The 1,153,433-nt window shown below is 36.8% G+C and overlaps 1 non-coding gene and 3 pseudogenes across 1 annotated transcript; 3 read left to right on the forward strand and 1 right to left on the reverse strand.

Annotated features, from left to right (window-relative positions):
* The first annotated feature begins 567,776 nt into the window (after positions 1-567,776).
* On the forward strand, positions 567,777-567,937 carry LOC122479300. The gene has a single exon (XR_006296344.1). It is a non-coding gene; the product is annotated as a U1 spliceosomal RNA (small nuclear RNA).
* A 65,510-nt stretch (positions 567,938-633,447) lies between these two features.
* Positions 633,448-634,205, forward strand: LOC122468592 (annotated as a pseudogene).
* A 206,847-nt stretch (positions 634,206-841,052) lies between these two features.
* On the reverse strand, positions 841,053-841,675 carry LOC122471165 (annotated as a pseudogene).
* A 283,637-nt stretch (positions 841,676-1,125,312) lies between these two features.
* LOC122468597 lies at positions 1,125,313-1,126,557 on the forward strand (annotated as a pseudogene).
* Positions 1,126,558-1,153,433: the final 26,876 nt, after the last annotated feature.

Raw genomic sequence — 1,153,433 nt, forward strand, 5'->3', positions numbered from 1 at the left:
GATGTGTGAAGGGTATTCAGAGGCACAGGCTTCCAGTTATACAATGAGTAAGTCAGGGGGTAAAAAGTATACAGCATAGGGGATACTGTCAATGATATTGTAACAGTGTTGTATGGTGACAGATGGTACCTATGCTTGTGATCATAGCGTAACATAGACTTGCAGAATCACTGTGTGGTACACCTGAAATTAATGTAACATTATATGTCAACTATACGTCAATAAAAAAATAAAAAATAAAATAAAATCCTGATTTTTTTAGAGAAAGTTACGAAGGAAAAACATTTTGAGTTTAATACACGGTTAATCAGAAGGGAACTTCTTTTATTCATCTTCATGTGTACCTAGAAGAGAACAGATTTGTACCGGCAAAGTGAATGGAAAGGGGGTTTCGGGTATCAAAGAAGTAGGTGAATAAAAAGGTAAGAAATATGTAAAGATACATATTGCCTTACAAAGAAACCAAAGAAAACAAAGAAAGGAATGGAAGGTTTAATTAAATCACACAAAACACAGGACAGTATTATATGACAATATACTTCCAAAATGCAGAACCAATAAGGAATATTATAAATAGAAGTTACTCCAAAGAAACATGAATTGTGTTATAAAACAGACTTTTGGCAACATAACATTGTATATTAAGAAAAAACATCCTTATTCCCAAAGAAGTGGCGATCTCAAAAAAAGACACAGAGTCCGTAACACTTTAGAACTGGTAGGAGCCTGCACTATCTGTAAATTCAAGTTTATCTGCCTCTCCACCTTTCCCCTAAAGACATTAGAGAAAGCTGCTGAGACTCATTCTTAGAAGATCCCTCCATTTGAAGTCACCTTAGAGTAAAGGACTCCTAAAGATGGTATGAGTTTCACAGAGGCAATCAAGTTTCCAAAGCCATTTTTGCTTTGTATTTATTTACAGCACTACCTTTTCCTATCTGTGACGCTTAGGGAGAAAATCCTTCTTCAGCCTGATGAAACCATGTGGAATAGTAGCCAAACCCCACAACTTTTAGAATTTCTATCCTGGGGAGACCACACATCTACTGGTCTGTAGAAATAGAAACTACACTAGATCAGGCTATAACTTTCATTTCTATGAGCTCTAGATATTGACTCCGAGCCTCTGAATTCTATGTTGAGTATAACTAGAAGCCAAAGTTTGTAAAATATGTGTGTGTGGATTCTCTTGATGATGATTAATTATTTTATAATGACCACAAATTGGATATGCAATCAGACTGTATATTCAAATATAAACATAAAAATTACTTTTTTCCCTGCTACTTTAACCCTATGGTGCTGTATTATCTTGTTTTTATTACCCTCAGAAACCTTTATGGAAACACTAATTAATGTAAGTCAACTGTTTAACTTTTCATGTTATTGGAGACTTTAAGTAGGCTTAAAATCAAGTATTTGTGTTTAAAGTACAATCGACGCTTTTAAAAATTTCTCATATATATAAACTATAAAACCTTTTAATTATGGTTTGCTCTGTATATAATGGATTCTGTTATCATAAAAGAAATTACTTAACTGCCTCTGAAAGAAAAGTCACAGGGTTTACAGTTTCCAGCTTATTTTTTAAGAAAATAAAAACAGCAAGCCATTTTATAAAAGGAAATATAATACTCTTTAAAAACTTGTAATTCTGCAAATAGTTTATTGTTTGAGAATACGACTGAATATTCTGGGCAGCACACCGGGAAGAGGTAGAACCAATTCAATTATTGGACATTTTTGGAGGGGCCAAAAATTGCTAAACTCAGGAGCTGCATAGTTATACGCCTCTTGCAAGCAAGCGCAGCATCAAGACAGGGGTTTTAACTGGCTAATAATTATAAATATGTATGAATATGAAGCCATTTATTTCTGATGCCTGTAAGAAACCAGGTGCTAAAACAAAACAAAAAAAATGAATTCTCTTCTTCAAACTTCTTCAGAAGATACAAAGATCATTCACATGTGGAGACTTAGAGAATGACAACTCACTGCAACACCCAGAGAACACAGAGGGTGAGTAGCACTGGGATCCTGTTGCTTTTTTCAGCCGCAGGGAATCTGGAACCAAGTGTTGAGTGACCGTCCTTGAGGACAGTGTAAATTGTATGCTATCATTAGCCAGTGGTTTGACTCAGAAGGAACAATCCAGAGCTAATAACTACCCAGCAGCCCAATCAGATGTGTAAGTGTCTGTATTAGAAATCTTCATAGACTCCAGGAAAATTCAAAGAACTAAATATGGATTCTTCTGCCTGTATATGGCAATCTGGACTAGTCAATGCAGAAATATGATATTTCCACCATGAGCCACTTTATCATTTATAAATAATGTTTCAATTCTTTGTCTTTAAAAAATTTTTAATGTTTATTTATTTTTGAGAGACAGAGACAAAGTGTGAGTGGAGGAGGGGCAGAGAGAGAGAGGGAGACACAGAATTCAAAGTAGGCTCCAGGCTCTGAGTTGTTGTGGGGCTCGAACCCTTGAACCCTTGAACCAAGAGATCATGACCTGAGCCAAAGTTGGATGCTTAACCGACTGAGTCACCCAGGTGCCTCTTCACTGTCCTTGTTAATCCTCAAAACAATCCTGGAAAGGCAGTCCTTGGGGACTGAGAGAAGTTTAAGTGACCTGGGTAAGTTCATATGGAAAAAGGTAGAGAATTAATGCTAACCTCTAGTGTGACTTGCTTAAGGAATTTCCTCATTTGTAAAAATAGTGTCTATGATACTTGTCCCTTCTCTCTCATAATCATTATGGTCATAAATTATGTACAGAGGTCCCCAAATTTATTGAGCTTCATAAAATTCTAGGATCAAACAGTATCTGGGTAAGTTAGGAAAGCCCCTGAGAGCATGCGCCTTCCTGAGAGGAGAGGAGGATTGGCATGAACGCTTTGGATGCTCAGTTGCAACAGGGAATTTTAGCAGAGTCTTACAAAAGGTCTATCATACTCTTTCAGGCTGACTTTCACCTTCTTTCAGGCATGGCTCACTCTGGACTGTGTCATTTAGACTTAATTTTAGTAGGTCTCCTAGTCTGGTGTGGACCCAGGGCTTCCAGAACCAGCACTGGCCATAGCCAGGCAGTATTACATTGTTTCCTCACAGAGCTCAAGGTTGCAACCACCAGGGAGAGAAATGGAAAAAATCACAGGGAACTTGATCCTCCTAGAATCACTTTGTATCTACAATCATGGATTGTTTGCCTCTACTGACCTCCACAGAGGCATCCATGGCTTTCTGATCTGCACAATAACAAGAGAAGGAGAAGGTAAGAATGTTACGCCACGAGACAATCTGTGCTGTGTGGATGTGTGAATGTGGGTGGCCGAGAGGGCCAAGGAGGGGGAGATGGAAGTTGAGAGGATGGTAGTGAGTTCAAAAATAATGCTGTACCCTAACAAATGTTTGCCATCAGGTACTATGGATTAATTAAAGGACTGACTCTTCCCTCTGGTAGCTTACAGTGCAACAGAAAATACAAGCAGGAAAGATGACAGGTAGGTTAGCAGTTGGGTGCCTCTGGGGGAAGAGGCGCAGGAGTGGGGAGTGATCGCTAACGGGTACAAAGTTTCTTTTTGGGGGTGATGCACATGTTCTAACATTAGATTATGGTGATGGATGCATAGTTCTGTATATATACTAAAAAACCACTGGATTGCACATTTTAAATGAGTAAATGGTATGGTATATAAATTATATTTCAATAAAGCTGTTAAAAAGAAAGATGGCAGAATTTTTTTTTCTAAAACAAGATAAAGGTAGTTATGAATATGTAATTCTCATCTCTGTCTCTGCAATGCCTTTCAAAACCGTTTTATTCTTTCCATTCATTATGCCTCTGTCTTAGTTCAAACCTTCATTTAGCTCTTTGTCCAGCACTTACACATAGATAATAGCATGTGTTTCTTCAAGTGGCATCTGGTTGATTAGTTGTAAGCCCTCTTTTATAGAGACTGCTGCATTTCTTACCACTGCACTCTCTCTCAAATTTTCTTAAAGCACAAACCTGATTAGGTCCTACACTTACTAAACATTTCAAAGAATTCATCATTACATACGGAATGAAATGCAAACTTTTAGGTTGATCTGTCTTTCTGGTCTTATTTTTTACATCATAATCCTACCAAAACACAATTCATTTGTGGCATACAAAAAACTCGTCTTTGTCTTAAAACATACTCCACTTTTCCACGTCTCTGCTTTTTTCCCTTCTCCTAAATTCAAGCTGTCAAAATTTCACCCATTCAGCTCAAGTGCGTCCTCCTACATAAAATCTTCAATTGCACACATCAGAATTTCAGCCTTTAAAAAATGACACCTTTCTTTGGATTTTAATCAGTTGTGTATGTGTTATTTTTCTACTGTAACTCTCCAGTAAATACAGTGAAGTTGAATTTTCAGAAAAATGTCATATCACAAACCTCTTCCTTTGTAATAATAGACAAGATAGATCTTCGCAGAAATGATGCAGAGCAAAATTCCCTTGGAGCAAAGATGGACCTTTGGTCACATCTCCCAATAACATGCATCTTCAAGTTTCTGCTTCTTTTTCTTTTCTTTCTTCCTCCCCAAGCATTTCCATGCACTCCAGACCCTCTTCTCCAGGATCCTCAGCACTGAGAAAGCTCTACTGCTGTCAGCCAGGCTTGGTTAGCACCAGCCTCCAGAATGCAATTTTTATTAACTTATCTCATTCAGGAACAACTCTCAGTCTGAGACTAAATTGTACAAATGGAATACAGGAGGGTAAAATGTCCCTTTGCTAGACACTGTACAATATTGAGACATTCTAGGGTATTGATTTATGGAAATTAAATTCCTTTGAACATTCTTCCTAGGTGCATTTTCATTGAGTTCACATAGAGATCAGCCTTCTGTTGCATAATCGGAGATGATACAGGTAAATATATTTTAGATATCAGTCTGAGAAGTGATTATCAAGAAGCAAGTAAGATGATTGGTGGGGAGGGGATGGCGAACAGAAATTTGGTTTGGTTGTGTGTGTGTGTGTGTGTGTGCGCGCGCGTGCATGCACACACACATTCCTACATTTACTGCTGCCGATCCCTGTCAAGGTAGAAAATATGGGATGGATTTCAAACCTTAGCGGTATATAAGAATCATGCTCTATAACTTTTAAAGATACAGATCATTGGGTCCTACATTGATTATTTTCAGAATGCAAGGTTCATGAACTAATGTTTTTAAAGCTTCTCAGGTAGTTTGAAAATATCTGGTTCTTTGGCATTTTGGGAACAATTTAATCTTTGGCACATATTTAATGACATCTAGAGTTTTCTGATTTTCCAGAATACTGTCCAGATGTTAGAACTTTTCGCTGTAATTTCCTTGGAAACCCTCATGCAGAAAGACTTTTAGATCTCACTCTATGATAGTCTTAAATGAGAAAAAATAGTTTTGTGGATATTCAACAATAGACTATAGTTCAGTTGAATCTAGCTCAAAGAATCTTAAAAATTATTTATGTCCTTACTTATTATACACACATACACACAGTATATATATATGTATATATATATATATATATATATATATACACACACACACATATATGTATAGATACATACATATATGGATCATCTTGAAATTTCAAGATATCATAATTGGAATAACTACAAATGTATACTTTGTAATAATGATTAAATATTTTCTTCAAAAAGTAACTTTTAATTTTACTATATCTGAAAGTATTGGCAATTTAATGTTTTCCTATTGATTTTTAAATGATGGGATAATGATGCAATTTCTAACTCTCCTCATAGTGTCTTCTGCTTTAAAGACAGAACTAATTTATAAAGAGGAAAACCTCACAATAAAGAAAATAATGAAATTCAAAAATTAAGATATGTAGACATTGTTCCTCAAAAAACTAAAAATAGAACTACCCTACGACCCAGCAATTGCACTACTAGACATTTATCCACGGGATACAGGTGTGCTGTTTCGAAGGGACACATGCACCCCCATGTTTATAGCAGCACTATCAACAATAGCCAAAGTATGGAAAGAGCTCAAATATCCATCGATGGATGAATGGATAAAGAAGATATGGTGTATTTAGATGATGGAGTATTACTCGGCAATCAAAAAGAATGAAATTTTGCCATTTGCAACTACGTGGATGGAACTGGAGGGTATTATGCCAAATGAAATTAGTCAGAGAAAGACAAAAATCATATGACTTCACTCATATGAGGACTTTAAAAGACAAAACAGATGAGCATAAGAGAAGGGAAACAAAAATAATATAAAAACAGGGAGGGGGACAAAACAGAAGAGACTCATAAATATGGAAAACAAACTGATTGTTGCTGGAGGGGTTGTGGGAAGAGGGATGGGATAAATGGGTAAGGGGCATTGAGGAATGTACTCCTGAAATCATTGTTTCACTATATGCTAACTAATTTGGATGTAAATTTTAAAAAATAAAAAATAAAATTAAAAAAAAAGATACATAGACATTCTATTTGAAGGACACTTAGACTTTATAAGTCTAGTTTTTTTTTCCTAGAATATATGAAATTCTTACCTATGGGCATAAAAGTTAACGAACTTTTCAAACTAATTTCTACCTTACCTTTAGAGAAGGAAGGAAGGAAGGAGGGAAGGAAGGAAAGAAGGAAGGGCAAGATCTACTCAGAATAGGTTGAATTTAGACTATATTTTCATCCCCAGCATTCTTTTTTTTTAATTTTTTCAAATGTTTATTTATTTTTGAGACAGAGAGAGAGACAGACAGACAGAGAGACAGAGCATGAGCTGGGTAGGGGCAGAGAGAGAGACACACACACAGAATCCAAAACAGGCTCCAGGTTCTGAGCGGTCAGCACAGAGTCCAATACGGGGCTCGAACTGGGGATGGTGAGATCATGACCTGAGGTGAAGTCAGACACTTAGCCAACCGAGCCACCCAGGTACCCCATCCCTAGTATTATTGACTCAAAATTTTATTTACTTAACATAGATCTTTAATGATTATTATAAATGGGTTCATGTGTGTTTATTTTTTAATGTGTAAGAGGAACAAAATGTGCCCTTTTTTGATTAGTGAAAACATGTTTATAATACACAACATATTTAGATTGTAAGTAAATGTAAAGAAATAAAAATCACTTTTAACTGATAGACTCTGAGTCCTTGCGGTTTTTCATGTGAGTAGAAAGAAATCCTTTTCTTCAAAAATATTGTAAAATCTCTTGCCAATACATGATACAGAATTTTACATAATCAATACTTACTGTTTAAAACCTCTGAACGATTGGGTTTATGTTTAATTTTCTTTTTCATTAGGAAATTCTTTGACTTTTTTACTAAAAGTAGATTATACACTCCTTTTTTCTTATTACTATCACAATACCCTCCTTAGAAGAACATAACATGGATGTCTAAATCAGAATTAGTTATTTTCTTTTGTATTTGAGATTATGTCAGTGTTGTATTATTCAACTAAGTATGTACCGAGAGGACCATCAAAGCAACATAGATATAGGTATAAATACATAGATAGATAAATATGAATTATATATAGATATGAGAAATAACTTGATGCTTGATGTCATTATGAGAAAAATCAGAAATATACAACTGAATAAATGTATCACATGTGTCTTACAGATGTCTTGATTCAAATTTCGGGTGTGGAACAGTATCTTTTCTGTTCTTAGAGTCTCTGTAAGTCTAATTGGCCAGTGGTAACCTGTTTCTATTGCATATTGGTATCAGCATGCCCATCTAAAACATAAAGTGAAAAGCTGAAGTTGAAGTATGACGCTGAAGCACACTCAATATTACTTTGCAGAAGGCATGCCTCTTGTGATTGCCCTGGAACACAGAAATTCAAAGAAATATTTCTGTGACTTTATCAGAGGAACAGAAATCAATTTCTTTTACGGAAAGCTTAACCTGCACTTAGACATGTAAATCGGTTTAGGAGACATTGTGGTAATATCCAGCATCTCCAAGTTTTAATATTTAAAAGTTGACTGTGAGTTGATTTTTATAGTTTAATTTATTCAATAAATCACTAGTCATTCCTACTATAATTCAGGTGAGGGGCTGGAGACACCATGATCAGTCTTGTTCTTGGGAATCTCACTGACTTGATTTTCTTTATTTTTTTCCTCCAACATCAAGCCAAATTCTATAGAAATAGCTTTTTTAAGGTACTGCAAATTTCATGTAGTTTGGCACTCACTTAAAATAAATGCCTTTAAAACTCTTGGGCACACCTAATTATTTTTCCTACAGACATTGAAGTTATTAAGTACCTGACAAAAAATACCAAGAGGTTGCACCGTGAGGAATATTTCACCAGAATACCCAATATTAGAGCAAAAACATGAACTCTCATGTGTCTAGCATTATGGAAAATTCTGGGTTAAGTGTAGGTGCCCTTTCAAGAAAACTTGATATTAATATTTCAGCCTTGGCCATAAAATAGCACTTCATGTGTTACTTATAATGGAAGATTTATTACCTTCATATCCTCTTAATAATTTATTTCTCCCTTTCATCAGGTATAATCTCATACCACAGCCTTTTGGCCTTAAAGAGTAATTTAATCTATTGGCCCAGGAAACCTTTAAAGCCAATCCTTGACACTGTGGAGAAGTAGGTAGTTCCATTAAGAGTGAGCTATACTTGAGGGTCAGCTTCAGTTCATCACATATCTGTAGGAGTTGAGCAGGTAGAAACCAAATCTTTCGGCTTCCAGTCTCCTTGTGAACAGACTTCCTTTAAATAAGAAGGAAGACAAGAGACACTGAACAAGGCCCACACCAGGGTTTGAGGCTCTGGAAAATGGTTTTAACAGGAGGTTTGTGGTAGCCTTGACAAGACGTAATTTATACTCATCGGGGGAGATATTCTATAGCAAGGTCGATGGATTCACTTCATCCACAAGCTGGATAAGGAGGTCTATTGTTTGCTATTAACAGAGATTCATTAATTATTCACACTTGTATTTTTCCTGAGGGAGGAAATGATAATGTCATCTACCTTTCTCTGTATATATTTATTATTTTTATTTAAATTAAAACTTATGCTACAGAGTTTCTCATGAATAAAAGGGAAATATCTGAAAAACAGTTATATTACAAAGAGGAAACACAAATGGAGCCTCCTGAATTTTTCATGAAAACTCACCCAGAAGGCACTACATAGTTTGGAATCAAAAAGCATAGATGCCTTAGGACACATAAACAATGTAACTGAATCAAAGAAATTGCAGAAGTCTTAAAGCCTTACAAATACTTCTCTTTTTGGAAAAGATTTACTGAAGCAAATAAAATTATAAAATTATGCCTAAATTGAAAGATAAAATGGAATGGGAACATAGAATATTGTGATTACTCTTTTTTTTTAAATATCAGCTTTCTTGAGGTATAATTCACAAATAATATTGTAAGACATTTTAAGTTTATATCAGGGTGATATATTCATGTGTATATGTGTATATATGTTATATGTATATGTTATGAAAAAATTCCTGCCATCTAGTTAATTTCCACACCCACTGAATCACATTTTTATTTTATTTTATTATTTTATTTTATTATAATTAGGTGAAATTATTATTCTTGATAAAAGCCACCAAATAAAATGAAGCAGAAAAGCATATGAATATACCATAAGAAGGTCATTCAAAACAATTTTCTTTTTTTTTTTTAAATTTTTTTTTCAACGTTTATTTTTGGGATAGAGAGAGACAGAGCATGAACGGGGGAGGGGCAGAGAGAGAGGCAGACACAGAATCGGAAACAGACTCCAGGCTCAGCCATCAGCCCAGAGCCTGACGCGGGGCTCGAACTCACGGAGCGGGAGATCGTGACCTGGCTGAAGTTGGACGCTTAACCGACTGTGCCACCCAGGTGCCCCATCAAAACAATTTTCAAAAAACTTGAAGTATTTATCATTATTTCTTTGTTCAACCTACATATATGCATAAATAGGGAGAAAATAGTGATAACGTAAGTGTTTTCAGGAACAGCAGAAGATATAATGATGAAAAGGCAAGATTTCTACATTCAAAGAGCTTAAGAGACAGCAGTCAAAACCTATATAAAACAAGCATCATTATAAGGCAGAATGTTCCCAAAAATCTAACATAGATGCTCACAGAAGGAAGGGAGAATTTTTAAAATTTTGTGTTAAACTGAGGTATAACTGACACAGAACATTATATTCGTTTCAGGTGTACAACATAATGATCCCAAAATGATAACCACAGTAAGTCTCGTTAACATTTGCCACCATAGATAGTTACAGTTTTTTTTTCTTATATGAGAAATTTTAAGATTTACTATCTTAACAATCTTCAAATAAGCAATACAGTATGAGTACCTATAGTCTCCATGCTGTACCCTGCATTCCATAACTTATTTTTTTTTATAATTGGAAGTTTATACCTTTGATTGTCTTCACACATTTCCCCTCCCCCCACCCAACTCTGCCTCTGTCTGACTTATTTAACTCAGCATAATGTCCTCAAGGTCCAGCCATTTTGTTCCAAGTGACAAGACTTCAGCCTTTTTTAAAAGTTTATTTATTTATCTGGAGAGAGAGAGACAGAGAGGGCACACACGAATAGAGGAGGGGAGAGAGAGAGAGAATCCCAAGCAGGGTCCACACTGTCAGCACAGAGCCTGATGTGGAACTCGATCTCACAAACCCTAAAATCATGACCTGAGCCAAAATCACGAGTCAGAGGCTTACCTGACTGAGCCACCCAGGTGCCCAATTCTTTTTAATGGTTGAGTAATATTCTATTCTATACACACACACACACACACACACACATATGTGTATGTGTATTCATATTTCCTTTATCCATTCATCCATGATGAATACTTAGGTTGTTTCTGTATCTTGGTTATTGTAAATAATGCTGCAATAAACATGGGGATGCATGTATCCTTTTGAGTTAGTGCTTTTGTTTTCCTTAGATAAATATACAGAAATGTAATTGCTGGATCATATGATAGTTTTGCTTTGTTTTATTTTATTTTACTTCATTTTAGTTTTTATTTATTTTGAGAGAAAAAAAGAGAGTGAGTTGGGGAGCGGCAGAGAGAGAGGGAGAGAGAGAGAATCCCAAGCAGGCTCCGTGCTGTTATCATGCCCAATGTGGAGCTCAAACTCATGAACTGTGAGATCATGACCTGAGCTAAAATCAAGAATCAGACACTTAACAGTTAACTGACTGAACCACCCAGGTGCCCAAAGTCAGTTTTATTTTTAATATTTTGAGGAAACTCATACTGTTTTACACAATGGCTGCACCAATTAACATTCCACCCAACAGTGCGGGAGGGTTCCCTTTTCTTCATATCCTCACAAGTATTTGTTACTTTTGTCTTTTTGATAATAGCAAAGTTAACAGGTATGAGATGATATCTCATTAGGGTTTTGATTTGCATTCCTTGATGATTAGTGATATTGAACAACTTTTCATATACCTGTTGGCCATCTGTATGTCTTCTTTGGAAAAATGTCTATTCAGATCATTTGCCCATTTTTTTAAATTGAATTACTTTTTTTTTTTTTTTGCAATTGAGTAGTAAGAGTTCTTTATATATTTGGGATATTAACCCCTTGTTATGTAAATGATTTGCAAATAGTTTCTTCCATTCAGTAGTTTGCCTTTTCATTTTGTTAATTGTTTCCTTTGATGTGCAGAAAATTTTTAGATTGATGTAATCTCACTTGTTGATTTTTTTGCTTTTGTTACCTTTCCTTCTGGTGTCAGATTCAAAAAATCATCACCAAGATCAATGTCAAAGAACTTAACACTTATGCTTTTTTTCTAGCAGTTTTATGGTTTCAGGCCTTACAGTCAAGTCTTTAACCCATTATAGTTAGTTAATTTTTATGCATGATGCAAGACAGTGGTCTAATTTCATTCTTTTGCATGTGGCTATCCAGTTTTCCCAACACCATTTACTGAACAGACTATACTTTCTCCATTGTGTATTCTTGGCTCTTTTGTTGTAAATTAATTGACCATATATCCATGGGTTTACTTCTAGTCTCTCTATACTGTTCCATTGACCCTTGTGTCTGATTTTATGCCAATACCATACTGTTTTGATTACAATGGTTTTGTAATATAGGTTGAAGTCAGGGAGTGTGATGCTTCTAGCTTTGTTTTCCTCGAGAGAAATTTTCAGTAACAACAGAAAAGACACACACACACACACACACACACCAAACAGTCTGATAAACATAAGCAAAGCAACTAAATACACATTTTTCCAAAGAAGACACCCAAATCACCAAAAGGTACATGAAAAATGCTCAGTGGGGATTATTTCATAATGTATAAAAATATTGAAGCACTATGATATACACCTGAAGCTACTTGGATGGAGAACAAAATATATATATAAATGTTAATAAAAGAGAAAAGATGCTCAGTCTCACTTATCTTCAGGGAAATACAAATCAAAACTATAATGAGTTATCACCTCATTCCTGTTAGAATAGCTATCATTAAAAAGACAAGCCAGTGTTGGCATGGATGTGGAGAAAAGGGAACCCTTGATTGCTGTTGGTAGGAATGTAAGTTGGTGCAGACGCTATGAAAATCAGTATGGAGGTGTCTCAACAAATTAAAAAACAGAATTGCCACTCACATTATCCAGCAATTCTAGTATTTCCCTTCTGGGTTTGCATCCAAAGAAATAAAAAATGAGTATCAAAGAAGTATCCACACTCTCATATTTATTGCAGCATTATTCATAGGAACCAAGATACGGAAACGACCTAAGAATCTATCAGTGGATGAGTGGATAAAGAAGATGAGATATAGACCACACACACACACACACACACACACACACACACAAAATGGAACATCTTTCAACCATGAGAACATGAGAAAGAAGGAAATTTGTCATTTGCAACAATACAGACCTTGTGGGCATTATGCTAATATGGGGTCAGTCAGATATGGAAAGACAAATACTGTATGATCTCACTTATATTTAAAAATTCCAGATTCATAGAAACAGAGAATAAAATGGTGGTTGTCAGAGTCAAGGGGGTGGGGAAAATAGGGAGATGTTGTTTAAGGGTATCAACTGACAACTAGTAGATAAATAAGTCCTGAAGATCTAATGTACAACATAGTGATTACAGTCAGTGATATTGTATTATAAACCTCAAAGTTGCTAAGAGACTAGATCTTAATTGTTCACTGCAAAAAGAAATGATAATTATGTGAGGTGACAGGGGTGTTAGCTAACACAGCAGCGGTAATTATACTGCAATATATAAGCGTATCAAATTAACACATGGTACATCTTAAACTTACATAACGCTACATGTCAGTTATATCTCAATTTAAACAAAAAAAAGAAGGAAAAGAACTTTTGACTGAGAGTAAGCACCACTGAAGGCCAGCATATAAAAAAACTTTGAAAGATGCATAGGAGTTTGAAAGGTAGATGTTTTGGAGGAGGACATTTAAGGCAGAAGGACAAAAGTATAAACAAAACCATAGGCACAAAAACATATGGGATATGTTCAAAGACATTAGGCTATTTTAAATCTATAGTTATTCTATGATTTAAAGTATGTTTAGACAAATAATTGGAAATAAGGTAGAAAGGTGAATTTCAGCCAGATTTAAAAAAATATTAAAGATATCTCTAAAATAACTTGTTCTCTGTGGAAAATGCAAAGGAGAACTTTTTACATTACACTTAAAGAAGAGAATGGCTAAATATGGGGACACCAACTTGGACTGTGGGGCCACAGTCCAAGTAAAGGAAAATGAGAACTAAATCTAACAAAACACAATGAAAATGGAAAAGGGGAAAAGTTAAAAGGAAGTTACCATAAAAGGAAAGAATTTGAAACCTAATGATGGAAAGGAGGAAGAGAGCAGCAGTAAGGATTACACTTAGATTTCAAGTTGTGATTACTTAGAGAATGCTTGTACTACAAATAAAACCTAAAAAAAATTATACATAGAAGAAACTAATTTGAAAACAAGGGTCATAGAAATGATAAGAATTGTTTGAGCTATGTTGTTCATTTCAGAATATTTAAGTAAAGGTAATGAGCAAGTAGATGGATATGAGTTTGAGTTTGTCAGCTAAGATACAGGTCTCTGGGATTATGAAGAAATAAAATTTATTCATCTAGTGGCAGCCACAAATAACACAGAGAGCAGAAGAGGTAAGCACAGACTTCTTGGAGAATGGCTACTATTGGGAACTAAGTGGGGATAATGCTTGTTAGAGCATCTAAGCAAAGTAGCTTAAGCATGTAAATTAAGTACCATTTAATCAAGAAATAATAGGTCCCACTTTCTCTATAGAAATGGGTAGTAGGAAGGTCAGAGTTAAAAATATGACGCAGAAGCAAGAGGGAGCACACTTTAAGAAACAAGGGATGGTTACCATGGTGTAATGTCAAAGAACAGTCAATGAACATGAAGACTGGAAAAGGCTTGTAGACTGATTTTCAAGGGTTTGTTGTGAAAGTTACTCTGCAAGAAGTGAAAGAACAATGAGATTGTGGGGAGAACACTCCAGCTACTCTTCCAAGAGGTTTCTTAGCAAGAGGACAAAACAAACTGATACCCTGAGAGATTGTCAGTGAAGAAAGGCTTTTACACAAGAAGGATAAGTTTGAGCACATAAGTAGTTCTGAGCAAATGTAAGAAGAAAGGGAAAAATACAGAAAATGGTGATTCAATGGAATGAGTTGTCAAGAAAAGAAGAAAAGGTTAACATCAAAGTCCACATAGATGGTGTAACACTAAAAAAGTGGAGAAACTATGCCTGGTTTCTTCTTTTCTTTGAGAAAAGAATGAAGAACATGATGTCATAGATGTGAAGTCTTTATATAGGGGAGAGTCTACAGAAATCATTTAAGATGGCATTGCTATCCATAGTTAAGTGCAAGAAGAGGTTTAACCTAAGAAGGATGAAATACATTAGGAATAAAAATAAGATTGAAACCCCTTTTCAGACTAATGCAATATCGAATCAGGAGACAAATAACCATTTCTGAGCAGTAGCAAGAGAGAAGTAAGATTGGACAATGGAAATCTATGTTGGAATTAGCACCATTTAGCTACTTTTTTCCAGCAATGCCAAAATAGTCTGAAAGCAGTGAGAAAAAGACCATAAGGACCACTCAGCATTGGGGAATAGGTCGGAAAAGTTAAATAGATGAGAGACTTTAGAGTACTAATGAAAAGACCATTAAAGAGGCTCAATATGGTCTCACAATCTAAAGAAAAAAGTGAAATCAGACAGAGGTTGATTAACCAGAAATATGAAGAACAGTTCCAGGGATTAGACCTTACAGTGAGAACAAAGTTCAAGTTAGTTGCTAGTGAAGGCATAGAATGTGTGGAAGGTAAGTTACTTCTGTCAGAGAGAGAAATTTTAATGTTCGAAATCAATAATATTGATCTAAAACCCATAGTGAGCAAAAGAGTAAGCTCTTATTGATCCAGAATGTTTAAGAAGTGAGATATCTGATTAAGTAAATATGCTGACTTAGAATCAGTATTATGTAAATAGGAAATATCCATGTCACATATTTCTACAAGTAATTAACTACATGGGATTTTCCCAGATGAAGTATTATTTTATTGTCAACAATCATGGAAAAATCTGAAATGTTGGACATTCCCAGTCCCAAGTCAATATTAATGATGTGTTTAAGCAACATAAAGTAGTACATATATACTTCTATGCCTATCTTTACACTTTTATTTACATATATATGTATATATACATATATTTACATACATATATTTACATATATTTAAATACATAGATTAGATAGATAGTTCTTAATCTGTATCTAGATCTATACAATTTTCTGCATAGGTTGCATAGACCTTATGTGTGTAAAAGCTCTTTTTACACGGTGCCATCTTCTCAAACAAATAGGTTACACTTTGCTATGTGGTTGAAAGAGGGAAGAGTACATTGTTTCTATATACTCAGGTGTATAAATCACATCAATAAATGCAAAGCAAGATGTACCTTAGTAGGTTGCTGAAAAACCAAGAGGTAGAAAGGTCTTGAAGGATAACATTAAAAAAAAAGAAAAAAAAAAGAGAGAAAAAAAGACAGTAAGATAATAAATTGGTCATAACAGGTTTTCTTTCCATGGAGAGAGGTGAACTAGATATGCAAAAGTCAGATAAATGCAAAGCTCAGGACTCCTCTTTTACCTTGTCCTCCAATTATTTAGTACGGTATTTTTCTACATTGTATTTTGGATACACAAAGGGATATATAGAGGGCTGTCAATTTTTTTGTAAATATTACACATATGTAAATAATATATATAACTCACGCTTTACCAATTGAATATACTCTGTCTTGAATGATTCAGAAAAGCCTTCATGATGATGGTTACTGCCGAAGAGAGATTGGTTCTCAGAGGAATTAAAGCTAGTCTATCTTAATCCATGCGAATCTATCTGTATTGTGCAATTCAATTTGGCACATATAAGAAAAAATAAATAAAAGAGGCATAATTGTTAGCTGTGTTGGACAAGGAAAGATGTGACATTAACTACCCATCCTCTATTTCAGTGTTTCAGATTACTAATGTACTTCCTCACATTGGATGAGGTGATAAAAGATGTGATATTAATCATTCCCACTGTCCCACAAATTGGGTAAATTGCCTACTCTACCCCCAAACTAAAGTCTTTTTTTCTCCCCAAACTAAGGCTTTTGCTTTAAGGAAAGATAGCAGTAGGTTTGGTTTTTGTGAGTCAACTTGGTTAGAAGAGGCAAAATTGAAGTGAGGAAGAGTCATAAATATAGCGGAAATGTGTTTCCCCCTCTTAGAAGAGTTCAGAGAGGAGTAGTCCAAGGCTGTGGGTGGTTCTGTTATCCTCAACATATGGCTTCTGAGATTTCTCTGGTCAGCACCAAGCTAGAACACTAAGCAGGAGAGAAAGCCCAGGACAAACATCTTTAAAGAGACAGAGAAATAACTTGGAAGTAGCAACTATCACTTCCATTAATATACCACAAGCTTGAAATTAGTCCCTGGCCGCAACTGGCTGCAAGAAAGCCTGTGAAATACAGGCTTTAATAGGGTATCCATTGAGAAAATGAAGATAGAGAGATTGGACTGTGGGACAGCTGGCTTTTCTACCATCCATCCCAATTGAACTAATTAAAATGTGTGCTAATTTCAGCCCTTCTGCTTTATATCTACATCTCGACATGCTCTGGTGTGTGTGTGTGTGTGTGTGTGTGTGTGTGTATGGTGTTTTCGACACTTCCCTTATACTTAACTCTTTATAGCCAGACGTGTTTTTTGAGTCATTTATTTTTGTTAAAGTTGTTGCATCTGTCTTAGTCTGCTCAGGCTTCTAGAACACAATTCTATGAACTAGGTGGCTTAAAACACAGCTTCACAGGGGCACCTGGTCAGTTGAGCATCCGACTTCAGCTCAGGCCATGATCTCACAGTTCGTGAGTTCTCATGAGTCTGAACTCCACATTGGGCTTGCTGCTGTCAGCACAGAGCCGGCTTCGGATCCTCTGTCTCCCTTTTTCTTTGCCTCTCCCCTACTCATGCTCTCTCAAATAAATAAACATTTTATGCATATATTATACATATAAATAATATATGCATATATTATATATAATATATGCATATAAATATATGCGTATATTATATATAATATATGCATATATAAACAAACATTTTATGCATATATATATGCATGTGTGTGTGTGTGTGTGTGTGTGTGTGTGTGTGTGTATATATGCATATAATTATATAACAACCTCATAGTTCTACAGTCTGGGAAGTCCAAGATCAAGGTGCAGGCAGACTCAGTTCTTGGTGAGGGACCCTTCCTGGCTTGGAGATGGCTGCCTTCTTGCTGTGTCTTCACATGATGGAGAGACAGAGAGAGAGAGAGACAGGGAGACAGAGACAGAGATTGAACACTGTTTTCTCTTTCTCTTCTTAAAAACAAAACAAAACAAAACAAAACAAAACACTAATCCTATCATGAGGGTCCCTTTCTCATGACCTCATCTAATCTCCTAAGTACTTCCCAAAATCCCATCACGATGAAGGTTAGGGATTAAACATATGAATTTTGGAAGGATACAAGCATTCAATCTAAAACATCATCGAAAACTGATATATCTGTTTCACTGGCTTGTTCACTCCTAAGACCTATTTACAGAAGGGGGAAATAAATTGCTATTGGCTCATCTGTTTAAATCCACTTAGGAGGGGGAAAAAAAAGGAAAATAAAGAATCCCATGTCCAAGGCATTGTGATTTGTAAAACTTGTCTGTATGTCATTTACTCAAGTTAGTGCATCTCAAAACAAAAAGTATCAAGAAACATAAACCTAAACATATTTAAACACCTGTGATTCCAAAGTGCTTCATGTAGTCACTGGTTTTTATATAATCATCATTATAAAAATATTTCAATGAATTGAATTACAGATAACTTAGAATGTAGTTGAAGCATTTAGATACATAAGCAAGTTAATTTTAAAAATAACAGAATAAATATTAATTTATTAATAGAGTAATACATTAACGTACATGTTCTCATTTTATTCCCATTAATCTGTAAGATAGATATGGAACAGGAATTAAAACAAAATTTCCATTTTACAGAAGAAGAAAGGGAAGTTCTGAGAAGGTAAATGACATGCCCACCACCACCCATCTGGTAAGTAAGCAGAACTGACATCAAAAATCAGTTTTTCAACATTGTCTATTTTCAAGGTAATATTTCCCATGAACCCCCTACCAAACAGGAATTCTTTGTTGATTTTATTTGCTATTCTAGAAGGTGATAGTGTTCATGAGCTCCTGTTACAAATTTTATTTTGCTTTCTTTTTCTGTCTAGAGGATGTAATATATAAAAATGTAATTATTAAAACACATTATTCAGAATTAGAATTAAAACTATTTTGTAATTTTAGGCCCCATGAAATATAGGAGACAAATATTAAATATGCTAATAATATAAAAACAGATGATTTTTAATACTAAATTTACAATCACTCAATAAGTGATTGTCTGCATAAATTTTACTAAAAGTATGTCATAAGCCATCAGTTGGTTAGCAGCTGAGTATATGCTCATGGGTGTCAAAATAGTAGGATAGTTTCTAGGTTCAAAGATTATAGTTAAGAAAGCATTACTATAGAGAGAGAGCATCACATAGCCATATAATATTTCTATACTGCTTACAATTACAGAGTAATTTCCCACCTTTTTCTCTATTCAATAATACCTCGTGATCTATGGAGGGCAGGTATTATTATTTCAATTTTACAGATAATCTCTGGACAAGTAGTTTTTAATGGTAGATATTCAATCTTTAAACATGCATTGAGAAGCCGCTACGTGTCAGATGTGATTCCAGATGCACTGGGGATGGGAACCAAAAACAGGTTGCTTCCCACAGGCCTTCCAGAGTAGCACAGAAAATGGAAACATAATCCATCACTGTGATGCTGTGATCACTATGATACCAGTAGAATATGCAGTGAATAAGGGGAGGTAGAAATGGTTTTAACACTCAGCAGGGAACAAGTGTCCCGGTTATCTGAATTGATTTTGGCACCCTTTTAATGACAAATTGAGTAACCATGAGATTCTGATTATAAATGTTATTGGAATTCAGAAAATTAAAGAACATCAGGATGTGTTAGAACTGTTAGAGTTAGTGGAGTTCAATTTTGGCTTTCCAGAGGGTCAGTGGTTGGACAGGTGCAAGGGTAAAGGGCCATTCTGAAAAAGTCATCATACTTGTAAAACATGGACTTTTTAGGAAGCAGAGTGTGTTGGGACGGAAGTGAGTTGACCAGAGTGACAGAGGCAAAGTATGAGGGAAAAAGTAGGAAATAAAGCTTCACTAGCAGTATGGCACAAAATTATGGGTGACCTCCCGCCAGGTAGGAGAATTTCATTTTCGTCTAGAAGGCAATAATAGAGCATAGGAGTTTTCGGAGCAGAAGAGTGACATAACAATAGCGGCATTTCAGAAAGATGATTGCAGGGGAAGGATGGATGAGAGAAGGAAGGCACGGGGGAGGGTAATTAGTTAAAGAACTGTGTAGTATTCCAAACATGAAGGGATAGAAGTCTGGACTTTGGTCTTCCTAGAAAGAACTGAGAATGAAGTAAATCTGAGAGACCTTCTAGAAGAAAAAAATTACTGAATGCAGCGACAGCCTCTAGGAAATTTCAAGACAGGAAGCATCAAAAATAACTGTTGTCTTTGTACTTATACTTTTCATCTCAGACCTTCTATTAATTCTTTATGACCTGCCATTTAAGCAACAGTAAGAATTTAAACATTTAAGAAGAAATGTGTCTATCATTTTGTGGATAAGTATGTTGAAAAATAAAATGAGGTAAGAGATGTTGAAAGTACACTGCATATAATAAGTGCTCAATAAATGTTCATGAAGAAATTAAGCTTTAAATGACCAAACATACAAAGTAAGTACTTTTTGCAGAAATTAGCTTTCGGATCTAGGGTTGTCACACTCCAGCCATATGAAGCAAGAAGGCAAGAACAAAGAAACGGAGATATTAAGTGTTATAAGCAGTGAAACATCACCAGAGAATGCTTCAGAAGAAAAAAAATGATGTGATCAATTTAAAAGGTGACCTATTAAAATACAAATGAGAAGTATCCCTTTTAGTTTCTATAACAGGTAAAATACTGGACTGACAAAATTACCCAAATATAGATTGGCAATACCAGAGTTCATTTCGGAAAGAAAAAGCTTCTGTTTAGTGACAAGAAAATAATAATGAAATCTTATCTTTGCCAATCTTCTGTATAGGATAGTAGCTGAATTTTTATTATGACCTAAAGGTGGGTGGGAATAAAGACACCCTTAGGCTATGTCATGGGATGAAAATTTTGAATGATGAAGTTAATTACAAGTACAAATCTTCCAATATCTTTAAATCTAGATCATTCTCACAGAACACAGAGTCCAGTTTGTGGGAGAATGGCTTCAATTAACATAATGAGGAATGAAATCATAAAATCACTGCATGAATGTTCAATATGCCATGTTGCTTATTCAGGTCAATGTATAATACAGTAAAATTTGATATTTTTGTTTGTAAATGTATTTGTGGACAACTGAAAAAAAAAGAAAGCCAAATCAAACAATAATACACAAATTTATTAATTTCATAAGCAAGAAAATTGCCTCCACCTCCACAAAAATTGCCTACCAAAAATTCCATTTACCTTACACATTCTAAACACAAAGTTGAAATAGTTTTGAAACATACAAAATTTCTGTGAAATGAATCTCTAGTAAGCTAGTTGATTTGGAAAATGCCACTTTATTCATACGTATTCAGAAATTAACTACAGAAATCCATCTCCAAAGCATGCATATCCCTATGAACTCATTAATTGTCTTCATTTACATGCTCAGTTGAGTGTGGTTTTGTTGAGTTACCCAGATATTTATTGATGCATTCATAGGTCTCTCCCTTCCAAATTCTTTTCAGTGACTTATAGCTGAAATTATTCTGATTTTGTTCTCTTACAGAAGTACTTTATTCATATCTGTTTTAGAACACTTATGTAGACATTCTGCTACAGATAAGTCTTCACTGGAATGTATAGGGAACTCATTAAATACTTTTTATAATTTTTTAATGTTTATTTTGAGAGGAAGAGAGAGTACACATCTACACGGGGGGGTGGGGAAGGGGCAGAGACAGAGGGAGAGGGAGAATCCCAAGCAGGCTGCACACTGTCAGCACAGAGTCTGACGCGGAGCTCGATCCCACAAACCGTGAGATCATGATGTGAGCCGAAATCAAGCTTAACCAACTGAGCCACCCAGGCACCCCAAGACTATGTCTTAAAACAGAAGTCAGACATCACGTCTTAATACTGGCCAAGCAAGACAAAGGAACTATAGAGAAAATGAAAATTTTTTTGTATTTAAAAGACAATATAGGAAACTGAATGAATTCATAAAGCCCCTGAAGTCATCCTAAATAGGTCCTACTGAAGGGAATGCATTCTGGGCAACTGTTTCATTGCTTTGTCTACTTAGTGTATTTTTATGGTATTGAACAGATTTTGGTCTTTAGGAAGCAGATTAAGTGTTTGATTTCCTCTTTATACACAACATATCTATGTGTATATTCAGGACCATCCTTCAGTGTTTAAGTTTTTAATGGAAGAAAAAACATGGAGCCCAGAAAAAAGGTAACACTGGTTCTGACATTAACCAACTGTTCATTCGTGATAAAGACACAACATTCAAACATCCTTTAGCTTAAAATGAGTGACTAGTGTCAATAACCACTGAAAATTGCATTTAGTTTCAACCTTAAAATTATTTGCATATGCATTTTCATTTCAAGATAATGCTTTATTTATTTATTTTAAAATTTATTTATTTATTTTGAGAGAGAGAGACAGAGAGAGTGAACAGAGGAGGGGTAGAGAGAGAAGGAAAGAGAGAATCCCAAGCAGGTTCTGCATTGTCAGTACAGAAACCAATGTGGGGCTCAAACTCACAAACCGTGAGATCATGACCTGATCTTGTGGGTTCGTGCACTGCGTTGGGCTCTGTACTGCAGTGCTGAGCCTGCTTGGGGTTCTCTCTCTCTCTCTCTCTCTCTCTCTCCTTCCCTTCCTCTCTCTTTCTCCCTCTCTCCTTGCTCTCTCTCTCAAAAACTTAAAAGATACAGTCTTTTCTCACTCTGATTTCCTGATCTCTGTTCTCCTACCCCAATAAATATATGAAACCTAGTAAGGACCAAAAAAGAATTCTTCTAATGGTGAAATAATATTACAAAAACTCTAGGTGTGAATACCAGAAACATGTAATTTTATTTTTTTTAATTATTATTTTTTTTAATGTTTATTTATTTTTGAGAGAGACAGAGACAGAATGCGAGTGGGTTAGGAGCAGAGAGAGAGGGAGACACAGAATTGGAAGCAGGCTCCAGGCTCTGAGCTGTCAGCACAGAGCCCGATGTGGGGCTTGAACTCACGAGCCGTGAGATCATGACCTGAGCCGAAGTCGGATGCTCAACGGACTGAACCACCCAGGTGCCCCAAAACATGTAATTTTAGATACATGCATGCCAATTATCAGTTGAGCTCTTTCTTCTTTTCACTAAATGACAACTGAATTTCCACCAGAGACAAAATGTCACTAGCCAGCTCAGGGACATTTCTCAACATTTAGTGTTTTTACAGAACTAAATACTAGTTTATTATCATTTTCACTTTTAATCCTTATTATAATCAAGTCAGAAGGGTCTTATATATCACACATGAAAAACTAATTCACAGAGAGTTAAGTGATCTACTTAACAGAATTAGTGGCAAATTCAGGATGTCTTAGTTGGAATTTAAGTCAAGTTGTCTGATTAAAATCAAGCGATAATAGTGATACTCTTTGCCAATTCATCTGTAGAGGTAACAACAACTTGTAACTTTCCTAAAGATTTTTCTCAAGGAGAAACATCCAAGTTTCTAGATGAATAAGAGGTTACATCTTAATAACCTTCAAAACATATCACTACTCCCTTAAAATAAGCCTGCAATTGTCAAGCTCCTGTTGGTTAATTTCCTTTGCTAGGAAGACTTGATCCCATTTTCATTGCTTTCCTGCTGGCAAAAACCTGCTCATGTCAAATCATATGTATTAGAGCACTTTTGATTTTCTCTATAATTCATCTTTTTTTTTATAAGAGCAGTATGTGCCCATGATAAAACTGTAACCTGCAGAATAGGAAATAGGTTTAGGAACAATGTAAGAAGACATTTTTTTTTCTATAATTAGAAAAAATTGAACAGTGAAATAGGCTTTCTCTTAAAGAAGTATTTATCACTCTACTGAGGCTGGTATTATGACCACATACCAGAATGGCAATGGGAAGAAATTTGCATTGATTGAGAGATTAGTTTTCTTATCAAAAGGTCATCTAGGGAGTTTATTAATAGTTCCCCCCATCCCATGGTCCTGATTACCTGTATATTAACTAGATCCCTAGGTCATCTTTATAATCTGGCATTCTTGAAAATACCACCTTAGATGGTTACTAACAGAACTTTTATTTCTGAGAAAGTAGTTGCTTTAGGGTGGGAGGTCTTTGAGTTGATAAGCTGTAGATCCTAGCTTGAGTGTTGAAAATCGTTAATGAAATGCATATGACAGTGTGGAAACAAGAAAGAAAGGAAGGAAAAGAGGAGAGAAAGGAAGAAAAAAAGGGAGAGATGGGGAGAGGGAGAGATAAGGGGGAAGAAAAAAGAAAAGCTGGACTCACATGAAAGAGGGGTATTTAATTCTTGGGGAATGCATACACTAAATTCAGAGATATGTAGGATAGAGTAAGGAAGAAATTAAATATGATTAAAATCTATAGTAAAATACAGATTGGGTCTCTGGGCAATTTTTTTTTGTTTGGTCCTCCACTGTCAGAAAGACTTTAGGTAATGGGAAAAGAAAAAGAAATCTCCTCAAAAACTCAAGAACAATTTGAGCAGAAGGTAAACTGGGAAAACAAATACCAAATCTTTACAGTGTCTTGGGTGGATATAAGCCTTTCTTTTTTTTAAAGTAAAGATATGCTGAGATACATGTGTACTTCTATCTGATCATAACATTTTAGTTTTGATAAAATTATAAATCAAATAATTTAAATTTTCAAACAACTTTTTTTTAGAGATTCTAAACAGACTTTAAGGATGACCATATGTTCTAAGATTGACATGATTCGCAATCCAAAAGTATAAATAGCTTTTCTGACCAGCTCTTAGAATGAAAACCATATAAAATAATCAACAAGACACTTGCCTCTTTATAGGTACAGCAAAATATACTTAAATAACATTTCTACAAGACAAAAAGTTGAAGTTCTTTCAACTTTTTTTTATGAATAATACATCATAATACAACTTGTATGGTGTCACTGCTTTAATTTTTTTTTTTTTTGAGAGAGAGAGAGAGAGAGCAAGACAGAGTATGAGCAAGCAAAGGGTGGAGAGAGAGGGAGACACAGAATCCGAAGCAGGCTCCAGGCTCTGAGCTGTCAGCACAGAGCTCGATGCAAGGCTTGAACTCATGAATAACGAGATCATGACCTGAGCCCAAGTTGGATGCTCAACTGACTGAGCCACCTAGGCACCCGTCACTGATAACCAACTTTATAGTGAATTTTCCTCCTGAGACAACTCAATTTCAGTGAGAGATTAGTTATTCATATACATATATTCTCTACACAATGCAGTTTGCTGTGCATAAATATGAAAGAGTGAAAATGATTTGTCTAATGAACTCAAAATACAGCTAAATATATTACTGTGGATAAGAGTGGTCATTCTTGGCATGAGAGGATTTTAGATTAATATAATTTCATTACATATATTTTATTATACAGTTTGACGATATGTTTGCTTAGAATATTTACTATATAGCATTCATAGGTGAATTACAAAAGAAACCCCCTAGAAAACAGCATCATATTAAATGTTTTATCATTTATAAAAATATTTGAATAGTTCTTCATAGGAAAATCATCTCTTACTCTGGATTCATAGTATTTGCGAAGTCTAAATATCTTCTTGTTTAAAAGACAACTGTTTACTGATTTCTTTCATTCATTTATGTACTAAAAAAATCAATGAGCAGTTTTCACATGGCTTTTTTTAGTTTTTATTGTGTAAAAGGTACCAGGAATAAAAGAAATGATTATGACATGGTTACTGTCTTTTAGGAGCTCAGTGTCCTGCAGAAAGTAATGCTCAGGGGTAAAAAATTGAAAGTAATTGCTTTTTTCACACTAGAGATATAAATGATGTAGTTTTTATATTAAGACTTAAAATTACAATAGATGGGGCATCTGTGTGGCTCAGTTAGTTATGCATCAGATGCTTGATTTGGGCTCAGGTCATGATCTCACCATTCATGAGTTCAAGCCCTGTGTTGGGCTCTGCTGGAGATTCTCGTTCTCTGCCCCTCCCCCACTCACTTTTCTCTCTCTCTTTCTCTCTCTCCTTCAATAAATAAACTTAAAAAAGAAAAGACTTAAAATTACAATAGATCCAAGCACCTCAAACCTTCCCCCACCCCAGGTTCTGCCCCCTGCAAGTAGCTCTAAAGCCACCTAGAGATGTTTACGGTAAAGCAGGACACCTACAAATGCGATTGTGGACCTCAGGCCTGGCCTCCATTTTGCAGGGTTGGGGAGCGTATCAAATGCAAGTGCCAATCTCACATTTACTCTGTTCATGGCAAACATCTACTCCCAGAGTGTTAAAACTTCCCATGATCCCGCTCCCTTGGTGCACAGACCTGCACATTCCCCTAGGCACCCTACACCGACTGGCCAGATGTGTGCATACTTATCACAGGCTGTGCACCACCCCCTGCCCCCGGGTACAGGGCTGCCCCACTGGCCTGGATTTTTTCTTTTGAAGTTTATTTATTTATTTTGCGAGAGACAGAGACAGCATGAGAGGGAAAGGGGCAGAGAGACAGAGGGAGAGAGAGAATCCCAACCAGGCTCTGTGATGCCACCACAGAGCCGGATGTGGGGTTCCAACCCATGAAGCCGTGAGATCATGACCTGGGCAGAAACAAAGAGTCCAATGCTTAACCAACTGAGCCACCCAGGTGTCCCTGGGTTTTTCAATTCAACATGTGCAGTGAGTAATCTCTCATGGCATTCTTTTATTGAACAACCACATAGAGATGAATTTGCAGTATATTCTGTAATACAGAATAAGGAAGGCACCAGGGAAAGTATGAAATGGCTGAATTTCCCTTCAGTCTTTTTCTGCCATCCCTCTTGTACTGAAACCATCTCTATTCTCTCATTGCCCTTTAAAATACTAGTTACACAATTTCTTTATTTTTTATAGAGCACTTTGCAGTTTATGAAGCTAATCCATATGTTCTTTCATTAAGGAAGACACTAACACTTGGGTGTGAATTAGTTTAAGACTTTATCCTCACTAGATACAGGATACAGATAGAGTAAGTCAAAATGATGAATATTTTATGATAGCAACAATAGCTCATTTTTTAAAGCATTTAGTATTAATCATGTATAGTCATAAGTAGGTTATATGTATTGCTTCATTTGACCTTTAATCCTAAGGAGTAAGTATCACCATTATTCTTTACAGATGGGAAAAGCGAGGCAAAAAGATAGTAAGCGATTAAGACTGCAAGTGTAGGGGCACCTCAGTCGGTTAAGTGTCTGACTTTGGCTCAGGTTGTGATCTCGCGGTCCGTGAGTTTGAGCCCCGCGTCGGGCTTTGGCTGACAGCTCAGAACCTGGAGCCTGCTTCTGATTTTGTGTGTGTGTCTCTCTCTGACCCTCCCCCCATTCATGCTCTGTCTCTCTCTGTCTCAAAAATAAATAAACGTTAAAAAAAAATTAAGATTGCAAGTGTAGCCCAAGTGCTAATACCAGAGCCTGGATGCTGATCTGTGACCCATCCTACCAGCTTCTGGAAATTTTGAGGCATCCAATATTTGTGTCAGCTCAATCATTATTGTGCAGAGAAATGACCAAGCTCCATAACACAACATGTGGGTAACTGCTTAATTCTAAAATTAATCCTATGGGTGACATTCAGTGCTAGATCAGATTGAGCGAATAGTGCTGCTTCCTTAGAGGGGTTCATTGTAATCTTCCTAAAACCACAAGAAACAGAGAATTTGATGTCTTAGAGTCACTTCAAGGTTAATTAGCTAACCTTAATTGATAGTCATTAAGATCAATTCTCTACAAAGATTAGGAAATGACAAAGATATATAAAATACATATTTTGTATCTGAAAATGTCACAGAATCTAAGGTTTTCCTACTACAAAATGAAGTAAATATTAGTAATGTTCACTTTGTATGAAATATTTGTCCCATTGTTGTCCTCCTAGCTTCTTCTAATACAACTAGACCCCTAGTAATAGTTAAAAGAGGAAGTAGCTTCTCAAACACAGGCAGTTGCAAACTAGCTAACTGGATTCTAGGTCAGTGGGTCTTTCTTTACATGTTTATTGTACATAATAATTTTCCTCTTGGGGAAAATGTGTTGTAACACCCCTCTGCTTTATTCTTTCTTTATACATTGTAAATGCAAGGACTCTGGTATTCTCCAGGAAATTACAGCACATCAGGGCACACAGAACATTCTACTTTCCAGAGAAAAGTTGGGGAAAAAATTACATATAAAAGCTTCAAATCAAGACTAAATCCCTATATAGTCCCTTGGTTTGTATCACCATCAATCAATACTCAGCAATTGCAATTAGTTAGAAGAGAGCTAAACCTTAGAGTTGCTGAACAGATGGAAAAACAGAAAAGAAATGAAGCTATCTACCCTGATCAGAAAAACAAAACCACATGACCATTTTCTTCTCATTGATTTCCCTCCTCATTAAGATGTGTTCATTTACGTGCTTTTATTTTAAAGGTTCTGGTTAGAATCTTGAAACCAGAATTGTCTTCAGTGAAACATTTTTCTCATTATTCTTCTTCCAAACTGCTTGGGGAAAATAATTATTTATACTTTAATGAACCATCTCCAAATACAAATAACCCAGAGACCTCTTTAGCTCATTCTAGTGTTAGATGTCCCAGAGTCTTCAGCAAATACTCACTCTGATGACAGTAAGGAGTATAAAATAACTATAACACACAATTTTTGCCTTTTCATATGCCAAAATTCAAAGTTAAAGCCAACACACAAGATAAATAACAAACTTCATTAGGATGTGAGTCATCAAGATAGTCCACTCAGCAGGGGGAAGTTCTGCTGTACTTATAAGATAGATAAGATTTACATAGAGGAAAAAAACATAGGTCTTTCCAGAAAGAGAACAGGAGAATACTAAAGCAGAACTGTGGAGGCTGGAATGCAAACAATGTGTTTGGGGGAACAACAAGAACCTTATCAATCAACTTACTGAAGTTAGAGTAAAGAGGCTTCATTCATAAATGGAAAGTATGTATTCTATAGATACAGTAAAACCTTGGTTTTCAAGCACAATTCGTTCTGGAAACATGCTTGTAATCCATAGCATTTGTATATCAAAGTGAATTTCTCCATAAGAAATAATGGAAACTCAGATGATTTGTTTCACATCCCCAAAAATATTCATATAAAAATGATTACAATGCTGTAATATCCAAAATAATAAAGAAAATAGAAAATACAAAAAAAAAATTTATCTGCACTTACCTTTGAAAACCTTCATGGCTGGTGTGATGGAGACCCCTGTTCACCTTGAAACCTTCTTCGTTTTCTGTTGATGTACCCGGAGGTTTACTTATGAGGTCAGTGTACAAGGCCTTTGCCTTCTTGCAGACAAAGTTCTCAGTCACAGTATCACCTGCTAGATGCTTCTCACTTATCCAAACCAGAAGCAACTTTTCTACATCTTTCAGAACACGTGGCCATTGCTTTCAGATTCTCATGACTCCTTTTATTGCATCTAGGCTCCTAATTTCTTCTTTCTTCTTTAATATTGTGCAAATGATCGACACAGACTGCGTACAAAATCTTGCAATTTCAGCCACTTGCATACCTCATTCATGCTTCTCAATGATTTCCTTCTTAACTTCTGCCCCAATCATCTCCTTCTTCTTACAGCCTTTCTTTTTAACCTTGTTCTGCATGGGGGCCCTTGTATATGCTTGCATGGATGTTGACTACAGTATTAATAAATTCTTATCATATACTGTATTTAATGTAAGTGGCAATAAGGCAGCAGAGGAAAGGGTCCATATCTGCAAGCAGCCTGACCTAGAAGGAAGCAAAGCATTCCTAAGCTTACTCTTGTATGGAAAAGCAAAGGACAGTCTGTAAGTGCTTTGAAGTGACAAAAAATACACCAGTGCCAGTTGTGGGTACCTTCCAATGTTTTGAAAAATCACTGATTTCTGTAAAGGCCTGAGACCGAGCATCTGAGCATGGGAGATGATCATCCATAATCCCACAGAAGAGAGAGCAAGTCAGAGAGAGAGACAGACAGAAGAACCATGACTCAGTTATGATCACGTGACATTCGGGCCACATGCTACTCATATTGAGAGACGTCGTTCATTGAACAAGTTAAAATTTATTACAAATGTCTGCTTGTCTTATGGAACACTCACAGAACATGTTAGTCGCAATCTAAGGTTTTACTGTATTAATATAGGGATGAGTGATTATACACACACACACACACGATTTGAAAAGTCAAATAGGACTGATACGTTCAGGCCCTTGGAACGCAAAGAAACTGGAATTCATTTTGAAACAAGAAGCAATTGAAACTTCATCTTACAGTTCAGCTGAAATCTCTGTAAATCTCTCGATTTTACAGAAATTTAGTGATGATAATGATCATTCATCTACTCAACCAATATTTACTGGGCATCTATTCCGCATAAAGAACACATTCTTCACATTTAATGATCTCAGACAGTGCCAAATAAAAATATATAAATATAGGAATATGTTTATAGCACATTTAAGAGAGCAATAGTAAAGAGGTGCAGAAGTAGGAAAAAGGAGCTGCACTGAATTGATCTGTATTGGGGGTGAAAAGGGATGAAATATATTGAGTATTAGTCAGATAAAAGAGGGACGGGAAATCCACACAGAAGACATAACATAGAGAGGCAAATACTGGTGTCTATGAAACTACAGAGAGATGGGTATTTTTGAACATAATAATATTTGTTGTCTTTATAATTTCCTGGATTAATTTTATGAAGCTAATGAGGTTACCTAGGGTTTAAAATAAAAAGGAAAGCAATTTTAAAAATTTTACAACATATTTTATTTTTATTTTTTATTTAAAAAAATTTTTAAGGTTTATTCATTTTTCAGAGACAGAGAGAGACAGAGTTTAAGGGGCAGGGAGGGGCAGAGAGAGAAAAACACAGAATCTGAAGCAGGCTCCAGGCTGTGAGCTGTCAACACAGAGCCTGATTCAGGATTCAAACTCATGGACCATGAGATCATAACCTGAGCTGAAGTCGGACACTTAACCAACTGAGCCACCCAGGTGTCCCAAAATTTTTACAACATATTTTAAAGTAATTTATACTTCAAGTCTAATATTATTTTGTAATCGGTATATGTCGTGTGAGTGTGTGTGTGTGTATATGTATGGTATGAATATTTTCTGGAAACTCAAGAAGCATTCTGAAGTCATTTGATGCTCTTTTTCCTTCTGAATTCTTCCTCACTTTCAAAAGATTATTATAACATTCCACTAGATGTGGTTGTGAAAGGGGGAGTTATTAGATTCCCAACATGATAGAAATGTGTGAAATATTAGATTTGTCTTATTTCTAAAATAGGGACAGTGGCCACTCCTGTCTGGAAGAATGCCATTTCAAACGATTAGATTCTGGCAGACTGGAGAGAACAGGTGTATTTTAATTAAATTATTTTTCAATTTAATCTGACACAGTATGTAGTCTCTGTGGATTTTTCCTCAATCCTTGCATGAAGGTAAAAAATTCTGAGAATAAGTAGGTGTGATACTCAATACTTTCTTATTTAGAAAATGGAGATATACAGAGAAAGTTTAAGCCAGATCTATTTGTGTATTAAAGGATATGCAAAGGAAGGTTTGAAATACTCAGAGCTACCTTTAGATCTAATAAGCTACTAATAGTTTTGAACAGTAGAAAACCCTGGATGTTTAACAGTAAAGGGACCCAATGGTAAGATGCCATCCTGAGAAATTTCAGTATCCCAAAACTGGGAGACTGAATTTCAGACTCCGTAGGTCCCAAGAAGCAAAAAAGAAATTAAGGTGTTGGGGATCTGAATGACCTATGCAGCTATAAAAGGTTGAAAAGCCATGCTAAAAGTAAAAATTATGACCTATGTAATTAAAATTCTCTATTGGTCCGATAATCACACCAGGAAAATGAGTGCTGTCAAAGAGAACAAAATGCAAGGGGAAGGGAGTGAAAAAACAGGACAGACTAGGTGGGCACCCAGACCAAGTTATTCCCCATCATTTATTATCCTATTTAAGGATCAAAATGGGATATGAACGCAATATTGCAGTTTCATGGGGCACTGATGGAGCCACCTGTAGGACCTTTGGGATCGTAAAGACTGTGTCGTCACTTCCTTTGCCAAGAAGCTCCTATGGAGGCAGCTAGTGGGCTGAGGAAATGTCTCACTGCCTCCCTTCCCAAGAGCCGTGCCTCGACCAAACTTAGCGAATTCTCTCAGCCTTCAGAATAAAAGAAGCGAGGTCCTTTGTCATACACTTTAAGACCCACTTTAGACTTCCCACTGGGCGCATTCTTACTAGTAACAAATACCACTGATTACAAGAGAAATGATCAAACTGCTGTCAGTTGTATGTAGAAAGACCACAGCCAGATGTGGCTCTAGTTGTAGTTAAATAAGCAATAGGTCACCCTACTGGATGTAAGGAATGAATAGGTTGAAAGTGGACAAATAGCAAATTTCCATCAAGCCTCTCTGATATGTATTTTCTGAGACCATACTGTTGGACGATGGATGTTCTCTAAAAGTAGAGCCTAAAATTCAAAAAGGGAATGATGGGAAAGTGGTTTAATGGAGGCCTAAACTCTGGACGAAGAAGGAAAGCAAAGTGAGGCAGTTACTATTTTCTTGCTGAGTCAGTGAAAGGAAAAAGGGGAAAACTATGTTACAGAAAAGACAGAAAAAGAATTCCATACGCATGTTTTCCCAAATCCCCAACCAGGTTGCTATGTGTCTTAAACTGAGAAGTCGAAATTCCTAGAGGGCAGTGAGAAGTCTACTGCGATGTATCTGAGACATCGAGGTCTGGCTCATTGGGATTGCCCAAATATTTCTGCTTAAGCACTTCCAACTTAGGAATGTTTATAGATGATAACAGCCATTCACCAGAGCATAAGCTTGTCAACTCTGCCTCCCGTCAACCGATGCTTTTATGGTTACACTGTCATTTTAGTCTTAGCCGTTCTGCTGTCTCAAGCAGTGGCTTTCAAATTCTTTGACCAGAACCTACCGTAAGAGCTGTATTTTACATCTTGACACATAAATACAGACATGAGAAACTGAAATGAAAGAATCACAAGATAATACCACGTTGGAGGTACTTTGGTATTTCCTTTTGTTTGCTATTCTATTTAATCTTATTGCTTGTCACAATTCACTGGTGTTTGGCTCGTGACCAACTTATGGGATGTGTGTCATCTGCAGTGTCAAGGTCCAAGATGTATTTTTTTTTCCTTTTTAATTGAAGCAGATTCTGTTCTTATTTCTTCCAAAAAACAAAATGAAAATATCCTCAGAGACATTAAATATAATCGACATAAATAAAAATAAATTAAATTTAAATAAAATAAAATCAGTATATAAACAACAATAATTTCCTAATGAATCTTAATGATTAAGATGTAGGTACCTTTGATCATTTGTACTATGGAGCATTTATGTGGGTCCCAATGGATCATGAACATTAAACTTATCAACCACCTGATGGATATCATATCTGGTGGTATGATGGCTCTATACCATCATACCTTGCATTAAGAACAAGGGTGAGTACAGATGGAGAATGTTTATTATACTCTGTTATTTTGGCCTGTGTTTATTCCTATTACTCACATATAATATTAAGATTTTGAATACTGTTTTTCTTATTTATCCTAATTTCTCTTTGGGAAGCAAAACATACTCACAAATAAATTTCCTTCTAAGTACATATCTATAGCCAGAGGTTTATTTACAAACTAAGAGTTAACTCTATAAGTCACTACAGCTTTTATCTTTGATCTGTACAGCCACTTTTTTGTGAAATGCCTGTATCTAGGAAATACATTTCCAGAGAATTTTTTAATGTTTCAATCTTCCTTATATCAGATATATTTTTTTCTATGTACAAAACACCTAAGGAAGCAATTAAAGCAGTTAATAGCACATCCAGAAAATATATTCGGTCAGTAATGTTGACTGAGGAAAAAATTGTTATTTAAGGTTTTCATGTTTGTTGTTCCTTTTCACTAGGTGTAAACAGCCTTAATGATTTGGCCAAGTTGCCTGGGTTAGATTTATGCTGAAATACCAGTTGGGGTTAAAACAAACAGTCCAAATTCCACAGAGTGGGGAAATCCCAAGTGCCACCAGATTTATAATTCATTCTCACATGCAAAATAACCATTATGGTTTAGGAGAAATAGACATTATAGGCTAATGAAGATAGAAACATGACAATTTACTACAGAATCCAAGGGCAATTTATAATTTCATTTGCAAACTGATTAAGGATGAATCAAGATATAATATTCTAAATGCAAGTTTTGATTAAATTATTTTATTCACAAACTAAGCATGATTGAAGTCAACTAGAGTTCAGAAAAAGGAGAAAGATAAATTATTAAAAGAAAATAACCAATTTTGGACAATTTAAGTCAGCGTTATAAAGCAAAACAAAGACAGGTGATACTGGGCTTTGGATGGGATGGAAGAAAGGATAATCAGAGAAGGCCTCACCTTAGGAGGCAGCTAGAAAGGAGGACTTGAGATGAGATATTCCATAGGTATGTTCTACTTCCATTTTACAACGGAAGAAAGGTAATCCTAGTGAATTTGCATGTTATTATTCAGACCATTTCAAGATTTCTTCCAAACCTATCATATTAACTGGTGAAAATCTCATTTTTGAGGTAGCTATGGTTTAAGTAGGTTTCTGAAGTCGCTGGCTGTTTTCTCTGCACTTAAAATGATGTTCAAATTGTAACAGAGAAGATGAGGCAAGAATCAGCCTCTCCACAAAGGACTGCCTTTGTTTGTATCATGTTCCTCAAGCTTTTGATCTAGAACTGAAACCAAATGCTTGACCTAAATTGAATCAAATTAAATACCTAATTTGGGGTTTTATGTATATATATTTTCAATGGCAAATGAAAGTTTATGAAGTAGAAAATATCTCAAGGTAAATACAAAATCAAAGAGAAATTTGTACCTTGATATTTTCAGTGAAATTTACCAAAATACTTTTTTAAAGAATATATATATAATTTTTTTCCTCAAAATGAAGAGAAAAAATTATCTTAAGTGAATTAAAAAGAAGTGAATTGTCTATGAAACATAAATATGTAACTATAGACTTCTAAGGCTGAAAATAACAATGGAATGAAAGGTTAAAAAGTAGTTTCATTGGATCACCTGGGTGGCTGAGTCGGTTAAGCGCCCGATTTCGGCTCAGGTTATGATCTTGCGGTTCAGTTCGTGAATTCGAGACACGCATTGGGCTCTGTGCTGATAACTCAGAGCCTGGAGCCTGCTCCAGATTCTGTGTTTCCCTTTCTCTCTGCTCCTCCCCTGCGTGCGCTCTCTCTCTCTCTCTAAAATAAACATTAAATTTTTTTTAAAGTAGAGCTTTGTTGTATCTTAAAAATTTTTAAGAGAACTTTTATTTTTTTTTTCCCAAGCAGTTTTAGCTTCACAGCAAATTGAGAGTATAGAAATTTCCCATTCAGCCTGTCCTGCCTGACACATGCCTAGTTTCCTCATTACTAACTTCCCCCGCAAGAGGGTACATTTTTGCAGTTTATGAACTTTCATCATGATCATCCACAGTCCATAATTTACATTAGGGTTCACTCTTCATGTTATACATGCATGGCTTTGGATGAACATATAATGGTACGTATTCATGATGTCCTAAATTTTCATTTTACCTATTCATCCTTTCACTTCAGCCTCTGCCAACCACTGATCCTTTTATTGTCTCCATAGTTTTACCTATCCCAGAGTATCTCAAGAATCATACAGCATATAGTTTTTTCAGATTGGTTTCTCTCATCTAGTAATAGGCATTTAAGTTTCCGCCATGTCTTTTCATGGCTTGAGAGCTCATTTATTTTCAGCCCTGAATAATATTCCATTGTCTGAATGTAGCACGGTTGAACCATTTACCTACTGAAGGACATCACAGATGATCCAAGTTTTAGAAATTATGAATAAAGCTGTTATAAACATCTGTGTGTAGGTGTTTAATGGAAATAAACTTTGACTCCTTTGTGTAAATACCAGGAAGAATGATTGCTGAAATCATATGGTCAAAGTATGCTTAGTTTTGTAAGAAACTGCCAAAGTGTCTTTCAAAATGGCTGTACTATTTTGCATTCTCTCCAGCAAGGAATAAGAGTTCCTGTTGCTCCACATCGTCCCCAGCATTTTTTGGTGTCAGTATTATGAATTTTGGATATTCTAACAGGGGTGTAGTGGTGTCTCATTGTTTTAATTTGCATTTCCCTGATGACATATGATGTGGAGCATCTTTTCATATACCTGTCACCATTTGTAGATCTTCTTTGGTGAGGTGTTTGCTAAGGTCCTTGGCCCATTTTCAATCAGGTTGTTTGTTTTCTTATTGTTGAGTTTTAAGAGTTCTTTACACATTTTGGATAATAGTCCTCTACCAAATGTGCCTTGTAAATATTTCTCAGCTCATTGGCTTGTCTTCTAATTTTTGTGGTAGTTTCTGTCGCAGAGCAGAAGTTTTAAACTTTAATGAAGTCCAGAGTATCAATTTTTTTTTCATGGATCATGCCTTTTGAGTTGTATCTAAAAGTCATCACCATATCAAGATTGCATATGTTTTCTGTGCTATTACCTTCTAGGAGCTTTATAGTTTTGCATATTACATTTGGTTCTATCATTTACTTTGAGCTAATGTTTATAAAGGATGTAGGTGTGTGTCTACATTCTTTTTTTTTTTTTGCACATGGATTGTTTCCCTCCTATAATTTTGAAGTCTTCAAATACAGAACATTTAGTAAGAATTCTAATGTATGTGAAAGCTTTTATCACTATTTTTTTGTTGGATTAACTTTCAAAGTGATCAAATTTATCAGGTCACAAACTCTCATAAATGGAGAGCAAAGCTTCCAAAAGTTCACTGATGAGTTTGACACACATTCTGTCTCTTTTTCACACAATTGCCTTTTTTCTTTTTTCTGTAAGAGGCAGAATAAATTGTCATCTTTTCTCTTGTCACTTCCTATAGTGAATATTTTTCTAATGACATTGTAAAAGATGTAATTTATCCACGGAATTTAACATTTTTATGTTTTATCCAGTTACAATCCTTTCAATATGAATCCTGTATGTATGTTCTGTCTATCAAAGTGAATGGTTACAGAAAATTTAGCTTAAGTATTTTCACTAACATTTTCAAAATAATTCACCCCAGATTCTAATTTTATACAAAAGAATACCTAAATTTTAAATCATCTTTACTATTTACAATAGTGTTAAGTCATTTCTAAACATTTAGTTTATTTTGGGGGGTGCCTGGGTGGTTCAGTTGGTTAAGCATTGGACTCTTGGTTTCGGCTCATGTCATGATCTCACGGTTCAATGGGACCCGGCCCCACTTCAAACTCTGTGCTGACAGTGCAGAGCCTATTTGGGATTCTCTCCCTCTGCCCATCCCCTCCTCACGCGCTTGCTTGCACGTTCTCTCTCTCTCTTAAAATGAATAAACTTAAAATAAATAAACATTTAGTTTATTTTTAAAGTTAGAAAAAGCAATACATGTCACATATGAAAACATTTTCCATGTAAGATTAACTAGAGTGGATGTACAAATTGATGTATCATTGCCCATCTAAATTGTACTCCTGCCTTCCCGATTCTACCAACTTCTGATAGGAATTCCATAAAATAGCTTATTAGAATTTTAATCAGTCTGCAATTAATTAAAAGGCTAATTTGGGCATAGCAGACGTCTTTACAATGTTGATTCTTTCTCTCTATGGACACTATATAACTTTCCATTTACTGAGGCCTTATCTTGTGTCTATCAGTACAGTTATATAATTTTCTTGATATGAATTCCAAAAACTTAAAATCATTGTTTTATCATCTCTGGATATATCTGGACTTGTGACCTAGATGAAAATTCAGTATGAACTATAGAAAAAACATACTTATTATCAAGAATTGTGACATGTCTAGAGTTTACCCTGCTTGTAAGCTAACAATTTAACCTGCTCTGGTTTACTGAATGCTGCCAAACAACATGAGGCTCCTGGGTCAGAGACAGAGAAGTTTATTACTCACAGTAGGTGCCAGAGCCTTAACACTTAACTCCAGTTCCAAAGGGTGTTATGAAGATGGCCAGGTGACACCTGCATATGCAGTAGATTGCATTAGAACAAAAAACTAAACTCCACTCTCTTATCACAGGGTATTAAGGAGTTCTTGCTCTTTGCTTAGGAAGGAGGCATTCTCTCCTTTAAAGACTGTAAACAAACCTGTCCTTTTCTCAGGGGAGAGTTGTTACCTTGATCTTCCAACACTATTTGCTATATAAACATTCTTGTAGAGATTTTCCAGAACAAGGCATAGTTAATGTCTCTCAAGATGTTCAGAAATGTGAGTTTAAGTAAAATTTCCTAATTAAGACCACAGAATCATAGTATATTAAAGCTTTAATTCATATTTTCCTTTTGTGAAAAGTATATTGATTTCTTTTTTTTTTTCTGGGTAAAAATAGATTGTTCAAACAGGTACACATCATTCAGATAAAGTGAGACTCCGAGGTAATCTTGGTAAAAATATAAATGCTTGTCTTTTGGTTATTGCTAAATCCTAGTATCTATTTTGGTGCCTAACACATAGTAGGCACTTAGATAATATCTGCTGCATAAAATACATGGATTAAACAGATTATTCATTGTTTTTCTTTTCCTTATTCCTTTTTTGTCTTTAAAATTTTTTTTTTTTCTTTCAGAAAAAAGGATCCACTTTGAATTATCTGTATATTTGGGGGATAAACTTTTCAGGTGGCCTAAGACTCAGGGTATCTTTTTTGACTTCATCATAAAACACAAACACAAAAAACATAATGAGAGGTGTTTAACCAGGACCATCAAAGCTGGTATGGGTATGAGAACATATCATTGTAACACCCATAATCTCAGAGCCTATAATTACTAAATAAAGTGATCTTTCTCAAACAAAAATCTTATTATTTCGTTCTTTCATTGAAACTTTTAGAAGGGTTTTTGTCTTTTAGGATCATTTAAAAACTCCAAATCATGTGATTCATCATGTAGCCTCTAAGGCCATTTTGATAAATAGCCTACAAAATAATTTTACTAAACTACTTGTCTTTACTTGAATATAGCAAGCACTATTCTTTCTTTCTCCCTCTGGCTCTCTTTCTTCCATATGTTGTTTCCGTCTTGTTTCTGTATGTCTACATCTAATATTCCATATGTTTAAATCATTTGTCCCCAAATAAGTTTGCATGTTAATTCTGTTGGGAAATCGCCCTTGAATCCTTACTAGAATGAGCCAAAGATCCTGCCTATGAAGTGGTGTATCAACCTATATATTTCTCAATCACCGAGTTTATACTATATAATTATTGATCTATTGCCCATATCCTTTCTGCAGTGTGAATCACTTGTTGTATGTTTTAGCATTTGACCTTTTGTAAGCATTTGCTTACAGGATCACTCGAGAACCCTAGGGTGCTCATTGATTGTGACACTTCTTATTCCAAAAAACTTTATTTGGATCAGACAAGGAGTGTTCACAGTTATTTTTTTCTTAACTCAAGGGACTGACACCTTACAAGGAATTATTTGCTTAGTACTAACTGAACATCTTCTAAATGTAAAATTCTGTGAAGACTGTAATTTGAATAAGAGAGTTGCTCCTCTTAAAGGGATTAAAGTTTTGGGAGGTAGACATGTATAAACATAAGACAAGCTAATGGATAAAAAGTGAAGGAGGGGCAAAGAACTATCTTGAATGTTTCATTAGTATTATTGTAGAAAACATCTACATGATCCGGTGAGAATGAGCAGCTGGATGCAAAAACAAAAACAAAAACAAAATCAAAACAACAGCAAGAAAAACAACAAAAAAACTCATTTAAAGTAAAAATTAAAAAGAAAAAGATTTAGGGCTTAAATATTTGGTTTGAATTTAAGATGTACAATTATAAATTTATTCTGTAATTTTTAAGACCAAGAGTTTTCTTCTGAGTATGGTTCCGCAGAAAAGAGTCCTGTGTGATTTTATTACATAAATCATAGCCAAGGTGCCTCACTCAATGTATTTCAGATTTTTTTGAAGCTTATTTTATTATTTATTCTGAGAAAGAGAGCATCCATGTGCCCGTGAGTTGGAGAGGGGCAGAGAGGAAGGGAGAGAGAGAATCCCAAGCAGGCTCAGATCTGTCAGCACAGAGCCTGACCTGGGGCTCAATTCTCTAAACTGTGAGATCATGACCTGAGCTGAAATCAAGAGTCAGATGCTTAACCAACTGAGCCACCCAGGCGTCCCAAAATATTTCATATTTTAAATTTTTTTCAATGTTTATCATTTATTTTTGAGAGAGAGAAACAGAGTGCAAGAGGGGGAGGGACAGAGAGAGAAGGAGACACAGAATCCGAAGCAGGCTCCAGGCTCTGGGCTGTCAGCACAGAGCCCAACATGGGACTCGAACTCACGGACCGTGAGATCGTGACCTGAGCTGAAGTTGGACGCTTAACAACTGAGCCACCCAGGTGCCCCAGAGTATTTCAGATTTTTAAAAGAGAAATGAAATTATAGAAGTTTGGATGAAGAAAACATTTCTTCACTTTTATGATCTCTCTCCACATGAATTCCTCAATCTGACCTACAGCAATTCAATAAAAAATATATTTATTTTGCCTTTATAGTATAAAGCACTTAATTAAGTATTAAATATAAATATCCCTGTTCATACTCATATATCATTGATTTATGTAATAATTATAAAATTATAATAATAAGTACATTGCATAAGCAGGTTTTGGAACATATCCAATTTATACTTACAATGCACTAACACATTGTGCTGTTCAACAACTTTGTCATTTCAACCAACAGGGAAAGGAGGGGGAGAAAAAACTCTAAATATTTTCTTATAGGCAAAGCCAAGTTGCTCATCATGTTTATTAAAACAATTTTCTTTATTGATAAAATTGCAAGAAGATCATAATACCCAGTCAATTTACACTGCCGTATTCTAAAGCATGTGTCCCCTTAGAATATATACTTATATATAAATTAGGTTTTTGTGGTTATTACACTGCTGAAAATAGAGGCTTACCATGTTTCTCTAAGTATCTAATGATAGCAGTTTTTTTCTATATTAAGCTTATTAAATTTGTTCCCAATGAAATTACATATATGTGTACATATAGATGTGTATATATATGTGTACAACCTGCATTATCATCATCGCAATGTTTAACACTGAGGAAACATATAACACTGGATAATGAAAACTACCATCTATTATTAAGCCACAGCTATTTAAGAATACTTTGTCTAAGTCATACAGGAAACCTATAAAAGAGACAGAAGTACCCTTATTTTGTAGATGAAAACAGTGAGAAACAGTTCAGTTAGATAACTTAAGTGATCACATAAGGTAGCTGCTTCCAATACTGTTTTGGATCTAAATTCTGTACTCTGTATTTTATGCTAAACTCTACCACCTTCTGAAAAGACATAAGCGGAGATATAGAGGAAAACAAGCGAAACACATTAGAAAAATATCAGGGCAAATAAATTAAACAAGATTCTATTGGAATTAACTAAACATATTGTGGAGACTTCCATTTCTGCCCATAAGGGGTTAACAACTACAGGCAATGCTGAGAGCAAATTATTAGAAACTTGGTGGGGGGTGGGGGGCGGCGGGGAATGAAATTGCTTTCCTTGCTTTCTACAAACTTTCAGAAGTTGTGCTTTCTTTTTCATTTAGTTTAATTTTTTTTTTTAATTTCACTGGGACTTCTTCTATGACCCATATGTTACTTAGAAGTATGTTGTTTAATCTCCAAGTATTTGGGGATTTTCCAGCTATCTTCCTGTTATTGATTTCACATTTTATCCCATTCTAGTCTGAGAGCCACACTGCATGATTTCTATTTTTGTAAATTTGTGAAGGCGTATTTTTTGGCCCAGGATGTGGTCTATTTTGGCGAATATTCCAGGTTGTGAGCTTGAGAAGCATTTCCTGATTTTCTGCCTACTGGGTCTGTCCATTTCTCATAGAGGGCTGTTGAAGTTCCCAACTGTCACAGGAGATTTACCTGTTTCTCCTTATGGTTCTATCAGTTTTTGTCTCACATATTTTGACAGTTTCTTGTTAGGTTCATGCATATTAAGGACTGCTGGTCTTGGAAAATTGGCCTCTTTTTCATTATGTAACATCCTTCCTTTTTTTTTTTTTCCTTTCTTTCTTTTTCAAATTTTTGTTTAAATTCTAATTGGTTAACAGACTGTGCAATATTGGTTTCAGGAATAGAACCCAGTGATTCATCACTTACACACAACACCCAGTGCTCATCCCAACCAGTGCCCTCCCTAATGTCCATGACCCATCTAGCCCATCCCCCACCCACTTCCCTCCATCAACCTTCAGTTTGTGTAACAGCCTTCTTTATCCCTGATAACGTCCCTTGTTCTGAAATCTGCTCTGTCAGATATTACTGTAAGCATTTCTGCTTTCTTTGGATTAGCGCTGGCACAGTATCTCTTCTTCTATGTCTTTACTTTGAATCTAAGTTTTTATATTTTATTTTACTTTATTTTTTCAATATTTTTAATATATAATTTTAATTTTTTAATATTTAATATATTTAATTTTTTAAATATATATGTATGTATCAGAGAGAAGGAGAGCACAAGCAGGGGAGGGGCAGAGAGAGAGGGAGACAAATGAAGCAGACTCCAGGCTCTGTACTGACAGACACAGCTGAACTCACAAACTGCGAGGGCATGACCTGCACCAACGTTGTATGCCTAACCCACTGAGCCACCCAGGCCTCCCTGTTTTTATATTTTAAAGCGGGTTTCTTGTAGACAACATAGAGTAGAGCCTTTTTTCATATCCACCCACACAATTTTTGGTTTTTAGTTGGTGTTATTAAGACTACTGACATTTAAAGTGATTATTGATATGGTTGGATTAGTATCTATCCTCTTACTGTTTTTTATCTGTTGCTCTGTTCTTTGTTCCTATTTTTGTTTTTGACTCTTCTTCTGTCTTTAATGGTTTTAATTAAGCATTTTATACAATTTTTTCTCCCTTCTTAATTCCATTTAATTTATACTTCTTATTTTTACTTTTTTTAATGGTTGCCCTAGATTTGCAATATATACTACAATTAATCCAAATTTGCTTTCAAATAACACTATACCACTTCACAAGTAGTACAGGTGTCTTATAATAACAAAATGTTCCTAATTCCCTTTTCTTGTCCCCGTATCACTGCTTTCATTTATTTCACATATACATAAGTGTATGTGTATATATCTGCATATATATAGTGTATACATATGTATAATCAAATAGGTTGTTGCTATAAGTCTTTTGAGCAAAGACTTGTATATAAGTCTTTTACTTGTTATATAAACTCTTAATTAAAAAAACCTTGGGGTGCCTGGGTGGCTCAGTTGGTAAAGTATCCAATTTCAGCTCAGGTCATGAACCCATGGTTCGTGAGTTCGAGCCCCGCATCAGGCTCTGTGCTGACAGGTTGGAGCCTGCAGCCTGCTTTGGATTCTGTGTCTCCCTCTCTCTCTGCACCTCCTGCACTCTCTCTCTCTCTCCCTCTCCCTCAAAAAGAAATAAACATTAAAAAAATAAAAAAAAAGAAATGTTTAAAAAAAGCCCTTTTTATTTCACCTTCCATTATTCTTTCTCTAATGGTCTTCCTTTCTTTAGGTAGATCTGAATTTCTTACCCATGTCATTTAAATTCTGAATCATTTAAGCTCTTCATCTCTGAAGAACTTCTTTCAACATTTCTCATAAGGTAGATGTACTGGCAACAAATTCCCCGAGTTTTCAATTGTCTGAGAGTGTCTTTATTTCTCATTCACTTTGGAAGGGTAATTTCACAGGGTCCTGAATTCTAGGTTGGTGGCTCTTTTTCTTTCAACATTTTAAATATTTCTATCCACTTTATTCTTGCTTGCATGGTTTCTGATGACTATCATATATGCTCCCCTGTAGGTAAGGTGTTTCCTTTGTTGTTGTTTTTCTTCTGGCTTCTTTCAAGATTTTTTAATCTTTGATTTTCTGTAGTTTGAAAGTTATATGCCTAGGAGTTGTTTTTTGTTTGTTTTTGCATATATTTCCTTGGTGTTCTATGAGCTTCCTTGATGGGTGGCTTGGTGTCTGATGTTAGTTTGGGGGAAATTCTGTCATTATGCTTTTAAATATTTGTTCTGTTCCTCTCTCTCTTCTCCTTCTGATATTCCCACTATGCACACGTTACACCTTTTGTAGCTATCCCATAGTACTTGGGTATTGTTCTGTGGGTTTTTTTTTTCAGTCTTCGTTCCTTTTTCAGTTTTGTGGGCTTCTATGAAGATAACCTTGAGTTCAGAGATCCTTTTCTAGTTGTATCCAGTTTTCTGGTAAGCCCGTCAAATACATTCTGTATTTCTGTTACAGTATTTTGGTCTCTAGTATCTCTTTTTGGTTCTTCCTTAGGATTTCCATTTCTCTGCTTACATTGCCCACCTGTTCTTACATGCTTTCTACTTTGTCCATTAGAGAACTTAGTGTACTAATTAAATTCCCAGTCTGATAATTCCAACATCCCTGCCATATCTAAGTCTGGGTCTGATGCTTCTTGTCCTTTCTATTTAAACTATGTGTTTTTGTTTTTTTGTTTTGGTTTGTTGTCTGTTATTAGATCTTACAATTTTTAGTTGAAATGATGTAAATGGAACTTTAATAGAATAGGAGTAATGAATAGGAGCAGGAAAAGCATTCACTAGCACTATGATTAGGTCTCAGTCTTTTAGTGACCTTGTGCCTCTGGACAATGAATGTCACAAGTACTTCTCAGTTTTTTCCTCCCTTAAGTGAGATGGGCAAGAGGAGGCTAGAGCTGCGTATTTCTCTTACCCCGGTCTGGTTATGCTCTGATGAAACCATAAGTTAGGCTCCGGTAAAAGAGCTTCTCTTGATTGGAGGTCTTGTTAGAAATAACACAACATGGGGCACCTGGGTGGCTCAGTCAGTTGAGTGTCCAGCTTCGGCTCAGGTCATGATCTCATGGTTTGTGAGTTTAAGCCCGCGTCGGGCTCTGTGCTGACAGCTCGGAGCCTGGAGCCTGTTTCAGATTCTGTGTCTCCCTCTCTCTCTGTTCCTCCCCTGCTCATGTTCTGTCTCTCTCTCTCTGTCTCTCTCAAAAATAAATAAACATTAAACATTTTTTTTTTTTAAGAAATAACATAACATAATGGTTTAGCTTACTACCAAATGGTTACTTTTCCCTTCCCCCTGCCAGATGCATGAGGGGATTTTTCTGCAAACTTCACTGTCAGAGCCTGGTACAGCTTGTAGCAAAAAAACTCACAAAAATGAGGGGTTCCCTATGACTGAACCTCCCCTCACAAGAGTTTGTAATTTTCAGACGAGTCCACACTCAGCCTCTGGCAACACTTTAATTACAGTTTCGGTTTCTGTACCTTGGTCCTGGTTCTCACAGAAGTTTCTGTCCATGGGTTTCTGTTCATATTGGTATCATCTGTATCTGCCTGTCCGTTTCTCCAATTTGAGGGCAGTGGTTTTGCCTGTGACCTCAATTCTCTAACAGATGTAAGAAGATTTGATTTTTCAGTTCAGTTTTTTACTTATAGGATGGAGTGATGACTCCTCTGCTCCTTATATGATGAATCAGAAAGTGGAAGACATATATATTGTTTTAAGCTGATACATTTATGCCAATTTTGCTATCCAGCAATAGATTGTGAAACATTTGCAAATTAAAGAGAAAACATATAACAAAAACATCTTAATAGTTACGGAAAACAAAAAAAGGAATGATCAAATTAAATACCATTTCATGTTAAAAATTCTCTGCAAGCTAATAATACAAGGGAGCTTTCTCACTGTGATAAGTAGAACCTATAAAACTCCTGTGGTTCAGAAGCAAGGCAAAGACGTTTGTTCTTACCGTTTCTATTCAACATGGTATTAAACGTTTTAGCTACTGTAGGAAAGCAAGAAAAAAATGAAGCACTTACAGATAAGACAGGAAGAGATAAAGCTCATTCTTATATGTAGACATTGTGATCAGGTGTGTAAAAAAAAAATTCCCAAAGAACATTAAAATAATCATCGTCATGGGTACCTGGGTGGCTCCATCAATTAGTTAAGCTTCCACTTCCGCTCAGGTCATGAACTCGGGGTTCATGGGTTTGAGCCCCGTGTCGGGCTCTGTGCTGACAGCTCAGAGCCTGGAGCCTGCTTCGGATTCTGTGTCTCTCTCTCTCTCTGTTCCTCCTCTGCTTGCACTCTGTCTCTCTCTGTCTCTCAAAAATAAATAGATTAAAAAAATTTTTTTAAGAAAAATCATCGCCATCATCGTAAAAAACTACCCAGAACTAATAAGTGAATTTAGCAAGTGATGTGATGCCAGGTCGATTTCTAAAAAATCAGCTATAATACTATGTACTAGCAAAAATAGTTAAAATTAAAATTTTAGAGGCCATTTATAACAGCATTAAAATATGCAATAATTAGGGATTATTATTGTAAATGTAAATAATTTTGATAATTTTATAAGTAGCCCTATCTTACAAAAAGCAAAAAGAAAAAGAAAAAAAGAAAAAAAGCCAAATTTTTTTTATCTGTGCAAATTTCTTATTTACTTATTTACTTATTTATTTATTTATTTATTTAGAGCACTAGCAGGGCAGGGGCAGAGAGAGAGAGAGCGAGAGAGAATCCCAAGCAGGCTTCACACTGTCAGCATGTTGCTCAAACTCACGAACCATTAGATAATGACCTGAGTGGAAGCCAAGAGTCAAATGCTTAACTGACTGAGCCATCAAGGTCCCCCTGTCTGTGTAAATTTCTAAGTAAGCAGGTAAAATTTCTAAGTTTCTCATTATCAACCTAGGCAGAGGCATACATAGATTTGTCTCCCAAGTAGACAAATCATCAATGAAAAATCTTAGTCCAACAAAAGTCACCAGGTAACAAATATATGGATTCATAGGAAGAAAGGAAAAAAAATAAACCAAATTAAGACAACACCAACAATCTGACTCACTTCCTTATAGTCCAGTGGAATCATAGAAAGAATATGAATCTTTAAATATCCTAATGCATATAAACTCCCCTTTCTCTCAACTCTCATAAAAACCAAACAGAAAACACCAAAACTAATTGAGAAACGCAGAATAGACACAAGCACTTCAAAATCAATACAGGAAATGCTCAATTTATAAAATGAGTAAAATTTTATATAGAATTACATTCACCTGATGAATTAGAATTATTTTCTGCCCCTTATGGTTCTTATCGAAATATAAAAGGCATGTAAAGAATGTGAACAGGGAAATAAGCAAACATTTTCTATTTTACATGACAGCATCCTGTGACTGATAATCCAATTATAAGGAAAAGGAAGAAAGGAAAGGATGGTATCTTTTACTTTCTTTTGATAAAAGCAACAGGAAGGAGATTGGAATCAGGAAAGATAAGTTTGGTCTTAACAAGCTGATGCTCACTGCTGTAATTATCTACTGAGTCTATTTTTGATCCTGCCTACTTTGTGATACTTGATATCATAATGAAATGCTGATTGTGTTTACGAACATTTGCAAGGTGCTCATTTACTACTTATTTGCAGTTGGAAATGGTGTTTTGTGTATTGAAAATGGCTTGACCAGCTGAAAATAATTCCATATCATTTCAATTAAATGGAGACACACTTTGCCTAAACTCAGTTCTAAAGAGCATTGTTGTAACTTGCAAGACCACATCCTGGACAATGTGGGGGGCCAGGTCGGGGAAGAAGCCATATTATGTGTAGAATTCCCTTCAAGCACAAACTATGCTGTTGCATTTGTTACCAGCAACGCACTTCGAAAATGAAATGATTGTTTTATCACTCAAAAATGACCAATAAATTTGTATCTGAAAAACCATGACAAGCTTTTCAAATAATATATCAAACTCTGAAATGCCTTCTTTTTTTTTTTTTTTTTTTTTTTTTTTTTTTTAGTGTTTATTTTTGAGAGAGAGAGAGCGCATGAGCGGGAGGGACAGAGAGAGAGAGGGAGACAGAATCTGAAGCAGGCTCCAGGCTCTGAACTGTCAGCACAGAGTCTGACTTGGGGCTCAAACTCACCAACCGAAACATGAGAACATGACCCGAGCTGAAGTTGGACACTCAACTGACTGAGCCACCCAGGCACCCCTGAAATACCTTTTTAATATACATATACAGAAAAACTAAAATGACTTTATACTCACAAAGTTTCTGTCATATTCTCTCTTAAGACACTCAAAATTGAATAGAATAGGCAAACTCCCATAACTATTATTAAGCAGCTATCAGTAAGCAATTATTAGAACTCTAAATAGAACTCTCGATCAATAACACTGATTAAACAACATTAGGCTTTGAACTTGAAAAATTATTAATAGTTGTTTAAAATTTGTCTGCAATGAAGATTAATGAAATCAGTAATGGTCAGTCATCTGCTGGGTGCCTGTTCATTATTAACATCATGTACAGCGTAATTTTATTTCTTCCTCAAACTTGAGGAGAATCTAGTATTAGTTTATTTTTACAGAAGAAGGAAACAGGCTCAGGGAGATTAAAGGATTTGACCAAGGTCACAAAGGCAGTAAATGGTAAAAATAGGATTTGAACAATGGTTTATCTGATAATATAACCTGTAGGTCTTCTTGTTCATTGTATTTATTTCCTTTTTTCCCTAAGATACGGCATACAGGCAATTTTAAATTCAGCAGCTTGAACTGGCCATTTCCATCAGCTAAAGAGTTCCAGAATTATTGGCTATTACACTAACTCAATGGCCAGAAGATTTTGTTCCAGGAGCACCTCCATCACCAGTAAGCTGACCAGTAACTTCACCTTCAGGCTTCGGTCTCCTACCATCTTTCTGTCTATAAATCAACTGGAAGATACACAAAAGACTAGGGATATTCTTAAGAAAAATACATTTTATTCTAGGTTAGTTACATTTCCTTACATAGCTATGTAAGACTCAATATTATGGATAAAATCACAATTTGTTTTACCCATACGTTACTTTTAGACATGTAAATTGCCTTATGTTTTTACTATTATAAATAACACTGTGAGGATGTTTCCTTTTGTATATATCTTTGTAAAATTGTTTCCTTAGATTATTTGCATTCCTAGAAGTAGAATTTTTTTTAAGTTTATTTATTTATTTTAGAGAGAGAGAGAGTGCAAGCAGGGGAGCAGCAGAGAGAAGGAGAGGGAGAGAGAATCCCAAGAAGGCTCTACACTGTTAGTGCAAAGCCCGATATGGGGTTCAAACTCACAAATCGTGAGATCATGACGTGAGCCGAAATCAAGAGTTGGACGTTTAACTGACTCAGCTACCCAGGTGCCCCTAGAAGGGGAATTATTAAAGAACATATTTATTTAAAGTTTATACAAAGCACCTTCTTACAGAATAGTTTTGTAAATAAACATTTTCTAAACCCATAACAACACTGAATATCATTATCCTTTCTAATGATTTGCCAAGACTACAGGTCAAAATAGTATATAACATATTTGAATGGTTTTTCAAACAATTTCTAATGATGGCTGTTTTTCCATGTATTTATTCCCCATTTTCCTTGCCTCTTCTGTCAATTTCCCAATTACGTTTTCAGCTGATTTTTATTATTTACTGATATGTAAGATATAAGATACATGATGTATAATAGTGCACAATATTAAGTACAAAGCACAATGACTGTATTAGTTATTTATTCTGTGTAAAGAGTTACTTCCAAACTTAATGGCTTGAAATAAGCAACATTGATGATCTCAGTTTATGTAGGTCAGAGCAGCTCAGCTGGGTGCTTATGAGTCCTGGTCTCAGAGCAGCTCAGCTGGGTGGTTATGACTCTGGGTCTCTCAGGTCTCTTGTGGCTGCAATCAGGATGTTGCACAGGCTGCAGTTACCTGATGGCTTGACTGAGGCTGGAGCGAAACTTCCAAGAAGACACTAACATGGCTGGAAAATGAAGAGCTCAGTTCCCGGGTGCTGCTTTACCCTATGACCAGGGCACAAGGCTGCCTGAATGTCCTTACCACATAGAATCTAGACTCCCCCTGACTGGGAGACCCAGGGAGAGGACAAGTGAGGAGGAAGCCTTTTATGACTTCATCCTGATTGTCACACACTGTGACTTCCACTTTATTCTCTTCATTAGAAGCAAATCACTAAGTCTAGCCCACATTCAATACGTAAATGAGGCTGTAACTCTTGAAGAAGTTTCAGAGAATGTGTGAGCATATTTTAAAGCTACTACAATAACTTTTTTTTTTTAATTTTTTTTTTCAACGTTTATTTATTTTTGGGACAGACAGAGACAGAGCATGAACGGGGGAGGGGCAGAGTGAGAGGGAGACACAGAATCGGAAACAGGCTCCAGGCTCTGAGCCATCAGCCCAGAGCCCGATGCGGGGCTCGAACTCACGGACCGCGAGATCGTGACCTGGCTGAAGTCGGACGCTTAACCGACTGCACCACCCAGGCGCCCCTACAATAACTTTTTATATACACACAGATGCATTGATATGGCCCAGCACTCAGATAAAGTTACAGAACTTTTCTAATACACCATAAGTCACTTTTGCCTGCTCTTGAACTTCATATACAGTTGATCTTGAGCAATGCAGTGGTTGGGGGCACTAACCTCCACACCATTAAAATTTGAATAGAACTTTTGATTCCCCTAAAACTTAATTACTAATAGCCACCTGTTGACCAGAAGCCTTAGGGACAACATAAACAACTGATTAACACATAATTTCGAAGTTATATGTATTATATACTCTATGCACAATAGTGGAGAGAAAGTAAAACATTATTAAGAAAATCATAAGGGGGAGCTCGTGGGTGGCTCAGTTGGTTGAGCATCTGACTTCAGCTCAGGTCATGATCTGAGTTCAATCCCATCTGAGTTCATGTGTTCGAGCCCCTATCAGGCTCTCTGCTGTCAGTGCAGAGCCCTCTTGGGATCCTCTGTCTCCCTTTCTCTCTGCCCCTCTCCTGCTCATGTGCAGGCTCATGCTCTCTCTCTTTCAAAAGCAAATAAACATTAAAAAAAAAAAAAGAAAATCGTAAGGAAGAGAACATACATTTACAGTAGTCAATATTGTACAGTACTGATAAAAAAAATCCACATATAAGTGGACATGTACAGTTCAAAGCCATATTGTTTAGGGGTCAACTGTAAATAATATTATATATAAAGCATAGGACTTTTGCTTGACTTTTTCCACTTAATATTATGTATGTCAGATTTATTCATGTTGTTGCATGCAGCCATTGTTTATTCTTTTTTATCACTGTATTCCATTGTACAGAAGTACATTTTATCTCCTCTACTTTTTAGTTACATTGTTTTCACATTATAATTTTAGTGGTTGCTCTTTTCAATATGCATCTTTGACTTAGTGTAATTTACCTTAAAATTAGTACTTTGACTAATTCTCAAAGAATGTAAGAAATGTGCAACATTTCAACTTCATTTACAGCCAATATTCTTTCAAAGTTTTACATATTTATCCTTTTTTGTGCTTTTCATTCATTTCTGTAGTTCTGTCTCTCTATCTGAGATCATTTTCCTTCAGCATGAAATATTGTGTAGCATTTCTTGGAAATTTAGATCTGATGGTAAAAATCTCTCAATAATTAATTTCTGAAAGATGTCATTATTTAACCTTCAATTTTGATGGTTATTTTGGAAGAATATAGACTTCTAGTTTGACTACATACACATTTTTTTCAGCACATTAGAAATATAATTTCATCGCTCCTGGGTTATCTAATCTATTGGAAGTCAGCTGTCAATCATACTATTATTTCTTTAAAGATGATGCTCCTTTTTTCCTGTGAATGTCTTTAAGATATTTCTCTTTATTGGAGTTCCTGGGTGGCTCAGTCATTTGACCATCAGACTTCAGCTCAGGTCACGATCTTGTGGTTGATGAGTTCTAGCCCCACATCAAGCTCTGTCCTGACAGCTCAGAGCCTGGAGCCTGATTCAGATTCTGTGTCTCCCTCTCTCTCTTCCCCTTCCCCACTCATGCTCTCTCTCTTCTCAAAAATAAATAGACATTAAAAAAAGATATTTCTATTTATTTTTGAATTAAAGTAGTTTGACTATGATGTGCCCATGTGTGGTTTAATTTGTATTTATTTTGCTTCAGAGTTGCTGAACTTCACAAACTCATGTATTTCATGTTTTAAGGCCTTTTTATCTATAAATATTGCCATAATCTTTCTTCTCCTTCACTTCCATTCTCTTTCTCTCACTACACATATATTAGACTTTTCAACCATAAATGTTAATATCCCTTTGATAAACAGATAGACTTAATATACCACAGTCAACTTAATGTTTTACTTCATGGTTTGTGCTTTATTCGCATTATGCTTAAAAAAAATTTCCCACTTCAAGATCAAAAGATACTTTCACCTTTATGCCTTTAGTCTTCTTACAGTTAATTTCTACGTGTAGCATGAAGCAGGAATTGAATTTCCTTTTTCCTCTCGCTCTCCCCCTCTCTTTCTCCTTTCCTCTCTTCCTCCCTTTTTCTCCTTTCTTGCTCACAGCTTCATTCTCCCTCTCCCTCATCATCTCCCACCTTCTCTCCCTCTATTGTCCTTCCTTCCTTTCTTTCATCATCTGCCTCACTAATTACCCCATGATCATTTGCTAAAAAGTCCATCACTTGTCTATAGATCCACAGAAACCATATCAGTCTTAAATTAAATGTCCAAATTAATTAATTTCTTGGCTTTTTATTCTTTTTGCATTATTCTTCTATTAAATTTTCATTACTGTATTGTCATAAGTATCACTGCTTTATAATACATTGATAGGTGGTAAGCAACCTCTCTCACCTTGTTCTTACTCTCCAAGAGGATTGTGACTATTCCTGGATACTTATATTTTTATATACTTTGAGTATCCAGCTTATGAAGTTATAGGGAAAATTTACTGAATTTTGATTCTGTTATATAGAGAAACACTTCAGGAAATTTGAAATTTATTCATTTGATCTTTTAAACCATGAACCAGTTATATCTTCTCATTCATTTAGAATAGGTCTTCTTAGTAACTTCTACAAAACAAGCTTTTAAAATTTCTTTTTAAATGTTTATTTATTTTTGAAAGAGAGAGACAGAGAGACAGACGTGAGTGGGAGAGGGCAGAAAGAGGTTGAGAGACAGAATCCAAAACAGGCTCCAGGCTCTGAGCTGTCAGCACAGAGCCCAAGGTGGGGCCCTAACTTAGGAACTGTGAGATCATGACCTGAGCTGAAGTTGGATGCTTAACCATATGAGCCCCCAGGCACCCCAAAAGTCTAATGTTTTTTATAGGTATTACATATCAAATTTTAAAATATGCACTATATTTTTAATGTCACTAATGGAAACTTACATTGTTGCTTTACAAAAATACATTTTATAATGATTTATTTTCACTAGTTGTTCTAAATATTATTACTTTTGTAACTTGCCTATAGATTCCTTTAGATTTGCTACACAATCATATCATACTTAAAGATTGATTCTTCTTTCCAATCTTTTATACTTTACTTAGTGGGTAAGGACTATATATTATTCCTGTGGAACCTGGGTGGCTCAGTCAATTAAGCATCTGACTTTGGCTCAGGTCATGATCTTGCGGTCCATGAGCTCAAGCCCCGCGTTGGTCTCTGTGCTGACAACTCAGAGCCTGGAGCCTGTTTCAGATTCTGGGTCTCCCTCTCTCCCTGCCCCTCCCCTGCTTGCACCCTGTCTTTCTCTCTCTCTCTCTCAAAAATAAATATTCAAAAAAGAGTGTATTTTATTCCTCAAACGTTTGACATACCTCACAAGTGTCAAGAGATCTTATTCTTAAGTCATCAGTTCTAGAAATTAAAATGTATATATTTCATCAAAATTTCATATTTATTAGTTAATGTCCATGGTGATGTTGGTTGATTATAACGATCTCATATATGTAATTATTTCTTTTTTTCTAATATTAATTAGTTGTGCTTTCAACAAACATTTGTTAATATGTTAATCTATTCACGGAACCATTTTTATGTCCTTCTTAATTGACCTTTGTTATATTTGTTATGTTCCATTTTACATTTTCACATTTCTTAAATTGTATGCTTAGTTCATTAATTATTAGCATCTCTTCTTTGATAATATGCAGGTGATGCCATAAACTTCTCTCTCAGTACTGTTTTAGCTGTATACCATGAGTTTTTATATTTAGTGTTATATATTTAAATGTGTTTTACATTTAAATGTATATTTTATCTAGTTCTAAATATTTTCTACTTTTATTATGACTATTTAAATTTGTGTATTATCTAGTTTGTGTATTATCTAGAGGTATGTTATTATCTTTTTATTATAGAATTTAATCCAATTTCACTGGCTGTTAAAGATAGAAATCAATTGACTTTTGGCAAAATTTGTTTATAGACCATCTTTTGTCAGGTTTCTAAAGTGACCCATGAGTGATTAAAAAGAATGTCTGTGGTACAAACATTGGGTGTGATATCTATTTGATCAAGCTAGCTAAATGTTATTGTGCAAATCTTTTATCATCTTTGTTCTTTTGCTTGGCCAATCATATATGAAAAACAAAAGCCATATACCTTGTCTGTAGAAAATAGAAATTAAAATGAAACAAAAGTATTACTTGTAATCTCACTATCAAATGATAATACTTTAATTTTATTTTTCTAATTAATCACTTGAACCCTTTCTGAAATATATTGTGTACAAATTTTGGATATAAATCAAGATAGAGATATAGACCAATTATCTCCATTCCTTAAAAATCTGCTACCACATCTTTGGGGTTTACTTAACCCAAACAAGTTAGGCCTGCATGTCTCCAAACATTAGTGTCATATCACTCTACTATTGGTGATATATCAGAAACAGCTACGTGGTGTTACTAATGAAGACTAGATCTACATAGTCTGATACTTGTTTTCTACCTGGGCAACATCTGGCTAAAGATGTAAAGTGGAATTAGAGATTTTGGTAAACCCTAGGCATGACTTCAATGAGAAGCTCACTGAATCTCAAAAAGAAAACAAAGTAAAGGTGACAGTTTCTTAGTTTAATGTCCTTTTCCCAAACAAATTGGCCGTCTTCTCCCTTAGAGACTGATTACACTGTGTAAGAGGCAGACTTGTTCAGATCACAAAAGATTTTATTATACGCCTCCCACTAGCTTTGATTTTCTTATCTATATATTACATTTGATTAACTTAAAAGAGGTTTTTTTTCAAGTAATTAATGCCATTCTTCACCTGTTACAGATTTTCAAGAGACCGTTTTATCAATTAGATTGCTAATAAAAGAAAGTTCTTTGTTGTTGTTATTTCAACTGGAAGACATAGTTTTCCCATCCAATTCTCACTTAGTCTCATAATAAAATTATGTTTTGCTGTCCAATCCATCTTATGAATCAGGTTGCTAATAAAATTTAGAGTGATAAAGGATTAATTAGTGACTTATCTGAATCCTGAGAGGATTTTCATGGACTATATTGATTTCTCTTTAATCAGTTTGTGATAAAGCTAATGTGATGTTGTTAAAGAAAAAACAATCCGACTCTTGTTAAAGATAGGGAGGAAGCCTTCACTCCAAAATATTACTACAATAGAGCTTTCCACTAAGGGAGAAAGATTGGGCTCAACTCCAAATACAACAAGAAAAAATGGGGATTGTTAGACAAGGAGCAGAGTTGCAGGGGAGGGGAGTGGGTGGAAAATTATGAAGAGCTTAGGCTAATTCTTGCTCATCTGACCTAACAGGATGCTTACTGAAGGAATGCCTAGATGATCAGACATCACCTGGGGACAGTGAGGAATCAGAAGTCTGGTCAGATATCCAGGGTGGCCACATATTGGAGGATAGGGATTCTCCCTAAACTGACTTAATAGGATTTTTGCTGACTTTACAAGGACTGAGACTGAAGCCTGAGGTTGGGCTTAGCGGAGCAGAGAACAAAGAGGAACTTGACTGAGGTGTGATCAAAGGACAAAAGTTCTGTCAGGTGATATAACTTCATTTGCATAGAGAATGATGGCTAAGCTGGTACCCAGGCATCTAGGTATTCCAAAGAATAAGTAGTATAAATCAATATACATGTGAAATAGTTAAAATTCAGTAAAATAATAACAAAATTGAAAAAGCCATATAAAAAGAGGTAATGTTTTCAGCAAGATTCTGCTTTATATTGTATAATCTAAAATTCTAAGATGCTTCTAAAGAGAATATTAAGGTTCATAAACTCCTCCTTTGCACTTTTCAAGCACACACACACACACACACACACACACACACACAAGGTTGTGACAGGGTTAGAATCTAAATTACTCAGTTCCACAGACCACAACTCTTTACACAACAGCTGGATAATCTATTTTCAGTCTGGTATATTTAGAATATATTGTAACCTTCAAAATATCGGGAATTATCTAAGAGCCACTATTCTACCTTGACAGACATAAAATCACTGATGTAGAATTTAATGTTGCAAAATTTTGAAAGAAGATTTTTGGTAATAATTTTACATAACAGGTATTAGAGTCAGACAAATGTAAGTTGAGTACTTGAACTATGATTTATTAGCTCAAAGGCTTGATGTCAGCGATACAATCTCTCTGAGTCTTATTTTCCTCATTTGAGGTTAATAATAGGAACCTATCCTTCAGGTTCATTATGAAAATTAAGCAGCATTTTGCATGTAATGTACAAGAAACAGGGTGTGACACATTGTGAGTACTTGATAAATAACTTTTATTATTATAATTTTCTGCAACAATAAGAAAGTCATAGTCTTCCTGACAGACTTGAATGCCCTAGCTCTTACACTATGGAAAATCTAGTCTCTGCATTGTTCCAAAAGAGGAAGCAGACATATAGAAAGTCTATTCCCAGACTTGCTATTTTATTTATTTTAAGTATTCAACAGAGGAAAGGAGTAAATGAAATGAGAGGACCTTTGCCAGGGGAACTAGCCTTTTTATAGTGCGTCCTCCGATTTTAAAAGGAGAAGGCAGCCACTTTTCAGAACTACCGTAAAACAATTAAATAGTCATCCATTGTTACTGCCAGTTATTTCCATAGTCCACCTCCCTTTGGGAAAAGACTAACCCACAATAAATGTATTTCCTATACCTGAGAGGCCACACAGGTATTCACATTTTACAGGGAGTAATATTTTCTTTTGCAGTTTCTCCCCAAGGTATTTTATATCCTTCTAAGCTATAGCAGAAACAGTAAAATTTCAAATTCAGTGAGCTAAAAAAAAAAAGTCTAAAACCTTGAAAACTAAACAGACAGAACTATAAATGTACATCATTACACCATTTAAAAATTGGTTTGTATCATTTAATGCTATAACATGCCTGTATGTAAACATATTCACATATATCACTAATAGAGGCACATACATAAAATATACAGTATGTTAAATATGCTATTTATTTTTATTAAACCAAATTAGTATTGTTGATTCACTATATTGTACACCTGAAATGAATATAAATCTGAATGTCAACTATAATGGAATTTAAAAAATAATAATAAAATTACAAATAAATAAACAAATTAGTATGATGTGTTTTCCTCTGGAAAATAAGACAAAAAAGCTTTTAACTTTAATTTATAGGTGACAATGCACTTTTACATGTTATGTTGCTTAACTGAATTTCACAAATTATATTCTAAATGAAAAATATACGCTTCTGATAAACAAATCTCAGAAGACAATGATGGGCCTCAAATGATTATTTTTGGCCAAATATTAAGTATTTGCTGAAACAAAGTATGTCTATATTCTTTCGTTTTTAACTTTTTTATGTCACAGTGCATTTTGCTATGTTGTTTCAAAAAAGGTGACATATATGAAATTAATGAAAAATAATTGTAGTAAATTATTATAGGTGAAATTAGTTCAAAGATAAAGCCTACTACATCTCACAGAGCTATATTTAAGGAGTAGTTTCATATTAGACATATACTGTCAAAGGTTTATCCTCTCAGTTAATATTACAGAACAATGATCACTGGTAGCCCATGCTGCTATAGTTTTTATACATGGCCCATCAATTTAATTTTTTTCTATTAGCATGAATTTTAAACAAATCTCCCAAGTGATTTTTCAGGTAGTCCTCAGAAAACACTTTCAGAAAGATCGATTTAGAGGACTGAAATTTTATTCTTCATATTCTAACTACAAATAATTTAAAATATATCCAAAAGTGAACATGTGAGGTCAGGTCTGTGGAGGCTTTGTTTCTGAGGGTTACATGTATTTCACTGTGGACAAGTGCAGTATAATGCATTTAAGGAGAATGATCCATATTAGATATGAATAATGGTCTCCCACCTCCCAGGAAAGGTGCTTGATAGGCTTTATATCACACCGTATATTGGAAACTTTATACTGCTTATATGTATATTGTAATTTTAGGTCACTAGAACAACAATTACAGGATATATGTATTGTAATATGTACCTCATACAAAAATGATCTCTGTGAAGTTTCCCCTAGTGCCTTTTATGGTGCTATAGGTGTCTGACGTGATTTTTTGGAATACTGTAATTATATTTAGAAATGATACAGGGGAACCTGGGTGGCCCAGTCGGTTAAGCATCAGAGTTTGGCTCAGGTCATGATCTCACGGTTCGTGAATTTGAACCCTGCTTGGGGCTCTCTACTGTCAGCGCAGAGCCCTCTTCAGATCCTCTGCTCCCCTCTCTCTCTGCCCCTCCCCTGCTTGTGCTCTCTTTCTCTCTCTCAAAAATAAGCATTAAAAATAAATAAATAAACTACTAAAACTGAAACAGGAAGAAATAGAAAACTTGAACAGACTGATAACTGGGAAAGAAATTGAATCAGTAATTAAAAAACTCCAACAAACAAAACTCCAGAGCCAGACGGCTTCACAGGTGAATTCTATCAAACGTTTAAGAAGAGCTAATACCTATTCTTCTCAAACTATCCCAAAATATTGAAAAGGAAAGAAAATTTGAAAATTCATTCTATGAGGCCAGTATTATCCTGAGACCAAAAGCAGATAAAGACTCCACTGAAAAAAACAAAACAAAACAAAAAAACAAAAAACAAAAACACTACAGGCTGATATCCCTGATGAATATGGATGCAAAAATTCTCAGTAAAATACTAGCAACCCAAATCCAAGAATACATTAAAAAAAAAAAAACATTCCCCATGATCACATGGGATTTATTGCTGGGTTGCAAGTGTGGTTCAATATTTGCAAATCAAACAATGTGATAAACCACATCAATAAAAGAAAGGATAAGAACCATATGATCATTTCAATAGAGGCAGGAAAAGCTTTCAACAAACATCCATTCATGAGAGAAACCCCAAAAAAGTAGGTTTAAAAGAAACATACCTCAACATAATAAAGACCATCTAGAAAAAACTCACAGCTAATATTATCCTTAATGGGGAAAAACTGAAAGATTTTCCCCTAAGGTCAGGAACAAGACAGAGATGTCTCACCACTTTTATTTAACATAATACTGGAAGCCCTAGCCACAGCAATCAGACAACAAAAGCAAATAAAAGGCATCCAAAGCAGCAGGGAAGAGCAAAAGTTTTAATATTTGCAGATGACATGATATGCTATATAGAAAACCGAAAAGACTCCACCAAAAAAAAAAAAAAACTGTTAGAACTGATAAATGAATTCAGTAAATTCTCAGGATACAATATCAATGTACAGAAATCGGTTGCATTTCTATGCATCAATAATGAAGCAGAAAGAGAAAGTAAGGGGTCTATCTCATTTACAATTGCACCAAAAACAATAAGATACCCAGAAATAAACATAACCAAAGAGGTGAAAGTCCTGTATTCTGAAAACTGTAAAGCACTGATGTAAGAAATTGAAGATGACACAAAGAAATGTAAAGACATTCCATGTTCATGGATTGGAGTAATAAATATTGTTAAAATGTTTGTGCTACCCAAAACAACCCACATAATTAAAGCAATCCCTATCAAAATACCAAGAGCATTTGTCACAGAGCTAGAACATATAATCATAAAATTTGTGTGGAACCACAAGAGATCTTGAATAGTCAAAGCAACCTTGAAGAAGAAAAGCAAAGCTGGAGACATCACAGTTCTGGACTTCAAGTTATATTACAAAGCTGTAGTGGTCAAAACAGTATAGTACTGGCACAAAAATAGGCACATAGATGAATAGAACAGAATAGAAAATCCAGAAACGAACCCACAACTATATGGCCAATTAATCTTTGACGAATCAGGGAAGAATATCCAATGGGAAAAAGAGTCTCTTCAACAAATCATGTTGGGAAAACAGGACAGCAACACACAAAAGAATGAAACTGGACCTGTTTCTTACACCATACACAAAAATAAACACAAAATGGATTAAAGACCTCATGTGAGACCTGAAACCAGATAAATCCTGGAGAACATAAGCAGTAACTTCCCTGACAGTGGCCATAGTAATTTATTTCTAGATAAGTCTCCTGAAGTAAGGGAAACAAAAGCAAAAATAAACTACTGGGACTTGCTCAAAATAAAACTCCTCTGCACAGCAAAGGAAACAATCAATAAAACTAAAAGGCAACCTACAGAATAGGAGAAGATACTTGCAAATTACATATACCTATGTATAAAGGGCTAGTATCCAAAACAGATAAAGAACTTATAAAACTTAACACCCCCCAAATGAATAATCCAATTAAAAATGGGTAGAAGACATGAATAGACATTTTTCCAAAGGAGACATCCAGATGACTAACAGACACATGAAAAGATGCTCAACATCACCCATCATCAGGGAAATATGAGTCAAAACTACAATGAGGTATCACCTCACACCTTTCAGAATGGCTAAAATCCACAACATAAGAAACAACAAGTGTTGGTGGGGATGTGGAGAAAGGGGAACACTCTTGCACTATTGAGAGAAATGCAAACTGGCAGAGACACTCTGGAAAACAGTATGGAGGTTCTTCACAAAACTAAAAATATAGAACTACCTTATGATCTGGTAATTGCACTATTAGGTATTCACCCAAAGACTACCAAAATACTAATTCAAAGGGATATGTGCACCCTGATGTTTATAGCAGCTTAATCTACAGTAGCCACAGTATGGAAACAACCCACCAAAGAAGATGTGGTATACATATATACAATGGAATATTAGCCATAAAAAAGAATAAAAATTTTGCCTTTTGTAAAGACATGGATGGAGCTAGAGACTATTATGCTAAGCAAAATCAGTCAGTCAGAGAAAGGCAAATACCATATGATTTCACTCATATGTAGAATTTAACAAACAAAACAAATTAGCAAAGGGGGTAAATACAGAGAGAGGCAAACCAAGAAACAGATTCTCAACTATAGAGAACAAACTGATGGTTTGGGGTGGGGGAGATGGGCAGGGGGATGGGTTAAATAGGTAGTGAGGATTAAGGAGGCACTTGTGATGAGCATACAGTGATGGATAAAAGTGTTGAATCACTATATTGTACACCTCAAACTAATATTACACTGTATGTTAACTATTTGGAATTTAAATAAAAACTTACACCCTCAAAATTTCAGAAGTCCCTGCCTTCATGGAACTTGAGATTATTTGGGGACTAGAAGAAATAGAATTTAAAAATATTGATGTTAGTGATATGATGAGAACACTACAGGTTTCTATTGAAATAAATATTAGAAGAACAATTCAAATAGTGGCACCAGGGAAATTTTCTTTTTTTCAGTACATTGTATTACGGAGAGACCTTAAACATTGGTAGGAACTAGCTAGATGAAGAAGAAAATGGAAAGAAATGTGTTTCTAACAGAAAGCCATAGGTGAGAGCAGGCTATGTTCAGCTGATGGAAATAAGTTTGGCCTGTCAGGACCAGGTGTTTAGGGTGTGAGAGATGGCAACTGTGAAGTAAAAGAGGACTAAGTCAGACAGAGTCTTGAAAAGCACGCTAGGGACAGTAAAGGTCAGAGAAGTGGGGAACCAGTGAGGTTTGTAAGCTAACATGATCATATTTGCTTTTTAGAAATGTCAATCTAGCTACAGAACTGAGACTGGACTGTAGAGAGAGAAGACAGGAGGCAGGAACACCACTTAGCTTCTATGGAAGCCCGAACTGATCAATAAAATACATGAATTCAAGACAGTCATTGAGGAGGTAGTTTTCTAGGTATTTGTGAATCATTGGATGAGGTGAGTGAAGATGGAAATATAGCCAATGGCAATTAGGTTTTCATATAACTCAATGGGTAATGTCAGCCTTCCTTGAGATAGAAACCACAGAAAAAAGAATCTAATGGAAGTCAACAACCATTCAGTTTTGGATATGTTTATGTTTTCTATGGGATCTATATGTGAATCTGACACATGGGTCATAATATATAAGATTTAAAGCTCAGGAATGATATAGACATGTAGAAAACAAATAGCAAAATGGCAGACATAAATAATGCTTTATTAGTAATTATATTAATGTAAAGGGGTTAAAAACTGCAATCCAAAGGCAGACATTGGCAGATTTAAACAAAAAAATCCAACAGTATGCTGTCTACAAGAGACACACTTTAGATTCAAAGACACAAATAGATTGAAAGTAAAAGGCTAGAAAAATAGGCACTGTGCGAACAGTAACCAAAATAAAGCTGAAGTGGCTGTACTAATATCAGGTAATATAAACACTGAGACACAAAGTATAGCTAGAGATTAAAAAGGATATTTCAGGGGCGCCTGGGTGGCGCAGTCGGTTAGGCGTCCGACTTCAGCCAGGTCACGATCTCGCGGTCCGTGAGTTCGAGCCCCGCGTCAGGCTCTGGGCTGATGGCTCAGAGCCTGGAGCCTGTTTCCGATTCTGTGTCTCCCTCTCTCTCTGCCCCTCCCCCGTTCATGCTCTGTCTCTCTCTGTCCCAAAAATAAATAAACATTGAAAAAAAAATAAAAAAAAAAAGGATATTTCATAATGATAAAATACCAATCCATTAGGAAGACATAAATGTGAGTATTTATGAATATATACATGAATTAAAAACTTACAGAACTGGAAAGCAAAATAGTTGGAGATGCTAAAATCAATTTCAGTAATGGGTAACACAATTAGGAAAAAGATCAAAAGAAAATGCAAGATGTGAAAAAACTATAAACTCACTAGACCTGACGGACATCCGTAAAAAACTCCACCCAACAACAGAAGATTACAGATTTTTCTCAAACTAGTGCAAGTGAGACATTCTCCCAGTAGAGAACATCTGTTAGACCATAAAGCAAGCTCCAATAATTCTAAAGATACTGAAGTCACATAAAGTATGTTTTTCACTAAGTGTAATGCAGTTTAATTAGAAATCAAGAAGAAATAAATCTGAGAAATTCACAAATATGTGGAAATGAAACAATACCTTCCTAATAACCAATGAGGCAAAGAGGAGATGCCAGTGAAAACTTTAAAATGTTAGAATATATTTTGAGATGAATGGAAAATGAGTACACAATTTATCAACATTTGTGGGATATATAGCTAAAGCAGTGCTTATAGGGGAATTTAGCTATAAATGACTATATTAAAGCTCAGAAAAGAGATCTGAACCTAGCTATAAACATATATTTTTTATCATCAATGTATAGATCAAGGGGTTTTGTTTATTTATTACTTTTCCTTTGAGTTGTTTTGTAACTCTTAAAGCAGCTTATAAAAAAGTTGAAGAATACACCACTGATGATTGATTGAGTGATTCATTCATTTCTATTTATTTACTCATTTTATTGAGGTACAATTGATATACACTATATTAGTTTCAGATGCACAACATAGTGATTTGATAATGCTATACATTATGCAACGTTCACCCTAAGTGTAGTTACCCTAAGTCACCATACAACATATTATGATATTATTGACTATATTCCCTAAGCTGTACTTGTCATCCTCGTGACTTCTTTATTTTATTACTAGAGCTTTTTCTTAATCCCCTTCACCTATTTTGCACCCCCTCCCCACCCTTAACAACCACCAGTTGGTTCTTGGTATTTATAATTTGGTTTCAGTTTTTTGTTCATTTATTTTTGTTCATTTGTTTTTCAGGTTCCACATATAAGTGAAATCATATGGTATTTTTCTTTCTCTGCCTGACTTGTTTCACTTAGCATAATACCCTTATGTTTATTTACAACAACCAAGTTATGGAAGCGACTTAAGTGTCCACTGATAGAGGAAGGGATATACATCAAAAGCTTTTATGTTTGTGGTTTTGGATTTCAAAAACTCTCTGAGCCTTCTGTTTTTGAGTTCAAAATTGAGTGTCAATGTGCTTTTTTGTTGGAGGAAAAGCTAACCCTCCTCAGATTTTTAAAGGGATCCATAAACCTCAAATCAATTGAAAACTAATATTAGTAGTAATTAAAAGTTTAGGAACAAATAAAAAGTATTCCATACCTCCACATATGATCAATAAGAGTGAGGAGAAAATTATGCTAAGGCAGATTTATGGGACATACTAACTGTCAGGACAGGACAGGGGGCCTTAAAAATAGACATGACTAGGAATAAATCTAACCAAAGATGTAAAAGATCTGTATGCTGAAAACTATAGAAAGCTTATGAAGGTAGTTGAAGAAGATATAAAGAAATGGAAAGACATTCCCTGCTCATGGATTGGAAGAATAAATATTGTCAAAATGTCAATACTAACCAAAGCTATCTACACATTCAATGCAATCCCAATCAAAATTGCACCAGCATTCTTCTCGAAAATAGAACAAGCAATCCTAAAATTCATATGGAACCACAAAAGGACCCAAATAGCCAAAGTAATTTTGAAGAAGAAGACCAAAGCAGGAGGCATCACAATCCCAGACTTTTGCCTCTACTACAAAGCTGTAATCATCAAGACAGCATGGTATTGGCACAAAAACAGACACATAGACCAATGGAATAGAATAGAAACCCCAGAACTAGACCCACAAACGTATGGCCAACTCATCTTTGACAAAGCAGGAAAGAACATCTAATGGAAAAAAGACAGTCTCTTTAACAAATGGTGCTGGGAGAACTGGACAGCAACATGCAAAAGGTTGAAACTAGACAAATTTTTTCACACCATTCACAAAAATAAACTCAAAATGGATAAAGGACCTGAATGTGAGACAGGAAACCATCAAAACCCTAGAGGAGAAAGCAGGAAAAGACCTCTCTGACCTCAGCCGTAGCAATCTCTTACTCGACACATCCCCAAAGGCAAGGGAATGAAAAGCAAAAATGAATTACTGGGACCTTATGAAGATAAAAAGCTTCTGCACAGCAAAGGAAACAACCAACAAAACTAAAAGGCAACCAATGGAATGGGAAAAGATATTTGCAAATGACATAGCAGACAAAGGGCTAGTATCCAAAATCTATAAAGAGCTCACCAAACTCCACACCCGAAAAACAAATAACCCAGTGAAGAAATGGGCAGAAAACATGAATAGACACTTCTCTAAAGAAGACATCTGGATGGCCAACAGGCACATGAAAAGATGTTCAACGTCGCTCCTTATCAGGGAAATACAAATCCAAACCACACTCAGATATCACCTCACGCCAGTCAGAGTGGCCAAAATGAACAAATCAGGAGACTATAGATGCTGGAGAGGATGTGGAGAAACAGGAACCCTCTTGCACTGTTGGTGGGAATGCAAACTGGTGCAGCCACTCTGGAAAGCAGTGTGGAGGTTCCTCAGAAAATTAAAAATAGACCTACCCTATGACCTAGCAATAGCACTGCTAGGAATTTACCCAAGGGATACAGGAGTACTGATGCATAGGGGCACTTGTACCCCAATGTTTATAGCAGCACTCTCAACAATAGCCAAATTGTGGAAAGAGCCTAAATGTCCATCAACTGATGAATGGATAAAGAAATTGTGGTTTATATACACAATGGAATACTACGTGGCAATGAGAAAGAATGAAATATGGCCTTTTGTAGCAACGTGGATGGAACTGGAGAGTGTGATTCTAAGTGAAATAAGCCATATAGAGAAAGACAGATACCATATGGTTTCACTCTTATGTGGATCCTGAGAAACTTAACAGAAACCCATGGGGGAGGGGAAGGAAAAAAAAAAAAAAGAGGTTAGAGTGGGAGACAGCCAAAGCATAAGAGACTCTTAAAAACTGAGAACAAACTGAGGGTTGATGGGGGGTGGGAGGGAGGGGAGGGTGGGTGATGGGTATTGAGGAGGGCACCTTTTGGGATGAGCACTGGGTGTTGTATGGAAACCAATTTGACAATAAATTTCATATATTGAAAAAAATAAATATGACAGTATAAAATGATAATAATGTTGTATGGGGTTTAAACTGTATGTAGAATTAAAATAAACAATAGCAGATAACAATAATAATAAAAATACATAAATAAATAAAGACATGAAAATGATGGTTGTCAAACCTCCGTAAGAGCCATATTGGAAGACGCCTCAGAGAAAGCATCAGCACCAAATGCTGTCAAAGTATGTAGGTTAAATCCTAAGTGGGATTTAACTATGGCAATTTAAGGTTGGAAAACGTGCACAGCTTTGCCAGCAGAAGGGTCCTGGTGGCAGCTGGGCACAGCATGTGTGAAAGCCACACTACACGGAGGGTATACTGAGCACAGTAGAAGGTGACAAAGTTAAGCTATGAGGGTTAATAGTTTATTCAAGAACACATGCTAAGTGTCCTTATCAAAACAAAAACAAAAATAAAAGAAGACAGGGAAACTTTGAGAGTGTTGGGAGGTTTGCCCCTGATTGTGGTGATGGTAGCATCGGTATTTACAGAAGTTCAAACTGTACACATGAAACGTGTTACAGTTCATTGTATATCAATTACACCTCAATAAAGCTGTTAAAAACTTTTAAAATAAAATAATAGGACCTGAGGAAAAAAAGACTTTTGGCTGGGGAAAAAATAAGAAGATGCTAAAACAAAAATAAAGTTTCATGATGGTTCATAGCTTAGACTTTAAAATCATCATCAGAGGGGCGCCTGGGTGGCGCAGTCGGTTAAGCGGCCGACTTCAGCCAGGTCACGATCTCGCGGTCCGGGAGTTCGAGCCCCGCGTCAGGCTCTGGGCTGATGGCTCAGAGCCTGGAGCCTGTTTCCGATTCTGTGTCTCCCTCTCTCTCTGCCCCTCCCCCGTTCATGCTCTATCTCTCTCTGTCCCAAAAATAAATAAACGTTGAAAAAAAAAATTAAAAAAAAAAATCATCATCAGAGTGGGGTATGGTGTCTTTAATCACATATCCTCTGTACCTATCTCAGTGATAGAAGTAATTCCAGAAATGCTACGACTCTAACCCATAACATAAGTTCTCAGGCTTCTGGTCTTCATAAAAAGGATCATAGCCTTCAAAACTGTCAAGGTTTCAGAGAAGGAAGTGTTTCCTACTACTTATGACTTGAGAAATTTGTATTATGGAGGAGAAAAACAACACGTCATTGAAAAAATTATATAGGTCTGTGCCTGTGTTTTACTTCATTTTCCATATAGGACCAAATTGTTTCTTCAGTTGAGAAAGTAAAGACAATGGCCTGAAGACCCAATGACCACACAGTTGATGAGATGGTCCACTCACATACCTTACCCAGCTATCCCGCGGCTCTCCTCTGGTGGATGGATGATTAGTTAAGACGCTTGTGTTTAGAAGCTCTTCATTTCCTTGCAAAGAATTCAAGGGGACATTGAAATTGCATTCATAATTATTTCCCTTAGATCTACCATTTTCCTATTCCTCTGTCATCTTAAAATGTAAATTTTCCTAAAAGTGGTCTCATTTAGCAATTTAATGGGAAGTAGTTGATGAAATTCCTTTCTTGAATGACTCTTTATACCAGGGCCGCAGAAAGACCCCTTAGATAGAAAGTTGAGTGAGTGAGAATTGAGCTGCATTCAGCACAGCAGGAACCACAGTGACCCTCCATCAATTCTCCAAGGTCCTAGCACTAATTATGGCAACAAACATAAGCATTCTGGAGTAAGACAAGAAAGAAAACAAGCATTTCATGTTGATTTTGGTGCAGGTGCATTTATGTACATTTTTGAGAGGCAACCTTAGCCACGGCTAGGAGTGAGATGCTGATAGACTGCCTAAGTTTTTGGTTTTGTTTTTCAATGTTCACATATATCTTTACTGCTTACAATGATCTCATATAGTTTTGATCCTCACAAGCACACTGTGAGGTAGGCAGTTTTTAGTTATTCATTCTCTGTAAACATCGAAAGGTGCCAAGGGAAGTTTGCTCTTAGATCAAGTTTCCATGTGTTGAAAGAATAAAGAGAAGTTTTTTAAAAAACTGTTTTTCTTGGGGCGCCTGGGTGGCGCAGTCGGTTAAGCGTCCGACTTCAGCCAGGTCACGATCTCGCGGTCCGTGAGTTCGAGCCCCGCATCGGGCTCTGGGCTGATGGCTCAGAGCCTGGAGCCTGTTTCCGATTCTGTGTCTCCCTCTCTCTCTGCCCCTCGCCTGTTCATGCTCTGTCTCTCTCTGTCCCAAAAATAAATAAACGTTGAAAAAAAATTATTAAAAAAAACCTGTTGTGTTTTTTTTAACGTTTATTTTTCAGAGACAGAGAGAGACAGAGCACGAGTGGGGGCAGGGCAGGGAAAGAGGGAGACACAGAATCTGAAGCAGGCTCCAGGCTTTGAGCTGTCAGCACAGAGCCTGATGTGGGGCTTGAACTCATGAGTGGTGAGATCATGACCTGAGCCGAAGTTGGACACTCAACCGACTGAGCCACCCAGGCGCCCCTAAAAACTGTTTCCCTAGCTTTAGTTTTAGAAATTACATTACACGTTTCTTATTTTCATAGCCTATCCTTTACAGAGAAGATGAAATGGGTCTGAAACATACCTTTGGATTCTTTTGAGATTCACTCTGACTAAGCTACATTTTTAGTTGAGAGAAGCATTTGTTTGTTTTTCTCACATTCTTTGAAGTGGGTGTTGTATCCAGTTATAGGAATTCTGAACGTTAGTGCTGAGTTCTTACCTTTGGAACCAGGCATATCATGATTTAGGTTTGAAGAACTTGCAGTCTCTTCTCTGATGTGTTCAGGCTGAGTTTCCTTGCAGGACTGGCAGTGTTGACCTTCAATGCTGACAGAAAGCTTCTACATTTACGATGATGTTTATTGTACTGCATCTCTCACATGCAAGAAACAATGCATTTTTGGAATTTTTGTACCTTTTCACCACTTTTACTCCTTTCAACAATACATTTTTGTAGTTTTTGTGCTTTTTCACAATTTTTGCTTCTTTAAAACCATGTATAGGGGCGCCTGGGTGGCACAGTCGGTTAAGCGTCCGACTTCAGCCAGGTCACGATCTCGCGGTCCATGAGTTCGAGCCCCGCATCGGGCTCTGGGCTGATGGCTCAGAGCCTGGAGCCTGTTTCTGATTCTGTGTCTCCCTCTCTCTCTGCCCCTCCCCCGTTCATGCTCTGTCTCTCTCTGTCCCAAAAATAAATAAAACGTTGAAAAAAAAAATTAAAAAAAAAAAAAAAAAACAACCATGTATAATTTCTTTGAAGAAGTTTCTGTGTTTCGGGTGTCAGTTTGGGCTTGGGTTTGAGGCACAGTACAAAATTACTCGGAACCAGAAACTGGAAACAGTATGGACACTTTTATTCAAAAGTGTTCTTATCATCACGTAATGAACCGTGGTGGAGGCAGTGGGCCTGGCCTGGGCTTCTATCTTATCATTTCTGGTTTTCTGGGTGAAACCTGGTGAGATAAGGAAACTCCTCCAGAAGTGGAGTTTCCAGTATGTTCCTTATTTGTGGAGGGGCACTGGTGTGGTGTCTTAAGGTCTGTGTGCCTCAAATGCCCTATCTATAGATTGAGGGTAATAATAGTACCCACCTCATATGGATGTTGTGAAATTTAATTGATGTAAAGGTTTAAAACAGTTCCAGGGTGCCCGGTGGCTCAGTCAGTTAAGCGTCTGACTCATGATCTCAGGGTTTGTGAGTTCGAGCCCTGCATTGGGCTCTGGGCTGACAGTACAGAGCATGCTTCAGATTCTGCGTCTCTGACTCTCTCTGCTCTGGCTCTCGGTTCACAACTCTGTCCCTCTCTTTCAAAAATAAAGAAACATTAAAAAAAAAAAAGATTTAAAACAATGCCTAGTCAAACAATAACATCTTAATACTTCACAGCTAACGTTGTTATAATCACATTTAATCTCAGGGAGTTTTGTATTCTTATCCACAGGTTGGCAGAAGAGACCAGAGAAGCATTCAAGTCTCTGGCCTACAGCCTTGGGCTGATACACAACAGAGCCAAGATATAATCAATCCTCAAGCACTTTTTGCTAGATCACAGTGCCCCACAAGTGATTAATGTACTCCTGGCCTCTCCTGCCTCATTTTGTACTCATGATTTATGTCTTTGCACTTTATTGTGAGTAATATGTTTACACAAAGTCAGAAAATTGTATCATTGAAAAAAAAAAAGAAACCAGAAGTGAGGTGGTCAGGTGTGTAACAGTTACAGCAAGATATTTTTGTCAGTTTTAGCTCAACACTTCCAGTATATTCTGCCATCCAGCCAGACCTCAGATCTGTCTTAAAGGCAAAAATCCAGAGGAATTTCAATTACTTCCAATTTCAAAATAGAGGATTTTTACTGGACTCATGCAAACACAGACTATGGTGTTAGATAGATAGATAGATAGATAGGGAAATCAGAAGACCCAGCTCAGATTTTTAAAACAAACATACTTCTTAGGGAAAATGAAGTTAAATAAAATTGTCATCAAAAGCTCTAACACCCTTTGAAAGTTAAACCACACGGTAAACTTGGATTACCAACATTTTTCAGGCTGTTGCTTTGCAAAGTGAAAGCACCTTCCATTCGCTAGAGACAGAAAGTGACTACGAACCTTCAGAAAGTTAAGTGCAGGTGCCATGTTGTTAATCCCAGCCTAGAAGATAAACTTTATATTTACGAGAAGACTGTCCACAAACCCCGACTGTATTGTTAGCATAGTTTAAGAAGTTTTGAGTCAAGGAAAGGGGATTTACTTTTTGTGCTGCCAAAGCTTACTGGGTTTCTAGTCGAACACAGCCAAGAGGATAAACTGCGAAATAATTAAGAGGAGGTCTAAACTCAGATTTGTTCAGCTTGCTTCTTAGAATAGTTAATATTAACTGACTTTTACATTTAGATTCACTTAATTTGGCAAATGCCATGAAAACTAAATCACATAAGCTTTTCTACACTAACACTCTTTCTAGGACTGGGAAAAACTTATGAAATACTTTAATTTTGAGGTGTTCTACAAAGAGTCAGACTACAATAAAAAATGACTTTGTGAATAACAGCCAAACATTTTGATTGTCTTGAAAAATAATTTCAAGAAATAATTGATTATTTTAATAAATAAATGAGTAGCATCTTTATACTTTATACTCCTTCATACATTTGCCCTGAAATGAGTGAGTAGTGACTATCTTTAAAGATATTTTCAATGACTTTGTTATACTGTTGGACAGTTTAGGAAAATCAGAAGGTACTGTTTCTAGCATTCAAACGCAACTCAGCATGATATATCTACTTCAGAAGCCCCAAATCCCTGAGACTCCATTCAATGGCAAACAGATGATAACCTATTGGAACCCCAGAAAGAGGTAGAGACTATTTCATGCTTCTACTACAGACCCAATTAAATGGTTTCAAGTGTTTATTAATTGCATGGATTGAAATGTACAAAGAAATGGTGGATTAGACAGTGGAGTTTTCCTCCTACTTCCCTGCTTCATTTTGACAAGATTTCCCCTGCAAAATCAGAAGTAGAAAAGAACTTCCTCTTATTCATGGTGATTATGTACCAGGGCGCATTTTTAACATCTGGTTGTGTTATCCTGGAAAAGCATGGCCTATGTGGTGTAGGCTCAGAGAGGCTCAGAGTTCAGGGAAAAGAGATGAACGGCTAAAGAGTCATTTTAAACAAGCTCCATCCTTTGTTTTCATGCTTGGGAATACATGCTATTCAATAGATAGTCCATAGCAACCTTTGTAAAAATCTAGTTTCCTTTCCTAAATATTTCTTTCACATCCTCCTTTATATGCCCAAACTTTGAGGTCTGAAGGCATTCAAGCCAAATTAGTTATCATTTACAGGTGCTGATGAAGTAGGTGTTTTACATTACCAGAAATCTTCACCCAGTTACTAAAATATATCCATTTTTTACAGATGGGTTAACTGGGAAATGTAACTTGCCCAGATTTATAAGAGCTGAGATGCTCAAAATGTTTGATTTCAAAATTCACACTTTAATTTTTGTGTTTATTTATTTTTGAGAGAGAGAGAGAGAGAGAGAGACAGAGACAGAGACAGAGTAAGAGTGGGGGTGAGGCAGAGAGACAGGGAAGCCCAGAATCTGAAGCAGGCTCCAGGCTCTGAGCTGTCCACACAGAGCCTGATGTAGGGCTTGAACCCACGAACCATGACATCATGACCTAAGCTGAAGTCAGATGCTTAACCAACTGAGCCACACAGGCGCCCCTCAAAATTCACACTTCAAAACTACAGTGTGTGTTGCCTCTCATTATTTCAAAAAAAAATTCTGTAATTTGGAAAAAAGACTATTTCAAAATTATTCTAATAATTAGCTCAAATTCATTGACAAATGTTTTCATTTACTCCTCTGTCTCTCTCATACACACACACGTGCACTCTGGCATACAAATATATACATATATGTATATGTTTTTTCTTCATTATCTTAAGTTTTTATGTGTGCTTAATTTTGAAAATGGGCTATTTTCTTGCTTTTTAAAAATATCTAGCTGATAATCATTTCATTTGAAATGGTTATTGTTAATTTTGCCTTCTCATTCCCAGAGTCAAAACCTATCTTTTTAAACCTCTGACTTTGCCTTATTTTTCCATCTATGTCAAACTTCTATGCAGGAACCAGGGTAAAAAGAATATTTAAGAGGAAGATAATAAATAGGAGAATGAAGGCTCATCCTCAATGTATTCAATTCTTCAAATTTTCCATTATTTTATATATTTTATATTAAAGAACAGTACAGAGGGGTGCCTGGGTGGCTCAGTCGGTTAAGCATCCAACTTCGGCTCAGGTCATGATCTCGCAGTTTGCAGGTTCAAGCCCTGCGTTGGGCTCTGTGGTGACAGCTCAGAGCCTAGAGCTTGCTTCTGATTTTGTGTTTCCCTTTCTCTCTGTCCCTCCCCTGTTCATGCTCTGTCTCTCAGAAATGAATAAACGTTAAAAAATTTTTTTTAAAAGAACAGTACAGAATAATCTATTATCAAATGTTACACTAAAACTTGACAATAGAAGTGAAAAATCTGATTGCAAAATTCATTATTTTTGACTAGTTAAAAGAGAAAACATAAAAACTTCAAAACATTTAAAACAAATAGTGTTTCAATGGTCTCAAGTGTTAGAAAAGATAAATAATTCATAAAAATTCAAAGAATTTAGTTCTGCTATTTCCTTAAATGTAGGCAACAAATTAGTTTACTCTTGAATCGAGAAAGAATAAACAAATGAATTAAATTCTATTTCAAGACACCCATTCAGTATAAAAAATTGGTGTCAGAAACTAGCATTCCAATAGAAAATTTGCCTGTAAATACAAGTATTTGCACAAACATTTAGTCTTCCATTCATGGCCAAGAACTTTAGATTCAATCACTATTATATTCAAATACGGTCTTTATTTTTGGAAAGAAATATTTTAATACTTTATAATGGTGATGTTGGGACCACTGCCCAGTTCACTGATATGTCCACAAACCAGGAAGCTCATCTGAAGCTTCCTCTAAAGTTTGTATTGGGATTTCACTACCTAGACATAATTATTAAACTATTGGTCAGCGGCTTGAACTCCGTCTCCAGCTATCCCCTTCCTTCCCTAGAGGTCATGCTGACCTAAAGTTCCAACTCTCTAATCACATGGCTGATCCTTCTAATGATCAGCCTCACTCATGAAGACAGATAGGCACCCTCACGCGTAAACCATAAATCACCTCATTAACCTAACAAAGAAACTCCTATTATTAGAAAATTCCAAGAGTTTTTGAAGCGTTGTCCCAGGACCTGGGGATTAAGATTAGATGTATTTCTATTATACCACAAATCCCCATTATGTGTTCATTTTATCTGGTATGATGATTGATATAGAGCTTCTAATACTTTATTCTGCCATATACACTTTAATATTCTTCCTTTTTTGTTGTTGTTTTTGAGATTACTTTCCAAGGCAATATATTCCTTACATAAAATTCACATATAGGGTTTTATATACATAGAGAGTAAAGGAGAGAGAGAGAGAGAGAGAGAGAGAGAGAGAGCGAGCGAGCATGTACAGGAGCAAGAGGGAACACAGCTGCTACTATAGTTAAATGAGATTTAAAATAAAACAAGAGCAAAAAGAAGTTCATAGATTTGAAATGCATGATGGTTTTCTACTGGTAGCTTAAAATTAATTCGTTACAGTCAAGACAGTTTAGGGCTGAGATTAGAACAGACCCAGATTCCAGGAACTTGAGTCTGAATCCCTCTTGTACCCCAACTGTAGAGATGGAGGAACCTAAAGTACAAGCAGGGATACAAGATGAAGCACCCCTGGGGGTGAATATAGGGTTCCTGAAGTCATGAACATTTTGGGAAACTCCATGTCAAAAGCCACAGAAAGCCTTTCAAAGCAGGAGGAGGATGCCAACATCTTCACAGAAACTAAGGTGGTAATGAGGTATGGGACATTTTAGCAATCAGAGATGCAAAGTAAGTGTGTTTAGGGCTTGAAGCTTAGAAGCCCACAGTCAGCCCTGTGCCAGTTTGTCAGAGTCTTAGACTATTATGACTCCAAGTGTTCTATGATGGACTATTGTGCCAGTATGGTCCACGTAGACAACTGTTTGATTGCCTGGTCTTTCCTGAAACCTTCGTCTCTTCATTTCAACTTGTCTTCTGAGTTGTAGTCTGTCCTGACCCATATCTTCCCCAATTTCACTTGCTTATACATAGTCCTAACATTTCCCTAAACTAGACCACTGGTCCACATCATTGGCTACCCTTTAGAATCAACAGATGGAGCTTTAAAAGGTCCACTCTTTTTTTTTTTTAATTTTTTTTTTAACGTTTTATTTATTTTTGAGACAGAGAGAGACAGAGCATGAACGGGGGAGGGGCACAGAGAGAGGGAGACACAGAATCGGAAGCAGGCTCCAAGCTCTGAGCCATCAGTCCAGAGCCCGACACGGGGCTCGAACTCACGGACCTTGAGATCGTGACCTGGCTGAAGTCGGACGCCCAACCGACTGCGCCACCCAGGCGCCCCTAAAAGGTCCACTCTTAAGTTTACCTGCACACTAATTAAAATCCCTGGAATTAAAGCTTGTGTATTTGTGTGTGTGTGTGTGTGTGTGTGTGTGTGTGTGTGTGTTTTCAAGCTCTCTGGTGTTTTAATGTCTATCACCACACTTACCTGACAGGGTCAACTTTTACATGTAGTAGTTATAAAACAATAGAAACCAATAGCAACGCTATGGTTAGTTTGAATTTTGTTGCAAGGTACCAGACTAAATTTAGCTCAACGGCTGAGTGCATGAATTTGAAATGCATGACCAGAAATCATTTTTTTAATTTTTAATTTTTTTAATGCTTATGTATTTCTGAGGGGGGGAGAGAGAGAGGGGGGGGAGGGTCAGAGAAAGACACACAGAATCTGAGGCAGGCTCCAGGCTCTGAGCTGTCAGCACAGAGCCCAACATGGGGCTCAAAGGCATGAACCATGAAATCATGACCTGAGCTGAAGTCAGACACTTAACCGACTGAGCCACCCAGGCACCCCCAGAAATCATTTTTTTGAAAAATAATAGATAATCTCCCAGAGCAAAATAATAACTTTTTTGTCCATTTAAGTTAGGGGAAGCTACACAGTATTATTCCAATCAGGTCCATAATAACTCTTGTGTGAGATGCTAGCACAGTACATTATCAGATGCCCCCACATTGCATAAATTGGCACAAGATCAATTAAGAAGAAGAAAACTAGAGCAATAGAATTATAGTTGTTGACGTCAGAAAGCCTTTATACTATAATGACTGATTTTTTAAATAAGTAAGATCAAGAGAGAGAATATTTTCCAATTAGTGTATCACTTCTGTTATGGATAGGTTGGCTAAGCCAATTAAGTATGGATCAAAGAAGAATGCAACCTGATAGAGACCAATCCATTACTCTCTCACTCTTTGAAAGATTTTTATTAGTCCCTGTCATTCTAGAATGATATCAGTTATCATTCTAGGCACTGAGGATATTGATTAAGATAGATGACAAGGTCCTTGGTCTTAAGGAATCTACATTTGTCAACAGGAGTCAGATGAGAAACAAAGAATGCAAAGTGTAATGTTAGGTAGTAATCAATGCAATGACGTAATAATGCAGAATAAAGGGATAAAGGATGATGGAGGGAGATGGTAATTTAGAACAGGTTGCTAATAAGGATTTGTCAAAATGGGTGAAGTTTGCCAGAGATCTGAATGAGAGAGAAAGGCGTACAAATACCTAACAGAAAAGCATTTGGGGCAGAAAGAACAGAAAATGCAAAGGCCTTAAGGAAGAAATGAATCTAGAATGAATGATTAAGGGCAACAGAATTAAAATATAGTGAGTTAATGGAGAACAGAAGATTCAGTTTGAGAAACAGTGAAGGCCCAGTTCATACAAGGCCTTAGAGACCTGAAAAAAAAAAATCTGAAAAAAATAAAGAAAAAAGAAGGGAAAATAGCATTAAACTCTTGTTTATAATTACCACAAACTGACTAATTATAATATTAGTTTTTCACAATTTTAATAAATATTATGTGGAAAGAAGCAGTATATGGTGAAACAGATTTAGAAAATAAACAGATTTAGAAAATACTCGATCATTTCATAACCTGATTTGTGATCAATCAAAGACAGAGACTGTAATCTGCATTTTTGAAATTTACTGTCCTTGATAATTTTCTCACTCATAGACTATCTTTCAGGACTAGAGTTCTTGGCCAAACACCATCAAAAGTTCTGTATGGAGAGAGATGAGTAGCTCACACAAAACTAGATCTGTGCTTTAGTCTGAAAGTGATTTCTCACTTGTCAAAGGAATATGCTGAGACAGGAACATTTAAGAAATAAATTAGACTTTGTGGAGAGAAGTTTTTAAGGAGATTCACCCTTTAGAAGGACTGACTCGCCAAGTAAAAAAATTCAGCAGATACTCAGTTCTTCCAATATTTCTTCTTGCCCTGTTCTCCCTTCTCCTGTGTGTTCAGTTGCATATACGTTAGGCTGTTTGGTATGTCCCCACCGCTCTCACATGCTCTTGAAGTTTGGATAATTTCCATAGACTTGTCAAGCTCACTAATATTTGCTTCAGTCGTATAGAGTCTACTAACAATATTCTCGCAGGAAATCTTCATTTTCTGTTACATGGTTTTATTTCTAGTATTTCCATTTGTTTTTTTTCTTAAATTTTTTTCCCCACTAAAATTACCATCTGATTTTGCATACTGCCTACTTTTCCCATGAGAGCCTCTCACATATTAATCATGGTTAGTAACTTCCCTGTGAGATGTTCCAAGACTTGGGGCATATCTGACTCTGCTTTGGATTGTCTCCCCTTTTGGTGTGCTTCCTAATTTTTGCTGTTGAAAGCCAGATAACTCTTTTTTTAAATTTTTTTTCAATATTTATTTATTTTTGAGAGAGAGAGAGAGAGAGAGAGAGAGAGAGAGAGAGAGACAGGATGTCAGTCGGGGAGGGGCAGAGAAAGAGGGAGACACAGAATCTTAAGCATGCTCCAGGCTCTGAGCTGTCAGCACAGAGCCCGACGCAGGGCTTGAACTCACGAACTGTGAGATCATGACCTGAGCCGAAGTTGGACGCTTAACCCACTGAGTCACCCAGGAGCCCTGCCAGACAACTCTTTTCAGACTATAGACACTGAGGTAAATATTTTTTGTAACTCTTGGAAATGGGCATGACTTTTCTTCTGGTAACCCGCTGTGTGGAGAGTTGAGTTAATCTAATTAGGAGGTGAGCTGGGTTTGCAGCTTGTTAGGCTAATGTTACTCTCAGGACAGACACCACAGGCTTAATCCTCTAGAAATATATTTAGGATGGCAGTTTACCAGAGGCCTTTTTTCAAATGTCTTCTCTTTTTTTGCTTCTGGTCTTCCCTGGGAGCTATGTCCCAGAGAGAGTCTGTCTCTTACCTATTGCAAGTAAATTTCATGTTACTAGAAACTTGCTAACCTGGCAATGTGTGTGTGTGTGTGTGTGAGAGAGAGAGAGAGAGTGTGTGTGTGTAGGGGTGTTTTCTCTGTTGTTCTCAATAAGCCTCAGTCTTAGGCAGGCACCATACTCTTGGTCCCAGGGATGTGGCATCCTCAGTTCACCGTTCCTCCCATAGCTGTAGGCCTAGGTCCTCACGTATCCTGTCCTTCCCCCACTCCCATCCTCTACCCCACACAATGATTAAGGCTTTGTCCTTGATAATTTTTTTCAAAGATCATCTCCCATAAGGGAGATAAGGAAGAAGGATCTTGGTGAAATTCCTCACTTCTCCTGCCATGGCTACCATTTCCCTCCCCCAGTTCCATACAAGGGAGACTTTCTTGGGATTTCCCCTATATTTCTATGAGTGCCCAGTAAAATTGACAAAGAAAAATTCTGCAAGAAGATGTGAACTTCCTCTCTACTTGGGCTCCCAGGGTCTTCACCCTAGATAGGCAGGGTATGCAGAGTTTCTACCTATTTTCCATCACCTGGGCTGAGCTCTTCTCACTGGCTGCATCTTGCCCTGGTAAAGCAGGCAAGGCATTTGCTCTCTTCTTGAGGGTACCTTTCTCTTCTTAGATTTGGGACCGGTTGGTTGTCTTGCTCAGTTTCCTGGAGGTGGGCTCAGACAAGTTATGAACTTGCTGTTTATCATTTTTTGATTGTTGTAAGGTTGAAACTACACCCATTTCAGCTCTCTATGTGTGAATGGGAAACCAGTCAAAAGGTAAACAGACAAACAAACAAACAAACACCCTGCCAGGTCACTCAGGCAATACCTAGTTTATTCATGGTGCAAACAGTTCTCAAATGATTATCATACCTGCCAAGTGTCATAATATAATCACTGTTGCAAAAATCAAGGACACGGCCATTTTCTTTGTAGAGTCAATAATTTACAGGAATGATAACTGAAGGCCTCAATGATTTTGTGAACTAGAGCTAGGTAAGGTGACTATTTTGCTCATCCTGGGGTGCATAGGTTTCCCCTGTGCCAACCAGAGGACACAGTACATACAGTCACGTGCAATAAAGTCAGGGGACATGTCATATTTGTTTTATACCCATCTTCCATCTACTTAAACAAGAGGTTATAATTAAAATGATTTTTTCCACATTGCACTTATTTTATTGCCAGGTTTGGGCTAAGTTCTCCCTAACCGATCTTTTCCTTGGGTTTCCAGTATTCCAAGAAGCATTTAATTCAGGATTTCAGGGAGAACACCTGACTCCTCACTGATACTGGTACCTAAAATTGGGAGGAAAGTAAACAGAATCCACTTCTTTATAAAATCTGCCTCTCAGCTTTTTCACCTAGAAGACAGATGATTCCATATTATGCAACAGTGATATTTTTTGTCACCAGTGGACTCTTCAGTGGCCAGATCTATAAACAGCAAGTCTCATTCATATTGCATCACAACCCTCATTCACAGCGACCAGATCTGCAGGGGCAGAATCTGCTTTTCTGGACCAGAGGAGTACACGGGGCATTCCAGTGTCCCATCTCCTCAATGAAAACGCACACCTACTCAAAGTCTTGCTATTTCGTTTCTGTCCCGATGCTCTTCCTCCTTCATGGTGCATTTCCTGTCCCACCACCTCTCTTGTACCTGGTCCCAGATTCGATCTTCACCTTTCCTGACCTGCCAGTGACATTCATTTCCTCTAATACATTCTGTGACACTTGATTATATCCTGTGTTATATCTTTCTCCAAACATTTCATGGATCATGTCATTCCAAAATTACTCAGGTCCCTAAGGGAGGAAGCATGTCACTCTTACTTTGCATTTGCATGCTCCCTTGCACGTTGTCAGGCGGACAGCAATCACAGGACAAATACTGAGTTGAAACAAGTTTAAATTTCTTTATTGAAAAGGGAGAAAGAGTGGGAGAGAGACTTTGGTGATAGGTAGGAATGACATGAAGTTTAACGGGGGGAAAGAATCTGCTGACCATCAAACTCCAGAACTGAGGAAACGGGCTGAAATTGCCACAAAATCTCCCCTCTGATTTCTGCCCTCCAGGGTTACCTGTCTGCCCTTCTGTGGCCCAGAAGCCCAGGCACATTCCTGAGGCTGTGCCTTGTGTCTCTCCCTCACGCGTCCTTTTCTGTCGTTGCGGACGCTTCCGCTTTCTCACACAAGCACTGCTGCAGATTCTCTTTGGTTTCAAACCTCCCATCAGCTGCCCACACTGCGGGGTCTTCCCTCACAGGGCACCCAAAGCCGAGCAGAATCGATTTCCCTAAGCATCATCCCATTGCCAGGGAATTAGCAAGCTTCCAGAACCACTTTGGGGGCGACTGTGTTCTACTGTTTGGTGGGAAGGGCAGCTCAGAAATGCCAGGATGGAACTGCTCAAAATGACCCGTGTGACATCTGTGGCGGAGCCCAACACGCAGCTGTCGGCGTCATCTCAGCCTGGGACGCTGCCGTGGTCAGGCTGGCACCCTGCTATGCCCATCTCCTCAACAACCCACCGTCTTTATCTGGTCTATGGCTTCATGTTTCCATCAGTGAGTTAGTAGACAGCCGTGTCCCTGTGATAACAGAAGCTGACGATAGCTTTCGCCGCCCATCTGCCAGTGAACATATGCTGGTGTAATAGAGGATTTGCGTATTATAAATTGCCACATGACCTCCGGCTTCTGCAGGTTTATGGCTGTTCCTAGCATGGTATTCGCTGCAGAGTGGTTCAAAATTGCTTGCTGAGTACACGGAATACACTGTTCTTGTCCAAGATGCCCTCCTAGACCGCTGCTGAAATACCAGTGTATTTCACAGCCTAAAACATTGAATCATTTGAGTAAAAAGTGCCGGAAGCGAGCTATCCAACCAGCCTGATGGCAGGGCCCGGGCGGTGGACGGATGGGGACTGCAGGGCGGCACGACAGTGAAGCTTCTTGTACTCCCGCTTTTATGTAATTTGGCCTTAAGAAAAGTACCTGGGGAATTGTCTGTTGGGGAATTGCCCACGACAGGCCCCCTGGGAAAAGAACTATTGGGGAAAGAAATAAGGCTCCGCGAGGAAATTGTGCGGCCCTACATTTAGCCCTTGCCACCCCATGTAAAGACTCCTCTACCTAAAGGAAGGATAGCTTCATAGATTTCTCAGCCAAGAAAGGAACAAATGGATTTGAAAGCGCCACTCTGGCAACAAAGGAGTGTATCTATGGGCACAATTTACTCCAACCCCTAGGCCCACTTGGCCCCCAGGAGGCATTCTAGATGATGACTGAACCTAGTCAGTTAAAGTACAGAATGGTTCATTAGTTCCTAGGTGCATTGTCTCTCTGAGAAGGTATAAGGCGTGGTTCCTAAGGCCCCCTTGGCCCCCTCCTGGCACCTCAGGCCGAGGCTAACACTTTTGTTCCTCAAGCCACAAATGGTGCAGGGAAACAACTAAGAGGTCATGTCCCTGTAACTGTTCCACTTGAGGTGTTGAGAGATAGATGACCTTTCATGAAAACAGCAAAGCAAATGCTCTATAGATTATAGATAAACGTAGATACATAATGAAAATAATGTAAGAAATTAATCAATAAGCAAAGGGCAGGAGGAAACGTTATGAGAACATAACCATGTTATTCCTTAAAGGGTGATTACACATAGGGACATTTTTAGAATTAGGAAATGCCAGAAAACATAGATGACGTACGCTGCAAGGAAACTGCTCACAAATATAATGCCACGTTTGCCACAATAAAGCGGCCAGTTCAACACACTGCTGTTGTCTGTGTCCATTTTTATTTTTGTTTTATTTTTATTTTTTTTCACTTTTTCACTGACGCCGTTCATCCTTCAGGAACCCTTGGACCTGCTGGAGCTGGACTCCGGCAAAAAAAGCATTATTCAGTGCTCTCTCTCTCTCTCTTTTTTTTGTCAGTGACCTTTAGTTGCTTGTGAGAAGAAAGTAAAGCTAGAAAATAAAGCTGCTGTGTATCTGGCTTCAATTTACTGGCCACAACATTCGCAATTATTTTTGGACCAATAATGTCATCAAGTCTTTTCAGAATTTCACAGGGGGAATAAAAAAAAAAAAAACAAAACAGCAACAAAACAACCTCTTGGATGCTGCCAGACTCTAGATCCGCTGCTTTCTCACTGAAAGATGAGAAATTTGGCAAGCTGGAACTCGACTGCATTCGTACGTATTAAAAGGAGTAAAATGAATATCTCTGGCAAGGACTTTGGGTATGGTTAATTTGAAATTGAATCACAACTACAATACGGCCTCCTAAAATGAATTTTCAAAATATTCTTTAGGTATGCAATTTCAAATAAAACTCCGAGCAAACATCACATTTAAAAATAAGGTATGCATTTAAATATAGTTGTCCCCTGCAGAAAGTGCCAGCCAGCCAATTCCTTGAAATCCGTATCGCATGGTATTTTTGAGTCACTATATTAGTGTGTAGAAGTAATTTATGATTTTCAGTAAAGAATCTTGAAATTTACTTAGGTGACACTAATACCCACAGCCAGGAAATTTCAACGTTTATTTATTTTTGGGACAGAGAGAGACAGAGCATGAATGGGGGAGGGGCAGAGAGAGAGGGAGACACAGAATCGGAAGCAGGCTCCAGGCTCCGAGCCATCAGCCCAGAGCCTGATGTGGGGCTTGAACTCACTGACCGCGAGATCGTGACCTGGCTGAAGTCGGACGCTTAACCGACTTCGCCACCCAGGCGCCCCACAGCCAGGAAATTTCAAATGCGGGGAATAAATGATCGTTATTCTAGAAATCCGAGGCTACTGACGACGCTGCTCCACTGTTATGATTCCCATTGTTTCCACATTTCGTGGCCATTTCTTCCAGGTACATTCACTCCTGGGGAGGCTTGCACCTTCGATGGTTACCTCCTCATGAAGAATTCTCTCTCTGTCTCTGTCTCTTTCTCTTTTTCTTTCCTCTCTCCCTTTCTACTCCTTCTTTTGGCACAAATTTACTTACTCAGTTGGGTTCATGTTATATACAACATTGGGCAGCTTACTTCATTCACTCCTAACAATGTATTAAGGTTATCTTTCTACTTCCGTAAACACTGGGTTATTTCATTCAGTTTATCTGCAGGATGCAGGATAGAGCTTCCTTGAATAATAATTTATTTCTTTTTAAAAAGATAGAATAAATACGTTTACATTTTTTAAAATAATGCATGCACGTGGTACAAGGATATCGGGCTGAACAAAAGAGAACAAAATGGAAAGCAATAATCTGTTTCACTGCCAGCTGTACTTTCCAGAGACTACGGTGTTAACAGCTCCTAGATTTTATGGTTGTTTCAGCTATAAGAAAAACAATTGTGTCTTGTCATCTGATTCCTAATTTGTCAAATTTATATAATATCTCTTTATCTTCAAACCACTTCCACCCTGCCACCATGATGATGAGGAACAAATTTACACTACCCTCAGTCCTTCTTTTCTTTCTTTTCTACGTTTGGATTTGATGCCATTATTATTATTATTATTATTATTATTATTATTATTATTTTCATCATCATCATCACTGTTATTAGTGGTAATACAAACTTGGTGCATGTTTTTATACTTTTAAATAAGACATTTAAATCTCTACTGCTTGATTTATCAAATTCATCCGATTTTTATATTAAGATAATACTAGATGATATTTGTCATTAGTGACGATTCCCAAATGTCAGTGGCTTAAAACAATAAGTGTGGTTCATTTCTCACCCACACCACTGTTCAGTTTTTGTACTAGTCAGCTCTCCTGGAGAGCTTTATTTCTCCTCAAAGTATTTATGTTATTTTATTTCATATCAGAGTATTAAAAGTTTACAATAATTTCTCCAGGAGTCATTTTTTGTCTCTCAAGAGGCCTTTTTAGTGAACACTTATGTCTTCAACTTGGGGAAATTGGTGGATATAATTTTTAATTATTTGTTTTTCCCATTGTTACTATTTTCTCTTTGTCAACTTGCTAGATTTCTACAATTCTTAATATTCCCATATTTTACAATTTTTGGTAGTCTTAGTTTTTCCAGGGTTGATCTTGTCATGTTTCCTTTCTAAAATTCAGTCTTTACAAAATACATCATCCATTCTTGATAAAAACTCTCAACAATATAGGAATAGATGGAACACCTCAACATCATAAAAGCCACATACAGAAGGCTCACTGCTAATATGGTCCTCAGTGGAGAAAAACTGAGGGCATTCCCCCAATGGTCAGGAGCAAGACAAGGATGTCCACTCTCACCATTACTATTTAACATAGTACTGGAAGTCTTAGCCTCAGCAATCAGAAAACAAAAAGAAATAAAGGGCATATAAATCAGCAAGGAAGAAGTCAAATTTTCACTATTTGAAGATCACATGATACTCTATGTAGAAAACCCAAAACGCTCCACCAAAAAATGCTAGAACTAACATATGAACTCAGCAAAGTCACAGGGTATAAAACCATTGTGAACAAATCTAGTGCATTTCTATGCACCAGTCACAAAGCAGCAGAAAGAGAAACCAAGGAATCAATCCCATTTGCAATTGCAAGAAAAACAGTAAGATACCTAGGAATAAACCTAACTAAAGAGTAAAAGATCTATACTCAGAAAACTATAGAAGACTTATGAAAGAAAATGAAGAGGACACATAGAAATGAAAAAGCATCCCATGCACATGGGTTGGAATCACAAACACTGTTCAAATGTCTGTATTACCCAAAGTAATCTATACATTTAATTCAATCCCTATCAAAATACCACCAGCATTTTTCACAGAGCTAGAACAAACAATCCTAAAATTTGTATGAAACCACAAAAAATCCCGAATAGCCAAAGCAATCTTGAAAACAAAACAAAGCTGGAGGCATCACAATTCCAATTTCAAACTATATTACAAAGCTGTAGTCATCCAGACAGGATGGTTCTGGCACAAAAATGGATGCAAAAACCAATGGAACAGAATGGAAAACTCAGAAGTGGACCCACAACTATATATGGTCAACTCATCTTTGATAAAGCAGGGAAGAATATCCAAAGGAAATAAAGATGGTCTCTTCAATAAATGGTGTTGGGAAAACTGGACAGTGATATGCAGAAGAATGAAACTGGACCACTTTCTTATACCATACACATAAGTAAACTCAAAATGGATGAAAAACCTAAGTGTGAGGCAGGAAACCATCAAAATCCTAGAGGAGAACACAGGCAGCAACCTCGGCCAGAGCAACTTCTTACTAGATGCATTGCTGAAGGCAAGGGGAACAAAAACAAACCTGAATTATTTGGGACCTCATTAAGGTAAAAAGCTTCTGCACAGTTAAGGAAATAATCAACAAAACTAAAAGCCAGCCTATGGAATGGGAGTTGGTATCTGCAAACTACATATCTGACAAAGGGTTTAGTATCCAAAATCTATCAAGAACTTACCAAACACAATATCCAAAAACCAAACAACCCAGTTAAGAAATGCACAGAAGACAAGAATAGATACTTTTGCAAAGAATATATCCAGATGGCTAACAGACACATGAAAAGATGCTCAATATCGCTCATCACCCATTAAATACAAATCAAAACCATGATGAGATACCACCTCACACTTGTCAGAATGGCTAAAATTAACAACACAAGAAATAACAGGCGAGGATGTGGAGAAAGGGAAACCCTCTTGCACTTTGGTGGAAGTGCAAACTGGTGCAGGCACTCTCGAGAACAGTATGGAGGTGTCTCAAGAAGCTAAAAATAGAACTACCCTACACTACAGCAATTGCACTATTAGGTATTTACCCACAGGATATAAGATTACAGATTCAAAGGGGTAATGTACACCAAAGTTTACAGCAGCATTATTAACCCAAACTATGGAGAGAGTCTAAATGTCCATTGGCTGAAAAATGGATAAAGAAGATGTGGTGTATATATATATGATGGAATATGACTATGGAACTAGAATGTATTATGCTAAGCAAAATAAGTCAATAAGAGAAAGACATACCATACACATGGAATTTAAGAAATGAAACAGGTGAACATATGAAAAGGGGGGCAGGGAGGGTAGAGAGGAAAACAAACCACAAGAGACTCTCAACAATAATAAAACAAAATGAGGGCTGATGGAGGGAGGTGGGTGGGAGATGGGCTAGATGGTGATGGGTATTAAGAGGGCATTTGCGGGGCGCCTGGGTGGCGCAGTCGGTGAAGCGTCCGACTTCAGCCAGGTCACGATCTCGCGGTCTGCGAGTTCGAGTCCCGTGTCAGGCTCTGGGCTGATGGCTCAGAGCCTGGAGCCTGTTTCTGATTCTCTGTCTCCCTCTCTCTCTGCCCCTCCCCCGTTCATGCTCTGTCTCTCTCTGTCCCAAAAATAAATAAACGTTGAAAAAAAATTTAAAAAAAAAAGAGGGCATTTGCTGTGATGAGCGCTGGGTGTTGAATGTAAGTGATGAATCACTGAATTCTACTTCTGAAAGCAATATTGCACTGTATGTTAACTAAAATTTAAAATGAAATAACATAAGGTTCAGTCTTTAAATTCAGAATTTATTTTATAATTTTAGAATATTTCAAATTTTTAAGAAATTACTTTTCTCTGATCTTGGTTTGTATTTCCATTGCTGTAGTAAATGCCTTTTCAGTCTCTAGATTATGTACTTAGAAAAATTGCTTCTGAATCTCTAATTGAACTGTTTCTTCTATATTCAATTGTTCCAGTGGTTTCTTGTGACTGTCTTTCATAGAGTTGATTTTTCTCAAATATCTGTTGATTTTCACAGTAGTTCATGCACATGTAAGTGAAAACAGTTGATTAGTGTGATGTGGCCTATGTTGCTTCCTCCATTCTTGACAACTCTCAGTTTTCCAGAAGGATTCTTTCTTGAATGGGAGAACAACCAGGAAACCCATTTAAACCAAGCACACTGATAGAAGATGTCCCGTAGGTGTGGTAAAAAAAGGGTTAGATTAGGTTTCACAGAAAACTGCCTCTGAGACACAAATAAGCATGTGTAAGTTTATTGAGTTGCTCTCAAGATCAACTCCTATTGGAGAAGAAAAGAAAACAGAAAGGGGGTAGAGGGAGAAGTTGGGCCATGATACAGTCAACACAAAACTTTAGCCACCCCCACAGAGTTCTAAAACCAGACAAGCCCTCCATGGTTGCCCTGATTTAGTCAAACAAGTTGAGTCTTTATATCCTTGCATGAACCTGTCATTGGAGGATACAGGATGCTGGAAGAAGGGTGATATGCCCTTGGTGAGCAGCTTTCTTAAGCCTAAGATGCTTCCCCAATAGTGTAAATAAATGAAATCTATTCTTAGGTAACACACTCAGCATTGGTAGAATGAGTCCTTTAATACAAAAGGGACTCTGTCACAAGATAGTATCCAACACAGGGGCATGCAGACAACCTAGGAACTTCCATATTGTAAAGTAAGAAGGGCTTTGTTGTGTGGTACAACTTTTGCTTTTCTGTTTCTTTCCACTGGGGAAAATTGGTGTTCTATCAGGCTCTGCTTCTTCCTTGGGTTCCAATGTCTTTACTAGAGGCCTCCAAGATATGTAGCCTACTTTCTTTAGAGATAAGGTCACTGTCTTCTTTTTTTTTGAGGTCAAAAGTAATAGCTATCAGCCATTCTATTTTTATAGAGAAAGGAGACAACTGTCTCAAAAAAATGCTTTATTAGAGCATCATGTGGTCACCCATGAGTGCCCATATTGTTTCTTTCATTGAGTTACTCCAGAGTTGGGGAAGATCCATATTTTCCTCTGATGTCTTGGGTTATGGCTTCATCTTTCCTTAAGCATCAATCCCATCTCACCTGCTATTTTCTTTGGAAGTTTTCAAAAATCTGGTCTATTCCTAGAACTCTCCCTTCTGCTTTTGCACTACTAGGGCTTTTTTCATTTCATTTGTGAGCAGCAAACTTATGCATTAAGTCCTCTTCATGACTGCAAATGCCAGTCAGTAGAATGGAAGCGCTATTGGTTAAGGTTTCAGGTAGACATAGACCCAGTTCCACCACTCATGACCTCTGTCACTTAAGGCCATTCATATACACTCCCTGACACACAGTTTCTTTTTAAAGTGGGAATAATAATATATACTACATCACATTAATATAAGGATATAAAAATGTTTAGCACAATGCTTGGCACATGAACTGCCTGCAAGAAATGACCGTTCTCCCACACCCTTTGTATCCCTCATAATGACTTTCAGTGTGCCCTATATTCTCATGAAAAAGTAGAACTTTGATACTTTAATAAAATTTAAAATCTATCAGAAGACCAGAGTGCAAAAAACTTTAAGGATTTAGTGAAGCCTGGTATATTTTTAAAGTGGCTTAACAATGTGACAGCTTAGGCAATGGTGCATATAATATTATCACTGCTGACTACTACCTTGAGATTTCACAAAATGTCATATGTAATGGTGACAGCATTTTACATTACAGCTTTCTTGCTTAACACCTTTTCTTTTAATAATGTTTTATCTCTTATTCTTTATAAAATTGATTGATTAAAATAAAGATAAACTAGTTATTACCTAGAAGCAGGAGGTCAATCACAGAGTACCATTGATATATTAAATTCAATTAGAATTTCTCAGTTGTGATAGTTACATGGCATGAAAGAAATATCACAGGACATGGCCTTCTACTTGCCAGACATTTGACTTTGCTTTAAGCCAGTTACTTTAACTTTTAGCATCAGGGTCCTTAGCTCTAAAACCAGAATAATATGGTCTCCTGGATTAGCTTCTTTGGGCTACTATAACAAAGTCCCACACTTTGGGTGTCTTAAATAGTAGAAATTTATTCTCTCACAGTTCTGAAGCTAGATGCCCAAACTCAAGGTGTTGGTGGGTTTGGTTCCTTCTGGAGGCTCTGAGGGAGAATCTGCTTCATGCCTCTCTCCTTGCTTCTAGTGATGGCCAGCAACACATGACTTCCTTTGGGATGTAGTGGCATTACTCCAACCTCTGGCTCTGTCTTCACATTGCTATCTTCTCACTGAGACTTTTTCCCCTATGTTTTTACGTGCATTCGTGCATTCTCCTCTCTGTGAGTCTGTGTCCTAACTTCCCTCATCTTAGATTGATAACAGACATTGGATTAGGGCCTGTCCCAATTTAGTTTGACCTCATCAGAACTTGATTACATCTGTGAAGACCCTATTTTCACATAAGGTCACATTCACAAGTGCTAAGGGTTAGGACTAATCTTTCTAGGGAGGAAATTTCAATGCATATCAAGTTCTAAAGTTAAAATTTTTTTTATAGCAGCTATATTATTTAAGGCATTTTGTGTCATGAACCAGAAACCCAAGCAAGCAATAGATGAAATGTTTTGAGATGGATTGTGGAATACCCCTCAGTTGAGCTGGACGCTATAAACAAAGGGAAACTGAGGACAGCAATGTTACTGAAAACTTTTTTTTTCTTTATCTCATCTCTGCCCAACTACATACCTCTGCTCCATTCTCTGCTCTAGTGGCACACAAACTTTCTCTATTTCCCACTTCCACAGCTGGTTACCAACAGGTTCCCAGCACTGAAGCAAAATGTCACACAGAAAGGTATTATCTGCTGATGAATCCCTCAGTAGATAGCATGGGTGTGGGGAAATAGGAAAGGTCCTGAAAGCTTAGGGGGGGAGGGTCTTTATTTTATTTAGTTTTCTCAGTTAAAAAGAAGGTAGACTTATTTTCTGACAGCAAAGAGATTTTGATGGTATAAAAAAGTCAATGTTAAAGTTGTGTTTAAATGCTGTTCAGAGGAATGATAGTCAGTGATGAAGAGCCATGGGATTGAGGATGTTTTAATACCCAGGGTGAAGCTGGACACCATGTGTGTGTAACAGACCGATCTTCTCAGATGGTTGTCATCAGTAACGGTGAGGAACCTGTGTATCAGATGATTACTAGGTTACTATATCCGACAATTACCAGGTAAGCTCAGCACACTTGCAGAAACAACACAAGGGGACAATTTCAAGTTCATTTAAAATTGACTGTTTTAGAATTTCTTCATGGTAAAATGACTCATCACAAAAGTGATACCATATAAAATTGGTCACAAATTACTTTTCATTGCTTTATACATATCTTCAATCCTTTACTTCTACAGAAAAACATTATTTTTTCAGAAGTCAGGGCTTCTGAGTAAGTAGGCTTGGGGTGACTGTTTTTATAACAGGAACTCCCACAGAAAAACACACTTGTCATTTGTAAATATATGTTATGTATGCTTATTTCATCACTGGAGAAACTTAGGTAAGAACCTTTGGCTCTTTTGTAAATCCAATGACTCTGGCAGAGTCAGAGAGAACAGGAGGCAGCCCAAACTCTTGTCACACCAATTCAGTATTTTCTAATGAGACAATTAAAAATTATCTGAAAAAAAAAAGGACTAAGAAGCACTTTCTTGGCAAAATTTTAGGGTTTTTCTTAATCTCTTTTTTTTGTTTGTTTACAACGGAAAGTCTAGATAGAATATGATTTAAAAATCAGCTCAAAGAAAGTGGGAGCATGGTAAACCACTTTCCTTATGACCTGGTCTTCTATCTTTCCTTTTTTCTTATCTTTTCTTTCTTCCCCTTAGATGAACTCTCCTCTTGATATTTTTCTAACTTATCTATCCTGATACCATCTCCCATTCTTCAATCTCCCCTTTTCATTCTCCAAACAGCCCTTGTCTAGGAAAGATCTTTCTGGAAGCTTTGCCACAGGTATGCGATTAAAAGCTACCAAGTTTTTCTTCTTTCCGTTCAGTGCGTATTGGTGTGATCACTGACAGAAAAAACAGAATCCTGTTCAATGTTGAACATGGTTTTGTTGATAAAGGAGGGGTAGAGGAACAGTGTCTTTGTGATGAATCGTTTTCATTGTTTTTTAATTTATGTTCCTTAAAGCAGGGCTCTCCAGGCAGAATATTTGATTGCAAAAAAAGGAGACTTGCATTCTTCTCTCAGTTTTACATTGATTTTGTGTTCTGCTTGAGGCCTTTGCATTTATGAATGTAAAAAATGTTTTAAAAAATCTATTTTAGGTGTGCCTTTTGATTGTGGTCATTGGGGTGACCATTTGTGTTTTTCATAGAAAGTCCGTGCATGTATAGGCTTCCCATAGAATTGTATGTAGTAAGCTTCCCAAGAAGTTGTCAGTTTGTGGATATTAAATGGGGGTGCAATCATGGCATAGTGGATTTTATTCCCTTGAGATCATAGTTTTAGGATCTTAGTGATTATTTCAGTTAAGCATGGTCAGCTGTCATGTGAGTGATCACATTATGTCTACTATTTTTTTTGTTTCCCCTTCCATCACCCCATTGGGCACCAGATGTCACCATTTTCTCCCATGGCATTACTACTGCCTGATTCATCCATGAGTTAAGCTGCTTAAGCTGAGAAGTGTTCCCTGTGTTTGGCGATGGTGGAAGAGAGCATCTCAATGGTCCGAAAGAAGGATGGATAAGGGCCAGTGTCCCAGAGAGTTATCAGGGAACAGCTGCTTTTTTGTTAATAGCCCCTCCCTACTCATTAGATTTCTAGTATCAGACAGTATGATATTCTCAGAATTCCTACATATTTTGACTTGATAAGACTGTGTGTGTGTGTGTATGTGTGTGTGTGTGTGTGTGTGTGTGTGTGTGTGTGTATGTGTGTGAATACATGCTGCTTTTTAGGAAATGGTAATGTTTTACTTGAAAATGATCTCAAATTTATTGAACATCTTAAAAATCAGAATACTATATCCTTTGCCCATAATCACCTATTTTTAATATTTTTATCCATTTGTGTTTTCCATTTGATTTTTCTTTCTCTCTAAATCCACCCATGTGTTTTTCATAAGAAACAATATTCTCTTACAGGACCACAGTACAGTTACCAATTTTGGGAAATTTAGCATTGATATAATCTTTTAGTCTAAACTACCATCTATATTCTAATTTTTCAAATGACTTGCTAATGTTCTTTATGGGTATTTTTTTTTTTGGCCCTTTAACACATGATCTAGTCTAAGATCAGATCTTATATATACATTTTAAATGTTTTGCTATTGTTTTGTTTTGAGAGAGAGAGAGAGAGAGAGAGAGAGAGAGAGAGACGAGCAGGGGAGAGGGGCAGAGGGAGAAAGAGAGAGAATCTTCTGCAGGCCCAATCCCATGAGCCTGAGATCATGACCTGAGCTGAAGCCCAAAATCAAGAGTCAGATGCTCAACTAACTGAGCCACCCAGGCACCCCTATTAAATATATAAATACGTATACTTATATTTATACTTACATTCAGTTTTCATGTCTGTTTATTCTTCTTTCATCTGGAATAATCTAGAATACTTCCACAGGATTCTTTGTCTTTATAACATTGGTTTTTTAAAAAAAGAATATTCCCTTTGCATGTGTCTAGTGTTTTTTTATTACATTCAGGTTATGGATTCATAGCCACATCACATCTGGGGTCATATGATATTCATCTGTCCTACATTAGGGATATTAATTTTGATCACTCTGCCAAGATGTTATCCAATTTCTCTACTGTATAGTTATTATATTCCCCCATGCAACAACTAAGTGATCCATGTGGAGACACTTTACGACCATACAAACATCCTGGTTCTCATCAAAATATTACCCTGGACTTCAGACTTATTGATGATTTTTGCCTAAACTAATTTTCACTATGATATCTTTAAAGTGGTGATTTTTCCAGTTCCAGCACCCGCTATACATTTACTAGTTGGCATTCAACATTCGACTGCAAGCAAGATTAAGTCTAGATTTTAAGTCAGTCTGTATTACTGGACCTGAATTTGTACACTGTCACACATACACATACATGCAGCTGTGTAAGAATCCTGTATCATATATATGTATACACACACACACACCCATATATAAAATAAATGATGAACCTTTATTTTTTACATTATTTTCTAAGACTTTTTTTGTTCTCATGTTGCTAGTTTGAAAATCTGAGACTGTTATTCTCATCATCATAACCCTAATTTCTAATCTCATCAAAGAACCAATATTGACATCTCTAGTAAAGTTAATATTCTGAAACTGATGAGGTTTCGGGGTGAGATGGGGGGTTTGGAGCTGATGGCCAAGAAAGAATTCTTGAAGACATGTTTGGTGCAAAAAGGTGATTTTATTAAAGCCCAAGGACAATACCTGTGGGCAGGAAGAGCTGCCCTGGGGCTGTGAAGAGTGGCTCCTTATGTACTATGGGGGCTGGGGTAAGGTCAAGTCAAAAGGGAAGCTTCCAAAGAGATTTTCATATGCTAAAGAATCACAGAATACTGGAGGCCTAGTTATTGTGAAGCTAAGGTTGTTTTTCCCTCTAGCAAAGCTTTAATAGTAGGGAGCTCCTGGAGAAATGTTGTACTCTGCATTTGCCTCAAGTATTTGTCAATGGGCTGCAGGTTATAAAGAAATTTAACTTTGCCTGCCATTTCCTTCTTGCCTCTGTTCTCTATATCACTATGGCGGGTGATGCTGGGGCTCCGGAAACTGAGTACTCAGGTTACTGGAGATTAGGCTATTGATAGGATTGCCTTTTTCTTGTAATTTTCTAAGATATTTGTAAATGTATAGATACTCTAATCAGTTTAACCATTTGTTTTTTGTCCTTTCCTTTGTCCTTGGGCAGCCAGGAGTGCCTGAGGACTGTCACTGATATCCCATCTGTGTGTGTGTGTGGGGGGGGCAGGTAATGCTACTTGTGCTTGGTTCTCATCTTGTCTTCTGCTCCCTCATCAAAAGTATGATTTTTTTAAAAAAATGCTTTTGCAAAAAGTTTACCGGTAACTATGAGTTGTTAGTTAAAAAAAACTAGAAATGAGGGGCGCCTGGGTGGCTCAGTCGGTTAAGCAGCCGACTTCAGCTCGGGTGATGATTTCACGGTCTGCGAGTTCAAGCCCCACGACGGCTCTGTGCTGACAGCTCAGAGCCTGGAGCCTGTTTCAGATTCTGTGTCTCCCTCTCTCTGACCCTCCCCCGTTCGTGCTCTGTCTCTTTCTGTCTCAAAAATAAACGTTAAAAAAATTTTAAAAAACCCAAAAAACTAGAACTGAAACTCACTTATCACCAGAATTAAGAAAAAAGACAAAATGAATTTTATCTCTGCTCTACATGCAGAAGAGAAATAAACAAGACTAATAATTGGACATAAAAATACAGCCCTTGATTTAATAAAAGAAAAAGAGAAGCTGATACTCCTTTTTGTTTTTTCATTAGTTATTACCTAATTTACATTGGGTTTATGTGAACTGATTTAAACACTGATCTTAGTATTAGACATGGCCCAGGAAAGGAAAAAAAATTACATTACGTTAAAAGAAGCATTTCAAGCACTTGAAAATACACTAACCTCTCTGCTTTTGGTTGGCAACGTGTAGATTTGCTCTTCTGTCTTTTACCTTGTTCTTTCTGTTCCTTTCTAGTCATTAAAGTAAAGTAAGAAAGAAGGCACTTAGTTCTACTCAATTCTGTTGAATGCTCTGTTGTCTGACAGCTAAAGGTCTCACAGGCTATAAAGTATTAGGCTCTTGCTCCTCCTCCTTTCCCTTGAACACTCCTTCCTGCCTCCTTCTTGAGAGCTTGTTTGGAGGTTCTAGCAGGGGAGTGCAGCTACTCCTACAGACTTGACCGAAGAACGGTCCTCCTCTATCCGGGAAGGTCGTCCTCTTCCAACGAGCGCGCAGCTTCGGGAGGGACGCACATGGAGCGGTGAGGGAGGAAGGGGACACCGGCTAGCCAGCCAGATCAGCCGAATAAACCCTGGCGACCAATGGGGTGACAGATGTCACAGCCAGATCGCCCTCACATCCCCTTACTGCCTCCTTCTGCTTCAAAGGGGCAGGAAACGGACTGACAAGAAGCATGAAAAACGTAAAACCTTTTCTCACAACATAATACCTTAATGTACTAACTAGAAAGTGCTTGATAGCGTAACTATTATAAGACCAGAGAAGAAAAACAGCAAAAAAGTTACCGAAATTATTTTTATGACTCTTTAGCTAAATATCTTAGCTGAACCTGTAAGCGTTAACATACAAACGGACAGAAGTGGCCTACTCCCTATAAGCCTGTGTTTCAACAAAAGATAATCAATTTCTCCTTAAGTAAGAACATGGAGTTGAGTTCATTAACTGAACCAAGCGCTGTGGGAACCCAGAGAGGTAGGCCAAAAAAGAGTAGTGACTAGCGCCAGCTCCATGAACAAATTACTACACTTAACTTTCTTGGCTCCAGGGAATAGGAAGGAGGCATTAGAGCTGCTGAATCCCATACAACAGCGGGCGAGAAGCTGGTGGGAGCAGGAAGGGAGGAAGCAAGGTGGGGGATGGGGCTTAAAGTTGCTCTTGGATGTGAAAAGGGGAAACACTTTCTAAATACCTCCATTTTCTCATTGGTAAAGTTGACTCTGTCCTTAGAACTCATCAGCAAACTGATGGAACAGGCCATTAGATTTGAGCGGGGAATGGATGCTTTCTGACTGATAAAAAGGGGTGGAAACAAAGTTCCAAACAGCTGGGAAAGAGCCTTGGAAGATATGCACGCTTTTCTCCCTAGGTACCACTGCCGGAGGGTAACCTATAGCTTCGTTGTAATACATGTACTTTGCAGTTTTGACACCCCTCCCTCCATGGAGGGAGGCTGCCATGACATTTCCAGCAAGGACATATAGGGCTACAATCTCTCCCTTGTGACTGGTAGGAGGAGTCCCTTCGATGATTAGAAGCAACCTCAGTCAGAGACTGCCTTAGCTATGACACATAAGTTATGCAAACATAACAAAAAAAGACATCCCTGACCTTTGGTGCTGTTGCTACCTCTGGGCCTCCCCATCTCACACCTTGAGAGGGTACTTTGACCACAATTAAACCCTTTCTTGCTTAAGAGTTTGGCTCTGAATTCTGTCTTAGGTCTTGAGACCTAAGGTCAGGAACCAAGATTCACTGCTAACAACTGTGGTCCAGAATTTGCCTTTTATAGTGTTGCAAAGACTCAAAAGTATGAAATGAGTCCTCATAATGCAAAGCCTTGCACTGTCCTGCCAACACTCAGTCTCCATTTCTAGGTAACCGGCTGCCTCCTCACAGATACTGCCGAAAGCCAAGTAAGATCGCTCCCAGTTTATTGTGCTTGAGTTCTGACTGAAACGTGGCCTTGTTAGATTAAACAAGGAGGCCATTAGATTGCCCTGGCTCTAATGTCATGATGGTCGACGTATGAAAACCAAAACTTAAGCCCACAAATGCCTCAAGGTTACGGAATCAAAACAACGAGGACAACCAATCACAAACAGCAAACTAGGCTTTAAGCTGTAGCCAATCAATAATTTCCTTGCTTTGTTTCTGCCTTTTCTCTATAAAAGTCCCTCCTTGCTCCTGTTCTTGGAGAGTTCTGAACCATTTCTGATTTGACGCTGCTTGAATTTAATTAATTTTTGCTCTAATAAGATCTTAAAATGTTTAATACATTTCAGTTTATCTTTTAACAGCCTGAAGGTATTGAAACATCGATATGAAAGATAAAGAAAAATTCAGAGTCCTATCTCACAAAAAGCAAAAACTTAGATTGTTTTTGAGGGAGGAAAGCACCACTCCCACCAAATCTTCAGTTATGCAAACACAGTTGTTCCCTCTTATCCATGAAGGATACATTCCTAGACCCCCAAGGGATGCCCGAAACCACAGGGAGTACAAACCCTGAATACACTATGTTTTTTCCTATACATACACACCCATGAGAAAGTTTAATTTGTAAATGAGGCACAGGAAGAGATTAAAAGCAATAACTAATAAAAAATAGAACAATTATAGCAATATACTGTAATTAAAGTTATGTGAATGTGTGGTCTCTCTCAAAATATTGTACTGTATCGAACTGTAGTCACCCCTCTTCCTGTGATGCTGTGAGGGGATACAATTCCAAGGTGATGCAGAAGCGAGGTGAATGACTCCAGAGTTGTGACATAGAGTTCATGAGGCCACTATTGATGTAATGACTCTGTGTCAGAAGGAGGAGGGACTGTTTGCTCTGGTGGCTGACTGTAGGTAGCTGAAACCAAGGACAGCAAAATTGTGGATAAGGGGGCATTACTATATACCCTAGAGACCACAACGGGACAGTCATCTCTGAAATGTTGTGCTCCATGAAGGAATTGCTCTATATGATAATGGAAAGCGGTATCTGTGTATCATTTTTTAGCTACTTTTTATCTTGTTCCCTTCAGAGTTTTTATTTTCTTCTAAGTAAGGATTGGGATTGTTCTGGGTCTGAACATTATTGCTTGTTTTTTTTTTTTTTTTTGCTGTTGTTGTTTTTTTAAGAGCTCTGCTTTTTTTGTTTTCATTTGTGTATAAGAGTCCAGGAGCCAAGGACCTGAATATGAAGCTTCTCTTTTCATGGGCTACAATGAGATGGTTGTACGGAGGGCGGGGCCAGGACCATTTGAGGAGGGAAGGGTGGGTTCAGGGAGGGCAGCGTCCTGGCCACAGGCATTGGTCCTCTTGGGTTCTACAACATTGTTCCTAGGACCATTCCTTATAGAAACATCCCTGTATTCGTATCTGTTGATGCAGAGGACAGGTACAGATCATGAGAAGCAGACAGTAAACAGAAAAACCCAGAACAGGAGAGTCACACAGGGGATTTCTTCCCAGACAACAGGACACACAAATGTGGAGACCTGCAGACAGAAATTCTAGTGAGGGCAGCCAGGGGCGTGCCAGTAGCTGGCATAATAGGGGCATTAATACAAATGTGACTTGATTTATTTTGCCATGTGGATGAAGGCAGAGTTCCTACTTCCTTGTTCATTTGGGTAAATGCATGGAACGTTCCTCAGGGTGAGGCCCGGAGACCAACAGTTTCTTTGAAAACATGACATTCTGTAGGCGTTGGCCATGCATCTGTTGTTTTGAAATAGTTTAACAGTTTAGATGAGCTACAACCCAACACAACTCCCAATGATGGTGATAAATAACAAATTACACTGGAAGTTAAGGGACTTAAGGGAACAAGCAGGAGAATGTAAGGGAGTGGAAATCAGGGTACTCCAGTGGGCACTTCTGTGTCACCATAGAAGGTCACTGTGAGAAATGCGATGCCCCCAAGAGGGGAGGGCAGAGGATGGGTACAGAGCCTGCAGGAAGTATAAATATCCTTTATAACATTTGGTCTCTAGTTGGGCTGGAATTTACATTTACCACCAGTCTTTGAGAAAAGCTCACAGATTTTACCTAAAAACAAAAATCCATCAAAAAGATACAAAGTCTCCAATTCATTGTAAAGCTTGTAGTATTTCAAGGTTAAAACCTAGCCCCTAGTCAAAGGCCTCCAGAGAGATGGGCCAGCTAAGGAAGGGCAGGGTGCAAACTGATGCTGATGGCAGCTGAGAAGATGTTGATGGGCTGTTGGAAAGAGATCGCCTTGCCATGTCAAGCCCCTGCCAGCTATAATTTAAAGGGACAGAAGTCATTAGTTTGCGGCGTTATTCTCTTTGTACCAATAAAACTTGTATTTGCCTTTCTTTGCAAGCCTCACTGCTCTGTAACTCAATGTCAGACAGTGAGTGAGACCTGTCTTAGCAACAGTGACAACCACAAATTTCAGCAGCATAAACGTTATACACATGCATCTGGTTTTCTGAAGGTGAATCGAGTTATTTTCTAAGCTACACCATGATTATCAGTTAAATACTGATGATCTTACACAATCCAAAAGTTTATAACATTTCATTTTCTAATAAGAGAAATCATACATTTAACTCAAAAAGGAAGCTGAAGTTATAGCCTCTTGTTTCACTGAATCAATTGTTTGAAATCTGATCACAAAGCAATCAAAGGTATTTTTCTCTGATTTGTTTGGAGGTAATCTAGCAGTCAGCTGCTAAATTCCTGCTTTTTGGAGAAGAGGTAAATTTAGCTTGAAACGCCCAATTCTACAAGCTGTGTAAGTCCAACGCACTCATCATTATTTATGTGAATTACTGTGGACATATGTTCTCATGGTCTACTTCCCTGGTGCTGCTTCTATTATATCCCGTGCAAACCCTAATGAGGATTATTTTTTTAATGTTAACTGATTTAAAAAAAATCACTTTCAACAAGCATCCAGTGAAATTACTGTACTTTACCAAAAGTAATATTTGGTGGTTATGGAAGGAATCACATCATATATGATTCAGTCATCCAACATTCTGAGTTTTCTTCTTTTTTCTCACTCTGTGTTTACTGCCTGTCTTTGTCTTTCTTTTCCTTTCTTCCTTTTCTAAAGATAAAAATAAACCTCTTTCACAACAGTAATACAGGGAGCGTAGCAATCACCTTTTTAAAACAAATGTGGTATAATTGTCATATAACATTGTTAAGATATAAAACATGTTGATTTTATACACTTATATATTGTAAGCTAATTACCATCAAAGGGGTAGCTAACACCTCTATCATGCCACACAATTATCATTTCTTTTTTGTAATGAGAATGATTAAGATCAGTCTTTTAACAACTTTGCAGTTTAAAATACAGTATTGTTGATTATAATCACTATGCTGTGCATTAGATATCCAGAACTTATTTATCTACTAGTTGTGTAGTTGTGAGTTTATAACCTTCAACATCTCCCCAGTTTCCACACCTCCCAGCCCCTAGGAACCACCACTTTACTCTCTGTTTTTATGAGTTAAGTTGTTTTAGATTTTCCACATATAAGTGACTTCACAGTTTTTCTTTCTTTGGCTGACTTATTGCACTGAGCGTAATGTCCTCAAGGCCCATCCATGTTGTTACACATGGCAGGATTTCCTTCTTTCTCATGGGTGAGTAATATTCAAACACACACACACACATACACATAGACATCACACATCATACTTTCTTTATCTATTCATCCAATGACAGGCACTTTGTCTATTATGAATAATGCTGTAATAATGCTGCATGGACATGCAGATACTTTGTGTGTGTCCTATTTTCATTTCCTTTGGATATATACCCAGAAATGATATTGCCAGATTGTAAAGTAGTTTTATTTTTAATTTTGGGGGGAACCTTTATAATGTTTCCCACAGTGGCTGCACTAGTTTGCATTCCCACCAACAGTGCACGAGGGCTCCCTTTCCCCACATCTTCACCAATACTTGTTATCTCTTGTCTTCTTGGTATTAACCATTCTAATAGGTGTGAGGTGATAGCTCATTGTGGCTTTGGCTTACATCTTCCTGACGATTTGCAATGGTGAGCATCTTTTCATGTACCTGTTGGCCATCCATATGTCTTCTTGAAGAAGTGTTTATTCAGAGCCTCTGCCCATTTTTAAAATTGGATTGGTTGTTTACTTTGTCCCTGAGTTGTATAAGTTCTTTATATATTTTGGATATTAATCCCTTATCAGATATATGATTTGCAAATATTTCTCCTTTTGTGTCAATTCTTTTTTCATCTTGTTATTGGTCTATTTTGCTATGCAGGTAATTTTTAGTTTGATGTAGTCCCACTTGTTGATTTTTCCTTTTATTACTTCTGCTTTTGGTGACATATCCAAAACAAAAAACAAAAGAAACAGTCATGGCCAAGACCTATAGCAAGGAGCTTCTCTCTATTTTTCTTCTACAAGTTTTACTGTGTCAGATCTTATGTTTAAGTCTTTAATCCATTTCAAGTTAATTTTTTTAAGTGATGTAAATAAGCGTCCAATTTCATTTTTCTGCATGTAGTTATCCAGTTTTTTTAAGCCATTTGTTGAAGGGACTATCCTTTCCCCATTGAGTGTTCTTGGTTCCCTTATCAAATTAGTTGACCATGTATGTCAGGATTAGCAATCAATTTACAAACTCTGAGTATACCCTTGAGATCTCATGTCCTACTCCTATAGCTCATAAAAATACTTCACACAAAAAAGTAATACTGCTCTTCCTAAGAGGACATCTAAGGAAATGAAATGTCCACATCTTGTTATTTAATATAGTGATACCTCATATTAATTTAGTATCTAACACTTTGTAAGGTTCTTTTGTGCACAGAATCTTATTTAATCATCACAACCACCCTATGAGGTAGATATTATTACCTTTTTTTTTTACAGTTGAAGAAAATAAGGGTAAAAGAATTTAAGTCATTGCTTACAGATGCCATTCAGTGGGAAAACTGGAACTTGATGTCATGTGTTTGCCTTCCAATTCTGTACTCTTTTCTTATTTAAAAGTTTTTTTTTTAATTAATTTATTTTCTGGTAATCTCTACACACACATGGGGCTTAAACTCATAACCCTGAGATGAAGAGTCACATGCTTTCCAAATGAGCCAGCCAGGTGGCCTGTACTCTTTTTGCTATACAATGCTGCCTCTTGTGTTATCATGGCCATTACCATAGCACCACATATTTGTAGGTATTCTGACTATTTCAGTTGTGACTCATTAAATGTGACCACACCACTCTTCAGCTTCTTACATAAAGAGGTGAAGCATACTCCTCCACACCTTGAATTTCGACTGACCTTGTAACTTGCTTTGATCAAATTATCTGCAAAATTTCACGCCTTCCAAGCCTTGGCCTCTCTATACCTTGCAGCTTCGGATCTCATTTTCTCGGAATGTTTCTGACAGTTTGTGGAGAAATCTAGAATGAAAGACCACGTAGAGAGAGGGGCCCAGCTCTCTCAATCATTCCACCTTTCAAACTGTAGCTCAGAAATAATGAGAGCAGCCAATTGAGCCCCTCCACCTCCAGCCATCCTGCCTGCTGAGAGCAGCCACTAGAGTGAGTTGAGATGAGACCAGTGGAAGAAATGCCTCTGTGAACACACAGGGTCAGTGGAAATTAAAGATTATTGTTTGGGTATGGTTTGTTACACAGCAATAGATAACTGATACAGCAAGCATTATTAAAATCACTGCAAGAATGCAGAAGTATCTCTAATATTCATTATATTAAAAGAAACAAAGTAATGTTGATACAAAAGAAAGTCAGATTAAGAAAGGTTATTTTATATACCCAACTATTATTATTTTTGTTTCCTGAATACAACCTAAAGCATATTATGAGTTAAAATTGTAACAAGGTCAAAAAGAACATAATATCCTACTATTAGAAACCATAAAAATTTTAGGCAGCGATAGGATTTCAGCTGCATTATAAGACTCTACTTAGTTTTATAAAATGGAGTTTTTGTTTTTAATTATTTACTAGACCTTACAATAGTCATTGCGGTGGTTTGAATAGTCTACTTTTTATAAGAAATTGAAACTAATAAGAAAAGCAGTTGAAATACGGAAATTTTACTGTTTAAAAAGCTCAAGCTTTTTGTGATAAATTGCTTTCCATGTGACACTGGAGTCAGACCTGGGTTCAAATCATGACTTTGCCACCCACTAGCTTTGTAACCTTTGGCAAATTCCTTAACCTCTCTAAGGCTTGATTTCCTGAAGTCTCAAGTGGTTGGCATAGTACCTGGCAGATAATAACATTTACTTTTTTTAAATAAAATTTTTAATGTTTATTTATCTTTGAAAGAGAGAGAGAAAGAGAGAAAGAGAGAGGGAGACACAGGATCCAAAGCATGCTCCAGGCTCTGAGCTGTCAGCACAGAGCCCGATGTGGGGCTCAAACTCATGAACTGCACACAAGATCATGAACTGAGCTGAAGTCAGATGCTTGACTGAATGAGCCACCCAGGTGCCCCATAACATTTACTTTTAATCAGTTTCGCCTTTATTTTAGAACTTACTGTATCAATATCTTAAAAATAAAATAGTGCGAAAATCCAGTTTTGGTGGCCAGAATCATATTAGAGAAAATATATTCTCCCTTATTATAGAATACTTTTCCATCAATTCTTTTGGTTTTTCAAAGTAAACAACAATATTATCTTTAAATAATATTGAATTTTAAGGCCAAGTCTTTTTTCTAAATGTTTTACTTCTATTTCTTCTTTTGTTACTATTATATGAACTTGCTTATAATGCAAGTCTTTTAAAGTGAGTTACTTATAATGATGAAAAGGGCTTAGTACTATGAACAGCTAGGAAAAGGATGATTTGAATATTTAAAAAAATGTAGAGTCAGAGGTAATGGCAGTATTTCAGGAGTAAGGAGAACTATGAAGATAATCTAAGGATATCAAATATACATTTTTGAAAACATACCAGCAAAACTTCTAAAATAGCTTTGTAATATATCTTGGGCTATGCTGTGGTTCTCAAACACAATCCCCAGACCAGTGTAGAGAGGGCTGCCTTAGACACAACTGAACAGTTGGCAAAAAAACTCAGATATCCACGCTCTAACCACAGATAATCTGATTGACTAGTCTGAGTTTAGAAATTTGTATTTTTAAAAGTGTCCCAGATAAATTATGTGCATCTTACTTGTAAACCAATATTTTAATTGGCAGTGGCCAAGGAATAGACCATATTGTATTTTATTTTATTTTTATTCTTTTTGAGACAGAAAGAATGCAAGTAGGAGAGGAGCAGAGGGAGAGGGAGAGAGAGAATCCACACTGGGCGAGGAACCCAATGCAGGGCTCGATCTCACAACTGTGAGATCACAACCTGAGCCAAAATCAAAAGTCAGATGCTTAACCCACTGAGCCACTCCAACACACCTCTCTTTAGATAGTTATTAAAGCATATTATATTTTATCTATGTAAAAAAAGAAACTCATTCATAATTCTCAAACAGTTCCAATAATATGATTTGAATAAAAATCATGACATGGTCATTATTTTTATGTTTCTTTCTGGTTTGAAACCATGTATGTGCAAGGTACCTTACATTAATCATTAGTTGTACAATACATTTTAAGTTTACAAAGTTAATGTATATCTGGTCTTCATAATAGCCCTGTAGGATAGATAAGAATAGAAATAAACATCTGGGGGATCCTGGGAAGATGGCGGCATAGGAGGACGCTGGGCTCACCACACGTCCTGCTGATCACTTAGATTCCACCTACACCTGCCTAAATAACCCAGAAAACCGCCAGAAGACTAGCAGAATGGAATCTCCGGAGCCAAGCACAGATGAGAGGCCCACGGAAGAGGGTAGGAAGGATGGCGAGGCGGTGCACGCTCCACAGACTGGCGGCAGGGAGCTGGGGCAGAGGGGCAGCCCGCCGGCCAAGCAGAGCCCCCAGGTCTGGCTGGCAAAAGCGGAGGGGCCGGACAGAGTGTGTTCTGACAGCAAGCGGGACTTGACATCTGGAAGGTTATAAGCTAACAGCTCTGCTCAGAGAACGGGAGGGCTGGAGGACAACAGGAGGGAGAGTTGTTGAGCCCCTGATGACAGAGCTCAGCTGAGCGGGGAACGAAGGTGCTAGGAAGCACCATCTCCCTCGCCCATCCCCCAGCCAAAATCCCAAAGGGAACCAGTTCCTGCGAGGGAACTTGCTTGCACTGTGCAAACCCCCAACGCTGTGCTTCTGCGGATCCATCCCTCCAGCGGGTCTGACTCCCTCCCGGTGCCGCAGGGCCCCTCCTGAAGCAGATCTCCAAAGTAAAAGTGACCTGAGCCTGCCCCTCCTGCCTCTGTGCACCTTGCTGATCCACCCCAGCTAATATGCCATCCCCAGCACCACAAGCCTGGCAGTGTGCAAGTAGCCCAGATAGGCCACGCCACCCCACAGTGAATCCCGCCCCTAGGAGAGGGGAAGAGAAGGCACACACCCATCTGACTGTGGCCCCAGCGGTGGGCTGGGGGCAGACATCGGGTCTGACTGCAGCCTTGCCCACCAAAGCAAGTTATTCAAGACAGCACAAGGGAAGTGCCCCGCAGTCCTGCACCACTCCAGGGACTATCTAAAATGACCAAACGGAAGAATTCCCCTCAGAAAAACGTCCAGGAAATAACAACAGCTAATGAACTGATCAAAAAGGATTTAAATAATATAACAGAAAGTGAATTTAGAATAATAGTCATAAAATTAATTGCTGGGCTTGAAAACAGTATAAAGACAGCAGAAAACCTCTTGCTACAGAGATCAAGGGACTAAGGAACAGCCAGGAGGAGCTAAAAAATGCTATCAATGAGTTGCAAAATAAAATGGAGACAACTACAGCTTGGATTGAAGAGGCAGAGGAGAGAATAGGTGAACTAGAAGATAAAATTATGGAAAAAGAAGAAGCTGAGAAAAAGAGAGATAAAAAATCCAGGAGTATGAGGGGAAAATTAGAGAACTAAGTGATGTACTAAAGAGAAATAATATACGCATAATTGGTATTCCAGAGGAGGAAGAGAGAGGGAAAGGTGCTGAAGGTGTACTTGAAGACATAATACCTGAGAACTTTCCAGATCTGGGGAATGAAAAAGGCATTGAAATCCAAGAGGCACAGGGAACTCCCTTCAGACATAACTTGAATCAATCTTCTGCATGACATATCATAGTGAAACTGGCAAAATACAAGGACAAAGAGAAAATTCTGAAAGCAGCAAGGGGTAAATGTGCCCTCACATATAAAGGGAGACCTATAAGACTCATGACCGATCTCTCTACTGAAACTTGGCAGGCCAGAAAGGAATGGCAGGAGATCTTCAATGTGATGAACAGAAAAAATATGCAGCCGAGGTTCCTTTATCCAGCAAGTCTGTCATTTAGAATAGAAGGAGAGATAAAGATCTTCCCAAACAAACAAAAACTGAAGGAATTCGTCACCACTAAACCAGCCCTACAAGAGATCCTAAGGGGGATCCTGTGAGACAAAGTACCAGAGACATCGCTACAAGCATAAAACATACAGACATCACAATGACTCTAAACCCATATCTTTCCATAATAACACTGAATGTAAATGGATTAAATGCGCCAACCAAAAGACACAGGGTATCAGAATGGATAAAAAAACAAGACCCATCTACTTGTTGTCTACAAGAGACTCATTTTAGACCTGAGGACACCTTTAGATTGAGAGTGAGGGGATGGAGAACTATTTATCATGCTACTGGAAGTCAAAAGAAAGCTGGAGTAGCCATACTTATATCAGACAAACTAGACTTTAAAGGCTGTAACAAGAGATGAAGAAGGGCATTATATAATGATTACAGGGACTATCCATCAGGAAGAGCTAACAATTATAAATGTCAATGCACCGAATACGGGAGCCCCCAGATACATAAAACAATTACTCATAAACATAAGCAGCCTAACTGATAAGAATGTGGTAATTGCAGGGGACTTTAACACTCCACTTACAGAAATGGATAGATCATCTAGACACATGGTCAATAAAGAAACAAGGGCCCTGAATGAGACATTGGATCAGATGGACTTGACAGATATATTTAGAACTCTGCATCCCAAAGCAACAGAATATACTTTCTTCTCGAGTGCACATGGAACATTCTCCAAGATAGATCACATACTGGGTCACAAAACAGCCCTTCATAAGTATACAAGAATTGAAATCATACCATGCATACTTCAGACCACAATGCTATGAAGCTTGAAATCAACCACAGGAAAAAGTCTGGAAAACCTCCAAAAGCATGGAGGTTAAAGAACACCCTACTAAAGAATGAGTGGGTCAACCAGGCAATTAGAGAAGAAATTGAAAAATATATGGAAACAAATGAAAATGAAAATACAACAATCCAAACGCTTTGGGATGCAGCAAAGGCAGTCCTGAGAGGAAAATACATTGCAGTCCTGAGAGGAAAATACATTGCAATCCAGGCCTATCTCAAGAAACAAGAAAAATCCCAAATACAAAATCTAACAGCACATCTAAAGGAAATAGAAGCAGAACAGCAAAGACAGCCTAAACTCAGCAGAAGAAGAGAAATAATAAAGATTAGAGCAGAAATAAACAATATAGAATCTAAAAAAAAACTGTAGAGCAGATCAACGAAACCAAGAGTTGGTTTTTTGAAAAAATAAACAAAATTGATAAACCTCTAGCCAGGCTTCTCAAAAAGAAAAGGGAGATGACCCAAATAGATAAAATCATGAATGAAAATGGAATTATTACAACCAATCCCTCAGAGATACAAGCAATTATCAGGGAATACTGTGAAAAATTATATGCCAACAAACTGGACAACCTGGAAGAAATGGACAAATTCCTAAACACCCACACGCTTCCAAAACTCAATCAGGAGTAAATAGAAAACTTGAATAGACCCATAACCAGCGAAGAAATTGAATCAGTTATCAAAAATCTCCCAACAAATAAGAGTCCAGGACCAGGTGGCTTCCCAGGGGAGTTCTACCAGACGTTTAAAGCAGAGATAATACCTATCCTTCTCAAGCTATTCCAAGAAATAGAAAGGGAAGGAAAACTTCCAGACTCATTCTATGAAGCCAGTATTACTTTGATTCCTAAACCAGACAGAGACCCAGTAACAAAAGAGAACTACAGGCCAATATCCCTGATGAATATGGATGCAAAAATTCTCAATAAGATACTAGCAAATCGAATTCAACAGCATAGAAAAAGAATTATTCACCATGATCAAGTGGGATTCATTCCTGGGATGCAGGGCTGGTTCAACATTCACAAATCAATCAACGTGATACATCACATTAATAAAAGAAAAGAGAAGAACCATATGATCCTGTCAATTGATACAGAAAAGGCATTTGACAAAATTCAGCACTGTTTCTTAATAAAAACCCTTCAGAAAATCGGGATAGAAGTAACATACTTAAACATCATAAAAGCCATTTATGAAAAGCCCACAGCTAACATCATCCTCAATGGGGAAAAACTGAGAGCTTTTTCCCTGAGATCAGGAACACGAGAGCGATGTCCACTCTCACCACTGTTGTTTAACATAGGGTTGGAAGTTCTAGCATCAGCAATCAGACAACAAAAGGAAGTCAAAGGCATCGAAATTGGCAAAGATTAAGTTAAGCTTTCACTTTTTGCAGATGACATGATATTATACATGAAAAATCCGATAGACTCCACCAGAGGTCTGCTAGAACTGATGCATGAATTTAGCAAAGTTGCAGGATACAAAATCAATGTACAGAAATCAGTAGCATTCTTATACACTAAGAATGAAGCAACAGAAAGACAAATAAAGAAACTGATCCCATTCACAATGGCACCAAGAAGCATAAAATACCTAGGAATAAATCTAACCAAAGATGTAAAAGATCTGTATGCTGAAAACTATAGAAAGCTTATGAAGGAAATTGAAGAAGATATAAAGAAATGCAAAAACATTCCGTGCTCATGGATTGGAAGAATAAATATTGTCAAAATGTCAATACTACCCAAAGCTATCTACACATTCAATGCAATCCCAATCAAAATTGCACAAGCATTCTTCTCGAAACAAGAACAAGCAATCCTAAAATTCCTATGGAACCACAAAAGGACCCGAATAGCCAAAGTAATTTTGAAGAAGAAGACCAAAGCAGGAGGCATCACAATCCCAGACTTTAGCCTCTACTACAAAGCTGTCATCATCAAGACAGCATGGTATTGGCACAAAAACAGACACATAGACCAATGGAATAGAATAGAAGCCCCAGAACTAGACCCACAAACGTATGGCTAACTAATCTTTGACAAAGCAGGAAAGAATATCCAATGGAAAAAAGACAGTCTCTTTAACAAATGGTGCTGGGAGAACTGGACAGCAACATGCAGAAGATTGAAACTAGACCACGTTCTCACACCATTCACAAAAATAAACTCAAAATGGATAAAGGACCTGAATGTGAGACAGGAAACCATCAAAACCCTAGAGGAGAAAGCAGGAAAAGACCTCTCTGACCTCAGCCGTAGCAATTTCTTGCTTGACACATCCCCAAAGGCAAGGGAATTAAAAGCAAAAATGAACTACTGGGACCTTATGAAGATAAAAAGCTTCTGCACAGCAAAGGAAACAACCAACAAAACTAAAAGGCAACCAACGGAATGGGAAAAGATATTTGCAAATGACATAGCGGACAAAGGGCTAGTATCCAAAATCTATAAAGAGCTCACCAAACTCCACACCCGAAAAACAAATAACCCAGTGAAGAAATGGGCAGAAAACATGAATAGACACTTCTCTAAAGAAGACATCCGGATGGCCAACAGGCACATGAAAAGATGCTCAACATCGGTCCTCATCATACAAATTAAAACCACACTCAGATATCACCTCATGCCAGTCAGAGTGGCCAAAATGAACAAATCAGGAGACTATAGATGCTGGAGAGGATGTGGAGAAATGAGAACCCTCTTGCACTGCTGGTGGGAATGCAAACTGGTGCAGCCACTCTGGAAAACAGTGTGGAGGTTCCTTAGAAAATTAAAAATAGACCTACCCTATGACCTAGCAATAGCACTGCTAGGAATTTACCCAAGGGATACAGGAGTACTGATGCATAGGGCCACTTGTACCCCAATGTTTATAGCAGCACTCTCACAATAGCCAAATTATGGAAAGAGCCTAAATGTCCATCAACGGATGAATGGATAAAGAAATTGTGGTTTATATACACAATGGAGTACTACATGGCAATGAGAAAGAATGAAATATGGCCCTTTGTGGCAACGTGGATGGAACTGGAGAGTGTGATGCTAAGTGAAATAAGCCATACAGAGAAAGACAGATACCATATGGTTTCACTCTTATGTGGATCCTGAGAAACTTAACAGAAACCCATGGGGGAGGGGAAGGGAAAAAAAAGAGGTTCAAGTGGGAGAGAGCCAAAGCATAAGAGACTCTTAAAAACTGAGAACAAACTGAGGGTTGATGGGGGGTGGGAGGGAGGGGAGGGTGGGTGATGTGTATTGAGGAGGGCACCTTTTGGGATGAGCACTGGGTGTTGTATGGAAACCAATTTGACAATAAACTTCATATATTGAAAAAAAAAGAAATAAACATCTGTCTTATTACCACTCAGCTGGCCAGACCCCTTTATTTCCTTACCATATTGTCATCATTTATTCTCTCACAGTTCAAGGTACTTACTACTCCTAGTTCTCCCAAACACATGATGTTGAATTACATTTTCATGCTTTTTCATGTGTGGATCCAATTTCTGACAATGTCATTCCTGGTCTTGTTTTCATCTGTGAAGGACTCCACTCTGTTAGCTTTGCTGGTTTGATGAGAAAGACAACCAGGAAGACATACACTCAATTCTGCAGCCGCCAGGGGTTATCTGGGAAGGCTTTTGAAAGTATCCAGGTGCACAGAAACTATACTCATGTCCCTTCTCTTCCTCTCAGAGGAGCTCATTTTATTATCCACAAAAATATACAACAGAAGGAAGAACCCAACTTAAACTCTGCATAGAAGTTGATCTATTTGCCTCTGGACCAGCTATTCTCAAACTTTTTTGTTTAACCTCCTCATACATAAAAATATGGCAATAGCATGTGGGAGACATACAATTAATTATCCAATTATTTTAAAAAGCAGAGTATTTACACATTTTGGCACTTTACATATTATTAGTCACCTCATATTGTATCTCACAATTAGCCGGGACACCCCACTGTGCTGTGTCAACCTACTTCTCTCTGTAATCCTTTGTTCCAAATAGAGCAAAAACTCAGCAACCTGGTCACACCACAGGCTTCAGCTTGAAGTGTTAGCGTAGTGACTTAAGAGCAAGTCTCTCCTGCACACTATAGCAATCAGACTTAAAATTAGTGATGAATGTGAAGATAATCTACTTTTTGCCCTTCACTGATGTGGGGATGCTGGTAATGCCATTGATTAAGGAAAACAAACAAAACACTCCTGAGAGTTAATTTTCTCTCACATGACTACAACACTCAAGACTCTTCTGACACCAACACATGAAAAGATGTTCAACATCACTCATCATTGGGGAAATGCAAAAAAATGACAATGAGATATCACCTCACACCTGTCAGAATGACTAACATCAAAAAAACTCACACACACACACACACACACACACACACACACACGAAACAACAGGTGTTGGTGAGGATGTGGAGAAAAAGGAACACTTGTGCACTGTTGGTGGGAATTAAAACTGAAGCAGCCACTGTGGAAGACAGTATGGAGGTTCCTAAAAATATTAAAATAGAATTACCATATGATCCAGTAATTCTACTAGATATTTAGCCAAGGAATATAAAAATGCTAATTTGAAAAGATACATGAACCCATGTGTTCACTGTAGCATTATTTATAAAAACTAATATATGGAAGCAGCCCGAATATCCATCACTAGAGAACAGATTAAAAAAACATTAGCATATATATATATAATGGAATATTACTCAGCCATAAAAGAAAATGAAGTCTTGCTATTTCCAACAACATGGATGGATCTAAAGAGTATAATGCTAAGTGAAATAAATCAGAGAAAGACAAATACCATATTATTTTACTCATATGTGGTACTTAAGACAAAACAAATGAACAAAGGGGAATAAAGAGAATAATAAAAAATTAAATACTTAACTATAGAGAGCAAACTGAGGATTACCCGAAGGGAGATGGATGGGGGGATGGGTGAATTGAGTAACAGGATTAAGAGTATACCTGTCTCGATGAGCATCTTTGTAATGTGTAGAGTTGTTGGATCACTATTTCGTACACCTGAAACTAATATAACACTGTGTGTTAACTATACTGGGTTTAAAATAAAATAATAATAAAAAAGATCTCTGAAAACAGCTGTCAGACATCAAACAATTCTGTAACACCAGTTGGGTGTCCCACAATTTGGTTCAGTCCTGACACTACCTACTGTATTTAGCATCAGATCCCACAGGTTAAGGGATCAGTCCCACAGGACTGCCTTCACTTTATAGGCCAATTGCAAGTTTCAGGTTGTCACTCACTTCTGACAGACTGACTATAAATTTAGGTTCCCATGACCCACTACTGTTTGTAATTTGCTAGAATGGCTCATAGCACTCAGAGAAATACCTATGTTTACTATCTTATAGTACAGTAAGGGTATAATAAAGGATACAGATGAACACCTAGATGAAGAGATACGTATGGCAAGATCTGGAAAACTTGCAAGTACTTCTGTCCTTATGGAGTTGGGGTGTGTGAACACATCGCACATGTGGATTTGTTCACCAACCCAGAAGCTCTCAGACCTACTATTGGGATTTGTATGGAAGCTTCCTCATATGGGCATGACTGATTACTAACTCCATTTCCAGCCCCTCTCTATGTAATGGGGGAGGGGGTTGAAAATTCCAAGCCTCTAATAATGGCTTGGTCCTTCAGGTAACTAACTCCCATCCAGGAGCAAATCAGGAGCTCACCCAGAGTTGTATCAATATAACAAAAGGTATTCCTATCGCAGAGGAAACTCCAAGAGATTTAGGAGGGCTCCTATCACTCAGCAAATTACAAAGGTCTTAAGTAGCTCTGTGTCAGAACCTGGGGTAAAAAACTAAATGTTAGAACAAAAGATTCACCCAACATCACTATTTACAAGGGTTTTACTTAATTTTTTTAAATGCTTATATTATTTATTTTGAGACAGCGAGAGAGAAAAAAAAAAAAAGCAAGAGCACAGGGGAGGGGCAGAAAGACAGAATCCCAAGCAGGATCTATGCTCTCAAAGCAGAGCCCCATGCATGGGGCTCAGTCTCATGAATTGTGAGATCACAACCTGATAATCTCATGAACAAGAGTCAGATGTTTAGGGAACTGAGCCACCCAGCTACCCTTGCAAAAGTTTTAGAAGCTGTGCCAGGAATTGGGTGCAGAGACCTATTTACTTATCTCTTATTATTTCCTAACCATCTAGACACGCATTCTAAAGGTACTGTCATGCAACCTTTGCAAAAACTCACTTTCCCCTTCTCTTGAGCATTCTTGTTTCTGTTACAGAGACACTTCATCACATGTGAATATTTTCCATCATCATGAAAAATCATTCTCCAGGTGGAACACTTGGGTGGCTCAGTCGTTTAAGCTACGGGTTCTTTCGATTTTGGCTCAGGTCTGGATCTCACAGTTTGTGAGATTGAGTCAGGCGTCGGGCTCTGTGCTGAGGGTGGAGCCTGCTTGGGATTCTCTCTCTCTCTCTCTCTCTCTCTCTCTCTCTCTCTCTCTCATTTTTCTCTGCCCATGCCCTGCTCACATTCCCTCTCTCTTTCTCTCAAAAATATACATTAAAAAAATAATACTTTAGGGACTCATACTGCTGCTTGATCTGCTGTACAAATAATCAGATCTGATTTTTTTTAATCATGTATTACTGAAAATAACCTACTCATGAAAGAATGTGTCTTTTTTAACTTTTAATTGCCAATATTAAAAGGTCTACTCGATTACTTTTACTGGTTTTACTATTTGGATCCTCCTACTTAAAATTTCCATAGGATTTCCAATTTCATATAATTTGTAACCTTAAATAGTACCAAAATGTTATAAAATGCAGTGTATATCCTAATCTAATGGATTATCTCAACATGCAATTTAATTTTTGTATGTTTGTGACTGATTGAAATAAGTATAGACTCTCCTTAAACAGCATATAAGAGTTTTTGTCCAGAGATACTGAGGAATCCTTCCTTTGTTATCCAGAAGTATTGGTGTTATGTGGGTGGGACAAGACCCTGCTTTCTGTCTGAGGGGAGAATCTCACGGTCTTCTTAGGTTAGGGAAGTCCTGTACGGAGATTCCCATGGAGATTTTATTAGACTGTCTCTTTCTCTATTTGTCCTCAAGAGAGGAGGGACAGTAGATCCTTATTTCTACTTGGGTGGAAGTGAATCAGACCCTATTCCCTTCCTACACCCATCTTCCTTATAGTTATGAACTGGGAAGGTTTCAGTTTTTTATTCTCCTTCCTTCCTTCCTTCCTTCCTTCCTTCCTTCCTTCCTTCCTTCCTCCCTCCCTCCCTCCCTCCCTCTTCCTTTCTCCCTCTCTCTCTTTCTTTCTCCTGAGGAGCCAGGAAATATATCAAAAAAGTATCACTCTAGAAGATGAAAAATTGTAACTGTCTCTCACTAGTCAGCTCCCTTGACACATTCACAGTGTAGGAAGAGACACTAGCAACTCACAGTTTCTGTTCCACCTCTAGAGAGTGTTTCATCTGAATATTCTTTTGCTCCTGACCTTTTCTCTTTCTCCTTAGTCATGCTAGTCTCTGCTCAGCTCATGTTTCAAGCTCCTACCACCTGTAAGCTCAATGTTTCCCCAGAAGAAAGAAGTTCCAGTAACTGGGCACTGGGTCCTTTTTAATATCTGTTAGGTTACAACAGTCTTATACTTTATCTGAATGTGGATAAAAAATTTTCTATTGTCTCTGAAGTGGACTAAGTGGCTTAGGGCCTGTGAGTTGGGAGTTCGTCTGATCCCTGTTTCATTTATTCACTGGTGAGGGGCTGCTACTGGTTTCTTCCCAAATTATCTAAGAGCTATTATATTAGACAACAGTGAAGGGGTGCCTGGGTGGCTCGGTTGGTTAAGCATCCAACTCATGATTTCAGCTCGAGTCATGATCTCACAGTTTGTGGGCTCAAGCCCCATATCGGGCTCTGCACTGACAGTACAGAGCCTGCTTGGGATTCTCTCTCACCTCTCTCTCTCTGCTCCTCCTCTAGTCACTCTCTATCTCTCTCAAAAATAAGCATTTTTTTAAAAAAGAAACAGTGAATGTTGAATTTTTTTCTAAGACAAAACAGTCTAATCTCATTTAAGGAGTCCCATTTTCTGTGTTAACATGACTTGGACCTACACTAGAAAACACACAGTCTGATAGCACCGAAAAAGGATTGTGGCTCTTTCTTAAGTCTGTTTAAATCTTGAAGGTAATTATGTCATCTGCAAATATGTTTGTCTAATCCATCTGAGAAAAGATGGTACCAGCCTCAAATACACAGTTTCAGCCAGAAATTGATTGTGGTGTGAGCACAAATGTGTATATGTCCGTGTGTGTGTGTGTGTGTGTGTGTGTGTGTGTGTGTGTGTGTGTTGGGGCCGGGGTGTGTCTCAGTTCATACTTAGCCTTACTAGGAATGCAACATTTTGGGAAAAGCATGGCAAGGAGGCATTCTCAGGCCATCATGGATACATTAGGCAGATTTGTTGTCGTCCCTTCAAGGTAAATGAATTTATGTAGATGAACAGGATTTCTGTAAACCTGTGGCCACCATGCAAACTGGTGCAGTCACTCTGAAAAACAGTGTGGAGGTTTCTCAAAAAATTAAAAACAGAACTAGCCTAAGACCCAGCAATAGCACTATTGGGTACTTATCCAAAGGATACAGTAGTGTTGATTTAAAGGAGCACACGTACCCCAATGTTTATGATGGCACTATCAACAATAGCCAAAGTATGGAAAGAGCCCAAATGTCCATCAACTGATGAATGGATAAAGAAGATGTGGTTTATACACACAATGCAATAATACTCAGCAATGAGAAAGATTGAAATCTTGCCATTCGCAACAACGTGGATGGAACTGGAGGGTATTATGTTAAGGGAAATAAGTCAGAGAAAGACAGATATCATAGGATTTCACTCATATGTGGAATTTGAGACACTTAACAGATGATCATAGGGGAAGGGAAGGGAAAATAAGATAAAAACAGAGAGGGAGTCAAACTATAAGAGACTCAAATACAGAGAACAAACTGAGGGTCGATGAGGGTGGGGGGTTGGAAATGGGTGATAGGCATTAAGGTGGTCATTTGTGGGATGAGCACTGGGTGTTATATGTGATTAATCACTGGATTCTACTCCTGAAACCAGACTACACTGTATTTTAACTAACTTGAGAATAAAAAAAAATCAACCACACAGGAAGACTGCAGTACAGAGAGCCATATATATGTGTATGTGTGTGCATACACATATGTATGCATCTATTTGTTTTAGAATGGCTTTCTTAACACAGCCAAAATTGTTGATCTTTTTATTCATATCTTATTCCTGGTCACTACTTTGAAGACTATCTAGAGACTTAGAGCTCTCTTGAGTGAAGTTAACATTTACAACAGTCCACATCTGTCCTGGTTAACAAATGAGCCTGGCAAAAATGATTTCTATTAGAAACTCAGCAAGAGTTTGGATGGAGAAACCATCCAAAAGCAGATAAACATAATACAGAAAGAAAAACTACTGTCCAGATGTGAGATCCTTTTTCTAAATGTGCTAATTTATAGCTTGATTTATCATTTTATCATTCATTTTCCTCTCTAGATTCTCTTTTATATAATTATAAAATCATCTTTATAATCCCCATTTTTCCAAAAGTGGATTCTTGCTCATTCTACACGCCCCTTCAACTCCATGTCTTTAGAGAAGATGATCCTGGAGAAATAAAGGAAATAAAAATCCCAACCATTCCAACTTTCTTCTTCATGTAATTCTGCCACTTAGGGAACTATTATGTGGGACACCAGACAATATTAATGTTGTAGGTTGGAGAGACAGTCACATTTCTTCATTCTAGTAGGTTTTCAAACAGATACTTTCTGGAATTTTCAAAAAGTCTCACACTGGGTAATCATGTCCCAGACATTGGACTTGTCAGAAGAGAACAGGTCCAAAAGTATTTACCTCCAACATTCCAGAATCACACAGTGATTGACATTTAAATTTAATGATGGTTTCTTTTTTTTTTTTAAGTTTATATATTTATTTTGAGAGAGAGAGAGAGAGCTGGGGAGGGTCAGAAAGACAGGAGGAGAGAGAGAATCCCAAGCAGGATCCACACCGTCAGTGTGGAGTCCAATGTGGGACTCAAACTCACGAACTGTGAGATCATGACCTGAGCTGAAATCAAGAGTCTGATGCTTAACTGACTCAGCCACCCAGGGGCCCCTCGTTGATGGTCCTAACATGAGGTGGCACCCATACTTGCTGAATGCAATTTAAAAAGCTCATTCCCTAATGTAATGTCCACTGAGAAAGTAGACAAATTAACAGAGGTGAACAGTTCCTTAATTTCTCCATTAAAATCCCTGTCTTAGTTTTTCTGTTAAAATTCCCCATTTTGTTACATCTCACCAAAGCCTCAAATATTTGAGAGAATAAAAATTGGGGGAATAAAACCTCCTAATGTATTTGTCAATTTAAAATTCAGCGTTTATGGCCATGCCATAACCCAGTGTTTCTCAAAAGTGTGTTACGAGAGTGGAAACTTAAGACAGTGATTCAAAGCCTTTGCATTAGGGGTGTCTTACCACAGCCTCATTTTTTTTAGCCTCCAGTCCATAAAAATAGTAGATATATTGAAATTCTATCATATATATTAAAATTAATTTTGCTTTGTGAATTTTATGGTACCTGAAAATTACCGAAGTTAAAGCAATAGGGTTTAAACTTGTTCTCCTCTTTATCATTTACAAATAATCATTTTAATTCATATCATCTTCAACTTATAGTATAATTATAGAACAAACATGTTATTTTATTTTAATAAGGAAGGAAATAAAAATAATGTCAATGGTAACATTTTGGTGGCTATTTTTTCCTAAAACTCTTCTTTAAATGTTTATTTATTAAATAATATGCATGCAAATACAAAATTTTAGACACTGTTTCTTCCCTGTACATTTATTTGTCTTTGTAAACAGGATTACATTTTTTTTTTTACTTTCTTAAATCCCCACTTTATTTTCTAAGTTTCTCTCTTCAGGCACTAAATTAACCCAGTAGTCAGTGTTATCAACTTAGGGTGATTGTTTCAGCTCTAGCTCTATTCCAATATAATCCAATGTAACACAGAAATACACACACACTTATGGTCACTGTTTACTTTTTAAAAGAGGTGACAAATTGTGATGCAGACTTCTCTGCTTTTTGCTCACCTCATTTGACAATGCATTATGGAACATCCTTGTCAACTAGAGCAGCTTTATCTCATGCTATTTGTGGTTGTGGAATAAATACATGATGTATATACATAACAACTATTTCCCTCTGATAAAGGGCATTTATATTGTTTCCAGTTTTTTAAGATTACAAATAATGCTGCATTAAGCATTTATAGATATATATCCTTAAAATGTGGGGCTTTGCTACAGATCCCCGTAAGGGAAGATGTTAAATCAAAGCATATATGTATTTTAAATTTTAATAGACATTGCCTAACTGTATTCCAAAATAGCTTGTATGAAGCAGATTCTTCAGGAAAGAGAATCAATTTTCAGTCCTCATTAGCAGTAGGTGATACCTCTCTACTTAATGTTGCTAATTTAATGGGTAAAAATGAAAACTATGATTACCTTTGAGTGATCTTTACAAAATTTAATAGAAATCATAATTATTTTATGTTTTGAATTTTATTTACATCATTTGTTCACTTTGCTATAGATTTAGGGCTTATTTGTTATTGGTAAATTTATTTTCTCATTTTATGTTATTTTATTATTATTATTATTATTATTATTATTATTATTATTTATTTATTTATTTTTTGAGAAAGAGAACACTAGCTGGGGAGCAGGGCCGAGAGGGTGGGGGGGGGGAATCTTATCAAGTTTCACACTCACCAGGGAGCTTGACACAGGGCTCGATCCCATGACTCTGGGATAACGACCTGAGCCAAAATCAAGAGTTGGATGCTCAACCAAATGAACCACCTGGGTGCCTCAACTCTCTATTTTCATATAAACTATTGTGAGTAAATATTTTGCTCTAGGATCTTATATATCCCAGAAGATAAAATTGATACATTCAATGAAAGCATATCCTAGGTAATTAAATTATCATTTATCTGAAAATTCTTCATATTTTTGGAAACTAGAGTACAACAGGGAACAACTGGAAAAAGTTATTAACATCACATTATTAATAATGTACGATGAATGAAGATGTGGAAATCATAGCTTCAAAAATTATGGAAATAAATTAAGATTACCCAAAATACGACCCTAGAACCAGAGTAAGGGATAAGTTTTCTACAGGGCTTGTCCTGTATTCATGAATATGATGAGTTAAAATTTTTTCTCAAGGTACCTTGGCGGCTCAGTCGGTTAAGCGTCTGACTTCAGCTCAGGTCATGATCTCACAGTTTGTGGGTTCAAGCCCCGTGTCAGGCTCTGTGCTGACAGCTCAGAGCCTAGAGCCTGCTTCGGATTCTGTGTCTCCCTTTCTCTCTGCCTCTTCCCTATTCATGCTCTGTCTGTCTGTTTGTTTCTCTCTCTCCAAAATAAATAAATGTAAATTTTTAAAAATTTTTTTCTCAAAATTCAAATCTAGAAATGTCTTTCATGAAATTATTTAACAGGGAAATCTAGATCTTTTCTGCTGTTCTTTTACAACCCTCTTTCTTCCCCCTGTTCCTCCAAAGCCTAGAGTTAAAGCTTGTTGCTTGACTGAATTCTTGGAGATAAAAGGTATCCTAGTACATCACAGAGGAAAAGCAGATCAGTTGCGGCTGACCTTACTGCCAAACACCAGTGACAAATCCATACACAGCTGGGAGAAGATGGTCCTGTAAACATCACCTGTGCTGTACTGGTAGAACTTGTATACAGAGAGTTTGGGAGGCCATTTTACAGCGCAGATGTGGGAAAACCATACAAGCCAGAAATTACTTTTGATTCCTGGAAATAAATTATGCCTCAATAATCCTTAAAGCCAGTATTTTAAGAGATTAATGTTCAGTGGTCTGAGGCTCATCTAGAGACCTCTGACATCTATCATCATTCAAGGACACCTACCCATTTCTGAAGATATGTGCTCTTAAAAAATGCAAGAGTTATTCAGCCCATTTTCCATTTCAACCTATTTGTGACTGGTTAGGACCATACACACTTATGGAAAGAGACACACTTTGTTTTTCTGGGTTTTTTGCTTTGCTTTGTTTTGTTGTTGTTGTTGTTGGAAAGAGACACTCTTTGAATCAATTTGGAGAAAAGAAAAAGAAAGCCATCTTGTCTATGAAGATGGTGTGCCTTTTTTCTAGCATGTCTTTACTATTTCAGGGCTTCTGGGATCCAGGCAATGGTGTCCACTTTTGATAATTGTTCTATTTTTTCTGTAGGAACTTTGTCTCTTTAAAGCCACTCACATATGTAGAACCTAGTAGTTCTCAATAGGTAAATATCTATTGAATGAATAAGTGAACAAATATTTATTTTAAATAAATATTACATAAACATTGAATAGTTATTAAATATGAATTTTGTGTATTAAACATATTTATTGAATGAATAAATGAGCAAGAGGTCTCATCATGAGCTAAGAAGTGTAAGCCAAATCAATTTCTTTGTATCAGAAACCAAATCACTTAGAAGAGAAGGCTGGAAGATAGGAGCATTATAATCTCACTGAAACCGATGGAGAAATCATTCCAGGATTTTAGTGCAGGTTTGTCATTGTGGACATTCATACTTCATTATTCCTGCCTTTGCTGCGTATCTTTGGGAATGCAGGGTCCTTATGTCTCTAGACTTCTTTTCTTAACTATTTAATTTTATATATTACCTATATAAACCTCAGTTTAACATACAGCATCAGTTAATTTTTAGAGTATCTTCTTCATTTATTCATCTTTCCCTCAAAATGTGTGCCAGCTTTTGCATCTAGATATCCCAGACCCTACATTCTTATAGAATTTCAGAATTTTCTTTCTTTTGAAAATGTCCAGTATTATCCAACGAATATTTTAAAATAGCCATCTAATATTTTTTATTGCCTCTGATGTATTAGGTACTGAGGACATGGAGATATTTACTAAAAGTTTTATTTACATTACTAATCTGACCTTAAATTGTCATTTTATGTATTGCATATTAAAATATTTTTTTAGGGGCGCCTGGGTGGCTCAGTCAGTTGAGCGTCTCACTTCAGCTCAGGTCATGATCTCATGGTCCATGAGTTCAACCCCTGCTTCAGGCTCTGTGCTGACACTCAGAGCCTGGAGCCTGCTTCAAATTCTGTGTCTCCTTCTATCTCTGCCTCCCCCCCACTCATACTCTGTCTCTCTGTCTCTCTCTCAAACATAAATAAACATCAAAAAATTTTTTTTTAATTTATATTGAAATACTTTAAGAAGTTTTAAGTGGAATTATTAAAAACATAGATCGCAACAGTTTACTAAGCCCATTGTAAAAGTAATGTCACTGTTTGCTATCTTTCTTAAAAAGTCAATCAAGAGTATGTTAATGCTGGGGCAACCTGGTTGGCTCAGTAGGTTAAGTTCTTGATTTTGGCTCAAGTCATGATCTCAGGGTTGTTGAGATTGAGCCCCATGTTGGGCTCACTGACAGCACAGAGCCTACTTGGGATTCTCTCTCTCCTCACTCTCTGCCTCTCTGCTTGGTCGCTTTCTCTTACATAAATAAACTTATAAAAAAAAAGAGTAAGTTAATAATAAATAAATGATATGTTTGTGATGCTACTTTCAAAATTAACCACATTTTTTTGAAATATGTCATGGAAGGCAGTTCTTAGGGAATTTAAGGCTTACTTTTTTTCTAGGTATAGTTATCTTAGCCATTTTTGGAAAGCTAAAAAGTCCCCATAAAAATATATCTATTGATTATAATTCCTACATCTTAATCTTTCTTATTCACAGGGTCTTTGTGGACTCAAAAGCATTCCATCACAATTTCTGGCAACTTTCAATTTGGTATGTCTCCCTGAGGCATAGAAACAACTAAAGAAATTCCCAAGGAGTCAAGGCAGGGTTATTTGAACTTGTCCACTAAATTTTCCATTCCATAACATATTTATTGAGCCCAATTCATGCAGTGAAATTTTTGATCTAGCCAATCAAAATTAAGTCAAATAGGTTATACTTAGACTTCTACCTTTCAGAAAGGCAAGGCAAACATTCTATTTGGTAATAGCCATACTACTCAATAAAATATGTCCCTCTTTGTTCATTTTTATACATTTATGTTTTTATATAGCTTTCAAATCTGAGATTTAAACGGATCTTAAGATACTATAAAGGCAAGTAACAATGTTTTAAATTTGTCTCTCTAGGACTTTTGAAAAGCACATAGCATGAACTAACTTCAGATCAAATACTTAATGATAAAAAAAATCTAATTATCTTGATAAAGAAGAAAAACTGTTTCCTTACAAAACAACATGGCTACCATACTATACTTCAATCATGTGCAATTAAATTAATTTGAAAGCTGTAGGTATCTATCTATCTATCATCTATACCTATCTATCTATCTATCTATCTATCTATCTATCATCTATCAATCATCTGTGAATCATGTATCTAATTTTGTTTACACAGTTCAGAATTATTTGCTCAAGAAAATGCTAAAGAGAAAAGATAAACTCTACTTTAAAATACATACATTTTGAGAAATTTAAATTTTGCTCAAAATGCATTAAATTAGAAAATGTTTGGGGTGCGTGGGTGCCTTAGTTGGTTAAGCAGCTGACTTCAGCTCAGGTCATGATCTCATGGTTCTCATGGATCTCATGGTTCGAGCCCTGCGTCGGGCTCTGTGCTGACAGCTCAGAGCCTGGAGCCTGTTTTGGATTCTGTGTCTCCCCCTTTATCTGCATGCTCATGCTCTTTCTCTCAATAATAAATAAATGTTAAAAATTTTTTTTTAAGTTTTCCCAGATAGCTAACAATGATGGAAAAGTAAAGGCAAACAGTGTAAACATTTTCCCTCTAAACTGGCATGATGATGTTACAGAAAAATCTCATTATTTCCAGAAAGTACTCTTAATTAAAAAAAAATTATCTCTTTATTTGAAGTCATAGAACATGCTGTAGACTTTAAATTATTTTAAAATTCAGCAAGATATTTTAAATCTAACATTTGTTTTTAAAAATATGTGTTGCTAAGGAATTCTTGTTTTAAATCCACTTGCACCATAAAATCTTATTTCTGAGATACACAGTAGAGAATGTTTACTACCTAGGCACTAAAAATAAGACTAAAAAAAAAGTGAACACAAATTACCTAGTCTGGGTTCAAATCCTAGAAGAATGGTGTAAACACACACACACACACACACACACACACACACACAGGCATGCACAGAACAGGAGGAGGGAGAGAGGGCGGGACAGAGAGGGAGCAGGAGATCTGTTTCTTGCCATATAATAGGCAGCTGTTATGATTTCTAAAATATTTCAAAAATCATACAGTATGAAGAGAACTTAATCATCCTGGTCCTTCAACTATTTTTGAGATTTTTAACATTAATGAAAATTAGTACCAAGATATCCTAAGCAGTTCAGTCCTTGTCCAGGATTCTTTCCACACCAAGTGTGAAATATTTAGGAAGTCAAGTCAGTAAACTTGGACCATATCTAGAAGCTCAAAATGAATGCAGCATCCTTGGTTAAGCCAGGTTGCTCATCCTAATGGGAGCTGGCAATACCTCAAAGGGGACTGGCCATTGTTACCAACAATAACTAGTTGGCTGCAAAAATAACTATAATGGCCAAAGGTCTAGTTAGGCTTTGCTTCTTCCTTCTCTTTCATCTCCTTCTTTTTCCTCTTCTTTCTCTTCCTTCATTTCTTTGTAAGGTATAGATTCATGTGGTAAGAGCAATCCAAAGATTTCACAAGAGAAAAGATCTTGTTGCTGACTCCCGTTTCCTCCCAGAGACGACAACTCTTACCAGTTCCTCTCTACCCTCTACCCATGGATACCTATACGTGCATGCACTTCCCACTGTCTTTACTCCCTCATTCTATCATATTCTGCATATTGTTATATACCTGATCTTGTTTTATTAATCATCTATTTTGGGAGAAAAACTTATCTTTCCAATGTTTTACAAGAATTGCATCATACATGTTCACCATGACTGATTTAACTAGTTGTATCATGATGGATGTTTAGGCTGCTTCCAATATCATATTATAACAAATAAAGCTACCTACATATTGGGGGGAGGATTAAGACATTTTCATATACATGTATAAATACATCAGCAAATGCATTTCAAAATGTGGCATTTCTGTGCCAAATTCACCCACATTCTAACTTTTACAGTAGCTGCCACATTGCCCTCTATAGAGTTCTTACTAATTTATTACTCCTGCCAACAAGGTGTGAAAGTGCTTTACCTCACATTCCTCATAGTATTAAGAAAAATTGTGGTATTTGCTAATCTGACAAGTGAACAATTCTCTCTCATTACACTTTTACTTTCATGTTTTAACAATGAAATTGAATAACTTTCCATATTGTCTCATTTCATTTGTATTTTACTTTCTGCCTAACCTTGTCAGATAATTCCAAATCTTGATAATGGTTTGGCAACATGACACTATAGCTCACCTGAATTTTGTCTTCACGTGGATCATGGGATTTCCCCACCCAAGTTTTCTAGTAGTGTTCCATGAATATAGTAAAACTCATGGACTACATCATTTGGATTGTTTAAAAAACAATATAAGGCCCATTACCATTCTCTTCAACAATGATTTATATAAGACCAAATAATGCAAATAATTTCTAAACAAATCATCTCACTTAAGTAGTTCCATACAGTTTTACTCTTGAAGGTATTTTAAAAACTTGGTTATATCATTATTTGCTTGCAATTAATGAGTTATTCTAATCTTAACCCTTGGAGAGTGGTGAACTACTATAACGATGTGTAAGGTACCCTATGTGTCACTCTGTATTTTTTCAGTGGTTTGAGCCAGAAAGCTGATCAGCATTTTAATTCCTCCCCATCATCCACTCCAACATCTTGTCCATGTTTCTTGGTTTCAGTGACAACATGGTATATTTCAAATCCATTTGAACTGACTTTATCTTCATACTACACCACAGGTCAAGGCAATATTCTCTCTCACCAGGATTATGAATCTATTCCTAACTGGCTTCTCCACAGCCATTCATAGCCCCCAATTCATCTTCCACTGATTAGCCAGGGTGATTGTTTCATAACTTAGTTCATGCCCAAATGCTTTCTACTGTCCTTTAGCAAAAATTAATATTTAGCGTAACCTGTAAGTGTCCTAGCTTTCTAACTGTAAAGTATCCCTTTCTTCGCTCTTGCTCACTTGTGCATTCTTATCACTGGCATTTTTCTTTCTTATGTATATAAAACTCTTCCTCTTGAGACATTTTAACTGATCCTACTTTCAGCCTGGAATACTCAGCATCTCACTCTTTACTTTTGGCCCCAGTATATATGTTATTTCCTCCCAGAGGTAAACCCTGTTCTCTTGTCCCCATCTGGTATTTGGAGTCCTATCTTTTGGAGAATTGGTGTTTGACTTGAAAAAAAAATGCACATGGACTCGAGGGAAATGAAATTTTTTGAAAAATTCAAACTTTAAATCTCATTTATTGGAATTACCTTACGTTCTTTTTACCTTTCATATTTTAAATTCCTACGTCCTTAGGTCTACGTGTTTCTTTTGGTACTAATGGAATTTTTGCGATTAGCTTTGAAAAGTACTGCTGATGAAAAGAATCTCAGAGAGATGAGAAGCGAAACACTTTCCTTTTCCTCAACAGCACCCCCCCAACTCCTCGCCACCAAAACAAAAACAAAACCAAAACACAACACCTTTCTTTGAAATAAAACTTGTTCCAGTGAACTGGTGAACTGGGAACATTCATAAAATCATCAGTCTTACTCTTATCTGATACGGAGATTTCTGTGAAATGGAAGGTTCAATTGTTGTCTGTATTGCTGTTAAAAACTTGTTTTGGGGGGAGTTACTCATACAAAGCAGATTTTGCAGACCCTCATATTTCAGAAACGTAGCAACATTTTCTTATTAACTGTACACTGAGAAATAATATGTAAGTTGACATTTCAGTTGTGGGCACTCACTCTTAAATGTTTCTTCTTTGTGATACGCACTGAGATCAATGAATCCTTAGGCACACTGTTCCAGAGTCTTATTTTTATCCATTTCCACAGAATTAGAATTAATATTTACCTCTTTGTGAATTATTCTCACTTGATATCTTACTAAAGCAGAAACTTCAGTACTACTTAATATATATTAGCATACTTCTTAGAGTCTTACCACTAAATCTTTTCTCTGTAAATGCTCATAAGTGTGGTCATCCAACAACTGCTACTAACTTTTTCCATATTCTTTTCAAAAGCTTATTTCAGAATATAGAGCATTAATTTGGTGCTAGATTTTACTGAAGTGAATATTTTAATGAAATGGGCATCAGTTGGCAAAAAGTTATTTATATGTGAAGTGAAAGCAAGTATTGATTTAGAAAAGCAAACATTAAAAAAATATTAAAATTCATATGCAATTTTGAAAACTATTCTTTTACTGTTCAAATTATCAATATGGCATTCTTTATCACTAAACACTGTGTTGATTTTTTCTATATAAAGTAATAATTTCTGTGATAAAAATAATCTCCTTAGAGTCAAAGAGAAAAAAAACCTGTTACCTCTAAAAATATTAATTAAAAATGTTGTAATCATAAAGAAAAGCACTATGGAGTTTCCTGTGTTGTTTGAGAATTTTCCCTTTTAGTTCTGAGGGATGATGGTGTCATAAATGGTCCCTTATTAATATTAACATAAATAAGTATGAGCTTTTAAAACAAATTATTTTTCCATACTTAGAGTTTGGATGAACTCTAATCTTCATTGTTTACATAGTATTTTAGTTTGTAGAATCATATTGAAAATTAGTTCAGGTAGTGCAGCAGTTTTCAAGACCCCAAGGCACATTTACATGCTAACAAAAACATAAATTAGTTTCAAATATACCTTTTCATTTGAAATGTTTAACTTTACTTACCTAAAGCTATTAACCTGAACATACGTAGAAAAAAACTAGTTCAGTAGTAGAATTAATGTATAAAAAGTAACACATCACAGGGGTGTGAAATAGACACATTATTTTCAATCATATCAGAAGTTAGTTGTGTTTAAAACAATAAATTTCAGGGGCGCCTGGGTGGCGCAGTCGGTTGAGCGTCCGACTTCAGCCAGGTCACGATCTTGTGGTCCGTGAGTTCGATCCCCGCGTCAGGCTCTGGGCTGATGGCTCAGAGCCTGGAGCCTGTTTCCGATTCTGTGTCTCCCTCTCTCTCTGCCCCTCCCCCATTCATGTTCTGTCTCTCTCTGTCCCAAAAATAAATAAACGTTAAAAAAATTTTTTTTTAAAAATTAAAAAAAATAAAACAATAAATTTCATACTTAAAAAATAAAAAATAAAAATATCTGTCTTATCTGAGTCTATATTTCTATGTCTCTACATCATTTATCTACATCTGTGACTATCCAATTTACAAACTTTATTATTTTTAGCTAAATGTTACTTCACCTCTCTGTGTCACTAATGCCTCACTTCTAAAATGGTGACAGTAATAGTCATTCATACTTTTGTGTGACAATTAATTCAGTTAGTGAATCTAAAGCATTTAGAGTAGTATCCTGCATACAGAAAGGACTCAGGAAAGATTTGCTGTTACAATAATTGTTTTTTAGATAGTCAAAGAGTTTTCAAATCAACAGTGAGGACAGAATTTTTCAAATCAACATTATGATTCATTATTTGTCAATACTTCCCTCTTCTTCAAACTGTGCTTTACATGTGGGAAAGAAATAGGATTTTCTTCATCACATTCAGTGACTTTCAATAGTAAAAGAAACAGCCATGGGTTATCACACAGGAAAATTCAGCACAACCTGATGATCTTAGCATGCCTTGTTGCATTTTCTCAAGTGTACCTAATGAAGGAGAATATGATAATGTGAGAGACATTTCACGCCTTGTAAACATCTGAGAGTGGATTTTACAGGGAAGCCTGTATGTTAAATCAAAGATAGTCATTTGAATCAGTAACTACTCAGTGAGCCATTCTATGCTGAAAAATGATTTTGAGGGAAGGCCCTACTACGACTAATATAGAGCACTAATGTGAGAATGAAGTATTTTTTTGGTACATGTTTTTAAAAAGGTGTTAACAGCATATTATGAGAAGGAATGGCTTTTTATGTAATTGTCAAAGCTGATAGCAATTTGGTGGCCATATTCAGGCTAGATAGGCCACATTATGGAAATAAATTATGAGCAATGGAATACGAGCTTAGTCTTTTTTTTCTGAAACTTGAAAGTGTTATTGATATGCAATCTGCAGACATAAAATTTACCTATTTAAAATATATAATTCAGTAGATTTTAGAGAGTTGTGCAACTACCACCATAATCTGATTTTACAACATTTCATTATCCCAGATTGAAATCCCATAGCCATTATCACTCACTTTGTAAATGCTTCTCTGCACCTATTGAGATTATTGTCATTTCTGTCCCATATTCTATTAGTATAGGACATGTAGACCTTAGCCAATGTTGCATTACTGGGATAATATGTGTGGTCATTATATGTAATCCTTTTTAATGTGTTTGGTAGTATTTAGCTGAATTTTTTGTGTTTATATTCAAAAGGGATATTTTTCTGTAGTTTTATTTTCTTGCGATATCTTTATCTGGTTTTGATATTAGGGTGGCTTCATAGAATAAGTTGGAAGTGTTCTCTTTTATATTCTGGTAGAGTTTGTGAAGGATTGGTATTAATTATTTTTTAAATGTTTGGTAGAATTCACCACCAGAGCCATCTGGTCCTATATTTATTTTTGTAGGAAATTCTCAAATTATAAAGTCCATCACCTTGCTGTTCAGACTACTTATTTCTTCTTGACTCAGTTTCAGTAGCTTGCATCTTCCTTGGAATCTGTCCTTTTCATGTAGGTTATTTTGTTGGTACGCGGTTGTTCATTATGTCCTTTTTAGGACCCTTTTTATTTCTGTAAATTCAGTAGTATTGTGTCCTCGTTCACTCCTGAATTTACTAACTTGATCCTTCTCTCTTATTTTCTTAATCAGATCTACTCCAAATTTTGTCAACTTTGTTGATCTTTTCAAAGAACTAACTTTTGGTTTTATTGATTTTTCTCTATTGTACTTCTCTTCTCTATTTCATTTATTTCCACTCACATATTTATTAGTTCCTTTCTTCTGTTTACTTTGTGGCTATCATGCCCTTCTTAAAAACTCTACCTTCGGGGAGCCTGGGTGGCACAGTCGGTTAAGCATCCGACTTCAGCCAGGTCACCATCTCGCAGTCCGTGAGTTCGAGCCCCGCATCAGGCTCTGGGCTGATGGCTCGGAGCCTGGAGCCTGTTTCCAATTCTGTGTCTCCCTCTCTCTCTGCCCCTCCCCCGTTTATGCTCTGTCTCTCTCTGTCCCAAAAATAAATAAACGTTGAAAACAAACAAACAAACCAAAAAACCTCTACCTTCTTAAGGTGGAAGCTTATAGACTTGAGATCTTTCTTCTTCTTAGCATAGATCACAACAACCATTACCTTCTTTCTAAGTATTGAATTTGCTGCATTCTGTAACTTTTGGATCATATGTTTTCACTTTTAGGCATCTCAAAATATTTTATAACTTCCCTGTGATTTCTTCTTTGATCCATTAATTAGGAGAACTTATTTAATTTCCACATATTTGTGAATTTACTAAATTTATTCTGGTTAGATTTTTAAAATAAATTACAGTAAGAAAAAAAATCCTTTGTGTGATTTCAGTTTTTTAGATTTATTGAGGCTTGTTTTATGGTCTGACATATGACCTATTCTGGAGAATGTTTCTTGTACATTTAAAAAAAAATGTATGTTCTGTTGTTCTTAGGTGGAGTCTTCAATAAATATCTGATAGGTCTACTTGGTTTATGCCATTTTTTTTAAAGTTTATTTATTTATTTATTTATTTTAATTAATTTTTTTTCCCAACGTTTATTTATTTTTGGGACAGAGAGAGACAGAGCATGAACAGGCGAGGGGCAGAGAGAGAGGGAGACACAGAATCGGAAATAGGCTCCAGGCTCTGAGCCATCAGCCCAGAGCCCGACGCGGGGCTCGAACTCACGGACCGCGAGATCGTGACCTGGCTGAAGTCGGACGCTCAACCGACTGCGCCACCCAGGCGCCCCTAAAGTTTATTTACTTTTGACAGAGAGAGAGAGAGAGACAAAGCATGAGTGGGAGGGTGGGCAGAGAGAGGGAGACACAGAATCCAAAGCAGGCTCCAGGCTCTGAGCTGTCAGCACAGAGCCCAATGTGGGGCTCGAACTCAGGGACCATGAGAACATGACCTCACCCAAAGTCGGACGCTCAACTGACTGAGCCACTCAGTTGCCCCTAGGTTTATGCTATTTTTAAGACTACTGTTTCCCACTCAAAGTCCTGTCTAGGTGCTCTATCCACTGTTGAAAACGCAGTATTGAAGACTTTGACTATTTTTGTCAAATTATCCACTTCTCCCTTCAATTCTGTTAGTTTTTGATTCATATAGTGTGGGGCTCCATTGCTAGGTTTATATATGTTTGTAATTACATCATCCTAACGGATTGACTCTTATTATTCAAAATGTCCTTTTTTGCCTCCAGCAATAATTTTTGTTTTAAAGTTTATTTTGTCTTGTATTAGTATAGCCACTTCCAAGCTCTCCAAGCTCTCCTTGGATAGTGTTGCATGGTATTTATTTTTCCATCCGTTTACTTTGAGTCTCTGCCATTGAACTTGAAGTGTGCTTCTTGAAGGCAACTTCCTGTCAGATCATTCTGTCAGTCTCTGCTTTAGTCCTTTACTTTTAATGCAAATCCTGATAACTTAGGACTTATGCTGGACATTTTGCTATTCATTTTTTTTGTGTCTTATGTCTCCTTTGTTTTCTTCTAAACCAATTAATACCTTCTGTTGTGTTATATAGATATTTTTTCTAGTATATCATTTTAGTTCCCTTGTTTCTTTAAATGTCTTTGAGTTGTTTTCTTGGTGGATGCCCTGGGACTTATAATAATCATCTTAACATAATATAATTTGGATTGATATCAACTTAATTTCAATGGCATGAAAACCCCCGGCTACAGTAGAGCTTTGTCAATTTCCTGCCTATACTATTATTGTCATAAAAAAACATAGCTTTACACATTACAAGCTCATCAACACAGTTTTATATAATTACTTTATACAACTGTTTCTTAAATGGGATAGAAGAAGAAAGTGTTTTAAACAAAAATACATGTATACTAATTTTTATATGTAGCTACATAGTTTTACTGGTGCTCTTTATCTCTTTCTGTGGATTCAAGTTACTGTCTAGTGTCCTTTTATTTCATTCTCAATGACTCCCTTTGTATTTTTGGTAGGGTAATCTACCAGCAATGAACTTTCTAAGTTTTTGTTTAGCTTGGAACATCTTAATTTCTCCTTTATTTTGAAGGATCATTTGGTAAACACAGAAATCTTAGTTGGCAGTCTTTCCCTCTTTAGCATTTTGAATATGCTTTTCTTCTATGATTTGAAGTGGAAACCAAGTTCATAATTTTGCATCTTTATATACTATTGTCTTAGCATTATTTGTTGAAAAAACAACTCCTTTCCCACTGATATGTCTTGGCTCTTTGTTAATGACCAGTTAACCACAAATATTATGAGTTTTTTCTAGAATCTCAATTCTACTCCACTGATCTATCTTTATGCCAGCATAACACTGTCTTGAGTACTGTAGCTTGTGAGTTGTGAAATCACAAACTGTGAGTTTGCCCTTTGTTTTGTTTTGTTTTTCCTGAGATTGTTTGGCTGTGCTTTAAATTTTGCAATTTAGGTTTTAGTTCTAGCAAACTGATGCATATTCATGGTTTAAAAAGTTAATTAAACATAATTATGTGTATATTTCTTGATTTATCACCTTTAGATCATATTTATTAGCATCCTAAAGAAATTGAACATTTAAATTACATGTACCTAAACATGCACACATACACACAAACACACACACACCCTTTTTGTCTGTCGTATAACATATAGCATGTGTATGTATGTGTGTGTATGAAGATATATATTTATATATCCTTATTCATTTTTGGTCAAATCTGTACTCTGTACCTTCTTATGGCCACTTAAAACATATGCAATCAAACCATTTTTGTGCAATACACACAATTTTGTTCTTGTGTAACTTTTTTTGTTCTTGGAGGCAAACATTTTGTTTCTGTGCTTAAATTTTCTGTGCACATAACAGGAATCTACACTAATATCTCTATTTTCCTGGGAGGCGTCCTCTCTTCCCCACACTGTAGATCCTAATATATTTTCCTTCCACCTCTCCTGTTGGTGAGGTGCATTCTTTAGTAGCTCCTTCAGTCAGAGCACATTCAAGTCTAATATTTGCCATTGTTGTCTTTTGAGAAATGTTTTTATTTACCCCTCACATTTGATTTATGGTTGATTTCATATTGAATTGTAGGTTTAAAATCATTCTCTATTGGAAACATGACGTCTGTGCTCTCTATTCTAGATTCTGGGCATCATATTCTAGACATCAAGTGTTAGCTGTCATTTTGACTCTTGATTTGCTATATGTTACTTGTTTTTCTCCTTAAAGATTTTCATTCCTAGTCATAGTGATTTATGATTTAATAGTGAGTCATTTGTCATTCATTGTAATGGGTACTCCTTTGCATCTGAGAAGCCATGTCTGTGAATTATTTGAAGATCTTCCTTTGATAATTCTTAGATAATTTCTTCCTCCTGGTTCCTCTTTCTTTGGTAATTCCCACTTTAGGATATTGATGATTTAGATGGCTCTTCTAGAGTACCTATGTCTTCAATCCATTTTTTAAAAAATTTTATTTATTTTTGAAGAGAGAGAGACATAGTATAAGTGGAGGAGGGGTAGAGAGAGAGGGAGACACAGAATTCAAAGCAGGCTCCAGGCTCTGAGCTGTCAGCACAGAGCTGGACGCAGGGCTCGAACTCAGGGACCGCGAGATCATGACCTGAGCTGAAGTCTGACGCTCAACCGACTGAGCCACCCAGGTACCCCTGGTTGATCCTATGTTTTAAAAAATCCGAGAATTCAGGTTAAAAATCCTAGAATTCAGGGTGCCTGGTGGCTCGGTTAGTTAAGTGTCCGACTTTGCCCTAGATCATGATTTTGCAGTTCTGGAGTTTGAGCTCTGCATCCAGCTCTGTGCTGACAGCTCAGAGCCTGGAGCCTGTTTCAGATTCTGTGTCTCCTTCTCTCTCTCTCCGCCCCTCCCCAGTCACACTCACTCTCTCTCTCTCTCTCAAAAATAAATAAACATTAAAAAAAGTCAAAAAAATTAAACTCCTAGAATTCAACTTTTCCTTGTTCATTCCATTTACTGGGTGCTTACCTCCAACTTTACTTAATTATATTCATTTTTTTCCATATATATATATATATATATATATATATATATATATGCATATAGATAGATATATAGATGAGTAAGTATTATTTTCATTTTACCAATAAGAAACCAAAACCCAGAGAAGTTATGTTAGTGGTTCAATATTACAAATAGCACAAAGAGTATGTGCTGTTGATACTGAGTGAATCAAAGATGCTTTTATAGTAAAACCTGCATTCACTCTCATAAAGACATTTTATGAGTTTGAAGAAATGATATTTATCATTTAGGCACTTAATGGTAAAGATAACACCAACCAAAAATCATCAACATTTGGGGAAGAGTAACATTGTGAAAAAAGGCATCAACCTCAATAAAAAATAAGAATCTAAGATAAAAGATGTTAGAAAAAATATATGAAGCTACTAATATAAGTATAATAAGAATTCTTGCTGAGATTTCAGGATATCTATTTTAAATAGTAGATTCATACTGTTATGAAAGAGAATAAAGATTTCTTAGATAATAAAATCATTATTTATAAAATTAAAACCAAAATTAACAGTGTGGAAGAGGATTCAATGTAGTTGAAATGAATTTAATAAACAATGAAATTGAGCTGAAGCATTCTCCCAGAATGTACATAATAAAAATGACATGAATATTATGAGAGAAAGATTAAAAGACATAGAGGAATTGTATTTAACTTGACAAAGGCGATGTATAAGAAACCCACAGACTATCTCACATAATGGTGCAACATTTTACATTTTTTCATTAATGTTAGGAATAGATAAAGATGCTACGGATAGTGTATCACTGAACTACACAAGTGAAACAATGCAAAAGACAAAAAATAAAAATGAAATAAGGAGGAGGCAAAACCGTATTTGTTAAAATTGTCTGCCTAGAAATTTTAAGATAATTAACTGAAAACTTGTAGGACTTTAGGAAAGCGATCAGATGTTAGATCAACATGCACAAATTCATAATTTCCTCTGGTACAGAAAAACTAATTGGATAATGTGATGAAATAACCCCATTTACCTCAGCAATCAAGATTCTAACAAAATGAAGGGGGGTACTAAACCTCACATAAAGTAAGCTAAACAATGCTAGGGAAATTATAAGTGCCATAAAAACTATAAAAATTATAAAAACCTACCAAAGTACATGCGCAAATGCTTGGATAAATAGAGAAATGAAACATTTTCTGGTTGAGAAAAAGCTGTCAAATCTCTACAAATTAAAATATAAATTCAGTGCAAAATCCAATTGCATTCCCAGCAGAATTTTTTATGGAACTTGACAAGTTGATTCTCGCATTTATTCAGAAAAGAAAATGTTCAACAAGAACCAATAATTTTTAAAGCAGTCCAGTGACTGAGTAATGACCCTACACATCATTAGATCATACTCCAGTAATTGAAAGCATTAGCTTAGATGCAGAAATATATAAATAGATTCAGACAATAGATTTTTTTAAAGCTTACTTACTTAGACAGAGAGACAGAGAGAGGGGAAGAAAGAGAGAATCCCAGGTAGCCTCTGTGCTGTCAATGCAAAGCCCAACAAGCAGGGCTCAGTCCCACGAACTGTGAGATCATAACCTGAGCCAAACTCGAGTCAGTCGCTTAACTGAGCCACCCAGGCACCCCAAACAATAGAATTTTTTAAAGTAGAGAAAGAGATATACCATACACGAGAATTTTGTATTTAAAGGTTTATGAATATTTTGTGAAACCCCTGAAATTCTTATGCATTGGTAATTCAAAAGTCAAAAAGATGAAAGTATTTATTATTTTTTAAAAAAGCATAGAAATAGAATTAAAAGAAAACGGGCTTTAGTCTTTCCATTGACAAAATACTAGTGACCCTGAAGAAGTCATGTAACTTAGTCCACTACTGTTATTGAAAAAAAAGAATCTAAAAGTATTTTTTTCCAATCTTTAGTACTTTAGAAAGGATCAAATAAAATAATCTATGCATAAGTCTTCCACAATTTACAAAATATATGGATGCAATATTTTTTGACTACAATTTTGTTCTCTCTTGCATATAGACGGAGGAAAACTAGGGGTTAGATATACACAAAATGGTTACTGTTGGTAGAGTATCATTGACATTTGCAAGGTAAAATTCATTCAATCTTTGCAAGTTTCCAAATCCATGAATAGCACTCTGAGATAAATTTTCCTCAGTATGATGCAAGTTACTGATGTATACAAATTGGAGAAAAGAAAGGGAAGAGAGTCATGAGTTAAGCTGTACACTTGTTAAGATAAAGACTTCTTTGGGACATCCATCTTAAATGTTGAATAAGCAACTGGATATACAAGTATGGAGTTCCTAAGAGAGATCCCAGCTGAAGGTATAAACTTTGGGATTTATCAATACCAAAATCATATTAGAAGACGCTTAGGAAGTGAGTGCCAAAAGAGAAGGGAAGATGCTAGAGGAAAGAGATATAACAGTTAGAAATTAAACCAGCAAAGGAGACAGCAAATAACTAGTCAAAGAAGTGGGAGAAAAACAAAAGGTTGTAGATTCTAGAAAGGCAATTAAAAAAAAAAAAAGAAAGAAAGAAACCAATAGGAAAATCAATCAGCTGCATCAATCGCTGCTCACAGGAAGAGCAAGATGAAGAATGAAAAGTGATCACTGACTTTGCAATGTGAAGGTCAGTGGCAATCATGAGGACAGTTTCAGGGGCCTGGACCCCATATCAGTTGATTGCACAGTCTTCGAAGAGAACACGAGAGGAGTTTGAGAAAGAGATCGTTGCTTTTTTTTGTTTATTTGTTTCTTTTTGAGAGACAGAGAGAGAGAGTGCGCACGAGCAGAGGAGGGGTAGAGAAAGAGGGAGACACAGAATCTGACGCAGGTTCCAAGCTCTGAGTTGTCAGCACAGAGCCCAACGTGGGGCTGGAACTCACGGACCGTGAGATCGTGACCTGAGCCGAAGTCAGACACTTAACCGACTGAGCCACCTAGGCACCCAGAGATCATTGCTTCAAAGAGGAGAAGAATGAAGGAAAGTAGCCAAGTGAAGATGTGGCATAAATGCAGAGCGTCTTTGGTTTTTATTTTTACAGTGGAAGATTTTTTTCCCCTTGTACTGTATGTTGATTAGACTGATACAGGAGAGAAGGAAAATATTACATTTCAGGAGAAGAAACAACTGCTGGGCCAACTCTTTTGGGAAGCTGAAAATTAATAAATCTAATAGTGAATTTAAAAAATTAGGTTGGATAGGGTCATACCAAACATTCTAAGTTCCAAATTCTGATATGTAGAGCTATCTGGTTTCTTTCTGGTAGTAAATGAGCTGTGGGGGAGGAAACTATTGGCTTTTTGCAAATTACAAATTACCATTTATCTAAATGCATTTGCTTTATTTTTTTTTAACAGGATAATTTTTTTACATTTCTTTAAAAAAATTTTTTTTAACATTTACTTATTTTTGAGAGACAGTGGCAGAGCATGAGCAGGGGAGGGGGAGAGAGAGAGAGATACAGATCTGAAGCAGGCTCCAGGCTCTGATCTGTTTGTTAGCACAGAGCCCGACGCGGGGCTTGAACTCACAAACTGCGATACCATGACCTGAGCTGAAGTCGGTCGCTCAACTGACTGAGCCACCCAGGCGCCCCATAAATATATTTGCTTTAAACTAAACTCTTAGCTGGTACACATACTGCTCTGCTATCACCACGGTCTATAAAGTTTATCAATAGGCATAATAAGAGTATCAAGCTGTCAGACTGCATTTACTTGTTAAAGTATCTCAGTGGCCAGGCAATAGCTCTCAGTATTTGATTTGGTGACTCAATTAGACATTTCAAGATGACTAATCTAGGAATACAGCCAATTCTAATTTCTTGGCAGAAAAATCTCTGAAATCTCAGAGAATTTGATGAATGCTATAAGACTGATAAATATTCCCAATTAAAATATTTATACCTATAACATTACAGTTCATACTGATTCATTTAACACAGGATATCCATACTAGGAAGTATGTATTTGATTCATGAAATTTACAAAATTGACCACTATTATGTTTCTTGGGATAATGCTTTGTAATGTAAATGCCCAAAATTTCAAAATTCAGTTTGATTATGTTTTCCAATTCTTAAAATATATACCAAAATAACAATAAAGAATTGCTACAGAAACATCACACAAAAAGACAAGAATGTAGATGGAAGAAAAGCATTTATCAATTAACTGTACTTGTATTCTCCCTTCAAGTTGTCCAGTGCTATGTTCATTACTTTACTAAAAAAAAAGAAAAGACCTAATAGCTTAAAATAGTAAGTAATTTATAATATGACATGGATTGTGTAGATTAGGGATTGGGGTGATTCTTTTGCTATGGCCTCAACTGAGGCCACTCAATGATACTTAGCTGGTAGATGGGATGGTCTAAAGGGTCCAAGATAGTGTCACTCAAATGTTTCGCATTTTGGTAGGGATGGCTAGAATACTGGGCCCTGAGGAATATTTTCAACCAGACTATCTACGTGTGTTGTCTTTAGCCTATTGACATCAGGGAATTTGGACTTCTAACATAGCAACTGATTTCTCTCACAGTGAGCATGTTTTTGTTTGTTTGTTTGTTTGTTTGTTTTTAGTAAAAAAATGAAACCATTTATTAAAAATGCTTACAATAATATCTGACACCCAACAGGTATGCAATAAATGTAAACTACATCTCTATAATGTCTTAATTCTTGAATTGCTTTAAATTTGAGTAGAGCTGACATACAATGTTACATTAGTTTCAGGTATACAACATAGTGATTTTTTAAAGCACCCTCAAAAGGGAACTAACATGACTTCTGCTATATTCTTTTGGTTGAATCTGTCACCGGCCCACTCAGATGCAAAGGCAGGGGACATAGACTCTCAACAGGAAGAGTGTCAGTGAGTATGTGGCCTTTTAAAAAACAAACAAACAAACAAACAAACAAACAAAAGAACCATGTCATCCTCAGAGATCATCAAATAAATTAAATTATGAAAAATTAAGTTAAAAATGACCTACAACTTCCAGGAATTTTCAGAAAAGATGGGATGTTAGCAAATTCAATGAATACAAAATCCAAAATTACCTTCAACCTCTTGGAATAATTCTGATAATAATTTTAGCAAACTAGTGATATTTATTTAACAGGAATACTAGAATGGTATGCAGGACTTACATAAGACTTCTGATAGAGTCTCCAATGATAACTCTGTCAAAAAGACTTAGATTCTAGTACAATCAGGTAAGCTAGTAATAAATTCCTCTTGAATTGCTGTCAACTCAGAAGGAGTCTTAGAGATACAGAATGCTTATGTGTCATTGGTACAACTTCGGAGGAGACTGTAAAAGTGCTGAAATATATAATCCAAATTCAAAGTATACTTGATAGGATAGAGCAGAATTTCTCATAGTGTTGTCCTGAAAATACTTGTCCAACTGGGTGATCTGTTAATATAAGTTTTCATGCTCAATACATTGGGAAATACCACTCTTAGCTTTTAGAGATTAACAGCTAAAGACTCTTAAATTTGAAATACAAAAATATTTTCCACTCTATGTTATTCTGACCATGAACTCATACTTTTCCCCTCTTTTTTAAAATTATTCACTCACTAGGGAATGAGCATGCAAAATATAAAGAAGAGAAACAACAGAAGTGATAGAACTAGGTTATGTACATAAATACTAGGTTGTGAAGTCACTGCCCAAATACCTGACATCAGTTGTGATTGATTAAAAGTACAAATCCATTAGGACAGGAGTTGAGACACAATCGACAATGTTTTGGGTAGAAAATTCCTAGAACAGCTTAATTCCGGATTCTTCCTTAGAAAAAGAATATTGAGTAAAAGGCTCAAATTTAGGGAAGAACAAATTTGCTAATGAAGGTATTTATCCCACATCATTTGAAAACATGTATAAAGATGAAGGACAGTGCCTCAAAGGGAAATGATTCTCTGTAACAGGAATATGACAATTCTAAGTCATATTGCCTCACGAACAGAGAACAGTTAGTGTTGCTGAAAAGAATTATGTTGCAATGATCCCACCAACAGAATATCTGGTGCCACACATATGTTTAAGTGTAGATTTGATTAGGTGATTTCTCATTCAAATAAGAAGCACTGGCCATTCATGGTGGTGAATATAGATATGCAATATGACCATTTCCAGGTGGAGGTCAAAGTAGACAACTAAAGCATCTCTTCAGAGATCACTTCTATGGTTTTGGCGAAGATGAAGAAAACCTCAGTCTCCTATCATCATCATCACAGAATCACTTCAGTGATTCTCAGTATTGTGAAGATACTTGAAGGGCTGTTGGTTTCAATGTGACTGAAATCATCAGTGAGCCAACTGTCATGGCTGTTGTGTATGGTTTAGACAAGATATTGAGGTCAAACAAAACATGATGATCTTTGACCTGGAAAACAGCATCTTTACGTGTTCATCCTTATTCATAAGATTGAAGTGTTTAAAATCAAATCTACAACCATGTACACTCTTGAGTGGACAAGCAAATGGTTGATTTCATCACCAAGCTCAAGTGCAAGTTTTTAAAGGACATCACTGAGACAAAAATGTTTCTGCCCTCTCCACAGCATGCGAACATGCTGAAGTACTCAAGTAACACTCAGATCAGTATTGAGATAGAGTTCTGTGAATAAGTATCTGTGAATAAGTCTAAGTTACCCGTGCACATTTTGAAGAAGTGAGCTGACATGAAGCCTTCCACCCTGGTCCCTGTAAATAAAGTTTTATGTTTGATAAGTCATAGTCAAGGCATTATGTGTATCCCCAAATCTCAGAAACTTCTGCAGGACTTCTTCCCCACAAATGATTAAGCAAGATAGTAAACCCCAATAAAGAACAGCTGCCCAGGAAGCCACGGTGTCAGGAGACAACGCAGAAAATGTTAGTATCTTTGTCTCCAAGCGTCACTCAGTTTTTCCTCGGTATCAAAAGTTATAATAAAGGCACAATTGTTCTCATCAAGCATAATGCCCCTTTCCATGGAAAAAGACAGACTTTCACTTTCCCTTCTAGCAATCATTTGGATTCAGGAAGACGGGAAGGCAATGATAAAGAAAACAAGCTTACCTGGAAAGTTTGATATCCCAGGCATTTCTATGAACCACATGGCATTTTTCAGAATGAAATCACATTTGATGCTAATGCATGTGGTCCCTCTAAATCTGTGGTGGCTCAGATTACAGGAAATAAAGGAGTATAATGACCCATGACAAAGGCTGTTTGAGCAGGGACAACGGTGAGCAGAGAGTCAAGAAGGTTAAAAAATACAGCCAGTGAAGATGAGAAGTACAGAGATAAGATGCCATCAGAGACCTAAATTGAATCTCACACATTGAATATGAAGGCCACAGGAGAAGATGAGAACCCTCAAGCAAAAATGAGTGAGAAGAATCTGCAAAAGATGTTTGACCAGTGCACTAAATTATCAACTGTCTGGACAAAAATCAGACTTCACGGAAAGATGAATTTGAACATCAGAATGACCTGGTGAAGATCTGCAAGTTCCTCATTATCAAGTAGTTTCAAGTTCAGGGGATATGTCAGGAAGGAAAACTATCACCTTCTTTAGGAGCAGAATTCCTTCTGGAGGTACCTCTGGACCTACCATTGATGATGACAAATCTTTTCACTAAATCAAAATCTTTTGAAGGACCAAATTTTAGGAAAATTCATTCATGGTAGTTAAATCATATTTAATATAAAAATCATGATTAAAAGTTTACTGCTGTTTTTCACTACTTGTCTGTACACACAGAGAAAGTTGTATTTCCTCAGTGTTTGCATAAACATGTAGAAAATTCAATTTATGCTTTAATTAAATAAAATAGATACACATAGATGACTAAATAATTATATAATTCAATTCATTATATATCTATATATAAAATATTAAATTAATAGGTTTTATATATAAATCTTAGGGTATGGTAATAGTGTTGGAAAGAGGAAATTAGGGAGAGAAAGGGTAGATTTATCCCTGCTTTTCTTATAACAGATGTTTCCAGGAATCTTGGAAGGATAAATGCTTTCTAAAGGCACTCTTGAAACATAATTTAATTTTTAAGGACATAAATCATTGAGACTAAGTTATTAAAGTTAATCCAAGCTATATATCTGCCTAAAAACTATAATGATGAATGGATATAAAGTTTATTCTTTTAAAGTATTAAGGAATAAAGGTATACACTCTATTTATTTAATATCTGTCTAAAAATGATCAAGATAAATGAATATGAAGCTTACTTTTTTAAAGTATTAAAGAATACAAGAGTACATGCTGTTTATTTAATAATTATTTATGGCCATTAGGTTGTGTGTTTTATATAATAATTCCTCCATCACTTAATTCAGTCTTCATAACAAGCTTAAGAGTTGGCTATAATTGTTTATTTTATAGATGAACACATTGAGACACAGAGAGAATCGGGCTTTTGGTCAACATTACATAGCTAACAAGTGTTTCTTTTAGAAAAAAAAATTAAGCTGTTTCATTCAGAAGTTCATGTTCATAACTGATTTCTCCATTGACTCCCTTTATATCATCATATATCTGAAAATAGTTGTATATATCCACAGTCCATGGCCAGTTACTAATCACAGTTGTTATGTGATGAGCACTGCATTTACAAAACAGTAATATTTTTTGATTTCCAAGATGTGAAAATTGCTTACAAATCTTTAAATGAACTGTCTACAATACCACTGCTAGCTAGATATAATTGAACTGTCAAACAATCATCCAAAAACACTGAAAAATAAAAAAGCCATACTGTACATTAACATCCTTAGAAAAGTGAATGATGTCAAATTCAAATGCCCGCTAATATGCCACAATCCCTTCAATTTTCCAAGAGAGGCATGAGGGACAGACTGATTGAGATCTTCCCCCCCACCCCTAGTATGTGTCATTAGAGACCCAAGCATCATTACAGATACCATCCTAAATAAAATGTTTGGAAACACTGAAACAGACAGCCACCTAAGGAGCTATCTTTGGTATGACATTTGTGACTGAGCTCCAGATACCCTGTGTTAATTATGAAGCCCTCTCTGCTAGTGATCAGCATTACCATTAATTCTGTCACATATTTACCAGGAAGAGAATGCACTCAAATGGTAACATAATACCTGTAATGAGAATCATCATTTATCTCACATTAAGATTCAGAAGCTAAGTTAAAAATCTGCCAAAAGTGACTTTCATGCCTACAACCTTTCTTTCGGTTTTCTTTCCCTTATATATGATTTGATATGAGCTTCAAATGGGAAGATATTTGCAATAAACAGTGCATAATGTTCTCAAAAAAGTCAGTGTTATTTCATAGGTTGGGTTTATTTCATAATAAAGTGTGAGGAATGAAACAAACTTCTCAGATAAAATTATGCACTGAAAATATCAGTTTTCTAACAAGATGAAAATACTCTGGATTAAAAGATGATAATGGTTGCTTGGACTGTAGGAAATCAAATGTATATGCAATTTAAATGTAAATAGGCCACATACTTTGGTCCCATCCAGGAATACAGACCTTATGAAAAACATATCACTTAGTTTAAAGAAAACACACCAGATACGACAATGCTTAGAGCATCCAAACATTCAACTGTAGGCTTGTTATAATTTATTAATTTTCAATGCTCTTTAGTAGAGAGAAATGGGTAGCAATATTAGTATTAAAGCCAAAAATGATTTTCTTTAAAGGTAACAAAATCCATTGCTTCAAGTTGAAAGCTTACTTTTATAGGTATGGTAATTAATTTAAAATTATGACAACTTAATGATAGGCTTTGTAAAGAATAGGAAATCTGAAATGATCATAACAATATTCCAGGGCATTCGACTCGTGGATATTTTGGGGAATGTAACTGTTGTCATGACCTGCTCTGAAGGGTTACTCCCTTCTTCCTCATAGAAATTTGGTTACCATAGATATAGATTTAAATATTGTAAAATCATCTGCATTTGAAAAAAATCTTGGGTTATATATTCTATCAGGTCTTGCTTTTTTCTATATAGCTTCCCCTTTTCATAGTTTTGTTCAGTTTCTTTTATTTCTTTCCAGCTGCTTCTATTTTTACTAAGTTAAAATGTGTGATGAAAAACTACTGAGGTAATTAAAATAATGACATGTGAAATACTTTTAATGAAAATAATATTCATATTTTTATTATCATTAGTCCCCTAAATAATTCCAAAAAAAAGAGTGCTTCCTCTGTCATATTATAGAACTATCAATGTGAGGATTATACCTATTTAAAGGTGAATAACAACCTTGCAACCTTGTATGGTGTTTACCAAAGGCTTGTTAGTATTCTGCAATACATAAATGCTATTATCCAGACTTCATTTGTGGGAAATGGCACACTATTGATGAGCAATAGTGCTGGTAGAGTGAAATCCTTCTTTTTCTCCTACTAATAATAATTGCTTTCATAAGTTTAAGAGACTGTGTGTCTTTGGCCCCAATCAACTATTCTAAAATTTAAAGAATTCGTTAAAATTACAATGGGGACCAAACTGCGAGTATGATGGTTTTAAGTAGAACTGAAGAAAATATAATACCACCACAATTTAAAGGAATGTACTGATTATTTAGATTCATATTTTAAAATCATAAAAAAATAAATACTATGATATGTGCTGTTACTTCATTGTTAATATTGTAATTTTAGTGAAAAACCAAGAGATAATATCGCTAGTTATGACATGTATAATATTTATGATTGTTATAATATTTATATGTTAATGATAGTTTATGTTTTATATTTATAATATTTATAGAAGTCCCATTAAAATGAGTGCATTGGTACTCTTAAAAATACAACTTCTGACAAAACCGTGAAATCCAGTAACAATACAATAAAATGACACACTGACAGTTGATGATGTTATTTTGATTTGTAATATGAGGCTTAAGAAACAAAAAATCTGAATTAATGAAAATAAATAGTTTTATGTCTACACTTTGCTAGTGTTTCAGTACTGCCAGTACTTACACATTTTAGAAAGAAGTGCAACATAAAATTTGCAGGTTAGTTTTTAAAATCTGTTATTATTGAGGTAAAAATTTGCATATCTTGTATGCATAGATGTTAAGTGTGCATTTCAATGAGTTTTGATAAATATATAAACTCATATAACCACCATCCCAATCAAGATATAGAGCAATTTCATCACTCCAGAAGGAAATCATCTGCTATGAATTCCAAAAGCTGCAAAAAAGACAACCCTTCTAAGTAACAGCAAAAGAAATGTGAGAAGGTCCTGAGCTACGAATGTGATACTCTGGGTTTCCAGTTAAAAATAAAAGGCACCATAGGGAAATCAGGGAAGAAAAAAAGAAAAGTTAAAGGTAACAGAAAATAGTATTTTACATAGTAAAAGAACCAGGACCAATTATGCAGAAATCCAATGGCTTCTCAATTTACTCAGAGTAAAAGCTAAAATTCTCAGCTGTCCTTAACCATCAGATTTGGTTCCCACTACCTCCCTGATCTCACCTCCTACCACTCTACATTTTTTCTCTTTTCTTTGTTAAGCATGTTCTTGGCTCAGGGCCTTTGCACATACTGTTTGCTCAGTGTCAAATGCTCTTTTACCTGATATTCCTGCTGCTTATTTCTGCAGTCTTCCAGACCTTTACTCAGAAACTTTTTAACACAGTATTTCTTAGTCATCTCTTCTAAAAATCACACGCATCCCATACTCAGACCACTTCTTTAAATTCTCTTCCTTCTTTTACTTTTTTCCTTTAGCTCTTATCACTGCCAAATCTACTTAATGTTTTATATTTATTTATCTTATTTGTTATCTGACTCCCTTACTGGACCAGAGTCACCATAAAAGAAGTGATTTTCACATGCAGCCCTTAGAAAAGTATCTGGCTCATAGACTGACAGAGAGTCACAGTCACTGACCATTAAATAATTGTTAATGAATAAATCAACAGTAAGAAAAGACTCCTAAACATGATTATCAAAAACTGGGGTTAATTCACTCAGTAGAATGTTTCTATATTCAAATTTTCCTTCCAACAGTCCAATTTTCTTACTTTATGTACATCTTACTTTGAAAGGGATTTTTCAGATATGTTTTCATCCAAGATGGTGCCATCTAGGTGCTCTTGTTAGAAGTATTTGTTAATTCTAGGCAGTAAAGCTCTCAGACCATGATTACTTTCTTCTGCCTTTAAAACTCTGCCAGAACCATGGGCTATTAGTAAAGATGAGCTCCCCCAAAAAGCTTTTAGGATCCAAATTTAGAACATGCCCCATGATCACCATTAAAAGCCCTAAGAACATTTTCTAAAATAATAATAATATTATATTTTTAAATATGTTATGTTAATAAAATTATATATTATATATAATTATATATATATATAATTATATAAAGTAACATTATATTTTAAAACATTGAAAACCTGAATTTATGGACAACCTACTAATGTTTAGCAGGAACCCACAGCAGTAGTCAACCACATTTAGAATGCATTTCTACTACTCCTCCTTTTTTCCTTCCCCCAAGCCTACACTGTTACCCTTCAGTTACAAAGTATTTTTACAACTCATAAAAATCTAAAGTGTTTGGCCTGCGGTTGAATGCCTTTTTCCAAGAGAGAAAAAAAAAAAGTCAAAGAAATAGACTCCCTATCAGTCACTCCTCCTGCTTAAAAAGCTATTGTTCTTTTGCAGACAGCAGAAATTTAAAAGTAAGAAAATAATTTCCTGAACCAAAATATTTACAAAATAATACTCAGGTATTTTATAGTTCAAAAGCTTCATTTTATAAATAATCATCCAGTTAAGTGATTCTTCGCACAATCATTTCTCGAACATCATTTGAGCCACTGACCTCAAATATTTTATTCCTTAGAATTAGGTTACCAACTTCTCAAGGAATATATATATATATTTTTTTTTTAAGAATAAATTGCGACTGATAGTATTGCTTCCTCTGAATCCCTCTCTTTCTCACACACACACTCCCAGACACTCACAAATACAAGAATGGAGCACTAGAATAAAGTCTATAGTTTCTTCTCAGTGTGACCCTCAAAACTTACTCTTGAAACATAAAAATACGGTCTGTGCCCTTCTGTGTTATATTTCCTATGAATTACCTAATGCAAATATATTGCTAAGGATCAGCTGGAATATAAGTACCAATTAGCATGAACTGATTTTCAAATAAAATATAAAAAGCTAATACAATGTGACTTAAACAACGTGGAGAGTTTACTGACTCAGGAAACTGACCCATTCAGGTGTAGGGTGGGCTTCTAAGTAGATTAATCTGGTCTCCAGTAGCTCAGTTTCTCTGACATTTTCCTGTTACAAATCTCCTGTTTATATTGGCATCTTCTTCAGTCTGACCCACATAGTGGTGGCAAAAGACTGCAGCAGTTTCAGGGCTTATCCCCACATGCCAGAGCATTCAGAAGAAGAGAAAGCTTCCTTTTCCTTAACCTTCAAAGAAAAATCCTAAGCATTAGTCTGATTGGACCAGCTGAGTTCATATACCCATTCTGGAACCAACTATTGGGCACAGGGGATTATACAATATCAAGGAATTAGGCCAAGAATGGCACGAGGAGCTGTGATTCAAAAGAAAGGGGTGCAAGGAATACAGAGATGACAAAAATCAATGTCAAATACAAAACTTACATATACTCTTTAATTCTATTAGTTGCTCAGCAAACAAATATTTATTGAATTTCTAAGGGACTGATAGGCAAGAATCAGGCAGACGCTGAAAGAAATACAAAGAAATATGACAGAGCTCTTATCTCAAGAAAGCTAAAATGTAGTTCGATTTCAATCAGAAATAAAAACACACAAAAATTAGCGCACAGTTCTAAATGTTTCGGGATTGTCAGAGAGCAAAGAGGGTTCAAAGGAAAGGAAGACCATGATGGGCCAGAGCAGGTACTGCATGCTTCTTAAAAGACAGGGGGACAAAATCTTGCCATTTGTAACAACGTGGATGGAACTAGAATATATTATGCTATGCAAAATAAGTCAGAGAAAGACAAATACATGATTTCACTCATACGTGGAACTTAAGAAAACAGATAAACATAGGGGAAGGGAAGGGAAAATAAGATAAAAACAGAGAGGGAGGCAAACCATAAGAGACTCTTAAATACAGAGAACAAACTGAGGGTTGCTTGAGGGGAGGTATGTGGGGGGAAGGGCTAATGAGGTTATGGGCATTAAGGAAGGCACTTGTTGGGATGAGCACTGGGTGTTCTATGTAAGTGATGAGTCACTAAGTTCTACTTCTGAAAACATTATTACACTATATGTTAACTATTGGGTTTAAGTTAAAAATTAATTAATTAAAAAAAAGACACTGGAACAATCCATGGTATCTAAAATGGAAACATGTGGCTGAAAAAAAATAATGAGTCTGTCTTTTGTAATGCGTTAATAAATTTTTTAAACTGTAGAGGAATCTTTACTGATGGCATTTTTATTCAGCCAGTATATGCATATACAGGCACAGAGAAATGTCTCAAGTAATATTCACTGAATGTCAATACTTAATACTTACGAGGGGTAAGATCTGAAGTAATCTGTTGCTTTTTAAAAAATTTTTAATGTTTATTCAGTCTTTTTGAGAGACAGAGAGAGACAGAGCACGAGCAGTGGAGGGGCAGAGAGAGAGGGAGACACAGAATCCAAAGCAGGCTCCAGGCTCTGAGTTGTCAGCACAGAGCCTGATGCGGGGCTCAAACTCACAAGCTGTGAGATCATGACCTGAGCCGAAGTCGGAAGCTCAACTGACTGAGCCACCCAGGCATCCCTGTTGATTTTTAATGTTTGGATACTGCCTGATTTTTTGTGTAACGGAAAGGTGTCACTTTGAAAACACAATAAGGTGACTTATTACTCTAAAAAATAGGGAAGTGTGGTTTGTGAGGGAAGTGAGAAGATCGTAATTTTAGGCAGGGGAAACACATTCTTGGCAAAGATGTGAATATGGGAATTAAGAAAGGAATAGACAAGAAAAGGAGAAGATAGGACTGACTAGAACAACAGATAGAGGTAGGCAAGCAATGGGGAAAAGGCTGTGTAGATTAAATAGATCCAGACAATTGACCAACAAAGATTTTAGATTGCATAGTAGGTATAAAGAGTAATGATGCAAAAAATAAAAATAAAAAAGAGCAGCATCATTATCAAAGTGACAAGTAAAGAATTTGTTGCTCTTAATAGAAGAGAATTTGAGAATATTCATATTCTGTACTCTTGCTTTTTTAAACATTAGATTGTGTGTATATACACGTATATACATTCCAAAACACTAGAAATGCAGTATATTAAATTCTCCCCAGACAATAGCACTTATTGATCTGGATAGTAAATTTTTAAGCTACATGCTGAGCATGATGATGAAGTATATAAGCCAAGTTATAAATCATTCTTTTTTCACAAAAGCCAAAACATATATATTCTGTCTTTCCTTCTAAGACGCTTATAACAGCAGCTGCTATAATCATGCAGCATAGAGCCTTTCATAACCCTTGTTTTATTTTGGCACGACACATTATAATACGAGTCATATTTCAATCTAGGGGGCGACCTAAACAATAGCACTTTCCAACAGTGACTCAATGCCAATTCCAGAACATCCGACATACGCACTGACATTGGGATCTAAAAATGGGCTTGCAGTGATTTCAACGGAATGTTTTTCAAAGACAAAAACTTATCTAGAATGTTTGAATTATAGCATCAATAATTTTAGCAAAACCTATAAATTATATAGTTCTACACTCTCATTAATATTAGAAAACTGAGGTCAGAAAAGTTGTGACACATCTGAAATGGCACATTGGAAGAACCTATCCGTGAGTTTTAGCTCCAAATCCAGTTCATTTTCCACTGTGCCATTCTGGGCATTACATAATAAATGTTGATTCCAGTGAAGCTCAGTGAAATAAGAATCCACACCCTCTGCTCCAATCTTTACTGCTAGAAATTTCTTCATGACTTATTCATATGTTCTGTATATAATTCCATTGAGCTACAGAGAATATGAATTTTGCCTGGAAGTTAAAAACACTGTTAGCAAGAGCGTTGGAATCAGCATGCAGGACTGAAATAGCTCATTAGGGGACCACACACCACGAGGACTATTGACATTTCTTCCTCACACATCCAGGCTCACGTCTGGAGCCGTTCCAAACTTTACTAGGGACTTTACCAAAAATCCAACTAGCCTTGGCACAAACAACCACACACAGTGACAAAGAGATTCATTAAGGATGAACAAAGTCATGAAAAGACAAAATAACTTTCCACAAACACCTAATTTTGATTCCATTCTATTGTTTGCATTACTTTATAAGAATATTATATACATATGATGGGAACTGGCTTTAACATAGGAAAGGAATCTAGAGCAAAATATTTTCAGAAAACACTCTCTATGGGTGCACAGATTAGTGAAAAATACAGAGACGCATGTACACGGCGAGCTAGATCTTAGCATATTAGCATTTATTTTCACAACATGCTTGATTTGCATCGTGGTGGACTTGTAATTCTACTTTACCATAAACCCTGGAAGACAAACTAAGAACATACCATTATCTATTATAGACATGAAGGAGTCTAAGTCTTAAAGTAAGAGGCTAATTCAAGATACTCTAGCAGGAAATAGGGGACGCAAGAGGACAACTCAAATGTTTTGACAAACCAGGACTGTTTCTAATATAATGCTTTCCCTTTCACAATACTGGCTACTTACTTGTGTGACTACAAAGGGAGAGATTAAAATATAAAAGGCAAACTTTATGACAGGAGAAAGTTAAATAATATCTGTAAAATCAATCCATAAGACCACTTTCCAAGTTTGAATTTTCCCTTCTTACATTCATCTGAACTCATTTCACATTTGGTTCTCAATTTTTCAGACAGAAGTATTAAAAAAAATGATTGTATGATCCAAGGTAATCTTTTTATTCATTAATAATTCTAAACGTTCCCTACATAAAGTGTTTTGTCTGGTCCAAGAAAAGTTTTGCCTGGTCAAAAACAGAAAGTGAAGAAATCAATCTAGAAATCTTGTTTATACATAGGCACTTCAACTTAAATATTTTTAACGTGCGATTTACGTAACTGTCATGGTCAAGGCCCACGTTATTTTGTACTGTGTAAACACTAAGACATTTCTGTGATCAGTATGTGTTAAAAGTAAGCTTCAGTCGGGATTTTTGATTCATATTTCCAAGACCACAAAGGTCAGGGATGGACAGTGGTAGTTAGATGCATGTTATAGTCGTCCCTCTATTATCCGTGCGGATATGTTCCAGGACCCCCAGGGGATTCCTGAAACCATGGATAGTACCAACCGCTATATATACTATGTTTTTTCCTATGTATACATGCCTGTGATAAATTGCAGTTTATAAAATAGGAAGAGTAAGAGATTAGGAATAATAACTAATAACAAAATAGAACCATTATAACAACACCCTGTAACAGAAGTTATGTAAATTTGGTCTCTCTCAAAATCTCTTCTTGTCCTGTACTCACCCACTTCTTGAGATGTTGCCAGGTGATAAAATGCCCACATGAGGAGACGCAGCGGGTCCGCGCAGTGACACAGCATTAGGTAACAAGTGACCATCTCTGATTCATCAGAAGGAGGATCAGCTGCTTCGGGACCCAGCTGACCTAGGAGAAACTAGGAGAGCAGAACTGCAGATAAGTGGGAGGACTTCTGGAGAATGACAGCTAACTTTTAAATAGTGCAAATAGACTAAGTGGTTTAGGATCCAAAAGCATATCTATTATCAGTTTAACAGAATCTCACTCTGAACCTTAAAATCACAAAAAGTGTAAAATTAATTATATACACGTAAATCTAAAATTCTCCCTTTTTTTCCTAATCTTAATTCTAGTTAATGTAACCTTCTCTTTAAAGGTATAAACTGTATAAGTTGTTTGGAAAAACATCAGAAACAAAGCATATATAGGGATTTCAGGTGATATAAATATTATTTGGTGCAATCTTAGGTAACAAAAAAACATACTTGCCAGACATAAGCATAAACTCTGGCTTAATTCCATTTTTATGTTATATGTTTATATATAACATAATAATACATAATATATAGTATATATTTAACACAATAACTTGTTTTACAGTTTTGGTTGTTTCATCCTGACCTGAATATTTGAACCATTTTTGTGAGTTGAACTAATATATAAACTTCATTAACTAGTGACTGTTTCAAACTTATTCAGATCAAAATACAGCTTACATTTCCATTTAAGAAACGTGGAAACCAAACATGAAAAATCTAGAGTACAGTGTCTCATCAAATATTTTGGTTGAAAGGAAATTTATCTTCTAGGAAAATATACATCTTCCATAAATATAAGAAAGATAAGATTGCACACAGTAAATATGGATCTGTTAACTATAACTCTCCTTCTCCTGCAAGGCAGACAAACATTTATAAGGAAAAGATATGTTTGGCTCCACAAGACTGAGAAACTAAAATATCTTATTGAAAAGATTCAATTGAAGAGGAACTGATTGCTTTTGTGATATTCCTTCTGGTGAGAAAGAATAAACATATTTAAGACTTGTATCTTTCTTCAAAAGCCTCCCAGTTTCCTATGGGACAAACAATGCAGACAGAATCTTAGAGAATGACACTATCTTAAAGGTCAGTTAAAGGTCAGTTAGTCCGACCCCCTCCATAGGAAGGGAAGTTCTTCAATGATCTTTTCTTTTGTTACATTTGACAGTGCTGTGATTTTCTCCCTATGCCTCTCATTCTTCACCCTCACCATCCTCATTTCCCTCAGAGTTTGGAGATCTTAGTTACTACTTTCCAGATAATCTCTGTCTGATTTCCCAGAAGGGCACGTGAAACTGAACACAATATTCCAAATGTGTGCGCATCAGTGCACAGGACACTAGTGCCACTTTAATGAAAGCACCATTTATTTTTTGGCATGGAATCATAATTGGATTAATTTTTAACTGGTATGCCTTTGGTGTCACAATGGGCTTACCTTTTGTTAGCCTCCTGCACCCTGTACTTGAGTACGTAAACTTAAGTGGAAATGTAAGATTTCCTCTTTATTCTACTTCAAGGTCATCTTGTTTGTATATCAAATAAAAATTTTGTAACCATGGTGTCTTTTCCTCACCAAGATCATACCAGGCAACATCATAAAGGACACACAACTGGAGATTTTGCTCCAGACTGACATTAATTCCATAGTTAACACTCTTAGTGTTAGTAGCCTCCGTAATTGTCTAGCTCACATCTTTGACCACAAGGTTCTTCATTAATTCATTCAACTGATATTTATGGTAAACTTATTCTCTGCCAACAATGGTCATAGCTGTTTTTTTGCAGCAACGTAAAAAGCAGACCAATCCCTCGTGGAGTTTGTGTAAGGTTAGCAAATAAATGTCTCATCAATTATATCATAAATTGTATCTATAGCATCCATCTTGTCTACAGTCTGCTAATGCTACTATAGGAGAATGAAATTAGTTTATTATTTATTCTTCATCATTTCTTAACTTCTATAAAATTATCTGTTTAATTATGTTTTCTGCACTTAAGTAAAAACTAAAAATCAATATAAATTTCATGAGGATAATACTTTTTGATTTCAATCTTTGGGCATCTCTTGCCATCTTCCGCATAGAGCATTCACCATTATTATTCCTCTGTGGCATTTTGAAATAAAAATTAATTAATTGTAGATTGATACCGCTAGGCCCCTCTAAATTCAGACTGCGACTTCCACTAAAAGACCAATTTTGAAAATGTCTTGTTTCCCTTGTCAGTTTACTCGTATTTTTCACAGCTGCTTTTTCAAATGTTCTCTTTTCATCTCAAACCTCATCCAGCTTGCTTTCACACTGAGCTCGTATTTCTTTGGGAAAATAGAAGCTGTAAGCTGAAGATTCTTTGCAACCAAGCCTGTAACATTTCCTGCGTGTCTTTCCTCCCAGGGAACCTTGTTCTACTTCTCTTTGTCTTTCCTGTATTTTCAATATTCCTCTATATGTTAATTCTATTCTTAAACCGACTCCTGTCTCTCCAAGTTAATTTTTCTTTTCTGAGCCACCTGTTATCCCTACCTTCCTTCCTGTCTTCACAATGATCTATCTTACGCTGCTGCACCCCCATGCCGTCTGTCTTCTGGCCCTAGTCCATGAAGCTGCTGCAGTATGGCTGTTAACGACCTCCTTGACACGACTTCCAGTAAACAAGTTTCATTCCCTTTTCTATGAATAACTAATTTCTTTGTCTAACAATGTGATCTTTTCAAAACATTCTTACTGTATCATACTACTGTGCATTTTTGGTTTCTTGCAAAACATCTGACCCCTTCTTTCCAGTTGGCATTGCAGGTACCTCCTCCTGGGACCAAAATGTAACGAATGGTGACCTTAGGGTTCACTTCCCTTTACATTCTCCCTGTACCATCTTTAATATCGATAGATTCCTCAGAAAATATTTAAATCATGAGTCTATACGTCTCCCCCGAACTTTCAAGTATTAGAGCTGACTTCTTGGTAGATAGTTCCATTTGGATATCGCATGGAAACCTCAAATTCAGTATGTTCAGTACTGAGCTTAGTATCTCAATTGCACTTCTGCTTGCTCCACAATACAATCTTACGTTCTATTTCTATTAAAGATATCATTATTCAATTAGAAATCTCTGAGTCTTTTTTGACTCCTCTGTCATTCCCCATATGCAAACAGGCATTAAGTGGTGTCACTTCTGTCTCATCTTTTTTGAATTTTGAGACTTGGAAGCTCTAGACCATTACACTTTACTTACAATTTTTCGGTGACTTCTTACTTAGCTTCCTTTGCTCCTGTATCTCTGATAGCCATCTTTCTCCTTTTTCTATGGTGATGCTAGGACTTTTTGTAACATGTAGATGTCATTTGATTACTTTCTTGCTTAAACTTTCCATGAATTTTCATTATGATTAGGGTAACACTTAAATTCCTCGACATGACTTATAAAGCAAAAACTGGACGGGGAAATATTCAAATGGTTTCAGACGAGAAAATAGTGAATTTAGGGTGTTCCAGATTTGAAGAAAATCAGCCTCTGATCCCATTATCAAAACATTTTCAGAAAATGGTCTTATATTAGTTAATTATACTATGAAGGGAATTTAAATCCATCAGCTGTTTCTCAAAGGTGATTTTTTTATAGTCATTCTACTGTTACTTGAGGTAAATATTTTCTTTTGCAAGGAGTCCTTCTGATGTCCATGAAATTGCATTATATCCCCCCAAGGGAAGTGGCAAAACTTTGGGTCCCTAAGTGGCTAACTTGAACCATTACAGGTCTGTAGTTCCAATACCTAAAAACTTCATTGTCGTAAATATCTTTGTAAATTTGTGGCAAATTATGCAGTAAAACCTATTCCAATCTGACATTAAGCTGTTCTAGGTCCTTATCCCACTGGCTGTGAATATTCATAAATTTTACTGCATAAATAATAATGTATTTGAATATAAGGTGTTGCCCCAGACCCTGGAGTGTTACTTAATAAATGTTATATACACAGTATTACCTTTCTAAAATAAGAAAATCTCTGAAATCTAAAAGACATTGGTCCCAAGGATATTGGATAAAGAATTCTGAGCTTGTACTAACCTTAATTAAGCAAACCAGAATCTATCAAACTTCAGATTTGCAGGATTTATTTCTACTAGAAGAAACCAGATTGCCTTTTGCTTTATATGAGATTCATTGAAAGAAGTTGTTTAAAAGCAATTTTACTCTTAGAGAATAAGTATTGCACATTTTCAGGATACCTATTTTATACCGTTGCGGTGACTTTAGTGGCTTACAGGATTTAATTCTCTTCCAGTTCGTCTTAGCCTGGCAATTCACACAGTTAATGCCACGTTCACTGCCTTGGTCATCAAAAACCGTAGACGTCTACGCAGACGGAGACGTAAACTGTATTAACCGTTTAAGAGCAGCATTGCATAACCCAAGTGATTTCTGAGCAATGATCTCTCATAGTTGCTGGAGTACAAAAATCAACTATTTCAGAGCTTAGCAATGTCAGGCTCAGTGAGGTAAATTGATACGTGTGAGGGCTGATACGCTATTCTGGGTGCCCAGCTGGAATAACAAAGCCTCTGAAAAGTTCGCCACCTCTCTATGTGTGTGGTCTTTCAGGCATCAACAGATTTGCCTTCACAGTTGCTGCGTTTCACTCACTACAGACACAATTGTGTATCTTGGCCCAACTTTATCCAACGCACACTGTATTCTGCCCTGGTGCTTACACAGCAATTAGAAATTCTCAGAGCGATACCTTCAATCTCCCTGCCACGTTACCGCCCTCAGTCCTATTTTACTTTGCTTTTTATTCAAGGGCCTCTGAAACAGTCATCAAGATGTCCTAGAGAGATCTGCAGTGCTCCGGTTTCAATAAAATAATCCTTAGTAGCCAAAAATCCTCAAGTGGTTTATGAATATTGATAAAAACTCATGTAGACATTCCTGAGTAGCTTTTAAAAAATCCTCTGATAACGGTGTTTTCAGGCTTTCATGCTTTGGGGAGTTTCTTTTAAATTTGAAAAAAAATAAAGAGAATATTTGAAATTAAAGCATACCTAAGGAAGCTGTGTTTTATGTTTATTCTCACAAAAGAGAAGTTTTTATGTTGCATGCGTTCCATGACTGTCTCTTAAATGTAAACTGAATTCCCATTAAAGGAAATAAAGGAATTAATTGCATTATAGCCACTGCCTTATTCCTTAAGTTGTAAAAATGAAACTCTTTAAACCCTATAAGAAAACCCACACACACACAAAATGTGGATCCTCATTTAGTCTGCACTTGAGTTTTATGACACCTACTTAGTTCCTTGTCTCCTGAAGTCTTTTTAATGATTTGTAACATGTAACAGTGTTTGTTGTTATTATTGAAGCAGTGTTACTGATGTTCCAGGTTTTGTTTTTTCTTTATGTTGTTTTACAAGAGGATTAGAATCCTAAAGGACACCACACTGCTTAATTAATTGCCATCTTTATATTTCATGAAATCATTTTTACAGCATTAAGAAATGGGGCATAAATATGAGAAACTAAAAACTTCACGTAACTGAGAATTTCTAATTAGTAAAATGATCTCTTTTGTTACTACTTGGCTCAGAGCTACTCTTTTTCTTTCACATCCAAAACTTTGCCCTTTTATGGGAACTGAGCTCAAATAAACTTTTAAATAAATTTATATTTGCCTTCTACAAATAAAGTGAACATACAACAGACATTTAGCATACTTGTGGACTATTCAGAGAAAGGTTAAATCAATTGTGTTCAAACTCATTTATTTACACACTTGGAATCAGTTCTTAGTTCACAACGGAATATTTAAAGTAATTTTAAAACAAATGAGTAATTGTGAAAAGAAGCATCACATCATTTTCTCAGCTTGAAACAGATATAAAAATGCAAATTTAATCACATAAGGTAATCCTGTAAATATTGCCAGTTACAGCAGTCAGACAAATTAAGATCAATTAAACATCCATGATAACTATACCTAAGAACCAAACCCACTGATATATAAAAAAAATATGGGGCATGTATTTTGGTATTGATGAAACCAGATTTTACTTTTCAGTGATATGGATTTGGGGAAACATTAATTAAGGAAACCCTCATCAATGGAACTAAGTGATATGACCAAACTCACATGAATTTTCAGTGTGTGTTCGTAACTTGTGAACATCATACTCGACTCCAGGAGCCTCAGTATGGAAATGGCACAATGGCTTCCAAAAAGGTTCAGAAGATAGTTAAATTATTCAATTGTGAATGAAGGAAATTCATATTCATTAAGAAAAGTTCATGTCAATGCTTCTCTCACTGGTTAGTTTAGCCACACAGAGATAAGAAAAACATAGCATCTCTTGAAGATATCTTGCTCACATCTAACATAATTAGTGTAATCACCATAAATCAAAGAAACAGGCCGTGGCCATTAAAAAAAAAAATTAAGCCTATATTTTGGTTGCCCTGAATAAAATTTGGAAGAAAACGGTTGAAGTGTAAAGTTAGAAACTAAGCAAATTCTTGTTATGCATAAGAGAGGATAGAAGGAGTAAGTAAGTACATACACAGGAGAGGTACATACGCGGTCTTCAGGACAAATGAAATCGAGATAAAAATAATAACACTGTTGTCAAAAAATCCTTTGTTATGAGGTTCAGAATGTAAGTGTAAAAACTACGTGTTTGGCCTTTTTAAGGCTTTTCGTGTTAAGGATGCTAGTTTTGAGTCATAAGAGAAATGGTATTCACCGAGTGGGTTTGTAAAACAAGAAGAAAAAGAAAGATGGAGTGAAAGTACCATCCGCTAAGCAATAAAAGACAGTTTTTAATGAGACATAGTTTCACAAAGCTAAATTATGGGACCTCTAAAGAGACACAGAGGATGGGTGTGGCGTGTCTTAGCTGGATTTCCCAGGGTTGCTTAACTTCTCTGGGTCACAATTGCCAGATCTGTAAAAAGCTGTGGAGATATTTAATTGTACAGAGATTTCCTGATGAGGTATCTCTAGGTTCCTTTCAATTTGAGGTATGTAACATAACAAGCCTTTCAAATCTAGAATAAAATGACAAGATGGGCAGATAACGGAGTGATTATTTCTGACAAAAAAGACAATTAAGATTAGAAAGAACAGGAATTCAGGGAGGCAGCATCTTTAATTAGTTAAACTAAAGGAGAGTTTATTTCTATCAACCTGTTAAAAGGGCCTGCCTCCAAGATAAAAGTGAGGTTTATGGAAATCCACGCTGCTGAGCAGCCCATCACACGTAACTCATTGAAGTCTGAGTTGCAACCGTGATATTGAACCAAATGTAAAGCAAGGTAAAATATATACGCCATTGCCTCATCTTAGACATAGACAAAAATTTCCCAGCCTCTGTTGTGGTTAGGTTGTGGACACGTGACTGAATTCTGACTAATGGAATATCAATGGAATTGATTGGGACCCTCACGGGCTTGGCCTGGAGCTTCACAGCACCCAGAAAGATCCTACAGCTCTCTTTATCTTTCCTGTGGTTGCTGCAAGGTAGAAGACAGCCATTTGGCTCCCATTAGATTCATACGAGCAACACTTCGTTTGTATTGCTTTTATTTTAATTAACTAATTAATCAATTTATTTATTTATTAACTTATTTTTGAGAAAGAGAGAGGAGGAGGCAGAGAGAGAGAGAGAGAGGGGAGAGACAGAAACCCAAGCAGGCTCCACACTGTCAGCGCAGAGCCCAAAGTGGGGCTCGAACTCACGAACCATGAGATCATGACCTGAACCAAAATCAGGAGTTGGACACTTAACCAACTGAGCCCCTGTATTGCTTTTATATGTTAAGGTATATTCGTTATTGTGACTAGTATCGCTTACTCTAAGAACAAACTTTTATGTATTTTGTTTTTACTTTATTTGTTTTTTTATTTTATTCATTGTTATTTTTTGATCCTTTTTTACCAAATTTTTCAACCTCCTAACCCCCACCTCTGGCAACTGTCCATCTGTTCTCTGTCTCTGAGGTTTTGTTTGTTTGTTTGTTTGTTTTTAGATGAGACATATAAGTGAGATTACACAGTATTTGTCTTTTTGTCTACTTATCTCACTTAGCATAATGCTCTGGAAGTCCATCCATGTGGTCACAAATGGCAAAATTTCACTCTTTTATATAGTTGAATAATATTCTGTCAAATATACATATATACATATGTCTCTCTCTCTATATCTTAGCTATTGCATATAGTGCTACAATAAACATATATCTTTTCAAGCTAGTGTTTTAATTTTCTTTGGATAAATACCCAGAAGAAGAATGCTGGGTCATATGGTAGTTCTATTTTTAATTTTTTGAGGAGCCCACATACTGTTTTCTATAGTGGCTATACCAATTTATATTCCCACCAACAATGCATGAGGATTCATTTTCCTTTATATCTTCACCAATACTTGTTATTTCTTGTCTTTTTGGTGATAGCCATTATAACAGGCGTGAGGTGATCTTTTATTGTGGTTTGGATTTGCATTCTCCTGATGATTAATGATATTGATATTCTTTTCATGTACCTATTGGCCATCTGTATGTCTTCTTTGGTGGGGAAAAGGTCTTTTCACATCCTTTGCTCATTTTTTAATCATATTGTTTTGTTTGTTTGCTATTGAGTTGTAGGAGTTTTTTATATATTTTGGATATTAACCCCTTGTCAGATATATGATTTGCAAATATTTTCTCCCATTCATTATGTTGTCTCTTAATTTTGTTGATGGTTTCCTTTATTTTGCAGATTTTTTAAAAAATGTTTATTTATTTATTTTGAGAGAGAGAAAGGGAGGGAGGGCAGGGAGAGAGGGAGAGAGAGAATGCCAGCAAAGGCTGTCAGCACAGAGCTTGATGCTAGACTGGATCTCAAGAACCATGAGATCATGACTTGAGCCGAAATCAAGAGTCAGACACTTGACTGATCCCCCCTGGTGCCTCAGGGCAGAGCTTTTTAGTTTGATGTAGTTTGACTTGTTTACTTTTGCTTTCATTGGTTTTTATTTTGATTTCAGATTAAACAACAGTTATTGCCAAGACCTAGGTCGAGGAGTATATGGTGTGTGTTTTCTTCTAGGAGTTTTATGATTTCAGGTCTTATGTTGAAGTCTTTAATCCATTTTGAGTTGATTTTTGTATATGGTGTGAGATAATGCTCCATCCTTTTGCACATGGCTGTCCAGTTTTCCCAATACCATTTATTGTATATTATTAGCTCTTTTGTCATTAATTAATTGGCCATATATGCATGCATTTATTTCTGGACTCTACTCCGTTCTATGGTTCTATGTGCCTGTTTTATACCAATACCATGCTGTTTTAATTACCAAAGTTTTGTAATATAGTTTGAAATCAGAAAGTATAATGTCTCGAGCCTTGTTCTTCTTTCTCAAGATTGCTTTGGCTGTTTGGCATCTTTTGTGGTTCTATACAAAAGTTAGGATTGTTCTGTTTCTGTGAAAAATAACATTGGAATTTTGATAGGGGTTGCATTTGATCTGTAGACTGCTTTGGGCAGTATGGGCATTTTAACAATATTAATTCTTCTAATCCACGAGTACAGAACATCTTGCCATTTATTTGTGTCTTCAGTTTCCTTCCTTAACATGTTATAGTTTTTAGTATTTAAGTCTTTTATCTGTATTAATATTCTTTAATAAATATTCTTCTGCTTAAAGTAACAATAATAACAGCTGTTCATAGTTAAGTTCACCAATGCAGTCCTGTTTCACTTATTTAAACATTTTATTTAATTCTAATTGATAATTGTAATAATTTAAACAATTTTTTTAAAGTTTATTCATTTTTGAGAGACAGAGAGAGACAGAGCATAAGTGGGGAAGGGGCAGAGAGAGGGAGACACAGAATCTGAAGCAGGCTCCAGGCTCTGAGCTGTCAGCACAGAGCCTGACGCGGGGCTCGAACCCACAAACTGTGAGATCATGACCTGAACTGAAGTCAAACGCTCAACCGACTGAGCCACTCAGGCGCCCCAATAATTGTAATAATTATTTTAGCAAAATCATTATGTTATTACTATTCACAGCTAACAGTTATGAAGTATTGTCTATGTGCCAGGCACTATGGCAAATGCTTTAGAGATATCATGTCATTTTAATTCGGAAAACTCTGTGATGTGATTTTATAATCCTGAGGCTCGAAGAGTTTAAGTAATTTATTTAAGTCACCCTAGGTGTGAATTCACCCTATCTGCTCCCCCAAATTCGTGCTTTTGTCATTTTACAATTAACATCTTAATTTTCTTCCTGTATGTGAGTTTACATCAGTTCGGTGCCACAATCATCACTCTTTGGGCCAGTTTTATATATTCCACAAAAAATTTATGAGGATCCTCTTCTTTTTTTAAGGAGAGGCTGAAGTTAGCGGCTTAGTGATTTAGTAACAATGTGACTTCCCTATTCGCCTGTTGTGACTTTGGAATTGTAATTTCTCTGCAACTCTGGTAATACTGGTTTCCAGTTTTTTTTGTTTTTTTTTCTGAAGGTGTTTCTGATAATTAATTTCTTCAGAAATAAGATCAGTGCATTTACTCCAGTTCTTCACTGAGTTTCCTGCTTCTTTTCAAATTCGTATCCCACATAACACATCAAGGTCTTTCTTTCTGCCCCCTCTACTTGTTCTTTTGAGACTTGTTTCTTCTGCTCAAGAACACTTGATCTTCTGCAGTTTTAATGAAAGTGTCTGTAATGTTTGCTGACGAACTTCCCAGGATCTGAGTCACTGACCTGAGTGGTTTGGTCAATTGCTAGTCTTGTGGATGGCCATGAATTGTGCTACTGCCAATGTAGAAACTGCATCTTGGAATTAAACAATTTGTGCTAACGATTCTGAACCCATAACTGTCTTTCCCACTCATAAACTAATCTCTCCACTTAGCACATTTTTCACAGATTTATTCTCATGTGCCATATCTGTAACTAAACCACATTAATCATCTAAATCTGAAGTTCTCTTTAAAATGCCATACTGGGGGCGCCTGGGTGGCTCAGTCGGTTAAGCGCTGACTTCAGCTCAGGTCATGATCTCGCAGTTCGTGAGTTCGAGCCCCACGTCGGGCTCTGTGCTGACAGCTCAGAGCCTGGAGCCTGCTTTGGATTCTGTGTCTCCCTCTCTCTCTGCCCCTCCCCTGCTCGTGCTCTCTCTCTCTGCCAAAAATAAATAAACATTAAAAAATAAATAAAATGCCACACTGTATTTTCTAATCTAATCCATTTTGCTAATAAATATTCCTTAGAAAAGATGGCACTTAGAGTTTTGAATATTATTTTTTGTTATTCTAAATTTAAGTGATAGTTAAACCTGTCCATCAAGCTTCTGGCATCTGGTTGTATCAAGTTCTATAGGTATTGATTGAAAAGTATTGATAAAGACATTAAAATCTAGTTAGTTCTTAATTTGAGTCATTAAAGAACAATATATGGCAATTAGTTTATACCAGTTTACATGACTACATGACCAAACCCCCATAGACTAAAATAATAAAGACTGCTTTTGAAATGAAAATGTTATGTGAGAGGAGGTACTTAAAAATCTACTGTGTGAGATGTACATGCTGATGATCAGTGATAACTCCTCTCATATCCAACTGAAACTAAAGCTTGAAAATATACCTTTCAAACTCTATTCCACAGTGTAGCCATTAGAATACAACAATGTGAGTTAGCATATGAGATGTGCAAGATTTGGACTCTATTCTGTCCAGAAGAAAAGTCATGACTTTGTAGTATGTGCAGGTACATGAGTGCGTACAGCAGATGGCAGATATGGAGTCTTTTCCATGACGTGTCCATGACTTTCAAGCATCCTCCAAATAATTACCTATTTTAGTGCTGCAGTTCTGATAGTTTGAGATTTTCAAAAAGACTTTGTAACTCTTGCCCTATGCATTTCCAACAGTTTTATAAATTTCTATCACCCTGTATTAAATTTTTTTATTCCAAGAATTTAAAATTCCCTTTTTATATACAGAATTCTGGCTGACACATTTATTAGTACCTTAACTTGAGTAAACTGTTGTATCCTTGACTGGTACTGGAACTTTAAGTATGTTTCCAAAGAATGGATCTGTTAAGTTTTGTGTGGGTGCAGACATTTTGAAAAGGTAGGATTAAAGCTTTACAGCACAACAGAATCAACAAAGGAGGCAAAGAGAAGAGAGAGTGTCAAGGAGGAATATATAAGCACTTAAGAGACGTGCGAGAGATAATAAAGACAATGCTTACAAACCAATAGTCTAGGTTTGGGCCTGGTGAAAAAAAATGGCAGGTATATGCCAAGAATTTCTATTAAAGACTACCTACAATACTCAGTGGCAGAAAAGCCAAGTCAGATTTTGGTATTATATACATAGAATAGTTTCCATCCTGGCATAACAAGCTGAATAAAGAGCATGCTATATAACTTGACCTTAAATAGTGACTTCTTTATTCAATAGATAACAGAATCATATCCACTGAAATTACGTTTTGGCAAAGGCTGAGACATCTTCATTAACCATTACGTATGGTTAAATTCTGCTCTACACCACTCTAAATAATATTCTTAGCTCACTTGAACGCTCTAAAACTCTAAGACTTGTCCTCCTCTAGAATAACTGAATAAAAATTTGGCATTATGTACTATTTGATTACAAAAATCTAATTAAAGAGAAATGAAAAACATTCAATTCATAAATTAAGCAATTATGGGTTTAGACATTCAAGTTCTTACCAGTAAAACCTCCTTGAGCCTCCAGGATATCTAACAATGACCTTGGAAATGTCACCTCTTAGAAGGTAATTATAAAATTTTTTTTTAACGTTTATTCATTTTTTGAAAGAGAGTGTGAGTGGGGGAGGGGCAGAGAGAGAGGGAGACCCAGAATCTGAAGCAGGCTCCAGGCTCCAAACTGACAGCACAGAGCCCGACGCGGGGCTCAAACTCACAGACTGCGAGACCATGACCTGAGCCAAAGTCAGACACCCAACCGACTGAGCCACCCAGGCGCCCCAGAAGGTAACTATATGTACAAACACACACATGCATATATGTGTATGAAGGAGCAGGGTATGGGAATATTTCTTGGGAAATGGCATGAGGGAAATTTCTGTGTAATAAAATGTTGCATATCTTGACAGGGATATGTTATCTGTTTATTAACTCATTGAATCATGCATTTAAAATTGTGAATTTTGCTTTTCGTTACAGGTTCATTTTACCAAAACAAACAAATAAACAAATACCCCTCAAAACAAATATGGATTCTAGTAAGTGGGACTGCTTTGTGGTGGTGGTCTTTATTAACAGTTTGGAAACTATTTGTATGCATTGAGGCTTATGCAAGTGAATAAATTCACCGAGAATAAAGGGAAGCAGAGTTATCACTGTCAAGGAAGGCACTTATAAATATGAAGAGGTGCCTCAAATATACAGTGTTTACAAATGAACACACAGTGTATATTTAAATATATACATATTTTGAATATATGTATACACATATATACATATATATTCCAATATGTGTATATAAATGATTACTTGAGAGATACAATAATAAACACATAGGTTGTATATGTAAATATATTCCCTAGTCCTCTCCTCTCAGAGGACTTGAACACATGAACCCTTGTAATATCCAAATCTTTATTTATAAACAATATTCTCCATGGAGAGAAATCTCAGCTTCTTGAAGAAAGGGCTGAGGGATGAGCCTGGGACGTCTTGGGCTTCTACAATGTAAAGAAGTGTTCAAAAAATGACAGGGACTTGTCAAACCTACACAGATTACAGACTTCTACTGGCTGAATCTAGGGCAATTAGAACATATAAATAAATAATAACAGTAATGGAAAATAACCAACTAAATGAAATATAAACCCACAGGTCCAAGCTGATATAAATAAATGAATAAATAATTCAGCCAATGATAAAGAAGGAAAAAACTCTTTCTTACAGAAAACCAACTAATAAATGTAGAAGAAATGATGGATTTGGGAATTTAGCAATGTATATGAAAATAGCAGGTGAAAACTTGATGAGAAACTGAGCATTTATACGGTATTGTCCCATAACTTGCTTATTCATTGTAAAGTGAAAAATAGACACTCTACTGGGGAAACTGACAGACCACCTGAATTTAATGACCACAGTTAATGTTAGTAATATTGGGACAAGCTGTCATCATGGGACTTCTGTATGATGCACTGAGGATACAACACTACTTGTCTGGCATTCCTGACCCTCCCACCCAATCTCTATTCCTCAAAGCCTCATAAACTAAAGCTAATAGTGGAGAAATAATAGATAAATCAAAATTGAAGGACATCCTACAAACCCCTTGAAATTACTGGCTTTTATTTTTCAAAAATGCCAAAGTTAAGAAAGGCAAAGTATAACTGAGGAGTTTGTAAAATTAAAGATTAAAAAAAGATATTATAATAAATGTAATGTATTATCCTTGGTTAGATGCACTAGGAAAAAGTCACTACAGGAGACATCATTGGGACCAATGATAAAATTTGAGTAAGAACTGCATATGACTCAGAGGAAAATAGTATAAGAGAGAGAAAAGGAAACAGAAAAATAATGTAACTGTAGCAAAATATCAACAATTGGATAATCTGAATTAAGGGTGTATAGGAATTCTTTGACTAAGTAACTTTTCTGTAAGTTTAAAATTATATAAAAATAACAATGTATATAAAAGGTATAATTTTAAATACAATTAAAATTAATCAAATGCCTAGAAAGAACATACATAAAATAAATATTTAAAAGTCCAATATCCCTATACAGCATAGAAGCAGCATTTTGATAAACACCTGTGCTGTATGGAAGGGAGATTTAATTACTAATCTCAGAACATGTGCCAGAGGGGCAGGGACCTTTAGGGGACTTCTTCAAGAACAAAAGAGCTGGCAGGCACCATTTCTCTCCCCTGCCCCCAGCCTAGATACACGGCTACCTGCTGGCATTAGTGCAAACACTCTCCACCTAGATGCCCTTGCCACCACAAGATGCCCTTGCCACCCTATTCTCCTGCAGACCCCACTCTCCAGCCTGCTCTTGGCAGGAGTTCTCCAAAGCAACTTCAGGTCTCCTCCCACAGCAGACTGACGCAAGCTTTGCTAACACTGCATGTTCTGCCCACTAGTTCTCCTGCAGTCAGACCCCATCCAACTCACCTTTGGCGGGAGTACATCCAAAGGAGTCCTACAAGCCTAACAGTGTGCAAGTATCCCCAACACAGGCAGCAGCACTCCAAAGTGCCTCCTGCCCTGGGGAGACGGGAAGATAACCACACAAATGAGTTCCACTCCTGGGGGCAAACAATCTAGTCTGACTGCAGGCCCTGCTCACCAAAGAAAGCCTCTCAGGGCACAACACAGGGAGAGCGCCTTGTGGTTTTATGTGACTAGAGCTCTGGCAAATTCTTCCGCTGACCCAAACAGAGCCCAAGGTGGCCCTAGACAGGCCCACTAACAACAGAGACACCAAACTCTGCCCACAACAGGCAAAGAGAGCTATGCAGATGAGTGGACTGAAGGCAAATATAGCCCAGCCACACAGCAGGGAACACACAAAACACACAGGAGACACTGCTGAAGTGCCAGGTTCTGGTGATCAGGGGACACTGAACCGCAGGACATTACAGGATCACTTTTTCATGAGGTGCTACGTGCGAGAGCAGGAGACATAGCTGACTTCCACAACAGAGAAACAGACATAGATAAAATGAAGAGACAGAAATATGTTTCAAATGAAAGAACAGAATGAAATCACAGCAAGACAGCTAAACAAAACAGAGACAAGTAATATGCCTGATAGAGAATATGAAGTAATGGTCATAAAGATACTCACTGGATTTGTAAAAAGAGTAGAGACTATCAGCGAAAGCCTCAATAGATAGAAAACAGAAAAAAAACAATCAGAGATGAATAACTCAATAACTAAAGTTAAAAATACTGTAGATGGAATAAACAGTATACTAGAAGAAGAAGAGGAACAGATCATTGACTTTTTTTTTTAATTCGTATGTTTTAATTCATTATGTAATAATAATATCAGTCTATTTTACAAGTTAGGTGTATGAGAATGTATGAAATAGAAATGGTAGGAAAAAAACTAAACATAAGTCAGGAATATGAATTTCTCCAAAACCAGGGGCCAAAGGAAGATGTGTTGCCTGCAGGGCCCAAGGAGGAGGCAGGGAGGGGGTGGGAAGAGCATCCACTCTCGTGGTAAGCGTTTGTCCCTGTGTCACCGTGGGAAGGACTCAAGGCTCGCCTTCTACCCTGGTCTGGGGTTGGGAGTTTAGTCTGGTCAATGGAAGATGGCAGCTTGGGAGGAAACAGCCATCTGGTTACCTACACAGAACTGGTCCCCTGGTGGCTGCAGAGTAATTGAAGGCTATCAAAGTGAACAGGAGAAAGAAAAAAAATAATAATAAAGAGGTTAGATTAAGGGAACTCAGTGACACTATCAAGCATAATAACATTTGTATTATAGGGGTCCAAGAAGAAGAAGAGAGAAAAAAAAGAGACAGAAAAGTTATTAGAAGACATAACAGCTGAAAACTACCCAAATATGGGGAAGGAAACAGACATTCAGATCCAGAAGGCACACAGAAGCCCCCCAAAAAATCAACCCAAGGAGGTCCACACCATGGCACATAGTAATTAAAATGGCAAATGGTATAATAAAGAGAGAATTTTAAAATGATAAAATAAAACAGTAACATGCAAGAGAAACCCCATAAAGCCATCAGCTGATTTTCAGCAAAAACCTTGTAGGCCAAAAGAGAGTGGCATGATATATTCAAAGTGCTGAAAGGAAAAAAAAAAAAATTCTGCACCCGAAATACTGTATCCAGCAAAGCTATTATTCAAAATAAAAGGAGAAATAAAGGGATTCCTATATAGAAAAAAGTTAAAGGAATTGATCACCAATAAAACGGCATTTCAAAAAAATTTAAAGAGGACTCCTTGTGTGGAAAGTTAATACCATAAATAGGAATAGCACAAAAACAGTAAATCAAGCATACCTATCAAAATCCATCAAGGAATTCACAGAATAAAATGTGTGAGGAAAAAGAAGTAAAAATATAGGGCTTTTAGAAAGGGCTCAAACTTAAGTGACCATCAAGTCAATATATAGTGATATATGCATAAGATTACACAAAACCTTAATGGTAACCACAAATCAAAAAGCAGTAATAGATATGTAAAAAATAAAGAGAAAGGAATCCAAGTATATTACTAAAGAAAGTCAGCAAACTGAAACAGAAGAGAGCAAGAGAAAAAAGAAACAGAATAGAGCTAGGAAACAAGCATAAAAAACAAGTAACAAAATGGCAATGCACACATTTTTATAATAACTTTGAATGTAAATGGACTAAATGCTCCAGTCAAAAGACATAGAGTGACAAAATGGATAAAAAAGCAAGACCCATTGGGGCACCTGGATGGCTCAGTCAGTTAAGCGTCCAGCTTCTGCTCAGGTCATCATCTCGTGGGTCGTGAGTTCAAGCTCCTCATCAGGCTCTTTGCTGTCATCACAAAGCCCACTTTGGATCCTGTCTGTCTCTCTCTCTGCCCCTCCCCTGCTCATGCTGTCTCTCTCAAAGATAAACAAACATTAAAAAAAAAAAAGGAAGACCCCTCCATATGCTGCCTACAATAGACTCATTTCAAACCTAAAAACACATGCACATTGAAAGTGAAGGGATGGAAAAGCATTTATTATGCAAATGGAGTGAAAAGAAAGCCAGGGTAGCAATAATATTTATATCATAAAAAATAAACTTTAAAGCAAAGACTTTAACAAGAGACCAAGAAGTGTTAACTATAACACTACATAATCGTAAAGGGAACAATCCAACAAGAAGTTTTAACAACTGTAAATACTGATGCACCCAACATGAAAGCACCCAAATGCAAAAAACAATTAACACCCAACATAAAGGAAGTAATTGGTAGTAATACAAAAATAGTAGGAGAGTTTAACATCCTTATAAGATGAATGATCATCTAAGTAATGGAAAGATCATCTAATGGTGACATCAATGGATATTATCAATTATATCAATAAATAGATCATCCAATCAGAAAATCAACAAGAAAACTGGCTCTAGATGACACATTGGACCAGATGTCTCTAACAAATATATTCAGAACATTCCATCCTAAAACAGAATGCATATTCTTTTCAAGTGCACATGGAACATTCTCCAGAATAGATTAACATGTTAAGCTACAAAACAGATCTCAACAAATTCAGAAAGATTAAAGTCATACCATGCTTCTTTTCCAACCACAATATGAATTAGAAATGAACCCTAAGAAAAAAATCTAGAATGAACACAAATATAAGTAGGTTAAATAATATGCTACTAAACAATGAATGGGTCAACCAAGAAATCAAAGAGGAAATAAAAAAAATACATGGAGTCAAATAAAATTAAATCACAGCAATCCAAAATCTTTGGGATGCAGCAAAAGCTGATTTAAGAGGGAAGTTGAGGGGCGTCTGGGTGGCTCAGTTGGTTAAACATCCGACTTCAGCTCAGGTCCTGATCTCAGAGTTCATGGGTTCGAGCCCCGTGTCGGGCTCGGTGCTGACAGCAAAGAGCCTGGAGCCTCCTTTGGATTCTGTATCTCCCTCTCTCTCTGCCCCTCCCCTGCTTGTGCTCTCTCTCTCTCTCTCTCTCTGTCTCTCAAAAATAAGTACATGTTAAAAAAAAGAAAAAACAAAATAAAATTAAAATTAAAAAAAGAGGGAAGTGGATAGCAATAGAGGCCTAAAGAAGAAGAAAGAAAACTCTCAAACAACCTAATCTTACTTCTAAAAGAGCTAGAAAAGTAAAACAAAACTCAAAACCAGTAGAAGGTAGAAGGAAGAAAATAATAAAGATTGGAGCAGAAACAAAATAGAAATTAAAAAAAAAAAGAAAAAAAACAAACCAAACCAAAACAACAACAAAAACAATAAATAGAACAGGTGAAAGAAGGAGCTTAGTTCTTTGAAAAAATCAACAAAATTAACAAACCTTTATCCAAGTTCATGCAAAAAAAAAAAAATGAAAGAGAGAGTGGGAGAGAGGACTCAAATCAGAAATGAAAGTGGAGAAATAACTAAATAACAATCAACAGAAAAAGAAAGGAGGAGTTGCGCAAAGATGGCGGCTTAGGAGGACGCTGGTCTCACCGCACGACCTGCTGATCACTTAGATTCCATCTACATCTGCCTAAATAACCCAGAAAACCGCCAGAGGATTAGCAGAACGGAGTCGCCGGAGCCAAACACAGACGAGAGGCCCACGGAAGAGGGTAGGAAGGGCGGCGAGGCGGTGCGCGCTCCACGGACTGGCGGGAGGGAGCCGGGGCGGAGGGGCGGCTCGCCGGCCAAGCAGAGCCCCCGAGTCTGGCTTGCAAAAGCGGAGGGGCCTGAAGGACTGTGTTCCCACAACATGCGCTACTTAGCGTCTGGGAGGTCATAAGTTAACAGCTCTGCTCGGAAAGCGGGAAGGCTGGAGGACAAAGGGAGGGAGAGCTGCTGAGCCCCCTGACGACAGAGCTCAGTTTGGTGGGGAACAAAGGCGCTCGCCAGCGCCATTTCCCCCGCCCATCCCCCAGCCGAAATCCCAAAGGGAACCGGTTCCTGCCAGGGAACTTGCTCGCTCGGCGCAAACACCCAACTCTGCGCTTCGGCGGAGCCAAACCTCCGGCAGCGGATCTGACTCCCTCCCGCTGCCACAGGGCCCCTCCTGAAGTGGATCATCTAAGGAGAAGCGATCTAAGCCTGCCCCTCCTGCCACCAAGCACCTTGCCTACCCACCCCAGCTAATATGCCAGATCCCCAGCATCACAAGCCTGGCAGGGTGCAAGTAGCCCAGATGAGCCACACCACCCCACAGTGAATCCCGCCCCTAGGAGAGGGGAAGAGAAGGCACACACCAGTCTGACTGTGGCCCCAGCGGTGGGCTGGGGGCAGACATCAGGTCTGACTGCGGCCCCGCCCACCAACTCCAGTTATACACCACAGCACAGGGGAAGTGCCCTGCAGGTCCTCACCACGCCAGGGACTATCCAAAATGACCAAGCGGAAGAATTCCCCTCAGAAGAATCTCCAGGAAATAACAACAGCTAATGAGCTGATCAAAAAGGACTTAAATAACATAACAGAAAGTGAATTTAGAATAATAGTCATAAAATTAATCGCTGGGCTTGAAAACAGTATACAGGACAGCAGAGAATCTCTTGCTACAGAGATCAAGGGACTAAGGAACAGTCACGAGGAGCTGAAAAACGCTTTAAACGAAATGCATAACAAAATGGAAACCACCACAGCTTGGCTTGAAGAGGCAGAGGAGAGAATAGGTGAACTAGAAGATAAAGTTATGGAAAAAGAGGAAGCTGAGAAAAAGAGAGATAAAAAAATCCAGGAGTATGAGGGGAAAATTAGAGAACTAAGTGATACACTAAAAAGAAATAATATACGCATAATTGGTATCCCAGAGGAGGAAGAGAGAGGGAAAGGTGCTGAAGGGGTACTTGAAGAAATAATAGCTGAGAACTTCCCTGAACTGGGGAAGGAAAAAGGCATTGAAATCCAAGAGGCACAGAGAACTCCCTTCAGACGTAACTTGAATCGATCTTCTGCACGACATATCATAGTGAAACTGGCAAAATACAAGGATAAAGAGAAAATTCTGAAAGCAGCAAGGGGTAAACGTGCCCTCACATATAAAGGGAGACCTATAAGACTCGTGACTGATCTCTCTTTTGAAACTTGGCAGGCCAGAAAGAATTGGCACGAGATTTTCAGGGTGCTAGACAGGAAAAATATGCAGCCGAGAATCCTTTATCCAGCAAGTCTGTCATTTAGAATAGAAGGAGAGATAAAGGTCTTCCCAAACAAAAACTGAAGGAATTTGTCACCACTAAACCAGCCCTACAAGAGATCCTAAGGGGGACCCTGTGAGACAAAGTCCCAGAGACATCACTATAAGCATAAAACATACAGACATCACAATGACTCTAAACCCGTATCTTTCTATAATAACACTGAATGTAAATGGATTAAATGTGCCAACCAAAAGACATAGGGTATCAGAATGGATTAAAAAACAAGACCCATCTATTTGCTGTCTACAAGAGACTCATTTTAGACCTGAGGACACCTTTAGATTGAGAGTGAGGGGATGGAGAACTATTTATCATGCGACTGGAAGCCAAAAGAAAGCTGGAGTAGCCATACTTATATCAGACAAACTAGACTTTAAATTAAAGGCTGTAACAAGAGATGAAGAAGGACATTATATAATAGTTACAGGGTCTATCCATCAGGAAGAGCTAACAATTATAAATGTCTATGCACCGAATACCGGAGCCCCCAAATATATAAAACAATTACTCATAAACATAAGCAACCTTATTGATAAGAATGTGGTAATTGCAGGGGACTTTAATACACCACTTACAGAAATGGATAGATCATCTAGACACACGGTCAATAAAGAAACAAGGGCCCTGAATGAGACATTGGATCAGATGGACTTGACAGATATATTTAGAACTCTTCATCCCAAAGCAACAGAATATACTTTCTTCTCGAGTGCACATGGAACATTCTCCAAGATAGATCATATACTGGGTCACAAAACAGCCCTTCATAAGTTTACAAGAATTGAAATTATACCATGCTTACTTTCAGACCACAATGCTATGAAGCTTGAAATCAACCACAGAAAAAAGTCTGGAAAACCTCCAAAAGCATGGAGGTTAAAGAACACCCTACTAACGAATGAGTGGGTCAACCAGGCAATTAGAGAAGAAATTAAAAAATATATGGAAACAAATGAAAATGAAAATACAACAATCCAAACGCTTTGGGACACAGCAAAGGCAGTCCTGAGAGGAAAATACATTGCAATCCAGGCCTATCTCAAGAAACAAGAAAAATCCCAAATACAAAATCTAACAGCACACCTAAAGGAACTAGAAGCAGAACAGCAAAGGCAGCCTAAGCCCAGCAGAAGAAGAGAAATAATAAAGATCAGGGCAGAAATAAACAATATAGAAACTAAAAAAACTGTAGAGCAGATCAACGAAACCAAGAGTTGGTTTTTTGAAAAAATAAACGAAATTGACAAACCTCTAGCCAGGCTTCTCAAAAAGAAAAGGGAGATGACCCAAATAGATAAAATCATGAATGAAAATGGAATTATTACAACCAATCCCTCAGAGATACAAACAATTATCAGGGAATACTATGAAAAATTATATGCCAACAAACTGGACAACCTGGAAGAAATGGACAAATTCCTGAACACCCACACTCTTCCAAAACTCAATCAGGAGGAAATAGAAAGCTTGAACAGACCCATAACCAGCGAAGAAATTGAATCGGTTATCAAAAATCTCCCAACAAATAAGAGTCCAGGACCAGATGGCTTCCCAGGGGAGTTCTACCAGACGTTTAAAGCAGAGATAATACCTATCCTTCTCAAGCTATTCCAAGAAATAGAAAGGGAAGGAAAACTTCCAGACTCATTCTATGAAGCCAGTATTACTTTGATTTCTAAACCAGACAGAGACGCAGTAAAAAAAGAGAACTACAGGCCAATATCCCTGATGAATATGGATGCAAAAATTCTCAATAAGATACTAGCAAATCGAATTCAACGGCATATAAAAAGAATTATTCACCATGATCAAGTGGGATTCATTCCTGGGATGCAGGGCTGGTTCAACATTCGCAAATCAATCAATGTGATACATCACATTAACAAAAAAAAAGAGAAGAACCATATGATCCTGTCAATCGATGCAGAAAAGGCCTTCGACAAAATCCAGCACCCTTTCTTAATAAAAACCCTTGAGAAAGTCGGGATAGAAGGAACATACTTAAAGATCATAAAAGCCATTTATGAAAAGCCCACAGCTAACATCATCCTCAACGGGGAAAAACTGAGAGCTTTTTCCCTGAGATCAGGAACACGACAAGGATGCCCACTCTCACCGCTGTTGTTTAACATAGGGTTGGAAGTTCTAGCATCAGCAATCAGACAACAAAAGGAAATCAAAGGCATCAAAATTGGCAAAGATGAAGTCAAGCTTTCGCTTTTTGCAGATGACATGATATTATACATGGAAAATCCGATAGACTCCACCAAAAGTCTGCTAGAACTGATCCAGGAATTCAGCAAAGTTGCAGGATACAAAATCAATGTACAGAAATCAGTTGCATTCTTATACACTAAGAATGAAGCAACAGAAAGACAAATAAAGAAACTGATCCCATTCACAATTGCACCAAGAAGCATAAAATACCTAGGAATAAATCTAACCAAAGATGTAAAGGATCTGTATGCTGAAAATTATAGAAAGCTTATGAAGGAAATTGAAGAAGATTTAAAGAAATGGAAAGACATTCCCTGCTCATGGATTGGAAAAATAAATATTGTCAAAATGTCAATACTACCCAAAGCTATCTACACATTCAATGCGATCCCAATCAAAATTGCACCAGCATTCTTCTCGAAACTAGAACAAGCCATCCTAAAATTCATATGGAACCACAAAAGGCCCCGAATAGGCAAAGGAATTTTGAAGAAGAAGACCAAAGCAGGAGGCATCACAATCCCAGACTTTAGCCTCTACTACAAAGCTGTCATCATCAAGACAGCATGGTATTGGCACCAAAACAGACACATAGACCAATGGAATAGAATAGAAACCCCAGAACTAGACCCACAAATGTATGGCCAACTCATCTTTGACAAAGCAGGAAAGAACGTCCAATGGAAAAAAGACAGCCTCTTTAACAAATGGTGCTGGGAGAACTGGACAGCAACATGCAGAAGGTTGAAACTAGACCACTTTCTCACACCATTCACAAAAATAAACTCAAAATGGATAAAGGACCTAAATGTGAGACAGGAAACCATCAAAACCTTAGAGGAGAAAGCAGGAAAAGACCTCTCTGACCTCAGCCGTAGCAATCTCTTACTCGACACATCCCCAAAGGCAAGGGAATTAAAAGCAAAAGTGAATTACTGGGACCTTAGAAGATAAAAAGCTTCTGCACAGCAAAGGAAACAACCAACAAAACTAAAAGGCAACCAACAGAATGGGAAAAGATATTCGCAAATGACATATCGGACAAAGGGCTAGTATCCAAAATCTATAAAGAGCTCACCAAACTCCACACCCAAAAAACAAATAACCCAGTGAAGAAATGGGCAGAAAACATGAATAGACACTTCTCTAAAGAAGACATCCGGATGGCCAACAGGCACATGAAAAGATGTTCAGCGTCGCTCCTTATCAGGGAAATACAAATCAAAACCACACTCAGGTATCACCTCACACCAGTCAGAGTGGCCAAAATGAACAAATCAGGAGACTATAGATGCTGGAGAGGATGTGGAGAAACGGGAACCCTCTTGCACTGTTGGTGGGAATGCAAACTGGTGCAGCCGCTCTGGAAAGCAGTGTGGAGGTTCCTCAGAAAATTAAAAATAGACCTACCCTATGACCCAGCAATAGCACTGCTAGGAATTTATCCAAGGGATACAGGAGCACTGATGCATAGGGCCACTTGTACCCCAATGTTCATAGCAGCACTCTCAACAATAGCCAAATTATGGAAAGAGCCTAAATGTCCATCAACTGATGAATGGATAAAGAAATTGTGGTTTATATACACAATGGAATATTACGTGGCAATGAGAAAAAATGAAATATGGCCTTTTGTAGCAACGTGGATGGAACTGGAGAGTGTGATGCTAAGTGAAATAAGCCATACAGAGAAAGACAGATACCATATGGTTTCACTCTTATGTGGATCCTGAGAAACTTCACAGGAACCCATGGGGGAGGGGAAGGAAAAAAAAAAAAAAGAGGTTAGAATGGGAGAGAGCCAAAGCATAAGAGACTTAAAAACTGAGAACAAACTGAGGGTTGGTGGGGGGTGGGAGGGAGGAGAGGGTGGGTGATGGGTATTGAGGAGGGCACCTTTTGGGATGAGCACTGGGTGTTGTATGGAAACCAATTTGTCAATAAATTTCATAAAAAAAATAAAAATAAAAAATAAAAAAAAAATAACAATCAACACAACAGAAATCCAAAGGATTATAAGAGATTATGAAAAATTATATGACAAAAAATTGGGTAAGTTTCTAGAAACATATAAATTCCCAAAATTAAATCAAGTAGACACAAAATTTGAAACAAAACTGATTGCCAACAATTAAATTGTATCAGTAATCAAAACACTCCCAACAGGCAAAATTCCAGGACTAAATGGCTATATAGTTGTATCCCACCAAACATTTAAGGATTAATATTCATTCTTCTAAAATAGTCCAAAAAAATAGAAGAGGAAAGAAAGCTTCCAAAGTCATCCTTGAGACCAGCATTGCCCTGATACCAAAAGCAGATAAAGATACATGAAAGAGAGAACTACAGGCAAAATTTCTGAGGAACATAGATCAAAATATCCTCAACAAAGTATCAGCAACCACATGTAAGTGGGATTTATTACTAGGTTGCAAGTGTGATTCAATATTCACGAATCAATCAATGTGATACATCACATCAAGAAGAGAAAAGATGAAAACAATATGGTCATTTCAATAGATGCAGAAAAAGCATCGGACAAAGTAAAACATCAACTCATGATAAAAACCCTAAACAAGGCAGGTTTGGAGGGAACATACTTCAAAATAATAAAAGCCTTAAACGAAAAACTCACACCTAACATCATACTCAATGGTGAAAAACTCAGAACTTTTCCCCTAAGATCAGGAACAAGTCAAGGAAATAGGTTCTATTCACATAAGTGGGTTAGAAAAAAGCTTAGGGCAGAAAGCCCCCACCATGGGGCAAAAGCCGCCACCACAGGGAGAAAGCCGCCGAGGTTAGCTAGAGAGATATTGTAATGGCATCAAGAGTAACCTGTCATATCATCTGTAGGAAATTACTTTGCATCTGACACCAATATACTATTGTACTTTGATCACAAATTCCACTTGCCCCCCAAACCCTTTGCTTTTTTACACACAAGTTAACGATTACTATCTGGTTGTTTTCTCCACATTTATGTAAGACCTTGTTTTCTTCATGTTCACCACGTGGGTAATATCTTGTGAGCTCAATAAGTAACAGAGACAAAACCCCTGTTAGGGGCTCTTATCTCCTTCCAGACACTAGCCTCTCTTATATTCAATTCCGTGTCTGGTCTCTTGCTGCACAAAAGTGAACTCCAGACTCATAGTCTGTGACAGATGGTGACCCCGACATGATAGAAGGAGGTATGGTTAGAAGTCGACGTGATAGAATGCAACATGAAGCCCACATGATTAGAAGAAAAGCCGACATGACTAAGAAGTTGAGGTGACAGAAGGGGATGTGGTCAGAAGCCCACATGGCAAAGAGGGCAACGTGGCTAGAAACCGATGTGGCTGAGAAGACGACTTAATGCAAATACTGCTGAAAGCCACAGAACAACCAGAGCTCTAAAACAGGAAAAGTGCACCAGATTACAATCTCCCCTGATGAGGTAAGAGACTGGCAGAACTATACTAGGATTCGCTGCAGTGGAAGTTTTGAGAGAATTATTATGGGAGACTTCCTATCCCTAGAACAGAAACAATACATTGGTATAGCATTCTTAAATTATTAATGATGATCCAGCAACACTGCCCTTGGTTTTCCGAGCAGGGAACCTTCTCTCTACACATTAGGGAATCAATACGTAAAACACTAAAGTCATGCCATACGCAAGGCACCAATATTCTCCCTGAGGTCATTCTTTCATGGTCTATTGTCTGTACGGCCATTCTCCCCTGAGTGCGGATGATGTTTATGAAGATAGAGACACACCCAAAGTAAGCAAAACTTTTTCCAAGCAACCTAAGCCTCCTTACAGAGGAGTGTCCTTCAGCACCCCTACATCCAGAGAACGCTGACTCCCTCCTTTGTCATTGGGAAAAATCTAACCTTTTAAAGGAATGGAAGATTTCCTCTGATGACATCCTTATGCTGATGCTACAACCTATTAAGAATGAATGCCTTTATGGTGTTTATAGATGCCTCAGGGAAAACTCACAAGGCTTCCTGCCTTTGGAAAACTGGAAAAAACTGGGAACAATTGTTAGTATAACAATTATACTAGTTATTATACAATTATAATAGTTATTATACACTGGATCAGTGTATAATACATCCAACATTCAGTACTGCGAGCCATATTATTATCTATAGAAACCTTTTCCCAATTCTTAAGTATTGTCTCCGAGATGTCAAGGAGCAAAGAACACACACTTCAGATTTCCGCATAGTGTTCCAGGTGAAATTTAAGCGTGGGAAGCAAGTTGTCTTAGGTGGACCCAAACATAAGTTTGTTGGTTTGAAATAGACTTATTTACCAAAGGTCAAATAAGCTCATGTTATGACTTAGAGTAATGGTTACCTTTGTCTCACAGTTTTCATGGGTAATTGTTAAGCTGTCTTTCAAAGGCTTTAGTAACCTAAAAAACTTTGCTTGCATGATAGATTGGGATTGAATTTGTTGGACATCTAGGCCTTTTCTAAATAGGATGGGATGCGAAAGCATTGATTACTAAATAAGGCTTATCTGCTTTTTGACTTCTTATTGCAGAGAAACAAAGGATATTTGGGTCTGATGGTAAATGCACTTTGTGCTTTATAACTTTCTGAGTTTTTTTTAAAAAACAAATTTCCCAAAATTTAAATTGTAAGTGAAGTCTTTTTGACCAATTAGGCTTCTTTGGTATGCTAAATTACTCTGAAAGCACTGCCAAACAAATAATAAGCCTTAGGTTACATTTGAGTAAATGCTATAACTATTCTAGAGATTACATGCAATTCCTAGTTTTAATATTTTTTGGTATAAGGTCATCACTTGATACTTTGATTATTGAAGTGTTATGTGCCATAGAAATAACTGAATTTCCTCGTCAATTGCATTAGATCTTTCAATCATGTCCATATTTGAGTTTTTTTGTCATAGTTTTGGACTCTTGTTGGAAGATTTCTTCACTGCTATAACTTCCAGTAGACAGATGATCCTTTCTACTCAAAGATACTCCATTTTCCCTAAACTCTGTCTTTCCCTTTAGTAACTGCCCTATATCTAACCCAACTGAGCAATGTTGACCCATTTGTGGGGACATCTCTACACTCCTATTCATCAGGAAGAAGTTACAGAAGAGAAGACCATCCACCCTCAGCAACCTTAAAGATTTTAAGGGTCAAAATTGTTCAGTGGAGAATGATGTGGGAAACAAAGGCAGAAGGAAATGGCAGATAAATTTCTGTATAATCCACAAGGCCAAACAAATGTAGAACAAGCACATAATAAACTTAAAAATACATTTAAAAAACAAAAAAGGGGGAATTACCCATGGCTGTCTACATTACAACCTCAACCTCTCCTTCATAGTGCTATAAGCACTCTTAAGTTTTTAAATCTTGACCTTGAGGGACTAACCGCCACTGAACTACTTTCTTCTACATTAGATAAACCCTCTCATCCTATGGTGCTGGTTCAAACTTCTCACCTGGAGTCTAGAATATGCTTGTGTTCTTTCAGATTCCCGACCCCCGTGGATTCCCTCTCAGTTGGTGAAGCCGTATCATAGCATGGTTGAAACCTCTAGAATATCTTCCAATCAACCAGGACTTCCAGAGAGTGACTATGAATGAGTGACCACCACTCCCATTTTTCAAGATGGAAGAAACCTCTTCACCGACTCTGCAGCCTGAAGCCATTCCACAAACGCAAGTCCTTGCCCCTGATATAACAGGGGGAAGACTTAAACCAGGATGGTGTTCTCTTACAATACAATGGTATTGCATATACCCCTGATGTGCATCTGATGGCCATGATCTCCATCACTGGTATTCATTAACCGGATAAAGGTGATTCATAGGCTTCTTAATCATGGGTATCCTAGCCGCAGTAAGCATTATAGCCTCTGCTCCCATTGCTGGAATTAGTCTTCACCACACATCAAACTGCACATGTACTTAATTTATGGTTAAATTCTCCATTCTAAGCTGCCCTGTGATAGAAAATTTAGATGTGACATTATACTAACAACTACAATACTCCAAAAAAACTAAGACATGAATGTCAGACTCATGGCCCCTTTGGAAAGACTTTAACCCTCTCTCTATTGGCTAATGCCCATCTCAAATTCTGGATAACTCTGAGAAGTGGAATACTTTGTGTCTCTTTTTATGCCTTTGCAGAATCACCCTCCAAACCACCCAGCAGCAAAAGAAGGATCAGAAGTTTGTCATGATTGTCCTTGCAGGTAAACTTAAGAAGACAAAGAAAAAGAAAAAAGGGGGAACTGTGGGGAAATAGGTTCTCCTTACATGAATGGGTTAGAAAAAAGCTTAGGGCAGAAAGTCACCATTACAGGGCGAAAGCACCCGAGGTTTGCTAGAGAGATATTGTAATGGAATCACGAGTAACTTGTTATGCCACTTGCAGGAAATTACTTTCCATCTGATGCCAATATACTATTGCACTTTGATCACAAACTCCACTTGCCCCCCAGAACCTTTGCTTTTTACACACAAGTTAATGATTACTATCTGATTGTTTTCTCCACATTTATGTGTATAGAAATGACTATGTTTTCTTCATGTTCACCACGTGGGCAATATCTTGTGAGCTCAATAAATAACAGAGACAAAACCCCTGTTCGGGGCTCTTGTCTCCTCCCAGACATTAACCTCTCCCACATTCAATTCTGTGTCTGCTCTCTTACTGCACAAGAGAGAGCTCCAGACTCAGAGTCTGTGACAAAGGGTGTCCACTCTCATCATTTTTATTCAACATATTGCTGGAAACCCTAGTCACAGAAATCAGACAAGAAAAAGAAATAAGAGGTGTTCAAAATGGTAAGCAACAAGTCAACCTTTCACTATTTGCAGATGGCATGATACTTATATAGAAAACTCGGCACCAAAAACTACTAGAACTGATAAATTATTTCAGTAAGGTTGCAAGATACAAAATCAATATAAAAAATTTCTATACACTAATGACCCAGTAGCAGAAAGAGAAACTCAGAACCTCATCCCATTTACAATTACACCAAAAAATAACAAAATGCCTAGGAGTAAACTGAAGAGGTAAAAGACCTGTAATCTGTAAACTATAAAACAGTGATGAAGGAAATTGAAGACAAAACAAAGAAAGAGAAAGATATTCCATGGCTGTGGGTTGAGAGAATAAATACTGTTAAAATGTCTCTATCACCTAAAACAATCTGCACATTTAATGCAATCCTTATCAAAATACCAAGAACATTTATCACAGAACTAAAACAAATAATCTTAAAATTTGCATGTAAACACAGAAGATCCTGAATAGCCACAGCAATTTTGAAAAAGGACAAACTAGAAGTATCACAATCCCAGATTTCAAAATAAACTGCAAAGCTGTAGTAATCCAAACAGTATGATCCTGGCAAAAAATAGACACAAGAATCAATGGAACAGAATAGGAAACCCAAAAATTAGGCCACAACTATATGGCCAATTAATCTATGCCAAAGGAGGCAAGAATATCAATGAGGCAAAGACAATCTCTTCAACTAACAGTGTTGGTAAAACGGGAGATCAATGTGCTAAAGAACAAAATTGGACCACTTTCTCACACCAGCCAGAAAAGTAAATTCAAAATGTATTAAAGACCTAAATGTGAGAACCGAAACCACAAAAATCCTAGAAAAGAGCACAGGGAGTAATTTCTGTGACAATGTCTATAGCAACATTTTTCTAAATAGGTCTCCTGAGGCAAGGGAAACAAAAGCAAAATTAAACTGTTGGGACTGCATCAAAATAAAAGCCTTCTGCACAGCAAAAGAAACAACCAACAAAACTAAAAATTAACCTGCTGAGTGGGAGAAGATATTTGCAAATGATATATCTGACAAAGGGTTAGTATCGAAAATATAAAAAAAAACTTATAGAACTCAACACCAAAAAAATCCAAGTAACCCAATTTAAAACTGAGTGGGGATATATAAACAGACATTTCTCCAAAGAAAACATACAGATGTCCAAGAGACGCATGAAAAGATGATCAGCATCACTCATCATTAGGGAAATGCAAATGAAAACCACAATAAACTGTCACCTCACGCCTGTCAAAAAGGATAGAATCGAAAACACAAGAAAGAACAAGTGTTGATGAGAGTATAGCCTTAAAACAAAACAAACAAACAAAAACCCCAGTACACTATTGGTGGGAATGCAAACTGGTACAGCCACTGTGGAAAACACTATGGAGATTCTTCAAGAAATTAAAAATATAATTACCAAATGATCCAGTGATTCTACTACTGGGCATTTGCCCCAAAATATGACAAAACTAATTTGAAATGATATATGCACCCCTATGTTTACTATAGCATTATTTACATTAGCCAAATTATGGAAGCAACCCAAATAGCTGCCCATTGATAGATGAAAGGATAAAGAAGAAGTGGAAGATATACACAATGGAATATTACTCAGCCATAAAAAAGAATAAAATCTTGCCATCTGCAACAGCATGAATGGATGTGGAGAGTATAATGTTAAGCAAAATAAGCCAGAGAAAGACAATACCATATGATTTCACTGATGTGTTGTTTAAGAAATAAAACAAACATAGAAAGAAAAAAAAGAGACCAAAGGGTGGGGCTGGGATGGGGCGGGGGGGAGCAGACTCTTAAATGTAGAGAACTGATGGTAAACAGAGGGGATGGGGGTTGGGGATAGATAAAATAGGTGAAGGAGATTAGGAGTACACTTATCTTCATGAGCACTGAGTAACGATGTATAGAATTGTTGAATCACTGTATTATACATCTGACACTAATATAATACTGTATGTTACTTATGCTACATTTTAAAAAATAATAAAAATACAAAATGAAAGTCTAATATCTTTGCACATTACTGAAACTTTTAAAAATTCCTAAATATATTGGAAAACTCACTAGTGTAAAATGTCAAGGCTCTCCTAATTATTCTATGTATACAATTAAGTTCAAATCAAAATTAAAACTTTATGGAAATGAACAGAATGATGTAAGAATGATATGAAATAATGGGTTGAAAGAGCTATAGCAGCTTTAAGAAGATCAAAATCTGGAGAAATTATACTCCATACTAACTCAAAACCTATAGTATTGAACAGAGTGTTGTGTTCGTGAAAAAAAAAGACAGACTAATGGAACAAAAAAATTAAAGAAATAGACCTACACATATATGGTCATCTGATGACAAAAGTAACATTTTAATGCAGAGATGATATATGATCTTTTAAAACAACAGCAACAAATCACTGCGTTTTCCAATGGGAAGAAATGAACCTCAATTCCTACTTCAAACCCTACAGATCAATTTTAGAAGGACTTTATATCTAAATGCCAAACTTCTGGCAGATAACATGCAGGAATCCTCTATGAACTCGGAGTAGCAGAATTTTATAAACATTTCACAAAACGCATATACATAAAAGGTAATACTGAAAAATTTGAATTTGTTAAAAACAAAACAAAACTTTTTTTTAAGGTTTATTTGAGAAAGACCGTGCATGTGTGCTCTTGCATGCACAAGCAGGGTAGGGGCAGAGATTGCTGAGAGAGAATCCCAAGCAGGCTCTGCACTGTCAGCACTGAGCCTGTAATGGGGTTCCATATCATAAATCGTGAGATCATGACCCAAGCCAAAATCAAGAATCAGAAGTTTAACCAAATGAGCCACCTACATGACCCAAAAGAAGAATATTTTTTTATTGTAGGATATCATTAAGAGCATGAGAATCAAGTGTAGGAAAGATACTTGTAGTCCATGTTTTTGACAAAGGACTCCATGATATATAAAGATTCATAAATTGATTTAAAGAAAGTACAATAGAAAAATGAAAAAAAAAAAGACTTAAATGGGTGCTTCACAAAAGAACATTCTTTAATGGCCAATAAAGATATGAAAAGCTGCACAGTAGTATCAGCATTCAGGAAAATGCAAACTAAATCCAAAATTGAGATAGGAGTAGCCATAATCAGAATGGGAGAAAAATTAGCCTGATGATACTAAGAAGTATTGGCAAGTATTGAACCAATAGGGAATTCCATGCATTACTGGTAGGAGTATAATGAAAACAAACAAACAAACAAAAAAACTGGACACTTTGGAAAACTATCAATATGTACCCAAACTAAACACACACATAGTCTTTGATCTGAAAGTTTTCTCCTGCACATATATTCTACAGCAATGCATACAATTTTTCACTAAAAGCCATGTACACGAACATTAGCTGAAGAATTATTTATAATAGCTCCAAACAAGAAATATTTTTAAATATAAAATGGAAAAATCAATGCTGATAAATTCCTACAATAAAATACTACACAGCAATTAAGAAAATAAATTAAATTGCTTCCTTATTCTTTTCTCCATTTTATGAGTTTTCATTAATGACCACAGTGTACTTGGGGTCCTAGATTTTTTCAGTCTGATTTACTCAATCTCTGCTGATCATGATGATGGGTCATGCTTTGCTGCTTAGTAACCATTTGGAATTTGGAGCCTGTGATGAGAAAATTGGAGTTGGGAGTAGAAAAAAAAATAGCATTTGGGGTTAATGCAGAAAAGAGTATATTTTTAAAAATTTAAGAATACATTCTGGGTAGGCTGATTATTGCTCATAGTCATTAATTATGAAACTTATGATGTAATAATGTTTTAATTAAGATTTACTATCCTATATTTTCATCAATGGCAGTAGTTATCCTGTTAGCATTATCTTACAAGAAACTCATTCATCCGTTTTTTCTATATTCACAAAAATTCATTTAATGCCTACATTTTCAACTTCGGTTTATCCTAAACAGAACAACCAGGATGATTCCATTCAAATGTAACATGAGTCCCATCACTTCTATGTCCAAAACTCTTCTAAGTTTTTTCATCTTATTCAGAGTAGGAATCGAAGTCATTATATTGTTCTTCATGCCCTGCCCATTCCGGCCTTGCTGTGTCTCTGTCTCCTACTATTCTGTTCTTAATTAACTCAGCACCAGCCAACTCAGACTTCTTTTTCCTCCCTAAAACACAGACAGCTAATGGTGTCAATTTTTTCCTCTACTTGGTATGTACTTTCTTGTCATCTTTCAGGCCTTTGCACAAATAATACCTTTGCCAAGGGAGAACTTTCCCTGATCCTACTGTTTAAATTTCCAAACTACTCCTGATACTCAATTGCCATATTCTCATCTTTGTTTTTCTCTGTAGTGTATATTATTTCTCCTCGGAATACATATAATTTTGTTTTTTAGTTTACTATTCATTTATTTGGTTGTTACCTACTATTCTCAAAGAGAATGGGGCTTTGTGAAGAAGGACTTTTCTTTTTTATCCCACGTTGTGTTCCCAGTACCTTGAAGAGTGTCTGGAATGTAGTAGATTATGAGAAGCTATTTGTTGAATGAATGAATGGAAAAAGAGCCTGTACGGCAGATGTTTAGACCCATAGGAGATAACCATAGTCACACTGTCTTATAGAAGATGAGGGGATGGGATGACAGGGCAGAGACTAGCTCCAATACCAGCCTTATTTTATTAATCTAAAAGCAAAGGCCGGGGGCACCTGGGTGGCTCAGTCAGTTGGGCATCTGACTTTGGCTCAGGTGATGATCTCACTGTTTGTGAGTTTGAGCCCCACATGGAGCTCTTTACTCTTAGCACGAGCCTGCTTTGGATCCTCTGTCTCCCTCTCTCTGCCCCTCCCTGTCTCTCTCTCTCCCTCAAAAATAAATAAAAACATTAAAAAATAAAATAAATAAAATAAAATAAAATAAAATAAAATAAAATAAAATAAAATAAAATAAAATAAAAATAAAGTAAAATAAAATAATAAAAGCAAAGGCGGGAGATAGGATTGCAAATGTAGGTTGCATGTCTATCTGTAGGTAAATGTCTATCTGGAATGGAAAGAGGGGGGAGTATTTCTCTGCTGCCATTTCTTAGGAAGGTATCTGGCAAGGTCACTCAGCTGATAGGAAATACATGTAAAGTTTTGGAAATGATAGCCTTTCTATTTTAGAATCAAGAAGCATGTAATAAGAAATGGGAGAAATTAAAAGCAGGGGGAAAAGGTGAAAACATATAATGATAGCATGAAGGAGAGAAAGTGTTTCAGATTGCAGTGAGGCAAACGTATAACTACACTGCAGAGAAATTTGCCCTGGGCTCCCACAGTAGAAGTTTCAGAAGAAAAGGAAAAATAGAAAACTTTTCTAGAATTGTATTTTGTAGAACTTATTAATTTTGCAGTGAATTTTAGTAGATATGTTATACATTTCTTTAAGAGTCTTGGGGCAACTTATATACTTTGATATCCTGAAATCAGAATGCTTAGGGAAACAAAAAAAGAAAAGCAGAGAAAGTACTGTTACCAGGAAATCTGCAGTGAGTTGATGCCTTCAGGTACCGACACTAACTGGTTTTTCTGGAACATACAACCCAAGGATAAGCAACTTGAGTTACAAGAAGGAGGAGGGTGAGGGAGAGGGCCAACTTATAAATTCATGTCAAGAAACAAGCATTGTATACTGCCAGTTGAATTCAAAGAGGAATTTATTATGAAGAAGGGACTTGCATTTGAGGTATCGGGAAAAAATAAACAATCTTGACATGTTGCGGAACTTCAAAATAAATGGCTCAAATGAACATTTCTTATAGCCACTTTCACTCTTTGTGTGTTGGGTATTACTCCAAATCTTAACTCAGTGAAGGCATTATTTTTGAGCACCTGAGATAATATGGTCCAAGAATTTTGGTTTGTGATGTCTTAGTACAAGAATAGACCTCAGGGAATCTGAAGAAAAGGTTAATTAAAATGTTTATTTGACAGATTCTCAAATACCACACGTTTAAAATGGCCTTTGGCAGAAGTTCTCATTATGTTGTGAAAATTTAAGATCTGTTCTTGTGGAGTTGCCTGTATCAGTCTGTTTATTTCTAGATGTGGTTAAAATCAGATCAAAATTTATCCTTGGAGGGCAATATAAAACATGGTCAAACAACTGAGGCAAGAATTTGCTTGAAATCATGGACAGCATTGCCATTTAACACAAAATTGACAGATTTAATCTAAATATTTTTTTAATGTTTATTTTTTTGAGAGACAGAGCACAAGCATAGGAGGGGCGGAGGAGAGGAAGACACATAATCTGAAGCAGGCTCACGGCTCCAGCTGTCAGCACAGAGCCTGACAGAGCAGGATTCAAATCCACAAACTATGAGATTATAACTTGAGCCGAAGTCGGACACTTAACCGACTAAGCCACTCATGTGCACCTATTTTTAAATTTAATCAAAATAGAACTACATAGCTTCTGTAGAACATTTTTTTTAAGATAGACTTTCCATTAGGTGTTAATTGCGAATAAAATGAAAATAGCTATTTATTGACTATCTACCACATATCAAAATCTTTCTAAATATCCTCTATTCTATCATCAGAGTCATACAACGCAGACAAGACCTTACCTTTTACTCATCACAATTGGAAACTGAGGAATACAAAGAAAAATAGTTTAACTAAAGCCACTTAGTTAAAGGAAATGTAGATATGGAACACAGGTGTGGTTTTAACCCTACAAGGTGGCCTCAACTTGTTGAAAAGAAAAATCTTTGAGTAGAGTTACGTAGTATTATACTATTACTGAGGGATACATTTACAAAATATAATGACTTTTTTTTAGTGTAATTGATAATAAATTGTTTTTGAAAGTAATTACTTGCGTGTTTCAGAGATTTCTTCATTTGTTCCCATTTAGAAACAATAAAACAATGTTAATAGCCTGGAAAAAGATGTTTTTTCTTGTTTGGCTTATCTGGGTACATGCATTCCATTAATAGTTGTCTTAAGTTGTTTCAAATAGGTGTTTTGAAAGACTGGACTAAAACATGGTCCTTTCAGGTGTAAATATCACTTAACATAAGATCTATTAAAACATTAATCAACTTGGATTTTAGTAGACCAGGTTTGAGGAAGTGTTAATATCACAGGAACTATATCTAGAATCTAAATTTCCATCCCTACAAAACTGATAATGAATGCTGTGAGAATTCTTTTGCTCTAGTGAAGGGATCACAAGTATTTATCGCTGAAAATTAGATCACATTTAACTTTTAAAAGAAACTTCTCCTGGGGACCATTGAGTCAATGAGGGTGAAGAGTCTCTTCACCTCACAAAGGTTAGGTATACCTTCCACAACTTAGTCAAAAGTAACCCAATTCCCAGTGGGCTACAGAAATTCAGTTATAAGAGACCAGAAAGTCTTGAGGATGTAAAATCATTAGATCTTATTAACAACACCCCAAATCCTAAAAGCTTAAAGGAATCTTTTCAGAACTGCGTTTTGGAGTGAATGTTCTCTCCAGTTTACAACAGAATATCAGTTGAAATAGGATTCCTCTTTCTAAAGAAATAGCCTGCCAAAATTAAAATCTTTGATAGGTAACACAGATCCCCCACTGAGATTTATTGTAATCCTAATCATGGTCTCCTTCTTTTTTAATGTCTGTTTATTTATTTTGAGAGAAAGAGAGAGAGTGCCAGCATGGCGAAGGCAGCAAGAGAGGGGAGAGAGAGAATCTCAAGCAGACTTTGTGCTATCAACACAGAGCCTGATGTGGGGCTCGATCTAATGAAACGTGAGATCACGACCTGAGCCCAAATCAAGAGTCGGATGTTTAGCTGACTGAGCCACACAAGCGCCCCTCTTGTTTTTAAAACCCAGTATTATTTTATCAAGTCTTCAGTTACCTGCAAGAGAGTTTCACCTGAGGTATTGTCCCTATAACTTTGCCAGAAGTTAATGTTCAGGCAATATTCATCATACCGAGACCACAGAATATCAAGACATCTGGGAGTAGTCAAGGCTACTTTGAGATAGTGTAATACCTGTTGATGGGAAGTGAATTTTTTTTTTCTCCAGAAGGGAAAACGCATAGTATAGTATACATAGTATACTATATATATATATATACATATATAACACTCCACAGGACATAGTATAGTACATGACATATGCATAGTAAAATGCATATACTATGCACAGGACATAGTATAGTACAGGACATATGCATAGTAAAATGCATAGTATAGTATACATAGTGTAGTATATCCTTTTGTCCTGTGGAGGTTAACACTGAAACTGATAAATTATTTTCTCCAGAAAAAAACATTTTTCCTATAAACCAATGATTATACTTCAGATATATTGTGTATAAAATATTTTTTAAGTTTATTTATTTATTTTGCGAGATAGCATGTGAGCAAGGGGAGGGACAGAGAGACAGGGAGACACAGAAACCCAAGCAGGTTCCATTCAGCAGGGACCCCAACGTGGGGCTGGATGTTATGAACTGTGAGATCATGACCTGAGTGGAAATCAAGAGTCAGACGCTTAACTGCTTATGCAACTGAGCCACTCAGGTGCCCCTAAATTACTTTAAAATTACATTGAGGATCAGAAGAAAATTTGTATTGCTGGTGAGTTTTTTTTTTAACTGAAATATTTCAAAAAGAAAATTGGAGGGAATAGGACACATGCCCCCCCAAATTTTAACAAACATGAACAATCATGTATTTGGTTCATTTTTTTTCACTTATATTTAATAAACAGTTCAGATACAGGTATAGCCTTCTTTTCATTCCTCCCTGATGACATTTCTCTTCTCTCTCACACTTTTAAAATTCTTTCAAATTTTTCCAATAGTATATTTTCCTAAGTACCTCTCTAGGGGCTTTTAATATTTAAAGCATGACGTTAAATTCAGCTGGGTTTTTTGTTTTGTGGCAGTTACATGAGCCTAGGTGGTCACAGTATTGAAGTGTCATGCACAACGTCTAACATTTTTGCTTTTTCTGGAGCCAATGAGGGCTCTACCAGAGAGTAAGATTTTGACTCATTTTGGGGCACTTCTTAATTTTTAATTTTTTTTCCCCTCATCATATCGTTGAACAGTAGGCAAAATTCCTGTTGCTTTCTAAAGCCACCGTGAAAATTTTTGTCCCTCAATCTTCATGGATTGTAAAGTTAAGGATGAGTCTCTAGGACATCTGAAATGGACGTATGAGGAACTTCACACAACTGCTCTGCAGGAAAACCACCATACGAATCAATATATTTTGTTCAGATGCTCCCCTCATTTATCTCCCAAATGTGCCAGGGAGATCTATAATATTCTATGATAAAGGAGATTCAGATAAGGACATTAAAAAAAAAAAAGGAAGGGGCACCTGGGAGGCTTGGTCAGTTAGGTGTCTGACTCTTGATCTCAGCTCAGGTCATGATCTCATGATTTGTGAGTTCGAGCTGCTGTGGGCTCCACACAGCACAGAGCCTGCTTGGGATTCTGTCTCTCCCTCTCTCTCTGTCCATCCCCACCCACCGCCCCACCTGTCTCTCAAAATAAATAAATAAACTTAATTTTTTTTTAATTTAAAAGAAAGGAAAAATGAATCTCCTAACTTTGCTCCAAGAATGTAGAAAATTAATTTTGTCATTTGTCATAACTATTTGTAAATTAGTCATAAACTATTCCTTTTAAAACATACACATTTATGAATGTAAAAAGGGGTATATTTTCTGTTATATATAATTGTCCCTTTGCTTTGCCATTCTTTGTCCGTAAGTCATTCCATGGTGGTAAGTTATTTCTCTGGAAGATATTATGTACTTCCCTACACATCTAAATTACTACTGCTCAGACACTAAGCAGAATTGGCTTGATGTTCTTTTAAACAGCAACCCAGTATAAAACCAATTTAATCAAGTTGATTGACTAGGACCACAAATCAGAATGTAAAATATAAACCCTGAGAAATACGTACGCCTTGCAATTGAAAATGCTCTGTCAGCTTTTCCAAATATCATAGCAACTGAATTACCAAAGGAAAATAGATTTTTTTAAAAAATAGAAAGCTGCACATTTGTCATCTAAATTAAATACGCTCGAAAAGATCTCATGCAAGTTTCTAAGTTTATTCTGTGAGTATAAACTCATTTTAGATGGCAGACATCTAGTTGTTTTGATATATCACTATAATCATAAAAGCACAAAAGGTAAAACATAGAATACATGGCGGTAAATTTTGAAAAACACGAATAAAAATATTAGAGAAACAGTAGCCAGAAGCCAGTATTGACACCTTAACCTCATCGGGGTCATATCGTTAAGATTCGTGTAAGAATGCTGCCATATTTATGCTAACATACCGGAAAAACATTTTTGCTTATTCAAATATTCATGATTATAACAGATAAAATTTTAATTGCCTGTTTTCCTTGAAATGTAAATATTTGTGAGATATGAACTGCTCTGTAAAGAAATCTTAGCTTGAGAAATATTAAAAAAATGAATTATTTACACAAGTAATTTTCCCAGTCTTAAAATACAGCCTAAGCATGTTTATAACTGAAAAAATAGGATTTACATCTTTATGTACACATGATTTTATATGTACACATGTGATTAATATAAACTCAGAATGGATCATATGCTAAGACTATGGTTCAATAAACAAAGACATCTACAGTGATGACAAGAGAGTAATTTTGGAAAACAGTATCTTATATCAAAATTTTATTAACAAGCTTAACCTAAAAAATCTTTCAGTTTTCCCTCAGGCTATACATTCTTTTTAAACTCCATTAACTGTTAAATTCCTGAAATTGCAAAGGACAAAATGAATTTCATTAAAAGCTATTTATCTCCCTCCAGAGAAATGGTAAAAGTCCAAGGAAATAAGCTAAGAAGATTACAAATAATATCCTTCTAAAAAGACTTTTTTAAAGAACTTCTAAACATGTAGCTCCTTCTGTTCATTCACCTACCAAAAATGTAATTATAGAAAATAAACATCTGACTTCAATTAAAATGAATGATTTGAATTTTGAAGAACAAAAATGTGTGTCTTTCATGGATTTTAACATTGAACCAAACTGAAATAAACAGATGAGTGCTATTTTAACAAAATAAAAATCTCTAAAATAAGTGTATAGTAAATTCTAGCTCATTAAATTCATACAAAAATTAATATATGACAAACTCTATCAGCATATACAAATTGAATGTATTTAACTAGTCTAATTTTTAAAAATCACATACAGAATAACTCACCCACAGTATTTATTTTACTGAATGCCGCTCTAGGAGGATAGTATTTAATATGTATCAAGTACTATTAATAAATCATCACTTGGTGTCTTAATGTCAAGTTGAAAGTTTATTAAAATTCTCAAGGTACTCAAGTACAGGAGAGGAACATTTTATGTGATAGAAGTTTTCTGAAAGAAATGTCAATATTTTGAAATTAATTGGCTTAAAAAAATTTTTTTTTACGTTTATTTATTATTGAGAGACAGAGACAGAGCCTGAGCATGGGAGGGACAGAGAGAAGAGGAGACACAGAATCCGAAAGGGGCTCCAGGCTCTGAGCTGTTAGCACAGAGCGGAGCTGGGCTGCAACTCACAAACTGCGAAATCGTGACCTGGGCCGAAATCGGATGCTTAACCGACTGAGTCACACAGGCGCCCCAATTGGCTTTTAATTTAAATATTAAAAAAAAAATTCATCCTTATACGTAACGTAACTTTTGAGATTGTAATGAATTCAAATTTCATGCTCAAGAATTCCTTCATTATTAACTACTGCTCTTCAAATTACTTGAACAATGTCTGGTACTTAACAGGTATGCAATAAATATTTACTGAATAAAAGAATATATGAATGATTAAAATATATTCAGGGAATGATGATACTTGCTTTAGTGAATTTTTGCAATGAGCTGAATATCTTTGATAGAAAAATAATCTTTAAAATCCATTTTTATTTATGGCTTTCAAAAGGGGTTTGGGAGAATGATACAGAAGTATATGTCCATGTATATGCATGAGAGAGAAATTTTAGACAAAATCCATTTCACAAATTGCTTGCTTTGACACATTTTACTTAGAAAAGAGTATATTTTGTTTTCATTTAGATCACATTATTATTTTACAGGGCACCTGGGTGGTTCAGTTGCTAAGTGTCTGACTTCGGCTCAGGTCATGATATCATGGTTTGTGAGTTTAAGCCATGCATCAGGCTCTGCAGACCCTGCTTAGGATTCTTTCTCTCTTCTCTCTGCCCCTCCCTCCCTCTCTCTCTCTGTCAAAATAAATAAATTAAAAAAAATAATAAAATCATTTCAAATGGGCATAGTAAAAATGTCATGTAAGCTGTAATACCTTTAAAAGCCCATTTCATAATAAAGCTTTTTTTCTTTTAATGTTTATTTATTTTTGAGAGAGATAGAGCATGAGCAGGGGAGGGGCATAGAGAGAGGAAGACACAGAATCCGAAGCAGGCTCCAGGCTCTGAGCTGTCAACACAGAGCTGGATGCGGGGCTTGAACCTACGAACCACGAAACCATGATCTGAGCCAAAGTCCAATGCCTAACTGAGTGAGCCACCTAGGTGCTCCAAAGCCCATTTCAGAAGAAAAGAATTATATGCATTATATACACAACATTTTATATATAAGTGACTATATATGTAATGACAAAACAAAGATGACAGTGGCTTGCAAGCAAAGGACAAAAATTTATGAAAAACAGTCACAAGATCTGAAAAATTATAGATATTTGAAAAGTCAAAGATATTTGGAAAAATCAAAGATGCCTGGATCCATTTAGTATCAATTCAGTAATGTTGATAATTCAGCACTGTATAAAAAATGATGGATAATATAATTGACCTGAATAACCATGTTTGTGTAATGAATTTTGACAGGTCAGGGAGCTTTCTTCTTGACTCAATACCACATTCTTGACTATAACAGATATGAGAATTTTTGAAAAGTGAAGATCTCTTTTTGAAGGAGAAATTACATTGACTTTGGGAAAAGTAATCCCGATTGGAAAAAAAAAAATCTCAGGGCATCTGGGTGGCTCAATTGATTAAGTGTCTGACTCTTAATTTTGGCTCAGGTCTCCATCTCATGGTTGGGGAGTTTGAGCCCTCCATTGGGCTTTGTGCTGATAGCGCAGAGCACGCTTGGGTTCCATCTCCCTTTCTCCCTGCCTCTCCCCTGCTTGCTCTCCATTTTTCTCTCAAAAAAAAAGAAATAATAAAATAAATAAAAAATAAAACCACTCTCAAGGGCTATGCAATGCAAATAACCCTGATTTTTATACTCTGTCAGACATACCCAGTTGGTACAAGTGGCGATGTTGCTACCTGTCAACTTGTCTGAGCTGCTACTATGGTCTGCATATTTATGACTCCCCAAAATTCATACATTGAAATCCTCACCCCCAAAGGTGAGGGGTTTAGGAGGGAGGGCACTAAGAGGCGAGTTCCACCCTCAAGAATGGGATTAGTGCCCTTATAAAAGAGGCTCCTGAGAGATCCCTCCCCTTCTGCCACGTGAGAAACAACAAAAAGTTTGCCAGGTGGACAAAGGCCCTCACCTGTCTCTGCTGTCACCCTGATCTTAGATTTCCAGACTCCAGCGCTGAAAGAAGTACATTTCTGTTGTTTTTAAGCCACCCAGTTGTAGTATTTTATTATAGTAGCCTGAAGGGGCTAAGGCAGCTGCTGAAACTCCCTCTGAAACTGGTCTTCATTTTTTCATTAATGCAAGCAGAAGGGGGTCTCCTCAGCACCGAAAACAACTCTTAATTAAGGTCCTGAAGAATATCATGGCCATTCTAGTATTTGGTCCAACTTTCTCAAGAACGTGTGGCCAATTTCGTTCCTCTTTTACCTCATTTGTCTCATTGTCACAATCAAAACTGGCCCTCCCTTTAATAACCACCTACCACCTCATAACCAGCCCCAAATATCCTAACTCAATTTTTTTCTCAAAAAGGAGTCATCTTTAACTCCCCCCACTCCTTTTAAAAGCATAGGTATACATCTACCATTTTAAATTTCCTTTTTATAAATTCTCCCAGCACATGAAGGGGTTCTCATGCAAAGAATCATTTGCACCCTATTCTGCCACAGAGCTGAACTGTCTAGAGATTCCAAGGTGAGATTGCTGATTATTCCTCTAAGACACTTTCTATAATATATGTTGTTTTCTTGTGTGGCAGGAAAGCATTTAAATTCTTTTTCTTACCATTTATAATTCTCCTTTCCTTTTCTCAGGCCTTTTAAGAAGGATGAATTTTGAAGAAAACCGTTTTGCTAAGCGAGATGATGGGTGCAGATAAAAATGGGAGTGGGAAGAAATGGCTGTATTTTTCCATCTTAAGAGAAAAAGAAAGGGGGGCACCTGGGTGGCTCAGTCAGTTAAGCATCCGGCTTTGGCTCAGGTCATGATCTCACAGTTCATGGGTTCGGGCCCTGTGTCCGGCTCTATGCTGACCACTCAGAGCCTGGGGCCTGCTTTGGATTCTGTGTCTCCCTCTCTCTCTCTATCCTTCCCCTGCTCACAGTGTCTCTCTCTGGCTCTCAAAAGAGGAATAAATGTTAAAAAAATTAAAATGAAAGAAAGAAAGAAAGAAAGAAAGAAAGAAAGAAAGAAAGAAAGAAAAGAAAGAAAAAGAATTAGAAAGACATCATAAGAATTTGAAATAGAAGAAGGGTGTAAGAGGATTAGAATGTGGGTCAAAGAAGAAATAAACCTGTTTACAAGGAAGAGAGGAGAGAAGGATTTGTGGCAGCTCTCAACTTGAGAGGAATTTTTGTAAATATGAGAAAAGGCTAACAGGCATGTTTGGAGTGTTTTGTGGTTTAATGTGTGAAATGCTTCCTTCTTTTTTCTCACCATGAAACTCTTGGAAAAAATTTACATTTCTTAATGAAGTAGGGAAGCTGGATGGACTCCATTTTAGAAAGGCTCTGTCTATCTCTGTTTTTCTGTGAGGTCCCATTTACTCATGTTCTATATTTTAGTCTCTGAATAAGCCAAAGAAGCTATGTTCCCACTTCAAGGGGGAAGCGGAGAAAGTTACTCATGCTCTGAGTTTTCTTCTAGGCCCCACACACCCAATAACACCTAGTGTTGCAGGACATTAGCTTCAAACAAACCTTGGCTGACACTGGCATCAATATCTCCCTACCTTTGGTGATGTGCGGAATAACACCTACTGTTCACTAGACCCTAACCTGGATTCCTGGAAGAACACATAGACCCTTTTCTAATATAAACCCCTGACCCCAAGCAATGATGAGATTCACTCTTCTCTCCTTTTCCAGTCTCCCAGACACTCTCTCTGCTCTTGTCTACCTGTCACTTAAGCTATTCAATAACCTCTGTTTTCACTTCCTCTGGCTGGCATTTGATTCTGCCCTGCTTGAAGCCAAGGACCCTCTGCCTGACCCTGTGGAACTCTCTCTTGGGTTCTCAGACTCAGCCTGCCTGTGCCATTATCAGCGCCTTGGGTGTTAGATTTACATTTCTTTGTTTGTGGAACTTCTCTCAAAGTTCCAACGACAGTTCCGGTCAAGACCAAGTACACTGGCACCCCTAAAAATAGGCTACAGGTTTTACAATACATACCTAATACAAATAAAATTCCCTTTCTCCTCTGAGCAGACTCATCAACGACTCAGTGGGTACTGAATTTGTTTTCATAGAGTAACAAGATCTAGTTTCATCTGCAAATCATGCGATAGCCTGTCTCCTCCTGATTGTATCCTAACACTCAAGTCCAGCATCCCCCACCCTCTTTATTACACAATCTAGACCTTCTGATTTCTCTGTATTGAACATCTTCTGTCCAACCTTCCTGAATCTGAAACCACTATATTCATTTTTATCCTTTACATGCCATTCTATGTAGCCATTAGGATGTTCTAGTTTCTGCTGAATTATACATTCATCCATTCATTTTGTGAGTGTTGACTGATCTACGGCCACCTGCCAGGCATTTGTTAGAGGTGGGTGTTGAAAGCTAAACAAAATGGACATGGTTCCTGTCCTACCGGAGTGTATGCTCTAATGACAGCCAATAAAGTGAACCGTATAACCCTAAGTGCTAAACGTATTGCAAAAACAGAGAGAGTGATCTCAGAGATCGTGACAGGAGAAATGAAATCTTCTTCATGAGGAGATGACACTTTCTGAAGGCCCTCTTTAATCATTTTTCATTTTCATATTAACGAGCACAATTTTAAAACCGTATATTGTTTATTTACTTGAATGAATTTGGAACAGGGCAAAAATTGCAGAATTGTGGTCAACTACAAATACATGCTTTGCTAGGTTGATTACTTTTTAAAGAAGCACACCAAAAATCACGGGGTGCCTGGGTGGCTCAGGGGGTTAAGCGTCCGACTTCCGCTCAGGTCATGATCTCACAGTTCGTGAGTTCGAGCCTCGTGTTGGGCTCTGTGCTGACAACCCAGAGCCTGAAGCCTGCTTCGGATTCTGTGTCTCCCTCTCTCTCTGCCCCACCCCCTGCTTGCACTCTGTCTCTCAAAAATAAATAAACGTTAAAAATTTTTTTTAAAAAGGCACACCAAAAATCTTGAAGAATTTGCTATTTCCTCTTTTGAATTCTCCAGGAACATTTGGGGTTTTCTTTGCTATACTTTTTGAATGAATTTACATCACATTTTCCTATTAATGTCAGCAGGTTTTAAAGTTCCATTTTTGCTTGGGGAGTGGGGAGAGTCTTATTTTGCTAGAGGCTTATTTGACCATTTTTATTAGCAGCAGCTGTTGTATTATCTGTGATTAGATTTCACCTGCATCAATTCATTTCTCTCACCATCCACAGTTCAACATAAGTAAATAAACTTAAAACCAGCATAAGAGACAACTAAGGGCAGAGAGGACAAAATAAATTCAGCACCTAAGTAATAACCAGCAGCAGAATAAAATACTATATTTTTATTTCAGTGCATTAAGTGGAAAATACAAATAAATATGCAGCCATATATTTTGGATAAAACTAGCAGGTTATAAAGTCAAGCAAAACAGGCTTCTTACACAGGGTAATTAGCATTGTGCAAAGAGAGAACAAGATATTAAGCCTTGACATTCTAGATTTACGGTCTCCGCCACTCCATTCTAAGTTGAATTTTCTTGAATTGAGAATAAGTTTTCCTTGGAAACAATGCCACACATGATGGCTTGATGTGTATGTCAACCCAGGGAAGCTAATTTAACCTATAATGTGATTTTGGGGACAATATCATATTAGCTACCATATCATCTGTACAACCATATATACACAATGCTTATGAAAAAGATGCTCCTCGGGGCGCCTGGGTGGCGCAGTCGGTTAAGCCTCCGACTTCAGCCAGGTCACGATCTCGCGGTCTGGGAGTTCGAGCCCCGCGTCAGGCTCTGGGCTGATGGCTCAGAGCCTGGAGCCTATTTCCGATTCTGTGTCTCCCTCTCTCTCTGCCCCTCCCCCGTTCATGCTCTGTCTCTCTCTGTCCCCAAAATAAATAAACGTTGAAAAAAAAATTAAAAAAAAAAAAGAAAAAGATGCTCCTTTCAGATGAGTTCATTACAAATTAAAATAACAACACGCGAGCAAACAATACACTACGACAGAGTTAAAAGGCAGAAACAAAAAACTGAAACAGAACAACACAAACCAAATCAAATAAAAATTGTCATATCTCTAAGAACATGAAACAGTAACAGTCTGAAATAAATGACAAAAATACTTTCAGAATCACCTTAAGAAAGCTGTCTGTCATTCCCCCTAAAATAAACAGACCCACAAGATAGCATTTGGCTCGCACTTTCATATCACCCTTGGCATAATTCTGTCATCAAGTTAATGCTGCTTTACTTGTGTGTCTCTCCCATTGTATTATTACCTAATTGAGAAAAAAGAGACGAAATCTTCCTCATTTCTAACACGTAGTCAATGCTCAAAATATCTTGAGAAACGGAATCCTCCCTATGTTTCAAAAAAGCAGTTTTAAGTATATTTACAATTCATAAGCTCTCTGGTTTTATAATTTTACGTTTGATGGTTTGCCAAGTTGATTTCAGGACCCAATTCATTAACATTTGTGTGATTGTTCTATGCCTCTCCTCTCATCCCCTCTCCTCTCCCTCTCTCCCCAGCCCCCCATACTCACTGAGGAGATTAGGTTTCTATCAAACTGGTTCCCTGGCCGGAGAACCTAAGTCAATCTACATTACAAAGAAAGGAGGAAGTGAATGCTAGGAGGTTCAGGAAAGAACAGTGAGAAGGAAAAATATCCTTTTGAGAAATGCTGCTATGGGTTGTGACTTAGAGACTTACTGACCTTTCCTTAGAAGCACAATTTAAGTATTGGAATGGCTTTTAAAACAATTTTTTTTTTTTTGCTGACTGGACTGTGCAGCTTTATGAACTCTGCAAAGTTTCGTCTGTATGAGTTGCTGGTTTTATTAAGATTATATTGGGGGAGACGAATGTCTAGGATTTGGGACTTAAACTGCAGCATTCAGCTGCATCACGGATTAAAAGCTTTGCCTTAGATTGAACCAAGAATTTACCTCAACCATGACTATCTGATTTGGGGAATATGCTACAAATAATAAAATTTTAACAGGTAGGGGACAATCAATGTGGGTCTGAGAATATAGCCACAAAATCAATGCTAAAATCAGAATTCCTATTTCTTTTCTGAGTATAGTTTGGAAGTGACCATGTACTCAAATAAAGATGCTTAAATGAAAATGTATGAATTTATGAAATGAAAGTCACTTTACCTTAAATAATAATAATAATAATAATAATAATAATAATAATAAGGTATATAGCAACAATAACATCTAACATTTACTGAGTGCTTTCTTTGTACCAAGCACCGCTTCAAGAACTTTACATATACATCGATTTATTTAACTCCCTCAATAATCCTTTGAGGCAAAGGAACTAGGTCCCATTTCACAGATAAGTAAACTAAGGCACAGGGAGGTTAAATATTGGGTCCATAATTAAGCATCAATCAAGTGATGGAGCTCAGATTCAAACCTGGGAAGTCTGGTTCGATAACCTTCACTCTTACCCACCATACTATACCATCATATTTTCTAAGAAGCCAGCATCCTTTCTACCCAGCTAGAAAAGGTCAATGACAGACTTGACAGAATTCGTGGAATGCTGTTTCCCTGCACCTGCAGTGAAACAAAACAAAACAGATCCTCCAAGAGGTATGAATGCTCCTGTCGGGCTTGGAAATAAGAAGGCTTTGGAGCCACAAGTAGAGGCTGCTTTCATTTGGAAAATAAAGGCATAAAAGTAGCTTTTGTTATGGGTAGGCGTAGTGTCTTTAAGTTGTGTTTGGCACACGGCAGTGGCTAAGACACTCTGGGTAACAAATCTCCAGGGTACATCAGAGCATATTATCCATGAACATACATCATCCATGACTTCATATTTGTAGAGGACGGCCTCACTGTTCCTGCGTGGATGAACTGCAGTGTGTGCAGAGCCTGAGACTTATGTCAAGTGTTAAACAACATGTTGGCTGAAAAGGATAATGGGCTCCACTTTTATGTTCCAACTGGCATATCTGTGAGAACGGGCTGTTTGCCAAAGAACGTTAAAACTAAGCCTTGGAGAAGTACAAAGAGCTCCACGAGATTCATTCGGTAGAGAATTATGATCAAAAGTCATTAAAACTGGATTCCTCAAATTCTACTGGTAAAACAAATCGGGACACAGTGAAAGTTGGCAAACCCATGCGAAGACTAATTCTCTCACAAGACTGAAATCTTGACATTACTCTCCAGCAACTGATTCAAGCTTCACAAGTACAAATTAAAAAAGGACAGCCTGAGTTATGTCACTGATTTTCTTTAAAAATGGCAAGTACCATCTTATTGGTCGCAACATGAGTGATCTACGTAAGGGAATATAGATTTGAAGTATCAATGAGTAAGCCTTTTTCTTTTTAATTGAAACTTGCCATTATGCAATTGAGCTAAAACAAATTTTTAGAATTAGAATGGGCTATGCATGCCTCTGGGGAAATCTAGTCAGCCAGCTTGCCGGAGTTACACACGGAGATATTCACTCTTTAGTCAAGTTTTTGTCTGAGTAATGTTATCTATTTATTTTTGATTAATGTATTTTAGATGATGGGTAGCCTTGTGACTAAATGATGAAAAAAAGCTAAAATATATAGCAGTGCAAGCCAGCACGAGAGAAATAGAAGAGCTAATTTAAAAAGGATTATTATTCACAAACTCAGGAGCAATTTTAAAGGGGCAGTTAATAGGAAAACTTGACAATGAACAGCACTGGCTTCCTCGTTCTCTCAGACACTTGCACACGCTAAGGAGGTGGTGTATATGCAGAACTGAGGGAGAACCATCTCCTATCTCGTGAGGATGGATTAAAAGCATAGACACGTTGAAGAACTAAAAAAAAATAATGATATCTTGGCCCAACTCTATGTGATTGAAAAACAAAGCTAAAAGAGACATGAGTGAGCTAATGAATGAAAATTAGAAATACAGGGGCATCTGGGTGGCTCAGTCAGATAAGTCACTGACTCTTGATCTAGGCTCAGGTCATGGTCTTGTGGGTTGTGAGATCAAGCCTCCTATCAGGCTCTGTGCTGATAGGGCGGACCCTGCTTGGGATTCTCTCTCTCCTTCTCTCTCTGCCCCTCCCTTGCTCATGTGCGTGCATGTTCTCTCTGTCTCTCTCTGTCTCTCTGTCTCTCTCTCTCTCTCAAAATAAATACACGTTAAAAAAAGATTTTAAAAAAGGTAATTAGAAATACAAACTCTGCTATACCAGGGACATTCATATCAGTGCTGGGTTAATTTAGTAAAACTTGCACCCATTGGGAAACGTAGACAAACAAAACATTATCTTTGCATTGTCCTATACTTGTTGCCCTCAGGAGCAACATCTTTACTTACTTAGAGATCAACCCAGCACTTTGTACTGCAGGCCACAAATTGCTTTACAGACTTTCATGTTGATTTTAACTGGGTTGCCAGATTTGCTTCACAGCTTGAAGCAAATCATATCCTCTAATATCTGATAAACAGAGACGTTCTTTTTAAATGGCGCGTGTTCCATTTAAGGGAAGTGTAGAATTGCCTCAGAAACTGCCTGGTCCATCTGTAAATTCGGTGGACACTTTCACTTGAACGTGTAACCCTGGCACCAAAATGTTTTGGGAAAATAGTCCTTCAGGAGTGAGCATATTAGCTCAAGCTATTAAACTTTCATGGTGCAGAAAGTGAATACATTTTAAAAGCCAATTTTACATTTGAGGTCTACGAGGTACATATTTTTATTTAAAAAGTTCTACTTTTTCAGGATAAAGGTGAGGCTCTCTCTAACTGAATCTAGCAGGCTTTTATCTCTGTAGTAGTGAAAAAATAAATTCCATACCGTTTTTTTCTGGTAACTTAGAAAAGAATGCCCATCGACATACACAGGCACCTTCAACTAAAAGAAGGTTTTAGAGAAAATGCTTATGTCTGATTTATAGCTTCCCCAAAAATAAAGTTATTAAGAATAAATGCGTTTGTTCTGCTGACCACCCAGATTTAGCTCTCCAGGTGAAATCACAGTATTTCGGCCATCCAGTGGACCAAAGACAAAGTCTACCACAGGATATGTGTCTGTGCTAGAGGGACAGCCATTGTATTTTACAATTTATTCTTTATATTCAGGGGTGAAACGCTGAAAAATAGTTCTTGCCATAAATTGAAATTATTATAGTATCAAAAGGAAAAGTTCGGCAACATGTTTTTATTTCAACTAGAATTAAAAATAGTAATATTGAATAGAGCAGTAAATTCCTGCATTTATAGTTCACTGTCAGAATAAACACTTATTCGGGTTCCTATGCATATGTAAATAACTCAAATAGTTTGAGTTTGGAAAATTACTCATAGTCCATTAAAAGGCCCACTGAAAAATTAGACTTTATTTCCCGAGATCTACAAAGATCCTACTAATGCAAAAGAGTTATATTAAAAGTAGAGTGGATATAACATTTCTTTGCTTGAAAACATGAGTGGTTGGATATTATAAAATTGTGATATTGGGATTCTACATCCTCTGAGGGGATATACATCTACATACATATATTCACATGCATATATTCTCTCCGAGAAGATTGTTTCTTAGCCTTTAGTTCATTAGCCTTACGTCTGTCTGTGCTTCACACTTTCTTATTTAGAAGGTTTTGCCTCTCGAGACAGCATACCAAATCTCTAAGTGAAGGGACTGCTATAGTTGATATGTAAGCTGATGTGTATCACCTCCTGTCTCCAAGGAAAAGACTAGTCTGAGAAATAATTTGTAGTAATAAAGAACTTTGACCTCTATTCCCCACCCTTCTCTCCCTTCCCTCCTCCTCCCTGCTCCCTCCTCAGACTTGTCCCACTAATAAAAGAGAATAAAATTAAGACAATCTACCGTGCGCTACCCACAGTGGAAGAATTTCATCATTTTATTTACAATATATCTGAAACTATTTCAGCATTTCATGGTTAATAAGCAGTAAGGGATGTTTGAAAAGAAAAAAAGAACAACAACAACAAAAAAACCTAGCCGAATAGGCTTCTTGTCTGACACAAAGCTTTCCTCTTAACTATGTCTATTGTTAATTGCTTTGAATGACAACATATAATTCAATACTCTTGAAGTCGCTTGTTCTCTGTTGTGTTTGCTCTGATTGCCTGAAAGAAAAGCATGTGTTTTAAATTTCTTCCTTTAATTACATACACTCTGTGAAGGCTAACATCTTAGGAAGGTGTACTGGTCTATTGGTCTCATATCAAACATATTTTTGATCTCTTCATCTTTTATGTTTTCTCCCTCCACTAGTCCAGGAAAGGCTGCTTGGCTGCAACCACAGTGACTGCTCACCATTTTCATACACAGTGAGGACACCTCTGTGTCCTATTTTGGCCACTATGGCGTCCTCTTCCTAGAAGGGACAGCCCTTCTCTATGTCTCCTGGAGGATATAGCCCCAGTCTGGATCTGGAATTTACTTATTTTTGAAGGCTCCACAACCATCTATCCTGGACAATCTGGACTACAACTGTTCGTGGTTGTTTAGCCTGATTATATTATGTCACAATATTTCCCGTGGGGGATTTAGAGAGCTAAGAAATGGTAAAGGAGCATCACAATCAATTTCTAACGCTGTTTCTATGAAAATAGGAAATCTTCGAAGTTAGAAAACCCCTTTATTATGAAGGTAGGTCGAGAAGCACTGTGATACAAAGCAGCATCACTTTTCCTCTCTTAAAAGAAATTAGTTAATGATAAGCACAAAACGCTCTCTTTTAAAGTGCTATCTTGCTGGAAAATGTGCGGGGGTTTTCTGTTCATGGGCTAGGTCAAGATGAATTGCAGTAACCCTAGTATTGATTTCCTTTTGTGATTTACTGAAAGTAGATTTTGTTAAATTAAGCATCACATGACTTTTAGCTAAAATTATGCCTGAGCGTGAGCTACTTTGGAGACTCACCGTGACATAGCTGTTGCTACGTCTCTGCTTCAACCTTCTGTTGGGCTGTTTGCAAAGTAAAATACCATGTAAATAAGATACCATAACTTAAAAATCTGGGACTGATTTGTGTCCCCCCCCCCCTCCCCCCCCGTTCCTATGTTGAAGTCCTAACCACTCATGTGATGGTGTTTGGAGATAAAGCCTTTGGAAAACAATTAGACATACAAGTCATAAGGGTGGCTTCCTCATGATGGGATTAGTGACCTTATAAGGAGAGATGCTGAGAGCTTTTTTGCTTTCTGTCTCTGCCATGTGAGCACACAGTGGGAAGACTTTCATCTGCAAGCTAGGAAGAGAGCTTTCACCAGGAAATGAATCTGCCCGCGCCTTGACCTTAGACTTCCCAGCCTCTAGAACCTCTCTTGTTTAAAGCCACCCAGTCTGTGGTATTTTGTTACAGCAGCCTGAGCAGAAAGACACTTCCCAACTGGTGGGTTTGGAAGAAGCAACATAATTGCAAATAGCTCCTGAACTAACTTTGAAGCTAAGATCCTTCATGCAGACTGAGTGCTAGCTGAATAGCACAGAGTATTCTCAAGATCTGTCTTCCGGGTTTGGATAGCCAGTTCTCCACAGGTTGTGGCTTGCCTTCCATTCCTCAAGTTAATTCTACTCACTGATTCTAGGAAAGCCTCTGAGGACCAACTGAAGGTAAAAATAGAACTCTTTCTTCAGTTAACACCTTTCCGTGGTAATCAGAGTTCAGGAAGATTTAAAATCTAAGCCTAAAAAGCTTGAGTCAGGTCTCAGGCGATGCCCTAGACTCTAAGATTCCTTCTGGTGCTAAAGTGAGATTTTCTGACAACCTCAGGGGGCAAAGCTCTTCAGGAAGTGTAGGTCTAGGAGAGTTTAGTCTAAATCTGAAACTGGGTCTGGGTTACAACATCCGCAAACCACTGTCTTTCACATTAGAACTGTTCCCCTGGAGTGAAGTTGAGGCAAACCATCAGCCATCTATAGGAAAGATTAGAACTCATGCAAACAACCAGAGACTTTTCTCCTTTGAATCCTAGCCATGAGGGTCAAGAAATCATCATAGTCAGGGGGCCTGGGTGGCCGAGTCGGTTAAGTGTCTGACTTCAGCACAGGTCACGATCCCATAGTCTGTGGGATCAGGCTGTACTGACAGCTCAGAGCCTCAAGCCTGCTTTGGATTCTGTCTGTCTGTCTGTCTGTCTCTGCCCTTCCCCTGCTCATGGATCTTCTCTCTCTCAAAAATAAACAAATAGTTAAAAATTGTTTAAAAAAATAAATCATAGTTCTCTTATACATTTCTAGAAAAAACAGTGAAGTAAAAAAACTTTCCACTTAAAGTTGCAGAAATAAAACAACAGCAAATACATTCCCACTTTGGTTAGAAACCACACAGTTGTCAACAACGTTAACAACATTTAGATCAAATTCCTTCGATAAATTAGCAGTTTTCATATGTCTAGTTTACATGGGCTCAATTATAGGTGTGGTGAAACTGGGGTCAGATTAATGGCAGAGGTCCAGATCTGGTTTTGATTACCAAGATTTGCAGAATATGTTTTTGTGTTTAACTCTTATTGTAACTTTGCCAGTGAGAGTTTGCCTAACCTCTGCCTCATGAACATCAAGTTTCAATTCCCTCACATACTTGTACGCTTTTAATTTGTATCTTCAACCTCCTTGCCAGAGTCCTGCTGTTCCTTCCACTCCCTAAGGCAACATTACTAACTTCCGTAGGGATGCTTCGGTCTATACCACATTCAGGCAACAACTCTTTTGGATCTTCCCGATTAGAGCAAAGCTCTAGTATTTAACTTCTAACCGTACAAGTAACACTGACTTGGAATTAGTAACAGCCTTCAAAATGAGCTTGTGACCAATATTGTATGTACTATTAATTTCTTCCAATGTATAATTAATTCACAATAGCATTGAGTTCAATGCTCATTATAAGAAATTTGGTCTTTTAGGGCCCGAATTATTACCTTTACAGATGTATCTTTTTCTCTATAAGGGAACTTTATTTTCACCACAAGTACTGTTTTAAGTTAGTGTTATATACATCTGAAACTAGATTAAATAATTTCCTATTGAGTGAATGATCTCTTAAGCACACAAGCCTAATTGTTTATTATGGCTTTCTATACTTAAATCTGTTCTACAGTAAGATATTTAACAAATAGAGGTATTGAAAATTGTCGAGGCATAAGTAAAGAAAATTGCTACTTGTTGACTCTGGAAAATGTAAGACATAAAACTGCACCAAATGAGAGATGTGTAAAATTTTTCACTTTGTTGGGAATTTTCAGGTGTTATAAAAAAGTTTTTGAAAACACAAGGTTAAAATTAAGGCTTGTTTAAAAAGGCAATAAGACAATCACCTCTGTAAGAAATGCAGACCTAATTATTATGTATCCTAGACAATGTCAGTGTAACCAGGCCACTGATAGAAACATGCTTCTGTTTTTATTCAAGTTGTCCCCTGGCAAACCTGGATGGCGTAATCGGTTAAGGGTGTGACATGTGATTTCCCCTCAGGTCATGATCCCCGGGTCTTGAGATGAAGCCCCACATCAGGCTCAGCCCTCAAATGGAGTCTGCTTAAGATATTCCATCTCCCTCTCCCTCTGCCCCTCTCCCCTGCTCATGTCCTTCTCTCTCCCTTTCTCTGTCTCTCTTAAAAAAAAATTATATGTATTTAGATATATAGGACTCTAGGATTTAGAGTCAGCATTGAGTTATGAAATCCCTATCCGAAAGTATAAGGATGGAAAGAATTGCAAAATATGTCTGGTAAAATAGATACTTAAAACTCAAACCACTTAACTCCTCCACCCCACTCATCCATTTCCAATACTTTCCTTGATCCCTCTGCCTAAGGATCCTTTGCCGTTATCTCTCCATTGACATTCTAGGCTGCACTGAGAAAAGCCTTTTTCTTTTTCTTTCTTTTTTTTTGTTTGAAAATATAGAATTTCCAGATATCCAAATATTTTGAGGGTGGGATGGGAGAGAAACAGGAGAGAAAATGACAGAAAGTTAAGGATTCTTTAGTAATTCATAAATAGTGTTTGAGCATCTATTTTTATTTCATTAAGATCCATATGTTTAAAATATTTATGAAATACAGAGGATTCCTAAATAAAATCTTAGCTTTTTTTTCACTGTCTCTTAAAGAAACAATTTAACTATCTTCTCATAAAAAAGTAAATGACAGTATTTGTCATGATATTACAGAGATGCTCAAAGGAAGCCAGGATATATCTGCAGACTTATAGAAACAAAGGAAGGATTTATAGGTCAGAGCCACATAAAACAGTCAAGAGGGTTAAAAGAATAGATCTTGAAGGCACTATGCTAAATGAAATAAATCAAAGACAAACACTGGATGACCTCACTTATAAAATAAATAAACTCTGAAAAAAGAGAGAGATTTGGGTTATCAGATTTGGGGGTGGGGAGCATTGGAGGAACGGGGTCAAAAGATCCAAACTTCCAGCTATAAGATAAATCAGTACTAGCGATATAACGTACAACACGATCGCTGTAGCTAACACTGCTGTATGCTATATACAAAAGTTGCTAAGAAAGTATATCCTAAGAGTTCTCATCACAAAAAAATGTTTTCCCTTTTTTCTTTCTTTTCTTTTTATACTATCGACATGACAAGATGGATGTTGGCTAAACTGGTTGTAGTAATTATTTTACATTATATATAAATCAAGCCATCTTGCTGTATACCTTAAATTTAGAAGGTGATATGTATCAATTATTTCCCAATAAAACTGGAAGAAAAAAGTGTTAAAATAAATAAATACATATGTTATATATATATAATAAATATACATTTAATAAAATATAAATATATTACACATATTTAATAAAATATAAATAGTATATACATACATATGTACGTGTGTGTATATATATGTATATATATGTATATATGTATGTATATATGTGTATATATATGTGTGTATATATATACATATATATATATACACATATATATATACTACTAAGATAATAAAGCCAAAAGCCTTTAGAGATGAAAGATTGTTCTCTGTAGGTCTCAGGGAAATATAATGCATAATTAGCAGAAAGCAATTTATATAACAAACTGTTGAGACATAAATTACTTGATAGCATATTTTACAGATTTCTTTAGTCATCTGTTTGTTTTTTTTAATTCACTTAATTAAAAAAGCAATCCCAGTTTTAAAACGGCATCACAATGTCATTTATATGGTGATACACTGATAAATCGCTAATATTTCCTTTTGCTGTTTTCCAAATCTTCTGTTAAAAATCGAAATTTCTTATGAAATATTAAAATTTGATGTCCTTACTATGTTTACAATGCTATAATGTAATTATAATGTATAATGTATTTTTTGAGATGAGGCTCTTAATATTTTCTTCCTTTGAACTAAGCATTTTTACCTCTAGACTAAAAAAAAATGGGATAAATGTTTACATTATTTTCATAACTGAGCATGTCCATAGAATAAAGTGGTTTACTCTTGGACAAATTAATATTTTTTCAACCATGCCAAATAACATATTATTTATACTCTGCAAACACCTACAGATTCTCTCCAAACACTATGCATTCTCCCTGTCCTATAGATAGATGGACATTTTTTAAAATACAAAAAAAGTCTCTACATTGTTGCAGTATTACCACAAACATTGTAGTTTAAAGGAATCCAAAGTCATTATCTTTCTGTTGCAGAGATCAGAATCTAAGTGGATAATCAGGGCTGCAATCCTTCTGGAAGCTCAAAGAGGGTATATTTTCTCACTTGTTCCAGTTTCTAGAGGCTTCCACACCCATTGGCTCCTGGCCATGAATCAATGCAATCTCTGCTTCCATCATCACATCTGCCTCTCTGACTCCCCTGCCTCCTTCTTTCCTTTTAAGTACCCTTGTGATTCCATTGAGCCCACCATGATGAGCCAAGATAATTCCCTACCTCCAAATCCTGACTATAAACCCATCTGCAAAGTCCTTTTGGTTATGTAAAGTAACATGTTTAAGGGTTCCGGGGGTTAGAACATTGGCATCTTTGGGGAGATTATTATTCTACCTGCCACAACTGCCTAGTCCTCAGTGTCCACTGGAGATCTTCAGAGCAAAATTAGAATGCTTTTTAAAAAATCTACTTTTTATTGTGTTCCAAAAATCTTTAAAAAGCACCTCAAATATAGAACATTTTTGTGTTGCCTAGATATGAATGCATAATTCTTTTCAACATCTTAATTAATATGGTTCAATTAGTCTATATCTGACACCTAAGTAATATATATGGGACATGATGGTACTTACTGTACATCCAGGGGTTGCTTCCTGCAATAGTATAGAGGTTGTCTAGGTCTTGTTAATGACTAGAATTCCCTGGAGCCATGTGATTTTCTCGGGCCCTTGATGATGATCATATGTATGGTTATCAACTCCTTAGGCATCTGTAATAAGCTCTCAGTAGCCACTCGAGTATTGGCTGAATGAATATATTTTCAACTCCTCATCCTCCAAATAGTATGTCTTCCTAAAAGGATATTAAAGAAGAGACATCAAATTCAAATTTGATAAGTGCTCTCATTTCTTTCCAGGTAAAATTTGCTGACATAAAAAAAAACTAGCTACTTAAGATTTACCTACTATGAATCAGTTTCATTTACACACACCTCCGCCCACCCCCCCCCCAACAATACACCAAAGTAAGAATAAATGGGCATTCTGTAAGCTATCATATCCAAAGGAAAAGAATGGAAAAAAAAAATTCATTTTCCTGTGTGGACTTTCTTTAAATGCAGCCATATGCCCTTATTTTCCTATTTCTGCCTAATTCCTAAAGTTCCTTTGAGAATAGGCTGTACAATCTAAAAAGTGTGTGTATATATATCCTAGGACATAGGAGGAACTTTCAAATTATCTCTTATCTATGAGTTAAAAGAGAGCCCGTATCCTATCCTGGCAGCCAAGAGACAGTCTTCTGGCCTTCATTCTGCTTTCAGAACATTCCATCAGTCTCAGTCAGCCTGAACTATCATCACTGTTGGTCTGAACATTCTCCTTTAGTCCTTCTGTGTATATGTGTCTGTGTGTGTGTGCGCACACGCATGTGCGTATCTCCGTCTTTATTGCTCCCTTAAGAAATTGAGATTATTTTTGAGCTTACTTTTGTCTATGAGATAATGAAGATTTAAGATTAAATGTGATATCCACTGTTTCTCCAGTTGAAAAGTTATCACCATTGTCCAAGACTGTGCTAAATTCTTGAAACCCTAGAGAATCCTACTTCAACAATGTAGAAGACTGATGATATAGAATTGTAGTTACACGTTATAAAATAATAAAATGAAGATTATTTTTTCAGGCCTGGGAGATTTTATTTAAAATAAAATATGTATTATGGCATGTGATACAGATTTACCATAAAGCCTCTTGTGTTTGTTGGAGTTGGTAAAGCATAAAGAGGGGTGGTGACAAAAAGGGAAAAGATGGCCGTGTGTGGTTCGGTGTGTGGGTGGCCTTTCATCCCGCAGAAATGTTCAGCTTTCAGGTCTCGAATAACATGGGGATGGTTGGGGGCAGGTTGTATGGAGGGGGGAGGAGGCCTTTAAACCATCGGGTCCTTCTTAGTGTCTTTCTTTCATAATTTGATATGTAATTTGATATGTAATAATACAGTAATAATTCAGAGCATCTGGGTAATACAAATTGTTTATTAAAACATGGTCAGGAATTGATGGGTCTGACATTTCTGTCTCATTTGCTGAACATCGGCGTCAATTAAATGGTTGTGTACCTTTCTCTTATACTATAAATGATTCCTTTCCAACATACTTTAAATGGGTAATGAAGTCATGAGAGGGGGCCTATGGAAACAGATCTACATCCTTTAAGTCCTTACTTAGAAAGCATAATTTAAATTTTTATGATCAACTGTTGTTTAACCTGCTGTGATTTAATGAGACATTTCTCCCAGAACCATCACTGATGCAATCAGGGATATTTTCAGTAGTCCCATAATGGTAAGAGTTTTTCTTTCCTTTCAGCTGGGCTCTTTAGCGTATTATGAGGCAGCACAAATATGATAGTTTAGGATAAAGATGCAGAATTATGCTTGAATTTCTCAGATTAAATATTTTGAAATTATTATCTTCAAATATTTTCTTTTCAAAAATTTCGAGGTGTTTACTCAGTATGTTAAATATTAACAACTCATACATATCTTATTAATGGAGTTTATTACAAAACTATGAATATTTTATTATGTTTGTATCCAACATAAGTTACTAAGTGCCATAAGGGCAGAGACCATGTCTTAATCATCCATTTCTCAACAAATCAAATGGTGTTTCATGTAAAGTAAGTGTTCGATAAAAGTTTTCTAAATAAATAAAATATCACCACAAAACCAGTTCTATAGAGGAAGAGCATAGCTACATAACTAGAAATTAGTGAGTTTTATAAACCACAAAAGGGTAACTTGATTACTATATATAATACTCAACCATTTGCTTTTGTAGACGTGTGAATATATAACTAAGTACTATTTATGGTTCACTATCTTGTGAAGACAAGGTATGATGAAGTCAGCAGGATTCCTTAAAATTTTACAGACATTGTTGATGACTATAAACTTTCTCGACTCTAGAACTGACTGTTAAATGGGCAGAGAGAGGGGTGGCTGGGTGGCTCAGTCTGTTAAGTGTCCAACTCCGGCTCATGTCATGGTCTCATGGTTTGTGGGTTTGAGCCCCGTGTCAGGCTCTGTGGTGACAGCTCAGAACCTGGAGCCTGCTTGGGATTCTGTGTCTCCCACTCTCTCTGCCCCTCCTCCATTCATGCTCTGTCTCTCAAAAATGAACAAACATTAAAAAAAATTAAAAAAATAAAATAAATGGACAGAGAGAGAAATATAGAGACATATCTATTTAATATTAAATAGGGAGCTGAGGATATCTTAATATAAATAGTCAAAGAATATGCATAAAACTATAAATCTAGAGTGTTTCTCAACTGGGCCTAATTTGTCCCTCTTCCCCACTTGGGTATATTTGTCAGAACATGGGAGGGATATTGGAATATACTGGGTAGTAGTTAGGGATAATGCTGGACATCCTACAATGCACGATAATTATCTGGTCCAAAATTTCAATGGTCCTGGGGTTGTGAGACCCTGAACTAGAGGCTAGCCATTCTCCTCTGTGAGGAGAAAATAAACAAAGTTCTCCTCTGTGAGTCCTTTCTACAAATAGGGACACTGTGCTCTAGAGGAAAAAGATATATTAGTTTCAATATATTTTTAAATTCTGTGTGAATGTATTCTTCAAACAAGTTATAAACGATCTTGAGATATAATTGGCTATCAAATTATAGGCAAAAGTTAGATTCTGGTGGCTCTATACCTATTAAACTTGAATATTCATTGTTTTTCTGATTAGGTATCCTTAATATATGTTCTTTTGCATGATTACTATGCATTTAAGTTGAATGTACTAGAATAAAAGACTTCTTTATTAACTGATTTTGTACATTATCTAATACAACAAAAAACCAATAAAATAGAATATATCCTATTTTCCAAGTCCAAGTAAAATTTTCATGATTTCCACTAGAAGAAAATGAAAAGTTTTGTTAGAATTTTTGGGATGGTCCAGATGTAGAATATTTTATGAAACAAAATGATGGAGTTACTTTACGTTTATGAGTAAATCTAGAGTTTTAACTTTTGTCAATAAGTTGAAGCCATTATTTAGAGGTCAATGTAGTAAAAATGTCAGTCAAGAAAAAGATGGTTATTTCCAAACTAAAGGTTAGGTTCAAGAGTGCAGTCAAAGAAGTTCAAAATTGTAAAAATGAAACAAAACAAAACAAAACAAAAGAAACAAACCAAACCAAACCAAACAAACAAAAAACCCCAAGAGCTAGATTAAGCCATAAGAATTGTACAGACATTAAAGGCAGAAAGAAATTGAAGGAGAATCCAGAAGTTGTATTTTAGGTTTGAGAGTTGGCCTAATAAATATAAAAATCTAGATGTGTTTTCTCCAAATATAGAGAAACAAATCCTTTCTATTTTACATGAGACTCCCAGGTCTTTTGGGAAGTATAGGACCAAATCAAACAAGGACATGTTCTATCTTCAGGAAAGAGAAAGTCTGATCCAAGGTTAATACTGGAAAACACATGTGAAGCATGGAGGTCAATTTAGTTCCAGAGGTGTTGAGGTGAGTGACAAAACCTGTTCGTGAACTCAAATGATCAGTTTGTATTCATGTATTCATCCTAAATTGAGAACAGGATTTTCTCTAGGTCATAGGCTGCTCGTGAAAACTGAAGAAAAGTCTCCCTGGCCTGATAGTCTACCCTCCAGCAATTACTGCTGTAATAAGGGAGAATATTAGTAATAAAGCAAAGTAATACCTCCCATTTCCAACAAATGGAGAATCTAGGTAATTCTCTCTTTATACAAAGAATGAAGAATATGACATATATATCTCGATCTTTGCCAGAAACAATTGCCCTCTATTGCATTTTTGGGAAAAATATTTGTGTAATTCCCTTTTGAGAAGTGACAATGTAGAATTCTCATAGAGCAAAGGTTCTAAGAATATGTTTTATTTCACTTTTAGTTTCTGGTTTCTGGTTCAATATACATACTGAGTTTTAGCACATTTTTAATGGATTTGGCTTTGCTTAAAGCTATTAATTGGAATTATAAAAACAATTATTCATTCATTCCATATACCTGTAGAGAGAACTGAATACTATTGTGAAGTAAGAGTAACTTGAGTTGCAAACTCAAACAACCCACAGTGCACTCTAATATCCAACTGGCATTTCATTAAATCTTTTCACAATTACTTAGAATTTGTTGGCTGAAACATTTGCTACAAATCATTGCTAATGTAGCATCTTAAATAACTTCAAAAATGAGCTTGTACATTTCTATTAAGTAGTGTTAATGAACAATTTAAGAAGCAAATATGCCAGCATTCTTTGTTGTTTTTTTTTTTCTCACTTCACATTTCTTTATGTTGTTATTTTTTTAAAAATACTAATTTTACCAACTGGGGGGAATTTGTGATAACAAGGCAATTTTTCAGGAATATTTGGTCACCCCAAAGTCCCACTGGCTATTTCTTGGATAAAATAGCCTTTGCCATGGCAAGGTTTTTATGAAGCAATTTCTACCAAGAACTTTACTCTCCCACTCTAAACCCCCTTCTGCGCATTTTTGGGCACCTGGGGTCTGTTTGTTCAAATGTAGTACAGATTTTATTTCATCCACAATACCCACTCACCTAAAGAAAGTTGCAGAAAGAAATGAAACCAGTCTGTCTTAACTTTAAAAAAAAAAAACTACCTTTTTATATAACTGATACCTGGTATGTGTCCCCAAGACTAATTAACCAGTTTCAATACAAAACAAATGACATTTCATTATTTAGTTTCATCCACTTGTTTTCCAGGTACTTCGGTGTGGGATGAGGAATAACAGAGCTCAGTGATATTTTAAGGTTTTGTTGGCATTTCCTTGTTTGTTTTTAACACAGTGTGGGCAATGCAACAATCCTCCTAGTTACACAAAATAGAAGAACAAGCACTCTGTAGGAAGGGTGTGAACAGCATCCTTCCTGGGCTTTAGTAATAGTGTTTCTAACTACTTATGTGTGTTGGTGGGTAGAGGGAAGCCAGTTGACATAAGGTATCCAGAAAACTTCTAGCAGAGCCCCAGCATTGTTTGCCTGGAGCATAAATATGCTCACTCTGACTCTTACTACAAATTGTCCAAGGCAGTCCCTGTGCTGTCACTGGGGAAGATAAAGGCAAAGAAGACCTTCAAATAGATCTTCAATTAGTTGAAAAAGACAAGACCAATGGGCCCACTCTGGGATGAACCATTGGGCTAGTGTGAAAGGGTACTGTCTGCAGGGGTAGGGATGAAAAGGGGTACAAAGAAGGGGTAAGTGTCTCAGATCAAGGCATTTGTCCATGCTATGTCCATGTTGTTGTCCGACCCTCAGGCACAAAATTGCGCCCAGAAAAATTTCAGCAGATCAAAAGACCAAGAACTTTGATTCTCTTTCCCATTTGGTGTGGTGTTTTCTTATTTAGATGAACCTTACTATCTTTCTTTCAGTTGTTTGCTTCATGCTGCTATTGCACATGGAGTTTACAGCAGGAACACCACTTTAGGATGCCCTTTGTGGAATGCAAACACCATCTCTAAACTTCCACCTTTGGCTCAGCCAAAGAAGGACTGGGCCTCAAAGTTAGCTTAGCCTATGTATTCCTAGAATGTCTCATGAAAAGAGTTACATGCATGTTTGTTCCTCATCTGAGCCACAAAATCTACTTTGTATTGCAGAAAGTAATACTGCAAAATACTGCTACTTTGTTAGCAGAAAAGAATTCTGCTAACTTTTTAAAAACTATTTAAAAATGTTTATTTTTAATTTATTTTTGAAAGAACGAGCAAGAGCAAGAGAGCTACAGCAAGCACAAGCAGGGAAGGGGCAGAGAGAGAGAGAGGAAGAGAGAGGGAGAGAGAATCTGAAGCAGGCTCTGTCAGTGCAGAGCCCAGTGGGAGGTTCCAACCCATCAATCTGTGAGATCATGACCTGAGGCGAAGTTGGACACGTGACCGATGGAACCGCCCAGAAGCCCCTGTGAATTCCACTAACTTCTCATTCTCACCCCTGAATCACAATTGCTCATATAAAGGGGCTGGTCACGTTTTATCTACCCTACAGTTAAGACATGTTTTGGTCTCCCTCTAAACACATCCTTCTTTTCCTTTTTGTTTTCATTTTTTTTCTTTTCCTCTTCTCCCTTCCCCTCCTCTTTCTGTTCTTTTCTTCCTCCATTTTTCTTTTTCTTTCTTTTTCTTTCTTTCTTTCTTTCTTTCTTTCTTTCTTTCTTTCTTTCTTTCTTTCTTTCTTTCTTTCTTTCTTTCTCTTTCTTTCTTTCTTTCTTTCTTTCAGAGCAATGATTCTCTGATATTTCATTTTAAAAGACTTTATTCAATGTTTATAGATCTAAAACTGCATTCAAATGTCTTCCTTTGAAAATAATCAGTTCTATAGTTAAATTTGATTTCATTATTTTGGGGGAAAAACCTTTAGATTTAAACAATAGGGTTTATTTTGTGGAACTATTTTCATTGTATTCTTTGACTATCATATCTACTCTGTAGAGAATAGCTTACATATTTTGAGTTAAGTAAAAGCACTCTGGGAGATTTCTATTTAAAGAGTATTTTGGGGGAAATATTTGAATCTTATTCTAATGAATACAGTAATGATTTAATATTAAATGGATTGGATGTGTAGAAGTAGTATATTAACCAAGACCAAGTATCATATTTTTTCAGACAAGTTTTTTTTGTAGATTTTATAATTTGTTTCAGTCATACTTTTTTCCCCAAGAGTTTCAGTTTATTTGCAACCATCAGTGGTAAGTGATAAAGCAAAGTCTAGAGTATACAAATGTTTCAGTTTTACATCAAGGATTGAAGATTAGTTGACTTTTTTTTTAAAGAAAATACAACAGAAGGGTGTAAACATGTAAAAACGTAAAACAAACACTTAGCCATTTAACTTTATAACGGATAAAAGGAAAAAATACACATTTTTTTTGCTATTTTCTTATATTAGGGGAGCTTCTCTCGTGTGCGTGTGTGCGTGTGTGTGTGTGTGTGTGTGTAATTTATTGTCAAGGTAGCTAACATACAGTGTATACAGTGTGCTCTTGGCTTCAGGAGTAGATTACTGTGATTCATCACTTACACACAATACCCAGTGCTCATCCCAACAAGTGCCCTCCTCAGTGTGCATCACTCATTTCTCCTCTCCCCCAACCCTGCCTCCATCAAAACTGTTTGTTCTCTGTCTTTAGGAGTTTCTTATGCTTTGCCTCCCTCTCTGTTTGCAACTTATTTTTCCTTCCCTTCCCCCATGGTCTTCTGTTAAGTTTTTCAACTTCAACATGTGAGTGAAAACATACAACTGTCCTTTCCTCACTGGCTTATTTCACTTAGCATAATAGCCTCCAGTTCCATCCACATTGTTGCAAATGGCAAGATTTTATTCTTTTTCATTGCTGAGTAGTATTCCATTTGTGTGTGTGTGTGTGTGTGTGTGTGTGTGTGTGTGTGTGTATCACATCTTTTCTATCCATGCATCAGTTGATGGACATTTAGGCTCTTTCCATAATTTGGTTCTTGTTGAAAGGGCTGCTATAAACATTGGGGTACAAGTGCCCCTATGCATCAGCACTCCTGTATCCCTTGGGTAAATTCCTAGCAGTGCTATTGCTGGGTCATAGGGTAGATCTATTTTTAATTTTTTGTGGAACCTCCACACTGTTTTCCAAAGAGGCTGCACCAGTTTGCATTCCCACCAACAGTGCAAGAGGGTTCCCGTGTCTCCACATCCTCTCCAGCATCTATAGTCTCCTGATTTGTTCATTTTAGCCACTCTGACAGGCGTGAGGTGGTATCTCAGTGTGGTTTTGATTTGTATTGGGGAGCTACTCCTAATAAGGTATGCTGTCACATCCAGATTGGCCCATCCACTCTGGTATCATTTAACACTGATGTGGTGTGCCATGTCTTTTAGGGTTTTTTGATCCTGATCTTGTATCACTGGACTTCTCAGCTGAAATATCAGTGTTCGACCACAACTCCATCTTTAGCCTTCAGTTGGCCTCAACAACCACTCAACTGCCGAAGATTCCTAAATCTACGCCCGTAGCCTAGAATATTTCTCTGAACTCCAGACCCCCCCCACCCCAACCCATACCCAACTGTTTCCAGGCCAACTTCATTTGCACAATTCCAGGTTTCTCAGATTCAGTATTTCAAGTCCTTTTGCAACTCCACCACCACAACTTCAATCCACACATCCCATCTATATTGACAACTTCCAGAAAGGTCTCTCTCCACACTGTCATTACTTCAACCATTCATCTAAACAATTGCCGAGTTGCACTAAGCCATTTTCCTGCATCTGGTGTGGCCCCCTGCCTCCCCCTGCATCCTGCCTGTTGCTGACAGACTGCCTTTTCTAAAACACAATCTGTATTGGTCAATTTCTTGCTTTATAAGCCTCCTGCTTTCCACAGGCAGCCTCGATTTGTTCCTACCTTTCTGGGGCTATCTCCTTCCACTCTCTGCATACATATGTTTTCTCCAGTAGAATGGAATTTCCTGCAACTCTCCAATTTTGGCAGGATTTTACACTTCTGTGTTCACAGATGCTGACTCTGGCATTCACTGGTAATCGTTCTCCAATCATTTCAACCAGTTAATTCCTATCTTCCTTCAAATCAGCTTTTGTGTCAATGCACTCAAAGACTTCTCTGTTTTACAGCATATGTTTGCCTATGCGTTTGCCTCACCTTACATTGTATCCTGTGCACAACCTTATCACAGCGCTGATCTCTCTCTGCCTCCACAATGACACTGTTACCTTTCAGTGTGAGGTTACGTCCTATAATACTAACTAACATGCATAACTTCATTGAATCCTCACAGCAAACTTGTAAAGAAGCTATTTTTATATACCCTTTTACAGATGAATACATTGAGGGAAATAAAATTAAAAACAGAAAACTCACAAAGGCCACAAGGTAAAATTTAAACACAAGAAGTGAGACTCCCAAACTCACACTCTTAACTGCTACATTATTTCGTGTTTATTCCTAATACACAATTATAATACACATTCTATAAATGTCGGTTAAGGAATGAATGAATTCTCAGTAGCGTACTTTGTCTTAAATGGACTTTTTAACAAAGATGTCATACAAGAACTACAAGGCGTAGAACTCAGGTCATATGAGTATTCTTTAATTAAGTCCATTAAGGGTCTGCTGCTATATCCTGCCTTTGTTTTGTTGCTTATATAAAAAACACTCACTATTCTTGGATATTCAAGTTGCTCAGGTCACCTAGAGAACACTATTCTCCCCTGATACTCTCTTTCATGACTGTGGTCTCTGGGTAGAAGATGCACAAAACCCATTACACACCTTTTTCTCTCTTTTGAAGAGATTATTGGGGCCATGATGCTCTTATAATATCCTGCTCCCGCAGAAAATGAGTATTTTTCCAGGAAAGTCACTTCTTATTTTTGTGTCTTAACTTTTTCACTTGGGAAATGAAGAAAGATTTAAGAGAAAAATATTTGCCTAACACTTCAGAAGAGTTTTGGGGATAGTAGATAATGAAATAATGATTTCTAAAATACTAGCAGATTTGCAGACAAAAGTTGCTGTGAGATGCAAAGATGATAAGAATTTTAGGGAAACAGTCCATTTAATAGCCATTCACCAGAGAGGTTTAATTCTAAGAAGTGCTTAAAAAAGTACTTTGAGTTAGCTGTTAAAGTCCAAGTGATTATTTTAGGACTTTAAAAACTGCCAACTTGGGTAGAAAACAAATAAGCAAGTCATAAACGTGTCAACTTTGCTAAAAATCAGATTCTGTTTGCTAAATTTAAAATGTAGTAAGACTGGTTACTCTGTATGGAAATAAACAAAAAATTTTCAAAGAAAGTAGAAATAAGCATGTTTCATAACAACAGAAAGTGTAGTTAGAGAAAGAATCATAAAAAAAAGATCATGAAACATTTCCTAGATTTATTTCAATATAACTTTTAGGTATAAAATAATGTAGGATATGCCATTTCTGTATTCATATTAGAAAAGAGAATATGACAATTATAAAGGTGGATAGAAAGTATTATCCATTGTTTTTGTCATGTCGGTAAAAAACAAAAACAAAAACAAAAACAGAAACATATTGTCCTAAATTTCTCTTTGGCACAGAGTTGGATTCTTTTCTTCAGACTACCATATTTTCAGAGAATTCTTTAGGAACTTCGTTATCTAACTTGAATGAAAATATATTAACAACTGTAAGCTTTTCCTTCAAAAAAGATACCTTTTTATTAAATTACTTTCAATTATGACCTATCATCTAAGTGAATAATTCTTATTCTTATTTTCTTTCCAACATATTTTGGTTACCTATATCCATACTCAAGAAAAATAAAGAACTTTTAAGGCATAACATTTCATTTTAAAGTAGATTAAGACTCACAATGAGGGTAAAAAGTAGTACACAGCTCCTGTATACTTTTTACCCAACTCTTCTAAGTTCCAACACCTTTTAACCAAACAACATTGTCAAAACCAGGACATTAACACAGGTGCAATAATATTAACTTAGGTATAAGCAAAGGTAAACTTTTAAGTTATAGAGAGATATATACATAGATAGATGGTAGACAGATAGATGAATGATAGATTATAGAAAACTACAAAGACAGATGATATACAGAATGCTAGATAGATAGATAGATGATAGAGTTTCATTTCTTGAAATAAAGATAGAAGAGTGGATAATAAATGACTTCAGTTTACATGAAAATGAGGCAAACATAACCTTTATTTTGCCACATCAACTTCTTAACCCCTGTTATTCATTCTCCACATCTCTAGATGCATTGTTATCACAATTATTCATTCTGTTTCTGGCCATAACCCCACATGCCCTTCTGCTCCTTTCTGAATGTCCACATCCTCCTCTGTGATGACTCAAGCCAGCGTTATTTCAATAACTGGCTCAGGGCCCTCTGACTCAAGACAAAATCCTTGCTCTCTCGATACACAAACCAGTCATTTGGTTTTGTATTTTATAGCACTCATGCATGGAAAGTACATTTTTTCTTATTATTGGAAATGTCCTATATTATTATTTTCATATTTGTCTGACTTTGTGCAATAGATTATAAACTGCAAAAGTTTTTCTTCCATCACTTTTGAATTCTCCTAAGTGCACAATCAATTGTGCATTTGATGAAGCCTAAACATGCTTGTGGAATAGAGCCTACCTTTGGCACTAAATGCAAACAGAGCAATTATAAAAGGACATGTCTGCTTAAAGACATTTCAGGAAACACATATGTAAATCGAAATTTCAGGAACAATCCACACTTATTCAAAAAATATTTCTCTTTGGCATATATTTGAAGGTAAAGGAGAAGAGCTAGAAAGTCAAGAATCTTAACTGAAGTGACTTGGAAAGATTGAATGTAAGGATTTTCCAAGTCCTGCCCCAATTCCTGCCCACAAAATTGAACATTAAATGCTTATTATCTTGGGCTACAAAATATGCAAAAAAGGTAAACATTTGTTTTAGCATGAGATAGAAGTTCAGTCCTTACATTAACAACAGACTATTTAAAAATAGTTTTATGACTGTTAGGACATTATAGCATATGATGTGTGCGTTTATGTTATTATCAGAAAATAATTAACATAGCACATGAACTCAGAAATCCTTGAAGAATTTCATATTCACTATTTTGAAATCAAACAGAGGCAATAATACTGAAAGACTTACTAAAAGATAGCATCTGTGCATTAAACTGAGAAAAAAAAAATCACAGGGGCACCTGGGTAGCTCAGTGGCCTAAGCGTCTGACTCGATTTCGGCTCAGGTCATGATCTCACAGTTCATAAGATTGAGCCCTGTGTCAAGCTCTGCACAGACAGTACAGGGCCTGATCGGCATTCAATCTCTTTTTTTTTCTCTGCTCCTCCCTCTACCTCTCTCCCATTCTGTCTCAAAATAAGTAAGTAAACTAAAAAGGAAAAAGTCACAAAAATCAAGCTAAGGTATATAATATTGAGAGCTAGACACTGAGGGAGTTGGTTTTAGACTAAGGCCATACATGTACAAGGCTGCTAAATAGAATGGAACTGAATATACCCACGATTTTTATATCTATATTATACAGTGATAAACATATTTATGCTTACTTTAATAGGGATGTATTCCTTTTAATTGTACACACCCACAAATCCACATAAAGAGAACCAGAAGTCCACTAATCCTGTTTTTAACTGAGGGCTTCCAGTGCATCCCCAGATCTTTTTCAGAGTAAAGCTGTCAACTAAGCCTTTGATTTTCCAGAGACATTAGCTTTATCCTATAAATTACATTTGCCTAAATTCCACGGGTCTTGTTTACTTTCAAAATCTTATGTCTTTATTGTGAAGGAGCCCCCAGTGTGTGTGGCCATTTCTTCTTGGATGCCCACATTTTTCAATTTGTTTCTCAACTGGCTTGCATAATAAAAACTCTATTTTTTTTCAGAACATGTAAATATATCTATTACCATCAAAATAAATATTTAATCAATTTTATTATAATTAGATTATCAACTAATCATTTGACTCTGAATGTTACATTTTGGAAGGGACATAAGCATAGATGATAAGCAAAGATGATAAGCAAAGGGCCAGAAAGTTTATGTGAAAGTTTATGTTGTCGAAGACCAAACAATTCTGATATTGTAAGTCATATTCTATTTTTTAATTTAATTTTCAAATTTTTAATTATAATATACTTTAAACATGTACTAGTATAGGAAATAATATAAAAATAGCTATATACCAATCACTGGGTTGTTTCACAGATGAGAAGATTTTGTCATATTTGTTTCAATCTCCGTCTTTAAGAAAAAAAGAGAAAAAAGAAAGAATACTGATTTTCCAGGTCGATACGCTATTCACAAAACCCTGTTGTCTGTCTCTTAGCTTGAAATTATTGCTGATTTTTATTTTTGTGAAAGGTTAATAGTTTACTTAGCAAAAGACTTTCATGTATTAGCACATTTGATCCTCCCTATACACCAGTCTCTGTATTTTACAAAAGAATGAAGCATAGAAATGTTAAATGAGTTTCCCAAGATGTCAAAGTGATTCAAAGAGAACTGGACCAACTTCTGACTGCCAGCCTGCATGTGTCTCTATGTACCATGCTGTATGTGTTACAAAGTCATAACTCAATATCAGAATATATGAGTACAACATAAAGAGGAATGCATTTCAAAGCACAGTTAGGACTCTAAGTTTTTAAAGAACCCAAACCTATCAAGATTTGACCATCACCAGAGTTGTCAACTCATCAAGAAAATCTTAATAATCCTTTCAGACTCCCAGGAGCTACTGGTTGTTTCTATACCTTTAAATAACACTTTATCCCCTTCTAAAATGCTTTCGGAGAGTCTCTTTGTCTAACTGTCCCAACAACCCTATAAGGCAAGAGTTTTGTTAGTAATCTTTTTGCCAACGAGAACGTAGAATTGCTGAGAATTCACATGTTAATAGTGCCTTAGGCCAGCAGTCCCCAGTCTGGGCCGCATCACCTGGAGAACTTTAAAATCCTTAAGGTCACACCGTGTACCAAAAAACTTAATGTCTGGGAGTGGGTTCCAGGCATGGCTACGTTTTAAAGAGACCAGGGGATTGCAGGGTGCTATGAAGTTTGGGAGCCACGAATTGAAGCAGTGGCTGCACGACAGCTTTTTGTGCTCCTGGTCTAGCGTTGCTTCTTCTATGGCATGAAACTGAACCCACACCTGAGCTTGCCGTCTTTCCTGCGGGCATCAGCTACCCACAGTTTAAGGAAATTCACTTGGCCCTTCATTTTGATTTTTCATTCCATTTATGATTAGAAACAGATCTTTCTATGACATGCAGTCACCACAACATCTTTGACCCCCTGTCAAGCTGCAGCTGAAGCGGTAAGTTAACTATCTAAAGCACTGACCTTTAATAACCTCGATTCTATTTTTAGCTCAACTTGTCAACGGCCTATGAGTCTATCCTTGTGACAACAGTGAACAGAACACTTCTCTCTTTTTAATCTGAATGTTAAGTCCATGAAGGAACTTGGAACACCTTCTGTACTTTAAGATGGAAACAGAAAAGCCATGAATCAATATAACAAATCTCACACTATCTACAACCTCATATGCCAACAGCCTTGGACGAGTTCAACAGGCCGAGGTGCTTTCAGCTATTTTGATGTAACACGGAGGATAATGATGTATCTCCCAGGACCTGCCTCTTGATGACCTATCAGCAGTTCTCCAAGAAGCCTCAGCCCACATGTCTCCCTGTCATCCTTGTATCCTGAAGTGTATTTGGGAACTACAAAACCCAGACATCATGTGCAAAAGGTATCTATTATTTTCACCACCGTACAAGCATTCACAACATTAGAAATTTTCCAGCTGGCTCTCAGAAATGTGGATACACCATGCTCCCCTAATTTGGAACAAGAAAGATTGGCTAAGAAAGTCTGTGCTCTAGTCTTTTACTCCCTTGGAGAATATGGGTTGAGAAATGAGAAGGTAAGAAGCTTCATCAGAGTTGTCTGTGATTACTCAGGGTCTTTATTAGTAAACAGAGAAATTGTGAATCTATATTATGCACGACTCTATCTCCAAGAAACTTCCTAGATTTGTAGTGGCCTGATAAGAAACACCACACATTGTACCAATATAAGTAAAGGAATTATTTCACTAGCAACAATACTAGTGTTAATTGATCCCACTTTACCATTTGGTATCTTTTGGCTATCATATATCAGCAGGCTTAACTTTCTCTTTTAGTACAAGAAAAATCATCCTTAGAACCATCACATACTTCACTGAACTTTTATTTCTACATGAGAGAAGTCAATCTTCAGATATAACTAGCACTGAATTAATTTACTACTTAGATTAACAATAAAGTTATTGAAAAGTACTTTAAATAATTTAAGAATGGAGACTAAGGATCCCCTTAATTTTAACACTGTAAATCTTCTGAATTTTACTCAACATAACATTTTCATGACTCAAATACCCTTTTCAGGAGGAGAAAATTTTAAATGGCATTAATAAAAAATTTTATTACCTATTGAAACTGCTTGTGATGTCTTCCTTTAGAAAAGCCCACTTCTTAAAGACTAGTATATAGGCAAATAATTGCGCATGAATAATAATTAAAATAAATTTAAAATAAGATCAAGGTTTTCTGAATGAGATATATATCACATGATTTACAGCATATATTTATAAATTCATTTGAGGTGTTAAAGAATTTATTAAAAAAAAATATATATTTTAATTAAATTTTATGTAAATATATCTATACATATAAATTCTATATATGTAATTCTATATATCCTCTCTATGTAAATTCTATAATATATATATCATATATAAACATTATTTTTATATATATATATATATATATATTCTACATATATATTTACCTTGTGCATTGTAGCTATGATTTACCTGAAATTTATTTTTGTAGATTATATAAGGTAGGTAGTCATCAAGTTTTCTTTTTATCATATGACTAGACAACTGCCCTAGCAAGGTTTATTGAAAACAAAAATTATTTCCCCACTTTAAAACAGTGATAACCTCTGTTGTGTAACTGTTATATCTGTGTGGGTCTGTTTCTGGACTCTCTTCTGCCTCACTGATCTATTTTCCTATTGCTGGGCCAGTATGTTGTTTTAATTACTTTAACTAAATAGTATAAAATCTAGTAGAACAAGTTTTACCACCTAACTTTTCAAGAGTGCCTTGGCTATGAGACATTTTCATTTCATATTATTTAAATCAGCGTGTCAAGTTTCCCCCTGTCCTACCCATATACACATACACACATACAACTGTTGGGATTTGGATGGAGTCTCACTAAATCTATGAATCAGTTTTTGGAGAATTGACATCTTAAAGCTATTGAGTCTTCCAGTCCATGAATGCAGTATATCACTGGGTTTTAATATTTCTCAATAATCTTTTATAGTTTTCTATGTAAAGTCCTTGCACATGTTTTCCCAGATTTATTCCTAGGTATTTTTTATACCACTGAAATGACTTAATATTTATATATTTTATAAGTTTCCAACTTCTTGGTGCTTATATACAGAAATAGAATTAACTTTCAATACTGAGCACACACCCACCAATGTTTCTAAATTCATTTATCAATTCAAATATTTATCTTTCAGCTCATTTGGATATTCTACATACACAATCATGTTTTCTATAAATAATGAATTATTTTTTTCCTTTTCCACATCTTTAAACTTTTTTTTTTCTTCTCTTATTGCACTGGCTGGGATTCCTAATACAATGGTAATAGAGGGGATACTTGTCTCATTTCCATTTGCAGGAGCTGACCTTTTAAGTAAGATGTTTCTATAGGATTTTTTCATAGATACCTTTTATCCTAATGAAATATTTTTTCTGCTATTCCTAATTCTTTATTCCAATTTGTATCCTTACAATAAATCCTTATAATTTAAGAAAACTTGCATATGTATTCTGAATCCAAAAGAACCTAATTTAAATGATTATAATTTTGTCACTATCTTTTAAATATTTATTCTTCTAATTTTTCGTGTTTTATTCAGTAAGGTAGAACATCCAGAATGATATTGAATAATAGCAGTGATGGTAAGTATCCTAATCTTGTTCCCAACATTAATGAAAATGCCCCTTGTATTTCATGTGGACTCTATTTGCTAATATATGTTTTATTTATAACTTGTACATCTATATTCAGGATTTTTATATGTACATTTGTAAGTGATTTTGGTTTGAATAAATCACTAATCTCACCTGAATGCTATTTGATAGCCAAATTCTTTTCTGTGGGTCTACTTTGTGATCTGGTCTTCAAATATCCCATATTAAATAATCCTCACAATGCTTAAAGAGCTTTTTTTCTTTTATTTTTCCATAAATAAAATAGTACTGAATAAATGATGAGACACATTGTCTGATCATAAAACTTTATGTTAGAAAGTTGCTATACTAATCTGAGATAAAGATTACCATTTTGATTAGCTATTTTATAAACAAATGAATACATTGGATTAAGATAGAGCATATATCTCCCTGCCCCAAATTCCATGATGTAACATAAAAAAAATGAATATGGTAAATCCAGTGCCACGTGCGTAAATAAGAAATAGTATTATTAAAGCATAAGAATTTGATAGGATCCTTGAAAGTTTAGAAAATACACAGGGCTCTAATCTATGGAAAAATAAATATCTAAGATGAGTGCTGCAGTTATTTTTAAAGATAGGAATGATGTGTGGAAGCTTAAGGTCTAGAATCAATAGATGAAAAAAAATGACACATGCCTTGGAAAAATCTGTCATGATTAAATGGAGGCTAAATTAAGAGAAGGTGGAACATCTGACAAAAACATGACAAATTTTGCAAGTGGACATCTCCAAGAACATTTGTGCTAAGCAGCAAATAAGTGACCCTTTTATCTCCAGGTTATAACCAATATGCAGGAACTGGAACGGAGATTCAGGACAATTCACCAGGTAATTGCTGATCCTGGAAAGAGCAGGGACCTCTCACATATAGGAGTCAAGTCTCAACTTGCAGTCACCAACTCAGACCTAAGTAAACCTAAGAAGGTGAATAGGGATCCTCAACTATAAATATGAGCAGACAGCCACAAATTCCCAACGCTGGAAGAAAATCAACACCATAAGAAGAAACAAATATCTATACAACTAATAGCCAATGAAATTAATAGAGCCAACAAAGATGAGAAAAAAACATATATAAGGTTTGTATATCTCCATAGATACAAAGCAGGATATGTCTTCTCAAAATATAGAATCTGCCAAGACAAGTTTTGGAAACTGAAATTTTCACTTTTAAAGTTCAACAGTTTTTTAAAGTTCACTTTTAAAGTTCAGTGGGTTAATCATCCAACTTTAGCTCAGATCACAATCTCATGGTTTCTGGGTTAGAGCCCCATGTCAGGCTCTGTGCTGACAACTCAGGGCTTAGAGCCTGCTTTGGATCTGTGTCTCCTTCTCTCTGCCCTTCCCCAGCTCATGATCTTTCTGTCTCTGTCTCTCTCTCTCTCTCTCTCTCAAAAATAAATAAGCATTAAAAAATATACAGTTCAATGGATACAGTAAATACCAGAATGGACAATCTTGAAGAGAAAATTGGTCAGGTAAAATGATTAAACTTAGGGATTTTCTCAGAGTATCAGGCAAAAGGTGAAGGAAAGGGGGTATATATATATATAGGTGATAAGTTAAGGGATATGGAAGCTATATCCAGAAATCCAAAAATCTCTAATTAAAGTTTGGGAAGAGAAAATAGGAAGGATGAGGGAAGGGGCTGCCTGAAAAAAATAATGGACAGAAATAAAAATCCAAGTCCTTTGCTTCTCCCTTTTAGTATAGTCTAAGAACTATCTTCATGTTAATCTCTCAGCATAGTCTGAAGAGATCAAATATTTATTTTCATGATTTCTTAAAAGAGTCTTATGAAATATAATAATGAACACAATAGTAGAACTAATATTTAATTAAATTTCAGCATTTTTATTCGCCTTCAGTTAACGCTTTGCTAGCCCCGTGGAGCTTGGATATGAAAGAGTATGCTCTACTTGGCCAACATAGCTATTTCCATAATTTTTCTCCAAATATAATTACACACTTCCAATTCCAGATACATCAAATCATGGTGGAAGGAACGAAATGGCTGGAATTCTACCGACCAAACAACCAATGTGCTGAATACTCATGTACTGAATAAATTAAGTTTACAAGAGATAAGGAGTAAAGACTCTCCTAACTTTACCAATTGTTTTCTCTCTCCATCATATAATCCCAAATCTTCATAACATTAACAAATTATTTCCTTCCCCCCATGGTAGACTAGCCTTTATTATTCTTCAACCTGTTTTAAATGTATGTAAATAATAAGCAGCTGATTTGTTTTCTCTATAGCAATAATCAATAATTTGTGGTGCTTTTTCTCATTACAGAAATTATATCTCATATTTCATAAACTCTATGGCAAATACTCCATATGGCAGAGGAGACCCATTCCTGCAATTGTGTTTGTTAAGACTGAAAATGCCATTTCAAGTAGGTGCACTAACGTTTACAGCAGAATCAAGATTTATTAAAACTACTCCACAGAGCAACATTGTACAGAATTTATGAACTGTAAAACTGCTATAAAGGTCACTTGAGATGCAAAAGTTTAATTTGGAGTATCATGTTATGGTACAGAACCGCTACACTCAGTGCTTGTTAAAATAAATGGTTTAAGGATATTTGTCTCAGTCTGCGGAGTTTATGAACTCCAACAAAAATAATTTCCTATTATCTAATATTTTACATAGGTTTGGTTTCTTTCAGGTTTGTTCACAAATCCACAACTTATCTCATGTGTAAAATAGCAAAGAAAATTGATACAGATTTGATCTCACTTTCAAAATTCACTGTTGTTTCATAGAGCGTACCGCATAACATTACTGGCCCGACTTCCAACATTTACTATTTCAAATTGTCATTCATTCTTCTTTTGATACCAAGACCTTTAGGAATGGACAACTTCTTAGGAAATATAGCAAAAGCGAACAACACATTGAGCAATCAAAGCAAGTAAAATGTAAAGAAAAGTACCAGTTTTAGAGAGTTATCACTTTTGGTATGATAAATATTGTGCAATAAAAAATAACAAAATGGAAAGATAAGCAACAATGGGCATTTTCAAAATCTTTTCTGTAGCAGATTCTATTAATGGTAAAAATAGTATAAAATTGGGGCACCTGGGTGGCTCAGTCGGTTAAGCGTCCGACTTCAGCTCAGGTCACGATCTCACGGTCCTTGAGTTCGAGCCCTGCATCGGGCTCTGGGCTGATGGCTCAGAGCCTGGAGCCTGCTTCCGATTCTGTGTCTCCCTCTCTCTCTGCCCCTCCCCCGTTTATGCTCTGTCTCTCTCTGTCTAAAAAATAAATAAACGTTAAAAAAAATTAAAAAAATAGTATAAAATTATTTCCTATAATTTAATTATACATCAAAACCAGTATTTATTGGGGTGCCTGGTGGCTCAGTTGGTGAAGCATGCGGCTCTTAGTTTTGGCTCAAGTCATGATCTCACAGTATCTGAGTTTGAGCCATGCATTGGGCTCTGCCCTGACAGCACAGGGCCTGCTTGGATTTGCTCTCTCTCACTCTCTCTTTGCCCCTACCCCACTCTTGCTCTCTCTGTCAAAAATAAACTTAAAAAATATTTTTAAAAACCCCAATATTTATTATCAAAGGTCCAAAATGTAGAATCACCATATTATTTAATATATGTGAGATTTCTAATTAGCAGAGTAACAAAGTATAACTTTGCCATAGTATTTACATTGTTAATCTTAGACTATAAAATACTATACTCATCTCTTGAACAATTAAAAAAATTTTAAATAGTCTCATTAAATTTTAAACACAAAGAAGTATCAAGGAATCATGGGATTCCATTGTCCACTGTGCGATTAAAATAGTAAACATGATACGTCTCCAAAATTGCCAGAACTGAAAATTTTTTCCCATGATGAGAAAAGTATAGCTAAAATGTTGTGCATATGTATAATTTACTAAGAATTTTACTAAGCAATTATTTGGAATTATTTTTTTCTTTTCATAATCCTTTATCATAGATGTTATTATTACCATCATTTTCAGGATGGGAAAACTGAAGCTTGGAGGGTTTAAGTCATGTTCCCAAAGTCATGCAGACATACAGTGAAGCTAACACTTGAACCAGTGTTTCCTGTCTAATTTTTTTCTAACAGAGCATTGCACCTTATTGTACTGTATTTAGCTACAGTCTATTAGAGCAGGGCATAAGGTAACATCCAGGCAGAAGAATTAAAGATTATTGTGGAAAGTGTAACTGTTTTTAATCTAAAGGACTGTTTGTTCTCAAATATCCAGGGTATATCTCTACCTGAAATTGTAGGTAATGTATTTTTAAAAAAGTGGTAGAATTCAGTTTATTAATCCAGGTCTGATATCATCTGCACACTTTTCTCCCTCTCACATAGTCCAGTGATCACACTCCTCGTGCAGTTGTAAATCTCACTATCTTTCTTTGGCTTCCTATACCAGATTCATGCTTTTCCATCAGATCCAACCCATCAACACCCACCCCAATGGATTGAGAAATCTGAAATAAAGTGGTTTTTTTTCTTGGACAATAGTTCCATGATTCAGACCGCAAACCCATCAGGATCTTACTTTGCCTTTAGAATCTTGTCAATGAGTACCACAGTACATAATCATGGGAATCTGTCTGCCCACACCTGTGACACAAGTTGGCACTCTCTTTGAGGTCTGATCCTACCCAATGCTTTTACTAATCTCTGGAAGGTATTCTCTATTCCCTCGTGAATCACGGAATTTTATAAAATTGATTTCTCTTTTTTTAATGTTTATTTATTTTTGAGAGAGTGTATGCATACAAGTGGGGGAGGAACACAGAGAGAGACAGAGGATCCAAAGTGGGCTCTGCTCTGACAGCAGAGAGCTCAATGGTGGGCTCAAACTCACCAACTGTGAGATCATGACCTGAGCTGAAGTCAGATGCTTAACTAACTGAGCCACCCCGGTGGCCCTATACAATTTCTTTCTAAACTTAGGGCATTTTTCATAGACATTAGCAAGTGAGAGCACATTTTTGTATCATCATTGTGTGTTCATTCTCACTAACATCTGCTCTACTATAAGGTTGTGTAATGGCAGGAATACCTATAGATAGAGTAGTTGTATAAGGTAGATTAATATTATCTGAGACAGATTATCTCACTAATTTAAATGAGAGCTTTGAAGAACTCTAGATAGAAGACAGAACTGTTAGCAATTAATAATTCATTCTGATTCAAGAAAACAAGTTTAACTCAATATTCGTAAATCAGAGTGGAGTTTAGAGGCTGGACATAAAAAACAGAATGACATAGCGAGACTAACCCAATCATGACTAGAGGAGCTCTTCCCTAGCTACTACTAAGTAACATTTTGCCATCACCCTAGAGAGACAGGTATCTAGAATATGCCAGTTGTACTGCTCATATATGTAATTAGTAATGTGCACATCACTTTACTTATGACATACTATAAGTATGACTATACTTATTCTCTAAGTATGTAAGTATTTATTTTCAGCTAGTTCTTGAGTTATATTTTTTAAAGTTTATACTAAAAAAAAAACCTTAAAATGTAATACAGTGAGGTACCAAATCTATGGAAACTAATCAATGATTTTGATATACAGCTGGAGATGTCCAGATAAGCAGCAATGCTTTCTATAGATTGGTGGGTTTGTAAGAAATCCCAACTTGAGAGTACCACTGTGTTCAGCAATAAACCATGTTTATTTTCATCAAATCCAGAGACAAATGTACCCAAGAATATGCATGGTATAGCAGCTCTCTAATGCTGGGGAAGGTCCCCATGATAGACAATGACCACTGGAATAGTTTTAGGCAAACCATAATCTAGTTCTATAACCTATCTTTCTGTCTCTATTGATCAGATATAAATAGGTCATTATACAAATACATACCTCACTGGAATTTCATGATTTCTTTTGTTTTTAACACATAGCGAGAGTAACTAATTACATTCGTTGTATAGCCTTGATTCAGCTATTATTGTGACTGAATGAACAGGAAGAAAGCATACGGGGATCAAGAGAGAGTAAAAAACCAAGGGAAGATTTTGTTTTTACAGAGGATTCATTTAAAATTTTTTTTAATGTTTATTTATTTTTGAGAGAGAGAGAGACAGAGACAGAGAGAGAGAGAGAGTAGGGCAGGGACAGAGAGAGAGGGAGACACAGAATACAAAGCAGGCTCCAGGCTTTGAGCTGTCAACCCAGAGCCTGACACAGGGCTTGAATTCAGGAACCGTGATATCGTAACCTGAGCCAAAGTTGGACACTTAACCGACTGAGCCACCCAGGCGCCCCACAGAGGATTCATTTTAGATGAAAGTCTTTTTCTTTTTTTAACTTTTTAAAATGTTTATTTATTTTTGAGAGAGAAAGACAGAGCACAAGCGTGGTAAGGGCAGAGAGAGAGGGAGACAAAGAATCTGAAACAGGCTCCAGGCTCTGAGCTGTCAGCACAGAGCCCAAAGAGGGGCTTGAATTCAAGAGCTGTGAGATCATGACCTGAGCCAAAGTCAGAGGTTTGACTGACTGAGGCACCTAGGTGCCCCTTAGATGCAAGTCTTAATTTGTCACCTAATTGCAGAAATAGTTCAGTAGATTTGAGGGACATGGTACTAAGAGTTTATATGTTTCAAGAACTATAGAAAAACAAAAAAATTGTACTTGTTTATTTGAAACTGCAGAAAGACTTGTTAATAACTTTGAAAACTTCACATTTAGTACTGTAATATTCCTGGAAACAACCCTTCTTCCTGCCTTGAGGACAACATACCATACTGGATTTCTAATACATTTTTTCAAGTGGTAAGTGTGTGTGTGTGTGTGTGTGTGTGTGTGTGTGTGTTTGTGTACACACATGTGCATTTATGTATTTTAATATAAAGTTAGCCTATATGGTCAACAATTTCAGATAAGCCATGTGGCTATGAGATGCTTGTGTATCAAAAAATAAATCCTTAGGAAAACAGAGTATATAATTTTGAACTTAGAATGTCTGTATCTTTTCATATTTTCAAAGTTCTCAACGTGGCTTATAAGTCATTTTGGAATTTTGCTTCAGCCTAAATTTCTAACCATACCTCCTAGAACTCATTATCCTCCTCCCTTAGTACTTTCTAGGCAACCAGGTCAGTTTTTAGTTCCTTGAAACATGCCAAACTCTTTCCTGGCTTGGCAATAGTCCATGTAATATTTTTCTCCGCCCTGGGCATTTTTCAAATATTCTTCTCTTGCAACTCTTGGTAATCCTTTGGGTTTCCAATACAGTGAAATTTTCCCTGATAAGCTTTGTTGGACCATCTTTTTTAAACTAAATCTTTACTTTCATTTCCTTCATAGCATATTTCATAAATCATGTTGTATATTTTCACTTGTTTAAAATGTATTGCCCTCATTAAACTGTAGATTTTAAAAAGGCAAAGCCATTGCTTATTTTGTTCACATAACTAGAAAACTGTAGAAACTAATTTTTTTAATAAAGTGAAGGGAATCCCACTCAATCATTCTAGGTTTCCCATGAAAAATCCAGATAAAAATAATTTACTCATTTACCTAAATAGATGTTTTCAGTGTGAACTTTTTTAAATTAGAAAATTGTAAGAAATCTAAAAATAATGTATTTTCTGGGGGATATAAAACTGTATGCTTTGTATTTATATGGTATTTATCCAGTGAATAAAATTATATAGGTTAATTATTCTAGGTTATATCAGTCACACCTAGGATAGTTCAAGTACACATTTTGTATTGATAATTTTTCATAATCTATATCTATCTATCCATCTATATATGTATATATATATAGGATAGGATACTAGAAATTTTAAGTAGGTGTCAGTTATCTGAAGAATTCTAGCACTGACATAGTATCATTTAAAATATATGACTTAGGTACAATCTCATGGAAATGTGGGGAGAAGATAGTGGCGTAGGAGGAGCTGGGCTCACCGCGTCCTGCTGATCACTTAGATTCCACCTACACCTGCCTAAATAACCCAGAAAACTGCCAGAAGACTAGCAGAACGGAGTCTCCGGAGCCAGGCGCAGACAAGAGGCCCACGGAAGAGGGGCCCCTCCTGAAGCGGATCACCGAAGGAGAAGTGAGCTAAGCCTGCCCCTCCCGCCCCCATGCACCTTGCCGATCCACCCCAGCTAATACGCCAGATCCCCAGCACCACAAGCCTGGCAGTGTGCAAGTAGCCCAGATGGGCCACGCCACCCCACAATGACTCCTGCCCCTAGGAGAGGGGAAGAGAAGGTACACACCAGTCTGACTGTGGCCCCAGCGGTGGGCAGGGGGCAGACATCAGGTCTGACTGTGGCCCTGCCCACCAACGCCAGTTATTCAAGACAGCACAGAGGAAGTGCCCTGCAGGTCCGCACCACTCCAGGGACTATCCAAAATCACCAAATGGAAGAATTCCCCTCAAAAGAATCTCCAGGAAATAACAACAGCTAACGAACTGATCAAAAAGGATTTAAACAATATAACAGAAAGTGAATTTAGAATAATAGTCATAAATTAATCACTGGGCTTGAAAACAGTATAAAGGACAGCAGAGAATCTATTGCTACAGAGATCAAGGGACTAAGGAATAGTCAGGAGGAGCTAAAAAAAATCTATAAACGAGCTGTAAAATAAAATGGAAATGACCACGGCTCGGATTGAGGAGGCAGAGGAGAGAATAGGTGAACTAGAAGATAAAATTATGGAAAAAGAGGAAGCTGAGAAAAAGAGAGATAAAAAAAATTCAGGAGTATGAAGGGAAAATTAGAGAACTAAGTAATGCACTAAAGAGAAATAATACACACATAATTGGTATTCCAGAGGAGGAAGAGAGAGGGAAAGGTGCTGTAGGGGTATTGAAGAAATAATAGCTGAGAACTTCCCTGAATTGGGGAAGGAAAAAGGCATTGAAATCCAAGAGGCACAGAAAACTCCCTTCAGACGTAACTTGAATTGATCTTCTGCACAACATATCATAGTGAAACTGGCAAAATACAAGGATAAAGAGAAAATTCTGAAAGCAGCAAGGGGTAAACGTGCCCTCACATATAAAGGGAGACCTATAAGACTCGTGACTGATCTCTCTTCTGAAACTTGGCAGGCCAGAAGGGAATGGCAGGAGATCTTCAATGTGATGAACAGAAAAAATATGCAGCTAAGAATCCTTTATTCAGCAAGTCTGTCATTTAGAATAGAAGGAGAGATAAAGGTCTTCCCAAACAAACAAAAACTGAAGGAATTCGTCACCACTAAACCAGCCCTACAAGAGATCCTAAGGGGGATCTTGTGAGACAAAGTACCAGAGACATCGCTACAAGCATAAAACATACGGACATCACAATGACTCTAAACCTGTATCTTTCTATAATAACACTGAATGAAAATGGACTAAATGCTCCAACCAAAAGAGATAGGGTATCAGAATGGATAAAAACAAGACCCACCTATTTGCTGTCTACAAGAGACTCATTTTAGACCTGAGGACACTTTCAGATTGAGAGTGAGGGAATGGAGAACTATTTATCATGCTACTGGAAGTCAAAAGAAAGCTGGAGTAGCCATACTTATATCAGACAAACTAGACTTTATTAAAGGCTGTAACAAGAGATGAAGAAGGGCATGATATAATAATCACAGGGTCTATCCATCAGGAAGAGCTAACAATTATAAATGTCTATGCACCAAATATGGAAGCTCCCAAATACATAAAACAATTACTCATAAACATAAGCAGCCTTATGATAAGAATGTGGTAATTGCAGGGGACTTTAACACTCCACTTACAGAAATGGATAGATCATCTAGACACAAGGTCAATAAAGAAACAATGGCCCTGAATGATACATTGGATCAGATGGACTTGACAGATATATTTAGAACTCTATATCCCAAAGCAACAGAATATACTTTCTTCTCGAGTGCACATGGAACATTCTCCAAGATAGATCATATACTGGGTCACAAAACAGCCCTTCATAAGTATACAAGAATTGAAATCATACATCGAATACTTTCAGACCACAATGCTATGAAGTTTGAAATCAACCACAGGAAAAAGTCTGGAAAACCTCCAAAAGCATGGAGGTTAAATAACACCATACTAAAGAATGAGTCAACCAGGCAATTAGAGAAGAAATTAAGAAATGTATGGAAAAAAATGAAAATGAAAATACAACAATCCAAATGCTTTGGGACGCAGCAAAGGCAGTCCTGAGAGGAAAATACATTGCAATCCAGGCCTATCTCAAGAAACAAGAAAAATCCCAAATACAAAATCTAACAGCACACCTAAAGGAAATAGAAACAGAACAGCAAAGGCAGTCTAAATCCAGCAGAAGAAGAGAAATAATAAAGATTAGAGCAGAAATAAACAATATAGAATCTAAAAAAACTGTAGAACAGATCAACGAAACCAAGAGTTGGTTTTTTGAAAAAATAAACAAAATTGATAAACGTCTAGCCAGGCTTCTCAAAAAGAAAAGGGAGATTACTCAAATAAAATCATGAATGAAAATGGAATTATTACAACCAGTCCCTCAGAGATACAAACAATTATCAGGGAATAGTATGAAAAACTATATGCCAACAAACTGGACAACCTGGAAGAAATGGACAAATTCCTAAACATCTACATGCTTCCAAAACTCAATCAGGAGGAAATAAAAAACTTGAACAGACCCATAGCCAGTGAAGACATTGAATCAGTTATCAAAAATCTCCCAACAAATAAGAGTCCAGGACCAGGTGGCTTCCCAGAAGAGTTTTACCAGACGTTTAAAGCAGAGATAATACCTATCCTTCTCAAGCTATTCCAAGAAATAGAAAGGGAAGGAAAACTTCCAGACTCATTCTATGAAGCCAGTACTACTTTGATTCCTAAACCAGACAGAGACCCAGTAACAAAAGAGAACTACTGCCAATATCCCTGATGAATATGGATGCAAAAATTCTCAATAAGATACTAGCAAATCGAATTCAACAGCATAGAAAAAGAATTATACACCATTATCAAGTGGGATTCATTCCTGGGATGCAGGGCTGGTTCAACATTTGAAAATCAATCAACGTGATACATCACATTAATAAAAGAAAAGAGAAGAACCATATGATCCTGTCAATCGATGCAGAAAGGCGTTTGACAAAATTCACCGTTTCTTAATAAAAACCCTTCAGAAAATCGGGATAGAAGGAACATACTTAAAGATCATAAAAGCCATTTATGAAAAGCGCACAGCTAACATCATCCTCAATGGGGAAAAACTGAGAGCTTTTTCCCTGAGATCAGGAACACGACAGGGATGTCCACTCTCACCGCTATTGTTTAACATAGTGTTGGAAGTTCTAGCATCAGCAATCAGACAACAAAAGGAAATCAAAGGCATCAAAATTGGCAAAGATGAGGTCAAGCTTTCACTTTTTGCAGATGACATGATACTATACATGGAAAATCCGATAGACTCCACCAAAAGTCTGCTAGAACTGATACATGAATTCAGCAAAGTTGCAGGATACAAAATCAATGTACAGAAATCAGTTGCATTCTTATACACTAAGAATGAAGCAACAGAAAAAAAAATAAAGAAACTGATCCCATTCACAATTGCACCAAGAAGCATAAGGTACCTAGGGATAAATCTAACCAAAGATGTAAAAGGTCTATATGCTGAAAACTATAGAAAGCTTATGAAGGAAACTGAAGAAGATACAAAGAAATGGAAAGACATTCCCTGCTCATGGATTGGAAGAATAAATACTGTCAAAATGTCAATACTACCCAAAGCTATCTACACATTCAATGCAATCCCATTCAAAATTGCACCAGCATTCTTCTCAAAGCTAGAACAAGCAATCCTAAAATTTGTATGGAACCACAAAAGGCCCTGAATAGCCAAAGTAATTTTGAAGAAGACCAAAGCAGGAGGCATCACAATCCCAGACTTTAGCCTCTACTCCAAAGCTGTCATCATCAAGACAGCATGGTATTGGCACCAAAACAGACACATAGACCAATGGAATAGAATAGAAAGCCCAGAACTAGACCCACAAATGTATGGCCAACTCATCTTTGACAAAGCAGGAAAGAACATCCAATGGAAAAAAGACAGTCTCTTTAACAAATGGTGCTGGGAGAACTGGACAGCAACATGCAGAAGGTTGAAACTAGACCACTTTCTCACACCATTCACAAAAATAAACTCAAAATGGATAAAGGACCTGAATGTGAGACAGGAAACCATCAAAACCCTAGAGGAGAAAGGAGGAAAAGACCTCTCTGACCTCAGCGGTAGCAATCTCTTACTCGACACATCCCCAAAGGCAAGGGAATTAAAAGCAAAAGTGAATTACTGGGACCTTATGAAGATAAAAAGCTTCTGCACTGCAAAGGAAACAACCAACAAAACTAAAAGGCAACCAACGGAATGGGAAAAGATATTTGCAAATGACATATCGGACAAAGGGCTAGTATCCAAAATCTATAAAGAGCTCACCAAACTCCACACCCAAAAAACAAATAACCCAGTGAATAAATGGGCAGAAAACATGAATAGACACTTCTCTAAAGAAGACATCCGGATGGCCAACAGGCACATGAAAAGATGTTCAACTTCCCTCCTTATCAGGGAAATACAAATCAAAACCACACTCAGATATCACCTCACGCCGGTCAAGGTGGTCAAAATGAACAAATCAGGAGATTATAGATGCTGGAGAGAATGTGGAGAAACGGGAACCCCTTTGCACTGTTGGTGGGAATGCAAATTGGTGCAGCCACTCTGGAAAGCAGTGTGGAGGTTCCTCAAAAAATTAAAAATAGACCTACCCTATGACCCAGCAATAGCACTGCTAGGAATTTACCCAAGGGATACAGGAGTACTGATGCATAGGGGCACTTGTACCCCAATGTTTATAGCAGCACTCTCAACAATAGCCAAATTATGGAAAGAGCCTAAATGTCCATCAACGGATGAATGGATAAAGAAATTGTGGTTTATATACACAATGGAGCACTACATGGCAATGAGAAAGAACGAAATATGGCCCTTTGTAGCAACGTGGATGGAACTGGAGAGTGTGATGCTAAGTGAAATAAGCCATACAGAGAAAGACAGATACCATATGTTTTCACTCTTATGTGGATCCTGAGAAACTTAACTGAAACCCATGGAGGAGGGGAAGGAAAAAAAAAAAGAGGTTAGAGTGGGAGAGAGCAAAAGCATAAGAGACTGTTAAAAACTGAGAACAAACTGAGGGTTGATGGGGGGTGGGAGGGAGGGGAGGGTGGGTGATGGGTATTGAGGAGGGCACCTTTTGGGATGAGCACTGGGTGTTGTATGGAAACCAATATGACAATAAATTTCATATATTGAAAAAAAAAATAAAATAAAATATTTATGACTTTAATTTTAAGCACCTAACAAAGCTACAAATGAAAAATTGAAAAGTGAAATAGAAAAAGTCTAATATACAGAAAAATTTTATCACAATCCTCAATAAATGTTGAATATTGAAGATCAGGAATATTGAAATTCACTGACTATAGAAAATTTGATAAACATTACCAAAAATCCTCATTTAATATGTATAAAATATTGCATAGCATCACTAAAGAGTACATACCCTTTGCAAATCTGTATTTTGAAGGAGAACTTATTTCAGGGATTGGATTATATTTTGAATTCAATGATCATTATAATTTTATGCCATTTGGAATTAAGTAATAATGACAGTACCACATATATAAACTCACAAATACTACTAATACATATTATAAAGGACAATTTCAAATCTTCAAACCGATGTTAGATTCCTATAATAGCATATGTCAAATATGCTCTCCCAAAGCAGTCTATATTTTTAGTAATCTCTAAAAACACAAAAGTAGTTCCCAGGAATTACAGAAGTAGCCTGTAACACTGTAGCAATAACAATGTGATTTAATGACTATTATTATATCCCATCCACCAAGTGTGAAGGAGACCACTGTGCTTAATAGTCCATCCTTCCTTCTCCCACCCTGACATTTTTTTTTTTTTGAAGCACAGAACTGGCAAGTATAGAGACTGTATTTTTACCCTCACTTACCATGTGTGGTGACCATGTACACAAGCTCAGGCCATTGAATTGTGCAAGTATTGGGTGCTAGCTGGTGGAAAATCTCTTAAGAAGCAGCTTATGTGTGCTCTTTACATATCTGAGCATGTGATTTTAACTGCTGGAGCTACTAACTTGACCCATGACCATGAAAATTATGTATTAGGGATGGCAGAGCAGTGAGATGGAAGGGATCTATATCCCTAGAAACCTTTTAAAGCCACCAAGGCCTGACTGCTTCTACCTGTACTTCGTGTATGAGAGAAATAAGTTTTGATCACAATTATGCCACTGATATTGATTTTCTGTTAACATAGTTAAACCACATGGGTATATTATGCTCTACATTTTACATGCCACTTTATTTAATCTGTGTACAGTCTCATAAGGGAGAAACTATTATGCTTGTAAGTTTGAAAACAGAGATTTCAGGTTTGTCTATGTTCTCAGTAAAGAAAAGAGCTGAGTTTTGAACTTAGGCTTGTCTGGCTCCAAGAGTGCATTTTACTCACTGATTTCTTTCTTTCTTTCTTTCTCTTTCTTTCTTTCTTTCTTTCTTTCTTTCTTTCTTTCTTTCTTTCTTTCTCTTTTCATTTTCCAACATTCTCATCATTTTTTATTTTGTTTTAATATATATTTAACATATATATATATATTTAATATATATTACTTTATTTTTTTAATTTAAATCCAAGTGAGTTAACCTATAGTGTAATATTGCTTTCAGGAGTAGAATTTAGTGATTCAACTCTTACATATAACACCGAGTGCTCATCCCAATAAGTGCCCTCCTTAATGCCCATCACTCTTTTAGCCCATTCCCCATCCAATACCCTGCGAGCAACCCAACAACCCTCAGTTTGTTCTCTGTATTTAAGAATCTCTTATGGTTTGCCTCCCTGTTTTTAATCTTAATTTTGCTCCCCTTCCCCTATGTTCATCTGTTTTGTTTCTTAAATTACACATGTGTCACTCACCGATTTCTGCTATTTCATATTATAATGCCTTCTGAGGACACTATCAGTGCCTAAAACATTGATTCACTCTTTGTATATTACCTAACACATAATGGACATTTAATATATATTTATTATTCAAGTCATCTAACACCACAGGTTGATAGGACGTAGATAAAATAGGAGGAGTAACTGTAAGGAAAAGAAGTACAGTTGACCCATGAATGAATATAGTGTCAGAGGCACTGAGCCCTGGTGCAGTTAAAATTCACATAGAACTTTTACTCCCCCAAAACTTAACTGCTAATAGCCTACTGTTGACTGGAAGTCTTACCAATAACACAAACAATTAATACATTTTATTGCATGATATGTGTAATGTATATGTGTAATGTATTTTTACAATAAAGTAGACTAGAGAAAATAAAATGCTATTAAGAAAGATCATAGAGAAAATACATTTATAGTACCACACTGTGTCTATTGAAAAAAAAAAAAACTGCATGCATATAAAGTAGACCTGCACAGTTCAAACCCATGTTGTTCAAGGGCCTACTGTATTTTTAAAAAGGCAGATATGGCTGCTTCTCATGATCAAAATGGTCCCTAAACTTTTGAAGTGAATTCATATCTGTGCAAAATTGTCTCAAAATTATAAGGATAATTTTTGGATAAAAAGTAGTATCAAGAAATGAGAACACAAAGTGAAAGATATCCTGAAAAAGAAATTAAAACTGCTAATTTCTTGTTGTACCCTTACCATACTTGTCTTTTTAGGAAAATTTTAATTCTTGGCTTATTTTCATCTTCTGAAATACCAAATAAGATCTTTTTTTCTCAGTACTCTATTGTAAACTAAAAGTTTAAAAAGGAGCTTCCAGATAAACATGATTTTATAGCCTTTGTCTCTAGTAAAAGGAGGAAAAATTAGGGGAAAAAAGGTCATTAGCTCATACTATGTGAATGTGAGAAGGGATCATAGTGAAAAAGTTAATCTCAGTAAAGTTTGAGAGCATGGAAAACAGAACAGAACATGGTTCCCTCCTAAGAAAAGGAGAGAAAGTTACTGCTTTTTCTTGGAAGAATGATACTGACAATGCCTGGTCCCTTACACTCTGCGAAACCCCTGCATGCTAAGGCTTGTAGGTACTGGGAAGAGTAAAGTTTAGTAAACAGAAACACATCAAGGAAAGGACAGAGAAGATGAAGAAAATGTAAAAATGAAAAAAAGACAAGGAAAAGGGACAGAGAACAAGAAAATGTTTTAAAATAAAAATATGACTTTTTGATGTTAAAAAATCAATATCCTACAGGTTCAATATCTAACAGAGGGAAAAAAGAGAAGAAAAGTTATGTAGAAATTAGGAAAGAATTTAATTAAATTTCTCATTGACTGAGTTTTCAGATTTAAAGGGTCAAAAGAAAAGATGACAAAAGAAAAACATTGTCACATGAGCAAATCATGAAATTTCAAAGCACTTAAAATAAAATTAAGATCTTGGAAGTTTGCAAAGGGTAGGTAGGTGGGCAGCTCATATAAACGAATGGGAAAAGTAATGGCATCAGAATTCTGGCCAGCATAATTTGACTTTAGAAAATGGTGGAGTCAAGATGTAATTCCCTAGGATAAAGTATTTTTTAATCTTTTTTTTAACATTTATTTATTTTTGAGAAGAGATAGAGCATGAGTGGGGGAAGAGAGAGAAAGAGGAAGACACAGAATATGAAACAGGCTTCAGGCTCAGCTGTCAGCACAGAGCGCAACGCGGGGCTCGAACTCATAGATCGTGAGATCATGACCTGAGCCGAAATTGGATGTTTAACCAACTGAACCACCAAGGCGCCCCTAGGGTAAAGTATTTTTAATCTAGAATCTGATACCTCCCCATAGTGCTAATTAAATCTGAAGACAGAGTAGAAATACTCTCAAATATCCTAGGGCTGAGATACACATAAGTTTTATGATACTACAGGCTATGCTTCAGAACAAATAAAACTACAAGAAAGAAATTGCAACAGAGAAACCTGCCTGCAGATGACAATAGTAGATAGTCTGGACTGTAGCATGTGTGTCTCCAAGAAATAGATGGGTAAGTTTGTGGTATGAAAAAAATGCACATTCAGAGTAGTCTTCAGTGAGAGTAGCTCTAAAATGAATAGTGATAAGTACATAGAAAATGAAGCCAATGGAGTGAGTACTGAAAGATATGAATTTATTGACATTATGATGCTTGTAGAGTTGGAGTTTCTGGTGGTGTTCTCTGGTCCTTTCTAATCTTTGTTGCTTTTGGTATTTATTTATTTTTTTTCATCATTTCTCCCCTCAGAGAGTCCCCCTTAAAATTTCTTGCAGGGCTGGTTTAGTGGTCACAAACTCCTTTAATTTTTGTTTCTCTGGGAAACTTTTTATCTCTCCTTCTATTGTGAATGACAGCCTTGCTGGATAAAGAATCCTTGGTTGTGTATGTTTCTGATTCAGCACACTGAAATATCCTGCCACTCCTTTCTGGCCTGCCAAGTTTCTGTGGATAGGTCTGCTGCAAACCTGATCTGTCTTCCCTTGTAGGTTAAGGGCTTTTTTTCCCTTGCTGCTTTCATGATTCTCTCCTTGCCTGTGTATTTTGTGAATTTGACTATGGTATGCCTTGTATATGGTCGGTTTTTGTTGAGTCTAATGGGAGTCCTCTGTGCTTCCTGGATTTTGATGTCTGTGTCTTTCCCCAGGTTAGGAAAGTTTTCCGCTATGATTTGCTCACATAACCCTTCTACCCCTATTTCTCTCTCTTCCTACTCTGGGACCCCTATGATTCTGATGTTGTTCCTTTTTAATGAGTCACTGATTTCTCTCATTCTTAAATCATGCTCTTTTGCCTTAATCTCCCTCTTTTTTTCTTCTTCGCTATTCTCTATAAGTTTGTCCTCTATATCACTGATTCTCTGTTCTGCCTCGTCCATCTTTGCCGCCACTGCATCCATCCATGATCGCATCTCAGTTATAGCATTTTTAATTTCATTCTGGATATTTTTTACTTCTTTTATTTCTGCAGAAAGGGATTCTAATCTATTTTCGACTGCAGCTAGTATTCTTATTATCGTGACTCTAAATTCTAGTTCAGACATGTTGCTTGTATCTGTTTGTTAAATCCCAGGCTGTCGTTTCTTCATGCTCTTTCTTTTGGGGTTAATTCCTTCATTTTGTCATTTTGAAGGGAGAAAAGGAACTAATGAGGTAGAAAAATTGAAATTAAAAATTAAAATTAAAAATATATTAAAATTAAGAATTAAAAATTAAAAATTAAAAACACACACACACACACACAAATCGAATAGATTATGCTAGATCCTAGATGTTGAAAGTGGCTTGACAGATTAGAGAAACGAAATGCTCCAATCAAAAGACATAGGGTAACAGAATGAATAAGAAAACAAGATACATAAATATCCTGTTTACAAGAGACCTACTTTAGACCTAAAAACATCTACAGATTGAAAATAAGGGGATGGAGAACCATTTATCATGCTAATGGTCAACAAAAGAAAGCCGGAGTAGCCATACTTATACCACACAATCTAGACTTTAAAATAAAGACTGTATCAAGAGATGCAGAAGGGCATTATATCATAATCAAGGGGTCTATATACCAAGAAGACCTAACAATTGTAAACATTTATGCGCCAAATGTGGCAGCACCCAAATATATAAATCAATTAATCACAAACATAAAGAAACTCATCGATAGTAGCACCAAAATAGTAGGAGACTTCAACACCCCACTCACAGCAATGGACAGATCATCTAATCAAACAATAAACAAGGAAACAATGGCTTTGAAGGACACATTGGACCAGATGGACTTAACAGATATATTCAGAACATTTCATCCTAAAGCAGCAGAATATACATTCTTCTCCAGTGCACATGGAACGTTCTCCAGAATAGACCATATACTGGGACACAAATCAGCCCTAAGTAAGTACAAAATGATCGAGATCATACCTTGCATATTTTTAGACCACAATGCTATGAAACTTGAAATCAACCACAAGAAAATTTTTGGAAAGGTAACAAATACTTGGAGACTGAAGAACATCCTACTAAAGAATGAATGGGCTAACCAAGCAGTTAAAGAGGAAATTAAAAAGTATATGGAAGTCAATGAAAATGATAGCAACACAACCCAAAACCTCTGGGACGCAGCAAAGGTGGTCATAAGAGGAAAGTATATAGCAATCCAGGTCTTCCTAAAGAGGGAAGAAAGATCTCAGATACACAACCTAACCTACGCCCTAAGGAGCTGGAAAAACAACAGCAAATAAAACCCAAAATCATCAGAAGAAATAATAAAGATTAGAGCAGAAATTAATGCTATCGAAACCAAGAAAAAAAAAACCAGTAGAACAGATCAATAAAACCAGAAGCTGTTTTTTTTCAAAGAATTAACAAAATTCATAAACCACTAGCCAGTTTGATCAAGAAGAAAAAGGAAAGGACCCAAATAAGTAAAATCAAGAATGAAAAAGGAGAGATCACAACCAACACAACAGAAATAAAAACAATAGTAAGAGAATATTATGAGCAATTATATGCCAATAAAATGGTCAATCTGGAAGAAATGGACAAATTCCTAGAAACATATATACTACCAAAACTGAAACAGGAAGAAATAGAAAATATGAACAGACCCATAACTAGTAAGGAAATCAAATTAGTAATCAAAAATATGCCAAAAAATAAGAGTCCAGGGCCAGATGGCTTTCCAGGGAGTTCTACCAAACAGTGAAGGAAGAGTTAATACCTATTCTCTTGAAACTGTTCCAAAAAATAGAAATGGAAGGAAAACTTCCAAACCCTTTCCATGAAGCCAGCATTACTTCGATTCCAACACCAGAGACCCCACTGAAAAGGAGAACTATAGACCAATTTCCCTGATGAGCATGATGCAAAAATCCTAAAAAAGATATTAGCCAACCGGATCCAACAATACATTAAAAAAATTATTCACCACGACCAAGTGGGATTTATACTTGAGAAGCAGGGTTGGTTCAATATCCGCAAAACAATTAACGTGATTCATCACATTAAAAAAAAAGGACAAGAACCCTATGATCCTCTCAATAGATGCAGAGAAAGCATTTGACAAAATACAACATCCTTTCTTGATAAAAACCCTCAAAAACAGGAACCCTCTTGCACTGTTGGTGGGAATGCAAACTGGTGCAGCCACTCTGGAAAACAGTGTGGAGGTTCCTCAAAAAATTAAAAATAAACCTACACTATGACCCAGCAGTAGCACTGCTAGGAATTTACCCAAGGGATACAGGAGTACTGATGCATAGGGGCACTTGTACCCCAATGTTTATAGCAGCACTCTCAACAATAGCCAAATTGTGTGTGGAAAGAGCATAAATGTCCATCAACTGATGAATGGATAAAGAAATTGTGATTCATATACACAATGGAGTACTATGTGGCAGTGAGAAAGAATGAAATATGGCCCTTTGTAGCAACGTGGATGGAACTGGAGAGTGTGATGCTAAGTGAAATAAGCCATACAGACAAAGACAGACACCATATGTTTTTACTCTTATGTGGATCCTGAGACTTTAACAGAAACCCATGGGGGAGGGGAAGGAAAAAAAAAGAGGTTAGAGTGGGAGAGAGCCAAAGCATAAGAGACTCTTAAAAACTGAGAACAAACTGAGGGTTGATGGGGGGTGGGAGAGAGGGTAGGGTAGGTGATGGGTATTGAAGAGGGCATCTTTTGGGATGAGCATTGGGTGTTGTATGGAAACCAGATTGAAAATAAATTTCATATATTAAAAATAAATAAATAAATAAATAAATAAATAAATAAAAAGGTCAATATACAAAAAAAAAAAAAAAGAAAAAACCTCAAGAACGCAGGGATAGAAGGATCATACCTGGAGATCATAAAAGCCATATATGAACGACCCAATGCTAATATCATCTTCAATGGGGAAAAACTGAGAGATTTCCCCCTAAGGTCAGGAACAAGACAGGGATGTCCACTCTCGCCACTGTTATTCAACATAGTATTGGAAGTCTTAGCCTCTACAATCAGACAACACAAAGAAATAAAAGGCATCCAAATCGGCCAGGAGGAGGTCAAACTTTCACTCTTCACAGATGACATATACTATACTATATATGTCCACATACTATATATGTATATGGAATATGTATATGTATATACTATACTATATATGTCCACATACTATATATGTATATGGAAAACCCAAAGATTCCACCAAAAACTGTTAGAACTGATTCATGAACTCAGCAAAGCTGCACGATATAAAATCAATGGCCAGAAATCGGTTGCATTCCTATACACCGACAATGAAGGAATGGAAAGAGAAATCAAGGAATCGATCCCATTTAGTTGCACAAAAGACCATAAAATACCTATGAATAAATCTAACCAAAGAGGTGAAAAATCTATACACTGAAAACTATAGAAAGCTTACGAAAGAAATTGAAGAAGATACAAAGAAATGGAAAAAGATTCCATGCTCCTGGATAGGAAGAACAAATATTGTTAAAATGTTGATACTACCCAAAGCAATCTACATATTCAACACAATCCCTATCAAAGTAACACCAGCATTCTTCACAGAGCTAGAACAAATAATCCTAACATTTTTATGGAACCAGAAAAGACCCCAAATAGTCAAAGGAACCTTGAAAAAGAAAACCAGAGCAGGAGGCATCACAATCCCAGACTTCAAGCTATACTACAAAGCTGTAATCATCAGGACAGTATGGTACTGGCACAAGAACAGACACTCAGATCAATGGAACAGAATAGAAAACCCAGAAATGGACCCCCAAACGTATGGCCAACTAATCTTTGACAAAGCAGGAAAGAATATCCAATGGACTAAAGACAGTCTCCTCAGCAAGTGGCGTTGGGAAAACTGGACAGGGACATGCAGAAGAATGAACCTGGACCATTTTCTTACACCATACACAAAAATAAACTCAAAATGCATGAAAGACCTCAATGTAAGAAAGGAAGCCACCAAAATCCTTGAGGATAAAGCAGGCAAAAACCTCTTTGATCTTGCCCACAGCAACTTCTACTCAACACGTCTCCGGAGGCAAGGGAAACAAAAACAAAAATTAACTACTGGGACCTCATCAAAATAAAAACCTTCTGCAAAGTGAAGGAAACAATCAGCAACTAAACTAAAAGCAAGCAACAGAATGGGAGAAGTTATTTGCAAATGACATATTACATAAAGGGTTAGTATCCAAAATCTATTAAGAACTTATCAAAGTCAACACCCAAAAAACAAATCATCCAGTGAAGAAATGGGCAAAAGACATGAATAGACACTTCTCCAAAGAAGACATCCAGATGGCCAACCGACACATGAAAAAAATGCTCCACATCACTCATCATCAGGGAAATACAAATCAAAACCACAACGAGATATCACCTTACACCTGTCAGAATAGCTAACATTGACAACTCAGGCAACCACAGATATTGGCAAGGATGCAGAGAAACAGGATCTCTTTTGCATTGTTGGTGAGAGGGCAAGCTGGTGCAGCCACTCTGGAAAACAGTATGCAGGTTCCTCAAAAAACTAAAAATAGACTACCCTACGACCCAGCAATTGCACTACTAGGCATTTATCCTAGGGATATAGGTGTGCTGTTTCGAAGGGATACATGCACCCCCATGTTTATAGCAGCACTATCAACAATAGCCAAAGTATGTCAAGAGCCCAAATGTCCATTGAGAGATGAATGGATAAAGAAGAAGTGGTACACACACACACACACACACACACACACACACACAATGGAGTATTACTCAGAAATCAAAAGGAATGAAATCTTGCCATTTGCAACTACATGGATGAAACTGGAAGGTATTATGCTAAGTGAAATTAGTCAGAGAAAGACAAAAATTATATGACTTCACTCATATGAGGACTTTAAGAGAAAACAGGTGAAAATAAGGGAAGGGAAACAAAAATAATATAAAAACAGGGAGGGGGACAAAAAGAAGAGACTCATAAATATGGAGAACAAACTGAGGGTTACAGGAGGGGTTGTGGGGGGTGGATGGGATAAATGGGTAAGGGGCATTATGGAATCTACTCCTGAAATCATTGCTTCACTATATGCTAACTAACTTAGATGTAAATTTTAAAAAATAAATTTAAAAAAATGAAGCCAATGGAAAAACTATTAAAAACTTAATAACATCGAAGAAAAACATAAAATGGTGGTCTGTAAAAAAATCAGTATCTATAGGCCATATTAACAATGACTCTTGATTTAACCAAAATAATATGATTTAACAGTATTGAGGCATGGGAAGAAGTGTTAAAAAAAGACAACTTCTCAAAAGAAGTTAATATTGATGTTTAAATTTATAATTGGTGTTATATGCATGTAAGTTAGAAATATGGAGTTACCACACCTTCAATATTCAAAACTATTTTAATTACTTTTTTAAGAATTTATGTCATACTGTGCTGCACCTCCGAATGGTAAATGGTTTTGCAAAAAGAAATCTATTCGGACTCATTTTTCCATTTATAGGAGAGGAACACATTTTCTTTTTCCTCTTGAATCACCACTCCATGATACAGCTGACTTTCACAGAAAATCATTCCCTAAAATTTTTCATCTGGTCAATTCTTTGTTAATAATGATGGAACATATGGTCCTAAGCCAGATGCACTACTAGTTCACGCTTTGCCAAAATACTTCCCTCCATCATGTAGGTTCCAGTTATCAAGGACATAAAAATGAGCTCCTTCTATGTATTACAGTCAAACAGTTGCATTCTACTGACTCATCTCTATCCTCAGTCAGACAAGACACTTTTCGGATGACAACAAGAAGATAACAGATACCCACTGGGAGGACTAATAGATCTTTTTCCTGCATGTTTGGCTAGTGAAAGTGACTGTCATAGAACTTTACTTAATTATGATAATTCAGATATGATGTGTAAGAGAGTTAAAAGTAAAGCATTAAGTAAAGCAGTAATTTAGCAATATTTAAAAATGTATTTTGATAAGAATAAATTATACATTTAAATATGCTTAACCAGAAGGCAAATGTTTCTAAAATGATGATTTGGCATATTTCACTAACATTTTTTTTTAATTTGAAAGATCAGAATTTGAAGATGTGGGATTTAAAACTAATACTGCTTTGAGTATTTTTTTCATGCTGATATAATTTTCAGTTTCTGTTATAAGTGGCACTAAGAAGAATGAATAGATGTTGTATTCTTTCCTATAGTATTTAATTTCACTTAAAAGTGATGCAATCAAAGAAGTAAGGTGCTTCTCTCACTGCCTCTTGTTCTTTTCTGTTGCCAAGTTTTAAAGAAAAATTTGTATTTATATCTTACCTTGACTTTATTTTTATTTAAACAAGTATGATATATTCCTTTCATCCTAAAGAGCATGAAAAGCTCTTTGGGGAATATTTTCCTACATGTGGTAATAATGTCTCTACTTTATAAAAGTTATGGCCATGCAGCTTCATGGCTGTATTGAAATGGACAGGTGCATTGCTTGGTCGAGGGATGGGACAGATCAATAAAGACAAAAATTTGCCAATGGATTTATTTTTCATTTAAATTGTTTTGTAACAGTGCAATGGTTTTACCTTGTTTTAATGCATTTGTTTAAATTTTTCCCCTTGAAAGTGATGGCCTATACTGTCAAAGAAATTAAGTTGTTAAAATCAGGCACATTTGAGAAATAGTCATCTAGCTTAACTTATTAATGACCACCAGTGATTGATATATGGGAGGAAAAAGTTTTCCTAGATCCTCCTGAAGTTCCTGGCTGTGTCTGAACATGAAACTGACACAGACAGATTGCACAGTAGAAAAGCATATCAATTTCATTGGAATTTTACACCTAAAGTGCAGCCTTCACAAGAGAATGATGGCTATAAGGAGCCAGAGGAGGAAGGTGCTATCTCTTTCAGACAAAGAAACAGGGCATTTGTGAAGAGTTGATGAGACAAAAAGGTTTGGCCTAAGGATGGTAAATAGTGAAGAAGTAATGAGGAAAGGGGAACAGTTGGTTTCATGAGGTTTGTGTGTACATATTTTTCAGCCCCCAATTCCCCATCACTGGTGATAAAAATGTTTTCCTTCCACCTGGTACAGAGAGGGTACCTTTCACATGCAAGATTTATCTCTTACTTTCAGGGAAGAATAGTGAGAGGTTGGAAGGTCAGAGTGACCTTGCTTCTGCCATTTTCTCAAATTCCATAAGATTTTGAATATGCCAAGGAGTTATATTGGGGTACTGTGTCCTGAAGCCCAATACAGCAAATGTGAAAATGTGTATTTCAATATGCATCATATCCATAGAATGTAGAATGATCTGTTTTAGCTGTTTTATAGGCTTTATTAGGATTCTGGTTAGTATTAAACATGAGTTGTAAGAGGAATGTTTTACATTTAGTTTACAAAACTAAAGTCTGGAGCTGTGGTGTCCAATTTGAGAGCTTTTAGCTACAGGTTGCTACTGAAAACACGAATATGGGAAGTCTGAATTGAGATGGGCTGTAGGTACAAAATACACACCAGATTGCAGACTTAATGTGGAACAAAAAGAAAGTAAATACCCCATCGATATTTTGTAAAAGAAATTGATTACATGTCAAGCTGATATTTTGGACACTTTGCATTAGATAAAAATATGTGATTAAAATTTGTTTCACCTCTTGATTTTTCTGTTTTAATGTGGCTATTAGAAAATTTTACATTGCATATATGGCTTGTATTATATTTCCAGTGGCCAACTCTGATGTATTGAGAAGTTATCAGACTCTGGATGTGTCTGGAATGTACGGGCAACAGATGGATTGCATATGGATTTTGAAAGTATGAAGTCAACAATAACTATAAAAGTTTTTTTTGGTCAGAGTGACTTGGAGGATGGAATCGACATTTTAAAATCAAGATTGGAAGAGTAGAAGGAATAAGTGTGGACAGCAAGGTTATGTTAAGCTTTGGATGTGTGAGGGGCAAAATACCACGAATGGGAAATCTGAAAAGATAAGACTATATTTCATGCTAATCTCTAGTTCTTTTAGAAGTTGCCAATTAGAGAAGAGCAACTTGAATGTCCTTAATCTTCACTGGTTTGGGTACAAATAGGAGCATGTTAACACAAAATTTGTCTTGACCCCTCGTTTTAAGTCAGAGAAACTTCACATCACCCAATGTCCTCCCCAATTATGTTTGGCTGTGCATGCTTCTCTGTAAAGATGGTATGTTATTCCATCAAGTAAAAATGCTACTCTGCTGATCTGAGCCAAAGATGGCACTTCATGGGGTGTCTGGGTGGCTCAGTCAGTTAAGCATCTGACTTCGGCTCAGGTCATGATCTCATATTTCATGAGTTCAAGCCCCACCTCGGGCTCTGTGCTGACAGTTCAGAGTCTGGAGCCTGCTTCAGATTCCATGTCTCCCTCCTTCTCTCTGTTCCTCCCACACTCACACTCTGTCCCTCTCTCTCTCAAAAATAAATAAAGATTTAAAAAGAAAATAAAAGATGGCACTTCGTGCCTAGGCTGTCATGGTCTATGGAACAGTGAGACAACAGTGGGGCATTGTGTCATAATTCCAAAACAGCTCTTATAAAACAAAACAAAAAAATTGTTCTGTAAGACACAGTCAAAATCTCTTCACTGGTACTCAGAATTAGTATATTAGGACAAGTCTAATAACATTAGTAACAGGTCTATCACCATCCTGATGCATACTGTATTCATGCTCTCAAAAGTCTCTAAACAGAATTATACCTGTTCTCCAATTCCCGCCCCCATGTATATCAACACAAGGGAAGTACACATCATATAGGTGACCAGCCACCAGTGCAGCAAACAGCCAGATTCTAAATGCTAATATAAAGCTCAACTAAAACACTTTGTTATCATTGGTTGAAGGAATTTTCTCCTACTCCCTGATCCTCATCAGTAGAAAGATTTGTCTTCAATGGAGGTCTTCTCTCTGTGGTTCTGTATTCCTTTTGCATAGAACCTGAACTTTGCAGCAGATAGAACTGAGTTTGAATGGGCTGAGAATTTGGAAAGCTATTTCAAATGTCTCAGATAACAAACCCAAGAAACTAGTATATAGACTCCATAAAGATAAATAGATAACTCTCCATTTGGGTTTTTAATGTGTTAAGTTCTACTTCTGTTGACAAAAGTAAAAAAAAATACTTGTGACTATCACAAATGGTTTAGAATGCTTTGGCACCAATTATATGAGCTACATTTCAGTGCATGTGTGGTAGACTTTAAATATAGCAAAATGTGTTATAATTGAAGCTCTGATTTTGCTTCGTTGTCAACTCTGATTTAACAGTAAAGGAGCCTGCCAACTTCCAGTTAGCCTGGAAATTAACTTACCTGGAAGCTATTTTTCCGTGAGAAAAATTAGAATGCAAATAGCAGGCTAAATATTTGGTACACCAGAAGCAATATTGTTTGAAATACTTACTCTTCAGTTTTCATGATATTGTAACTTATTTAAAATGTAATTTAAGAAAAATTGGCAAAAATATTTTAATTTTTTCAGTTCACTAAATTTATATTAATATCATAACAAAACCCATGGATTTCTGAGGCAATTATTTGTTCATTAAAATACTTCAGTAGGTGTTTATAGTTGTTTAGTTTTCTTACTAAACTTTCTAAATCATAAATTTACAATAAAAAGTTTTTAGGGGTGCCTGGGTGGTTCAGTAGGTTTAGCATCCGACATAGGCTCAGGTCACGATCCTACAGCTTGTGAGATCGATCTCCATGTTGGGATCTGGGCTGACAGCTCAGAGCCTGGAGCCTTCTTGGGATTCTGTGTCTCCCTCTCTCTGCCCCTCCCCAGCTCACACTCTGTCTCTCTCTCAAAAATAAATAAACATTAAAATTAAAAAAAAAGTTTTTAGAATCACCTGTCTTTATTTTTATGTAGTTTAAGTTTCTCATATTTAACAAAATCAACAAATGTTAGTTAAAATAATTCAGTTGGTTTTATAAAAATCAATTCCTAAATGTGTGATAGAGAGAAATCATTTAAGTAGCATCATGCTAAATGTATACAAGAAAGTTAACAATTTCAGTTTTTTCAATGAAGACTATGTTAGTACGTGATTTTATTAATAGAGACTTTTTGTCACAATCTAAACTTTTGATAAAAATATATTACCTTTGTTTACATATGATGTTAAGATTTGGCAGTTTGCTTTTTTAAAAAATCTTTTAAATTTAAATCTGAGTTAGTTAACTTGTAGTGTAATAACGATTTCAGGAATAGAAGTTAGTGATTCATCACTTATATATGACACTCAGTACTCATCCCAACAAGTGTCCTCCCTAATGCCCATCACCCATTTAGCCCATCCCCCCACCCACTACCCTTCCAGCAACCCTCAGTTTGTTCTCTGTATTTAAGAATCTCTTATGGTTTGTCTCTGTTTTTATTTCACTTTTGCTTCCCCTATATTCATCTGTTTTGTATCTTAAATTCCACATATGAGTGAAATTATATACTTGTCTTTCTCTGACTGACATTGCACTTAGTATAATATTCTCTAATTCCACCCACATTGTTGCAAATGGGAAGATTTCATTCTTTTTTTATCACCGAGTAATATTCCATTGCATATATATACCACATCTTTATCCATTCATCAGTCAAGGGACATTTGAGTTATTCCATACTTTGGCTATTGTTGATACAGCCGTTACAACCACTGAGGTGCATGTGCCCCTTAGAGACAGCATTTCTGTATCCTTTGGATAAATAGCTAGTAGTAAAATTGCTGGGTCATAGGGTAGTTCTATTTGTAATATTTTGAGGAAGCTCCATAGTGTTTTCCAAAGTGGCTGTACCAGTTTGCATTCCCACCAGCAGTGCAAAAGGGTTCCTCTTTCTCTGAATCCTTGCCAACATCTGTTGTTGCCTGAGTTGTTAATTTTAGCCATTCTGACAGGTGTGAGGTGGTATCTGATGGTGGTTTTGATTTATATTTCCCTGATGATGAGAGATGTTGAGCATTTTTTTCATGTGCTGTTAGCCATCTGGATGCCTCTTTGGAAAAGTGTCTATTCATTTATTTTGCCCATTTCTTCACTGGATTTTTTTTTGGGGGGGGAGGGGTTGAGTTTGATAAGTTCTCTATAGATTTTGGATACTAACCCTTTATCTGAGATGTCATTTGCAAATATCTTCTTCTTTTCCATCAGTTGCCTTTAGTTTTTCTGATTGTTTCTTTCACTGTGTGGGAGTTTTTATCTTGATGAGGTCCCAATAGTTCATTTTTGCTTTTGTTTCCCTTGCCTCTGGTGACATGTCAAGTAAGAAGCTGCTGCAGCCATGGTCAAAGAGGTTGTTGCCTGCTTTCTCCTCTAGGATTTTGATGGTTTCCTGTCTTACATTTGGGTCTTTCATCCATTTTGAGTTTATTTTAGTGCATGGTTTAAGAAAGTGGTCTTTCTTCTTCATGTTGCTGTCCGTTTTCCCAATACCATTTGCTAAAAAGATTGTCTTTTTTCCATTGGATATTCTTACTTGCTTTGTCAAAGATTAGTTGGCCATACGTTTTTGGTCTATTTCTGGGTTCTCTATTCTGTTCCACTGGTATGTTTTTGTGTGAATACCATAGTGTCTTGATGATTACAGCTTTGTAATACATCTTGAAGTATGGAATTGTGATGCCTCCAGCTTTGGTTTTCTTTTTCGATATTACGTTGGCTATTCAGGGTCTTTTCTGGTTCCGTACAAATTTTAGGATTCTTTGTTAGAGCTTAGTGAAGAATGCTGGTGTTATTTTGATAGGAATTGCATTGAATATGCAGATTGCTTTGGGTAGTATCAATATTTTAACAATATTTATTCTCCCAATGCTTGTGTGTCTTCCATTTTTTTATCTTCTTCAATTTCTTTCATGAGCTTTCTATAGTTTTCAGTATATAGATTTTTCACCTCTTTAGTGAGGTTTATTCCTAGGTATTTTATGGGTTTTGGTGCAATCATAAATAGGATCGATTCCTTGATTTCTCTTTCTGCTGCTTCATTATTGGTGTATGGAAATGCAACTGATTTCTGTGCATTGATTTTATATCCTGCAACTGCTGAATTCATGTACCAGTTCTAGAAGCTTTTTGGTGCTGTCTTTTGGGTTTTCCACATAAAGTATCCTGTCGTCTGTGAAGAGTAAAAGTTTGACTTGCTCCTTGCTGATTTGGATGTGCTTTATTTCTTTACGTTATCTGATACCTGAGGCTAGGACTTCCAACACTATGTTGAGTAACAGTGGTGAGAGTGAATATTCTTGGGGTGTTCCTGACCTTAGGGGGAAAGTTCTCAGTTTTTCCCCATTGAGGATGATATTAGTGGTGGGCCTTTCATATATATTTTTTATGAACTTGAGATATGATCCTTCTATCCCTACTTTCTTGAGGATTTTTATCAAGAAAGGATGCTGTAGTTTTTCAAATGCTTTCTCTACATCTATTGAGAGGATCATTCTTATCCTTACTTTTTTTAATGTGATGCATCACATTTATTGATTTTTGGATACTGAACTAGCCCTGCATCCCAGGAATACATCCCACTTGATCATGGTGAATGATTCTTTCGATGTATTGTTGGATTTGCTTTGCTAGTATCTTGTTGAGAATTTTTGCATCCATCCTCATCAGGGATATTGGTCTGTAGTCCTCCTTTTTAGTGCTGCCTTTCTCTAGTTTTGGAATCAAGGTAATGCTGGCCTCGTAGAATGAGTTTGGAAATCTTCCTTCGGTTCTAATTTTTTGTAACAGCTTCAAAAGAAGAGGTGTTAACACTTCTTTAAATATTTGGTAGAACTGAGGCATCTTGGTGGCTTACTCGGTTAAACATCTGACTTTGGCTCAGGTCATGATCTCACGATCCATGGGTTTGAGCCCTGTGTCAGTCTCTGTACTGACAGCTCAGAGATTGAAGCTTGCTTTGGATTCTGTGTCTCCCTCTCTCTCTCTGTTCCTCCCCCAACCCCCCCCCCACACACTTACTCTCTCTCTCTCTCTCAAAAATAAAGATTAAAAAAAATAAAAATTTAAAAAATAAAAATAAATAAATAAATGTTTGGTAGAATTCCCCTGGAAAGCCATCTGGCCCTTGGCTTTTGCTTGTTGAGAGATTTTTTATACCTGATTCGATTTCTTTACTGTATGAGTCTGTCAAATTTTCTATTTCTCCCTGTTTCCGTTTTGGTAGTTTATATGTTTCTAGGAATTTTTTCTTCCAGATTGCCCAATTTTTGGCATATAATTGCTTATATATTCTCTTATTATTGTTTTTATTTCTGGAGTGTTGGTTGTGATGTCTACTCTTTTGTCATTTTTTATTCGGGATCTTTTATTTTTCTTTTTGATCAATTTGGCTAGGACTTACCAATTTTGTGAATGCTTTCAAAGAACCAGCTTCTGGTTTTATTGATCTGTTCTTTTTTTTTTTATTTTGATATCATTGATTTCTGCTGTAATCTTTATTATTTCCCATCTTCTGCTGGGTTGATCTTTATTTGCTGCTCTTTTCTCAGCTCTTTTATGTGTAAGGTTAGGTTGTGTATTTGAGATCTTTTGTCCTTCTTTAGGAAGGTCTGGATTGATATATACTTCCCTCTTGTCTTCGTTGCATCCTAGAGGTTTTGGAGTGTCAAGTTTTCATTTTCATTGGCTTCCATGTACTTTCTATTTTTCTCTTTAATTTCTTGGTTAACTCATTCATTCTTTTTTGTTTTTCAACGTTTATTTATTTTTGGGACAGAGAGAGACAGAGCATGAACGGGGGATGGGCAGAGAGAGAGGGAGACACAGAATCGGAAACAGGCTCCAGGCTCTGAGCCATCAGCCCAGAGCCTGACGCGGGGCTCGAACTCACGGACCGCGAGATCGTGACCTGGCTGAAGTCGGACGCTTAACCGACTGCGCCACCCAGGCGCCCCTAACTCTCCTATTTTGAATGACACCTTTCTTGATAAAGAATTCTTGGCCACATATTTTTTTCTGATTCAGCATGTTGAATATACCCTGCCACTCCTTTTTGGCCAGCCAAGTTTCTGTGGATAGGTCTGCTGTGAACCTGAGTTGTCTTCTCTTACTGGTTAAGGACTCTTTTTCCCTTTTTGCTTTCATAATTTTTTCTTTGCCTGGATATCTAGTGAATTTGACTGTGATATGCCTTGTTCATTGTCTGTTTTTGTTGAATCTAATGGGAGTTCTCTGTGCTTCTTGGATTTTGTTGTCTATGTCTTTCCCCAGATTAGGAAAGCTTTCCACTATAATTTATTCACATAAACCTTCTGTCCCTTTTTCTCTCTTCATCTTCTGAGACTCCTATGATTCAGATGTTATTCCTTTTAATTTATTTATTTATCCAAATGTTTATTTTTGAGAGCGAGCAAGAGAGAGAGAGACAGAGAGAACACAAGTGGGGGTAAGGTAGAGAGAGATGGAGACACAGAATCTGAAGCAGGCTCCAGGCTCTGAGCTGTCAGCACAGAGCCTGATTCAGGGCTAGAAGCCATGAACTGTGTGATCATGACCTGACCTGAAGTCTGATGGTCAACTGACTGAGCCACCCAGGTGCCCCATCAGATGTTATTCCTTTTTAATAAATCACTGAGTTCTCTAAATCTTGTATCATGATCCTTGCTTTTGTTTCCCCCTATTTTTCAGCTTCTTTATTCTCCATAATTTTATCTTGTATATTGCTGATTCACCAGTCTGCTTTGTCCATCCTTGTCATCATGACATTCATTGGAGAGTGCATCTCGGTTATAGCATTTTTAATTTTGGCCTGACTAGATTTTATTACTTTTATTTCCACAGAAAGGGTTTATCTAGTGTCTTCTATGCTTTTTTCAACTCCAGCTCGTATTCTTATTATTGTGGTTCTAAATTCTAGTTCAGACATCTTACTTATATCTGTGTTGATTAGGTCCCCACCTGTCATTTCTTTTTGTTCCTTCTTTTGAGGTTAATTCCTTTATTTTGTCATTTTGGAGGAAGAAAATAATAATAAAATTAAAAATTAAAATTAAAAAAAATTAAAGACAAAACAAAAAACCATATAAAGAAAACTTTATCCTAGGTGTGTTTTAGTCTGCTTGTTGAAAGAAGCTTTATAGAATAGAGAAAAAAAGGGATAGGAAAGAAAAAAAGGTAAGAAAAGATTTTAAATAAAAAAACACATTTATATAATAAAATAGAGTAAAATAAAATTAGGAAAATTAAATAGAATAAAAAATTTTTTGAAAGTAAAATAAAAATAAGTGTCTCTTTCTGTATCCAAGAAAGAGAAAGAAAAGAAAGAAAAAAAGAAAGCAATTTAAGCTAAAAACAGAGGCAAGACAAATAAATGAAGCAGCAAGCAGAATGAAACCCAAATGAAGTACATCCAGTTTCCCCTATGAAGCCCTCTATTTTCCATACACAAAGCAGGTGGAGTGCCATGTGCTGGTCATCTGGAGACATGCTTGGAGGGCACAGTTAGGTGCAGCTTGATGTAATAGCTTTGTTCTTCAGGATCTGGCACTGCTTAGCTTACTGGAGTGGATCAGTGTATATGGCTGTGCATGGGAGAGGTAGAAATGGCTTCACCCAGCTCCCTAGTCTCTGGTGCAAGAAGTTCACATTCTCAGCAACCCGCAATCAAGCATCCGCTGTCTGTCTCAGGCCTTTGTTCATTCCCGCCTCTATCCTGTCCATGTCCAAGCTGTTTGTCTGCCAGGCAGCACCGCCCTCCAGAGTTTTACTTCAGTTTTGAACAAAACCTCACACTTAAGAGATACACATGGCTTAGACTCACACAGCCTCTATGGGCAAGGGTCCCAATGAGGGTCTCAGTGAGCAGTGGCCAGGTGCTGACTTGCCCCAGAAAATGTTCGTGTAATCACACAGTTGCAGAGGTTCAGAGAATATGGCAAATCACAACACACAGCCAGTGCCAGGTTTTGCCACACTCAGGAACATTTGTCCCAATACCAGCAAACATGGCTGGTCTCTGGGGTCCACTGGGACCTTTGCCTGTGGGGAAACCATATGGCCTCTACCAAATAAACTCATAGCAGGGTTACCACTTATCCCCATATGGCACAAGGACCCCCTCAGACTGCTTTGCCTGCTCCTGGGGATTCACCCAACTTCCTCACCAGACCACTGTCAGGCACTGAGCGCCAAAACATCAGACACTGCATCCGCTGTTTATAGAATCCTGGGGGTATTGAAACCCTCTTCTTTCTCCCTGTCAATGGTTTTGGGGAGTAGATTTTTTGTTCAGTTCCTTGTGAATGTTTTCACTCTTTCTTTTTCTCTCCAGCCACTTTTGGTGGCTGATGCACTGCACTCTCCCCCTTTCCTTTGCTCTCTCTGTCCTCTCTTCAAGAAAATGGCTCCCTACTCTCCACGGATTTTCTCCTCCAGTTTACCTTTCCACGCCATATACCTGCCTAGTTCTATGGTTCAAGTTATGCGGATTATTGTGTTAATTCCCTGATCAATTTCCAAGGTGTTCAAAATGGTTTGGTGCTGATCTAGTTGCATTTCAAGGGCAAGACAAGCTCAGGGTTTCCATGCTGCTCCACCATCTTGACTCCTCCAATGTTACTTTAGCACTTTCCATTCTTAAAAAAATTCTATTTCTCTGACTCCTGGGGAGGATAGTAGAATAGGAGGATCCTTGTCCCACAGATACACCTAAATGACAACCACATTAGTGTAAATAATCCACAAAATGACCCAAAGACTGGCAGAACAGACCCTCCACAGCTAGCCATACAGAAGAGGCCATATTAAAAAAAAAAGTAGGAAGGATAGAGATATGGTTGAGAAATAAACTGAACCATGATAGGGTCCATAGGATGGAGGGACACCACGAGTATTGATAAGAGAAAGGAACAGAGCCCATAGCAGGCAACCCAAGCATCATGGACCCACATTGGGAAGACAAATCCTCATAACATTTGAGTTTGAAGACCAAGGGGCTTAACTTTGTGAGTTCTTGCCATCAGTGGGGTTTAACACTTGGAACTTTAAAAATCTGCACTCAACTCTGCTCTGGGAGAGATGAGGAAAATATAAAACTGAGTCCTCATCTGTAAAAAGGACAGCATAACAAACAACCCCGCTGAGATATAGCATACATTCAGCAATTTGTGAATTGATGGGGTATACAGGAACAAGATTTACTTACTAATCTTAAAACAGTTCTGGAGGGGAAGGGATCTTTAGGAAGATTTTCCAAGAACAAAAGAGCTGTAGGACACCATTTACCTTGCCCTACAGCCTAGACAAAATGAGAACTGTAGGAACCAGCACAGCACAAACACTGTCCACCTGGTTTGCTAATGGAGTACATCACCCTCATGCTCTCCTGTGAATGATATCCTCCAACCCTACCTCTGCAATTCTCCAAAGTGGCTACAGGTCTCCTCCCATAGCAGACCAGTCCAAATCTTGTTAATACCTTACAACCCACTCTGAGGGCTCCTAGAGACCCATCTCAGCCAACCTACCCTTGGCAAGAGTCCAGTCAATGTGGCACCACAAGCAACACAATGTGCAAGCAGCCTTGATAGGAGTCAGAACCACTCCAAAGTGACTACTAGAGAGAGGAGAGGATAACTACACACACCAGTTTAATGTAGACCCAGCACTTGGCTAGATGCAGATATCTGGTCTAACTGTAGACAACACACACCAACAAAAATCTCCCAGGGAAAAACAGAGGGAGAGTGCCCTGTAGTTTGATGGGACCCCAGCTCTGGAAAATCCTGGTATGAGTGACCCAACTCAAGCCCAACATGGCCCCAGACTGTTCCAATAACAGCACAGCCACCAACTCTGCCAACAGTTAGAGAGCCATTGCATGTGGCTGGACTGAAGGCAAATATGGCTCAGCCACAACAATAGGATGCACACAACACACATAGGAAGCACCTCTGAAGTGCCAGGTTCTGGTGAACAGGGGACACTGAACTGAGGGACCCTACAGGAGCTCTTCTTCAAAACGCCACCACTTTCAAGAGCAGGAGACATGGCTAACTTTCCTAACACATACAAACATATGTAGTTAGACAAAGTAAGGAGACAAAGAACTATGTCCCAAATTAAAAAAAAAAAAAAAGAAAGAAAGAAAGAGGGCAAAGTCAGAGCAAGAAAGTTAAATGACAAAGACACAAGTAATATGCCTAATAGAGAATTTAAAGAAATGGTCATAAAGATACTCACTGGATTTCAGAAAGAGTTGAGAACCTCAGTGAGACTCTCAATAAAGAGATATAAAACATAAAAGATAATCAGAGATAAAGAACAGATCCAAGAAGGAGAAAAGAGAGCAAGAGGGCACAAAGAAAATTCATTCAAAGAAATGACAGCTGAAAGTTTCCCAAACTGGGAAAGGGAACAGAAACCTAGATCCAGGAAGTACAGGTAACACCCAATAACATCAACCCAAAGAGGTCCACACCAAGACACATAGTAATGAAAATAGCAAAAAGTACGGATAAAGAGAGAAATTTAAAAGCAGCAAGAGAAAACAAAATAGGTGCATAACAAGGGAGACCCCATCATGCTATCAGCTGATTTTTAAGCAGAAACTTTGCAGGCCAGAAGGCAGTTGTATGATATAGTCAAAATGCTGAAAGGAAAAAAAAAAACACAAAACAGTGGCCAAGAATATTCTATCCAGAAGGCTATCATTGCAAATAGATAGAGTTTCCTAACAAACAAAAATAAAGGAATTTATCACCACTAAACCAATGTTACAAAAATATTAAAGGGAATTCTTTAAAGAAAAACCATAGCCAGGAATAAGAAAAGGAAACGAAAGACCATAACTAGCAATAATTAGAAAGGAAAGACCATAACTAGGAATAAGAAACACAGGAAGTACAAAAGTAGTAAAATCAAATATGTATGTGTGTATATATACGTGTGTGTATATATATATATATGTATATGTATATATATGTGTGTGTATATGTATATGTATATATACATGTATATAAATATATATACATATATGTGTATATATATTTGTATATATATGCGTGTGTATATATATACACACATATATATTTATATACATATATATATATATATATATATATATAAAAATCGGTCAATTGATTCACAAATATGGTGAATTATGACACCATATGCCTCAAACTTGGAGGAAAGGGGAGTAAAAACTTAGGGCTTTTAGAATGGGTGCGAATTTACGCAACTGTCAACGGAGACTCTACAAGCATAAGATGTTATATATAAACCTAATGGTAACCACAAATCAATATCTGGTAATAGATATGCAAAAAACAGAGATAAAAAAAACAAACATATCACTAAAGAAAATCAGAAAATGGTGAGAGAAGCGAGCAAGAGAAGAAAGGAACAGAGGAGAACTAAAAAAAAAACAATTATAAAAACAACAATAAAAAAGTAACAAAATGGCAGTACGTACATACCTATCAATAATTATTTTGAATGTAAATGAATTAAACTCTCCAAACAAAAGACACAGGGTGACATAATGGATAAAAAAGTAAAAACCCATCTATATGCTGCCTACAAGAGACTAATTTCAGATTTAAAAACACATATGGATTGAAAGTGAAGGAACGGGGAGCTCGGGGGCTGCTCAATTGGTTAAGCATCTGACTCTGGATTTCGGCTCAGGTCATGATCTCCTGGTTTGTGAGATCAAGCCCTGTGCTGTCAGCACAGAGCCTCCTTGGGATTCTCTCTCTCCCCCTCTCTCTGCGCCTCCTCTCCTTGTGCTCTTTCTCTCTCTCAAAATAATAAATAAGCATTAAAAAAATAAAAGAAAGTGAAAGGATGGAAAAGTCTTTACTATGCAAATGGAAGTGAAAGAAAGCGAGGGTAGCAATACTTACATCAGACAAAATAGTCTTTAAAACAAAGACTGTGACAAGAGACAAAGAAGAATATTCTGTAATCATAAAGGGAACAATCCGGGGCACCTGGGTGGCTCAGTCCGTTAAACGTCCGACTTCGGCTCAGGTCATGATCTCACGGTCTGTGAGTTCAAGCCCCGCGTCAGGCTCTGTGCTGACAGGTCAGAGCCTGGAGCCTGCTTCGGATTCTGTGTCTCCCTCTTTCTCTGACCCTCCCCCATTCATTCTCTGTCTCTCTCTGTCTCAAAAATAAACATTAAAAAAAATTAAAAAAAAAAGGGAACAATCCAACAAGAAGTTATAACAATTATAAATATTGATGGACCCAACATGAGAGTACTCAAATACATGAAGCAGCAATTAACAAATATACAAGAATTAACTGACAGTAATACAATAATAGTAGGGGAATTTAATACCTCATTTATAACAATGGATAGATTATCCAAACAGAAAATCAACAACAAAACAGTGGCTTTGAACGACATATTGGACCAGATGGATCTAACAGATGTATTATTTCATCCTAAAAAAGCAGAACACAATATTCAGAGATGCACACAGGAGGGTGACTGACTGGGCGGCTCAGTCAGTTAAGCATCTGACTTTGGTTCAGGTCATGATCTCACAGTTCATGAGTTTGAACCCCTCATCAGCCTCTCTGCTATCAGCACAGAGCCCCCTTCTCTCTCTGACCCTCTCTCTCTGTCTCTCAAAAATAAATAAACCTTAAAAAGTATCTGCATGGAACATTCTCCAGAATAGACCACATGTTAGGTCACAAAACAAGTCTCAGCAAACTCAAAGCATTCCAAGTCCTATCATTTATCTGTTCCAAACACAATGCTATAAAGCTAAAAACGAGCAAGAGAAAATCTGCAAGTAACAAATACCTGAAAGTTAAATAACCCGCTACTAAACAATGAATAGGTAAATCTACAAATCAAAGAGAAAATAAAAAAAAATACATGGAGACAAATGAAAATGAAAACACAATGGTCCAGAATATTTGGAATGCAAAAAAAGCTGTTCCAAGAGAGAAGTGAATAGCAGTATAAGTCTAGCTCAAGAATCAAGAAAAATCTCAAATAAAGAACCTAACATTAACCTAAAGGAGGTAGAGAAAGGATAAACAAAACCCCAAACCAGTAGAACTAAGGAGATAATAAAGACTAACACAGAAAAAAAAAGTGAAATAAAAAACGGAAAAAAAAAAAAACCCAATAGAACAGATAAATAAAACCAGGAGCTGGTTCTTTGAAAAGATCAACAAACTTGAGAAACCTTTTGAGAGACCAATTTTAAAAAAAGGCCAGGGGGTGTGTGGAGAAAGAACTTAAACTCAGAAATCAAAGAGGATAAATAACAACCAATACCACAGAAATTCAAAGGATTATAAAAGAATATTATGAAAAATTATATGCCATCAAATTGTACAACCTAAAAAACAATGGAAAAAGTCTTAAAGACATATGACCTCCAAAACCATGTCAGAAACAAATAGAAAATGTGAACAAATTACCAGTAGTGAAATTGAATCAGTAATCAAAAAATCCCAACAAACAAAAGTCCAGAACTAGATGCTTCACAGGTGAATTCAACCAAACATTTAAAGAATAGTTAATACCTATTCTTCTCAAATTATTCCAAAAAATATAAAGGAAGTAAAGCTTCCAAATTCATTCAATGAGGCCGGTGTTATCCCGATACACAAACCAGATGAAGACATCACAAGAAAAGAGGACTAGAGGCCAATATCTCTGATGAACACAATGCAAAAATTCTCAATAAAATATTAGCAAACCAAATACAGCAGTACATTAAAAAAATCATTCACCATGATCAAGTGGGATTTATTACTAAATTGCAAAAGTAGTTCACAAATATTCACAAATCAATCAACAAGATACATAACATTAACAAGAGAAGGTGTAAAAGCCATTTGATCATTTCACTAGATACAGAGAACATTTGACAAGATACAATATCCATTCATGATAAAAATCCTCAACAAAGAAGGTTTAGAGGAAACATTCCTCAACATAAAAAAGCCATATATGAACAACCTATGGCTAACATCATACTCAATGGTTAAAATCTGAGAGCTTTTCCCCCAAGATCAGGAACAAGAAAGGAATGTCCACTCTCACTGCTTTTATTCAACAAGCTACTGGAAGACCTAGTCACAGCAATCAGACAACAAAAAGAAATGAAGCCATCCAAACCAATAAGCAAGAAGTAAAAGTTTCACTATTTGCAGATGACATGAAATCCTAAAGACTCCGCCAAAACACTAATTCAGTAAGGTTGCAAGGTTACAAATCAATATTCAGATATCTGTTCCATATCTATACACTAATAACCAAGTAGCAGAAAGAGAAATGTAGAACACAATCCCATTTACAACTGCACCAAAAGAATAAAATATCTAAAATAATCTTAACTGATGAAGTAAAAGACCTATACTCTGAAAACTATAAAACAGTGATAAAAGAAATTGAAGATGACCAAACAAATGGAAAGATATTCCATGCTCCTGGACTAGAGGAACAAATACTGTTAAACTGCCCATACTATGTAGATAAATGTACAGATTTAATACAATCCCTATCAAAATATCAACAGAATTTTTCACAGAACTACAACACATCATCCTGAAATTTATATGGAACCACAAAAGACCCCGAATAACCACAGCCATTTTGAAAAAGAAGAACAAAACTGGAGGTAGCACAGTACCAGATTTCAAGATATACTACAAAGCTGTAGTAATCAAAACAGTACTGTACTGGCAGAAAAATAGACACATAGAACAATGGAAGAAAACTGAAAGCCCAGAAATAAACCCACAATTATATGGTTAATTAACCTATGACAAAAGAAGTAGAATATGTAATGGGAAAAAGACAGTCTCTTCAACAAAAGGTGTTGAGAAAACTGTACAGCAACATGTAAAAGAATGAAACTGAACTACGTTCTCACATTATACACAAAAGTAAACTCAAAATGGATTAAATACCTAAATATGAGATCTGAAATCATAAACATCCTAGAGAGCACAGGTAGTAATGTCTTTGACGTTGGCCACAGGAATGTATTTTTAGATATGTTTCCTGAAGAAAGGGAATCAAAAACAAAAATAAATGATTGGTATTACATCAAAATAAAAACTTCTGCAGAACAAAGGAAATAATCAGCAAAAGAAATAGAGAATCTACTGAATAGAAGATATTTGCAAATGATGTATTTGATAAAGGTTTAGTATCCAAAATATATAAAGAATGTATACAACTCAACATCAAAAAAAACCCCTCCAAATAATCCTATTAAAAATTGGCAGAAGACATAAACTGGTATTTCTCCAAAGACATACAGACATACATAAAGACTGACAGACACATGAAAGGATGCTCAATATCACTTATCATCAGGGAAATGAAAATCAAAACCATAATGAGATGTCCTCTCACATCTGTCAAAATGGCTTAAAGCAAAAGCACAAGAAACAACAAGTGCTGGCGAGGATATGGAAAAAAAGGAACCTTCATGCATCTGCCAGTGAGGATGCAAACTGGTTCAGCCACTGTGGAAAAGAAGATTCTCCAAAAAACAAAAATAGAATCACAATATGAGCCAGTAATTCCACTACTGGGTATTTACCCAAAGAATACAAAAATACTAATTTGAAAAGACATACACACCCTGTGTTTACTGCAGCATGATTTACAAAAGCCAAATTATGGAAGCAGCCCAAGTGTCCACTGATGGATGAATGGATAAAGAAGGGATGATATATATATGCAATGGAATATTAATCAGTCATAAAAAAGAATAATATCTTGCCATTAGTGACAACATGGATGGATCGAAAGGGTATAATGCTAAGTGAAATAAGTCAGTCAGAGAAAGACAAATACCATAGGATTTCACTGATACTTGGAATTTAAAACAAAACAAAACAGAACAAATGAACAACAAAGAGACAAAAACAAAAAAAACAAAACCCAGACCCTGAACTATAGATAACAAACTGGTTTTTACTAGAGGGAAGGTGGGTGAGGGGGATGGGTGAAATAGGTGAAGGGGATTAAAAGTAAATTTATCATGATGAACACTGAGTAATGCATAGAATTGTTGAATCACTATATTATATACCTGAAGTATAAGACTATATGTTAATTATATTGAAGTTAAAAATAAAAAAAAATAATGGCTTTAGAATAATAATTTATAAAATTGTGGACTCTTTTTAATTTCAATGATGTCTGTATAGTACCTCAATGATTCCTAAGCCCATTTTAGATATATTTAAAGAATATTGCCTGTTATTGACCAATCCCTATTTTAACTTTTATACACACACACACACTTCTAATTGGAAACTGTAATCATGGACATCTCAAACAGGATAACAAGAAATCTCTATTTTACTGTGTTATAGCCCAAATTCATTATCTTTATTTTCTATGATTCCATATTCAATTACAGTACTAGAAGCTAACATATTAAAGACTTAGCAGCTATGCAATCAGAATTCAAAAGTTCACGCCTTTTAATGATATCTCTTGGATTTCAGTTTTAATCAAACTAATAAAGGAAAAGGGAAAATATTATGTTGACATTTTTTTAAGGAAATGCAATAGCCTACAACTCAACTGAAAAGCCAAAGAACAAGCAAAGCACCCTCCATGCAAAGTAAGTGCTACACAGTGCAGAACCATATGCAGGCACCTCACTAATAGAAAACATTCCTGGAACCACATTATTTTTTCATTACATGCAATTCTGTAATTACTTGGGTCTCAAAAGATTTTCTAGAAGAAGATATTTTCCCTAGTAGTATGCAAAGAAAACAAAATGTTTACTAATGAGAAAGGGAACCTTATAAAACACAGCAATTAAATAGAGATATTCCAATAAACACAAAAAGTAATGTGTATTTAATATTTATAATTATCACTCAATGCATTAAAAATATGTCAGTCCTTGAAATGACTAATCTACTCAAACTGGACTGGTGGTCTCAGGATCTCTTGATCTTAGCCAAAAGGCAGAGAAGTGATAGGCCTTGGGTTCATGAGACATTTGAGCTCTAACCAGCACCGATTTACTTGGCTGTAAGAAAGAGTACAAGACTGGAAACACAACATGATGAAAATATCACAGCAGAGGTGTTAGTATTGTTAGGCCTGACTTCTAAATATCTTAGTAATTCCACGTTAGGACAAGTTGGGAAAAAAGGCTACTCAAAGATATGGAACAATGTAGTATGAAGTAGTGATAAGCTCTGGGTTGTGCAAAGCTGCTTCTTAATAGCTCTAGTTAATTATTATTTGAAAAATAGTTGCAGCAATTAGGTACAGGTGATCTTGTTTGGATTCTCATTTAGCTCGCGTTTGGTATTAGTTTTTCGAGCTAGTGTTATAGGAAGGATTTGTCAAAAATCCTTAAGCATCTGAGCTAGAGCAAAGGCCAAATACTCTGTTAGCCCTCTCCTTGAGTCATATTCTGTGTTGATAGAATTGCAACAGGGGAGGAGTCTGCCTTGGCCCCAAAAGCGTTTCACAACGGGGCTGGAGATGAGAGTGTAGTAGGACTTGTCATCAGCCATTGAAACCTAGTCCTCCTAGTCACACGGGAATACCTTCATTTTCATTGAAATTTTGGTCATTGGATCAGGGAGGGGCCACTGCTGTGTTCTCCTTTACAAGACCTCAGTCACCTCCTGGCCTCTGAGCTCTCTGGTCCACATCTGTCCTCTCACAAATACAGAGGAAATCATTCTTCTGTTTCTCCATATCTTGCTACAGTCCAGAGAGTGTCCTAAGGGCAGACACAGACCCTCCTGCCTGGACACGTTATTCTTTGTGCACTCGAACACTGCCGGCAACTGGAAGAACCTGGATTACCTCATGCTTTTCTAGAAGTGAAATATTTCCCATCTCCTTGGGATTTGTAAATCTACATGTGAGTTGTAGATATATCAAAGTATCATCTTTTTCTATTTGACTCTCTAGTTTCTGTCTTAATCAGTTGAATGTTAATATATACCTCCCTATTTCAAAAATATTTTCGATATAGTTCTGAAAATATTAACTTTATTTTGAATAGCTTTCCTTTTTTTTTTTTTTAAGTTTATTTATTTTGAAGGGCACCTGGGTGGCTCCGTCAGTTAAGTGTCTGACTTCAGCTCAGGTCATGATCTCGTGGTTCGTGAGTTTGAGCCCCACCTCAGTGTTGACAGCTCAGAGCTGGGAGACTGCTTCACATTGTGTATCTCCCTCTCTCTCTCTGCCCCTCCTCTGCTCATGCTGTCTGTCTCTGTCTCTCTGTCTGTCTCTCTCTCAAAAATAAATAAACATTAAAATTTTTTTTCAAGTTTATTTATTTTGAGAGAGCAATGGGGGAAGGGGCAGAGATGGAGAGAGAATCCCAAGCAGGCTCTGTGCTGTCAGGTCAGAGCCCAACATTGGGCTCCATCTAACGAACCCATGAGATCATGACCTGAGCCGAAATAGAATTGGAGGCTCAATGCACTGAGCTACCCAGGCACCTCTAGAATAGCTTTTCTTGAAAAATTCTACCATAGCAATGCATATAATCAATTCAATCACTTCCCTACTGCTGGCCACTTATTTTTTCTACACTTTTTCATTCATTATTGGAATTAACTTTTACATTTACATTTTTCCACTTTCAAAGGTATATTATACTGTACTTCTGCAGTAGACTACTTGAAGTAGAATTACTTTATCAAAAGAGATCTGACTTTTAAAATGAGCTTAAGCCTGGACATTTTGGTATTTTTTAGAATTCAACATACAGCTATATACATCTATGCATATGCATTTATACACACACACTAAACTTAGAACAAATGTGGTGATATCACACATGGTGAATGAGTGTAGTACTAATCCCCCCCCCCATTTCCATCTCCCTATTTTTTTTTAGTAATAAAGCTTTTGAGTTTACCTAGATAATTAATGACTATAAGCTGTTGCCTAAACTTCTTACAAACAAATGCAATTTGTATTTTAGCCAATGGTCATATTATTGCAGTTTATTTTTTGCCACTAAAAATATTCAATAAATATTCATATATGCGTAAACATTTCAAGATGGGATTATTAGGCAAAAATACGAACAAAACTATTTTCGTTGTACTTGATCTTGTCAGTTAAAAAAATATACATATATCTATAGCATTGAATGAGAGTGTCCTTTTCCACACATCATCACCAACAGAAAGTATTTTAATTCTTGTTACATTTTCCTCACTGGGAATAAAGTAGTATTTCATTGTTACTTAGTTTGCATTTTCTGGCTTACAAATGAATTCAAATATATTTCTCTATGATTGTTGACATTTCCCTTTGTGCTTTTATAAACCTAAAATTAGGTTAACCCTAAATGTATATTAACCCTTATTCTATTGGATGACTATTTCAACAATTGTAGGATATCTTTACATACACATATATATTCATCATATATACATCCTTTGTCTTTCATTGTCTTTGTTCTATTTTCCCCTAATAATGTTTGTCTATTTACTGTGCATATGATACATTTTAACAATTCAATTTTTAAGAACTATTTATGAAATCTCTAACATTCTTTTTATATTTTCTTGATTTCTAGAAGTATTCAAGTGGACCACTGCTAAAATGTTGATGTGATCTCTTAGATTTTCCTGTAATAATGTATTTTTTTACTTTTTTATGTTTAACAATTTCATCTGTTGGAATTTTTCTATATAGTATAACATGAATATACATTAAAAATTTTTTTTGATGTTTATTTATTTTTGAGAGAGAGGAGAAAGAGCACAAGCTGGGGAGGGGCAGAGAGAGAGAGGGAGATATAGATCCAAAGCAGGCTCCAGGCTCTGAGCTGTCAGCACAGAACCCGACGCGGGGCTTGAACTCACAAGCCACGAGATCATGACCTGAGCCAAAGTCAGATGTTTAACTGACTGAACCACCCAGGTGCCCCCATGAATATCCTGAATATCCATTTTTAATTCCTTTTAAATATTTCAGGTTGTCCACAACATCTTATTAACTATTTTTTCCTAGTTTATTAAACTACAACCTTTTTATGCATACAATTCTCATATAGACTATGATCTTTGATTTCTCTATTCTCTTTTACTTATATATTTAGATTTCTATACTGAAAATTGCAGTAACTTTTAAACTATATAAGCACCATGCAATATAATATTAACTTTTTACATCTATTATACTTCCAAAATTGTCACCCTAATAAGCAAGACAAACAATGGGGTGGAATATTTTTTTCTGGCTAAATAACATCAGATGTTAAAAAAAAATAAATTCCATTCCTATAAACTTCTGGATAAAACTGAACAGTAACAACAATTAACAAACATTTTAATTCAGTTTTTGCTTGCAAAAAAAAAGTGAAATGAATCAGTTTGGTGGAAACCAGACCTGGAAATATTCCCCAATAGCTATAAGCTTTGTTTTTTATGCCTTCAGATACACAAGAAGCCAGCTCTTGGGAATATTTACAGCAGAGTTGTAAGCAATCTCTTGCCTAAAAAGAGAGCACTTGAAGTGTTCCTTCTTCCATGAAAGAGAGAACAGAAAATACTGGCTTAACTGCCAGTGAGATGACAAAAACCTATCTTTCCTTTAGGCTCTGAGTTGTGGAAACATTAGTAATTCTATGATAATTCAAAGCCCTAGCCTATGTGTAGGAATGGGAAGATGACATGATGGTTATGAAATGCGAATTTACACTATTGCCATGGTAAAGAAATTCTTAACACTAAGAAAATAACCCAAAATATATCTCTCCATCGGTGATACACTTGGGGTATGTGGCTCACCAGCAATAGAAAAATCACGTTTGGGGGCATGATTCATCTACACAGATTACATAAAGTTTTCACAGGACTAGATGTGGGCCACTCACATGAGAAGGCCAATATGAGCTTTTATTAGTCCCTAGTGTAATAAACTGTTATGAATATTTTCCAAAGCCTAGACACATATTGAAAGCTGCTAACTCATTTTATGAGGAAAATCTAAAACTAATTCTACATTTAAGATGTTTTTCCCATTAAAAACATACACATGTTGTCCATTTTATTTTTAATATAGTCACCCCAACTATAGATAAGACATTCTGTAAATATCATAGTTGGATATATCAGCAAATGTTAAAAAAAAGCATCATAAAGTTTAAATCAATAACATAATTATGTTTTAACACAAAGACTTATTTTAATATGCTGAAAGATAATTAGAAGTGACCATATTGCAAAGGTGTTTACAGTATGGACTTTAATGTCAAGGGGCTTATGGCCCAAATCTCAGCTGAACAATGTTTGTATATCTATTTTACTCCTTTCCATATAATGAACATTATAAAATGGGACAAACATTTTTTTTCTTAATATAACATAATGGTGACCTGAAAACAATAGCCATCATTATATTCAGAAATAATTTTGAGATAACTTTCCCTTAACTGAGGAATACAAAAAGAATACAAACCTTCACAATTGTCATGATACTGACATTTTAACAAAATGTTAAAGAACTAAAAGAAATGAGTTTGAAAATGATACAAATTTGTCATTTTCAGCAATATAAACATATAGCTATAAAACTTAAATTTTCAGCCAATCAACACACAGAATCAATTGTATTAAAAAAGCAGGGTAGAAGAAAAAACATATATGACTCAGAAACTTTACTTTCCCTTTTTTTTTCTTCATCTTCTTTTGTAGCTTGTGTTTTTGGTGTCCGATCCAAAAAAATCATTGCCAAAAACAATGTCCAGGAGCCATTTCCTCTGGTTTCCTCTAGGAGTATTATGGCTTCAGACTTTTATTTAAGTCTTTGACCCATTTTGAGTTAATTTTGGGGAGTAATGTAAGATAGGGGTCTAGTTTCATTCTTTTGCATGTGAATACCCAGCTTCTCCAGTGCCACTTATTGAAAAGACTATTTTTTCCCCATTTAGTGTCCTTGATTCCCTGGTCAAATACCAATTGATCATAAATGCATGGGTTAATTTCTCATCTCTTGATTTTGTTCCATTGGTCTGTGTGCCTGATGTTACGACCATAGTACCATACGGTTTTGATGCCTTTGTAATACAGTTTAATTTTTTTTTTAAATTTTTTTTTCAACGTTTATTTATTTTTGGGACAGAGAGAGATAGAGCATGAACGGGGGATGGGCAGAGAGAGAGGGAGACACAGAATCGGAAACAGGCTCCAGGCTCTGAGCCATCAGCCCACAGCCTGACGCGGGGCTCAAACTCACGGACCGCGAGATCGTGACCTGGCTGAAGTCGGACACTTAACCGACTGCGCCACCCAGGCGCCCCACAGTTTAATTTTTTTAAGTTTATTTGGAAACACAGAGAGAGCACATCCACATGAGTTGGGGGGGAGGCAGAGAGGAGACAGAGACTCCCAAGCAGGCTCTGCGCTGTCAGCACAGAGTCCAACTCAGGCTCAGGCTTCATCTCAGGACTGTGACCTGAGCCAAAATAAAGAATCAGACGCTTCACTGACTGAGCCCCCCAAGCGCCCTATTGCTGTCCTTTTATTCCTGTAACTTACTCATTCTATAACCGGAAGCCTGTACCTCCTACTCTTTTACCTATTTCCCCCCCTCAGGTTTTTATTATTTTAAAAAAAATTTTTTTCAACGTTTATTTATTTGTGGGACAGAGAGAGACAGAGCATGAACGGGGGAGGGGCAGAGAGAGAGGGAGACACAGAATCGGAAACAGGCTCCAGGCTCTGAGCCATCAGCCCAGAGTCCGATGCAGGGCTGGAACTCAGGGACCGTGAGATGGTGACCTGAGCTGAAGACGGACGCTTAACCGACTGAGCCACCCAGGCACCCCAGGTTTTTATTATTTTTAATGTTATTATGATAGAATTACTTTCTTAATTTCCTTTTTGGATTTTAACTGGTAGTGTATTGAAATAGAACTAATTGGGGCACCTGAATGGCCCAGTTAGTTAAGTGTTGGACTTTGGCTCAGGTCATGATCTCATGGTTGGTGAGTTGGAGCCCCACATCAGGCTCGCTGCTGTCAGCACAGAGCCCACTTCAAATCCTCTGTCCCCCTCTCTCTCTGCCCCTCCCCGGCTCTCTCTCTCAAAAATAAACATGGAAAAAGTACTAGAAATAGAACTAATTTTTACATGTTTGTCTTGTAGCCTACAATTTTGCTAAATTAAATTATGAATGCTAATAATTTATATACACTCTTTAGGATTTCCTATATATAAGATCATATTATGTGAGAATACAATTAGTTTTACTTTCTTATTTCCCACTTAGATGCCTTTAATTTCTTATTCTTGCCTAATTGCTCTGGCTAAAATGGCTAGTAGAATGTTGAATAGAAGTGATGAAAAAGGGCATCCTTGTCTTACTCCTGATCTTGGGAGGAAAACATCCAGTCTGTGGCCACTGAGGATGATCTCAGCTATGAGTATTTCATAAATATCCTTAATATGAAGTTGAATAAGTTCCTTTATATTTCTAGGTTTCTGAGTGTTTTTATCATGAAAGATGTTGGATTTTCTATGTCTTTTCTATAATTAAGATAATCACATGGATTTGTCACCTTAATTCTGTTAATGTGGCATATTACATTGATTTCTGCATGTTTTACCAACATGCCATTTCTGCAACAAATCCCATTTGATCATGGTGTATAAATCATTTTTAATTTGTTACAGAATTTTTGTCTACATCAATTAGGGATACTGGACTGTAGTTTAGTGTGTGTATTTTCTTGTGATGTCTTTGTCTGGCTTTGATATCAGGGTTATGCTAACCTCATAGAATAAAAATAAGAATTGTTCTCCTTATTAATCTTTGGGAGAAGTTTGAGAAGAATTGTTCTTAATTCTTCTTAAAATGTCTGGTAGAATTTGCCGGTGAAATCTTCTGGTACTTCCCTTTTCTTTGTGAGTTTTTTTTTTTTTAATTTATTTATTTATTTTGAGTGACAGAGAGAGAAGGAGTATGCATGGGGGAGGGCCAGAAACAGAGGGAGAGAGAATCCCAAGAAGGCTCTGTGCTGCCAGTGCAGAGCCTGACATGGAGCCAGATCTCATGAACCGGGAGATCATGAACTTAGTTGAAATCAAGATCCAGATGCTTAACCAAATGAGCCACGCAGGTGTCCCCCTTTATGAGATTTTTAAATAACTGATTCAATCTCTTTGTTTTCTGTAGGTACATTTAAATATTCTATTTCCTCTTGAGTCATTTGGTAGTTTGTGTGTTTGTAAGAATTTGTCCTTTTCATTTATGTTATCTATTTTGTTGGCATATAATTGTTCATAGTATTCTCTTAAAATCCTTTTTCTTTATGCAAGGTTTGTAGTGATAACCCCTCTTTCATTTCTGATTTTAATAATTTGAATCTTCTTTTTCTTAATACATCTACCTAAACTTTGTCAATTTTGTTAATGTTTTCAAATAACTAACTTTAGGTTTCATTGATTCTTTGCATTATTTTTTGAGCCTCTGTTTCATTTATCTCTGCTGTGTATAATATCCCAAATCTAGAATTCATTCAGATGTCCTTCCACGGGTTAATACTTAAACAAATTTTGGTACGTCTATATCATGGAACACTGTTACTGAAAAAAACCAAAACACAAAGCACTCTGGATAAATTTTCAGAGATCTGAGCTGAATAGGAAAAAACAAAGCCAAATCCAAAATATTTCTTACCATGCGATTTCATTTTATACCATATTCCTGAAATAGCAAAATTGCAGAAATGTAGAACAGATTAATGGTTCCAAGGGGTTAATAAGGGAATTGTGCTAGCAAGAAGTGGGTATAGTTATTCAAGGGCAATGTGAGGGATCACAGTGTTGGTGATGAAATTGTTATTTATCCTGACTATATCAACATCGGTATCCTGGTATTACAAGATGTTATCACTGGAGGAAACTGAGTAGAGGATGTACTGGATTTCCAGATTTATTTCTTACAATCTCATATGAATTTATAATTATCTAAAATAAATAATTACTTTTAAAAAGTGAAGTAAAAATATTTACAGGAATTTTGATTAAGAAAGAATTAGGTTTGAGCAAAGAGCATACACAGCTTAATGAGAATACATTTTACTTTACTGTCCTCAGTGCCTCACACATAATAGTTGTTAAATAAATAAAAAATTCAAATGATAGATTATTTTTTAACCCATTAAAATGTGCTAACTTAAAAAAAATTGCTTCCCACTGTTAATAAAGGTGTATAGTCAAGTATAATTTAGAGTTGATGTCAATGCAAATTTTAGAGTCCTACCTATATGTTGTTTGGCATTCAGGGAAATAAGAGTTGGATGATGTCTTTGTATTAATTTTCTCAATTTTATTTAATGCTATTATATTTTCTTTTGTAACTATTTAAAGTTTATGTTTTCAATGTTCAGGATACTTTGATTTGAGTAAAACTTCCCATTTTATTTTATTTTTATTTTTTTCCCTTTATTTTAATGAATTGTGCAATACATTAGAAATATTAGGTCCTCTTTGTTATTAACTATTACATACTATTGTTTTTTGCTAGCTTATTGGTTAAATAAATCTAGTAAAGGACTTTCCTTTACAAATAATTATTCCAAATGCAGACGAATGAGGAAATACTTTTGTCCATTAAAGGAAGACATTTTCCTTAGAAAATATTTAGAACCTCAAAAGGAAACCACTCTGGGAGTGGAAAGTCTTCTGGGAAGATGGCAGAGTAGGAGGATCCTAAGCTCATCTCCTTCCATGGATATATCTAGATAATACACCGACATCAGTGTAAATAATCCAGAAAATGACCCAAAGACTGGCAGAAGAGACTCTTCCCGGCTAATCATAGACAAGAGGCTACATCAGGAAAAACTGGTACAAAGGGTGGAGATGGTCAGAAATCACAATGGTACATGAGATTGTCCCTAGGATGGAGGGACACCACAAACATGGGAAAGGAGACAAGCAGACCTCACACCAGGCATCCCAGGCACAGGGGACCTGCACTGGCAAGATGAATCCCTGTAACATTTGGCTTTGAAAACCAGAGGGGCTTAACTTTCTGAGTTTTTACAAGTGGGGCTTTACACCTGGATCTTTAAAATTCAGTGGCTCTACTTTGACAGAGCTGGAGAGCAATAGGAAACTGAGTCTCCACTCTTAAAGAGACAGCATAACAAACAACCCCACTGAGATATAGCATGGAAGAATCAGTTTGAAAAATGCCTGGGGTATATAGGAAGATTTATTTATGAATCTCAGAACAGGTGTTGGAGGGGTATGGATCTTTAGGAGACTTCTCCAAAACCACAATAGCTGGAAGGCACCATTTCCTTCCAACACACCCCAGCCTAGGCCAGGCACCTGAGGGAACCGGTATGGATACGCCACCTAGCTTGCTAACAGCATGCTCAACCTCCAGGATCTCCAGCAGAACTGCCCCCTCAAACCTGCCCTTAGTTCTCCAGGTCTCCTCCCATAGCAGTCCAGCTCCAATCTTACAAACACCCTGGGCTACCCTCCATGCAGGTATGCCCCATCAAACCCAAACTCAGCAGGAGTCTAAACAAAGTTGCACTACAAGCATGGCATTATTCAAGCAGCTCAGACAAGAGCAAGCACAATTCCAAAGTGACTGGCCCAGGAGAAAGGGGAAGATAATCACACACACCAGTCCAACTGCTGCCCCAGCAGTGGGCTGGGGGTAGCCATGTGGTGTGATGACAGGCCCCACCCACCAATGAAAACCTCTTGGTGGACAACACAGGAAAAGCCCTGCAGTTAGGTGATAATGCAGCTCTGGGAAATGCCTGGTCTGAACAGCTCAAGTACAAGGTGGCCCTAGCCTGGCCCATTAACAACACAGGGACCAAACCTTGCCCACAACAGGCAAAGAGAACCATTGCAGACTACTGGATTAAAGGCAAACACAGCTCAGTCACATCAGTAGGACGCATGTAACAAACATAGGAGACACCTTGAAGCACCAGGTGCTGGTGAATAAAAACATTGCACTGCAAGGCTCTATAGGAACTCTTAAGGTCACTACTTGCAAGAGCAGGAAATGTAGCTGACTTTCCCAACACATAAAAACAGAGTAAGACAAAATAAAGAGACAACAGAACATGCCCTAATCAATAATTACTTTGAATGTAAATGGACTAAATGTTCCAATCGAAACATATAAGGTAACTGAATGGATAAAAAAGCAAGACACATCTATATGCTGCCTATAAGAGATTCATTTCAGACCTGAAGATACGGGCAGAGTCCAAGTGAAGGGATAGAAAAGCATTTATCTTACAGTTGGAAGTAAAAAGAAAGTTGGGGTACCTATACTTATATTGGACAAAATCTATTTTAAACAAAGACTGTAACAAGAGACAGAGGACGACACTACATAATCATAAAGGGAGCAATCCAAGAAAAGGTTATAACAATTATAATATTTATGTGCCCAATGTGGAAGCAGCCAAATACATAAAGCAACTATTAACAAGCATAAAGGAAATAAATGATAGTAATACAATAATAGTATAGGATTTTAACACCCCATTTACATCAATGGATAGGTCCTCCATACAGAAAATCAACAAAATCAACAAGAAAACAGTGGCTTTGAAGGACGCATTGGACCAGATGGATATAACAAATATATTGAGAATATTCCATCCTAAAACAATAGAATACATATTCTTTTCAAGTGCATATGAAATATTCTCCAGAACAGATCACATGCTAGGTCACAAAACAATTGTCAACAAATTTAAAAAAATTAAAGTCATATCATGCATCTTTTTCAACCACAATGCTATGAAACTAGAAATTGAGCACAAGAAAAAATCAGGAAAGAAGAAAAATACACAGAGGTTAAATAACATACTACTAACCAATGGAAGGGTCAAACAAGAAATCAAGAGCAAATAATAAAACACATGCAGACAAATGAAAATGAAAACACAACACTACAAAATCTTTGTGTTGGGGCGCCTGGGTGGCTTAGTCGGTTAAGCGTCCGACTTCAGCTCAGGTCACGATCTCACGGTCCATGAGTTCAAGCCCCGCATCGGGCTCTGGGCTGATGGCTCAGAGCCTGGAGCCTGCTTCAGATTCTGTGTCTCTTTCTCTCTCTGCCCCTCCCCCATTCATGCTCTGTCTCTCTCTGTCTCAAAAATAAATAAAGGTTAAAAAAAATTTTTTAAAAATCTTTGTGTTGCAGCAAAAGCTGTTCTAAGAGGGTAATCCATAGCAATATAGGCAATATATAGCAATATACCTGAAGAAGCAACAAAGATCTCAAATAAACAACATAACTCTACAGCTAACGAGCTAGAAAAAGAAGAAAAAACAAACCCTAAAACCAGCAGAAGATAGGAAATAAATATTAGAGCTGAATGAAAAGAAATAGGAAAAAAACCCCACATTAAAACAGATCAATGAAACCAGGAGCTGGTTCTTTGAAAAGATCAAGAAAATTGAGAAGCATTAAGACAGACTCATCAATAGAGAGAGAGAGAAAGGACTCAAATAAATAAAATCAGAAACAGAAGAGAAATAACCAACATCACAGAAACACCAAAAATTGTAAGAGAATATTATGAAAAATTATGTGACAACAAATTGGACAACCTAGAAGAAATACCTAAGTTCCTTGAAACATATAACGCCCCAAAACTGAATCAGAAAGACATAGAAAACTTGAACAGACCAATAACAAGCAATGAAATTGAATTGGTAATTAAAAAACAAAACCAACAAAGTCCAGGACTGGATGGCTTCACGGGTGAATTCAACCAAACATTTAAAGACCAGTTAATACCTATTCTTCTCAAACTATTGCAAAATATATAAAATATGCAAAATATATAATGCCAGCATTACCCTGCTACCTAAAGCAGATAAAGAAACTACAAAAAAAAGAGAATTACAAGCCAGTATCTCTGATGGACACAGATAAAATATCCTCAACAATATAATATTAGTAACTAAATTCAACAATACAATCAAAAAATTATTCACCAAGATCAAATGGGATTTATTCCTGGGAGGCAAAGGTGGCTCAATATTCACAAACCAATCAATGTCATACATCACATCTATAATAGAAAGGATAAAAAATATGTAATTTCAATAAATTCAGAAAAAGCACTGGACTATGTACAAATTCAGATAAAAATCCTTAGCAGAGTAGGTTTAGAGGGAACTATCTCTAATATAAAGTAGGCCATATATGAAAAACCCACAGCTAATATCATAATCAACGGTGAAAAATAGAGAGCTTTTCCCCTAAGATAACGAACAAGACAAGGATATACTTTCTAACCACTTTTATCCAACATAGTACTGGAATTCCTATCCATAGAAATAATACAAGAAAAGAAATAAAGGCATCTAAATTGGTAAGAAAGAAGTAAAACTTTCACTTTTTGCAGATAACATGATACTACATATAGAAAAATTAAAGACTCTACCAAAAAACTACTAGCACTGATAAATGAAGTCAGTAGAGTCACCAGATACACAATCAATATATATCAATACCAACATACAGAAATTGGTTATATTTCTATACATTAATTATGAAGTAACAGAAAGAGAAATTAGGAATAGAATCCTTTCACAATTGCACCCGATATAACAAAATATCCAAAAATGAGCTTAACCAAGGAGGTGAAAAACGTGTCCTCTGAAAATTATAAAACATTGATGAAAGCGATTGAAGATGACACAAACAAGTGGGAAGTTATTCCATAGTTGTGGTTTGGAAGAACAAATATTGTTAAAATGTCTATACTACCAAAAGCAAATCCACACATTTAATGCAAACCCTATCAAAATACCAATAACATTTTTTCATAGGACTACAACAAATGATCCTAAAAGTTCATGGAACCACAAAAGACTCTGAATAACCAAAGCAATCTTGAAAAAGAACAAAACTGTTAAGTGTCACAATCCCAGATTTAAGGATATACTACAAAGCTGTCATAATCAAAACAGTACAGTAGTGGCACAAAATTAGTACATAGATCAATGAAACAGAATAGGGAGCCCCAAAATAATCCCATGATTATATGGTCAATTAATTTTTGACAAAGGCATGAATGCACAATGTGAAAAAGACAATTTTTTGAACAAACGGTATTAGGAAAACTGGACAGCTACATTCAAAAGAATGACCGGATCACTTTCTCACACCATAACAAAAGTAAATTCAAAATGGATTAAATATGACATCTGAAATGGTAAAAATGCTATAAGAGAGCACAGTCAGTAATTTCTCTGTTAGTAGCTGTAGCAACATTTTTCTATTGTCTCCTAAGGCAAAGGAAATAAGAGGAGAAACTATCGGGACTACATAAAAATAAAAAGCTATGTCAGCCAAAGAAACCATCACAAAACAATAAGTGAATCTCCTGAATGGGAGAAAATATGTGCAAAGGACATATTATAAGGAGTTAATATCCAAAATATGTAAATAACTTTTACAACTCAAAACCAAAATTCCCAAATAATGCTATTAAAAATCGGCAGAAGACATGAACAGATATTTCTCCAAAGAGGACATACACATGACCAACAGACACATGTAGATACTCAGTATCACCCATTATCAGGGAGGTGTAAATCAAAACCATGCTGAGATATCGCCTCCTACCTGTCAGAATAGTTAACATCAAAAACAAAGAAGCAAGGGTGGATGAATATGTCGAGGAAAAGGAACCCTCCTGCGCTGTTGATGGGAATGCAAAATGATGCAGCCACTGTGGAAAACAGTATCGATTTTCTTCGAAAAATTAAAAACAATTATTGTATGACCAGGAATTACACTACTGGGTATTAAAGCCAAAGAATATGGAAACACTAATTCAAAAAGACGTATGCAGCACTGTGTTTATTGTCATATATATTACGATGATCAAAATATAGAAGCAGCCCAAGTGTCCATAGATAGATAAATGGATAAAGAAGAGATAGTACATATATACTATGGAATATTATCAGCCATCAACAAGAATGAAATCTTGCCATCTGCAATGACATGGGTGCAAATGGAGAGCATAATGCGGAGTAAAATAAGTCAGACAGAAAAGACACATGCCATATGATTTCACTCATATGTGGAAAGTAAGAAATAAAACAAAAAAAGAAAACAAAAGATAAACCAAAAAAACCCCACAAAACCCAGACTCTTAACTGTAGAGAATTGGTTGTTACCAGAGAGTAGGTGGGTGGGGAGACGGGTGAAATAGGTAAGGGAATTGAGAGTACACTTATTGGGATAAGCACTGAGTAACATAGAATTACTGAATGACTATATTGTACACCTGAAACTAATATAACATTGTACAGTCTTGATATTGGAATTTAAAAAACAAACAAATAAACAAGGGTTTTAAATAAGAAAAAAATAAGTGGGGAAAAACAAGAAAACCACCTCTACTATTCATTGGTCTTCCAGAGAAAGGCCTCACATTTTTTTTGAACTTAAATTTAGAAAAAGTACATTAAATAAGCCTTTGTCTTCACATCTAATGGATGACATTTAATATTTTATAATATAAATGGTTTTAATACTGCTATATTATATAGAGTATACATTAGGAGCTGCAACTACATAAACGTGAGGGCAGACAGATACCAAAGTTACATTAAATCTTCTTTCATGACCATGCATGTCTAAACCTAGAGGCTAGTTAGGGAATTTCTGAATTGACAGTGGATTAAAACTTCTCAGTAATGTTAAACTTCTACCTCAGAGCGGATGTTTCTAAACATCCTTTCAATCATCAAAAGCCATATTACCACCATTGGAAAGATATTATGGGCCATTCATCAACTGTACATTTGGTAGTATTATTAAAAGGGAAAAGCCCTGATCTCAGAAGTGAAAACCTTGAGGGAGCTGAGAAAGTTCTATAAGATTTTTAAAAAACAATCAGAAGCACCATGTCATAGTATAATCCTTCCAAAATTGTGCTATTGCTAAATAAATATATTAAAGAGAAAGAATAAATGCAAATATTCAGACTGTTAAGAATGATTTTTCTATTTCATAAACAGACCAGAAGAAATTGAATTTACACTGCATCAGATTTAGTTATTAATATACAAATGACTAAATATAATCCTTGCCTCAAAAAATAATTATTAAATCAGTGATAAGTAATTATACAGAATTATTTGTCTTACAAATATTCTCTAATTTGCAATATATATATACATATATACATGTGTGTGTGTGTGTGTGTGTGTGTGTATATATATATATATATATACACCCATTTACATATATATCTTTTTTTCCCTCAGTGACTACTGCATTTTAAATCTCAGGAACATAAAATGTAGTATCTGTTTTTGACTGTGTATAGTCACTCCAGGGAAATGGGGAATAAAGGCAATTATCTAAAAACTTCAAACCAAAATACATTTGTGATTTATTATTCAACTACTCTTATTTTCAACAGTGCATTTTATAAACTATGGCTGTATTTTTCCCAGGATAGAAATGGATAAGTTTACGGATTAAAACTCTGAGGCAATCTAGCTTGTACTTTTTTCCTGGACATTTACTTTCAAAAAAGTGGCATTGTATTTTATTTTTCAAAAATAAAAATGATAAAAGTATTTGGATGGATTATAGTAACTTATTAAAAATCAAAGATATGATCACCTAATATTGAGAGAAAGAGATAAGTGAAATATGAGAGAAACAAAGAAGTAACTTTTTTTAACCAAGGAAATTAGTCACAGAAATACTGACAAGTCAGAAAGGCACGGGAAATATTTTTCACTGCACAGAGTTGGCTTCCTAATAAAACTGGAAACAATCGTCCTTCAGCCTGTGGCTCAGTTTAAGAAGAACAGTGGCTATCAAAATTGTACAATCTATGCTCCTGTCTTTTTTTGCGTTAAAAAATGAATGGTAAGGTGACTTAAGCTTTTCCTAGTACTTCTCACCTTGGTGTCACTTGAAAATGTCAAAATATTTTAACCATGCTGATTATTAGAATTACTTGGAGAAAAAATAATTTTTCTTTGAAACGTCTTTATAATAGATGACAATGTCATATGGGTCCTGGACAGACTATCTGAAAGACATTTCAGTAGATTTCTACAACAGCGAATGTATCTTGAAAATAATGAGGCGCCTACCTGCTCTTTAGTAAATTTATTTTAATAAATACCAAAATGAGCAGACCAAGCCATCTGTGTTCTTCCTGCTAGTAATAAAAAAGGCATTTTCTTGATGATGACATATTTCTCAGAGTGCACCAAGCACTTTATTTTATGATGGTATTTATACAGCTTCCTCCAGATGAAATAATGCAAGATGTTTATTATTTCAGCATCTGCTCCCATATTCTCTTAGCCACTTGAACAGTGACTCACATTTCTTTGAAAAAAAATAAAATCACTTGATTGTTTCATCTTATAGTCACACAGATAGTCCTGTTTTCTTTGAGAACATTGTTCTCTCAACCCAACAAATGCTATAAAGGAGAAATGTAAATTTGATGAATCAAGGGAAGAGAAAAAAAAAGGATAGCAATAAAAAGTATTTATAAACAAGTCCTTAGCTATCTTGTTTACTGTTATGGATATATTTATTAATCCTCCACTTGTTTGAAGGGATCGCATATGCTGTCCTGCATTATGTTTTGCATTTCTTCTCATGCAAGCAAGAATGGAATTTTAAAAACATGTCCAGCTACTACTGCTACTCTTTTACTCTTAGAATCACTAATCCTCAGATGCTTTACCTGTATTTATGTTCTGGAGAAGTAGAGAGTGGCAAGTGTGGGAAGTATTTACTGGAAGACCCTACTTCAGGGTATCTCCTCTGTTGATCTATCACCATACTAAATTCTGACAACTGAGCCTACTTCTTTTCCACATAGTCTCTAACATATTCACATGCGTTCGTACATCTTTATTTCTTAAGACTTAAGGAAAGTCACTTCTTTTTGCTTTTATTACATAGCATATCCCTAATAGAGGGCTGTGGGAGAATAAATGATTTAACTAAAATAACTGCAATTAACAGGAGAGATGTTGACATTGTGTCGCCCTCTTAAAATAACAAAAGACAAAAACCTCATTTGAAAGTATGGCATACTATATAATTCATAAGTTGGGATGATACTAAACTAATACACAGGTCTGACCATCTCAGTGATGTGGGGCCATCTCAATCCAGTCAGATATCTTTGTGCCCTGTTGTACCAGGTGTGTGGCAAAATTTTGGTTATCATCTTGACTTCTAAGGGTTTCCCATCCTGAGAAAAATATAAACTTTAACAAATTATGAAATTGTGTTTCTTATTATACTTTCTTATCCTAAAACTCCACCTTTCCATTTTCATTTATATAGTTTTTTTTTCCCATTGTTAACAGGCTACTACTGCATTTAAAGTATCCTACCTTAGGGCACCCGGATGGGTCAGTTGGTTGAATGACTGATCCCAGGGTTGTGGGATCAAGTCCCGCATCAGGCTCCGTGCTGAGCATGGAGACTGTTTAAGATTTTCCGTCTCTCTGCCCCCTATTCATGCTTGTGCTCTCTCTCTCTCTCTCTCTCTCTCTCTGAAAATAAAATAACAAAATAAAATAAATAAAATAAAATAAAATAAAATAAAATAAAATAAAATAAAATAAAAAATTTTACCTAGAATATGTTAACAGGAAAGAATATATAGGACTTGGTGTTTGCATGAGAAAGAGAGATGTCGAGAGTTGACATTTCCAATATTAGAAGAGGGTTGGTTATCTTAGGGCAAATGGTGATTAAAAAGCTAGATTTGGGATGTGTTGAGACTCAGATAATGGTAAAACCAGTTTCTGTTACTAATTAATCTAGGGAATTATACTTATATACACATTAAGTATTCCCATCTGTTATGACTATGGCTTTCATTTAATCAGAAAGTACTACTAGATTTTTACTGAATAAATATAAGATCTAATTTTAACAGTTTAATATGGGAGGGAGAGAAGAAAAATGATACATCTACCATCTTCATAGCTTGTCTAGGACACTAACATTACTGATATATTCTAAGCCAAGTATCTAAATACTTCTCATTGGAGGTGTTACTGTGTGTGGTTCAGATTACTAAATCTTGATTGTCTCTAGATCTTAAAAACTAACCCAGGGTGGGTATGAGTCAGAGCAAGCCCAAACTCTCAGTTTTAAGAAAGTTCTCTCATTCTGTTAGGCCAGGGAAATCTTTTGCTAATTCTCAGGGTCTCTAATAGGAGATCCCTTCCTGTTCCAGGACAAGAGCCAAGTTATTCAACCGCTTTAGAAGAATACATTAAAACAGGCCAACAAGGAATTTCCAGTGGCCCTTAAAGCTAATCTAAAGTATGAAACCAAAGGAAAGAAAGAGAACTAATTTGGTAATAGAGCAAGTCCATCCAAACTCACAGGCTATGTGCTTGAGTCCTTATTCCATTTCATTTTAGTAATGGAAAAAAAGGCTTGGGGCAAATACACAAGGCTAATGCATTAGTTTCTTTCTTTCATTTTCTTTAAATCAGTGCTATACTCACTTAACCCCTCCACCAAAACCAAGTTCCACCTAAACTTGGAAAATTCATTATTTTACTTTCAGGACAAAATCACTATTTTTCTCAATTCATCAAACCCATTAACTTTGCAAGCAGAAAACCATAAAAATTATAATCTACAATTTCAGTTCAAAAAATATTCCTGAAACAAATGAATCCACAACCTTTCAGTATAAATAGAAGGTTAATTCTAAGGAATTCGATTCCCAGTTTCCAGAGATATTCTTTACAGCTACAACATACTTTGTGCTCTCAATATTTACGAGGAAAAAAAAGGAAGAAAATACATAAAGGAATGTATTTTTTATCATATTTTGGTTTTTTGTGTTCATATTTGGCAATTTTGAAAGCAGAGAGAAAATTTTTTATACATTTCAACACTGCATGTACATTGCATGTATTGACCCATGCAATACAAGGCTGTTATTAGTGACAAGTTACAATTGAAAACAACCTATAATTACTGTAGCAGTATGATGATGTCTACTGCTTAGCTAGACTAATAATTTCAATAACAACAAAAACTGATATTTTAAGCAAGTTACCTAATTTTTCTCATATGGGGGGAACAAAATATGTTTCAATTACTTAGAATTTTGAAAGTGTTCATTTCACTTCTCATGGAGATGGTAAGACACAACAAATACACTGTTTTCAACTGTCAACGTTTAAACTTAAAAATTGAGAAACTTTTTCAAAAGCCCTTATTAAAATTCTCTAGAGATTAAAAACAAAAGCCTAACATACAATAGTTCTAATTTATCTACTGAGTGATAAGGAGAAGCAGTCCATCATATTTCTAATTAAAATCCTCCAATAGAAATCACCTTGCTTTATGAGGCCCATTTGTAAGCCCGGATTTGACACTAATGTGTGATTACGGAGATAAATTATGATGTTCTAACAAATGTAACTAGGAGTGCATAGGTTAGCCATCAGCATAATTATGTTCCGTAAGTATTAATGACTATTTTTCATAATCATAAATGGAAATTACTTTTTAATTGTTTTCATAGCAAAATCACCCCTTCACCTATTCTTGTAAATATCTGTTTACCGTATTTCTGTCTCTATTTCTGATGGTTATGTAAGAATGCAGCTGTAATATCTATCACTAGATAGGTATTAAATTTTTCATCATGTTTTACAGGAATTAATTCATGTAAGTTTTATTCATGTTCAATACTGGTATTTTCTACATAAAAAAAAGGTCAATAATGCTATTTTGTGGAGTAGATAAAGAATCCCTTAGAAAATTTTCAGTTAGCCATTTTCCAAACATAATGAATGAATAATGCATCAGTACTCCCATTGATTTGTAGTGCTTCTTAATTTCAGAGTGCATCCTTTTACGTAATATAGCTGTATTTCAGGGCTCAAGGTTCAATTTTGCTCATTGTTCTATTTTGAGCAGCCTCATACTGTCTTTATATGGAGACTTTATGATATCTTTTACCATCTGGTCTCATGCCTCTCTCACTTCTTTATGTTTTGCAAATAAATTTCTAGTTATTCTTGCCGGTTTGCTCGCGTGGATCACCTTTTGAACCGTTTTGTAATACTTTTTAAAAGCACCGTAAGGTCGTTCTTTGGGGTTTGTATTTATGGGTTAATTGGAGACAAATGGATGTTTTCACAATTTTATGATTCACATGGAGGACAACAAAATTTTTTAAACCACTTCATTAAAGTATGATTGACATACAAAAAGCTGTATTATATTTATGTATGCCATAATGTATACATCATCACCAAAAGTTTTTGCCTACCTTATTGGGTTTTTCTGTAGAAGCACACTTAACATAAGTACTACCCTCCCAGCCAACTTTTAAGTATCCCAATACAACGTGGTTAACTATGCGCACTATGCTGTTCAGTAGATCTCTCAGACTTATCCATTCTGCATAGCTAAAGCTTAGTACCCCTCGAGTAATACCTCCCTGTTTCCTGCTCTCCCCAGCCCCTGGCAACCACCATTCTACTTTCTCTTTTATGTGTTTGACTACTCAAAACCACACTCAGGTATCACCTCACGCCAGTCAGAGTGGCCAAAATGAACAAATCAGGAGACTATAGATGCTGGAGAGGATGTGGAGAAACGGGGACCCTCTTGCACTGTTGGTGGGAATGCAAATTGGTGCAGCCGCTCTGGAAAGCAGTGTGGAGGTTCCTCAGAAAATTAAAAATTGACCTACTCTATGACCCAGCAATAGCACTGCTAGGAATTTATCCAAGGGATACAGGAGCACTGATGCATAGGGCCACTTGTACCCCAATGTTCATAGCAGCACTCTCAACAATAGCCAAATTATGGAAAGAGCCTAAATGTCCATCAACTGATGAATGGATAAAGAAATTGTGGTTTATATACACAATGGAATATTATGTGGCAATGAGAAAAAATGAAATATGGCCTTTTGTAGCAACGTGGATGGAACTGGAGAATGTGATGCTGAGTGAAATAAGCCATACAGAGAAAGACAGATACCATATGGTTTCACTCTTATGTGGATCCTGAGAAACTTAACAGGAACCCATGGGGGAGGGGAAGGAAAAAAAAAAAAAGAGGTTAGAATGGGAGAGAGCCAAAGCATAAGAGACTGTTAAAAACTGAGAACAAACTGAGGGTTGATGGGGGGTGGGAGGGAGGAGAGGGTGGGTGATGGGTATTGAGGAGGGCACCTTTTGGGATGAGCACTGGGTGTTGTATGGAAACCAATTTGTCAATAAATTTCAGAAAAAAAAATATTAAGAAGTATGATATAAAGTACAATGAGTTGCACTGGAGTATTAGATATTTAACGTAGTGCAAGAAATACACTGACTACATTCCAAATTTATTATGTGTGTCTTATTAATACTTTTGTTATTAAAAATTAAAATCTTATTGATTGATGAATAAAATGCAGTGTAAATATTCTAAAAAAAATAGATTTCTCATACAAGTGATATCATGTACTATTATTTGTCCTTCTGTTTCTGGCATATTTCACTTACTGTAATGTACTCTAGGTTCATCCATGTTGTCAAAAATGTCAGAATTTCCTTCTTTTTAAATAATGAATAGGGGCACCTTAGTGGCTCAGTTGGTTGAGCCACCGATTCTTGATGAGCCCAGGGTTGTGGGATTAAACCCTGAGTCAGGCTCTGCACTGAGCAGGGAGCCCGCTTAAGATTCTCTCGCTTTCTCCCTCTCTTTCTGTCTCTCTCTCTCTCCCCCACTGCCCTGCTTGCACATACTCTCTCTTAAACAAAAAAAAATAAAAATTAGAAATAATATTGCATTTATATAAATACCATTTTCTTTATCCATCCATCCATCAAGATGGTTCCATGCTTATTGCCTATTGTGCTGAATGCTACTATAAACGTGAAAATATAGATTATCACTTTGAGATCCTTTTTTTTCAATTGCTTTCGATAGAGACCCAGAAGTGCAATTGCTGTATCATATGGAAGTTTAACTTTCAATTCTTGAATTTCCATAGTGGCTGCACCAATTTACTTTCTTACAAAGTATAGAGATGTCCCCGTCTCCAAATCTTGCCAATACTTATCATCTTAGTCCGGTTAGGCTGCTGTAATGAAAATACCACAGACTGAGTGGTTTAAACAATAAACATTTATTTCTCATGCTTCTGAAAGGCGATCAAGGTGCTGGCTGACTCAAACTCTGGTAAGGGCCTGCTTTCTTATTCATTGACTGCTGTCAACTTCTATACACTTATGGGTGGAAAGAACAAGGGAGTTTTCGGGGGCCTTTTTTGAGTAAGGGCACAATTTTTATTCATGAGAGCTCTACCCTCATGATTCAGTCATCTACCAGAGGCTCAATCATTAAATACCATCTACTAGGGGGTAGATTTCAACATACATATTTAGGGGGACACAAACATTCAGTCCATAGCATTTATTACCTATTTCTTGTCTTTAATATCCATCCTAATAAATGATATCTCATTGTAGTTTTGATTTGCATTTCCTTAATTATTAGTGATGCTGAGAACTTTTTCATAAATCTGTTGGCCATTGTATGTCTTTTGGAAAAAAGGGTATTCAGTGCCTTTGCCCCTTGTTAAACTGGATATTAACTTCGTTTTTTCCCCTTGTTAAACTGGATATTAACTTTGTTTTCGCTATTCACTAGTATGAATGTCCTATATATTTTGGATATTAATCTTTATTATCAGGTAGATGCTTTGTGGATAGTTTCTCCCATTCCATATTTTATCTTTTCAATTCAATAATTTTGTGTTGCTTTGCAGAAACTTTGTAGTTTTATGTAGTCACACCGGCATATTTTTGCTTTTGTTGTCCATTTCTTTGGTGTTATATCTAAGAAATCATTGCCGACACTAGTACTTTTCCTTTTGTCTTCTAGGAGTTTCACGCTTTCTGATCTTACATGTAAGTCTTTAATCCATTTCAAGGTAATTTTTGTGTAGGGTCTAAGATGAAGGTCCAATTACATTCTATTGCATGTGAATATCCAGTTTTCTCAACATCATTTATTGAAGACTATTTTCTCTCATTGTGTATTCTTGGCACTCATCAAAGATCAGTGGGCCATATATGTGTGAGTTTATTTCTGGGCTCTATTTTGTTCCATAAGTCTACACAGTCTTTTTTTTTTTTTAAATTCCCATATCATAGTATTCGGATTACTGTAGCTTTGTAATATATATTAAAATTGGGAAGCATGGTAACTCCATCTTTCTTAAAATTGTTTTGACTACTCAGGGTCTTTGTGCCTCATATGAATTTTAGAACTTTTTCTATTTCTGTAAAATATACCAATGATTTTGGAGAGACGTTGCACAAAATCTGAAGATAGATTTGAGTAGTATGTTCATTTTAACAATATTAATTCTTCTAATCCACATCACAGCATGTCAGTCCATTTATTTTTTGTCTGTTTTTTTTTTTCCATTAATGTTTTATAGTTTTCAGGGTACAAGTATTTCGCCTTTTTGGTTACATTTATTTCTAAATATTTGTATTGCTTTTGATGCTATCATAAATGAGATTATATTAATTTTCTTTTCACATAATTCATTGTTAGTATATAGAAACACAACTGATGGGCATATATTAATTTTGCATTATGCGACCTAACAGATTTGTTACTTCTGATAAAAAAAAAACGTTTTGTTACAAAAATATTAGTATTTCTGTGGAACTTTTAGGGTTGTCTACATATCAAGTGCTTGCTAACAGAGATAATTTTACTTCTTCCTGTCTGATTTGGATGTCTTTTATTTTTATTTAATTGCTGTTAGGACTCCCAACACTTTTTGACACATGTGGTCAGAGTGGACACCCCTGCTTCTCAGAGGAAAATCTTTCAGTTTTTCCTATTTCAGTATGGTGTTAGCTACAGGTTTTTCTTATATGACCTGTACTGTATTGAGGTAAGTTCCTTCTATGCTGAAAATTTTCATAGCTTTTATCCTGGAGTGGTGTTGAATTCTGTCATCTCTTTTCTGCATCTATTGAGATGATCATGTGATTTTTATCTTACATTCTGTTAATGTGGGGTGTCATATTGCTTGACTTGAATATGTTAAACCATCCTCCTATTCCAGGAATAAATCTTATTCTGTCATGAGGTACAATTCTCTTAATATGCTTTAGAATTAGGTTTGTTAATATATTGTTGAGAATTTTTACATCCGTGGTTATCAGGGAAATTGACCTGGAATTTTTTTGTGAAGTCTTTATCTGTCTTTGATATCAGGATGATACTGGCCTCATAAAAATGGCTCATAAGTATTCCCTCTAATATTTTGGGGACGGGTTTAATAAGGACTGGTATTAATTCTTTAGACATTTGATATAATTAATCTGTGAAGCCATCTGGTCCTAGGGTTTTCTTTGTTGGAAAACTTTTAATTAATGATTCAATGTTCTTATTTGTTATTGGTCCATTCAGGGTTTGTATCCCGTAAGTTTTGGTAAGCTATTTTTTCATTTAGTTTGTCACAAGATATACCTAATTTCCATTCGAGGTCTTCTTCGGTCCGTTGTTTGTTCAAGAGTGTGTTGTTTAATTTTTATACATTTGTGATATTTCTCATATTCATTTTATTATTGATTTCTTTATTCCATTAAAATTAGGAAAGCTACTTGGAATGATTTCCAACTTCTTAAGTTTGTTAGGACTTGTTTTGTCACCAAGCCTGTGACATATTCTGGAGAACGTTTGTGTGTGCTTGAGAAAAATGTATACGGTATCTGTTGGGCAGAATGTTTTGGACTGGTCTATTAGGTCTATAGTCCTGTTAAAATCTACGATTTCATTTTTGATTTTCTGTCGGGACACATTGTTTCATTAACTCAGTTGTCCAAACCCTACTCTCAAATATGAAATGACCAATACATAAGCACTTTTAACATAATGAAATGGCAATTAAGTTGAATCTAATACATAGTTTAATGAATAAGTTATCCTTTCCATTAACATAATCTCTCTGAAATTATTTCTCTAAACTTTATAAAAGATGTCAATTGTGTGAATTATTTTAGGGCAAGACTTATGTTTTCTTGTATCTATAACCTGTAAGTGGGGTTCTGTTTGTTGAGACCTTTTTTTTATATTCCTTTTCTCCAATACCCATGTAAGTCGGTTAATATTAAGTTTATATGTAAGCTTAATAGTTTCCTAAAACTAAGGTGGTCCATTAAGACCTGCTCTTTATGCCTCTCCCACAAAAAGGAGAAAACTAATCAAGACTTGCCTGTAGTCCAATGTTAATTGGTCATCTCAAGAAACATTCACAAGGAATATTCACAATAGTCTCCAGATTTGTTTAATTCCCAGCAGTAGAGACCTTTTACTAATTATTTCCACTTGCTCTTACTGATTTGAAATATTTTCAAAAATGAAATACTTTTATTGTCACTGTTATCAATTTTTACATTGGCTAATTTGACTTTATATTACCCCGCTGATTATAAATTATTTCAATGAACATGAACCCTTATAAGATCTTTAAAAGTCCTGACTTACCCAGGAGACAATTACACATTGTATAAAAATATACTAAAATTAACGTGAGCATTTATTCATTCCAACTTCATTACAAAACTATTTATTATGATCTATAACTAAATCAAGCTGGTCAAGGGATCTTTAAAACTGAGTGACTGGTGAGATTTTTTGAAGGGCACCAAAGGGCCTTTATTTCATGGGCAAGACCTCAGGACAATTTTATATTAAAGTGAGACTTCACTGTGACTGCTTTGTTTTCTCAATAGCTGTATTGAGATGCAATTGATATACAATAAACCACACATATTTAAAGTGTACAATTTGATGTTTGAATATATCTGTACACTCATGAAACCACTGCCACGATTGAGAATGTGAACATGTAACCATTTTATGTATTTGCCTAAAAAAAACATAGCTATGTTTTCTAAAAATTCAATTTTTTCTTAAATTTTCACTTTTATAGTTTCTTTCACTTTGAAATTAGGTCATTTTTCAAAAACAATAGTATATACAGATTTATTAAGGCAATTGACCACCACAGCAGTAGCAGCAAAACAACAGTAAAAAACACAGAGAGTCTTTTTGAATAGAGACTTCTGCTTACTCAAACAACACATGGGCATCTTTACAGTAACTGTTTACTGTAAGGTAGTCTTTAAAATTTAATGTAATCTTATTGCTGTAATTATCTCAACTGACAATTTGTCTTATCTACCTAAAAGTAGAAATGTTTGCTTTTCAGAATTTTCATCTACTCTGTTCTGCTCCCCAGATTACTACTTCTTCTATCTTCTAATTGATCATCATTTATACTTGGGGGATAGTTTTTGTATAAATATACGCCCAAGGTGTTAAATTAGAACTTAAAATATCCCTGGTGATTCAGTAAATAGAAGTGTAGGCAAAAGAAGATTTCTAATAAACTTAGGGTTCATGGAATAAAAGCTCCTTATAATACTAGTTTACTGAATACTTAAAATTAATTTTTAATGTTAAGAAAATGAAATTTTGAGTTAGAAAATTTAAAATAAAGTCTTCTACAAAATGAATTTTGAATTATAAACTTTCAATAAAAAATTAAATCAATTAAAACAAATTAGCCATTCCCATTGGCTAAATTCCCAATGGCTAAAACAAGTTAGCCATTCCCATTGTAGATTAAGATTAATTGATATCAATACACATTTTCCTTTTTAAAATGTTGTATGCAAGTAACAAATTTCTATTTTGATATTAGGAAAACCACGGGAGAAAATATAACAATTTGCCTAATGTGTGACTTTGAGGGATATTCATACAAGGATTTCATATAAATATACTATCTTTTCAGATTTTGTTTTGGAAAAAAATATATTTATGTCTACAGTATAATAGAGGCTGATTATACTTGATAATGTAAATTTGCTTAAGAATGTTAAAATAGTAGTAGAGGAAAATGGGAGCAAATTAAGGTATAGTTTGTCAGTCCATTCCAAATAATTATAACAGTGTTAGGCTATACCAAGCACTTAATAAATGGTTTTTTAAATTAGTATAAAAAAGAGATTATATTTCATACTAGTCTAAGACTATTATACTTAAAGTATATTTTTCAACTTGTGTTTTTAAAAATATATACTAGGAACTTTTAAGAGGAGGGATGTTATATTAGCAGGAAGGAAAAGAAAACAGGGATGATTTATTACAATTTTCAACTGTATAAATTATAGACCAATAGATATCTAAGAACCAAAATGGGATATAGCAGGCGGAAATCTTATACTTAATTACCTATTTTTAAATTAGGGTTATATAATTTAAATCTACCTCCTCCCCCAAACACACACTCTTCCCTTGTTAACACTGTACCCATTTTCTTCATTTTTCTTTTGCAAAAAAATTCTTTTTGCTTTTCATCTTCTCTTTTTAATTTCCAAAGCTGTATTCATACTCAATAAATTCCATTCATGGCAGTGATTTCCACAAAGGATTGATTGAGTTTCAACTTTCATTCTTCTCTTCTATGACCTTCTTTTTACCCCTGACTTTGCTGCATTGCTTGGCAATTGTTCAGGAAGCTACTGTCTATCACCTAGTCTCCAGAGACAGATACAAGAAAAATGGATCAAAATCACTCCTGAAGTGGCATTGAGGAAGGAATCAGTGATTCAAGATTTCTATCTCCTATTTAAATTGCAGGAAGGAAGCAGTTTGGTGGAAAATCTCATCTATGATGGACTTGGAAAATCTTTTTATTGAGACCTCGACATTTGGTCCTTCTTACATTATTTTGTTAAATCTTTCTATTTACCTCAAAAAATTGAGAATTTCATGTGCTATCCAACGCTTCACATGATAGTAAATGATAACTATTAAAACCCAAGGTCTCTTTTTAAACATTTGTCTTTTTATTTATTTTTATTAATTTATTTTTTAAAAACATTTATTTATTATTGAGAGACAGAGAGAGACAGAGCATGAGCATGGGAGGGGCAGAGAGAGGAGGAGACACAGAATCCGAAGCAGGCTCCAGGCTCTGAGCTGTCAGCACAGAGCCTGACACGACGCTTGAATTCACAAACCACTAGATCATGACCTGAGCCAAAGTCAGATACTTAACCGACTGAGCCACCCAGGCGCCCCTACCTTTGTCTTTTTAAAGAAGGTCATATAGTTTTATGATATTTATAATTAATATATTGCTTTCTTAGGCCTCTATCATGTTAAATTCACTATTTCAGTTGATTATAATCTTACAAAGATGTAGAAAGTGAATCTGCCCTCAAGTAGGAGTTAATTTTGAAATTGCTGATTTTTAATTGAATTTTGAAATTTTCCATAATAATAAAATATATTTTCTCAACCTATTTTTGGGAAATTTCGAATCCTAGAATTCATAACATTTATCTAGTAATCAGAAACATTAAACTGTGCAATGTGGTGGTTAGAAGCCTGGGGGCCTTGTGAAATCACAGAAAACTGAATTTAAAAACTCTGTTGTTCTACTTGTGTTAACCCAAGCTAATGGCTTAATTACCACATGCTTTAGTTTATTACTCTGTTAAAAGGGAAAATAATAACTACCTCATAATGTAATTGTAAGGATTACTTCAGGCAATGTAGGTAAACCACCATCCAGAGTAGCTACATCATCAGGATTCAATATGTAATAGTCATTAGTGTTATTTTGTTTAGCCTAATGGCTAAAAGTGTAAGCTCTGGAGGTCTGTGTTTGGTATGAATAGGTTGGCTCATACTAGAGTAAATCCGCCATTAGCAACAACAATAATTTCTAAAAAATATAAAGAAATAGAAACCTCAAGTTTATGAAGAATTGACAAATACATGTGGATTCTGGAAAGGATGATTAGAAGATGATACAGGCACAGGGACAGGCTTCCTGTTTGATCACTTTTAGCATGAGCAAAGTCTAAAGTCTGCAGTTGGTGGTTACACAGGGAAGATGTTCAGCCCTTCTGGCCTGAAAAAAGAAGAGTTGAGGTGACCACAGGCTCTGGAAAGGAAGAAGGAAGTCCCATAAAGAAAAGATCCTGATAAGGAGTTACATATTCTACTTAGGAAATCTTTCCAATTTTTACCTGACTCTTATACAACTGCAGTGCAGACTGATAGCAGTGAAAAATTAATGAGCAGAGATTTATGCTCCTCTTCAAGCAATTAAGTTTGCAGTTTGACTCTAAGCAAGTTGGTTGCTTCCTAAAACAAAACATCAAGATTCTTTGGTGGATATATCAGAATCTAGATTCTCCACAACATATTATTTGCAATGAAGTGAAAAAAAATTACTTGACATAAAAAGTACTATGAATATGTAACCTTTTCTACGATACCAGAAAATTAACAGAAGAAAATCCCTAGATGACCCAAATGTGGGAATTAGCAGACATAGGAGTTAACATAATTGTTATTACTATGCTTTATGACATAAAAGAAAATATGCCCACAATGAAGATTATACAAAAATCTCAGGAGAGAAACAGAAAATTTAAAAAGAACCATATAGAAAACTTAGCCCTGAAAAATATGATGTCTGAAATTTAATTTTCACTGGATGAAGTCAATATCAAAATGGAGAGGACAGAGGAGTGTATCAGTAAAAATGAAAATGGTTTAATAGACATTACTTGATATTTATACAAGAGAGAAACTTGAGTAAGGACAGTCTCAGAAACCTACAGGATAAAAGGACTAACACATGTATTACTGGACTCCCAAATGGATGGAGAATGAGACAGACAAAGCATGTGTAAATATGGTAACCAAAAATATCCTCAAATTTTAAAAGATGTGTATTTATGTTTCAAAAATCTTACCAAGTCTTCATAGTATAAATACCATTCAACATGGCTTTATAACTGGCAATATTGGTTTTTACAAAGTGTACTTTGATATTAATATAGCTAGTATGCCTTTATTTGATCAATATTTCATGGTGTAACTTTTTAATCATTTTACACTTTATTATTATCTTTATATTGAAATTCTGTTTCTTGTAAACAACGTATACTTGGTATTATTTTATATCTAGTCTGACAATTTCTGATTTTTATTTGGAATATTTAGATCATTTCCACTTACTTACAATATGTTACATTTTACCTTATAATTTTGCTATTTTCTTTTCTACTTTTCCCCATCTATTCTTTTTTCCTACTTTCCTTCTTTTTTTGGTAATTGAAAATATTTTATGATTCCATTTTATTTCTATTATTGGTTTATTATATTTTCATTTTCTAGGGTTTGCTGTAGAGTTTACTGAATGCAATTTTAAGTTACAGAGTATACTTTAATAATATTTGCCTATTATATGCACCATTTTGCATAGAAGGTAAGAGATCTACAAATAGCATAATTCCATTTTGGGTTTGACTTTATTTTGTTTTATTTTTACCCTACCTATGTCAGAAACTTTAAAATATATTTGCTTTCAACAACACTTGTCTTCTAAAGAAATTTCAAATTTAAGGAAATGAACTTTTAACTTTATATTTATAGTTGCTAAAATACTTCACATTAAATATGCTATTCCGTAGTTCCAACTCTTTTTCATTTCTTTTCTGCTTGAAGAAATCTTATTAACATTTCATATTGTATATAAATCCACTAGAGACAAATTCTCTGTTTTTATGTGCCCTCAAAAAAGTTTATACCCTCCTTCATTTTTGAAGTATGGTTTACTGTATAGAGAACTCTAGGTTAACAATTTTGATTTTTCTCTCAGCATCTTAAAGATATTCCACGGACTTCAGAATTTCATGATTTCTGACCAAGGGTCTGCAATTTACTTGTTTGTTTCCCTGCAGGGAAGGTGTATTTTATTCCTTGTTCCTTTTATCTTTTTTTAATCTCCCCTTTTCACCAGTTTTGATTATGGTGTGCTTAGGTGTGGTTTGCTTCAGACTTACTTCCTTCGATTTTGTTAATATCCTTGGATCTTTGAGTTTATAGTTTATGTCAAATTTGGGGAAAAAAACCGGCATCATTTCTTGAAACATCTCCTTCTTCCCTTACTTCCACTCTTTCGTGTCCTTCTGAGACTTCAGTGTGGAACATCTTGATATTTTCCCACAGTTCCCTAATATTTTGTACATGATTTTTAAATCTTATTTTCTCTCGGTGCTATAGGTTGGGTAGTTTATATACTTCTATTCTTAAATTAACTGACCTTTTCTTCTTGTAGAGTCTAATTTTCTATTAGACCCATTCAGTGAATTTTTGATTTCAGTTATTAGATTTTTAAACTATAGAAATCCCATTTCGTTCTTTATTACCTTTATCAAAGAAATACATCTTTGTAAATCTTTGAGTGTATTTATAGTAGCTATTTTTAAATTCTTTTCACCAATGCCATTTATAATTGCATTATGTGTTTCTATGGACTGTTTTTCTACCCGTTATAGGTCACATTTTATTGCTTCTTTGGCTATTTAGTTCCTTTAAAAAATTGTTCTGGATATTATAAACGCTACATTGTTGAGTGTCTGGGTTTTGTATTCTTTGAATAGTTTTGAACTTTGGGCCCTTAGTTAAGCAACTTAAAGATCAGTTTGGTACTAGTGAGGATAATTTTTCAATTATATTATAGTCCACTGAGAGGAGCATTTCTCTAGGTCTAGTTTAAACATATTGCCAGGGCGTAACCCTTCTCAGGTCTCCAATGAATGTATTGGTGTTTGACTGTGCTCTCTCCAAATGGTTTGTCAGAAATCACATCTCCAGCACAGTTTGAACTCTGGGATTGAGCTACTTAGGTTTTTCCATTCCACAATCAATTCCAGCTGACTCAGCCTTTATATCTCTGTCTTTTCAGTTCACTGAGATTGCTCTCCCGTGCTTCAGGTTCTTCTCTCTGTAAAAAGTGTCTTTAGGCAGAATTTTGAGGTGGCTGTATGGCTCACTTTGTTTGATTTTTTCCCCCTTAGGGAGCCACAGTCTGGCAATTGCAGTGTTCCAATGTCTGATATCAACTTGCTCACAGAGTATGTGTGGTTTTCCCATTGTTTATGCTGAAGAGCTAAGGCCAGTATAATAACAGTGTCTCCAAAGAATACAAGTCTCTTTGTTTAGAGTAAGACTGAGTAAAAGAATGAATATATCCCAAGAAACCTGTTAAGTAAATAAGACCGTTGGTATTATTCACATAAAATAAAATAATTAAGTTAATATGAACTTAAATGATATTTAGTGGACATTAATTTATCATTTGGCAGAGGATAAGGTGGTGAAAAATAGGGCACAGTATGTGTAAACTCAGGGGCTATAGGATAGTCAAAGCACTGTAGACATTTCCCTCTCATAGGATGCATGAACATAAATGGATCAAGCTCTAAAATGAATCGATTTCTTTGTCCTCCATGCTAAAACATGTGGATGTTACAACAGAAATAAGTGGGGTTCTACTGAAGAATTTTGACGTAACATGATGATATTTCTATCTTGGATAATATGCTCTTATGTATGTGTGGAAAATGGAGTTGATCTCGCCCAGATTGCGAATAAAAACCTTGTAGTCAACACTGCAAAATGCCCATAAAAATCAAAAAGCGGTGTTGAAAGACATGATTAAGGCAGGGATAGTGAGACTGGGAAAACAGGAGACTAATTTTAAAGACATTAAAAGAATATAGAGAGCATGAAAAAGTACTATGATGTTTGGTAAAAGGCAAGTTTAATGCATAGTCCAGGGGAATGATGATCTGCTTTGCATATTTCTGGACTTGATGGGAAAGAAGACTATTTATGGGAGGATAATTTTGTTTAGGGCATTTATATAAAAAGTAATTTAATTTTTATACATATTTCTATCTAGCTTTAATTAAAAACCAGTGATCTATTTATTATATTGCCCTTGGCTTTGGTCAAAACCTTAATAGCATGTCCATGTCCATATATTAAAAAAACTAATATAAGAAAACTCCAGAGAAGCATTAAACAAACAGCAAACAGGCAAACGTATGAAATCACTAGGACGGAAAGGTTCTGATGAGGATAAAAACCTTCAATAAGCCAGAGCTCAGCCAAGAAACCAAATTGAAAGGAGAACAAGGATGAAAGATTTGGAAAGGACCTTGAATTTTAGCATAAGAGATGTAGGTTTTGTTCAGTATGTAAGAGTCTCTGAGTAGAAGTAATGAAGATTGGGTAAGAGATTTGCTCATTAAAATTTAGCCAATTTGTAAAGTTGTGATCTGGTTACAGAAGATATCCTGTCGTTAAGTATCTTGCAGATGTATCAGACACAGGCTTTGCCAGGTAACACACACGCAGAAGAGGGAAGACCGATAAATTTCTTGATGTCTACAGGAACTGTTCAGATCTATAAAATTCATTTTCATGGTTTTAACGTGCTGTACAGATTGCATTTTCACATGCTTATACATATGACGTATTGGTCAAAAACCGATCTTTTTTAGATATTGAAATTATAAGTAAATGTGATGTAAATTATTAACAGTGACATTAACCATCAACAGCCTCTGAAACAGTACTCACTGGGATGATATTCTCTAACATAAAATTTCTTAAAACATTATTTATTTGACAAACAGACCAGAGAATTTCAAGCTAGAAGAAGAGCCGCCATTTAATATAGTCCCATTATTTTATGGGAAAGAAAAACTGTAGGAATTCAAGAAATAATATAAAAATATCCAAATTGTGTCAAATTCAGAGACAAAATTTCATAGTTTTCACCTTAATTTATCACAACAGAACAGGATGCAGATCCATATTTATCTCTTATTGGGGTTTCCAATCAATTATAGTCAGATTTAATATCGTCTCCTGATTAACTTCTTTAGCCATCAACCCAATGTGATGATTTATGTTAAGTGATAGGCACAGGTACTTCTTTATCGGAGTCAATCTTGTCAATAAGAACTAGAATACAAGACAATTTGGGATAAATCAATGATGATTCCAGCAAAGGATCTAATAACAGTTTTATCCTCAAAGTCTTATTCACTAATAATCAGAGCTCAAAACCAGAGCTCAGGAGTGAGCTCTATCAGCTATTAAAACGCCACCCGCCACCTGAAGAAACATGTCCCACTATTCTAAAGGTTTGGGTCTTGCCTGGGTTTGCTTTGATTCATAGTTTGACTGCTAGGGGATCTTGTCTCTCTTCTTCTCCCTTTCCACATTCAAGATTAGAATTGGTGACCTACTTCCCATTCATTCCATTTCTCTGGCTGGGCATTAGTACCTGCCAGTGTGCAGCCAAGAAGAGACTATAGTAATATATACACTGCATACATAATATACTCCCTAAATATTGTAATTGAATGTTTCAATGTAATTGAATGTTTCAATGTAATTGAATGTTTCAATGTAATTGAATGTTTCAATGAAAAAAGGCATGTAACTGTTGGACATATACGAGATTTTGAAACACTATAGAATATGAAATCACAATCATATATGCAACATTCCTGTATCTGTTTTGTGTCTGGTAGTGGCAGCTGTGTAGATTTTGAATACACTAATTAAAACTAGCTACTAAACCATGAACGCCATCTTGTGGGGAGATCTGCCACTATTGTAGCATGTTGTGACCCCTCGCTCACCCAAATGTCAGCTCCCTAGCAGTTTTAGTTTCCTTCTTCAGATTATGGTGCTATCCCTGTAACCTTCAATCATGGATAAAAGTGTTTTCATATAGAGACACATCTCGAAATATGGGACTCCAGATAGAATTTCATAAAATGTCATCTCCTTTATCTTGTCTTATCTCTCTAAGCTGTCTTATTTTGCTTCCTTGAAAATGAGCCTCTCCCCACCAAAAGTTTAAAGAGCCAAGTATTGTAAAAACAAAACAAAACAAATAAACAAAAAAAAAAACGGAGGAAAACACTGTGATACTTTGAAACAGTCAAAGCATTATTAATCAAAATGTAAAAGTAAAATGCAAGAGTCGTAAAGGCACACTTTAAGAGAGCTAGTGACATGCAGATAGGTTTTTCTCATTGACAGAAGACAGCACAAGAACGATCAGATAATAACAGCTCAAGTACAAGAAATTACTTTCTAAGTATATATCTAAGAATGTTCTGGAATTATATTGTTTCCCTCTGTATCAATTAACAATGCATCAAATGACAATGTTGTTACTTGAATGTATCATCATTTGTCTCTACTCTAGAGCCAATCTGGTTCTCTTACCAAAGCCTCTGGGGACAGGCATTCTGCACAGTCCCAACTTAATTATTCTCTTTTTGTGTCCTCAAATCGTGATGGTACGTTCAGCATTATATTTAACTTATAGATTGAAAAGCATGCCCCTTTACTGCAAATTGTAAAAGCCAAAGTCTGATAAGAAGATTAGGCACCATTCTATCAATATTACCCAGGAATTGTTCTGAAAAGATAATGCAAAAATGTTCTATTAATGCTTTGTCAGAATCTGCAATCTTTACTAATCTGTGTCTATGATCAACTTGGTAACCAAAAACATAATTATATATAAAGGGATTTTTCATGCCTAAAAGACAAAGCAAATGAAGCTCCTGCACCAAGATTGCTATTATCATTTTATACTTGAAGCACATTTCTCAGATATATTTTTTAAGTTCTATATTGATGCTCAAAATGTTCTTAGGTGAGGACATAAACATGAACACTCATTTTGTTGGGCACCTTTTGTCCTTGTTTTGCTTTTCCAACACATAAAATACAGGAATGATTTTAACTATCTAAACTTTAAGAAGGTTATGAAAATGAATAACAAAATATCACCAGGTACAGAAAGAAATAAATGGGACATGATTTTTATTACATTATACCCTACTTCATCAAGAATGAGGTCTTGTGAAGTTCATGAGCAATATACTCCAAGTGTTCCAGAATTTGGACACAAAGAAGTTGAAACAAAGAACAGAAAATATAAAATTGAGAAGAAATTAAGTTAGAATACATTTAATATGTTCTCTTAAAATATTTTAGAGATACTTTATAATTATCATATTTGATATTAAAGACATTGTACAATGTGATTATCTCCCTGGGGGAGTTCGACATCTCTCAAGTTTTTTGTTTTTTGTTTTATTCTTCTTCAGAGTAATTGTTAATGGTTAGAGACTGTTCTGTAATGCATGTACATGTGTGTATCTTTATTTAGTCAATGTACATGTATGCATGCATATCAATAAATGTTTTGTTATAAAGACTATTTGTCAAACATGAATAATTGAGGGGAGAATACTTGTGAATTCTCAAGTCACTTTTTTTCTTTTATAAAAGGGATTGTCCTTAGGAAAATGGTGATTCTAAAGTAGGCTGTATTTTACAGGTAGAAGATATGAACAGACATTCATTTCTCTCAAGAAGACATACGGATGGCCAACAGACACATGACAGGGTGCTCATCGCCACTTACCATCAGGGAAATGCAGATCAAAACCACAATGAGATACCACCTCACACCTGTCAGAATGGCTAAAATCCACAACACAAGAAACAACAGGTGTTGGTGAGGATGTGGACAAACAAGGATATTCATGCACTGTTGGTAGGAATGCAAACTGGTACAGCCACTGTGGCAAACAGTACGGAGTTTTCTCAAAAAGTTAAAAATAGAACTACCTTATGATCCAGCAAGCATACTACTGGGTATTTACCCAAAGATACGAGAACAGTAATTCAAAGGGATATACGCACCTCAGTGTTTATAGCAGCATTATTTACAGTACAAGATATGGAAGCAGCCTGTGTCCATAGATTGAGGAATATATATATATATATATATATATATATATATATATATACACACACACACACACACATATATATATACATATATATATTTTAATGGTATATATATATTCATATATATATATATGAATGATAAATTATAAATACATATATATATGGATATTATTTAGCCATAAAAAACAATGAAATCTTCCCTTTTGCAAGAACATGCATAGAGCGGGAGAGTATAATGCTAAGCAAAATAAGTCAGTCAGAGAAAGACAAACACCATATGATTTTACTCATGTGGAATTTAAGTAACAAAACAAATGGGCAAAAGGGGAAAGAGAGAGAGAGAGAGAGGGAGAGAGAGAGAGGGAGAGAGAGAGAGAGAGAGAGAGAGAGAGAGAGAGAGAGAGAGAGAAACAGATTTTTAACTATAGAGAACACACTGGTGGTTACCAGAGGGAAGGGGATGGGAGGTGGAGGGACAGGTGAAATAGGTGACGAGGATTAAGGAGGGCACTTGTATGATGAGCACGAGTCATGTGTGAAGTGTTGAATTACTATATTGTACATCTGAAACAAATGTAACAGTATATGTTAATTAACTGAATTAAAAATTAGAAGAAAAAAAAAAGAAGTCAGAAAATAAAGGTGTGATTCTCCCTGCCCATCAAAAATAAGGCAGACTGTATTTTCATAACTTAAGTGTTTCAATATAATCTAAAATTGGCATATATATTGAACTGTAGTATTCTGGAAGTTTTCAAATGAATACAAAAGTAAGCAGCGTAGTAAAATGAACTCCCATCCACCTTTTACCCATCTTTAAGAGTTATGACTCATGGAAAATCTGACTTGTTCATTGCTTACCTCAAAAACTTAAAAAATAAGGGGCTCCTGGGTGGCGCAGTCGGTTAAGCGTCCGACTTCAGCCAGGTCACGATCTCGCGGTCCGGGAGTTCGAGCCCCGCGTCAGGCTCTGGGCTGATGGCTCAGAGCCTGGAGCCTGCTTCTGATTCTGTGACTCCCTCTCTCTCTACCCCTCCTCCCCCCCCTCAAAAATAAACATTGAGGGGTGCCTGGGTGGCGCAGTCAGTTAAGCATCCGACTTCAGCCAGGTCACGATCTCGCGGTCCATGAGTTCAAGCCCCACGTCAGGCTCTGGGCTGATGGCTCGGAGCCTGGAGCCTGCTTCCGATTCTGTGTCTCCCTCTCTCTCTGCCCCTCCCCCGTTCATGCTCTGTCTCTGTCCCAAAAATAAATAAACGTTGAAAAAAAAAAATTAAAAAAAAACTTAAAAAATAAAACAAACCACAACATCACTTGTCACACCAGAAAAGCATTAATAGTGATTTAGTGATAAATATCAGTGTTCAGATTTCTAATAATTATTTCACAGATATTTTATTTGACATACATCCCTTCACAGACAATGTTCAATTAGTCCTTTTGAATCAGAATCAAACTGAAATCCCCACAGTGTAATTATTCTTAAGTCTCTTTAATTAGTAAGTCTCTCCTTTTTCTCTCCTCCCTTCTCTTCCCTTCCTTCCCTTCCTCTCTTCCCCTGCCAAGCTGCCTTTCTTCCCCTCAAGCCCTTCCTAGAATTTATTTGTTGGAGACATTGAATTTTCTGTTTTGTAATTTAAGTCTGCATTTTTAAACATGTTCCTCTGTCCTCTGGATTCCCTAAAATATTGATAATGAGATCTCAACCTCTCAGACATTTCCTATTAGAGTATACTTTGAGAAATATGCTTTTGACTGATTTGTTCAATTTTCCCTCACAGGATATCTTTTCATTTAGTTTATTTTTATCTGTCTTAGTCTCCAAATATTTTTATTTAAGCAAAAATGACATAGTAATTTTTCCTGTGGCATCCCGAATTGGAATATTCTTAAAATACATTCCTGAGACTAATTCTTTAAGCTCTTATTTCTACCCAGATTATTTCAATGTTTGTGTTGGTGCTTATTTTTTTAACCATTACATTGACATACTTACAATATTATATCTTAGAAAGAACAAACAGTAATAAAAACGATGATACAATGGACCATGCATTATCAAAAAACACACTGATGCAAAGAAAGCACAATGATCTCAAAAAAGAAACTTCCTAGTTGGTTTTCCTCTATTTAAAATAATCCTATTTGAGGGGCACCTGGGTGGCTCAGTTGGTTAGGCGATCAACATTGGCTCAGGTCATGATCTCAGTTTGTGAGTTTGAGCCCCACACCGGGCTCTGTGCTGACAGCTTGGAGCCTGGAGCCTGCTTCAGATTCTGTGTCTCCCTCTCTTTTGCCCCTCCCCCACTCACGTTCTGTGTCTCTCTGTCTCTCAATAATAAATAAACGTTAATTTTTTTTAAATAATCCTATTTTAAAGGATTAAATTGTATTTTCAGGGTTGGGAAGAATTATATAATTTGGATCATGGATTTGGATAATCACTGACATGAAAGGTTGAAAGTCCCTCATCCATTGGAAAGATCTTTGTTTCTTTCTAATTCCACCTCCTCTTTATCCAAACATGATGCCCCAGCTGCTTTTGCTCTCCTTTCTCCCTGTATTACTGCACTGCACTTTGTCCTTGTGTAATAACTCCTATTTCAGATATTCTGCCACTACCTTCTTCCTTAAAAAAAAAAAAAAAATCTATGCTCTTACTCTCCTTCTATTCACACAGGAACATATTTTAATAATAATCTCCTAAATTCAGCACAAAAAGTCACTAAGAAGGACTTTCAGACTCTGGAAATACCACTGGAAGATAAATTGGTGCCTTTCTTTTTTAAGTCAGCATATCAACAATGTCATGAGGCCATATAAATGGTGAGTATTGTCCAACTACTACAGAACTTCATTCAAGCTTACAGATCTGATACTCAAAATGAAAATCTTTCACCCAGTCACTTGATCTGCAAATGGTGAAGCAAACTTCAAAATGACTGCACTGAGCTTCCTTGGTTATAATGTGGATACTGGATGAAGTGGACTATGGGCTGATAAGTACTTCCAAATTTCAAATGTGATATATATTCTGAGCCCATAGTAATAAGCCACATTTATATGCTGAACAAAACCACAAATGTGTCTAAATAAAGAAATGTTTTAGACGTGTTTATACAAGTGAAAATTCCCTTCGGCTTCACTACCTGTCTCTTCCAATGTCTGTGATAAAGACGAGAGTATTTAATAAAGGACATTTACGGGATGAGTCTTTTAAAATTAATTTTAGCTAAGCTACAACAAACATAAACTGCAATAGCATTCCTGGAAAGGAACTGTCCTACAGAGCAGAATTTTTGAGAGGAGAGTAGTTTAAGCAAAACCAGGGTATCAAAAGCAGAGAGACAGAACAGTTGGCAAACACCTCATGGGTTTAACAAGAATTTCTTTGTTTAGCATGCATAAATGTTAAAATAAAAATACAGTTGTTGTGAACACCAACATTATGCTTAAAACAGGGAACAGAAGTAGACAAGATGGACTGAAGTCTGTTGACTCTTGTACAAACTGAGACACCTGGCTGTTAACGATAACCTTTTGATATATAATGGAGAGGAGATAATGGTGAGATGCAGGCTTAAATGAGACAACTCAAGTATTATAACACAATCTTAAACATTACTTGAAGTTTTTAAATAAAGTGTAAATTTTTTTTAATGTTTACTTACTTTTGAGAAAAAGAGAGAGAGACAGAGAGAGAGAGAGACAGAGAGAGAGGGTGTGAGCACAGCAGGGGCAGAGAGAGAGGCAGACACGGAATCTGAAGCAGGCTCCAGGCTCCAAGCTGTCAGCACAGAGCCCAATGTGGGGCTTGAACCCACGAACCGTGAGATCATGACCTGAACCGAAGTCGGACGCTTAACCAACTGAGCCACCCAGGGGCCCCTTGAAATAAAATTAAAAAAAAAAATTACGTACAGAACTTGATGCATGTTCATGATAAAATGAGTTTTCAGCATAAACCCACCCAACAATAAATATGCCATTTGTGAACCTGTGGTTAATTAGTACAAAGAGAAAGCGATTTGCTTTTAGTGGCTAAGCCAGAGACGATATTTATGCAAGCAAATATATAGAGTGGAGAAAAGGGTGAGGAAGGAACAGCACAAAAGAGTTAAATGCTTGGAAAAATAAATAGAACAATAACTTTTAAAAGCTACACTCAGGTGAGAATCCAATTATGATAACATTATCAGGAATGTATTTTCCTCTTTTATAAATGGAAATAAAGTAAAGCAGCACCTCTCATTTTGAGGTTGATCATGTAGCGTTGACCTAAGTGATCTGTGGGTGTCAATAAATAGGAAATGAATATGAATATGTTCTTGAAGGCCAATGAGATTTTCTGTCTAAATAAAAGGTAACAATAAAAAACCTGATTTTACAATAGTCATGAAAATGATACTTTCAATTGTTCATGCTCCATGCCTATTCAAAGAACTAATTATCTTCCAGAATTTGGCACTGAGCCACAAGGGAATAAAATGTAAAGTACAATTAGCTATTTATTAGTACAATTTATTGGAATGTAATATAATGCAGTATTCATTTGAATTCAGTTGTATTTATTTCTCTCCAGAACTGCCAATCAGTAACACAGCAATAAATGCTCATTATTTATTCTTCTACCTCTGTTTCCACTGAGCCCTGGATAGTTTTAAAGGTATATAAATTGGGTCTTCAAGGTTCCATACAAGTTAAATAATAACTTACATGTTGCCACCAAGAAGTATTTATATGCATATTTAACCCATTACACATTTTTGCTTTATTCAATGACTAACTTTTGTATAAAACACTATTTCTGTATTTATACACTGCTAAATCTTTAAAACATAGTTACATGTTAAGATAGTCTTTTAAATTTCTGTATTCCATAATTCATGGCAGAGTTTCCTACAAGTGACAAAGTGTAGAAATAAGCACTTTAGCAAGAAAATTCTCCAAGGCAGCCACTCCACTCTGCATTTTAGCAGGAGCCTATGGGGAGTTGTGGAGTAGAAAACCCAATTTATCTGCCATTACTGTTGTCTTGGGGAACCAGCATCTTTTGCAAATTTAAGACCCAATGAATGTCTCACATTTCCCCAAAGAAAGAAGATTGAATTTTATGTAAATATAGGTCCAATGACATTTAAGCTTATTCTATGTGCCATAAACTATCAATGAGCATCAAAAAACAGATACTGCTTTTTAAAAGTTCTCCACATCTAAAATGAACATGAATTTCATTTTTTGAGAAATAATTATTGTAACAAAATTCTGACAAGACATGGTCTTATTACTTAAAGTGTTAACATTTAGACTAAGAAACATACAAGGTTATCTCAGGGACTGAAACAGCTCACCTGTAAGGTCATGCTATTGCCTTATCTTGAATTACAATTGAATATAGCTTGTGACCTCAGAAATTAAGATAGATGGTGGACCCTCTGCACAGTGTTGACTTTCATTTAAAAAAAAAATCCTTGTTATTCTTTTTAAACTTTGTTCTCAACAGAACACTGGCCCTTTAGCATGCAGCTTAAATTAGCTAGCCAATGATAATCATTCTCTCGCCTTTATGAAGATTAAAAGATTGAAAGTACTCTGAAAGTTTTTTTTTATCAACTAAAACCTTATTAATGTGTATTTTTTGCATATTGCATATAATGAAAATTTGGAATGAAAAGGCAATTGAGAATTTGAATTGCGTACTTGGTTCACTATTTGTTTTCACTTTCCTAAAACCTCCTACTTATTAAAAAAAAATTATTTTCTTTTTATAGGACACAATCTGATCTCTATCACTCCCTCTCTTTAAAAAATACTTCTCTCTCAAAGATTAATAATGACATTTAAATTACCAAACCTAGTGACCTTTCCCTCTGTTATTTTCATTGATTATGTGCAGCATTTGAAACACTTGCCTGTCATTCCTTTTTGAAATGTGTGTGTGTGTGCGTGTGCACAACTGGCTTGCTTCAGCATGCTGATTAAAGGTTTAGAAATATGAAATCCAACAGACCAGCCATATCTACGTGCTAGTGGTGTGACCTTAAACAAGTGACTTAGCCTTTCTAATATTGAATCCTCCACTATTCAAGGGACACTAAAATAATGGGACACTATTGAATCTTAAAAGGGTAACATCTATAAAGTGGTTAGATCTACTCTTGGTCCGTGATAAAAGCATAATAAATACTAGCTACCAGCATTATCATTATTCACCAACACTATTGTGTTTTTCCTAGCTCTGTGCTGGCTCCTCCATATTCTAATTTATAAACTCACCCATTTCTGATTTCGGATTATGGCCTTGCTATTTTTTCACTGCAGTCTCAGAAATATCATCCTACCCAAGGTCATTAAAAGAAGGCAGGAATTATTCTTATTCTCTTCAACAATGAGACTATATCTTATCTGCTATATTAAGACAGCTCTACCCAAAGACTCTTCAGTCTTTGGGATTGCAGATCACCAATATCGTTAAAGGTACAAACAGTGTCTCACATCAATCTTCTGTTTCAAAACCGCACAAGCGCTTTTATATAAATACAGTGTATGGTTGGAACAGGGCAATAAGTAACACATTTCTGGATAAAGAAAGTGGAGTTGAGTAGAAAGAAATGCAGGGCATAGAGGGAAAGAATAGTTGGGAACATAATGAATGTCTCCAGCAAGAAGAAATTCTACTAAAATCTCAAGTAAATGCAGCAGAACCAAAATACCTCAGTGCCAAGGAAATGTGAAAGAGCACCTGTACGGGGTTGTACCTGGCTGAGCATGGCTTTGCATGAAGAAAAAGTGACCTGCTAGGGCAGGGAGGCATAGAGTGTGCTATCACACTGTGCATCTTGAGCTTAAGAAGCTTAAATGTGTCTGTCAGTTGAAAAAAAAAAAAGATGTAGTGAAGAGAGTAATGAGTGCCATGAACTCCTGCATTTTGCTGAATTCTTGCCACTTGCAAGAGGCTCTCATACTGGCAGAATGGCTATGGGGGGAGGGTGGGGTGAGACTGGACACACTTTCATTAATCAATTGTCGGCCCTCTCTCTCTCTCCTGGACTCAACAGCTGATTTTCCAAAAGGATGTCATCTTCCGGATGTCTGGTCAACGTTGTACATTCAAACTAGCCCTGGGATCACTATGATCCCATTTATTCGCCCCAGAAAGTTGGGAGTCCTCTTCAACTCTTTCTTGCTCTGCATGATGAATCTGTTGCCAAATCTGGCAGTTCTAGCTGCCCGTGTCTCCCCCTCCCTAATTGTGCAGCCACAACTCCCACTGTGATGCTTGTTTTTTTTTTTTTTTTTTTTTTCCATATTACAGCATCTTCTGGATGTTTCCTTCCCTTCCAGTCTTTCAAGTCTTGAATCCAACCTCTTTATGGTTTCCAAGTATCCAGAAACAGAACTTCAGTCAAGGCACTCTTACAGCAAGTCCATGGACATGGTTTTAGCAATCCGATCTGCCTGGCATGCAAGTTTTCTCTGCTATGGTCCCAAAATATTTTCTGATCTTATCAACTGAGCCAGTTGTTTAATTCATTCAAAAAATAGGCATTGAGAGACTATTACATATGCTCAGTTGATACTAGTAAAATATGTACAAGGCTCCTACTTTTATCCCACTTATAAACAAGGGAGATCAAGGATTAAAAAAAAGATATAAATAAATAGAACAGGATGATATGACGGAAGATAAAGGAGAGAGACGTTTCCATTGTAGACAGGTAACCAGGGAGAGCTGGTCTCTGAAGCAGGTATTGGAACTAAGATCTGAATGACAACAGGCAGCCAACTTTGAGAATATCGGAGGCAGAGCCGTCCTGACAGAAGACAGACAAAAACAAAACCTCAAAGCTAACCAACCTCAACACACTTTAATACACTCAAGCCAACGCCTGACTTCTGGCTGATTCATGACCTTTCCTGTGCAATTTTCCACATTACTGCCATTGGTGATGACAGTTTCTCCGACTCTAATCCTCTTTGTCGAAATAAAACCCATCCTTTCAGCCCTGATTCAATTACAACCCTGAAGTTTCCTCTTTTCATCAAAACAATATGACTTCTTTCTGGCCTTTCGAACTCGGATCTTTCTTGGGGCTTTGATTGTATTTCATCATTTATGTACTTATTTGTGTACTTAGCACATGCCCTCTAATAAACTGCAAAGTTCCTGAGGACAATGTTATTGATACATTATTTTTTCTGTTCTCTACAGGTCCAGAGTAATGTCTTAAACACAAGACTTGTTCAAAAAATATTTGTAGTATTTGAGAAAAGTTACATTTTTATTTAAGCCTCAGACTGCCGTTTATTAAAGTTCAGTCTGCATTGATCAGGATGACTCCCAATTTCCCTCTAGACACGGATGTACAAAAGTCTCCGCTGTCTCATCTCCAGTTTCCCCTTTGCAACTTCACTTTTTTTTACATGGTACTTTTATTTTTTGATTATCCATCCATCTTGAACTACTTTCATTTGCAGTGATGGGTCATGCCCTGTCTCAGGGTTCTCCTCTGACCCTCTACTACCAGTGCCCACTCCCACCCTCTCCAGTGTCCCCACCTGCAAAGCATCCCAGTACTTCCTATGCCAGCCTAAGTATCACACCTTCCAGGGAGAATTTCTTTATTGCTGCCTCTGCCAAGATATGGATTAGGAGCCTATCACATGTGTTTCCTAAACCCCTGTATTTATTTCTGTTGCAGCTGTGAAGTGTAACGGTCTATTTAGTTATTTCTTCAACTACATTGCAAACTCCTTAAGGTAGGAAATGGACTGAATTTACACTCTTATATTCCCCAGTGATCGTATAGTTTCGGGTATCTAATCAGTCTTCAATAATATCTTTGAATGAGTGAATGAACTGATCACTCGTAAATGCCACAAGATCATCATGTATTCTCTGCTGCATCCCCAGTGCCTAAAACAGTACTTGGGCATATGGTCAGTGCTCAATAAATGTTTAAGTTAATGTACAAATGTTAACAGTTTTGGGGGCACCTGGATGGCTCAGTTGGCTGAAAGACTGACTTTGGCTCAGGTCATGATCTCACGGTTTGTGAGTTCAAGCCCTGTGGCGGGCTCTGTTCTGACAGCTCAGAGACTGGAGCCTCCTTCGGATTCTGTGTCTCCCTCTCTCTCTCTCTCTGTGCCCTGCCCCCACTCATGCTCTGTCTCTCTCTCTGTCTCAGAAATAAACTTTAAAAAAAAATTGTGAAAATGTTAACATTTATCAATATCTGTTGTCATCTATGTTTTCAAGACTGCACTAGATCTTAAAAGGAATAAACTGAAATGAGTACAAGGCAGTGCTTTCTCTCCAGAACTTAAGATCTTTTAGGGAAATAAGATATTTTAACATAATTTACAAGTGGCAAACCAACACCTTGGGTTGTTTATAGATAAATATAACATTTGTGAACTAAAAGATGGTCATGGAAGCATTGTACATGCCTTGAAGTAAAACTGGGTTTAGTTATAATTGTGGGCAAATGCTTTTTACATTTTTCATCTTCAGAGTCAGCCAATATAACTGAGGACAGTAACCTGTTTGAGGGGAAGATGTGCCTAGAAATTTGTTTCCACACTTTGGTACCTATTGTCTAAGTCCTAAGTGGCAAAAAGAAAATACTAAACATTTTCTTCAGTATTCAAATGCTTTCATTGGTAGCGTTTATTCCTGATACTGTACATATAAAGTATAAAGCTAAATAAAGATATGGTCCCTGCTCTCTACTGAGCATGTTTGTTTTGGGTAATAATACAAACACCTATTTCTTATGGGTTATGTACATTTCTCTAGTAAATCTTCCTTCATAAATCACATAAGGCAACACATTCCTACCAGTTCATTCCAGAAATATGAATTATTATTTGGGCATTTTTTAAAAAGCGATTTATCTATTTTGAGAGACAATGAGGGAGAAAGAATCGCAAGCACACTTCACACTCTCAGTGCAGAGCCCAACAGAGGGCTCAATCCCATGAAACAGGACATCATGACCTGAGATCAAGAGTCAGACGCTTAACTGAGACACTCCAGCACTCCTATTTGGGCTTAACTCTTAAACAGTATTTATACGGACTCCCTAAATGAAAAATGACATATATGGATAAAATACTGCTGAATGACATATGTGGATATTAAAAAAATGCTGAAAAATAACCTGAAAGTACTAGATTAAGTCTAATGCCTTTCAAAAAGAGGGACAGTTTATTTGAAAATTGTCCCATATGACAATGTATGTTATCCCTAACACTTCGTTTTCACTTTATTTACATTTACCACTACATACAGATTTGAAAATGATGGCAAAGAGTATGAATGCTGTGACTTAAGCATGTACTTTACTAGGACATGTTTTAAGAGTCGAGTTTAGTTATGTAACCTATCTGCGGAAAATCCCTCTGGATACGTTTTGTGATGGCAGAAATAAATCTCATTCCCGTAAAATGGTCAGGATACTCCTCAAATCTGAATAAAATGGCACTGAGATGAATCACACTAATATTGATTGGCAATATAATTGTCAGGATATTTTAGAAACATTCCTCCTTATAAATTTGTTTAAAAATGAACATGTATGTTGAGAGAAAAGAAATTACATGTAAATATCTGTACTGTATTGCTAGGTATAAATCCATGAATAGTGAAAGAGAGGACTTTGTGCAACTAAGACAAGTAAACAATAAGGCAGGTTTTGGGGAATGAGCTCTGGGCCATGGCTTATAAGAATAAGCACCAACAGTTAGCAATCACCATGGAACATTCTCTTGCTCTGGGTAATATTTCTGGTCTCAACTGAGACAATTATTTTTGTTGTTGTTTGTTTGTTTTCTCTGCTGTCCCTGCTGCCTTTATGATGGTTTTCACTGTTGTTAGTAGGCAGTATTTCCTTTGTCAACAGCTGTTCCTTCTTCCCTAAGCTCCAGGTATCCCCCGTGGATATTCAACTGTGGTGCATCCAGAATAATTTTTTTACTGGCTCTGTTCATATGGTTTGAACTGTTCCTTGTGATCTTTGATAAATTGTTTTTTTTATATATATATTTTTAAAAAATTTAATGTTTATTTAATTTTGAGAGAGAGAAAGAGAGAGACAGAGACAGAGACACAGACAGAGCCTGGGTGGGGAAGGGGCAGGAAGAGAGGGAGACACAGAATCCAAAGCAGGCTCCAGGCTCTGAGCTGTCAGCACAGAGCCCAACATGGGGCTTGAACTCACAATGACCAGTGGGCAGAAGGAAGGGAATCCGACAATAAAAAAAAATATAGATGCTCCCCAACTCATGATGTTGTGACTTTAGGAGGGTGTGAAAATATTACACATTTAGTAGAAATTACACTTGGAGTTTTGAATTTGTATCTTTTACTGGGCAAGTGATTTATGGTCCGATACTCTCTCATGATGCTGAGCGAGGGCAGTGCCCTGTCAGCCACATGATCACAAAGGTAAACAACTGAGACACTTAAAACCATTCTGGACCCATACACCATTTCATTTTTCACTTTCAGTACAGTATTCAATAAGTTATAGGAGATACGCAATAATGTGTTCATTATTATAAAATAAGGTCTGTGTGGAGGATTCTGCCCAATCGTAGGCTAATGTAAGTGTTCGGAGCACATTTAAGTCAGCTTAAGGAAAATCTGTGAGCATTTACCCTTATGGAAATCCAAGCAGGAGTAAATAGTAATGTCTTCATGAGTAAACACAGCGTAGGAAAAAGGCTGTCATCAGTTCAGGAATTTGAACTTTCCACAATAGCACATAAGAATTTACTTAGTTGACCCCAGGAACTGTGATGTGACTCAGACACAGCTGTAGTTTACATCTTAGAACAAGGTCAGCTACCCAAAATAAGGCAGCAGCAGGTCTTACAAAGGTTAGATTTCAAGGATATCTAACAGGTCAGAAACAAATCACAGAATACCCAGAAGAGAAGATACCATACATAGTAAAATTTAAAAACAAACAAACAAAAAAACAAACAAAAAACCCCCACAAAAACAACAGTATTTAATGGAAGCTGTGTAAGTGTAGTGTCTCCTTCAAATACCTTATATGGAATTTTGGTTCAAGTCCTGTCCCTGTTACTTATGCCCCTGTCACCTTGCCCAAATACTTAATTTTATCATAATTCGGCTTCCTGGTTGTTAAAGTAGGAATAATAATATATACTTCCCTGGTTGATCATGATGATTAAATTAGCAAATATATAAATATGAAAAATATATATATAAACACCCACAGAATCGAGCATATAGGAAGACTGAATTAGTGTTATTATTATGGTGATTATGAAAACTAGAATTTGAAATGGAGGTCCCATGGGCACCTGGGTGGCTCAGTCAGTTAACTGTCTGACTGCAGCTCAGGTCATGATCTCATGATTTGTGGTTAAGAGCCCTGCGTTGGGCTCTGTGCTGAAAGCTCAGAGCCTGGAGCCTGTTTCAGATTCTGTGTCTCCCTCTCTCTCTGCCCCACCCCTGCTCATGTTCTGTATCTGACTCTCTCTCAAATACAAATAAACATTTAAAAATAAATAATAAAATAATATAAGATAAAATAGGTTCTATTTCAAGAGCAAAGGGAAAGTACAGCTCCATCCACTCTCATCGAATCAGAGCTGGATTGTCCATCAGTTTTACTTGGTCCTAAATCATCTGATTGAGAGCCTTTTAAAGGCATGTAACGTGGGGTAAAGCTTGAGTGGAAGGGAATAAATGCCTCAGGGTGGGTTAAGGAGAGCTAAAGAAGCTAGAAAACAGACTTTGATAATCTAACACACGTAATTGATAGTATTCCTCTAGGAAATCTTGTATATTCACAGGACACTGATGTTACACTAAATCATAAGATTGACAAGAAAGCTGAGAAATGAAGATCGACAGTCTTAAACATTCTAGAGTGGCTATTTTCTTTCCTGGAAGCATAATATATGTATAATATATATATATAATTATATACATATATATATAATATATATGTAAATAATATATATTATATATATAATTATATAATTATATATATAATATATATATTATATATATACATATAGACATATACATATATACATATATATTATATATTATAATATATAATATATTTATATAATAATATATACATAATATATGTATAATATGACAAATTCAGCCATTATCTGAAATTAAATTCACTTAATGGAATTAATAGTATCAAGTCAAGCCTTAGAGAAACTTTTTCTTCCTTCCTGGAAAAAGTAGGAATAATATGAATGTGGAAAAATTTCATCCCTGATACAAAATCCACTTCAGTGCATGTACTGGCTTAACAATTGAATGCCTTCCCTTAAGAAGGAGCTAAATTGAATCTTATTTTCCTCAGTGCTGGCCAAGATGCTGGTAAGTCAGAAATAAAATGGAGTAGAGCTATAGTGGTTGACTGGTCTCCAAGGGCTCATAAAACACCCATTTGTTTTTGTCTATTGCCTAGAAAATCAACTTAGAACTTTAGAGCAATAGTTCCAAAGTCTTAAATAAGGACATGAGGAGTGAGTTACTTATCTTTAGAGTTAAGTACTTCCCAAATATTCTATTACATTCAATGTGGTTTGGGATCAGAGGAGCTATACAATAAGACTTTGAGATGAACCAGTCGTTACCTCTCTTGTTAACCATCTTTTCCAAGACTACATATTTAGACTTCATTGCAAATACAAAAATCCATAAACACAGATTTGGATCTGAATTTGGGTCAGAATTTGCTTAACAGATCCTTCCAATGATTAAAATGACTACTCAGTCAATAACATCCTATATTGACCAAATACTTATAGCTGTCATGTTCTGTGTTCATTTCACTTCCCCATTTCTGGGAATCACCTTGTTTCCTCGCTCCATTTACATGGAGCTGTTATGTTTTTATAAGATGATCTTGTTTATCTTGTTAAAAGCAATATGCTCAGGAATTGGTATTTGACTCAAGCTGGGCAAATGAGTTCACTCCACAAAAATGTCACACTGGGGCCAAGAAAAATTTTATGGAGGATCCCTCCTGAAGACTGAACAAGAACATGTAAACTTGGAATCTGTTATAACCATGCTTTCAACTATGTGGACTAAGAGAGAAGACAGTGTTATGCCTAGGCGTGCAGAAGAATCAGATAGGAGATAAAGACAATCTAGTTCTTATTCTACTGCCTGAGTTTATCTCATTCCTGAGGTTCTGTTGTATTCCTTCCTTTCATGGTCATGCAAAACTCATGAAATCTACTGAGTTTTCTTGTCTAGTTAAGCTAGTTGGACTAGAATCCTGCTTTTTTGCAACTAAGAGTCCTCACTAAAGCATACTATGATTCTGTTGAGTACCTGGGAAAAACCACCACAAATATTTACCTTTTCAAGGTTTCTTCAATGATCCTGCAGCTCAGTATTCTTCACATATTTGATTTAAAAAAAAAGTTTTTTCCAAATCTATTTAATGATGTACTGAGTTGAGCAAAGCTCAACTTTTTTTTTTTCTTTTGGCTGTACTCTCAGAGCCTTTTAAATACCACATGCATTTTGACTCTCTATAAGCATAGTATATTGTATAGCATTTTGCACCCATATGTGATCACAGATAGGATCCTTTTCTGAGGGGCATCTTCAGAAACAGTATTTCACAGAAAATCTCTTGGAATATGTTCATCTATTCCAACTGCTTAAAGAAGAACAGGAGGCCAAAAAATATGATTTAACCTAACCCAGATCGTGGTCAGAAGACAACCATTATGAAAATCCAGATTTCCAGTCTCCTTGTCTATTTCTACATCCATTATTATATGCTTTCTGTTGTTATAGCCAACAGGCATGGAAAAATAAACAACCTAGAAATGGATTTCAAAACAGAAGACCTCCTCATTAAATATTACAGTCATTTTCCATGAGGCACATGTTGAAGTGAGTTTGTGCAGATGCAGCAAAGCAAGATGGGCGGAGAGAAGACTTAGGAGCCAATATGTCCGGGTTCCGAATCTGGTTCTACTTCCTTTTAGTCGCATGACTCTGATCAAGGATGTTAACCTGTCTTGCCTCATTGGCCTCACCTGTAAAGTGGGGACACCACTACTATGACTCTGTTATGATGGCTGTGAGCATATGATTTAATAAAGGTGCAGCAAATCCTGACAAGTTGTTCGCTTGTCATCAATCCTAACCACATTCCACAAGCCTTCTTGCATTGCAAGACAGCATCTTGTGGGACCTGAATTTAAAACTGAGATGTGTGGGAAAAGAGTTAGAATGTAGATCACACATTTTGTGAGTACAAGTTTTGTCAGAGACAATAAGATGGCAGAGCTGGCAAGCCAAACAGCAGGTTCTCAGTCCAGCAGCTGGCTCCTCAGAGTGGAAGGAGAAGCAGCTCCTGTGGAGATCCCAATCTGTGGCAAGTTTGGGGAGTTCCGGATGCAAAGTCTGATGCCTATATTTTCAGCCCTCCTAATGATTCTCCAATCCATTTAATACCCATAACAAATCCCTTTCTTAAACTTGCCTTAGTGGATTGGATTCTCAAAAAAGCAGCTCTGAATGAAACACACACACACACACACACACACACAAGCAAAAAACAAGTTCTTATAATATTGCATGGAATGGAGGGCACACACTCACTCTCTATTATCGCTTATGATTATTATTTGGGGGACTACCATGCACCAATATTTTAGGCGTTACAAGGATGCACTAATCGCTACCCAGTATCCCGAAGTAATGAAGGTGTCCCTCTAAATGGAAAACTGTTAGAAGAAAGGGTAGATACTAAAGAGAAATGCAATTATGTGCATGATATTGGCATCCCTTCATTAAAGGAACTGTATATTGTTTGTATCTGTTGTATGTGAACTTTGGCCAAATATTTCCAAAGAGAGGGAGAGACAGAAACAAGAACAGTTGAAGAATAGCAGAGAGGAAATAGGGACGCAGCACTCATAGAAGGAACAGAATTATTTCAATAATATTTCTTCGATCATTTCTGTAACAGAACCTAAAATGTGAATCCTACCAGTTACTTAGTCATTTAAGAAATGACTTCAAAGAAGAAAATCTATTTCTATCATCGGGGAGCAATATGAAGAAAACCTATTATGGAAATCCAATTACTCTTGCCCAATATGCCTTCAACTTGGGTAACATAGCTACAGACATGAGCTTTCACTAAAACATAGCTCTAGTTAAAATTCCTCTTTTCTTCAATATTATGTTTTCAAACTGAATGTAGTGTGTGTGTGTGTATTTTTTTTTTACATGGAGGGCAGAGAATTGTTTCAAGGATTTATAGAAGAGTTAATGAGTGCCTCTCATCTGTCTTTCTTCTTCCTACTCCCCATAAAACCACAAATTGTTTTTCTAATCCTCCAAAAATAGACCACCATCACAAGCTTCATTTGATCACTTTATGTTACCAATTATTACAAGCAAGTTAATATGTAAACATGAAAAAAAAAAAGGTACCAAAAAGATAGTATAGTTTGGAAGACAAGCGACTTGAATAAACATCAGAAAATGACAGGTATACATAGATGTCTGCTGTTCAGCCACTTTGGGTCTTCTGAAGAAAGGCTGTTAAGAATGGAAAGCATCATAGATCCTGTCAAGAAAATTTATCAATAGTGTTCCTGTTTTACTATAATTTTATTAAAGCTGGTATTTCCACCTGACCACAGAAGGGGCAGCACCAGCCATCAAGTTACCCTAGACAGACTCTGGGATCTCTTGTTCTGTGTCCCATTTCATCACCTCAGACCATCTAGTCATTCGCACCATCTTGCAAATTCTACCTTCCAATTCTACAAACATGCCTCCCATTACCACTTAATCATCTCTTGGCCAAGACTCTTTCAGACTCTTTTCCTCTCCTTCAACCGATTTTCTACCTTGTCATCAAAAGGACTGTGACTTTTTTTTTAATTTTACTTATTTATTTAAAAAAGAAATAGAGTGAGCAGGGGAGAGGCTGAGAGAGAGGGAGAGAGAGAATCCCAAGCAGGCTCCACAATGTCAGTACAGAGCCCAATGCGGAGCTCAAACTCATGAAAAGCAAGATCATGACCTGAACAGAAATCAAGAGTTGGACACTTAACCGACTGAGCCACCCAGATGCCCCAAAAGGATTGTGAATTTTAACCTCTGTAACATTCTGACAACCTGAGTAGCTACATAACACCTCTTAGTTTTTCGGTTATACTTTATTGAAGGATTACAAATAGCCAGGCATGATGCTGACTATATCCCTTAACACATATTATTACAAGTACTGGTCACAATAATTTTGAGTTAGATATCCTAATTCACCACACATAGAGTAAATGCCAGAGCCAGAATCCCAAAGACCCATGCTACTTTGAAATCAAGTGGACTCTTGGTAAATATCTGATGAAGATCAAATGTCATTACTATCAGCTCGCCAGCGCCCTAACAACTCCTGGTTAATGAAATGATGAGAAGGGAAGGCATTTGCCAAGTAATAATAGTCAACAAAGAAGCTGACTTTTCATCTAAAATATCTATAAAAAAAAAAAACTCACGGGAGAAATTCCGTGAAGGTAGTTTGAAAAAAAAAAGGGGGGGGGGAGAAGAAAAAAAAGCAAAGATATCCTAAACACTGGGTGAAGGTCATAATTTTAAAAGCCAGGTAGGTCATCACGAAATCAATGTGAGAACACAAACCATAAAACATTATCTTCATTTTTCCTTACAATCTCAACCATGTGGGCCTTTGTAATAGTCATCTTGAATTTTAAACTTATGTACCACATCATTTTGCATAAATTTGTTATACACAATAGTCAGGGTCTGTTGGAATCCAAGCAAAAACAAAGAGGTCATCTGTGATCATATGTGCTTGGAGGGAAGTTGCTATGTCAGGGTCGTGAGCTATTTCCCACGATCCTCCTATCAGTATTTGCCAATGGTCTTACTGGGGACCTAAGTTCCAGGTTATATTTGTAAATATTTAAAGAATTAAAAAAGGGTTTGGTGTTGAAGTAATTCTAGGAAATTACCAGGACAGAGCTTCTCACACATCTCTACTATTATGCCATGGAATTTAGCAGAGTGAGAGGATTCAAAATACCTTAGCCTGTGGGGTGCTTGAGGAAGGCATTGTGAGGCTAGAGACAGATATGGCCAGTTTCAGTTACATACCACAGAAAGCTGAACAAACTGTAGTATTTTCTATGAGTATCGAACTATAAAAAAGGCTGGAAGCATTGCGTTTTTTTGTTGCATGAAGCAGACATCAGATCTTGATAAAATGACTAAAAAAAAAAAAAAGAAAAAAAAAAGGAACCTGTTGATAGTACCAACCTGTATACAATGGGTGAGAATATACTTTTCCAAAGGATTTTGGAGTTGTATTAAAAGGAATGATGTTCAGGTGGTCATAAGTGGCCAGATTGGCACTACTCTGGGTTAAAGGAAAACAAGACTTAGAGCTGTCAGTTCTTTTGTTTTGATTTGATTAAGTTTAAATGTTTTACTTAATTTTCCAAAGTTTTAATTTGCATTATAAGTTATAATGCAAGAAACACATACGCATTTTCTATCTGTGATACGAAAATAGGCACTTGGCCACCAGATATTTGTTCACAATTCAAAAACACTCTACAAAGCACATCTTGTTAAATTTGTTTTGAACAACATTTGCTTAAAAGGCTTGTTCTTATGCATCTTGTTCAAATACATCTAAATAAAAATAGAGATAGGAATAAACACAATTAACAATTTTAATAGGCTGCTATCAATTATCAGGACTAAAGTTGGTAATTATCACAATTTCACTTCTGTAGGAGTTCAGTTTTTTAACTCTGGTGAAAGATTGGGTTGACAATGTGGGGCTTTGCTCTAAGCACAGTGACTGCTTTGTAAATGGAAGAGTTCAAATTCTTCAAGATGGCCAGAACAGATTCACCTGAATCACCCTTACGTTTTAAACGTGCTAAAAAGTAAAGAACAGATAGTAAGAAGATGAAAATTTATTCGTGGTGGTCCACTCACCAGTTCCCATTGAGTCCAGTCTTCTTTCAAAGTAATCTCCAAACAGGAACCAAAATTAAAAAATAAAAAAATAGGCTTGAAAATCTTCCTGCCATTAAACTTTCAATACTATTCCAATACTGTTTTAAACTTAAAACAGGACTTTTCTTTATGACCTATAATGTCCTCTCTGATCAATTCCCTGCTATCTCTCTAGCTTCAACCTACTGCTCTGTTCCCAGAATTTATAGCAAATTGTTTCCACCGTAGGCTTCTTCACGTGTTATTAACATTTAGAATGCTCTTCACCTGCTGTTTGTAAATCCTGCCTCTCCCCGTCTATCAGGTCCCAACCTCAATTACTCTTCTTCTGAGGGTCTTGACCAAGAATGAGAACTACTCTTCCCCTACCTTCAGCCCCCTAATATCCTGTATTAAAGTACCTGCTTTGTTTCCTTCATAGAAGTTCAGAATTCGCAGTTTATGTAATTTTTTATGACTTGTCTCCCAGAGTAGATGATGCATTTTATAAAGGCAGACACTTTATTTGCTTTATTCATAACTATATATTCTGCACCTAGCTACGTGCCTTTCATAGAACAGGTGTCAGTACTTATTTGTTAAATGAATAAATGACTTTTGGGTCTCTGTTTTCCTCACATATATTTTTCAAAGGAGAGGAGGTCTTTTTGAGTTCCTGGGCGCAGTTCTAACGTGTGTGTTGAGGGCGGAGGGCCTTCTCTCACACACCACCAAGCACTTCTAGGACGCCAGGAAGTGGGGGCCAGGAATTCAACTCAATTCTGACACAATCTCCCAGAAACAGCATGAAGCTCCACAGGCTGAGGGCTCAGTCCTACAAGTCTGCCCATCCCCCCAGACTCCAGCCTCAGGCCCAGGTTGTGGCCTGTGCTTTAGACCACCTAGCTATATAGCTCAGAGTTTCCCTCAATCCCTTTCTTCGGTTCAGATAATTTGCTAGAGCGGCTTACAGAGCTTAGGAAAACATTTTACTCACTACAAGTGCCAGATAATTGTAAAAGGATATAACTCGGGAACAGCCAGATGGAAGAGTGCACCGGGCACAGTACGGGCAAGAGTCACGAGCCCTCCATGGCTTCTCCAGGTGTATGACTCTCCCAGGACCTCCTTGTGTTCAGCAACCTGGAACGTGGAAGCTTTCTGAACCTAGTTCTTTTGGATTTTCATTGAGGCTTCATTAGATAAGCATATTTGATTCAAGTAGTGACCACTGGCAACTGATTCAACGTCCAGCCTCCTATTCTGTCCCCAGAGGTCAGGGGGTGGGAACGAAAGCTTCAACTCTCTAATCACATGGTTGGTTCTCCTGACAACCAGGCCCCAACCTTAGTGAAGTTGGGGTATTCCAAGTCACCTCATTGACTTGATCATTCTCATCACTTAGGAAATCCCAAGAGCTTCGCAGCAGAAATGGGGACAAAGACCAAATACACATTTCTTATTACAAGTAAAATATATCAGAGGGCTTATTATCTTACTGCCATTTCCTATATTCCTGAAAGCAATGAAGAGTCCTGATGAATGCCTGTTCTGCTTGTACCATTGACTCAAATGAAGGCAAGGTGCTAACTCCTGAGGGAATTGGGCCTTGTGTTTCTCTCTGTGCTATGAGGTAGTAATAATGTCAGAAAATGCTTTGATGCTGTCAACCTTAAAAATAATATAGCCAGTTATTTTACTGGTAAAATGAGTTTAGTGAGGAATTGCAATTTGGGAAAAACTAAGGCGAACCATGGGCAAGTTCGTAGAGACAAAGGGCAGGTCAGCTTTTATTTTTAAGAGGAAATTGAGCTGCTTTGAACAAATGGTCACCGAAGATCAAGAATTTAAGTTTGTGGTGGTTTCTCACTGGCTGCAAGAAGTGGTTAGTTCATTTGTTGCTGGGGCAGAGAAGGATGTTTTTCTTTTCTTTTCTTTTCTTTTCTTTTCTTTTCTTTTCTTTTCTTTTCTTTTCTTTCTCCCTCCCTCCCTCCCTCCTTCCCTCTCTCTCTCTCTCTTTCTTTCTTTCTTAAAAGCAGTAGCTAAAATTCCTATGTGAAAAATGTCTTCCCTTTCTTCCTGCTGATTATGTAAACTACAAGAAGTGTGGTACGTGCACCCAAGAGCTCCCCCTTCAGGGTTTTCCAACTCCATTTTAAATGAGGGTTCCTTGGGTGCCTGGGTGACTCATTGGGTTAAGTGACGATTCTCGATTTCAGCTCAGGTCATGATCTCAAGTTTGGTGAGTTCAAGCCCTGCATCAGGCTCTATGCTGACAATAAAGACCCTGCTCAGAATTCTCTCTCTCCCTCTCTCTATGCCCCTCCCCCACTGACTCTCTCTCTCTTCCCACCCCCCTCAAAATAAATAAAAACTTAAACAAACATAAATAAGGGTTCCTTCACTGTTTTTCACAGGTGCTACCTTCATTTCCTTCTTAGAGGTCATTTCCATTGAGGAGTCCTCTAGAAAATTATCAGTTTAGCTTGCATTCAGGTCATATAAATGGTATGTTACAGCTACTTTAAAGCATCTTATAGGAAAATATATAATAAATAAACAGTTCCTTTCTTATTTTCCCTCTTGGAGAAATGTTGACTTTTATACATATGATAGCATGTTCCTGCTGCTTTCCAAACAGCCTAACACCATTCAATTAAGAAACCTTCCCAGCTGGCATAGCCAATAAGTACTTGAATTTTTCTAAATGTTTTTTTGGTATCTTTCTCTAGCCCTGAGGTCTCCAGTTTTCTCTATGTTGCAATTTAAATGTGAGTTTCCTTTCATAGCCTCAAGGTTAGCAAAAGAAATAGAATACACTTTTTTTTTTTTTGGTTTCCACTTTTCCAGAGTGTGTAGGAAAAAGGCAAAGATTATGCCTTGAAATTACCCCGTAATCGCTTAAAAATGTGTACAGTTAAGCCTATGTTTTAGAAAACATTTATAAAAGAAATCTAATCAACTTTTTAAATAAATATTCATTTTCAATTGATGAGTTGTTTTTAAAAAACAGAATATTTCAGTTTCCATCAGAACATAATAAGGCTTTGATGTTTTACACAAATTTGATGCTGGGGACCTCTCTTCCTATCTAGCAATAAGATACAAATGACATAATAATATAGGAATGTTGAAACATGGAGCCACTAGAAATTGCATTGCTCATAATAATAAATTACCTTGATTTTGCAAATATTTTAATAATTATCTAAGACGATTTATGAAACTCAAAGGTTTGATTAGTCCGATGACAGGAGTAAAGCCAGCAGAAAGGTGAAGTTTTGCTGACAATTCACTCTATAGCTTGCTGGCACTACTCGAGCAAAGTACCCCAAACTAGCGGACTTATACAACAGAAATCTGTCTCACGGTTCTGGAGGCTGGAAGTGGAAGATCAAGGTATTGAAACACTGTTTCCTTTTGAGGGCTGCAAAGGAGCATCTGTTTCATGGCCCCAGTCTAGCTTCCAGTGGCTTGCTAGAAATGTTGGGCATTTCTTGACTTGTGGAAGAAACTATATGGAGAGCAGTCATATTGGACTAGGGCCCACCCTGATGACCTCATCTTAACTATTACCTCTGCAACTGAACAGGGAAAGGGTTAACGTTAGGCAGGGAAAGTTAAGGGACCTTCAGGGGCGGCAGGCTGCAGCTGTAAGTGGGAGGCTTAGAAAGCCCAAGTGGCAGTGGAGTCTGGGAAAAAAGAGGATGAGATAAACATGTTTGGCACCTGCCCGAGCTAGGTGTCACGGATGAAGTCTCAGATAATGTCCCAATAAACTTTCTGATAAGGTCCCAATAAGAAGTCAGAGACAGAAATCCTCAGTGGCTACCCAGTCAGGACCCCTCTCATTTTGGGGAGCTTTGTACTTTCCCTCCATAAACTCTAGTGCTTTGCTCACTCTCTGTTGTCCGTTTGATTCATTCTTCAATGCCGTGAGACAAGGACCAGCATCTCTCCGGTCTATAACACAGTAACACAATGACCCTACTGCAAAATAAAGTCGCATTTTGAGGTACTGAAGATTAGAACTTTAACATATGGATTTTTGTGGGGATTCAGTTCGACCTACAACATTTACTATAGGTTAAGTATTTGCCTTTCCTTAATCCCACCAGCCCCATAGAAGTATAAGTAAATTATCTGGAGTCAGACAAGTGGCAAATGCCAGATCCAGGAGTTAATACCAGACTTAACGGATTGCAAGGCCCATGTCCTTAAAAGGACATTTTGAAACTTCTAAACAAAAGAGTACGTTCAAACAAGTTTCATTAGTGACATAGGCCTGAAAGTAGCCATATTTGTTCTCAAAAAATTGTATTTAAAATGATGGCTTAGGGCACTGCTTATGGTGACAGTTTCACAGGTGTATATTAGTATACTATCTTTGAACTCATCAAGTGTATGCATTAAACATGTACAGCTTCTTTAAAACATTTTACTTAGTTTTGAAAGACAGAGAGAGCATGAGTGGGGGAGGTGCAGAGAGAAGGAGACAGAATTTGAAGCAGGCTCCAAGCTCTGAGCTGTCAGCACAAAGCCTGATGTGGGGTTCGAACCCATGAACCATGAGATATCACCTGAGCCGAAGTCGGATGCTTCACCAACTGAGCCACCCAGGTGCACCAAACATGTACAGCTTTTTTGTATGTCAGTCATACCTCAATAGAAAAGAGTAGTGCAGTAGAGAACAATGACAAATGAGCAGCAGGAAAAAGAAAAAGAAAAAGAAATGATGGGGGTAAAGAAATGGCATGTAGATATCTAGAAAGCAATATTGCTACTTATCCCTCAGAGTTTTGTTTTGTTCTCCTGACGGCTTCTTTCCTGCATAGGGGTAAGTAGTAAATAGAAAATAATATCCAAACTTTGTTTCCCTAAGTCATAACTCAAACAACACGTAGGAAACAAAGATACGGGCTTACAACCCTATCTTATAAAGCCTCACCTCTAATCCAGGCAGCTCTTCTGTGACTTCATCTTTGAAATTTCAGACCAGGTAATCTATTTCTTTGAAATTAAATTTCTGATATGGAAAAACATCCAACATATATCATTATAAAGCCTTTTCAAGCCATTAACTGCTATTATAAGCATGTAGCATTCATACCTTGCAAATATGTGTCATATTATGTATGCAAGCATATATAAATTTGATTGGGGGGTGAGTTGCTGGCAACATTTGGTTTGCTATTACATTTAATGTCCCTATACTTCTTTTCTTATCTTTCGGTTCTCAAAAATCCAAATTGGTAGCCTTATACTGGAATGTTCCCTCAAGCTCATGCTGTAGGAACCAACATACTTCCCAGCCCCATGTTAAAATTTACTGAAAACAAACAAAATTAAGTATTTGTTCCAAGAACTACTTGCGTTTGAGAGAGAAAATGAACCCACCAAAATAGCTTGCTTATTAAGATTAATGACTACTCTTCAAGAATCACTTCAAGATTTTCCCTTTACTGTGCACACCAGTCTAAAGCTTTTATATCATAATTTATGCCCAATTCCAATCAGTTTCAAGTGTTTGAAGAATCACCTTCAAAATCACATATCCCAGACCTCAAAACAATAACAATATTTTCTCCTGACTTTCCCTTTCAGAAAAGCCACAGTCCGCCAGGAAATTAGGATTACAGGACTATACAAACCAAACAATTTTTCAAAAATAAATACAAATTACTGATTTGCTGTAATGTAATATAATACATTACAGCATATAATGTTAATATAATGTTGATATAGTAATATGTTACATCTCAAAATGTAATGTAATACATCCAATAATTTAAAATTTGTGCTAATTCTTCTGTAGTCTGGAGACTGTTACAAATTGAATTAAGTGTAAAAATGTATATGCATTCTTAAGGTATATAGATATCTTTTATTTTCTTTCTTTCTTTTAAGAATCATAGAAAAAACCTTGTGAAATAAGTTAAAGTTATACCCATTACAAAAACCACAGAACCCACAACTCAGAGGAAGTAAGTTCGTTTAGGTATTACCTGAATTAAATCCTTCAGATTTTTTTTTAATTTTTTTTTTAACGTTTATTTATTTTTGAGACAGAGAGAGACAGAGCATGAATGGGGGAGGGGCAGAGAGAGAGGGAGACACAGAATCGGAAACAGGCTCCAGGCTCTGAGCCATCAGCCCAGAGCCCGACGCGGGGCTCGAACTCACAGACCGTGAGATCGTGACCTGAGCTGAAGTTGGACGCTTAACCGACTGAGCCACCCAGGCGCCCCCAAATCCTTCAGATTTAAAAGCTCATGTTCATTATCTCATGCCATACTTTCCCTCTGGTACTTAGGAAAGCAACAATTTGCGACCTGCAATACAAGTTATCTAATATACTGGAGGATTTTGTATTTAAAAATTAGCACATTATCACCTTTGTACATTTCGTTTTATATTAAAATGAGGGTAGCATTTTCAACATATTTTTATTAGCACTTATTTCACATTGAGATCACTTGTTTATACATTTTTTTCCTCAATCTCTTTGGGGCTAGAGACGGCATACCGTTCAGGTTTACATCTCTTTCGTTGAATGATGTCTAGAAGTTAGGGACTCAATAGGGAAACTTATATATCAGTTGAATGAAGGAACAGATGAATAAATGAGCAGAAGTTCTAAATAAAATGAGGGCTTAATTATATAGCCATTTATTTTTTTGAAAAAATAACTGAATATTTTCTAAATATAACACAATTACCATTTCTTAGTTATTTTTTTTTCATATTGGATTTTTCTTACAGTTAGGCCTTGTACTTTGCTCCCTTTTATCACGCTGTGGTCTTTTGTTACGCAAATTTTACTTAAAAAGAAAGGAGGCCTGAGCAGAGAATCAGGAAAACAAATATATTTCTCACACAACAGAAAGAATACACCATACTTCTAATTTTGTTTTCTGCTGAAACCTTCAGGGCACAGTACAGTCACTAGAGCTAATCTGTACACTTAGCATAAGAAAACAGTCACTATAGTTCTAAAATCATTATGTTTGTGAAGCAAAATGCACCAATTCCTGTACACGTCTTACGAACATTACAGCACAGTTCAGGACGGAGCACATAGCATTAAGCAATGTGTCTAGAGTAACGAGAAACATCACGTTCCTGTTGGAAAGTGGCCAGCCACCAGAAGCAACATTTTGCAATTCTTTTAATAACCAAAAGCGGCCTAACGTTCTGTTCTTCAACTTGCTTACTGTTGCAGGCCCCTTTGGAGTGTTTTGAGTCCAACCTCAGTAAATCAGTCTCAAGGCTAAACCGCGGCGACTGTTCATTCCCTTCTGCTTCCTTCCCTGCATGACAGCACGGTGTTAGGCCTCAGGTTGCTTTGGAGGGCCTGTAAAACACTTTCTTGCTCACTGGGCCGTGATTGTACACACTGGTGTTTTTGTATCTCTTGAGATCGCTGAGGGACCAGGACCTTTCGTAACCTTTTACTGATAACTTATCAACTTCCCACTTGCCAAACCCTGCTTATTGCATCCTGAAGCCGCAGGGTGGTCTGGCTGCACTCTTCAAACAGTGCCAAAGTCCTACTGAGAGCCAGTTTCTGCGAGTAAACTCCTTGCGTAAAAGAGTGTTTTATTTCTTCAGGTTACCACCTAGAATGAGCGCATTAATGGTGCCCACGCGAAAGATTAAAAGCAAATGACAAAAATGCCCAAGTGGCAACTTGCTATCCTAAAAGAGTGCATACGTCTCTGGCTTTCTGAATCTCTTAATTCACTCGGAAAATATTTTTTATACCTCTCTTGTTGCTCCCAATAATCCCATAAGACTCAGGAGATGGATTATTATTTCATAGACAAGGATGTTGAAGCCCTTTTCCCAGTTGTAGTCTTACATACAATGAAACTTGGATTATCATGTTTATGATTATAAAATTATTGCATGGTCATTATAACATACTAGAAAAATAGTGAAAAAAAAAACAGAAAAAAAATGTCTTTAATCAGCCCAACAAGAAATACACAGCAAACTTTTTCATGCTTATATGTATTTATACATTTAATGATAAACTTGCAGTTGTGTATTTTGTTTACTCAATAATGTATCTTGAGCAATTTATGAAATTCAAACTCATTTTTGAAAACTTGATATTCAGTAGACACAACATATGCTTACTTAATGCATGTGAACTACTTTTACTATTTGGCTGTGGCAATACCTTTGTAAAGGACTCGGTGCTTTACCTATGACTATTTCTTTTTTTTTTTTTTTTTTTAATTTTTTTTTCAACGTTTATTTATTTTTGGGACAGAGAGAGACAGAGCATGAACGGGGGAGGGGCAGACAGAGAGGGAGACACAGAATCGGAAACAGGCTCCAGGCTCTGAGCCATCAGCCCAGAGCCTGACGCGGGGCTCAAACTCACAGACCGCGAGATCGTGACCTGGCTGAAGTCGGAGGCTTAACCGACTGCGCCACCCAGGCGCCCCTACCTATGACTATTTTTTTCTCATACAGTCTAGAAGGTAGAAATAGTACGTTAAAAAGCATATACATGCAATATCCAGAGTCCTGATTTTAACTGCCACATTACCCTTATAAAGATTGAAAAAATTACATCCCCATTACCAATTATGAAAATGCTTTCTGTCACTATGCATGTGACCAACTCTGAAAGTGTTCATCGTTTGAAATCTTTGCCAATTTGCTAAGTAAGTAATGGTAAACTGTTTAAATTTGCACATGTTTGATAGTCTTTGAGGGTGAACATTTCTTTCTAAGCATTTATTGGCCACTTATGATTGTTCTTGGTACATTGTTTGTTTATATCCTTTGGATGTTTTTCTTTGGAGCATTTGTATTTTGCTTTATGTGCTTACCCAAATCCTGAAATAGAGATTGTAATTTTTTCCCAATAAACTGTTTACTTTTAAGATTATTTCAGTTGTGATTTTTTTAAATCTACGTTCATAAATTCACTAGTATTTATTTTTATGGCCCTTTCTTTTGGAAATCTTTTCTAATTCTAACATCAAATATGTGTTCACTTAGATTTTTTTTTCAGCACTTTCATCATTTTAACTTTCAAAACCACCTGGAATTATACTGGCTAACTGGGCAACATAAAGATATTTGTCCAGAACTGTGTATTGGTTGATTCATTTAAAAATACCACATGCATACTGAATGGACCATCCATGCTTGAGTCTGTCTCTAAACTTTCTGCTGTGTTCCAAGTATTTTCTGTTAATTCTTAGAACCATGAACATGCTTTTATAACGAGCATAATTTTAATTTTTTTAACGTTTTATTTATTTATTTTTTTTATTTTTGAGACAGAGACAGAGCATGAATGGGGGAGGGGCAGAGAGAGGGGGAGACACAGAATCGGAAGCAGGCTCCAGGCTCTGAGCCATCAGCCCAGAGCCCGACGCGGGGCTCGAACTCACGGAGTGCGAGATGGTGACCTGAGCTGAAGTCGGACGCCCAACCGACTGAGCCACCCAGGCGCCCCAATAACGAGCATAATTTTAAAATATCCTACAGGATATTCGTCTTGACTTTATTTACTAAACATTTTATCTGTTTTTCCATTCCCCTGTTCTACCATGTGAATTTAGAATCATTTTATAATGTTAAAAATAACCCATTGGCATTTCAATGGTATTAAACATATTCACTATTTTGGGGGAATTAGTAGCTATATGTTTTGAATTTTTAAATCTGGGAAGGGAAATTAATCTCTATTCAAATCTCATTTCTTAAACAGAAACTTTTTTATATATTGTAATTCTTTCATGTTCCTCATTAACATTATGTTTAAGCCTATGTTAAGTAGGTTCACTGAATCTGTGGTTTTAAATATTTATATTTAAAATTATATATTTAAAATATTTGAATTCATATCTCAAGACTCAAACTTTCTGCTCAATTGCTGATTCATATTCATTAGTTTACCAAATGTTATTACTCAAATATCAAATGTTCATCTAAATTTAAACCAAGACAAAAACCTGATTATTTTTCTGCACAAGGAATGTCAGCTCTTTGGGAGGTCCTCCATAAGCATAGTAGATAACAATAAATCACTGCTGCAAGTTTTCACCCTATTATTCTGCTTTGATTTTCTTCTGAGTACTATTAATTACCTAAAATTAGATGGTAGATCAATACATGTATTAACTATCTTCCTTAAATGCACCTTAAAATATACATTACTTGAGAGTCTGAACTTTGCCCTCCATACCTACAGCCCTAGCAACAGTATCAAACATAGTTGCTACTACTTAACAATTTTTAGGGGAAAATTAAAGAGGGGATACATTGTGCATTTATTTGGCATTATCTGCATGGTACCTCTTCTCGTTACATTTCTTTAACAAATATCTGTTTGTGTCAAGAAAATTATTGGGTTTTTTACATTTATTTTTTTGACATTTACCTTTCTTTACTTTCTTATGAGTTATAAACAGTTTTCTAATTGTTGGTCTTTTTGTTTTTCCAACTATGCCATAATAACATTGGCTAATACTTATAATTTTAAATATTAACCTTTTTCTAAAAATCTGGGTAGAACATTTAGAATTGTCTTAAAATTGTAATGATAATAATGGAGATCCTGATTTTGTTCCAGACTTTAGAAAAAAATGTATTTTTTAAAAAAATGTTTAACGTTTATTTTATTTTTGAGAGAAAGCATGCGCACAAGTTGGGGAGGGGCAGAGAGAGAGGGGGGTACAGAGGATCTGAAGCAGGCTCCTTGCTGACAGTAGAGAGAGCCCAATGCAGGGTTTGAACTTGTGAATCATGCCCTGAGCCAAAGTCAAGCACCCAATTGACTGAACCATCCAGGTGGTCCAGAAAAAAAATGTATTTTACTTCACAACTAGGTTTCATGTTTGATTTTGTTTTGAGATAGTCTTCCTCACTTTATTTTTTTAAAGTTTATTTATTTATTTTGAGAGTGAGAGAGCATGAGCAGGGGAGGGGCAGAGAGAGAGGAAGAGAAAGAATCCGAAGCAGGCTCTGAGCTGTCAGCACAGAGCCCCATCCAGGGCTTGAACTCATGACCTTGTGAGATCATGACCTGAGCCAAAATCAAGAGTCAGGCGCTTAACTGACTAAGCCACTCACGTCCCCCATCTTCCCCATTAAAAAAAATTCTTTTGATAACCATTTATGAAGACCTTTAATCAGAATGAATACTGTTTATTTTTCTTCTGAAACAAAATCTTTTTTAGCATGTGTCTACAGAATCATAGTTGCTCTCATTTGCTCTACTCTTGAAATGATTTGTATTAACAGATATCTTAATCTGGAGCCGTTCAAAAAGACCTGAGATGAATCCTACTTCATCGGATAATCAGATGCTTTCTTCATGGTCAGAATTGCACCAGTGTTATACAATAAATCAGGAATCTTTCCTTCTTTTTCAAGTTTGAAATAGTTTGCAAAATAGGAATTTTTTTTCAATAGTATAAAATTCATTATCCCTAAGTGAATCCTCAGCTCACCAAATTTTTTAATAATACATTGATGCATTTTGCAGTTCATTTCCTTGTCATTGATTTATTTAGGTGTTCTAAATCTTCTTCAGTTATGTTTAATAATTTATTTTGCCCATGAATTTACATCCATTCTATTAAATTTTTCAAATGGTTTTGTTGTGCATAGTTTTCTTTCAAAATTTAAAGTAGTGGTGCCTCAGGGTTATCTTTTTTTTTTTTTAATGTTTGATATTTGTACTTTATTTTCTAGGTTAGATGGTTTTATTATGAATTTTTTTTATAAGCAAGCAATTATATATATATATATATATATATATAGAGAGAGAGAGAGAGAGAGAGAGAGAGTGAGAGGGAGAGAGAGAGAGAGAGAGAACATGAGCAGGGGGAGGTGAAGAGAGAGAGAGGGGGGTAGGCTCCCTGCTCAGCACAGAACATGACACAGGGCTGATACCATGACCCTGGAATCATGACCTGAGCCAAAATCAAGACCTGGATATTCAACTGACTGAGCCATCCAGGTGCCCCCAGTTCTTTATCAACGTCTCTATTTTTCTCTTTATGTATGCATGTATATATGTATGCATGCATCTGTTTTTGGATGTGTTATGTAGTAAGGCTGTAAGGAGCACTGGAGTCAGGCTGTGTTTGAAATATAGCGCCATCACGTGTTAGCTTTGTGACACTGCAGAGTTGCCTAATCTTTCTCTAGCACGGTTTCCTCATATGCAACATAGGATAATAATATTGCTTATTTTATAAGCTTATTATGAAAAGTACATGAGGTAACACATGCAAGGCAAAATAGTCAACAGATTTCCAATCATATTTACCTTTCATTTATTCAAAAGCTATTTTTATGACTTCTAAATTTGAACACATTTCAATTTATCTTTTTTTCAATGCTATTCCTTCTCAGATCACTCTATTATTACTTTTTCTTTACCGTCATCATCTCTGATCTCCAGCTCCTTACTCTCAGGTAGAATTAACCACTTATTTCCTTGAATCCCCAAGGGATATGGTATACACTATACCCTATTCATACTTGTATTGCACAAGAATGTGCAAGAGTGCACTCTCTTTTTAATAAAAAACATTTTATTCTCTTCAACACTTTAATAATTAGAAATTAACTATTTTGGAGCCAGGGTTTTATTTTATTTAGTATTACAAACTAGTAATGAAACCAAATTACTCCTATCTAGAAGGACGCTGAACACAACATAGGTTAAAGGACCAGTGATTTGGACCAATAATACATCAAAGTGATACAGACAGGGGAAAAATAACAAATTTCCATTTAATTACACAAAATTAAGGTTATCCTAAATTTAAATTAAGTCTAGTTTCCTAGTGAGTAAATAAATAGATATCTTGATGTTCTTTTAAGAGTTTTAATTTCAGAATGTATTAGAAAGTACCGTTCTATTCTGTCATGTCTTTTACTCATGTCAGATCAAACGGCTGTAAATTAGAGAAATCTTTTATAATAGTCCCTCAATGTCTCTCAATATAAGGTGCTAAATATTCCCAGCCCAGACTGATTCTTCATGTTGGGCCAAAAATCTACACGGTATTAAATCTTACCATTTTTTTTCTCTAATAATAAATTCAGTTGTCATTTGCTGATGTCTGTTTGGATATCTGTCTGTTTATATATATATTTTTATCAATAGGAACATTATCCTGAATGCTCAATATCTAAATTATGATTTAGTTAAGCCTACAATACAGAAGTTAAATAACAGATCTTAGATAACATTTTCAACCTTTTATATGATTTTAGGCCTAAATGACCCTGAAATGCAAGTTAATGAAAACAGCTGTAATACAGTAAATAAATACAATGGTTACAGATTAAATGATATGGACCATCATTGCTAACTTGAGAATTATGATGAAGTATTAACTCCTTACTAAGGCAGCAGATAGAGACTGAAATATGTATTGTCCAGCTCCTAAAAGTACATGTAATTTATACATCTTTAAGATTATATCAATTATAAAGTTATAACCCCATCTAGCTAAAGATATTTTTTCTATTGAAATCCACAGCTACTCATTTTCATCCTAAAACACAAAGTTTAACTAATAAAGTTCTCACAGATGTCCTGGAGTTTTGGGAATGCTTTTATATAACAAAATAATCTACAACCAAAAATGCTTATTAGCACAAAAAATGAATGACTAATGCTTATAACGTATTACATGAAATATTCAGTACCATGTAACAATAAAATTATGAATCAGGAGATGTCTGGAATGTTAATTTGGTTCATCTCATCTTAACTAGATGTATCTATTTTATTTTATTTTTTTTATTTTTAAATTTTTTTATTATTTAAAAAAAATTTTTTTAAACATTTATTTATTTTTGAGACAGAGAGAGACAGAACATGAACGGGGGAAGGTCAGAGAGAGGGAGACACAGAATCTGAAACAGGCTCCAGGCTCTGAGCTGTCAGCACAGAGCCCGACGCAGGGCTCGAACTCACGGATCGTGAGATCATGACCTGAGCCGAAGTCGGCCGCTCAACCGACTGAGCCACCCAGGCACCCCTCTATTTTATTTTTTTATGTTTATTTATTTATTTAGAGGAGGTGAGGGGCAGAGAGAGAGGGTGAGAGAGAATCCCAAGCAGGCCCCACCCCACACTGTCAGCACAGAGCCCAGCAAGGGTCTCGATCTCACCATGACCTGCACCAAAATCTAAAAGTCAGAATCTTAACTGACCGAGCCACCCAGGTGCCCCTAGATATCTGTTTTCTAATAAGAAGCAAAATTCATTGACGGATATCATCCTAGAACAGTAGGTGAATTCTAATAAGGCTCAGAATCCAGGTAACTACCATGTATACTGTTCTTATGTGAAAGACAGTAGACAATATGCTATTTATGGTATATCTTTCACCATATATCAGAAAAATATGAATCTCAAGGACTTAGAATATATCTTGGATCTTTTAATCCTCAAGGTAGACTACTCACCAGGATTCTCTTTTGGGAAACTTTCTTTCTAAGCCCTTTCTGGAATCTCATTCTCTACTTGCCTTGTGTCCCACTAAATGTTAAAATAATATATTGTAGATTTTTTTGAATACATAAAAATTTAAAGCAAAAACCAAAATGAACCATATTCTCATCACCAAGATAATTTTCTATATTGGACAAGGTTCTTAGTTGCAGAGAACAGAATTCACTCTTACTACTTTAAGTGAAAGAGTAATTCATTGAAGAATTGTAGAGAGCTCCCAGAGTCAATGCGAGAACTTGAGAAAAATACTGAAGGCACTGCTTCCAGTAAAAGTTTTCAGAACTACTCCGCAGCACTATCCTCCTGTAGAAACCATGGCTGCAAACAACACAGGACACTAGGGACAGAAATTCTTCCCGCAACAACCACTAGCACAGCATCAACCCCATTTCTGTGGCAGGGACTCAATCTTATAACCACTGTTTTTCACTTCCCTGACCTCCCACAGCCAAGTAGCTCTGAAGTCACTTATAACAGCAAAGTGAAAGGGGCATCTGAGTGGCGCCTTCAGTCAAATGTCTGACTCTTGATTTCCACTTGGGTCATGATCTCGCAGTTTGTGGGTCATCATCTCGCATTGTGGGTCATGATTCTTAAGAAAAAGTAAACTTTTCAAGTGTAATGTGATTTTTATCATTTAAAATATACATAAACTGAACAAAATAACTGAGTAAATATAAAGAGTGGCCAAAGAGTAAGATGATGTATCTTCATTTTTATGTACTTGCCATGGACAAGATTCTAATAAAATTATAATAAAACTTAAGACATAAATACATACAGTTTATAGGCAATTTATTTTTATTGTATCCTTGTAATTGGTTAAATTTTATTTTTTTAAAAATAGGTACATATGAAATGATGAATGATTTAAAAGATATAAACTAATATATAGTAGAAAGAAGGCACCTTGGCCCATAGTCTTCCAGCCACTTAATTTCCGTTTGCATTGAAAGGAAACACTCTCCCTCCTCACCAGCTACTTATGTGTCTCAAGATGTATGTGTGTAATATGCACTCGCTGGTTAAGTCTCTGAACCTGTATATCTCTGATATAAGAGGACACAGTGTAGCGAATAGACATGAAATCCAAATACTCACTTGTGTTAGTTCTACCACCCAGCTCATTCATCACACTTTGGGATTCCTTCCTGTTTCAGATTCCTTATGTACAAATGAGGAAAATAGCCTCTTGCCTGCCACTCTCAGAGTATAAATAGATCTGATCAAGTATGGACAGTGGTTTGGAGCAGGGTCTCTGGAACCATATTTATTAAGCCATTTAGGATTATGTTGTTTAATTTCTAAATGTTTAACAATGTTATTGGAGATGTCATTCTGAAAAAAATCTAGGTTGATCTCTCTTTTAAAACATGTTTTTCCATCATCTTCTGGCTTGTGTGATGTTTGAGGAGATCTTTTATCGAATTTGTAAGTGTTTATCTATTCTCAAAATGTTCTTAATATTTTTATAGTTTTTTACATTTTTTCTATATTGTTTCTCAAATATTTTCTCTTTTTTCTTCCAGAACTTCAGTTATCAGATATTACTAATATTATCCCATAGATCATTTGGTTTAATTACTTTTGTTCAGTTTTTTTTTTTCCTCTGAATGCCTCATTCTGCACTGTCTCTATATGTTCAAGTTCACTATTTTTTTTCTTTTGTGATACCTAATAAAGTTGAATTTAATAAAGTAGAAATTTTATTTCCCATATTTTACTTTTTACACCTATGGGTCTCATGATTTTTTTCACATCTCTTTATCTTTTCATTGTGCCCATGTTTTCTCTTATATCCTTAAACATGTATTTTTTTTCTAGATTTTTAAAAATCTTTATTTATTTTTGAGAGAGAGAGAGAGAGAGAGAGAGCAGGGCAGGGATAGACAGAGAGGGAGACACAGACTCTGAAGTGGGCTCCAGGCTCTGAGCTGTCAGCAGAGCTCATGATGTGGGGCTCGAACTCACGGACCACGAGATCATGACCTGAGCCAAAGTCGGACGCTTAACCGACTGAGCCACTCAGGAGCCCCAAACATATATATATATATTTTTTTTTTTTTTTTTAATTTAATGTTTATTTATTTTGAGAGAGAGAGAGAGACAGAGCATTATCTGGGAAGGGAGACACAGAATCTGAAGCAGGATCATGACCTGAGCTGAAGTTGGATGCTCAAACGACTGAGCCACCCAGGTGCCCCCAAAACATGTCTGATAATTCCCCATTTTATCCTCTCCAGATTTGTTTCTATTGACTATTTTAAAAATACTCACATTTTCCTGTTTCTTTGGATAACTAAAAATTGTTGCCTGGATGCTGGACATGTAAAATTACATTTTTGAGGGATAATTTATATTTTGTTTCTTCCAAAAAGTTTTGAGTAAGTTATGAAAAAATACATTTACAAATATTTCACAGTTTGTATGTTTGTGCACATGTTGCTTTGGTTTGTTTGTTTATTTGTTTAAAAGTGTGAGTCTAGAGTGGTCTTTAGGGCGAGTTTAGTCCCACAGCTAAGCATAATGCCTCTGGGGTCCTCATTTAAGCTTCAGGTATTCATCAAGGTGTATTTAATGTAGCATACAAAAAGCCAAATGATTCTCAACCTTATCTGAGTTTTTGCAATAGTTCAATTTCAGCTTCTAAACAATTGTACTTTCTCTCATAGCAGCTCTTTTTCAAACTTTGTAGTTTTTTCTTGTGCTTGTATAGACTGGTATTCAGGTAACCAACCCAATCTTGAGAAGACTCTCATGCAAAAAATTGGAGCTCTTCCTCTCTTTTGTTCCCTTTTTTTTCTTCTCTTTTTTTCCTGAGGTGAGGTCATGTATTTTTAAGCCATCTTAAACTCCTAAACGTTTAACCACTGCTTCTTTAATTTGGCAAAACTGTTGGACTCTTTTTACATTGACCCTCTATGCACTGTTGGCTTCATAGAGCTTCCAGGAAAAAAGCTTGCTTTATGGTTGGAATCACCTTGCTTGATTTCTTTTTATTAGGAGTAGGGCTCATTGTCCTAGATCTATAAGCTCTCTGTTATTTTGTTTTGTTTTGTTTTAGTGTTTGTGGGGTTTGTGTGTGTGTGTGTTTGGATTTTTTTCTCCCTAATAGCCCAGAGTGAGTCCTGCTGCATTTACTTCTTTGTGGGCAACTCTCACTGTCTGAATTTAAATCCTGACTTTGCCGCTGAGAGGATGTGTGACCTGGGACAAATTATTTACTTTCTTGCCTCTCTTTCATCTGCCAAAGGGAAAAAATAGTAAAACTTAATTTGCAGGGTTGTTGTGATGAGTAGGTGAGTTAATGTTTACAAATTGCTTAGAAAATGCTTGGCATGTGGCAGGCTCCTTGGAAGATAATAGTTGAGGTTCCAATGGTAAGCAAATGCAGTCACTGTCAGTGCCACCATGGAGCATAGCAGCCAGGGGGGGAAATGCTATGGTGGAGAAGTACCCCATGTTCCTCAGGATCACGGCAGGAAAGGCTTCCCTGAAGAGTTGGTATTTGAGGTGAAGTCTGACAAATTGATGTTTGAAGTGAAATTTGATATAACAAATTACCCTGATTCTCTCATTCTTTAAAACAGGATACTACAAACCACTTTGTCCTTTTTTTTTTTTTAAGTTCTGTATTGGGTTTCAGTGGGTTATTTCCTGCAGTTTGAGAATTTGATGTAGTTTGCTAAAGTATAGAATATAAAACATTCTTGAAATGTTGTATATTTCCTCAACACATTTGGATTCCATGAAGAACAAAATATCTATGTCAAATGGTATTCAATGCTTTTTTTTTTTTTTTTGTCTAAAAAACCAACCTGACCTGAATAAATCTTGTACCTTCAATGCTGTGGACATTTGCTTTACTGTAGGTTCCTTTAAAAATCTCTAGTAAGGGGGCGCCTGGGTGGCGCAGTCGGTTAAGCGTCCGACTTCAGCCAGGTCACGATCTCGCGGTCCGTGAGTTCGAGCCCCGCGTCAGGCTCTGGGCTGATGGCTCAGAGGCTGGAGCCTGTTTCCGATTCTGTGTCTCCCTCTCTCTCTGCCCCTCCCCCGTTCATGCTCTGTCTCTCTCTGTCCCAAAAATAAATAAATGTTGAAAAAAAAAATTAAAAAAAAAAAAAATCTCTAGTAAGGTCAATTTTATATTTTTCTTCCAAACTGAAGTATGCTTTTACATTCTGGTGGCTTACAACATAATCTTTTGGCCTTTACAAAATTCTATATGCCCTTCCTTTAACTTTGCAAAATTTTGGTAATTATTGGTACTTCTGACAATGTAAAAATTGAGCGGGTGATGATTCATGGCAAATTTATTCATTCTCTGCATTTGTTAGAAATTTGATCAAATAGGTAAACTATTGGTTTAAAAATTGAATTAAGATATGGGAAGGCATGTTATTATTCATTTTGGAAGAAGAAAATGATAACAGAAAAAACATCCTGTGGACTTAGTAGAAGAGTGAGTATATACAATGTATGGATATCTATATCTATATCTATATCTGTATCTGAATATAATTTACAAATTTCTTCTAAAAAGTTCTATGTAACTTTATAATTACTTTTATTTTGCTATTAGGTTCAAAGTAAATGTGTTTGAATTCTCCAATTAGTGGAACCCAGATAAATTTTTAAATGTTTATGGAACCGTGGAGAGAATAAAATCCTTACCTTCTTAAAGAAGATACATTTTTACTCTGTAGAATGTTATATATTTCTCTCCACCAAAATCTTCACATCCTATCAGAAGTCTAAACCAGCCTCATTGGCATAAGAAGATTTAATTCATTTTTCACTGAAGTAGATAGGATTTTATTCATTCTATAAATGAATAAGATTACATATATTTTAATTCTATATAATTTTCTATGATTGATATATAACAAAAGGGAGAGATATGACTGTCTTCTTCCTCATAAGTAACCACTAACTTAAGGTTGTTTATTCATCTTCCCCATGAATATTCTTGTATTTTAATTTTTGTGTTTGTGTCCATAAAAAAAGCAGAAAATTTTGCACCTGGTTAGCTTTTATATAAACACAATCTGTACAATATATGGCAATATTTAATTTGCTTTTTGTTGTTCAACTTTGTTTTTAAAACTTATCCATATTCAATCCACAATTTACCAACCTCCTGTTACATCTATTAAGATACTGTTAATTTTCACCAATATAAACAATGTTACCATAACTGTTCTTCTGGAAAGATTCAGAGTTCCTCTAAGGAATAAATCTGGAAATATAATTGTTGGATAACTACTGGGTTATATATTATAAACAGCTTCATTTTACTAGAATGACCAAATTACTCTCCAAAAATTTGGTATCAATTCATGCTGCCATGAATGGTTTGATTGTTTCTATTTCTTAATATTGTTGACATTGTTTGTTATCACAAATATTTGACAACCTACTGGAATAAAGTAAAATGTCATTACAGATTTATACTTTTGTAAATTTGTAATTTGTATACCATTGCTTGCTATTTATATCCGTTTTCTACCGGGGAATGGCATTGTTTGAAATTTACCATGGTATCTTCCCTTTTTTTTTCTTTTTTTCCTTTTTAATAATACAAGTATTTACTTGTAAATTTTACTCATGAGTTTTAGTTTCTGTATATTTTTAAAAGTATCATTTTTGGGGGTTCCTTGTGTGGCTCAGTCAGGTAAACATCTGACTCTTGATTGTGGCTCAGGTCATAATCGCAGAGTTCTTGGGATAGAGTCCCATGTTGGGCTCCACACTGACAGTCTGGAGCCTGCTTGGGATTCTCTCTCTCTTCCTCTCTCTCTGCCCCACCCCCACTCTCTCTCTTAAAATAAATGTATAAACTTGAAAAATAATAAATAAGTAGATGAAGAAATATTTTTAAAAGTTAAAAATTTTTTTTAAACTAAGAGCAGAAAGATATTTTCCCATATTTACTGCTAAAATTTTTGTGAAGTCACATATGACATTTGGGTCTTTGACCCAACTAGAATTGGCTTGACTTTCAGGGTACACTAAGAATATGGTTTTATTTCATTTTTCCCTGCATAACTAGTTATGGAAAGTAATTGCTTTCTCAACTTTTAATGCCCTCTCTGTTGTGTCATGTTTCCATAAATGCTTTCTCTGTTCCATTGGTTATTTGCTTATCCTTGTACCAATGTCACCCTGAAATAATTACCACTGCATTTTAATGTCTTAACATTAAGGTAGGAAAAGAAATTTATTAATTCAAATTTGATTTAATTAGGTCTTATTTTCTACCCTCTATATCATTTTAAGATCGACTTGGTGTAATTTTATATTACATTAGTGAGACTGACATACTTACAATCTTAGTCCTGATGTTTTTGCCTTTCATGATGAATTGGGTGCTTTTCCAATATATTATCTAATTCGATTCTAGTGGTATATAGAAAAAAAAAATATATATATATATATATATATATATATATATATATCGATCTTGTATCTACCAGTACATTCTTATAATTTCTAATAGTTTGTCTGTGATTTGATGATTCTTTATTTTATTATTTTGTATAGAATTATGTGGTTATTTGACTTTTCCATGTAGAACATTCCATTTGATTGTGTGTACAATCATATCACCTGCAAAAAAGTGTTTTCTCTCCCTTTCCAATAATAATTATTTTTTGCCCTCATTTTATTACATTGGCTAGTACCTCTTGTACAATGTTGAATAGAAGAAATAGTCTTTTTAGAATTAAATAAGAAAACTTCTAAAGAAATTTCCTTTGTTTCTTAGTTAGCTAGGTGTATTTTTCATCTTTTGAAATGTTGGGTATTTTTTTTCCTCATTTAAATTTTTTTAATGTGGAGTATTTCTTTGATAATTTTTTAAATGTTGAATCAGGGGCGCCTGGGTGGCGCAGTCGGTTAAGCGTCCCACTTCAGCCAGGTCACGATCTCGCGGTCCGTGAGTTCGAGCCCCGCGTCAGGCTCTGGGCTGATGGCTCAGAGCCTGGAGCCTGTTTCCGATTCTGTGTCTCCCTCTCTCTCTGCCCCTCCCCCGTTCATGCTCTGTCTCTCTCTGTCCCAAAAAAAATAAAAATAAATAAATAAATGTTGAATCATTCTTTTTTTATGTTTATTTTTGAGAGGGATAGAGACTGTGCAACTGGGGGAGGGACAGAGAGAGAGGGAGAGAGAAAGAATCCCAAGCAGGCTCCACGCTGTCAGTGCAAAGCCAGAAGAGGGGCTCGAACTCACGAAACGGTGAGATCATGACCTGAGCCAAAACCCAGGGTCAGAAGATTAACCAACTGACCCACAGGACCCTGGCCTGAGAATTGAGGAGGGGATGGTCAGCCTGCAGAGATAGGGTGCTGGGGCTGCATGATTTTTGCCTCGCAGCCCTTCTCTCTGGGTTTCCTTTCCCTTCTCTTTCACTCACACATAAAATAGCTTTCAAATTAAAAAAAAAATGCTGAATCATTCTTACGTTCCTGAGATATGATCTACTTGATCACAGTGTATTTTTAAATGCATTCCTGAATTATATTTGCTAGTACTTGAAGTGTGATTTTATGAATTTAACTCTAAAATGAGACTTACTTATAAGTTTCTCATATATTGTTGTTTTCCCCCAGTTTTAGTAGAGAGGTTGTTTTAGACTCGTAATATAAATTCTGTATCTTCCATGTTTTTCTATCCTTTAATTATTCTTTAGATACAGGGATTATGGCTTCTTTAAACTGAAGTAAAACTCAAAAAGTTTCTGATGGAATAGAATTTGAATCATTAACTTATCTTAAAAGTAGTTTCTACCCTCTTTTAGGCTTTCTATTCCCAATTAATTACAGAAATTAATGTTTTCTAGAAAATGTTCTTGCTAACAGAAGTCTCCATGTTTATTGGCACTTGTATTCATATTTCCTTATGGTTGAAAAATATCTATTGTTTATAGTATTACATTTTTATACAAATTACTATTTTCTTGATCAGTCTTTCTAGGAGTCTATTTTATCAGCAATTCTAACGATCCAAAGTTTACTTCTTTCTCCTTTTTAAATGTTGTCTTATTTCTACAATATCCTTCTTTCGGTGTTCTTAGACTTACACTGCAGTGTTTTTCCTAATGTCTTGCGTTGAATATTTAACGCTTTAATTACAAAATCAAACTTACCTCTAAGTTAAGCTGCGACTGCACTTGGACACTTTGTTATATATGATTCACATTGTGCTTCAGTTACTGTTTCTTACAGTTTCAGTCTTGACATTTTTCTTATGCCATCAATTTGAGTATGTTTTTTAGTTTCCAAAAAATATAGAAGTATAGCTATATTGTTAATTGTTGACTCTTAATATAATTTCTGATTTCTAATGTAGGAATTGCATTTAGATCAGAGAATAGGATCTGTGTTAACAGCAATTCTATTAAATGGGTTGATGCTTGGGTAAAGACTAAATCTCTGCTCGATTTTTTTGTAAATGTTTCATGCTTTCAGGGAGAGAAAACACATTCTCATCTTTTGGTATTAGAATTGATAGCTACAAATAGATGACGTTTGTAGCTTTTAATTTCAATTTTTCTGTGCTACACTAGTATTTCTTGGTTTGATTTATTTCTTCATGATATACATATACCAATATCACAAGGAAAGTTTGACACATTGGCCATTATAATGGCAAGTTTTGTTAGTTTTTGCTTTATGTAATTTAAGATTTTATTAACTGTAGACTCATTTGTAATCAACCTCTTCTAGTGATGATATACACTATGTACACCAACGAAATTTAATAGTGGAGGAGATATTAAGATGTCTAGTTATTTACATTTTATGCCCTCCTTCGTAGTTAAAAGAAATAATATTTATATTTACATATTAGTGAGATTGATTTTTCTGTATGTTCTATAAATTAAGTCTAAGAGCATTTCTAAAATATGCATTACAGGAATGTTTTGGATAATGGTGGCATTGTTGTTATAGATGCCTTTTTATAGTCATCATTGTGAAGGGAAGAGTGTCATTATTTTATCACTATATAGCATGTGTAAACCTAGCTACAATGCAATGCCCATTAGAGGAGATCAATCTATATCATCTATCCGTCTATTATCTATGTTAGAGACCGAGGAGCTATCATTTAGATGCAAACCATTAATTTTTATTTTCTGGACGTGGGTTGGCAATTAAAATTTTACAGTATCTCTGAGTTTTTGAGAAAGAATCTGAATGCCTCCTGTTGCTCGTTTAAAATAGGTTGAACACCCACCTAATTTTCCCCAGGAAGAGGGTGGGAGTATATGTAGAAAGAATAAAAGAGAAGAGAGGAGGGAAACAGGGAGAGTGAGAGACAGAGAGGGCCTATTAGTGAAAGGTGTTATCTGTGAATGAAGATTGCTATTTATAGGCATTATCACATGTTCATAAGAATGCGCAGTCAAAATTATTTTAAAAGCATGTTGGAAGGACTCAGAAAGGCTCTGTGGTTGGGAAGAGTCACAGTGACTCCCAGATAAAACTACTGAAGGCGGGAGAAGGGGACGTGGAAGTGATTCTATTTATTTATTTTAGAGAGAGAGAGAGAGAACATGAGTGGGGAGAGGGACATAGGGAGAGAGAGAGAGAGAGGATCTTAAGCTCAGCACAGAGCCTGATGTGGGGCTTGATCCCATGACCCTGGGATCATGGCCTAAGCCAGAGGCTCAACCGACTGATCCACCCAGGCACCCCTGGAAGTGATTTTAATGAGTTGGACAAACTACTCCCTAAAAGGTTTAATTTATTTTTTAACTTTGTTTTTTTTTTTTTTTAAAAAGGCTCCATGCCCGGTGTGAGGCTTGAACTCGTGACCACCATGAGATCAAGAGTTACATGCTCTATTGACTGAGCCAGCCAGGCATCCCTAAAAAGTTTAATTCGGGTAACTGATTAGAACTTTGTAATTGAGCACCATAGCAGGGAAGGTATATCACTTAAAGTTTCTGCCATCCACAGACTTTGGAATGGTTAAGTGCTTCTGAAATTTTTTAACATAGGGGAGAAGGCAGAGAGATAGAATGTCAAAGACGTCTTTCCTACTAATATGGTAATTTGGGATTAAGGAATCATCATAATCCAATTTTACAGGAATGGAATCGGATAGTGGATGTTATTGGGGCCAGGCCGAGCTCTTTACTCCCATCCGCTATGAGTGCTGGTTGATAATTTACAGCTGTCCTCTTCTCTAGATAACTGCCATTGTCCCAAAGAGATCCATCTCACCTGCTAACGCTCCACCCACACACCCACCCCCTGGAGCCAATCTTGGCCAATGGGGGATGAAAGGCCAGCCCTCTAGCTTCCATTTGTGCTTCAGATTTTTAGGGGTTTCAAGCTGGAATCAGGTGTGACCTGAGACCACATCCTTGCTTGGCTTTTATCCTATCACTCCTTCCCCTTAGAGAACTCTACTCACTTGTGTAAGAGTCCTTTAATATAGGTTTTTGTGGGGTTTTTTGTCTGTTTTTTTAATGCTGTCTTCACGTAGTTTTGACGCCTTGGGTAGAGGCTAATCTGTACCCCTTCTTGATTGCCTGATTAAACCCACACCCAAAACACCTCCCCCATCAGAATCTAATACTCCTGACTGCAGTAAGCTACCACTCGAATATCCCAGGGCCAGGTACCTGACAACTGGGGATTGCTGCTGCTGTGTCCCAGATCCAGGTGAAATTGTACAATTATGCAAACCAGCCAATCCTTGCCCTTTCCTTCCTGTAGAAACCACAATAAAGACTCTTGCTCCGATCCCCTTCTCTCTCTCTGCCTCGGGAACGACCCTGGGTCAGCCCCCTGAGCAGCCAGCCAGCAGCTGTGTTCTTTCCAGGAAAGTGTGAGTAAAGCAAACATGTTAAGATCTTTCCATTTTTTCTCTCCTGACTTCGACCTAGCCTCAGCATACCTCACACAAGGTCAATATGCTTAAAACAAGCCCCATCTCAGGTTCTGCTTCTAGGAAACCTGCCTAAGATAGGTGGTGAATGCTGGAATATCAAGATTTCACATATATTTTAGAGAAAACCTAGGGCTTCATAAATCATGGAATTCAGTGTTTTTCAATGTGGACCATATATATGAGTCACATTTGGTGCAATATTTATCTGTTTTTAAATGTCCATGTCCATTTCTGACTCCCAGAGGTTCAGGTTCAGAGTATCTGTAATGAAACCACAGGCACCTGTATTTTTAAAAAATCTCCACTGTCTTGTGACATGGAGCCATGATTAGAGACCACTGACTGAACCCCCCTTCTGTCATTTTATAGTTGATATGTCCATTTATATATTCACTATATTGATGTAGAGGCAAACAAATTATGAGGCTATTGGTATTTTTATTACCCTTAAAATTCCTTCTGTCTTTTCCTTTTCCTTTTTATTATTTTTCTTCTGTATTGTGATGAAATTTCAGTTCTTTGATGCATCCTATTTGACCTTGAGAAAATTACTTATCTACCCAAAATCATTTTTCCTTTTTAAATTAAGTTATTGCTATGCAATTTGCAAGATAGTACAGAACATAGAGAAAAAGTATGAGAATTTCAAATGTCTAGACAGCAATTATTAGAGTAAGAAGCACACAATTTATTTCCTTCCTCCTTTCCCCCTTCCCTACCCTCTCTACCCTCTCTACTCTCCCTACCCTCTCTTCCCCCCCTTCCCCCCTTCCCCCCCTTCCTCCCTTCCTTCCTTCTGTGTTTTAAATTATCCTTAAGGTTCTTTGGACCAATTGAAGATATTTGGCCTTGGAGTTTATGTAGCTAACTTGCCTTGATGTATCTGCATGTGTAATATATACTCAGGCATTCAAGTATCTATCATTTTGATGAAACTTCCCTACTTCAGAAACACCTGTCCTTGGATTATAATGAAACAACATAAAGGCTAAGTAATAAAGCCTTGGTGGGAGGGGAACCATGACATGTAAAGCCCAAAATTTTAAGTAAATAAGGTTTATTGAACATTATAAACAACTATATTGAACTGCCCATGGAGAACACTTTATCCTTGGTTGCACTGAAGATAAATATTAAAAACAGAAATAAGAAGCAAATACACATTCTTACTCTGCAAAACCTCAATCTTATTTGGCTTATAACTTTGATGTTGTAATGCTAGTGTTCACTGACATTTAATTTTTGGTATAATATTGTCCCTGCTGCTGCCTGCCTTTATACTATATAATACAAGCTATTGTCAAAAATGACTTTGAGAAGCCTTTAGGGGAACTCATTAAAATTATAGCACATAAAGAAAATAAAGCCTGGTGGCTACAGAATAAATACAACTTAAGTTTTTTTTTTTTTAAAACAATGCAACTTTGTGAGGCTGTGAAACTTTCTTATTCTTCACTCCCACGTATATTCCCCCTAAATGTTTTTTGTCCCCCTTGTGATTTCCCACCAAAGTTCTCCCTAAGAGAACTCCCCACCAATTATTTTTTTAATGCAATATTTACTAAAATATAGCTTAAAAATTCTAAAACAAATTCCAAATAAACTATTTTTTTAATAACCACCGAAGTGTGCTATTTGAAGGTAAACATTACCTACCAGACAGGCCACCCCTATGTCTTACTCAATTTATCTATTTACCTCTGTGTATTAGAATCTATATATTGATAAATGAGATTTGCTTGAAGTAAGGCAAATGTATACTATGGTTCAGTGATTCCTGAAATTAAATTCCAATAAGCTAAGTCTTTAATCCTTAGGTGGAAACTATTTATAATAATGTAAATATGAATAATATAATAATATTATAACACATAACACATAAAATAATATAAATTAAGTATAAAAATTAATACCTAATCATGCATTGTAGAAATCTAACAAATTTGATATAAAAACTTAACACTGATAGTTTGTAATTCAAAGATGAGAGGTACCTTTTAAACGTGTCTCTGAGTCTAAAGAAAACAGATTGTGACACTATAGACCTATCTAATATAAGAAGGTAGCTTGCTATATTCTATCCTTTGTTTTAATTTTTCGATTTTATCACTAGCATGGTTGAATAATTTCTTGCTTATTGACTTTATATTTCTTTTTAAAAGTTGTATATTTTAAATTATATATTATAATGAAATTACACATTATAATTTTATAAATTATGTATTATTTTATAATTTATGAATTATATTTATTTAAAAATATTTAAAGAAAAAAATTTTTAATGTTTTTATTTATTTTTGACAGAAAGGCAGAACATGAGCGGGGGAGGGGCAGAGAGAGAGAGGGAGACACAGAATCTGAAGCAGGCTCCAGGCTCTGAGCTGTCAGCACAGAGCCCGACGGGGTCTCAAACTCACCGCGAGACAATGACCTGAGCCGAAGTCTGATGCTCGACCGACTGAGCCACCCAGGCGCCTCAATTTAAAAATATTTTAATTAAATATAAATTGATCGTATGTTTTGAATTATGTAATTTTTACAGATTATAATTCCTTTTTAGAATTCATGATGCTTCATTTTATGTGTTAACTTGGCTAAGCTGTGGTGCCTACTTCTTTGCCCAAATACTGATCTAGATATTGTTGTGAAGTTATTTTTCAGATGTACTTAACATTTAAATGAATAGACTTTGACTAAAGCCAATTACCCTCCACAGTGTGGGTGGGACTTATACAAACAATTGAAAACCTTAAGAGAAAAGACTGAGATTTCCTAAAGAAGAATCACTTCTGCATCAAGATGGCAACATAGAAACCTTGACTTAGTTTCCAGTCTGTAGATTTTGGATTAAATAACCAATACCAACACTTCCCTCAATTTCCACCTGCTGGCATAATAGCGCTCACAACTGCAAAGGACAATTCTTTTAAATCTCTCTCTTTGTCCTATGATATATAAAAGTAGGATATAGGGGCACCTGGGTAGCTCAGTCGGTTAAGCAGACAACTTCCACTTAGGTCACGATCTTGAGGTCAGTGATTTCTGACCCCAGGTTGGGCTCTGTGTTGACAAGTCAGAGCCTGGAGCCTGCTTTAGATTCTGTGTCTTCCTCTCTCTCTCTGCCCCTCCCCCACTCACACTCTGTCTCTATTTCAAAAATTAATAAATGTTAAAAAATTCTTTTTAAAAGAATGATATATGCATAAGAATATATATGTATTCCTCCTTTTATCTATAACTATATAACTCCTATTACATATATGTATACATACATATATAATTCCTATTATATCTATTACATATATCATCTATATATATTATATCCAATAGGAAATGTATAATATCCTATTGGTGCTGTTTTTCTGTAGAACCTGAAGTAATAAAGTATCCCTTACCTATTTTTCTATAGTGTAGTCACCTATTTGTTTCTGAGAAAATTTGTTTACTTAATGTTTAACCCTTTAAATGTCTCATGATACAATTATTTTTCTTACAATATGTGGTTTGATTTTTGTTTTCCAATAATAGAAGTCTTGACATTAAAGAATTTTTTTTAATTTTATTTAGATAGTTTGGGGAGCAGAGAGGGGGGTTAGAGAGAGAGGGGGTTGGAGAGAGAGGGGGTTAGAGAGAGAGGGGGTAGAGAGAGAGGGGGGTAGAGAGAGAGGGGGGTAGAGAGAGAGGGGGGTAGAGAGAGAGGGGGGTAGAGAGAGAGGGGGGTAGAGGGAGAGGGGGGTAGAGGGAGAGGGGGGTAGAGAGAGAGGGGGGTAGAGAGAGAGGGGAAGAGAGGGGAGGGAGAGAGAGGGGAGGGAGAGAGAGGGGAGGGAGAGAGAGGGGAGGGAGAGAGAGGGGAAGAGAGGGGAGGGAGAGAGAGGGGAGGGAGAGAGAGGGGAGGGAGAGAGAGGGGAGGGAGAGAGAGGGGAGGGAGAGAGAGGGGAGGGAGGGGGGAGACAGAGAGGAGGGAGGGGGAGACAGAGGGGAGGCAGAGAGGGGAGGGAGAGAGGGGAGGGAGAGAGAGGGGGGGGAGAGAATGGATCTTAAGCAGGCTCCACGCTCAGCACAGAGCCCAATGCAGGGCTTCATCCCATGACCCTGGGATCATGACCTGAGCCAAAATCAAGAGTCAGACTCTGAACTAACTGAGCCACCTGGGAGTTCCAGTTTTAACTTTTTATAAAGCATTTTATTTCTTGTGTATTTTATCCTGTAAATATCTTCCCTGGACAAGATCAGATATATTTCCCCCATATATATTCATCTAACTATAGTTTTATTTGTTACATTTAATTTAGTAATCCATGTGGGATTTATTTTGGTATATGGTGTAAGATTAGAAGTTACAGTTTTCCTTACATAGTTTATCACTTTTTTCAGCACCATTATACCATTAAAAAAAAAAAACCAAAAACCTGCTGATTTGAAATATCTGCTTCAGCTGGGGTTGCCAGATTTGGCAAATGGGTAGATAGGATACCCTGTTAATTCTGAATTGCATATAAAAACAGTTTTTGGAATAAATATGTCCCATGAAATATTTGAATCCTATTTAATACCAAAAATTATTTGTCATTTATTTGAAATTCATATTTAGCTGGATATCCTGTATTTTATCTGACAACCCTACCTTTAGCTGTTATTAAATTTCTTTCTGTGCTTTCTGTGCATTCTAATGAGTTTCCAATTACAAGGAGGAAGGCTGCTGATAATGGTGCAAATACAGTAGAAGTCATTAGAGATAAGAGAACCCAAGTCTTAGACATACCATTTTCAGTTTCACCAGGACTAGTGAGTTACATGAGCTGTAAATTCTTATTACTATTTTAAAAAGGTCTAAGATGGTTTTTCATTATTTGGAACCATAAACATTTTAAGTGACATAGAATGCATTGTGTTCTTATAACTAAAATTAATGTACATTTTAGCTTACTTGGGAAGAAGCAGGTGAATTATTTTATAAAATAATAACCATACTATCTCTTTGACCTATATCTAATTTTGAATATATTTTTGGATTTAAAGAAAGCACAGGATTGCCATTGTAAATAAACAATGGAATTCCCAGAGTAAGAGAAAGAAACAGATAGTGGAAACTTTAATATAACAGTAAAGTTTTGATACTTTGGTTACTCCCCTCCTTAGAATGCAAAGAGTAAGATGCATAGAGTCTGAGGTAAAGAAGCACCAGTTTTCTGCATGACTGTACTTCATTAGAGTCTTAACCATTTTATTGTGACTCTTCTCCCTATGGGAATAGTTAACATTTTAAAACATAACAGTAAAGATGTTGCTGGCATAGGGTTCCTCTTAAGGGATGGCAGTAGTTCAGGGAAGGTCATGATATTCTGGGAGCTAAAGAACCCATATACTTGTGTTTACTGCTCATTTCCCTACCTTCCCTAAAGGTAGAATAGAATGTCTGTGTTTGGATTCACCAACACTGCAGGATAAACTGAGCTGACTTTAACAGTATTAGAGAGTAGTAAGGCCTGGGTAGGAAAATGTGAGTTTCTAAAGGCGATAAAAAGAGTGTTCCTTGAAGGAAGTTATAACTTCAATGCAAGGAGTAGAATTTTCTTTTTTTTTTTTAACTTCTTAAAAAATTATTGTTTATTTATTTTGAGAGAGAGAGACAAACAGAGTGTGAGTGAGGGAGGGGTAGAGAGAGAGGGAGACACAGAATCCAAAGCAGGCTCCAGGCTCTGAGTTGTCAGCACAGAGCCCGATGTGAGGTTCAAAGCCATGAACTGTGAGATCATGACCTTAGCCGAAGTCAGACACTTAACCAACTGAGACACCCAGGCACCCCATAATTGATAAATTTTTAACAAGAGTGCTCCTATTTTGCCAGACTACCATTTCTTACCAAATTATATTTATATTCTGTTTCAGTATATTAGAACTGATTTGTAACTAGCATGCTGAATAATTTAGAATTCTGTGTCAGATTATATTTTCAAAGGACTGCTACAAGAGTATCTGCCATCCAACGTGTTCTTCATATTCTTTGTATTGTGACTTTGCCACTAACCCTCCAAAAGTAAGTCTATTTCTTTACTCCCTTGAGTCTGTTTGGACCCTATGACTGCTTTGACCAATAGAATGAAGTGAAAGTGATGTATGACTTCTAAAGATAGGTCATAAGAAGCTGAAACATTATATCTTCTCTCTGGGTTTTGTGGAATGCTCACTGTTGGGAAATTCCCTCTTGGAACGTATTCTCCACTCTATGAGAAGTCTAAGCCATCTGGAAAGGCCATCTGTAGGCACTCTCATTGACCACCCCATTTGGGTTCTGAGATGATAGCCAACCCCATTACTAGTAATGTGACTGAGGCTTCTTGAACATTGTCCAGGCTTGAGATGACTATCATCCTGGCCACCATCTGTCTGCATTATGTACAAGGACATCAAATGAGAACTGCACAATCAAGCCAGAAAACTATGAGAGATAATAATACATTGATTTAAGTTAATAAATTTTAGGATGGCTTATTAGCCTCAACAGATAGCTAAAATGATGGTTAGAATAACTTGTAAAGTAGATCAGGCAGAATCCATAATTGACTCACCATTTCAGATCCTACCTTTCTCCACTCCCCAAACGTGGCATTGTCATTGAAGAATTGCAATAAAAATTTTCAAATAATTTCTAGTTTATCATTATGTTTTATTTCATTACCCCTGTCAGTGTCATTGGAATTAATGACTTCCTTTCAGATTTCAACTACAAGGAGTCAACCCTATGAAGAACCACATTCTTTTCCTGATGATGTATTTTATACTGCTGCAGTGATACCCAGAGTAAGGAAGTCTTGGTTTTCCCAACAAGGTGACTGGGAAAGTCTGTAGACTTCCCAAAGCACAGTTGGTAGCAATTGCAGTAGGAAGGTTAAATACACAAAAACATTTAACAGCACAAAAAGCTGTTGATTGGAAAGCGGCTATATGGATAGCCTACCCTACTCTATGTGTTCTTTTAATGTGGCATGATTGTAATGAGAAAAATGAAATGAAAAATTCCAATAACTCTTGGATCAACGTGCGAAAGCTTCAGTTATAATAATGTCTTTGAACAAAATGAGAAAAAATAAATACATTTAACTGAATTATTTGTTAAAACCAAAAGCTTTTTTAATATTTGTTACGCATTTTTTAAATGAGTTGTCAATAGCAGTTAATGTGCAGTGCTCACTAATACCATAGTCAAGGTCCATCAAATGATGTAGCCTATTTAGAATTCAAGATTATTTTGTGATATCCAAGGAATCAACTAATGGAGAATGTGTGAAGAAATGGCATTCCAACAAGGTAGGTCTTGCACTGGCACCCGCATTTTTTCTGCTAAATGTAGAACTCTGGCTGATTGTTTTATCTTAAAATAATGACCTTGTTAAATTAAATAAACGTTCTTTTCAGATAGCTTAAAATGTTATTAAAATAGTGCTTCATAGAATTCTAAGGTCGGAGAGCTATATGACTGGTTTCTTTTTTTGTCATGAAGATGGTAAAAAATCTTGGCTAATTAAGGACTACAAGTAATTGGCATTTTTGAAATAGTATGATTAAATTAATATATATATTGTATTTATGTATATTCATATATATATGTATATTCATATATATATATATAATTTTCACTCACTTTTGGTTATAGAAAGTACTTTCCAAACTCTAATTTGTGGCAGCTCTGAAGATTCTATTTATACCTTTGTGAAGTTATCTGCCTGTGCAATTATTGCTGTCAAATGCTGGATTCCTCCCTTTGCCAGGGGGAAGCAAATTAAGGGCCCATCAGAACTATTTCCTGAAATCTAGAAAGCAGAGTGAAGAACGATCTTCATTTTCAGTACAACATGCAAACAACAGTAATAAAGACAGTGGACAAAGTATTGTTACTCTTGGTGGAAAAAAAAAAACCCTCTCCCTTCATCAGAAAGGGAGAGGAATGATATTGATTAACGTGAAAGGATTAGAACTTTTCTTACTCTGCTTCAGGTGTTCAAATTATTTGATTTTGTTCATATGGTTTGCCATATCAAATTTGTGGATTTAGTGGTCACTTGATTGACATGTGTAAAAGATGATTCCATTATGCAAGCTAATTCTTCTTAGTGGGGTATGTTTTTAAAAATCTATTCTATCCTGCACTGTAAATGGCAAGCTGAATTGACAATAAAATTATGTGTATGTCAAATTTGGTCCCTCATTGCTTGACAGGAACACGTTGGCTGACAGAAGAATCCAAAATCTTTTTCAAAATCACATTTTTCATTTTTAATTACTCATGACGACCAAATTATGAGGATATGTCTTGGATGAATTTAATCTTTCCCTTTTCATAAGGGTTTTGTATTAAAGCATAAAATTAAGGTGAATTGACTTATATCTGTCTTCAGAAGATATTTGGCATTAATGGAAACAATTATTCTATTCCTTGCCAGAATGTCTGGATAAACTGAAATGAGTATAATTTATCACAGTGTTATTTTTTTTTCAGAAATGAGACAAAGAAGCACTATAATGCATTCTCACTTTCCATTATGCCATTTCCTTCAGACATTTGCCACATTATGAGCTCCTACAGGGAAATCATTATCTTTCTTATAACAAAAAAAAAATGAGGCAAGTCACGATTTCATTACCTATATTTCAAAAAGTTAAGTGATTTAAAATGTCTGCCCTGGGAGATCACTGCACTTGCTTGTCTGGGCTTCCACAAGCACTGTTATTCTTAGCTAGAATCATTTTTGAAATGCCACAAGTCAGGCAGAGTAATGCTTACCAGATTTAACCTCGTTCACTTTATTGGTTAAAATGAATACACTGAATATGTGCAAAAGACATGAAAGTGCCCATTCAGAAAGAGACAATAAGTAGGTCTCATCTAGAGATTCATGTGTACAATTACTAGTATTTTCATATGGCTTCGAATGGCTACAATGTTATGCTTCTCTGGGACAGGCACTGAATAAATATTCAAACAACAGAAGTAAATGTGCAATGATGGCAATTTAAGCAAGGTCTGTTTGAACATGACAGTTAATTCGTCATGACCCAGTGGACTTTGGAGCAAAGCAAAACCATAGTTCCAGCCTTGTACCTGGCACTGTGACCATGAGCAACTTACTTACACTCCTACCCTCAGTGTCATGAATTCTATGCTCTGCTACCCAGATCTCTATTTTGGGACTGAAATTTTTTTCTCCCAGCAGCTGAAAGGCTGTCGAGCAACTGATCTCAGCTGCTAGTCCTTCCCTAGGTTTATACTCGTCTAAAGAGAGCTGCCTTGCCGAGGTCTACACCCTTCTTCGGAGGTGGACGACCAAAGAAGAATGAGCCAAAAATGTCTGGTAGGTCACTTTGCATTCTAAAACTCACATGTTTGATACCAGGGAGTAATATAATATGATCCACATATAGGGTGATTAAATACTACCAACACTGGATAGAGCCCAAAGCATGGAAAATCCAGGCTAATGTGCAAATGTCTCTTGGGTCAGATGACTGTGTTATTAGACAGATCTATCAGTAGTGCAAAAAGATGCTATGTGACATTTCTGGAAAGCACCAAAGGGAAAATCACAATACACTCCCAATATTTTGGAGCAACGCTATGCCATCTTCAAGAGAATATTATATACCAACTAAAAAAGAAGCTGAAACATGATTCACAGGTGTGTTGGCTCAGGATGGTCCTCACTGCAGATAGTTTTGAAAGATAAGAGGGAGGAGAAATCCTCAGAAGAGTTTTGGGGGGTGCATCAGCTATTTGCCAGTGTAGAAAGGGAAGTGTCCTTTGGTAAGAATGTATAGCAACTCATGTGCGGTGGTGAGAAGCTAAGACATTTGATCAGGGACAAGATGGAATACTTGGGAAAAGCAGGTCAAAGAACCTATGTGGACACAAGTTTCAATATTGTTGTTATTGTGTGTTAATGCCCATCAGAGAGCATCCAGTAGGGAAGCATTACTAAATAACACAGAATTACCTGGACAGATGATATGTGCCAGCCTGCCTTTAGCCACCCCAGTGCTGACACATGAGGACGATTGGGAAGCCCTAGTGACAATAATGGAGGCTGACAAAAGGGTCCCGACACGAGCCCAACAAAAGGGGGTCCTGCTCATTAAGCCCAATTTATCTGCTTCTGATGAATGCCCAGTGTGCCAGCAACAGGTTGACTATTGGCTTCCAATAGAGAACCATCCCTCAAGGAGGAGAACCAGATAGTTGGCCCTGACTACAGTGTACCTCTTCCACTCTGAGATAGCAATTTATACTCACAGGAATTGTCATATTCTCAACATGGGCTCCCTTTCCCTGCCAGCAGGGCTTTAGTGAGCACCATGATGCAAGTTCTTGAAAAATTTTTGACTCAACAGTCATGAACCCATATGACATCAGACCGAAGGACCCACTTTGTAATGGGAAAGTCATGGAATGGCTGTATGGTTCCTAACACATAGTGCACTATCCAGAAGCAGCTGACCTAATAGAGTGATAGAATAGCCTAATGAATGTGTGGCTAACACACAAGAAGCATGCTCCTCCAGACTAAGGATACTCATTAAATTAGTGACCATAGTATGGTGCTGTGTCCTCCAACAGGTAAAGTTCTTAAGTCTTGGAATCTACACATGGATGAAGTAGCCTCCTATACCAACACTCCCAGTAACCCACTTGTGTTTTTTTTTTCCCTGAAACTCTGAGTTCTGTGTATATTAGAAGTCCTGATTCCCAAAGAGAAAATGCTGCCACAGAAAAGGTCACAGCAATGATATCAAACTATAGCTAGAAACCAGAGAGTGTAGACTTTGCTTGCTAAAAAAAGAACAAATAATAAGAATCATCATCTTCACAGGGTGAGGCTGGGGGAGACAACTGGCCCTGATAATCATGAGGAGGTGTGGCTATGTTGCATACTCTGGGTAGGGAGGGTACCTTTAGCATCCATGGGATCCACTTGGGCATCCTTAGGACTCACTTGTCCAAGTGTGATGGTAAATGGACAAATGAAGAAACTGCAGCCTGAGAAAGCCTTGGAAACCAGAAATGTAGACTATTTAGGGATGAATATCTGCGTAGTCTCACCTGATAAGATGCCTAGACCAAGAGAGGTTATAGAAGGGTGAGAAGAATCTAGAGTGAACAGTGGAGAAGGGAGATAATAAGCATCAGTTGCAGCCTTGTAAACAGCTATAGTAAAATAGGATATTGTTTATTCCATTAACCTTCCTCTTGTCAGTTTCTCCCAGGAAAAGAAATCCAGCAGAATCCTGAAGGTATAAATTGTAGACCTTATATGAAGCAAGTGAATCCTAGCAAAGCATGGGATGCTACTCCGTAGCAACTGGATTCCTTTTAAGGCTAAAAGATTAAATTCCCTAGCTCCTGAGAAGGTTGCCAACTGAGAGATTTCAGCTGTGAGCTCTCTTCAAGAATAACCCTCAGCTGCAAAGAGACTCTTTACTTGCTTGAGGTCCTATCACTTCTTGCAAGGGCAGCCAACATCCAATGACTATTCAATGCAATGACAGAAGGACTCAAACCCTTGTGCCAACTGAAGATACCTCTGCATGGTCCTTCCAGCTTTGGAAGTCCCCTGGGGTCAAATGAGGCTATGCTACCACCTAACTTCTTTTGTCCCTCCAATACAGTTAAGGGCCCTAAGAGAATTCCTTAATACACTTCCTATTTGGCATGGAATTGGTTTAATACCAATCTGAGACAGTAATATCTGACACTCAATACACATCTGTAAATGTGGATGATCACATATCTAGTTTGTGAAGGTTGTATAACTTCATGGTTATAAAGTAGCACACCCAGCCCTCAATAAAAATTATTCCCCCTCTCTGCTTTGTTTTGTTACTGAATACAACTAAACTGACACAAAAGTCATGTTAGCAGTTTTCCATGCTAACCAGACCTTTTCCAAAGGTAGAAGAGTAGAAAAATCTTGGCACTATGGAATCCCATCTAAGGGCTCCTTTGGGACCTCATTCATGAAGTTTCTTTTTAATAGACTTATTTGAGCTTGCTCAGCCAACTTAAACTATTTAGTCCAATTATTATGAGATTTACCTTCTTTTTCTTTGTCCTATTCTTTCTTACTAAGACTTTATTATTGTTATTTATATTTGTAGTCTGAATTACATGGATGCAATTCTTCATATATGTAAAGTAACACATTTTTTAAAAAAATGAAATTACTTTTTTTCCCCCACAAAGCAACTGCTGGGAAAAGGATACAAACCCAAAACACAATGTGAACTTGGTTTTTGCTTGATTAAAATTGAGGTGTTGATATCTGAAAGTATAAAAGTTATTCTGATTTCCTTTGGTTCATTATCAGATTATATTTATAATATAAATGGTTCTGAATATATTTAACGCCAAATGTATTATTTAAAATATTAGTAACATAACAATAAGGGTTACTTTATGATACATTTTAAATTCATCATGCACCATTTTGACTGCACCCTCTCTGTGAAAGCAATTTGGTTCCTTTGAAAATAAATTTTCTAAGAAATTTCCTGTGCACTTAGGAAGGTCAGCTCAAGCTAAAGGTCAGTATTTGGGGTTTTTAGTCCAAATGTTCCTAACCCCACTTGCTATAATATGTTCAAACCCAAGATTGAGGTCAACACATAGTTTATAAAAATAGCAAGAGATATTCAATTTTCCACTTGATAGATGAAAAAATACATCAAGTTGAGGAAATAAGTCGTAGTCTATTATGGAGAAGCCAGATTAATTTCTTCAAATAAATCAAGAAGTTGTTGCCAGAAATTTAAAATAAAACAAAACACAAACAAAAAACACACAAAAAAGGACACAGGATGACAGCATAATAATGTGGAAAAGAATATAGGATATGAAGCATAGAAGGCTTGGCTTTAAGCATGTCTGCTCTGTGCTATGCTAACTTTGCTCTTAATAAATCTTTTAATTCAAGACACCCCTATTAAAACCTAAAATTATGCTACCGTGTCAAAAAACTAGCTCTCTGCTCGTGAGCCAATCACTGAAATATTCCTTAGCTATAAAATTAAAAAAATTAACAAATACTTCTAGCCCAGTGTTTTAGAAATCTAATATTTATGTTTTTTTAACTTACAAGTTTGACTGAAAGATTAGATAAGTAATGAATGTAGAGTGATTTATATTATACTTATGTTAACTAACTTGAATTTAGATAAAGAAATTAAAAAATTTTTTGATAAACATATAGACTGTTCTTCCTTCTACAAACAAACAGAATTAAATATAGCAGTAAAAGCACAGTAATTCAACTGTATACAAAATAGCTGCTACATAAAATATCAATTAGTGTTCTTAAAAACAATACATGGTAATATAAAATGTAACTGCCATATAAGAAACAAAAATTTAAAAAGTTAAATAGATCATACTTATAGTGTCTTTGCTATAAGAACAAAGGGGGCACTTGTTCACAGGAAGTTGACTCCAACAAAACAAAACAAAACAAAACAAAACAAAACAAAACAAAACAAAACAAAACAAAACCTTCCCTGTACTTGGAGGGAAAGTCCACTTGAAAGAAATAAGCCTCAGAGACTCTTCCCAGTAATTTCAATACTGAGAGTAGAGTCACTTCAAAATTTTGAAGCTAGCAAGGTTCTAGCTTCTAGAAACTCACTACGTGCCTATTTGTTTTGTTCATCTTGTTCATTGCAATCTAAAATGAATGATTAAAAAAAAAACATTTGGGGGTCACGTGGGTGGATCAGTTGGTTATACATTCCCTACTCATGCTTTAGGCTCACGTCATGATCTCCTAGTTCTTAAATTTGAACCAGCCTGCCTGGGATTCTCTCTCTCCCTCTCTCTCGAACCCTCCTCTCCTTGCTGTCTCCTCTCTCTCTCTCTCTCTCTCTCTCTCTCTCTCTAATAAACATTAAAAAAAAAAACAACACTTATATGCTGTTTTATAAGGTCAACTTTGCCTCATGGAGACTGTCCTTAAAGATAGAGGTTTTCCCCACTTTCTCCATCTCATACATATTCCTCAGAAACCCCTATGCAAGTTTTTAAATAAGAATCCCAAACTTCTCAGTAACCATTTAAAAACTGGCGTAGTTAGTTTCATTTATTTTCTTAATAGCTAATATGAATCTCAGATTTATTTGAGAATGCTCACCAAAACTGATTTACACTAACAAATTTTTCTCAAGGAAAAGACTCCAAACGAAGAAAGTAGGAATTCAGATCAGCGATTTTATAATTGCTTATGACTTTCAGCTTCCCATAATTTTTATCAATATTGTTGGTCACCATTGTCTTTTGATGGACTTTGCTTGCATCCTGTTCTGTTTTCCTCTATAAAGAGACAAAGAGAATTGGTAAATCCATATGTGGATGTTGTTAGTGACTTCCTTGTAGGAGTAAGTATCTCAAAAGAGAAAAAGATAAGGGCAGATTTAACCTTAAAACAATGTCTGATGATGACGTGGTGGAATCTCTCACTCTCCTCATTATTCTGCCATCCCAGCAGCCAGGCAGGCAATTGCTAAAGGCTGACCAGGTTTTCAAAAGAAGAAATGAGCAGGATTCAAATTAAAAGGACATAATTCTACTGTCACAACACCCAGATGGAATGCTTTGCTGAGTGTCAAATTTATTGATGACCCAATCTTAATAACATTTTCTTCTCTTATTATTCTAAATTCAGAAGAAGTTTAGCTTTAGAAGGAAGGCAATATATGTCCATGAAAAATGAATTATAATAAAGTGAACACATATTTTCAAATGTTAAGTCTTAAACCTAATAAATTAAAAATGTCTTCTGTCCAATATTAGTTGATGATTTTTTAGCAACCTAAGATGGCAAGGTTTATATCTCTTAATTTCCTGTAACTTGTCATCTTTTTTATAATTTTCAAAATCCTACACCCTAGAAATGTCAGAAATCAATCATGTAAATAATTTCTCCTGATTCTGAAAAATTATCCCTGCAGAAGTTGTGAGGGCTCCAGAGGTGTTACATTCTGAATAACACACAACAGAGACGAATCATCTTTCATAACTGTAAATAATTTCAGCATCACTTGTAATACAGGGGAAATAAAGATACAGAGTTTTATCTCTATCAGTATTCTCCATAATATTAATCCTTTAGAGTTTCAAGTCTAGCAGGAGACAAAGACGGAGGTTCACAAAATGCACCAAATTCAAAACTCCCATATCAAGTTAGGAGTAACCAAAAGCAACTCTTGCTAGAGTGACTTAGATGGAGATACAGGGACTGGCCTCTGAAGGAAAGGTGGTAAAGAAATAATGGCATTCCCTTGGGTATAGCAGAAAATAAATCCTCCTTTATAATTTATAATAAATTCTGGCTCTCAAGTGGGTTTGGGCTAGGATTCATAATTCACCTCCACCAAAAACAAAAACAAAAACAAAACAATGAAAGTTCAGAATTCAATTTAAAATTGTTCTAGGTTGGTAATGCAAAGCATAGTGCCTGTAACACAAGAAGGCAAATATTCTAGACTAGAGAAATCCATTTTAAATTATGCTTTGTAAACATAAGTTTAAAATAAAATTGTGAAGTCTATGTAGAAACAAATCAACACAAGTGAGAAAAGGAAAAAAAAAAACCACACACTGCAAGACTTCACATTGGAATAAGTGAGTAAAAATATGAAATATTTTTAGAATGCTTAAGGAAATAAAAGTGGGTAATCAAAGAACAATAATGAGATAAGAAACTGTAAAACTGCCTGTGTATATTCGAAACTAAAAGGAAATAACTTTGAAAACCTCTAAAATACAATAATATGATTATTGACAAAAGGAAATTTATGGACAAATTAAGCAGTAGTTTAGGTATAGCTAAAAAATAAATGGGAGAAGTAGAAGATACACTTCTGAAGAAGATAACAGGACGCAACATAGAAAGATGATGTGAAAATAGGGACAAGGGCACAAACAGGCATGACAAATAGAGAAAGAAAATCTAATAGAAATAGAGGACATATTTTCAAGAGATAATGCCTTACAATGTTAGAAAGTTGGGGGAAAAAAAACCCCGCTAATTGTTGGTTCCAGGAAGACTAAAAACCCCAAATGAGATAAACAGAAAGAAATCAGTACTCAGAGACATTACAGGGGATGTAAAACACAAAACACCAGGGAGATTCCCTGTAATAAATCAAAGGAAAGCAGCGTACCAACACAGAATGATATTTAGGCAGACAGCTCAATCTCAACAAGAAAAGTGAACTATTAAAATAGCCACATAACATCTTCAGTCGCTTAAATAAAAATAATGGTCAGGTTAATATTACACACCTAAACAAGTGATCTTTCAGTATCAAGGGGAACTTAAAAATATTTTAATATAAGGCCAAAACACTTCTTTTTTTTATTTTTTTTTAATACTTATTTAGTTTTTGAGACAGAGAGAGACAGAGCATGAACGGGGGAGGGTCAGAGAGAGAGGGAGACACAGAATCTGAAGCAGGCTCTATCCAGGCTCTGAGCTGTCGGCACAGAGCCCGACGCGGGGCTCGAACTCACGGACCGTGAGATCATGACCTGAGCCGAAGTCGGACGCTCAACCGACTGAGCCACCCAGGCGCCCCAAGGCCAAAACATTTCTAAGAGGAACTTATAAATGACAGATTTCAGAAAGAAGGAAAGATGAGCTAGTATGAAATGTGGCAAAAAAAATAAGGAAAAATTGGTCAAGAAAGTGATCAACATGTGTGTAAATCTAAACAGACACTGACTATACCAAATAATGATGAGAATGGAATAGCTGTATTTATACCATATGATATAACCTTTGAGAATTATTAGAAATAGGAGGGGAACTCATCATTGCTATTCTAAGGTTTTTGTTGTTGTTGTTTTTTTAAAGTAATCTCTACTCTCAACATGGGGCATGAACTCACAACCCAGAAATCAAGAGTCATATTCTCTACTGACTGGGCCACCCAGGCACCCCAGGAGGGTAATTAATTGGCAGTCAAATTATCAGGAACATATAGCAAATTGGAAATTTCATGCACTTAATGGCATAACTCCAAAATGAGAAAAAAAATCACCACCAAAAGGGGAGACTTTAATAAATAGCTTACAGTAACTGCAGACCAACTACATAAAAATTTGTCAATAAAGAAATGGATTTTTTGAGGAACATTTGTGGGAATATGAAGCACTGTGTCTCCAAATTGGAGAATACACAGTCTTTTCATGTACCTATTAAGAAGCAAAAACAAGGGGAATCTGGGTGGCTCAGTCGGTTAAGACTCCGACTCTTGATTTCGGCTCAGGTCATGATTACAGGATCGTGGGATCAAGCTCCACATCAGGCTCCAAACTGAGTATGGAGTCTGTTTGAGATTCTCTCTCTCTTCCTCTTTCTCTTCCCTCGCTTGCATGCACTCGCTCTCTCTCTCAAAATAAATAACACAATTTAAAAAAATAAAATAAAAATAAAAAAATAGCAAAAACAAGAAGGAGGTCATACCATTCACACATTGGTAATGCCAAATAATTAGTTTCATACAAGAAATATCTGCTGACAAAAATGAAATGAACCAAAAATAAAATTAAATACCAAAAATATAAAAACAAAAACCACAAGAGTTTTACCAAAAGTGCAAATTTAATCTCATTGGTAAAAGAAAAAAAAATACCGGAAATTCAAAAATATCAAATTAGGGGTGCCTGAGTAGCTCACTTGGTTAAGCATCCAACTTCAGCTCAGGTCATGATCTTGCCGTTCATGAGTTCAAGCCCCACATTGGGCTCTGTAGAGGCAGCTCAGAGCCTGGAGCCTGCTTCAGATTCTGTGTCTCCCTCTTGCACTCTGTCTCTGTCTCTCTCTCCCTGTCTTCAAAAATAAATAAACATTAAAAATATTTAAATTCAAAAATACCAAATTAATTATTCCTTGAGTTGAATAACATTACAATGCTACTACAAAATCAATGAATTCAATGTCTAAGTTTTAAAAAGTAAGCAAGAACAGGAAAAAAAATAACCTCACATGAAAGTAGAGGAAATAATTAATAAAAATAAACCAAAACTTAATGATATTAAAACATATCTAGACAATGAATGATACCCTAAATTAGCTTGTTGAGGAGTGTAATAAAACTGACAAAATTACTTGGCGAGACTGATTCCAGCTGAGAGAGAAAGAGAGAGAGAGAGAAATGAAACCAATAAAATCAAAATGAACTACACACAAAGCAGGGTGGGTTAACAGGTAACTGCATAGTTGGACAATATCATAGCAATAAATGCTAACAATTGTGTGAAGTGGATAAATTGTAGAAAAAAATTTAAAAGCAGCTAAAAATTTCAAAAGAAACTTAACAAAAGGATAATTTCAACAACCCTTTCCCAATTAAAATATGTAGTAGCTTGTTAGATATTTTCGCACAAAGGAAGGCATCGGGCCAAGGCAGATGGTCCACCCAACGTTTATGAACCAGGTGATTGTAATCTTACAAAAACTTTTCCAGACAATCAAAAAGAGGAAAAGTAGTTTATGCCTCATATACCATGATAACAAACCCAGAAAATTATGATCTGAGAAAGAAAAGTATAGGTTTATACTCCTCCTCAACAGAAAGGCAAAAATCCAAAACAAATATTAAAAAAAAAAACACAAAAAACTCAATTCCAGCAAAATACAAATTGTGTTTACCTAGAAATGCAAAGGTAGTTCCATTTCAGAAAAGCCACTTATATAATTTGCTACGTTACCTAGCCAACGCAAGATATGGGCATGATATGAGGCGTGAGGAGGCGGGACGGGCATCAGCATTTGGGGGTGTTGCTCCACCTAAGGCCACAGATGCCCACGGGTGGCTCTCTCCTGCAGCCACTGTCTCCTGGGTTTCTGTTAGCAGTTCACTCCCCTTGTTCCCTCCCTTCAGGCCCAGGCTGAGGTACAACTTCCTGAAGGTTCTTGGACGCTGGCCATTTGTCCTTCTCTTTTCTCTACCTACAGCTTACGAAGTATTTGTTGCGGTGCTTAGGTGGCTCAGTCGGTTGAGCATCAGACATTGGCTCAGGTCATGATCTCATAGTCCATGAGTTCGATCCCCACATCGGGCTCTGTGCTGACAGCATGGAGCCTGGAGCTTCCTTCAGATTCTGTGTCTCCCTCTCTCTCTGCCCTTCCCCTGCTCTCTCTCTCTCTCAAAAATAGAAAACAAACACTAAAAAAAATTAAAAAGTATTTGTTTATTAAGTTAATAATATTAAGTTACTGTTAATTATATTATTTTTCAGTTACTATTATTGAATGATAACATCTGCTTCCTGCTGCTACTTTGACATAACTGTTTTCAAAAACTGTTTGGCATTATTCAAAAAAATTAAGATGATTATTCCCATAGATGTCCCAATTCATTCCTGGGTATCATCTGGGCACATTAGTACCATGGATAGGTTACATGTGTGCCTGAAGACTTCTCCACTTCAGCCCTTGAGGGGCAAGGGCAGGGCTGGCGGAGGGCAGCTACATCCCATGCACTAGTCATCCCCTCCTGTGAGCAGATCCAACTGTTTATTCCATTATAAGAGATGAATATGAGTGTTTTATTACGTGGACAATTTGAGGAATTTCTTCCTTAGGGAACCTTTTCACATGTGGCAACAGGAGATTGATACAGGAATGTTCACCGCAGCCTTATTCATAATGGCAACAAATTTCAAATAACATGAATGAATGTCATATAATCTGATACGTTACAGCAATAATAATGAACGATATAGAGAATGGACCTATGTAGCATGTTACATGAACCAATGTGGATCAATCTTTAGTCATGTTGAGCAAAAAAAAAAAAAAAGATTTAAAAATAAAATATATACAGTGATTCCATAGTTATACAATTCAAACACAGGTAATACTCACCAATGTTTTGTTAAAATACACATAAAAGTGGAGACGTTATCAAGAAAGGCCAAGGAATAATGGGTACACAGTTCAGGAAGAGGACAGTGATTACCACTAGGTCAAAACAGAGAAATATCTAGCAGAAGCGGAGAGATGGCCTTGGGTTATTGTACTGTTCTAGATTTTAAGCTGGGCGGTGGGTGCATGTGTGTCCATTTTATTCCTTACCTCAGCATTAGTTTGAAGACTCTTATTTTCATACGTTCACCTTACTCTAAAGCATATGTGTGTTTTGAAAATAAAAACATTCTACTAAGATCTGCATGGATGCTACCTTTGAGGTATTCAATATATGTAGCTTAGAAATAAAAATAATAATATAGATAATTTTTATAGATACTTTGTTTTGAGCAAAAATAACCCTAGAGGGACATAAAATTCTGGACACAGTACTAAAATCATACACTGGTTCATGTTTTATCCTTTGCACCTTCTAGTACCATTCACAATATAATTGGCATAATTAATGAACAGTGTGATAGGAGAAGCAGTTCCAGCAGTAAAAGGAAATTGTTTCGTGCACTCCTGAAAGCTGTGTAAAGGTACTGCTTGCAGTAAGGAGAGGAGAGGATGATTGACCTCTGGCCTTACCTAATGTTTGCACTTGATTGCTTTATAAAAACTATGCCCTTGAGAAAGGCTTAAGGTAGTCATAAAATGGTAACCAAGGCCAAGGAATTCTAAAATTAAAACATAATCCATTCCAGAAGGATAATTATATTAGTGGCAAACCACAGCTGTATAAATCAGTACTGGAAGTGGCTTCCAAAGACTGATTAAAAGAAATCCTGCCCACAAGGACATTCTACTGCTTCGAAACAGCACTGGCAGAGGTTTCTTATCTCTGCCATTGAAGATAACAATTTGCTCATCTTAAGGTGAGGAAGTGCTCATCTAGCCAATATTTGTTCCTTGGAGAGGGGGGACTTGGAAATACATACACAGAAAGCCAATGGCAGTAACGGGATGGATGGGCAGGATGGATGGAAGGAAGGAAGGAAGGAAGGAAGGAAGGAAGGAAGGAAGGAAGGAAGGAAAGAAGGAAATTACACACTCATCTAGGTTGTTAAACTTCAACTGATACATGTTTTCTGAGGTAAAATTGAATCATTGCCTCCCTCTCTCCCCAATCTTATGGAACTTCAATGTTTAAGAATCCATTATTATCAATGAATATCATTCTTATCAATTCTTCTTTCTTTTGAAAAATAATGGCTCCTGTTATTGCCATTCTTTTATCTTGTGTCTCTTTGTCATAGGACTTAACAACTTATTTAACCTCTCTTTTAAAAGAATTTTAAGGTGGAAAGAACTGGATATCCTTCCATCTCTCTCAAATACAACTTGTGGGCAGACCGAAAAGAATGCAAAGGGAGATATTATTATAAAGATATACGTTACATGTGATTCAATGAATATTTAAAGGTACTCAGACAAGCTAAGTGTCTGTAGACGTATGAATGGATAAAGAAAATGTGCTACATCAGTTGACCCTTGAACAAGTGGGGGTTGGGGCACTGGCCCCCCACACAATGAAAAATCTGAATGTGACTTTTTACCCCTAAAAAACTTAACTATTAATAGCCTACTATATAGACCAGAAGCCTTACCAATAACATATTCAATGTGTTTTGTATGTTATATGAACTATATACTGTACTCTTACAATAAAGTAAGCTAGAGAAAAAATATTAAGAAAATCATAAAGAGGAGAAAATATGGTTACTGTACTACACCTGAGTAGGGGCACCTGGGCAACACAATCAGCTGAGCATATGACTCTTGATTTCAGCTCAGGTCATGATCTCAGGGTTCATGGGTTTGAGACCCACATAGGGCTCCTTACGCCGGCAGTGGAAGGCCGGCTTGGGATCCTCTCTCTCTTTCCCACTTTCTCTACCTCTCTCCAGCTCATGAGCTCCCTGTCTCTCTCTCTCTCTTTCTCAAAATAAGTAAATAAGCATCAGGAAAAAACACCTGAATGTAAGTTGCACTGCACTACCACCTGCACTGTTTAAAATCAGGTGGTTCAAGGGCCAACTATAAATATGAGGGAATATTATTCAGCCTTAAAAAAAATAAGGAAATCTTGTCATTTGCAACAATATGGATGGCCTTTGGGGACATTATGCTAGGTGAAATAAGCCAGACAGAGAAAGACAAACACCACACGGTACCACTTAAATGTGGAGTCTTGAAAAAACAAACAACAAAAAACAAAAAACAAAAAAACCCAATCAAACAAACCAACAAACTCATAGAAAAGTGACTATCAGGGGCTGGGGAAAGTAAGAGGCTGGTAAAAGGATACAAACTTTCAGTTAAAAGATAAGGTCTGAAGATCTTATAACATAGTGACTATAGTTGATAACACTGCAGTATATAATTAAAATTAGCCAAGAGAGTAGAACTTAAAAATTCTCACCAATCAATTAATCTGTAGGTGATGGATATATTAATTAATTCAATGAGGGCAAGTCTTTCACAATGTATACATATATGAAATCATAACATTGTATACTTTAAATACCTTACAATTTTGTCAATTTTACATCAATTATTTAAAAAAAAATAAACAACAGCAAAAATAGAAATTCTCAGGGTGGTAAGAAATCAGGTATGTCCTGGGACATATACACTAACGAAGAGTTAATAGATCTTAATTCTAAGTACTCTACTTCACATGCAACTCAATTTCTTTCCATGTTTGTTAACTGATTCTAATGACCAATGGACTCTCTCTGCAACCCAATTCCAAAATTTTAGGAGAAAATTCTGACTGATTCGGTGTGATCATAGGAATATGGGGCCATTCACACCTACTTGAGCTCTGGATATCTGAATCTATACGTGGAAGGAAATTTATCAACATAGTAGGGGGAGAACTCACGGAATTGGAAACCCAAGGCAAGATTTTGGGTTAGTACTAAACAATGACCTTAGAGCATACGGCACTGCTCAGAAAATGTGTTTCTCTCACTCACGTATTAGAATTATGTACTCAATGTACATTTATTACTTCCTGCCTTCGGTGGAAGGAATTGGAGTAAGAAGTTTTCATTTATGTTCTAAATCATACTTTCCCATTTACTTGTTATCTAGATACTGGGCTCCATTGATGGAAGGGTGATATTGATTCTTTCTGTCATTCTACTACTCAGGAGGCATGAGACACCCTTATGTAATTTTATGATATAAAAGGCATTTTTACTTTAATTTTTTAAGTTTATTTATTTATTTTGGGATAGAGAGAATGCATGAGTGCATGAGTTGGGGAGGGGCAGAGAGAGAAGGAGAGGGAGAATCCCAAGCAAGCTCTGTGCTGTCAGTGCAGATCCTGACATGTGGCTCGAACTCACAAACCATGAGATCATGACCTGAGCTGAAATCGAGAGTTGGCTGCTTAACAGACTGATCCACCTAGGCACTTCTATATAATGCGCTTTTAAAATTATAAAGCAAGGGGAGCCTGGGTGGCTCAGTTGGTTAAGCTACCAACTTTGGCTCTGGTCATGATCTCACAGTTTGTGAGTTTGAGCCCTGCATTGGGCTCTCTGTGGACAGCTCGGAGCCTGGAGCCTCCTTTGAACTCCATGTCTCCTTCTCTCTCTGCCCCTTCTCTGCTCGTGCTCTGTCTCCATCTCTCTCTCTCTCTCTCTCTCTCTCTCTCTCAAAAATAAATAAACATTAAAAAAAGTAAATACATACAATTGTAAAGTAATATTCAAGGTTAGGAGTTACTATCATTCATAACAGGTACTACAGAAAATACAGAATATATTCTATAAAATATAGAAATCAAACTCTCTGACCTTTAGGAAGTCATCAAGTTGGAATGACTAGGTGTTTAGACCCCTATCCAGTGTGATCCTATTAAACCATGCTTCTTCATGATAATTTAAAAATTAATAAAATAATGGAATGGGACTTGATATATGATATGTAGTAAAGGAAGTATGACTTTTAAAAAATGTCTTAAATCACCTTCTAATTAAATTATGTATTTATTCAACGCTGACAAGTGCCTTAAATAAGACTTTTAAGGCTAACACAAAAGATAAAGCAGTTGAATGACAGGTACCTAAGGATTGTGAGTTTTTATTGCGCTCAAGTAATATTTTCAGGTTTTACTAATAGTTCTAAACAATTATAAGCCATTTTGTATATGATATGAATATATTAAGCGTATCTAATGATTTAATGACAATAGTTTTTATGACTGGAGGGTTCATAATTTATGGTGAGCAGACATAAAAATTGATATCAATCATTTAGGTTTTCTAAAACTCTAATACATATGGACACAATTGTGAGGCATATGCGTCTCATCTTAGCAGAAAACTGAACATGAAAAATGATATCCAGAAAACTGGTTTTTCAATGGCTCAAAAATTAAATACAAAGTATCTCCTCATTACTTAGAAAGTTGTTAAGAACAAAATAAAGGAAAAAGGAGACACACAGTAGGAACACATAGTAAACCAGTAAAATCAATTAAGTCAATCTGCAGCATGTTTTCAGTTAAACAGCTTTTGAAAAAATAAAAATTTAACCAAAGATAAATTGCAAAAGCAGCTGGCTATTTACTGTTTGATTTTACATAGTTGTGTCCACCTCTGTGTTAGGTGTTGTACTTGATGGAATGCAAAAATGACAAACTTTGTGCATTCTTCTATGAGATAGTTGGACAAAAGGGGGGTTGAGAGTTGGAGCTAGTTGTAATCTTTTGCTAAGAAGTTGAAGGATTCAGTTTATTGTTGTAACCTTATTTACTTTCTAGGACCTTCATGACCATGTTACATAGAAATGGGAAGATGAAAGAGACAATCTTTCATTGTTCCTTCTTTCAGGGAGACAACATTCAGTCTTGAACTGCTAACTACTTATCTCTTAGTCATTCCCTTTTATTCCTTTGGGTTTATAGTGAATGGATATTAAATTTCATTCAATGCTTTATCTCTCAGTGAAATAATGCAATGATTTTATGTTGATACGTATGTTTATACGGTGAGTTACACTCATTGATTTTTGATTGCTAAATCAACTTGCATTCTTGGGATAAACCCTACTGGTTTATGATATATTATCCTTTTATATCACTGGATTCAATTTGCTGATGTTAAGGATTTTTCTGCTATGTTCATAAGGGAATTGATTTCATTTTTTGTTTTTTGTTTTTTGGAACTTTCTTTTCTAGTTTTGTAGGAGAGTAATATTGGCCTTTTAGGGTGGCTTGCAAAGTGTTTGTACAACTTCTGTTTTGTGAAAGACATTGTGCAAAATCAGTGTTCATTTGAAAACTTTCTGAAAAAGTGTGGGGCTAGATTTTTCTGTATGGGGAGGTTTTAAACGAAGAATATAACTGTTTCAATAGATTTAGAATTATTCAGGTTATCTATTAATTCTTAAGTGAGCTTTGGTAGTTTGCATTTATCTTGCAAAGAACCAAAGATATTTTCATCTAAGTTATCAAATTTAGTAGCATAAGGTTGTTTTCCTAATATTGCTTTACTTTCTTTTTTTGTTTGTTTATGTATGAGAAAGAGATAGAACGGCAGCTGGAGAGGGGCAGGAAGAGGGAGGAGACACAGAATCTGAAGCAATATACAGGTTCTGAGCTGTCAGCATAGATCCTGATGTAGGGCTCAAACCCATGAACCGTGAGCTCCTGACCTGAGCTGAAGTCAGACACTTAACCAACTGAGCCACCCAGGCACCCCTGCCTTACTGTCTTTTAATGTCGACTTGATCTGTAGTAATTTGTTCTCTCTCGTTCCTATGTGTCTTCTCCCCTTCATTCATGATTAATCTTGCTGGAACTTTATACTTTTATTGATCCTTCGAAGAACCAGGTCTGATTTTATTGACATTCACTATTTTTTTGTTTAAAATTTTATTGATATCTGTATTTATTACTATCATTTTCCTTACTACTGCTTGTTTCAGGTTTAACTTGTTCTTCCCTTTATAATTTCTTTAAAAAATGTGTATGTATGTGTACATACAGGGCTCCATCTCATGAACTGCGAGATCATGACCTAAGCCAAAATCAAGAGTTGGATGCTTAACCGACTTAGCCATCCAGGACCTCCCTTTTTAATGTCTTAACATGAAAGATTAAATCATTTATTTGAGCCCTTTCCTTTTTCCTAACATACATATTTAATGGTATAAATTTCTCACTAAGCACTTTAGCTGAGGCCCACACATTTTGATGTTATAGTTAAGTTTAATTTCAAATATTTTCTAATTTCCTTTCTGATTTCTTTTCAACCAATGGGTTATTTAGAAGTGGGATAATTCTAAATATTGGTTATATTTCAGAAATTTTTCTGTTACTAATTTCTAGTTTAGTTCCGTTTGGTCTGAGATCATACTTTGTGTGACATTTAATTATTTTAAGTTTATTAAAATCTAGTCTATAGAGCAGGATGTGGCCTATTTGGGGGAATATTCCATGTGTGTTTTCTATTTTTGGCTGAGTTGACTGATAGTGTTGTTTCCATATTCTTTTTATTCATTGACTTTTTTCCTCCACTTTTTCTATCAATAACCAAGAAAGAACTGTAAAAGTCTTCAGCTCTACTTGTGAATTTGCCTATTTCCCTTTTACTCATTCCAGAGTTTTTAAATGTTGCATTTTTGAAGATCTTGTATTATATGTATAAATACTTAAGATTATTCAATCTTCTTAATAAATTGACACTTTTCTACTTACATAATGCCCACCTTTCTTGTAAAGTATATTTGCTCTAAGATCTACTTCTTAAATATGAATATCGCCATTGCCACTGTCTTGTGGTTAAGATTGGCACTGTTTATTTTCCCGCCCTTTAGTTTTCATCTGTATATGCTTTCACATTAAAATTAGTTTATCATAGGGGCGCCTGGGTGGCGCAGTCGGTTAAGCGTCCGACTTCAGCCAGGTCACGATCTCGCGGTCCGGGAGTTCGAGCCCCGCGTCAGGCTCTGGGCTGATGGCTCAGAGCCTGGAGCCTGTTTCCGATTCTGTGTCTCCCTCTCTCTCTGCCCCTCCCCCGTTCATGCTCTGTCTCTCTCTGTCCCAAAAATAAATAAACGTTGAAAAAAAAAATTTAAAAAAAAAAAAATTAGTTTATCATAGACAGAATATACTTTCATCTTACCTTTCTATCCCATTGGACAATTACTAGCGCTCAGGTATTGTGTTAGACTATTTGTAACTCATGCAACTGTTGACACTGTTGGGTTTGTAAGTCTACCATCTACCATTTCACTAGATTCTACCTGTTGCATATGTTCTTGGTTCCTAGTTTCCACTTCTCTGCCCTTCTTTGGGATTGAGCATTTTTTATTATTCATTTTTTCTCATTTGTTTATTACTTTTCCTTGTTTTTTAAAATATATATAGTTGTTGCTCTGGGATTTACAAAATGCATCTTAGCCTTATCACAGTCTATTTTCATATAATATTATACCACTTAACAGGTGGTATAAGAATCTATAGCAGTAGATTTCAATTTCCACCAATCCATTCTTTGTGCCCTTTTTATCATACATTTTACTTCTACATATGATCCAAAATCTTGTTGTTAATTCTACTACAAGTAGTCAATTATCTTTTTATATTTACCCTCAATTTTTCTGTTTCTTGTGATTTTGTGTGTGTATGTTGATCCAAATTTTTACTGTTTTTTTTTAATTTTTTTTAACGTTTTATTTATTTTTGAGACAGGGAGAGACAGAGCATGAACAGGGGAGGGTCAGAGAGAGGGACACACAGAATCCGAAACAGGCTCCAGGCTCTGAGCTGTCAGCACAGAGCCCGACGCGGGGCTCGAACTCACGGACCGCGAGATCATGACCTGAGCGGAAGTCGGCCGCTTAACCGACTGAGCCACCCAGGAGCCCCCCAAATTTTTACTGTTATGTCATATTCCTTCTGTATTAATAATTTCCTTTAGTAGTCCTTGTAGTGAAGGTCTGCTGGAAATGAATTATCTTCCCTTTTATTTCTCTGAAAAGGTTTTATTTCTATTTTATTTTATTTTATTTTATTTTATTTTATTTTATTTTATAGTTTTTAATTTGAGCGAGAGAAAGTGTGCAAGTGGGATAGAGGGGCAGAAGGTGAGAGAGAGAGATGATTATCTTGTGAAATTTGCTATGGGATGTGTGAAAGGGTGGGCCTATGCCAGCCTTCACCTTGACCACGCCTCCTCCCCTTGAGTAACCCCCCCCCACCACCTGCCTAACAGGACTGGGACCCTTCCCCAGCCAATTGGCTGAGGCCACAGCCATTACCTCACCAACTGCCCCTAGGCCCCAATAAAACCTTTGTCCTTTTAACTCGCTCTCTCTCCCAGGTATCTCACAGCTGCGTCCGTGCAGGTAGGGGATTGAGCTCAAGCTAGCTTGAATAAAGGCTCTTTTGCTTTTGCATGGGACTCGGCTCCCTGGCGGTATTTGGGGATCACGAATTCTGGGCATAACAATGTGCTCAACACTAAGTTCTAATTTTATAGATTATCACACTTCGGCTTGTTATTAGGGTGAGAGAGATGTCTCTTGCAGCTTTTTACATCTTAACTATAAGCAGAACAAGAAGTTCATGTTTGATGGCTTTTAAAAAATCTATATAAATATAATGCAAGGATATCTGCTAAGAGTGAAGACTAGTGGTGGTATGGAAAATTTTAAGAGGATGAAAGAAGTTGAATATAGCTAGTGCAGATAAAGGAAGAAAAAGAATAATTTAGAGAAGTATGAAAATTTGGCAAATTTGAATGGAGATGTTATGATGCTAAGTATTGTCATTTGCCATGGGCAATACGTATCATTGTGAAACTTTCTCCAGGGTCACTCTGCAATAAAGCCCAAGTGGGAAGAATGATAGCAATAGGCACAGTGGATTAACCCAGTTATGAAGGTGTGTCCAGTTTGTAGGATGGTCAAACAAACAAAACAAAAAGTTGGAGGATACTATTTGAAGTAATTTAACAATGTGTAAACTTGTTAAAGAATTGAAGACAGGAAATAGCTGACAATTTGCAAGGAAATACAGCACTCAAATCAACGGCAGAAATAAAAAGTGTTTCAGGATTATTATAGTTTAGGAGCCATGAGCTGGGAGACAGTATTCAGTGAGTGATCCACATAGCTGATGTCTACCAGCTTGATGGCAAAACATGAAACACATATAAAGTATATGAACCAAAGGACGAATTCTTTAGTGAATGAGAGGAAGGAACAAGAAGGTACACACAAAAACATATTTTGAGGGATACAGAAAAGTAGTGGTCTGGAAGTGCCTTAGTGAGCATGAAAGTCACATACACATCCTAATAATCAGTTATGGGAGCAATGGCAGAATTAGTCATATATATTTTGCCCTCAGTGCATAGAGGTGGAGGAAACATTCAGAAAAGACACTGAGGATTCCAGAGTGATTGGTAGAAAGTTTTGGAAGGGAAGATGGTAATTGACATTTGAGTCAGAGAAGGATAAATACAAAGAACAGGGTAAGAATGACTGAGAGAGGTTACATACTTGTTACAACCAAAGACCACAGTGACATAAGGTCTGAGGCGTTTCGCAGGTTGTATGTAGTCTTCCCGAAGTTTGTAGCTGCAACACTTGTACAAAAGAGGCACACCCAACTTATTCATGGGTCTCAGTTGTTCTTAATGGTGTTTGCTGCGAATGGAGCCATTTCCACATAAAGCGGCAACGTCAATTCATTGATTAAAGGCACAAGGTTCTGGTGCCATGTGTAGGGGACTATTTCCCTTCTTATCTTAAAGCAGATAATTGTGGGTTTGCATACAATCTTCCAGGTAGAGAGAAAAGTAAAGTTTTCCTGGTCTAGGAGCCATTCTCTATCCTTGAGATGATGTTGCATATTTTAGCATTAATTTTAGAATGTTTTGCCAACTAATGTTACTCAACATCAAAGCCAAACATTAGTGGCATGTCTTTCTGAGTGGTGTGCAAGTCTTTCATGTAATAAGGATGGAACACAGCTATTACTGAGCTGCTCAGATATGGCAAGATTTTGCTTTGCAGAAATAATACCACGGCCACCAAGAATCCTGGAGGGGCGCCTGGGTGGCTCAGTCGGTTGAGCGTCCGACTTCAGCTCAGGTCATGATCTCATGGTTCGTGGGTTCGAGCCCCGCATCGGGCTTTGTGCTGACAGCTCAGAGCCTGGAGCCTGTTTCGGATTCTGCGTCTCCCTCTCTCTCCACGCCCCCCCCCCCCACTCGCGCTCTGTCTCCCTCTGTCTCAAAAATAAATAAACATAAAAAAAAAAAAAAAAGAATCCTGGAAACTAGATGCCAATTATCCCGAACAAATTTTAAGGATTCAGTACAACTCAGTTAAAATGCAAAGGATTTTCTGTGGAAATAAAACAAGAAAATTCTAAAGTATTTAGGAAATTAAGACTAGCCAAGGCAACTTTGAAGAAAAAAGAGAATGGACTTATTCTACCTAGCAGTGAGATTTGTTATAAAGCTACCACATCAAAATAATCTGGAGAGACAAGCAGACTAGTGGGTTAGAATAAAAAATTTAGAAATAAGCTGATATATAAATAGACATTTGACACACAATACAAGTGAAATTGCAAAGCAGTGGAAATAGAAAGACAATTTCAATAAATAGTTCTACATCAATTGCATACTGTTAATGAAAAAATAAACAGGAAATAACTCCTATTTTATAACATGCAGAAAGATCAAGTTCAGATTGATTATAGATTTAAATCATATAAGACAAGACAAAATCATGGATTGGAAGAATTAATACTGTTCAAATGTCCTTTTCACCTAAAGCAATCTATAGAATCAACGCAACCTCTATCAAAATTCCAACGGCATCTTTTCACAGAAAGAGAAAACAATAATTTAAAAAATATAGAAAAATATATTCAGGGCTTTGAGGTAGAAAAAAAATGTTCTTGTTCAAAATACTTAAGTATTACCCATAAAGAAAAGACTATATTTTGAACTTAATTATGCTCAAGATGCTCTAAATATTAAAAGCATCCATTCTGTTGAAAATACCCCAAGGAAAAGCAACTGGTGACATGATCATTTAAACAAAGCATTGTTATCTACAAGCCTGAGAGCATGGAGAACTGAGAATGCAAAGGTCAGCCACAGACTGGAAGAAAATATGTCAACACATGTAACGTACAAAAGGCTTGTTTTCAGAAATACAAATAGCTCCTACAATTAAGAGAATGAACACTAATAGAAATATGAGAATAGATGTGAATGTGTGTTTTCCAGTGAGAATATCCAAAAGGGCAATATACATATGAAAAAGTGTTCAAGCCCATTAGTAATTACAGAAACGCAAATTAAAACCAAGATGAGTGCTTCAACACACCCACCAGGATGACCAAAATTACAAAGTGTTCAAACTAAGTGTTGGTAAAAATATGAAGCAAGGATGCAAGTATAAATTTATAAATATACTTTAGAAAATTACTTGGTTATTATCAACTAATGTTCAAAGTATGCACCCCCGATTGGCCCTGGGGTTCCATCCCCACATACATGCCTAACATAGAAGTGTACGTAGTAGCCCAACAGATATGCACACCATTGTTTTCAGTTACCAGCATTATATAAAATTGCACAAATTGGAAATGATGCTGTTTCTTTTTTTTCTAAGTTTATTTATTTTGAGAGGGGGGGGCAGGGAGGGGCAGAGACGGAGGCAGACAGAAAGAATCCCAAGCAGGCTCCACACTGTCAGAACAGAGCCCAACATGGGCACAGAACCCACAAACCTTGATATCATGACCTGAGCTGAAACCAAGAGTCAGATGTTCAATGAACTGAGTCACTCAGGCACTTCAATGATTCTGTTTCTTAACTAGAATAAATGAGAGCATATTCATATAACATGATACTATATACCAATTAAAATGAATAAGCCTCTGCTTATGGTTAAATCTCACAAACATACTATCAGATGAAAGAAGTCAACTGCAAAAAAAAGAAAAAAGGGGAAAATAGAAGAGAAGAGGGGGAGTGGGGAGAGAGGAAGGAAGGAGGAAAGTACATAGTACATGATTTCACAAATGTAAAATTCAAAATAAGCAAAACTAGTCTAACCTAGTGAATACTTTTAGGGAGAAGGGAGGTGAGAGAAATAAATGAGATTTGGGGAGTGCTGGTGATGTTCTATTATTTATCTTGGGTGGGGATTACACAACTGTGTTTATTATACGATCGTCCGTCCACCTATACACTTAAGGTTTGCAAACTTTTCTTTCCTAACGTTATCTTTCAATAAAAGTTTAACTTTAAATATGCATTTACAAATTATAAACTAAATTAAAATACATGAGTCAGGGTTTAATTTCTGGAGAGCTACCTATTACCTAATCCCTAATTGCCCACTTTCTTTAAACATAACTTAGATGGTTTGTGGCTTAGCTTTCATCAATAGTTTTAATTTTGTTCTTTTCTCTCCTGATTGAATGGAGACTCAACTGGCTTCAGTCCAATAAGCAACTCATTAAGGCTAAAGATTCCCTCTGTTCTCACCGTACCTGCTACTTTACAACTCTGCTCAATTTTATGAAGTTAGTGACACCTTTGCTTTTTCCCATCAGCTATATTTTTTCTTAACGTCTTCATAATTATAATAGTGCAATATAATATTTTAACATTTCTTCAAACCTAGCTATAGATAATACCACTGACAAATCTTTCTTGGTCATTGATAGGCTCCACCAACATATGAAAATACAAAATATCCAGGTTTTAGATAATACATAAAACTTTGCAGGCAAAAATATTTATAATGATGTGAGTGTGTAACTTACTATAGAGTCAGTTGTTGAAAACCAGAATACATTAAAATTAAATATGCCCAGAATCCTTTAAGTTATTTTATAGCAATTTATATTTCAGATATCCATATGTATGATCTTCTTTAAGCAATGCTTGGTCTATAGACATACGTTTTGTATATTTGTTCAAATAATCTTAAAAAACAGTTTTTTGGGGCACCTGGCTGGCTCAGTCAATAAACCATGAGACTCTTGATATCAGGGTAATGAATTCAAGTCCCACCTTGGGGTAGAGTTTACTTTAAAAAAAATGGTTGTCTCTGGCCATAATGAATAGCTGTTATTATTGGGGCATAAAGAAAATTGAGCTGTATTTAGTTCTTTTCCCCTTTCCTCAATTTACTACACCTTAATACCTTATGTTTTCACAAATTTAGAGTATCATAACTATTTAAAGAAAACTAGACATGTTGCCATCATTCTTAATATTTTAATATTCAAAAAGAAGGGGCAGGCTTATAAACTGTTTTGAACAATGTGTGATCCATAGCATTCCCCTATAAGTGTTTGCTAAAATAAAATAAAACATGATATAAGTAAGATAAAATAAAATCTTCCTTGATATGGTAACATCATAAGTTGCTTTTAGATTCTCTGTACCTGGAAAATATTAAGGGTCTCTCTCTCTCTCTTTTATGGGTTTCTTGGGCTCTTCATTTTATTATTACTGTTATGATTATTAGAATTTTTTTCTAGGGGCACCTGGGTAGCTCAGTCAGTTAAGCATCCAAGTCTTGGTTTCAGCTCAGGCTATGATCTCACAATCATGTGTTCAAGCCCCACATTGGGTTCTGTGCTGACAGTGTGGAGCCTGCTTGAGATTTTCTGTCTCCCTCTCTCTCTGCCTCTCCCCTGCTCACTCTCTCTCTCTCAAAATAAATAAATAAACTTAAAAAAATTTTAAGAACTTTTTCTGTAGTTATTTATTTTCATCTCTTTCATTATGATTTCTTCTTTTAGTTTATATTTTAATTTTTTTAATGTTTTATTTATCTTTCAGAGAGCGTGAGTGATGAAGGCACAGAGAGAGGAGGGGACAGAAGACTTGAAGCGGGCTATGCGCTGAGGGTAGCAAGCCCATTGAGGGGCTCGAACTCATGAACCGAGAGATCATGACCTGAGCTGTAGTGGGACACTCAACCACTGGAGCCACCTAGGCACCCCATTAGTTTTATATTTTAAAAATCTGATATACTTCCTTTCCTACACACATATATATCCATTTAGAGTAAATATTTATTACTTTGTAATTTTAGATTTCATTTTTTTTCTGTCTACATTTTTGTTGAGGGCCTGTGTTAGGGGCCAGTGAATTTTTTCTCTGTTACTTAAATTATTACAGCAATAATAATTTTTGCATATCTTCCTTCCACGCTCACTTTCAAATACCACATTTACATATACTTTCACAATGCCTATTTCTTTTTCTGAGATTTTGGATTTATTTCCACTGATCTATTTATTTATAACCAAGAACTATACTAATTTCATTTTTGCCTTGAATTATATCTTAAAATAACTTTACTCTTTACTCTTGCCATGTTCAAAACCTTCTAAATTATTTTCACCCTATTTTTGGATGATTTTTAGAACCACCTCAGTCTTATAGGATGAGTAGGAGTGATCAGATGAACGTGGCAAGGTCCATTTCAGGCACAGGAAGCCTTAGATGAAAGGCATAATACTATAGACCATGGAACTTTCCATGAATTGCAAATGGTACAGTATGCTTGGACTGAATAATTTGACAAGGTGAATGGCACAGGTGGTGTTAGACAGATGGTCAGGAGCAGGTCATGTAAAAACTTATAAGGATTTTATTCTAAAGATTATAAAGGGTTTTCATCCAGGAGGAAACATGAACACATGAGTGTTTTTAAAAAGATCACCTTGGGGCGCCTGGGTGGCTCAATCGGTTAAGCGGCCGACTTCGGCTCAGGTCATGATCTCACGGTCCGTGAGTTCGAGCCCCACGTCGGGCTCTGTGCTGACAGCTCAGAGCCTGGAGCCTGTTTCAGATTCTGTGTCTCCCTCTCTCTGACCCTCCTCTGTTCATGCTCTGTCTCTCTCTGTCTCAAAAACAAATAAATGTTTAAAAAAATTTAAAAAAAATTAAATAAAAAGATCACCTTGATAACATAAAAAAATGAATCAAGTGGAGTGAAGAATGAGACCGAGATGCTTTTGTGATCAACACAAGAAATGTTAAAAGTCTAAACTAAAGCTGTGAGGCTGGAGAGAAGAATATAGAAGATTTGAGAAAGTAAAAGAACATGTATGAGGAGGTGCAAAAAACATGATTTTAGTAACAACTGTAGTCAGAGGTGAAAAAGGCAAGGAGCAGATGAGTCAAGGATCACTTCCAAGTTTCTGTCTTGAGATAACCAGGAAAGGTGTGCTTGTTAGAGACTGCCTAATAACGTACCCGTACGAGATCCATCAAGGCACATATATGAAGAGAAATATGAATTGAAGATATGCAATGAAATATGACCAATAGATAGTTGTAAATGTATGTCAGGTGCTCAGGAGAACCAAGGAGAGTGGTGACCCACATTTAGAGGTTACTCCATCTACACTGAGATCATAGGGTTAAATAAGATTACTCTGAGAAAGCAAGAAAAGGCCGAAGATGAAAACACAAAAGCACCCACATTTAAAGAGTAATTAGCAGAATAATAATCAATAAAGACAATGAGGAGAATGAGGGTGAGCAGTCAGAAAAGTAAAAAGGCAAGAAGAAAAAAAAACTTGTTCCTTGGAAGACAGGGATAACATTTCAAGGAGTAAAAGGCAGTCATAATTTCCAAAACTTGGGGCGCCTGGGTGGCGCAGTCAGTTAAGCGTCCAACTTCAGCCAGGTCACGATCTCGCGGTCTGTGAGTTCGAGCCCCGCGTCAGGCTCTGGGCTGATGGCTCAGAGCCTGGAGCCTGTTTCCAATTCTGTGTCTCCCTCTCTCTCTGCCCCTCCCCCGTTCATGCTCTGTCTCTCTCTGTCCCAAAAATAAATAAACGTTGAAAAAAAAATTAAAAAAAAAAAATTTCCAAAACTTGCTGAGCAGGGATGAGATAAAAAATACATCCATTGGATATCACATCTAGAACTTCACTGACAACTTTTTTGAGAGCAAAGTGAGGTAAAGAGACAAAGTCACTGTGTTGCAGAGAATTGATAGTAATTCCAATCAAGTATTTATCTATTCTCTCAATGTATACTTTTGCCAGTGTTACTATGGGTCAAGAACTGTGCTGGATATGGGTCTATAGCAATGAACAAATCAAATTCTCTGGCTTAGTAGAGATGACCCTCTCCTCTGGAAAGGGATAAATCATGAAGAAACAGTGAAGAGATAAAACATAAATGAAAACAGAGAAGGCCTCCGTGTGGAGTTTAAGGTTAGGGCTGAAAGAAGGGAAGGGGAAAGCACTATGAAGAAGAACACTGTGGGAACAGGCTATGGTCAGTGGCTCCCAGACAGGTGCATGTGTGGTGGGACTGAGGCAGGATATGGAGCCCAGGGTGAAGAAAGGGAAGAGCTCAAGAGATGAGGGAGAGAAGTGGGAGAGGGCTCAGTCATGTCTGGGCCTTGAGGAGAATTTCATGGGGAATTCTAAATTTATTCTAAGCATGTTGAGTTGACTTAGGAAGGGTTTAAGCCCTGATTGCACTGATTTGCCAAATGTTAAAAGAATCATTCTGTTGCTCTTTGGATAACAAATTGTGAAAGCAAGGATACAGAGCGATGGTAAAATTCTGTGCAAGTGGCTTTGCAGAAGGAAGGGGGTGGACTAGGGGGATAGCTAGATTGCAGTGGAAGGGAGAGACGGGCTTAAATCTGAGAGACCCAAGTCTATTCAGTGGTGTAGAGGAAGAGCCTGTGGTGGAGGCAGGTGAAGACCCATCAAGAACGTATGATTAATGTCGGAAAGGTTTATGGTGAAAGAAGGATTCGATTTGGGCCAAAGGAGAGATGACTCTTGCACTGGTTTAGAAAAAAAGGAAAAGAAGGGAAGCCGATTTAGCTAATTTTATAATGGACACCCAAGAGGCTGAAAATGTCTTTGTCTATTATTGGCCTCTATTTTCTCCATCAAATAGGTAGGAAATTTCAAAAAGGACAAGGAAGAAGGTCGGTGTCAATTTTGGGAAATGGAAAAATGGACATTAGAAACACATCAAATGGTTGCCAAGCATTATTAAGGCCCAGATGAAAACCGAGGTGATGTATTTTGTGACACAAGCATAAGCTTGTCATTTGGCACAATCATTTATATGCGTTTCAATCCTTATACTGGGCCTTGAAATATTTTCCTGACATTAAACATGTTTGATAGGCATGCCCTCAAAACACTGTGTATTGTTCTTATCATTGTTTTCTGTTAATTTTTTATTTTCCTAAAACATGATTTAACAGATTATCTTAATGCGATGATGCTAATAACTATGATTATATCAATGTATCACCTCCATCACAGGAAAAATGTTACTTATAGAGAAGTAAAGATAAATGCTCTATCTTTAGATATCATGTCAAATCTCATGAAAGAAAATATTTGATGAAAAGTGTCATTGTATACAACCTATTGTTAATAAACTATGAATGCCTGAATTTTATCTCTATTACCTGAGACACTTTAAGACTAAATACAAATGTTCATTGTGGGTAAGAGAATTAAAATTACACATTGAATGAGTAACTGATTTAGACAGAAATAATCCCAAACTACTTATACTTCAAGGGTCATGGTTTAAATAATAAGCATACTGGGCAGTGTTCTTATTTTAGAAAAAAAAATATCTTTCCGCATATATTCTATTACATTAGAATTATTTTCAGAAACAAGTATTGCATTGTAAAATGTAATGGAATCATGGAGAAAGACGTGACCTCTGACTGAAGTACATTTTATTATAATAATATTTTATACTTCTGGAATATTTGTTATTTCTTAGTGCTTAAAAGGCAAGTGTGTAAGAAAATATCTAACCTAATTATTTCTAAATGTGTACTTTTACTTTTTGCAATATTATCTGAATTAGTTTAGTGTCAAAATTACTGCTGATTGGGTACATAGCTATGTTTCACTCAACCTTAGAAACATTTTTTTTTCCAAATTTCTCAACAACTGAACAAATGTAATTGGCACGAAGATTCCAAGAGCTTCCTCACTCCCAGATAATTTGATGTGCTCCACTGGCATGCACTTAAGCTTATGTGGAAAGCAGGGGCAGTGATCTCCTCCTAGGGAGAATAAAATGATCCATGATAAAGAAATAAGGCAAGAACCACATTTCATTTAACAAATATCAATGCAGACAGACCCTGAGGCTTATAAATATCACATTCCAGAATAAATTATGTAAATTAAAATGTGGATTGTATAGTTTGTTCCATGTATTCTTCCATTGCCCTCAGTCTTACTCCTTTTCCAAGCCTTGGCAGCATGTGAAAAAGCGTGGTCACAAAATGGGTCACCAGTTAGCACCACCCAGGCTGAGAATGTGTCTTCTACACTTCTGTATATTCAAGACTGGGATTAAATACTAATGTAACGAATGAGAAGGGTTTTCTCAGCCAGCCTTGGAAAGCCAGATTAGTCTTCTCAGAATCCAGGGAATAACAGATGAAAGGGAAACCCAGTCCTGGGTAGGAGTTGGAGGTAGGATCCTAGTGATTATTTTTAATGGTCTACCTATGACTGTATATCCCACCTGGGGGCATCTGCAAACACTGTTATCTTCCCCAAATATACAAACCTCCAAAGTGTATATATCCAAGTGAAGAAAAATGTAGAGGACTCTAGTTTCTGTGCATACAAGGTGATTTGCAGGGTTGATGGGGTGACAGTGGGGCAATTAGCCAGTGAGGCCACTGAGTTCTTCAGACTGTCTCCAGCAATGTTTACTGTTTGCACCTCAGAAATTCTACTCAGGTTTTGGCACACCAGCCTTAGACCCTAATTTTCCTTTCTCCCTGGAGATTGAACATTTGAAACTATCTCCTACTATTTTTCTTAAGAACAGCATAAATAGATTTTACATTTTTTAGAAACTGAATGTTAGGGAATCTAAAGAAAATCTACGGCTTTATTCTTCCTACCTTTGAATCCTTTGCCCAGAGAAAGGCGATGACCACAGGACACTAGGTCATATTTTTCTACACTTAACTCACAAACTTGATAGACACAGCAATTGAAAACCTCAGTATAGCATCGCGCTGAGTTATTTATAGGAATTTTTAAGGATCTGTTTTCAAACATTACCATTTAACTATAAAAATTCAAGGAGTGTGTAGGAAAATATATTTTTTTTATGTTTTATATTTTATTTTTAAAATTTTTTTAACGTTTATTCATTTTTTGAGAGAGAGAGACAGAGCGAGAGTGGGGGGAGGGGCAGAGAGAGAGGGAGACACAGAATCCCAAGCAAGCTGCAGGCTCTGAACTGACAGCACAGAGCCCAACACAGGGCTCAAACCCACAAACTGTGAGATCATGACCTGAGCAGAAGTTGGAGGCTCAACCGACTGAACCACCCAGGTGCCCCTTTTTCATGTTTGATTTCATTTTTGAGAGAGACAGAGAGACAGAGTGTGAGTGGGGGAGGGGAAGACAGAGAGGGAGACACAGAATGTGAAGCAGCTCCAGGCTTCAAGCCATCAGCACAGGGCCCAACGACGTGGGGCTCTGGCTCATGAACCATGAGATCATGACCTGAGTCAAAGTCGTACGCTTAACCGACTGAGCTACCCAGGTGCCCCAAGGGGTGTATAGGAAATATTAACCGAACTTTTCTTTTTTAACTTATTCCTACAATCTTTCCATTCATTATATTTCCTTATAATGTTGTACCCAACTTCTGTAAGTATAGCAATAAATCTTGAATATCGATTTTAACAAGATTTGTTCCATATTGAAATAGAGAAAAATGTATGTTTTAATATTTATCTTTCCTTATTTTCCTTCCTTCCTTTTCTCCTTTTCTTCCTTTCTTCATTTTAGAGGTACCAAAAAGATCAAGTAACTTCTCAGAAAATATATTCCTTATAAACTCGTTTAACACCGAGAACACCACGCCCTCACTGCCACCATCAATCACCTACTTCACAATTTAATAGGATATCACCATTCTGTCTACTTGGAAACTTGCTGAAAAGGTATGCATATACTAGTTCTATAAATGCTCATAACATTTATAAAAAATGTTAGAAATGGCCATAAAGGGCTACTCTCTCTTGTCTCTCTCTCTTGTCTAGAATTCTGGATTGAGTTATAAATTTTAAATGCTCTCAGTGATTATTACTCCCTTGCCTTTTTGCCACAACTGCAATCCAAACTAAAATAATGTTAAACTATAAAATAAGAGGAAGGAAGCCATGCAGGTTTAGATTTTTCTCATAGTGACTATATTGATGTGCTCTGTACTTGGGATATAGACGTTCCTTCAAAAAATGTCTAGTTTTGTACTGGATATTATTCTTACACTGCCAGTGTCCTAAGTGTGTGTTGAGTCTCCCTGTTGGGTTTTCTAGCATGGATATCATTCTTTCAATATTACTGGTCTCTAGGGCTAGAGTTGGTTCATACTTATGATTCTCTGCCTCCTTCTAAATAAACCAGTTCTTCACTGTTCAGAATTATCTTTTGTGGGTTTGTGACATATCTGTAGACCAATCAGCAGAAATTTATTAAGCATCCAATCAAAGAAACACTATAATAGGTACTACAGGCAGGACAAGAAAAAAAAAGGTAATTTTTTTAAAATTTTCCCTTAGATTTTTTTTTTTAAATTCAGTTGCTGAAATGATGAAGGAGAATGGGACAATTAAAAATACTGCTAACAGTTCAGGGACAGATGTGCTGGATAAAAAAAAAAAAAGAATGATAAAAGCCCCAGGATTTCAAAAGAGAGTAAAACCCATTCTGGATTCTGTTTCTCTTAGAGAAATTCAGACTTGATCCATCTTGAGAGATAACTAAGGTGTTTAATAAACAATGAAAAAATGGACCAGATGTTCATGACATCTAAAAAGTATGGGCAAAGAGAATGTACACATCTTATTTGAAGGCTGGTAAATGATGAGCTGCAGTGAAGGCTTTTAAACTGTGGATAATGGGAGATAAGTCTATTAAATGGGTTAATTCACATTATAAAGGGCCTCAAGTACACTGCCAAGGAATCTGGTATAATGAGGAACCACTGAATTTTTTAAACCAGAGAAAGGCACAAATGAAGCAGTGTTTCTGGATTGGCTTGGTAGCAATGTGCAGTGCATACTGGAATCAGGAGATCATTTAAGTCAAAATCTCCCCTTAGATACCACTTGATAATATGAGAGTTCTCTATCTGATCTAGAATGGCATTATACTTCTCAACAGCAGGAACTCCTCTTGACAGCAGGTGTCAGATCAGGAAGCTTTCCCCAAAGCTATTGCACATGTTCACAACTCTGAATCGGCCAGCCACACCCAGGACACTAGACAAGATGTTGGTCTAAGAACAGAGTTTGCAATTACAAACTGGTTTCCTTTCAAACTTAACCCCTGCAGTATATGAAGATGCATTTATAGTAAGTTTTCATACTGTGATTGATTCCTTTCTGGTTTCAGTACATGGCCCAGTGTTCATTTTCCCAATGTTCTGAAGAGATACTGCTTTCTGCTATGTATTATCATAGATGCCAGTCACTTCATGTGTTTCTCAATTTCATTCCACTTGGCTTTTAGATAAAAATCAGTTATGAGCGTCCGTGATAAAGAACAATTAAAACTGTATTCTCTCAATTAGGTTGTGTATAATTTTAACAAGATTCTAGTCTTCTAAGACTAGTAAGACGGACTTACTGAATGGTATTATATGGTATAGTAGATGCTATTAACTGTTCCACAGTTTGGCTCTTCAACTTCCTAGGGACTCAATTCCACTTATTTTCAAGCCTGCCTTGAAGTTAAATGTTGCCATGGAACCTGATTAAAACCAATAGAATGTGATCAGAAGTAATGAGTGTCATTTGAGCTAACTCCTTAAAATTCTCGTGTATACTTGCCATGTTCTTCACCTCTATGGGAAGCTACAATGGGGATAATACCAAGGTTGACTTCATAAATCACATACAGAGGATAAAATAATCTTTATTAACCCAGATTCCTAATAACTTTGAGGAGATACATTATCCCACTGATGTATCCACCTATTGAATACTGGTACGTGAGTAAGAAACAAACTTCTATTGTTAAGAAATTCTACTCCATTCTGTTCTATTCTATTCCATTCTCTTGTACATTGGACCACTATGCATTTTGGGAACTATTTGTTACATAGAGTTAATCTACTATAATTGTACACAGACAAGTGGTTTGTTCTATTGTGAACAACACAAAAATGGCTTTAAAAGGATGTAAATTCAGGGGCATCTGGGTGGCTCAGTCGGTTAAGTGTCCAACTTCAGCTCAGGTCATGATCTTATCGTTTGTGGGTTCGAGCCCCATGTCAGATCTGTGCTGACAGCTCGGAGACTGGAGCCTTCTTAAGATTCTGTGTCTTCCTCTCTCTCTGCCCTTCTCCTGATCACACTGTCTTTCTCTCTCTCTTTCTCAAAAATAAAATAAACATTAAAAGAAGGATGTAAATTCATGGCAAGTTAATTTTTTAGTAAGAGATTTATGGTCAGCAAAACTTTAAAAATACAAAAATTAAAGGGAGCCCTGACTACACAATTTTTAAACATTTGACATATATAAAACATAATTGGCCATATTTAGATAAGTAATCACTGTCAAAGATTCTTTATTTGTTAATGTGTTGGGTTGAAAGTAACTTTAAAAAATACAGGGGTGTCGGGGCACCTGGGTGGCGCAGTCTGTTAAGCGTCCGACTTCTGCCAGGTCACGATCTCGCGGTCCGTGAGTTCGAGCCCCGCGTCAGGCTCTGGGCTGATGGCTCAGAGCCTGGAGCCTGTTTCCGATTCTGTGTCTCCCTCTCTCTCTGACCCTCCCCCGTTCATGCTCTGTCTCTCTCTGTCCTAAAAATAAATAAATGTTGAAAAAAAAATTTAAAAAAAATACAGGGGTGTCTGGTGGCTCAGTTGATTGAGCGGCAGAGTTCGGCTCAGGTCATGATCTCACGGTTCATGAGTTCAGCCTTGCATCAGGCTCTGTGCTAACAGCTCAGATCCTGGAGCCTGCTTTGGATTCTGTGTCTCCCTCTCTCTCTCTCTCTCTCTCTCTCACTCTCAAAAAAGAATAAACATCAAAAAAAAAGATAAAATAACTTTTAAAATATTTATGTGTTATCACCAACCCCCCCTTTTTATGTTTCTTTTAACTTTTTTTTCAAACCTAAGGAAATTCTACAATAATTTCTTACCATATTTAAAGGCAAACATTTTAAAGGAGTTTCCTTTTTTAAAATGTATCATTTAGAGAGAGAGAGAAGGAGACAGAGCACATGAGCAGGGGAGAAGGGCAGAGGGAGAGTGAGAGAATTTCAAGCAGGCTCCATGCAGCATGGAGTCTAACATGGGGCTTGATTCCATGACCCTGGAATCATGTCCTGAGCTGAAATCAAGAGTTAGACACTCAACTGAGCCACTAAGAAACTTTCCCTAAAGAAAGGACGTCCCTAAGGAAACTTTCTTAATCATGGTTTTCAAATATATTTTCATATATGGACAGTATATATAACTTTACTTTTTAGGAGGTTAGCTACTTTGGTTATTTGAACAGGATTGCTTCCAATACATGCAGAACATGCTATGCATGTCACACAGTTACTTTTAGTAAGTACCCTTTCTAAATCTGTTAAAAAAGAAACCGTCTAAGATGCTGAAGGAATAGTTAGGACTACAGTGGATTTCAAAGCTACCTCCATTTCTTTAAATATTATGGTAAAAATGTAAACTGTGTTACACAATTATGTTCCATTCACAACTTCAGTCATTAAATTCCATTAATCATCTATTTGGAAACTATTTGATAGCCCCCTATTTTCATCTCAGGGTGATTTCAGTGTTTTGAAAATGTATCTATTCTCTCCCTGCTTTGCTTCTTTATTGTGTACAGGTGATGAACTTGATGTAGAATGGGTCTTCTGCTTAAAAAGATATGTTTTTATAGGGTGTCTGACAGCTGGAATTGAATAATATCTTTTCTAAGACATTTTATTATGAAAATTCTTTTTTAGAGTCAGCCTCACATAAGGCTTGGCTTTTTGTTGTTGCTAGTTGGGTCTTGTTTGTTTTGGGTGATAACTAGAGATCACAAATGATGAATTCAGTTGTCTGCAATACTTTAAGATCCTTACTTTGAGGCACAAGTCCAATATTTAAAATTACATTTTGAAATGGTAGCCAATTAAATTGTTAACATTAACTACAAATGCAGTAATAGTCTGAATATATGCTTGACTCTAAGATTTTTATGATAAACTCCCCTGAAAGATTGTGTGTGTGTGTGTGCATGTATTTATTTGCTTGTTTGTTTGAATTGGCCTTTATCTCAAGGATTTTACTATGACTTCCTCACATTTATTTCACCTTACATGAAAGATGCTTTCATATGCATTTCCTAGGGAATTTTTATTTTTCTTGTTATTATGTCTTATTTGTACTACTATCGATTACACAAGTGATCTAATTAAATATAACTAATAATTATGTTCTAATTTCCTATATATTGCTGAGGACACCACTGCAATACATTTTTCAAAATACACTGCCAAACACTAACAATGGAGTCATCTTAAATGTGACTTGTAATATCCTATTCATGTCACTTGAATCCTTTTAATGAATTCTTATATACACAGTCTCATCAGTAATGAATCTAAATCATTGTTGATACTTGATACTAAAGCATTAAAATAATATGACCACAACTAAGCAATGAATCATTCAATCATCACTGAGATTCCACCATTCAGTACCTTATAATGAAAAAGTAATTGTTCTTCCTTAGCCTAGTATTCATGATAACAAACATGAATTCCCTATGTCTTTCTTCTTTTTCTTTAAGTGTTAAACATTTTTCAATATTTTCATTAAAAAAAAAGAAAATTCAAAAACAGTTCTAAATCTCTGTTGAGGTTTTATGCTAGGAGAGTAACTTCAGATGAATAAAATCACCTTGGAAAATGTACAATATTTTTGGAATCAAAAGAATTATTTTAACTATGATTATTTCTACTAATTATACACAACATATATTAGGTACTATAAAGAAATTAACTGGTATTTCTGGGGAAGATGGCAGAGTAGGAAAATCCTAAGCTCACCTTATTCCATTGATACAGGTAGATAACACTCACATCAGTGTAAATAGCTGAAAAAAAATGACTCAAAGAATGGCAGAACAGAATCTCCACAGTTAACTGTAAAGAAGAAGCCATTTTATTTATTTATTTTTTTTATTTTTATTTTTTTAAATTTTTTTTCAACGTTTATTTATTTTTGGGACAGAGAGAGACAGAGCATGAACGGGGGAGGGGCAGAGAGAGAGGGAGACACAGAATCGGAAACAGGCTCCAGGCTCCGAGCCATCAGCCCAGAGCCTGATGCGGGGCTCGAACTCACGGACCGTGAGATCGTGACCTGGCTGAAGTCAGACGCTTAACCGACTGTGCCACCCAGGCGCCCCGAAGAAGCCATTTTAAAGAGAGTAAGAAGGGAGGAGATGTGGTCAGGAGTCAAATGGACTCATGGGACTGTCCATAGGAGTGAGGGATCTGGCAGGAGTAGAGAGGGGAAAGTAGTAGATCCTCAAGCAAGGTACCCCAGACACAGGTCCACATGTGGAACAAAAGTCCCTAGAACATTTGGCATTGAAAAACAGAGGGGACCAACAATTGGTGGAGCTTAAAACCTTAATACCTTAATACTTCAAAAATCAGTGGGCTCCACTCAAGGAGAGCTGGGAGGACAGAGTTCCCACCCTTAAGATACTATTGCAATACTACAAATAGACCCTTGGAATATAGCATAGAAGCAGGTGTTTGAAAAATGCTTGGGATATATAGGAAGACTTATTTACTAATCTCAGAACAATGTTCTGGAGGGGCAGGGATTATTGGGAGACCTCTCCAAGAACATAAAAGCTGGCAGGCGCCATTTTCCTCCTGTGCCCCCACCCTAGACACAAGGACCCCTGGAAGGACCAGCATGGTACTAACACTTACTACCTAACCTGCCAACCCACGACCCACCCTCATATTCTCCTGCAGACACACCGCTCCAACCAGGCCCCAATCCAATTCTCCTCCCACAGCAGACCCACACAAACCTTACTAACATTATATGCCCTGCCCCTGACTCTTCTGCAGCTCTGCCTACTCCATCCAAGCCTGGGCAGTAGTTTTCCCCAGATGCTGCGGGTCCCCACCCACAGTAGACACTTGCGGACCTTGCTGGCACTATACTCCCCACCCCCACATTTTCCTGCACAACTGCCCCCTACAAAGCGCCCTTGACCATAACCCATATAAAGCAGTACCACAAGCCTAGCAGTGTGCAATTAGCCCTCACAAGGGCCAGCACCACTCCAAAGTGACTCCTGCAATATATCTGATAGAGAATTTAACATAATGATCATAAAGATACTGGATTTGAGAAAACAGTTTTGGACCTCAGTGATACCCTCAATGAAGAGGTAGAAAACATAAAAAAGAACCAATCAGAGATGAAGAAGTCAATAACCAAAATTAAAAATACACTAGAGGGAATAACTAGTGAATTAGAGAAAGCCAAAGAATGGATCAGCAACCGGGAGGACACAGTAATGGAAAGCAATCAAGTTTAACAGGAGAAAGAGAAAAGAATAACAAAAAATGAGAATAAATTAAGGGAACTCAGTGACACTATCAAGTGTAACAACATTCATTTTATAGGGATTCCAGAAGAAGAGAGAAAGGGGGGAAGAAAATTTATATGAAAAAAATAGTAACTGAAAAAAATCCTAAATCTGGAAAAGAAAACAAATTCAGATCCAGGAGGCACAGAAAGCCCTCAACAAAATCAACTGAAGGAAATCCACACCAGGACACAGTAATAAAAATGGCAAAAAGTGCTGATAAAGAGAGAATTTAAAAGCAGCAAGAGGAAAGAAAACAGATATATACAAAGGTAACTCCATAAGGCCATCAGCAAACTTTTCAGCAAAAACTGTAGGCCAAAAGGCAATGGCATGATATATATGAAGTCCTGAAAGAAAAAAAAAAAACCCTACAACTAAGAATATTCTATCCAGCAAGGCTATTTTTCAGAATGGAAGGAGATAGAAAGAGTCTTGCAGACATACAAAAGTTAAAGGAATTCATGACACTAAACCAGTCTTGGAAGAAATGTTAAAGGGGAATCTTTGAGTGGAAAGGAAAGACCATCACTAGGATAAGAAAAGTCGAAAGGATAAACGCAGTAAAAGTAAGTGTATTTATAAAAATTAGTCAAGGGATTCACAAAATAAAAGGATGTAAAGTAAGACACTATATGCCTAAAATGTGGGGGGGGGGGGGTGGGTGGAGGAAAGACTAGGCTCAAACTTAAGAGACCATTAAATTAATATACACTGGTATATGCACGAGATGTTATATATAAAACATAATGACAGATCAAACACTGGCGATAGATATGCAAAAAATAAAGTGAAAGAAATCCAAGTTTATCACTATAGAACGTGAGCAAACCAAGGTAGAGGAGAGCAAGAGAAGAAAGGAACAGAGAAGAAATACAAAAACAACTGTAAAACAAGTAACAAACTGGTAATAAGTACATACCTATCAATAATTATTTTGAATAAAAATTAACCAAATGCTCCATTCAGAAGACACAGGGTGATGGAATGTATAAAAAAGCAAAACCCATCTGTATGCTGCCTACAAGAGACTCATTTCAGACCTAAAGACACATGCAGATTGACAGTGAAGGGGTGGAAAAGCATATGTAATGCAAATGGAAGTGAAAATAATAGTTATATTAGACACAATAAACCTTGAAACAAATACTATAACAAGAGACAAAGAAGGACCTATATAATCATAAAGAGAAGAGTCCAACAAGAAATTATAACAACTGTAAATACTGATGCACCCAACATGGAGCACTCAAATACATGAAGCAGTTAGTAACAAATATACCAGAAGTAATTGACACTAATACAATAATAGTAGGGGACTTTAACACCCACACCCCACTGACATCAATGGATAGATCATCCAAACAGAAAATACACAAGGAAATAGAGGTTTTGAATGACACATTGGACCAGATGGATCTAACAGATGTATTCAGAAAATTTCATCCTAAAACAGTGGCACACATTCTTTTCAAGTGCACATGGAATATTGTCCGGAATAAATCACATGATAGGCCACAAAACAAGTTTCAACAAATTAAAAGAGACTAAAGTGTCTTTTCCAATCGCAATGCTATGAAGTTAGAAATCCTTCACAAGAAAAAAATTGGGAAAGAACACAAATACATGGAGGTTAAATAACATGCTACTAAACGATGAATAGGTCAATCAAGAAATCAAAGAGGAAATCAGAAAATACATGGAGACAAATGAAAATGAAAATGGAGTGGTTCAAAATCCTTGGGATGCAGCAAACACTATGTTAAGAGGGAAATTTAGAGCAATCATGCCTACATGAAGAAGCAGGAAAAGTCTTAAGTAAATAACCTAACCTTACACCTAAAAGAACTATACAAAGAAAAATAGACAAATCTCAAACAAGTAGAACGAAGGGAATAATAAAGATTAAAGCAGAAATAAATGAAACAGAAACAAAAAAATCAATAGAACAAATAAATGAAACCAGGGGCTCATTCATTCAACAAATTTGATAAATCTTTAGCCAGAATCATAAAAATAGAGAGAAGGTGAGAGGGAGAAATCTCAAATAAACAAAATCAGAAATAATAGAGGAGAAATAACAATCTATACCACAGAAATACAAAGGATCCTAAGAGAATATTATGAAAAACTATATGCCAACAAATTAGACAACCTAGAAGAAAAGGATAAACTTCTAGAAACATGAAACCTCCCCAAACTGAAATCAGGAAGAAATAAAAAATTTGAACAGACCGATTACCAGCAATAAAATTGCATCAGAAATCAAAAAATTTCCCCTCCTCCCCGCAAAAAAGTCCAGGACCAGATGGCTTCACAGGTGAATTCAAACAGACATTTTAAAAGAGTTAATAATCTTCTCAAACTATTCTGAACCTATTTCAAAAAATATAAGATGAAGGAAAGCTTCCAGTTTCACTCTATGAGGCTAGCATTACCCAGATACCCAAACCAGAAAAAGATACTACAAAAAAAGGGGGGAGAGGGGGGATGGCAGGCAATTATCTCAGATGAACACAGATGCAAACATCCTTAACAAAATATTAGCAAATAAAATCCAATAATACGTGAAAAAAACTTTCACCATTATCAGGTGGGATATATTCCTGGGGTGCAAGATTGGCTCAATGTGATACATCACATTAACAACAGAAAGGATGAAAACCATATGATCATTTCAGTAGATGCAGAAAAAGAATTTGACAAAGTATAACATCCATTCACGATTTTTAAAAACCCAACAGAGTAGATTTAGAGGGTACACGCCTCAGGATAATAAAGGCCATCTATGAAAAATCCACTGCTAACATCACACTCCCTGGTGGGAAACTTTCCTCTCTCACCACTTTTATTCAGCATAGTGTTGGAAGTTCTAAGCCATAGCATTCAGACAGGAAAAAGAAATAAAATCCAGCTAAATTGGTAATGGGGTAGTAAAACTTTTACTATGTGCAGATGACATGATGCTATATATAGAAAACCCTAAGGATTCCACCAAAAAATACTCCAAACAAAAAAAAATATATATTAGAACTGATAAATGAATTCAGTAAACTCACAAAATATAAAATCAATATACAGACATCTGTTGTATTTCTATACATTAATAATGAAGTAGCAGGAAGAGAAATGAAGAAAATAATCCCACTTACAATTACACCCAAAATAAAAAAAATACCTAAGATCAACTTAACCAGAGAAGTGAAAGACCTATACTCTGAAAACTGTAAAACACTGATGAAAGAAACTGAAGATAACATCAAGAAATGGAAAGACATTCCATGTTCATGGCTTCCAAAACATTTGTTAAAATGTCTATACTACCTAAGCAATCTACACCCTTACTGTAATCCCTATCAAAATAACAACAGCATTTTTCACAGAATCTTGAGATATGTACGGAACCACAAAAGACCCTGAATAGCCACAGCAGTCTTGAAAAGGAAGAACAAAACTGGAAGTATCACAATCCCAGACTTCAAGATATACCAAAAAACTGTAGTAATCAAGACAGTATGGTACTGGCACAACAATGGATACATAGACTGGAACAGAACAGAGAGCCCAGAAATAAATCCACAATTATATGGTCAATTAATCCACAACAAAGTAAGCAAGAATAAGAGATGGGTAAAAGTCTCTTCAACAAATGGTGCTGAGAAAACTGGAGAACTATGAAACTGGACCACTTTCTTACTCCATACACAAAAATAAATTCAAAATGGATTAAAGACCTAAATGTGAGACCTGAAACTATAAGATTCCTAGAATAAAATATAGGCATTAATTTCTTTGACATCAGCTGTAGTAACATTTTTCTCAATACGTCCCCTGTGGCATGGGAAACAAAAGCAAAATCAAACAGCTGGGACTACCTCAAAATAAAAACTTCTGCACAGCAAAGGAAACAATCAACAAAACTAAAAGACAAACTACTGAATAAGAGAAGGTATTTGCAAATGACATATCCAATAAAAGGTTAGTGTCTAAAATATATAAAGAACTTATACAACTCAACATGAAGAAAACAAATAACCCTATTTAAAAATGGGCAGAAGACATGAACAGATATTTTTTCCAAAGAAGACACACAGATGGCCAACAGACACATGAAAAGATGTTCAACATCCCTCATCATCAGGGAAATGCAAAAGGAAACCACAATGAGATGTCACCGCACACCTGTCAGAATGGCTAGAATCAACAAAACAAGAAACCTCAAGTGTTGGCAGAGATGTGGAGAAAAAGAAGCTCTCATGAGACTGTCGGTGGGGATGCAAACTGGCATAGCCATGGTGAAAACAGTATGGAGGTACCTCAGAAAGTTAAAAATAGAATTACTATATGATCCAGTAATTCCACTACTGGGTAATTACCCAAAGAATACAAAACCACTAATTTGAAAAGATACGATGAGCACTTAGTAATGCATAGAATTGTTGAGTCTCTATATTTTACACCTGGAACTAATATAATACTATACATTAAGTCTACCAGAATTTTTAAAAAGTAGAAAAAAAGAAATTAACTGTCCATAGTCAGTTTTTCATTTTTATTCATTTTATGTTTTTAAATTAAACACATACTATATGATGTTTACTGTCAGATTTTAAATGCTTCTACTGCAGCGCATATTTTAATTTTTTTAAGTCCTTGTGACAACTCTCTGGGATAAGCCCTATGCTTATGACCTTGTTAATATGAGAAATCTAAGCACTGTGGTATTAGGTACCATGTCCAAGGGTACGTGACCACTGAATCACTGAGCGGGGATTCAAACACAGCCTGAGTGGACCTTAGGCTTTAACTAGTACGTTATGCACGGTTGTCACACACTCCAATTGTAATTCTCTCTTAGTCATCAATCAATCAGTCAAACAATAGTAACAAATATCACTATGCCGCTGTTTACTGGCAGCTTTGTTAAGTATCTTTTCTTTGAAAACCAAATCGAGCAACAAGAAACTTGCCCTCCCACTCTCTGTCACAATCACATTTGATTTTTCCTTTGGGATTATCTTGTTTATCATTTTTAAATTTATTTCTTGTGTTTTTTTCATGTTAGTTTTTAAAATTTTTTAATTGTGCTAAAGTGCATATAATATAAAATTTAGCATATTAACCATTTTACATGTACAGTTCAGTAGGTATTTACACTAATATTGCAGTGTGACCAATCTCCAGAACTCTTTTCATCTTGCAAAATTACGTCTCTCCATATCTCTCTTCCTCCAGTCCTTGGCGACTACCCTTCTACTTTGTGTCTCTATGTTCACCCCTAATGAACACTCGGGTTGCTTCCTGTTATTTGTTTGTTTTGTTTTGTTTTGCTTTGTGTTTTTAGGAACTTTTACTTTCCCTGTGCCTCAACAGATGCCTAAGAATCTCATGGAACACAAAATTATACCACTAATTATAGGTCTCCAGTTTGGAGTCTCACAGCATCCTGGATAATCTGGGGTGAATGAGAACTAAGATTTCTATAAATTACAGACATTTAGTAATGGTTTTAAAAGTCACATGTATGCTTTAATTAAGATTAGAAAAAGTGAGAAGAAAATCATGCTGTCTTTAAGATATTTCATCAATAGTAGTTTGATAACATATTCTGTATGGTTAAACAATAACCTAGAAACCCACATAAACCATGAACAGACTTCCTAGTAATAGAACTAACCAGGGGTAGGAGGAGAGTCAGTTCTGGTTCTGTAAATTCCCAAGCTCAATGGGTTGGAATAAATGTCTAAACCTCTATTTCCTACTTGTAAAAAATTATGAGGGAGTGTGGGGCAAGTTGATGGCAAAGTACAAGCTAGCACACCCTCCATCCCCAAGTAGGACATGTATGATATTCCTCAGACATTCCCAGCTACCCAAAACAGGAAAGGACAAAAAAAAAAAAAAAAAAAAAAAAAAAAGATTAAACTGATGAGTCTATAACAGTTTACCAAGAAAAGTTAATCCCATCATAGCCTAAAAGCCAGAAACTCCCTACTGCATTAATATTAATGCTTACAAGAGGGAAAACAACCTTAGCTTGACAAAGTTAGGCCTCCAGTAAGTCTTTAGCATGTGAAAGTCTCTTTGGAAGTTCCTTCTAGATTTTATCTCCCCCACTCCATAAAAGGGTCACCCCCTACACTTGCTGTGCAGCTCTTCCTGCCCACAGGTACTGTCCATGCTTTCATAAATCACCATTTTGCACCAAAGATGTCTTCAAGAATTCTTTTTTGGCCATCGGCTCCGAACCCTAAGAACCTCCCACCATCACCCCAAAACTTCATCAAAAAAGGAGGTTGGACCAAGCTCTCCTACTTTGTGAACTGCCATTGGTTAATCCCTCACTCAAAATACACATAGGGTGAGGTTCCCAAAGTTTCTCAGACAGTGCTGAAACTCACCTAACATCTCTTCTCTAGAAGAACAAATTTTGCTTTGGCAAAACAAAGTTCTAAATCAAAGAGAATTTCTGCAAAACAAATTTACACTTTGAAGATAAATACTTGCAGACAGGGAATACACTGCAGACAGGCAATGATCAGAAAATGAAAAGCCATTTTGATGTGCCTCCATGTAAAAGGGCATATCCTCTAGCTTGAAACAGAAGTGTGTTTTTCAGCATTGCCCCACAGCTCACCACCTCTGCTTTGAGTCAGCACTCTTTTCCCAGGTGCATCCCTTCTTCAAAGGCCACATATATATATGTTTTGGACATGAGCACTGGGTCATAATTTTCTCTGTAATTCTAGACTTTATTTTCAAGATGGGAATTTTCAAGGGAGCAACTTGTGCACAGTGTGCTTTTGGAAAGTCCTAAAGGTTAAGTAGAGTATCAAGGAATTTGAAAGCCGAGGGACCTATGAGTTTTCCTGACCTAACCATTCATCATGAGCCTATCATTTGACCCCTGGGGTCCAACTAATATATTGCATATAAAAAGTAACTTCTTTTTCTAGTTCTGGCCTCCAATGACCTAGCAAAAATCGGTACAGATTTCCAACAAACATACTCTCTTCTCTCATGCCATCCAGTGTTCAATTTTCATTTGCATTACTCCTTGTAATACAGAAATAAAAGCTTTAAAATTGGAAACTTGTAAAATGCTTCCTCTGAAATCCCTACTTATTTAGCCCAGTTTATATCAAGTTCATAAGAACAGGCTGGACCCACATGTGTCTGTCAGCAATGTATCCAGTTCACTTGGTTAACCCAGTTAGATCAAATCTGAAAGAAAGTCAAGTTGCCTTGGAAGGGAACAAATAAATATAGCTGGCCCCACATTTTGAAGGGTTTTGGGTACTTGTAAATCTCTAGCAAATACTCTGTGAGTATTGAGTAAATGAATTTATGTCTTCAAATCCATTCATATCATTAAATGTACCTTTAAAGGCAAATATTTTAATAGAATGAAAATTTCATTTCTCAAAGTATAGATTTAATCTCCCCAAATCTCACCTTTCTCTATGCTGCTTCTTTTCTTTGGAATGACTCTCAGTTTTTCTCCCTGGATACATGTGGTTCCCCCTGTCTCTCAAAATCACATTTATAAAAGGAAAACAATTTTAAGTGCATTTCTAGGCACTTACCTGCTTACCACCATGCCATTTTCCTGGATAATTTTCATAAATTTCATCACTGAAGAATCCTCTTTGCCATTGACTTCTCCTTGGCCAGCTGGTGCACAGGTTATGATGAAACTGTCACCCTGATTTCATTGGAAGTCATTCTCCTCTCAACAACTTGCATCATGATCCAGCATCTGCAGTGTGACAGAGTCAAACACTGTAAAACACATGCTCATGACCAACAGAGCAAAATTCATGTCCTTTCTGCCCAAACCAGTATCTCCTCAGAGCGGTTCCTATAAGCAGAGACTTATTTCACCACCAGTGCATGCATGGACTCTATGGATACCACCTAATTATGAAATGTCTGCATGGAGAAGTTTCCAAGTTCACTAAATATTTATCTTCTTGGAATAATAGTGAAGAAACATCCCTTAACCTGACTGTATATTCCAGGGTGCTAAGGATCAAAGACTTTTCTGAAACCAACCTAGTTTCCTGTGGTGTCTTTACAAATGGAGTCCTAATAAAGGAACCCTGGGATAATTCAGTACTTAATTGAACCAAACAGAGTTTCAGTCAATTAGAGATCTACATCAGGAAGAAAGACCATGTAAGCCTTTTCAAAAAAACAAAAACAAAAACAAAAAAGGCATTCAAATAGCTGCAATGCTTTAAGAAGCCATATATTTTTAAGTCATTGTAAAAGAAAACTAGATAATTTCTGAAACTGGCCTGGAGGCTAACGCACCGTATTGATTTTAAGGCCCCCCTATATGTGAGAGAGTATTGCTATCACATAATTCTTTGGTAGTGATTTGGCCCTTGGATCATCAGAAATCACTTTAAATGTACTTTGAGTGACAGCTCCTGGTGTTAGTTATCATTATCAACAAACAATTCCTGAATGCTGACTAAGTATGTTGCAATACTATGCTGGGATTGCCATTAGCTGTTTCAGACTACAGCATTTCCAAAACAAAACCTCATTGACAGAATAAGCCCCCAGGAAAGAACAAACATTTTAGCTGATGTTTTCATGGCAGATAGATACTACATTCCTGCATAGATCACTGAGTGCCCTCATTTTGCTATATGACAATGACGAGCATGTTATTTTTTCCTTCTGAGTAAAAATTTAATTCCAATTATAAAGAAACAAAAATGAGGGAAAGCTCGTTGACAAACATTATTTAAAATAATTTTTTATACAATATGCTTTCTATAAAATTACGATCATTGCCAAGAACACAGATTTAACCTTAATACATTCGACTGTAGGATGAGCTAAATTAAGGGCCAATGCAGTTTTAATTGTTTAGGAAAAAAAAACCCAGACAAACAATAAGAAACCAAGAGAGAGGTTAGATGATGGATACAATCCAAAGAATTTTACTAACATCAAAAGGCGGCCTCTAGATTTTAACAATCCAATTCCTATCAGTTTTAGGTATAACTTATTCAACCTCTTTCTGTGTTGTTGGGGAAAAGGTGACAGAGATAAACCGTTGGTGATTCAAAACTTTTTATACAATAAACTTGAAAGTTTATACAAATCACCAAAGTCACTCAAAACTTTTCCAGATCTGACATTCCCTAGTAATGAACTGAACACTCTTTGTAGCAATTAACGGGTAAAGCATCAGTTAAGCTCTAAAGTTGTTACTATAACCTGAGAAGACTTTAAACTCCCCCTACCATTCACAGCTAAAAGGCCAACAAATAAATTACTACCTTAATATATTCACTGAAATGGCCTGCAAGAGTTAATGGTGTTACCCAAGAGCCTATTTTACCTTCAGAACACCTTTGTACATAAACCAAAACTGATTCAATGTGAAAAGAGTCAATCTTACTGCATTCCCTTCACATAAGTGGGAACATATTTTTATTCCTATGTTGTAGACAAGGAATTGAGACACAGGAAGGAAGTTTACTCTTAGATGGATAGCAACTTCAATAGAACAGCCAATGCTAATATCAGGCTTGTTATTAATTTGATTCTAAAAGTCATATTAAATAGCCCTTAGAGTAAATGTACAATGACGTTCCTGGACAAAATTTCTGGTTGCTAGTGCACTTTGCAGTTCACGGTTTTCACACTAGCGGTTTATTGGTATAACGGCAGCTATCTTCACTCTTCTCTGCTATGTAATTTTTAAAACAATCCTTGAAGGTAGGTTACTAAATGTGGCTATTTTTCAGTGAATTTAAGTATTGTTGAAAAACAAAAGTTCAAAAATAAGTGAAGTTACAGGAAAATTAACCAGAGTCAAAATTTAAATAAGAGGGCATCAACTTTAGTGCTAGAATATTTTCTTTAATATCAAAGTCAAGAACATTAAGGCATAAAGTTGGGTACTTGCCTTGCCTGACAAAACTGAACAAGGGTTCAGTTAGTATATGTCTTGCTGTGGTGACTTATAAAAAGACAAGGAATTTGGCATATTAGTTTGGCATTGTCTCACAACTACCATGCCATCTGCACTTCAAAATTTAAGTAAGAGTAACAGTAATGCTGGAAAAGTTTGTGAATATAGTTTTGTCTTTAGAAGAGCAAACTATGCTACTTCATTAACGTTTTCCTCCAAAGGAGATTTGCAAAATATCCTTGGCAGGATTTAAAAAAAAAAAATGCTAGGGCTGCATTTTAAAAGTGTGGCTTTTTAAAACCACTGTATAAATACAGATAAACTTTATATTCATTCCTTTACTGTTTACTAACCACACAGAAAGGAAGAGTTTAAAAGCCCAGCAAGCTCTCATATTGCAGTTTCAGATACCACATTTCTCCAAGGGTAAACAGAAATAATTAAGGTAATTATTGTTCGGATCCTCTGGTAGCAAAGCACATGTTTATTTTAAGCAATAGATGTTCAAAAGATCTTTGAAAATGTATGATTCTACCTGAACCGCTTCATAAGAAAAGAGAAAAAATATATATCCACAGCCAGATTTTTACAAGGCTGCCGCAGCTTTCTTGTCCATGTAAATAGCTTCACTGCTGAAGAGCTGAGTCATTGTTTTTTCCAAGAGTCCTTTCTCACTAAGCAAAAGAAAACAATATATTTTCCCCCAGAAGCCAATGCGATGTGGCCATTAATTAGAGTGTCTATGGGTGGCATTTGAGACTCTACCAGTGCAAACATTCTACATCGTGGGTAGGGTATCAAATTAACCACAGTGAGAAGGCTTGGAGAGGTTCTAGCATGCCAGCAACATCCCCAGCCCATTTCGGATTGCAGAATGAGGAATTTGAAGGACTATTAAACACTCTGTAAAATGCTCACAACAGATCAGCATAAAGCCATACAGTGCAGGTGTTCCTGTAATTGGAAAAATGCTCTGTGTTCAATGGCCCCTCAAATTCACCCTCGTCTCAGGCGCTCCTCTGGGTTTTACAAAGCAGTTTTAGGAAACTAACTGCTGACTGGACTCTTCCGAAGATTTAGGCTTACACACGTTGTGCAAAGTCAAGAGATGAGTTTTATTTTCCATCCACCTTTACTTAAGGAGCTGGCGTCCCTGTCACGAAGACAGACATGTATGGCTCCTTTTACAAGGCTGCTTGAAATCAAGGATCCAGATGCATGAAAAATTCACACGTGAGGAATTAAAGAATTCATTATATGACAAATATATTATAGATATTAGAAACTCTTTTATTTATAAAACTATTTTACCACTTTGAGGTAACTATATTCACAGAGGAATCCATACATTAATCCAAAGAATATGATCGCATGCTTTATCTGAATACTTCTTGCATTAGCTAGAATGTATCGGACTGATGATTTCTGTTATTTTTACAGAAGGATGTGCTGATAGAATTGTAAAGAACCAGCAAAGGAAGACTATCTGTTGGGCATTTAGTAGGCGGAGTGCTTTCCATTCTTTATGTTCTCTCCTTAGTAGTGTAATCCCTTTGTTTGGTGGGCCATGTTCACTGCTTTAAGAAGCATTTGCTTCTTAATCTACCTTTAGAAAAATCGGTAATTTGGCTGCGTTGTTAAAAGCAGTATTGCTTGTATTTGAAAGAAAACATTTTCCATCCTAATTATGTCTTCTCCTTTTTCAGTTGCAGGTCATGAATCTCTGAAACAAGATGCTGTTTTCTTGCACAGCTATCCGGACTCGCTTATCTGCTTGAAAACTAAATACCTTGTGCAGAAAGGTTACTCGCACAGAGCAATGGCCTTCTATGAGAAAATACGTCAGCACTAAACATCTCATTATTAAGAAACTTCTCACCAAATTAATTATTTTCTTCCATGTAGGGCTAATGATACACATGGTAGCATGTGAAGCCCAAATATTCCAAATATCGGAACATGGAATAGAGAAGATCCATTCTAAACCCTTCTTACGTTTTCTTTCCAGATATTACAGAGCAAAGTCTGAGGCGAGGCTTGTGATTCGTCATGCTGATGACCAAATGTAAGCAGTGGAAGAATTAGATGTTAGTTTAGGTAACAAGAAAATTAAAATTAAAAACCTCATTAGTTACATAACTGAAATGGATCTTGTAAAGATGGGAAATGAGACCACCCGCACTCAACAGAACCAAAGCCAGACAAGGACTTTCATGAGTATTTTGAGTTCTCTTTATAAATTATATAAAATACGATAAATATGATAAAGAATGATGATAATATATTTGATTTTGATAATAAGACTCCTCACTGGCAAGTTGTCTTTATGGAGTATTTGAAATGATCAGGAACTCTCCTTATAGTTCATATGTTATTAGTTAATTTGGTGAAAATGAAAGTTAAGTGGCTAAAATATTTCTCAAAACTGACAACAGCCATTGGAGGATTAATCTACTTTGGTCATTCTTATCATTATACCATTAGTTCATGTACTGGTCATTTGTTACTATATATTATATGTTATTTATAATATATGCTTTCCCATATAAAAATTACCTTTTATGGGGCGCCTGGGTGGCGCAGTCGGTTAAGCGTCTGACTTCAGCCAGGTCACGATCTCGCGGTCCGTGAGTTCGAGCCCCGCGTTGGGCTTTGGGCTGATGGCTCAGAGCCTGGAGCCTGTTTCTGATTCTGTGTCTCCCTCTCTCTCTGCCCCTCCCCCATTCATGCTCTGCCTCTCTCTGTCCCAAAAATAAATAAACGTTGAAAAAAAATTTTTTTTTAAAATAAAAAAAAATTACCTTTTATGGATACGGTATCTTTCAAACAAAATTGTGACTATATGGGAATGTTTTTATAATACACGTGGATGGTATGCATGCTTTCTAATGACACACTGGTACAGACGTATTGAAAGTATATTTAGGAACATGTTGCACAACAGTGAAGGACTCCGGATTCATTTCATTGGTACAGATTTTTTTTTTTTGTTTCATTTTATATTACTGTGTGTCATTAGTTAACTGCCATTTTCTTATAATTAACAAATATAACTTCTAATTTTTAACTGGTAAATTATTGTTTTGCCTGGGTTTTCAGGTTGAGGGATAATTTAACAAAACAGAATATGGTAAATGAGCAAACAGGTTATAGATAAAGATTTCACTATGCATAAGATACTGTAGGGCACCAATGATAATACAACTATGAATGTTAAAATACATCAAACTTTAAAGGATAAGAAAATTTCAAATCATTGCCCAAGTAAAGATCTCACAATTCTTATAAATCATAATTACAATAGCATTTTAAAAAGGTGAAATTAAAGGATTAAATGTGTGTGTGCATGTAATACTTTCAACAACAGACATGCTTCATTGGGCACAACAGACGAATTACTATATAGCTGTTTCCTTTATCCACCCCGCTCTGGTAAATTACTCAAAAGTTAAATACCTGAGGGAAGATTGCTAATTAAAGGAATTCGATAATGAATCATTTTGTTAATATAAAACTTAATCTTCTTGTTAAACGTGGATTTTCACTTATAAAGTTAATTTTAAAGTTGATTGGAATTGGGCACAAACATTTGTTTATGTGTAATGGTGATGGTGTGTGTTAAAGGAAGACCTCAGTAAAATGATACACACAGTACCCGTCACTTAAAACCTATGATCATCACAAGTGCTCTAGGTTCTGTACCACCCAAGAGAGGTTTCTCATTCATTAATAGCATACACAGGGTCAGTGCTTAACATATTCGCACTCTTTCCATAAGTTTTACCAACCTTAATCGCTGAGTCCTATAAGCAAGACTTGGAGAAATAAATAGAAAATATAAGCCTTGCCTTCTTAAACACATAATTTAAAAACTTGGACATAACTGAATATTGAAAATACAATAGGGGATTGGAATAGGGCTTTTAAAAATAAAACTATTTGTTTATTTTTAATTTCAATTGTTTCTTTAATTTCAATGTTTATTCTATTTTATGTATATTATATATATACATACACATACAAAGGAATATATGATAGGTACAAAATGTGTTATGAATGAGTTATGTGCATGTGTGTGATGAGAAATGGTGATAAAACTGTACGTGTTATTTTTGAACTTTCCCACTTTCCCTAATATTTGTGTTTTCCATTATTACTATGAGATACTGTTGAAATACTATTGTACCATATATATTGTAATCTTCAGAATATAAGAGTTATAGATAAATATAGCAGAATAGATATAATTGAGCACTAAAAAATACTTCATGCATCCAAAATAAACCAAAAAAGTAAGCACAGAACAAAAATAGAGGTGAGATGAATACAAAACAAATACCAAGATGGTAGACTTAAACCAATACGTATCAGTCACTGTATTAACTTGAGAGACTAAGAGAAAAATTACCAGGTATATTCACAACTGAAAAGAAAAGATTCCCCCCCCCCCCCCCCCCCCCCCCCCCCCCCCCCCCCCCCCCCCCCCGCCATTCCCGAAACCAGCCAGGGCGTGCCCGGTTGTAGTCTGACTTAAAGGTGGGAACCAATCAAGTTCTGCTGAGTGGTTTGAAATAAAGGCGGGAACCAAACAAGTTCTGATGAGCATTCAAATTTAAGTGTCAACCAATAACAGCTCTGTAGCCTCAAAAAAATCCCTAACTTGTTTGTGCCTGTCTATAAAAGAAGCTGTAAGATCCTTGCTCAGGGCCTCTTAGCATCACCGGCAACGAGTGTGCGGAGGACCGGGTTCGAACCTGCAATAAACGACCCTTGCCGCTTGGCTTTGACTCTGGACTCTGGTGGTTTGTTTTCGGGGGGTCTCTCTAATCGGGGCATATCAAACTAAAATGCAATGAGCACAATATGTAAAAAGTAGAAATAGCCATAATAAAGAAAGAAATGTAATTAATTATTTTTTAAAAGTTCAAACTAGCAATATGTTTTTTAAAGAAACACAAATATAAATATAAAGGGACAGACAGGTGGAACATACACAAAAAGAAAAATACAGACCAAGATATCATTACATGTAAGAAAACTGGTGTCGCTGTACTATCAAAACAATAGCCTTCAAGAAAAAAAGTACACTTCAAGTAATGAAAAATAAAGATAAAAATTTCATGATCGTGAAAGTTCAGTGAAACAGGAAACTGCAAACAATTCTAAATGCATCTAATAATAGTTTTTCAATAAAAAAGTAGGGTAAAAACTGACAGAACCTAGGAGAGAAAGAAACAAATGGAGATTTTAATACCTCTCTTTCAGTAATTGATAGAAAAATGGGAAAAAATAAGTAATAACACGTAAGATTTAAACAATACTATTCAGGCAAATTGCATAAATGACATTTACAGAACATTACTCTACAACTTTAAAATACATTTTTCAAGTGAACATGGAAGTTTCAAGGCAGACAATAGATCGATTAATAATTCAAAATGTTTATTCAATTTAATAAACATTAAAGGAACAAAAAAGTATATGTTCTGACTCTCTTACTATAATAGTATTAAAATCGACATCAAAAATAATGTAATAGCTAGAAAATCCCCAAATACTTGGGAATTAAAACAATGAAGTTTTAAATTACTCAAAGATGAAAGCATTTCATACATAATTTAAATTATTTTAAAATTATTTTAAATAATTTTATACATAATTATTTTGAAAATGTATTAGAAGAGAAATCTAAAATAAATTACCTAAGTTTATATCTTAAAAAGCTACAAAAAAGAGCAAATTAAACACAAACACAAAGAAGATAGAAGAAAGGATTCAATAAAAATAAAAATGAATATAAATAAAATAGAAAAACTGATAAAGAAGAAAATTAAAAAGACAAAATCTAACACTTTGGAAGGATGAATAAAATTTCAAGATGGGCCAAGCAAAAAGAAACAAAATAATTTACCAATATGATGAATGAAAGAAGGGACTCACTATATACCATACAAACACTGAAGTCTTTATGTCAATAAATTCAACAAATTAGATAGAATAGAAAAATTCCTTTTAAAACAAATGTTACCAAAACTAAAATATAAACATATAAGGAAAATGTGTCTATACTGAATTCATACTTTAAAACTTTTTCACAAATAAAATACAGGTATAAATGGCTTGCTTGGTAAATTCTATCAAATAGTTGGTGAAGATATAATACCAATCTTAAAAATTCTCTTAGAAAATAGTGAGTAAAAGAAAAACTGTACAACTTATCTAATAAAGCGCCCATATGAATGATATCAAAACCTGACAAAGATATTAGAAGAAAAGAAAATTGCAAAGAGGTACCTATAATGAATATGCTCAAAAGCCTTAAAACACTTATTAGAAACTACAATCCAGTAATAGGCACAAAAGCACAGCGGCCAAATGACGTTTATTCTAGGGTCTTAAGCAAGATTGTTTCAACATTCAAAAATCAACCCATGTACCCACCATACTAAAACAATAAAAAAAATATCCTTTCAAACGGTGCAAACAAATCATTTTATAAAATTACTGGATATTTAAGTTTTAAATATTATGGAGAAAATTGGGAATAAAAAGGAAACTCCTTGATTTGGCAAAGGAATCTAAAAAAAATACCTCTAATAACATCCTACTGTATGCTAAAATGTGTACCCTGAAAATCTATGCTATTATATAGATAAATTAAACTCCAAAAATATGTTTGTCAAATGTTTTATGTGTGCTTTAGATACTAAGTTATATTCATCAATTATTTGGTGAAAGTTTATACATAAACATGCACAAACACACGTAGTCTTATTAAATATGTCACTGAAATCACCTATATCTTTACAATTTTTTCAGGGATAGGTGTGTGATTTACTAAGAGATATTTTTATATCTCCCAATGTTATTTTACAATTTTTATTTCTGCATATAATTCTATCAATTCTTTGCTCTATTTTAAGTCTGAGTTATTAAATGCATCGTGGTAGATTATAAAAGTGGCCACAAATTCTCCTCCTCTCTGAATTTACCCCTTCACGCATGGATGTTTCAAATCTTCTATTGAGGGGTGAAGACTTTTGCTCCCTTGAATCTGGTTTAGCCACGTGATTAGTTTTGACAGATGGAACAAGGAGATTAACAAAAGCAGAACATAGGAAATCACTGGTGTGTTGGCCCTCTCCTTTCTTGCTACTGTTACCAGGGTTATGTGAAGAAGTCAAGGATATCTGGTAGTATGATGACAAGCAGTAATGCTGCCACTCTAGTCATTCAGCGTGAGAACCATAGGGATGAGTCCCACATAAATTGTCAGCCCACTTAATCAGAAAACAGTAAGCATAAATGAAGCCAACAGTCTTAAATGTTTTTTTTTAAACTATATTTAACAATAAAAGATTTATATTCACATTGTTCAGGTGCCTGGGTGGCTCAGTCGGTTAAGCGGCCGACTTTGGCTCAGGTCATGAACTCGCGGTCCGTGAGTTCGAGCCCCGCGTCAGGCTCTGTGCTGACAGCTCAGAGCCTGGAGCCTGTTTCAGATTCTGTGTCTCCCTCTCTCTCTGACCCTCCCTTGTTCATGCTTTGTCTCTCCCTGTCTCAAAAATAAATAAAACGTTAAAGAAAAAAAAATTTATATTCACATTGTTGGCTGATTATTGTTATTAGAAATGAATTAAGATGAAGTATTTTTAATTTTTCTCAATTCTACTTTTTTTAACATACTAAATATCAATAAATATAACAACACACAAACAAAACACTTAGGGGTTTTCCTCAAGAATTTTTAAGAGTGTAAATGAGTCCTAACACCAAAAAAAATTTTTGGAAACCTGTTAGATTCATCTAATCTAAATTAGATGCAGTTTCGACAATTATATTTTTATCTGTCTTCATGCATTTCATCTATTTGCCTTACTATAATATATTCTGTGTAATTTTCTTCAGAAAAACTTTTCTACTTCACTAGTTCTCTTTTCAGTTGTGTCTAATTTACTCTTTGATCTTTCCAATGAGTTTTAAATGTCAATTACTTTTGGGGCACATCATTTAAGCTTCTGAATCTTGGTTTTGGCTCAGGTCATAATCCTAGGGTCATGGGATTGAGCCCTAGGTAAGGCTCTGTGCTGACCATGGAGCTTGCTTGAGATTCTCTCTCTCTCTCTCTCTCTCTCTCTTTCTCTCTCTCTCTGCCCCTCCCCTGCTCATGTGCACACATTCCTATGCTCTCCCATAACTAACTAAGTAAATAAATAAAAATTTAAAAATAAAAATAAACATCACCGACTTTTTCATATAAAGGCATTTTATATGTCATGTCAGATATTTCCACTCTATAAAGTCCTTGGTGTTTTAAGTCTGATATGATAGGCCTTGATTACTCATACATCTGTTATTTTTTATTGTTAAATTTTATTCATCCAAACCTGATTCACATAAACACTGAGGGCCTGGATTGAGGATGAAATTCATTACATCAATAGTCTTTTATTCCTGACAGGAGGTGCTAACCACCTGTAAGCACTTTAAGTTGATTTTTATAGGTGACATTTCCCTGATTAGGCAAAGATTGTAAATTCAAACCACAGACCCTCATAAAGAAAGGCTTTGTAATTCTCAGGGAAGAAATTAGTATCATCATGTTTGTTTCTCTCACATGAAAACTACATTCTAAGAGGACAGTTCTCAGCTTAAAACTTATGCTGAGGTGATTACACTTTGCGTTGTGCCATATTTACCCAGAATTCTCAGATTTAGATTCTTCTCTCTGCCAGGCCTAAATTCTAGTGTCCTGTTTCCATCAAAGCTCTTTTCCTGCCAGAGTCCTTTCAGGGGGTTCAGGGTAGCCCCAGTCTCTATATTTATTTACCACTCTTGTATCGCCTTACTCTCTTTGGGAAGAAGCAGGGTACAGAGGCCCCTGGGGATCTCCATCAACTTCTTATAAACTCAGCAATGCATTTGAAAGTTTACAGTTGTAAATGATCCAACATCTGTATGTTTTCTGCTAGAAGGGCATTTTAGAACATCTACTCTGCTATCCTGATGGAAATTAAAAACTGGACCTTCGGCCTTAGGTATTTTCTGAAGTAATTTGTTAAATATTGTATCATGACACACATAAGATGATCAAACTAGGCTTGTATCTAAGCCACACAGCTTAATTTTGCTACATTTGAAAATTATAAGTAAAAGATAAAAGTTAAACAAGATTCCAAAATTATTTCTTTGGGGTTAGGCAAACTTGGAATCTGCTTGGTTTCAGGCAACCAGAGAAGAGTGGAAAATTACTGTTTCAGGAATGTGGGCCCTAGGAAATATGGCTCAATATGTACCTGTTTTACAAAAAAATAAATTTATACAGCTGTGAACAAAACCACTGTAATTTGCAACACTCCCTCATTTTCTGAAGTATTCTATTTCTCAGTCTTTGCTGAGTCATATGGATCATCAGAAGAAAACAAACATTCAGGCTCTCCCCTACTGTATTTTAAACTAAGTGATATGTTGGAAATTATAGAGCTGACCAGCATGATAGGATTAGAATGCTGACGCATAGATAATCCAACTGTTTTTTTAGCCCATTCGGCTCATGCAGTTTGGTGTAAACACTGTAATATCACCTGCCTCCTTCTGCATGCCCATTAAAAAATACAAATAAATCCAGGCTTACTTTGACTTTAACGGTTATGGTGTCTGTGTTTTGCATTCTACACTTTCACAGTTCTGCTCTAATTCCATTCAAAGTATAGACTGAAAATTTTCACTTTATAAAATACAACTTTCTTTCTTTCTTTCTTTCTTTCTTTCTTTCTTTCTTTCTTTCTTTCTTTTTCTTTCTTCTTTATTTTCTCTTTTTTTTTCTTGCAGTTCAGAGCTTAGGAGTTTATCTTGTTTTCAGCCAATGAGTATGACCCATGTACTGAGTGTACTGATTACATGATTTGTGGTGAAGAAGTGATGGGGTGATTTGAAGTCAGAGTGTCCCTTTTAAAATATCACTGACATTGGGGCACCTGAGTGGCTCAGTCAGTTAAACGTCTGACTTCAGCTCAGGTCATGATCTCGTGGTTCATGAGTTTGAGCCCTGCGTCGGGCTCTGTGCTGCCAGCTCAGAGTCTGGAGCCTGCATCAGATTCTGTGTCTCCCTCTCTCTGACCCTCCCCCATTCATGCTCTGTCTCTCTCTGTCTCAAAAATAAATAAACATTAAAAAAAATTTTTTTTAAATATTACTGACATAGATGGCAGAATATCATGGAAGCTTTTTGTGTGTCTTGAGTCCATGAAATACAGCCAGACCAACACTAAACCATCCTACAAACCTAGAAAACTGATTGGAGGATTAACACAACAATCTACACAACCTGAACCATAGAATTCAGCAGGTGCAGGGCATGGAGAGGTGTACTTGGGGAGAGAGAAGCCACGGTGGGCAGGGATGTGCTTTTGAAGGTGGAAAGAGGATGGAGAAGGGGGCTGGGCAGGGGGTGGAGAATATGGGAAAAGCACCCCTTCCCAAAAGCAGCTGAACAGAAAGTAGAAAATTGGAAACAGCCACAGGGACTAAACTAAAAAGGGAGAAAAAAGAAAGGAGAGGGTTCAAATTCCATTAAGACTGTAAACAAGGGGAGCGCAAAGGCTGCAAATCCACAGCTTGATATCTGGCAGTGCTCTGGTGGGAAGGACGAATCCCCAGGAACTGAGTGGGGTCTGGGAGATTCTGGGACCACACGGGAAAAAGCGGTTCCACTTCTGGAAGGACATTTGGTAGAGACAGTTGAAGCCAACTGGTCTCAGCAGACCCCAGAAAACGGCCACATTCGCAGGTGCTGGAACAAGGTCGTTAAGGGTGAAGACTTGTGTCAGATGTGTGTTGTGATTTTCCCTAATCCCTGAAATGCTGCTGCTACACTATCTCTCGAACTTTTTCTGGGGTGGGCTGGCACCTGGCCTCAGTCTTAGGGCACCAGCAGCAGCAGGGTCCCAAAAGCATTCCTGGGTGCAGTTGGCATTCGGCCATTGTTTGGTGAGACCCTCCCACAGAAGGGCGGAAAGGATCAAAGCCGCAGTCCTTCAGAAGTGAGGGGCCAGGGAAAACAGCTGCATCTGAGACAAAACTTGGAAGAGAGGTACTGCCTGGAGCCTAGTCATGGACAGTGAAAAAGCGGGGAGTGGATGAAAGCTGAAGACAGAGGATGGGTGCAGGATTTCTGATCAGGAAGAACAGAGTTCCTTCCTATACTAGAGACTGGGTAGCTGGGTGACGCCATTTTCAGCGCTCCTGCGCATGAGCATATGCACCTAGGAGCTCCACAACACTCCACCCCAGTAGACTAGCAGCGCCATCTAGTGGAAATGGAGCAATTACACAGAGCCCCGCCCAAGGGTGCCAACCTCCTCTCCAAGAACACAAGTCTCACCCCTTACTTAGTTTATGGACTATAAACTGCTTCACAGTTTAACTTCTAGGGGAACATGAAGTAATTTCAGTCCTATTTCAATCTGTTAGCAGGTCCATCTATTGAATTTTCTTTTTTTTTTCTTTTTCATTTCTTTTCTTTTTCTTGAATAGAGAAAGAGAAAAAATTCATTTTTATTTTCAGTTTTTATTAAAACTATTTTTCTTTAATTTTTTTCTCTATTTTTTAATTTTGTGTAAATTTATTCAAATTCTATTTTACTTCCATCATTTTAGTTTACTACAGTAAACTACACAGTAGTGTACAGTAAACTACTACACTTTTTCAAATTTTCAAACGATTTCCTTTTTTTCTCTTTTTTCTCTTTTTCGTTTCTTTTCTTTTTCTTGAAAACAAAAAGAAAAAACTCATGTTTATTTTTAATTTTTATTAGAAATATTTTCTTTAAATTTATTCTATTATATTCTTCACTTTTGTGTAAATTTTTGGAATTCTATTGAATTCCCATCATCTCATTTTAGTCTACTCCAGTGTATTTATTTTTTCAAATTCTCAAATGATTTCCCTTTCCCCCAACTTTTTTTCTCTAATCTGTCACCCATTTTCAACACCCACACCAAAACACACCTAGGATCTAGCATCATTTATTTGATTGTGTGTGTGTGTGTATGTATGTTTAATTTTTTAATTTTAATATTTTCTAAAATTTTAATTCCTTTTAATTTTAATTTTTCTACATCATTAATTCCAATTCAATTTTCAAAATGAAAAATTGAAGGAATTCTCCCCAAAAGAAAGAGCATGAAGAAACGACAGGCAGGGAATTAACCAACACAGATACAAGCAAGATGTCTGAACCAGAATTTAAAATCATGATAATAAGAATACTAGCTAGAGTGGAAAATAGATTAGAATCCTTTTATGTAGAGATAAAAGAAGTAAAAAAATAGCCAGAATGAAATTAAAAATGCTATAACTGAGATGCAATCATGGATGGATGCCATGGCAGCAAGGATGGATGAGGCAGAACAGAGAATCAGCAATATAGAGGACAAATTTGTAGAGAATAATGAAGCAGAAAAAAAGAGGGAGATTGAGGCAAAAGAGCACGATTTAAGAATTACAGAAATCAGTGACTCATTAAAAAGGAACAACATCAGAATCATAGGGGACCTAGAGGAGGAAGAGAGAGAAATAGGGGTAGAAGGGTTATGTGAGCAAATCATAGTGGAAAACTTTCCTAACCTGGGGAAAGACACAGACATCAAAATCCAGGAAGCACAGAGGACTCCCATTAGATTCAACAAAAACCGACCATCAACAAGGCATATCATAGTCAAATTCACAAAATACTCAGGCAAGGAGAGAATCATGAAAGCAGCAAGGGAAAAAAGTCCTTAACCTACAAGAGAAGACAGATCAGGTTTGCAGCAGACCTATCCACAGACTTGGCAGGCCAGAAAGGAGTGGCAGGATATATTCAGTGTGCTGAATCAGAAAAATATGCAGCCAAGAATTCTTTATCCAGCAAGGCTGTCATTCAAAATAGAAGGAGAGATAAAAAGTTTCCCAAACAAAAAGTATATATATATATACACACACACACACACACACACACATACATACACACACACACCAAAAGCAACAAAAGATTAGAAAGGACCAGAGAACATCACCAGAAACTCCAACTCTACAAGCAACATAATGGCAATAAGTTCATACCTTTCAGTACTCACTCTAAACGTCAATGGACTCAATGCTCCAATCAAAAGACATAGAGTAACACAATGGATAAGAAAACAAGATCCATCTATATGCTGTTTACAAGAGACCCATGGTAGACCTAAAGACACCTACAGATTGAAAATAAGGGGATGGAGAACCATCTATCATGCTAATGGTCAACAAAAGAAAGCCGGAGTAGCCATACTTATATCAGACAATCTAGACTTTAAAATAAAGACTGTATCAAGAGATGAAGAGGGGCATTATATCATAATCAAGGGGTCTATAGTCCAAGAAGACCTAAAAATTGTAAACATCTATGTACCAAATGTGAAAGGACCGAAATTTATACATCAGTTAATCACAAACATGAAAGAACTCATTGACCGTAATACCACAAAAGTAGGAGACATCAACACCCCACTCTCAGCAATGGACAGATCACCTAATCAAAAATCAAGAAGGAAACAATGGATTTGAATGACACACTGGACCAGATGGACTTAACAGATATATTCAGAACATTTCATCCTAAAGCAGCAGAATATACATTCTTCTCCAGGAGAACACACATGCAGCATTCTTCAGAATAGAACATATACTGGGACACAAATCAGCCCTAAGTAAGTACAAAAAGCTAGAGATCATACCGTGCATATTTTCAGACAACAATGGTATGAAACTCGAAATCAACCACAAGAAAAAATTGTGAAAGGTAACAAATACTTGGAGACTGAAGAACATCCTTCTAAGGAATGAATGGGCTAACCAAGCAGTTAAAGAGGAAATTAAAAAGTATATGGAAATCAATGAAAATGATAGCAACACAACCAAAAAGCTGGGACGCAGCAAAGATGGTCATAAGAGGAAATTATATAGCAATCCAGGCCTTCCTAAAGAAGGAAGAAAGATCTCAGATACACAACCTAACCTTATGCCTTAAGGAGCTGGAAAAAGAACAGCAAATAAAACACAAAACCAGAAGACAGGAAATAGCAAAGATTAGAGCAAAAATTAATGCTATTGAAACCAAAACAGTAGAACAGATCAATGAAACCAGAAGCTGGATCTTTGAAAGAATTAACAAAATTGATAAACCACTAGCCAGTGATCAAAAGAAAAAGGAAAGGAACCAAATAAATAAAATCAAGAATGAAAGAGAAATCACAACCAACAGCGCGGAAATAAAAAGAATAATATGAGAATATTATTTGCAATTATATGCCAATAAAATGGGCAATCTGGAAGAAATGGACAAATTCCTAGAAACATATACACTACCAAAACTGAAACAGGAAGAAATAGAAACTTTGAACAGACCCATAACCAGTAAGGAAATCAAATTAGTAATCACAAATCTCCCAAAAACAAGAGTCCAGGGCCAGATGGCTTTCCAGGGGAATTCTACCAAACATTTAAGGAAGAGTTAACACCTATTCTCTTGAAACTGTTCCGAAAAATAGAAATGGAAGGAAAACTTCCAAACTCTTTCTATGAAGCCAGCATTACCTTGATTCCAGGACCAGACAGAGAACCCACTAAAAAGGAGAACTACAGAACAATTTCTCTGATGAACATGGATGCAAAAATCCTCAATAACATATTAGCCAACCGGATCCAACAATACATTAAAAAAATTATTCACCATGACCAAGTGGGATTTATACCTGGATGCAGGGCTGGTTCAATATCCGCAAAACAATTAATGTGATTCATCACATCAATAAAAGAAAGGATAATAACCCTATGGTCCTCCCAATAGATGGCAGAGAAAGCATTTGACAAAATACAACATCCTTTCTTGATAAAAACCCTCAAGAAAGTATGGATAGAAGGAATATAACTCAATATCATAAAAGCCATATAGGAACAACCCAATGCTAATATCATCCTCAATGGGGAAAAACTGAGAGCTTTCCCCCTAAGGTCAGGAACAAGCCAGGGATGTACACTCTCACCACTGTTATTCAACACAGTATTGGAAGTCTTAGCCTCTGCAATCAGAAAACACAAAGAAATAAAAGGCATCCAATCATCCAGGAGGAGGTCAAACTTTCACTCTTCACAGATGACATGATATTCTATATTGAAAACCCAAAATATTTCACCAAAAAACTGCTAGAACTGATTCATGAGTCCAGCAAAGTTGCAGGATATACAATCAAAGCACAGAAATCGGTTGCATGACACCGACATGCACCAACAAAGAAGTGACAGAAAGAGAAATCAAGGAATCGATCCCATTTACAGTTCCACAAAAACCCATAAAATACCTAAGAATAAGTATAACCAAAGAGGTGAAAAATGTATACACTGAGAACCATATAAGACTTATGAAAGGAATTGAAGAAGACACAAAAAAAAATGGAAAAAGATTCCATGCTCCTGGATAGGTCGAGCAAATATTGTTAAGATGTTGATACTTCCCAAAGCAATCTACATATTCAGTGCAATCCCTATCAAAATAACACCAGCATTCTTCACAGAGCTAGAACAAATACTCTTAAAATTTTTATGGAACCAGAAAAGACCCTGAATAGCCAAAGCAATCTTGAAAAAGAAAACCAAAGCAGGAGGCATCACAATCCCAGACTTCAAGTTATACTACAAAGCTGTCATCATCAAGACATCATGGTACTGGCACAAGAACAGACACTAAGATTAATGGAACAGAATAGAGAACCCAGAAATGGACCCACAAATGTATGGCCAACTAATCTTTGACAAAGCAGGAAAGAATGTCCAATGGCATAAAGACAGTCTCTTCAGCAAGTGGTGCTGGGAAAACCAGACAGCAACATGCAGAAAAATGAACCTGGACCACTTTCTTACACCATACACAAAAATAAACTCACAATGCATGAAAGACCTCAATGTAAGACAGGAAGCCATCAAAATCCTCGAGGAGAAAGCAGGCAAAAACCTCTTTGATCTTGGCTGCAGCAACTTCTTACTCAATACATCTCTGGAAGCAAGAGAAACAAAGGCAAAAAAGAATCACTGGGACCTCATCAAAATAATAAGCTTCTGCACAGCAAAGGATATAATCAGCAAAACTAAAAGGCAACTGACAGAATGGGAGAAGATATTTGCAAACGACATATCAGATCAAGGGTTAGTATCCAAAATCTATGAAGAACTTATCAAACTCAACACCCAAAAAACAAATCATCCAGTGAAGAAATGGGCAAAAGACATGAATAGATACTTCTCCAAAGAAGACATCCAGGTAGCCAACTGACACATGAAAAAATGCTCAACATCACTCATCATCAGGGAAATACAAATCAAAACCACAATAAGATACCACCTGACACCTGTCAGAATGGCTAACATTAACAACTCAGGCAACAAGAGATGTTGGCAAGGATGCAGAGAAAGAGAATCTCTTTTGCATTGTTGGTGGGAAGGCAAGCTGGTGCAGCCACTCTGGAAAACAGTATGGAGGTTCCTCAAAAAACTAAAAATAGAACTACCCTACGACCCAGCAATTGCACTACTAGGTATTTATCCAAGGGATACAGGTGTGCTGTTTCTTTTTTTTTTTTTTTTTTAACATTTATTTATTTTTGAGACAGAGAGAGACAGAGCATGAACGGGGGAGGGTCAGAGAGAGGGAGACACAGAATCCGAAACAGGCTCCAGGCTCCGAGCTGTCAGCACAGAGCCCAACACGGGGCTCCAACTCCCGGACTGCGAGATCATGACCTGAGCTGAAGTCGGCCGCTCAACCGACTGAGCCACCCAGGCACCCCCAGGTGTGTTGTTTCGGTGGGACACATGCATCCCCATGTTTATAGCAGCACTATTAACAATAGCCAAAGTATGGAAAGAGCCCAAATGTCCATCGATGGATGAATGAATAAAGAAGATGTGATATGTATATATATATATACACACATATATATATATATATCTATATACACACACACACACACACACACACACACACACAATGGAGTATTACTCAGCAATCAAAAAGAATGAAATCTTGCTATTTGCAACTATATGGATGGAACTGGAGGGTATTATGCTAAGTGAAATTAGTCAGTCAGAGAAAGACAAAAATCATATGACTTCACTCATATGAGGACTTTAAGATATAAAACAGATGAACATAAGGGAAGGGGAGCAAAAATAATATAAAAACAGGGAGGGGAACAAAACAGAAGAGACTCATAAATATGTAGAACAAACTGAGGGTTACTGGATGGGTTGTGGAAAGGGGGATGGGCTAAATGGGTAAGGGGCACTAAGCAATCTGCTCTTGAAATCATCATTGCAGTATATGCTAACTAATTTGGATATAAATTTTAAAAAAATTAAAAAAATAAAATTAAAAAAATAAAATAAAATATTAGTGACATAAACCCTGGAAGTTTGGGGTCTCCTTTTCTTGTTGTATTTCCAATGACATGTGATAAACCTGAAAAATAGAGCTTTTTGATAATAACAACACAAAATAGAATAAAGAGATAAATGAAATAGTTTGGGCCAATGAAAAAGAAAAGATTCACTCCATTAGTTAAAATTTATTTAACCTGGTTATATAGGTTATATCTGTGTATACCTCAAAGATGTTTTTTCAAAATAGCACTAATATATGAGAATTTGAATAGGTGCCTGGTTCTGCTGTATGTTCTATTTTTATGGCTGCATATGACAGAAGAGTTTTGTACATTAGGACAAATCACCCAGGAAACTGCTTCTCCCGCTCCATGACAGAGACACCACCCCCCCCCCTCCTCAGACTCCCAAGCTCGTTCTTGGTACAGAGGGCTTTTGGGATCTTTGGTTCTTGCTTGTGGACTCAGAAATGCATTTAAATCTTTATGGTTGTAATTTATGCAGCATGTGTGTGTTTTACAGTAGAAGGGCATTTTAGAATATAGGTCCTATCATTCTGATGGAAATGTAGTCACCATGTTTAAATGATTAAAAAAAATAGTTTCTGTGAAATAATAAACATATATATTAGTCTTTACCTCAGGTTCCTGACATATAGTTTTTAAAACACTTATAGGGGCGCCTGGGTGGTGCAGTCGGTTAAGCGTCCGACTTCAGCCAGGTCACGATCTCGTGGTCCGTGAGTTCGAGCCCCGCGTCAGACTCTGGGCTGATGGCTCAGAGCCTGGAGCCTGTTTCCGATTCTGTGTCTCCCTCTCTCTCTGCCCCTCCCCCGTTCATGCTCTGTCTCTCTCTGTCCCAAAAATAAATAAACGTTGAAAAAAAAATTAAAAAAAAAAATAAAACCCTTATAAATAGGAGTGCTAGGAGAATCATTTGTTCTAATATTTTGTCTTTGACACTAGTTTCTGACACAGAGCCCTTAAATTCCTTGGAATTTCCTGGGTGATGGAACTATCTTTTGTCCTAATGAGGCAACTCCTGATGGACTCCTGGTTGGGGGCTGGACAGCACAAGACGAGTCATGACTTGAAGCTTGAAACATTCAGACCCAACTCCTATTCTCTGGAGACAAGGGAGTAGCTGTAAATGGAGTTAATAATCCATCATGCCTAAAGTACAAAGTCTGGAGGAACTTGGGTTGGTTTTGGATTGGTGATCCCATCTACAAGGCTGAGTGTGTCATACCTCAACTCGACGGACACTCCAGAAGTTCCTGGGTTCTGGACCCTTCCACAACTTGATCTATGTATCTCTTCATCTAGCTATTCAATTATATCCTTTAAAATATCCTGTGTTATAAATTAGCAGTAGTAAGTAAACTGTTTCCTGGGTTCTCTCAGTAAAGCAGTACTCAGAGGAAAGAATTCCTCCTCTCTTCCTGGCCCTCCTCTGCTCCCTACAGGCAGGTCCCAACGTCCTGAAAGTCTTGCCCCTCCCCCACTTAGGATTGGCTGTCCTTGACCCGCTGCATCAACAGCCACGGGGGCGGGTAGAGGCAGGGCAGAGAGAGGTGGAAGGACTCCTCGCTTTAGCCACCATGATGGATCCCCGTGTCAGCCCACAAGAGAGCTACCCAGATAGTGACAGTTCATAGCTTCCGAAACACCCCTGAGCCTGTTGAGCGTGACCAAGTCCTTCCTGCGTCTGGTGAGCAATACATTCATTAAAAGGAAGGAAATGGTCAAGAGCGGGAGGAGGAGGCTGACAGGAAATAAAGAGTGATTGTCCGTGAAATCTTCGTCTTCCCAAGAAGACGGTGGGAACCTCTGTTTTTTTTTTTTTAAAGTTTATTTTGAGAGAGAGTGGGCATAACCATGAGTGGGGGAGAGGCTGAGATAGAGGGAGAGAAAGAATCCCAAGTTGGCTCCACACTCCACACTGTCCAGTGCAGAGCCCGATGCAGGGCTCAATCTCACGAACCAAAGAGTGAGATCATGACCTGAGCCGAAATCAAGAGTTGGTCCTTAACCAACTGAGCCACCTGGGTGGGCACCAGAACCTCGCATCTGTAGCCAAGTGTGGGTAACCTGGGGCCCTATTATATGTGATCAGTGTCTGAAGTGGGGGACAGTCTTAAGGGACTGAGCTCTTAACCTGTGGGGTTTGAGCTAACTCTGGTTAGTGACAGAATTGAATTATAGGACACCTCGCTGGAGTCAAAGAATCAGTTAGTGTTGGAAAAAACACTGCCTTGGTCAAAGAAGTGCTCTGGGTGAGTAGTGAGTTTTTATAAACCAACTTCTTAAAGGCAACTTAAAGGCACATAAACAGCAATGAAGCAATGCATATTTCCTGTTCTCAGGCCTCAGTTCTAAGCCATTACAATGAATATCCCCCAGAAAATGCTTTGATAATTTTCCAATGCTGATGAAGTAAGACTCTTATGGGATTATGATGGACAAAATTACTTTTCCCAAAATTTATACGTTGAAAACCTTATCTCCGTGTGATTTTATTTGGAGATAGGGCCTTTAAAGAGATAATTAAGATTAAATGAGATAATATGGATGGGTCCCTAATCCGATAGGACTGGTGTCCTTATAAGAAGAGGAAGAGACATCACTGAGAAAAGACAATGTGAAGACAGAAGGAGAAGTCAGCCATCTGTAGGCAAGGAGAGAGGATTTAAGGGTAAGTCAACTCTGCTGGCACTTTGATCTTGGACCTCTAGCCTGCAGAAGTGTAAGGAAATAATTTTTTTAAGCCTCAGTCTATGGTATTTTGTTATGGCAGCCCTAGTTGACTAATACAGGTATGCTCCATAACACAGAATTATAAAACACAAAGGATATTTTCCAAATACATATTTTAGTGTTCCTCAATCTGTGTGGCATGAATAGCACAGAAGTTCAGAAACAGGTGCCTGAGTGGCTCAGTCAGTAAAGTATCTGACGTCAGCTCAGGTCATGATTTCATGATTTGTGAGTTCAAGCCCCACATCAGGTTGTCTGCTGTTGGGGCAGAGCCTGCTTTGGATCCTCTGTCTCCCTCTCTCTCTGCAACCCCACCCACAGGCTCCTGCTCTCTCTCTTAAAAACAAATAAACATTAAAAAAAAACAACGCTCAGATAAATTACTTCATTACAAAATTTTCATAGATACAAAATTATTTCATAAAATACTACGATATATTTTTAATGAAGAAAATACTAGTGAATTCAAATAATAAAGATGACAATAATGATAGCTATATATATTTAATAACACAATATAATTATGTAAGATTTTGCCCTAATATTATAATAACATTTGGTAAGTATTTCTTCTATGCTAGACCGTGTACTCTTTTCATGCTTTCTTTACTATGAGAAAATTAAAGTGTGCAGAGATACTAATTAATGCATAAATGGTCCTAGAGTTAATAAATACCTTAGGAATCTAGCACATTCTTAGGAATCACTTGGCAGTGTGACCTACAGGGGAACAGCATTCATCATATACTTCAAAGCAGAATAAAAATTATACCAAAACATGGACTTGGTCCAAGAACGCATTTATCAGTTGAGGAAGCTAAATGCCAAGAAAGTTTAAGAAATATGTTCAAGACTAGACATCTAGTTAGCAGTAGAATCAGAACTAGAACCCACAGTGATTCAATAATAGTCAAAATCTCCTTCCTTCCTCTCCTATATATTAGGAAAAACATAAATTTAAAAAATGATTCTAAAACTAAAATTATGTACCAATAAAAGGCACAGCATAGGGAACATAGTCAATGATACCATAATAGTGTTGTTTGGTGACAGGTAGCTACACCTGCAGTGAACATAGCATAGTGTATAGAGAAGTTGAATCACTATGCTGTGTACCTGAAACTAATGTAACATTGTGCATCAACTATACTCAAATTGAAAAAAATTAAAATTATGTATGATACTGAAAAATGTGAGTTCTAACCAAAACAAATATCAGATGACAAAAATAATTTGTGATTTACTTTATTTCCAATTCTGGTAGTTAGATTTCATACAATCCTAATAAGAACACTCACAGTTTTAGAACATTTTATACCATTCATGCTTACATTAAAAAAACGTATTCAATGGGAGAAAAGGAGAAGATGGTGGCAGAGTAGGAGGACCCTAGGCTCATCTACTCCCATGATCTCAAGTAAATAACTAGCAAACCATCCTAAATGCCCTAGAAATTGACTTAAAAACTGATAGAATAAACTCCACAACTAAAGGGAGAGAAGAGGCCACATCAAAGAAGTGCCTAGACTATACAGCCTATTGGATTTTTGCTTTCATGAAATTAATTACAACTGATAGACCTAAAAACCTTGTCATTAAAATATTTTTCTTTCGTGGGGTGCCTGGGTGGCTCAGTTGGTTAAGCATCCAACTTCAGCTCAGGTCATGATCTCACGGTTTGTGAGTTCAAGCCCCTCATCAGGCTCTCTGTTGTCAGCTCAGAACCTGCTTTGGATCTTCTGTCCCCCTCTCTCTGCCCCTACCCTGCTATTCTCTCAGTCTCTCTCAAAATAAATAAATAAACTCTAAAAAACTGTAATAAAACTTTTCTTTTATATTGAAAAAATAATGTGTATCCTCTGTTTACTGGTGAAAAATGCTGTCCTTTTAGATCTAATCCCAATTAGACAAACTTTTTAATAAAATAATTTAACATTAAAAAACTTATTCCATGCAGAACTGATGTTGATAAAATATGGGTTGTAAACAAATTTTTAATAAACAAGAAATGATAAATAAAACTTCTCCATGATATCTTAAAGAAAAACAACTTGCAAATTATAGATTGAGAGAATTTTGATAATGAAATATACATTTAAACTTTCAGTTTAGGTTTTCATTTTGAATTTTAAGCTTCTTTATATAAACATTAAAGAGTAAGAATTGGGAGTACTTAATTATAAGTTTAGTTTTTAAGGACATAGAATATCTTCTAAGCATGCACATGAGTGGGGGGAGGGGTAGAGAGAGGGAGAGAGAGAGAGAATCCCAAGCAGGCTCCATGCTCAGCACAGAGCCAGATGTGGGGCTCGATCTCATGACTGTGAGATCATGACCTGAGCCAAAATTAAGAGTTGGACATCTAACCGACTGAGCCACCAGGTGCCCTGTTTGTTTTTCTGACTTAATATTATAGGTGTTTCATCTGTTCTTCCCCCATCTTATCTGACTCATATAGGATTTAGACAGAATAATCTTAGAAAATCAGTATGATTGGAATTTCCAGGAAAAAGGAATCTATGGATCAATCCTGAAGAAAATCTTGATGAAATGTTTTCATCTAATTTAAAAGGCCAAATTTGGAAAGAAAATAAAATATTTTGATAGAAACATGCTTTGCTTTTATTGTCATTGTAGGAAAGTTTCCTAGAAATGTAATGGATCCTAGATCATAGTGAGCTTTCTATTACAGACAAGTCTCATTAGATGTTAAGTGAACATCACCTATTCTTGGGGCCACTCCAATTGGGAATGCCATGTGGAAACTATCATGCAGATATCTGAAAAGCTTCAAGCAGAAGAATGTGTATTCCTCCATTCATGTCTAATATTGATGAAGTTTATTAAATCACACCTGAAATCTAAATTTGGTTGTATTGTTTTTGTACAATATACAATATACTGTTATATGGTATGTTATTGATAACAATAAGCTAGTAGTCTCCAAACTTTCAATTTGAATCTGGTTTCTTAAAAATATTGTAAGTAGGAATGTTCCATTTCTTAAAATATAATATCTACATAAAATGAATAGATATCCCATTAGTAGCTAATCACTCTTTAAAACATTACTAGGAATAATGTAAAATATAAGACTGGAATATCCTTCATGAGTATAGATGCAAAAATTCTCAAGTATTACAAAATTAATGAAGCAGCACATTAAAAAGGTGATACACCATGATCAACTGGGATTTATCTCTGGGATACAAGAATGGTTCAACATATGCAAAACAGTAAATATGATACAGCACATTAATAGAATAAAAGATAAAAATCATATGATCATATCAGTAGATGCAGAAAAGCACTTGACAAAATGCAACCTTGCTTCATGATAAAAACACATAACCAATTGTATATAGAAGGAAGATATCTCAACACATTAAGACCATATATGACAAACCCAGAGCCAACATCATATTCAGTGATAAAATGATAAAAAGATCAGGAATAAGACAAGGGTGCCCACTCTTAACATTCTTATTAAACATACTCCTGGAAGTCCTAGCTAGAATAATTAGGCAAGAAAATGATATACAAGGCAATTAATAAGAAAGAAATAAGTAAAATTAACTTTGTTTACAATGACATAAATCTATAGAAAATCCTAAAGATGCCACCAAAATCTACTATAACTAATCAACAAATTTGATAAAGTTTGCAGGATGTAAAATCAACATACAGGGGCACCTGAGTGGCTCAGTCAGTTGAATGCCTGACTCTTGATTTTGACTCAGGTCACGATCTCATTTTTCATGAGTTTGAGCCCCATGTCCGGCTCTGCATTGATAGGGTGGAGCCTGCTTGGCATTCTCTTCCTCTCTTTCTATACCTCTCTCTCTCTTTTCTCTCAAAATAAATAAATAAACATAAAAAAATAAACATACAGAAAAGAGTTGTGTTTCTGTACACTAACAATGGAATATCTGAAAAAGAAATAAAGAAAATAATCTCATTCACATTAGCATCAACAACACCAAAATACGTGGGGATAATTTAACCAAAAAGGTGGAAGATCTGTACACTGAAAACTGGAAGGCTTTGATGAAAGACATTGAAGAAGACACAAATAAATGGAACAATATCCTGTGTTTATAGATCAGAAGAATTAATATTGTTGAAATGTCCACACTAACCAAATCCATCTATAGATTCAATGCAATCACTATAAACGTTCCACTGGAGTTTTTCACAGAGGTAGAAACAGCCTAAAATTTGTTTTAAGTCCCCAAATTTTGTCTCTGACTGGACAAAACAATCCTGAGAAAAAAAGAACAAAGCTAGAGGCATCATACTTTCTGATTTCAAACTATCTTACAAAGTTGTAGTAGTCAAAACAGCATGATATTGGCCTAAAAACTGACATAAAGACCAATGGAATAGAATCAAAAGCCCAAATATACATCCTCCCTTGTATCATCAACTAATACTTGACAAGGGAGCCAAGAATACTCAATGAAAAAAGGAATACTTTTCTTCAGTAAGTGGTGTTAGAAAACCTGGATAACCACATGAGAAGAATGACATTGAACTCTTATTCCCCTCCACTCACAACAATAACTTGAAATAGATTAAGGACTTAAACATAAACCCGAAACCATAAAACTCCTAGAAGAAAACATAAAGAAAAAACTCTTTGACATTCATCTTGGCAGCAATTACCTGGATATAATAGCAAAAGTACAAGCAACAAAAGTAGAAACATATGAGTGGGACGATAACAAAGTAAAAACTTCTGCACAGAAGAAAGCATTAACAAAATCTAAAGGCAATTTATGGAATGAGACAAAATAGTTGCCAGCCCTGTATTGTATACAGGGTGAATATTCAAAACATTTAGAGAACTAATACAACTCAATATTAGAAAAACAACCCAATTCAAAAATGAACAGAGGAACTGAATAGACATTTTTCCAAAGAAGATGTTCAAATGGCCAACAGGTTCAGGAAAAGATGCTCAACACCACTAATCATCAGGAAAATGCAAATCAAAGTCATTATGAGATACCAACTCACCCGTTAGAATGGCTATCATCAAAAGACAAAAGACAAGAGATCACAAATGTTGGCGATGGTTGAAGAAATGTTGGTGGAGGGGCACCTGGGTGGCTCAGGTCCTGACCTCACAGTTTGTGGGTTTGAGCCCCACATCAGGCTCCGTGCTGATGTCTCAAAGACTGGAGCCTGCTTCGAATTCTGTGTCTCCCTCTCTCTCGGCTCCTCCCCCACTCATGCTCTGTCTCTCTTTCTCTCTCTCCTTCAAAAATAAATAAAAAGATTTTTTAAAAAATTAAAAAAAAAGAAATGTTGGTGGAAATGTAAATTGGTGGAGTTAGTATGGAAAATAGTAGGGAGGTTCCTCAAAAAAATTAAAAACAGAATTACCATATGATCCAGCAATCTCACTCCTGGATACATGTCCAAAGGAAATGAAAACAAGATCTTGAAGAAATATCTGCACCTCAACAGTACTATTCACAATGGTCAAGATATAGAAGCAACTTAAGTGTCCATCAATGGATGAATGGATAAAGATGTGGTAGATAAATATACAATGAAAAATGTTTAAACGGGAGAAAGAAGGAAATCCTATCAATGGTGACAACTTGGATGAATCTTCACTACATTATATTAAGTAAAATAAGTCAGACAGAGAAAGACAAATACTATATGCTATCACCTACATGTAGAATCTATAAAAGCCTAACTCAGATAAACCACAGTAAACTACAGTGGTGGTTATCAGGGATTGATGGGGGAGTTGGGGAGATATTGGTCAGAGGGCATGAACTTCCAGTTGTAAGATTAACAAGTTCTGAGTATCTAATATATGCATGGTGATTATAGCTAATAATACTGTATTATATACTTTAAAGTTGATAGGAGAGTAGGTCTTAACTATTCTCACCACAACAAAGAAATGGTAATTATGTGATGGGATGGAGGATTTAGCTAATGCTATGGTGGTATTTTGTAGTATATAAATGTATTAAATCAATAGGTTGTATACTGTAAGCTTACACAATGTTGAATCACAATATTGTACACTTGAAACTAATAGTACATTGTGTGTTAACTAACTGGAATTTAAGTAAAAACTTAAAGAAAAACTGAAAAAAAATCAGTCTCCCTATTTATGAAGTCTTCTAATTATGGATGTTTCTTTCCTTGTGATTGCAAATTCAAAGATAACATACCGCTGACCTCTTTTATGTGAAATATTTTTGTGTCTAAAGGAAAATTGTATCTGGGAAATTCTATGAACATAGTTAAGATTGCATTTACCAACACTAATAAATAATGTAAAAAAATCCATGAATATTGATTTCAGAAAACCTTCTCTTTTAGAGATGAACCACAAGTGTAAGTTAAAGAGCAGTTCTTTTGAAATGCAGGACCATAGGGGATGAGCAGTGTATGTAGTTGCAAATATTAAACTTGTTTTTTCATTTAGAGAAGGTAATGGGTTTCCACATATAGCTATTATGTAAAGAAGGATTTGTAAATGCTGATTATTCTTTGACCATCTGCCATTCACTGGAAATAACTTTTTTAAACAGGTTATAAGTCACTGACTTCTGAAGGTTAATTTAAAATTTTTTTAATGTGTGTTTATTTTTGAGAGAGAGACAGTCTGCAAGCAGGAGAGGGGCATAGAGAGAGGGAGATACAGAGGGAGAGGGAGAGAGAGAGCTGTTAGCTCAGAGCCCGACTCAGGGCTTGACCTCATGAACTGTGAGCTAGTGACCTGAGCCGAAGTCCGATGCTTCGACTGAAGCCACCCAGACACCCCTGAATGTTAATTTTTAAGAAAGAACTTTCATCTGTGAAAATAAAATATTTGGAAAACAAAGGTGAGATTTTAAAAATTATTTAAATATTAAGTAAATATAACCTTACATCAATATCCACTTGATTAGATAAAGAGATGGTAATTATAAAAAGACATGGAGAAACTTGAAAAATACAATGTGAACCAATACTTTTGAGGATAGTAGAACTATGTTTCATAAGATTACTCAGCTATGAGCTCAGATACAACTATTCCATGTATAAGTTTGCATAATCCTACCTTAAATAAATCTGCATCTTTCATATTTTCCCCCCCTGGGAAGGGAATGCCAACATAAAATATCAGATCATCAACATATTAAAATCTCAACCATTGACTTATCATCTACAGTTTATCTTCCTCAACCTCTTCAGCAGGCCTTCCCAAGCGTTAGCCATAGTTTTTGATCATAAGACTATACTTACTATATTCCACTCCACCCGCTGCACTTGACTGTAAGCATTTATTAAAAAATGTTTATTTATTTATTTTGAGAGAAAGAGAGAGAGAGGAGGAGGAGGGGCAGAGAGAGAGGAGGAGAGACAATTCCAAGCAGGTTCTGCTCTGTCAGCCCAACATGGGGCTGGAACTCACGAACTGTGAGATCATGACCTGAGCCAAAATCAAGAGTCCGATGCTTAGCCGACCGAGCCACCCAGGGGCCCCACCTTTAAATACTTTAAAATCAGAAATGCCATTTGCCTTCACCATCCTAATCAAGGGCCTGTCATGGCTTGGCCAATTCTGACTCCCCACATGGTATGCTTACATGTATGTACAGTTTACTTATTATCTTCAGCCCTACCTCCTTCACACTGGTGTTTCACCTGCCTCCTCATCAATAATTGTGAAATTACAAATTCACAAGCCTTCTTATTAAAATTAAAATTTGTGGAAGGGTCTCAAAATTATTTTTAAAAAGTACTGAAATGCAGCAATTGTGGAATTGAATACTCTTTCCTCATTACTTAGAAAGAGGTGCTGAGTACTAGAGAACGTTAATGGCCTGTTATTGACTGGGATTGACTGGAACCTATCTAACAAACTATTTTCAAACAATTAAAATAAATCACTGCAATTACATTGCCTCCTCTGGCTATGTTATTTTTAGTCACAGGTATAATAAGATTTCCCAGTAGGTTTTAGAGAAAATGGGGGGGGGGGATCTACTTGTGGCATGCTAAGCATCCCAGAGATCGTGAATTAATGTTGGATAGAGCAATCAAACCAGCAAACACTGGCAACAGTCTTAATTTTCTAGTTAGAATTCGTTGTGGGTGGGCAGGTCAATCACTGCCATTTAAATCCTCACACCTGTGTATCTTCACTGTTTGGATCAATGACAAACTTAAAAGCAAAACAAGCTTCACCCCCAGAAAAACACAACTCTTGAAATGACGAGTGACAAATTCTACAAAGGAAAGTGCTGGCCTGTGGTGTTCTTAACTTTTTTTTTTTTTTAAGAAGGATTTATGTTTACTGTAGGCAAGCGCACGTGTCTTTGCATACTGATGAGATCTCAGGTGCAGTGTCATTGAACTTGAGAAAGCAAAGCTTGCAAAATGGAGGAATGTAGTTAAGTAAAACTGCTGCAGATTGTAACCACCTGCTGTCAGGCTGGCTCTGTCAGTGCGGGAAGTGTATTTCCAAGTTTTCAGAAAACAGATCGACCACTACTCTTACTCTCACAGAATACTGATGAGTGAAATGGTTCTTAAATTAACCTGAATTTCACTATTAATCTCTACTCAAGAGAGAAAGATGTGAGTGAAGGTTCTTGCTCCAAGTAGAATATGTGTGTGTGTGTGTGTGTGTGTGTGTGTGTGTGTGTAGGGTCATTGGTCAGCGGAATCATTTACAGAATAGCTTAGGTTTTAAAGCATATTGTAAATTAGCAACTTAATTTAACAGATATATACTAAAATGTTAATCATGGATTACATATGATACCAGTTATTATTACCAGAATATAAGTTTTATGAAAGTGGGCATTTTCCTACTTTGTTCACTGCTATACCCTCAGCATTAAGAAAAAAGCTGATCTCATGGAAGGTATTTAACGTATATTTGGTAGAATAACAGGGTGTATACTTCTAAGTTTATATGATTATTTATAAATGTTTTCCCCTTTCACTTATATTAATGTCTTATTCTCCTACTCAGTATCCCATGAAATTCAAAGTAATTCATCCCACCGTGCGCCAGGAACTTTCACGTACAACACATTATTTAATGCTCATACAAGTTTTCACATTTCATATTTTACAAATAAACAGAGTGAGACTCAAACGTTGTTCAAAGAAAAATCAAAGATTAGTTAGTAAATATTGGACTTTGGTCTTGAGCCACTTGATGGTGTTTACAAAATTTAGGTATCACATGTATTTCGGCTCCCGTTTGGACTCTGTTGCATTGTGTTCATTTCTTCAACTAAAGTTGTGCATCTAAAGTTGTGTTTACCCACTTTGAGTTGTTTTTTTTTTTTTTAAATTCTATTCCATATCATGTATTTGCTCATTTATAATTTACCCCTACTTACTTGCAGAAGGAATGAAAAGCAAGTGCTCCTCACTCTACAGTCTTCACCAAAGACACTGGAAGACCTGGCAGGTGTCCAAAACTCAATACAAAGCATCAGGGATGAAGGCCCAAAGGAATGGTGTGTCTCATCCTACATAACATCTGACAGTGGAAACAGGTAATGACAAGAGTCTCTTGGAAAGCAGGATAGAGGAGACCCAGTAAAAGAGGAAACATAGACACACACACACACACACACACACACACACACACACCTGCCTTTAAAAATATATATATACGGGGGCGCCTGGGTGGTTCAGTCGGTTAAGCGTCCAACTTCAGCCAGGTCACGATCTCACGGTCCGTGAGTTCGAGCCCCGCATCAGGCTCTGTGCTGACAGCTCGGAGCCTGGAGCCTGTTTCGGATTCTGTGTCTCCCTCTCTCTGTGACCCTCCCCCGTTCTTGCTCTGTCTCTCCCTGTCTCAAAAATAAATAAACGTTAAAAAAATTTAAAAAAAAAATATATATATACATAGTTTGGAAAAAATAAAACATAAACAAAAGAGAGAGAATAGTATAATAAAACTGTTGCATCTATCAGTTTCAGCAATTACCAAACTATAGTCAACCTTATTTCATCAACATTGCCCTCTGCGCTCTCCTTTTCTCATCCCCCTGGATTATTATGAAACATATTCTCAACATCATATCATTTCATCTGTGAATATCTCAGTATGTAACTAAAAATAAGAGTAATTCTTTAATGTAATTAAATAGCCTAGCATTTCTTATGTATCTCATATTAGTTTAGGTTCATTTGATTGAATCGGGATCTAGACCAGATCCATATGTTGCAACTCGTTGATATGTTTTCTAAATCTCTTTTGATCTTTAGTTTTCTCTACTAATTTCTTTCTTTTTCCTTGTGAGTCTTTCTTCGATTTTTTTTGTCTTGTGGAATTTTCCACCCACTGGATTTTTCCAGCAGAAATTTTTCCCTTGATGTCATTCATCACATCCTTTGTTCCCCATATTTCCTGTAAATTGTTATTTCTAAATCTAGAGGCTTACTCAAATTCCAATCTGATATTTTCACAAAAAAGGGTTTGTAAGTGGTGGGAGCCATCTGGAGGCATCCCTGTTGTGAAGACAGCAGCCATTAATGACCCATGCCTGGATCCATTATTGCATTAGGTGTTGCAAAGTGGTAATCTTATTCTACCACTTCTTTTCCACTAATTAGTGAGAATACATCTGTGGAGAGAAACAATCCCTTCTGTGTGCATACCCTGAGGAGAGGTTTATATAGGAAAGACAGAATGAAAGCTTGATTATTGAAAACTGGGACATGTTTGAGGGTAAAAGGGGGTCAGATTCACAATGATACCAGAGCAAAGGTGTAAACTTGGTAAGTTCCAAGCAAGATAGAACATGTGGCTGCTATATACATAATTCATTGTTACTTTATAAAAACACACACATGTACTTTTTTCCCCACCAGCCTACAACATGCATATGGTGGGATTAAAAAATATTCAAACATGGCTATTTTATAGTCCCTGACTTTATGAAGATTTCTGAGAGAAACACTAAGACAGAAGTACACTCACAGCTTTATGGGCCAAAATAACAGAGAGTTGAAAGGTTGTAAATGGTTCTGCCCACATCCCATTTATCAGAATTCAGGCACATGCCCTCCCCCAACCAACAAGGGAGGCTGGGAAAATTCTGGCTATTTTCCCAGAAGGAAGGATGATGAGCAATTAGGAAAATTATACAGCATGCTGTTTTTGTGCAGTAAAAAAATGAATTTTGAATATATGGAATTTATTATAAGATACTCATATGCATGTGTACATGCAAGTTCATGATAATATTAGTTTCAGATTTTTGCAGGCAGTATTCAGACACACAGTTTCTAAGGTTTAATTATATAACCTCATCTTTAAAAGGGCTAGGACTATTATGGTAACTAAGAATAGGATCTTGGTAAATCTGCCAGGTCCATACATAAATTAATTTGATATTTAAAATAAAAGCTTAAAATAAAGCAAAAAATGTTTTGTTAGCTTAGAGCCCCCCAATTTTCTATTTCACTTGGTTTAGATGGATGATTTCTTTTTTTTTTTTTGGTCTGTTTTTGTGCTTAAATCTGAAGTGGTTTTCTTTCACAAACTAAAATATATACTTACCAGTTTAAAATTTCCATTACTACATCACAAAACACTTGACATGACTGAACTTCAGTGAGAGTAGCCTTTAACCACTAGGTCATTAGAATCAATACAGTAAAAGGACATCGGGATGTGGCTTCTCAGTGCAGCTAAACTAGCCAAGTGGATCATTCATCTTATTTGTAATTGTATCTATATAAAGTAATTGTTACAAGTGTGTTCTATCAACATGATTTTATCTTCTTGTAAAACCAGATCAAGAAATGGGTATTTTGGATTTGATGTGAGTCCATGTCAGAGAGGAAGCAAGGGACAGAAGTGCATTGATTGCTAAATGAAGTCTCAGCACCTACAACCTATGGTCCCTTCTCACGATGATGATAGTACATCAGCTGCTATGCTCCAATTTGAAAACAGAATTTATTAGAGGGTTGGGAATATTTCTTAGCTTAAAGTATACTGATATTTAACTGCATGTGGGGATAGCAATAAATCATGCTAGATCAAAGGTCTGCAAGTTAATAGCTAAAAAAAGATTGGAGTATTTTCCTTCATTTTAGTCTAAAATCTCTTGAGTATATGTAATGTAATAGAAGCAGATAACTATGTCCATATACAAATTGTCTTGTGTTTTACATCCAGACATTGAAACCCCTGCTCAACATTTCCCTTCAGGTCCAATTCATGAACCTGACACTTATAAATTTAAGAATCAAATTGCAGATCATTTTAAGCTGCATGTAAGGCTGAATTGTGAACTCACAGTGAATGGAAATTTTCAGTATACATTTGTTCATTCAGGAGAAAATAGAATGAGGCTTTTTGCCATCTGATTTAAGAGGAAATCAAATATTATAGAATTGATTTGAAGATGCAAACTGATTTTAATTGAATTCTCATCATCTTCTACCATTGACAGACACTTTAGCTTGGTTAGGTGATATGATTCATGAGATTTTAAATGTTTTCTTAAAAAAATAATTTGCATGCAATTTGATACTTGGATTCCAGAAAACTTATCTTTTGGCTATGTTTCCTCACAGTGGGAGATGGAAAACTAAAGCCATAATAGACTAATTAATCAAATTAAATACCATAATGCTTTCAATTCCCCACATCCCTCTTTGCTCGTAGACACAGACCATGTCTAAAAGGACTCTAGAATAATGCTCTGTCTTAAAAAGCAGAGAACATTACATACATTGCTTAAAATTTTGTAAAATCCATTCTAATACTCTTACATATACTAAGGACATGGGCTACAGTAAGAAATGGTATTAAAATTATGGTATTTTCAATTACTGAACCAGTTCTGATTTGGGCCCCAAATTATCCCAGAGCCAAATGTGAAGCTGTTTCTAACATAGAGAATATCTAGAGTAGAGCATATCTAAAATACTCTCAAAATTATTCATTTGCCATCTTCTCTTTTTTAGTGACATTTTAATTGAATGTATGGATGTCTGAGTAGTTTTCCAAAATTCTTTAACCAGATAATTTCTAATTTTATAGGAAAAGCAGAAGTCAGTTTATCCTTAGGATTATTGTGCATCAAATAAATAATAGACGGACAGAAGATTCTAAGGAGTTTATCGTGGCTTCTCTACTCCTCTGTAATCAACTAAATGTCTTGTCACGAGCTTCCGAATCCAAGAAAACCCAAAAAAGTATTACCTGACAGATAATTCTTTATTACGTGGACAAGACAGCCTTGTACTGGAGGACCAACATCCTTAAAAAATATTAGCTAAACTGCAGTGTTGGCAACGTATATTGAAGGACAAAGCAAAGCTGTATGAGCCATGTGAATGATTTCTCCTAGTTGTGTTTACCAAATTATCTTTGCCTTTTTTAATGTGGCAGTTTTTTTTTTAAGAATGCTAACGCTTTTATAACACATGGGCAGAATGTGGATTGTGAAGAAAAAGGGAAAGCCCATTCCACAAGTGAGGAATTGCTCATTAAAACTCATGTCAGGACTTTGTAGGGCACATTGAGGCCATGATTATTAGGACTCTCTGCTGGAATGAAGGTTCAGTTTATATGAATAATAAAAAATGCATGTTAAAATTTGGTAATACCACTTACAGGTTCTGGAATTTTTCTTCAAGAAGAAAGGACACATTGAGATACTTGAGTCACAGGTGATGTGATGAGAGGGAGGTTTGCAGAAGATTAATCTGGCAGTTGTAGGCCAAATGTGTTGGATTAGAAGAGACTGGAACCTAGGAGATCAGTAATATATTTTTAATATAAAATGTATTGAAAGAAGCCTATGGTATTGGTCATAGGAATAAAAACAATGGACTAAATGTAAGAAACATAATTAAAGAGGCTCCTGGGTGGCTTAGTCAATTAAGCGTCTGACTCTTGGTTTCTATTCAGGTCAGCATCTCGCAGTTTGTGGGTTTGAGCCCCATGTCAGGCGCCACACTAGCCTGTTTGGGATTCTCTATCTCTCTCCCTGTCTCTCTGCCTTTCCCCTGACCATTCTCTCTCTCTCTCTCTCTCTCTCTCTCTCTCTCTCTCTCTCTCTCTCTTTCTCAAAATAAATAAATAAGCTTAAACAAAGAAATATAATTAAAGAAGATGACACTTAATGACTAAGTGGACTTTCTATTTGGAGTTGATAACTCTAAAATGTTAATTACACCTTTATTATCAGGAAAAGTATACTGTTGTAGACAGAAATCATTCTAGCCAACACAAAATAATTAATATATGAAATGAGAGCAATTAAACAGGTGAGTTGTAAAGAAAAAACTATGTGGTTCATATCTTGTTGCAACAGTTCCCTGCTGAGGAACACTGACCAAATGACAGTTTTTATAAGATTCTTCTTGCTAAACTATAAAATGGAATAATAAAGTACCTACCTGTAAAGTTTATTGTGATGTTTATTGTTTATTAACAAATACAGTCCATGTAAAGTGCTTGATGCATGATGTCTCAATAAATGTTAGTAACTTCTGTTGTTGCTATTGTGCTGGTAGTTATTGTTGTGTTTTGGAAACCAGGGAGATAATCCATTAGGAGAAAAATTGGGGTATGATTTAAGATATAGTCATCCTACTGAATAGTCAAATAGGCTGCTGGAGATAAATGATTATAGTTCATGGCTGGTTCCCAGCTTGAGACGTGGAACTGAGAAGAATTAAAATAGGGATAAAAGTTCACATTATGGAATTGACTTCCTTTTACTGGGATGAGGTAAAATGAAAACAGGAGAAGTCAAATTTCTAGTTTTTCTTCACAAAAGAACTGGTTAAATGGCAATCACACACCAGGATTTCAGGCAACCAACTCTTAGGTAAAGAATCTAGAAACCCATGTGCCGATGCAACAAACATCCTTCCTCAAAGCGGTCAAGATGCTACCGTATGGTATTAGGGTTTCCTAAAGAGTTTTCTGCAGAGTGCTCATTCCTCCAGATATTTCATTTAGAAAGTTTTCATATCTAATCTGCTTTAGAAATCTATTAGAGATCTGGAAAGTCCTGCAGGAATCTTGTTTACTTAAGCCAGAATTCCTGAAGTTATTCAAAGAAATCCTCCCCACTTCTCTATTATATCTAATAGCAATCTGAGGTATTTGTGTACTAAGGGAAGGACTTATTCTATTTATTGGTCAGAATCTTTTCCAACCCAGATAAACCTTTTGTGCAGGGAGAGATAATCAGCTCATTTTATACTCTGCACAAAGTAGATAATTCCTCAAAAATCCTCAAATTCCTCTGAATCAAAGACCACACAGAGTTATTGACCCCAGAATAAAACTGTTGGTCCTTGCCTCTGTCTTTGTCTTTTGCATCTGTCTTTGTCTGTCTGTGACTTACAACCTTGAACTTATCTGTTCAGACCCTGATGGCAAAGTTCTGTTCACCCCTTCCCCTGTTGAATTCAGACAAACCACTCCTCCCAGATTTGTTTTGTGACCGCTTTGTACACAGTGATACAATATAGGAAGGGAAAATATTGGTATAAATGTACAAAATTGTAAGGTTCATATATATTTCAGTAAGTTTAAATCTGTAACCTAGAGATAAGAGTTGCAGGGCCCAACAAGAAGTGTTACAATCTGCAGAGGACCATTCCTACTTATTCTTTGTTAAGCAGGAACTTAACATTCTCTCTGGGAAATGACCATAAAATCCCTCCCATTTTCTCTGCCACCGTCCAAGAATTATAATGAAGTTAGTGTCAGCCATCATTCCTTGTTGCTATGCAGAATGGATTTCCCCTGGAACTAAGGAAAAAACTCATGGAGAAAATTTCAGAATGAAAGAACATTCTACCATTCACTCAACTCTAATTAAACTGATAGACAGACAGATAGAGATATATAGATATAGATACAGATACAGATACAGATACAGATACAGATATAGACAGGTATGTATATAAATATGTAAAAACAATGTTGCTCAGAATAATAACCACTTTCAAAACTCTCTGAAATACATACCTTAGAATAATGCAAATTCTACATTAGACAAATTGTTTCATGAAAACATAATAAATTTTAGAGAGGCGTAAAATTTTGTGTTACTTTTGGAAACACAAAGTAATCTAGGGCTACTCTGTCACTACAACCTCAAATAATAGTACAAGATAGTCTAACAAACACAGTCTGTGTATCCTTTTCCTATGAATTTTGAATTTTCAGTGCATCAACTTATGTTATTTCAGGTGAGTGTGTGTGTGTGTGTGTGTGTGTGTGTGTGTGTGTGTTAGGTGTGCAGCCCATAATAAGCAATTGATTGGTAGTAGCTATTTTTATGAAATCTTCTAAAAACGTTAGAATAATACAGTTTTAGTGTCAAGCCCACTTGGAAAAAACATGAGGCTTGGTCCTTATCTACTTTATTCTGGAATGTTGTCAAGAAGCCAATTTTAAAAGTTGGAAGAAACTAAAGGAACACATTTCTGTAAATGTTGTAAGACATATTTGTATGGTTAAATGTTGTAAGACATATTTGAATATCAGACACATAGACTGGTTTCAGTAGTATCTGATGTTATTGGTAACTATATGTTTAGATGAATAGATTGCTTCATTGTTATTCTGAACATTTCCATAGACCAGATTGTCTATGTGACTGGAGTTTGGGGAAATGAAAACTCTGACAATATTTGGTGGATTATGTAATCTGACATGCTTTGGCTCAATAAGGCCTCATACACCTCAAGCAAAGCAGTTGAAATCACAGAAGAGATAATGTCCAAAGGACCATGTTTTAAAAGATGTACTGCAAAGTTTTCTGCTACTATTTACATGGTAGAATATAACTGGAGAGCTTTTAAGCTGGAATGTTATTATTACATTTATGAAAATCATACTGGTGTAGTAAGGGGAGTGGATTAGTGCGAGAGAAAGATTAGAGTCCGCATGCCAAACTAAGTTAGAAATATGTTCCTGGCTTTCTCTAGGTGACTTAAAGTGATGAAAACTGATAATGTTTACATAAAACTGATGTTTGATAAACAGAATATCCACAGACAAGCCTGATAATTTAATTAAAATGTAGGTTTTATCAGATAGAAAATAATTTGGCTAAAAGTAATAGAAAAATCAACTCAAATTAACTTAACTGGTGTGGTTACAATGAATTAGCTCACAAACACTAGTTCCAGAGGCAGGGTACTCCTGGCATTGTATTGCCAGAATGTTCTTCACTTCTCTGAATTCCCTTGGCCCTATTCTTCCTTGCATTTGTCTCATTTTCAAAATGGCTGAAGCAACTCCAAGAATCACATCCAGACATAGCAGAGGTGTAAAGGACCATCTCTTTTAGTATCTTCTTATGACTGAGAAAACCTTTTGTAAAAGTCCTCTTCCTGTCTTCTTTAAATTTATCCTTAAGTTTCACTGACCAGAAATGAGTGAGTTTTATGTCCACCCCTGTTAGAGACACCGACAAAACCAATGGAATTATAATGATTGGCTTTAACAAGAAGAATGTGTCCATGAGCTGTAAAAAGGGTGCCACTCTCTAAGGGTGGGTGACTGAAAAACTGAATTCTGGTTAGCATGGAAAGAACAAACAGTGTTGAGTAGTAAACCCAAAAAATTATACTGTCATGAACAGTCAACTAATATATATCATTACTGGAAGGGGTGCTTCATCTAGAAAGCAGAACTTTTCTACTAGCTGCTGCTGGTTTCCAGAACTCTATTATTCTAACACCATATTTCCAATCAGATCTTTACATCTACATAATTTTTCAGACTAATTACGGAAGAGCATGTTCCTCCTTTTCCCTTTTAAAAATTTCTACTCTCCCTTGAATGTATTTTTTTCTAAAGCAACTTGGATGACAGTGAATGAAAAGTTCGTTCAAATACAGCCATTTTCAGGGTTCTGGGTGGCTCAGTTGATTAAAAGTCTGATCTTGGTTTTGTCACGATCTCATAGTTTGTGGGTTTGTGTCCCATATCGGGCTCTGCCCTGGCAGTGTGGAGGCTGCCTGGGATTCTCTCCTTCTCTCCCTCACTCTCTCTGCCCCTTCCTGATTGTTCTCTCTCTCAAAATAAATAAATATACATTTAAATATATATATATATTTAAGATGAGCCATTTGAGTGTCACTTTCCACCCTCAAATTTTATGGATGATATAATGAGAAATATAATGGAAACTTAAGGCAGTTTAATATTGTTTCTTATGAGACCGTGGTGGTGTACAAATGGTGGCTCTTCAAGTGCATTCTGTCTGAAACTGAAATTGACATGTAAACAGTCTAGTGGGTTTTCAAGCTGCTGAGGATTTGTTCTCCCACTTTTTGTCAGTAATCATCTTTACCCTCAACCCACTACTCTCTGTGACGTAAATTCTAAACATGTCCTATTAAGTGAAAAATAGTGAATGATCTTGAAATTAATCCTATTTGATGAAATCAGCAGTGAATGTACATAGAGATCAAGAACATTGGTAACACATTAAGATTTATAATGTTATTTTCAGTAATTACAAACACTGTGTTCCTCTTAAATATGCACTATAAGCATTGTGAATACGTAAATGGTTTATTTGGCATTTCAGCTTTTATCATAGAATAAACAATAAAATGAAGATAGTTTTATCCTTTAAGATAGCACATTAGTAACTGAACATGACTTGCATAAAGTAGTTCAATTCAAAGGAAACAATAGTAGATTGAACAAAATCAATGACATCAATAACAAATTACGATTTGGGGAATTAAAACTTAGTTAAGACAGACAGCTGAAGATAGAAAAGAGAAATAAATGAAGGAAGGGGAGAAAGAAGGGATGGATAGAGGAAGGGAGAGAGAGATGGACGAAGGAAGGAAGAGACTTATTTTGGTTATATGTCTTAATTAGATTGTGAAGGTGCTGTAGCACATGACGTTTGGTGTGAGGCTTCACTAATTTATGTGTATATATTTTGTTGCCAGAACCTACAAATATATTGTATGCTTAGAATCATTCAATCAATTAATAAACAAATAAGTTCCCTAAAATTATCCATTGCAATCACATTACTTAATAGTCAATTGAAATTCCACATTAGAAACCAATGACCCTTTAGAAAGCACTATCATGGTTTTATACTGAATATTGGGACATTTCAAAAATAATAAAGGTATTTCTCCAAATAAAAAACAAATAAATGAATGTCTCAAATATCCATAGTGAATATTACAGAGAATGAAGTGAAAAGAAGATAACACCTCATGTGCTAGTTTTCTGATTATTGTCAAATAAAATTACAGGGCAAGAGACTGATTACAAGGTATAAATATTCTGAATATGCAAAACATATAAATGCAATGGAATCTCATTATTCATGAATCAACTCATTATCTATTGTTTTCTTCCTTTTTCTGCCTTTTTATTTAATAGATTCTACAATCTAAGAGTTTTGTAACCCCCAAAACTCTCACTTCTATCACCCTTCAATCTACTATGGGATTTTGCCAATTTCCAAGAGACTGGATATTGAGAAGACAAAAAAGGAAAAGCCAATAAAGAATATTGGAAGAGAAGGACATAGAATTCATGTGAACTTTCATACTTTAAAGACCTGTCCAGATCATTAAAAGAGCAAGTTTTTAGCCAAGGTTTTTGTTTTGTTTTGTTTTGTTTTGTTTTAACTTTTTCAAAGTAATTCATGTTACAAAGGCTGAACCCAACTGAAACTGTATGGATGACAATTTCAAAATTTTTTCCAGTAGATATCAAGTAAATAAATCATCTGAAACATCTTGTAGGAGACTTCTCCTTTGTCTGAAAGCTGGCACTACCTGAAAATATTTCATCTACGGTGTCAGAGGGATTCCTGGAATGCTGTTAATGAATGAATCAGGAGGGCAAGAAAAGAACCTTGAATTTACTTTATTGGATTAATTATAACTCTGAAAAGCCATTACTGCTCAATTTGTGAGCTCATAAAAATCTCCTTTATAAATAAAGGAGACTGTGTTGGGCCCTGACTATTGGTCTGTTGTAGCCAGTGTGCTTTATTCTCTCACCTGAAGAAGGATAGATGTAAGAAGCAGGTTAACTGCTGGTTGCCTCTCAGATAATCCCTGCCTTGAAGTCACAGACCATGACCAAGATAAAACACCTAAAACACTCTCTTAACGGAAAAGAAGGAGACCATTGCCTGGAGGAAAAAGAGATTACCTGTATGCACATCAGACAGGACCCAGGAGCACAGACCCAAATACCATATAAATCCAAACTATTTTCAATCAATACTAGAGCAGTCAGTAAATACTTTATGATCTCAGGGTAAAATAACGTTCAGAATTTATTTCCTCATGGGAAAAAACCATATTTTCCAACAGAAATTATATTTTCTGAAGCAGGTAAGATTCATTTGGATAACCCCTGAGGCCTTATACTCACTCTAGACCACAAAATAAATATATGTCTGTCTGAATATTTGGCCTAGGTGAGGGAATCTGGGCACACTTTATCAGGCAATCCTATTTCCATACCATTTATTGTACTCAGGGCAGTTTGGAGCACACAGTGTACAACAGGCATCCCGTTAAATGGAGATTAGTGTGCTTGTTGAGCAATCATTCAAATCCAAGTGAACTTGAACCCTTAAAAGCTGCTTAAGCACCGCCAAAATAATACTGTCTTTCCTGTTCTGGTTCATTGTTTAATTTCAGGTGGGGGAAAGAAATCTGAACTGCCAGAACATGCATAATGAAAAATGTGATTTGATTTCAGTTTTCAAATATACCAACCAAGACTCTTCTGCATAATATTTTAGTTCTTTGTATCAATAGAATACTTATCATGTGTAGAAACCCTTCCCATGAGACTTGAAAAATATTATACATATTCACAGTAGCCATATTAAAAAGAGATGCTACTTGACAGGCCCAGTCTTGCCTCTGGCACTTGGAGATTTCATACCATTTAATAAATTCAGCCAAATATATAGTTCAAGAGTCCTCCTCCAAAAGAGTGGTAGAATAAAGTAAAGGTAGTCTCTCCTGCTTAGGAATCTCCACTTTAGGATGGGGTCAGTGGAAAATTACTTGACATTTCAGCATGTCTAACTCACGCATCAAGAGCCAGAAGCAAAGGGGCACAAAATCATTTCTCAAAACTTTCCAGTGTGCCTTGTTGCAACTATACGATATTCATTAAATGTGCTTCAGATGCCATGTTACAGTTTTGGTGTGGAATACTGAAAACAAGCATTACAGCCTAAAGCCTACAATAGAGAGAGCAGCTAACACCCCTGGAAGGATTCCTGACCAGGGATACAAGAGGGTATAGTATTAAACTTTGTAAAAATAGGTGAACGAGATTTTGTACCTTCTCTAGGCAAAAGGTAAACTGCACACTGAGCACCATCTACAATGAGCACTTACTGATTTCACTTGTAGGAAAATTGATAAACGTGTATGGCACAAAGAAGAGCTAGATAAATCAATCCTCCAATATTTCAATGTGATAATACAGAATTGTAGTTGGCATATTACAAATAATCTTTATCTATAGAGTACATGGTTATTGATTTAAATACATTTCATAAAGCATTCTTTCAGAGATTACTTTGGACTCATTTGTATTTACTTTCATTTTACTAAGTGAGGATGTATATGTTCTTTTCTCATGGGCATGGTAATAAAAGTGGTTTCTCTCCTTATATGTAAATTCCATGAGCTTATTTGTACCCTGAAATTATTAGCCTGATGGGATATTTTGTAACAGAGAAATTTAGAAAGATGATATAATTAGAACTCAAGTGGCATCAGGAAAATACTGACCAGAGGAAACCAGAATTGAATTCCAAACATATCAAGTTGGTTCGTCAAAGTCCTGGAATTTCTCAAGAGGAGGGAGGCAAGAGTGTATCAACTTTAATAATAAAAAATACAGAATAGAGGGTCTTAAGATGGCTGAAACTGATGAATCAGACAACAGGGGCAAAAGGATAGGTAGGATACAAATCAAAGCGGAGACACTGTGTCTAAGATCTAGGAGAGGTTTGTCAATCTATAATTGGTAAGGATTGAGAAACACAGGACTGCAGCCTCAGGGTGATATGATGGCTACCATTAAAGATATGTTCTCTGAAATTCTAAGTAAGTAAATATTCAGTTGTTATTGGAACAAACTTAGAAACACTGAGAATAGCTATACAAATTATTGAAAAATAGAAACAGGACAAATAATTGATTAAAAGAAATGGAATAGGACAAGAACTTGGTTTCTTTTATACTTGATGAAGTCATTGCAGATGGAATCTGCAAATGGAATCATTGCAGTGTGAATCAAGTAAACAGTTTCTAAGTTTCCCTCTACTCTCCTGCTAAATGGCAAGACTAATCTGGAACTAAATCAGATATAAGTTGATTACATTCCACTACGAACACAGAAAACCACAGATGTGAGAAGCCCAGTCAGGATTATACATGTGTTGTACTTCCAAAGTGAATTATTTTCTTTGTCCTCTGTACCTGGTTGTAGAGATAGTCTAAATTTCCAAGTCTCTCTTGGAATACATATGCTAAAATGACTAGACTCAGGCTAATTAGATGTAAGGGGAAGTGATTTAATTAAAAGTCTAATCTATTTCCAAGTTAAGTCAAGCTGTTTCCCTGGACATTGATAGCACCGCCCACCCCCAACCACCACCACTTTTCCTCCTGGCTAGAAAATGAGCACAGTGCAGTAATCAAGCTTCAGTGTTTTAGAGAAGCATAGGATCTTAGGGAATCCACAAACAACAAAATGAAGCAACCTGGGCTTCAATGACCTCAAGGAGCTCCAGGCCCTTCATGGCCATAGACAGATGGGTACATGAGTGAGAAACAAAAATACATCACATTTAATCCACTGTGTTTGGAGGTCTATTATTTACAACAGCTTAGCCTTTCTCCTAATAAGCTCACTAGAAAAAAGAAGTGTATTTGTTATATCACTATTCTGGCCAATACCGAGTCTAGAAGAAAAGGGAAAAGGACATGTGAGGGAAATCGTCATAAAGCACCAGCATTGAAAAGGAGATGCTTTAAATTTGACTTAGTTATTTCCAAATATGGGAAATTTTTCTCTATAACATGGAGTTGTAAAGACAAGTGGTAGTTGTTAAAACTACTCATACATTTTCAGTTCAAAATTGAAGGCAGTGTTTAGTTAGAAACACCAAGAGCCAAACAGCACCTCTACTAGACTTCATCATGAAGCTTTCTCACTATGGAAGCTTCTCTGTCACCTTCATCCATTCTCTGTCACTGTCTTTGTAATTGCCCATTATGATACAGGAATACCGTAATGTGGTCTTTAATAGCCAGATGGTGGAGACCTTTCATTTACATGGGAGTTGTCACTTTAATGGATTGCAAGTTTCATTGTTTAATGTGCTTTACATATGTTTTCTAGTTCTAGCCAGTTGTGATCTCTTCATTTTGCCCCACATATCAGGGTATCCTTGTTGATTGGCTTTTATACTCAATCTCAAAAGAGAGTACTTGTTTGACAAGTCTCTATAACATCATTTTATGGTCAGTTTCTATGGTCAATAAAAGCAATATCTAATTGTGTTTTACCACCCATTTTTAATGAATTATTGATTTCATAATATTGATATTTGTTTGATGATTACATGCTTTAATTTCTAATAAGCTTATTGGCATGTACTATTATGTCAGTTTATTACAAAGATAATAATTACCATAACTAAACTATTAGTACGCTAAAAATTATTAGCAAATGTATGAGGCTAAGTTATTAATAACTTGAATCATAGCTAATATAATAGTTACTTTATCTGTAGGTTATCTCACAAAGCTTTGTCCTAGGCATTACAAAATATTGATTAGCTCTATTGTAACAAATGTTGTTATGCACTAAACTGAAATAAGAAAAAGAAAAAAAAATATTCTTTTAGTCTTTGATTTTTCCATTTACCTTTTCTAAGTCTTGAACTCATTAGGATCAACTCCTTGCAAAAGAATCTTAGTTTGTATTGTAGCTCCATTATTCACATTGTGAAAAAACTTAAAGTAGGGCACACATCTTTTATTATTTTAGTTGTCTGTGTTAATTAAACAGCATTAGGCTCAGACATTTGCCCTCAGTTAACATTGCAGGGTTTTTTGTTTTTTTTTAATGTTGTGGAGAAATTCCTCCTTCCACATTTATTTAAATATTTACTTGTTCTGAGAGAGAGAGAGAGAGAGAGAGAGAGAGAGCGCGAGCACTCTCAAACATGAGCAGGGGAGGGGCAGAGAGAGAGACAGAATCCCAAGCAGGTTCTGTGCTGTCAGTACAGCGCCCCACGTGGTACTCAGTCTCATGAACCGTCAGGTTATGACCTCGGCCGAAATCAAAAGCTGGATGCTTAACTGACTGACCCTCCCCGGTACCCCTCTCCCTCCACATTTTGTCAGAAATGACGCAATTCTCTATATAGCCTCTATTTTTAAGTTTGATAAGGCTAATATAATAAACATTTGGATTTCTGTTTTCCTAGGGATTTAAAATCAAGTTTGAACAGATTCATGACAATATCAAAATTAACACGGGGAAATCTGTAGCTACGAAGTTATTTTAAGGGGTTTATTTTAATGAGGAGATTAGAAGGTGGCAACCTTGGAGAATTATACATTTTGGTTACTCCTAAAATGTTTTACTATTTTACCTTAATAATTAGGAAAAATCATAAAGACAGTCAAGAATAAATTAATATAAAGCTCTCTTCTATTGGACTTTATCTAAAGTTTAGAGTTAACATATAGGTTTAAAATTTAGTTTTGGATCAAACAATTTCACTTTCCATTAACAGTGATATGTTTTCTATCTGAAGAGCAGATATCTGTATGTCATCTCACAAAGCTTAGTCCTAGGGATTAGAAAATATTGTTTAGCTCTATTGCAAAAAATACTGTTATGCTCTAAACTCAAACAAGAAAAAGAAAAAAAAATTATCCTATTAGTCTTTGACCTTTCCATTTACTTTTTCTAAGTCTTGAACTCATTGGGATCAACTCCTTGCAAAAGAACCTTAGTTTGTATGGTAGCTCGTTCCAAATATTTATTATATGATTGAACTGATTCAAACTACAGAACCTTTAAATTAGCACAGAAGGAATTTGAACAGTCACAATAAATCATAAAAAAAAATTTGAAGCATTCACGCTCAGCACTCACACCTTCAGCTATTATAAACTCTTAAAATGTTAAACTCAATTTGAAAATGTATTCATTTAATTCCCAATATATTGCTTGATGCTTTGTATGTGCTACCTGCTGTTCTCCTATTTTCTCTGACAGGGGATACATCAGTAAATAAAGCAGACCAATAGCCTTGCCTCCTGGAACTTACCTTCTAGCAAGAGGAAGAAGGAACAAATAAACGTAATAAGTAGTTGAAATATTTTATAGGTTCTAAGGTGATGCATATTTTGCTCTAAAAAACAGAGTACAAAGTTAAATAAGTCAGAGAAAGACAGATATCATATGTTTTCACTCATATGTGGACTCTGAGAAACTTAGCAAAAGACCATGGGGGAGGAGAAGGGGAAAAAATAGTTTCAAACATAGAGGGAGGCAAACCATAAGAGACTTTTCAGTATGGAGAACAAACTGAAGGTTGATGTTGGGGGTGGGGGGGCAGGGGATAGGGAGAAATGGGTGATGAGCATTGAGGAGGGCACCTGTTGGGATGAGCACTGGGTGTTGTATGTAAGGTATGAATCATGGGCATCTACTCCTGAGCACACTGTATACACTGTATGTTAGCTGACTTGACAATAAATTATGTTTTAAAAACAAACATAAATAAATAAATAAAAATTAAAAGTAGAGCACAGTAACAGGACATGAGTGTGGAGAATGTACAGGCTGCAATTTTAAATAGGGCAGAGGGTCAGGTTAAATGTCACTATGGAGGGGGAAATTTGTGCAAAATGTAAAAGATGTAAGCAAATGAATCAGATGGATATCTGGGGGCAGAGAATTCCAGAAAGAGGAAATAGGGATGAAAAAAGCCCTAAGGTGGGAGCATGCAACGTGAGTGTCTGGACAGCAAATCACCCAGCAGGTCTCAGTACAGGGAACAATCAAACGCTAGATAGTAGGAGAGGTGGGAATATGGAAGCAGTGAGGACAGGTCAGAGATGGGTAAGGAATATGTTTGTAGCACATTTTAGGATTCAGAAAATGATTCCAATAGAAAATCTTTCAATGCTTCAATAGATAAATTTTAGTGTTGTTTTCTAATTTTACTTTTGTTGAAAAAAATCTCTGACAGCAAAAGATAAGTGAGGATAATATGTCACTATGTGTTGGTTAGTTTTGCTCTACATCAAGCTTGAACAGGAAGACTAAAAATGATGTGTTAGTTTATTTTTATTTCCATCAGAAATAATTTTCCATCAGAAAATTGATAAGAAATGGGTCCTTCTTATATTTAAAGTATAGGAGGAGAAAGAAAGAAAACAGAATGGGGATTCTTGAATGTAGTAAGACCTAATTCTTTCCTGTGTTCAAGCATCCCTCGTCATCTGAAATGTAAATTTGAGTCATGTACGTTATGTGTCAATGATTCCACATTTTTTGAAAGCCCAAAACCAATCCATAAAACTCATATGTTCTTAACTCTTCTGTTCAGAAATAAATGACATCTAACACAAGCAATGACAAATGACTCTTTTAACCTTGAATCAAACTACAGTAAATGCCAACTAGGCACTTAGAAGAAGCTATTCCATTTTGTGTACTTTGTATCTTTCGGAGGCTTAGCCACATACCAGACTTGAAATGGTTGTGTTCAGTCATTTTAGTTACTGGTGCACCTATTCCTCCATAATTCAAAAATAACTAAAAGGATTATTTTTTCTCAGAGCTTTCCAAAAGAAAACACCTTATCACCTAGATGAAGTGTGGAAAAGTTGAATTCTAAAGCCAAAAGGGTTATGAATGTCCAGCGGACTGAAAACATAAGATTATAAAAGGCAACTGGAATGGACATTGTTTTTTTTTTATCGTCTTGGCCATTAAACACTACATTTAACATCCCATTTTTATCTCCTGGTCTTATTATTATACCCAAACCTATGCTGTTTAAACACACATTAAGAAATCAATTCATGTTTTTGTTTTTGTTTTTTTCCTGGTAAAACTGATGAAAAACAGAGGAAAGTAAAAACATAATCTAAGGGAGGAGTAGAATGTAAACAATCAGCCATTTTGCCCAATAGGCTATCTATTCATGTAATAATTTACTCTTATTTCATACATACAGATTCTAATGGTATAGTAAAATTGTTTTTAGAGACCATTTTCATTTCGTCTGAAGGGTACTCTCTTTGATATGTGGTACTGTGACAACAAAGATAAAGTGCTAAGTGTTAGCTATCTCATCTGCAATTCAAGATTTACTGTGCTATTCAAATCAATTGTAATGTAATATTGACAGAGCGAAGGGGGCCATCTCAATATGTCTCAATATATCTCCCTCAGGGCAGATTTAGTCCCCTCAAATTTTCAATGTGTGGCCTCTTAATAAACATAGATTCTTTCTCACATAACAGCGTCTGCATAACTTCTGTTATGACTTTGAGGCAGTGACACTTATGGTGGAGTTATTCCAGCTTCTTCCATAACAAATGTATCATCAATTTTGCACTCGTCAAGGAAGACTGGAGTCCCAGTGGGTCCAATTGTAAAGAAGTTTGCCATGTTCTCTCAATCCCTGTTTCTTTCCCCCATTATGATATAATTTCAAGGGATCTTGTGAAATGAACCATGACATGCCAAAGGCTGGGCTGGCCTTATGGATGGGCAAGTAGAAATGGAAATTAAGTAGAGAAAGGAAAAAGGAGACCAGCTTGTGCTTAAAGGTCACACAATTACCTTATCATGCTATTTCACACTCAAAATTTAATTTAGATTTCTTAAAACTTCTACCTCAAGGGTGCCTATAAAAATCAAATACCACTGAGAGTGTTAGGAACATAAAGTTAGAATAAATTTATCTCAAATGGTTCCTAGAAGAGTTTGCTGGAATAGAATAGAACAATTTACATCTTGATAGGACTGGGGAAGGCTACCCGTGGTGCTGCTATCTGTGCATACATAAGCATCTTCAGAAGAAAAGTGATGCTGAAAATAGATGCACAGAAGGGAAGGCAAGTTTCACTCATGCCAACATTTTGCCTGAATCCACGTTAGGCCACCAAAAGCAAGCCTGTTTCACCTCCAGCTACTACTAAGGGGCAGTAAACGTGATTCTGGTGAAATATTAAGGATGCAGATTGCCCACCCCTAAGAAATTCTCAGGTCATCATTTCCTGCACCAAAACATTGCCGAAAGTCCTTTATTCACTTACTCATTCATGCATGTACTTAAATGTTAATATGCGGAATTTGCTTGAAATTGTGGGCAGCACTCTGAAAGATATAGAAAGGAAGGGAGCATGACCTTTTTCTCAAGGAACTCACACTCCAGTGGGAGAGATAAAGTCAGAAAAAAAATTGTCATAAGAAGAAGAAGGTGATGGAGAGAGGTTAAAAATACTCTAAAGAGTGCATATTTGAAAAAGGAACTTTGACCAGGAAAATGAAAAAAATTCTTGATGGAGGAAATAGCATTTGAAGTGGGCTATGAAGCCAGATGGTTTCAACAGGCAATACTGATGACAGCAACACTCAGTATATATTGAATAAATAAATGAATAGTATAGAGTTGAAAGTGTATTGGATTAGTATCAGTGATGTGGAGTCTACCTCCAATTCTGTTATATTCTCTTGGGCAACCTATTAAACTTTTCGAGCCTCAATGTCCCCCTCTGCAAAGTAGAAGGATTATATTGTCTTTAAAAAAATTTTTTTAATGTTTATTTTTGAAGGGGAGAGAGAGAGAGAGAGAGAGAGACAGAGAGAGAGAGAGAGAGAGAGACAGCATGTGAGCGGGGGAGGGGCAGAGAGAGAAGGAGACACAGAATCCGAAGCAGGCTTCAGGCTCTGAGTTGTAAGCACATGAGATCATGACCTCAGACTAATCTGGACACTTAACTGACTGACGGACCCAGTTGTCCTGATTGAATTGTCTTTAAATTCCTCTGTATAATTCTATGAAGGCAGGGAACCCATGTTTCTTTTTCAAGTTTCCTGTGGAGAAAATGACTATATTCTTGACAGTATTTAGTAAAGTGGCAGAATTCTACAGAAGATACTGTGGTTATCCAACTTCCATTCTACCCTTCTACACTTCCCTTCATTTTGTGTAGCTGCCAGGAAGTTTGAGTGGGGTTCCCTTTATCCCCAGATCCAAAGGTACTTCCTGCTTTTCCACTACTTTTGACCAAAAATATTATCTCATCATTCAGCATCTAACTCAGTCTCACACCAGGACTAGGCATAAATTGGTTCAAAGCTGACCAATGAGACCAAACTTGGACATTTATTCAGTAATTGAGGAAGGTAGTCATTTTTCTCAAACCGGATGAACAAAAGAAGCTGACAGCTATCCAGTGACCACAAGGATAACATCTTGAGGATAAAGGTGACAGACAAGAGGTGAAGACGCAAAGACATCCGGTGACATGGAAACAGAGCTCTGCCCACACTGACTGAAGCCCATCTATCTTTGGACTTGTTCATTTGTGAGCTAATAAGCCCCCTTCACTGTTTAAGGCATATGAGTTTGACTTTCTGTGTCTACCAACCACTGTTCTAAACCACTAAACCACTTAAAGATTTTTTTAATAAAAGTATTTTTTTCTAAACCAATTTTACTAAACAAATCAAGTACTAAACCATGCATTCAAACATTCATCTTCTCAACGAGAGAGCTTGCAAAAGCTTATCTGACAAAATTTCCAACAAAAAAGGCTATGGCTTTCTCTCTCTGAAGTGGAAATCACAGTTACCTTTTTGGGAGAGCTTTAACAAGAGAAAGGATTTTGAAAGGATGAAAAGAAGAAAATGTCTATTCTCTAGAGACTTTCAATCATTCTGGTATAATTTTAGACCAGGATATTTTTGGTACGATCCTTACTTCCCACCCCTTTAAAACTTGAACCCCAACTCATTTCCCAGGGAGTGCCAGTGTTTTCAAGAATTGAAAAGAGTAAGGAGTAACCTTTAAAGTCATGTAGCACACAGCTTTCTTCTACATGGGAGGCTCCTGCCTCCCAAAGAGGGGAATGGCCTTGCTTGGGAAGGTCAGTGTCAGAGTGGGGACAGGATCTCAGGTGTATGTGCATCCCCCGACCCCCAGCCAGGCAGCCTGTACTTCATTTCAGCTGCACGATGCTCTGATTTGGCTACAGAATCTGTTAGCCATCCAGGTATGCACACACCTGCGTTAATGAATTCTTTGCTTTTCCTTTAACCCCCAATTCACAGATTGTAAAGAAGCACTGAGAATCAAAGAACCCAAATTACTCAAACGAACATTAATGGTTGACACAGGACTAAATACAGATCTCCAGACTCTACCCACATGCTCATTCCTGACTTGCATTCCATTATCCCTACTGAGTAAACAGCACACCTTGAATAAATGTTTCCCTAAATTTTTTGATGAACAAATCAACTTTTGTGATTACAGTCATGAAAATGTAGAGTTTGGGAATTGGAAAAAGCCTTAATGAAAACTTTCCATAATTAATTATGATACCAGAATCTACTTGCTAGGCCTGTTATTTCTTGAAGAAGAAGAAGGCAGGCTCCACTCTACAAAACAAACATCCTCTCATTTTTGTGGGGCAAGGCATGTCATGCAAATTTGAGCACTAAGGAAATATTTGAAAATATTTCTCTTGCTATTTACTACAATACTTTTATGTAACAAAACCAGAGAGAAATATTTAGGGAATAGCACCCTATGTTACTATAGCATTTAGTATGTACAAAAACCCTTTCTTGAATTACACAGATTATTGTATATAACTGCACATTGAAATATGACTATATATGAAATGTTACTTCTCTTGTCTGTTGTTAGTTTTTCCTGACTTTGAATTTCCTTTAATGAATGCCAGGAAGAAATTCCCTTGTCATATATTAGGCTGCCATACTTATGCTTTGTTTTGGTGGGGAGTTTTATTTTTTTTTATTTTTTATTTATTTATTTATTTTATTTATTTATTTTTTTTATGAAATTTATTGACAAATTGGTTTCCATACAACACCCAGTGCTCATCCCAAAAGGTGCCCTCCTCAATACCCATCACCCACCCTCTCCTCCCTCCCACCCCCCATCAACCCTCAGTTTGTTCTCAGTTTTTAACAGTCTCTTATGCTTTGGCTCTCTCCCATTCTAACCTCTTTTTTTTTTTTTTTTTCCTTCCCCTCCCCCATGGGTTCCTGTTAAGTTTCTCAGGATCCACATAAGAGTGAAACCATATGGTATCTGTCTTTCTCTGTATGGCTTATTTCACTTAGCATCACACTCTCCAGTTCCATCCACGTTGCTACAAAAGGCCATATTTCATTTTTTCTCATTGCCACGTAATATTCCATTGTGTATATAAACCACAATTTCTTTATCCGTTCATCCATTGATGGACATTTAGGCTCTTTCCATAATTTGGCTATTGTTGAGAGTGCTGCTATGAACATTGGGGTACAAGTGGCCCTATGCATCAGTACTCCTGTATCCCTTGGATAAATTCCTAGCAGTGCTATTGCTGGGTCATAGGGTAGGTCTATTTTTAATTTTCTGAGGAACCTCCACACTGCTTTCCAGAGCGGCTGTTGGTGGGGAGTTTTAATCACGTATTATATCCCAGTACCAGAAAGATTTAAATTGTCTAATTCAAATATTCAGATGACCAAACAATCTTTTCCTTGTGATCAGAAATAACTACTAAGTATCATAAGCTCTGAGACAGAAATGCTCAGCTGTATACAAATTATAAGATATTCTGAAATATCTATGGAGTTTTGAGAAATTGGTTACTTATTTGGTTGACCTACCCATGTGGGCACTTGCAATGATAGATGTTTTTCTGTTGGCTCAACTTTCTCTTCAGACTGTGATTAATAATAGATAGTGATTACGTTTTTTAGAATTTATTGAATTTATTGAGGACCACAATTATATATTAGATAAAAATTGAAATAAACAGGCTTGGTTACTCTAATGTACTATACATGAGGACATAGAAAGTATGCTGAAGAAAGAATGAACGTTAGCCCCAGATAGACTTCAGTTGAAATCCTAATTATAATGTTTTTTAACTGATGTTTTGGGAAATTCACTGAAATATATTTGGCCCTCTCTTCCCTTTTTGTAAAAAGGGAATACTAGTATCTACTTCTAAGAATTTTTTTTTGAAAATTAGAACTATACATGAGTTAAAGAGAATCAACAAATTTGTAAGTCAACAAATTGGATGTTTGTGGACAACAAATACCAAGTTTTCCATTTACAGCGATAGTTTAATAGGAAACCATATGACTCTAATCTTTAAAAGTCATGTCTATTTTTATCACTTATAAAAACAGATTCACTTTCACTTTTGCCATAATATTCATCATTAAACAACATAGCGGGCTATATCTCATACTTCAGTAACCCAATAGGACTGTCACAAATGGAATTATTTAGCACTGAAAATGAATGAGCACCTATGATTTATTCAATGTCATATGTTAGCATGGCCTCAGTTACTTAGAGCCTCTGTCCCTTCTTACTTTCTTCCAGTGAAGAAGCTTCTAAGAACTAACACAACTAAAAATAGATTTAATGCCAAACTAGGATGAGAACTTGTTCACATCCACTGGTGAAAACAATATTATGTGATTAAACTACAAAGATAAACAAGTTAGCTTATAAACTGAGAATGCCAGGGGCTCTCAGCCCTTTGTCATTCATATTTTTAATAACATGAAAACAATTTTTTATGTCGTGTTATAACTTATCACCTGTCGTTTAAAGAACTATTGTGCTCAGATTAGTATGATGTTGGATGTGGTGTTGTAAACAGCTTTGTAGAAACGTTGTTTTCTGTTTCAGAAAATGCCGTGATGTGTGTGCTAATAACTAGCTGCACCAGAAGAGAATGAAATGGTTCTAGTTTCCCCACACTTTTACTTGTTGATAATCAACTTCTCAATGTCTTTTTTGTATGTCTTTGCTTTCATCTTTCTTCCCTATTTCTTAGCCATATTGTCAGCTAGGAGACAGAATTTTTATATGCTATCAAATGTGGGATTAAGAAGTATCATGAGAGAATTTCAATATAGCAACTGTTTGGCTAAGGTCATGTCACTGAGATAGAAAGCGATGGATAAAAAGAAAAATCACTTAAACATGAGGAAGTATTAATAAATCAGGAGAAATCAAGTGTGCAAGGGGAAGTTGGGTGTTTTGTATTCTGTGTTCTCAGATATACAGTTTATCACCTGTGTAATTACTCTACCATGTAGGATATGCATTTGAGCAATTGCTGTAAAGTACTACAAAGTACATACAGCAAGACCTCTTCATAATATTTCCCCACTTAATCATTTCCATATGTAGGAAGCCCCTGACTTATACAGACATGACCCTCTAGGGGTGAGGTTCAAGCCAGGGACCCAACCAGCCCTCCCCATCCATTCCTTAGAATTGTATTAATGACGTATAAGAGCTTCATGGGTGCTAGGGTTAAAAATGCAAGCCAAAGGACATCAAGATTCAGTCTAATGAAGAGGAAGGACAGTAAATAAGACACCTTTCCTTTAGTAGAACATAACTTTGAACAAGTTACTAATATGAACCTCTGTTTTGTCACCTATAAAATATGGATAATAGTTGCCTTGTGGAATGGTTTTAAGGCTTAAATTTCGTGTGTATGGAAGATGTTTGGCACTGTGCCTGCAACAAAGGAAGAACTCAAATAATAGGGGATATTTACGTATTGCTATTATAACTCATGCTAGTTTTATTATTGATGGTATAATGCCATATTAAAATGCTTTTCCACCCAATTAGATGATAGACTAGTTAGCACATTAAAATATGCAGGCATGTTAAAAAAGTAATTGTGCCAGAAATTATATGTGATAATTATAAATGAATGCCAGGGAACCCATGCCAGAGATGTTATTTTTAATATTTCTCTCCAAAAAAAGAAAGAAAGAAAGAAAGAAAGAAAGCAAATTAGAGCTGGCATGACATTCTTATTCACAAAAAGATCAAAGCAAAAGATAAAAATAGCTTCCATGATGGTTATTAGACCCATTCCTCAACACAAAGGTTATAAAAGATTCTACAACTATGTGTCTAATGTAGAACATCTGAATACAAATAACAATTTTTAAAGCCTGAATCAACAGTCTAAAAGTTAATATCTGATCAAAGATACACAGGACAAAAGTAGCTGAATAACAGATCAGAGATGTTGGAAAACATCAAATGTGGTTTTCTTAACAGTTTTTAAAATGCAGATAGTTATTGAATTTGTCTGGTTGGCTCTCCTTTATCTCTTTGTTGACACAGAGAATTAAAACTTTCCATCACTGTAACGTTTGTCCCTAATTTTGTGGTGGTAATAACAATGGCCACTGGAGGACAACTCTGCCCCAGACTGGCAGCTAGTGTGACCGGAATACTTGTTCTAGGCTAATGAACATTGATTGCCTCCATGTACATCAGCTAAATCAGGGACAGTTTTGAACTCCTGGGCAGGAAATGATTTGATGACCAGGTAGGGCACTGGGGAGGGGACCATGGCAGAGAACATCTTATTGACAGTCAATTGTCAGGTTCAAGGCAGAAGGGGAAGGCTTTGTCATTGTTCTACACTTATGCTAATTCTGACCCAAACAAGTATACACAGGAAATGCCTAGGGATCCAAAGGCCCACCTGTCCTCACAAATACCATTCAAACATTTTGGCTGACAATGCCACTGAAATGAGAGAAAAATACAGTTTCAACCTTTTAAATGGGGTGTTTCCTTTAGGTATTACATATATCACAGAAGATAGAAATTACATGTGATGACCAGAATTCTGAAAACAGAGAAACATCAAACTTTTATTTCTGTTCCTGAATTTCTTTGTTTTCATGATAGAGTTACGGATGTTCCTCTTAAAAATATGAAGGTGAAAGTGTGATGAGGAATCTTTGTTTTTCATACTGGTTATATAAACTACATTTGTGGGGTTTTTTTAGTTTATTTATTTTGAGAGAGAGAGAGAGAGTATGCACAAGTGGGGGAAGAATAGAGACAAAAGGACAGAGAGGGAGAACCCCAGCAGGCCTCACATCCTCAGTGCAGAGTCCGATGCAAGGCTTGAACTCTCAGACCATGAGATCATGATTTGAGCTGAAATCAAGAGTTGGATGCTTAACCGAATAAGCCACCCAGACCTGCCAGCATTTGTGGTTTTAAAATTTTTTTTTCAACGTTTATTTATTTTTGGGACAGAGAGAGACAGAGCATGAATGGGGGAGGGGCAGAGAGAGAGGGAGACACAGAATCGGAAACAGGCTCCAGGCTCTGAGCCATCAGCCCAGAGCCCGAAGCGGGGCTGGAGCTCACGGACCGCGAGATGGTGACCTGGCTGAAGTCGGACGCTCAACCGACTGCGCCACCCAGGCGCCCCAGCATTTGTGGTTTTTAAGAAATCTGGCACACTACTGAAGAAGTTTACTAACACACTGGATGCTAAAAAAATTTTTGATAAACTACCTTTATGCCTCCCTCATTTCAACGGACTGCTTCATTTGTTTTTGTTTTGATGGAGGCTGAAAAGAGAGTTGGTAGAATGGCTTTACTGATAGAACTAGAAGAGGCAGACTATACAAACTGAGAATGTGTGAAAATAAGCAAAGGCGTTAATTTTGAGGAAAAACGCTTAATTCAGCATCTTGAATATCACTTCCCCATGAGATTAAAGATAACTACTAATTATGTATTGCACAAGAGAGCTATAAAATCAGCAAAGCTGAATCTTTTTAAGTCGTATCTCTTTTAAAATGATATCTTAGCCTCATTATTATAGGAAAATAATGTGCTAAAGTATTACTATGAAGGAACTTCCTCTCCCACTACAATAAATAAGGTCTTGCTTTGCAAGTATTGAGAAGGAATGTAAATAATTATATCAATTTTAAAGATGTGCCAAGGATATAAAAGTGGCTCAGAGATTTGTGGGTAGTTTACTTAAGACATAGGAGGGATATACTGACATGCTACAAAATTTGGGGATAAGGTTGGTAAAGTACTGATGAAGCAAAAATACGTGAGCATTGGTAGATGTGCTAATAGTGAGTATTTTTGTCTCCATTAAGAGTTCACCACCAGGAAATATGGGATCACAATGCAATGATAACAAGGTGACGTGATGCTGTCTCTAGAAGGGCATTAGCCCATCTGAAGTCTTAAAAAGTAAAATTTAATGAAGCAACGTCTATTATTGTCTCCACTTCTCTTCAGTGTGGGAGGAGTCTATCCTCTGGGATAAACTATTGGATCTCACTGTTGGTCACTGAGAAGAAGCATCAGGACCCTGTAATACTATAATACCATCCCAAGTGATCCTTTATACATTTTGAATTATTTTGGCTTTTCACTCAGTTTACTATGCAAGGATGAGAATTTTCTGCTCAACAGAAGAGAAAAATCTTAACCACTTTGCAGTATTAATTTTATTTTAGGAATTTGGAATTTTGATATAGTCAAATCTTTTGCCAGCTCTTAACTCTAATACACAGTAGATATTAAAATGACTCAGATTTGGTATTATATACACAGGCAACCTGAACTGAGAATTAAGCCAATGAAAAACTATTTTTTAAAAATAAGCTATTTGTTGTTCCTGTTACAAAATTCCTCTAAAATAGCATAAAACAGTAATGATTTATTGTTGCCTATAATTCTGCACATTGGCCATCTGGAAAGTTCTTCTGCTGGTCTAACTGGGGTTCACTCATGCAGCTCTAGTCATCTGATGGCTTGAAGGGACTGGAAAGTCAGGAGAGTTTCACTCACTTGTCTGGCAATCTGTGATCTGTTGTTGGGGGGCCATTCAAAAGGTCAGCCTAATATCAAGAGATTGGAGGGACCCCATCTCCTGATGGAAGGAATAACAGCACTACATAGCAAAGCAATGTGGAGGCAGCGATGTTTTCTGCATTAGCAGCATAATTCCATCCACCCTGCATCCTGCTCCAGGTGTTCCCATTGTGCCCTTCCGGGCTTGCTTAGTATCTCAGCTCAATACTTTACAAAGGACATAAGTAAGACCAAAGGTAGGGACATGGGAAGCAGAAGCAGGAGTTACAACAATAATTGAAGAGTTATTTTTGGTTGTTGTGTTAAATCCAAACTCTGTCCTTAAACAAACAAACAAAAAAAGATTATGGATCTGTGTTGACCTTCACAAAGAAAAAAAAATCAGCCAAATGTACATAGACTTTAGAGAAAAAAATATTCTCTGAAAAATATTCCATAAAAATAAGGCATGTGGGAAAATAACTGCTTGCTACAAGGCTAACCTAAGAAATTGGCACCAAAATGCACTTACATCCATCCAACATGGAATTCACAAGCAGATCTTTTGTGTAAACCTAAGTGCCTCAAAAATTGTCCCAGCCACCTTGCTCATGTTTTTGTTTGGTTTGTAATAAAAATATTTCCCAGCTCTGAATAGAATCTAGTTTGTATCAGAAAAAAATAATCAAAAAAGTATATGTTCCGTGAGAGCATGGAACATACACGTTTTTCAAGTTGTTTTAAAAACAGAAATAAATAGTAGGTATGATATCTTTTTTTGTTTAAATTGGAAAAAAAAGTATGAAGAAAGAAGATCACTAACAAAATTCCCAAAGAAAATGAAATATTAGGTATAAGGGAACCACTTAACAGTAGCTAAAAGGAAAATTGATGACAACTGAGGTTCCTGGGTCCCTGAACAACTTCAGCTGTTCTGTCCTTAAACTTCAAACAAAGGAGATGTTGGGCCACTGGGAAATTACTGCTCAAGAACCTACCATGGCTTCCTTTTAACCGATAAATCAAACTCCTTCTTGTGGAGACATAAGAGTTTCTATGTGCAGCTCCCACTGGAAGTGTCTAAGCTGGTCTGCCCCAGCTCGCCAGACGAGCCTTCCGTCAGCTTAGGGAGCCACGTTCACACTCACTATCAATCATGCAGCTTTCCATCTTCATGCTGGTGCTCACATCCTATGCATTCTCAGTCTGTCCATCTCCAACACCCTCTGTGAAACTCTATCCAACTATTCTAGGCCACACTGACCTTCTCCTTCCTTACTTCCCTAGGGAAAGTTTGGAACCGATAATAGGCAAATAATAATTCAAGAAACAGCAACAGCTTCTATGTTGGGTACTTTTTATGTGCCAGTACAATGAGTGAGGTCATATTTTGTTTTTCTAGCTCCTGCTCTCTCTCTCTCTCTCTCTCTCTCTCTCTCTCTCTGTCTGTCTCAGATAGCATCCTTACTGCCTAGTAAGCAATGATCTTGGCCTGTTGTATACAGTCTTGAGGAAAATTCCAAGAGACTATCTTCCAGTACAAACCCTAGAGGACAGATCTTTCTCTCCTTATTCCAGTGGCCCACAGGCAATAAACAAAGGCCTTTGGCTCTCTAGCAAGTGATGAAGGGAGTAGTAGGATGGCCAGAAGTCATTCACCTTGGTGGTGGCTATCACCAGAGTAGGGTTCCCAGAGTCCTGTCAAGGCTCTTTCAGCTATAAGACCACTGTTTTTCTTCCTGCTTCTTATCTTTCCGGAACTGCTTGATTCATGTCATTCCTATATCGGCTCTAGGAAGATTTCCATTAATTCTGTGAGTTCCCTGCAACTTTTCAATAAATTGTTTTATTTCAATTAGCCTGAATCTCTTTCAGTTATGTGCAACCTGGTATTGTAAAAGAACCAAGCCCTATGGAAAGTATAGACATAGCAGGTATAATTCCAAGTTACAGACACAGTCCAGAGAAAAGCTACTTTTTTTGTTTTCCCATAACTGCACTTGATGGCTATTTTGTTAGATGGTAGAAATGATTCTTAGTTAATTCAGGGAAATCTTAGTCATTTCCATGTTTCTTCAATCAGTTTAAACCCCCCCCCCCCCCGAATTCTCAGGGCTGCTTCTGGTTCATGAGGCTTATAAGACATGGGCAAGTAAGAAGGAGGCTCTGTCTCTCCATAGTTATTACCTGTCCATGCTGGTATTCATCATGATGCCTGATTTCCTACCAGATTCATGACCATTGTTATGGGCTGAATTATGACCATTTCTCCTCAAAGTCACATGCTGAAGCCCTAATTCCAGTGCAAGAGGATGTGAACCTATTTGGAGATAAGGCCTTTAAAGAGCTGATTAAGTGAAAATGACAATGTTTAGGAGGGCCCTAATGCAATCTGGCTGGTGTCCTGATAGGAAGAGGGAATTTGGACACAAAAAGAGACACCAGGGATATGAGTGCACAGAGAAAGGACCATGTGAAGACACAATATAAAGGCAGACACCTAAAAGCTATGGAGAGAGGCCTAGGAGAATTCACACTCCCAGTCTCCAGAATGGCGAGGATATAAATTTCTGTTTAAGCTACCTGGTCTGTGGTACATAGTGAGGGGAGCCCTGGCAGTCTAATACCATCGTTGTTAACCATTGCGGTTTACCAACTCCTATTCCTAACCTCTACAGATTTAAATCTGAAGCTCCTTCATACACTTCCTTGACCTTCCTGGGCAGTTCTAATTTCCTCTAAAACCCACATTCTTAAACACTACCTCAGACTATTTCCTGCCAAATTATACTATCAGATTGCCTGCTTCATGCATGGATGTATACCGTGTCCTTAAGGCAGAGTGCATGAGGTTACTAAATAATTAAACTCAAAGTAATATTGATGGCTGACACCTTCATGGATTTGGGGGCTAATTTAATGTTTGTAGAGTCTCTTCACTTTGCTCCAGGACTCCTGTCCCCAGCTAAAGTATCTTCTTATGAATTGATTAAAGAGGAATATTGGATGTGGGTCTCACCACACAATAACAACTGCTTTATATGGAAATATTTAGCACAAACATTATAACAGTTTGATTTATACAAAATAAAGTTTCTATAAAATAACTAAAGACACACACACACACACACACACACACACACATATATATATATATATATGATGACTTGACTTTACATAAAGTGGCTAATTCTAGAAATCCTTGAAGTGTTTATGTTACTAGGTTGGGATCAAAGTGAAACCAGTGTATTGTCCTGTTCAGAGTGGCCACTTAGTAAATATTTGTTTAATCTTTGATGCAGAGCATAATTAACATCAATTCATGATCTGCTGCTATCAACAATAATTTGTTAAAATTTTCACCTTTTGTTTTAGAAACCATAGGTGAGGAAAAAGAGCTGATTTCCCAGCTGAGAAATGAGCAAAAATGTTGCTGGACAGCCAACATCTGGTATCATTTAAGTCTGGACTGGACAGAGAGAGAAGAAAAAAGATTATACCAGAGGGAATAGTCCTGTGTTGCAGGGAAAAGATGATACAGTTGGTCTTTTCAGAGATGAAACACCTTCCATTTTGCAGCCTCACTGCAAATAGAGTGTTTATCTTTGTTCAGTTTCTTGCGTTCCATTGTCTGGTAAACAAACTCTGGAGTCAAAAATGCTAGAATCCCATTTTCCCAAAGAATGATGTCAAGGTATCTTAACCTTTCTAACTTCTTAGCAAGCTACTCTAGAAGGCTGCCATAGGTAAAAGTGCATTACATTCAAATGGAGGGTTTGGGTGGTGGTTCTTTCCAGGAAGGTAAGCAAAAGGAAGAAGGTCCTTTCCAGGTCAGTGTACTATATGATTACCAGGAAATTTGAGCAAATTAAATCAACTTGTGCTGGGAGTACAGATGTTATAAGTAATAACTCCCATTTAAATCAGTGGTGGATTGAATGTTGTTCACTTACCTTTAGAGCAATGTTAAAGCGGACAGAGTTCGGTGTATCCGTAATGCAGCCACACAGCTGCTATACACAGAAATATAAATTTCACCCGAGTCACATAAGCCTGAAATGAGCAGGATGAAGTATCACACCCCTTGGCCTTGACACCCTAGAACCCCTCACTTGCCGCAGGATTTAATCCAGTTTCATTCATAAGCATTTTTACTCCCGTGACTTAATGACCCCTTTGTGCAATTATGATACTGTTCTTGGTTCTATATGACTATAGTAAAAGGCTATGAGTTATAAACTTTATAACAGAGTTACAATATTGATACTAAAATTTAAATGAATGCACTAAGGCTGGAAGCTGACTGCCTATAGAGATAGGTCTACCTCTTGGGGGAAAGCTAGACTATGAGAGTCATATCATACCAGATATATGTGACAAAAATGAGCTTACTACTTTTACCTAAGAAACCTATTTCCTATAACTGATGTCTCTGGTAATTTAAGATCTCTATTTCCAGGTGATCTCAGATATCATGTGGTTATAGTATAGCAGGTGATTCTGGGCAAGAAAGTGAACGTTTGAAGACACTGCAATCACTAGTAAGAAAATAAGCCAGAGTTTAGCTACCTTTCTTTAGGATTATCATACACACACATACACACACACACACACACACACACACACACACACACGTGCACACACACATCAGGGTGAAAACTCCTAGCAAATTTTAAATATTTTCCCTTGTAATAGCCCAGATACTCATTAGTTGTCTGATCCCTGTTGGAAAAAAAAAAGAATTATATCTAATAAATGGCTGTGGGTTTCCGGACAAAAATACTCTCTTTTCCACCTTGCAGACTGAGAGAGACCATGTTGGAGGTGTGGTTGGAGCTGTTGGCCTAGTTGGCATGCTAATCCTGAATCCCGAACCCACAGGCTTACCCACCCTGTGCCTGCAGCCCCCACCTCCCTGGGAGCATAGTCTCTGAGGAAGCATTGCAGCCCACCCCCACAGCAGCAATTCACTTCCCTAAAAAGACAGAAGAATTGAAGAGACAGAAAGGTTGGAACATTGTTTCCCCCAATTTTTCAATTGATCAGCCACTCCCCCTTCCCAGGGATGACATCAGTAAAGGAGTGCATACAGAATGGGCAAAAACTATCCATTTTAAGAGCTAAGATTAATTCATTACTACTGCAGTTTATTATTATGCAAAAAAGACACCAGTCTCACGCTAGCGTGTCTTCAGGTTAGTCAAATGCCCTCTTAGATGGCAGTCAGAGACAGCTAAGTCAGGCTTATATGGGTGATTGTTTGGATGAGAAGTGCAGGTTCAAAGAAGGAAATACAAGGGGCTGCCTGACTGTGGCAAGGACGATTATTATTCACCCTTGTGTCACCAAGTCCCAAGAACAGGACAAGGCACTCATTAAATGTTTACTGAACGTAACTGATATGTAGTAGCACTTCTGAGAATAAATACACAATAATGCAGAGTTGCATGGCTTCCAACAACGGTGGGTAAAAGTAACAACTTGGGAGTTAGACTACCTGTAGTCAAAGTCAAATACAAACCCACTGTGTGCTACATGATGACTTGGGTGAGATACCTAACCCTTCTGTGCTTCTCTGTTCCCTTACTGGTAAAATGCAAATGTGATAGTATCTACCTGAGAGGGCTGCAGTTTAAATACAGGAGGTAAGACAGGCATGACATAATGACTGGAAATAGTAGGAACTAAAATAGCTTATGAAAAATATAAAATTGCTTATGAACCACATATGCACTTAACTGAGATAGAGATTTCCCTAAGGATCCTTATTATATGGGGAGATACTTCTAAGAACATTTATAGATGGTAATGGAGAGGTATCAATAAGAACCAACACAGACAGTAAGAGAATAATATTGGATGCCACTATGATTCTATGCAGTTTCCTTTTTCTAAAGAATCCGATCACTGATGCTTTCATTTTTACACATTTAAATTAACAATACTTGGTCATATATATTCCACCATGCTCAATGCTTCAGTCAGCATTTTGGTCCTTTCTAGCAACCCTGTCTTAGGTAAGTGTGCAGCCCAGCTAAAAATCAAGAATGGAGAACTTAATAAAATATGCAATAAAATGTGCACAGAATATTTTACCAACAATACTTAAATTATGTTACATTTTTGAATTTCCGTATCTGGGTTTGTTGACTTAGGCACAAAATAATTTGCTATCCACTTGTCTGTGAAGAACAGATTTTGCACAGATTGGAAATTGGTTGAACTGTAATGACTTGCGACAAATTCAGAGAGAAATTCAATTTCTTAACTGGTAAGATGAACCTCAAAAACAGATCAAAGGGTAATACACCTGAACAGGAAGATGTCCAAGGAATGCCGTGGGTGGCAGTAGCCAGACCTTAGTCACCAAGCACACATTGTATTAGGTGCTTACTTCAGACTCTTCCATTCTGTACCTGAATAGACTTTGAGTTCTGCCTGAATTTCTTTGAGGTCACTTCATACTGTAACCCAGATATTTATTTTCACATCTCACATTTCCCTTAAGGCTTCTCGGTTGTCCTTTACTTTCATAACCACATATAATGCCTTGAGAGATCCTTGTTCTATAATTAATGGGAAATCTATTTTTTTCTTCCACTAACTCTGGGCTGGGGGCTATGGTATAAATTACATTTTTTCCCCAGTAAATTCTTGCCTTTTATGATAGTTTTCTATTCACTAAATTATTGATCCTTACTCCAGCCAATTTTTAATGACTGTTGTGCCCTTTTCCTGTACTATGCCCCAATACGCTGGATCTCAATTCTTTCATTCCCCAAAAGGCCTACCACCATAAGGATAGACTACTGACAAGAGATTTTTCTAAAATTTTGACTTAATAAGAGAGATTTCAGAATGTCACCAGACTACCAACAGCTGAGATTAGAATGTTGCTATCCCAAAAATTCATGAGCCATTTACTGAAAGAGATAATTTCTCCCAGTGTTTGTCCATAATTCCTGCCTTAGAGTAGCATCATCTGGAGGAAGACTGCTTGTTTCAAGATTCTTCTCCCCTTTCTAGGTACCAATCCTCAAATTCTACCTCCTTTTTTGACTTTCTCTGTCAAGCAATTGGCTTTCTGCAACTTATCCCAAATTGGTCCCAGGCACATCATTTGAATAAGAGAAAATTCATTAAGGTGCTCATTACATAAATAGCTATCAATACCTGAATCTCACTTCTGTGCAGTAAACACACTGGAAGGAAATAGAAAATGGAAATGATATTTTCCTGTTAATGATTATTGAACTGTTAAGCTTTCCTACCAATTTCTGACTACAGAAAAACAGCAATGGAAATGTATTTCTCCTCTGTCCAGAGTAAACCCTTAAAAGTCATGTTTTTATTACTGTTATTTATACGCTTGAATTATCTCTGTACTAGACCATGAGATCTCTAAAGTCAGCATTCAGTTTTGATTATTAGCTAAATAGATCATAGTACCAATTGTGTACACTGGGCCTTCAGTTAAATACATGCTGAATGAATGTCAGTAGAGGTTAGAGAACACCTAGAAAATGGAAAATTTATATTAATATAATTATGCAACTGTACCTAGAAAAATTAAAATTTTTAAAAAGAGTTGAACAAAATATAAAGAATTTGAAAAGTCATGACTCAATGCTTATTATACATACACCGTAAGGAAAACATACAGCTGGGTTTTGAGGTGTGTTCTTTGTGCAGAACGTTCTAATGGGTGCCATGGATGCATTTCAAAGATGAGCATGCTTGCCATATGCCATGTTCCAGTTAGTCCCATTCTTATCTATAGTCTCACTTTCCATGGTTTCAGTGGCCTGCAGTCAACCGTAGTCCAGAAGGAGATGGTCATCCTTCTGATATTGAGTCAAAAGGTCAGTAGTGGCCTAATGCTACAACACAACACCTGTATCATTCACTTCATTTCACCTCATCACATCTGCATTTAATCATCTCACACATCACAAGAAGGGTTAGTACAGTACAGGATATTTTGAAAGACAGAGACCACATTCGCATAACTTTTATAACACTATACCATTAGAATTGTTGTATTTAATTAATTACTATTTAAAGTTTATTTTGAGAGGGAGAAAGAGAGTGCACATGCGAGCAGGGGTGTAGCAGAGAGAGAGAGAGAGAGAGAGAGAGAGAGAGAGAGAGAGAGAGGCAGAAAGAGAATTCCAAGTAGGCTCTACGCTGTCAGTACAGAGCCTGATGCAGGGCTCAATCCCATGGGCCATGAGACCATGACCTGAGTTGAAATCAAGAGTCAAATGTTTAACCAACTAACCCACCCAGGCTCAACTGTTCTATTTCATTAATAGTTATTGTTAATCTCCTACTATCCCTAATTTATAAAGTAAATGATATTATACATATGACAGCATAGAAAAAATATAGTATATTTAGGGCTCTGTACTATTTGTGGTTTCAGGGGCCCACTAGGAATCTTGGAATGTACCCCCATGGATAATGGGATATTTCTGTATATAAAGGTGGTAGTGGAAAATATCACAGTCTGACCACATTAGTGGATGATTCATATCTTAGAAAAGCAAACTGAGAGGAAATAAAGCCATGATGTCACGTCATCATGCCACCAGTTCTTATTCCGTGGGTAGTCAACAATGAAGACGCTTGAGGTAGAGAATAGGACAGTCCTTTTGGCTAGATTCATTGATATCTTGTTATTTAACCATGCTGGAAAATTACATTCTAGCACATGAAGAGCAGTACTTCCTAATCATTCCAATTAGCTCCCCAAACCAGTCATTGGAAGGACTCTTTCTTCTACTACCTATGATGCTAAAAAAAGAATCAAATAAATCACATTTTCTTCATTTTAAACTTCCCCCATATAACATGTTACTGTGGAAAGCTGCTCTTGCTTATTGCTATTGATAAGAAAAACAAGACCATGTACAGAGGAAGATTCCTTGGTCCGGGTCTTGAGAGAGAAAAAAAGGTTTAGGGGCTACACGTCTAGGAAAATATCTATGGTAGTGAGTTAATGGTCTTTCCAGACTGGAACTGACAAAACTCAAGAAGCATTCTAGTCAAGCTGGGTCTGCAGGAAGGCCAGCCAATCTAGCCATGCAATGGCAATGATACTTAGATGCTATATTAGTTTGCTCAGGCTTCCATAACAAAGTACCACAGACTGGGTGGCATAAAAACAGAAATGTACGTTCCCATGGTTCAGGTCTGGTTTCTTCTAAAGCCTTTCTCCTTGGCTTGTGCATGGCCACGTTCTCCCTCTGTTTTCACTCGGTCTTTCATCTGTACACATGCATGCCTGCTGTCTAAATTTCTTTTTCTTACAAACACATCAATGAGATTGCGTTAAGGCCACTCTAAAGACTGAATTTTAGCTTTATTGTGTGTTTAAACACCTTATCTCCAAATATAGTCACATCTGAGGTATTGGGTGTTAAGACTACAATATATGAATTTGGGGGAAGGAATAAGGCAAGGGTGGAATTGCATCGTGACCCATGCCTGTGTGATACATTGATAAACTCCACATGCCAGAGAATATTGTTTTTGTCAAATAAATAGGAATCTACTCAAAGTTTGAAACCCTGTTGTCATGACATGGACAGTCCCTATGTCCTCATTTGTCTATAGGAATTCCATGACAAGTTGGTTTTTGGTTTTGTTTTTTTAACAAATGATCTGGTAAAATGAAGTTACTTTCTACAAAGAATAAAGTAGTTTTTTGGGATGATTGGATAATTTTTAATAAATAATCTGTTAGACCACTATAAGCAGAAAATCAATATAAAGTCTGTACAAATTTCTAATTCTAGCATCAGGCATGTAAGAATTTTGGAGGAAAAGCAAAATTTAAAATACTTAACAGGTGTTTATTGCAACTTTGTATGCAGCACTATAAGGGGTACCATATAAAATAAAGCTGAAAAACTATAGTTTACTGTGGCTCCAGTAAAGACTCTTCACCTCTAAAAGATGAAAGAAACCATGAGATAACTTCGCAAAATGAATTCTAAACCCTCACAAAATTAGAAAACTTCATTCTTAGACAAAAACTGAGAAGTTAAAAAAATATAATTTTGTAGCAGATATTATTTTATTCTATATTTTAATGAATAAAAGTTATTTTTATAGGATGACAAGCCTATGTAATAGAATTTAATTATGAATTAGTATGACTTAATTTTATAATTTAAGCCACTTACTGAATCATATGAACTGTTTGTCTAAAGAAATATAAAAACAAACATTAATCATGCTCAAAACACTACTCTCTACATGAATGAATATATTTTTTCTGACAGTCTTGGAATTATTGAATGTCTGCTATTTAAAAATAGTAGGAGGATTTGTTTCTATATCTGGCCATTGATCACTTTTAGTATCCATTTCAAACAACCAAAATCAGTTCCACAACAAAGAATTCAGTTATTTTATAAAATGACAGCAAAAAAGAACATAATTACAAGAAATAAACAATGTTACAAACAATGCTTATTAACTATAATAAACAATATTACAAATAATGCTTATTAATGTTGATAAAATGATTCTCTCACGATACACTCCTAATTTAATACTATCGCTGTTTTATAAAAGGTCAACATATTTTTTACTGAATATTTACTACACCCAAAATAAAACAAGGTGCTATGTAGTATATGGTAATACATAAGGTGAAATCCAACATCCTCAGGGAGCTTACAACATCGCTTAAAAGTTAATTTTACATATTTGTAGAATAAAACATTAGTAAAATAACACATAGATGAGGCAGTAATGCAAAAGTATGAACAGAGTTCAAGAGAGGTAGAGAACCCATTCTTGTTTGTTTATGAAGTCATATTAAGAAAGAATTAAGTAGACAGAACTTAAAAAAATACTTAGAGAATTAAGAATATTTTTGTGAATAAAAATGGAAACAAGGAGTTAAAAGAGTGAATTCCAGGTAGAGGAAACAATGTAATTACAGACATTAAAAAGTTATACTATGGAGTATGAATAAAAGGGTTTGATTGGATGGACTGGATGGTAAACTTTAGGGAAAAGAAGAGAATTAATTTTGCTTTTGGGAATATGATCTGGATGTATAATAGAGTCTTGAATGGCTCGATATGGCAATGGGTAACCTTTGTAAGTTTTTGAATAAGCTAGCAAATCAGAAAGAGTTGAGCTTGATATACGATAGTCATTTAGGAGTAACTTTCAAAAAAGCAATGGGAATGTTTATAATGTCTAAAACAAAAAGTTTAGATAGGATAACCTTACAACCTGGTTTGCCCAAGACACTGTACATTTATTACGTACTGTCTTAGCATATCCCCTTTCTCTGTCAAAAGTGTCAATTTGGATCATACTTTATATAGTCACCCTAAACAGAGAGAAATCAGAAACCTCCAAGAACACTTACAGGTAATGATTATAAATGGAAAACAAATCCAGAAAGAGGTAAGGAAAAAGTGGGAAAAGCATAGAAATCTCAATTCCAATATGTTTACTGATAGTTATAACTGGTCACACATTATTGTATTTAGTATTCTTCACACAAAGCATGGAGTTATATCCCAATTCCCATGTTAATAAGGAGTAAGTGCAACATAACATTTACATTAATTTATTTTTTTTGTTTTAACATCATAACTTGCTTTTCTAATTTTTAAAGTAATTTTAAAATAGTTTACACTCCTTAAACTGATACCAGCTCAAATCAAAAGAAATCGGTCATGAATGTGATACATAGTACAGACCAGGAAACCACAAGCAGTCTATCAAGTGGATTACTCACATGTACAAAACAGAATTCATTTGTGGAAGACTATGCATGTTCTTTTAGTATGATTCTATTTATTTTTATCCAAGTCCTCCATTAAATTTTAACCTTCCTGCAGGCAGTGACAGTTCCTTTTCTATTTCTAGTCAAATGCCTGATTACAAGAAATAAAAAGTGAGGACTGACTGACTAGCTAAACAGTTTTCCGTGAGAGAAGGAAAATGCAATGAGTATGCATATACCAGCCACTTAAATATCTCACTAGCTACATTGTGTATGCAAGTGTTTTAATAGCTTCACATCTGTCCTGCTAACCTAGCTCTGTGACACATCCAGCAAATTTCCCACATCAACATCATGCTGTTTGTTCATATGCCTCATGTTTAACATTTTTATTATGTCACATTTTCCCTATAGAAGCCTGATCTCAACGGAGAGTGCTGAGATGGGAAAGCAAATACTTTTTATAAAAGAACTATATTTCTTTGTTATATTGAAATATTAATAAGTTTTCAACTATTTAAAAGCCAATTTGCTTTTACTAAAATTTCTCCATTGGACAGCTGTGATAAATTTTTAGTAGAAATACATTAAGTAACACTGGCATGTTAAAAGAATTAATATAGTTACAAACTGCCTTCTAGAATATTATATTCTCCCATTCCTCTGTGTTTCATTGCCTGCTGTCTCTAAGAAGGTTGTGTATAAGTACCCACGTGTCCATCTAACAAATGGACATTGTGAAGTTTCCCTTGTTAAGAATTTGGATTAACAAAATTTTTTTTGAAGTTTATTTATTTATTTTGAGAGACAGAAAGAGTGAGCAGGCAAGGGGCAGAGAGAATCCTAAGCAGTTTCCACTGTCAGTGCAGAGCCTGATGCAGGGCTTGAACTTACAAACCATGAGATCATGACCTGAGCCAAAACCAAGAGTCAGATGCTTAACCAACTGAGCCACCCAGGCATCATTAAGAATTTGGATTTTTAAGGCTTATTGTAAGAATAGTCTCAAGTTGATCAACTCACTTTCTTTTACCCTTTGTCACTGTCACTTTGTAATTATTGATATGGTTTTCCAGAAAGAATGGCTTCCTCTTTACTTTGTTATTGAAATTACATGGGGGTATTTTCACATTCACTATTCACATCTTGAAAAATAAAAATACTTATTTTAATGTTTTAAGTATTTATGCAATAAAACTTGAAAGTACAGAATAGACCCTGGAACATTTTAGAAAAATGATACTATATTAGTTCTGAATGATGACAAAGTTAAACTCTGAACTCTTGACTTGGCTTTTGCTTACTCAGGTTCTTCTCATCACTTTGCTTCTTCCTGATATCTCGCTTATTGCCAGGTGGTTAAAATATAAAATGCAATATTAGCAGTTTTTTTCTTTGTAGAGATATAGTTTATATTAAATGGGGGCCCAAGATGTTGACAGAGGAAGATCCTTAACTCGCCTCCCCATGGATGCAATGAATCTACCTACAAATAGAGCAACTCTCCTGAAGAAAAACTGAGGGCTGGCTAAACAGCTTCTGCACAACAAATTATTCTGCCCTTACAGAGAATGGCAGAATAGACAGAGACACCGTAATGAAGGGACATAATGAAGTGTCACCTTTGACACTGTAGACCGCAGTGTGCAGGGAAAGTACTGAGGAACTGTGAACAGATTCATCTGTCCTGGGGCATGGGAAAAATGCCACAGTTGAAAAAGCAACTATAACATAAAGGAATGAGTCCTAGAACCCTGCCCACAGTGGGGAGCTGCTGGAACTCTCTCCAGGGCTAGAGGTGCTGGTGAGCGCCATTATTTACATTCTGGTTCCAACTTGATAGTGCAGATAGAAGCAGGATCTGAGCTCCCTAGTTGGACTGCTGTCTCAGTGAGTGCTGGCTGGAGTTAGGAGATGGGTGGGTGCCACTGTGTCCATTCTTCCTCCACCTTAGTAGTGCAGAGGAAAGCAGGGTATAGTGTCCTGGCCAACCCACCACCTCAATTAGCTCTGGCTCTAACCCACACTAGTCCAAGCCACCCCCCCCACCAAGTCAGCTCCAGGACCTATGCCCATCCAACCTCCACCTGTTCTACCAAGGTGGCCCCAGGGCAGTTGCATATCAGGATACCCCTGGACAGTGCCCACTATAGATTCAGCCATTATACCAACGTGACATAGGTGCAAGGTACCCCAAAATACCCCAGGCCCACCCATGTATCAGTTACAGAAGACTCACCAGGGAACCCACTGTGCAGAGTGCCCTGTGACCTCTCAGCCCACTCCCACCTCAGGTCCAGCTATGTCACCAGAGTCTCCTGCAGTGAGCACAACAGGATCACCTGGCCCATGTCCATTTTATCTCCTGAAATCCTGCCAGGGAGCCCTATGATTGGAAAGCTCTGGGATCCCCCACCTGATCTGCATCACTTTAGCTCCAGTCATTCCTGCTAGGGTGGGCCCAGCATGGAGTGCCACAGGACTGCCAGCCTGCACCTTCTACAGCCATAACCAGCCAGTCTAAACCTCCAAACATGTGCAAATTATACAGGGACTTTTCCTAATAAGGCCATTCCTTTAACACTACAAGAAATAGCTGGCCCCACTAAAGCATAGAAACAAATACAGTTTTCAAGATACAATATTAATATAGAGATATCTGTTGCATTTCCTTTTTTTAAAGTTTATTTATCTATTTTGAGAGAGAGAGAGAGAGAGAGAGAGAGAGAGAGAGAGAATCCAAAGCAGTCTCCACACTATCAGTGCAGAGCTCAAATTCACAAACCATGAGATCATGACCTGAGCTGAAATCAAGAGTCGGATGCTTAACCCAAGTGCCCCTGTTTGATTTCTATACACTATTAACAAAGTAGCAGAAAATGATATTAAGAAAACAATCCCATTTGTAATTGTATCAAAAATAATACAATAACAAGAAATAAATTTAATCAAGGAGGTGAAAGATCTTCAGTCTGAAAACCATAACAAAGTAGCAGAAAATGATATTAAGAAAACAATCCCATTTGTAATTGTATCAAAAATAATACAATAACAAGAAATAAATTTAATCAAGGAGGTGAAAGATCTTCAGTCTGAAAACCATAAGACATTGATGAAAGAAGCTGAAGATAACACAAACAAATGGGAAGATACACCATGTTATTGAATTGGGAGAAATTATATTGCCAAAATATCCATACTGTGAAAATACCCAAAGCAATATAGAAATTCAATATAATCCTTATCAAAATGCTAACAGTATTTTTTACAACACTAGAATAAATAATCTTAAAATTTGTACAGGACTACAAATAACCTTGAATAGCCAAAATAATCTTGAGAAAGGAAAACAAACCTGGAGGTATCACAGTCGCAGATTTCAAGTTATAATCCAAAGGCATAGTAATCACAACAGTATGGTACTAGCACAAAAATACACACATAGGTCAATGCACCAGAACACAGAGCCCACATTTATACACTCAATTAATCTACCACAAGAAGGCAAGAACATACAATGGGGAAAGCACAGTATCTTCAACAAATGGCGATGGGAAAACTGGACAGCTACATGCAAAAGAATGAAACTGGACCACTTTCTTACACCATACACAAAAATAAACTCAAAATGCATTATAAATCTAAATGTGAGGCCTGAAATCATAAAACTCCTAGAAGGAAACATAGTCACCTCTTTGACATCAGCCTTAGTACTGTTTTTCTGGATCTGTCTCTTCAGGCAAGGGAAACAAAAGCGAAAACAGAAGCATCCTACACACCTAGAAAACTGATTGGAAGATTAACACAACAATCTGCACAACCTGAACCACAGAATTCAGCAGGTATACAGCAGGGAGAGCTGAACTTGGGGAGCAAGAAGCCATAAAAGGTAGGGAACCCCTTTTGCCGGTGGAGAGAGGATGGAGACTAGGGAAAGGGGGAGCATGCGGGAAAAGCACCGCTCCCCAAAAGCAGCTGGAGAGAAAGTGGAAAATTGGAAACAGCCACAGGGACTAAACTAAAAAGGGAGAAAGGAGAAAGGAGAGGGTTTAAAATCCATGAATACTGGGGTGCCTGGGTGGCTCAGTCAGTTGGGTGGCCAACTTCAGCTCAGGTCACGATCTCATGGTCCGTGAGTTCGAGCCCCGCGTCGGGCTCTGGGCTGATGGCTCAGAGCCTGGAGCCTGTTTCCGATTCTGTGTCTCCCTCTCTCTGTGCCCCTCCCCCGTTCATGCTCTGTCTCTTGCTGTCTCAAAAATAAATAAAACGTTAAAAAAATAAATAAAATCCATTAATACTATAAACAAGGGGAGCGCAAAGTCTGCAAATCTGCAGCTTGATACCTGGCGGTGCTCTGGTGGGAAGGGCGAATCCCCAGGAACTCAGTGGGGTCTGGGAGGTTCTCAGGGCACACGGGGAAAAGGGGTTCCACTGCTGGAAGGACCTTTGGTAGAGACTGTTGAAACCACTGGTCCCAGCAGACCCCAGAAGGTTGCTGAGGGTGAAGCCTGGTGCCAGGTGTGTGTTGTGATTTTCCATCATCCCTGAAATGCTGCTGCTACACTGTCTCATGAACTATTTTTGGGGCAGGCTGCACCTGGCCGTAGTCTCAGGGCACCAGCAGCAGCAGGGTCCAGCAAGTGTCCCTGGGTGCAGCTGATATTCGGCCATTGCTCATTCGCCCAGTGCTCGGTGAGACCCTCCTGCAGAGGGGCAGAACGGGTCAAAGCCGCAGTCCTTCTCAAGCAAGGAGCCGGGGAGAACAGACACAACTGAGACAAAACTTGGGAGAGAGGTACTGCCTGGGGCCTGGTCATGGAGAGTGAGAAAGCAGGGAGTGGACAAGAGCTGAAGACAGAGGACAGTGCGCGATTGCTGATCAGGGAGAACTGAGGTCCAATACTAGAGACTGGGTAGCTGGGTGACGCCATTTTTACTGCTCCCACACATGTGCATGTGCAACTAGGAGCACCACAACAATCCACCCCAGTAGGCTAGCAGCGCCATCTAGTGAATAGCGGAGCTGCTACACCAAGCCCCGCCAACTGGACCAACTTCGCTCTTCAAGAACACAAGCCTCAGCGCTTGCTTAATTTATGGACTATAAAGAGCTACATGGACTGACTTCTAGGGAAAAACGAAGTAATTTCAGTCCTACTTCAATCTGTTAATAGATTTATCTATTCAATTTTCTTTCTCGTTTTTTCTTTTTCTCTTTTACACTTCTTTTATTTTTCTTGGATACAGAAAGTGAAAAAACTCATTTTTATTTTCAATTTTTATTAAAAATATCTGTCTTTAATTTTTATTACTATATTTTTACTTTTGCATAAATTTTTTCAACTTCTACTTTACTTCCATCATATCATTTTAGTCTACTTCAGTGTACTCACCTTTTCAAATTTTCAAACAATTTCCTTTTTTTATTTCTTTTCTACTCTTTTTCATTTCTTTTCTTTTTCTTGAATGCAGAAAGAGAAAAACTTCATTGTTACTTTCAATTTCTTTTAAAATATGTTTTAAAAATTTTTATTACTACATTTTTTCTTTTATGTAAATTTTTTCAAATTCTATCTTACTCCCATCATTTTATTTTAGTCTACTACAGTGTATTCACTTTGTCAAATTTTCAAACGATTTCATTTTTTTCTTTTCTTTTTTATTTTTTTATCTTTTTTTCTTTCTCATTTCTTTTATTTTTTATTAAATACAGAAAATTAAAAAATTCATATTTCTTTTTAATTTTTATTAAAATAACTTTATTTAAATTTTTTCTACTATATTCTCTACTTTTGTGTATAGTTTTTCAAATTCTATTTTACCCACATCATCTCATTTTAGTCTACTTTGGTGTATTCATTTTTTCAAATTCTCAAACTATTTCCTTTTTTCCTCTCCCCCGTTGTTTTTCTCTAATCTGTCAAACCACTTTCAACACCCACACCAAAACACAACTAGGATCTAGCATCATCTATTCGATTTTTGTCTGTGTGTTTTTAATTTTTAATTTTAATATTTTTTTAATTTTAATTTTTTCATTTCAATTTTTCTACATCATTAGTTCCTTTTCTCCCTTCAAAATGACAAAATGAAGGAATTCATCCCAAAAGAAAGAGTATGAAGAAACGACAGCCAGGGAATTAACCAACAAAGATACAAGCAAGATGTATGAACCAGAATTTAGAATCACAATAATAAGAATACTAGCTGGAGTTGAAAACAGATTAGAATCCCTTTCTGCAGAGATAAAAGAAGTAAAAAGCAGCCAAAATAAAATTAAAAATGCTATAACTGAGATGCAATCACAGATGGATGCAGCGGCAGCAAGGATGGATGAGGCAGAACAGAGAATCAGCAATATAGAGGACAAATTTGTAGAGAATAATGAAGCAGAAAAAAAGAGGGAGATTGAGGCAAAAGAGCACGATTTAAGAATTACAGAAATCAGTGACTCATTAAAAAGGAACAACATCAGAATCATAGGGGACCTAGAGGAGGAAGAGAGAGAAATAGGGGTAGAAGGGTTATGTGAGCAAATCATAGTGGAAAACTTTCCTAACCTGGGGAAAGACACAGACATCAAAATCCAGGAAGCACAGAGGACTCCCATTAGATTCAACAAAAACTGACCATCAACAAGGCATATCATAGTCAAATTCACAAAATACTAAGGCAAGGAGAGAATCTTGAAAGCAGCAGGGAAAAAAAGTCCCTAACCTACAAGGGAAGACAGATCAGGTTTGCAGCAGACCTATCCACAGAAACTTGGCAGGCCAGAAAGGAGTGGCAGGATATATTCAGTGTGCTGAATCAGAAAAATATGCAGCCAAGAATTCTTTATCCAGCAAGGCTGTCATTCAAAATAGAAGGAGAGATAAAAAGTTTCGCAAACAAAAAGTAAAAAGGTTTGTGACCACTAAACCAGCCCTGCAAGAAATTTTAAGGGGGACTCATCTGAGGGGAGAAAAGATAAAAATATATACATATAGACCAAAAACAACAAAAGAATAGAAAGGGCCAGAGAACAGCACCAGAAACTCTAACCCTACAAGCATCATAATGGCAATAAATTCGTATCTTTCAGTACTCCCTCTAAACGACAATGGACTCAATGCTTCAATCAATAGACACTGGGTAACAGAATGGATAAGAAAACAAGATCCATCTATATGCTGTTTACAAGAGACCCACGTTAGACCTAAAGACACCTTTATAGTGAAAATAGGTGATGGAGAACCATCTATCATGCTAATGGTCAACAAAAGAAAGCCAGAGTAGCTATACTTATATCAGACAATCTAGACTTTAAAATAAAGACTGTATCAAGAGGTGAAGAAGGGAATTATATCATAATCAAGGGGTCTATAGTCCAAGAAGACCTAACAATTGTAAATATTTATGTGCCAAATGTGGCAGCACCCAAATATATAAATCAATTAAGCACAAACATAAAGAATCTCATCGATAGTAATACCATAATAGAAGACTTCAACACCCCACTCACAGCAATGCACAGATCATCTAATCAAAAAATCAACAAGGAAACAATGGCTTTGAATGACACATCAGACCAGATGGACTTAACAGATATATTCAGAACATTGCATCCTAAAGGAGCAGAATATACATTCTTCTCCAGTGCACATGGAATATTCACCAGAATAGACCATAAGTAAGTACAAAAAGATCAAGATCATACTGTGCATATTTTCAGACCACAATGCTATGAAACTCAAAATCAACCACAAGAAAAAATTTGGAAAGGTAACAAATACTTGGAGACTGAAGAACATCCTACTAAAGAATGAATGGGCTAACCAAGCAGTTAAAGAGAAAGTTAAAAAGTATATGGAAGTCAATGAAAATGATAGCAACACAACCCAAAACCTCTGGTACACAGCCAAGGCAGCATAAGAGGAAAGTGTATAGCAATCCAGGCCTTCCTAAAGAGGGAAGAAAGATCTCAGATACACAACCTAACCTACACCTTAAGGAGCTGGAAAAAGAACAGCAAATAAAACCCAAAACCAGCAGAAGACAGGAAATAATAAAGGTTAGAGCAGAAATTAATGCTATCGAAACCAAAACAAAAAACAAAAAACAAAAATACCCAATAGAACAGATCAATGAAACCAGAAGCTGGTTCTTTGAAAGAATTAACAAAATTGATAAACCACTAGCCAGTTTAATCAAGAAGAAAAAGGAAAACACCCAAATAAGTAAAATCAAGAATGCAAGAGGAGAGATCAGAACCAACACAACAGAAATAAAAATAAGAAAATATTATGAGCAATTATATGCCAATAAAATGGGCAATCTGGAAGAAATGGACAAATTCCTAGAAACATATACACTACCAAAACTGAAACAGGAAGAAATAGAAACTTTAAACAGATCCATAACCAGTAAGGAAATCGAATTAGTAATCACAAATCTCCCAAAAAACAAGAGTCCAGGGCCAGATGGCTTTCCAGGGGAATTCTACCAAACATTGAAGGAAGCGTTAACACCTATTCTCTTGAAACTGTTCCAAAAAATAGAAATGGAAGGAACACTTCCAAACTCTTTCTATGAAGCCAGCATTACCTTGATTCCAAAACCAGACAGAGACCCCACTAAAAAGGAGAACTATAGACCAATCTCCCTGATGAACATGGATGCAAACATCTTCAACAAGATATTAGCCAACCGGATCCAACAATACATTAAAGAAATTATTCACCACGACCAAGTGGGATTTATACCTGGGATGCAGGGCTGGTTCAATATCCACAAAACAATAAATGTGATTCATCACATCAGTAAAAGAAAGGACAAGAACCCTATGATCCTCTCAATAGATGCAGAGAAAGCATTTGATAAAAACCCTCAAGAAAGTACAGATAGAAGGAGCATACCTCGAGATGATAAAAGCCATATACGAGCGACCCAATGCTAATATCATCCTCAATGGGGAAAAACTGAGAGCTTTCCCCCTAAGGTCAGGAACAAGACAGGGACATCCACTCTCACCACTGTTATTCAACATAGTATTGGAAGTCTTAGCCTCTGCAATCAGACAACACAAAGAAATAAAAGGCATGCAAGTCGGCCAGGAGGAGGCCAAACTTTCACTATTCACAAATAACATGATACTCTATATAGAAAACCCTTAAGACTCCACCAAAAAACTGCTAGAACTGATCCATGAATTCAGCAAAGTTGCAGGATATAAAATCAAAGCAGAGAAATCAGTTGCATGACACCGACATGCACCAACAATGAAGCGACAGAAAGAGAAATCAATTGAATTGATCCCATTTACAGTTGCACAAAAAAACATAAAATATCTAGGAATAAGTGTAACCAAAGAGGTGAAAAATGTATACACTGAAAACTTCATAAGACTTATGAAAGGATTTGAAGAAGACACAAAAAAATGGAAAAAGATTTGATGTTCCTGGATAGGAAGAACAAATATTGTTAATATGTCGATACTTCCCAAAGCAACCTACATATTCAACACAATCCCTATCAAAATAACACCAGCATTCTTCACAGAAATAGAACAAATAATCCTAAAATTTGTATGGTACCAGAAAAGACACCGAATAGCCAAAGCGATCTTGAAAAAGAAAACCAAAGCAGAAGCTATCACAATCCCAGACTTCAAGCTATACTACAAAGCTGTAATCATCAAGACAGTATGGTACTGGCACAAGAACAAACACTCAGATCAATGGAACAGAATAGAGAACCCAGAAATGGACCCACAAACGTATAGCCAACTAATTTTTGACAAAGCAGGAAAGAATCTCCAATGGAATAAAGACAGTCTCTTCAGCAAGTGGCGTTGGGAAAACTGGACAGCAACATGCAGAAGAATGAACCTGGACCACTTTCTTACACCATACACAAAAATAAACTCAAAATGCATGAAAGACCTCAATGTAAGACAGGAAGCCATCAAAATCCTTGAGGACAAAGCAGGCAAAAACCTCTTTGATCTTGGCCACAGCAACTCCTTACTCAACACAGCTCTGGGGCAAGGGAAACAAAAGCAAAAATGAACTACTGGGACCTCATCAAAATAAAAAGCTTCTGCACAGAGAAGGAAACAATCAACAAAACTAAAAGGCAACCAACAGAATGGGAGAAGATATTTGCAAACGACTTATCAGATCAAGGGTTAGTATCCAAAATCTACAAAGAACTTATCAAACTCAACACCCAAAAAACCAATCATCCAGTGAAGAAATGGGTAAAAGACATGAATAGACACTTCTCCAAAGAAGACATCAGATGGCCAATTGACACATGAAAAAATGCTCAACATCACTCATCAGGGAAATACAAATCAAATCTTCGATGAGATACCACCTTACACCTGTCATAATTGCTAACATTTACAACTCAGGCAACCACAGATGTTGGCGAGGATGCAGAGAAAGAGGATCTCTTTTGCATTGTTGGTGAGAATGCAAGCTGGTGCAGCCACTCTGGAAAAAAGGTGGAGGTCCCTCAAAAAACTAAAAATAGAACTACCCTATGACCCAGCAATTCCACTACTAGGCATTTATCCAAGGGATACAGGTGTGCTGTTTTGAAGGGATACATGCACCCATGTTTATAGCAGCACTATTAACAATAGCCAAAGTATGTAAAGAGCCCAAATGTCCATCGATGGATGAATGGATAAAGAAAATGTGGTATATATAGACAATGGAGTATTACTCGGCAATCAAAAAGAATGAATTCTTGCCATTTGCAACTACGTGGATGGAACTGGAGGGTATTATGCTATGTGAAATTAGTCAGTCAGAGACAGACAAAAATCATATGACCTCACTCATATGAGGACTTTAAGAGACAAAACAGATGAACATAAAGGAAGGGAAACAAAATATAAAACAGGGAGGGGGAAAAAACAGAAGAGACTCAGAAATATGGAGAACAAACTGAGGGTTGCTGGAGGGGTTGTGGGAGGGAGGATGGGTTAAATGGTTAAGGGGCATTAAGGAATCTACTCCTGAAATCATTGCTTCACTATATGCTAACTAATTTGGATGTAAATTTTAAAAAATAAAAACTAAAGTTAAAAAAAAAGAATGAAATCTTGCCATTTGCTAAAACATGGATGGATCAAGAAAGTATTACGTGAAATGCAATATTTCAGACAGAGAAAGACAAATGCCATATTATTTCATTTACATGTGGAATCTAAAAAATAAAAGAACAAACAAAATGGAAACAGACTCAAATACAGAAAACAAAGTGGTGGTTGCCAAAGGGGAGGAAAGTAGAGGGGGGGGTGAAATAGGTTAAGGGGATTAAGAGGTACATGCATCCAGTTACAAAATAAATAAGTCATGGGGCTGAAAAGTATGGCATAGAGAACATAGTCAATAATATTGTAATAACACTAAGGGGACAGATGGTGAATACACTGTTATGGGGAACATTTTGTAATGTATAGAATTGTTGAATCACTATGTTTTTAGACTTGAAATTAATATAACATTGTATTTCAATTGTACTTCAATAATAAAAAATATACACGCAAAAAATATTTGATTTAGATAGTTTAATAAATTTTGATAAAACATATTCCTATATAATCCCCCCTATCAGGACGAACTACATTTCCATCACCCCAAAAGTTTTCTCATGTCCCTTTGGTAGTCATCTGTCCCCTTTCCCATTCCCCCAAAACTACCTGTCACTGTCACTTTGCCTGTTCTAGAATTTCATATAAATGCAATTATATAATACTTTTTTGTGTGTCTTGATTTCTTCATTTAGAAAAATGTTTTGAGTTTCATCTGTGACTGTATATCAGTTGTCTGTTTCTAGTCATTGGGGAGTAGTTTTCTATTGGGTGAACATTTTTTTACCCACTCATCTATTAAGAGGTATCTATTTCGGTTGTTTGCAGTACTTGGATATTCTAAATAAAGTTTGGACAACCCTTGAATGTACGTCTTTTTGCGTATATGTTTCACATCTCCCAGTTAAATGCCTTGAATGAGGAATTGTGTGTAGGAATGTATTTATCTCTTTTAGGAACTACCAGTTTTCTTGAATAGTTGCATGTTCTCTACTCCCAACAGTAGAAGAGGGAGTCTACTTGCTCCACATCCTTGCCAATTTGCTGGTATATTTCACTATACTCAGTTTTATCTTTGAGAGAGATGAACTTGTGCAAACCTGTGTACAAAATCCTATCTCCTGGGGCACCTGGGTGGCTCGGTCGGTTAAGCATCCAACTTCGACTCAGGTCATGATCTCACGGCTTGTGAGTTTGAGTTCCATGTTGGTCTCTGTGCTGGCAGCTCAGAGCCTGGATCCTGCTTTGGATTCTGTGTCTCCCTCTCTCTGCTGCTTCCCCAGTTCCCTCTCTCTCTCTCTCAAAAATAAATAAACATTAAAAAAATCCTATCTACTGGAAACTTTCTCTGGTCACCTTGTGTTTTTTTTGCATGTGTACTTCTGTTTGCTTTTTTGTTTGTTTTGGTATAAATAATACCATCACTAGCCTCAGTTTTTTCTAACAATCTCCTTTGCATTTTAAGGAGATTGTCTTTCCATGATTCGACAATCAGACATTTTTAAAGATGCATTCCAGTTTTCCATTAAATACAACATACGTTAAAGAAAATTAAACCATAACAAAAACAATTTCATCACATTGACCTTAACATCTTATGGTAACAAATGTATTTCTCTCTATGATGAAAGCATTCTACACAAGAAAATGATTGAATTTGATTTTTACAATGATCTCATGAGTAACTTTTTATTTTTTATGTGATAATTCATTTTTTAACATTTATTTATTTTGAGAGAGACAGAGAAAGTGAGCAGTGGAGAGGCAGAGAGAGAGAAAGAATGAGAATCCCAAGCAGGCTCTGTGCTGTCAGCACAGTACCCCACCTGGGGTTGATCCCACAAACCATGAGATCATGACCTAACCCAAAATCAAGAGTTGGACACTTAGCTGACTGAGCCACCCACGTGCCCCAAATAAGTAACTTTTTAATACAAACTTCTCATTTCAATTATAGGCAAATGTGGTATATTAATGCTCAAATAATTAGATATTACTTACCATTAGATAATAATTAGATATCCATAAATGTAAATAACTTTTCTGAGTCTCAGTTTTTCATAAGTTAAATGAGGTTATACATAACTATTCCACAGAACTCTTTTTTATTTAAGTTTATTTATATGTGAGAGAGAAAGAGAAAGAAAGCACAAGTGGGGCAGGGGCAGAGAGAGAGTGAGAGACATAATTCTAAGCATGCCCAGTGCTGTCATCATGGAGCCTGATGTGGAGCTTGAACTCATAAATTGTGAGATCATGACCTAAGCCAAAACCAAGAGTTGGTCACTTAACCAACCTAACCTCCCAGGCTCTCCACAGAACTCTTGAGATGATTAAATGAGTCAATATTTGTCAAAAACTTAGCATTACTTCTTGCTCTTTTTTTCTTCCAAAATGTTATTTAAATTCTACTTAGTTAAAATATAGTGTAATACTGATTTCAGGAGTAGAAATTAGTGATTCATCACTTACATATGACACCCAGTACGCATCCCAACAAGTGCCCTCCTTAATGTCCATCACCTATTTAGCCCATCCCCCCATCCAACACCCCTCTAGAGACCCTCAGTTTGTTCTTTATTATTAAGAGTCTCTTTTGATTTGCTTTCCTATCCTTTTTGATTTGCTTTCCTATCCTATCTCTTCCCATAAGATCATGTATTCGTTTCCTAAATTTGACATGAGTGAAATTATATAGTATTTGTCTTTCTCTGATTGACTTACTTTGCTTAGTATAATACACTCTAGCTCCATCCACGTCATTGCAAATGACAAGATTTCATTCTTTTTGGTGATGGAATAATATTCCATTGTATATGTGTATACCACTTCCTTCTTCTTTATCCATTCATCAGTCAATGGACCCTGGGCTCTTTCCATAATTTGGCTCAAAAAGTTAAAAATAAAACTACCCTATGATCCAGCAATTGCACCACTCTGTATTTACCAAATGTTACAAAAATACAGATTTGAAGTGGTATATGCACCCCAATGTTTACAGCAGCATTATCAACAATAGCCATTTCTTGCTCTTTAGGAATGCACAATACACTTAAAAATGAATAAACGCTGGTAACCCCTCCCACATATAATGCTTCTACATGATCAAATATGTACTATCACAAAAAGTCAGTTTCTATCAAATTTGGATATCTTGTAAACCATGTTCTTCAAAATGGGCCATTTAATAAGCTGCAAATTTCCAGAGAGTTGTTGTCTATTTGTTGTCTTCTCAAATTTTCAGTATGTCATCCACTATATTTGGTTAAGTGGCTCTGTAATACAACAGAATCTAGCAGAGTCAAAATTCTGGCAGCATCTTAAAACAATGACCAGAAAAACCCACACAAACACAACTGAGCTGACCTTCCTTATATATGCTAGTTGTTTTTGTTTGTACTCTCCATCCCCGCTAGGAGATGCATTGATCTTGATAGTGTATATGCTTTTCACTACAGAATAATCAATAATACTTCTAATTTTAATATCACATGCATTTTAGAGTCTCCCATGAAAAGGTGATCTGTAGGCTGAAAGAGTAAGATTACCCATGTGGAAATCCACATAGAGGGTCTCCCTTCTCCAGTTAAACTCAGAGTATCCTCCCCACACAGGCCTCAATTCACACTAAGGACATTTTAGGAAATGAAGACAACAAGTTTTCCTACCTATTAGATTCTACTAAGCAGGTGTGTTACTGAAATACTTTGGGAAAGTGTTAGGCTTTACTATCAGTGATATAATCAGGTAGTGTGCCCAAATAAAATTTATGGTAAAAATAGAAATAAAAAATATTTTGTAATACTTTGAATTTATGGAAATGAGTTACCGTGTTTCTGAATTCTATGCCCTTGGATGTCAATATAAGTTATTCACATTTAAACTTCCTCAGATTCTCATTTTTAGCATACTATAACTCAGCTGTAACTTTTTTGAAGTCATATGTGGGAGCCTCAGCTGTTAGCCCCAAATCAAAAACAAAATCAAAACCTACAAAAATGTACTCATAGTGCTGTATTCCATGAACTGCCATAGCAACTTCTATTAATGTAGTTATAAAGATTTTCACTTTTTGTTTTCGTTACTTTTAAAGTCAATTTGAAACCTAAACTGCACATCAGACAAATAACTGGTGCTCAGATCCTCCACTGATGAGCATGGTGTATGAATAGGATGGATCTCCATAAATCTGCTTATAATTTTCCTCTCACAGAGTTCTCTAAAATAAGCCTGATTTGACTTTTAGTGAACTTAGTCCATTTTGGAACTTTTAAATCAATAATAAAAACTTCTAATATGTGCTGCCGTCTCTAAATAGCCATGCTATTGTCCTAGATGCGTTTTTGTACACATTTGGCATTTCAATTGTTAACGTCTCAATACTACAGGTGCCATGATATTTGATGAGGATTTGTGTCAGAAAACCATGAAAAGAAGTACTATTAACATCTGTCCAATATATACTCTATAGTATTGTCATTTTTTTCTAAAATGCAGATAATTGCCAGATTGTCAGAGTGAGCTATTAATTCCCTAGAAACGAATGCAAATGTGAAGAAACATGCTGATTTTTGAAAACACTTTTCACAAGAACCAAAGGACAATATGTAATTTTCAGATTTTAAAAATTCCTATTAGAGTGATTTTTTATGCCCTTTTCTTGCATGGTATCTCTCATTAACTAAATCTGAGTTAAAGAAAACAAGTTTTCTCTTCCATTTACGTTGATAAGTTCAATGAATTGGGAAAGGTAGTGAACTGGAAAAATATGAAAATTGACTCTTTAATGATGTTTATTAAAGAATAGGAGTTTTATACATAAATGTATATTTTATTTCCTCAAATATGTTTATTGTCTACTTTGTCTATTCAGGACTTTTCTTTTTCTGTTTTCACTGTCAGGAGAAACTGCATAACAATGGAGTCTTGCTTTTAAAGACCAAGTCTGTACAAGTTGCAAAAAAGATATGAAGACAGAATTTTTCATTAGAAGCCATAATTATCAACAAACTGCCAAGGTTTAGAAAGTTAAATGCTTGTCATAAGGTCATTTCACTAGTAAGTGGAAGACCCTGGATGTAAACTCACATACATCTTAACACAGATCTAGTGTTCTTAGTCTTTATTGTATCAGTTTTAAAAAATCCTCATTGATCATCTTCATGAACTGCATGGTACACTAACTCTTGAAATTCCTCATTATTTTCCTTTTTCCTCAAATAAGTTCCTCTTTCTCCTTGTATATGTTCTACCATCCTCAATCCTCAAAATATCTGCTCCATTTTCCATATCCTTGGTTAAGTGTGCTGTAATTTGGTTTAAAATGGTTACCATCCTTTTGTATCTTTTAAGTAATTTTTTTGTTTGTCTGTTTTTGGCATAACCAGCTTTTCCCCACCAGCCTACACATTTATAATTCCAGTATTTTCCCCAAATTCTCATTGTTTAAAATAACATAAACATCTGTCTATAGCAAAAGCCTCTTCATTTCTTTCATGGACATAGAGTCTTTGCAAAATTAAACAAAACTTCAAAACCGTTAAGAGACTGCATCTTATTATTAGATAATCTCTAAGTTTTTTTTTCCCAACTGCTTTCTTAACAGTTGCATGATGTAAAGTTATTCGTTATATTATTTGTTGATAATTTTAAACCATAAGAGACTCTTAAAAACCGAGAATAAGCTGAGGGTTAATGGGAGGTGGGAGGGAGGGGTGGGTGGGTGATGGGCATTGACGAGGGCACCTGTTGGAATGAGCACTGGGTGTTGTATGGAAACCAATTTGACAGTAAATTTCATATTAAAAAAAAAAAAAGCTAAAAGAGAACTACCAAAGACTCATTCACCTATTTTATTACTGAAAAAATGGCAGCACAGAGATCATGAGTGTCCTGCTCAAGGGTACAGAGTTAAATATTCTGGAAGAGATATAACTCATTTGCCTGGGTGTTGGGAGTTTGTTCCTTAAGCTGTGTGGTGATAAACTATTCCAGTTTTCTTTTGGAATGTGCATAAAATGTTATACTCATGACCACCATCCATCCATACAACAAAAAATGCTTATTAAAATAAACAATAGTCTTACAGCATTCAAACTGAAAATTATTTGAGGTCTAGTAAGGTGCTTTTAATTTAGTTTTAGAATATTTGATAAGCACACAGAAATTGTCATGCATTTATTAGTAAATACATAAAAATATAAATTCTTTTCCTATGATGTAAAAGACAACCCTTGTGATATTAACACTTTTATGCACAGAATGCTAATATTTACATTTCTAATACTATATCAGATAGGATTGGGTTAGTCTGTATATAATAGAAAAATGAAAATAATAGTGGCTTGACCATACAAGGTACTTTCTCATGTAATGGTAGTCAGGAGGTTTAGAGTCCAAAGCTGATTAATGGGTTTCATGAATGATGCAAAATCCTTCATTCATTTTTGCCACCTTCAATCCTTAGCATGTGACTCTCATCTGCAAGATTACTTCATGGCTAAATATGGCTGCTGGAATCTTAGCTATCAATCTGCTTTCCATGTAGCAAAAAGGAAAGCAAGGAAAAGCACAGAATATATCACCTCTCTCCTCAGTCAGTACTTAAGTAACTTCAGAGAAGTTCCGCTCGCTGGTATGTATGTATCACTTGACAGAACTTATACACAGAGGCTACACCTACTTACAAGAGAGATTCAAACATCACTTTATGTTAAATTCATAAGAAGGAAAGGAACAATGATATTGGGTAAAAAATAGCAATCTATCCAATATATGTAAACTGGAGAGTGAGGCCATATGAAATTTTAATTTATAGCCTTGAAAAATATACCAGCATGACAATACAGTAAAAAGGAACTTAAAATTGCACTTCAGAAAATATGAAGAAAATTATATGTGGTATAATTTTAGATCTACTTCTAAGAAAGTAGATTACAAGCAAATCCTTGCAAATGTATGTACCTTAGTTGGAATACTTATATCATAAAGAAATTAAATCTGCTTTTGAGATGATGTAAAATAATGCTAATGACAAAGATACCAGATGTGAAAAAAAATTTTTATTTGTGAATGTGTAAGCCTATATATGTGTGTGTTATACATATAAATTATATCGATATATATGTAATATATGCAATATATAATATAGTATATAATTATAACAGTTATAATATATAAATATAATTATAATGATAGTACAATATATAATATAATATAAAATTATAATATAATTATATATAATTATATTTAATATATAATCATGTTATATATAATTATATTTAATATAATTATATTTATATATGTATATTATATTTAATATTTATTATACATATAATTATATCTAATAAATATATAATATATATTTATTTAATATTTATATAATATATTCTATATCATTTTTAATATAACATATTTATTTAGTATTTATATTATATTTAATATATAATTATATCATATGATTATATTATAATTATATTAATATTATTTAATTATATTAATTAATTAATTAAATTAATATTAATTATAATAATATATAATTTGGCAGTACTTATACACAGAAGACACACCTACCTACAAAAGAGACCAAAACATTACTTTATGTTGAGTTCATAAGAAGGAAAGGGACAATGATATTGGGTAGAAAAGTCGCTATCTACTTGACATATATACTTTGGGAAGTAAGGCCACGTGATGATATTATTTTCCCAAATATTAGTATTTTCCATGGAAAGTAAGCAAATCCAAGGCTACGACCCTGAAGTAGTACTCTCATTTCCATGTTACCTTTTCAGCTATGATATATTATTATCATAAATCTCCTATAGTGTATTTTTTTTGAGTCTGAATATCCTTAGAAAATTATTTTCTCCCATTTACCATTCTAATTGTTCTTTTAGAATTACAAACACATAAAATCAGTTGATTATGGAATTACCAAGTTAATAATTGGCTGTTGCTTAATCAGTCTTTCTGAGCTAAAGCCAAATTAAATGTGAACATTTGGGTCATGAAGCTGGATGAAATGATTGATTTTGTCATACAAGATTGGGGAGACTTCAATGTTCAAACTGGAAAACAAAAAGTTTTAGTACTAAATTATATTCTTTGGTCATCAATTGAATGACATTTTCTGCCTTCATTCACCCTATTTAGTACAATATTAATATTCTATCATTATTGCCTTCTTGCATGATATATCCTCTTAGTGCTTCAGTTATGAAATATATGAATTGAAAGCTAAAATGTCTTAACATCTGTATTCTAATTAATAAAATACTTAAAATACATTAAGAAACTTTAGATAGACAAATTAGTTTTTATTAAGCGGTAAATCTAAGTGGTCCCTAAGGAAAACTAAAGAATTATAAATATCAAGGAAAAACTACTTAGAATTGAACTAGACAGTTTGATTTCAGAGAGAGCATTATTCCTAAATCTTTTCTAAGTAACTCGACATTTAATTCTGAAAGTTCTAGATAGTCAAATACTATAAAATTAAGTATTACTGGAACTAGATACAAAATTTTCTTTAAAAATTGATCTAAGTCATTTCTATTTCTGTAAACATTCCATGAAAAGTACATTACAAAATATTAGTATACCTGTCACTAACTGTAGGTAGGTGTTTATTCTTCAATTTCTCAAATATCAATGTAGATAGATATTTATTTTTCATTTCCTCTAGTAGGTAACACATTCAGAATTGTACATCCTATATTTAAATTTAGAACACAGTTTGAATAATAGATATTAATTTCATTTAATTAATGCCTTAGCAAATAAGATAGCTCTACGTTTTCAGACATTCCCCATTTACTGAATTTTAGTTGTGGATCTGGAGGCTAGATCATATTACAGAAAATCTGCACAGAGATTACAGATTACAGAGCTGAAGATTACAGAGAAACATCCTGGCATTACCCCATCCAGAAAATGGGGTTTTAATAAAATTTGTCTTGTGTTCTTTAATGGCACACATGCATACACAAATCACCTAATTCCTATAATTTGCTAATTAATTGTACAATGCTGGTCATAAGTACATTTTTCCCACCTCAGAGCTTTTTATTTTCACTTGTATAAATTTGTGGACCTACTTTTATTTTTGTCACTTTTTCTCACTTCTTCTCTGTTACCCATGGTCCTTAATCATTTTTCTTAACACTTGATTTACCCTGACATGTTAGGCATTTATTTACTTATCATTTATATTTATCACTTGTTTTTTAGTTCTCAACTAAAATGGAAATCAGGGCTTTTGTCATTTTTCCACTATTCTGTCTTTCTCCAGCCTTTGAACTGTGCCTCGAACGTGCTAAATCCTCTATAGCTACTTGGTGAATGTATGAATAACCAAATTATGCATCACAATTGCTGCCTCTTACATTGGCACTGATTCCTAAGTAATGTCCTGCCTCTGTTCTTGTTTTCTTCTAAATTATTCTCCACAAGTCTGCCTATATGGCCTTTTCAAAACCTAGTCATTCTCCCTTCTGTTTAAAATCCTTCAAATTTGCCATTACTGATAAGATAAAAGCCAAAGTCCATGGTGTGGCTCACAAATCCCTCTTGACTTAAACTTTGCCCTGCTTACCTTCTCTAGTTTATCTCCCTCACTTCCTGAATTTAAGCTACAGCCCCCATGTTTCCATTTTTCTCTTATCCCTTACATAGTCCCAAACCAGAGTCCCTTGAAAAGACTTCTCTGAACATTTAAGGCCTTGTGAAGTTGGTGGAGTTGGAGGACCCTGAGCTTACCCCATCTCACATTTTCAACTTGATGTGATCCACATTCAAGTCAATAAACCAGAAAATAATCTGAAGACTGGCAAAACAAACTCCACACCTCAATACAGAAAACAAGCTGCATCTGAAAGTTTAGGAAGGTCAGAAAGGTGGAGGGAGCCGCATGCATGAAGAGAGCAGAGAAATGGATCCTCACACCTGGGAGCTCACCCAGGGAAAACAAATCCCCGTAACATTTGCCTTTAAACACCAAAGGTGCAGAATTCCATGAGTGTGGAACTTGGAACCTGGAGCTTTAAAAGTCAGCTTACTCAGCACTGGGCCAGCTAGGAGGGTGAGTGATAGCTAGGTCGCCACCCTTAAAGAGACAGCAGGCTAGGGTCACCTGGGTGGCTCAGTTGGTTGAGCATCTGACTTTGCTCTGGTCATGATCTCATGGTTGGTGAGTTCAAGCCTTGCATCGGGCTCTATGCTGGCATCTCGGAGCCTGAAGCCTGCTTTGGATTCTGTGTCTCCCTCTCTCTCTGCCCCTCACCCACTCACACACTCTCTCTCTCTCTCTCTCTCAAAAATAAATAAACATTAAAAAAAAAAGAGAGAGAGAGACAGCAGGCTGTTCAGAAGGGCAACATAAAAGTGGCTGGGGCAAATGGGAGAAAGATCTGTTTATACAGATTTCAGAGTATATTGTGTGCCTTTCTATGAAATAGAGGGAGCTGGCAGGCACCATTTCCGCCCCCCCCCCCCCTCCTGCTGCATAATCACAGAGCACAAGCGGGAGGTAGGGCTACAAAGATACTTGCTACCTACCCTGCTAGCAGTGCACCATGCCCATGAGTTCTCCTGAGGGCTCGCCCACTTGAAGCCTGCTAGCTGGCCTGGGCTCAGGGCAAATTCGGTTAAAGTTGCACATGCACCCCACCCAGTCTCCAGGTGCAAACAGCTTCTACAGTGCACCATGCACTTCCACCATGCAGCATCCAGCTACAAGGTGCACACCTCTCACCACACACACCATGCCCAGCTGCCACAAGGAGACCAACTGCCATACCATACCCTTCATTCAGCCCTAAGCCACCACAGCACTTCAGGGGATCAGGCATAGGACTAATGGACCAACACAACTTTTGCTAGCACCGCTGCACTGGTCCCAAGTTCCCAGGCAGGCACTTCACTCAGAGTATGCCTTTCCCTCAGAGTAGGCCTGTCTGGATCCCATTGACATCACATAAAGCTAGCACAGCCCGCAACAGGCAGAGAGTCAGAACAGACGACCACACAGAAAAGAAAAATGACTCAGACACAACAGCAGGGTGTAAGAAACAGGGCTAGGATACTTTCCTGAAGGGCCAGGTACTGGTGAACAGGGGACAGTGCACTGCAGGGCATTACAGGAACTCTTTTTCATATAGCCACTACTTTCAAGAGCAGAAGACACAGCTGATTTTCTTAACAGACAGAAACAGACACAGAGAGGCAGAAGTCCTCATAAGGAACTTAAAGGAATAATCACAAGGATACTTACCAGATTTGGGAAAAGAGTGGAAAACATAAGTTAGACCCTTAACACAGAAATAAAGAGTAACAGCAGAGATAAAGGGCTCAATAAATGAAATGTGAAACATGCTAGATGGAATAAACAGCAGGATAGAAGAAGCAGAAAAATGAATTAGTGACCTAGAAAACAGTAATGGAAAGTAATCGAGTTGAAGAAAAGATAGAGAAAAGAATTATGCAAAATGAGAATAGATTTAGGGAACTCAGTGACCCCATCAAATGTAATAACATTCATATTATAAGAGTCCCAGAAGGAGAGAAAGAAGGGGGCAGAAAATTTATTTGAGAAAATAATAGCTGGAAACTTCCCTAATCTGGGGAAGAAAACAGATATCCATATCCAGGAGACAGAGAGTATCCCCAAAATAATCAACGAAAGTGGGCATCCATTAAGCCATATTGCTAATAAATTTTCAAAATATAGTGATAAAAATATTTTTAAGGCAAAAATTTTAAGACAAAAGAAGTCACTAACTTATAAGGGAAAACCCATGAGGCTACCAGGAGATTTTTCAACAGAAACTTAGCAAGTCAGAAGGGAGTGTGGGGATATATATGAAGTGCTTAAAGGGAAAAAATCTGTAGCCAAGAATACTCTATCTAGGAAGGTTATAATTCAGACATGAAGAGTTTCCCAGACAAACACAAACTAAAGGAGTTTATGATCACTAAACCAGCTCCACAAGAAATATTAAAAAGGAGTTTTTGAGTGGAAAGCAGTGACCAAAAGGGATAGTATAGAGGTAGGAAACATAAAAACATTAAAAATGAATATTTCTGTAAAAAAATCAGTCAAGGAACCCACAAAAAAGGATATGAGTATAATAACATATACTTAAAACATGTAGAGGAGAGAAGAAAAGAATGTGTCAAACTTAAACTACCATCACTTTAACATAGACTATATGCAGAAGAGGTTATATACAAATCTAATTGTAATCATGTGTCAAAAAACACAAACATGCAATGAAGAAAAAAAAATCCAAATATATCACTAAAGAAAATCAGCAAAACATGAGAGACAGACAAGAAAGGACCACAGAAAATCTTCAGAAACAACCACAAAACAAACAATAAAATGGCAATAGACATCTATCAATAATTACTTTAAATGTAAATGGACTACATGTTCCAATCAAAAGACAGAGAGTGATAGAATGGATAAAAAAATAAGACCCATCTATATGCTGCCTATAAGAGACCCATTTTAGACCAAAAGACAGCGGCAGATTTAAAGTAAGAGGATGGAGAAACAACTTCCATGCAAATGGATGTTAAAAAGAAGCCAAAGGAATAGTAATTATATCAGACAAAATAGACTTTAAAACAAAGACTGTAACAAGAGACAAAGAAGGATGATATATGAAAACAAAGGGGACAATCCATCAAGAAGATGTAACAATTAAAAATATTTATGTGCCCAATATAGGAGCACTCAAATACATAAAACAGTGACAAACATAAAGAAATTAATTAATAATAATAAAATAATACTAGGGGACTTTAACACACCACTTACATTAATGGACAGATGATTTAAACAGAAAATCAATAAGGAAACAATGGCTCTGAATGAAACACTGGAATAAATGGATTTAACAGATATATTCAGAATATTCCACCCTAAAACAGCAGTATACATATTCAAGTGTATGCTTTTCAAAATATATCACATATGATCCCACAAAAAAAACTTCAACAATTTCAAGAAGATTGAAGTCATACCATGTGTATTTTCTGACCACAATGCTATGAAACTAGAAGTCAACCATAGGAAAACATTTGGAAAGGCCTCAAATTCATGGAGGTTAATAACATGCTACTAAGCAATGGATGTGCAACCAAAAATAGAAGTATAAATTAAAAACTACACAGAAACAAATGAAAATGAAAACACAATGGTCCAAAACCTCTGGGATATAGGAAAAGTGGCTTTAAGAGGGAAGTTGGTAGCAATAGAGGCCTATCTCAAGAAGCAAGAAAAATATCAAATAAACAACCTAACCTTACACCTAAAGAAGCTAGAGAAAGAACAAAAAACAAAGCCTAAAACCAGCAGAAGGAAGGATATAATAAATATTAGAGCAGATATAAATGATATAGAAACTAAAAACAAACAAATAAACAAAAAAACACAATAGAACGGATCAATGAAATCAGGAGCTGGTTCTTTGAAAAAATAACTTCTAGTGAGACCTATTAAGAATAAAAGAGAGGGGCGCCTGGGTGGCGCAGTCGGTTAAGCGTCCGACTTCAGCCAGGTCACGATCTCACGGTCCAGGAGTTCGAGCCCCTCGTCGGGCTCTGGGCTGATGGCTCAGAGCCTGGAGCCTGTTTCCGATTCTGTGTCTCCCTCTCTCTCTGCCCCTCCCCCGTTCATGCTCTGTCTCTCTCTGTCCCAAAAATAAATAAAACGTTGAAAAAAAAAAAGAAAAAGAAAAAAAAAAGAATAAAAGAGAAAGGACTCAAATAAATAAGATTACAGATGAGAGAAGAGAAATAACAACCAATATCACATAAATACAATCAGGAGAACGTGAAGAAAAATTATATGCCAACAAATTGGGCAATGTAGAACAAATAAATCAATTCCTGGAAATATACAAATAACCAACATTGAAACAGGAAGAAATTAAAAAAAAAAAAAAGAACAGACCTATAACTAGAAAAAAAAAAATTGAGTCAGTAATCAAAAAACTCCGAAAAAACAAAAGTCCTGGGCCATGTGGTTTCACAGATAAATACTACCAAATATTTGAAGAGTTAATACCTATTCTTTTCAAACTATTCCAAAAAACAGAAAATGAAGGAAAATGTCCAAATTCATTCTATGAGGCTAGCATTACCCTGATACCAAAACCAGATAAAGACTCCAGTAAAAACAAGCAAACATACTAACAAACAAAAAACAGGCCAATATCCCTTATGAACATAGATGCAAACATTCTCAATAAAATACCAGCAAAGTTATTCAACAATACATTGAAAAAAATCACTCACCTAATCAAGTGGGATTTATTCCTAGTTTGCAAGTGTGGTTCTATATTTGAACATCAATCAACATGATACATCACATCAATGAGAGAAAGGATAAGAACCATGCAATAATTTTAATATATGCAAAAAAGCATTTGACCAAGTACAACATCTATTTATGATAAAAACCCTCCACAAAGTAGGTGTAGAGGGAACATGTCTCAAAAAAATAAAGGCCAAAAATGAAAAACCCACAGCTAACTCAATGGTGGAAAACTCAGGTATTCTCCTTAGGTTAGTAATAAGAGAGGGATGTCTACTCCCACCACTTTTATTCAACATAGTACTAGAAGTCTTAGCCATAGCAATCAGACAACAAAAAGAAATAAAAAGCATCAAGGACAGTAGTGAGAAGTAAGACTTTCACTATTTGCAGATGACATGATACACTATATAGAAAACCCACAAGACTCCACAAAAAAACTGCTAGAACTAATAAACAAATGCAGTAAAGTTTCAGGATACAAAATCATTGCACAGAAATCTGTTGCATTTCTATACACCAATAATGAAGCAGCAGAAAAAGAAATTAAGGAAACATTCCCATTTATAGTTGCACCCAAAATAATAAGATACCTAGGAATAAACTTAACCAAGGAGGCAAAAGACCTATACTCTCAAGGCTATAAAATACTGATGAAAGAAACTGATGAGGATACAAAGAAATGGAAAGATATTACATGTTTATGGCTTGGAAGAACAAATACAGTTAAAATTTCGATATTACCCAAAGTAATCTACATAGTTAGGTATTTTTTTTTAGTGTTTATTTATTTTTGAGACAGAGAGAGAGAGAGAAAGAGAGTGAGAGGGGAGTGGGGCAGAGACAGACAGAGACAGAATCCCAAGCAGGTTCCACACTGTCACTGCAGAGCCCAAAATGGAACTCACAAACCATGAGATCATGACCTGAGTTGAAACCAAGAGTTGGGCGCTTAACTGACTGAACCATCCAGGTGCCCTTCAAAGCAATCTACTTAATCTAATCTCTATCAAAATACCAATAGCATTTTTCACAGAACTGGAATAAAGAATCCTAAAATTTGTGTGGAATCACCAAAGACCCCAAATAGCCAAAGCAGGTTTGAAAAAGAACAGCAAAACTGGAGGTATCACAATTCCAGACTTCATGTTATATTACAAAGCTGTAGTAATCAAATCAGTATAGTAATGGCATAGACACATATACCAATAGAACAGAATAGAAAATCCAGAAATAAACCCACAATTATATGGTCAATCTTCCAGAAAGCAGTAAAGAATATCCAATGGGGAAAAAATAGTCTCTTTAACAAATGGTGCTGGGAAAACTGGACAGCTACATGCAAAAGAATATGAAAGGACTACATTCTTATGCAATACACAAAAATAAATTCAAAATGGATGACTAGAAGAGAAAACAGGTAGTAACTTCTTTGACATTGACTGTAGCAACTTCTTTGTAGATATGACTCTTGAGGCAAGGAAACAAAGCAAAAATAAACTATTGAGACTTCATCAAAATAAAAAGCTTCTCTACAGCAAAGGAAACAATCAACAAAACTAAAGAGCAACCTAGGGACTCAGAGAAGATATTTCCAAATAACATATCTAACAAAGCGTTAGTATCCTAACTACATAAAGACCTTACAAAACCCAACACCCCAAAAAACAAATAACAGAATTAAAAATGGGTAGAACACACATTTCTCCAAAGAATACACACAAATGGCCAATAGACACATGAAAGATGCTCATCAACATTTACCATCAGGGGAATGTAAACCAAGACTACAATGAGATATCACCTCACACCTGTGAGAATGGCTAAAATCAACAATACAAGAAGCAATAAGTTTTGCTGAGGACGTGAAGAATAAAAGCCCACATGCACTCTTGGTAGGAAGGCAAACTGATGCAGTATGGAGGTGGAAAACAGTATGGAGGTGCCTCAGTTTAAAAACAGAACCACCTTATAGTCCAGCAACTGTATTACTAGATATTTACCCAAAGAATACTAGAACACTAGTTCAGAGGGATACATGTACCCTTATGTTTATAGCAGCATTTACAATAGCCAAGATATGGAAGCAGCCCATGTGTCCATTGTCTGATGAATGGATAAAGAAAATGTGATACACACACACACACACACACACACACACACACACACACACAGGGATACACATACACACACATACACACACTAGAATGTTACTTATCCATAAAAAAATTAAATTTTACCATTTTCAAGGACATTGAGGGAGCTAGAGAGTATAGTACTAAGCAAATAAGCCAATCAGAGAAAGACATATACCATATGATTTCATCATATGTGGAATTTAAAAACAAAACAAGCAAAGTGAAAGAGAGAGAGAGACAGAAATCAAGAAACAGACTCTAATTATAGAGAACAGCTTGATGGTTACCAGAGGGGAGGGGGGTGAGGGGATAGACAAAATAGGTATGCAGATTTAAAGAGTGTGCTTGTTGTGATGAGCAATGGGTGGTGTAAGGAAATATTGAATCACTATATTGTACACTTGAAACTAATATTAATACTGTATGTTAATTAACTAGTATTAAAATAAAAATTTTAAGTAAAAAAAGGAAAACAAAGAGAAGACTCTTTTCTTACTTCTTACTTTCCTTTTAGCACCCTCAACTTGAGATTTCAAGTCAAAAGCTGTGTTCTCAAGGAAACCTTGATAATACCCAGAGTCTATTAGGATTACTCAGCATAGAATCTCTAGCTCCTTATGTTTTTTCTTCTTCACTCTTGTCACTTAAAGTATATTTTTGTAGAACTATTTGATGAAAATCAATTTTCTCCACCAAGTTTTAAAGCTCAGTGGAGACAGAAATGGTCCATATTTATATCTCCACTCCCTGGTGCATAACAAGTGCTTAATAAGTATGCAATAAATATTTTTTTTAATTATTGGATGAATGTCCTGTATGTAGGCATTTGAGGTTGTACTGATATCTCACAGAATCCTCATTGTTAAATGGCATGCAAAAACAATCTTTATATTGTCTTCTTCTAAAATTTTTTACATGTTTATTTATTTTTGGGAGAGAGAGAGTGTGAGTGGCAGAGGGCAGAGAGAGAGGGAGACACAGAATCTGAAGCAGGCTCCAGGCTCTGAGCTGTCTGCACAGAGCCGACATGGGTCTCAAACCCATAAACCATGAGATCATGACCCGAGCTGAAGCCAGACACCTGAATGACTGAGCCACCCAAGTGCCCCAGAATCATTATAGTGTCTTAAAAAAAAAAGAAAATAGACTTTAAAACAGACTTTAAGAGGAACCTGGGTGGCTCAGTCAGTTAAGTGTTCAACTCTTGGTTTCAGCTCAGGGCATGACTCACTTGGTGAGGTCAAGCCCCATGTCAGGCTCTGACGGTGCTGAGCCTGCTTGGGATTCTCTCTCTCCCTCTCCTTCTGCCCCTCCTCTGCTCCTGCTCTCTCTTTCTCTCTCAATCTGTCTCTCTCTCAAAAGTAAATACATAAACTTAAAAAAAATAAAACAGACTTTAAAACAAACACTATAGAAAAATAAAATACCAACAGGAGACTCGGGGAGATGGCAGCGTAGGAGGATGCTGGGTTCACCTTGTCCTGTGATCACTTAGATTCCACCCACATTGGCCTAAATAACCCAGAAAACCACCAGAAGTCTAGCATAACAGACTCTCCAGAGCCAAGCGTAGATAAGAGGCCCACAGAAGAGGGTAGGAAGGGCGGAGAGGCAGTGCATGCTACATGGACTGGTGGGAGGGAGCAGGGGCCATGGAGGGGCAGCCCGCCTGCAAAACAGAGCCCCCAAAGTCTGGCTTGCAAAAGAAGAGGGGCCAGACTCCGTGAGTTCTGATAGCCAGTAGGACTTAACATCTGGAATGTTAAAAGTCAACAGCTCTGCTCTTGCAGAGCAGGGAAGGTGAGAAGACACCAGGAGGGAGAATTGTTGAGGACTGGAACACAGAGCTCAGCTCAGTGGGGGAACAAAGGCAGTGGCAAGTGCCATCTCCCTCTGCTATCCCCCAGCCAAAATTCCAAAGGGAACCAGATCCTGTCACTGAACTTGCTTGTGCCGTGCAAATGCCCAATGCTGTGCTACTGTGGATCCATCCCTCGGATGGGCCTGCCTCCTTCCCAGTGCTGCAGGACCCCTCCCACAGGGGGCCACCCATGGCAAAGTGAGCTAAGCCTGCCCCTCCTGCCCCTGCCCACCTTGAGGATCCACCCCAGCTAATTCACCAGATCCCATTGAAGCAGCACCACAAGGCTGGCAGTGTACAAGTAGCCCAGACAGGGGCCACACCACTCCACAGTGAGTCCTGCCCCTGGGAGAGGGGAAGAGAAGGTACACCCAGCCTGACTGTGGCCCCAGCGGTGGGCTGGGGGCAGATATCTGGTCTGACTGCGACCCCACCCACCAACACAGTTACTCCAGACAGCACAGGGGAAGTGCCCTGCACTTTGGAGGCACCCCAGGGACTACCCAAAATGACCAAATGGAAGAATTCTCCTCCAAACAAACTCCAGGAGTAGTGACAGCTAACGAATTGATCAAAAACGATTTAAGCAATATAATGGAACAAGAATTTAAAATAATAGTCATAAAATTAATTGCTGGGCTTGAAAAAAGCATAAAGGATTGCAGAGAATCTATTGCTACAGAGATCAAGGGACTAAGAAACAGTCAGGAGGAGCTAAAAAATGCTATAAATGAGGTGCAAAATAAAATGGAGGCAGCCATAGCACAGGTTGAAGAAGCAGAAGAGAGAATAGGTGAATTAGAAGACAAAATTATGGAAAAAGAGGAAGCTGAGAAAAAGAGAGATAAAAAAATCCAGAGGTATTAGGGTAGAATTAGAGAACTAAGTGGTACAATCAGAAGGAACAATATCCGTATCACAGGAATTACAGAAGAAGAAGAAGTGAGAGAAACGGGCTGAAGGTGTACTTGAACAAATCATAGCTGAGAACTTCCCTGATCTGGGGAAGGAAACAGGCATTGAAATCCAAAAGGCACAGAGAACTCCCTTCAAATGTAACTTGAATCGATCTTCTGCACGACATATCATAGTGAAACTGGCAAAATACAAGGATAAAGAGAGAATTCTGAAAGCAGCTAGGGATAAACAGGCTCTAGCTTACAAAGGGAGACACATAAGAGTAGAGGCAGACCTATCTACTGAAACTTGGCAGGCCAGAAAGCAATGGCAGGAAATCTTCAGTGTGATGAACAGAAAAAATATGCAGCTGAGAATCCTCTATCCAACAAGTCTGTCATTCAGAATAGAAGGAGAGATAAAGGTTTTCCCAGAAAAGCAAAAACTGAAGGAATTCATCACCACTAAACCAGCCCTAAAAGAGATCCTAAGGGGGATTCTGTGAGTGAAACGTTGCAAGGACCACAAAGTACTAGAGATATCACTACAAGCATGAAACCTACAGACATCACGATGACTCTAAACCCATATGTTTCAATAATAACACTGAATGTAAAAGGACTAAATGCTCCAATTAAAGACATAGAGTATCAGAATGGATAAAAAAACAAGACCCATCTATTTGCTGTCTACAAGAGACCCATTTTAGACCTGAAGACACCTTCAGATTGAAAGTGAGGGAATGGAGAACTATCTATCATGCTACTGGAAGTCAAAAGAAAGCTGGAGTAGCCATACTTATATCAGAGAAACTAGACTTTACAGTAAAGGCTATAACAAAAGATGAAGAAGGACATTATAATTACAGGATCTATTCATCAGGAAGAGCTAAGAATTAAAAATGTCTATGTGCCAAATATGGGAGCCCCCAAATATATAAAATAATTAATCACAAATATAAGTAACCTTATTGATAAGAATGTGGTAATTGCAGGGACTTTAATACTCCACTTACAACAATGGATAGATCATCTAGACACAGGATTGATAAGGAAACAAAGGCACTGAATGATCCATTGGATCAGATAAACTTGACATATATATTTAGAATTCTGCATCCCAAAGCAACAGAATATACTTTCTTCTCGAGTGCACATGGAACACTCTCCAAGATAGATCACATACTTGGTCACAAAACAGCCCTTAATAAGTATAAAAGAATTGAGATCATACCATGCACACTTTCAGACCACAATGCTATGAAACTTGAAATCAACCACAGGAAAAAGTCTGGAAACCTCCAAAAGCATGGAAGTTGAAGAACACCCTACTAAAGAATGAATGGGTCAACCAGGCAATTAGAGAAGAAATTAAAAAATATATGGAAACAAATGAAAAGGAAAATACAATACAAACCCTTTGGGATGCAACAAAGGCAGTCCTGAGAGGAAGACACATTTCAATCCAGGCCTATCTCAAGAAACAAGAAAAATCCCAAACGCAAAATCTAACAGCACACCTAAAGGAACTAGAAGGAGAAGAGCAAAGATGCCCCAAACCCAGCAGAAGAAGAGAAATAATAAAGATCAGAGCAGAAATAAACTATATAGAAGCTAAAAAAAACAGTAGAGCAGATCAAGGAAACCAAGAGTTGGTTTTTTGAAAAAATAAACAAAATTGATAAACCTCTAGCAAGGCTTCTCAAAAAGAAAAGGGAGATGACCCAAATAGATTAAACCTGAATGCAAATGGATTTATTACAACCAATCCTTCAGAAATACAAGCAATTATCAGGGAATACTATGAAAAATTACATGCCAACAAACTGGACAACCTGGAAGAAATGGACAAATTCCTAAGCACCCACACACTTCCAAAACTCAAACCAGAAGAAAGAGAAAATTGGAACACACCCATAACCAGTGAAAAAATTGAATCAGTCATCAAAAATCTCCCAACAAATAAGAGTTCAGGACCAGATGGCTTCCCTGGGGAATTCTACCAGACATTTAAAGCAGAGATCATACCTATCCTTCTCAAGCTGTTCCAAAAAATAGAAAGGGAAGGAAAACTTCCAGACTCATTCTATGAAGGCAGCATTACTTTGATTCCCAAACCAGACAGAGACCCAGCAAAAAAAGAGAGCTACAGGCCAATATCCCTGATGAATATGGGTGCAAAAATTCTCAACAAGATACTAGCAAATCGAATTCAACAGCATATAAAAAGAATTATTCACTGTGATCAAGTAGGATTCATTCCTGGGCTGCAGGGTTGTTTCAACATTCTCAAATCAATCAATGTGATACATCACCTTGATAAAAGAGAAGAACCATATGATCCTGTCAATCGATGCAGAAAAAGCATTTGACAAAAGTCAGCATCGTTTCTTGATGAAAACCCTCAAGAAAGTTAGGATAGAAGGAACACACTTAAACATCATAGAAGCCATCTATGAAAATTCCACAGCTAATATCATCCTCAATGGGGAAAAACTTAGAGCTTTCCCCCTGAGATCAGGAACATTACAGGGATGTCCACTCTCACCACTGTTGTTTAACACAGGGTTGGAAGTCCTAGCATCAGCAACCAGCAACAAAACAAAATAAAAGGCACCAAAATTGGCAAAGATGAAGTCAAACTTTCACTTTTTGCAGATGACATGATACTCTACATGGAAAACCCAATAGACTCCACCAAAAGTCTGCTAGAACTGATACATGAATTCAGCAAAGTCGCAGGATACAAAATCAAAGTACAGAAATCAGTTGCTTTCTTATACACTAATAATGAAGCAACAGAAAGACAAATAAAGAAACTGATCCCATTCACAACTGCACCAAGAATGACAAAATACCTAGGAATAAACCTAACCAAAGATGTAAAAGATTTGTATGCTGAAAACTATAGAAAGCTTATGAAGGAAATTGAAGAAGATATAAAGAAATGGAAAAACATTCTGTGCTCATGGAAGAATAAATATTATTATATTGTCAATACTACCCAAAGCTATCTACACATTCAGTGCAATCCCAATCAAAACTGCACCAACATTCTTCTAGAAGCTAGAACAAGCAATCCTAAAATTTGCATGGAACCACAAAAGACCCTGAATAGCCAAAGTAATATTGAAGAAGAAGACCAAAGCAGGAGGCATCACAATCCCAGACTTTAGCCTCTACTACAAAGCTATAATCATCAAGACAGCATGGTATTGGCACAAAAACAGACACATAGACAAATGGAATAGAATAGAGACTCCAGAATTGGACCCACAAACGTATGGCCAACTAATCTTTGACAAAGCAGGAAAGAATATCCAGTGGAAAAAAGACAGTCTCTTTAACAAATGGTGCTGGGAGAACTGGACAGCAACATGCAGAAGATTGAAACTAGACCACTTTCTTACACCATTCAAAAAATAAACTGAAAATGGATAAAGGACCTGAATATGAGGCAGGAAACATCAAAGGATTTCCTAGAACAAGCAATCCTAAAATTCATATGGAACCACAAAAGGCCCCGAATAGCCAAAGTAATTTTGAAGAAGAAGACCAAAGCAGGAAGCATCACAATCCCAGACTTTAGCCTCTACTACAGAGCTGTAATCATCAAGACAGCATGGTATTGGCACAAAAACAGACACACAGACCAATGGAATAGAATAGAAACCCCAGAACTAGATCCACAAATGTATGGCCAACTAATCTTCGACAAAGCAGGAAAGAATATCCAATGGAAAAAAGACAGTCTCTTTAACAAATGGTGCTGGGAGAACTGGACAGCAACATGCAGAAGAATGAAACTAGACCACTTTCTTACACCATTCCCAAAAATAAACTCAAAATGGATGAATGTGAGACAGGAAACCATCAAAACCCTAGAGGAGAAAGTAGAAAAAAATCACTTTGATCTCCACCTCAGTAATTTCTTACTCAACATATCTCCACAGGCAAGGGAATTAAAAGCAAAAAATGAACTACTGGGACCTCATCAAGATAAAAATCTTCTGCATTGCAAAGGAAACAATAAAAAAAAACTAAAAGGTAACTGGCAGAATGGGAAAAGATACTTGCAAATGACCTATCAGATAAAGGGCTAGTATCTAAAATCTGTAAGGAACTCACCAAACTCCACACCTGAAAAATAAGAAGTCCAGTGAAGAAATGGGCAGAAGACATGAACAGACACTTTTCCAAAGAAGACGCCCAGATGGCTGACAGACATGGAAAGATGCTCAATTTCACCCATCATTAGGGAAATACAAATCAAAACTACACTGAGATACCACCTCACGCTGGTCAGAGCGGCTAAAATGAACAAATCAGGAGACTGTAGATTCTGGAGAGGATGTGCAGAAATGGGAAGCCTGTTGCACTGTTGGGGGGAATGCAAACTGGTGCAGCTGCTATGGAAAACAGTGTGGAGATACCTCAAAAAATTAAAATATATCTATCCTATGACCCAGCAATAGCACTGCTAGGAATCTAACCATGGGACACAGGAGTGCTGGTGCATAGGGACACATGTACCCCACTGTTTATAGCAGCACTTTCAACAATAGCCAAATTATGAAAAGAGCCTAAATGTCCATCAACTGATGAATGGATAAAGAAGATATGGTTTATATATACAATGGAATACTACTTGGCAATGAGAAAGAATGAAATCTGGCCATTTGTAGCAACGTAGATGGAACTGGAGGGTATTATGCTAAGTGAAATAAGTCAGGCAGAGAAAGACAGATACCATATGTTTTCACTCATATGTGGATCTCGAGAAACTTAACCAAAGACCATGGGGAGCGGAAGGGGAAAAAAAAAGTTAGAGAGGGAGGGAGGCAAAGCGTAAGAGACTCTTAAGGACTGAGAATAAACTAAGGGTTGATGGGGGTTGGGGGAGAGAGTGGAAAGTAGGTGATGGGCATGGAGGAGGGCACTTGTTGGGATGAGCAGTCGGTGTCGTATGGAAACCAATTTGACAATAAATTATATTTTAAAAAATAAAAAATAAAAACAAAACCAAAAAAGAATGTATCTCAACATAATACAGGCCAGATATGACAAACACACAGCTACCATCAAAGTGAATAGTAGAAAGGTGTCAGGTTTCCTCTAAGATCAGAAACAAGACAAGGATGTCTACTCTAACCACTTTTATTCAACACGGTGTTGAAGTCCTAACCAGAGCAACTAGGAAATAAAAAATATGCATTCACATTGGAAAGGAGAAGTAAAACCATTAGTCTTTACAAATAATACAATATTATAAAAAGAAAACCCTAAAGACTCATCCAAAACATTGGTAGAACAAAAAAATTCAGTAGATTTGCAAGGTACATTGATACTCAAAAATCCGTTGTGCTTCTTCACACTAATAGTGAACTATCAGAAAGAGATATTAAAAAAAAATCTCATTTACTATAGCATAAAAGTCTACAAATAAATTTAATCGAGGGTGTGAAATATCTGTATGCTGAAAACTACAAGAAATTAATGAAATAAATGGAAGACACAAATTATGGGAAGATATTCTGTGTTCATGGATTGAAAAAATATCGTTAAAACGTTCATACTCCCCAAAGCAACGTAGACACTCAGTGCAATCCCTATCAAGATTCCAATGGTATTTTTCACAGAAATAGAACAAACAATCCTAAAACTTGTGTGGAGTCACTAAAGTTCCTGACTGACCAAAGCAATCTTGAGAAAAAAGAAGAAAGCTAGAGGCCTCATGCTCCCTGATTTCAAATTATATTACAAAGTTACACTAATCACAACAGCATGGTATTAGCATAAAAACAGATACATAAATTAATGGAACAGAATAGAGAGCCCAGAAATAAACACACACATATAGAGCCAATTAATTTACAACACAGGAGTCAAAATTATACAACAAAAAAGGATAATCTCTTCAATACACAGTATTGAGAAAACTGGATAGCCACATGCAAAAGAATAATCCTGGACTACTATCTTACACTATATACAAAAATGAAGTCACAGTGGAATAGACATGGCTATAACCTGAAACCCTAAAACTTTGAGAAGAAAACATGAGTAGTAAGATCCTTGACATGTCTTAGTGATTTTTTTAAAATTAATATGACACCAAAAGAAAAAGCAACAAAAGCAAAAATAAACAAGTTGGACTACATCAAACTAAAAATCTTCTGCACGCAATAGAAACCATCAACACATGAAAAGGCACCCTTCTGAATGGGAGACTATAATTACAAATCATATATTTGATAAGGAGCTAACATTCAAGATAGAGAAAGAACACATACAACTCAATAGCAAGGAAACAAACAATACAATTTAAAAATTGGCAGAGCAGAATAAACATTTTCCCAAAGAAGGTATACAGGTGGCCAAGAAGTATATGAAAAAATACTCAACATCATTAATCATTAGGGAAATGCAAATCAAAACTACAATGATATGTCATCTCCCACCTGTTAGAATGGCTGTTATCAAAAAGACAAGAGATAACAAGTGTTGGCACGGTTGTGGAGAAAAGGGAGCCTTGTGCATGGCTGATAAAATGTGAATTGGTACAACCACTATGGAAAACACTATGGAGCTACCTCAAAAAATTAAAAGTAGAAATACGTGATCTAGCAATTCCACTTCTGAGGTCATACAAAGAAAATGAAAACACTCCTTCAAAAATATACACACTCCCATGTTTATTGCAGATGTGGAAACAATAGGTATTTACAATAGGCAAGATGTGGAAACAAATGTTCATTGATAGATGAATGGTTAAAGAAATTGTGGTGTGTATAGATACCCAGTGCAATATTACCCACCCATAAAAAAAATAAACTCCTCCCATTTTGACAACATGGTAGGGTGTACAGGGGCTTAGGCTAAGAAAGTAAGTTAGACAGAGAAAGACAAATACAAATATTTCTCTTCTATGTGGAATCTAAAACAGAACAAAACAAAAAACAGGCTCAGAGATGGAGAAACAGAAGAGGCAGATGGGTGGTTACAAGAGGTTCGGGAGAAATGGGTGAGTTTTTATTTTTATTTTTAGTTTAAATACATTGAATTAAAAATTTAAAAAAGATTACCAACAGCATTAATTAGCAATAGTGAAAAAAGCAAAGAAAAAGAAAATCTTACACAATTGTAAAAGAAAATAGGCAAATGAGAATAAAAAAACTTAATGCACAGAAATTTTATTTTGCCCCAGTAAAATTTTTCAATGTGCTAATTTAAGATTGCACACAAAGAAACAATTAGTTAATTTTTTATCATTGAAGGATTTACTTAATGTAACAATTAAATAAAATTCACATAAGACTATCTACCACATCACTAGTATATACAGATTTCTATTTTGCTACAAGATAAACTTCCATAGATAATAAGGAACATTATTATTAGTAACTAGTAACGAGTATTATTTTTATAAAGTCAGATTTTTTTCACATTTATAAGTGCAGGTAACTCTTCAGTTTCTATCATCAGCAATAATGTTGACAATTTCCCCTCATTATTATTTAGTTTATCCCTACAACATCCCATGATGTATGGTAACAAATAAAGTTCCTAGATGTTCTCCTAAGAGTGTGCCTTCAATGAATGACCCACCTCCACTCTCCAGCTGCCTTATTCAAAATACGAAGTAGAATCACTGCTCCCAAAAGAAATTTTACACTGTGGGCCCAAAGTGTATATTTCCCATGACCACTACAAAAATATTTTTAAAGGATCATTGTCAAGCATTAGAAACATTTTGAGATCTGGTGGTGATTACATTCACACATATGTCATCATTTCGCACACACAGTTGTTAATGTCTATGGTTTATAAATTATACTTCAATGTATCTAATTTAAAGAAAAAGTTTGCACCCAAATGATACCAGAATTTACCCACGCAGGGCCCCATAAGCATGCTAACAGCTGTGAATGGTCAGCAGGCAAGTAAGGCAGTGGGGAATGCGGTGTAGCAGTGCCCTCTGCTGGTAGGTTATGTCAGGAGCAAGGCTGCAGGTGCAATAGGTGCGTGCAGTTAAGTACTACATCCAGTATATCAGAGTTATATGTGGATTATGAACTGGCAGAAGACCCTTGACTTCTACCAAAACAAACACAGCAAAAACAGGAAACATCACATAACAATCTGTACCTGACACTTGTTTTGATAAGTTGAACCGTTCTTCCTAAATGATAAACACCTGCCTGTTCCCTGTAGGCAGTGGAATTCGCAAACCCTGTCTACATGACTGAACTCCATGCCCTCCAAGTCCTTTCTCCCCTTTGCACCTATCTGCATACTATTTCGACTGCCCGACCTGTTGTCTTCATTTCTATTTGTCAAACTCCCATCGTTCTTTAAAGCCAAGCTCAAATGTCACTGTGCTCATCATCTCACTGCAAATGTAGATTTACAGTGTCATTTCATGTATTTTACATTGATACAAGACTCAGCTCCTTTTTTGCTTTAGTATTATTTTTTTTTTGCGTTTTGATACCACATTTGGTTTTATGAGACCCCTCCTCCTGTTTTGGAAATACATGTAACTGATTTTCACTTAAAGGAAATGCTTGAAGACAAGTGATTAAGGAAATGATCATACATGTTGTAATGGAACATAATTTCGCTGCCTCTTTTAGCAAGTATTTTTGTATGTTTCACTCCCAAATTGTTCCTTTAAGAAAAGCCCCAGCATTAAAGTCTATTGTTTCCCAAACAAGAGCAATTCCACAAGTTTATTTTGGTGTTTTCTTTGGCCACATAGTTCAGCAAGCATGCTTATCACCTTCCATTTGAGCTATAACACACACACACACACACACACACACACACACACACACACACAAAACCACACACAACAGTGTTTTCTTTCTTGATTGCTTTGTTATCTGTGCAATGGATGACCATTCATTTTGTTCAATGAGGAAGGAAAGTGGCTGTGATTAACTTCCCCAACCTGTATTTATTGTGGCAGAAAACACTATTACTGGCTAAACTTTTGAGAACATGGACCCAGTGTAAAGGATGAGCATTCAAAGTGTTAGAAATTTAATTCCAGATATACAAGCAATAATTCTCAAACTGTCCAGCTTCTGCTAATACAAAATGACACATTGGAGAAGAAAACATTCATTTCCTTCCCGGAGCTTGTCCAAGTTGTCTGAGCAGTTGAAATTTTCTATTACATAAAAATGGCCACTAATGCTTTTCAACAGTTGTCCTTGGTGCACAATCTCTTAGGTTTGCAAAGAAAACATCTCCCACAATACTGTCCCCACACAATGCACACATTATCTGTATAAAAATGAAAAGAAAAATATTGTCCAGAAAAGAAATATGGAAGAAATGTGATATAACAACTTAATTACAAGGGATTATAAGATGTCAAATAAGTCACAAGTATGAAGATAGGAGAAACAATGGATGTCCAGCTACACACAATCAGTGCAAATTTCCCCCAAATCACTTCACTTTTATTAAGTAATAAACATAATGTACTGTGATATGTACAGGCAATGACATCCTTGCTCTTCTGGTAAATTAATTTACCAAATGCACCCAAAATCATCCAACAGAATATTCCCTTCAATACACCCTACTTCTTCACATGCACTTAGGTTTTCAACTGGTGTTTTCATTTTAGTATCACTTTTCAATGCAATTTTCAACCTTCACTCTTGTATCTTGGGATTTATTAACCAAGTAGGGTGACATTCCTGGCAGGAAGATATGGCCAATGTGGGGAGGAGTTTGAATCTGGCTCTTGGTCAGCATGAAGGTACCACTGGTGGGGAGATACAATGGCTCATTAGTTTCACCTACATCTTTTTAATTATATGTCCTCTATATGCCATACACTGTTCTAGGTTCATTTGGATTGGTTCTAATAAGGATGTCTATGTGAAAACAGTGGTACAAATGATAATCAGGTTATTAGGATTAGGTTATTTGCCAAATCTGTATGATGTCAGAATTCCACATTTTAGTAGTGGTTGACATCCATAATTTCTGCTACAGATCCTACCTTCCTCTATGCTGTCAAGATCGAGATAAGGATAAGATGGCATCCTAGGGCAATTTCTGGAATAAACAATATACTGGAAAAATAATCATAAAATGGGCCTAAGTCATTTCTATAGTTGTGCAGGTCGTCCAATGTACATGAACCACTCATTGAGCGGTGAATGGGGATGAATTCAGCACCTTCTCTGTTGTCCAGACCATTTAGCCTGGCATGGCGTTGCATCTCCCCAGAGCATAAGGAACCTTTAATAAATTACAGAATACATAGTCTACATACCAAGTCACTCACCATGTGCACAGGATATAGCCAACACCCAGAAGATGCTCCTTTTTCTGATCTGCATAAAGATTCCCTTATAGTCTTTATCAGTCTGGAGTCAGCATCCTGAAGATGCATAAGCACTGGAGACTGAGAATCAGAATAGAATCACTGAGTCAAGGAAATAAGAATATGAGATTCCACTTGGGGAATGGTACAGAATTGCAGAAGCTTTCACTGGGACCGGATAGTCCAGGTGAGGTTTGAAATACACGATTTAAATCACCACAAAGACACCCAAAAGTAGAAGTGAAGGCACCACAATATCTCAGAGCAACAAAATCAGGAATTTCATCAATATTAAGCTGCTTGAGGGCTTTCTGCTGTCACTCAAGATCAGTCTCAGATCTGGAAAAACACAAAGCCTATGTGTGGGGGGGATGAAAGATCCAGCTGAGGAACAGCTGAAGAGGGCTAAGGGCTTAAGAAGGATACAGAAGGCCTGTCTCTCTCTACGCTTGCCTCAGCTTTATGTCAACAACTGCAGGGCACCTCAGACCCAGTCCATGCTCCATTATGGCTATAGGCTCTGCGTGTTGGAGCTCTAGAGACATTGTGTGAAAGAGGGTTAAGGGAAGTGCATGATAAAGAGATCAGTCTGCTTATCAGTGTACAGTCTGACTGTAAGCACTTTACCAACCTGTGCACCAGCAAACAATTCCATGTCCCAGCCTTGTGAGCTACATGCAAAATCTTTCCTGTTGCATTCACTTTCATATGTTTGTCATAACTTATTTTCTCCTCTAAAACAGCCAGAAAAAGTAACCTGAGGTTTTGTACCAAATATTTCTTTCTTACCCGTAGGGTAAGGTGTTCAAAGACTACAGTCAGGAATTTATACAACTACCATTTGCTCTGCTGAATATCATAGCCAATAACTGGATCCTACTGTGCCCATTCCTAAACTGCAAAGAAACTAGGTAAGATAGAGAATATATATATCAAAATGTGCACATCACTGACCCTGGGGAGAATAAATCCAGCATGCACACCTGGTAGGTGAGTATGCTAGTATGTAAGGGACAATACCTTTCTTTTTTTTTAATTTTATCCAGCAAAAATATGTGAACCCTTATATGTACTAAGCATAATCTCTGTACCCACCAAAACTATAAAATTAAAGCTTCCAATAAGCACCCATAATTGCTACAAGTGATGTTTTTGTTGCATTAGGCTTGTCAGGGACTTCTTCCCAGGACAAGCAATCCACTGGCAGAATGCTTTGCTTCCTACCAGTTAAAATCACTCTCCTATAAAGTGCCATTCGTGAATCAAAACCATTCTTCAAGGAGTTTTAAAATATAATCACCAGCATTTCCTCAAGGTAGGCAGTTAACCTCTGCATGCCTTAAATACTCTGGGAAATAGGAAAACGATGCTTGGTGTAGAGCAGACTGAACGGAATACGAGTGTTTCACAGGTTGGAAATTCTGCTATTGTTTTTCTATGGTGCAAATTCTAACGCAGCCTCACAGCTTCCCTCTGTGTTCCTAGCATAGCTATAAAATCTTCTTTATAGATGGAAATGATTGCTGAGTGGAGTCTCTAAGGAAGAGATGTGGTTTGCTCCTAAGCCAAGAAATAGCAATATCAAGATGTCCCCACAAGGCATTAGCTCTTGATGTGAGCCTGTGATGGCTCCCATGGGCTTCCTTGACTTGATAATGCTTTCGGTGCACAGCTACTTCTTCCAGAGACTTCCCAGAGGTCTGAGAACATACCAGGGTCAGTATGTAACCCATGGGCAGGATATTTACCAGAAAGTACCTGAAGCTCTGTGCTTTGGCATGAGACATTCAGCTCAGATGATCTTTCAAGAACTGATGTATCACTTTGAGGCAGAGTTTGTGTCCCTGCATTAAAATGATGCTTTTTGTACTTAGGTGAGCCACTTCCCCATTCACTGCTCTGAGCTCTCTCAGGAGCACACCCCAGAAGGTCCATTTGCCAAGTGTGGCCTGTGCTCCACTTTTGCCCTTGATCATCTGAAAGTGTAAATTATAATCCAGATTCAACCCTATGAATAACTCCAAACTCAGAGCACTGAAAGAGCTAACACAATGTTGATAAATATTTAACATTAAAAGGATGATGTTTTTAAAAAATGAAGATATAGTATTATATTATCTATTTTTTCTAAAATCAAGAAGTCTCATTACTAGTGTCACATGTGTATTGTTACACACATGCCTTCCCCTGTACTTTAGCTCTCTGAACATCTACAGTGACAAATTTCACATCACTGACACTTCAAATAATGAATTTTTTCCCCAAAACCTCACAGTACCAGGAATGAACCCACAAATAAGAAGAATTTCAAATATTCTAAATACTTCTCCTGAGTAATGAATACATCTTTTAATTTTATATCAAATCATATATATATACATATATATAATTGGAAAGTTCCTTCTATTCATTTTATATTGTTACAGTTAATTCCTTAAAACATGGTACTGTTTCACCATTCAACATGGTACATCCTACTAAATTGATTTCATGATCCACTCATAATATGAAACCAACAGTTAGATTAAATGATTACAGACAGTAGAGTGATTTGCAGAATGCCACAGGATGTTGAAAAGACCCTCTGGTGGACAGTATTTCTTATCATCAGAGGTAATGATGAGGCCATTAGCAAAAGGCACTGCTCTGGAAAACTGTTAAAACACGTACCTTTAGAGGTGCCTGGGTGGCTAAATCAGTTAAGCGTCCAACTTAAGCTCAGGTCATAATCTCAAGGTTCGTGAGTTCAAGCCCTGCATAGGACTCTCTGCAGTCAGCATGGAGCCTGCTTCAGATCCTCTGTACGTATGTACACACACACACATACACACACCTTTAAGCTGTGATATCCTCTAGTCTAGGATCTCTGATTACATGTGCCATCTCTGTCTCCTTTATAGAGATTGTTAATTAACCATTGCCTATCCATCATGGTATCTTTCTCCTTGAGCCTACGTAAGACTTCAGATCCCTTCTCAATACTCCATTCCAGGCAATGGCTTGTTGTAATTGACAGGAAACACAACACCTATCTGCCTATCTGATTCCTAGACTCTTTTTATGCTGCTTTTGAGTCATCTTCCAATTTGCTACTTCTAGATAGATGGGGAACTTTTAGGATAAGATAATAAAAAGAAGGGCAAAGCAAAGAGCTAGGTGACTAGAAACAGCCCAAGGGGTCTCACCTAGTTGATGAGGACTCAGGATGCAATAGACTATGATACAAAAAACTACATAGTTTGTCCCAAATTGTTCCATCTTTTATTCTGAAATTTCTGATCCTCCAAACTTTAATCATATATCATCATTTTTATGTAAAAGTCTAGCTTGACAAATGAGCTGACACAGGTACTTATGCATGCTCCATAAGGATACCAGATGTTTCTTCTGTTATCTGTTTCATTCTAGGTCTGCTTTCCTTCTTGGTATCTGTCTGAATTTACTCTTCTATCCATCAGTATGTTTTTCCTTAGGCTATCCCTTTATTAGGAACAATCCTCCCTATCCAAGAGATATTCTTGGTTATATCTAACCCCGGGTAACATTCAAGATGTGACTTTTTTTTATACACACACACTGATGCACATTTTATTCCACTATTCCAAGGCCTGAAATCTATTCAGTACCCTATAAACATTAATTAACTTTCTATTAACCAATTATATCTGCATAAAATTTTAAAGATGATAAATTCCAGAAATATATAATCTGACGAAACACTGATAAATGTTATCTATTTGTGTTTTTATGATTCTGAGTTTATTTTGACTCTTGCTTTGAAGGCAGGTACCATATCACCTTCTCATTTTTTAGGTAAAATTTCTAAATGATAAAATGCAAAGAATTTAAGAATATAATTCAATAAATGTTGACAATTTATACAACCAAGTAACTGACACCCTAAATAAAACAGTTATTTCTATTTCCCCCAGAAATGTCCTTTATGCCCTCTTCTGACACCTCCATAAGCAATCATTGTCCTGATTTCTATCTTTATAGATTGATTTTGTCTTTTTAAAACTTTTTTATACTTCTTTTAAGTATAACATGAAATGTATCATTTTAGTCTAGCTCAATTTGCTTAGCATTTTTGGAAATGTATACATCAGTGGCTCTTTCTGCTTTATTGCCCAGGAATATTAATTTATCCATTCTCCTAATGATGGAAATTTAGTTTGTTTCAGTTTTTGACTACTGTAAATAAAAATTCTACAAAAATATTAATGCAATGTTTTGGTAAATATATGTTCTCATTTCTCTTGGGCAAATACAAAGTAGTGAAACTATGAAGTGTTTTTAACTTTATACCATTCTGCTGAACAGTTTACCAAAGTGCACTACTTCATACCCCCACTGACCACATAACACTATACACTTTTGTTAAAAGTTAGTGTTGTACGTCTTCTGAATTTTCCCCATTCTGATTGTCATATCACCTTCTGGTATTACTCTTTTAGATCATCGGTTTATATAGTAAGTGTTGCATGGAGGTCTGGTTAACTATACCGGAGCCTATATGCACAGCTGAACACAGTCATAAATGCTAATGAGAGAGACAGAGGTGATAACAGAAATGTTGAAATGAGCTCTCATACCTACAGTTAGAAATATTTTTATATCTCCCAAAGACAGAGATACTGTATAAAGCCGTATCTACTGTTTCTCTCTTCTTTCTGGTATTACCTGAGTAGAAAGTTATTTAGGCTAATTTTACACAGAGACAAAAAAATCTAATCTATGACTTATATCTAAGATCTTAGATATCTTTTATTCTCTAATATTGAACTCATTCACATTTTCTTCATTGAGCTCAGAGTAAATAACTGAACTGAGTCAAAAAAAAAAAGGTAGGTAAGCTCTTTGTGCCCATTCTATAATTAGATTTAAATTCACTTAACAATATTGTTGCGAATTAATTACATGCAATTTTATGTCCCTAGCTGTCATGTTATAAATTGATTTTAATGAATGGAAAGTACTGGGAAGCCAGTTACTAGAGCTGCTTCCCATCATAGGTTTCTTATTCAGCCTTCAGATTAATCAGCACTCTTACTTTCTTGTTCAAATTTCCCACATGTAAGTTTGGGGAGGATTATGGCAGAAGCAAAAGTTTGTATTGGAATACTCCAAGCTGGGAATCCTTTGCTCTCAAATCTTGCTATGTTGACATGATGTTTTCTTCCATCCCTACCATCGAAGGATGACTCAATCCTTCCCGAGACTTGTCACATGCCTTAGCAACCTCTATTTCAATGTCTCTCTCTTTCTCTATCTCCATCTCTTTGTTTTACTCTATATTTTAACTCTCCTAATACACCAAGTGACTCTGAACTCTCTACCTATGAGATTCAGATATATTTTCTTTTGAAAAAAAATTCTTTATCAAATTCACCCCTTTTCTCATTCATTGCCACTGCTTTAATTCAACTCTTACTTATTTCCCATTTTAGCACATATAATTTCTAAAACTCCTAATTCTTATCAATTTCTAGTCTCTTTACATAAAAAAATCCATATATATATGTATATATGTGTGTATATATATCTATATATATCTATATATATGTGAATATAGAAATGTATGTGTATATATATAGATAGATAGATACATATTTCTTAATATTCTTAATGTTTCTTAATACTTCTTCAAAGTATCCAATTTTCCCCACAGTATATATTTTGAATTCCTTAATCAGGCAAAAAAATAAAGTGTTATTATTATCTTGCCTCAAATCTCCAGTTTCATTTTTCCAGTCTTTCATATGTGCAGACTTCAAGTACACCAATTAATTACTAGTCACCAATTAGAACTTACCCCTTTAGAGCATCAAAAATTTCCATAAGCTATTCTTTCTGTCCAGAATTCTTTTCTTCTTTATTATAAGCTTTACTATAAGCTTACATGTCCTTCAAGGCCTTTCTCCCATGCTACTTGCCTTGTGATATCTCTTTCTACTAGAGTTGGCCATGTTAGTTTCTCCCTCTGCACACCCACATTCTCTCATACCAGTCTCTCATTAACACACAACTTCCTATTATTCAATGCATTTTAACTTTCAGTATCCTACACTATTACCTTATTCAGTACTTAGAGTCTAAAGTGAAACACAAAAAATGGGAGCATAAAGTGAAAATAATAAAAACACAAAACTAACAATGAGAATCCATTGGGAAAATTTCTCATTGTGGATTTACACACTAACGCTCAATTATTCAAAATAGCAGATTTTACTTTGGTGCTGGAAAAAAATACTGTTTCTTCCATTGATTATCACATGATGTATTTAACTTACATTTAAGACTTAGCAATAGATTATATAAATTTAGTGTATACACATGTGTATATTTGGCATATACTTCATTTTGAGTTTCTGGAATAAAGAAATGGAGGTGTTATGTTCCTTTTGTAGACAAAAGAAAACAGGTTTTAGGAGCCCAACTGTCTTGCCCTAAACCATTCTCCTCACTCAGTTACTGAGTCATAGAAATAGATTTTGAATAAAAGCGTTTTTATATCAAATTGTCTGTGCCAAACTATTGTTAGATTCATAATAATGAAAAAGAAATTGCACAAAATAAGGCAAAGTAGAAACACTCAAAAAATTCTGAAAAAACCTAAAAGAACTTGAGCTTTGCTAATTTTCATTTAAAGGTTATAGGGACTTTGAGAAGTTCCAGATTTACTACCTTTGAATTACAAAAATCAGTCAATGGCTTCACGATGAAATAAATACATATTTCTTCAAAGAGTCAAAAATCTGGAAAAAGCTAACATGGTTAAATCAAGACAGTTGTAATTTGGTTACATTACTAGAATGTGCACACCAAAAAGCAGCAAAAGGAGGGAGAGATTTCCTATTTTAACCACATTTTCAACTTATATCTTAAAATCTTCAGGTATCAAGTTTCTCCTCCATATTTCTATTTTACATTGTATAACCAGTGGTGGGGTACAAATTCTCCTAGAGAAAGTAAGCTCACATTTATTTTAGGAGCTCTGGTACAGTAAAATGTTGCTTGACCCCAAACACAGGCATGAACTGTATATTCCAAAGTTTGACTCTTCCAAGTTAAAAAAAAATCACTGTGATTTGGTATCTTTTGAAAAAAGCTCAATACTTTCGAAATTTGTCCAGAAGACACAGTCAGGATAACTTTAAATAGTTACCCAGTAGGAAAAGAACAGCATTTAATAAGCACATAGAAGACACAGATACAGGATAAAGGGGAGATGAAATTGAATCCGATCAGCACCTAGGTGTGACAAACGTGCCGTGAAATTATCAACTAAAGGCAAGAGCAGTGTGACTGCAATACGAAGCACTAATGCTGGAGGACACGGCCAGGTGATACTGAGATTGAAGAAAAGAAGGTAATTTACCCTCTCTTTTTATTTATATAAATAAACCTTAGAGAAAGCATGCACCAGGACTCCAGGAATAGTTGTTAAGAAGCTTCTTCATAAGCAAAAGAAAGAATCAGCATGAAAAAGAAAAAGAAGCTAAGAAATGGAGAGCCCACTTTCAAGGACAAAACCTAACAATAAGGAAAATTTTGAGTGTTCAGTGTGAATTTTTTTGTTGTCGTTATTTTGTTGTTGCTTTACAAAATGCCCACGTGAAGAAAATGCCTCTTACAAGCTAGCACTATGAAATATTAAGTTTTCTTTACCTACTAAAAACAATTTTTGGCAAATAAGTGGATCATAGCTAAGGGTTGGAATTCCTATTAAACTACAATCTAAATGTGTTTTGTATACGGGAACTATTACTTAGAAATCATCAGAATGCAGCAGAAGTTCCCTTCTCAATATTGCTACTCAGGGACATACATCTGATCAGCATTGTGGTAAGCATATTTGTTGCAAGATGATTTTCTCTAAATTTAGGTATGAATGTAAGGATTCCAAAGCAGAACAGGTACCAACATAAACAAAGTTTCTGCCTTACCTTACTATAGGTGATTTCTCTTCTGTGCTTCCAATTCAACCTCTTTGAAAAAGGGGACACAGAGACAATAAGTACAGAGGACCACACTCTGGCACTGTCTTTAATCCTGTAGGGAGCCATCCACATTATGCTATGTTGGGTCATTCTCTGACTTCAGAATTATTTCAGACCCCCCACCCTTTCTACTCTCTCGTGTTGAGTAGAAAGGGCCAGCTTGACCTCAGTGTCATGGTCCTGCACCTCCCTGCATACCCTTTATCTTGCTTGGAGCAGTGAGATTTTTGTTGGACTTTGGCAGCTCAGTCTCTATACTAAATCACTTAGCTCATTGAGTGAGAGAATGCATTTTGACTTGAATTAAGTTTTCGTTTATTGCTTTACTTTTGAAGACCTAGTTTACACTGTAGCTGTAATTATGTAATATCACATTTTTCCCTTAACTCGGTGGGCCACCCAACATCTGGCCATGCTATTTTCAGAGAGATGGAGCCTCCTATGGAAGTCTACACTCACAGAGCCTAGGCTTTTGTCTGTGTTTTTTAAATATGTCAAACTGGGGGGGCACCTGGGTAGCTCAGTCAGTTGAGGGTCTGACTTCGGCTCAGGTCATGATCTCACAGTTTGTGGGTTCGAGTCCCGCATCAGGCTCTGTGCTGACCGCTTGCTCAGAGCCTGGAGCCTGCTTCAGATGCTGTGTCTCCTTCTCTCTCTGCCCCTCCCCCACTCACGCTTTGTCTCACTCTGTTTCTCAAAAGCAAATAAATGTAAAAAAAATTTTTTAAATATGTCAAACTGGGTGATCAAATGGTAGAGTATACAACTTCATAACCTTGAACCTTGGCAACCTGTGTGAAGAATACAAACTTACCTATGTATCTGATACCAATCACAACATAGCTGGCAAAGGCAAAGATAAACATATTGATCATGGACACAGTACACTGATTTGTATCCTCTCCCCTAAACAAATTCCCTTCATAAAGCACACACATATACACACACTCATTCATAAACACACAAGCATAAATATATTTCCCTAATGTGGCCATGGCTTGTTGGCAAGCCTACTTAACCATCTATCTTTTTTCCCATTTGAATGTTTTCAAAGAAATAATTTTTTTAGTATCTGCAGAAATTTTCAAACAAAAAAGCATTATAGGCTTGAAGCCTTGAAACCTATATGAAGGAGAAGTAGCTATAGGAGATTAAGGACTAAAGGAGGCACACTGATAAGTCAGCTGATAATTACAGGTTACATGGAAAGTTTATATTGAAGTGAGAAAATACATAACACATTACCCATGATTAAAAGATATAAGATAAAGATACAAGAATGCAGGAAGGGCTACTATTTTTTTCAGAATAATTCCCCAATCTTACACAACATAAGCTATATTATGTACTTATTATCTAAAATGTCTTAGAAGATGTTGAAGTAACCAGATATATACACCAAATAGTATATTACGTAGAAATTGAGAGAACCACGGGATATTTAAATTATAGCAAAATAAAGGTAGAACTTCTAGTAGCTGAATAGTGATGTGGATGGGGTAGGGGTGAACCCAGAAGTTTAGGAAAACAAATAGACTTTGGGTAGCAATGGAAACAGACCAGAAGAAGACACTTGGTAATCCTCTCAATCAGCTCATCCAGAGAAGCACTCTCCCTGACAAGTGCTCTGAGTCAACTACAAAGATGAAGTTGATGATTTACCAACAGGGGCAAAGAAAAAGTTGAGTACACAGCAGCTTCTGAGACTTCTAAAGTAGCACGAGCTTGTGGGTGTATAAGCCATTGATTTCACCTCTAACCACAAAGTTGGAAAGAACCATTTCAGAATTACAAGTATGATTTTACGGGGGTCACAGGAATGCTGTAGGAATGGCTATAACACCGGAAAGTCCCAGCCACTCAAGCCAATGATCTCTATATGAAGTGGAATGCAGGATTTAGATCTTTCCCTCCTCTCATTCCATCCTCTCCTCCAGTTTTAGGGAAAAGTAGTATCCATAAAGCTGGATATCTGTGTGTGTGTGTGTGTGTGTGTGTGTGCATGTGTTTATGTGTATGTGTTAGAAAGGAGATAGTCTATGGATGAACAGTTTTCTATGAATAGCCTCATGGATAGCCTTTTTGTGCGTGTATGATTTTGTAACCCTAATTAATTTAAAACATCATGACCACTATGAACATAAGGTAATGTCCAGCCAGTGCAACACTATACACACATTCTAGCCAAATCACTTCAGGAAAAACCTGCCTTTGAGTTCTGGAGATAAAAGGTTTGAAAGAGACAAATGTCCTCTGTTCCTCTTGTTACTTTTTGGGACATAAACCCATGACTCATCTCAGCACTACTTTAGATTTACCCTGACCAAATCCAGATGTTTTTCTGTTCCAACTCTGTCATCCATACCATCCGTGCAATCTGGGTATGTTTGAACTTGATTTTGGACATTTTCTTCTGCTATGTAATCCCAGAACTTTGGGGTTCATTTTATGTGATCCACATAGACACTAACTTATCTGATTGGCATATAATTTTTTGGCTTTTGTCATTGGCTTCTGAAAGGAACAATTTCTCATGTGGACTAAGTGTGATTATTCAATCTATATTTGAGTTTTAGAACTTGGCTGTGGCAACCAGACCTTAACCACAGCTATAAGAATAACTCTAATTTGGGGTGACTGGGTGGTCAGTCAGTTGAGCATCCAACTCTTGATTTGGGCTCAGGTCACTATCCCAGTCATAGGATCGAACCCCACATCAGGCTCCATGTTGAGTATGGAGACTGCTTAAGTTTATCTCTCTCTCTCTCTCTGCCCCTCTCGTCTGCTCACACACACACTCTCTCTCTCTAAAAAAAGAAAAGAAAAAGAATAATTCTAATTTTTCTAAACTCATGCCCAGTTTCCCATACAACATGGGGGTTTGTGACTTTCTGGAAAATAAGGGAGTGTGATAGACAAACACAATACATTTTCTTCATTTCAATGGCTTAGATGGTATAAGTGAGACATGAAGTTATGTATCACACAGAGTTAGCAAGGGAAGATCAAATGAGGAGTTAAAACAAATATTATAGAGTTATAGTCAGTATGCTCAGGAAAATCTTCCAAGAAATGAAACTACCCAGGGTGAATTTGGAAGAAATTGCAACATAAAGACGCCAAGACTGAGAAAGAGGTGACAGAGATAGGCTAGACAGAAGGAAGAGTATCAGTGAAGAATGAATAAGCATATGTCTTCAAGGAAGGCCAGTATCTTATTCTGTTGGAGGGGGAAGGTGAACTACAGAAAATGCGGCAGGGGAAAAGCAGTTAATGTGGAGCTGCATGATTAGTTTGGGCCAGTTTATACAACATATATGAGTATGGCATATAGACAAAATATAATACAAGTATCAAAGAGATCCTATAAAGACATACATTTTAATGGGGGTTTTAAATCACCCATAGGTGAAGCAGGAAATGAATGGTCAGAATAGAAGGTTACTTCTGTGTAACAAGTAAGCCAAGGATGGAAGACAGTTTTAAAAAATTAGGACATGCTCTATGTATGAAAAGCTATAAATTGATAAAGTTCAGAATAACATAACTAAACCTTGAAATTAAGAATTTATGAACATTATTATCAGTATCAAAGAGCATTTACTGAACATATGCTATTTACTAGGAATTATGCTAAGTACTATAGCACTTTATCTCACTTAATCATCAACAGAAAGCCTATGACCAATAGGCAATTGGAAATGTGAGCATAAACTTCTAAGTAATCATTTGGTAAAGAAGTAGAAAAAAAAAAAAGCAACTGCAAAATATGTGGGAAAAACCCAAAGCAATATGCAGTAGAAAATATATAGACTCTAAAACATAAAAAAATAAGAAATGTTGACTATAAATTAACTTTTATTTAAGAAGCTAGAAAAGCTTATTAAATAACTCAAAACAGGGGCGCCTGGGTGGCGCAGTCGGTTAAGCGTCCGACTTCAGCCAGGTCACGATCTCGCGGTCCGTGAGTTTGAGCCCTGCGTCGGGCTCTGGGCTGATGGCTCAGAGCCTGGAGCCTGTTTCCGATTCTGTGTCTCCCTCTCTCTCTGCCCCTCCCCCGTTCATGCTCTGTCTCTCTCTGTCCCAAAAATAAATAAACGTTGAAAATAACTCAAAACAAATTGAAAGAAAGGAAATGATAGAAATATAAATTATTAAAGTAAAAATTAACATATAATAGAGTTGAACAAAACCAAATATCAGTTTTACACAGAATAATAAAATACAAAGAAATAATTAAATAGAATACACACAGATAGAGCAGTACCAACTGCAGTGTAGTTCATAATCGAAAATAAGTCATGTTTGTTAGAGGATAGAAAAATCAGCCTTAAAGTAAAAAGTATTATAAATGATGGAAAGTAGCAAAAATCATGGTGAAGGTACAGAATGTGAACAGAATAAATTTCTGTATTTAATCAATTCTCCATCTCTCTCCTTTCCTTCTATTAAGCATGTTACAGATACTTAAACCATTTACTTGTTTTCCAAAAATATATTTAACAATTTAAAGAACCATCTGTTTTATGTAAATACAGGCTAGAGGTTTCTTATTTTGCCAAATAATTAAATATTCTATTAGACCAAATATGAAAACATATCAGCAAATTAAGATGTATGTTTCAGTTACACTCGTAAGCAAGCTATAGAAAATTACTTTTAAGTGACTTCAGTTTAATTCATTTTCTTTTCCAAACATTTATAAAATAAATCAGCTTATAATTGGTTGTTCCTTTAAAATGTTCCTAGGTAAAACTTTTAAAGTTTTCATTTCAAGAGCAGGTTTATTAATTAGATCATTTTCAATACTGGTTATTAAACAGAATATTAATACATTATAAAGTCACAACTACAAATAGAATATTACATTGACTCAAGAAAAATATAGGACAATGGCCAGAAATGAGGATAAAGAGATCTATGTACATATAAACACAAAATGTATATAATAATGTTAACACAAATCAATGAAGAAATGGTATATTGTTTTGGCAGAAGTTGTGATTAAATTTACCATATCAAGAAAAATAAAGCCAGATCCTTACCTAAAACAATATACAAAGACGAACTTCAGATGCTAAAAGGAAAGCTACGAAACTAATAGTCAATAAAATGGGAAAATATCATTGGACACAGTGATCAACATGTTAACAATAGTTAATTACATAGGAGAATATCTTTGACACACTCAATTTCTCAAGTAAATATTCAAAAGTCCAAAAATTGCAAAAGTAAATTGATAAATTTGATTACATAAAATTAAGAATTTCTTTCCAATGAAGAACATTGTGGGTAAATCAATTAATTAAGAAAGGGTTAGGATAAATTACAGGGAGTGTCTAAAATCAACAAGAGACCAGTAACTAAATATAAAAGAAACTCATAAAATCCATGAGCAGTATCAACAAAAGGAATTCCAAAATTAATAAGGGCAGTAAAGGAGGAATAGACATTTTACAATGGAATAAGTTCCAAAGGCCAGTTGTATGAAGGGGTTTTCAAACACATAATAAGATATATACACACATTAAAATTACAGAAATATATAATTTTATAGTAACTATGTAGGCAAAAATTATCTGTAGAAAGCCAGATAATTCATGAAATTAGTTGGGATGTGGGAATATAGACATTCTTATATAGTGCTAATGATAAAAATTCTTAAACCTTCTTAGGAAGTAGGAAAAATACAAAGACAAAAACACAAAGACCAGAAAAGTAGTACAAAGAATATGAAAAATTATAAGGACAGAGAAAAATTCCTAAGTCCAAATAAAAGGAGTTCCAGAAAAAAAAAAAAAGAAAAAGAACAAAGAAATGGGGAGACGGTTGGAGATGAAATTATCAAATAAATAATTCAGGAAAATATCCAAAACCTGAAAGACTTGACTTCCAAGTTGAAGAAGTACAGCATAATGAATCATAAGAGAATTCATGCCAAGGCATATCATCAGGAAAATTCAGAACACAAGAACAAAGAGAAAATCCTAAAATCTTACAGAAAGGAAAAAAAAAGTCACATATAAAGAGTAGAAAACCAGACAAGCATCTGAGCTCAACAGCAATGTTGGAAGGTAGAAAACAGCAGAGCAATGGTTTCAAAGTCAAGGAAAAATTGTTTCCAAATCTTAATTATATACCCAGAAAATCAATCAACCTAAGGCTTGAACTTTTGATAACTAATATTATAAAATTATTTTAATGCATTCACATACAGCTTTGGTAAAATGAAATAATTTAAAAACTGATAATTTGATGCCAATTCAACCAGAGTACCAAAACTTCATAATATTATTAAAATTACCCAACCCACACTTCTTGTTTAAATTTTTTTGTAATGTGTATTCAATTTGAGAGACAGAGAGAGACAGAGCATGAGCAGGGAAGGGGAAGAGAGAGGGAGACACGAAATCCAAAGCAGGCTCCAGGCTCTGAGCTGTCAGCATAGAGCCCAACGCAGGGCTCAAACCCACGAACTGTGAGCTGATGACCTGAGCTGAAGTCGGACGCTCACCAACTGAGCCACCCAGGCACCCCTCACACCTTCTTGTTTAGATTACACACTCAAAAAATATTGAATAAGCATTTTGATCTAAATTCTTTATTTGAATATTCAGATCATGCATTCATTTTATATCCAAGTTAATACCTGTGATTATTCACATGAATATTTTATTTATACACACATATATGCACTTACACACATGAACACTTATATAAACACACACTCACATTCCTACCAATGCATCTAATCTAATGTCTTTCCCACAATGACTAATTTATTTAACTTTTATGGAGAAACTGTTTTTAGCACTGTATTACTAATTCACAAATGATGCCTATTGTCTAACATTCTGATATCAGGGTTCTGAAGGTTAGCAAGTCACCATTATCCTTGAATTATTGTCCAAAATAATTTACTACAACTCAAATTTATGTGTTTAGATATTTCTTTATGGTTGGCTATACTCCCAAGAAGAGATTTGAGAATCTGATTCTGAAAGTCTGAGCAGTAACATAGTTATTGACCCACATTATCTTTACCTGGTTTATTCCATTCAAATAAAATTTCATTCTGTTCACTACCTCAGTAAGTTCATTGAGTCTTCCATAGAATGTTATGGTAAGAAATTACATCCTTCACCATGTCTGGCTTTTTACAGCATTGTATGTCTGTCACCTATCTTCCCAAAGACCTAAGTATTTACTAGTATCCTAATATGTGATAACTAGCTTTCTTTGCTTAGGGTACACCAGAGCAATTACATAGCAAAGACATCTATCTAAAAAAAAATGGTTTCTCAAAGTAATAATTCTGCAGATAATATTTAGAGAGATAGGTAATGGAAGCAGTACAACTAATTTTTAAAATTTAAAATAACTAATTTTAGATGCATTACTAAATTACTTCACCCAAAATGAAGACAGTTAAAATTTAAGTAATTGCTTTAATGGAGATTAGTAGCAAATGCCAAAAAGAAATGAGTGGTATATTTTTAGAGACATTAACCTGTCAAGGATTACATACTAGAAGCATATATTTTGGCTTTGATTGCTTCAGAAACAAGCATCCCTTTGAGAGTTTTAACAATTCACATTGATTTCCACTCTTCCTGATAAATATGTGGCAAACATTTGTCGTAGCACACCCTGAGCTCATACTAAAAGACATAAATCAAACTATCTACCAAGTCACCATATTCTCTCCTTTCCAGAATTAGCTGCCAGTAGCCTTTTAGTTATGACCCTATGTTTTCACATCAAAAGTCACTAGAGGTTAACTTTTCGTATGATTTATTCTTTAGCAGTACTGCATAGACACAAAAGAGTAATATGTATGTTTTAAAATACATATATTCTTTAATTGCAGTTAGTATGGCTACTTAACAAGGTATCCAAAATATAATGGCTTAAAACAATACCATTATTTATTTTTCTAACTAATGTCCAATTTCAGCTTGGCCTAGCGGGATTGTTTGATTTGCTCCACTTGGCATCAGGTGGAACAGCTCAAAATCTGGGGGTTATAATCATTTGAAGGCTTAGTAACTCAAATGTCTGGATGTTGATGCTTGGTATGCCTGGGACCTTGCTTGTTGTTATTGCTTAGAACATCTGTACGTGACTTCTCCATGTGGTGTAGGTGTTCTTACATCATGGTGGCTGGGATACAAAAGCAAATGTTGTGGGAGACAGAGAGAGCTGGGCAAGAAAGCTGTATCATTTTATGGGCTAGCTTCAAAAATCACGTAGTATAAAATTCTCCCACACTATTGGTCAGGACAGCCATAAGCTCCATTCTATGTAAGGAGAAAAGACCTCTCGCTTCTTCATAAGAGGGATGCCAGCCATAGTGTAAGAAGAACATGTAGGATGAGTTATAGATATGAATATGTGTGTGTGTGTGTGTGTGTGTGTGTCTGCGTGCACATGAAGGCACACACACATGTGTAGAAATATTTGAGGGATGCAATGTGGTACACTTGGCCTCATTTTAACGCCAGTGGAAATATAACATTTTATTACTTATGGAAATTGTCAGAACTCTCTTTAAGAAATTGATAAAGAGTTACCTCACTCCACTCAATGAGTAGGGTCGGCACTGTCAACTATGACACTTTTATAAACACTTAGATTCTGGGAAAAATAAAACCAATTACAAATAGGAGAGTAAGGGACACCTGGTTTACTCAGTCAGTTGACCATCCGGCTCTTGATTTTGGCTTAGGTCACAATTTCACAGTAGTTGGGCTCTGTGCTGAGTATGGAGCCTACTTGGGATTCTCTCTCACCCTCCCTATCCTTCCCCTACTCCTGCTTTTTCTATCACAAAATAAATAAACAAACATTGAAAAAAAAAGAATAGGAGTAAAAAAGTATATCATGGAGAGGGTATAGTAAAAGGCCGTTGTTTTTGCCAGTTAAACATTCTTTTTTGGTTTGTGTTTTGTTTTTTGTTTTTTCAAAAACACTATCTGTTTACATTTGGGAGGCTTAGTCTACTGGAATAGTTTATAATATCTTTTTGTACCTGTGACAATCATTGACACATACCTAACCAATAAGATACATCCATTCCCTTAGCCATAATGATGGGCTCAGCAGTAAGTTATAACCAATGTTTATCATTCCTGGAACTCTTGCTCAGACTTAGGGGAAAATTATGATCATTTCCCCTTGCAGTGCCCAAAAAGGTGGGATACAAATCTGTGTGTCATACTGGTCTTTTTGCTACTGAAATAAAATCATAAAGAATAAATCAAATACAGAAACAGAAACTTTATGAGTCATTTGAATTTTTAGATGTACTTAAGATAAAACTTAGTTCCAATTTGTTCCAAAATGTGAACAAATTCATTCATACTTTTTGATTTTTTATTATTTCAGGTCAAACAGGTTTCTATCTCTTACAATCAAGAACACTGAATAAATAGTATGTGGGCATTAGGAGGAAAAGAGTAGAGGTAGAATGGATATCTTCACATTGAAGTACAATTAATCATACTATAAAAATAGCAATAAGGCAGTTGTAAATCCAACCACATCAATAATTATAAATGTAATTTAAAGGCAGAGATTTCCAAATAGGATTTTTAAAAAACACAGCTATCTAATACATATAATTAAGAGCCTTTCTATTTATTTTATTCTATTTATTCTATACAAGTATTTAAAGTGAAATAAATATGGTAAGAATAAAGCCATTAGATCTTGGCCGACTACTGGTGAGAAGTCAAATATTTAGATCCATTAGAACCTTGAATGAGTAAAGAATCAACAATCAAACCCATCAGTAATGAAGCCCTAGTTAATGTTATAGCCTTTTTCCTTTATTTCTGTTCAAATTACCTTCTTTGTTTGTAAACTATTTCATTTGTTTTCAAGTATCCTTTTAATTTCCAGAATAACTGAGTGAGGAGTTCAATAAAATCTCTCCCTCAAAGCAACAAAAAATTAAACAAAACTGTCAACCAAGAGTTCCATATGCATAGATACTATTGTTCAAAAATATATCATTAGCAGACCAGTCTTAAAAACATGCTAAGGAAATATTCAAGCTCAAAGGAAAAAGCAACACAGTAACTTGAATCTACATGAAGAAATAAAGATTCCAAAAATATATAATCTAATTATCTATCTTAAGAACTGAGAAAGAAGAATAAACTAAACATGAAGAATAAAGAAATAATAAGGATTTGAGAGGAAAACTAGAAAAATCAATAAAACCAAAAGGTGGTTGTTTAAAAAGATTAATAAAATTGACAAATATTTTGGTAGACTGACAACTAAAAAAGATGATATAGAGGCACCTGGGTGGCTCAGTTGATTGAGCATCTGACTTCAGCTCAGGTCATGATCTTGCAGTCCATGAGTTTGAGCCCCGCATCAGGCTCTGTGCTCACAGCTCAGAGCCTGGAGCCTGCTTCAGATTCTGTGCCTCCTTCCCTCTCTGCCTCTACCCTGCTCACTCTCTGTCTCTCTGTCTCTCTTCCTCTCAAACATAAACATAAAAAAATTTTTTAAGGCGATACAAATTAACAAAATCAAGAGTGAAACAATGTACATAATCACCTATATCACATATATTAAAATTATTATGATAATATGAAGAACTTGATATTAACTATGAATATATTAGCATAGAAATGGAAAAATTTCTAAAAACACAAATTTCCATAACTCAAGGAGAAAGGTGAGAATGTAAACTGGTGCAACCAATGTAGAAAATAGTATGGTGATTTCTCAAAAAATTAAAAATAGAAATATCATATGATCCAATTTCTACTCTTGGATATTTTTCAAGGAAAATGAAAACACTAATTCAGGAAGATATATATACCTTTATGTTTATTGCAGCATTATTTACAATAGCCAAATTGTGGAAGCAACCTAAGTATCCATCAACAGAAGAATGGTAGAAGAAAATGTGTTATATATACATACATACACAGACACACACACACACACACACAGACACACACACACACACAGACACACACACACACACACACAATGGGATATCAGAAAGCCATAAAAGGATAAGATTGTGGCATTTGAGACAATATGGATGGACCTAGAGGGTATAATGCTCTAAGTTATAAATGAAATATAGTGAAATAAATAAGTTAGAATAAGAAAGACAAATACCATATGATTCCACTCATAAATGGAATCTAAAAAAATAATAAGCAAACAAAAAATCAGAACTATAAATACAGAGAACAAACTAATGGTTGTTGGAGGAGAGGGGTGTGGAGGATTGGACAAAATGGGTAAAGGGGAGAGGGAGATACAGGAGTCCAGTTATGGAATGAGTAAGTCACAGAAATAAAAAGCAGAGCATAAGGAATACAGTGAGTGATACTTTAATAGCAAGGTAATGGGACAGATGGTAGCTATATTCATGGTGAGCATAGCATAATGTATAAACTTGTCAAATCACTAAATTGTACACCTGAAGCTAATATGACACTGTGAGTCAACTATACATACATACCTAAAGAGGAAGAAGAATAAGAAGGAAAGGGGGAGAGGAGGAAAGGGAGGAGGAGGAGGAAGAGGAAAAAGAAAAAGAAGTAGAGGAAGAAGAAAAAGATAAAGGAGAAGAAATAGAAAATCTGAATAGAACAGGAAAAAAGTAATTGAGTTAGTAAATAAAATTTACAAAGAAAACTCTAGGCTCTGATAACTTCATGGATGCCTTCATTCAAACATTTAAAGAAGAAATGCTAATTCTTCACAAACTTCCCCAAAAAGTAGAAATGGAGAGAACACTTTCCAACTCATTTTGAGTCCAGTATTTAATACCAAAGCCAACTACATCACAAGGAAAGAAACATTTGATAAAATTCAACACCCATTCACTATAAATCCAACATTCCTTTACTATGAAAATTCTCAGCAAACTAGAGGTAGAGGCAGGAGAAAAACCTCCCAACATAATAAAGACATTAAGGAAAAACCTACAACCAACATTACATTTCATCATTTAAAAATGCATCCTTCCTTCAAAAAACTGGAAATAATACAAAGATAATGACTTATTATGTACACTGAACATTAGACTGCAAGTTCACCACGTGTAATAAATCAACATAAATAAATAAAAAGCATCCACATTTAAAGAAAGACATAACATTGTCTTTATTTGCATGCAACATGATCCTCTAGATGTAAACAAAACACAACACCCCTAAAAAAATGCACCAAAACACTTCTAGAAGTAACAAATGAGTTCATCAAATTAGACAGATGCAAGATCTACCTACCAATGTCAACAAATATCTATATACTATCAATAAACAGTCTAAAAACAAAAGTAAGAAATAAATTCATTCCTGGGGTGCCTGGGTGGCTAAGTCTGTTAAGCGTCTCTCTCAGTTTTGGCTTAGGTAATGATCTCAGGGTTCGTGAATTTGAGCCCCACATCAGGGTCCATGATGATGATATGAAGCCTGCTTGGGATTCTGTCTCCCTCTCTCCCTGCCCCTCCCCTGCTTGCTTTCTATCTCTCTCTAAACAAATAAACAAACACTAAAAAAATTTTTAGTTAAAAAAATGCATTCCTAGTAGCATAAAAATATATTTCAGAGTATGTCTTAAAAAGTACTATAAGACTTATACACTGAAAAATAAAAATCATTGCTGGGAGAAATTAAAGAACATCTTTAAGAAACAGGCCATGTTCAGCAAAAGGCAGACTCAATATTGTTAACATGGCATTCCTTCCCAAATTCATCTATAGATTCAATGCAATCCCTTATTAAAGCCCCTGTGATTTTTTTTCTTGGGGTTGTTATTGTTTTGTGTTTTTGCTTGTTTGTTTGTTGCAGAAATTGATAATTTTGTGGCAAATTCTAAAATTTACATGGAAATGCAATCAAGACGTCAGGTATAGAATTATAGATAAATGGAGCATAATTCAAAGTCTAGAAATAAATTTTCACATTTATAGTTAATTTGAGATGAAACTGCCAAAGCAATTCAAGGAGCAAAAATACTATTTCCAACAGATGGTGCTGAGACAATTGGGTATTATCATGCAAAAAATATAAATTTATAACTCTATTTTCAAATGAACTAAAAATGAATCACAGAACTAAATGTAAATACTAAAACTATAAGTCTTTTAGAAGAACACACAGGTATAATTCTCTATATCCTTAGGCGAGGGCCAATAAAGAAAAAAATAATAAATTAGACCTTATCAAAATTTTAAATGATTATACCTCACACATGCACACAAAAAAAAACACCATTAACAAAATAAAAGGAAAAGTCACAATAAAATGAATTACTTGCAGATCAGACTTCAGATAAAATACTTTTATCCTAATTATATGATAACGCAGTTCAAAAACAAGAGCACAGAAACCCAATGAAAAAATGGGCAAAAGACTTAAATATACACCTCACCAAAGAAGATATATTAATGGCCAATAGGTAAATGGAAAGATGCTCAATATCATTAGTTATGAAGGAAATGTAAATGAAAACCACAAAGATACACCATTTTACATGCACTAGAATGGCTATAATAAAACGATATACAATAGCAAGTGTTAGTGAGGATATGGAGAAAGAGGAACCCTCATACACTGTAGACGGGAATGTAATATGGCACCACCACTTTGGAGCCGCTTGAAAGTTTCATAAAAAGTCAAACATAAATTTACCCTATGACCCAGAAATTCCACTGGTTGGAATTTACCCAAGAGAAATGAAAATATGTCCACACAAAGACATGTATTCATTTTTTTTGAATAATAACAATGACATAACCTTTAATATTTTCATGCTTGCACAATGATATGGTATTAGTAGGGATCCTATACCATTTTGTATTTTAATGTTCTGTTTTTCTATCCCTTTTCTGCCCTGAACTATTAATTTCTTGACATGAGGAAAGGTTCTTTGCTCAACTTTATGTCTGCAGTATTCATGCCAATGATGACACAGAGTAGACTTTTAATAAATATCAATTACATATGTTTTTACCTCTGTAAAATGGAGATAATGGTATTTTTGTTTTCCATCTTATAGAGTTGTTACAAGAATCAAATAAAACAATGTGTATGAAAATTCTGTGTCAAACAAAATGTACTCTACACATATCAGAAGTTATGATGATCTCTCAACTAGGAAAATATGATCTATATGAGAAATCACAAAGGTTTGCATCAATACCACTGGCATTTGGGGGAGGTGAGAATCCAGGCTATTCCTTTACTTGTTCAACAAAAATATAAAAAAATTAACTTATCCTTACCAAATGTATAAAACTTACAAAAATCAGTAAAATTCCTGACATATTGACTTCTATTTTTCAAATTTATACAAAATTACTTCTTTGAATTTACAGCAAATATCTGTTTTCATGTGAAACAATGTATCTTTACAAAGGTATTTAAGGGCACAGAAATCTCCCTGGAAGCTGAACCATGTTTAACCTTTAAATTCCAACGTTTTCTGCATTATCATCAAACCACCTGAAAGTTGGTAAGCTCAGAGCCAGATGATCTCCAAGGCCTCAAATTGAAGCTGATGATTCTTCCCACCATTGCCCCTCCCCAACCCCCACAAACATATTGGCAATTAGTTCTCTTCTATCTATGACATATTCTAGTCATATCTATGACTATATAATTGTTCTTTGATTAGTAACTTATGGGCCAGCAACCTTAAATGTATTTCTTCAATATATCCTCAAATTCCTAAGTTACTTTATTTATTGATGAAATTCATGACATTTTGGTCATCCAGCATCTCCAAAATCTGATGAGTTAGGTTGACATCAGTCATTGAAAATATTCTTCTGTTTAAAAAAAAAAATCATGCCATGGTTATTTCTTAGTGTTTATGACAGGCCACTTACTTGTTAATAATCAGCTGTTGAAAAACTTCATTTAAACTTTGTATTCATTACTTTCAGGTTTTTATTTCTCTTAGTAATTCAATTTATAATGGCAAGATTTGCTTCAGCAGTGGTAAACAACTGTGGTTTCTATTGAAGAATACCAGAGTTTCTGAGGATTAATACATGATAACAAGTACCAAGATAATGGAGGAAATTAATACATTCTACTTCTGAAGTTGCTGGAAATACTTTGTCAACTTTCCTCCTCTACCCTCTAGCACTCATTAATGCCTTCCCAGGGCCAAAAATTTTTTTTCTCTAAGTTCCAGCCCTCGGAAAAACCCTTCCGTAATGAGAACAAAGAAATTACAGAGGCCTTAAATCAGAATGCTATTTTTTTTAATATCTTCCTATTTTATTTTTTAATTTTTTATATGAAATTTATTGACAAATTGGTTTCCATACAACACCCAGTGCTCATCCCAAAAGGTGCCCTCCTCAATACCCATCACCCACCCTCTCCTCCCTCCCACCCCCCATCAACCCTCAGTTTGTTCTCAGTTTTTAACAGTCTCTTATGCTTTGGCTCTCTCCCACTCTAACCTCTTTTTTTTTTTTCCTTCCCCTCCCCCATGGGTTTCTGTTAAGTTTCTCAGGATCCACATAAGGGTGAAACCATATGGTATCTGTCTTTCTCTGTATGGCTTATTTCACTTAGCATCACACTCTCCAGTTCCATCCATGTTGCTACAAAAGGCCATATTTCATTTTTTGTCATTGCCACGTAATATTCCATTGTGTATATAAACCACAATTTCTTTATCCATTCATCAGTTGATGGACATTTAGGCTCTTTCCATAATTTGGCTATTGTTGAGAGTGCTGCTATGAACATTGGGGTACAAGTGGCCCTATGCATCAGTGCTCCTGTATCCCTTGGATAAATTCCTAGCAGTGCTATTGCTGGGTCATAGGGTAGGTCTATTTTTAATTTTCTGAGGAACCTCCACACTGCTTTCCAGAGCGACTGCACCAATTTGCATTCCCACCAACAGTGCAAGAGGGTTCCCGTTTCTCCACATCCTCTCCAGCATCTATAGTCTCCTGATTTGTTCATTTTGGCCACTCTGACTGGCGTGAGGTGATACCTGAGTGTGGTTTTGATTTGTATTTCCCTGATAAGGAGCGACGCTGAACATCTTTTCACGTGCCTGTTGGCCATCCGGATGTCTTCTTCACTGGGTTATTTGTTTTTCGGGTGTGGAGTTTGGTGAGCTCTTTATAGATTTTGGATACTAGCCCTTTGTCCGATATGTCATTTGCAAATATCTTTTCCCATTCCGTTGGTTGCCTTTTAGTTTTGTTGGTTGTTTCCTTTGCTGTGCAGAAGCTTTTTATCTTCATCAGGTCCCAGTAATTCACTTTTGCTTTTAATTCCCTTGCCTTTGGGGATGTGTCGAGTAAGAGATTGCTACGGCTGAGGTCAGAGAGGTCTTTTCCTGCTTTCTCCTCTAAGGTTTTGATGGTTTCCTGTCTCACATTTAGGTCCTTTATCCATTTTGAGTTTATTTTTGTGAATGGTGTGAGAAAGTGGTCTAGTTTCAACCTTCTGCATGTTGCTGTCCAGTTCTCCCAGCACCATTTGTTAAAGAGGCTGTCTTTTTTCCATTGGATGTTCTTTCCTGCTTTGTCAAAGATGAGTTGGCCATACGTTTGTGGGTCTAGTTCTGGAGTTTCTATTCTATTCCATTGGTCTATGTGTCTGTTTTTGTGCCACAAAGACATGTATTCAAATGTTCATGCAATCATTATTCTTAACAGCCAAAAATTACAAACAATTCATAATTCATGAATTAATGAGTGAATGAGAAAAATGTGCATATTCATACAATGGAAAGTCATTTGGCAATTAAAAGGAATGAAGTACTAATACATGGTATCATATAGATGAATTTCAAAAATATGCTAAATGAGAAAAGTCAGATTAAAAATAATGTATGATTCCATTTATATAAAAAGGCTAAAAGAGGTCTTTCTATAGAGTCAGAAAGTAGATTAGTGATTACCTGAGCTTTCAGATTAGAACAGGGATTGTGTACATACCCAAGAAGACTCTTTCTGGGGGAACGGAAATGTCGTAACATAGGACTGTGGTAATGGTTACATAACTCTAAATTTAGCAAAAATCATTGAATCATACACCTAAAGTGGTGAATTTTATACTATGAATTTTATACTTCAATAAAGTTCTTTAGGCTCAGTCAGTTAAACGTCCAAATCTTGATTTTGGCTCATGATCTCATGGTTCATCGGATCGAACCCTGTGCCTTGCTCTACACTGACAGCATGGAGCCTGCTTAGGATTCTCTCTCTCCCTCTCTCTCTGCCTCTCTCCCCTGCTCATATGTGCTTTATTATTCAAAAAAAATAAATAAACATAATAAGTAAAGTACTTTAAAAAGAATTCTTTAAATAATTTTATTACAATGAGTTAACTTAAGTATACTTAGCACTGAAAATAAATAAAGACAGAATTATACTTTATTGTGTCCCTTGAGAAGTAAACACTAGGATAAAATGTTAAGGAAAACATGGCACTATTATAATACAGGGCTTATTTTAATTGTCTTCAGCATAGAAATTAATCGAAAACATACCACAGAAAAACTATTTGACTAATTATAATGTTATTAAAATGGAAAACCATTTTTCTCCATTTATTAGAAGAAAAAAAATGTTTCATTGTATTTTGCTTAAGATAAGCTATTTCAAATATTTAAATCAACTACAATTTTGGCATTATTTCCCTTAGGTCTTTAATTTCTTCTGAAGGTTTAATTGCTAATATAATAATTTTAAATATAGGGTCATACTTTCTATAGCAGATAATTAAAGTGTATAAACTGTGAACTGGATTTTACACAGCCAGAATTACTATAAGCACTACACATCTTCTTTTATATTTTGTCAATTTGAAGTTTATAAAACATTCATAATATTTCACTTATTTATTCAGCAAAAGATAGATTTGTCATTTACGATACATCAGACAAAATTCTAGGTTCTGGAAAATATTAGGACTAAAGTAAACCAAAAATCCATGAATTTGTAGAACTTATACCCTATTAGAGAAAAATTTATTTCATGTCTTTTCAAACACTTCCAGTTACAATTTATTATTATCTAAAAGGGCTTATTACTTAAATGCTAAAGTTTTTTTGCAATATTATTTCACTCTAAAACCAATGTTAAAATATAGTCCAAAGTTGTGTCCATGCTGTAGGATATTTCAGATTTAGTTTCAGATAGCAACATAAATCAGTCAGATATATACTTTTCTACATTAGGATACATCAGAATAATGTATAAATGTTCTGTAGGTATATAATTTTAGTAATGCTACCAACTGAAATTCTAACATAATGAATTAGAAAAACAGCAAAATAAAAGCAATATATTTGAGTAGGAAGAGGTCTTGCTATACAGTACTGGGGACCTATATTTAAAATGTAAAAACAAGAGGTACCTAGCTGACTCAGTCAGTAGAGCATGTAACCCTTGATCTCAGGGATTCTAAATTCAAGCCCCACATTGGCTATAGAGATTGCTTAAAAATTAAATCTTAAAAATAATAAAATATAAAAAAAGCCCCTACTTACATAACTTCACCCAAACATAGAAATATTTTAAAGAAAGCTGTTTTATTTTAAAAATGCATTACCTATTTAAGAAAGAACCCTGGCACACTTATGAAATCATTTTTAATGCTTGCTTGATTTGGTTATACAGATTTTACTAACACAGGGAAAGTGCCTCTATTCTCACTGTTTTCTGGCATAATGTGTAACTGAAATAATTATTGAAAATAACTGAGTAAAATTACATAGAGAACTTTGACTCACTGTTTTTCTTAATTGATTCTGTTAGTTTCTCAAAACTTACTGTATATTTGAAAGTGATAATATTCTTAGCTAAGAAACACTAGATACTTAGTTTGTGTTATATATTCTGTTAGGTCTTCTAAATAGCTTATTTAGTAAATCTTCACAAAACCCTACGAGAAAGATGTTCTTTAACATCTCTATTGTTGGGGCGCCTGGGTGGCGCAGTCGGTTAAGCATCCGACTTCAGCCAGGTCACGATCTCGCGGTCCGGGAGTTCGAGCCCCGCGTCGGGCTCTGGGCTGATGGCTCAGAGCCTGGAGCCTGTTTCCGATTCTGTGTCTCCCTCTCTCTCTGCCCCTCCCCTGTTCATGCTCTGTCTCTCTCTGTCCCAAAAATAAATAAAAGTTGAAAAAAAATTAAAAAAAAAAAAAAAAAAACATCTCTATTGTAAATATGTAAAGATAAACTGGAACTTATATTGGGAAAGGTGTAGGGGGGGCACATAACTAGGAAGAAAAGACAGAATTTAAATACAGTCTTGCATCTAGAGTTTACTAAATCGAGAGACCTACCTCTCCGTTTATATTTACCACTATTAAGATCCATTAAAAGTGTCAGGGAATAATAATTCCAGGCAAGGTAACTCTGAAACTATAATAAATAAAATAAAATAAGGCCACCTCATAATTTTTTTATCAAATAATTTTTCTATCTAAGAACAGACAAAAATAAAGTCACTGTGGCACCCACTATGTAGCAAACGTGTGCCTACTCTAGCTCATATAAGGGCATGCTATTTCTTTACCCTCATATGTTGGCCCTCATTGTGTTCTGTCTTCCTTATAGATAAGATTCACTGAGATTACCAGTCAAAGAAGTGCCTCTGCTTTCTGAAAACATCCATCTAAAACAAACCCTCCTGCTTCCTAGGTCCTTCCCTAAATCTCAAAACCAAAACTTAAGTTCTATAACAGGTGCTTTCTAGCACCTTCTAACTGAGATACTCCAGAGTTCTCCCAAAGTATGTTCTCCCTTGCTGTAATGAGTAATAAACCCAACTGTTCAACTGCATATATGTTCCTCGTCCTCATTTGAGCCATCAATTAGAAATGCAGCATGATTTGAGGTGTGCTGGTTACCATGACTATATATTCATGGTAGTAGATTCAAGTGGAAAATATTAAATAGGTTAATTTTTGTTATTTTAACCCAAATGACACTTCCTTTATTTTTCACCTCATCTTATCAGTTCTTCATAAGGGGCAATCAACTTTATTCCCTGCTAATTAGGAAAAGGAAATGTGTTTACTCAATTTTGAGATTAGACATTATTTTCAGAGCTTAAAGTCTAAATAAGAATACTAGATGTTCAGGGCCTTCAACATGATCAGTTATAACTGCATAAATATTTCACTGGTTAATTTTGTAATGACAAAATCATCTTTGAAAAATAGTTTTCAAAAGTCTTTGTTAGGTTGATTCTAATATTCACATTTCATCTTAAACTTTATCATATTAAGACTGTATTTTCAAATAACTGGTTATGGTATGTCTTTATGTGTCCTATAATAAATGTTATTGTGTGGATCAAATTAGAGAACATTTGAAAATGAATCTAGGATAGGGGCACCTGGTTGGCTCAGCTGGTAGAGTGTGCGACTCTTGAACTCAGGGTTCTGAGCTCCAGCCCCATGTCAGGGATAGAGATTACTTAAAAATAAAATCTTAAAACAAAACAAAACAAACAAACAAACAAAAAACAATGATGGGGCGCCTGGGTTGCTCGGTTGGTTAAGTGTCCAGCTTCAGTTCAGGTCATGATCTTGTAGTTCGTGGGTTCAAGCCCCACATCAGGCTCTGTGCTAACAGGTCAGAGCCTGGAGCCTGCTTACAATTCTGTATCTCTCTCTCTCCACCTCTCCCCTACTCACACTCTTTCTCTTTCACACAAATATTAAAAAAAAAAACAGAAGAAAATGAATCTAGGATACATGTTGGCACAGTGGTATTCTATACATAATCTTTCCTTTCTCCCTTACCTCTTTCAGTTTAAAGTGATTGATAACATTCCTTTCAGCTAGATTATAGTCTCGAGGGGATTTTGGACAAAAACTGTCATTATTGGTCAAAAATAATCCAAATAAAGTATTCCAAAGATAATTGACCCTCTGGTTTAAGTTGTATAAATTATTTTATATGTTTAAACCCATCAGATGCCATGATTGATTGGAATACAAGCATGATCTAGAAATACAAATACCCCATATATTCCAGAAATCCAGGAATATCTCTGACTTCTATCTTCCTACATCTCTATTGTGTTTACAGTAACACAGAGCCTTGTCATAATTTTCTCCATAACTTTATTCCAACTACCACTCTCTTCTAGAGATTTTACTATCTGTTGGATATTAAAACAAAAACAAAACTATGACCCACTCCCCATTAAGATTTCCAAACTTTTACCCTATGGCCTTTCCAAAGGGTATCATGCACTTATTTCAGATTCCATAATCCTGCATTATAATCACCTCTTTGATTTTATGTTCCATCTCTTACTTTTCTCCTCTTCCTCAAGTATAAATGACTGGTAAAAATCTTACCCTCCTAAAATTCTACTCTTTTCACATTTGTTTGCTACCCCAAATCAAATAAGCATGGCTAGAGAAAACTACAGACCATGCTTACTGGTCTCACTTTTAAGTTCAGAATCACAAACCTCAAGTGAGTCCTTAATGCTTCCTGGTAATCAAATAGCATTTCCCTGGTCCCTTTGTCATTCGCCCTAGGACACTCAGTTCTGACTTCTCTTTCTTCAAACCTCAAATCTCTCTCTCCTCATTCTCACTCTTGGCTAATAGTCTTTCTCATTATAAGAATGAGAAAACAAAAGTAACTGAAATACATTCACATTTTCCTACTACCATCTCTCCCATTTTCTAAATTTTTTTAAAATGTTTATTTTTAAGAGAGAGAGAGACAGAGTGCAAGCATGGAAGGGGCAGACAGAGAGGGAGACAAAGAATCCAAAACAAGCTCCAGGCTCTGAGCTGTCAGCACAGATCCCAAAGTGGGGCTCGAAATTACAAACCGTGAGATCATGACCGTGGCTCATAACCTGAGCCGAAGTTGGATGCCCAACTGACTGAGCCACCCAGGTGCCCCACAACTCTCCCATTTTCTATCCCAACTCTCCCTCCCCTACCCTCTCTCCCTTTAATCCTATTACAATGGATAAACTCCCATGCTTCTATTTGTGATAATTCCCTTCACTTGAGGACTGGACATTATCTTCAGTGGAAGCAGACATCTTGCCTGGATTGTTCTTAACCCTCCTTTCCACAAAGAAAAGATCCCAGTTCTTTCTAGAAGGGCAAGTTGGGGAAATGAATAAGAGATCCAGATAGTTTGTTATTGCTATAGCTCTTTGGAGAAGAGAGAATTAACCTTGATCTTTTTTTGGTAAAGTCTCTGAAAGTAAAAAGAAATGTTGAGATTAATGATAATTCAAAATTACTGGTTGAACATGAGCATTCCAGAAAAATGAGAGTGATCCATATCCCTATCACATGATCCTGTGGAAGCAATAAATGAAAGGTGATGAGTGAGGTATCAGGCCCTAAGTGGATGAGAAGCACTGCACTTGGCTTCCTGTGGCTGAAAAAAGGGAAGGAAGGCAGATTAATCTATGTGTGCACCATAGGAGTATACAGAATTAATGACAGAAAAAGCTAACAACTGTGTAGGAATCTGATGACTGTAATGAGGGACACTCAGTTGAAAGCTTTATGTACCATATAATAAAGTGGAAACATGGCAAGTTGAATAGAAGTTAATAAGGAAAATTGTAGAAGTCTTTCAAGCAGATAGGATCAAAACCAAACAGGTCTAGTTAGAGTTTAGCAGAAGTCAGCCAGGCTTTTTTGGTGATGACCAGAAACAAGCTATTACCTAGTTATGTAATGACCCTAAGTAGGCCCCCATATCATAGATCACGTGGAAAACATGGAGAATTGGGTAACCCTGACTTGATTGAACTCATACTTATCTAATGACATATTTCAAATGTTAATGTTTGTGTCTTTATTTCCCCTGCCACATTGTGTGTGATCTTTCTCCTAGATAGCCAGAAGAATTTTTTTTTTAATGAAACTTTACACTGCACAACTTTAAAAGAGGAGGTCAATGCTGAAATTTTTTTTTCTGTTGTTGTTTGTTTGTATTCCAAGAGATTTCTGAGGATTGGTCAGGAACCTATAATGAAATCAATTTTTGCTGCATTATATGGAATTGGAAAGATCATAGAGGAAGAAACCATCTTTAGAACTACTCTTTCCACTCTTAAGAAATCTATAGAAGGGGTCCTCTGGTTAGAATAAAGGCAATGAGACATGAATGGGTGTTACCTTGGAGGACATGAGTGTCCCTACTCTCTCTAGGAGAGAAAGGTGGAGTGAAGGTTGCAGAAGCAGGCTGCACGGCATGTGACTTGTGTTTGGACACCTTGTGGGAATTCAACAAACATGAAAAAGTCAATCAAGTGCCTTTAGCACAATTGAAATATTGCCACAATTTGTCATGGTAGAAAAACCCTATTAATTGTCTAATTTCTATAGAGTATGGTCTTCCTTTGCCAGCAGTATGCATGTGACCCATCCTTGCCCCATTTGGACTTCCCTGGATTAGATAGACAGCTTCATTTTTTAATAGACAATCCTAAGTACCACATGAATGAAACAGTCATCCTTGACTTTGACCATGAAGCTCAGAAGGGTTATCACTTTAATGAAGAGAAAATTCTCAGTGATATTTTAGTGGGACTTGAGAAAACATTACATCTAAAATGACTAAAAAAAATGTAATTGATGAAGGTTGGGTTTTCTAATATTAGATGAAAAGCAATACTCAAAATAAAGACCACATTAAGTTCTATGAGACAAATTCAAAAGCATACAAAGACAATTACACATCCAAGCTTTGAGTGGACAGCTTGAGGCCTGTCAATACTAGATTTGCTACATTTTCATCTTGTAGATGTACTGTAATTTTTTTTTGTATTTACCCTCTAATTACACTGCAATCCTTGGGGATGTAGGGACTATGTGTTACTAGTTTCTCTAGCCAAAGAAATTACTAAATTACCTAGAATATAACAACTGCTCAACAAATAGTTTTGAGTGAAAAAAATACAAGCATGTGGAGATAAAAATAATTCATAACTGTTTCCTGCATTGCCATGATAAAAGGAATGCAATAATGGAGAGGACTGTTTCTCCAATTTACATTGCATGTCTGGGTCATCTGAAAAAATTTTTGCTTTAAAATATTGTTTGTCTGGGTGGCTCAGTCAGTTAAGCATCTGACTCTTGATTTTTGCTCAGGTCACAATCTCATGGTTCATGGGTTCAAGCCCCTCCTTCAGGTTCTGCACGGACACCAGGAAGCCTGCCTGGGATTCTCTCTCCCTGTCTCTCCCCAAAATAAAGTAACTAAACATTAAAATAATAGTAATGAAATAAAATATTGTATGTCTGAATAAATAAATCTACATCACGGTGAACCCTTAGAGAGCTGTAAGAGTTAAGTATCCCAATAATGCATTCAAATTTTTTTCTCCATTGAGAATTCTCTGTCATCTTAAGTAATTGAAAACTATTATGGAATGTATGGGAGTTAAAGTACAAAAGTGTTTCTAATTAGTAATTTTGGGGAGATCTCCACTTTCTGCCTTTACAAATTCTCAGGAATACACACTGATAATCATTTCAGGTAACGTAAGAGAAAAGGTGGAGAAGAGACTGTCCGATGGAGCACTTTGTTTAGAGCACATATGGTCCCATATAAACCAGCTCATGTGGGAAAGCTGAGACAACTGCTATTTTTATGTAATTATTGTTCATTCTATGGCAATATTGAAGAATACTTTGAAAAACTTTTCATTCTACAGAGTATTAAATTAAATGGAAATGTTAACAGAAAAAAGATATTACTTTTTCTAGTGTGTAGCCTTAAAAGAATCATCTCCAGAACCTAAGTGTTATTGATTATGCAAATGCTCCTCAGAAAAACTGACTTTTCATTATTTAATAAACCCATTCATTCCTTAAGCATATATTTTCTAGCATATATTTTCTAAACTGCAGTATACAACAGGTGCTTGCATACAGCCGAGTACAGATAAATCCCTGCTCTCACCTAGGGACCCTCAGAGAAGAGCTGTGGAGAGGGGTGGAGAAAGACACTAAACAGGTAGAAACATGAGTAAGAGAACCTCAGAATCATGTTCCATAAAGGAAATGTTCCTTTCCTAATGGAAAGGTGGGTTCAGACAGTAGGTGAAAGGAGAGAACCTCAGAATCATGTTCCATAAAGGAAATGTTCCATAATGGAAAGGTGGGTTCAGACAGTAGGTGAAAGGACGGGCCTATTTGAGGAAGTAAACTGATGCCTGAAAGATATAAAAGACCCACTAAGTGCCGAGACCTTCAACATGGTTCTTGTCTCCTTCTGCAGAAGTTTCATAGCCTGGGTAGTAATCAGGAAAATAATTTTTGTGTAAACAAGAGCACAGAGTCATTCAAAAGAATCATTATGGGGAGAATTAATAATTGTTCAAGAGACAGTTATTCCACAAAATCAGAGAAATAGGTAGGGGGCATTTAAGAGAGCCATTAAGATATTAGTGGAACTAGTAAGCAGCTTTCCAATGGTAAACATACCATTTAACACTTACACTTAAAAGCTGAGAGTAAGCAATCATAGAAAAGAATATTCAAAACCAATTAATAGCCTAAGGCAGACTCTACCTAAGTGTGAAAGAGAAACACAAAATATTTAGCAACTGGCCACCATGTTCTTTTAACTTCTTAAATGTTGAGTTATTTAACTGTTCGTCTTTCATTTCTTTTAAATTAGTCAATGTTTTCTCAGCCATTAGTGTTACTGAGCTACCTGCACATCTCTCTCAGCTGTCCACAGTGGCATGTGATTCCACCAGTCATCCATTCCCTTCTTTCCCCAATGATTATTTATTGTTATTGAAAACGTATATATTCAGGGGTAAGATTTAAAAAAAAAATGAGTTAAATACAAACCCATTCCCACACAATTTAGGCCTGTGTTTACTTAGTGAAAAATAAGTCACACCAACCTCTTGGTAGCAATTATCATATACAGTATACATTTAAGGGTATTCATAAATAGCATGGGATGAAACAAATTTCACATAAGATATTCTGAAAGATCAAATTAAGAAGCGCAGTTTCCATACATTTTAACCTTGAACTTGAAATCAGCAAATCACGCCCTTAGCATAGTTAGCACTGCGTGATCGTCTATGAACTTCTGAGGCTTAAGTTCCCACAACCCTATTTTCTCCCAGGGAGAGTCTGTCAAGTTACACATGGAAGCACAGCAAAAGCTATGAGAACCTTGAATATAGTCCAAATGACATATCCGAGTTTGGCTTTGGCCTCTCTTTTGTCCCTTTTCAATCCTCCTCTTCGATCCCTCCTCCCGGAATGAATACAAGGCCGCCCAACCAGAACTACTGCAGGGATTAGAGCAACCACTATTTTTCCGGGCACTGCAGTGCCTGTAAAACTTTAATGAACTCATGAAACTTTTATCGTTTTCTCTTCTTTTTGACTGGGGTGTGATATAACCACCACCACAAAATTAAAAATAAAAAAAGTGTAAAATGTAAAGAAATAAAAAGAAAAAAAGGCAAACAGAGCTGTAGAGATTTTCATGAAGACAAAACTCACAGTTCTTTCACTTGTGCTAGCAAGACCAGGAGCCTTTATTATCCCTGGGAATGATGTCTGACAGAACAGAACTAAACGGAACAATCAGAAAGCTCCATATAAATCCATAAGAAAATCAAAGGTTTGCACACAGTCATATGTACTGTCGGCCCTTATCTAATAAGAAACACTAATTTAATTCGTTCTTTTGATTACATATTTTAAGAAGAAAATGGATTTTTAATGATTTTAGGACTGTTTTTCGGAATATTACAAATGATATGTACTAAAAAAAAAATGACCATGCTATTCAGAAGTTTAAATTCAACACTCAATCCTCTTTTTCCTATCTTTTTCATCTCCTTAAAAATCTAGGGTCTATCATTTTGAAGAGCACATATGAAGCCTCATACTAGTTTTTAGTAAGGTAATTTGCCATTTTTAACATAAAAATCTTTACATGGCTTTCTTTATTCCCATTAATCCTTTCTTAATTTCCTTATGTTCATTAATAATCCATTTTTCTCGCACGATTAAATTCATCCGTTAACCCAGAAAAACATCGTATTCAAAATAAATCTTTTCGAAACTAGAGACACTGCTTTTATTTTTCCTAGTTGTAAAGTTTAAAAGGTGATCACATTCTGTCTGTGAGTTGTCGAAATATTTCCTATTTAACTTGCGGCAATCTTTTGCTTTAGAGTGTGATCAGCATGTCCCGTTTGGAAAAAGAATAAACTTCCAGCATAAACATAAAGTGTTTGCATGAAACCCTCTAAGCTCCAAAGCGCTTGTTTGCTTGGAGGGTTAGCACAGTTCATCACAGCCTAATTTTCCAGTTTGTTAATAAAGGTATGAAAGCTATCACTGTAAGAGAAATATTAAAGTCAGATATGATTCTAGTATGACCATGGGGATGAGTTAAAGTGACAAGGCACTAATTACTGCCTTTAATAGGGCATTAAAGGCTGGACACCATAAACACTATTTTATCAGGGCACAGGTAGCAAATCCAGCAGTGTTTTTAAACCTATAACATCCTGAAATGTAGTTGCAGAAATAGTACGATTTTACACTCTATCAGTCTCTTTGTATTTACAATAATAGGAACATATCTGATATTCCTAAAGTATATCATGTTGAAATGAGATTTCCACATTGAACAACTAAAGCAAATGAATCACCAAAGAGGAAAAAAAGTTATCTAGCTTAGCTATTCTATTTCAATTAGCCTGCCTGGAGTCTCAATTGAAAGACTAAACAAATCTATTAAGTGAACACACATATTCACTCGTCACGCTGTTGTTAAAGACTGCTCTAACTTTCTGATGTTTATAGGTACGGTATTTAATAAGAGAAATAAGCCTATCAATTACTTTCTGGCAATTCACATTTATAATGCATTGTACCAATAGATATTAATTATAGGACCACAAAACCATGAAAAACCTAATATGTTTATATGTAATAACAATGATAATATTTTCTTCTGTCATGGGTTTTAATATTTCAGGACTGAATGTTCTTACGAACTTCACCATGTCTCATAAACCATAACAAATGAACCATACTTGAAAATTTATTGGAAATTTTCAATTAATTATTAATTTGTTGTTAGTGACTTGAGCACAAATGGTATTGTTTTATAGTCTGAATTATCCCAACACTAGAAATATTCATTTTTAAGAAGATATTAAGAGTTTTAATAGCATGACTAGAAAAATTAAAGCTCATTTTCTCACTGGAGTTATAGCTGACCTTTGGTTAGGGGTGCCAAACCCTGAACAATTAAAAATCCACATGTAACTTTTGACTCCTTCCAAACTTAACTACTAAGAGTCTACTGTTGACCAGAAACTTTACAGGTAACATAAACAGCTGATTTACACATATTTTGTATGCACTGTGTATTATATACTGTATTCTTGTAAGCTGGAGAAAATAACATGTTCTTAAGAAAATAATAAAGAAAATATATTTACAATACGGTACTGTAAAAATCACCCGTATAAGTGGACCCTTACAGTGGAAGCCCAACGTGTTCAAGGATCAACTGCACATTGGTTTTTGAAAAAAATATCACTGTGAAAAATTACAAGGACAAGATACATTTGTAGCATCTTTTAATTCGTGTCATAATCCTGTAGCTAAAACGGAGAATATAAAGATATGTAAACGATTTACTTTTCATTTCCTGAGTATCAACTATTAATTGTTTCTGAAATCAACTGTGGCATGTGTGAAGTAATTTTAACAGTGAGGAAAAAAAAGAAACCTTGGATTCTCAACATGTTTCTTGAAAATTAAAGCAGTAGGAAACAGCTATATTTTCCTATTTCCATATGAACATTTTTTTTTTTCAACGTTTATTTATTTTTGGGACAGAGACAGAGCATGAATGGGGGAGGGGCAGAGAGAGAGGGAGACACAGAATTGGAAACAGGCTCCAGGCTCTGAGCCATCAGCCCAGAGCCCGACGCGGGGCTCGAACTCACGGAGTGCGAGATCGTGACCTGGCTGAAGTCGGACGCTTAACCGACTGCGCCACCCAGGCGCCCCGTATGAACATTTTTAATAACCCCAAGTCCTCACTACATGCATGTCCTGATTCTACCAGCTCTGTTTGGCTCCCTTATTCTTTTGAGGCCTCATCAGTATCGTCATCTTCCCTTCTGACAACAGATGTTCATCTGGAATGGTTTCCAGGCTATCAGATGTGGCGCATACACTTGCAAAGCCAGTTAGAGCAGCACCCACAACTGACATACACTAACATTAACAGCATGGAGGAGTTTTTCACATGATGCTTCTGCTCTGTGCATCATCCCACAGATTGTCTTCAATCGTAAACTGAATACAGTTCATATTTTCTCTGAAAGACTGTTAAAACCATATTTCTCATTGCGTGATCTAACAACACTCAAGCTTCTGGTACTTCAGCACTATTCTACTAGCATAAGTGAACGTACAGAATCTTCTTGAAGAAGAAGAGGAAAACTATCAGAAGTCAAATGATACGTACAATAGATAAAATTATTTGGGAATGTAAGATTTGGCTGTTGAAATTGGTGTTAGTTGTACATTAATGTGGAAAGATAGATAAGTAATATTAAGCTCAGGTCATGATACAAATGTAAATTTAGAATAACTCACTAGTTGTGTTCGAAGCCAATTAACTCTGACTCTATTAAATAAGCTGATACTGGCTTCAACCTATATAAATGTCATTAACAGTCCAATAATATTGAGACAAATTGTGTCAGTCTACAGTCTATAAAGTTTCCTTATACCTAGGAATTTTTATGCTTGCTATAATATAATGCCATTCTTTGCTAACACATTACTGAATAAAAGTTTTTTATTCAAAGTTTCAAAGTTTTAACTGTAAGATTGCATGAAATTATATGATGTAATAATAAGCCAGCAATTTATACAGCATCTACCAAAACTACATCTGGAGCCCAACAGTAAAACTCTACAGTAGTACATTAATTAATGCACATCAATTTTTTTTTTGCTATCGAAACAAATCTATTCTAGATAGAAATACATTTGGTTTTTCCAAGTACATCCTTTTCCTACTTCTTCATTTGCCTTGTATTTGTTCGGTCTTATTACTGATGACTTTAAAATATATTAACAAAAATAAATTGCACAGTTAACGAAAGAAGGACATTTGAGGAAATATATGTCATGAGAAATATCCTAGCCCTACAAAACAAGGAGGAAACTTCAACAGGGAACATTTACAACTAAAGAACACCAAGCAGTCAACCTAGCTCTGGAGAAACGAGACTTCCTCAGAGCCATTAGGACAGGGCACAAGCTCATCACAGCCACCCAGAGCTATGTCACTAGTGCTTGGCACCTAGGTTCTTCACTCTTCTGCTTTCTTCTTCTCAGTGACTTCTATTTAATAACAGCTCCCTTCTGCCATATAATTTTTATTTGTGTGTAGTTTTGACTTGTTTTTGCACCAACTCTATGTGAATTTCATACTCATCTTCATCTAATGACTTTCTCTGAGTCTCAGATTCTCCACAGATGAAAAATGAATGGCCCAACCCATGGATTAGTTTACTTTGTGATAAAAATTCATTACAGGTCTAAGAAACTGAGACCAGTGAGGTGAGGTTAAATAGCGTATTCCTCTCTGAGTAGGCCCATTCCTTCAGAAGAGCTTGTGGACTGGGAATCATATATATGTGTACATATGTGTGTGTGTGCGTGTGTCTTTCTTTCTTTCTTTCTTTCTTTCTTTCTTTCTTTCTTTTTTTAATTTTTTTTAAGGTTTATTTATTTTTGAGACAGAGAGACAGAGCATGAACAGGGGAGGGGCAGATAGAGAGGGAGACACAGAATCGGAAACAGGCTCCAGGCTCTGAGCGGTCAGCACAGAGCCCGACGCGGGGCTCGAACTCACGGACCGTGAGATCATGACCTGAGCTGAAGTGGGACACTTAACCGACCAAGCCACCCAGGTGCCCCTCTTTCTTTTTTTTTAATGAGGCATGGGCTCAGCAAATAATATATGATGTACTTTCTACAGTGGAAAAATACCAGTTTAGATGTCCAAGATTCATAACAAACTGCTGGAGATCATTATTATGAGAAAAAAAATAATTAATAAAAATTGAGGATAAAGTCTCTACTATATAAGGAACACAATGATTTTACTTGAAATTTAATAATATCAATCCATGTTACTGCTGGGTGGCTTGAAAATGTGCTTCTCATGGGTGGTCGTTGGAAGTTACCAAATTTTCTATCAATCTATTTACCAACAAAAAGCTTTCCAATTATATACCAAATATGCATACATATATGTGCATATATACATTCTCATAAAATATACATTCTACATGTATATTTATTTGCTTATGTATTTATTTGTGCATACATGTCCCTGTGAAATTATCTACATTTGGAATGTAAGAGTTATTGAATTCCCAAGAGATGCCTTCTATGCTGTCAACATACTCCTCACTGAGAGAAGAACTGATAATAGGGAGGATGTATCTCAGTGGCCTTAAGGCAATGAATAAGGGGGCAGGTGGGAGAACTTCCATAATCTTGTAGTAGCTCCCAAGAACTCTTTAAAGGCTTCGCAAATGGGGACTTCTGTGGCTTCCTTTGTCTAGGTCCACATAGTTATGTTACATAGAATATTAAGTATGAGGTCAATGCTATATTCTAAGAAATCTAAATGCCAAAGACTTGTATTCTTTTTACTCCATGACAAAAAATATTGCTTGATTTTTTTAAATATATTTTCTCAAGCATATATTGCATGAGATTATAAATCTTATTTTTAAAAAAGGAGAAAATTTTAAGAGTAGGAAATTTGAAACACCTAAAGTAGTGCTCTAGTGACACAGTTATTAAGAGAGAAGTAATTGGCCTGTGGTAAGTTGTATAGTGAATGTATTCTTTAATGATGATTAAAAAATAGAATATTCAACTTCTCACAAACTTCTATAGAGGCTGAATTACTTAATACATAAATACAAAAATAAGCAGATTTTTCTGTTTATATATTGACTTGTTCTGTGTATACATTTCAATTTCTGTACCATAAGCATGTATTAATTACTTTAAAAATCAATACATATTTTATATAAACTGATAAGGAAAACATATCCAAGAGTGGAAGGTGAAACATGATGGACATCACATCCTGGATATGAGGAGGCCATCAAAGAGAAATGTACTAAAGGAATATTTAAATAATCTAGGAAAAACTTGTACTTCTCATATCAGGAATACTATATATCATGATCTCAAGGAAATCCATCTGCAACCTGAAAGAAATGTTTTTCAAAGTTACCCACAAATACCACATAATACCAGAATTTTGAGTAGGGAATATTCACATCAGCCTTTCCCCTATCTGAATTCTGAGAAAACCATTACTACCTAATTGACGGCAGTGTGGGCTGAGAGGAAATGGAACACCCTGCCCTTAGCCAGCACCAAGCCTAGATATGAGTAAAAAAGTAATATTAGCATGGGGCTATAAAAATAATCTTCAATTATGAGGGAAAATAGTACTTTCTATATACAGAAGAAATATGTTTAATTGCAAGAGCCTTCCTGAACAAAAGAGGGAATGTGTTAAACAATTGCTCTGTATTGCAAAATAAAAGAAAACATGGGCCCTTCCAAAAATACATGGGATGGATACACATGGATTTGTCAGCAGCCAGGTGAGTAACCTGGACCCAGAGCAAAGACCACTAAATGTTGGAAGTTAGTATTTCCCATCATTTTTGCCTTCTCCCTGCCAACAAAGTAAAATGCAACTAGTTTATGTGTTCGACATCTAACCACAGAGCTGGCAAAAGACACAAGCAAATAAACAAACCATCAAATGAAAGTATAATCTAAAAGGTAAAACAAAAACAAAAACAAAACGACAACACCAAAACAGACAAGGAAAAATAATACCAAAATTTGAAATGCCATCTTTAAAATAAAATCAAATAGATATTTGATGAGAACAAAATGGTATCATGTAGAATAATCAGAAGGTAGAAATTAACTGTTAGGATTACCCAAATAAAAATTCAGTGGGAGTAATGGAAGGTAAAGTTCAGGAAGTATCTCAGAAATTAGAAGGAAAAGATGTAAATAAAAATATTTTTAAAAATTAATTTCTACAATGAGTTTATGACGGTTTTGGCAGGAGGGATGTACTTCTTTTGTATTCAGCTTATTTATTTTTGACAGAGAAAGAGAATTAATGGAAGAAGGGGAGAGAAAGAGGGAGAGAGAGAATCCTAAACAGGCTTCATGCTGTCAGCGCAGAGCCCAACATGGGGCTCAATCTCACAAATGATGAGATCATGACCTGAGCCACAATTAATAGCAGCTGCTCAACTGAGGAAACCTCAGGTTTCTCAGGTGTCCCACGAGAAATGTATTTCTGAACCATCTGTCTACAGGTGGAAATTGAAGCCATGTCATTTAAGACACTGACTAGAGAGAACCATGAGAAGAGATGAGGGCCCAAAACTAAGTCTTCTAGAATTCAAAAATTTGTTGGTCCATTAGAAAATAAACCTGCAAAGCCGACAGAAAAGGAGTAGCTGGAAAGGTCAGGGGAAAGGTAAGAGACTGAGAAACCAACTACCCAAGTCAGAGAAACAGAATGGTCAACATAGAGAATGTTAACGAAAGTTCAAGTAAGATGAGAACTGAACACAAATAACGCAATATACAGGTGATGTTGAATTTAGTAAAAGATATTCTGGGAATGTATCAGATTCGAAGTTGGATTTTAAATTCAGGGAATAAGTAAACAGAAATAGAAAGATGAGGTAGCACCAGTAGGAAGAGGCAGAATACATATTTAACATGGTAAGAAAATATTTGTATTGTTTTTCAAAACCACAGGCTAGATTGCTCTTAAAGTAAAACACTTATAAAGTATGCTCACTAAAATTAAGAACACATATAAATAACTGATTTAGTGGGGAATATAAATTGCTTATATATAAAGATGAAACTGTTTTATTTATTCCAATAAATATTAAAAATTGTGCTTTGTCTTACTAAGTACCTTCTTTGCAGTCAGATTTCATATTTCTACAGGTGGTATGGGTTCTTTTAGCCTCCGTCCTAGTCATTTTAAAATTGCAAACTCACATAATTAAAAATTATTTCCTCTTCCCACTCACCAAAAACGTGGAACATGTGTTTTGTTTTATGTGTATGTGTTTGGGGGACAGGAGTGCTTTCTAGCACATATCATTCATTCCAGTTTTCAGATGGGGAAGAGGAACAAAGAGTAAGAATAAGTCTTTTGGGATTGCCATTGAGGGAGCAAGAACTCTTTCTGGTGGTTGCCATTTCTGTTTTACCAACATTGACCAGTTCTTTTTTCCCCGTATTTGTTTATTATTTTAGAGAAGGCTATGCGAATCTTGCTCTTGATATGGTATATCTACTCCAAGATTCAAGTCCCAACAACCTTTTGTGGTTTCCAATGAATACTCAGAGGGAAAGCAGACTGCCTCACCAGCAAGTCTTCCCTCAGCTCTGCCGTCTCTCTCTCCTCCTCTTTTCTCCACATTTGACTAACACTATGCACTGGACCAATATAATGGTAGAGCAATATTCAAATGAGAAATGATCACTGTCCTCCAGAGTGAACAGTTCACATACTCAAAATCTTTCAAATGGTTCTCTACTCCAACATAAGCTGAAAAGAACTAACAGTCTCTCTTCATGGCCACTACTTCTCCAAAACTTAAACACTAAGGAGACATAATGTTACTAAAGAGTCAAGATTATATGGGATGAGTAATTCTGGCTTTTCTAGCTGGCATTTCTCAACCAACTCTGAGAGGAGGATATTGACCTCACCAAATGTCAGCTTTGTGAATCAGGCATATATTCTGTTCTAAGCAATAGGCATGAAATGCCAGTGTTATAGAGTGGCATCAAAATCCATCCTGTCACACTTGTACTCACCATAATCATTTAACATCGTTGCTTGGATTCTGTCTTACTGAAGAAGAGGAAAACAAAGACAACTAATATGTATGTATTTAAAGAAAAAAAAGATGGTCATTTTGCAGATGACACTCCAGTTTAGAAAATACACACAACAAATAAAAATTTTAAAGTACTAAAATTGATAAGAGAACTCAGGAAATGGTTATTAAACGGAGAGAAATAACATCTACTTTTGGTTAGGGTATAGGGAATCAAGTATCATCAAATTTAGCTAATAATGATGTAAATTAACTTTTAAAATTCTGAAAAAATTTAGAGTATATCAAGACTGAAAATGTTCATATCCCTTGACCCAGTGATGCTCTTTCAAGGAATCCATCTTATTTTTTAATCGGTAAGAATTTATATTCTAAAATTATTATTAAAACTGTATTTAACATTGATAAAACATAAAAATAACAATAGGAAATGAGCTTTAAAATGTGGCATTTCCTTACAATGTATTATTATACAGTCATATGATATTATATTTATACTTTTTTCTTCCAATATAAAAAAGTCATGATGTGATGTTACATGAAAAAACCAGGAACTTATTTGTAGGTAAGGCAGACCACATGCAACTTTTTTTTTCAAATGCAAGATATAAGATAAAGTCCTTTGTGTCTCAAGATCAGCTGAGGCCAAGATAAATGCATGTCAAATACCCAGCTCCTCCTAAATTTCTGCTTCTGTATTATACAGAGCATGCCTGCACATCATAAAACTAGTTTGTTCTACATTAGTCCAATATCTACCTTGAGAGTAAAAAAGCTATAATATGTTCAGTACTAATCGTCAGTGATATAAGCACCCTATTTCTCTGAGGGTAGGGTGGGTCTCTCCCTTACTCAAGCCAAATGAAAAAGACTTTAATAAAACCCCTCATATTGGCACAGGTTCTACCACATGTTGGCTTAGTTAACAAAGAAGCAAACAGGTGCACAGGGATGGAGCTGTGCTTGCCACTGTTGGTACAGGGATCCTGCCCAAAGGGGCCATGAAGAAGGGAAAGGAGATCTTAGTAGAAGGTGGGAAGTTGAACACCTGAGGGTGTGACAGGGTAGTGGGTAAGCCATGGGCTACGGGTAAGATGTTGTCAATGTCAAAGACATTGCAGCTAGAGGTCTAAGGGGTGCTTCTGGGAAACTACATTCAAAGAGAAAGAGCCAACAACTTATCCATGTTACCCACATACAACGTCACATCACACAGGTATCAGACGGATTACTACTGCTCCACCATCCCTGTGCCAGTCACCCATGATCCCTTCAACCAGGGACACAATCTGAAAGTGACAGAAACCCTTGTTTGGAGCTATGATATTACATTAGACTTCTATTTATTTTGGAGTTAATAGAACAGAACTGCCTAGGATTTCACCTGGGGGCAGAGAAATGAGCAGAAGAACAAATTTAATAGAAAATGCTGAATTAAGTTAGTTATTTTATAATTGGACTCTATCAAGTTATACTTATTTGATCTACCATTTAAATGTATATAACATTTAAAAAATATGTAACATAGTACAGAATAATATTTATAGAGGTTTTTAGGCAATAGATTTATAGGTAATTTCTGTATACTCTGTATATTCTGTTTTTATGCAAAACAATATTAATTCTAAAATCATAACAAGTTACTGAAAAATAAATGAAGCTACCAAGATAGGAAAGTAATTCCAAATCCATACTTCCCAAATCATCTTCCACCATGTTCACACTAAGGTCACTGAATCATATACTAATCCTGGAATCTGCTCATATGAACTTTGTTTTGCCTCTGAATCTTACAACAGTCCAATTCTCTCATGCACACTGTGAAAATTTTATCACTGACCTTAGCTAAGGGAATATTGCAAGATACACTTTTTTTTTCAAATTATTGTGATAAATTATAGAAACCCAAAGTTCAAGAACAGTATGGCCCATACACTAGGTATTAAATAAATGCTGTCTGAAACCAGAGACAAAACTCATTATTTTTTGAGGACTCTTGCTTGTCTATAGAATAAGATGAAGTACTGATTCCAAAATACATAAAGTATGCTAAATAACTACCCATCACCTCACTAATTAGAGCTGGCTGAGCAATATATGCTGAATCTTCATTCCACAAACATAGAAATCTTTGACAGCCCCACAATTCTTCAGAATGACCCATTAGAAAAAGGTCCATTTAATTGAAATTCTTAATTGCAAGAGGGGAAGGATTCCTGGTTTATTGTTTACTCTTGTCTATACTTATCCCTGCTTCAAACAGAATGTGTCAATTACGTTCTAAGTTATTCACTATATTCAGACCAGGTGCCCTCAATTGCTGTAAACAATGGCCTTCAGTTTTCTTATTGCACTATAAATTTGGCAGGATATCTACTGGGAAAGGTGCAGTCATTCGCCATCTCGAGTCAGTTTTCATGCACCAGGCTTTTTTCCCCAACTGTGAATGTGTTCTGCTTGTCAGCAGAGTAAGTAATTAAAAGGTTCAGTGGTTAAATATTGCTACAAGTAGTTCAAAAATAAATTGTCATTTTAAAAGACAGACGGAGAGACAAACACAGATGGATAATAAATGCATGATACATGGACTGATGTGGAACTAGAAAAAGAAATGCTGACACCATTCTTCACTAAAAGAAGACAAGCAGCTAAATTTAAGGGTGGGGGGAAGCCCATAAAGGAATAAGTTGTAATCGTGAGGCACATTATGGTATTCAATGGCAGGCACTTTATGAGAGAAAAAAATCAATATAAGCATTACATTTGTAAACTAAAGTCAGGGTTATTGTTTCATTTGTCAAGGTTTTAGACCACAGAGTAGGAACATTTAAATGAGTGATTTAAGTCAAGCTAATCTTTCGGAGATTGTCCATTTATCCAAAACATTAAACTTAATTGGCACTTCAAGACAGATTACTTTTTTCTTTCTATCCTGGTTATCTTGACTCTCACCACTGGCTTCCCGCTGGGGTTTTGTTTTTGTTGTTGTTGTTGTTGTTGTTGTTGTTTGTTTGTTTGACTGTTTTTACCAGACTCCTTAAGTCCCATAATTGCTGTTAATATGTATATCCTCTATCACCCCTAGGCTCACTAATATCTGACAGCTCGCAACATCCCCAAAATTTGAAAAGGGGGAAAGGAAAATTTATGATAAAATATATTTATATTTTACCTATTTTAAGATAAATTCATACCAAAATATCCATTTTCTCTTAAGAAAAATAATTGCAGGTATTTGTTATAATCTGGTTCCAAACATCATTACGTTACTTTGGATTTTTTTTGTTTTTTAATTATTATCATTAAGAAAGCAAGCCACAAGAAAACAGTCACTTGTAGCCATAGCCTGTCTGATTTCATCTCTTCTTGGTTCTCCATGAATAATGTACAGAACAGAGAGAAAAGATGAGGAACTTCATCCAGCAGAAGGAAAAAGAAGTGTATTATAGCTTGCCGTGACTATTCCTGGTATTTGAAGTTCCCTGAAGAAATCTGTGTTTGTTGTTTATTTCAGCTATCTTTCCCACGTGGCACTCAAGTCTGCTCCATATGCTTTCTTATTGATCCTCCCAGTGGTTCTGTGATACACTTATTTTTCAGATGAGAACACTACTTTAGAGAGCCTGGAATGATTTTTTTCCCTTAAAGGTTCACAGCTAGTACATGACAGAACTGGAGTTTGTATCAGTGTCCCATTGGTAAGGTGACAACCTAGTCCCCTCTCAGGCAGTGAGGGTCAAAGGAATGAATACATGCAGAGCACTTAGAAAGATGCCTGGCATAGATCCAGCCCTTGATAAATGATTATTGTATCTTGGGGCTTATTCTGCTAAGGTCTATGAAAGAGAAATTAACAGCATTTTGGAATGTCCTAAAATAATAATTCTCAGCATTGATAATGGACCACCCACATTAAAAATAATGTGGTTGTTTACTAAAAGCGAAAATTCCTGGATGCTATCCTAGACCTCCCAACTAGAAACTAGAAAGGAAGGTTGGAAAGCTCAGTCTTCAACACACATCTCCTCAGAAATTTGGAGCACATTAAAGCTTGAGAAGTGTCCTATGACTTGGTCAGGTTTATTTGCATAATTTATAATGTGATTTTTCCAAGGCGATGTGTAAATAATTTAAGATGTTGATGATAATAGAAATGATAGACTAAAGTTTACATTTGTTTAGTGGTACGTTATTTGGATATTTTATAAGTCAAACATCTACAAAATGAGAAATTTGACCAACATTCCTACTCATTATTCTTATCACTTCCATATTTAAATATCTGTTATGTTAGAAGAGCTTGAAGGAAACATTACTGTAGTGTCAGCTTTCTTACATTCACAGGTCAACAAGAATTATCAGTTTTCTGATAATTAGTTCTCCTAACCTATGATCGAGGACACCACAGGGGTGAGTCAGGAACTGCTGTCTACATTGTTCTTATATCCAGTCACAATGCAGTGTTCTCAATTATTCAAGGTCACAGACAACCAGAGAAGCCTGATCATTGAAAACTTGGCTAATAGGAAACGACCAGAGTAGAGTAGAGCAACAGGCTCATTAGAAGCAATAAGGATGCAAGGAGTGAGCTAGAATTAAGGGACCCTCAGATGTTCAATCAAGCACATCTGCCAGCAGCATCAATGTCTTAGCAAATCTTAGGTGCAAAGATGGACATGTATTATGTCACCCATCTCCTCGCTCCTTCAACCTCTGACCTGTCTTCCTTCTCTCCACTGTCTCATCTGTTTTTCTACCTCATGTGCATTATAACTAATCTAAAACATTATTTAAGCTAATATCCTTAATTGCTTTATTTAAATTTTTAAAATCTGCAATTAGTAAATCCATTAGGGAATTCTGTACCTGTTATACATACCTATAACTCACTCACTTTTCAGCTAATATAGTCTCTACCCAAGTTTAAATCTTTCAAATGCATAGGTTGCTCTTCAGAAATAACGCAAGGCAATGATTCACTGTGGGCTCAGAGAACTAGACTATCACATAATTAGATCTTATGAAATCTTTTAAAGATAGTCAAAATGAAGCCAGGTTTCTGGTATAAATGCAAAATGTCAAAGATACAGCCAATGAAAACATTGATTTTCAATGTAGTCTTGTGCTCCAGACTGTAACATTTATTTTTGAAATAATGACTCCTGCTTCATGTCAATAAAGCGTTTGAAAGAAAAAGTGTGGTGTAATACTCATATTCAATCATATCAATGTCGAAAAGCCATTGTTTTTGTAAAAGTGAGTTTTAGATGTTTGAAAAATATAATGTCAGAAAACTCAATGGTTTGCTTCAAAGATATTCCTGGCATGTTTCATATCACACTGTATTCATTATTGCCATCAACTGGGGCTGTCTCTGTACATAGACTTGGGAGTTTGCAACCATGACAAATGCCAACTGACTTTCATCTGTTAGACAAAACCCACAAACTTAGGTATTACTACTTAATTTAGCATCCCAACTTCAAGGAAGTCCACATGTCCCACAGATTTTTGAAGACACAAACCTAAGTATTTAGATGTCCCAAAATGCAAAGGAAAATATAATTGTTGCTATTTTGCACATGAGAAAACTATGTCCCCAAATACCTGGTGCTTTCTTGAGGAAGGAAGGGAAACATACCCTATATCTTAGATCTGTCAATATAATACCCATTTTTTTGATAGAATGAAAACAATAAAAACCAAACACTTGGTTTGGGAGGGGAACTAAAAATATCATTGGCTATTATTAGAACACAATAAGTGATCATTAATTGCAAAGGGGATCCAGTGGCATTTTTCATTCTGAATGTGGTCTGGTGCTCTTATTAGTGGATTCTTTGGAACTGGGAAGGCTGCCCTTGATCTCAATCAGAGCCCCTGTGCTGGCATTGAGTACAGGTAGCATATGCTGGCACAATGGTCACCTCTGAGACCAGTTGTCCCTTGTCTCTCCCAGGCTGTCTTGCCATATATCACATATCAGTAGAGGCAGATATCAGCAAGCAAGTGATAACTGAAGCTTGATGATGCTTAGAGAAAACTCAATGAACTAAAGGAATTATTTCAAATAGAGTTTTCATGTACCTTAGTTTTGGAAATGAGGGCTAAAGATGTCACCAATGTCAAAGGTCTCAACATCAAGACTAATGTAAGGGTGAGTCATTTCTATATTTACACTTACCTGGATATATAATTTTTAAGATACATAAGTCTCCAAAATGGAAATAAGATATATAATAACAATGGCAATAATAATAACATGCGCTAACACTGAGAGTTATTACTGTGTTCTAAACACTTTATGTATAATTTGTAAACTGTATTTATATTAATCCTACCAATAGTCTTATGAGAGCTGCTATATTATTCCTATTTTACACATGAGAAAGTGGGTACAGAAAGATTAAATAACAGGAAATTATCTCTTTATTCCCCACAATTCCTTCATTTTAAATGTGTTTCCTTCTGTATGCATGTAGAGCGTCTCACCTCATCTATTTGCAGAGCTGATATTCAGGGTCTCAGAACATGGTCACGTCTTCCTGCATGCATGTTGTTAAATACATTTACTATCAACCCAAACTATATGCTTGTGTATATCAGAGTTTCTTCCCCCATATTTCTAAGATGGCTGGAAGTTATCTCTATTGCTGCAGAAATCAAGGCATGAATTTCCTGTCTCCTTCCCTACTATAAACTGAATGTATGTGTTCCCTCAAAATGTACATGTTGCAATCTAATCCCCAAATGTGTTGGTATTTGGAGACAGGGCCTTTGGGAGCTTATTAGATCATGAGGGTGGAGCCAACATGAATGAGATTAGTGACCTTTTAAAAGAGACCCCAAAGAGATCCCTCACCTTTTCCACCATGTGAGAACACAGCCAGAGGATGGCCATGGATGAATCAGGAAGCAGGCCCTCATCAGACAAGGAATCTACCAACACCTTGATCTTGAACTTCCCAGCCTCCAGACCTGTGAGAAACAAATGTTTATTGTAAGCTATTCAGTCTATGGTATTTTTGTTATTGCAGCTCAAGGAGAGTAAGCCATTCTCTGACTAGATTATGACTTTCAAAAGGCAAGAATTAATTTGTGCATTATTTCCATTATATGGCAAAGTACTTTACATATAATGGTGCTTAATAAGTATAATTGAGTGAATGCAAGAAATTGGTGGCACTGACACTATTTTCTCATTTAGAAACAGGGAAAATGAATAATATGGCATCACAAAATAGTTGTGAAAATGGATTAAAAATATAAAATATGTATACTTATTGACAGGGGAGATACCATGATCACAAAGGTGGTTTTCCCAGGGCAAGGCTTATCCGTTGCATTCTGGATGTGCTGACTCCTGAGATTTCCCCAAATGTGGGAAACTCGACTGCATAATTTGTGGTAGTGGAGGACTGTTCACGCTTTTCCCAGGGGAAAAAATATAAAATATGTTTAGGAAACTATAAAATGCCTTGTATATATGAATCAATTTGCCATACACACTGGACTTAAAGCAACAAAAGTTTAAGTATTGCTCCTACCTAAACACTGAACAAGATCACAACTTTGAGCTGTTCCAAAGGTCAAATTCATTTACTGAAAGTTTATGGCACAACTACTCCACTACAGTTATCTTAACAACTATACAATATATATATATATATATATATATATATATATATATATATATATATATATATGCTTCTTAATTTGGGGATACAGTTCCTAAAACAGCAACAACAAAAAAAGAAGAAATCCCAACCTAAATAGATTAAGTTTATTCCAAATGGATACAACTCAAGTCTGCCAAGCCATTTATGAGTCAACGTTCTGCTTCTTGTATGTTCCACTATTTTAAATGATCACAAGAGATTTTTTTTTTCTCCTGCAGCTTCTGTGTTTCCCAAGGATAAGTACTAATATGCCTCCTCCTCATTATAAATAACCCTCAGTAATCCATTTTTACACTAATGGGCTACTTGGCTCTTTGTCTATGCACTCTTAAATCACCTGCAGTGTCGGCACCACTCCAAACCGTGAGACAAACTCTGGCCCAGATTAAAACGTACACTAATAGGATTAATTCCATTTTGTACCTGGACACATTCTTCTCCGCATTTGGTATTCAGTTTCTAGTAACTGAAATCCCTGAAACTTATTTTGTGGTCCCATATTTTCTATCCATAGCACCAGTTTCTTTAAAGCAAATATCCTAATGTCTGAGATGCCTAAATAAGTCTGCTGAACTTCTTCAAAAGTCTATCTACCTTTCCACTGATTTCTTGCAATTGAAATCTTGTTGATCATTTTCTCCAGCTGCTTAACAGATTTTGGAAATTAATTTCAGTTTGAGCACTGACTAAAAATTTCCCAGTTTGGAGCGCCTGGGTGGCTCAGTCATGAAGTATGTGACTCTTGATTTTGGCTCAGGTCATGATCTCACGGTTCATAAACTCAATCCCCATATCAGGCTCTGCACTGACAGTGTGGAACCTGCTAGGATTCTCCCTCCCTCTCTTTCTCTGCCCCCCTTCTCAAAAATAAATAAATAAACTTAAAAAAAATCCCCATTTTACCCGCCCTTCTAGAGAAAGGTTACTCTGTTTCAGCTCTACCTATTGGTACATATTCACATGTTGCTAACATTGGAAAATTTGTGGCTTGGCTTTATCTTCATAGTCAGATATTCAATGTTCTTTAAAAAATTAAATCAGCTGTAAATTAATGCAGGCATGAGAGATAGCTGGTATTGATTATATGCACACAGAAGCTTCCTTCTTTCCTTGCAACTTTTTCCTTCCTTTTCATTTTCTGGATTCTAGGTGTCTGCCTGGAATAGTGATTCTCAAAATTTCCCCAAGTCTCTATCATTAAACTTCAAACAAACATACATTGAATAGCAAGTTCGTTCCTGGGACTGTGGGGCTATAAACACATTTATGATGTCTTCTTTATCCTTGAGTGATGAGAAGTCATTGCAGCAGGATGAGAACCAAAGTCCAAGTCCTATCATTTCAGTGCTCCATGGGCTCCTATGAGTTTCTTCAACACGCTAGTCATACCCTTCCTGGATGCCTATGAAGTTTTCCTTCCAGAAAGTCACATGGACCATTTTGTCATCTCCTGCCTATCTTTACATCACTGTCACTTCATCAGTGAGACCTTTTCTGAACAAGTCCTGTCAGCCTATAGCCTACTTTCCTACCCCAAGACTCTTTACCATCCCTTACTGCTGTGTTTTTCTCCATTGCACTTCCAATGTACTTTATATTGTATATGTATATGTACAGGAACTCAGCAAAAACTTGAATTAGTGAATGAATGAAGTACCAGAAGTCAGGAACCATGTGAAAGCATGAAGTAGACATCATTTCTAGTTGAGGAGGTTAGGAAATCCTTGACAAAAAAATTTCATTTGAGTTGATCATTTTAAAACATGGATAATTATGATAAAAAGAGGAAGGTTCTAAGGCAGTATAAGCCTCATCAAAATGCAGATGACATCACCACAAGTTCAAACTCTTGCTAGCAAAGGAGACTCCCTCCCTGTCAGTCTAGAGAATGGAGAACATCAGCCCAAGCAGAGGGGTTGCATAGAGAGAAAGTTATCAAAACCTCCAAGCTTTTTGTGGAGGACCTGAAACACTTCAGAAAGGCATGTAAAATTTACTCAAAAGGCCCTGAGAGTCATTGAGGGTGTTGGGAAGGAACATTCTGTTAAAATTTAGATCTTATTAAAAAATAAGCACAGCATAAGGAAATGAAACTAGGGTCACTGAAAAATTAGAGCTCAGGTAAAGGTCCCATGATGGATGTAAATAAAGAATGATAAAAAGTAGCATAAAAAAGTAGCATTCTTTTTTATTTAAGTTTTTATTTTAACCCAGTTAAACTACAGTGTAATATTAGTCTCAGGTTACAATATAGTGATTCAACACTTCCATACATCAGCCCGGGCCCATCGTGACAAGGGTGCTCTTTAACCCTCATCCCCTATTTAACTCATCCCTCCATCCTCCTCCCCTCTGCTAACCATCAGTTTGTTCTATATACTAAGAGTTCGTTTCTTGGTTTGTCTCTCTTTCCCTCTCTCATTGTTTCCCTTTGTTTATTTTGTTCTTAAATTCCACATGAGTGAAATCAAATGGTATGTGTCTTTCTTTGACTGACTTATTTCACTTAGCATTATACTTTCTAGCTCCATCCATGTTGTTGCAAATGGCATGATTTCATTCTTCTTAAGGTTGAATAATATTGCATTGTGTGTATATATATATATATGTATGTATGTGTGTGTGTGTGTGTATATATATATATATACATACATATATATACACACACACATATATATATACATATATATATATATACACACACACACACACACATACATACATATATATATATATATATATATACACACACAATGCAATATTATTCAACCTTAAGAAGAATGAAATCATGCCATTTGCAACAACATGGATGGAGCTAGAAAGTATAATATATGTATATATGTGTATATGTATATATATATATGTATATATATATATATATACACACACACACACACACACACCACATCTTCCTTATCCATTCATCATTTGATGGACACTTGGGCTGCTCCAATATCCTGGCTACTGTAAATAATGTTGTAATTAACAAAGGGGTGCATGTATCCCTTTGAATTAGTCTTCTTGTTTTCTTTGAGTAAATACCCCATAATGTGAATGCTTGATCATAAAGTAATTCTATTTTTAACTTCTTGAGGATCCTCCAAAGCTTCCCACAGTTGCTGCACGAGATTGCATTCCCAGCAATAGTGCAAGAGGGTTCCTTTTTCTCCACATCCTTGCCAACACCTGTTGTTTCTGGCATTGATGATTTTAGCCATTCTGACAGGTGTGAGGTGATAGTGCACTGTAGTTTTGATTTGCATCTCCCTGATGCTAGATGATGATGAACACCATTTCATGCATTTCTTGACCATCAGTATGTCTTCCTTAAAGAAATGTCTGTTCATTTATTTTGCCAGTTTTTTAAATGAATTATTTTGGGTTTTTTTTTTTGGTGTTGAATTGTATAAGTTCTTAATATATTTTGGATACTAATCCTTTATCGCATATGCCATTGGTAAATACCTTTTCCCATTCCATAGGTTGCCTTTTATTTTTGTTGATTGTTTCCTTCTCTGTGCAGAAGCTTTTTATTTTGATGAAATCCTAATAGTTTATTTTTGCTTTTGTTTCCCTTTCCTCAGGAGACCTATTTAGCTAGAAGTTGCTACAGCCCATGTCAAAGAAGTTACTGTCTGTGTTCTTTTTTAGGATTTTTATGGTTTCAGGCCTCATATTTAGGTCTTTAATCCATTTTTAGTCCATTTAATCCATTTTTAGTTAGGTGAAAGTGGTGTCTAAGGTGAAAGTGGTCCAGTTTCATTCTTTTGCATGCATCTGTCTAGTTTTCCCTAAACCATTTGTTGAACAGACTGTCTTTTGCTCATTGCATATTCTTTTCTGATTTATGGATTAATTGACTCTATTTTTGTGGGTTTATTTCTGGATTTTATATTCTATTCCATTGATCTATGTATCTGTTTTTGTGCCAGTACCATAATGTTTTGACCACAACAGCTTTGTAAAATAACTTGAAATCCAGAATGGTGATGCCTCCAGCTTTGCTATTCTTTTTCAAGACTGCTTTGGCTATTTGGGGTCTTCTGTGGGTCCATACAAATTTTAGGACGCTTTCTTGTAATGCTGTTGGTAATTTGATAGGGATTACATCATTAAATGTGTAGACTTCTTTGGGTAGTATAGACATTTTAACAATATTTGCTCTTCTAACCTATGAGTATGGAATATCTTTCTATTTCTTTGTGTCGTCTTCAATTTCATTCATCAGTGTTTTATAATTTTTCAGAGTACATGTCTTTCACCTCTTTGGTTAGATTTATTCATAGGTATCTTACTATTTTTGGTGCAACTGTAAATGGGATTATTTTCTTAATTTCTCTTTCTGTTTTTTCATTATTGGTGTATAGAAATGCAACATATTTCTATACATTGATTTTGTATCCGGCAACTTTACTAAATTCATTTGTCAGTTCTAGCAGGTTTTTTTGGTGAAATCTTTTGGGTTTTCTATATATAGAATCATGTCATCTGAAAATAGTCAAAGTTTTACTTCTTTGCTAATTTTGATGCTTTTTATTTCTTTTTGTTTTCCGATTGTTGTGATTAGAACTTTCAGTACTATGTTTAATAAAAGTGGTGAGAGTGAACATCCTTGTCTTCTTCCTGATATAAGGGGAAATCTCTAAGTTTTTCCCTATTAAGGATGATAGTAGCTGCGGGTTTACATGCATGGTCTTTATTATTTTGAGGTATGTTCCCTCTAAACCTACTTTGTTGAGGGTTTTTATCATGAATGGATGCTGTCCTTTGTCAAATTCTTTTTCTTCATCTACTGAAATGATCTTATAGTTCTTATCCTTTCTCTTGATGTGATCTATCACTTTGATTGATGTGTGAATATTGAACTACCCTTGCAACCTGGGATTAAACCCTACTTGATCGTAGTGAATGATTTTTGGGGGGTATTTTTGGGGTTCAGTTTACTAGTATTTTATCGAAAATTTTGCATCTGTATTCTTCAGGGATATTGGCCTGTAGTTATCTTTTCGGTGTCTTTATCTAGTTTTGATATCAGGTTAATGCTGGCCTTATAGAAAGAATTTGGAAGTTTTTCTTCCTTTTATATTTTCTTGGAATAGTTTGAGAAAAATAGGTATTAACTCTTCTTCAAATGTTTGGTAGAATGTGCCTGTGAAGTCTTCTGGTCCTGGACTTCTGTTCATTGGGAGTTTTTTGATTACTGATTTAATTTCTTTATTGGTTATGGGTCTGTTCAAATTTTCTTTCTGTTTCAATTTTGGTAGTTTATGATCATAGGAATTTATCCATTTCTACTAGGTTGCCCAATTTGTTTTTGGCATACTGTTTTTCACAATATTCTCTTATGATTGTATTTCTGTGCTATTAGTTGTTATATCTCTTCTCTCATTTCCGATTTTGATTCCTTTCTCTTTTGTTCTTGATAAGTCTGCATAGAGGTTTGCCAATTTATTGACTTTTTTCAAAGAACCAGCTCTTGGTTTCATTGATTTGTTCTACTGCTTGTTTGTTTTTTAGTTTCTATATCATTTATTTCTGCTCTATTCTTTATTATTTCCTTCCTTCGGCTGGTTTTAGGTTTTGTTTTCTAGCTTCTTTAGATGCAAGTTTAATTGTTTTATTAAGATTTTTCTTGCTTCTTGAGGTAAGCCTGTATTGCTATAAACTTGTCTCTTAGGACTGCTTTTGCTGCACCCCAGAGGTTTGGACCATGGTGTTTTTCTCATTTGTTTCCATTTGTTATTTTCATTTGTTTCCATTTACTTTTTAATTTCTTCTTTGATTACATACTTGACCCATTTATTGTTTAGTAGCACATTGCTTAACCTTCATGTGTTTGTGGTCCTTCCATATTTTTTCTTGTGGTTGACTTCTAGTTTTCATAGTGTTGTGATCAGACAAGAGGCATGGTATGACTTAAGTCTTCTTGAATTTATTGAGGCTGGATTTGTGGGCTAATATGTGATCTCTTCTGAGGAATGTTCCATGTCCACTTGAAAAGAATGTATTCTGCTGTTTTGGGATGGAACGTTCTGAATATATCTGTTAAATTCATCTGTTTCAATTTGTCATTCAAAGCTATTGTTTCCTTGTTGATTTTCTGTTTAGATGATCTATCCATTGATGTAAGTAGGGTGCTAAAGTTCTCTACTATTATTGTATTATTATCGATTAGTTGTTTTATGTTTGTTATTAACTGTTTCATGGATTTCAGTGTTTTCATGTTGAGTACATAAATATTTACAATTGTTTGTCCCCTTAATTATTATATAGTGTCATTCTTTGTCTCTTGTTAGAATAATTGTTTTAAAGCATTTTGTCACATATAAGTTGCTTCTCTGGACTTTCTTTTCACATTCATTTGCATGACAAATGTTTCTCCATCATCTTCAATCCGTAGCTGTCTTTAGGTCTAAAATGGGTCTCCTGTAGGCATATAGGTGGGTCTTGTTTTTAATCCATTCTATCACCCTATGTCTTTTGATGGGATCATGTAATCTATTTACATTTAAAGTAATTATTGGTAGATACGTGTTTATTGTCATAATACTTGTTTTGTGTTGTTTATGAAAATTTTCTCTCATCTGTTCTTATCTCTCTTCCATATTTTGTTGATTTTCTTTAGTGATAAACCTGAATTTCTTTCTCTTTAATCTTTGCATATTTATTACTGGTTTTTGATATATGGTTACCATTAGGTTACCACTAGGTTTGTATACAACCTCTTCTGCATATAGCAGTCTATATTAAGTTGATGGTTATTTAAGGTTGAACCCAGTCTTTTCTCCTTTCCTCCCCATGTTTTAGGTATATGTTACTGTATTTTATATCCTTTTTTGTGTGTGTGTGAGTTCATTGATTTTTTACAAAAATACTTATTTTTACTGATTTTGTGTTTCCTACCTTCATACTGTCATTTTTGGTCCTTGTTTCCACTCAAAGAGTCCTTTTTAATATTTCTTGCATGACTGGTTTAGTGGTCATGAACTCTTTTAGTTTTTGTTTGTCTGGGAAACTCTTTATATCTCTTTCTATTCTGAATGATAACCTTGCTAGATAGAATATTCTTGGCTGCAGATTTTTCCCATTCAGCACTTTGAATATATCATGCCACTCTCTTCTTTTTTGCAAAGTTTCTGTTGAAAAATGTCTTGCTAGTCTTATGTATTTTCCTTTGCAAGTTATTTTATTGTATTTATTTTTTAATTTTTTTTTTGCTGGTTTAAAATTTTTTTTTGTCACTGTATTTTGTAAATTTAATTACAATATGTCTTGCTATTGGCCTGCTTTTGTTGATTCTGATGAGAGCTCTCTGTGCCTCTTGGACCTGGATATCTTTTTCCTTCCCTGGAAAGAATAGTTTTTAGCTATCATTTCTTCAAATAATTTTTCTACCCCTTTTCTCTTCTTCTTTTGACACTCCTATAATACAAATGGCATTATGTTTAATGGAGTCACTGAGTTCCCTATATCTATTTCCATTTTGCACAAATCTTTTCTCTTTTGTTCAGCTTGATTACTTACTATTATTCTGTTTTCTAGGTCATTAATTCATTCCTCTGCTTCTTCAATCCTGCGGTTCATGCCATCAAGTGTGTTTCTCATTTTATTTACTGAGCTCTTTATCTCTGTTTTATTCTTCCTTATCTCTGTGTTATAGGTTTCACTCATGTCTTTCATTCTTTGCTCAAGTCCAGTGAGTATCTTTATTATTATTGATTTAAATTCTCTATCAGGAATGTTACTTATATCTATTTTGCTTAAACCTCTGGCTGTGGCCCTGTCCTGTTCTTTCATTTGGGATAGATTTCCCTTTCTCCTCATTTTGTCTGCCTCTCTGTGACTGTTTCTATATGTTAAGAAAGTCAGATGTGTCTTCTGCTCTTTAAAGTAGTTACTATATGAAGAAGAGGTCCTGGAATGTATTGCGGCGCTCTGTCCCCTGTTCACCAGAACCTCTCCCTTCAGGAAAGTATCCTATGTATGTTGTTTACACCAGGTTGTTGTGTCTGAGTTGCTTTTCCTTTCAGTGAAGTCATCAGCACTGACTCTCTACCTATTCTGGACTGTGCTTACTCTCTGTGGTGTTAGTGGGACCCAGTCAGCCAAATGTGAGGGGGTGTATCTGCTGGGGCACTTGGGAGTGGAGTTGGTGGTGCTAGCAAAATATGCGTTGGTCCACTAATTCTGTGCCAGGTCTCTTGTTGAAGTGTTCCAGTGGTTAGGGGTTGCTCACTGGTTGGCTGGGGTTGCAAGGCTGTCCAAGGCATGATATCTGGGTGCTGTCATGTGGCAGTTGTGCACCTGGCGGTTGGGTGTGGCATCTGTGTACCTTTACAAAATCTGCCATAAGCCCTGGGCTGAGGCTACAAGTGTCTATGTAGGCCTGCCTCCCACAAGTGGGTCTGTTTTTATGCTGGGAGTCGGGGAGGAAAATGATACCTGTAGCTCCCTCTGTTTCAGAGTTCTCCCTCTGAAATCAGAATGAACAGATCTATCTCCCATTTTTCCCCCGGATTGTATAAACTGCTGTGTTTTTTTATATAAATTTTTTTTTAACGTTTATTTATTTTTGAGACAGAGACAGAGCATGAACAGGGGAGGGTCAGAGAGAGGGAGACACAGAATCTGAAACAGGCTCCAGGCTCTGAGCTGTCAGCACAGAGCCCGACGCGGGGCTCGAACTCACGGACCGCGAGATCATGACCTGAGCCTAAGTCGGACGCTTAACCGACTGAGCCACCCAGGCACCCCTAAACTGCTGTTTTTATTTTACCTCTGGCACAGGCTATTGTCTCTTTAAGGGCAGAGACCCAGCTATCACTTGCCCACCTGTCTGGCCCAGTCCTGAGTCAGTTGACTTTTAAAGCTCCAGGTTCCAAGTCCCATATGTTTACAAACTCAAGGAATGAAGCCACTCTGGTTTTTAAAGGCAAAAAGCTTGGGAATTAGTGTTCCCTTTGTGAGCTCCCTGTTGCAAAGACCCATTTCTCTGCCCTCCCTGTAGATGAAGCTCTCTCTGTCCCGTGGGCAGCCTCCCTCTGCCTTTTTGACCTTCCTAACCTTTCAGATGCAGCTTCTTCCCTACATTTAGTTGTGGAATTTGTTCTGCCAGTCTTCAGGTTGCTCTGTGGTTTATTGACTTGGATGTGGATGATAGCTAGTTGTGAACATGGGACAGGGTGAGCTCAGGTTCTTCCTATTCTACCTTCTTACCAAACTCCTCTCAGAAATTAGCATCCTTAAGGTAAGAAAAACAATCTGAGTGCCTATAAAACTTAGATATTTTATACTCAAATCTGATATATCAGTATATATGTACTGATTGCTCTTTCTTTTCTGCCTTTCACAGTAGAATTTTCCTCAGAAATAGTTTCAAATATAGACTGGTGCAATCATTTTCCTCAAAGTACTTCTTCATGAACAAATGTAAAATCATGTTCAAAAATTGGCTTCTAAACCATGATAAGCATTAATGCTGCTTCTATTCCAACGATTTCTCCTATTAGTAGTGGAGGGGAAAATACACCAGCTACATATTGTGACAATTCACAGAGCATCTTCAGAAGAGATCAATATATTTCAGTTCTAATGAAAAGTATATCTATGTACATTCAATGGTAAAGAAATACCATCTAAAAAAATAAAAAAAACTGGTCTGTGGTAAAGAAAAGAGGACCTCAGTAAGGATCCTAAGTGTATGAGTTACCCTTACCAATAATTAAACAGGTCAAATCTGGTCGAATAGTCTATTGATAGGTAAACTGCAACTGTTTCTAGAACCTAAAGGGGAAAGTTTAATTTTTGTATTGGGTTGATGAAAATCTCTACATGATGCCTCATATAACGCACATACTAGGCTCTTCTCTAGGAATGAACCTTTGTTTTAGACTACCTAATGGATTTTCAAGGACAAATTTTATATGATGTGACTGAGTTTCTGAGAACCCATGAATTCTTCTCAGAGAAAATGCCTATCACTTCACCAGAACATGAAGTGTAGTCTATTTTGAATTTAGCTTTTAAGGATCAAAGAAACAAATTCTGTTACTGATGACAAATATACACTGAGTTTCTTTGCAAAAATTGTATAGAATGTAGTTTTGGAAAAGTCTACTAATAGCCTCTTGAAAAAAAATTTAATAATAAAACAAATGGGAAGGGAAAACATCATCATGCCAAGCCCAGAGAAACTGCCAGATCCAAGATCTTTCTGAAGCAATTCTGTTGACTTTGTACAATTATTCTCACAGGGGCTGATTCTGGATAGAATGACAATTAAAGGCACTTAATGTGAAACAAGGACTATATGAGAAAATACAAACTGCTTTCAGCATTATCTGCTTTTACACTCCCCAAGAATGCATCGATAATAACAATGAGTGTGAGCCAAAACACATGATGCCTGTTATCAGCGAATGACAGAAGAGAGTTAGAAATTGAGACATAAAACATTACTTACTTACTCAAATCAAACCTCTGTAGTTTGTCTGTCATAAACCATGTACAAGTAAGCCCTGATTTTAACATCTGAGAGTAACAAATTATAAAATATTCAAAATAGCATTAGAACTGTTGACAGAAGCATTTGGTTCATGTTTACTTGAATCTTAGATACTTTCAAACTGAGTATTAGAGTGACTGGCTAATGTGTTTTGTAATGCAAGGCTAATACTAATTATATCTTTTGCTCAGAACACATTTGCCTAAGATAAACTTCCCAGGATGGATGAAACTCCTGGAAAGAGTACCAAATCTTTCAATCCTCCAGAAAGATTAATAAATAATAGGAGTTAATATACAGTGCCATGGAAGTGTTGATTATCAATATTCTTATATGATACATCTCTCTCAGTCAGATCCACTCAGATCTCCAGGTATTCCCAGAAGGACAATACAAAGTGCCAAATAATAATGGATGATAAAACTCTGGCCCTTGAGCCGCTAGATAATTAATGTCTTTTTTTTTTCTTATTGCAAAGTAATGCACACTATCCCCACACATCTTCCCCATAATTTAGTAAAAATGCAAATTCTTCATCCAATGTGCATGCACACCTCTAGAAAGATAATGGAGCCATTGTTACCAGTGCAAACATGTGAACCTATTAAATTCAGATTGAAATGTATTAAAGAGGAGGGATAAGATCAAGAAAACAGAGATGCCCAAAATTACAGAAAATGTTATTGTGCTGAAATCCAGAGAGATATTAAAGTTTCCTCAGAGTAGCAGAAATCAAACATGCAATCTAGTGAATATGAGTCAGATATTTGACAAAGCACTTGATCAATGTACATCTCAAATTAAAAAGTCACAAGGCGGCAGGGCACGTGAGTGGCTCAGTTGGTTGAACAGCCTCCTTTGGCTCAGGTCATGATCTCATGGTTCGTGAGTTCAAGCCCTGCATGGAACTCACTGCTATCAGCTCAGAGCCCACTTCAAATTCTCTGTTCCCCTCTCTCTCTGCGCCCTCCCTCTCTGCCCCTCCCAACCTCTCAAAAATAAGCAAAAAAAAATTTTTTTTAAGTCACAAGACTCCAATACAAATGTGTGATTTTAAGAGGTCAATATTCCATCCCATACCTGGATAAAAGGAAGATCTATTAAAGGTGGAATGTGGAATCCTGGTTACGTTCAGAACTGCACTGTCTGTAGGGGGATGGACCAACAAAAGGAGGCCTGATTATGTCACTTTCATTTTGCACGATTTGAAAAGTTACATCCTTTCATGATAGGCTTGCTTTGTCTGATGAATATAGTGGGACTTTTTTAGGAGGGAAGAGTTTAAGTTTTCCTTACACACCATTTCAGTTTCATTATAAAATTTATGTATTATTGAAGAAAGTTACAGTTGTAGAAATAGCAATTGAGAAACTTATTGTCCTCCAATAAATACAAACACTTATCAAGTAACCTTCCCCTTTAATTTTCATCAAATATTACCATCTTTGTGGCACTTTAACAAAGGCCTCAACTTTACTGTTAATAATTCAATTGTATTTAATTCTTTATAGATTTCATCAAATGTATAGACTCTTTCATAGAAGCTTTCTATTTACATCCCGGTGCAGTTTTTTTCTATAGTGGTATTTCCCCACTGATCATCTCTGTTTAATATTTATTTTTATCAGTGTATATTAAATGATTTTCATGAATAAAACAAAATAAAAAACAACTAAGACAGCATCGGCATTATTTTCTCCTGGAATTTATTTTTTAAATAATGGAAGGAAAATATCATGAATTATTAATCTGCCATTAATAAATGGAACTTAATAAATGGCAGATATATAATTCATAATGAGAAAAAACTATTTTTTCTTGCCTGAGAATAATGGAAAGGCACGTGAAACAGCACTTGTTGTGAAATCACAAGACCATCAGCCATGGATACCCCATTTGCCAACTTTTAGTTGCATTGAGGAACGCCATCAAGTTGGTGTTTCCATGCTTATGCACCCTTTCCTTTAATTTCAACCTGTAGAAGTGACAGTATTGTTTATAGCACAGTAAATGTTTCTATAAAACTTGTTACCCAATAGCTGAAGGACTAAAATAAAGACTTTTTTAAATGAAAAGTAAAATATCATGATCTCAAATGATTTGCTAAAGACAGAAAGGTAATACTCAAAAGTAAAGATCAGCAAGTTATAGGCACCTATTTCTAAATTTTTGGAACAAAGCTATCCCAGAAAAAAGAAAAGTGTGGGGTTTTAGATTAGCTTAATGCAAAATACTTGGCAGATACAAAACACACAGCTTCTATGCTTCTTTTTTTGGACCACATATTTGAATGAAATTACATCTTCATATCACACCGAAACAAAAAATGTTGCATAGATAAAAACTTGGTTTTATGCCTTCTTTCGAAGATCAAAGAAAATGCCATGACTTCTAATGTTTGACATATATATGATATAAAGATCCCAAAGCGTGGTTTTCATTTTAACATATTTTCCATAAGTCATATTTCATGACAATGATATAAATGCAAGATGTTTTACTTTCCCTTTATCTATAGATGTGTTACTTGCTCTTTTTAGTGAATGTATAATGAAATAGCTTTGTGTTTTTCTGACATAGATTTAGAAAGGCAAATATGTCAGGAGATTGGAAGAAATTAATTCTTCATTCACATTCCCCTGTAGATTCCAAACTGATTAAAACTAGATAGAGGAGCAGAACCAATTAAGAATAGACATAACCTGTGCAACCATTCGTGGTATTTTTGCACAGGAGCCAGAGGGGAATTAAAATGCAATGCTGCTTTAGTAATACACGCTCTGGATGAGGGTGCAGTTTGGTCTGGCAGCAAAAATGGGCTCTCTCTGATCCATTTCCTGACTTGGTTTGTATGACTAAACTTGCTTCAACGAGCTTGAATAAACAGGAACCACAGAAGGGTGGATGAAATGTTCTTTCTTAGCCTCTCTTCTTTAGGAGGGCAGAGGCACCCAGTGTCATGGTCTGAGGCAGGAACACAGGAAAGGGAAGACCGGAGTTCTGAAAACATCTTGTGGCAACTTTAGTGCAAATGGTATAATAAAAAGTGCTTTGGGGTGCCTGGGAGGCTCAGTTGGTTAAGTGTCTGACTCTTGATTTTGGCTCAGGTCATGACTTCATGGTTCGTGAGTTTGAGTCCCTTGTAGGGCTCTGCATTGACAGTATGGAGCCTGCTTGGGATTCTCTCTCTCCCTCTCACTCTGTTCCTCTTCTGCTTGTTCCTTCTCTCTCTCTCTCTCTCTCTCCCTCTCTCTCTCTCTCTCTCTAAAAATAAATAAAACTTAAAAAATCATTAAAACTTTTTTTTTGCAATGATTTCACACACACACAGAAAGGTATCATGCTGTAGACAGAGGCAGGATCGAAATCCTAATTTTGCTGCTTTATTGTGTCATAATGGTCTCATCCATATAAAATACAGATAATAATACTGCCGGTATCAAATCAAGAAAGCTCTCAATCGTAAGACAAGATTTTTTAAATGCCACTGGGAGAAAAATTGAGAAAAAAAATCACAACCAATTAAAATATGACAAAAAGCTCTTAATGCTATGAATTTGTTTTGTGAGCATATTGAAAGACCTCTTCTAGAATTAATTATACATAGATGTTTTGAATCATACACACTGTCATACATATGTAAAAAGTAGAATATAAGTAACATAAATTGGTTTAGATATTCTTAAGCCTTCTTTATATTCAGATTCAAACTTCCAAATCAGTTCTTGAATCAGATTTGTCAACATCTGAGTTTTTCATTATAGCTTCTCTTGTGCCATCAAAAGTGTTATGGGTACAGCATTTATTTTTAAAAATACATAAACCCACTAAAAACCATTGGCATCGGGCTACCCCACTGTGCAGGCGTAGAATCTGCCTACTGTCGACGCAGGTTTAGGGATTCTGCTGCACATGTGTGGCTTGCTACTCTCCCACTATCACCCACCAGCTATGCGGCTCCTACGAGCTGAAAAGCACTTCATTTCTTGTCCCTGGGATTTCCTTCCTAGCTCATGACATCTATTCCTCATGTTTTAAAGGCTGGTAATTTTCAGGTTCTCGCATGTGCGGGTTGTAACAAATTCCATCTCCACTTCTGGCTCACACATAACAATTGTAAGAAGTCATTAGTTTTAAGACATAGCTTGATTTGAGAACTCTTAAAATATGAAAGAGTATATATCAGAGAATTGATGAGAAATAGTAGTTGTTATGTAGATTTAAATGAGTTAAGCCATTTGAAGACCCTGGAATAATGGCCGATCCATTGTAAGCATGCACCACATGTGGTGAGTTACCATTGCTGCTAGCTAATCTAGCACATGTTAACATGTGGGAGTTGGTTAATTAGTTTAGGGAAATGCTACTCTACTAGTCTTCTGTATTTTTAGCTCCCTAACAATGAAGAAAGTTTTTTGGAGAGCTAAATGCTTAAGAGATTAGAGAATCTCTCTAATCAATGGCTTCTATTATGTTGAAAATTAAACTAGGGTTTTTTTGTTTTTGTTTTTGTTTTTTTAACAAAAGAACTATAGGGAACGTCAACACCAGTGTTACAACAAGTCCTACTTAAGGTATCTGTACAATCAGTATGGCACTCAAGAGAGTATGAGGAAAGAAGGAAAGAAAAGAAAAGAAAAGAAAAGAAAAGAAAAGAAAAGAAAAGAAAAGAAAAGAAAAGAAAAGAAAAGAAAAGAAAAGAGTGGGTTTTATAATAGACAGAATTATCCTGACTTTCTCTAATGTATCCTATCTATCAACCTGAAGAAAAACAAAACACAAATGCTTAGCATTACACAAATGCTTAGCCATTTATGACCTCCCGAAGTGGGGGTTTGGGAAACAGGTTGCCCAGTGAGTCTGTGATATTGCTTTTGGTATACGAAGAAGCAACAATGAGCCCCTATCAAAAGTCTCCTGTGACTCAATATCAGACAGGGCAGACTACATTACATTTAGAGCTAGTGGCTGAAGTTTCCCCTTATTCATAACAGTATACTGAACAACATAAGCCCGTGCTTTCATTAAACTAGGAGAACCTACCTGAAAATAGACTCCTGCCGTTTGTTTCTGTTTCATAACTTCACCTTCTATTTACAATCCAGTACATTTAAACCCACATCACTTACAACAGTGAAGGATCGCTGCCCCCTATAGACACAGATGTATTGGGGAAGTTGCATAATTCAGAAAAAAGAGAGTATTCCAGAATTTAAATTAGGAATACTTTGTTAAAACAGTACCTTAGCAAACAGAATTAAAAGCTTACAATAGAACAATCTTTCAGAGGCAAGTCTTTTGTCTGTTGTTTTCTTGCCCAATCAAATCATTTACCCAGAGACATCAGTGTTACCTGTGAGATGGATGAGGTATATTTATTTATATTTAATACACTGAAGTTTCAAAATACTAATTTTCCACCCAGTTGGAAACACGTAGAAATAATGTATGTGGCTTCCTAGTTTGTTTTCTAAGAGCAGCTTGCTAAAAAAACGTAAAAACAACTGTGATTGTATAATAAACAGGAGTCTTCATTCTCCCCTAACATAAACAAAGAAAAAGCGAAACATTGTAATTGCTGAAAGAAAATAACATACACAAAGTAAGAATCCAATACTAAATCTCTATTGAAGTATTTCCTTATTTATCAAAGAGAAATGTTCCCATATATTTCCCACAAATGCATGTTTTCAGCAAATCAGCCAGATGTCCAAACAATGAAATTCCATCTTGTGAAAAAGCCTGTGCTTGTGGTATTTCTGACAAACCCACGCCAAAAACTGGCTCTGGCCAGCTTCCTCTTTCTTACGCTCACAAGTCAAATTTCCAGATAGGAGTGATTCAGTTACAGTTGGAATTGAGCATGAATGCCAGGAATTGATCCACACCAATTCACACTTTGTTAATGCCAACATTCTTTGGTCTTAACCTGGGCACTTAATCCCATGCTCCTGCTTCAGGACCCTTTTGATCTGGGAAAAGTTTGGCCTAGAACCAAAGAACAGTTTTGCTAAAACTGAGGAGATGGAATTGCTGAGGTATTGGTTACCTTACTCAAACAACAGTCACTACGTGTCTGAGAAATGTTTTGATAACAGAGTGGCATGCCCATGCGTTCATCTCCATGAAGCTTTCCATGATTCTCTCTCTTAAGGCAATCAGTATTAGTTTCCATGAGACACACCCTGATGTGATATACACCATGCCTTTCCCTTTCTCAGCATGACTCAGAACACAAAGATACTCAAATATGGAGTGAACTGAGAGTTCATATATTGTAAGATATAGGTCAGTGCAGGAAACACAGAGTTAGTCTCAGTAAACACCATGAATGAATTAAATTTCTAACAAAACATTCTACTTATTAATATGTTTATACCAAACAAAACTGATGGCTCTGTACGTACAGGAGTACAAAAAATGGCTTACCGATTATGCCTTTAAAAGACAGCATCAAGGTTGTATGACCAAGGCCACTAGCAGACTCTGACTCCATGTAGGCAATGAGGATAGTTCATGAGTATCTTCCTTTGGTGAACGCCTGGAAGAAGAGAAGATGGTAGGGGGTGAGGTGTGAGATTACATCATAGCCATGAGTTTCTTAACTTCTTTAAGACACTAATGTCTTCAATCCACATTTGTCCTGAAATCCTCAGATTCTAAAGTATTCTACCATAATATGGTAGATATTTCAACATATTGGTGTTGGTTCTCTCTTTTCTACCAGAAAAGGACACAAGAATTAGGAACTCCTTGATACAAAGGGGTAAAGAATTATCCTTTATCCCCTATTCCAAATTTCTGCCTTAAGTCAAAATTTGCTTCTCACTCAAGATTACTCAAGACAGGCAGAAGCTTTGTTCCAATTTATAGATAAGGTACTGTTCACACTATCAGAATAGAGACATTTATTATATGCAGAGATTTTATGGGAATTACCACTCCCATTCAATGAATGAGGAAATCGATGATCATACAGATTCAGTGGCTTGATCAAGATAGACAACTGATATGTGAAAAGCAAGAGTTTGAACCCAGGTTTGGCTTTGCCCTTTGCATTGTGTTTTACTCATAAGTGGTGGTGGAGGGTCAGAGTTGGATGCATTGTATTTTACTCATAACCACTTACGGTCAGAGTTGGATTACTACACCTATAAACCTACAAAACTCACTGGTTTCCTCAACATATGCCCCCTGTTCTACTATAATCTAGAACTTCTTTGGATAATTATAATCAGACTTGCACTTAGATGTAGAAAATTAATCAAGGGCCATTTATCTACTTTTAGCAGTATAAACTTATTGCCTACAATTATGGAAAGCTGTCTTCAGGGCTTGAAAATAAATCAAAGGAAGGACAAGTAAGAATTATGTTTTGTACATAGTTCAATCAATGTGGAGTCCATACTGTAGAAATTAAAAACACAGAGGGCATACTTGCATCCTGAAATATTTAAAATCAAAGATTAATACCTATCCTTCTCATATATATGCAGTTAAACAAGTCAAATTATCTTCTATTTAATTAATGAACCAAATGATTTGAAGTAGCAGAATCATGAAGCTGTGCTGAACCAGTAGTGTTGAATCCATTTTTTGCCTAAGTAATGAAGGCTACACAGCTTCCGGTTTTTAGTAACACGTAATAGGCAATCAAATGTTAGCCTCATGCTTAGATTTTGTGTGAGTGGCTTCAAACTATACTTGAATAGAATGCTAGAGTTAGAAGAACTGATGTAGGTAAAGCAGACCTCACAATGCAAGAGTGAATAAAAGGGATATAGAAACCCCACTCATGAACTGTCTTGACTCAACAGTGGCTACAAATTTGTAGGTGGGAGAGAGAAAGTGGAAGGAGTGGGAATATTTTCTATGCAAAAGTATTTTTATAGATTTTGAAGGAGTGGTATATTTAAGTTGATTTTCACATATTGGGAAAGGCAAAAACAAAGCCCCCAAATTCAAAAATTGTAACATGAAGCATCAGAGAATATGATTTCTTAACAATACAAATGTGTTGATATAGAGAAAATTATTAAATATTAACATGAAAACCAACTCGTGGGCAATTCAATCTAGATCATCTGGCAATAAAACTTACTTAAGCATACATTCAGTCACAGCACAGAAATAAAGTGATTGCCATTTTTTAAATGTTTATTTGTTTTAATGAGAGAGAGACAGACAGAGCATGAGTAGGGGAGGGGCAGAGAGAGAGGGAGACACAGAATAAGAAGCAGGCTCCGGGCCTCAAGCAGTCAGCATACAGCCTGATGCAGGACACGAACTCACAAACCATGAGATCATGACCTGAGCTGAAGTCAGATGCTTAACCATCTTAGCCACCCAGGCCCCCTGATTACCATTTTTAGAAATGAAAAAAAAAATGTCCGTGGCAATCCAAAGATCTGTTCTGAACTGTTACAATGAGACCATGAAACTTTCAGAACAAGTGCTAATGATTCCAGCACCAGCATTGACAGCAGGAGGTCAATACACATTTGTTGAATTAATAAATATGTTGTGATATATAGCCAGGAAAACGTACGCTAGGCCTTCCAAAAGCAGGGTGGAAAATTCCAAAGAAGAAACAGTGTTTATAGAGCATCAACATGAAAATTGCAAAGGAGCAGTTGATGTTGAATCATATTTTCCCATCAATGTGATCAACTGTATTTCTAAGCAACATGTAATACAAGTCCTGTCATGTCTCAGAATTAATAGCCCAGGGTTCTTAATTCTTACTAAGGTTGACAAATTATTGTTCCTTATGGCACCAGTCACACTTGATCATGAGTAGCATCTCTACACGTTACTCTCCTTCTGTCAAATGAAGCCTAAGTTTATTTGTCTAACACCAAATGCCAAAAGCCCTATGATATGCAATGAATCAAGTGTTCCCCATTAATGAGCAAAATGTCTCATGTGTGGAAAATGATTGTCCATCTTCCAAATAGCTTCACGCAAAGCCACTGTTGCAAAGTTATTATTTTATTTCCAGGGTAAATGACTGCTGTCTAATATTTTTGGAAGTCGCACTAAGTTGTTTTCAAGTCATTGAGCCTGGAGAGAGTGAAATGTCACAGATTATATGTATGTGTGTGTATGTATGTATGTATCTTTTTCTTGGCATCATCACGCACTTGTTTTCCTTAGCATCCACAGCTAATGGCTCTATTACAAGGATAATGTCATGCTCACATTAAATTAATTAACAATATTTGAGGGGAAAGTGTCTCTTAGTTCTGCTAAGTGTTCTAAAGAGTACAAATTAAAGTACCTATTCTATTAATTAGAATGTACTAGTAAGAAGGAAATGGGAATCTGAAAAGGCACAGCCATCAGAGCACAAAGGACAGGGCTGAAATTTTGGACTGGTTGCCTCACTTTTTATATTGTCAGTTTGATCATCTAGAAAATGAGTATAATTGTACCAATTTCATTATGAAGGTTAAATAAAATTAAATAAAGCACAAAGAATAGTGCTCAGCACATGGTAGATGGTCAAGAGATATTAGGATTTTATTTTCCCACTTTCACACATCTGTACTCCCATGTTAATTGACAAGGGAAGAAAGAAAAATCTCTTAAAACTCCTTTTTTGGTCTAAATATACAGTTCATGACTAAGGAATGACTGATTAGCTTGTAAGCCTAAAAGAAAGAAACAAACAATGGTAGATTTCACATTTATTAGGTATTCTATCTACACGGGATAAATTTGGTATAAATCTTTATGTTCTTCATCAGCTAAAGCTTTCAAAAGGATATGACTGTCCCAGTTCTTAGTCCTAGCCCTACTCCAGTCCATTTCCTCTTTCATGGCACAGATACCTCAGCAGAGGCAGACAGGTGGGTCGAAATGTTAAATTTCACCTTCTTGACCTACAGCAGCTCTTATCTAATCATGACAGAAGACAATCCACAGATTCAACACAATCCCTAACAGTACTTTTAACATAACTAGAACAAATAATAGTAAAACTTATATCGAACCAGAAAAGACTCCAAATGGCCAAAGCAATCCTGAGAAAAAAAGAACAAAGCTGGAGGTATCACATTCCCGTATTTCAAGACAGACTACAAAGCTGTAATAATCAAAACAGTATGGTACTGGCACAAAAATAGACACTTCAATGGAACAAAACAATAGCCCAATATCAAACCCATGCATATATGGTCAATTCCTCAATGGTAAAGGAGGCAAGAACATACAATGGGGAAAAGACATCCTCTTCAATAAACTGTATGAGACAGCTTCATGCAAAATAACAATACTGGGCCACTTTCTTACACCATAAACAAAAATAAACTCAAAATGGATTAAGGACCTAAATGTGAGACCTGAAACCATAAAACTCTCAGAAGAAAACATAGGTAGTAATGTCTTTGGCACTGGAAGTAAACAACTGCAATTTGATGTTGTATTATCCCACTATCCAGGATTCTCAGGGTAAACATCTCTCTATCAGGTCAGACCCCTCCGGCTCCGTCAGATGAGAGTTCTCATAAGAAAAAAAAAAAAAGATCCTGATCATACTGTGGAAATCAAGATATTTCCAGAATAATTGTCTGTAATCCATCCCTTCTTTAAGGTTGAGCACCCCGAAGTACTTACTTCTTTTTGATGTCCTAAAAATATTAAATTCATTAACTCTACAAAGGGTTTCAGAAAAAAAAAACACAACAAAGATTAAATGATGATAAAAAAATCATCATTAGTAAATATCCTTATTGTAATACCACAGTTACTTGAAAATTGGTTATTCATTCACAGAATTAAAGCTAATTTTTATTAATATGATTTAAGTGGCTAAAAAAATTATTTATTGGCCTTCTAGATAATAGAATTCCCTGTGCCCACCTATTATAATACTAATGTAAAAGAAATAAAAAGAAAAAAGCATTCCTATGCAAACAAAAATATCATGCAAAAATTTTACTTAAATTGTATTGATTAAGAGTTTTCACTTAATCCTTTATACTTATGTTCCTACACCAGGATAGAGTCAGACTATTCCTTTTAAAAGGTGTTTTCAGATATTAACTCTTATCAGTAAGATAAAGCATCTCAAGTCATGATTTAAGCAAAGTCTAAAGATCATTTCAGAAGGTAGCTCAATCTCTCAGACTTAATCCAAATCTTATCTTCCATCGTTGGAACTAGCATCCTCTCCTAAATACTACATTTAGCTTTATAAGGATTCAGGATTGTATTAAAAGGGTTTTCCTCAGTATAGGTATCAAAAACTTACTTGTCTTTTGAAACTAATGAGATAAAAAAAAAACCTATAATATCACAAGGTTAAAATTACACACACACACACACACACACACACATACACACACACGCACACACACACTGCTATTTATTCCAATAATAGATTTGGAAAAAAGAAAGTTGAAAACAAGACCATCACAGGGTTGTGTATGTAATGGTGTAAGTGCCTTTTAAACTCCTTATTGAATAACCTCGTTTATGCCAAATATTCCACCTTTATTCAAATGCTATAGAGGCTATGTCAGCAGGTGGATCTTAAACTTGAAGTCCTGATCTTAGGTCACAATGGTAGCACATAATCCTGGTACAACACTGTGATGGCTGACATCATAGGGTTATAAAGAGCTCTCAGCTTCAGTCTGCCTGACACAGCACAAAGATAGAGACTATTGTGCAAAATTCAGTCTAGTCAGTGTCTTCCTCTTACAGGCCTTCACTCACTCAGGGCCCCAAATCAGACTATACTTGATCCAACTGGACAAACTGCCAACATGCACTGAACATAATTTCATTTGTTAAGGGCTTTTTCGAGACAGGAACAAGACTGAGAAAAAAACAATTGAGATCTTTTTGTTTGTTTGTTTGTTTGTTTAACTGAACTTAAAGGCATTACATGGATACCCTTAAAGAATGGAAATTGGAAAGAGGACAGCTCTAGCCTTTAAGACATTGCCTGGGCCATATTCCTATATCAGTGTCTCTACTCCACCTGACTAAAGCGAGGTGGATTCACTCAATGCATGACCAACCTAGCCCCTTTCTGACAAGACCACTGATATGAAAAGTCATGGTTTCAGCTCTGGTGTTATTTATGTTTTGGATCACTAACCTCAGACAGGTAGCCAAGCAGCTCATGCTATAGGCCAATGAACATGGCACAAACAGTTCTGATTTCAAGGGCCCTAATGATGGGCAGAAATCTTGAGTGATAACCTATGATAGGAAGAACTCCAAATACTATTACTAATCACCTTGTCAGTTCAGACCAATGTTGGAGTCTGAATTTTTTATGAAAATCTCAATTCCTGCTTCTAGCTGAATGCCAATGCACTTTAAACCTTTTCTAGATGCTCGAGTTTAAACATTCCATAACATGCTATATAATGGAAAAATTAAACACAAAGAATATTCCATATATGTTCTTTGCCATCTGCATGTACACATACGCAAACTGTGGAGCATGAAGACTCAGCTACCAATCCCAGGTGAGGACTCCTTTTGTGAGGAAGATGGCAAAGATCATAACACTACCAATCACAGACCCAGCCCAAGGCATCTTCTATATATTTGGAGTGACTAAGAAGGACTCAACACAAAAGGCACGAGTTACAACAATGCTTTCGTCACAGAAAGGAGAAGATACGTAGCAAGATCAGTGTCTGTAGCGTGTTGGCCTCCCGTGGTCCTCGGTCCCTCCTGACAGCTGACACGGGGCAGTGGACTGCATACACCCCTCTCCTGTTGCAGTGATGTCCTACTCCCTTCTCGGAGGGGCACATGCACCGCAAATCTGGCAAGGTGCATGTGAGGCACACACTGAAGCAATATGAGGTAGTCAGCCATGCGCCCAGAATGGGGAAAGGTTTCTCCTAATAAGGAAGAGGAGTCCTGCACCAAGCATCAGCTCAGCACCCAGCTTCCATACAGCAGATTGTTCTAGACCCAGGACACTGGATAGCCATATAAGGGAATACTGTTTATTCAAGAAAAAAATGAAATTCTGATTCATGCCACAACATAGATGAACCTTAAAAACAATATACTAAGTGAAAGAAGCCAGGCATAGGCCACGTACTCTATGACTCTATTCACAATGTCCAGAATAGGCAAACCCAAAGGGATAGGTCAGTGATATTAGGGACTGGAATGAGGAGACAATGGTGACTGACTGCTAATGCATGCAGGCTTTCTTTTTGGGGGGATGAACATATTTTAGATTTAGTGGTGATGGTTGCACACCTTTGTCAATGTACAAAACCCACCAAACTGTATACTTTTAAAGTGCAAATTTTATAGTATGTGAATTGCATCTGTAAAAGAATGGTTATCCTATTTCTGAATGGTGGGGCTGAAACAAGAGTAGCTAACATTGAGTATATGTTATGTGCCAGTGATTGTCACATTGACTTTGGAAATGACCTTATGTGATTGGTTCTGTTTTAATCCCGTTTTATAGTTTGAGGACTCGTGCTTTGGAGAGATTAAGAAACTCTCCCAAGGCCAATCAGCTAGCAAAGAGCAGAGCCGGGAATCCAACCTCAGAGCTCTGACTCTGGAATTCACACTTTTATGGAAATGCAGCATCTCCAGTAGTAAACCCTTGGGAAGGCCTGAAACATGGTAGGCGATTATTTTTGTATATACGTGTGTTCTAGTCATGGTAGTAAATAAGAAGATTAAGCTTCCAGGTGTTCAGCCGCGGTTCCTTTTCTGCCTGCTTTAAAATAACTCTGAATAAAGACGTTATCAGACCAGTCGACATTTTAAAGTGCTAAACTTTTCCATAAACACCTGGAGTTGGAGGCAGCAGCAGGGAAATAGGCCAGCAAGAATTATGAGAGGTTAGGCCCATTCCAAGCTAAACACACCTTAAAATATAGACAAGTCCAAATCAAAATAGGTCTTCTGATAGCTTTTTTTTAACTGTGGAATATTTTGAGGATATCTTGCTGTGTAAAACAAAGTCAAAAATAAAATGGAAAATGTTCAAAAAACTTTCCTGTCAGTCATAATAAACTTGTAATCCAGAAACTAAAGTAGCATTTATCACACATGGAACATAGGCAGGAATAATTAGAAAGTATTATGGAAGGGAGGGAATTGTACTTTAGGGACCTAGATATATTAAAATAAAATTTTAAGATAAAACATTGAATAGATAATATGTAATTGCAATTCGAAACCATATCCAAAACAATTTATTTTCAAGATGCATTCTTGTTGAATCTGATAAGCTTATTTTGGTCCTATAAAAAAATCCCAGAATTGCTTGTTTTTATAATAGTCTATAAAGATGTATTTGTATGCACAACTCCTCATGAAATATCTGTCAAAATGGAGAATGCAATCTGCAGGTTGGGATAGGGGAATGAATCAGGTGAGTCTTGTGCTACTAATTTGGCAATAAGCCCTGAGTTTTTATTTGGCCAGTGAGCAGTCCTGTTCCAGGCAATCAACAATTTTCTGGGCATCTATTATGGAGTCATTAAGAAAATTCCAATTACTACACTTGGCAATCTTTTGTTTGTCTGCTTCCAGCCCCTGCTACCAATATAACTTGAATTTCTAATGGCCCCTTGGGAGATTATGAGTGAAGAGTATTATTATTTTGGTCTACTGGTACTGACTAGGTCTACTAGTTGTTGCTTTGATGAATTCAGATGAATGACTTTGTAATGTTGTAACATTTTCCTTAGCATGCAATCAAATGTAGGTAGTATGGCAACTGTACCTTGGAATATATTCTGAATGCATTTATAGTGGATGTTTCCAGTTTTCTTATTCCTCTCACCATTTGTAAGTATCTCTCTATTCCTAAAACTGTTCTTTCTCTTTCTTTCTTTAAGGATCCAGATATTCTAGGTCGCTTCTGTATCACTTTGTTACAATCCAGGCAAATAGTATACTAAGCAATATATTCGTTTCTGGCATATATCCTAGAAAGTAATATTATTTGTTTCCTTGTTCTAATGAGCTAATATTACTCCAATATCCTCCTTATCAGTAACTTTTTATAAGCATATACTATATACAAAGAACACAGTGCTAAGTCTTGGCAGAGTTTCTGGTACTAGTGTGTATTTTCCAGGAACACATAATGATGCTCTCTGGCTGAGTTTTCACCAATGTAAAGATAAGAACGTCACCTTTACTAATCGCATCCTCCTCTGAAGAGAATTATTACACATTATTACACATTTTCTCTGAAGGATGATTATGGCTGCACACAGACACACACACACACACACACACACACACACACACACACACACACACGTTGTTCTTTCTGGGATGTTTCCAGAACCTAATGGAATTCCTATCCATCATACTGATATGGCCACTTTAACGTGGTAGTTGTGGTTCCTGTTGAAGCTTGGTTACATCATCTGTTCACTTACCATAAGCATTGTCTCCATTCCTGAAGGTGGTACTATTGCTACCAGCATTATTCTAGCTCCCTCCACACACGTGCACTCACACACATATGTATATACATACTTGTATTGGGCAGACGGGCAGAAAGAACTCACTCTACGGATAAAAATAAATCCGTTGATATCCAACCAATATTACTGGGATTTATTTTCACCTCAGAGGTTTTTTTTTCTCCCTAAAATATTCTATGGATATTAAGGGTTAGCATTTATCCATTGTCTCTTAGACTTGATAAAGAGTTTAATTCGAAATATTGGTTACAATCTCCAATATATCTCATCTTTGGGTCTCACATGAGATTTACCAGGATCTTATGAATACAGAATCTCTAATAACCTAACAACAGAAAATAACTTCTCTTGCACATTCTGAAATTCTCACTATTTACAAATAATTAAATATATAGTCCCTTCCAAGGGTTTACAGGTTAAGAGAAAAGAATGATACAGGGGAGAATAGGTAATTTTCCCCAAGGGCTATTTTGTTCTTGCTGTTGTTTTTTGTTTGTTGTTTTTAATAATTAAGTCCTCTAATTCAACATTGGGCACAAAAGTATTACAGGGACCACTGACTCAGTGGTCAGTGTAAATATTTCTTATGATATCCTATCATTACAAAAGGAAATCTACTACCAATCAGAATGCTTTCAGAGTATAAGAGCTTCAAATCCTGTGTCTTTTTTGACAATGTGGAAATTTGTTTAAGTGGACATTGGTATGTAGATAAAGGAATAAAATATTATAGTTCAGTCACTTTAAAAATTAATTTTGTTGGGGCACCTGGGTGGCTCAGTCGACTAAGTGTCGACTTCGGCTCAGGTCATGATCTCGCAGTTCATGAGTTCGAGCCCCGCATCGGGCTCTGTGCTGACAGCTTGGAGCCTGGAGCCTGCTTCAGATTCTGTGTCTCCCTCTCTCTGCCCCTCCCCCACTTGCACTCTGTCTCTGTCTCTCTCAAAAATAAACATTAAAAATTTTTTAATTAGTTTTGTTGATGTTACATTACATTGATATTTCATTCATTGATTATTATTTTCCATATTTGTGTTGATAATTTCAAGTCTATAAATTTGTTGTTTTTTATACCTGATATTTGTATTTTCCAGACATGGTGACCATGTGTCCCTATTTGCTTATGACAGTCCTTGTTTATACTAGTTTTTCTTACCTAATTATTAATTAGTGCCTCTTTTCACTCTTAAAGATTTAGAAAATGAGTTTTATGGCCATCTTATTCATAGATGTATTAGTTTGGATTCATCCCACCCTACCACAAAGCAAAATGTGGGCTACAAGTTTGCATACATGTAGTTTACTATGGGAAGCAAGCTATGGGGACAGGTTTTGAGTGGAGAAGGAAGAGTAAAATGGGGGAAAAGGAAAGGCAATGCAAAGATAATCCTGGTCACCTGGGCAGCTAGACACATTTCCTTCAGGGAACTCTAAAACATGTAAGATGTGTTTCATAAATTAACATTTGTTTGACTGAAACAGGGAATAACGGAAACTTTCAGCTACTAATTTTGTATTCTATTAGATGAGGATTTCCCCAACTTTTTTCTATAATTTTTTTAACATTTATTCATTTTTGAGAGACAGAGATAGACAGAGCATGAGTGGGGGAGGGGCAGAGAGAGAGGGAGACACAGAATCCAAAGCAGGCTCCAGGCTCTGAGCTTTCAGCACAGAGCCTGACGTGGGGCTCAAACTCACGAACCTCGAGATCATGACCTGAGCCACAGTTGGATGCTTAACCAACTGAGCCGCCCAAGTGTCCCTTCCCCAAGGGTTTTTATTCCAAAGTTAGTGCATGCCTCAGATTGTCTGAGTAGAATTCTACAGTGGTCTCACACAGTGGTATTGGATAGCAAAAAATATCTAGTGCAGTTGAGACAAAACATCATCAGGCTAAATATCCGTATTTAGCTACTTTAGCAAAGTTAGAGCAAAATTAAGAGCAAGTGAATGAAGACAAGGCACAGAAGATGTCAAAGACAAGTGGCCACCTGTACCTCTTAGGTCCACTACTGTCCTAAATTAGTTACAGTTTCTCAGAGAGTATTTAAAAAGATAGTCAGCCTCTAAGGATGTCACCAGAAAAAAAATACAACCCAATATATGTGATGAATATAGACACAAAAATGATCAACAAAATATGAGCAAACCAAATTCAATACAACAATAGAAGGATTATAAACCATGATCAACTTGGATTTATTCCAGGGATGCAAGGATTGTTTAACATCTGTAAATCAACCAGTGTGATACATCACATTAACAAAATGGAGAACAAAATATTATGATCATCTCAATAGATGCAGAAAAAGCATTTGACAAAATTCACTACCTACTTATGATAAAAACTTTTAACAAAGCAGATATAGAGAGAACATACCTTAACACAATAAAGGTCATATATGATAAGCCCACAGCTAACACCATATTCAAAAGTAAAATCTAAAAGCTTTTCATTAGAATCAGGAACAAGACAAGGGTGCCCACTCTGACCACTTTTATTCCACAAACTATTTGAAGTCCTAACCACGGCAATTAGGCAATAAAAATAAATAAAAGACATGCAAGTTGAAAAGGAAGAAGTAGAACTGTTAGTATTTTCAAATGACATGATCTAGAGAAAACAACCTTCTCCACAAAACAAAACAAAACAAAACTGCTTGAACTATTAAATCACTATGATACTGGCATAAGAGTAGACACAATGGAACAGAAGAATAGACAGCCCAGAAATAATTCCATGCATTTACAGCAAATTGATCTCAGCAAAGGTGCCAAGAACGTACAATAGGAAAAGAATATCTCAGGAATGCTGGAATTATTAGACCAAGAATTCAAAACAACTATGATTATTCTGCTAGTGATTGTTTCAGGTAAAGTAGACAGCATGAAAGAACAGACGTGCAATGTAAGCAGAGAGATAAAAATCTTAAGAATGAAAAAGGAATGCTAGAAATCAAAAGCTCCAACAGAAATGAAGAATGCCTTTGATGGACTTACAGGTAGGCTGTATATGGCTGAAGAATGAATCTCTGAGCTTGAGGCCATCTCAAAGGAAACCTCCAATACTGAAAAGCAAAATAGAAAAAAAAAAAAAGACTGGAAAGGACAACAAAACAGAAGAAAATATCCAAGAAGAGTGGGTCAACTACACAAAGTGTAACATCCGCATGATGGGAATATCAGAAGAAGAAGAGAGAAAAGGACATAAAAAAAATATTTGAAACAATAACAACTAAGAATTTCTCCAAATTCACCTCAGACAAAAAAACACAGATCCAGGAAGCTTAGAGACCACTTAGCAGGATAAATAACAAAAAAAAAAAAACTACACTTAAGCACATAATTTTCAAATTACAGACAATCAAAGATAAGAAAAACATCCTGCAAGAAGCTGAGGGGAAGTGGGGCATGGGAAACAACTTGCCTAGAGTAAAGCAAAGGTAAGAATTGTATCTGACATGTTCAAGAGAACGGGTGTTAACTCTTCTTTAAATGTTTGGTAGAATTCCCCTGGAAAGCCATCTGCCCGTGGACTCTAATTTGTTGTGAGATTTTTGTTAATGATTCAATTTCTTTACTGGTAATAGGTCTGTTCAGATTTTCTATTTCTTCCTGTTTCAGTTTTGGTAGTTTATATGTTTCTAGGAATTTGTCCATTTCTTCCAGATTGCCTAATTTATTGGCATATAATTGCTCATAATATTCTCTCCTTATTGTTTGTATTGTGTTGGTTGTGATCTCTCTTTCATTTGTGATTTTATTTAGTTGGGTCATTTCCTTTTTCTTTTTGGTCAAACTGGCTAAGAGTTTACTACTAAGAAACCATGCAAGCAAGAAGAGAATGGAGTGAAATATTTAATGCACCAAAAAGGGGAATAAAACAACCTAGAATTCTGTACCCTGGGAAACCCTTCTTCAAAAATGAGAGACAAACACCTCTGACAAACAAATATAGAGAGAACTTGTTGCCAGTAGATTTGCCTGACAAGAAATGTTAAAATAAAGTTCCTTAGAGAGAATGCAAATGGCATAGGTCAGAAACTTAGATCTGCATAAAATAAGGAGGTGCACTGGAATGAAAATAAGTGATGCTGAGAAAACTGAGGTTCTGAGAGGTCCCCCAGCTACTAAGTGATGTATCTCAGTATTAAACACAGTTGTGGTGGCTCCCAAAACTGCATTCTTTCCACTATCATGCTGCTACAAAGGATGGAGTTTTAGGAACGCGTTATGTTCAGGGGTCAAAAGGACACAGCAACCTGGATAGAAGAACGTTTAGTGGGTATAATGTTATAAAGGCCAAGAGAAAATCGAGTTTCAAGATGGTAGAACTGGAAAACAGTGTTAGATATTGCACCTGGTGAACAAATGGTTACTAGTAATTGTGGACTGTTGAAGGAGGCTGTATCAGTCAAAAAGAGTAAAGGTGCCTGTGTAGGAGCAGACCTTACCTCTTATGCCCCTGCAATATTACTGGTGGAGAAACTTCTACTGTGGTCAATTCGATTCATTGATGAACATTCCATGGGGCTTATCGGGGAAGCCAAAGCGTTTGTTCTCACACAACTCAAAACACTTATTTTCAGGTCTGAAGACGACCAAAGAACACACAGCCTGAAGGGGAACTAAGACACTGGCCTCTTCCCATTTCACATCTGCTTTTGTCCTATCACTTTTCTTCTGCTGCTGGTCAGGAGAGCACAAACACAATTCCTCTGCTGGACCAACCTGAGGTTTAGGGGTCCCGTGCCAGAGAAGCATTCAACTGCCATGGTGCTAAAATATTAAGATGATCATCAGATCCTCTAAGAATTTAAAAAGAAAGCTATCTCCTTCATCTCATCCATGCATTTTACAAGTCTCTGTTACTCTTCATAAAAGAAGAAAAGAAGAAAAGAAGAAGAGGAGGAGGAGGAGGAGGAGGAGAAAAAGTAATAGCCATCTTTTAGATGATGGCATGGTTTGATACACAAAAGTATATCAAGATTTTCGCTATTGAATATATCTATTTTATATATGTATGAGTAGAAGTTTTTAATTTGAAAGTTTCAGGCATTATTGGGTAATTCTGAAAATGATATATTCTTTGCTACTGAGTGTATTTTTAACATCTGTAAGATTAGAAGTTTTGCATTCAAAAGTCTCCAGCAGTATTACAAAATGTCAGATACATAACTGTTAGTAGCAGCATTATAACCCTAATGGTTAACAATGTAACGAGCACTTTCATCTTCATAAACAGATGTAATAGAACTTATAAATGCATATAGTTTCCCCCTAAAATATGAATAAAATCAATAATTTTTACGCTTACATTTGATTCTATAGAGTTTTATCAATGTGGGGCAGTGAACATTTCTCCACAAAGGAAAAGACCTGTACTCTATGACACCGTTTGCTTTATCTGTAAATGTTCTGAATATGTATAATAAGCTACAGCATCTTAGGAACCCGCAATAAGAGAGATAGGAACTTTCTACCTGCTTGGAGTCTGGAGTAGCCTTTGAGGGAAGATACTTCATCTTCTGAGGAGAGTTGAAAAGATTTGCATAAATTATTTCTTGTTCTTATTCAATAACCACCTATAGCCTCCAGGAAAGCATCAAACACATCTAAAGGAGGAGGTCTGTTACTGTTCGAGTGACTGCCTGCCTTTCACAGGGGATGTGTGGTAGAAGTTTAAATCCACCCTTTCACATGATACAGAACAGGGCAGGCTATGCTGCTGCTAGAACTCTCATGGTTTCCCAGTTGTCAGTTGTTTCCAAGTCTCCTCATTACGTTAAATAACGTCCAGCAAAGTGTCGTGGAAGATCACCATACAGGAAAAGTTATCAGACGAGTAATGAGCAGACAACAGCCAAGAGTTATCTAAGGGAAAGGGAAGGCAGCTCCTCCTGAAAGGAGAGATCATGCCCACTAGCAATCAGGTGAAGAACCCAGCAAGAAGAGTCACACACACCTCGTAAGAAATTTAGACCTCACAGGAAATCCCTTTTCCACAATATATAAAGATCCCTCCTGGAAGGATTGATTCAAGGATCAAGGATCTCTACAAGACGCTGAAAGACAAGGGGATATTGTAGGATTGTTATCCATAATCCACCAAATGCTGGAAAGGATGCAGACCTCAGATGCTCAGAAATTGCTGGTGGGAATGAAAACTGAAAGACAGTTTGGAAGTTTCTAACAGAGTTAAACATGCATTTATCAGATGTGCCAGAAAAGCCACTCCTAGATATTTACTCATGAGAAGTTAATACGTACATACACACAAAATCTGTGTGTGAATATTCACAGGAACTTTATTCATAATTGCCAAAAAAATGAAAACCAACTAAATGTCTTTTAACTGGTGAATAAATATACTTTATTATTGTCGTTAACCACAAGTTGTTTGTAGATGCCCTTTTTAATGTTGAAAGTGTTCCCTCATATTCCTAGCTGGTTGAGAGGTTTGTTAATTTCTTTTTATGGATGGGGTTAAGTTTTTTTTTTCTGCACCTACTGAAATCGTCATATGGTTATACTTACTTAGTACATTGATATGATAAATTACATTGTGTGATTTTCAACTGTTAAATGAACCTTGCACACATAGGATGAAATAAATATATTTTGCTATGATGTACTATCTATACTATGTGTCACTGGGTTCTCTTTAATAAAATTGCTTTGAGAAATTTTGTGTTTATGCTCAAGAGGAATGATTTAGAGTCTTGTAGTTGGTTTATCTTGAAATGTCTTTCTCTGGTTTTGCTGAGGTCATTACACCCTCATAAAATGAACTGGAAAGTACCCCTATTTCTTCTATTTTCAGGGAAAGTTTGATACAATATATACAGAATATTGTCATATAAATATAGAATTTATAATATATCTTTAAGTTGTTTTTTTTTTTTTTTTTCAAATTCACCAGTGAAACTGTCTATACATGAAGTTTTTGGTTTGGGGGGCTTTAAACTATAGATCAAGTTCTTTAACACACATTAAATCTACTAGGTCCAGGAAGCATAGTTTAATTTCAATTTTTGAAAAATTAATAAGGCTTGTTTTATGGCCCAGGATTAGGTCTACCTTGGTGAATGATCCATGTGCACTTAAAAAGAATGTGTACTACTGTGCTATTCTATGGTGCGTTTGATAAATGCAATTAGCTTAAATGTGCTTGGTAGAGTTTTTCTGGTCTTCTATGTTCTTACTAACTATTATTTCTATCAATTACTGAAAGAGAAGTGTTAAAACCCCTTATATAATTGTGAATTTGACCATTTTTTTCCTTTAATTTCTAACAGGTTTTGCTTTATTTGAAGCTTTGATGCATAGACACTTAGGATTGTTACGGCTTCTTGGTGATTTGACCTTTTTATCATTACAAAATATACCTTTTGATGTTTGCTGCCTGAAGTCTACTTTGTTTGGTGCTAATACAGCTAATGCACATTTCTTTTGATCACAGTCTGCTTGATATGTGTTTTTCCATACTTTTACCTTCAACTTATTTGTATCTGAACTATTTCTAATAAGTAATTTTATATCTCCGTGACTTGGTTTTCCTGTTTGCTAAAGGCATCATAATACCTGTCCTGCCTGCCTTATATATAGGGTTATTGTAGAGATTAGATGAGATAATGTACATAAAGATGTTACATAAGTGTTAAATGTTATCATTATTTTAAGATTTTATAGGTCTTACAAAAGAAGCATTTCAGGATATCCAATTTATCAGAGGTATACAGAATGAAAAAGATGAATGAAGGTAGAGGGTGAGACTCCTATCTAGAGGCAGTTTCAGTGATCTATTCCTTAGATGGCAAAGGTCTTTAACCTTTTTGACTCATGTCCTTTACAGTAGTCCCTCAATTATTTTCAGTATAACTTTATTTGATGACATGATTTTGTTGCACATCACACTCCAGGTTTTGTGAAAACAGATATATGTTGAAATGCTGTGTACTCAACCTTGCAAATATATGTTCCCTAGGGGTTATCACACCATCATCAAGAATTCTGGCTTTCAAAAACTTCACATTAAGTAAACTTCTGGAAGTTAAAGAAGCTTTTTCACTGGGAACATTTTAAGATCTTTCATATGCTAATGGTCATTGATTAATCCATAATAAATTGTTATGTTTGTGTGTAGAATATGTTAAGAAGTAGGAGCAACTCTTTTGTGCTCCTGGAAAAATCCCACTTCATAGGAATATATGATTAATCAAACTGCCCGATGCATCATGTTTGTATACTCTAGTTTCATGTCAAGTATATTATTATTTGATTAGAAAATAAATCCAAGTACCTATTTAAAGTGCATGGATATTTTAAAAAGCAGTTGTCAGGACCTCAGGCAATGTTATGTTAGCAGAGTGTCTGGGGGGAATAGTCAGATGCAAGCATTTTGATATGTATCAACAAAATTAAACATAACAATAACAGGTGTAGAGAAAAAAACAATCATCAAAATGATCATACCATGTCCAGCTCTTTCTTGCCAGTTTACTGTTCCTCACATTAGCTACTTCATCACTAAAATTCACAGCAGTGCATTGGACTGATCAAACTTGTCCCATCTCTCTTGCTATGTTTTTTACTTTATATTATAAATATTAAATAAGTAACAATGGTATACATTTCCCTCCTCATTTTACTAAGACTATTATTATGCGAAGAAGACATAAGGAAAAATGTTTCCTACCTTATTTTGCACATAAAATATTAAAACAGTAATATTTATATTGTGTTTAAATAGCCCGCTCAAGATGAAACTGTCCTTTACATATAGGATTATTTGTCCAGTTTGGGCCCCTGTCAGGAACTAACCAAATTTTTCTTTCAAAGGGCCATAATACAAACTTTCCTTTTACCCGGGTACTTCAGAAATACCATAAGAAGGGTAAGGCTTTGAGGAAACACCAAGGTGAAAAGAAAAAAGAAAAGAAAAGAAAAGAAAAGAAAAGAAAAGAAAAGAAAAGAAAAGAAAAGAAGAGAAGAGAAGAGAAGAGAAGAGAAGAGAAGAGAAGAGAAAAGAGAAGAGAAAAAGAAAAAATGGCTTTGTGTACATAGTACCCACAGCATCTACTTGTAACACAAGTTTATCTATCTGAAACAAAGCGTCCCAAACTGCTGATAGTTTTGTGTTAGTAAAGACATAGAGGAATACTTAAATGCCCACAAAAATGGTCTACTAGGCGAGAACAACTTAGAGGCAAGAGTCATTCCATAAAATTCAACATTTTAAAGTAGATAATTCAGTGTTTGTTCATATATTCGTGCAACCATCACTATTATATACATCCAGAACATTTAAGCACCCCAAAAAGAAAACCCCTAACTATTAGCAGTCAACCCTCATTTGCCCTTCCCTCAGTCCTGGGAACAACTAATCCTATTTTTTTCAATCTCTCCCTTTGATTCTTCCCATTATTTCATATAAGTAGAACTACAAAATGTGTGGCCTTTATCTTGGGTTTTATTCATTTAGAATACTGTTTCAAGGTTCTTTATTGTTGCAGTATGAATCCATAGCTCATTCATTTTTAGGACTGAATAATATCATATAATATGGATATACCACCTCTATTTATCCATTCACCTCTTAATAAACATTTGAGTTTCCATTTTTTTGAATATTATGAATAAGGATTCTATGTAAAGATGTATGCACACATTTTTGTGTAAACATAAGTTTTCAATCCTCTTCAACATATACCTATGTGTGGAATTTGTGGGTCATATAATAACTATGTTTCATGCTATGAGGAACTGTGAGATTGTTTTCCAAACAATACATTTGTATATAGAAAATTCTAAGGACAACCCAAAACACTCTTAGAGATGATAAACAGACTGGAGATTATAGGATAGAAATTGATATATAAAAATCAATTTTATTTCTGTATACATTTTATATTCCCACCAGCAATGTAAGAGGGTTCCAGTTTCTCCACAACCTGTCCAACACGTGATACTATCCATTAAATTATAGCCACCATGGTAGAAGTGAAGTAGTACCTTAATATGGTTTTGATTTGTTTTTCCCCAGTGAATAAAATGCTAAACATTTTTTCATGGGCTTGTTAGCCATTTGTGTATCTTCTTTAGAGAAATCTCTATTTTAATCCTTTGCCCAGTTTTTTAATTAAGTTGTCTTTCTTTCTGTTTTTGATTTATAACAGTTCTTCATGTATTCTGGACTGTATATGATTTGCAAATACCTTTCCCCATTATGTCAGTTGTCAGTTCTCCCATTATGTCAACTGAGGAAGAACCTCAATAATATCCATTGAAGCAAAAAAGTCTCAATTTTTACAAAGCACACTTTATCTAGTTTTTTCTTGTTACTTGTGCTTATTATGTAAGATATTAATGACTAATCAAAGATAATAAAGATGTACACCTATGTTTTCTTATAAGAATTTTATAGTTTTTGCACTTTTAAGTCTTTGATCCATTCTAAGAAAAATTTTTATATGATGTGAGGTAGGGGTTCAAATGCCTTTTCTGCATGTGGAAATCCAGGTGTCCCAGCAACTTTTGCAGAAAAACCATCCTTTCCCCGCTGAGATGTTTCAGCGTCTGTTGAAAATCAAGTGACAGGGGCGCCTGGGTGATGCAGTCGGTTAAGCGTCCGACTTCAGCCAGGTCACGATCTCGCAGTCTGGGAGTTCGAGCCCCGCGTCAGGCTCTGGGCTGATGGCTTGGAGCCTGGAGCCTGTTTCCGATTCTGTGTCTCCCTCTCTCTCTGCCCCTCCCCCGTGCATGCTCTGTCTCTCTCTGTCCCAAAAATAAATAAAAACGTTGAAAAAAAAATAAAATTAAAAAAAAAGAAAATCAAGTGACCACTAACCCATGGATTTATTTCCATACTCCTAATTTTATTCCATTGATCAATACATCTATCTGTACAATAGCACCACACAGTCTTGATTACTTTTAAAACTTGATGGTTTTGTGTTAAATTTTGAATCAAGAAGTATGAATCACACAACTTTAATTTTTTTCAAGTTTGTATCATCTATCCTGGGTCCCTTATATTTACATATGAATTTTAGGATTGGCTTGTCAATGTCTGGGGAAAAAAAAGCTAGGATTTTGAGACAGATTGTTTGAATCTGTATATAAATTTGGGTAATATTGCCATATTAATAATATTAAATCTTCCAATCCTTGAACACAGATATATTTCTTTTATATTTAGATCATCTTTAATTTCTTTCAACATTTTGTAATGTTCAATGTATAAGTCTTAAAATTCTTTTATTAAGTTTATTCTTACATACTTTATTTTTTAAGGTTGTTGTAGTTGGAATGTTTTCCTAATTTTATTTCTGGATTGTTCATTGATAGTATACACAAATATAATTGATGTTTGTATATAAATTGTTATCCTATAATCTCCAATTTGTTTATCATCTCTAACAGTGTTTTGAATTGTCCTTGGAATTTTCTATATACAGTATCATGTCATTGGAAAATAGATATAGATTTACACTTCCCATTCCAATTTGGTTATCTTTTTTTTTAATTTTTGAAAAATTTGTATTTATTTTTGAGAGAGAGAGAGATCATGAGCAGGGGAGGAGCAGAGAGAAAGGAAGACACAGAATCTGAAGCAGGATCCAGGGTCTGAGCTGTCAACACAGAGTCTGACACGGGGCTCTAACTCACGCACCACAAGATCATAACCTGAGCCGAAGTTGGATGCCCAACCAACTGAGCAACCCAGGCACCCCTGGGTATCTTTGTTGTTTGTTGTTGCTGTTGCTTGTGGGGGATAAGCTTAGGAATCCCCCAGGCTTACAACCAATGGGTTGGTAAGGCATAAAGAAATACAAAGTCATAAAATGCTCACACTCGAGTTTGGGTAAACCAGATTGGCACCCCAAGAATAGGGAGGCGCAAAGGTGCCAGAAATAGGGAGGTGCAAAGGCACCCCAAAATAGGGAGGGATAGGGAAAGGCCTAAAATAGGAACTGCGCAAAGGTGCCCAATACATAGATATATGAAATAAACAAGATCAGATATTCAGGGTAGAAGCACCCCCAATTTAGTACTATAGCAGAAAAGCTGCTTTCACAGGAGGATAGGGCCAGGTTAGGTAAATTGGTGAATTGGACTATGGACCACTGCACTGCAGGCAAAGTAGCCCAGAGAGGAGATGGTTAAAAAAGAAAAGGTGCCTTGTCAACAATGAGGTTATTTGTCCTACCTGTCTCATGCCCTAGGCTAGCTAAGATAAACAGAGGTGCTGCCTCACGTCTACTGTAAACAACCTTCCTCCCAACTGCCCCGTGCCAGATTTTGTTTGTATTAACCCAAACCTCTAATCCAAAATATCATCAAGACCCCCTTTCCCTCATGTCTATAAGTTAATGTTCACAAATTCTTTGTCCCTTTCTGCACATCCATCAACACATTTGTAGGTCTTCTGATCCTAGTAAAAACAGGGCAAGGACCCTTATTTGGGGCTCTTGTCTTTTCCCAGACATTAGCCATCTCTTGCTTTAATTCTGCATCTGCTCTTTTGCTGGCCAAAAAAGAACTTTAGACTTAGAGTCTACAACAGTTGCTGTTGTTGAAATTTCCTCCATAAAATCTATAATAAAATATTTAACAGAAATGGTTGAGAGTGTTTATCTTTCTTTTTCCTAATCTTAGGGAAAAGCTGTCACAGTGGCATCATGAAGTATATTAGTTGGGGTTTCTCCCAGGTTTGTTATGGACTGAATGTTTCTACTCAAAATTCATATGTTAAAAACTTAACCCTTATTTGGTGGTATTAAGTGGCATCAGAATTAAAGAAATATGCAGTTTAACTTTCATATATGCTTTCACATTCTACTTTCAAGAAAAAAAAAATGGAACTACTAGAGAGGAAATCAACATGAAACCAGAAAAGTGGAATAATATTATAAATCAAGAGATATAACAGAGTTCCCAAATCCTAATTATAAAGGAAACATTGTTTTTCACTTTTATTCCTTGTTAAATCTGGAGAACTGTGCTCAGTTCTGGGCTCCACATTTGAAATGGTACACTGGGCCAAGTCCAAAGAGAAAAACCAGGAACCATGGGGTATGAAGTGAGACAAAGTTGAGACAAAGTTGAGGCTAATTTTAAGCATGTGGATGAGAGGACTTACCCAGGAATCTGGTAGTTTTATTCAAATTTAGAAGATTATCATATGGAAAAGGAATTACACTTATACTATACTTTCACATCAAGTAGAATTAGGATAACAAGATGTTTCATCATTAACAGGCATCAACTCAATTTATATTTAAAAAAATACCTAAAAACAAGATAGTCAAGATAGAATGCAAGAGGAGACAGCAAATATTCATCTCATTATTAGCAGCAAAGGAAGGGCAGAAAGGTGCAAGTAAAGATTTAAGAAGCAGATGGGATTTTGATCTGCAAGTCCTTTCTAACCTTGAAATTTTGATTCCAGAATCACATCTCATATAAGTGTTTGCCCTTTCAGGTACTGGGCCTTTGAATAGTCTGACTATTCTTTGACTACTAAGAATAGAAATAGTGGACCTCAAATGCTGTTACTAATTATAAGGATCCATAATTATTTACTAAAAGTTTCAAGCAGAGGGAAAAATGACTTTCTATTCTATGTATCTCAAAGCATCTAAATTTTTTAAAGGTAAGATCATCAATGAAATTTCCTATGTAGAAAAGGACCTAGAGAATAACACAGTCTCTTTTCTACCAACACACAGTCAGAAGCTCTATTTTCATTTTCATTATAACAAAATGTGTGTTAACATTGATCTAAGTCTTGAAAAGCACTTAATGTAACAACTGTGTAAGAACTGTATGATAAATTCCTCTACTGCTTTCTCCTCCCCCAAAGTTCATGTATTTTATTAGATGAAAGGCGAGAGAGAGAGACAGAGAGAGAGAGAGACAGAGAGAGAGAGGAAAGAAAAGTTTGGCTGATGCCTGGTTATTCTGATACATTTTATAGACTAGTGTATACAATCAAATCCATGGTTATATCCTTATCTCTTTCTGAGGAAATGCTTTTCACAACCATAATTTTGGCAGACATCTTCCTGTTGTGCAGATCAGGAGTAAAACAAATGTTTATTGTTATACTCTGTCTGGCCAGGAAAATTATCATAGCATAAAATACCCCGTTTCACTAAACATTTTATTCATGGAATGAAAAATCATGCTGCACTGTTTCCAAAAACGATGCTCTAACAAGTAAAACATTAGCTGGAGAGAACAATGTGGTCACAGATGTAAGACCATAAGAAAAACAAAACAAAACTGGATACACACTAAAGCACTGAACTGACATATACCTACAGATTCTCTTGTGGTTATTTTGTGGCGATTTTGTTTATAATACAAACTTCAAGAAAGCAAGTTTTTCAACTGGACTCCTTGAGTATAATTGCTAAATTTTATTTTATAATTCATGTTATCTATCTATCTATCTATCTATCTCTACCTACCTACCTACCTACCTACCTACCTACCTACCTACCAACCCATCCACCTATCTAGCTACCTGCCTACCTATCTACTTATATAGTTACTAGTTACTTCCAGTGAGTAGAAGGTAAAAGAAGAATGTTTGGCTAATGTAAAATTATTATATCTATTCCTTTAAGATATATGAGAAGATATTTATAGAAAAAAAAAACAACAAATGATCATTCAGGGTTTTTTTTCCCTTTGTTGAGTTGGAATTTTTGTTTGGGTTTTCTCTTCAGCCTGTATTCAAAATAGCGAAATTCTGTAACAGCAGTTTTGTGCAGGAAAGACTACAAATCAAGGATATAACCCTTAATGTTGTAACAGTGTGAAATCTCACAATTTCAGGTATTTTTGTTCCCTTATTAAGCATATATGATTATCTGGTATCCTGCCTTGTGGAATAGTTATGAGTTATGAGATTATTTAATAAAGATAAATCGACATCTTCTCATTTCAGTCTCCAAAGATTATAGGGAGCTGCAAATAAATTTTCTAGCTAGATTACTAAACTGTTGACAGCTTATATATACACTTGACCAACCAGACTGTTTCTACATTATCAAGAACCCTCAGTAAATCCAGAATTATACTTTGGGAGACGATTTAAACTTACTTAATGATGTCAATAGCATTATAGAGCATTCCTTATGGATTCCTTATTTTTTGGAATTATTTTGGATTTGATTTAGATTGAAAAAAGTTTGACACTTGGCCTGAGGTACTATCTGTTTTAACATTAAAAATATAAATTTTTGTATCTTTTTTAAAAAATAGAGTGTTCTCTTTGGCACCACCTCGGGGAATTTTTGTTGGAAAAGACATTAAATTGTGCATATTTCTTGAATAGCATTATCCCTCAGTTTTTAAATTTTTATGATTTTTTTTCTCATCAAACAAAATAAGAAAAAAATGTAACACAGTGACATGGAGCTAAGAATGGCCAAAACCTGAGCTGACAATGTACCTTTAATTAATTTTCCTAAATATCTAACAAAGAACAAAAGAAAGTTTCCTGCCTCACGTATGCCAATTTCTAAACCTAACAGAAAGGGAATCACACTGCTATTGTAAGGAATTTGCATGAGGCAGGCATCACAAATGTAAATGCTGTCATTTTTCTTCCACCTACAAGAAAGATTTCTTATCTAACTAGATTAAGACAATATGTATTTACATTTATTTGTCTCTGCTGTATTCTGATGTGAAACATGTTCAATTTCATTTTGGTTACTATTTTGAAAGAAAATTCTTAACCATGTGGCAATAAAAAATAAATCTTAAAAAAACTATCAAATATTGTTCCCAAGCAAAAGGATCCCTCCTAATCCCAGCTTTGCAATGCAGCTCATTATTGCATGTCCTCTGAATTGATTTTATTCTCCAGAGTTTCAGAGAACTGTTTTCAACATACTGTTTACTGTTTTTCCTATGCAGATTTGCAATGCTGGAAAACTAGCTTCATGATTTACTGTTGTTTATTTGGAATCCTTTTAAGAGAAAGGCACTGCAATTGATCTTAATAGGGACATGTTTACAAGGAATTTAGCCTGAAGAATACAACGAAGACTTCTTAGATTGTTTTAATATTGAAAGAGGCATTTGCTTGTATATCAATACCTGCCTTTCAAAATATAAGAAAAAGTTAATTGCCAAAAGACAATTTAAAAAAAAAAAGTAATTTATTGCTGCCTTGCTAAAGCCTCCTTTTTTTGTTTTCCTAAGAAAAATAATGCAAAGCAGATATACAATGTCAAGTTAGTAGCAAGTTGGGGGATAAAAAACAGCTGAATTATGTCAAGAATATTACATATGATGCTTATAACTGTTATGATATTTCTTCTGAATATATGTATGAGTATTTTCATGTGCGTTCTACTCAGATAATGCAACATATTGCCTCAACGTAATTAGATAAGAAATCCAATCCTTCTTTTAGGTATAAATGAGACCAAGAAAATAATAAATGATATTTACTGTTAGACTACTAGAATCTATAAGCTTGTAAAGCCCTAAACAGATTATAGTTTTCTTTTTAAGTTTATTTATTCTTGACAGAGAGAGAGAGAGTGAGCATGAGTGGGGGAGGGGCAGAGAGAGGGAGACACAGAATCTGAAGCAGGCTTCAGGCTCTGAGCTGTCAGTGCAGCTCATGCGGGGCTTGAACTCATGGACGGTGAGATCATGACCTGAGCCGAAGTTGGACACTCAACAGACTGAGCCACCCAGGCGCCCCAAACAGATTATAGTTTTAAACATTTCTTTTCAGTACTTAGTAATAATTATCTGACTACATTTTTCTGAATCAAAAATTAGGACATATGTCTTAACATCTTTTATCACCCTGTTCCAGAACTGGGACATACCATCTGGAATCTTGTGACAGTAAACACGAGTAAAAATGACTGGAAATTAAGAACTATACGTTGATGATATGAAGACTGACACTATTTAATGATGCATTTAGTATCTTCTTTGTTGTTTGGCCTATCCTACGATTTAGAAATATAAATATTTTGTGCCCTTTGTTCAAAGTAACTCACTTTTACAAAACAGCAGCAGACGTGTTCTCAACATGTATGGGTTGCAGGGATGTCCAAAGGAAGGATGGACAAGCCTCTTTAGAAAAGCTCATTTTGGGGGCATCTGGGTGGCTCAGTTGGTTAAGCATCCAAGTCCTGATGTTGGCTCAGGTTGTGATCTCGTGGTGATAGGGATCAAGTCCCTACTTGAAGTCTGCACTGACAGCATGAAGCCTGCTTGGGATTCTCTCTCCCTCTCTGTCTCTGCCACTCCCCTCTTGTGCTCATTCTCACTCATGCTCTCAAAATAAATAAATAAACATTAAAAAAAAAGTGGTCATTTTTGTGGTGCTCAGGGAATTTATATGTCTGTGAGTCCCAAAAGTAGCTCTTTGGAGAAAAATTAGCACAGCAAAGCACTCTCCAAATAGATAAATAAATTGTAAAATATAAAATTTAGAAAAATCAATAATTATATCTTTATTCTTAATATTTGTAATGTAACCAGACTACTATTTTTGCTAGTCATAATAATAAAGGAAGTTAGCTTTAGCCATTTAGTAATTTTGGAGTGACAAAGTGATTCATTTTTGTACCTTAGAAACAATTTTCAATAAAATTGAAGATTAAATATCTTTATCTGCATTCTACTATTTCTAAGGGCAACATGAAGAAGTCAAGTAATTCTAATCTATAGAATATAAATATAAACATAGCAGAAATAGTAAGAAATCATTCCAGTCCTTGGGAAAATGGCACAACACCAGCAACAACTTAAAAAGGGTTTATGAAAGAAAATCTGGTGCTGAATCAAATAAAAAGGCTAGGTTTCTTGTTTGTTTTGTTTAGGGCTTTGTTTTAGCTGGGGGTGGGTACCTAGAGATATCTCCATTCTCCACATTTTAGGCAATGTAAACCTACAGGCTTTCTAGCTGGAAGTAGTAAACTGGATTTGGGTAGCCAACAAAGCAACCAAGCACTTAAGGATAAACTGTTGAAGTAAGAAAGGCTCACTCATGTAGAAACCCATACAAAATGGCTAAAACAACAAATACATCACTGAACAACTTCTTTTTTTTTTTTGTTTTTTAATGTTTATTTATTTTGAGAGAGAGAGAGAGACAGACAGACAGACAGACAGATTGTAAGTGAGGGAGGACAGAGAGAGAGAGGGAGACACAGAATCCTATGCAGGCTCCAGGCTCTGAGCTGTCAGCACAGAGCCTGATATGGGGCTTGAACTCACAAACTGTGAGATCATGACCTGAGCTGAAGTCGGATGCTTAACTGACTGAGCCACTCAGATGCCCCATTTTAATTAATTAATTAATTAATTAATTTTAACAACTTCTAAACTAATACTAAACATGGGTGCATGAGATGCTAGAGAGCATAGTGGGAATCAAATCCCTGGAAAGAGCTGGGAATACGCTGTACCTTTTCATGCATTCTTGAACTTAATGCTCAGGTGGCAAAACGTGGAAATTTTCTGGCTTGGTATGCTTCAGTATAACTTCTGCATAAGTACTTGCATAATCAGCTAAATGGAAAACCTCAGGAATCTAGACAACATTTTATAAAGCACAAAGAGGGTCACCTTGCTGGCTCAGTCCATTGAGTATCCAACTCTGATCAGTCATGAACTCGCAGTTTGTGGGATTGAGCCCCACATCCACACTCAGTGTGGATCCTGCTTAAGATTCTCTCCCCTTCACTCTCTTCCCCTCAAGCATTCACACTCACTATCATAATAAATAAATAAAAACATTTAAATAATTAAAAATTTTTAAAAAAATAAAAAGCACATAGAAAAAGCCTGACATGAGACATTGATGGTTGGACACTATTTTGCTGTTGGAGTCCAAGAAAATTAATTGCTTATTAAAGCAAAGCAAGCAAAATAAAAACAACCTTCAGAAGAACAAAACAGAATCCAGAGTTGCTACAATGTATTGTGTGCAATGTTCGATGTTCAAAAAAGAAATATTATATATAAAAGGGTCAGGAAATAGGCAATTCAGAGAAAATTTAAATAGGAACTGACTCTTATTGGCACAGATATTCGATTTAGCAAAAAAAAAAAGTCTTCAAAATATGTATTATAAATAAGTTCAAATAATCAGGACTGTGAACACGTCTAAAGGACACCCATGTTTAAGGGACAGATGCAGAGAAGATAGCCATGGAAGAAGTCCAGAAGATATGTCCTGAAGGTAAATGAAGTCTGAGAAAGTATGCCATTAAAAAACAAAAAAGAGGAAAAACAATGGAAGAAGAGTGTTAACAAGTCCAAATGTTCCTAACATGTCAGGCAGAATGGGATGGAACGGGAAGCATGAATGTTATCAGGTGAGGGGCCATTGATGACCAAGCTAATAGTGTTTCTTCACATAAGTAAGATCAGAAGCTTAACTGAAGTGAGTTGAAATTAAATGTAAAATTAAGTGAATAAATCCTCTAAGGAGGTTAAAAAGTAGGAGACAGTAATTGAAAAGACAGTTAAGGTCAAGAGAAGTTTAATGATAATGAATATATGAAGGGTTTACAGATAGATGGTTAGACTTAGGCCCCCAAGAGAACACTTAACAAAATTCCAGAGTAAGTGTGAGGCTTCCACAAAAGTGTGCTCTGTGCAGGCATGTGTGTGTTTGGGGGGAGGAGAGTCTTTCTGTACAACAGGGAGAAAGATCCAACAAAGCTGGTTTTAAAATATCAAATATTTTTCACAGTGGTCGCTGTGTGGTTGCAGCTGTGATGCAGGGCTCCTACCTCAGTGCTCACTCCGTGGCCACAATGTGTTTTCCATCCATCCCCGACATCAAGCCCCAGGAGAAGGCCTCAAAAACATACATCCTAGTTCTGGTCATTTGGTGCCAATTCCTCCCTTGTTGTTAAATATTTTTAGTATCATCCTTGATTACAGGAATAGTGGCTATAGATTTTGATCTTGAAGCAACAGAAGATAGGGAAGTCCATGTCTCAAAATTTCAGTGATTTATATGTTATAAATCATCTGCTGAGAGGGATAGAGAAAAGATGATTTGGAAAACATGAGAAAGAAGATAATCTACATCATAGAATTGAAGTTTCCTAAAAAAAGTCATCGGCCTGGCTGAGGCCGGAACTCATAAAGTGTGATAGGGCTATCACCACTGTTATATGACGTTTCTTAAGAGGAAGCAGGAACACAGAAACCTAGGAGTTGGTTCCATTTTAAAAACTGTTCAAGTCATGGCAGTGGAAGGACAGGGGAGCAGAAAAATGGAAGGCACTAGACATAAAGCCCTATTGACTGTGAGACCAGGTTAGGTTAGGTTGGAAAGGACTTCAATTCAAGAGGGAGCTGAGAGATCATGAGAACAGGCAAGACTCAAGTCACCAAACCCTGGGTCACAATAAAGCCACAGCTTGGTGACTAAGTTAAACAGATAGGATGCTGACATAAAGGAAGAAAAGGAATAAGAAGAGACTCTCAGGACTTACAGTTCCAAAGACAGAATAGTTGGAGATATGGTGTGATCTGGGGATCAGTCATGGGAGAAAGCTAAGTGAAGCAGAATAAAGTTCTCCTGAGTCAGGAAGGGCAAGGCTATTTGAATCCAAGATGATGATGACCATATAGATGCTGTAAATTAACAAGGAAGATGGCAGGAGACAGAGTAAAGGAAAACAAACAAACAAACAAACAAACATAAGCCAAGTTGTATAGAAATGTGACAAATGACAATATAGAGGATGAATGCCAAATCTTTAAGCAATTTAAGGGCAGAAGAGAGATGGAGGCAGTTGTTACGCTGGTTGCAAGGTTTCCAATATGATCAGGCAGGAAGATTTGCAAACGAGAATGCCTAGTAGGACTGCACACTTCAGTCCTTAAAATAATAAGAAATTTCCTACCACAACAAAGCATTTTTTTTTCCTAGCAGCACTACCCATATCGGTATATTTGCCAGAGGAAAAATGAAGTGTGCCCCTCTGGATATATTCATACAACTTGGACCTTATGTTTCCCTTTTTGAAACAGACTGGTAAAGTCTACTTCTCTGAGAAATTCATAATACCGCCTTACTATTCAAGGCTCTAACATCATTCTTTGCTGTTATGTGAAATGAACGGTGGATTGTCATCTTTGAAAGCGCTGCTCTCCGGTTGAACCTGTAATGATTTGTTTGGCCTTTTATTGCTTGAGAGACTAAGGGGAGTGGGGCTGCCGAGTTGTTGGAATAAGAATGTTTGCCCTGGGATTGCTACAGCCACCGACCTGACCAAGAGGTTATATTCCCCAGTTCAGCATTTGCCTTTTTTATTGTACTTTTCTTTTGTATGTAGCAATAATAAATAATACATCTCTCAACACAGACACCCATAGCCATGGAATTCAAAAGCCATTCAATATCAAATTCTCCCTTTGGAACTCAGAGCTCCTGCTTGATATTGCCACATCCCCAATATTCAGAGATAATAGAAAGTTAGAAGTTTCAAATACCTTTGCTGTGTTGTAAAGCCAAGGATATACAGCAAGCAAGACCAGCATAACTCAAACGGGGTATCTTTCTCAAGCAGTAAAAATTCCCAACCCATTAAAATGACTGATAGTATTGCTCTATATTTATATAGTGTCCTCCTACAAAGGAGCTTAAAATGTTTTACTAACATTTTCTCATTAACTTTAGCTTCATCTCTATGAAATATGTGGTGAGAGTTGTTACTGCTATTTTCCCTTGCTTTACCTGTAGTTAATGTGATGTCTGGCATGGGGAGACCATAAAGCCAAGGTCATTCCTGTGGACTGGTGATTACAAGACTTGCTTTTATTTGTTTTCCCCTCTTTGCTCTATGGTCAGTGATAATGTCTCCTCAATTTAGATGTTCAGTACTTGTGTCAGGCAGCTGAGAATATATCTAGTTGAGTATAATGGGGCTAAGATTGTACATTAAATTAATGATAATATTGGTAAACTTTCACTTATTAAAGTTCTTAGCCATTAATGAAATGCTTTGAAAATAGTCATGCGTCATTTCTCTGAGAGGGAGTCAGGAAAAATTTCAGGGATAAATAAGAGAGAAATCATTAATCAGCTCTGTACAATTCTGCTTTTAGAGAAATAAGAATTCAAGACAGAAGGCAAACACTGACAAGCACTAAGATTACCTCACTAAAATTGTTCTTAACATGCATGGAGCCACCTCTTAAGAGTCTTCTGTACTATAATATTTCAAAAAAAAAGTCTCTGTATTCTTATAAGTGGGGAAGGTCCCTCCTTTCATTACATTATGCAAAAGCAAATCTACTCTAGCTCTCATCCCAATTTTTCAAATATGTGTCTACATACCAGTTGCTGCTTAGACAGTATATCTGCTTGAAGGGAAGTGAGCACAACTTATCATCATAGTCCAGGGACGCTACACATGAAGAATGAGTGATTTAATCAATCTTTGCAGATTCCACTGTATCTTACTGGCCCACTACATTTACACACTGAAGAAGTCTGTAGCTAAATAAATGATAGATGAAGTAATGAATGAAGACATTCAACTGATCAATAACTGTACTGTGACAAACTTCAGCCTCCTTCAGGCAGCTCTCAGTAGAAGAGTTCTTCAGGAGAATGGTTGGCTTTCAGCACCTAGGAGTCATTAAGCCACGTGCAAACTCAGCTATTGACATGGGCCAAACAATGAGCCTCTTGGTCTCTAGAGTTTATCCACAATGAAAAAAGATACAGCTACTGGGTACAACATTTTGTTGGCAATGCTGTGCATAAATATGTCCATTTGTGTTTTCTTATTTACAAAAATGAATTGGCTGCCATCTTGAGTATCTACTTTTAACCAAGGTACTAGCACAATTTTTTTTTAAGTTTATTTATTTATTTTGAGAGAGACAGAGAGCACACCAGTGGGGGAGGGATAGAAAGAGAAGTAGAGAGAGAATCCCAAGCAGACTCCATGCTGTCAGCACAGAGCCTGAGGTAGTGCTCAACCTCACAAACCATGAGATTATGACCTGAGCCAAAATCAAAAGTCAGTCAGCCAACGGACTGAGCCACCCAGGCGCCTCTACCAGCACCAAATTTATAAGTATTTTATTTACCCAGATCTCCCTCCTGTCCCCAGACACAGGCAGAGCCACAACATTCTGAAATATTTAAAATTATTCTATGGTTGAACGCTGGTGGAACAGTTGGAACAATGTGGGTCCATACAGTAGGTTAATCCAATGTTCTGCCAGAGATGGATGGGTCTTCACTCATGTTCTCTTCTCTGAATCTCTACCATTTTTTTTTAATCATCTTTTGGGTTTTTCTGTCAGCCCCATTTCTGATACACACACACATATACGCATATGTATACACATGCGTATATGTATGTGTGTATATATATATTTATGTTTATATTTCTTTTAGGACAGCATTATACAATGGTGATACATATTCAATAAATATTTAAATGAATTTAAAAGTATATACAGGAAGAAAACATAATCATCAAAATTCATATGACTCCAAACAGGTAAAATTTTTTACTTACCTTTTATTTCCTTCACATAGTATCCTTTGAAACTCCTTTAAAGAAGAGATGGAGTTTAAAGAAAATGTATATACATTGTGATAACTATATTACATCTCACTTGATAAACTGAAAATTTAAATATTTGGTCTAAAAATTTAGAAATATATTTTCATCCTATTAAAAGGCATCCTCACTGATATAACATTTAGTGTTAAATCATGTCATTAATAAAGTTACAATTTGCTGACAAAGCATTGCAGTGAGAACTTGTCCCAGGTAATTAATTAACTCAGCCACCATTATGCATTGTCAAACACAGGGATCAGTATTCTGAGAGATTAAGAAAAGTATCTTTGATGGTATTTGAATAAATTCCTATCATTCAGTATCCATTTAGCTCAGTGGTCCTGTTTTCCTTGAGCTTTATTATTGTTATTATTATTTTAGACAGAGAGAAAGACTGAGTGAGCAGCAGAGAGGGATACAGGGAAAGAAAGAGTCTTAAGCAGACTCCCAGCTCAGCGCAGAGCCTGATGTGGGACTTGATCCCACAAGGCTGGCATTATGACCTGAGCCGAAATCAAGAGTCAGACACTCAACTGAACCACCCAGAAGCCCCTGTTGCTAGAACTTTTAAAGATGCTATTATCATAATCGTGCTAACTCTGTTGAAGAAGCACTTTGCACTAGTGACTACACAGTAAAGGCCCAGTGACAGCTCTGAAATCGTGTTGAAATACAAGAGATTAAGTACACCTTATCAATCAGTACACAATTGCACCATTAAAATGCATGAGTTTTCCCATGATGGCCCTTTCCAGTAATAAGAAATTGCCCAGGAAGTTTCTTTATTAAAATACTGAGGATTTAAATAAATAAAAAATAAAATTTTCAGCATTTTTCCAGATATTTCCTTTTCAAATAGACATTAGCTTTTCTAAGGACCCAAATGCAGAGTGAGTATTCCACTGAGTTTTTGATTTTGGTGTACAGATTCCAGACCAACGTTTTTGCTTGTCAATATGTTTTTGCCTATCAACAGGAAGAGATTAACCAGCTATTAACAATAGTAATGACAGTTATAATAGTAATAATAATTATATTTTAGTTTAATATTTACTATGTGTCAGGCTTCAATGTCATGACTATTGTTACTTTAATACTAAAGCCAGATAAGGACACTTCAAAAAGAAAATTACAGGCCAAATCACTGACGTACACAGATGTAAGAAGCCCTAACAAAATATTAGTAAACTGAATTCAACAATACATTAAAAGGATCATACACAATGATCAAGTGGGGTTTATTCTAGGTATACAAGAATGGTTCAAATCAATAAAGGTGATACACTTCAACAAAACAGAAACTATAAACCATGCAATTATTTCAATAGATGCAGAAAAAAATCATCTTACCATAAACAACATCTACTCATGATAAAAATGTTCAACAAAGATAGAGAGGGAATGTACCTCAACAAAAAAAGACTGTATATGACAAGCCCACAACTAATATCATAGTAGTAAAAACCTGACATCTTTTTCTCTACAATCTGGAACAAGGCAAGGACACTCATTTTTGCCACTTTTATTCCACATATTCCTGTAAGTCCTAGCCATGGCAATTAGTTAAGAACAAGAAATAAAATGCATCCCAGGGGCTCCTGGGTGGCTCAGTCGGTTGAGCGTCCGGCTTCGGCTCAGGTCATGATCTCACGGTCTGTGAGTTCAAGCCCCGCGTCAGGGTCTGTGCTGACAGCACGGAGCCTGGACCCTACTTCGGATTCTGTGCCTCCCTCTCTCTCTGCCCCTCCCCTGCTCATGCTCTGCCTCTCTCTGTCTCAAAAATAAATAAAAACATTTAAAAAAATATAAAAAAAATAAAATGCATCCCAATAAAAAAGGAAGCAGTAAAATTGGCTCTGTTTACAGATGACAGGATCTTAAAAAGAAAGCCTTAAAGACTACACCACACACACACACACACACACACACACACACACACACAACTATTAGAACTGATACACTTAGCAGTTTAATAAAATTTAGCAAAGTTGCAGGATACAAATCAACATAGAAAAAGGTACATTTGTATATACTAATAACTAACCAAAAGAAAATTAAGAAAGTAATTCCATTTAATAGAATTAAAAGAATTAAATATCTAGTAATAAACTTAAAAAATCTACAGTAATCAAAACAATATGCCACTGACATAAAACAGACATATAGACCAATGAAGCAGAACCAGAGCCCAGAAATTGAGCCACAGTATGTGATCAGCTAATCTTCCACAAGGCTGGCAAAATATACAATGGGGAAATGATAGTATTTTCAATAAAAGATATTGTAAAAACTATATCCATAAGCAAAAGAATGAAATTAGACTCATATTATGCCACAAACAAAAACAAATTCAAGATGGGTGAACAACACCAAAATTATACCTGAAGCCATAAAACTCTAACAAGAAAACATAGAAAAAGAGCTTTTTGACAATGACTTCGGTAATTATTTCATAAATATGAAAGCACAGGTAACAAAACAAAAAATAGACAGGATTACATCAAACTGAATAGTGAAGCAAGAGGAAACAACAGGATAAAAGAGCAACCTAAGTAACTGGAGAAAATTTATGCAAACCATACATCTGAGAAAGGGTTCATTTCCAATATATATAAGAAAATCCTATGACTTAACAGCAAAAACAAACATAAATTAAATAATTATTTAATTAATAACCTTCTCCTAAAATGGCCAAAGAAAGTAAACAGACATTACTTCAACGAAGGCATACAAATATTTGGCCAACAGTTGTATGAAAAGGTGCTCAATATCACTAATTACTAAGGGAATGCAAATCAAAATCATCCTGAGACATCACCTCGCTGGGATGCATATTATCCACACACACACAAAAAAAGAGATAACAAGCATTGGAAATGATGTGGAAAAAAGGGAACCCTTGTATACAGTTGCTGAGAATGTTAATTTGTACAGCCACTGTGGAAAAAACAGTATGGAGATTCCTCAAAAAATTAAAAATAGAACCACCAAATGATCCAACAATGCCACTTCTGGGTATATATTGTATTGAAAGGAACCGAAATCAGTATCTCTGAGAGATATGTATGCTCGTACACTCACTGCAGGAATAATCACAATAGCCACTATATAGAATACGATGGTATTCATCCATTACCATCAATGGATGAATAAAGTGCAGTATAACTATAATCAAATATTATTCAGCGTTTAAAAGAGGGAGGTGCAATTCTGCCATTTGTAACAACATAGATAAACTTGGAGGACTTTATCCTAAAGGAAATAGGCTAGACACAGAGGACCAATGCCACATGATGCCACTTATATGAGAAATTTAAAATTCTCAACCTTCTAGAAGCAGAGAGGAGAATGGTAGTTGCCAGGGGCTGGTGGGGGGAAGGGAACACTGGGAAACATTGGCCACAGGGTTCGAAGTTTCAGTTGTGTAAGATGAAAGAGTCCTAGAGTTAACAATACTGTATTATAAAGAGTCCTAGAGTTAACAATACTGTATTATAAACTGAAAAATTTGCAAATAAATATTAGGTTGTGTTCTTTATCACAAAACAAGGAAAGAAAGAAAGAAAGAAAGAAAGAAAGAAAGAAAGAAAGAAAGAAAGAAAGAAAGAAAGAAAGAAAAGCAGGCAGGAGGGAGCTTTTGGTGGTGACGAATACGTTTACAGCATAGATCCTGGTGACCAATTTCATGCCTTATACTTGTCTCCAAACTCATCAATGTGTATACATTAAAAATGTACAGCTTGTATGACTGTACAATCATGTATCAGTCATACTTCAATAAAACCTTTTAAAAATATATGAATTAAAAATATAAGTATATCCTTAAATGTCATGGGGAAGGATAAATGGATAGAGCACAGCAGGTGATGCCACTTTAGAGACAGTGCTGAGGAAAAGCTTCTCTGAAGGGCTGATTTTGAGCAGAGACCTCACTGAAGTTAAGAAGCGGGGAGTGGGTAGTTCTGAAGGAAGAACACCACAGGCAGAGTGAAAGGCCTTGACATGGAGACATGCTTGTTCAGATACTGCAAAAAAAGGTCAGTTGTGACTAGGTCAGAATAATTGAAGGGGAGAGTGGTAAGAGAAGTTTGAAGAGACAGAAATAGTCAGCGGTGGTATAAATGAGGTGCGCAAGCCTTCGTGTGCACTTGGAATTTTATTCACAGAGGTATTAAGCCATATTACATTCTCATCTCACCTCTTTGTTTCTAAATTGCTTCCAAGGTTTATGTGTGTTGATACACATCTTACAAATGCAACAATTTTTTACATCTGCCTCTTTCTGATAAACAATTTATGTTCCTTATACTTTCTACATTGTTGGGTTGTTGTTTTTCATTCATAAAGTCTCCACCTTAAATTAAGAATACATACACATTTATTATGACTGATATTATGTCATAGTTTCTACGACTTAGTTTTGTGGGTTTTAATTGGCCGTATTTTTGCTTTGCTTTTACAGGTCTTTTTTCCCGCCCACTGTGGGACAGATTGCATTGCCTTAATTTTCTTGTTGGCTTTCTCTGGTTTGAAATTAAAGCAGTATCATTACAGGTTTACCTTTAAATGCTTACCATCCATACGTACCTCTTAAAAGGCAAAAATGATCCGGAATTAAAATAAAAACTTTAAAAAATGTGATCCAATACCTTTGTCATCTTCCCAAACAATGCAATTCCATACCCTTCAAATCCTCTGTACTTTTGAAACCTAGTATTTAATGATTATCCTTTTAAAAATTTCACCAAAGTTTTCATTAGCTTTCTCTTTAATTCCAATAAATACCTACTTAGATATAACAACTTTTACCAACTTTGTGTACAAATGCTTTGTATCTACTTCCTCATCTGTTTTGTGTTAAGTACTGAAGTACATATTTTGGGAGAATTTTCAGTGAGCCTCTATGAGGAGGAAACTCAGACTTTTATGTTTTTATTTGTGTTCTGTGGAGTTTAGTATAAACCTTCAATGTGAGCATGGATGTTCTTCAGTTCTTCAAAAATTTCAGCAAATTATCATAGAATTCCACCTCGTCACCAGTTTCTCAATTCCCTGCTTGTGCAGGGGATTTTAACAAAGGCTGGCGTTTGCCTTTATTCCTCCATTTTTCCAATTCTCTTTCATATTTTCTATTAGTTTTCCTCACTGATCTATAGTCAGTGATTTCATCATGCGTATATTCCAATTAATTAAGCCCACTAATGCTTTACTGAGCTCTCTATAACCTAATGTTTAAAATATCTAGTGATTTTTTTTTAGGAAGATCTATTTTTAATACAGTTTCATTCTTATTTAATGATGTGTTTCCTTTCTCTTCGATCATTTCAAATACATTTGATTTATACCTCAGAAGTTGAATTCTTAGAGTATCAACCTCCTGGTTCTCTGTAGTAGTTGTTATTTTTTTTATGGCAATCTTACGATGTACATGGATTTCCCTTTGAATCCGAATTGTCTCAGTTTGTAGCATTTGTTCTTGTGAGGGTTGCAAACTTTTCAAAGAGTCTGGGCTAATTTTATGCCTCTGAATGAGGAATTTCCCACCTATGCCATGTGAAATTAGACTCTATATCATCACTTGGCACCTGCTTGGCATCCAGTTTTGGGTTGGTGATGATATTCCTCCAGGCTGATGGGCACTTTTCCTAGTCTCCATGACCACAGAGGAAGCAGTACTTTAGGATTCTTGGCTGTCTGTAGGGAGCTCGGTTTTGGTTTCTCCTCAAATAGACTTGGACTCTCATCTCCTGTCCTCATGCTGACAATAAAACCCTAGACCCCAAGCCAATACTTGGTTCTAATATTCACATGAACGATTTGACTTACAGATTCCTCCCAGCAATAGTTGCATGAGTATTTTTCTTTCTTTCTTACAGTGCTGCCTTATCTGTATCATATATATTTCCTCATTGAACTAACTCTACCTAAAATCTCTCTCTAGAACTAGAATGCTGCTCTAGATTGAATGTTTATGTCTTACCAAAATTTAAAATCCTAATCCCCAATGTGATAGTATTAGGGAATGGGTCCTTTGGGAGATGATCATGAGGTTGCAGCCTTCCTGAATGGGATTAGTGCCCTTATAATTGAAACCTGAGAGACCCTGTTCTTTCCACAATGTAAGGACAGACAAGAAAAGAGCTGTCTAATGAACTGGGAAGTGGGCCCCCACCAGATAATGAATCTGCTTGGCAAGTCGATCTGGAACTTCCCAGCCTCCAGAACTGTGAGCAATAAATTTCTGTGTTTATAAGCTACCCAGCCTAAGGTATTTTACTACAATAGCCTGAATGGACTATGACAAGTGTCAAAAATCTTTAAGTTAGAGAAAGCAATTTAATGCCAGTCCAAAACTCCAGGTATCATGAAGCCAAGTACCTGGTTGAAAGATATACTCTTTCATCACTAACTGGGTGGTTTTGGCAAAATGGCTTAAACTATCTGAGTCTCATTTTCTTCCTCTCTGCTTGACCATACCTCCTTTTGTTAATTTCTGTCATTCTCTTCCTGGATGCTTTTTTTTTTAAACCAAATAAGCTACTCAGAAGTGGGTTTGTTCTCCTCATCCATATGTCTTTCCTTTTTTTAAAAAAAAAATCTTTTAAAAAAACTTATTTAAATCTTAGTTAACATACATGGTAGTATTAGTTTCAGGTGTAAATAAAGTGATTCAACACTTCCATACAATGCCAAGTGCTCGTCACAACAGGTGCACTCCTTAATCCCCATCACCTATTTAACCCATCTCCCTACTCACCTCCCCTCAGACAACCCTCAGTTTGTTCTCTGTAATTAAGAGAAAAGGTTTCTTGGTTTGCTCCCCCTTCTTTTCCCTTTGCTCATTTGTTTTGTTTCCTAAATTCCACCTATGAGTGAAACTATATGGTACTTGTATTTGACTGACTTACTTCTCTTGGTATAATACTCTCTAGTTCCATATTTCTTTTCTACTCATTACTGCATTAACTCTCTGAAATCTACTTTATGAGTGCACCATTGTAATGAAATTGTTCAGTTATTTTTGTTTCAGATTCAACAGCTTTAAGTGAAATAGAGCTTTTTCACCAAAATTCTCAAAGTCAGGGAAAGCATGATTTTGAGACTCATTTTCCCACGTGATTCACATTGACTGGGCCTCATCGGTCTTCCTTTAGCCTTTGTGAGTTGATGGAAATGATGTTTGGGGCAATGTGGCAGCTAAATTCCTTTATGACTCCTTACTGGTCTACGGATTTTCCATCAAACATCCCAATAGAAAGTCTGAGTTAGAATAGCAAAAGAGCAAATAGTCCAACAGCATGTCTTAAGTGAGGAACTGTGTTCCTGAGCCATCCTTAAAGTCCCCCCGTCAAAATCAGAGGAAGCAATGAGGATGACACAGATTGATTCTGATAGAAATGGAGATAAAATCTAAAAGTTCTAATCCCTGGCTTACACCATACATGGTGTAAAAAACTGAAATAATTTTAAAATTTAAGAAAAGACTGTATCAGTTTCTCTACCTAATTCTTAAATATAAATAATAGAGGAGTCCCTCATTCTTTAATTGAAATATGTGAGCACTTAATGTATTCTAAATGGATGATTGGTATTGCCATGTAAATTCTTATTTAGAAGTCTCATACCATGAAATGTCATAACACTTAATTTGGCATATAACATCCTATAATTTTTATGTTCTACAAAACTAAAAAGATTACCTGCAATTAATTTTCACATAACATTAAAAAATCATTTTTATTACTTATCACTACTCTTTGAATACAAATGCAAAATGGAAAAAAATGTTAAATAATACTTACTAAAAAAAACCCCACTAAAAATTAATCTACCTCTATGCTGTATCTGCTACCACAATTTCATATGAGCCATAACAGAAAGTAATAGGCAATATTTTTAAAAAATTTTTGAAGTTTATTAATTTATTGTGAGAGAGAGAGAAAGAGCAAGGGAGAGGCAGAGGGAGAGAGAGAGAATCTCAAGCAGGTTCTGTGATGCCAGCACAGAGCCCAACGCGGGACTTGAACTCATGAACCATGAGATCATGACCTGAGCTAAAGCCAAGAGTTGGATGCTTAACTGACGGAGCCACCCAGGTGCCCCAGTAACAGGCAATCTTAAAATACTAAAAGCCCATGTGGCTCTATTATTTTTATAAATGCTTTCTTATTTTCTATTAAATGATTTGAAGCAACAGTCTAAAACATAATGCGCAAAATTTCCTATAAAATAAAGAAATAACTCGAGTAGGATGCTGATGTTGTTGTACAGAAGGAGTAGAATGCATGTGGATGGAATTAATTTGCAAACGGCAGTCCAATGTTTCTAAAGGCTGGCAAAACTGAAAGCCTAACGAATTTCAAATGCCCCTAAAAAGCTGCCAAGTAACTTCTGGCTGATCAGCTAAAACCTTGTAGTTGATTACTAACACAAAGTATCAGTAAAGGCTTAAAATATACATATAATTATGTGTCACAAGAGATTTATGGAAGTAGGTATGTTTTAAATGTACACCTTAAATACAATGATGGATTTGAAAAACAAAAAAATCTGCCCTACTATTAGGTTAGGACAGAAACAAAAGATTTTCCCATATAGGCAAATGTCAATATTGTACGTGCTCATTCCATGTTTAGACTCCTTCTAAGGCATTTTGCATTCGGTGTTGCACATACCAGACAGTGTCATTTGAAGCCTTTTCTGATGTTCTTCTGGGTTTACCACGCGGTTTTAATTTTCACAGTTTAATATCTGCACTTGTCAGCAATGCACATAGCAAAATGCTGATCTATGGCACTGCAAAGCAGAAAAGGCCAGGCATGATTACTTTGATTACTGTAAAGATGGATCTTTTGTGTGTGTTTGTCAGCCTAAACGGAGATGCACTATGAAAAATTCAAGATGAAAGCATTGTCGTATTGGATACATATGAGCTCGGAAGCCTACCGAGTAACATAAGAATTCCCCCATAGGACTGAGAGCCTCTGATAATCTAGATTGGACCTTTTGAATTAATGCTGTGAACTCTCCGCTCACTACATAATTGCAGTTAGAGAACTGTTCCTGTAATTGACCAAAGTTATCAAGTTTCTTACCTACTTTTACTTACCTTGACAGCTCACAACTGTGATACAAGGCAGCTGCCAGGATTCAGTACAGCCATTAAGTGGCAAGAGAAAATTGCGGAGTTCAAATGAGGCCACCAACTGAAAATGAACCTCAGTTTTTGGATTCAAATGTGTATCAATTGCATTCTGCCTGGTTTGTCTATGAATTTTATTTTCCATTAATGTGAACTGAGACTAAAATTATAGTTGAAACTCTCCCAATAAATTCATATTGTTTTTCAGAATACTAATGATATACTTTCTTGAGTTAATTTTGATTTCAAGAAAGGTTCTCTAAGTGCTTATTTTAAACTCTTTACAGGTTGCCCAATTTTTCAGTGGAAAAAAATGCACTGAATTAATATTCATGCGCTAACATGAACAGTCACAAGGTAATGATGTGATTTGTCTACATTGACCTGACATATTGGTTAAGATGGTCCCACTCTGGTGATTTGAACTGAAAAAGATTTCAGAGAAATCTCTCAGGTATGATGTGAAGGAAACAACTGGTAGGTACAGACTGAGAAATATATGCTCCCTTATAAATATTCATACCAAGTTTTCCAACACAAGTAGAATGGCGATACCTCAGTAAAACCAAAAGTCCTACAACCAAAGGCAGCTGATTCCACTTTTTCTCTTTCTTTAACTTTACAATTTATCTCTCTATGAGCATTCATATGTCAAGGGTTATAAAAGTATCTCAAGGGTTATAAAAGTCATAATGTAGTAATGAATTTGTTTACAAAAAGACATTTTATTGATATAATAGAATTACTACGGTATTAGGTGTCTTATTACCCATATTGACCTTACTGGTCACTAAATAAACTGGGTCACCTGTTTAAACTTTCACCTCATATTCAAAGTCTAACTATAATGAGAGCAAGGTGATCGATAAGGGCTGCTTTGGGCAGTGTTTACACTGCTGACCCTCCACATTTTTCTAGCAGTAATCTAGAATTGTCTTTATTAAACTAGCTCTATTAAATTTAATATTGGTCATTTACAAAAAATACCACTGAAGTATTATTCTCTTCCTATTAGAGATATATTTCAGCCAATCCTGCACTGGTGCCAAACGAAACTTGGTTTTTTGTTTTAAATGTTTATTTATTTTCGAGAGAGAGCACGAGCAGAGGAAGGGCAGAGAGAGAGGGAGACACAGAATCCGAAGCAGGTTCCAGGCTCTGACCTATCAGCACAGAGCCCAACGTGGGGCTCTAATCCACGAACTGTGAGATCATGACCTGAGCCGAAGTCAGAAGCTTAACCAACTGAGCTACCCAGGCACCCCAAAACTTTTTAAGAATCTAAAATTTACCTCGAAGGAGTTTCACATCTGTTAAATTTAAGTATCTATTCAGATTATTTTGCTTTGAAGTACGAAAGCAACTCATATATTTAAGAAGACTTTTAAGAAAAATATAAAACAATTAGTAATTATGTGCAATTAGTACATTTTAAGATACTGATGCTGATCTTTAACCATAGAAGAGGGATGAATTCTAAAAGATCAAAAACCTAGAATTACTCTTCCAAAATAAGATATAGCGAGATGTGAAAAATAGAAAAAAATATCTCCCAAAATCACATTCTCAAAAATTTATTCTTTGCAAATTGGTAAAAGGGGAAAAGTTACCGTGCCATCAATTGCAGAACATTATCATGTTTTGTGTTCTCTATCCAAAAGAAGTTACTCTATTCCCTTTGAAAAGAGGAAACAAGATCAGTATCCCCCTTAAATGAACAACAAAAGGAAGGCAAGGCATGGAGAATTTTTGCTTTTTATCCACTAGTGAAAGATTAGTGCCATTATGTATTAGAGGTCTTGAATTTATCTTCTTATCTGCATAGAGCAAAGTAATCTGGAAGTGATTCAAGTCATTATTTGTCTCCTTTCAACACAAGGTGTATTAAATAGTATGTAAATAAACATGTCAAGTAAAACCTATTTATTGTCACAGGAAAGCCATTTGGTAGACAGCTTGTCAGAGACTGGAAAATTAACATCTTTTCCAGATACTTTTTCTCCCAAACAGGCTGATACATTTAAGATAAATTTATAGCCTGGCGTTATTAAAGGTATAACCATGCCTCCTGCATCTCGAGCTCAATAGAAAGTAGTAAAACAAATTTTAAATTTTGTGATAGTTTTGATACAAAGTAAGTTTGTGTTTTAACTTTAATTGAATTTTTATCATTTAGTAATGTATATCTATGCTTGTGTGTTCATTACTCCACAATAGAGAAATTTGGCATTGATCACACTTACCAAAACATGAAATGAAAGACAGTTGGAAGAGCTATTCACATGCACCATTGTTTTTAATTAATTCGCCGCCTAATCCTCCTGTTTTTTTTTTAAATTTTTTAAGTATTTATTTATTTTCGAGAGAGAGAGCGTGAGCAGGGGAGGGGCAGAGAGAGAGGGAGACACAGAATCTGAAGCAGGCTCCATGCACTGGGCAGTTAGCAAAGAGCCCGACACAGAGCTTGAACCCACGGACCATGAGATCATGACCTGAACTAAAGTCAGATGCTGAACCGACTGAGCCACCCAGGTGCCCCCCTCGGGTTCTTTTATAGCAAGGTAACAGAAAGTGAGGATTGGTCTCAGGGAACTACTGAAAAACCTCTTCTGGACTAGAGCTCTTGTCAATGCCTCCTAAGATTTGAGAAAAGAACTACGAAGTTTGATGTATCTAATACCCTCCTTCCTTAATTAAGTAAACTACAGCAAGCAAAGACAGCAATAATAAATACAGAGATCAATCAGGGATAATATGGAAACAAACACAATTTTTGGTTATCATAACAATTTGAAGAATAAGGCTTTAAAAAACCTAAATGTTAAACCCCAAACACAAACAAACAAAAAACATTATTCAGCAATTAGGTGCGTGGTGTGCATGAGGGAGTGACAAACGCATCAAAGTTGCAAAGACTCAGTGGTACCAGGAAAGATACCAGTTCTGAGACTTATTAACGAGCTAATTATTAGAAGTAGTCGTTGTACTAGAAGTAGCTATGGATTTGGAATAAGCCATCAACACCAATTTATAGAGTACAGATTTACATCTATATACAGAAAAGTTCACTAAGTTTAGCAAGGGTTGAACTTAATTTCCTAACAGAGATCAATCCTTTTTCTTGATTCAAAAGCATCACATACTAACCAACAAGGTAATTGGGCAGTTCAAACACTTCAGTGATTTCCCTTTTTCTAACAAATTAAATACAAAATCCTTAACTTGTGTTCTGGGCTGACCTAAACCACTTTGGCTTTTCACATTTATTAATTTTGGTGGGAGGCAGGTAATCAGTCTCTAACAGATAGATGTAGTTGAGAACTACTGGTTCCTTCCCCACCCTACCCCCACCCCCATCAGCACAACCAGATGGAATGAAATCAGATCTCTAGAGTTTATTCTATCCCTGATTCACACACACATACCAGCTACCTGGCACACACAATATCGTGTCATCTTTTTTTATTAGACAAATATCTCAGGTCTTTTTCTTCCCTTTTGGTTCTTCAACTATGACCTTGCATATGAGATTCACTAGAGGCAAATGGAACATATTCCAGGACAGAATTAGGCCATATTTGTTACTGGAATCCAGGGGCAAAATCGGGAAAATGAAAACCTAAGACAGGAATGTGCTCAAAGGACTGTAAGCTACTAAGGTATCTAAATTCTCATGCCTTATCTGTGCAAGTGTGGAGGTACTTGGTAAGATACCAAGCCCATCCATGCATCTCTAATGAGATATATTTCAGCAATGAAAATATATTTCTAGCCTTCCTTATGCTACTTAAAAAAGTGAGTGGCACTGATTAAAGATAACAGGTAATGGAACTACCTGCAACAGTTCTCTTTGAAGTACCCATTACAGTCTTTTAAATGCCAGATAACCACCCTGGACTGCGATTACTATTTATTTGGGGATATTTAAAATACTACCTAATGCCTCTAGGGGTAGATTAAAACTAATACCTTTCTGAAAACATTCTAGGGGTGCCCTGATGGCTCAGTCCCTTAAGCATCCAACTTTGGCTCAGGTCATGATCTCAGAGTTCACGAGTTCAGATTCTGTGTCTCCCTCTCTGCCCCTTCCCCACTCATGCTCTGTCCCTCTCTCTCTTTCTCAAAAATAAATTTAAAAAATTAAAAAAATAAAAACATTCTATAACACTGTGCTAAAGTGTTTTTTTTTAAATCGCAGAAAAATATGACATATTCAAGGCTCTCTGTAATATGGTTCTCTTTACAATCTTCTCTAAAATTTTCCTTACATGTGCCCATCAAATAACACACTAGACTTGAACATATTCTGTGCCACTGTCTGCACTACTTTTTCTATCTGGAAAATTTTATCTCTCCCTGTTTCTATTCCAAATATGTAATCCATCCTTAAAAACTCATTTTTAAAACAAATTCTTACTGCCTTTATTATTTGCCTAATAACATTTATAAACATACTTCTACATAGTTAAATATACAAATACACATACATATATATACACATATATATGTGTGTATACACACACACACATACATACACACATACAGTAAAACCTTGGTTTGTGAGCATAATTCATTCTGGAAACATGCTTGTAACTCAAAGTACTTGTATATCAAAGCAAATTCCCCCATAAGAAATAATGGAAACTCAGATGACTCATTCCACAACCCAAAAGTATTCATATAAAAATTATTACAATACTGTAATATAATATAAAATAATAAATAAAATACAAAATATAAATAAAAATAAACAAATTAACCTGCACTTACCTTTGAAAACCTCATGGCTGGTGTGAGGGAGACAAGAGAGAGGAGGGTTATTGTGTAAAGGCTTTGATTATCACTAATGGAATCACTGCTATCAATAGGCTCAATGGAATCTTTTTCTATTCATGCAACTTTAACAAGAAACGTATCCAATGACACTTGTTTTTGCCACCTTTGGAGGATTTCACAGAAATGTGACATTGCATTGTCATTAAACAGATTCATCACTTGCACTGCTACAGCCTTATTCAGGTGGTGTTTTCTACAAAATTTTGCACTGTTTCCCACATTTTACACATCTCCCTTATCTCATTTGAAGTGAGGGATTCCTCTGCCTTTTTCTCCACTTGTGCAGACGAGATGCAGACATAGACTTCTTATAAAATCTTGGAGTTTTGGCCTATTTGCATACCTTGTTCGTACTTCTCAATGATTTACTTCTTAACTTCCACCATAATCATCTCCTTGCTCCTACTACCATTCTTTTCAATCTTTTCCTGCATGGGGGCCATTGTATACACTCACACGGATGTTGACTACAGTACAATATTAAGAAACTCTTGCCATATACTGTATTTAATGTAACTGGCAATAAGGCAGCAGAGGAAAAGGTCCATATCTGCAGGCAGCCTGACCTAGAAGGAAGCAAAGCATTCCTAAGCTTCCTCTTGTATGGAAAAGCAAAGGACTGTCCATAGGTGCTTTGAAGCGGCAAAAAATACACTAGGGCCAGCTGTGAGCACCTGCCAAAGTTCTGAAAAATCACTGATTTCTCCCAAACACTGCAGCCTGAAACCAAGCATCCAAACATGGAAGACGATCACCCACAATCTCACAGTGAGAGAGAGAAGAACCATTGGCTCAGTTTTGATCATGTGACATTCCCTGTCACATACTACTCAACTGCAAGACATAGCATTTATCAATTTAAAATTTATTATAAGTGTTTGCTCATCTTGCGGAACCCTTTAGTCACAATCCAAGGTTTTAGTGTATATTAGATAAGTATTATATATATACATATGTATATGTATATATACATATATGTGTGTATATATAATTTACATATCTATACAAACTATAGAGTTAATAACTCACTAGAATTTTAATAACCAATTTTATTATCCTTTATTTCCTGTATATTTATTGATTATAGACTATATTTTAAATAATGGACCAAATGATATATTTCGTCCGTGAACTCAGGTAGCTCACCATCAAGCAACCCAGAGAAAAACAACGTGATGAGTGGTCTAGTGGAGAAATTTATGACAAATTTGCTGCTAATAGAGCCTAAGGGAAGCACCTTCTAACTCAGCTTGGGAGAATCTTGAAGGTTTTTCCCAAAAAATACTGCTTGAGGTGAGATTGAAGATAAATAAAAACTGTTTTATTTTAAAAAGGAAAAGGTGGAGAAGTGTGAGAGAACAAAATCTGATTTTACAAGAACATTTTATGACTATTTTTGTACCTGGTTGTTACTATGTATGTGTGCCACGGGGAGAAATTTGAATCACATTTTATAGACTGTGGCAACCAGTGAGATAGGAAGCATAGGGAATGATTTCAACTTACCATTTTAGAAAGATCACTCTTACTGCCTTATGCAAGATGGATTGGGGAGGGCAGGATGGAGTGAGATAATCAGAATTGGTAATGGTCAAATGAGTAATGAAGAAGATCTGAAGTAAGCCAGTGACAATGGGAATAGAGAGGGTGAAAATGGGACTAAAATACAGTATTTCATTAAAAGGCATTAATATTGTTCTTTTTTGTGGGGCCTCAGAGGCGGCAGGCTGCTTCAGGATGAAGCTGGATGTCTCTTTCCCAGGTACTGGCTGTCAGAAAGTCACTGATGGACGAAGAGTGCAAACTTCATACCTTTTATGAGAAGTGTGCGGCCAATGAGGTTGCTGCTGTTGCTCTGGGTGAACAATGGAAGGGTTATGTGGTCTGAATCAGTGGTGGCAATGACAAACCAAGCTTCCCCACAAAGTAGGGTGTCTTGACCTATGGACATGTCTACCTGCTACTGAGTAAGGGGCTTTCCCGCTCCCAGCCAAGGAGGACTGGAGAAAGAAAGCGCAAATCCATTTGTGGTTGCACTGTGGATGCTAACGGTGTGCTCAATGTGATCGTTGTAATAAAAGTGGAGAAGGACATTCCTGGACTCACTGATACTACTGTGCCTCACTGCCTGGGGCCCAAAAGAGCTGGCAGAATGACAAACTTTTAATCTCTGTGAAGATGATTTCTACCAGTATGTTATGAGAAAGCCCCTAAACAAAGAAGGTAAGAAACCTAGAACCAAAGCATCTTCAGCATCTTGTTACTTCACCTGTCCTCCAACACAAATGTCAGCATATTGCTTTGAAGAAGCAACATACTAAGAAAAATAAGGAAAAGGTTGCAGAATATGCTAAGCTTTTGGCCGAGAGAATGAAGGAGGCCGAAGAAAAACTCCAAGAACAGATGGTCAAGAGATAGAGGCTGTCCTAAGAGCTTCTACCTCTATGTAGGAGTCCTATCAAAAAGGAGATTTTCTAGGAGTCACAAATAAATAAGATCAGACTCAATAAATAATAAATGAAAGAAAGAAAGAAAGAATGAATGAATGAATGAATGAATGAATGAATGTTGGGTCCATTGTATCAGTGTGTGTGCCATAAAATGAGAGCAGAAACACAGAAAGAGAAGCACTCAGCGGAGACATAGGAAGTCAGTGGTTTCAGTTTTAGAAATGTTGACTCTGAGGAATAGAATGTCTTAAAGCTATTTTTATATTGACTCTAGAGCACATGAAAAAGTGGTTGAGAGAAACACAAATTTGGTTTCATTATAAACTACTAGATAAAAGAAACTGTACATGAACAAGACTGCCTGAATAGAGCAATAAACAGAAGGAAAAGACGGTATAGGACTCAACCCTTGGACATAGGGTCATTTAAGATGTGGGTGGAGCTAAATAAATCTACTGAATAGACATAGGAGGGAGTGGTCAGAGAATAAGAATGGAACTCAGAGGAACTGAGGGAATGACAAGAAAGAGAGGAAGGAATTTCAAGATAAAGAGTATCCACATTGTCAATTGCTTCAAGACATTAAGTAAAAGAAGACCAAAAAAAAAAAAAAAAGAATCCATTAGAGGATTCCTAGAAACTCAGCAGTGACCATAGTGAAAACAGGTTCACTGAAGCAATGGGACAGAACATAGATGAAATAACTTATACAATGTTGCCTGTATTCTCTCTTTAAATAATAGTATTAAGTCATTTTGTTCTTTTCTAATCCCCACTACTATTATGCCATAATGATTTATCTTGATTTCTACTTTACCAGGTTATATGGTTATATGTCACTAAAATATTTCTGAATTATTTGATCTTGTACATGATATCAAAAATAGTAAACTTGAACAAAAGCCCAAATAGAAAATTCATCTCTAAAAAGTATTCTCCTACATATAAAATCCATAAAGTTTATTTCCTAGGGAAAAAAATTTAATAAAAGTCCCATATCTGGTACAGTGCTGCTCATGTATTTTGAATTACATAGGGAGAAGAGGAGCTTATCAAGGCTTGATACTCTTCGAGCAAATATGAATCCCAAGTACTTCTTGTGGAAGAGAATCAAGTAATTTACATTCTTGTATTGCAGGATTAATAACCTCAGGGATATGCAGGAAGTTAAAGGAGTCAGAGGCTCAGTGGGCACAGAGAGAGATGGCTCCGGGAGCAGTTTGGGCACAGAAAAGGTAACATGGGAGTCCATCCAATCACAGCTGTTGTCTATTGTAGACAATCATTGTCTTTGGCTCACCAATGGACTTTGGCTTTTCAAAACAAACAAACCTACAAAAATGCTTCTTATGGTCAAAACTGCAAAGTTTGGCACCCAGAGAGCTTAAAATCCAAGACCAGACAATAATCGATTGTGTACAGTTTGCAGTGATTCTCCCTAAGGCCATTGTGAGCATTTCTACCACTTTCTACACTGTGCTTCCTGCTTTTGTGATTTTATTCATCTGGGCTATGAGAATACACCACAGGAGGTGATTCTGGACCTGGACTAGATAAACGATTAATTCTCAACTTAGCCAGAAGCCACTACTGCTGGCTTCAGCTGACAAGCAGCAACCCAGACTCCAATGCTGAGAACACAGACTTAGAAAAAGCCCTGAAGTGTCATGACATTTGCAATACGTGTAAATGATGATCCTCTTTTAAAAATTTCCTACCTTCAGAGCACCTGGGTAGCTCAGTCAGTCAAACATCCAACTCTTGATTTTGACTCAGTTCATGATCTCATGATTCCTGGGATAGAGCCCCATGACAGAATGGAGCCTGCTTGAGATTCTCTGTCTCTCCTTCTTTCTGCCTGTTCCTTGCTTGTTCATTCTCTCTCAAAATAAATAAAATAAACTTTAAAAAAATTAGTTTCCTACCTTGTTTTCCCCAGTGATATCCTAGTGACGAGGAGCAGCCTGAGGAAATCTACCATTCTCTTTCTTTCTTTTTTTCAAATTGCCACACAATAGCATGATTTAGCCTGTTGATTTAATGTATTCTTTATGATTGTTAAAACCAGTCAGCTTAAATAATATGCTTAAAACATATTAAATGTTCAAGATTGCCAGAAATTTAGATCTCCCTTCTTTTTAAAGTTAATTCATTTATTTTGAGAGAGACAGAGAGAGAGAGAGAGAGAGAGAGAGAGAGAGAGAGAGAGCAAGCTAATGAGCAGGGGAAGGGCAGAGAGAGAGGAAGAGAGAGAATCCCAAGCAGGCTCTGCACTGTCATGATAGAGCCCAATGTGGGGCTCGATCTCACAAACCATAAGATCATGACCTGAGCCAAAGTCAAGAGTTGGGTGCTTAACCCACTGAGCCACCCAGGAACCCCAGAACTCCCTTATTTAAAACCAATTTAAATCGAAGATACCTGTACTTAGTCTCAGAAATGCTGCTGTATTTACAAAATGCATAAAACAACCAAGTCAATGCAAAAGGCCTATTCCAAGTATACTAATGGCAATTTCTTTTTTTTTAATTTTTTTTGAATATTTATTTTTGAGAGAGAGAGAGAGAGAGAGCGAGCATGCGAGCAAGGGAGGGGTAGAGAGAGGGAGACACAAAAGCCAAAGTAGTTTCCAGGCTCCAAGCTGTCAGCACAGAGCCCAAAGTGGGGCTCAGACTCATGAACCATGAGAACATGACCTGAGCCCCATGAGATCATGACTTGAGTTGAAGTCTGATGCCCAACCGACTGAGCCACCTAGGTGCCCCAAATTGAATTTATTTTTTTTTAATTTCAAACCAGATACCTTGGTTATCCATTTACTTTTTTAATTATTTCATGACAAACAGAGGAATATTTATTAGAAAAATAACTAACAACAATCTCTTGGTTAAGATGAACTTTCTCTCCCTACTAGATCCCTCTATGTCATATAATACTTTTCTCTTTTTTTATGCCTTAATTTTCCATAGCGATGATTTTCTGTACACACACACCCACCCACCCCCACACACAAATGATTAAAACTGATTCAAATAATCTAGAGGCTCAAATAATGTCTAGAGTAAAACAAAGGCATTTAACATCTACTCAATATGTCACTGGTGACATCTTCTTGACCAAAGCCATACTGGTCCATAAAAGTCCTTTGTTTCTCCTTCACTTGGCCACAGAGATCTGTAGAAAGCTGTGAATATCATGGCCATGGGTTCAGTGTCCTTAGTTTTGCCAATACCCATTCCTAGTGAAGTCTTATTACCATCTCTGAATACTACTTTGATGGGGGAAGAGGTCCTTAGAAAGTATGGGATTATCCTACATTTCCTTACCAGTATTTGAGATTATCCTACTCTTTGAGAAGACAGAAAGACAATCTCTTCTATTTCCCTTCTTGATAACTTACTTTTTCAATGTTTTTAAGCTTTTACAAACAGAAAAAACAATTCACAAAGAGCTGTTGCCTTCCTAAAATTGTGATTCAGCTATGCAAAGATCCCTGAGACTAGGAAACACAGGGTGCCTTCCTACTGAGATGGAGGGACAGGAAAGGACCAGAAGTAGATAATCCAAAGAGCAAAATACCAATATCTCAGAGTATCTGGCACAACGGTGGTTAAGAACCTAGACAAGCCTATGTTCCAATTCTGGTCTTGACATTAATAATTTGTATAACCTGGAACAAGACATTTGACCTCTTTCTTTCCTCAACATTTTATTGAAGAATACTGTATAAAAATATATATGCTACTATATAGAGAGAAAAGTACATTTGCCTTAAGTGTATAACCCAACACATCTCCCCAAGGTGAACAAACCTAGGTAACCAGCACCCACATCCAAAAAAGAATGGCGTGGGTGTCCCAGGAACCCCTCTTCTCATACTCTTTCTCACTTGCTAAAGAAAACACTATTCTGGATTCTAATAGGACAGAGTAGTTATTGTTGGCTTCCATCTACACTGCCTCTTAGCTTCTTTGCGCTTCATTTGTGAAACGAGAGTTATAGTAGTATCTTTATTCTGGGTTTGTTGTGAAAAGCAAATGAATTAATATTTATGAAAAGCTTAGACGAGCCTATTACATAGTAAGCAATATGCACTGTTTGTTAATTGAAATAAAATGTCTTAGAAAAATTAATGAATGCTTGAGTTTTGGTTTAGTTTAAGTGGTATAAACCTAATCTATGAATTTGAATCAAAAATAGGTTAAGTTCACATGAGGAAGTAAATGAAGATCTATTCTAGTTAAACTAAAAGTCAATTTCACAAATGTATCCTTCACTTTTAAACAACCTTAGAAAAATATTGTGTAGATTTCTTAGATGGGTTTGACTGAATAAAATTTAAATGAAGATATCTCAATAGTAATTAAACACGGTTTCTTGCTGAAACCCAACACTGTTTCCTATTGTGAAATAGTTATACATCAAATTGTGTGTCATTTCAAAGAACTGCTATTATTAAAATTTATTTATTGAAAATTTGCATGTGAGTCATATACAAATATTATTAACCTAAAAAAGTAGACAATAGGATGACGAATCTTTGGATTAAATAAATGTGGTTATCGAATTTTAAAAATATACCTTTATTAAAGAAAATATAGCTAGAAAAGATACACCTGCCATCAGACTAAAATGGTTCACTACATACCAAAAGGGCATGGGATCAACATAAGAATACCGTTTCATTTATCACCATTTCATGGTAATGATTTTTTTGTCCTTGGAAATAAGGAAATTTTGTGCATGAGCTATCAGAAAACAACATGACTTGACTCCAAACACCTTTTCTTAAAGGAAAAGAAAAGAAGCAGAAAATAATTTTTAGAAAAATGCATAGATTAAAATGCAATTTCAAACAAATTTGAATATACTATTTCCTTTTTTGGTTTATTAATGAAAATTTATGTGATTACTTAATTTTCTGCAAATCTTTATACTTATTCACTCACAAAAGACACTTCTACCTATTTGGTGTTATTACACAACTAAACAATTATATCTGAAGATACAATATTCAGTGCTACATTTGGAAATGCCTGCCAAAATGACCGACAACACTAAACCTTAAAGGGGTGAATTAAGAAAATATTTAATAAAGAAACCTAGAAACACATCATGTCAAGTTTAGAAGTACTCATGTAGAAGGGTGATTCTCTGAAGTTTCATTTCTACAAATGAAGTTACAATATTTGTAAACTATACTGAAAATTCCAAGAAGCAAGAAAATAAGTAGCCCATATTTGGCAGCATCCAGTTATTTTATTTATTTTTTTAAAAATATTTATTTCTTAAAGGTTATTTATTTTCATATGGAGGGGTAGAGGTAGAGAGAGAGGTGTACAGAGGAATCCAAAGTGGGCTCTGTGGTGACCGCAGAGAGCCTGATGCGGAGCTCGAACTCACAAACTACAAGATCATGACCTGAGCCAAAGTTGGATGCTTAACCTACTGAGCCACCCAGGTGCCCCTGGCATCTTATTGTTAAATTTCTTATACTGCTGCGGGAAAATATTTGACTTTTTCCTGGGGGGACAATACCTGGGCCTTAGAATTTGAGCTTTAAAACACTTCTAGGTTATCAGAGGTAGTGCATGTTTGTGAGTATGCGACTGCTGTATACTATTGCTGCAACAATGGTGCCCTCCCCTCTGAAGGGTGTCACCCTTGCAATCTGATATCACTATCTTGAAATTATTAATTTTTGAATAAGGAGTCCCCATTTTCCTTTCTTTTAGACCTGGCATATGACATACACTGTCCTGAATAGTTACCTACTCGATACCCCAGTTCTGTGACATACATGTTCAATGGATATTCAGCCCATTTATTTCCCCTAAGATCATCTGAAAAGAATGTAGGTAGGAGCACTGGTCTTACCACAGTCTTGAATCATATGTCTGTGTAAATGGACTACATACATGCTGTGGTCTCATTTCCCCTTGTGTGGCCTGGAATTTTTTTTCCCCCTTTTTGTTCAATGCTACCCTCTTCTTCTGTATCCTTAGACTCACCCACCTCTGTATTAGTTTACTTTTGCCCAAAACATGCCCAAATATCCTCCATATTTAGAAAAAATGTCTTTTGCTAAATTTGTCTTCTATTTAGAAGCCTACCGTTTTACAGCCAGGAATATGAAGCATGATATTCTTTTCTTCTTTTTGAAAGTAATATGAACTCTTAACAGGACACTGAAAAATATATTTAAAAAAAATTGTAAAGGTTGGGGTGCCTGGGTGGCCCAGTTGATTAAGTTCCTGGCTCTTCATTTCAGCTCAGGTCCTGATGTCACAGTTCATGGGATCAAGCCCCACTCCCAGCTCTGCTTGTAATTCTCTCTGTCCCTCTGTCTCTCTGCCCCTTCTTCACTTGCACATGTTTGCACTCTCTCAAAGTAAATAAATATTTAAAAAAAATTTTTCAAGGCAAATTGTCATCCATACTTTTACCATCAAGAGAAAATAATGCTTAAAAATATTATATTTCTTTGCCCTTTTTCTAAGTGTTTAACATCTTTACAATCATATCACTTGTTTTGAAAGTGTGATCTATGAGAGGACCAAAGAAGGTCTTCAATGCTCAGGGGATTCATGAGATCAAACTTATTTTCATAATAAATAATGTTAAGATTTTATTTTTGTTAATGTTAAGGTTTTATTTTTATTTTTCAGCATGTTCACATTTGCAAATATCATGCTCCAGGGAGGATAAGTAAAGCTCCTATCTCCTTAGCCCAAATCCAGAAAATGGCCTCAATTCATACTACTGTATTCTTTATGGTCACATCTTCCAGTGGGGAAAAAGAGGAAGGCTTTTCTACTTAAAATGGCCTTGATGAAGCAGTGGTTTTTTAATTAATTTTATTAAATCTCAAACCAGAAGTATGTATTTAGAAAATATTCTGTGTGATGAAATGAGAAAACTACATAAAGCTCTTCTGTTGTGCAGCAAATGAAGACAGCTGTCTCAAGGACAAGCATTTGCACCACTGTTTGAGATGTGACTAGAACCAACTACTGTTATCCTGGAGCACCATGACTAACAGAAAATCATTTATTCAGACTTGAGTATTTAACAACAACAACAAAAAAAATTTTTTTTCAAAGATGAGCACAGAAAAGCTAACACTGTAAGGGAAACAGTAGACAAATTTGCTGCCAATGATAAAATTCAAACTTCCTACTGAAAATGAAAATTTTAGAAAGCACACAACCACCACTCTGGGCTTTACAGCCTCAGAGTAATTACTTTTCTGGTAAGATTGGTGGTGATATGAAAAAATGCAATTTTTCAGATGGTATAATTAAATATGTTATTTGGAATATGTGTATAACTCAACAAACCAATATTTTCCAAGATCATGCATTAGTAAAAGAGCCATTCAAAGTACAAGATAAAGCAATGGATTTTCATATAACAGTATGAAAAATTCCTATCAATGATTTCAGATTCCATGTTGCAACAACCTTTAAGAAACTACTACTTGTCCAGTTAAAATGTATTATCCACAAAAAATACCATTTTACTTTCAAAGTCTACTTAAATATTTCTCTCATTTCTAAGTACATATTTGTGGGAGGTTTGCTCTTCTTCATATTTTTTAATTCAAAAAAAAAAACTACAAAAGATTGAATAAGGAAGGAAATAAGAGAATTCATATAAACCAAAGCTACTTGGGATCTTCAACATTTTTTGTGAGCATAAAGGTTTCCTGAGATGAAAATATCAAGAAAATTTTTTAAAACTTTTAAAAGCTTGCTGCAATGTATCATTTTTTTACCCCACATTTTTTCAGTTAATATTATTTATTACTTGCCAAACACTATCATTTTTTGAACTCTCTTTTTTTTATACTTTTTTTTCTAATGTTTATTTTTGAGAGAGGGAGAGCACATGTGAAAGTAGGGGAGGGGCAGAACGGGGTGGGGGAGGAAAGAGAATCTAAAGCAGGCTCTGTGATGACAGCAGAGAGCTCCACGCAGGCTCAAACTCATGAACCTTAGATCATGACCTAAGCCAAAGTTGGTGACTTAACTGTTTAAGCCCCTGAACTCTGTTCTAACTAGACTAGCAACAATTTGAGTCTGAGTCATATTCACAGTCATATTCCCAATATCTAACATAGCACTCATCATATGTAGTTAGCATATGTTCTATAAATGTTTACTGATAATGAATGAATTGCGATCGGACAAATCAAACATGTCAGCAGTATTGAGTTCCATTATATTTTAATTCATGGCTCATTGCTTGCTTTGGATTAGCCCCCATGTCCAGAAATGGTTATTGAATCCTGTTCCAACACTTAACATGTGAATTAGTCCCTGGAAACATTTAGGCAAATCACTTAACAATGAAGCTGTTTGACTGAGTGGGAAATTCTCTAATCTAAATACTTGGATTTCTAATCACAATGCTAACAATATTGATATGAAGTATAATATTGGAAAAATTAATTATCATATGCTTCTCAGTTATAAATTTTATACTTTGTATACCAAACATAAATACTTGCATTAAACCATGACAACACAGAAATTGTAATGCATCGATGCTTTAATAGAGTATCATAAGAGAAAGAGACAACTATGAAAGATCAGTGTACAAGCTTGTGCCACGCAAAGGTGTAAGTGCCAAATGTGCCCAGAGCAGAAGCTATGAGATCAGAAAATTAAGGACAAAACCTGAAAAAGTAGCAGAGAGAAATAAATACTTACTTAGTAATTATTTAAAGTAATTTGGTAACTTAGTAATTGCTTAAAGTAACGACAAACAGACTCTAAATAGTGTTCTTGGGGTGCCCCGGGGGGCTCAGTCGGTTAAGAGTCAGACTTCAGCTCAGGTCATGATCTCCTGGTTCACAAGTTCAAGCCCAGGGTCTGGCTCTGTGCTGACAGCTCAGCCACTGGAGCCTGCTTTGGATTCTGTCTCCCTCTCTCTCTGCCCCTCCCCCACTCACGTGCACTCCTGCTTTCTTTCTCTCTCTCAAAAATAAACATTGAAAAATTAAAAATAATAGTGTTCTTGTCAAAAACAGCATGTATGCACTTTTTTAAAAAAAAGTGAGAACCTATTTAAAACCCACTTTCAAAAACAGTGTGAACAAAGTTATTTTCAGACATTCAAAGGCCAAAATCTTTATTATCTATAGATCCTTGTTAAAAATAATAAAATAAAGAGCTCTTGATTGAAATGGATGGAGTAAAATATAAAAAGAAATTATGGGAAAAATCAGCACTGAGTATAAAGAAAACTAGAAAAATAAATTGGTGAAATAAAATTTAGGTCAAAATGAAATACTGGACTATAAAAACACAGATATAAAAGGAAGGAATTATAGTACTCTGAATCCCCTAAGGTGTGTGGAAAATTTATAGTGGATATTCACCTTTTAAGAAAGTTTAATGTTAAGCTTGTATTTTTAAGATATAAGGAGGATAATAAAAATAATATAGAGTACACAAATTTCATGGTAGTAGGGTGGAAAATGAGGTAAAATAACATCAGATAATTACAGGGTAAGGCATGAAACAGGGAAAGAAGAAGCAAAGAAAAGCAGGCTTAAGTAACACAAAAATAAAAGTTGAAATTAACTAAGCCCGGAATTTCCTCCTCAGTTCAGAAGATGTGCTATAGAAAAACAACTTTCTGTCAGACAACAGAGAACACCACAGAAACTACACAAATCTTCGAACTGCCAGCTGAGCATCTGAGAAAAAGTATGTTGAAACTAATCGTGGATAGTATTGGGAAACAAGGAGAATGTATTTACCCTATCTGTCAGCAAACATTTGGTGCCTGCAGACTTTTCCTTTTTCAAGAGAAAATAATCAGACAAAATAAACAACCCACATAAAGCCTGGATAAGAGGCATCTTCTAAACAACATTTCCCAAAGTCCATGCCTCAGGATTTACTCTGATGCTAACAGGTAATGTAAGGGACAAACCCTATAATAAAATGTATTTTTAATAAATTTTCAAAATCTGACTTAACTGCTAAAGTGGTTTCTGTATTTCAGGATCTTTTTTGTACTTTGAATACATTGTTATTCATTGTGATGAGTAATCACATCCTAAGTGATGAGTAATTACTGAGACTTCCTCATGGAACTGGTATTTTCAGACACACTTTGGGAAATTAATACAGAAATATGTGCAACATTTATTGTAAAATTATAGAATCGAACCACAAAAATGATTATATCTTAAATGTCCATATATACTTCCCTTTGGTAAGAGAACACCAGAGAATGATTTTCTGTATGATGAACCTATATGAGAAACAAAGACAAATGAACAGAGCGTAGTGCTATGGGTAGTAAGGTAAGTAAGTGCATATGACTTACTGTGTCCATAGGAGGTTATCTAGCAGTACTTTGTAAAAAAAAAAAAAAAGGGCTTTTAAAAAGAGTAGGAGGGTCTGAGCTAAGACATGATTATCAAGTCAGAGATGTTTGCAAGATGAAATACTGAGGGGAAACTGGCTGCTGGTTTGAGGATGACTGAATTTACATTCTAGTTTCAGAAAAGATATGACCACATCCAAAGTCCTAAATGGGTGAGATATTCTAAAAGTGAAAATATTTGGGTGCGGTTGAAGTTCAGAGTATGAGATGCAGAGGGAGGAAATAGCCTGCTAGAAAGGAAAGAAGTTGTACTATTGTGAGAGCTCATACAACATACATGAAGAATGTGAACTTTATCTCAACGGCCATAAGGAACCAAGGAAAAGTTTTACACAGGTTAGGGGGAAACCCCACTTTTGTTACAAAGATATAACAAGAATAGAAGAAAGAAGAAAATCTGGATGAGATGATGATGGCTCAAAAGTAAGAGATAAAAGGGGCGCCTCAGTGGCTCAGTTGGTTAATCATCAGACTTCAGCTCAGGTCATGACCTCACGGTTTGGAGATTGGAACCCTGTGATGGGCTCTGTACTGACAGCTCAGAGCCTGGAGCCTGCTTCAAATTCTGTGTATCCCTCTCTCTCTCTGCCCCTCCTCTGCTTGCTCGCTCTCGCTCTCTCGCTCTCTCTCTCTCTCTCTCTCTCTTAAAACAAATAAACATTTAAAAAGATAAGAAAAAAGAAAACTCTAGAGCAACTTGATTCTGAAGAACTGTACAGGAGACAAAACTGGGTGGGTAAATTAGGATATTCCCAAATGTGTTGTCATGGGGGCCTCAAAAGCCTTCAGAAGTCTTTTTCAAGGAGGACAATATCACTTCAGTTCTAGCCAGGGAAGAAAAAGTTAAAAAAAAAACCCAAAACAACAACAACAACAAAAAAAAAACTTTGACACCACATCCTTGGCCAAAGCAAAGAATGAGTATGTGGGAAATGTAATCACTAGATCCAAGAACTAAAGTCTGGGAAGAAAGAAAAGAAAAGAAAAGAAAAGAAAAGAAAAGAAAAGAAAAGAAAAGAAAAGAAAAGGAAAGGAGAAAGGTAGAAAGAAAGAAAGAGAGAAAGAAGGAAGGAAAGAAAGAAAGGAAGAAAGAGAAAGAAAGAAGGAAGGAAGGAAAGAAAGAAAGAAAGGAAGAGAGAAGGAAGGAAGGAAGGAAAGAAAGATAGAAAGAAAGAAATAAAGAAAGAAAGATCAACAAAATATGAAATTAATGTAAATGTGATGTAAAAAAATAAGGACATCAAACAAAAACTTGAGGCTATTACAGGGAGAACTGGCAGCTCATCTTGAGGAGAACAAAATAAAAACGTGCAAGGGAATTCTGCACGTACACAGAAGTTTTGCTATCCTGAAATCTGTGTATTACTTAAAAGAATTACAGCTACCCCAAATCCCAGAAACCCACTTTCCCCACAAAACCCACACAGCTATAGGTCTGAACAAAACAAAAACGTCAGCACTGGTGCTGCCATGTTAGTTTCTACAATAAGGAGTCAAGACCTGCATAGCTCAATAGGACAGACACACAGGGAAGTCACTGGAACTCTTTCTGATGATTTGGGGACACAGTAGAAAACCTAGAGAGAAAACACTGGTTGAAAAATACGCAGAAAAAAAAATGATCAATGCAAAATATTTAAAACAACTTGTATCTCCAAATTGTGTATGTGGGGTGTGTGTACATGCTAAAAGAGAGAAGAGAAAAAATTTCAAATATATATGAAGGTAAAAAAAAATATGAAGAATAATACATTTAGGGGGAATAAAAAAATAAAACATCTTAAGGAACAGGTGATGTTAATGTGAAAAACTTGTGCATCTCAAAAAGAAACATTATGAGACAAAATATAATCAAAACTGTATTGGTAAGACAGTGAATCACATCATATGGAAATGTGGAGTTGTACATAAGATTTTTAATTAAAGTTTTCTGGATGGTAAGACTACAAACTCATTCCTTTTTTTCATTTTCTTTTACATTATTTTTCACTTCCTGAATTTTCTTCAATTAATTAAGATTTTAGTTAAACAAATGTTGATCTGCGCCTTCTATAGTCTGAGCACTGTGCTAGATGGACACTTTGGACACAAGAGTAAACATACTAAATATAGTACCTGCCTTTCAGGCACTAATTGAGTAGAAAGAAATATAGAGAATTAAAGAAGTATAATGTACTGTGAAGAAGTACTCTGACTATATTTAATTGTAAAATTAAGTGTATATATATGTTTATAATTTTTGTATACACACACAACAGCCCTTTGGAGTTGGCTAGCAGGAAAGAATTCAGAAAAAAAAATAGTTTATGTAAAGAAATGGCTTATGATGACTGGGAATCTGTGTAATAAATAAAGCAAATTTACATTTCTAAGTCTGCTGTATTAGGAGATGTAGGACTTAGAAATAGGTAAGTAGGATGTTACCTGAAAGGCAATGTAGAATTTTAAGAGAACATGATATTGTTCTACTGTGTGAGAGCAAGAATAGAGGTAGAAGATGGAGACAGAGAAAGACAGAGGAAGAAAGAGAAGGGGAGGGGAAAGGAGGGAAGGGAAGGAGGGAGGAAAGAAGATAGATGTATCCCCATTAGCTTAAGAGTCCAGACCTCTAGCTTTTCTATACTCCCCTGGATTTCCTTACCTCCTGCTATCTATCTCACTGAAACACACTGTTCCTTGTCCCAATTTCTTGGGTTAATTTTTATAGCCATTTTAATACTTCAGCAAGCCCTTCTTAGTGATTTTTCATTTGGATCATGAAATATCTCTACAGTCTTTACCTTGTTAAACTTAAATGCTAATGCCCCTCATTATGGCACAGTCTTTACCTGTGGCAGTTACACCTGAACACAGGGGGACTATTTGGCTCTAGATGAAATAGCTCAACGCTTGTTTAGTCTCATTGCAGGTATAAAACGAAAAAAAAAAAGTTTTGAATCAGGTGTATGTTCTCAAATTACCTAATGGCAGGAAAAGGTGGGGGGGGGGCGGGAATTAACATGTGGATATTTTCAGTCTATTTAAAAAAAATGGTCAGGAAACAAAATTATTTGAAAACTGGTTGCAGATACTTCCAGCCTTAGCAAGCATATTGACTTGAGAAGTGAAAGGAGTTTCTAATGAGTTCCCAAACCTAAAGTTCAACACTCCAAAAGGAATCTTGTCCTTTATGATTGTGATTTTAGAACCAAATTCTATGAGTGCGTTCGCTGTCTGGTGACTCCTGATGATAGGGCTTTTTGCCAGATTCTTGACAATATCAATAAACATACTTTCAATCCGTCACACACTTCTCACTCCCCTGGATTTAATACATTGGTTAAATCCAGTCTCCCTATCCCCAGGAATGCCAAACTTAAACCACGATTATGCGCACACTTGCAACACGACCCCTTGGGAGTGGAGTTATGCCACTGTGTGTATGTACTGTAATTCAAATAAGGCACAGGTAGAAACAGAGGAGAGCAGGGAGGCTCCCATTCTATATTTATTACATTTTGATAATATTATATTTCCAAATAAACAGATTTTTTCTAAAACTATATTTCATCTATTTCAGACTGATGATATATTACTAATATATTGAAGCTTTTTCACTGAGTATAAATCTCCAATAGGTATATTTTTTGAAGACAGGGAGAGAAAGAGAAAGAAGGAAAGAAAGGAGGGAGGGAGGGAGGAAGGAAGAAGAATGGAGGGATGCAGGGAGGAAGGAAGGAAGGAAGGAAGATAAAACTTGTCTTATATTCCTAAAAGTTCTTGTGTTCAAACATTGTTCATTATTTTTTTCTGTAAGTATCACCCTGAAGAAATTATAATTCTAAAACTCTAGAATAATTTGCATTTTTGTGATTAAACAACCAGTGTGAACTCTCTAAATAGTCCACGGGGGTTTTATAATTGAGATTCAAATGTCCAGGTTGTACTTAATCATTAAACAGGGTTCCACGCATGGTTTGCGAGCTATTGTAAACCAAATCTCATGGAAAGAACCCATGTTTTAATCTCATTTGTGATGCTTGGGGACAGAAGGCATTAAACTGGCTTTGCTGCTTCATGAAAACACTTTTCTTGCCCCTCCCACAGTCTATACCATATGTTAATCACATGTATATGAGCATAAAGGCATTCAATACACCTAATTCTCTGGGAGGTGCTTCTGCAGGCACAAACCCAGAAAAATAAGCCAAAGTCTTTAACAGAAACTCTCTCTGGGCCTGAAAGGCCCTGTTCATTCAATTCTCTTATCTCTCACTCTGACCTTGGCCTCATTTCTGTCCACGCTTTTGTGCATTGAGCATCTCAAATCACAACCATCTCCACTCAGTTCCCACCCCTGTGTCTCAGCAAAACCTCTGTGCCTCCTGTTCCCTCTGCCTGAAGGGTACCATGTGCCTGCTTGCGCTCATCAATCAGATCTCAGCTTACATGTCAGCACAGCCAAGAAGCTGTCCTTGATCTCCTAATAGAAATTAGTCCTCCCTTTTATATGCTTCAAAGAACTCACCACAAGCAACAACTATTCTATTCTCTTCCTTCTACCCTATTTCCTTGTTTGTTATATATCTAGAGTATGAGCTTGACCAATATCAACATAGTTATATTAACTATCTTATCTACCATTTTATTTCCAGCCTGGGGGGTAGGGTGCAGAATACATATTTTTGGAATGCTTGGACAAAGTATTTGCGGATCTTTTGATAGGCCTAAATATTGATTATGTCATTCTAGCACTATTCTGTTAAGAGACAACTAATGGTCTGCAATGATAGCAAAGAGGTACTACTGAGATTTTTGTATTTGTTTGGTAAACTAGTTTGGCATACTTATGGCAAAATTTTAATGCTTGCTCTGGATTTCTCCACCATTGACTAATAAATGAAGGAAAAGTACCATTGTTTCTCTAACATGAGGTAATCTCAGTGCAACAGGAAAAAGTTTGAAGTTACTTAATATTTGGCTAGCTGTATTTGTTTGTGTGTGCGTGTGACGCACACACACACACCCACACACACATATAAATCCCACAGAATCTTGATACACTGGTATTTTTAAAAATTGAAGAAAATTGGAATGACTGAAGCTCTTGTTCTAATTCTTTTGGATATATATTTTGAATATATAGATAATTACAATGCAATCCAAAGAAATAAATATTTCTGGAACAGTTCATTCCATCAGACTTCTCTAGTACCTATTTTTTGTCACTTTTAGCCATTTTGTATATTGTAGAAATACCAAGATTTTCTCACTCAGGGATAAATTAGTTCCAATTAAGATTGTTTATTTACAAAATCTGTTTAACTGTAGTTATGACAGGCATAATGGAAAGGAAGTCTGCAAATTAGTAGGATAGAAAAAGCTTCCCAGGGAAGAATGAAAGCGAGACATTGTTTGCTAGAAAAAGAATAATCAAGAGATGACTAGTGAGAAAGAAAAAAAAATTATGAATGTAAAAGAAAGCTAATAGGGCATCCTCTTCCAGGGAATATCAATAGGCTTCCAGAAAAATAAATATAGATGATAGATTGATAGATAGATAGATAGCTAGATGATAGATGAAAGACAGACTTTGTGACATGAGAATAATGTATTTAATTTAAATTTTAGTATTCTAACTCTAAAATTAAAAATCGCTTGACCTTGTGTTGGTGTCCCAATTTTTGTTTTGAAATTTTAATAAACTTAAATCCAAGAGTTTAGGAACCAATTGATGCTACAATAGATAGAATATAAAAATGATAACAGAAGCAGAAATACCATGAGAAGATATCAGATAACAAAGCATAAGATTGCCTGTCTATTTATTCACCTAAAGTTCTGTGATAAGACTACTAAGACTGAGGTTGATAGTTTGAGAGAGGCACTTCAGCCAAATCTGTTTGCTAACCATCAAATTAATGTTGGGCTACAGTTAATCGGATTAATTTTACTCCAGCAAGAGGATATATACTGTTTTCCATATATTCCAGGAATTTGGGGAATGGAAAAATGCCAAACCAGAAATACTTTGTGAACTAATAGCTAACAGATTTCAGGCAAAATTGAAATAACATGGATATAACAGTGTTTATAAGGTGATGTTTCAAAGTTATTCAAAACTTTTTATAAGGCCGATTTGTGGGTTTATGACTTTTATAATAAAAGTCATTCATTAAATATCATTTATGATTTTGCTACTTGATATTCACAGATTAGTCAAAAGAGAAAGTAGAAAAATAGATTTATGATGTGTTCCTGAAAACTTAAATTTTCATGTTCTTAAAGTACACATCATTGCAAGAGGGGCAGATGGTGGAAGAATGGGCCAAATGGGTTCAGGGGAGTGGGAGACACGGACTTCCAGTTGTAGACTGAATAAGTCACAGTGATCAAGGTAGAGCATAGGGAATATGGTCAGTGGTGCTTTAATAGTGTTGTACGGTGACAGATGGTACCCACACTTATGATGAGTATAGCATAACATAGAGACTACTGGAATCACCATGTTATACACAGAAACTAACATAATATTGTGTGTCAACTAGTTAAATTAATAAAAAATGAATAGTTAAGCAAAGATCCTAACAAACTTCTTAAACATGTAAACAAAGGTAAGAAGAAGGGGAAAGAAAGGCAGAAAGGAAAGAAACAAGAAAGGGAGGAAGGGAGGGATAAAGGAAGGAAAGAAAGAACTTAATGAGGACATTCTGGAACAACACTAAATCAATTTTAGGAGTAACAAATTATTTGTTTAGATGGGTGTAGGTGTGTGTCTGCATCCATTTGTTTATGTGAATAATATATGCTTAACAAAACTTGAAAATAGTTGACACCAGGCTTAAAAGTGAAAATTTCTTATTTTTATTTAAATGGTGAATTTAAATCTCATTAAAAACAAAAATGACATTTTATTATAAAGCAAGTTCACACATTAATAAAAACCATGTTATCTTTTTATTTGTACTGGGAGTTAAGGAGCCATCGGTTTTTATTTTTAATTAAAAAATGTTTTTTAATGTATGTTTAATTTTGAGGAAGACAAGAGACAGAGTGCAAGTGGGGAAGGGGCAGAGAGAGAGGGAGACACAGAATCCAAAGCAGGCTCCAGGCATAACTCTCAATATAGAGCCCGATGCGGGGCTCAAATTTATTAGCCATGAGATTATGCCTGAGCCGAAGTTGGACGCTTAACTGACTGAGCCACCCAAGCACCCCTAGGGAATCATTGTTAATTCCTGAGCTAAGAAGTGATATAAGTAAACTGGTAGGTTCATAATGAATGTGCAAACTAGGCCATTATTAATCCTGCCATCATGGTGGGAATAGGAGGAAATGGCCCAAGGACCTTTAAACTATTCTCATGCATGTAGAGCCTCAAATTTAGAATTGATGTCACATAAAAATGAGTTTACCATACCTGAGGTTATAAAAGTAAAGTAGTAAGAGCAGACAATTTTCAGAATAAATGGGAAATCCCAAATGTGGAAAAAAAAAAAGAAGACAAGATTGCAATTTAGAAGAGAGATCAGGGAAGAAGACATAGATGTGAGTTACCCTCAAAGAAGTGACTGGAAGCCACGTCAGGTGACAAGGCCCTGATATGAAGAGTACATGAGGACAGGGCAACAATGGAATCCCAATGAGTATATATGTTTAGATCACAAAAAGAAGAAGAGAGAAAACTGGGGCACCTGGGTGGCTCAGTCGGCTGAGCATCCGACTTCGGCTCAGGTCATGATCTTGCAGTTTGTGAGTTCGAGCCCCGCGTCGGGCTCTGTGCGGACAGCTGGGAGCCTGGAGCCTACTTCGGATTCTGTGTCTCCCCCTCTCTCTGCCCCTCCCCTGCTCATACTCTGTCTCTCCCTCTCTCTCAAAAATAAATAAAAAAAATTTTAAATAAAAAAGAAAACTGGATGGCAAAACATGAAAACTAATAAAGATTCACAGAAACCAAGACCATACTGTAAACACAATGACTTGTCTGTGGCTAGTACAAAACATCTATGGGCCAGCTCAGCTCTATCTTGTAGTCTTTTTGCTAATTAAAGTTACTCCCTTTAGCCATTCAGGGCAATGATCAAACTGAAATGGGCTATCGGTGATTTATATTCCAGTTTTCTATGAGAACCATTGTTTCAGGGATTGGGGCCATCTTTCTGACTCCTCTGAGAAAAAGTGAGCCCCACTCATTTTAAAATGCTGTATCAACTAGGAGTTATGACCTGTGCTCTATTTTGCATCTAAATTGGTATACTGGTATAGATCAAAACTCCAAGAAGAACAGACAGCAGCTGACTGGGGACCCAAGAAAGAGCAATATCCATTGAAAACAAGTATGAAAAAATACAACTGGCCAGCAGAATTGGGTAGTGCTTTAAGCCTCGGTAAGAGAGCTTTATTTCACTGAGTGCCTTATAACCTATTCCCTCCATCTGCCTTGGCACAAACAGCTCTAAGGACAGATTTCCTTCTACCTCCTTTTCTCCATGACCAGAATCTTGAAAGTTAAATTGATTCCTTTTATTGTCCGCTCCTTGAATGGAAGCCAAACCAGCCATTCACTGCAGGTGGTTATCAGTCAACACTTGCAATTATGGTCCAAACAGGTTTTCCAACAGAAATACATCACATTATTAAAGGCAATGCATAAAGTGTTTCTTAAAAGATTCAGGGATGCCAACAAACTCACATCTAAAAGGAACTTTAAAAATGTTTCATATGATGGATGAATCTTCATAGCCCTGATTTTCAAAAGTTATCTTGAATCATTTTAATGGTTTCCTTTCTTTTTTCTTCTCAAGAAAAGCATTTAAAGGAAATGGGATAGCTTTTCTTTTTTACACTTAAAAAAAAATTCTGGGTATTTACTCCAGAGACAGACCCTGTTTTAGACACTGGAGATACAGCGATGCATATGACAGACACAGACTGTATCCTCAAGGAACTTACATTCTGGTGCTTAAGGAAGAGAGAAATTAGACCAATATCTACAAATTAGTATGGATAATGTTAAACACCTATGAAGAAATTAAACAGGATAAAGACATAAGGAGTGACTTAAGGGCTATTCTGGTAGGTGAAGATCTGTTTAAAGAACTAGCTTTTGAAATGAAATGTAAACAATGGAAATAAGATAGCTATCCAAATATCTGGGAGCACAATTCCGATCTCAGAAAAGCAATTAAAAGCCCTAACACAGACACAGAACAACAAAAACAGAGAGTCTGGATAGGTCAGGGGGGCAAGAGAAGAATGATAAAGATGATGTTGGGGAGGAAGGCAAGGATAGAATAATTTACAACCTTATGGTCCCTGTGAAGAAATTAGGGTTTTACTCTGCAGACAAAGGTAAATCCTTGACGTGTCCTCAAAAAAGTAATGGCACAAATTCATTCTTTCTTTCTACATGGTGGACTCATTGCAGCAGAGCAGAGCCCCCACTTTCTTTCCCTACATAACTGCGAGGTATAATGGTGCTTCTCTCCCTGAAAAAAAAGCAAGGAGTGAAAAATACCTCTACATTCAATAGGCCAAGGAGTTCCACCTAGGGAAGAGCTTTCACTAAAAAGCAATCCGTGATTTCCACTAGACTCCTGATGAGGTCTTTGTTAAGTGAAACATATTTTCTCAATTCTTACACCTGAACACATCTCCTCTCCCTATTATTTTAGCTAGAAGCAATAAGAGTGTCCAAAGATGTGCGATTTTAGGAGGAGTAATAGGGCACACGTTCTCAAGTGGAAGACCTTTTGGAATGATTCACAAATTACAGCCACAGTTCTGCAGCAAAGAGAAATGGCTACAGCAGCCCTCTGTAAACAATAATGCATCATGAGAGTAAACATTATTACAAAAGTTGAACACCACATATGCTTAAACCAGGACAGGCACCTGCACTAAACTTCTGTTTCTTATCCCTGGGCCCATTGAGTCTCTATTTGTAAGCAAGTATCAGAGAAAGATATTTGGCTCTGCGCTGACAACCAATCTATCAGAGTTGGAGGCTCTGAACTCTCTGAATTATTTCCCAAAGTAAAAACCTCAAGCTGGAGAGAGTTGTATTCACCTAGGGCATTTCTGTGAAAATAAATATTACATAAGGGAAACAATGGATATAATCAATATTGAAATTGATATATTCTTTTCTAACTGACTTTCAGAAGACACATGATATGCATAAAAATGAATTTCTCCTTGTTTATATTTTTAACACTGAAATTGACTGAACAAACTCTTTGATGCAAATATTCAATCGGCCATTTGCTCTGTAGCACCGTGGTACAAGCTCATTTTACCAAGGGGGAAAAATTAAAGCTACATGACAGAGTAGCTCTGGAATGCTTCACTGATGTTAAGAGTAATACTACGATTAAATATCAGTTTAAATGACTATGGAAAATGCTGAAAAGCATTTTTTTTCCATTTAAACTTATCAGACTGATAATGCCAAAGAAGAGACACAATTTCCCCCCTTAGCTATGATTAGTCTGATATGTAGAAAACGTATGGATGATTTTTCAAGGTCACTGGGGCCTACAGACATACTGACTCCACTGTGCTGCAGGAGCACAGAGCCTTGTTGGCTTGAAGAGATACTTCAGAGGCCCCTCAGCTAGATGAATGTACTGTTCCTGATTTTGTTACCTGAAAACATAGACGGAAAAGGTGGCATGTCTTTATGAAGCCAAACCCAGCCCGTTTCTCACTCTGATGATCAAATTATATAGTATTCTAATAATTTCTAATTTCTATTCTGATAATAGTAAAATAATCTAGGTATACCAGATTCAAAAGTTTTCATTATTTCAGTTTTGTCAAACCAGAGCAAATCAAGCTTTGAAAGAGTACAGAAATGACTTGTTCCATATGACACCCAGGTAGTACTAGCTTTTTGCATTCCCTGTAGGAAATTTAAATGGGATATGACTAAAAAATTCATAATGAAGTTATTTTCCATATTGGGGTATACAAAAGTATTATTTCACCTCAAAAGATAAAGGTTAAAAGGGACTCTGGTAGAAGTATGTATGGGAAAAATGTTAATAAAATGAGAGAAAAATTATTTGCTATATTACAAAATATATACAATTGAAAGGCATTCCTGAAAACTAGAAAAAAAGTACTTTTAAAACAAAAGACAAGATTTCCTTTTATTTTCTGAGCCCATGAGATATTTATAACCATTTAACCATACGTACTAGGTGTTTGAAATTTTTATGTAGTATGTACGAGAATTATAAGCAAATTTTCACTCTGGTTCTTTCACTTCCTGGAATATCCATCAGTATAGGAAACAATGGAGCTTCTCCTTTCCAGATGCTTCTTTCTAGGACATTTATCAACTTTGAGTTCCAAGTAACCCATTCAAATGCCGAGTGATTTGATGTTGCTAACCATGAGTACAACTTTAACAGCCAAGATCAGGGCTCCGTAGCTGGACTGTCTGGATTGAATCCTGGCTCGACTTCCTAGTTCCTATGTGGCAATTTCTTTAAACTTTTTTTGATGTCCTTAAATTTTAAAATGGGAATACTAATTTGATGAAGTCCCAATGGTTCATTTTTGCTTTTGTTTTCCTTGCCTCAGGAGACGTGTTGAGTAAGAAGTTGCTGCATCCAAGATCAAAGAGGGTTTTGCCTGCTTTCTCCTCGAGAATTTTGATGGCTTCCTGTCTTACATTTAGGTCTTTCATCCATTTTGAGTTTATTTTTGTGTATGGTGTAAGAAAGTGGTCCAGGTTCATTCTTCTTCAGCACAGCAAAGGAAACAATTAGCAAAACTAAAAGGCAACTGACAGAATGGGAGAAGATATTTGCGAACAACATATCAGATAAAGGGTTAGCATCCAAAATCGAGAAAGAACTTATCAAACTCAACACCCAAAAAACAAATAATCCAGTGACGAAATGGGCAAAAGACATAAATAGACACTTCTCCCAAGAAGACATCCAGATGGCCAACCGACACATGAAAAAATGCTCCACATCACTCATCATCAGGGAAATACAAATCAAAACCACCATGAGATACTACCTTACACCGGTCAGAATGGCTAACATTAACAACTCAGGCAATGAGAGATGTTGGAAAGCGTGCAGAGAAAGAGGATCTCTTTTGCACTGATGGTGGGAATGCAAGCTGATGCAGCCACTCTGGAAAACAGTATGGAGGTTCCTCAAAAAATTAAGAATAGAACTTTCCTATGGCCCAGCAATTGCACTACTAGGTATTTATCCAAGGGATACAGATGTGCTGTTTTGAAGGGGCACATGCACCCCAATGTTTATAGTAGCACTGTGGACAATAGCCAAAGTATGGAAAGAGCCCAAATGTACATCAATGGATGAATGGACAAAGAACAAAGAAGTCATATATATATATATACATATATATATATATATATATATATACACACACACACACACACATATATATATACACATATATATACATATGTGTGTATATATATATATATGTATGTGTGTGTATATGATTTCTTTATCCATTCATACACACACACACACACACACACACACACACACACACACACACAATGGAGTATTACTTGGCAATCAGAAAGAATGAAATCTTGCCATTTGTAATTATGTGGATGGAACTAGAGGGTATTATGCTAAGTGAAATTAGTCAGAGAAAGACAAATATCATATGACTTCACTCATATGAGGACTTTAATATACAAAACAGATGAACATGAGGGAGGGAAGGCAAAAATAATATAAAAACAGGGAGGGACACAAAACATAAGAGACTCTTAACTATAAATAAACAGAGGGTTTCTGGAGAGGTTGTGGGAGGAGGGATGGGCTAGATGGGTAAGGGGCTTAAAGAATCTACTCCTGAAATTATTGTTGCATCATATGCGAACTAACTTGGATGTAAATTGTAAAAAAGAAATAAATTATTAGGGGGAAAAAGAAAAAAAAAGGAACACCTTCAGATGTCCTATCATGAAATATAAAGTCTTGATTGAATCCACACTGTCCTTTTCTCCTTCAGCCATTGTTTATTAGAAGTGTTTCTTACCATGCAAGGTTAATTTCTCCTCCTTCACCCTGGACCCTGCCTCCTTCTGCTTTCTCAGCTATGCAATTCTATAGTCCATCTATGACCTCTACTACATTCTCACACTCTCTCCATAAGGCCCATTCCCATCATCACTGACATTTTCTAGGTCTCCCCCAATTTAACCAAAAATAAAATAAAATAATCTCTTTTGATTGGGTCTTCTTTCTAGTTATTTCTCTTGCTCTCCCCTTGCCTTTGAGCACAAACTTATTAATCCAAATTCCCTACCTGTGCTGGCTCTAAGTTCTTACCTTTAAGTAAGAAGTCCCAACTTCACTGCAATTGAACCTTTGCCCCAGTTGCCCTCTTCAACTGACCTTGCAAAGGACAAATGACCTTCATGTTGCTAAATCCTCTCAACATATTTGCTATTATACAGTGCTGGATTTCTCAGGGCCATTTTATGTTGTTCACTAATGTTATCCTTCTGAAAAAAAGCTCTCTTCTCACGATTCCACCTCTGTGGTTTTCCTTCTCTACCTCCTGCCAATCTTTTTCACTATCTTATGAGGCTTACTGGTCACCCATCAATCCATTAAACATTATTTTTCTCTTAAGCCATCTCCTCTTAATCATTCATTCTCTCTCTCTCTCTCTCTCTCTCTCTGTCTCTGTCTATTTCCTAAGGTTGAAATCTGTATATTCAGTAGCTTTCTAGACATCCTCACTTGGCAGTCTCACAGCACTTTGAACTCAACATAACCAAAATTGAACTGCTCATTCTCTCCCATTAGATTAACCCTCAACAAATCTCCCTTCCTTCAGTGCTCTGTACATCAGTAAAATGCATCACCATCTCCCCTAGCACCTAAGTTCAAATCCTGGGAAACATCAACACCTCCTAACACCAAATCAATGATCTAATCTTGACAGTTCCAATTCAATCCAACTTTTTCCTGTCCCTGGTGCTAAGTTAATCCAGGCCTCCACAGTTTGTCTTCTGAAGTATGACCAAAATAGCTCCTTCTCACATCACATTCTGTACCCTTGCAAGAGATTTCTCACATTCCAAAGGTATACATTCCTCAACAATTACCTACACATTTAATGACTTTCATGGTTTCTGACTGTTGAAATATTGCTAAGTACCTTGAAATGGTTTAGAAAGCCCTCTGCCATCTGGGTTCTGCCTACTTCTTCACTTATAGTTTGTCAATGTGCTCTTAGCGTTCTATTCTTTGTCTCCAGGCATGAATTTCACTGCTACTGGTACTCTGTCATTCATTCCTTCCCTCTCTGACTAAATAAGGGATTCTCATGTTGGTGAGGTTAAGTGTAACTTCCTCAGAAGGACTTCCCTAGCATTCTGAAATTTTGTCCCTTCTGTGTGTTCCTACAGGGCCATATTATTGTATTTAGTTGTTAAACTGAGGGTCTGCCCTGCTGGGCTATAAACTCCAGTATTCCTTATCACATAGGGATTGTGCCAGTCAGTGTTTAGTACCGAAGCATGGCATGGAGAATATATAATCAATATCTGGAAAATCAATAAGTTAATGAAATAATTATTAATTGAAATCTATTTAAAGAAGGTTTCAATGGTTAAAAGTGAAAGTTAAGAAACCTGTTGGATTTGTTTTATATATTGGTCAAACACAGAGGATAGATAGTGGCCAAACCCTTCTACAAAATATTTGCTGAAGTCAAGAAAAGTATTCCAATTTGAGAGTTCTGTTTGTGTGAAATAGTTCACTGCCTCTAACATAAATAAGCAATGACCAATGGTAAAGCAGGAAGCAAGGTAATTTGATTTAGCATTTTTATGAATCATCCAGATCCCAATGTAGAAACCGCCTTAGAAAGTAAGCCTATGGAAAACAGCATGCACTTTTTGGTCTGATGATTTGCACAATAAATTATAATAAACACCTATTTCATAATGCTCTTAATTTATCAAACTCTATGGTTATTAGGTAGGCCTTTAATAAATGCTTCTCTATGACTATAGATTCATCTGCAAGTAGGTTTGTTGTCTTTTAGAAGTTGTTTAAATAAACAAAGGAATTTTTGATGGTGAGTCAGAGACATCTAATATTAAATACTGTGTATTAACTTTGGAGCCCTTGATAAATGATTTAAAATCTCTTTACCTAAATTTATTCATCTTGAAAAGAGTTTTGTTTGTAGACTGAAGTTGGGAATGCAAAGAAGGAAGCATGGAAACGAAGGAAGCATGGAAACTGGTCCTCAGTGAATTCTATACATACATCTCACTCTTGGAACTGATGCCAGAGCTTCCCAATCTACCATCAATCCTACTCTTATGCCTTCCATGGATATGCTTCTGGTTATGTCATTCATTCATTCACTCATTCATTCATTCATTCATTCATTCATTATTTTAACACATTTATTTAGCATCAGGCACTGAATTCATTCCTGTGGACACAGCAGTGAACAAAGTAGAAATGATATCTTCCCTTTTGGAACATTTGGTCTGGTGTATCATTCATCTGTAATTAATTTCTATACACTCTGATCACTCTGCCTATACTGAGAGCCTCTGTAGAACAGGTGCTATGACTTAGTCAATTATATACCTCTAGAGCTTGGCACTTCATGGATGCTCAGTGAAATGGTCGATCTAGGATACTGGATCTAGCTGGATAATTAGATTAATAATATAAATTTGAGAGGCGCCTGAGTGGCTCAGTCAGTTAAACGCTCTACTTGATTTTAGCTCAGGTCACGATCTCACAGTTCCAGTTCATGAGATTGAGCCCCGTGTTGGGCTCTGTGCTGGCAGCGTGGAGTCTGCTTGAGATTCTCTCCCTTTCTCTCTGCCCCTCCCCTGCTCCCTCTCTGTCTCTAAGTAAATTTTTTTTAAAAAGCATATAAATGTGATTCCTCCTATAAAATTCAATTATAATTTTATTGCCACTACAAAGTCTTATCTATATTACCACCTTCTTAGCCCTGTAAAAATTAGTATTTCTTTTGTGCTCTTAAGTCACCTTTAGTTATACTTCATTAGTGTATATTCATATTGCTTTATAATCAGATCTTTTTTATCTCTCCTTTCTGGTTGCTCAGTCTTTTGAGAGCAAAATTTACATCTTCTTTTCCAGAGCCTTTAGAATACTGAATTGATGATAAAGGAATGCACAAATGAGTGACAAAATGGCTGTCCCAGAAAAGAGTTTGTGCATTCAAGAGTGACAAAGTAGGGGCATTTGGGTGGCTCAGTCATTTGAGCCCTCTGACCCTTGATTTCAGCTCAGGTTATGGTCTCATGGGTTTGTGAGTTCAAGCCCCATGCCGGGCTCTGTGCTGATGGTGAAGAGCCTGCTTGGGATTCTCCCTCCCTTCCTTCACTCCTGTGCTTGCAGTCTCTTTGTCTCTCTCAAAATAAATAAATAAACTTAAAAAAAATGAGTAGCAAAGGAAAAATCTCATCAGGATGCAGATTTTAAAAGGTAGGGATTCCTTCTAAATATCATTTAATGTGTTCAGGGGATTAAAAGACAAGGGGAAAATTAGCTATTGTCATAGATAAACTTTGTAATTTACATCCCATAAAAGGTTCTGTGCTTATTAGTTTAAGAAATATAAGAATACAGCTTTGTGGAAATGAATTACATAAGCCAATAAATAGACCTTTTTATCCCTTTGTTTCCATTTTCTTCACACATTTTTAACTATTAACACCTACCACTACCATCCCACCTTCATATTACTTAGAAGCAAACTCTTAGCCTTTAACATAGTTTATGAATATAAGACATCACTAGCAAGCCCAAGGAACATCATTTAATGAATACTTATTGAAACTGTGAAGTCCTAAGCCAGAGGCTGTGAAGGAGGTTAAAAGAACAATGAGACATTATTAATCTTGCCCTTGGCCTTATAGCAGAGCCAGGATGTATGTTCAAAGAATTATCAAAGCACATAGAAAGTGTTCGGTGCCACTCTAAAGTTTAAAGGCAAAAGTAAAAGGTAGGACGTTGGTAGTGATACAAAAGCGTCATGAAGCAGGTGACATGATCTAAATGTAGTTTAAATAATCATAAATTGAATTATGTATAGAAAAATCTAATTTGGATACAGCACAGATGTCTGAGGGAAAAATGGGGATCCAAACTTCAAAGTAAAAAAATAGATTTAAAAATTTTCAGTTCAGGGGCGCCTGGGTGGCGCAGTCGGTTAAGCGTCCGACTTCAGCCAGGTCACAATCTCACAGTCCGTGAGTTCGAGCCCCGCGTCAGGCTCTGGGCTGATGGCTCAGAGCCTGGAGCCTGTTTCCGATTCTGTGTCTCCCTCTCTCTCTGCCCCTCCCCTGTTCATGCTCTGTCTCTCTCTGTCCCAAAAATAAATAAACGTTGAAAAAAAAAAATTAAAAAAAAAAAATTTTTTTCAGTTCAATTCTTGTTGAGTTAAAAGTGTCCCAGAGTTACCCTTCAGAACACTACAAAATGATTAATGTATATTTTTATTTTTCTCTTTACACAATTAACGTATTCTTATTTTTCAAGTGTGATTATATTAGACTTTTAAGTTTACTGAGTTGTTTTATTTTGTATGTCCTAAAACTTTACAACTCATACAATTTTTTTCTGCCAAATAGAATATCTTACCTGATATTTAAATACCACATTGCTTATTTTTTCCACATTTGCCACATAGCATATTTTAATAAAATGATCTCTCTATGTGTGGGTTTTCTTCACTAGTGGCTGAGCTCTTGGTGTCTGAAACTATGTTTTACAATTTTGGAATTTGCATAACTATATATAGTATACACATAATAAATACTTATTGAATTGCTAAAAGACAGTAGTGAAAGTACAAAGGTGAAAAAACTACATTCAAATTTTGGCAGTGAAACTCATTTGTAAGTTTGAGGCTTCTTGATTACACGAAGTACAAAACGCAGGTTTGAGGCCAAATTATATGTAGCACCAGAAGTGAAGATACCCTGTGATATTGACTTAAGTAATTTTTATATGGAGAGAATAAATTCTTGTTAAAAATATCCTCTAAACAGATCCCAAACTCAAAACATTGGTACCTCTTTTATAACAGGTAGTTTCAAATCAAACATGTTATTGAGCATTTCACTATTGTATGCTCACAGGTATGTGAGGGACAGAGCTGACCAACTCTTTTACCCAAGAGTAATTTAGTACCTAAATCTCTGTACCGTCCCACTACCACATATCTCTTCCCTTCCCCTGAAATTATTTCTCTAAAATGATTCGCGAAGATTTGATAAAAACTCTAGCAAGCTTACAAAAATAAATTATATGAAGACATTTGAAGACGGCTATTTGAAAAATGATTTATCACTTTTACTTACTCTCATGTAATTCATATCTAGTATTGCAACTATTCGGACATGATTTTCTTATTTTGGATTTCTGTGGCTATTTAACATAAATAAATCGGTGATTTCATTTCTTCTAATATTCCTATGTTATTAATTCCATCAATCATTTTTTTCAAACTTTTCCTACCAAAAGAAATGCTTGACAACATCTGAAATTATGATATGGAGCAGTATTTAAGAGCTATATGTAAACTCAATTCCTGTTCTTGGTAAGAGGCATCTGCAGGCCTTTGTCAAAATAGTTACCAAGGCCTCAAGGCGACCACAATATATTTTAGATTTACCCCATACTCCTGATTCAGCCAAACCCACTCTGTGTCCTGCCAGACACTTAACAACACATAATAAGATGTAGGGTCTTATAGTTTCCACCTAGCGTTACAGATCAGTTTTCAATCAGACATGCCCAGATTTGTTAGATGAGCAAAGTTTACCTGCTTAATGTGGTTAGTCGGCAGACTACATTTTAAATAGGGCAGACATAAAAGTTTAAAGTAGCATTTTGCCTTCATAATCTGAATAAACATACTGGCGTAACTGAATCACATTTGACTCTGGAATCTAACATTACTGTACTTTTGGTTTTAGGCCCCCCTCTTAAAAGGACATTAAATGACACCTGTGCTCTCTGCCAATCATTTCCCCCAGTCTTTATGACTATTCTTAGAAGTAAAGTGTATTTCCTTTCAAACTCCCCCTTTCCTTACTCAGCAGATACTCTACAAGTCTTGATTATCTCCTATTTCTTCAGTGTCCTTATTGACTCTTGTTGTTTTTACAAAGTGCCTTTCATCCCTTCACCCCCAAAAATAAGGACTCCTCTTTTCTTCATGTATGTATCCCAACATGATGAACACCTCTTCTAAGTCAAAAATTGTGCTGGGCACTGGACAAATTGGTAAAGAAGGCTTACACAGTCCTATCCCATGGAGCTTTCTGTTGAATTGTATACTTCAGATTAACGGTGCAAACAGCCACTGTGGAAGGGTTTAGCAAAAGGGGTTACCAGCCGGGAGTAGAGAAATTCTGTAAAGATTCTAACAGAAAGTAAGATTTGATCCCAAAGACTCCACAGAGTAGTTTTCACATCTGAGTGCTTCATGTAGAGCATAGCAAAAATACAGATTCCTACACTCTGTTCTTAGGGATTGTGACTTAAAAAATCTGCCAGGGGGGTTCATAAACGTGCCATTTTTACCAACTGCCCAATGTTTGAGGCATAAATTTATGGACCAAACTGTGGGCACCACCGCCCTACCAGTGAACCTAATATAAAAGGATAAGAAGGAGTAGACAGCTCTTAAAACTAGCAGGCTAAGTGTGGGGTGACCAGAAGGAGTGAGGATGAGGAAGCAAACAAGGTAGCTTATAAGGTCCATGTAAAGAAGGATAATTGGTAGAAGAGAGCCTGGTCCTTCTTTCTCCAATTTGAATTTGTTTCCTTTTGCTCCAGTGAAGGTATACTGTAGAGTTTAAGAAAGTCATCCAGTGATTTGTTAAAATAGTTTTGAGAAGTTACTCTATACCACCTTTCTTCCACCTAAAAAACAACACAGCATCTCTGCCCTCAACAAATCGGTCTAGGGAGAAATGCTGAGGAATAAACAAATTTCAAAGGTCTATGAGAACTGCTGTCATGGAGATGAGGGTAGATTTACCACAAAGCCTATCAAAGCATCAAGGCCTCTTCCTTTCACAGTTCCTTGGACCCACACCAGATTTGTATTCCTTATCTTAAAGCGAGGTTGAAACATTCTAAAAGCTTCTGACCCCATAACACCTGGATCCATCACTAAAGAGTGATATGCTCGAAATAGATGTAAGGGTGATAGATACTCTACCTTTCTAGGAAATCAGTAAAGAATCAAAACGCCAGTGGTTGAGCTGATAACAAACTAGGATTTATTTGGAGAGAAAAGTATCCGAATAGTGGAAATATTGGTGGGGTCAGTAACATGTGACAAATTCAGTAGCAAGGAGTTCCTGTGCCTAGAATATATGTCTGGCCAATCAATCAATCAATCAATCAATCAATGGAACAGAGGAGAAGCTGCCTACATAATTGAGGGGCAAAGGGTGAAGAGTCCCATGTATGAAGGTGGGGGCTTGGACTTTACCTAACAGGAGTACTTAAGTCCAAAGGGGCTTGGACTTTACTATACTTAAAAAAGCTCTGTGCTTTTTTAAGGAGTACTTAAATATATATATATCACCTGAGAGTCGTTTAAAACTACCAAAGCCTCGGCCACAGCAGCAGATAGTCTGTTTTCACAGGCGTGGGGTGGAGCTTGAGAAGCAGTATATTTTGTATTAAATTCTATGACTGAGAATAGCATGAGAGCATGAGAAACTCCGTCTAAAGAAACGGCTGTAAAGCAAGACCAGAAAGAAGGAAGTGCAGGCAGAAGCTAGGCACACAGTAACCAGAGCAGTACCTCAGGCAGAGGAAGAGAATTTGTAGTCTGAGGAGGGAAGGGACCCGGAAGTGAAAGCAGACCACTGTAGGAGAGGGTAACCATCAAGGAAGAAAGTGTGCCAGGCCACTTAGAGGAAAGAAGCAGGGGCTTGATTACTCATGTCTTGTGGGACATGACTTTATATTTTATTCTAAATATAAAAGAAAGTTATTGAGTGGTACTGATTGGGGAAAATGACATGGTCTAATTTTTTTTTTTTGTAAAACTGTCACTTTGGCTTTTGTGTGCAGAATGGAGTACAATGAACAGGGAAGAATTGGGCCAGCTTCTTTAGAGACTATTTCAGAAATGGCTAAGAACAGGGTGATAACAATGGAGATGGGATAGATTTAACCATTTATACTTATGTAGTATTTTCTTGCCTGATAGGTGGGTGATGATCATGCCCTGTCTACCACAATGTGCTTATACCCTTTGCTTAGCAAATGTCTGGCACCCAGTAATTATTGAATGATTTTTACCGACTTGAATACATTAATTATGGAGTCAGGGAGAACAAATAAGAAGGAGAGGATTCCACAGATTATAGGAGTTATTATAGGAGATAGTAGGAGTTAATGACTGAATATGGGAGTAGATGAAGACGAGAGTCCCAGATTAGGCAGCTATGGGTATAGGATAATGTCCATTAGCAAAAAATAAGGGGAAAAGGAATGCTTTACAAGAAATGAGACAGAATGAGATGAATCCAAGATGTAATTAGATTGAAGGGTTGGCTAGGAGCTGTTTTTAAACAATCAGGATAATAGCGATCTTTCCAGAACGACCTGGACAGGAGATATGCATTTAATATTTACATACACAAATGCTGTGGTTGTAGTAAGATATATGTTATAATATGCTTGAGTAAACAGATAGGAACTTCTTTCCTTTTTAAATACGCATGCCCATATTTTACAGCTGTTAAGCTACTTTTCTCACATTCTGAAAATCTCACAGGCACCTTATATACCGGTAATTATAATGTCAAATACATGCAAAGAGATACTAAAAAAAAACACATTTATTTTTTTTTAACGTTTTTTATTTATTTTTGAGACAGAGAGAGACAGAGCATGAACGGGGGAGGGGCAGAGAGAGAGGGAGACACAGAATCGGAAGCAGGCTCCAGGCTCTGAGCCATCAGCCCAGAGCCCGACACGGGACTCGAACTCACGGACCAAGAGATCGTGACCTGAGCTGAAGTCAGATGCTTAACTGACTGAGCCACCCAGGTGCCCCTAAAAAAAAACACATTTAAACACAAGTTTTTAAAAAGTTAGAGAATAAGTACATAGATTTATATATAAAAAAAAAAAAAACTAACCATGCTGTACTAATATCCCATATACGGTATATAATAATCTTGTTATTTTACATGTTGGTATCAAAAATAGCTAACAAAATGGGGCACCTGCATGGCTCAGTCAGTTGAGCTTCTGACGTTGGCTCAGATCATAATCTCACAGTTTGTGGGTTTAAGTCCGGTGTGGGGTTCTTTGTTGTCACAGAGCTCGCTTCAGATCCTCTTCCCCCCTCTCTCTGCCTCTCACCCACTCACTCACGTTCTCTCTCTTTCCAGAAAAACATTAAAAAAATAACAATGTTGCATGTAGCGCTAACTGCTTGACATAAATGACCACATTGAATCTTTACAAAACACCTTCCAACAGATATTTTTATTATTCTAGCTTATTGATTTAGTTTTAAAAATTAAGCTGATGCTTTAAATAATTTGCCTAAAATTGCAGAGCAACTATTTTAACCCAGGTTAGCTGACCAGAATTGCTCTTATTAACTGCTACCCGTAATTCTAATCTGTTCCAATGTTGCATTACTGACAACATCATAATCTCCAAATCTGAAGGTGATGAGAAGAACAATGGTTCAGAGAAAATAAAGCAAATCCTAAATACCAAATAAATTACAAAGGATTCAGAGCATATATTTTTATGTCACAACAAATGTGCTCAGGGTTCATTATACATTAAAACAGACAGGAACTCATGTAAGGTTCAAAAAGAGGATATGTTCACATTTTTAGGTATAAACAGAATTACTTTAAGAACAAATATATAGAAGTACATATATACATGTACTATATATATATGTACTATATATATATATATATATATATATATATATATAATTACTTTAAGAAAAAAGCAAATAATGTTTATGTTAACAAGGAGAAAATAAGCAAATGGACCTGGATGCATGAAGACCTGCATGAAATTCAGGAGAGATGAAAGAATAACTTGTGAAAAAATAAAGAAAATGAATATGATCTTTGGCTACTGAGAGAGGGTTGTTATCTTTATGAACGACAATTAGAAAATTTAAAATAGATGTGTCTGGGTAAGTTATCATGTCCAATTCTGAGGCGGAGAAATAAACTGAATGACCCAGCTACCCTTTAGATCTCCAGACTGGTCTAAATAACAATAGCAATTCAACATTCGCTTTAATCATTATGCAAAGTAAAATTAAAAGGAAAAATAAATGCAAGCTTGATTCATTCTTATATCCTTACTTTCAAGCTACTTAAAGCCAGATGCTCCATCCTTCACTATCCAACTCTTTTGATTAGTTTCAATCTGTATTCAATGTGACAGGAAATTCTGAAAACGGACTCACTCATATACATGGAATGACAGGATATATATGTTTATAATGACGATATACATTGACATATATATGATAACTATATATACACATAATGACAGAAAGGGGATTATAATCAAAGTCTTATGCACTCACTCCATTATATAATCTCCTATCGTGCTTGCACCTGTCTCTTTCCCTCTGTCATGTATTAACTAATGATGAAAAAGCTGAAGCACTGAAAATACAGTCTATGATGAAATCTAAAATTGTAATTGGGCACCAAAAATTCAAATTGCCATCTGAAGTGACCACACTATGATTATATACCATTAAATGAAAGTATCTGTTAAGGATACATTCAGCTGTAAGTGACAGAAAACACATACCTGATTCTCTGGAAGTACATGCTCTCTCCTAACAAGAAGTTAAAGGTGGGGCAAACTTCAGTCCTGGGTGATTCAACAGCCCATCATTGTCATTGAAGACACAATTCCTGGCAATGGGCTCTTCCATCTTCACAGTCCTTGCCCTCCACCCCAACCCCTCATGGCTACAGGATGGCTATAAAATACTATGTGTCACCTGGCATTGTCAGCAGGAAGAAGAGACGAATTGTCTCTCAAGAGGGAAGAAACTATTCTCAGAAGTTCTACAATAGAGTTCTTCATGTTTTATTGGGCAGAATTAAGTCACAATATGATCCCTTAAAAAATCATTGGCAAGGAGGATGGGATTACTTATATACTATATGTGGTAGAATAACTATTTGGAAGTCAGTTACACTGGCCAATTTAATAAGTATATCTCTGTAATGAAGAATAAGTTTCTATTTATTAAAAATCTATTGAATAATTAATGAATTAGGACATTAAGGAATAATTAGGAAAATGATCATGAAAAAGCATATATAACTCTACTCCTGAAACCAATACCACACTTTTTGTTAACTAACTTGAATGAAAAAAAAAATAATAAATTAAAAAAAAAATGCAACACTATTGAAACGTCCACAGGTATATATGCATTACTCAGTAACACAGAATGACACTACATAATCATCTTGAGCAAACAAATCTATAAACTAACTTATATACCTGATGCTGACATCCAAAATGTAGATTAAGCTTAAATTGTTCTTCTACTATAGTTATCTGGGAAGAAAAGTAAATAAGCTAAAATTAAACATATTACATAGATTTTGCATAGATTTTGGTCATTTCAAGTGACACTTCATGAGCATATCAGTAAATATGGCATTTTTAACCTCTTCTTGTTGGATATCTGGATATTTACTGCTATGGATCATTTGTGTAAAGTTGTTTTATTACAGCCACAAAGTAATCATGTGTTAATAGGAAGAAAAAGGCATGTTATTACCTGTCACTGCAGCAAAATTATACTTCTGGCTGCCATAATTATTCATATTGTGACTTTTTTAAAACTCTCTAACCAAAGGTTGCCCTGAGAAGACTTTTAACATTTATTATTAAGACAGAAATGCTCAGTAATGGCTGAGACTTATGGGGATGTTGCTTTTTAATAAATTTCTTCTTAAACCAAGTTACTGGATTCTTTTATTCCAAATATTTCAAAAATTTGAACAAATTTTTAAGAATAAAAGGTTAGAAAATGTTCATTCTTTTTACTTTTCAATACTTCTCTACTGGCCTTCCTTGACTATGCTTGATTTTGGAATCTGACAAACCTAGCTTCAAGAACTTGAACAGAAGTTAGCTGCCTGAAAGTCAGTAAAGATCTGATTCCTCTAAGTCATGTTTTTCTTACATGAGAAATGGGGTGTATGATGTTTGTGATGATTAAAAACAACATATATGCTCATCACACAGTAGCCGAGTAAGTCTTAGTTATAATTAGTGACATATGTTGTGGTAACAGTGCCTTACAAAATGGCACAAGCTTAAACATTCAACAAGCACTTACTTAATAAATGAATAAATGGACCACTTCCATTGCTTACCAAACCAAATACAGTAAAACCCTGGATTGCAAGTAATTTGTCCTGTGAGTGTTTCACAAGATGAGCAAACATTTCTAATAAATTTTAACTCAATAAAGGAGGGGTCTTGCAATGTGAGTAGTGTGTGACACTGAATGTCACATCATCGCAAATGAGCCAATGGTTCTTGAAATTCGTTTTGATATATGAGTGCTTTGGATTACAAGCATGTTTCTGGAATGGATTATGCTTGTAAACCAAGGCTTTGCTGTATTCTATATGGGAAAAGGAGAGGAGCAGGGGGGACACAGGGAGACGGAGAGAGATGGGGTTAGGACAGATGAACAGACAGAACACAGAGGAATTTCAAGAGCAATAAAAACGCTTTATATGATATTATAATAATGGACATTTGTCCAAACCCATAAAATGAACAACATTGAAAGTGAACCCTAAGGTAAACTATGATTTATAGTTTATTTATAGTTTTTTTTAAAAATCATAAATTACAGTTTAAATTAGGATTTAAAGTGATTTTAAAGACCATTTTATCCAACCCCTTGTTTTACAAAACAGAAAAATGATGTCCAAAAGTTAAGTGGCTTATTCACAATGTCATGAAGGGGGAAATATGGGGGAACAAAACTGGATTATATGTCAGTGCTGGTTCTTCTTTGTAAGACATGTACCATTCTGCTGAGTAATGTTTATAATGGTGGAGCCTATTCATGTCTGGGTGAAGGGAGTATATGGAAAATCTCTGTACCTTTCTCCCAATTTTGTATAAACTGCTCTAGAAACTAGAGATTTAAAAATTTTAGAAAGGGCAATCGCAGTCATAAAAATTGCCAATATTTACATGGAAAAGTATCCTATATAATTAGCCATGAGGCAAATGTGAATCATCTCCACAAGGAGATATACAAGACATGGAAAAAAAAATTAATGACACCTAACCCGAGCAAGAATTTGTAGCAAATGAAATGCTTATATATTGTTGGTAAGAGCATAAAATGCTAGTATCACCCTGCAAACAGGGTGACCTACCTGAAGACCCTGCAATTCCGATTCTAGTTCTTTCACTAAGAGAAATAAAAACCTATCTACAAAAACTTAACAAAAAAACATTCAAAATTGACAAAGTTTTCAATTGGTACTTCATAGAAAATACTATTTTTTAACCCATACCTATAATTTTTGGTGACCAGAAGAAAAATATTATTTTTTTAGACAACACAGTATGTTCTGTATGTATTAAAAATATACCATAAGTAACTAAAATATAAAAAAAAGTCTCAGTAGTTGATGTTATTATTAAGTCATTTTTTTAACAGATACATAGGGTCATCTTCTACTAGTTTTTCCTTGATTTCATCAAAACTACATAGAAAGATTTCTGCTTATTTGAAAAAATATCATAAATTACACTTTAAATTAGGATTTAAAGTGATTTTAAAGATCGTTTTATCCAACCCTTTGTTTTATAAAACAGCAAAATGATGTCCAAAAGTTAAGTGGCTTCTTCACATTGTCAAGGGGAAAAAAAACAAAAACAAAACAAAACAGAATACAGCATGTAACAAAGTGTAGAAAACTACAGTACTTTTAAAGCTGACCTATTACATTTATTTCTACTGAACATAACAGCTTCTACCACACATATTTTATTTTTCTCTGATGTATGTCTGTTGATCTTAACCATCTATCATACAATTTACTGTTCAAAAGTTGACTAGTTTTCCTATGTTTCCAATGATAATAAGTACATTATCAGCAAATCTATTTCCTAATATTTTTCCAGCTTTATTGAGGTAAAATTGACAAATAAAAATAACGTATATTTAAGATATACAACTTACTGTTGTGGTATATGTGTATACAGTGAAAAGATCATTACAATCAAGTTATCCATCAATTCAGTTACTATTTTCTTTGTGTGTGTGTGCGTGTGTGTGTGTACACACATACAGTGAGAACACTTAAGATCAACTCTATTAGCAAATGTCAAGTATATAATATGGTGTTAACTACAGTCACCATGCTACCTAAACATTATTTCCAGAACTTATTTATCTTGTATCACTCAAACTTTATACCCTATGACCAACATCTCCCCATGAATTTTTTTCATGAGATGTCAAACTAGTTTCCACTAATTAAATTAGATGACCTCTCATACTGTCAGGATTAAAAAAAAAAAAATCTATTTGTAAGTACAAAGCAGAGATCTGGCAAAGCAAACATTAGTTTGTTTTTTTCCAGATAGCATGTGTATGGGTATCGTCATCCAGTTGTATTTAGCTTTCCCTGACCATTTGTTGTTTTGTTGCAAAACATCTAGAGTATGGCACTAGCCACTAAGAGCAGCTGCAGTCAGGGCAATATAGTTTGCAGTGATACAAACAAGACTTCTGTTAGAAAGGGTGAAATGCAGCCATTGCAACAAAAGGTACTTAGACTATCTTCATTCAACTTGTCAATTCACACACATTCCATCTGCATACTGTGAATAAAACAATTTTTCTGCCACTCCACATCTAAGTACTTAGAAGTCAACAACAAGGTGTTGCATGGTTTTTATTTTGGTGGCCAGATGAATATTTGAAGCACAGTTCTCTGGATCTCTTTATTTATACAATAACCTAGAAATGTATTTTCTCTATGTCAGAACCTTAGTGAATGTCTTGGTTCCTTTGGGGTGCTACGAAAAAAGTACCTTAGAGCGTGTGTCTTAGACACAACTGAGAAATGTCTTTCTCAGTTCTGGAAGTTGAGAACTTCCACAGTCTAGGTGGTGCCAGTAGCTTTGGTGTCTGATGGGAGTCTGCATCTTAGTTCACAGACTTTCAGTTTTTAGCGGTGTTCTTATGTGGTCCAAACAGCAGGGGAGCTCTCTGGGGCCTCTTTTATAAGGGCACAAATCTCATTCATGAGGGTTCTGTCTTCATGACCTAGTTAGTCACCTCCCACAGGATCACCTCCTAATACCACTACCTTGGGAATTAGGATTTCAACAGGAAGAAGATACAAACATTATACAGCAACAATGATGTAAATAATTTTAAACTTGTCTTGGCATACGAAAAAAAATTTTTTTTTAATTTTCTGTCCAATTTGCTCATCTTGAACATGTACTTCCTCCTAACCAATAAAATGACTAGGTATTCACTCTAACTCAAAAGTTCCCTTCAGGGACCAAGCTTATTCACATTAATTTTTCAATGACTAATAAGGTTTTTCAAAGTCATGTATTAGTTTCCTTGAATTTTCATTGCATTTCAACTATTGTATATTCATTATTCAAATTTTAGTAGAAAAAGAGTTTGGTCAAAAGAATATGCTTCTAAATGTGGATCTTAAAAATCAGTAATTCTGTCTTACATCAGTTTGGGAAGGAATTCTTCAAACCTCTAAATTTGCACAAGTTATGAACCCAGGAATTCTGTTAAGGTAACAGACTTAGTTCACAGAAAGGAAACCAAACATTGCTCCAAATGAGAACATTTCTGACAAACATTTAGATGATAATATTAAAATGTTTTAGATTGTTTTATTTTATAATTTTCCTTAAGAATGGAGAGTTGAAAATCAAAGTTTTCTCCATTTGGGGAAATTCTATATATTTAAATAATCTTTTGTGTAATTGTTTCCATTTGTATGGGTGTTAAATATAATTAATAGAGATCAAAATAGCATAAGATATTTTATATTAATATGTTTTACTCTATTCTGGTGGTTCATTAGGTCAATAACATCTAATTCCCCAAACTGTGGGAGGTGCTGGTGAATAGGGTGGTGTGGGAGGGATCTGTAGAAGTTTTAAAATATTTTCAGGAGATTACTTTTAAATGAGAATTAAGAAAGCTTCAAGATGTTCTAACATTATGAACAAAATTGCATTCCACAGAGGTTTAGATAAAGGGACAAATTGTTAGAAGTTCTTATAATGAAAGCAATAAGAGGTGGTCATGTTAAGGTAGTAGAGAAGAAAGAATAGATTTTTAGTGGTGCAAAACAGAATTAGAGAGTACAGAAAAGGTGAGCATGTCATGTAGGGAATAGAGATAACAGACCTGAGAACAGAATCATTTTCCTGAGTTGGGGAGGCAAGGGAATAAGAACATCACAAACCTGGGATGCCCGGCCAGGTACTTAAAAAAAAAAAGGTTATTTATTTATTTTGAGAGAGACAGAGACAATGCAAGCAGGAGAGAGGCAGAGAGAGAGAGAGGGAGAATCCTAAGCAGGCTCTGCAATGCCAGTGCAGAGTCAGACATGGGGCTCAAACACATGAAACTGTGAGATCATGACCTGAGCTGAAACTGGGAGTCAGATGTTTTACCAAGTGAACCACCCAGGCACCCCACAGCCAGATATTTTTTAATTTGATGTTAGAGAAAGGTAGGTCTGAGGATGTACAAGGCATATGATGAGAGCATCCACAGGCTAGAGATATGTTGAATGCCCAAACCATTGCAGAGCTTGGATTGACCTTGCTTGGGCATGACGGATGATGGCTGAACTGCCTACACAAGATGGATAAAATGGTACCCAACCACAGCACTGGGAAGTTACACTGAGCTGATGATGTTTATTTGAACACCTGGTTTGTCCTATAATCAGGTTCTATTTATCATCTCTTCAGTGACCTGTTTGGCAAGTTCTATGCATTAGGAATAAAGCAATCAGAGCATACATTTAGTCACAAAGGCTTACGAGCACATCATTGGGCCCAATGTAGTATTTTCACAGCCATCTCATAATGAAAACTAAACTGACCAAACTTTTTTTAAAGGACATACTAGAAAAGGCCATGCGTAACCTGCCAGCTCAGTTCCAGGGAAAACTATTGAGTGAAATTTTATGTGAAGACAGAATGTCTATGGAAGTTTTCAATATCATGATGGTAGGGATATGTTCTAAATTATGATGATGATGAATAACCCCACAAGCCCCTCTATTGATCCTCCAGCTGGCTTCTTGCCTTTGATGTTCAATATGCTTATGCTAATTTAGACTCTAAAAATAGTCTACTGTTTAGTTGTTAATGTTTTCGATGTTAGCAGTTATTTTTTGTTGCCCTGATTTTAATTTAATCTAATTTAATCTTTGCATATAGAAAATCATTTGCATGACTCGAAAGTCAAAACTGTTGTTTATAAGCATATTCAGAAAAGCCTTGCGTCTATTCCAAATTCATCTACTTTATTTCTATCCATCCTTTTCATTAGTTCCCTGTTTTATCATATCCAGGTTGTCCAGTTTTTGTATGTACTCTAACTTCTACATTTTTTTTAAACACATACCTCCTGCTTTGATCACTTACAAAAATATTCTGACAATCATACTTGTACATTCTGAGAGAGAGAGTGAGAGAGAGAGAGATTATAGTTGACAATACTCCATTTGGTGTACTCTAGAGAGATGGACATTAATTTTATTTCTTAATCTTCTCTTTTTACAAATAATGCCACAGTAATACAACTTGTGCATGCTTTTTTCCCTATATTTTTGGAGGTGAATCTTCTGTATATTTACAGAAAGGGGATTGCTGGATAAGAAGTAAACACAGTGATTAGTTTCACAGATATTACCAAGGGATCCCCATGCTTTAGCAATTTGCACCCCCACCAACACTGCATCAGAGCCCCTCTCTGCACCTTGCCATCAGGGTGTTTCCACAGTTTTCAATTTTTGCCAACCTGATACGAGAGAAATAATACTCAGTCCTACAAATTTTCTAACTATAGTACTTAACAAGCATTACTGAAGGAATAATAACTTGCTCTAAATTTTATAGTTTTAGAAATGCTCAGTTATTTAGAAATAGCTCTTTAGTGTCCTCAATTTGCAGAACAACTTTTAAAATACCAGTAACAGACATCCCGGTATTGGTCCATTTACCAGCCAGGGAGAGAGGTGAATCCTTCTTTGTGCTTCCCTAAGGGACATTTAGAAAGCAAAGTGTACGCCGTCATTTGGAACTGAAGAGCACTCAGTAGCACCTTGTCTAACATTGCACGTGATATGGCCGGACATGCTACATAATGGTCATACCATTCCAACCGAAACATATGAATGCTTCTTCCGTTTTTATAAAGAAAATTATTTTGATTCTCTTCTACATGAATTGTCAATCTCCTAAGATTTGACAATGAGTACACCATCCATTATAATTCCCCAAGGAGTAAAAAATATAATAACGTTTTTCTTCACATGGAACAATTTTAATTTTAATTTTAATTAATTTAATTTTAATTCATTTGATGTGGCTTTTCCATACATTCCTTGAAGCCACTTTTATCATCCATGAAAATCGCAAATAAAAAGGACGAATATTTTGATATTCATTTTTCCCCACAAGGGATATTTGTGCTACTCCATGGCAAGTAGCTATTTAGAACTGGTGTTTTCAATGCTGTTGAACTACCAGAAAGCAAGTTTCTACTTGCCACTATTTTTTTTTTTTGCTCACAAGATAAATGAAAAATAACTCAAAGTACTTAATACTATCACTAAGCTTATTTATTCAATTATCCAAACAAAATTAAGGTAGTTTTGTTATATTATGTCATGCTAGAGAATAAATTATTATTAATAAAATTCTTGTAAGGGACTCTTACATTCTAGATCATATTTAAAGCCACAGTACTTTTGGGTGTCAGATTATTTTAGTTTGTACTTGTGGAGCTTCATTCTACTTTTATACTTTTTTCTTTCTTTTTTTAATGTTTGTTTATTTATTTATTTGTTTGTTTGTTTGTTTATTTATTTATTTATTTATTTATTTATTTTTTGAGAGAGAGAGAAAGAGTGCAAGATGGGAGGCAGAGAGAGAGAGGGAGACACAGAATCCAAGGCAGGCTCCAAGCTCTGAGCTGTCAGCACAGAGCCTGTCAAAGGGTTTGAACTCAAGAACCCTGAGATTATGACCTGAGCTGAAGCTGGACACTTAAGCAACTGAGTCACCCAGTACCCCAAACCTTTTTTTTGAAAGAGAATCAGGAATACATGAAAATGGACCCCATGGCCATCATTAACTTTTTAATAGAGAAATCATACTAACGGTAATAAGTGCTTCATACTAATAGTAATAACTTCATTTATTTGCCAAACATCCTCTCTAATTTATAAATAAGGTACATTCCATAGATGCTTCAGTTCATAAATATACCCAATCTATTTGGATTATAATATAACTAAAACTCTTGTATTTCAGTCTAGAAGCAAAAAATATCTTGAGAAGAAATGTTTTGAAATAGGTATTTTGCTACTTAATAGGTTAAGAGATCGTAATGTGTAATGGGTATAGGTTACTTATAAGGTATTATCTAGGTAATAGGTACAGATTAATTATTTCTAATAGGTAAAATGGGGGGAGAAAAGCTGCACTGGTCACGCAAAAATGCTGACTATACACGCATGAGTGTATTTTCCAACTCTAGAAAGGGTCCTGATAACAGTAAAATAGACCAATTTAACTCGTCACAGTCATGTGCTTTCCACATCTCTATCCCCCCAGCTGGGTGTTTTCATGCACAGTGAGCCCAGCTCTCAGACGCAGGAGAGAGTAAAGCACCTTCTACCACTTTCCACCACTTAAACATTTTATAAGAGGTACTGTACCCTGTGCACTACATTCCCTTCTGTATCTTTCCAGTTCCTCAAGCCATATCCACACTCATAATCCCAATCCTCCGCAAGGCTACAAATAGATACTGCCTTTTAAAATGCAGATCATAAATAATAAATAATAAACAAACAAACAAATAAATAATGCAAATTCAAAAAATTCCTCCACTTCCCTTTTAAGAGCCTCAGACTTTAGCTTCCCTTCATCTTTCAGCCCCAGAGGCTATCCTACATTTCCAAACCCATAACGCTGGAGACAGAGTACACATATCTTCTTTCTAGGAATACAGTAGGCATGTGATTCCTTATTGTTTTGATTTTAATTTTTTCCACGTAAAATTCCCTCTTCCACTTTCCTGACTCACATGTCATGTGATTAATTCCAATCAACAGAGCTGGTAATTAGGAGTGTCCCTTGAGAGGCGTTTAAGAATAGATTGTGCCTTACCAACACTCGCTACCTGCCCTGGGGGAGGATGCAGACATTGAAAAGCCCCAGAAAACAGCAGAACTACCCTAAGGAAGGAACCCAGGTTCCAGAATCACTGTGAATACTATAACTGCCCACCTTGAGGAACACCCACATTGGACTATTATGTGTGCAGTAAAATAGCACCTATTAGTAACACACTGGCATTTTGGAGTTGATTTGTTATAACAGTTTTAAACCCTAAATAGTACAGATCCTAAGTAAAAAGGAACATTATACAATTTACAGTGGGCAACTTCTTTCTAACGTTCTCTTTTTGTTAATTCAGAAAACAAAATATTTATTTTTTTAATTTACTTATTTATTTTTTAATACTAAATTTAAAAAAATTTTAATTTCAGTATAGTTAACATACAGTGTCATATTAGTTTCAGGTGTACAATTTAACGAGTCAACAATTCCATACATTACTCAGTGCTCATCATCATAAGTATACTTTTAATCCCCTTCACCTATTTCACCCACTTTCCCGACCCTCCTCCCCTCTGGTAACCATCTGTTTGTTCTTGGTAGCAAAGAGTCTGTTTTTTGGTTTGTCTGTTTTTTAGGGAAAAAATACTTATTAAACACTAATTTTGATTAGAATACCATGCTAAATTCTTTTGTGAATGTGGTCATGATGAAAGATCAAAGATGGTCTTTATTCTTAATAAAATTAAAATTTAATATTATCATAGTTTTGACTAAGCTATAAAGGGATCTTCCTTATTAACCCTGTCTTGGAAAATACACTGTGTATATAAAGGAACAAGTGTGAGAGATGTTTCTAGCCCTGTATTTTATGCCAGTGAAAAAAAATCCTGTCAAATGTTGTTTATAAAGTATTTCTGCAATTTTTTTTTTATTAAGACTCTCCTATGTAAAATGTATTACATGTCGCCATAGAAACTTGAGAAAGTACAGAGTCCCTGCATTAAATGAGTTAAAAATATATATAACAACAACCTGGTAAGTCAGAATATTTTCTACTTCCATTTTGAAGGGAAGTCTTATATATATATATATATTGTTTTTCTCAATATCAAATAGTTTTAAATCTAATAGAAAAAACAAATAGATAATAAAGGCAAAAGGAAGATAATTAAAACTCCATAACAAGATTTTAACTAAATTTCTTTTTCTTTAATGAGAAAAACAAAGTTTCTTAGCAACTAAAATAATTTTTCCTAAAAAGGGCAAAAACAGGATCTCGAAATAAGAAATTCAATTTGAAAAAAAAAAAAGAAAGAAAAGAAAAAAAATTCTCAGAGCCAGGGTTCTCCTAGAATAATATGGCATCAGTATAACATTCACAAGACTCTACTTGAAATTTTAATTATATTTATGCTGTTTGAGGCCAACCGATTTACTCAGTCCTGGTTCTGAACCATATTACGATTTGAACAATATAGTCAGAATAAAACTGCTTTAAATAAAGGGGTACCTTAAAGATAATCACTAGATTGGCTCAGGAGAGTACTATCAAACGCCATGATAAGATAGCAGAATCCTTTCTGATTTTTAAAGTAGTTCAATGAACAAATCATCTATGTGGTATTTCTTAATGGCAAGAACCTCTTGTTTTCCTTCAGGAATCCTATACATAAAAATCCTGCTACAATTAATCAAAATACTCAGTTCTGCCTAAGAACAAGTACATGGACAAATCTGTAAAGAATCTCATATTGTAACATAGAGTTTCAACAATTCATTGCAGTTCAAATTTTTTCCACTGTATTTTTCACCCTAAGTCACATAACACAATGTTTACTTGGAACACTCAAGGACAATACACACTAAGAGAAATGATTTTTATGATGCATTTAAATGGAAGAGACGTTTCAGCCAGAACAGTACTTTCTCAGTAAATGCCCAATTTTCCATTGCTCTTGAATTAAAATTTACTATTTACCTCAGTAACATTAAAAAACAACAGAGCTTAATTTTGAGATGTTAAGTGAAAATCTGAAATTGTTTGAGGAGTGCCTTGGTGGCTCTGAAACAGTGAAGTCCCTTAGTATTTAAGAATGCATTCATTTTGGTTGTAGATAAACTAGTCACATCCAAGTATATAATTTCTAGTCCCCAGCATTAGCATTCTCAGCGAGGCAGGCAAATAGATAATGGCCTCTCATCGTGAAAAGTTATATTACTAATTGACACCCCATATTATTTCCATATAAAGTTTATCAAAGCAATAAAACATATTTTTTTGTTTTACTATTATCATAGGTAAGTGGGTTTTTTTTCTAGTTTTGTTTTATTTATGCAAAGTGCTTCTAATTATTAGCCTTAACTCCTTCTTGCATTTACACTGAGATTGCTGTTTCTTGGACCATGTAAACTTTAGAAATATATAGACACTCATTAACAATTTTGAAACCATATAAAAATAAAAATGCCAAAATTAGCATTTATAGCACATAGCTTGTGAAGAAACTATGACTAGAAAAAAATAACAAAAAATAGTCAAAGATTAAAGATTCCATTACTCTCCTAAATATGCTAATATTTTTCAAAATTTTATTCTAATCAATCTGTTCTAAAATCTAATATTTAACATGAAGAAACTGAAATAATCCTTGAATAATTTAACTAAATCTTTTCGTATGTGTGTGAATACATATTACCCTTTCTTATAACATTCAAAAATCCAAGGCTATCACCAATGCAGTACCTTTATCTAGTGATAGGTATTCCAGGAAATAACCCTAGAAAGAAATAGGCACTGTAATTTACTCTATCAATGAATCAATTGTTAACTGAGCTGATTCATATAGCAATATGTATAATTACTTGATATTTGTTATATCCAAATTTTCATTATGGGATATTAGCATGATTTAGCAATATATTGTTCTTTCTCTATAGAGTTACAATGAAGAAATTAGGGGTGCCTGGGTGGCTCAGTTGGTTAGGCATCTGACTTCGGCTCAGGTCATGATCTCACAGTCTGTAAGTTCGAACCCCGCATCGGGCTCTGTGCTGACAGCTCAGAGCCTGGAGCCTGCATAGGATTCTGTGTCTCCGTCTCTCTCTGCCCCTCCCCTGCTCATGCTGTGTCTCTCTCTGTCTCAAAAATAAATAAAAACATTAAAACAAAAATTTTTTAATAATGCTACTGGTTACATTTCTTCCTATTCAGAATATCTTCCCAATTATAAATTCCTTATATTGAGGCTTGGTCTAACATCTTTATGAGAACTAAGCCATTTAATATAGAGCCATCTGGGTGTTATGGAGCCATCACATGCTAAAAATAGAGACAATATTCTGCTCTATTTTTTTGTAGGGGTGTCTCTAAGTTGATCCTTTCTAGTGACCACTCTATCCTTTATTTCTTATGTACTCTCCCTTACTAATTTGATGTCAGAGACTGATAGCTGTTCAACAAAATTTATTCTCCCATTCCTTATGAGCACATGTATAGATGACATTTCCTAGCCCTTCTTGCAGTTAGGGGAGGCCATATGATAATTTAGCTAGCAAGAGTATGAATGGAAGTGACATGTGCCACTTGAGCTTGGGGCCATCAAGATAGCAGTATGGCTCCTCCATGTTTCTGCCAGCGGGGATTGGAACAAGTAGATGCCTTAGAAGCCCTGTACTAAGAATTGCAGGGGTACCAGGTCTAAGTACCCAATAATGTACAGCCAACTTCCTGCCTACCTGAAACACCAACACAGACCAATGACAGAGGGATAAAAAATAACACTCATTTTGTTTGGGTCACTAAGTTACTGTTAGTCCTTGTGTCATAGAAGTTTAGCTACCCCACCTGATATAGAGCTCACAAATAGGGTGATATCATAACAAAAATATATGGCATTTGCTTAGCAGTCACAAAACACATGGTAAGTAAGTATAATGGTCTATAAAACAAATAACCCTCTTTATGACATGGTAAAACTTATGGTAAATGGCCATGTGGGCAAAACTAGAAAGATCCTGTTTGCTTCCAAGAGAACTTATATCACTAGAATTTGTATTTAGAAAGAGACAGAATATTAGTGTTTGGACTAATAATGGCTCCTCCCTCCCTTCCTTCCTTCCTTTTTCAAGATACAAGAAGAATTGAATTCAGACAAAATGTAACTGTTTTACAATCAGAAATGATGAGAGAGTTCAGAATTAAGATGAAGAATTACATATCTGAGGTTGGGTCCTCTGGAGCAGACTATGAAATTTAAGAACAAAAAGAAAAAAGAACTGAGTAAGCAAAAGAGAAGAAGGAAATCAATCAAAGTGGGCATTATCAAGGAGACTGTAGCAGGCTCAGTCCTGCTGGGGAGCTTTGGGAGAAGGTCTAAAATACACTTCAGATTTATCCCTCCCAAGCAGTAAGAGGTTGGGTTATATAACCTTAGTCCCATCTGCTCCTAGGCTCACTACATCCCTGGTGTTTTTTACTTGTCCCATGCACATAGCCTAAGATAAAGTCCTCAAACAAAGGAGTGTAGGTGCTTGCATGGGTAGGATAGTGTGGACGCATACCTGAGCATGCTGAGACAAAACCACAGGGCACTAAGAGCACCTGCTATAGTTTGTATGGTTACTCACAAGTATAACAGACTAAGAATGAATACATTATGAGCCTAGTAAGTTTGAGAAGAAATTCTGATGCAAAAGAAACCTCAGATGTAGTCTAAGAAAACCTGTGAATTCAGGAGCTTTACATTATCCTCAAGCCCCCAAACTTGGACCAACAGAAAGAACTGTATATACCTAAAGAAGATATAGCTACTCAAAGTCTATTTTAGATGTGGCTGTGAAAAATAATGGATTAGGAAGAACCTTCCAGCAGGCAAAACTGGGTATGATGTAGAAAGATGGATGAGAATTTTCCTCCCATGGAGTAGAACCAGAGTTGAGTCAATAAACTTGTCCCAATGCCCAGGCAGACGACCTTTACAATTTCTGCCCTGCAAGACTCCAGAGCTGCTTTAGGCCAAGTTCTACCATATGTCTGCCATTCTTTTAGTTTTACTGTACTCTGTGTTCTCCCATTGTATGTTAGGTATAGATTGTCGTTTACCAATACCTTGTCATTTCATTCAGAGGTCACAAAATCCTAAATTTAGAATGCTCTAGAGGCATCACCCAGAAAATCTAAATGTAGTGAGAGAATACTTGTCTTCTTTGGGGGTCAGTATGATTACATTTTAATTTGTAAGAGAATAGTTGCTTTTTAAAACAGCGGTATGACAAGGATTTTATTTTTATTTTTTATAAATTTAAATATGGATTTTATAAAAGTGAGTGCATGCTGAGTAGTAAAAGGATGGATTGGGTGGCGAATGTCTGTTGATGCTTGGTGCCCACCTACATCCATGCTATGCTACAGGCTATGCTGGAAGTGAGTAATACATTTTTCAGATCCTTTTTCTGTCAGGGTTTTAGATACAGTTTGGATTCTAGCATTTGGATGCACCAGGCTACATTTTTGATCATGGAAGCGAAAGAGGTGCTATTTTTCTTCCAGTAGCCATAGTGCCTGTGGATAGGCTTCAGGAGACGTGAATTTTCTGTACTGGTTGCACATGTTCTTTGGCCACTCAGCAGCCAAGTGTCTTGACATTCAGATGGCAACAACTTCCGGATACTCTTGACCAGAGCTTCAGAGGCATAACTTAAAACTTAAGAGGTCTCCTATCTTTCTTAAAATTCTTTAGACTTTCCAGTTGACATATTATGTATGGGAAGAAGGATACACTTACAGGTTTGCTGGCTGAAGGAGCAGACTATGGAAGACCCTATTTGCTGGCTGCCAAATCTATTTTCTCCTCCCTGTCTAGGCACCTCCTAGATTATACTGCCCAAGTGTCCAGGAGTTAATGTGGCCATGTCACTAAATCGTAGCCAATGAAATTTGAGCAAAAGTGATGCATGCCACTGTTATTCAGGGCCATAAGACAGCAGCTTGCCTCCTCCAAATGTTCTTCTTCCTTCTGTGCTGGCATGTCAATGAATGAGCCATCTTGGAAGCCACATGTGGAAGATGGCAGAGATGTGACAGCTCAGTTCCATGAATACAGGGTAGTCTCAAACATTGCTTTGAAATGTTGTATGAAAGTAATAAAGTAGTCTCTTGTTTGAGTAGTTATCAAGGCTTTGTCCCTGCAAACTACAAGAATGAACTGATTTCTTTTCATTTTTTTCCTTGAATTTTGAAATAATTATAGATTCACAGGAATTTGCAAAGAAAGCACAGAGGTCCAATGTACTCCTCAATGAACTTCCCTACTAGTTACATCTTGCATAATTATAGTAAGGCATTTGATATTAGTATAATGCATGTGTACACGTCTATCATTTTGCCACAAGTATAAAGTTATGTGAACACCACTATCTCAAAATGTAGAAATATTCCATTACCATAAAGATCCCCCTATGCCCTTACAGTCACACTTTCATTTTCACCAATGCCTCTAACCTCTGGCAATCACTATTATGTCTTCCATTTCTGTAACTCTTTCATTTCAAAAATGGTATATCAATAGAATCATACAGTAGGTGATGTTGTAAGAATGGCTCTTTTCACTCATCCTGATGCCCCTGACATCCATCAAAGTTGCTGTGATTATTGATAATTTGTTCTTTTTATTGCTGAATAGTATTCCATGGCTCTATGGATGTGACATACTTTAACTTTCACCCATTAAGAAACATTTTGGTTGTTTCAAATTTTTTACTATTACAAATAAACCCACCATAAACCACTGTGTACAGATTTTTGAGTGGACATTAATTTTCATTTCTCTGGGCTAAATGCCCAAGAGTGCAACTTTTGGGTCATATGGTAAGAACTTATGATAGTTTTTAAAAGGAAACTTTCAAACGAATTTTCCGAGCGAATACATCATTTTCCTTCCTCCCCAGCAATGTATGACAGGTCCCGTGTCTCCGTACTTTTATCAGCTTCATTATAATAGATGTATACAAAGATCTTATCACAGATCTTTTAATTTACATGTCCCTTATGGTTCATGATGTTGTACACTGTCATGTGAATATTTGTCACCCAAATATATAATGGCATGTCCCTTCATGTCCAACTGGATAGTTTAATTGAGTTTTGAGTTTTGGACAAAAATGTGTATCTTATCCTAAGCCAAATCAAGAGCTGACAGCTGAACCAGGCAAGCCTTCACCTCTCTAAACATTGACATGTTTTTAAATGTTTTATTTATTTTTGAGAGAGAAAGAGAGACAGAGTGTGAGCGGGGGAGGGGTAGAGAGAGAAGGAAACACAGAATCTGAAGCAGGCTCCAGGCTCCGAAGTGTTAGCACTGAGCCCCACATGGGGCTTGAATTCACAAACAGTGAGATCATGACCTGAGCCAAAGTGGGATACTTAACCAACTAAGCCACCCAGATGCCCCTAAACATTGACATTTCTAATAAACCTCTCTAAATCTTAAATGGAATCTAAAGAAGAAAGTGCTATATTCTGGGTTTACCCAGAATTACATGATTATTAATTTTGTAGCTACCAGAATAGAATAGCAGTTCACAATATAAATCGAATTCACTTAGAGAAAAACAAACTTGCATTTTTAATACACCAAAGTCTGTGAACTGTAAAATATGCACCTGCTCCAACTATATGCATCACACAGACTAAAACCATCCTGAAACTTGCTAGAATCCCTATACCCTTTCCATCCCTAATTATGAAAGATATACTGAGATTCGAAACTATAAGATCAGTGAAAGGGAGAGAATTAGAAATAGAATAAGTGTCAAGAACTCCAAAAAAATTTTTTTTTGGAAATGTTAATGGCTTGGGATCTGAGTATCAGTATTTCCAAAAGGGTCAAAAAGTTCACCTCCAAATACTTTCCCTTATCTTGAGCTATGCCTTTTCAGGACATTCTGGATGAAAGTCCATGTGAAGTCAGCCCTATTCCTAGGACTCTAAGAACAGCCCAGTCATCCACTCCTTTGCATGGTCAGTGTGTCCCTAGTTATAAACCAATTCCATATATGGTAACTTTAACAGGAAGAAGCAAAACTGTTTTGCAGAAAGCTAATCAGCAAAAATCAGATATAAGCATATTTACATCCTAGTTCTATCACTCAACCAGATAAAAGTGTAATGAGGATAAACAATCCACTAACGGAGTGTTGTAGTGAAAGGCAGGACACATAGTACATGCTCAGTATATGTTAGCTGTTTTCTTAATCTGATCAAATTCCACTTCTCCGTTCATAGTGATATTAAGTAACTGGAATTGTATTTCCTTAAAAATATGGACACTTACTCTTCCTATGTCAAAATATTATAATGCTACATAATAAATGATAGATCTATGGGATAGCCCATTAAAAACTAATAATTACTTTATACAAATAAAATACAACCATCACTATTAAATCATCATAGTGATTACTATCACAATTGGTTAAAAGCCTAACTTTCTCATGAAATAGCAAGTTTTGAAAAATCTTTCAGAAGTGATGGATTCCATGCTAAAATTGGCGCAGAAAAAATACATGTTGCATGTATAAATTAATATTAAAAGAACTATAAATCACTTGTAACATTCAGCTAGCATTATTTGAAAATGTCAAAGAGTACAGCTTGCTATTCTGAATATAGTATTTTTTTAATTCTTTTTATTTTTTACAATGCTCAATCAGATTGGCACAAACTTTGCCAAGTCTCGGGTTAGAAGGGATCTATAAACATTTCAATTATTTAAATTTTCAGTTCAGTGGGAAAAAAGTCACTATTTTCTTGCACCATTACATGGTTGAATAGACTAAATTAAACAGGTGCATAGTTAAGGTGCAGCTGGTTTCATCATTCTAACATGAATGATATGCAACTCCTTTGTTTCTCACATTTGCAGTTATAATAAGTTGGAAACCATCAATTTTCAGGTCATAGAAATAAAAATATTATAAACAAAGAAGTTAAATAGACATATTCAAAAGCACTATTTTTAAAAATTATATGTAGTTTACCTGCATAATTTATATGTGTATACACACATAAAAGTATTAATGTAAATATTTGATTTACAATAATAAACTTTGTGTTCCTTTGTCTTGATTACCATAGGCTTATTACCATTGGAAGTAAGTTGGGTTTAACTCAATATTATCATCATGAATTTTATTAGATTATTTATGGAATTCAGGAAATATTGCTTTTATATTGTAAGCCTTTGTACAGTTACTTAAGTTCATGACTTTTATTTCTGAAACTCAGAACTCTATGGACGTTGGATGCATACTCCCTTATCTTTAAAAGGGAGAATATAGTTTCAAAAGAAAGACTTTGACTTTATAAGTTGTCTGGCATCTGTTTCTATATTAAATGACAATTTAGAAATTTTTCTACATTATGATCTCTTGGTGCTACACCTGTCACAGTATCTCAAATGATTTCACATTAGACCAGAATGATTCATATTAGGTTTAAAATTTAGCAGCAATATTTACTCAGAAGTAATAGATTGCTATGGGTACAAAGAAGGGTCAAATATTATCTACTTTTCTGTAAAGAAAGGCCAGATCCTAAACAGTAACATTTGCATGTATGGTACCTTTTTGTGGGGAACTATAATTTCTCTTGAATAAAGGGAGTAACAGAAAGATAAAACACAAGCTAGAAGATGGGCTTTTAAATAAGTACAACTAACTCTCAATTATCCATGTAAAGTTGTACTCATTGCTAGACAGAAGGTTAAGGCTCACTGGACTGGGCCATGATGTCCAGTTGGTGCAGTCTCTTGTCAGACAGCTGTGCACTGTTACTCTTTGGCAGTACACCCACCCTGTTTCTTTATCAAAAGAAAGAAGGATTGTCAGAAGAAGACAGCTGAGTTGACTCCATTTCATGTCTCTGTATAGAAATGTTCCCTCTAGTTGATGAAGGAGCATAAGGCAGGCTGAGGACAAAGCACAAGCTAACAACACCCCCCTCTGCCCAGGTGGGACCTGTGTGACATTCCTCAGGCACTCCTGGCTGCCTAAGAACAGAGAAAAGGAAAAAACCAATGTTTAACTGATAGAGATCACAGTCATGCAGGACATGAGTCTCCATGAGCTGGGTGGCTCAGGCAGTTAAGCATCTGACTCTTAAATTCGGCTCAGGTCATGTTCTTGGAGTTTATGAGATTGAGCCCGAGTCAGGCTCTGCCCTGACACAGGGAGCCTGCTTGGGATTCTGACTCTGGCTCTCTCTCCCTCTCTCTCCCTCTCCCTCCCCTCCTTTTCCCTCTCTCTCTCCCTCCCTCTCTCTCTCAAAATAAATAAATAAACTTTAAAAAAAAAAGATGAGGCAGATTTTTCTATACTCACTACCTCACTCCTCAGCCTAGGCTTTTCCCAAAAAATCAGTTTTTGCCTGCAAGACTTCTCCAAAGCCAAAAACTATTATCATAACATAAGCTCTTGAAGTACAGAAAACTAAGCATTCTGGGCCTTGAAAAATAAGGTCTCAGATTCTTCTCTTCTTTGTGAGAGGCACACTGAATTTCCTGGTGATGAGAACCAATAAATCTGTGTTCTGTTTCATTAGCAAGCTTGTGACATTGATCAAATATGCCTAACCCCTACCATTCCTATCCAGAAGGCTAAAGAACATTCAAAAGCACTTCCCTTGAAGAGAAAGAATGATAAAAGAGGCCCAGTTCTTAAGTGTTCTTGTGCACCGCCCCCCACACCCCATCACTTTGTCAGGTGATAGATATGTTAATTAGCTTGCCTGTGGTATTCCTCTCACAATATATAGACCAAAAACATCACATTGTGCTCCTTAAATATATACAATTTTTCTTTGTCAGGTATACCTCAATAAAGCAGAAAAAAAAGAAAAATAAAATAGAATTTTTTAAAAATAGTCCCTGTTCATTTTAGATGTCTCTGGGACAGGAGAGGTACAGATTTTGAGCAAGCACTGGAGAAAATGGCTTAGTAAGGCAGTAAAGCCACGAAAGCAATCAGGCCAGGAGCACTCTGGCATGGCCCTCACATAAACATGTCAACTTTTATTTCACCTTTCAAATATGGAGTAACTATAGCAAAGTAGTAGGGGAAAATGAGTAGCTATTTCCTGGCCTTTTAGAAAATGAGTCCACAGAAGTCATCCTTGCCCTTTGCTAGAAAGAACCTACTGCAGGCTCTCACCTGGGGGGAAAGTACTGCCTTTTCCCATTCAGAAGGAGAGCACATTTTTATTCTGTCATTCTCATTTCCTTGAATGAGGTGAGGAGATGAGTTAACTGGAATGTTCTCTCCGTCCAAAGGCTGCTCTTTATAGCCCTCAGGTCACTCTGAGTCATTCAGATAAATGTCACCAAAACTCCCAAATGCTACTGACCATGTCAACTATTTTAAAATAAAACTGAGCCTAGCTTAAAAAGTTTTTTGAATGAATATGTCTCCCATGCTTGATTCATTTATGTTATAAAAACTAAGTTTTTCTTCGAAATAGTGAAATTGAAAATACTTTGATAATCTAAATACTTTAAGAATAAAACTACACCACTAAGTCTGTCATGAATTCGATTCATTGTAGATTCTCCATATCAATAAAGCCAAATGATAGGAATGTAAGGGACAGCATTACATAAGACTACTTTCTAAACTTCATGAAATGATATTCAAGTAGTTTTGATATAATACAGACATGTTGCTTGGAATAAATATTATAAGAATTCTATTAGTGAGGGCAAAAGTATTTACTACAATTATTTATGCTGCCAACATAATGGTTATTATTACTTGGCAAAGCATACTTTATGATCTACATTTTGTTATGGGTTCTGATGAGGTTTTGGAGTGATGGTGGAGTTCAGAGTTGACGGCCAAGAAAGAATTCTTGAAGATGTCTTTGGTGCAAAAAAAGTGATTTTATTAAAGCACAGGAACAGGACCCTTGGGCAGAAAGAGCTGCACTGGTTGTGCAGAGTTACTGGTTATAACCTAGGAAGCTGGGGGAGGTAAAGGCCTCCAGAAGGGCTTTGATATGCTAAAGAGGACACCTAAGATACCTGAGGCCTTGTATTATGGAGCTAAGGTTGTTTTTTTCTCTACTAAGGCATTAACATTGGGAGAGTAGGGGGTTCCTGTATTTGCCTCAAGTATTTGTCAATGGGCTACAGGTTATAAGGAACTTTAATATTACCTACCATTTCCTTCTTGCCTTTGTTCCCCACAACACTATGGAGGGGAGGGTGATGTTAGGGTCTCCAGAACACTGAGTCTACAGGTTTCTACAAGACTGTCTTTTTCTTGTAATTTATTAAGATATTTATAAACTGATGGAGACTCCTGTCCTGCATGACTTTGATCTCTGTCAGTTAACCATTTGTTTTCTTTCCTTTGCTTTGTTGTTAGGCAGCCAGGAGTGCCTGAGGAATATCCCAGATACCCCACCTTGGGAGGGGGGTGGCGTATGCTAGCTTGTATTTAGCCCTCAGCTTGCCTTATGGTTCCTCATCAGGTACTTTCATGTATTCATTTCACTTAATTTTTTTTCATCACTATGATCCCATCGTGATGCTGCTAAAAGAAAATCCAGAGATGTCCAGGAAACAATAATGACTTTCAAAGGGCTTGCATTTTAGTCAAGGAAGATTATATACTTGTATTTAAATATTTAATTCTACAATAAGTTAAATAAAGTTCTACAATGAGTTCTACAATGAGTTAAATAAAAGAAACAATGTTTAACGGAGCAGGTGAGATCTGGAAATCTCTGTCAGTAAGAAACAGCTAAGCAAAAACATAGAAAAATAAGATGAAAGCCAGCTAAAAAATAAGAAGAGTATGCTCCAGGCAGAAAGAAAGAAGGTGAAAGCAGAACTTGGCACGTGGGAAGAACTGAAGGAAACACAGAATGTCACAGAATAAAGTGAAAGTTATTGAGGTGGAACTTGGTAAGAAGCAGCTGAGGAACAAGCAGAAGCCAAACCCTGAAAGGTCAGGAATTTGAACACTTCGGGGAGAGCAAGAAATCTTTAAAAGGTTATAGACAAAGTTGTAACAACAGATTTCTGTTTTCAAAAGGCAGCTCTGGCCGTAGTGTGAAATATGCATTGGAGGACAAGATTAACTAATTAATTATTTCGAAGAATTCATGATGAGGCGGTCGTGTCACAGAGAAGAGACCATGGTGATGTGAACGGAAGAATCTGCAATGTGAATGAAGTGAAATTCAAAGGAAGCAATGGCCTTTGAGTTCCTTGATATATTACAGGAACTACCTGAAGTCTACAGTTGCAGCTAAACCATGCTATGTGCCTCCCAGGGACCTATCTTTTTTAAACTGTGTTTTCAGAACTCTCTGTGATAAAGAGTAAGAACTGCAAAAAAACACAGTATAGGACATGCAGGTGGCAGTACACAGCTTCACCCCAATGATGAGATGTGCAGTGCCCAACAGGTGCACACAGCCCATTAACCCCTAGTTCCAGCTTAAGAATGAAAGAAAAATAACATTTTTTCTTTCCATTTCCTTTTTCTTTTTAAATGTGGCTACTGAGTTATTGGGATATGAATTCTCATTAAGTTTTTTAGACCCACCTATCTAAATAAGTGAAACTGGTAGGTTGGCATAGAGCTGCCATGAAAATGAAACTACTGAGAAACTAATGGCACTGTTTAGTGGATTCAGGTTGCAGCTGCTATGTTTGAACAAGCAAACGCAAATGCAAAGACTGTCTTCAAAGCAAGAGCTGGTTGAGTTTTGATTTTGAAGGTGAGGCAGTTAGGAGTGAGACTATGAGAGTGACAGTGCTGCCTTCACATTCAACTTGCCCCAAAGCAATTTGCAACTGCGGGTTCTCCATTCAGATCCACATGCTCTGTCAGTAAATGCTATCACCAACCACTCAGCTGGATAAGCCAGAAACTAAAAAGTAAACTTTGCCACCTTCCTCTCACTTACTTTGCAAGTCCTAGCAACCCCCTAGTTCTGAGCATTCAAGCCTCCTCCATATTTCTGGATTGGCTGGTATCCACTTTCTTTCCACTCCCAGTGTCACTATCCTATGTATGCTACCCAGAAGAAAAGGAACCAGAAGAGAAACTGAATGAGAAAGCGTTGGGAATTAAGAGAGAAAACCAGGAGATCTTCCCAAGGACTAAGGTCAGCCCAGTGTGGCTGAATGATGAAAACAGGATACAAAGTATTTATTGAGTTTGGATAGAAGAAGAGTGCTAGTTTGGAAGCACACTGTTACTGGATACTGAAGCAAGATTCTCCTGAGCTGAAGAGTGAATTAAACTACAAACCAACAAAAAACAATAAAGACTAAAAGAGTAAAAAATAATTCTTCCAAGCAGACTAATAGAGATAGTTGTAGTTCCCGACAAGAGATAGGTCATCAATGGAAGTTCTGGATCTGTGTTGACAGTCATGTTGGGGAAGGGGAAGGCTCTGAGCATATTTAAATGCTGCTAGGGCAAATCAGTAGAAAAGTTTTAGAAACAAGTGAGAAAATGTAATTGAAGAAGATAGAACTAAGAGAAGGTAGAAGTGGGCCAACATGAAAAGGGTAACACTTGGATTGTAGCAGAAGAGAGGAAGAATGGATGGGTGTATTTTTAAGCTGTAACTATCATTTATTCATCTAGAATACAGAGAAATTGTAGGTAAAAGTCATCATAATAGTTATCTTTCTCTTATAATTGATTTAACAGACATACTTGTGTGATATTAAACATGGTACTGGCTAAAATGACTAATAAAATAGAGATATAGATGTTATGACATTTATTCATAGCCCTATTTCATTTTATATTGTTCTTAACATCAATAACGTTTTCTTTGATGAAAAAAAAGTCTTGCATTATATTGTTTCTATTTTCATTAACTGCTTTTTTCTTTTTGATTCATGAAAATTTTATTATCTCGATTTTTAATTACCCTGATGAATATAACTTCATAATAAAATTAAACCTTTATATATTGGTATCAAACCATCATGCTGACCACCTTCCTATTTGGCACTGTTCTGAATTTCCACAGAAACACATGAGAAAATTAGAACACATACACATCCACTCAAATTCCACTGTCTTCTAGCGCCTCCCAATTTTTTTTGGTGATAGTATTACTCCTTTTCTTACTAGCGTCTAACTTTACATACTTTAGTGATAAGTACAATATGATTATATTGGTGAAAACATGGATGCATTTATTTACTTAATACTATAATTTATGTTTAGAGCAGTAACAGGTTTATAAACAAGATTATGCAGAAATTATAGAGTTCTCATATACCTCATTCCCATCCACCCATGCCCACACACAGTTTCCCCTATCATGAACATTCTGCATTCATGTGGTACCTTTGTTATAACTGATGACCAATGTTGATACATTGTTATTAACTAAGGTCCATAATTTACATTAGAATTCACTCCTTGTGTTATACAGTGCAATGGATTTTGACAAATGCAAGCAGCAATGTGTCTAACATTACTGCTCCACTGTCCTAAAAATCCCCTGTACTCCACCAATTCATCCTTCCTCTCCTTTCCATGAATTCCTGGAAACCACTGATCTTTTCACTGTCTCTAGTTTTGTCATTTCCAGAATGTCATTGTGGAATCATACAGTGTATAGCCTCTTAAGACCGGTTTCTTTCACTTAACAATATGCAGTTAGTATCCTTCATATCTTTTCCTGGCTTAGGAGTTCCTCTCATCTTATCAGTGAATAACATTACATTATATAGATGTAACAAGTTTGCTCATCCATTCACTTATTGAAGGACATCTGGCTGCTTCCCATTTTTGCCAATTAAGAACAAAGCTGCTTTAAACATTCATATGCAGAGTTTTGTATGAACATACGTTTTTAACTCATTTGGGTAAATATTAAGGAATGTGATTACCAGATCATATGGTAAGCCTATACTGAGATTTTTAAGAAACCACCAAGCTGTCTTCCCAATGGCTTTACCTTTTTACACTCCTACGAGCACTGAAGGAGAGCTGCTCTTGCTCTACATTCTTCCCACCATTTGGTGTTGTCAGTGCTTTGGGTTTCAGCCACTGTCACTGGCGTCTAGTGGTATAGCACTGTTGTTTTAATTTGCAACTCTCTAGTGACATCTTTTCACATACTTATTTACCATCTGTGCATCTTCTTTGGGGAAGTATCTGTTCAGATCTTTTGCCTATTTTTTTTTAAAAAATCAGGTTGTTTTCTTATTATTGAGTTTTAAGAGTTCTTTGTATATTTTAGATACAAGTCATTTAATAGATACATGTCTTGCAAATATTTTCACCCATTCTGTGGCCTGTCTTTTCATTCTCCTCAGAGTGCCTTTTGCAAAGCATAAGCTTTAATTTTAATGAAGTCCAATTTATCAATTTTTCCTTTCACAGATTGTGCTTTTGGTGTTGTTTATAAGAAGTCACCACCAAACCCAAAATCACCAAGGTTTTTCTATGTTGTCATTTAGAAATTTTATAGTTCTGAATTTTACATTTAAGTCTATGACACACTTGAGTCAATATTTATGAAAGGTATAAAGTTGTGTCTATATTGATTTTTTTGCATGTGAATATATAGTTGTCCTGAACTATTTATTGAAGAGACCACTGTTTGTTCACTGTATTTCCCTGATTTTTTATCAAAAATCAGTTGACTATACTTGTATAGGTCTATTTCTGGATTCTCTATGCTGCTCCATTAATCTATTTGTCTATTCTTTTCCGAATACTACACTGTATTGATTACTATAGCTTTATAAGTAAGACCTGAATTTGGGTAGTGTCAGTTTTCTGACTTTGTTCTTCTCTTTCTTTTAAATTTTGTGTGTGTGTGTTTTTTTTTTTGAGAGAGAGGGAGTACCAGCAGGGGAGGGACAGAGAGAGGATCCAAAGCAGGCCCCACATTGACAGCAGTGAGCCCAATGTGGGTCTCGAACTCACGAATTCTGAGATCATGCCCTGAGCTGAAGTTGGGCACTCAACTGACCGAGCCACCCAGGCACCCCTTTTCTTCTTTTTCAATATTGTGTTGGATGTTCTGGGTCTTTGATTTTCCATACAAACTTTACAGTCAGTTTGCTAGTATCTACAAAATAACTTGATGAGAATTTGATTAGAAGTGTGTTGAATTTATGCATCAAGTTGAGAAGAACTGACATCTTAATATTAGCTCTTCTGATCCAAGTACATGGAATATTTTTCTATTTATTTAGATCTTAATTTCTTCAAATAGAGGTTTGTATTTTACTTATATACATATATTTGTTAAATTTATATCTGTTTCATTTCCTTTTTGTTGCTAATATAAGTGGCGCTGTGCTTTTAATTTCAAATTCCAATAGTTCTTTCCTGACATGCAGGAATGCAAATGACTTTTGTATATTAACCTTGTATCTTATAACCTTTCGAAATCACTTATCAGTTATAAGAGTTTGTCAATTCTTTCAGATTTTCTAATAGACAATCAGGTCAAATGTGAACAAATGTATTTTTATTTATTTCATATATGTATATGTGTGTGTGTGTATGTATGTATATATACCTTCTTTCTTTCATTACTTTAGCTAGATCTTTCAGTACATGTTGAATAGGAAGGGTGAGAGCAAACATCCTTACCTTATAACCAATTTTAGGTGGAAACCATCTAGTTTCTCACCATACATATGATGTCAGCTGTAGCTTTTTTGTACAAACTCTTTAAGTTGAGCAAGTTCCCTCTCTATCCTAGTGTGCTGAGACTTTGTCACGAAAGGGTGATGAAATATGTCAAATACTTCTGCGTCTATTGATGTGATCATATGATTTTCTTCTTTAGTATGTTTATGTAATAAATAACAACTTAAATTCGTTTACCTGTTGAACTAGCCATATATTCCTATAATATATCCCACTTGGTCATAGTATAAAATTATTTTTATACATGACTGGATTCAATTTGTTAACATTTTGTGAGGATTTTTGCATCTATGTTCATGAGAGATCATGGTCTATAATCTTTGCTTTAATGTCTTTGGTTTTGGTGTTCAGATAATTCTGGCTTCACTGAGTGAGTTAAGAAGAATTTCTTCTGTTTTTGCTTGCTGTAAGGTAGAGAATTGGTATCATTTATTTTTTAAATGTTTAATAAAACTAACCATTGAAACCACCTGAGCCCAACACTGTTTGTTTGATAAAGTTATTAATTATTGATCCAATTTCTTTAATCAATATAAGCCTATACAGATTACCTATTTCTGAGTGTGGGCAGATTTTGTCACTCAGGGAGCTGATCTGTTTCATTTACATTATCAAATTTGTGATTGTTCATGAAATTGTTTTTTTTAAGTTTGTTTATTTATTTTGAGGGAGAGAGGTGGAGGGACAGAGAAAGAAGGAGTGAGAGAATGCTGTTAGCATGGAGCCTGATGTGGAGCCTGACCTCACTAACTGTGAGATCATGACCTTAGCTGACATCAAGAGTCATACATACACTCCACTGACTGAGCCACCCAGAAGCCCATGAAATTCGTTTACTATCCTTTTAATGTTCATGGGATCATTAGTGATGGCCTCTCTTTCATTTCTCATATAAGTAATTTTTGTATTCCATTTTTTTTCTTACTTAACTTGGATGAGGTTTTATCAATTTTAATGATCTCTTCCAAGAACCACCTTTTGATTTTTGATTTTCTCTATTAATTTCCAGTTTCCAATTCCATTGATTTCTTCTCTAATTTTTATTATTTTGTATCTTTTGCTTCCTTTGGATTTAATTCATTCTCCTTTTATAGCTCAGTACGCATTTATGTTTACCTCTAGTCATCTATCATTTCTCTCCTCATTAAAGTCTTACCTCTAAATGGCGTAGAGCAGCAAAGCAGTCATTACTTGTCTCTGAATATAAAAGGAGATTTTGGTACACATGTGATAATGATCTGAAAGCAAGTGATATGGATTTGCGGAAGCGAGTACGAATTGTGAGAAAAAAGAATTTTCTTGAAACTTTTAATCTGGACTCTAGATATCAGTAAAGCTCCCAGGATTAAAGCACAGCAGCTTAAAAAGAGAGTAATGGACGAGGGTAAGACTTTAGGATGGTTGCTAACACACAAAGAAGGGCAAAACCCTTCCTGGGATGGAGACAGAATCTAGGAGAAAGAAGACTGGAAAGCCAAATTGAGATACACGTCTCCTACCCACCCCATCCCCTTGAACTCAAAGTCCTGAGAGGGGAAGATGCAAAAATACTAAGGTAGGGTTCAGCAAGTCCAAGAAACATGTGGTATCTTTTCATTTCCACAGGTGGAGGTTTAGGAGACAGAAGTTTTTTAAAGAAACCAGATTTTCAAAAGAGCTTCATATCCTACAGGGTTACAAAAAGGGACAGAAGACCAAGAGTTCAGGGAGATTTCTAGGCACAAAAGAAATTGTATGGGCTTGTAAAATCCAGCCCACTGTATACAGAAATTTTCAGACCGATGGAAGAGACTGGGAACACTGAGATGACTGGTAGACCCAGGGAAGCTTGGGCTTAGCAGAGGAGGTAGCAGTATGTGGAAATGGCAAAGACCAGAGTCCCTTGCAGCAAAGACCACCACAATTAAAAGGCCAGTTTGGACCTGTCATCCTTCACCCAATACAACAGGAAAAGATGACATTTCCACAAAACTAAGCAAAATGAGAAACAACTAAAGGCCTCAAAAATCTAATCTAACTTCTTGTTACCAAAACAATACATAAGGCCCTAGTAATTTGGTTTACTAGTGGGAAGAATGGTTGAAGACTTCCTAAAATAACATGTACCCAAATTGACTGAGTTCTGTCCATTATATGTCTCTTGGCATGTGGCTTTAAGTCATGTGATTTTCTGTGTCCAAAGATGTGTGAGTAGATGCAACTTCACTATATGCACATAGAAGGTGTAAGAGCTGCTGCATGCTTCTGTTGGCACTCGTGCTTTTGAAAGAAACATGACAGTGATTTAGGAGAAGCAAATCAAAGATATTGTCACTTTTTTTTCACAGATTATAATTTTGCAGCCCCGGGTGAGTTCAATGATTGACATAAACTAACACAAATGGTAGGGTACAGAGCAACACGTGAAGGATAAAATTATAAAATATGAAAATGCAGAAGTGGAATCTTACATATGATTTGATCCAAACCCCTATTCTACAGAGTAGAAAAAGCCATAGGCCATCTTCACCAACTGCCAAGTAACTGTAGTCCTTATGGAATTAACACTGACACTAAAGGGACAGTGTTCTTGCACTAAAACTTACTGTCTAGAACTAAGCCCTTGATATCCAAGCTTATACCCCTTCCACAGGGAAAGCAAGTATTTCCTTTATTCCATGTTCTTCATCAAATTGATTGTTTTTAAATTTCCAAATGTCACCAGGGAGAATCAAATTCACTCATTCATTCATTCAATCAATCATTCATTTATTCACATATTCATCAATAATTATTACCTACATATTGTATGTCCAGCACAGTTCTCAGCCTTAGGGATACAGGAATAAACAAAACAGATAAAATATCTACCCTCATAAAACTTAGATTCCAGTAGGAAAAAGAAGACAGTATATAGGCAAAAAGTAAACATGTGATATATAATATGGTAATTACTACCATGGAACATAAAAAGAGTAGAGGAGATAAGAATCGCTATATAACATAGAGAATCAGGCAAAGCCTGTGTGGTAAGGTAACATTTGAGAAGAGACACAACGGAAGTGAGAAAGTCAATCAGTATCTGCGGAAAGAGCATCCCAGGAAGATGGAACAGGGACTGAAGAAGCCCTAGGTACAATAATGCTTGTTATTTTCAAGAATGCGGAAGAGGTTAGAGTAAATGGGTAGGGCATAGTGAGAACTGAGATCAGATAAGTAGTGGTGGCAAGTGAATGGTCTAAATAGGACTTTGGAACTTGCTCTGAGTGACTGAGGAACCTGTTGACAACCTATAGAAACTGGAGCAGTAGTTAAGAAGCTCCTACAATCAGTCAAGTAAAAAAGAATGGATGGTGGCTTAGGTCACATTTGTAGTGGTGGAATGAATGAGAATTGAGCAAGATTTGGTTGTATTTTGGGGCGCCTGGGTGGCTCAGTCGGTTAAGCGTCCGACTTCAGCTCAGGTCATGATCTCATGGTCTGTGAGTTCGAGCCCCGCGTCAGGCTCTGTGCTGACCGCTCAGAGCCTGGAGCCTGTTTCAGATTCTGTGTCTCCCTCTCTCTCTGACCCTCCCCCATTCATGCTCTGTCTCTCTCTGTCCCAAAAATAAATAAACGTTAAAAAAAATTTAAAAAAAAAAGATTTGGTTGTATTTTGAAGGCATACAGAATCTGTGATCAACACATGAGGACAAGAAGAACAGTCAGAGTCACTAAGCAGGTTTCTGGTTTTTGTTTATATTTCCCTTTTTGTTTGTTTTCTGCAGTAAGGACAGAAAAATCCTATCAGCCATTTCCCCTTTGACTTTATCATTGGTAGGAACAAATATAAATTTCAAGAAACTAGTCTACCCTCCTTCCGCGCGCGCGCGCGCACACACACACACACACACACACACACACACACAGTGTTAGAAAGTATCTATTCAAATATTTCACCATCTCATCACCTTGCCCTCACTTTTCTACCCTGCTCAGTACAAAAGCTAACCACTCGAATCCTAGTCTATCCTTTTCTGTTCTTCTGTAACCTTGAAAATTAAGTTTACACACAGAGACTGAGGAAACACAATCCAGCACAAGCTATTATTTACATTTAAACCACGCTGTGTCCTAGACAAGTTACCTGGCTTTTCCAGAGTGACATCCTGAAGAGAAATCATATAACTTGCACTTCTATATGCTTGTCCTACATTCCATTTACCCTCTTTATCTGAAATAATATATTTTTCAGGGGCACCTGGGTGGCTCATTCAGTTAAGTGTCCAACTTCAGCTCAGGTCATGATCTGACAAATTCAAGTGTTCAAGCTCTGCATCAGGCTGTCAGCACAGATCCCACTTCAGATCCTCTGTCCCTTTCTCTGCCCATTACCCAGTTGTGCGCTCTCTCTCTCCCCCCTCTCAAAAATAAGTAATAAAAATTAAAAAATTGAAATAATCTTTTTTTCAATTCTCCTTCAAAAGTATACAAGGAGTCAGTGTTACCAGAAAGAATATCTGGCTAAAGTTGGTCCTGGGCTGACATTTTCTATTAATTTATACTCCTTTACTTTGAAATTGTTAAGTATCACTTAAAAATAATACATTTGTCTTTAATCATTCAAATCCAAATTCTGATCTAAAACTATCTCTTAATGTACCCTCATCTCTTGTCTCGGTCTTTTGACATAGCAAAATTTCTGTGTATACTATCTCTAATTCCTCTCTATTCATAACATCTAACCATACTGTCATCCAATCACTCCACCAAATAACTTCTATTCACAGTTATCAGTGACTTATCATTTGTAAAATCCATTGTCCAGTTCTCAGTCCTCATCTCCCTTGACCCATAAACAATTTTTGGCAGAGTTGTGCATTTTCTGTTCAAAAAATGCACTCATTAGGCTTCTGAGAAAGTGTCCACTCTTGATTCTCTATCTGCCTAATGGGCTGCATATTCTCAGTATCCTTATCTGGTTCATTCACCTCTAAATGTAGGCACTGCCTGGAGGTGAGTTCCCAGAAATCTTTTCACTATATATATTCACTCTGGAGTCTAGATGAACTCAACTCAGTTCATGACATTAAGTAACAACTATATACTGATGATTCCAAAAATTATGTATTATATCCCATACTTAATTCCTGGATTCCATATTTGTCTGCATATTTCCATTCCACATCTAAGAGACATCTCAAACTTTGCATGTCTGAAACCCAGCTTGCTATTTTACATCCTCAAAATTGCCCTTCTTACAGTCTTCTCCACATCAGTTAATAGCAACTTTATTCTTTCAGTTGTCTAAGCAAAAATGGGCTACTTTTTATTCTCACAGCCACATCTGATCCATTAGCTAACTATACCTGTCATATTTCAGTATGTCCAGAATCTGACCATTTCCTAACTTTCGTCATTACTATCCTGGCCTATGCTAATATCATTTCATCTCGGATTATTGCAACATCCTTCCTCTTCTCTCTGCTTCAGTTTTGTACCTTGCACAAGAGTCAGAGTGATTACTTTACATAATAGAAAAGACATTACTTCTGTGCTCAGAAGCTTTCTATTGGCTCCCGTATCATTCAGAGGAAGCCAAAAGCCTTACCACTGGCCACAAGGTCTTCCTGATCACACATGTCTTCTCCTGGAGCTCTAATCTTAGATGTTCTCCTCTCCTTTCCACTCACTTTGCTTCAACCATACTGAACCCCTTACTGGTCCTAAATACAGCAAGCAGAATCCTGCTTTTTGGAAATGTTCTTTTCCAAGATATCTACGTGGTTTTTTTTTTTCTCCATGCTGAACAACACCTCATCAGGATGACAACTCTATATAAAACAGTATGTCTCCACCACTCCAGCTCAGCCAGGAATCATCTATCCCCCCTCCTTTGTCTCCTTTATCTTTTTTTCCATATACCTGACACTATCTAATGTACCCATTTTGCTAGGTTTTATATTTATTGTATGCCTTTGACATTAGAAAGTGAACTCTGGACAGGGACTTTGCTTTGTTCTTGCTATGTCCAAGCACCTAGAATAAAGCCTGACACATAGTAGGTGCTCACTAAGCAGAACATCTAAATGAAAGACAAAATATAAAGCCAAATGTTGACAGCAACAAAAGATAATTTAGACAAAATTCATTTTGTTTAAGTACCAGAGTCCATTTACAAACTTGGAAGATCTAGTTGACAAGCCACATTTGGGAGATGTAAATCTTTCTTTCCACTCCTTTATAGACTTTAAAATAGTCACAGTATTTTGAAAATGCACAATTCATACTGAAAACCAATTGGGAAAAAATGTGTTATAAAAGTTTTCTAGGGTTTATGTTTGTAGTAAAATAAATTTTAGAGTACAATCATAATTCCTGTCTCCTGACAACTGCCATCTATATATAAATCTGTTTTAGAAATGGGCCAAAGGATACATTGTAGAGTATCACAATGAAATTTGATTCAAATGAGTTTTCATTAAAATATACTCCTTAATATATTTTATTCTGACTGTGACAGTATATTTTTAAATCTTATATCAGATAACTACTTATTAAGTCAATTATTATTTTAATGTACAATTAAAAAAAAGCTTTAAAAATTGTACATGACAGGAGTGCTTTCAAACTGTGTCAAACAAAAGCTTGTATGTCTTAATTGACATATAATTCAGTGGCTAATATAAACAGATTCCACCCTAAGAATGAAAAATATTAGCTCTTAAATCTTCATTTCAGGAACCAGAACCGTATGTTCAGTTGATGGCAGTAAAAGTTTTAGTACATGCACTTCTAAATTAGAAATATCTCACTGTAGCAGATTTTGTGACTATGAAATGGATCTAAATGAGAGGATTTGAAATATTTGGTTTCACAAGTGAGAAGAATTATGGGTTTTTTTTTTAAGTTGATTGCTTTTATATGAAATGGAAAACCTTCAGCCAAGTATTTGCTATAATTCCTTGAAGGACTTTGAAAAATAGGCAAAGCTAGTAGTGCTACTCCCCACAGAAAGCTGGAAGAGGGCATCAACCCGCCCTTCTCATGAGCTGTATATTGAGAGATAGTTGCCAAATAAGGAGCATGAGGGGATGGGAAGGGTTTTGGGCAGGTGGAATCAGGCTCCTAGATGAAGGGTAAACGTAGAAAAATTCTGCCAGTTGCCCCCAAGGCCATATATGGCCAACCTGACTCTTTTTGCCAGAAACCTCTAAATCTTCAGTAACAATAAGTAGATAGATAGATAAATACAAAATTATTATGCCTGATATAAGAGAATTTTGTACCCAAAGCTGAACTTGCGGTAGAAGGAGATGGTCTGTGTGGTTGTGTAACCAACTAGAAGCAAAATCCTTGATAAAGTAAGCTCTAATATCAGAGGTTTGAATTGTGGATTATGTATATCTAAATATTGGAGAAGCAGGGAGTCTTGTAATTGAAATCTGCATTGTATTTGGGGATTCTCATAAGGGAGCTGTGAACTGAGCTATAATTCCCAGTAACACTTTAGGTTGAATTTTAACTTAGTGTAAAGTGTATTTCCTCCATGCCTGTCAAACTATTAGATGCATAGTACATAGAACAATGGTGATAAGCTGGCATGAAAAATGATGCTCCTTATAATACTCTTGGATAGGCATTATAGATCTGATGGAGCAGAAGAATAGGAAAAGAATTAAAAATTGATTTTTGCATAATATATCAGTCATACAGATCATTATACGATTTTACTAGAACAATTAAGTCTTTGGGATTTCTTCATGAAATAAGTGGCAAGAGAATATTTTGGATGTTAGTGTTTAATACAGCTTCAACTGACTCACAAAGTCTTTTAAAATTGAGTCTTTGGAAGAAAAAGAAAGGAGACTTATTTGAGCTCATTAGGCCCTTGTACTTTGATTCAGTGTTGAGAAAGATTTTCTGTTAGAGATTCGAATTTGTGTGAAAATTGGAGAATAGCTATTAAGTCCACCTTGGAGCTATTGAATGAAACCACACAATAGCTGAGTCCAAAATGTATCTTCTTGGAGCCCACTAGTTATATTCATGACAGCAATAATTGTAGAAAAGAGAGAGGATCCAATATGGCAGCATAAGAAGATCCCAAACTCACCTCCTCCCATGGACACACATGGATAAATCTATAGCTATATCCAGATGATTTCCCTCTGAAAAAAAAAGATGTGAAAACTAGATAAAACTCCTCTTCTGTGGAGGATAAAAGGGCCACTTCTACTTGGTTAGGAGAGACAGAGACATGGTCTTCGGTGGTGGGGGAAGAAAAAACACATACCGGATGGGGCAAAACACAATGGGTAGGGATTTAACTAAATAAGTACTTCTCCTGAATAAGTGAGAGGCTAGTGCACTACATCAGACATCCCAGATCCTGGGATCTATGCCACAGAGATGAGCTCCCAGAATGCCTGGCTTGGAAAACCAATGGGGTTGACGTCCAGGGGTCTCCAAGTGCTAGGAAATTGAGATTCCCCTCTGTGAGGGCTTGTATGTAGTCTCTCTGACTCCAAAGCACAGGAAAAAGAAAAAGGTGCAGTTTAAAAAGTGCTTAGACTATATGTGATGGAAATTAATTTGCTGATCTTGGGGGCATCAGCTGGAAGGCAGGGGACAGTTGATACACTGTCTTTAGATAGAGATGCTGGCAGACAACACTGTTACACTGTTCATATAGCCTGCTAACACAGGCAGGTGAACTCAGATCCCATAACCTAGAGCTGCCTTGTTGGGATGTTTGGGGGTAAGCAGTTGTAGCACTTGCTGAGGCAAGACAGCATGGGCAATTGCAGTATTCCCCTACTGCTTAACTAGGGTGGGAGAGCACCAAAGTCTAGGAAGTTCTCCCGTTCCCTAGCTAAAGTCTGATAGCTCAAGCCACTGCGAGAGTTGCTCACGCCCTTGCTAGGACCAGCAAGTGTGAGTGGTGGCAGCATTCTCCCACTCCCAGCCTAAAGCCAGTGCACATGCACAGACAAGCCACTCTCCTGCGCACTGCTGAAGCCCACAGCCCACACAATCAAGACATTTTCCCACTACCTCCTGAAGCCAGCAAGCATGTCCCACCTGGGACAATCTTCAGCTGAAGAATACATAACTGAAATGAAAGATAAACTGGAAGGAATCAACAGCAGACTAGATGAAGCAGAATAACAAACTAATAAGCTGGAAGACAAAACAATGGAATTCACCCAGACAGAGCAGCAAAAAGAAAAAGAATTAAAAAAAATGAAAATAATGTAAGGATCCTCTGGAATAACATCAAATGGAATGACATTTGCATTAGAGGGGCCCCAGAAAGAGGAGAGAGAGAGAAAGGGGCAGATAACTTATTTGAAAAAAAAAAAGATTAAAACTTCCTTAACCTGGAGAAGAAAATAGACATCCAGGCCCAAGAAATACAGAAAATTCCAAACAAGATGAACCTAAAAAGAGGCACACCAAGACATATTATAATTAAAATGTCAAAGTTCAAGATAAAAAAAAATTTAAGAGCAGCAAGAGAAAAACAAATTATTACATACAAGGAAAACCCCATAAGACTATAAGCAGATCCTCAACAGAAATTCTCAATTCCAGAATGGAGTGGCATGATCAATTCAAAATACTGAGAAAAAAAAGCAAACAAAAAACAATTTCCAACCAAGAATACTCAACCAACCAAGTTACCATTCAGATCTCAAAAGAGGTAAAGAGACAAGCAAAAACTAAAGTTCATTGCTACTAAACTGACCTCATAAGAAAATAATAAAGGGACCTCTTTAAGGTGCAAAGAAATAGCAATAATTAATAACAAAAAAATCCAAAAGTAAAAGTCTCAATGGAAAAGGTAAATATAAAGACAGTAAATTAATCACTTATAAGGCTACTGAGAAAGTTGAAAGACAATAGTAGGAACGTTAATCAAAACTATAATAATTAGTTAAGGGATACATAAATAAAAAGATGTAAAAAGTAACATCAAAAACATATAATGTGTGTGGGTATGTAAAAATATAATTTTGCAATGTGTTTAATTTGCTATCAACTTACAATAGATTATATATGTAGGATAATATATGTGAACCTCGTGGTAACTCCAAAGCAAAAGCTTATAGTAAATACAAAATAGTAACAATAAAAACGAGAAAAGAACGTAAGCATGCCATTAAAGAAAACAAACCACAAGGAAGAAAAGAAAGCATAAGAGAGGAATTACAAAAACAGCGAAAAAAATGAACAAAATGGCAATAAGTACATACTTATCAATAATTACCTTAAATGTAAGTGGAGTCAATTAGCCAATCAAAAGACACAGTGGCTAAATGGATAAGAAAAAGAAAGACATATATACACTCCCTATAAGAGACTCAATTCAGGTATAAGGACACATAGGGACTGAAAGTGAAGGAATAGAAAAAGATACTGCATGCAAATGGAAATGAAAAAAAGGTGGTGTAGCTATAGTCATATCAAAGTAGACATTAAAACAAAGACTATAAGGGGCACCTGGATGGCTCAGTCAGTTGGGCATCTGGCTTTGGCTCAGGTCGCGATCTTGCAGTTTGTGAGCTCGAGCCCCACGTTGGGCTCTGTGTGGACAGTTCGGAGCTTGGAGCCTGCTTAGGATTCTGCACCTCCCTCTCTCTCTGCTCCTCTCCTCTCTGTCTCTCCAAATTAAACATTAAAGAAAAATTTAAAAAAGAAAAAGACTATAAGAAAAGATACCAAAAGAGAGCACTACGTAATAAGAAAGGGGATAATCCAGCAAGAGGATACAACATACAAATTTACATCCAACATACATGGGGGCACTAAAATATATAAAGCAAACGTTAACAGGTGCAAAGGGAGAAATTGACAACAACACAGTAATAGGGGATTTTAATATCCTACTTATATTATTGGATAAATCATCTGGACCGAAAATCAATAAGGAAACATGGGCCTTAAATGACGCATTAGGTCAGAAGGACTTAACAAATATATACAGAACATTCCATCCAAAAACAACAGAGTACACATTCTTCTCAAGTGCACATGGAATATTCTCTAGCATAGATCATATGTTTGGCCACAAAAAAAACCCTCAATGATTCAAGATTTAAACCATATTGAGTATCTTTTCCAACCACAATAATATGAAACTAGCAGTCAATTACAAGAAGAAAATTGGAAAAACTACAAGTATGTAGATATTAAACAACATGCTACTGAACAACTACTGGGTCATACAAGAAATCAAAAAATACTTATATGGGTTTCTAGGTGGCTCAGTTGGTTGAACATCCAACTTTGGCTCAGGTCATGATCTCATGGTTTGTGAGTTTGAGCCCTGAGTCAGGCTATGTGCTGACAACTGAGAGTCTGGAGACTGCTTCAGATTCTGTGTCTCCATCTCTCTCTGCCCCTTCCCCTGCTCATGCTCTCTATCAAAAATAAGTAAACATTAAAAAAAATTTAAAAACTACCTATATACAAATGAAAACAGAATACTTTATACCAAAATCTATGAGATACAAAAAAGCTATTCTAAGAAGAAAGTTCATATCTATATAGGCCTAAACAGAAAATTCTCATATAAGCAACCTAACTTTATACCTCAAGAAACTAGAAAAGGAAAGATAAAGCCCAACGTTAGTAAAAGGAAGGAAATAACAACAATTAATGCAAAAATAAACTAAACAGAAACTAAACAGACAATAGAAAATATCAATGAAATTAAGAGTTGGTTTGGGGCGCCTGGGTGGTTCAGTTGGTTAAGCAGCCGACTTCGGCTCAGGTCATGATCTCACGGTCCGTGGGTTCGAGCCCCGCGTCGGGCTCTGTGCTGACAGCTCAGAGCCTGGAGCCTGTTTCGGATTCTGTGTCTCCCTCTCTCTGACCCTCCCCTGTTCATGCTCTCTCTCTCTCTGTCTCAAAAATAAATAAATGTTACAAAAAATTTTTTAAAAAAAGGAAATTAAGAGTTGGTTTATTAAAAATTCAATGAACAAAATTGACATTTAGCTAGATTCATCAAAAAAAAGAGAGACTTAAAACAAATAAAAAATGCAGCAGGAAAAATTACAACTGAACCACAGAAATACAAAGGATCATAAGAGACTATTATGAATAATTATACACCAAGAAATTGGAGAACCTGAAAGAAACAGATAAATTCCTATAAATTTATCATCTCCTGAGACTGAATCATGAAGAGAATGAAAATCTAAATAGAGTAATTACTAGTAGGTGGTTAAATTAAGTAATCAAAAAACCTCCTAATAACAAAGTCCAACACCAGAAGTCTTCACTGGTGAATTTTTCTAACATCAACAAATATTTAATACATATTCCTCCCAAACTCTTCCAAAAATTAAAGAGGAGGGAAACTTCCAAACTCTCAAATTCATTTTACAAGGCTATCATTACCCAGATACCAAAACTTGACAAGGACACAACAAAAAATTATAGGCCAAATATCCCTGATGAACAGAGATACAAAATTCCTCCACAAAATATTAAGAAGCCAAGTTCAATAATACATTAAAAGAATCATACACCACAATCAAGTAAAATTTATTCCAGGGAGGCAAGGATGGTTCAGCATCTGCAATTCAATCAATATTATACACCATATTAACAAAATGAAACACAAAAACAATATTATTATGTCAATAAATACAGAAAAAGCCTTTGACAAAATTCAATATCCATTTATGATAAAAACTCTTAAAATAGATATAGAGGGAACAAGCTAACTCAATAGAATAAATGCTATATATGACAAACCCACAGCTAATATACTCAACAGTGAAAAGCTCAAGCTTTTCATCTAAGAACAGGAAATGCCACACTCCTCACTTTTAGTCAACATACTAAACCACATCAAAAATAATAAAATAACCAGGAATAAACTTAACCAAAGAGGTAAAAGACCTGCACACTGAAAACTGTAAGAAAGGGATGAAAGAAACTGAAGACATAAATAAATGCAAAGATATTTTTTGCTCATGGATGGAAGAATTAATATTGTCAAAATATCCATACTACCTAAAGCAGTCTATTATTATTCAATATATCCCCTATAAAAACTTCAAAGACACTTTTCATAGAACTAGAACAAATAATTCTAAAATTTATATGCAACCATAAAAGATCCCAAATAGCCAAAGCATTCTTACAAAAGAACAAAGCCAAAGTTATTATGCTCCCTGATTTCAAATGATACCATAAGCTGTAGTAATCAAAACAGTATCGTATTAGAATAAAAACAGACATACATCAATAGAACAGAATAGAGATCCCAAAAATAAACTCAAGCATAAATGTCAATTAATTGATGACAAAGGAGGCTAGAATATACAGTGGGGAAAGGACAGCCTCTTCAATAAATGGTTTTAGAGAAATTGGACAGCTATGTGCAGAAGAATGAAATAGAACCACTATCTTACATATCCAAAAATTAACTCAAAATAGATTGAAGATTTGAATATAAGATCTGAACCCATAAAACTCCTAGAAGAAATCACAGGCAGTAAGATCCTTGATACAAGCCTTAGCAATGTTTCTTTTTTTTTTTTACAATCTGATTACAAAAGAAAGAGAAATGAAACCAAAATTAAACATTAAGACTATATCAAACTATTATTCTTCTGTCCAGTGAGGAAACCATCAACAAAACAAAAGGGCAATCTACTGAAAGGAGAAGATAAAGGGTTAACAACCAAAATATATAAAGTACTCATACAATTCAGAAGCAGAAAAAAAAAAAAACAAAAACAATTCAATTAAAAAGTGGACAAAGGAAAAAAAAGTGGACAAAAGATTTGAATACACATTTTTCCAAAGAAGACTTAGAAATGGCCAATAGGCAAGTTAATACACACAAAACATCACTAATCATCAGGAAAATGTAAATCAAAAGCAAAAAGCAATATCACCCTACACCCATCATAATGGCTATTATTAGAAAGACTAAAAATAACAAGTGTTGGCAAGGATGTGGAGAAAAGGAAACCTTTGTGCAGTGTTGGCAGGAATGTAAAATGGTTCAGTCACTATGGAGAAAAGGAGGGAAGTTCCTCAAAACAAGTACAAATGAGCTGACACATAATCCAGCAATTCCACTACTGGGTGTCTATGTGATAAAAACAAAAACACTACTTGGAAAAGATACATATACGCCTATATTCATTTCAGCATTATTTACAATCTCCAAGATATGGAAGAAATCAAAATATCCATCAATGGATGAATGGATAAAGAATATGTGTTATATATATGCAATGAAATAGCACTCAGCCATAAAAAGAAAAAAATAAAATCTTGACATTTGTGACAACATATATGGACCTTAACGTTAAATAAGTGAAATAAGTTAGAGAGAGAAAGAAAAATACTGCATAGTTTCACTTATAGGTGAAATCTAAATATCAATACAAACAAACAAAACAAAACAAAACATAACATAACATAACCCAGACTTACAGATGCAGAGAACACGTTAGTGGTTATTAGAGGGGAAGGGTTTTTGGAGATGGACAAAATGAGCGAAGTTTTTAAAAAGTACAAACTTCCATACATAAAATAAGTAAGTCATGGGGATGTAATGTACAGCATGGAGAAAATAATGCCTGTTGTGGTGATCATTTCACAATGTATATAAATGTCATATCAGTATGTTGTTGCACACCTGAAGCTAATATGGTAAGTTAGTTATACCTCAATGAATTTAGGAAAACAATGGTGAAAAATTTCAAGTGTTTTTTAAACAAAAGTACAATTAGAAGGATTGAAAATTAAAATTGGTTTTGCTATTTTAAGGGAGGGGACAAGATGGAGGAGCAGCATGGAAGTTTGTTTTGTGTCTTGTCCCTGAAATGCAGCTAAATCAACACCAAACTACCTTGTACCCCTAGAAAATTGATATAAGGGTTAAACCTGAACCACTGAACTTGGCAGGAATTCACCCCAAAGGAAAGAACAGGAAGAAATGACAGCCATGGACTTAATCAATACAGATATAAGCAAGATCTCTGAACCAGAATTTAGAATCACAATATTAAGAATACTAGCTGGGGTTGAAAAAAGCATAGAATCCCTCTCTGCATAGATAAAAGAAGTAAAATCTAGTCAGGACAAAATTAAAAATGCTGTAAGTGACATGCAATTTTGAATGGATGCCATGGCAGCAAGGATGGATGAAGCAGAGCAGTGAATCTGTGATATAGAGGACAAACTTCTGGAGAATGATGAAGCAGAAAAAAGAGGGAAACTAAGGCAAAAGAGCACAATATAAGAATTAGAGAACTCAGTGACTCATTAAAAAGGAACAACATCAGAATCATAGGGGTCCCAGAAGATGAAGAGAAAGAAAAGGGGTAGAAGGTTTATGTGAGCAAATCATAGCAAGAAACTTTTCTAACCAGGGAAAAAGACACAGACATCAAAATCCAGGAAGCACAGACAAGTGCCACTAGATTCAACAAAAACTGAACATCAGCAAGGCATATCATAGTTAAATTAACAAAATACACAGACAAGGAAAGAATCATAAAAGCAGCAAGGGAAAAAAAATTCCTTAACCTACAAGGGAAGACAGATCGGATTTGCAGCAGACCTACGCACAAAAACTTGGCAGGCCAGAAAGGAGTGGCAGGATATATTCAATGTGCTGAATCAGAAAAATATGCAGCCAAGAATTCTTTATGCAGCAGAGATGTCATTCAGAAGAGAATAGATAAAAAGTTTCCCAGACAAACAAAAACTAAAGGAGTTCATGTCCACTAAACCAGCCCTGCAAGAAATTTTAAGGGTACTCTATGAGGGGAGAAAATTTGAAACAAAACAAAAAGACCAAAAGCAACAAAAAGTAGAAAGGACCAGAGAACACCACTAGAAACTCCCAGTATATAGCCAACACAATGGCAATAAATTCCTATCTTTCTCTACTCACCCTAAACGTCAATGGAATAAATGCTCCCAGCAAAGACATAGGGTAACAGAATGGATAAGAAAACAAGATCCATCTATATGCTTTTTACAACAGACCCATTTTAGACCTAACGACACCTTCAGATTTAAAGTAAGTGGATGAAGAACCATCTGTCATGATAACAGCCGCCAAAAGAAAGCCAGAGTAGCCAATACTTATATCAGACAATCTATATTTTAAAATAAAGACTGTAACAAGAGATGAAGAAGGGCATTGTATCATAACCAAGGGGTATATCCACCAAGAAAACCTAACAATTGTAAACATCTATGCCTCCAATGTGGAGGAACCCAAATATAAAATCAATTAATCACAAACATACAGAAACTCATTGATAATAATACCATAATAGTAGGGGACTTCAACACCCCACTTACAACAGTGTAAAGATAATCTAAACAGAAAATCAACGAGGAAACAATGGCTTTGAATGAAACACTGAACTGAATGGACTTAACATATATTCAGAACATTCTGTTCTAAAGCAACAAAATACACATTCTTCTTGAGTACACATGGGACATTCTCCAGAATACGTCACATACTGGGACACAAATCAGCCCTCAACAAGTACAAAAAGATTGAGATCATACCATTCATGTCTTTGGACCACAATGCTATGAAACTCAAAATCAACTACAAGAAAAAATGTGGAAAGACAACAAATACATGGAGACTGAAGAACATCCTACTAAAGAATGAATGGGCCAATAAAATAAAGAATAAATTAAAAAGTACATGGAATCCAATGAAAATGATAACATCACAGCCTAAAACTTCTGGGACATGGCAAAGGCTGTCATAAGAAAGAAGTATATAGCAATCCAGGTATTCTTAAAGATGGAAGAAAGATCTCAGATACACAACCTAACCTTACACCTTAAAGAGCTGGAAAAAGAACAGCAAATAAAACCCAAAACCAGCAGAAAATGGGAAATAATAAAGATTAGAGCAGGAATCAATGCTTTAAAAATTAAAAAAAAAAAAAAAAAAAAAAAAAACCACCACGATAGAACAGATCAATGAAACCAGGAGCTGGTTCTTTGAAAAAATTAACAAATTGATAAATCCTGGCTAGTTTTATCAAAAAGAAAAAACAAAGGATGCAAATAAAATCAAGAATGAAAAACGAGGGATCCCAACCAACAAGACAGAAATACAACCAATAATAAGAGAATACTATGAACAATTATACACCAATAAATTTGGCACTCTGGAAGAAATGGACACATTCCTGGAAACATATAAACTACCAAAACTGAAACAGGAAGAAACAGAAAATGTTAACGATACTAAATTTTTTTTTAATTTTTTTTTCAATGTTTATTTATTTTTGGGGGGACAGAGAGAGACAGAGCATGAACGGGGGAGGGGCAGAGAGAGAGGGAGACACAGAATCAGAAACAGGCTCCAGGCTCCGAGCCATCAGCCCAGAGCCCAACGCGGGGCTCGAACTCACGGACCGCGAGATCGTGACCTGGCTGAAGTCGGACGCTTAACCGACTGCGCCACCCAGGCGCCCCACGATACTAAAATTTTAACAAGATACTAGCCAATTGGATCCAACAATACATTAAAGGAATTATTCACCACGAGCAACTGGTAATTATACCTGGGATGCAGGGCTGATTCAATATGCGCAAAATAATCAATGTGATACATCACATCAATAAAAGAAAGGACAAGAACCACATGATCCTCTCAACAGATGCAGAAAAAGCATTTGACAAACTAAAGCATCCTTTCCTGACAAAAACCCTCAAGAAAGTAGGGATAGAAGGATCATAACTCAAGACTGTAAAAGCCATATATGAAAGACCCACTGCTAATATCATCCTCAATGGAGAAAAACTGAGAGCTTTCCGCCTAAGGTCAGGAACAAGACAGGGATGTCCACGCTCGCCACTGTTATTGAACACAGTATTGGAAGTCTTAGCCTCTGCAATCAGGCAACACAAAGAAATAAAAGGCACCCAAATCACTCTTCACAGATGACATGATCTCTATATGGAAAACCCAGATTTCACCAAAAAAACTGCTCGAACTGATCCATGAATTCAACAAAGTTGCAGGATACAAAATCAATACACAGAAATCAGTTGCATTCCTATACACTAATAAGGAAGCAACAGAAAGGGAAATGAAGGAATTGATCCCATTTACAATTGCACCAAAACCCATAAAATACCTAGGAATAATCTTAACTAAAGAGGTGAAAAATCTATACACTGAAAACTATAGAAAGCTTATGAAAGAAGTTGAAGAAAACACACACAAAAAATGGAAATATATATACACACAAACAATACATACAATGGAGTATTACCTGGCAGTCAAAAGAATGAAATCTTGCCATTTGAAACAATGTGGATGGAACTAGAGGGTATTATGCTAAGCAAAATAAGTTAATCAGAGAAAGACAAATATCACATGACTTCACTCATATGTGGAATTTAAGATACAAAACAGAGGAACATAGGGAAGGGAAGAAAAAATAATATTAAAACAGGGAGGAGGACAAACCATAAGAGACTCTTAAATACAGAGAAGAAACTGAAGGTTGCTGGAGGGGCTTGTGAGTAGGGGGATGGGCTAAATGGGTAAGGGGCATTAAGGAAGACACTTGTTGGGATGAGCACTGGGTGTAATTACACATAGGGGATGAATCACTGGCATCTACTCCTGAAAACATTATTACACTGTATGCTAACTAACTTGCATATAAATTATAAATAAATAAGTAAATAAATAATAAAATGGGTTTTGATAAATACTCTGTGCTCTGTCTATTCATCCCTCCCTCCCCACTAAACTCCAACAACCAATGAACTCTTTAGTGTTTCCAGAGTTGTACCTTTTCCAGAATATCACACAGTTGGAATCATATACTATGTAGACTTTTTGAGATTCTCTTCTTTCATTTAGTAATATGCATTTAAGTTTGCTCTGCCTTCTCATGGTTTGATAGATTATTTCTATCTAAATAATAATTTATTTTTGTTAAACATTTGTCAAAATGCAGAATGTGTATCTCTAAGAATGATCCCCAATGACTTTAGGTGATAATTATGTGTTAATTAAGTTTCATTGATTATATCAAATGTGCCACTGTGTTGCAAGATATCAATAACAGAGGAGATTCTACATGTATAAATGGAAAGGATAAATAGGAACTCAGCACACTTTACAATAAATTAGGCTATAAACCTAAAACTGATTAAAAAACTGTATATTCATTTAAAAAAAATTTTTTATTATATTTATGTATTTTCGAGAGAGACAGAGACAGATCACAAGCAGGGGACAGGCATAGAGAGAGGGAAACACAGTATCTCAAGCAGGTGCCAGGCTCTGAGCTGTCGACACACAGTCCGACATGGGGCTTGAATTCACGAACCATGAGATCATGACCTGAGCTGAAGTCAGACTTGTAACCAACTAAGCCATCCAGCCACCCCAACATATATTCATTTCATTTCAGATTTTAAATCTCACTGGGCTATATATTTTCCAGTTCACTAGAAAGAAAAGATGCAAAACCATAATAAAAAAATAAAATTTATAAAAATATAAATAAAATATAGAAAACAGAAAAGGCAATAGAAGTCATAAAATGTAAAATCAGAGCCAAATATACTTATTTTGACTACATGTTATAAAAGGGAGTTTTAATGAAAGGATTTACTCATCACATTAGTGATAACACTTTAATTATACTAACTCTGTAATTTTCTGTAAATGAATTTCCAAATATGTTTAAATTCAAATAGATTCCAGCAAGAATATTTCAGAACATGACAAAGTACCTCTAAATTTATCTGATGATGACCAAGCAATAAGAACCAGTATTAGAAAATAACAATTTAAGACATTTAAAATAAATATGATTTTAAAATTGAGCAAATTTAAAATGGCCCAAGAATTCACATATAAATGGAAAAGAATTGAAAGCACAAAACCAGTCCCAGGTGGAAGAATTTACTATAATAACACAGTACGTTTCATATTAGTAAAACCAGAACAATTGTTCCATTCATGGTGTTAGCATAAATATTCATAATCAAAGACAGAGTTAGGTCAAGATCTTGTACCTTATATTGAAATTAACTCCAGTAAGAAATACAAAAAAAATGAAACAAAATAAGAAAATTGTGTTTGTTTTTTTTTTCTTTCTGATCTTAGAAGAGGATGCCTTTTAAATTATTTATGAGAGGGCCACCTAGGTGGCTCAGCCAGTTAAGCATCAGACTCTTGATTTTGGCTCAGGTCATGATTTCACATTTCGTGGTTTCAAGTCCTGAGTTGGGATCTGTGCTAATGGTGCAGAGATTAGCTTACTTACGATTCTGTCTCTGCCCCCTATGCTTGCATGCTGCCCTTCCTCTGCTTGCATGCTTTCTCTCATTCTCTCAAAATAAACATTAAAAAAAAGTTTTAATAAAATTATGTATCAGAGAAAAACCATATAAAGAAGGGTGATAAACTATAAAATATAAAATTATTACACATTACACCACCATGTGAAGCAAAAGACAAATGATGGAAAAATTATTAGAAAGTAAGTTACATAAAGGTTAGTGTCCTCATAATATACAAAATATACTTTTTATTATTATTATTGCCTGTCTTCCAGCATTCCATTTCTTTACTGATGCCCTATATTAAAACATAACCCTGCCTCTGTAGCCACAGTGATTGATTCAGGGAAAGGAATCTGAGCCAAGGTAGACTCCAACCCCTAAACAGTGACCATGAATCAAAAAGGGTGCTGGCCAACCAGGACTATCAACTTCTCTCCTGGAATGTCTCAAACACCTAATGGAACTGAGCTTCAGTCTCTCTATGGAAAGATTATGAAACACCTGTTGCAGAACTATAATTTTCTATGTTCACAAACAGAGACAAAGCTGATCTGAGAGCATGATGCTCACTCTTTCTCTCTCTCTCTCTCTCTCTCTCTCTCTCTCTCTCTCTCTCACACATACATACACACACACACACACACACACACACACAGAACACATGCAGTCCTAATTTTTAGAAATTAACCCAGTTTTTAAGGAACCTACAGGGTAAAATATTGGCATTTGAATGACCCAAGAAAATACATATAATACATATAAATATAAAATACATATAATACATATAAATACATATAAAGTACATTTATCTGTATTTATACACATATATATATACATATGTATATATATACACACATATATATACCTATATATTAATAAACCCAAGAAAATACATATAAACATATATATACACACACATATATATAAATGAACCACAAATACACGCGTAGCATTGTGAAAATCAAAACCTAATTAAATCATGCTAGTTATTTAACATTTTTAAGAAATCAATTGTTTCTCATTTCACTGAAAAAGTATTCACCAGAGTGGGAAATCCCTAATCAGGTCAAAAAGAATTTTTGGAAAAACATCCTGTTCATGAAATTTCACTTAATAAACTTCATTTACATTGTACAGCACTTTTAAGATTTTTTTGTATGTTTTTGGCTTCTTGCCTGTTATGTACAGCTGCCAATGCCATCTTTAGAAAAATTTTTTAAGTTTTTTACTTTGAGAGAGAGAGACAGCATGAGTAGGGGAGGGGCAGAAAGCGAGGGAGAGAGAGAGAATCTCAAGTAGGCTCTGCACTGTCAGCACAGAGCCTGATTCGGGGCTTGAACTCAAAAAGTTGCCAGATCATGACCTGAGCTGAAACTGAGTCGGACACTTAAGAGAATGAGCCACCCAGGCACCCCAAGCCAATGCCATCTTTTTTTTTTTTTTAATTTTTTTTTCAACGTTTATTTATTTTTGGGACAGAGAGAGACAGAGCATGAACGGGGGAGGGGCAGAGAGAGAGGGAGACACAGAATCGGAAACAGGCTCCAGGCTCTGAGCCATCAGCCCAGAGCCCGATGCGGGACTCAAACCCACGGACCGTGAGATCGTGACCTGGCTGAAGTCGGATGCTTAACCGACTGCGCCACCCAGGTGCCCCAGCCAATGCCATCTTAAAAGGGAATGTTGAGTTATTTTCTGTGGGGGATAAGTTTAGGAATTCCCTGAGGTTGCACCAATGGGATAACAAGGCATAAAGAATTACAAAGCCACAGGATGAACACACCCAATTTCGGGTAACCAAGATTAGGTAAACAGAGCAAAGGCCCCCAGTATAGGACAAAGGTATAGGAATAGGAAGGCCTCAGGATGAAAGCATCCAAGATTAGGTAAACAAGATTAGGTACTCAGGGCAGAAGAACCCCCCAACTTAGTACAATAGCAGAAAGCTTTCATAGGGAAGGAAGGACAAAAACAGGAAAACAGGGCTTTAGACCTTAGCAGGGTAAAGTTGCCCAGAGCAGAGCTAATTAGCAAAAGAAAGATGTCTCATTGACCCTGAGGTAGCACAGTCTTTCTTGTCCCCCTAGGCCAGTTTAGGTAAAAAGAGGTGGTGTCTCATGCCTGCTGTAAACAACCTTCTGCCCAGCACCATGATTCTGTTTTGTATTGACCCAAACTCCTAACACTACATATCTTCAAAACTCCCTTTCCCCCACACCCATGAGTTAATGTTCACGGTTTCATTGTCTCTTTGTGCACGTCCATCACACTTGTAAGCCTTCTGATCCTAATAAAAACAGAGCAAGGACCCTTATTCAGGGCTCTTGTCTCCTTCTGGACATTAGCCTCTCTTGCATTTCAATCCTGTGTCCACTCTCTTGCTGGACAAGAGAGAACTCCAGACCCAGAGTCTATGACAATTTTCTACCTATTGTTTCTAAACTCTTACAGGAGGGTTTTAATTGTATTATCTCTGATTAGGCTGTATAAATCAAATACCTTACTTTGTACTGACAAGATTTCTCTTCTGAAGCATACATAATATCATTGTTAATAATTACTAAAGACATTTATTCCACAAAATTTTTATTTGCTTTATATAGAATTGAAATTTAATTATTATCATAGACATAAAAAGTAATCCTTTCAAGATACAGATGTCTAAATAATTTACCAAAGCACTCTAATTTTAAATTGCATTTATCAAGTGTATCTATATTTCTCTACTAATTCAGATGAGTACATATTTTACATCACTGCAAGTCTTGTGGTTTAAGGACTTTTGATAGACATTAATATTTTTATCACATTTTTCCCGAAGCAAGCTAATTAATGCTATTATTTTCAGTTAGAAATATAAAATGTATTTCCTGTTTTTGATGACTTTGAAACATAACTCTTGGGATATAATCTCTGTGTGAAAGGCATAAAATGAATTGTCTGCCAAACAGTATGCATTTTTCCTGTAATGAAAATTTCCTTGACAATATCATCCATCTTCTATTGCCTGATGGGCACATAGAAGTCAAGCTTTCTAACATTGTTAGACGTTATTTATCTTGAACTTGTGCCAGCTTCAAGTATCACAGAAACTGGGCAAGAGGCCACAAAATGCACACACAAACACAAAATTTGTATCATTGTACCTCGGGAAGTAGGTAAATATGTTAGCCTTTTCTAAAACAAATACTTTTTTTATGAGGTATACTGAAAAGTAGACTGTAGCTTGAGTGCGATGCCAGTAAGAGAGATCCTAATTCCATTTAGCCATTATTTATTATCTAATTTCAAAAGTACTGGCAGAAGGTCCTTATGATAGGAAGTCCATTTGAAGTGTGTGATTCATGTACTTCTAGATATTAGAGTAGGGAAAGTTGTGTGGTAATTTGTAAAACCAATCTAAATACCTATACATGTTTCCTTACTTGTGATGACCATGTGTGTTGATTTGAATCTTCCTATTTATGAAAATAGGTTAAATAAATACATGCCTCTGTAAGATTAATAACTGACTTTAGTGCACAGGTGCTATATAGGCATATCTTATCTTATTGCACTTCTTTAATTGTGCTTTGCAGTAGTGCATTTGTACAAATTGAATATGTGTCTTGGCAACATTTTTTTCCCGACAGCATTTGCTTACTTTGTGTTCATGTCACATTCTGAGGCTTGTAATATTTCAAACATTTTATTATTATTACATTTGTTATAGTGATCTGTGATCAGTGATCTTTGATGCTACTATTGTAATTGTTCTGGGGTGCCACTAACTGCACTTAAGTTTGTAAGATGCCAAACTTAATCCAGGAATGTGTGTGTTCCGACTATTCCATGGACCAGTCATTTCCCATCTCTCTCCCTGTCTCTGGGCCTCCCTATTCTCTGAGACACAAAATTAAAAGCTATAAATGATTAAACTCAGTGAGGAAGGCACATCCAAAGTCAGGATATGGCAAAAGCTAGGCCTCTTGGGCCAGACAATTCATCAAATTGTTAACTCTAAGGAAAAGTTCGTGAAAGAAATTTAAAGTGCTACTCCAGTTAACACATGAATGATAAGAAAAAAAAAAAACAGTTGTCTTGCTCATATCGAAAAAGTTGTAGGGGTCTGGACATATAATCAAACAAACCACAACATTCCCCTAAGCCAAAGCCTAATCCAGAGCCTCAGTTCTATGAAGGCTAAGAGAGGTGAGAAAGCTGTATAAGAAAAGTTGGGACCTTCAAAGGTTGGGTTATGGGGCTCAGGAAAGATGTCATCTCCATAACATATAAGCATAAGGTGAAGGAGTAAGAGTGGATGTAGAAGCTTCAACAAGTTATCCATAAGATGTAGCTAAGACAAATCATGAAAGGAGGTAAACTAAACAATGAATTTTCAATGTAGACAAAATAGCCTTCTAATGGAAGAAGATGTCATCCAGGACTTTCATAGCTAGAAAGGAGAAGTCAAATATTAGATTCAAAGCTTCAAAGGACACGGTGACTCTCTTGTTAGGCCCTAATGAAGCCGTTTTACTATTCTGAAAATCCTAGGGCTCTAAAGAATCATGTTAAATCTATTCTGCCTGTGCTCTATAAATGAAAAAACAAACAAACAAAAAAAGCCTGGATGACAACACATCTGTTTACAACATAGTTTACTGAATACTTTAAGCACACTATTGAGACCTACTGCTAAAGAGAAAGAAAGAAGAAGGAAAGGAAAAGAAAGGAAAGGAAAAAGGAAAAAAAAGAAAAGAGAAGAGAATAAAAGAAAAAAGAAAAGGAAAAGAAAAGAAAAGAAAAGAAAAGAAAAGAAAGTAAAGAAAAGAAAACGAAAGAAAAGAATTCCTTTCAAAATATCAGAGTTCCCTGACAATATACTTGGTCACCCAAGACCTGTGATGAAGATGTACAATAAGATTAATGTTTTCATGCCTGCTAACACAACATCTATTCAGCAGCCCATGGATCAAGGAATAATTCTGACTTTCCATTATTATTATTTAAGAAACGGATTTGGCAATGCCACAGTGATTTCTCTGATGGATCTGGGCAAAGTAAATTGAAAACCTTTTGGAAAAGATTCACCATTCCAGATGCCGTTAAGAACTTCATGATTTATGGGAAGAGGTCAAAATGTCAACATGAACAGGAGTTTGGAGGAAGTTGATTCCAACCGTCATGGATGACTGTCAGGGGTTCAAGACACCAGGGGAGGAATGAACTACAGATGTGGTGGAAACAACAAGAGAACTAAATTAGAAGTGAAGCCTGAAGATGTGACCACATTTGCTGCCATTTCATGGTAAAACTTAAATGGGTGAGCGATTGCTTCTTATGGATGAGCAAAGTGGTTTCTTGAGATGGAAACTACTGGGAAGATGAGTTTGTTGTTGAAATGAGAATGAAGATTCAGAAAATTATGTAAACTTAGTTGATAAAGCAACAGCTTTTAATTGAGAGGACCAGCTCCAATGTTGGAAAAAATTCTACTGTGGGTGATATGCTATCCAACAGCATCCCATGCTACACAGAAATCATCCATGAAAGGAAAAGTCAATCAATGCAGCAAACTCCATTGTCCTTATTTTTTAAAAATTCCACAGCCACCCCAACCTTCAGCAACCACCACCCTGATCAGTCAGCAGCCATCAACTTTGAGTCAAGAACCTTAACCAGCAAAAAGATTGTAACTTGCTGAAAGCTCAAATGATAGTTAGCATTTTTAGCAGTATTTTTAAATTAAGGTATCCACATTGTGTTTTAAGATATAACGCTATTGCACACTTAATAGGCTACAGTATAATGTAACCATAACTTTTATATGCACTGGGAAACCAAAAGCCTCATTTGACTTGCTTTACTGAGATACTCATTTTACTGTGGTGGTTTGGAACTGAAGCCATAATATCTCTGAGGTATGCCCGTACATTTCTCTAAAGCTGTGTTCACTTTCACATTGGATTATTGTATTTATGATTTGATATCAGCGTTGAACCCCATGATGCCATAGATTTTTCCAGCACCTGCTAGAACAATTGATTTTGCTGCTGGAATTATGAAACTACCTATGGCGTGTATTTCATCCTCTTCTGTCCGTAAACCAGATAGGAATGACCTGAACTTAACCACCTTAGTTGAGATTTTTCTGTGTAGTTTATGTTTGTGAGCTTTTTTACAATTCAGTTTTGAATTTATAAATTTGTATTCATTCTTAGAGTTACTGACTTACTATTCTACTTCACACGATGTCAGTAGTCTTAATTCACTAGCTGTCTTATTCATCTAAGTTTGTAGCCTAATTAATAAAAGCTAGAGGGAAGAAATGGTAGTATGAGTCTAGAATACAAATTTTAGAACAGCTTAAATTTTGAAACAGTTCATAGAGTATATTATGAAGTAGCAGATATGCATAGTTAAAATCCATTCTTATGAACCAATGTATTCTATAAACTGGGAGAAAATTTTAATGTGTGAAAAGTAATGACTGTGTCATTCAACAGAAATACATAATTAATATGTCAAGAATGCTGTTTATATTTGTGTTTTTGTAAAATTTAGAGACATATGGAAAGAAGAAGGAAATGTTTACTATCACAGAGGTGTATATAATGCTGGAGGGTGGTTTTAGACAAGAGAGAGGACTTGCATCATCTAGATATGCTACTGTCAGGTGTGTGGAAACACAACTAGTCATGTGGTCTTCCCCCTCAAACTCACTGGGCAATAGTCAGTTCACCATCGCTGAGAGCACTTACCCACTCTTAGTCAGAGGAGAAACTGTATGCTGCATTCAGAGTCCATCACATAGGAAGCTCCTGTAGGATAGAGACAATGGATTATTTGACATTTTGTCTACAGTGTCTAGTACAAAGCCCAGGACACAAGAGATACTCTATGTAGATATTCACATTCACTGTATGTATATATATGTATATATGCATATGTATGTATATACTCTATATAGATATTCAATATAGAAATTCACATTTGAGTCTGTGCCCAAATCAGCAGCAGAATCTCAGAACTGTCATTTAGCCACTCATTTCAATGCTCTGATTCCCTATCCTTGCTAGTCAAAGCGTGGTCTATGGGTCTGAATTTCAATGGGATCCCCATGTGAATCATGGGAACATGAAAGTTGAAGTACTGCCTTACCTCACGTATGACAGGCTCTCTACTACACACAATCACAAACAATGGTTGCATGTCGAGCATTCAGGTATATGGGCTCTGCAGTCAGATAATTGGGACTTGCCTCTACTTTTTTTTACTAAGCATAGAATTTTGGGGCAAGTTATTAAATTTTGCTATATCTTGGTTTTCTCACATCTACACTAGAGGCAAGGAGTAATAATAACCTCTTCCATACTTAATTTCCATTAAGTATTAAATGAAGTAGTACTTACGACACTATTGCCATATGCTATGTACAGAATAAGCATCATCAACTTCTTTAACGTGAATCAGAGACCTACAAATGTGTACACAAAGATTTTTCTATGTTCCACAATTAATGTCAATTGAAAATCATGGAACCCTCTCATCTCTAGCTGTCAATTAATATGATCTACAAGAATTATGTGTATGTAAGTGTATTATTTGTTGGTAGGGAAGATCTCTCTCTCTCTCTCCCTCTCTCTCTCTCTGTCTCTCTCTCTCCCTCCCTCCCTCTCATCTATCTCTTTCTTTGCTTTCATTCTCCCTACCCATTTTGTCACTGGACAAACCTGAGGTGTGGGGGGGGTCTCTTCATCCAGATTACTTATTGATTTCTTCTTTAAACAGCCCCAAATCAGTATCCTGGAGGTAAGGGCCACCCTCACAGCAATAACTGCATGACTGAAGTACCCTGGACTTAGGTTTGAATGAATCCCTCCACTGTGCACAGGGGTACAACAGATCAGTGGGTGTTTTTCTCTATAACTCTCAGAATTAGGCCACAACAGAATGGGGCCACAGCCCAGAGGCCCATAGATTGACACCATTCTCTGCTGCAGCCCCATCTTCTGCCAGGAGGACTTTCCTCTTTTCTTTTTACTGTCTTGGGTATCTCGCCTCATTGCCCTCATAGTTCTCTGTTTTTGTCTTCATCTGATCATTCATTCTGGGTGGTTATGGAGAAAAGGGAACTCAGTGGTTTCCTACTTCCTCTGGGGAATGCCAGTCAATTTTCCTGGGATCAGTGTCTCACAACCACTTAGGTCATTTTATCTATGGCCCAGGTGTGGGTATTCAAGACCTAGAGTGGGAAGATTAGTCCTTGGGCATGGTATTAAGCAGCAACACTAAATAAAGCCCAGGCACATTGGTTACGTATCTTGCAAGGGGGAGAGAAGAGGAGTACCAAATACTCCTCCTTGCCCCCTTTATTTCTCATAGTGCTGGGGCCACTGGCCACCATGATGTGCAACTCAATACCATTGGGGTTTAGGAGAGCACACAACAGCAGCACGGCAAGCAGCAGCACAAGAGAAGGGCTAGGTCCCTACCCTTGTCACTACCCCTGCCTTTACTCTGATGACACAATGGGAAATCATTCTTAATTTTTCTCTTGATGACCTGAAACTCAGCCTTTCTGCAAAACCTTAAGTCAACAAGCTACCTTCCTGAATGATGGCTGGGTGATTGCCCCAAATGAATGATCTCCATTCACATGCTAGGCACAGTATCCTGGAATATTTATCTTTGAGAGCTCTAGCCTGCTCAAGTGCAAACAGGACTCAAGAGCCCACTGGTTAAGACACTATGTTGTCATTGCCCCCAGTTCTTATTGATAGATCAGCTTCTCATCATACTCTGTATGAGCTTGTCAGGCCCCTCAGATTTGGTGGCAGGAGTCCCAGAGACCACCTGGCAGACACAGGCCTTACCCAGCATCATCTCATGCCATGATATAGTCAAATTACAATAGTTCTCACATTGTGGGGAAGAATGATGCTATAGAATGGAAGATGGCAGCACTGAGAAGGACAACAGAATACTGCACAAGCGAAAGCACGAGCCAGCCAGCAATTGGTTCTGTCCCAGGAAGCCTTCCCCAGTTAGGGGAATTAGGAACCAGTTAGTTAGCTAAGGTGCATCAGGTAAAGCTGTCTGAGGGCCCTCTGTCATGATTGGACCATGCTGCTCATGACCCCAGTTGTTTTGTTCAACTCTTCACTCCCTTGGTGAAGTACAAAGTCTTGCCCTGGGGTTCTAGAGATGGGTGAACACATGTCACTCAAAGCTGGAGAGATTAAACAGACAACAGTTTATTAGTCACATATACACACAGACCAGGGAGCAGGCCATTACATTATATGCAGGGCCACACTGGAATATCACTTAAGAATAGAATGAATGAACCAGCAGGGGCTGTGGGATGTCCTACAGTAGTAACAAGATGCCAACGTTCCCCACAAGAATATGTTTATTTGAAAATTCCTCACATTGGCAAGGAGCTGAAAATCAACAGGGTGACAACTAGGTAGGGTGTAGCTGGTCCAGCTGATTCAGGGAAAGTAGCCAGGTGATGAGCCTTTCCCATCTAACATTGGGCATCCAGAGCTGACAAGGGCAGAAGAACTCACAATGAAGTCTTTGGGACCTTATGGGACTCAAAGATATCAAGGCAGTACGTAAATTTTTAGGACTTACAATACATCCCCTCAGTGGATTTCTAAAAGAATTGTAGAGCTAAGAATGTTAGCAATTGCTACTAGAAATAGAATTTATGGCAAGATTCTAGATGAGAATCCAAGAAAAGGAAACATTCTTATCCTCTCATTTTACTCCACTTCTAAGAAATGTTGAAGAGGAAGTGAAGCCCCATTTGGTCTCTATGATTGGCATTTCTATAAATATAGGGAGAGGCATCATGTGCTTGTAATACAGGGTATACTTCCTAACAAGTACTCTAACACAGTCTTCTAGATGGCTGGGACTGACATCAGTCTTAGAAAATTAGGCACCTATTTTTATTTATAATACATAAATTTACAATTACACAAAATTATTCTTTTTTATGTAGGTATTAAAAACTGGGTTCATCTTAGTGACTCTTAGGTGGCAAGACAAATATGAAGGAAGCGGAAGAGGAAAGAGGAAGAAAAAAGAATAGAGAAATGCTTTTAAATTATGCATATGAAAATGTTTACCTTTAAAATGCTATTTCTATCAGCAGTGTTTTGCATTTTGACCAAAGAACTTGGCAATTATAATTTCTGCATAAGGAATATATTAATGTTCTAATACTGTATTATATTTAGATTTTTCTAAAGAAGAATCAATGAAGCTGCCTGGGAGGAACACTCGTAAAACAAGTGTGGCGCTATAGCAATATTTTCACAGTTTGAAGGTCAAGCGAAGGCCAATACTATGGGTGGGTCGAAATCTTCATTCACAGTGCATCTCAATGGCAGCATTGTCATAATTTGGCTTCACATTTATCTATGATTGAGGACTGTCCCACATACTGTAGGATTTTTAGTGTCCTTAGTTTCAGGTGTCCAATATCAGTGGCATCCTGCAGCCATGGTGGTACCCAAACAATTCTCGCTCCCTACACACACACACACACACACACACACACCACACACACACACACACATTTCTAAATAAATGAGGGACAGACAGTAGTATAATGTTTGAAAGACACTGTTTGGAGCCACTGCTTTGCCCAAGTTCCTTTTGGGTGTTTTAGTTTACATTCCTCCTAACTTCTGGCAGGTCATAGACTAATAAGCCTAGTTTATAGTCCTACTGTATATTCACATATCTTCTATGTTTCCATATTTCTTTTTTTTTATTTTATTTTATTTTGTTTATTTTTTTCTGAAATTTATTGACAAATTGGTTTCCATACAACACCCAGTGCTCATCCCAAAAGGTGCCCTCCTCAATACCCATCACCCACCCTCTCCTCCCTCCCACCCCCCATCAACCCTCAGTTTGTTCTCAGTTTTTAACAGTCTCTTATGCTTTGGCTCTCTCCCATTCTAACCTCTTTTTTTTTTTTTCCTTCCCCTCCCCCATGGGTTCCTGATAAGTTTCTCAGGATCCACATAAGAGTGAGACCATATGGTATCTGTCTTTCTCTGTATGGCTTATTTCACTTAGCATCACACTCTCCAGTTCCATCCACGTTGCTACAAAAGGCCATATTTCATTTTTTCTCATTGCCATGTAATATTCCATTGTGTATAAAAACCACAATTTCTTTATCCATTCATCAGTTGATGGACATTTAGGCTCTTTCCATAATTTGGCTATTGTTGAGAGTGCTGCTATGAACATTGGGGTACAAGTGGCCCTATGCATCAGTGCTCCTGTATCCCTTGGATAAATTCCTAGCAGTGCTATTGCTGGGTCATAGGGTAGGTCTATTTTTAATTTTCTGAGGAACCTCCACACTGCTTTCCAGAGCGGCTGCACCAATTTGCATTCCCACCAACAGTGCAAGAGGGTTCCCGTTTCTCCACATCCTCTCCAGCATCTATAGTCTCCTGATTTGTTCATTTTGGCCACTCTGACTGGCGTGAGGTGATACCTGAGTGTGGTTTTGATTTGTATTTCCCTGATAAGGAGCGACGCTGAACATCTTTTCATGTGCCTGTTGGCCATCCGGATGTCTTCTTTAGAGAAGTGTCTATTCATGTTTTCTGCCCATTTCTTCACTGGGTTATTTGTTTTTCGGGTGTGGAGTTTGGTGAGCTCTTTATAGATTTTGGATACTAGCCCTTTGTCTGATATGTCATTTGCGAATATCTTTTCCCATTCCGTTGGTTGCCTTTTAGTTTTGTTGGTTGTTTCCTTTGCTGTGCAGAAGCTTTTTATCTTCATAAGGTCCCAGTAATTCACTTTTGCTTTTAATTCCCTTGCCTTTGGGGATGTGTCGAGTAAGAGATTGCTACGGCTGAGGTCAGAGAGGTCTTTTCCTGCTTTCTCCTCTAAGGTTTTGATGGTTTCCTGTCTCACATTTAGGTCCTTTATCCATTTTGAGTTTATTTTTGTGAATGGTGTGAGAAAGTGGTCTAGTTTCAACCTTCTGCATGTTGCTGTCCAGTTCTCCCAGCACCATTTGTTAAAGAGGCTGTCTTTTTTCCATTGGATGTTCTTTCCTGCTTTGTCAAAGATGAGTTGGCCATACGTTTGTGGGTCTAGTTCTGGGGTTTCTATTCTATTCCATTGGTCTATGTGTCTGTTTTCGTGCCAATACCATGCTGTCTTGATGATGACAGCTTTGTAGTAGAGGCTAAAGTCTGGGATTGTGATGCCTCCTGCTTTGGTCTTCTTCTTCAAAATTCCTTTGGCTATTCGGGGCCTTTTGTGGTTCCATATGAATTTTAGGATTGCTTGTTCTAGTTTCGAGAAGAATGCTGGTGCAATTTTGATTGGGATTGCATTGAAGGTGTAGATCGCTTTGGGTAGTATTGACATTTTGACAATATTTATTTTTCCAATCCATGAGCAGGGAATGTCTTTCCATTTCTTTAAATCTTCTTCAATTTCCTTCATAAGCTTTCTATAGTTTTCAGCATACAGATCCTTTACATCTTTGGTTAGATTTATTCCTAGGTATTTTATGCTTCTTGGTGCAATTGTGAATGGGATCAGTTTCTTTATTTGTCTTTCTGTTGCTTCATTGTTAGTGTATAAGAATGCAACTGATTTCTGTACATTGATTTTGTATCCTGCAACTTTGCTGAATTCCTGTATCAGTTCTAGCAGACTTTTGGTGGAGTCTATCGGATTTTCCATGTATAATATCATGTCATCTGCAAAAAGCGAAAGCTTGACTTCATCTTTGCCAATTTGGATGCCTTTGATTTCCTTTTGTTGTCTGATTGCTGATGCTAGAACTTCCAGCACTATGTTAAACAGCAGCGGTGAGAGTGGGCATCCTTGTCGTGTTCCTGATCTCAGGGAAAAAGCTTTCAGTTTTTCCCCGTTGAGGATGATGTTAGCTGTGGGCTTTTCATAAATGGCTTTTATGATCTTTAAGTATGTTCCTTCTATCCCGACTTTCTCAAGGGTTTTTATTAAGAAAGGGTGCTGGATTTTGTCGAAGGCCTTTTCTGCATCGATTGACAGGATCATATGGTTCTTCTCTCTTTTTTGTTAATGTGATGTATCACGTTGATTGATTTGCGAATGTTGAACCAGCCCTGCATCCCAGGAATGAATCCCACTTGATCATGGTGAATAATTCTTTTTATATGCCGTTGAATTCGATTTGCTAGTATCTTATTGAGAATTTTTGCATCCATATTCATCAGGGATATTGGCCTGTAGTTCTCTTTTTTTACTGGGTCTCTGTCTGGTTTAGGAATCATAGTAATACTGGCTTCATAGAATGAGTCTGGAAGTTTTCCTTCCCTTTCTATTTCTTGGAATAGCTTGAGAAGGATAGGTATTATCTCTGCTTTAAACGTCTGGTAGAACTCCCCTGGGAAGCCATCTGGTCCTGGACTCTTATTTGTTGGGAGATTTTTGATAACCGATTCAATTTCTTCGCTGGTTATGGGTCTGTTCAAGCTTTCTATTTCCTCCTGATTGAGTTTTGGAAGCGTGTGGGTGTTCAGGAATTCGTCCATTTCTTCCAGGTTGTCCAATTTGTTGGCATATAATTTTTCATAGTATTCCCTGACAATTGTTTGTATCTCTGAGGGATTGGTTGTAATCATTCCATTTTCATTCATGATTTTATCTATTTGGGTCATCTCCCTTTTCTTTTTGAGAAGCCTGGCTAGAGGTTTGTCAATTTTGTTTATTTTTTCAAAAAACCAACTCTTGGTTTCGTTGATCTGCTCTACAGTTTTTTTAGTTTCTATATTGTTTATTTCTGCTCTGATCTTTATTATTTCTCTTCTTCTGCTGGGCTTAGGCTGCCTTTGCTGTTCTGCTTCTAGTTCCTTTAGGTGTGCTGTTAGATTTTGTATTTGGGATTTTTCTTGTTTCTTGAGATAGGCCTGGATTGCAATGTATTTTCCTCTCAGGACTGCCTTTGCTGCGTCCCAAAGCGTTTGGATTGTTGTATTTTCATTTTCGTTTGTTTCCATATATTTTTTAATTTCTTCTCTAATTGCCTGGTTGACCCACTCATTCGTTAGTAGGGTGTTCTTTAACCTCCATGCTTTTGGAGGTTTTCCAGACTTTTTTCTGTGGTTGATTTCAAGCTTCATGGCATTGTGGTCTGAAAGTAAGCATGGTATAATTTCAATTCTTGTAAACTTATGAAGGGCTGTTTTGTGACCCAGTATATGATCTATCTTGGAGAATGTTCCATGTGCACTCGAGAAGAAAGTATATTCTGTTGCTTTGGGATGCAGAGTTCTAAATATATCTGTCAAGTCCATCTCATCCAATGTCTCATTCAGGGCCCTTGTTTCTTTATTGACCGTGTGTCTAGATGATCTATCCATTTCTGTAAGTGGTGTATTAAAGTCCCCTGCAATTACCACATTCTTATCAATAAGGTTGCTTATGTTTATGAGTAATTGTTTTATATATTTGGGGGCTCCGGTATTCGGTGCATAGACATTGATAATTGTTAGCTCTTCCTGATGGATAGACCCTGTAACTATTATATAATGTCCTTCTTCATCTCTTGTTACAGCCTTTAATTTAAAGTCTAGTTTGTCTGATATAAGTATGGCTACTCCAGCTTTCTTTTGGCTTCCAGTCGCATGATAAATAGTTCTCCATCCCCTCACTCTCAATCGAAAGGTGTCCTCAGGTCTAAAATGAGTCTCTTGTAGACAGCAAATAGATGGGTCTTGTTTTTTTATCCATTCTGATACCCTATGTCTTTTGGTTGGCGCATTTAATCCATTTACATTCAGTGTTATTATAGAAAGATACGGGTTTAGAGTCATTGTGATGTCTGTATGTTTTATGCTTATAGTGATGTCTCTGGGACTTTGTCTCACAGGGTCCCCCTTAGGATCTCTTGTAGGGCTGGTTTAGTGGTGACAAATTCCTTCAGTTTTTGTTTGTTTGGGAAGACCTTTATCTCTCCTTCTATTCTAAATGACAGACTTGCTGGATAAAGGATTCTCGGCTGCATATTTTTTCTGTCTAGCACCCTGAAAATCTCTTGCCAATTCTTTCTGGCCTGCCAAGTTTCAAAAGAGAGATCAGTCACGAGTCTTATAGGTCTCCCTTTATATGTGAGGGCACGTTTACCCCTTGCTGCTTTCAGAATTTTCTCTTTATCCTTGTGTTTTGCCAGTTTCACTATGATATGTCGTGCAGAAGATCGATTCAAGTTACGTCTGAAGGGAGTTCTCTGTGCCTCTTGGATTTCAATGCCTTTTTCCTTCCCCAGTTCAGGGAAGTTCTCAGCTATGATTTCTTCAAGTACCCCTTCAGCACCTTTCCCTCTCTCTTCCTCCTCTGGGATACCAATTATGCGTATATTATTTCTTTTTAGTGTATCACTTAATTCTCTAATTTTCCCCTCATACTCCTGGATTTTTTTATCTCTCTTTTTCTCAGCTTCCTCTTTTTCCATAACTTTATCTTCTAGTTCACCTATTCTCTCCTCTGCCTCTTCAAGCCGAGCTGTGGTGGTTTCCATTTTGTTATGCATTTCATTTAAAGCGTTTTTCAGCTCCTCGTGACTGTTCCTTAGTCCCTTGATCTCTGTAGCAAGAGATTCTCTGCTGTCCTGTATACTGTTTTCAAGCCCAGCGATTAATTTTATGACTATTATTCTAAATTCACTTTCTGTTATATTATTTAAATCCTTTTTGATCAGCTCATTAGCTGTTGTTATTTCCTGGAGATTCTTCTGAGGGGAGTTCTTCCGCTTGGTCATTTTGGATAGTCCCTGGCGTGGTGAGGACCTGCAGGGCACTTCCCCTGTGCTGTGGTGTATACCTGGAGTTGGTGGGCGGGGCCGCAGTCAGACCTGATGTCTGCCCCCAGCCCACCGCTGGGGCCACAGTCAGACTGGTGTGTGCCTTCTCTTCCCCTCTCCTAGGGGTGGGATTCACTGTGGGGTGGTGTGGCTCCTCTGGGCTACTTGCACCCTGCCAGGCTTGTGATGCTGGGAATCTGGCGTATTAGCTGGGGTGGGTAGGCAAGGTGCTCGGGGGCAGGAGGGGCAGGCTTAGATCGCTTCTCCTTAGGTGATCCACTTCAGGAGGGGCCCTGTGGCAGCGGGAGGGAGTCAGCTCCGCTGCCGGAGGTTTGGCTCCGCAGAAGCGCAGATTTGGGTGTTTGCGCGGAGCGAGCAAGTTCCCTGGCAGGAACCGGTTCCCTTTGGGATTTCGGCTGGGGGATGGGCGGGGGAGATGGCGCTGGCGAGCGCCTTTGTTCCCCACCAAACTGAGCTCTGTTGTCAGGGGGCTCAGCAGCTCTCCCTCCCTTTGTCCTCCAGCCTTCCCGCTTTCCGAGCAGAGGTGTTCATTTCTGACCTCCCAGAGGCTAAGTCGCGCTTGCTGTCGGAACACAGTCCGCCCGGCCCCTCCGCTTTTGCAAGCCCGACTCGGGGGCTCTGCTTGGCCTGCGAGCCGCCCCTCCGCCCCGGCTCCCTCCCGCCAGTCCGTGGAGCGCGCACCGCCTCGCCGCCCTTCCTACCCTCTTCCGTGGGCCTCTCGTCTGCGTTTGGCTCCGGCGACTCTGTTCTGCTAATCCTCTGGCGGTTTTCTGGGTTATTTAGGCAGGTGTAGATGGAATCTAAGTGATCAGCAGGACGTGCGGTGAGCCCAGCGTCCTCCTAAGCCGCCATCTTGCCGCAACTCCTATGTTTCCATATTTCAATGAGAAGGCAAAGGATTTCAAATCGGTTATCTCAAGCAAGAATGACATTAAGCAAGAAACCAAAAAACTTAAAAGAAATTCTAATGTTTACTGAACACAAGTGGTAACAACTTTCTAAGGCAAGACACGGATTTAATCACCGTTTATTATTTCACTGTCACAACAAATAACATCTTCAAGTGATACGCCTAGCTTTTAGTATAGAAGATATCTTAGACCATTTGAAAACAATATTTGACCTCTTCTATATCAGATCCTTTTCAGAACTGAAAGGTGTTTTATTAATGGCTCTATTATTCTTTATTTTCCATAGAAGCCTCAGACCACATTTAAAGTAAGTGCTAAAATGTTCTTAAGAAAAGCTGGATCCCAAAGTTTGGTGTGTGAATGTAGGACCTAAATAAATGATGTGTTAACTGAATACTTTCATTATCACATTGTACTTGTCGTTTCAATCAGCAAAGACTCCCTCACCTCTGGACATTCCATTTTGGTGATTTTAGAAGAAAATTACTGTTTTTGTTGTGTTTTATGTTTCTTCACACCCCTGAGGTTATTACTTTACAAATTGAGTATAAATAGAATCATAGTTTTCAATACCATTAATATTCATTTTCTATATTGCCACCATTTATCAGATGAGAAAGCTCTGTTACTGCAATTGTGAGACAACACTGAGATGTGGATGATTACCAAAAAAAAAAAAGGGACTTGGTCCTTACTAATGGAGTCTTTAATGAGGTCAGAGTTACTGATACTGAATAAAAGTTTAAATTTTAATTGTGCCTAATACATTGTGACTGAGTTTGCTATCCCTAAACGGATCAATTCTATTCATTTCAACTTCTGCCCATTAAGTAGAAAACTCAGAACACTATCACATTTTTTTGTGCATTTATGATAACACGATGAGACCATATTTGGCTGGGATTTGCATCTTGCAATCTTCTATTAGCCCCTAAAAGTGCCCCAGATATTCAATATAAATACATCAGTGAGACATCTTAGGCTAATTTACTTGATATGTAAGTAGAACTTTATGGTGTCACGGTGAAGCATGCTGAGGTTTGTACTACTTAGTACATTCCAAATGCTCAACAGCCACATGGGGCTATTGGCTACCTTATTGGACAGTGTGACTCTAGATTTTACTACTATAAAGGTGAGGAAAAGGAAACCAAAGAATAAAAATCAAAGGGAAGGAGAGAGAAATAAAACCAATAGAGCCAAATCTATTTCCAACATCATTGAAAAGTAGTTCAGTTTCCTTCATAGACTAATAAACCTGATGGATTCAAATCAGCTTTTCTCATGGATTTAGGAGATAGTGAGTGGAAACAGGTGCAGGAAGGGAGAAGAGATTTGAGCTGCCCTAAAAGGCAACACATTATACTGAATACATTGGATAAGAATAAGACAAACTAACAACCCTCCAAGAGATCACAATCAAAACTGTTTTAGTTGATTTATAAGATAATAAGAAACTCAAACTGTAGAAACAAGAATGAAAACTCCATTTCAAAGTTCAAGAATAAATGACAGTTTAATACCTACAGATTTTAGGCAAATTATAGAGCTCAAATACCCAAATGTGTCATGAAAAAAACACAGGCAAAAATTTTCAAATTCAAATGCATGTTAAACAAAAATTAGTTTAGAAGAAAAACTTTACCTAGTGGAATCCTACTCCCATCTTTTAAATATTCAGAATACAATTCCCAGATTCTATTCTGTCTTGTTTCCGTGAAATGCAATGCCTGTTATACCTTAGCAGTACAGAAATTGAGAAGACTTTGCAGATTTATCTCTGTAGTTTTCACCAAATAACAATAAATCTATATTCTCTGAAGGAAGTACAATTGAAGACAATGCCAATTTTTTTTAAGAATTTTACCAGAGCACATAAAAGCCCATGAAAAGTTCCTGTCTACTATTTAAAATGTTTTTCTACTACTGATTAAAAAGTTATAAATAAAAAATGCCAAGATACTGAACAGAGAATAGAGATCTGGCTTACAGAGTTCAGACACAAATGACAACAGAATTCCCAAATGACCGATTAAAAGAGATAGCATTGATTAAACCCTTAGAAATAACTGAGTATGTCCAGGTTCCTAAGTGACTTATCATTGGATGAGCATCAAAAAATGAAAAGTGACATTTTCCCCTAAAGGGAAAATATATAGCTCTAAATATAGAACATGCATTCAAATAACTACTGTAAAACATTTACCAAGCTACTTTATATAAGTCATAAAATAATTTAGCAGTTATACTTGGAACTTCCTATAACAAGATCATGACACTAGTGAAGTTTTTCAATATCTCCAAACCTCTTCCTAAAAAAACAAAAATAAAAAATTGGACTTAAAGCACACACAAAAAACACACAAAACAGCACAAATGAGCCCTTTGACCAACATAAATGACAGAAAATAACCCAAAGTCCTAAGGTGCTAAAGGTCCTTAGCACCCGCATCAGGACCTGGGCAAGATCAGATATTTTATAGCAACAGAAGAGGCAGTTAAAGGACACGACCGACTTACCCAGAAGCCTGAGAAGAAAAAAAAATGTCAATGAGTATTCATCCTAAAAAGAGAGGACCCCTACCTAAGTCTGAGAATACCACCCGATGAGGAATATTCCCTATTTTTTCAATAAGTGCAAAAAATTATACACAACCACCATATAACTAATAGAATGGCTGAAATCCAGAACAATGACAACACCAAATGCAAGAAACAGCTCTCATTTATTGTCGATAGGAATGCAAAGTGGCACAGCTACTTTGGAAGACACTTTGGTAGTTTCTCATAAAGTTAAACATACTCTTACCAAGCAATTATGCTGTTTTGAATTACCAAAACAAGGTAAAAACTTATGTCCACACCAAAATTTACACACATATATACGAACAAGCTTTATTCATTACTCCCCAAATTTGGAAGCAATCAAGAAGTCCTCCACTAGGTGAATGGATAAATAAACTGTGATACATCCAGATAATGGAATAATATTCAACCCCCCCAAAAATGAGCAATCAAGTCATCAAGTCATGAAAAACATGGATAAAACTTAAATACTGGTAAGTGATAGAAGCCAAGCTGACAATAGCTACACATTTTGTGAATGTAATTATGTGACATTTTAGAAAAGGCACAACTATGGACACACCAAAAAGATAAGCAGTTTCCAAGGGTTGAGGCAGAGAGGTAAGGGATGGGTAGGTGGAGCACAAAGGAGTTTGAAGGCAGTGAAACTACTCTGTATGATACCAGAATGATGGAACATGTCATTATATATGCACAACCCCAAAGGGAACCCTAATGTAAACTATGGTCTTTGGGTGATAGTGATAACATGGTCTCTGGGTCAATGTATGCTCATCAGTTGTGACAAGTGTACCACTCTGGTGGGAGTTATCAGTTATGGAGGAGGCTAAAACAATGAGTGAGGGCAGGAGGCCATCTGCAACTTCCTCTCAATTTTGTTATGAACCTATGATCACTCAAAAAGAATAAAACCTATTAAAACCAAACTACACACAGACTTGTGAGGATCATTCTGTAGAGGGTCAATGAGAAATTCAGAGAGATGCGTGGGTGCCTCAGTCGGTTAAGTGGCAGACTCTTGATTTCGGCTCAGGTCACGATCTCATGGTTCTTGGGTTCGAGTCCCACTACCAGTGCAGAGATTCTCTATCTCTCTATCTCCCTTTCTCCCTTTCTCCCTTTCCCTCTCTCTCTCTCTCTCTCTCTCTCTCTCTCTCTCTCTCCCCCCCCCTCTCTCCCTCTCAAAAAAAATAATAATTCAGAAGTTAATATTACCTTGAGAAGGACACAACCTAACAAGGGTAAACTACTGGGAATAAAAACCCAATGGTGCGGGCACAGCACTAGAGATAACAAAGCAAAAATGTTTAGAGAATGAACACGGGAAAGAACTTGGGGAAAACAAATACTAGAAAGTTCAGAAATAACAAAATAGCACATCTACACCTAAGGGCACTGCCTTGAAAGACAAGGCTCAGAGAGGTCTATAGTAGATAGGACATTTTGTCCTAAAGCTGTTTTAGCTCAGAGAGATACATCAGGGCTGTAGAAGAAAAATTGATTTCAATCATTCATGTTCACATTTTAAAAGTGAAGAAAGTTACCCTATTGCATCTCCCTCTCGTGTCCATAGGACCTGGAAAGTCCAATTCATTATGCAGTGGTGCATGTATAGGGGGCAGGGATATTATCTAATAACATATAAATTTATGACCAGAAAAAACAGAAGAAAACGAACTAATTTCTGATAGAAAACAGCAACACACCAGCTCTCATTCATTGTGGGAATGAAACAACAAAGAAGATGAATAATTACAATACCGCAAAATGAGCTAAAGTAAATTAAGGAAATGATACAAATTTGGAAATAACTGGATAATCAAAAATAAATAAGCTCAGAAAGGAAATGGTTAGACAAAGATACAAAATGAGAACTGATGGATCATATGAAATAATTAAGACAGAACCAAATTTATAATGACTTAATTTTAAAAAGCTGAAGGCTGAATAACATCATGGAAAATTCAGGAACGAAATTAGAAGTATAAAAGGATAAAAATTTAAAAAATGAATATATTTGGAGTGTTAAACAGCCAAAGAAATGGGACAGAAAAAAAATATGAAAAACTATCCTGAAAATTCTTAAATCTACATGTAGTCATACCAAGTAGCTGGAAAATTTGACCAGAATACTAATCATGATATATAACCTAATATAACACTTGGATTTTAAAGTTAAGGAGAAAAAAATGCTTTTGTCATCCACTCACCTCCCTCAAAAAAATTTATATTATTTATAAAGGAGAGAAAATCAAATTGGCATCAGATTTCTGAGAACCATATTAAATGCTACAAAAACAATGGAGCAACGTTTATAATATTCTCAATGAAAGGGAAGATGAACTGAGATTTTTTATATCTAGTTGAATTATCCTTGGGTTTTTGTCAATGAGAAGAATGTTAAGAATATATAACAATTCAGGAAATAATACTGTATTCACCAGCCCATTCTGAAGAATCTATTTTAAACCATGAAATGAGTAGAGATTTTCAAGTACAAATGCCTGCGGTAAACATCGAATATACTTAATTATAGAACTCATACTTTAAAAAAAGGTAGATAAGGGGCGCCTGGGTGGCTCAGTCAGTTAAGTGTCTGACTTCAGCTCAGATCACGATCTCATGGTTTGTGGGTTTGAGCCCACATCGGGCTCTGTGCTGATGGCTCAGAGCCTGGAGCCTGCTTCAGATTCTGTGTCTCCCTCTCTTTCTGCTCCTCCCTGCTCGTGCTCTGTCTCTGTCTCTCAAAAATAAATAAACATTGAAAAAAATTAAAAAAAAAATAAGGTAGCTAAGAGCAAAAAAAATAGTGGGCTTCTACAACTCAACAACAAAAGACAAACATCCCAATGAAAAAAATGGGTAAAGGACTTAGACATTTCTAAAAGGATACACAAGTAGCCAATGGGAACATTAAAAGATGCTCAACAGTATCCTCACATCATCAGTCATTAGGGAAATGCAAATCAAAACCACAAATAGATATCCCTTCAGGACTTCACAACTACTAGGATGGCTCTACTCAAGATAAACACACAAAAGCAATAGCAACTCCCAGAAACAGAAAATAACAAGCATTGGGGAGGATGTAGTGAAATCAGAACCGTGTAAATTTTTGTGGGAATGTAAAATGGTACAGCGACTATGAAAAATAATTTGATGATTCCTCAAAAAAGCAGCACATGAGATTACTATATGACCCAGCTGTTCCACTCTTAGGGATATACCCAAAGGATTGAAAAAAATGGACATAAACAGATACTTGTATACCACTGTTTGTTGCAATATTACTCACAATAGCCAAAAAGGTGAAAAAAGCCTAAGTGTTCATCAATGGATGGATAGAATTTTCAAATGCAGTATACACATACAACAGAAAATTATTAAGCCACAAAAAGGAATAAAGTTCTGCCATGTGCTAAAATATGGATGAACCTTGAAAATATGCTAAGTTAAATCAACCAAGCACAAAGGAAAAACGTTGGTATGATTTCACTTGCAGGCAATCCTTGTAACAGAAAAATTTATAGAAACAGAAAGATTAAAGTTGGAGAGGGGTCAGGGAGAGGGAGAAATGAAGAGCTACTGTTTAATCGTTATAGCGTTTCTGCCTGGGATGATGGAAAAGTTTTAGAAATAGTTGTGATGGCTGCACAATGTTGTGAATGGACTTAATGTCAATGAATTATACGTTTACAAATGGTTAAAATGATCCATTTTTAAATATATATATTTATGGCAATAAAGTTTTGTAAATAGTGGGTATTATAAACTCTGTTAATGTAGAAATAATAAAGTTATTAAAATACAGAATGAGAAGTAGTAGAACTAAAATAAGGTTATGGATTGCAGGGTAGGTGTTAGCTGGCCGGAAAGGATCACCTGTTGCATCTGGCGAATCAAGTCATAGGAGCATAAATAAATTTAATGGACCAAAAATGTCTAGGCCTGCTGCTCAGCTCTTGTCTTGCTTATCACTAGAATCCCAGGTGTGGGCTGCCTTTCCCTTTATCTGCCTTCTTTGTCTCCTTTGGCTGTTATGAGCATTTTCTTGGCTATCATTCTTAAAAATGGATTCATTACAAGAATGAGTTATTTTCGAACATCTAAAAATACCTTTTTCCTGTCATATTGGATTAATAGTTTTTTTTTTATTTTCAAGTTTCTGGGCTTCAAAGAATTTTCACTTGGGGCACCTGGGTGGCTCAGCAGCCTACTCTTGGTTTCGGCTCAGGTCATGATCTCAAGGTTTCCTGAGCAGGGCATCAGTCTCCGAGCCGAGAGTGCCAGGTCTGTTTGGGATTCTCAGTCTCCCTCGCTTTCTGCCCTTCCCCCACTGGCACTGTCTCTGTCACAAAATAAATAAATTAAAAAACAAACAAACAGAATTTTCATTCAAACTTTGGATTTGCTCTACTTCAAGCTAGCATGTGTTTTTGCCAATAAGAAGTCTGATGCCAGCCAAATGTGTATGTATTTGTAAGTGGCCTGTTTTGTCATTTTTTGTTTTGCTTTGTTTGGTTTCCCTCTCCTGTCAGGATGCCTTGAGAATCTTCTATTTACAATGGGTAAATGGTTTGCATTTTTTTCCCTCCTTCTTCTCCCTTTTCATTTTGAAGCCTCAGTTGTCTCTGAACTCTGAGAAAATAGTGTTTTCTTATTTTTCTTTCTCTTTTCTTCCAGTATTTCCTTCCCTTCATTTTCTTTTTTTTTCCCTGAAATTTCTATGAATTAAATGTTGAATCTTTTGGCTTGTTCCTCTTTTTTTTTTCTTTTCTTCCCCCCACTTCCCTTTATTTTTTTATACACAACTTTGCAACTTTTTTATTAACTTTTTGGAAATTACATTTTTAATTACCAAGAGCTCTTTCCAGCCCTCTATGGCTTTAATTTTTGTATGTAAAACAATATTTTTTATAAGTATAAAATCTTCTTAAATTTTTCTGAGGATACTTAACGGAAGTGTTTTCAGCTTTGTGGGGTTGTGTTCTCTGACTTATTCTTGGTTATGTGGATATGGGTCATCAATTAGTAAGTGTTAATTTACAGCAATCAGGTAGAGACCTGGGTATTATATTACCCTCTCCCCCACACCACTAAAATGGTGATATTCTACTCTGAGAAATAAAACTGAAGAGCTTTATTAAAAGTTTACTAAAAAGCATTACTATCTGAACTTCACCTCTAAATGTTCAGATGCATGTGGCTTAAGTACTCAAAAGAAGACTAATTTTTAAGATAATATTCAAGGTGATTCTTACAATAAGCCAGATTTGGTAATTTGATTCCAAGCTCCTAGATTCAGGTAAAGTGAAGGAATCTAAACACTGGGCCACTACTGCTCAGACTGCATTCCAGAATTACTAAAGCACACTTTCTATTGCTTGTGCTTGTATATCTAACCTTTAATAAGTTCCTTAAGAAAATCTTAAGCACACAGATATCTAAGGACTACTAGTCTAATACAATTCAAAGTTTATCCCAACCTCAAGTTTACACCATCTTACCCTAAAGAACACACAGAACATAAGTCAAGGCCAACCAGCCTGGGCCATGCTGCTTGAGAGGTGCTTTCAGAGTGAGCAGGAAAGACAATGAAGATTATTTGCTTGTTTATCATGTCCTATGGACTCGTTTCATAGGATTCTGATTTTAGATAATGGCTATTTGCTTCTTCTTTCAAGTCCATTCTATTTTGGAACTCCCTTCTCATCTGTTGATATGATAAGAGAAATGTGAGTTCTTACTCTACTCTCATTCAACACTGAGAAGCCAAGTAAATTCCATGGTCAGGTGAAGAGGAAAGGAAGAATATTCAGTCTAGCTTCTAGTTTATACACACACACACACACACACACACAGGAATTCTGTGGCTCAATAGAATGCAGCAAAACTCATCAGAGCTATAGATCTCTAAAGCAATTGGTTTTCACAGTAATAAGTTTAATAAAAAGCATGCATTTACTTCTCTACATAAAATGTCACTGCCCACCCCCATCCGTCTGTAATCTCTCATGCTGATCCATTCTTCTTCATAGCACATATTACCACTTTAAAGAGTATATAATCATTTATTTTTATTGTCTTCTCCCTAACTAGAGTTTAAATTCTATTCAAAATGGACATTTGTTTCCTCTCTACCATATCCCTAACGTGATAGGTTAGGGATATAAATAAATATATACTGAGTAACTTAATTTATCTTCGTATCTTTTATTATGTCTCCTGGCGTCCTAACCGGAGATAATACGTAGGTTTAAGAATGGCTACCGATTGTGCCCCCAAAACTTGACTTTGGAACAAGATACAGAAGTCCTGATTCTAGCAATAAGCATTGTAACCAACAATATTAACACTAAAATAAAAGTCAAAGATGAAAAATTCAATTCAATAAAAGTTTCTTTGAAAAAATTTTTCAGCTTCTGGGGTACCCAACAAGAGACAATTCAACAAGCTTGTTGACTTAAGAAACCAAAGGGTACACATAAAAGCTTTTAAGTCTTTTGGGAGGATTATATGTGTGTATACCAAATCTAGAACCAGTATGTCTGTGAAGAATATCAAAAGTGATTTTATTTCCATTTCTTTATGTCTGAATTATTGGGATTCATTTTGGTAGTCATTTGGAATAATGGATATTTAGTATGAAGTAATTCATTACAGAAGCACTGTGGTAGTCTAATGAGATACTTTTGAAAAAAAAAAGTGCTCGACAGTTCAACTTCATTACTGCTGACACTAGCAGCTTAGATTAGTATGTACTCTCACACCGAAAATGGTATTTGAAGCCAGGTGTACAACTTAAAAACCAGAGATCATAGGTTGTTCCCCCCTGAAAAAGGGGGAGGGATTGAATTATTGGTTTATTCCTTTGTAGATCAATACAAGTAGAATTTCTAATTTACAGAGGTTTAATATGCAACGAGGTACATGCATGTAGCTTGAATTTCTGCAGTTGTGGTCAGCCATGTCTAAACTTTACGGGCTACTTGACACAGTCCCTTCCTGTGGTTCCTCATTTAACCTCCTACTGGCATCTGTTTCTCTTCTCTAATTCCAGAAAATTAAAATCCCTCTCTAGCAATACTAGTGTGTTCTGTATCTTAGGTAGGTCAAGGTCTATCCTCACTCTCAGTGTCCCTGGCCAGGAGAAAAAGACTCTTTATTGAGAAACTGAGATACAGCCACTGATTCTGAGACTTGGCCTCTGAGGAGAAAATATTTGCAACAGGGTATGTGAGGTAAATATTAGAGGATATACTGTACGAAGGCACAGGCCCTGTAGCAGCAATTTATTGAACGCATACAGACAAAACGTACGAGCCAATTCACTGAGAGTAAGAGCCAGAGACCTAGCATTGTCCTTCCTTCTCCCCCAACACAACTGCCTCTCTGCCTTAACCCCCATCCTGTCAGGCACTCTCCTCACCGACCCTCCACTCCAGACACCACATCAAACACACTGAGGTCCCATCTTAGAGTCTTTGCCCTTATGCTTTGTAGAATGCTTTTCCCCTTGTTTCTATGCACGACTAATTTCCTCACCAATTTTAAGACTTTGCTTAAACATCACCTGCTCTTGAGACCCAGTTTGACCACCCTATTTAATATTGCCCCTGTTCACCTCTATCCTGGATCCTGTTATAGTTTTTCCATAACACTTATCACCTTCTAACATATTATATAATAAACTTATTTATTCTTATTATTGCTTTATGAACTGAATGGTTGTACCTCCCCAAAACTTACAGTTTAAATCCTAACCCCCAAAGTGATGGTATTAAAAAGCAATTTGCTCATGAAAATAAAGTCCTCATGAATGAGATCGGGGCCCTTATGAGAAAAGACAGGGGAAACTTATTCCATCTCTGCTCTCCACCACATGAGGATATGAGAGACGAGGAGGACCACCTGCAAACTAGGAAGTAGGTCCTCATGAGAACCTGACCATGCTGGTGCCCTGATATCTGACTTCTAGACTCCAGAGCTGTGAGAAATTTAAGTTACTGATAAGGTCCTCAGTTTATGGTATTTTTTTAATCCTAGCCTGAGATAATTAAAACTAGTGCATATTGTTGTTTTCCCACAAAAGATTGTAAGTTACATTAGGCCATTTTAGGGATTTTTGTTGTAATGGAATCAAGAAAACCTTTTATTATTCTTAACATGTTTCACAAATCTCAGGTCGGTTTACACCTTTTGATTTGCAGACACTCTTACAAAATCTAACCATTATTTTACGTAAGTCTTTACGTTTTTGGGTTACATTCATATATATGTGTGTGTGTGTGTGTGTGTGTACACACACACACATATATATACATATACATACATATATATATACACATACACACACACACACACACACACACACACATATATATATATATATGTAAATTAAAGTCTAATTTAATAGGAAGGTCTCCATGCAAGCATTATTGTTTCTTTATAAGCTTTTTTTCCCTCTCTCTTTCTCTCTCTTTTTTTCCCCTCACTAGAATTATCTTCAATTGAACTGTCAGCGTTATGCATTTACATAGCTTCTCATTACCCTTTAGCTGACTGACGGAGGAGCCTTATCTTTTGAAGACAACTTTCTAAGTTATATGTCCAAACATACCCTACCTCAGACAAATTCCAAGGACTGTCAACATATTTATCATTTATATTTTAACAGGAAGCTCTCGTTAGCATAAGTGTGGATGAGAAGTGTCCCCAATTATTTACACTAACCAAGGAATGAACTGTCAAAAGGAAGGCAAACATTCCTCCTGTGTTCAGTTTTAGCAGAATAAGACTTCCAGGAAATAGCTTAATGTGTGAGGTCAATCATCAGCATAATATTTTTTTTGTTTTTGAGCTATATTAGAAAAACACGAAGCTTCTCCTCCATCTAGCAATTTCTCCTGGGCAATTTCTACTATTATCTCAACTACTTGGGTTTGTCTCATCATGGCTCCTCAATCATGACCAGTCCATTATGGTTCTACATGTATTTGTGTCTGCCACCCTGTGTTCCTTTCAGATCAGATTCTTTTGAAAAATGATTACATCCTCCTGCTGACAGGTCATCATCATGATTTTCATCTCAACATGTACTAGTATCACATAATATATCATGATCATTTTCCTTTCTTAAATTTTAACGCTTCCTCATCTGTTCTGAGACCATATTCTTTGCAGTGTTCTTCTGAAAACTACCGGGCACTCACCTGCCAATCGTCCTCTTTTCTGTAAAGCAGCTTCTAAAAAGAATTCTTCAGAAAAGAATATACCTCCATCTGTAGCTATACATCATTTTATAGTAAAGCAGAATTCATGTCCACAAAGCCAAATTGTATTATTTGACATTGGCTATGTAGATAATTGCTTGATCCCAGTCTCTTCTTTATATTTTACTAGCTTAAACTTTAACTTGGAAAGAGATTCAAATACCACTTATTTACCTAAATTCTCTAGTTCTCATTTTAAGACATCAAGGATGTAGACAAAAATAGTTAAAGGAGATAAGCCAGCACCATGAAAACACGTTCATAAACAGAAAGAAGTATAATTTTTTAATAATTGCTCAAAAACTATTCTAATATAATGAAATACAAATGCAATAGGTGTGCTAATGGAAGTATTTATAGTCTGAAAAATCTTTTAGAGATTTGCCTTTTACTTAGACTAAATCATGATGAAACTATCAGACATAGGAGGAAACTAATTCTGGGTGGTAAGATATAATGCCAATATTTCTCCAATTTTGCTTCAGAGAATAATGAAGCAAAGATCATCATTCATAAAAGCAGTCTATTAAAGACATGTTTAAATGTCTCAGTTGTTAAAGAGTAACTGATGAAATGACAGGCCTTTAAGTTTCTATCTACTTGTGCTCCCTTGATCTTTCAAATTTCAAATCTAGTATCTCAAACACATGGCTTATTTCATTTTATTCAGAATTCAGCAAGCTATAACAACACTAAACATTTTGTTCTGCTTCATTGAATTGAAAATACTAGTTTAATTAGTTTGTTAATAAATTTTACAGACTCATAATTTCTGGAAAGAATCAAAGACATTTGTCTACTCCACCAAAATGTATGGCTTTCCCTAAACACACTGCATTTTGACATTGATATATGGTGGGAATGAGGGGAAAAGACTCATGAGTGACCTTGAAAGGCTTCTCAAGATAGCTTACACTATTGAATTTCTGAGCAAGTTAGACACTAGCATGCTTCAAGAGTTCCTCGATGTTTTCCTGGTGACAGATATACCTCTGGTTGCTTGCTACATACTGTGAGATATGAAAGTGCACAGGGACTGGAATCCTTTGCTACCAAACATATTGGAAAACCACAGACATGATTACACTTGGTGGTTTTATGTGTTTTATCAGCCAGTGACATCATGACAGATGAGAACGTTCTGCCAAGAAAAGTCAAAATTTCCTAACATTAAGGATTTCGCAGACAAATCACATGTACTAAATGTCATTTAATATATACAATGCTTTGAATATAATCCAGACCCAAGGCAGGAAAAAAAATTCTCAACCACCGAGCTTGTTATAGCAAGACATTTGATTCAGAGCAAAACACTCAGTCAAGATTTGCAAACTATTAAAAGTTAAATAAAATAGTTTGATACCTACAAAAAGGACTGTGTTCTTTTGTTTTTCCACTATTATCTCATTTGATGAAGCATCAAATTCCCTACTGGGAGAAACAGATGAAAGCAAGTAAATAGTAACTTGCTTTTAATGTTCTTCTTTTATCTGCCAATTGCAAAAGGAATACAGCAAGAAGTAAATGAAATGAAAGATGTATGCAGAGAACAGAGCGTTCCATCAAAATTGCTTCTCTTAGAGGTAAAAACTCTAGGATAAGTGTGTCCAAGGGGAGATTAAAGCAAGTCAGCAGTGTTTCTCTAAGACAAATTGGCATTACACTTCCCAAGGAAAGGCCTTTTATCAAACACAGACATTTAGATAAAGTGTAATCAAACAAATATAAGCCTGATACACGCTTCCCAATTTTTCTAACACCAAGCTAATCTTTAAAGGATCATATCCAAAAAACAAGTTCCTTAAAAGCTACACTCTGTGGACAACTGCCTAAGAGAACAATGACCCAATACTCATAAAAGGGGGGTTAATAAAGCAGAATGAAGCCATTATTGGGCTCTTTATTTATGAGACATGGAGGAGCAGCTGCGTGCTGTGTGCTACTTTCGAAATGGGTTCCACCTCCAGCAGTTGTCTGGACCAGATGGAAACCTGACAAGCTCCACTTAATATGTCACAGCATCAGCATGGTCATAAAAGAGTCCCAAGCAATTCTCTTTTGAACAGAAGCCACCTGTTTACTATAAACACACCTCTTATTTCTCAAACTGCAATTTTAATTTGTAACTTGCACCTGAAAGGTAGCATACCTTTGAGTTCAAAGCTGCCAGGCTGCAAGTCAATCATGAGTGTTTGAAGACTTCAAATCTCTGTGGTAGAATTTAGGCAGTTTTAAAATTTGAATGTGTCCGAAGCTTGCTTGTAAATGAGCCAATCCATCTTTTCTTAGAAGGGAGTTTTGTCATAATTATAATTTCAGTTGGCATTTTATTTGGCGCTTGCTTTATTCTAGAACTTCGCTTATTAGAAACAGACTCATTACCCTTTTGGTTATTAGAAACAGATTCATTATGCCTTCTACTTTATCTCAGTAGCAGAGAGTTAGGCTAAAAAACTGAAGATCTGGCTCTAGCCTGTGGCTATTACTTCTTCACAGAAAGAAGGAGTGTTTCATCAGGCATCTGGGGCCCCTTGCCATTCATTACGGGAGATCATTGGTGTCTCTAGGTGTATATGATGGCTTAGCAACAATCATACATCTCATAGGAGGGAAAGAAAAAATTACTTTAAAAAAGTGGAGCTAATGCATAAATCTAAAATCAAAGATAACAGGCATTGCTAGAGCATCAATTTATATTACTGTGTTATAAATCTATTACAGTAGACACAATCTCTCTCCGAACCAAGACATTCAGCACAGGAATGAAGCAAAAATAGAAAAAGAAAATCTTGCTTGGATGATGAATTCCACAAGAAATTTATGGTATAGCTCAGTTTTTCTATTACAAGTTTTATTAGGAGCCTGGGATTAAACTTGGATCCCTTCAGGATCTAATGCACAGATAATTTTTCTTGCCCTTTTTCATTTTGGCTACAAACTCACCCACTAAGTTAATAATACTAAATCCAGAGCAGGTAAAGGATTCTTCATGTAGCAATATTTTCTAAAAGGTGTAAGAGGAAGGTTCATCTGTGGGGTTGGAGCATAACACAGGTTAATTGGGAATTTTTCTAGCTGCTCATTTTTTAGGGGGAAAAATCCACAAATGCAGACAACAACTCATGTTGTGTCCCTGTTTCATGTTGATCTGTCTGATTATGTTAGAGGGTCTGAACATACATATATATATATATATATATATATATATATATATATATATATATGTATATATATATATATATATACACACACACATATATACACATATATGTTTTCTTTTATAGAACCAACTTTTCTGGTTTGTACTTACAAAGAAAAAGCCACAGAAATCACTGGGATTGTTAAAGGGACAACTGATCGCTTAGAATATGTGTAACGCAGTGCTGCTCTGGGAACTCAGGGTACTCTAAGGCAATCCACATCACCATGTCACCCATACCATGCCACTCATTTACAGAGATATCTCACTAGAGACAAGATATTTCAGAAGACAGAAGTGTATCAAGTTTAATGTAAATTATTACAGTGATCACACATATACACACACAAAAAAACACTTTCTTGCTCAGGTCCTCTCCCAAACTCCCACCATAAATAGTCACAGGTCCAGGAGGAAAGACAAATGAGCAAAGACTCTAATGTAGGCATGCAAGTCACATAGTTGATTGCATTTTGATCTCCAGGATCCATCAGCTTTCTATGTTTGACCATATTTTCATCTTCTCAGCTAAGTGACTCCTACAGGGGGACCACAGCCATCATTTTGTACAAATGGGCTTGTGGTAACTCACTTGTCATCCTTCACAGCAAGCCCTGCAGTGCTATTGCCCAGCTCGTAAGAAACAGAAGGATCTCATCAAGCATATATTCAGAGTAAGTGGTGAAAAGTAAAATGTTTCTGACTTTATGCATTTGACCAAATAATGCTCAAGTATTTCTGAATATTTTATCACATCGATTCAAAGAATAAAAGTAAAGGTACATCTATTTTGTGGAAAATAGGCAATCTCTCACTTCAGAGAGGAAAACATAAAATAGCATTTCTTTTTACAAAAGAAATTACCTTAATATTGGGCATGGTAGTCAGAGTGTTTTCCCTAATACCCATAGCATGATCTCATCATTTGTCAGAACACTTCTAACAAATCTTTCTTCAAAATGTAGATGTGCTCCCACAATTAAACATCATTTGTTGCTAATACATCTACTTGGTTAACTACTGATAAGAAAAGGGATAATTTGTATTTTTCAAAAATATAAAAGTGACACTCTTATTTTTATAACATTTTACTGTTTGCTCTTTACAAGGTGTTCTACAAGCGGTTAGCATTTCCTTGTGGTATTTGTCACTATTAACATTCCAATCTTACAGCCAGGAAAGCACAAAATAAAAGATGTAATGCAGGATTATTCTTGAATTGAGGTAACTGACTACTTTTAATTCAAAAGTTTTATCAAAATAGGTAAGATATGGCAAAATGAAACTTGCTCAAATTGCTTTTTTTCTGGTCCCTAATATGATATTACCAGTTTATGGTAGAGTAAGTTTTGCCTTAACATTTCAAACTAAAAAATTGGAGTCACTTAGAAAAGTATTTATTATGTGTGTTATACCTTTATATAATTAGAAATAAACATCATATTTTCATTTAATTATTCATGTCATTTTGGGGGAGGGTTAAAAAAATTAAATGATTTCCAAGTAGTTTTTAGGGTCTACATTTATGCAGTACCCACATGAGAATCCTTAATGCTACATAACTTAATAAAGTTTTTTTATACTGTTGTTTATGTCAACTGAGATAAATAGAGCAAAAATAATTAAAACTCTAAAATATTAATTTCCATTACCTTAGTAATTTAATGGGTAACTATTATCAATATTATTTAAAATATTTGTAAACATAGTATTTTAAATTTTTATGCTAAAATATGCATTAATTCTTGACATTAAGAATTTATTTTTTTTAATGTTTATTCCTTTTTAGAGAGAAAGAAAGGGAGAGAGGGGCAGACAGAGAGGGAGACCCAGAATTTGAAGAAGGCTCCAGGCTCTCAGCCATCAGCACAGAGCCCAGTGCAGGACTTGAACCCATAAGCCATGAAATCATAACTTGAGCTGAAGTCAGATGCTTACCGACTGAGCCACCAGGCGCCCCTTGATATGAAGAATTTAAACAGTAGAGAATAATAAAGAGTAAAATAAAAGTCCCTTTTCATTGACTTATTCTCACCTAAAACTCAACCAATTCACAGGTTGGTATTGTTATTTCATTTTACAGATAAAGAAACTGAGGTATAGATTGGTTCAGTAAATTGCATGAGTATCAATGATTGAGTAGCAGACTGAGAACTCAATTCAAAGCTCTGAAGCCAAAAAGTTCAGATAATTATGATTCTCAAAGTTTAATGAGCATAAAAGACACCAGGTTCTGGCCAAGGTGGAATAAAAGTTTACAGATTTATCCTCCTGTCTGAATCAATTAAAAAGATGGGAAAAATATACGAAAAAACATTTTTCAAGATACTAGACATTAGGCAGCAAAGGACAGTGGTCCCTGAGAGAGGAGAAACAAATGAGACAAACCCTATACTTATGCCAGCTGCCTGGGGAGGGTTTCTAGGTTGAAATGCAGCACAAGGAGCTATTTGTGAAGATCATCAGTCAGCCACAGTTGAGGAGGCAGAAGTGGAAGATTATACCCCTAGAATTCATAGGACAGAATACTAGAAACGAGAGATTGGCAAAAACAAAAGTCTAGAGAACTTTGGAAGGTGGTCCTTATATATCCAGCTATTTAGTGATGCACGCATATTAAAAAACTATGCCAGGGAAAGAACAACCAGAAATAAGGGCTAAAGAACACAGAACAGTGGAAATAATGTCCATTCCCACCAACCAGGCTGGAAATCTTCATAATTCACTGGGCACTGAGTAAAATACTCAAAGGGTCTTGTCTTGGTAACAGAGCAAAAATCGCCCTAGACTAAATGCTAACAAAGCTGAAAAGCAAGACCCAATAGATCATATTCTTTCTGTATAAATTAACAATGTTTTTTTCAGGTCTAAAAAAACACAAGGTATCTTTACTGTACCAGGAAAAAGTCATGTGCTCCAAACCAGCATTTCCAACCCAAAGGACAGAAAGTTTAATTTCTGTGTTAAAAAACAAAACAAAAACCCCTGAAAATGCCACAGTTTTGGATTCATTTTCCAATTGTTCTTAGGAATGAAATAATTTTGGACCCCCCCCCCCGAGCACGTACACCCCCTCCTAGACATGAGAACTGTGTGCTAGACAGGATCCCAGGAATCTGAGAGTGACCAGGAGAGAGGCTTGATTGAGGATATCTCTGAGAAGCTGGTTACTAACTTCATGGCTGAGGTCCCTGACATGAGAGGGGTACACCTAGTAAAAATTCTCCAGCAAGAGACTAGTAGTAGCTGAGCCAGAAGAAGAGTCAAGATGGAGGGTGGGACTTTCTAGGGTACCAAGACATTCCCAAGGTGACCAGAGTGGAAGGAGGGATGGGTGTCCTAGCTAGAGCACCTTCTCTCAGCCTTTCCACCTGCAGAGCACAGGGGTGGGTGAACAGTACTAAGTGCTGGGACACCTGGGGGGCTCAGTCAGTTAAGCATTTGTCTTTGGCTCAGGTCATGATCTCGAGGTTCATGAATTCAAGCCCCAGTTCCGGCTCTGTGCTGTCAGCTCAGAGCCTGGAGCCTGCTTAAGGTTCTGTGTCTCCCTCTCTCTAGTCCCCTTCCACTCATGCTCTGCCTCTGTCAAAAAGAAATAAAACATAAAACAAACAAACAAACCAGTACTTAGTGCTGTGCCACGGCCCTTGTACAGAAGTTACACCCTTCAGTGACCTTCTAGAACTGTCTAGCTCACTGCATGCATGTCTTCAGAATCCAGACACATACAAAACACACCATCTATCTAGAGAAGGCCAGGATTGTCTTTGTGTAGTCACTGGAAATCAGGACAGGGAAAAGGTATATGCACCACAATAGCAACAGAAGTAAAACTAGGTCCAACATAAAAAAAAAGAAAGAAAGAAAGAAAGAAAGAAAGAAAGAAAGAAAGAAAGAAAGAAAGAATAAATAAACAAAAACTAGGTCCAACATAAATAAATAAATAGACAAACAAACAAACAAACAAAGAAGTCAGGAGAAAAATGGGGGACTGTGGGGCAGAGTTACTGAGGCTGGGAGTAGGCAAGCTACAGCACATGCTCTTGGTACCTGGCATGAGATGAGTGCATGCACTCGTGGTTCTGGGGCCAGGGTTCTGTTTTTGATATTAAAATAAGTGACTTCAATGGGGTGGGGGAGGCATCCTACAAAATGTATGGAATGTAATGAAGACAGGCAGGGGCAGGGTGAAACCACGGGCCAGGAGCTCAAGAATATTTTTGGAAAAGTATTCAGTGACCAAAAAGTTAAAACTTACAGTCTGGTATCCACACAAAGATTATGACATATTCAAAGAAACAAAAATATACCACCCATAATGAGGAGAAAATAATTCATTCAAAACTGGCTTATAACTAGCACAAATATAAGCAGAAAAAGATATTAAAACTGTAATCCACATGGCTAACATTGTCCTTAATGGTGAAACACTAGATGCTTTTCCTCAAAGATCAAGAACAAGACAAGGGTGTCCATTTGACCACTTGGAATCTATACATGTCCTGGAGGTTCCTGCCAGGGCAATTAGGCAAGAAAAAGAAATAAAAGGTATCCAGACTGAAACCCAGATGGCAGAACAAGCATGGAAGTTTCTTTGTGTCTCACGTCCATAAAATACGGCAGATCAACACTAAATAATACTTCACATGTAGAAAACTGATTTGAGGATTAACACAACAATCTGCACAACTGGAACCAGAGAACTCAGCAGGAATTCACCCGAAAAGAAAGAGCTGAAAAAAACCTAAAATCAGGGACTAAATCAACACAGATACAGGCACGATTTCTGAACCAGAATTTAGAATCATGATAATAAGAATACTAGCTGGAGTCAAAAATAGATTAGAATCCCTCTCTGTGGAAATAAAAAAGTAAAAGCCCATCAGAATGAAATAAAAAATGCTATAACTGAGCTGCAATCTGGAATAGTTGCCATAGCAGCAAGGATGGATGAAGCAGAGCAAAGAATCAGCAAAATAGAGGACAGACTTATGGAGAATAATGAAGCAGAAAAAAAGAGGTAGACTAAGGCAAAAGAGCACGATTTAACAATTAGAGAAATCAGTGACTCTAAAAAGGGACAACATCAGAATCATAGGGGTCCCAGAGGAGGAAGAGAGAGAAATAGGGGTAGAAGGGTTATGAAAGCAAATCATAGTGGAAAACTTTCCTAACCTGGGGAAAGACACAGACATCAAAATCCAGGAAGCACAGAGGACTACCAGAAGATTCAACAAAAACCGACCAACAGCAAAGCATATCATAGTCAAATTAACAAAATACTCAGGCAAAGAAAGAATCGTGAAGCAGCTAAGGGAAAAAAAGTCCTTAACCTACAAGGGAAGACAGCAGGTTTGCAGCAGAGCTATCCACAGAAACTTGGCAGGCCAGAAAGGAGTAGCAGGATATATTCAATGTGCTGAATCAGAAAAATATGCAGCCAAGAATTCTTTATCCAACAAAGCTGTCATTCAAAATAGAAGGAGAGATAAAAATTTTCCCAAACAAAAATTAAAGTAGTTTGTGACCACTAAACCAGCCTCACAAGAAATTTTTAAGGGGAACTCTCTAAGGGGAGAAAGATGAAACAAAACAAAAAAGAGCAAAAGCAAGAAAGACTAGAAAGGACCAGAGAACACCACCAGAATCTCCAACTTTCCAAGAAACATAATGGCAATAAGCTCATATCTTTCAGTACTCACTCTAAAAATCAGTGGAATAAATGCTCCAATCAAAAGACAAATGGTAACAGAATGGATAAGAAAACAAGATCCATCTATATGCTGTTTACAAGAGACACACTTTAGACCTATAGACACCTTCAGATTGCAAGTAAGGGGATGGAGAACCATCTATTATGCTAATGGTTGCCAAAAGAAAGCCAGAGTAGCCATACTTTCATCAGACAACCAAGACTTTAAAATAGACTGTAACAAGGGATGAAAAGGGGTATTATGTCATAATTAAGGGGTCTATCCACCAAGAACACCTAACAATTGTAAACATTTATGTTCCAAATGAGGTACAACTCAAATATGCAAATAAATTAATCAAAAACATAAAGAAATTCATTGATAATAATACCAAAATAGTAGGGGACTTCAACACCCCACTTACAATTAATGAAAAGATCATCTAAGCAGAAAACCAACAAGGAAACAATGGCTTTGAATGACACACTGGACCAGACAGACTTAACAGATATATTCAGAACACGTCATCCTAAAGCAGCAGATATACATTCTCATCCATTCACATGGAAGGTTCTCCAGAAAAGATCACATACTGGGACACAAGTCAGCCCTCAGCAAGTACAAAAAGATAGAGATCATACCGTGCATATTTTCAGACCACAATGCTATGAAACTCGAAATCAACTACAAGAAAAATGTGGAAAGGTAACAAATACTTGGAGACTGAAGAACATCCTACTCAAGAATGAATAGGCTAACCAAGAAGTTAAAGAGGAAATTAAAAAGTACATGGAAGCCAATTAAAATGATAACACCACAGCCCAAAACCTCTGGGATGCAGCAAAGTCAGTCATAAGAGGAAAGTATGTAGCAATCCAGGCCTTCCTAAAGGAGGAAGAAATGTCTCAGATACACAACCTAACCTTACACCTTAAAGAGCTGGAAAAAGAAGAGCAAATAAAACCAAAAACCAGCAGAAGACAGGAAATAATAAAGGTTAGAGCAGAAATCAAGGCTATCAAAACCAAAAACAAACAAACAAAATCCCAAACAAACAAATGAACAAACAAAAAACCAGAAGCTGGTTCTTTGAAAGAATTAACAATTGATAAACCACTAGTAGTTGAATCAAAAAGAAATAAGAAAGGACTCAAATAAGATCAAGAATGAAAGAGGAGAGATCACAACCAACACAGAAGAAATACAAACAATAATAAGAGGATATTATGAGCAACTATACACCAATAAAATGGGCAATCTGGAAGAAATGGACAAATTTGTAGAAACATATACACTACCAAAACTGAAACAGTAAGAAATAGAAAATTTAAACAGTCCCATAACCAGAAAAGAAATTGAATTAGTAATCAAAAATCTCCTAACAAGAGTCCTGGGCCAGATGGCTTTCCAGGAGACTTCTACCAAACATTTAAGGAAGAGTTAAAACCTATTCTCTTGAAGCTGTTCCAAAAAATAGAAATGGAAGGAAATTTTTCAAACTCTTTCTATGAAGCCAGAATTACCTGGATTCCAAAACCAGACAAAGACTTCACTAAAAAGGAGAACAATAGACCAATTTCCCTGATGAACATGGATGCAAACATCCTTAACAAGATATTAGCCAACTGGATCCAACAATCCATTAAAAAAATTATTCACCACTACCAAGTGGGATTTATACCTGGGATGCAGGGCTGGTTCAATACCCACAAAATGATCAATGTGATTCATCACATCAATAAAAGAAAGGACAAGAACCATATGATCCTCTCAATAGATGCAGAGAAAGGATCTGACAAAACAGCATCCTTTCTTGATAAAAACCCTCAAGAAAGTGGGGATAGAAGGATCATATCTCGAGATCACAAAAGCCATATATGAAAGACCCAACAGTAATATCATCCTCAATGGAGAAAAACTGAGAGCTTTCCCCCTAAGGTGAGGAATAAGACAGGCATGTCCACTCTCGCCACTGTTATTCAACATAGTATTGGAAGTCTTAACCTCAGCAATCAGACAACACAAAGAAATAAAAGGCATCCAAATTGGCCAGGAAGAAGTCAAACTTTCACTCTTCACAGATGACATGACACTATATATGGAAAATCCAAAAGATTCCACCAAAAAAAACCACTGCTAGAAGGGATGTATGAATTCAGCAAAGTCACAGGATATAAAGTCAATGCACAGAAATTGGTTGCATTCTCTACACCAATAATGAAGCAACAGAAAGAGAAATCAAGGAATCGATCACATTTTCAATTGAACCAAAAATCATAAAATATCTAGGAATAAATCTAATGAAAGAGGTGAAAAAATCTATACAATGCAAACTATAGAAGGCTTATGAAAGAAATTGAGGAAGATACAGAAAAATGGAAAAATATTCCATGTTCCTGGATAGGAAGAACAAATATTGTTAAAATGTCAATACTACCCAAAGCAATCTACATACTCAATGCAATCCCTATCAGAATAACACCAGCATTCTTCACAGAGCTAGAACAAACAATCCTAAATTTGTATGGAACCAGAAAAGACCCCTAATAGCCAAAGCAATCTTGAAAAAGAAAACCAAAGCAGGAGGCATCACAATACCGGACTTCAAGCTGTATTATAAAGCTGTAATCATCATGCCAGTATGGTACTGGCACAAGAACAGATACTCAGATCAATGGAACAGAATAGAGAACCCAGAAATGGACCCACAAACGTATGGCCAATGAATCTTTGACCGAGCAGGAAATATTCCACGGAATAGAGAACACTCCCTTTGGCAAGTGGTGCTGGGAAAACTGGACAGCAACATGCAGAAAAATGAACCTGGACCACTTTATTACACCATACACAAAGTAAACTCAAAATGGATGAAAGACCTAAATGTAAGACAAGGAGCCATCAAAATACTGAAGGAGAAAGCAGGAAAAAAACCTCTTTGACCTCAGCCGCAGCAGCTTCTTACTCAACATTTCTCTGGAGGCAAAGGAAACAAAAGGAAAAATGAACTACTAGGACCTCATCAAAATAAAAAGCTTCAGCACAGCAAAGGAAACTATCAGCAAAACTAAAAGACAACCAACAGAATGGGAGAAGATATTTGCAAACAGCATATCAGATAAAAGGTTAGTATCCAAAATCTATAAAGAACTTATCAAACTCAACCCCCCCAAAACAAATAAGGGCAAGAGGAAGAAATGGGCAAAAGACATGAATAGACACTTCTCCAAAGGAGACATCCAGATACCCAACCGACACATGAAAAAATGCTCAACATCACTCATCATCATCTGGGAAATACAGTCCAAAACCACAATGAGATATCACCTCACAGCTGTCAGAATGGCTACCACTAACAACTCAGGCAACATAAGATGTTGTTGGCGAGAATGTAGACAAAGAGGATCTCTTTTGCAGTGCTGGTGGGTATGCAAACTGGTGCAGTTGCTCTGGAAAACAGTATGGAGGTTCCTCAAAAAACTAAAAATAGAACTACCCTATGACCCAGAAATTGCACTGTTAGGTATTTATCCAAGGGATACAGGTATGCTGTTTCAAAGGGGCATATGCACCCCAATGTTTATAGCAGCACTATCAACAATAGCCAAGGTATGGAAAGAGCCCAAAAGTCCATCGATGGATGAATGGATAAAGAAGATGTGGTAGATATATATACAGTGGTGTATTACTTGGCAATCAAAAAGAATGAAACCTTGCGATTCACAACTATGTGGATAGAACTAGAGGGTATTATGCTAAGTGAATTAGTCAATCAGAGAAAGACCAATATCGTATGACTTCACTCATATGAGGACTTTAAGATACAAAACAGATGAACACAAGGGAAGTGAAGCCAAAATAATATAAAAACAGGGAGGGGGACAAAAACATAAGAGACTCTTAAATATGGAGAACAAACAGAGGGTTACTAGAGGGGTTGTGGGAGGGGGGATGGGCTAAATGGGTAAGGGGCATTAAGGAATGAACTCCTGAAATCATTGTTGCACTATATACTAACTAACTAGCATGTAAATTAAAAGAAATAAATAAAAATTAAAGAACATATATTTTTAAACATTCTAAAAAAAAAAAAAAAAAAAAGAAAGAAAGAAATAAAAGGTATCCAGACTGGAGAGGAAGAAGTAAACTGTGGTGGACCCTTGAACAATATGGGGTCAGGGCTTCTGACTCCTTGCACTGTCAAAAATCCATGTATAACTTTTGACTCCCCTGAAATTTAATTACTTATAGCCTACTGTTGACCAAAAGCCTTATCAGTAAAGCTAATTAACACATATTTAGTATGCTATTTATATTATATATTGTTTTCTTACAATAAAGCTAGAAAAAAAGAAATGTTAAGAAACCCTAAGGAAATGAAAATACATTTACAGTATTGTGCTGCATTTATAAAAAAGTAAAAAATAAAAGTCTGTATATAAGTAGACCTGCACAGTTCATATCTATGTTGTTCAAGGGTCAACTGTATATCTATTAATACATGATATGAACTTCTCTATTAAAAATTCCTAAGGAATCTACTAAAAAACCCTTGTACACTATTGCTAGAAATATACATTAGCATAAACATCATGGAAAACAATATGGAGGTTACTCAAACATAGAACTAGCTTGTATTCAGCAACATCTTTTCTGGGTATATATCTGAAGGAAATGAAAACAGGATCTCAAAGACATATCTGCATATTCATATTCATTGCAGCACTATTCACAATAACCAAGGCATGGAAACAACCTACAGTTCAATGATAGATGAATGGATAAAGAAAATGAGGTATACATACACAACAGACTATTACCAATAAGAAAGAAGGAAATGCTGCCATTTGCAACAAAACAGATGAATCTTGACGGCATTATGCTAAACGAAATATGTCAGAGAAAGACAAACACTGTATGATTCAGTTATATATGGAATTTTAAAAAGCACCACTCATAGAAGAGAGTATAAAAGTGGTTATGGGATAAAGTTAATGAGATGCTGGTCAAAGGGTACAAATTTCCATTCATAAGATGAATAACTTCTGGAGATCTAATCTCCAGCATGGTGAGTATAGTTAACAATATTTCATTGTATACTTGAAAGCTGCTAAGAGATCTTAAATCTTCTCACCACAATAACAAGAATAATGGTAATTATGTGAGGTAAAATATGTGTAAAATAACCTTATTGTGATAATTTTGCAATAAATATATATATATATATATATATATACACATGTATCAAATCATCACATTGTATACCTTTAACATACATAATGTTAGATGTCAATGGTATCTTAATAAAGCTGTAAAAAATGGGTATCTTATATGCCTATATCTATTATAATTTATCTATATTCATATAATGTCAAAATTTATCAAATAGTACACTTTCTGCAAAGTTTATTGTGTATCAATTATATCTCATTAAAGCTATTTTAAAGAAATCTAGGTGGAGCAAAGAATATGATGGAAGTAGAATGTGGTAGAAATGACACTGTTGACTTTTTAAATCTAGGTCATAAAATGTGATTTATCTTCCAATTTATTACTTGAAAATTCACTTGTAGAATCCTGAGCCATCATGTAGGATCTGATTACCTTGAGACCACCTGTGAGAAAAACCAAGCCACAATGGAGGAGCCTCACGTAGGTGTTCCTGTCAACAGCTCTAGGTGAGGTCCCAACAGCAGCATGCATTGACCAAACTGCATGTTAGTAAAAATACTTCCAGATGACTCTAGGCTTCAATCATCATATCAATCTCAGGAATCAAGTCCCAAGAGGCTCAGTTATGATGGTATAAAGACAAGTCATTTAGACCTCATCTTCATTCTTGAATTAAGTATCTATGAGCACAATAACATTGTTGATTTAAGCTGATGAATTCTGGATTAATTATTTTGTACAATAATTACTGGGGACACTTAAACTAAGTTTCCTGTAGATAACAATCATCAAATCTGTATAACATTTAAGAAAAGGCAGCTATTTGAGGACACTGTCGGACAACAAAAAAATTAGGCCGAAGCTGGAGACAAGGCCACCTTTAGATAATTGCATCGGGTATGATTTCCATATTTGCAGTTTTTGGAACTATGGATTGTTCCAAACTAGACAGTTCAGGGTGACAGAAAGCTAAATTTTCACTGAATCCAAGCTCTAGGTAACAGAGTTTCAAGCTGACAAAATGGCTGGAATATTGAAGGCAATAAGGAGTTACAGAGGGATGAACTTCAAAATCTGTGTTTAATAACTGCTCCGATTCTCTTAGACTAATCAGTTTCTAGGTCTTCTTTCCCACTCTCAGCCCTGACCTAAAGAGAATTCACCATCCACCACTTACCCCAACATAAACGTTTTGTTCACCTTTCTAGTAAAGGATGCTTTTAGGGACAAAGAGAAGGGATTGATGAGTGAGCCACACATGATTAGTTCCCTGCACTATCCCTGTATTTCTACTACTGTCAAACTCCTTCCTTTATATCAAGACATAAATAGTAGGTTAACTTCATGTGATAAAGTCCTCTATCTAGTCCAGGATACAGCTACTGTCTGTGAGTCAACAGAGGTGCTCCCAGCTGTCTGAGCTGCCAAAAGGAGAACTGGATTTCTGGTGAGAGTGCTCATGTTGATAAGTCCACCGGGACAAGAAGCTAGGCTTCTCTTTCCCTGAAAAAATGAGGATGAGCATCAGAAGAAATAGTTCCTCATGTATTTCCCAGATTTTTATAGTGAAGATGAGCACAATCTTTGCCTTTCCGCTGTTATACCACTCATTTCCCAGGTCTGACTCCGTAATTGGCTCCTTGGGGCATGCTAGAATTTGGAAGCAATGAGGTGTGGTTGGATAGCACATTAGGAGAAATAGCTTCTTGCCGAGTTGCTTCTTCCTGCCAGGTTGTCAAAGGATTTTCAGGCAAGTCAGAACAGTTTCATCAGACAGGGGAGGAGAGACTATTTCTGCTGATAAGGGAGGTGTGGTTGGACTCAAGACTTTGGGTCATCCTCACTCATTTGAATCTTCTCAAACGTTCCCAGTCTACTCATTATATCCTCACTCTTTCCCAACCTATAATCTGGCTTTGATTTTTTGTTATATCCATCCTTCTCTGTCTGCCAGCAATATTACAAAGTGGTCACAGAGACTGCTTTTTTTTTTTAAACTATGCGTTGATATTTTACAGTTTTAACCTTGCTAATTTGTTTCCAGATAGCCATAGCCAGCACACCACACATCCCTAGCATTCTTCATGCCCTTTTACACGACTCCAGGGACTCCAGTGTGCCATTGCACATTACAGACTACCAGAATGCCTTCCAAGATAACCAAGCTCTAGTTCCCAATTTCTCTGAAGTCCATTACTGTACCATGAAGTTTCACTGATGAAAGCAACAGAAAGAAAAATTTTGAATTTCACAATTTATTAAAAATTTCAAATTGGAACATATAATCCCCAGAAAAACCTGAGAATCCGCTGAAAGTTAACCAGGTAGAGACAATTCCCAAACTGTCCCCTGGCCTGGTTTCAGGTTAATCTCAAACCCCTGGGTCATTGGCACCACTGCTGCTGGGACATCTACTTCTGCTGTCTCTAAAAGCTTATTATCTCTTCCCTATTCTCTGCCAAATAGAGTATTTCCCGGCCTTTCTCTCTTGTGAATCCATCTTGATCCAAGTACATGATGGAAATTGTCACGTGTCAGCATCCTGGCTTCCAAGAAGGCTGGGGAATTAGTTCTACTGGAGTTATCATCAGAAGTGAAGTGAGAATGCTTCAGATATGAAAAAGCAACTCAAAAAGGGGACAGCTACACTGTGGCAAATTCCTCTAATCTATGTGACCCCATAATCTGCATATACTTGTTCTATTAAATTATCTTGTTTAGACAGTATCTGTAGAAGAGGTGAGTGAATATGAAGTTGTAGACAGGCTTCTGACCAGTTTCCATTACTCTGGGAGTAGAGGACATGAGTATTTCCTTCTTTTTCTTTCTTTTTTTAAAAAATTTCCTCCCACTTATGCATTTTATCATTTACTATGCTCTTCTTTCACTTTTCCCCAAACTTACAAGATGAGCTCTTGCCAAGCAAATTTTTCCCATGTTTTCTAGTGCAGCTCTGGGTCTTATCTGTGGTCTACCCCCACTGCCTGTGCAGCCGAGTACAAAGGGCTGGTGTGCAAGGACAGAGTCCATGTGGTCTGCCAGTCCGTTTACCTGATTGCCCAGGTTCCCTCTAAATCTTTATTTATTTTACTTCACCTCTAGTGATTTTCTGAATATGTTTTCACTTTTACTCAGGTAAAACATAATGTTCTCATGTTTTTGCTTTTATTTTCCAATCAATTCTATCCCTGGTGCCTTCTATCTTCCAAAAACGTTTGACAACTTAACTACTGAGGGCACCCATTTGTGCATTAGATCTAGGAATTAGGTATTACCATCTACACTTTAAATAAAAGAAACGTGAGGTTTGGAAAAGTGAAGCTGTTTGCCAAAGGGTGATAAGAAAGGAAGTCAAGATTTTAACTCAATTCTGTTTAATCCAGAGCTCAAGATCTTTACTACTGGAAAAGATATTTCCCACACATTACATAACAGCTTGTTGCTCTAAGCAAATCATTATTTTCCTTACCATCTCTAGTCAGCATTCTAAAGATACTTGTTCATTTGAAATTGTGATCATTTTTATAATTTGAGGTTGCCATAATTAGTATTGTACCTAGTTAATGCCCATCTATTTTTCACGGAATGATGTTTCCCAAATGTCAGTCTCATTCTTCTCAAACAGGAAAATTTTCCATTTGGAAACTTATTCTTCTCTATGATTTTTCCATTATAAATTTGAATGTGATGCACAGAATTTTACAGCTTGCCTTCACCCCAAGAGTATGAGAGGAAACCACTTTCCTCTGTTACAGCAGGACGAGATTCTGTTAAAGAGTCCAGATTTAGTATATGGTATCAGTAGAAAGTAAAGGAATCTCTAATTTTCACTAGCAAGAAGCTCTAATTACTCCAACAGAGTAATTTCTCTGTTACTGAAAATTGAGCTGGTAAAGCAGAAAGGAAAGTGATACTTTGGTTTGCTAATCCTAAATAAACTACCAAAGTGAGTTGACTTGGAATGGAATGAGCATTGGGACCTTAGGCATACAACTCAAAGCAGAACATCTTGTCTAGTGGGTGTCAGGGTATAAACCTCTTTAGTCAATGTTTTTATTACTAGATACACTAAAACAGTTAACAGCTTGTACTGTAATCTATCAAAGAGTCACAGACTTAAGAAGGGATTTGAAAAGTGCACTTCTGAGAGAAGCCTTGAAAGTCAACTCTCATGAAAAAAAGCCAACTACCTATTCAGACATATTTAATATATAAATAAATATATGCCTTAAAATGTCACTTGCAAATTTATGTCTATTAAGCCTATTATCCTATTTGCATCAAAAATCAATGATGATGGGGCACCTGGGTGGCTCAGTCAGTTAAGGGTCCTACTCTTGATATAGGCTCAGGTCATGATCTTGTGGTTTGTGAGCTCAAGCCCTGCATTGAACTCTGCACTACCGGCATATATGCTGCCTGGGATTCTCTCTCTCTCTCTCTCTCTCTCTCTCTCTCTCTCTCTCTCTCTCTCTCTCCCCCTTCCTCCCTCCCTCCTTCCCTCCCTCTTTCTCTGCCCCTCCCCCATCACTATCTCTCACTCTCTCTCTTAAAATAAATAAATAAAATTTAAAAATAAAATCAACAATGCATAATACAGGGGGGAAATGTCATTGAAACAAAATTAAGGGTGTGTGTTAACCATTAAAATAAGTTTTAGTAAAGAGAAACAATATTTCTGCAAGCAACTGAGTACATAAGTAACATGTAATAGCATAATAGAATTTTAGCCTTTAGAGGTCCAATAATCATGACTTTATGACTGGAAATACTGAAACAACTTAAGTTTGAAAATATCACTATTAATAAGCAAATGTATTTTATTTCAGGAAAAAAGTAGATGCCAAAACCTGAAAATTACAAAAAAATAAAATTGAAAGTAAAATGGATAATGCTATAAGACACACTTAAAAGGGAAACCTGTATTCAGAGTTTTAAATCATACATAGATATACATGTTTATCATCTAATAATTCTGGAATATTTCTGAATCCTATAAAATTTCATCACAACTTTCAAGATTAAAGTATGGGTTTAACAAAATCAAAAAAGAGGATATTTTAGTAGTTCAAGAGATTTCATCCATAATGATAAGTTACAACCTCTAAATTTAAAGGTCTTAATCATGTCAATGACACAGCCTTTAGAGACAGCTTATACATAATGAGAAAAAGATTACTTCTTCATTCAAAAAAAAATGGGGGGTGGAGAAAAGGAAGTGCTATTGGATATAAATACCTACCAACAGTTTTAACCTAAGGCCTTTCTTACAATTTCAACTATCAAAATCTTTCAGCTTCATGCCTGCTAAATTCACTGCAAGGTGCAAGCTGTTTGATACACACAATGAAGACTTTTAGAAATATAGAAGTAATGTTTTCACCGGGTTCTTGTAATGGATCTGTTCCAGGTGTGGGAATCACATCTCTGGTTCCTGAATATCCAAACAGGATTTAAGGTCCACCAGATCAAAAATGGAAAATTTTCTAAATCATTGGTTTTAACTTTTCTTTAAAACACCTCACTTTCCTCATCAGATAGAGCTATTCATGGTAACTACCTCACAGAGTGGTAAGAATTAAATAAAATACTTAGAATAGCACTCCATAAGATGTGAAGATAATAACAATGAGACATTGATGATTATTAAATTCTACCTCCTTTTTGAATCCATATCAACAAGATTAGATAACTGTGCCTAGCACAGGATAGTGTATTTAGCCAATAAAAGTTTAGGACACCTAGGGGCACCTGGGTGGCTCAGTCAGTTAAGCATCAGACTTCTGCTCAGGTCATAATCTTGAGGCCAGAGAGTTTGAACCCCACATGGGGCTCTGTGCTCACAGCTTAGAGCCTGGAGCCTGCTTCAGATTCTTGGGTCTTCCCCTCTCTCTGCCCCTCCCCTGCTCATACTGTGTTTCTCTCTCCTTCAGAAATAAACATTAAAAAAATTAGAACAAAAATTCAGGACACCCAATTAAACTTGTATTTCAGATAAACAATAATTTTTTAGTGTAAGTAGGCAATATTTGGAACATAGTTTAACTGACTTTCAGGTAATTGATAAGTTTTGTTTTGTTTTGTTTTGTTGTAGAAGAATGTCCCAAAGATTGCATGGGGCATACTTATTCTAAAAAAATTATCCATTGCTTAACAGAAATTCAAATTTAACTGGGTTTTCTGCAATTTATCTGGATATTTTGTTGAAGTATAACTGACAAAGTTATATTAGTTTCAGAAGCATAACAGAATGAATCGCCAATTCCTTATTTACTTAATGCTCACTGCATTAAGTACAGTCACCACTTATCACCATACAACATTATTACAATATTATCAACTATATTCCTATGCTGTATTTTTCATCTCTGTGATTTATTTTATAACTAGAAGTATTTCTCTCTTCATCTCTTTTATTTCACCTGTCACTTCACTTACCTCCCCTCTGACAACCACCAATTTGTTCTCTGCATTTAAATGTCTTGTTTTTGTTTATTTATTTTTTTTAGATTCCATATATAAGTGAATCATGTGGTATTTGTCTTATTTCACTTAGCATAATATGGGCAAGATCCACCCATGTTGTCACAGATGGCAAGATTTCATTCTTTTTAATGGCTAATATACCAGTGTGTGTGTGTGTGTGTGTGTGTGTGTGTGTGTGTGTGTGTAAACCGCATTTCTATATCCATTCATCTATCAGTGGACACTCTGTTGCTTCCATTCCTTGGCCATTATAAATAATGCTGAAATAAACATAAGAATGCATCTATCTCTTCAAGTTACAATCCTCATTTTCTTCAGATAAATACCCAGAAGTGGAATTGCTGGATCAAAATATTAAATATTAAAATAGTTCTATTTTTAATATTTTAAGGAACCTCCATAGTGTTTTCCAAAGTGGTTATACTAATTTATATCCCTACCAGCAGTAGGCAAGGATTCCCTTTTCTCCACATCCTTACCAACACTTGTTATTTCCTGTCTTTTTGATACTGGCCATGCTGAGCCATGTGTGGTGATATCTCATTGTGGTTTTGATTTTTGTTTCCCCGAAGATTAGTGACTGAGAACATCTTTTCATGTGTCTTGTTGGCCATTTGCGTCTTTTTTGGAAAAATGTCTACATAGTTCCTCCACCCATTGTCAAATCAGATTGTTTTCTTGGTGTTGAGTTGTATAAGCTTTTTATATATTTTGGCTAACATCAGATATATCATTTGCAAATATCTTCTTCCATTTGGCAAGTTGTCTTTTTCTTTTGTAGATGGTTTCCTTTGTGTGCAAAAGCTTTTTATATTTGTGTAGTCCTAATAGTTCATTTTTACTTTTGTTTCCCTTGCCAGAGAAGACATATCCATGAATATGAGATTATGCTCATGTTTTCTTTAAGGAATTTTATGGTTTCAGGTGTCACATTTAGGTCTTTAATCCATTTTGATTTTCTTTAGTGTATGGTATAAGAAAGTGATCCACTTTCATTCTTTTGCATGTAGCTGTTCAGTTTTCCCCATTGTTTCTTTCTTTTGAGAGAGAGCATAAGGGATTGAGGGGGCAGACAGAGAGGGAGAAAGATAATCCCATGAGGGACAGAAAGAAAGATGGGGTAGGGGAGAGAGACAAAATCAGGGATCACCCAAAGTGGGGCTCATAGTCACAAACTGTGAGAACATGACCTGAAGTCAGAAGCTTAACCAACTGAGCCACTCAGACTCCCCTCCCCACACCATTTATTGAACAGACTGTCTTTCCCCACTGGATATTCTTGCCTCCTGTCTCATTACATTAATTGGCCATATGGTATAGGTTTAGATCTGGGCTTTCTGTCCTGTTCCATTTAAGTATGTGTCTATTTTTGTGTCAGTACCATACTGTTTTGATTACTACAACTTTGTAATATATCTTGAAACCTGGGATTGTGATACCTCCAGCTTTGTTATTGTTTCTCAAGATTGTTTTGGCTATATTTGAGGGCTTTTGTTATTCTATGTAAAGTTCAGTATTATTTGTTCTAGGTGTGTAAAAATTGCTATTGGTATTTTGATAGGGAGAAAATCAACCAAAAAATCAGTGGCTGTGAATGACACATTAGGCCAGATAGACCTAAGAGACATATACAGAACATTCCATCCCAAAACAGCAGAGTACATAATCTTTTCAAATGCACATGAAAAATTCTCCAAGACACATCACATATTAGGCCACAAAACAGGTCTCAACATAAAACTAAGAAGATTGAAATCATACCAAGCATCTTTTCACAATGGAGTGAAACTTCAAAATAGTGACAAGAAAAAAACAACTGGAAAAAACACAAATACATAGAGGCTCAACAACCTACTACTAAACAACCAATGGGTCCATGAAGAAATCAAAGAGGAAATAAAATATATGGAGATGAATGAAAACACAAGTCTAAAATCTTGGGGATTCAGCAAAAGCAGTTTTAAGTAGAAAATTTAGAGCAATACAGATATACTTCAAGAAATATGAGGAATATCAAATAATCTAAATTTACACTTAAAGGAGCTAGAAAAAGAAAAATAAAGCCCAAAACTAGTAGAAAAAAAGAATTAATATAGACTAGTGCAGAAATAATGAAATTAAAAGATCAATTAAGCCAAGAGCTGGTTCTTTCAAAAGAAAAATAGGGGCTCCTGGGTGGCTCAATTAAGCATCTGACCCTTGGTTTCTGCTCAGGTCATGATCTCACAGTTTTGTGAGTTCAAGCCCCATGTCAGGCTCCAAGATGACAGTGCAGAGCCTGCTTGGGCTTCTCTCTCTCTCTCTCTCTGCCCTCCCCCAACTTGCACTCTGTCTCTCTCAAAATAAATAAACTTAAAAAAATTTTATGAAAAGATAAAAATGATAAACCTTTAGCCAGACTCATAAAGGGAAAAACAGAAAAGACTCAAATAAATAAAATCAGAAATGAAGGAGAAATAACTGATACCCAGAAATATAAAGAATTATAAGAGATTATGAAAAATTATACACCAACAAGTTGGACAACCTGGAAGAAATAGACAAATTCCTAGAAACAAAATCTTCCAAAAACGAATCAGGAAGAAATCTGAACAGACGGATTACTAGTAATGATATTGAATCAGTAATCAAAACCTCTCAACAAACTAAAGTCCAGGACCAGATGACTTTAATACCTATTCTTCTCAAGGTATTCCAAAGAAGAAGGAGGAAGAGGAGGAGGAGGAGGAAGAGGAGGAGGAGGAGTTGGAGGAGGAGGAGAGAATGAGGAAAAGCAGAGGAGAAGGGGGAAGAAGAGAGAGAGGAGAGAGAGGAGGAAGAGGAGGAGGGAGGAGGATGGGGGGAGAAGGAGTTGGAGAGGGAATGAAAGTTTGCAAATTCATTGTACGGGGTCAACATTACCAATTGTGAAACAAACAAAGATACTAAAAACAAAAAGAAAAAAAGAAACAAAGAAAGACAAGACTACAGGCATATATCTCTGATGAATATAGATATAAAAATCTTTAGCAAAGTGAATTCAACAATACGTTAAAAAAAATCATTTACCACAATTAAGTGGGATTCATTCCAGAGATGCAAGTGTGGCTCAATACTCACAAATCAATCAATGTGAAACATCACCTTAACAAGAAGAAGGATAAAAACCACATGATAGCCCAACAGATACAGAAAAAGCATTTCATTAAATGCAACATCAGTTCATAATAAACTCTCAACAAAGTGCATTCAGTAATGTTCTACAATATGATAAGGGCCATCTATGAAAACCCACAGCTAACATCATACTCAATAGTCTAGAATAATGATAAGGTTAATTATTCAGTAAGAATTACATAGACCCTTGAGTGAATCCTGGATCTATCATGTAACAATTGTGTGACCTTGGCAAACTTATATAATAATCTATATGAGCACAGATTTATTTAAAAGTAAAGCCAAATAAAATGTATAATCGCCCTTCTGTAACATTACTAAGAAGAAAGAAAATGCCCAATGCAATGACTATCCTATACAGAAATTCAACACTGTCCATTTTTTTCCTCCTTCCTCTCTCAAATGTTTCTGGAAACAGAATCTAAATTGCTTTTAAAATTACAATTGTAATTTGCAAAGGTGAATCTTGCAAAGGTGAAACTAATAGACTGATTAAATGAATTATATACTAAAAGGAGAACAATGGAGAGAGGACAGAAATAACTCCAAGGTGTGGGTAATGAAGGCTGAAAAGAATAGTCAACTAGCGAAAGTGAGTGAATATAAAAGAAAGCATGGTTTGAGAGGGAAGATCATGAGTTTTAAACACAATGAGTTTGAAATAATGACAACTTTCTGTGAGAGCCTCCCAGTTGATCTCCTAAAACTTGATCCTTATCTCAATTTCCTTTTTCAATTATCATTATTCATCAATAAATGGACTAATTCATGTAAGGCACTGGAAATACCACCTGGACCATACTAAGTCTCACTTAACATTAGCCATTATTCAATTCATGTTTGCTCTTATTATTTTTACTACCTTTACAAATGACCAATTTCAAATTGTGAAATCATTTTTGCCTCTTAAGATCTCCTAGATTTTCTTTTTATACATATCACCAAAGTCATTTTCTCAAGTTTTGTTCTGATTAAAATAGGAAAACCCCAAATTACCTCTTTTTTCTCATGCCTACAGAAAGGAACTTTGCTCTCTTGATCTCATGTTCAGACCCACAATTATGTGTGTTTACAGAAACATAAACTATTATTTAAATGTAATTATATATATATATATATATCTTAAAATGTAGACTTATTAAACTTTGGAAAAAATAGAAAAGCAGGACAAGGAAAAAATTACATTCCTAAAACCATAATATTATCAACTAATATTTTGGTGTTTATCCTTCCTGTATTTTTTTACTTAAATTTTGTACTTTATTGTGTTTATTTTTTAAATTTAAATACAAGTTAGTTAACATACAATGCAGTAATGGCTTCAGGAGAATTTAGTGATTCATCACTTACATATAACACTCAGTGCTCATCCCAACAAGTGCCCTCCTTATTGTCCATTACCTATTTAGCCCATTCAGCACCCATCTCCCCTCCAGCAGCCCTCAGTTTGTTATCTGTATTTAAGAGTCTCTTATGGTTTGCCTCCCTCTCTTTTTATCTTATTTTTCCTTCCCTTCCCCTATGTTCATATGTTTTGTTTTTTAAATTCCACATATGACTGAAATGATGTATTTGTCTTTCTCTGACTTATTTTGCTTAGCATAATATATTGTAGTTCCATAGACATTGTTGCAAATGGCAAGATTTCTTTCTTTTTGATCACCAAGTAATATTCCATTCTCTCTATATATACCACATCTTCTTTACCTACTCATCAGTCAATGGACATTCGGGCTCTTTCCATACTTGGGCTATTGTCAATAGTGCTGCTATAAAAATTGGGGCGCAAGTGACCTTTCAAATCAGCATTTTTGTATCCTTTGGATAAATACCTAGTAGTGCGATTTCTGGCTCATAGGAGAGTTCCATTTTTAATGTTTTGAGGAACCTCCATACTGTTTTCCAGAGTGACTACACAAGTTTGCATTCCCACCAACAGGACAAAGTGTTCCTCTTTCTCCACATCCTTGCCAACACCTGTTGTTTCCTGAGTTGTTAATTTTAGCCATTCTGACAGGTGTGAGGTGGTATCTCATTGTGGTTTTGATTTGTATTTCCCTGATGATGAGTGGTGTTGAGCATTTTTTCATGTGTCTGTTAGCTATCTGGATGTCTTCTTTGGAAAAGTACCTGTTGATCTCCTCAGCCCATTTCTTCACTGGATTATTTATTTTGGGGGTAGGTTGAGTTTGATTAGTGCTTTGTAGACTCTGGATACTAACCCTTTATCTTATATGTCATTTATAAATAACTTCTCCCATTCTGTATGCTGTCTTCTAATTTTGCTGATTGTTTCCTTTGTGGTGAAGAAGCTTTTTACTTTGATGAGGTCCCAATAGTTTATGTTTGCTTTTGCTTCCCTTGCATCCAGACACAAGTCTACCAAGAAGTTGCTCTGGCCAAGGTCATAGCAATCTTTCGCTATCTGTTTTATACTCTAGGATTTTGATGATTTCCTGTCTCACATTTAGCTCTTTCATCCATTTTGAGTTTATTTTTGTATATGTTGTAAGAAAGTGGTCCAATTTCATTCTTCTGCATGTCATTGTCCTGGTTTCCCGACACCATCTACTGAAGAGACTGTCTTTTTTCCACTGGATATTCTTTCCTGCTTTGTTGAAGATTACCCGGCCATACATTTGTGGGTCCATTTATGGGTTTTTCATTCTGTTCCACTGACCTATGTGTCCGTTTTTGTGCCAGTACCATACTGTCTTGATGAACATAGCTTTGTAATACAGCTTGAAGTCAGGAATTGTGAAGCCTCCAGCTTTGGTTTTCTTTTTCAACATTACTTTGGCTATTTGGGGTCTTTTGTGGTTCCATACAAATTTAGAATTGTTTGTCCTAGCTCTGTGAATAATGCTGGTGTTATCTTGATTGGGATTGCATTGAATGTGTAGATTACTTTGGGTAATACTGATGTCAACAATATTTGTTCTTCCAATCCATGAGAATGGAATGTTTTTCCATTTCTTTCTATCTTCTTTAAATTCTTTCATGAGCATTCTATAGTTTTTAGTGTACCTTTCAGTATTTTTGCAGTATGAGTTTTATAAAGAGTCCTTCCATAGTTTTGTGGCCACACTGCATATCTAGATTTATATGTGATACAAGCTTCCCCCATTCACAGAGAGATGCTTGTGGGTAGGTGCTAATGTGGATTTATAGAATGTGGGTTTATATAATGACGGGATGTTAAATCTGAGACCTCACCAGATTGAACATTTACAGAAGTTTTTCAAGACCAAGGGCCCTTATTTCTTAGCTTTAGCACACAAAAATTTCTCCCTGAAAGCCTAGACCCTTTCCATTGGAACTCACATGACTAAAATGAGTAAGACTATGCCTGACCTTTTCTAGAGAAATAAGAATATACATAACTACCTGAACTTAGGACTTCCTAAAGACTGTGCATTTGACTCAAACTTAATCCTAATGCTGCTAGTACACTATAGTTCTCCTACTAACCACCAGAGTATTACTGAGAATAATAATCTTGGCAAATCTGTAACTAGCTAAAATTAAGATGTAAGACTATGCTTCCATTTTTCTTCTCCTCTGTGATTTCATTCCCTTGACCAAACTTCCCATATGTCTTCCAAAGTCTTCCACCAGAACTACCACCTCACAGTTAGAATTCCCTGAATGAGGCATGTGTGTCATTGTCACTACATACTCCTATCTATTTCTCTTCATCAGTCAATTTCTTTACCAATTTTAAAATTTATTCAAAGTCAAATATCTTTGTCTTTCCAAGTATAGTTAACTATAAATTCACTTTTCATCTCAGTACAATGCTTGTCAAAATGGGAGGACCAGTTTTATTTAGAACCTATTATACATTGACAATTGTATAAAATATAATAAAAATGAATTATTAACAAAATGAACTTTTAAAAATTACATATAAAAAAATAAAGACCCATTTTAAACAATCCTGAACATCACAGATACAAAATTATTCTATCAAATTATTTTTAAAATTTCCAATGCTCACTGTTCATTTTGATACTTATCAAGAAAGATAATACTGTCAAACACAAGTCATGGACTTGACTTTGAGTACTCCTATCTTAGTACACACATACAATCTTAAGTACCACCAGTACAGCATGGAGTAACATGCTGTGTCATTTCTTGCAATTCTTATTCTTCGATGATTTTTTGTTTCATTTCATCCAAATGTATGAGCTAATTAAGATATGAATCTTGTACTTATATATAACCTACAGCATGTATTAAAATGCACTCCATTATCTATTGCCAGTTAAGTGGTACCTGACAGGTATGTGGTTTATTTTATCAGGCATACTTATCATCCTACTCTTTGTACACATTCTAACAATGGTACAATATTACAACAATTTTTCATGTAAAAATACAAAATGATAGAATTAACTCTCAGCTATAAATCGGATTAAACATGGTAAGGGTATTTTTAAAAATGCTTCAGCAGTCATCTTAGATCCTGAGTCCTAAAAAGGACTCTATTGGGGTGTCTGGGTGGCTCAGTTGGTTGAGCGTCTGACCCGCTCAGGTTATGATCTCACAGCTCATGAGTTCGAACCCCGTTTCAGGCTCTGGGCTGACAGCTCGGAGTCTGGCGCCTGCTTCAGATTCTGTGTCTCCCTCTCTCTTCGCCCCTCTCCCATTGTCACTCTGTCTCTCTCTCAAGATAAATAAACATACAAAAATTTTAAAAAAAGGACTCTATCATGCAAAATCACATACAGAAATCTTCTTGAGCAATGTATTACTTGGGCAACATAGCTATGAGGCACCACAGAAGGTAGGATCGGGAAGTGGAAGAAGCTGATCCAGGATGTTGTGACAATTCAAGCCTCCGTGATCCCAAAAGAACTACAGGACTGAAATAGCTCTTAACAGTTTTCCCAGCATATGGCAATGACTCTGGGCCCATGTCACCAATCGTCGGTCAGTCTGTGAGAAGGAAGTCATTGGAGTGTTTTAGGGAGAGGAGTGTCAAAATTTGTCTTATATGTAAAAGGAGCACTCTCAGTGGCATACTGAGTACAGGTTACTGGCTAAGGAGGCAAATGTAGACGCTGGGAGACAGGAGACATGATAATAGTAATCCAGGACCAAGATGACACAGATGAACCTGGTCACAGTGGAGGTGGTGAGAAGCAGGTGCAGTCTGTGTGCATGACTCATAACGAAACAGATTACTAATAGTTTGGATATAGACTGTCAGATTAAAAAAAAAATCCTATAAGGTTTGGGTGTAAAACTAGTTGGAGGAAAGAGTCATTCACTGAAATGGAAAAGATTACAGAAGAAATTTGTGAGATGAGGTAAAGGAAATTAGGAATTTAATTTTGGACATGTTAAATTTAAGACACCTATGTAATACCAGTGTACAGTTGCAGATGGGTATAAAAATTTAGAATTCAAGAGAGAGAACCATATTGCAGGTATAATTTGGGCAACAATGAGCACACAGACGCTCTCTAAATTGTGAGAGTTAATCTGGTCACTTAAGAAGTAGATGTAGAGGGGTGCGTGGGTGGCTCAGTTGGTTAAGCATCCAACTTCAGCTCAGGTCATGATCTCGTGATTGGTGAATTCAAGCCCCGTGTCAGGTTCTGTGCTGACAGCTCAGAGCCTGGAGCTTGCTTCAGATTCTGTGCCTCCCTCTCTCTCTGCCCCTCCCCTGGTCTCATTCTGCTTCTATCTCAAAAATAAACAAACATTAGGGGAGCCTGGGTGGTTCAGTTGGTTAGGCATCTGTCTTTGGCTCAGGTCATGATCTCATGGTTCATGAGTTTGGGCCCCATGTCAGGCTATGATGGATCAGAACCTGGAGCCTACTTCTGATTCTGTATCTTCCTCTCTCTCTCTGTCATTCCCCTGCTCATGATCTCTGTCTCACTCTCAAAGAATAAACACTAAAAAAAATTTTTTTAATAAACAAACATTTAAAAAAAAGAAAAAGAAGTAGCTATAGAGGGGCCCCTGGCTGGCTCAGTTAGTATAGCATGTGATTCTTGATCTTGGGGTCCTCAGTTGAAGCTCAATGTTGAGCATAGAGTTTATCTACAAAACAAAACAAAACAAACAAACAAGAAGTAGACTTAAAGACTGAACAGACCTAAGGATTAAAACCTATGGCTCTCCAAGTGTCAGAAAACTGAGGAGGAAATCAGTAAATGTCCAAAAAGGCAGAAGAATCAAGAGTGATCGGTGTCACGGAAGCTAAGGGAAGAAGTATTTCATGAAGGAGAGTGATCATATCTGTTTCAAATGTTGCTTGAAATGTCAAATAAATTAATTATTGGAAATGAATCATTGGACTTAGCAATATTAAAGTAACCTCTACTCTGGAAAGACAAATTTTCCTGAAATAAATGGAAGCAAATGCCACATAGGAATTTCAAAGAGTAGGTATGGCCAGCTTTTCCAAAGAGGTTTACTGTGGAAAAGATGAAAATAACAGGTCTACAGCTGGGAGTATAAACTGAAAAGGTGTTGATTTGTGTGCAGTGGGGTTACTTATGTTGGAAAAAATCAAAGTGTGTTTACATTTTATGTAGAGAGGGGAAAATTAAAGATTAGGAGAAATAGGGAGCAATTACTAAGTGATTGTATTAGTAACAAGGAAAATGAAAGTTAAGATGGCAATAAAATGCTTTTTCACACCAAGCAGGTAAGCAAAATTCAAAAATTCTGATGGCACTAAAAGTTGGCTCGAATGTAGGAAGTCACCAACTCCCCCACATTGCTGGCAGGACTATATATGGTAACAACTACTTAGGAAAAATATTTGACAATATGCAGTGCAGTTGGAAGCATTCATTTCCTGTGATGTCATGATTTCACTTTCTGGTATACCTCCTAAAGCAATGCTTTTCAAATATTAATGTGCACACAAATTCCTGCAGACCTTATTAAAATGCAGACTATGATCCAGGCGGTGTGGGATGAGATCTGAGATTCTGCATTTCTAACAGCTCTCATGTGATGCTGACGCTGCTTGACTGTGAATACACATGGAGTCACAAGGCTCTGTAAGAAGCTCTTGTACATGGACCAGGCAACACCTGTAGTGATGTTCACAGAAGCAGTGAAACCCCTTACACCAACCTGACCATCCATTAATATGAGAAGGGATAAACATTATGGTCTATTCCAAAGAAAATACTGTACTAGGCCTATCCCTAACAAGATGGCGTTGAATGAAAACAAGTCAAAGAATGATACCTATGGTATGTTACTCTTTATGTCAATTTTGTTTCTGAATGTGAAAATATAAAAGTTACAGTGGAAGACTAGACACAAAAATGCATGAAAATGCTTGCCTTTGATGAGGAAGAGGAATGCAATCAGATGAGCAAGGCACTTGATCTTTGTAACATAAAAGAAATGGGCAAAGAGTTAACATGTGTCAATATAGTATGATGGGTATACACTGTATTTGTTCTTTTTAATTTATGGATTTTTAAATGCTTAACTTTTAATCTTATGTAAATATTTTAAAAGAAAATGTTTGGAAGGGAGATATTCATAGAATAATTATGGGACTACTTCTGTGCACCTGGGTTATTTTTAAAAATATCACTCTACATGCTATTCTGTATAGTTGTGGATCCCATACAGGTTTGTGTGCACAGAACAGAGTGGAAAATTATACATCTAACTCAAAGTTCCAGAAATGAAGTAGAAATGACAGAAAATTCCTTCCATTTTGTTATATAATCTTTGTCTTATTTTTTCATTTCAAATAATATTCATGCAATATTTTAATACGAACACAAAATCTAAAGTAAAATAAATATAACATCAAATAAATTTTAAAATATTAAAGCAAATTAGCCTAAGAATAAAAAGTATATGTCAGTTTAGGAGATGAATGGGAAATTTTAAAAACAAAAACAAGTAACTATTATGACCTACTATCCAGTACTCAGTGCAATTTACAAAGAACCATATTGTTTCTAATCAAGAACTTTTATTGCAACATGGGGATAGAAGATATTTAATTTCTACCTCGAAACATGGTAAAAGACATGTCATGGATTTCCAGCTTCCCTACTTCCTCTGCCTTGCTTTCTTCTTGACTCAACTGCTGAGCCCCAAGCTGTATCCCATAGCAAGTCATACTTATTAGCACATCTTATTCTGATGAAGTCACCACAGGTAAGTCTATTCAATAATTTAACCCACTCAAATCAACAGAACACCTGATTGAAATTCTCTTGTAAAATCACTGCCTTTGCAAGGAATTGCATTGTTATCAGTATAAAAGATAGAAATCAGTATTAGCCTCCATTTTTTTTTTTTTTTCAAAAAAGCCTACGCACTACCTAATGGCCAGTTCAAACTGATCATCATGAAATCAGCCATCTACAGCAATCCAGGCCTCGAATTCATTCATGTGGATCAAAAGCAGAATCTGATATATAAAATGACAGAAATGTAAAACAGAGTCATTCACATAAAAATATATTATTCCCCTGCCATGTCCCAGGTGCTGTGTTAGACTCAGGAAAACAAAAGCATGACAAAGGTCAGCTTCACATTTTATCTTTTAGTTAGGCCCATGTCACTTCCCCAGTGTATGCTATAGCTTAGACACATTGCTCAGAACTATCGAGTATGTCTGTAAGAGAAGGAAAAAGAGATATCAATCCATGGTAGCGTTTTCTCTACAGACCCTGATGAAACAGAATGTGTCAATCTTTCCCCTGGTGCTAAAGACATTGATGGTTCCATACGAGGAATTCTACCATTGCCTTTGTTCTTTCTTTTACAATCTCTTCCACTCAAGTATCCATTTCACAGACCTCGTCCTTGTTCAGTTTAAATGCTCCAAATGGATTTAAACACCAGTCAGTATTGAAAATACTTAACAAGGGTAGTGAAGGCGGCTTTCAGTTTGGGTTCCTGCCTTTATTATCACCATATCACCAGGGTCCCTTGTAGCTGAGATTATCTAAAAGTGGATAATAACACAGAAAACTGGAGAGGGGAGGGGGAAAAAAGAATCCTATACTCAGCAAGCATGTAAAAGACTGGAAGATATATCAAATGAGATGACATTTTCATGGCAGTGCATGTTCGTCTTTCATCAGAACTGTTTTGTATGTGCTACGATGACCTTATTTCTTACAGAGATGTATTTGCAGAAAGTCTCTGATTTTCTTTAATTTTAAGACATTAGAAACACTGTGTTAGCAATTTTAGGCGATCTTTGCTAAAAGTAGCAGTTGGCAGGACTCCGTACTGATGATTCAGCACCACTAACATCTATTCAACACAGACTATTTTGCTTTATTAACCTATCAGCAAAACCACCTCATATACATGTTATTGCAAAAATAAAACATAAGATAGCAATTAAAGGAAGAATAGGGAAAAACATTATGCTTCCTTTCTTCATATTTCCAATTTTCTCACCTAACTCCAAAATGAAAAGAAAAAGAATCTTAACAGAAAAATACGGAGGACACTTTCTTAGACCTCACACCTGTAATGCCTAGAAAATGCTTTCCACCTTCCCTGAGTATCAATGTGTGGTCCCTGTGATCCTGTGCTGAAAGCTCCCTTTTGCCTGTGGATCTTATCAAGTAGACTCTCGTGAGAGCCATTTGTTTGATAAGCCCTATGCTTCTACTGAAGTCCTCAGTCTCAGTCTATAACACTAAGCCAACAATGCCCATTAAGAAAGTCTTCCTAAGATCCAATCTTATATACAATTCTATTAAATTCTCCAAAGATTTGTTAACGGCTTACCATCAGGACCCTATGTTTAAGTAGCTCATAGTCCAGAAAGAGAGAGAAACATAAAAGGAAGTGATTGCAGTGCAGTATGGTAGGTACAATAAACAGAAGTTTGTATCAAAAGGTAAAGGAGAATGTGAGTGGCCAGAGAAACGTTTCTCAGAGGAACTGCTGCTTAATCTTAGTTTTGAAGGATGCATAAGCTCTTGTCAAGGGGTCAGGAAAGAGACTTGACAAAAAGAGAGAACGATGCTATATTTTCCATTGCAGAAGCATAGAAGTGTTAATCCATGTAAATTAAATGGAAAACTAAGAGTCTAAAATGAAGGAAGTGGGGGCTGAGGAGTGAAATATGAGATGAAAAAGCAAATATGATGAAACCTGAACCCTGCTCTTTTGATTGGGTGTCAGTAAACTGTGGCTGGTGGCTAAGTCTGGCCCACCACCTGTTTTTGAAAATAAAGTTTTACTGTAATACAGACACACTTGTTCATTTATGTATTGTCTTCAGCTGCTTTCAAGGAGTTGCAACAGAGGCTCTAAGGCCCACAAAGCTTAAAGTAGTCACTATCTGACCCTTTAGAGAGAAAGTTTACCAACACCTGACCTGAGTAATGGGAATTTGGTGACATATCCAATGACATATTAACAAGAACAGATTTGTGTGTCGTCAGAGGGACAGAAGCTAAGGTCATAGAGCCAGGAAGATCACTGAAGAAGGAGAAATAATGAGAATCTAAACTAAGGCAGTGACCATGACAATGAAGATGCAGAGTAGACTCTGAAACCAATTCAAGTTCGAAAGATACTGTAAGGACCTGACAAAGCTTTGTGTGTGGCAGATAAGGTAAACGAAGATTTTTCTGCCACGCTACTGAGATGGGGGAAGGACAACAGAAAAAAGTGTAGCTTAGGGTATGGGAATATCCAGGTAACAGGAGAGGATCCAGAGACTAGGTCTGACTGCTCCCTTGAGTCAGAGCAAAACTATCTTTATCTTTTTAAAATCAACATACATTTTTACTCTTGTTACAAAAAGTAACATGGTACATGTTTGTCGAATAAAAGTGTAAAAAAAAGAAAAAAGAACACAAAACTGTAAAAGTAATCCAAGATGACATATAACACTCTTAATAGTTTTTGAGTGTCTATTGTTTCTATGAACATACATGCACTTTAATTTTTACTAAAATAGATACCGTTCTCAGAGTGCCTGGGCAGCTCAGCAGATTAAGCTACCAACTCTTGATTTCAGCTGTGGTCACTATCTCACAGTTTCTGAGATTGAGTCCTGCATGGGGCTTGCTGGCAGCACTGGAACCTGCTTGGGTTCCCTCCCCCTCTCCCCCTCCCCCTGCATGTGCACATGCGGGGGCACTTGCCCTCAAAATAAATAAATACACTTTTAAAAAAATCATGCCATACTTTTATGTTGTTTCATAAAATCCAATAAAGGATGAATAGTTAGGGTATTTTCAAATTTTGCTTTTATAAACAGTGCTCTAATTACATTGTTAGATTAATTTTTTATCATGTATTTATTTCCTTAGGAGAAATTCCTATATATGGAATTGATAGGTCAAAGACAATGCACATTTTTAGAAGTACTCTTACTTTACAAGTGTCTTGTAATTATTTGTTTGCAGAATGTTAAAATCCAGGCAAACCCATGCCAGAAGAAAGAGAATTTATTAACAAAATACTATTAAACTCTAATTATAGAAACAGAACAGTGCCTCCTGAGAAATGTACTGGGAACTTGAAAGTTAGGCATAAAACATCTTCTGTTCTTGTTGTCATCTTGTTTTTTCTCTTTCTGATGGCCTGAGTTTTCTTTTATATTCTCTGAGCTACTACCTCAGGATTTTTAATCACTAGCACTTATTTGGCTCACCCATCTGATTACGTATGGCTCATTACAGTGGCCCAGTATGAACTTTAGTCCCTAAATCTAAATGATCTCATAGCTTTACCTGAAACTAATTTCAGATTTTCTAAAATAAAACTATTAAAGGACACACGATCATTTTGCCCTCACTGAGACCATTTGTCCAGCCCTCCTCTAACGAGGTCTGGCATTAGGTCTTTTATCATTTGTAAGAACCTCTCATCTTTTCTAAAAGCACTTTGAATTGGACAGACCTCTTGATAAAGGATACAATTACAGGCATTTTCTTATAAAAAGCATTCAATAATTTTATGTAATTTTATCAATTAAATATAACTACAGTTCTCACTTTTGTTTAGTATCTTCTGGATACATATATTTTTTTGCACCAAAAAAAGAACTATGAACATTTTTCAGATCACGAATTAAAGCCCCACACTATTATTTTTAATGAATGCTTAATATTTTATTCATTATATAACTGTGACACGTAATCAAAGCCATACCACCTTTGAGGGATATTATTTCAATGTTTAGGTATTAAAAACAGTCTGATGATGAATACATGGGAGGATTTTTTTTCAGATTATTTATTTAGAAAAAAATCTAGGAGGGTAACTGAGATTTCAAGATTTGCAAATTTTAAGTATTTTGATACACATTATCATCTACAATTTCCTACTAACTTAGAGGCACACTAGCCCAGCTTGGATCATGGTGGTGTCATTTCACTATTGCCAAATTTTCATTTATTTTTATGCAACTATTCAAATGGTTATTGGTCATCTGTACTTTTTACCCACAGTCTGGGTTTTTTTGCACAGATGAGTGGTTACCTCTTTCTGATTTATCTGCATATTTTTCTTTATCAGATAAGGATCGTAAAATTTCCTCTGACATATTGGTTTAAATTTTTCCCCTCAGTATTTGCACTTTTTTTTAAGTTTATTTACTTTGAGAGACAGAGAACAAGTTGGGGAGGGACAAAGAGAGAGATGAAGACAGAATCCCAAGCAAACTCTGAGCCATCAGCGCAGATCCTGGTGGGGGGCTTGAACCCATGAACCATGAGATCATGACCTGAGTGGAAATCAAGAGCAGGATGCCTAACCCACTGAGGCAGCCAGGCACCCCCTCAGTATTTGCACTTAACATTGTTTAAGGTAGAATATTTTTCTTGTTTTTATTTTGATGTAGAATGGAAACTTTTTTTTATTTTGTTTGCTTCTCATTAGATGAAGCAGAAAGCTTGGACAAAGCTGGCATGGGAGTAATTTTTGTCTTCCAGTTAGGATACAGTTTCAGAATTGAACTCTGACAAAGTCCTTTATTCTGGCAAGTAGACTTTTTGTGGAGAAAGATCTAGCATATTTCATGTTTGTTACTCTTTTTACCTGCCAAAGCTATGAAGAGATCTTTTTCAAATCCACACTGTGAGAATCTGATGCACCCTACCAATGTATGTGTGGGACTCTAAGACTGTGGCCCCAGGAATTTCTTTCTCTTGTACTAGTCCACACTCAACCTCCAACATCAACATTAACTTTTCAGTGTTCCTACCAGTTTATGGCTCAAGAAATTTTTGCTCTAGGCAAGCAGATCTTGGATGCTTTATCTCTCCAATGTACCTGTCTCTCTAGCATTTTGAGTGGTGGTTCATTCTACAAATTTAGACCCCTTGACTTGGAAATTGCTCAGCTTTTTTTTAGTTTTATAGATGAGACTGTAAACATACTTGCTCTTTACACACTGAAGCCGAAATTGTATATATTAATTTTTGATTTTTAAATTAATGAGAGGAAAATTTATCAAATTTATGTTGTCAGTATATTTAGCTGAGAAAAACTTTATATCTGTCTTCTTCACATGTAACACCCAAACAAATTACAAATGAACTAAAGATTTTACTATATAAAATGAGGTCATTTAAATACTGGAAATGAATGTAACATGATAAAAAACATCTAAAAATTATAATTGGGACAGGCTTTTATAAATGTCTCACCGAATCTTACATGGTTAGATTCAAAGACTTGACTGCATATATGCAAAAAAAAAAAAAGTTTCCATTCTACATCAAAATAAAAACAAGAAAAATATTCTACCTTAAACAATGTTAAGGGAATCAGGGAATGGAGTAGCACAGGGGGCAATAAAAGATATACCACTTGAGAAGGTCACAATCCAGAAAGACAAGCCACTTTCAGACTAAGATTGATTTGGAAGGTGTTAGAACACTCTCCTCAACACCTTCCATCACATCAAAAGGGCTCCAGTATAGTGACAGCACAGCACAGCTGAAAAAAGTTGTAAAACTCAGAATTCTTCTGAGAAGGATTATTTATTCAAAGTCAAGCAGAGAGACAAAAACAAGGACACTAAAGGGATTTGAAGCCTCTGAAATATATAGCCACAACAAACATCAAATACACCCAACTTTTACCCAGATTAACATAAACCCTTACACTAAAACCTATTTACCTTAGTTCCTATTACCTCACACAATACGTCTAGTTTTCAACAACCAAAAATGTATAAGGCATGCCAAGAAAAAATACACTCTGAAGAGACAAAGCAATAATCAGAACCAGACTCAGATACAATACAGATTTTGGAAGGATGAGACAGAGAATTTAACATAACTGAGATTAATATGTTAAGGGTTTTAAGTAAAATACAGACAACATGCAAAAGTAGATGGCTAATGTTAGCAGAGGGATGGAAAGTATAAGCAAGAATCAAATGAAATTCTACAAATCAAAAACATGGTAATGAAAATGAAGAACAACTCTTATAGGTTTGTTAATAGGTTCAACATGTCCAAGGAAAGAATCTGGGAACTTCAATACAGGTAAACAGAAACTTTTCGAGCTGAAACGCAAAGAAAGTAAAAGATGAGAAAACCATTAATAGAATACACAACAATTGTGGGGCAGTAGCAAAAAGTGCAGCATGTATCTAATTGGAATGTGAAAAAGGAAAGAAAATCGAACAGGGGATTAATATTAGCCAAGAATATTCCAAAGTCAATGATAAACATAGAACCACAGATACAGATACCTGAGAGAACACCAAGCAGGAAAGATTCCAAAATATCTACACCAAGGTTTATCAGATTCAAAACTGAAGAGACAATCTTGAAAGAAGTTAGAGAAAAACAAACAAACAAACATCATCTATAAGGAACAAGGGGGAAAATAATTACAGCAGACTTCTCACCAGGTAACATGCAAACGAGAAAAGAGTAGAGTGCAATATTTATAAAGCTGAAAGACAAAGCTTACCGACCTAGAATTCTCCGTCCAGGTTAACTATTCTTCAAAAGTGAAAGAAAAACAAAACTTTCTCCGACTAAGAAAACCTGAAGAACTCATCACCAGTTAACCTGTCTAGCAAGAAATGTTAAAAATAAGGTTTTCAGGCAGAGGGAAAATTATTTATGTCAGAAATTTGGATTTACATAAAGGAAGAAAGGTGTCAGTGATAAAATAAAGGTAAAATGTTATCTTTTTCATATTCTTAGTCGGAAATATGAAAAGTTGTTTAAAATAGCAACTGTATCAGTGTATCAGATGATTATAACGCCTAAGTAAAATGAATGACAGCAAAGTCACAAAGAGATGGGGGAGAAGAATGAGAATCCTGTTACAAGGTACTACATGTGAAGGGTGGCAGTGTTTTTTGAAGGTCAACTCAGGTTAGTTAAAAATGTATATGGTAGGAGTGCCTGGCTGGCTCAGTCTGCAGAACATGTGACTCTTAATCTGGGAGCTGTGAGTTTAAGCCCCATTTAGGATGTAGAGATTACTTAAAAAATAAAATAGAATAGGGGTGCTTGGGTGACTCAGTTGGTTAAGCATCCAACGTCGGCTCAGGTCATGATCTCGCAGTTTGTGGGTTTGAGGCCCACACCGGGCTCTGTGCTGACAGCTCAGAGCCTCGAGCCTGCTTCAGATGTCTCCCTCTCTCTCCACCCCTCTCCCACTCACCCTGTCTCTCCCACAAAAATAAAACATTTAAAAAAATAAAATATAATAAAAATAAAATAAAACCACATTATCAGGAAAAAATGTATATTGTAAGATCTAGGACAATTATTAAAATACTTTTATAAAAGTATACAAAGATAAAAAGAAAAAAATAAGCAAATTACATGTTCAATTAAAACCACAGAAAGCAGAAAAAGGAGAGAAATCAACATTGAAATTTTTCTCCTATACACTTTGCCTGTCTCTGAACCATCCATTCTGTTTTTCTTTTTCTACAGAAATCAGTCACGTTAAAAAATACAAATTTCATTGTATTTGCATTAATCATATTGAATAATTTCAGGAAAAAAAATGATGTCTTGGCCATGCTGAATTTTGTTTTGTTCCATTTAGTGAAGTCATATTTCTCTCATACAAGGTTTGATTTTTTTCTCAAGGTTTAATAGGTTTCTTTTTATCTTCATATAGCCCACACAGCTTTTGTTCAATTGATTTCTTAGCATTTCTATTTTCATTGCTGTTGTATAATAATTTCTTAATCTTTTAGTTTTCCAACTCATGTGGATCAGTTTCCAAATTTTGCATCCAAGTGTATTTTTCATGTACTCACCACGCTATTTAACTCTCCTATTATGCAAAATACTAATATCATTTTTTCTCTTTTCTAAAGGCAGTCATATTTTCTGCAAATAGTGTCAATTTGTTCTTCCTAATATCAAAATGTCTTCTTTTAAAATCATATTGCTTAGGACTTCAGAATACTGCTATATATAATGGTGCTTACAGGCTTTCGTTATCTAATTGCTGAATTTAAATAGACAACAGTTTTCTGTTAAATATTAGCTCACCATTGATTTTTTTCATATAATCAATCAAAACTCTCTTCAGTACAGGCATTATTCTAGTTTCTATTTATATAACCAGCTGGACAAGATCCCTGCTCTAGTGGAATTTACAGTGTAATGTAATGGGTTACAGAGTTGCAGTCATAAAATAAATCAATAATTAGATAAACACTAAAATCACTGAATCAAAGATGCATTAATTTTAAGATTTACCATATTTTATGCCAAGGAAAAATACAGTGCCAATTAAACTATTACATAGAGGTTGAAAGACATATTCTAATTTCAAAAATGTAAAACTATTTTAAGAATTTTGGTTAACAGTCAATAAAAATAATTGACGGAATAGCCCCAGTAGATTAAACACACGTGGAAAATATCGGCTGGCAGAAGGAACTATTCAGATAGTTAGAGCAGAGTGATGATGTCAGTTTCCTGAGTGGTTTTTATAGATTGGTGGTCAGAGGTGGCTTCTCTGTTTAGGTGATGTTCAGGCAGAGAGCAAGAGTGAGACCAGATACCTGAACAGTCCAGCAATCACAATGTCTACTGAAGAGACCCCAGAGGAGCCACGAGCCCAGTGTTTTGTGAGGAACAGAGCAGCTCCTGATCACTGGAGTGAACAGCTAGGGACGGGGAGATGCTGGCAGGTGAGATCAAGGTAAAAGCAGGTGCACGTTTTACCCGATTACCTTTTCAGAGAGTTTAGCTTTGTTCCAAGTGCAAGGAGAAGCTGCTGAAAGCTTTTAAGAAAGAGGTAGTATGAATTATTTTTACCTTTTAAAAAAATAATTTACGCAAAAAGTTATTTAGTTGAGTGAGAGTAGAAAATGAAAGACCAGTTAGGAGGCCGGTTTGGTTTTCTGCTGGCTCTGGACTTAAGCGGCGGTGCAGATTGACATAAATAAATTTTAGTTATGTTTTGGCATAAGAGCTGGCAGGACTTGTTTATAGTCTGAGAAGTGGATAAAGGCAAGTGAGAAATAAAAACAGCTCCTAGATTTTGATCTGAATAACTAACTGCATATAATGGGATTTTCTGAGATGGGAAAGGAAGGAAATATCAGAGGAAAAATATAAAAACAATGCTGTCCACATTAAATACGAGATACTTCTCAGACTCCAAATAGAGATCCAATTTAGGAGATAAGAGTTACAAGTCTGGGACTTTGAAGTGACAACAGATCTAGAAACAGAGGCATCATCAATACACAGATGTTCTATGAAACCATCCACCAAATGAGACTGCATAAGGAGAGTTTATAAATGAAGAAACTAAGAAACTTGAAGATGTCCAACCTTTAGGATTCAAAAAGCCAGCAAAGAACACTGAGAAGACATAGTGAATGAGCTCAAACCAGGATTCGTGGCACGCAACGTAAGAAAATATTTTATGAAAAAGGTAGCAACGTTTGTGTTGAATAAATTGTGTTGAATAAATAAAGAGAAGTGTGGCTTCACGCTTAAAACTAAGGCCCAATATTACATGCTGCCTTGACAGCTGGCGAAACCAGGAAGTCCTCAAATGTCTAACTGCTTCTACTCCCGTAGATGAGGTCCCCTCGCCAAACTGTGTGTTGACTAAGGCAGCTGGGTCAGCTCCCTCTTACCAGTGAGCAGCAAGTCTCAGTACCCAGCCAACACACACACTTATTCAAACAAGTCAATCACACCCTCCTGTGGGAGTCAGAAGTCACCTCACCCTGTTGACGCTACAAAGCTGGCCTCCCACAACCCCTGGTTGTCACTCTGCCTCCTTGTACAGCCTGCATGTGGTGACAGAAAGTATGCAGAGTCCTCCTCCCTCTGACTGGGAATATATAGGATCAATACACTGCTGTCAATCTCATCTGTCCAGTGTTGGGTGTTTTGCGTTCAGCCATTCACTTGGCCTGTCTCTGAACCTTCCATTTTCTTTTTCTACAGAAATCAGTCATATTAAAATAAAATACAAATATTTATTACCTTTGCATTAATCATACTGAATCATTTAGGGGAAAAAGTATGACTTGGCCACGCTGAATTTTCTTTTGTTCCACTTAGTGAAGCCGTATTTCTCTCAACAAAGCTTTATGGGTTTTATATTCCACATAGCTTTTGTTCAATTGATTTCTTAGGATTTCTATTTTCATTGCTGTTGTATAATACTTTCTTAATCATTTTGTTTTCCAGATCATGTCAATCGGTTTCAAAATTGTGTATTCCAGGGTATTCCTAGGACAGGAATCCCTCCCTACCAGTGGGATGAACAGGTGATTAAAATAAGAAGAGATCACTGGATGTGGCAACACAAATGCTGTTGGATGCATCAATGAAATATGGTGTGAGGAGACTCAATAGAGACAGTAACCACAAAGATCTCTATCAAGAAGTTCCACTGTATTTGGGGGCAGAGCTACTGGGTACTAGCTAGAAAGGAAAGTGAGGTCAAAGGTGGTTTTCTAAAATGCGAGATTCTACAGCATGTATAACAAATGAAAATTAAGAAGGACATATTGATGGTTTAAAAGTGAGGGTTAAAAACTACAGGAGTCAAGTCCTTGGAGAGGGGAGAAGCAAGGAGCTCCAGAGATTCCATCTGTTGGAACAGGAAGAAGGAAGGGAGGATAGATAAACACAAATGTGTTGCCCCGTAGATTTGGCCGAGGAAAGATGAGAGTCTTGGCCAGTTTGTCTGATTTTCTTCAGCTTTGTTCAACTGCTCTAGGCCAGACACAGAGAAGACAGAGTAAGGTTTAACCAAGATTGGGATATGCCCAGAAAGCAGGGAAAGAATGTTTACAAGAAACAGAAAAATACTTATTATCATAAGAAAAGAATAAACTCATGCCTAATTAAATAAAAGGAGGGGTTCCCCCCACACTGGAAAACGATGTCAAATTTTATTAAATATTATATATGAAGTATCCAAATTATCATGTTCTTTTTCTCCTTCAAATTATTCTTTGTTACATCACATTCTGGTTTTCTTCGCTTACTTTAAAATTTGAGAAGCTAAAGAAAGGACTGAATGCAATGTGCTGAGTGTTACTAAATTACTAAACTTCAAGGCCGCACCTAGAATATAAAATGTATGCTTAGTCCTTCTTGACACCATTTAGATTTTACACTAGTAAATAAGAGGCACACAATCACATCTATGTGATAATAGTTTGAAAATAGTGCCAAATAAGTCCGGGAAACTCTAACTATGGAAAATTGGACACAGGAGTAAAGCTGCTGCCTTTGGTTCACAGTCAAGGAGCTTTCATCTATCCAAAAGGCAGACCAACATTTCTGGAAAGAGCCAACAGTTTGGTAAGTCTCAGAAAACCAGGCTAGCTACATCTAATTATTGTGGTCTAGTTAATTTAGAACATGAGGTGGATGTTTCAGGTAATTCATACCAAATTAGCATTCAGAATAGAAAATGAAATATATTATGTACTTAGAATAGTACCTGACATAGAGTAAATAACAAATAATAAGGAGAGTTGTTGCTGTTATTATTTTTAATACTGCCAGCAATGCTTGTCAAATATAAGAAAATAGAAAACAATGCCAGGTAAAGTCTATTTTTCATCATGGTGAAAGTATTTTTATCATTTTATTGAAAAAAAAATCCATAACCATTTCTTTCTTAGATTTGTTTCCTATTGGCTTTTGGAGCCTGTGATTAAAGCATTACCACAAACTCACGATGACAAGTGTGGTCATAGTATAACAAATGTCAGAAAATTCATGTAACTCCATATCCTGTTCTTCCTGTTTTATCTTAGACACATTTATAACTTTTTAGGTGAGTACTAGCAAGGTTAAAACACAGTCCAAGGATCACTCATATACCATGGCCAAAAGTGTAAATTAAGTAACTCTTCTATAAGACAGTTTGGCAAAACTAAACTTTGGTGAACTGTTTGAACTAATAACATTCTTTCCTGGAACCAACCATGTCTTTTCAAACATTTATCAGTAAAGATATTTACTTTGACAACAATAACAAAAAATTGAAACTGAAATATCCACTGAAAAACAAATAGTTAAATTATGGCAATAACATATATGCATCAATTAAAAATAATGTTACATAATACTGTATAGTGATATAAAAAGAGATTCTTAACCTATTTAAAAGTTTAGCTGTTGTTACCAAGAACTAATGTAAAATATAAAAATAAGAGACAGTCACTGATAGAAAAAAAAACTGGAAGCATATATACTAAAATGCTAATAGTTATGTCTAAGTGGTGGTGTTAGAGGTAATTTTCACTGTTTTCCTTTTTTCTCTGTGTTTTCTGTTTTTTACAAATGTATTCCTGATTTTATTTAGAAAAAAATAAGTTTTTTCCAGCTAAAATATAAGATAAAACGATATATAAGCAGATCTACTTCTGACAATGTAATACATTAAAAGTAGTTTATTAATGTCATGCATACTAATAAACATTCAAAACCAACCAGAAACAGAGGATAAAATATATTAAAATTAATAAAAAATATATAATTTATATTTATTCAGAATCAGTCCAATATTTAAGATGCATTTCAGTGAGGTCAGGAATGAAAAGCTCATTTACACTACTTACAAAAACAACAGATGGGTTTATAGTTCCAGTAACAACAACAACAACAACAACATCATCATCATCATCATCAACATTCACTGAGCCACTTCTCTAGGGATCTAAACCTATCTCTCAGAAACAGGGCACATATGGAAGTAAAATTCACTTCTTCAGGGTTCCAGGGAACTAACTAGGAAACTCCAGTTTCAAAACATTACACAGTATCTAGTCACCTAAAAGAGTTAATGTAGTTTCCAGAACAGTCTGACATATTAAATAGTGTCAAGAGAAAACAACTGGAGTATAAGGCATAATCCCCGAACAACTGTACTGGGGACAGCATTGCTCAGATGATCTATTATCAGAAAACTGCTGCAGGCATGCCCTACAGCTGATGAGACTTCCATCCCAAGTCACCATTACCCTCAAAGTAGAACACTTGACTAGGTACAAAACAAAATTTAAAACTTGTCAGCTAAGATACAAAGTAAATAATGTGTCAGGAGACAAAAAGAAAAAAAAAAAAAGAAAAAGAAAAACAGTTAAACCAAATTTAAGAGAAACTAGAGGCCCCTGGGTGGCTCAGTTGGTTAAACATCTGACTTCAGCTCAGGTCATGGTCTCCTGGTTGAGGAGTTTGAGCCCCGCATCGGGCTCTGTGCTGACAGCTTGGAGCCTGGAGCCTGCTTCAGATTCTGTGTCTCCCTCTCTCTCTGTCCCTCCCGTGCTCCTGCTCTCTCTCCTTCTCAAAAATAAATAAACATTAAAAACAATGTTTTTAAAAAAGAGAACTTTAAATTAAGAAAGGCTTTGAAATTATCCATTCAAAAATTAGTTCCATTTTGAAATTGTCCATCTGCATATAAATAGGTTTTTTTGGCCTTTAAAGGTATGTCTTCTAATTACTCATTTATTTTACAATAGTTTTTTAGTTTAACTTACACTAACATTTAATTAAATCACTCTGGTTGAATACATGACGTGATTCATTCCCAAAGAATAATATCTAGGCTGTACTTTTCAAAAGAAAATAAAAGCTTCCAAATGTTCTACGGTAACTATGCAATGGAACATAGTAGTAGAGAATACAAGACCTGAAATCAAATGTCTTGGGGTCAAATCCTATTTCTGTTTAAAATTATTTAACATTTCTATGCTTTAGATTCTTTATGTATAAAATGGGTACATTATTCATTTTATTACCCACACTTAGGTGTACTGTCAGGATTACGTGAGTTTTGTATGTAAAAGCATTTAGAAAAGTGCTAGGTACATAGTACGTATGCAACAAGTGTTTATTATTATTGGTTTGCTATAGTATGTATTCATGGCTGCCAAATAAGTCTTGTTTTTAGTTACCATCTGAATGACCTTCCCTGGAGCAGGTTCAATGTCTCATATCAACTCATGTGCAGACTTTGGTGAAGCACCTCAGTTCTCTATTCTAGTCTTCTCCCATTAGCACTTTTCCCTTAATTCCAACAAAGCAAAACTTATGCTTTTCAAATTTACACATCAGTAAGCAGACAGAGATCGCAAATTGTTGAATGACAGACTCAAGATTCAAAATAATCTCCACACACTGGGATGCCAAACTGGAAGTACCATGACCAAATATCATGTGAATAAACATGACGTCACACATTTGAGATCATAAGAATCATATGCATAAATACAAGATAATGGAAACCTGATTCTAAAAGCTTAGATACAACAGGATATTCCAATCATGCTCTTCTAAAAGCAACCCCATTTTTATCAATATGGAAATTACGAGTCCAACAGAAAAATAAAATAAAACTGATGTAAGTATGGTGGGTAGGGAGAGTTTAAATCCCCTTCTGAATTCGTGTTAAGAGGACATTCTTTGTTCCCCTTCAATATGTCTTTACATATGCACAGAATTAGTAATATCTTACAAAGTGAGTATGAAGTGTAAAGAAATCCCAAGGCTAAGGCCTAAAGATCTCCAATATTTAGGAAAGAAGAAGGAGTAAGTGACAAAGGACCTTAAATAAAACTGTCAAATTAGCAGGAAAACAAAGGAACAATGGCATGTCATAGACGCTGAGGGAAAACAATGTTTCAAGGAGAAAGTGGTTAACTGTATTGAAGGCTACTGAGACATCTCCTAAAATGAAGACAGAAAAGGGCCTTTGGACTTAACACAGTGACAGACATTAATGGTAGCAAGTCAGTGGAGTGCAGGGCTGTTGTAGAATAGGATAAGGAGGAAATGGGAAGCAAGGAATGGTATCATACACAGATGATTCAACAATTTAAGAAGTCTGGCTTTAAGAGGAGAGGAACCATTTTTAGAGCAGATTGTAAGGTAGAGGATTCCCCCTACCCACCATAGAGTCTAGAATACTTTTGAATGCTGATAAAGAGATCTGTTAAAGAGTAAGAGAATAACCAGGTTCCCATGGGTCCTAACGATAGAGGAAATAGGATTGATCATAGTGGACAGAAGGGCAAAGGAGGGTCCACGTGGCTTTTACAAGCAAGGATTTTCCAGAAGAGAAAGGCATTTTTGGCTTTCCATGATCTGTACGCTCAGTTCCTGTTGTTTAGGTTATATTATGAGAGCTCCTTAAGAACAAAAGTAAACCAATATAGCTGAGGGCAGGGAAGTGTGTACATTCAACCTGCTATAGGAAATAAAATGCACTACTTCTGTGATCCATAGTACTTTGCATGATAATATTCTTAGTGTCTTATTGTTTTTTAACCTCTTTATAATAATAGACACTATTTATTTAAACCCTATCATGTCCCAGGTACTATAACGGGTACTTTACATATATTAATTTGAATCCTCATAGTAATTGTATGTTATAAAAAGGAGTGTGGGATCTAAGCCAAGAGTAATTTTCCTTCTATGTTCCTAGCCTCTTAGTGCAAAGTATTAAAAAAGAAAGAAGATCTCAGTATTTTAGTTTACCTAAATCAAGTCATCAAGTACAAAGATAATCATTTCAGACAAATGCTTGCAACTGGTTTATTCATCATGATATTTATTGAATGCCTGCTATTCCAGAGTGTGTTTGAGGTACTGGGATTGATTCAATAGTTTGAAAAAAATAAAGTCCTTGCTCTTTCATGGTCACTTTAGGAATACTGCATCTACTTGGGGAAATGATACAAAAACCTTCATTATTGATTGAATAGAACTCTATTAGATATTGATATCAATAAAGCTCCCCCCCAAAACTGATTTGAAGTAACATATTTTAAAGGATTTGCCAACTATATGCTGATAACATTTCACCAACTTAATTCAACACAATGCGCTCCTAACTTAGATGTTAAGCTCATAGGCAATGAAGTTAAAATCCAGACTCTAGAATATGGACCAGCCATGTTAAGCATTTATCTTTAGTCCAAAAAAAAGAATGTATTATTTGCCATTTTGCTATTTCCCCCCATTTTTTTTTCTATTTTGAATAGATTTACAAAAAGGAAAAGTCAGTAAGATGAAAACATAGAGGTGAGGGAAAAGGAGTTAATAAGAAGACACAATTTAACTTTTTTTAAGTTTTTGTTTACTTATTTTGAGAAAGAGAGACAACAGGAGGGGCAGTGAGCGGTGAAGATTCTAAACAAGCTCGGCGCCCAACACGGGGCTCAACTCGAGCACTGTGAGATCATGACCTTAGCCAACATCAAGAGTCAGATGTTTAACCAACCGAGCCACCCAGATGCCCCAGGAAAATATGCTTTAAAATGCACGTTTACTACCTTCCTAAACATATATGCACACACACCCACACATACCACACGCAAAATTTAAAAGATTTAAATCTTGAGGACTCCTAGGTTTCTATTAACAATATAAACTGCTACACAGGGAGACTAAGGAGTGTGAGGCTATGTGGCCACATTAGCCTGGAGAGAGTTCAGAGTTTCAATTTTGAAATCAGATCGCCTTGGTTGAAATTCAGGTTCTGTGACATCCCTGACATGTAACCTTGAGCAAATTTCCAAGCTTTTTAAATATGGGAATAGCAGTAATGCCTATCCTTATAGTGCTATAAGGATGATGTGGGTTCATTTAAATACAGAGTTTAGAAAACTATCTGACACACAGTAAGCACCCAGTTAGATTACTGATGCTATATTACCACTGTTTTTAATCATTTAATTTCATGTTAAATCAGTGTTTTTTAATATGATTCAAGAAGTATAATTTTGAAAGATAGGTATCTTTCAGATTGCCTAAGTTGTGTTCACACACGCGCGCGCGCGCACGCACACACACACACACACACACACACACACACACACACTTTGGGTCATCACATTCACCCCATTTTATAACAAAGAAGCATATGAATTCCAGTGAGTCATCATAAACCTTGCTCCCTCTGAGCAGTTTTCTAGAGGATTTATTACCATTTATGAGGAAAGAGTCCCCACATGGCATATTATTCCAGATTCTGATTGAAAAACAATTGTTAAATTTGAGCATGCATATGTAGCTTGTGGTAGTGATTATGAGTGGAGAGGCGATTTCTAGTTTCATGAAAAAGCATCCCATTATTTTGTTTCCATTTTTAAAATGTACCAGGAAAGTCAGGGGCTATTAAGAAAAATGTATATGACATAAAATGTACCCTGTAAAAAATATATTATTCACTGTTTAATATTTATTGAAACCATTTTATCAGTTCAAGGACTACACTGTGTATTTTCTGTTTCACTTTCTATGTTCTTCTTTTTCAGGGAAATCAGACACAAGTTACCAGGAAATGCTATTTTTATAGCTTATTAAAGAGATTAGATGGAAAGGATCTTTTTTCTATTTCCCTATTCCCATATTTGTCCTTTAGAATAATTCCTGATTAGAAACAAATATTCCACTCAAAACCTTCCTTGTGGGAAGCAAATCAGAACGGGAAGAATGAGAAACCAGGAGCTGAAAAAGAATTTTGTTTTCCATTTTTAGTCAATACTCAATTGAGTGAATACACATAACTCAGCTTATTTCCTTTTCCTCATTCCCTCCTCTGTTAAATTAGGGGCCTGATCCGTTGACTTCTGAGTTATCTTGAGCACAATCTATAATATTGAGAAACAAAAACTGTGTATGTTATAAAATTGTAAAATGAAAAAGCTTATAATACCACAATCACTTAATAACTTAGCTAATGCATTCTCCATCAATCTGTCATAAGTTAAAGCAAATGTTAGTTAAATATTAGTTAAAGCAAATGTAACCCAGGTTTCGGAATAATTCACTATTTTCAACTAATATTGACTAACTATAATTTTCATGGCCTTCCAGAACAGCACCAGGATGTAATTAGTAATATTTGTCTCTGTGCTAAAGACACAAAGAACAACAATCTTATGTGTAACTCCTCATCCTCTATCTTTGCCTCTAACTTTTCCCATATGATTGTAAACACATGTAAGCTTAAGGACATTATTTGGATCCCTTAAAAAATGTAGGATCCTTTGGGAAACAAATATTTAATCTTTAAGTAGTCATTTAGAAGTGAGTATAAATGATTTTTGAAATTTTTGAATCTTCCAGAATGGGAAGAAAACAGAACTCATATGAGGACTTTAAGAGACAAAACAGATGAGCATAAGGGAAGGGAAACAAAAATAATATAAAAACAGAGTGGGGGACAAAACAGAAGAGACTCATAAATATGGAGAAGAGAGGGTTATTGGAGGGGTTGTGGGAGGGGGGATGAGCTAAATGGGTAAGGGGCACTAAGGAATCTACTCCTGAAATCATTGTTGCACTATAAGCTAACTAATTTGGATGTAAATTAAAAAAAAATAAAATTAGAAAAAAAAGAAAACAGAACTAAACTTTGTCTAGTTCTCCATTTTCCTGTAAGCCAGTTCTGATAAGAACAATGTATAACCCAAAGGAATACTATGTATTTATTGTTAAAATATTCATGAAAGAAACAACTGAATCAGTAGGTCAGATTGATCAAGTAAATGTAAATATACACAATTTATGCTTTATACTGTATATACTTTAAATATGTAGAATGTTTACTTGTCAATCATACATCAACAAAGCTGAAAAAGAAAAAAGAAATTAGATTGAGCAAATCACTACCTTCTCATAAAATGACAAAAATAAAAGAAATATTTCAAAAGGAAAAAAATCAGGAGACAAGAAAGAGGACAAGGTCTGCAGAATTCCTAAAGAAAGAAAGTATATTAAGCCAACTTAGTGGTGGCGGTGGTGGCAGCGGTGGGGTGGGGGGGTGGGTGGTGGAGGGGGGTAGTTATAGGTGTAAAGAATTCACAAACAAAGATAATAAGGAAGAAAACGCCACTGTGAAGTTTGCAAGGGCTCAGAGTTAAGACCACACAGATGAAAACTGCCCTGACAGAGTTATTAGGAGTAATCAATACGGTCACCAACAGAAGTGCCTGGACCCTATTGTCCACTACACCTTCTTCCCATTTACTGAGCAATAGTCATAAAGAGCGTGTGTGTCAGAGAAAGCAGGAAGTGAGTCTCCCTGAGCAAGAAAATGAGAGTGGCCAAGTAGCTACATCAGGAAACTACAGCACCTCCATTAGCATTCATGCAACACTTTGACACTTCACCTTGAGTCACTTATGTCCTATTCCTATCAATTGAATGGCGTAAGGGACAGGACTTTCAAAAAACAAAACAAAACAAAACAAAACAAAACAAAACAACGATGAGCTAAGCATCAAAACCCCACAAGCATTTGAGCAAGCACGGTGCCAGCAACAAAACACGCCAAATTCAAAACATGCCAGACTCAGTGATCTAACACTGATGCAGATATAATTAGTAAGTATAACTAATAGCAACAAGGATGTCAGAGACTGTATATACATGAAAAAGAAATACCTGCAGATCTCAGAAATTTTAAAAATAAATTGTCAAAACAATAGACAACCTAAAAAGTAAAATGTACTCAACTGAAACACTTATTAGTTGAAATATTAAGAAAAATATTCTTCCATTAAACTACTGAAAAGGCCTGAGTAAAGAATGTATCAGAGATTTACAAATATGAAGAAGATTTAAAAAAATAAAAAGAAATATCTGGGGGGTAGGTGGGCAGTGTAACTAGAAATTGTAAACAAGTAATGATAGAAAACAACTTCTAAGAATTAAGGCAACTTGAGTCTCCAGACTAATAGGTACCAATAAATACCCAGAATGTATGATAGAATGTAGCACAGATCTATACATTGTGTGTATGTACAGGAGAATGTTTTAAAGAATAGGCAAAAACCTATCCATGATTGTACTTCTGGGAAATTAGTAGAATTAAAAAGAGATGGAAAGAAGGAAGAGGTTCTCGAAATTGTTTTGTATGTATTGCTTGAATCTTTTTAATTAAAATATCTACATATAGTGCTTGGTTTAATTAGAAGCATAATTTAAGGAAATGAATTAATACTACTTGTAATTGATCAACAAGATTTTAAATGTTAAAACAGAAAGTTAAAAGACAGTGGCGGGAACGTGGAGAAAGGGGAACCCTCTCACACTATTGGTGGGCATGCAAACTGATGTATCCACTGTGGAAAACAGTATGCAGTTTGCTCAAAAAAGTCAAAAATAGAACTACCCAAAGACCCAGCAATTACACTACTAGATATTTACCCAAAGGATATAAAAATACTGATTCAAAGGGACACATGCACCCTGATGTTTGTTTCAGCATCAACAGCCAAAGTATGGAAGGAGCCCAAATTTATATCTACGGATGAATGGATAAAGAAGGTATGGTATATACATACAGTTGATTATTATTCAGCCATCAAAAGGAATGAAATCTTGCCATTTGCAATGACATGCATGGAGCTAGAGTATATTATGCTAAAGGAAATAAGTCAGAGAAAGACAAATACCATATGATTTCACTCATATGTGGAATTTAAGAAATAACACAAATGAACATAGGGGAAGGGGAAATAAAAAGAGTGGAACACAAACCACAAAAAACTTTTAACTATAGGGAACAAAACGAGGGTTGATGGAGGGGAGGTGTGTGGGAAATGGGATAAATGAGTGATGGGTATTAAGGAGGGCACTTGTTGGGTTGAGCTCTGGGTGTTATATGTAAGTGATGAACCACTAAATTCTACTCCTAAAACCAATATTACACTGTATGTTAACTAACTAGAATTTAAATAAAAATTTTTTAAAAAATAGAAAGTTCAAATTAATTACACTTTAAGTTAATGGTTTATGTTAAAATATTTTAATAATTGAAGAGATAGAACTAAATAATATGAAATAGCCAACAATTTAATATTTAAATTCATGTCAACTATATGAAGTCCCACAACCAGAAGAATTTTCAAAATTAGAGGAAGTGTCTCAATACTTCTTGCTAAACAGTAAATACTTGTAATTCTAATCCACAATTGGACATCCAGAAACTCACAAATAGGAAATGTGACAAGCAGCGTCTTTCAAAGATCTGTGGGAGATGGCACCGATATATTAAAGGGAACATCATACAATGAAAAAAGTAACCCAAAAGGTAACAATAAATAAGTAACTGGTATCAATGTCTCCAATAGAAATAGCCTAAAACCAAGTAGATCTGTTTTTCTAAGGGGGAAGTAACGAGGGTTTTGGGAAAAAAAAACATAAACGATCATCCAGGCTTTTCATATATTATTTGAAAGTAAAAATATTCATTATCTAGCACTAGATTAACTTCCAATGAAAGGCAGGAGCATATTTCCTCCGTTTTCCTAAAAAAAAAAAATTATTTATTTTGAGAGAGAGAGAGAATGTGTGTGTGTGCATGTACGTATGAGTGAGTAGGGGAGGCAGAGAGAGAGGAAGAGAGAGAATCCCAAGCAGTCTCTGCACTGTGGCATAGCCAAATTCAGGGCTCAAACTCACGAATCGTGAGTTCATGACCTGGGCCAAAATCAAGAGGCTGGTGCTTAACCAAGCCACTTGGGCACCACACATATTTCCCCCTTAAAATTCAGGAATTAAAAACATATCATTAGCATCTGTTGCTTTTACACCTAGATGTAAGCACCCTGTTATATTTTTTGGAATAAATGAATGACCTAGGTCTAGTAAACACCTAGCATAGGACCTAGTCCTGGTACCAGGACTGGATCATTCTACACTGATCACTACATGTAAAATGTTTAATAGAAGTATACAGGTATTTTGCTTTCAAGGCCACTTCCACCCCAGATGAGCTATAAGATCCTGAATAAATAATTCCCTTATTTTTTAACACTAATAATTGTCTTGCTTCTGTTACCAAGTCCAAAGTAGACATTCACATGAGATGCATATTAGCATTTTAGGTAAAAGGGATACTACCCAATGATATGAATCATTCCACAGTAATATCTTAATTGCCACACAATCCTCTTCTTTTAAATATCTCAAATAATAGAAAATAGAAATATTTAGATGATTTTGCTTCACCAGCAGTTAGAGGCCAAGGTAGAGTACTGACCTCTCTGAATATCATACCTGTGTCATGTAAAGCCCTAATGATGAAACCTCCTTGCATTTAACCAAAGTGTTGGGGTCCACTACCTACTGCAGTAGCACATCCAGAATGTAGACTCAATCTTTCACCATTCAGTCTAGCCTGCAAGAGGTTGAGCGGGAGGGAGGAGGAGAAAGGAAGGACAGACAGGGAAGGAAGGAAGGAAGGAAGGAAGGAAGGAAGGAAGGAAGGAAGGAAGGAAGGCAGGCAGGCAGGCAGGCAGGCAGGCAGGCATGCAAGCGGGGGGTGGGAGTCTACTGAAAATGATGGATTCAGTGTACCTGGGCACAGAAAAACTGAGGGAGGCTTAGGGAAGAGTAACCTGTTACTATGTAAATGGAACAGAAGGTTTAAATCTGCACTTTTGACTACTAACCTGTGTTTACTCTCTGCACACACTGAGCAAGAAGACTAATCTAAGAAGTTTTTTAGAAAACAAAATAGAAAATCTAACAGCTCTTGAAAAGAAAAAGGAACACTATCAATCACTAGGTAATCTGACAACTTCTTTAGTTCCCATGTAAACAAACTCTAAATTGATCCTTCACACTCAGAAAAGTCTTCAAATTTCTTATGGAAAACGTACCTTCACTTATGGAAAGAAAAAACAACAAAGTTTGAAGAACAAGGTAGATGAAATTTGAACTCAAATGGAATCAAAACAGTACATACAAAGGCTTATTTTTGTATGAAATTCAACTTATTTTGCATGGAATTATGTTGAAGTCCTAATTAGTAGTTCTAAGGGAAGTGATAACATGGCATTCATTAAATTTTAGTGAGTTTGATATAACCCATAGACTGACAGAAGTGACTAATAAAGTAGTATTTCCCTGAGCCATAAGCAGAATATGAGGTAATATCATTTCATGTATTAAGTAATGTTCAAAGCACTTTGCATGTATTTATTTATTTATTTATTCCCCAAAACAACCCCATAAAATAGTTGCTATGATTAACCTCATTTCAAAATGAAAAAAACTGAGGCACATAGAAATTAAAAAGTGTCCAAAAAACAGCACCATGGTTTTGGTACTAAACAGTACTACATGTTCAGGATCATGAAGCTGGAGAGTATGCGTTCCAATTACATACTGCTTCATGCATCATAGAAACATGTAACCCTACTGACATGTACTATTCACATTATAAGCCATCAAGGAGAACGCTTACTGGGGTAGAAAGGGCTAATAATCTGAGAAGGACAGATTAGCAAAGAGTGCCTCTCTCTGAACGCAGCAGACTGAGGATGGATGCCTCTGATATAAAAAAGGCTATTAGTAAGACAAATGTAGAAGGCCACAAGATTAGGCTGAAATTAGGATCCAAGCACTGATGTGTTGAACAGAAGACTTGAGTTGACATTTTAATAAATGCATCCTAAATTCAAAGAGACACAAAAGATATAATTTCCAGCATGTCTTAATACTGAAAATGTTAAGTAAATGGTTAACTTACTCACTTAAATATATCCAGTGAAATTTAAATACCATACAAAATTTATAATTCTAAAAAGGTCTTTTGTAGCAACCAGAAATTTTGCATTACTCTTTTGTCTTTAAATTCATTTTCATGGGTGCCTGGATGGCTCAGTTACTTGAGCATCCAACCCTTGATTTCAGCTCAGGTCATTGGTCCCAGGGTCATGGGATGGAGCCCTGCCTTGGACTCTATGCTGAGTATGAAGCCTGCTGAAGATATTCTTTCTCTTTCTCTTTTTCTTTCTCTTTCTCTCTCTCTCTCCCTCCCTCCCTCCCTCTGCCCATCTCCCCTGCTTGCACTCTTTCCCTAAAATAAATTTTAAAAAATTTTTATTCTCACAGAATATTATTTTTATGTAATGTACCTATGCTTGCAAACCTTTCATCAATCACTGAGATATATTTTCCAGGTGATGCCTGAAATACATATATACGTATGTATAAACATATATATATCAAAATGTATTATTCTTATTTTATGTGACCTTAATTCTCCAAGTGTTTACAATTTCTTCAGAACCAAGTGTTCATGACAATTTTATTAGAATTCAAATGAAAAAAAGAACATAAACATATTTTTTAAATTTTAAGTAATTAATAAACCTAAAGTCAGTTTTCATTGGAAATACTTGTCTTAATAAGATGGATGGAGCCAGTTGACCTTTTTAGTTTTTGATTGGGACATATGACCATGGTTATTACTGATAGAATGAGATCAAATTCAACATCATATTCCTATATTTTTATAGATGCATCTCTTTAAAAACTTTACTCACATAAGTCTAGTAAATGGAGGGAGTTTGGTTATAGCAATGTCATTTTTTAAAAAATCCTTCTGAATTATATATTAAAAATTTTACAGTCATTTGTCATTAAAAACACTCATTGTTAATAATCCAACAGGTTCTCCTGCAGAGCAAAGAAGTGGAAGCTAATTGACTTGACCAAGTTCACTAAGTTGTCTGGACCATGGACTCTCTCAACCTCGACAACATTTCAGACCCTCTCTTTATGGCTGCCCCAGGACTCTTCAAGACCTTAGCTCACATCACAGGAAGACACACAGGTGGGGAAAGATGTACTTTCCCTTTTGTAAAAGGCGAGGTCGGAAAAACAAGGTGCGCTCTTTCTTTCATCTCAGACATATTCATGGAAAGATCAGTTTTAGGAACAACAAACAAAGTTAGAATCTGGAAATTTGGTTTCTTAATAGCACCCCGTCTTCATTTACCTTCAGGATAGACATTCTCCAGTGTAGACACCAGTGTTCTGATAGGCAAAGTTTAATTTAGATAGAAATACATCGATGTTTGTATGTTTGTGTGTAATGTGTATGTGAGTGTGTGTGTGTGTGTATGTATATATATATATATATGTGTGTGTATATATATATATGTGTGTGTGTATATATATATATATGTATATATATATATGTGTGTGTATATATATATATATATATATGTGTGTGTGTGTGTGTGTATATATATATATATTCTCTGATGAGAATTAGCGATGTTGTATTCCAAGAGCCTGGTACCCTGTTAGGTAGAAACCAGACATCCAATAAAAACTAATTTTATCAATTTCCTGTGGCATTTTGAATTTGTGGTTCATACTACCTGGAATCCTCTTCCCCTAGATCATCTCAGGCCTGGCTTCTTGTTGTCACTCAGTTCTAAATTTAAATATCTTCCTGAAGCCTCCTAAACCCTTAGTCTAAAGTGGTTCCCAATCACTTGCTACCACATTACCCTATTTCTTTCCATTACATGGTAATGTTACCCAATATGGTCTTAGGGTATTGTGTGTTTTGTTTTGTCTTTTTGTTTGCTTACTATTTGTTTTCAGCCACTGATTTAAGTTTTGTGAAAACAGGATATTATCTATATCCTCAGTGCCATGACCAGTGCCTGGCACAAACTATGTTTGCTGTGAATGATTGTTTAATTAATAAATGAATGAGTTTATTAGTTTGCTAGGAATACCATAACAAGGTACCACAGACTCAGTGGCTTATACAAGAGAAATTTATTTTCTCATGGTTCTGGAGGCTAAAAGTCCAAGATCAAGATGTTAGCATGGAAATGGAATGTACTTCGCTGCCTTGAAGAGAGAGGTGCCTTATCTCTATATTCTCAAGTTCTTGTCACTTGCTTTTATACTGTTTTTGTCCTAATGTTCTCTCCTTATAAGGCCATCAGTCATATACCAATGAGGCCTCCCACATGACCTCACTTTACCCCATTTTATTTATTTATTTTTTACTTTTTAGAGAAGGTGTATGCATGAGCGGGGGAGAGAGAGAGAGAATTTTAAGCTCCATGTTCAGCACAAAGCCCAACGTGGGCTTGACCCCATGACCCCATGAACATGACCTGAGCTGAAATCAAGAGTTGAAGGCTCAACCAACTAAGCCACTCAGATGCCCCCAATTACCTCTTTGAAAGTCCTCTCTCCAAATACAGTCACAATATGAGTACGGGGCTTAGGACTTCATCCTATGAATTTGGGGTGGGAGGTACATGTTAGTCCCTAACAGTTAGTGAATACTCTGAGTTTTAGATTCTGACCTAAAGTAGCCAAACCATTACCCCTGACAACTAAATTCTGGGACTTCTATTCATCAAGTGCAAAGTGTTATTTGACAGAAACCTAATAAGCAAAGTACAGCCTCCAAAGTGCAGGCTAATAGCAGAGTATATTATACCCACACAAAGTAGTATGTACAAATGATCATAACAACTTTATTCAGAAATGCCCAAAACTGGACCTAACCAAGGTGTCCATCTACTGGTGAATAGATTGATACATTATGATCTTTTCAATGGAATACTATTCTGTAATAAAAAGGAACACGGATGAACCTAGAAAGCAAGATGCTAAATGGCAGAACCCAGAAGACTCTATACTCTATATGGATCCATAGATGTAACATTCTAGAAAAAGCAAAACTTTAGGGACAAAAAGCAGATCAGTCGTTGCCAGGGTCTAGGGGTGGGGAAGAAGATTAATTTCAAAGGCATATGGGAGAACTCTCTGGGCTAATGAGAAAGTTCTATGTCTTGGCCTTGCTTGTGGTTCCATGAAGATATATGTTTATCAAAGCCATCAGCTATATGCTTAAGATGGTTTAATTTTATTGTATGTAAATTGTACCTTAAGGCAGCTAATTTCTCAAAAGTCAGAGCATATCAAGAGTACTTAAAAATCTATGTTTTCATCCGATAGCCTGAGATAGGATTTTTGCAAGTATCTTTTCCACATATATTTCAGAAAGAAAACAAAAATGCACAAAGATACACGTTTATGGTGAAACTAGGAAACAGAAATGTAGATTTCATTTTTAAAGTTCTAGAGAGTGCTACAGGAGCAGAAAGCAGTGTCAGTCTGAACCTGGAATTCTCCCTGACAGCTGCTGAGATAATTCCTCATGCATTTCCTCTTGTTGGAATCCCCAAATCCCAAAGCCCTCCCTGAGCAGTCAGTGAGGATGTTGGAAGGATCCCCCCAAGCAATCATTGCTCATCTCCATTGACTAGAACAGACTTAAAGATTTTATACACTTTTCAACTCCATATCATTTTAAAATTTCCTATGGAAGCACTTCTCCCAAACAATAAAAAAGGCTAATGTTATAGACAAAGTAGCATTCAATACAAACTAAAGCAATTTTAGGGTGTAGACTACTTATACCCCAACTGGAAAAAGGAAGAATCTGGGGGGAAATTTTTTGCCTAGAAAAATTTACTCTACAGAGAACAGATCAAGAGGATATCTGCATTTAATTTAAATGTTCTATAAAAGTTAACACTTTCAGGGTGACTGGGTGGTTCATAAAAGTTAACACTTTCAGGGTGACTGGGTGGCTCAGTTGGTTGAGCATCTGACTTCAGCTCAGGTCATGATTCCATGGTTTTGTGGGTGTGAGACCCGCACTGGGCTCTGAGCTGACAGCTTGGAGCCTGGAGCCTGCTTAGAATTCTGTGTCTACCTCTCTCTCTCTATCTCTCCACTGCTTGTGCTCTCTTTCTCTCTCAAAAATAAACAAACACTAAAAAAAAGTAAAAATGTTAACACTCTCAGCATCAAACAAATGCCCCCAGTTTCTTGGCAAGTGACAGAAACACCTGATCCTGAATCCTCAGCAGGACGAGACTTTCGAATGTTGGACCCACCTTGAGCTAGAGTTCACTCTTTGAAATGAGGCACAATGGGAAAGGACTCTGAGATTTCTACACATCCACCCCCAACACACACGTAACCCTAATCCCCCCAAATGTCACGTACTGATTAATGAAAGATACCAGGTTTTCATAATCACTGCTGCTCTTTCTTTGGGGGCTGATTTGGTTTAATGATTCCTGACATTTCATCCAGCACACTCTGAGCTTTTTCCCAGCAATAAAAAATAACAGCCTCTCTGCCTGACAGCAAGGAAGGTTTATCCAGTGCTGTCAAATAGATGAACAGTTATGGCTCTCCACCTTACTAACTCACGGCACAATAGGTGCAACATCAAGAATAATTATATCAAATGGCCACGGAAACTGATTCATGGGATGTGCAGGTGAACGCCCGTTTCAAACATGACACTCTCTTGTGTATTCTGTTGCTTCCAGCAGCAAAGGGGTTCTCAAAAGTTCCTCTGCTCCTCATTTGAGTGTGGAAAGCTGCCAGGAAATTTCCTTTTCAAAAGCTGTGATGCGAGGGGCCATCCCCATCCTGGGCTTTGAGTACTTTCCCCAGGAAGTGGCCCCTTCAGTGCCTACACGGAGAAGGCTATTAGTATAAGAACACTGCAGTGCGTGGGAGGGGCACCTGGCGGTGTTTGGGGCCAGCCCCGAGTTGTTGAGATCAGCAGAAAGAAATGTGGATAATGGCACAAGCAGCTACCCAGGGGAGTCTGAAGGGGAAAAAAAAAAAAAAAGGATTAATGATCTCTGAGACTTGTTCTTTTTCCACTCTTTTCCTGAAATGCCAAACCATGGAGCCAGTTATCCATCAAGAGAGTGAAATATATCAGTGGATGGATTCGGTTTGCTACAGTGACAGCCAGCTCCACTTTTGAATACTCTTTGAAAACAATTTTTACTGTGCAATGCTGGAGAAAGCCAACAAATAATAAACCTGTCGCAGCATTCACCAAGTGCTCGTAAATACAAGAGTCTGTCACGCAGCTGCGAAGGGAAACCATTCCCAAGCTTGAAAAATTGTCAGTGCTTCATCATTGCATCTGATGTCAGTTTTCATTTAGGGCTGTAATTTGGGGCGACTGTGATCTTCAGCATTCTCGGGGTGGGAGGCCCCTGTTCCCACCGGTCAGGAATTTAGAACGGAGGAACAGCCATCAGGAGGAAGGTAGCTCCTGGAGCTCTATTTATTTTCCCCACGGTGGTACAGTTACACACCAGTAAGTTCATCTTTTCATTTAATTCAAACAACTATACTGAATTGTGCTTATTGTGCATTTTTGATGACAAAATTTCAAAGGCAATAAAAATCCAGTCAGTGAAAACCACAGGCCTCCAGGCTCTGCCCAGCACCCCCAGCCCTGTGGCACCCCAGGTGGCCTCCCCCAACACTGCCTGGTCTGTCCTCCCAAAGCAGTTCCCCTTATACATCATCCCCAGAGCACTTTGTCCCTGTCTGTCTGATCCCTGTCTGCCTTCTCTGCTCCTCTCTAAAGTGATCCAACAAGCCCTTGACAAACAAAAAAAAGAAATCCTCACACAAACCCTGCTATGAGAGAAATGAGGGCTCTGTGGGACGGCAGGGTGCTGAGCGGACATTTTTCTACCACATCCTGCCACTTTTGTGGGATTCACCTCCAACAAACTGTGAGCAGATTCTTCAAAAGAGAACCAGGACCCTGCCTGCCATGTACTTTGGAGGGCTCACTGTGGACAGGAACAAGCTGCCGCGTCTAAGAAAGTCTCGTCTCTAACTGAGGTGAAGTTTCCAGGTGTTGGGAAGGTTCTCGTTTCCTGAGAGAAGACAGGTCATACATTTTGGTATTGAAACTAATGAGCTACTGGATTTGGAAGTCACAGCTATACTCATACATCCCTCAGAAAGACATTATTCAGTAGGAAGACGTGGTTTGCTCACTGAGTTTTCTTTTCTCATATTAAACTTTCCCATACCAGAACGATATGGGACAAAGGTACAAGACCTCCCCACTCTCCTGAGCCTCTCTGAACGTTGTAGACAATTTGGGTACAAAGGTGAAGATTCTTTAGTATGATTAAGCAGCCATGTCCAAAAGGGATATCGAGTTGCGGATTGATAAATCACTCCCAAGAAAAACCAGAAACTAAACTATTCATGACTTGTCATCTCATAACACAACAACAGGATCCCTAGACCCAGGTGCTAATGTAACAGGGAACTCCAATGTTGCTTGCCCTAACACGCATGGTTGGACCATTTTCACTGAAAGGTTCAACAAATGAAATACTCAGTTCCAGCAAATGAAAAACAATAGCAACAAAATGTGTTACTCAAAAAAAACACACTCACAAAAGTATTGCTGCTTTACCCAGATCTTCCATGGAAATAGTGGTTTATACACTCAGTACAGGAATATTCATTTCATTAGAAAATATGTAAAATAGGGGCATCTGGTGTTTCAGTGGGTTAAGCGTCTGGTTCAGCTCAGGCCATGATCTCACAGTTCATGGGTTCGAGCCCCACATTTGGGCTCTGTGCTGACACTGCAGGGCCTGCTTGAGGTTCTGTCTCTTTTTCTGCCCCTCCCCGCCCTCATGATTTTCTCTCTCACTCTCTCTCTCAAATAAGTAAACTTTAAAGAAAAAAAGATACTACTTTTTTAAAAAAGAAAATATGTAAAATAGAGCTATATATTATACCAAACCCATTCATTTTTCCCAATCACTACATATAAAATAACTTAAATATTTGTTGACTGATTATGTCAGTCGCTGAGGCCAAAAGATATTTAAAGTCATACTTGAACCTTCTCACATCTAATCAATCTAAAACCCTGCCAACTATGCCTTCAAAAATAAACTCCGTGTTTCAGTATGAGGATTCTATTTGCTTAACACCATTTTTTTCTCGCTATTGTACATTGTATACATTTATTTGTTCATGTGCTTATGTTCTTTCCCCACCACTAGGTAGATGTGTGTTCATTGTTTGATCACTATCCTCTCACTGCTTCCTGGAGTAATTCCTGACAGAGAGGGCATTCAATATTTTCTGAATGAATGAATGAATGAATGAATAAGTTCCATCATCATAATGTGCACTGTGCTGTCCAATGAAGATAAAAAGGTTAATGAGATAATCTTTCTGCTCTGAAAAATGTAGAGCCTAAAACTAATTATGTTAATCTGGAATTGATGACGTAGCTCCCAAGTATCTTCAAAATACAAAGTATAATCTATTTTTTTTTATTTACTTGCATATTTGAGTATTTGCTTTGATACTTGAGCCCTGAAAGATGTCAGGGAGAGAGCAAATATGCTAGTTATTATCATTCATATGTGAGATCATTCTCTTTACTAAATAGGGAAGTTCATAGAGCAGTATAAAACAATAGCAATAGTTATCCAAATTCACTAAAATCTAGATATCCTATCATTACTCTCTGAATTCAGGAACTTCTTGATATTCAGAAGAGACACGTGTTCACTTTCTATATGGTTTTGGGAGCATTCGAATAAGATGATATATCGGTGTGTAATAAAAAAGTGATGTTTGAATCCGGGATTTAATTTTTTCCAGTGTCCAGCTTAGACCTTAAATCACTCTTGTTCAGAGAGAAATTATCCAAACAACTATTACAATGCTGGGAATACTGCTGATGAGAGGTATCTTGGGGGGGCTTAGCCTGTTTCTTTCAAGAAAAGGGAAAATTATAGGATTTAGCATGGTTGTAACAGTGAGTGTTAGGGTAAAGGTTAACCCTATATTAAACAGAGTCCAAATTAAATGACTCCAACAACACAGAAGTTACTTTTTCCTTCTGCAACCAGTTTGAAACAGTTTCAAAAAACCATTTCAAAACCAGTTGGAAAGTTGGCAGACAGTCTGAGCTCATTAGGCGTACTTTCTCCACAATGTCATCAGGTTATTTCTCTATTCCTACTTTACTCCCTAGTCTTGAGTGGACTGTCCTCACCTGCACACTCAAATTTCGGTCACCATCACGCTTCTGCGAGGGGAGAAAGGATGTGTGGCGGGTAAGCATTTTCACATACTTGGTCTGGAATTTTCACATGTCACTTCCACTTCCACGCCTATCACCAATATTTACACATTCAGCTGAAAATGTAGTCCCTATCTGAGGGCCTGCTCCGAGCCCCCTGCCCACCCCCCCGCCCCAGGATACAGCTGATATGCAATGGGGCGATGAAGACAGAACAAGCATCAGTCCTTGGAATGCTTGTCAAGTTCTCTCTACCCCAAAGTTAACAGATTTGCCTCACTTAATCTAGATGACAGGGGGTTCTTTGGACACGAATAATTTCATAATAGCCAAATTGGTGCTTTAGTACAGAAAAATCAATATGAGAGAAATTACACTGGGGAAAAAAAAAACTTTTCAGGGTACCTGGGTGGCTCAGTCAGTTAAGCACCTGGCTCTTGATTTTGCCTCAGATCATATTCTTGCAGTTTGTGAGTTTGAGCCCCACATCCAGCTCAGTGCTGGTGGCATGGAGCCTGCTTCGGATTCTCTCTCTCTGCACCTCCCCTGCTCACATTCTGTCTCTCTCTACCTCCCTCCCTCTCTATCTCTATCTCTTTCTCTCTCCTTCTCTCAAAATAAACTTTATTAAAAAATAACAATGTTCCCTTTCAAAATTTGTAATAGACAAGTCACATATTCTCCCTCTCCCCCCCCCCCGCCTCTTTCACACACACACACACACACACACACACACAATAAGTACAAGAGGTAATATGATCCTTACGTGCTCTGGAGTCTTAGGATAACAAAAGACCTAATCAGAACAAAAGCAATTATGCATTTTTAGATCTGCAATAGGAAAAAGCAAAATGAAAAACAAGGCCAAGCAGAGAATAGACATGACCAAATTCTCTCATCAGAAAATGATCTTGTTTTGAATTCCCATTGAGGAAATACATAGTATGATTAAACTCAGTGATTATATATAATAGCCACATTTTGATGTTCTTGAATTGGGCACCAAAGATAAAAACTACAACATTTTCCATTTATGAAGACATGCACAGAAGATTGTGGATTAATACCACTATCACCTGCAAAGTTGCATCTTTATGAAGATTCTTTTGTGAAACAATCTCAGGATAGATTACACATATCCAACAGAATTTTCTTTTTTTTTTTTTATAAATTTTTTTTTCAACGTTTATTTATTTTTGGGACAGAGAGAGACAGAGCATGAACGGGGGAGGGGCAGAGAGAGAGGGAGACACAGAATCGGAAACAGGCTCCAGGCTCTGAGCCATCAGCCCAGAGCCTGACGCGGGGTTCGAACTCACGGACCGCGAGATCGTGACCTGGCTGAAGTCGGATGCTTAACCGACTGCGCCACCCAGGCGCCCCTCCAACAGAATTTTCAAGAGGAAAATAAAAATGAAAGAAGCAAAGACAATGACAAACAGATGCAAATACAAAACAAATAATTAAAACTGTAAAATTAGTCTCCCAGGTATATCTTTGTATTTGTTTAACTAGTTTACATGTTCATTTTGTTTTTTTCAGTGATACATGTAATTCCACATAAAAGAAAAACCATTTGTTCACTTAAAGCCCAAAGTACTGTTCATTAACTGTCATTAGATTTGTTCTAAAAGAAATTACCTTAAAAAATAATCAAGACACCATGCAATATTCTATTTCCAATGGCCCTGGAAATTATCAAGAAAACAAAAGGAGGACAAATATTGCAAAAGAGAACAAGAACTAAATAAATTTATATTATCTTGTCACAACTTTTTATAAACTTCTTTTTTAAAGTTTATTTATTTATTTTTGACAGAGAGAGAGAAGGGGGGGTGCGGGACAGAAAGAGAGGGAGAAAGAGAATCCTAAGCAGGCTCCATGCTGTCAATACAGAGCCCAATGTGGGACTCAAACCCACAAATGGTGAGATCATGATTTGAGCCAAAATCAAGAGTCAGATCCTTACTCAACTGAGCCATCCAGGTGCCCCACAAATAAATTTATATTAACATCATTCATTAATAATTGGGATTCAATTCTTCTGGGAATATATTTATTTTCTGTAGTTGTATATTGATAGTCTATGTAAGAAGGTATTACCTATGAAAAATTATCAAATCATTAAAATTAAGTAGAAAAAAAGTTGTTTAACACCTTCCCTAAGGATTTTCTGCATTTCTGTTATGATTTAGAAATACTGTAAATTAGTGAATAAATATTTTTTTTCAATAGTAAACTGAGAATAACTTCCACTCACCACACATAGAAAGTGACCCCAAGTGAGATCAGGCTAGACTCAAGATATTGGGCAAAGTTAAATTATCTAAGCTGGGCCAGCTGGTTACCTCAGTCGGTTAAGCATCTGACTCTTGATCTCAGCTCAGGTTTTAGTATCAGGGTGGTGAAGTCAGGCCCTGCGTTGGGCTCCATGCTGGGCATGAAGCCTACTTATAGATAAATAAATAAACAAACAAATAGAGATCTAAATTTGGAATAAGAATCAATATGTGTTTCTGTAAAATATCAGCAGAGTATATATTTTTAGCTTTGTGGGTCATATACATTCTCTGTCCTATATTCTGTTTTTTTTTTTTCTTTTTACAACTCTTTAACAATGTTAAAACCATTTTTAGCTTGTGGGCATAAAAACAGGGCAAGGTCTTGTTTGCTGAGCTCTGCTCTAAATTATTAACCATGTATTCAGAATATGTCATGTAGTATGTAAAATATTTAATTTGCATATATGCATAAATTTACATGTGTGCACATATTTGTATATGTATATATTTATGTGTATATGTTTATAGTGCACATTTATACATATTTATGCATATTTGTAATGCACATATATTAATATAGACACATGTTTAGGGCATATGTACATTTTTATATGCCTTCATATACCACTGAAAATCCAATAATTATGTTTAAAAAAATAGGAATATTTTCCCTAAAATATAAAAAGAATAATTCTCAATTTATATCTTCTCTATGAATATGTAATTGCATATAAACATACTTATATATTTTCTCAAATTCCTTATGTTTATTTTTTGAAATTCATTTATATTTTTGTAATTTTTTAAAATTTTATTTATTTTAGCGAGAGAGAGTGAGCAGGGGAGAATTTAATCTGGGAGGGAAAGACAGAGAGGGACACAGAGGATCCCAAGCAGACTCCACGCTGACAGTAGCTATCCAGAAGCGGGGCTCAAACTAACCAACGGCAAGATCATGATCCTAGCTGAAATTGGAGGTGCAACCGACTGAGCCACCCAGGTGCCCCTCATTTATTATATTTTTATTTTATTTATTGTTTTTCAATATATGAAATGTACTGTCAAATTGGTTTCCATACAACACCAACAGGTGCTCATCCCAACAGGTGCCCTCCTCAATACTCATCACCCACTCTCCCCTCCCTGCTCCCACCCCCCATCAGTCCTCAGTTTGTTCTCAGTTTTTTTTTTTAATTTTTTTTCAACGTTTTATTTTATTTTTGGGGGGGGGGGGGGACAGAGAGAGACAGATCATGAACGGGGGAGGGGCAGAGAGAGAGGGAGACACAGAATCGGAAACAGGCTCCAGGCTCTGAGCCATCAGCGCAGAGCCTGACGCGGGGCTCGAACTCACGGACCGCGAGATCGTGACCTGGCTGAAGTCGGGCGCTTAACCGACTGCGACACCCAGGCGCCACTGTTCTCAGTTTTTAAGAGTCTCTTATGCTTTGGCTCTCTCCCACTCTAACCTCTTTTTTTTCCTCCCCTCCCCCATGGGTTCCTGTTAAGTTTCTCAGGATCCACATAAGAGTGAACACATATGGTATCTGTCTTTCTCTGTATGGCTTATTTCACTTAGCATCACACTCTCCAGTTCCATCCATGTTGCTACAAAGGGCCGTATTTCATTCTTTCTCATTGCCATGTAGTACTCCATTGTGTATATAAACCACAATTTCTTTATCCATTCATCAGTTGATGGACATTTAGGCTCAAAATGAACAAATCAGGAGACTATAGATGCTGGAGAGGATGTGGAGAAACAGGAACCCTCTTGCACTGTTGGTGGGAATGCAAATTGGTGCAGCCGCTCTGGAAAGCAGTGTGGAGGTTCCTCAAAAAATTAAAAATAGATCTACCCTATGACCCAGCAGTAGCACTGCTAGGAATTTACCCAAGCGATACAAGAGTACTGATGCATAGGGGCACTTGTACCCCAATGTTTATAGCAGCACTCTCAACAATAGCCAAATTATGGAAAGAGCCTAAATGTCCATCATTTGTTTATTATATTTTTAAACAAAACTCCCTTTCCTTACTATTAACTCAACAGTTAATAATCAGGGGATAGCCGTCAGTTTTACTATGAAAGATTTATAGTTGATCAAATATGCCCAAGTTCAGACATATTTGTAATAGTATTTATATAGAAGAAAAGATCAGCCTATTATATGATACTGACTGATGTGCTCAGCATTGAACCCAGCACATTACATACACTATTCCAATTATTTCTCACTATCATGCTATGAGGTAGCTATTTATTAGCCACCCGAGAAAGCTGGGACCTGAACAGCTAAGTGACTTTCCCATGGTCACAGAGCTACTCAGTATTGAAGCCAGAATTTTAATATTTCTCTTAAACTTAAGACTAATCCCCACTACTATTCTTCCTTTGAAAATTCCAGTCCCACCTACCTCCTCAGGTATCTTATACTTTATAGACCAGGTCTTTGCCTGTTTTTGTATAGCCCAGGGCAAAGAATGGCTTTTGCAATTTTTAATGACTGGAAAAAGTTTTTATAACATGTGAGAAACACATAAAGTTCAAATCTGTGTCTATAAATAGTTTTACTGGAAAACAGATATTTATGTATTGTCTGTGGTGGCTGCAGTCCTATCGTGGGAGAGCTGATAGCTGTAGCAGAGACCATGTAGCTGCAGAGCCGAAAATATTCACAGAAAAAGTTTGCTGATTCCCACTATTAACTATAGATTATTCCTCCCCTTTTATATCAACCTATTCTAACTGTTCTTAATCATACCCAGATCACTTCCATTTGGGGGGGGGGGGGAGTAGATACCTCACTCCACCATTTTTTTCCTTCCAATCACAAATTTGACTCTCTTCACAGCCAAACTGGTCTGGAAAGTTCTCAGTGTTCATCTCTATTTCCTTTCCAATCACTCATCAACCCACACCATATTGGCTTCAGGGACTATCATTTTCACAAATAAACTTTCAATAATGGCACCAAAGAATATGCATAGATTCATTATCATTTCACATGTCCTTTCAGAAAGACCATTAACCATTCTTTCATTAACCATTAACCATTCTTTCATTCTGAAGCAAGTTCCTTCCTTTGTTTCTGTGTGTAAAAATGTTGCTTTTTTCCTTCAACTAATACGGCCACTGTGATCTGCCCTGTTAAGAATCCATTCTCCTCTTGGCAGAAGATAAATAGTGGCATTCCTCAGATCCTTGTGTCTTCTTCTGTTTCCAGTACCTGCACTCCCTAGAAAATCTCTTATTCATTCAGTTTCAATTCCCACCTATAAGCAAATAACTCACAAATTTTTATCTCCAGTGTAGACATTACTTTTCCACTCCAGGTTCATAAATCCATTTTTACATAGCCTCTTAGGTATCTCCACTGAATTTTAACACATTCAAAGCCAAACCATGACCTTTCTGCATGCACCTGTTTCTCTTTCACCCCACCCTTTCATTTCAGACACCACTGTTCATACAGTGCCTTTAGACCAGAAACCTTAGTATTTGACACCACCCTCCCTAGCGTTCCATGTCCTGTCCATCAACAGATTCTAAATGCTTCTAGAATCCATCTACTTCTTTCCATTTCCCCTAATCCCCAAACTCAAACCAACATAACCTTGCATCTAACCTACTTCAATGGCCTCCTAGCTGCTGTCTCAGAATCCACTCTGGCGCTGCCTACCCGAGTCCATTGTCTACACTGTGGTAAAAGTCGTCTCTGATTTGGTTACAGAAGTCTCCATAAAGGAAAGAAAACAAAAACAGGATACTAATGAAATAAAACTCAAGTTGACATCTGCAACAAGCAATGAGGAAAATATATTTTCAATCTAGCAAAGTACGTGGTCAAGATACTATTCTAGATCATGGGGGGAAAAGACATTTTTGGGTTTTCAAAACTCATGATATTTATCTTCCAAACATTTTTAGTGGAAAAAAATTTACTTGTTTATTATTATCATATAGAAACAGTATCCAAGAGAGAAGAGTATATGGGACACCAGAAACAGTGGACCTAATGTAGTTGCACAATACCATCCAGGCAGTCCACATATAAAGAGAGGCAGAGGATTCTTGGAAGCATAACTTCAAAAGGATTTTGAGTTTGTTTTAATCAGTTGTATGATGAAGCAATAAGATGATGTTAGTGATGTGTTAAGGTATATTATTTCTTTTGCAAAAAAGGAAGGAAAATATATGATTAAATCTCCAGGAAAAGCAACAATACAACAGTACTGAAATGACATGGTCCTCATGAAAAAGAAAGTGATATGATTTTTAGAAAACACCTAAATGTAAAAAAAAAGAGAACTTATTTCATCTTGGGATCTAGAATATTCATCTTTGAGTTGCCTGGTTTTTCTTTCTCCAGGCAGGCAGTACCTGGTATCTATGAATAATGTTTGGAAGTGCACATTTTTATTTTACTGGTTTTCAGTTTTTAGATCAATCTGCACACACAGAGAAGAGAAAGCAACATAATGCCATTTCTGTAAACCTTTATGATTCTAAAATTACTGAAAAATGCCAAAATTTCAGAGGCAGACCGCACTAGAAGGACATAGAAGCATACAAAGTCTTGAATTTATAAAGTGGACAGTCAAGGTATACTCCTTAAAGCTGCCAGATAAGGAAACAAAAATTTACATATATTAATATTATAACGATATCAATGGAGGGAACTATCAAATATTGGCAGTAGAAGGAAGTGGTGAGGAAGTGAGGTGAGGTTAGAGTAACTTGAGAAATGCCTGTCATCCCTTGTAATAGTGATTTCCTATTACCTATAGCTTGTAGTTGATATAACAAATTAGGGTGGAAATATATTAATTATTAAGGTGGTAATAAATGTGACTACCAGGAGAAGCAAAAATAAGTAAGCTCTGTGGAGAGGGAAGGGGGCTTGGTGGAAGGACTTTGCTCTTTTTCATACTCTGAGCTCCTTGAATTATTTACTAAGTCAGTGCATTACTTGTATAATAAAAGAAAAACAGTAATTCAAAAAAGCAAATTGGAGCATGACTCCATTCAAATATTAAAATTTAGAAGAAACAAAACTAACAGTCCTGAGAAATAATAACAGAAGCCCCAAGAAAATAGGGAAACTAAAAGCAATTGGAGATATTTATATTCTTGGATGTAAAACATCTTGATCTTACTGCCAAAAGAATATTATGTTTAATATATCTCTCATAACAGAAATAAGAAAAGGCTATTAAATGCAAAACTCTCACACACACTGCAGTTAGAAATACACAGCATCACAAAGATGTTTGTTATTTCATACGAAGCAATGACGACAGAAATAACAGTAAAACTGTCCTTAGCATACTTCAAACTGAAATAATGTGAGGTGAGAAACCTAAAGTATTCTATATTCTTTACTTATTATGGACAGAGTTCAGTATGAAAGTCCTCTCTCTGTCTGTAAAGACAGTTTGGCTGCACATTGTGTAATGCACATCTGTCATCTGTAATATTTAGTGATGGGAGGGCACTTGGGACCTCCCAGCAGGTGTCTTCATTCTCCCTACAAGCCTTTAAGTACCCATCCTTTGAGTCTTATGTTCTCAGGAATATCTTATATCTTTTACAGTTGAGGAGACATAAAAGCATACCAATTATATTTAATCATTAGAAGAGCTCCTTTAATCACAATTACCTACTATGGAATTTGAGGGATATTTAGTGGAGACCTGAACATGCCTTCCATAGTCATTTACTTTTTGTAGTTAACTTATTTTAACATGCCCAGTAGTGATTAATCCAATGGGAGTGTATATACAACATAGAATCTAATATTTAAAAGGCACTCAAGGATTATAGTCTGAATCACATCAGGCACATAAATTGCTTCTCTTTTATCCCTGAGATATGGTTTGCACACTTCCAAACACAGCCTGATTTATTACTATAAAAAAAAAGGGTAATAACAAGTGTTGGTGAGGATGTGAAGAAATTGGAACCCTTGTGCACTGTTAGTGGGAATGTAAAATGGGTACAACCCTTAAGAGAGTTGCTCAAAAAATTAAAAACAATCACCATATAATCTAGAAACTCCACTTCTGGGTATATACTCCCTAAAATTGAAAATTGGGCCCCAAGGACATATTTATATACTCATGTTCACATCACTATTATTCACAATAGCTAAAATGTAAAAGCAACACAAGTGAACGTCAAGAGATGAGTGGGTAAGAAAAATGTGGAATATACACGCAATGAAATACTATTCAGCCTCAAAGAGGAAGAAAAGTCTGACACATGCTATAACATGGATGAACCCTGAGGACATATGCAAAATGAAATAAACCAGTCATGAAAGCAAATACTACATAATCATATAGGATTCCATGTACAGCCAGAGAGGTCAAAATCATAGAGACAGAAAGTAGAATGGTAGTTGCCGGGGCTGGGGGAAAAGGGGAATGGGGTGTTAATTGTTTAATGATATGGAGTTTGGGTTTTACAAGATTAAACAAGCTATGGAGATGGGATGGAAGATGGTGATGGCTGCAAAACATTATGACTGTACCTAAAACCACTGAACGGTATACTTAAAATGGTTAAAATGGTAAGTTTTACATGTGTTTCACCACAGTAAAAAATATTGTCAAAAAAAAGCCTCATTTATTGTTGACAAACACTAGTTACTAGAATATTCCACCTTATACCAAGTTGAAACTTGCGTCACTTTTGACCTCACTGGTCCTGGTGAGATCTTACCTTTGAAGCAACACTGATTATTTTTTCTTCCACACTACACTTCCCTAAACATTCAAACTTAGCCATACCACAATGAAGTCTTCTTTCAACACAATTAAATAAAGTGACGTGGTAATTTTGGTTCAAGGCATAGTTTTGAAATCAGATAGACCAGAGTTCAAGTTCTATATTCGCCACTAACTAGGCATAAGCTTTTGAGAAAGTGATGTAACCTTTCTAAGAATATAATGTATACAAATAATGGTAGTAAACCAGTAAATTATTTGTGAGGAAACACATATAAGGCATTGATAAATAACTTATGTGCTTGAGTCACTTATCATTTTTGTAAGATCAATGTTTCACAGAGTGCTATGAAGAATAACTCATACAATCCACAGAAAAACATCTGCCAATCCTAAAGCATTATACAAGAGTGGTTAATTCTAAGTATGCTTGGTGTTTTAGTAATAATGGTCAACTTAAAGTAAGACAATGTGAAACTTATTTAGCTCATGAACTAAGCATAACAAATCAAACTACTAGATATGCTGCATTTTCTATTTTTTACAGGTATGTTCTAGTGACTTATAACCAGGAATTAGTTCTTGTAACTATTGGAAGACATTTTATCCTTAGCAACTATTAACTTTATATCTAAAATACATGGTAAATGAGCCAAGCAGAAATGAACATCCTAAAAATTTTCATGGAGCAGTAAGTAATTCTTGACTATTCCATACAGCAACTATAGAACCAAAAAGAGTGTTATTGTGAGGAATCAATGTTATTACCTCGAGTGGCTATTCAAGAACTTTATGATTTTCAACATTAAGCATGTCATTGTATATCTCTTGCCTTGAAGCTAAATAGGCATAGCCACAGCCCATTGACATTGGAATAACCCAGAAACCCCTAAATCACGTCATGATGTGACTCTCACTCCACAACTTAGGGTCATCTCAAAGAGCAGGCAAGCAGAGCTCTACCATAACACATTTTAGCAAAATACAGTTCTGTTTTTTGCCTTTTTTTTTCTTTTTTTTTTTTCTTTTTTTTTTTTTTACTTTTTAGAGAGAAAGAGCATACAAGTAGAGGAGAAGAGCAGGGTGGGGGGTGTGGGAGAGGGAAAGGGGAGAGAAATTGAGAGAGAGTGAGAGAGAGAGAATGAATCTTAAGCAGGCTCAACTTTTAGAGAGAAAGAGAATGAATCTTAAGCAGGCTCCATGCTGGGCACAGAGCCCAATGTGGGGCTTGATCCCATGACCCTGGGATCATGATCCGAGCTGAAATCAAGAACTGGACACTCAACCAACTAAGCCAACCAAGTGCTCCAATACAATTCTGTTTTTTAATATTAGTATTAATGAACTAATGTACTACAAGCAACATAGCATCCCATGAATAACCTAGGAAATTCACAGGGAGCTGGGAATGTTTATTGGAAACAAGGAATGAAATGAATAAATGAAAAGGAAATACAGTGCTTTATGAAACTCATCTACATGTAAAATGAAATACTTCATACTTTTTAGTCATAAAAACATTAAAAAACAGATAAAAATTACACTTTTGTAGTTTTCTGTTTAACATAAGACTTTGTTAATACTTTGTAAGAGTATCAATATTTACTTTTTTGATGCTTAAATATTTGATTTTGAATGTACAATAAAGCAATACTAAAAAAACAAAACTATCAACATGGAAACACATACACTCTTTGGAGTTTCTATTTCAAAATTATCTGACTGATAAAAGGAAACCAGAATGTTTTCTTTTTAGTAACGAACTTAAGTCTTCCCTGGTATCATTTAATATGTTTTAACTCACTGATACGGACAATAGACTGATGTTCGGATTGCTGGCAATCATTTGTGTTTGTTTGAGAACCAAATATCACACATACTTAGGTTCATTAAGAGAATATGAGGACATAAAATCAAAAGTTGAACATTACTGTTTAAATTTGGTGTATATAACCTTTTTTTTTTTTATGTTAGCTGTCTAGAAGAAGTGATTAAGGACAAATAATTTACAAAATAGGTCCCCGTGGAGGTGGCTCCTTTGTATTACATTAAGATATTTTGCTTTGGAAATCCTTCAGTTCATATATTAGGATGAAGTAAGCCATATAGTGTAAAATACAACTTCACTCCAAATTAAGCAAAGATATGACAGGTGATTAAATTCATGACCTATGTTTATTAGTATGTGTAACAGTTGATTCTTTCCGGCAGGTAGAGAAGTAGGAAAATAACTGGAAAATAATACTTAAAATCATGTAATTTTTTTAAAGAGGACAAAATTAAAAATGATGAAAATAAGCAATAGAAAATAATTATTGAACACTCAATATATTCCAGACGTTGTATCAAACTTACATGCTTTATATGGATTACCTCATTTATGCTCCATAAAAACTATTTAAAATAGTTGCTTTTATTAACTTGTTATAGATAATAAAATAGCATTAAAGGGCATTTTTTTTTCAAAATTCAAGTATTAAGTAAATGTTTTTTACTATTAGGATCAACGAACTAACGTACTACAAGCAATACGGTATCACATTTTATTGTAATGTACTGCAAACAATTTGAATCCTGATCTGTCTGAAGCAAAACACAAACCAACAACTGCTATAATACATAGCAGGGATTTTCAAAAATGAGCTATAACATGAAAAGCAAACTCAAGAAGAGCAAAAATAAGTGAACTACATCAAGCTAAAAAGTCTCTGTATGGCAAAGGAAACCAAACAAAATGAAAGGCGACCTATGGAATTGGAAAAATATTTGCAAGCCACCTATCTGATAACAAGTTAATAGGCAAAATAGATAAGAAACACAACTCCACAGGAAAAAAATATTAAAAATAAAGACCCTTAGTGGACATTTTTCCAAAGAAGACCTACAAATTGCCAACACACATGAGAAGGTGATTACCATCATTAATTATGAGGAAGACACAAATCACAACCACAAGGAGGTATCACCTCACACCTGCTAGGATGTCTATTACGAAAAAGACAAGAAAGAAAATAGTGGTGAGGAAGTGGAGAAAAGGAAACCCTGTAGCCCCTTGTTGGTAAAGTGGTAGAGTCACTATAGAAAGTTGGTATACAGATTCAAGAGATTAAATATAGAACTACAAGAAGATCCAACAATCCCATTTGTTGATATATATCCAAAGAAAATAAAATTATTGTCTCAAAGCAATAGCTATTCTGCCATGTTCACAGCAGCATAATTCACAATAGCCAAGGTACAGAATCAACCTAAGAGCCCATCAACAAATGAATGAATAAGAACATGTGAGTATATGTATACATACACCTATATATACAATGAAATATTATTCATCCTTAAAAAAGAAAAAAATCATTTGGGGCAATATGGATGAAACTTGAGGGCATTATGCTGAGTAAAATAAGCCAGACAAAGACAAATACTGCATGGTATTACTTATATGCAGATTTTTTTAAATATTTGTATTTATTTTTGATAGAGCATGAGCTGGGGAGGAGAGACAGAGAGGGAAACACAGAACCTGAGGCAGGCTCCAGGCTCTGAGCTGTCATTACAGAGCCCAATGCAGAGTTCAAACCCATGAACTGTGAGATCATGACCTGAGTCAAAGTTGGACACTTAACCGACTGACCCACCCGGGTTCCCCTATGCAGAATTTTTTTTTTTAAACCTCAACATCACAGAAATAGAGAGTAGAAAAAGATTGCTGGGGACTTCAGGGAAGGGGAACTAGGGAGAGATTGATAAAAAAAAAAAAGGTACCAACACTCAGTTATGAGATGAACAATAAATAAGGTCTGAAGATCTAATAAGTAACATGGTGACTACAGCTCATAACGCTGTAGTGCATAATGAAATTTGCTGAGAGTAGAATTTAAATGATCTCACCCATAGATGGATGAATGAATAGATGGATGGATGGATGGAGGGATGGATAAAATATGCAATAAATATGTGAGGTGACAAATGTGTTAAGTAACTAGGTAGTGGGGAAATCCTTTCACAATATATATGAAGATCAAATCATCATGTTGTACACTTTAAATAGCTTACATTATTTGGGGGTGCCTGGGTGGCTCAGTCAGTTAAGCATCCGACTTCAGCTCAGGTCATGATCTCACAGTCATGAGTTCCAGCCCCGCATCAGGCTCTGTGCTGACAGCTCAGAGCCTAGAGCCTGCTTTGGATTCTGTGTCTCCCTCTCTCTCTGCCTTTCCCCCACTCACATTCTGTCTGTCTGTCTGTCTCTCTCTCTCTCTCTCTCTCTCAAAAATAATAAACATTAAAAAAATAAATAGCTTAATTATACCTTAAAAAAACTGGAAAAAAATGAGTTGTAAATCAACTTAGTTACTATCTACCAGTACTAATTAAAACACAAGAAAAAAAGTATACTCAAAATGAAACTATGAGAAAGCATTAGAGAGGGCAAATACTCTTTAATAAACTTTTATTTAGAAGGTAGATGATAAGTTAGAGAAAAATTTAGACAGATTGAAGGCCACATAAAGATATTTTCTACTGCAGAAATGCCACGTGCCAAAGATTAGGTAGAAGGCAGCAAGGTAACAGGGTTCCACCAACAAGCCCAACACAATGGATTGCTGAGAGTATCAAATGAAATGATGGATAGTACCTAGGCTATAGTAAGTGCTCAATAAAGTTATGATTTTTCTGTCAGTATAAACCAAAGTATTTTTAGTATTTCCGCCCCTACCACCCCCTCCAAAGAAAGCAAAGGCAATGTGTATCTTAGAGTTTCACAAGCATTAAAGATCTCTCAATTTTATCTAATCTAATAGTTTCTGAAATTTAAATTCCACTGTACAGAGGAGATCCAACATAGCTGAGAAGTAGGGGGACCCGGAGTTCCCTGGTCCCTCAAAGCCAGCAGTGTTGAGGCCAAAGGACTTTGAATTCCAAGAGTCCAGGCTGCAGAGTGACAAAGATATCTCCAAGGGTCCACAGGGACAACCTGGCAGGCCATAGGTACGTGACTGCAAGCTGGGAGAGAGAAAATGGGCCTCATAGGCACAGATGGGAGAGATTCCCTTCTGCCGGAGAGACAAAGGGAAGAGAAAGAGAGGCTGGGGAAGTGTAGGACAGTATCTGGATAAGAGAAAAACCATGGACCAGGATGGAGAAAGATCCAATCTCTAACTACGGGGGTTTCTCCAGGCAGGGCTAGCTGCCCTGTTGGCACACCTGGGGAAGAGGAAAGCCAGCCCTGGGCTCAGTGAGTTCAGAGACACAGTCTGCAGTGGAAGAAAGCAATCCCCTTCCTGGAGCTGTGGGAAGAAGGGATATAACTGTTCAAAGGACAAAGACTGCCTGTGCCCGCCAGCCAGAGGCCATTTATTGGTGGCATGGAGTGGCACCTCCCCGGAACTGGGGAGCAAGGAGAGGGACCTTTTAAGACACTGGGGTTTAAATCCCAGCCAAGCGCCAGGGAGGTGTGGAAGTTGGTGGAGGGGGACAAACCGCATGCGCGGCACTGTGAGGCGACACAGAGTGGCTCTTACCTGGAACTGAGGCGCGTGGAGAGGGACCCTTTAAGACATCGGGGTTTAAATGCCAGCCAAGGAGCAGGGAGGTGCAGGAGACGGCAGAGGGGGACAAACTGCGTGCGCGGCACTGCGAGGCAACGGTGGACCAGCTCTTCCCCGGAAGGGGGGTGCATAGAGCAGGACCCTTTAAGACATTAAGGTTTAAGTTCCAGCCAAGTGCCAGGAAGGCACGGGACCAAACGCCCTCGTTCGCACCTGCCGCACTGTGAGAAGGGCCTGAACAGAGCCGTTTGCGACACCCGCTGGTGGAGGAGGGACTGGGATGTCACCATTGTTCTCCCCAGCCCCACCAAGGTGGGGCCTCAGGGAAGGACAGCAGGCCCACCTGGGAGGCGGGACCGCCACACCAAACCACGCCCCTCTGCACCTGGTAACTGCGTATCAGGAGCTGGATTGACGACGAGGAACCAGACAGCCCTCCTCCAGACCAGAGGTGCCACAGGTTCTAGGGCACCCAGCGGTTTTGCATTTTCTGATTTAATTCTTGGACAATTCTTTTTTTTTTTTTTTTTTTCTTCCTTTTCTCCGTATTTCTTCCCTCCTCTAGTCTGGTTATTCTGGTTGTTGGTTTGTTTAAGCAGACATATTTAAACTATTCTCTTTATACCTGTTCTATATCTCCTTTATTTTCTCCTCCCTCTCTGTCTGTCTCTGTCTCTGTCTCTGTCTCTGTCTCTCTCTCTCTCTCTGTCTCTCTCTCTCTCTGGACTAAGCCATATAGGTTCTCTGCCTGGTCAATTTTCTTTCCTTTTCTTTTTCCTTACCCCTGTCATTTCTCTCTTTGTATTGGATAAGGCCTCTTCCATTAACAATGCCCCCACCCTGTTGTTTTGCTGTAACTGGTATTTTTGTTTTTCTTCTGTTTTGTTTGTTTTCTTTTCCAGGGTTAATTCAAGGAACAAGGAACAAATCAAAGCACATCTGATGGAGGGTCCAAAACATCACTACAAGTGGGAACATAAAGCAACCAAAGTCACAACAACAGACAGCAAGTAACACACTCCAAAAAGTACCTCCTGAAAGCCCAGACCCTGGACACTGTATGACCCCTCTTTAATATAGAAGCGCTGGCAGGTGCAGTTCATATAACAAGCTTTTAAAACACCTAAGGGACAGAAAACTAGCCAAAATGATCACACAGAAGAATACTCCTCAAAAGAGATTCCAAAAAGAAATGACAGCTAAAGAATTGATTAAAACAGATATAAACAATACAACTGAACAAGAATTTAGAATAAGAGTCATAAGATTAATCACTGGGCTTGAAAAAAAAACATGTAAGACAGCAGAGAATCTACTGTTGTAGAGATCAAGGAACTAAAAAATAGTCATCATGAATTAAAAAATGTCATAAATGTAGTGCAAAATAAACTAGAGGTGGTGACAAGGATTGAAGAGGCAGAGTAGAGAATAACTGAAATATAAGACAAAATTATGGAAAAAGATGAAGCTGAGAAAAAGATAATAAAATTCTGGGCCATAAAGGGACAATTAGAGAACTAAGTGATTCAATGAAACGTAATACTATCCGTATCATAGGAGTTCCAGAAGAAGAAGAGAGATAGAAAGGGGCTAAAGGTGTACCTGAACAAATCATCACTGATAACTTGCCCCATCTGTGTAGGGAAACAGACAATGAAATCCAGAAGGCACAGACAACTCCCTTCAGACATAATAGGAATCGTTCTTCTACACAACATATCATAGTCAAACTAGTAAAATAGAAAGATGAAGAGAGAATTCCGAAAACAACTAGGAACAAATGGGCTTTAACCTACAAGAGTAGATACATAAGGGTAGTAGCAGACCTATCTACTGAAATGGGGCAGGCCAGAAAGGAATGGTAGGAAATATTCAATGTGCTAAAAAGGAAAAATATGCAGCCAAGAATCCTTTATCCAGCAAGCCTGTTATTCAGAATAGAAGGAAAGATAAAGGCTTTCCCAGACAAAGAGTGAAGGAGTTCATTACCACTAAACCAGCCCTACAAGAGATGCTAAGGGGGACTCTGTGAGTGGAATGCTGCAAAGACCACAAAGTACCAGAGACATCACTACAAGCATGAAACCTACAGATAACACAAAGACTCTAATGCCATATCTTTCAACCTTAACACTGAATGTAAATGGACTAAATGCTCCAATCAAAAGACATAGGGTATTGTAATGGGAAAAAAAAAAAAAAACCAAGACCCATCTATTTGCTGTATACAAGAGACCCATTTTAGACCTGAGGACACCTTCAGAATGAAAGTGAGGGGATGGAGAACTACCTATCATGCTATTGGAAGTCAAAAGAAAGCTGGAGTAGCCATACTTATATCAGTCAAAGTAGATTTTAAACTAAAGGATGTAACAAGAGATGAAGAAGGACATTATATCATAATTACAGGGTCTATCAATCAAGAAGAGCTAACAATTATAGATGTTTATGCTTCAAATACTGAGCACCCAAATATATAAAACAATCACAAACATAAGCAATCTTATTTGTAAGAATGTGGTAATTGCAAGGGACTTTAATACTCCACTTACAACAATGGACAGATCATCTAGATAAACAATTAATATACAATAGCCCTGAATGATACACTGGACCAGATGAACTTGACAGATATATTTAGAACTTTTCATCCTAAAGCAGAAGATTACACAATCTTCTCGAGTGCACATGGAACATTCTCCAAGAAAGATCACATACTGGGTCACAAAACAGCTTTAATAAATATAAAAGAATTGAGATCGTACTATGCACATTTTCAGATCACAAAGCTATTAACGTTGAAATTAACCACAGGAAAAACCTTGGAAAACCTCCAAATGCATGGAGGTTAAAGAATATTCTACTAAAGAATGAATGGGTCAACCAGCCAATTCAAAAAGAAATTAAAAATTATATGGAAATAAATGAAAATGATAATAGTCCAAACACCTTGGGATGCAGCAAAGGGTGTCCTAAGAGGAAAATATATTGTAATCCAAGCCTATCTCAAGAAACAAGAAAAATCCCAAATACAAAATCTAACAGCACACCTAAAGGAAATAGAAGCAGAACAGCAATGACACCCCAAGCCCAGCAGAAGAAGAGAAATAATAAAGATCAGAGCAAAAATAAACAATACAGAATCAAAACAAAAACAAAAACAGTACAACAGATCAATGTAACTAAGAACTGTTTTTTTGAAAAAATAAACAAAATTGATAACCCCCCTAGTGAGACTTCTCAAAAAGAAAAGAGAGAGGACCCAAATAGATAAAATCATGAAGGTAAATGGGGTTATCACAACCAATCCCTCAGAAATGCAAGCAATTATCAGAGAATACTACTAAAAATTATATGCCAACAAACTGGACAATCTGGAAGAAATGGACAAATTCCTAGATACCCACACACTACCAAAACTTAAATGGGAAGAAATAGAAAATTTTAACAAACCCATAACTAGTGAATAAATTGAAGCAGTCATCAAAAATTTTTCAACATATAAGAGTCCTGGACCAGATGGCTTCCCAGGGGAATTCTATTAGACATTTAAAGCAGAGTTAATACCTATCTTTCTCAAGCTCTCCCCCCTCCCCCCCCAAAAAAAGGGAAGGAAAATTTCTGGACTTATTCTATGAAGCCAGCATTACCTTGATTCCAAAACCAGACAGAGACCCCACAAAAAAGGAGAATTACAGGCCAATATTCTTGATGAACATGGAGGCAAAAAGTCTAGCAAATTGTTATTTGCTAGCAAATCAAATTCAACAGCATATAAAAAGAATTATTTACCATGAATGATCAAGTGGGATTCATCCTGGGCTGCAGGGGTGGTTCAATATTTGCAAATCAATCAATGTGATACATCACATTAATAAAATAAAAGAAAGAACCATAGGATATGGTCAAAAGATGCAAAAAAAGCATTTGAGAAAATATAGCATCCCTTCTTAATAAAAACCCTCAAGAAAGTTGGGATAGAAGGAACATACCTAAACATCATAAAAGTCATATATGAAAATCCCACAGCTAATATCATCCTCAATGGGGAAAAATTGAGAGCTTTCCCCCTGAGGTCAGGAACACAACAGGGATATTCACTCTCACCGCTGTTGTTTAACATAGTGCTGGAAGTCCTAGCATCAGCAATCAGAAAACAAAATGAAATAAAACGGTTCCAAATTCGCAAAGAAGAGGTTAAACTCACTTTTCACAGCTAACATGATACTTTACATGGAAAACCCAAAAGACTTCACCAAAAGCCTGCTAAAACTGATACATGAATTCAGCAAAGTCGGAGGGTACAAAATCAATGTACATAAATGGGATGCATTTCTATGCACCAATAATGAAGCAACAGAAATAGAAATCAAGAAATTGATCCTACTTACAATTGCACAAGCAACTATAAAATAGTTAGGAATAAATATAACCAAAGACATAAAAGATCTGTATGCTGAAAACTATATAAGACTTATGAAGGAAATTGAAGAAAACACAAAAAAATGGAAAAACATTCCATGCTCATGGATTGGAAAAATAAATATTGTTAAAACATCAATGTTACCCAAAGCAACCTACACATTCAATGCAATCCCAATCGAAATTGCACTTGCAATCTTCTCAAAGCTAGAACAATCCTAAAATTTGTATGGAACCACAAAATACCCTGACTAGACAAAGTAATATTGAAAACGAAAACCAAAGCAGAAGGGATCATAATTCCAGACTTTAGCGTCTACTACAAAGCTGTAATCATCAAAACAGTATGGAACTGGCATAAAAACAGACACACAGACCAATGGAATAGAATAGAGAACCCACAAATGTATGGCCAACTAATCTTTGACAAAGCAGGAAATAGTGTCCAGTGGAAAAAAGACAGTCTCTTTAGCAAATGGTCCTGGGACAACTGGACAGCAACATGAAGAAGAATGAAATTAGAAAACTTTCTTACATCATACACAAAAATAAACTCAAAATGTATGAAAGACCTAAATGTGAGACAGGGAACCATCAAAACCCTAGAGAAGAAAGCAGACAACAACCTCTTTGACCTCAGCCGCAATAATTTATTGCTCGACACATCTCCAAAGGCAAGGATATTAAAAGCAAAAATGAACTATGGGGACCTCACCAAGATAAAAAGCTTCTGCACTGCAAAGGAAACAACAAAACTAAAAGGCAACCAATGGAATGGGAAAAGATAGTTGCAAATGGCATGTCGGATCAAGAGTTAGTATCCAAAATCGATAAAGAACTTACCAAACTCAACAGCCAAAAACAATTAACCCAGTGAAGAAATGGGCAGAAGACATGAATAGCCACTTTTCCAACAAGACGCCCAAATGGCCAACAGATACATGAAAGGATGCTCAGCATCACTCATCATCAGGGAAATACAAAACCAAAAACTGAGATACCATCTCACACTGGTCAGATGGCTAAGATGAACAACTCAGGAAACTATAGATGCTGGCATGGATGTGGAGAAATGGGAACCTTCTTGCACTGTTGGTGGGAACGCAAGCTGGTGCAGCTGTTCTGGAAAACAACAGAGGTTCCTCAAAAAATTAAAAACAGAACTACCCTAAGACTCAGCAATAGCACTACTAGGAACTTATCCAAAGGATACAGGAGTGCTGATTCATAGGGGCACATGCACACCAATGTTTATAGCAGTGCTTTCAACAATAGCCAAATTATGAAAAGAGCCTAACAGTCTATCATCTGATGAATGGATAAAGAAGATGTGCTGTGTGTGTGTGTGTGTGTATATATATATATACTATATATAAAAATATATATAGTATATATATAGCATATAAACTATATATACACAATATAGTATATACTATATATATACAGTATATAGGTATATATACTATATATATACTATATATAGTATATATACTATAGTATATATAGGTATATATATATGTATATGTATACATATATAAGTGTATATATATATGTACTATATATACTATACATAGTATATATAGTGTATATATAGCATATATATATAGTATAGCATAGTATATATAGTATATACATATAGTATATATATAGTATAGTATACTATATATGTATATATATACATATAGTATATATATAGTATATATAGTATATGCATATATACTATATATACTATATATATAGTATATATATAGTATAGAATAGTATAGTATACATAGTATATATATAGTGTGTATATATATATATACAGTATATATATATATAGTATACATAGTGTGTGTGTGTGTATATATATATATATATATATATAGTATGTGTATATATATATATATATATAGTATGTATATATATATATAGTATGTATATATATAGTATGTATATATATACCCCAAAAAGCAAGAACACACTTTACACACTGTATATCAGCCAATTTGACAATAAATTACATTCAAAAATAAATTAAAAATTAAACTGCCTCAACTCATCATGGCTGCCTCAACATCATCATACCTAATAGGTTCCTTATTTTAAATTAAAATTTTCATATTAACATGTAAAAGATGTTTATCCTCAAATATCAACTATATCGTTGATTTAGTCTCCACGATTTCTGTGTTCCATGTCTCCTTAATTTAATCATTTATAATTTTAATAAACATCTACATATCCTGATCTGAGTTACCATATACAGCTATCAAACAATGGAGAAAAATTACCTTGATGAGAAGTTCACAACATAAGAAAGTTACACACATTCAAGGAAGCTTTACACGTAGTGATAGAAACAAAGAAAGTACTTTGGGCTACAACTCTACATCCTCTATAATACCGTTGAGGAATTAGAGGACTTCATGTTAGAAAATACTGGGTTGGTTTTGTATTTAAAAGTCTATTGACATAACCATGGAAGGACCACTAGCACCTGGAATACAGCCTTGGAAGGGAGCAAAGTGCCCAAGGGGAAGAAAACAAAACAAAACAAAACAAAAACTCTAGCCTCAAAATACTCCTTATAAATCTCAGTCTCACCCAGACTTGACATGCTGTAAGACTGATTCCGATGTTCTTCATGCGGTCATAAAATACAAAGAAAGCATAGTAGAAAAGGCAAGAAACTGATGGCATAAGAGCAATGAAGGGAATTCAGTGTTTCTTGTCTCTCCACCAAGTTCTACAAAATCACAAGGCAAAAAGCCTTGCGTCATGTGACAACAATAAGCAGAACAGATTCAAACAGGAAAGAGACAATCTATGGCACTCACCATCCTAACTGGATGGTTACCTTTAGTAAGACAGATCATGAGGAAAATTTTTTCCAAGAAGGAGAAATTTCAGTGATGGTAAAAAGCCTATATAACATCAAAGCTAAAGTGAAGCTTTGACTGAAACAAGAATACACATGCCAGATGGACAAATAGAGATATAATTATTAAATGAGCAGAAAGGCTCAACTATAGAGACTGCCTCGTATTTTCCACTTTTCTGGAATAACTAAAAACTGTTTTACAGTCAGTAGAGCCTGAGACTTATAATATAGCAGAAATTATTATTATTTTTATATCAGTTAAAGGACAGTGGGTAAGAGCGGCCCTTTTATTAATGGCAAAGAAGTGTAGATACACACATAAACAACACTACCATAAAGCAGAGATTTTTGTTTTAACAAAATCCATATTTATGTGATTATATTTCCGATGGTTGAGAGCAGCTATGATTAATGGAATTCCCTCCTTCTCCTAAAGCAGCCATTTTTCAATTCAAATCCAGAATGTCAAATAAATAAATAAATAAATAAATAAATAAATAAATAAATAAATAAATTCCACTGTATGATCCAGCAGATTGGACAAAGTGAGGCAAGAGTCTGGTGTCTGAGTGCTACCTGCTATTTCTGATCATTCAGACATCAGTCCCCAAGTTTATTTAGTGAGTTCTTCCCTTATAGCGATCTATAGCTCTACTTATCACTCTGGTGGTATCACTACTTGATATTCTCTCTCTTCTTATATATACATCTCTCCCTATATATAGAGATGTATATATAATGTTACATATAAAACATTATTATGTATATTATATAATATATATTATACATTTATATATTATATATTATTATTACATTATTATATATACTGTTGCTATGTTACAACATACTATGTTATAACATACTATGTTACAATAACATATTGTATATATAATACATATATATATATACACACACACTGCTATATTTAACAGTGAAAATTTTTATATGTATATACATGTATTTTTAATTTTTACTGTTCCCCTACTACCTAGAACACATATTTGTCTATGAAAGCAGATCTCTTGTCGCTAGCTAGAACTGTGCCTGAAACATAATAGGCTATCAATAAATATTTGTTGAATACATACAAACAAAGTCAAGACATAAGTAGAATTTACTTTAGGACCCGTCCAATCTTCCTTTAGATCCTCCAGTCCTTGTTCTGGATCATCATAATCCTAAAATATAACCAATATTAAGGTGCCTGCTCCGGGGTGCAGGAGAATTTTAAGAAAAGTTTACCTCCTGTATCCCAGGGCTCAGGAAGGCTGACTGAAGACAGCCAGGCAGAATTACCATTACCCTCAAGAGTATCACTAATAAGTACTAAATCTCTCATTTTCCCTCTCCTCCTCTCCCAGGATTTCCCCCAGCTGTAGTACAGTGAACCTGGGTATAGTGTCAGACACAGAAGAAGTGGGAGCACAAAAAAAGAAAAAAAAAAGCCTTATGAAAATATGACTTGTATTGCATGAAGAATTCTAAGTTTATGTATAAATATTGCTTTACATATATATATATATATACACACATATATATGAGGATATATATAAATATATACATATATATGAGGATATATATAAATATACATATTTTTATATATAAATATAAATATATTTATATATATATATGTGTATATATATATATATATATATATATATATATATAAATGAGGGATGTCTATTAACCAGAAAGTTCCAGAATCCTAATGCAGCCCATGGAATTTATTGAGATTCAGAGACAATGCTTCCCTGAATTAAGTTTTTAAAAGTATCCTTTTATAATCTTTTCTTTTTTTAAATAAATTTGTGAGGTAGAATTTAATCTTTTATCATTGGGAAGTGTGTCTGAGCAAAGGGACTGTTCGATTTCTTCACTGAAAAGCAGACTTACTCCCCCTTCTTACCATTATAATCTGTTTTTTTAAAAATGGCCTAGCATTTGAATGGAATGTGGAAGGCAATTAAATGAAATATGCAAAGGTAGAGTGCATAGGAAGATGAGAGTCTAGAAGAGGGCAGGATAATAAAAAGATCACTCACAAAAGCACCTATGACTCTTAGCAGTCAGGCTTCATGTGACCAGAGTGCCAAGTGTGAAACATTTCCTATCCCTAGATGCAGAGCAATAAAACCTGCTCTAAAGAGAAACCATGACCATTTTACACAGACAAGTAGGCCCTAATTCTTTAGTTTTTTTTTTTTTTTTTTTTTTTTGGTAATTCTTTTCATATCTCCTTTCTCTCTCAACTCCTTCATTTTGATACAAAACTGATTTCCCTTACCCTTTAATTTGAATTGAAATAGTCACTTAAAGATCCCCAATAAAAGCTCTCATTTCTCAGGTACCATTTTGTTCCTAGCTGAAATATTTGCTGTTGTGTAGACATGACCATACTATTTAATTTCTACATTTCATTCCATATCATGATTATAATAATAGGTGCAATCCTAGGCTAAGCAAATCATTTCTCAGAGAGCATACCTCATTCCTCTAAGGAACATAAACCTTTCCAAGAAAATGGGATCTCATTAACTAACTTAACCAAAAACACACATGCATAATGGCATTAGGCATTTCTCATGGCAAAGTGCCAGTTTTGCATTCCAAATGAATCTAAGAAATAGCACATTAGCCTCTCTGCCAAATTTAAACCACATATACTACAAAATAAAATGGGAACACAGAACACAATAGCTATGACTCTTTGGATAGTAGGATGATATATTTTTTGTCAACTTCACTGGGCCATGGAATACCCAGATATTTATTCATCAAACATTCTTCTGGGTATTTCTGTGAGGGTGTTTTGGGGTGAGATTAACATCTGAATTGGAAGACTGAGTAAAGCAGATTGCCCTTCATAATGTAGGAAGGCCCATCTAATCAGTGAAAGACCTCAATAAAACAGAAACCAGACCCTCTCCAGAGTAAGAGTATATGCTCCTGCCTGATGGCCTTCACACTGGGGCATCAGCTTTTTCCTCACTACCAGCTCTAACTAAAACATCGGGTCTTCCTGGGTCTCTAGCCTGCCAACCTTCAGATCACAGCTACACCATTGGTTCTCCTGGGTCCCCAGCTTGTTGACTCATCCTGTACACTGTGGGACCTGTCAACCTCCATAATCTTGTAAGCCAATCCTTTTAATAAGCCCTTCATCCATTATAATTATTTGTGTGGATGTGTGTGTATATATTGGTTCTATTTCAATTTCTATTGGTCCTATTTCTCTGGAGAACCCTGAGTAATACAAACAGAATAAGTTATATTTCAAAAGACAAATCTTTGAATTCAGTTTAGACTTTCAAAAGCTGGGGTAAATTTTACCCTGGTAGTCAACATTGGTAAGGTTTCTGGATCCTCCTCTTTATTTAATTTCTAATACAATTTTCTAATACAAATTTCTAATAGTTTAAGATATCACATTTTTTAAGGACATGGTAATGTTCTCTCATATAGTCAGTAGAGGAATTAACTATCATTTCCTGCTCCATAGACTTTCAGTTGGAACAAACCTGAAAGGCAAGCTGATCTATAGCCTCAGTGTCTGGAAGAGAAAAAGAGTGCCAACAAGATGAATATGTCTCCCAAGGGTATGGATCAGCCAAAGTGAGGCTCTGACTCAAATGCAATCTTTAATTCAAATCAGAGTTGTTCTAATACTTTGCATAATCAGATGTTTGATACATCCAAATAAAATTTACAAACCCAACTGAACTCTACTCAGTTAAACTTCATGAGCATAAATGGGAAGAAAAAATAAAATTATAAAGAGAGATTCTTCCTTGGAATGTTTCACAGCTTTCTCCCAGCAAAGCAAAGCGCATACCCTGAGCGGTTACAAGTCGTTGTCTCTGAAGTTGGTTAGAAATCTATTGATAATATTTCATTACTGATAACGCATCAAGGCCTTTTTCAGATTCTAGCTCACAAATGTGGAGAAAATGGATTCTTGTGGGTAATGATTCATTTATTTCAACCCCTCCTTTGCCCTTTTTCATTTGGTGGAATTGATTTCCTTTCTCCATATAATTTCACTTGTCACTATTCATGACTCACGAATTGACCCTCTCTTCTCTTTGTACTTTTCTTTACGAGACAACTTCTATTCTTAAAAACAATTGAAATGCACAATAAAAAAATATTGAAGATGGCACTTATGCAAATGCCTGCTTTAGATTATGTTTTCTTACTAATATAATATTCTGTGCTTCAAATTTACCTATGAAGAAATATCAAATTACCACCAGGACTAAAATAGACAAAAACTCCTCAGGTGTCCAACTCCTCTCATCCCACATACACATCCCAGAAAATTTAATCTCGAGCTACCTTTTATCCTACAGAAGGAAGATATGGGAAATAATGGGATCTCTGCCTCTAATTTTCTAAGATGATGCCCAAGCTGTTAAACACACACACACACACACACACACACACACACACACACACACACACACAATCACAACTCCCTTGAGTTGCAGGAAAATAGCCTTCTAAAATCTGGCAAGCTAGGGGGACTCTGTTTTTTCCCCTAATACAAAGACTGAGGCTTCTTGGAGCTAAGTTTGGTTGAAATAACTACTAGAGTTTGATGCTTATACAATTTCCTTACGTCCAAGTATTACTAGTGAATATTGTTTCCAACTGATGATGTAAGACCTGAGAATACAAAGGCAGAGCCAGAGCAAGAACTGAGATTTCTGGACTGAGCCAGTCCCTACCATGCACAAGTAGTGACTCTGAGACTGTGCTTGTGCTACAGTCTTTAGGGAACAAAGAAAACTATATTGAGACTCATGGCTCTAGCTGTTGTGTTCATTATCTTCTCTTTCCAACTCTACTTACTTTATGAGTTTCCTTTTTTGGGGATGGTAGTTCTGAAGTTTTTTCTGAAGTAGAAATTCCAGCTTCTGGCATGACCATCTTCAAGCTAAAATAGTTGGACAAGTTTATTTCTCCTCTTTTGCATGAACATGAGTTACAACAGAACCATATATACCTGGGCAACATCACAGAGTTCTTAACACTTGGTTAAGTTGCATCTTTAAGACAAATTAGCTGTCAAATAATTCCCACCAAATAAGTACTTATGCACACAATGAAATATTTTATATTCAGCTAATGGCTCAGATTCTGAAATATCTTATGTATTTTTTACATGTTATTTTCTAAGCTTTAAGTCACTTTAAGATACATCACCTCAAGAAGGCTTGGACCATTAGAAAGAGGGAACACTGGTTTGGCTGACCTAAAAATCAGATTAGGTATATATCTACTATAATTTGGATATGTTGTTCAAGGATCTTGAGCCTCAGTTTCCTCACTGACAAAATAGGAAAATAGTACCTACCTTGCAGACTTTCTACAAGAAATAGAGAATATAGTGTCTTGCCAAAGTACTAGACCCTAAAAGGAAACTGTTCATTTTTAAGAATATGTTTGAAAAGTTCATTAAGAGAAGAGTCAGTGCAAGGGTTTAGGATAGATGGGTTAAAGTTAGATATGGTATCTTTCTGAAATGACCGGGTGGGTATAAAAATTGAGTAAAATGTGTATCTGGACTGGTAAACGAGAATAAATGCCAGCCATGTACAATCAATCAACCCATAAATATGTGCTAGACATAGTGCAAACATTAAAAATAAAACAAGTTAGAAAAAGATATTTCTCCTGCCGTAATAAGAAAGCCCCAGCATCTTGGGACTCTATGCTAAAGCTCCTGCAACCATACCTGCCTTCCCCAGCAAGGAGCATTGGAAGGACTATTGCCTCTGATGTAGTGAGGAAGCACACCATTCAGAATCCTTGCTAATTCTGAAGATTAGCTAAAACTGTAAGCAGATGAAATCAGTGAGTTAGCTATTCACAACAGCATAGCCAGAAGATACTTAGAAGACCATAGGGGCCACTCTATTGTGTAAACAACATAGAACATTTTATAGACAATGTTCTTCAGGGCATAGTCACAATTTGTGCCTGGCGTAGAGAATTTATCAATATAGGAGTTTTGGAGATCCTGATCAGAACAGATATCATTAAAAACAATATCAGTATCTTTGAAGCTTAAAAAACAATTTTAAGACCAAATGGAAGAAGTTAATAATATTCTGTGTTAGCGAGGATATAGGAAATTGGTATTCTTGTTAATTAATATGGCAAAGGAAAATTATTGTAGAAGAAAATTTGGCCTCTAAACTGTCCATAGTGCTTTTTATTTGTTATAAATATACATCTATTTAATTATACACACATACACACGTGTGTGTGTGTGTGTGTGTGTGTGTGTGTGTGTGTGTATAACTTAAACAGACTCCAAATCCAACGTGGCACTTCAGCTCACAACCCTGAGATTAAGAGTTGCATGCTCTACCAAATGAACCATCCAGGCACTCCATAAACTTTCCACAGTTTTTGAAGCAACAAATTAAAATTTAAAATTTCTTAAAGGAAATATAGGTGCACACAGTATTTACACAGAAGACATGTTCACCTTTGCCTGACATAAATTAACAAAAAATAAACTGGGTATTTTCTGTTATCCTTTCCACCTACTGTAATTAAATATGCTATTTTACCTGTCTGAAATAACTTTGTACCTTCTCTTCCTTACCTAACTTGGGCTTCTCCTTTTAGTCTCAGCTCATGTGTCACTTTCTCTAGGAAGCTTTTCCTGACATCCTAGACAAGATAAGAGTTTCCTCCTCTGAATGCCTGTAGAGGTCTCTGCATGCCTGCCTCTCTCTCTCTATTTTTATATATATATATATATATATACACACACACATATACATATATATACATATATATACATATATATATATGTATATGTATATATATATATATATATATATAAACATTGTACTTATCACATTACTTTAAATCTGTTTAAATGATTTTCTTCTGTACCAAACCACAAAATCTTGAGTTACTAAAAATAGCTTTTGAATTGAATTAAAACTATAACTGAATAGGGAATATGGAAGAGACAGTTTGGGGAAAACTATGTATTCAGTTGAGATACATGGAGTTTGCAGTAAAAGAATATTCAGGTGGACATTTCAAGAACTGTTTGGAAAACTGGCAGGTAGAAAATCACATTTGGGAATCAGGAAAGGTGCCAGGACAAGAGAGACTACATGTGAACTCTATTTGTTTAGACATAACACTTTCTAAAGAAATGACAGTATTAGGGAGAAAAATAGAGAAAAATAGAAAAGAAGGCAGAAGTAACCTTAGGAAGTATCTACATTTAACCATTTGAAGGAGCAGGCAGTGGGTTTGAAAAGGATATGGAGAGGACAATGTCCCCAATGCCAAATCACAAGGTTCAAAGAGGGGTATTCCATACTCTCATTTCTTGTTACAGTTTATGGCTAGAGCTATGGTTCTCAACCTGGGACAATTTTGTCCCTCAAAAAATATATGACAGTATCTGAAGACGTTTTTATTCACAACTATGGAAGCAAAAATGGAGTGAGGGGAGACAGGCTACTAGAATATGGTGGGCAGAACCAGAAATGCCACCTGTAAAATTTGCTAAAACTCCCCAAATGAAATTCCACAGATTGAGGTACCTAAACAACACAAACATTTTCTCACAGCTCTGGAGGCTGGATATCCAGGATCAAAGTGCCTCAGGAGTTTGGTTGCTCCTAAGGCCTCTCTCCTCGGCTTACAGATGGTGGCCTTCTTGCTATGTATACATTTGGCCTTTATCTGTACAAAAGCCCAGTGTCTTTCTGAGTGTCCTAATTTCTCCTTATAAGGATACTAGTCAGAATGATTAAGGCTCACCTAAATGAGCTCATTGTAACTTAAGTAACACTTTAAAGGCTCTATCACTAAGTACAGTTACATCTAAGGTACTGGGGGTTAGGGTTTCAACATAATGGATTCAGAAGGGAAACAATTCAGTTCCTAACACTTCACCCTCTAGATACCTTAGAATTGATATCCCTCTCACAAGCAAAATATATTCATCCCACCCCAAGGGCCCAAAATTCTTTTTTTTTAATTTAAATTCTTGTTAACATACAGTGTAATATTAGTTTCAGATGTACAATGTAGTGATTCAATACTTCCATATAATACCCAGTGGTTATCACAAGTGCACTCCTTAATCCCTATTACCTATTTTACCTATCCCCTCATCCACCTCCCCTCTGGTATCCATCACTTTGTTCTCTCTAGTTAAGAGTCTGTATCTAGGTTTGTCTCTATTCTTTTCCCTTTGCTTGTTTGTTTTGTTTCTTAAACTCCACTTGTAGTGAAATCATATGGTATTTGTCTTTCTGACGGAGTTATTTCACCTTAGCATAGTACTTTAGCTCCATTCATGTCATGACAAATGGCAAGATTTCATTCTTTTTTATGGTTGAATAATATTTCATTTTATATATATGTGTGTATATATATATATATATATAAAGATGCGATAATAAAGATAAAGATGTGAGATCCATATATATATATATATATGGATCTCACATCTTTATCCATTCATTTAACAATGGACACTTGGGCTGTTGCTATAACTTGGCTATTGAACATAATGCTGCCATAAACATTGGGGTGCATGTATTCCTTTGAATTCGAATTTTCTATTCTTTGGGTAAATACCTAGTAGTGTAATGGCTAGTTCTATTTTTAACTTTGTGAGGAAACTCTGTACTATTTTCCACAGAGGCTGCACCAGTTTGCATTCCTACCAACAGTGCATGAGGTTTCCCCTTTCTCCACATCCTAGTCAATACTGTCATTTCTTGTGGTGTTGCTTTTAGCCATTCTGACAGGCGTGAGGTGATATCTAATTGTAGTTTTGATTTGCATTTCCCTGATAAGTGATGGTGTCCATCTTATGTGTCTGTTGCCCAACCTTATGTCTTCTTTGGAAAAAAAGAAGTCTAGTTTTTAATTGGATTATTTGGTTTTTGGGTGTTGAATTTTATAAGTTATTTATATATTTTGGATCCTAACCCTGTATTGAATATGTCATTTGCAAATATCTCCTCCCATTCCATAGGTTGCCTTTTAGTTTTGTTGATTGTTTCCTTTGCTATGCAGAAGCTTTTAACTTTGATGTGGTCCCAATAGTTCATTTTTGCTTTTTCTTCTCTTACCTCAGGAGATATATGTAGAAAGAAGTTGGTATAGCTGATGTTACAGAAGTTACTGCCCATGCTCTCGTCTAGCATTTTTATGATTTCAGGTCTCACATTTAGGTCTTTAATCCATTTTGAATTCATTTTTGTGTATGGTGTAAGATATTTTGTGCATTTTTGTGTGTGTCCAGGTTCATTCTTTTGCATGTAGCTATCCAGTTTCCCCAACTCCATTTATTGAACAGACTGTCTTTTCTTGGACAGTCTTTCCCGCTTTTTAAAAAACTAATTGACCATATAGTTGTAGGTTTATTTCTGGGTTTTCTATTCTGTTCCACTGATTTGTCTATCTTCCTGCAAGTACCAGAATGTATTGATCACCACAGCTTTGTACTATAACTGGAAGTAAGGAATTCTGCTGTATCCAGCTTTGTTTTTGTTTTCCAAGGTTGTTTTGGCTATTCAGAGTCTTTTTTTGGTTCCATACAAATTTTAGGATTGTTTGTTCCGGTTCTCTGAAAAATGCTGTTGGTATGTTGATAGGGATTGCATTAAATGTATAGATTGCTTTGGGTAGTATATACATTTTAACAATATTTGTTCTTCCAATGCATGAGCATGAAATGCTTTTTAATTTCTTTGTGTTATCTTCAATGTCCTTCATCAGTGTTTTATAGTTTTGGGAGTAGAAGTCTTTCATCTCTTTGGTTGGTATTCCAACCAAATTCCTCGGTATCTTACGGTTTTTGGTGCAACTGTAAATTGGATTTTCTTTATTTTTCCTTTTTTTTAATGTTTTTTATTTATTTTTGAGACAGACAGAGCATGAGCAGGGGAGGAGCAGAGAGAGAGAAGATGACACAGAATCCGAAGCAGGCTCCAGGCACTGAGCTGTCAGCACAGAGCCTGACACGGGGCTCGAACTCACGAGCCTGTGAGATCAGGAGACTGAGATCATGACCTGAGCCGCAGTCAGACGCTTAACTGAGCCACCCAGGCACCCCACGGATTTTCTTAATTTCCCTTTATGTTGCATCATTTTTGGTGTATAGAAATATAACAGATTCCTGTATATTCATTATGCATCATGTTTATCAGCTCTAGTGGTTTTATGGTGGTCTTTTGGGTTTTCTATATAGAGCATCATGTCATCTGCAAATAGTCAAAGTTTTACTTCTCTGAAAATATGAATGCCTTTTATTTCTTTTTTTGTTGTCTGATTGCTGTGACTAGGTTTTCCAGTATTATGTTGAATAAAAGTGGTGATGGTGGACATCCTCGTCTTGTTCCTGACCAGAGAGGAAAAGCTCTCAGTTTTTCCCCATTAAGGATACTAGGAGCTGTGGGTTTCTCATATGTGTGCTTTATTATATCCAAACCCTACTCTATTGAAGGTTTTTACCATGAATGGATGCTGTCCTTTGTCAAATGCTTTTCTTCATCTATTGAAAGGATATGGTTCTTATCCTTTTCTTTATCCATTTGGTTATTTTTTCATCCTACAAGAAGCCATAACTTTATTAATGATATAAACAGTACATGTCAAACTAAGCTGCATTTATTCTTTTGAAACACACAAAAATGAGCCCTTGTTTTCAGATGGTTACATTGTTAATTTCATAATAAGATTTATAGTATCATTACTGTTGTTCTTCAGGGCTTGGATGTCTTCGCTCTTGACACATTTGCATGCGACGTGACTAATTCTGAATCATTAACATCTACATATATTTCATCAACCTCTTCCTCTTCACTCTCCGCTTGTACAGTTGGAATTTGTGTTGAATGTCTGAGACAACTTTACCTTGAACTTTGAGTTTCTCAACATCTTCTAGTCATGCCTGCTAAGACAAAGCCCTGGCCTTGGCTTCCCCCAAAACTATGTAGGTATCTGAAGCTAAGCTCTTGTAGACACCTGGTTTTGTGATGACATAGAGGATATTCTTAGATTTCCACATAGTGACGCTATCATAGACCCATTTTGGACATAGCCTTCCATACCTTGTTTTATTTCTGGCTCTGTTTTGTGCTGCTGACCGGTCCTTCATCAATTTCATCTGCTGCTGCCAGCCAGGCTTGTTGTGGCATTGCCTGCATGCAATCTTGTTTCTCAAGCTCCAATGCTGATCCATCACTGTTGGAATGTGTTCCAGACCTTAACTCAGTCTGGAGCCAGAGTAACTGCTACTGTATAGCAGTAATGTTTTCTGTGGGTTCACCTGGCATATTGTGCAGGGAACAAAGAACCAAGAGGACAGCAGAAAGAGAGTGAACAAGAATATGACCCATGCCTGTTGCAGAAGGATTATCCTTTCTTTTACTGATGTGATATAGCATGCCGATTTGTGAATAATGAACCACGCTTGCACCCAAGGAATAAATCCCTTGACCATGATGAATTATTATTTTTTTAATATACAGCTGGGTTTGGTTTGCTAATATTTTGTTGAGGATTTTTGCATCTATGTTCATCAGGGATATTGGCCTATAGTTCTTTTTTTTTTGTGGTGTCTTTATCTGGTACTGGTATAAGGGTAATGCTGGTCTCCTAGAATGAAATTGGAAATTTTCCTTCCTTTTCTATTTTTTGGAATGGTTTGAGAAGAATAGGTATTAACTCTTCTTTAAATGTTTGGTGAAATTTATCTGTGAAAGCATCTGGTCCTGGACTTTTGTTTGTTGGGAGATATTACTGATTCGATTTCTTTGCTGGTTATCAGTCTGTCCAAGTTTTCTATCTTCCTGTTTGTTTCAGTAATTTATATGTTTCTAGAAATTTATCCATTTCATCTACATTGTTCAATTTGTTGGCATATAGATTTTCATAATATTCTCCTATAGACGAATACTCTCTGTATTTCTCCTATAATTATCTGTATTTCTTCTCTCATGTGATTTTGTGTGAGTCCTTAATCTTTTCTTTTTGATAATTCTGGCTAGAGGTGTATCAATTTTATTAATTTTTTCAAAGAACCAACTTCTCATTTCACTTATCTGTTCTTTTTTTTTTTTTAGTTTAAATATCATTTAATTCTGCTCTAATCTGCATTTCCTTCCTTTTGCTGGCTTTAGGATTCATTTGTTCTTTTTCTAGCTCCTTTAGGTGTAAAGTTAGGCTTCTTTCTGGACAGTATAAACTACTTTTGTTTTGTCCTAAAGTTTTCGGACCACTGTGTTTTCCTTTTCATTTGTTCCCATGTATTTAAAAAAACTTTTTTTCCTTATATTTTCTGGTTGGCCCATTCATTGTTTAGTAGTATGTCATTTAACATCCATGTATTTGTGGTCTTTCCAGAGTTTTTCTTCTGGTTGACTTCTAGTTCATAGCAGTGTGGTCAAAAGAGGTTCATGGTATGACTTCTGCCTTATGTTTGTTGAGACATGTTTTATGATTTCATGTAAGATCTATTCTGGCAAATGTCGCATGTGCACTTTAAAAGAATGTGTATTTTGAGGGGTGCCTGGGTGGCTCAGTCAGTTAAGTTTTTGACTTCAGCTCAAGTCATGGTCTCTCAGTTCATGAGTTTGAGCCCCACATCAGGCTCTGAGCTGTCTGTGCCAACAGCTTGGAATCTGGAGCCTGCTTCAGATTCTATGTTTCCCTCTTTCTCTGCCCCACCCCCATTTGTGCTCTCTCTCTCACAAATAAACATTAAAATTTTAAAAATATAAAAATAAATAAAAATAAAATAAAATAATGTGTATTTTGCTGTCTTAGGATACAATGTTCTGAATATATCTGTTAAGTCCATCTGGTCCCGTGTGTCATTCAAAGTCATTGTTTCCTTGCTTATTTTCTGTTTAGATAATCTGTCCATTGATGTGACTGTGGTGTTAAGGTCTCCTACTATTATCGTATTATTATAGATTAGTTCCTTTACATTTGTTTTTGTTTATGTTTTTGGGTGCTCTCATATTGGGTGTGTAAATATTTACAATTCTTAGATCTTGTTGGATTGTCCCCTTTATTGTTATATAGTGCTCTTCTTTGTCTCGTTAGTCTTTGTTTTTTTTTAATTAAAAAAATTATTTAAATCCAAGTTAATTAACATGTGGTATAATAACAGGTTCAGTAGTAGAATTTAGGGATGCATCACTTACATATAACACCCAGTGCCCATCCCAACAAGTGCCCTCCTTAGTACCCATCACACATTTAGCCCATCCCCCCACCCACCTCCCCTCCAGCAACCCTCAGTTTGTTCTCTGTATGTAAGAGTCTCTTATGGTTTGCCTCCCTCTCTGTTTTTATCTTATATTTCCTTCCCTTCTCCTATGTTCATCTGGTGTGTTTCTTGGATTCTGCATGTAGGTGAAATTATATGGTATTTGTCTTTCTCTGCCTGACTTATTTTGTTTAGCATAATACACTCTAGTTCCATACACAATGTTGCAAATGGCAAGATTTCACTCTTTTTGTCTGTCGATTAATATTCCATTGTGTGTGTGTGTGTGTGTGTGTGTATACACACACACACACACACACACACACACACACACCACATGTTCTTTATTCATCAGTTGGTGGACATTTGGGCTCTTTCCATAATTTGGCTATTGTTGATATTGCTGCTATAAACATTGGGGTGCATGTGCCCCTTCAAATCAGCGTTTTTGTATCCTTTGGATAAATACCTAGTAGTACTATTGCTGGGTTGTAGGGTAGTTCTATTTTTGACCTTTTGAGGAACCTCCACACTGTTCTCCAGAGTGGCTATACCAGTTTCCATTCCCATTAACAGTGCAAAAGGTTCCCCTTTCTCTGCATCCTCACCAACACCTCCAGTTTCTTGAATTATCTTTAGTACAGCCTTTGTTTTAAAGCCTAATTTATCTGATGTAAGTACGGCCATTCTATCTTTTTATGACATCTATTTGCACAATATATGTTTCTCCATCCCCTCACTTTCAATCTGCAGGTGTCTTCAGGTCTAAAATGAGTCTCTGTAGGTAGCCTATGGATGAATCTGATTTTTTAACCATTCTGTTATCTTATATGTCTTTTGATTGGAGCATTTAGCCCATTTATAGTCATAGTAATTATTGACAGATATGTATTTATTACCATATTCTTACTTGTTTTGTGTTTTTTTTCCGGTGATTTTCTCTGGTCCTTTATTGTCTTTCTTTCTCATTTTGATTATTTTCTTTACTGATATATTTGGATTTCTTTCTCTTTATCCTCTGCATGTTTATTAGTGCTTTTAGATACTTGACTTCCTTTAGGGTTATATATGACCTCTTTGGCAAATAGCAGTCTATAATAAGTTGATAGTCATTTATGTTTGAACCCATTATTTTCTGCTATCCTCTCAACCAACAACCCCAAATTCTTAATCCACTCTAGTATCAACTCTAAATCCCAAAACTCATCTAACTATCATCTAAATGTAGTGGGGGTGAGACTCAAAATATGATTCATCCTGAGGCAGAAATTTCTCTCCAGCTATGACCCTGAGAAACCAGACAAGTAATATACTTCCAAAATATGATGGTGGGACAAGCATAGGACAGATACTGTCATTCCAAAAGCCAGAAATAAGAAATCAAAAGGGATCAGGGGTCTGAATCAAGTTCAAAACCTATTAGGGAAAATTCCATTAGATTATAAGGCTCAATAATTATCTGAGAACATTTTCAAATGCTTTGTTTAAAAATCTTTTCAGTTAAATATCCATTCACAGATCCTACCTTCCACGTAACACGAGAACACAATTCAGCCAAGTTCTTTGCCACTTCCCTCCAATGTCTAATAACATGTTCCTCATTTCCACCTGAAGTCTCACCAGAAATACTCTTAATGTCCATATTTCTACCAACAACTTCTTAAATGCAATCTAGACTTGTGCTAACATGCACTTCAAACTCTGCCAGCCTCTGTCCACAACCTTGTTCCAAAGCCACTTCAACACTTTTAGGTATTTTATAACAGCACTCCATTTCTCAGTGCCAAAATCTGTAGTTTTCAGGATTGTTCAGAGGAAGAGAACCAATAGGATGGATGGATGGATATATATATATATATATATATATATATATATATACACACACACACACACACACACACACACACACACACACATATACACATACATACACACACACATATGAAGGAGGGAGAGGTAAAGAGAGAGAGAGACAGAGATTTATTTTAAGGAATTGGCTCACACAATTTTGGAGGCTTGTTAAGTCCAAAATACGATGGGGTAGGCTGGCAGGTTGGAGACTCAGGGAAAAGTTACAGTTCAAGTCCAAAGGCACCATACTAGAAAAACTCCTTCTTGTTCAGAGGAGGTCAGTCTTTATTCTATTGAGATATCCACCTGATAGGCTGAGACCAAACCACATTATAAAAGGCAATGTACTTAACTCAAATTCCACCACTTCAAGTGTTATTCTCATACAGGAAAATACATTCTAGAAATTTCTAGAATAACATTTGAACAAATATCTGGGTGTCATGGACCAGATGAGTTGACACACAAAAGTAACCACCACACTGTCTCATCCTACAATGCACAAGACATTCCTCTATAACAAAAAATGATGTGGCCCAGAACATCAATAGTCCTAAAGGTGATAAAGCCTGGTCTCAATTTCTGGAAAGATTATGAGCACATTACAATGAGCATTCCATAAATAATGGCACCTATAGCAAAAAAATAAAGAAGAAGAAGAATGAAGGAAAAAAGGAAGGAAAGGAAAGAGAGGGCAAGGAATAAATACCTAGTAGTGGATAAAGGAAAGGAAAGGAGAGGCTCCTGGGAGGCTCAGCTGGTTAAGCGTCTGACTCCTGTTTTGGGCTCAGGTCATGATCTCATGGTTCATGAGTTCCAGCTCCCACTTAGACTCTGCACTGACAGTTCAAAGCCTGCTTGGGATTCTCCCTCTCTCTCTGCTCTTCCCCTGCTTGCTCGCTCCCTCTCGAAATATATAAATAAACATAAAAATTTTTTAAATAATTTTAAGAGAGGGGAGGAGAAGGGAGGAAGGAAGGAAGGGAGGTAGGGAGGAAGGAAGGAAGAGAAAAGAATAGAATTTAGACACCTTGAAGGTGAAAATGTCATATACTCTCTTTTAGGCCACCCTCAGGTAGGTCTTCACTAGAACTCAGAGAACACTAGACACACACAGTAAATGTCACTGATTGACAGTAAGCGGGCCCTATGAGTGTAAAAATTAGAGGAGACATGTCACCAGTATGTTTTGTTTCATAATATTTCATGAGAGAACCTTTTTCTTGGCCATGGGTTTACTACATACATTTCAAAGGTTGATTATTCAAATAATAGGCTAGGCTTGCTTGCTTGCTTGCTTGCTTGCTGGCTGGCTTGCTTGCTTTAGCTATCAGCCTGAATCATTTTACAGTGGGTTTTTTGTTTCTTTTTGTTTGTTTGTTTCTTTTTGTTTTAACAATCTAAGAGTCTTTTGTTTCCTCAAAGCATAATTAGGGGCTTTTAATGGGAAATAAGGGCACTTTGGCCAAATATACCTACATAAAAACCAGAGTCTACAGATTTAAAAATTACTTTCTCACAAATAATAAATCAAGAACTCTCATCCTTAAAAGGAATTGGTTTGCGTTTTCTGAACTAAGAAAACTCATTTAAAAAAATCATGCATTAATCAAGGTATGATTAGGCTTTCTCTCATAAAAGCATTGCTTTATAATTACTAAATTAAAAATGATATCTATTATTCTCAATACTTGGTCTTGAATGTTTTAATTTCCCCTATAAAATTTTGTAAGAGTTATTTCTGGTCATTTTTTACTAGATATGAATTAAGTAGCCAAATCCTTTCATTAAAAAAAATGTTATGTTGCGTTCTCTACATAACATGTCATAACCCATCTTGAGCGAAGCAGTAAGTGGAGCTGAGTGTGATGAATCCACAGACGCTTCACAACGTCATCAATGAGGTACCGATGATAACTCAGAAATAGCTGTAAGGCTATCTGTGGTGCTTTACAGCTACCAATATGCTGTCAAAAACCAGATTCTCTGTTTTGTCCCGAGTGTTAAGCACTTGTTCTAGATATTTAACTGACCCTTTTAGCTCTGCAGTTCTTTCTGTTTCACCCACAGAGAAATTCAATGGTTGACGTTCTTTAGGGTCTAAAAGCTGGCCTTAACTGAAGCCATCGCATCCTTATGAAATACTGCAGTAACCCTCAAATTCTTTCCTGAGTCGTTCATATACTTAAAGTCAAATCCTGATTTTACAGGCCATTCCTTGGGCTGGCTGATGATACCTAAATGGTTCTTCTGTGGTCTGAGCAGTGTTAGGTGGTCATGATGACAATTTCCATATTTTTTTTTAATTAAAGAAACTTGTACAAAGTGTTTTTGCTTTCCTTGCCAAATCTGAGTCATGTACTTTTAATTAAAAGAAGGGAGACACAAGAAAATCTAATTGATTTGGATCACAGTTAAATCCTGATGGGTTATCAAGGAATTAGGGAAACAGGATAGAGAAAATTTATGTATTATTGAAGGTCAAGTGATACTTGGCTTAAGCATCATTTCTACCACTGGTTAAGGTCACTCACCTTAATCAACTACAAAGCAGAGAAAAACTACCGTAGCTCTGAAACACAATGAAATCCAAATATGCAAGTGTATTGTTCCAAACCTGGCATTTACTAAAACAATGTTTCCCATTTGAAAGATTTCTTGGGGCGCCTGGGTGGCTCAGTCACTTAAGCATCCAATTTTGGTTCATGAGTTCGAGCCCCACTTCAGGCCCTGTGCTGACCGTGCAGATCTTGGAGCCTGCTTTGAGTTCTGTGTCTCCCTCTCTCTCTGCCCTTCCCCAGCTCACTCTCTCTCTCTCTCTCTTAAAAATGATCAAAAAATAAAAAAAATAAAATACCTTTAAAGAAAAAAAAGACAAAGATTTCTTTCCTATAAATGTTTTTTTTAATTTTTTTTTTACTATTTTATTTTTTTCTTAAGAGAGAGAGAGACACACACACAGCATGAGCGAGGGAGGGACACAGAATCCGAAGCAGACTCCAGGCTCTAAGCTGTCAGCACAGAGCCTGATGTGGGGCTCGAAATCACGAGCCGTGAGATCATGACCTGAACCAAAGTCAGACACTCAACCAACTGAGCCACCCAAGTGCCCCTGTAAATGTTTGTTTTCATTTGTAAGATATCTCTAATGGCACAGTAGTCACATTATTCAAAGAAGTATCAAGTTTGACTCATAACAAAGTACAATTAAAATTTATATGTATCTTTCTGTTGAATTGTGGGGTTTTTTAATAAACTTTTTATATTGGAGTAATTTTAGATTTCCAGAAAAGTTGGAAAGATAGTAAAGAGAGCTCCTATATACCCCTCATCTACTTTCCTTTATTATTAACATTTTACATTTTCACAGCACATCACTCACAAGAAATGGACATTGGTACCATACTACTTTCCTAAGGCTGCTATAACAAATTATCACAAACTTGTAGCTTAAAACAACTGACATTTCTTCTCCCACAGTTCTGGAGGCCAGAGAACAAAATCAAGGTATCCCCAGGGCCACACTCCCTCTAAAGACCTTGGTGGGGAGATTCTACTTTTTACCTCTTTCCACCTTTGGTGGTTGCTGGAATTTTTTGGTTTGTGGCTCCAATTTCCAATCCCTGCCTCCACGGTCACACTGCCGCCTTCTCATCTCTGTACATCTCTCTGTGCTTCTCTTTTAAGAAACTCGCCACTGGATTTAAGCCAGCCAGATAATCCAGAGTGATCTTATCTGGAGATCCTTAATTACGTCTGCAAAGATACTTTTTCCAAGTAAGGTAACATCACAAATTCCAGGGATTAGGACATGGACATATCTTTTGATTGGCCTTATTATTTTTTTTTACTTGTATTACTTTATTATTATCCACTAAACTGCAAATAGTTTTTTTTTTTTTTTTTATCAATGTCATCTTTCTATTCCAATAACCAACGGAGGGCATTACAATGCATTCAGGTGTCCTGTCTTCCACATTCTATCTTACCTGTGACAGTTCCCTAGCCTTTCCTTAATTTTTCATGACCTGGAGAATCTTGAGGTGTACTGATCACCTATCCCACATAAAACCCCCCAGTGTGGGTTTGCCTGATGTCATTGTCATGAACAGATATGGGGAGAATATCATAGGGATGAAGTGTTTTTACTGTTACATCCTATCAGGAATAGATGATATCCACATGACATCACTGCACATGAAAATTTTTACCACTCATTTAAGGTAGTTTGTGCTAGGTTCTCCCAATCTGGCACTACCATTTTTTTTTCATTCCCTACTCTATAGAGTTGAGTCACTGAGGTCAGCCTGTGGTGGGTGGGGGAGGGATGAGGGGGATTAAAGCTGTATGTTCTCTAAAGTGAAATAATTACATCTATTATTTGGAGGTCTTCTGTAACTTCTACCTCATTCATTTATTTGTAATCATTTTTATATCAGTATAGACACATGGATATTTATTGTATACTTTTGGTCATTATGATCTAATACTACATTGTCTATTTTGTCACTTAAACTGTTCCAGCTTTGGCAATTGAGAGTTCACTATTTCCGCTTGGCTCCTGTGTCCCTATGGCCTGTCCTCATCCTTTTAGGTTTTCCTGAGCCCTTCTTTACTCTCTGGTACTGCAACACGCCCCTGACTTATCTTGTACCGGTGGCTCACTTTTCCAAGACAAATAAAATATTAAATATTCAAGACTTTGGTTTGGCTCGTCTGGAGTAATGAACGGCACTCCCCCGTTGATACCTCTTGGAACCTTAGTAAGGAAAAATCCTGGCACAGTTTCATAAAGTAGTGATTTTAAGGAACATCCAGGTTAAAGAGTTCTATGAGATAGGAACTCTTCTTATAACTAAAATGTTCATGCCTCAAGCAGATGACAGGGCGGTCACACTGAATTCTAGTGAAAGAGTCAGCAACCTTTAGTTCCAGCATGGCCTCAGCTGAGACTGCCAATTCCTTGTTGGTGCAAACTGCGATTGGCTATAGACTGGCAGCTCCCTTCTCACTTGCTTTTAACCTCGGTCAGTGTTTGTAAACATACAGATGATGCTGTCTCATAAAATCACCGATTGAGTAACACGTTGTTTTCATATAACAGTTTTGGATCTTGAGACTTTAGAAAATTTCACAGTGTAGATGTAGGTCACTTATCCCAGAAATGAAGTGAAACAAAGCTGCATATGGAGCCTACTGGTACATATTTAAAATAAACAGCACTGTGCAAAATTCCAGCTTGGGTATTTACTTATATTTTCCCTAGAAGAGGGAAGCAAAGAGAAATTTCTCTGGTTATTGTTAGACCTTCTGTGAGCCAAGCTATATTTCCCTAATACTACTTGGTCAGCAACACACTAAAACAGGCTAGGTTTTACACTAGGTTATATACTAAGGTTTTATACTAGGTTATAGACTAAGGTACTATATAACAACAAGGATTACTCCAGGAACAGAAGACACACACACACACACACACACACACACACACACACACACACAGATATAAGTACATATGTATAAAGATATAAGTACACAGAGAGAATATGTTTATTATGTATATATGATATATATGTATGCTTATTCCATCACCAAATAGATGGACAAAGAAACTATTCAATACATCATCTCCACTCTAGGAATCAGGAAGCCTGCAATATGACAAATGAATTTCTTGGTGCAATCACGGTCATTTACTTACACAGCACAAGAACTCAGGAATGTCTTCTGAATCTTTTTATATTAACAATACACGCACAGAGCATCACAAAGTATGTTATATACCTGAAATGTTCTTTAATGTGAGGCTCATTTCAATGAGAAATTTATCAACAGCTACAGAGTAGTTAAACTTCCTTTAAATACAAGCTGTGCTTATATACCCAATGTGCTTATGGCCCGATTAAACAGTTTTCCAACATTTAGTCTGGCATATAAAAGAAATATTCTAAATTCTTAAAATGTCACTTCAAGGAAATTATGTATTAAAGTCAAGGTGGAATATATGTGTTACTTCCTCTAAAAGAAGGAATCCTTTCAATAAAATACATTTTAGCAAGATGTGCATTGTAAGATTATAAATGGAGAGATGTGACATGATGTGCTCTTTTATTTTCTGGAATGGAAAAAATTTTAAATAGTGTATTTTGCCTTGTTATTCCCACAAAAGCACTTAGCAACCTTTCATATTTTCAACATCGTTTCTTGACAAGACAAGGAGAAGAGTAATCTGTGGGTGGCACTTCGAAACAATAATCAGAGGAGTGTCATAAGAAAGAACATCATGTCAGCTGCTGGAATGTACAACTGTACTTCTCTAAAAGTCAGAATAAATGTCTTCGTGATTCCTTATCATACAAAGTGACCTTACTTTTGATACCCAAATGAAATCACTAATTCTAAAGGGTAAGGCCTCACAACTAATGTAGCCAGCTTTAAAACAGTAAAAGAAGGAGGACGTTAATCAATTTATTTTGGGTTTTTTTGCTGCTTGTCACATTAGTCTTCTTTTATTCTTCAAGACAAATGTGATCTAAAATATCACTGAACACGAATTGTGGATAACTCTGAAGAATTAATCTACTGTATTTTGATGTTTGGTTTTTTAAGTGGAGCTATGAAATTACTATCCCTAAGACTTAATTAATGCTAAAAGTGGTATTAATTCTATTTCCTGGCAGCATCAGAATTTTGGTGAATGGAAAAAAAAGGATTTTGGTGAATGCTGGATTCCCTGGATTTCCCAACTATAAAAGCAACAGCGAGTAACTCTGACTCCATAACTTAAACTTCTGCCATAAACATAGTGTTCACAGTTGGCCTTGTAAATCTTCCTGCTTCCTTTTACTTCTTACATGAGTTTTATATTTAAATGGGATTCAGAAAGACAACACATAGTTGGGTCTTATTTTTTTTTTTTTATCTATTCTGATAATCTGTCTCTTTAATAGTGTGTTTAGACCATTAAGATTTAAAGGGATGATTGATACAATTGGATTAATACCTAAGATGTTTGTAAGGATTCTATTCCTTCCTTGCATTTGTGTTTTCTTTCTGTTTACCCTCTTTTTGTGCCTTCTCTCATTTTAACCGAGCATTTTGTGTGATTCTATTTTATCATCTCTCCAAGCATATCAACTATCATTTTTTTAATTGTTGTGGATGTCTTCAATTTTGTAATGTATCTTTTAATTAAGCCAGTTGCATTTTCAAATAGCACTATACCACTTCAAGTACCTTGTAAAAGAATTTCTAATAGCTCCCTTGTATCCCTTATGACACTGCTACCTTCTATGAACTGAGTCATGTCCTTCCTTCCCACCCCCACACTGCACAAATCGCTCTGTCGAAGCTCTCACCTCCAATGTGATGATATTTGGAGACAGGGTCTTTGGGTGTTAATTGCATTTAGAAGGAGTCATGAGAGTGGAGGTATGATTTTATAATGGGGAAAAGAAAGCAAAGAAAGAAAAAACAGAGTTCGCTCTCTCTCCCTCTCTCCCTCAGCCACATGAGGACACAGAAAGCAGCCATCTATAATCCAAGAAGAGGACCTCCACCAGGAATCAAATCAGCCAGCACCTTCGTCTTACACTTCCCAGTTTCCAGAACTGGGAGAAATAAATGCCTGTTGTTTAGCCACCCAATAGGCGGTACTTTATTATAGCAGCCAGAGCAGACTAATACTCTATCATTTATTTCACTTAACCATATGCTGCCACATGTTGTTATTATTATTACTTTGTTATTATACTGTGTTATTATTATTATCATTACTTTAAAGGCTCTACTTTTAGATATAGTGTTATTATTATTACTTTAAGGGCTATACTCTTTTAGATCAATTAACAATATGAAAAGTAAAAGAAGTTTTACCTCCTCTGACTCCTACTGCGATGCTCTTCCTTGCTTTATGTAGATACATGTTTTGGACCTATCATTTTTCTTCTTCCTGAAGAACTACTTATAATGTTTGTTTCAGAGCCATTATTTATATTATTTATGTTATTTATATTAGTCCGTCCATCAATGACCTCAGTACATGTGCTTCTTTTAAGACTTACTCTTTGTTTTCCACAATATTAATTTGACAACTCTGGGTGTAGATTTGTATTTATATCTATCCTTCTGGTGTTCTCTGAGCTAACCAGATTTGTGATTTGATATCTCCAATTTTGAGAAATTCTCAGCTGTCATTAAATATTTCCTCTACCATGTTCTTTTTTTTCTCCTTCTGATAATCTAAGTCAATGTGTATTGTATCTTTTGTCCCACAATTCTTGAATGTTCCCATTTTTTTCTAATTGTTCTTTTTCTCTCTGCATTTTAGTTTAGACGTTGCTAATGATACATATTCAAGTCCACTAGTGTTTTCCTCAGGTGAACCTGAGCTCATCTACCCATAAGCTCAGAGGCATTCTTCATTTCTTTTACTATATTTTTGATTTCTTAGACTTTCTTTTGATTATTTGATTGCTACTTCTCTGGTATCATTATCCCTCTGTTTTTACCTGTTGACCACCTTTTTATTAGAGCCCTTAACATACGGTTCATAATTATTTTCCATTCAGTGTGCTAATTCCAAAATCTGCATCATTCTGAGTTTCATTCTGATGTTTGCTTTGTCTCTTCTTACTGTTTTTTAGCATGTCTTACAATTTTTTGTTGAAAACCAGACATAGATATAGATCTGCATACCCTTTAGTATGAGGATTTTTATTAACCTGGCTAGAAGTTGAGCTATGTTTACTATTTGCTGTGACCATAGACACCCAAGGCTTCAAATTCCTCTAGAGTTCTTTATGTATGTCTCTAGTTGTCTTTGTGTTTCCTTAAGAATTGCTCCACAGATAGTCCATGTCTTTCAGCTCAGCTGTAACCCACTGTTACTATACTAGAGCCCTGTTGGTGTAGTGCTAAGGTTTGGGGGACAGGATTCATTCTAGAATCTCATGATTAAATCTCAGTGTTAACCATCAATGTTCACTTTCATTAATGTTCCTTGGCTCTCCTTCCCTTCCTCAGTTGTGATAGAGGATGGTTAGGAGGGGCTGGAGTCCCCAGGCAGGATAATTCCCCGATAGTCTTTGTCCCTGGATACTGGGCCTTTGTTACAGAGAAGGCTCCGGGCATATTTCATAAGAATAACTCTTATCCTACCTGTGCCAGAACCACAACAGCCTTCTCTCAGCTCTTCACCACGAGATCCTGATGGGATTCCAAGTTCCATCTAGAGTGTGGAGACTCCCTAGCACTTTCTTACTCGCAAATTAGTCTACATTCATCCTCTAGCAATTTATAAAAATTAGCATTTAAGCATCCCTACAAGTTTATGACTGCTGATGCTTTTAAGCTGATCTTGACTGATTTTTTTATATTCACCTATTTCTCCAGATTTCAGGATAGAGGTTTGCCCTGGGACCTCAGTTCCCCACTGGATCAAAAAAAAAAAAAAAAAAGTCACTGCTCTTCAGTATGTTCAGCTTCTCAGTGAAAGGACAGAGTGATGACTTCTAAGCTTTTTATACATCAACAGTAAGGTCTAACAGGAAGTCTCCTGACTTAGCATTAGAACAATTTCACTTAGTTATTTCCTCACTCAGGACAGTCTCCAGACCATGGCATTCTCTTATTCAGGACCAAGGGAATAGAGAACTAATATATTCAAAGAGCCAAGCATTCTACCTTTAGGCAGTCTTAACTGTAAGCTACTGAATACTGATGATTTGACTGTTCTCTTAAATCTAAAGGGAATTAATCAGTCTTAATAACTGATTCAGCAATTAATAATAGCCATTAATAGAAATCTGGGATACTGGCCTACCAAAGTTTAAATTGAATTATACTTTACATTATACTGTGCAATGGGTTTTAAGAAACTTAATGGCTTAGATATATTAGAGTGTAAACATAGTATATGTGTATGTTCTCCCCTTTAGTGATTTCAGATTCATTCTCCACTATTCTCTACCCTCCTGCATGCCCTTGTAGACTAAATCAAAAGGCTCCTTAGCCTTCTGGATTCTGGTTGGATTCATGAAGGGACAGCAACTCAGGTGGAGGGAGGGGAGTGAGCCTGAGGCATTAGTTCTCCATCCCTATGTGCTCACCTGTGAGTTCACAGTTCCTCTCCACCATTGCCTTTCCCATGTGAACATCCTCTTTAGGATTTTCAACTGTCCCTTTTTTGCCCATTCACGCCTCTGCTATAAAAGCCCAATTGTTTATGTGCCTGACCTCTAGGTCAATTTTTAGCATCTAAGGCAGAAAAAACACACAACCCAGATTTATTGCAATGTGATAATGCCATTCCCACACTTCCTTCTTTTTTTCTTTTAATGTTTTTTTTTAATAATTTACACCCAAATTAGTTAGCATATAGTGCAACAATGATTTGCACTATAAGGAGTACATTCCTTAATGCCCCTTACCCATTTAGCCCATCCCCCCTCCCATAACCCCTCCAGGAACCCTCAGTTTGTTCTCCATATTTATGAGTCTCTTCTGTTTTGTCCCCCTCCCTGTTTTTATAATATTTTGGCTTCCCTTCCCTTATGTTCATCTGTTTTGTCTCTTAAAGTCCTTATATGAGTGAAGTCATATGATATTTGTCTCTCTCTGATTGACTAATTTCACTTAGCATAATACCCTCAAGTTCCATCCACCCAGTTGCAAATGGCAAGATTTCATTCTTTTTAATTGCCGAGTAATACTCCATTGTATATATATATACCACATTTTATCTATTCATCCACTGATGGACATTTGGGCTCTTTCCATACTTTGGCTATTGCTGATAGTGCTGCTATAAACATGGGAATGCGTGTGTCCCTTTGAAACAGCACATCCATATCCTGTGGATAAATGCCTAGTAGTGCAATTGCTGGGTCATAGGGTAGTTCAATTTTTTTTTTCAAATTTTTTTTTCAACGTTTATTTATTTTGGGGACAGAGAGAGACAGAGCATGAACGGGGGAGGGGCAGAGAGAGAGGGAGACACAGAATCGGAAACAGGCTCCAGGCTCTGAGCCATCAGCCCAGAGCCTGATGTGGGGCTCGAACTCCCGGACCGCGAGATCGTGACCTGAAGTCGGACGCTCAACCGACTGCGCCACCCAGGCGCCCCAGGGTAGTTCTATTTTTAGTTTTTTGATGAACCTCCATACTGGTTTCCAGAGTGGTTGCACCAGTTTGCCTTCCCACCAACATTGCAAAAAAGATCCTCTTTCTCCACATCCTCGCCAACATCTGTTGTTGCCTGAGTTGTTAATGTCAGCCATTCTGACAGGTGTTAGTTGGTATCTTATTGTGGTTTTGATTTGTATTTCCCTGATGATGAGTGAAGTTGAGCATTTTTTCATCTGTCAGTTGGCCATCTGGATGTCTTCTTTGGAGAAGTGTCTATTCATTTCTTTTGCCCATTTCTTCACTGGATTATTTGTGTTTTTTGGGTGATGAATTTGATAAGTTCTTTCTCGATTTTGGATACTAACCCTTGATCTGATAGTCGTTTGCAAATATCTTCTCCCATTCTGTCAGTTGCCTTTTAGTTTTGCTGATTGTTTCCTTTGCTGTGCAGAGGCTTTTTATTTTGATGAGGTCCCAGTAGTTCATTTTTGCTTTTGTTTCCCTTGCCTCCGGAGACATGTTGAGTAAGAAGTTGCTGCGGCAAAGATCAAAGAGGTTTTTGCCTGCTTTCTCCTCAAGGATTTTGATGGCTTCCTGTCTTACATTGAGGTCTTTCATCCATTTTGAGTTTATTTTTGTGTATGGTGTAAGAAAGTGGTCCAGGTTCATTCTTCTGCATGTCCCTGTCCAGTTTTTCCAGCACCACTTGCTGAAGAGACTGTCTTTATTCCATTGGATACGCTTTCCTGCTTTCTCAAAGATTAGTTGGCCATACGTTTGTGGGTCCATTTCTGTGTTCTCTATTCTATTCCATTGATCGGAGGGTCTGTTCTTGTGCCAGTACCATACTGTCTTGATGGTTTCAGCTTTGTAGTATAGCTTGAAGTCTGCGATTGTGATGCCTCCTGCTTTGGTTTTCTTTTTCAAGATTGCTTGGGCTATTTGGGGGTCTTTTCTGGTTCCATACAAATTTTAGGATTATTTGTTCTAGCTCTGTGAAGAATGCTGGTGTTATTTTGATAGGGATTGCATTGAATATGTACGTTGCTTTGGGTAGTATCCCACACTTTCTTTTCTTTTTCCTCACTTGTTTTCTGAGCCTACAGCATGTTGGTGTTTCTAAAGGAAGAAGGGATAGTGTGCTGGCTGGTCCAAAAGCAACATTTACATGGAAGAGATGACTGCCTAGTTAAAGACCTTACATGTCTTAATCAGGACGAGCAACTCTGTTCTTGTTTCCAGGAAGCAATTCATCCTAATGGTCTTCTGCTTGCTGGAAACTCCTTCCAAAGTCTGGCAGTGTTGATCATTGGACCTACTTTGTGTGTTATTGTGAATTTTGGCTTTTTTTTTTTTAATTTTTTTTCAACGTTTATTTATTTTTGGGACAGAGAGAGACAGAGCATGAACGGGGGAGGGGCAGAGAGAGAGGGAGACACAGAATCGGAAACAGGCTCCAGGCTCTGAGCCATCAGCCCAGAGCCTGACGCGGGGCTCGAACTCACGGACCGCGAGATCGTGACCTGGCTGAAGTCGGACGCTTAACCAACTGCGCCACCCAGGCGCCCCTGTTTTTTAATCTTAATAGATATTTAACTGGAAAGATAGGAAAGGATGTAAGGCACTATTTTAAGCCCCAAGGCTAAATGCTGAATGAGTAATGGCTGCTAAATAAATCAGATTTTACTTTCCCACCTGAGATTCAACAACTTTCTAATCTGGCACTAACTTTCTAATCTGTTTGCTATGCTTAAGTTCAACTACCTAGAAATTCCTCAACATTCCCTAACCTCTGACTTTGTTTTCTTACCTTCTATTATAATTCCCTTAGAGCCAGCTCTACATATTCAAGTTTACACTTTATTTAAGGATTATCACAAACAGCAGCTCCCTTATATAACATATCCTGGTATCTTCAAGAAGATATTATCTCTCCTTCTTTTGAAAATTTTTTGCATGTTATTTATTTCTCTAATTGCCTTTTCACAAGACACAAATGATTCTCATTATTTGCTATAGTTACATAGGTTCTACGAAGTCACTGCAAACACTGAATCAGCAACTACTGAACTCCTCGGGAAAATACAGGGTTAATTCCTATAAGTCTTAGGGCACAACACTGTTGTCAACATTTTTATCGATACATAACCATGTTGTGTATGTGTTTATGTTTGAAAATACCTTACTTAATATATATTTTTAATTCATTAACAAACTCACACCCAACAATACTAAAATGTCATGCCAGAATAAAGATTTCCTGTCACACTGTATTTTTTCCAAAAGGCACATCACAGTTTCTTTCGACTTAGGAACTCTAGACAGTGCTTCAGAACTACACTCAGCACACAGGAGTGGCTCAGTTGGTTTATCTTGATTTTGGCTCAGGTCATGATCCCAGAGTGGGGAGATCCAGCCCCACATTGGGGTCCATGCTAGGATTAAAACTTTCTCTCTCTCTCCCCCTCTGTCCCTCCCCTGCTCACTCTTGCTCAAAAGAAAGAAAAGAAAAGAAAAGAAAAGAAAAGAAAAGAAAAGAAAAGAAAAGAAAAGAAAAGAAAAGAAAAGAAAAGAAAAGAAAAGAAAAGAAAAGAAAAGAAAAGAAAAGAAAAGAAAAAGAAAAAGAAAAAGAAAAAGAAAAAGAAAAAGAAAAAGAAAAAGAAAAAGAAAAAGAAAAAGAAAAAGAAAAAGAAAAGAAAAACTACATTTGAGGGACATTTTAAGCAATAAAGTCCTAACAAAAAGCACAAAACGCAACAAAAAAAATGATACTATATAGACTGTAAGGACAGTTGTTTGGTGTGAGAGTGAAAATGAGAAGGCAGAGTGCCTCCTTATTCAACCCCAGCTGAAAACGTGCATATCAGGAAACACAAATTTTTCACTACACTGCACAAGTCTCTGAAAGACTGAAAAAGCACCAGGATTATTGATTTTGTTATTACAAATTAATTTTAGTGGTTAGGCAAATTTGAAATACAAAACGTGAATAATGAGGATAGGAGTGTGTGTGTATTAGGTACCTGCTCTGTAGCAGGCACTGGATTGGCATTGGCATTGTGGATATATGAAGGAGGGGCTTCCCAATTTGGAAAGAAAGATAAAAAAAAAAAAAAAACAACTCATGCTTCCAGTGTGTTATAAAACATGCAGGAGGAAAGCACATGGTAATATAAGGCCTCATAATGAGACTACCTAGCAAAGTATCAAGGTTCAAGAAAATTTCCAGGAAAAGATCCCTGTGAGCTGAGTCCAGAGGACAATTACAGCAGAAAACTTTAGAGTCTTATTCCACAGTATCTAATACAGTTCCTGGCTTACATTTTAAGTAAAAAATAAGAATAAAATTTGGGGCGCCCAGGTAGCTGAGTCAGTTAAACATCCAACTCTTGATTTCGGCTCAGGTCATGATCTCACGGTCATGGGATCGAGCCCCATGTGAGTCTCCACACTGGGCATGGAGCCTGCTTAAAATTCTTTCTCTCTTTTTCTTTCTCTCTCCTTCCCTCCCTAAAAATTAATTAATTAATTAATATAAAACCTCTCCTCCCCTTGCCGCCCCTAGATGAACACCAGGACCATGCCTTGTTTTCCTGACATGGGCATTCCTCGCACCTGGTGACATTACCAGTGTGTGATTTTTACTCAACTAGTAACTATGCCCCATATAAGACTAAAAATTCATCGAATTTACTCATTCCTGTTGTTTCCCTGCAGTGCCTTGCATACGTAAGTGCTCAATAAATATGTTCAAGCCATCAAACATTACTTAAGTTGCAAAAAAAAAGGCTAATAGAAAATATCTAAGTTATATAAGCATCTACAGTCTTCCTCCAACACTGTATATTTGCTTTGTTCATTGCTGTAGCACCTTTGCCTGGAAAGATGCCTAGCACAGAGTAAACAACAGGTTTTGTTGTTGCTGTTGTTGAAATTATAAATAAATGATGGAAAGATAAAATTATGAGTTGTGGTCTGTACCTTGAGCTAATAAATCTACAAGGCAAATTTCAAAATAAGAGAAAAAGCAACAGCTTCTATGATGATTCTACAAGGCAAAGAATTCTGCCTCTTATTGTAACCTATACTGTGAGGAAGAAAATAAAGACGTACTTTCAAAAATCAAGGCGGCATATCAATTATCTTCCTAATAAGCTCAAATTCAAAAGGTTATGAATAATAAATGCAAGACTCGTGCATAACCAAGGACACATGAAAGAAAATGAGCATGACCTAAGACATATTAAAGCCAGAATAAAGGGAAAATATAAAAACTAAAAAGTAAAGAGAGAAAGATTTTAGGTTAGATATCAACTATAGGAAACATGAAATAAGCAGAGCTTAACGTTAGCCACAAAGAAAATACAAATTAAAAGTGCAGTGAGATTATACTCGCTCACACAAATGGCTAAAAGGGTAAGACTAAAAGAGCAGGCACTGGTGAAGACATGAATCTCTATCTTTTTTTTATTGCTGCTGGAAATTCAATAGGTTATAACCACCTTGGAAAACATTTGGTAGTGTCTTATGAAGTTACACATAAACTTACATTATGATGCAATTCCAGTTCGAGGTATTTATACAAGAGAAACGAAAACTTATGTCTACAAAAAGACTTGTATCTGAATGATCACAGTTTTATTTATTACGGCCAACTCCTGGCAACAGTTCAAATATACATCAATAGGTCAGCAGATAAACAAGTTATGGCCTACAATGGAATGCTTCTCAAAAAACAGAAATGTATTACACAGACAATCCACAACATGGACAAGCCTCAAAAATATTGAAGTGAAAGAGGCCAGAATAAAAGATACATCCTATCTGATTCCATTTATATGAAGTTCTAGAACAGACAAAACTGAACTATAATGATAGAAATTAGATGAGGGGTTGCCGGGGGTGGGTTATGGTTCATTTCACATTTTAAATTTATAAACTCATTTATCGTTGGGAAAGGACAAAAGGATAGGTTTTGGAATGGTGGAAATGTTCTACATCTAATATGAAGTAGCAGTTACATGGGTATATACAATGGTCAAAATTACTACACATTTTTTAAATTAGTGGGCTAATTTTACTATATGTAGACTGTACCCAAATATATTTTATTCAGAATGTGAAATCATACATTGACATAAAAAAGGAGAAAAACTAGGAATCTTCAACTTCTATTTTGTTTCCATACTTACTGCTATGGGATATTTAGTAGATACTAAAGATTCAAGATCAGATGTGGTAAGAAGATTACCCAGTAGCATCTGGTGCTTCAAATTCAAGCTTTAAAACAAGAAATGACACCCCATGTTTTTTGATGAAGGTCCTTCACTGCCCAAACCAGAATCCTCTGATAGGTTAAGCTCTGCTATACACTGAATTGTGTGCCTCCCCAAATTCGTATGTGGGAGTACTAACCCCCAATGTCACCATATTTGGAGATGGGCCTTTTCAGAAGTAGTTAAGATCATGAGAGTAGGGTCCTGATCCAAATGGACTGTCCTTCTAAGGAGAGACACCAGACAGCTTGCTCCTTCCCTGCCATGTGAGGGCACACCAAGAAGGCAGTCATCTGTAAGCCAGAAAGAGTACTCACCAGAAACTGACCCTGTTGGGCCTTGATCCTGGAAATCCAGCCTTTGAAACTCTGAGAAAATAAATTTCTGTTGCTTAAGCCACATGGTCTATGGTTTTGTTATGGCCACCCGAGCAGACTAACACACACTGAAATTGTTTTATCATAGGGTACTAAAAAGCTTCCAGAATCTCTGGCACCACAAGGAAACAAATTTTGGTCACCATTCAGGGATCTGATACTTGAACCTCTAACCAGAGCATTCCAGAAGAACTAAGTATCTCCAGCACACTGTTGCAAGAGTCACCTTTCCCCACATGGCCAATGCCTCAGTTTCCTCTTTTCATTCTTCCAAGTATCCTGTGTGGATGTCTGTCCATCAGAGTGTAGGCAGGCCAGCCCACAGAATCGACCCCACCCAACACACCCAGCTCCCTGTTGGTAAGGCCTCTGAGCTGCTTTCAGGGCACTTCAATGAGTTCTTCAAGAAAAGTTGAAGAAAAACTGAAAATATGCTACAGCCAAAAAAGGGGACCAAAGAATCAGAGACCAGACCAGTGAGCTTAATGTTCCTTTGCCTAATTTCAATAAAGCTTATGAAAAGATAGTTTTTGAGCCTCTAAGAGAAAAAAGTCACAATCACTGAAGGCAACACAATTTTATTATGAGCTAGGTTTCTCTGATTGGTACAACTCGCTCATCTCAGAGTGTCCCATACTGTAACTTTCACAAGATTAATAAGTTTGAGAAGCATTCCTAAAATAATTGATTGATAACACCCTGAAAGGAAATTCCTAGGTACCTGCCACTTGAAACATTTTTTTTAACGTTTATTTATTTTTGAGACAGAGAGAGACAGAGTATGAACAGGGGAGGGCCAGAGAGAGAGGGAGACACAGAATCCGAAACAGGCTCCAAGCTCTGAGCTGTCAGCACAGAGCCCGACACGGGGCTCGAACTCACGGACCATGAGATCATGACCTGAGCCGAAGTTGGATGCCTAACCGAGCCACCCAGGCGCCCCTTGAAACATTTTTAAAATATAAACACACACACACACACACACACACACACACACACACACACACACACACACACCAGCTTATCAGATTGGCAAATGGTATAGTATTGAGACGTTTCATTTATTTTTGAGACAGAGAGAGAGCATGAACAGGGCAGGGGCAGAGAGAGAGGGAGACACAGAATCGGAAGCAGGCTCCAGGCTCTGAGCCATCAGCCCAGAGCCTGACGCGGGGCTAGAACTCACGGACTGCAAGATCGTGACCTGAGCTGAAGTCAGACGCTTTAACCGACTGAGCCACCCAGGCTCCCCTCAAAGAGTGATTTAAAAACAAATAAAATCATCCATGATGAACATAGATGCAAAAATCCTCAACAAATGCTAGCAAACCAAATCCAAACCACATTTAAAAAAAGCACTCACCACCATCAAGTGGGATTTATTCCTGGGTTGCAAGGGTGGTTCAATATTCGCAAATCAGTCAACGTAACACATCACATCAATAAAAGAAAGGATAAGAACCATATGATCATTTCAATAGATGCAAAAAAAAAGCATATAAGAAACTACAACATCCATTTTCATGATAAAAATTCTCAACAAAGTCGGTTTAGAAAGGGAACATACCTCAGTGGAATAAAGGCCATCAACAACACAAGACACAACAGGTATTGCCAAGGATGCAAAGGAAAAAGAACACTCACACTATTGGTGGGAACGCAAACTGGTGCAGCCATTGTGGAAAACAGTATGGAGGTTTTCGAAAAGTTAGAAGTAGAACTACCCTACAATCCAGCAATTGCACTAACGGGTATTTATCCAAAAAATACAAAGACACTAATTCAAAGGGATACATGACCCCTTATGTTAATTGCAGCATTATTTGCAAGAGCCAAGATATGGAAGCAGCCCTAGTGTCCACTGATTAATGAATGGATAAAGAAGATGTGGCACATAAACACACACATACAATAGAATATTATTCAGTCATTAAAAAGAATGAAATCTTGCCATCTGCAATGACAAGAATGGAGCTAGAGAGTATTATGCTAAGTGAAATAAATCAGTCAAAGAAAGACAAATATCCTATGATTTCCACTCATATGTGGAATTTAAGAAAGAAAACAAACAAGGGAAACAAGAGGAAAGAGAGAGAGAGAGAGAGAGAAATCAAGAAATGGACTCTGAACTATAGAGAATAAACTGATGGTCACCAAAGGGAGGTGGGTGGGGGATGGGGGAAATAAGTGATGGGGATTAAAGAGTGCACTTGTCATGATAAGCCTCAGGTGATGTATGTATGTGTTCAATCACTGTACTGTACGCCTGAAGCTAATATAACACTATACATTAACTGGAATTAAAATAAAAACTTACAAAAAGACAAAAACAAACATGTGGGGGAAGGAGAAAGAATGAAGTAGATTATGAATTGTGTCTGAAATCTCCTAGTGATTAGCCTGGAATGATCTGTAAAGTATGTTGTGTGTTCTAATCTCTCCATCTGAAACCCCAGAGAAGGCTTAAGCTGAACTGAGTCTAACAACAGTGGAAGGCAGTCTGGTAACCTGTCAACCCGCTTCCAGAGTAGGCACAAGGAAGGATCACCATCCAGTTTACACTTCTTCCCCACCACAATCCTCATCACGATAAGAGCTGTTGTGGTATTTAACCAAAGGGCATACTCCTTTGACATTTGGGGTCTCCTGCAATTAAATCAGCTGGCTATTTTTATTATTTTATTTTACAGCTTTCAGAAAAAACAAACATCTGTGATATGGAATTTTGAAAGAGTCAAAGCAGTAAATCATATGGAAAGGGACAGTAGGCACGAATAATTTACATCTTGGTATTACATATACAAAAACAATTAAAAATTTTTACTAGGGGATGATAGGAAGTGAGAACAGCATTATTCTTATTTTAGCTTTTGTTTCAAATCTTCAGGTGCTGGTGAACACAATTCCCTTCAATCATCTGTGTAAGAGCACAATCATGCTAGTTCAAAGCTAATAAACCCCTACAGTCCAGCGTCACTTGTTTACATGATGCATTTTTCTTGGGCTCATTGTGAACATGTTGGTAAGCCTTCCTGCATAACACTGGAGTCTAGACATTGTGAGAAAATGAATCAGAACAAATAGTAATGCTGAATCTTCAACTTCATTTCCAAAATGAAAAACGATCTACCTACATTTTATGTATTTGTATACTCTTGACAAAACACTTTACAAGGTAAATTCGTAAGTAATGATCCCTGTGAAAAGGCTGACAATACCCTTCTTTATAGCCATTTGACTTCTCAGATTTGCAGAGGGAAGAAATGACTGATATTAGCGAGAGAATTTCTAGATTTGATGTGCAGTGTTTGTAAAGAACCCCGATTCATTTTTCTGTATGCTCACAGGACCTTTTCTCACCAACATGTAAGTAAGGGGGAGCTAAGAACTCACCATGAACATCACGTATGTTCTCTGATCAAGTATAAAATAATGGGCCTTCAAATCCTCTTCCCCAGAATGCTGCACGTTTTGATGTAAGATCAGTTCTTACTGGAGCATTCTAAAACTGCCAATTCCCTTGCTGCATTACCTGTTCTTCATATTCTGCCGGGGCCAAATGTGTCAAATGGACAGATTGCTCTGCCAGAGACAGTCAGATTTTGTCAAACCAAGAAAATTAAACCCAGGCCCTGTCATAAAAACACAGCTTATGAGTCTGCCGGATGCACCAGCAAAACTGGGCTCGCTAACAGCTGCGTTCCCTCCTGGCATTTCGACATTGGCCAAATGTTGATTCAAAGCATAACCAAATACGCAATCTCTCGAGCAACCTCTGTTTCAGCTGACATAGCCAAGTGCTTTTGGGTAAGTGGTGTTTGTCAACCCCCAGTCCGAACTTCTGACCATAAAACATGAGATAATGAACAAAAATTAGCTCCAGAAGAAAAGTTTCAGGTGTCTGAACTGGTCTTTTCCTGTTTTTCTAGCCCTTGGGAAAAATAGGAATTCTTTACTTCATCCTTCGTCATGTTTTAGTATTTTAGGAGAGTTTATATTCTCTAAATTGGCTTGGTTTTCATTTAAGATTAGAATTCTAGTTGGATTATCAATAGTGTGATTCTACCAGTTAATTTATGATGATTGAGAATTCCCTATTGAATAAAATTGTCAAAGATTAGATACATAAGAATACAGTCAGGTATTAAGGGGAGATGTACCGTCTGGAGCACTTCCTTCTGGGGTATTACTGGTCTGCCTTCATCCTGTGTTTTCTGATATGTGCCTGATGTCCTCTGAGGCTTATGGATGAGCTCTGCAAGGATTCTAAAGTTTCTACATAAATCTCCGAGTTCTTCATCTCCTCCACATAAATATTCCAAAGAACAGATGGCTTGAAAATTATTGCATCACAAAGCAAGAGAGACATAGGAATGACCTTTCTTGCTCAATTACTAATCATCATCTGATGCCAGCTAATTTGAAAGGAGCAAAATGGTTGTGTCTATCTTTAGTCATAACTCAATTTACAGACAAATCATACACTGCCAGAAAAGTAACACCTACATTGATACTCCTATGTGTAAGACAAAATTGGGTTTGGTTTTGTTTTTTTAAAGAAAAACTGACCAACTTTTAAAAGTATCATTTTAACCATTCTACCTGTGTTTACCTTTTCCTTTCAACCAAAAAGTTAATTTGGACTCAATCTTCCAGAGCAATGAAAAAACTGTGTTCATAATTATTCTTTTGTTGATGGTTTTAATGTGCCAACTCCAATCCCTACTCCCAGTGTTACTTATTTATTAAGTAATCAATTACTAGGACTGATAAAGATTGATTTCCTATTGAAACTATTAATGTATTGCTTGTTATAATTTGCTGGGATTTAGTGTAAACACATATATACAAGTGTCAAATTAAACAGCTATACAATGATTGTAAAATTGGAAATATAAAATTTTAAAAAGCATACTCTTTCAAATATCTCTCAGAGCTCATTCTTCCAAGAATAATTCTCTTTAACTCATTGGCTAGGTGCTTATTTAAGCCATTTCTTTAAATCCCAGGACAGAGAGGCAACCATCTATGTTTAATTTATTTTCCCATACACAAGCGGATTTGAACTGAAATGTTAAAGGTGTAGGATGTCAAATCTATTTTGTGATGATTCACAACATAAATTAAGTGAATACTACAGAACTTTTGGGGACTCAGCTGTTACTAAGTATAGTGTTTATTCTTATCTGTTTGTTGATTCTTATCTTGTTTCTAATCTTTAAGTAATTTACTCTCTATCCTTTTCATCTTTTTCAGCCTGTCGAAGTAAAACAAAAGATCTATTCTGAAATCTTATCTGTACTGTAGCTAAATCTAACCAGCTACTAAACAGTGCCTCTTTTTCTCTACACTTTGCCTTATAATTCTCTCAAAGCATCTAGGTAACTATTCGTTTGACCTTGAAGGCTTGACTTTTATTTGTTATGAGCCTATGAATTCAAGATCCAAAAAGATGGTCATTACCCCCATAGTACATTCAACAACGTTACAGAAACAGAAGTGGTAAATATAATGCACGGAAAGTTATGGATTATCTGTTGAAGGGGCCCAAACACCAACAGGCAAAGCACTTGAAGGGAGAGGAACCTTGAAGCGGTCATGGATGCAAAGAAAATATGTGAATACAAGTTCTGATCTATGGAAGCCAAAGGAACCAGCAAGGACATAACCTGATTTTATGGCTTAAGCATTTAAGGCATGGAAGATAAAGCAGAACTGTAATTGAAAACACCTCAAAGCACACCTTCCCTGCTAATATTTGGCATCCTAACTTCCTTCCTTTGAAAATACTTTCCGTAACTTAGGATTTGATGTATTTATATGCTATTGTCAACCGGGTAGATTGCCTACTAACTTCTGAGGAAAAGGATCCAACCTATTTTTAATTTTTAATTATTTAGCTGTTAAAGAGGTAACACAGTGGCTTTCATTCTCTGGTATACTTAACAGAGTAAATAAAATATTCACACTAAAAATTCTGTAAATAAATGGAATCCAGTCACTCTAGGCAATATGGGTATTGTTCTGCTGGGGTTTTTAAACATTTAAGTAGCTGAATGTTTTCTTCAACAGGAATCACACACAGGAGTGCTGTATGTAGAACGAATTAAAATGGGGTCAGAGCCCAGAGAACCCCATTCTCCTCTAGGTCTTGGAATGGACCACAACACACACACACACACACACACACACACACACACACACTTATATACATGTGCACACATGTGCACACACACACACTCAAACAGGGCATTATTCTTGAGGAGGTCCAAAACACCTATTTTGAAAATAACCCTGATAAATGGGCTCTCAAGACCTCTTCCCACCACTCATTAAGTGTTTTTTACTAAAAAATCATTTTTTAAAAAGTCTAAATGGAGAGTACTTTTCAAGTGTTATTTTTTTATCTCCAGCTTTATTTTGTTGTCTGAAAGCACTATCTCATGCTCTGCAGTCTGGAACCAGGCTTTCTAGTTTTTTAATGTGGGCTGTGACATTTACTAATTGGGTGATCATGAGAAAGTTACTTGACTTCTCTGAGCCTGTGTGTCCGCATCTATTCAGTAGCCTAATAAATATAACTACCTTCATAGAGTTTTTAAGTTGTTTTAAATGAGTTAATCCATATGGAACCATTAAAACAGTGCCTGGCCTATATAGTAAGCCCTCAGTATGTGTAAGCTACTATCTCAGTTGAATAGATCAAGTACCCACAATGAACAAGGCACAAAGCTTTTCAGGAGACAAAGTCAGTAATGCATAATCCTAGCCCCCAAGGAATTTACAACAGCCTTAGATAAAGACCCTTCAGAAGAGTTCCTAAGATTTATAGGGATCCAGATACCCAAAACATCCCCCTATCTACTTGGACCTAACTAGAAGACAAGAGGCAGATGAAACCCATTAACTGATCCAAGTTCCCATGTCATTAAAAATGGCAGGCAAGGGCCCAGCTGCTCTTAGGCAATGGACTCTCTGACTCACAATAATGTGGAGTTGGAAACTTCTGTGCTCCCTCCACACACCTACCAACAGGACCTGCATGAGCCTGGGCAGAGAAGCTGCCTGGCCAGCTGCACCAAAGCACAGCACAAGACATAAAAGGACAAAGAGGTCCTGCCTGAAAAGTGAGTCTCAGCTGGTGACAGTTTGGTGGTTTCTTACAAAACTAAGTATACTCTTACCATACAATCCATCAATCACCCTCCTTAGAATTTAGCCAAAAGTGTAAACATTTTATGTCCACACAAAAACCTGCGCACAGATGTCTGTAGCAGCCTTATCCATAATTTCCAAAACTCGGAAGCGGCCAAGATGCCCTTTAGTAAGTGAATGGATAAACAAACTGTTGTACAACCAAATAATGGAATATTATTTGGCACTAAAAGGAAATGAGCTATCAAGCCATGAAAAAACATGGAGGTACTTTAAATTTGTATTACTAAGCGAACAAAAACTACGTACTGTACATTTCCAACTATATGTCATTCTAAAGCAGCAAAACTATAAACACAGTAAAAAAAAATGTATCAATGGTTGCCAGAGGTTCAGGCAGGGGGAAGGAGGGGGAAGGATAAATGGATGGAGCATAGAAGGTTTTTAGGACAGTGAAAATAAGCTGTATGATACCATAATGATGGATACATGTTATTATACATTTGTCCAAACCCATAGAATGTTCAACATCAAGGGTGACCAGTCAATTAAACTACAGACTTCAGGTGATTATGATGTGTCTGTGTAGGTTTCTCAGTTGTAACAAATGTACTACTCTGATGATGTTGACAAAGGGAGAGGATATGCATGTGTGGAGGAAGGGGGTATATGGAAAATCTCTGTACTTCCTTGTATTTGCTGTGAGTCTGAAACTGTTCTCAAAAAACAGTCTTTAATTTTATCAGTGAGAAAAAAAAAAAGAGTGAATTTTCCCACCCCAGCTCTGCCCATTAGAGAGCCATGGCCAGTGAATGCTGGGCTGTCACCAACCTCACCGCATTAATCAGTCCATCTGCCAAGAAGAGGAGCAAATAAGCAGCCTCAGTGGTTCACAAGGGTGTCAGATGACACCACTGGGAGAAAGAAATGAGGGTATTTTTGTTTCACACAATCACAGGGATGCTAAACTGTCCTGAGAAAAGTGGCATCATTCTGTACAATGGGTATATACCATGAAGAATTGTCAAGCCAAATTACCGATAATGCCTCTTGTAAGAAATGGGCCAAGGGTGACAGAAACATCTCAACATCTCCACTACAGACTAAAGGTCATGGCAGAAAGTCATTTCTCTACGACTGTAAGTGTACAAATAGGAAAATGGTTGAAGATGTTTTAGAGTAACAATATCAAGATTTTTTTCTGTTTATCCTAGTTTGGTGTATTCACGGGTAGTACTATGTATAGTTTACCACTTTTCCTCAATTCTAATGATAGGAACAAAGATTGCCAAATTCTCCAAGTTTCCCAAGAAGGGTGAAAACTTCCATTCCACTCCCAGTTGAGAAAAGGGTGAGAGAAACATAGCTTATCTCTAAGGAGGCAGCGATGTATAATAATTAGACAACTAGACAATAAACTCTCTTGGGTTTGCTCTTTGTTTTCTCAAAGCATCTTGTTCACAGGAGAGTCAGACTTCCGTGTTTCTGCTGCCATAGGGCAAAAGCATGCATGGCCCCCAGGCCATATATGTGTTCTTAAATGCAATCTCAAGTCCAGATCACTCAGCACAAAGAGACAGTTTGATCTCCATCTATACAATTTATCCTTCCTCTTCCCTCTTTCAAATTTCAGATAATTTAGTATTTAGAGGTATACATATTATGACACAGTACATTTAATAACAGCTTCCCAAGGACAAATAAAGTACCAAATTAAAGATCCACCTTAGTTTTAAGACATATGCCAATCTAAAAATGTTCAAATGTGAAGAGGAGTCTAGAAAATACACTAATTTGGAAAATATCAGCCATATATGTCAACTTATTTCCCAGCAATGAAATATATAATTAGTAGGTAGTAATAAATATTTATCTGAAGAAAGGTTATATCTAAATTGTATTACAATATATTACTGCAACAATAAAAACTTCCATTCCTGAAGTCACATGGTTTTCAGAATTTTCCTCCTAGCACATAAAACATGGGGCAGCATTGCACCATTCCTTCTGAGCTAACACAACACTGCTTATCAGGTTTTTGTCTTTCTCACTGTCTTCATTGTTGCCATCCCAGTGTACTGAGAACAAAGTACCTTATTGCAGACATGAAGTTCACACAGATAAGGTAAGGAAGGAAGCACAGGCAGTCCTTGGACTAAGGAGAAAAGGTAGAACTGGGCTAGGACCAAACCCTGAAATCATAAAAGATTAAAGGATGTGGCCATGAGATAGAAAAAAAAAATAAAAAGCCTCAATAGGGGCACCTGGGTAGCTCAGTAGGTTAAGCGTCCAACTCTTGATTCCTGCTCTGGTCATGACGTCATGGTTGGTGAGCTTGAGCCCAGAGTCAGACTCTGTGTAGACAATGTGAAGCCTGCTTGAGATTCTCTCTCTACCTCTCCCCCTGCTCACTCACTTGCTCTCTTTCAGCCTCCCTCAAAATAAATAAATAAACTTTAAAAAAAAAAAGCCTCAGGGGTGCCTGGGTGGCTCAATCAGTTAAGCGCCCAACTTCAGCTCAAGTTGTGATCTCATGGTTCGTGGGTTTAAGCCCTGTGTCCGGCTCTGTACTGACAATGTGGAGCCTGCTTGGGATTCTCTCTCTCCTTCTCTCTCTGTTCCTCCCCCACTTGTGCTCTCTCTCTCTCCCTCTCAAAATAAACAAACTTTAGAAAAAGTTTTCTAAAGCCTCAATCATTTGCAGTCCAAATTTTTCCAATTTTCAACCCCACACAAAGGGTGACTGCAAAGTCTTTGTATGATTGCTAGATGGGAAGAAAAAGCTCTAGAGGAGTTAAGGTTACACATTTATTTTGCAAGAAGAGTTTTAACAGCCTAGGAGGCTCTAGTGTTATATAATGATACATTTTTAAGGACCTATTTATTTAAAAGCTAAATTTGTATCCCTTGGAACACGATTTAAAATAGCTAACAATTATAATTAGCTTCAGGAACAAACAAACACAGAATAATATATAAATATTGCCAATTAATGACCCCATAATAAACAGCCTTCAGTTGAATAAATAATCCTTTAGGCTGAGCCCTGAAGTATTAACACTGGCAAAATTAATGAATCTTTTATATACCCTAGTTAATAATAGACTTTAGATCTGACAGGTGCATGTTCCAGAAACAAGCAGAAAGCCAAGTATTATAAGCCTGTCTATCCCTGTTCACTGATTTTATATCAGCTATGGGGCTACTTTCCCAACAAAGATAGCAGCATGTCTTTGATTGAAGAGTTGAAGCTTTTCAAAATTATTTGTATTCATCAGTGACTCATAATCATCATTTTAAACTAACACCACCGCCCCCCCCCCCCCAGCCCGGCCCCAGCAAAAAAAAAAAAAAAAAAAAGGTAACAAGGAGGCCAAAGATGTATAACTTGCTTGTTGAATGTCTGTGCTCCACAGTCAGGTCAGATTGGAATCTCTATTCTGACTTGCATAGCTGTAGGTCCTGAGGCAACTTACGGACTCTCTCTACCTCAGTTGTCTCATCTGTGAAGTGGTTAAAATAAGAGTACCTACCTCGCCAGTTACTACGAGGGTCAGTCCATGAAGGTAATGACCTGAGAATCATTCCTGACACATATCAAGCCCTCAGTAAATACAGCATTGGTGATATTATTGGTATTAGTACTTACTGTACCCCTTGTTTAGGTAGAGAAGAAACTAAAGAGAAAATGCCATTTTGTCTACATATTTTTTTTTCTGATTCATTTAAATTCAAGTTAGTTAGCATACAGTACAATATTGGCTTCAGGAGAACCCAGTGATCCCAGAGCCCATCACGTACAGTTGCATACAGTAAGCAACGTTAAATACACAACCTACTAATCCTTAAGTGTCAATCAGACATGCCCAGTGGCATCTTGATTATATTGAAACACACTTGTCTTTTGCCATTATTTCCGTTAATGATGCGATCAAGGAGGTGCCATTTACAAACCACACCAAGAAGCTTTTATCAGAAGGCCCTGGTTTTCAAAGTATCTTTCTTTTCCTGGCCTTTCCCAAAGCACAGGTTTCTCTGCTCAACAATAACATAATTTCTCTTTTGAGTATTTCCCTGTACACTTTGGCTGTGCCGTTCATTCCTTGTCAGGTTTGCTCTTGCACTTTTTACTAATTCTTGTGAGTGCCTCCCCTGACAAAGAATAGAGTCTGGGCCATTAACCCAGTCAAGGGCACCGGGCCACATTTGAGAGATTTTTTTTTTTTCCTCACACACCTTTGATCCCAAGCAATACTTCTTAGCTGACAGTTCACTGAGAATTTAATACATATGAAGCAAAGTTGACAGAGAAGTGTTCACCCTGGCTGCCCAAATGATTCCCTACCCCAGAGATTCTGGTCGATCCCAGGAAAGCCTGTAACCTGCCAAGAGTGGGACTGAGAAACATATTTTTTGCTTCTTTTCCTAGATTCTATGTGCAATAAAAAAACAAACACAATAACACTATCCTGAACTAGCCTGTAATCTATGTCACTATCTTTATGCTACATGACCTCCTCACTGGAAACTCGAAGAGAGATTCATCTCCTGTCTTTTGCAAGTAATTGGATTAAAAATAGACTGAGCTGGAAGTGGTTGGCCCAGATCTGGGAGATCTACTGGAGTATGAAGCTTTCCCTCATTAACAAGTAATCAGAAACCATTAGATACACTAGCCCAGCTACTTATTCAGAAATTGAATGCCTAGTATCTCATGGGCACTTCCAGAAGGGCTGGGGATAGAATAGTAAATAAAAAGGAGTTTAGCTTTCTAATACATTGTGCCTTCAAAAGCAGGGTTTTATAGGGTGTCTGCGTGGCTCAGTGGGTGAAGTGTCTGACTTTGGCTCAGGTCATGATGTCACGGCTCATGAGTTCAAGCCCTGTGTCAGGCTGTGTGCTGACAGCTCAGAGCCTGGAACCTGCTTCCGATTCTGTGTCTCCCTCTCTCTCTGCCTCTCCTCCACTCATTCTCTCTCTCTCTCAAATATGAATTAAAAAAATTTTTTTTAAAGAACAGGGATTTATGGACCTGTTGCTTAAGCTTTTTATAAAATTCTGAGAAATTGAGGGCTAACAAAGAAAGAAAGAAAGAAAGAAAGAAAGAAAGAAAGAAAGAAAGAAAGAAAGAAAAGAAAAGAAAAAAAGAAAAAGAAGGAAAGGAAAGGAAAGGAAAGGGTAAGCTTGAAAAGAAGAAACTGGCAGGACTTTTTTTTCTTTCAGGCCCTTTCCTAAAAGAATAACAATGGCAAAAACAAAAACTAAGAAAATGGAAAGTACCAAAAAAAATTGCATTTTGGGGGAAAAAAGCCAATTCTACAATTTACAAGGAATAAATAACCTCATTCAGAATACTATCTATAAAGAATAAAGTTCAGGAATAGGCTGAACACTAAGAAATTTAGTATTTGAAACATGTTCAATATTCAGTCTACTGATTTCAATGAATTGAGGACTATTTTCTTCAATAATGTTTCTAAAACAATAAGCAACAGTTTCTCAACAGACAGGAGTCAGCAGCAGGTGGAGTGTTATTTATACACGAAATGTGGATAAATAAAGGTTGCTGAAATTCAGGAAGTGTTTTCATTGTTATTCCTGCAGAGACAAATGTCAAAGACAAAGTCCTCAAGTTACTTAGAGGTTGTGGGGGCATGATGAGAACACAAGCTGGTCCATCAAAAAAATGCCACGACACAGAGTGATTATGCTGTACCCATGGGCAGCTGAACCAAGCTTGTTGCACACAGACATTGCTTTCAACGTCAGGTAAGGCAAATTTAAGAACTGCATACTAAGATAATAGTTGTGGACAAGAAGATCCCTATTTCAAATCAAACAACAGTTATCATGGCTTCCAGGGAGAGCACAGATGGTAGTTAACAGATTTCTCTATAAAAGCTAAAATGAGGGCATGGAGCCAGATTGCACTAATTGAAGAAAAACTTACTTGCTAAAATACAGTAACTTTTAATTGTTGCACCATCTACCCTTTCTCAGGAGTGAGACTGAAAGAGCTAAGCAATAATGAGAAGCAGATCACAACTCACTGCAAGTTGACACAGGTGCTTAAGAAATCTCCATGTAACATTGCCTCTGCTTCCACGGCACAGAGACACCTTAGATTGATACATACAGATGTGAACCCTTGTTCCCACCACCTTTCAAACAAGTTCATTCCTCCATGCTCCCTAGCCCAAGCAACAGCATCAAAAACCACCAAGCTGCCTTGGCCAGAATTCTGGCAATCGACTTTGGTTCCTCACATTCTTTTGCTCCTGGACATCTAAACTCCACCCAACCATCCTCAAGTCTTGCTGACCCTATGACCAGAACGTAACTTGAATCAATGTTTTTCTTGCCACTATCATAGCCTGCTTCACCTAGCAGAGGAAAGAGTAATCATTTCTGGAAGAACGCAACATCACATGGAGCTATGACAGTTATTTCATGCATAATAAGGGGCCTTTAATAACAAAAAAATTAGCAAAGAACAGAATATTCTAACAAACCATCCAAGAAAATAATAACAATAGAAACAGGAATACAGGTAAATGATATATTGGACTTAAAGAGGATGAGAAATCTAAAGTAACTACGTAAATATTATGTGCAGAAAACAGAGGAAATGATGAGAGGAATAAATTTAAAAAATGGAGAATCTCTTCAGACTGCAGGAGTCACTAATCAACACAAAAGAAGTTCTAGAATTAAAAAATACCATCATGTGAAAACTTGAATGGGTCTGTGGCTTTGATACAGAACAGAATTATCAAACTTGAACACTGGTCATTAGAACCTAATCTAAAACACAATGAAAAAAAGTAATGACAAACATGGATGGAACCGAGAGTAAGGAACAAATAACACATCATGAGAAATTCCAGGAATTTGGGGGAAGGGGAAGAAGGAGGAAAAAGCGAAGTTTAAGGTGACAATGGCCAAGAATTTTCCAAAAATGGAAAAAGGGTATCAACTCACAGATCCAGGAAGCCCAAGCAAGAAAAATTCAATAGAAACACACTTCAATCACACTAAAATGTCTGAAAAGAAACAAGGGAGTAATTTTACACAGCAAAAGAAAAAGGATGCATTACTCTCAATGAAGAGAAACTCAAGACTGTAGCTGCTTTCTCAATAGAAGTTAATGGAAATCAGAATAGAATCCTTGAAATACTTTTAAAAAAATACCTGATTATTCATCATCTAATACAAATAAAAATATTCCTTAAATATAAAGTGAAATAAAGATGCTTTCAGACAAGATACACACACACACACACACACACACACACACACACACACACACACACACACTAAAATGAGTGAGCTGTTCAGGCTAAAGAAAAATTACCCCAAAGAGAAATAATGAAATTCAGGAAGAAATGAACAAGAATTAAAAGAATAAATTTGTGGATGGATATAAAAATTGTACAACACAATGACAAATGTCTTGTGGGATTTAAAACAGAAAATTAAGGAAAAGATAAGTTTTAAGGTTCTATCAGTATCAAGGAAGTGGGAAAAGCAATCATTTGCATTAGATTGTGAGATATCACTATATATGTTATAATCTCTAAGATAGCCAATAAAATAAGAAAATGTAAGGTAATATGGGGGAAAAAAATAACAAAAGATATGTATTAATCCTAAAGAAGGCAAATGTGATAGTGCAAATGGATACCTAATATGGTGAACTCTTTTCATATCAAGTACTGTTTATACAATATACAGACATTTAAATTCTAGAATATTTATGCACTGTGAGAACAGTCACACTGAAGCTAGTCTAGACACCACTACAAGTGAACAACAGCCACAAACAGGTATGATTATCTGATACACGGAAAGGCAGAGATTCAGTGCTGCATCCAATCCCAGTAGACCCAAAAGAATGCAATTTGGTATATGCCATGAGCTTCTTAAGGATCTCAAACACAGTCTCCTCCAACAGCTCCATGGGCCCAAGTCCATGTGGAGAAGATATATCCTTGGCCACATTCAGCATGACCCAATGAAATAGAGAAGGGCAAGGTCATTCATCATGTTTGCTGCTGGCAAGGACAATGGATTATACACATCCCATTCCACTCAGACTTTCCTCTGAGAAGCATTACACAAGAGCCCTGATTGAGACCACCCAAGAGCTAATGAGTCTGTGACACCCCACTGCCAAAGCTCAGATCTATTTGTGTGCAAATTCAGGACGCACAGCCCATATCCATCCATATTTATTTTTTGACATTAAGATAATACTGTTTCTGACCATAAGAATGTTTCTCTTTAGGGGCGCCTGGGTGGCGCAGTCGGTTAAGCGTCCGACTTCAGCCAGGTCACGATCTCGCGGTCCGTGAGTTCGAGCCCCGCGTCGGGCTCTGGGCTGATGGCTCGGAGCCTGGAGCCTGTTTCCGATTCTGTGTCTCCCTCTCTCTCTGCCCCTCCCCTGTTCATGCTCTGTCTCTCTCTGTCCCAAAAATAAATAAAAACGTTGAAAAAAAATTTTTTTTTAAAAAATTAAAAAAAAAGAATGTTTCTCTTTATAGAGAAGGAATGGGCTAATTGAATGGAGGGAATATCCCATTACTTCTATTAAACCTACTGAAAATTTTCAAGCAAGTTCTGACTGACCTTGAAACATGAGCAAGAATTCTCTTTTGGGGGAAGGGAGTATGACATTGTTTTCTATTTGTTGGTTTAATTACAGCTCCTGAGTTGTAAGCCTATGTAAAGAAACTTTCAGACACAGAGGACTTTATCTCTTAAGTACTCTGCCACATGTTGTGTGATCCCTGAGACTAGCCACATATTCTACATTCTACATCCCTGTGGAAACATGTTTCAGTCTTAATAAGCTTCACAAAATAGCATCGGGGACCACAGAGACAGATAATTGATTCACAGATTCCACAGTCCACACTAGCAAAATAAAGAGCATGTATTTATTGAAGAGACTGAGTTTGTCACTCACCTCCAAACGAACCTCTGGCACAAGGAACAGGCTGATCTGTGATACCTGCCCAGTAGAGAGGGAAACATAACTGATAAAAAATAGTTAATGAACATAGAAGACAGATTCCTAGAAAAGAGATCACCAAGAAAAGGCACACATATATGCATGTAAGAGGAAGTAAGGAAGAGGAGATAAGACTATGGAATCAACAAAAAGGAGTAGTTCTAAGAGAAACAAACTATACATTTGAAAGATTATGATGGATAATTTCACCCCTATTCTGATTAAAGAAATGTCTTCTTTTCTTTTCTTTGGTTTTTACTTTCAAGATATCCATCTATGCAAATATTGAACATGGAGGACAAGCATTTTCATTTTTGTCTCATAAATTTGCCCCGTGATAGCTCTTCTATACTTAACCTCCCAGAATGTCTCCTCCTGCTACTGGAGAACTCAGAAGTCTGAAGTGTGGGCCAATTCTTTAATTTTTTACATGTGTCATCTCACAAAATCCTCAGCAAAGTATTTATTCTAGTTTTAGATATGATTACACAAGACCCAAGGCACCCTGGTATCATTGGGAGGAAATCTTTCAGTCCAGCCCTTCCTGCCTGTGGCAAATATTATAGGTAAACTCATGTAGCATCCATACAAATCCACTTTCTTCTTCTTAATCATCTGTCAAAATTGGAAAGCTGAAAATACACCTCCCCAGACTCTCCTTATTGGTTATGTGATATAGCTGTTATGTATACATCTGGAAATGTCTGTGAAAGATTTCCCTTTTCTGATAAATACCAGGAGGGTGGGGATGGAGAACAGAGAGAGTGAGAGAGGACCACCCCACTGGGAATATTTTCTTACCAACATTTTTTCAAGCTGCCAGCTCATGGTGATAATGAAAGCCAAAAGGCTTTTGGTCAGATTTACTTCTTGTTTACATGTATGCAGACAATGTACCCCTTATTGCACTTAGGCAGACAACGTCCACCACTCCCCCCTACCACCTTAGTATGCCACTCTTCCTGACATGGATACCACCCTTTCGTCCCTCTTGCTGCCTCCAATCAGACATTTGGCTGCATCTCCAAGTGCCATCTTGTCACAAAGCAATAGCCAGAAGAATCATAGGCATTCCAGCTGTTCACATCTTCAATCTTCTGAAATAATGTTAGCAACCATCCTTTCAGGATACTTGATACTTGAACAAAAACCTCCAAATTGTACAAGGCACTGCTTATTCAGATTACCTGCTACTGTCAAAGGTTATCTTCTATTCATACCTAAATGTGACCCTTATATTTAGATCTGTCTCTTGTAAGATGTATATAACTGGGTATAATTTATTCAGACATTTTATTTTACTTTACTATTTATTTGTCTGTTTGTTTGTTTGTTTATTCAGAGAGAGAGAGAGAGTGTGTGTGTGACCAGGAAGGGACAGAGGGAGACAGAGAGAATATTAAGCAGGCTCCATGCTTGGATCTCATGACTGTGAGATCATGACCTGGCTGAAATCAAGAGTTGGATGTTTAACCCATTGAGCCACCCAGGTGCCCCCCTTTTTTTAGACAATTTTATTTTTTAATTTGTATAAACTATTAATATCCATTTAATTATGGCCATATGTGGGTTTATGTCTACTATCATACAATTTTTTGTTGTTATTCCCCTTTGTTTTATCCCACTTTTATTATCTCCTTTGGTTTTCTTAGAGTAATCAGGTTTTATTCTTTATCTCGTTTTCAAACCTTCTTACCTTCAAACCTTGCCAGCAGCAAACATGATGAATGACCTTGCCCTTCTCTATTTCATTGGGTCATACTGAATGTGGCCAAGGATATATCTTCTCCACATGGACATGGGCCCATGGAGCTGTTGGAGGAGACTGTGTTTGAGATCCTTAAGAAGGTTTGAAGGTAAGAATTCAAATATATTTTGAATATATTCAAAAATATATTAGTTTGAGAATTATAAATTCTTCTACTCTGCTTTTTTGGTAACCCAGGAGATAACAGACATCCTTGATTTATTATAATCAACTATAAATTACTACTTCTACCACTTTTCAGACAAGTGTAGATTCTTAAAATTTTTTCACAGATCAATGTATCTCCTCTACAGTGTAATTTTGTCACTCAGTTTGATGCTACAGATACTCTACAATATTGGGATATATTACAATGTTTTCACAAAACCTAATTATTATTGTGTAATATAGTAAATATTCTTTTATTTATACACAAATTTGTCATTTTTCTTGCTCTTAATTCCTTCCTTCATGTTTATTTTTCTGCTGGGGGAAAACCCTTGCTTGGAGAACTCTCTTTTAATGCCTGTTGGCTGCAAAGTCCTTCACTTTTACTTCTCTGGAAATGTATTTATTTTGCTCCCACTTTTAAAGAATATTTTGCTAGGTATAGAAGTCTAGGTTGACAGCTATTCTCTTTCATCTTTTTAAAATAATACATATTTTCACGTCTATTAAAAAATTAGCTGTATTTCTCTTTTAATGATATGACTTTTATTCTCTGAGTCATCATTAAAATTTTCTTGCTTTTCAGGAGTTCACTAACATGCTAAGGAATAGTTTCTTAGTATTTATATTGCCTGAGGGTCATAGAAGTACTTGAATCTGTGACTAAGTTTTCATCATTTCTGAAAGTTGCTAGGCATTGTCTCTTTAAATATTGATTCTGCCACATACTCTCTCCTCCTCTTCTGAGACTTCAATTACTTATATTTTAGACTTTTCTACCATGCCTCATATATCCCTTATAATCATCTCTACTTCCCATCCTTTTTTGCTTTCCTGCTTCAATATGATTTTTTTTTTTTTTTTACAAACCTATCTTCCAGGTCACTATTTCTCTTTTCAGTTGTATCCAATCTGTTGTTAACTCCATCTCTAATATTCTCAAAATGATTTTTCATCTCATCTTGTTCAATGGACTGTGCTTTTTATTCACTGTAGACATTTTATGTGAGAAAATTTTAAAGGATTTGAATTCACCCTATCCATTACAGACAGCCGACTTAGAATATATTAGGCCAACTTCACCAGAGGCAGACCATGCTGTCTTGACAGAGGGTTTCAGCCTTTTCATGGAACCCCACTAGAGGTCCCAACCAAGACCCTGGGTGTTGCCTAGCATTCTTCTTGGAAATTCCTAAATTCCAATTTTAGTTTCCTCAACACCCTGAGATTACAAAAAGTCTGTTCCATATTCAGCTGCCTTATTTTTGACTATTATTTTTCCTGTCCTACACATTTTAAAAAGCCAGCAAATGCCTCAGTGGAGAAAACAAGTGTCAAACTTACTTCTTTATGCTTTTTTCTCTAGGGGTTCTTGGCACCTCTATTTTCGGCTACCTTAGCAACCTCAAAGTTCAGTTTTCATTTGTAATTTCAGTTAATTTCCTTGAGATTGCCAAAAGCCTTACTATCTTCTCTATCACTAAGCAGCCACCTTCTTCATGACTCTTCATGCCCCCACATTCCCATCCCCCAACTCCCATCAGCAAATGACCTAAAGAAAAAAAGAAGCATATGGAATGTTGAATTTATGCTCAAAGACTTCCCTTTTGTCTGGATCCTTGTTTCTCAAAGTCTGGCTGTCTCAGCAACACTCTGGTACCTTCAGAGAGACAGACTTTCATAATTTATGCAGCTTTTCTAACTGTTCCCAGAAGACTACTGACACATTATATGCTACTCCATCATCACTAGAAGTGGAAGTCTCTGTCATATTTAAATTTTGCTTTATTCATGAAAAAAGCCTTTCCTTGGTAGGCTGTGTAAACAAATGAACAAGTGTGATTTTTTTTTCCCCCTACCATACACTAAATCTGAAGGGAAAGCAAGCAGCTACAATGTTATTAGTACTTAAGCAAAAAAATTCTCACGTGCTATCTTGTTTGAGAAAACTTGCATATCAGCGAAATCAGAGACAGGTACAAACCCCCTGTATCCTGTTCCATCCCATAAAAGCTCCAGATACGTATCATCATCTTCCACAATATTCCCTAACTTCACTAAAGCAAATGTGATTTATCTTTTTATTCCTTTTTGGTTGTAAAAGCTTTTCTGCATGGAATTAAATATTGGAATCCAATTGAATATGTTTTGTTATCAGAATGTCTTGGCTTTATTTCTTTTTAGCAGCAAAACTAATGTCTTTGGTAGTTAATGGTCCTCACACCAAGAAAAATGTCTAAGATTCATCCATGTTTCATTTAGAAGTAAGCAATCTGCCTGGCTCATTGTCACCCTAAAGAGAGGGCTTAAGGCACAAATAAGTTTCCTCCAGAACTAGAATGAAATAAAGCCAGGAACAAGAATTTCTAACCTTGAATACAGTAATAAAAAAGAATACATTTGTATTTATGTTATGTTCCCTTAAAAATATCAGATTATTATTTCTATGCAATTAACCTATTTTTACCTATGTTTACATACAAAAATTGGTTTTGCCCAGTTGATTGGTTAGTCAATAGTTTTGTAAAAATCAGAACACATTTCAAATTCTGCAGTTTATTTAAATGAACCATGTGTTAAATTATTTTCTAAAAGGAAGAAGCTCTCAAATTAACTTTCAGACATATAGACAGCCAAAAGTATATCAGATATTAGTCACAGTAATGAATTCTGAGCTTCCCTTTACTCTTCCTTTCCCTATTAGGAATTAATCAAAATGCTTGAAAGAATTACTTCCTTATTAATATATTAAACCGAGGCTGATTGATAAGTCTCCATAGGAACTTTTTTCCAAGTCTTTCCCAATAATTTACACCTTGCTAGAGGATCCTAGCAGACAAATTATCACTGAAAACTGCAAGATGAATAGCAAAACTTGACCTCCCTGTATATATATTAACCCATCTGCCATCACACCAGGCAGTGCACAAAGTACAAAAGGAAAGAACATCAAGACTTCCCTGCTGCTTCAGCAGGCAAAGTACTAGGCTTAATCACTATCCATTCCATAGATAGTGGAATGTGGATAGCGATTCACATGGATAGTGATTCCACCAGGCTGTCTTCCTCTAGACAACTTCCCAACTTGGACAGCATTAATTCAATAATGTATAGTAAAATAAAACTAATCCAGGCTGGCAAGTCTGACCAGACAGAACAAAATCTTGGCTCTGTCATTACAAACTGTGTGGTCTTAGGGATGTGTCTTAATCTCCTGGATCTCAGTTTCGTCACCATCAAGTTAAGGACTAATATCACATATGTTACAGACCAATGAATAATAATTTCATAATTTATATGGATATATTTGTAAGCTCTAAATGATAAAAAAGGTAAAGAATAGTATTTATGTTGTTATTATGTCTGCAAGCCTAATGGAAAAATATTGCTAGTTTTCTCAAAGATTCTATAGGGTCACTATGTCTATACTACAACCAGTTATCCATTTCTATCAAGAAATATGCTATGTGAAATAGTTCATTGCAACAAAATAATTCTATTCCTGTAAGCTTTAAATAAGGTATATTTCTATTTATAGACCTAATTTAAATTCTACTATATTTAAATTATGGTTAACTATATTCCAGGAAATAGCCCCTTTGAAAAAAGATGCTCATTAAGGAAACAAAAAAAATACATTAATATACCATTACACTTACACTGATTCTTCATCTGCATTCAAAAGAGGTCAACATGGTGAAAATATGCTAGAAAGTAAGAAGTGAATAAATTTGTCTCCATGACCCAATCCATGCCTCTAACTGTGGTTTAAGATGCCCTATATTCACAAAGTAACCTCTGGGATAAAAAATTAATATCGAATCACCTGCATTATTAAAGACCAACACTTAAAAGCCAAATGCATTTTCTCCCAAAACAAAAAATGCCATCATCCATCCATCTTCTTTTTATTTTCTTTCCTTTCTAACAGCTCTATTTCATGGAGAACTTCACTCAACTATTCGTCATCTGACTTATTTATGAGGTCATGGTTGACTCCCAAGAGTCCAAGTGCTGTCCGTTACAGGAATCTAAGTTTGCACAGGGATTTCTTCTGTGGCAGTGACAGACAACAGATTCCAGAATACCAACTGCTGGTTAAAACATCTGTGAAGAGTAAGTCTGCTCACATGACACATAAAACCGTTTGAGTGTGTAAGAAAATGTGCAAGGCTAGGAGTGTCTAAGAATAAAGAGAGTATTGCTACAAGTTAGGAATGCAAAAAACCAGAACTGTATCAAAGCCTGGTCTACTTGACCTTGCCTAGGGCTGCTGCTGTCACTAACAGCAGATCACAGATTGTTAATCAAAGTTAAGTGACATATTATATCTTAACTTTTAATTAGTACCAAATATAAGCAGTAAGAGTGGATGGAGATGGGAGAGTTTATCAGCTATTAAAGTATTGATGAAATGATTAGATTTTTCTATTATGGTTTAACCAAGATATAAAGAACTATATGTGTCTATATGTATAAAGAACTATACAGTGTCTATAACAGAGTAGATAGCATATAAATATGAAATCAATTAATGTATTGATTAATTAGAAAAAAATTCCTGGTTAAAGTCTTTCAATAGTAATTAATGGCACCCTATTTTTAAAAATATTCATTTATTTTGAAAGAGTGCATGGTGAGAGAGAGTGGGAGAGGGTCAGAGACAGGGAGAGAGAGAACCCCAAGCAGGCTCTGCACTGTCAGCACAGAGGCCAACACAGGGCTCAATCTCAATACTGTGAGATCATGACCTGACCCAAAATAGAGAGTCAGATGCTTAACTGAATGAACCACCCAGGTGCCCCTCCCATCATTATTTTTTTTAATTATACAACAGATCACTTCAAGTAGTGGCAAATACTCTTCAACAACGAGTACACAGACACTATTACCTATACTTACAGTCACAGGAAATATCTCTTACATCTGTAAAATATTTCCTGTAGTCAGTGGTAGAAACATTCACATGGTCACTTCAGATAAGGTTCAATATATAGCCACCAAGGTGATGTAAAATCAGGGACTGAAGAACTCTGAGCCTTTTTTCTGTCTCCTGTATCTTTCCAGTTAGTTGAATATTTCAATTCTAGTCAAGATGAAGTCTTTGGTTTCATCATCAAAACAACAGCTTAAAATTAAAATGCAACTAAGTATCATGGCATTGAATCCATAAGGCATAAGTTACTAAAATAAGTGTATTTATTAAAGTATAATATGGGAAACATCCTCTGCCTCAGCTTATGAAATTAGCAACTATGTTTGAGTAATAAAGACCTTCAAAATCAATAGGAATATATAAAAATAATTTGTTTCGTACTACTCAAGTTGAAGATAGAAAAATATACTGTAAAATATTTTACCAGCAGAGAAAAGCAGTAATTGGGCACGTAACTTTACTAAACAAACATAGCTTTCAGTCATTACTCAATAAATGTTAGTAAGGGACAAAAGGTAGGGCCCCTTTTGGAGGAGACAGCTGTAGAATGATCAATTTCCCAAATGAAATGTCAAATCAAGGGTCAGATGCTTAAGAGACACCCAGGTGCCCCTTGAAAATAGGATTTCTAATGGCTGCCTTACTTCTATTTTGGATTATACCACCATTTCTTTAACCGTATTCCTTTTTGTTGAGGCTTTTCTGTTTCTAACTTGCTTACATTAATTCCCTTGCTACTTTTTCCTATTCTTTTCTTATCTGGACCCCTGCAACTGAGCTATTTAATCCATGAAAATATTTTTGAAAAAAATTCTCTTGCAAAAAAAGACTTAAGGAAAACATGGCCCTATGTGGAAAATGTTTGTTGTTTTCTTACAACTGATTGGTTGTGAGTTTGATTTAAAAAAAAAAAAACTATTTTTAAGCTCAAATACAATCAGGTGAGTTTTTCCTGCTCAAAATGTGTTATTATCATTTCTTCTATAACTATAATTACATTATCCTCTTTGGAGTTTGTTGATTTCCTTTTATACACTTTCAAGTGAATCAGCTAAACAAAATAATCACACACTGAGATGATAGGTGTAAAAGCCACTCTCAAGAAACTATTTGCAAAAACTATTACATGTTTGGCTTATCTGACACCCAAAGAATAATCAAGCTAAACACTGGGACTCTAAAAAGGATGTATGATGGTACAGTGTCCAAACATTTATGATCATGAAAAATTTCCTTGTGATTTTGAAAGGTAAGGAATAAAGAACAGATAAATGCAAATAATTTCAACAGCCTGAGTACCTTAAACCAAATGAGTCTCTTTCTTAGGAAGAAAAAAAAAATTATGAAAAGAAAGTTTCTTGAAAGTTTTTCCTTTCTTTCTTTCCTTCCTTCCTCTCTTTCTTTCTTTCTTTCTTTCTTTCTTTCTTTGAGAAACAATCAATAGAACTCAAATCAGTGAGTCCATTTGAGAAAATATCAGTATGTTTGGCAAATGATAGTTCTGTGCTAGGGGGAAAAAAGGAGAAAAATTGAGTGTAATGAATGGTAGCTTTATGAAAAGTTTAACCAGAAACTCCCATGTTAGGTCCTTATGGTTACAACGTCTCTCAAGTTTGTATTTTTGACCCTGGCCAACACCCTAGCCATGAAAGACGGAGGCTAAAACTAAATGAAGAAGATAGAGTTGAGCAAAACAGTTTGCTCGAGCTTCAAAATAAAAGGCACAACTAATAAGATGTTGATGCACCTACAAAGTTTGAACACCAGTGCTATTTTATTGAACAGCGGAAGTTCAAAGAATAAAGGTCATGAGACCTTCAATGTCACTCAAATACTCCATCTAATTTGGAACTTTTAAAAGCATATGTCCCTTTAAAAAAAAGTCTCTCTTAAAAATCAGAGATCTGGCAGTGACACACCAAAGAGCAATACAAGCTGTTTGATAAATACAGCATGCTGGTAACTTTTTTGCTTTGAGCACTCAGAATGCCAAGAAAGTTGGCAAAAAAAAAAAAAAAAAAAAAAAAAACAAACAAACAAAAAAAAAAACCTAAAAATCTACCCTGTCCCACAGACTCGCACTGGCCAAGGAAAGATTTTTAAGGTCGAATGTAGAGACTTAAATAAAGAACAATTCCTCTATATGTCTCTTTGTTTGGGTTTTCTATGATTTCTTTTACTCTCCGTCCTTCTATTATATCACAATGCTGTTGTTATATCCTGTTCATCTCAGACATAGTCTTTTGTCCCTTCCTTTCTTCCTTCTCCCTACTTCTCTTTCTGTTTTTCTCTTGTCTTGCCCCCCCTCCTCTACCCCTCACTCTTCCTGTCCTCTCTCTCTCTCTCCTCCTCCCTCTTCTTGTCTCTCACTTTCTCTCCTTCTCCCCACCTGCCCACTCCCTCCCTTCCTTCCTTTTACCTCCCTTTTTCTCTCTAAAAAGAAAATTGTGCCAGAAGTGCCCATGTTGGTACTGGTGTAGAAAGGTCTTATTAATGGTAAGATTTTGGCTGACAACTGTCAATTCTCATAAGATCCTTTAGTGTGAGCTTGAAACTGAGTAGTGGTCATAGCACTCCAGCTTAAGAAAGTAGAAATAAGAGATTTTTTTTTTCCTGGGAAAGCCTACAGGTAAGAGCAGTGTATCTGCAATGACAGATCATGCCATTTGGATTTTTCTGAAAAGGAAAAGAAATGTTAAACAAAAGACTTATCAACCGTAGTATTGGAAGTTTGCCTACTTTTCCTTTGCTAGTGATATTTTTTCAACATAAAGTCACCATGAACATTATATGCAAATAGTATTCATGAAGAAACATTTGTATTATTCAAATTCTGAATTTATTATTCAGAGCAAAGAAAAATGAAAATTAATTGCAAATGAAGCTGCCAATTATAATTCAAAAATATTTTTAAAATATTCCTGTGGTGACAGAGGCATATTTTTTTTTCTATTTAATTTAAACAGATTCTAAATACAATAAAGGCCACGTTATAAAGAAGCATCAGGAAATAGTATAAAGGAATGGTACAAAAGGTAAAGTACAGGTGTTAAAATCAATCTATTTCTTTCAGAGCCCAGTGATTTCTTTGATGTACATACTGGAAAGAAAAGTACCTTTATAGTCTGTTGACAATGTTAACTGTATTTTGGGTACAGTAACAATATACTATGTTTTAAATTTAGAATAGAAAAGGAAACCCGTGATGTTCACAATGATAGTCAACTATTCAGACCTGAGCTGGATTCTGTTTCCTACTATTTACAAAAATGGCTCTTCCTCTTGACACAGGTGTCACTCATTTTCAAGTATGTTTCCAGGATTGAACCCTTTTGGCTTTTTAATCCTAGGTCAATAGTGGAGGTGTTAGCACAAGAAAAGTTAATACTGATTTTCTCACCTTAGACTAACAAGATTTCTGGATTGCACGGGCAAACAATTCAATAGAAATTTAGAAAGGATATTTTAAGAGCAGGAAATCCCTTGTCAGGGAGAAAAAAATAAAAACTATAGGCAGACAATCCTTATGTCCAATGACTTCTACATTAAAAACAAATGTTTCATACTATTGAAATCATTTCATTACCCAGCTCATTCCTCTTATCTGGAGGTAATTTTTAACAGATTCCAGCCTACTTTGCAGACACAAATTTCCAGCCACTCTCCTTCATGTCCCAAGAGACCATTTCATAAGCAAGCTAACATCAATTCAAACAAGATTCATTTTTTCCATCACTTTACACCCTAGAAAACTGATACAGACTTCCCCAGATGAAGTTTAATACAGAACATAGGTTTATGAAGTGTGGAACCTCATTTCAAATGTACACATAATATATTGATATAGACTTTGGGAACATTTTCAAAGAATACAAATGTGCTGGGTCCAAGGCTTAAATGGTCCTTTTTGCAGAAATAAAGCTCATAAAAGATTTCAGAAGGCCAGAAAACTTTAAAATTTAGTGCCCTTTTTTGAGATTTCCCAGAATGTTCTAATTTAGAAACTAAATTGTATATCCAACATGCAAATGTGTAGTATAAGCAATTCATTATATTAAACAAATTTGACAATTGTGGACCTGATTATGAATTTCAAAGTCTAAGTGCTTAGAGAAAAGGTCCATGAGTAAAAACCATGATGACAATAAATAATACATAATACTCTATGAACAATTAACTGTCCCCCAGACTCAAGAATGTGATTAGTCTTAGTGAGAAGAAATATCATGGAATCCATGGACACTCAAAGTCTATATCCAGTCTGAGAAATGTCTAAGGGATCTAATGTAATACACAGAATTGTCTCTTATTACACATCTTTTTTTAAAACTTAGAGATATACCCGTAATCACATCCAATCTTCCTTATGGGTATCATACCCCTATGAAACCCTTATGGGTATCAATTATCACACCCTTGCTACCTAAGTTTATATATATTTTAAATATTTTTGAGTGGGTAGGGGAAGAGAGACAGACAGACAGACAGACAGACAGAATCTCATACAGGCTCCACGTTCAGTGGAGAGTCCAACATGGAGCTTGATCTCACAACGATGAGATCATGACCCGAGCCGAAATCAAGAGTTGGCTGCTTAACCGACTCAGCCACCCAGGCACACCAATATAAGTTTGTATTTTATCCTAAGTAATGAGCTCCATAACTGAAATGGACTATGCAAAATTATACATCTTCTTACTGTCTCCAACTGCAATTTCTGTTTGCTAATTCACTAACTTTACAGTGTGCATCCTACCTCATTCCCCTTGAATCTAAGACTTTTGACTGCCTAATAGTGTACGTACAATTGATGACCCAGTTCATAAGGAATGGGCAGTTTCCACTTTCTGCTCTAGGAAAACTCACTCTCAGAACCCAGCCACTATGAAGAGAAAGTCCAGTGCACCAGCCATATGAGTCAGCCATACTGGAAGTGAATCCTCCAATTTCCAGTCAGGCTGTCCCAAGAGATGAGACTTGGAACAAAAACAAACCATCTCTACCAAGCTTTGCCTGTTTTGCAAATTCATGAGCAGTATAAATGATCATTGTAGCTTTGAGCTATAATGTTTTGGGGTGGTTTGCAATATATAATTAGAATAGACTATTATGTGTCACTTCTACCCAATTAAATCTTTGATAGGTCATCTTGAAATACTGCAAATTATTACAAAAGCTCAGTTTCTGCTGTCCCCCTATTCCACTGTGCTTTCCATTGTAGGATCACAAAATGGAAGAAACAAAATTTAAGGAGACCAAGTCTGATACAAGGCCTGGCTAATCCACCAACCGGAGAATCAATGTTGTATCACCAAGATATAAAGTATAAATATTCCGAAAAGCAGTAAATGACAGTACATCGGTAAGATTTAAAATGAAAGCTGTGCTTAGTGTTGTCAAACTAACCCCCAGAAGTTGAATAGTAGACACTGGCCATTGAAACTCAATCTAACAAGGGCATTTGTTGTTTTGAGCACTGGGTGTTACATGTAAGTAATGAATCACTAAATTGTACTCCTGAAACAATTATTATACTATATGGGAAGTAACTTGGATTTAAATTAAAAAATAAAATAATTAACAAACTCAATCTATTAATAGGCTGAAATCCTACCTCTTACTAAGTTGCAGCGCCAAAGCTTTGATTCATGTGCAATATACTAAACCATGCTGTGTGCCACATATCAGGCTCTATGCTGTCACATGCACCTTTGTTCTATTGTTTTTCTTAAGATATTGTGTCATCTCATACAATCTTTTCTTTCAGGGAGGAATGTTCATCCTCTTGCCTTGAAACTTCTCTGCATAAGCATGAAAAATACAAGGACAGTGTAAATATTTCCAAATCCAGATCACTATATTTTTCAATTTGGAATTCAAGTTTTATTTTGATTGTTACTTAAATATGACATTCAGTCACCAAGGTATATTTGATTATCATTTTTTAAATAGTAATCATCATAAATGACTGACATCAAAATAGAAATTTCTTTTAGAAAATGCCATTTTAAGAAACTGTAATTGCAAAACATGATACTCAGGATGGTCTTATTATTTCCTTCAAGACACTAGGGGGAGAAGGAGTAAGGGCAGCATCAAAAATAGTAGCAATAATAAAAAGCTAATGATATATTCATAGATATAAGAAATAAATATTTTAAAGGTAAACCTATTAATCTTAAAGTAACTCAGGCACAATCTTATTGAATGTTTTCAAATATACACAATAATTAATATAACTTAAGACCTAATATTGAAAGAGGTTATATTTATGAATTCACATAAGACAATTACATGTATTCCTAAGAACATGTAGAAAGTGGGGCAACTGGGTGGCTCAGTCAGTTGAGCATCTGACTTTGGCTCAGGTCATGATCTCAAAGTTCGTGGGTTCAAGCCCTATGCTGGGCTCTGTGCTGACAGCTTGGAGCCTGGAGCCTGCTTCGGATTCTGTGTCTCCCTCTCTCTGCCTCTTCCCTGCTCATGCTCTCTCTCTCTAAGAATAAATAAACATAAAAAAAAGGGGGGGGGCACTTGGGTGGCTCAGTCGGTTAAGCGGCCGACTTCAGCTTAGGTCATGATCTTGCGGTCCATGAGTTCGAGCCCCGCGTCAGCCTGTGTGCTGACAGCTCAGAGCCTGGAGCCTGTTTCAGATTCTGTGTCTCCCTCTCTATGACCCTCCCCCATTCATGCTCTGTCTCAAAAATACTTAAACGTTAAAAAAAATTTTTTTTAAAAGCCCCCAAAATCTGAGGATTTACCTACTTCTGACCCTGAAGCCTAGTGGCCAGTAAGCACTGATAAAAACACATGATGTTACATATGGACTCTCTGGAAATTAAAAAATAATACAGTGAAAGTTACTATAGTCCCATCTGCATTATTTTTTGGTTTCCTATCTAGAGACTGTGCATATTTGTAAAAAATTATGTCCAACCTGTGTCCCATTGTCCTCAAGTTCTCATGAATTACATGTCTTCTGTTCTTTGTATATCACAAATTGCTTTAGTTATTTTTAAAAGACCCCCACTTCAAAACAACCATATTTGGGAATATATGATTCAGCAGTTTTCATGATGGGGCAGCTGGAAAAATAAAAAATGATTGATGAAGTGGAGACACTCATTTAAGCCACTGGTAAATATCATGTTATTCTCTAGAGATAAATGGGATTACCACCGTTCTCATATATATGCACAGTCACGAATACATATGTGAGTAACTAGTAACATATTGGAAAAAAAAAAAGCAACTAATGTGCTATGATTATTACTAAGTAAAGAAAGTTCATTATACCCAAAGCAAAAACTAATTTATGTATACATACACACACACACAGCACAAAAATTTTTAATATATGTACATACATATGCCATCTATTTATCTATCCTAGACAATTACTGGCAATAAAAGTTATTTTTTTTAAAAAGTTAGTTTTATTATGAAAATAAAAATAATTTGTTGGCAGAACTATTATCCAAGTAATAATATATACAAGTTGAACCCGTCTCATGAACTTAAAGAAAACAAGTTGCTTTATTAATGATAACTGTGGTACTATAGTACATAACCTGGCTTGTCATTTGTTTGAGGCAAGGGCTTAGCTTCCGTATTTTTCTCCATGGGTAAATGTGTTACAGATTAAAATACAGATTTAAGTCCAAATAATTCCTTATGTTCAGGAGCAAATCTTTCTAATCTATCTCTTCAGGTTATCTGGAAATCCAGTGCAAGTGTAGAGATTAGAAAGCCAGATTAACCAACTGTCTGTGCTAACCACAAACACTTTCCCTCTGGGGAATTATTTATTTTTCCTGGTTCTGAGAAATACCATATGTCTATAGTAAAGAACCATTAGCATAAGGAAAACTATATCAGATTTTATTAATCCTGTGAGATTCTAGATGGCTTTTCTTTTTTTTTTTTGTTTTTTAATTTTTTTTTCACCATTTTTTATTTATTTTGGGGACAGAGAGAGACAGAGCATGAACGGGGGAGGGGCAGAGAGAGAGAGGGAGACACAGAATCGGAAACAGGCTCCAGGCTCCGAGCCATCAGCCCAGAGCCCGACGCGGGGCTCGAACTCACGGACCGCGAGATCGTGACCTGGCTGAAGTCGGACGCTTAACCGACTGCGCCACCCAGGCGCCCCTAGATGGCTTTTCTTAAGAGTGGAAACTATGGCTCCAGTCTTTAGAGTACAACTTGAAACTAGACAGTAAGGAGTAAGGAGATAAAAACCAGGACCCTGGAATTCAAGTCTCAGTGTTCGTTCCAGTGAGATGGTATGGTGAAAACCAACCACCATGCCTAGATACCCTTGCTGAATCCAATCCAATCTGAGAATTCTATCAGCGCTCAAATCTTAAAGTTTATGTTTTTCTTCCATTGCTTTCTGTGAGTAAAATTTTTAAACTTTGTTTCTTTGGCTTTTTAACTTCTTGCCCGAATTATTTTAGGAAATCTAAGGACTTTCAGAAACAATTCTTTGTGGTATCAGGAACCTAAGAACAGAGATAGTCACAATTCCTGGAGCATAGTTACTACCTCAAGTGTAAATTATATTGTGGACATTTTTAAACATATATTTTACGCATAAGTCAGAGCCTATCATGTAATCGTTTTACCGGAACAATTTTAAAATGTGTAATATTTGCTGCCAAGACCTGAGCCTTTTATGGTTTACTATAACAATATGAATTATAATAAATTTTTAAACCTAATATGTAATCCTCATCGAGAAGAATGTACTCCAACAACTAAGTATCCCCATGTATTTCATTCTTTTCAAAAGTAGTTTAACTGTCTTATTGTTTAACCTCTTGGTAAATTTCCTGATCCAATTTTGATCTGAAAAGTTCTCCTGAAGCATAGTAAACTCAGTAAGTGCTTAGACTTCAATTCTAGAGCGTAGTTTTCTAGCTTTCTTGTTTAATGGTGAATAACAATAGAAGATACAAAATAGAACCATTTCAGCCTAGGAAGCTAAGAAACCATAATAATGCTCCATTTGCGACTCTAAAAAATTACCAAATGTCATCATGTCCAACATCACCAGCAAAAGCTCTGAGCTATAGGTTAAGATTTTGAAAGTATAAAGTATCCCACATCCAGGAGAAACAGGAACCCTCTAGCACTGCTGGTGGGAATGCAAACTGATGCAGCCACTCTGGAAAACAGTGTGGAGGTTCCTCAAAAAATTAAAAATAGACCTACCCTATGACCCAGCAGTAGCACTGCTAGGAATTTACCCAAGGGATACAGGAGTGCTGATGCATGGGGCACTTGTACCCCAATGTTTATAGCAGCACTCTCAACAATAGCCAAATTGTGGAAAAAGCCTAAATGTCCATCCACTGACGAATGGATAAAGAAATTGTGGTTTATATACACAATGGAGTACTATGTGGCAATGAGAAAGAATGAAATATGGCCCTTTGTAGCAACGTGGATGGAACTGGAGAGTGTGATGCTAAGTGAAATAAGCCATACAGAGAAAGACAGACACCATATGTTTTCACTCTTATGTGGATCCTGAGAAACTTAACAGGAACCCATGGGGGAGGGGAAGGAAAAAAAAAAAAAGAGAGAGAGAGAGAGGTTAGAGTGGGAGAGAGCCAGAGCATAAGAGACTCTTAAAAAATGACAACAAACTGAGGGCTGATGGGGGGTGGGAGAGAGAGGAGGGTGGGTGATAGGTATTGAAGAGGGCATCTTTTGGGATGAGCACTGGGTGTTGTATGGAAACCGGTTTGACAATAAATTTCATATGTTTAAAAAAATAATAAAATAAAATGCAAATGCCAAAAAATAAATAAATAAATAAATAAAAATAAAAATAAAGTATCCCACATGCAGACAGACACGAGTAATAGCTGAGATGGATAGATGGTTGGCAGAGAAGATAAAAGGTGATAGATACATGATAGATAATAGATAGATAGATGATATATTGACAGAAAAATCAGATTTACTAACAAAAAAATGAACCAGGGAACAGCTCCAGAAGCTCTCATTCTGAGAAACTGTTTATAGGATTGACCCTCTCCAACCTTTTGGAGATTTCCAGTCCATCCATGTGTGTGGCACATAGAAGGATGGACACGTAGAAGGCTTCCCCCACGGGTCCCTCAATTCTAGGAGGATTACAAATACTGAGATAATACAAATTGGTCCTGGGACTTAAAGTTATGGGATGAGTAATTCATGAAGATAAAAGTTACCACAGAGAATATAATCAATGATACTATAATAGTGTTGTATGGTGACAGATGATAGCTACACTCGTGGCAAGCATAGCATTACATATATAGGTGTTGAATCATTATGTCATTCACCTGAAATTATTGTAACATTGTATGTAAACTATACTCAATTTTTTTAAGCTGGGGGGGGGGAATTGTACCTAAATTATCTAAGGATATACTCAATTATAGTAAAGCCACCATGCATAGAAAAGTGACCTGTTTTTCTAAATCATTGTCATCACATGGAATGGATTGGTCATGTCATTTCACAATGTAAAGCAGGTGATGCTACTGTACCATTTCATCTATCATAAGTTTATGATTCATAGATCTCAACAGTCACTAAGTATAAAGTTATATTATTTTGAAAAGTTGTCTCTGAGGTCCGTGATTCATGTTAGTTCATGTTTGTATGTGGTCATAGGGGGAACCACGAGTGATAAGGAAAGAAACAGGCCATTTTCAAAACGTAATTTTCTCATATGAAATTATTAAAAGGAACTGAACAACCCCCTTGCATTCAGCATCCAGTTTACCAGATTAAATCAGGTAAGGAGATGAGTAGGATTTAGAGTCTGAATTCAGATACCTGGAGCAGAAGAACACAGGCCAATGAGAGATCTGAGTATAGACGTTGGCCATGAGAAAACAGGGAAGGAATACAATGTTGTATATAGGAGACTAGAAATGTTAGATCTGGGCATTTCTGATAATCTCAGAATGCAAGATATTTTCCCAGTGGCCCAGTAAGGCCATGGACAACTTAGCTGCTCCATGAAGTTCTTCAGGGCCATAAAGGCAGACAAAGCAGAGAAGACTCAGGTCTTAGGTAGTTCCAACATAATCCCTTTTTTTCAGGATAATGACCTGAACGTGAGCACAAGTGGATAAAGATAATTTGCCAAACAAAGTTTGGGATTGGACAAAGAAACAGTTTAGGAATAGATATGTCTTCTACAATAGATAGATCAAGAAGCTAGTCAAATATTTTTCACAATCCAGCAGGGCTTTGGACAGTAAGCTGTTTTGTTTGGAGTTTTGCAAGCCTAAATTTGTCCTTAATCTTGTTTTCTAGAGAAAAGATACATTTTAATTTACCTTGCTTGCTCAGGGTGCATAAATTCCCCTTAAACAGTGCACCAAAATTTCTAGAAGAAGTACATTTAAATCTATGAAACTCTTTATCTACAATGAGAGTCTTCATGAGGGTCAATAAGATACGTTACTTACCTCAGAAATTCTACGATATCAGAGCAGGACATCAGCATGCTCTATGTCCTCACTACTTCCAAGAAAAAATGACTTTGGGATATGCTCAGCCCTTGCCACTCAAGACAAACAGTGTTAAATATGGTGAAGATAAAATCTGTTCTAACCCACACATTGTAGAAACAACAAAAAAAAAGCCTTTGAAACTGTACTTGGTGTGTTGCTGTCTAGTAGTCTTTAACACGTATTTAACACCTACCAAAAAAGTTTAAAATTATGGAACAAGCATGTTGTTTCTGCACATTTCTCCTGCACATATGCAACTTTGTATTTGGATTTTTTTCTGCTTTAGGGCAGGACTGACTTGAAATCTATAGATGACCATATACATTCCAAATAGAATCATCTTCTATGTGTGGTGATATACGTATTTGCCATTTACACAAAATATTCAGGGCTGTATCCTCAGGCTCACAGTCTTAAATTTACCTTGAGACTTCTCTCAAAATCTGTTGTATGAATTATTCATGTTTTAAAAGTAAGGAAATCTGATGGCTCTGGTAGAGAAGACAATCTTTAAAAGGAACAAAAGGATTTGGCTCCTTTCACCTCATAGCATCAAAGTCCTCCATGTGGCAGATGGTTGTCCTGGCTCTAAACTCCTCAGTCAACACTAGTCAGGCTCAAAAATAGAAACCCATCCTCCATGTGTCAGCAAAAACTACACACACGCTTATGTGGAAAAAAAAAAAAAAAAAAAAAAGCTGTGTCAAACAATTGCCAACATCTCTATAGTAAGCCAGGCAGAAAACACAGAGTCGCTTTCTGACTCAACCAAAATGACATAACCTTGGTAAAGCAAATGCTCATTTCAAATATGATTCACCAGGTGCTTTTTCTACTCTTTAATTGAATTCTCTCGGGAATTTATCCTTCGTGTCATATAGATGATAAGACAATGGAAGTGGAAAAAAATCCAATCCTGAGAGTCTGAGACCCAGGTTTTCTGTGTAATATTGAGCAAGGACTTTCACCTCATAAGTACAAAAGGTAATTACAATTTTATGGTGGACATTTGTTTGTCACAGATGTCTTGCAAAGCTAAGCAGGTTCAAATATGAGATTCATTCAGATGTGAATATGGCTCAGATATGCTGATTCGGGGGCCTCTGCTAGTCCCCAAATGCTTCACAGTTCTAGTGACCTCATGGGGATTGTTTTTTAACCTTCAGAGATAATCTTTCTTAATATAAGATGTCACTGATTGCACTAATATACTCCGTGATGGCTGTATAACTTAGTTCTTCCCTGATCATTATATTGGGAGGAAGAGATTTCCAGCTAGGCTAAAGGTAGAGCAGATGAAGAGGGAAAATGAAGGCTCAGAAGAGTTCTCCATGAATTTTAACATGTCTCTTCTTGTACACTCAGAAGACCTGTGTTTATGCCCTGTTCACCTCACCAAATGGGTGACACTGGACAATTCGCTTAACCTCTCAATCTCTTTTCATATCCACAAAATGAGAACAATTATTTCCATTAAAGTTTTGAGGAACAAGGCAATTAGTTAAAGAAGTGGTTGGTGTAACTGAAATGTGAGATGTATTAATTTTTGTCCTGGGCCGTTTAATTCAAGCAAGCTCATTTTCTGGGTGAATATACCATGGTCTACAATTTGGTCTTCAACTTTGCTAGTCCAGAAATTAAACAATAGCAGCAAATATATGATAAAAAAAAAATCACAGTAAGAGACTTCCAAAAATCACTTCACTTGATATGTAACTAAGCCGTTGATTTATTTTTTATCACAATTTCAGTGTGCCATACAATAGCCATCTACTTTATGGTCTCAAGTTTCCTGAGAAGCTTGAATTTGAACCAAAATGGCCTTTGGGTGTGTATGAAATGAGAACAAAGATTAGTGGATATTCTTGAGAAAAACTTCATCAGACCCCTTTAGCCACAAAATTCTCACAATGAGCAGATGGCCCCATCCCTCCAGCTCATTACTCCAGCAATGCTAAGTTCACTGTATGTGAAGTGTGCTTCTCTGAGTTAAATGTGTTCTCACTGGCCACCTCTTTCTCTCCAAGAGCTGGGACAGTGGATGCTCAGCCAAGATGAAGCCCATTTCCTCCCCCATTCTCTCTTGCCTACCTCCACTAGAGAATCTATATACTTGTTTCTCAGCACCCAAGAAACAAAGGAGAGCTCTTTGGGAGTTCAGTCAAGTGCACATAAGCTGAAGACTTCTGGACCCTTCTGGGGAAACTACTGCATTCCTAACACAAGGAGCAGGCAAACCCATCCCCTATCTTCCTGCCTTTACTACAGACATGATCTCTGGGGTTGCAGCAAACAAGTCTTCTATGATTCAAGAAGTCAAGCTGACACACTTAAGACAGCAAAGCTCAGGTCTAGAAGAAAGCTAGATTGTACTGACATCACCAAGCTGCTCCTAATCCTGAACCATCGATCTAAATACTGTGTTATGACAGTTCATTCAATAGAGTTATTGCCATTTTAAACTGTTTTTAGCTGAAATTGTGGTTTTTGTTTGTTTTTAGTGAAAGTGTTCCTAACATATGTCAATATCAGTGGTTAATCTATAGCTAGGAAGCTGACACTTCGGGCCTAGGAGACATTGTATCTTGGAGACTTAATTAATTTATCTTAGGGCAATTAAATTTTCTGTATTACCAAGTTCTTAGAGGGGTTCTCGCTGTAACTCCCATGTATTTCCTGCAACGCCTACCTTACAGGTTTATTGTTAAGATGAAATTGCAATTTCTACAAGTATCCTAAAAACTATAGAGATGTTTACAAAAGCAAAGCAGTCTTATTATGACTTGTAGCATCTTCCAATTCAAGAGGATTATAAGAGAATGTAAGAAATCATTTATAGTCCTCCAAATTAAAGCAATGCTTTGTAACATTCTAATGTTGCTTACTGATAATTTCCAAGATTTTTAGATAGAATTTGTATGTACCATGAAGTCATTATCTACTATAATTTTACCTCACTTATTTTAAAAAATGTTTTAATATGGGTAAGTATTTAAATAAAGATAACAAAGGCTTATTAGTGTGACCAGTCCACCATACTTACCCAGGACTGTCCCAGTTTTTAGCACTGAATTTCTTATATCCAGAAATCTCTCAATACCAGACAATTCTGCTGTTTGCTCCTGCTATGACCTTTCAATCTTGTCATCTTTCAATCTTTTAAGTTGTGTTGCCCTTTGCTGTTTCTAATGTCAAAGGTCCAGTATTCCATTTATTTGTTCACTCAACAAGCATTTGCTGAGCCAGCTTACCTCTATGGCAGGCTCCACTGGTACAAAGAAGAATAAGACATACCCAAAGAGTTCACAAACCTAGTGGGAAGACCTGACCTTGACACATAATGGAATCATTATAACACCACTTCCGAGTGACCCAAGCAAATTTGGTCACTAACATCTATGAAGTTCTCTTGTAACTATCTGTTGCCTCCAGCCATAAGAGGCAGTACTAACTTTTTTTTTTTTTTTTTTTTTAGCCAGGTAAAAAATTTACAATAAAGGCAAGCTGCAGACCAATTATCCTGCAAACTGAAATATTTAGAAGCAAAGATTCCTCAAAATGGTCATTAACATAAAAAAACGAAAAGTTTCCATAATGTCCTGCTCTCTTTCCTAACTATTTTCATGAAGACTTGACATGAAAGTTTACTCTAAACAGGGGTAGATACATTCTAATGGCAACATAGGCTAACCTTTGACTTCGATTAGACAGAACAGCCCTGCCTAAGAGTGTGGAGAAAAGTCCCAATGGGCACTTAGAATGTGAACTCAATACAAAAGGTATGACACTACCAGGTTGGCCAGATCCCAGTACTTTATTCACATAGGGACAGCAAAGTCCATAAACTTTTTCTAGCTAACTATGTATCTTGAGAAATGTTTATTTTATCAAGAAAAAAAACAAAACACAACTATTTATAGCACTCTTTATGCTAATTAGCACATCCTCTGCTGTGGAGTTAGATGTGAACTACTCGCCATAGGTACCTCTCGAGTGTGAAATCATTAAAATTTTTCAAATGCAAACTAACAATCGCTAGAATGTAGATTAAACTTAATTTATACACTAGAAAGGGATGCGTAATACTGAAATATTTTAAGTAAACTATCTTGCAACAAATATGAGATACACAGTGATTATCTTTTTCAAATAAAGAAGTAACTCTTGTGAGGGGCATCCTAGCCCCTCAGTCTGTTAAGTGTCCTACTCTTGATCTCAGCTCAGGTCATGATCTCACAGTTTATGAGTCTGAGCTCTGCACCGGACTCTGTGCTGATGGTGTAAACCCTGCTTGGGATTCTGTCTCTCCTCTCTGCCCCTCTCCCGCTTGTGTGCTTCCATGCTCGCTCTGTCTCAAAATATTTTTAAAAATAATTAATATTTAAAAAAACCAAAGAAGAAGAAATCCTTTTGGTCAAAGAAAATACTTGGGTGTCTCAAGGACTTGACAAGGCAATCCATGAATAAAGTCTTAAAAGCTGAACCTAAGTGTGCAAAAAGGGAGGAAAAGTGACAGTAGGCAAAACAGAGCACTGTGCAAAAGCATCTACATGAAAGGGCTAGCTATCTTGGGAGAGAAAACAAGTGCCTGAAAGCTCACAGAATCTCAAGTTGTGAAATACGCCTGGAAAAGGGATTAGAGAAGATGAGATGGTGGCAGGATTCACAAGTGACACTAAGTGGTTTGACTTATTGTTCCAAGTACTGGGGTGATTTTTTTTTCTTTTCTTTTTTTTTTTTTTTTTTTTTTTTTTTTTTTTTTTTTTTTTTTTTTATAATAGGATGATTTGTTGCTTAGGTAGCAATGTAAAGCATGGACTAAGAGAGAAAGGGGTCAGGAAAACAAATCAGAGCAAGACATGATATAGACTGAATTTAGGCCTCAAAATTTATTCATCTATTCAACACAATAGTAAATGAGCATCCACTAGGTGCCATGCTCTGGATACTGGAAAAATGGCACTGATAAAACAGTCAAAACCTCAGACCAGAATGCCTTTCTGCCTGTTCTCTGGGGAACTCCTATACACTGTTTTAAAAAGTTCAAGTCTCCCACCTATACAACTCCAGCCCCTCAAGCTGTTGGTACCTTCTCTTTATATCCCCATTGTCCATATCACACTTTTATGATAGAGTCTATAGCGTGTTACGTATTTTTAATTATGGTAAAGTACACACAACATAAAATTTACCATCTTGACCAATTTTAAGTATATAGTTCAATAGTGTTAAGTACGCTCACAATGTTGTGCGACCAATCTCCAGAACGTTTTTATCTTTTGAAACAGAAAAAAGAAAAAAGAAAAAAAAAAAGGTTTATACCATACTCTCTATCCATCCCATACTCCCATTTCTCACTGCCCCCAGCCCCTGCCAACCACTGTCATACTTTGTTTCTTTGAATTTGACTACTCTAGGGGCGCCTCGGTGGCTCAGTGGGTTAAGGGTCTGACTTCAGCGCAGGTCATGATCTCACGGTTTGTGAGTTCAAGCCCCGCATTGGGTTCTGACAGCTCAGAACCTGGAGCCTGCTTTGGATTCTGTGTCTCCCTCTCTCTCTGCCCCTCCCCTGCTGACACTCTGTCTCTCTTTCTCTCACACAAATAAACATTAAATTTGACTACTCTAACTACCTACATTCGTGTAGTAGAATCAGACAGTATTTGTTTTTTTTCTGACTGGCTTATTCACCCACCATAACTTCCTTAAGGTTCATCTTTGTTATAGCATATATCAAAAGTTCCTTTTTAAGGCTAAATAATATTCTATCGTGTACGTACATATATATGTACATATATGTACATGTGTGTATATGTACATTTTCTTTATCCATTCATCCACCAATGGACTCCCACCTTCTTGCTATTGTGTAATGCAACTATGAACATGAGTATGCAAATATTTCTCCAAGACTTCGCTTTCAATTCTTTTAGATAAATATTCAGAAGTACAATTTCTGGGTCATGTGGGATTCTGTTTTTAGTTTTTTGAGGAACCACACGCTGCTTTTCATAGTGACTACACCATTTTACATCCCCGCCAACAGTGCACAAGGGTTCCAATTTTTCTACCACCTTGCCAACACTTCTATTTCCTGGCTTTTTGATAGTAGCCATCGTAATAAGTGTGAGGTGACTGTCACATGGTATTTTAGTTACGTTTGTTGTCAGGCACTGACTTCCTTCCAGAGAGAGAACCATGCCATTTCATCCTGACTCACTCATCTCTATGTGGCTAGTGTCTAATCAAACGCCTGGAACACAACATGTCCTCAAAAAATGCTCCTTCAACTTAAATGTTGCCACTGTTAACCATCACTATAAAGCCTCACAAAAGCCCTAGGCTTTTTTGGGAATGGAAGGACAGGTGATTCACTGTATCCTTGCATCCAATGTATTAAGGAAGAGAGGAGTTATGGCTAGAAGCTGCAGATGGTGGGAGTAAAAAGACGCTAGTCCCATGACCCTTTAGAAGGAAGCGGGGACCAAACCAGGAACTGACCCATAACTGAAAAATAGCCCTGAGAGGTTGTATTAGAATAAAACCGCATCTGCACATAACCTCAGTCCTTAACCTCTAGAAGTCTCAGTCTCCACCCACCTTGTGACACTTCAGATGCTCCTGTCTCTGGCTATAGGTGCCATTTGATATGTAGGGGGTGCTTCTGTGTTCTTGGTGCTCTGACTCAGAACACAACTAGAGAAACTCTGAATGTTGCCTTTTAATTAGGCTTTTATGATCCAAACAATCTTGGAAGATTGCCCCCTGGCAAAGCAGAGAATGTCATCGACTTTATGATAATTTTACGAATGACAAAACCAAGATTCATAAAGAATATAAACAATGGCACAAGATCAAAGATTATATCCCAAAGGTCCCGATTCCTGCTCTACTATGGAGTTTGGCCTCGTGAACTTTATCACCAATTTAAAGATGCATTTTGCATATTTCATTGTCAAGCTGTTAATATATTCTTTAACCGCAGCTCAGCTCTTCTAAGGGAGCCTAATTCCTGGCTTTATGTTTCTTCTCTTACTTATTATTACAGAATCAGTGGTTCCAGAGCTTCTTATTACTCAACATTCCACACTTACAAAGCATTGGTCTTCCTATTCAGTATATTCTTTAAATAATTACAGGTCTCTTTTATACTAAACTCTTCCTTACTTGTTACCCGTGTACATTTTTATCTGCTTTTGGTTCTGCCTTTAAAGTTGTCTCAGCAATGCTAATTAAAAGAAAAAGATAAGGTCGGATTGCTTTTCTTCCCCACTCAGCTCAGAAAATGAATTGCAGCATTCTGCTTTCTTATTTGTGCAGGTAATGATGTATTCATTGTGGCAAAGCCTTCACAGATAATAAAAATTACATGCTTTTTGTAGATGTGCTAATTATCTCTTCCTGATCAGGAAAAAAAAAACAAAACAAAACATTGAATCAGCTTCCAGCTCCACAGTTTAATTTGCACCCATATTTGAGGCTGTCAAGAAGCATCAGCTATTTTATGTCACTTCATTTTTTTGGCTAGGAAATAAAAGCATTCTGGAAAAATTATTTAAAAATGCTTAAAACAACAAATATGTATGATTAATTGTCGAAGGTCACCACCACTTAAAGTTACAATGCTGATGTAAATGCACAGAAATGGTGAGGAAACCAAAGAATAAATAGGATGGATGGTTTGCAGTAGCCAACGTGAGAAATGAGAACTAATTCAATCTATTTTGGATGCGCAGAGAGCTCCGTTATTAAATGACTATTCGCACCAGCAAAGGAACAAACCATATATTCTTAAGACATAAAATCTACATCATTCCCTGGCAACAGTAAGAGGCCAACATTTTCATGTGTCATTCACTCACTTCTTCACTCTTGTACAACACTGACCAGAACTGTTTGCAATTGCAGACTAGTTTTACTAGATTCTACTTGTGATAACAGTTCTCTGTAATTTTCTAAAAGCCTACTTAGTGAAATTTGGTTTAATACCTTATTTTTAGGAGAAAAAAACTCAATAGGATTTATGCATATAAAATAATACCTGCCTTACCATGAAATATGGATACCTCAAAATCAAAATGACTCACTGTCAAGAAAGAGAAAGGGAGAGAGGGAAAGAGCTTTTCTTTATGTGCTTTGTTTTGGTGGAAACCACATTTCTTTTCATTTCCAACCAATGGACATTTTTAAAATAAAAAAAAACCGGCTTGCCAATGCTTCTAACACATACAAGTCATAAAGTAAGTAACCCACATTTTCCTCACTCCTTTTCTCTCCTCATCTTATCTGTGCAGACACACAAGCTTCTGTGAAACGTGGGTGCGACGTTTAATATAAGCCCATCATCAAATTGGTGAGCCCATCAGTACAGGCTGGTCTGGATATTGGTGTTCATGGGTTAAAAAGTAATATAAAGTAAGACCTGAAGCAAGAATTAAAATTCAAGTCTTTGATTCCCAATTTAAAGTTCTTTTCACCAAAAAAACTCTAGCTCTGTGACACTGGACAAGGCTTTAAACTTTTTTGAGTCTCTATTTTACTCTCAACATTAATATAACATGACCCAAAACTGCTCATTGGGTTATTTTGACATAACCACTCACATTCACATGAAAATACAATGTAAAACATGAATACCATAGTCATCTCTTATCCACAGGGGATACGATCAAAGACCACCCTCCAGTAGTAGATGCCTGAAACCACATGTAGTACTGAACCCTATGTGTGCTATGTCTTTTTCCCTATACATAGGTGCCTATGATTAAGTTTATAGACAAGGTACAGTAAGGGATTAACAACAAGGTAACAAAATATAACAATGTACTATAATAAAAGTTATGTGATTGTGGTCTCTCAAAAAATTTAACTATACTGTACTCACCTCTTTTGTGATGATATGAGGTGATAAAGTGCCTACATGATGAGATGAACTGAGGTGAACGACATGGGCTCTATGACATAGAATTAGGCCACTACTGACCTTGTGATGCTAAGTCAGAAGAAGGATCATGGGCAGTGAACGGGGGGGAAAGTGAAACCACAGAAAGCAAAACCTTGGACTGGGGTCAGGGAGACTACGGTATAAAATATGCTGACCTTGAAAATAATACAATTCTCACCATCAAAACATTATGATTGTACCATTCATCCTTACATATGGATCAGACTGCCCTCTCACCTGATAATAGTAGTAACTTGTGAAAACCCCCATGGGTAAAGGTAAATGAAGGACTAATTCATGAGCCAGCCCAGATATGTGCACTTGACTTGTGTTCTGGCCAGAGAGTCCCTGGTAAGAGCTTGCACTGTTCCCTGATCCTGGTGCCAGGTTACTGTTGCCAATATAAAATAGGTAATCCTCGGGGCACCTGGGTGGCTCAGTGGGTTAAGCATCCAACGTCGGCTCAGGTCATGGTATCACAATTCATGAGTTCGAGCCCCGCATCCGGCTCTGTGCTGACAGCTCAGAGCCTCCAGCCTGCTTCAATTCTGTCTCTCTCTCTGTTCCCCCGCCACACACACACACTCTGTCTCTCAAAAATGAATAATCGTTAAAAAAAATTTTTTTAAATGGATAATCCTCCTGTGGTAGGTGCATGTATCATTCCCTCCTATCATCCATAAACTGTACCTGGTGCCCCCCCCCCCCCCCCCCGCCGACCCCTGTTATCGATGTCAGGTACTTCTTTCCTCCTACCCCAGAGTTTTTTGTTGACACTAAAGTGCAAGATGCTACAGGACTTTCTCAACATCTATGTAAGTGGAACCCAGACGTGTGAGAGACCTGATGACCCAGGGAGTGACGAATGCAAGACACTTACTACCAAGTAAACTGTGGTGCCTTTTGCTCCTTCGATGACCTGTTTGGAGAAGCACTGCCTTCCCATGGCTTCTCTGATGATATTCCCTAAGGTGCAGCCATGATCAGCCCAGTAAAAACTCCCTTGTCATTATAGACTCTGCTTCCTGCCTCACTCACTTTTGCATTCCTTCTATTATACTCAGAATAAAGTAGCCTCTAATATTTGCCTCAAGCCCTATGTTCTAGGGAACCCAAATGGAGACAATATCTAACTAGAAATAAGGGGGAAAAAAGATTAATGACTAATTAAGTGTCCAGCTGAAGATATAAATTGTATACTTACATTCAGTCAGTAAAGAGAATTTTAGGGATTTTTTCCCCCAGCAACCCAGAATAAAAGTAAACAGTAATGAGGTTAATTTATTCATTTAGCAAATGGAGTTTCTTCTAAGTGTCAGCCCCTAGATTGGTTGTTGGAGAGACCAAGATATAAAAACTAGCAACCCAGGGGGGTTCTAGTTACTCTTTCTCCAGAAATTAACATTATACGGTGGGATTTCAGTCAACATACTCCAAGATACAGGTAAAGTGGTATTTGTGAGGCACTGAGAGGAAAGTAAATAATATACTGGATAATGAGGAAGGGTGAGGAAAAAGAAGACCTAGATGAGATGAGATCAAGTTAGTAAGGAGGGGGAATTGGGAAAGTAAAGAAATGTCAGAACACATTTCAGACATTAACCCATTCTGGGTGACAGCAAAATCCAGAATATGAGCCTAAGAGTGAGGGGTGCTAACGGAGCACAGATGAAGACAATGGAATAGAAGAATTCAAAGAACTAGAAAGCAGACATGATGGGTGATTTATCAGTGTGACTTGGAAATTTAGAAGATAAAACAGAAGATGTTCCTTTTTATTTTTTTTACCTTCATCTTTGCTCTTTCCTAAACTTGGTTAAGATGACAACCTACAACCGAGAAGGAAAAGTGCTAACTGCACTAGCTACTCAGTTAAAATAACCTGTATAAGTTCTTTATAGATTCTGGATACCAACCCTTTACCAGATATGTTATTCGCAAGTATCTTCCCACATTCCATGGGCTTTTAGTTTTGTTGATTGTTTCCTTCACTGTGCAGAAGCTTTTTATCTTGATGAAGTCCCAATAGCTCATGTTTGCTTTTGTTTCCCTTGCCTCCAGCAACAAGTCTAATGAGAAGTTTCTCTGGCTGAGGACAAAGACTTGCTGCCTGTTTTTTCCTCTAGGATTTTGATGGTTTCCTATCTCACATTTAGGGCTTTAAAAACCAGTTTTGAGTTTATTTTTGTGTATGGTGCAAAAAGGTGGTCGTTTCATCATTCCACATGTCGCCATGCAGTTTTCCCAACACCATTTGTGGGAGAGACTGTCTTTTTTTCCATTGCATATTCCTTCCTGCTATGTTGAAGATAAGTTGGCCATATGGTTGTGATTCCATTTATGAGTTTTCTATTCTGTTCCTTTGATTTATGGGTCTGTTTTTGTGCCAGTACCATACTGTCTTGATGATTACTTTGTAATATAGTTTGAAACCTGGAATCATGATGTCTCCAGTTTTGTTTTTGTTTTTCACGATTGCTTTAGTTAATCAGGTTATTGTGGTTCCATACAAATTTTAGGATTATTTGATCCAGCTCTGCAAAAATGCCAGTGGTATTTTGAGAGAAATCAACACCCAAAAAACAAACAACCCAGTTGAAAAATGGGCAGAAGACATGAATAGACACTTTTTTAAAGAAGTCATCCAGATGCTTAACAGACATGTGAAAAGATGCTCAATATCACTTATCATCAGGGAAATATAAATCAAAACCACCATGAGATACCACCTCACACCTGTCAGAATGGCTAACATTAACAACACAAGAAACAACGGGTGTTGGCGAGGATGCAGAGAAAGGGGAACCCTCCTGTACTGCTGATGGGAGTACAAACTGGTGCAGCCACTCTAGAAAACAGTATGGAGGTTCCTCAAAAAGTTAAAAATGGAACTACCCTTCAACTCAGCAATTGCACTACGAGGTATTTATCCAAAGGATACAGGAGTGCTGATTCAAAGGGACACATGCGCCCCAATGTTTACAGCACAACTATCGACAATAGCCAAAGTATGGAAAGAACCCAAGTGTCCATCGACTGATGAATGGATAAAGAAGATGTGGTTTATTTATATATATATATATATATATACACACACATATATATATATACATATATATATGTATATATATATGACTTGTATATATACAATGAAATATTAGTAATCAAAAAGAATGAAATCTTAACATCTGCAGCAACGTGGATGGAACTAGAGGGTATTATGCTAAGCAAAATAAGTCAGTCAGAGAAAGACAAATATCAAATGATTTCACTCATGTGGAATTTAAGAAACAAAACAGATGAACATAAGTGAAGGGGAGAAAAAATAATATAAAAACAGAGAGGGAAACAAACCATAAGAGACCCTTAAATACAGAGAATAAACTGAGGGTTGCTGGAGGGGTGTTGGGTGGGGGGGATGGGCTAAATAGGTGATGGGCATTAAGAAGGGCACTTGCTTGGAAGAGCACTGGGTGTTCTATGTAAGTGATGAATCACTAAATTCTATTCCTGAAATCATTATTACACTTTATGTTAACTACATTAAAATTCAAAAATAAAAATAAAAAGATGTGGGGTGTGTGTGTGTGTGTATGTGTGTGTGTGTGTATGTGTGTGTGTATGTATATGTGTGTGTGTGTATGTATGTGTGTGTGTATGTGTGTGTATGTATGTATGTATATATATATATATATATATATATATATATATATATATATATAATGGAATATTACTCAACCATCCAAAAAATGAAATCTTGCCATTTGCAACGATGTGGATGGAGCTAGAATGGATTATGCTAAGTAAATTAAGTCAACCAGAGAAAGACAAACACCATGTAATTTCACTCATATGTGGAATCTAAGAAACAAAACAGATGAACGTATGGGAAGAGGGGGAAGGAAGAAAGGCAACCAAACCAGAAGAGAACCTTAACCATAGAGAAAAAACTGGGTTGATGAAGGGAGGTGAGTGGGAATATGGGATAGATGGGTGATAGGTACTGAGGAGGGCGCTTGTTGTGATGATCACTGGGTGTTGTATTAAGTTATGAATCACTGAATTCTACTTCTGAAACCAATACTGCATTATATATTAACTAAAATAAAAATTAAAAAAATTAAAAACATAATAATCTCTATCAGTCTAGTAATGGATAAAGTAAGATTTCACAGTTCTTTTCTGGATATAAATATCTTAATCATCACCATTGCTATTAAGTCAGTCCTCACGGTGAGAAGTGATAAAAACAGATCAACAGCAGGTAGGAATGAGAGAAAGGAAGGCATTGTTGGAAACAGAGCAGGAAGTTCACCCTGCATGGTAAGTGCAGCGAAGGTGGTAGGGAGGTGAATCCGAGAGAGGAGGGTGTCAGGAAGGCAGCTGTAGAGAATAATGTGTTCTTCTGGGGATGAGAAGTACAGGTGCCCGAGCTGTCATTGTGAAAATGGTGGGCAGGCCTTGCCATTCTCAGACTAAATTACAATGGAATGCAATGCCATGCAGGGTTAAGGTTATTGCTTTCTCTAATTATGCCATTTTCTCTATAAAGAATACCAAAGCCCTCAAAGTGAGAAATATTCAACCTTATGAGAAGACTTACAAGTACTAGTAATAAACCAAGCTGTGGCTTATCTTGTGACCACACAGTACAGTCCTGCCCCTTGGCAGTCTCCCAGTATCAGTTTGGAAGCCTGCAAATTGCATTCACCAGCATCTCCAGCTATTGGAGTTGCCAAAAAGAGGCCCTCATGAAGGATTTGGAACGTCGAGACAGAAGTCACATGAAAATGTCTCTGGGTGTGGCAGGTAAACATGCGAGCATGTGGCAAACATGAGATTTTTGTGGTAGCCTCCAAGCGTTCTGCTGAAAATCACCTTCTTCAGTGTTGAAGCAAGATATGATTATTGGCATCTGTTTCCTGGATCTAGGACTCTTTGATTCTCTAGAAGCTGACTGTGCACCTGAGAGTTTACATGGCTTGTTATGGCTTTGGCTTTCCCAGCACTTCACAAAGTTCAAAAGCATTGAATTCCCGGGATTAAATACCATTCTGCCTGAAAAACCTGGAGTGATTTCTGGTTTATGCACAAAACTCTGTTATGTATTTTTCTTCATACCACCCATCTTCACATAGAAACTGGTTACCTTTAGTGCAATAGTAAGTTTTTAAGACTTTATTTTTTCGTAAGCTATCGTTTTTGTTTTTTTACTGCTTCCATTAAAATGACAGAGATTAAACATAAAAATAAGATATCTCTGAAATACTATAAAAATCATATTATCAGAACACATTGATAAGCTATTCTTGCCATTATAAAATCAAATGAATTAATAATATACTTTTTTCTTTGGTATAAATCTAACTTTATACATTTCCAACCTGATTTCTTCACTGTGTAACTTAATAGAAACCATAAAATTCAAGAACTGGTTCTTTTGTAATAGATGAGAAAAAAATAAGTTAACGACCGCTCAGACAGAAAAGAAATACTTTTCACCTCTTTCTAGGGAACATTCTTGGATTCAGAAAATAATTGCTTAGTCATTATTAAGGCTGTAGTGAAAAGTGTTAATGTTGACAATAAGCTTTGTAGTTTTGGCATAATTTTAGTTCACTTCCGTTACTTAAGCTTAAAATTGCCAAATTACCCTTTAAGAATTTATTTTTCTCACCTTTTTGTTAGAAAAATGTTTATTATGTTTATTACCATTTCTGATATTTAAGAAGAGAGAGCAATGTTTAGTTTATAAACATCTTTAAAGTCACAGACCAGAGAAATCAGTTCAAACAAGTGCAGAGATGGACATGAACCACGCACACTTAATGGCTGGAAGTCTTCAGCCCCTAGACGAACTGATGCCAACGTAGACCCAGAGACCCCGGTCTAAGAAAGATTCTCAGCCGCTACTTATTTTGGTCTCCCGCCTGCATGAGCAGGAGACCTAGTTATAATAACCATTGAGCTTCTCTAAGAACATAGTAAGAACAACTTAAAGAACAGACTTGGCACAATGGAAATGGGAGAGCAACTGAAATGAGTATTTCATTTCTGAAGGTGAAACCATGGGAGACTAAAGAGGGAACAGTTGAGAAAGAGCATGCTGACCTCATCTGCATGCAACCACTTTGAAGACATCACAGGCAGTGCTGTGAAAAATCTCAGGGTCCAACACTGAGAAACTGAACTGATCATTTCTTGTGTGTGCAGTGTAACAACATGCATAAAACTCTAAAAATTATCTTGAGCTAAAATCAGAAAGAAGGGAGTAGAGCTAATCACACAAGTACATACACTCATGGAAAATTTCACCATCTGTATGTTGTTACCTTTTTATTTTGAAAAAGAATCACTAGCCAAGTACTGCCATAGCAACACCATGAGAACCAATGAATTTATCTTTAGAATGTGTACTGTGCTACCAGGTCAAGTGGGCAGGGTGTAACCTTCTTTCTGATAAACATTATTAAGTTCAAGGGTGACTAAAGAAGCCAATGATCAAAAACTTAAAGCAAGGGGTGCCTGGGTGGCTCAGTTGGTTAAGCATCCAACTCTTGATTTAGGCTCAGGTCATGATCTCAGGGTTAATGAATTCTAGCCTCGCACTGGGCTCTGCACTGTCAGTGCTTGGGATTCTCTCCCTCCCTCTTTCTCTGCCCCTCCCCGACTTCTCTCTCCCTGCCCTCCTCCCCCCCTCCTCCCCCATCTCAAAATAAATTTAAAAAAGGGGCGCCTGGGTGGCTCAGTTGGTTGAGCATCTGACTGCAGCTAAGGTCATGATCTTGCAGCTCATGAGTTTGAACCCTGCAATGGGCTCTGTGCTGACAGCTCAGAGCCTGGAATGTGCTTTGGACTCTGGGTCTCCCTCTCTCTCTCTGTGCTCCTCCCCAACTCGCTCACTCTCTGTGTCTCAAAAATAAATAAAAGCATTAAAAAATTAAAAATAAAGAAAAATAATATTAAAGAAAAAAACTTAAGGCATGCTTGAAGCAGGACCTTTTCTATTTTATTTACTCTACTATCAACCACATCACATTTCCTGCGCAGGTAATATTAAGGAGAATAATGTTAACAACCAGGTGTTTGTTCATACGCTATCATAACTAATCCACAAAAGACTGAAAATATCCTGTAGAGAGAGAATAAAGGAACACATACACACACACCTTTCTAAGCATGATATTTCTCTTTGTATATAAAATTCATATATGTACAATCTTTCATCTTTTCATGCTATGCAACTTCTATTCCATAGTTAATAAGACCCAGGTACTAAGTCACCAGTTTCCATCCCATATGAAGCTAGTGGGTGAAAGCTGGCCTGAGCAGCACCATTCATGAACACAGAGATTCTAGAATGCAAGGAGTTCTTGGGATTTACCAATAATTATCTTTTCTAGAATGTTAACTAGGATAGAAAAAGATTAGCTAAAAAGAGTTTCACAGGTTCTTAATTCAACCATATGAAAAATATTTGCTCTCCTAAATTATTAAAAACATTAATTTAATGGCTATGATCAGCAAGATAAAAGAACTCAAGAAACCTAATATCAAACGATATAGAGATTTTTCTTCCCTTAAATCTGTTTAAAAATCAAATTTCCTCCCCCACAAAAACACAAAAGCATGCATGCCCATAGGTTCACATATTTAATTATCTTTATTTTTTGCACGTGGGTTTTGCTTTTGATTAAAATTCCTATAAAGCTGGGGGTGCCTGGATGGCTCAGTCAGTTAAGCATCTGACTTCGGCTCAGGTCATGATCTCATGGTTTGTGAGTTCGAGCCCCACATCAGGCTCTGTGCTGACAGCTCAGAGCCTGGACCCTGCTTCAGATTCTCTGTCTCCCTCTCTCTCTCTGCCCCTCCCCTGCTCATACTCTGTCTCTCTCAAAAATAAAAAAATGTTAAAAAAAAAATTCCTATAAAGCTAGAATACCTATGTTATTGAAATTGAACTACAGTCAATCCACCACTCCATAAAGACGAGTATTCAGAAACATTTGACCGTGACAAAGAATATTAGCTTGTGAAATTTATGGTTAGTCTTCACATCTTGGTCTTCCTTATCCTAAGCCCAACGTTTAAACCTAGCTCAAACCTTCTTGTTCATTAGCACTTATTTCAATAAATGTTAAATAAATGAAGGAAGGAAGAGAGGTATATTGGAATCCACATTTTTTCCTATCCAATCACTTTTCTAAGACTAGTATTTATTTCTATATCTAATCTAATGTCCTGAAATTTTTGCTCCAATACCCAAACATATAAGACAGAAGCCCCCTATCAAAAAACACCTTAGATTTTACTGAAATCTCCTCTAACCTCAGGCCATCTCAAGCCATCAGATCACATCCAATTGTCTATTTTCAATGTGATAAGCTGATAATAAATCACAAACCCATAGTGAGATTTTTTTTCTTTACAACTTCTAGATCTGAAATACGAAAATGTTATGGTCCTGGTACATGAAATTGTACTAATACAATTTATTAAATTAGTTTAACCAGCCTTTCCTTCAGAAGGATTGACAATAAATTAAGTTAGGTGCCCATCTTTGCTTTTCTGTATCTAGTTGCCCGATCAGCTCAATTTCTTGTGTCTGAAACTCTTATCAGACATTATTTCATTTGACTAGATTCTTCTGTTCCAGTAGACTCTAAAAATTTATAATTTAAGATAGTTGCTCCTATCTGAAAGATACACATAAGATCAACTACATAATTAGCCTCTTTAAACCGGCAGGATGTAAATAGGCTTTATTTCTAGGATGACAGAGCAAGTAAAGGAATTCAGAAATGAATAGGGAAAGCCAAAGTTAGCTAATAAATGATATTCATTCATTAAAAATAGGATTTACAAATCATTCAAAATCTCCCTCTTGCTAAATAAGTCATGGGATATGTTTTTGTTCTAAAGACAAAGTGATAAAGTCCAGATAAGAGGGTTGTACCAAATCACCATTATTCACCACACATCTTTAGAAGGCTGAGAATGGGAAAGATAAAGAGAATTAATTCCTGATTTACATTTTCTGCTAATAAAGTGGCAAGGTCTTATGGAACAAACACAACAGCTGCAAATTATGTAATTATGTATCTGTATGCAAATTTGCAGACATCTCATAAATGCTGGAACACTATTTGCAATGCTAATTAAGTGGCTTTTATTGCTGCTGCATAATTCCTACATGTGATTTGGTTCCAGATGTCATTGTAGCTTGTGAAACCTTTATTGTCAGGTTAGCTGAGGTAGCACATATTAACACCACTCATAAAAACTCTATTTATAATTAAATTACTTGCAGTGACTCAGTGGTTTTTCATCATCCCCCTCTCCAACTCCACCACTCAGACAATATGGAGACTGGGTTCCAACTAGAAGCTTGGTCCAAAGCAAATTTCTCTGTATCTACACTCCCACACAAGTGGATAATCTGTTTAATCTCATCCACATATACCACATTCAAATGTCTAGAGCATGGGAAAGTTCAGATAACAGACTAAAGCCAACAGGGATTGTTAGCAGATGCTATATAACATCTTCTTCCAGGTTTCATAGATATAAAAAGAATAATTCTATTTACTATAATCTAATACTAGTATTTTAATCACCTGAAGAACTATTTCTTTTGTAATGATACCCAGTGTTTTGAGAACCATACAGAATGGTACAGAATAGAATTGATATCACACTTTCAATTTACAAGAAAAAAGTATACATTGAACACCTACTCTGTGCATAGAACTGCAGGAGTTCCAAAGAAGCAAATTACATCAGCCCTCAAATAGCTTATTAATAGTTGGCAAGGCAAGACATAAAAAAGACTTACAATATAACACAAGAATATGAGACCTGATTGTTCATCTGAAACTAAGACAAATGAGTTCAAAGATAATCTGTATAAATGTTTTAATATAATTACTTATTGCAGCCTTTTCCTCTACCGAATCTTTCCTCAGAATCACTGACAATGTAAGAAATATAAACTGGCATTTTCATTGCTTCTTTCTGTTTCTTCTGAGAAGAATCAGGGAAATTGCATAACCAGCCTCTGATGATGTTGGGCTTTCTTTTAGATGATAGCATTAGGGAGATGCATCATAAACTATTTTAAGGAGATGAACACATATAGCAAGGTGCTGAGTGGGAATTTTCTTGGTTGCTAAAGATGGCTAAGACCCCAAAATAAAAGTAAGGCACTAATAAATCCTCCACTTTAAGGATGAATAGCTGAGAAACCTGGTACTTCCTGGCAGGGCTTACTATGAGGCAGCACCAACAGCAATGCTACCAGTAACTACCACCCTGCCATACCCTCTCCAGGCTACACAGTAACACGAGTGACTTCCTGTATTGTTCTCCATGACAGAGCAGCATTCTAATTTTTATAAAGAGAGGAGATTAAAAATGTCCATTGACTAATGGATAAAGAAGATGCGATATGTGTGTGTGTGTGTGTGTGTGTGTGTGTGTGTATATATATACACATACATACATACAATGGAATATTACTCAGCAATCAAAAATAATGAAATCTTGCCATTTGCAACAATGTGGGTGGTAACAGTGTATTGTGCTAAGCAAAATAAGTCCATCAGAGAAAGACAGATATCTTATGATTTCACTCGTGTGGAATTTAAGAAACACAACAGATGAACATACAGGAAGGGGCAGGAAAAATACAATAAGAGAAAAAAACAGAGGGAGACAAACCATAAGAGACTCTTAAATACAGAGAACAAACTGAAGGTTGCCAGAGGGGTGTTGGGTGAGGGAATGGGTTAAAAGGGTGATGGGCATTAAGGAGGGCCCTTGTTGGATGTTATAGTACTTATCCAGTTGGATAAGTACTGGATGTTATATGTAACTGACGAATCACTAAATTCTACTCCTGAAACCAATACCACACTATATGTTAACCAACTTGAATTTAAATTAAAAAAGAAAAAAGGAGGAGCTTGAGACTGAGGGAGTGTGCAAGAATGGGAATATAGGATATCATTCCTGGCTTGATACTTGCACAGTGGAGAAGCTTTAGGTCCAGCTACTGCTATCCCAGGACGGAGCTGTATGGGAGAGCCCCTATGAGAACTTGACATCTGCATCTGAATATAGGGAACATATGTGAACATAAAGATAAGTGTTCATCTCTCAGCTGGTGAATAACTCAAACAGATTTGAAGGAGATGTGAGAGAAATGGGTCATTTCCCATTGCAGTTCCTAGTGGCTTGTGAAGGCTTAGAAAAGACAATTAGTAATTCCCACGGCTCCACATGAAAATACAAGGATGGTCAAGGTACTCTACTGCTGGCAGGCAAAGAGGCTCCAAACCTACAGATAGGGACTTGGGACACGAACCCCTGGTGCCAAAGGAAAAATAGGCTACCGCATCGTCAGTGAGAATGGGAGCCAAGATGAAGTTGCACATTAGTGTGGGAAAACATGTGCAGACATGTCAACATCAGCAAAAGCCGTCAGTATCAGAATAAAACCAGACTAAACCACAGCTAGAACAGGGCAGTTCCCCCGCACTACCATGAACATCTTTTGATTCTATTATCTTCTTTCCTGTCCCTGCCCCAATGTCAGAGGAGCCAGCCCCAGATGCATGGAGTTGGAACTGGAGGTATCTCAAAGCCAGACCATAACCAGACCCCTTACACACACACACACACACACACACACACACACACACACACACACACACTCATATAGAGAAGGAAAAGATGAAAGCTGTAGTTGCAAGAGGAGTGAATTTTAACTCATGCATGAATATGACATTCACATTCTACATTGACCAGAATTAAATTTCAATTTCAATAAGCACTTTAAGGGACATAATAAGATTTGAGACACTTGACTATGTTGTTATGTGTGTTGGGAGGTAGGGTGAGGTTTGGAGGAGAATTTAATATGGGATATTGAAAAATATTAATTGAAAAATAATTTTATCCTATACCCCAATAATACAAAACAAGAATACTGACAATCCAATTTTTTTTTTCCTTCTACCCTTTTCTAAACCTACTTCACTACTCCTTTCAAATGCTCTACATTCGACCCAAGGAGCAATGCCCTAAGATTAGAAACAAACAAACAAACAAACAAAAAACAGGTTTTCAAACCAAAAGGTCAGAATACTTTTTAAACCCAATTATTGAGATATACTCCACACACAATAACATCCACTTGTTTAAAGCTCTCTGGTTTGGTCTGGTTCTGATGCTGATGGCCTTTGCTGGTATTGAAATGTCTACAGAGATGGTATTCATGTGTTCCTCTCCCCAGTGTCCAACTTCAACTTCGTCCCCATTCTCCCTAAGGAGAGGATAGCCCAGTTTTCCTTTGGCAACACCAGTGGCTAATGTCCCCAACCCCTGCATTTGGCTTTGAAACCCCATTACTTGACAGCACTATAGAAATATACAAGTCAATGGTTTTTAAAATATTCAGAATTGTGAAAAATCACAATCATTTCAGAACATTTTTATCATCCCCTAAAGAAACCCAACTCCATTAGCTATCAATCTCTACTTGCTCCAATTCCCTGCCCTCCACCTAGAGCTCTAGGTAACCAGTAATCTACCTTCCATCTCTATAAATGTGCCCATTCTGACATTTTATATAGATAAAATCATATAATGTGTGTACTTTCATGTCTGGTCTATTTTCCTAAGTATAATGGCTCCAAGGTTCATACATATCGTAGCGTATGTCAATTTATCCTTTTATATTGACAAATTCTTTTATATTGACAAATAATAGCCCACTGCATGAACATATAACATTTTATTTTTCCATTCGTCAAAGATATGAGTTATTTCCACTTTTTGACTATTATGAATAATGATGCTATGAATATTCATGTCTGAGTCTTTATGTGGATATATGTTTTTGTTTCTCTTGGGTATATACTCTTGGGAGTAGAAATGTTGGATCATGTAGTAACTCTACGCTTAACATTTGGAGAAACTGTTGGACTGCTTTTTAAAGTACCTGCACCATTTTTCATTCGTGTTAGCAATGTGTAAGGATTTCAATCTCTCCATATACTCATCAACATTTGCTATTGTGTGTATAACTTTTTGGCCATAGCCATCCTACTAGGTATGAAGTGTTAACTGATAGTGATTTTAATTTTCATTTCCCTAACAACTAATGATATTTAACATCTTCTCATGTGCTTATTTGTAATTTGTATACCTTCTTATGACAAAAATTTACTAAATCATTTGTTCATTTTTGAGCTCTTTGTCCAATTTACCTACTTGCCAAATTACCAAGTGCCAAACTAATGTTCAATTTATGTTTCTTTCCCTGCTTGCTTTTCCTGTCACATCTGAGAAACTATTGCCTAATCCAAGTAAAAGAAAAAAAATTATCCCTCTGTTTTCTTCTAAGAGTTTCATAGTGTTGGCTCTTACATTTACATCACTAATTTTTTGTTCCTTTTTGTATGATATGAGTGAGGGGTCTAATTTTATTCATTTGCATGTGGCTATCTAGTTGCTCCAGCACCATTTGTTGAAAAGATTACTCTTTCCCAATTGAAATGTCTTAGAACCCTTGTCAAAAACCAATTCACCACAAATGCAAAGAAGTATTTCTGTACTCTCAATTCTATTCTATTCAACAATTTCTTTCTGCCAGCATCATACTGTCTTTAAAAATGTAGATTATAGTAAGTTTCAAAATGAGGAAATGTGATTAACCAATTTTTTTCTTCTTTTTAAATTCTGTTTTGCCTGTGTTCCTTGCATTTCCATAGGAATTTGAAGATCAGCTTCTTGATTTCTAGAAAAAAAAAAGGGATCTGACAAGGTTTACAATCAATCTGTAGATCCATTTGCAGAGTATGTTCATCTAAATAATATTAAGTCTTCCAAACCATGAACTTTAAATAAATCTTTCCATTTATTTAGGTCTTCTTCATTTTTTCAAGAATGTTTTGTAGTTTTCAGTAAGAAAGACTTGTACTTCTTAAATTTATCCCTAAGTATTCTATCCTGATTTTCAATGCTAATATAAATGAATTGTTTTCACTCTATTTTTAGGTTGTTCATTGCTAGTGCATAGAAATAGAAGTCACTTATTGTTATATCATTGATAGGTCCTGCAATATTACTGTACTCATATTAGGTGTAATGGCTTTTTTGGGTGATTCTTTAGGGTTTTCTGTATACAAGATCATGTCATCTACAAATGCAGATAGTTTTACCTCATCCTTTCCAATTTGATGCTTTTTTCTTTTAACCTAATTGCCCTAAGTACAATGCCCAAAACAATGCTGGAAAAAAGTGGCAAGAGCAGACATCTTTGTCTTGCCCTGATCTTTGGGGAAAAGCGTACCATCTTTCACTATTAAGTATGGTACTAGCTGTGTGTTTTTCACAGATGTCCTTTATCAGATTGAGGAAGCTCCTCTCTTAGTTTGTTGAATGTATGTCATTAAAGGGTTTGGCTTTTGTCAACTGTTTGTTGTTGTTGTTCTTCTTCTTCTTCGTCTTCTCTATCTCCTACATCTGTTGAGATAATCATTCAGCTTTTGTCACTTGTTCTATTAAAATGGTGTAGGATAATGGATTTTTGGAATTTAAACAGCCTAGAATTCCTGGGATAAATTCCTTTTGGTCATGGTATAAAATCCATTTTATATGGTGCTGGATTTGGTTTGCTAGTATATTGTTGACATTTTTGTATCAGAATTCAACAAGTCTGTGGTTTTCTTTTCTCATAATGTTCTGTCTAGTTTAGGATCAGTGCAATAGAATAACTTAGGAAGTAGTCTGTCCTTTTATTTTTTTGACAAGTTTGTTAAGGTTTGACCATTCTTTCTTAAATGTTTTGTAAATTTTATGAAGCATAAATAAACTTTATTGTACCTAAGGTTTTCTTCATGACAACTTTTTAAATTTCTAACTAAATCACCTTACTTGTTGCGTATCTATTTTGATTTACCATTTCCTCTAAGTTCACTTCAGTAGGTTATGTCTTCTTAGGAATTTTTCCATTTTCTCTAAATTACACAGTATGTTGGCATATAGTTGTTCACAGTTTGTCATCAATTTTATTTCTCTATGTTTAGTAGTGATGTCCCCCTTTCATTCCTGATTTTATTAAGTTTAAGCTTCTCTTTTTTTTTCTTAGTCAGTATTTCTTCATATGAATTCAAGCTACCATAAACTCTCCTTTCATTTTAACCTAAAGTATTGCCTATATCATTTCTTGTCTTGACAAGTCTATTACCATTGAATTCTTTGTTTTTATCTGAAAAGGTCATAAATTCTCTTTTCAAAGGATTATTTTGTTGAATATAGAAGTCTGTGTTGTTTTCTCTTTCAACATTTCAAATAGGCCACCCTATTGTTTTCTATCCTCTATGGTTCCTGATGAGAAGTCAGGTGTTAATCTTCTTGAAGATTCCTTGAACATAACAAGGCAATTTTTTCTTGATGTTTTTAAGGTTCTCTCTTTACCTCTGGCTTTCCATAATTTAATTAAAATGTGTGTACACATGGACCTTCTAAGTTTATCATACTCAGAATTTACTAAGCTATTTGGATAGACTTTTTTTTTTTTTTACTAAATTTACTAGGTTTTGGGTTTTCAAATATTCTTTTTGCTCTTTTTTCCTTCTCCTCTTCTTCTGAAATAACCGTATGCCTATTTTGGTATGTCTTTTGGATTATGATGGGTCTCTAAAGTTCTTCTCATTTTTCTTGTGTTCTGTTTCTCAGACCAGGTAATTTCAACAGAGTTTTCCTCAAGTTCTCTAATTCTTTCTTATTCCTTTCCACATCAGCTCTTGAGCTCCTATAGTGAATTTTTTCATTTTAGTTATTGCACTCTTGAACTCCAGAACTCCTATTTTTTCACAATTTTTCTCTGCATTGATATTCTTTTCTACTTGAAACACTGTTATCTTACTTTAGTCCTTTGGACCCAGTTTTCTTTAATTCTGTAAACATATTTACAAGAGCCATATAAAGTCTTCATCCTTCAAGTCCAACATCAGGATTTCCTTAAAGATAATTTCTATTGATTGTTTTTTTCCCTGTGTATAGCCATACTTCCCTTTTCATGGCTTGAGTTTTTTATTCTTGTTGTTGACAACTGAATTTTAGAAAATATGATGTGGCAAATTTGACAACAAAATACCTCCTCTTAGGTTTGTTGTTGCTGCTATTTTGTTCTTGTTGCTGCCGCTGTTCAGTGACTTTCCAGGACGAATTCCATATAGTCTGTATTACCTGAAATATGTGGCAACTGAGGTCTTTCATGGATAAACTAATAATTTTTCAGAGGTTTCCTTGAACCATTAAGTTTCCCAGACTTTGCATAAGTTTCTGTGTATGTATTGGGGCATGGATTCAACACTCAGGCTGATTACAACTATCCCTTAGTCTTTACATTCTGTTTATACAGAGACTCAAGGTCAGTCAGAAATTTGGGCCCTCTCAAGTCTCATGGGCACGCGTATGGCTCTATACACGTACGTGGCCTTTTAGATACCCAGGAATTTAATAGAGCCTTTCAAAGAACCATATGAGTATCTCATTACCCAGATATTCCTTTTAAGGTTTTGACCAGGCTCTTGTTTGTGCTAAATGGTACGACTCACTCTAGCAGCTGCAACATTAAGCAATTTGCTAACTGTTTTAAATAAATGCATTGTGGTTAAGTCTTTTCCTGAAGAGGAAACTTTGAGTCAGGGCAAATAATGACAATAGCATACAAATGGAGCTTTTCAAAGAGATGCTAGACAGATTAAACAGTGAAAATGCTCTGGGAATGAAACTTTTGAGGAGCTCCAAACCCAATGTGACCTCCAATTGCTGCAAAGCTGCTGGTTTTCACAGTTTCTGTGGTTGCAAGGCTCCTGGCTTTCAGGGCTACTACAAAGCTGGGGAGAGGAGAATCAAAGTAGGTTACAATGCCACCCAAGTTGTCAATCTTACCTAACTTCTACACTATTTCTTGAGTAAACAACCCTCAGATTGTTTTAAATTTTTAGTTGGTTTCCAGATTTCTGAGAAAGTTGATGATGAACAATTTGTGCCACAATTTTCATTGTTTTTATGTTCAGCCAGATTTATGGACGTCTTCAAGTCCACTATTCTGCAAGTCCTGCCACAGTTAATATGTATGTTTAATTTGGAATATGAACACCAAAATCTTTTTTTCTGTAAATTTCTCAGTTGGTAACTCCCTAATTTTTGCACATTAAAGTGCTTCCAAATAGACTCTTCTGCAGGGAGGAAAATTAAGTTTGTAAGTTATTAAGCTACTATAAAAATATTAAGATTTATATCTGGGGAAAACTATCATTTCATTGATAAAAATATGACATGTAATTATAGCTCATTATCAAGTGAGAGGAATTTGAATTTACCAACTGTTAATACATGTTGGCTGAATGCTTAATAAAGACTATTATCACATGACAATGGAAGACAGTGAACTCATTCATGATTGTATAACTAAAAATCCATAAAGATTTGCTATACATATTAGACATTATCCTTTAGTAATTCTGATTTATTTGCCCCTCACCTTTGCTGCCTACATGAATAACAAGTTCTTAACATGTTAGCTGGGATATTTAAGATGTTTATATAAACTATATGGAAGTGGGTACTTCCCTTTTTTTTCCTCCAATATATTCTTCAATTTCCACTTTCCAGAAGGTTTACTACTGCTTAGCTGGTGAAGACAAAAAATGAGATACTTAAAGAAGAAAAAAAAATGATAAAGTTATTGGTCGACTATGAAAACTGAATTACTTATCAATGTAAAACACATGGAAGATTGTCCAGGAAACTGCCATTTAATATGTGTAGTTAGATCAGCCTTATCAGCCAGGGTTTTGGCATCTTGCACAAGGAGCAAACAATTTGTTAATAAAAAACATCAATCCTGGGTGAGGACAAAGTAATATTGATCTGGGTATACTGCCTCTGTCAAAGACATCACAGTATGACTATGTGAGAATGCATCGTTGTGGTTTTCCATGATGTTAAGCTCAAAAGATTAACTTGTCTCCTGGGCATATTAAATCAAATTTTAATAATTCCATATAGATCTCACCCATGGTTTTAATTTTTTCTTAATTCCATAGATATTTTATCCCTTTGATAAAGTAAAATTCAATTTGATTTCAACCTTGAAGTATTACCACTATGTCTCCAATATGGCCTCATATAGTGAATAAAAATACATGAAGAGAGCACTTATTTAGAACTTAAGGCACAACTTTCTCTGTAGCCATAAGAACCATAAAAATGGGGGTGCCTGGGTGGCTCCATTAGTTTAGCATCTGACTTCAGCTCAGGTCATGATCTCATGGTTTGTGAGTTCGAGCCCCACTTCAGGCTCTGTGCTGATAGCTTGGAGCCTGGAGCCTGCTTCGGATTCTGTGTCTCCCTCTCTCTCTGCCCCTCCTGAGCTCATGCTCTGTGTCTCTCTGTCTCTCAGAAATAAATAAATGTTAAAAAAAATTTTTTAAGAACCATAAAAATGGCCAGTGAACCTGCATGGTAGTAAGCCCAAAATATCACCAGGTTATCCAAGCCTCATGTTCTAATCTAATTTCTATGCAGTTTCCTAGTATTACTTTTATAACCTTTACCAGTCCTTTCATAGTGATGACTCCTTTGGACGGTGTACCAGCTGTTTTGCTTCTTTTTGCTCTAAGACTGCCTTTTATAGTATCCAATGGGCTTCTCCACGGCTTTCAAGGATTTCTGATTTATGGCTGAACCCTAGTGATCTCACACAATTACTTACTATTCCATAACCCACATCACCCAAAGCAAGTAAAATGATTTTCCATTATCTTCCCCCAACTGACCTTCATAGGATTCTTTATTTATGGTCCAGCTTAAAATGGCTATTTTCTTGTTACTCTATAAATGCTGTTTTTGATGTCACTGTTACTGGTGTGGATACTGGTTTAGAGTTTTCTTTACCTGTAATAGCTAAATATGGTGAACATAATACTTATTATGCAAACCAGGACACTTTTTAAAGTGAAGGGAGTGCTACTCATAATGTACCTGGACAAAAGGCATAAACCGTAATACTTCAGGCAAACTGGGACAGTCACAAGCAAACCAAGTCTCTTAGTCACCTTATAAGACCATCTGTATACAAAACTTTTAAAATAACATTGCACACAAATTAGAAAATTACTGACCAAATTACAACCCTACTTGGACTCATTTAATTAGGAAGGAGAGAAAAAGGCAGCTGTAATCTTCATAACTTAGACAAATGCAAATCTGATTTTAAAATAGCTATTTCTCAGCCAGAGATATTTCCTGTTTGGCTCATCCTAGTAAGCCACTATCTTTTAAATAGATAAACAAATCCAATACATCAGCAATTTGTATATTAACTTAGACATGGTTGGTGTTTTTTATGCTCATTTTTTATTTTCTGTAAACGACTTTAAGAACCTATTAGGGGAAAAAATGTGCTACTTTTATCCTTATCTCATAAAATGTAGCTGCTCAGAGCAGTTCAAAGTTCGTTTCATGACCAAAGGTGAATTAGCCAAATGTTAATATTAAAGGTTAATTCAATTAAATCAAAACCAATCCAATCTATTCATTCTGTTTAACTTTATAAAATACTGATAGAAATCTCTCCAGAATTAGTCTGGAGACATCAGGCATTATTAGTCGAGACAACTGAAAAACAAATTGTTTTAACCACTTAGAAGATGACTACATAGCAAGCCACACATCCCAGAGAAGTGAGGAAAAATAAAGAAGGACTTCCTATCAGGCCATCACCAGAGTGTTTCTGTGAAAAGGACATATGAAGGAGATAAAATTGTGAAGAGCCTAAGGGCAAAAACTTCACCTCTTTTCAGGAGAACAGTCAGAAGAAACCCAGCTCTGAGAGAGAAGATATAGTCTCACTAGGGGTGCCAGTGGACCCTCTAAGAAAAACCACAACATAGACAACTGTATGCAACATTTATTAAGCACTTACTACATATAGGCAATGCTGAACCTTCAGAGCTTTCTCATGCCCAATTATCACCTGAAATTCTGCTTTATCACTTCAGTACCTGGAGACCACCCTGATCAAAAACTATGTTAACAGGTCAATGGAAATGAGTTATTGAGAACATGGCAGAACACCTGTTTATACAGCGATTTAAACAGTGTACATGATTACATGTCCTAGGGCTTATTAGTCCCCACCCAGCAGAGATTCATTTTATAGAAATTATGACTCTAATGTAAAACTAGTTTGAGATGTTTTATAAGTAGCCTGGGAGTTCCTTTCACTGTTACTCAGGCACTGTGCAGGTCTTCATTTCTGTGATGTGCTCAGCTCTCACTGCCTTTCATCTTCCAACAAAAAAAAAGCCATTTTCCCTGTGGTGGGAGAAATGACCAGGTGGGAAACACTGTTAATTCTGCATGAATAAAAAATGGGACTTAAAAACAACTGTTCAGCTTTTAAAAGTCAGTGCTTTGTATTCGTCTGGCACTTCGCACAAGTTTTCAGGCATTCCCAGAGAAGTGGCATTTATCCGGAGCGGCTTTATGCAGATTCATTTTTACTGAATGCGGCAGAGCAGAGACACCATCAGTTCTTTTGCCAAAATGCTGGCTTCTTTACAAGGCGGCCAAGTCCCACACTCACAGCACATGCCTCACGGAGCAGAAGCCCCTCTCTTCTCAAGATGGCCACTCTCTTCCTCCACTCCATGAGAGGTTTACTGACTTCACACTGTATTCTGCAAAATTCACCCAGCACCTACCTTCTCAACTCAGGGTGATGCTTTGGAGTTTACAAATCTCAACTATGGCCCTATCTCTCTATTAGGGTTGGGAGAAACCAGGAAACAGAAAAGAGAAGAAAGACAGCCACCACTACAGGAACATACTCTCAAATCCTTTTCTAAATTTACGAAAGAGTCAAAGGCAGGGCGATCACTATTCGAGTTTACTTTGCACAACTACCTTGGGAACCATGAGATACTTTGAAGCTGATCTCTGCATACCTGTTCTTGAACTCTGGAAGACTTGAGGAGTAATGTCAAGTTGTTCAGACCCGTGAGTTTGCCCATCATGAGCTGAATGCCACAGGCTCAGCCATGTAATGATCTAGGGACATGGCAGCCTGAGGAGCAGGAGAGGAACCCTTCCTGAGGGGAGCACTGTTCCAAGAGGGGAGATGACAGAACCTGGAAACAGAGGAAATAAAGCAGCCTAGTATTCAGCACACTCCTTTTTCTGATGCGTCACAGGGAGCTGTAAATAGGATTACTGGAAACCCCACTGACTGCAAGTCAGGGCACTCAGTGGTTCTGCTGACACATTGCAGTGACCGCCCCCCAGAGGGGTATTGAAGGTGACCCTTGCAGTAGCCAGGGACCAGGACCAGGACCACAATATCCATACTTTCTCACACTTTCAGCACAAAGAGGATCGTCTGCAAGGGCTTTAGGCTAAGAGGCCACATGACAATAAAACCCATATTGGCAAAATTTGTTCTCACCAAACCTGAAACATTCAGATCAAGATCCCCCAGCAAGCTCTTCCTAGGGTTTAGAAACCCTGATACATTACTGCTCTCCTGATTCCAATACCTATCCCCTCTTACTCATGGATGCTCCTCAGGGCCTACTCATGAAGCAGCTTAAAAATGAAAGCCACAGGTGGCTTTTGAAAATATAAAGATTTCATTGATCGGCCTGTTCCACCATCATTCTCCTAACAAATCTCTGCAACCTTGGACCACCCATTCATTGCGGAGCACCTATCCAGTGGCAGGCACTGAGAGAGATGTGGCCGACACAAGAAGAGGAGGAACATCTGGCTCTCCTGGGGTATGTGGACTAGAGGCGGAAGTTCAGAGCACATACCACACCAACAGTAAGACAGTTACCTGTGGTGAGGAGAGCCAGTTGGGAAGGAACAGAGCTCTGAGACAGAGACAACGCTGGGGCAAGGATAACTGCTCCAGATGGAGTGTTCACGGGAGGTCTCTCTGAGTAGCTGAGATTTAAGCTGAGATCAGAAAGGTGAGAAGCAAGCACACACTGGACGGCGTGGGGGCGTTTCCTACGGGGAAAGGAGCTCAGTTCCGAAAGGAAAGCGGTGAGCCTGAACCTAAGAACTGAAAACGGAAATGGAGGAGAATGAAGGTGAGGAAGCACAGGGGACTACATCACGCAGCCATGAGACTGGGAGGAAGACTTGTTTTACACTTTCGTACACAAGAAAACCACTGAAGGGTTTGAATCAGGGGAGGAACATAGTGAAGATAAACACTTGCTAAAGGCAGGCAGGCAGGAAGGAATTCGTCTCTTCCCAATCCCACCTGCTGCAAATGGAGTCTGTGGGCGCTGTTTCCTGTGTCTCCCCCACTCCCTCTTCTCAACATCACTCTCGTGTCATAACCACTTCTGGCAGCAGGAAAGCCAACTCCTTTCTCTCCCTTATAACTCACTTGTTTCTGCACACATTCAGACCTCTTAGGGAGAGTAGAGCCACATGCCAGCATAGTTACCCTTTGAAAGACATGGACACACAAAATTGCTGGTGACTTTTGCATTTGATAAAAACTCTATTTTGCAATTTGCTCCCCTCCCCCCACCCAGCTGCTGGTCTCTTCCCATGGGAATACTTATCTACTGGAATGGAAATGCCACAAGACCAGGAGGTGGGTCTTCTTTACTTCAGGTCTGTGTGCAGATATTTTACCTAGCTAGCTTTGCAAACCCAAAAGCACCACGTCTGCCCTTTCATTCCTGCTTTACAGGTGTGCTTCCAGCTTCCAGCAGTGTCTTAACATCTACCCAAGGGGAAGAGCAACAAATGTATACTAGTCGCTGTTTTTATTGATAAATAAAATTGAGGGCCACTGGTGCCCTTTGTAAGTACCAAATTTCCCTAGAAAAGCATTGGGTAGCACCAAAAGCAAGGAACTGTAATCCCACTATCTTGAAAATACCTTCTGTCTCTAGCAGGGGAAGGGATTAATCTATTCAACATGGAGGTTTTAAGATTTTATTTTGACCAAGTTTGTTTCACAAGATTGCCATGGAAATCTCAACTGATCATGAATTTCTGCATTTTTAAAGCATCATAGGTCTGACCTTGTCTTTCTATAGCTCAAGAGAAAGACTTGTGGCTTCTGTCTAAAACACTTCATGCAATGCATATTTTGCATAAGTTAAATACTTAATGGGCTGCTCAAGGGTTGTATAACGTTCTGCATTTGGTTTTCTTCCCTTTATTCCTTTTTTTTTTTTTTTTATCTCCTCTAGGTGATTCATCAGGCATACTTCTTGAACCAGCTGTGAGAGATTAAGAAATGTTATTTGCATTTATGGGAGGAATTCTCAGGCAAGGAACAATCTGCCTGTTGAATACATTCATGTAAATAGAACAAATGTTTTAAAGCTGAGCAAAATGAAAGCAAGGGGCACATGAGAAAGAAAAAAACCCAACTCTCAGCATGAGGCATGCAGAACTTTGATCATAACTTCAAATGAGACTAGGTCTCACCACGTGTGACAAAGCTCTGGCTCCAGGATTTCTGCAGCTCTTATTAGAGTTCAGACTCACACTAATAAGGCTTCCCTTTCTCTTTCAATTCCACTGTTGCAGCTGTGGAAGACCCTGCTTTCAAATACGCATCTCACAAGAGAATGGAGGCTACAAGGGAATTGCAAGGGAGGCGGAAAAAAAGCACTGGACCAGGAGTTGAAACACTTAGGTTCTGTGTCACCTGGACCAATGATACACGTAATTTTTATTAACAAACTTAAAACCCAAGACAATTTTTACAACTATAATAAAAGCCCATATTCACTGGGTACTTCGTACGTCTCAAGTAATATACCAGGTATTTTATTAATATAACCTTAAATCTTTCCAACAGTCCTATTTATCTTTTTAACAAGTGCATAAACTGAGACTCAGGGTAAGTGATGTGCCCATGATCATTTTGCTAATTATGAGACTTTGATCAACTAATTAAACGTTTCTGGGCCTTCATTATTTGTTGCCGTCTTTTGTTTTTCAACTGAAAAATGCAGAGTTGGAATGGGTAAGGTCTATAGTTCTAACTCCACTGTAATTTGATCTGAAACAAGATGTGTTGTTTCTCTGCTGCCCCATTCCCCAGAGTCTCTATCACTAGGGCAAGAGAAAAAGAAAGGAAAACAAGGCAGTAGTGATGTAATGGAAATTTACTTGAAGTACAACTTCGGGTATCATTCACAGAGGACACATTCAAGGGTGGCTCTTTCATACTGGTTGGTGTGTGACTTCCAGTCAACTTACTTGTTCTTAATTTTCCACCTAGTTTCTAATTTCTTCATTGTCTGAATGTATAGATCTAGATGAGCTTTAGAATAGCTATACATCTAATATTCTGTATCTAGGAAAACTAAAATAACAAGTTATGAAGTGCTAAAATAAACAACATCAGGCTCAGACTAGGAAAAAAATTTCTTTTACTCTGCCTCTCCTTGCTAGTTCCTTCCTTCTTGTTTTGCTTTCCAAGGGAATCTATAAACACATATGAACATCTTTGTTCTCAAAGCCTAACATTAAGACAATTATAGAAAGGGACATACAGTTTGGTGAATTTTACTGATCAAGTAGAACTGCTGAATGATCTTGATATCTACTAGCTGTTCCATTGTTTCCAGGAAGAGAACAATAATAGTGAACTTTGTGTGTGTGTGTGTGTGTGTGTGTGTGTGTGTGTGTATACACACACACATATATACATATATGTATGTATACATATATATGTGTGTGTGTGTACACAGAAAGAGGGGAGCAGTATGGGTCAACTATTTTTAGTATCGCCATTGGTAAATGTTAGATTTGATGTGTTTTGTTCTTTTGTTTGTGGAAGAACTCTGATGTCACACAAAACTAAAGTGTGATGTAAATCCCACAAATACCATGGAAGAGACAAGTTTTATTTTCTTAAAACTGAGAATAACTCATGTCCTTAAAGATTTCAGGTTAATCTTTAATTTGCTGATCACTTACATAACAAGTGAAGAGCTTCGTGTTGTGCAGCTTTGGTTACAGACCTGTGGTTGAATATTTGTTTGCCAGAGTTCAGAAGTGAGTAGGGGTAAAATCAAAACCCAGTTCAAGTTCAGTGACATGCACTCTGCTTATCCCCTTCATCACTATTTTCCTTCCCTGATGAAAATAATCTGCTTAGTTACCATTGGTACCCTAAAAATACAGCTAAATGACACCAATAATTCAAGACTTAGAGATATTTAACTGGAAACTAATTTCTAGGTATCCCAAATGTTTCGAATATATTTCCAGATATTTTAATAAACACTTAGAATTCCAGGTCAGAAACTTATTTTTTTTAGGTGGAAATAATCTCAAACTTAAAGAAATGCTGCAGGAATTTTATTGTCACCCACTTTCTGGTGAACCTAACGTGGAGTAACATCAATTCAGAAAAAGTAGAATCAGAAAAGAAAGAAAGATTGCTAGAGATATTTTACCTAAAATCATATTTAAACTCTATCCTGAACTTACTAATTACATGAACTAGATCATTTTTCCTTAAAAAAAAAAAAAACAACAATCCTTCCAAGAATAAAAACAGTACAAAGAACATCCAAAAACCTTTAATAAGATTCACTTATTATTAACCCATTTCTTTTATCATGTACTTTGTCTCTTTATCCCTATAACTCTCTCCATTTCTTTCTTTCTCTATGTGTATATAAAACAATTATAGTGAAATTGCCTATGTTGTGGCCTTTACCTTTCAGTTTTTATTTCTTAAAAACAGGAATATTCTACATAACTTCAGTACAATTTTCAACCTAAGTAAATTTATAAAATGCTTGTATACATTACTCTAATTTTCCATCTAGTTTCCTAATATTGATCCAATAATATACTTAACAGCATTTTTTTCCTCCTCCCTATAGAATCTAATCTAGAATCTGGAATCGCAATTACTTATTGTGACAATATCAGATTTTCTAATATCGTAATGGCACTGCATAATCACTTACAATTTTAGTTTAAAAATTAAAAACCACATATATTAAAAAACAATTATAACTATAATGTTATTGAATGCACAATTTTAAGAAGATGTTAACTGCAATATTAATAACCCTAAATGTGAGGGGTAGAAATAAATATATAAAGTTTCCATGTGATACTGAAGGTGAGATGTTATCAACATGATGTTATAACTGTAAGAAATTTTATTTCTCATGGTAACCACACAGGAAAAATCTGCAGTAGATACACAAAAGATTATGATAAGGGAGTCAGTGCATACTACCACAAGAATTCATCAAATCACAAATAAAGAAAGCAAAAAGCAAGGAATCTACAAAATGTCCAAATTTTACAAAAAGCAATTTTAAATCTTTACCTCTCAATAACTACTTTAAGTGTACATAGATTAAAGTCTCTAAACAAAAGGCAGATAATGACTCAATCAGTAAATAAACAAGGTTCATACACATCTGCCTATAAGACACTTACTTTGACTTCAAGGACACACATAGACTCAGAATGAAGGGAAGGTAAAAGGTATTTATTCCAAGCAAAAAGTAACTCAAAGAAAGCAGGAGGACCTACTCATATATCAAAAGAATCAACTTGAAGGTAAAAATGGTCACAAGAGACAGTCATTATTTAATAATAGAGGGGTCAATTCATCAGGAAGATTGTAATAATTGTTAATGTTTATGCACGCAACATTGGAAAACCTCAATATATAAAGCAAATACTAACAAGACTAACAGGAAAAATAAAGAGCAATACAGTAATAGGTGGGAAATTTAATACTCCACACTCAGCAAGGGACAGACAATCCAGACAGAGAATCAATCAAAAATAGCAGATTTGAATAATACTATATAACAAAGGGACCTGACAGACATATTCAGAACATTCTATCCAACGGCAGAAGAATGCACATCTTCTCAATTATCCACAAAAGAATTTCTAAAACAAACAGTATAACAAACAATATAGACAAATAAATGTTATATATAATTTAAAACGTAGTCTAAGGTGATCTATTTAGGAAAAAAAAGTTTAAAATTGGTATAGGTTTGCATTATCTTCAAGTCATCAAATTAAGAAACAATAAAAGTTTAAAAGTTTTTCATTGGTCGTAATTTGCAATTTTCCCTCCAATTCCAGGGGAACCTCTTCATCAACTTTGGTTTAATATCTAAAACATGGCTTTGGCTTACCTTGTAAATGTTGATGATATGGGCCATCTGCTTTATGTGACAAAATAAAAGCGATTTATTTCTGTGCCTTTTCTATATGACTAAAACACAACTCAAATTACATCAAAGAACAAACCAAATCACACACTGAGATGAATGTAAACACAAAGTTTCTAACATCTTAATGAAGAAGAGGTAGGCCTCAACTGATTACAATTCAAATCATATTCAGATCAGGTTGACTAGGGTTTTTATATCATGAAATTAAAACAAAAAAGTGAAAATTCTAATAAGATTCTCCAACAGAATAAAGTATTCATCAACCTGGGCCATAATCAGAAGTTAGAAGTGGATACCAATCGTCAAATAGAAATTTAAAACTTAGGCGCATCCAGGTGGTTCAGTTGGTTGAGCATCTGACTCTTGATTTCAGCTCAGGTCATGATGGCACAGTTTGTGAGTCTGAGTCCCACATCAGGCTCTGCACTGACAAAGCAGCATGTGCTTGAGATTCTCTCTCTCTCTCCCCCTCTCTTTCACCCTCCCCCCCCCCACTTGTCCATGTGTGTGCTCTCTCTTTCAAAATAAATAAATAAAAATAAATCAATACATATACAAATGAATAAACAAACAAATAACTAAAGTAAACCTAGTGTTTTTTGTTCTGTTTCCCCCTTTACCTCTAATGCTACCTCTCCTTGTTTCTTGAGATCAAACAAATAAGTCAGTAATTCAAGGAACATAAAAGTGAATTATTGGTCTATTGTTGACCCCATAATTGTAGTCTCTACAGAATCCAGTGAAAAATCACTTTGGGTTGAAATTCAATCATCTCAGACTTTCAAGATTTTATATGCTTTCCTTTATCTAAGAAGATGACAATTGATACATCAATGGGGCATCTGCTTTTGAGTTGCTTTTCCAGGTGGATACACACCTAAAATCTTCATTCTAGTTGTTCTCATGAAAAATTACTAACTTTTAGGAAATGTTTATCTCAAGAGCAATACCAGTATTGAATACCAGTATTCTCAGTGTCTTGGGTGTTTTTTGTTTGTTTTCTTCCAGTTGAAACAATACTAATGCCCAACTCCCAAGTTTTATCTGGATTAAATCAGATTTGTTGATGTATAGACATCGAAGCTAGAATAGTGTTGAACACACTTTTATAAATGCTTATAAATGTTTACTGAATTTGAAAGTCTTGATCTCATTAGTAATTAATCATATACAAAAACAATGAGGAAAATTATTATTAAAAATAGGTTAGCAGATTTTAGAGGTAAGTATAGGAAAGGTCTTTAGATTTTAGAAGAAAATTTGGTCTAAAAAACAGACCAAATCTTTATTTGTCATTGCTATTGTTTGGCAAGAGAAATTGCAGCTAAGACTCCAAACCAAAAACCAAAGTCACTAATCACCACACATTTTGAGTTCAAACTCTGCTAACAATTTGCCAGTAGTTAGGGCCAGTCTTGCCCAGTTTACTGAGAAGCATCAATTTGAATGGGCCAACAACCACAGCCACTGTATCACCAATAAAGATGAAAAGATGAATTTGTAGCTGGAAGGATTTTTAGAATAAAGTGATTGTAGAGAAACTCTTCCCTTTGCTCCATTGCAAGGAGGGGACTCCAAGAGAATCTTCATCAAGATGGCAATGCCTACAAGAGGAAATTGGTACTTCGGTCTCTGGCTACATGTCCATCAGCCAGGGTACTCGCCAGTCATCCTCTGGATTACCAAGCATAGGAGAAGAATTTAACAGAGTAAATGGAGATGACAGGAAAATATGAGTTCTCTATGAGTAAAGGGAGAATGAGCCTTCTTGTCAATACCCCACTCAAGATGTCCCTTTAGATAAAGGACCAAGAAGGTGATAGTGGTATGTGCAAAAGGGATAAAGAGGAGAGGGAAGCAGATTCTGTAGAGGCAGAGGGGAGTAGAAAAGGGTCACTTGGGTGGCTCAGTCAATTAAGTGGCAGACTCGCAATTTCGGCTCAGGTAATGATATCATGGTCGGTTTGTGAGTTCGAGCCCTGCCTGAGGATCTACACTAACAGTGCAGAGACTGCTTCGGATCATCTGCTCCCTCTGACCCTTCTCCATGTGTGCACATGCTCTCTCTCTCAAAAATAAATAAATGCTAAATATTTTTAAATTTAAAATAAAAAATGAAAAGGTCAGTCCTGAGTTATGCAGTGGGGAGGGTCTCCTCCCCAAGTGGCCCTCTGAAGAGTCCTTTCCCCCAGGAGAGAACCACCATTTAAATACCTTCCACTTAGATGCCTGAAAGCCCCAACACTACTCACTGAGGAATGAGAAAAAGCAACAACCAACCCAAGAGAAGACTGCAAACTTCTTGATTAACCAAGGAGATATTTTTCATTTTCTTTCTTTCTACACTCCCCTCAAGCACACTGAAGCCACAGAACTAGCACCAAGAAAGGGAGAAAGTAGATACAGGAAAGAGTAGAAAAAATCTTCCCTACCCACCCTTCCCTTCCCAGACCTACACTCTGGGCCACAACAGTAACAGACAGGTCTAACTGAGCCAGAAGAAGAGGGAGGTCTTCACTGGAACATAGCAAACTGTTCCTAAAGTGTATGGAACCAAAAATAATTGGATGATCTTAAAGAACAAGAATGGAAAATTTATACTATCAGATTTCAAGACTTCCTATTAAGTTGTAGTAATTAAGCCAGCATGATATTTGTGCAAGCACCAATAACTAGACCAGTGAAACAGAAAAGAGTCCTGAAATAGGTCCATATTTATAGAGTCCCTTGATATATGACAAATAATGGTGTTGAGCAACTGAATATCTGCATGACACGAAGAAAAGAACCTTGATACCCATCTTGCATTATACACAAAAATTAGAGATGGATTGTAAACCTAAATGTGAAATGTCAAACAATGTGTCTAGAATCGGGGCGCCTGGGCAGCTCAGTTGTTTGAGCATCCAACTTGGCTCAGGTCATGATTTCACAGCTCTTGAGTTCGAGCTCCGCATCGGGCTCTGTGCCGACAGCTCGGAGCCTGGAGCCTGCTTCGGATTCCGCGTCTCCCTCTCTTTCTGCCCCTAACCCACTCGCATTCTGTGTCTCTCTCAAAAATAAACATTAAAAAAAAATTTAAAAAAAAAAAGTGCCTAGAATCAAAGTGTGTGCCAAGGTGTTGAGGAACTATAGCAAACTCAAAGGGTGTCATAGGATATATTACATTTGTGAGAGAAACTTGGCAGTATTTTTTTTTAATATTTACCTATTTTTGAAAGAAAGAATGCACATGCCCCACAGGGGAGGGGCAGAGAGAGAGGTAGACAGAGGATCCAAAGCAGACTCTACTGTAACAGCAGAGATCCTGGAGCAGGGCTCAAACTCATGAACCATGAGATCATGAACTGTCAGATCATGACGTGAATCGAAGTCACCTGCTTAACCGACTGAGCCACCCAGGCGCCCCATAAACTTTTATTACACTTTCCCCAGACTACCAGCTCAAGGTCATGCACTCTTTCAACACTACATTATGCTACATTTCATTCCAGAGTATCCTTGGGAAACTAGCTATCAGAAAAAGTACCGTGCAAAAATTAATATGGCAGAGGTTATGAAGGTGTTTGTGTCCAAACCAATTCTAAGATTCCAAGATTTGATAACTTGTGCAGTGTAATAGGCACACATCTCATTACAAAGTAATTGTGGTTACTTAAGAATTAAATAAATATACTATTTTTCTTTTATTTAATTTGTATTATATTTTCAAACATCGACTATGCTTTAGGATGTAAATCCTCATTAAGTTGTTTGGACCTACCTCCTCACTAAACAGAATTGTTACATGTTTCTTACAGCTTATTAGGTCTCTGAAAAAACTACTAATATGTTAAGGTCTCCACAGGCCCAGAAAGTTTGAGAAACTCTGTTGTAGAATTAAATAGAGGGGGGAAACATATTCATGACTTTGCAGTAGTCCAAAATTTCTTAAACAGGAACAAAAAACGCTACACATAAAAAATTAGTAAGTTGGACTCCACTAAAATTATGAACTTCTTTTCACTCAAAGCACTGAAAGGAAGCAAGTTCTAGTCACAGACTTAAAGGAAATAGTCTCAACACATACACTTGGATAAGAATCCTTATCTAGAATAAAGAACTCCTGTAAATCAGGAAGAAAGGCAACTCAATTTTTTTAATGTGCAAAGAACTTGAATATTTTAATATCTGCTTTACCAAATGATCAGTAAGTATACAGAAAAAAGTCATCTTCATTACTTCTAAGATAAATGCAAATTAAAGCCTCAATGAGATACTACTACAAGCCCACCAGAATATCTACAATGAAAAGAACTGTTAACACCAACTATGGTTACAAATGGAAAACAATAGAAACTTTAAGGTGTCTCTGATGCGAACATACTTGGTTTGAGCATTTTGGAAAACTTTTGGCAATATATACGAAAGCTTAAACATATACCTACACTATGACCCGTGGGAATTCCATTTCTGGCTATGTACCATGAAAAACAAATGCCTATGTCCACCAGAAAACATCCACAAAAATTGTTATAACATGTTTATTCACAATAGCCCAAAACCAAATCAATACAAATGTCTGTCGACAGGAGAATGGATAAAGAAGTAATAGTATCCTCAAACAGAATATAAAGGAACTAACTACTGTTTCACACAACAACACAAAGGATTCACAGGCTCTGTGTTGCATAACAGAAGCCAGGCACTACAAAACATATATGCTATGATTACATTTACATCATGTTCAAAAGTAACTGGTGATTATGAATGGAGACCTTTGAGGGAGAGATACGGGCTGGGAAAGAAGCTAATAGTGGTGCTGAAAATGTTCTGTATCTTGATCTAGGTGGTGGTTACTTACTTTGTACTAAATAAAAATTTACTGAGCTGCCATTTTATCCATATACATACACACACACGCACATATATACAATCACGAAGAAAATCACTGGAATTGAGTTCTAAATAACAAAATAAGACCATTCGGAGCTAATTGCTATAATATGTCACCTGATTGAATGCTTAAGTGTAAGGGCATTCAACCTAGTATAGTGGGTAGCAATTACTTACAGACAAAAAAAAAATTACATATTTATATCCCACACAATTTGATAATCCTTAATACACAGGTCAGCAGTACAATATAACACTGTGACTAAAGTATGAGTTTTGGGGTTCTAGCTCCCTACTAATTATCTGTGTAGCCCTAATAAATTACCCAGCCTCTTTTTAAAACCCAAATAAAACTGTTACCTACCATACTGGATTATTTAAACAATTATGGGGATAATAGAGGGTAATCACTAAATCTTTTATCATTACCATTATTTTCATTTCTCTTTCACAAATCTCTAGTAAGCTTACATACAGTTTGTAGTAATTCATGCAACTGCAGCACTATCTTTGAGGTATATACACAATTTTAGTTACTTTAAGTTTTAAAACCAGGAAATTAGATGAAGTCGGGAAGAAAACAAGGAGGTAGCATGTAACGGATGAGAATGAGCAAGAGTTAAGAGATCTGGACTACAAGGGCACCTGGGTGGCCAATCGTTTAAATGCTGACTTCAGCTCAGGTCATGATCTCTCAGTGCATGAGTTCAAGCCCCACGTCGGACTCTGTGCTAACAGCTCAAAGCCTGGAGCCTGCTTTGGATTCTGTGTCTCCCTCTCTCTCTGCCCCTCACTCACTCACACTCTGTCTCTCTCTCTAAAAATAAATAAACATTAAAAAAATAAAGATATTTGGACTACAGCTTTGAAAAAGAAAACGTAATGCTGAAGCTCAGTAATTCTATTCCCTAATTCCTACACCAGTGTCTGTGAGCAGGAGGGTCTCATGTTCATCGCATTTTAAAGCATTACTACCCTACGTCTTACAGAAGAGGACTGAGAAGTACCTACTCAACTGCACCAACATTCATCTCCAGAATCAGAGTTATTCTGTGTCTCATGCCAAGATGATACCAGACAAGTGGAAAGGAGAGGAGTCACCATCTCAGAGTTTAGGAAATTAATATGGCAATGAAAATGTGAACACATAACTAGAAAGAAACAGCACAATGACTCAGTGTACATAATGTCTATATCAAAGCAAAATTAATATGTCATATTTTTGAAACTGAAAGACAGTGTGAAATTTTTCTAGTGATTGTTAGATAATAAACAGAAGTCAGTTATACTGTACCCATTAATTTAAGACCTGTGAAATGTTCTCATCATTAGGCTGTTTTATTGGTTTTCCTAAACAGAAAAATTACTCATAGCTTTAGTCAAGATCTTAGGCTCTCAACCCTATTTTGTGCTCATACTGTGTTCACTTTCTCTACTGGGAATTCTCTTATAAGATGATTATTTCACAGTGTTGATCCTCAAAAGACGGACATAATACATTAGCAAAGCATTATCTTGAGCCAATACCTGCAATTCTAATATTTCTAAGTTCACTTGAGGGTCTAAAGGATTTTTCAACCTGCTTTATTTGTGTTGAAATAACGGACCTGATTCTCTTTCTCTTTGACCACTAATAAAAATTATTTTTTTTTCCCTAGGATGAACTAGTTTTCAATGACCAAAATCCTTAGCAAGTGTATCTCTTAGCCTTAAGGCACATTCACACTTTAAACAGATACTTTCTTCATCGTTTAAGGTAGGATTTTATGAGTAGTTATGATGAATACGATCTCCTCTTATCTGCTGGAAGGTGAAAACTGGCTGGTTATGTTATCCTTTCAAAATCCCCCTCTCCAAGCCCCTAATCCTGGCCCTTCCATATTCTGACTATTTTTCAGCTGGTAGGATCATACCCAATTAGAACTGACCTCTAAGGCAAACATGGACAAATTAAAGGGCTGGGAGACATTTGACACATCCCTCATGGGCCCTGAAATACTAAAAAACAAAGAAGCCTAAGAGACCAGCAACTTGGGAAAGAATGTGAGGAGTGTTTCACACTGCCCGGGATGGCACAGCTCCGATGAATACACTCACTGTTCTGGAGCAGGTAACATGGGAGGGCAGCCCCAGCTGGGATAATAGGAGTACACTGACCCATGACTACATCTTGACTGAATTGCAGGTCTTGAATCTGATCATTATGTTAAGAGGAGGTGTTGAGCCTCTGAAAGGAAGGCAAGTCTGGAAAAAGAGACATAGCAATATGTTAAAGCCAAACCATAACCTAAAATCCACAAATACATGTCGTCCCACCTGCTATTTGTTTCTGCCAGAGCTGTCATCCAGTGATCTGGAGATGAGAACGCGGAGCAAGAGCTTTTACAAGAAGCAATAACGTGCGGTGTGAAATTGTGTCCGTTGCTGAAACGCCCTATTCCTGTGCAGCATTATTTCCATCCCTTTAGGTGGTGCTCCATGAACTTCAACACATATCTCAAACACACTGGTTCAGCAAGCTAACAGCATGCGCATTTCTACTCTTTTCTATTCGAAACAAGAAAAATGATGAAGCTGTATTCCCTACATCTTGAGCAGCAGCACATCCTGAGAAATGTGTCTTACTAAAAATAAAAATGTAGTCTCCTAGAAAGTAGGCTCTAGGTCTATTAAACATGCTTAGTAACATCTCTTCCTATGTCATCGTCTCCAGGAGCTCCAGAACTCATCAGGTACAGCAGTAGCCTCTGGGAAATCAAACTGGGGACCCAAAGAACTGGGGAGAAGCAGGCAGTGGAAGTTTGGACAGTGTACCTTTTTGCACCATAGGGATATTTTCCCACAGGTATGTATTACCTTGTATTAGGCCAAAGCCTAGTAGTTATAATACTTGACGTTTATATCACACTTGGCGGTTTTACATACCTTTACATACCTACCCTCTCATGTGAGACCAACAGGGAAATTGACATCAAAGAGGGTTATGTATTTTCTATGAGTAAATGTTGGAGACAAGACTCAAACACAAGTTTCCAAACACTAGCCCCATCCTCATTCCGTGACACCATGCTGCTTTTAAGGAAGCGAGAGGGGAAATGAGATCAGAAATCAAAGTATTTCCTTCAGAGAAGACAAGTCAGAGTCATCAGTTTGGGAGAATATTATCAGTTAACTAACCAAGGTGATGCCACTATGCCTACTTCAAAATCTAGTTCAAATTATTAAAGAATAAAAAACTTATTCCCCTTATATTTCATTTACCAGTCATAAGTAACAAAATAAATTTTAGATATCTAAGAATAATTAGGAATGAATTTTCTCCTAACATTCATAGGGCCAAATCCTATTTCAAAAGTGAAACTTCATCTGAAAACTTGCCAGTAAAATGTCCTTAAAATTAGGTAATTTAAAAATACATATTTTGGGGGTGACCTGGGTAGCTCAGTCGGTTGAGTGTCCAACCTTGGACATGGTCATGACCGTGTCATGGTCATGATCTTGCTGTTCGTGAGTTGAAGCCCCGTGTTGAGCTCTATGCTGACAGCTCAGAGCCTGGAGCCTGTTTCAGATTGTGTCTCCCTCTCTCTCTCCCCCTCCCCCACTCATGCTCTGTCTCTCTGTCAAAGATAAACAAACATTAAAAATACATATATATGTGTGTGTTTTTAGAAAATGATAGGCTCTATGCACCATTTATTAACAGATGCTGTCACTGTCATGGCTAAGAAAGCAAGAGTAACCCAGAAACCACAGATATAAAATATAAGAACTAAAGGCTTGCAGGTTCTGGTTTGCACAGTAAACAGGGATCAGAGCATCCCTAAGCATGAGTAAGGACCACATAAGCATCCCAATGACACTGACCACATGAGGTTCAGAGTCCTCAGCAGGCCTAGTGACCTGGCAAACTTATTCCTTTCCATTTTTCTCCCGGCCTTCAGTGTAATTTACATGGCCTACTAACGCTGATAAATCTCAGTTTCTGGTTTCCTAGTGCCTTTACTACAGATTCAAAACCGAGTCAAGTGCTACAAGCCTCATAATTTTACACCCTGTTTCAAGTAGGCCTTGGGGAGAGAGCGTAGAGAAGAGCAGGACAAATCTACCTGTGCAACCAGAAACACCACTCAGGACACAAGGCCAGAGCAGAAATGTACTCAGGCACACCAAACACGCCTAAACTTGATTTTATACTATTACCTTCTACCCCTTAACAAGCTTTTTCTCTGTAGTCAACCACATGTTTCCATCTACCAGCAGAATTTAATGCCAGGAGACTCACTACACATGGGAACTCGGAGAGCAGGACTTTCGATTTTGTTCAGTGTTACATTCCCAGCAACCAAATAGGACCTCATACATAGTGTTTCTTGAATAAATGATTTTGGCTGAAGTTAACACTGAGGTAAGAATTATTTAGAGAGAACAGAAAATATACACTTGACATAATTTAGGTAGTTAGGATTATAGAATGCAAAAATGAAGAGATTTTTATAATTGCATGTGTACCATAAATGTTTTCTGTATAACTGATCTGGTCCTTACAAGACAGACATCATATAACTAAACTGGTCTCCTTCAAAATGTCTTCCCAGTTCTGAAAACAGATTATTTTACTTCATAATGCCACCTTTTTCTCCCAAACAGCTAGGCCATTCTACTAAACATAATCCAGTGTTAAATATTGCAGAGATAATTACTTGGAAATTCTCTGAATATTGTTGTTAAATACTGCAATTTAAAAAAGAATAATTAATAGACTTGCTTTAATGTCTCACATCCATAACAATGTCACTAAGAAGTTTAGGGGGGCAAAGGGCAAACATTTGCATGTAACATACCAAAGGGATTTTAAACAACCATCGATTATGAATATCAGAAAATAAAATATTAAGTCTCTTAGGGCATGTTTATCTTTACACTAAATACTGGAAGTGATTTAAAAATAAGAGCTATCATTGACATGCTAGCACTTCCAAGGGAGACTCTGTCCCATACATCATCTGTCCAACTCACATGAGTCACCGAATACAAACCACTCATTCCCTTGATTCTCTTTAAATGATCCAAGAGAATGCTTCAGTCTCAAGCATGCACAATTGGTACTCATTTGCAGGGGACTTCAGGGGAATGACCTTACAAGGAAGTAATGGGCCTTGCTTCCTGAGAATCTCTACCAGGGCATGTAACATAAGATAAATCATAGCAAAGGATTTCTCCAAAGTTTCCTGATGAGCAAACCATGACCTTTTCAAGTGTAAAGTGATGGATTGAACTGGGAAAGCAGTATGTAGATTTTTAAAAACAAGGCTGCCAAGAAACCAATGATGGATCTACACAAGTTAGCTGGAATACCTCACAGGTGTCCTTAGTTGGAAAACAAAAGGGAAAGGTTACATCTGTTTGAAACAAAAGAACCAGTTAAGCAAAAAATGAAGTTAAAATCAAGCTCACTGTAAGAAAATGTTATATGGGCCAGGTTTTAATTGCCATATCAAAAGTCCTTGGTGTTTCTGGAAAGGTGGGTGGCCAGGTGTTTGCAGCATGCAGCCTGTCTTCTGTGGCTGGGGCCTCTGGATTGGCTGCTGAGTGGAGACCGAGCGAGGCGCCTTTCAAGTCTATGTTGAACAGAGTAGTGAAAATCCCTTTAGACAACTCACCATGGTGTGAATTTATGGAGTCCCATGCAGACTATGACTTTTATAATAGTCACTTAGTTTTACGCTCACATCACAAATTTCATTACACGCTGGCCCTTGAAGAGCTTTGTACCTTGAAGAAAACAATTCAAATTCTTTAGTCAACACCTGACTCCAAATTCACATCTTAATTGTCCAGAGGGAAGTCTGAGAATGCAAACTGGGTTTCTATCTCCATAGAAAATAAACATTTGCAAAGGCACATCTGCTCTATTTTTTTTTATTCTTACACAGTTATTATAATTGTTGGTTCCTTACATTTTAACTTCCCCACAGGATCCAATCACAGCTTTCTGCTGCTTTCCAATTACACTGGCAGTGAGAGCTACCAGACATTCCAAATAGACCCCAGACAGAAACTGGAAACCAGGGGAGAGAGTGGGTGCAGCAGGCACTGTTCTGCTGAGCCATCAACTCTTTGATATGTGAGCTGAGGTATTTCTGTTCACAAATGCCTGTCTCACTGTTAAAGTCAAAAGAGAAGACCACCCAGTGGAAAAGTCCCTTTTCCTCTGATAAAACTAGACGCCCTCAATAGAAAGTGTTCTGGGGGTCCTAGCACTGACCCCCCAGAAGAGCACCCACATTCATCGGCTTTGAAATAACATGAACCTTTAGATACCTTGGCATCTGTCTCTCCTGCCCGTACACTCATCCTAGGTAATGTCTTTCCCTGATTCTCTACCAGGCCAAGATTGCTCCCTAAATCCTAGTCTGCTTGCACTCAGATTAAATTGTGCCTCTCCCTTCCCTTCCTCTGCTCTGTATCCCAGAATATGCCTGCCTTCAGCTGTGTGTCCTGGGATCAGCTGGCTCAGAAGCTTTGGCTTCGGGAGGAAATGGAAAGCCCGGGCAGGCAACCAGAGAGCATAAGAATGGGAACAGAAGGGTATTTCTCCTCCTCTCTTCACCTCAGACAGCACTGCCAGAAGCAACTGTGTACCCTCAATAGTTAACAGAGCAGGACAAAAAACATGTGAATTTTGGATCTCCTTCTCAGCTGCCAAATAATCTTCCCATTTGACAGGTGAATGCTCAATATATTTGCATTTTTTTCTAGTCAGCTTTTAAAGATTCAACCATAAGGATTTAACATTTAAAAAAAGGACAAATATGAAATTCCTATGATTAGGCAAGTGAAGGATTATGACATTGCACCTTTCTAAGGGCACTCAGACTCTTAGAGTACTTCCAAATGTCCAGGAGCCATAGGGCATTATCAACCAGGACACTTCCAGAAGAAACAAATCTCCAAGAACAAAGTCTGGGAATACACGTTTAACAAGCCCCAGATGATCCTTCTGAACATTAACATTTGAGAATAACTTCACATTTCAGTATAGTCAAAAGCTGCAGACAAATATACAAGGATGGGATTTTTTTTTTCTTTCCACATCTGCACACTCACTCTTACATAATAGCATACTGTCTTGGAAAAAGAAAACAAAAAGGTACATGTATTTTGGTATAAGCATGAAATATGTGCAGGCCCTCCTTTCATTCATTTTAATGGAGAAAAGACAGGGAGTAAAAGAAATCTGATGTGATGTTGGCCAAAAAGAGGGATATTACACTTGGAATAATCCTATATTTTCCAAAATTACATTTATATTCAGAGTCATTAATTAGAAATCATTGGGACACACACACACACACACACACACACACACACACACAACTTCTTTCTTCTCTAGGACTCCTTTCAGAGAAGGTTAGAGGAAGCTTTCAGTTATTTTTGCTCTCAGCTTCCACAATTCTAAATCAGATGAAATAGTGGCCTACTTGTGGGAGACTTTTATTTTTATGACGTTCTCCTTTGAGCTGTTATAATAAATATAGCTACCTATAATCAGCATGCTTCAAAACTGGATGGAACCATGGCCTATATTATGCTCCAAACACAATTGCCTTCTGGGAGAAATGTATCTATTTTGAATGCAATCCACTTGAGTCTCAGGGTAACACTGACAGGCAGATGACTCCTTCAGAGTGTCCCCTGTTAAAGTGTTCTCCATTTCCAAGGGGAAACCAAATCTTTAACACAACTGGAGTCTTCGTATTTTTCAAGTTATCAAAAAAAACTGTCGTGAGCAAGTGGTCAAAGATGGCAATACAGGAACACCCTCAACTCATCTCCTCCTACAAACACGGTAAATCTACAGCTATATATGGAACAATTCCTGGTTTAGAAAAAGTGAAAACTAGCTGGAAAGCTCCTTCCATAACAAGGGGTAAAAGGGTCACATTGGTTAAAAAAAAAAAAAAAAAAAGATGGGGGAGGGCACAATGAGACAGGAAGGGGAGGCAGTCTTGGCAAAAACCCATACCTGGCACAACAATCAGAAGGGATCTCACAGGTGGCAGGCTTTCCCTGAGAAGGGGTTTGTACCCCACACTGAGCACCCGAACCGTTGGGCCTGCAATGGAGAGATGAGTCCCTAAAACTGCTTGGCTTTGGAAACCTGTGGGGCTTGTGTCCCTTGACGAGCTCACACACAGGTTCACCCTGTACCCAGTGCAAAGGCAGCCATTTGAGAAGTAACTGAATTATATGTGAAGGAGACTCATTTGTTAATCTTAAAGAATCTACTGGAGGGTCAGGGACCACTTCAGACTTTCATTGGGGGGCAGAGGTGCTGGCAGGCACCGGTTTTGCACTCCCCGCCTACCTGGCTAGTGCAGGTAGGAGGTGGATATAGCCTCTCTAAAGCTGTGGCCATGTCCTGTCCCCAGTGTTCTTCTCTAGAATCACTAAATCCACAGGTGGGCCACATCTTCAGTCTTGCTAAACTGGTGGGCAAGCCCTGTCCACAGAGGGGATGCCCCTCGATAACCTACCCTGGTGGGCAGAAGGCTTCCATTTCTCAGCCACACAAAACTCTAACATCAGAAAGACAGTCTGGACAGGCTACCACACCCAGGGCACAGCACTGATAGAAGGCTGAAACTCACCTCCAGTCTACAATAAGTAGTTAAGGAATATATATACAAATAAGAAGATGAGAAATAGGACATCAAAAATACCAGCTTCACTGGTGAATGATTCAAAGAATATTTACAACTTTCTCAAATTCTTCCAAAAAATTGAAGAGAAAGAAATGCTTCCAAACTCATTTTGTGAGACCAGCATTACCCTGATACCAAAACCAGACAAGGATACTACAAAAAATGAAAATCACAGGCCAATATCCCTGATGAACACAGATGTAATAATCCTCAACAAAATATTTACAAAGCAAATTTAACAATACATTAGAAGGAGATGCCTGGGGGACTCAGTCGATTAAGCATCTGACTTCAGCTCTGGTGATGATCTCAAGGTTCGCAGGTTCAAGCCTCATATCGGGCTCTGTGCTGACAGTTCAAAGACTGGTGCCTGCTTTGGATTCTGTGTGTGTGTCTCTCTGTCTCTGTGTCTCTCCTCCACTCACATTCTCTCTCTCAAAATAAATAAACTTGAAAAAATTAAAAAACAATACATTAAAACAATCATACACCATGATCAAATGGCCATTTGACAAACCTCAACACCCATTTATAATAAACTTTCAATAAAGTGGGTATAGAGAAAAAAATACCTTAATATAATAAAGGCCATATATGACAAACTGTTAACATCATACTCAATGTAAAAAGCTAAAAGATTTTCCTCTGAGATCAGGAACAAGACGAGAATGCCTACTCTCACTACTTTTATTTTATTAGAAGTCCTAGTCCCAGCAATTAGTCAAGAAAGAGAATTAGGTATGTAAATTGGAAAAGAGTAAGTAAAACTATCACTATTTTCAGATGATATGATATTATACATAGAAAACCTTAAAGTGGCGCCTGGGTGGCTCAGTTGGTTAAGCATCCAGCTTTTGATTTTGGCTGAGGTCATGATCTCACAATTCATGGGCTCAAGCCCTGCTCTGACAGTGCAGAGCCTTCTAGGGATTCTCTCTCCCTCTCTCTGCTTCTCCTCTGCTCTCTCTCAAAAAAAATAAACTTAAAAGCAAAACGAAAACCTTAAAGACTCTACCAAAAAGAATGTTAGAGCTAATAAATGAAGTCAGTAAAGTTGCAGTATACAAAACTTTGTTACATAATTTATACACTATTAATAAACTATCAAAAAAAAAAAAAAAAGAAATCATTCCTACTTACAATTCTAACAAAAAGAATAAAATACCTAGGAATAAATTTAACCAAAAAGGTGAAATACCCATACACTGAAAACTCAGACTCTGATGAAAAGAAATGAAGAAGACAAAAATAAATGGCAATGCTCATTAATTGGAATAATTAAGTACTATTAAAATGTCTGTAATACCCAAAGAAATCTACAGATACAATGACATCCCTATCAAAATCCCAATGACATTTTTCAAAGAAATATAAAAAGTAATTATAAAATTTGTGTGGAACAAAAGTTCCCAAATAGCCAAAGCAATCTTGAAAAAGTAGAACAAAGACAAAGATACCACTCTTCCTTATTTCAAACTATACAACAAAGCTATAGAAATTAAAGCAGTATGACATTAGCATAAAATACTTACAAATCATGTATCCAATAAGGAGTTAATATCCAAAATACATTGTATGTCTTGTAGACACAACTCAATAGAAAAAAAAAACTGGATTAAAAAACTTGGCAGAGGATCTAAATAGACATTTTCACAAAGAACCCATACAGATGATCAATAGGTACTTGAAAATATTTTCGACCTCACAGTTATTAGGGAAATGCAAATCAAAAGTACAAGGAGCTATCACCTCACACGTGCTAGAATAGCTATTATCAAAAAAGACAATAAATAACAAATATTGGCAAGGATGTGGAGAAAAGGGGAACCTCATACACTGTTGATAGGATTGTAAATTGCTGGTCACCATGGAAAACAGTATGAAGCCTCATCAAAAAATAAAAATAGAATTATCATATGGTCCAGCTATTCAACTTCTATGTATTTATCCAAAGAAAACAAAAACACTAATTCAATGAGATATATGCACCCTCATGTTCACTGTTGAATTATTTATGATAGCCAAGATATGAAAACAACCTAAGTGTCCATCAATGGATGAATGGATAATGAAGTAGAACATATATACACACACACACACACACACACACACACACACACACACACACACACACATACATACAGTGGAATACTACTTAGCCATGAAAAATAAGGAAATCGTGCCATTGGTGATGATGTGAATGGATCTTGAGGGCATTATGCTAAGTGAAATAACCCAGACAAAGATAAATACCATATGATTTCACTAATATGTGGAATCTAAAAAACAAAACAAGTGTACAAATAAAACAAAACTCAGATACAGAGAACAAATTGGCAGTTATAAGGGGAATGGCTTTGGAATGGGGGTGGGATGAAATGTGTGAAAGGAGCCAACTGTGTGGTAACAGATCAAGACTAAATTTACTGTGGTGAGCACTTTGTAGTGTATACAACTATAAAATGATATATTGTAAACCTGAAACTAATATAACATTATATACCAATTTTATTATATCAGTAACAAAAAAAATAATAGATTTTCATCTGAGACGAGACATCTCATGACTTAGGAATGAATACTCATTCTACACGAAGCAGCCATGTGAGCCACCTAATCTTCCTAGATCTCAATTTTCTCATCTTTAAGACAATGTCTTGAAATTTAAAGATACGTCCAGCTTGAAAGCATATCATGCCATGCAATAGAGAGTCAGCACATTAACCAGACTCCTACCCCAAAAACATATTCTATCTTTCACTCCTTTATCAATCTATAAAGTTGTAAATACTAACTTACACAACAACCTTTGTGTCATTGACTACAAAATAATTTTAGGTTAATTTTCATTCTAAGTGCTGGTAAGATAGAGAACACCTGGTCCAGTGCCATGAAATTTGGTGTTAAAGGGGAACAAAGAGGAAATCCACAAGAGGGCTTTTGCTCTGGACTCAGGTAAGCTTAATGACTCACAGTGGGGAGTTACCATCTTCCTCAGTGACTACCTCAGTAATAAGGAAAATTATCATCATGTGGAGCAGTAGCTCTAATGCGCCTAGATCTAAACACTTACCTTAGATTGTCCACAAAAGAGAAAGGTGCTTCAGGACTTTCCATATTTTTCTCGAGTACTCTGAGGAGTTGGGGTCTAATCCAGAACTAAGAACACATGTTCTGCAGACGGGGAGAGCAGTCCAGAAAGCAAACTGTGGCTTAGAGGAGCTCCTTGAGGTAAACTCTGAGATTCCTTTACAAACCTATAGTCTTTTCTATCCAACAGTTTTCAAACCACTGGAATATAGAATTTTGCACTTAAATCTATTAAGATCCTCTGAAGTCCATTCAGAAATACCAATTCGCTAATATATTTTTATGTAAGATTATTGACATTGAAACTAATGTCTCTTTTCCTGGAATTCTTTTCCAGATAGTGTTGTAGGGGTTAGGGGGTGGAGGGACAAAGTATGTTATTTGGTCTTGAGATATTTCAATGGCATTAGTGCCATTGTGCACAGGAAACTTTATTGTTTCAACTATTATTTCATTTGTATTCAGCCTCAATCACGTTCAAAACAAGTTAATTGAAAAACAAAGAAACCACATGCTTCAACTTACTACTTATATAAACATAATAACAACTGTGTTTCAACAACCTCAAGGACAAGAATAGAGATGAGATCACATCCTTGGTTTACTCAAACTTTGGCTTCATTCTCCATTGAATATTTTATTAAAGGAATCAAAAAAGCTGAGACTGGGATGTCTGGGTGGCTCAGCTGGTTGGGCATCTGACTCTTGATTTCAGCTCAAGTCATGATCTCAAGGTTTGTGACTTCAAGCCCCACAGCGGGCTCCACGGTGACAGCATGGGAATCTGCTTGCCATCCTCTCTCTCCCTCTCCGTCTGCCCTTCCCCTGCTCATACACACTACACACTCCCCCTCCCCTCGAAATAAATAAATAAAAATTTTCTAAAAAGTTGAGAAGATTCTATTCTGCCACATAAACAAAAAGCCACCCGGTAGTTGAGAAATTGAAAACCACAAAGCTTGGGAAGAAAAATGAATGCTTTGGAGCATAAATTTTTCCATTAAATTATGCCAATAAACTTAGGACCTTGAAAGTTATTCTAGTCAAATATAAAAAAGGAAGGAAATGCTCTACCTTCAAACTAGGAATGGAAATTGAAAGAATGTAGCAAGATTACTAAATCTCACTATGATAAATTAATCAACATACTACTTTTGCGTCACTCTAATATCAATCACTATAAATTGAATATAATTTTACTCATTTAGGGTATAATTTTTCTGATTTTTCAATTTAAGAAAACCATAGGCATACCTCCAATTATATTTTCCTTAAGCTCTCCATATGGATGCTTGCTTTTCCACTGGCTAACTAAGAACTACCCAAGATAAATTAAGGATGTTACATTAGATCAGAATCAAGAACAACTCCCAAGATTTAAAAGCCCCAGAAAGTTGCTGAGCTCTAGTGTTTCTATCCTGTACCAAAGATTGCAATAATAGAAGAGTATATATAATTAGGGTTGGATTAAAATGTAGGATGCCATGTTAAGCTTATTAGCCTCAGTCATATAAGTATACTAGTCCTCCAATAATCAGGGGACACATGGAATGAAATAAAGTGATTTTATTGCAGTAACTCTATTCCCTTCATTTCTTTCTTCTGTGCCTAATGTTCTTTCTCCTGTCTTCTCCCCACTGAAGAAAACAACTCACTTATAGGATTCAACAGTATATGAATGGAAAGTCAGGATTCGATGGTTTTACAACAGTTTGCCAGCAATTAACAAAGTAATCATGCAGTCATTTAATTTCACTCTGAATGATAGTAATTGAAAGGGTGATTTCTTAATAGTCCTTAATTTTACATTTTTAACACATTATTGTCCAATTTTATTTCAAGGAGGGATCAAACAGAAGAAACCACATATAAAGCCAAGCAGAATAAAGAAAGAAGCTTAAAATTAAATTTGAGACATAATTCCAGTATTATCTTCAAAAAATTCTTAAGTCTAAGTTTGGTTGTATCCAGATGAATCTATGGAGGCCTTTGTTCTGAGATTTTCTTATCTGTAATAGAAATATTGATTCCCCTGTGACCCTTCTCTCTCTTGGCTTTTAGAACTCTAGAGATCAATAATCAGGAAACTTCAGAGAATCACACCATGTGAACAGGTTTGCTTAAGAGCCAAGTATCCAATAACTTCTCACTGATATGGCAGAGGGAATAGCCTCTTCAGAAGCTAGGGGATGAAGCTATTTCTAAGTTGTTATTTTCCACCCAAATATCACATTCTTCCCACCTTCCATCATCACTCTCCCCCCTCCTGTGCAATTTATGCAAATATACAACCTTTCCTCCCACCCTGTTCACACTTCCCTGTTGAGCACACATGTGCTATCTTATTCATCTTGTCTCAATGTCCTATTCCTCCTCCTCATGCTCTTTAACTTCACAAGACCAGTACTTGCTATCTTTTCCATGTTCCACGCCCATGCCTCCCCTCTGCTTATTATCCTCAATAAATACACACACAGAATTTCTACAGCGCTGAATGCATCATGAACAAATATATACGTTAGTTAACTTTTTAGTAAGGATTCACCAGGAGAACACATTCATTGGAGAATAGTTTGGTTAGCAGAAGCCATGGAAACGTCAGCAGAAATATTCCAATTTCGGAAAACATGTCAGAAAAGGCAGTATGCATGAGATGGGATTTCCAAAACTGCTGATTAAGATTTAGTTTCCTGAGCCATGCCTAGATCAAATATTCCTTTCATAATATCAGTATCTGCAGTATCTGAAATACCAGTGGTCTCACTTTGAAACCCTTCATTATCATCACGTCCAAAGCAACTTCAAAGAAGGCTCCGCTCTGAATTGCATTTTCTTCCCAGAAAAGTATTCCAAAGAGTCAGCTTCTAAGGTTGTGGGACAGAGAGAAGTACCCATGGTCTGGCATTGCTGGATGGGTTTCACTGGTTGCTTTATCACTTTCAAACTGGAAAGCATAGCGATGCTGGTAGCTCTAAAATTATACCAACTATCTTACAAGCATATTTGACCAGTCCACTTTCTCAAACGACAAGGAGAATAAAATAAATAGGCTAACATGCTTTACTATTGCCTAGAACAACATGAGGCATTATTGACAGTACTGAATCTTGAAAAAGGCAAAGAAAAACCTAAAATACCTAAAGCAGTCTTAACAGCAACTAGCAAAGTATTTTTGTTTCAGCACTTAATTCTTTTCCACTAATCACAGCTAGAAGCATTAGGACACACACAGCAAAATAATTTGGGCACAGATTATATAGAATATTATAGGCTCTTTCAAATACTATCATAAGGGGAGGGCAATGTGAACACTTTGCTTCAGATGTCCTAAATCAGTTAACTTTTAGTGACAATTATCACACACACATTCACACACAAATATTTATCTTCTACAACGAGGCTTCTAGAATAGGGTTTTTTATTCCAATGTGGTTAACTGAATGAGGAAACAGATTCTCCTAGTAGACAGGTGCTTAGAAGTAGAATTTATGTTTTCTGCTAGATGTGATATTCCTTCAAATGGAACATCCTTGATTAAAGAGCCCAGACAATGCAATTCATACTGAAGGCAGGAAATTTGGTTTGAGAACATAATGAGAATGGGTTCACTCTGCAGCTTTTCCCATTCTCATTACAATCTTTGTCAAGAGTATAGATTCATATTGTGGCATTTTCAACTCCTATTATCTTTGTCACAAGCATGAGGTATTCGAGTTTTAATGCCTAATAAGTTCTGACCACAGAATCCTACAGCATTGTTATTTTATGCTTCTGGACAGGGAAAGTACTCAGGTCTGTTGGCAAATCCCACTGGTCACAGAGGTGTAAACAGAAGAGGACGGGAATACTAGGTGATCACATCAGCAGACAAGATTTTTAAAAATCTAAGAGCATATTAGTTTCTATCTGGGAGTCTAATGACTATTAAAATTCTGATCATGTATTCTGCAAACAATAAATAGTGCACCCCAAGACACACTCATAACCAAACACGTTTTAAATTCTGCAAGAATGTCACCCCAGGCCCTCAGAGTAGGAAGAGGTGATGCTGTCTTATTCCTCAGAGCTGAACATCGCCAACCACACAGTGATAACAAAGGCAACAAAAAAGATGCCAAATGATGACACTTTTTTTTTTTCTAAGAAACCAGATGTACAATGTACAACTACTTTCTTTCCAGAGATATGATTTGTTACCTTAAAGTTCACCAATTTGGGGCCCAGTGCTGGCTCCAGTAATAATTAGCTTCCGAGCCTCTATTTCTTCTTCCGTAAGGTAGAAATAACAGTACCTGCTCTGCATATCAAACAGGATTTTGGCAAGAATTACATGAGATGATGTGGCCGCAAACACTTCGACAGGTACAAAGTGCTTTTACAAACATGACATGACTATTATTAAACCATCTTTAAATTAGGCATACACAGACTACTAGTGAGGCCCCATTTGGGGGAAGCTATTATAAAATTCATAACCGAGCCCTCCAATTCCCAGGCAAAGTCAACTAGCACTGAACAAATCACACTGAGGGGCAGTGCAGGGCTGCAATGGAAGGTTTTCCTCCTTCCTTCAGGCATTTTCAGCTCTGTTTGGGATCCTTCAGAGCACAGGGCAGGAGCCCTTCTTATATTCCCTGTGAGTTTTCCTTCAAATCACCTCTTCTGCTCTGACATGGTTGAAAAATGTGCAAGCTAAGGAAGATAATGCAAATACTGCAACGTTGTCACTTACCATCCCAGCCAGCGCTGGCACTGGGAAAATGAAAAAGCCTCTGACATATTGAAGCTTAGCAGCAACATTCTAACTGGGGCGAGAACAGTATTTTTAATCCTCCCTGGAAAGATCAAATTAAATCAGTGGTGAGTTCTGCGTGATACAGCTCTATGTCACTGACGGTTTGGATGAGAAGCGCAGAGAGAAGTCTGCAGCTCTTGACTTTGTAACCCATGTCTTTCTATAGCAATTCAGCGAACACTGATAAGCCATTCCTGCGTGAAGATGAGCCTCAAGACAGTGAAATGGTGTCAGAGGGGAGGGGTGGGAAACACACATTTTGCTGGGCATTTAGATTCACCTAAAAGTCATCCAATTCCACAGCTGAACTTCAAACATGACTCGCTCAGGGGTTTGACTTTCCTTCTGTCTTCAGCAAAGCAATGCATCTGTATATTTCAGTCTATCCAACTATGTATTTTAGCGATTATATATTAAAAGCAGATCCTATCAGTCAATATTGTTATGAAAGTATAGCTGCATCCATTAAAAGTTCTTTTTAAAGGCAATGAAAACTTGAGGGCAGTAGCTTTCAGTTTTTAGTATGCACAAGAAACATCTGGAAAGCGTAAAAAATGCAGATTCTAGGTGCCTGCTTGCAGACTCTCACTGAATAGATCTGGAATGAAACCCTAGAAATTGCATTCTTAACAAGCACTCCAGGTGAAACTTATCCTACAGTCTTTCAATCTTAATGTGATTTTTATAATCCCAATTGCATTTAAATCCTTTGAAGAAAAGAAAAAAAAATAAAAGGCGGACAGCTCAAAATGCATCTTGACAGTTTTGTAGATAGTCTTAGGTTGGCTTTTGGAGACTTTAAATCAAAATTTTATGGCATATCAATCCATAATACGAATGCTCTTTTTGAACTAAACAAATCAAACAAAGAAAAGCTGTGTTCCCAGAAAATTATTCAGCTCCCCCAAAGCCAGTATTTTTCATATGGGATATTTCAAGGAGCCTAGTTTTTTAAGTTCAATAGTCTTAACCACCGTATTTAATTTAAGCTTAAGGCTCTAAGTTTTGGCATTAATTCTGACAGTAAACAAAACTAAAGTATAAAATTAATGCAACCATTTCAAGATGTTCAAATATCCACAGCACATTCAATCAGCAGTGAAATAACACTTCAACACATCCTCATATATAAAGCCCAATATTTTTTATCACAACACCAACATTACTTTTTTATTTTAAAAGCCTAAGAGCAATCACTAACTCTTCATAATGATAGATTTAAGGATAGCAACTCTAATTAGACCAATGGTATATGGCATATAATAAATGCTCTTTTCAAATCAACATATTATTCTTTAGAAGTACTGAATTCTCCAATTCCGGACAACTTGAAAACCTATGTGGTATTGTTTTGTTTTTCTTCTATGCACTTGAACTTAGGTTTTACCTCTTATAGTCCTTAACAGAGCTGGCTTCGTGAATGTGTGATATCTATGATCACACAAAGCCCAGACCCTTTAGTAGGTTTAATACTCTACTGTCACCGTCTTGAAAGTTTTTATAGTTTTTTTTCAACGAGGTGCCTCACTTTTTCATTTTTCATTGGACCCTGCAAATCATGTACCTAGTCCTAATTCTTCATAACATTAGGTGTGATTTTCTTGCAATAAGCATTTCAGGCATTAATACAGTGTTTTGATGTGTCCATAATCCACTAATGTATTTGTTCATTGTACATATACTTACTGTCAATCTCTGGACTCCAGAAGGGAAAAAAGATGTAGTCCATGTCCTCATGGAATTCCAATGGAGGGACTAATTATGTCTGTGTTAGAGAGCATGTATTAAATAGTGAATAGTCTTCACAAATACATACTCATGCTTTCATATGAATTTCTTTTTTTTTTTAATTTTTTTTTCCAACGTTTATTTATTTTTGGGACAGAGAGAGACAGAGCATGAACGGGGGAGGGGCAGAGAGAGAGGGAGGCACAGAATCGGAAACAGCTCCAGGCTCTGAGCCATGAGCCCAGAGCCTGATGCGGAGCTCGAACTCACAGACTGCGAGATCGTGACCTGGCTGAAGTCGGAGGCTTAACCGAGTGCGCCACCCAGGCGCCCCTCATATGAATTTCTTAAGATACTAACAGAAATATTGTGCCTATTATTCTAGATATAAAATGATTGGGACTATGTCTAAAAATCAGATACTATCAGGTATTTACATTACGCAAAACAACAGAATTGTTCACTATTTAGCTGATGGTGATGGGAGTCAAGCAGACACAGCCACAGAGTTTGACAATGCTCTCAACACCATGCAGAAGAGTATGTCTAAGTAACACCTGAACATGACTCTTGAAGAAATAAATCATTTTCCCTTCCTCCACCTGAATATGGATACTGGTTTCTCCATTAACTGGATTTAAGAAATAACCAAATTATGTCTGGCTTAGTTTCACATACACATGTGTTAATAATCTCCATATAACTTCGGGGTAAAGGGCACAGATAAAACCAGTCTGGAATCTTTGAAGGCCACAGAGTACAGGTCAACAGCAGTTATTCTCAAAGCTTGTAAAAGTAAAAAAAAGAAAAAAAAAATACTGAGCTACATGGTGGCCATGTATGTACTTCCAGAAGCAAACGCATATTAGTAAGTCTCAAAGGGGTTTTCTACCCTAGAAGTTAAGGAATGAGGGACAGTATGTACATATTTACAGAGTCTGGGTTCACCCCTGTGATGCATTTTCCAGCCATACGTACTTACCCCAGTCATCCCACTGGATTTTGTTTGTTCAGCAGGAATTGTTTCCCCAAAAGACACCTCCACGATAACTTCCCAAATACTGGAATTGTGTTTTTGCCATAGTCCATTTCTGTCTCCAAAACCCTTTCAGAAAAATTTACTCTATAGACCAAAGATTTCCAGATATTTGAGCTTTGACCATTTTTGGTGCTTATACTTTGGGGTATCTTTTCTTTGACAAGAATAAAAATATTTTTGTATATATAAAAATGGTTATATACTTTATTTATAAAATTTGTATTTTATTTATAAAAAGTATAAATTCTATCCTTATAAATACCATATTTGACAGAAACTACTTTAGACTTTTACGATCCCTAATTATAATTAGCTATTTGGCCAAAGATTTCTATATCCAGATAAGATGAAACAGAATTGCCTTCTCACCTGAAACAATCAAAAATGTAGGAAAATACCCATGAAACTGTAATTTTCAGGGCACTGAGTCAGCTGACAAAGTACATTAATTTTTGAGAAATGAGAAACAGATGATGTGAGTCCTACAAGTGCCCCAGCTTACTGATGTGAGGGTTTTTACATTTATGATTCAAGGAGGTTGAACTCAAGGGAAACTCAACAGTGTTGAGGACATGAAAATGACAGTCGTGAAAGACAAAAGTGTCTAAAGTGCTAGAGGAGAGAAGATTTCAGAGAAAATTTTCCTGTGCTAGAGTTCTCTGGAGAAACAAAATCAATAGGAGATGATGATAGATAGATTAGATAAATTAAACAGATAGAAAGAAAGAATGAAAGAAAGAGGCTCACGTGTCACAGGCTGTCAAGTCCCAAGATCTGCAACTGTCAAGTTGGAGACCCAGGAGAGCTGATAATGTAGTTCCAGTCCAACTCTAAAGGACTGAGAAAGAGGACAGTCAATAGTTCCATCTCAAATGCTGGCAGACTCAAGACCCAGGAAGAGCCAATTTACCCATTCCAAGACAGGAAGAATTCTCTCAGGGGAGGGCCAGCCTTTTTGTTTTATTCAGGTCTTCAGTTGATGGGATGAGACCCACCCATAATCTGGAGAATCTGTTTTACCAGTCTACCAATTCAAATGTTAATCTCATCCAGCAACATCTCCCTAGAGGCACTCAAAACAATGGATGGCCAATTGTCTGGGCATACCATGGTGGAGTCAAGTTGACTCCTAAAATTAACCATCATTTCCCCCTAGACTACTGATGAATACATTAATGAAGTTATCTCAGTTGAGAAAAGGGAACCACTCCAAAGAATTAGAAGTACACAAAAATAAACTCAAAATGGAATAGAGACCTAAATGTGATACGTGAAACCATAAAAATCCTAGAAGGGAGCCATTGGCAGTAATTTGTGACATCACTTATAGCAGCATTTTTCTAGATATACCGCCTGAGGCAAGGCAAATAAAAGCAAAAACAAACTATTGGGACTACATCAAAATGAAAAGCATCTACACAGCAAACAAAGGAATCGACAAAACTAAAAGAAAACCTAGTGAATGGGAGAAGATATTTGCAAATGGCATATCCAATAAAGGGCTAGAATCCAAAATATATAAAGAACTTATAAAACTCAATACCAAAAAAATAAAATAAAATAAATAAATCCAATTTAAAAACGGGCAGAAGACATCAACAGACATTTCTCCAAAGATACAGAGATGCCCAGCAGACACATGAAAAGACATTCACCATTACTCATCATCAGAGAAATGCAAATCAAAAACCACAATGAGCTTTCACCTTACACCTGTCAGAATCACAAGAATCAAAAACACAAGAAACAAGTGTTGGCAAGGATGTGGAGAAAAAGGAACACAGCGCACTGTTGGTGGGAATGTAAACTGGTAGAGCCACTGTGGAAAACAGTACAGAGGTCCCTCAAAAAATTAAAAGTACAATTACTATGTGCTCCAGTAATTCCACTACTGGATATTTACTCAAAGAAATATGAATTCACATGTTTATTGTAGCATTATTTATAATAGCAAAGGTGTGGGAGCAATCCAAGTATCCATCAATAGATGAATGGATTAAGGAGATGCATACATAAAATAGAATATTACTCAACCCCTAAAAATGAATGAAATCTTGCCATTTGCAATGACATGGACAGATCTAGGGAGTATTATTACACTAAGTGACATAAGTCAAAGACAAATGCCATATAATTTCATTCATATATCAAATTTAAGAAACAAATTAACAGAGGGGAGAAAAAAAAACAAAAAACACTCTTGACTATAGAGAACAAACAAATGGTTAACAGAGAGGAGGTGGGTGGGGACATGGGCAAAATATGTGAAGGGAATTAAGAGAAACCTTATCAGAAAGAGCACTGAGGAATGTATAGAATTATTGGACTCACTATATCGTATACCTGAATCACTAGAATGTAACACAATATGTTAACTATACTGGAATTAAAATTAAAGAAATAATAAACATAAAGGAATTAGGAGGAGTAATACCCAGCATTTACACAAGGATAAGAAGATTGACCTTTCCTATCATTAAGAATAGAAAATCCTAATTCACGGATTATTAGAAAGAGAAGTCAAAAATGGTCTTGCCTCAGTTTGAGGGGACAATCAACCCAAGACTCAGTTCTGCTCTTTTCTCCCCTACAATCTTGAAAGCAAGGCCTAAAATGATTAAACTGTTTCCTACTAATGTAACTGTGTTCTGGAACAAAGCTCAAGAATATTATAAAAACACAAAAACATTCAGCACCTAAAAGATTAAATTTACAATGTCCGGCATTCAGTTAAAAAAAAAAAAAAAAAAAAAAAAAAAAAAAAAAAAAACAAACACCAGGCATGCAAAGCAGCAGAAAAATACATTTCATAATGAAGAGAAAAATCAATCAATTCAAAATGATCCAGACCTTACACAGATGTTAAAATTACCAGGAAACATTAAAACAGTTATTATCATTGTATTCCATATGTTTAAAAAAGTAGAGGAATGAGGGATATTTAAAAGGCCCAAACTGAACTTCTAGAGATGAAAATTGCCATTTTCTAAACCAAAAACAAATACACTAGATGAAAATAACAGATTCAATATTACAGAAGAAAATATTAATATACTTAAAAACTGGGCAATAAAAACTATCCACAATGTACAGAGGAAAAATGATAAGAATGACAGCAGATTTCTCATCAGAAACTCCAAGTGAGAAGCCCGTGGACCAAAGTCTTTAAGGTATTGAAAGTAAAGACAAAAACAATCAACCTAAAATTCTCTATACAGTGAAAATATCTTAAAGAACTCAAGGTCCTGAACTAGAGTTTGTTAGACATATAAATCAGAACTCATTTATTAGCAGCATACCACACTACAAGAAATGTGTGAAATGATGGATCAATGCACATTTTTAAAGCTGAGTGGTCGTCAAGGCCTACTGAACTAATAATTTTATTTCAGTTCTAAATAACCCCAGGGAGCTAATTTTGGTTTTGTTTTGTTTTATGTGCCTAATTCTACAATGTTGTCTTTTTAAGGCTTTCGACTCTTGGTTCTCACAATTATCACTTGTCCTTTTCTAGACAGTCTCTCTTTTTTGTCCTAATTTGTTGCTTCGAACCAGTGAACTTAGAAACTACATAAGAAAATTTATTAAAACTGTAATAAATGAAGCTAAAATAGCCTCATACACCTTAAGCTTTTAATTTTGTGTGACACACTTACTTAACAGTATTTATCCACCAGATACATTCTGGGGGGAAAAAAAGTAATATTACTATTATTATAAAGAAAACTACTACATATGCAATGTCTGCTGTGTGCTAGTCATTACTCTAAATCCTTCACATACATTATTTCTAATCTCTTCCATAGCCTTTTGAACCTCCAGAGTCTGTTTCTAAAGTAGATAAGTTTAAGAGTGCAAAAGCAGAATGGTAAAGTACTTTAGAGTACCAGTTTTGAATCGAGATATTCCAAATAAAAATCTTAGCTATGCTGCTTCCCGGCACTACATCTGTAGACAGATCACATAGCATTACAGACTTTATCAAACAAGTCCAAGGGCCATGCTCTTACCACCTGTAATTACAGGAAGCATAGCAAACAATAGTGCATTCAAATATATATGAGAATATATATAATATATATATGAAGTTATGTGTTCAGAATCTATGTTTAAACAAATATTTAGAATACATGTAAATATTTAATTTTTTTTAATGTTTATTTATTTTTGAGAGACAGAGCATGAGCAGGGAAGGGGCAGAGAAAGGAAGAAACAGAATCTGAAACGGGGTCTAGGCTGTGAGTTGTCAGCACAGAGCCTGACGAGGGGCTTGAACTCGGGCATTATGAGATCATGACCTGAGCCAAAGTCAGACGGTTAACCTACTGAGCGACCCAGGCACCTCCATGTAAATATTTATGCTTAGAGAATGTGTGTGTATGTGTGTGTGTGTGTGTGTGTGTGTGTATGCATATGTATGTATACATAAATTTTACTTAACTAATATTGATAAAATAAACACAGGTGCACTAAAAGTTACCACTATACATCTTCTCACTCTTGTTACCTTGATCTTACTTTACCAACTAACAACGTTGAGGACATAGAAAATTTCCAACACATAAATGGCAACATTCAGATACCTCAGCAGTAACTAGACTGATTACCCATCTCTAATAATCTCCCAAGCATAGCAAGTGCTACACAGGTTCCTTAAGGGAACCCAAAGTCTGCCAAGAAAATCAGTAAGGAAAATCAGGCCCAGTAGCATGATAGATGGGTTAGATTCAGGCTGTCACTCCAAAGTATGCTACCAAAATAATCTGCAGGGACAGTGACTTAGCAATGAACCATAACTCAAGTAACTCAACCAGCAGTCACACAGCTGAAATAACCCCTTTTTAGGTCTGATGCTCAAGACGGTGAAGGGTGTACTGCTCACTTTTAAAGGCACATTAATTCTCTCAATGTTCACTCAGCATTTTGCTGGAAGCAATCTGTAGAAATGTCATTTCATTTATGCTTTTCAGGTATGTCTTGAATTTACAGATGGCTTCTTTTCCAAATGATCAATGAACTCCAACTTTAGACTCTTTGAGTCAGAAGAGGAAATCTTTAGTACACAGGTAGACCTAACCCTTTCTCTGATTTCATTTGGACCTCAAATTAATATTGCTCTCATCACTGACACTGCTGCTCATGAGTAATTTATACTTGGTGGAATTATTATCACATCTCATTCAGGGCAGCATCTCTGAAAGTGAAAGAGTTAGGGCAGTGAATTTTCTGTGAATATAGGCCAAAGAGTTAATCATTTCAAAGTACAGAGGCAAGGTAGGTAATGGACTGAAGGCCAGGGGCCAAATCAACAGGAGAGACCACTTCCTAACCCTTTATACCCTGACCACTCAGTCATCTTCCCACATTTTCTGTTGCTCTTCTTCCGCCTTGTGTCTCTCTCTAGTCATCTATCCCACTTCCTCTTCCCTTTTTTTCTCTTGTCATGCCCTCCACTACTTTCTCCCTTTCTGTCCTTTATCTTTCTCTTTTATGATCTGCTATTTCTAAACAAACAAACCAACAGTTCTCATCTTTGGTTACAGTTGTATTCTTTTTAATTTTTTTTTTCAACGTTTATTTATTTTTGGGACAGAGAGAGACAGAGCATGAATGGGGGAGGGGCAGAGAGAGAGGGAGACACAGAATCGGAAACAGGCTCCAGGCTCTGAGCCATCAGCCCAGAACCTGACGCGGGGCTGGAACTCCCCGACCGCGAGATCGTGACCTGGCTGAAGTCGGACGCTTAACCGACTGCGCCACCCAGGCGCCCCTACAGTTGTATTCTTAAAAATATTTTTTATATTTAAAAATATAACTTATTTTTAAAATATTTCTTTTGGAAATAGAAGTTCAACTTTGAATTATCTATGTTTTGATAACAGCCTGAAAGAATGCCTTGATTCTCTTTCTGAGAAGCTGATAATAAATATGCAAGAAGAACACCAAATAGGAGGCCAAATAGTTAAATACCACTTGATCATATCAACTAGTCATTGATTATATTAAAAATGTCAATAGTCTTTGAAAACTGGAATTATAAATTACATAGCCATAAGGAGATGTTTTTGTCTAAGTATGCAAATATTCAAGCTCTTTACACAAAAACGGCCAGAGGACAAAAATTCAATGGAGATGATATATGATGACAAATTCAACAATCACAAAGAGTAGTTTAGTAACGGCAGGGAGTGGAATACTCAGAAACTCAGGAAAAGTGGTAGAAACTAAAAGAACAAGAAAAAAGAACAAGAAAGCATGGATGGGCCGTAACAACGAGCTACTGCTACAATAACCTTAAATCACCCAAGAAATATATATCGAAGGTCTACTCTATGCCAAAACGCTGTGCCTGGTGTTAAAGCACACAGAATTGCACATGTTGTAGTGGAGTGGAAAACAAAAATGCAGTTTTGAGCTAAGAACAGGCTGCACCAGAACATTTAGAATGGGCCTCTAATTCAGATATGTAGAAATGGCTTCCCGAAGGAGGTTGCATCTATCCAAATTATGAAGGGAATTAAAGGGGTGAAAAAGGTGGGTGAAAAGATTTCAGGAAGAGGACAATATAGTTCATATATAAGGAGGCAGGAGAGCACATACAATTGAAGACATTCACCATGTAGTATCTGCCATCAGAGATTGATGATATAATTTTCTAAATGTACGAAAATAGGTAATCTCTTTTTTCTCCACTTCCATTTTTGTCATCTGTATAAGGGGCTTATGTTGAAGATAAAATCAGAGTTTTAGACAGTGACTAGCATACAGTTTAGCACAACATATGTCACACAGTGTCTCACATACTTGCATTTCATCTTATCTACTACACCATAAGATACATCTTTATTTTATGCAATACGGAGGGAAGGAAAAAGAATTGCAATATTAAGCTATAACTAGTTGTGGGGCACCTGGGTGGCTCAGTTGGTTAAGCATCTAACTCTTGATTTCAGCTCAGGTCATGATCTTACAGTTCATGAGTTCAAGCCCCATGTCAGGCTCTGTACCAACAGTGTGGAGCGTACTTAGGGGTCTCTCTCTCCCTCTCAAAATGAATAAACTTTAAAATTAAAAAAAAAAAAGCTTTAACGAGTTGTAAGATGCATCCTAATTTCACAAGAACTAAAATGTGAGAAAACACCTGTGTAAATTAGAATGTGTGAAATACAGTAAGTAGTTTACCCCTTCAACCCTATCTAGTATATTGAAACTGAAAATATCCAAGACAAGACCATTATCAACTGTCAAAATGGATGTGAAAATTTAAACAAAGCATATCAGGATGGCTCCCTTGGTATCGTTAGTGCTTCATGATAACAATGTATGTGCAGGGCACCTGGGTGGCTCAGTTGGTTAAGCATCCAACTTCAGCTCAGGTCATGATCTTGCAGTCCATGAGTTTGAGGCCCACATAAGGCTCTGTGCTGATAGCTCAGAGCCTGGAGCCTGCTTCGGATTCTTTGTCCCCCTCTCTCTCTGCCCCTCCCCCACTCATGCTCTCTCTCAAAAAAAAATAAACATAAAAAAACAATGTATTTGCTTATTTCTTCTCAAGAGTCAGTATCATATTATTCAGTCAACTAATTATTGAATATTTATTGCTATAATACTTTAAATGATATGTTAGCACCTCTGTTCCTTCTTGCAGCAATCCCAGTTAATGTTCTGCTATCTTTCAGGCAGGTAGTGGTCAGTTCTTTCAGTATTTTAAGTCCGACAGACCAAAGAGAAGGAACTCTGAACCAAGAAACAACAATAAAACCTGCCCATTCACAATTCATCTCTATTTGCACAACTGGATGTCATTCTAGCAGTTCTTTGTAGAATTCCTGCACTGTTGCTTACCTGTTTTTTAGGTGCATTCAAGTATCAGCCCACATTCCACCCAAGTTAGCAATGCCAGGCAGTCTCAGCCTTGTCTGGCTGGAGGTTCAAAGTCTTTTTGAAAAAAGTTATTATGCTAGAAATGCTATTTTTTTTTTAATTTTTTTTTTTCAACGTTTATTTATTTTTGGGACAGAGAGAGACAGAGCATGAATGGGGGAGGGGCAGAGAAAGAGGGAGACACAGAATCGGAAACAGGCTCCAGGCTCTGAGCCATCAGCCCAGAACCTGATGCGGGGCTCGAACTCAAGGACCGTGAGATCGTGACCTGGCTGAAGTCGGACACTTAACCGACTGCGCCACCCAGGCGCCCCAGAAATGCTATTTTTTAAATCAGTAAGTAACACAAAAGGGAAACAGGCGTATTTAAAGGTTTCCTTAACTCTAATGAAAAGAGTTGGTGATACTCTCTTAATTGTAAATTTAAAAATATCAAGGGAAAACACTAAGTTACTTTTCAGAAATCAAGTCTGCAATGTTACTAATTCCTAGAGGGGCAAACAGTAAGGAAGGTGAGAGGCAAACTTGGTGACTGACCCAGATACTGGAACTCCCTGTCTAATACAGCAGCCTACAGAAGTTATGCAGCACTTGAAATGTGGCCGGTCCAAATGCACTTGCACTCTAGGTGTGAAACACATACTGGGTTTAAAAGATTTGGTACAAAAAAATTATATTTTTATACTGATTCCAGCGTAAGTTTTTTATAATGTTTAAATGTTGAAATAAAAACTATTTTCAAGGCACTGAGTTAAATAAAATATATTAAAATTAACCGCATGTTATTTTTTTTAACGTGGCTATTAGCAAATTTTTAATTACATAGAGGCTCACATATTTCTATTGGACAGCACTTTTCTATAAAACAAAGTTCCAGACAAGCGGCCTGGTGGGTTTCCAACACAATGGTGGGGAGACAGAGTCATTTATTTAGCCCACATGACCTCACTTCCTAATCATTCTATGTGAAGCAATGCATTGAATAGATCTACAACACATTTTTGTGGGAGGAAAAACTGACTATGAATTTAACACGCATATAACAATGCATTAAAAAAGGCGTCCATCAAGTTGGCCACATTACCCGCCAGAGACCTCTCATTGCACTGCCAACAGAAACATCAACAAGAACTCTTCCTCTTCCGTATATGCAGCCAGCCTGTAAGCCTCGAGGTCTCTGTTTCTTTTCTACTTTTTTATCGGGCCTCTGAAACATAATCTCAAGGGCCAAGAAAGTCTCGCATCTGAATCCCTTTCAAAGATAGAAGAAATATTTATTTTAAAATGTATGAGGTGGTTTCTGTCAACTTCAGATTTTGGTAAGTCTGGAAACAACGTTGTCTACATTTTAAGTGAGAAGTTTAGAGGTGTCAGTAGTATTTGGCTAGGTGCCATGGCAACTCATTGAGTTTCCTGTGCCTGAGGGACCCAGAACCCCACAAGGCCACAAGGCCCGTAGTCACCAGATCCCATGAGGTGATCAAGAGCTGCATCTAAGGTGATTTCATCAGGTCCACAAAGCCAAATCTAAGATAGAAGCAAAGAAAACACCCAAATGGCAGGACTGAGAATTCAAAGTCACACATTGTGCCTTCTCTCAGGACCCCTATTTCCATGTGGACAGGGATGAGCTACACTGGGCAATAAGCCTGAGCCCTGACTGCACATCAGAATCACCCAAGGCCCTATGCTAAGGGTGACCAATTTATAAAGTTTTTCTGCCTCTGGGCCCCAATATGGGTAGTTTTTAAAATCTTCCCAAGAAATGCTAACATGCAACCAGAGTTGAAGATCACTGAACTACAACAACAACTAGAACATAGGCTTGTATCAGAATTGCCCAGAGGGCTTCTTAAAACACAAATCGCTGGGCCAACACAGTGTCAGAGGTCAGGACGTGGCCTTGGAATCTGCATTTGCACAATCCCCAGGAGATGCTAATGTTTCTGGCCCAAGGACTCTATTTTGAGGACAATTTAGCTATAGGAATGCATAGCCCTTCTCTGCCTCTTTTCATGCACTCTTTCCTCTGTGATAAGGAGTGGTTGATCTCACTACTGAGTGTGGAAGAGGAAGTGGAGTGTGCTCAGCAGAACAACTTCTTTTCTTTTCTCTTCAGATGTGTGAGCCTGGAGAGGTCACGCATCAGGGAAAGCTCTGTCTTCAAGGGAAGGAGGAGGCCTACAGGTGTGTTTCGTCTGGTTTGGTTCGGGAAGCAAAGTTCAGTTTAGGAGAAGTATTAAACCACAGAGCTAAAATCATCCCCCAAGAATTTTTTAAATATATAACATGTTTTTAAATTTTGGTCTCCATTCATCTACCTTCTGGGACTTTTCTCTCAATATATTATAAGCTCCAGAAGGGGAGAAAAATGAGTGTTATATATTAGCTTCCTAAAATACCAACATAATTCTCCCCCTTTTGAAATGGTTTCTCTTCTTAGTTTTCTAAAAGCTTATAAACCATCTCACTGACTACCAAACAGGGCTGTAAAAACGGAGGAGAAAATGGGTCCCGTGTTTGATGGGAGCAATTATTTGAAAGACAAAGAAGACAAATAGACACAATATGTCCACGACACACAGTTACTAAAATGTATAGGTGAGCTCACTGATGCGCCACTCCACATACGTCAACGTGTTTAGCTACAAATTTCTATGGCTACTAAGTGTGAGAGAGATGCCCTGGGCACTAGCAGTAAGAAGCACCAAAAGAAACAAACGGTTATCAAGAAGTAGTAGTAGTAGTAATAGCAGCAGCACGTTTTAGTCAAACACCTATTATTTAAACCCCTGCTGTGTGTTAGATAATGTCTTTACTACCTTCTGCACAGCATCGTCCCCCTCAACAACTCTCTGTGTGGGAAGCTATTATTAGGTAAGGATACTGAGGTGTGGCTGGGTTAATATCTCCCAAAATAAGAGGTAAAGCTGGAATTCACACTCTGGTCTATCAGGGTAGAAAGCTGATGCTGTTTCCATTATACTGTGTACACATACTTGTAGCCAAACATCGGTATAAGGGCTTTGAAAGATGCAAAGGTTTAGAATGTATAACACCGGCTCCTCAACCTCAAAAACCATGTAGCCTAGTTGAGAAGATAAACGTATTTAAACCACAGAGATAAAGATTCATATAATGTTATCTTTGACTACATCTAGAAAGTTTTCGAAAATAGTAAAGTGACTAGGAAGAATCCAAGTGCATAAAACCCAAGTGATGTAAAATACGACCGGTCCCTCATCATCTATTCTGCTTCCAGAAAAAAATTGTATCTGAATGGTCTCTGAGAGACTGAGATCCATTATGTATATTGTATTCTTCTTCTTCTGTAGTCTCCCAAGGACTCACTCAGATAAGACAAGACAAAATTACTTCTTTTTCATACACATAGCTTTATTAATTCGATTAACCTCTTCTGGTCTTTCTCTGGGTTTCTTACCTTGATTAAATCTTAAGGTACAATCTAGTAAATTCCAGATCCATACTGTTCAAAAGAAGAGCACCCTTCATGCTAACTAGTCTTTATGATTCTATTTACTCTCTTCTAAATAAATAAGAATATGGTACTTTGATGGAGAACAATGAAAAAGATGTTAGGAAATTTACCATTCTATTCCAAGGAAGAAAAAACAGAGCATGGCATCCACACAGTACTATTCAGACATAATTAAAGCATGTCAGAGAAGGAGAATTGTGTGGAGCTTCTGGAATCAAATGTAACAAAACCAAACCAAACAGAACTAGGGGAGAATCATAAAGTAGAACCATCAAAAAGCCAGCTTGCAATTCAGTAAACAGAAACAGTGGAGCACAGCAAAAAGAAGTACTGGATTAAGGGGATCCAAGATTGAATCCCATTTGGCCAACAATGAACTGTATGATCCTGGTAATTTATTTCACATCTCAGGGCCTTTCTGGATAAAACCGGGAAACTAAACTAGATCAGGGGTTCTTAGAATTCATTTAAGGGGACCATAAGCATCAATGGGAAAATGCATCTTTATTATTTCTAACCTAACTAAAAATTTCAAGTACTTCCTTCAATTATAGATCAAAGTGGTGTACCACAGTACTATTAGCAATACTTGTGATTTTGTTCCAAAATCAATTACGTATCTTCACATTACAGTATAGTTGTTACCAATATCTCAAAATATCATTCATAATCACCAACTCTGAATTTATAGTAATCATAAAACTCCAGCTACTTCTCTTTCCTTTAAGCTTTACTAAAGAAACAAATACATTACTGTAACGCAATATTCTTTACAAAGCTTTAATAAATCTATGTGGGCCTAACTCATTTCCTTTATAATCATTTGTACATTAGCTTGTGCTTTTTAAAATGTCTTTCTGAGACAGGACTTTACTAAACTGTCGGTAGGGTCCCCTGGGCTTGAGAGTGTCAAGGGCCACTCCCCCTCATCTTGTAGAATCTAAATTTGCCATCTCAGAATGAGAGATGTCTCAGTGGTAGGGATGTGTACCAAGGACAAATAGCAGGAGAGTGAAGTAAACACCTTACAGCAAGCACAGTCACAACTGCAAACAATAATGGTGCTGGAATCCATTGAGTGCAACTTCACTCATGACTAGGAAATCCTAAACCTACATCATCAATAAGAAATACTTAGCCAGCAAATGTGCCAGTGAGACTGATGCAGACCTCTCAACAGCCCACCCTCTTGAAAAGGTAAGAGGGTGTGGTATCCCCAACACTTTTTGGCAATCACTTCCTCATATGGGCTGACCGATGTTAGCAGATGACAAGTGAAAAGACACAGGGGATGCTACGGCCGCACAGATCACACTCAGATGGAAGCATATATATGTGCTTTGAGAAGAATTGGAAGGAACCGCATGCTCTGACGTGTTAAGTTCATGGCTGTTGCTTGGGTACGTAAGGTAAAATTACAGCAATGTGCTTACTGGTACAGGCCTACTGAGATGATGCATGTGAACTACCCTGCACAATCGAGCCTAGCCACTTCTGGCTGAGAAAAATAAAAGGTTGTCCTATAAGGAGAAGCATGAGTAAACTGAGATGGCTTCCAGCATTGAAATATAACAGTAGAAGGGGATGAGTAGGAGGTGTCTCTTAAACTTTAACAGGCAAAAGAAGTATGAGGGTGTTTGCTAAAAGTGCAGATTCTGGATCAAGAGATCTTCCAAATTTATTAATGTATTAACAGGCAGGCATTCCAACTTCATTATGATGCAGGTGATCTGCGGACCCTACTTTGAGAAAAAGCAGCAGACACTCCTAGTTGGGGAATTTTGAGTCAAAGAAATAACCAAATAAAAACATCATTTTTGTAAGTTCCCATCTACTCTAGCCCAGGCATATGGCAGGACCTCGTAGATGGATAAAAACCAGAAATGGGCTATGAATAGGCTGTTGAAGAGGCCAATGAGAAGCACTTTGCCTTCACAGCTGGGTGGAATATCAATGGGTATGGAGAATCACAGTGAGGCAAGAGGTCATAAGATACTGGGAGAGCCTTCAAAAAAAAACAAAAACCTGCTTCCCCTCATATTGTTACCATAAAAGGCACACCCTATTAAAAATAGTGTCCTCTAATGTTTATTTTTTGAGAGAGATCATGAGCAGGGGAGGGGCAGAGAGAAAGGGAGACACAGAATCTGACGCAAGATACAGGCTCTCAGCTATCAGTACAGAGCCCAACATGGGGCTCAAACTCATAAGCCATGAGACCACAACCTGAGCTGAAGTTGGATGTTCAACCAAAGGAGCTACCCAAGTGCCCCATAAAATTCCCACACTCTGTTTACACATTACATATGCCACAGCACCTGGCAACACTGACTCAGAGAGATTCTCAGACTCTTGGATGATCTGGCGTCTCCCTCTGTCTCTGTGAACTCATAAGGGATACTGTTTCAACAACTTTGTACCTCTTGTTGGAATGGTACACTGGCCCAATGGCCAGGGTGCCCCACAAAAGAGCACAATAGATGGGGAGCTGGATTGATGTTAACACAAGTACCAAAATCCCTGTCTTAGCCCACTAATGATTTCAGGTCAGCCAAGTGTCACTCTGAGTCCATTATTCATCTTCTCTTTGTGAATCACCAGTGAGAAAGCAGACCTCCTAAGCCACCATCCAAGTCCTTGAACCACCACTCCTGCTCAGAGCACAGACAGAAGCCCTTCAACTACAGATAAAAGAACTGCAGAAGAGGTGTCCTTGGAAACAAATATGCTGATAAATCAGTCCGCTGTGTAGCTTCTCCAGAACAGGATGTGCACTTCAAACTTACAGAAGGGAGAAAACAATGGCGCTTCATGCAAATTAGATCTTAGGAATCACAACTTTGAATTTGAAAGTGGTCATTAGACAATGTCATTAAGCAGAGAAGGTGACAGGAATTAATATTCATGGGCCACCTAAGTGCCACGCACCTAGACAGGTGTTTTATATGCAACATTGAATCTGGTAGCACTAACCAATGATTTGGCAAATAGCATAGTAAAGACTCACAGAATCAGATGGTCAGAGCTGGGAGGGTAGTCATAAATCATCCCATCCACATCCCTCGTTTTGGACACGAGAAAACTGAGGCCAAGAAAGATGAAATGGACCAGGGACTAGACATTGTTTTCTGTTTACCGTACATAACTTCTGAATGCCCTATGTGGCCTCCCACATAATCAGTATGTGTATTGATAGACAGTAAGAAATTCAGCTCTTTATTGAAAGCCAAAACATATGTAGTGGAAATAAACCTCAGTCTGCACACCAAAGTGGGAGAGAGTAATTTTTTACCTCAAAATTTTTTGAGCTCCTGATTCCATCAGGAAGGGGAAAAATTTGTACCAACCAATTTGCTTCCCTCCCTTTTCTAGAAATTGTATCTAAGTTTCAGTGAATCATGGCATGGAGGAATATGCAGTCTTAGATATCATCTGTCCAGCATCAGATGAGGTATTTGTCATCATGTTGGGGAACTCCATACCCATTTATATATGCTTGTCACCACTGGTCACATATTTTTGTCAATGTTTCTCCTTCTAGTTGGTGGATCTGCAGACTATTTCTATGCCATCATGGAGACATGGGATCTGATCTTACATCAGGGTGACACCCATTATCATGAGAAATTTCATGACTTTTATAACAATGCCTGCCCAAATTCTCTCTGCAGCCATCTCCTCTCCATCCCCTCTTTAAGTCTCCCTCTCCGCATGTAGATCCTCTCTGCTCTTAGACCCCACAAAGCTTTCTTAGAGTTTGCAGACAATCCAGAGCTATGCCTGGAAGACAGAAAGTATGCCTTCTCTTTCTAAAGCCACCATTTCAACAGTAGCCCATTCTACCTCACCCAGAGAAAATTTTCTAGTCCTGGGATTGGGAAAAAAGTAATCTCTTTCTTCTCTTTGTTTCCTGGAGTTCTCTCTGGTTCCCTAACATTGTACATATTTATAAATAAAATCAAAAGAGACTGACTTCCTTACATTATTCACCCTGTAGTATCCTACAAGTGAGGCAAGGAGCAAGAGCTACAGGCTCAGACTCAACGGTGACAAGTGGGGATGGAAGAAATGACTACATGTACTTTTTTCTGTTGCACTTGATTACCAGAGATTAAAGTCAATGGAAAATGAGCAGGGAGTACAAGAGACCCGAAGGAGGGGCATTTGGAATTTTTCAAGCTATGAAAAACAGTACTTACTTTTTTTTGCAATGACATTCAATAACATGCTACAGAGCAGGATTTTAAACAAACATAGTTTGTTTAAACATCTTTCCTATCACACCAGTGCTTTATTTCTCCTACTTATTTGGTCAACTTTTATATACCTTTGCTCCTATCTGGTATGCTTTACCTGCAGGCCTACCCATTCTTATTGACTGAGATTCAGGAAGCCAAAGGTAAGTGGCAAGCCACTTGGTACAGATCCATCCATTCACCCAGGGATTGGAAATCCTTTTATAACGAGATGGAGTATCACTTCATCTAACTCCTACTGAATTCAATCTACAGGGGAGTTACATTTTCAACAAGAAAATATTATGAACTGCTGAATCCTGAGGTTTGTTCAAAAAATAGTATAATTAATTTAAATGAATTTAAATTCTCCATTTGCTGTCATAAACACATTAATGATCTGCTCGTGTTGGGGCATTTAATGTATCTTTGTTGATAAGCTTAATTATGAAGGGGAGAATTGGGGCCTTCTGAAGATGTTTTCTAGAATTTTGCAAATTATTTTAGAATAGGATTTTCATTTTTGCCCGGTCAAAGCAGGTTTTGGAGAGGTAAATCAAGAGCATATTAAAAAGACTCCACTTGTTCCCAGGAAGAACAGTCTCTCTCAGAGTGTCAGTTGGAAGACTGCACACCGCTGTTAATTTGAAAGTAACAAGGAATTTTCAACTGACTCCACATTTATCTTGACAAATCCTTTGGGCATACTTCTAAAGGTGAAACTTGTGTGCTCCATGAGTTTTCATTTCCAGGCAAGGGTTTTTGTGGTGCTAATCATGAACTAAAGAACCCAATTATACACTCCTCAGAGAGCCAGGAATCCTGCCCAAAGTTGGGCAGAGTTTGAAGCAAAGTTTACTTCACATAGTTCTCACTTCTTCTGACTATTGGATTTTTATTTATTACAGCAGATTTATCATGTGCTAGATAATTTCACATTCATGGCTTTTCTAGCGCTCAATTTATCAAGGAGAGTGGTGCCACATCCTTCTGTATTTTATCGCAAGTACCATCAGGGTAAGAGAGACAGGTTCTCTTTCTCCTGCAGTGACTTTGCCGCTAAATCATAATTCATAACGATGCGTCTTTCCTGGGTTCAATTTTTAATGTTGTTTCCCTTTTTGGAATGTTTACATAACAGGAAAAAAGTAAGTATTATATATGAGTCACATCCATATCACTCATGTGTTCTCTACTGAGAGGATGAAATCAGATAGCTAAAAAAATATTCCGTGATTTCAGCTACTCGCTTTAGAATTTTTTTTTGAAGTTGCACACTTTTTCATTATCAAAGACAAGAAAAATGAGGAGAGACGTGATGAGGGCTGAAGTCATGACTTTCACTTTCTTTCCAAGTTTAAAAAGTGAGGTGGCTGGTGATATAGCACGTTAATTATGTAGTACTCAATCAATTAGAATTGGGACCATATGGATTAGTGAAGGGCCATTATCCATCAGTAAATGAAGCTATTTTCTTTTTATGCTATTTTTCATGCTGTGAGTATAGTTACTAATGAAATCCATTTTACCTTACACAAGACCAACAGATATTCACCCTTTCTCTTGAGAATTGTGCTTATTCTTTCTTAATACTTTTCTCTCCCTTCTCCCTTATTTCCTTGTAGAGGGCTTACCTGCAGAAGGTAGGCACATGATGCAGTTAATGTCAATATGGAACACTGACTCTGAAGATCCCCAGTTTCATTTCCTTGGAAGTTAATGTAGATTCTCCAAACAGAGGCATTTTTAATAAGGGTAATTATCAGAGAGCAGTGATCTTTCCACAAAAGTTCAAAATTTCTTCTTCAAATGATTTCCTAGTGACTATCAGAAGGCAACGTGCTAAGAGCCAAATATCAATGGAAAAACACCCACCGTGTTGACTTTCAACAAAGTACTTTATCTCTCCGAGCCTCTGGTGCCTCATCTGTAAATTAAGGACGATTCTTATTCTCAAATTTTAACAATTTTCTTATCTTTATTCAACTGTGTTGCAAAGGGCAACAAAATTTCATCATATGGATTTGATAGCTCTTATTTTGATTAATATTAAACATGACTATCAAAACCCCCTTCCAAAATCTGTATCAAATTCATTTGGTCTCCTTTTGCCTGTGCCTCATAAGTACCCATCTATAATATTTCAACAACAGGACAACATTTTCCCAAAATTTCAGAGGTTTCAAATGATAGTTTTGTATCCTCCAGAGTTGTGAATGGGAACGGGCCAGCCCCAAGAATATTTACATAAATGCAGTGATTTGTTATTAGCTTGGCAAAGCTTTCAGCATTGTATTAAAAATTTAATATCTATTTGTAAGCTTTCTAGAGATCAGTTTTCATCCACTCACTCTAACTTAAATTCTTGTTTTATACTAATGGTGCCCTAAATTGCTCATTGAAAGTAATTTTAGTCCTCAGGTAAAAATGAAGTCTATATTAGCATCTTACATAAGAAAAATTTACATTAATCAAGACTAGATGACTTTAGGATCATCTAATAGGTTATGGGTTTAAAAAAAAAAAGTAGATTAAATTAAGCTACAAAATACTTTTTCAATAAGAAAAACCAGACCTAGAACAATGTGACATTTTCAAGCAACTTAATCAACAAATTAAATCAACAAAACGCAGAAGTCAGTTGTAGCAAAACAGACCCAATACATGCTTTAGGTAGGAAAATGCTTGAGGTACATAATATATACTCAGTAAATGTCAGCTCTTATAAGTACAATAATTATTAAAGAGCCTGAGGCTCTGTTTTTCTCCTAGAGAAATTTTTAGTGTTGGGAAAGAGTCAAAAGTCATATTCTTGTTTCTTGTCTGTTCTGCCTTGAGAAGAACTACGTGTGAGAAAAATACACCCCTTCCTCACAAACATAAATGAGGTGTAGTATTCTGGGTTTTGTGGTTGTTATTTTGATTTGTGTTTTATTTTTTATCATCTTTTGACAAACACACTAGCTGCTTAATCCCAAAACCATTGTTCTTAGAGCCACTGGTGTCTGTCTTTGAAAGATCTTTCCCATTTAAACAACTGGAGCACCCAGGTGGCTTAGTCGGTTCAGTGTCCAACTCTTGGTTTCAGCTCAGGTCACCACGATTTCAGTTTATGTGTTCGAGCCCCACATAGGGCTCTACACTGAGAGTGCGGAGGCTGCTTAGGATTCTCTCTTTCTCCCTTTCTCTCTGTTCCTCCCTCACTTGTGGGCTCAATCTTTCAAAATAAGCTTAAAAAAAATTTTAAAGCAAAAACAATTTTAAGTACTATGCTAAGTACCATAGTATCCTAAAGTGAACTCGTATTCCTGTTGTCTCATCTAAGTTTTCACCCAAAGCAGGGGGCTAGGGAGTAAAAAACCTTGATAAAATTATGTATTCACTGTTAGCAATCTAAGTAATAAATCATGTGTGTGCATGTGCATATATAGTTATGTATGTGTATATTACTACAAATATATGCATAACTATACAGAGTATAAATTCAAATTTTAAAAATTTATGTCAAAGAGAGAAATACAGATTATTTTTATCATTAAAAATTTCAGTTTTTGGGGCGTCTGGGTGGCTCAGTCAGTTGGGCATCTGACTTCGGCTCAGGTCTGATCTCACTGTTCGTGAGTTTGAGCCCCGCATTGGGCTCTGTGCTGACAGCTCAGAGCCTGGAGCCTGCTTCCGATTCTGTGTCTCCCTCTCTGTCTCTCTCTTTGTCTCTCTTCTAAAATTAACATTAAAAAATTTTTTTTTAATTTTATTTTTCTAAATTTTCTATGGGGAATATGTATTAGTTCTATAAACACCACAATTAAAATAAACTATGTCTGGTGATGGTCACACAACAATGAATGCACTTAATCCCATCAAACTGTATACTTAAAAATGATTAAAATAGTTTTATGTTCTGTTTTACCACAAAATGACATTAATAATTAATAATAATAATAGTAATAATAAAAGTATGTCTAAGCTATAAAACACAGTAAGTAATAGTCACCATTCTAAGGCATGGAGAATTCCCACAAGATCATTTGCCCCTCATATACCCATTATCCCTGAACCCCACATTGAGTCCCATAGAAAGCACTGCTGCTGAAGGTCAGTGCGCCCTGCATGATTTCTCAGGGCTGAGATTTTCTCAGAGTGAGTCTAGCTTCAAGGTCATTCTAGGGTAGTGTGGGTTGGTGAAAGGGAACAGTTTCTAATTACAAAAGCAAAATATGTTCACCACAAAATTTGGTGGGCACATGGAGGTCACATAAAGGTAGATTTCTCAAAATTATTCATGACTTGGAGCACCTGGGTGGCTCAGTCGGTTAAGCGTCCTACTTAGGCTCAGGTCATGATCTTGTGGTTTGTGAGTTTGAGCCCCGCGTCGGGCTCTGTGCTGACAGCTCAGAGCCTGGAGCCTGCTTTGGATTCTGTGCCTCCTCCTCTCTCTGCCCCTCCCATGCTCATGCTCTGTCTCTTTGTCTTAATAATAAATAAATGTTTAAACAATTTTTTTTAAATAAGAATTATTTGCAACTCATATTTGAGTATTCTTTCTACAAATCTGAGGTCACACTATGTGTATTTTTTTTAGAGTCTTACTTGTACACCTGCAACGTCATTAAATATCTTTCTAAACAGTACTTTCATGGCTGCCTACATACATATCAAATCACTTAACAAATCTTTTGTGCTTAATCCTTTAGAATATTTCCGATTTTTCTCCATGAGAGAGAGTACTGCCAGGAGCATGCTTATACAAACATCATTTTCTTCTCTGTGGATAATGGCATTCTCTTAACTTTTTAAAACAATTAATAAATTTTATTTTTTAGAGTTTTAGGTTCACAGAAAAGTTGAGTGGAAAGTACAGAAAGTCCCCTGTATATCCCCTATCCTCACACACACACAGCCCTCCCCACTGTCCCCATCCCCCCTACAGTGGTACATTTGTCACAATCCATGAACCTACACTGATACATCAGAATCACACAAAGCCCATTGTTTATTTTAATGTTCACTCTTTGAATACCTTTTTTTCTACCTAACACATCTTCCTTAAGCTGAATCTCCTGAAGTGGGATGGCTGATGTAAAAGATACGAACATGGAACAAAGAGTCTCAAGTGTGTACATAATTCGCAAATACATATTTTCACAATATAATTGAGTTTCTCACTGAGTTTTAGCCTGAGGCATTCTTTCAATGTCACAGAATCATTTGCAATCAGACAGACACAGGTTCTAATCCCAGCTCTGGACTTCCTGGCATGATAATTTTTGTCCGGTTTGGCTTCTAAGCTTCAGTTCCTTCCCACGAAACACAGGGTGAGTAATCTCCACCCCATGTGATCAATGAAATCATGTGCATAACGACTCAATGAAATCATGTGCATAACTTGCTCAGCACTATTCCTAGAATCAGTGGCAATTTTGCCTAGAATTTGCTGGAGGCCAAGTCTGTAAATCTGGGTGAGTTGAAGTTCTGAAAGTCAGAGTTCTTTCCTGACATTTTAATAAAATATACTACATATAGAGCCTCTATCTCCTCCAACTAAAATACTTACTTTGGTCCCCGAGATCATCAATTAGGATCCAGGTTCTCTAGTTAAGTGCCCATGTGAGCAACCTACCTGAATAATCAACAGTATGGTCAATTGGATAATTTGATCCCAATTCATCCTTCCCTCCCTATCCTGGCCAGGATTTACTGTGGATAAATACATTTTCTACCTCCACTGACTTTCAGCCTAGCCATATGATTTGCTTTGGCCAATGGCACATGAGCAGACTTACAGTTTACCACATCCAGCCAGAGGCTACAAGTGAGGTCGTGAGGTTTGAGTCACCTTTGGGTGCTCCTTCCCTGCACCATGAGAAGAGTATGCCCTCGGGCTGCTGCCCTTCCACCTGGGCCCTGGAAATGAAAGTCACATGGAACAGATGTCAACTCCACGGCAGCTGACCCATACAACCAACCTGAGAAAAATTAATGTTTGTTGTTTTAAGGTACAACATTTGGGGCCCTAGCTGGCTAATCCCCATGGTTAATTTCTGCCAATACAGACATACTTGACTCCAGAATAGAGACACGAAGGGAAAGGAAGGGGCCTCCTGAGGGAGCTTATTTGTTCTGAGACGTTTACTAAAAGCAGGGCCACCACAGTGGCCCAACCCTCTTTTCCCCATAATAAAGGCAAGGTACTACAGAGTGTTAGCAAAGACAACATGCTTGACAAACTAGAGCCAAGGTCCCAAGGTGCACAGGCTGGTAATGGAAGTTTGCCCTGTCTCACTGTGGTTATTCCTCTCTAGGGGTGATTTACAAGGTGATAAAAGACTTCAAGCTACAAAAGGTACTTAGGCTGTTGAAAACCAGCTTTTTATGATCCCCTGTTCTTTATAGTACATGTTGTTTCATTAATCAAATGCTTATTCTATTAGAAGTCCCAACCCTTTAAGATGGTGGGACATTTCATTTTTATTGCCCTGAAGTGACATTAAAATCCCCATGCTCCCCAGCAGGTCACTGGTGAATTCTTGGTGTTCAGACTCTTTGCATCCTCTGTCCTCTTTGGTCCTATCTATTTTGTATTAATAGATTAGACTTCAATTTTTTGCATTTATTTTTTATTATTTTTTTTAATTTTTATTTATTTATTTATTTATTTTGCTTTTTGCTTTGTGTTGTTACTGGAATCGATGGTAAAAAAGTTAGCCAAAATCCTTTTTTCTTCCATCACCACATATTTAAAGCCTGGAGCCAGTCACCGATGTCATAATCAGGCACATGGGCTCGTACAGACACTTCATCCCTTCTGGCCTAAGCTTTAGTGGCTCTGTCTTATCTGCAGCTTGTAAAATCAGATAAACCCATCCCTAAGCCTAGAGTAAAGCCTGAGTCCTTCTCTCCCTTGTCAAAGATGGGTTTTATACTAGAACATCTCTCTGTGCATTTTTATCACCAACATGATTAATTTTTCTTTTTCTAGATGTAATTTTAAGGCTGCTCTGAGTAAACTATATAATTATTTGTAACCATTCATACATAATCTGTAATCATTATGTAATAGCCACCTCAAATCATTCTTTAGAAACAGATGGAATATGCATGAGATAGGTAAAAAGATAAACTAATAGAGACAGATCATCTGATATAAATAACATTTTCACTAAATTATAAATACTTCAGAGCTGTTACAAGGTATTTCCATAGAAATGCAACCTCTGTCTTATTATCTAGATTATAAAAGCAAAGATTAGAAGTATTTCTAAAGAAATGACAGACTTCAAATTGTTAGAACAATATTTAATAAACAAGCTCTTAGAGGAAGGAAGGGAGAATAAAGGAGAGGGGAGGAGAGGAGGAAGAGGGGAGAGGAGGAAGAGGGGAGAGGGAGAGAGGAGAAGGGAGTAGAAGAGGAGGGGAAAGAAGAGAGAGGGGAGGGGAGGGGAGGGGAGAGGGGAGGAGAGAGACGGAGTGAGGAGAGGAAAGGCTGCTAATCTACAGAGGAAAAAAGAAACTGAGAATAAAGGAACAACACCAAGAACACTCTAATCCTTCCAAGGTCCATCTGTAGGAAGGGAACCCATTTCTGACAAGGTGTTGGCAGGGCTATGCTCCCTTGGTTAGAAGGCCCTTAAGTATTTTTAGCATGTCTTCACTGGTTTCTTCCTTTGTATCTTCAAACAGGCACAGGCCTCCCACACTGCAGAAAATCAAAATGTGTATTTGACCATGTTTCTTCCTTGTATTTTCCCTTTCCTTTTACAGCAAAACTTTTACTGTTACCAAATCTAACTTTGCTCCACACTCTACTGAAACTGGCTTCCCAAAGCTGGCAAGCCATCATGAATCCTACATCTACCGCTTCTTCCTCTGAGGTCTCTGTAAAATGGGACCATCATCGTCCCTTCCTTCCTGCAACCTTGTTCTCACAACTATTCTCATCCCACCAGCAAGTCCGTGCCTGCTCCAGGGCCTTCACTAGCTCTTCGCTTCACCGTCTAACTGTGGCAATGAGGCACAACCTTTACCATCTCTCTCCATCTGCTCTCCCTTTGAGCACTTGAGCTTCATGGCCGGGAGGCGGCGGGGGGGGGGGGGGGGGGGGGGGATGTTCCTGAAGCATCCGTCTCTAACACAGACCAGGAGCTGATGCTTCACTGTCAGTAGCAAATTTCCTCTGGGATGGATACACGCATCTGTCTCACCTCCAGTCTCAATTCGCAAACATTTCCCGTGTGCCTCTAAGGATCAGACCAATAAAGTATCTTCCTTTCTAGTCCAACTACCCATATCCTAATCCAGCCCTCCATTGCCTCATGTGTGGATTACTACAGTCAACACCCCTTAGGTGACCTGAGCCCAATCTCTGCCTCTTCTGCTTTACCAAGACGACCAGTGGTTCCAAACCAACTGTGGGCTTGGCAACAACCTATGGTGCTTTTATTTTTTTAACAGCATGTATCTAGTCCCCCCACATATTCTTATTTAGTAGGTCTTAGGTGGGGCTCCAAAATTTATACACACACACACAGAATGTTTCCTAAGCTAGCTGTAAAGAAATATTACAAACTGCATGGCTTAGAGCACTAGAAATGTTCACACTTCTAGAGGCTCGATGTCTAAAATCAAGTTGTCTTCAAGGCCATGCTCCCTCTACAGGCACTGGCGAGAAGTCTGTTCCAGGCCTCACTCCTAGCTTCTGGTAGCTGCTGGTGTTCCTTGGCTTGTAGATGGCCATCTTATCCCTCTGTCTTCACGGTATTTCCCATCTGTGTATGTCTGTCTCTGTCCAAACATCACCTTTTTATAAGGACATGAGTCATACTGGATTAAGACCCACCCTAATGACCTCATTTTAACTTGATTAACTCTGTAAAGAGCCTAATTCAAATAGGGTCACCTTCTGAAGTTGGAAGTTAGTACTTTGACCTATATTTTTGGAGGAACACAATTCAATGCATAACACAAGTAATCCTTGTCACATCATAAATTTGTGAACCATCTAATAGGAATTATGTCTCAGACCAAATTTCCCGTTTTCAGAAATAAAATATTGCAGGGACACAGACACACCTATTCAACTATGTTTTGTCTGTAACTGCTTTCATGTTATGACAGCAGAGTTAAATATTTGAAACTTAGACTATATGGCCTGCAAACCCTAAAATAGTTACAGAAAACATTTGTAGGCCCCTGCTTTATTCCACTGCTGCCCAAAGTGATGGGCATTGAGGCAATTTTATGTCACACCATATATGGAACCAAGTAATATCTAATCCTATAGTGAGAAACATACTTTTTTTCAATTTTCTTCCCATTGTTATGGTTACATAAAGGAGATTTCCTTTGTTAAGTATCTTTACCATTTTTTAAATACTTGTTTATCTCTATAATAAAAAACAGAACAGACTTCAGGCTTACAAACTTAGGCAGAAAACAGTATCTACCTAGAATTCAATATATTTTCATTGGACTAACTATGTTTATTTCAATCAATGGCAAGTAGTATTTTTCATATACAAGTGGTAATGCAATTTCCTTTTAAAATGAAACATTTAGGGGCACCTGGAAGGCTCAATCGGTTGAGCGTCTGACTTGGGCTCAGGTCATGATCTCACTGCTTGTGGGTTCGAGCCCTGCATCAGGTTCTGTGCTGACAGCTCAGCGCCTACAGCCTGGGAGACACAGAATCTGAAGGAGACTCTAGGCTCTGAGCTGTCACCACAGAACCAACGTGGGGCTCAAACCCACAAGCTGTGAGATCATGACCTGAACCCAAGTCAGACACTCAACTGACTGAACCACCCAGGCACCCCTAAATTAAGCCATTTAAATAGAAAAGTCATTTAAAGAAAAATATAAATATATAGTAAAAACAGTATTCAGATATTTTATTTTTTTTAATGTTTATTTATTTCCAAGACAGAGCAAGAGACAGAGTGCAAGCAGGGGAGGGGCAGACAGAGGGAGACACAGAATCTGAAATAGGCTCCAGGCTCTGACCTGTCAGCACAGAACCCAACGTGGGGCTCGAGCCCACAAGCCATGAGATCATGATCTGAACCCAAGTCAGACGCTCAACCGACAGAGCCACGGAGGAACCCCCTGCCCTCCGGTATTCAGATATATATATATATATATATATATATATATATATATATATATATATATATATATCTGAATATATATTTTTCAGATATATATATATATAGTTATCTATATATAGATATATCTATATCTATATCTAGATAGATAGATAGATAGATCTAATGGCTCAAGTTTTAGAAACATGGCTACTGTCTATACCTTATCATTCACACCATGCCACTCCCCTGCTCAAACTCCTTCAGTGGGTTCCCTCTTCACCCGTGCATTCAAGACCACTATCTGTTCTGTCCCACTGTCTACAATTTTAGTCAAACACCAGCTGTGCTTAGACATGAACAACCCACTAGGCTAGACTCTTTGGTCTCTCCTTGCCAAATGAACACATCTTTGTCTTTTCATCTCTGAATCAGCTCCAACACTTTTGCCAGAATTCAAACTACTTTTTCCAAACCTTGTCTTCTGCTCTTTCTCATCTTTGCCTAAGCCACTTCCTATTCATTTTTCAAGACCATGCTCACACCCCACTGTCTGTGCAACACCTGCAACAATGGAGACACTTCCTGTCAAACCTCTAACTGTACTTTACTGTCTGCTCTGTACAAACTGTCTTTTCATTCACTATTTACAGAGCATCTGCTGAGCCCTGGCAATACAAGAGAAACATGACAGATGTAAGCGCTGCACTCCCTAGGCTTGTGTTCCTCAGGGGAGGCGGGACAAACAAGTCACCATAATGTAGTAACTGCCTATGTCACGAAAGGGAAGGTGCTGTGGGAGCAGACAGCAGTGAGAGCTTACCTAGGAGAGAAAGTGACATCAGCCCTCCCTGAGAAGTCAGAACTGAAGGATGCCACTTATCCTGGTGAATGAGAAGAGGGGGGAGGGGGAAGGTGGTGAAATGGAGGGGGTGAGAGAGGTGGGGGAAGGTTGGCAGTAGAGGGTGGGATGTAAATTTCAAGACAGGAGATGGGAGAGAGCTTGGCAGGTTTGAGGAGGTGCAGGGGATACAGGGCAAAAAGATGAGAGAATACGGCAAGTGATGATACTGCAGAGAGTGAAACAATTTATGCAGAGCCATGTTATCATTGTGGCGTTCGACCTGGGAGCTCACAGAATCCACTAAGGATTTAAGCCAAAGATATGATCACATGATCATATTTTATTTTAGAAAATGCACTTTAGCCTCACTATGGAGAACAGATTGAAGATAAACTGGAGAAAGACCAGCCAGGAAGATGCTGCATCAAATAAGGGATACCGAGAGCTGGGAGAGGCACTGGCAGAGGCACTGGCAGTGCCACTGGAGGTAGGGACTTGAGAGATGTTTAAGAGAAAGGACCCACAGAACTTAGGTTGAATGTGTGGAGGGAAGGAAAGGGAAGAATCTGCAAAATTCCTGGTAGCTGGCTGGGACAACCTGGTGGAAGATGATGTCACTTTATGAACACAGGAAAAACAAGAGTAGGAAAAAGCCCTAGGGGGAGGGAGGTGTTGGGAAGGGATGGGAAATTGGGATAAGCTTGAAAAAGCTGTGAGATCTGTCAGGTGACGAAGCCCTGGGTGGGATCAGACTTGGCACCTAAGGCTCAGCAAAGACACAGACTGCTAAAAACTGGGAATAAAACTACAAAAGAAAAAAAAAAAGGCAGCATCTGAGAGGAAAGGTGTCATCATCAGTGTCACTCTGCCCATTATTTATGTTTAACACATCTGCAAGGTCTTTAAAGGCCTGGGTTTTTTTGTGCGTGTTGTTTTTGTTTTCTGGAGTTTTTACTCTTTTTTTTTTTGAGGTTTTGTTGTTTTAGTTTCATATTTCTCTCATATCCCTGGTATCTAACAATGGATTCTCATGTGATGGACAACTGACACACAGTGTCTTTAATGAAGTTCACAAATAATGAGGCATTAGTCAGCTGAGCTTGAGAGAGCTTCAGAATAGTAAAACAACTGATCAACTAAACTGTGGACTAAATACTATGTGGAAAGTATAGGACAGTTTACCTAACATAGCCTAGAACACAGTCTGCCCGAAATACACGTTTGTGGAATTTGCATGGGAAGCCACTCATGGGTTAATATGAGCTGTATCTATTCTAGCCAAGAATGGCAGACATTGGCCACACAGAACACTCACGGTGCCTTCCCGTGGCCCCTGGGCTAGGAATCAGAGCTGGATTCTGGGTCTATTTCCACTATGTAACTGCACTGCTGCAGGCAAGTCTCTGCACTTCCCCGGGTCTAAGTTCACGTTCTGAAGTTCTGTGTTGTCCACTCTATGACTTTGCCTCTGAACATCAGGGATTCCACAGATGCTCACTAAGATGGCTGCTGACGGCAACTGGCCTATAAATTCTATTCAACAATGCACCCCTACAGGCTACAGAACAAAACTTCCTGTTACCAAGCAATGCAGACCTGCCAAGATGATATTACATATACAAAAGATTGATTCTTTGTTTTCTGAGTCGGTTTCTACTGACCATGTTGGCCAGTGAGCAATTTCTAAGAGTAGGTGACTGTGATTTATTTCCAAATGGTTCTAATCTATTACCTAACACCATTCTCCTACTAATGGAAAGAGGGAAAGGAATAAATTTGTCACTAATCTAACCTAGCATAAATAATAATTAATTGTCTTTACAGAAAGCTAAGTTTGCTGAATATATTAAGAGTATAAGCAAGAAAATAAAACATGACCTTAACAACAAACAGATGGCATTCTCCTTTCTGTGATTATGTACACTTTTGAAGTTTTAGAGAAACCACACAACACGCATGCTTTCAATTATTTTTCCAGCTAACAGAGGCAGACACCAAATCTATTTTTTGCTTTATAACTGATTAGTCTTCCATTCCAGTTCATGTGTCTGAGCTGGAAATTCACCTCAGTGAAAGAGAGAGAAATAAATTTGAGCAACCTCTTGACTTGGCACCCCCAGAAATATTTGGCTAAATTTAAGTCATCATTTGGCTAGGTCCCTTCTCCCACTTTGTTTTCTTCAGAGAAAAACAGGGAAAGGGAACTCAACAAGACTGGATCCAATTAAGCTAACTTTGTCTTTTCCTTTTCTATTGGAAAAATTTATTACACTGGTAAATATTAAGTACACATGGACTTTTCTTTTGTTTCTTCCTCTTTGTCTTCTTGGCTGTATCTTTTCTGTTCAAACTGAGAGGGAACACTCACAAATAGAGATGGGAGCATGTTCATTATCTTTGCCCAGAGCATTCTATAGTGTGCATATTATCTGCTGAGGTTTTGCTGCAAGTGGAGAGAAGGCAAAGAGTAAAACTATAATTTCTAAGAGGTAAAAAAAAAAAACTCAAATAGTAAGAAAATATCAGTTAAATTCATCTATTCATTCATTCAAAGGTATTTATGGAATGTTACCGATGTCCCAGTACTTTTCTAGAGTTTGTGAATATAGTGGTGAGGATGACAAACAAGATACTTACTGTCAAGCACCTTATATTCTACTAAGAGAAGAGATATAATACGTAATCAAGATGATCTCAGATAGTGGAAAGTATTAAGTGTCGTGATAGTGACTGTAAATTTAGCTAAGGTAGCAAGGAAGCCCTCTCTCAGGAGAGGATATTCAGATGAGAGAGGCGTCAGGGAAATGCAAATCAAAATTACAATGATGTATCATATACCTGTCAGAATAGCTAAAAGAAAAAAAACACACACACAAGAAAAAGCAAGTGTTGGTGAGAATGTAGAGAAAGGGGGACCTTCGTGCATTGTTGGTGGGAATGCAAAACTGGTACAGCCACTCTGAAGAAGAGTACACAACTCCTCCCCCCAAAATTAAAACTATAACCACCCTATGATCCAATAGTAGCACAACTGGGTATTTTCCCAAAAATACAAAAACAAAAGGCACTAGTTCAAAGGAATATAGGCACCCCAATGTTTACAGCAGTATTATTTACAATAGCCAAATTATGGAAGCAGCCCCAGTGTCCATTGACAGATAGATGAATGGATAAAGAAGATGTGGTATATACATACAATGGAATACTCTTCAGCTATAAAAAAAAGAATGAAATCTTACAATTTGCAACATGGATGGAGCTAGAGGGTATTACATTAAGCAAAGTAAGTCAGAGAAAGACAAATACCATATGATTTCACTCATGTATAAAATTCAAGAGAGAAACAAATGAATCAAGGGGAAAAAAAGACAAACCAAGAAAAAGACTTAACTATAGAGGTAACTATGGTTACCAGAAGGGAGGTAAGTAGGGGGGTGGATAAAGAGGACAAAGAGTACACTTACATCATGAGCACTGAGTAATGTATAGAACTGTTCAAACACTATATTGCATACCAAAGCTAATGTAAAACTTTAGATCAATTATACTAGAATTAAAATAAAATTTTGTAAAAAAAGAAATAGAAGAAAATTAAAGACAGAATTTAATGCGAGCAAGAATCAACCTTTTTTTTTTTTTTTTAACGTTTATTTATTTTTGAGGCAGAGAGAGACAGAGCATGAACGGGGGAGGGTCAGAGAGAGGGAGACACAGAATCCGAAAAAGGCTCCAGGCTCTGAGCTGTCAGCACAGAGCCCGACGCGGGGCTCAAACTCACAGACCTCGAGATCATGACCTGAGCCTAAGTCAGCCGCTTAACCAACTGAGCCACCCAGGCGCCCTGTGTCAACCTTGAAAAGACCTGGATAGGCTGGGGGTGACGCGAGAATGTTCTAGGCCAGGGCAGAGAAAATTCAGAGACTCTACAGTGGGAAGAGCTTTGTTCAAATTCATTCAAAGATGCTGTCTGGGTGTTCCCATGTATCAAGTGCTTAGATACATTGCATATCTGAAACCCCTAAGAATTCCCGACATCCCTATTTTACAGGAAAGGAAACCGACTGCTGGTAAGATGTAGCTTTCCCACACCATCCAGGAAATAAACGACAGAGCTGGGACTAGGACATTTTCCAACTCCAAACTTATGCTACCTTGTCTCTCAAAATGATACTTCTGATGCCCAATGCATAGAGCTACTGGACTAAGACCAAGACAATGGAACAAGTGTGACCATGTTCTATACAGCTGATATTTTGCCCCAGAGTCCTGTAGATGCTACTGAACCATGTGGCCTGTTTGTCTCTCCTTCCACAGCACCAGCTCAAACCCTGCTCTAACTCTGCAGCTCTGGGCTCATTTGTAGCTCTCTGCACACTGGCCTCATCTTGTATGATGGTAAAAAGCAAACCCTTCTGACTGAGGAAGGGTTAAAATACCACCATCTTTTTCACAGGCACACTTCGGTCTCAATTTATTATGCTTTTGGTTATTAACATATTCAAAGTGGCTTCAATCATTCAGCCAAGAAAAGAATGATTTTATTTGAAATTATGTGCTAAAGTCCTACACAAACTCCTACACAGTTAAGTAACATTTCGAAATAAAGCCCATTGTAAGAGGTGGTGCTGTTTCCTATCTGTCATGGGTCCCTTCTTGTCTGGCCTTTGCAGACTGGTCAGCACTGACTTCCAGCAGCTGTCTTCTGTTGGTTTCTGACCACAAACACGTCCTCCAGGTCTAGTGATGATTTATTCATGCAACAAACATGTGTACCTCATGCATGTGTGCTGCCACAATAGCAAAAATAGACACACAGTCAAATGAACAGGGCCCCTGCCCTCAAAAGCTTAATAGGGGGAGATGGTGTGATAAACAGGGTCTCTTGTGGTGAATTATGATAAATGTTTAACTGGAAAGAGGCAAGGGGAACCATAAGGTAGGAGGGAGCACTCCTCCGTATCTCAGTTTTGTATCAAAATGTGACAGTATGATACCTGCCCTCTGGCCATTCTTGCAATCTCTTCTTGGGGAGCCAAACTGCAACTGTCACTCAGGTCATCGGGAACTCTACCCTGTTAACTGTGTTTGTCTCAATAGCTCTTCATCTTGCAATGACTGCCCATCCACATCACTTTTGTTTCTAACTAACCACATAATTAACATCAATGGTTTTCTCCTTCAAGTCTTTGTTAAGAAATGTTTTTAAGCTTTTCATCTCTGAATACTCTGCTGCAGGTCACTTCCTCTTAGAAGCCATTTCTATCCATCATTTTACCTGACTTTATGGTCTATGAATCCTCCCAGTTAGGCCTTGTCATACTCGATGTGGTGACCACATTCTATAGTGATTATTTGTTTCTAAGTCTCCTCTAGCAGACTGCAAACTCTCTGAAGACAGGGACTGTATTGTTTCTCTCCCCAGGACCAACATAATATCTAGCCAAGAGTAAGCATTTAATAAGAGTTTTTTAAAGTGAAATTATGTATTAACAATCCCAATGGACCCATAAGTGATTATTTTCTCAAGGATACATAAAACCAAAAACCATCATCTCTCTGCTTTTGAAATTGTATTTCAATGGCCCTGAGCCCTAGATTCAATGACATATCTGATGGAATACGTTACACTTGAAGCCTAACAGAAATTGTTTATCTCTAGAAAGACGTTTTCTCCCTCAGTATGACTAGCGTACCTTCATATCAACAGGGAAACGTGAGGCAGTGAGACAGAACTAACATCCCAACAGCTTACCCCCAGGTCACTTTGTTACTCTCCACACTGAAGCTATTTATTAGGGGGCATGATTTGACCAACAGTGTTTTCATGAAATGTGTGTAATAACATTTTTCCAGAGGTGACTAAAAATACCATTTGGAAACCTCAATTAAGAAACAGATGTGATGAAGATATGGCAAGACCCTTGTCCAATTCATCATTCAAGTACTGAGGTCTGTGATATATGGTTGTCTCTGAGTACCTAGCCTGGGAGATTATGCAAGGTAGGAACTTGTCCTTCATCTCTGGATACTCTATCAGCCTGCACAGTTTGTGGTACCGAGAAGGTTTGTGGCCAAAATCAAGAGTAGAATGCCTAACCAACTGAGCAACCCAAGTGCCCCTTAAAGTAGTTTTTAACAGTGAAGTTCGAAACAATCCGAAAGAATAAAACATTACCTCTTTTTTTCTAAAAAAAAATGTGGAAAAGCATGTGTGTGTGTACTCTTGCAGAGATTCTCACCTTGTGTGAATGTTTGGTGTGACAGAGGCTACAGTTGGCCCAGAAATCACCCAGGGGGGGCTTCTCAAAGTGTACACACTTAGACCTGGTCTCAGTCTTCAGGGAGGGTGAGGGAGGGTGAAGCAAGTCTTCAGGGAGGGTGAGGAGGGAGGCTCAGTAATGGTTGACTAATGCATGTTTTTTTAAAGGTTTTCCTTGTAACTTTAGCCTGTCCTCTCCCTCCTTTATCTTGCCTTTGTTCCTTCTATTCCTCTATGTAATCCGCTGACCATTCTAAAATACATATCCTTACAGCATTTGCATTTTTAAATGCTGGAGGAAACCAGGATGCCATCCAGAATTAAGAGGCATGCACTAAAGAAAGAAGATTCCATTTGGTCTCCGTACTTCAGACACCCTTTTCATCAGGCAAAAAAAAATCACCAAGGGAACAATGGGAAGCTGGACTATGTTCTCCCCTTTGATTTTCAATTGATGATTTAATAGAGTGCTTCCTGCACAGATGTAGAGCACAGTCTCCTGATTCATTAGCAATAATGGAATGAGCAGCCATTAATTAGAGAGAGAGATTAGTTTAAACAAAAGGGGATTAAATTTAGATTCACTTATTATCCCTTCCATTGTTGATACTATTGAACCCTGTTGTGAGTGGGATAAGGACAAGAGAATTGGTGATTGTGCAGAATATGAATCAATTAGCAAACACATTACATGCTTGATCTGTGCAAGTATTGCTCTGTTTAAGAAATAAGGACAAGATAGAACAGAATATACATATATGAAGATGAAGACAGAGATAAAGATGAGAGACAAGGATTGAGAGAGAGAGACCCAGACTCTACCTTTTTCTTCCTTGACTATGAAACTTTATTTTTCTTCTAAACTGAGCTGTAACCTCTCTCCCCAAACACAGAATCTATGTGGAACATTTTTCCTTTTTGCCCTAGAAAAAAAAAAATCAATAAGGTCCCTGGGGACAGTTTTCAAAGTATTGCATTTTTACCCAATTAAAACTGCTTGCAGGGGCACCTGGCTGGCTCAGTCAGTACAGCATGTGACTCTTCATCTCAGAGTTGCAAGTTTGAGCCACACATTGGGTGTAGAGATTACTCAAAAATAAAATCTTAAAAGAAAAATGCTTGCATGCAGCACAGAAAAATGGTGGTCCCCAATCCTAGTAGAACAGCATAGTTGTGAATGACAAGATTTCATTCCTTTCATTGTCGAGTAATACTCTATTTTGTGTGTGTGTGTGTGTGTGCGCGTGTGTGTACACACACACATCTTATCCATTCATTCATCAATGGACATTTGGGCTTTTTCCATACTTTGGATATCGTCAATAGTGCTGCTATGAACATTGGGGTGCATGTGTCCCTACAAAATAGCATACCCATATCCCTTGGATAAATACCTAGTAGTGCAATTGCTGGGTCATAGGGAAGTTCTATTTTTATTTTTTTGAGGATCCTCCATACTGTTTTCCAGAGTGGCTGCACCAGTTTGCCTTCCCACCAACAATGCAAAAGAGATCTTCATTCTCCACATCCGCGCCAACATCTGTTGTTGCCTGAATTGCTAATGTTAGCCATTCTGACAGGTATGAGGTGGTATTTCATTGTGGTTTTGATTTCTATTTCCCTGATGATGAGTGATGTTGAGCATTTTTCCATGTGTCGGTTGGCCATCTGGATGTCTTCTTTGGAGACGTGTCTATTCATGTCTTCTGGCCATTTCTTCACTGGATTGTTTGTTTCTTGGGTGTTGAGTTTGATAAGTTCTTCATAGATTTTGGATGCTAACCCTTTATCTGATATGTCATCTGCAAATATCTTCTCCCATTCTGTCGGTTGCCTTTTAGTTTTGCTGATTGTTTCCTTCTCTGTGCAGAAGCTTTTTATTTTGATGAGGTCCCAGTAGTTCATTTTTGCTTTTGTTTCCCTTGCCTCTGGAGACATGTTGAGTAAGAAGTTGCTGCGGGCAAGATCAAAGAGGTTTTTGCCTGCTTTTGTCTCAAGGATTTTGATAGCTTCCTGTCTTACATTTAGATCTTTCATCCATTTTGAGTTTATTTTTGTGTATGGGGTAAGAAAGCGGTCCAGGTTCATTTTTCTGCATGCTGCTGTCCAGTGTTCCCAGCACCACTTGCTGAAGAGACTGTCTTTATTCCACTGGATATTCTTAACTGCTTTGTCAAAGATTAGTTGGCCATACGTTTGTGGGTCCATTTCTGGGTTCTCTATTCTCTTCCATTGATCTGAGTGTCTGTTCTTGTGCCAGTACCATACTGTCTTGATGATTACAGCTTTGTAGTATAGCCTGAAGTCCAGGATTGTGATGCCTCCTGCTTTGGTTTTCTTTTTCAAGATTGCTTTGGGTATTCGGGGTCTTTTCTGGTTCCATACAAATTCTAGCTCTGTGAATAATGCTGGTGTTATTGCAATAGGTATTGCGTTCAATATATAGACTGTTTTGGGTAGTACTGACATTTTAACAATATTTGTTCTTCCTATCTAGGAGCATGGAATATTTTTGCATTTTGTGTGTGTGTTTCAATTTCTTTCATAAGCTTTCTATAGTTTTCAGTGTATAGATTTTTCACCTCTGGTTAGATTTGTATTTCATGGGTTTTGGTGCAATTGTAAATGGGATCGATTCTTTGACTTCTCTTTCTATTCTTCATTGTTGGTATATAGGAATGCAACTGTGCATTGATTTTATAACCTGCAACTTTGCTGAATTCATGGATAAGTTCTAGCAGTTTTTCGGTGGAATCTTTTGGGTTTTCCATACAGAGTATCATGTCATCTGCCAAGAGTGAAAGTGTAACCTCCTCCTGGCTGATTTGGATGCCTTTTATTTCTTTGTGTTGTCTGACTGCTGAGGCTAAGACTTCCAATACTATGTTGAATAACAGTGGTGTGAGTGGACATCCCTGTCTTGTTCCTGACCTTAGTGGGAAAGCGAACCGATTATCTATTTTAAAAGAAATTCTGGGGCACCTGGGTGGCTCAGTCGGTTAAGTGGCCGACTTCGGCTCAGGTCATGATCTCGCGGTCCGTGAGTTCAAGCCCCGCGTCGGGCTCTGTGCTGACCGCTCAGAGCCTGGAGCTTGTTTCAGATTCTGTGTCTCCCTCTCTCTCTGACCCTCCCCCGTTCATGATCTGTCACTGTCTCAAAAATAAATGTAAAAAAATTTACAAAAATAAACTAAAAAAAATAAAAGAAATGCTTCCATGTAATCATAACTAGGGAATAAGATAATCACAGTTTCTGCACCAGTAATTCTTAACCTTTGCTGGGACACAAACTCCTTTAATCATCTGATGGACCTTTTCCCAAGAAAAATGCACAAAGCACCTATTCACAAACATTTCTTATGTTCCTTGAGTCCACAAATCATCTGTGACCCAGATTAAGATCCCTCTGGTATATCAACAACAAAAGTTCAGCATCACTTTCAAATGCAAATATACACACCTCACTATCTGTCTCTAGATGCTAGGTGGCCCATCATTAAGCTCCATATTTACTCAGGTATTTAAGTTTACCTGTAAAGGTGTTTTTGTTTTTGTTTTGTTTTTAGTATTTATTTTCAAGAGAGAGAGAGAGAGCATGAGTAGGAGAGGGGCAGAGAGAGAGAGAGAGACAAAAGATCTGAAGCAGGCTCCATGTGGACTGCAGACAGCCCAATGTGGGGCTTTAACTCACAAACCATGAGATCATGACCTGAGCTGAAGTTGGACACTGAACCGACTGAGCCACCCAGGTGCCCCCTGTAAAGGTTTAATTTATGCTTTCATAATGTCTCTATACAGAGAGAACATTAAGAAATTAGTCACCTACAGTCCGTATTTTTAAAAACTTTATGAAAATATGGTAATTTCACGAGCATATGAGGACAGAGTAATTTCTTCTCATCGTGGTTCTCTTTATGCAAAACTGAAGTAGAAGTAAATTTCTTTTTGTACACTTTTCCTCAACTGTGAGAACTTGTGGCAAATATATGTTAGTCAATCCCAGAAGCCATCATGTCCTATCAATGACTAGCTCTACAGACAGAAGAGAGCTCTGGATCATTCACCTTCACTTCATTCTCCCTATCACCATTCACCTTTGGCTATACATCTTTAACTTCATTTCATTTCACTTCATTGTATTTTATTATCCATTTTTAACTAGCACTTACATAAGGCTTAACGGACGCCAGGCACAGACTCAAGCACTTTAGCAATATTAGCTCACCTGATTTCTTCCAATGACTTTATCAGATAATTGTGATGATTATCTTCATTCTACAGATGAAGCAACTGATGCACAGAGAGGATAAACTGCCTAGGGTTAGAGAGGTGGTTACTACTAAAGCTGTGATTGGAGCCCAGTTGGTCTGGCTCCAGAGTCACTCATTAAAATCAATCAGCTTCCACTTTTTGCTGTCTGTGTGTATTTTCATACATTGCCTATGTGAACCCCACAATATTGACCAGGAAGTGAATTCTGGCTGCCAGTTGTTAAACACGGGAAATAACATGCTGCTCTATAGAGAGATCCATTTTCATCTTGGACCTAAACAGGAAACCATCTTCCTGCCAAACAGGATTCAAATAAATGTCAATCCAATCACCACAGAATAGAAAATGCTCATGGGGACTGAGAAAATGCAGATACCAGAGAGAACACAGGCTGAAAGACCTTCAGTGAGAGACAGAGAGAACTGCATCATCAAAAGTGCAAACAGAATGACATTTACACAGCATATTTGAAAAACAAAAATGTTCCTATGGAGGTAAACTGATGAAAAAGACTCAAGGGTTTAAAACACTGCTTTAAATATGTACATAAGCAAAGGCCTTCCAGTGAGGCTTAATTGATTTGCTACAGTATTATTACGACAGGCAAAAGTATCAATAAGGTGTTACCAAGTTCTTTTCTTGAAAAGAACTTGGAAAGCACATTCAGGAGAGTGGGATCCTCTTAGGATACTTTGTAAGTAGACTTAGTGGATTGTTAATGCTGAGACACCTGTATATGCTTAGAACTTCAACACTGGATTCAAGCAAGCCTAGGAGAGAGAGAGAGATAGGATGTAGGAACAAGAGGTTACCGAAGAATTATTTTCCTAGAGTCTTCTAATTTCCCTTCATTCTGCAGCAATACCCATATCAACAATGCCTTCTCACTGTCATAAAGTCACCTCAAGATAAAAAAGAAGTAAAAACTAGATTTTCTGTTTTTTTTTTAAATAATAGCTTCCTGATTTCCAATCTCCTAAGCAAACTTCTACTTTCCCCCATTAAAAAATAATAAAATCCACAAGGAGAGCAAATATAAACATGCATGACCTATACCTTTGATATAACTAAGAAACCAATCCCTATTATCTTCAGCTTACCTAGAATTCCATCAAAGCTCCCACTGCCCATCCAGTGCCACAAGTCTTCATGTAAATGAGAGAAAAGTGATGCCCTTAGACAAAGCACAGACCATGTCATCCTCAGAAGGACAAAGCCCAATATCAAGTGCCAAAAGATGGATACTTCACAACACCAGTGACAGGGAAGGAATTTGAAAATGCGCAGGATTAAGTGTCAGTCTAGCATTGCCTCCAAGAGGAGAGTAATATACACAAAGAGGTGATATCCTTGAAAATAAAGTAGTGAACAATAAGGAAAATTTTCTTATCTGCAGAAACAAAGGAGAATCAACACCAAACCATCCCAACGCCTCCATAAATGTCCATTAAGAAAACTGTGAGGAGGGCAGAACTGACCCACAAGAGGATACTGAACTATAAATCTGAGAAGGCAAAATAGAAACAGAAAAAAGATTACATTCACATAAAACTACTGTAAAAAAATGATAAAGGTAAATCAAGCCCATTTCTACTGATAATTGGCATCTCTCATTGCACACACACACACACACACACACATTAATAAAACTAATGCAAAACTCTTAAGTGAATTAAATATATTCAAATAAGAATTTGGTAATAAGAAAAAACACTTCCAAAATAAAGCCAATAAGAGAAAAGGACCAAAAAAAAAAAAAGAAAAAAAGGAAAAGATTTGATATATTTAATTTCATTCATTAAACTCAAGATAAAAATAGCAGAAGGTATCGGAATTGAAAACTGATCTGGAAAATATTAAAATATACTGTAGAACATCTAAAATTAAAGTAGCGTAGAACTGGTGTAAGAAAAGACCACTTGGATGAATAGAAAGTTAAGAAATAAACCCCATTACTATGGAAAGGTAATAGAAAATTAATTGTATATTAATTAAATTCAATGCTCAGCTCCTGGTGTGAGGTGTGATTTTTGTAGAAATATTATGAAATGCAATTCTAGATTTATTAGAACAGGGAGTACATGAGTAACTGTGGAGCCAGACTTGTCACTGTGAAGGATGGAACATACAAATATGGAATGTAGGAAGGCCAGAAACAACCTTATGAGGGTGGTATGAAATTAGAGATATCAGTGTGAATTCATGATTCTTAAAATATGTATATTAATCTATATATATGCATATGAATATGCATGTATAGTTACTTGTGTAGGTATACGTGTGTACATATGTACATATTACATGTGTGTCTGCACACACGCCCGTATTTCCCGTTTCTGTTCACAGAATGGGTCTAAAAGAATTTTTTTTTTTAATTCACTACAAGGTAGATTATAAAACCGGAAACTTGGCAAACAAAGATTTCTTCTTTGTCAACGAGATCCCTTTTGCCACAGAAGGAGAAGGGAGGGCAGAAGGTTTAAGAAGGAACCTACTCCTTCTAGTATGCTTCTACTGCTTCTAGTATGGCCAGAGTTGTTCACAAATGGCCCTCTATCTAGGCAACAGCAGTTAGGACCAGTAACACTGATTCCCATTTCTGGCTTCTTTCCATACTTCCAGAGCATGTGTGCCCTCAAAAATACCAGCAGTAGTTCGGCACTAACCTCTCATCAGGGGTCTCCGTCTCATCTCTGGGGACTTCTCCAGTTTCTGGGCTCTGATAACTTCCAAATTCTTTCATTTGTTTACTTAGCCCTAGAGGTGGCACCTACCTCCTGCAATTACTCTGAATTTTTACCCCAATTCCCTATATTAAATTCTATTTAAAAAGTGAGTGTGTTGTCTGTTTTCCTAGCTGGACCTGGACTGATACACCATATACAGATTTTCTCTCTTATGTAACCAAAAAAATAGTTTGAAGGGTTCTAAAAGTGAACCCTATTGGGATAATTACAGTTTCCCCAAAATTGCTACTTCAGTTTCAGGCGTCGCAAACTAAAAAATAAATTTTAAAAGCTTTATTCCTTGTTTTTATCTCCATAACTTTAAAATGTCCAGAAATCAGTATGAATATTCAGCACTGCACTGTCCAGCAGTTCATGTTTGAAACTTGACAGATGAATTTTTGGAAGAAATTCTCACCAGATGCACTAGAAAGGCAGTATGGGAGCAGCCTCAGATCACCAACCCAGTGTCTCAGATGACATGAACTTTATATCAGACTCCCTGAAGTGGACTGAAAGAACATTCTCAATAAATAAGAGGGGGAAAACAGTATTTATCCTTTCTTAAGAGCTTCCAGACTAGTAAGACATGAAATGTGGAATGTGCATTCATTCAACAAATACTCCTCGTGTGTGAGACACCATTTCAAAGAGAACCAGACAGACAAGTCGTCTACCCTCATGGCGCTTACATCTAGGACAAAAGATTCACAAATACGGACGACATATAATCCTTTAGAATATGATAAATAGAAAAATAAAGCAGAGAAAAGAGTAGAAAATGGGAAAATGGTACAAATTTAGACAGGGTGGTCAAAAATGTTTAATTTTTTTTAATTAAATTTTAGTTAACATGCAATATTGGTTTCAGGAGTAGAATGCCGTGATTCATCGCTTACATAGAATAGCCAGTGCTCATCACAACAAGTGCCCTCCTTAGTACCTATCACTCATCTAGCCGGTCTCCAACTCACCTCCCTCAGTCAACCCTCAGTTTGTTCTCTGTCAGTAACAGTCTCTCGTGGTTTGTTTCCCTTTCTTCTCTTTCCTCCCCATCTTCCCATATGTTCATCTGTTTTGTTTCTTAAATTCCACTTATGAGCGAAATCATGTATTTGTCTTTCTCTGACTTACTTCACTTAGCATAGTACATTCTAGCTTCATCCACATTGTTGCAAATGTCACAATTTCATTCTTTTTTATGGCTAAGAAATATTCATTTGAAATATATACCATTTCTTCTTTATCCATTCATCAGTTGATGGATATTTGGTCTCTTTCCATAGTTTGGCTATTGTTGATAATGCTGCTATATATAGTGGGGTGCGTTTAAGCCAATCTTTCATTTTCTAAAAATATTTATTTAAAACAACCCACTGGATATTATTTCCTGTTTTGTTGAAGATTAATTGACCATACAGTTGTAGATTCATTTCTGGGTTTTCTATTCTATCGATCTATGTGTTTACTTTTGTGTCAGTATCATACTGCTTTCATTACTACTGCTTTGTAAACTAACTTCAAGTCTGGACTTTGATGTCTCTAGCTTTGCTTTGCTTTTCAAGACTTCTTTGGCTGTTTGGAGTCTTTTGTGGTTCCACGCAAATTTTAGAGTTGCTTGCTCCAGCTCTGTGAAAAATGCTGTTGTTATTTTGATAGGATTGCAGTAAATGTATATAGTGCTTTTGACGGTATACACATTTTAATAATATTTTTCTTCCAATCCATGAGCATGGAACATCTTTCCATTTCTTTGTGTCATCTTCAAGACAGTCTCTCATAGGTGTTTTATAGTTTTCACACACAGGTCTTTCATGTCTTTGGTTACATTTATTCCTAGGTGTCTTATTGTTTTGGGGGCCATTATAAACTGAATTAAGATGGACAACATCATATGGAAGAATGAAACTGGACACGTTCTTACACAATACACAAAAATTAAAAATGGATTAAATAACTAAATGTGAGACCTGAAACCATAAAAATCCTACAGAAGAATATAGGCACTAACCTTTTTGATATCAGCCATAGCAACTCCTTTCAGGATATGTTTCCTGAGGCAAGGGAAACAAAAGCAAAAATAAGCTATAGGGACTTCACTAAAATAGAAAGCTTCTGCACAGCAAAGGAAACAATCAACAAAACCAAAAGGCAACCTAAAGAAGGGGAGAAGATATTTGCAAATGACATATCTGATAAAAGGTTAGTATCCAAAATATGCAAAGAACTTATAAAACTCAACATCCCAAAACCAAATAAAGACCTACAGATGGCAAACAGACACATGAAAATATGTTCATCATCACTTACTGTCAGGGAAATGCAAATCAAAACTACAATGAGATACCACCTCACACCAGTCAGAATGGCTAAAATCAACAACACAAGGAACGACAGGTGTTGACATGCACTTGGCAAAAGGGGAACCCTCTTGCACTTTCGGTGGGAATGCAAACTGGTGCAGTCACTATGGAAAAGACTATAGATTTTCGTCCAAAAGTTAAAAATAGAATTACCCTATGATCCAGCAAAAGCACTAACTGGGTATTTGCCCAAAGAATATAAAAATATTAATTCAAAGGGATACATGCCACCTTATGTTTATAGCAGCCTAATCAATGATAGACAAATTATGGAAACAGCCCGAATTTCCACTAACTGATGAATGGATAAGAAAGATGCGGTACACATAAATATATACAAAGGAGTATGACTCAGCCATAAAAAAGAGAAATCTGGCCATTTGTAACCACATGGATGGAGCTACAGAGTATTCGGCTAAACAAAATAAGTCAAATAAAGACAAATACCATATAATTTCATTCATGTGTGGAATTTAAGAGTTATTTTTTTTAAATAAAATAATGGGTGATATATCAAAGTGCTGAATTACTTGCACACCTGAAACTAATATTACACTGTATGTTAGTTGACCAGAACTTAAATGAAAATTAAAAACAAAAAAAAAAGAACCCACAATGATACTTCTCTCCCATTTTCTGGTCTTTTCCCTTCCCTTCAACATATCTGATATAAAAATATATTTTAAGCCCTTGATTAAATTTTCTCCAGAGTCCCCATTATGAAATCCTGTGTGTTTGTAAGCTCTTCATTCATACAGCCATTACCAATGACAGAGTCCTTGGATTCCATGCCACACTTAAGCTTCAGAGTCAATTGTTTTCTGTTCATCAGTCAGGAAAGACTGATGTTGAAAGGTAACCTCACGGCCAACAATCACTGTAGACCTTATGGCAAAGGGTGGAGCTGCAGCAGCATCCCTGAGTCACTGAGTGAAGGGAGAAAAAAAATGGCCTCAATGACTTTGTGTCTGGATAGGATGAAATCATTACAGGATTTGGAGAAAGTATTGGATGGTGAATCTGAGCTCCATCACATCTAAACTGGGTAACTTAAGGAAAATTATTTCTTTTCATCTGTAAAATGAGAATACTTACTTCTTCCTTGCATGATACTATGAGGATTACATACAATAATTTATATAAAGCCTATAAAAACACACATGAGAGACTTCAACAAATGTTGATCCCGTTCACCCCCTTGCCCCACCACAGGCTAGGCAAATTTCTCTGGTTTTGTGAGTAAAAAGAAAAAAAATACACACTGTGAACTGGTACAGAGATGCAAGACGGTTGGCAAACTTTTAAGCCACCTAAGAGATCACCCTATCAGTGATTCTGTTTAAAAGAGTTGAAGGGCTACACGCAAAATTCAGCTTCTAAATGAGATTATTTACAGCCAGTTCAAGCCATAAATAATACCTTTAAGGAGTGGTGAATGGAGAAAGAATCATGGATAAAGATTACTACACAGAGAATAAAGTTGGGGTGGTCCTATTAGATCAATAAATTTTTTAAATAACACAGAAAGACAACCTTCAAAACTACAAAAGGATCCCTGGACGGAAAAGAGACAGTCTTAGAAGAGTATTGATGGAGAACAGGCAGGCCAGTTGGCAGTGCTATTTATCCAGGGCCTGGGGATGGAAAGGCTGATTACAACAAAGACTGCCAGCATCAAGGAGAAGAAACACTCCATCGAAAACCAATCCATCGTTGCAATTTTCACAAATAATGTGTTCTAGATTTCATATTTCCCCCCACAGTTTACAGAGATAATTGTGAGCTACTTTGTAGATGGTGGGAAGAAGAGATACAAAAGAAATATGTAAGTGCAAATACATTTGCATATGTATTTTTTATTAAAGATTTTATTTTTAGACCAGTTTTAGGTCCACAGCAGAGAAAGGTACAGGTATTTCCCATATGCCCCTGCCCCACACAGGGAGAGTCTCCTACCTTATGAACACCCCCCACCAGAGGGCGCATTTGTTACAGCTGATGAATATGCATTGGCATCATTATCAGCCACAGCCTAAAGTTTCCATTAGAGTTCACTCTTGGTACTGTGCAGTCTGTGGGTTTGGATGAATGTATAAGGACATGTGTCAACCATTCTAATAAGAGAACACTTTCACTGCCCTAAAAGTCTTCTGTGATCTGCCTATTGACCCAACATCCCTGAAGACCACTGGTCTTAACTCTTTTTATAGGTTTGTCTTTTCCAAAATATCATCTAATTGGAATCAGACAGAATGTAGCTATCTTAAATTGAATTATTTCACTTAGCTATAAGCATTTAAAGTTCTTCCATTTCCTTTGATGGCTTGATAGATTGTTTCTTTTTAGTGAATATTATTCCACTGTCTGGCTGTGCCACAGTTTATCCATCACCTACTGGAGGACATTTTGCCTGCTTCCAAGTTTTGCCAATTACAAATAAAGCTGCTGTAAACAATCATGTGTAGACTTTTGTGTGGATATAAGTTTTTAACTCCTCTGGGTAAATGACAAGGAGTGTGATCACTGGTTTGCATGGTAACAATATGTTTAGTTTTATAAGAAACCACCAAACTCTCTTCCAAAGTGGCTGCTCCATTTTGCATTCTCATCAGCAATGTGTGAGAGTTTCTGTTGCTTCACAGAAACTGTTCCTCCTCAGTACTTGGGTGTTGTCAGTGGTTTGGATTTTGGCCATTTTTTTTTAATGTTTGTTTTTTTGAGAGTGAGCAAGCCAGAGTGAGAGAGCAAGAGAATGAGAACAAGCAGGGAGGGTCAGAGACAGAAGGAGACACAGACTCCAAAGAAGGCTCCAGACTCTGAACTGTCAGCACAAATAACTATGCGGAGCTCAAACTCACTACCCATGAGATTATGACCTGAGCTGAAGGTCGACACTTAACTGACTGAGCCACCAGGCACCCCAGGATTTTAACCATTTTAGTAGGGATGTCCTGATATCTCATTTTTGTTTTTAATTTGCATGTCCCTGATGACTTCTGATGTGACAATCATCTCAAATGCTCATTTGCCATATGGCTATCTTCTTTGGTGAGGTGGCTGTTCAGGCCTTTGGCCTACATTTCAATTGGGTTATTTGTTTTCTTAATGTTGAGTTTTAAGAGTTCTTTGTATATCAGCTATGTCTTTTGCAAATATTTTCTCCCTGTGTCTTGTCTTCTCATTTAAGATTTTCTTCCATAGAGAAAAGTTTTTAATTTTAATGAAGTCCAGCTTATCGATTATCTTTATCGTGAGCATGCCTTTGGTGTTGTATTTAAAAAGGCACTGCAACACCCAAGGTCATGTGGGTTTTCTTCTAAGTTAGTCTCTAGTAATTTTATTTATTTGTATTTTACATTTAGGTCTATGATTCATTTTGAGGTCTGTGTCTAGATTTTTGCATGCAGATGTCCAGTTTTTCCAGCACCGTTTATTGAAAAGATGACTTTGCTCTTTAGTTGACTATATTCATGTAGGTCTACTATTTCTAAGTTTTCTATTCTGTTCCATCGATCTGTTGGTCTGCTCTTTCACCAATACCACACTATCTTGATTACTGAAGCTTTAGTAAGTCTTTTTTTTAATTTTTTTTTACACTTATTTATTTTTTGATAGAGAGAGACCGGGCACAAGTGGGGATGGGGCAGAGAGAGAGGGAGACACAGAATCCAAAGCACGCTCCAGGCTCTGAGCTGTCAGCACAGAGCCCGACGTGGAGCTTGAACCCACAAACTGTGAGATCATGACCTGAGCTGAAGTTGGACACTTAATCGACTGAGCCACCCAGGCGCCCCAACATTTGTTCATTTTTGAGAGACAGAGAGAGACAGAGCATGAACAGGGGAGGGGCAGAGAGAGAGGGAGAGACAGAATCTGAAGCAGGCTCCAGGCTCTGAGCTGTCAGCACAGAGCCCGACGTGGGACTCGAACTCACCAGCCACGAGATCACGACCTGAGCCAAAGTCAGACACTTAACCATCTGAGCCACCCAGGCGCCCCAAAGCCTTAGTAAGTCTTCAAGTAAGGTAGTGTCAGTTCTCCAAGTTTGTTCTCCTTCAATATTGCATCGGTTATTCGGGCACATATATATTTTGAATTAAAGGTGTCGATTTCTCTTAGCTCTCCAAATGTTCACATTGAAGGACTTAGCAAGAAATAGGAGAGATTATATAGAGACATAAAGGAATTTAATAGCAACTTATTCCTAATACCCCATCATTTATGTTGTAAATGTCAAGGTTTTTTTTGAGTTTAACATTCACCTAGAGAAGTACCTAAATTTTAAGTGGTAGAGCTTTGTAAATTTCCACAAATCAAACACACCCATCTAACCAACACCCTGCACCAAACACAGAGAACCCCAGAGACTTACTATGGCCCTTCCCACTCACTACCCCCACTAAGAATACTAACTACCCTGATTCTTCAACACTACAGATTAGTTTTGCCTCTTTCTTAACTGAAAGAAATGCAGTCATGCAGTATGAATTCTTAGTGTTGCTTCTTATGCTTGACATTATGTTCATAAGACTCATTCATTATGCAGATTGTAGTTGTAGTTAGTTCATTCTCATTGCTGTGGAGTATTCCAACTTTCAAAATCCATTATACATTGATGGACATTGAAACTGCTCATTGAATAATTTCTAATATGGTACTATTAAAAATAAGGCTGTTATTCATATTTTAATAACAACTTTTCATGAACATCTGTATACATTTCTGTTGGGAATATGCCCATGATTGGAATTCCTGGGTCATAAATATCTTGAGCTTTAATAAATACTGCCAAATGGTTTTCACCCATGTATACTCTCAGGAGAAGTGTATGAGAGTTGTGTTCCACATTCTAGCTGGTACATAATAGTGTGCATTTTCCATTTTAGCCATTCTAATGGGTACCATAGATAGTATGTTTTAAAAGAATACCATAAGAAAAAATACTTTAAAAATTAAACATATTATTACTATTTGTGGTGCATCTAGATACATTTTAAACATGAACTCCTACTTGTTTTTTGTGGGTTTTTTTTTAATGTTTATTTTTGACAGTGGAGGGGGTAGGGGTTGAGAAAGAGAGAAAATCCCAAGCAGGCTCTGCACTGTCAGTGCAGAGCCTAATGCAGGACTAGAACTCACAAACAGTGAGATCAGATCATGACCTGAGCCAAAATCAAGAGTTGGATGCTCAACCAACTGAGTCACCCAGGTGCCCCTTGAATTCCTACTTGTTTTTCATGCCAATTATCAGGATTGGAGAAATACCACGCTCTAATTCTTTAGAAAGCTACCAAGTCATAAATGTGAGACCCTAATGCCTGGGTGAACACTTTCCATTTTCAGGATATTAAATTCTCTCTGAATTGAAAGCAGTGTTAGCTAATCTTTATTTTCTAATAGCACCACTTCTGTCCAGTTATATTAATTATTGAAAAATTTTTCAGTGATGTAGACAGAGGTATTTAGTAACATACCAGTTGGTTCTCTCAAAGACTGTGAATTGTTTATTATTTGCATCAGGGTTTAAGGTGAGTATATATGCCAAAGGGGAGGCTTATCAAAAGCAGAGGTTTATCCCTTATCTAATACTACCTAACAAAGCACCTCAAATCTTACTTTTATTTTTCACCATAGTCTGAGCTGGCTGAGCGGTTCATGCATTTGTCTTTCACGGGTTCATACTGTGTTGCAATTGAGGTGGATGGTTGGCCGGGCCTGGGCTCCAGTCAGCCTTTTTCTCTATATTGTCTTCCACCCTGAAGAAGGATAGATGGGCTTCCTCACATGGAGGCAGCAATGTTCCAAGAAAGACAAAGTGAAAGCTGCAAGGTCTCTTGAGCCTTGCACAAGAGACATTCTACCACATTCTATTAGTCAAAGCAAGATACAAGATCAGCCCAGAGTCAAAGAGTATGAAGTAGGTTATACCTCTTAATAGGAAAGCTGCAAAATCATTTGGCCATGTTTTGTAGTCTACCAATAGAGATGACAATCTGAATATGCTAGCATGAAATGAGAGCTACGTAAGTGTTAATATATTTGTTACATTGTAATTACTACTAAAATTATATTTATTTTAAAGAATTAGTTATTTCTCATTTCCCATCAGCAGGAAGGCCCAGTGCCTAATGCATTCACACACACACACACACACACGTGTGCGCACACACAGTCATTATGAGTCAGCTATTGTTATCACCACAAAATCCTAACTAACACTCTTATTAGTCAGTTGTCTCAACCAACTTTCCCTTCCTGCCCATTTGCAAGGCCCTAGTCCCATTGAAAAAGGATCCCTGGAACCTATTATAGCACCCAGCAATCTCTAGTTCCCACTTTTCTCTCTCTCTCTCTCTCTCTCTCTCTCTCTCTCTCTCTCTCACACACACACACACACACACACACACACACACACACACACACTCTAGAAATCCTACAAATGAGCAATCTATGACTGTACTCAAGAAAACCAACTCTACTGGAAGATAGACCCATAAATTTAAGCAGTAGAATCTAAATCATAATAGTAATTATAACCAAAAAACTAAGTTTCAAATTTGATTTTTTTATTTTGTCCTTCAGAAGTACTGAATAATCATGATTACTGGTAGTCATGGTGAATCCATCTGATCCAAATGGGAATGCATGTTTAATGAATGGAGAACAGCACAGGAAAAGAGAAGAGGTCTTTGCAGCTGTATGGACAGACAGCCAGAGGGAAACCAAAACCCAGGTATTGCTCCATTGCCAGCACACTTGGATAGGCAATTAATAAAAACAAATTTATCTAAAAATAAGAAGGGAGAAACAATAGAACTTGATGACAAACTGCACCTAAGGGATAAAGTAGAGAAGAAAAATGACTAAAATGTACATTTGATGTTAGTAGTAATCATGAAAAGCAGGGAAAAGGAACTATGTGGGAACCAAGTTCTGCCTTTAGTGATAATTAAATGAAAACGCCCTTTAGAAAAGAGGAATTTGATGTTAAAAAAGTATATAATAAGCAGCCAAACCAAAAAAAAAAAAAACAGATATAGGAATCCTTTGTTATAGGTGACACAAAACTGTGCGAACATATTTCATAGTTTAAATAAACATCTAAAAACACTATTGTTCAGGGGAGCCTGAGTGGCTCAGTCGGTTAAGCATCTGACTTCAGCTCAGATCATGGTCTTGCAGTTCATGAGTTTGAGCCCCACGTCGAACTCTGGGCTAACAGTTCAGAGCCTAGAACCTGCTTCGGATTCTGTGTCTCCCTCTCTCTCTGCCCCCTCCACCACACACACACACACACACACACACACACACACACACACACACACGCTCTCTCTCTCTCTCAAAAACAAACAAACATTAAAAAAAAATTAAAAACACTCTTTTTCAGAAGAACACCGATTTCAGGGCATGTTAATACTCTTCCTCCTCTCCACAATTAGTTCCCAGCAAGTTCCAATCAGACCTGCCTTTTAAGCAAAGAATTGTATTTACATTTAATTAACATAAAAGGAAACCACTGAAATAGAACTAATGAAAAATGGGATCGGTCCTTCTATTATGTTTTCAAAATGTCTGAAAAGTTATTAAGAGGAAGTTACATGTGGCGACTGGCCATTAATCAACCTAATACTCATTCTGATGTCTTTAGGGCAATCTTAGCCCACTGGACAAGGGTGGAAAGTTTTGTATTCAATATCCAACACAGCGAAGTGTATTATATTTATCCTTCACCAATGCATTCCCAACTACTAAGATTGACATTTGCCTTTGTCTGTTCAGGGTGTATAACAACATCACAGTATGGGTATCTTAAGAACATCAGAAATTTCCTTTTCATACTTCTGGAGGCTGGGAAGCTCAAGACCAAGGTGCTGGCAGATTCAATGTCTGATGAGGGACTGCTTCCCAGTTCACAAATGGTTGTCTCCTTCCTGTGTGCTCACATGGTAGAAGATGCAAGGGAATCTTCTGGGGTTTCTTTTATAAGGGCATTAATCCCTTTCGTCTCCCAAAGGTCCCACTTCCAAATACCCTCACACTTTATTTTAGGCTTCAGCTTCTGAAATGCAAGGGCAGCACCAATATTCAGTCTATATCAACACTATTATACATAACGTACGTATAAAAGGAACTTTGCCTCATACGACAAAAAATAATGCTCAGAACAATGTCATCTTTGCACAAGACACATGGGCATATTGAAATTATTTTTTAACATTTAACAGAACAAATGCCTTCCTTTTTTATCTCTTTATCTACAATCAGGAACCGGTGAATAGAATCTTAGATCCTTGCAAATAAAGCAACAAACACAAAATGTATTTAATCTGTCTTCAAGCACTTAAGTTAGAGATCACAGTAGGACAAGTCTCAGGGTCTAGGAAGTTAAGCTCCACGTGGTGTTCTGAAAATAACAGTTATTTGCCAGAGTGCACAGGTAAGCATGTTATGTCCTATTCCTGGCTTCCATGCCCTCAGGTATCATGTGAAGATCACAATTCCACACCTTTCTCCTGAAGGAAGCACAAATGGTCCAGGTGGACACAGGAAACCTGAAAAGGCTGGATATCCAGAGAGGCAGAAGAATGCCAAGGTTCTCCTATGGATCACTGGTGTGGAGTATGACTTCACTCCAGCCAGCTACTCTGCCTTCTCTACTTTTTATCCCTTCCATCACAAGAGCCTTAAGGTTTAACCTTATTCTCATAGAAGCTTCCATGTGGCTTAAGACAGAAATTAGAAATTCTATTTTATATATTATAAACAGGCCATATTTAGGATTTAAACAATCTAGTCTTGTACTTCACAAGTCATCCTGTGGCTAAGAACTAGATTTGGGAGACTGTTGGTTGTTTTTGTTTCGTTGTGTTTTCCTAATCCTTTGTAAACCAACACTTTTATAAGCTACAATAAAAATGAACTACTAAAACAGATCACATCCTTTCATGCCAATGAAACATAAAATTCTTCTGCAAGTTTCTGAATGTTCACTTTTTGGACTTATCGCTACCTGGGAACAGTCCCCAGACCTTTCTTTGAATAGCAGTGGTAGCCCAAAGATGTATGGCTAGGAGAAACAGGGGCAGATACCTGAGACACAGCTCAGCCAGGACATGCCCAGTGCTTTGGCCAGGGGACACGTGTTCACGCTGAATACCAAGAAGGTGGCTCCTATGGCACAAATGTAGAGAGAGAACAGTGTTCATAGTATGACCTTTCACAGCGACTTTGGCTAGAGAAGTCTGTGTTCCAGCTGAGACTATCAAGTTCCTATTCTTCCACAGTTCATGTGAGTTTTCTTTTTCTCCTCTTTACATTTTCATACCATTCCTCCAAGTCATGAAAATAATTCATGAAAACATTTACCCCACTTATATCTGCATCAACATTTAAAGTCCCTAACCAAGATTCATAAAGGATTCTTCCAGTCTTTCTCTAATTTCCATACTTAGTTCTCATCCTGTAAATAATGTAACAGTCTCCTATATTTTTGTAGATTAAACCAGCCCGTTGCTTTACACACCTGGAGATGAAAGAATTGATCAATTCTTAGTTTTACTAGAGCAGAACCAGCTATGAAAAATCCATAGTTTAAAATGTTTCAACTACCATTTAAAATACTACCTTGTAGAATAAACAGAATGCAGGGTCCCCACCTGTCACACATCAACCAAAAAAGAGGCATAAATCCACATTCAAAAATACAAAAGCACTGGCTTTACATGGACCATTATTTGATGGCCATTTATCAAAGTCACAGTAAACACCAGGCTTTTACTTTGGCCTCAAATGCTAGGAAGACCAACAAAACACCTGTGCAGCTTTCATAGTGAGCCAACTGCCCCCCCTCCTTCCCAGAGACCAGGGGTTCTCTCAGCTGGAGGCAATTTTGCCCACAGGGGACATTTAGTAATGTCTGAAGATGTTTTACTTGTCCCAAGAGGGGGAATACTACTGGCATTGAGTGGGTCAAGGCCAGGGTTTTGCTAAATCATCTGCAATGCATAGAACAGCCCCACAAGAGAGAACTTGCCAGCTCCAAAAGTCCACAATGTTGAGATTGAGAAATACCATTCTAGGCTATGCTCAGCCATGTCCTCGGGAACAAAGAGATCTCACTGTATCGAGGTGCGACTCATTAGAGCCACGTGTGTATGCCTCTTCCAATCTCCATTTTCAGAAACGTCATGTTGGTAACTTGAAATGGGTCATGATGGGTGTCTTAACACCAAGGAAACTGGCAAATGCTACAAGTTAGGAGTTTTTCTAGAGAGCTGGTTGTGAAACAATCACCAAACCACTAGGGGCATCCCTTCCCAATAGAAGTAATAAAGCCTCGTGGACTCTGAATTCTGCTCTACTTGTGGTCTCTGAAGCCTTGGGCTGAAGAAGTAGCTCTTTGGCCAAGTGTCACTGATGACACAGGATGACCCACATTGTGTTAGTATCTGGCCAGAGTTCATCAGTTTCTCCAAAGTGAAAGGTAACCGCTATACAAAATAGCACTAGCTGCCTAAAACCCCCACACGACATAAACACATACACAACATGTGAATGCAAAAATGCACACTGATTTGTGACTGATGAAGTACAAATCAGAAGACCTTATACAGAAGGGAAGGCTGCAACCTTACCCAGGTAGGAGCATGCATCTTGTTTAGTCGAAGCTATGGTAGGTATCAATCCTCTCAACCATGTGTGGCTCAAGAAGGAACCTGTAATGCAGCCAGTTCAAGCCAATGATGTGTGAGGGTTAGTCTCCAGAAAGGCCTCTACAAGTGTTTTCTTCATTCATGAAACAGGATATGGCCTCTTCTCCTGTTCTTTGGAGGCTATGAAGTAAGGATGTGATTCTTGAAGCAGCCACAGCCATCTTGCACGAGTGAGGGGACAAGCCTACGGACTCTGGGGATGTTAGAGTTAAAAAAAAAACAGGAAAAGCCTTGTCTTGGATATGCCACTGAATTAGTCAACCCAGGACCTGCCTACCTACCTACTGTGGTTTCTTGACAGAGAGTTAACATGTCATTCTTGCTGTTTAGTGCTCTTCTCCTTAGGCTTTGTATTACTTGAAGCCCAAACTCCCTAACTGCCATAATTTCTCAAACAGTTACCACATTCTCTTGCCATCAAAAAGGCATGCACTCTATTACACAGATGTACCACTTTGCTTCATTTTTAAGGCATTTCATCACTACTCAAAATTACCCATTTCTTCGCAATATAAATAAGGGATAAAAAGCAAAATCTACAATGCAAGATCAGTGAACCTTTGATTATGCCAATCCTCACTATGAACTGGAGCTTTCAGGGGCAAACTTTCTGCATAGAGGACGTATCTGCTTGGGAAAGTGGTTTGCATTCCTACTACTTCCGGTGTTCTTTGATACAGTAACTCCAAAGAGACAGTGGAAATGTAACATATACATGTCTGTTCAATTCATAATGAAGCCAAGAAGGACTAAGCTCACTGCAGCCTCCCTCTCCCCTGATTATAACTGAAAGCTCTAGGCAAAAATCAGAAAGCAACCACCTAACAACTCTCAAAGGAAACAAGAGCAGACAGATTGGAAGAAGAATGAAAACTTCGCAAGGGACCCACATAGGTGTATATTCATTTGCAAGGGCTGCTGTAAAAAATGCCACAGACTGGGTGACTTTAACAACAGAAATTGATTTTCTCACACTTCGGGAGATTGGAAATCTAAAACCAAGTTGTCAGCAGAGTTGTTCCTTCTGAAGCCTCTGTCCTTGGTTGCAGATGCCCCCTTCTCCCCTGTCTTCACATGCTCTTTTCTCCGTGCATGTGTCTGTCCCCTAATCTCCTATTCTTATAAAGACACCAGTCATGGTGCATTAGAGCTCCCCTAATGACTCAATTTTTCCCCAAACACCTCTTCGAAGGCCCTGTCCTACACAGTGATACTCTGTGGTACTAGCAGTTAGGGCTTGGACCTATCAATTTGGGGGGGAAATAGTTCAGCCCATAACAAAGATTGAGTTTACCTTTTTTGTTTTTGCTGTGCCTCTGTTTGGCATTTCCCAGCTGCCACTGTGGAGTCATGAGTAGCTAAGGTCCCAGGAGAAGAAATCCTATCTTCCTGACCAGAGGAACTGGGAAAAAAGGACTCCTGTGCTCCCAAGCATGGGAAGAAGGAATCCTAGGTTCCCCCCCTCTCTCCCTCTCTCCCTCTCTCCCTCTCCCTCCCTCTCTCTCTCTCTCTCTCTCCTTGCCACATAGTTCTGACAGCACCGCTGATGTAGCTGGATCTGTGGTGACAGTGTACATAGCTACAATGGTAGAAAAACCCCTTATTTCTGGCCAAAGAAACAGGAAACAGGAAAATGAGCCCCGGCAAGGTGGACGGTGTGGGGGAGGGAGTTCCAGAGGAACCCACTGGAGGTGAGGATCCATGACACAACTCCTGGTGCACTGCTGAGTTGTGAAATCAGAGCAGCATACAGAGACTTTGAGAATTCAACAGACTTGGAGACACATGCAGACAGAATTTGCCCTATGGCCCAGACCACATCAATTGCCTGCTAGGAAAAAATTTTTAAAATTTAAAAAAATTAAAAAAAAATTTTTTTCCAGTGATTTCTAACTGGATTGTGTTTATTCTATTTTCTTATTTTCTGTCTTCTTGACACTCTGGCATCTGGGACCTTGCTGACCAGGAAAGGACTGCCCTTCCCAGGGTAAGCTAATCCTGAAGATAGCAGACAAATGGTCCTAGGAGCCTATCTTTAATATGCAAAACAATCCAGAGCCTGTATTTCCCTCCCACAGCATCCCCCCCCCCCTCAACTCTTACACTCCATTCCCCTTCTCTAATCCATCACTCCAGGACCAGATACCAGACAATTCAGGACAGCCCCTACATCCCAGAGCCTTCTAAAATTATTCAAATTAACCGATCATAAACCTGCTTACCCTGTGTCTTCCATTTTTCCTATGGCAATCTCACCAAGATTTTCTCTTGCTCCCTCACCTTCCAGATCAATTCCTGACCTTCTGGGTGTGGCATTGCCTGTGGTGGCATGCCTAGACCTGTTAGGAACTGTCATAATCTTTCCATTGGCAATTGGCTCCTGATCTGTTGGCCTCACCATACCTAACTCATAATAAAACCTACATTTGACAACAAAGACCCAGATTATACATAATCTTTTTTATAGTGTCTACACAAATGTTTTTATTTTCTCTCCTTTTCCTTCTCATTTTACCAAAGTACACTGATAAAGTTACCAACAGAGGATGTTGCTATTTCAAAATATTTGCTCAGATTTTATATTATCTATTAAAAGCATATAGTTAAGAAACTACTTCTACATAGTACAAGTCAACAGTGATTTGTCAAATTCATGAGTCTGTCTTACTGATACAACAATTCTAAAAGCTCATGAATGAATGCTCATGAATGCTACCATTCTACCTATCACTAGTGTTACCTGAGAGTGCTGTTTTTCTCAACTGTCCCTTTTCCTCTTATAAGATAATACCAAGTCTCCACACAGGCACTAGGAACTAAGACTGCATTTCCTAGTCTCCCTGTAACAGTTAGCTGTGTACACATAATAAAGTTCAGGTCAATGGGATGTGTGTACAAGAGAGATGTGCAACTTCCGGGCTAGACTGCCCACCAGGTGAACTGTGGAATTGGTGGTGAGCCATTTTGAACCGTGCAAAGAGGGCAGCACCTAGGGACCACAGAACAGCAAGCGCAAAGGAGCCAGACCCCCTGACCTCTGTGTAGCAGAGCCACTCTAACAAGTCAGATTCATACGAGAAAGGCAGAAAAAGCTACTAGTGTAACCCACCATTACTTTAAAATCCTCTCAAAAGAAGTTAAACTTATATTCTTATATTCACTAATAGAATGCATAACCATTGATTTTTTAAAGGCTTTAAAAGGGTTTTTGAATTGCATATTAGACTTCTCTGAAAAAAAAAACATTATTGATATATGAAATTCTCAGTATTTGTTAGTATATCCCTATTTGAAATGTCAAGCCTAGGATTTAAAAGAAGTGTTGTTTTCTTGACACTACGTATCAAGATAAAAAGCCAAATTAATGCAAATCTCTGGAAGAGGTTTTTTTTTATTATTTACATACATTTGATAGAAACTTAACTGAAATCTGTAAGAACTCTTAAAACTTACTGCCCTTTTTGATATCAATACGGACCTGTCTTCAAAGTTGAATTACACAATTATAACACCAGTGGAATATGAAACCTTAGAGAACAATTCTGCATGATTAAGACTGTCAAGAAAGAGGGTCTAGGCTTTGCACAAGATTACAGTGAGGTCCACCAACAAAAGGAGAGCATAAAATCCCTAGCCTAGAAAAGAATCTAAAAGTCAGGTCAGCTACCTTAAACTTCAATTGCTTTGTAATGCATTATCATCACCCCCACTTCAAAAAGCCAACCTACATGAGGCAGCCTCAAGCACCTCCTCAATTAAGCATTTTGAGTTGAGCTCTTCATGCTCATTTGCACACCTGCTTGTGAAATTCTTAAGCCTGCTGTGTCATAGAAGATCTCAACCTTTGCCAATACAAAGGGACATAAGAGAAAGCAAAGAGGTTCTATGTTCTTTTCCTCTCTTCCTATCTCCTCTTTCTTCCTCCAATTAAATACAAGAGGGGAAAAAATAGAACAAAAACATCTGAAAAAGCTACAGAATCTGCCTACGTCCATCCCTAAGTATCTTAGGAACAAAATCGTTACGTTATAGAGGAGAGCTTAGAAGCCTTACTTAGAATTTCAAATTTTAAACCCCATATGGTCAATATTCCAACAGTGATGGGTATTTGGAGGTTCAAAACAGAAAATGAATCGAAATAATTTAGGACCAGCCAATTTGATCCAACCAGAAAAGGCTCTCTGTTTTATTAAATGCATTTCCAAGAGCAAGGTAAAGTTGTAAAGCCAACTATAGTTAGAACTTCCTCTCTTCAGCCTCTTAGGATTTATCTTAGGATAAAATATGACCTTTGGAAATAGCTCCCATTCTCTTTCTTCTGTAACAGGTCTGAGCGGGACTAAGGAGAAACTAGTCTTTCTCTGATGTTTAGATGAACAAGTTGAATTGTGTCTCCCAAAGGATACGCTCACATCCTAATCCCCATATCCTATGAATATAATCTGGGAAAAGAAGTTCTCTGGAGATATAATTAAGATTCCTGGGATAAAACCATTCTGGATTACCCAGGTGGCCCTAAATCTAGTAAAAGGATCTTCTAAGAGACACACAGAAAAGAGGCAGCAGCAAAGTGATCACAGAGGTAGAAATTAGAGTAATACATCCACAAATCAAGGAAGCCAAACACTACCTGGAGCCACCAGATGCTGGAAGAGGTGAGGAAGAATTCTCCTCTAGAGACTGCAGCCTTATCAATGCCTTGCTTTCAGACTTCTGGCCTCCAGAACTATGAGAGAATAAACCGCTCTTGTTTCAGGCCACCTAGTTAATAGTAACTTATTGTGCCACCACAGGAAACTAATGCTCAGTAGGGTAAGCTCTGTAAATGAGTATGAAGGCCATGGTGCCAATGTGATATGCTAAGATCCAAGGGTATTTCTCTCTCTCTTCCATGAACAGGAATAACGAAGACTACATAGTTTAGCCAGGGTTCAAGAAAGCCATTGATTCAGATCCTCTGTAAGTAACAACCACGCTAGAGGAAATGTCTAGACCTCCAAGAGTCTTCTGTTCTGGATTCAGGAGTAGGAGAATAATTCTTTATTTCTCCCCTTTTGTCTCTACACACAAAAAACATCTCTTAAGTACTTATTAAAATACTATTTCATTGATTGAGCCACAGTAGGAAGATTTGAAATAGGTGGTCTGTGAGACTGTGAAGTTCTCCTGAAGTGATCTTTGAGCAATATGAATTCACTTCAACTCTAAAAATGTATCATAGGATCAGAGCAAAGAAGTACACAAAACTTTATCTGCAAAGTATTTGTCAAAGCATTATTTATTGTAGCAAAAAAAAAAAAAAAGTAAACTAGATAACCAACACTGAGGATTGATTAAATTTTAGTAGAACCACACAAAAATATTCTATGCAGCTACTGAAAAAGAAGGTTCTTAGTGATACATATGTTGACAAGCAATATATTGCTGAGTGGAAAATCCTTACACAATATTATGAATAGCTTTTTCTCCATCTTATATGAATCATAAATGTCTGTAGGATGACATAACAAAATATCAACAGTCATCCTCTGGGTTTAAAATTATACGTGATTTTTATTTATTTATGCTGATAACATTTTAATAATAAGTATATATTATTAATGTAATTCACAAGATATTTAAAGTTAAACCATTAGAAAATTATAGACACAGAAAACACTGTCAATCTTACCAAAAACTCCTCTATTCACTGATTCGAAAAAATAAGTTGACTTTTCTATAACTTTTCCTCAGGGCAACTTGAAATGTCACTCTGATTTTATCATTCCCTTGTTAAAATAGTGGGGACCTTACATATTTGCAGTTCATTAAGTGCCCTATTTGAGAAATCTGATACCAATTTCCTAATTGCACTGGATAAAATAATCAGAAAAATAGTTAATACACACGAGCATCCTCAGCATTTTTTCAGGGAAACTATAGTTCCCCCCCCCCCAAAAAAAAGGGAGAGAGAGTTACATTGTGTGACTCAAATTAGGTATATGATTTGTAATGAGACCCATTTCAGATCACACCATTAAATGCAACCACTCAATTTTTTCAATTGCCACAAATATCACAGGATTATATAATTATTGCCATTGTTATATCAATTTAAAGGGTTAACATAATGGAAGCTCAGTCTACAACTTTATGAAAATTTAGCAGATATAAAGTACACTTTCTTAAAAACTCACAGTTTCGGGGCACCTGGGTGGCGCAGTCGGTTAAGCGTCCGACTTCAGCCAGGTCACGATCTCGCGGTCCGTGAGTTCGAGCCCCGCGTCAGGCTCTGGGCTGATGGCTCGGAGCCTGGAGCCTGTTTCCGATTCTGTGTCTCCCTCTCTCTCTGCCCCTCCCCCATTCATGCTCTGTCTCTCTCTGTCCCAAAAATAAAAAAAAAAAAAAACAAAAAAAAAAACTCACAGTTTCTTAACTAGGGCAACAGGAAAGAAAATGCTACTGAATGATTTCACTTTGTGTATTTTTACAAATAAAACTCCTTAGGAGAAAATTTTAAAAGTTGACAAATAAACTGACAATTTGGAAAACTTTTCATTGTATAACTTCATACAAAAAAATTTAATGAGGAAAGATTTGTAATAAATTAATATATTGAATTAGGTCTAAACTCAAGGAGATTACATTAAAATCTCATTTCATTCTATTAAAAATTCAATAAAATGATGCCAATTAAATGAAGCAATCGGTAAGAACACAGAGATTTACTCAACGTTTCATCTATTCTCCCTCATTATTAGGTTTCATTTTTAGCAGCTTGTTGACAGTAATTCTCTGCTGATACTACCAGAACTAGAATCATGACTCAGCTTTGAAATCAACTTGGAGAAAAAAACATAATCCTCAAATTGCCATTTAGCACATCTGCTTCTCCAGGTAATTGAATTCTCATTGAAAATATATCACTGGAGATGTATTAAAAGTAGCGGAAGAGAGAATGAACTGAGGGGAAGCACTAAAAATATAGAATAAAGAACAGCACAGAGCGTAAGAAAATAACTTAGAAAGTTGCTACTTGCTGTAATTTCTATTGCGTTTCTACTTGGAGATTAGCCCCCAAAAGACTAATCCATTCCCATTTTTATTAATGCACCACAGGCTTCAGTTTAAAGAGGTGTGGTGTGCTTGCTGGGCCTGCTGATTTTAAGTGTCATATCCTAGGGCTTAGTCTATTGAAACACCCTGATAATGGATCCAACCACACTTCCAAACAGTCCACCCACCAGGTCTCAGCTGGACTGGATCATTACAAAAATTCATAATCATTCTGCATATGGACTCAAAGTGTACCAGCAACTGAGGTGCCAGCAGAAAGCAGTATTATTTTGCTAATCTCCAAGCAACTCAGAGACAGAGTCATGGCAGATATTCTGTAGTTTTGGGGTCTTCTTTCCAGTCTGTTGATATGTTGGACACACAGACTCAGTGAGGAATTAAGTGTCATTGACCATACACTGGATTTGGAATATGTTTTCCCCAACCTTTCCTAACTCCAGTCTCTTTGTAAGCCCAGCCCTAACAAGCAAGAGCACTTATTTTAATGGTTATTCTAATCAGTCGAATTCGAAAGCAACTAAGGAACATCAACTATTCCAGAATTTTGTTACAGAGGGATTTTCCATAAAACTACACAAGTATAACAGACTATTTTATAAAGTCTACAACACCAACAGACTAGTATTTGGTAACTTGCATATATGTATAAGGCAGCCAAGCAATAACTATGTTTTAAGTGAATAAACAACTAGTAATTTATCAGCAAAGACAGCTGAAGAAAAACTCCTAAAATGATCTGTTCTCAAAAGAAGAGAGAAGACCTTCTCATGTGAGAATGACTGTGTCCTTCAGCCATGAAATATTTATTGGGATCTGGAAACATTTCTGTTTGTCACAATTGTGAAGGATGCTACTAGCATCTATTGGGGAGAAGTCATTTCTCGTTGTCACAACTTGGTCGGGGGCAGGGGGGATGCTATTGGGTGGAGGCCAGGGATAAGACGAAAATATCTTACAATACACAGGAAGATTCCCACAACCAAGAATTACCCAGGTCAAAATGTCAGTCAGATCAAGGTTGAGAAACCCTAGATTAGAGAACAAAGAGGAAATTCCAACTCAAGATTGAGAAACTGGTAAGTTGATAAAGCAGAACAGTCTTCAGGGGCCACTCATCATCTTCTGTTGAGACTATGAGGCAAGAGAACCTGAGAATGTGGAGAAGCACTTCTGGTTATACAGACCTTTGGCAGAATGGACTATTGAGAGCCCAGGAGTGTGGACATGCCACCTTCATTTACACCCACATTCACAAGCCTCAGACTGAAGCCAAAACTTAACTGCCAGCTGTTTTATGTGTTCAGAATTTGCACAAAGATCTTGCCCACATTAGCAACTGCAACCATTTTTTTAAAAATCAGATGCCTTTTGAATTATACAAGTAACTTCCTACCACCCTCATCCACCACTTACAAAAAAATGTCTTATTTTTTCCTTCTAATTCATCATCCACTTCTTTTCTAACTTAAAAAAAGACACCTATGTTTTTCATAGTCCTAGATCTCAATAGTACCCATAATTTGGGCAGGCAATCAGGGGAAAATTGAGAATAGTGTTTCTTCAGTGCTTTCCCACCTTTCCAAAGTCTTATCCCCTATTCCTTCCAATGACATTCAGTATTGCTTCATTTTCTACAGTTTAACATAAGGCACCGAGTTGTTCTCGTCAGCATCACGCCTATACTCTGGTCCTCCTCCCTCAGAGCCTCTCTACCAAAAGCTAACTATTCTGTAGGACATGCCTGAGTGGCCCCAACTTTTAGAAAGTATGGCACGAGGAGACAATGGAGGTTATTCCATTACTTCTCGCCAGTGTATTTATGCAGTAACGAGTGACTCTGAGAAACCTGAAGGCATTACAAAAAGTCACAGTAGACCATGATTGGCATAATATCAGACTGGAGTAAAGACTATATTTAGGGGGTAAAAAACAGCATTTTGTCAATGTCCAAATTGTACCAAAACAGCCATTCAGATGCTAGGCAAGACCAGTCTGAGGTGCTGACAATGATTTCTCACTCCCTCTGCATTGGCATGCAGGAACATGCAGAGAGGGAGAGGATGGTATGCGCCCCACCATCCTGTTAGTGGCATTTATGTTGGAGGCTTTTTAAATACAGTAGAGTAGATCTCATCTTTTCATCTGGCATTCTGTAGAGATCATTAGAGGTCCACTGGGTTTTCTGAAAAAGGCGTTAAAGGAATACATGGCAGGGAAACACAAATATGACCAACAGGGAAAGGTCTCTGAAATCAGAACCATCTGTGTGTTCCCTGCTAGACGTCACTGATCTATACCCCTGAGGTGGGAGCATCCTCCTCCACTGTACAATTTCTAGCTCTCTTTGTCCCTTCTCTTTCCTATTCCCCCCTCTTTTCCTTTTCTGTTTCTTCTCCTATGCTATTTTCCCTTCTCTATCTGGTGTATCTGGCTGAGGCCCTGCAGGAATGCTCAGGGATGCCCAGAAGCACAGCTTCGCTTGCAGCACAGCTAGCAGCTAGAGGGCTGCTGACCCACTGGTGGGAAGAAAGGAAAATCAGGTTCCTGTATGAGGACAAGATGACTAATCATTAAAATATTTATCAAATTTTGATGGAGCACTTTGTCCCTGACAAACAATGACCAGAGTGTGGTGGACATGAATTAGATATGAGCCTGGACACAAAGACTTCCTAACACTACTGAAAATCAGAGGAATAGAAAAACAACTGGTAAAAATGAAACAAGGACAAAATCAAGGAATGGGTAATTCGGTGGCATTCAAGCTCCACCTTGGAGATAGAAGGAGGTCATTTAGGCTACAGACCTGTGTTACTAAAGACACTGAGGAATGAAGCCTGATTGTGAGATGGAAGGACACCTGACTCACTGAACCATGAGGCAGTGGTCTCATCGTAAGGGGTGCCAACATTTTTTGGGCCATGAATAACTTTTGGTCATCTCATGACCCCAGTGGAACCCTTCAAAGAACAATGGTTTTTTTTTGTTTGTTTTGTTTTTTTGTTTTTTTAATGTATAGGATAAAATACACAGGATTAAGAACCAATTACCTGAAAGCACGGTTCATTCCTTTGAACTCATCAGTGGTCCCTGGACCCCAGAGGAACCACTCCTATCTGGAGTCTAAGGCCAAACTCCAAGAGTTAATGTAACTTCCAGACTAAAGACTAAAAATTTGGTGGTGGGGTGCATGGGTGCCTCAGTTGGCTAAGCATCCAACTTCAGCTAAGGTCATGATTTCACAGTTTGTGGGTTCAGGCCTGCACTGGGCTCTGTGCTGACAGCTTGGAGCCTGGTGCATGCTTCAGATTCAGTGTCTCCCTCTCTCTCTGCCCTGCCTGCACTCTTTCTCAAAAGTAAACTTAAAAAAAAATGTGGTGGGCAAGAATGAGTGAAACAGCTTTCCAGCAGCTTAGAACTAGGAGACACTACTTTAATCCACCACAAACTATAAAAAGAAATAGTCATTCAATGAAGACATGGCAGCTGAAGACTGGTATAGGACCAAACAAAGGCTCAGAGAACTAAAACAAGCTAAGGACATGAGAAGTGGGATTTGCTGGACTGGGATGTCCAGCTTCCTCCCTCTCTGAAGGATGCTGACTTTTCTTGGCCAGAGGGTTGTTCTCCCACCACAGAATACCATCTTCAGTGACAAGAGTTAACTGTGTGCATGTGCACAACTTAACTCTCATCTTCTTCCTCTGTATTTCAAAGCTCTGTATTTCAGGAAGAATGTTTAATGGCTAGCTCACAAATTGCTTTTTGCTGTTTATTTCCTGCTTGTGAGTCAATCAAGCTATTTAAACTCTGGATTGAAAGAAATTCAAATGTTGTAGGTCCTTCCATATATGCCAAGACAAACTGTAGATGTCTCTACTTGGGTCTGGCTGAGCAGGTCCTAAACCTTCAGACTTGCCTCTGAAGTACGTAACTCTTGGCATCACTCCAGTGGGTTCCAGGACTCGGGCAAAGACTGTTTATTTCTGGAAATATCTGAGAAGGAACTTTGGTTGCTCTCAAGAGTCACCATTGATTGTCCTTGGGAAAAGTTCCCAAGACTGCCCAAATAGCTCCTGGGAAACAGGGATAGGGCTGTTGGGGACTGTACTGAGAACAAACAGCCAACACCAAGCAGGGACTTGAGATGGGTGAGAATCTGTCCCAAGACACTGTAGCTCAAGCCTTCCTTCTCCCACACCCACTTAGAACCAACCATCATCAAGAAAAACAGGATGCTCTAAATATCCAAGGTGGGGTCACTCAGGAAGAGGGTCACTCAGGTTACTCTCTCAGAGTATCTTCAACTATTATACCTACTGCAATGCAAGGTGTGAACTGTCCCCACTGCAATTACTCAACTGTTTCTTAGTGTAGGAACAAACTGTTAGCTGAAACTAATTGTAGATTCATGATAGAAGTTGTAGATTTTTTTTTACTTTCTTATTTTTTTGTTTAGGAATATGTTAAAAGGTATGCATTAATACACAAAGGATATTTCAAAAACACTAACTTCTTCCCTAAAATGTTTCTATGAGGACTAAAGGCCAATATGCTAACTTCCCCCACTGAGATGACACTTTTAAGAGTCACTGGTGGATTCCTGTAGCTAATTCTGCAAACTACATAGAGTGCATTAAATTTGGCAACCCACAATGTGAACAGAAGATTCATTGAGAAATCAGTCAGCCCACATCTAAATGGATAGTCAGAATGCTAAAGGAAGGTCATAAAGTTTAGAGTGCAGTGACAGCAAAATGGGACCTAACCTTTTCATCTGTATGTGGAAAAAGGGGGTTGCTAAATTATCTGTGGAAAAGCAAGTACATGTTTACTGTCTATTTGAACAAATTGGTATAGAGAGCAACAAATCTCCTAACAGCCCAGGAGTGCACAAATTAGATGCTCTCTCTTCCTAGTGTTATGGTGTAGCTATTATATTCATTCTTTGCATTAACAGGGCTACATACTGATGTTGCTTCATGGGTCACCCAAGGCATGTATCTTCTAACATTTTGATGATTTCCTGTACCTCATACAAAAAGCACATTAATGAAGATAAGCTTCATTTTGAAGGATGAAAAGATAGAGGCTTCGGTACAAATTGTGACCCATTAATGGGTAACTCAGAACTTATCTCTGCAGAGCCATTTCCTGAGTTGCCAGGGGAAAAAAGGGAAAGAAAAGAAAAAGAAAAAAAAAGAAATTGAATAATGATTCAACTTGTGATTTAACATTCAAGAACCTAACTAATGCACTCGGTGGAAATCTAGCCTTAGGATGCCCTCCTGACTTTGATAAAGCATTCCTGGTCCACACACATGCCTCTGACATTTGACCTGAGTCACTGCTCTCTGATAATGAAGGAAGAGAAACAACCAGGGATACACACACACACACAAGGAACTTTTAAGAGGAAAACTCTAAGTTTATTTTTCAAGGAAAATCCTGGTCTACTAAGAAGCTCGTCTATTCAGCAGGTTTGTTCAAATTTTCTTCCCGTATGAAATTCAACAACAAAAAAGGCAACATTTCTTTCAGACAGTACTCTATCAGAGAGTTACTCAGAACTATATGGGAATGTTCATGACATACATGTGTTCACATAGTTTGCTGAATGCAACAGATCCATGATGGAAATGAATGATAAAATATTATGCCAGAAAGTGTATGTGACTTAAAAAAAATAGTCCCTAAAGCATAAGAACTTTTTCACCTAATATAACATCATACACATAGATATTTGTTTTTTAAAATGAAGAAGAGATATATTGACACAGAAACATAACAAAGTTCTAAGTTTTGCTTGTTGGCTATTTTGTCGTTTTGGTTCTCTTCATTTACCTTTAAGTGTGTTTCTCTATGCCTCCAGAACATTTTTTTTTTTTTACTATATACTGCTTTTAGTAGTTTTCAATGTTTGTAAAAGTTGCCCCATATTTTGATGGTTTAGACATCCTTTTGATAATCTGTTTTGATCACTCATCATCTTCTCTCCACTCACAGCTCATTCTGCTTGAATTAGTCTGCTAAGAAGTGTGGACATTCTCATCTTTTTATTCAGCAAACCACAGTCTAATCCCACCAGTGCCATGAGGAAATATATGGAAACCATGAGTGCCCAAACACTACTCACTAAAACCATCTTAGTAATTGGCTTAATGGAAGTGTTTTTCCATATTTGTTATAAATATTAGTTTTATTTATTCTGACACTCCACAAATCAAAAGAAACCCATCTATTATAACATGGCTTTTTAAGGTACAAGAATTTCAGATGGAGTTGGAAATTATTAAGGAATCTCAAGGGCATTAAGCCTGAAAATAAAACCATTAGATCTTGTCAACAAATGGAGTCAATACTGGGAGAGATTATGTACATGTGCAGTTTGTCTTTCCTCCAGTGCCTAAAATTAGAAACACACCACAAGAGGAAGTAATAACCCTGAAAATATTCAAAGTCTAATTTTTACTCACAATGATTATTTTTAATATTTTGAAATATCATTTTTATACCTCCATCTTAAAGTATTTATAAGAATAGTATTCCAGGGCTGTGGAATACTTCACTATAGTATTTTATGAAAGCAACATTTTTCTTAGTTATACTGGGGGAATGAAATTGAAAAATATTTTAACAGGAACAATTTTCTAGTCACTTTCTCAATTAGCAATCATGTATTCCTGTCCTAAGTCTCACTAGTTGGACAACATGGGCTTTCAGTGTAGGATTATTAGCTGTTAAATATAACAGAGCCAAAAACAAAAACTCTCCTTCAGTCCTGATCCAAATTATTTGACTTTTTGCCTTCTCTCAATTTCCACTTTTTTCCCCATCTATGAACCCAGAAAATGAGATATCTTTTTAAAAGGGAAAGCCTAAAGTCATTTCTCAGTCCTTGAAACTCTAAGTTAATTCATTTCTGAAACAGATCAATGCCCATAAACACTGTTGGCCCCATCACACCCAGTCATTCTCAATGATAAAGTAGAAGAGACGATACACATGGTGAGCTGCCCCTTGAGAGAGAGAGACATGTTATCTTAATGGCATTCATTACAAATCTACAGTGTATGTCATGGTTGTTTGGCCAAAAATGCTCCCTAACTGTGTTTCTAATATCACTCAGGAAGATGTCAACAAAACAGTGTTTGAACTGTATCAGAGGTTCACAGAAAGATTTTCAGTGCTCCTGAAAGTTGATTTACCATTTTCTTGTCAGTTATTTTCGCCTTTATAATATACAGTGTTTGCAATGATTCATGGATGTTTAAAACAAAAATTCACTAATCTTCTCTTCATCATACCAAATTTTGGTCCTGTAGTTTCGGAACCATCCCTTGCTTCAATTTAAATATACTATGGATATTTTAACAGGGTGCACAGCCAGTGAATTATTTTTCTCATTTACTCCACAAACAAATGTTTTTCTGTCTACGTAGTAGATGGACCACCATTACTCTACATGCTAGGGACACAACATGCTAGCAGGTAAATGCAATAAGATGTCAAAACCCAAAGAATTGGAGTGTGTATTAGGTATTTGGAACCAAATGGAAAGTATGAGTCCATTCCAGTTAATTCTGCTCTCTTCTAAAAGATGTTAAAGTTTATAAAAATGTTAGCCATTTGATTTTTATAAAATTTTTAGGAATTATGTTTAATAGTTCTTTTATTAAAACACTAAAGAAATGGTGAACCACATTATTGCAGTAAAGTATACTAGTAACATTTATGGATGCTAACACAATACTAAATATTAACATGGCAACCTTCTAAATATCTAATTTTCAAATCAAATTTTGGGAAAACGTTGACAATATACTGAGACCATTCAAGAAGTATTGCAGACCCCTTTATCTTTTATTTCTAGGTGAATAATTCATCCCTCTGAAGCAATTTGTGCTAAGATCTATTATTATTTTCATATCCCATTGATATACAACATTTGAGTCTATCCATGGCTCCAACAAACCGTATTTAAGCTAATGTTGGTATTCACTGTAATCATAAAGCTTTTAAACATCAAAGTCAAAAGCCAGTCTTAGTCTTTTGTAAAAGGTGGAACTATCCTATCTATTTGTGACCTTTGAAATGTATTATACCTATTGGGAGGGAGTGGCAGCTGACTCTTCACATAAAACCCAAAAAAAAAAAAAAAAATCACTGATGAATTTTAAAACATCCTTCCCAGCTCATTCATCAGTGGTCCATCTAGCCAATACAGTAAAGCAGAGAAGATTAGTGTTCAGATAAGCCTAGGTTACAAAAGAGAGAATCTGTGATTCAACCTGTTTTATTACTGAAATAATTCATTTCTAAATTATTTGTCACTTAAATTTGGTTTGGTTTTTCTTAATTTGCAACATGAATTATCCTATTTTAATCTTCAAAATATTGAACAGAGAGTTAATGCCAAAGCAAAATTACTCTTAAAACACTTTTTTTATTGTTAGCTATTAGACTTGTCTCAAATAAATAACTCTTCTATTATGTTTATATATAAGAAAGTACATGCAGTTCCTAAAGTAAGACACAAGTTAAAAGAATTGTTTTCAGCTAAAGAAGCCACAGTTCATGCATGGTGGAATAATTATTTCAACCACAACCACAACCACAACAACAACAAAAACAACACTCAGAAATATTTGTTTAGCAACTTACGTAGCCATGTTTTTAAATGTCAAACAAAGCAATCTTTGAAAGTTATTGTTTAGTGGGAGGGGGAAAATACAGTACTTAACAACATGGCTAATACTAAAACCACACAAGTTATTTAATTTTAAGATAGCATTAACAGAAGCTCTTTAAACAAATTCAGTACACTGTCTTGCTTAATGGAGCATGCATTCCTATATGTTCAAGATAATAATACCTTCATTCAATGGTTTAAAGAATGTCCAAAGCATTAAAACATTGACCCTCACAGTATCCCAAATAGTAACACCAATAATCTCTATCTATAGATATAGAAAATAGGATACAGAGCTAAAATGAATAAAAACCCAAGGATTTAGCCCAATACTTTTGAATGCATCCTTGGTCTCCACTCCTTTATCACAATGAAATCTAAACTCTTTAACTAACATAACCTCTAAGAGACATTTCCAAAGAATTAAGACAGATATGGGTCTTTGTTTTCATGAATGCATTTCTTTAATGTGGTCATAATTGTCTCCTTCAAGGCCTTCTTTATAGTAAGCCTTGTGGATTATTTTTTAACATACATTTTCTTGACCTCTACTTCCTACTCTATATTTTAAGAGTTCCAATGTAATTACCATGGGGTACTGCCTGGACACTGGAATTTTTTTAAAAACTCCTCAGGCAATTCCATGTACAACAACATTTGGAAACAACTATTCTAGGCTGTATTTTCTGGAGAAAAATACAAATGTAGTCAAGTCTGAATTTTTTCAGATAATTGCCTTAATTCTTCCTTTCACAAAGTAGTGCGACATCTGGGCCTCACCTAAACAAACTAATGGGCCAGAAATACAGTTTCTATATGATACTCTTATTTCTTTATAGGTGAACTACATATGTAATACATAATCTCTAAGTGACATAACCCCAACATTCTAAGGGAAGATCATCAACATTCTTTGATGTGGACCCAGTCTTTCTGGAATTAGCTAATATTACCTTTACGCTTTCCTACACTGCACCTATCAATAGTATTCCCCTCTTCTGCATCTAAAATGGTGGTGACTGTTTAAGGCCTGGCCAGATGAAAAGCTCTTCACAGGTAAGTCGCAGGCTGGCAGAGCAGCTGTTTTGATGAGTGTTAACGGCAGTCACTTCAGTGCTTCATCTTCCTCTAAAGGGCCTATGTCTTCCAGCATATTTCATTCATGCTCTCAGTTCTGTTCCATGGGGTGGGGGGGGGCAGGGAACAAACTAAGTCTACTCAACCTTCCATTAAGAACTCTTTACAGTTTGACACAGTTATCATACTTCCTTTCCCACTTCTCTTCACATTTGCTAGAAAGATTAAAGATAGATTCCATCAACACCAATGCCTGTCTAGAATCTAATTACCCTTTCTATCAATCATTCAATGTTTCAGTTAGTGATTTCTACATTTAAAATAACACCGGGGCGCCTGGGTGGCTCAGTCGGTTAAGCGTCTGACTTCAGCTCAGGTCATGATCTTGTGGTCCAGGAGTTCGAGCCCCATGTCGGGCTCTGTGCTGACAGCTCAAAGCCTGGAGCCTGTTTTGGATGCTGTGTCTCCCTCTCTCTCTGCCCCTCCCCCGTTCATGCTCTGTCTCTGTCTCAGAAATAAATAAATGTCAAAAGCATTTTTTAAATAAAATACCAAAGATTAGTGATCTAAAACAATTTATTATTTTTACTTTGCAATGTGTGATCTGACTGGATTTACCTGTAATTTTTAAGGTATCCTAAGTGGTTTCAAGTCACATAGCAGATGGGTATGTAGTCTCTTAAAGGTTGAGTAAGATACACATCCAGTGTGACCTCTTTACTGTCTTAACTGATCCTTGTCCCCTCTTCCCACCTGCCTTCTCAATCTCTTAGAGAGACATCATTTGGCATGGATCTTTACCACTTGATGGTCCCAAGGTTGTCATATCCTAATGTGGCAGCTAACTTCTAAGAGGCAGAAAGCACAAAGTATGAGGACATTTAAGGGCTCGGCCCAGAAGTGACACAATGTCATTTTGGTCATACTTATTTTACTGTTTAATGTAGTCACGATACTTGCCCATATTGAAGGGGGTGAAGAGATATAATACCCATTTCTTGATGGGATCACAATACAGAAGAGCAACATGTGATCAAAGATACTGTTGTGATCATCCTTGAAAAATATAGTTTGCACCATTCAGCAAACCTTTGATGAGTGTCCTTTATGTCATCATAGGAACCAGACTAGTTTCTCATGATTACAAGTCATGGTTTCAACAAGTTATTTTAGCAGCTGAGTCACGTACCACCTCCATCCTCTAAAATCTTTTTCACACAAACTGCTGCCAAACTACTACATGATTTTTATATTATTATTTTTAAAAACTGTATTTACAACTTTGCTTCTATCACTATAAAGTTTTATCCAGTTCATCCCACCCTTTTATTCTAACCTGAAAGTACAATTCTGAATTGTATTATCTCCTGGACTCTCATCACCTCAAAGGCGTTTCTTCTATATTTTCTATAAACCATTCATTTGTCAATTCAACACATATTTGCTGAGTACCTTCACAGTCAAATCACGGACATAAATATATACGTTGAATGGAACTTGAGCAATGATTCAATTATTTGTCGTTATTATTCCACATCTCCCTAAGGCTAATACTGACTCATCAACACATACTGAATACAGCTATTTCGAAGGGGCTGAAAACTGTAAAAATGTGTTATCTGCTTTTTCTATAGCTAGTTCACAAGCAAAGCATAGGAGACTTTGTCAGATGCCATGTTCGCCATATTTGATCTATGGCAGCAATATCCCATCAACAGGAAGGCAGGAAGGAACAAAGAAAATTGGTTTAGTATCACTGCAAACTCCAATGGATTCCAGTTGATCACTGCTTTCTATTTTAGATTGTTAGATAATATTTGTCTAATTAAATGTTTTATTTTATAATCTTTGAGATTAACAATTTATTTAATTTCATTTGCTATCCAAAAGTACCAAAACCCATGTGCAAAGAGTCCCAGATTGGGATGTTTTCATTCATCAAAAGCTCTTAATAAATATTTATCGGGTATAGATTACTGGTTTTAAAAGAACTAAAATTTAATTAACATACTCAATTGAGCATAAATCATTGGCCTTAATGATCCTGAATTTGATTACTTTGCTTTAAGTAATTATCTTAATATTGCCTTGTCTTAAGTCATAATTAATAACAATGATTACCGTATAATAGGTATGCCCTTTACAAGGAGTTCTAATTGGTACAAGAGACAAAAAAGAAACCTTTCTATGAGACTCCTATATTTAAACACAATAAAATGGTTTTACTGCTATATTCTCATACAAAAACTTTTCAGATAAGTCAAATACTTGAACTTTGAAAGCACACAATCTTCCAAGATATGAATCTGACACATAAATTTGGTTTCTAATAATGAACTTACTTGATTTGAAAGCTTTGTTTCTGGATTCCCACAACTATTTGCTATAAACAATTTGGTATAAAGGCAAATATATAATAAATTATTTCCAGTTTCATTATCACCACAAACCGTCTAGTTTTAGAATTCTACTGAATCAGATCACTGCGGTAAAGCTGTGCTGTATTTAGGTCTGGTACTTTACCATCACATGAAAACTCCATACAACAAGAATTCTAGAAGCTTCCTATTGTTGGAGCTTTCCTTATTATGTAAGACCCTTTCATCATCATCAAGACCAGTATTCATCAAACAGAATACTGATAAAGTCTGTTTTGCTGCAAACCTGGATACATTTACATCCCACTGTCAATTTCACCTTCAGGTATTTCCCAAATACTAACTAATTAAAACAGACAATTCAGTAAGTAACTTGCTTGAAGTCACTCTATTTTTCTTAATTATGTAAGCCCACCACAGATAGTTAAGAATTTTGATGATACCTAATAAATGTTACTATCTATAACATTCTAAGTACTCAAACTGTTTTATTGTATTCTGTTTATTAACATATGGGGAAACTAAGTCATAAGGTTTAATACCCCTCTAAAAAGGTCAGAGATGAGTCATTAATTCTATCACTAAAATTAAAGCCTTTCCAGATTCTGTTCATGAGTCCTACCTACCAGATCATAAATTCTACTTTTAAAAATCATTAAATAATCCTTTAGCTAAAGTGACAGAACAGTTCCTTTTAAACCTATGGGTCTTTGGTTCAAGTGCCAAAATAGAAGGATTTGTCATAAAACCACAAAAAGAACTTTGATTAAAGAACCCCTAATGAAGATCTGACATTTAATCTGCTCTTTTATTGGAAAAGATCTTTAAATATTCTCTCCCTATAAATTCATTTCATATTCATTTGGAATAGTACTTGATCAGAGGAACGTGACTGCATGCTGGTACTAAAAGAAGGTAATTAAGCAATATGTTCTGTCAAGGACATCACCACCCTGTAACATCCATCATCCCACTTGGATAGTTAATAATTTCAGTAATGTTGCCATGACATTGTAATGAGAACATTTCCTATCCTGCAGCTCTTTGTCAGTTGGACCTGCTCTAAGGTCAAATGCTGGCAGCTTTGTAATAAAACTTTCATATGTTTGCTGTGCCTCATCTGAGGGGCTTTCCCCCATATTAGTGAAGAAAAATGCCAACTCGACTTGGGCTCCTAAAGATAGTCTCTCAAATAACAAAGACCTTTGTGAACATCCTAACAGCTGCATTGAGAAAAACAATATTGGATGAATTTGTACAAAGGAGCAAAGTCAGACAGTATGCATTTTCTATTAATACAGATATGGATATGCTAAAGTAATATGCTAAGAAATAGAGCCATATTTTTAAATGACAATTTTAAAATAAACAGGTCCATGAAACTGACTTACAGTGGAAGGTCTAATAGCACTTTTTCCTTGGGAAATTTCCAGTTGACTAGATATTTGTACAAAGCCAAAGAAAGTTCCAAATTTGAAATTCTACTCTAGACTGCATTAAACTCTCATCCAAAGCCTCATCTCAACAACAAGCATTAAAAGTCGAAACAGGTTGAAAGAATAGCCGTGAGAACTTGGATTTCTGAATTCTAGTCAATGGCAGAAGTGTGTGTGTGTCTGTGTGTGTGTGTGTGTGTGTGTGTGTGTGTGTGTGTGTGTGTGTGTGTGCAGGGACGGCGGGGGGCAAGGCGGGGCGGGGGAGGCGGTTTCACATAAAGTTAAGAGCAATCCTGTGTCAGAAATAATGCTCTTATGGCCAAAAGAAAACGTATTTTAAGATAAAATAAGTCATGGGTATTAAAAGTTCAGCATAGGGAATATAGTCCATAATACTTCAATAATTTTGTATGGTGACAGAGTTATGGTAATAACTACACTTATGATGAACAGTTGAAAATGTATATAATTGTCAAATCACTATGGGGTACACTTGAAATACTATGTGTCAATGATACTTTAATTCAAAATAAGCAAAAAAAATCTATGTCCACATTAATAGTATTTTTCACTGACCAAAACAAAAGCAATAGGTATTAATCTGCATTTGTGGCTTTAAATTAGACTATATAAGGAGAAATTTGCGCCTTCTGAACCTCTTTGAAGACAAAAAAGAATTCTGAATTGGACCATGAGGTCCTTGCAATGTTTATCTTCAAAAAAATCCACAGAAATAAATGCTTTCCAGTGACCCCTATGTGAACACAGCCACTCTCCCAAGATTTTCAACATTATATTCAGAGTCTTAAAATTTCAAAACACTGAAGACAAAACACTAAGTCAGAAAAGAGATGTAGGAAAACAGTTTTAACCATATTGTACTTATCAGTAAGAAAATAAGCCAAAGAAAGAATAATCTCATAAAAGACTATCTCCAAAATACACAAAGAACTCTTAAAATTCAATAATAAGAGGACAGCCTGGGTCAATCAGTTAAGCATCCAACTCTTGGTTTTGGCTCAGGTCATGATCTCATGTTTGTGGGTTCAAGCTCCACACTGAACACTAAATAGGGCTCCTCGCTAATGTGCAGAGCCTGCTTGGGATTCTCTCTCTCTCTCCCCCTTTCTCTCTCTCTCTCAAAATTAAATAAATAAACTTATTTTTTAAGTTTAAACCTCAAGAATAAAACAACCTGATTAAAAAATGGCCCAAACACCTCAACAGACAATTCATCAAGAAAAGCTGTACAGATAGCAAATAAAACATGATCCGTATCATATATCATCAGGGATATGCAAATTCAGACAAGATTCTTGTTTACACAACTATTAAAACAGCTCAAAGCCAAAACACTGAGAACACTCAATGCCAGTAAAGATGTGGAGCAACAGGAATTCTCATGCATTGCTGATGAGAATGCAAAGTGGCACAGCTACTTTGAAAGAGCGTTTGGCTGTTTTAACAAAACTAAACATACACTTACCAAGTGATCCAGAAACATGCTCCTTGGTATTTACCCAAAGGAGTTGAAAACTTAGGTCCATACAATAATCTGCACCTGAGTGTAGAAGATTTACTCAAATCACCAAAATGTGGAAGCAACCAAGATGTCATTCAGTGGGTAGATGAATTGCTAGGCTATGTTAATATCCGGACCATGAAATGTTATTCTATGCTAAACAGAAATATGCTACCAATCCATGAAAAGAGACAGAGTAACCTTAAATACTTATTGCTAAGTAAAGAAGCCAGTTTTTAAGACTACATACTGTATTCCAAATATATGACATTCTACAAAGGACAAAACTATGTAGACATTAATAAGATCAGTAGTTGTCAGGGGTGGAAATGGGAGGAGATGAATAGGCAGAGTACAAAAGATTTGTAGAGCAATGAAAATACTATGCATGTATTATATTAGTGGATATGTATCATTATACATTTGTCCACACCCACAGAATCAACACCAGGAGCCCACCCTGATGTAAACTACCAACTCTAATTATAGTGCATCCATGAAGATTCATCCTTGCTTAAAAATAAATTTTGTGTAAAAAGGACCACGTGGTGAGTGATGTTGTTAACGGGGAAGACTGCATGTGTGAGAGTGGAGGGTATATGGGAAATCTCTGTACTTTTCTTTCAATTTTATTACAACCCTAAAATTGCCTAAAAAAAATAAAATCTTTAAAAAAAGAAAAGTAGGGGGCACCTGGGTGGCTGGGTTGGTAAAGTGTCCAACTTCAGCTCAGGTCATGAACTCATGATCCATGGGTTCCAGCCAAGCGTCAGGCTGGGTGCTGACAGCTCAGTGCCTGGGAGCCTGCTTCAGATTTTGTGTCTCCCTGTCTCTGCCTGTCCCCTGCTCTCGCTCTCTCAAAAATAAATTTTAAAAATACATTAAAAATAAAAAAATGAAAATAGAGCCATCCATAGAATTTTCTTGCTGAGCTTAGTTTTGTTCAAATCATGAATAACTCTGTCTTTCCAGGTTAGGGTCAAAGTTTAAGGAGGTTTTTTTGTTCTGATTAGGATTTTGTTATCCACAGGAAGAAATGAGATCAAGTTGGGTCTCCACTTAGATTCATCAGGCAGGAGTCCCAGTAGACTACAAGTGCTCTCACTTCTCACCCACCCAATGGACCATGTTCCACAAAGACCACTTCTTATCTGAGAACCCCCACTTCCTAACACAGTGCTTGGCATAACCAACTGTAAGTGTTAAATGAATACTGGTGAAAAGAGGTGGAAAATTTCCCAAGGTCAGACTCCGAAAGAAATTATTAATACATGAAAACTGTTGGAATTGGCTAAAAGCAAACTATAAAAAGGAAAAGAAACCTAGAATCACCACTGATAGGAGAAAAAGTTAATCATAAATGCTAGGTAGAACTGTTCACTTTATTTCAGCAATCATCATTTTTTTAATTCCCATAAGCTTTGGAAAGTCATGTCTTAAGAGACACAAGTGTTAGCCTATGAAACATATATATCATCTTAGGACATATGTCATTTTATAAAAGATGTATTATTGATCCTGTTTATTGATATGATCTCAACACCTCTGGATTATGAATAAAACTTTTCCCCACCTTTAACCTGATATTCTGATTCTATTGGGATGGGTTTGTACTGGATACTCTTTTCTCTTAATTTTTAATATAGAAACCTGTTTTGTATTCAAGAAACTTAGTTTCATATTTAATTTCTTTTATTTGAAAGTATTTTCAAGATGATACCAGCTTCACTGTACAGAGGAGAAACGTAAACTTGGATTCTTATATTGTTTTTGATTACCTTTCTTCTTCCTTTAACTGAAAAATAAAAATCCCCCACTTATAAAGACTTTCACAGGATTAATTCCGTCAGTTAACTCTCTATCAAGGAACAAAGTCACCTTTAGCAGATGACAGAAAATAAAATAGATGGTGGCTATGTTTATTCTCTGATACTGTTACCAGACCCCAAAGGAACAGGAGGAAAATACTGTGCTTCCCTTCCCCGAAAGCAACAGATGTTTGTCTCGACAGAAGAAAAGGCCACTGCTCTTGAGCACCTAATCCACCTTTAAATTCTTTCTTTTTCCCACTTTGCTTCTGGCTCTGTACTCTAACATTTATAAACTTTCCATATGGCAAAGCAGATGAGAGTCCCTTGGGGCATATCTTGTAAATACAAAATGAAATATCATAAGTGATAAAATGTTATAGTTGTCTAATTCTTAAAGCTTCAAACATTTCCCATGGTCTCTCAACTGTGGCCTCATGTGTATAGCCACAAAACCACCCTCCTTTCTTTTGAACTGGAATAATTTACAGATTCTTGCCAGAATTGCAACCTTCAATTTAAGTAGTACAAAGAAAACAACATATCAATGGGGAAAAAGAAAGTAAAATATTTCACCTGGAAAACAATAAATGTGTTGTCTATAAGGTGAATGAGTACAAAATAGTCCAAAGCTAAGAAAAAACTTCATGTAAATTTAAGAGGAGGAAAAAACACCAAGTATCAGTGGGCTTAAAAGATAAATCCCAAAATAAATCCCTGAAAATCCATTCACATTCTTAGTATTTAACCACAATCGAACAAGATAATACAGATAAGCAAGTAAAATCATCTAAATTAAGTCTCTTAAGTTTAAAAAAATCTGAAAACAATATTTGACAAACTTCGGGAAAAAAGTGAAACACATATCGCCTGAAAATAAAGGTGGCGGTGAGGGGGCAGAATGCTGCAGTAAATATTCACTATTCAGTTTACTAAAAACTACTATATAGGGAGGAGTTAAGATGGCAGAGTAGTAGGGGGACCCTGGACTTTCCTCATCCCTCAAACACAGCTATACTGACGTCTTATCACTTGCAACACCCAGCAAATCCATCTGCAGAAGGGCCCAGTGATCTCCTCAGTTGGAGGGACGGAGCTTGGCAGTGTTTGGAGCTCTAACTCTGAGGTTCTGTAAGGGCAGGACTTTCCGAGAGGGGAGCTGTGGTGTGCGCTCCTTGGGAGGAGGGAGCTGGCCCCGGAATGCATGTCGTGGTGTAGAGATCTCTGGGGCACACTGGGAGAGAACATTGCCCTTCCTGGAGTACTTTTGCAAGAGGGTATATTGCCTCCCCAAGGGCCAAAGACACTGCAGGCACCAGCCAAAGGCCTTTCATCAGCAGGGGACAGAGGTGCGCTCAGAGGGAATATAACCTTTGCAGCTTTTAACAGTGCTGAACCATAGATTCTGTACACTGTGCAAGCGGAGGACCGTTTTCAGGGACAGAGGTCTTCAGACAGAGTGTGGAGAGGGTCTACTCAGAAGGAGGAAGGCAGGCCTTCCTGCTTTGAATCCCAGCCACGTGCCAAAGAAAAATTCCAAGAGAGCTGTGGCACAGGGTGAGCTGACTGCCCTCACTATTCTGTGACAGCTGCCTGAACAGCATGGGGTGTGACATCCCTAGTCCGGGGATGAGAGTCTGGGGTGGCACCATTTCCCCCCAACACCAACAAGGTGGTACTTCAGGGAGCATCGCAGCAGCCCCCAGCAGAGGCAGAACCCACTGACACCCAACCCCTACTCCCATACATGGCAACTGCTTATTTACTGGAGGAAGACGGTCTCTGAGCCAAAGCAGAGGACATCTCCAGAAGACCAAAAGAGCCAGCCCCGCCCCCGTATACATCCAGTGTACTGAAAACTGAGTGTTACAAAAACACACATGCAGTTCTTTTCTTTTTTCCTCTTTGCTTTCTTCTTTTTATCTTTTGGAATCATCAGGCTTATAGTTTCTTATTTGCCTTTTTCATTTCCTTTTCTCTCTTTTTTTTAATCATGCTTTTTGTTCTTTTCCTGTCTCTTTTCTCCTCTTCTCCCCCTTACTCTTCCCCCCTCCTCTCCCCCACTCCCGCTCCCTCCTCCCCTCCTCCCACTTCCTCCCACCCCCACCCCCCCCTCCAGCTCCCCCTCCAGCTCCTCCTTCTTCCCTCTCTCTTTCTTTGGAATCAACATAGTTTTTTTGATTATCTGGCAGTTTTTTTGTTGTTGTTCCTTGTCCTTTTCTCTTTTTTTGGCATCAGGCTTTTTTCACCTCTTTTTTCCAGGACTACTTGAACAAAAAAATCAAAGCACAACTAGTTAAAGATCCAAACACTCCCCACTACAATCAAGGAGGAGCTCTGCAGAGGACTGACCAGTGGGGAAGAGCAGCCAAAACACAACAGTAGAGTGCACACAACATATACCAGAAACACTTCCTGAAGCCAGGCCCTAGATATAGCACCACACCTTTTTACTATAGCAGTACTCTCTGGTGGGGAAACATAACAAGCTTTTGAAATATGCAAAAGGCAGAAACTTGGCCAAAATGACAAGACAGAGGAATTCTCCCCAAAAGAAATGTCAAGAGGAAATCACAGCCAGGTACTTACTCAAAACAGATATAAATAATATATCTGAACAAGAATTTAGAACAACAGTCATAAGACTATTATCATGGATTGAATAAAGGCATAGAAGACACCAGAGAAACACTTGCTGCAGAGATCAAAAAACCTAAGACTAGTCAGGATGAAATAAAAAATGCTATAACTGAGATGCAAAACCAACTGGATACAGTCACAATGAGGACTGAAGAAGCAGAGGAGACAACAGGTGATACAGAACATACAATTATGGAAAATAACGAAGCTGATAAAAAGAGGGAAAGGAAATTGTAAGATGATGATGAAAGCCTTAGAGAGATTAGTGTTTCCATGAAAACAAACAATATCCATATCATAGGAGTCCCAGAAGAAGAAGAATGAGAAGAAGGGGGAAAAGGTCATTTTGAAGACATTATAGCTGAGAACTTCCCTAATATGGGAAAGGAAACCAGCATCCGAGTCCAAGAAGCACAGATAACACCCATCAAAATCTACAAAATCTGGTCAACACCATGTCATATCGTAGTGAAACTTGAAAATTACAAAGGTAAAGAGATTTCGGAAAACAGTTAGGGACAATAGGACCTTAACCTACAAAGGTAAGACACATAAGGTTAGCAACACGTCTGTCCACTGAAACATGGCAGACCAGAAGGGAGTGACTAGGAATATTCAATGTGCTAAATGGAAAAAATATGCAGCCAGGAATTCTTTATCCAGCAAGGCTGTCAATAAGAAGAAGAGATAAAGAGTTTCCCAAAAAGGAAAAAAAAAAAAGAAAAAACCTAAAGGAGTCTGCTTAAACCAGCCAGCAATTTTAAGGGGGACTCTGAGTGAAGGAAAACAAAGACCAACACAACACAGACTACAAAGCACCAGAGAACATCACCAGCAACACCAATAGGTAACACAAAGGCACTAAATTCATACTTTTCAATAATCACTCTGAATGTAAATGAACTAAAGGCTCCAATCAAAAGACCTAGGGTATGAGAACAGATTAAAAAAAAATCCATCTATGTCTGCCTACAAAATACTCACTTTAGACCTAAAGATACTTGCAGACTGAAAATAAGGGGATGGAGAACCATCTATCATGCTAATGATCAACAAAAGAATGCTGCAGTAGCCATGCTTGTATCAGACAAACTAGATTTTAAAACCAAAACTGTGACGGGAAATGAAGAAGGTCATTACATCATAATTAAGGCATCTATCCATCAGGAAGATGCAACAATCCTAAATATTATGCCCCAAACTTGATAGAACCCAAATAAATCAATCAATTAATAACAAACATAGAGTCACTCATTGATAGTAATACCATAATAGTAGGATGCTTTAATACTTTAATTACAGCAAAGGACAGATTATCTGAGCAGAAAGTCAACAAGCAAACAGTAGCTTTGAATGACACACTGGACCAGATGAACATAATGGTTATATTCAGAACATTTCATCCTAAAGCAGCAGAGTACACATTCTTCTCTAGTACACAGTGAACATTCTCCAGAATAGATCACAAAAACTGCATTACCAATCTGCCCATAACAGGTACAAAAAAAAAAAAAAAAAAAAAAGGTATGATGCATTTTTTTTTTAGATCACAATACTATGAAACTTGCAATCAACCACAAGAAAAAAAAATTGGAAAGCCCTCAAATACATGGAGGTTAAAAAACATCCTACTAAAGAATGAATGGGTTAACTAGGAAATTAAAGAAGAACTAAAAAACAGATGGAAGTACATGAAAATGAAAACATGACAGTCTAAACCCTTTAAGATGTAGCAAAATCAGACGTAAGAGGAAATTGCATTGCAGTTCAGCACTATCTCAAGAAGCAAGAAATGTCTCAAATATACAACCTATTTTATATCTAAAGGAGCTAGAAAAGGAGCAGCAAATAAAGCCTAAACCCAGAAGAAGGAAAATAATAAAGATTACAGCAGAAATAAACAGTATAGAAACAAAAAACAACAAAAATAATAGAACAAATCAATGAAACTAAACGCTGGTTCTTTGAAAGAACAAAATTGGTATAAACCCCTACCCAGACTTATTATAAAGGAAAGAGAGAGGACCCAAATAGATAAAATCATGAGTGAAAGAGGAGCAATCACAACCAACACCACAGAAATACAAACCATTAAAAGAGAATACTAAGAAAAGGTATATGCCAACAAACTGGGAAATCTCAAAAAAATGGACAAATTCCTAGAAACTCACGCACTACCAAAACTGCAACAGGAAGAAATAGAAAATTTGAATGGCCTACATCCAGCAAAGAAATTGAATCAGCTATCAAAAATCTCCCAACAAACAACAGTACTGGGCCTGATGGCTTCCCAGGGGAATTCTACCAGACATTTTAAGAAGAGTAAACACTTATTCTTTTGAAGCTATTCCCAAAATTAGAAATACAAGGAAAACTTCCAAACTCATTCTATAAGCCCAGCATTGACTTAATTCCAAAACGAGACAAAGACCCCAATAAAAAAAGACTATACAGACCAATTTTTCTGATAAACATGGATGCAAAAATTGTCAACAAGGTACTAGCAAAGCAGATTCAAAATACATTAAAACAAATATTTACCAGGATCATTTATTACTCTACTGGTTCAATATTAGCATACCAATCAACATGATACACCACAATTTTAAAAGAACTACATTATCCTCTCAATGGATGCAGAAAAAACTTTTGACAAAATACAGCATGCTTTCTTGATAAAACCCTCAAGAAAGTCAGGATAGAAGGAACATTCGTCAACATCGTAAAGGCCATATATGAAAGACACACAGCTAATACCATCCACATGAGCTTTCCTCCTTAGGTCAGTAATAAAAAAGGGACGTCCACTGTAACCACTGTTGTTCAACATAGTACTAGAGATTCTAGCCTCAATAATCAGACAACAAAAACAAATAAAAGGCATACAAAATGGAAAGGAAGAAGTCAAACTTTCACTTTTCACAGATGATAGGATACTCTACATGGAAAACCCCAAAGACTTCATCAAAAAATGCTACTAGAACTGATGCATGAATTCAGAAAATTCACAGGATATGAAATCAATGCACAGACATGGGTCACATTTCTATATATCAATAATGAAACAGCAGAAAGAGAAATCAAGGAATTAATACCATTTGCAATTGCACCAAAAACCGTAAGATACCTAGGATTAAATCTAACCAAAGAGGTAAAAAATCTGTACACTGACAACTACAGAAAACTATGAAAGCAATTAAAGAAGAAATGAAGAAATGGAAAACCAATCTATGCTTGTGGATTGGAAGAACAAATATTGTTAAAATGTCTGTAATACCCAAAGCAATATACAGATTCAATGCAATCCCTATCAATATAATACCAGCATTCTTCACAGAGCTAGACAAACAATTGTAGATTTTATTTTCTAAACATAGGGCCAACTAATCTTCAACCAAGCAGGAAAGAATATCCAATGGAAAAGACAGTCTCTTCAGCAAACAGTATTGGGAAAACTAGACACTACATGCAGAATAATGAAACTGGACCACTTTCTTACACCCTACACAAAAATAAATTCAAAATGGATGAAAGACTTAAACGTGAGACAGGAAACCATCAAAATCCTTGAGGAGAAAACAGGAAACAACCTCTTTGGCCTCAGTCACTGATACTTCTTACTCGTCCCATCTCAGGAGGCAAGGAAAACCAAAGCAAAAATCAACTATAGGGATGTCATCAAGATAAAAACTTCTGCACAGCGAAGGAAACAATCAGCAAACCTAAAGGGCATTTGATGGAATGGGAGAAGATATTTGCAAATGACCTATCAGATAAAGGGTTAGTATCCAAGATCTATCAAGAACTTACCAAACTTATCAAGAACACTGACACATGAAAAGATGCTCAACATTACTCTTTATCAGGGAAATACAAATTAAAACCACAATGAGCTACTACCTCATACCTGTCAAAATGGCTAACATTAACAGATGTTGGCAAGGATGCAGAGAAAGGGGAACACTTTTGCATTGTTCATGAAAATGCAAACTGGTGCAGCCACTCTGGAAATCAGTATGGCATTTCCTCAAAACATTAAAAATAGAACTACCCTATGACCCAGCAATTGCACTACTAGGAATTTATCCAAGGGATACAGGGATGCTGTTTTGAAGGGGCACATGCACTCCAATGTTCTTAACAGCACTATCAACAATAGCCAAAGCATGGAAAGAGTCCAAATGTCCATCGACTGACAAATCTATTGAGAAAATGTTGTATATATACACAACGGAATATTACTGAGCAGTTAAAAAAAATGAAATCTTGCCATTTGCAACAACATGGATGGAACTAGAGGATATTATGTTAAGTGAAATAAGTCAGAGAAAGACATCTATCATATGATTCCACTCATGTGGACTTTAAGAAACAAAACAGATGAACATAGGGGAAGGGAAGGAAAAATAAAATGAGGGAGGAAGGCAAATCATAAGAGACTCTTAAATACAGAGAACTGAGGGTTGCTGGAGGCTTGGTGGGTGGGGGGATGGGCTAAATGAGTGATGGGCATTAAGGAGGGCACTTTTTGGAATAAGCACTGGGTGTTAAATAACTGATCAATCACTGGGTTTTTCTGAAACCAGTACTAACTTACTTGAATTTTAAAAAAAAATCTTTTTTAATAAATTAAAAAAATTAAAACTACTAGATAGGCATAGGTTGGCCCTGTGATGAGCACACCTACTACAATTATAAGAACTCTACTAATTATACTGAATCGAATGAAATGGAATTGCCATCAGTAGCCAATAGCTCAGGAAAATATTTTCTATCACGCATAAGTATTAAAATGGTTGCATTGAAGACAGTGTTTCAAGAGCATCCATAGATCCAACAGATTTGCCCTTAAGTTACAAACTATTTTCTGAAGAACAAAAATGCTCATGGCTCTATTCTTCCTTTGTAATATTGTCCTAATGAAGATTGTCTCTTTGTTCAATGACTTTTCACATCCTAACAAAGTGGAAAATTGAGATTTTTCAGATGGAAGCAGATATTTTGCCTTAATTATCTGATTAAGTGTTTCAAACTTCTGCTTTGCTATGGTTATGTAGACTTGCCCTCTATGTACTCAAGTTTGTTTTTTGTTGTTTTTGTGAGAGAGAGCGTGCGCCTGAGCATGTGCAAGCATGCACATGGAGGAGGGGGACGGTGGAGGAAGACAGAAAGAGAGAGAGAGAGAGAGAGAGAGAGAGAGAAGGGGGGGGAGAGAGAGAGAGAGGGAGAACCTTAAGCAGGATCCACACCCAGCACAGAGCCCAATGCACGGGGCTCAGTCAGAACGGTGAGATCTTCACCTTAGCTAAAATCAAGAGTAGGGCACTTAAGCAACTAAACCACTCAGGTGCCCCTGCAATGAAGTTTTTTGAGTCATTTAAATGATTTTAATCCTTGTTAATATATCTCATCAGGTTTTTTTGTTGTTTTTTTTTTTTAGAAATAGGGTAAGTTGTGCATTTTCTCTTAAAATTAATATACAGTGTTTTAAGGTGGCAACTTTACTAATATGGAAGATAAGAATATAAATGTGATTTAGTCCCCACCCACAAGGAATTCAGACAAACATACAGATTTTCATGTAAAAACATATGAACAGTTCTGTAACTATACTTTTTTTCTTTTTTTAATGTTGATTTTTGAGAGAGAGAGACAGAGCACAATTGGGGGAGGGGCAGAGAGACACAGAATCTGAAGCAGGCTCCAGGACTTAGGGCTCGAGGTCACAAACCACGAGATCATAACCTGAGCCAAAGTTGGATGCTTAACCAACTGAGCCACCCAGGCACCCCTATAACTATTCCAATACTATAGTTACATATAATTAAGGTTTGAACTGTAACAAAGATCTATGGGCACCCAGAAGCCGGAGATGCTGGTCTATGCCATAGTCATATTAGAGAAGATAAGTTCAAGTCATTTATAAATTTTTTCAATGCTGTGCATACGTTTACAGAATTGGTGATCAAACTAGAAACCAACCCACTCATTTCCAGTAGACACTTACCATCTCATGGTAAAATGGGCTCTGGCCAAATATCCATCAATCTTGGATCAAATAAGCTGGACCACTGCAGTGTAATAAAAAGTGTATTTGGGATTTTTTTTTTCCTAGTTCATAGCACAGAGTTCCTACAACCCTTGGAATTTCATGAGCGATAGGAGTTTCTTTAATTTTTGGTTATAAACCCCTTCAACAATACTTGAGTTTACTGATAACGAGATGATTAGAGCTGGGTCCCTAGGTATCTTCGGGATGGGGGCTGGTTGCCAGAGACATCAACCACGTGATTAGAGGGCTGGAAATTTCAGCCTTCCCCACATTGATTTCTGGAAAGGTGAGACATGCTGGGGGTTAAGTTTAGTCACCAATGATGTCATCTATCATGCTAACACAATGAACCCTCTATAAATACTCCTAAACAAAAGGTCTCAGAGAACTTGTGGGTTGTTGCATACATCAAGAGGCAGGGAGGGTGGTAAGCCCAGACAGGGTATAGAAGCCCCACTTGACCCCCATTTCACACGTTGTCCATCGCATTTCTTCTGGCTCTTCCTGAGTTATACCTATATAATAAATCAGTAATCATGAGTGAAGTATTTTCCTGAGTTCTATAGGTCTAGCAAATTACTTTAACTGGCATTCATGGGAATCCCCAGTTTTATAGTCAGGGCAGAAATGTGGGTAGTCTGAGCAGCCCCCGTGGGGCTGGCATCTGAAGTGAAGACAGTCTTTTGATACTGAGCCCTTCTGTAAAGTGTGACACAAGCTCTGGGAGTTAGTGTCAGAAATGAATTGAATTGTTAGACTCTCTGTTGGTGTCAGAGAACTGGAGAATTGGTGTGAAAAGGACACCACATTTTCAACGTCAGAAGAAAAAAAAAAAACCTCTCAGCTACATGAACTTTAGCAATTCCATTTCAGAGTTCATTCTGCTTTTAGACATGAGAAATATGATCAAAAGCCAAAAGTTTCTATGCTAAACTGATCAGCTATTCCTCCTCTGAGATTCAGTATTGACCATATTATATTACAATTTTCTGATTATTGATCCACCTCCCTCCCCTACAGGAACATGAATTCCTGAAAGGTAGGAATCATGTGTTACCTTCATTTGCCACATAATGGGCAATCAATAAATACTGGTTTAGTAAAAGGAAGAAATTCCTGATGGGAACCCTAACATCTTAGCTCTAAGCAGAAGCAAATTATCATTTACATAATCATAACCTCTTCTTCAAACTGTAATGAAAATTGAACTAGAGAAGATCTGGAATGCCACAATAACTCTTTGCACCTGGGCAGAACCTATAAGACTATTTACAATATCTGAAAAAGTTATAGAATATTTACGTCTATAATGCACTGAAAATACTAAATGCTAATGAGCCTAAGGAGTGAGTGCAAGTCTCATAAACTGCTGGAAGAAGTACAAAATGGTGTAACCACTTTTGAAAACAGTTTGTCAGTTTCTTATCAAGTTTAACATATTGCTACCATAAAACTCAGCAACCACACTCCTGTTATTTACCCAACAGAAACGAAAATATATATACATATATACACTTGCATGCAAATATTATAGCAGCTTTCTGCATAATCACCAAAATGGGGAGGGGGGAGCCAAATTCTATCAACTGGTGAATAAACTGTGGTACATTCATACAGCTGAAGATTACTCAGCAATAGAAAGGAACAAACTACTAGTACACAACATGGATGATAGCAAAAACACTACGCTAAGCGAAAGAAATTAAAGTCAAAAACACACAAAGCATATGATTTCATTTATAAGCCATTTTGGAAAAGGCAAAACTAGGAAGAGAACGCAGATTAGTGGTTGCCTAGGGCTGGATATCAGGGAGTATACGGATTGCCAAGAGGCACAGGGGAAATTTGGGGGGTGATGGAAATGTTCTATATCTTGATTATGGTGGTGGTTAAGAATTACATACATTTATCAAAACTCACTAATATAATCATTTAAGAAGGAGGACTCTTACCATTCAGAAATCATACCTCAATAAATCCTGACTGTAAAAAAAAAAACTGCCATCTGCCATTTAATCTTGCTATTTCTTAAGTCGGAAAATATTTGAAATATCACTCCAAGTTTTGGGGGTTTGCCCTTATTACATGTTTCCAGGAAATGGAAACAGAGATTTCCAGTAGTAGACATTTTTAACTTTGTATAGTATCAACCTGAAACACGAAATTAAAATATTACTTTTACTTTATTATATCTTGCCATATTAAGAAGGTTGTGATTGAGGGTGGAGGTAAAGTGAATCCCTTTTACAATTCTATTATTTGATATTTTATTCTAGTAAATAAAACCAAAATATTTTATCTTTAGATATGACTTTACAATCAACCATGAGACCAGATGCAGGAGTTTCATTATATAAACCAGCTCCATCCATCAGTAGGAATAACTGAAGAAACTCTGCAACCCAGAGTAAATACTCAGGGGTCTTGGCCAGAGTTTCTAACATTCGACAGCACCTCGGAAAAGCATTGTCACCCTTTAGAAGGTATTTTTGATGCAAGTTCTGTAGGGTTACTCCTCCAAATCTATCAATAGTTTCTTTATTAATATACAACTATCAGAATTCGTCAACTAATATTGACAACACAGACAAGGAGAAAATCTGTGTTAGAAACTGAAATGGCACAAACCTTTTCTGACTAAGGGTATGGACTTTCAAATACTGTTTACCCTCAGAACCTCAGAATTAGAATGGAATGCACTCTCCTCTAAAGTATATTCTGCTTCCCATATTAAGATGTCTACAGAATTCTAAGTAAGATATTTTAGGTATTAGTTAACCAGTACCAATTTTCAAAAAGCAGAAAGAAAAGCAAAGACACAGAAAGAAGGAACTCAACTTTTTCCAAATGGAAAAATACTGCTGTACATTCTAAATAATGGCCTGAGAGAATTCATGCTTCTCTGTAATTCTGAACACAGCCTCTCTAGATTTCAGGATTTAAAGGGAAAAAAGGAACACAGATACCTGGAGCCCTGTAATAATGATTTATCTTACCATCTTACATCCTTGTCCCTAACAGATTTTGACTTATTTCCACGTTAAAGTAAGGTGATAGGCTTCTCACCTGATTCTTTCCTTTACCACAAAGAACAGATCATTCATTTTCCTCAAAACCAAGTTTCCTTCTTCACTCTCCTATTTCTGCCAATTACACGATTATTTAAAGCAGTGTAACGTCTGACTCTTCCACATCCAATTCCAACATGCCATCAGCTCCCCAACCCTTCTCTAGGAATGTCTCCACACCACCTTTCTACCTTCACCACACTTCACCCAGACCAGGGCTACAGTGCTCATTTGGCTTCCCCATCTCACATTTTTACTCACTCAATCCATCCACTGCTTGTAATGTAATCTTCTTTCCCAAAGAGCATGTGGGGTAGGTCATTCTCTTACAGAAAAAAATTCCAATGGCTCCCAACTGCCAAAGATTATAATATTTAACTGGTCAAAACTTACAACACTTCAAAATACAACTCATTATTTCCAAAATTTTGCCACTTGTTCCCTAAATTAACCCTCTATTCCAAACTACCCTGCTCTTCTCTTTATAACATGCTGTATTCATTACAAACTCAGATTTTTGCTGAGAGAAAAAACAAAAACTCAGAAATAGCATGGCTGAACTTCTTTTAAGGAACATCCTTCGGACTCTTTCACAATTGGGAACTTCTCATTCCTCAGTGCTAAATTTAAGTCCCTCGTACTCGGTAAAGTATCCACAGCCCTCAGTGTACTCTCTCCTCAACAGGTGTGGCACACATCAGCACTATTCCTGTGGATCATAACATATGTCATGATCTATCGTGTGTCTATGTGTATAGGACAATATATGCAGTAATATGGAGATTAAATACATTTATATATGTTATGTACTTATGTATACTTATGAATTTATATATGTCTAACATACAGTTGTATATTAATATAGTGTTAAATTTATTCATTTTTATGTTTTATATGATTTTATTACAGATTATGACTAATATGTTATATATTATATGGTAATTAAAAATTAATATATTGAGATTGGCAAATATATATGTTTAATATTTATATTTTTTATATTTATATGTCTATTACACATACACAATCATGTTTATGTGTGTATATGTGTGTGTGTATATATATATATATACACATATATATGTGTATATATATATATATATATTCACATACAGATTGATCATCTTTTCTCCCCAAGAGGCTATAAACTTCATATTCTAATATTTTTTTGTACATCAAGTGCAAGTTCTCAAAGAAGATGACAGCAGCATAGGAACACACGGAGAGAATGGGTAAAGGAAACCAGGACAATTGGCAGCTGTGTGAGAAAATTTAAGTAAGTTCCTACCTCCCACTTGCTAAGCCTACCATTATAATAATCCAGGATCTGCATGAGGCCATCAGATGGTCCTGGAGATGTTCCTATACCTCCTTCTAAAGGGTAAGACTTCAGCAAAGAAAGCGTGCAAGCGACCTCTCAATCATGAGTCAGGGAATAGGGAAATAGGAGGAGAGTATCTTATAAGTGCAGACTGAAGTAGAATGTGAGTTAATATTGGTGATACATAAGATTAAAAAAACATGGAGACAAAACAAAGATTTAACAAAGAAATTCAACTAAAAACTGTCAGAAAAACAAAAATTCTTCTCACAACCATTAAAGAAGCTCAGATTAGAGTACATTTCAAAATACTTACCAAATTATTCAATGCTTGTGGTTTATTTGTTTTTTAATGATAATGGCTAATACTGACTGTGGTGTACTAAAATACTCATTCTTACTCTCAACTGGTATATTGGGAAAACCATTCCATGAAAACCTTGGAAATAAAAATCAAGACTGGAAATTTAACTTTGAACTCAGTGTTCTTACTTTTAGAAATCCAGTCTAAACAAACTCAAGCCAAGACAATACAGAAGATGTGTCAACATTTTTTGTAATAGCAAAATTTGAAAACAACCTCAATACTGAAAAATAGAATTGTTATATCAATTATGGCCCAGCCCGTGATGAAATACTAGGTGACAATTTACAATGTCGGTTTTGATGAATATTTAGCAACACAAAAATTTTTCAAAATATCATGTTAAGGTAGAAAAGATATAAGTGTGTGTGTGTGTGTGTGTGTGTGTGTGTGTACATATACATAATGATTCCAATTCTGTTTTAAAATATGTAAATTATTTCTGGAGGAAACAGGCCTAAGTGTTAAAGACAGTAAGAGTTTTTACTCTGTGTCTTCTATCTTCTACCAACTCCTTTACAATTTAACATGAATTAATTTAAGAATCCAAAATAAAGGTGAAGTTCTTCCTTAAAATCACAGTTCTGAACGAATACTAGATCTCAGCAAATGTAGTTTATATAACAGAAGCTGTAAAATAGCTGGGTACTAAAGAGGCCTTGTATGCAAATTACTTCTAAGTGGTGTCAAGGCCAGCTCCTACTGGGAACTGGACCACTTTCTAATTTAGGAATTTCAGAGAAACAAGGTCCCCTTCTGACTGGAAAAACAGCAAGGGAGGCTCACAAAGCACACAGAAATTTGACCTCTGCACTCTTTTGTGTCCTTTGTAAAACAGAAATAAGAGAATTGCTACCAACAAGACCAACAAAACTACCCAGGGAGAGTCCAACCAAAAGCAGAAACATGAAAGGATTTTAATCTAAAAGAATATGATCTAATTACAAGGGAATATTCCGATGGAGTGTGTGTATGTAAGATTCATGTAAAAATCTAATGTTAAGAATTTACCTAAGAGAAAAAGAACCTCTATGAAACTGTGTGTTTGTTTAAATTTTGCTCTTTACACATTTTTAATATAATTGCTGCCACCAACTAGCTGTTTGACTTTGGCAAGTCACTTCACGTCCATGTTTTGAGAATGATGCTAGTTAAGAACTTGACTGCCAGAACCAGAGTTAGATTGCAGCTTTCCTCTTCCGCCTCTAACTCTTTGACTATGTGAGATCAATGACCTTCTTCAGACAGAAGTTTCTACCTGTAAAGTCAGGTAATACTACCTCACCAAGTCACAAGTAAATGAGTTAATATATACAAAACACTGACAGAATTTTTAATGCTATAAAAGTGTTTCTATTATTGTCACCTTTAAAATGGGCTTAGTTTCACAAAGATCTGGAAGTTTCCTTTTAGTTCTAAAATTTGCACATTTAAAGGGATTTAATTACTGGTTGTCATGTTTATATAGTTTCATAAGAAATTACATTGTCAGTTTTAATTTTAAAAAATGAGGAGTGACATCACCAGGATGGCAACATAGGTCACTTTTTTACTTCACTTCCCATTATAAGAAAATCTAGGGGTGTGCCTGGGTGGTTCAGTTGGTTAAGCAACCAACTCTTGATTTCTGCTCAGGTCATGATCTCACGGTTCATGATATAGAGTGTCGTATGGGGCTCTGTGCTGACAGCAAGGAGCCTGCTTGGCATTCCCTCTCTCCTTCTCTGCCCCGCCCCCCTCTTTCACAATAAATAAATAAACTTAAAAAATTAGATTAAAAAAAAAAACTAACAACTATTCAAAAGCAAGGCAGCAGTGAGAAAATCCTAAAACATGGGGATGATGCTGACGCATCCCCTGCATCACAGAGATCAAGACAGACTGCATTAGAAGGATAAGAAATGGGCTAGAGACTGATCACATTGCCTACCCCCAAGGCCACCACAGCACCATACAAAAAGATCTCCCCTGAGCCTCCAGTTCCTCCAGTGGAAAAAGAAAGCCCAGTGGAGACAAGTCCTGCCCACCATTGTGGGTCACTTTGCAGAAACTCCTATTCTGATCTCGTATGTCAGGGATTATAGGAAAACCTACAGGGTTCAACCACTGGGTATGTGACTTTGATGGAGAAGTGGGGAAAGTCTTGCAACAACCAGCACACAGATCTCGGCTGACAGCATTCATACCTGTAATGCCCAAGTAATAATCCACACCAGTGGCTTTGCTCATTTATAGAACCAAGTCAGAGGCACACTCTAATCAGGGAACTCCACAGGGTGAACATTTGCCTTATTCCAAGCCCCAAATGATGAGTTTTTCCCACACCCAGGCAAGGAGATGAATCATAACCCCACCCCTGTGGAGACAATCTTCTGGCCCCATCTGACCAGAAGGGCTGGTGACAACTCCTGTTGCTGTGTGACCCAGCAAGCTTGAACCAAGAAGCAGGCAAGCAGAGCAGATGACCACCTGAGCAAAGCCAGTACCGGCAAAGAAGTTCCCTGTGCTATATACTGGCAGGGAGATTAATTTCTAATCAAATTTGATGGCAGTTCCTGGCCCCTTCAGACCAGAGAGCCTGTTTGGGAAGTTGAGAGTAACCTGGAGTAGTCCTTCCCTGTCCTTTTCATGCAAGGGAGCTGCTATACAGCCCCACTCACTGTTGAGAGTGTATTTCAGCTCCATCTGACCAGAAGCTGTGTCAACTCCCAGAAGCTGTGCAGCCCAGCTGCACTCAAGCCAAGAAGCAGGCGAGAAGAACTGATACTTTACAGACCAAAGCCAGTGACCTTGTTCCAACAAGAAACTTGGAGTATGTATTGGCATGAGTTAAGACCACAAAGAGCTGCTTCCATCACTGAACCCTAACAGGGAATTTAATATGTAGCCCCACTCATTGCTTCAGCCTGACTGACTGGAAGCTAACCAGAGCACAAGGGAAGTTGCAAAGCCCAATTCAACAGACCTACATACAGTGGCACTTAAACACAGAGCACAGCCCCAAGATTGCCCGACCTGAAGAGCAAACCCAGTGGTCTCGCTCTAATTCAGGTCTCCAAACAATGAGCTATATAGGTCCTAGGTCCTGTCCTGCTGCCCTGCAAGGGCAGGGAAGCTATTTCACAGCCCCATCTAGTTCTAAATATAATACACTATAGGTCCTTAAAGAACCAGAAAAAAATAAAGAAGAACTGAGCCCAAATTTAGAAGAATTTCCTAATGAAGATTTTCTGATAAAGATTAAAACAGAAATAAGAGATAATAGTAAAAAAAAAAAAAAGAAAGAAAGAAAGAAAGAAAAAAGAACAAAGAAGTTTAACCAAAATTAAAGTTGGTTTTTGGAAGGATGAACAAATTGATGAACCCTTAGCTAATCATGGAAAAAAGATAAAAGACAACAAAATTTTAAACAAAGAAGACGTTGCAATGGATACCACAGAGATTCAAAGGATAAGAGGCTACCGTCAGCAACATATGCTAACAAAATGGACAACCAAGAAAAAAATGGAAAAATACTTAGAAACATACAGTTTACCAAGACTAAATCAGGAAAGAACTAGCATATCTGAGCCAACTTCTAGTAATGAGATGGAATCGGTAATCAAAAATCTCCCAACAAAAGAATGCCCAGGACCAGATGCTTCACTGGTAAGTTTTACAAATATTTAAACAATTAACACCAATTTTTTTTCAAAAACTGCCAAAAATTTGAAGAGAAAATACTCCCAAACTCATTTTATAGGGTTATCATTGTCCTGATACCAAAACCAGAAAAGGATGCTACTAGAAACACACACACACACACACACACACACACACACACAGGGACACACCTGGGTGGCTCAGTGGGTTAAGGGTCCAACTCTTGCTTTTGGCTCAGCTAATGATTTCACAGTTCATGAGTTCGAGCCCCATGTTGGGCTCTGTGCTAACAGTGCTTGGAATTCTCTCTCTGCCCCTATCCAGCTCTCTCTCTCTCTCTCCAAGATAAATAAGTAACCTAAAAAATTTTCAATTAAATAAATAACTACAGGCCAATTTCCTAGCTGAGTATAGTTGCAAGACTCTCTAACATTTTATCAAACCAAATTCAACAGCACATTAAAATGAACATTTACTCTGATCAAGTAGGATTTATCCCTGAGATGCAAAGATATTTCAACATATGCATAAATGTGATAATTAACAGAAAGAAAATAATTATAGTATCAACTCAATAGACACAGAAAAAGCTTTTGATAAAACTCAGCATCCACTTATGATAACAACTCTTAACAAATTAAGCATAGAAGGAACATATCTCAACATAATAAAGGCTACATATGACAAGAACATACCTAACATCATACTCAATGGTGAAAGGTTGAAAGCTTTTCCTCTAAGATCAGGTACAAGACAAGAATGCCCACTCTCACAATTCCTGTTCAAAATACTACTAGAACTCCTAGCTAGAGCAAACAGGCAAGAAAAAGAAATAAAAAGTATCAGAATTAGAAAAGAAATAAAATTGTTTCTATTAGAGATGCCAAGATTTTAGATCTAGAAAATCCTAAAGACTCAACCAAAAACTGTTAGATATAGCCAGCCTGTTTAGTCATATTGCAGGATACAAAATAACAGAAAAATCAGTTGCATTTCTAAACAGTAACAACAAATTTTCTGAAAAAGATATAAAGAAATTGACCCATTTACAATAGGATAAAAGAAAACGGGGATAAATTTAACCAAGGAGATGAAATATTTCTTTTCTGAAAACTCTAAGGCATTGATGAAGGAATCAATGAAGAATAAATGGAAAGATATCCTGTAATCATGGAATTGTAGAACTAATATTGTTAAAAGATCAATACTATCAAAAGGTCTATCTACAATGCAATCCCTATCAATACTCCAGGGGCAGGTTTTTTTACAAAAATAGAAAAAGCACTTCTAAAATTTATGTAGAACCACAAAGACCCTGATTAGCCACAGAAATACTAAGGAAGGAACCAAACAAGAGGCATTACACTTCCAGATTGCAAGTTTTACTATAAGGCTATTGTCATCAAAACTGCATGATTCTGGCATAAAAACAGAAAAATAAACTAATGGCACAAAATGGAGAGTCTAGAAATTAACCCAAGCATATATAGTCAACTGATATTTGACATCAGAGTCAAAAATACTCCAGGAGGAAAGAATTCTTTCAATAAATAGTGCTGAGATAATTGGATAGTCACATGTAAAAGCTTGAGACTTAACCCCTATCTTATATCATTCATAAAAATTAACTCAGCATGGGGCGCCTGGGTGGCGCAGTCGGTTAAGCGTCCGACTTCAGCCAGGTCACGATCTCGCGGTCCAGGAGTTCGAGCCCCGCGTCAGGCTCTGGGCTGATGGCTCAGAGCCTGGAGCCTGTTTCCGACTCTGTGTCTCCCTCTCTCTCTGCCCCTCCCCCGTTCATGCTCTGTCCCTCTCTGTCCCAAAAAAAAAATAAATAAACGTTGAAAAAAAAATTAAAAAAAAAATTAACTCAGCATGGATTAAGGACTTAAATATAGGACTTAAAAAAATGTAATTCCTCAAAGAAAAAATAGAGATAAAGCTCTTTGACATGGGTCTTAATGATTTTTTTGGATATGACCCCTAAAGCTCAAGCATCAAACCTGCAAGTAACAAGTATGACTACATAGAACTAAAAAGCTTTTGCACAGCTAAAGAAACCATCAACAAAGTGTAAGAAACTCTATGAAAAGGCACAAAATATTTGCAAACCATACATCTGATAAAGGGGTTAATATCCGAAATATATAGAGTCCCTGCAACTCAACAACACGAAGTAAATGAATGAGTCAATGAATAACCCAACTTAAAAGAGAGTGAAGGACCTGAATAGACATTGCTCCAAAAAAGACATACAAAAGGCCAACAAGTACATGAAAAGATGTTCAATATCACCAACCATTAGAGAAATTCAAATCAAAACCACAATGAGTTATCACCTCACACTTGTTAGGATGGCCATCACTAAAAAGACAAGAGATAATAAATGTTGGCAAGAATATGGAGAAAAGAGAACCTAGGGACACTGTTGGTAGGATTGGGAGTTGTTACAGCCACTAGGGAAAACAGTGTTGGGGCTCCTCAACAAATTACAACTACAACTCCCCTAAGACACAGCAATTCCACCTCTGGATATTTACCTAAAGGAAATGAGAACACTTAATGCAAAAAGATATCTGCATCTCCATGTTCACAGTTGCATTATTAACAATAGCCAAGACATGGAAACAACCTAAGTACCCATCGGTGGAAAAATGGATTAAGAAGTTGTGGTGTATTATTCATCCATAAAAGATGAGGAAATCTTACCCCTTGCAACAACGTGAATGGAACTTAAAGGCGTTATGCTAAGCAAATAAGTCAAAGACAAATACTATATGATCTCACATGTGAAATTTAAAAACTCACAGAAAAAGAAACCAGACTTGTAGTGATTGGCAAGACAGGGTAAGGGGAGGGGGAATTTGGAGGAACTTGGTCAACAGATACAAACATCCAATTGCAACAAAAATACTAGGGAGGTGATTGACAACAGGAGAACTACAGCTAACACCTCTGTACCATACATAGGAAAGCTATTTAGAGTAAATTCTAAAAGTATTCATCGTAACAAAACCTTTTCTTTCTTTTTATTGTCTCAATGAGAAAATAAATACATGTTAGCTAAACCTACTGTGATAATCACTTCCCAATATATGTAAATCAAACCTTCATGCTATATGCCTTAAATTTCTACAATAATGTATGTTAATTATGTCTCAATAAAACTGGAGATTTAGTCCAATCCTGCATAGGAATATTGTCTTTGCCATGCTTTTGTACCTCAGAGAAATGTTTTAGTTCTATAAAGCCATACATACAATGAAAATCAATTACGTGGCTGACCAACAATATAAGAGAATTAACTAGCACATCTAAGGCATCACCTATACTTTTGGGCATGATCATTCTGTAACATATTAAAATAGCTTCAACATGGTTAATTTGCTAATTGGGTATTTAGTTTGATAGTAAATATTGATGAATTAAAAGCACACTCCAGTTAACTTCATACATTATTTTTTTCTTCCCCCAAGCTACAGCATCTATAGCTCTAAGCCATGCTAATTGGATTCATGTTCTTTTGCTGCAAATAAAGTCCAAAACTATTGTAGATACTTAAACAAGAAGAAAATAGATTATTTTAAAAGAACTGGAAACAATCGAATATTTGCTTTGGCAAAAAAAGAAAAAAAAAAGAAACCAAACCATTCTTTTAGTCCTAAATTCTAAGTCAGCAATGTGTATTTGGTGTCTTGGCTTCCTGCTGCCCCACTGCCCCTCCACATACACCCCCTTCACAGACACTCACACACACACACTTTTAATGTCTTGGCAATAAAAGGAGAAAGAAAATTAAAACGAAGGTTTGAAATATGTCATCCCAACAGTAACAATATGCGTTACTCCAGAGAAAGCCAGGTGGTGGACACAGACACAGAGCTGCTACCTTTCAAACTTGAGACTTCATCATTATAGGGGAATCTGAAAAAAAAGATGCTTCCCACAGCCAAACAGAACACCAGGAAACAATCAGTCCTGGTAAGCATGGTGAGCTTCTTGCTGCATTAATCTGCCTCAGAGCCCTTTTTTCCCTGTGCACAGAAACATTTAGTGAAGAACAAGAATGAAAGGAAATTATACCAGGGTTTGATGGTCCATTCTGTCATTTGGCTCTTCTTTTTGCAATCAGCTTAAAAATGAGAAGGGAGACTCAACTTAACTTCTTTTGCAAAGTGTCTGTATAAAAAGCAGGGAAAGAGTGTTCTCCCCAGGCTCTCAGGAGGCCTGGCAATGACTGTTGTGGTCAATTACTCTACAGGAAAGGTACGCTTTGTGGCTCAGCATTTTCAAGAACAAAGTCATAGAAAGTTTTTCTCAAGGGAAATCACAGGGGGTGTATGAGTAGATTATGGAGCACTAAAGATATCACAGCCTCAAAAATGTTTTTCAGCAACAAGTGACACAACCGAGTTGTTGAAAGCTTAAGTCTAGTCCTGATTCTAAGAGATGTTACATATAAACTGTCTTGTGAGATTGCTATGTCTCTACCAATGGTTAAATTAACTACTCCCCAATGGAGCACAGCATTCCAAGAATTACAAAAACTCTTCTAATATCAAGTGGTCTGTATATTTAATACAACACTGTGTTTACCTCTAAGAAATGGCTACTTCACAAACTCCCATAAAAGAAATGTCTAAGGCCACACACTCAGGTAAGTACTAACACAGCTTTTATCAACTCCTATCAATTAGGAAAAAGGGTTGTAGCCAAAGCAAAACTGGATAATTAGTGAAGGGACTCAAAATTAAAAAAAAAATTCTCTTTTCAGTCTCTTGGACCCCAAAAAATTTCTATTGAGTAAAGACAATGAGATAATAGGAAGACCAAAAAGATCCTCTGATTCCCAATGTTTGAAGTCGGCTGCTAGATAGCCAGATCCTACAGGCAAATTGTGATCTCAAAGAAATTACAGAGGGCTAGCGTTTCATCCATAAATAAAGATTGTACTATGTAAGACAAAAATATTGATTATGGCTCCAACAGAAATTCCTCATCATAAATATTCATAAATAAAAATAGAAAAAGAAAAAAGAATATATGGGTTCAAAAGAGAAGGCCGGAGGATCAATTTTATCCAGAATTTGCCATCAAGTATGTCTATGAATATAAACATCGAGAAAAATAGAATCAAAGAGGAGGAACAGAAATACATTTAAATAATATTGAGAAAAGAAACAATAGCCAAAGGAGAGGTAAAAGATGGAATTAAGGCAAATAACTGAGCACTGTGAAAATAGTAATGCTGAAATGAGAAAGGGTTATGAAGGCTGTCCAAATACGGTTAATTCTAATAGAGATGGGAACATTATAGGATTGAGCACAAGGAGACAAGTTAGAAGACTACTTCCCAGGGACACCTGGGTGGCTCAGTCAGTTAAGCATCCAGCTCTTGGATTTTGGCTCTAATCATGACCTCATGGTTTGTGGGCTGGAGCCCTGCATTGGGCTCTGTGGTGACAGCATGGAGTCTGCTTGGGATTCTGTCTCCCTCTCTCTCTGCCTCTCCCCCGCCCACTCTCTTTCTCGTTCTCCAAAAAATAGTAATAAATAAATAATAAACTTAGGGGGGAAAAAAAGACTACTTCCCATTTGAATACATAATTGTTACCGTAGCTAAAAAGGTTCTATTAAAGTGCCCACGAAATCCTGCAGCTGCTCATTTTAAATTCCACTTTTATGAGAAAAAGGTAAATGAAACGAATCCAGAAGTTATTTAAAGGAAGACATTATAGCAAGCACAGCCATAAATCAAGGTCTAAATTTACAGGAGAATAAATAATAATGGTAGATCATCAAGAAAATTTTGGATCACCCTCTGTTTACTAAGGCAGACAAGTATATAATACAGTTTTAAAATGTCAATCAAAAATGATTTTTCAAAAGCATCAGCACTTTGAGCTAAGACACAATCAGAAAAAGAGGTCACCCAAAATGGTATGGGCATCTAAACTGTTTAACTGAGCAACTTCTGTATCCTAGTCAAGAGATCTTCATTTACAAAGTCAAGGTGTTTTTCATATTTAATGTTATGTGTGTCGGTGTGTGTGAGAATAATTACCTTACATGCATATTTTATGTTATATTCCTATAAATAAGAAAAAGGTACCAACACACTTTAATGACTTAACCAAGGGCCCCCGATTGGCAATAGGTGGGGGGCTAGGAAGAGTGGATACTAGGAAGGGAAGTGACATGTATTCTGACTCAAGAGATTAAAAATGATAGGTAGAATTAAGAGAAAGCCATTGAGAAGCTATATTTATTGTCCTAAACTGGAAAAGGATGCAAAATATCCATTCATGAGGACCCACTCCCATAATGAAGTGCTATTTCCTATGCAGGACTGGTGATGCCTTTACACCTACCCTCAGCAGGAATTATGGTATTTCTTTCTTTACCTGGTGTTCTTCTGAGGACAGTTCTACTTCCCTTTTCTGCCCAGCTCCCAGAGGACCAGCAGAGCAGGAGGGCAAAACAAGTAGCCACGTATCTTTCTTTTCTTTCCTTTTCTCTTCCCTTCTTTCTCCCTCTCCCTCCCTCCTTCTGTTTCTCTCCCTCTCTCTCTCCCCCTCTTCCCCTCTTTTCTCCTTCCCTCCCTGATTAGCACAGTTTTTAGATTCCTGACCACCTGCCACCAGACACAGGTTTGGCACAGCCTCAAAGACTGGTTAGACCCAAGCCGGCTAAATTATCCATTATTCTTTGTGTAACAATAAATAATAATATGCTTATATTCATACAGATCTTATACTCAAGGTAAATAAGATACTATCAGGAATAGCTTCCCAAATCTGTGATATCACGTAAGTTACATCTGCATTTTCCTTGTTATTAGTTTGCTGTATTATTTCCATTGTTTCAATGAATATTTGTGTTAGTATTAGAATTTGTGTTAGTGTTCACATTAGAACTCTTTTATAGTGACCAAAACCAGGGTTTCAGATTCAGACACATAAGGGTGTGATTCCTGATCTGCTGCTTTTTAGCTATGAGCACATTATTTAGTTTCTAACTTCTTAACCAGTTTTCTCATTTGATTTTAGCTCACACCGTTATAGTAAGAAATAGGATAATCCAAGGACAACATCGTATCACCTAGTATATATCATCTCATGATGGTTAGATTTTTTCCCCATTTCCTTTTTTTTTTTTCAGACAGACTCCTAAATTGATATCCACTCTGATATTCTTGTGGGATTTTCAGCAGTGCATCCCCAGTGAAAGATACACTGTCTTCAGCAGTTAGCATGCTTGGTAAGATGGAAGCCTGACTTCAAAGAAAAGTCCCCATCGTGGAAAAACAAGACTATGGAAGCATCTGCTAATTAGCAAGCAAGCAGTGCTGTGATGTATTTTGAGTGTCAAAAATGAAGTAGCAAACTCAGGACTATTTTTGCCGTGAAGATAGCCAGTCTTTAAGAAAGGCCAGTAATTTAATCCGAAAGATATAAATCATGACTGAGAAGCTCCCTGCATCAGTAATGGAGAGAAATGCCTACATTCTAGCAAGTTTTCCATGATAAAAGACAGGTTTCCATACATATGAGATCAGGAAAAACAATTATCAATCAAAAATAACCCCCTTGATACCTGTTTGAAGTGAAATTGGAGGTCAGCAAAGGCCAAAAAGAGAGAGAACTGGATTGTCTCTGTAATTTTAAGGAGCTCTTCACTACATATTCTCTTTTACAAAGTTGCAGCTGTATGTAATTTTGAGACGTTAATGATTTAATGCCTGCCAGACCAAGAAAGAGAAAAGATGTCAAAAATCAAAGACAGATATAACTGTATCATGAGCATAAAAATGGAGGCTGACATCATAATGATGAAACATCATTCCAGGGCAAAAGTATGCAAACTAAAATAATGGCCTAATACAGAATCACACAGCATCTTGGAAGAATACAACTGGCAATTGATGAAAACAGGAGTATATGTACCATCTGATAGCCAGAAAATGAGGAGTTCATGGAGCACAAAGTCAGAAGCCCCAGAATAGTCCTTTGCTATGCAAATAATATACAGTACAGTTCCAAGTCTACTTTCTAAAACAGGATGATCTGTCATCTTTGCTTTGCAGACAGTGAGGCTGTACAAGTTTAACCATAGTACCCAACCAATGACCATCTGGGGCTATTTGAGGATAAAGTAAAGTCTGACCTCAATTCATCATTCTTACAGTATCATTTAAGACCACAGAAGTCTTGAGAACCCATGAAGTCTCAATATGCATTTAGTGGACTCATCACTGAGCATTGTTGTTATGCCTAGAGAACTCATTAACTTTTATGGTGAAATCAAAAGGTTAAAATATAAGCAACTACTAGACTGTAAGAGTCTTACCAAACAGTTACTTTCTTTAGAGTCCAGACCAGATTAAATCTCTCTAATCACCAGAGTCTGTTAGAATCTCAATTAACATTAAATGGAAAAATGAAAAAAAGTAGGGAGGGAAGGGAAGGAGGAAAGTAATAGTGAATGGAAAAAAGGTGAAGAAATATGTGGCATCCTTAATGTCAATTCTAAAATCTAGTGGAAATTTCAAGATATCCCTATGTCAGTGACAGTAGGCATGCTGAATTAGTCAGCACAATGCTTAGTAGCTGCTGTAAGAAACACCCCCCCCCCCAATCTCATGGACTTAGAACAATAAAAGTTTATGTCTTTTTCATGCAAGTTATAGTCTCCTCAGTGGCTCTCATCCAAGTGATGACTCATAGATCTGATGAGCTGCTTATATGTTTTAACTGTGCCATGTAGAACCATTGTAACTTTTGGAAGTTATAACTTTGCCATCTCACATAGGCGATTTCCTAGGTCACCTAAGAAGGAATGGAGAGTGTTATTTTTATGGTCAATGCTGGAGATGGCAGATATCAATTCCATCCATGTATCATTACCCAGAATACAGTCATATGCTCCCAACAAAGCCATCGAGGAGGCTAAAACATGTAGCCTTTGCATGTTTCCAAGAAGCAGCAAAGAGTATTTAGTAGTCTCTGCCATAGGTATTACAAAGCAGCAGATGATCCAAAAAGGCAGACAGGGAAGGCTTTGTGAAAAAAATATGAAACTGAGCAGGAGGAACAAAGTCACTTAAAGCAGAGGGAACCATATAAACAAAAGCATACAGGAGCTTGTGGAGAGGACACAAGATTAAGGACCAAAAATTAGACAGGTCTGGCTGAAGCAGAGTTTTCTGGTAAGTTAAAAGAGTGAGACACACCCAGATAAGTAAATTAGAATGATTGGAAAGGATATTTAATGCCAAGGAGCTTTGGCTTTTCCCGTTAGGTTATAAATATCTTTGTTCATAGCCCCGGCTATAAGCAGTGAAGAATATGAAGGGTATGCACCAACTGAAAAGAACAAACTGACAACAAGACAACTAGCAGTTTACTTTCACAAGAACTGGTATTAGAAACAAGAAAACAGGCTCAAAATGGAGTCACTAATGCCAAACCCCATATAACCAAACCAAGACTGGACTTTTAGTTGACTCTCCCAGAAATGGAATCTTAAAGCAGGCAGTAAGTAATCACTTGACCAGCACAAGTGGGGATATCTGCCAGATAGGCCCCTGCAATCCCCTAAAGGAAATTAACTTTGAAATAACCAACCCATTTTTGCCTAGAAGTTCCTTGTTCCCAATCCCATATGCCTATAAAATTCTTTCATCTTGCACAACTCCTCAGAACTCCTTTACATTTACTAGAGTAGATGCTACCTGATTTGAATTTATTTTGTTCAGATAAACTCGGTATTTTTAACAAGTCTCAATTTATATTTCAACACTGGGTACTAGTCCTAGTTCCAGTACTTAACCATCTGTGTGAATTTGAACAAATCCATTATATCCTGCATCTCAGTTTATTCATCTGTAAAATTGATGAGGGAGCTTAAGGCAAACTGAGGGCAAAGTACAAGCTAGCATACACCCCTGCCCAAGTGGGTTATGTGTGACATTCTTCTGGCACTCCTGGCTGCCCAAGAACAAAGGAAAAGGAAGGAAACAAGTGGCTGATAGAGATCACAGTCAGGCAGGACATGAGTCTCCATCAGTTTACAAATATATTAGTCAATTAAAAGAAAAAGGGAATCTTTATCAATAGCCTCATCTCCAAAAACCTATGGACTCATCAACCCAACATCACCCCTCCATAGTGATATGGGGAACAAAGTCAAGAAGGAAATGGCAGGTAAAATTAAATTTTCTTATAACCTATAGCCCACTGACAATACTTGAGGCAAATACCGAGTATAACTTCCAGAAAATGTTAATGCCTTACTAGAGGGAAAACAACTTTAGCTGGGCAATAGCAAGGCCTCAAGTATCTTAGGAGTACTTCTTAGCATATCACAGTCCTTTTGAAGATCTCCCATTTGACTTTACCTCCCCAAATTCCACAGTACATAACTAGTTACTCTTAACACCCTCAGTGCAGTTCTTCCTGCCCATGGGTCCTGTCCCCATGCTTTAATGAAATCAACTTTTTGCACCGAAGACATCTTTAAGAATTCTTCCTTGGCCATCAGCTCTAAACCCCACCATCACTCCAAAACCTCATAAAAATAAAAAATAAAAAATGTTTATAGGGTAGTAAAGTTATGTGGATATTTTCTAAAATATGTGACAGAAAAATAAACACCAAAACACGTGGTATGGTGGGGTAGCTAGCAATCAATCGAAAACAGGGTAGCAAGAGTGGTTTCATGGAAATGGAAATGGAAACAGGCAGAGCACAAAGGATAAATTAATGAGATTTGGAAACACAAGGATGTGGAAGAGAGTAAAAAGGAATCAAAAATAGCTTAAATTTTGAATCTAGGTAACTAAGAATAATGGCATCAATGAAAAAAATAAAGTAGTTGGGTGGGAGCACATTTAACAGGGAAGACAAAAAGGATTTGGGCAAATCAATGTGAACTGAGGCAAGAAACCAGGTGCCTTGCCAAGAGTAAGATCAAATTCAGGGTGTGACTGTCACTTACAATCAATTTAGGATCAATTCACATAGAAAGAGTTCAAACATAAGTGAAGTAAACACTGCAATCCCTTTCAGAATTTTGGATTACTCTAATCTACATTTAACTTAGTTACAGATAGTATTTTTAGTATGTGGGTTTATTTATCCTCTTTTGTAAATATACACAAGAATTAAAAATCTAAGTGAATGTCAGCATTCAGAGAAAGAAATTGTTTACAATTGAAAAGAACAGCAATGGTCCCAATCTACTTGGAAAGCAGAAAACCACACTAGTCCTCAGGCCTCTCCTGCAGCAAAACATTTCTGTTTACATAATTAGCTCAAATGTGTGTAGCTTAATCCATGCCCCAATACTTGGAGCTTTGGAGAACCCCAGGAGACTCTTTCAGATTCCTCCTTTTCCATCACCTCCAAATGCCACCCACCTTTCTTGGATTTTTTCCAGTTTGGGTGGGTCCAGGCCTACAGTTTTTCTGCTTTCTTCTGCTGTTGGCTTTATTCCTTATTCCTAACATGACCCAGGGCTAGAAGGGGGCTGTCTGGAGGTGTGGGCACCAAAGGTGCCTCACTGTGCATGGTGGGTGTACAGGACAAGAGTAGCATCCCCAGGGTAGGAGAAACAAATGTCTTTTATTGAGTCATGGAAATAGAGCTGGGTGGTCTGAAGTGCAGGGTTGAAATTAAAACCAAATAAAGACATGAAAAACAAGACAAGGTAAATGAAATTAAAGAAAAAAAAAAGTAAATGTCACACAATTTTGTAAACTCTTGTTAAGCATCCAAATCCCTAAACACTTAACAAAACTTTTGCACAGCTACTTGTGCCTCAGGCTTATTTCCTAATTCAACACTATAATGGAATCAAGTTAGTGAAAGCCCACAACAGAAAGTGAAGTACAATGGATGTCTCTCATTGTACCTAATTTATCTTCTAAGATATTTGCAAAAATTCCCTTTTCATTGACTCCAAATATTGTCTCTATGGGTGTTTAGTATCAAAATGTCAAACAGCTTCATAGGTATGAAAATCAGCTATTAATCTCAGAAGAGAGAAACCAACTCAGCTGATCTGTATAACGCACTTAACACAGTACGTGGCAAAATACAGGCACTTACTTCTCTTCTTTATATGGTAAACATAGTAGGGAAAAAGGACAGCTTGCCCTAGAAAAGCACATATTCAAATGAGAGGCTCACTATGCCTTCCTTTCAGCTTCCTCTGTGTTAAGTATTTGGTAGATAACATACATGCTGACATATATCCAAGGAGGAGTCATCCCATACTGCATGGTCAAGGGTGCTGAGCAGGCCATCCAAGAGCTAGAACTTGGGCAGGGAGGAGTGAAGCACACACACAAACAGAGCGGCTGCATCCAAGTCATGTCATAAGAAAGGCTGTGTCAAAACCAAAGAAATCAAAGAACAGTATCAAGTCCAAAGGAAGAGACATTCCTACAAATAGCAGTTGAATCCAAAACTGAGCACCAATAGAAATTACAGCATCACCAGGACAGGTTGGAAACAAACTGAAGCGGACTGAGAACATCACTGTGACTTCCTCCACCTGCCTTTTGTCAGAAGCTCAAAGGTACAAGCTCCATGCAGACATACTGACAACACTTTCTGCAGTTCCATGGCCAGCCTGTCCTCGTTTCCCCATGACTTTACCTGCTAGACTCCCTCAAAACTCATAATCTAGGAAGCTGTTCTTTCAGTACAATATCTACAAAGTTTTGTGGCCAAGACTCTGTGGACCAAGAGGAAAAATCAAACATATTATATAAATACTAATGTAAGAAGAGATAAAATGTATTTCCATAAACTTTTTATTGGTAATATTTAAAATACAGCATAACCATTTAGTGTATGTATGTATGTTTGTGTTTGTGTGTGTGTGTGTATATATATATATATACACACACACATATATATATATTTTTTAATAACACAGGTCTACAAATGAGGTAAATGGAATTCTTTGGGAAGGAGATGACATTTTCCTTAACTGAGGTTCAAAGTGAGTTCCCTATGTTAAAAACGATTAAAGACAACAATTCAGGTGATACTAGCAAACTTTATTTTACACTTCGTGAAGTGAGTAAGTCTCCATTCAGAAAACTGCAGAATGGTGTGGAAGGCAGGAAGCTTTCACAGGATAAAGAATAAACAACAACAAAGAGAAAAATAGAAAATATCTGATTGGATGGGGCATATAGTCAACCTTCTTTGGGTTAAAGATGATGTAAGCAAATAAAGGTAGATCCCAAACTGGCTTGGCATTTGGGGATTGGCTGATTGGATATGCTGTGTTTTGGTAGAGTATTTACTGGGATGTGAAACTTATTTAAGTTTCTGTTTGTTGATGTGGCATTCTGGGCAAGAGCAGTTCTACCTTGGTCTTAGAAAACTATTTCAACATCTATAATCAAATCGATTGCAAATGTTCATCGGTAAAAGCCATTCATAGGTTGGGCCATGACACATACATAGGTAGTGCCTAGATTTGGCTCTGAGGCTTTAGTTTGTCAACTCCTGATTTAAACTCATCTCCTTATCTTATAAGTAAGTGACCTAAATCCCAGAGGTTTTGGTACTGTTCAAAGTCACAGAACCTGCAGAAACAGGACAAGCGTCTAATCCCACCTGATCAATTATGTGCTCTGATTCTAGGACCATTCTGTCAACATTAAAGTTTCAGATCTACTGTGATGGTTAAGTTTGTGTGTCAACTTGGCTGAGTCATGGTGCCCTGTTTATGTGATCAAACATCATCCTAGACGTTTCTCTCAGAGTGTTTTTGGATGAGATTAACATTTGAATCAGCAGACTTTGAGTAAAGCTGATAGGCCTCCTTACTTTGAGTGGATGTCATCCAATCGCTGATGGTATGAATGGAACAAAGCCTAACTTCCTCCATGCAAGAAGGAATTCTGCCAGCAGACAGCCTTCGGACTCGAACTGCAACATCAGCTCTTTCCTGGGTCTCCAGTCTGCTGGCCCACCCACGATTTTCAAGTTTTTGTGTGTGTGTGTGTGTGTGTGTGTGCGTGCGCGCGCGCATAGATGATAGAGATGAGATAGAAATAGAGACAGAGATAGAGTGACAGAGATAGACAGAACGACAGAGACAGAGCGATAGCAATATCCATCCTATTGGTTCTCTTTCTCTGGAGACCGTGAGCAATATACTCACCGAATTATTCATCTCATGGATAATGCTGTGAAAAAATAATCCAAACTCACTCACTCTCTCACACACACTGATTTTGTATCGAAAACTATATGAAACTAAATATGTTGCAATTCATAATATTTAATATTTTTTAATGTTTTATTTACTTATTTTTGAGAGAGACAGACAGCATGTGCATTCGGCGGGGGGGGGGGGGGGGGAGACAGAGAATCTGAAGCAGGATCCAGGCTCTGAGCCCTAAGCACAGAGCACCACTTGGGGCTCGATCACAAACCAAGTGATCATGACCTGACCAAAGCCAGATGCTTAACCAACTGAGCCATCCATGCACCCCTAGTATTTAATGGTGCTTTATTTTTGAGAGAGAGAGTGAATGAGCAGGGTAGGGACAGAGAAAGGGGGTACAGGATCCGAAGCAGAGAACCACATAGAGGGCTCAAACTCTGGAGCCATGAGATCATGATCTGAGGGAAGTCCAACTCTCAACCAACTGAGCCACCCTGGCAACCCTAATATTTTTTTAGTCATATTTATTAACTACCTACCAGATGCAATTTTAGAGATACAATAGTGAATAAACAAGACGCAGCTCTACCCTCTTATGACTTGTTTTCTACTGGGGATAACAAAGTAAAAACAAAAATAAGCAGTGAATAGACCAATAATAAATAAATACTGGCCAAAAAATGCTATGTAGAAAACAAAAAGAAGGTTGACAGAGAATGGTAGGGGGAATCAGGAAAGCCTTCCACAAGTTCAAAGCTAAAGCATGAGGAGTTCAATGAAACTCCAGGAGGGACAAAGTTGAAGGTCAAGAAATGGCATGGACAAAAAAGACCAGAAAGAGAAGAAAGTTTGAACTCTTCACACACCTGGAAGGTCTATCAATGAATGGTAGAAACACAGTACAGGATAAAATCCTAAGCAAAGAGCCAGAATTTGGCTCCAAAGATGATGGTGGGGTAGGTAAATGTAGTGTTGCATCCCCCAACACTTGTCTCTGCTCACCAATATCCTAAAAACAGATTGGAAAAGTAATTTCCCATTCCAATTGAACCAAAGTAGACAGATTCCTGGGAAAAATCATTCTTCACATTGTATACTGACTACAGGCAGGGCCAATCCCTGTGTTAAGACCTTCCTACATAACTATCTACACAGTAATTTAATGGAGATGAATATTTACCAAAACGTCAGATATACTTCAACAGGAGGGACCAAGTTCAGAGTAAATTACAGTAGGTTTTGGGGGGAATTGTTACAAAGTTAACTTTTTGTATTCAGCACCTAGCTCAGTGCTTGGCATATAACAAATGATCAACAAATATTATAGCATGTTAGTAAGGGTTAAGATATCTAACAGTGTTATAAAGGGTATGATACTATGATTTTATTAAGGATGTAATTGTGGTCTTCATCCCCTTTTCTGGAACAGAGAACTCCTAAAACCTTTGGAATTTCCTAAACTATCAGAGTGATAAAGTTGACTTGTGTCCTGTTAATGACACCTAAGGATGGTGCTTGGTTGCCCGGAGAGCCAACTATGAGATTAGAGCTTTAGAACTTTCAGTCTCACCCTCTAACCTCTGGGGAGCAGTGGGGGCTGGAGTTTGAACAATTGACAAAGGCCAATGATTGAATCAAGGATGCCTATGTAAGGAAGCCTCCATACAAGTCCAAAGGAGAGGGTTCCAAAAGCTTCCAGGATGATAAACCTATACAGATTCAGAGAGCACAGAAACTCCACACCCTTGCCCCATACCTTACCCCCTATGCATCTTTTCCATCTGGCTGTTACCAAGTTCTATCCTTTGCAGTAAACACATCATCTAACGAGTCCAATGGTTTTCCTGAGTTCCATGAGCCACTCTAGCAAATTAATTGAACTCAGGGAGACAGTGATGGGTATCTTATTTATAACCATTCAGTGCGAAAAGGTGACAGCCTATACTTATGGTTTACATCTCAAGTGGGGGCAGTGTTGTGGAACTGAGCCCTTAACCTGTGGGATCTGAGGCTATCTCAGGGTCAGCCTTTAGGTAAATTGTAGAACACCCAGGTGGTGTCTTAGCATTGCTTAGATGGTTAAGGGAAAAAGCCCCACACATCAGAATTGGTGACCAGAACTGTAAAAGGTTTGTTAAACAAGCAAGCAAACACATAAAAACGGTCAGGTTTTTGTGTGTATATCCTAGTTTATGTCCTACTCACTAACTGGTCTAGGCTGTTCCAAGAATTACCTAAGCCACACATTTGCAAGCAATATTCCAGGTGCTGAGATCCTACCTCAGAGATGTTGACTGGCAGAAAGTGGCCTGTTTTCCAGGTTTTGAAGGCTCTTTCTGGTGTTCCTTACTTCTGTTTATAGGTTTCAATAGCATTTATTGGGAAACTCAAAGCCCATCTTGCAGAGCTTGGGAACATTCATATAAGCTCTAAGATTTGTTTTATGTGGTTTGGCTTTTCTTCATTTACCAGCTACTTTCCCTCTCTACAAAAACCATACTCAGTGGTACTGGCCAACTATGAAATTAGATCATTCACATGCAAAAACCTCTGGCTTTAGTTATTTGGGGAATTCCTTCATTTGTATATTTGAGGGGTGGTGAAGAAGGTGACAATACTGAATTGTTATCACAATTCCTTCTGTAGAGACCAAGATAAAGAAATCTAGAGTGAATCAAGAAATGAGTTTCCTAAAATAAATGTTTCTTAGGAAATGTTTTAAAATGTCAAAATCCCTTTTATGTACTCCTTTTATAGAAAAAAAATAGCTCCTTTTTCAAGTTCTAGATTACGTTTATGGACATATAGCCTGGAAAGGACAAAGTGGTGGTGGTTGTAAGGGGAGGGGCATTTAAGAATAGCAGAGTCTAATATTCACCTAGAAGTTGTTTGCCTTTTTGCAATGTAATCACTCCTTTTGTCTCCTTTAAACCTCCCTGCATCTTGCTTTGGAAAAGTATAGTTTTATGTGGAAATCAAGGAAAAGGTAGAATTTTCTATCTGGGTCAATGCCATGTGGAACACGATTAGCACATATAAGAAAGTGATACACACCATAAACTAACCATCTATAGGAAGTGGCCTATTTGTTAAGCCTCTCTTATCTAGATCACAGTAACAGGGAAATCCCAGTGGGTATCTGCATTACATATGGAGAATTCGTTTGGCAACCACCACCACAACCACTGACACCAGCAGCCAGACCAGAAAACAGAGGACTGTAATACTTCCTTCCTTGGGGGATGGGGGTATGAAAAGTTCCCTGAAGGAGGTAAGCTTTGAGGCTCTATAAATCCTGTTCCCACTTCATGTTCATACTCAGAACCAAGAGCTTTTGTTAGAACCAAGAGCTTTCGTTGACTGATCTAAAATCCCTTTATCATAACTGCTAAAAATCACCCCTAACCCAAAGAGCTTAAGGCACCTTTCTAAAGCAGTACAGCCTGGTATGTTACAAGCTGAGACTAGAAACAGGTTGTCCTGCTTCCCACACCAATGCATGTTCTACCAGCACACACTTCCTGGCTTTAAACACAGGAACCAAAAGCCGAGAGCATGATTTGAAGACCAGGGGTACACAGGGAAGCAAGACCACCTGGCAAAGACAGGTGAAGGGCATTACAACAAACAAGAACTAAGGTCTTGAGTCACAAGGCCCTGAGAGGCTGCCATGATCCCCTGATGAAGCAAAAAAGTCCGTGAGCAGCCACCCCTTAAGACCCAACTGAAAAGAAGTCACCTGGGAAGCTGACAAAAAGGAAGCTGGAAATGAAGAAGCCTGTGAACGAGAACAAAAAGAGGAAGAGAGGACCCTGGCTACTTAACTGACAGAAACAACCCACAAGAATTATCACAGGCATCTTTGTTTGAGCCCAACCCGACAAAGCTACCATTGCTTGTGAAGGTGAATAGCTTTCATACAAACTCAGAAAAAATGTGGCTAATAGCACAACTCAGTGTTGAGTCCCACATTTGTAACCAAGTAGATCAAGAGATACTCCACGTAATTATCTTGAAATGTTTGAGGCATCAGAGAAAAGTTACTATCAAAAATTATCCCCTTTCACTATATTCTTCTAAGTATCATCTTTTAAAATCAAGACATCAAGAGTGATGCAAACAAACAAAAATTGCAATCTCTATTAGAAAGAACAAAGGTCTAGTAAGGGCTCAGGGAATAGGTGACTATTTCTAGAATGTTTAGGACTTTGACAGTAAAGTCCCAGGTTCAGAAGAAGGGCTAAAATGAAATCAGTGGAAATTATCTCCAGAATTTGCTGTAGCTCCAAGGGCTATGGCAAAATCTCAACTGTGGGGCTTCAAGAATGTTCATTCCTCACAGTTCTGGAGTCTGGGAAATCTAAAATCAAGGTGTGGGCACATTTGATTCCTGCTGAAAGGCTGCTTTCTGGCTTGAAGACAGCTGCCAACTCCCTATGTGTTCATGTGAACAGGAAAGCATTCATGTCTTTTCCCCTTCATAGAAGGGCACTAATGCCATGATGGGAGCACCACCCTCATAATCAAATGTAGACCTGATGACCTCCCCAAGTCTACCTCCAAATACCATCACATTAAGGGGTAGGGCTTCAACATCTGAATTTTGGAGGAACACAAACATTCAATCTATAATAGGATCCAATCTAAGGCATTCAATAAATAAATGTTAAGTGCTCCTGACACCCAAAATCCTCATATATTCCTCGTAAGTCATGTTACAACTTCCCCTGAATATTTTTACTTTACCAGATTTAGCAGCCTTATTTTTTGTTTCTCTAATAATTTGGAAACTGTTTGGAGTAAGACCAGAAATTTCAAATCAAGTAGTTCTGAGAATATTTATTTTGTTTTATTTGTGACCTAAATTTTGTAAACTTAAGACCACATACTTTGGGACATTTTTTACATATTGACTTAACATGTATAAACTACAGAAAGCCACCAATGAATTTGGTTATTTTTGAATTTCTTTTTCCTCCTCATCTTTTAAAAGATTAAACCATGGCATTTTAGTCTCCTCTATTCCCTTCAGGGAAAACAATCTGCCAATGCTTTTCTGAAAGAAGCTAACAATACAAAGAAATATTGCAAACAATTAGAGAAAAATGGTATTTTGAACACAGTAGAAAGTGTACATCCATTTTTGTACGAAATCCCAGAAATGGTATTAAAAAGTCCAGTCATTTCATTTTTCAGAGAGCAGAACAGCATGTAGTTATTTATCGAGTGCACTTGGTAGGGGACCAACAAAGCATACAAAAGGCTTCTTTTGTTTATGATCTGGATTTCCAGTGTTCAGAAGGTTTTTCTCCAACATCATCACAGTTCATCCAAACTTCTTATACAAAGCAACAGGGTCTCTACTTAAGCCTCTCATGAGCATAACTATCTGGTCAAGGTCATGTTGATTTTCCCCTAAGAATTAGCACCCTGCAGATCCTATTCTTATCTATTCTTTCCCCAGCCTCCTGTTCTTTGTGCAGGGCAGATGTCTCCCAGAAGGAAACCAGATGCTAGGACTGTGGGGGACTCTCCAGCAGCATAAGCTGAGCTACAGGAGTTGAGAAGAGGCCAGGTTGCATGGCCCAAACCACCTCTAGTGTTATCTTTAATGTCAAGAAGCATGCTCACCGGACAACACAGACAACCACTCAGGCTGAAGGAGGGAATTGCACACACATGAAGCATTGCTGAATATTTGAGAGCACACTTCTTTTGCCTTTACTGTTACTGGCAACATGCTATTGGTGGAATGTTGTGCCCGGAGGGGTTCCTAAGGTCTCTAGTGAGATAGGGGTTCTGTAATAAGCCTGTGCAAGTTTGGGGTTTTGGAGTTTTCCCCCCAAATTACCCCTAGACTCAAAATCAAAGGCACAGATTTCTCAGTCTGATTCAAAGCATATGCGGTCATACTTTTGTATCATGATTTTTTGTTTCAAAAAAATAATTCAGTATTTACTAGAGCTATCTCACCTGATTTAGAACCAAAAAAAAAAAAAAAACTTGGTTGTCAGGTCATTAGCCACTGGGAGTCTGAATAGTTTTTCTATTCTAATTAAAAAGAAACATTAACTTCTTGGCACCATGGTTTAGTCAAGATGGCGGTGTAAGATCTGCGTTTTCAGACTGATCTAGGACTGGATAGCCATGGGGTATTAGAGCAAGGTTATCTCTGTATCTTAGCTTTTCACTTTTTAAAGGATGACAAATAATATCCTTCCTACCCCATTTTGCAGAACACCAAAAGCAAGTAAGTATCACAGGATTTTCAGTTTACCAGAAAAAGCCAGGTAGCAGAGTAAAGGAGCCACCACTCCCAACATAACCATAGCCTTGTTGTGCGAGGTGTGGCAAACTAAGATCCTAGACCAAGGCAAGTGTGAGGCCAGATCAGGTAGTGTGCTGGAATACAGTATTAACGAAGTGTGTGAGCCATCGGGGTGATCCACAAATACTCCATTTCTCTTTCCAATCATGTTTTAAGATTGCATTCCCCGTGTTTCAAGATTTGTACCTCGGGTTTGCTCTGATCAGGGCTGAGGATGAGTTGGTACAATCTCAGGATGTTAAGTGATGCCACAATTATATCCAACACTGAAGGATGAACTAGGCCAAGGGCCTTTGTTGCCAGGCTGTCCAGGAGACAGAGAATCTGCAGTCAGGGTTCCCATCTTCTTCAGATATGTGCCCACCTATTTATTTATCTGTCCCACTTGGTGCGACAAGTACCTAATCATATCTTCCAAAGAAAACATGCATTCTCAGGGGCCATACCAAATAACCCCTTAATGAGCAATCAAATCCTTCTTCTACCTCCTAGCTCGCATGGCTGCTTATTTTTCTCTGGATTCAGAGTTACCTTATCATGCAGAATAGGGTCTGGCTGCCTACTTCTAGGAAATAAGAAGGACCCTCTCAGGATGGCTGGGTGGCTCAGCCAGTTAAATGTCCGACTTTGGCTCAGGCAGGTTTCTAGATTCAAGACCTGGATCAGGCTCTGCTGACAGTTCAGAGCCTGAATCCTGCTTCAGATTCTGTGTCTCCCTCTCTCTCTCTGCCCCTCCTACACTCTTGCTCTCTCTCTCAAAAATAAATTTTAAAAACATTGTTTTAAGAAATAAGGACCCTCTCAAGCTGCCATCTGAGTGAAGACTCACTTTACCCCTTGGCCAAGGGCACTTATCCTCAATTTGCATCTAGGGGAAGGGCAAGTGGTAGCCTTTTATTCCACCTACCTATGCGTTAGACTTTCATACAATTAGCACATTCATACTTATTATACTCAAACACCCCTAAGCCACCTTTCAGAGGTCAGCTTCAGTATCTCAGACATCATCACCACTGATGAAACCACCTGCCATCTGTAACCACCAACATCAAAACCCTGGCCTTGGCCAAAGTGGCAGGAGGGTCTACCTACCAAGGGAAGTTTGCTTCTATGGTCTTAAACTTTAAATTATGTGAGTGAAATAGTTTAATTTCTCTCTCCACAAGAAATTATCCTCCCAGTGCCCCACTCTTGTGGATGTACTCCAGGCTTTCCTTGTCTCCCACCTGCACAATATTCGACATGAATCTGTGAACAGGGAGTGACTGGGAGAGTTTTGAAAAATACATGTGTATGTGTTTGGTTTTCACTCACATAGGCTTTTATCAAGTATCAGTTATTTCTTGCTAAAGTAATGCTGTGTAACAAACAATCACAGACCCTCAGTGTATTTTGACAATGAGCTTTCCTTGTTAATGTATCTGGATGATTAGCTAAGCAGTTCTCCTTAACCTGGCTGGCCTGGTGGTTGACTCACCACCAGATAATTTAGGGTGACCTCAGCTGAGGCAACTGGAATGACTTAGCTCTGTTCCATAGGTCTCTCAGCCAGCATGCTACCTTGGGGATGTTTCATAGTGCCATCAGAGGCTCTAAAAGCAAATTATTCCAAGAGTCCAAGGATCTTTCCAGGCTCTGCTTTTATCACATTTCCTAACATTCCACTAGTCAAAGCAAATCATACGGTATGATAGTTAATTTTGTCAACTTAACTGGGCCACAGAATGCCCAGGTATTTAGCCAAAAATTATTCTGAACTCCATTGTTCATAGCAGTGTTATCAACAATAGCCAAATTATGGAAAGAGCCCAAATGTCCATTGATGGATGAATGGATAAACAAGATGTGGTATGTATATACAATGGAGTATTACTCAGCAATCAAAAAGAATAAAATCTTGCCATTTGCAACAATGTAGATGGAACTAGAGTGTATTAATAAGCAAAGTGAAATGAGTCACTCAGAGAAAGACAAATATATGACTTCATGATTTCATTCATATGTGAAATATAAGAAACCCAACAGATGAACATAGGGGAAGGGAAGGAAAAATAAAAACAGAGAGGGAGGCAAACCATAAGAGATTCTTAAATACAGAGAACTGAGGATTCCAAGAGGGAAGGCAGGTGGGAGAATGAGCTAAATGGGTGATGGGCAGTAAGGAGGCCACTGTCATGATGAGCACTGGGTGTCATATGTAAGTGATGAATCACTAGGTTCCACTCCTGAAACCAATACTACACTGTACATTAACTTGAATTTAAAAAAAGAAAAAAAAAGTATTCTGGATGTGTTTGTGAGGATATTCTGGAGGAGAGTCACATTTAAATTGGTAGAATGAATAAAGCACATGACATTCCCTAACTTGGGTGGGCCTCATCCGAACAGTTGAAGATCTGAATTGAAGAAAAAGACTGACACACCCCTGAGTAAGGAAGGCGAACTCACCCCCACTTGACTGCCTTTGAGTTGGGATAGGAATTTTTTTTTTCCTACCTTCCAAACTCAAAGTGAAACACGTACTCATCCTGGGTCTCAACTCTGCTGGTATTCTGACTGGAACTACACTATCAGCTCTCCTGGTTCTCAGGTCTTTGGACTAGGACTGCAACTACACACACCCCATCAGCTCACTTGCCTGGGTCTCCAGCTTGCCAAGGGCAGATCTTGGAACTCAGCAGCCTCCTTAATCACATAAGCCAGTTCCTTATATTAAACCCATATGTTTTCCCAGAGAATCTTAACAAATACACATAGTTAAGCCGAAAGTCAAACTGGGAAGGCTTCATGAAATTACACGGCCAAGGCTATAGATGTAAGGAAGAATGAAGAATTAAGGTCAATTCTGCAATCTATCAGGTGGCAAAAAGATAAAACCCTTTCTTCCTATACCTGATTTTAGCTACCCCAAACTTCTTTAAGAGTAGTGAACGCCCTGGCTGCTGCGACTAAGGGGAGAAAGGGCAGCCTGCCCAGGGAAGGCAGATATTCTGGTCACCTTTCCCATCTCCAGGGACAGCTATGCTGGACACATGTCAAGTTCTCACCCACCTCAAAGGATATCTGAATCTGAGAGACTCCGTACATAATGAACCATTATTAGGAATTTCAAAATGTATTTTTAGTTATCTGAAAATGTAATTCTTTTAATTATGTGCCATTCAACTTTCAAACACATTTGTAGGAATCCAGTGTATGGAATAAGGCACTGCTTACAACCAATCCCCTTTACCTGATAATGTCTGGATCCCACTATGCTGGCCTGGACCTTCAATGTTCTTGGCATAAAAGGTTAACTTGGTAGGGTAAATAAAGTAGATACTGGCAATCCCATTTCACATATGGGGAGACAAAAAAGATATTAAATGATTTTCCCGAAGTCTGAAAGCTCATTAGTAGCAGAACTAGGAAAGAATTGCAGGGCACTTCAATCTTTGGTAAGGATGCTCTTTGGAGCATCATTTGGCCACTCACTGAGGCACTTAGAGATGAACAACTAGAACCTTGAGAACAGCAGAGTGCTCTCAACGTTGGCCTCCAGTGAGGTGAGGAACAGGGTAAGACTTCTCAAACATTTTCTCAGGCAGAAGGTCAACTCATGTTCACTGAATATTTTCTCCCTTCTCACTGTGCTATCTTCTGGAGATAACACCAGGGAGCAATACCAGACACAGTGCCTGCCTGTCTTCAGGAGGGACCTGTAGTGAAAGGTGGGGGTAAGAATAAACTGTAATCAGATATTCACATGAACAGATAGAAACATACAACCGTGATGCACACACTGAGGGCGAGGTCCCAGCTGGCAGGAGGCCCTCAGACAGGCAGAGGGCAGGGAGCACTTCCCCCGGGAGCAACGTGCTTCAGACACAATCTGCAGGAATTGGAGTCATGAAGATAAAGAGAAGAAGGCAGAGTGTTCCAGGCAGTGCCTAGAATGTGCAAAGGTCTCTATAGCAGGAAGAAGCAAAGAAACTATAAACGATGGAAGGAAGACATTTTTAAGTGGAGCAGAGGAGCTAAAGTAGAGACTAGATGAAACATGCAGGGGCAGATCACAGGGCCTGGAGATCACTGAAGAATCTGCTTCATCTAAAGAGACTGGTCAAGGAGCACCTGGGTGGCTCAGCCAGTTAAGACACAGAATCTCGATTTTGGCTTGGGTTATGATCTCATGGTTCACGAGTTCGAGTCCTGACTCGGGCTCTGTGCAGTGCTTGGTATTCTCATTCTCTCTCCCGCTCTCCCCGTTTCTCTACCTCTCCCCCTCCCCTGCACTCATGCACTCTCTCTCAAAATAAACAAGGAAGGAAGGAAGGAAAGAATGAAAGAAAGAAAGAGAGAAAGAGAGAGAGAGAGAGAGAAAGAGAGAGAGAAAGAGAGAGAAAGAGAGAGAGAAAGAGAGAGAGAAAGAGAGAGGAGAGAGAGAAAGAGAGAGAGAAAGAGAGAGAAAGAGAGAGAGAAAGAGAGAGAGAAAGAGAGAGAGAGAAAGAGAGAGAGAGAGAGAAAGAGAGAGAGAGAGAGAAAGAGAGAGAGAAAAAGAAAGAAAGAAAGAAAGAAAGAAAGAAAGAAAGAAAGAAAGAAAGAAAGAAAGAAAGAAAGAAAGAAAGAAAGAAAGAAAGAAAGAAAGAAAGAAAGAAAAGAAAGAAAGAAAGAAAGAAAGAAAGAAAGAAAGAAAGAAAGAAAGAAAGAAAGAAAGAAAGAAAGAAAAGAAAGAAAGAAAGAAAGAAAGAAAGAAAGAAAGAAAGAAAGAAAGAAAGAGATGTGTCAAGACACTGAAGATTTGTAGGCCAGGAGCTTATTTCCAGGGTTAGTGGTCACGGTTAGACTTGAGCCAACAACCCACTCAGGGAAAAAGTTTGCTGTTTTCTGGGGAGCTCACTCCAACCATGGAAAAGTAGGATGCTTACAAATAGAAATCTCTTCTGTGACATTCTTACCCTTCTGAAATAGTACAAGAAAAGAAGAAACATGTCATGGTTTAAGGCAAGGAGTCTAGGCTTCTCAAGTACATCCTGAACCTCAGCTGTGCCACAAATTGTTATGATGCGCTAATTGCCAAAGTTTGTATTTGATCTCCCTTTGTGTGCAAGGCAGCTCATCTCAGGAACCTGAAATAGTTCTCTGCTCAAGGTGGTGGAAAAAGGAAGATTAAGGGGCAGATTGACAATCCATGCAATCACATTTTTAATTATTATAGACTTTTCCTTGCAATTGAATCTAGTTTTTCATGGCAGCTGAATTTCTGTTTAGATTTTTAACTTGTGGGGGGGGGGGGTGGAAGAACTTCAAAGTCCTATGATTCATTGGTGAAGTAAGAAAATGCCACCGAGTATGAGAAACACAGAAAGACATTAAAATATATGAAGAATCTATTGTCTACCCTGCACTTCAAAGTAATTTTTAAATGGTAATTGCACCTTTGAAGAGTATCTAATTAGTATGAAAAAGAACTTTAGATGAATGTAGAGCTCTTCATCTGGCTTCAACTGATACACAGTGATAATATTCAAGACTAATTTCTGAAGCTCTTATCGCTTGACTGAGCATTTGCTCTTTTCTGGAGTTGAAAGTACTTTCCAATCTTTTGCTTCTCAGAAGCTAAGCAGAGGACCTGTCATAGGTTACGGAGGCAAAAGAGAGGAAATAAAAATATTTAAGTGCTTTTATGGAAAGTGCCAGTAAGTCCAACCTAGGTCAAGATTACAGTCTGTGAGTGAAACAGGGCTTCAAACCACACGTCTCCAAAAATAAAGTTTCGGCTTTCTTTTCATCTGGATCATTCAGTAGCATTTGGTAGTTCCTCTGTGTGGCTGACACCATCACCATCATCTTCATCAGTAACAAAATAAACTTAGTGCTTGCTGTGTGTTAGGTATTAAGTGCCATTACAGTTAAATGATTAGCACTGTAAAATAGCTTTAGGAAAAGACATTCATGATCACTCTCAAGTAAATGCTCAAATGGTCTAACTAGCTTATTAAGCAGGATCATTCATTACAAATCTATTAAATTTGCATAAAATATACTCTACCGCTGGCACTCACAGACACAATGGCAACACCCTTTGAACTAAGCCCCATAAGTTGCCTTAATGGGTTACATCAAAATTTTAATGGCCCAGAACTCAGCCACTTACATTTAGCACCTAGACAGATGTTGAGTATTGCTAATGAGAAGATTATCAGATACTGCGTTTCTAATGCCCTTCCTTTAAATTCTGTAATTGACATACATGATATTATTTAACATTTTTTTACCTCTCTCTTTCAAAAGGATTTTCTATTAACTGAGCCAGCTACTTTTCTTCTGCCAGGACTTCAGATGTACTTCTGACATCATCTCCTACATCTCTCTCCCCTCCTCACTTGAAGAAAACCAAACTGACGTCCTTGTCCTTGATGTTCCTGAAAATGCCAACCTCCTTAGGGCCTAGAACACTTTAAGTCTGGATCCTCAGAGCAGCAGACATCGAAATGGTATTCGACATGCAAGATACACAATGGGAAAAATGCCTCTGAGGGAAAATCAGGAAGGGGGCTGGACAAGGTCTGGGAGAGCTGTCAAAGCACAACGCAGCTCTGGATCCTCATGAAGACGAGAAGGAAGTTTGTGCAGGAAAAGATTTAAAAGGTGGTGCGATCCTTTTAAAAATATGTTTTTTAAGTTTATTTGTTTTGAGAGAGAGAGAGAGAGCATGCAAGTGGATGAGGGGCAGAGAGAAAGAGAAAGGGAGGGAGAGAGAAAACTCCAAGCAGGCTCTGCACTGTCAGTGCACAGCCTGAGGTGGGGCTCAATGCCATGAACCGTGAGATCATGACTTGAGTCAAGACCAAGAGACGCTCAACCAACTGAGCCACCCAGGTACCGCGAAAGGTAGTGCAGTTCTAAGACTTTCTGCAAGATCTGTTAGTGGAGATAACGGAGGGGTCCTCCATCTCCCCACAATGTGTCTGCCTTTGCACCCCTGCTATACTTAGTCACTGACAAACGGTGATAGATTTCAGAGCAGAAATGGCTGTCAGTCAATGACACCCCTAGCAGGCCATCAGAGACAGGAGAAGCACATTCTTAGGGCCCCCACACCTCTCTCTAGATGTTCTCATGACTGGTTCCTGTACTTCCGTCAGTTTCTGCTAAGATATCCCCTTAATGGGTACTTACTTCCCTTACTACTGCATGTAAATTACAACCCCCTCACATTCATTGTCCTTCTACCACTTCCTACATACCTTTCTCTGCTCTGCTTCTTCTACTTATCAGAACATATAGTTACTTGTTGACTAAGTGCACTGTCTCCTTCCATTAGACTATAAGCCCCAAGAAAGGGAGGCTTTGTTTTGTTAACTGACAGGTACATTTTTAGGTGCTGGAGATCTAACACCTGCTCAGCACAAGACAAATATTTGTTAAATGAATGACAAAATTTAACAAGCAAGCATATATTATGCATCACTATGTAATAAGCACCGACTATAAACAGATATAAAAAGTTTCTTGCCTATAATCTTTCGTTTCCAAAAAGGTACATTACTCACATACTCACATCTGGCCCTAACCTTGTAAGACTGTTAGAGAGCCCGTGTGGTAGACAGACTTTAAGATGCTTTCAATACTCCCCATCTATCTCCTGGGCCCCATGCCCTTGTGGAATCCCCTCCCTTGAGTGTTGCTGGCTAAGTGACTTGTTACCATCTAGAATGATATGTCAAAGGTGGCTGAGCTATCACTTCAGTGATGAGGCTACATAAGGTTGTGGCCTCCATCTTGCCAGTCAACCTCTCTCACTGGCTTTGATGAAATCAGATGCCCTGTAAGAGAGGTCCATGTGGCCAAGAACTGAAAACAGACTCCAAGTAATAGCCAGCTTGGAATTGAGGTCCTCAGTCCAACAGCCCACACGTAACTGAATCCTGCCCAAAACCTTTTGAGATTCAAAGTAGATCTTTCCTCAAACCAGTCTTTCAAATAAGACCCCACGCCTGGTCTACACCTTGACTGAAACCTTGTAAGAGACTCTGAAAAAGATGACCCAGGCAAGCAGTACCCAAATTCCCAGCCACAGAGATGGGTCTTGTTTTAAGCAACTGAGTTGTGTGGTGATTTGTTACACAATACATGATGACAAATACAGGCAGCTTTCCATGAACTCCAATAGAGATGTACTTTTTTTGGTCAAGAAAGACAGTCCCGTTGTAGAACATTTTCCTCATTGATAAAAGAGACTGGACCAGAACCTTCTAAGGCTCCCATCCAACTGTAAAAACCCAGGATTCTATTACTGAATCATCTCAGACTGTAAGGCAGATCTCATTCATAATCGTATCAAATGCAAACTATTCTTGACATAACTTACTCAAATATGAAACAGTTAAAGGTACCTCTTCCAATTTTCCACTAAAGGATTGAACAAACAAGTAAATATTTTCAAGATCATTTTGCCTATTACAAAAATAAATTGCAAGACTCAGTAAATAATAAAGAAAATTAAAATCATCTATGATTCTGTCACCTTAAGATTTACTGCTGGTAATATCTTAATGACTTTTTTCTAGTCTCTGGATTGGGTTTATTTAAGTATATATTGATTATTTTCACAAAAATGGGATCATACTCCATATCCAGCTTGAGATTTGTATTGATTGCATAGCACATGGTGAACATTTTTTCATGTCCTAAGTATTCTTCCAAAACATGATTCTGATGGCTGTATATTTGGTTGCAGAATGTGTCCTTCCGCTATTGCAATTGGTAGTGCAAATAATATGTTAATTAGTATGCTGTAATCAAAACACATCACCCTTTATCTACCTGTCTGGTTATCTTGAATCCTACAAAGACAGTTTCAAGATAAAAAACTATACACTTACTTAAAATTGTTGTGGCCTTCTGCCATACTGCTTGCAGAAAGGCTGTTCCAGGTGGCAATCTCACCACAGGTGTTTGAAAACATGTATCCCAATGTACCCTCAACAACTGTGTTTTTTTTTTATTTTTTAAAAAAAAAATTTTTTTTTCAACGTTTATTTATTTTTGGGACAGAGAGAGACAGAGCATGAACGGGGGAGGGGCAGAGAGAGAGGGAGACACAGAATCGGAAACAGGCTCCAGGCTCCGAGCGGTCAGCACAGATCCCGATGCGGGGCTCGAACGCACGCGAGATCACTCGAGATCTCGCGAGATCGTGAACTCACGGACCGCGAGATCGTGACCTGGCTGAAGTCGGACGCTTAACCAACTGCGCCTCCTAGGCGCCCCGTGTTTTTTTTTTTTTTTTAATCTCTATCAACTCAGTAGGTAAAAATATTGGTAACTTGTGAATTTATTTACATATTTTCCATTATTCATGCTTTTGAATCTAGTTTTCATTTTTAATTAACTATTTAGTGTTTATTTTTTAGCAAACTATCTGATCTTATATTTGGCTACTTTTTCTATAGAAATGCCAGTCTTTTTTATTAATGATTAATATATTTGATATGTATACATACATATGTATGTATATATACTCACACGTATGTACTTTTTAATGTTTTACATATACCTATATACTTAAGAATCATAAATATATTTAGATGTGTATATGTATCACATGTATATATAATAGACATGTGCATGCATGCTTGTATGTATACAGCAAGTTAACTGTTGCCCACCCCCTTCAAATATGCCTACCCAGGTCTGGTGACTGACTTTACTTGAAAAAACAAAAAGGCCTTTTCAGATATAACTAAGTTAAGGATCTCAAGATCATACTGGATAATCCAGATGGGTCTTAAACCAGATGACATGTTTCCTTATAAGACAAAGGCAGAGAGAGACTTGAGGCACAGAGGAAGAGGCCATGTGAAGATGGGGGCAGAGATTAATGGAAACTGAGAGGGCGTCATGCAGCCACAAACTAGGGAATGTTTAGACCCAGCAGAAGCTGGAAGAGGCAGGAGCCTTCAGAGAGAGCACAGCCCTGCTAACAGCTTGATTTCAGACTTCTAGCTTCCAGAACAGTGAGAGAATAAACTTGTTACTTTAAGCCCTCAAGTTGAAGGTAATTTGTAACTGCAGCCCTAGAGAACTGTGTGTGTGCATCTGTGTGTGTGTTCACAGGTATACACAGGCACATTTCTGTATATCTGTCAGACTAGTACACATTAATATAATTCAGGGTAATTCAACTTTACCGCTTCACATTCTTGGTCTCTGGACTAAACATATATAATATTCTCCTAGAAAAGATTCTTCCACCCCATTGTTTTCTATAACTTGCTTAATTTTAAATATAGCCTAAAAATTAAGCTACATCTTGTGTCTTCCCCTATGTGTCAGTCATTTGGGGCCTAATAAGCAAGGCCTCTCCTCTGGAACTTTTCTTAATCCTGCTAACATTCCACAATCATGTTTATAAATTCAAAGAAAATTGGTGGCCAATATGCTAAAATTGAAATGTCTTTCAATCCAAAAGATTTTATTCTCCATAAAGAAGTTTCATATATAAAGACAAGTAACTACACTTTTAGTTAACAGCCTTTAATCCAATGCCTCATCGCTGGAACCTGCACATTGTTGGTTCTTCCCTGCTCTGGATTCCCTATTTTCATATATTTCTACAGTGATGGTTTGTGAGAATCCTCCCAAGCAAGTCTTATGCTTCCTTGAGTCCAGTGTGCAACATTGGTCCTGGGACATAATTGGTGTTCAACAAGTACTTATCAAATCGATCTTGAAAACTGTGAAGTAAATCAAGTGCTTGTCTATTACAACATCCTATAAGAACTAACTCCAGACTGTCCTCCTAGTTAACACAAGTCCATCCGTACATACATAGGATTGTAGGTAAATCAATCATTCCAAGACCATGTAGACTTCTCTTTGGCAATTCCAAGTGAAATTCTGTTCATCACAGTCCACAACATGGGAATGGGCCATAAGTAGCTCTCTCTTCCATACTTGTTTAGCTTTGGGCTAAACCCGCAATGACTACTCCAGAACTTGGTTTATGTTTCCTACAATAAAAATTTAGAACAGCATCACAAAAACCTGAACCCCGCCCCCACGCAATTAAACACCAAACACTGAACCCAGTTGTTGAGTATGGCAGTGTCTGATTATGTGGTAAGAAACAGTGTGAGAGAAACAGAAATAAACCCTGCATCTGAGCCTTAGGAGCAAACTGTTACAATCAATTAAAAACAAATCCACAGCTAGCAGGTACCATAATCTCCGTCGTGTGGCTGCCTTCCACTCATCTTCCAGAGAGGTTACTCTGGGAAGATATGTTCAAACTACTTAAAGCCAGTCATCTCAAAGCAGTTGTGACAGTTACTTTGCTGTTTTCTTTCCACTCCTCAAGGGGAAATTTAATCAAGATTGTCAGAGCTTAAAAGAAAAGGCAGGGGGAAAAACACACAATCAAGCTACACTTCAATAACCAAATAGCACCACCAAAAATTAATCAAAAGTTGACTTGAAACCCTTCCAGGACTGCAAAACTCACACAGAATCCCAGAGGTGGTTGATACCGTGAATTCTGATGTACACAGCTCATCATTTGATCAAACGGTGATGCTTTCCTGCCATAAGTGGTATAATTATGCTATGCATCATATGCATTCATTTAATAGTATCCCTGCTTCCCACTCAGCCAGGCATTTCTCACAAAGTGCCATCTTCACAGGCCACTCGTTCTGCTGATTCGGCTTTCCCCTACTCTGGGTCCGGCAGCAGCCTCTGTTTGTTCATGAGACAAGCTAATGACCTAGTGCTTTCTTACATGTTGAGATTAATAAATAACTAATATATTTTAGCACATTCATTATGGCCAGTTTTCCACTAACAAAAAAAATTGCACGTTTGGGTCTTCTGCTTTGACGAATGTGGTGCTTTATCTTGAAAGCTGATTAAAATCAATACCTCTGAGGAAGATCATATACACAATGTATTAGTACCCAGGATACTCTGATGAGACACTTCTCCTTCCCAACTCTGTTCTCACCCCATCCCCTGCCCCAAAAAGTCATGCTAAAACTAGATGTCAGTACTCAGGAGGAATTAGTGTTTTTTCAACAATCAAAATTACTCATCAGTTAAACTACAGCTTGTAATTTAAGACAAGTTTCATTTTAGTTGAGTTTGGAGAGTAGAGCAAACTAATGAATAATTCCAAGAAATTTGAAATATTCTGAAGTCTTGTTTCATGCCCAATCACAATTTTAGAAAGCTTCCAGAAATTCTATGACATAAGCTTTCTCATTTAAAAAATAGCAGTGGTCTGGAAGAAAACTACCTATACTACTGAACAAGTGCATTATGGTTTTCACTAAACCATCCAGCACGCTTTCTCACTGAATCATGTCTCATCTCCTTATTCTCTCCCATGACCTAATTTTCTTAATCACACTGAACTCAGCCTTCTCAAAAGTCAGGCCTTTTCTTAACAGTTTTGCCTGAAAAAAAAAAATTATCTTTCCAGGTCTAGCTCAAGTGTTACATATCCATTGTTCCTGTTCCTATAGCTGTGTAACAAATAACCCCAAGAATCCTATTTACATATTTTCATCCCTTAGCAGTGTCTGGAAACATGGAGGCACTCAATGAAGTCTCATTTGCTCATTCGATCATCTTTGCATTGGTGTCAAACACTGTGGAGGTCCTGAGGATGAAACAATAGCCAAAAATTAAAAAGACACAAGACTTGCTCTCGGTCTAGAAAAAATTACACAAATAATCACATCAACTACACCATCTAACATAGCAACTGAGGCATACCCTGTGTCAATAGGGAACAGACTGCTAATGGAATACAGTATAGTTTGGAGAGTAAGGGGAGGATTCTGGAGGAAAGGATTTGTGAGTGAGAGGGGAAAATTGAGTACATGAGGAGAAATCCCTGGCAGAGGGGACACTACTGGCATCCCCTCAGGCAGGAGGGGATAAGGTACGACTCTATCTACAAGAGGACCCATGTGACCAGAAGTCAAAGATGAAGATGGCCCTAAGTGTGTGTTAAGAGGCAGACAATGCAGCACACACAAAAAAAGACTCTCTTCCCACTAACAGCAAGCAGTCCATAGAGATTTCTGCAAGGACAAAATCCATGAGCGCTTGCTTGGTCCCAAAATGCTTGGAGCAGGTATGCATTTTTTTCACAAACCCTCCTTCAAAAAAAAAAAATCATCTTCTATAAGAGAGAAAGTCTGTCCCGATAGGTCCTAAGCAAAGGCTGTCAAGACAAGAACTCTGTCAGAAGCAGTGGCTCTGATCCCAGGGGGTCAGGGGCTCCTCTGAAGAGGCACCCCCAGAAAGTACAAGGCTGATAAAGCATATGAGGTTTATTGCAAGTGAGGCTGAAAGGAAATGCCTTGCCTGTGGTGGTGAAACTATTGACACAAATGATTACCCAATAAATATTAGCAGTTATTGGTAGATTTTTCTTAACAATCAGAGAAACCACAGACAAACGATTTCATAGGTATTTTTTTTCCTGACTGGCCATGTATCCTTGGCTTATATTCCTTGCAGAAAGGCATTTTTCCAAAATTATTTTGTACCCTATATTTTAAAATGATGAGTAATCCAGAGGTATTGTTGATACAACAGTCATCAGCAAATAGACATTTATTCAAGCACAGCAACATGGCAAATATTTTGCACAGCTGAGTCAGGGCACTAATTCGCCACCCACAACAGTTGGTTCTCCCAGGGCACAAAACACTGCCTCATCAGTTTGCTAAGCACTGCCCTCCTGGACCCAGAATCTGGCCCTTCGACACCAACAGCCACCCCCGTCTGCACTCCATCATCACTCTCACGCTCCCTCAGGTCCTGCATCATAAGTGACTTTGCCTCCGACTTCTGTGCACCTAATTTCTCCATCTATCCTTGACCCCCCCACACTCCCTCCCCATCAGCATAAATTACTTCTGACTAAACTCACACATTCTACCAAAACCATAATTTGAGCTCACCCCTAGAGAGACCTAATCTCAGCAGAACCCTCATAGTTCAGGGACCAGCCCTTTTCTCTGAATTCACTTGTGGTAGCCAGCATGGGAAGAAATCAACATTTGCAAAGAGAAGACACAAATATCAGTGACTCAAGTTTATTGGATTTTTCTCCCTAATTAACTATGTCTGTAATTCCATCTGTAGAAACTACCACTACGCTGAATTATCATCATTATCCAACATGGTATTCTAAGATAGAATTTTCAAGGATGTCTCAGCACAGATGCTCAAATGGAATGGTTACTTTCTTAGAAATGAAGAAATAGCAATGTGTGTCCCTAGGGATAAGAAAGTCATAACGAGAGAGAAAAAAATATTGAAGAAAAGGTACAGGGGACTAATGCAGCATAAGGCATTTCTAAGTTTAAAGAAAGTTGAGTGAGAAAACAGGATGAAACTACATTAATAAAGAGCTTCCTGCATGGTTATCAATAAAAATACTTCTCATAGAAATCAGTAGGTTTTGTTTCGACTGGGTTTTTCTTAGTAATTTTAACTCTTCCCATTTCCTAGATCAGTGAGTCCCAAATAAGATGCTAGCAACCGCACTGGTTCTGTAATTCAGGTAGCTTTTGAGGATAACCAATTGAAATAGATTGCTCACAGCTCTGAAAAAAAGTCATTGCCCAAAGTATCCAGAAACCAGTCTGCTCCCAGGCCAGTCCCTGGTGTGAAACAGAGTCAGCTGAGCTGGGGAGAGGGGCCTTTCCATACATATTGCATTCCTGGCTCTTCTCTCTCCTGCATTCCCATCCACTCTTCGATTGCAAAGAATTAAATTTTTTCACACTAAGTAAGTCATAGCTGTTAACAGCTTAATGTGCTGTCTCTCCCATTGATATTTGCACTTTGATAGAAAACAATGCTTTAAATTCAAAAGGATCAATTGTTTGGGGCTAAAGAAAAAGAGGAGAGGGTAGGGAGGGGCCGGTGCTCAAGCTCACGCTGCTTGCTGACCGGGCTAGCTTAGATCAGGAGGGACCTAGAACATGGCTCATGTGTGGACAGGGACTTTCAGAGACCCTGAGACTGTCAGTGATGACATGAGGTCAAAACTACTTTTATAATAATGAGAAACCATTTGCCACTGTTACCCTCATTCTTTCAGAAACACAGCAGTGTTTTCCCAAGGCTTATAATGGGGAGTGTCACGACAGATCAAATGCCAAAGGAGGAGAATCCAGACACCTATTGCCACATGTTAAGGAGATTTGGAGATAGAGTTATGGAAAAGTGTACAGTTCTTCTTTCAAAATTTTTGATTTTGGTATTTAAAAAAAAATCTTTTATAAAAAATTTAAAAGTAACAATTGAATAAAATTTTAAAGCAAATTATGAATAAATTTCAACTAAAATTTTAAACTTAATTTTTAACAAAAAATGTTTATTTTACATATGTTGATTAATATTTTCAAAATTACTCCGTTTTAAGTGATAATTACATAAGTATTTACACATGTGTCTATAAATGTAGAAATTTATTTATATGTATTTTTCATCTTTATCAATTTATATGCTATATAAACAAAGCTCTTTGAAGTCCTCAATAATTTTTTTAAATGACTCCAGGGGCGCCTGGGTGGCGCAGTCGGTTAAGCGTCCGACTTCAGCCAGGTCACGATCTCGCGGTCCGTGAGTTCGAGCCCCGCGTCAGGCTCTGGGCTGATGGCTCGGAGCCTGGAGCCTGTTTCCGATTCTGTGTCTCCCTCTCTCTCTGCCCCTCCCCCATTCATGCTCTGTCTCTCTCTGTCCCAAAAAATAAAATAAACTTTGAAAAAAAAAAATTTTTTTAAATGACTCCAGCTCCTTCTGACCAATTTGGTTTTTTGGTTTTTTTTTTAAACTCTTCTTCCAACATGGGTCTTGAACTTGACACCAAGATCAAGAGTCATGCCCTCTACTGACTGACCCAGCCAGAAGCTACAGGTCCTCAACAATGTTTAAAGATTGTAAAGGAATTCTGAGACCAAACAGTTTAAGAACCACTGATCCTTACAGTTCTCTGTGTGTATCTGTTTAATACCTCTGGGGGACCTTTAAATCACCTAACATTCATCAAAACTTCATCCCTTATTTTATAAAGCCAGTACAGGAAAGAAAGAAGGATTAAAAAAAAAAGGGGGGGGGGGTGGGGAGGAAAAAAGCAAAGAAGACAGATAAAGGAAATACAGGAAACACGACTGACTATGCATAGGGGTGTGCACTCTAAGGACCACTGAGTTGTTTACTCAATGCCTACCAGGTTCACAGTCAATATTGAGCTATACTTATTATTAAAATATTTCAAATACATCCTGGGATAAAATTGTGCGATAAAGTTGACCTGTGTTTGTTACTCAATGTGTTGTAAATAGATTTGCCTTTAAGATATGTTTTGTTTGGTCTATTTGTTGCCTTCCAATAAATAAATGAACGAATGAGAGCATGAATGAATGAATGCATACATACATAACACCACCAGTTAAATCTAAATAGTTTTCTGTAAAAATCTGAATTTCCAGTTGTTCTTGAAACTTGAAGACAACTGCTAGAACAGATTATGAAAGACTTGTAATCCAACAATTATCTGGGACTAAGAATCCCTTAGTCTTTCTGCAGACTTCTTGCCCTCCAAGACTCACAGCTCACCTGCCTCATTCATGTCACCTGCCTCAATCAACAGGTTCTGAGACACTGACTTCTCTCATCAAGATGATCTTTAAATCTCTCCAGATCCACAAGGATAACATTCTCTGGGGGTACCCGGGTGGCTCAGTCGGTTGAGCGTCTGACTTTGGCTCAGGTCATGATCTCTCAGTCTGTGAGTTCAAGCCCCGCGTCAGGCTCTGTGCTGACAGCTCAGAGCCTGGAGCCTGCTTTGGATTCTGTGTCTCCTTTCTCTCTGCCCCTCCTCCACTCATGCTCTCTTTCTCTGTCAAAAATAAGTAAACATTAAAAAAATTTTTTATAAAGAACATTCTCTGTATCTGTGAAAATGTAAGTTGAAGTGCAAAAAAATCATCCAATCCCACTACATAGTGGCAGCCCTCAACATGTTAATCCATTTTTCTTATGCTTACTATTAGAGAGTTATGATCATATATGGAATACAAGTACAATACCCTGGTATCTTTCCTTGCTCTTTTAGAGTATTTGATGTCATTAAAAACCCTTTTAAGCATAGTGTTAAATGTTGCATAATATTCTATTGTATGGATCTGCCACACTTCGCTATGTATTTTGTTAAATATGTACGTCTGTTGTTCACTATCATAAATAATGGTGATGAACATCTCATGTCCTAAGTTGAAAACTAAAAACACTTATTTAACTGAAATTTGAATCCCAAAAATACATTTTAGGTGGGACTTTTTAAATATATTGGGGTTGTCCAATCAAAATTGCACTGACATTCTCTTCAAAGCTAGAACAAACAATCCTAAAATTTGTATGGAACCAGAAAAGACCCTGAATAGCCAAAGTAATATTGAAAAAGAAAAGCTAAGTGGAAGGCATCATAATTCCAGACTTGAGCCTCTACTACAAAGCTGTAATCATCGAGACAGTATGGTATTGGCACAAAAACAGACATATAGACCAATGTAACAGAATAGAGAACCTAGAATTGGACCCACAAAACTATGGCCAACTAATCTTTGACAAAGCAGGGAAGAGTATCCAATGGAAAAAGACAATCTCTTCAATACATGGTGTTGGGAAAACTGGTTAGCTACATGCAAAAGAATGAAATTGGACCACCTTCTTACACCATACATAAAAATAAACTCAAAATGGATGAAAGATCTAAAAATGAGACAGGAAACCATCAAAACCCTAGAGGAGAAAACAGACAACAACCACTTCGACCTTGGCCGCAGCAATGTCTTGCTCAACACATCTCCAAAGGCAAGGGAATTGAAAGCAAAAATGAACTACTGGGACATCATGAAGATAAAAAGCTTCTGCACTGCAAAGGAAACAATCCACAAAATTAAAAGGCAACTGAAGGAATGGGAAATGATAATTGTAAATGACATATCAGATAAAGGGTTAGTATCCAAAATCTATAAAGTTCTTATGAAACTCAACACCCAAAAAATAATCCAATGAAGAAATGAACAAAATAACAGACATTCTACCAAAGAAGATGTCCAGATGGCCAACAAACACATGAAAAGATGCTCAACGTCACTCATCCTCAGGGAAATACAAATCAAACTACACTGAGATACCACCTCACACCGATCACAGTACCTAAAATGAACAACTCAGGAAACAACAGATATTGGCAAGGATGTGGAGAAAGGGGAACCCTCTTGCACTGTTGGTGGGAATGCAAACTGATGCAGCCACTCTGGAAAACAGTGTAGAGGTTCCTCAAAAAGTTAAAAATAGATCTACCCTATGACCCAGCAATAGCACTAATAGGAATTTATCCAAAGGATACAGGAGTGCTGATTCATAGCACATGTACCCCAATGTTTATAGCATTTGTCTTTCAACAATAGCCAAATTATGTAAAGAGCCTAAATGTCCATCAACCGATGAATGGATAAAGAAGATGTCATTTATATATACAATGGAATACTACTTGGCCATGAGAGAGAATGAAATCTGGCTATTTGCAGCAACGTGGATGGAACTGGAAGGTATTATGCTAAGTGAAGTAAGTCAGGCAGAGAAAGACAGATACCATATGTTTTCACTCATACAAGGAACTTGAAAAACTTAACAGAAGATGATAGGGGAAGGGATGGAGAAAAAATACTTACAGGGAGGCAAACCATAAGAGACTCTTAAACACAGAGAACAAAGTGAGAGTTGATGAGGGGATGGTAGACAGAGGAAAATGGGCACTGAGGAGGGCACTTGTTGGGATGACCACTGGGTGTTTTATTTAAGTTATGAACCCCAGGAATCTACCCCCAAAACCAAGAGCACACTGTATACACTTATGTTAGCCAACTTGACAATAAATTATATTTAAGGTAACTTAGGTAACAATGTACATATATTCAAAAAAATAAGTAAAATTCAACCATGTCTTTTCATAAATAAATAAATAAAAATAAGTTATTGGGGTTGTCTATGTTAAACTGCACAGACACATCAAAAATATGGATTTGGGCCCAAACATTTGGGTAACACCATTCCTTTTGGGATAGTATTCCCATTTCTGAGCTCCTATGTTATTTTCAGGAATTTTCATATAACCATTAGGTCATGTTGGATTACTTTGTCAAGGCAACCTTCCTTACAGGCAGCTATTATTTTACTATAATTAATGCCTACATGAGCAGCTGTGTAGAAGTCCTGAACAAAATTCTGTTTAAAAATTGAGTGTCAGACATTAAATGGACATTCAAATTGGCTGGTAATAAAATGGGTGTGGAAAAGCTTTCACCAACTGAGCAGAAGGGCAGAAATTAGAATGAAATCACTGAGTAGGTGTGACTCAGCCAGGAGACAAGCACAACCTGACAGAAAAATAAAGCATCAATTAAAACAAATCCTATCCCAGGAAAGTGAAAACCATATATAATATCATTCACCAAAATGAAGGCATGACAACTGTGATGTGTATCACAGTATTTTCATTCCCTTCTGTCCAGGTTGGGATATGGATTATTCAAAAAACAAAGATCCTACAGAGCAGACTTAGAACAAAGTCTGACTACATGAAAATCCACTTCCAAGTCATCCACACAAACAATCAAACCCTCTTGGTAACCCTCACTAAACATACTGCAGACAGCAAAGTGACCCCACTTTTGGAGAAGTAGGCAGCAACAGGGAAATGACAGTTTTGTTATCATGTCCCTTGAAGAAACAAGAATGCATGATGTTTTATTAATAGGCACGATCCCTTTATCTAAGTAACCTGGTAAAAGGGAATAGGGTGATTTCATGCTCTGCTAGAAACAAGCGGGATGGTTTTCTACCCTAAAGCCCTTGGTGCTCTTTCAAGCACTGCATGAAGCATATTTGCTATTTCTTTACCACAAATACCATCACAGTTATATGAAAGAGTTGATCAGGCTTCCCGCAGAAATGCTCATACGCTCCAGGCCTGATGGCTCATGCAGTCATGTCCAATACGAACCTTGACTATTGGAGTCACAATGACAGTAATCTTTTTTCTTTCATATCTTTTGGTTATATCATGATATGCTAATTAACGCAAGATTATTAGGTCAGCACATTATCAGGATGAAGTGACACCTTTCACAGTGTGAAAACTCCTTGGAAAGATTCTTAGTATTTTTTGAGAGAAAGAGAGAGACAGAGAGAGAGACAGAGAGACAGAGAGAGAAAGAGAGAACATGAAGAGGGGAGAGGGGAAGAGGGGAGAGGGGTAGAGGGAGAGACAAAAAATCTTAAGGAGGCTCCATGCTCAGAGTGGAGCCTGACACAGAGCTTGATCCCACAACCCTAGGATCATGATATGAGCTGAAACCAAGAGTTGGACACTCAACTGACTGAGCCACTCAAGCGCCCAGAAAGATCTTAAGGCATGTTACCAAGAACCACAAAATTCTGCTGTTTTTAACAGAATTTATTCATCACAAAATCCTAGGGATAGATCTTACGCCCTTTTTTGATTCAAAAACACTCTTTACTCAATCAACCAATCTGTACTGAATGCTACTACATGCAAGCACTTCCAGGCTCTAACACAAAGCAGTAAATAAAACAAAAATACCTGACCTCAGGCAGAAAAATAAAGCAGTATGGAGACAAGGAGAGTCAGCTTTCCATTTTAAACATGGTGATCAGGGAAGGTCTCACTTAGAAGAAGCCAGATGAGCAACACATAAGGAAGTGAGGGAGTAATCTGCAAGGATATCTGGAGAAGTAATATTCCAAGCAGAGGCCCAGAGGAAAGAGCATAACCTCACAAGTTTGAAGAGTAGTAAGATGGATAGAACAGGGTGAACAAAAGAATATTGGAGGTGTAGGAAGAAGGGGGGGTGGTGGCACCCAGGTAGTGTGAGCTTTAAATGCTGTCATGGGGTCTTTGGTTTTTACTGAATTGGGTGGAAGCCACTGGAGGTTTTGTACAAAAGACTGTTATCACCAGACCTACTTTTTAAAAGGACCCCTATATAGGGAATAGGCCGCCAAGCAGCACAAACAGATGAAGGAGACCAGGTAAGAGACTATTGCAATAATGCAAGTCTAAGTTGACAGTGATTTGGACCAAGGTGCATCTGGGTTGGTAATGAGAAGTCACCAGGATGTGAAAGTGGTGCCACGGAATTTGCCGACACATGGAGTTTAGTGCATGGGACAGACAGAGTGCAAGTACTGTCTCCAACACAGTTGGATATACAAATGTGGAGCTCAGGGACAGGGTCCAGGCTAAAATTTGAATCTGGAGTCATCAGTATATAAATATGGTGCTGAAAGCTAAGAGAGCATGTGAGCATCCTGCGGGGGTACGGGAAGGCAGAGATGTCAGAGGAGGGAGCTCCAGTGTGGAGACATCAGGATGAAGAGAAGAAACCAGCTAAGCAGAGGGTGAGGAGCATGGGTGAGGAAGGGGTATGGCGTCACAAATCCAAGTGAGAAAGTGTTTCAATAAAGAAAATGACTAGTTGTGTAAATGCTTTTAATGGTCAAGTCAGAGAACTCAGAATGGACCACTGGATTTAACAACATGCAAGTTTTTAGTACCCCTGAAATGAGAAGTTTCTTTGAAGTGGTCAAAGCCAACACCTGATTGGAGTGAGTTTGGGAGGGAAATTGAGAAGTGGAGACAGGAATTATGAAAACACTTTCAAAGAATTCCAATCTGAAGAAAACAGAAATGGGGTTGGTAGCTGGAGGAAACAGAAGATCAGGAATGGTTATGTTTTGGCATGAACACTGTTGTAGAGAGATACAACTCAGTGCTGCAGGAGGCAGCTGGAGAATTGCTAGAATTGGAAAGACATGTTGAGACTCAGCGCTCCAATGTAAGTAACCCACCGAGTAAGGGGGGAGAAGTCAGGGCGTTTGCACACAGAGATAGATCCTTGTGTTGAGGAGGGAGCAGTAGTCTGCAGAAACGCTCATCTTAGTACTTTTGTATTTTTTCAGAGAAATATGGCCCAAGGTCATCAACTGAAAACAAGGATTGGAGAGGACAAGTTGGAGGCTTTAAAGTGGCCTCAGGCAAACATGAATGACCTTTGGAAAGAGCAGGGTGTTGGTGTCCACAGAAACCCACTGGGAGGGAGTGACAGGGCCATCTTTATTGACCTGTGACCTGTGCAATTACACAGGGCTCTATACTCAGAAGGGCCCTGTGATTGGCTTAAAATATTGCTATCTTCATCTTGATTTTTTTTAATGGTTTTATTTTTGGGAGGGACAGAGAGAGAGAGAGAGAGAGAGAGAGAGAGCCTGCGAGCATGCGTGCAAGTGGGGGAGGGGCAGAGAGATGGGGACAGAGGGTCCAAAGCAAGCTCTGTGCTAACAGCATGGAGTCTGATGTGGGACTCAAACTCATCCAACTGTGAGATCATGACCTAAGCCAAAGTCGGATGCTCAAGTGACTGAGCCACCCAGGTGCCCCTGCATCTCGGAATTCTTAGTTTTATCCTTGAAATCATTTTGTCTAAGTTGATGGGACAATGGAGCACATTAATGGGCAGAGACGAATCAGGTTACAGAGCAGATGGGTGTGGTGGTCCAGTGATAGGCTGTATATGCATAGGATCAAGCCTGCGGGCAGAGAAGGGCAGCACACTCACAATGCAGTTGGTCTCACACATGTCTCAGGGCAGTCCTGGGCACCATACTCCAGACAGGCGTCCCAGAATGGCAGTTCCAACTACAGAGGGAGCAGCAAAAGTGATAGGGGCCCCAGGAGAAAGAAAGAGTTCTGCATGGGGGCAGCTCCTTGAACCACAAAGGGAAACAATTTGCCCTTCCTTTGGGAGCCTGTCCTGCAGTGTCTGCACAAGAATTAACCCACTGCTCAGCAGTGGGACAGGAACTGTTGACTTTCAGCAGCAAACTAGTCAATAAATTGTTATAAAGGCATACACATGAATATTGCAGTGGAGCATATAAGGGAGTCACCCGAACTCTTCAACAGGTTTAGAATCTCCAGTTTCAAAACTTGCTGCAACATTACAAAGAGCCACAGGCTTAGAAATAGGAATTAAATTAAAAACCATCACACTCAGGGGCTCAGTCGGTTAAGAGACCAACTTCGGTTCAGGTCATGATCTCTCGGTTTTTGAGTTCGAGCCCCGCGTAGGGCTCTGTGCTGACAGCTCAGAGCCTGGAGCCTGCTTCAGATTCTGTGTCTCCCGTCTCTGGGCCCCTCCCATGTTCACACTCTGTCTCTCAATAATAAATAAACGTTAAAATTTTTTTTAACTATCACATTCAGCAGATTTTCATATGAAGCTTCAGATGAACTGATTATTAATGAAGATGACAAAGATATACCAAAACAGTGTATGAACTAGCATTTGGATTACATATAATTTCAGTTACTTGTAAAATCTCCATGCATTACCAGAAATATCAGAGGAAATCTTAAAATGCTATTTATAAGTTTATATCCAAATTAAATTAACATTCAGTCGAAAATGATTTTATTGGGTCACCTGGGTGGCTCGGTCAGTTAAGCGTCCGACTCTTGGTTTTAGCTCAGGTCATGATCTCACGGTTTCTTGAGTTCAAGCCCTGCATCAGGCTTTGCACTGGCAGCCCGAAGACTGCTTGGGATTCTCTCTCTCCTTACTCTGCCCCTCCCCCACTCACATTCAGCAGTAATTCCTTATTGTCAATATACCTAGCAACTCAAAAAAAAAAAAAAATGGAGGGGCTGAGGAGGTAGGAAGGGATACAATTTATAGGAAGGTAACTTAATTTTCGAAAAATTGTTAACTCCATATTTTAAGTTATATGTGGCTTTTTCTTTTCTCTGGAGTGTCTTCAAAAATAACTATTGTCATTTGAGATGTGGACTATACAAAACGGACGAAATGATAAGATAATGAGCAAAAGCATTTCCAAAATGAGACCAGCTGTCGACCTGGTCTTTGGAAGGGAGGTTCTGGCAAATTTCCATTGGCTCCTAGCCTAGTCTTGTTTCAAACTGATTAGCAAACTCTCTAGTCAATCAATCCTGTCTCAAATTAAGTTGTTAGTAAGAACAAACAGTATGATTTACATTTCAAAGCTCTCAAGAATCTGATAGATGAGATGTGACTTCCCTGAGACTCCTTCATATTCAGTAAAAACAAGACTTCTTTCTAAATCAAGAGTGAGGGACCAGCAAGCCCAGAGGATTTTTACATACTTAAGAATGGACTAAAATTCAGCATTCCGAGGTTTTTCCATTTGTTGCATAATGTAGAATAGTAATTGAATAGTTTTTATATAAATGGTATTTCTACCTTCATAGGTATCTTGGCCCATATGCAGAAATGATTGCAAAGCTCCACTTGGTTCTAAAAATAGATAGCTGGTCTATTCTGAGAGAGGTCTGTTGTCTTTATTATTGGCTAATCCTATTATTTTAGGCTCCAATTATATTTTCTAATTCTTCAAGAATTACGACGTGATCTGGGACACATTCCAATCCTTAGGACAACAATGTTTAAATCAATTTATTTTCTTTTCCTGTTATCTGGAGATTCTGTAAAAATTGAATATTACTCCAAGTTACCGCCTGCAATTATGTTACTACCAGAGTTTTAAACTCAATTGTGGCCTTAGAGCATAAAGCAAACTTCATGTTCAGGATAGGTCTCAGACACCACCTAGGTCAAAGTTGTGGTTTTCAAGTTCAGGACACTGTGGCTTAAAGATATTAAGGGATGTGGCAATTAGCACCACAGCCTGAACCAAAAGGTAGGTTTTTTGATTCTGAGCCAAATGCTTTTCTACTGTAAGACCGATAATTTTATGTTCTTGGAAAGCCTAAGGTATTTGTCCTATAGTAACATGGAAGAATTTGGATCCTTGTGAACCATTTAGTAATGCACATATGAGATGATTCTTAATGTGCCTAGATTATTTGTGTGACCCTAATATTAATAATAATAATAATGTTCCATAATAATAATAATAATAATAATGTTCCCAAAACATTAACCCAGAAGACAGATGTGATATAAAGCCAACGAGAAGTCATGTCATGCTATATATATGCATGCTAGGAGACAATGTAATTTCTATCTTACCTACTTTATAACAGGATAAGTAGCTTATAAGTGTTCAAATCCTCAAGTGCTGGCTGCATTTCAGGGATAGCTGTGCTGCAGTGCACATAAGCTTGGAAGCTCCTTAAGCTACAGAAACCTCAAAATTTAAGGGTGGAGGAGAGATAAACAAACAAACTCATCATTATCGATAAACCAGAAGGAAGTGTTTTTCATCCTAAGCATTCTGTAGAGCAGGAGAAAACTTTTCATCTATCTTCTTACATTCTGCATCTGAGGCACTGTGAATTAAACTGACACAAGAAAAGTCAACAGAAGAAAAAAAGCATACAAATGTAATTGATGTTTTTAATTTTGTATGCATCGGAGTCACACAGGAAAGTGAAAATCTTAAAAACTGGATAGACTTGTAAGCTTCTATACCATTTTAACAAAGGATGATCAATTGTGGATAACTGACTAGACAAAGGAAAGGGGTATCTGTGCGTCGAGGGAGTAAATTGTGGGAAGGAAAACATACATGGAAACTAAAGAGAAATGTCAAGTAAGGTTTGCTGTACAGACTCCTGGTCCCAACTTCCCATCTTCATGGCCCTTCAATTCAACAGGAAATGGGAAAGGCCATACAGAACCACTTTATAAAGAGTAAGAATCTAGTGGATAGAAGAACAAGACATCTCATGCACTTTTAAACCTTAACTGCTGGAAGATCATTTAAAGATCATCATGTAGAGCTCACAGGTTTTACAGGTGAGGAGAGTAAGGCTGTTATAGCTGTGTCCATGGTCTTTAGCTAATAGGTAACAAAGAAAGCACTTAAGCAGAAATTTGACTTCCAGTCCAGCTCAATACTTCCATAAAATCAGTTCATCAATCAGGCATTTGCTACCAAGTATGCCCTACAATATCATATAGGAAATATAGTATTCACCCTTGGCAAAATCAACATCAATACAAACAGAATGGCTACAGCACTTTCTTATAAGCACCTGTATCTCTGATACAGAGTAGCATTTCAAAGTATTCTCATACCAGATAATATCTGATGTGTGTATACACATATAAACACATATACATACATACACATACATATACATACACATATATACGTATATATACATATACACACATATATACATATACACATATACACATATACACATATATACCTATATACATATATATACACCTATATATACATATATATACATACATATATATACATATACACATATATACACACATATATATATGTATACACACACACACTCAGTAAATTTCAGAACAAAAACACTCCAGATTAAAGAAACAGATCTCCATATTCTTTTTCCATCAACCTGACATAAAAATGAGTTATAACTGAAAAAATACTCTTTGGAGAAAAAGCAAAGTAGGCCTATTCCCTAAGCAATGTCCATGGGTATTTTCAGCAGCAACATGAAAATAAAGACTCCAAATCCCAAATACATGGTATCTTTTGATCCTATTGTTCCTTTCAGTTGAGGAGTCCCAAAGTGCTATCTGGATAGAATGAAGCTTATAAAATGCAAAGGAAAGACTATTTGTGGGTTGAAGATTCCCTTATATCTGGTCTCAAATATCGAGGCCTATTTCTGAGATTGTCTAAGTACTTGGGTGCCTGGGTGGCTCAGTCTATTAAGTGTCTGACTTCAGCTCATGATCTCACGGTTTCTGAGTTTGAGCCCCACATGGGGCTCTGTGTTGACGGCCCAGAGCCTGGAGCCTGCTTCGGATTCTGTGTGTATCTCTCTCTGCCCCTCGCCTGCTCACACTCTCCCTTAAAAAAAAAAAAAAAAAAAAAAAATTAAAAAATTAAAACTCTAAGTACTAAGACTATGCCAAACCTAAGAAAAGGGGACTAGTCTTTGACACTAATACTTCATAGCACAAATCCATTTTTGTAATTCTGGAACAGCTCCTACCGACCTCACCCCAGTAAGATAGACACAAATAAGCATTTGAAAATGCAAAGTTAAATAGGCAGTAGCGAGCATCCAGTCTGGAGGAAATATAAGCACATGTGTAGAAATGGAAAGTCACTAGTATGTTCCAAGAAATTAATTCTGGAAATATGTTCCAGGTGACAAATTCCACTGCCATTTTTGGCTCTGGAGTCCAAAAAAATCTTAGTCTAAATTGTCCCTTTGTCTTTCATCAGAAAATCCACCCCCTTGCCTCAATATCTGTTCTGCAGAATGGAAACAAAAATACAACTCAGTGTTGAGGCAAAACGGAAATGACATCAATGAATATAAGGTTCTTAGTACAAGTCCTCAAAAATTATCAGAGCTAAGCAAATGTAATCTTTAATTATTAGTTATAATAGGAAGTTTCTAGAGAGAAATAGCAAACTGTGGGCCAGTAAGTGATTAGGTTGAATCACTGAACTTTCAATTATGATGCATACAGCCAACTCTACTGAAATGGCCACTAACCTCTCCAATATCTATTAGAAAAATGCTCAGAATCAAGCTGTTCCCAGAAAAATTAACTGCACCCATAAGTAGCTCATAATCTGGACCCTTAAACAGGGTTTCCTCTCAGTTGGAGATGTACTATCTGTGAGAGGGAGAAGAACCATTTTCATTATGGGAAAACGTGCTTTGGATTAGTGCTCAGGAGAGGCACTGACTGCTAATAAATATCGCTTTGTAGTCGTTAAAGTGAAAAGGCAATAGTGCTTGCTTGGATCCGTTTCTGATATGACAGATAACTATCAAAATCACATGCTTTGTTAAAGCATTTCAGTGAACATATTAAAAACAAGGCTAGTGAACTGTTCTGTCTCCTAAGTGAAAATAACCTGCGTGTCTCCAAAGTACAAATGTCATTTTGAAGACGTCTTTAGTCAAAAAATTTCCTGAGGAAAGAGAGGCCCACTAGCTTGACATGCAGTTACATCTACCTTTCTGATTATGCATGGTTTCTGATAATTCTTAGCAAATGTGTTTTACCATATGATGTAACATTCAACTTTCTAACGGAGTTGTTCTTTGTATGTCTCTTTCTAAATCCCAGAATACAAGTTCTTCAGAGGATGCACAACCCTGTCTCGTGTTTCTCTACCTGCCAAAAGTAGTCATAATAGAGTTCAATGCACACACAATAAATATTGATCAAATTGGACCTTTAGCCAAAAGAATAGAATACCTTTCAGGTCATAATACTAACTCTACATGGTATTTTGCTTACATGGGCTTTGAGAATTAATAAAACTAGATCAAAGAGCTTGGAGTATCAGACATCATGAAATAAGCTCCAGTTACTAGAGTCCTAGAAAGCCTGTGTACCAAGAGGGTGTTTTAAGAGATTCATGGGTCGAGGATGCACAAAACGAATCACTAATGTCCCTCAAAACTCAAGTTCTGTGTCTGTGATTAAATATTCTGCCAATGCTATTTCACAAATATATACGTGTATATTTAACAGTTCTTACCAGATTCTATTTTACTCACTTTTGAAAGGTCATTAAGTGAGCTAATTAGTGAGAAAGGTAGTCTTGAATGATTGCAGGTGGCAATACTACCCTATTACCCTGCTAAAAGCTAAGGTGACACCAATTAAATTAAGGGTGACTGATAATTCTCCTTTATTACTACACCTGTATTCATATTTAGATACTTTTCATTAATGCTCTTGGGGTCAGTTAAAAGATAAAGGGGAACTCAACTTAGCTCATTAATAAAATTTAAAAGTTGAGTTTCCAGGCTGTATATACTAATTACTATCTGCCACCACCAAGGCATTTTAAATATGCACAGATAAGCACACAAGCAATGAAAAGAGACTCTCTAGAAAATGAACCTAGAAGAAAAAAAATAAGTAACAGAGGATAAACAAGATCAGGCAGTTGTGCCCATTCTTCTCTCATCCCAATGGTACTTTCAACTTATCAATGTTGGCTGATGCTGTTCTCCGGTGACCTGCTGTTTTAAGTGCCCCACTGTTTGGGAACCAAAGGAAAAAAAGCATTCTTACAGCTGATAACCTGATTAAGAATTTTGAAAACAAGAGACACAGCAGGTAACGATCTTTCCGCATGGGACCTCTGCACTCTGTAACCACTCAAGCTTTCAGGACATGAAGATGTGACCTTTCCAGTCCTATGCTTCCCTCCACTGTCCGGTGCTTGTCGGTACAAGAAAAACGCCAAGAGAATCCTCCTAATTGGCTCCCCACACAAATGGAGTGATCACCATGTAAGCCATTAATCCAAACTCATTGTATTCACTCTAAATAAAGGAGCATTATCAAGTCTTTTCTATTTATATGTGTCTTTGTGTGTGTGTGTGTGTGTGTGTCTGTCGTTCACAAGTATAACTAGGTGCCACCCTGAAGGCTTTCCTGGTAATGTAAACTCTTACTCATTTTCAGCTTTTTCCTGACATGGGCATCAGTTGATTGTTGATTAAAACAATTTCAATAAATTATTTCAGAGCATTCTCTGACATGGGCATCAGTTGATTGTTGATTAAAACAATTTCAATAAATTATTTCAGAGCATTCTCTAATTTCAGCTTGTAAAAAGGTCCAGTGCATATGAATATTTCCCTGAAGATGCTAATAATTAGTGAAAAAACTGGTATTTTTCTATTAAAGAGTAAAGTGAAAGCTAGAATGGTACTTGATGCTTTCTCCCACAGTGTGAAAGGTCACTTTCCAAAGTGACTGCATTTCTTCTATTTTGCATATTGTTAAAGGACTCTTCTTCAAACAATCATTCTTTAAGGAAAACATACTAGTGTTTCGAAATCAATACACAGTATGTAATAAATACCTTTAAATAATACTGCTTGTGGGGAACCTTTCCTGATATTCTCCCAAATGAAGTAACTTCTTCCTCCCTATGTCACTTACCATTTTCCCCTTGTATACTCTTTTGTGTATTTGTATTCTCTTTTATATGAGCCAATGGTCATGACAACATGATATGAAAGATGCCTTATAAATTCCTGTCAAATTTAATGAATAAATGATCTGATGCCATTTTTTCTCAAAATTACTTCCACTCTCAATATGAGGGATGCTTGGTACTCTTCACACTTTCCGGAAGATTAAACGTAGGGCAATCCCAGTTCATGCACAAAGCCTCCGATTGTGGTAGTTTTCCTTTTGATTTTTCCCATCTATCATCTGGGAGTAAAATAATGTCTGTTAACAACTCTATACCCAGGCTCTACCTAAGCACTGACTCTAACCCATTACAACCTATTAACTAGCACTGACTATGGAGTTCTAAGCAAAAATAATTGCCCCAATAGTAGCAGTATCTACAACAACTAATAAAGGCAAGAAAAAAATCAAGTGGAGGGATGGATAGTCTTTTGCCACATACTGGCATCTTCTACTGACACATCATATGTAAAACTTATGAAGTGAAGAATGTAGGAACAATTTACAAATATATATTCAATGATTCCTAAGCCTTAGAGAAGTCTAGGAGCTCCATTAGAGATGTGACTAGAGATGTGACTACTATTAGGTGACATGCCAATACTGTGGTATGACGATAGGGACATTAACAACATTTCTCACCACTCTTCCTGGAAATAACATTAAAAACAGCATGAAGAATTTTTTAAAATACAAATTCCAGGGGCATGTGAGTAGTTCAGTCAGTTGAGCATCCAACTTCAGCTCAGGTCAAGATTTTGCCATTGTTGGCTTCAAGCCCCACATCGGGCTTGCACCATCAGCCTGTCAGCACAGTGCTCACTTCTGATCCTCTCTAACCCCCTCTCTGGCCCTCCCCTGCTCGTACTCTCCCGAAAGTAAATATAAAAACATAAATAAAATACAAATTCCATTTCCAGCAAAACTAGGAAAAAACAGACAAACTCTAGACTCCAAAAATATGTGTAGCAACTCAAGGAAGTTCACGTAGGAGAAAATGAAAAGCAAAGAATGGTAGCTTGGCACAGTGGTGACCGATTTCAGATTGTGCTGGCAGAATCACAGGTTCTGAAGGCCAGAGAGGTCCTCTGAGGTACAAAAACTTATAAACCTTATATGCAACAATGGCTTTAGGAAATGAAATAAAAAGGATGTTATCTCATTTCCTAAAGCCATTGTTGCTTCTAGATCCAGGCTATTAAAAAGGTGGTGCCATAAAAAAGAATCAAGGCGATTAGCCCTATTTGCAATAGCCACCTGTTTCTGTGGTAACGGAAGATAGTCTTTGGGCTCTTAAGCCTGCACCATAATTTTGGCCCCCTCTGTTATGCATAGGAACTTCCCACAAAGAAAATTAATTAATTCAATAATAAATAATTTTTTATATAACATCACTATAATAAACTATGAAAAAAAAAAAGAAAAACTCAGGTATAGATTAAGAAGTACACAACAAAAATCACTGCCAAAGACAAGATGAAACATTAACCAAAGTATTTTCTCATGAAATAAAACTTACTGACGATGTCACATCAAAAATAGACCATGAAGCAGAAATGTTGGAACTCAGGGAAAAAGTGGTGAGACAATAAAAAGAGGTCAAATGCATGCTGGCAAAAGCCAGGAGAAAACAGAAACCATAATCATCATCGAAATGAAGGTAAACATACAAGAAGTACAGAGATGAAAAGAAACCACGGAAAACACACCAAAGACTATAGAGGAGAGAAATCAAAGAAAGAAATAAAATGAAACTGAAATACAGGAAGAGTTTTAAAGGGATTAGAGAGCAAACAGTGGCTAGAGAAAATAAGCAAAAATAACCAAAAATAACATGAGATACCGTCCCACCAAAAAAGGGGGGTATTGAAAGAATAAAATCAGAGCATTGCAACAGCACAATCACTTCAAGAACTGATTCAAGAAAACTTTTCAACAATTAAATTTGGTTCCCAAAATGGAAAACTCTAAGAGTATCCTAGAAAATCTTAAAAACCCACAGAAAAAAAATCACTTTGTCTGTCAGGAAAAAAGATCAAGTCTTTCATTAAAAAAAAGAAGAATCTAATTGTCTGGTATTGTATTTTTTTCACAGCAACATTTAGCACCAAAATACAACAGAACATCATGTACAAGATATAACAGGTCTAACAGAGAAATTGAACCGAAGGTTTTATATCCAGTTAAACCGGCCTTCAAATTTGGATCTCATGCAGTTTTAAATACACAAGAACTAGAGAATATTCAAATATTACAGCTAAAAAAACATGAAGAGAAAATAAGGTAGCACAGAGAGTAAATCAAGAGTTTTGCATACAGCCACGCGGTTGGTACAATTCACAATCCTAGAAAATATCATTCACCCAGACTCTAACATGAATGTTAACTCCTAGAGCTGTGTAGAGACAATGTGCAGCAACACAGGCACCAGTCCTGAGGAGATTTACCTCAGTCACCTTGCGTGTAATAGCCAGAAGTCATTTAAATGTCATTTAAAGTATTAAATCAAATTTTAGAAATTCTAGCACAATTAAGACAAAATGGCAGATACTCAATATTAGAACACTGAGAAGGTCATTGATTAAATTCCAGAAGTGAAAGAGATGGGAGACCGAAGATAAAAAGAAACCTAGTTTTAACACTAAGCCAAACAGCAGAATAACAAACACTGTGTAAATCAATGTATGATTTACAATATTACATAATGCTTTTATTTAAAAAATAACCACTGAGCAATTATCCAAACCTTTAACTACCACAAAGATTTTTCATAAACAAGTAAGATCACATACTGAACAACTTCTGCAAATTGATCAACACATAAAATCTAAAATAATACAGGTAAGAGGCCAGGCCTAACTATTATATCAATAAATTTCTATAAACACACACACACACACACACACACACACAATCACATTTGAATGTGACATATACCAACAATTATTATATTAAAACATTGCAAAAGGACACTCAAACACACACACAAAAAATTAATCAACCTTCCAGAATAGCTACATGAGGAACTTGGCATACTCCTCTCTCCAGGTCAAACAACCATTTGATAAAAAATTATATAACACAAATATTTCAAGTATCTGAAAACTAACCTAAGGACACACAGCAAATCAGTAACTATTTGTTTAAAAATATATCTCCTAAATGTCCATAAAAATGATGACAGTCTAGGACATTTGAGCTAGAACCTGTTCCCATTCCTTCCTCAGCTACATATTACAGAATGCCTACTCTATATCTGGAGATCAAGAAGATAGGGGCTCCTTTTTAATAGCACTGTCAGGCAAAAAGCTAGGGCATCACCCCAGGAGGGTAGTTTGCCAGAATCACTCACCTGGATCACCCCCTACCCCACCTTCAAGGAAAGGAGACAAAGATGGTAACGCAAGTTGTGGAGTAAACATGGGACATTCTGATAAATGGCATTTTGACAACTAGGCAGAAATATGAAAAAAATCAAATTGGGTCCGTTTTCACATTACATACTGAAATAAATTCCAAGTAAAAAATTTTAAACATAAATAAAGATAAAACCATAAAAGTAACATAATATGGAATCCTTTCAAACCTGGTAGTGAATTAAGCCTTTCTATTTCTGAAAAGCTAGCATCTGTGAACTATTAACAATTTACTACACAAACAGTTTCTAATGGCAAAAATAGTAAGCAAAATTAAAATACATATAGTAAGTTGGAGAAAACATTTGTAACCATATCAGAGATAAAGTGTTAATCTAATATATTAAAGCCCTTAGAGATCAAAATGTAAAGATTGAACAAAAGCCAGTATGTTCAAAGATATAAACAGATAGTTCTCAGAAAAATTTAACCGACTCTTTGACAGATGTCAACCTCAGTTATAAAATGAGAAATGCAAATTAAATTATCCTGAAACACCATTTGTCACCTTTTAGATTGACAAAAAGTCAGTTTTATAACATATACCATACGTGGGGCTATGGGATATAAAATTTTACTATCCCTATGGAGGGCAGATAGTACCTATCAAAGTTACAAATACATATCACCTTCGACAAGGCTATTCTACTTTTGGATTTCTAAGCACTTGAATAGGTGCCTAACAATGTATGCACAACTATACTCATTGAAGCATTATTAGCAAACAATTGGAAATTAACCTTACCATTTTTCAAAAGGAGGACTAGTTAAGTAAATTATAGTATATCGATGTCTATACAATGTAATGCTATAAAAGAATTACATACAGAGACGTGATGTATAGCATGGTCACTATGGTTAATAATACCATCTTGCCTATTTGAAAGTTGCTAAGAGAGTAAGTCTTGAAGTTCTCATCACAATAAAAGTAACTGTAAGTAGGTATATTGACAGCTGTTAGCTAGAACTACTGTAGGGATCATTTCCCTCTATGTACATATATCAAATCATTATATTGTACACCTCAAACTAACATGTTATATGTTGATTATACCTCCATAATTCTATTTATTTTTGAGAAAGAGAGACAGAATGTGAGGGGTGTTGGAGGGTGAGTAAAAGGGACAGAGGGTTCAAAGTGGTCTCTGCACTGACAGCAGTGAGCCTAATGCGGGGCTTGAACTCACCAACAGTGAAATCATGATCTGAGCCAAAGTTGGACACTCCACTGACTGAGCCACCCAGGCACTTCAATTATACCTCAATAAATTTTTTTAATGGCAAAAATCTGCATATTGACCGATATGGATTATTTTTAGAGTAAAAGCAAGGTTTAGAACAGTGTGTTTAATATCATACCTTTTATGCAAAAAAATGAGAAGCTAAGGGAACACATTTGTTTTTCTTTGCATACACAAAAATTCAGGAAAGATGCACAACAAACGGTAACAGTATGCTCACGCAATGTGGGCAATGGGAACTGAAGGGGGGACAAGTGTGAGATGAGGAGGAAGATTTTCAACATGTACACTAAAAAATGTTTTCAGTATTTAACTACATGCATTAGTTTCTTACTAAAACTACAATCTTTAATTTAAAACAAAATATATGGTATAGGTCAAGTAATTCATTTTCCATGGACCTGCCACCACTCCTCCTTGTGAAATCCTCTAGAAAAACACATCTACAAGGAACAATTGCAAAACATTAAAAAAAAAAAAAAAAAAGCAGCATTTCTTACTATTGATTATAGATGGGTAAGATTTTGGCCCAAACTCCATAGGCTGAACACCTGGACAATCCTTTCAGCCTTCTGTAGAGACCTAAAAGGATTCCTTGCTCCTGAAAGGAGATGTGAATCTCACAGTAACACACCCACAAGGGCAAGAGAAAGGAGAAGCAGGAACAGGACAGGGGAACACTTTCTCTGAAGCCCAGCATTAACCTAGGCCTTCTCCCGTCAGAGGAATGGCCTGAGGCTCAGGGTGCCATGCAGCTTGAGAAGACAAGAGCACTAGCCCCTGAAATCCTCACTGGACCTCCTCCCAGAAATGTCTAAAGGGAGACAAACGTCTGTTCCATGATCTTGTGGTTAGAATGAGAAGGAAGACCAAACACACAATGATTTACATCCCTTCAAGGCTCCACCTACAGGAAATGTGAACCTATCAGTATCACAAAATGGGTACACTATTGCTTGACACTCAGACAAGGGGTTAGAGGAGGAGGCCCATGCTCCCTGGAGAGGCTAACTGGATTTTTTTCTCCAAGGGTAAGTTCAGGAGTTTATTAGTTATGGAAGACATGGCTTTAATGCTTCCTATCAATAAATATTTGCACATAACCAACATGACTTGAATCTACAATGTGCATATATTTCTTGCAACTTGAAAAACTCTAACATTAAACCAAGTAGAAATGTAATTATAGACAATACAATAACACATAGTTACAGCTTAAATTTTAAATGGAGCGTTTTTGCATGCTAGGGTAGTCACAGAAGCTGTTTGCTACCGAGGCCCTGGAGAGACATCTATGTAATCATTTGCATACTATTAAATGATACTTTTCTAGTGAAACTAGACGATATTAAACTACATCCATGTGTTTTCCAATCTATTTTATCAATGTTGCCATGAGAGGTTCAAACATTGACTATTTCCAGTATTTCCATACGTGGCCCTTCCGTTTAATTCACAATTCACATAAATTAAAAGTTTAAATATAGAATAAAAATTTATATAAAAATCATTAACCTAAAGTCCTTGGAATAAGAATTCTGGAGAGCCAAGATTCTAAATAACTGAGTCATAATTATGAATACCATCCATAAAATATATATCATTTATATTCTATATACATATACATAGTAGATACAATACAGCCAGGTAAAAGTATGTGGGGTTATCTGTGTTGCTTAGTTTTTTCATCTATTTCATGATTGCTGTCAGCAGCCCCCGTGTAGAAGCTTTTCTATTTCTCATTTTCTTGTTTTACATCTACTGTGGGCTTTTAAATCCTATGTATGTTGAAGCTTCTTCAAATAGTATGTAATGTAAGATTAAACTTTGAAATAAGTGCTAAAAGGAATTACTTGAAGCCACAGGCATGAGATTTTAATGCAGGCACTTAGAGCCATCCACTTTGGCTGTGTAGGGCTTTGTTGCTTACTGCTTAGGACTACATCTAATAGAAGAGTGTGTGAATACCTGAGTTTGGGTGAGATTAGACATCACTTTGTAAGCAATGTCTACCTTGTTTATGCCTTGCATTTCTTTTGTAAAAACAAATTTCATTAAAATGCATATAAAAATCACAATATAAAATACTTTTTTTAAAGCAAAGAAAAAAATGAGGCATAGTGTAAGGCAAAGGGAAAGAAGAGACAAAGCCAGGTCTAAGACTCAGCACACAATGCCTACCAACTAGTCCTCTCTATTTGCCAGAGATGAGTTACAAGTTTGGTTTTATGCTCTGTAGTCAGTCCAAGCAAAGTAACAAAATTCATAGTGTCTATTTAGTATAAATCATTGCTTAGATAAAACACAAGTTTTTCATATAGTGAATCCAGAAAGCAATTTTTCCTTAGTTCTTCATCAAGATGTTACCGTGCAATGTTAAACTAGAATCTGCAACAACTTTGTAAGAGATGCAAAGGTGAGTTTCATTGGATTATTTTCATAGAATTCTATAATGTCAATTAATAGCACAACTCAAAAAAAAAAAAAAATCTAGGGGAAAAGAAAAGGTTCCAGCTCACTGAAAACAATACAATGACTAATTCCAAAACACAAAAGCTGACCGTCTGTGGCTGCTCCTGGTAGCCCATGAGCAGTGTCCTTGAGTGTTGGGTACAGACTTGGTCAGTTAACCGTATGAGTCTCCTTAGCTCAAGTCCCTAAAGGGTGTTTGACAAGCCTTACTAGGTCCCACCTGTTTGTCCCAGTTCCTAAGCACATTACATAAGTTTTGATGTAAGCCAAAGAAACGCTGTAGGGAACTTTACGGTTATTCCTAATATCCACTTAAAATATGGTTGCTGGCTATAGGCTTTAAAACAAGAGAAGTAGAGACAAATTAATCAAAAAAATATTCATTAAAGACATTACTGTCAGTGGCTAATGGCCAATACGTGAAGCAACCTGAGGTACTTATTGCTGAAGGCACAATCCAACATAAAGAGGGAGAAAGAGAAAAAAGCTTCAACATACGAATGCAGCACTACTCCTTCCTGCCTGTGAAAGCAAGCCAAAATGTCAAAACTGACTCCTTAACTTTACTTTCTATATAAACAAGTAGCATTAGCATTTCCCCAAAGTAAAGAGTGGAAAATTGTTCATAATGAGGTAAGCTTTGGAATTAAAAACACAAACAGCGGTATGCTTGAACAAAGCCAGATTATTTAATACAAACAATGGATCAATTGTCAGCTGAGTGAAAAGATAACCCAATCTCCAGTGCCTTAGGGGCCTGGAAGGATAGCTTTTACACTAGAAGTTTTTATGCATTGATTTTCCTATGTGTTAGAGAAGGGAACAGTTTAACCTTGACCAAGAGCTCTACACACACTAATGCCTAAAAGTAACTTAGCACTCTAATGGAGCAGGTCTTAACCTCCTGGAAAAATGGATGACTTTCACCTATATTAATTTTTAACTATATACTCCAAAAGTGGGTATTAAAGATTCATTGCGTTTAGCAGTGCTAGAGAAAGAGTGCCAGACTTACAGCTCTTAGAACGCAAAGCATTAAAATACAAAGACTCTATCTATGTAAATCACTGTTCACCACCAAAAACATGCCCATAACTATCAAAGTACTTATAAATACTTTTTTGATCAAGATGCTAGGGAATCAGGACTTTTGATTAGAAGAGACATCTATCCAACTCAAACCAGCTATCTCAGAAAAGGAATTGGCAGCTTCCCTAACCAAACTTCAGGATGATTAGGGGCAAAGCTGGACTTCATGTGAGGACCGAAGCCTGAGAAGGGGCCAGGGCTCCCCATCTCTCTAGTTCTTGCATTGCCACATTACCACTTTTTTGGGGGTGTTGGCTTTATCTTCTCCAACGTGAAACCTACTTCTTCTCCATAGGAGAAAACAGAAGTACAGTGGCTCTCTGCTAGCATCTTTCTAAGCTGAGATGAAAAGGTTCTTATAATTTACTTCCTTCTGTATTTGGTCCAACTGAATCACCAGCCTAATCTTGGACCAATCTTGTAGCCAGGGTGGGTGTTTTGTCATTGGTCCCGATAGAGTCATGTGCCTATTCTTAAACAAGGGGCAAAGGTTTAGGATTGGAACAAGGGAAGGTAAGTAGTTTCCGCAAAAGCAAGGAGAATGCACTGTACCACAGAAATAGTGATAAGTAATCAATTAAACTACCCATACAAAACTTGCTTATTTTGCTCTACTAAGTATTCTGACCAATTCAGATCATGCAGAAGTTGCCTACAGAATGTAGGGCCACTTTAGAATACTGGATACAGGATCTCACTAAGGTCTTAGTAATTTTATCTATGACGTACCTTACACTAGCATGGATTTAAGGCTGATTTGAATGTTACATAATTGACACCAAGAGTCGCACTAATGTATAGTGATGGCAATAGAAGCCAATATTCCGTAAGGAACAAACAAAACTTATTCAAAGAAGTGCAGTTGTGTTAAGAGAACATATATACCTGGAATAGATTGCTATGTGGTTCAGCAGGACTACTTGAGAGTCCCATGTGTCAAGAAGAATGGCTTTTATGTAAGCTATTACTTGAATGGAATTGGATGTTTCTAAGGTATGTTAAAACAAACCTCTTCTTCCAGCAATAAGTTGAACTGGATATTCTGAAAAGCCCTTACTGCAAAACACATAGAAATAGTAGATAAAATACAGCAAACATCCATTTAAATGCATAGTTGTGCTTCCAATAGAGTGAGAAAAATATCCAAGGGGAAACAATAAGACAAAGCAGAAAACCCGGATGGTCAATGAGCACATACACTTTGACTGCTCTACGAACATTTGCCAACCCCAACACTCTAGGGACTTGGATCTGAAGCCTGTGCAGGGGACAGAGGACAAGGCTTTGAGCCCTTGCAAAGAAAAGAGTTGGAAGTGAGATGCCCACATAAATTCAGAAGTCATCCATCAGGGAAGAAAAGCTTCTAAAGAAAGTAAAGAGATGAAAGGGAAATTTGTCCATCTCTGTTTGAGACCTAAGAAAGTGGGGGGGGGGGGGGGCGGGGAACTCGCCCATGAGAATGAAAAACCATAGTCTTACCCTCACACACGTTTGGATTTTGAATTTGTACTTCAGCAGGAGCTAAGAAAACTTAAGCCAAGAAAGAAAGGTACAGAAATCCCAAGCAGGAAATGTTTTGGAACCTCAGGTAAACAAATATATAACTTATCTTGAGTGACATAGAACAGAGGCCTCAGACTTCCCACAAATTGAGAAAAGCTAAACAGGTACTCACAAATCCAAACTGTAAAACATATAAATTATTTGTTGGTTATGCTGACACTGGCCCGTGGTAGCACATTTCTTTATGTCAAAGTTGAAGGGGGTCAAGAATTTTTTTATAAGTTCATAGAACCAGAGCACCTCAGTGGCTCATTCAGTTGAGCTTCTGACTTGATTTTGGCTCAGGTCATGGTCCCAAGATGGTGGGATGGAGCCATGCATGGGGTTCCAGAATGAACATGGAACCTGCTTAAGATTCTTTCTCCCTCTGCCCTCTCCCCCAATCATGCTCACTCTCTCTAAAATAAATTTTTTTTTTAATTTCATCCATCTTTAGGAGGAAAGGAAGGTGAAAAAGCTTAACAACTTAAGGCACAAGAAAGTATAATAAATTTAAATGTAATCACCATAAATGTAAATGGTTTGAATCATTTGAACACAAGTAGTAAGACTAGGCTCCAAGATGGAATCTAGCAATATGCAGTTTAAAAGAGCCCACCTAAAAATGATGATATATACAACGAACTCCTAAAACTCAACAATAAAAAAGCAAGCATCTTGATTTACAAATGAGTCAAAGACTTCAACAGATACCTCATCAATGAAGATATCCAGATGGCAAATAAGCATATGAAAAGATGCTCCACATCATATGTCATTAGGCAAATGCAAATTAAGACAAAATTCCACTACCTACTCATGAGAATGACCAAAATCACGAACACTGAGAACACCAAAATCTGGTAGGGAGTGGAGCCACAGGAACTCTCACACGCTGCTGGGAGGAATGCAAAATGGTACAGCCACTTAACATTTGACAGTTTCTTACAAAACTAAACATAATCTTACCCATTGTGATCCCACAATGGTGCTCCTTGGTATTTACCCTAAAGTGTTGATAACTTATATCCACCACACAAAAACCTGCACACCGATGTTTATACCAGCTTTATTCCTAACTGCCAAAACTTAGAAACAATCATGAAGTCCTTCAGTAGGTGAATTAACAACCTGTGATACACCCAGACAAAAGACTATTATTCAACAGTAAAAGGAAATAAGCTAGCAAGCCACCAAAAAAACACAAAAAAGCATGGAGGAATCTTAAATGGATATTGCTAAGTGAAAGAAATCAATCTACAAAAGGGTACATACTGTATAATTCTCACTTATGACATTCTGGAAAAGGGAACACTGTGAAGACAATGAAAACATGGTTGGGCAAAGAGGAAGGTGGAGGGATGAATAAACAGCACAGAGGACTTTTAGGGCAGTGAAAATACTCTGTATAATACTATAATGATAGATATACATCATTATACTTTTGTCCAAACCCATGGAGGATACAACACCATGAGTGAACCCTGAAGTAAACTATGGACTTTGGTTGATTATTCTTATGTGTTCATTCTTGGTAAAACAACAACAAAAAACAAAATAAAACAAAACAAAGTGCCATCCTAGCACTTGATATTGATAATAGAGGAGGCTATGCAAGAATGAGGGTAGGGAATATATGAGAAAGCTCTGTGCCACTTTTTTCATTTTATTGTAAACATAACACTATCTTAATTATCATCATGAAGATTGAAATTAAAAGACAGAAAAGGAGTTACTGACAAAATATAAATATTAACCAAAAGAAAACTGATAAAACATTGTTAGTATTTGATAAGATAGATTAAAGGTTAAAAGCAATAGGAGATAAAAATGATCGAACTCTCAGCTGTGGAAACAAACTGATGGTTACCAGGGGGGAAGTGGATGGGTAGGGGGGATGGGTAAAATAGTTCATGGAGATTAAGGAATGCATTTGTTGTAATGAGCACCGGGTGTTGTATGAAAGTATTGAATCACTATAATGTATACCTGAGACTGGTAGAACTCTGTATGCTATCTATAATGGAATTTAAATAAAAACTTTTTTTAAAAGCTCCAGTTCAGCAAAAAGACATACCAATCTTAAGCTTTATGCAACTAAAAGTGGAGCTTCAAAACACAGAAGATAAAACTTGAGAGAATTAAGAAAATAACTGGACAGATCCAGCCATAACATTTTCAACCATGTTTAGTAATTGGTAAATATACCAAAACTTAGTAAGAATGCAGAAGAACTGGGCTACATAATTAACCAAACTGAATATATATAAGACCTTACACCAACAATAGTAACACACATTCTTCTTAGCATGTGATTACAAAAGAAGCTATCAAATCTCAATTTCAAATAATAAGTATTATACAGAAAAATATAGTCTGACCAAATTTAATTACATTAGAAATTAATAAAAGGTCATTTATAACAATACATTTACAAATTCTAAAACATGTAAAATACCTAATGAGTAAAAGGGGAAATAATAGAAATGTACTTAGTAAAATAACGAAAACTGCCTATCAAAAGTTAGGGATGTAGGCAAAGTCTAGAAAATCCAGATCATTAAATTCCATACTAGAAAATTAAAATTTAAAAATGAATCAATTAGGGTTGCCTGGCTGGTTCAGTCAGTTTAGTGTCCAACTTCAGCTCTGGTCATGATTTCACTGTTGCTGGATTTGAGCCCTGCTTTGGGCTCTGCACTGACAGCTCAAAGTCAGAAGACTGATTCAAATTCTGTGTCACCCTCTATCTGCCCTTCCCTGAACACGCATATGCGCTCTCTCTCAAAAATAAACATTAAAAAAATAAAAATGGAACAATCTATTTAAAAAAAAAGTTTGTTTTTGTTTTTGTTTTTGTTTTTAACAGAACTAGACTAATCATAAAGTTTTTATGGACCCACAAGACTGAAAATAGCCAAAGAAATCTTGAAAATGAGTAACAAAGCTGGAGGTATCAATCACAATTCTACATTTCAAGTTATATTACAAAGCTGTAGTAATCCGAACAGTATGGTACTGGTATATACACACAACCCCCCCCCCCCAAAAAAAAAACACACATAGATCATCTGAACAAGACACAAAGCCCAGAAACAAACCCATGATTATATGATCAATTAATTTTCAACAAAGGAGTCAATAATATTCAATGGGAAAAAGACAGTCTCTTCAACAAACAGTGTTGGGAAAACTAGACAGACAGCTACATGCAGAAGAATGAAACTAGCCCACTCCCTTATACCATACACAAAAATAAACTCAAAATGGATTAAGGACTTAAACCTGAGACCTGAAGCCATAAAACACATGCAGTAATTTCTCTGGTATCAGCCATAGCAACATTTTTCTAGATAGGCCTCCTGAGGCAAGGAAAATAAAAACAAACTATTGGGACTTTATCAAAATAAAAAGCTGTTGCACAACAAAGCAAACAACCAACAAAACTAAAACACAGCCTATGGAATGGGACAAGATATTTGCAAATATAATAGCCAACAAAGGGTTAGTATCCAAAATATATAACGAACTTATACAACTCAACAACAACAATGAAAATAATCTATTAAAATGGGCAGAAGACATGAATAGACATTTTCTCTAAAGGCATACAAAAGGCCAAGAGACACATGAAAAGAGGCTCAATGTCATTCATCATCAAGGAAATACAAATTAAAACCACACTGAGATTTCACCTCACACCTGTCAGAATGGCTAAAATAAAAAACACAAACAACTACTGGTGAGGATGTAGAGAAAATGGAACCCTTGTGCGCAGCTAATGGGAATGCAAACTAGTACAGCCACTGTGGAAAACAGTATGGAGTTTCCTTAAAAAATTAAAAATAGAACTACCCTATGATCTAGTAATTCCTTACTGAGTATTCATCCATAGAATTCAAAAGTACTAATTTAAAAAGATACAAGCACCCCTATATTTATTGTAGCATTATTTACCATAGCCAAATTATGGTAGCAACCCAACTTCCCATCATTATTTGAATGGATGAAGAAGATGTGGGGTATGTGCACATGTGTGTACATGTGCATGCATATAATATATATATACATATACACATATATACACAATGTATGTATACATATATATATATATATACACACACACACATATATATAATATACAATGGAGTATTACTCAGCCATAATAAAGAATGAAACCTTGCCATTTGCAACAACAAATGTATGGATCTACAGAGTATAATGCTAAGTGAAATAAGGCAGTGAGAGAAAGACAAATACCGTACAATTTCACTCATGTGGAATTTAAGAAACAAAACAAAGGAAAAAAGGGGCAAACAAAAACAGACTCTTAACTATAGAGAACTAATGGTTAACAGAGGAGAGGTATGTAAGGGAATGGGTAAAAGATAAGGGGATTACGACTACACTCATCATGATGAGCACTGAGTAATATATTGTTCAATAACTGCATAGCACACTTGAAACTAAACTAATAATGTATGTTAACTCCACTGGAATTAAAATAAAAAACTTAAAGGGTGCCCAGGTGGCTCAGTTGGTTAAGCGTCTCCTCTTTATCTCAGCTCAGGTCTTTATCTCAGGGTTGTGAGTTCAAACTCCACCTTGGGCTCCACTCTGGGTGCGAAGCCTACTTAATAAAAGAAAAAGAAAAAAGTAAAGTAAATTAAAGAAAAGAGGGGCACCTAGGTGGCTCAGTCAGTTAAGCGTCTGACTTCAGCTCAGCTCATGATCATGCTGTTTGTGAGTTCCAGCCACAGTGCTGAGTGAGTTCAGCCTCTATGCTGACATCTCAGAGCCTGGAACTTGCTTTGGATCCCCTCTCTCTGCCCTTCCCCTGCTTGCTCACTCGCTCACTCTGTCTCTCAAAAATAAACATTAAAAAAATTTGAAAAGAAAAACTTAGTAAATGTTTTTATAAAGTCAAACTCTTCTAAAATACAAAAGTAGTTGCCAGGGAATGGGGGAAATAGGATGAAGTTGGTAAAGGATAGTAACTTTCAGTTATAGAATGACTGAAGTCTGAGGATCAAATGTTTAACTTGATGACTATAGTTGCTAACACTGTATCGTATAACTTAAATTTGCTAACAGAGTAGAACTTAAATATTCTCACAAAAATAGTTTTTAAAAAGATAAATATGTTAGGTGACTGATGTGTTAATTACCTCAATGCGGGGAATCCGTTCACAATGTATATGCATATTCAATCATCATGTTGTACACCTAAGTATCTTACAGTTTTATTTGTCAAGTAGACTGCAATAAAGCTAAAACAAACAGAAAATAAATGCATTAAATGATCCAGCATTTCTACTCTGGATATATATCCAAAAGACTTATCATCAGGATTTTGGAGAGGTGTTTGCATACCTATGTTCACTGCAGCATTATTCACAGGATTCTAAAGGCAGAAGCAACTTAAATGTACATCAACAGATAAATGGATAAATAAAATAGGAAATATGTACACAATGGAACAGTATTCAGTATTTAAAAAAGGAAATCCTGTCATATGCTACCACACGGATGAACCTTGAGAACATTATGCTAAGTGAAATGTCATTCACAAAAAATACTACATGATTCCACTTATATGAGGTATCTAAGTAGTCAAACTCTTAGAAATACAAAATAGAAATATAGTTGCCAGGAGCCGGGAGAAGAAGAAAAGAGCTTTTGTAACATGGGTATAGACTTGCAGTTTTCCCAGATGAGAAAGTTCTAGGGATTTGTTGTACACTATTGTACATATATTAACACTACTATACTATGCACTTATAGTTAACCTAAACATTACCATCTTACCTTTTCCTCTTCTTACCTCGTTAAAAAAATTAACAAATTAAGCACCTATAAGGGGGAAAAGACAAAGTAGATCTAAAGAAAGAGGAAGAAAGGACATAATATAAGAGCAAATAGTAATTAAATGGGGCAAAATTCAGTGGAAAGGATCAACAAAACCCAATGTTATTTCTCTCAAAGGATTAATGAGATTGTAAGTCCCCTTTAAAACAGATCAATCGAGAAGAGAATAGAGAATACAAAATGAACATGTGTGTGTGTGTATACATTCCAGAGGAAAGAGGGTGTGTGAGATGGGCTAAACAGGTGATTAAGGAGTGCACTTTTGATGAGCACTGGGTATCATGTCAAAGTGTTGAATCACTATATTGTACACCTGAAACCAGTGTTACACTGTGTGTTAACTCACTGGAACTAAGTGGAATTTAATTTAAAACTTTTTTGAAAAAATTTTAAAATGAGAACATCTCAAAAAAGACTGAAATGCAGGATATGCCTGTAGACATAGCAGAGATGTAAAAGATTATAATATGAATGATTTCATAGTAATCAAAGTGAAAACCTGGATAAAGTGGATGCCTTCCTACCAAAGTACCATACTGGAGACTAGGCCGAAAACCTGGATGACAGAATAGCCTCTACACAAGTTTAACAAACAATTAAAAAGACTTCATCACTCCCCTCTCCTGACTAAAATTTAAGTCAAGAAATAAAACGCTGAGCTTCTATACTTGTATAGGTGAATTCCAAACTCCAAACCTACTCAGACAGGTCCAAAGGACACAAACAGTGGAGGGAAGAATACAAACATTCAAAGGGCAAAAAGTATAAACCAACCCTTCTGTAAGTAGTCAAACTGTCAGTCATACCTGAAGCATAGTAATTCGCAAACGAGTTTTATGATGGAACATTATTTGTATAACCTTACTGAAATCTATCTCCAAGTTAAAGTCCAAATTGAGATCAAATTATTCAAGATTACAATACCTATGTTTTATCAAGTATTTAATCTCCTCCAAGATTTTTACTAAACACTTGATAAATGTTTTTGTCTATTCTTCAAACCTATAAAATAAATATTCTATGTACTTCATAGGGGAGAAATCTGAGAGTCAAAAAGGTTGAGGAGTTTATAAAACATCACACAGCTGGAACTGGAATTTGATCTGGATCTCACTGAAATTTTGAGTTGAAATTCATGCTGACAACTAGTAGGCAGACTAGCTGACCAGTCACGCTCAGCACAGAGCACAAGAACTGTGGCCTAGAATCCCTACTGATCAAGGACCAGACTACTAAATTATCAGTCCTTTAGGGGTGCCTGGGTGGCTCATCAGTTAAGCAGCCAACTTTGGCTCAGGTCATAATCTCGCAGTTTGTGAGTTCAGTTCAGGCCCCACATCAGGTTCACTGCTGTCACCCTGTCAGGGAAAAGCCTGCTTTGGATCCTCTGTCCCCCCTCTCTCAGCCCCTCCCCTGCTCACACGCTCTCAAAAAAATATGTAATAAATAAATCATATAAATGTAAAAATAAATAAGATAACCAGTCCTTTAATCCTCCCCCTTTTGACTCACATCATCCAAAGTTTATCAAATCTGAGCAAACTATCATGTATACAAGAAGCCCTTAATATACATTTCTGTTTTTTTTTTTTTCAACATTTATTTTTGGGACAGAGAGAGACAGAGCATGAACGGGGGAGGGGCAGAGAGAGAGGGAGACACAGAATCAGAAATAGGCTCCAGTCTCTGAGCCATCAGCCCAGAGCCCGACGCGGGGCTCGAACTCACAGACCACGAGATCGTGACCTGGCTGAAGTCAGACGCTTAACCGACTGCGCCACCCAGGCGCCCCAGACATTTCTAGTAAAAATAAGTTTCAGGAAAAGAACTACAGCAGTAATAGCTTAAGTTCAAACTCTATTCTATCTCATCCTTCAACGTTTCAATCTTCCACCCCCACCCCCATGTCTATGGATCTGCTCTCTGAGCTAGATACGGCTTTCCTCTCTTCCATTCAGACTCAAAGCGATAGAACAGAAAGGGATGGGAATCACAGAAGACTGTTAAGATCTGGAAAATGGGGCTCAAGATGATCTTCTGACCCCTATTACATGGGGCCAGACCTCATTGGTAGGTGCTGATTTTCTATGTTGCATCTTTCTTGGTTCCTCCTTTTCTCTCACTCTGGCTCCTATTGAAGTGTCCCCTGCTCTGACTTTAAACATTGCTTCTATCATCTCACACAGAGAAATAACTGAAGCCCTAAAAGATCAGGAGATCCATGATAGTTATTTCTACCATTTGACTTGAAACACATTTTTACAAAATTCATCACCTTCCACATGGCATCTACATGCATTCAGCAAATGCATGCACATACCATCACAACAGCAGCAGCCCTTGTCCTGAGTCTTGTCTCCCCACCTTTTTCCTGAGATGCAAATGATCAGCAGGCCTTCTTTGTCAGGGATGACGTTGTGTTACCTAAGAATCATAGCTGGATGGGGCTGGGTGCATGATGCTTTTATAAAGGATGGCAGATAGTCCTTATATACAAATGTTCATTCTTTATTCTCCAAAATCTGGGTTCACATCTGAGATTCTTCCTAACTTTGCACAAAATCTCACTGCATTGGTAATGCCATAATTCCATTGACTTGAACCTGATTAAATATGCACCTATCTTTTAAAAAAAGAACTGCAGAGAATGTGCTTCGGCAAAAAATTTGCCATGCCTGCAGAGTATATGGAACTGGTTTTATTTCAGACATAATGTATTTAAAGGATAGGGTCTATAAACCTGTGTTGCATCTGCGCATGTCATATAGATTTATTTCCTCAGCCCGATTTGCTACTGTTCTTACCTTTGTTGCCATCACTGCAGAATTAGTATTTTTGTCATCATTAGAGAGTTACAGTTCAGCAGTGAATCAAAACTGCAATCTTATTCCATCACATTTCGAAGTCAGTACATGCTTAGAGCTCCTTTCGGAGGTCATTAAGCACCATCGATTGAGTGATGATATAAATTTCCTTGCACACCCAGGAAGAAGAAAACCCAACACTCTAGCTGCCCTTGGCTATCATGTAAGGAGACGGTGTTGGTAACCACAGTCTGTTAGAATTGAGTTCCTAGGTGACCAGTTGCACAGAACTCCACTTAACGCTACCAAATAAAAACCGACGAGGGGCTTTTAGTGTGGTGGGAGTTGGGGATGACAGTAGTTCTGGAGGATGCAGAACTAAGGCCCAGAGCAGGTTTACACAGAGCAAGGTGGTGACTGTATTTTCAATCACACAATGTCTACAGGGCCCACAAGCCTCTCTCAGACAGCTAACACAGCCTTGCAGTTAAGAACAACCATATGTCGACTCCAAATCCTGAGAATTCAGTGAGTTTTATGAATATGCTGTTTTGTTCTATCAAATTCTTCTATTCCTTGATTCCTTAAAACAACTTCTGCAGCACTTTGCAGGTAAAACTAAAATTTGCATAATTACTTCATTTGAAGTTAAACTTCTAAGGCTGCAAAACCGATTCAAGTGATTTTTAATGAATTCTTATCATTAAATGAAACAATACTTTTCCCCTCAAAAAAGTACCAGTTTCCTGGAAATGTACTTTATGGCTGTATTTCCTTTATTAATTGATCCTGGTCATTTAATTCAATAACTTTTATAAAGTTAAAATTATAACGATTTAATTGACTTTTGCCTAACTTCCAATTAGGTCTAATTTGTTTCTACTCAGTCTCATTAGATCCAATTATGGTTGAACTAATCGTAATTTCTCCCAATAGTTCATTTACTTTAAAATAAGGACTCTGTCCTCTTACTTTCAAGTAATTTTTCATCAGGGTTGGGTAGGGTCTCTTAATTATATTAATACAAATGGCTTTCTACATGCATCGGTAACTTTGCATTTAGTACTTAGGCAATCCATTGTAACTCAGCAAAGCTGGCTAGATCCTTAGATACAGGAGAGGAGCTTGATAGGTAGCTACTCAGCAGCCGTAAGTAGTATCAATTGTAATTGGGAGATAATCCCTTGGCCTCACATTTCATTACCACAGAGAAAACTGTAGAAATACTACTACTACTACTACTACTACTACTACTAATAATAATAATAATAATACAGAATTTGAGTAAAAGGGAGTGAAGTACTAACCCTAGCACTTGAGACCCTCCCAGAGCTCATCCAATGTAGCTCTTCATCTGGCTGTTCATCTGTATCATTTATCATAGCTTTTATTACTTAATAAGATGATAAATTTAAGTGTTTCCCTGAGTTCTAGGAGTTATTTTAGGAAATAATCGAATCTGGAGGGGAGTCATAGGAACCTCTGACTCATAGCCAATAGCCAACTGTTCAGCTCACAATTAACACCTAGGGTTTGTGACTGCATCCAAAGAGCAGGGAGGGCAGTCTTGTGGGACTGAGCTCTTAACCTGTGGGATCTGACACCATCTCTAGGTATAGAGTGTTAGAATTGAGTTCAACTGTAGGACACCCAGCTAGTGTCAGAGAATTGTTTGGTATGGGGGGGGGGGAAACCCATACATCTGGGGTCAGAAATGTCCTGAGTGTGATAGTAAAGGAGATACACACAAGACAAGCAGCATAGGCTTTTCTTCCAATAACAATTCGTATTTTCCCTTATAAAGAGATAGTAATGGTAAGAAATTTAAACATGAGGGTTAAGGATAAAGATCTTGATACGATTACAATGGCAAAAATAGGAAAGACACCAAGATAAAAAATTGGAAAAAAAATATAGTCCAGGAGAGCTGAGATTATGTTATGTTTCTGCCTCAAAACTGCTCTATAACTTTGTATAACACATTTCCTTTTCCTGGAGTCTTAATTTTTTTGTTGTTGTTGTTAAGGAGTGAAATAAGCCATCTCTAAGGTCCCCAAATATTGGCTTTATCACAATCTATATGGAGAGTGGATCCCTCATTTCAATTTTATAATGCTTATGCACAGTGCTGCAAGCAGTATGTTTAAACACTCACATTAGTCCTAACAAATAATTAAATCCAGCATTCAGCAGCTGGAGGCTACTGCACTCTGTTAAGTATTCTTGAATCTTATTCTATCAATGTATCAAAATAAAATGCCAACAACTTAGTAGATATAGTAGATATAAACCTATTAGCAACTGTGACTGTGGTGTTATCTCAGAAAACCTTCTGAGGATAGTAAGAAATGGATCATGCTGAAAATTAGCCTAATCCCCTCCCCCCCCCCCTCCGCGCGCCAGATACACTAAAATAATTAACCATTCCATCCTTGGAAATTCACTACTCTCAAATATTCAAAAACCTTCCTAAGGGGGTACCTGGGTGGCTTAGTCAGTTAAGCATCTGACTCTTGATTTCAGGTCATGATCTCACTATTTCATCAGTTCAAGCTCCAGGTTGGGGTCAGTGCTGACAGGGTGGAGCCTGATTGGGATTCTCTCTTACCCTCTCTCTCTGCCTCTCAACTGCTCATTCCTTCTCTCTCTCTCAAAATAAATTAACAAACATTAAAAAAAAAAAGCAGGGGCATCCAGGTGGCTCAGTCCATTAAGCGTCCAACTTTGGCTTGGTCATTATCTCACAGTTTGTGAGTTTGAGCCCCGCATTGGGCTCTGTGCGCACAACTCAGAGCCTGGAGCCTGCTTCGGATTCTCTGTCTCTTCCTCTCTCTGCCCCTCCCATGCTCATGCTCTCTGTCTCTCAACAATAAATTAAAGCTTTTAAAAAATCCTTTTAAAAAAAAAAACAAACAAAAACCAGAAAAACAAAAAACGAAACCCTCCTAAGATCTGCAGTTTGGGAGCTGACATTACTCTAGTTCTTTATGCGGGTATTAATGGCATCCTCACTGGGTTAATAATCATACATAATAGCAGCCTTGCCTTTCATTGCAAATTTTTAAAATACCTGTTTATACTCACTATCATAATGTCAACCTTAAAATTCTTAGCAAAAAATTCAGGGAAATAATAATGTGGGGTTAAATATCTGGCATGCCCATAAATAATCACGTGGTAAAACAAATGTCAGTAATCTCTAACAGTCCTGTGAAAAGACATCAAGTTTAGCATTATCAAGTTAATTTTAAAAAATCCTGCAACTGCTGAACTTTCAAGGTGTAATGTTGCCTGCAACTGAGATATGTGCCTATTCAAAATTATCAGCAATATACACGTCAACATCTCTAGTAAACTCTACCTGACCTCACCATGTGAGGAAACAGGGAGAAGGGACGGTGAGAGTATAGCTTAGTACAAGGCTTGAACCTCCAGGAAGTGAGGCAACCAAATTATTGCCCCACCATGCCTCTTTCCCACCTATTTTGATCATCCAGACAGACCTACACTGAAGCAAAATGAAAGCGCTAAAATAGAAAAATAGAAAAATAAGGCCAAGGAAAGTCTTAGTTTCACACAGAGAAATACCTAGTCATAGTGCCACACAGTGCACACCTGACCCCAGGATTTTGTACTCTCTTGCTATTGATTGTAAGATGCAGAAGGTAGTACAAATCCATCACTGTCACTGGAAACACTGCACAAAACACACATGCTACAGATAACTTATCAGAGTAAAAACAAGATTCTGGGACATCAAAAACCCCCACTTAACATGTGTCTAACTTTTTTTCTAAGCTACCAGTTGCCCCTCACCCCACTTCAGACACGACACAATGAAACACAGGCCAATCCACGGAGTCACCAGCTGCCTGGGAGATGGCCAGATATTCGAAGTTCTGCACAAAGATATAAAATGAACTTGTGTGATACTCTTCCTTGGAAATTTAAATTAGGAATGCATAGAAACCAGGCACTTGGCAATAGAAGCTAAGGTGGGAAAATTCTAATAGAGGATTTTAAGGGCCAAAAGTGAGCCAAGGTTAAGACAGGAGTGGACAGTAACTGCTAGCCCCTGGCCAATATACCATCTAGGGACTAAGAGTATAAACATATATGGAGACAATTTATTGCTAAGATAAAAGAGATAGTATTTTTAAGTGCCAAGTTCAAAGGGAGCTATTTTCCTAGTGCCAAACTTCCATACTGTATCACGGCCAGACAAATGGTTTAGATTTTTATCAACCACAGGAATACATATTAAAGGACCAAGAAAATTTGGGGGGAAGGCATTCAGAAAGCCAAGAGAATGGGCCACTCACCCTTCCTCTAATTTATGTGATTGCATGAAAAGTGGGGAATGTAAGGCTAGCACACTTGAAAAGTGTATGAAATTCAGATCGCATCAGGATCCCGAAGAGGAAAGGATGTTGTGTCAGATTCTCAAGTCATTTATGGGCCTAGAATAGCCATGGAAGACATGTCAATAACAGGTGGCCAACGAGTCGCCCTCATCAAAGGGCTTCAAATAGGGTAAACAAATTTTTATGGACATGATGTAGATGCAACTGCCTAGTATTCTTGATAGGAATGAACCTACACCCTTTATAATACTATAAAAGTGTGCCTAGATGTGCACCAAAGACCACTTATTCCCTCCAACAGACTAAGTCTCTGCTGCCTACCTGCATTTCCAGAGACAGAACATAAGCAGAAGATAGCCCAGAGTTGCTAGTGGCCTGGCAATGAAACAGGTGCCCAACTATCTCGTTCCGCCACGATGCCCTCACCCCTATTAGTACACCACCCTCTTTTCCTGATTCCTGACCTTCCTGGACAAGAGCAAAATATGGAGTCATCCACAAGTTTCAAGACAGACAAGAAACAGAAAGGAAGCGGAGAGAGCACTTAAATGAACATTTTGGTGTATCATTTGTTGATATTAAAACTGAACAGTTTCCTGCCTTCTGGCCCCGCAATTTCAATCCTACTGATACCTTCAACAAAAGTTAATATATATGTGAGCCCAAAAGGAAACAGGACCACAGCTGTGGGTGCTTTTTCTGCCCATGGTGTCTCAGATTCATTTTTAAGTAACCAAGAACTTAATCTTCCAGAATGTCAAAAAGAGCAACTTATGCCTCAACACCCACCCCAGCTCCTACAACACAAATGCCCAGAACACCAGGGTTTGTGGGGATACAGTACATCCAGGCATTACCATACAACTACAAGCTGGGAGGGAACCTGGGCACCAACAGCCAGGTCTCAGCATCGTCTGGTGTTATGATTCCACAACCCCCAAAGCCACCACATAAGCTACTGATGCCCTACATGAGGCATGGCACAAAGTTCTGGAACCAAGTAAATGCTTCCAGCCCTGACCTAAAGTTGCAGGCGATTGGCCAGATTAATGGTGGCATGTTATGAGATTTCACAGATGAAGAAAACTAAGAGTATTGAAACAAGTATGAAGTATAGAAGTATACAAGTATACAAGTATGAAGTATAGAAGTATAGAAGTATAGAAGACAGAATAGAATGAATCTACGAAGGACTATCGTAATTCTCCCACACGCCCTGCTTACATAAATACAAAAAGACATGCAAAAGGAAGAAAGTGGACAGAGACAGTCTCACATGGACCAAGGAGAACCTTATGTAAGAACTGAGCCTGCTGAAGATGCTGATGATTATGATGATGGCTTTTCAATGAAGCACACAGCCACCGCCCTCTTCCAGAGAAACTACAGTGTCATCAGTGAAATCCTCAGTGGGAGTGTGGTGCCAGACATTCAGACGGTTGTCACAACAGCTAGAACGCAGGTTATCACAGAACCCTGATGGTTCATCAACTAGAAGCTAAACTTCTTTGAATACAGGAGACAAACCAGGAAACGAAGAGGAAATTCCTGGGAAGCACAGATTCATAGAACAATGAACTTAAAAGTTGGTGTGGTTTCCAGGTAGAGGTGGATGTGGAAAAAAGCGCCGCTGAAACTGCAGAGGCAGAGAAACAGGGTCACGAAAGGCTGGAGGGAAGAGAGACAGAGGCAGCAGAGCAAGATGAACTCAGGCGGAGCATCATGGTTTGTGAGGAAGTAAGAGAGAAAGATTAACCAAGAGCATCCAGAGGGACACAGAGGAGACACATCTGGAAGGAGAGATGGAAAGCCAACAGGATGGGGAGGAAGACTCATCTACTCCTGACAGCAGACAGAAGGGGAGTGCACAGGAGGGGCGGAGAGCATGGCTGAGGAAGGGACCAGTTAGTAACAGTGGCTCAGAGAGCAAGAATGCAACAGTGGAGATCCACCATCAGACCACACACCGGAAGATGAAGGAATAGATGTTCAATGTTAATAGCACTTGAAATCAGTAACAAATGGAAGTACCCGAAATGCCCATCAACAACGTAGTGATAAATATGTGTGGGGACGTTTGTACAAGAGTAACAAATATAGAAAAAAAATGATTTCTACAGGCAATAGCATGTATTAAATCTCACAGACAGAATGTAGAGCCAAAGACCCTGTCCACAAATAAAATTCAGAGTATAGTTTCAGTTGTAAAAGATTTCAAATCTGGCAAAACTAATCTATGGTGTGTGAAACCAGGAGAACAATCATTTTGAGGTAGATATTAAGAGTAATGACTAGAAGGGGATTTAAAAGGACTTTTATAGCACCAGGAATGCTTTGTATTTTGATCAGGATTGTGGTTATATGAGCATTTTCACTTCAAGATGATTCATCAATCTGTACACTTTTGACTTGTTCACGTTTATGCATGTATACCGTACTTTAGTAAAAAGTTTATTTGGAAAAGGATACACACACACCCAGAAAAAAGACATACTATCACCTTAATTATAACAGTACTAATAAGAAAAATCTTAAAAGCAATCAGAGAAAAAAAACACAATGCACTCAGAGCAATATGAATATATACGTATTTACTTATTTATATGTATATACACATTATATATGTATGTTTATATATGTTCTATACATATATTTATATATATTATATACAGGATACATAATACATACATTGTAAACCGTCGAGCAATTACAAAAAAAATTCAAGTTTCCAGTAAGTAATGAAGGAAAGATAGAAAAGGATAACAAATATTAAAGTAGACTTATGGGGCGCCTGGGTGGCTTCAGTCAGTTAAGTGTCTAACTCTTAATTTCAGCTCAGGTCTTGATCTCACAGCTCATAAGTTCAGCCCACCACACTGGCTCTGCACTGACAGTGCAGAACCTGCTTGGGATTCTCACTCTCTCTCTGCCCCTCTCTCTCTGTCCCTCCCCCACTTTCACATGCATGTTCTCTCAATAAATAAATAAATAAATAAATAAATAAATAAATAAATATAAATAAATAAATAAATAGGAGACTTAAAGCCAACTATACTGATAATTTTATGTAAATGGACTAAAATAAACTGAGGTCAAGAGAGTAGATAGAAGTTCAAGAATCTATGAGATGCTGTCTATAAGAAGCTTTAAATATAAGAGGATGAAAACAGAGGTACAATATAAACACTAGTAATTAAAAATGGGTTTCAGTATCATAAAAAGCAAACCTAAGAAATATTATCAGTAACAACAAAACAAACTTCATAATGAAAGTGATCAATTCATCAAGACTTCCCAGCCCTAAACACGTACATAACGCAGCTTCAAAAGTACATGAAGCGAACACTAACCGAACTAAAAGGAGAAATTGAGATTTCAATACTCCTCTTTTGAAAATTGATAGCAGTAGGCCAAAAATCAGGAAGGGTAATAAAGATTCATAATGCTGTCAAATAACGTGAAAAATCATCATAATACACATTTTTTTTTCTATCACACATGATACATTCACCAGGATGAGGCATATGCTGGCATTCAAACATCAACAAATTCAAAAGGATTAGTATCATGCAGTGAATTCTCTGGCTGGAACTAAAAATAAACCAAAAATATATTTTAAAATTTCTAAGTATTGAAAAATTAACACATTTCTAAATAACTCAAGGAAGAAGAATAAATGATTATAAGAGAAATTTTAATAATAAAATCACAGAAACCAAAATTTGTGGAATGCAGCCAAGCAGTACTTCAAGCATTATGTATATTTTCTGACAGTTCTATTATAAAAGAAGGTCGAAAATCAACTAAGGGGCGCCTGGGTGGCTCAGTCGGTTGAGCATCAGACTTCACCTCAGGTCATGATCTCACAGTTCATGAGTTTGAGCCCCACATCGGGCTCTGTGCTGACAGCTCAGAGCCTGGAGCCTACTTCTGATTCTGTGTCTCCCTTTCTCTCTGCCTCTCCCCAGCTCATGCTGAGTCAAAAATAAAGATAAACATTAAAAAAAATTTTTTTCCTGAATCAACTATCTAAGCTACCACCTTAAAAAAAGGGGGGGGGGGACAAATTAAACCCAAAGTAAGCAGAAGCCAGAAAAATAAAGGAAGAGAAATCAGATATACACAAAACAAAAACAAGAGAACAGGGGCACCTGGGTGGCTCAGTCAGTTAAGCGTCCAACTTTGGCTCAAGTCATGATCTTATGGTTTGTAAGTTCTAGCCCTGCGTCGGGGTTTGTGATGACAACTTGGAACCTAGCGCCTGCTTCAGATTCTGTGTCTCCCTCTCGCAAGCCCCCTACACCCACACTCATACTCTGTCTCTCTCGGTCTCAAAAATAAATGTTAAAAAAAAAAAAAAAAAAAACAAAGTTGGTTCTCTTAAAGTATCAATAAAATTGCCAACCTTTGGTCAGACTGATCTGGTGGAAAAAAGGAGAAAGAACGTACGGATTTTCAAATCAGGGATATAAGATAGGACAACACTGAGGCTATAGACTTTAAGGAGTTAATAAAGGAATATTTTGAACAACTACATGACAACAAATTCAACAAAACTGAAATACAAAGGGAAATACAAATTCCTTCAAGACAACTAAATAAAACATGCGCAAGACCTGAACTGATATTACACCCAAAGGCATATCCAAATGGCTAATAACTACATAAAAATTTCTCCACATCAGTCTTAGAGAAAATTGTATTTAAACTAAATCACTTCATATGCACTAGAATAATTAAAATTATAAAAACAGAAGATATCAAGTGTTAGTGAGGAAGAGGAGTAATTGAAAAACTTGTACTTGGCAAACAGCAGAGCAGAATTGTAGAACAACTTTGCAAGAGTGTTAATTTGATAGTGTCTTGTAATGTTAAAAATACCAAATGACCCAGCAACTCCATTCCTTAGGCATTTATCCAAGAATATAAAGACATCTACATGAGGACCAGTACCAGAATATTCACATCAGCTATATTCGTAACAGCTATTGGCTGGACACAATCCAAATGTCGATCCACAGGTGAACTGTGGTAAAGGTATTACTCACCAGTGAAAGACACCAAATAAGAAGGAACCAACTACCGATAATTCTCAAAAACCTTGTGATGAACAAAGGAAGCCACACACAAGAGTCATACTGGAGGAGTCTGAATATTCTAAGTTCTAGAATAGGTGAAGCTAATGAAAGGCACATAAAACAAGTCAGTAGTTGCCTGGGGCTGGGGATAAGGGGATTACTTTCAAAGTAACTTGAAGGAACTTTCTTCAGGGGCAGAAAATGTTCTGTACCTTGATTGTGGTGGTGATTATCCAGATATATCTATTTGTCGAAATTCATCGAATTCTACTCTTAAAATCGATTTTAATATATGTAAATTATGCTTTAATAAAGTTGGCATTTAAAACTAAGCATATGCATGGTCAGAATTCTATAGAACTCTTATAAACTCTTATGTAGTGTGTTCAGTTCCAGTAAATACTCTATTCCAACATTACCCACTGTAGAAATGTTATCCTTATTTTTTAAAGACCATAAATGTATTCCAATATTAGTAACTCTCCTATATCTACCTATATCTATATATCCTATATCTAGATAGATTGATAGATCTGTATGTATATCTATAGACAAATTTCTATCTCCTAGCCCAAATAAAGAGAAAAGACAAGTATATTCCTCAGTGGACAGGAAGGGTTCTTTCCAAGAGTCACACTCTTAGAACTCTGTAAAGGTAGTACTGATTCCTAATTTCTCTATCACTTCAATGATTTTCTTTCTTTCTTTCTTTTACTCAAACCTCTCAAATTCTTTCTGAGGTAGAGTTGTAAGGAAGATACAATTTGAGGGGCACCTGGGTGGCTCAGGCAGTTAAGCCTCTGATTTCAGATCAAGTCATGATCTCACCATTAGTGAGTTCCAGCCCCGCGTCAGGCTCTGTGCTGACAGCTCAGAGCCTGGAGCCTGCTTCAGCTTCTATCTCCATCTCTTTGCCCCTCCGGGGCTTGCACTGCGTGTCTCTCTCTCAAAAATAAACCTTAAAAAATTTTTTTAAGATCTAATTTGAAGTTATGATCACATATTGATTTATTCCCAATGCAAAATTAAACCAATTGTATTGACTATTTGTTTGAGGGGTGAGGGAGATCCTGTTTTGCTACTTTCCTCCCTTCCTAACAGAGCTCTGTGTTAAGTCCCCTTGTTGTTTGGGCTCCTTGGAAGGTAAATCCAGAAACCAGTTTCATGATGCCATCAAAAAGGGGTTCCCCCTTTCCGCTTTGGGGCAGCCTGTAGGCAGGCATGCAACTAGACTGAGGTGGGCCATTCCTCTCGCTCAGGGCCCCAGCTTCTGATCCACTGAAGTAAGACTGACAATGCCACAGGACATTATCCCAGTAACAGGATTCCAATCGGATTCTTCCAGCTCAGAGGTAAGTGCAAGACTTCCCATTTCCTCAGGAACAAAAAAGAAAAGGGAAAGGGAGGGATAAATACAAGTGCTTAGGAATTAATTCCATGTGACCTTTTATGACCAAAAATGCCAAAAAAAAAAAAAAAATCACTAGACAATCACCTAATCTCTGCTTAGAAACATGTTGAAGAAACAGAGAAATTATAGTTCATCTATTTTATGTGAGAATTAAAGACAATTAGTAGGTGAACGAAATTCAAATAAATCTATGAAAACAAAATTAGTTACCTAAATTCAGAAAAGATAGTAAATATTAATGAAGGGGAAGATTAGCCAAAGCAATCAGGGAATGGAGTAGGACTCAAAGGAGACCTGAATAAAAGCATTTTTTTTTTAATTTAGTTGAAAAACATTGATAGGGATAGAATTCTATAGGATTCTGGCTTTTCTATTTATACCACTTTGCTTGATAGTATAGTACTTAAAAGAGATAAAGAGGGTTGGAAAAAAACCATGAGTGGCCTTTCTGCTTAAATACAACTGTATCCATAACAAACAAAAATCCCTAAACTTTTGTATTGGTCTCCTACCGTGGAAATCGCTGTCAATATATATTTTACCCATTCTTTCATTACTTGGCTGGTTAGATTTCCACTACTTAAAATGCCTTTTCCCCCTCAATTCTTGCTGTTTGTGGAAGTTTCCCTTGCAAATGCCTTCTATCCCCTTGTTACCAAATTTCCAAATTCTCCTTTGTAACCTCCAGGTTTTATTGATGTTTCTTTCAGTATGTATCAGTTATGTAACACAGGGCCCCTGATATGCTCAGCTGTTTTCATTTTATGGCATAGAAACTTAATACGTCCAGTTACTACACTAAGCATAAATGGGAATAAACAATTATCTGTCGAATTGGTAATTTCCCAGATACAAGTTACTTGATGTTTTTATTAACCCTCAGAATGGCAATGTTATTCAGTCCCCAAGCCCAGTGAATACTCCATGGGAGATTCAGCTACTTCACTTACACAATCATCATTTAAAAACTAAAGAGAAAAATTAAAATTTCTCTTCAGCCAAAGACACCTTTTAACAAGCCCCGTTTTAAGATTCTGTCATAAAATATATATCTCCAACAATTTTTAGTTCACTTACAGAAGAAAACTATTTCAAAATCTGATGCCAAAAACAAGTGATCAGAGATAAATCTATCCAACTTAATCAAAATGAAGTTCTATGGGAATTACGCATGATGAGTATCCAAATAGAAACCTTCCCTTACTCTATATAGGAAGACCCTATAAATACTGGATGGGAACAATCCTGTTTCAGCCTTTCTCAAGAGCACACTGAAACCATTCATGTTCCTTATTTCAAGTACAAATGAAAACATACCCCCCCAAAATGTGTTAATCATAGGGGTCAACAGAGAATTTTCAATCTTGATTCTATCAGCCACTCTCAGGCTACCATTATTGAAATGTTTCCACCAGCAGCTAGGACAGCACAAGGTCCTAGGAGGCAGTGGACAGATACTGGTAGTACAGCTCATATTGCAGCCCAAACTAGCACTCAACAAAATGCTGCCAGAGGCAAGTCTCTTTCCATCACGTTCCTTGCTTTGTCCAGTCCTGTTGCACACTTGATCTCTCCAGCCCCTTCCTTCTGCCCTCAGAGGCCTACTGCTTCCACAAGCCTTTCCCAGGGCAGCCACCAGCATCCGTGTCTAGACCCAGCCTTACCCTGGAAGAGGTCAGGGCAGCAGCAGATGAAGTGGCAGGCGGCAGACCAGGTCCAGGACTTGGATCATGGCATAACCACAGATGACTTGACTGGAGTTTAAACACTTTGAAAACATGATGTCTGACCACATAGGGAGAAAATTTAGCGCCTACCAACACTCTTAGACACCGAGTCTAAGCACAGCCATCAAACTGTGGGCATGATCCGTTACCTGCCCCCCTGGATGCCCGCTTCCCCTACCCTACCCCATAGGCAACCTACCTCAGGTCTTTCTTCACTCTTTTACACCTCTTTCCTTTATCCTCATCCTGTCCTACCCTTCCTTCCTAGTTCTCAACATACATTAGGTCTCCCCAACAAGAAAAGTAAAATCTTTTCTGACCCTGCACTTTGCTCTTTACCAGTGGTTCTCAGACACAACAAGGGAAGAGGCTGCTGCTGGCATTAGTGGGTAGAAGCCAGGGATGCTGCTCAACATCTTGAAATGCACAGGGCAGCCCCCAAGGCACACAATCACGTGGCCTAAGAGGTCAACAGCACTGGAAGTTGAGAAATCTTGCTTTAGGCATCCCTCTACCCTTCACAGCTCAACTTCCTGTCAGGTCATCTACCTTGAGCAGTTTCTACCATCACCCTTCGAGCTCAATGCTGAACCTGGGAGAACTTGCTCTCTGTTCTCTCTGTTCCACTCACACCCCTCCTGCAAAGGTCATGCACAATTCTCCTACAGAAAAACTAAGTTATTTTAGTCTCTCTTGTCTTTTTTACTTTGCTTTTCAACCAAGATAACCTTTACAAAACTGTGTTCTCTACTGGTTTCTGCGACCCCTCACTTTATGGGCATCACCATTGGTCCTGGCAGGATAAAATCTGAATACCTCTGCCTGGCTGTCATGGCTGGCATTGAATCCCAAAGGTGTCCCATTCACACCCGGCTTTCCAGCCATGCCAACAGCTATTATGGATTGCCAAAGAGGCCTCTACCCTCTTCTTTGCACATGCCATTTACCCTTCCCACCAGCCAACCTACTCAAGTCCTTACCCAACTTTCACAATTCAGGGCATGTATCTCCTCCACTCTCACAACTTTCTCTTTTGCAGAAAGAAATCTGTGCTGTTCTGGGTGCCTCCTGCATGCATGACATAGAGATTGTAATACTTTGAGTTTCTACCTTGTTGTTCAACTCAACAAGCTATGATACCTTGATGTCTCTCATCTCCCCTCCCCATGAAAATAGGAGCCCCTGAATCCAGGTTCTCTGTGTTTTTATGTAGTACCTGGTAAATGGCTGGTGCTAATAAAAGTTTGTAAAATGAGCAAGTCATTTGAATGCTAACAACATAATTGTTACCTCAGCAATTCTCTAGCTATATCCCACTACTACCTTTAAATTCTCTGTTTTTCCCTCTCTTCCCACCCCTTGTCAGTGAAAAGATCCATGATCTCTAAACCACCTTATCAAGGCTTGGGGTGGCTAGGAGTTAATATAACAAATTAGCCTGTTTCAGACATGAAGGAGCTGAGACACAGAGACGCTAAGGGACAGAGCCTAGTGCCCACAGTGCACTCTTAGGAGATCCTTGGCAGACAGTGAGTGGGAAAGCCAGCTCCATTACCGCAGCAATAAACGAGGCAGGGGTAATGCCCCCTTACGATATTAACCCACACTGACTTTGGTTTGTTTGTTTCTGCTGTTGTGTTTTTGACTGGGGCTATTGACTCATAATCAGGCATCACTCAGAAGGATCTGGGTCTACTCTACTGCACTTACCCCAAATGTTCCCTAGCATGCAATGGCACAGCTGACCCAACACTGTCCCCAAACACAATTTCCTGCTTTTCACATTTTTGCTGACTTACTTGCCCCTGACAACATTCCCAATTAGACATGGTCATTCTTGAGGCTTAATTCCCAGCTCAAAAGTAAAGACAAAACCCCAACTGGGTCTAATTCAAAATTAAATTCATGCTAAGATATCTATGTTGGTTTGAAACACTAAATGTTTTCAACTAAACCAGCTCAACGGAGAACACAAGGACAAATTGGTCCAAGTTTGTTCAAAGGGCTGTATTGTGTTTTAAGGGTAAATGGTAGTCAAAAGGTAGAGTTTATATAAAATCCCAACGACAAAAAAAATGGCATTCTGCTTGAAAAAGCAGTTTCTGTAAAATAACGTATGTTTATTTATACATAAAATACAAAATATTATGTATCATACTTCAAAATATATACAATCTGTATCAATATTTTAAAAGGAGAGCTATACTGACATGATGTAATTTTGTTATAATTTTGAAAATCACAACAGTATGTTTGAACAATTTGTCCTCACAATATGTTTAAAATGTAGAACTAAACAGCAAATGATGCATTAATGCCATTTTCTCTCTCCAAAACAAACATTTAGCATTCAATATTTATATATATCCCCAAGTAAATGAACTTTATTTCTCACTTGCCAGCAGTTTCTTAGAAAAATAAACCTAAAAGAAATAACTTCTGTTTAAACATGTTTGATCTTAGGGGCCCCTGGGTGGCTCAGTCAGTTAAGGGTCCAACTTCAGCTCAGGTCATGATCTCGCAGTGCAGCATATCGAGCCTTGTGTTGAGCTCTGTGCTGACAGCTCAGAGCCTGGAGTCTGCTTCAGATTCTGTGTCTCCCTCTCTCTCTCTGCCCCTCCCCAGCTCACGCTCCATCTCTCTCTCTCTCTCTCAAAAATAAACATTAAAAAAATTTTAAGATGTTTCAAAAACTTCAGACAACTTATCTAATGTACAAAAAATTGCCTTAATCTATAAAGATAAACTAGTACGTGAATGTTAAGTTCTACTTTTGTTTTAATGACTATTTAAAATTAACTTCCTTTACCAGTTTTCTTAAGCTAAAAATCAGTAACAATGGTTAATATTGTGGCTCTGTTTTGGGTATACCTAGGAGGCTATTTGAATTCTTCTCAACTAAGTTGTGTAAGCAAAGTAAAAAGTTCCTAGGAGAAATAATTAGGCTTCTGAAACTGAGATGTTATTATATTAGGTCAGAGAGGTCCACAGCTAAATTTATCATTGAAAATGATATGAAATATGTCTCTTTTCATATGCTAAATATAATTACCTGGTTATTTGCCTTCTTTAACCATAAAATTCAGTGAACGAACAAAAACTCAATGCAACTCAACACATAAAAGTTGTTTTTACAGTGATTCAAAATCAAAGCCATGCTTTCCCATCTTGGTCTCACTGAAAACGGTTTCAGTTAAAGCAAAAAGGTGCTGATGGGTAATAGCCAATCTGCAGTAAAAGAAACCACAGACGATGATGAGCTAGAGCTAGGAGGCACCAGTGTTCAAAGCCTAATTACCCAGATGTCACAAGTACAAAATTACATGCTTTTATAATGTTAAATAAGAAAGCTCCCAAAATTTTTCCCAGTGAATATTAAGATCTAGTTAATCCCAATGGTCTATAGAAGATTGTTTTATCTCAGTGGCACTTTCCTTGCTGTCCTAAAAACGTACCTTGAGACCACAGACCTCTACCTCTGAGCCAACATGGGCAAGATTATGCACTAGAGCTTGGTCTGGTGGGGGAGTAGGGGACAGAAAATACTAGCCTGCTGCATGTTACCACTGTACTGGATGTTTTCATAGACATTTAGCCTCATACTTGAATGCTTTTTGTTGCAGTTAAGAATGTGAAGGGGCGCCTGGGTGGCTTAGTCTGTTAAGCATCCAACTTTGGCTCAGGTCATGATCTCTCAGTTTCTGAGTTCCAGCCCTGCATCTGGCTCTGTGCTGACAGCTCAGAGCCTGGAGCCTGCTTCAGATTCTATGTCTCCCCCGCTCTCTGTCCCTCCCATGCTCATGCTCTGTCTCTCTGAATAAATGTTAAAAAAAAAAAAAAATTAAAAAATAATGTCAAGACCCAGAGTCTGAAAAACTTGCCCAAGCCAATGGCAAAACTGGGAGTTTTAACAACTTCTGTTCATCTACAAGGCATTTTCTCCAAAACTTCATTAGACAACTCCGATATAAAGATATGGACACAGAAAGGACATAGATGAACACATCAACTCTGGTCACGTCCTCTCTTAATTGAATAAGAATCCAACTCAACAGGAGCAATATTGTATTAATAAGTAACACGATACATTAGCTGTGTTGGAAGAAGCTCCCCCGCCCTTATTATGTTCCTAATGTCAAACGGTTTCAGGCATTTATTCAAAATGTACAACATGCCTCTATTAGAAACATGTGCTGAAATTTTAACGATCACCCTCTCATACCAACCCTCACCCATACAGACCGGCCCATTCTACAAAATGCACTGTCACCAGCTATCAACAAAAGTCGTTAAGAGCTGACAAAAAGTTGCAACAGCTAGATTTCAATCATCTGTCATGATTTCAAGTTTTTCCAAAGAGAGTGAGTGAGCATTAAGTATATAAAGCCATTTCACTGGATCACATTTTGTGTTTCAGACTCAAAAGTTTCATTGAAGAAAACCAAGTTGAACTTAGTTGACTACATCCAACACAAGATCACACAGCCCTTCTCACAGAATCAACTCAGATAGATCTGGCAGTGAGACTGGAGCTTCCGCCAAGAGCATTTATGTGGGTATTTCTCAAGGAAGGAGAGAAAGAAAGTGAGAGAACACAGTTTGGAGTTCAGGAGCAGCTCTCATGATACAGTCAGTTCTTCCTCAATCCTAAACACCTGAGGGATTAGAGCTATGCTGTTTAGTATGCTCACCACTAACCACATGTGCATATTGATCACTGGAAATGGGCCAGTGCAAATGGAGAAGTGCTAGAAGTAAAGATACCCTAGATTTCATATAATATATATAAATATATATAAAATACAAAAAGAAAGCAAAATATTAAAATTTTATTACATGTTGAAATAATACGTTGTATATACTGATCTATATTACTTGTTGTTAAAATTAATTTCATCTGTTTGGGTTTTCTCTCTTTTAATGTGGCTACTACGTATTTTTAAATTAAAAAAAAAAGTATTTATTACCCATAAATCCAGAAGAATTGAAAGCAGCATGTCAGAGCATTATTTGCACACCCGTGTTCATAACAGCATGATTTAGAACAGCCAAAGGTGAGAATTACCCAGATGTTAATCAGTAGATAAAAACAAACCAAATATGACATATCTATATAATGAAACCTATTAAATCATAAAAAAATAAAGTACTGTTCCATTTTACAACATGGTTAAACCTTAAGAACATGATGTTAACGGGAAGAAACCAGTCACAAAAGGCTACCTAGTATACAATTCCAGTCATGTAAACGTCCAGAATAAAGAAACGTATAGAGACAGAAAGTATGTTCCTGGATGCTTAGCTCTGGGAGCAACGGGATGAGGGAATAAGGGGTAATAGCTGCCGAGTACAAATGTTCTTTTTTAAATTATTAAACCATTCTAAATAGACTGTAGTGAGGGATGCACATATTTGTGACTATACTAAAAACTACTGTAGGTGTGTGAATTAATTTTCAATAAAGCTCTTTTTTAAAAAGACAGTAAGGGAAAATCCATTTTTAAAAAATGCAATCTACATGGAATGGCACCTGCCAATAGACAAAGCTGGCAAGGGCAGATTTTTTTCTCTCCCCTTGAAGGACACTCCACATCCTTCCAGATTCCACCCAAAGTTTTCAATGGCCCCATGACCCAGGAGCAGAATCCTTACCAGGTGAAGCTCTCTAGGTCTTGCCCTGACCACAGCACAGCTGACTGCTCCCCTAAATGTATGTACATATATGCAACCCCACTGAAACTTCTACCCTTCCTATACAGAAATGGCTAGGAATAAAGACTGCTCAGCAGAGAAAGGGGAAAAAAATGCTCACATAATACATTAACCATTTACTTGTTAGCAAAGCTATATAATTAACATTGTTGCTAAGAGCCACAGAAGTTGCTAGACAGGGACCATGTAACTTCTCAAAGTAACAAAGAATAGATGCATTTATAAAAAAGAAAACTGTCGAAATTTTTTTTTCCTACTGAATTGCATAAAATATGTTGTATTTGAAACAAAGGAAAATGTTTCTCCCCCAACAGAATTTTAAAAGCCAGAAAAAGAACTAATGGCATTTCATCAAAGAACTAAGACATTTTACATTATTGCTTAACAGTCGTCTGTAAGGCTGCATTCTCACAAATCAATAAAATTAAGAAGACACTACAAAAGTGCTACAGTGAAATGCAACTTTTGACCCGTGTTCAACTGGCAGAATGTTTTAAGGACTGACCTGCTCAGCCTGTGGATGAATGAAGTCCAGGCCCTTACATAAAAAGGAAACTGTTTAATGGCCCATTCACTCTGTACTTGCAACAGTTGCAAGACAACAGGATTCACCCCCAAATTAAGCCAACACTAAGATGCTATTTTCCCAAATAGAGGCAGAAGGCTACATCACACATATGGTATCTGTCACAAGACTCAAAACCCATGAAGACAATTCTATGTTATTTTTCTTTTAAGTCAAGGATCTGTGGATTCATTACTAAACGTTGTTAACTAATCCCTCTGGTAGTAAGGGATTTATGAAAAAAATGCAATTATAAAGCCTTTTTTATACTTTCAAAATGTCTATTAGGGGTGGTCCGGGTGGCTCAGTCAGTTAAGCATCTGACTTCTGATTTCTGCTCAGGTCATGATCAGACAGTTCATGAGATTGAGCCCAACGCTGGCCTCTGTGCTTACAGGGCAGATCCTGCTTGGGCTTCTCTTTTTCCCTCTCTAACCCTCCTCAGCTCATGCTAGCACACACTCTTTCTTAAAATAAACTTAAAGAAAAAAATAAGTATTATGTTAGTTTTGGCCAAGAATACTTGTACTTTCTAAATGGTGATTTATGTGATCCCATAAAGTGGTATAGTAAGACTAGCATGCACCTAGCATCAGTTTTAAACCAGAACTGAGGACCCACCGTGCACTATTTAGGACCCAAAAAGGGAGAACTTTCTTTCATATCACTTTCCAGTGATGTGATCAAGAGTTCAAAGTAGTGGTCATAAAGTGCTCATGGAGGAAGAAAGGAGAAGAATGGAGGAACAAAGTGAGAACTTCGACAGAGAGAAAATAGGAAGCAGTACCAATCAGAGTTAAAGAATACAATAACTGAAATGAAAGATACACTAGACGGAATCAAAAGTAAATTAGAATATGCAGAAGAATACATCAGTGATCTGGAAGACAGGGTAGTGGCAGTCACCCAAGCTGAATATCAAGAAGAAAAAAATTTTGAAGTGGAGATAGTTTAAGAGAACCATCAGATAACATCAAGTGTGCTAACATCACATTACAAGGCTCCTAGAAGCAGAGGAGAGAGAAAAGGGGCAGAACACCTATTTGAAATAATGGCTGAAAATTTCCCTAAGCTGGGGAAGGTAACCAGGTCCAGGAAACAGAGAAAGTCCCCAACAAGATGAATCCAAAGAGACACACACTGAGACATGTTGTAATTAAAATGGCAAAAAGTATAAAGAGAATCTTAAAAGCAGCAAAGGCATAAAGAATAGTGACCTACAGAAGGCTATCAGCTAGTTTTTCAACAGAAATTTTACAAGCCAGAAAAAAGTGGCAGGATATATTTAAAGTGCTGAAAGAGAAAACTTTCTCCAAAAATACTCTACCTAGCAAGGTTATCACACAGAAGAGATAAAGAGTTTTCCCACACACAAGCAAAAACTAAAGTAATTCATTACCACTAAACTGGCTTTGAAAGAAATAATAAACAGTCCCTCTTAGTGTGTGAGTTGGGGGGGGGGGGGGGGGGAGGCCCTAACTAGAAAGTAGAAAATACATGAAAGAAAGTATTTTGCTCTGGTAAAGTCAGTAGACCATCTGACTTTAGTATGAGCTACTATGAAAGCTAGTATGAAAGTCAAAAGACCAAAGTAGTAAAATCAACTAAATTTGTTGAGGGATACCCCAAATAAGAAAATAAACGGGGCATCAAAAACATAAAATGGGGGGAGGGCGGAGGAGGGGAGGGGAGTAAAAATGTAGTACTTTTAGCATGCATTTGAATTTAAGCAATTATCAGCTTAAAATAGATCTGTCAGTGGATATATATGAACCTCATGGTAACTACAAACCCAAAATTATGATAGATCCACAGAAAATAAAGAGAAAGGAACCCAAGAATAACAATAAAAAAAAACCATCAAACCACAAGGCAAGAGATGAAGAAAGGGACAGAAGAACTACAAAACCGACCAGAAAACAATTAACGAAAGGGCAATAAGTACACACCCAACAATTACTTTAAATGTAAATGAACTAAATGCTCCAGTAAAAAGTGTAAGGTCACTGAATGGATTAAAAAAAGAAGCCCCATCTATACACTGCCTACAAGAGACTCACTTCAGATTTAAAGATACTGAGAGATTGGGGCACCTGGGTGGCTCAGTCGGTTAAGTGCCTGACTTTAGCTCAGGATCTCACAAGTTGTGGGTTTGAGCCCACATCAGGCTCTGCTGACAGTTCAGAGCCTGGAGCCTGCTTCGGATTCTGTCTCTTTCTCTCTTTGCCACTCTCCAAAATGAACAAACATTTAAAAAAAAATTTAAAAAGATACTGAGAGATTGAAAGTCAAGTGATGGAAAATGGTATTCCATGCCAATGAAAATAAAAAGCTATATTATAATGAAGTATACTTTAAAACAAAGTCTGTAACAAAAGACAAGGAAGTGTATTACATAATAAGAAGTCAGTCCAAGAAGAAGATAGGACAATATTTATGCACACAACATAGGAGTGCCTAAATATATAAAATTTAAACAGACGTAAAGAGAGAAACTGAAAGCAATGCAAAGGTAGTTGGAGACTTTAATACCCCATTACATTAATAATCATTCAGACAGAAAATCAATAAACATTGGGCTGAAACAACACATTAAACCAGATGGACTTAAGAGAAATATACACAACATTCCACAACAAAACTGCAGAACACATTCTTTTGTTGCAGAGCACATCAAACATTCTCCAGGACAGATCACATGTCTCAATAAAGTCAGGAAGACTTAAATCCTATCAAACATCTTTTCCAACCACAATGGTATGAAACCAAAAAAACAATTAGAAGAACTGGAAGAAAGAAAAAAAAAAACACAAACACATGGAAACTAGACAACATGCTGTACAACAACCAATGGTTCAATGAATTAACAAAGAGAAAATTAAAAAGTACCCTCAGACAAATGAAAATGGAAAGACAACTTTCCAAATCTATGGGAGGCAGCAAAGGCAGTTTTAAGGGTAAGTTCAGGGCAATACAAGCTACCTCGAGCAACAAGAAAAGTCCCAAATAAGCCATCTAATTTTACACCAAAAGGAACTAGAAAAAAACAAAACTTAGTAGAATGAAGGAAATAATAAAGATCTGAGCAAAAATAAATCAAAGAGACTTAAAAAAAATAGTAGAAAAGGTGAAACTAAAAGCTGGTTCTTTGAAAAAATAAACAACCCCAACAAAGCTCTAGCCAGACTCATCAAGAAAAAGAGAGCCCAACAATTAAAATCAGAAATAAGAGAAGTTAAAACTGACACCACAGAAATACAGATGATCATAACAAACTAGTCCAACTACATGTACCATATTAGACAACCTAGAAGAAATGGACTCCCAGAAACACACAATCTTCCAATGTTGTATCACAAAGAACAAGAAAATCTGAACAGACTTATTACAAGTAATGAAACTGAATTAGTAATTTAACAACTCCCAACAGACCAAACCGGACAATACGGTCTCACAGGTAAATTCTACCAAATAGTTAGAGTTAGCAGTTATCCTTCTCAAAATGACCCCTCCCCCCTGACACTCCAAAAAAATACTGAAGAGGAATGAATATTTCTCAACTCCTTTTAAGAAAGCCAAGAGATGGGTACTTGGAGGGGTTAGCATGGTCACTCCAGGTTCAACAAAGCATTTTTATGCTTTTGAAAGCAGAAGTCTGGATACTTCCAAAGTTAGATTTTCATACCTATTTGACAGGAAGTTGTTTTTTTTTTTTAAACTCATCCCCCAACTTTTCTATACTGTCTATAATTTCCTACCCACACTCATCCTCCCAAACTCTTGTGTGTCCTTAGAAGTGTACTCTCTATACCAGCTCTCTAAATCCTCTCAGATCAAGTTCCACTCTGAAAAGTCCCTCGGTGAAGACCGCTTTCCCCAGCCTTCCTTCTCAATATGTTAGATTTTTTTTCCTCCCACCTATCAAATAAGTAATGGCCTACAAGCTGCACAGATAACCTCGTTGCTCCAACTGATATGCACAAACTGTTTCTCTTTTAGAAGTCACAGATCCTTTGAAGCATGTGTCATTGGACTCTATCAACCTTCACTCATCTTCAGACTCCCATGTTCTTTCCTAATTCCACCAGAGAATTTACCACCTGGTTCCATCTCTGTTACACTACTCTTACCATTTTCTGTGACTTTAGCTTCCATATGGATAATACACCTAGCAGTGAATTCCCAAATCCTTCGCCTCCTCACTTACAACTCTTCACTTGGTATACCACGGGGCCACTCCCATGATCATGCCTTAGGTCTTGTCATAGAACAATTAAGGCACTGCCCCCAGGATAACAATTAACTTCTTACTCTCCTACTCATACTATTTATCTTCCCAGCACATTTACTTTAACTTACCACTCCAACAACTTTCCAACAATATAAACCACAAATCCACTGATCTTATGTTTTTATCATCCATCATCCCTTCCTGTCCTTACTTTGCTCTTTCCCACTATAGGGTACAAAGCCCATCATTATATGCTATTATTCAATCATATAAATTATAACCATCAATATTTGTTCCATTATATTCACATAGCAAAGCAATATCCCTGGTTAGACCAAACTCTTTTCCTACTGAGCACCGGCACTGAGTAGCTGAAGAAAATCACAAAGCTGCCAATGACTGTTCACAGTTTGAGTTCATGGCTGGAGATCTACAACACGAACTTTTTGCTGCCAAGCTGTTCTGCTACATGTCCCCTCTAAACAATATCCCAATATCCAAGACATCTAAGGATTTCACCCCTCCCCAGCTGTGGACTAAAAAGCAATGCCACTGGGACACCTGGTGGCTCAGTCAGTTGAGGGTGTGACTTCAGCTCAGGTCATGGTTTCGTGGTTCATGAGTTCAAGCCACACATTGGGCTCACTGCTGTCAGCCTGTCAGTGCAGAGCCCGCTTAAGATCCTCTGTTTCCTGCTGTCTCTACCCCTTTCCACTTAGGCTATCTCTCTCTCAAAAAATAAAACTTTTTTTTTTTTTAAATCCCCATCTTTCCACCACCAACTACCATCTACCAGCAGCTTTGCATTTATGAACAGTCCTCTTGTAACAGCATCAAGGTGTCCCCATTTCTATCTTAAGGCAACACCTCCACTTGCACTCTGAACTCCATCATCTCGCACCAGCTCAAAGACTTGGCTTCAGCAGTCACCCCCTCTCAATGCAGCATCTCATCTACTACTTAATTCTCACTAGCATGCAAGCCGACTGAAGGTATGCTGAAAACTCCTCCCTTGACCCACTGCCACTCTCTCTAGCTCTTTCTCTCATAATCTACTCTCTTGCCATGCACTCTCCTCCGCTCACTCCAGTCCATTCCCTTCACTTCCATGAAGCTCTTTTATCAACCTCACCAATCACCTCCATGCTTCCCAATACAGTGATTCCTTTTCATTCTGTATCTCAGTCTACACCCAGCAGGGTTTGACAGATGTGACATTCTTGTTGAAACTTTCCCTTCAGTTGGCTTCCATGGCATCTTATTCTGTTGGTTTTCCTCCCCTCTCTGGCTACTCTTCAGTTTTTCTGGATGACTTCTCTTCCTCTACCAAGATTCTAAAACCCTGAGCCTTCTTCCTGTATCTATCTCTCCTCTATTTAGGACAATTCAGGCCCATGCTATTAAATACTATTGGTAAGCTAAAGAGTCCAAATTTACATTTTCTAGTCCTGAGATCCATGCTAGTATGTCTAACTGCCCTCTCAATATTTCCACTTAAAAGTCTAATAAGCCTCTGAAACTTACATACCAAACAAGACTCTTGACTTTCAATCCAAGTAAGTAGTACTGTCCCCCCAGGTCTACAAGCCAAAAGTCTGGAAGTCCATCCTTTTCCCCTTATCCCCCACAATCAGTCTGCCAGCTGAATACTCCTTCCTGCATTCTCCCTAATCTAATTACACCCCTATGTGTTTTTTATCTATTGTCCAACTATTGGAATGGCCTCTTAACCAATTTCCTGCTTTAATTTTTGCCTCTTATATAATCCCTTATCCACAAAGGGATAGCAATAATTTTTTTTAATGTTTGTTTGAGAGAGAGAGAGAGAGAGAGAGAGCACGCGCACATGTGTGCATGAGAGGGGAAGGGGCAGAGAGAGAGTGAGAGAGAATCCCAAGTGGGCTGTGTGCTATCAATGCAGAGCCCCATGTGGGGCTTGATCACATGACCGGGAGATCATGACCTGAGCTGAAACCCAGAGTTGGACACCTAACTGACTGAACCAACCAGGCATCGCCACAATCTTTTTAATGATAAACCAAGTCATATCAATTTTTGCTTAAGCCTTCCAGTAACTTCCTGTTCTTCCTGAATTAAATTCCAACTCCTTACTATATATCCCACAAGGCCCTACCTGGTTTGGTTCTTCCTCACCTTTCTGTTTGTCTCCTCTGGCCTTCTGTGACTATTTCACATTCTCCATGGCTTATCACTCCCAAAAGTTTTGTTCCAACCTTTTCCTCTACCTGAAACACTCTTCCTCTAAATCTCTTTTCCTAAACATGTCATTCATTTTTATTTGTAGCAAACACTCTTCTCAATGCGTTTGAGGTGTATATATATATGTTCATATTTGTTATATTTAGATCAACTCTGAATTTACGTAAGCTGCAAGTTTAGTACCAATTATCTAGATACTTGTATTCTGGTACAAGTACTTGATTTTTAACATAAACATAGCTTAATATGATTTTTAACATAAGTATGATGTTTAACAAGTATGATTTTTAACATAAACATAGCTTAATACAGAAAAAATCTAATCATAAAGTCATATTGGTTGAAAAAAAAATTTGATTTGAGACTGGATGTGCACAAGCAGGGGAGAGGGGCCGAGGGGGTGGATAGAGAGAATCCCAACCAGGTTCAACGCAGCACAGGGTCCAACATGGGGCTCAATCTCAGGACCCTGGGATCATGACCTGAGATGAAATGAAGAGTCAGATGCTCAACCTACTGAGCCACCCAGGTGCCCAGATGAAAAATATTTTTAATTCTGTTTATCATTTTCTTTACTTCCATTTAAATGTTATACTATGTGAATCAACTACTTTGTCAGAAAAAAATAAAAAGCACTACCTTGTTAAAAATTAACAACTAAAGTGATAGGACCAAGTTCAGAATTGAGAAAATAGTTGGATTCAAACAACATGATGTACTCTATTTCATTATGATTTGTACATAACTACTCTTGTACATGGTTCAGAATGAAAACACTTAAACTAATACTACAAGCAACTTTTCTAGTTCACACGAATAATGCTAATTTTATCATTATAAAAATTTCTCAGAAATGTATTCTAGGGATGGGAGACAGGCAATAAACAAAGGGATGTATGGATAATAATGTCTGATGGTGAGAAAATACCATAAAAATTTAAATGTACAGTAATATACAATGGTTGGGGAGTGGACCTGATTTAGACAGCAGAGCAATCCCTGGGGAGGACACTTGAGAGAAGTTCTTAAGTACAGCTAACTGTGTTGTAAAATGATATATTCAGATCTCCAAGTGATTTGAATACCTGATATTTATTCATCATGTGTTTAGTAATAAGTCGGGGGGGGGGGGATTACAAGAATTTGAATGAGACCATGTTAGAAAATAAAAAAAAGAAGATAACCCTACCTCAAACTATTTCTTAAAATAGGATTGTGAATGTTTAAATAATTTAAATAAAATCAATTTTTTTTGTATAGTCAAGAAAAAGAATATATGATTGTGAAGACTTCCTTATTCACCCAAGTACAAAGTTCTTTTGATTAATACGTTTTTGAATGCTCAAATAAAACAGGGTAGCAATCCCAAACAGAAGCCTCGTCATTTAGGTTTCTGCTGCTTCTTATACTATTCAAACACCACTGTACCAGACCTTCAAGGAGCAGTGTCTTTCCTCAAAGGCAAGGACCATTCATCTTTGTCTTCCAAGAGCCCTGCACAGCATATCACAGGCATTCAATAACCACTTAATCAACTATAACAGTCAATCTTCTTATCCTCCCATATCAAGCTAACCCAGTTCCTAACATAGAGGAGGCACTAAATCAGTATGTTTGTTGAAGTAACATGTTACAAATACATCATTCATCTAAATCCCTGAGGTTGGGTAGCAGCAAAATAAAAAACATTGGCTTGGAGACAGGTGTCAAGTCCAGGGAGCCCAGCCCCACTCCTCAGTATCTATCTGAACTTAGACAAGTTGAGTAACCCTTCTGGACTTCATCTGTTAGAAAAAGATAATAGCTTGCAAGGTGCTATGAGGATTAAAAGAACAATGTGTGGGCTCCTGCTAGAGTTTCCAACTCCAACTAAGCTCTGTAACAGTACGCATAGAGATCACCATGCTTTTATCATTAAGTATCTTATTAAGTACATATTCATGCCTTGGGTACCCACAGATACAATTAGTAATGACTGTTTTTATCAATATGGGCACCAGAAGTATTTCTGAGGCTTTTACCCAAGGTAAGCAGAAAACAAAGAACAAACCCTATTACTCCAAACACACTCTCATTCTCAAGACTGAGCAGAGTAAGACACGAGTCACAGCCCTGTCTCTGGAGAGGTGTCTCTGCTAGAATGAAGCCAATGGAACACGCATGCAGTAAGGCCTTCTACCAGAGAATCATCAATTGTCAACAGTTTTTGTATGACATTATTTTTCTCAGACCAAAAGAGTTCCTCTGTTGGCATTTCCAAACGATAGTATGAAATTACGATACAAAAACAGGGGTTGCTGTTATACATAGTATTTTCTTCTCTTAACTTCTGTTTAAGAATTTTTAGCATCATCCTCAACTCTTCTCTCACACTCTACATCCAATCCCTCAGGAAATTCTACTGGCCCTCTTTCAGAAGACAATCAGCAGCATCTGGCTGTTCTCATCACGTCCAGAGCTCCAACTTGTTCAGGCAGCCATCATTTTCCCCTGGATATAGCAGAGCTTCCCACTGGTCTCTCTGCCTCTCTCCCCCTCTCTCTGCCTCCCTCTCTCTCTCCCCCTCTCTCTGCCTCCCTCTCTCTCTCCCCCTCTCTCTGCCTCCCTCTCTCTCTCCCCCTCTCTCTGCCTCCCTCTCTCTCTCCCCCTCTCTCTGCCTCCCTCTCTCTCTCCCCCTCTCTCTGCCTCCCTCTCTCTCTCCCCCTCTCTCTGCCTCCCTCTCTCTCTCCCCCTCTCTCTGCCTCCCTCTCTCTCTCCCCCTCTCTCTGCCTCCCTCTCTCTCTCCCCCTCTCTCTGCCTCCCTCTCTCTCTCCCCCTCTCTCTGCCTCCCTCTCTCTCTCCCCCTCTCTCTGCCTCCCTCTCTCTCTCTCCCCCTCTCTCTCTGCCTCCCTCTCTCTCTCCCCCTCTCTCTGCCTCCCTCTCTCTCTCCCCCTCTCTCTGCCTCCCTCTCTCTCTCCCCCTCTCTCTGCCTCCCTCTCTCTCTCCCCCTCTCTCTGCCTCCCTCTCTCTCTCCCTCTGCCTCCCTCTCTCTCTCTCTCTGCCTCCCTCTCTCTCTCTCTCTGCCTCCCTCTCTCTCTCTCTCTGCCTCCCTCTCTCTCTCTCTCTCTGCCTCCCTCTCTCTCTCTCTCTCTGCCTCCCTCTCTCTCTCTCTGCCTCCCTCTCTCTCTCTCTGCCTCCCTCTCTCTCTCTCTCTGCCTCCCTCTCTCTCTGCCTCCCTCTCTCTCTGCCTCCCTCTCTCTCTCTCTGCCTCCCTCTCTCTCTCTCTGCCTCCCTCTCTCTCTCTCTCTCTCTGCCTCCCTCTCTCTCTCTCTCTCTCTGCCTCCCTCTCTCTCTCTCTCTCTCTCTGCCTCCCTCTCTCTCTCTCTCTCTCTCTCTCTGCCTCCCTCTCTCTCTCTCTCTCTCTCTCTCTCTGCCTCCCTCTCTCTCTCTCTCTGCCTCCCTCTCTCTCTCTCTCTCTCCCTCTCTGCCTCCCTCTCTCTCTCTCTCTGCCTCCCTCTCTCTCTCTCTCTGCCTCCCTCTCTCTCTCTCTCTCTCCCTCTCTGCCTCCCTCTCTCTCTCTCTCTGCCTCCCTCTGCCTCCCTCTCTCTCTCTCTCTGCCTCCCTCTCTCTCTCTCTCTGCCTCCCTCTCTCTCTCTCTCTCTGCCTCCCTCTCTCTCTCTCTCTCTGCCTCCCTCTCTCTCTCTCTGCCTCCCTCTCTCTCTCTCTGCCTCCCTCTCTCTCTGCCTCCCTCTCTCTCTGCCTCCCTCTCTCTCTGCCTCCCTCTCTCTCTCTCTGCCTCCCTCTCTCTCTCTCTGCCTCCCTCTCTCTCTCTCTGCCTCCCTCTCTCTCTCTCTCTCTCTCTCTCTCTCTCTGCCTCCCTCTCTCTCTCTCTCTCTCTCTCTCTCTGCCTCCCTCTCTCTCTCTCTCTCTCTCTCTCTCTGCCTCCCTCTCTCTCTCTCTCTCTCTCTCTCTCTGCCTCCCTCTCTCTCTCTCTCTCTCTCTCTCTCTGCCTCCTCTCTCTCTCTCTCTCTCTCTCTCTCTGCCTCCCTCTCTGCCTCCCTCTCTCTCTCTCTCTCTCTGCCTCCCTCTCTCTCTCTCTCTCTCCCTCTCTGCCTCCCTCTCTCTCTCTCTGCCTCCCTCTCTCTCTCTCTCTGCCTCCCTCTCTCTCTCTCTCTCTCCCTCTCTGCCTCCCTCTCTCTCTCTCTCTGCCTCCCTCTCTCTCTCTCTGCCTCCCTCTCTCTCTCTCTCTGCCTCCCTCTCTCTCTCTCTGCCTCCCTCTCTCTCTCTCTGCCTCCCTCTCTCTCTCTCTCTGCCTCCCTCTCTCTCTCTCTCTGCCTCCCTCTCTCTCTGCCTCCCTCTCTCTCTGCCTCCCTCTCTCTCTCTCTGCCTCCCTCTCTCTCTCTCTCTCTCTCTCTCTGCCTCCCTCTCTCTCTCTCTCTCTCTCTCTCTGCCTCCCTCTCTCTCTCTCTCTCTCTGCCTCCCTCTCTGCCTCCCTCTCTCTCTCTCTCTCTCTCTCTCTCTCTGCCTCCCTCTCTGCCTCCCTCTCTCTCTCTGCCTCCCTCTCTGCCTCCCTCTCTCTCTCTCTCTCTCTCTGCCTCCCTCTCTCTCTCTCTCTCTCTCTGCCTCCCTCTCTCTCTCTCTGCCTCCCTCTCTCTCTCTCTGCCTCCCTCTCTGCCTCCCTCTCTCTCTCTCTGCCTCCCTCTCTCTCTCTCTGCCTCCCTCTCTCTCTCTCTGCCTCCCTCTCTGCCTCCCTCTCTCTCTCTCTCTCTCCCTCTCTGCCTCCCTCTCTCTCTCTCTCCCTCTCTGCCTCCCTCTCTCTCTCTCTCCCTCTCTGCCTCCCTCTCTCTCTCTCTCTCTCCCTCTCTCTCTCTCTCTCCCTCTCTGCCTCCCTCTCTCTCCCTCTCTGCCTCCCTCTCTCTCTCTCTGCCTCCCTCTCTCTCTCTCTCTGCCTCCCTCTCTCTCTCTCTCTGCCTCCCTCTCTCTCTCTGCCTCCCTCTTTCTCTCTGCCTCCCTCTTTCTCTCTCTCTGCCTCCCTCTTTCTCTCTCTCTGCCTCCCTCTTTCTCTCTCTCTGCCTCCCTCTCTCTCTCTCTCTCTCTCTCTCTCTGCCTCCCTCTCTCTCTCTCTCTCTCTCTCTCTCTGCCTCCCTCTCTCTCTCTCTCTCTCTCTCTCTCTGCCTCCCTCTCTCTCTCTCTCTCTCTCTCTCTCTGCCTCCCTCTCTCTCTCTCTCTCTCTCTCTCTGCCTCCCTCTCTCTCTCTCTCTCTCTCTCTGCCTCCCTCTCTCTCTCTCTCTCTCTCTCTGCCTCCCTCTCTCTCTCTCTCTCTCTCTGCCTCCCTCTCTCTCTCTCTCTCTCTCTGCCTCCCTCTCTCTCTCTCTCTCTCTCTGCCTCCCTCTCTCTCTCTCTCTCTGCCTCCCTCTCTCTCTCTCTCTCTCTGCCTCCCTCTCTCTCTCTCTCTCTCTGCCTCCCTCTCTCTCTCTCTCTCTCTGCCTCCCTCTCTCTCTCTCTCTCTCTGCCTCCCTCTCTCTCTCTCTCTCTCTGCCTCCCTCTCTCTCTCTCTCTCTCTGCCTCCCTCTCTCTCTGCCTCCCTCTCTCTCTGCCTCCCTCTCTCTCTGCCTCCCTCTCTCTCTGCCTCCCTCTCTCTCTGCCTCCCTCTCTCTCTGCCTCCCTCTCTCTCCCTCTCTCTCTGCCTCCCTCTCTCTCTCTCTCTCTCTGCCTCCCTCTCTCTCTCTCTCTCTCTGCCTCCCTCTCTCTCTCTCTCTGCCTCCCTCTCTCTCTCTCTCTGCCTCCCTCTTTCTCTCTCTCTGCCTCCCTCTTTCTCTCTCTCTGCCTCCCTCTTTCTCTCTCTCTGCCTCCCTCTTTCTCTCTCTCTGCCTCCCTCTTTCTCTCTCTCTGCCTCCCTCTTTCTCTCTCTCTGCCTCCCTCTTTCTCCCTCTCTGCCTCCCTCTTTCTCCCTCTCTGCCTCCCTCTTTCTCCCTCTCTGCCTCCCTCTTTCTCCCTCTCTGCCTCCTCTTTCTCCCTCTCTGCCTCCCTCTTTCTCCCTCTCTGCCTCCCTCTTTCTCCCTCTCTGCCTCCCTCCCTCTCTGCCTCCCTCCCTCTCTGCCTCCCTCCCTCTCTGCCTCTCTCCCTCTCTGCCTCTCTCCCTCTCTGCCTCTCTCCCTCTCTGCCTCTCTCCCTCTCTGCCTCTCTCCCTCTCTGCCTCTCTCCCTCTCTGCCTCTCTCCCTCTCTGCCTCTCTCCCTCTCTGCCTCTCTCCCTCTCTGCCTCTCTGCCTCTCTCCCTCTGTCACTCTCTCTCTGTCTCTCTCTGAGAGAAAAAAATTTAAATCAGCAATTAGTACTTACTGTCATTCTTTTATCCATAAAACAAGACATATTAAAAAGAATTTTTTCTTTTAAGTTATGAAAGTTGTTACTCTTATGTAGAATTTTTTTTTATATCCTATGTGCCTTTCACTAAAATAGACACCTTATAATCCGTCATTATTTCTATTATTCCTACTTATATATTTTGGGAATAAAATGTTTAACATGTTTTGTTTTCAATTTCATCTCTGGTCTCAAAGCCTTTCTCTAGGTAGTTGTGAATTCCAAGATTAAACAATGGAGAATAGCTAAACAAAAGGTTATGTTACAGTGGAAAACTACTGCCTGATGGCCCAATTTGGTCCACTTCTGTTTCAAATAAAGAGTTATTGCAAGAGTCACACCCATTCACTTGTCATTTGTTTATGGCTGCTTTCACACAGTATCAGAAGAGCTGAGTAGTTGTGAGAGAGGCCGTATGTCCCACAAAGCCTTAACTCTTTACTACCTAGCGCTTTACAGAAAAAGATTTGCTGCCCTGTATGCATCAGGTGATTTACCTTTGTACTGACTTCTCACAGATTGCTGTGTAACACTGTATGAGATCACTTATTGAGCACCAACTAAGTGTCATGACTAAGCTAGTCTAGTATAGGAGGGGGACATTGACACCAAAGGTGGCCATGAACAAGTGTAGCTCCTTCTTTCCATCTTACAGAGAAGGTAGAAAATAAAGGAGAAATTGTTCATAGCCAAAGAGTAGATGTCATTCACTAAAGGACACAGCTGACCCTTGACTTTTAAGAACATAAAAACAGGTTAAGTGCACAGAAAATGGGAATAGGGACAGATTCTTGTTTGTGCTACCAACTCATCTCACAAGTGTCTGTCTGTCTCTCTGTCTCTCTCTCTGTCTCTGTCAGCCAAAGCTGACCCACATCATTGCATCATAACAAAAGACAAGACCAAGTAGAAACTTGTTAGTGACTTCAAGCCATTGACTGATTCCATCTACTGACCCATTGCAGCCAGAAAATGCTGGAACTGCATTCTAGCCTTCCTGCTGCTGGATTCTGACATAAGATCATGTTCATGTCACCCACACTGTCAAAACAAAGCCCGTGGAACCTGAATGCTGAGTATGACCCAGACTTCTGTTCACAAATGTGAAATTCCAGCTATTACCCCAAATTGGCATTTCATAAGCAACATTTTGCCAGTGAAAACCAATCAAATAGAAATTAGATTAGCATCATAGGGCTCCATTTGGGGCTACATTTTCTCCAATGTTCTGGTCAACAGACAGCTGAACAGTAGTTAGGAAAACATTCCTTAAGCCAGGCTCAGTAATAATCCACTACTTGAGATTATGTACTATTTCACAAGAAAATTTTGCAAAGCATTGATCCTAAGAATTTCTATTTGTGGTACTTCATGACATACTAGAAGTTATAAACAGAGAACAAGATTATGTATGGGCTATGAGTAAGTTTTCCCCCAACTGATTTTGTATATACTTAAAGTTCACTATTTTAATCATTCTTAAGTAACCAATTCAGTGGCATTATGTACATTCATGTTATGGTGTAAACTTCACCACACTCCTCCACAACTTCATCAACCCATACTGAAACCCTATGTTCGTTAACCA

The sequence above is a fragment of the Prionailurus bengalensis genome, chromosome B1 (assembly GCF_016509475.1).
Source record: "Prionailurus bengalensis isolate Pbe53 chromosome B1, Fcat_Pben_1.1_paternal_pri, whole genome shotgun sequence".
NCBI classification, from domain to species: Eukaryota; Metazoa; Chordata; class Mammalia; order Carnivora; family Felidae; genus Prionailurus; species Prionailurus bengalensis.